This window comes from Mobula hypostoma, chromosome 12 (assembly GCF_963921235.1).
Source record: "Mobula hypostoma chromosome 12, sMobHyp1.1, whole genome shotgun sequence".
Taxonomy (NCBI): domain Eukaryota; kingdom Metazoa; phylum Chordata; class Chondrichthyes; order Myliobatiformes; family Myliobatidae; genus Mobula; species Mobula hypostoma.
In genome coordinates, this window is record NC_086108.1 from 13,813,645 (window position 1) to 14,934,901 (window position 1,121,257).

Sequence of the window (1,121,257 nt, forward strand, 5' to 3'; positions counted from 1 at the left end):
CTCTCTGGCCCTACATTCCTCCTTAGAAGACCTGGAGAATAAAGACGCATATGTAAGGATCCTTTTCATTGACTACAGCTCTGCCTTTAATACCATCATTCCAAATAAACTGATTCCTAAGCTCCGGAACCTGGGCCTTAGCACTCAGATCTGCAGCTGGATCTTCAACTTCCTCACAGACAGGACCCAAGCTGTAAAAATAGGGGACAAGCTCTCCTCTACAATCACTCTGAGCACCGGTGCCCCACAAGGCTGTGTACTCAGCCCTCTGCTGTACTCACTGTACACCCATGATTGTGTAGCCAAGTTTCCATCAAACTCAATATATAAGTTTACTGATGACATAACAATTGTAGGCCATATCTCAGATAATGATGAGTTTAAGTACAGAGAGGAAATTAAGAACCTGGTGGCATGGTGCGAAGACAATAACCTATCCCTCAACGTAAGCAAGAGAAGGAATTGGTTGTTGACTTCAGAAGGAGTAGCGGACCGCACGACCCAATTTACAGCGGTGGTGCGCAAGTGGAACAGGTCAAAAGCTTTAAGTTCATCGGGGTCAATATCACAAATGACCTGACTTGTTCCAACCAAGCAGAGTTCATTGCCAAGAAGGCCCACCAGCGCCTTTACTTCCTGAGAAAACTAAAGAAATTTGGCCTGTCCCCTAAAACCCTCACTAAGTTTTATAGATGCACCATAGAAAGCATTCTTCTAGGGTGCATCACAACCTGGTATGGAACCTGACCCTGATCTGGGCCGTACCTCCCAAATATCCAGACCTGCCTCTGGGTTTTTTTGCACTACCTTACTTTCCATTTTTCTATTTTCTATTTATGATTTATAATTTAAATGTTTAATATTTACTAATTTTTACTATTTTTAATATTTAATATTTGTAATCCAGGGAGTGGGAAGCGCAGAATCAAATATCGCTGTGATGATTGTATGTTCTAGTACCAATTGTTTGGCGATAATAAAGTATAAAGTAAAGTAAAGTATGTGGCCATAGTGGTTAGTGTAACACTGTAACAGCAGCAGTGACCTGGGTTCAAATCTGCCGCTGTCTTTCAGGAGTTTGTATGTTCTCCCCATGACTACATGAGTTTTCCCGGGGTGCTCAGCTTCTTCCCACATTAAGACAGCTGGGTTAGTAGATTAATTGGTCACATGAGTGTAATTGGGCATCGTGGGCTCGTTGGGCCGGAAGGTGTGCTGTATCTTTAAATAAAAATAAATGTGAGAGATTAAGAGGTGACCTAATAGAAGTGTATAAAACGATGACGAGTAGAGATAGGTTTCTCCCAGGGAAAGGGAATGATGAACGTGGGTGGGTGGATGGTATAGGTTTATGGTGAGAGGGGAAAGAATTAAAATGTACCAGAGAAAACTTCTTCACATGTTGCCTATGTGGAATGAGCTGCCAGAGGAAGTGGTTGAGGTACATAGAATAACAATATTTTAAAGACATTTGGACATGTACACGGACAAGAAAGGCAGGAAAAGTTTAGAGGTGTGTATGCCAAATGGAATTATTGCAGGAATGAATGGGGTTGAAGGCCTGTTTCTGTGCTATACTCCTCCATCTCTAACCTTACAGGATTTAACTAATACTCGAATCTTTACTCATTAGAGACCAATGGTTGACATCACACTTGAAAGTACTGAGATTCATTTGCTTTTTTTACCCATTCATTTATCAGAAGCACATCAGTATTTGAGCAGAGATTCACCATTCGGCCCCTTAACAACCAACAAGATCACGTCAATCAGCAGGGAAACAGGTCGCTTGGCTCACCATCTCTATGCTGACCAACCGTTTCCCAATCAACCACATTTACTGGCAATGGGTAGTAGTTAAATGCTATATGAGTTTCTGCCTCCATCACCACCTCAGGCAGGCTGTTCCAGACTCTAAGCACCCTGTAGGAGTAAAGAAAATTTCCTCAGATTACCTCAACATCTTCTACCCCTTCCCCTAATCACATGCCTGTGGTTTTCCTCAACTTCACCATCGCATTTTGTATCGATATTTCCTCATTCCCTGAATATCCAAAAATCTGCTGGTATTGGTATTTAACAACCTGCAGCATAGATGTGCCTCCAGAATGGATGGAGGATTCTGAGAGTTTATAAATTACAATAGTGTGTGACAAAAGTTACAGTCCTTTGGCCCATCTATTCTATGCTGAAGTATTATTTTGCCTCAGCCCATCAACCTGCACCTAGACCAGGGGTTCTCAACCTTCTTTTATGCCATGGACCAATACCATTAAGCAAGGGGTCTGTGGACCTCAGATAGGGACCCCCTGACCTAGACCATAGCCCACCATAGCCCTCACATCCTGCATTTGTCCAAACATCTCTTCAGTTCTGAAATCCAATCTGCATCACTACTTCCTCATTCACCACTCTCACCACATTCTGTGTGCAGAAGTCCCGCCCACGTTCCCCTTAAACTTTTCACCTTTCACCCTTAACCCATGACCTCTAGTTTTAGTCTCACCCAACCTCAGTGGAAAAAACCTGCTTGCATTTACCCTGTCTATGCCTCCATCAAATCTCCCCTCATTCTCCTACATTCGAAGGAATAAATTCATAACCTATTCAAACTTTCTTTATAACCCAGGTCTTCAAACCCCAGCAGACATCCTTGTAAGTTTTCTCTGTAATGTCTCAGCACTAACTTGGCAGGCCGCATGGTCAGTTTTCCAGTTACTAAAACACCCGTCCAATCATTTCCAATTTGCCTTGTTCCCTTTAGTGGCATGGCATTGTGACAACTCTCGTTCAAACAGTGTCAGCAAAAATAAAAGGCTGGTTATTGACTTCAGAGGGGAGAGCAGTGTACATGCTCCTGCTTTGTTCAGTGGTGCTGGAGACCAAAGGGTTGAGATTTTCCTGATCTAGAGAGTGAACTTCACTGAATACCTTCTCCTGGTATTAGGGTGAGATAGGGTTATCAGGGTTAGGTTCCTTGGGTCGGCTTGAGGGGATTTTTCTTACATTGGGGTGAGGACTGGTTTCTGAGGTTAGGGGTGGAGAAGGGTTATACAGCTCAGGTCAGGAGAGGGTTCCTGGGATTAGGTTTGAGGAAGGGATCTTGAGACTAGGGTTGTGTTTTTTTTTCTGGGATTAAGACTGAGAAGGGTTTCAGAGTTAGGGTGAGGGCATTCACAGAGTTTGTGGAAAGGAAGGGATTCTTGTGTTTGAGGTGAATGGGAATCCGGTTGAGGAGATGGCGCCTAGGGTTTGGAATGTGGTGAGGCAGGCAATTTCTGGTTATAATGTCAATAGGCAATGGTCACTGTGTGTTCGGTGTCTAATCCAGTGTCATTTCTTAATTTCTGCAGGGTCAGGAGTGAGATCAGCCTTTCAGTGTTTCCTATCCAGGTGAGGGAGTCAGCAGCCGGCACCTGGAGTGAGTTTCAACCGTGTCTGTTTTGTGAGGAGAGTGAGTACAGTTTGCACTGAGAGCTAGGCCGGCTGTGGCAATGATGGAGCAGTTGAATTCGTTTGTGCATGCACTATGGCAGCTGATTGTGAACAAGCACTCCGAGGGGATGTTTAACTCCATCTGCCTGGTGGTGCTTCTGATCCTGCCCCTGCTGCTGCTGCTCCTCACTCTGTGTCTGTGCTGTCAGGGCTGCTGTGGCCATGGCTCCTGCTGCAGCTGCTGCCACTGCCGGCAGGGTCGCAAGAAAACATTGGATGACCTTTGGATTTCAAGGCAACCTCAGCCCATCATGATGGAAAACCTCCCTACGTCGGTGTGACTCTGTTGTGGACATCTGTAACCTCAAACTCCACGTATCCCCTCCCCTTCGGAAAGCAAGACCACAGCTTAGCGGGCCACATCTGGAGGAATCACCTCACACACTGCTGCTGAATCCTCAAGGACCTTTATTCCTGAGTAATCCTGGCTGTGCTGGGTGGGTCAGTCCAGGGCTTTCAGAAACTCCCACTCTTCCCCTCTGCTTTGTTCTCACCAGCTCACAGTGCAGGAATGGGGGTAACCATTCCAGTCGAGCACTGGACTCTACACACCACCTCCCGGCTCTCTACAATGCTTCAAAGATAGATCTTGTGGTGTGGGCTCTTCTGCTACTGATGGATAATGGTTTATGTCATTGTATAGTGTTTACAAGTCTGTTACAGCGTGACTGAGCAATACAAAGAGACACTTGTGATGTAGACACATGTGCCCACTCGGGTCTTCAAACCGACCCGCAGTTCTGGAACTTATTCTTTATTGGACCACACTTCCTATTGGAAAAAAAATTCCGAAGAATGATCAGGCTTCTTAAGCTGGCGAGGTCCGCATCTGGCCGTGAAAACCCACTGGCTGATATGCGCCTGTAACTGTTCAGTGACGGGTTTTGCAATGAATTGGGGCAAGTATGTTAATGGGCTGGCCGGATTGGGTGGGCAGCCGGACTCTGTGCCTTCAAGTTTTCTCCTTATTTTAATGGATGTATTGACTTTCTGTTTAAAGCTTGCAGTGGAATCCCTGTTTGAAGGAATTAGTTTCTTCCAACTTATATGGAACAGCTGTCAGCACGTGGAAACCACTTAACCCAGTGCTATGGGTGAAGGCAGAGAACTACCACAGGTCGCTCACCTCCTTGTCTTCCTGTCCAGTCCACGTGTTGAGGGACTGGTCGTCAATGAGGATGAGGTGGGGAGTTTGGACTCAATGTACTCTGTGCCTGCACCTCCTCATAACATGGTCAACAGCAATGTTACATTTGTGCAAAAAAATAAAATATTTTCCATTGTGATGGGTCCATACCAACTGTTCTGCCGTACCAATTTTCGAAGTTTTTTTAAGATTCATACTGATTGTATATAAAGTAAATACTCTGGGGGGAGAAGGATGTATGCACTTCAACCACAATTGACACAGCTTATTGGACTACATGGATCTGTCACATGCATTAACCAGCCACCACCCTATACATTAACAAGCACATGCAAGACCAAATCCTCAGATTGCCCTGGCATTTCTTCAAGCAGTGTCTGGCCTTCTATCTGCCCAGTTTGGCATAGGGAAGGGGTTCACTAGATGAGATTGGTACATAAGACAAGATCCATTCTTAGTAGCTGTGCTGTACATTTCCACACAGGGATGTCATTTAGGTTCAATGTTCTGTATTTTCCACTGAATGATAAAAGTCAAAACGGAAGTTAAGTTTATTGTTAAATGCATGAATTCAGACAAAGAAAAGCTGACTTGTGCCAGCATCACAGGATCAAGCAGCATTCACAAGAAAAACATAAATTATACATAAATTATACCCAATTTTTACAAAAGAACACGATAGCACAAACTAATGGAAATGGTCATGGTTTTATAGTGATGAGGATCACAGAGTTTTGTTCAAGAACAAAATGGTTGAAGGGAAGTGGTTCTTGAACCTGATGGTGTCTACCCGATCGTAACCATGAGAAGATGGCATAGCCCAGATGGTGGGGATCTTTGATCTGATTTTATTTTATTAAAAGACACAGTGCAGAATCTTCCAGCCCTTTGACCTATCTGACCAATGCCTTATAAAGCTTCAGCAATACATCTGTGTTTTTTTCTTGTTCTAATTCGCTGGTGGCGCAGTGACATCAGCGCCGAACTCCGGAGCGAAGGTTCACGAGTTCGAATCCAGTCAGGGCCGCTCCTGGGCACGTTTTCCATCTGTGCTGAGTTGAGTGTCAAACTCGCAACTCGGCCTCGTAAAAAAAAAAGACTGCGCTGTGAGAAGGAGGTGGGGTACCACTCACAGAATCTTTCCTCCAAGACAGCCACTTGAAAAAAGTGGTCACCAAGGCTCTGGCAGAGTATGGCACACAAAAAAAAGTTCTCTCAAAATGAATGTTATCACTTTATTTGCTTTCCTTGCTACTGACTCAACCTGCAAGTTAATCTTTAGGGAATTCTGAGTTAGCTTTCCTTTGCTCCTTTGTATGTCCAACTTCTGAATTCTCTGAAAACAGCCTACACCTTTATTCTTCCTACCAAAGTGCATAGCCCCATACTTCACAATGGAGTATTCCATCTGCCACTTCTTTGTCCAGTCTCTCAATCTGTACAAGCCTTTCAGCAGATTCACTGCCTTAGCAACACTATCTGTTCTTCAATCTATCTTGTTATCTTCTGCAAACTTGGCCACAATGCCATCAATTTCTTCATCTAAATCATTAACGTATAAAGTGAAACACTGCCATTTCAACACTTGATCCCTGTGTAAGTCCATGACTCACCAGCAGTCATCCGAAAAGGGCCCTATTGTTCCCACTCCCTGCCTTCTGTCAGTTGGCCTATCTTCTAATCATGCTGGCACCATGTTGAGTAGCTTTATGTATAGCACTTTATGAAAGGCCTTCTGAAAACCAAATAACCAAATAGGTGACATCCACGAATTCCCTTTGTCTGTCCTGCTTGCTACCTCCTCAAAGAATTCAAAGAGATTTGTCAGGCAAGACCTCCCCTCAAGGAAATCATGTTGACTTTGACCCATTTTGTCATGTGCTTCCAAGTACTCTGAAACTTCATCCCTAACAATGGACTCTAAAATCTTACCAGCCACTGAGGTTAAACTACCCAGTCTATATTTTTCTGTCTTCTGTCTCACACTTCTTAAACATTGGTGTCATACTTGTGATTTTCAACCCCTCTGAGACCCTCCCAAACTCTAGTGATCCCTGAGAGATTAGGGGTATATCAACCTTGGGTGATTTATTCACCTTCAGGCCTTTCAGCTTTGCCCAACACATTCTTTCAAGTAATAGCCACTACATGCACCTCTACCCCTGACTCTCTTGAATTTTTGTATGCTACTGGTGTAATCTACAGCAGAGACGGACACAAAATACTCATTTTGCTCCTCTGCTATTTCTCTATTCCCCAGTGTTATTTTCAAGTGGCCTGTTGTCCACACTTGCCTCTCTCTCTTACTCTCTATGTTCTGAAAAATCATTTAGAATCTTGTTTATATTTCAGGTATTGCTTAATTTACCATTGTATTTCATCTTTTCCTCCCATATAGCTTTCTTGGTTGCCCTCTGTTGGTTTTTAAAGGCTTTCCAATCCTTTGACTCCCTACTAATCTTCTCCATTTTGTATGCCTTCTCTTTTGCTTTGATGTTGTTCCTGACTTTCCTTCCCTTACTTGCCCCATCCTCCCCTGGTGAATTTCTGGGAATAATTTGGGAGCCATTCAATGAAATTCTGCTGTGGCTCCCAAATTACTCCCACAGACCCCTGCCATTGTTGTTCCCACCACCTTCCCTTCCAATCATCTTTGGCCAGCTCCTCCCTCATCCCTCTGTAGTTACCTCTACTCATCTGTAATACTCCTACATCAGACTTCAGCTTCTCCTTCTCAAACTGCAGGGTGAATTCTATGGTCACTACCTCCTAAGAATCCTCAATGAGTCTGCCTCATTACATAGCACCAAATCCAGAAATGACTGCTTTGGCCACAAGCTGCTCTAAAAAAATCCACTTGTAGACATTCCACAAATTCTTCTTGCACTCCATTAGCAACCTGATTTTTCCAGTCTCTCTGCACATTGAAGTCTCCCATGATTACTGAACGTTGTCGTTCTCATGTCATTTTTCTGTCTCCTGGTGGATTTTGCTCTCCACATCCTGACTACTATTCAGAGGCAGAGGAATGGCAAAGGAAAGAGTGAGTTGGAAAATTCAATATTGAGCTGAGAAATATTGAGACACTATGCCTCAATGGAAGATGAGATTTTGTTCTTCAGGTTTGCATTGGGCTGCGTTCTAACTGTGCACAAGGCTACAGATTGATTTGTCTGAATGCAAATATGATAGGAATTAAAGTGACAGGCAACCGGTGGGGTCACTCTTGTGGACTGAACACAGACACTCTGGCTGCTGAACACCCTCTATGGATTTGTTTCTGCAATGCAGGGGGAGGCCACATTGATAAAACCTGATACAGTGCATTGGATTGGAGGTGCAAGTGCATCATTATTTCACCCTGAATGGAGGAAGGAGAGCGGGTATAGGTATAGATATTCCAAGCCCTATGATTAGCTGGGAAAATTCCAGAAGAACAGGAGTGGTAGGCGGGATTGGAAGTCACATAGGGAGAGAAGTCTGTGAAATGAAAAGGAGCCAAGAATATGTGTCTGGTGGTGGAATCAAATTGAAATGGGTGAAGATTATGAAGGATGACCAGTTCAATGTAGAAATTGGCGTGCAGGAGGGAACACTCTTCTTGATCTGTTGGGGAGGAGAGGGATGAAAGTAGGGCTGTGGTACACAGATGAGGTATAGTCAAGGACTTCTTCCACCATGGTAAAGGGAAACCCACCAATCAGAAAAAAAATGTAGATAGTTCAGAGTCAACTTCCCAAAATGTCATAGAAACAGAAATGTCATGGCAGCACAGAAACAAACATCTTCACCAAGAATTAATAACAGATATGTCAGTTTCTGCCTCCTCCACCCACTTCATAGCAACACTGTTCTTCTTCAGATCTCCTATAAGCCTTTTACCTCTTACCCTTTGCCCTTTAGTTTACCACACTTTTGCTATTCTAATTTTGTATCTCTCTGTCAATCCTTCCTCATCCTCCTCCACTCCAATTCTCTCCTCATAGCTGAAATGTTCCATCCAAGGCCACATCCTGGTGAATCTCCTTTGCTCCCTAATCTACAATCATGACATTACTCCAGAGTAGGGACTATTTCTCATCAAAGCCAGAGCAATGCTGATGGAGAAACTATGGGAATGGAATATCATTCTTATAGGAGGCCGAGAGGGAGGAACTATAGGTGAGAGAACAGAGGGAGTCTTTGGGCTTACAATAACAGTTTCTAAGTCACTCATCCCCTGGGATGAATCCAGAGGTAGAGATGGATCATATAAAGATAAGAGCAAAGTAAAGAGTAGAGACCTTTAGTATTTTACCATCTTCTTGTTGTGAGTTAGGCTGACAACAAATATTTATTCTTAGTCTATGGGCTTCCATAGCTATTTCACTCTACCTTACCCCCACCTCTGCTACATTTGCTCTAGCAATGCGACCCTCTCATTGATGTCACTGAAATGTCTTCCTTCTTCCTGAACTATGGCTTGGATCCAGTTGACTGGAGATGACTGCATATGCATGAATGCAATCAACACACCATAGTATGAATATGACTCCGAGACCACAGTGATTAACAATCATTTTGGGTGTCTTGGTGGGAAGACCCAAGCATTTGAAAAATTACATGTAACTCAAAAGAAACATTATGAGGACATTGAAACTACAGAAATTGTCCTGTTACCTTTGTTGTAACATATCAAAATGTGCTGTTGTATTGGGTCAGGGAGTCTCTCTGTCTGTCTGTCTGTCTATCTGTCTCTCTCATAACTCCAAAGGCTCCCAAATAAGGACTTTTATATCTATCAGCTGTCTCTCTTTGGTGACTTTGTTCCCAGTTACAACATTCCCCTTCCTTCCTGGACAGAGAAGCTCCCCTAGTCCTCAGTTTTCATAAGCCCAACTTCCGTATTCAACAGATAAACCTTCACATGTTCCACCACGTCCAACAAGACTCCATTCTGGATATACCTTCCCTTCCTCACCCCTTTTAGCAATTTAGTGGGATCTCTCCCTTTGCAGTTCTCTGATCTGATCTCCTCCTGTCACTGTCATGGTCCGGTCCGTGAAGTCCGCATTCCAGTTCATGGTCCGGTCCGTGGACTCAGGACTCTGGGTCTTCCAGCTGTCCCTCGTTTGGTTGAGTTAAGCATAGGCACCTGATTCCCATCTTGGGGCTTGGAATATAAGTAGCCTTGGGGTTGAGTGTGGGCTGCTGGTTTGTCTTGTCAGTCCCCCTTGGAGCAACCTGCTGGTGGAAGGCTAGAGTGGCCACTTGTCATCTTTAGGCCATGTTGGAAAACCATTGCTTCCTGGAGTCTTACTGTTGGTAGTTGGAGCTGTCTTTGTGGTATGGATTTGGCTGTTTCCTGGGCCAGCTGAGTGGCTGCCAGCCACTCTGAGCTAGGTAGGGATCTGGTTGTTTCTGTAGCCAGCTGAGGTTGCTGGCCAAACTGAGACTCGGAGCTACCCTGGAGCAGAGATGGAACTGTCTGTTGTTCTTTGGTGTTTGTCTCTTCTTGTCCTTGCCTCTGTGGGGTAAGCCAGTCTGTTTTGCCATTGCCCTGCAGGGGGTCCTGTCTTGTCTTGTCTTTGCCTCTGTTGGGTAAGTCTGGCCATTCTGTCATTACCCAACAGGTGGACCTGTCCCACCTTGGTGTGGAGAGGTTGAGTCACGGCTTGTTTAAGTGTAAGTCCTGGCTCTATGTCTATGTACTGTTCTGTCTTATGTTGGAGTTGTGTTAACGATGAGTCCGGGCTTTTTGAAGCACAAGTCCTGGCTCTACATTGATGTTCAGTTCCCAGTCAGTCTCTCAGCTCCAGCCTCCGAGTTATCAGCCTCCACTTTTCAAGATGGAAATCCCGCGTCCAAGCTCCAAGAGCCCAAGCCTCGAGGATCCCGCAGCCAAGCTCCAAGGGCCCAAGCCTCGAGGATCCCGCAGCCAAGCTCCAAGAGCCCAAGCCTCGAGAATCCCGCAGCCAAGCTCCAAGAGCCCAAGCCTCGAGGATCCCGCAGCCAAGCTCCAAGAGCCCAAGCCTCGAGGATCCCGCGTCCAAGCTCCAAGAGCCCAAGCCTCGAGGATCCCGCGTCCAAGCTCCAAGAGCCCAAGCCTCGAGGATCCCGCAGCCAAGCTCCAAGAGCCCAAGCCTCGAGGATCCCTCAGCCAAGCTCAGGCCTCTAGACCCCAGCCAGTCCTGTCCTGAAGCCATGTGATGTCCTTGCCTGGTTCTGGGGTCCAAGCCCGAGGCAAGACCCAGGTTCTGGGTCCTTGTTCAGTCTTGGGCTCGGAGTCGAAGCCTTGTCTCCTAGTCCATGGTTTCTAGTCCTGGTCCCGCTTTCCCTAGCCCAAGTCTGCGTTCTTGTTCCTGGTCCTGGTCTGAATCCTGTCACGTCCCTAATCTAGTCAAGTCCTGTTCCTTGTACTTCAGTGTCTATCTTGCATTTGGGTCCACCCTTGCTCCCAGCACTCCCCCATTGTGACAGTCACTCTGTCTTACAGCAATTTCCCATGTAACTGCTGGAAATACAACAATCTAACTAACTTTCCTACTCACCATGCAGGGACCCAAACAGTCCTTCCAGATGAAGCAGTGATTCACTTGCACTTCTTACAACATTCAGTGATCTCCCCTACACTGGAGAAACCAAGCCTGTGCCCTGTCCACAGGACTGTTTTAGCCCAGAGTTTTCTGTTGCCTGTCAGCCAGAATGAGAGTGGGATAATGAATTAAAGTGGAAAACAACGGGAAACAAACAGAACTAATGTGAGGTTTGGATCTAAAATGCCAACAATTCCTTGTCCCCATAGATGCTGCTCAACTTGCTAAGTTCCTCTAGCATCTTGATGGCAAAGGCTGGGGCAAGAGTAAAGTGATCAACTGGTACCAATGCATAATGGTCAATGGTTAGTTTGTGACTAGTTCTTGGCTACTGTAGAAAAACATTTGGGACCAGGGCTCTGGATGGTGCTCCTGCCAGTTTGTTGAGTAGGCTTCCTCAGTAGGAATCAGGTAGACTCCCAGAGAGAGGTTTCACATGAAAGGTTTCATCTCTTCCAACATGGAGTCCATTTGCTATTGATTGCTAAGAGTCCAGAGCATTTATTCTTTTGGATCTGTGCAGAAGATAGGACTGAATAGGTCTGCTGGTACTTGGACATCCTCCACAGGTCAGTGAGATCTGAGACTTTATGGGGCGTGCTGTCAGTGGAAGCTGAGAGGTCAGTTTGCATGACAAGTTCATACCTGTCAATCACCTCTTCCTCCAGGAACACCGGAGCATCTCCATGCCTATAGAATATAGCAGGCTGGACACGTTTCAAACACACAGCTCACGCAGATCATGTGGGATAGTCAAGGCCTCGGTAACTCTCACCATACATTCTGCAGCAGAGATGCGGCCCAAGCTGAAATGTGTATAGAGTCATGAAATGGAATGGGTGACCCACCTACCTGAATACCTTCCCTTGATTCAGCAGAGCTGTGACCAAAGGTGAGGCAAGCCCTGGTCTAAACGAATGTTGTATTGAATGGACCAGTTGACGTGGATTATATTGTCCAGCACTGAGCCCAAGTAGGGCAACATGGTCTATTGGACTCTTCTTATCTTTGGGATTCTGCTACAAGGCTGGGTTGTTAATGGTTTGACTCAAATGGGACACCTTATTGAGCATAAGACCACAAGAAATTGCAGCGATGGGAATGCAGCTTAGCCCATGATCGACGTCGCCTACATTTCCCACTACTTCGGCAAAGCAGCCAACAGTTAGATTAATCTTAGAAAAGGTTAAAGGGTCAGAACAAGATTTTGGGCCAAATGGCCTTTATTATGCCACACTCTGTTCTATTAGCATAATCATGGACCCAATGCAATCCCATTCATTCTTTCTTTTCCCTCTTCCATCATGCAGAAGATACAATAGCTTAAGAACACATACCACCTGGCTCAAAGACAGCTTCTTATCAGACTTCTCATACACCAAGAGATGAACTCTCGATCTCCCATGGCCCTAACATTTTATTTGTCTACCTGCGCTGCACTTTCTCTGTAAATGCAACATTACATTGTGTTCTGTTTTCACTTTGCATTATCTCAATGGACTAGATTAGATTATGAGGACACTTAGTCCTGTCTTATTGTCATTTAGAAATGCATTACGAAATGATACAATATTCCTCCGGTGTGATATCACAAAAACACAGGACAGACCAAGACTGAAAAATGAACAAAAACCACAATTATAACACATAGTTACAATGGTGCATCAATACCATAACTTGATGAAGAACAGGCCATGGCACAGTAAAGAAGTTCAAAGTCTCTCAAATGTCCCACATCTCACACAGATGGGAGAAGGAAGAAAACTCTCCCTGCCATGCCCGACCACAGTCCGACTCTGAGTCGTCCAAAAGCTTCGAGCCTCCGATCAGCCCTCTGACACCGAGTACCGAGCACCATCTCTATCCAAACGATTTGACCTCGGCCTTGGTTGCCAGCAGCAGGCAAAGCCGGGGATTTTGGGGCCTTCCCTCCGGAAGATTCTCGATCGCCCAGTAACAGCCACAGTAAACCGGCGTTTCAGAAATTTCTCCAGATGTTCCTCTATGCTTTCATATCTGTCTCCATCAAATCAAAATTGTCCACGGCCTCTATTTAACAGATACGATATCATTTTCACTGGAGAGTTGCGCGCGCTGCGTCGCGCTGCCATCTTCTCCTCCCACCAGACTTATGTATTTAATTAAGATGGCGCTGGTAACTGGCGACTCTGCACGTGCTCTCCTGAGCAAACTGCCCTTTACACTATCCTATACCCAAGAAACCCTTCTAAACCTCCAATCTGCTACATCTAGCAAGATCAACAACACCCTGTCAAAGCTACTGACCCAGCTGCAGACCACTGTGCCAGAACTGCTTCTTAAACTCTGGATCGCATCTGGACCTGATGGCCTGGTCTGAGGCCCACCATGTTCCCGGAGACCCGTGGTCTGCTACCGTGCTGGAGTACTTGGAGACACGGCCCATTCTAAGAGCACCTCCAGAGCAGATGACCACACAGAAGTGATGGCGGAGACCTCAAGGTGCCCCAGACGCTTCCCCGGAGCGACCACCATAAAGCCCCGTTGGTGGCCATCCACAGCTGCCGGAAGTGAGGCCTCCGCCGCTGACCTCGGAAATCGAGCCCGAGGCTCGGCTGGAGAAGAGGTCTCCGCAACCATGACTCAGTTTACGGACTTGTTTCAGCCAGGAGCCCGGCCATCCGGGATTAAGTGTCAGCTTCGGGGCCCGACCCAATCGACAGCCCTGGCCCCTGGCAGCGGAGCCTCCCCTGTCACTCGGCCCGACCTGGAGCACCCGACGACACGACCCACTGATCGATCCCTGCGGGACGCGTCACCTACCTCAAAGAGCTGACAACAACACACTGCATCAATGGAGACCTGGAAAGATGCACTATTTACTGAGGAAGCATGGGAAAAGAGCTGGGCTGCTGGTCAGATTGAAGTTGAGGGGCTTCAGGGTCCCTATGCCCACCATCCTATTAACTAATGTGCAAGCCATAGAGAACAAGGTGGATGATCTTAAAGGGAGACTCACCTACTGCAGGGAGATGCAGAACTGCTGTGTATTCTGTTCCACCGAGACCTGGCTCTCCCCTACCACTCCTGATTGTGCCATCCAACCAGAGGGATTTTCAATCCATCGGATAGACCACACGGCGTCTTTGGGCAAGACGAGGAGAGGTGGTGTCTGCCTACTGATCAACACTGCGTGGTGCTCGGACACAGTGGCACTGACAAGCTCCTGCAGCCCAGACCTGGAACACGTCAGTGAAGTGTCGTCCCTACTATCTGCCCCGGGAATTCACCTCGGTCATATTGACAGCGGTCTACATTCCCCCCCAGGCAGACGTGGAGTGTGCTCTGAACATACTGTATGTCAACATCAGTGAACTTGAGACCAGGTATCCAGAGGCTTTACTCATTACAGCCAGGGACTTTGCTCATTACAGCCGGGGACTTTAACCAGGCCAACCTCAGGAAGGCACTGCCAAAGTTATACCAACATGTCTCCTGCCCCACTAGAGGCCCGAATATACTTGACCACTGCTACACAGCAGTCAAGGATGCCTACCGTTCTGTCCCACGACTTCACTTCGGAAAATCGGACCATCAGGCCATACTCCTCCTCCCGGCTTACAAACAGAAACTGAAGCGGGAGGTCATGGTGTCATAAGTGGTGTCGCGTTGGACGGAGGAAACGGATGAGATCCTCCGTGACTGCTTTGAATCGGTGGACTGGTTAGTATTCAAGGACTCGGCAGCTAACCTCGATGAGTATGCCTCAGCTGTCATGGACTTTATTTGGAAATGCACGGAGGACTGTGTGTCTCGCAAGACGGTCCGGGTATTCCCTAACTGGAAACCTTGGATGAAATATGAGGTCAAGTCCCTTTTGAAGGCTAGTGCTGCAGCTTTTAGGTCCGGGGATACCAGTCGCTACACAGAATCCAGGCGTGAACTCCGGAAAGCCATTAAGGGCGCCAAGAGGCAATATCGAGCCAAGTTGGAAGCCCAGGCTAACCAAAGGGATGCCAGTAGACTATGGCAGGGACTAAATGAGATTACTGGGTGCAAAGAAAAGGCTGGGAATATCAATAACTGTAGCGCTTCTCTTCCTGACGAACTTAACGTATTCTACGCAAGATTCGAACAGAAGAGGAGCGTCCCGCTCCCTCTGGATGAACCGGATCTGGTGGCATCGAGATTCATCGTCACCGAGGAGGACGTTAGAAGGGCCTTCCTGAAGATAAATCCAAGGAATGCGGCGTGCCCAGATGGCATCCCAGGACGGGTTCTCCGGGCCTGTGCAAGCGAGCTAGCTGGAGTGTTTGCTGACATCTTCAACTGCTCCTTGCTTCAGTCTAAGATCCCCTTGTGTTTTAAGAAGGCAACGATAATCCCAGTGCCGAAGAAGAGCAAGGTGGCATGCCTGAATGACTATCGACCTGTGGCTCTGACATCAATTGCTATGAACTGCTTCGAGAGATTGGTTATGGCACACATCAACCACACCCTACTGGTCAACCTCGACACTTTGCAATTCGCCTACCGGAGCAACAGGTCAATGGCAGATGCCATCTCTCTGGCCCTACATTCCTCCTTAGAACACCTGGAGAATAAAGACGCATATGTAAGGCTCCTTTTCATTGACTATAGCTCTGCCTTTAATACCATCATTCCAAATAAACTGATTCCTAAGCTCCGGAACCTGGGCCTTAGCACTCAGATCTGCAGCTGGATCTTCAGCTTCCTCACAGACAGGACCCAGGCTGTAAAAATAGGGGAGCAACACACATCAAAGTTGCTAGTGAATGCAGCAGGCCAGGCAACATCTCTAGGAAGAGGTACAGTCAACGTTTCGGGCCGGAACCCTTCGTCAGGACTAACTGAAGGAAGAGCTAGTAAGAGATTTGAAAGTTAGAGGGGGAGGGGGAGGGGGAGATCCAAAATGACAGGAGAAGACAGGAGAGGGAGGGATGGAGCCAAGAGCTGGACAGGTGATTTGCAAAAGGAATATGAGAGGATCATGGGACAGGAGGCCCAGGGAGAAGGAAATGGGGGGGCGGGGTGTGGGAAACCCAGAGGATGAGCAAGGGGTATAGTCAGAGGGACAGAGGGAGAAAAAGGAGAGTGAGAGAAAGAATGTGTGTATATAAATAAATAACGGATGGGGTACGAGGGGGAGGTGGGGCATTAGCGGAAGTTAGAGAGGTCAATGTTCATGCCATCAGGTTGGAGGCTACCCAGACGGAATATAAGGTGTTGTTCCTCCAACCTGAGTGTGGCTTCACCTTGACAGTAGAGGAGGCCGTGGATAGACATATCAGAATGGGAATGGGACGTGCAATTAAAATGTGTGGCCACTGGGAGATCCTGCTTTCTCTGGCGGACAGAGCGTAGGTGTTCAGAAAAATGATTTCCCAGTCTGCGTCGGGTCTCGCTAATATATAGAAGGCCACATCGGGAGCACCGGACGCAGTATATTACCCCAGCCGACTCACAGGTGAAGTGTCGCCTCACCTGGAAGGACTGTCTGGGACCCTGAATGGTGGTAAGGGAGGAAGTGTAAGGGCATGTGCAGCACTTGTTCTGCCTACAAGGATAAGTGCCAGGAGGGATATCAGTGGGGAGGGATGGGGGGGGAACGAATGGACAAGGGAGTCACGTAGGGAGCGATCCCTGCGGAAAGGGGGAAGGGAAAGATGTTCTTAGTGGTGGGATCCCGTTGGAGGTGGCGGAAGTTACGGAGAATTATATGTTGGACCTGGAGGCGAACAAGCTCTCCTCTACAATCACTCTGAGCACCGGTGCCCCACAAGGCTGTGTACTCAGCCCCCTGCTGTACTCACTGTACACCCATGATTGTGTAGCCAAGTTTCCATCGAACTCAATATATAAGTTTGCTGATGACACAACAATTGTAGGCCGTGTCTCGGTTAATGATGAGTTTGAGTACAGAGAGGAAATTAAGAACCTGGTGGCATGGTGCGAAGACAATAACCTATCCCTCAACGTCAGCAAGACGAAGGAATTGGTTGTTGACTTCAGAAGGAGTAGCGGACCGCATGACCCAATTTACATCGGTGGTGCGCAAGTGGAACAGGTCAAAAGCTTTAAGTTCCTCGGGGTCAATATCACAAATGACCTGACTTGGTCCAACCAAGCAGAGTCCACTGCCTAGAAGGCCCACCAGCGCCTTTACTTCCTGAGAAAACTAAAGAAATTTGGCCTGTCCCCTAAAACCCTCACTAATTTTTATAGATGCACAGTAGAAAGCATTCTTCTAGGGTGCATCACAACCTGATATGGAAGTTGTCCTGTCCAAGACCAGAAGAAGCTGCAGAAGATCACGAACACGGCGCAGCACATCACACAAACTAATCTTCCGTCCTTGTACTCACTTTATACCGCACGCTGTCGGAGCAGTGCTGCCAGGATAATCAAGGACACGACCCACCCAGCCAACACAATTTTCGTCCCTCTTCCCTCCGGGAGAAGGCTCAGGAGCTTGAAGACTCATATGGCCAGATTTGGGAACCGCTTCTTTCCAACTGTGATAAGACTGCTGAACGGATCCTGACCCGGATCTGGGCCGTACCCTCCAAATATCCGGACCTGCCTCTTGGTTTTTTTGTACTATCTTACTTTCCATTTTTCTAATTTTTCTATTTATGATTTATAATTTAAATTTTTAATATTTACTATCGATTTGTAATCCAGGGAGCGGGAAGCGCAGAATCAAATATCGCTATGATGATTGTGCGTTCTAGTATCAATTGTTTGGCAACAATAAAGTATAAAGTATGAAGTGACTTTTCTGAACTAAAGCTTTTCACTGTACCTCAGCCCCTGTAATAGTAGTAGTAGTCATACTTTATTGATCCTGGGGGAAATTGGTTTTCGTTACAGTTGCACCATAAATAATAAATAGTAATAGAACCATAAATAGTTAAATAGTAATATGTAAATTGTGCCAGGACCAGCCTATTGGCTCAGGGTGTCTGACCCTCCAAGGGAGGAGTTGTAAAGTTTGATGGCCACAGGCAGGAATGACTTCCTATGATGCTCTGTGTTGCATCTCGGTGGAATGAGTCTCTGGCTGAATGTACTCCTGTGCCCACCCAGTACATTATGTAGTGGATGGGAGACATTGTCCAAGATGGCATGCGACTTGGACAGCATCCTCTTTTCAGACACCACTGTCAGAGAGTCCAGTTCCATCCCCACAACATCACTGGCCTTACGAATGAGTTTGTTGATTCTGTTGGTGTCTGCTACCCTCAGCCTGTTGCCCCAGCACACAACAGCAAACATGATAGCACTGGCCACCACAGAAACCACAGATGATCAGAAACCAGTTATCAATTACACCACTCTTGGATGCTGCGCTTTGGTCAGCCCAGAATTTCCATTATCAATGAAGTTCTGAGCTGGGGAAGTCCTCCTGCTTCTTATTCTGCTCAACCCAGATCTGACAGAACAAATTCTGGAATCTCTCATTCTCCCAACACTTTGGGATCGGCCACACAGAGGCTGCTGACATTTAGGAGGCATACACTTGTCAACCTGTAGATGGGTGACTCGAGAGCTGCAGCAATAAATACACTGGGAATAGAGTGGTTGGTATACCAGCCATTGACGGCATTGACAGAGCCAATCATTTCCCTCAAGGGTACGTTAAAACTCTCCCTCCAGGGATGACACACTTAGCTCTACTAATCAAGAAAAGGGACATTTGTGGAAAGAAGTACACCATCCCATGGCTGGGGGTGTACATGTTCAGGTGAATGGTGAGGTGTGAAGTGTAGCAAGCTTTGTGGAACTTACTGGTAACAGATATCCATCCACAACACTATCGAATAAACTTCCCTTGATCAAAGAGTCCCTGATTAATCTGCGTCCTTCCAAGAGAAGATTTAACCTGCTCTTTAGAATAGATTCTAACAGTGAATTAGTGAAGTTAAGCTACTGTCCTGTATCTTCTCAGTTAATCCTTTCCACTCTCTCTAAACAGCTTTAGAACATCAGCAATAATCCAACCATTTCTATGCCCTGGGAGGATTGCAATATTGTCATCAAAGCCTCTGGAATTATACCCCTTTGCCCCCAGTTCACAGCCTGGATTAGCTTCAGACCTGGAAATTTATCCATTTACAAAGACATGAAATGTCTTAAAATGTTCTCTTTTGCTATATTAAGTACATCTTTATTAATGGCACATCGGGCCTCTCTCTTCAATGAAGGCAGAGGCGTAGTCATAATCTATACCAAGTAATCTGAATGATGTTACATGGTGTGATTCACAACCAGCATCCCACAACTGACTGACTGGACAGAGCTGTGGGTGGAGAAATAGAGACAGGCACATGTTCTAACAGATCAAATTTTTTAAACTGACATATGACGCGAAGGGAGAATTAAGAATTGTAGGTTAATCTTTTCCATTGGTTCATTCACACCAGGTTGAAGCTGCTCTGATATTGTGCATCTCAAACTGCCCACAGCTGACGAACCAACCACCTTTATAGATCTGGAGCCATGAACAAGAGCGGCTCCAGAAATCTGGGCTTCATCCTGACCTCTGCAGCTGCCCATGTGGGCTTCCTCCCTCATCCCAACAACACTCGGGTCAGTGAATTCACTGACAGTTGTAAATTGTCCTTAACATATTGGTGAATGGCAGAGTGTGGATTTGGAGGCTACCCAGACGGAATATAAGGTGTTGTTCCTCCAACCTGAATGTGGCTTCATCTTTACAGTAGAGGAGGGAGGCTACCCAGACGGAATATAAGGTGTTGTTTTTCCAACCTGAGTGTGGCTTCATCTTTACAGTAGAGGAGTTCCTCCAACCTGCAAGACCCGACACAGACTGGGAGACCGCTTTGCTGAACATCTACGCTCTGTCCGCCAGAGAAAGCAGGATCTCCCAGTGGCCACACATTTTAATTCCACATCCCATTCCCATTCTGACATGTCTATCCACGGCCTCCTCTACTGTAAAGATGAAGCCACACTCAGGTTGGAGGAACAACACCTTATATTCTGTCTGGGTAGCCTCCAACCTGATGGCATGAACATCGACTTCTCTAACTTCCGCTAATGCCCCACCTCCCCCTCGTACTCCATCAGTTATTTATTTTTATGCACACATTCTTTCTCTCACTCTCCTTTTTCTCCCTCTGTCCCTCTGAATATACCCCTTGCCCATCCTCTGGGTCCCCCCCTCCTCCTTGTCTTTCTTCCCGGACCTCCTGTCCCATGATCCTCTCGTATCCCTTTTGCCTATCACCTGTCCAGCTCTTGGCTCCATCCCTCCCCCTCCTGTCTTCTCCTATCATTTTGGATCTCCCCCTCCCCCTCCAACTTTCAAATCCCTTACTCACTCTTCCTTCAGTTAGTCCTGATGAAGGGTCTCGGCCTGAAACGTCGACTGTACCTCTTCCTAGAGATGCTGCCTGGCCTGCTGTGTTCACCAGCAACTTTTATGTGTGTCTATTGCCAACGCTTTCATTTCAGTGCTCTATCGTCAGGAGGGTCACCCAGTCGAGATGTATCATCGCCTGCAGGGCCTCCACTGTCAACGGATATGACCAGGGCAGAAATCCAAGGAGATTGGTGAGGCCATTGTTTTGGAGCAGCTGCTATGGATTCTTCCTCCAGAAACCAAAACATGGGTCCAAGAGCATGAGCCAGTGGATGGACTCACTGTGTCCTGACTTGCCCTGCAGTGCCTCAATTCCCACAAGGGGTGCCATCTCTGCCATCATTCTGAAGCAACAGAGACTCTAACACTCCAAGGGACTCTCAGAGTAACTCTGCTGAATTTGGGGGTGAGAGAAAAGAGGGAAAAGAACTTTGGTAATTGCTTCTGAGACTTTTATTCGCTTCCATTGTCAGCAGCCAGGTTATAAGTCCTCAGTGTGTCCTATCAAGAAGCCCAATCTGTCAGATATGTATCATATACTAATACAGGGAGATTGTGATGATGACGACGACGATGATGATGACGACGATGATAATGGTGACGATGATGATGATGACTGTAATGTTTGTGAGTATGGCAATGGAAAACAGGCAGAATTTCAGGAGAAAGAGCCTGTGTTTATAATAGTCAAAGTTAATGGAAAACCTGTTAAAGCTCTTTTAGATTCTGGTAGCTCACTGTCATTAAGAAAAATTATGCCCATCTTTGGAGTTGACTACAGTCACCAAACACCTACCCAATGCGTCTGTGATGACTAGAAGTCTGAGCTACTGGCAAAACTCATTGTTGAGCTGGATGACTACAAGTACTTGATGAAAGTGGGGGTGCTGGAGAAACTACCCATCGACTTGATTCTGGGGAGAGATTTGTCTGTTTTACATGAGTTACTGAGGAAAGGAAATAGCCAATCCCTTCCATCTGTTAGTATAGGAGTAGATAGTGCTGTTTCGTATTTTGTCACGACTTGTGCTAAAACTAAAGCAATGGTTTGGTTACAATCTCTGCCTGACTTGGATACAGGGGAGGAACCAAAAAACTTAGAAAGTCTCGTTGGCAACTGTGCCTTGGGAATTATGCTAGTTCTCCTGCCTCTGTTGATATTTGTATAGATGATGTATCCATTGAGGTTGACTCGGAGGGGTTGTGGAGGCCAGGAAGGGGCCTGGGAAGGTTGACCCCTCCACTCTCAATGGCTGTTGACCAGAGGGGCAGCAGAGGGTGTTTTCTGACCTTCCATAGCTGTTCCAGCAGAGACCAGGGCATCATCGGGATGAGACCTGACCAGGGTTCAGTATGCCAACACGAATACAAAGTGCCAGACTGACTTGTTGTGGGGGAGGGGCCAGAAGGATGAGATTCAGACCATGCTGGTGCTGGGAGTCATCGAGCCTTCAAATAGTGAGTGGAGCAGTCTGATCATTATCGTCCCCAAGAAGGATGGCACACTGAGAGAATGCATTGATTTCTGGAAGGCAAATGCCATTTCTTTTTTTGATGCTTATCCTCTGCCCTGCATTGATGACTAGAAAAGATTGGACAGACAAACTACATTACTTCACTGGACCTTTGTAAAGGTTACTGGCAGGTTCTCCTGTATGGCCAATCAGAACCGCTCACTGCCTTCCGCACATCCCAGGCTCTGTTTCAATTTGCCCTGACGCCCTTTGGCCTTCATGGCGCACCAGCAGCATTCCAGGGGCTGATAGACTGGGTGCTCCAAGTGCAGCCTACCAAGATGAGGCAGTCAGAGTATCTGGACCATCTGTGTAGGGTCCTGGGGAATGTACATGCTGCAAGTCTCACCGTCAATCTACAAAACTGAGTGGGCAAAGAGGGAAACATGATACCTTGGCTACCAGCTGGAATATGGAGAGGTTCAAGCACAGGTGGACAAAGTGGAAGCAATCACAACAGTCCTCAACCTCACATCAGGAAGGGAGTGAAGTTCTTCCAAGGTCTAGAAGGGTGGTATCACTGGTTCATTCCCCAGTTGGCCACTCTGATTGCGTCTCGGACTCATCCTACTGGGAAACTTGTAAGCAACCCAGTGAGCATGAAAATGCTTTTCAGGCCCTGAAAGCCCACATGAGTTCTTCAACTGTCCTTCAGAGCCTTGACTTTGACAAACAGTTCCTTGTCCAGGTGGATGCCTCAGGTGTAGGTACTGGAGCAGTGCTCGCTCACGGAGAACCTGGAGAAGAGAGACCTGTCCTTTACCTAAGCTGAAAGGGAAACCAGGTATTCCACATTGAAAAGGAGTACCTGGCCATTGTGGGCCCTTGACAGCCTCCAGTACTACCTCCTTGGCAGGGAATTCAACCTTTACACAGACCACAGAGTGCTGACATGGATTCAAACAATGAAAGACCGTAATGCTCGAATGACATGGTGGTACCTGGAGCTCTAACCCTTCAAATCCTGTGTCGGAGAGCACTTGGTAAACACACTCCCTAAGCACAAATATTGCCTTGTCATCTTGCTGTCGTTACACTGAGTGTGTGTACTGTGCACTATTTTCCCCAGTATATTTGAATATTGGGTCCTAAAACCGAGCTGGTTTTATGGTGCCTTTCCCACCGTACACAGCAGAATATTCCATTTCTTCAGTGATGGGAGTGTTGTTTGTATATGTATTTAATATAGATACTGTACTTCTGTTTAGTTTGTAATATGATTGTAACTACGCTGTGGAGGCCATTATATTCAAATTCATGAGTAGTCTTGTTAACTTTTTTGGTAATTAAAGATGGTATGTCCTGGTGTGAAAAAAAGAAGCTGATTGCCCTCAGTAGGGGAGAGAGATTGAGCCTGTCAGGTGTTTACACTGGACAAGAATAAATATGGAATTATTTTTGTGCTTTCTGGTCGTTATCTTTTTGTAAATATTGGCAGTTTTCTTTTCACTTTTTTCACTAATTATTTTAAAGTTTGATTTTTGATGCATTTAATAAACATGCTTGCACAAAAGTTCTAAGTGACTCTAGCCATTATTTTCCTTTGGCCATAACCCATGTATTTAATGATGGGGCAGACTCAATGGGCTGAAGGGCATGTTTCCCTCGATATCTCTCACTGACTCTAAGAAACTTATCTACATTCCCTGTCTCCACACACAGCTCACTTGATTCGGTCCCTTATAGCCCTTAGTTATCATCTTGCTCTCTATATCTTACAACAAACACAGAAAGAGGCCATTTGTGCCATCAGAGCCATGCCAGCTCATAGAGGTAGGGTTGAGCCTCCACAGACTCCTCCTCTCTCTTCATTTCCCTGTTCCTCAGTAACTTACTCTCTCTTTTTTCTCATATGTTCATCAGCTCACTTCTCCTGCTTCCCACTGTCCACTCACTGGGGGAAAATTACAGCAACCTACTAAGTCGCAGACCGATGTTAACCCACTGACCCGTGTTAACTACTGACCTACATTAACCCACCGACACGCCTTCACCCACTAGCATGACTCCGGGCTGTGGAAGGGAACTGGATCACCCGGAGTCACAGAGAACCTGTACAAACTCTGTGTTGTCAGTCTCTGAAGCCAACATTAAACCGGGGTTTCGGATCTGTGAATCAGCAGCTCTAACTGATGCACGACAGTGCCAGGAATGAGAGGGTGTGGCTGGGCTGTAGCAGAGGGACCCGACCTCTCTATGCCCGACACCACTGTGTGAAGATTAAACCGGGGTTTCGGAGTGGTGAGTCAGCAGCTCTAAGTGGTGCACCACAGTGCTCTAATTACAAAACAGATACTCTCTGCTTTTTCTCTGGGTGTTTTGTTACCTCTCTTTGCTTTCCTTCCTTCCCTTTTCAAAGAGTGATTATTACAACTTCGTGGGGTGTCACATTTACTTTCAAATTAACTGAGTTAACAGCAAGTATCACTCTGACACTCCCAGCACTCTTTCAAGCTCTTTGTGCTAATCTTTGACATAAGCATCCCCTTTCTGATCATCCTACACCTTGTTAGGTAGGGGGTCTGGATCCAGAGGCCCCACTATTTTCTTTCTGGGAGCAAGTTTGCTCTGAACTATTGACCCTGCTTGTTGAGGGCCTCCCACTGCTCTGAGGCGGATTTACCTTTAAGGAGTTGTTTCCAGTCCTCTTTTGCTGAATCACTTCCCAGTCTATTAAAACTGGCTTGAACCCAAGCGAGGATCTTTCAAGCATAGAACTGTAGAGCACAGGAAAAGGATGCTCAGCTCAGAATGCTCATGCCAACCATGATGCCAACATAAACCAATCCCAAACACAAGAGATTCTGCAGATGCTGGAAATCACACAAAATACCGGAGGAACTCAGCAGGTCAGGCAGCAACTATGGAGAGAAATAAACAGTCACCATTTTGTGATAAGACTCTTTATCAAACTCATCAGTCTGCACATAATCCATATGCTACCATTCCTGTCATTGCGGCTGCACTCACAACACGCTGGAGGAACTCAGCAGGTCGGGCAGCTTCCGTGGAAAAGGTCGGTCGACGTTTCGGGCCGGAACCCTTCCTCAGGACTGAAGAGGGGAGGGGGCAGAGGCCCTATAAGAGGGTGGGGAGAGGGTGGGAAGGAGAAGGTTGGTAGGTTCCAGGTGAAAAACCAGTAAGGGGAAAGATAAAGGGGTGGGGGAGGGGGAGGCAGGGAGGTGACAGGCAGGAAAGGTGAAGAAGGAATAGGGGAAAACACAATGGGTATTAGAAGGAGGCGGAACCAAGAGGGCGGGATAGGCAGCTGGGGGAGGGGCAGAGTGAAATAGGGATGGGGAAGGGAGGGGGAGGGAATTACCAGAAGTTGGATAATTCTATGTTCACACCAAGGGGCTGGAGACTACCTAGACAGTATATGAGGTGTTGCTCCTCCAACCTGAGTTTAGCTTCATCATGGCAGTAGAGCAGGCCATGTATGGACATATCTGAATGGGAATGGGAAGCAGAGTTGAAGTGGGTGGCTACTGGGAGATCCTGTCTGTTGTGGCGGACGGATCCCGTCATTGTGGCTGTCTGAATGCCTCTTAACCATTACTACTGTGTACCTTCCCCAGTTTTGCTCCTGTTTTGGTCACTGTTCTTTTCCACGACTGAGTTAATTTAGTTGACTTATGGGGACTATTACAATCTGTTCTCACACAGCAATTCCTTCCACCTGCCCAGCTACATTTTAGAAAACTGAACCTGGAACTGCCTGGGTGTGACAGCTTCAGGCAAAAAAATGCAAATCCATCCCAAATGAGAGTCTAAGTCAATTTTATTATCATATACAGAACTTGTACACACAGATGCAATGAAAAACCTACCTGGACCATAAGACATTGAAGCAGAATTAGGCTATTCGGCCCGTCAAATCCACTGCCATTTCATCATGACTGATCTATTTCTCTCTCAACCTCATTCTCTGTAACCTTTCACACCTGACTAATCACGAACCAATCAATCTCCACCTTAAATACGTCCAACCTCTTGGCATTCCAAAGTCATTTGTGGCAATGAATTTCACAAATTCACCGACCTCTAGCTAAAGAAATTCCTTGCATCATCTCTGTTCTAAATAGACATCTCTCTATTCTGAGGCTGTGCCCTCTGGCCCTAGGCTCTCCCACTATAGGAAACATCCTCTCCTCATCCACTCTATCGAGGCCTTTCAACATTCAATAGGTTTCAATGAGATTCCCCCTCATTCTTTTAAATTCCAGCGAGTTTCGGACCTGAGCCAACGAATGCACCACCTATGATAAGCCTTCCAATCCTGGAATCATTTTTGTGAACTTCCTTTGAACCCTCTCCAATGTCAGCACATCCTTTCTTAGATACTCCAATACTCCAAGTGAGGCCTCACCAGTGCTTTATAAAGCCTCAACATTACATCCTTGTTTTCCTACTCTAGTCCTCTTGAAATGAATGCTAACATTGCACTTGCCTTCCACGCTATTGACTCAACCTACAAATTAGCCTTTAGAAAATCCTGCACAAGGACTCCCAAGTCCCTTTGCACCTCAGATTTTTGAAGTTTCTCTCCATTTAGAGGATAGTCTACACTTTTATTCCTTTACCAAAGTGCATGACCATACCCTTCTCTGTCACTTTTTTTGCCCAATCGATCACGGCGAATGAAGATGACACCAGTGAACAATGCAACCAAAGGAGATAACCTTCAGGCAGTTCATGGAATTACTTCTTCCACTTCCTTCACACCTCCTCCTCCTTTCAAATATGTTCAGCGACTGTAGTTTGATGTGAGCGAGCTAGCATGTTGCTTTCTCTGAGAGAAATTGATGAGTGTTCAAGCAAAGCCTGCGGCCTGGAAATAATGCTCTATCCATGCCAGTATTTTTCTTGTAATACATGGGCTCTTATCTTGCTAAGCAGCCTCATGTGAGGTACCTTGTCAAAAGCCTTCAGAAAATTCAGGTACACAACATCCACCGATTCTCCTTTAATTATCCTGCTTGTCATTTTCTCAAAGAATTCCAACAGGTTCCCACTCCCCACCCCTGTAAACAGTGTTGCAGGGGGATGGGAACCAGAGTGCCAAAACAGCGAGTGGAGAGTTTGTGGAGACAGATGTTAGTGAAACCTCAGGCAAAGTCAGGAATCAAAAAGTTAAGCACGGTGCGACTAGTGGCTTGAGCTGTGTATATTTCATTGCAGGTAATATTGTAGGAAAGGTGGATGAACTCAGGTCATAGATCAACCCCTGGAGTTATGACATTGTAGCCAGTAGTGAGGCTTGGTTGCAAGAGGGGCAGGACTGGCAGCTCAGTATTCTAGGGTTTCATTGTTTTAGACGCAACAGAGCAGGAGGGCTTAAAGGAGGATGGTTGGCATTACTAGTCAGGGACAATGTGACAGCAGTGCTCAGTCAGGACAGACTGAAGTTTTTGTCTAACAAGGTGTTATGGTTGGAACTGAGAAATAAGAAAGGTATGACCATGTTAATGGGCTATATTGCAGACCACCCTGACAGTCCGAGGGATTTAGAGGAACAAATTTGAAGAGAGATCGTAGACTGTTGCAAGAAACATAAAGTTGAGGATTTGAAATTTCCACACATTGACTGGGACTCCATACTGTAAAACGACTAGATGGGATAGAGTTTGTCAAATGTATTCAGGAAAGTTTCCTTAATCAGTGTGTAGAAATTGCAGCGAGAGAGTGTGCAATACTGGATCTGCTGTTACGGAATGAGACAAAGCAGGTGACAAAAGTTTGTGTAGGGGAACACTTTACATCTAGTGATCACATAAGCCATTAGTTTCTAAGTAAATATGCAAAAAGATAGGTTTGGTCCACAGGTTGAGATTCTAAATTGGAGAAAGGCCAACTTTGATGGTATCAGAAATGATCTGGCAAGTGTGGGCTGGGACTGGAAAATTATACTTTTAAGTGGTCAGCATTCTAAGGTGAAATTTTGAGGGTACTAAGCTTCATGTCCCGGTCAGAATATCAGGTGTAGGAAGCCTTGGTTTTCAAGAGATATTGAGCCTTTGGTTAAGAGCGAAAAAAAAGATGTGCATAGCGGGTATAAACAAGTAGGAACAATGAGGTATGTATGGAGTACAAGAAATGCAAGAGAACACTTAAGAAAGAAATCAGGAGTGCTAAAAGAAGGGATGCAGACAAGGCAGAAGCAGACAATATGACAGAGAGATTCTACAGATATGTTAAGAGCAATATGATTGCAAGGGACAATATTTGTCCTCTGTTAAGAGACCAGATTGGTAATCCATGTGTGGAGCCAAAAGAGATGGGGGAGATCTGAAATAAAAATTTTGCATCTGTATTAACTCAGGAGATGGGCACAAACTCCATAGAAGTGAGACAAAGTGCCATCAACTTCATGGACCCTAAACAAATTACAGAGGAGGAGGTGTTGTTCTGAGGCAAATTAGGGTGGGTAAATCCCCAGGGCCTGACAAAGTGTTCCCTTGGACCCTATGGGAGGCAATTGCAAAAACTGCAGGGGCCCTAGCAGAGATATTTAAATCATCCTTAGTGACAGGGCAGGTACCAGAAGATTGGAGATAGCTGAGGCTGTTCTGTTGTTTAAAAAAGGCTCTAAACATAAACCAGGAAATTATAGACAGGTGAGTCTGACATCAGTTGTGGGAAAGTTATTGAAAGGTATTCTAAGGGGCCGAACACAGAAGTATTTGGACTGATTAAGAACAGTCAGCATGGCTCGTGCATGGTAGGTCACGTCTAACCAATATTATAGATTTTTCAAGGAAGTTACCAGGAAAGAGAATGTAGGCAAGGATGTGGACTTTGTCTACATGGGCTTTAGCAAGGCATTTGACAAGGTCCGAAAGCTTACGAAAGGTTCGAGAAACTAGGTACTAATAGAGATCTAGAAAATTACAAAGTTACCAGGAAGGAGTTTATGAATGAAATTAGGAGAGCCAGAAGGGGCCGTGAGAAAGCCTTGGCAAGCAGGATTAAGGAAAACCCCAAGGCATTCTACAAGTATGTGAAGAGCAAGAGGATGAGCCGTGTGAGAATAGGACCAATCAGGTGCGATAGTGGAAACATTTGCATCAAGTTGGAGGATGTAGCAGGGATACCTAATGAATAATTTGCTTCAGTATTCACCAAGATAAAGGACCTTGGCAATTGTGGGGATGACTTGCTGCGGACTGAAACAATTGAGCTTCAAAGTCCATTTAGGAATCCGATGGCAGAGGGGAAGAAGCTGTTCCTGAATCACTGAGTGTGTGCCTTCAGGCTTCTGTATCTCCTAAGTGATGGTAACAGTGAGAAAAGTGCATGCCCTGGGTGCTGGAGGTCCTTAATAAAGGACGCTGCCTTTCTGAGACACCGCTTCCTAAAGATGTCCTGGGTACTTTGTAAGCCAGTACTCAAGATGGAGCTGACTAGATTTATAACCTTCTGCAGCTTCTTTCGGTCCTGTGCAGTAGCTCCTCCACACCAGACAGTGATACAGCCTGTCAGAATGCTCTTCACAGTGCAACTATAGAAGTTTTTGAGCGTATTTGTTGACATGCCAAATCACTCCAAACTCCTTATAAAGTATAGCCGCTGTCTTGCCTTCTTTATGAATGCATTAATATGCTGGGACCAGGTTAGATCCTCAGAGATCTTGACACCCAGGAACTTGAAGTTGCTCACTCTCTCTACTTCTGATCCCTCTATGAGAATTGGTACATGTTCCTTTGTCTTACCCTTCCTGAAGTCCACAAACAGCTCTTTCGTCTTACTGACATTGAGTGCTAGGTTGTTGCTGTGGCACCACTCCACTAGTTGGCATATCTCACCCAGATAAGATCTTGGTCAGACCACACTTGGAGTATTGTATTCAGTTCTGGTCACCTCACTACAGGAAGAATGTGGTTACTATAGAGAGAGTGCAGAGAAGATTTACAGGGATGTTGCCTGGATTGGAGAGTGTGCCTTATGAGAATAGGTTGAGTGAACTTGGCCTTTTCTCCTTAGAGTGATGACCTGATAGAGGTGTATAAGATGATAAGAGCCATTGATCATGTAGATAGTCAGGGGCTTTTTCCCAGGGCTGAAATGGCTAACATGACGGGCATAGTTTTAAGGTGCTTGGAAATAGGTACAAGGGGGATGTCAGGGGTAAGTTCTTCACACAGAGAGTGGTTGGTGTATAGAATGCATTGCCGGTGACGGTGGTGGAGGTGGATACAATAGGGTCTTTTAAGAGAATCCCTGATAGGTACATGGAGCTTAGAAAATAGAAGGCCATGTGGTAGGGTAATTCTAGACAGTTTCTAGAGTAGATTACATGGGCAACACAGCATTGTAGGCCAAAGGTCCTGTAATGTGCTGTAGATTTCTATGTTTTCTGTTCTATGCCCCGCATAGGAGGTTGGTCAAGAAGATTTAGTCACTTGGAATTCAGGATGATACAGTGAATTGGATGAGACATTGGCTTTGTGGGAGAAACCAAAGAGTGGTAGTAGATGGCTCCCTCTCTTACTGGACGCCTGTGACTAGCGGAGTGCCACAGAGGTCAGTGCGGGGTTCATTGTTGTTTGTCATCTGTATCAACAATCTGGGTGATAATGTGGTTAACCAACTTTGCAGATAACACCAAGACTGGGGGTGTAGTGGACAGCGAGGGATGCTATCATATCTTGCAGTAGGATCTGGACCAGCAGGCAAAAATGGCCTGAAAAATGGCAGATGGAATTTAATGCAGACAAGTGCAAAGTGTTGCTGTTTGGAAAGAGCAACTAGGGAAGGTCTTACACAGTGAACGGGAGGGCACCGTGGAGTAGGGTAGGGCAAAGGGATCTGCGAATACACGCTCACAATTCATTGAAAGTGGCATCACAGGTTGATAGGGTCATAAAGAAAGCTTTTGGCAAATTGACCTTCATAAATCAAAGTATTGAGTACAGGAGGTAGAATGTTATATTGAAGTTGGAAAAGACATTGGTGAGGTGTAACTTGGAGTATTGTGTGCAGTTTTGGTTACCTTCCTACAGGAAAGACGTAACTAAGGTTGAAAGAGTACAGAGAAAATTTACAAGAATTTTGGGGGTCTGGAGAACCTGAGCTATAAGGAAAGATTGAACAGGCTAGGACTTTATTCCTTGGAATGTAGGAGATTGAGAGGAGAGTAAATAAAGGTATACAAAATGATGACGGGTATAGACAGGGTAAATGCAAGCAGGCTTTTTCCACTGAGGTTGGGTGATTCTATATCTAAACGTCATGGATTAAGGGTGCCAGGTGAGAAGTTTAAGGAGAACATGAGGAGAAATATCTTCACTCAGAGGGTCATGTGAGTGTGGAATGAGCTGCCAGCAGAAGTGGTGGATGTGGGTTCAATTTAACATTTAAGAGAAGTTTGTATAGGTACATGATGGTGGGGTATGGAAGGCTATGGTCTGGGTGCAGATTGATGGATGTGGCAATTTAATTGGTTTGGCATAGAATAGATGGGCCAACGGGCCTCTTTCTGTGCTGCATTTTCCTATGACTCTATTTGATAAGCAAGAATTTCCTGTAAGGAAACCATAGTGACTTTGGCCCATTTTATCATGTATTTCCAAGTACTCGTGAAACCTCATCCTTGACGATCGACTCCAACAGCTTCCCAACCACTGAGGTCAGACTAACTGGTCTATAATTTCCTTTCTTCTGCTTCTCTCCCTGCTTGAAGAGTGAAGTATCATTTGCAATTTTCCAGTCCTCCAGAACCATGCTAGATTTTTGAAAGATCATTACTAATGTCTCCACAGTCTCTTCAGCCATCTCTTTCAGAACCCTGGGGTGTAGTCCATCTGGTGCAGGTGACTTATCTACCTTCAGACCTTTCAGTTTCCCTAGCTCCTTCTCCTTAGTAACAGCAACTGCACTCATTTCTGTCCCCTGACATTCAAACACCTGGTATACCGCTAGTGTCTTCAACAGTGAAGACTGATGCAAAATACTTATTCAGTCCATCTGCCATTTCCTATATTCCCCATTACTAGCTCTCCAGTGTCATTTTCCAGCAGTCTGATATCTACACTTGCCTCTCTCTTACTCTTTGTGTATCTGAAAAATGTTTGGTATCCTCTCTGATATTATTGGCTTGCTTACCTTCATATTTCATCTTTTCCCTCCATATGGCTTTTTAGTTGCCTTTTGTTGCTTTTTAAATGCTTCCCTGCCCTCTAACTTCCCACAATTGTTTGCTCTATTGTATTACATGCCCACTCTTTTGCCCTTATGTTGGCTTTGACTTCCCTTGTCAGTCTCTGTTGTGTCATCCTGCCTTTAGAATGCTTCTTCTTTGGGATGTATCTGTCCTGCGCCTTCTGAATTGCTCCCAGAAATTCCAGCCATTGCTGTTCTGTGTCATCCCTGCTTGTGCCCCTTTCCAGTCAACTTTGGCCAGCTCCCTTCCCATGTCTCTGAAATTCACTTTTCTCCAATGTAATACTGATACATCAGAGTTTACCTTCTCCTTCTCAAACTGCAGGGTGAAATCTATCATATTATGATCACTGCCCTCAGGGTTCCTTAACCTTAAGCACCCTAATCAAATACAGTCGGCCCCCCCGTCTGTGAGTTCCGCATACGCGAATTCAACCAACCGTGAATCGGGAAAACCCGGAAGTTCTCTCTCCAGCATTCATTGTTCGCCTCGCATCTCGTTCATCCGCTAGTTTGTTTCTGTGAAAAAAATGGCTCCTAATAAACAATTACGTGGTCAACGCAATTCCTCAAAGGCTAAGAGGGAGCGTAAAGTGCTCTCTCTCACTGAGAAATTAGAAATATTAGATCTTTTGAAGTGGCATGTCGCATTCCGAAGTGGGCCGTAAGGTCGGCAAGAACGAATCGAGCATTCACACAATAAAGCAGAAAGAAGCTGAAATTCGTGGAAGTGTTAGTGCCAGGGATGGCTGGCTGGCTATGTAAAGCGCTGCAGCCTCAAGAACTTAAAGATCACGGGAGAATCGGGATCGGCTGATGCCGAGGCAGCATCAGCGTTCCCAGAAGAGCTACGATGGTTGTGTCTGTACTGAACATACACAGACTTTTTTTCTTGTCATCATTCCCTAAACAATACAGTATAACAACTGTTTACATAGCATTTACATTGTATTAGATATTATAAGTCAACAGAACAGAAACACTGCGAGCGGCGGGTCCTGTGCTGTCCTGGGTCCGAAAGTCCACCTGCACTGAGACAGGTTAAATAAGGGACTTGAGTATCCACGTTTTTTGGTATCCGCGGAGGGTCTCGGAACCAATCCCTCGCGGATAAGGAGGGCCGACTGTATAACACCCAACCTAGAATAGCTGTTCCTCTAGAGGGCTCAACTACAAGCTGCTCTAAGAAGAAAGCTTGTTGGTATTCTACGAATTCTCTCTTTATCCAGTACCAACCTGATTTTCCCAATCTACATGCATACCCTCATAACATGGCCCTTTTGACATGCATCTTCTTTCTCCCTTTGTAATATGTAATCCACATCCTGGCTACTGATCAGCAGCTTGTGAATAACTTCTGTCAGGATCTTTTCACCCTTGAGACTCCTGAACTCCACCCACAATGATTCTACATCTTCCAATCCTATCACACCTTTTTGTAATGATTTGTTTTCATTGTTCTACAAATAGAGCCATGCCAACCCGTCTACCTACCTGCCTGACCTTTCGATACAATGTCTTTCCATGAATATTAAGCTCCCAACTGTGATCATCTTTCCACCACAGCTCGGTGATGCTCAAAACTTCATACCTGCCAATCTCTAACTGTGCTACAAGACCATTTACCTTATTTAATCACACTGTTTGATTTTATCCCCTGTTACACTGCAACTCATTGCACTGACTATAATTTTGGCCTAACATCTGCCTGTCATGGAACAGAGAACACAGAATAGTACAGCACAGGAGCAGGTCTTTTAGCCCACATGTTGTGCCAAGCCAGCTAAAAAGTACATAAAAAAAGACCCAAAAACTAATCCCTTGTACCTACACAATGTCCATATCCCACCATCTTCCTCATATTCATGTGCCTATCCAAACATCTCTCAAAAGCCTCTACTGTATTTGCCTCTACCACCGTACCAGGCAGCTCATTCCAGGCATCCACCACTCTCTGAGTAAAAAACTTAGCCCTCACATCCCCTTTGAACCTACCCCCTCTCAACTTCAATGCATGCCCTCTGGTATTAGACTTTTCTACCCTGGGAATAAAACGCTCCCTGTCTGCTCTACCTATGCCTCTCATAATCTTACAAACCTTTATCAGATCTCCCCACAGCCTCTGGCACTCCAGAGAAAACAACCCAAGTTCATCCAGCCTCTCATGATAGCACGTGCCCTCTAAACCAGGCAGCATCCTGGTAAACCTCTTCTGCGCCCTCTCCAAGGCCTCAACATCCTTCTTATATTGGCTGACCAGAATTGTACACAATACTACAGATGTGGCCTCACCAGAGTTTTATGAAGTTGCAACATAACCTCGAGTTTTGAATTCAAACCATCGACTTAGAAAAGTAAGCATTCCATAAGCCTTCTTACCACCCTATTGACTTGTGCAACTACTTTCAAGGAATTTTGAAACTGGACCCCAAGCTCTCTCTGCTCAGCAACACTTAACAATTCCACCTCTGAAAGTGTACGATCCCTTGTATTTGCCTTACTGAGGTGCAACACCTCACATTTCTCTGGGTTAAACTCCACCTGCCATTTCTCTGCCTGTATATGCAACTGACTTATACCACACAGTATCCTTTGCCAGTCTTCTACAACATTAACAGCTCCACCAATCATCCATAAACTTACTAACCCACCCACCTGCATTTTCATCCAGGCCGTTTGCTGTGATTGCTGTGAAACGCCACGAAGTACACACCTCCAGCTTGAATAAGTTCCTTCAACTACAACCCCCTGTCTTTTAAGTGCAAGTCAGTTCTGAATCCAAACAGGCAATTTATCACCGTTCCCATGCGTCCTAATCTTCTCAATTTGCCTCCCATGAGTGACTTTTTCAAATAGCTTACTAAAATCCATGTAGACAACATCCACTGCCCTACTTTCATCAATTTCACTCTCATCACATTGTCAAGTTGGTAAGATATGACCTGCCCCACACAAAGCCTTGCTAGTTCACCGTAATCAGTCCATGGGTTTCCAAACACTCATATATCCTATCCCTAAGAATTTTTTCCAGCAATTTCCATACAACTAACGTGACACACACTGGTCTATAGTTTCCAGGGTTTTCCCTTGTTCCCTTTCTAAATAGAGGTACAATGCTAGCCACTCACCTGTTCCTAGGGAGGACAGGTAGATACTGGTCAAGGCTCCAGCAATCTCATCTTTTGCCTCCCTCAATAACTTGGAACTTATCTGCCTTCATACTCATTAGGAGGCCCAATGCTTTCCTCTCCTTGACCTCTAAATGCCCTAACATAGTTATACACTTAGCACTGATCTCCAGCTCCTCCATGTCCTTTTCCTTGAAGCAAAGTACTCATTAAGGACCTCCCTTCTCCACATTCTAGCAAATATTCCCCTCTTTATCCTTGAGTGGTCCTGCCCTCTCCCTAGTTATCTTCTTACTCTTGATGTATGTAAGGGGGTTTCAACTTTTATGTTACTGCGGAGGCTAATTAAAATGGCGTCTTTGTTATGTTAATCTGGGGAATGCGGCTTTGTTGTGTTAAACGCTGAGAAAGTTTGCGCTAGCAGCTTGTTTTTGTTTTAGAGTGTGATAAGAGAGTGCTATTAACCAATTGGGATAGTTGTTATGGTTTTGGTGTATTTGAAGATACTGTATGCGCGGGGTTTTGGGGCAGAAGGTGGGAGAGCGAGACAGAGGATGGACGATGTGCTGTGATGTCCGCTAAAGGGGTCGGACCCCGAGGAGGGCGTTCGGCGAGGAGACAGAGACGGACTCGTGTGGAGCGTCTGGTCGACCACCGTTGTTGGTCCCAGGCGGCCAGTCGAGGTGGTCCGAGGGGTCGCAGGGTGAAGAAGAAGGTCCTTGAGCTCCAACTTTTTTGTGCACGAAGAGATTGAACTTTGATAAGTGTGGCACCTTTTATTTTCCTTTTATATTTTATTCTCTCTTAATTATATAGATCCAGTAATATCTATAAACTGTATATCATTTAATTGCATCTGGTGTATTGTCTATTATTTGGGCGGGGTGGGGTACCTCACACAGCATCCACACAAACGAATTATCCAGTTTGCCGGGGCCGAGGCTGTTTCCCTAGACGACAGCGAGCCGAACGACCCTGAGGGTGGCCGGGGGCGGGGGGGGGGGTGCTACATATGTATAAGATGCCTCAGGATTCACCTTAATCCTACTTTTAATCCTTACGAACTTCTCATGGCCCCTCCTGGCTTCCCTAATTCCCTTCTTTAGTTCTTTTCTGGCTTCTTTATAATCCTCATGTGTTTCGTTTGATCCCGACTTCCAAAGCTTTACATACTTTTCCTTTTTCTTCTTGACTCAATTCATCACCTCTCTGGGCATCCAAGGCTCTTTTATCTTTCCATTCCATTCTTTCCTTCCAACAGGAACGTACCTTTCCTATACTCTGCGCAATTGATCTTTAAACATCCTCCACATTTCTGATGTAGACTTGCCAGAAAAAAAGAGTTCCCAATTAACACTCGTTAGTTTCAGCCTAATGCCCTCGTAATTTGCCTGACTCCAATTTAAGAGTGTCCCACAAGGACCATTCCTATCCTTATCTGTAGCTACCCTGAAAGTTAAGAGATGTGGTCACTGTTCCCCAACTGCTCACCCACTGAAAGGTCAGTCACCTAGCCAAGGCTCATTCTCCAGTACTAGGTCTGGTACAACCTCTCCTCTCATTGGACTGTCTACACATTGAGTTAAGAACCTCTCCTGGATACACTTAACAAATTATGCCTCTGCTAAACCCCTTGCACTAGAAAGGTCCCAATTTATATTCGGGAGTTGAAATCCCTCATGACAACAATCCTATTATTTTTACACATTTCCTTTCTTTGATTACATATCTATTCCTCAATGTTCTGGTAGTAGGGGTGGGGGGGGGGGAGGAGAAGCTGTAGTACTCCCCATCAGTTTGATTACACCCTTCCTATTCTTGATTTCTACCCAAATGGACTCAGAGTCTGACCCCTCCATTATGTCTCCTCTCAGTGCAGCTGTGATATTGTCCCTGATTAGAAGTGCAACTTCCCCCTTCTCTATCTTTTCTAAAACTTCGAAAACCTGGTACAATAATCATCCATTCCTGCCCCTCTCTCAGCCAAGTTTCAGTAATGTCTACAATATCGCAGTCCCATGTACTGATCACCCTTACCTATAATACACAAAATACAAATATAAAATAAACACGCTTCAAACATCCGGCCTATCGTACCTGTTATTTTGATTTTGCCTTTCAACACTTTCCCTGACATCCAATCCTTCTCATACTGACCTGGGTCTCTGGTTTCCAACCCCCTGCAAAACTAGCCTAAAATCTCCCGAGTAGCATTAGCTAAGCTCCTGGCCAGGTATGGTTCCCCTCCAGTTCAGGTGCTACCCGTCCCTCTTGCATAGGTCACCTCTTCCCCGGAAAAGGTTCCAATGATCCAAGAACTTGAACCCTGGTCTGCTGCACTATCTCCTCACCACTCACCCATCCATGCTATCAGCCCACAAATGACCAACCAACCTTTCCTAACACACGCAGGTTTATCTGTGCAGACAACCTATGCATAGCAACACAAGCTAACTCCTTCCAAGAAGTTGAAGTACGACTTACAGCAGTCCTTGAAGCAATGAAGCAGTATTATGAAAAATGGTTTCTGAACCTAAATCCATCAAAAACTCAAGTGCAAACACAAGGTAATCTGCAGATGCTGGAATTAGAAGCAACACACATAAAAGTTGCTGGTGAACGCAGCAGGCCAGGCAGCATCTATAGGAACAGGTACAGTCGACGTTTCGGGCCAAGACCACTCGTCGACTGTACCTCTTCCTATAGATGCTGCCTGGCCTGCTGCGTTCACCAGCAACTTTTATGTGAAAAACTCAAGTGTGTGCATTCCACCTGAGGAATCGAGAAGCAGCTTGGAAACTCAAGATCTTCCGGTGTGGGAAGGAGCTCGAACACCATCCAGATCCAATTTACCTGGGTGTGACACTGGATAGGACGCTCTCATTTAGATTAGATTATGAAGACACACAGTCCTCTTTTATTGTCATCCAGTAATGCATGCATTAAGAAATTATACATTATTTCCCCCGGTGTGATATCACAAAACACAGGACAGACCAAGACTGAAAAAGTAACAAAAACCACATAATTATAACATATAGTTACAACAGTGCAACAATACCATAACTTGATGAAGAAGTCCATGAGCACAGTAAAGTTCAAAGTTTCTCAAATGTCCCACATCTCACGCAGATGGGAGAAGGAAGAAAAACTCTCCCTGCCATGCCGACCACAATCCGACTGTGAGTCATCCGAAAAGTTAGAGCTCTGATCAGCTCTCCGACACCGAGTACTGAGTGCCATCTCTGTCCGAACGATTCGACCTCCTTCTCAGTCACCAAAAGTAGGCAAGGCCAGGGATTTTGAGGCCTACCCTCCGAAAAGATTCCCGACCACACAGTAACGACAGCAGCGAATGGGCGTTTCAGAAATTTCTCCAGATGTTCCTCTGTGCTTTCATGTCTATCTCCATCAAATCAGAATTGTCCACGGCCCCTATTTAACAGATATGATATCATTTTTCACTGGAGGGCTGCACACACGCAGGTGCGCCGCCATCTTCTCCTCCTGCCTATTTACCACCCACATCCAAAAACTCCGAGGGAAAGTTGGCTCTCGCAACTCTCTCTTGAAAAAATTAGCAGGCACGAAATGGGGAGCTAATGCTCACACACAGATCAACTGCCCTAGCACTCTGCTATGCACCTGCAGAATACTGTGCACCTGTGTGGGGCAGATCAGCCCATGCGAAGAAAATAGACCCATTGCTAACGAAGCCTGCCGAATAATCACAGGCACACCGAGCCCCACACCCACTAACATCATTTACAGACTTGCAGGCATCGCTCCCCCAGAGATCCGAAGACACACTACAACAAAAATTGGAAAAGGTAAACAGAACTTGGATCCATGGCACCCACTACATCATCACGTGCCAGTTTCCAACCACCTAAAATCGAGGAAAAGCTTTGCTACAGTGGAGGAACTACCACACGGAGCATCCCCCTAAACATACAGAATTGACTTCTGGCAACAAACAGAAGCCAGAACCCTACCAAACAATAGGACGGGAGATAGTATCGTGAAGTGGGGTTTAAAGACCAGTGAATCCTGTGAGTGTGGCGAAAGGCTGCAGAACATTGAATATGTTCAGCGCAACTGCCCACTCTCACCTGATTTAGCTGACACTGACCTGCTCAACATCAACCAAACAACACTAGAGCAGCTGGCTGTCTGGTGTGACAAGCTATGATGATGACATCTGACGAAGGGTTCCGGCCCGAAACATTGACTGATCAATGGATCAGTCCACGGATGCTGCCCGACCTGCTGAGTTCCTCCAGCGAGTTGTGAGTGTTGCTTCAACAATTACACCAGTGCCTAAGAAGAATACTGTGAGCTGCCTTAATGACCATCAAGTAGCACTCACATCGACAGTGATGAAATGCTTTGAGAGGTTGGTCATGACTAGACTGAACTTCTGCCTCAGCAAGGACCTGGACCCACTGCAGTTAGCCTATCGCCACATAGGTCAATGGCAGATGCAATCTCAATGGCCACCTGGACAACACAAACACCTACATCAGGATGCTGTTCATCAACTAACACTCAGCATTTAATCCCATCGTTCCCACAATCCTGAGTTAGAAGTTGCAGAACCTGGGCCTCTGTACCTCCCTCTGCAATTGGATACTCAATTTCCTAACCAGAAGACCACAGTCTGTGCAGATTGGTGATAACATATCCTCTTTGCTGACGATCAACACTGGCACACCTCAGGGGTGTGTGCTTAGCCCACTGCTCTACTCTCTGTATACACATGACTGTGTGGCTAGGCATAGCTCAAATATCATCTATAAATTTGCTGATGATACAACCGTTGTTGGTAGAATCTCAGGTGGTGACGAGAGGGTGTACAGGAGTGAGATATGCCAACTAGTGGAGTGGTGCTGCAACAACACCTGGCACTCAACGTTAGTAAGATGAAAGAACTGATTGTGGACTTCAGGAAGGGTAAGACGAAGGAACACATACCAATTCTCATAGAGGGATCAGAAGTGGAGAGAGTGAGCAGCTTCAGTTTTCTGTGTGTCAAGATCTCTGAGGATCTAACCTGGTCCCAACATATTGATGTAGTTATAAAGGAGGCAAGACAGCAGCTATACTTCATTAGGAGTTTGAAGAGATTTGGCATGTCAACAAATACACTCAAAAACTTCTATAGTTGTACCATGGAGAGCATTCTGACAGGCTACATCACTGTCTGGAATGGAGGGGCTACTGCACAGGACTGAAAGAAGATGTAGAAGGTTGTGAATCTAGTTAGCTCTATCCTGGGTACTATCCTACACAGTACCCAGGACATCTTTAGGGAGCGGTGTCTCAGAAAGACAGCTTCCATTATTAAGGACCTCTGGCACCCAGAGCATGCCCTTTTCTTACTGTTACCATCAGGTAGGAGGTACAGAAGCCTGAAGACACACGCTTAGTGATTCAGGAACAGCTTCTTCCCCTCTGTCATCCGATTCCTAAATGGACATTGAATCTTTGGACAATACATCACTTCTTTTGATATATAGTATTTCAGTTATTGCACTTTTTTAATCTATTCAATATATGTAATTGATTTACTTGTTTATTTTTATTTATTAATTTTATTTATTATTATTTTTCCCTCTCTGCTGGATTATGTATCGCATTGAACTGCTGCTGCTAAGTGAACATATTTCACGTCACATGCCAGTGATAATAAACCTGATTCTGATTCTGACAATTTACAATGACTAATTAACCTACTGACCAGTATGTCTTTGGACTGTGGGAGGAAACCCATGCATTTAATGGGGAGAATGTACAAACTCCTTACAGACAGTGCTGGAAATGAACTCCACAGTCCAATGCCCTGAGCACTAACCAGTAATCAAAGCATTAATACAATATAGTGATGAGGGTTTTGCCACTTGGTTTAAGAATGAAATGGTTGAAGGGAAGTAGTTGTTCTTGAACCTTGCGGGGTGCTTCTGTCTCCTGCCTGGTGGCAGCAGTGAGAAGACAGCATGATGGTGGGGATCGTTGATGATCAGTGTTCCTTCCAGAGGCAGGATACATACTACCTATAGTGGGGAGGAACATGCCCGTGATGTATTCAGCCAAATTCACTACTCTCTGCAGCTTCTTATGTTCCTGCACATTTGAATTGCTGTAGCAGACCATGATGCAAACAGAGAGACACGAGAGAATACAGATGCTGGAATACGGGGCAACGATGCGCTGGAGGAACTCAGTGGGTCACGCAGCATCCGTGGCGGAAAAGACCATTTCAGATCAAAACCCTGCATTTGGACCAGGATACTTTCAACAGTGCATCTGCTGGGTTCTGTGACAGCTGAAGCTCCTTGCTCGTAATGACGCTGGTGAGCATCTCTCGTCATTGACTGCCCTTCCTCTAAATTGTAACGCTTCATTGTATATTCTGTTACTGCTTTTCCTTGTACCACCTCAATGTACTGTTGGAATGAAATGATGGCGTGCAAAACGAAGCTTTTCACTATACCTCAGTACATCTGATAATAATAATCCAATTTGCCAATTTGTGAGCCCAGCACAGGTCAGATATCTTAATGTCCAGGAACTTAAAGCTGCTGACTCTCCATGGTGCATCCCCCAATCTGGACTAGCACACGTTTGCCCTCCCTCCCCTTCCTGAAGTCAACAAGCAGTTCTTCAGATCTACTGACACTGAAGAAGTTATTTTTATGACGCCACTCAACCAGACGTCCTATCTCACTCTGGTAAACTGGCACGCCACCACATGTTGTTCATCTAACAGCAGAGCTGCTGTCCACACCTCACCATCTACAGATTCAGTCACTACTTTGCATCAACACTCCCCCTTTGTTTGTATCCCAGCAAGTTACATCTCCTTACCCTGTCTGCATGGATCTGTACTTTACAATGCGGCTATCTAATTCCTCTGCCTTTAATCAAAAAGGGATTTTCTCACTTAATCCAGGAAAATCTCCGCAATTTTGAAGCAAAGGTTCTGGCTGATTTGGTGGATCTCCCAGGAGGTCTGAAACCTGCATATATTTCAAACGTCGTTCCACTGAAATCAGGACAGAAAATTGTGAGTACACGTCAGGTCAGGCAGTATTCCTGGAGGGGAAACACCGAGTCAAAGTTTAGATTGATATCCGTTCATTAGCAGCCAAAACGGAAACAAACAAGCTTGCTGAGATAAAGAGCGGCTTATCTGTGATGTGGTGGAGACCAAAGTCATCAGAAGCCTTCTTAAGTGGGAGGGTGAACAGCCAGAGGTCATGGTCCATGTAGGTAGCATTAACATGGGTAGACGTGTGACAAGGTTCTGCAGAGGGAGTTTAGGGAGCTGGTGCTAAGTTAAAGGGCTGGACCTCTTGGGTTGTGATCTCAGGATTGCTACCTCTGCCTCGATTATACAGTTTAATACATGGCTAAGGAGTTGGCGTAGGAGGGAGGGCATAAGATTTTTGGATCATTGGCCTCTCTTCCAGGAAAGGTGGGACCTGTATTGAAGGGAAGGCTTGCACCTGAACTGGAGGGGGACGAATATCCTAGCGGGAAGGTCTGTTAATGCTGCATGGTGAGGTTTAAACTAGAGGGATAGGAACCAGAGTGCCAGAACAATTAGTGGAGAGGCTGTGGAGGAAGGTGGTGATAAGACAAAGTTAGGAATCAAAAGGTTGAGTATGGTGTGACTAGTGTCCTGAGCTGCATATATTTCAATGCCAGATCGTAGGAAAGGCAACTAATAGTGCTAAAGATGAGGTAGTGGTTTACTAACAGAGGCAATGTGTAGTGAAGAAACTGAAAGGTCTGAAGGTAGATAAGTTAACTGGACCAAATAGTGTACACACCAGAGTTCTGAAAGAGGTGGCTGAAGAGAGTGTGAAGGCATCAGTAGTGACCTTTCAAGTATCACTAGATTCTGGAATGGTTCCGGAAGACTTTGAAAATTTACCAGGATAGTTGCTTCATCCTTCAAGAAGGGAGAGAGGCAGAAGAAAAGAAACTATAGGCCAGTTAGTCTGACCTCAGTGGTTGGGAAGATGTTGGAGTTGATTATTGAGGATGAACTCTCAGGATACCTGGAGGCACATGATAAAATAGGCCATAGTCAACATGGGAAAATTTGTCTGACAAATACGTTGGAATTCTTTGAAGAAATATCAAACAGAATACACAAAGGAGAATGTTGTGGATTTTCAAAAGGCCTTTGACAAGGTGCTACACATGAGGCTGCTTAACAAGCTACAGCCCATGGTTTACAGGAGAGATTCCAGCATGGATAAAGCAGTGGCTGACTGGCAGGAGGCAAAGAGTGGGAATAAAGGGAGCCTGTTTTGGTTGGCTGCCAGTGGCTAGTGATGTTCTACAGGGGTCTGTGTTGGGACCAATACTTTTTAATGATGTCAGTGATTTGGATGATGGAATTGATGGCTTTGTTGCAAAGTTTGCAAACGATATGAAGATAGATGGAGAGGCAGGTAATTTTGAGGAAGTAGAGGGACTAAAGAAGGATGGACAGATTAGGAGAAAGGCAAAGATAAGTGAAGGCGCAGGTAGTTTTGAGGAAAAACAAAGGCTGCAGAAGGACTTAGATTAGGAGAATGGGCAAAGAAATGGCAGATGGAAAAAAGTTTTGGGAAGTGTGTGGTCATTCACTTTGGAAGAAGAAATGAAAAGGGACACTATTCTCTAAATGGAGAGAAAGTACAAAAAAACTGAGGTGTAAAGGGACTTGGAAGTCCTTGTGCAGGATTCCCTAAAGGTTAGTTTGCAGGTTGAGTCTGTGGTAAGGAAGGCCAATGCAATGTTAGCATTCATTCCAAGAGGACTAGAATATAAAAGGAAAGATGTAATGTTGAAGCTTTATAAGGCACTGCTGAGGCCTCACTTGGAGTGTTCTGAGCAGTTTTAGGCCCCTTATCTTAGAAAGAGTGTGCTGAAACTGAAGGAGGTTCATAAAAACGATTCCAGGATTGAACAGCTTATCATATGAAGAGTGTTTGATAGCTCTGGGCTTGTATTCACTGGAATTCAGAAGAATGAGGGGTGACCTCATCGAAACCTATTGAATGGTGAAAGGCTTTAATAGAGTGGATGTGGAGAGGATGTTTCATATGATGGGGGAATCTAAGACCAGAGGACACAGCCTCAGAATGGAGGCTTGTCTTTTTAGAACTGAGATGGAGGAATTTCTTTAGCCAGAGAGTGGTGAATCTGTGGAATTCACTGCCATAGGCAGCTGTGGAAGCCAAATCTTTTTGTATATTTAAGGCAGAGGTTGATAGATTCTTGATTGGTCAGGGCATGAAGGGATACGGGGAGAAGGCAGGAGATTAGTTTGAGAGGAAAACTGGATCAGCCATGATGAAATGGTGGAGCAGACTCAATGGGCCAAACGGCCTAATTCTGCTCCTATATCTTATGGTTTTATAATAATGATAAATATGGGCCTGAACATCCAGCAGAATCCTCTGCTGTTCTCCAAAATAACAGTATCAGCTTGGAAAGAAAGTGCCAGGCTCTTGCGCACAGGTTTGTTTATTCTCACTGTGTCTCACATGATAGAGAGGCCTCAAGTCATATACACTAGTCATCTTCTTTGATCCTTACCTCCATCTGGTAGGCTGGTCCAAAGATTAAGACACATAAGGTGGATTCGACATTAGCTAGGGCTCAGAAAATAGAGGGTGGTGGTCAAGACTGTAAATCAGGGTGGAGGTCAGTAACCAATAGCGATCTGCAGGGATCAGAGCTGGCACTTCCGCTGTTTGTGATATAGAAATTATCTCCAGAATATGTAGATGGGCTAATTAATAAATTTGCAGGTAATACCAAAGTTGGTGGAGTTGTGGAAAGTGATGACGGATATAGGTTGAGTCGTAGTTCATACAGCACAGAAAAAGACCCTTTGGCCAAACTGTTTCATGCCAACTAAGACGTCATATAAGCTAATCCCATGTGACCATGTTTGGCCCACATCCCTCTAAATCTTTCCAATCCATGTATCTACCCAAGTATCTTTTAAATGTTGTTGATGCAGTTCAAGATGGACAGAGAAATATCAGACAGGGTATAATCCCGGCATGTGCGAGGTGTTGTACTTTGGAAACTCAAAAATTCTCAAAATTCTATAGCAAAGTGGCATAACCGTTAAATGCATGAATGCACAAAGGGATTTTGGTGTCCAAGTCCATAGCTTCCTGAAGGTGGCAACACAGGTTAGGTTGGTAACAAAGGCATAGATCGTGCTTACCCTCATTGACTGGGGCACTTAAGTATAATAGTTGCAATGTTTAAAAGAGATTTGGACAGGTGTATAGATAAGAAGAGTTTAGAGAGAGGGATATGGGTCAAATGCCGTCAAATGTGACTAGATCAGTTAGGCTCTTTAGTCAGTATGAACGAGTTGGGCTGAACAGCCCGTCTCTATGCTATTGACTCTACGACTCAATAAGGTTGAATCATTTGTTGCTCTGCACTCCTCTCCGAAGAATTTTAATGAATTCCTGCTGATCAGTTTGAAGTCAGATTTATACAGCACAGAAGCGGGTTCTCTCGCCCATTATGTCAATGTCCACCCTTCTGCCCATCCCATTAACCCGTATTAAAATTGTACCCTTCTGTGCCTTGCCTATTTAAGTGTCTAAACATTTCTGACATACAATTGTACACATCAATCCTCACACACCGACCTCCATGGAAAAGAAGCTCACTTTAGTGATGGAGAAATATTCCAAGGTGATGGACTGAGGAGTGGGGGGAGGCAAGATGACAGGCAGGTGATGTCAGGTAGAGGTGAGGGGGAGAGACAGAGAAATGAAAAGTACCAGATGAAGCATCAGAGGAAAGTCTGAAGATAGCAGACATGGCTGCTGGAGGCAGATAAGCAGGAACACCAGTGCAGGATTCGGAAAAGTAAACTCAGTAAGAATGGGAATCAATTGACAATTGGAACCTACAGGGGCTGGTAGGGGAAGAGTGAACTTTCTGTGAAGTAGAGATTGGAGCCAGGAGGGAAAAGAGATGAAGATGGGTGAAATAGGACTGGGGCAGGGCTGGAGGAGAGACAAAGATGAGAGGACTATTGGATCAGAAGAGGAGTGGTGGGGAAGGGAGAGAGGTGAAAAAAGGGATGGGGTGTGGGGAAATAACCTAAAATTTGAAAATTCATGCTGTTGGATGGTAGATACCCAGACAGAATACGAGGTGTTGATACTTCATTTGGTACTGGACTTCATCTTGGCAGCCAAAAAGGCGATGTTTCCCCACTCCTTCTCCCCTGTCTGGTCCCAAACTGTCATTCACCTCTCCCCTAATAAGACCATAAGACACAGGAACAACCCCATTCTCTTGCCTTCTCCCTGTAACCTTTGACACCCTGATTAATCAAGAACCTATCAACCTCCACCTTAAATATATGTACTTGGCCTGCACAGGCATCTGTGGCAATGAATTCCATCCTCTGGCTAAAGAATATTTTTCCCATATCTGTTCTAAATGGACATTCCTCTATTCTGAGGCTGTGCTTTCTGGTCCTTGGCTCCCCGAATATGGGATTCTCTTCACATCCACTCTATTCAGACCTTTCAATATCCAAAGGGTTTCAAGGATAGTCCCCCCTTATTCCTCTAAACTCAGGCGAATACAGACCCAGAGCCATCAATTGCTGCTCATATGATAACCCTTTCGCTCCTGGGATCATTCTCGTGAACCTTCTCTAAAGCCAGCACATACTTTCTTAGATAAGTGGTCCCCATCCCCATTTCTTTTACTGACCAGAATCCATGACTGGAGCAATTTTTGCGTCACTGATTATTTCCCTCCAGCTGCTGACCTCCACCTCCACCACCCTCCCATCTTACTCAATCTGATGTCTCTCCCTCTCCCTTTCTGCCACCATCTATCAGTCTTCAAGCTCCAACATTGATCAGCATGAGCAGTCTGTCCTCTCTGGCTGCAGCCCTTCTCTTCTCAACTCTCCACTCTCAGTGCGTACAGGGTTTTGACCCATAACATCAACAATTTCTTCCGTGCGAAACCCTGCCCAGTTTTCTTGGCTGTGTAAGTCTAGGGAATACACAGGGCTTGATACGGCTGTCCCATGCCAAACGCCGGTTTGTGTGGATGCTTGTAATTTTCTACCCTGTTACAACTCAGTGCCAAGAAATAACAGACAGCACACTGCATACGATTAAAAGAATTGTATTTATGAATCTCAACTTAACTTTCTTTTTAAATCTTTTTATTGAGTAAGTATACAAAAAAGGTAAGCCATATAAACATTAATACAATGTTAAAGTATAATAAAATTCCAAAAGATAACAATACCAAAAAGAAAATACTACAATGTAATTTAAGCATAAGAAACCAAGATAACATAATAGTTTACTAAATTTTATATATATCAATGGAAAAAAAGAAAAAAAAAACCCCCCAAAAAAAACCCACCGTGCAACTAACTAAAAGCAAGGCAAAGCAATGGGCTAACTTGGAACCAAACAGAGTTAAACTTAAAATCATGTCCTCAATCCCGACCTCCATTAAAACAGTGAAAAAAAAACAAGAAGGGTAAATATTACATTAAATGAAAATATCGAATAAAAGGTCCCCAAATCTGTTCAAATTTAAATGAAGAATCATAAAGGTTACTTCTAATTTTCTCCAAATTCAAACATAAAATCGTCTGAATCTCAACTTAACTAAAGGGTTAGTAAAGAAAAGAAAGGAAAAAAGCAAAGGGCCCATCATAATTAAATAGTCAAACGTGCACAAGTTGGAGCTCAACTCTTCCAAAGGTCAAATTCACTGATCCTCTGTAGACCTCAGCAACTTGCTGCATGGAATCACAGTCCCCCACTGGGTCAAATCCTATCACTGATTCTCTCCAGCGTCTTCTCTCTTCATCTCCCGCTGAACAAAGGACAAGCTCACATTCCAAAGCACCCATTATCTCTAACCGTAACCCAAATACTGTTTCTACAGGAAGACCATTACATTAGCAGTGAAACCTTTAGACAGTAAATATTGGCAATGTGAGATGAAGAGGCTTTGAAAGTGAGTCCATTGGTTGTGAGAACATTTCAATGATGGAGCAAGTGAAGTTAATGAAGTTATCCCTTTTGGTTCAACAGCCTGATGGTTGAGGGGTAATAACTCTTCCTGAACCTGGTGGTGTGAGGCCTGAGGCTCCTGCACCTCTTTCCTGATGTCAGCAGTGGGAAGGGAGCATGTCCTGGGTGGTGGGGGTCCCTGATGTTGGATGCTGCTTTCCTGTGACAATGCTCCATATGGATGTGCTGAATGGTGGGGAAGGCTTTGTCCACAAAGGACCGGGCCATATCCATTACTATTTGTAGGATTTTCTGTTCAAAGAGCATTAGTGTTTCCACATCAAGCTGTGATGCAGCCAATCAATATACTCTCCGCCCCACCTCTTGAGACATGTGTCAAAGTTTTAGATGTCATACCAGACCTTCACAAACTCCTAAGGAAGGAGAGGCACTGTTGTGCTTGCTTCGTAATTGCACTTAAATGCTGGACCCAAGGCAGGTCTCTGAAATATAACACTAAGGAATTTAAAGTTGCTGACCCTCTCCACCTCTGGTCCTCTGATGAGGACTGGCTCATAGACCTCCGGTCAACTCCTCCGGAAGTCAATAATCAGCTCCTTGGTCTTGCTGACGTTGAATAAGAGGTTGTTGTTATGGCACGACTCGGCCAGATTTCCAATCTCCCTCCTGTATGCTGATTCATCACCACCTTTGATTCGGCCTACAACAGTGGTGTCGTCAACAAACTGGTAACTGGCACAGGACCTATGTTTAGCCTTACAGTCATAAGTGTAAAGGGGGTAGAGCAGGGGGCTAAGCACACAGCCTTGTGGTGCACCTGTGCTGATGGAGACCATGGAGAGATGTTGTTGTTAATCTGAACTGACTGGGGGCTGCAAATGAGGAAATCAAGGAACCAACTGCACAAGGAGGTTTTGAGATCAAGGTCTTGAAGATTATTGATTAGTTTTGAGGGGATAGTAATACTAAGCTGTAGTCGATTAAGAACACCCTAATGAATGCACCTTTGCTCTCCAAATGTTCTCGGGTTGAGTGAAGAGGCAAAGAGATGGCATCTGCTGTGGACCTGTTGCCCTGGTAGGCAAATTGGAGTGGATCCAAGTCGCTTCTCAGGCGAGAGTTGATCTGTTTCATCACCATCCCCTCAAAATACTTCTTCACTGTGGCCGTAAGTGTTACTGGACAATAGTCATTGAGGTAGGTCACCAGAATTGTCTTTGGCACTGGTATAATTGAAGCCTGTATGAAGCAGATGGATACCTCAGACTGCCAAAGTGAGAGGTTAAAGATCTCAGTGAACACTGCAGCCAGTTGGTTGGCACAGGTCTTTAGTGTTTGGCCAGGTACCCCGTCTGGCCCAGATGCTTTGTGTGGGTTCACCCTCCCGAAGAATGTTCGCATATCGACCTCAGAGTCAGAAATCATACATTGGGGGATGTGGGAGTTCGTGACGGTTCCTCCATGTTTTGACAGACAAAGTGAACTTAGAAGGCATTGAGCTCATCTGGAAATGAAGCCCTATTGTCACCTATGTTGTTCGATTTTACTTTATAAGAGATGATAGCATTCAAGCCTGAAATATTAACTATTCCTTTCCATGGATGCTGTCTTACCCACTGAGTTTTACTGCCATTTTCTGTGACTCTGCCAGTACTATCATCATTTTCCAGTCATCCTGTTATTACAGAGCAGTACAGCTCAGCAACTGGCCTTTCAGCCCACAACTTCAGTGTCGATTATGATGCCAATCTGAGACGGGCATCTGTCTGTACACAGACTGTGTCCCTCTGTTCCTTGCCAGTTCAGGTGTCTGTCTAAATGCCTCTTACTGTACCTGCTTCCAGACAGCATACTGTCTCCTGACAGCATATTCCAAGCACCAACTGCCCTAAAAAAAACAGCTCACACACCTCTTTTAAACTTTCTTCCTCCCCGCTTTAACCTATACCCACTCGAACTTGTTATTCCCCATCTGGGGAAAAGACTGACTATTGACCTTCGCAATTCTGTGAAGCCTCTCCTCAGCTGCGGACAGTCCAGATAAAACAACCAAAGTTGTCCAACCTGTTATACAGCATGCAGGCAGGCTCTTTGACCCAATTCATCTATGCCGAGACTCCTGTCGAAGCTTGTCCCATTTACCTGTGTTTGGCCCATACCGCTCTAACCCTTTCCTAATCACATCCCTATCCAAGTACCTTGTTAATGTTTTTAATTCACTGTCTTTCTCGCTAATACTCTCAAATCCAGGCAACATCCGGTAAAACTCTTTTGTACCCTTTCCAAAGTCTCCACATTCCTCCTATTAAGAGTTGTGCACAGTACTCTAAATGTGGCCTCCCCAAAGTTTTATACAGTTGCAACTTTTATACTTAACACAGTGACCAATGAAGTAGCTGAAAAGTTCTGGTAAGATGGTGGCACGTGCGAATGAAGCAGCCTCTCAGGGGCCAACCAAAGGTACTATTTTCTTTGTAAAATTTGTTTTTTTATGATCGAAAGACAGTTCTACTCCAAGAACATTGCGCACTGCAGGGCTACACCATCAGTCAGCTGCTCATTGATCAGAGTAGCCAGACTGGTGTCAGCGGCAGAGCCCACTGAGGTGTTGAAAAGGTTGGCCGAGATGTCAAAAGGTCAGCCAAGGTGTCGGGAGCCTGCCGGGATGTCAGAGGACCCAGTTTGGGTGCGGAGGAGCAGATCTGGCTGCAGACCATGTTGATGCCCGCTACTCGGAATTATTGGATTTGGTGCAGATTACCTTGAGGGACCTTATCAAGTGCTTAATGAGGATGTTGCCAGGGCTCATGTGCCTGAGTTAAGGTGAAAGATTGGGTAAGCTAGTATTTCATTCCTTGGAACAAAGGAGACAGGAGAGATCTTACAGAGGTGTCTAAAATCATGAGAGTGCATGTATATGGTCCCTTTCCCAGAGAATGGGGAACTAAAAACTAGGCGAGAGAGGAAAGATTGAAAAGGAACCCGAGGGGCAACTTCTTCAGTTGGAGCATATATGGAATGAGCTGCCAGAAAACGTGTATATGCAGGTGTAACAACAACATTTAAAAGACATTTGGATAAGTATTTTGTTAGGAAGGGTTGAGAGGGATATGGGTTAAGGATGGGACTAACTTGGTAGGCATGGATGACCTGGGCTCAAGGACCTGCTTCTGTGCTGTACTGTACGTCTGTCTGCCTTCGATATGCGAGGGGATACTGGAGTACCTGGAGAAACTCCATGGAGACCATGCAAACTCCACACTCTGACAGGACTGAGGTCAAGACTGAACCTGGGCCACTGGAGCAGGGAGGCATCAGCACTACCTGCTGCACCATGTGCTCAGGAATTGATGACATTTTGGAAGATGGCATCCTAAAGCAATCATTACCTCCAGGACTAATCTCAACAACTTCTTGCTGCATACTCTGCCTTCCCTGTGTTTCACTAAGTGTAACAGCAAGATAATCCCTGCATCTTTGAAGTGGCATAAAGAGCTCCAGGAAGTGCTGTCAACCAACAATTGACACGACACTGCTCTACTAGGTCAAGGAGGAATGTGAAAATGAGGATTAGAATTTTACAACTGTGGAGGTATTTCACCAGGGGTCAGTGAATGAAACTTGCAACGCTGCGGACATAGGGTTTATTGGAGAGCGTGGGTGACTGAAAAAGTTGGAACAATCAAGTCTGGATCTTACAGAGAGTTTGTGGGTTAATTGTCCTGGAGTTGAATTGGTTCATTAGGTGCAGTCCCAGCATTGTCCACCAGAGGACACTACTGCTTCATCTCTGTGTGGCTCATCATCCGTTCATCGGTGCATTCAGCGTCACCGTGGCCTTTTGCTCACTAACAGGATTTATAAAGCAAATGATTAATTATGTGCTCGCGCTCAGTTTTACACAGGCAGTTCCCTTGCCCCCACTGCCCACCTCAGCTCCAATGAGAGGGGATCTCCAGCACACACAGCTCTTCAGTCTCCATTCCAGAGCAAGGTAAGCTGACCTCGGAGCCCAGGATGCTCCTGACACTCACTGACAAGAAGATGGGCCTCACACTCAATGTCCACGAGCAAGGACCTGTATCAACCGCCCCACTCCAACACACTGCCTTAACCATAAATACTCCTGGTGAGACCCCAAAAATATGTACCAAAGTTGAGTTTATTGTTAAAAGCACATGTACATGAATGCAGGGATGCAACAATTAAAATACTTGCAGGATAGAGCAACATTTAAGCAGAATTCACAAGAAAAACATTAAAATAAATTATATCCAATTTCACAAGGAAGAACACAGTGAAAAAATGTCATTTTACCACAAAGTCACCAAGGTGCCTGTAAGCAGACAAATCTCAAGGTTGTATAATTTATACATTATTTGATAATAAATATACTTTGAATCTTTGAAGGTGGTTGTAGTGCTGCAAAACTGTAGAGATTAAGATTTTGAAGGTTGGTTCAAGAACCAAGTAGCTGTAGGTTTTGCTAAACCTGATGGTGCAGGACTTCAGCCTCTGAATCACGTGCCTGATGGTAGTTGTAAGGGATAGTGAGAACTGCTGAAAACATCATCATGGTTTCCCTCATTCTCCCACTCCCATTCAGAAGTGCCACATAGGCAGAGCCTCCTCTCCCATCCTTCCAACAACCTCTTTGACCTCCCGCCATCCAGAAGAAAATATCACAGAACTGTCAAGCAGAGTAACATCTTTCTACCCCAGGCTGTTAGACCTCTTAATAAAGCAGCCACTTCTCAAGAGAGTACCTGGTGAAGTGGTCTATGGTTTGTACCTTGGCCCCAGAGGAACGATGTTTCGTCTAGCCGTATAAATGTGCATGGCTGAATGACAATAAAACTTGAATTTGAAGGAACTGGACCAGGGGGCATAATAGAAAGTTGGGATCCCACAGGCCCAGAGCCTTAATCAGTTGCAGTCATTATGGAATGGTTGGTGACTCCAGTTTCAATGAAAGCAGGGACCAGTGGCAGTGAAACAGGAGAGGTCTGTCACTGCATGCTTCGCGGATCGGTATTGGGTCGCTGCCCAGAGGGTGGGGGCCACTGCACCACCCTAACTCCGACGACTCAGTCTAACACACCATCATCAGTGTGCTCGGCAAGCTGTCTTCCCGATTCCCGTAAGTGATACTACACTGAACATACACTATTTCTACTTTATATAGGCTGTGTATTTTTACGTGTTATTTGGTATGATTTGGCAGCTTCATAGCTTAAAGGTTACTGCCATGATGAGGCTAAACTCAGGTTGGAGGAGCAACACCTCATATACTGTCTGGGTAGTCTCCAGCCCCTTGGTATGAACATTGAATTCTCCAATTTCCGGTAATTCCCTCCCCCTCCCTTCCCCCTTCCCAGTTTCACTCTGCCCCCTCCCCCAGCTGCTAATCACCTCCCTCATGGTTCCGCCTCCTTCTACTACCCATTGTGTTTTCCCCTATTCCTTCTTCACTTTTCCTGCCTATCCCCTCCCTGCTTCCCCTCCCCCACCCCTTTATCTTTCCCCTTACTGGTTTTTCACCTGGTACCTACCAGCCTTCTCCTTCCCACCCTCCCTCCACCTTCTTTATAGGGCCTCTGCCCCCTCCCCCTTCAGTCCTGCACTTCTGGTCACTGAATTGCAGAACTTAACAAAGTGGCCAAACCAAAGTTTTATGCTGGTGCAACACGACTTCCCAAATTTACTTCTCAATGGTCTGATGATGCTGCATGTCTTATGATAGTCATGGGGAATTTAAATAAGCAGGTGGATTGGGAAAATCAGGTTGGTGCTGAGGGAACGTGTTGCGTCCTTGAGCAAAGCACTTGATCACTTAATCACACATTGCTCTGCAACGACACTGGTGCCAAGCTGTATGGGTCCTAATGCCCTTCCCTTGGCAACATTGGTGTCGTGGAGAGGGGAGTCTTGCAGCATGGGCAGCTGCTGGTCTTCCATACAACCTTGCCGAGGCCTGTGCCCTGGAGAGTGAAGACTTTCCAGGCGCAGATCCATGGTCTCACAAGACTTTATCTGCCTTTATCACAGGAGAGACACCAGCATGGATAGCAGGAGGCAGAGTGGGAATAAAGAGGGCCTTTTCTCCTTGGGTGCTGGTGATGTGGCATTCCGCAGGGGTCAGTATAGGGACCACTTCTTTGCCATTATATGGCAATGATTTGGATGATGGAATTGCTGATGATACAAGGATAGGTGGAGGGGCAGGTAGGGAGTCTGCAGAGAAACATAGACAGATTGGGAAAATGGGCAAAGAAGTGGCAGATGTGGCAGAGTATAGTGAAGGGAAGTGTACGGACATGCACTTTGGCAGAAGAAATAAGGGCACAGAGAAAATACAAAAAAAACTGAGGTGTAAAGGGACTTGGAAGCCCTTGTGCAGGATCCCTAAAGGTTAACTTGTAGGTTGAGTCAGTGGTAAGGAAGGCAAATGCAATGCTAGCATTCATTTCACAAGGACTGGAATACAAGAGCAAGGGTTTAATACTGAGGCTTTATAAGGTACTGGTCAGACCACACTTAGGGTATTGTGAGCAGTTTTGGGCCCCTTACCTAACAAGGGATGTGTTGACATTGGAGAGGTCCAGAGGAGGTTGGCGAGAATGATTCCGGCAATGAAAGGATTCGTGTATGAGGAGCATTTGATGGCTCTGGACCTGTACTCACTGAAGTTTAGAAAAATGAGGGGAGGATCTCATCGAAACCTATCGAATATTGAAAGGCCCAGATAGCGTGGATGTGGAGAGGATGTTTCCTATAGTGGGGGAGTCTAGAACCGGAGAGCACAGCCTTAGAATGCAGGGACATCCATTTAGAACAGGAATTTCTTTACCAGAGAATGGTGAATCTATGGAATTCATTGCCATGGACCGCTGTGGAGGCCAATTTATTGAGTATACTTAAAGCAGAGATTGATTAGTCAGAGTGCCAAAGGTTACGGGGAGAGGACAGGAGAATGGTGTTGAGAGGGATAGTAAATCATCCAAGATGGAATTGCAGACCAAACTCAATGGGCTGAATGTCCTTATTCTGCTCCTATGTCTTTTGGTCTTACAGACCTGATTATCGACCTCTAGCTAGACTAACCCCCACCACAACACTGTCTACAAATTGTACAAATGGTATAAAAAACAAGTGAAAAATACAGAATATAAACATCGAGCCACAAGTCATCAGAAAGAGTGCAGGAATATTCAGCTCAGCTCAATTCCGTTTAATCACTTGCTGACCACAGGCCACAGAGCCAGTCTGCCCCGATCAAAATCACACAAAATAGCAATAAAAAAGGAGCACCCAGAAACCAGAAACACATCATAATGTGAACTAAACGTTCACTCCACAAACTACATCGATTAACTCCTGACTAAGACTCTGGCACCATCGAGAGAATGGGAGAGAGAGAGAGACTGGTCAAACACACGTACCTTCCTCTGGGAACAGCGAGTGAGAAGGAGAGAGAGAGAGACTGGTCAAACACACGTACCTTCCTCCGGGAACAGCGAGTGAGGAGAGAGAGAGAGAGACTGGTCAAACACACGTACCTTCCTCCAGGAACAGCGAGTGAGAAGGAGAGAGAGAGAGACTGGTCAAACACACGTACCTTCCTCCGGGAACAGCGAGTGAGGAGAGAGAGAGAGAGAGAGACTGGTCAAACACACGTACCTTCCTCCGGGAACAGCGAGTGAGGAGAGAGAGAGAGAGACTGGTCAAACACACGTACCTTCCTCCAGGAACAGCGAGTGAGAAGGAGAGAGAGAGAGACTGGTCAAACACACGTACCTTCCTCTGGGAACAGCGAGTGAGGAGAGAGAGAGACTGGTTACACACAAGTAGATGGTGCTGAACACCTGCTTGCCTTCCACTCTCATCCTTGTTAATTCCTCAACACTTTAGTCAGCGAGATTTGTGAGAAACGGTGTCTATCATAGGCTCCAGGGTCTTTGGCCTCAGACTGGACACTTCACACAAAACCTCATTGAACTCCCTCACAGACAGCAAAGCACCAGATCACTCAATCGCCCCAAAAACACACCATCAAGCTGTAAATCACAGGTTCCAACAGTAGCAGAATCATATTTAAATGAAGAAGAAGGAGTAAAAGAAGTGAAAGAAGTGGTTTTGTGAACAGTCTGAAGGATGTCACCTTTGGTCGCATTGTTTGCTGGCCATATCTTCCACAAATGCTTTAGCAAAGTCATGTAAACATCGACTGCTCTACTATCATCAACTGCCTTTACCGCCATCTGAAAAATTCAGATCCAATTTATAAAACAGAACCTTCTCCACACAAAACCATGCTGACTGACCCTAATAGGTTCATGCTTTCCACATATGAGTAAATCCTGTAGCTAAGAATCATCTCCGGTAATTCCCTACCACTGAAGTAATAGATCTGTAACTTCCCCAACTATCCCTATTTAGCTTCTTAAATAAAGTAACAACATCAGCTACTCTCCAGTCCTCCAGGACCTCACCTGTGGCTAGAGAAGGTGCAAAGACCTTTGTCAAAGCCCCTTTTAACCTCTTCTCTTGCCCCTCTCAATAACCTGGGAATAGATCCCATCAGGTCTTGGTGACTTATCCATCTAAACATTCTTCAAGAGGCACTTGGCTTTACAAAGTTGTATCATAGTCGCCCTGCCGTGGTTGGTAACAACTAATCCAAATGCCTGCTTACCGAGCTTGTCCAGGGGTGATGCCCCCCTCAGAGATCCTTGGACCCCCCCCCCCGCATCTTTGTATACTCTAGATCTGTACTATTCTCTCCATTATTAGATAATCATCTCTCCACATTACATTGCATCAGCCAAGACTCCACTGTTCACTCATTCCCATTAAATTGTAGCCAGACACAGTGTGGAAATACACCATTGGCTGACCCTGTCCACACCAGCCACAAAGCATCAACTTCTCCCAGGTTCTTAGCAACTCACCCCAGACTCTACCACCCGTCTGACACTACAAGCAATAGAAAGCAGCCAATTAACCTGCCATCCTGGATATGTGGGAGGAAAGACCAAGGGTAAACCCATGTATTCACAGGGAGAGCTCCACACAGACAGTTCCCGAAAACAGGACTGAATCCCCAGCTTTGCAGCTGTGGGGCAGTGGCTTTACAAACTGTGCCACTCAGACTCCTCACTTTAAAGTTTATTATCAGAGTACACGCATGTCACCACTAACAGCCCTCAGCTTCTTTTTCTGCAAATCTATAGAACAGTAACTGTAAACATCAGGAACTGTAAACTGTTAACAGACGTACAAATACAGATATAAATAAATAGCAATAAATAACAAGCATGAGAAAACAATATAACAGAGTCCATAAATGAGTGTAGCTATCCCCATTTGTTCAAGAGTCTGATGGCGGGAGGTAGTAACTGTGGTTCAACATCTGCAACCAATTAATTAATGCAGATAACAAACAGCAAGGATCCCACAGTGTGATCCCCCCTCGTTACAGCCCCACCCACAGTGCGACCACCTTCATTACAGCCCCACTCATGGTGCAACCACCCCTCGTTACAGCCCCACCCACAGTGCAACTCCCTTTATTACAGCCCCACCCACAGTGCAACCACCCCTCGTTACAGCCCCACCCACAGTGCAACTCCCTTTATTACAGCCCCACCCACAGTGCAACCACCCCTCGTTACAGCCCCACCCACAGTGCGACCACCTTCATTACAGCCCCATGCACAGTGCGATTCCCCCCTTGTTACAGCCCCACCTACAGTGCGACCCCCTTCATTACAGCCCCACCCATGGTGTGCCACCCCCTCATTACAGCCCCCCCCCACAGTGCGACCCCCTTCGTTACAGCCCCACCTATGGTGCGACACCCCCTCGTTACAGCCCCACCCACAGTGCAACCCCCTTTATTACAGCCCCACCCACAGTGCGACCCCCTTCGTTACAGCCCCACACATGGTGTGACACCCCCTCATTACAGCCCCACCCACAGTGCAACCCCCTTTATTACAGCCCCACCCACAGTACGACCCCCTTCGTTACAGCCCCACCCACGGTGTGACACCCCCTCGTTACAGCCCCACCCACAGTGCGACCCCCCTCATTACAGCCCCACCCACGGTGCGGCACCCCCTCATTACAGCCCCACCCACAGTGCAACCCCTCTCGTTACAGCCCCACCCGCAGTGTGGACCCCCTCGTTACAGCCCCACTCACGGTGCAAACCCCCCTCGTTACAGCCCCACCCACAGTGCGACCATCCATCATTACAGCCTCACTCACGGTGTGACACTCCAACACTACCAGCCCTTATTTTTTGCAAAACTATAAAAGTTTATTTACACAACAAATACATGAAATGCAAACAGTAAGTATTTACAGGATAGCTAATAAATTTAAATTAAAATATGATTAGAACTGTTTACAAAACAGTCAGTTCCCTGGAAGGCCCCCTGCTCCTGGAAATTCCCCACTCTACCCGTTGTGACCGCGTGCTTCCTCTCCAAGGACAGCCGAGCATGAACATATCCTTGGAAAAGGGGCAGGCAGTCGGCCCGGGCAGTACCCTCCACTCTCTGCCACCTAGACCCGTGAATGTCCATCTTGGCCAGGCCCAGGAGCAAAACCCACCAGGAGATCCTCCTTGCGACCCGCACCCTTCCATACTGGGTGTCCGTATATGAGGAGCAGGGAGCTAAAGTGCGGCCAGAAGCTGAGCAGCAGCCCCTTGAGAAACTCAAAACAGGAGCTGCGACCTCTCACATTCCGTGTAAGCACGGTACACTGACTCCTCCCGGCCACAGAATGGACAGGTGGACGGGGTGTCAGTGAACCTGCTCAAAAACCTGTTGTATGGTACAGGGGAAGGACCCCTGCATAAAGAGATTTCCGCTGGGAACCTCCTCTGCTGCCAGATGGTAAAACAGGCCGCTAAGGTGAGTCCTGTCGGGAGACGAAGGTGAGGAAGTGAAAGGTGTGCAGGAGCAGCCTGTACAAGAAACACTTCGGAGCGTCATGGAATGACACGGTGGGCATCCCCGCGAGATGGCTCACGTTGTGCAAGACCTTCTCCTGCATGGTCTCCCAGGGCCTGGGGCCAACGAGCACATCGGGTGGTGATGCAAAAATGGAATCCCTCCACCTCCCCGAGCCCCCCTGACACCCACCGTGACAGGATTGGGACCACTCCCCCAGCAGCCAGAGCACGGCCCCCCAATGGCACAGGAGCACCCTGTTTGGATGAGACTGGAACCCACACCCTCCGCAGCTCTCACTAAAAGCGAGGCAGTTACTCAAAGCAGTGCAGCTGAGAATGTCCGATGGAATCCGCGTGCCCTCCTGCAGGCAGAGTACCCCGTGGAGACAGTGCGTCGCCAGCCCATGCCATCTTGGAGGGTGGTCACTGTACAGGTATCTTTGCAGGGTCCCGAGGTGGAGAGCCACCAGCTGGGTGCACACACACACCAAGGACTGACTACCTCCCGCGATCGGAAGACTCAGGACCACTGCAGAGACCCAAGGCCTCCTGTTGCTCCAGGAGAGTCCACCAGCCTTTTCTGAGTCCTGGAGACAAAAGTAGTGGGTGGGACGAAGGTAATCAGCCAGTACCACACTATGGAGGTGACCAGCTGATTTATAACTAATGCCCTCCTCCAGTACGAGATCACACGAAGGAGGCCTGACTAGCACCCCAGCCGGGCCGAGATCTTTGTCTTCAAGTCCTGTCAGTTCACTGGCCAGGCCTCCTCCGTCGAGCTCAGGTAGACCCCCAAGTAGAGGAGGTGTGTGGTGCTCCACGCAAATGGCCTCAACCCCTCCGGTAGGGGTCCACCTGCCACTGACCCACCAAGTGGCCTGCACTCTTCTCCCAGTTGACCCTTGCAGAGGACGCAGCCGAGAAGACTTGCTGGCAGTCTCGCATCCTCTGCAGGTTAACCGGGTCAGTGACAATGTCATTGGCATAAGCTGACCTCCAAGTCTGGTTCGCGCAGAAACAAACCCATTAACCTCTTGTGGAGAAGGGGCAGGAATGGCTCCACGCAACTGAGTACAACTGCCCTGACATGGGGCACCCTGACGTTCCTCCCCTCTCCCAAAGCACGAGGGTGGTGTCAAGGACCCACTGACCTTAACAAGGCACTCCGCTGCGGTGTACAGCAGTTGGACACTGTGTGCCCCAACCCCGAATCCTCGCAAAGTCCCAAAAAGGTACTCCTGGTCCACCCTGTCAGACGCCTTCACTTGGTCAGGGGAGAGAAAGGTAACTAACAGACCAGCTTCTCGGCACAGGTAAATCCGACACTGGATGAGGTGGATATTGTCCACTTGAGTCAGCACGGAGCCCAGATGACTGGCCAATCCCTAGGCAAAGATCTTATACTCTGCGCTGAGAAGAGATACTAGGCACACTATTCCTTGGACAATGGAGATCTCCTTCTTTGGCAGCTTCGCTACAACTGCTCTGCACCAAGAGGCATCTCACCAGTTGCCGTGCTTCCCCCAATCCCCTTGCATAATCAGCCCCGATGATGTCCTTGAAGGGCCGGAGAAATTCAACGGTCAGCCCATCTCGCCGCGGGGATTTGCCTCTCTGCAGCTGGTTGAGGACACCGGTCAGCTCTATCAAAGATAGCGGGGCGTCTAGACGCTCAGAACCCCCAGGGCTGACCCTTGGCAAGTCCCCCCACAGAGCCCTGCGTGCATCCTCACTGCACGGTCCAGTGAGAATAGAGCCTTATAAACGGAACAGACTACAACAATAATTGTCCCTGGATTTGTGACATAGAGGAGCCATCCTCTGCCAGTAACTCCACGAGCTGCCTGCGGACACACCTGCCCGTCTCGAGAGATCCTAAACTCACATTAGCGCCTCAGGACCTCTTAAGCTCCAGGTGCCTCAGTGCCTCCTTTTCCCTCTGGTACTCATCCCATAGGGGCTGGTCGGCCCTAGCTGGGACTCCAAGTCGATCAGCTCCAGAAGGAGTTGATTGATAGAAACATAGAAACATAGAAAATAGGTGCAGGAGTAGGCCATTCGGCCCTTCGAGCCTGCACCGCCATTTATTATGATCATGGCTGATCATCCAACTCAGAACCCAGCCTTCCCTCCATACCCCCTGACCCCCGTAGCCACAAGGGCCATATCTAACTTCCTTTTAAACATAGCTAATGAACTGGCCTCAACAGTTTGCTGTGGCAGAGAATTCCACAGATTCACCACTCTCTGTGTGAAGAAGTTTTTCCTAACCTCGGTCCTAAAAGGCTTCCCCTCTATCCTCAAACTGTGACCCCTCGTTCTAGACCTCCCCAACATCGGGAACAATCTTCCCGCATCTAGCCTGTCCAATCCCTTTAGGATCTTATACGTTTCAATCAGATCCCCCCTCAATCTTCTAAATTCCAACGAGTACAAGCCCAGTTCATCCAGTCTTTCTTCATATGAAAGACCTGCCATCCCAGGAATCAATCTGGTGAACCTTCTTTGTACTCCCTCTATGGCAAAGATGTCTTTCCTCAGATTAGGGGACCAAAACTGCACACAATACTCCAGGTGTGGTCTCACCAAGGCCTTGTACAACTGCAGTAGTACCTCCCTGCTCCTGTACTCGAATCCTCTCGCTATAAATGCCAGCATACCGTTCGCCTTTTTCACCGCCTGCTGTACCTGCATGCCCACTTTCAATGACTGGTGTATAATGACACCCAGGTCTCGTTGCACCTCCCCTTTTCCTAATCGGCCACCATTCAGATAATAATCTGTTTTCCTATTTTTGCCACCAAAGTGGATAACTTCACATTTATCCACATTAAATTGCATCTGCCATGAGTTTGCCCACTCACCCAACCTATCCAAGTCACCCTGCATCCTCTTAGCATCCTCCTCACTGCTAACACTGCCACCCAGTCCATTGATCTTGGACATCCACCGCTTGTTTGACCCCTGCGCGTGTTCCTGGCAGAACAGTGGGATGTAAGCCTTGCTCACATCTCACCAGATTCTCAGAGAGGGGAAATTCCCCCACTCCTCCTGCCAGGACTCCCAGGACAGCCGGAACGAGTCCCGAAACCGGCCGTCCCCCAGCAGCCAGTTGTTGAAATGCCAGTACGCAGATCCTACTCGTGCGGGCAGCGCATTCAGCTCCACCCGCACCCGGCGGTGGTCCGAGAACGTAAACCGGCCACACGGAGGCAGCCAACACCCGCGATGCGTGCACCCAGGAGGTGTAGAGTTGGTCGATCCGCGAGTCCCCAGCCCCTCTGTACCTCCTCGAGAAAGCACAGAGGTCAGGGTGAAGTCTCTGCCAGACATCGACCAAGTCCGAGGATATGACCAACTCCCATAACTTCCTTACTGATGCTCAGCTACTCTGGGAACCAGTGTGATCCCTCTCCTTGAGGGCGCAATTGAAATCACTCCCAGGATAATGCACTCACTACGATCTATGGACCCCAGCAGCGCGGACACCTTTCGGAACAGGCACGGCTGCATCAGGCCAGGTTCAGGGGCGTACTCATTTACAAAGTGCATTGTCACGCCATCCTGATGCACAGTGAGGTGAAACAGACAGTCTGGCATGAGATCCCAAACCTGCAATATCTCAGGCTGGAAAAAAGGGCCAACAAGATGGCCACCCTGCTGGAAGTAGAGCTGTCGGCTCACGTAGACCCCTCCCCACCATTCCAGGAGCCAGGTGGATTCGTCTCCTGGAATAGGGTGGACTTCCTGCAGGAATCTCACCGCACATCACAACACGCTGGAGGAACTCAGCAGGTCGGGCAGCATCTGTGGAAACGATGAGTCGATGTTTTGGGCCGGAACCCTTCGTCAGGACTGAAGAAGGAAGGGGCAGAGGCCCTATAAAGAAGGTGGGGGAGGGATGGAAGGAGAAGGCTGGTAGGTTCAGTTGAAAAACCAGTAATTTGAAACACAAAGGGGTGAGGGAGGGGAAGCAGGGAGGTGATAGGTAGGAAAACAATGGGTAGTAGAAGGAGGCGGAACCATAAGGGAGGTGATAGGCAGCTGGGGGAGGGGGTAGAGTGAAATAGGGATAGAGGAAGAGAGGGGGAGGGAATTACCGGAAGTTGGAGAATTCTATGTTCATACCAAGGGGCTGGAGACTACCTAGACGGTATATGAGGTGTTGCTCTTCCAACCTGAGTTTAGCCTCATCATGGCAGTAGAGAAGTATGGACATATCTGAATGGGAATGGGAAGCAGAGTTGAAGTGGGTGGCTGCCAGGAGATCCTGTCTGTTTTGGCGGACGGAGCGGAGGTGCTCGACGAAGCAGTCCCCCAATCTGCGTCGGGTTTCACCGATGTAGAGGAGGCCGCACCGGGAGCACCGGATGCAATAGATGACTCCAACAGACTCACAAGTGAAGTATTGCCTCACCTGGAAGGACTGTTTGGGGCCCTGAATGGTGGCAAGAGAGGAGATGTAGGGACAGGTGTAGCACTTGCGCTTACAGGGGATAAGTGCCGGGTGGAAGATCAGTGGGGATGGACGTGTGGATAAGGGAGTTGCGGAGGGACCGATCCCTGCGGAAAGCGGAGAGGGCTGGAGAGGGAAAGATGTGCTTAGTGGTGGGGTCCTGTTGAAGGCGGCGGAAGTTGCGGAGGATAATGTGCTGGATCCGGAGGCTAGTGGGGTGGTAGGTGAGGACAAGGGGAACTCTGTCCCTGTTGTGGTTGCGGGAGGATGGGGTGAGGGCCGAAGTGCGGGAAATGGAGGAGATGCGGGTGAGGGCATCATTGATGACGGTAGAAGGAAAACCACGATCCTTAAAGAAAGAGGACATTTGAAATGTCCTGGAATGGAAAGTCTCATCCTGGGAGCAGATGCGGCAGAGACGGAGGAACTGGGAATAGGGAATGGCATTTTTGCATGTGGCGGCGTGGGAAGAGGTATAGTCGAGATAGTTATGAGAGTCAGTGGGCTTATAGAAGATGTCAGTGGACAGTCTGTCTCCAGAGATGGAGACCGATAGATCAAGAAAGGGGAGAGAAGTGTCCAAGATGGACCAAGTGAATTTGAGGGCTGGGTGGAAGTTTGAAGTAAAGTCGATGAAATTGACGAGCTCAGCATGGGTGCAGGAAGCAGCACCAATGTAGTCCTCAATGTACCGAAGGAAAAATTGGGGAGCAGTACCAGAATAGGTTTGGAGCACAGTCTGTTCCACATAACCAACAAAGAGGCAGGCATAGCTGGGGCCCATGCGAGTTCCCATAGCTACACCCTTAGTCTGAAGAAAGTGGGAAGAGCCAAAAAAGAAGTTATTAAGTGCGAGAACCATTTCCGCCAATCGGAGGAGGGTAGTGGTGGTGGGGAACTGGTGAGGTCTATTATCCAGGAAGTAGTGGAGGGCTTTGAGGTCTTCTTGATGGGGAATGGAGGTGTATAAGGATTGGACATCCATAGTGAAAATGAAGTGGTTGGGACCGGGGAACTGGAAGTTATTGAAGAGGTGGAGAGCATGGGATGTATCCCGGATGTAGGTGGGGAGGGACTGAACTATGGGTGACAAAATGGAGTCCAGGTAGGCAGATACAAGTTCGGTGGGACAGGAGCAGGCAGGAACTATGGGTCTACCGGGACAGTCAGCCTTGTGGATCTTGGGGAGGAGGTAAAACCGAGCGGTACGGGGTGTGGGAATAATGATTTTAGCGGCTGAGGATGGAAGGTCTCCGGAGTTGATAAGGGCAGTGATGGTACGGGAAACCATTGTTTGATGTTTTTTGGTGGGGTCCTGTTCCAGGGGTAAGTAAGAGGAGGTGTCAGAGAGCTGCCGTTTGGCCAAATCACCTCCTGCCTATCACATCCCTGCTTCCCCTCCCCCACCCCTTTATCTTTCAAATTACTGGTTTTTCAACTGAACCTACCAGCCTTCTCCTTCCAACCCTCCCCCACCTTCTTTATAAGGCCTCTGCCCCTTCCCTCTTTAGTCCTGACGAAGGGTTCCGGCCCGAAACGTCCATTCATCGTTCCCACTGATGCTGCCCGACCTGCTGAGTTCCTCCAGCGTCTTGTGAGTGTTGCTTTGACCGCAGCATCTGCAGATTATTTTGTGTTTACGGTCTCACCGCACATCTCCCATCATGGAGGACAGAGAGCTGATGGAATCTGCAGAGATTCCCCCTACCGCCATTGATGTTAAGGGTCACAACACCCCAGCTTCATGACGCATCTTATTGAGACCCCTTACCAGAGACCCTGGGGGAAGAAGCAGAGCTCTCCTTCCAGCCCTCTCCCGCCTTTGCCCAACAACCCTTCTCCAGGGACTCCAGGAGTCTCTTAAACTGACACCTCTCCTCACGGGTCACCTCAGCTCCCCTCCCCTTCTTTTGGAGGATCGTGCAGATTGACTGAATGACCCCTCCCAGACCCGACCAGTGATCAGTGGCCAACTGGGCCTTGAAAGGGTTCCTCCCGTAGTCCCTCACGAACTGCCGGATCTCCTCCAGAGAGACAGGCTGTGACTCGGTGTTGGGTCGAGGAAGTCTGCCATCCCAGCTTCAAAGGAGTTCCCCTCTTCCCCCTCACCGGGTCCAATGTACTCATCACCCTCCAGGCGGTCTTCATCTGCACCTGATGTGACCACCTCACTCCTCAGCCTAACCGTAGACCCGACCACGGGCTCTTCCCAATCCCTGGGACCTGTGACCGAGGGAGGCCCCTCCACCTCTGGATCCAGAATTCCTCCCACATCCCAGACACAAGCTTGCTGGGTCGTACCCATCTCCACACCCTCGTCACCTTCCCTGGAAACAACACTAGGAGACTCCCCTCCCTCCTGACCCCTTGGGACACACTCCCCCTGACTACCTGCACGGAATGGCAATTCCGGGTTACTCTGGTTCCCCTTGTGGACTGCGTGCTCCTCGGCTGGGCATTTTGCCTTGATTGAGGTAACAATCTGGGAAACCTATCCCACTGGTGACCCTGTATCCTCAAGCGACCCCCGTTCTACAAGGCTTTGCCCCTCCCCGGGGAATACGTGCTCTGAGTGTGCAGCCTCAACTGCCTTCCCACACAGCCCCTCACCAGCCCGGAGGATGCATGTTCAGGTGATGCCACCCCAACAGAGAGCCCCCTGTAAGACAGGGCTATCCTCCAGATCTGTGGGGACATACTCGGTGCATACGGCCTTTACTGGGGGTAAGTGCTCCTCCTCGTGGCCCCCGATCTCCAGGCGTAGAGGACACATCCCTCTGTCTCTGGCTCCAAGGCAGAGTTGCCCATCCAACAGTTGGGGCAATTCTTCCGAATGTGCACAAACTCCTTACAGGCATGGCACCTGGGGCGACCCATAGCCCTCGGGACGGTATAGTAATGCCCCTCAAAATAAACCTGAAGCCGCCCCTTGGCATCCCCGCCCCCACTCCGTTCCAGCTGCATAAGCAGACGGCGCTGGAATGAGAATCGGTGCTCATTACCCCGCGGAGGTGCCCCGTACCGTATCGGGGTTATTTTCGAACGCACCTTGCCGATGGAGCACAGACAGGGGAAGAGGGCCTTGTCATGGGGTGGGTGTCAGAGAGTATTACCAACTGCACCGGGGCCAACACCGGTTCCACCTGCATAAAAACCCTCCCCGGGTTTAACCCCAGACTCAGGGCAACAAACACACCCCTCGGTGACTTCAAATGCCATTCAATTCCGACTTCAATTTCCCATTCAAAACCACTACCGCAACAATGCTCTCACAGCCTCCAACAGTCTCTGCCATGGCTCTAACGGTGGCATTCCTACCGACTGAAGAGGGCACGGTGCACTAAACAGCGTTCTTTAACGTCAGTAATTTGAACGGGTGGTCCTCTTCCTGAACTACAGCTCCCGAGCCCACAGCCTGCACATTCGACCGCAGTACCAACATCGTGGAGCTGCAGCCCTGGTGGCAGAACTGTCTGGCCTGGGAAGACTCTTCCATTCACAGTGGCATGGACAGTGCTGAGGTTTTCAACACGGCACCGACTTCCCCTGTCTACCCACTCATCCCATAGGGGCTAGTCCAAACTCCAGGTCGATCAGCTCCTTCTCAAGCCGATCGATCCCGGACATCTGCCACTTGGTCGGCCCATGCGCATATTCCTGGCAGAACATTCAGATGTGAGTCTTACCCACATCCAGACATCTCCCTTTTCCCGGAAGTTCCAGGAGTCTCCCGCATATCCCTGATGCCCTCAAATTATATACAATGTCCCGGAAATCAATTTTTTTGAGAGCGAGCAAGCGAGAGAGAGAGAGAGAGAGAGAGCAAAAGAGAGCATGAGAGAGCGATAGTGTGCGTGAGAGAGAGAGTGAGCGAGAGAGCGAGAGTGAGAAAGCGAGAGCGAGAGAGTGACCACGAGAGAGAGAGAGAGCGCGAGAGTGAGAGAGCGACCATGAGAGAGAGAGAGAGAGAGAGAGCGAGAGTGAGAGAGCGACCACGAGAGAGAGAGAGAGCGAGAGTGAGAGAGTGACCACGAGAGAGAGAGAGAGCGAGAGTGAGAGAGCGACCACGAGAGAGAGAGAATGCACGCACCATGGGAGAGTGCTCCAAAAAAAGAAAATATAAAACGTACGTCACCCCAAAGTGTACCCCTGCCTAATAGGGGTCAAAAATAATGACAGTGTTGCTCGCTGCACTGTTTGCAACAGTGACTTTTCTATTGCCCATGGTGGGTTAAGACTGTAAAAGACATGGTGAGGTGAGTTTAACAGGTGTCATTTGTTCATTAGCATAGCTAACGTTATTTAAACTAGCTGGCTAGCTGCTACGGAGCTACTCTATTGCAGACATCCCACCTCTCCCGGAAGTTCCGGGAGTCTCCCGCAAATTGATGGTGCTACCCCCGTGAAATGAGTTTTTGCAGGGTGGGATGTCTGCACATCACACCAGAGCCCCAGAGAAGGGAAACTTCCCCACTCCTCCTGCCAGAACAAATCTGGAACCGGCCGTCCTCCAGCAGCCAGTTGTTGAAATGCCAGTACGTGGACCCCATCTGTGCGGGCAACGCATTCAGCCCCACCCACCCCCATAGCTGGTGGTCCGCGCACACAACCAGACACATGCCCATCGCGGGCTCTACCCCATCCCCAGGACCAGTGACAGAAGGAGGCCCCACCACCCCTGGATCTAGAATCCCTCTCACAGCCAGAATACAAGCCGATTGGGCTGGGCCCATCTCACCCTTGTCATCCTCTCTGGAATCAGCACAAGGTGAGACGCCTCCCTCCTCACCCATAGGGACACACTTCCACTGATTAGCTGCACGAGATGGCAATCCAGGGCTGCTCTGGTTCCCCTCGTTGACTACACACTCTTTGGCAGGGCACTTTGCCTTGAATGAGGCAGCCATCTGGAAAACTAATCCCACTGGTGACCCTGTTCCACAGGCAACCCCTGTTCTACAGGATTTTGCCCCTCCCCAGAGAATACGTGCTCCGAGTGCCTAATCTCAACTAAAGGCAACTCTGCCTCCCCACACGGCCCCTCTACATTGGGGCCGCTCCCCAGCCCGGAGGTCACGTGTTCAGGAGATGTCTCCCTAGCAGAGAGGCCCTGTATGACTGGGCTATCCTGCAGCTCGAGGGGACATACACCGCACAAATGGCCTTTACCTGGGGCAAATCCTCCTCCTGTGGCCCCTGATCCTCAGTCTCAGGGGACACGTCCCTCCGTTGTTTCGGGCCGCAGATATGCTGAGGCACGCTGACCTCCATTACAGAGACACCCTCAGTCTCCGATATCACACCGCCCGCCCCCCGACTTTCTGATGCCACCTCGCCTTGGGAGCGCAGGTCGGGGAAGAGGGTCCTAACAGGTATATAGGTCAGGGAGTATTACCAACTGGCTCCACCTGCATAAAAACCCTCCCCACCTTTAATCCCTGACTCAGGGCCCAAAACACACCCCTCGGTGACTTCAAATAGAAAATAGTTTTCCCATTCAGAACCGCTACCACAACAATACCCTCACGGCCTCCAACAGTCTCCGCCTTGGCTCTTCTGGCGGCATTCCTACCGACTGAAGTAGGCACAGTAGGTACAGCGTTCTTTAGAGTCAGTAATTCGAATGGGTGGTCCGCTTCATCAGCCATAACTATCGAGCCTGCAGCCTCAGCATACGACAATGCTGCGGACATCTTGGAGCTGCACCCCGCCATGATGTAGTTTGAATTTAAAAGTTCAACACCACCGCTGGGATACTACACAGTCCACACCCAGCACAACACTGGCAACCACGCAAAAAGGAACAGTTCAGAGACAAGATAAGACGAGATGGGAAGGGAAAAAAAGAAAGGGGAAGTTCATGTGGTGTTAAAAAACTCAGCGCTGTCTGAGCGGCTGCAAGCGATGTCATCTCGGAGTGTGGCTGCTGTACAGGTATCGTTGCAAAGCCCTGAGGCAGAGAGCTGTCAGCAGGGTGCACTTGCACACTGCCCTCCGTGATCTGAAGGCTCAGGAGCACAGCAGAGACCCAATGCCTCCTATTCCCCCAGAAATCATCCACCAGCCTCTTCTGGGTCCTGGAGTCAAAAGAAGTGGGTGGGACTGAAATAATCAGCTGGTACCAAATTATGGAGGCGATCAGCTGATTTCTAACCAGGGCCCTTTCCCAATTAACCAAACCCGTTAACCTCCTATGGAGAAAAAAAAAACAGGAATGGCTCCACACTGAGTACAACTGCCCCGACATGGGGCATCCCTGACGCACCCCCCTCCCAAAAACACAAGGGTGCTGTCAAGGACCCATTACCCCTAACAAGGCACTCTGCAGCAGTGTACAACAGTCAGACGCAGGCCACATTTTCCCGAATGCTTGCAGAGTCCCCAGAAACGCTATCATGACCCACTTTGTCAAGCACCTTCTCCTGGTCAGGGGAGAGAAAGGCAACTGACAGACCAGCTTCTTGGCACAGAATCCCGATCCCGGATGAAGTGGATATTGTTCTGGATTGACCCCCCCCCCCTCCCCGGGAACGTGCAGGACTGGTCAGGGTGGAGCACTTGCGCCAGACGATTGGCCATTGCCTGGGCAAAGATCTTGTACTCCGCACTAAGGAGGGATACTGGGCACCAATTCCTCAGGCAACGGAGAGCACCCCTCTTTGGCAGCAGGGCAAGAACTGTACCCTGATGTGTGATCGCTGGTTCTGTAAAGCATTGTCTCCCACAGTGTGACACTTCCTCAGTTCTGACACTCCCTCAGTTCTGACACTCCCTGACTACTGGTTACACCTTACTTCTTTAATCAGGCATTTTGTCTCCAGTTGAAATAAATCCCAATAAAAATCTGTAGTGATGGAATTGCGTTCCCCACATACTGGCTGATATAGCTTTCCTCCCTATGTGGCCCCTGATGTGTGGGTGTCCCTGGCAGGACCAGAGTTTATTAACCACACACAACTTAGTCTCAGGAGTCTAAGGCTTGAACTTCTGCCGTCTGCGTGGTTACTAATCTCCTGCAGAGAATCCAAATCAGATTCAACATCTATCACTGGCATATGTCGTGAAATTCGTTGTTTTGCAGCAGCAGTACATAATTTTAAAAGCTATGAATTACAATAAGAAATATACAACGCATTCCAGTTAATAAGGACACATCAGGAACATTCCTTTAGGCCCAATACAGAGGATATCCAATTAGCCAGAGTCTTATAGAACTAGTTAAAAAGGTATAAAACAGCAAGCTACTGTTTAACCGAGTGGCAAATTATTATTTAAATGCAATAACGCCACCCACACTGCTTTGTCCAGTGTCATTTCTTCCAAATCTGTAGTAATTGAGTTCAAGAGGTGGAGCACAGCAGCCAGGTTTGGCTGTAATCAGAGACAGTGTCAGGGCTGCAGAAAAGGTGGACGCCATGGAGGGATTGTCTACAGAGTCTCTGTGGGTGGAGGTTAGGAACAGGAAGGGGTCAATAACTGTACTGGGTGTTTTTTACAGGCCATGTAATAGTAACAGGGATATCGAGGAGCAGATAGGGAAACAGATCCTGGAAAGGTGTAATAATAACAGGGTTGTCGTGATGGGAGATTTTAATTTCCCAAATATCGATTGGCATCTCCCTAGAGCAAGGGGTTTAAATGGGGTGGAGTTTGTTAGGTGTGTTCAGGAAGGTTTCTTGACACAGTATGTAGATAAGCCTACAAGAGGAGAGGCTGTACTTGATTTGGTATTGGGAAATGAACCTGATCAGGTGTCAGATCTCTCAGTGAGAGAGCATTTTGGAGATAGTGATCACAATTCTATCTACTTTACCATAGCATTGGAGAGAGATAGGAACAGACAAGTTAGAAAAGCGTTTAATTGGAGTAAGGGGAATTATGAGGCTGTCAGGCAGGAAATTGGAGGCTTAAGTTGGAAACAGATGTTCTCAGGGAAAAGTACGGAAGAAATGTGGCAAATGTTCAGGGGATATTTGTGTGGAGTTCTGCATAGGTACGTTCCAATGAGACAGGGAAATTATGGTAGGGTACAGGAACCGTGGTGTACAAAGGCTGTAATAAATCTAGTCAAGAAAAAAAGAAAAGCTTACAAAAGGTTCAGAGAGCTAGGTAATGTTAGAGATCTAGAAGATTATAAGGGTAATAGGAAGGAGCTTAAGAAGGAAATTAGGAAAGACAGAAGGGGGCATGAGGAGGCCTTTGCGGGCAGGATTAAGGAAAACCCCAAGGCATTCCACAAGTATGTGAAGAGCAAGAGGATAAGACATAAAGGAATAGGACCTATCAAGTGTGACAGTGGGAAAGTGTGTATGGAACCGAAGGAAATAGCAGAGGTACTTAATGAGTACTTTACTTTAGTATTCACTATGGAAAAGGATCTTGGTGATTGTAGTGATGACTTGCAGCAGACTGAAAAGCTTGAGCCTGTAGATATTAAGAAAGCTGGAGCTTTTGGAAAGCATCAAGTTGGATAAATCACCGGGACCGGATGAGATGTACTCCAGGCTACTGTGGGAGGCGAGGGAGGAGATTGCTGAGCCTCTGGCTATGATCTTTGCATCATCAATGGGGACGGGAGAGGTTCTGGAGGATTGGAGGATTGTGGATGTTGTTCCTTTATTCAAGAAAGGGAGTAGAGATAGCCCAGGAAGTTATAGACCAGTGAGTCTTACCAGAGTGGTTGGTAAGTTAATGGAGAAGATCCTGAGAGGCAGGATTTATGAACATTAGGAGACGTATAATATGATTAGGAATAGTCAGCATGGCTTTGTCAAGGGCAGGTCGTGCCTTATGAGCCTGACTGAATTTTTTGAGGATGTGACTAAATACATTGATGAAGGAAGAGCAGTCGATGTGGTGTATATGGATTTCAGCAAGGCATTTGATAAGGTACCTCATGCAAGGCTTACTGAGAAAGTAAGGGGGCACGGGATCCAAGGGGACATTGCTTTGTGGATCCAAAACTGGCTTGGCCACAGAAGGCAAAGAGTGTGTAGACGGGTCATATTCGGCATGCAAGTGTGCCTGGGGATCTGTTCTGGGACCCTTACTCTTCGTGATTTTTATAAATGGCCTGGATGAGGAAGTGGAGGGATGGGTTAGTAAGTTTTCTGATGACACAAAGGTTGGAGGTATTGTGGATATTGTGGAGGGCTGTCAGAGTTTACAGCGGGACATTAATAGGAAGCAAAACTGGGCTGAGAAGTGGCAGATGGAGTTCAATCCAGATAAGTGTGAAGTTGTTCATGTTGGTAGGTCAAATATGTTGGCAGAATATAGTGTTAATGGTAAGACTCTTGGCAGCGTGGAGGATCAGAGGTATCTTGGGGTCCGAGTCCAAAGGATGCTCAAAGCAGCTGTGCAGGTTGACTCTGTGGGTAAGAAGGTGTATGGTGCATTGGCCTTCATCAATCATGGAATTGAATTTAGGAGCTGAGAGGTAATGTTACAGCTATGTAGGACTCTGGACAGACCCCACCTGGAGTACTGTGTTCAGTTCTGGTCACCTCACTACAGGAAGGATGTGGAAGCCACAGAAGAGGTGCAGAGGAGATTTACAAGGATGTTGCCTGGATCGGGGAGCATGTCTTATGAGAATAAGTTGACTGAACTCGGCCTTTTCTCCTGGGAGTGACAGGATGAGAGGTGACCTGATAGAGGTGTATAAGATGATGAGAGACATTGATTGTGTGGATAGTCAGAGGCTTTTTCCCAGGGCTGAAATTGTTGCCACAAGAGGACACAGGTTTAAGTTGCTGGGGAGTAGGTACAGAGGAGATGACAGGGGTAAGTTTTTTACTCAGAGAGTGGAGAGTGCTGTGCTGAACATGTACTTACTTTAGAAATTACCTAGGGTTTCCCATAGCCCTCAATTTTTCTAAGCTCCATGTACCTATCCAGGAATCTCTTAAAAGACCCTATCGTATCCACCTCCACCACCGTCGCTGGCAGCCCATTCCACACACTCACCACTCTCTACACAAAAAAAAACTTACCCCTGACATCTCCTCTGTACCTGACTCCAAGCACCTTAAGACTGCGCCCTCTCGTGTCAGCCATTTCAGCCCTCGGAAAAAGCCTCTGACTCTCCACATGATCAATGCCTCTCATCATCTTATACACCTCTATCAGGTCACCTCTCGTCCTCCATCACTCCAAGGAGAAAGGGCCAAGTTCACTCAACCTATTCCCATAAGGTATGCTCCCCAATCCAGCCAACATCCTTGTAAATCTCCTCTGCATATTTTCTATAGTTACCACATCCTTCCTGTAGTGAGGTGACCAGAACTGAGCACAGTACTCCAAGTGGGGTCTGACCAGGGTCCTATATAGCTGTAACATTACCTCTCGGCTCCTAAACTCAATCCCATGGTTGATGAAGGCCAATATACCACATGTCTTCTTAACCACACAGTCAACCTGTGCAGCAGCTTTGAGTGTCCTATGGACTTGAACCCCAAGATCCCTCTGATCCTCCACACTGCCAAGAGTCTTACCATTAATACTATATTCTGCCATCATATTTGACCTACCAAAATGAACTAAGCTCACACTTATCTGGGTTGAACTCCATCTGCTACTTCTCAGCCCAGTTTTGCATCCTATCAATGTCCTGCTGTAACCTCTGACAGCCCTCCACACTATCCACAACACCCCCAACATCACCAAATTTACTAACCCATCCCTGCACTTCCTCATGCAGGTCATTTATAAAAATCACGAAGATTAAGGGTCCCAGAACAGATCCCTGGTCACTGACCTCCGTGCTGAATATGACCCGTCTAGAACCACTCTTTGCCTTCTGTGGGCAAGCCTGTTCTGAATCCACAAAGCAATGTTCCCTTGGATCCCATGCCTCCTTACTTTCTCAATAAGCCTTGCATGGGGTATCTTAAATGCCCATCCATATACACTACATCTGCAGCTCTCCCTTCATCAATGTATTTAGTAACAGCCTCAAAAGATTCAATCAGGCTTGTAAGGCTCAACCTGCCTTTGACAAAGCCATGCTGACTATTCCTAATCATACTATCCCTCTCCACTTTGCCACTCTGCCACTTTGAGGTGTTTCTTTCCAGAAAGGTTGGCATAGATATCCTCTATCCTGGGCAGAGTGTATTGAACTAATTTCTGCTGTGGGTTGACGGTGACCCTAAGATCACCACAGATCCTGACAGACCCATTCTCTTGGCTACTGGGATGGTTGGCATTGCCCATGGGCTCCAACCAACCTTGGAAAGAATTCCTTCAGCCTCCATGTGATCTTGCTTGCTTGCTACTTTATCACGAATGGTACAACGATCGAGGCATGCTTTGTAAAACTTTGATGTAGCATTTTTATTTAACATTATTTTACCCTTGATGTTTGAGTTTTCCAATGCCATCCTCGAACATTGTTGTGGCATCATCCAGTACCTTTCTTAATTCACTTTGAGTTGACTCTGTTGCAGGGGATGTGGCATGCAAATGGTGGATAGACCTCCAATCAAGTTGTAGCTGTCTCAGCCAATCACAGACCCACAATGCTGGCCCTCCCGTTTTTACCACATACAAGCCCAATATGTCTTGTTGGTTATATTTCACTCTTATGAATATTATTTCCACAGGAGGTATCTTTTCTCCTGTTTAAGTTCTTAGTTGGATATCTGCAGGCTTCAGTTCAGTATCATAAACACAAAATACTCTGCAGATGCTGGAGTCAAAGCAACACTCACAACACACTGCAGGAACTCAGCAGGTCGGGCAGCGTCCGTGGAAATGATGGGGGAGGGGAAGCAGGGAGGGGATAGGCAGGAAACGTGAAGAAGGAATAGGGGAAAACACAATGGGTAGTAGAAGGAGGCGGAACCATGAGGGAGGGATAGGCAGCTGGGGGAGATTCCCAGTTCCTCTGCCTCCACCGCATCTGCTCCCAGGATGAGGCTTTCTGTTCCAGGACATCTCAAATATCCTCTTTCTTTAAGGATCGTGGTTTCCTCTCTGCCGCCATCAATGATGTCCTCACCCTCGTCTCCTCCATTTCCCGCACTTCGGCCCTCACCCCATCCTCCCGCCACCACAACAGGGACAGAATTCCCATTGTCTTCACCTACCACCCCACCAGCCTCCGGATCCAGCACATTATCCTCCGCAACTTCCGCCACCTTCAACAGGACCCCACCACTAAGCACATTTTTCCCTCCCCACCATTCTCCGCTTTCTGCAGGGATCGTTCCCTCCACGACTCCCTGGTCCACACGTCCCTCCCCATGGATCTCCCACCCGGCACTTATCCCTGTAAGCGTAAGTGCTACACCTGTCCCTACACCTCCTCTCTTGCCACCATTCAGGGCTCCAAACAGTCCTTCCAGGTGAGGCAACACTTCACTTGTGAGTCTGTTGGGGTCATATATTGCATCTGGTGCTCCCGGTGCGGCCTCCTCTACATCGGTGAAATATGTTGCAGGTTGGGGGACTGCTTCGTTGAGCACCTCCGCTCCGTCTGCCACAACAGACAGGATCTCCCAGTAGCCACCCACTTCAACTCTGCTTCCCATTCCCATTCTGATATGTCCATACATGGCCTCCTCTACTGCCATGATGAGGCTAAACTCAGGTTGGAGGAGCAACACCTCATATACTGTCTAGGTAGTCTCCAGCCCCTTGGTATGAACACAGAATTCTCCAACTTCCGGTAATTCCCTCCCCCTCCCTTCCCCTATCCCTATTTCACTCTGCCTCCTCCCCCAGCTGCCTATCACCTCCCTCATGGTTCCGCCTCCTTCTACTACCCAGTGTGCTTTCCCCTATTCCTTCTTCACGTTTCCTGCCTGTCACCTCCCTGCTTCCCCTCCCCCACCTCTTTATTTTTCCCCTTACTGGTTTTCACCTGGAACCTACCAGCCTTCTCCTTCCCACCCTCCCCCCACCTTCTTTATAGGGCCTCTGCCCATTCCCTCTTCAGTCCTGACGAAGGGTTCCGGCCCGAAACATTGACTGTTCATTTCCATAGATGCTGCCCGACCTGCTGAGTTCCTCCAGCGTGTTGAGAGTGCTGCTTCAGTTCTTTGAAATGCCATTCAAACTCAGCTGAGCCAGCCTCCAATTATATTTCAATTAATTTGCTGTTTACTTCTGGTGTAAGCCATATTGTTTGTCTCCTGCTAGTTTTCATATGGTAATTCTCAGGACTACTCAGTCCTGTGTCACTCTCATCATTATCAGATTTTTTTTTATGTATCAACAGCACATAGATCAGTACACTTTTTGAAACTGCAACTTGACTTTCTATCTTTTTCTCTTCTCTTGATTTATTTTTGTCTGCCCAACATACTCTTTGTGTGTATCCTACTTTGTTGCATTTTCTGCGAGTTTTGCCCTTAAACCTGCATTGGTCGGGTATATGTGAGCCCTTGCCACAACAGTAACGTAATGTGTTCAGCCAGGCAGGTTTCTGTTTAGTTCATACTCACTTCAATTCCTGACTGCAACTCAATTGTGTCTCTCTGCTGTTTCCATTGATAGAGTGATTTCAACTGTTCTTGTAAATGTGAGTTATGCTGCAATTAAGAGCTGTTTTAAATGCTTTCATGTAAGATTCCACAAACTAAATGATCTGTCAGTGCATCATTAAGCCCATTACTGAACTGACAATGATCAGATAATCTCTTCGATTCAGCCACATAAGCTGACATGGACTCCCCTTCGTTTTGATTCCACTTATGAAACCTAAAGTGTTCTGCAATCAACAATGGGTTTGATTCTAAATGTTCCTGCATTACATTCACAATATTAGCAAAACTCATCTCAGCTGGGTTGATTCATGCAGTTAAACTACTGAGGAAACTGTAAGCTTTTCCACCAATTGCCCTCAGCAAAACTGGCACTCGCTTTCCTTGACTATTTCATTTGCTTTAAAATACTGCTCAATTCATTCAGTATAAATAATCCAGCCATCTGTTGTGGAATCAAATGTGTCTATCTTTCTGATGTCGCCAGCCATTACTGCATTTTGATGTATTATTATCACCCAGTGCACGCTGTTAATGAACCTGTGAATTTTGTCAGTTTCCTGCCTTTCTTTAATTCAACCACCACTTTCCACTTCCAAAGAGACGTGCTGTGCTTCACCAGGTAGGCGGTCATCTCAGGTTTGTTTCAAAACTACCTAATCACCACTGTTATGTTTTGTAACTCCAAAATATAATACTAATCAAAAGAAAAACACGGGAACCCAGGATAATGTGTGTACTTAAGTTTTTACTTTTGTGAGGTGCACACTCATCATGTAGTGCCATGATGATGTATGTCATTCACTTACTTTTACATATAACCCACAATGAATTATGTAAACAACAGCACTATATATGTATTAAATACACTGAAATATTAAATGTACAGCACCACTTAAGGATGGGGGACCTTGTGCTTGAAGTCAAAGCAAGTGGTCGAGGTAATAAACTAGTGCTTTATTTTGATACTTACTGGGAGCGATTTGGCAGATAGTGAAAAGAGAATTGGACATACGAATAACAGAACATAGATCATAGAACAGTACAGCACAGGAATGGACCCTTTGGCCCACAATGCAGTGGCAAACCAACAAAAAAGTAAATTAAAAAAACAAAAACTAATCCCGCCTACCTACATCATCATCATCATGTGCCATGCCCAGTTTGAGCTTTGACTGCCATGGCCCACACACTCCTGTTTCAGGTCAAGTGGATCAATTCATTGGCATTCCTTTCCAATTCCCCATCATCATTTGTCTGTCTTCCTCCTGCTTTCTTCCTTTCAATCTTTCCCATAATTACCGTGCATTCTAACTCCTCTTTCCGAATCATATGTTCAATGAAGTTACGTTGCCTTTTCATGATCTCATACATTATTTCTCTTTTTGTGTTTGCTCTGTTCATGACATCCTCATTAGGTATTCATTTCGTCCATGATATTCTTTGCATCCTCCTCAAAAACCACATCTCTGCTGCTACAACTCATTTCCTCATGTTACTAGATATTGTACAGCATTCTGAGCCATATAACATAACTGGATAAATGTAACATTTCAGTACTCTGAGGCGGGTTGTCATGCCTAGTTTAGTATTGGTCAGTATACTCTTCATTCTCGTAAAGGTCCATATCCCTCCATACAAACACAACCTACACAAAGTCCATATCCCTCCATCTTCTTCACATCCATGTCCCTATCTAAACATCTCTTAAAAGACTCTAATGTATTTGCCTCTTACCACCGTACCAGGCAGCACAGTCCAGGCATCCACCACTGAGTAAAAAACCTACCCCTCACATCCCCCCTGAACCTACCACCCCCTCTCACCTTCAATGCATGCCCTCTGGTATTAGACATTTCAGCTCTGGGAAACAGATAATCCCTGTACACTCTGTCTATGCCTCTCATAATCTGTCAGATCTCCCCTCAGTCTCCAGTGCTCCAGAGAAAACAACCTAAGTTTATCCAGCCTCTCGTGATAGCACATGCCCTCCAAACCAGGCAGCATCCTGGTGAATAACCTCTGCATCCTCTGCAAAGCCTCAATATCCTATAGTGGGGAAACCAGAATTGTATCCAATACTCCAGGTGTGGCCCAACAAGAGTTCTATAAAGTTGCAACATAACCTCTTGACTTTTGAACTCAAAGCATCAACTGATAAAGCAAGTATTCTTTATAAGCCTTCTTAACCACCCTATTGACTTGTGTAACCACAAGTCTATGCTGCAAACTGTTTCAACTAGTACATGTATGAGAGAGAGTTTACCCTCATTACTGATCATCAACCACTGGTGCCATTTTCAATCTACAGAAGGGTGTTCCATGAAAGCAGCAGTGTGAATTGTTTCTTGGAGGACACAGTTACAAGATTGGATTCAAGAGGACAACTAATCATGGACATGCTGATGGATTGTTACATTTACCCATGGAAAAGGAAATACAGGAACATTTACAAAAAGGGACACTCCTCTTGGCATATTTTCCCTAATGCTCGTCGTAAGTCTCCTTATTATGGCAGAGATAACACAAAGGGAAACCAGAAAAGACCTCACACTGCCTCAGATCCTCACGGCAACCCAACCTGGCTGGAATGTGCAGCAGAAGTTCCAGATCCCCCATTTTTACCAGCTGGGATAACTTGCCCTTGACAGGGGTTGTCTTATGTGGGGAGTGAGAATTGTTAGACCATACAAGCTGAGGGCTGAAGTGTTGGAGGAGCTGCTGGACCCACTGGTCATCTAGGTGTGGTCAGAATGAAAGCGTGGGCTCAAAGCTTAGCCTGGTGGCCTGGTACAGATCAGCTTGCCATTGCCATGCACCATTCAGGATGCCAACACGTACAGAAGAAAGGTGTCCAGAGGGGACAGAACTGTTTCTTGCAGTCCCAGAGTCAACTCCTACAGCGGAGGCCCCAGAACCTGACACTATGTCAGAGCCCTCATGCCCTAGTAAAAATATTATGTGCATTAACACTGCCAATGCCCTTTATGATTTTATTTACCTCTCTCAGATAACATCTCCCTAAAGCTCAGTCCCAGAAATCCTGGCAACATCCTTGTAAATCTTTTCTGCATTCTTTCCCCTTAAATATATATATTTTTTTATGTAACATGCTGTTGTTCCTTCTTGTGAGTCTGGAGAGAGATTTTCATGGGTTTTTGCCGGGGAGAGATGAAGAGAGAAGACGCGAACGGTGGGAGTTGGTAGACCACCGGACGGAGTGGACCGAGCGAGGGTCCGAAGGGCAGCGACGATCGGAGGAGATCAATGTGGACGATCGGCTTATCAGTGAGCTCCAACATTGCGCCATAGACTGTTTCATAAGATTGGGCCCTTTTTCCTTCTTTTTCGTTGTCTTTACTAACCATATGGTCAAAGTAAGAATTATAAAGCTTAATCGTTTAATCGCATATTGTGTACTGTTTGTTATTTCAGGGTACTGATTTGTAATAGTGGACACATCACACAGCATCCACTCAAATGATATATTTTTGAAGTCTGGCCGGACAGGGGGTTACCACCCTCTATATTAAGCCGCTCGCTGAAGCGAGAGTTACAATTGTGGGCGCTACGCTCGGGATTGGTTCCGTTGGATACTGGTGTGATTACCCTGAGCAATGAACTGGTGGGGTAGATATTTGTACTCTGGATGAATTGTTAATTCGCCTGTTAAGTACAGTTAAAGTTGCGATTGTAGGCGAAGGTTTGATAAACTGGCTGGTGCAGCTCTCATTTTAATGCAGACCTTTGCTGAGGTAGCAGTAGCTGGGGCCGGAGATTTCAAAGAAAGCATTCTCTTGTTTCTGTGGAGTGAGGGGAAAGAGTGGTCAGGTTTGGAATGTCTAATTAGTCCACGTCCCCCAGTGAAGAGTAAGAATTCTGAGTTAGTATCCGCCCTTACTTCTCCGGCGAATAAATCCCCCAAGTTTATTGTGACCTGACTGCTCTGAAGACAAATCAGCTGCTGGAATGGAGTTCTGGGGAAGTGGCTGCTGCTCAGTGAGTTGACCCGGGCATTGGTACCATTTGGGCTGCGGTCGAAAAGGGAGACATGGCTCAGTTGGAGAGGACGAAACATGCGTCAGTGCCTCCATTACTATGAGAATGGCACTAGTTGGAGTTGAAGAACCAGATCTTATACCGGGTCAAGTCATCCCCAGACCGATCCCAGCGTTGCCAGCTGGTTCTGTCCGAGAAGTATCGGAGGATGGCGCTGAAATCACTTCATGATGATTCTGGACATTTGGGGGTGGAAAAGACCTATGGATCACTCAGAGACCAGTTTTATTGGCCCCGAATGAAGTCGGACGTCGAAGAATACTACAAGTCATGCATTCAATGCATACGGCGGAAGACACTGCCTATGCGGGCAGCTCCTTTGTCCCACCTGCAGAGTGCGGAGCCTCTGGACCTGGTGTGTATGGATTTCCTGGCAATAGAACCCGATGCCAGCAACACGGCGAATGCCTTAGTCATCAGAGACCACTACACCAGATATGCTCAGGCTTTTCCTACCAAGGACCAGAAGGCATCTACAGTGGCAAAAGTGTTATGGGAGAAGTATTTCATTTATCATGGCCTTCCCAGGCAAATACATAGTGATCAGGGACGGGATTTCGAGAGCAAACTCATCTGTGAGTTACTGGGCATGCTTAAGTCGAGAAGTCGAGGACCACGCCCTATCTATCACCCGCAGGGTGATCCCTGGCCAGAGAGGTTTAATTGGACCTTGCTAGACATGCTCGGGACCCTGGAGATCAGCAAGAAGAGCAAGTGGAGTCAACATATTGGGAACCTGGTTCACAGTTACAACTGTATACAAAATGAAGCTACTGGGTGTTCACCATATTATCTGATGTTTGGGCGCGGGGCAAGGTTGCCCATTGACCTTTGTTTTGAGATTGACAAGGGTGACTTACCACCAAAGACTTATCTGAAGTATGTGTCTGACTTGAGAAAAGAGTTGAAAAGGGCTTATGAATTAGCTGGGGTCGCGGCTGCCAAACGGAATCAAGGAAATAAGAGGAGGTGTGATCAAAGGGTGAGGTTCTCCCAACTCCTGCCGGGAGACCGAGTCCTCATAAGGAGCTTGGGGCTACCTGGAAAGCACAAGTTGGCTGACCACTGGGCGGCTACGCCCTTTGTGGTGGAGAGTCAGATGCCAAACCTACCAGTTTTCCGGGTGAAACCAGAGGATGGGAATGGGCCTGTCAAAGTTCTCCATCTGAACCACCTGTTGCCCCTGGGTCAAGAGTTTCAGGTAGACCCAGAGCCCGACTTGGAGCCTACACCTAGTAAGAGGACTCTGCAGAAACACAGGGTGACTACCAGGCCCCCAACAGGTGAAGTTAGGCCGGCCCCCACCCCTGAGAGGGATACTGATTCGGAGGATGAGGACCTGGATGTGTGGTATATGCTGCCTTTTGCTAACTCCCCATTGATTAAGGAAGAGACTCCTGGCCCTTCTCCCATTGAGACGGGTGAAGTGGGGTGGGGGCTATCTGTGGGCAGCCTGGGTTGCAGCGGGACTCTGCAGAGGAGGAAGCGGGGCTTGGTCACGGGACAGAGGGGTCCGAGTTGCAGGTGGGCACGAGTGATAGGCCGGGGGAGGCCTCGCCAGGTGGACTGGAAGTATGCCCAGTAGTGTTGGAACCTGAAGAGTCAGATGATGGGGTGCGGAGGTCTCAGAGAATTAGGAGACCACCGGATAGGTTGGCCTACGTAGCACCAGCAGAGCAGAATGTGACCTCTACCATTTTGGGGAGCTATGTCACTGCCTTGTGCACTTGGATTGGACTTAGTGTTTTGCAAGAAAGGTTGGTGAATTATCTCAACATCATGAGGACCTGACTAAATTTGGTGGGGGTGGGGGGGGTGGCGGGGGGAGAGTGTAACATGCTGTTGTTCTTTCTTGTGAGTCTGGAGAGAGATTTCATGGGTTTTTGCCGGGGAGAGATGAGGAGAGAAGACGCGAACGGTGGGAGTTGGTAGACCACCGGACGGAGTGGACCGAGCGAGGGTCCGAAGGGCAGCGACGATCGGAGGAGGTCGATGTGGACGATCGGCTTATCAGTGAGCTCCAACATTGCGCCATAGACTGTTTCATAAGATTGGGCCCTTTTTCTTTCTTTTTCGTTGTCTTTACTAACCATATCGTCAAAGTAAGAATTACAAAGCTTAATTGTTTAATCGCATATTGTGTACTGTTTGTTATTTCAGGGTACTGATTTGTAACAGTGGACACATTGCGCAGCATCCACCCAAACGAGATTTTTTTAAGTTTGGCTGGGTCGGGGGCTATCACCCCCTATATAATTTACAACGAAGCAATTGATCTTACTGGTATGCGTTTGGACTGTGGGAGGAAACAAGAGCTCCTGGGGATTTCACACGCGGATATGCAGAGACTCCCAACAGAGCTGTGCCGAATTGAACTCTGAACTGCTGAGGTGTAATAACATTGCGCTAACCACTGTGCTACTGTGGTGCCCAGCATTTCCCTGATTACTATTACTGAACCAAGGCCTCAGCAGCATCCCACAACCACACCATGACCTCTCAACCTTTAAACTCAATGTCCTGATTGATGAAGGCCAGCATACCAAAAGCCACACATTTTTAGAAGTTTGCCAAGGTTTTTGATGATGTGCCAAATCTCCGTAAACTCCTGAGGGAGTAGAGGGGCTGTTGTGCTTTCTTCACCTTTACATTTATATGATGGGTCCAGGGTAGTCATCTAAGATAGTGACACCCAGGAATTTAAAGTTACTGACCCTCTCCACCTTTGATCTTCCGATAATTACTGGCTCATGGACCTCTGGTTTCCCTCCCCTGAAGTCTACAATCAATTCCTTGGTCTTATTGACATTGAGTGAGAGGTTGTTGTTGTGACATAACTCAGCCAGGTTTTCAATCTCCCTCTTGTATGCTGATTCATTCCCACCTTTGATATGGCCCACAACAGTGGGGTCATCAGCAAACTTGTATCTGGTGTTGGAGCTGTGCTTAGCCACACAGTCATAGGTGTAAAGAGAGTAGAGCAGGGGGCCAAGTGCTCATCCCTGCAGTGCTCCTGTGCTGATGGAGATTGTGGAGGAGATGCTTTTGCCAATCTGAACTGACTGGAGTCTACAAGTAGGAAATGATGGTTGTGGTGGTTGGAGGTCAATCATCTCATCCCCAGGACATCACCGCAGAAGTTCCTTAGGGGAGTGCATTATTGGCTAGCTTACTTTGGTATTCCATCTTTGCCTTCTTAATGAATTTTTAGTTGCATATTATTGGTTTTAAAAGCTTCCCAATCCTCTGACTTCCCACTAATTTTTGCTCTATTGTATGCTTTGACTTCTCTTGTTATCCACAGTTATGACATCTTGCCTTCAGAATACTTCTTCCTCTTTGGTATGTACATACCCTGTGCCTGCGGAATTACGTCCAGAAATTCCAGCCATTGCTGCTCTGCCATTACCCCTGCCAGTGTTCTTTTTCCAGTCAATTCTGGCTAATCGCCTATCATGCCTCTGTAATTTACTTTACTCCACTGAGGTACTGATACATCCGATTTCAGCTTCATCTCCAATTTCAGGGTGAATTTGATTACATTATGATCACTTTCCCCTAAGGGTTCTTTTACCTTAAGCTCTCTAATCAATTCTGGTTCTTTGCACAGCATCCAATCCAGAATAGCTGATTCCCTAGTGGGCTCAATCACAAACTACTCTAGAAAGCCATCTCGTTGGCATTCTAGAAATTCCCCCTCCTGGAATCCAGCAGCAACCTGATTTTCCCAGTCTGCCTGCATATTGATGCCCCAGTGACTATAGTAACATTGTACTTTCAGCATGCATTTTCTATTTCCCGTTGTAATTTGTAGACCACATCCTTACTACTGTTTGGGGGCTGTATATGACTCCCATCAGGGTCTTTTTACCCTTGGAGTTCCTTAGCTCCATCCACGATGATTCAACACCTTCCAAATCTATGTCACCTCTTTTTAATGATTTGATTTTATTTTTTAGCAACAGAGTAATACCACTCCCTCTGCATTCCTGCTTATCCTTTCAATACAATGTGTGTCCTTGGACATTAAGCTCCGAGCTATAATCTTCTTTCAGCCATGATTCAGTGATGCCTACAACATCATGCATGCCAATCTGTAACTGTGCTACAAGATCATCTGCCTTATTCCATATACTGCGTGCATTCAGATATAACATCTCTAATCTGTATTCACCCCTTTCCATTTTGTCCACCTTTAACATTGCAACTCATCCTGTTGACAGCAATTTTGCCCTGTCATCTGCATATCCTTGTTAGGAATCTCACTACACATTGCCTCTGTTCATTAACCAGCTATCTCATCCTCAGCCCTATCACAACAGTTCCCATGCCCCTGCAAAATTAGCTTAAGCCATCCTGAACAACTCTACCCAACCAGCCCATAATGGTATTAAACTTCCTCGATCACAGTCGAGACTGAAAGGTAGCTCCCCTTACCCCGGCACTCGGGGAGGCAGATACGATGGTGTTAGATAAACACACGAATATGCAGCAAATGAAGGGATTTGGATCATATGCAGGCAAGAGGTTTAGTTTAACCTGGCATATTCACCGCAAACAATGTGGGCCAAAGAACTTGTTCCTGCGATTGACTATTTTATAATAACTCACCAACGTGATAATGACACTGATACAAGTGGCGCAGTGGTCTGGAGAGACAGTTGCTGCATCCAGGATACAAGAATGTGAAAACAATATTGAGAAAATTAATCAGTAACATCCTCCACCGCCTAATTTATCCAAGGTTCCCAGGCATTGTAAATGTGGATTAGACACAGTAAAGCTCCTTTTTCACTGTCCCATCACACAATCCTGGGACACAGACAGCATACACATTGCTGCCCCCACTCATCAAATACTCCTGGCAGGTTTTTGTGGGTTAGAGGTATAGCTAAATGCTCTGTTCCAATATGGATTCCCAGAGTAGCGTGGATAAAGCCCCTTTCTTCCATCAAATGCTCTCCGGGCAGACACGGCAGGAGGTCAATCTCCTGTTGCACATTGTTGTGCTGACAGAATGATGCTCTCCGCACCTCTCCTATTGTACACTCTCGGATTAGGAATAGACGGGTTCAGTGCTGATTTTCACTGATTCTGTAGTGTTTCTTTGTATGTTCTGTGAATGGCAGGGTAGAATGGCAAGAAAATGAATCTCAGGGTAGCATACAAGTGTGGCAGGACTTGGCAGCCGTGATCGTAAATGGTGATGTATGTGTACTTTGATAATAAACTTTGAGCTCTGTCTCTGTGCTATGCGACCCGGGCTAAATTCCAAATAATGAAGCGTGTGTCCATGATGCAGTGTAGTTTGGTAGTGGCTAACCCAAGGATCAAGATTAATGAGGGATCTCCATTGTCAAGGCTCCAGTACGTGCGGTGACTGACAGGAGGAGCAGCGGGGACTCACACGATCTCGGCACGTGTCACGAAGTGGCATTCCGTTGCCATGGCTGCCAAGTCCTGCCACACATGCAAAGCGAAAGCTGCGAACAACAGAAAGCCTTGTCATGCGAATCTGAACTTTCACCTTGTGTCTTTGTGCTGCCTAATAAAGAAGGTAAAACAATGAAGGAGCAGAGAAGCCACACAGCGCATTGCAGCAAATTAGCACCCAAGGTGTTTTCCATGGATACTGCTGGGGCCTCAGATGGGAAATCAAATTGTACACTTAACGCAGCTCGCCAAGCTGTTTCTTGATATTTCGCTTAGCCAGGGTGAGTCAGTCGGTGCAAGACTGAAGAAGCGCTGTTTTCTATGAGGGATTGTTTCTTGTACGGAATATTTCTGAGGGAGTGCAGCAATGCTGGAGAAGTGGAGCCGGGGTCTGTGGCACTGAGGGGAGAGGGGAGCCCGGAAGGAGTGCTGCACTACCGCAGAGATGCCAGAAGAGTCTCTGTAACTAAGGGTGGAATCAGAGCATAACATATAACACAATACAAGCCCTTCGTCCCATGATGTGCCCATATTTTACTCTACTTAGGGATCAATCTAATTCTTCCCTCCCACATTGCTCATGATTTTTTTTATTATCTACGTGCCTATTTAAGAGTTTATTAAATGCCCCTAATATGTCTGCCTCTACCACCACCCCTGGCAGAGCATACCATGTGCTCACCACTCTCTGATTTAAAAAAACTACCTCTGGCATTCCCTCTATGTTTTCCCCCAATCAGCTTAAAATTATGTCCCGTCATATTTCCACTTCTGCCCTGGGAAAAAGTCTCTGTCTATCCACTCAATCCATGCCTCTTATCATCTTGTGCACCCTTATCAACTCACCTCTTATCCTCCTTCGCTCTGGAGAGTGAACCCCAGCTCACTCATCTAAATCATTTTAAACAATCACAAAGAGCCGGGGTCCCAGAATAGATCCCTGAGGAAAACTACTCATCACTGACCTCCAGGAAAAATACACTTCATTTACTACCACTCCTTGTCTTCTATGGGCAAGCCAATTCTGTATCCACACAGCCAAGATTCCCTGGATTCCATGCTTGTCAGAATGGGAATTAGGAAGTTCTGCATTTTAACTCCAATCCTAACTCTATCCCTGTTAAGGCAATGGGGTGAGGGTGAATGCCCGAGAAATGGAGGAGATGCGGGCGAGGGCAGCATCAGTGGTGGAGGGATGGAACCCCTGCTCTTTGAAGAACATCTCTGATGATTTGGGCAGGAAAGTTTCATTTTGGGACAGATGCATTAGAGACAAAGGAACTAGGAAAAGTATGTTACTTGGGATCTCCAACATCAGTAGAATCTCTTGTGCTTCTGAAGCCCTGCCCCTTGCATCAGCTTTGCATTGTGAAGTGTATTAGGGGGTGCAGCACAAAGAGCTGAGCAGACCCAAAGACCAATGGATCATACACCTTTCTGGAGGGCTCCCTGCTGTGGCTGGAAATTGAGGCTTGAGCAGTTAGTTTCAGATTCACATCCGATAGAATAACTCTTGTGTGAAAGAAACTGCCAGAAATGTTCAGCAGCTTAGGCAGCATCTGGGCAAGGAGGGGTGGAATCAATGAGTCCTCTCTCAGCAGTGCCTCCTCCTTCACGGGAGGGCAGGGCCAGGAGCACTGTTCTCCTGCAGATCTATTGTCATGTGCACAGGTACAGTGAGAAACAGAAATACATAAATCATATGTGACAGTGAAGAAAAGTCTTTACAAAATGAGTAGTGCTCTGCTTTGCTGGGGGAGAAGCTGACAGCGATGCAGGTAGATGGTTCCCTGGTATCATGGATCCTTGATTACCTGACTGGCGGACCACAGTACATGTGCTTGCAACACTGTGTGTCCGACAGAGTGATCAGCAGCACTGGGGCTCCACAGGGGACTGTCTTGTCTCCCTTTCTCTTCACCATTTACACCTCGGACTTCAACTACTGCACAGAGTCTTATCATCTTCAGAAGTTTTCGGATGACTCTGCCATAGTTGGATGCATCAGCAAGGGAGATGAGGCTGAGTACAGGGCTACGGTAGGAAACTTTGTCACATGGTGTGAGCAGAAATATCTGCAGCTTAATGTGAAAAAGACTAAGGAGCTGGTTGTAGACCTGAGGAGAGCTAAGGTACTGGTGACCCCTGTTTCCATCCAGGGGGTCAGTGTGGACATGGTGGAGGATTACAAGTACCTGGGGATACGAATTGACAATAAACTGGACTGGTCAAAGAACACTGAGGCTGTCTACAAGAAGGGTCAGAGCCGTCTCTATTTCCTGAGGAGACTGAGATCCTTTAACATCTGCCAGACGATGCTGAGGATGTTCTACGAGTCTGTGGTGGCCAGTGCTATCATGTTTGCTGTTGTGTGTTGGGGCAGCAGGCTGAGGGTAGCAGACACCAACAGAATCAACAAGCTCATTCGTAAGGCCAGTGATGTTGTGGGGATGGAACTGGACTCTCTGACGGTGGTGTCTGAAAAGAGGATGCTGTCCAGGTTGCATGCCATCTTGGTCAATGTCTCCCATCCACTACATAATGTACTGGGTGGGCACAGGAGTACATTCAGCCAGAGACTCATTCCACCGAGATGCAACACAGAGCGTCATAGGAAGTCATTCCTGCCTGTGGCCATCAAACTTTTCAACTCCTCCCTTGGAGGGTCAGACACCCTGAGCCAATAGGCTGGTCCTGGACTTATTTCATAATTTACTGGCATAATTTACATATTACTATTTAACTATTTATGGTTCTATTACTATTTATTATTTATGGTGCAACTGTAACGAAAACCAATTTCTCCCGGGATCAATAAAGTATGACTATGACTAGTGCAATCACTGACAAGTCCATGGTACTGAAGGAGGTTCCTAGTGTTCCATTGTTGGGGTAGGGTTGGGGTTGTGCAGGCTCATTTGAGACCCTGATGTGTGTAGGAAAGTCGCTGTTTGTGAATTTGGTGGTGTGGGACTTGGGGGTCCTGCCTGGCGCTTTCAACGAGAAGAGGACATGACTGAGAATGTGGGTATCCTTGATGATAGGTTCTTGGGGTAGTACCTCCTGTGGTGGAAAGGGCTGTGCCCATGGTGATGACTCGCTGCAGCATACCGTATGGGGCATTGCCAGGTTTTTGTGTTTGTTAATTTCCAATGATGCATCGTTACACACACAGGCCTGACTTGTTTCTGCAATTATCTACATTAGGACTGAATCCTTCTTAGCCTTGCTTATTCCGATGCCTGTCCAAGAATCTCTTAAACATCATGATTTTATTAATTCCAACACTTCGCCAGGCAGCATGTTCCAGCTATCACCCACTTTGTGTTTAAAAAAAATTATCCCTTAAATACTCTTTTCAGCTCTTTCCTCTCACCTTAAACCCTCTCTTTTTGTTTTTAATACCTCTAGAGTGGGGAAATGACTGACTATCGACCCTATGTCTGCCTCTTATAACTCGATATACTTCTGTCAGGTCATGCCTCGACCTCCTTCACTCCAGTGAAGTCTCTCCCCAAACCTGAGGTGCTCCAATTCAGAAAATATCCTGATAAATCTTCTCCACACTCTCTGCATGTAAGCCTGTGAGCAAAGTGTGTCCATGGGCTCCTGTCAATGTTTGCATATTTCATATTTTCCCTATTTCTCCTTCTGACAGAGAAGGAAGCCATTCGGCCCATCAGGTCTATCTTAGAGAAATCCTATTCCTCCACTAATTCTGCAATGAACCTATTCTCCCCAGGTTCCCATCAACTGCTCCATCTCTGGATTCTTGCCCTCACCCACATACTAGGGGCAAATTACAGCAAGCCAATCAACCTTTGCGATGTGAGAGAAAGCTTGAGCACCCAAATGAAAGCAAACTCCATACTCACCCTTCTGGCTCCCCCCCAGAACCACTCTAAATCTCTTATCCCTTACCCTAAATCTCAGCCCTCTGGTTCTATCAATCACTTTCCTACCTATATCCTATCTATACCCCTTAAAATCTTCCGTAACTCAATCATGACTCCTCTTAACCGCCTTCACTCCAGGTAAAACAGATGCAGCCTCTCCAGTCTCTCCTCGTAACTGAAATGCTCCTGGTGAATCACTTCTGCACCCTCTCCATCACCATCACAGACTTTCTTCAGTGTGGTGTCCAGAACTGCTTACACTACTCCAGCCAAGGTCTGGCCAATGTTCTATAAAGTTGGAGTGTAGAGTGTAGACCTCAGTGGTCTTGTTTTCAATATCCCATCTAACGAAGGCCAGTATCCCATGTGCAGTCTTAATCATGTAATTTATCTCCACTGCTAGCTTTGTATGTACACTGACGTCTGTCTGGGAGCCTGCCATTCATAGTATATGTCCTAGTTTCATTAGTACTCATAAAATACACCACAGGACCATAGTGGTTAGCACGATGCTGTTACAGCACGGTGGGTTTCGGAGTTTGGAGTTCAATTCTGGTGCTGTTCTGTAAGGAGTCAAAGGTCAAAGTTCAAAGTATATTTATTATCCAAGTACGAGTAAATTATACAGCCTTGAGGTTCGTCTACTTACAAGCAGCCACAAAACAAGAAACCCAAAAGAACCCATTAAAAAATGACTAACAAACATCCAAGGAGCAGTAGAACAAAACAGAGCTCACAGCCACAAAGGCCCACGCAGCCGCAGCAGGTCGCAGCCTCAGCTTTCGTGCTGTGGAGAGCAGAGTAAAGGTCGCAGAGCAGTGAGCTGACCCTCACCTCTGGTCCTGACACCTGGCCTTTTCAATCCACCCATTAAGTTGTCCAAGCACTGGGTCGTCCCTCGTGCTAGGACCTGGGCCCTGTCGCATCAACACACTCTGGGCCTGAACCCCACTGCCATGTTTCAGACCACACCCAAACTTTCCAAATTGGCCTGATGGATCCCATCTCTCTCCCTCTCTGTCTCGATTTAGGTGGGTGAGCTCCAAAACTCCTCCACTCTGACTCTTCTCCGCTTTGCATGCACCAAGCCCATCTCGACCATGTCTGGACCTTGCCCCGAACACTTCACCTCCAACATGCCATGACTTCTCTCTGACTTTGCATCACACCCTGGCACCTCAACCCTCGAGTCAGCCTTGCCTTTGCTCACCTCTTCATTGCTTGCGGTGATCGTTTACCACAAGTTTCCACAGAAAATGTGCTATTAATGAAGTATTTAGTTGTGCGTTTTGCTTTATGAACCTCCAGTAAGCTGTTGTCTGTCTGTATGTCCTCACTGTAGAATACATGGGTTTTCCCCAGTTCTCCAGTTTCCTCCCACAAGATGTACCAGGTAGGTTAACCGGTTATTGTAAATTGTCCTGTGATTGGGCTAGGGTTAATCAGGGTTGTGGGTTTGCTGTGCGGTGTGCCTCAAAGGGCCGAGTGAGCCTACTCCACACTGTATCACTAAATAAATACATTACCTCTCATTTATCAGGATTAAACTCTATCTGCTATTACTCAGCTCACTTCACGGACTTTCATACTGTGACCTGACACTATCAACAACTCCACCAATCTTCACGTGTCACTGGTCGTGCCTCCTATATCCACATTATACACACAGCACCAGCCCCTGTGAAACACCACTAGTCACAAATATCCAATTACAAAATCAAATCGTCACTTCATTCCCTGTCTCCTGTTGCCAAGCCAGTTTCAGATCCAATTTACCGAACTGCTATGGATCGCCATGAGCCCTCATTGCTAGGACTGGTCTTGCTAGAGGGACTTAGTCAAAGGCTTTACCGAGGTTTATGTAAATCACATCTGCTACACCCCCCTCATTGACATGACTGTTACCTCAAAAACCTCAGTCAGATTGGTCAGACGCTATCAGAGTCAGTCATCTCCTTTCCAAGTGATCATTAATAGTTTGACCCACTGTGCCCTGCACCAGATGACCTTGGGGCTCTAGAATGAATGCTGTTTTACTTTCATCTTTATCCTTAGTTGTCAGACGCCCCGCCCCCTGGGACTCTTCATTACCACTCCCATTTACTCCATCGGCTCGAGCACTGTTCCACATGCCTTGCCCTCATTGGGATTAAATTCTACCTGCAAATGCTTTTTTATATCCCTCACTTTTGAGTGTCAGACAACTACTGCCCTTAATCTGAAACGGTCCCGAATTGGAGGAAAGCTAATTCCGAAATGAGAAGTTAGGATGTGGAAAAAAATTGATTTTGACCAGCTACGTGCAGACAAATCTATGTTGGACAACTTGGAGTTTGTTAAAAGTGGAAGTTCAGAGCTAACATGCTCCTGTGAGGGTTATAGATAAGGACAATAATTCACACAATCCTGGATGTCAAGGAACGCCGAGGACTGTGGAACGGGGGATAGTGGAGTCCAGGTGAGGGAGGTGGGATGGAAGGTAATGATGTGAGAAGCTAGGTGATAGATGGAAGAGGTAAAAGGCTGAAGAAGAAAGAATCCAGTAAGTTAGGACAGTGGACCATGAAGTAAAGGGAAGGAGGGGCGTAACTAAAGGTAGGTATCACTCTGCACTGCCTGACCCACTTTAACAATGCAAAAGGGCAGAAATACTGTAAGAGTTCAGCTGATCAAACAGTATTTGTGGGGGGAGAAACTAATCCGACATTTCAGGGCACCCTGTCACAGAACAGAGGGATGGCAGAGGGCTTACAGTTTTGAAAGCACATCTCGGGGTGCGGACGGGTCAGTGAGGTTTTGGCCAGCAAGCAATTAGGATCTACAAAGCAGCAAATTGAAATGAGACTAGCACTGTGGAAACAGACAAACCAAATATTTGCTCTTGCCAAATATTTGAAGGAATAGAGACTGCCATTTTGTGAGACTCTTTTTGAAGCCACCACTCCTGTGAAACCGTGAACCAGTTTTTGATCAGGGATGTGCTGATCCGAGTAATTGAAAGTGGATACGGCAAGGTCCCCGTTGATGAGTTACAAAAACTGAGATAATTTCCAAATAATAAGCTGTTTATTTGGTTTGGTAGAAATGAACTGGAATTGGTTTATTATTGTCACATGTACTGAGGCACAGTGAAAAGATAGTTTTGCATACTTTTCAGAGAGATCAGTACATTTTGAAATAGATCAAGGTAAAATGACAAAGCAAATAAAGTGCAGTCCTGGTGAACAATAAGATGCAAGATCATAATGAGGTAGACCGTGAGGTCAACTGTCCATCTTATCCTCACATTTTTGCATCTTCTGCATGATGTAAGACGGGAGAAAAGAAAATGTCCAGGGTGTGTGTGAGTTCTTTGCTGGCTGCCTTACTACAGCGAGAAGTAGAAACAGAATCTATGAATGAGAGTGCAAACACAAGGAAACCTGCAGATGCTGGAAATTCAAGCAACACACATAAAAGTTGCTGGTGAACGCAGCAGGCCAGGCAGCATTTCTTGGAAGAGGTACAGTCGACGTTTCGGGCTGAGACCCTTTGTCAGGACTAACTGAAAGAAGAGCTAGTAGGAGATTTGAAAGTGGGGAGTGGGGAGATCTGAAATGATAGGAGAAGACAGGAGGGGGAGGGATGGAGCCAAGAGCTGGACAGGTGATAGGCAAAAGGGATATGAGAGGATCATGGGACAGGAGGCCTAGGGAGAAAGAAAGGGGGAGGAGGGAAGCCCAGAGGATGGGCAAGGAGTATAGTGAGAGAGACAGAGGGAGAAAAAGGAAAGAGAGAAAAAGAATGTGTATATATAAATAAATAAATAACGGATGGGTACAAGGGGGAGGTGGGGCATTAGTGGAAGTTTGAGAAGTCAATGTTGGAGGCTACCTAGACGGAATATAAGGTGTTGTTCCTCCAACCTGAGTGTGGCCTATGAATGAGAGGTTGGTTTCTATGATGTGTTGAGCTGCATTAGCAAGTCCTAGATTTCTAGATTCCAACATCATTATTTGAGATATGGCTCATTACACTGGTATCATTTGCAGTTTTCTGTGATCTCGTATAGAGCCGCTGACATTCCAAGCCATAATGCAACAAACTAGGATGCTTTCTCTGGTGGATTAATAAAGATTGGTAAGGGTCAACTGGGACACCGCAAACATCTTCAGCTTCCTGAAGAAGCAGAGGCATTGATGAGCTTTCTTGGCCATGGCGTCTGCCTGCTTGGACCAGGACAGGTTATACTGCTGTTATTTGCATGTTGCTCTCAATGCTCTCAACCTCTGCATCATTGAGAAGGCAGGAGCACCTGTACTGCCTCCATCCTGAAGTCAACAATGAGTACTTCTGTTTCGCTGACACTGAAGGAAATGTTGTTGTCATGACACCATGTTACTAAGTTCTCCATCTCCTTCCTTGATTCCAACATCATTATTTGCGATATGGCTCATTACACTGGTATCATTTGCAATTTTGTAGATGAATTTGGAGCAGAATCTGACAAGGCAGTCGTGGGTGTATAGGGAGTAGAGTAGGGGGCTGAAGACGCAGTCTTGTGGGACACTAGTTTTGAGGATCATTGTAACAGTGGTGTTGAAGGCTATTCTTACTGATAGTGGTCTGTTGGTCATGATGTTAGCAAACCAATTACAGATGAAGGCATTGACTCCCAGGATACAGAAATTGGTGATGAGTTTGTTTGGAATGATAGTAAGGCAGAGCTGTAGTCAATAAACTATCACCCGACAGAGGTGACTTTACTGTGCAGAATCTCCAGAGGTGGGTGTAGAGCCAGGCTTGTGTGTGCCTTGAGGTAATCCTAGTCCAGTGTTTGGCTAACCTGGCTAAAATGGTTCAAACTGGTGCACTTCAGGGAGAACAAAGTAAGTTAAATGGAGCACAAATATGGGGGAAGATGCATAAAGATATATTGCTCCCCTGTTTTCAAAGAACAGCATTTCTCTTCCACCCCCGTTGATGCTATACTTACCCACATCTTCATTTCCTGTGCACCTGCCCTCACCCCATCCTCCAACTATCATAACAGGGATGGGGTTCCTGCTCTCTTTTCTTCCTATCCCAGTACCATTCTCTGCAAATTTCGCCATCTCCAATGAGTTCCAACCATTAAGCACACTTTTCTTACCTTCCCTATCTCTGCTTTCCATTTGGATTGCTCTCTACGTGACTCACTTGTCACTCACCCCTCCTCACTGTTCTCCCTCCCAGTATTTATCCCTGCAAGTGTGACAAATGTCCCAAATGGCCCAGCATCTCCTCTCTCACCACCATTCAGGGCCCCAAATAGTCCTTTCGGGTGAGGCAACACTTCAACTGTGAGTCTTTCAGGGCAATCTACTGTATCCAGTGCACCTAATGCGGCCTCCTCTACATCGATGAGACCTGACGTAAATTGGGTCCTCTTTATTGAGCATTTTTGCTCTGTCCACTGCAAAAGGCAGCATCTTATTAAAGAGGCTCCCCATTTTAATTTTACTTCCCATTGCCATTCTGACAGGGTTGTCCATGGCTCCCACGACTGCCAATGGGAGGCCAAACTCAAGTTGTAGGAACAACACCTCATATTGTATCTGGGTAGCCTCTAACCTGATGGCATGGACATCAATTGCTAGAACTTCTGCAAATTTTTCCCTCCTCCCTCTTTCTCTTTCTCCATTATCCATTCTGCCCCTTCGCCTCAGTTGCCCATCACCTCCCATTGGCCCACTTCCCCTCTTCCCTTTGTTTCATGGTCCATTGTCTTCTGCTATTCAATTTCTTCTTCTTCTCTAGCTGTTTACTTCTTTCACCTATCCTCTCCCAGCTCCTTCATTCCCCCTCACCTGGTCTCAACCAGCACCGCCAGTTTGAACTTCTCCTCCCCCCACTTTCTTATTGTGGTTTCTGTCTCTTCCTTTCCAGTCCTGATGAAGGGTCTCAGCCCAAAATGTTGACTGTTTTCTCCCCTCCATCTCAGACGCCGCCTGACTCCATCGTTTTAAATGGTGTTGCATCACATACTGTACATGAGAATCGGTGTTTCACCTGGAAAGTCTGTTTTGGTCTGTGGATGATGAATATTCGGGTGTTACATCTCTGGTTACATGGGAAGGTGCTGTGATAGTGGGGCGTAATGAAGTGATTGGTTTCTTTGAAACATGGTAGGGTAGAGAGGGGGAAATGTGACCGGTGGTGGAACCATGCTGGAGCCGGTGGAAAATAAGATAATTCATCGAATGTGAAGGCTAGTGGGCTGGAAGTTGGGGATGAGGGGAGCTCTTTGTCCTATCCCGGGGCAAAAAGTTTGACAGTCAAAAAGCAGAAAATGGAGAAAAATGCTGTTGATAGCTTCACCATCATGGCAGAGAGGAAGCTATTCTTGAGGAAGACGGAGGTGTTTCAAAGGCACCACAATAGATATTCTCATGTCTGGAACAAATGCAATGGCAACCCTGAGGCTTGCCGGGGGGGCTACAGAGACAAGAAACTGGGGAAAAGAAATGGCCTCCTTATGGGAGGCAGGCTGAGAGGATGCTTGCTCAGGCAGTCTGAGGGCCTTGTAGCCAGACATCTCCTGAGATGGAGACAGATATTTAGTAAAGGAAGTGTTAGAGGTGGATCATGTAAATGTGACAGAAGGATGCCCAGACAGAAATGTTGTTCTTCTAGTTTGCGTTGGATCTCAACATATTTTTTACACAGAGTGGTAGCTGCCTGGAATAGGCTGCCATGGGTGATATTGGATGGAAATCGATAGATCTGTTTAAGAAGCAAGCACTGAGATTTAATTTAATTTAACATCTCTTCTTGACAGACTCAGTGGATTGAAGGGTCTGTTCCTACCCTATACTCTTCTCTGTTCAATGTTCTATCCAGCTTCTGCTTATAGCTACAGCTCTCCATTCTAGACAACATCTTTGTGAATCTCTGCAGCTCTCTCTATTGCTACCACACAGCTCCTCTAATGTGGTGACCAGAACAGTACACAGTACTCAAAGTGCAGTGTTAGTAATATTCTGTATAACAGCAATATGACAACCCAACTCATACTCAGTGCCTCAGTTTAGCCACCCTATTATTTTCAAAACTTCTAAAGAATCTCAGGATTTTTATTAATTCTCCCTGCCAGATCCATCTCGCACCCACTTTTGCCCTCCAGATTTCCCCTCTTAAGAGCCTTCACAGTCCTTCTGAATCCTCAACAATTCTCCTACCTCTGATATAAGGCTCGCTGACCTCTAATTTCCAACTTCTCCTTACTGCCCTTATTGAACAAGATGAGAACATCAGCTATCTTCCAGGTTTCTGGTACCTTACCTGTAGTTAACAATGATGCAAATATTACTTCAGGGGCCCAGCAATCTCCTCTCTTAACATCCTGGGATGGATGCCAACAGATTCTGGGGATTATCTACCCAAATATATTCCAATAACTCTAACACTTCCTCCTTCCTAATCAACCTAACCTCCCAGTCTCTACAACCTTCTCCCTGATGAATACTGATAATTATTCAAATTCCTGACACCACACATTTCTCTGGTTCCTGAAGGGCTCTATTCCCTTCTCCACTACACTCTTGCTTATAATGTGCTTAGAAAAAGTGTTAGGATTCCCCTTAATCTTACTTGCCAAGTTAATTTCATGCCCCCTTTTTGCCCTTTTAATTTCTCTGATCTCTCCTGCATGCATTGTAAACCACAAATAACATTTCCTTCTCTTGACATGTGCTCCCTTCTTCTCCTACCACCTTCAATATCCTCCGTTAACCAAGGTTCCCTAAACTTATCATTTCTGTCTCTCTCCCCTACAGGGAGAAGCTGCCTCTGAACTCTTACTTTCTTGCTTTTAAACACCCACTTATCAGATGTTGTTTTCCCCTCTCGCAGCTGTTCCCAACCTACCTCACGCAGATCCGGGAGAAACCCTTTCACGTCTTTCTCACATTACTCATGACATAGGAGGAGAGTACTTCGTCCATCATGACTATGCCAGCTTCAATTCCTTCTGATTCTTTCACTGCCCACCTAACAACGTGCATGGTTGGTAATACCAGGGCACCCAGGGAAATCATACGGTCACAGGGATAACATAGAGAGAACGGATTGAAGCAGTGAGGCAGGGCTCTACCCTTTGTCGCATACTACTACTCCCCCTCTAGTCCTTGGTGGGTTTGTGGAACAAGCTGCCAGAGGAAGTGATGTTATGCAAAGACATCTAGACAGGTACAAGGACAAGAAAGGTTTGGAGGGATAAGGGGCTCGTCAGCTGTGGATGGCAGCTCATCTTGAAGAAGGAAAACTCTGATCTCAATCTTGAGCTGCCTTAGTGTCTATACCCACTCATGAGGAAAGTTCGGGAGTAAACCCCAAGGAAAACTCCGGAACTGGAGTCCCTCAGGCAGTCTTACACTGTGTTCAGTCCTGACTGGCAACTCTGGTACCAAACTGTATCGGTCTGTGCCGTTCCTGTGGGTTCATCAGATGCGAGGAGAGGGGGAGCTTGCTATACGGGCCATAGCTCGCTCTCTATATCGTACTACCCGGGCTTGCGTATCTGGACAGCCAGGGTGCAACATCCAATGGAGGCATCAGACAGACAGGAGGGATGCAGGAAAATGAAACTGGTTTAGATGAGAATTTTTGGTTGCCATGGACAAGTTGCAATGCTTCGGTGCTGTATTATTGTAGACTCTGTCACCCTAAACCTATCGCTATTGTGTAAGCGATCATCAGAACAGCTCAGATAGAGTTCAGCTTCAGCACAAGAACTTGGCTTTCTTCATGCTGGAGCTACCTGGAGCAGTCAGTGGGAGTAGACCTGTGAGTAATCAGGAGTGTGGGGGAAGTTTTTGAAAATAAAATCAGAGATGACTGTATAGGAAGACTGTTCCCTCTTCTGAGAGGCTGTTGGTTGTGTTGCAACTTGCAGCAAGACATATATAATTAAAATTAGCAACAAGCAAGGCTATTATCTAGACTAATGCATTATATAATAAAGCTGTTTCATTAATTGTATTTCAAAACCAAACAGATACAACACAAAGAACACCATGTAGGGTTCGGTGTGGTTTACTGGGGATAATGAATTAATAAAATGTTTATTTGAAAAGGAAAGAGAAGAATTTAAACAATGACACTGGGAAAGAAACAGGGAAAGGGAGCCTGTTGACCGTAAAGTGACCATTATACCAGTTACCACCTCCTTGGCTTCCAGACCACATCCCCAGTGCCCTCCTCTACCTTTACATAAAACTATAAAGAGTTTTGATTTAAGATGTACAGTGAAAGAAAACAGGGACACTGCAAGCACAATGCCAGTGCCCACCCTACCTTTCTGACCATCACATAAAAACTATACAGAACTTTGATTTAGGATTCACAGTGAAAGAAAACACTGCACATGCAAACGGTGACAAATTATTGCAAAAATGATTCAAATCTATCTAAAGCTACATGGGATGGGAACCACTCCTGGGGGCTTCCGACCGGCCGTTTCTCAATCTCTCAAGAACACGGCCTAGACGAGGAGCACGCCTTCAGGATTCGGAGATTTTGCAGTGCTGGCGATGAGCCGGTGCCACCAACTGAAACATCATGGGAGAAAACGGAAGATTGGGAATAGTGGATTGGCTGTCGGGGGCTCTGTACTTGGCGAATCGCGTGCTCTCTTTCTTCCTCTCACTGGTGAGGGAGAGGTTGCTGCCGATTCTCGGGTTGGAGAACTCAGGGAAAAGAGCGATGCAGCAGACTTTAGCACCATAAGATCAGCAAGTTGTTTTCCTTATGTCTTCTCTCTCGCTGTGAAAGGGGAACATTTCTCTGGCCCTTTATTAGGGAGAAAGAAAGCCTGTGGTCTGTCGAATTGCCTGGTGAATTATTTGTTTTCATTGTGCTGCATATCATGGTCTTTATTGGGGGCTTTACTTGGTGGATGGAGGGTGCTGATGTTTTTTGCTGAAATAAGTGGGGGTGGGGTAGGGTCATTGCTGTTTGTGCGTGGGAGGGGGAGTAGGGAGAGCTTTGGGGTTCTAACGTTCTTTAGGGAACTCTTCTGGTTTTGTGGATGTCTGCAAAGAACATGAATTTCAGGGTCTATATTGTATGCATTCTCTGATACTAAATGGAACTATTGAACTATTGAAGTATTGAAATAAAATTATTTCTTTATTTTGCAGTAAAAACTATTTTCATCAGCAATTTTAGTGCTTACATTAGTAGTCCAAGTATTCAGTACTTCATTGCTTTTTCACCTTTCAATGAGATGGATGGGCTTGGTGCAGTGATATCAGCTTCTCAGCATCAGGCTGAATATCACTTAGAAGGAGTATCAGATCCCCACTTCCAGTAATTTGCAGCCTGTTTCATTGTTTGAGAGAAGTTGGGTGACTGCACTGAAGGGCAATTCTCTAAATATGATGTTGGAAAGACAACAAAGGACATTTTGACCTTCTTCTGCACTGCAGGATAGCGTTCAGAGATTTCTTTCTGCAACCAAAAGTCTTGATTTGAATTTTTGAACCTCAGCTTCAGAAGGTAGGAGAATGGAGTTGAGAGGGAAATGGATCAGCCATGAAGAAATGGGAAAGCAGACTTGATGGGCCAAATGGCCTAATTCTGCTCCTATATCTTATGATCTTCAAGTCAAATTCGGCGGGAGGAGAGAAAGCAGTGCACCGCGCATGCGCAGCCTTCTGGTGAAAAATGATATCGTATCCGTTAAATAGGGGCTGTGGACAATTCTGATTTGATAGAGATGGACGTGAAAGCACAGAGGAACATCTGGAAAAATTTCTGAAACGCTCGTTCGCTGCTGTTGTTACTGTGTGATCCGGAACCTTTCGGAGGGAAGGCCTCAAAAATCCCTGGCTTTGCCTGCTGTTGGTGATCAAGATGGAGGTCGAATCGCTCGGATAGAGATGGCACTCAGTACTCGGTGTCGGAGAGCTGATCAGAGCTCGAAGTTTTCGGATGACTCAGAGTCGGACCGTGGTCGGATATGGCAGGGAGAGTTTTTCTTCCTTCTCCCATCTGCGTGAGATGTGGGACATTTGAGAGACTTTGAACTTTTACTGTGCTCATGGACTTCTTCATCAAGTTATGGTATTGTTGCACTGTTGTAACTATATATTATAATTATATGGTTTTGTTAGTTTTTTCAGTTTTGGTCTGTCCTGTGTTTTGTGATATCACACCAGAGGAAATATTGTATCATTTCTTAATGCATGCATTACTAAATGACAATAAAAGAGGACTGCGTGTCTTCATAATCTAAAAAATTCATTTTTGTATCAAGATCAGTTCTTGCTCCGTCCTTCCTGTTAATTCCTCATTACAACTGTTCAGGAATCAATTTATTACCCAATGTGGAATCTGGATAAAGGGAAGCTCCTGTGATCTCTCTGACATGTCTCTGTACCGCTCATCCAGGTGCGCACAGTATACCTGCAGATCATCATCTGGCATTCATTCTTTTTCTTCCAACTCAGAGAAGCTTGAAAATTGGAAAAGGTCAGGACAGCCAGTATTGCACTCAAATAAGGTTAACTTGGACAGAAATATGGCGATGACTGATTAGACTTTGGTAAGATTCACATAATTTCCTTGTAATTGAAGACTGATTTCATTAAACTTTGTGAATAATTCTGATAAATAAGCAATGTCATGCCTAATAACTTGATTACTGAATGAAGCATTGGAGTCTTCAAAGAATTTTATCAAAAAGCGCATAAAAGCATCTCAGGCATTTTTCTTTTGACAGACATCTGGCTTCTGTGTGCAACAGGAAGCATTCAAACTGATTATCATTCTCAATATAAAAATCTCGAAATATCAAGAATTGAGATCATGGAACTTGATTATATTTACCGCTGTGATAACAATATTTAATGATTTATGCAGCAAGATGTGCACTGTGAATTACACAGGGAATGGTAAATATGTTAGGTGCAGCATTTTTTCAAGAAAATAATAACCCAGAGGTGGTGTCCTGTCATTGATGGTTCCCCCATTTGTTGCTCAAGTAAGAATGTTGGTGAGTGGAATGTCATTCTCTTTGAAAAATTGCTCAGCAACCCTGAAATGTTGACTCCCACTTCATATCTGTTTCTCGTCCCCTTGCAGATGAAAACTCTTGAACCATGCTTTCAGCATTTATGAAGCAAGCATAACCAAGAAGCAAATATTCGTTGCCTGGCAAAGTTGACTCATCCACTGCAGAGCAAATTCTGTTGTCCTAAGTATGTTTCACAATGTGTCTTCCACATTCTCAGACATTTCATCTACTTGTCTTTGACTAGATTACCTTCATAGTTCATCTTTTCCCTCCTTATCGCTGTTTTAGATGCCTTCTGTTGATTTTTAAAAACTTCCCAATCCTCCAACTTTCCCACTATATGTTGATATATTATATGCCTCTCTTTTGCTTTTATGCTGTCTTTGATTTCCTTTGTCATCCACAGTGTACTGTCTCCTTGCATTTGCCCTACCAAGGTGCAACACCTCACATTTATCTGGGTTAAACTCCATCTGCCATTTTCAGCCCACATCTGCAACTGATCTATTCTTTGCCATGTATTCTTTGCCAGTTTTCTACACGCTCCACAACTCCACCAATCTTGATATTATCCACAAACTTACTAACCCACCTATCTACATTTTCATCTAGGTCATTTATGTACATCACAAACAACAGAGGTCCCTGTGGAATTTCAGCCAGAGACTCATTCCACCGAGATGCAACACAAAGCGTCATAGGAGGTCATTCCTGCCCGTGGCCATCAAACTTTACAACTTCTCCCTTGGAGGGTCAGACACTCTGAGCCAATAGGCTGGTCCTGGACTTATTTCCCAGCATAATTTACATATTACTATTTAACTATTTATGGTTTTATTACTACTTAATTATTTATTGTGCAACTGTAATGAAAACCAATTTCCCCCAGGATCAATAAAGTATGACTATGACTATGACTATGAATCACAGACCTCCAGCTCGAATAAGTCTCTTCAACCACTACCCTCCCTCTTCTACGCTCATCCATGCAGACAACATCCACTGCTCTACCTTCATCAATCTCTGTCATCACTTTGACAAAAAACTCTATCAACACAGTGCAGTGTTGTCTCTCCCTAATTAGGCCATGGGTTTCCAAATGCTCATATATGCTATCCCGAAGAATTTTCTCCAGGAATTTCCCTACAACTATCGTGAGACTCAACAGTCTATAAATGCCAGGATTTTCCCTTGTTCCCCCCTTCTTAAACAGAGGTACAACGTTAGCCACTTGCCAGTCCTCTGGGACCTCGCCTGTAGCCAGAGAGGACAGAAAGATACTGGTCAATGACCCACCAATCTCGTCTTTTGCCTCCTTCAATAACCTGGGGTAAATCCCATCAAGCCCTGGGCACTTATCCACCTTAATACGTATTAGGAGGCTCAACACTTTCTCCTCCTTGACCTCTAAACACCCTAACATATTTACATATACACTCAGCAATGATTTCCTGGTCCTCCATGTCCTTTTCCTTGGTAATACTGAAGCAAAGTACTCACGAAGTACCTCACTCACGTTCTCTGCATCCAAGCACATGTTCCCTTTATCCATGAGTGGTCCTGTCCTCTCCCTAGTTATCCACTTACTCTTGATGTATGTATAGAATGCCTTGGGATTCACCTTAATCCTACTTGCCAAGGACTTCTCATGCCCCCTCCTGTCTTCCCTAATTCCCTTCTTTAGTTCTTTTCTGGCTTCATTATAATCCTCATGTGCTTTGTTTGATCCCGACTTCCAAAGCTTTACATACTTTTCCTTTTTTTCCTTGACTAAATTCATCACCTCTCCGGATGTCTAAGGTTCTCTTAGCCTCCCATCCCCGTCCTTCCTTCTAACAGGAACATACCTTTCCTGTACTTTGTGCAATTGATCTTTAATCACCCTCCACATGTCTAATGTGGACTTGCCAGAGAAAAAGTGTCCCCAATTAACACTCCTGTTAATGCCCTCATAATTTGCCCTACTCCAATTGAAGATTCTCCCTCAAGGACCAAACCTATCCTTATCTGTAGCTATCCTGAACGTTAAGGAGTTGTGGTCACTGTTCCCTAACTGCTCACCCACTGAAAGTTCAGTCACCTGGCCAGGCTCATTCTCCGATACTAGGACTAGTATGGCTCCTCTTCTCATTGGACTGTCCACATACTGATTTAAGAAACCCTCCAGGAGTCCTATCTAAACCCCTTGATCTAAGAAGGTCCCAGTTTATATCAGGGAAGTTGAAATCCTCCATGACAACAACCCGATTATTTTTACATATTTCTTTAATCTGATTACATATCTATTCCTCAATGTCCTGGTGGATATTTGGGGGAGGGGGGCGGGGTCTGTTGTACACTCTCATCAGTGTGATTGCACCCTTCATTGTATTAATGAATATTTTGCTTCAGTATTCACTACGGAAAAGGACCTTGGTGATTGTAGGGGTGACTTACAGCAGACTGAAGAGCTTGAGCATTTAGACATTAAGAAAGAGGATGTGCTGGAGATTTTGGAAAGCATCAAGTTGGTTAAGTCACCAGGACTGGATGATATAGAAACATAGAAACATAGAAACATAGAAAATAGGTGCAGGAGTAGGCCATTCGGCCCTTCGAGCCTGCACCGCCATTTATTATGATCATGGCTGATCATCCAACTCAGAACCCCGCCCCAGCCTTCCCTCCATACCCCCTGACCCCTGTAGCCACAAGGGCCATATCTAACTCCCTCTTAAATATAGCCAATGAACCGGCCTCAACAGTTTCCTGTGGCAGAGAATTCCACAGATTCACCACTCTCTGTGTGAAGAAGTTTTTCCTAATCTCGGTCCTAAAAGGCTTCCCCTCTATCCTCAAACTGTGACCCCTCGTTCTGGACTTCCCCAACATCGGGAACAATCTTCCTGCATCTAGCCTGTCCAATCCCTTCAGGATCTTATACGTTTCAATCAGATCCCCCCTCAATCTTCTAAATTCCAACGAGTACAAGCCCAGTTCATCCAGTCTTTCTTCATATGAAAGTCCTGCCATCCCAGGAATCAATCTGGTGAACCTTCTTTGTACTCCCTCTATGGCAAAGATGTCTTTCCTCAGATTAGGGGACCAAAACTGCACACAATACTCCAGGTGTGGTCTCACCAAGGCCTTGTACAACTGCAGTAGTACCTCCCTGCTCCTGTACTCGAATCCTCTTGCTATAAATGCCAGCATACCATTCGCCTTTTTCACCACCTGCTGTACCTGCATGCCCACTTTCAATGACTGGTGTATAATGACACCCAGGTCTCGTTGCACCTCCCCTTTTCCTAATCGGCCACCATTCAGATAATAATCTGTTTTCCTATTTTTGCCACCAAAGTGGATAACTTCACATTTATCCACATTAAATTGCATCTGCCATGAGTTTGCCCACTCACCCAACCTATCCAAGTCACCCTGCATCCTCTTAGCATCCTCCTCACTGCTAACACTGCCACCCAGCTTCGTGTCATCTGCAAACTTGGAGATGCTGCATTTAATTCCCTCATCCAAGTCATTAATATATATTGTAAACAACTGGGGTCGCAGCACTGAGCCTTGCGGTACCCCACTAGTCACCGCCTGCCATTCTGAAAAGGTCCCGTTTATTCCCACTCTTTGCTTCCTGTCTGCTAACCAATTCTCCACCCACACCAATACCTTACCCCCAATACCGTGTGCTTTAAGTTTGCACACTAATCTCCTGTGTGGGACCTTGTCAAAAGCCTTTTGAAAATCCAAATATACCACATCCACTGGTTCTCCCCTATCCACTCTACTAGTTACATCCTCAAAAAATTCTATGAGATTCGTCAGACATGATTTTCCTTTCACAAATCCATGCTGACTTTGTCCGATCATTTCACTGCTTTCCAAATGTGCTGTTATCACATCCTTGATAACTGACTCCAGCAGTTTCCCCACCACCGACGTTAGGCTAACCAGTCTATAATTCCCCGGTTTCTCTCTCCCTCCTTTTTTAAAAAGTGGGGTTACCTTAGCCACCCTCCAGGTTATATATTCCCCAGGCTACTGTAGGAGGCGAAGGAGGAGATTGCTGATCATCTGGCAATGAATTTTGCATCATCAATGGGGACGGGAGAGGTTCCGGAGGACTTGAGGGTTGCAGATGTTGTTCCCTTATTCAAGAAAGGGAGTAGAGATAGCCCAGGAAATTATAGACCAGTGAGTCTTACTTCAGTGGTTGGTAAGTTGATGGAGAAGATCCTGAGAGGCAGGATTTATGAACAGTTAGAGAGGCATAATATGATTAGGAATAGTCAGCATGGCTTTGTCAAGGGCAGGTTGTGCCTTATGAGCCTGATTGAATTTTTTGAGGATGTGACTAAACACATTGATGAAGGTAGAGCAGTAGATGTAGTGTATATGGATTTCAGCAAGGCATTTAATAAGGTACCCCACGCAAGGCTTATTGAGAAAGTAAAGAGGCATGGGATCCAAGGGGACCTTGCTTTGTGGATCCAGAACTGGCTTGCCCACAGAAGGCAAAGAGTGGTTGCAGACGGGTCATATTCTGCATGGAGGTCGGTGACCAGTGGTGTGCCTCAGGGATCTGTTCTGAGACCCCTTCTCTTTGTGATTTTTATAAATGACCTGGATGAGGTGGTGGAGAGATGGGTTAGTAAATTTGGTGATGACACAAAGGTTGGGGATGTTGTGGATAGTGTGGAGGACTGTCAGTGGTAACAGTGGGACATCGATAGGTTGCAAAACTGGGCTGCGAAGTGGCAGACGGAGTTCAACCCAGATAAGTGTGAGGTGGTTCATTTTGGTAGGTCAAACATGATGGCAGAATATAGTATTAATGGTAAGACTCTTGGCAGTGTGGAAGATCAGAGGGATCTTGGGGTCTGAGTTCATAGGACACTCAAAGCTGCTGCGCAGGTTGACCATGTGGTTAAGAAGGCATATGGTGTATTGGCCTTCATCTCACTACAGGAAGGATGTGGAAACTATAGAAGGGGTGCAGAGGAGAATTTCAAGGATGTTGCCTGGATTAGGGAAAATTCTCTATGAGAATACGTTGAGTGAATTTAGCCTTTTCTCCTTGGAGTGATGGAGCATGAGAGGTGACCTGATAGAGGTGTATAAGATGATGAGAGGCATTGGTCATGTGGATAGTCAGAGGCTTTTTCCCAGGGATGAAATGGCTAACACTAGAGGGCACAGTTTTAAGGTGCTTGGAATCAGGTACGGAGGAGATGTCAGGGGTAAGTTTTTTATGCAGAGAGTGGTGAGTGCGTGGAATGGGCTGCTGGCAATGGTGGTGGAAGTGGATGCAATAGGGTCTTTTAAGAGATACCTGGATAGGTACATGGAGCTTAGAAAAATAGAGGGCTAGGTAATTACTAAGGTAAGGACATTTTTGACACAGCATTGTGGGCCGAAGGGCCTGTATTGTGCTGTAGGTTTTCTATGTTCTATGTCCTATTTTTGAGTTCTACTCAAATGGACTCAGCTGTGATATTGTCCCTGATTATAGTGCAACTACACCTCTCCTCTTTGACTCCTTCTCTATCTTTTCTGAGAATTTGAAATCCTGGTACGTTAATAATCCATTCTTACCCTTAGCTCAGTCAAGTTTAAGTAACGGCTACAACATCATAGTTCCATGTACTGATCCATGCTCTAAGTTCATCATCCTTAGTGATAATATTCCTTGGAATAAAATATACACGCTTTAAACTATCTGACCCATCATACCTGTAATGTTGACTTTAATTTTTTATACTTTTCCTGCCATCTACCTTCTGGTCCAATCTTTCCCTTAATGACTTGGGTTTCTATTTCCCAGCCCTTTGCAAAATTAGTTTAAACTCTCCTGAGCAGCATCAGCAAACCTCCTGGCCAGGATTTTGGTTCCTTTCCAGATTAGGTTCAACCTGTCCCTCTTGTACAGGTCACCCCTTCCCCAGAAAAGGTTCTAATGATCCAAGAACTTGAAATCCTGTATCCTGCACCATCTTCTCAGCCACTCATTCATCCATGCTATCACCCCATTCCTACCTGCACTAGCCTGTGGCACAGAGGGTAATCTGGAGATTACAACCTTGGAGGTCCTTCTCTTTGGCCTTTTTCCTAACACTATACACTCACTGTGTAAGACCTCTTCTCTTCTGCCTGTGTCATTGGTGCCAATATGCACCATGACCTCTGGCTGTTCCACTTTTCCTTTGAGAATCTCCTGCAGCCACTCCGATACATCATGGATCCTTGCACTCGGGAGGCAACACACCACCCTGGTGTCTCTTCAATGGCCAGAGAATCTCCTGTCTATCCTCCTAAGTATCGAGTCCCCTATATCTACTGCACTGCCTGACCTTACCCTTTCCTGTCAGTCCTCAGAGCAGCCACAGTGATAGCAGCCTGGCTTCAGCTGCCATGATCTGATGGGTCATTCCCTCAGCAGTATCCAAAGACATATAGTATACTTGTGCTGAGGGGAATGGCCACAGGGGAACCCTGCACAGTACTTCTTAATTCCCTTATTCTGCTGGGGGTCACCCATCTACTGAGCGAAGCCTGTAATCTGGGTGCGAACACTTTTTTAAAAGTCTCGTCCATAGTAACCTCAGCCTGCCGATGATCTTGAGTACACCCAACTCCAGCTGGATGTAGTCCATTCCAAACCGGAACAGGGCAGATTTTGATGGGATGAGACAGATGTTTGCAAAAGTTGATTGGAATAGTGTGTTTGCTAGCAAAGGGGCGTCTGGTAAATGGGAGTCTTTTAAAGGTGAGATCATGAGTGCTGAAGGTCTGCATGTTCCTATTGGAGAGAAGGGTAAGATAGCTGGGGACAAGTGAATGCCTTGAGGATGCATATATTGTATGTATCTCTCTCTATGCAGGAGTTTACTTAAGAAGGAAATCAGGAGAGTAACAAGGGGACATGAGATAGCTTCAGCAGGAAATAAAAAAAAACAAGAAGATTAAGGAAAGTAACTCGGGAGAAAGTTACAGGCTATTTGGGACATTTATTTGTGGAGCAGTAGGAGCTTATCAAGATCCTCAATGAGCATTTCTTCTCTGTTTTACTGTGGAGAAACATTTGAAAACTTGGGGACATACGGAGGTAAAAGGACATGTCTTGGAAAAAGTGCATTCCAGTAGAGGAGGTGATAGACATTATAAATGTAGGCAGACCAGGTCCTGATCAGGTATATTCAACAACACTACAGATGGCTAAGGGAGAAATTGAGGGGACCCTAGCTGAGACATAACCTCTAATAAGTATGATACTGGAGAGGATTCTGAGGGGAAGGGTATATGCTGTGTGCATCTAGAAAGATAGGATTGATTAGCAGTAGAGATCACAGCTTTGTGTGTGGGAGATTGTGTCATATAATTATGATTGAGTTTTTTGATGAAGTGTCACAGAGTCAGAGTCATGTAGCACTGAAACAGGCCCTTTGGCCCAACAGGTTCATGCTGACTAAGATGCTCATCTGATTTATTCCTATTTGCCCGAGTTTGGTCCAGAACCTTCAAAGCATTTCCCATCCATGTACCTGCAAGTGTTCCTTAAATATTGTTATCGTAACTGCCTCTTGCAGTTCATTCCAGTTCTGTTCTCAGAATATTCATGTTAATTTGTGGCCATCAAAAAGTTCTGGCTGAGATAACCAAAGGCTTTTAGTGGCCACCTCCTGCACTAAGCGTCATTGAATACATATTCCTGCCATTTAATGCACAATTCAAGGCACGCCTGCTTTGTCACAACATTCTGGCCAGTTGTATATTCAATAAGCCACCCCTTTGGTTGTGTAGCAGTTGGCATATTCTTTCATAGTGCCGGTGATCCGGGATCGTGTGGGATTCCTCCAGGTGCTCCCGTTTTCTCCCACAATCCAAAGGTATGCGTTAGTCGGTTAATTAGTCACATGGGTGTAGTTGGGTGGTGTGGGCTCGTTGGTCTGGAAGGACCTGTACTGTAAATAAAAATATGCTTATGTGTGCCACTCTCTGTTAAAACAATTGCCCCTAAAATTCCTGTTAAATCTCGTTCTCTCTTTTGATCCTATACCCTCTAATTCTTAATTTTCCAACCCTGAAGACTGAGCAACTTTCACCCTACCTATGCTTCCTGTGATTTTATATATCTCTGTAAGATCACTTCTCCACTCCTATACTTCCAGCTAGTAAAGTGCCAGTCTCACCAACATCTCCTTATAAAGATTAAAGTCTGTCACGAGCCGTGTGGCCCATCAGGCCAGTGCTTATGCCGGTTTCTGTGGCGTGAAGCAACTGAGAGTACGAGACCCCACCCCCAGATAGGACACCAGTCTATCGCGAGGTTAACCCCCAGCATTTTTTGCCAGTACCCATTCTCAGCTGGGTAGACTGGAGCATTGTGTGGTCATGTGCCTTGCTCAAGGACACACGCTGCCTCGGCTGAGGCTCAAACCCACGACCTTCAGATCGCTAGTCCAACGCCCTAACCACTCGGCCATGTGCCACACTACCTCCTTATAAGTCAGTCACTTATGACAAAGCGATCACGGAGGTCGATGAGGACAGGGCAGTAGACATGGTCTACACAGACTTCTGTCAGCTGCTCTGGAAGGCTAGATCATAGAGAATCAGGGGAGAAGTAGCTAACTGGATATGTGGTGAGCTCAATGGCAGGAAAGAGAGTGTGATCTTTCTTAGACTGGAGGTCTATGATTAGCGGTTTGTCAGTACAGGGTCCATTGTTGTTTGTTATCTATAACAATGATTTGGATGAAATGTGCAAGGCCTGGTTTGTAAGATAGTTGGTATCATAAACAGTGAAGAGGAATATTAAGGATTACAGCGGGATATTCATCAGCTGGGTAAGTGGGCCAAGGAATGGCAAACAGAGTTTAATTGAGATAAGTGCAAGGTGTTGCTTTGTGGGAAGACTTTCAGAGTGAAGTGTAGGACCCTGAGGTGTATTGCAGAAATCATGTCACCCATGTCGCCAGTGAAATGTAGCACACAGACAATTACTTTGCCTAACAACTATACGTTATTAATCACAATCGGTTCAGACAACTCAGATTCGGTGCATAGTTTCAAACAAGACCATTATCTTGGTAGCTTATTTTCACAACTCAGCCCTTCAGTTCACTTCCACAACTTCCAGAAGCCACTGCCTGCATTTCGATCTCACCCAGTCTAGCTGAAGCTGTCAGGGTTTGATCTTGACAAGTTTTTCTCTGACTCCTGACTCAAGATTGTCGTCTTTAGAATCAGAATCAGGTTTATTATCATCGGCATGTGTCATGAAATTTGTTAAACTTCTCAGCAGCAATGCAATTCATAATATAGAAGAGAATGAATAAATAAATAAACAAACAAACAAACAAACAGACAAACAAATAAATAAATTAGAGTATACGTATATTGAATAGATTAAAAAACATACAAAAAACAGAAATAACATATGTTAAAAAGGTGAGGTAGTGTTTACAGGTTCAGTGTCCATTCAGGAATCAGATGGCAGAGGGGAAGAAGCTGTTCCTGAATCACTGAGTGTGTGCCTCCAGGCTCCTGTACCTCCTTCTTCAGTGAGAAAAGGGCAGGTCTCGGGTGCTGGAGGTCCTTAATAATGGACGTTGGTTGGTTCCTGGAGTCCCTGCTGCCGGTTAGCTCATAAGGAATATTTTATATATGTTTCTTTACCTACTTTCCAGACATCACTTAGGACTAAATCAGATGGGCATCTTAGCCAGCATAGACCAGTTGGGCCGAAGGGCCTGTTTCAGGCTGACTCCATGACACTGCCTCAAAAAACTCAATTGTCATCATACTTAGAAAGTCTGGTTTAAGATGGCACTGGGGAGGCCCAGCAACTACTCATCAGCAGCAAACAAAACAAATACAACTAAATACTTTATTAATAACACTTCCTCTGGTAAAAATTTCTGGTAAGGATTACTGCAAACAATGGCGAGGTGAGCGGAGGTGACGCAGAGTCAAGGCAGGTGGAGGTGAGGCTGAGTCGAGGCAGGTGGAGGTGAGGCTGAGTCGAGGCAGGTGGAGGTGAGGCAGAGTCGAGGCAGGTGGAGGTGAGGCTGAGTCGAGGCAGGTGGAGGTGAGGCAGAGTCGAGGCGGGTGGAGGTGAGGCAGAGTCGAGGCAGCTGGAGGTGAGGTTGAGTCGAGGTGGGTGGAGGTGAGGCACAGTCGAGGCGGGTGGAGGTGAGGCAGAGTCGAGGCAGGTGGAGGTGAGGCAGAATCGAGGCGAGTATAGGTGAGCAAAGGCGAGTCCAATGCACCAAAACCGAGAGCGAGGAAAGACCCGGAGTCTAAGCACCAGACTGATGTTGAAATGTCAGATACAGGTCAAAACGTGGCCTGTATTTTTACACATTTCCTTAATCTGTTTACATATCTGTTCCTTAATGGCTTTTGGGGAGTCTGTAATACAATCTCATTAGTGTGATTGAACCCTTCCTATTCCTGACCTCTACCCAAACGGACTCAGTTTCTCAACCCTCCATTATGTCTCCCCTAAGTGCAGCTGTGATATTGTCCCCGATTAGTAGTGTAACTCCCCCACCCCCTTTACTTCCTTCTCTATCTTCTCTAAAGCTTAAAAACCTGGTACATGAACCATCCATTCCAACCCCTCTCTCATCCAAGCTTCTGTCATGGCCTCAACATCGTAGTTCCATGTACTGATCCATGCTCTAAGTTCATCACCTTTACCCATCATATTTCCAGCATTAAAGGACACGCACTTCAAACTATCTGACCCATCATACCTGTTATTTTGATTTTGCCTTTCAATAATTTCCATGACATTTACCTTCCTGTTCAATCCTTCACTTCCTGACCTGGTGCTCCTGTTCCCAGCTGCCTGCAAAACCAGTTTAACTTCTCCTGAGTAACATTAGCAAACCTCCCAGCCTGGATATTAGTTCCCCTCCAGTTCAGGTGCTACCATCCCTCTTGTATAGGTCACCCCTTCCCCAGAAAAGGTTCCAGTGATCCAGGAACTCGGTATGATGGTGCACCATCTCCTTTTTCATTCATTCATCCATGCTATCACCCCATTCCTACCTGCACTAGCCTGCACCAAGTAATTATAGTTACCCATTATATCTGAGACCTTCCATCCGTTTCCATCATGAGCTCACCAAGACACCACAGTATCTATCCATCCAGTTACGCAACTACCTATCTGTGTAACTCACTCAGCTATTGAACAAATACATTTTTAACATCTTCTTTAACAGTAACCACAATTCATTGCCATGTGAGTGACAGACTTATAGCAAGTTATATCGGTGAATGAGTATGCTTGAAGAAATTAAAGGGACTAAAATCTAACAGAGACAGCCCCATTGAAAATGGAATTTTTGTTGGTGAATATTTACAATACTGAAAAGAACTTGTGATCAGAAGCAGAAAATTTGAACTGCCACTTGAAAGCGGAAGCATTAAAATTGGGAACTCGGCAAATTAAATGTTATGTTTTGTGAAAATAATGGAAAATAATAAGGATCTGGTAAAGACCTGGTAGGCACAGTCAATGTGTTTTTTGAAAGCCATGAAGTTGGGAAGGTTGGACAGGGTGAGCTTCCTCAATAAGTATCGTTCAATAACACTCACATCCACCGTAATGAAGTTCTTCAAGTAGTTGGTTCTCGCTTGAATGAACTCCCGCTTGAGCAAGGACCTGGACTTGCTGCAATTTGCCTACAGCTGCTGTATCTTCTACTTCCTTATTGCGAGACCACAATTAGTGCAGAAAGGCAATGACATCACCTCCACACTGACGATTAACACTGGTGCTCCTTAAGGATGTAAGCTTAATCAACAGCTCCACTCTCTATCCCCATGACTGCGGCTAAGAACAGCATAAACATCTATAAATTTACTGATGACACCAGGACTGTTGGTGGAATTTCAGATGGCAGTGTGGTGGTTTACAGGAGTGAGACAGATTGACTGGTTGAGTGCTGTTGCCACAAACACTTTGCACTCAACATCAGCAAGACCAAGGAACTGATTGAGAACTTCAGGAAGGAGAAGTTGGGAAAACACCCAAGCCCCCTTTGAGGGGTCAGCACTTGAAAGAGTTTGCAGCTGCAAGTTCCTGGGCTTCAACATCTCAGAGGATCTATCCTGGACCCAACACATTGATATAAACATGAAGAAGGTGCTCCAGTGGTCCCACTTCATAGGAGTAGCGTAAGCAGCTTGCACCAAGCTGCTGCAAATCTGAATTCAAAACAGAAAATGTTGGAAATACCCTGCATCCGTGGAGAAAGAAACAGGAACTGCACATGAGGAGAAAGAAACAGGAACTGAAGATTTTGGTCCCTTTATTTACTCCTCAGTGTCCTGTCCCTCAGTGGCATCATTCAGGAACACAGCATCCATTTGCAAGTGACCATATCGAGCCCACACCTCTCTACCAGGTGCCTTCCCACCCACTCTGAGATGAGATTCAGGCCACGAATCACAGCACCAGCAAAGCAATCCATCAGTTCCATGTTTCCATTCCCTAACTAGCCCTTGGCTCTCTGTCCATAATTTCTTCCACCCTCATATCCTTTGCTCTCCCCCAGATTCCCCTGCCTTCAGGCGTCAGGTGTAGCAGTACATTATTAAGTGTTCCTATAGTCTTTGATTATTGTTCATCATATTCAACCTTCACCCTACTCCAATCCATTCCTTTCTCCTCCCTCTGAATCTTCACCCTACTCCAATCCATTCCATTCACTTCCCTCCGAACCTTCACCCTACTCCAATCCATTCCATTCACTTCCATCTGAATCTTCACCCTACTCCAATCCATTCCATTCACATCCATCTGAATCTTCACCCCACTCCAATCCATTCCTTTCTCCTTCCTCTGAATCTTCACCCTACTCCAATCCATTCCATTCACTTCCCTCCGAACCTTCACCCTACTCCAATCCATTCCATTCACTTCTATCTGAATCTTCACCCTACTCCAATCCATTCCATTCACATCCATCTGAATCTTCATCCCACTCCAATCTATTCCTTTCTCCTTCCTCTGAATCTTCACCCTACTCCAATCCATTCCATTCACTTCCCTCCAAACCTTCACCCTACTCCAATCTATTCCATTCACCTCCATCTGAATCTTCACCCTAATCCAATCCATTCCATTCACTTCCATCTGAATCTTCACCCTACTCCAATCCATTCCATTCACATCCATCTGAATCTTCACCCCACTCCAATCCATTCCTTTCTCCTTCCTCTGAATCTTCACCCTACTCCAATCCATTCCATTCACTTCCCTCCGAACCTTCACCCTACTCCAATCTATTCCATTCACCTCCATCTGAATCTTCACCCTACTCCAATCCATTCCATTCACTTCCATCTGAATCTTCACCCTACTCCAATCCATTCCATTCACATCCATCTGAATCTTCACCCCACTCCAATCCATTCCATTCACCTCCATCTGAATCTTCACCCTACTCCAATCCATTCCATTCACCTCCATCTGAATCTTCACCCTACTCCAATCCATTCCATTCACTTCCATCTGAATCTTCACCCTACTCCAATCCATTCCATTCACTTCCATCTGAATCTTCACCCTACTCCAATCCATTCCATTCACTTTCATCTGAATCTTCACCCTACTCCAATCCATTCCATTCACCTCCATCTGAATCTGCACCCTACTCCAATCCATTCTGTTCACTTACCTCTGAATCTTCACCCTACTTCAATCCATTCCATTCACCTCCATCTGAATCTTCACTCTACTCCAATCCATTCCATTCCATTCATTTCCCTCTGGACCTTCACCCTACTCCAATCCATTCTGTTCGCCTCCCTCTAACTCTTCAGTTTCTTCAAACCTACCTCTGTCCAACTTTTGATCACCTTTATTCTACCTTAACTTACCCTGTTTCGAACTTTGTCTTTATCCCTTGGGAAAATGGGAAATGTTACTATGTTAAATTTTACTATGTTACTGTGTATACATGTGCAAGTTATTATTGTACAGTCTGTATATCTGCGTTTGCCCATGTCTTCATTGGGTTTTGTTATTACAAGTGTGTGCTTGTGTTGTGTCTGTGTATGTTCATGGGAAAATGTATCTGTGTCTTACTGTGTTTATGTGCATGTGTGTGTATGTGTACATATGTGTGTGTGTGCACATGTGAGTGAGAGAGAGTGAGGATCGATGCAGTGAGCTTCATATGAGATGTGAGTGGATTTGCTGAAGCCATTGTTCACTGCCCCCTCTGGTATCATTCTGCAGTGACTGAGCAAGTCCCTCACTCACTCTTTCTCTCTGTCACTCTCTCTCTCTCTTGCCTCTTCAAGGAAGCTTACTTTGAAGGGCTCCGAAGCTGACACACGAAGCACACACTCAACTCAGGTAAGTGCCCGTTACATTTTATATATTGGGACTGTGTGAGTGAATGGCTCATGTTGGTGTGGAGCCTCACTTTGTCGCCAGCTGGTTCTCTCACACACATCGGCAGAAGCGTTCACACAAAGGCGATCTTGAAGGTGATGAAGCCTGCTGCCTGTTCCTGCCTCATTCTGTCTGCTGCTGACAAGCATTCAACAAGCACATTCAACTGAAAATAATGCTTCACTGATTCGATCATTCTTTTCAGAGCATTCAACAGGCTCGCAGCCTTTGAAGACATGTTTTGGTTTATGTCTCATGGAATTGCTGTATATTCTGACAAATAAATTGCCAGACTCACGTCTTTGAGTGGAACTTGCTTTGAATCTGATACTGCCCAAATCAAGTTAGCCATCAAGTGTGTGAGCAGGGCAAGACACAGAGATCTGGGTGTGTTCCCACAACAGGCACAGCTCAGGGTACGTGTCCAACTTTCAGATCAGTAATTTTTGCCAGATTTTAGTACTGATCCAAAGCGCTGAGCAAACCAAGATACGTTGGGCAGAAGCCAGACGGACAGTAGCTATCTCTACGGTTTAGTTCCACTCCCACTGACTCTGTCCACTTAATGATTCCATGCACCCCACTCTCACTGGGATAGAGGTTCAGGGTTCCTTTCATTGGGCACTGATGCTCACACAGAAGCTACTCCACTGTCAGCAGCTCTCATCCAACACCCATTGGCTCTCTTGAGGTTACAGCTCCCATAAATGATACACCATTACTCCCAAGGGTCACCAACACTAACAGCTGACCTAATACCTGACACTAATACCTGACTCTCGCTAGGTAGGCACAATCGTTAGGATACTTAGTTGGTTACTGTTGCAGTGACACTAACACTCACTGGGGATTGGGGCCTCTACTCACCTACTGGGTTAAAAACAAAATAACTTGTCAGGTCAGGATGAATGTCTGTGTTCCAGCTCTGACAGAAGCTAGGAATCAAACACGTTTTAAATATCTGAGGAGGGTCAGGAATGCGAGAACAAAGAGGGTCAGTGATTGGGTGGAGCCCAGAGAGACCGAGTGGTTCAAATTGCAGTGCTGGCTGAGAGAGAGTGGCAAAGGTTTATCAATGCAACACACACAAACCACTGGCTAACTTGGCAGGCCAGGCAGCATCTAAGGAAAAGAGTAAACAGTCAATGTTTCGGGTCGGGACCCTTCAGCAGAACTGGAGAGAAGAGATGAGAAGTCAGAGCAAGAAGGTAGGGGGAGGGAAGGAAGAAGGACAAGGTAGTTGGTGATAGGTGAAACCGGGAGAGGGGGAGGGATGAAGTAAAGAGATGGGAAACTGATGGGTGAAAGAGATAAAGGGCTGGAGAAGGGGAATTCGGACAAGAGAGCACAGAAGGCCACGGACGAAAAGGAAGGGGAAGGAGCACCAGAGGGAGGTGATGGGCAGGTAAGGAGATAAGGTGAGAGAGGGAAAAGGGAATGGGGAATGGTGAAGGGGGGGCATTATCATAAGTTTGAGAAATCGATGTTTATGCCATCAGGTTGGGGGCTATGCAGATGCAATGTAAGCTGTTTCTCATCTAACCTAAGTGTGACCTCATCATGACAGTGGAGGAGGCCATGGACTGACACGTCAGAATGGGAATGGGAAGTAGAATTGAAATGGGTGGCCACTGGGCGATTCCACTTTTTCTGGCTGACGAAACATAGGTGCTCAGCGAAGTGATCTCCCAATCTACGCAGGGTCTCACCGCTTTACTGGAGGCCAAGCCAGGAGCACTGTGTACAGTAGGTGACCCCAACAGACTCACAGGTGAAGTGTCGAAGGACTGATTGGGGACCTGGATGGTAGTGAGGGAGGAGCTGTCGTACTTGTCCACTTACAAGGATAGGTGCCAGGAGGGAGATCAGAGGGGAGGGACGAATGGACAAGGGAGTCACGTAGCGAGAGACTTCTGCAGAAAGTGGGGGGAAAGGGAAAGATGTGCTTGGTGAAGGGATCCCATTGGAGATGGTGGAAGTTATGGAGAATTATGTGATAGATGTGAAGGCTGCTGGGGTGATAGATGAGGACAAGATGAACCCTGTCCCTGGTGGAATGGCATGAGAATGGGGTGAGGGCAGACATGCGCGACATGGAAAAGATGCGATTGAGGAAGGAAAGCCCCTTTCTTTGAAGAAGGCAGACATCTCATTAGTTCTGTAATGAAAAGCCTCACCCTGAGAGCAGATGCGGCAGAGACAGAGGAATTGAGAGAAGGGGAAGGCACTTTTACAAGATTTATTAATTACTGCTGGTAAGTGTGAATGAGATGTAAATGGAGGGATATAGGAGGGTGATGAGAGAGTGAGGAATTGCAGGAAATCTTAAATAAATGAGAGCACCTGTGAAGAGAGTACACCTGAGTTTAATATTACAGATGGAATAAACTTCCATCAAATCTGGCAATTTTTTGTCACACAATTTAAGGATTGGTTACATGAAATCACTGAAATCAAAGTTAAGCCCTGATGGTTGTAATGAGACCTGTCAGAAGATGAGGTGCTATTCCTTGAGAGAGGAGATGAGTCTGCCCATAAGACCTCAGACTTACATTCATGATGATCTTGGTGCTATATCTTGCTCTTGTACAAAACTCAGAGATTCATCGCCTTTGCTGCCAACTTCCATCAGGACTCATTTCTGCGTGATCCATTCCTGACTGCGTCTTGCCTTTCCTCAATTGTTTTTCCCACTCAGTAGATCAGTTCACCATCAAGATCCATTACAAGCCTACTGTCTCCCATAGCCAACTTAATGACACCTCCTTACACCTTGCCACCCAAAACTCTACAATCCAATCTCCCAGTTCCTCCATCCCCATTCTATGTCTGATAACACAAATTTCTACATTAATGTCTTTAAGATGTCTTCCTTTTTTCTTAACAGTGGCTTCCTCGCTGCCATTTGCCAGGGACCTCAACAGTACCAGTTCCATTTCATTCCCTTCTACCTTCAGCCAAGGATAGAGTTCCCCTTGTTCACACCTTACACCCATCAGCCCCTACATTCAACAGGTCATCCTCTGTAATTGTTGACATCTGTAGAGCAATTCCCCCACTACACCTGTCTTCTCCTCCTGAAAGGAACAAGTCTTTAATAGCTCTATGAACCACTCTTCCACTTCTACCAAGCCACTTTCCAGCACAACCACAGGAGAGGTAATGTTACCTTTGCTTTTATTTCCTCTCTTTGCACCACCCAGTGACCCGAACAGCCCTTCTGGATGAAGCAGCAATTCCTGTATGCTTCTTCCAATCTATTGCACCGCATCAACTGCCTGTAATGTGGTCTTTTCTACATGGAGAACTGGGTGACAGTGCTGTGGAGCATATGTGCAACGTGCAGGGAACTTGTGTGATCTGTGGACACCAAACTGTGCCCAGCACCACAGTCTGTGGTATGACCTTTGTGCTTCATGTGTACCATTCAGGTGGATTTTGTCATACTTGATGTATCTTGCATATGAACCATGCCTTGGAGAAACCGCATAATCTATGGTAGGTGTCTGACTAAGAAACATTGTGGGTCATACTAATAGAAGCAGCTTCTCACATCACTTGACTCACTACGGTTGTGCTATTTAAAGGGATATCTGACCACTTTCACGTGCTTTCACACCAGAAGCTCTCTAGGAGAAAGAAGTCTTAAGACATCAAAGCAAAAATGCCAGCATTTCAATTGTCACCAAGTCTTACAGTACAATATGACGGACACTAGACCTCACAATCTACCTTGTCATGGCCTTGCACCTTATTGTCTGTCTGCACCGCACTTTCTTTGAAACTGTAACACAATCCTGCATTCTGTTACTGCTTACCCCTTTTCTCTGTGGGCGGAAATCAGTGCGAGAAGTTGTTCATTGGTGACGCAGCGCAAGGTTTAAAAAGCTTGGGTGTTTTTGGACTTTTCTCAGTGGGCATTAATAAAAAGCAAGAACGTGTAAGTGGAGCAGCTATTGCTGCTGTGGCCATTGTTGGAGTGGGCAATGATAAAGTGTGCAATGATAGAGTAGTACAGCTTTGTCTCAACAGGCTTGGGCAAGCACGGGTGGTGGTTCTAAATAAGTAAGTAAGGAAGCTTCTTGGAAGTTTTTCTTCCTGTTAGCACATAGCACACAGGTGCAGAGTACACCTGTGGCCATTCACCTCAATAATAAGTATACGGGTTCAGATACTACTGAGGGGGATGAGCTACCAGGGGAGTCACAGTGACTGGGTCTGGTGCTGTGGCTCAGAAGAGCAGAGAGGTGAAGAGGACTGCAGTGTTGATAGGAGATTCCTTAGTCAAAGGAACGGAGACAAGGTTCTGTGGGTGCGATAGAGACACATGGATGATATGTTGCCTACCTGGTGCCAGGATCAGGGATGTCTCTGATCAGGTCCATGACATTCTCAAAGGTGAGGGTGAGCAGCTAGATGTCTTGGTGCATATTGGCACAAATGACCAAGGTAGACAAGGTGAGGAGGTTCTGAAGAAAGATTTTAGGAAGCTAGGTAGAAAGTGCAGAAACAGGATCTCCAGGGTAGTAACCTCTGGATTGTTGCCTGTTCCACATGCCAGTGAGAGTAAGAATAGGATGATTTGGCAGGTTGAATGTGTGGCTGAGGAAATGGTGCAGGGGGCGGGGGTTCAGATTTCTGGATCATTGAGATCTCTTCCGGGGAAGGTACAAGTTACACCTGAACCAGAGGGGTCCAATATCTTTGCGGGCAGGTTGGCTAGGGTTACTCAAGAAGGTTTAAACTGATTTGGCAGGGTGATGGGAACTGGAATGATTGTGCTGAAGATGAGGTAGCTGGTTTACAAACAGAGGCAATGTGTAGTGAGGAGAGGCTGTTGAAAGGGCAAAATTGCAGTTAACAGAATGAGTTGCAATGTAAAAGGTGGACAAAATTGCAAGGGGTGAATACGGACTGAAGGTGTTATATTTGAATGCACGCAGTATATGGAATAAGGCGGATAAACTTGTAGCACAGTTACAGATTGGCATGTATGATGTTGTAGGCATCACGGAATCAAAGTTCAAAGTAAAGTTTATTATCAGAGTGCATGCATGTCACCACATACAACCCTGAGGTTCTTTCTCTGCAGGCATACTTAGAAAATCTATAGAACAGTAACTGTAAACTGTAAACATCAGGAACTATAAACAAATTGTCCAATGCAGATATAAATAGATAGCAATACATAACGAGCATGAAACAGGGTCCTTAAATGAGTGTAGTTATCCTCTTTTGTTCAAGAGCCTGATGGTTGAGGGTAGTAACTGTTCTTGAACCTCCAGGTGTAAGTCCTGAGGCTCTTGTACCTTCTACCTCATGGTAGCAGTGAGAAAAGAGCATAACCTGAGTGGTGAGGACCTGTGATGATGGATGCTGCTCAATAGTCGGGAGGGTTTTACCTGTGATGTACTGGGCTGAGTCCACCGCCTTTCTGCTCAGAAGCATTGGTGTTCCCATACCAGGCTGTACTGCCGCCGGTTAGCAGACATTCCACCCAATATCCATAGAAGTTTGCCAAGGTTTTTAATGACATGCCGAACCTCTGCAGACTCCTGAGGAAGTAGAGGCACTGTCGTGCTTTCTTCGCAATTATATTTATATGATGGGTCCAGGACAGGTCCTCTGAGATAGTGACACCCAGGAATTTAGGGTTACTGACCCTCTCCAGTAACCTATGATCAGCAGCCAATCAGTGTCAGAGATTGATTAGTAAGAGAAAATTAAAGGAAGGCAGGGCAAATGCGGCAGCCATCGTTGCAGTGACTGTCATCTGAGTGGACATAGTCAGAGTGGTGATCTTGAAGCTTTAGCTCTTCAGGGCTTCAGTGAAAAGAGGCTTCACTCAGAGAAAGCAAAGGAAAGAAAAGCTCAAGATTTTCCATCTCTTTTTCATATCTGCTCTGCTAGGTAGAGATGACAGGCAGGAGAGTGGAATACATCTCTTGTGGGATGTTGGGAGGCAGCAAGACCTCCAGTGTCCCTGATGACCACAACTGCAAGAAGTGCATCTACCTGCAGCTACTAACAATCCACGTTAAGGAGTCAGAGCTGGAACTGGATGAGCTCCGCATCATTCGGGAGGCTGGGAGGTGATAGACAGGACATATAGAGAGGTAGTTACACCCAAGGTGCAGGACACAGGAAACTGGGTGACAGTCAGGAAGGGGAAGGGGGTTAAGGAACCAGTTCAGAGACCCCTGTGGCCACCCCCCCTCACTTTAAAAACAGGTATATCACTTTGAATACTATCAGTGGGGATGACCTAACAGAGGAATATCACAGTGGTCGGCTCTCTGGCACCCAGTCTGCCTCTGTGCCTCAGAGGGAAGTAGGAAGAAGAGGCACACTGTGGTTAAAGTGGGATTTGTTAGTTTGGGGAATGGACAGAAGGTTCTGTAGGTGAGAACGAGAATCACACATGCTATGTTGCCTCCCGGGATATCTCAGATCAAGTCCTCAGCATTCTTAAGTAGGAAGGTGAACAGCCAGAAGTCATGGTCGGTGTAGGTACCAATGACGTGGGTACGACAAGTGACGAGGTTCTGTACAGGGAGTTTAGGAAGTTAGGTGCTAAGTTAAAGGTCAAGATCTCCAGGATTGTGATCTCAGGATTGCTACCGCATGCTAGTGAGGCCAGAACTAGGAAGATTATACAGTTTAATACGTGGCTAAGGAGTTGGTGTAGGAGGGAGGGACAAGACTTTTGGATCATTGGGCTCTCATCCAGGGAAGGTGAGACCTATACAGAAGGGACAGCTTGCACTTGAACTGGAGTGGGAACTAATATCTTAGTGGGAAAGTTTGTTAATGCTGCACAGAGGGGTTTAAACAAGAGTTGCAGGGGGATGGGAACCGGAGTGCCAGATCAGTTAGTGGAGACGTTGTGGAGGCAGATGTTAGTAAGACCTCAGACAAAGATAGAAACCAAAAGGTTGAGCACGGTGCGACTAGTGTCCTGAGCTGCATACATTTCAATGCAAAAGTATTGTAGGAAGGTTGGATAATATTGCTGAAGATGAGGTAGCTGGTTTACAGAGGCAATGTGTAGTGAGGTGAGGCTGTTGAAAGGGCAAAATTGAAGTCAATAGGATGAGTTGCAACGTAAAAGGCAGACAAAATCGAAAAGGGTGAATACAGGACTGAAGATGTTGTATCTGTATGCGCACAGTATACTGAGTAAGGTAGATGAATTTGTAGCACAGCTGCAGATTGGCAGGTTTGATGTTGTAGGCATTACTGAATCATGGCTGAAATATAATAGCTGGGAGCTTAATGTCCATGGATACACATTGTATTGAAAGGATAGGCAGGAAGACAGAGTTGCTCTGTTGATAAAAAATGAAATTATATCATTAGAAAGAGGTGACAGAGAGACAGAAAGTGTTGAATGACTGTGGATAGAGCTAAGGAACTGCAAGGGTAAAAAGACTCTGAGGGAGTTATACACAGACCCCTAAACAGCAGTAAGGATGTGAACTATAAATTACGAGAGATAAAAAGGGCAAGACTGCAAGGGCGTGGGGGATTTCAGTATGCAGGTAGATTAGGCAAAACAGTTCGGTGCTGGATTGCAAGAGGGAGACTTTCTAGAATGATTACAAGATGGCTTTTTCGAGCAGCTCATGGTTGAGCCCATTAGGGGATCAGCTATTCTGGATTGGCATCCTCTTAAATAATATTTAAAAGAATGCCAAAAATTTCTTCAGATACATAAAGCGTAAAAGTGTACCCTTGCAGTTCCTTAGCTCTATCCACAATGATTCAACACCTTCTGACCCTATATCACTTCTTTCTAATGATTTGATTTCAATTTTTACCAACAGAGCAACACCACCTCTCTGCCTTCCTGCCTGTTCTTTCAATACAATGTGTGCCCTTGGACATTAAGCTCTCAGTTATAATTTTCTTTCAGCCCTTATTCAGTGTTGCCTACAACATCATACCTGCCAATCTGCAACTGTGCTGCAAGTTCATTTAGCTTATTCCGTTTACTGCGTGCATTCAAATAAAACACCTTCAATCCTGTATTCACCCTTTTCAATTTTGTCTGCCTTTTACGTTGCAACTCATTTGTTGACTGCAATTTTGCCCTTTCAACACTTTCCTCACTACACGTTGCCTCTGTTTGTAAACCAGCCACCTCATCTTCAGCACCATCATCCCCCTTTCCCACAATACTTCTTGCATTGAAATATAGGCAGCTCAGGGCACTAGTCACACCAAACTGAACCTTTTTGATTTCTAACTTTACCTCAGGTTTTACCAATATCTGCCTCCACAACCTCTCCACTAACTGTTCTGGTATTCTGGTTCCCAATTCCTTCACCACGTATTGAACCGCATAACCTTCCTAGTTATGGCCTCACTAGCACCTGGCACGGGTATCGGTCCTGAGATCACAACTTGGTCTTGCCCTCTATCTTAGCGCCTAACTCCCTGAACCCTCTATGCAGAACTTCATCATATCCATGTCATTGGTACCTACATGGACCATGACCTCTGGGTGTTCACTTAAGGGTGCCGAGGACTCGATTCGAGATGGCCTGGGCCCTGGTACCCAGGAGGCAACATACCATCTGAGAATCTCGTTCTCACCCACAGAACCTCCTGTTCCTTCCTCTAACTAACTAATTCCTTATCACCATAATGTGCTTTCTATCCCTCTTCTCTTCTGAGTCAAAGTGCTGGACTCTGTGCCAGAGACCCAACCACCGTGACTTTCCTCTGTTAGGTCAACCCCTCCCAACAGTATCCAACGTGATATACCTGTGGTTGAAGGGATGGTCACAAGGGTACTCTGCACTGGCTCCTTAACCCCTTCCCCCTTCCTGACTGTCACCCAGTTTCCTGTGTCCTGTACCTTGGGTGTAACTACCTCTCTATATGTCCTATCTTTCACCCTTTCAGCCTCCCGAATAATCCGGAGTTCATCCATTTCCAGCTCCCACTCCTTAACGTGGATTACTAGAAGCTGCTGCTGGATGCACTTCTCGCAATTTTAGTCGTCCGGGACACTGGAAGTCTCCTTGCCTTCCCACATCCTGCAAGAAGTGCGTTCCGCTATCCTGCCTGAGTTTTCTACAGTACTAGCTGAGCAGATATAAAGAAGGGAAGGAGAGAAAAAGACTTAACCTAGAACTTTTCTTTGCTTTCTCTCACTGAAGCTTCTCTTTGCCGAACCTTTGAAGAGCTAAACCCTCAAGCTCACCACGCTCACTCTGTTCACTCAGAAGACAGCCATTGCCTTTCTTTAATTTGCTTTTGCTAATCAATCCCAAACGAGGATTGGTCGCTGGTCAAAGCTCTATTGCACTGCATTGACTGCTGCTCCCTTTTCTGCTCAGGCAGTAGACCTGAGTGAAATCACGTCCTCTCAAAACTTCTGATGACCAGTTGGTCACTGGTCAAAGCTTTATTACAGCGACCCACTGCTGCCTTTTCTACTCGGTCAGTGGGTCTGAGCGAAATCCCTGTGTAGTAAGGTGCAGGAAGAAACTTTGTTTCCATACAGATCCATCTGGATAATTTCATCTCATCAGTGCATTGAGGTAGTACAAGTGGAAAGCAAATACAGAATGCAGAATATAGCGTTACTGTTGGAGAAAATGCAGTGCAGACAGACAAGAAGGTGTAAAGACCAGGTAGCTTGTCATGTCAAGATGTCCATCAATAGTCTAAAAACAGCAGGATAGGTGTCCTTGATTCTGGTGGTACATTCCTTCAAGTTTTTATATCTTCTGCCCAGTGGGAGGGAAGGAGAAGAGAGAATGTCTGGGGTGGACAAGGTTTTTGATTATGTTGGCTGCTTTACTGAGGCAGAGAAACTTATTGTGGCGTATACGGAGGGGAGGCTGGTTTTTGTGTTGGACTGGGCTGTGTCCACCAACTCTGCAGTTTCTTGTGGTCACAGGCAGAGCAGTTGGCATGATGTATCTGGATAGGATGCTTTGTATGGTGCCTCAATAAAACTGGTCAATGCGGACATGCTGCATTTCCTTATCCTTCTCAGGATGTAGAGGCACCAGTGCTCGCTCTTTGCCATGGCATCTATGTGACTGGATCAGGACAAGTTATTGGTGATGTTTACACCAGGGAACCTGGAGTTCTCATTCCTCATGACCTCAGAGCCGTTGATGCAACCAGGAGCCTGTGCACGACCCTGCTTCTGTAGTCAAAGGCCAGCTCTTTGGCTTGCTGTTATTGAGGGAAAGGTTGCTGAAACTATACAACACAACTACCTCCTTTCTGTACTCATCATTATTTATGATATGGCCCACTACAGTTGTGTCATCTGTTAACTTGTAGATGGAGTCAGAGCAAATTCTGTCCCCACGGTTATGAGCATACAGAGAGTAAATTAGGGCATTGAAGATGCAACATTGTGTGGTGCCAGTGTTGAGGATAATCATGGTGGTGCTGGTCCTTACTGATTGTGGTGTATTGGCCAGGAAGTCAAGGATCCAGTAGCAAACAGAAGTGTTATGTCCCAGGTGTAGAAGTTTAGAGATGAGCTTGTTCAGAATAAGACCAGAAGACCATAAGACATAGGAGCAGAAATAGGCCACCTGGCCCATCAAGTCTTCTCTGCCATTCAATGATGGCTGATCCCTTTTTCCTCTATCCTCCTCAACCCCAGTTCCTGGCCTCCTCCTCATAACCTTTGATGTCATGTCCAATCAAGAACCTACCAATCTCTGCCTTAAATACACCCAACGACCTGGCCTCCACAGCTGCATGTGGCAACAAATTCCACAAATTCACCACCCTTTGGCTAAAGAAATTTCTCTGCATCTCTGTTTTGAAAAGGCACCCCTCTATCCTGAGGCTGTGCCCTCTTGTCCTAGACTCTCCCACCATGGAAAACATGCTTTCCACATTTACTCTGTCTAGGTCTTTCAACATTCGAAAGGTTTTTTTTTGAATTTTTTTGAATTTTTTGAGGATGTAACTAGTAGAGTGGATAGGGGAGAACCAGTGGATGTGGTATATTTGGATCTTCAAAAGGCTTTTGACAAGGTCCCACACAGGAGATTAGTGTGCAAACTTAAAGCACACGGTATTGGGGGTAAGGTATTGGTGTGGGTGGAGAATTAGTTAGCAGACAGGAAGCAAAGAGTGGGAATAAACGGGACCTTTTCAGAATGGCAGGCGGTGACTAGTGGGGTACCGCAAGGCTCAGTGCTGGGACCCCAGTTGTTTACAATATATATTAATGACTTGGATGAGGGAATTAAATGCAGCATCTCCAAGTTAGTGGATGACACGAAGCTGGGTGGCAGTGTTAGCTGTGAGGAGGATGCTAAGAGGATGCAGGGTGACTTGGATAGGTTGGGTGAGTGGGCAAATTCATGGCAGATGCAATTTAATGTGGATAAATGTGAAGTTATCCACTTTGGTGGCAAAAATAGGAAAACAGATTATTATCTGAATGGTGGCCGATTAGGAAAAGGGGAGGTGCAACGAGACCTGGGTGTCATTATACACCAGTCATTGAAAGTGGGCATGCAGGTACAGCAGGCAGTGAAAAAGGTGAATGGTATGCTGGCATTTATAGCGAGAGGATTCGAGTACAGGAGCAGGGAGGTACTACTGCAGTTGTACAAGGCCTTGGTGAGACCACACCTGGAGTATTGTGTGCAGTTTTGGTCCCCTAATCTGAGGAAAGACATCCTTGCCATAGAGGGAGTACAAAGAAGGTTCACCAGATTGATTCCTGGGATGGCAGGACTTTCATATGAAGAAAGACTGGATGAACTGGGCTTGTACTCGTTGGAATTTAGAAGATTGAGGGGGGATCTGATTGAAACGTATAAGATCCTAAAGGGATTGGACAGGCTAGATGCAGGAAGATTGTTCCCGATGTTGGGGAAGTTCAGAACGAGGGGCCACAGTTTGAGGATAGAGGGGAAGCCTTTTAGGACCGAGATTAGGAAAAACTTCTTCACACAGAGAGTGGTGAATCTGTGGAATTCTCTGCCACAAGAAACAGTTGAGTCCAGTTCATTGGCTATATTTAAGAGGGAGTTAGATATGGCCCTTGTGGCTACGGGGGTCAGGGGGTATGGAGGGAAGGCTGGGACGGGGTTCTGAGTTGGAGGATCAGCCATGATCATAATAAATGGCAGTGCAGGCTCGAAGGGCCGAATGGCCTACTCCTGCACCTATTTTCTATGTTTCTATGTTTCATTGAGATCCCCTCTCATTCTTCTGAATCCCAGTGAGTACAGACCCAGAGCTATCAAACGTTCCTCGTATAATAACCCTTTCATTCCTGGAATCATCCTTGTGAACCTCCTCTGGGCCCTCTCCAATGCCAGCACATCTCTTCGAAGATGAGGGGCACAAAGCTCGGGGTGAGGCCTCGCCAGTGCTTTATAAGGCCTCAGCATCACATCCTCGCTCTTGTTTTCTGGACCTCTTGAACTGAATGCTGAATGAATTATGGCAGTGAGGGCAGTGCTGAACTGAAACTGTCGGGTTGTCTGGGTGCCTGTCGAAGCACTTCATGATGGTGGGTGCTAGTTTCTTATTTTTCTTATATTTTATGTTTCTGACTGTTCGTAAGATTTCAAGAGACAGTAATAGGATAGAGTCAGAATTTTTCTCCCAGACTAGAAAAGTCAAATACTAGAGGTCATTCATTTGAGGTGAGAATGGAGATCTTCCAAAGGATGTGCAGGACAGGTTTTCCACATTGAGGGTGGAAGTTGCCAAGATTTTGGTGGAGGCAAATACAATAGACACGTTTACAAGGTTTTAGATGGGTGCATAAATATTCATAGCATGGAGCGAAGTACATTATGCAAAGGTGTATAAGATGATGAGAGGCATTGATCATGTGGATAGTCAGAGGCTTTTCCCCAGGGCTGAAACGGCTAGCATGAGAGGGCACAGTTTTAAGGTGCTTGGAAGTAGAGAGAGAGGAGATGTCAGGGGTAAGTTTTTAATGCCGAGAGTGGTGAGTGCGTGGAATGGGCGGCCAGCGACGGTGGTGGAGGTGGATACGATAGGGTCTTTTAAGAGACTCCTGGATAGGTACAAGACTTCAGAAAAATAGAGGGCTATGGGTGACCCTAGGTAATTTCTAAGGTAAGGACATGTTTGGCACAGTTTTGTGGGCCGAAGGGCCTGTATTGTGCTGTAGGGTTTCTATGTTTCTAAAGGCTGAAGGGGTTTAGGCATTGCTTGACACAGGATTAGTGGGCTGAAGGACCTGTACGTGTGATGTACTGTGCCACATCTTATGTTCTATGGTTGTTATGGGGCATTTAGGGAGCAGTGTATGATACGAGTTGTAAATTAAAAATTGGCAGTGATCTTGTTTAACCTGGAATTCTGATTGAATAGAAAACTACATTGAAATATGTGGCATCGACAAACAATGGCTAATGTTGAAGGAATTAATGCATAGCTCGCAAGTAAGCATACAGTATATCTCATTAAGGCAAACAGAACCCAATAGGTAAAGTGGACCAGCTGTGACTTTCAAGAAAAGTTACTGATCAAAGGAAAATAATACATAATCTTGTCAAAAAGACGGTTAGATCTGGAGATTGCGAAAATATTAGAATTTAGCAAAGGAAGATCAAGACATCAATAAGACATCAATAAGGAAATGAAAAGCAGAAAATGAGAGTAGGCGAGCAAGAAACAAGACTGGAATCTCTCAAAGTATGGAAAGTTTAAGATGGGACCAAGACAGGAGAAATTATTATAGAGCAACACTCAAAAACTGGAGGAACTCAGCAGGTTAGGAAGCATCTGTGGAAATGCATAAACAGTCGCTGTTTTGGACTGAGACCCTTCATCGGAACTGGAAAGCAGGGGGGTGGGGGGAAGCCAGAATAAAAAGGTGGGGGGAGGGGAAGGAAGGCAAGCTAGAAGGCTATGAAGCCAGATGGGTGGGAAAGGTAAAGGGCTGGAGAGGGATCCTGGTGGAATAATAGCAAGGAAATTAAGAGAATATCTGACTTCATAAGAAACAAAATCGCTTCCAAAATTCATAGTGAAGTACAGATCCAGATTAGCCCCAGAGAATCATACAGCTCAGAGCTATAGAAACCATAGAAACCATAGAAACTACAGCACAGAAACAGGCCTTTTGGCCCTTCTTGGCTGTGCCGAACCATTTTCTGCCTAGTCCCACTGACCTGCACACGGACCATATCCCTCCATACACCTCCCATCCATGTATCTGTCCAATTTATTCTTAAATGTTAAAAAAGAACCTGCATTTACCACCTCGTCTGGCAGCTCATTCCATACTCCCACCACTCTGTGTGTGAAGAAGCCCCCCCTAATGTTCCCTTTAAACTTTTCCCCCCTCACCCTAAACCCATGTCCTCTGGTTTTTTTCTCCCCTTGCCTCAGTGGAAAAAGCCTGCTTGCATTCACTCTATCTGTACCCATCACAATTTTATATACCTCTATCAAATCTCCCCTCATTCTTCTACGCTCCAGGGAATAAAGTCCCAACCTATTCAACCTTTCTCTGTAACTGAGTTTCTCAAGTCCCGGCAACATCCTTGTAAACCTTCTCTGCACTCTTTCAACCTTATTTATATCCTTCCTGTAATTTGGTGACCAAAACTGAACACAATACTCCAGATTCGGCCTCACCAATGCCTTATACAACCTCATCATAACATTCCAGCTCTTATACTCAGTACTTTGATTAATAAAGGCCAATGTACCAAAAGCTCTCTTTACAACCCCATCTACCTGTGACGACACTTTTAGGGAATTTTGTATCTGTATTCCCAGATCCCTCTGTTCCACTGCACTCCTCAGTGCCTTATCATTAACCCTGTATGTTCTACCTTGGTTTGTCCTTCCAACGTGCAATACCTCACACTTGTCAGTATTAAACTCCATCTGCCATTTTTTAGCCCACTTTTCCAGCTGGTCCAAGTCCCTCTGCAGGCTCTGAAAACCTTCCTCACTGTCTACTACACCTCCAATCTTTGTATCATCAGCAAACTTGCTGATCCAATTTACCACATTATCATCCAGATCATTGATATAGATGACAAATAACAATGGACCCAGCACTGATCCCTGTGGTACACCACTAGTCACAGGCCTCCACTCAGAGAAGCAATTCTCTACCACCACTCTCTGGCTTCTTCCATCAAGCCAATGTCTAATCCAATTTACCACCTCTCCATGTATACCTAGCGACTGAATTTTCCTCACTAACCTCCCATGCGGGACCTCGTCAAAGGCCTTACTGAAGTCCATGTAGACAATATCCACTGCCTTCCCTTCATCCACTTTCCTGGTAACCTCCTCGATAAACCCCAATAGATTGGTCAAACATGACCTACCACACACAAAGCCATGTTGACTCTCCCTAATAAGTCCCAGTCTATCCAAATGCTTGTAGATTCTGTCTCTTAGTACTCCCTCCAATAACTTACCTACTACCGACGTTAAACTTACTGGCCTATAATTTCCCGGATTACTTTTCGATCCTTTTTTAAACAACGGAACAACATGAGCCACTCTCCAGTCCTCCGGCACCTCACCTGTAGACAGCGACATTTTAAATATTTCTGCCAGGGCCCCTGCAATTTCAACACTAGTCTCCTTCAAGGTCCAGGGGAACACCCTGTCAGGTCCTGGGGATTTATCCACTTTAATTTTCCTCAAGACAGCAAGGACCTCCTCCTTTTCGATCTGTACATTCTCCATGATCTCACTACTTGTTTCCCTTAATTCCATAGACTTCATGCCAGTTTCCTTAGTAAACACAGATGCAAAAAACCTATTTAAGATCTCCTCCATTTCCTTTGGTTCCGCACATAGCCGACCACTCTGATCTTCAAGAGGACCAATTTTATCCCTTACAATCCTTTTGCTCTTAATATACCTGCAAAAGCTCTTTGGATTATCCTTCACTTTGACTGCCAAGGCAACCTCATGTCTTCTTTTAGCCCTCCTGATTTCTTTCTTAAGTATTTTCTTGCACTTCTTATACTCCTCAAGCACCTTATTTACTCCCTGCTTCCTATACACGTCATACAACTCCCTCTTCTTCTTTATCAGAGTTGCAATATCCCTTGAGAACCAAGGTTCCTTATTCCTATTCACCTTGCCTTTAATCCTGACAGGAACATACAAATTCTGCGCTCTCAAAATTTCTGCTTTGAAGGCTTCCCACCTACCGATCACATCCATGCCAGAGAACAACCTGTCCCAATCCACGCTTTTTAGATCCTTTCTCATTTCTTCAAATTTGGCCTTCTTCCAGTTAAAAACCTCAACCCTAGGACCGGATCTATCCTTGTCCATGATCAAGTTGAAACTAATGGTGTTATGATCACTGGAACCAAAGTGCCCCCCTATACAGACTTCTGTCACTTATCCTAACTCGTTCCCTAACAGGAGATCCAATATTGCATCCCCTCTAGTTGGTCCCTCTATATATTGATTTAGAAAACTTTCCTGAACACATTTTACAAACTCTAAACCATCTAGACCCCTAACAGTATGGGAGACCCAATCAATATATGGAAAATTAAAATCCCCTACCACCACAACTTTATGTTTCCTGCAGTTGCCTGCTATCTCTCTGCAGATTTGCACTTCCAATTCTCTTTGACTATTGGGTGGTCTGTAATACAATCCCACTAATGTGGCCATACCTTTCCTGTTTCTCAGCTCCACCCACAAGGACTCAGTAGACAAGCCCTCTAATCTGTCCTGCCTGAGCACTGCTGTAATATTTTCCCTAACAAGCAATGCTACTCCCCCACCTTTCATTCCTCTGCCTCGATCACATCTGAAACATCGGAACCCTGGAATATTAAGCTGCCAGTCCTGCCAACCTCCTGTAGCCAAGTTTCACTAATTGCTACAACGTCATAATTCCACGTGTCAATCCACGCCCTCAACTCATCCGCCTTCCCCGCAATACTCCTAGCATTGAAATATATACACCTCAGAAGATTTTTACCACCACTCACAACCTTTCTATTAGTGGATTTGCTTGAACTTTTAACATCATTTATTTTCACCCCAGCCACACTGTCAGCTCTGGTACTCTGGTTCCCATCCCCCTGCAAATCTAGTTTAAAGCCTCCCCAGTAGCACTAACAAACCTCCCTGAAAGGATATTGGTCCCCCTGTAGTTCCCCGTCTCTCTTGTACAGGTCCCACCTGCCCCAGAAGAGGTCCCAATGATCCTGAAATCTGAAACCCTGCCCCCTACACCAGTTCCTCCTGCAGAGCATCCTGTTCCTACCCTCACTGTGCCCTGTGGCACACTCTCTTGGTGCCAGGCATCAAGTGCCATGTAGACCAGGGACATTTTTATGCCATGGACCAATGCTTTTAAGTAAGGAGTCTGTGGACCCCAGGCTGGGAACCCCTGATCTATACAAATCCCATTTATTATCACAACCCTATACAGCTTGATGATTGTGGTGCCCAGTGGCATCGAGCATTGGTCTTAACTGCTGCAGGTCTTGAGTAGAAGAGCACGACACAAAAATAACCGAAAGGCATGTTGCATTGTGTTCAGATATTGTAACCTTGCAGAGGAAGAAAGATCGATTGAGTGAGTGGGCAAAAACTTAACAGACAGAATATGATATAGAAAAGAGTGAGGTCATGCACTTCAGGAACAGGAATTAAAAGGCAGATTATTATCAAAATGGAAAGACTGATCTAGTTGTTGTGGTGCATGAATCATAAGAGCTTAGCAGGCAGATGCACCAAGCAGCTGAATCAAATAGCATTTTGGCCTTTATTACAAAAACATTTAGAGTTTAAATATAGGGAGGTTTTGTTCCAGATGTACAGGGTGTTGATGAAGCTGCAACTGCAGTATCATGCACAGATTTGGGCCCCTTACCCAGAAAACATAGAACTTAAGATGTGCAGAGTATGTTTCCTTTGGTCTAAGACCAGAGAACACAACCTCAGAATAAAAGGGTGTCTTTTTAGAACAGAGATGAGGAGGAATTTCTTTAGCCAGAGAGTGGTGAATCTGTGGAATTCTTTGCCACAGGCAGCTGTGGTGGCCAAGTCTTTATGTATATTTAAGGCAGAGATTGATAGATTCTTGATTGGTCAGAGCCTGAAGAGATACAAGGAGATTGGGGCTGAGAGGAAAATTGGATTAGCCATGATGAAATGGCGAAGCAGACTTGATGGGCCAAATGGCCCAATTCTGCTCCCATATATCTTATTATCTTATGGTCTTATAGAACATTACCACACAGTACAGGACTTTGGGCCCAGAATTTTGTTTCAACCTTTTAACCTACTCTAAGGTCAATTTAACCCTTCCCTCCTGCATAACTCTCCATATTTCTATCATCCATATGCCTCCTTAAGAGTTCTTTAAGTAGTCCTAATGTATCTGCCTCTACCACCACCCCAGGCAGCACATTTCATGCACCTGGTAAAAGGATCTAGTAGCATTGGAACAACCCAAAGGAGATTCGCCAAGATAACTCCTGGGCTGAAAGCGGTGGCCTATCAGGAGAGGCCAAACATTTTGCAATTGTGCACTAGATTTCCACAATGTCCTAGATTGATACATCCTGGGGATTTAGCCACCTTAATATGCTCTCCTTATTCTCTTCTTATGATGTGGATATGGTTGTATTCTTTAGCATTTCCTTTGCAGCAACGCTAATTTTTGATGACATTAGACAGGAACTTGCAAAGGTTGATTGGGAAAGGCTGTAGGAAAAATCTTAGTTGACCATACTCGGCAAATTGTTTGCAGTTCTGCTCACTCTGTTATAGGAAGGATGCTGAGATTATGGAAAAAGTGCAGAAGAGGTTTATTAGGACGTTGCATGGATTACACGGTGTGAGCTACGAGGAAAACTTGGACGAGTGTGGGTTGATTTCTGCATGTAGAGTGCCAAAGGCTGAGGGGAGACCTAACAGAGGTTTTTAAAATTAGGAGAGGCAAAGATAGGATAATCAATCATAACTTGTTCTTCAGGGTAGAAATGTCAAATAACAGAGGACATACTCATATGGTTAAGGGGGGAAGTTTAACAGCAATCGGGTATATTACCACTGACATGTCGAGAAACTTGTTGCTGAATTGAAATTTGGGCCAAATGTAGGCAAACAGGAAGGCACCATGATCAGCATGGATGGGTTGGCCTGAAGGATGTGTTTCTGTGCTTTCTAACACTGATTCAGTGAAATAGTCATGGCTTCTCAGTGCAGCACAGCATGGAGGACACATAGGTCCTTCACCCCAGTGACTCCATGTCAACTATGAGGTTCACCCATTTAGATCCAACTTCCTGCATTCAGCCCATATTCCTCTAAGCCCCACTGCTGCATTTACCGCTCCAAGTGCCTCTTAAATGATACTATTGCTTCAGCTGCTTTCTCTGGCAGCTCATTCCATATATTCACAACTCGGGCACGAAAATGTTGCCCCTCAGGTTTCTTTTAAATCTTTCCCCTCTCACTTTAAACTTATGCCTCCGAGCTTTGGACTCCTCTAACTACCCTGGGCAAAATATCTGCTGCCACCCATCTTGTCTGTGTCCTTCGTGATTCTCTCGGAGATTACACCTCATTTTCCTGCACTCTAAGGAATAAAGACCTGGACAACCTCTCTGTATAACTCACGCTCTCTAGCCTGGCAACATCCTCATAAATCTTTTCTGCACCCTTTTCAGTTAACCATGGCCATCCTATAACAGGGTGACCAAAACTGTACTCAATACTTCAAGTGTGGCCTCACCACTGACTTATACAAGTTCAACATATTTTTCTAGCTCCTATACTCAGTTCTGTGAAGGCCAGCATGCTAAATACTTTTTTCATCACCCTGTATATGTGTGATGCCTCTTTCAAAGAACTACAGAATGCTGTTGTACACTGCATTGCACTCCCCAGTGCCCTAGCATTCATTTATAAGTCCTACCCTGGTTTGACTTTCTAAAATGTATCACTTCACACTACTTGTGTTAAAATCCATTTGCCACACGTTGTACCACTTCCCCTTAATGATCAAGATGTCCCTGTAATCTATGATAATCTTCATCACTATAAGCAACAGCTCCTAATTTCGTGTCATTCACAAATTTACTGATCAAGTCTTGTGCATTCACATTTCTATAAATAGCGAATAACAAAGGTATCAATAGTGATATCTGCATTACAGCGCAAGTCATCACCATCCATTCTGACAAACAACCCTCAACCACCATCTACTGCTTCCTATCTCTGAGCCTATTTTGAAATCAGCTAACCAGCTCTCTCTGTATTTCGTGGGACCAAGAGTTCCAGACCAGATTACCGTGACCAACCTTGCTAAAGTCTAAATAGACAACAGCCTCTGACCTATCCTCATCTACCTTTTTGGTTATTTCTTCCAATAATTCTGGAGAGTTTATCAAGTGTAGCTTTCCACGCACAAGGCCATGTTGATTCCTTCTAATCAGACTCTTTCTCACCATACGTTAGTACATCCTGTAACCTCAGAATTCCCTTCAGTAACTTTCTCAGCACTGATGGAGGCTGACCAGCCTGTAGTCCTCTAACGTGTCCTTGCTACCCCTTTTAAACAAGGAAACAGCATTAGCTTCCCTCCAGTCTTCAGGAGCTAATGATGAAGCAAATATTTTCATAAGGGCTTCCACAGTTTCTCCTCTAGACTCCCAAAAAGTTCTGAAGATGCACTTGGGATTTATCCATATGAGTCAAAGAGTCATACAAAAGTACAGCGCAGAAACAGGCCCTTTGGCCCATCTAGTCCATACCGAACCATTAAAACTACCTACTCCAATTGAGCTGCATCCGGACCATAACCCTCCATACCCCTGCCATCCAAGTACCTATTCAAACTTCTCTTAAGTGTTGAAATTGAACTTGCATGCATGGCTTGTGCTGGGAGCTCATTCCACAACCCCACAACCCTTTGAGTGAAGAAATTCCTCTCATATTCCCCTTAAACTTTTCACCTTTCACCCTTAACCCATGGCCTCTAGTTGTAGTCTCACCCAACCTCAGTGGAAAATGCCTGCCTGCAATTACCCTGTCTATACCCCTCACAATTTTGTATACCTCTATCAAATCTTCTTTCAATCTTCTGCGTTGTCAAGAATACAGTCCTAACCTATTCAATCGTTCCTTATAACTCAGGTCCTCCAGTGCCGGCAACATCCTTGAAAATTTTCCCTGCACTCTTTCAACCTTGTTTACATCTTTCCTGAAAGGTAGGTGATCAAAACTGCACACAACACTCCAAATTAGGCCTCACCAACATCCCATCCCATCTTCTGTACTCAATACATTCATTTATGAAATTCAAAAGCTTTCTTTATGGCTCTATTTACCTGTGACACCACTTTCAATGAATTATGAACCTGTAATCACAGATCCCTTTGTTCTATCACACTCCTCAGTGCCTACTGTACACTGTGTGCAACCTATCTTGGTTGGTCCTGCGAAAACGCAATACCTCACACTGGCCTGTGTTAAATTCCATCTGCCATTGTTCAACCATTTTCCAACTGGTCCAGATCCCACTGCAAGCTCAGATAGTCTTTCTTGTCTACTAGACCCCCAGCCTTGGTGTCATCCAAAAATTTGCCGATCCAGTTAACCACATTATCATTCAGATCGTTGATATAGATGGCAAACAATAAGAGACCCAGCACTGACCCTTGCAGCACTCCACTAGTCACAGGCCTCCAGTCAGAGAGGCAATTATCTGCTACCATTCTCTGACTTCTCTCACAAAGCTAATGACTAATCCAATTTACTACCTCATCTTGAATGCCGAGCAATGGAATCTTCTTCACCAACCTCCCACGCAGGACCCTGTCAAAAACCTTACTAAAGTCCACTTATACAGCATCCACTGCCTTGCTTTCATCAACTTGCCTGCTGACTTCCTTATAATCCCACCCATCCCCTGCAGCTCAAGACAGGTAACCCTACTCTTCCTAATATAGCTATAGAATCTCTTGGGATTTTCCCTAAATCCATCTCATATTCTCTCTTTTCCCTCCTTATTTCCCTCTGAAATGTCTTTTTAATCTCTTTGCCATGGTCAAGGGATTCAATTGTCCCTGACTTCCTAAACCCAATGTATGCTACCTTCTTCTTCTTGACTAGAGCCTCAATATCTCTTGTTAGCCAAGGTTCTCTGAACTTGCCAGGTTTATCCTCCCCCAAAACAGGAACATGCTGCTGCTGGATCTTGATATCCCACTTGATATTTGTTTCTTTCCCTTCCGCCAGACCAGTGCTGCTAGATCCTGCCTGATAACCCCATCACTAGCCCTGCTCCCTAACCTATGGACCTAACCTCTACTTTTTCATCACTACCTTCAAACCAATAGAATTACGGTCATGAGAGCCAAAGTGCTCCCTGATTGCCACTTCAGTTACTGGCCTTGTTCCCTAAAGAAGATCCAGTGTTGCACCTCTTAAGTATGACCATATATTGACTCAGGAAACTTTCCAGGACATATTTCACAAATTCCACTCCAAATAAACCCCTAACAGTCAAAACTGGAAAATTATCATCTCCCAGTAAAAGTGCAATCTAATTATTCTTACAATCATGAGCAATTTCTCTACACATCTGCTCCTCAAGTTTCCATTGACTGTTGGAGTTCAGGATCAGCATGCTCCTGTGAGGATCGAGGATGAGGCCAGGTTTGAGAACCTTGGATGGCAAGAGATAGTGTAAGTTTAGTTTGTTGGAAGCAAATCAGAATTAGATTTAATATTACTGGCATATGTTGTGAAATTTGTTAACTTTATGGCAGCAGTACAATGAAATACATGATAAGGAAATATCGGGAAAAAACTGAGTTACATTAAGTGTATTTATATAAACTATATAGTTAAGACATATATATAGTTAAGATAAAATAAGTAGTGCAAAATAACAGAAATAAAAAATTATTGAGGTGGTGTTCATGGGTTTAATGTCCATTTAGAAAACGGATGGCAGAGGTTCCTGGTTCACTGAGTGTGTGCCTTCAGGCTCCTGTATCTCCTTCCTGACGGTAACGGTGTGAAGAAGGCATGGTGGGGATCCTTAATGATGGGCACTGCCTTCCTTCAAATGTAAGATTTAATAACTTGAAATCTGACAAGGCCATTGAGAAATATAAAGGAAGCAGGAAAGAATCTAAACAAGAAATTAGGAAGACCAAAATGTCTTTGGCATGTAAGATAAGAAATAACAACGGTCCCATCACTAATCCCTGTGGTACAGCAATAGTCACCGGCTTCCATTCTGAGAAACAACCTTCAACCACTTCCCACTGTGGGCCAATTTTGAATCCACCTAACTGGCTCTGCTTGGATTCCATGGGACTTAACCTGCCAGACCTAATGTTCCAGACCAGTCTACCATGCGTGACCTTGTTGAAGGACTTGCTAATAATTTCGTCTACCTTTTTGGTTACTTCTTCAAAAAATTCTAGATGGTTCATCAAGCACAACTTTCCACACACAAAGTCCTGCAGACTCTGTCTATCCGAATTCTGATAGCTCATGTCCCTCAGAACTACCCCACCACGGAGATCAGACTGTTATGCATGTCTTTGCTACCCTTTTTAAACGAGGGATCGGCTAATTGCGGTCTGCTAGCGAGGAAGACCTGGATCCATTTGAAAAGGGAGGTGTTGAGTCCCGGGCCTGAGACTAATTGAAAACATAACTTTCAGTGGAAGCAGATGGAGAGTGGTTGAAGGAAACTCAAAGAAAGGTCTTGATTGTGTTGACACAGTGTGGTGAATAGGGCTGGTGGGTAGACATCACAAACATACCAAAGGGATGTGCCACTTTATTACCTATGTGTATGTTTGTGATTTTCTGCTGCTATAGCCCATCTACTTCGAAGTATGGCATGTTGTATGTTTAAAGATGTTCTTCTGCACATCACTGTTGTAACACATGATTATTTGAGTTATTGTCGCCTTCCTGCAAGCTTGAACTCGTCTGGCCATTCTCCTCTGACTCCTCTCATTAACAAGACGTTTTCACCCACAGAACTACCGCTCATGGTGTTTTTTGTTTCATGCACCATTCTCTGTAAACTCTAGAGACGATTTTGCATGAACATCCCAGGAGACCTGCAGTTTCTGAAGTACCCATACAACCCTGTCTAGCACCACCAGTCATTCCATGGTCAAAGTCACTTAGAACACATTTCTTCCCCATTCAGATATTTAGTCTGAACAACAACTGAACCCCTTGACCACATCTGCATGCTTTTATGCCATATGTTTGGCTGATTAGATATTTGCATTAACGAGCAGGTATACTCATGTACCTAATAAAGTGGCCACTGAGTGGATAATATAGTTGCAAAAACTGGAATTTTGCTCAGAAATAAGCCCTTCCACAGAAGTTGAGTGGGACTACAACCAGAGGTCATGGGTTCAGGCTGAAAGGTGAAAAGTTTAAGGGGAACATGAAGGGAAATTTCTTCACTCAGAGGGTCGTGAGAATGTGGATCAGTGATGCATGCAAACTCAACTTCAACATTTAAGAGAAGTTTGGACAGGTGCATGGATAGGTATGGAGGGCTATGGTTTCAGTGCAGGTTGATGGGAGGAGGCAGTTTAAATGGTTCAGCACAGACTAGATGGGCCAAAGGGGCTGTTTCTGTGCTGTAATGAGTCTATGACTCAAAATAGGTAGAACAGGGCACTTAATATTCTTGGTATGAAGTGCTTAGAAAAGATAAGGAAGGAAACAAGAAAGTAAGTACTAATTAAGAAAAGTACTACAATGTTAGACAGAGGATGTCCTGGAGAAGTCAATTGCAGAACCCATTTGGTTTCAAGTTATTTATTGATTTAGAGATACAGTATGGAACGGGCCCTTCCGGCCCAACAAGCTGCACCACCCACAGCCCATTTATTTAATCCTAGCCTAATCACAGGAAAATTTACAATGACCAATTAACCTACTAACCAATACATGTTGGGACTGTGGGAGGATACTGGAACACCCAGAGGAAACACACGTGGTCAGAGGGAGAACGTACAGACTCCTTTCAAATGGCACTGGAATTGAACTCTGAACTCTGGAATGCCCTGAACTGTGATAGCGTCACACTAACCGCCTCGCTACTGTGGGGTGTAAACCAGAAATGAGTTATCACAGCTCTGGGATCTTCTGGAGATCACCAAATACTGAGTTGGAGATGGTGTAATAATAGCTTAGTATTATAGTCATAGAGCTGTACAGCACAGAAACAGCCCTTCGACCATCCAATCCGTGCCAAACTATTATTCTGCCTGGGACACGCATCTGGGACATAGCCGTCCATACCCTCCCACTCATTCAAACTTCTCTCAAACGTTGAAATTGAAACTGCATCCACCACTTCCACTGGCAGCTCATTCCACACACTCATCACCTTCTCAGTGAAGAGGTTTCCCCTCATGTTCCCCTTAAATATTTCACATTTCACCCTTAACCCAAGACTTCTAGTTCAAGTGTCACCCTTTTTTGTGTGCCATACTTTGCCAGAGCCTCAGCGACCACATTTCAAGTGGTTGTCTTGGAGGAAAGATTCTGTGAGTGGCCCCCCACGTCCTTCTCACAGCGCAGTTTTTTTTTACGAGGCCGGGTTGTGAGCTCGACATTCAACCTGGCACGGATGGAAAGCGTGCCCAGGAGCAGCCCAACTAGGTTTGAACTCGGGAACCTTTGCTCCGGAGTCCGGCGCTGATGTCACTGCGCCACCAGCTGGCTAAGTGTCACCCTACCTCAGTGAAAAAAAAGCCTGTTTGCATTTACCCTATCTATACTCCTCATAAGTTTGTATATTTCCATCAATTCTCCCCTCATTCTCCCACACTTCAGGGACTAAAGTCATAACCTTTGGTTTAATTGAGATAATTTCCCCACCTGAGAGCTCAAGGAGGAGAAGACTCCCTGAAGTATGTCCAGGAGAACTTCCTTGATAAGAATGTTTTGGCTCATTATAGAAGGAGGTGTCGTTGTATCTGGGACAGGGATGGCCAATAAATGGGAGAACATTTGGAGAGCAGTGATCATCTTGACCGGTGAGAGAAAGGTATTGGGTAATCTGAAATAGAACGTCAATAAACTAGAGGAAGGACAACTTCCGTGTCACAACAGACTAAGGTAGAAAACATAGAAACATAGAAATAGGAACTTAGTGGGTCAAGTAGCATCTGTGGAGGAAAGGAATTGTCAACATTTAGGGTCAAAATCCAACATCAATTTCATCAGACATCAGACTTCATTCTTATTCAGGTCATTGATACAGATGACAACGACAAAGGACCCAGCACTTATCTCTGTAGCACACCACTAGCCACAGGCCTCCTCTAGTCACTAGAGAGAAAGGCAAACCTCTACTACCATTCTCTGGCTTCTGCCACAAAGCCAATGTCTAATCCTGTTTACTACCTCATCTTGAATGCTGAGTGACTGAACCTTCTTGACCAACCTCCCATGCGGGGCCTGATAAAATGGCTTACTACAGTCCATGTAAACATCATCCACTATTTTGCCTTCATCCACTTTGCTGGTAACTTCCTCAAAAAACTCTATAACATTAGTTAGACATGACCTACCATGAATGAAGCCATGCTGACCATTCTTAATCAGTCCATGTCTATCCAAATACTTATAAATCCGATCCCTTAGAATACCTTCCAATAACTTTCCCACAACTGATGTCAGACTCACTGGCCTGTAAATTCCTAGTTTATGCTTAGAGACTTTTTAAACAGTAGAGCAAGTTTGGCTCTCTTCCAATTCGCTGGAACCTCTCCTGTTGTTAAGTATTATTTAAATATCTCTGTTGGGGCCCCTGCAATGTCTGCTCTTGCCTCCCATACCTTGTCAGGCCCTGATTTGCCTCAGGATGGCAAACACCTCTTCTTCTGTAATGTGTATAGGGTCCATGAAGCTGATGCCACTTTGCTTCACTTCAATAGACTCTGTGTCCACCTCCTGAATAAATACAGATGCAAAAAAAATCTAAGATCTCCCCCACCTGTTTTGGCTCCACACAGTGATTTCCGTTCTGGTCTTCCAGAGGACAAATTCTGTCTCGTACAATCCTTTTGCTCTTAACATATCTGTAGAATCCCTTAGGATTCTTCCTTCCCCTTGTCTTCTATAGCAACCTCATCTCTTCTTTTCACCTTCTTGATTTCTGTCTTAAGCACTTCTTGTAGCAGCTCATTTGTTCCTACCTGCCTATACCTGCTTTGCACCTCCTTTTTTCTCTTAACCAGGGCCTTAGAAACCAAGGTTCTCTACACTTGTTGTCTTTACCCTTCATTCTGACAGGCACATACAATCATTGTGCCCTCAAAATTTCACTCTTGAAGGCCCCCACTTACCAAGTACACCTTTGCCAGGAAACAGCCTCTCCCAATCCACACTTGCCAGATCATTTCTGATACCATCTTAACCCGTAGACCAGGCTTACCTTTTCCCATATTTACTTTGAATCTAATGGCATTGTGGTCACTGAATGCAAAGTGTTCCCCTACACAAACTTCTGTCACCTGCCCTGTCTCATTCCCCAGTATTGCATGTCCTCTCATTGGGACTTCGACGTACTGGTGAATAAAACTTTCCTGAACACAGTTGACAACCTCTACCCCATCTAGATGCACAGGAACACTACTGAACACTTGATGTAAAGGAGGTGAGAAAGGAAATCATCAGGGTCAAGATAAACAACCCTTGGAACCACGTGAGGGATTGGGGGCAAGACCTGTGTGTGAAGTGGATGGAAGGATTCAGGAGATGGAAAGGGATAAAGAAAGGTAAAGGAGGGCTGGGGAGAGCGTGGAAAAAGGGACTAACATGGGAAGACTAAAGGACCAGAGGATCAGGAGGGTGGAGGGGGAGGAAGTAGGACAATAAATGGGGATACCTAAAATATCTAAAAGTATCCATGCCATTGAGTTGTAGATAACTCAGACAGAATTTAAACAAAACTAACCGAGACTAAAGCAGAATAGTGACAAGTAGAAATATAATAAGAAAATGAATGACTTTCAAAGCGGAGATTTTTTATATGCAGGCGATGTACATGCCCACACAGATTAAAGGTAAATAAAGCAAGCCTGAGCTCCTTAGCTCAGAATAAGGCAGAAATGATGTAGGTCGGTGAACAGCTTGAGTGAAAATCTGGCTAAAGCGAAAAGCTGTAGGGAAAATGAAAAAGAGAAGAATGACCACCACCATCCTCCAGGCCATGCTTTCTTCTTGTTGCTGCCATCAGGAAGGCAGTACAGGAGCCTTCGGTCCCACACCACCAAGTTCAGGAACAGAAAATACCCTTCAATAGACAATAGACAATGAACAATAGGTGCAGGAGTAGGCCATTCAGCCCTTCGTACCAGCACCACCATTCACTGTGATCATGGCTGACCATCCACAATCAGTACCCTTTTCCTGCCTTCTCCCCATATCCCTTCACTTCAACCATCGGGCTCCTGAACCAGTGCAGATAACTTCACTCACCTTAACATTGAACAGATTCCACAACCTATGAACTCACTTTCAAGGACTCTACAACTCAGTATTACGTATTTATTTGTTTATTTGTACTTTTAGATAATTAATATTATTATTTTTTCATTTTTACAGTATATCTTCTTTTGCACATTGGTTGCTTGTTAGTCTTCACTTATGTGTAATTTTTCATCGATTTTATTGCAATTCTTTGTTCTACTGTGCATGACTAGAAGAAAATGAATCTCAGGATAGTATATAGTGATATATATGTACTGTAAACCAGTCATTAGAAAGTTAGTTTCTTATTGTCACGTACCAAGGGTACATTGGGAAAACATTGTTTTGCTACCATCCACACAGATCTTTAAGTATATTGAGGTAGTACAAGAGAAAAGCAATAGCAGAATTCAGAATAAAGTGTTACAGTTACAGAGAAAGTGCTGTAAAAGACAAGACCTTAACGAGGTAGATTGTGAGGTTAGGAGTCCATTTTATTGCACCGGGGACGTTCAATAGTCTTATAACAGCGGGTAGAAGCTACCTGTTGGTAGGCAGTCGGAGAACATTTGTAAGAACATACAGCATGTCAAAGTACAATACAGGAGCATGCCCTTTAGCCCACAATGTTGTGCAAACTAATTAAACTAGTAATTAAATGCCCTACTAAACTAATCCTTGTTTAGGTACAATTATGAATAAAGAAGATATTTCTAAACTAGCTGGAATACTGGATGTACATATGTACAGATCTTTACCAAGCAACAGGAGAGTGTCAAAATTAAAAGGAGTAAAGCAAAACTCAAAAATAGGCTGTACTTGAAGTGAACATGTCATATCTGGTCAACGTTGGATGCCTCCCAGGTTGAATGAGGGAGACAGATTGGGGGCTATAGGGGATGATCAGAATTTTCCAATCCTCGCGAGATATAGGACAGGTGCTGGAAAACTAGAGCATTTTAACTGCATTCTGTTCAAAAATGTGAATGGGCCAAAGAACTAAAACAGTTGCCCTGGGGAAACAAGACAGTGAAGATCAGCAGACTCTGGTCACTGGGGAATGGCAGACAGTAAAGGACCCCAGTCTATGGTCAGTGGAGGAAGACAGTATCAGTCCTCAGTGTATTATCAATTGGAAGTCATAGACAGTAAAGATCCACAAAGTGTGATCAAAGAGGGATGATTGGCAGTTAGGGCCTCATGCCTGTGGTCAATTAGGGATCACAGACTGTAAAATTCTTTGAGGTGCACTCCAGGTGGGATGTCAGCAGTGAAGGTCTTGGGGATCTGGTGAAATGGGGATAACAGTCAATTGAGGTCATACGAGTGTGGTCATTGAAGGATTATGACAGAGGAGGTCTTGGTCCATGGGAGATGGTAGACTGAATGTTTTTATGATGTGGTCAGTGGAGGATGATTTACAATGCAGATCTCCTACATGTGGTCATTCTGGGAAAGCACACAGGGATCATCCCAGGTATGTGGTCAATGAGGAATTAATGACAGTGAAGGTCCTTTGAGTGTTGAGGTTCATGGGTTTGGCAGGCAGTTAAGATCCTGCAGGTGTGGTTCCGGAGGACAGAAAAATAGCAAATGTCACTCCACTCTTTAAGAATGGAGGGGGGCAGAGGAAAGGAAATTATAGGCCAACTAGTCTGACCTCAGTGGTTGGGATGATGTTGGAGTCAATTGTTAAGGATGTGGTTTTGAGGTACTTGGTGGAATTCTTTGAGGAAATAACAGGCAGGACAGACACAGGAGAGTCGGTGGATGTTGCTTACTTGCATTTTCAGAAGGCTTTTGACAGGTACCTTGACAGGCTGCTTAACAAGATAAGAAACCATGGTATTACAGGAAATATACTAGCATGCAGAGAAGATTGACTGGCTGGCAAGAGGCAAAGAGATAAAGTCTTTTCTGGCTAGTTGCGGGTGAATAGTGGTGTTCCGCAGGGGTTGATATTGGGTCTGTTTATTTTCACGTTATATGTCAATAATTTGGATGAAGGAATTATTGGCTTTGTGTCCAAGTTTGCAGATGATACAAAGATAGGTGGAGGGGCAGGGAATGTTGAGGAAGCAGAGAGTCTGCAGAAGGACTTAAACAGATTGGGAGATTGGGAGAATTGATGTGAAGAGGATGGACTTCCCTGTAGTGGGTGAGTCTAGGGCCAGAGGATGCAGCCTCAGAAGGGAAGGACATCCATTTACTACAGAGATGAGGAGGAATTTCTTTAGCCAGAGAGTGGTGAATCTGTGGAATTCATTGCCACAGACCACTATGGAAGCACGGTCTTAGAGTATATTTAAAGTGGAGGTTGATAGGTCCTTGATTAATCACGGCCTCAAATGTTATGGGGAGAAGGCAGGAGAATTGGGTTGACATGGATAATACAGTAAATCAGCCATGATGGAATGGCAGAGCAGACTCAATGGGCTGAATGGCCTAATTCTGCTCCTATGTACTATGGTCTTTTGATTTTATGGTTGACCCACAATGAAGGTCATTCTGGGAAAGTAGACAGTGACCGTCCGGGGCGATGGTCAATGAGGGATCAATGACAGACAGTGAAGGTTGCCAGCCTGTGGTCCTTGTGGGAAAGCAGGCAGTGATCATCCCGGGATGTGGTTAGTGAGGTCTGTGTGTGGTCAATGAGGGAAGGCAGGCAGGGAAGGTCCCTGCTGTTTGGGCAGTTGGACTAGGACGGATGGCAAATAGACTGCATCTGGGTCATGGGAGATCGAAGAGTGTAAAGGGCACAGCGGTGTGGTTAATGGAGAAAACCGGGAGAATACAGGGGGCAGATGAATGACGATGGCCCCACGGTGTGATCAATGGGGTTCACACAGGGTGTGGTCAGTGGGGGATGACTGATAGTTATGGTTGTTGACATGTGCTCAATGGGATATGTCAGACTGTGGATGTCACTGGGGTTGTGGTCTATGGGGGTGACAGATGGCGAGGGAGACTGGGGTCTGGTGAATGCCAGATAATTGACAATCACTGCTCTTGGGGGATGACAAAAAGTGAAGATTCTGGGTCTGTGTTGAATAACAGAAAGTGGAGGTCTACAGGGACCCTGTCTTATGTTCTGATGTGCATTAGTGATTTTGCCAGGACAAGCAGGGTTTTCGTCCCAAACCTGCAAAAACATCAGGATTTGGAAAGTTAAGCTACGTGCAGTGTAGTGATAGACTGCAAGAAGAGACAAGGAGACAGGCAGAGTGGGCAGATAAGTGGGAGCTGAAATATAATTCAGAGAGTTGTGAACTGATTCACTTTGGCAGAAACAAGATGAGACAATAGAGGTGGAATAACACAATATGAAAGAGCACGCTGGAGCACACTAACCTGACTGCATGTGAATGTGGGTGGGGAGGTTGCGAATGCTTTACAAGATTGCATGATCCGGGGATTTATAAGGAAAAGAGAACGAAAACAGGAAGCTCCTGTGGGTTAGATTGTATTGCCATTGGTTTATTATTGTCACGGGTACCAGGATACATTGAAAAGCTTGTCACAGAAACAGGCCCTTCAGCCCATCCACTTCATGCCAAAACCATTTCAACCTCCTACTCCCAAACACCAGCAAGGACTTGTCGTCCTGCATACTGTTCAAGCAGTTCAAATCATTACACGGCGCGTTGAGCTAGAATCAGGGAAAACAGTAACAATGCATTGAGAAAGCAAGGAGGCATGGGACCCGAGGGGGCATTGCTTTGTGGATCCAGAACTGGCTTGCCCACAGAAGGCAAAGAGTGGTTGTAGACAGGTAATATTCTGCATGGAGGTTGGTCACCAGTGGTGTGCCTCAGGGCTCTGTTCTGGAACCCCTACTCTTTGTGATTTTTATAAATGACCTGGATGAGGAAGTGGAGGGATGGGTTCGTAAATTTGCAGATGACACAAAGGTTGGAGGTGTTGTGGATAGTGTGCGGGGCTGTCAGAGGTTACAGCGGGACATTGATAGGATGAAAAACTAGGCTGAGAAGTGGCAGAAGGAGTTCAACCCAGATAAGTGTGAGGTGGTTCATTTTGGTAGGTCAAATATGATGGCAGAATATTGTATTAATGGTAAGACTCTTGGCAGTGTGGAGGATCAGAGGGATCTTGGGGTCCGAGTCTATAGGACACTCAAAGCTGCTGCGCAGGTTGACTCTGTGGTTAAGAAGGCATATGGTGCATTGGCCTTCAGTGACCATGAGATTCAGTTTAAGAACCAAGAGGTAATGTTGCAGCTATATAGGACCCTGGTCAGACCCCACTTGGAGTACTGTGCTCAATTCTGGTCGCCTCACTACAGGAAGGATGTGGAAACCCTAGAAGGGGTGCAGAGGAGATTTACAAGGATGTTGCCTGGATTGAGGAGTATGCCTTATGAAGACAGGTTGAATGAACTCGGCCTTTTCTCCTTGGAGTGATGGAGGATGAGAGGTGACTTGATAGAGGTGTACAAGATAATGAGAGGCATTGATTGTGCAGATAGTCAGAGGCTTTTTCCCAGGGTTGAAATGGCTAGCACGAGAGGGCATAGTTTTAAGGTGCTTGGAAGTAGGTACAGAGGAGATGTCAGGGGTAAGTTTTTTATGCAGAGAGTGGTGAGTGTGTGGAATGGGCTGCCGGTGGCAGTGGTGGAGGCAGAAACAATAAGGCCTTTTAAGAGACTCCTGGATGGCTACATGGTGCTTAGAAAAATAGAGGGCTATGGGTAAAGCCTAGGTAGTTCTAAGGTAGGGACATGTTCGGCATAGCTTTGTGGGCCGAAGGGGATGTATTGTGCTGTATGTTTCTATACTTCTAATGCAGAATAAAGTGTAAAAGCTACCAAAAAGGTGCAGTGCAGGTAAGAGATAATCTGCAAGATTATAACGAAGTAAATTGTGAGGCCAGGGTTCCAGCTTATCATTCAAGAGATCCATTCGGGAGACTGATAATGGTGGGATAGAAGGTGTCCTTGAGCTTGGTGTTATGTGCTTTCAGGCATTTTTTTTATCTTCCATGGGATGGGAGAGAGAAGAGAGAACATCCAGGGTGTGTGAGGTCTTTGATTATGCTGGCTGCATTATTGCATTGAGAAGTGTTGACTGAGTCCATCCAGGCATGGTTGGTTCCTGTGACGTGCTCAGCTGTGATCACAACTCTCTGCAGTTTCTCACAGTCACATGCAGAGCAATTCCCATTACAAGCCGTTATGCAGCCAGGCAGAATGCCTGGATAGAAATTTTTAAGAGTCAATGGAGACATGCCAAATTTCTTTAGCCTCCTGAGGTGTTGGTGAGCTTTCTTTGCTGTGACATCAACGAGATTGGACTAGGACAGGCTATTGGTGATGTCCACACCTAGAAACTTGAAGCTCTGAACCTCAGCACTGTTGATGTAGATGAGAGCATAGGGTCTTGGCCCAAAATGTTAACTGTTTACTCCTCTCTATAGATGTTGCTTGGTCTGCTGAGTTCATCCAGCATTTGTTTGTGTTGCATAGATAGGAGCATGTACACAGCCTCCCCCCACCCCTCCTTTTTCTGGTGTCAATGACCAGCTCTTTTGTTTTGTTGACATTGAGGAAAAGGCTGTTGTCACGAAGTTCTCTGTCTCCTTGATGTACTCTGACTCATCGCTATGTGGGATACAGCTGATAACATGAGATCTGCAATCTTGTAGATGGAGTCAGAGCAGAATCTGCCCACGTGGTCATGAATGTACTGGAGTAGCGAAGGGGTTGTGTTATTGGTTTGATTGGCTCTAATTGCATAATTGGCTTGATGGTGGAGAGCAATGGGTGATGGTGGAAGGCTGATTTTGGACTCAATGTTTGTGATTAGTGGTGTGCCTACCCATTGCTACTTGTCATCGCTAGCAATGATTTAGTTGGGAATGCAGAAGGTGTGGTTAGTAAATCTGCAGATGGTACAGATAGGTTCTATTGTTGACAGTGAAGATCGTTATCAGATTTACAGAAGGACCTCAATCAGCTGGATTAGTGGTCTGAGAAGTGGTAAATGGAATTTAATTTGATAAGAATGTGGTGTGCATTTTGGTAAGACAAATCAGAGTCGGACTCATAGTGAACTGCAGGGCCATGGGCAGTGTGGCAGAGCGGGGGGATCTGGCAAACTGCCCTGAAAGTGATGTCACAGATAGATAGGGTGGTGAAGCAGGCTTTTGGCATTCTGTCCTTCACCAGTCAGGACAATGAGTATAGAAGGGGCGTGTTTGTTGCAGTTATACAAGACACCTGTGAGGCTTCATTTGGAAATCATGTTCAGGTTTTGTCACCCAGCTATGAGAACGATGTTATTCAATTGGAAAGAGTGCAGAGGAAATTTACAAGGATGCTGCCAGGACTGGGGGACTGAGTTACTGAGAGAGGGTGAATAAACTGGGACATTACTCATTGGAGCATAGGAGAATGAAGGGTTATCTTTTCGACGTGTATGAAATTGAGGGTCTTTTGCCAAGGGTTGGGAAATCAAGAACTGGAGGTCAGAGGTTTAAGGTGAGTGGGGGGGGGATTTAATAGGAACTTGAGGGGCAACGTTTTCACCAAGAGGTCAGTGGTCAGAATATGAAATGAGCTACCAGAGGAAGTGGTTGAGGCGGGTACATTAGGCACATTTAAAAGGCACATGCACAGAAATGGTTGAGCAACATGGGCCAAACAAATGGGTCGTGCTGAGATGGGTATTTTGGTCAACATGAACAGATTCAGCTGAAAGGAATGTTTCTGTGCTGCATGACTCCAATACTCTGTGGCAATTTAGTTAGACAAAAACACACTACCTGTGTAGTAAACAGAAATGTAAACAAACTGAAAACATAGCTGATTGGAGTCCTTCGCATTGGTTGTATCCCTGCTGTTTAATTGGCCAGCTCGGTACAGGAGGTTGGTGAAACCCAGCAACTGCTCTCGGCAACAGCATGCTTCCTAAGGAGCATCAGCTCAGGGTGTTGGACTGCAGCCTAAATTACCTTCAGAGGAGGAACGTCACCTGGACAATTCCATCCAGGAGATGCTCATAGCTCTTCAGTTATGAAGTCACCTGGTCAGGGCCAGAGAAGTGTAACTACAAAGAAGGTAGGTGTTTCACCTGGAATGTGTTGATACAGGATCCTCAGGAATTAGGAGGACATAAAGGGCCATGAAATATCATTGGCAGACAAGGTTAAGTTCAATTCCAAAGCTTGTGCAAGTATGTTAAGGTGGGGGGAGGATGTAACAGGAAAAGACAATGGGAGCTGGAGATGTGGGCAATGGCATATATTAACATTTCTGTATTCACCAAGTAAACAGATAGCTTAGGGCAAGGAATGATGAAATTCTGGAACATCTTAGTATTAAAAAGAGGAGTTGCTATATGTCATAAAGGTTAGTAAGTCTCCAGGGCCTGGTAAACACTAGGACCCTAAAGATAATTTTAGAACAAAGAAAGGTACATACTCTTTGAATGTGGTGACACAGGTAGACAAGTTGGTGAGGAAGGTGTTTGGTATGCTTGCTTTCATTACTCAGGCACTGAGTAATAGAGTGGTGACATCTTGTCTGCTAGCATGTAGTTTTGAGGCTTTATAAGGTATTATAAGACCTCACTTGGAGTACTGTATAGTGAGCAGTTTTGGGCCTCTTATCTAAGAAAGAATATTCTAGCATTGGAGAGGGTCCAGAGGAGATTCATGAGAATATTCTTAGGAATGAAAGGGTTAATGAATGAGGAGTGTTTGAGGGCTCTGGGCCTGTACTCACCAGAGTTCAGAAGAATGAGGGAATCTCATTGAAAGGCCTGGATAGAATGGATGCAGAAGGAACGTTTCCTATAGTGGAAGATCCTAGGACCAGAGGCCACAGCCTCAGAATAGAAGCACATTCCTGTACAACAGAGATGAGGAGGAATTTCTTAGACAGAGGGTGGTGAATCTGTGGAATTCATTGCCACAGACGACTATGGAGGCCAAGTCATTGGGTACATTTAAGGTGGAGGTTGATAGGTTCTTGATTAGTAAGGGTGTCAAAGGTTATGAGGAGAATGGGGTTGAGAAGGATAATAAATAGAGGGGTAGATTTGATGGGCAAAATGGCCTAATTCTGCTCCTACGTCTTAGGGTATTATCATGCTATAACTGTACAAGTCATTGGAGAGATCACACATGGAGTATTGTGTACATTTCTTCTCTCCCAGCTCTTCATCCACTGTCTCCAAACTTCATATTTACTTCATATGTCTTTTTGCTGCATTTTACAATACTTGCAGAATTTTGAGTAGCCCTGGGCGGTTGCCTTAGCTGGTGGACACAAACAGTGGACAGAAGAGCTATTTCATCACAGTGCACTATCCTCTTCTGCAGTCTTCAGTAACTGATTCCCACAAACACTGTGTAATCTCAGACTGACAACGTAACTTTCTTGGGGATGTACTAAAGGGAGCTGCAGAATGAATGCTGGACTTCAGCAGGTCACAGCTCTTCTGGAATGTGCCTTTGACATGATAACAGGTACCACTGTGGATAAGATATTGCTGGCTTGTAGCTCCAGAGATCTGAGCTCTACCTTGACCTCAGGTGTTGCTCGTGTGCAGTTTGCATATTCTCCTTGTGAAATGTCCCAGTCCAGTGAATGATCCCAGACTAGAAACTCTTTCTCTGAGTTTTTCCAGCATCCTCTGCTTTTATGTCAAATTGCCCGCATGTCCTTCTCGTGTGCCTTATAGATTAATTAGCTGATGTAACTTACCTCCAGTGTGGGTAAGTAAGGGTAATTAAGAGAGAGTGGGTAAATAAGAGAGAGTAAGGTGCAGCGTTACAGGGAAATATGAGAGGGGAATGGGACTGAATTGTAATTTCTCTGGGAGATGTTATGGGTTGAATGCTCCTCTCCATTACTTTTAGTTTGATCTGTGGGAACGATTATGCTGCCAGTTGTCCCTCAAACACTGAATGCTGATAATTATATCACATCAGTGCTTTCAAACATATTGGCGCACAGCACAGAAAACCAAGCCTTTCTCCAATGAGGAACTGTGAGCCTCAATGCTCCACAAGGCATTATGACAGACATTTCCAAGGCAGAATAACCCCCTGACAGACATTTCCAAGGCAGAATAACCCACTGCCTATGCTTGGGGAGAAGATGCAATCCCTGTGACACACACCACCATAATGTGATTTCCTTGCATTTGAAATCTACATGCTTGTAACTAACTGAGGCCACCGCTTCTGGTTATTTTCTTTCTACATAAGCAGCCTGCAGGTGTATAAAGAAATTATTTTGAGCATTCTCTTGGCTGTTAACTCATCACAGTAAGCTTACGTTTACATTACCAGTAAGGTCATGCATGTGCATTGAATGCAGTCTGAAGATGACACACTATTACACACGTGCTGTTCCTCTCCCCATAGCAGTCCTTCTCACACTATCACATACTCCAGTGAGGCCAGATGCTAGCGGTCTACAATTACCAGAACTAGGTAAAGGCTGTAATCAGTGAAATTTACACGGTTACAGTTTACAATCACACAAAAGCTTCCGTAACGGAGCAGTTTTCCACATTATCTTTCTGGCCCTGAAGTTTGGGAGCAGTGTTGTTTGCAGACTGGTGGAAGCCTGTTCTCTCTCTGTGGGAGTGTGCAGGTGGCCTGCTGCACTTTCCAAATGGGTGAGAGTAGACGAGGGGTTTGGGAGTAGATTGAAAATGCTGATGTTCTCAGATGGACAGTATTTTATCACCTCACAGAAGCACTGACTCACGCCGGAATCATACCACAATGGCCATCATTGGTCACAGTGGCTACCATCTTCTGCCTCAGGACTGGACTATATAGTAACCCATTGACTGCAGACAGATCATTGCTCTGATAGGCCAGATTTCCACTCTGAGGTGGTAGCAGCTTCCAATATACTAGCTGTTGTCCTGATGTTCCAGCACAACAGCTGTCTGTTCCACTGTGACAGCTGTCTGTGCACTGTTTCAGATATCGAGTGACCTTCCAGAGATTGAGTGCTGGGTCGGAGAGCAGGAGATTAGTCCCATAGGGGCAGTCACTGGGATAAAAATCAGTATTATTGTACACTAAATATGCATACACATTGTGAAAGTCAGGAATCAGCAACACTTGGATAGACAGATGTGGATTAGCACTCGTGCCCAAGGGCATAGAAACTGGTTTACTGACTCCTAGTGTGCTATGGCTCCCACGCATTCCAACTTCAGGAACTGGCAGTTCCATACATATTGACTCCCAGTTGTTTATCAATGGAATAAAAATGATTTTTCACTGGATTACCACAGGAACAGTTCCACAGAAATGGAGACATACAGGTCTTAAGTCAGAGCTTCAGAGACAGTTCCTTCGACAATACAGAGATGTCGATTCAAATTCAGATTGATTTATTATCACATATATATCAAACAGGCCAGCTGCTGGTGTAGTGGCATCAGCACTGGACTTCAAGGCAGATGGACCCGAGTTCAAACCCAGCCGGGTCCCAACCTGGGCAGCTGCAGTATCTGTGCAGAAGAAAGGCCTGGCAACCTACTTCCGAATCTTGCCATGAAAACCCGACGGTCCACGAGGTCACGAAGAGTCAGACTCGACTTAACGACTGAACAACAAACATCAAAACAACTAGTGAAATGTGTGGTTTGTGTTAACAACCAACACAACCTAATGAACAAGCAACACACATAAAAGTTGCTGGTGAACGCAGCAGGCCAGGCAGCATCTCTAGGAAGAGGTACAGTCGACGTTTCAGGCCGAGACCCTTCGTCAGGATTAACTGAAGGAAGAGTTAGTAAGAGATTTGAAAGTGGGAGGGGGAGATCGAAAATGATAGGAGAAGACAGGAGGGGGAGGGATGGAGCCAAAAGCTGGACAGGTGATTGGCAAAGGGGATATGAGAGGATCATGGGACAGGAGGTCCGGGGAGAAAGACAAGGGGGGGGGGAACCCAGAGGATGGGCAAGGGGTATAGTGAGAGGGACAGAGGGAGAAAAAGGAGAGAGAGAAAAAGAATGTGTGTATATAAATAAATAAATAACGGATGGGGTACACTAATGCCCCACCTCCCCGTCGTACCTCATCCATTATTTATTTATTTACATACACACATTCTTTTTCTCTTTCTCCTTTTTCTCCCTCTGTCCCTCTGACTATACCCCTTGCTCATCCTCTGGGCTTCCCCCTCCCCCTTTTCTTTCTCCCTAGGCCTCCCGTTCCATAATCCTCTCATTTCCCTTTTGCCAATCAACTGTCCAGCTCTTGGCTCCATCCCTCCCCCTCCTGTCTTCTCCTATCATTTCAGATCTCCCCCTCCCCCTCCCACTTTCAAATCTCTTACTAGCTCTTCTTTCAGGTAGTCATGACGAAGGGTCTCGGCCCGAAACGCCGACTGTACGTCTTCCTAGAGATGCTGCCTAACCTGTTGTGTTCACCAGCAACTTTTATGTGTGTTGCTTGAAATTCCAGCATCTGTAGATTTCTTCGTGTTTGCAACCTAAAGAACAGTTGGGGGTCACCTGGAGGTGTCACCACACATTCCAGCACCAGTCTGTCATGGCCACAATATTCAGCAGAACAACACAAGCAATGACAACAAAACAACAGCAAAACAAGCCCCTTTTCTCCCTCCCACCCACACACCTGCGGTCTACTGGTGGCTCCAGACTCCAGCGCCCAGGGGTCTCACAAACTTCTGGACTTGTCAACTTCTGCCTTTGACCTTCAGTCTTCAGTCTTTGCTACCAAACGCAGGACTCATCGATCACGTGACACCGAACTCCAGGCTTGCACAGACCTCTGACCACAGGGCTCGCTGATCTGGGGATCACCAACCCCCGTGCCTCCTGTCCACACGAAACTCTGATCCCGGGTCCCACCGACCCGTGGGGGCTCGCTGACTTGGGGTGTCACCAGCCCTCTTCCACAAGTCCTGTTGACCTTGGTCATTGGCCATGCAGATCGCTGGTCTTCGTAATAGTGCCCGCCAACCCAACATCAGTCCAGGGGGATCGATGGCCTTTGACCATAGAGTGCTCCAACCTGGACTCCAGCCTGACCTCTAACTCTCCATCATCTGTGTCCCTAAGCCCTAACCTGTAAACCTAAAGATCAACTATCTCTGAGCCACGATCTCAATGGACTTTACAGTTCGGTGTCACCTTGACCAGAAAATCTCATGTGAAGAAACAGGAAGGAATCTACAGAGCGCTGTTACAGTGTCCTTTTCAGGACACATAGCTTGCTAGCAAGTACAGGAGCTAACATGACAGTGAATGAAATGCTGGTCTTTAGTACGAAAAGGATGGATATAAAAAAGGGGCAATTCTTCCACAACAGTGCAAGACATTGGTGAGACTACAGGTCAGTAGTGTGCTCCATTTCCCAATCCACCATTGATGTTGCTCTCAACCGCATCTCCTCTATTTCCTGAACATCTGTGCTCACCCCATCTTCCAACCATCTTAACAGTGATAGAATTTGTCTTGTTTCTTACCTACCATCCCATGAGCCTCTGCACCACGTACATCATTCTCAACAACTTCCACCATCTCCAAAGGGGTCCTGCTACCAATTATATCTTTCCCTCCCTCCCTTTCTCCAGGGATCACTTCCTTGGTGAGTCCCTTGTCCAGTCATCCCTACTCATTAATCTCCCTTCCTGCACTTATCCCTGCAAGCGGTCAAAGTGCTACACCTGCCAATTCACGTTTCTCACCTCCATTCAGGACCCAAACAGACCTTCCAGGCGAGGCATCAACACTTCACCTGCAAATCTGCTGAGGTCATCTATTGTATCCAGTGCTCCCAATGCAGCCTCCTCTACTTTGGTGATACCCACTGTAAATTTGGAGACAGCTTCATCGAGCACCTCCACTCCATCCGCCAACCGTGTTGTCAATTCAGAGTTGAGATGAATGAAGTATCCACAGTGGTCCAGAAGCCTGATGGTTGAAGGGTAATAATTGTTCCTGAAGCTGGTCTTGTGGGACCCAAGGTTTCTGTACCTCCTGCTTGATGGCAGAAGCGAGAGAGAGCATGGCCTGGATGCTGGGGGTCCTTGATGACAGATGTTGCGCTCCTTGTAGATGTGCTCAATGGTGTGGAGGGCTTTACTTGTGATAGTCTGGGCTGCATCCACTCCTTTTTGTAGGCTTTTCCAATGTTGGGCATTGGCAGTTCCATACCAGGCCGTGATGCAACCAGCTAGTATACTCTCCATTGCACATCTATAGAAGTTTGTCAAAAGTTTTGATAAAATGCCGAATCTTTGCAAACTTCTAAGAAAGTAGAGGTGCTGCCATGCCAGTTTTTGTAATGGCACTGGACAGATCCTCTGAAATGATAAAGCCGAAGAATTTAAAGTTCTTGGCCTTCTTCGCCTTTGATCGCCAATGAGGAGTGGCTCAAGGACTCCCCATTTTCCTGCTCTTGCTATCAATAATCTGCTCTTTGGTTTTGCTGATGTTGAGTGGGAGGTTGTTGCTGTGGCATCTTTCAACCAGATCTCCCTCCTATATGCTGATTTGTCACCACCTTTGATTTGGCCAACAACAGTGTCATCAGCAAACTTAAATATAGCCTTGGAGCTGTACTTCGCCTCACATTCATAAGTAAAGCAAATAGAGCAGGAGGCTAAGCACACAGCCTTGTGGTGTACCAATGCTGATGGTGATTGTAGAGGAGATGTCCCTTGCAGCTGAACATGACAACAAGATTTCGCTTCATGCTTGGAGATATTTTTCCAGTGCTGAAGTCCTGTGCTTATTGGATCAAACAGGATCAGGCAACTATCAACACAACTTCCAACACACCAATGGTTTTAATTCCAACTATTATTTATCCGTTCCCTGGCATTCGGAATCATAGCGAAGCAGAGCACAGAAACAGGCCCCCTGGCCCAGCAAGTCTGTGCTGCGTACTCCCCTCGAGTCACACCTGGATCATCACCCTCCATACTCCTCCCGCGTTGTGTCTGAACCCTTGCAGCTCGTTCCACACTCTCACCACCCTCTGCAATTCCTCCTCATTCTCACACTTGATTCCATCTTCAAACATGTGGTATCCAATCGTCCTGAAGTTACAGGTATGAAGGCAATAATATCTAACCATAAAGAGATTCCAGGGTTGAGTGAAGAGTCAATAAAATGGCACCTCCCATTGACCTGTTATGATGGTAGGCAAATTGGAGTGGATCCAAGTCGTACCTCAGGTGGGAGTTGATGTGTTAAGCACTTCATCACAGTGAGTGTAAATGCTACTGGATGATAGTCATTCGGGAAGTTACCACGTTCTTCTATTTTGCTATTTTATAGCAAAATATTGCTATTTTGAAGCCTGCTTGAAGCAGATGCCTACCTCAGACTGCCAAAACGAGAGGTTAGATATCAGTGAACACTCCGGCCAGTAGAATAGCACAGGTTGTCAGTATCCAGCAAGGTACACTCTCTGGAGTAGATGCTTTCTGTGGGTTCACCCTCCTGAAGGATGCTGTCATGTCAGCCTCAGAGACTGAAGTCTCTGGGAGTTCATAAAGGTGCCTCCATGTTGAGCTAAACTAACGGGAGTTTAGAAGAATGAGAGCCAAGCTCATTAAATCATATAAGATTCTGGATCATAAAAGGGTGGATTTTGAGAGGATGTTTCCAAGTGTGAGGGTATCCAATACTTTTCCAGTTCTGTTTCTCTCTCTACCAGTGATGCCTGATCTATGGAGCATTTCCAGCTCTTTATTTTTATTCCTAGAACAGGGAGCAATATAGTTGAGGTGGAGCTTACTGTCATTTGCACAGGTACATGCATGTACAAGTGCAATTGCAGCAGCGTAACAACAGATTCACAACATTCACAAGAGAAACATAAACATATTATACTAGAAAGAACACAATGAGCACAAACATTAAAGTCCATTGTAATGCAAAGTGGTTATACTTTACAGAGGTAGTGATTAGGGTTGTGCAGATTGGTTAAGGAGTTTTAGAAAAAGATGAGAATTTCTCCTCTCAGTGGGCGGTATTTCACTGGAATTCCCTAATTTAGAGATTGTGGAGACATTGAATGCCTTCAGAGCAGATGCTGACTGATAGTCAACTTTCAAGAAAGTCAAAGGTTTAGGAAACAGCGGGAAAGTGTTGTTGAGGTCAACAGCTGGATCAGCTATGACCTTACTGAATGGCTCAAGGCCTACCTTATTGGCCCACTTTTCTCCCTGTTTCTTCTGCCCTTGCATCCTATATCCTTATCTGTGCTTTTATCCCAGCTAATATTACTGTGATTTATTTCCCAACTCTCTCTGCCTTGTTATTTCTGACTTCTCTGAAATCCGCCCACGTAATTAACACTTTCACCTGACCCTGCCCGTGACATTCTCCTCAATATGACGACCTCTTGTTTTGTTCTCCAGTTTTATTTATTTTTCTAGCACTTCACCCACTCACAGAATTAAAATTGTTTCGCTAACTAACTTTGCTACATATCCTCCTTGTTTACCCCACCCCCTCAATGATCCCCCTACGTCCCATGAACTATCTCATCCTGAAAACCCTGTAACAAGGAGTGTTTAGCTGCACCTCCAAGCTAGATTTCAGTATGACCATTATGACATACTGTATAATGTTAAATGTCATCTGGGGTCATCCAGTTATACAACACAAAAAATGGCCCCTCACCCAACTTGTCCATGTCAACCAAGCTATCTACTTGAGCTAGTTCCACTTCCTTCCATTTTTCCCATATCCTCATGCCTTTTAATATCCACGTATCTATCTAAATGCCTTTAAAATATTGTAATGGCATCCACTTCTAAAACTTTCTCCATATAACCATCACCAACTGTGTGAAAAACGTGTCCCTCAGTTACTGTTTAAATCTTCCCCTTTCACCTTAAACCTATGTCCTCTGGTTTTAAACTTCACTATCCTGGGTAAAAGACTTCACCTTATCTATGCCCTCATGACATTATATACAAAGTCACCCTCAGTCTCCTCTGCTCTAGAGAACGTAGTCCCAGCCTGTCTAGTCTCTAGTTTTAACACACGCATTCTAATCCCAGTAATCTTCTGCACTCTTCCAAGCTGAATGACATCCTTCCAAGAATGTAGCAAAAAGAAAAACAAAGCACTGCGCTTTCTCTTTAACACTAAAATTTCTGGATTCTATCATTGCTTTTCCCTTGTACTACCTCAATGTATTGATGTGATGAAATGATTTGAATAGAAGGCGTATAAAGTGAAGATTTTCACTGCACCTCAGTACACGTGACAACAATAAACCAACTTACACTCAATGCGTCGGCCAATGAAGGCAAGCATGTCAAATGCTTTGTGTGTCATCGCTTTTAGTGAACTAGGTACCCATACCCTAGGTCTCACTGTTCTAGGGTCCTCATTTTGTAAGTCTTGCCCTGGTTTAACTTACTAAAACCCAACACCATGTACTTCTCCAAAATAAATTCCATTTCCCATCCTCTGGCCCTCTTCCCAAGTTGCCCTGGATCTCCTTGTAAACTTGGGCAACTTGTTTCACTGTCCACTCACATTCAATTGTGTGTCTTCTGCAAATGTTAACCATGTGAACAACATTGTCATTCTATTCATTGATAGAAATGACCAACGAAAGTGGGCCCAGCAGCAAACCCATGTCAGATGGAGCCTGACCTGTTGAGTTCCTCCAGCAGCTTGACTTTATTCTCCATATCATATTCCAACATATCTGTTTCTGCCCTCAGTCCATCTGGATGATAGAAACATCTTATGAGAGAAAGTTGAACAGTTTGAGCCTGCCCTCTTCCCAAGTTAAATGAATGGTAATTTCACTGAGACATGAAAGGCTGTGAGAGACGCTGAGATAAGGTTCCTCTCCAGCTTGCAGATTACTGCAGCTCCAACAACTCTGTAAAAGCTCGGCACCATCTGGATAAAGCAGCTTACTTGATAGATACTCAGATTAGTGTAATTTTAGTGTAAACAAGAGCTTGATAGTCAGCACAGTATTGGATCACTTTTCTGGTCTGTGACTCTGTGACAAATCAACACTGCCCTTTAATTATCTGCCCTGGCTCTCCTTAATCAAACTAAACTTCCCTAACTGGGTGTCAATTTTTTCCAGGATCATTGGTTTCAAAAGTTTCTCTATAAATGAGGTTACACTGACCAACCTTTCCCCAACCCTATCCCACTCAACAGGACGGAATGAGTCATAGCTTCACACAGTAAAGGAACAGGCCCTTCAACCCAACTGGTCCATGTCAACCAAGATGTCCATCTAAGCTAATCTCATCTGTCTGTACTTGACCCATATCCCTCTAAACCAGGTGTTCCCAACCTTAATATGCCATGGACCCCTACCATTAACCGAGGGGTCCGTGGACCCCAGGTTGAGTACCCCTGTTCTAAACCCATCCTCTCTATACACCTGCCCAGGTATCTTTTGAACACCATAATTTTACCTTCCTCAACTATTTCCTTTGGCAAATCATTCCATATGGCCACCGCGCTTTCTGAGAAAAAGTTGCCTCTCAGCTCACTTTTAAATCTTTCCCCTGTCACCTTAAGTCTACGCCCTCTACATTTCGATACCCTCTTCCTGCAATGTCTGTGTGAACTCATTCTATCTATGCCCCTCCTGATTTTATACTCAAGGTCACCCCTCAGTCTCTTATGCTCAAGAAATGAAGTCTTAGCCTGCCTCTTTCTATAACTTGGTCTGTTGAATCATAGAATATAAAACCGTACTGATCAGGAAAAAGTACAGCGCACAATGGTGTGCTGACTTAATAAAGCTAACAACAGCAAATGTCTGCTGTCTGCACAAGCTCCAAATCCCTCCATTCTCTACATCTCTGTTATATCTTCTTGGACCCCCCAACCCGGTAGCACATTTATTAAATGCATCCTGTCTGGTCCAGGTGATTTGTTCACATCTGCTGGAGAAACTCAGCAGGTCAAGCAGCATCTGTGGAGGAAAGGGATATTTCGGATCCAGCCTCTTCAAATGGACTGAGAGTGGAGGGGAAATGGCTAGTATAAAGAGGTGAGAGGAGGGGCAAGGCAGAGGCTGGGTGATCAGTGGAACCAGGTGATGAACGGAAATGAGGGCAGATAGAGCCAGGTGAGTGAGTGGAGATTGGAGGTCTGGGAGGTGAAAAGATGAAGGCGCTTTTGATGCTGCCCATCCCACTGAGTTCCTCCAGCAAGTCTGTTGTTTTTTGCTCCACATTACAGACATCTGCACTCAGTCTGTGGCCTAGATTTCTTGTTGCCTTCACTCTGTCTTGGTTGAAACCCTCCTCATTCCTTTAAATATCTTCAGAAATTTTTGAAGTTCCGCATTGGATTTCCCCGTGTCATTCTTGACTATTAATCTAACACTCTGGTGATACAATGACTTACAGCCCAAGTCTTCCATTGATACAGGAGCCACTTGACCCTCAACCCAGGTCCTACGGAAGTTTCATCTCTATCTGTGTGAGGTCCTTTACCCCAGTACTAAGAACACAGCATATGATACAGTCCTCAGTTACTGAAACAGTCCCTACGCTCACTGCATTTTGTTGTCTCGCTTGTCCTCTGTGCCCCATAGTTCTATGTTCTGAAAAGTTTCTCTTCAAGATGTCGTCAGCCCACTGTCGTCTGGTAGAGGCACATGCAGTGGAGGTTGTCCCACATCCTGTCAGTGGTTTCCGGATGGTCTCTCTCTGGAACCTCCAGCCGTTCCTATGCGCTACAACCCAGTTCATCCATGCTGACCAATTTAAACATTGTAATTGTACCTGCCTCCACTCCTTCTTCTAGCAATTTGCCACCTCCCTCTGTGTGAAAAAGTTGCTTATCATTTTGCCTTTGAATCATTGCCACCTCACGTTACATCTAATCCCTTTCACTTTAGACTCCTTACCCTGGGACAAAGACTGTAACCATTCAGCTTCTTGATGCCTTTCATGATTTTATAAGCTTCTAAAAGGTCACCCTTCAGCCTCCTATGCTACGGGGAAAGCAGACCAAGTATTTTCTTATACCTCAAGCCCTCCAGTCCCAGCAACATCCATGTGGATCTCTTCTGCACCATTTCATGCATGATGACTTTCTTCCTGTAGCTGGGTGACCAGAACTGGACACAATACTCCAAGTGTTGTCTCACCAATGACTTGCAGTTTGGTCTGCAGGACATCAGGTCTTCTGGAGTTGCTATGGTATAGGGATTACCGGTCTCAACTAGCTCCTAATGATTGGGGAATCTGAGAATTACTTCTCTACTCCCTTTGTAGTGAGGCTCATTATTACCTTGTTATTCTGATGGAACATCCTCTTTTATTTCAACCTCCCATTTAAGTAACACAAGTCTGAGAACATTGATTCCTTCCTCCTGTGCATCAGATTTCCGAGCTCTGCACTCTATTCAATTTGTGTGTCAGCATGATCTGTTCACATCCAAAAGACCTGAATCAGCCCCTGCTGATTGTAATTGCCAGCTATTGTGGTACCAGTTCTAAATGACCATCCAATTAACATTAATTACCGCTGGGACACAGCTTGTTTACTGTTGGCAAAACTCTGAAAAGTATAGTCAGTTGAATGTGAAGCCAAATTGAATTTCAGATGGATTTTTTTTGAAAGCAGCCACTCACTCACTGATCAATGACTCAAAGGATAAACTTGGATCTTAATACTGAAGTAAACTACTGTTCACTCTCCTCATTGTCTGCTATTTCTTTCTTTATAGATAAGCATTCCATTTCCCATTGAAAACTGCAATTACATCTGCTCCCACTGCTTCCCCAGGCATTTTTAAGACAACTATTCTTGTCACCTTTGGTTCTTTTGCCAGGAGGACATTCTTGTCAATCAAGTTTTTTTTCCAGCTCACAGAGAAGTTCCATTCCCCACCAATTTCTCCTCTAACCTAATCTCCCCATTTCCTAAGCAACAGCTCCCAGATTCCACATTAGAGTCAATCTGCATTGACTAATTAACCCACTAACGAATGAGGGAGAAGACTCAAAGGGAGAACGTGCAAACTCCACACAGACAGCACCAGAGGTCAGGACTGAATCTGGAGCAGTGGGGCTGAACCACAATGTTACCCTTCAATTGATGCTCCCTTATACTTGACACCTCCATCAACGGCAACAATCTCCCCCTATTCTTCCTCACATGGTTCGATTAGATCCCTGCTTTACATCTCTTCTAGTGTAAGCCCAGAAACTTCAGTTGTAGCTGAAACAATGACTTATAATGGTTGATCATCACTTCCCTGCTCCTGTATTCCATGCCTCTGTTTATGAACACTGGATTCCTTTGTTATTTGTTAACAACTTTCTTACTAATTCAACCACTTTTGACAATTTACCACTTTCCAACCCGTCGCTTCATTTGCTAATCAAAATTAAACTGAGCCTTAAATTTCACCAGTCCTGCCCAAGCTTGTCCCATTAAACTGTGTTTGGCTCTTACCCTTTAAAGCTTTCATATCAATGCATCTGTCCAAATGATTTTTAATTGTCATAATTGCTCCCACACCTGCCACTTCTTCTGGCTGCTCATTCCATACACTCACTTCCCCCTGTTTGCAAAATACGCCCTTCAAGATCCCCTTTAAATCACCCTTCAACTACCAAGGAAAACAAGCAATAGCCTACCCATTCTCTCTTTACTTAAGTCTTCTAGTCCCAGTAACTCCTTGTGAATCTTTTCTGCATCTTTTCCAGATTAGTGACATCCTTCCCAGAGCTAGACAATCAGAATTGCATGCAATACTCAGAATGTAATCTCACCAATTTCTCACTAACAATGTAGACTGGATAAATACATTCCATTCCCATTTTCTAAATTAAATCTATGAAGTAAGTTGTTCTAATGTGTTTCATGGGTCTGACTCATTTGGTAGCATTTGGCCTTCAATTTTGATGACAAGAACCTTATCATAAGCCTTTTGAAGTCCATAACATATATTAACCACATTTCCCCCATTCATCCTTGCAGCTACTTCTTATAAAAAGTTTATTAGGTTACTTTGACATTGTGCGTGCTGTGCCATCTCATATGACGTGGGCGGTCATGGTCTTTCCATGACCATGATTGTTCTTGGCAAATTTTTCTACAGAAGTGGTATGCCATTGCCTTCTTCTGGGCAGTGTCTTTACAAGACAGGTGACACCAGCCGTTATCAATATTCTACAGAGATTGTCTGCCTGGTATCAGTGGTCACATAACCAGGACATGCGATATGAACCTGCTGCTCATATGACCATCCACCACCTGCTCCCGTGGCTTCACATGATTCTGATCGGTGGGGGGGTTGGGGGGGGTGAGATAAACAGGTGCTACACCTTGTCCAAGGGTGACCTATGAGCTAGCAGAGAGAAAGAGTGAGTTACACCTCCTTTGATAGAGATGTATCTCCACCCTGCCACCCAACTTTGAAAGAAATCACCTTTAATGAATGCACCAACCAATCCACATCTGTCCAAATGATTGCTGATTCGCTCCCTGACTTTTTGGTTCTAGATTATAAAATGGTATAGCACAACAACAGGTCCTTCTGCCCACAAAGTTATGCTGAAGTAAATAAGCTAATGGCACCTAATCTCAACTGTCTGTATATGGTCCATATCCCTCCAATCTCTGCTTATCCATGTGCCTATTGAAGAACCTCTTAAATATCTATATTGTATCCAGAACACGTCACACACTCTGGATCTTTTCAATTACTTCAAGTTCCCTGGCCTCGATCTTCACTTTTCCACCGTGGATATCCAGTCCCTATCCACCTCCTCCCCCTTCAAGAAGGCTTTAATGCTCTCCACTTCTTTCTAGATAACAGGCTCAACCTGTTCCCCTCCACCACCTCTCTACTCCATCAGGCCTTGCTCTCAATAATTTCACCTTCCTCCAACTTCCTCCTACTTCCTTCAAATCAAAGGTGTAACCATGGGCACTTGCATGGGTCCCAGTTACGCCTGCCTTTCTTCATCTACGTGGAACAGTGTATGTTCCAAGCCAACTCGCCCCCCCCCCAACTTTTTCTACACTGCATTGGGCTTGCTTTCTGCACCCATGCCGAGCTCATTGACTTCATTAACCTTGCCTCCAACTTCCACCCTGCCCTCAAATTTACCTAGTCCATTTCTGACACCTCCCTCACTTTTCTTGATCTCACCGTCTACCGATATCTTTTATAAACCTTCTGATCCTCACAGCTACACTAACTATACCTCTTCCACCCGTCACTTGTCAAAATGTCATCCCGTTTTCCCAGCTCCCCCATCTCTGCCGCATCTACTCTCAGGATGAGGTTTTTCATTCAGAACGAATGACATCATAAGACCATAAGGCAAAGGAGCAGAATTAGGCCATTTGTCCCATCAAGTCTGCGCCACCATTCAATCATGGCTGACCCTTCCCCCCCCACTTCTCAGCCCACTCCCTGGCCTTCTCCGTAACCTTTGATGCCCTGTCCAATCAAGAACCTATCAAGCTCTGCCTTAAGTGCACCGAACAACCTGGCCTCCACAGCTGCCTGTGTAATAAATTCCACAAACTCACCATCATCTCGCTAAAGAAAATTTTCTACATATGTTTTAAATAGACGCCCCTCTATCCTGAGGCTGTGCCCTCTTGTCCTACACTCCCTCACCATGGGAAACATCCTTTCCACATCTACTCTGTCTAGGCCTTTCAACAATTGAAAGGTTTCAATGAGATCTCCCCTCATTCTTCTAAATTCCAGTAAGTACAGACCCAGAGCTATCAAATGTTCCTCATATGATAACCTTTTCATTCCCAGAATCATCTTTGTGAACCGCCTCTGGAACTTCCCCAATGCCAGTACATCTCTTCTTAGATAAGGAGACCAAAACCGTTCACAATACTCAAGATGAGGCCTCACCAGTGCCTTATGAAGCCTCAGCATCATATCCCTGCTCTTGTATTCTAGACCTCTTGAAATCAATGCTAACATTGAAGTTGCCTTCCTAGCCACTGAGTCTACCTGCAAGTTAACCTTTAGGGGTTCTGCACAAGGACTTCCAAGTTCCTTTGCATTTCAGATTTTTGGATTTTCTTTCCATTTAGAAAATAGTCTACACATTTATTTCTTCTACCAAACTGCATTTTCCAACAGTGTATTTCACTTACCCATTCTCCTAATCTGTCTAAGTCTTTCAGCCACCTACCTGCCCCTCCACCAATCTTTGTATCATCTGCAAACTTGGCAACAAAGCCAACTATTCCATCATCTAAATCATTGATATACAATATAAAAAGGAGTGGTCCCAACAGCGACCCCTGTGGAACACCAGTCACTGGCAGCCAACCAGAAAAGTGTCCTTTTATTCCCACTCACTGCCTCCTACTAATCAGCCAATGCTTTAACCATGCCAGTAACTTTCCTGTAGTACTATGGACTCTTAACTTGGTCAGCAGCCTCATGTGTGGCACATTGCCAAAGGTCTTCTGGAAGTCCAAATATACATCAGCCACTGCATCCTCTTTATCTATCCTACGTGTAATTTACTCAAAGAATTCCAAAAGGTTCATCAGACAAGATTTTCCCTTAAGGAAACCATACTGACTTTGTTTCATCTTGTCCTGTGTCATCAAGTACTCCATAACCTCATCCTTAACAATTGAGTCTAACACCTTCCTAACCACTGAGGTCAGGCTAACTGGTCTATAATTTCCTTTCTGCCACCTTCCTTCTTTCTTAAAGAGTGGAGTGACAGTCCTCTAGCACCATGCCAGAGTCCAATGACTTTGAAAGATCATTACTAATATCTCCACAATCTCAACCATTACCTCCTTCAGAACCCCAGGAATGAGATGTCCTTCTTCTTCAAAGAAAGGGGCTTTCCTTCCTCCACCATCAACACTGCCTCACCCACAACTCTTCCATTTTGCACAGATCTGTCCTCACCCCGTTCACCTGCTACCCCACTAGGGATAGGGTTCCACTTGTCCTCACTTACTACCCCACCAGCCTCCATGTCCAGCACATAAATTCCCATAACTTTTTCCATTTCCAACAGGATCCCACCACCAACCACATCTTCCCCCCATGCCCACTTCCTACTTTCTGCAGGGATATGCGACTCCCTTGTCTGTTCATCCCTCTCCACTGATCTCCTTCCTGGTACCTAGCCATGCAAGTGGAACAAGGGCCATATCTGCCCTACACTTCCTCCCTCAATACCATTTAGGGCTCCATCTACTGCATCCAGTACTCCTGGTGTGGCCTCCTGTATATCGGTGAGTCCCAATGTAGATTGGGAGATTGCTTTGCTGAGCATCTACGCTCAGTCCATCAGAGAAAAAGTGGGATCTCCCAGTGGCCACCCATTTCAATCTGACTTCTCATTCCTATTCCAACATGTCAGTCCACAGCCTCCTCTACTGTTGCAACGAGGTCACACTCAGGTTGGAGTATCTACACCTTATAGTCCATCTGGGTACCCTCCAACCTGATGGCATGAACATTGATTTCTTGAATTTCTAGTAATTGACCCCCCGTCGTGCACCATTTCCATTCCTGTTTCCCTCCCTCGCCCATCTCCTTACCTGCCTATCACCTCCAGCTGGTACTCCTCCCCCTTCCCTTTATTCCATGGTCTTCTGTCCTCTCCTATCAGATTTCCTCTTTCCAGCCCCTTACCTCTTTCACCTATCAACTTCCCAGCTCTTTACTTCACCCCTCCCCCTCTCCCGATTTCACCTATCACCTGCCACCTGGAACATACTCCTCTCCTCCCCCACCTTCTTGTTTTAACTTCTCATCTTTTTTTCCAGTCCTGATGAAGGGTCCCACCCCAAATCATCGACTGTATACTCTTTTCCATAGATGCCGCCTGGCCTGCTGAATTCCTCCAGCATTTTTTTGTGCCACAGGCATACCATATGCCTTCTTTACCACACCATCTCCTTGTACAACCATTTTCAGGGAGCCATGGAGCCATACCCCAAGATCCCTCCGTCCATAAACACTGTTTCAGGCCCTACCATTAACTATGTCCTGTCCCTCTACATCTGATCTTTCAAAGTGCATCACCTCACTCCTGTCCATGTTAAATTCCATCTGCTATTTCTCTTTCAATATTTTTATTAGTTTCTACATAAAAGAATACAGAGTACAAGAAGATATATATTATAATCAAAAAAAAGATAAAATAATTCCAAATACATTATATTAGAATCACACTTGCAATCACATTACCCTATATTCATGTAAATTAAATTAAATCATAATACTGTATTGAAATGTAATAATTTTATTATACAGAAAAAAATCTAAACCCACTACCAAGATCAAAGCTGTTTGGTAAAGAAAGGAAAAAGGAAAAAAATCCTTATCATAAAGTGAAATATGTTATTAGCCACCATCTGTTCTTTAACAGCAATTTAAAGGTTTTGAAAATAGTTCAAAAATGGTCCCCACAATGTTTGAAAGTCTTGAATAGATTCAGAAATTGAACAACGGATCTTCTCTAAAATTTAAGCATGACATAACATCACTTAACCATTGAGCGTGAGTAGGTGGAACGACATCCTTCCATTTAAATAGGATCGCCCTTCTAGCTATAGGAGAATTAAACCCCAAAATGTGCAAATCGGATGTCTCCAAAATAATACCTTTTCCTCCAACAATATCGAATAGGGCGGTCAAAGGGTTAGGCTTAAAATTTACCTTAAAAAGTACTGAGAAAGTTTGGAATATTTCCTTCCAGTATCTTTCAAGACTTGGACATGTCCAAAACATGTGAATTAATGAAGCTTCTCCATTGTTACATCTATCACAAAAGGGAGATGTATCCGAATAAAAACGAGATAGCTTATCTTTAGACATGTGAGCCCTGTGGACAACTTTAAATTGTAGGAGGGAGTGGCGGGCACATAACGAAGAAGTGTTAACAAATTTTAAAATTTCATTCCAAGTTTCCTCAGGAATTGAAGTCTGTAAAACTTGTTCCCGGAGATTTTTAATTTTGTCTAAAGGAGCATTTCTCATTCCTAACAACATGCCATAAATATTGGATATTGATCCATTATGAAAGGGTTTCAAATTAGAAATTACATCTACTAAGTCCTTACCCGGACTATTAGAAAATGAATATAATTGAGAACGCAGAAAGTCTCTAATTTGTAGATATCGGAAAAAGAGGGTTTTTGGTAAGCTATATTTAGCTGACAATTGCTAAATGAAAGGAGACTTCCTCGAACAAACAAATCCTGGAAGCATTCAATACCCAATCTATCCCATTCTTTAAAAACTGGTCATAGAGGGTTTAAAAAAATAATTAGAAAAAATGGGACTTGAAGGAGAAAATCCCATTAAACCAAAATATTTTCTAAATTGTACCCAGATCCTCAAGGTATGTTTAACTACCAAATTATCAGTTAATTTACTTAAGGATAAAGAAAGTGAGGATCCAAGAAGAGAAATGATAGAAAATTTATTAACAGAGTTAGTTTCTAAAGAAAACCATATCGGGCAGTCCTCACGGTTAATATAATATGACCAAGACGTAAGATTTCATATATTGACTGCCCAATAATAAAACCTAAAATTTGATAAAGCTAAACCTCCATGCTTTTTAGCTTTTTGAAGATGAACTTTATTTAGTCCAGAATGTTTATTTTTCCATATATATGAAGATATAATAGAATCAAGAGAGTCAAAAAAGGATTCAGGAATAAAAACGAGTAAGGCCTGAAAAAGGTATATAAATTTAGGTAAAATATTCATTTTAATAGAGTTAATTCGACCAATCAACAATAACGAAAGGGGCGACCAGTTTGTTAGTGCCCTTTTTACATAATTCAGAAGGGTAAGAGAATTTTCTTTAAGTAGGTGTTTATAATTCTTAGTAATTGTTACACTCAAATAGATAAATTGATTTCTTACAATTTTAAAAGGAAGGTTAGCACTAATTGATACAAAATTATTCAAAGGAAAAAGTTCACTCTTACGTAAATTCAGTTTATATCTTGAAAACTGGCTAAAGCAAGAGAGTAAAGAAAGCACAGGAGGTAAAGAAGTCTCAACATTAGAAATAAAAAGCAATAGGTCATCAGCATAAAGCGAAACTTTACGGATAGTACCTCTCCTTGAAATACCAATAATATCATTAGATTCCCGAAAATCAATGGCTAAGGCTTCTAAGGCCAGATCAAAGAGCAAAGGGCTCAAGGGGCAACCTTGTCTGGTTTCACGTTCAAGTTTAAAAGGTTTAGAATTCTGAAAGTTAGTAAGAACCTGAGCCGAGGGAGATAAATAAAGTAATTTAATCCATTGAATAAAATTGGGCCCAAAATTACATTTTTCTAAGATTTTAAATAAATAATTCCATTCAATCGATCGAAAGCCTTCTCAGCATCTAAAGATATCACACATTCCGATATCTCCTTAGAAGGAGAATAAATAACATTTAATAAACAAGAATATTAAAGTGGGAATATCAATTTTTAATAAATCCAGTCTGATCATTAGAAATGATAGATGGTAAAATATTTTCAATCCTACAGGCCAAAACTTTGGATAGAATTTTAGTATCAACATTAAGTAAGGAAATTGGTCTGTATGAAGAGCATTCAGTTGGGTTCTTATTCTTTTTAAGGATAAGCAAAACAGAAGCTTCATAGAAAGATTGTGGCAACTTACCCAACTTAAAGGAATCCAATAAAACTGAACATAAATAAGGTATAAGCAGTAAGGAAAACACCTTATAAAATTCTGCAGAAAATCTATCAGGACCTGGAATCTTCCCTGAGTCCAATGAACGTACAGCCTCGGCAATTTCCTCATAAGAAATAGGTTGATCCAACTATTTACGGTTATCAACAGAAAGTGTAGGAATGTTTAATTGGTCTAAAAAATTATTCATAATAGTATTATCTTTAGGAGGGTCAGAACTATAAAGTTTAGAATAGAATTCTCTTAAGATATCATTTATATCTGAATGGTCAGTTGTCCTATCATCATTAGCTTTACAAATTTTTTTAATTTGCCATTTAGCTATAAAGGTTTTTAATTGGTTAGCCAGTAATTTACCTGTTTTCTCTCCATGAATACAAAATCGACTTTTATCTTTTAGTAGTTGAGTTTCAATTGGATATGTTAAAAGGAGATCATATTTAGTTTGAATTTCAACATGCCTTTTATACAAAGCAGGATCTGGAGCCAAAGCATAATTTTGGACTAATTGTTTCAACTGATTAGCTAACTCAATTCTTTCTTTATTAGCTTTTTTCTTGAAACTTACAGTATATGAAATAATTTGTCCTCTAATATAGGCCTTAAAAGCATCCCATATAATAAGACTAGAAGTCTCTTCCGGTGTATTCTCTTTAAAAAAAAGAATAATTTGTCTCTCCAGAAATTTTAAAAAATCCTTATCAGATAGCAAAGTTAGTTTAAAGTGCCAAGATCTGTTTGTTTGAGGAAGACCAGGGAGATTTAAAGATAAAAGCACGGGGGCATGATCTGAGACAGCAATCTCTTTATATTCACAGGATCGAACTAATGGAATTATTTGGCTATCAATTAAAAAAAAATTAATCCTGGAATACCTATGGTGGACATGAGAAAAAAAAACAAATACTCCCTGTCTTGTGGATGTAAAAAAAACGCCATACATCAACAATATCACATTTCATTAAAAAAGATTGAATAAACAAAGCTGATTTATTAAGTGTCGCTGGTTTAAAAGATGACCAATCTAAAGCTGGAACTAACTAGCAATTAAAGTCTCCTCCCATCACCAATGAGTAAAGACTCAAATCTGGCAAAAATGAAAAAAATGCTTAAAGAATCTTGGGTCAACTGTATTCGGGACATACAGATTAGCAAATACCATTAATTTATTATCTAATTTTCCTGACACTATGACAAAGCACCCATTAGTATCAGACACTACTTTATGTTGGACAAAGGGAACTGTATTATCTATAAAGATCGAAACTGCCCTAGACTTACTCTGAAAAGAGGAATGAAAATGAGATCCTCTCCATCTACTGAAAAGGCGTAAATTGTCACAATTACGTACGTGAGTTTCTTGTAGAAAAATAATTGGAACCTTAAGTTTTTTAATATATGCAAAATTCTTATTCATTTCACAGGGTGATTTAATCCTTTCACGTTAAGACTAAGTAAGTTAATAGTTTGATCCATTTTTAATACTATTTAATAGAAAGGTTAAAGTAATAACCACTGGAATGTATATTAAAACCAAACAATAAACCTTGAAATGTGGTAACCAAGCAACAGATCTGGCTAAAAATCCAAAACAGCTTCCAGAAAAAAAACTATCCCCCCACCCAAAGTCAGAAAGCCGGCCAAGAGAAAGCTGACAGTTAAATCTAATGAGGTCACCCTCCCAAAAAAACCTATTGATTTAGCTCCTAATTAGTTTCAAGGTTAACTGCATTCCAACCTAGACAAAACAGTAGACAAAGAAAAATAACATAACCCTCATAACAAGAACACATATGGATTAATTATTACATTTTCAAAATGATAAAATGAAAAATACCCAAACTAAGCCTTATTGACAGAAAAAAACCTCAAGAAAAATAAGTATAATATAAAATAATAAAAAACCCATCTTAATTCAAAACATACGAACACACAAGATATTAAGTCATTAAAATCTTGTTCTCTAAGTAAAGCATTTAAAGTTTCAAAAGGAGAGTTAGCTACACTGGTTACTGAACAGTTAATCTTCTGATTTTAAGAATTTCTGAGCTTCTTCACTCAAATGGAACCATTCCTTCGAGCCATTCTTCAGTATAATTCTGAGCAGAGCGGGATAACAAAGAGAAGGTTTGAAACCTTTGTTAAAAAGTTCCGACATAACCATTTTGAACTTAGCAACCTCATTCATGACCTCGGGTGAAAAATCCTCGACGATCCTGATCTTCTGACCATTATAATCAATCATTTCTCTTCAATAGGATTCACGAATTAAATGATCCTTTGTTCAAAATTCATGAAAACAGATTATTACTGATCTGAGTCTTGCTCCTGGAAGTGGTCTAGACACAAGCGATCTATGAGCTCAATCAATCATAGGTAAAGACGGTAAGATTTTAGGAAATAATTTTGCCAAAAAGCTTGCAAAGAATTCAGTAGGCTGATCATCTTCCGTTAACTCTTCAAGACCCAGAATTCATAGATTATTTCTTCTGTTTCTGTTTTCTAAATCGATAATCTTTTGTCTTAATTTTTCATTAGACTTAGATTGTTTTTCACAAAGCTTTTGTAGGTCATCCATTTTCGCATCCAAAATCATCAGAGTTTCTTTATGCTCTTCTATTCGTTTATCATGTTCAGTTAAGGTTTTTTGAATAGAATCCAATTTTGCACCTATTTGTTTAATTTCAGAGCTGAGTTGTTGGAACTGCTGCTGAAACCCGTCGAAGGATTCTTTTCTGTGTTTTCGAAGCAAACCTATTAGAGCTTCCAAAGATGCGGGAGGGTCTTCTTCTTTAGTACATTTGGCACCCCTTGTACTCATAGTAATCTTAGTAAAGCAATATCACTCTTAAAAGGAAGGTTTCAAAACAGGTTGGAAACAGGAAAGTAAGTAAGTAGGAGCGACTGCAAAAGGCTGTTACTCCATCAACAACCAGCAGGAGATCTCTATTTCTTTACTTACATCTGCAAAAGATCTATAATTTCACTCTATCCATTGGCATCCTTATATATTATCCATAACACCACCAATCTTTGTGTCAACTGCAAACTTCCTAACCCACTCATACACATTTTCATCCAGGTCATTTGTACATATTTGCAAGAGCTGTCAGGGAGGGTTTAGACTATTTTGACAGGGGGATGGGAACTGGAGTGCTAGTGCTGAGGATGGGGTCATTCGTTTACAAACAGAGGCAGTGTGTGGTGAGAATGTTAGCAAGGAAAGGCTGATGGTGAAATTGCAGTGAATGGATGAGTTGCAACATAAAAGGAGGACAAAATCAGAAAGGGTGATGAATTCAGGACTGAAGCTGTTATAATTGAGTATACACGGTATATGGAATAAGGTAGATGAACTTGTAGCACAGATACAGATTGGCATGTTTGATGTTGTGGGCATCATTCAATTGTAGCTGAGAGAAAATCACTAAGTCGAGGCTGAATGAAGATCAGAGATGGGAGCTTAATGTCCAAGGATACACATTGTTTTGAAAGGACAGGCAGGTAGGCTGAGGGGGTGGGGTGGATTTGGTGGTAAAAAATTATATCAAAACATTAGAAAGACGTGACAGAGGATTGGAAGGTGTAGAATTATTGTGTGTAGAGCTCAGAAACTGCATGGGTAAGAAGACCCTGATGGAAGTTATATACAGACCACAGAACAGGAGCAAAGATGAGGTCTACAAATTACAATGGGAGATAGAAAATGCATGTTAAAAAGGCAGTGCTACGACATTCATGGGAGATATTAATGTGCAGGTAGATTGAGAAAATCGGAATGGTGCTGGATCCCAAAAGGGAGATTTTCTAGAATGCCCATGAGGTTGCTTGTTAAAGCAGCTCATGGTTGAGCCGAATCAGGGATCAGCTCTTCTGCATTGGGTGTTGTGCAATGAACTGGAACCAATTAGAGAGTTTAAGGTAAAGGAACCCTTAGGAGCCAGTGACATAATATGATAGAATTCATCATGCAATTTGAGAATGAGGAGCTAAAGTCAGATGTATCTATATTACAGTGGAGTAAAGGGAATTCCAGAGGCATGAGAGAGGAGCAGGCCAAGATTGATCAGAATTGAATACTGGTAGGGATGATGGCAGAGCATCAATGGTGAGAATTTCTGGAAGCAATTCATCCCAAAGAAGTAGTAGTATTCTAAAGGTAGGATGACACAACTGCAGCTGACAAGATAAGTCAAAGCCAACATAAAAGCCAAAGAGAGGGCAGTAATAGAGCAAAAATTAGTGGGAAGTTAGAGGATTGGGAAGCTTTTAAAAAACCAACTAAAAAGACATAAAGGAAGAAAAGATGGAATACTAAGGTAAGTGAGGCAATAATATTAATGAGGATACCAAAAGTTTCTTCAGATATATAAAGTGTAAAAGCAAGGCAAGAGTAGATATCAGAGCACTGGAAAATGATATTGGAGAGGTAGTATGGGGGACAAGGAAATGGCAGATGAACTGAATAAGTATTTTGCATCAGTCTTCACTAGCAGTATACCAGATGTTCGAGGATGCCAGGGGGGCAGAAATGTGTGAAGTTTCCATTACTAGGGAGAAGGTGCTTTGGGAACGAAAAGGTCTGAAGGTAGATAGGCCACCTATACCAGACGGTCTACACTACAGAGTTCTGAATGAGGTGGCTCAAGAGATTGTGGAAGCATTTTTTCACGAATCAATAGATTCTGGCATGGTTTTGGACGACTGAAAAGATGCAAATGTCACTCCAGTCTTCAAGAAGCGAGAAAGGCAGAAAAAGGCAATTATAGGCCAGTTACTCTGATCTCAGTGGTTGGGATGATGTTGGAGTTGATTGTTAATGATGTAGTTTCAGACACATGAAAAATAGTCCATAGTCAGCATGGTTTCCCTCAGAGAAAATCTCGTCTGTCAAATCTTTTGCAATTCTTTGAAGAAATAACAAAAGAGAATCAGTGGATGTTGTGTACTTGGAATTTCAGATGGCTTTTGACAAGCTGCCACATGAAGCCGTTTAACAAGTTAAGAGCCCATGGTATTACAGAAACGATACTAGCATGGATAAAGCAGTGGCTGATTGGTAGGAGGCAAAGAGTGGGAATAAAGGGAACCTTTTCTGGTTGGCTGCAGGTGACTAGTGTTGTTCTACAGGAGACTGTGTTGGGACCAATTCTTTTCACATCATATGTCAATGATTTGGATGATGGAATTGGTGGCTTTGTAGCCAGGTTTGTGGATGATACAAAGATAGGTGGAGGGGTAGGTAGTTTTGCAGAAGCAGGGTGGTTACAGAAGGACTTGACAGATTAGGAGAATGAGCAAAGAGTTGGCAGATGGAAGACAGTATCACGAAGTGTATGGTCATGCATTTTGGTAAAATACATAAACGCATATACTATTTTCTAAATGGAGAAAAAAAATTCAAAAATCTGAGATGCAAAGGGACTTGGGAATCTTTGTACAGGTCAAGTCTGTGGTGAGGAAGGCAGATGCGATGTCAGCATTCATTTCAGGAACACTGGAATATAAAAGCAAGGATGTAATGTTGAGGCTTTCTAAGGAGATGGCAAGGCTCACATGGAGTATTGTGAGCAATTTTTGAGTCCCTTATCTCAGAAAGGATGTGCTGACATTGGAAAGGGTTCAAAGGATGCTCATGAAAATGATTTCAGAATTGAAACGCTTATCAAATGAGGAACGTTTGATGGCTCTGGGCCTGTACTAACTGGAATTCAGTAGAACGAGGGAGGATCTCATTGAAATCTACTGAATGTTGAAAGGCCTTGAAAGAGTGGATGTTTCCTATGGTTGGGGAGTTTAAAACTAGAAGATTTAGCCTCTGAATAGAGGGATGACCATTTAGAATGAAGAAGAGGAGGAATTTCCTTAGCAGAGGGTGGTGAATCTGTGGAATTCGTTGCCACAGACCACTGTGGAGGCAAGTCAACGAGTATATTTAAGGCAGAAATTGATACATTCTTGTTTAGTCAGAGCTTGAAGGGATATGGGGAGAATATAGGAGATTGAGGCTAAGAAGGAAATGGATCAGCATGATGAAATGATGGAGAAGACTCGATGGGCCAAATGACCTAATTCTGTTCCTATATATGGTCTTATATCACAGTCAACAGAGGTCCCAGTATGGAAGCCTGTGGAACACCACTAGTCACAGACCTCAAGCCAGAATAAGTCTGCCCCATGATGTCTATGGCTAAGTCAATTCTGAATCCAAATGGCCAAATAGCCATAGAGGCCAAGAAGCTTAATCTTCTAGATGGGCCTACCTGAGGGATTTTGTCAAAAGCCTTCTAAAATCCTTGAGGACAATATCCACAGCTCTTTCCCATCAATCCTCTTCATCACTTCCTTGAAAAACTCAGTCAAGTAAAACACGACTTGCCCTGCACGAAGCTCTGCTAACTGTCCCTAGTTAGTCCACGGTTTTCCAAAAGCTCACAATTCTTATCACTAAGAATCCTCTCCAAAAGTTTCCCTACTACTGACTCAACAGACAACAGTTTTGAGAATTATCCCTATATTCATTTTTAAACAATGGAACAACATTAGCCACTTGTCATTTGTCCAGGACCTAACCTATAACGATTGGGCAAAGCCCCAGCAATCTCATCTCTTGCCTCGCTCAATACTTGGGAAATAACCCTTCAGGCCCCGGGGACTTATTCACTTTAATATTCTTCAGGTGATCCAGCACAACTTCTTCTTTAATGCCCTGGAAAATGAGCGTGCCCACAGTGATCTTACTAACTTCCACTTAATCCTCCTTGGTAAATACTAATAAAATACTCATTTAGGACCTTGTCTACATCCTCTGCCTCCAAGCACATGTTCCATGAGTAGTCCTACCCACTACCACCTTGTGGACTTGACCTAGTGTACATTGCCTTGGGATTCTTTTTAATCCTACTTGCCAAAGGCTTTTCATGGCCCTTTCTGGCTCTCCTAATTGCCTTCTTATATTTTTTTTCTAGCATCCTTATAATCCCCAAGGTCTCTGATTGATTTTAGCTTCCCAAACCTTAAATACACAATTTTTTTCTGAACTAAATTCACCACTTCTTTCAGCATGCAAGATTATGATACCTTGCCATCTGTGTACTTCCTTCTTACTGGAACATACGTACCTGTGCAGTTAGTCTTGAAACAACCTCTACATGTCAGATGTGAACTTACCCAGAAGTAGCTCGTCAATGAACTTCGACAGTTCCTGGCTGATACCCTTGTAATTTAACTGTCTCTGTACAACACTCTCCCATGTCCTTGTTCATATATACATATCCTGATTCATAGCTTTCTTGATCTGATCTTTAAATCTTTTTATTGACTAAGTATACAAAAAGGTAAGCCATATAGGCACTAATACACTGTTAGAATATAATAAAATTACAGGAGATATTAATACAGATAAAAATGATACAAACAATGTAATTTAAACTTAACATAATAAGGTAACATAATAGTATACTAATTTATATATATATATATATATCAATAGAGAAAAGGAAAAAAAACCCCAACCCTCCCCCCAAAAAAAAACCCACCGTGCAACTAAACTAAAAGCAAAGCAAAGCAATGGGCTAACTTGGAACCAAGTAGATTTAAAGAACTTAAAATCACGTCCTCAAACCCGACCTCCATTAAAAACAGTAAAAAACAACAAGAAGGGAATATAAATATGGAGCAAAAAAGAGAAGAAAAAAAATTACATTAAATGAAAATATTGAATAAAAGATCTCCAGGTCTGTTCAAATTTAAGTGAGGAATCATAGAGATTGCTTCTAATTTTCTCCAAATTCAAGCATAATATCATCTGAGGAAACCAAAAAAAGGTAGTTGGAGCATTAAGCTCTTTCCAATGTTGTAAGATACATCTTTTCGCCATTAAAGTAAGAAATGCAATCATTCTACGGGCTGAAGGAGAAAGATTACTGGAAATTTTAGGTAATCCAAAGATAGCAGTAATAGGGTGAGGAGAGATATCTATATTCAATACTGTTCAGATAATATTAAAAATGTCTCTCCAAAAAGTTTCCAGAGTAGGACAAGACCAAAACATATGAGTTAAAGAGGCTATCTGCCCCGGACATCTATCACAAAAAGGATTAATATGAGAATAAAAACGAGCTAATTTATCTTTGGACATATGTGCTCTATGAACAACTTTAAATTGAATTAGGGAATGTTTAGCACAGATAGAGGAAGTATTGACTAATTGTAAAATCTGCCCCCAGTAATCCACGGAAATGATAGAACCCAATTCCTGTTCCCAATCTACCCTAATCTTATCAAATGGAGCTTTCCTAAGTTTCATAATAATATTATAAATCATAGCCGATGCACCTTTCTGACATGGATTAAGGTTAATTATAGTATCTAAAATATATGTAGGAGGAAGCATTGGAAAGGAAGAAAGTATAGTACTTAGGAAATTTCTAACTTGTAGATATCTTAAAAAAATGTATTCTTGATAAATTATATTTATTAGATAATTGTTCAAAAGACATAAGGGAACCATCTAAAAATAAATCCAAAAACCGTGAAATACCCTTAGTCTTCCAAATTTGAAAAGCACGATCTGTGAATAGCTTTCTTAAAACTATTTCTTCAATGTTCTTGAACTGAAAGGTCAGTCACCTGCACAAGATCATTTCCCAACAGCAGGTCCAGTATGGCCCCTCCTCTAGTCAAACTATCTGATTTATGAAACCTTGTGTATATTCAGGAAGTTGAGGTAACCAATGACAACAATGCTGTTTCTTTTGCACTTTACCCTAATATGCCTTTATCTCTTATACTTAATGGCTATTGGGGGGGGGCACGTGGCCAAGTGGTTAAGGCATTCGACTAGCGATCTGAAGGTCGTGAGTTCGACCCCCAGCCGAGGCACTGATTGCAGCTGTGATGTTGTCCTGATTAATAGTGCAACCCCCACCCCCAGCATCCTTTCACCTCCTCCCGTATCTGTTCTAAAATCATTGAAACCCTGGAACATTAAGCAAACAATCCCATGCCTCTCAACCAAGCTTCTATAAAAGCTACAACATAATGTTTGCATTTATTGACCCATACTCATCACCCTTCATCACCCTTATTTTTCACCGGGCTGCAGTCATCACGAGCAGTCACTTGTTTGGTTGAGGCGCTGCGAGGTTTAAAAAAAAAAGCTCGGGACCATTTGGGACCTTTCAGCGGGCTGCAGTCACTACAATCCATGAGGCACTAGGCAAAGGCCAATAAAAAGAAGCCATTGCAGGCGCAGCCATTGTGTGAGTGGACAGGATTAAAGTGGTTAAGCTTCAGCAAGTACAGAAGCCTCACACAAGCATAGGTGTTACGTATGTTTATAGCAGGTTGTTTCTCTCTTCATTTGTCCATTAGTACATAGTTAGTGCAGTGAGAGTAGGTCAAGCGATAGTGGTCGGTTTTTCATGAGAGATGTGGGAACTCTGGACCAGTCTCCCTGATAACTATTACAGTATCTGTATGAAGTGCTCTAAGCCGCAGCTCCTTAGAGACTGTGTTAAGGGACTGAGGCTGCAGTAGTCACCCCTAAGTTGTAGGAGGCAGGTCTCTGTGTGACTGTCAGGAGAGGGAAAGGGAATATGCAGACAGTGCTGAGGACCTCTGTAGCCATTCCCTTCAAAGATAAATATATCGCTTCGGATACAGTTGGAGGGAGACCTACCAAGGGGAGCCACAGTGGCCGGGTCTCAGGCAGGAAATCTGGTTCTGTAGGGAAGGGTGGAGAAGGAGAGTGCCATTGAGATTATTTATTTTAGAAATACAGCACAGAAGAGGCCCTTCAGGCCCACAGAGACACTCTGCCCTGCAACCCACCCATTTAGAGTCATAGAGTAGTACTGTCCAGAAGCAGACTCTTCAGCCCATCTAGTCCATGTCAGAAACATTCAGACTGCCTATCTCATCAACCTGTACCAGGGCCATAGCCCTCCATACCTCTACCATCCACGTACCTATCCAAACTTCCCTTAAATTTTGAATTTGAGTTTGCATGCACCATTGTTCCACACTCTCACCGCCCTCTGAGTGAAGAAATAATCATGGGACAATTTACAATGACCAATTAGCCAGGTTTAATATCACTGGCATACATCATGAAATTTGTCGTCTTTGCAGCAGCAGTACAATGCAATACATAATAATTGAAAAAAAAAACCCTGTGAATTACCGTAAATATACATAAAATAGTTACATTAAATAAGTAGTGTAAGAATAAAAATAAAACTAGTGAGGTAGTGGTCATGGGTTCAATGTCTATTCAGAAATCAGATGGCAGAGGGGAAGAAGCTGTCCCTGAATCATTGTGTCTTCAGGCTTCTGCCCCTGGTTCCTGATGGTATCAAGAAGAGGGCATGTCCTAAGTGATGGAGGTGCTTAATGATAGATGCCACCTTTTTGAAGATGTCTTGGATATTACGGAGGCTAGTGCCCATGATGGAGCTGACTGAGTTTACAACTCTCTGCAGCTTATTTTGATCCTGTGCAGTAGCCCCCCCACCGTATCAAACAGTGATGCAGCCAGATTTTCCATGGAGTGTCTTTGGTGACATTCCACGCCTGCTCAAACTCCAAATGAAATATAACCACCGTCATGCCCTCTTTGTAGCTGCATCGATATGTTGGGCCCAGGATAGATCCTCAGAGATGTTAACACCCAGGAACCTGAAATCACTCACTCTTACCATTTCTTATCTCCCTCTGAGGACTGGTGTGTGTTCCCTGAGCTTACCCTTCCTGAAGTCCACCATCAGTTCTTTGGTCTTACTGATGTTGAGTGCAAGGTTATTGCTGTGACACCACTCAACTAGCTGATATATCTCGTTCCTACATCAACTAGCTGGTATATCTCGACTCAACTAGCTAATATATCTCAACTAGCTGATATATCTCGTTCCTACATCAACTAGCTGATATATCTCAACTAGCTGATATATCTGGTTCTTACATCAACTAGCTGATATATCTTGTTCCTACATCTTTGAACTAGGAGAAAAAATTGGAGCAAGCACTCGGAGGAAACCCACACGCACACAGGAAGAACGTACAGGCTTTCTCACAGAGGGCACCGGAATTGCACTAAATTCCGAAGCCCCGAGCTGCAAGAGCGAAACTAACCACCATCCTACCATAGTGCCCCAGGGGATTCCATAGTTCAAAAAGCATACAGGAGATTCTGGAAGAGGAACCTGGATGGTATGTTGCCTCGCAGGTGCCAGGGGCAGGGATGTCTCAGATCAGGTCCACAGCATTCCAAAGGGGGAAGGTGAGCAGGCACAACTTGCGGTACGTATTGGTATCAATGACATAGGTAGGAAAAGGGAGTAGGTCCCAAAGAGCGAATAAGGAGTTAAACAGAAAACTAAAAAGCAGGACCTCCAGGGTAGTAATTTCTGGATTCCTGCCTGTGGCATACGCCTGGATGATCTGACAGATGATTGCGCGGCTGAGGAACTGAAGCAGGGGACAGGGGTTCAGCTTTCTGGATCACTGCGATCTCTTCTGAGGAAAAAGGTATGAAAGGACAGCTTATACCTGAACTTAAGGGAGATTTGCTACAGCTGTTGGGGAGGGATTAAATGGACTTGGCAGGAGACTGGGAACCAGAGAGATAGGGTTGAGGATGGGGCAACTGATATACAAGTAGATGCAGTGTGTATTAAGGCTGTGAGGAAGGACAAGAAGATCGTAGGGCAAAATTGCAGTCAGTGGGATGAGCCGAAATATAACATGGGGGAAAAAATCAAAATTGGTGATGATTGCAGGATTGAAGGGCCTATATTCGAATGCATACAGTATAGGAAATGAAATGGAAAGACTAAAGATTAACATCCTGGGAATTAGCGAAGTTCATTGGATAGGTGCTGGAACATGTCAGATTAGAAATAAAACACTAGTTTATTCTTGTGGAACATCCCATACTAATGGAGTGGGAATCCTTGTGGATGAAAACATGGCAAAAAGTGTTTTAGGACATTCAGCAATATCAGAAAGAATGCTCCTTGTTAGATTCAGAGGACAACCATTTGATTTAGCAATCATACAGGTATATGCACCAACAACAGATGGAACAAATGAGGATATAGATAAATTCTATGAAGAGCTTGAACAAGCAAAGAATGGATGCAAATCTCAAGGTATTGTTATTGGCATGGAAGATCTAAATGCTAAAGTAGGACAAGGTGCTGATGGAAATACCATAGGAAAATTTGGACTAAGGGAAAGAAATGAAAGAGGTGAGAAATGGGTAGAATGGTGCAAGGTGAATAATCGGGTCATTATGAATACCTACTTTAAAAACCATCCAAGACCCTTGTGGACCTGGAAAAGTCCAGGTGATAATACAAGAAATCAAATTGACTTTATTACTATAAATAAAGATTTAGAAACTCAGTGACTCAATGCAAAACATATCCAGATGCAGACTGTAATAGTGACCGTAACCCAGTAGTATGTCATGTAAAAGTAAAACTTAAAAAACTAAAGAAGCAAAAACCTGAACAATCCCTTGACTACTTGCAATTAATTAAAGAAGAAAACTTAAGACAAAAATTTACAATTGAAGTAAGGAATAGATTTCAAAGTCTAGATATAGAATCTGTTGAAGATGATAGCAATCATGTAGAAATGAAATTTAACTCTCTAAAGGATGCCTTGGTAGAATCAGCAAAGTCAGTGATTCTTAAAAAAGAAAAAAGCAAAAAAAAATAAATGGATGACAGATGAAATCAAAAATGCAATGGAAGAAAGGAGATGGAAGAAAGCAAATCCTATAGAATATAAGTCCTTAGATAAAAAGGTTAAAAGCTTATGTCAAAAAGCCAAAGAAGAATGGTTAAGCCAGGAATGTGAGCAAATAGAAAGAATCCCTATTACTGATCCAAAAAGGTTACATCAACAAATCAAGAATATCACTAGTAAAAAGCTCCTCTGTTCTTCAGGTGGATGTTTGAAAACAAAGGACGGTACTATTATCATGGATAAAGATGAGATTATGAACAGATGGACTGAGTATATTCAGGAATTGTTTGAAGATGATCCAGGCAAAAAACCAGAAATTAAGAAAAACATTGAAGGTCCAAGTATTTTAAAATCTGAAGCTTGTAATGTAATAAATAAGACGAAGAAAGGAAAGGCAGCAGGTCCTGATGAATTAGTAATAGAACAAATTATTGCCCTTGCAGATTATGGAATTGAAAAACTTACTGATTTGATCAATGACATTTATGAGACTGGAATAATACCAGAAGAGATGAAAAAATCAGTATTTATCACTCTTCCTAAGAAAGCCGGAGCAATAGAATGTGAATTACATAGGACCATAAGTTTAATGAGTCATATTACCAAGATACTTCTAAGAATTTTGATGATAAGAGCTAAAAGTAAGATACAAGCTAAAATAGGCAAAGAACAATGTGGTTTTATGAAAGACAAAGGTACAAGAAACACAATATTGATGTTAAGGATACTATTAGAATGTGCTATTCAAGTGCAAAAAGATATGTTTGTTTGTTTTATCAACTACACAAAAGCATTTGATAAAGTGAAGCACAATAAGTTATTTGAAATATTACAGAAAACTCTAGATCTAGATTCAAAAGACCTCCACCTAATCAGAGATCTGTACTGGGAACAAACTGCCGCTGTAAGAATAGATGGAGAAGTGAGTCAGTTTGCGAAAATCAAGAGAGGCATTAGACAAGGGTGTGTTTTCTCCCCGATTTATTTAATGTGTACAGTGAAACAATATTACAAAAAATAAGAGACATCTTGGGAATCAAAGTTGGTGGTGAAACCATCAATAATTTCAGATATGCAGATGACACTGTGTTAATTGCAAGTACGGAGGAAGAACTACAAAACTTAATTGATATAATTATTGAAGAAAGTGAAAAAATGGCTCTATCTATCAATTGCAAAAAGACAGAACGTATGGTAATATCCAAAAAGAAGGAGAAGGGAAGACATAAAACAAGTAAAGAGCTTTTGCTACTTAGGAAGCTGGGTGACATCAGATGACAGTTGAGACTTGGACATCAAAAGAAGAATAGGGATGGCAAAAGACACCTTTATGAGAATGAAGAGTATACCGACCAATACTAAACTAGGCATGACAACCCGCCTCAGAGTACTGAAATGTTACGTTTATCCAGTTATGTTATATGGCTCAGAATGTTGGACAATATCTAGTAACATGAAGAAACGAATTGTAGCAGCAGAGATGTGGTTTTTGAGGAGGATGCAAAGAATATCATGGATGAAATGAATATCTAACAAGGATGTCATGAACAGAGCAAACACAAAAACAGAAATAATGTATGAGATCATGAAAAGGCAACGTAACTTCATTGGACATGTGAATAAACCATGTATTCAACCTGAGCCTGAGGCTCCGGAGGGTTCCTGTACTGTGGAAGACGTCCCGCCTTGTCCCTGTGCCGAAGACGCCGTGCCCCAGCGGCCTCAATAACTACAGACCGGTGGCATTGACCTCCCAAATCATGAAGACCTTGGAGAGACTTGTTCTGGAGCTGCTCCGGCCTATAGTCAGGCCACACTTAGATCCCCTCCAGTTTGCCTAGTTCAACACCATCCGCCCTGCTCTGCTGGGGGAGAAGCTGACAGCGATGCAGGTGGATGCTTCCCTGGTATCATGGATTCTTGATTACCTGACTGGCAGACCACAGTACGTGTGCTTGCAACACTGTGTGTCCGACACAGTGATCAGCAGCACTGGGGCTCCACAGGGGACTGTCTTGTCTCCCTTTCTCTTCACCATTTACACCTCGGACTTCAACTACTGCAGAGTCTTGTCATCTTCAGAAGTTTTTGGATGACCCTGCCATAGTTGGATGCATCAGCAAGGGAGATGAGGTTGAGTACAGGGCTACGGTAGGAAACTTTGTCACATGGTGTCACCAGAATTATCTGCAGCTTAATGTGAAAAAGACTAAGCAGCTGGTGGTAGACCTGAGGAGAGCTAAGGTACCGGTGACCCCTGTTTCCATCCAGGGGGTCAGTGTGGACATGGTGGAGGATTACAAACACCTGGGGATACGAATTGACAATAAACTGGACTGGTCAATGAACACTGAGGCTGTCTACAAGAAGGCTCAGAGCCGTCTCTATTTCCTGAGGAGACTGAGGTCCTTTAACATCTGCCTGACGATGCTGAGGGTGGTCTATGAGTCTGTGGTGGCCAGTGCTATCATGTTTGCTGTTGTGTGCTGGGACAGCAGGCTGAGGGTAACAGACACCAACAGAATCAACAAACTCATTCGTAAGGCCAGTGATGTTGTGGGGATGGAACTGGACTCTCTGACGGTGGTGTCTGAAAAGAGGATGCTGTCCAAGTTGCATGCCATCTTGGTCAATGTCTCCCATCCACTACATAATGTACAGGGTGGGCACAGGAGTACATTCAGCCAGAGACTCATTCCACCGAGATGCAGCACAGAGTGTCATAGGAAGTCATTCCTGCCTGTGGCCATCAAACTTTACAACTCCTCCCTTGAAGGGTCAGACACCCTGAGCCAATAGGCTGGTCCTGGAATTATTTCATAATTTACTGGCATAATTTACATATTACTATTTAACTATTATGGCTCTATTACTATTTATTATTTATGGTGCAACTGTAACAAAAACCAATTTCCCCCGGGATCAATAAAGTATGACTATGACTATGACCATGACTATGACTATGACTATTAGGAAAGAGGAGTTAGAATACACGGTAATTATGGGAAAGATTGAAGGGAAGAAAGCAAGAGGAAGACAAAGACAAAGACAAATGATGATGGAGACAGCAGCCAGAGAATTGGAAGTGAATACCAATGAATTGATCCACTTGACCCGAAACAGGAGAGTATGGGCCATGGCAGTCAAAGCTCAAACTGGGTATGGCACCCGATGATGATGATGATGACAGTATAGGAATAAGGTGGATGATCTTGTAGTGCAGGTGTGATGTGGGCATCACTGAGTCGTGGCTGTAAAAGATCATAGCTGGGAGCTAACATCTGAGGATACACATTGTATCGAAAGCACAGGCAGCTAGGCAGAGTGGGTGGGATGGTGCTGATGGTAAAAAATGAAATCAAATACTTAGAACGAGGTGACATAGGATAGGAGGAAAATGTAGAATCATAGAACATAGAACAGTACATTACAGGAACAAGCCCTTCAGCCCACAGTGTTAAGCTGAACCAACTAAAAAGTAAATTAAAAAAACCCAAATTCTAATCCTTCCTACTTACCCAATGTCCATATCCCTCCATCTTCCTCATATTCAGGTGCCTATCTAAAAAGCCTCTACTGTATCTGCCTGTACTACCATACCAGGCAGTGTAGTCCAGGTATTCACCACTCTGAGTAAAATACTTACTCCTCACATCCCCTTTGAACCTACCCCCTCTCACCTTCAATGCATGCCCCCTAGTAATATGCATTTCAACCCTGGGAAAAAGAAACTCCCTGTCTACTCTGTCTATGCCTCCCATAATCTTATAACCCTCTATTAGATCTCCCCTCAGCCTCTACTGCTCCAGAGAAAACAACCCAAGTTCATCCCGTCTCTCATGATAGTACGTGTCCTCTAAACCAGGCAGCATCCTTCTGCACCCTCTCCAAAGCCTCAACATCCTTCCTAGAGCGGAGCGACCGAACTGTACACGATTGGCCTAACTAGGGTTGTGAAGTTGCAACATAACCCCTTGACTTTTGAATTTAGTGCCTTGACTAATAAGAGCAAGCATTCCATAAACTTTCTTAACTGCTCTATTGATCTGTGTAGCCACTTTCATGGAGCTAAGAACTTGGATCCCAAGATCTCTGCTCAGCAACATGTTAAGGATCTTATCCTTAACTTTGGACAGTCTCCTATCAAGGTGCAACACCGCACATTTATCTACATTGGTCATGGGATTGAGTTCAAGTGCTGTGAGGCAATGTTGCAGCTATATCTTATTTAGACCCCACATGGAGTACTGTGTTCAGTTATAGTGTAGCCCCCTGGCAAGCCTCAGGGTCGCTCAGCTCGCTGTCGTCGAGGGAAACAGCCCTCAGCCCCGCCAAACTTGGTAATAAAGTTTGTGTGGATGCTGTGTGATGTATCCCACCCTGCCAAATAACAGACAATTCACCATATACAATTAAATGAATTACAGTTTATAGATATTACTGGAACTATATAATTAATAGAGATAAAAGAAAAAGAAAATAAAAGGTATCACACTTATCAAAGTTCAATCTCTTCTTCCACAACAGTTGGAGCTCTAGTAACGATCCTCACTTCACCATTCGATCCCCCCTGACCACCTCGACCCGCCGTCTGGGACCAAACACGAGTCTGTCTCCGTCTCCTCTCCTCGCCGAAGACCCTGGACCTCGGACTCCTGTTCAGGGTCCGACCCCGTTAGCCAGCTCACAGCACCTTGTCCATTCTCTCCCTCTCTCTTGCGCCTTCTGCCCAAAAACCCACACATCACAATAACTTACAGACACACTAGAAAGAATAACATCTATCCCAATTGGTTCGTTTGCTCTCTTAACGATAATATAACCTAAACAAGCTGTTAGTGAGAGAACTTTCTCAGCAGTTAACATAACAAAGAAGTCATTTTAATTAGCCTACGCAGTAACATAAAAGAAGAAACCCCTTACACTAGTCACCTCACTACAGGAAGGATGTGGTTACTGTAGAGAGTGCAGAGAAGATTTACAAGAATGTGGTCTGGATTGGAGAGTGTGTCTTATGAGAATAGATTGAGTGAACTTGGCCTTTTCTCCTTGGAGTGATGGAGGATGAGAGGTGACCTGATAGAGGTGTACAAGATTATAAGAGGCATTGATTTGTGTGGATAGTCAGGGACTTTTTCCCAGGGCTGAAATTGCTATCAGAAGAGGGCACAGTTTTAAGGTGCTTGGAAGTAGGTACAGAGGGATGGCAGAGTTTTTCCACACAGAGTGGTGGGTGCATGGAACACACTGCCAGTGATGGTGGTAGAGGCCAGTACAATAGAATCTCTTAAGAGATTCTTAGATAGTTACATAGAGCTTAGAAAAATAGAGGGCTATGTGGTAGGGAAATTCTATGTAGTTTCTAGAGTAGGTTACATGGTCAGTACAACACTGTGGGCCGAAAGGCTTACAAATTTCTACGTTCTATGTAAACTCCACCTGCCACTTCTCAGCCCAAAGTTGCAACTGATCTATATCACACCGAAGAGAAGTATTCATTGAGGACCTCGCTCACTTCCACAGCCTCCAGGCACATCTTCCCACCTTTATCTCTAATCGGTCCTACCTTCACTCCTGTCATCCTTTTTTTCTTCACATAATTGAAGAATGCCTTGGGGTTTTCCTTTACCCTACTTGCCAAGGCCTTCTCATGCCCCCTTCTTGCTCTTCTCAGCCCCTTCTTAAGCTCCTTTCTTGCTTCCCTATATTCCTCAATAGACCCAGCTGATCCTTGCTTCCTAAACCTCATGTATGCTGCCTTCTTCCACCTGACTAGATTTTCCACCTCACTTGTCACCCATGGTTCCTTCACCCTACCATTCTTTATCTTCCTCACCGGGACAAATTTATCCCTAACATCCCGCAAGAGATCTCTAAACATTGACCACATGTCCATAGTACATTTCCCTGCAAAAACATCCCAATTCACACCCGCAAGTTCTCGCCTTATAGCCTCATAATTTGCCTTTCCCCAATTAAAAATGTTCCTGTCCTCTCTGATTCTATCCTTTTCCATGATAATGCTAAAGGCCAGGGAGCGGTGGTCTCTGTCCCCCAGAAGCTCACCCACTGAGAGATCTGTGACCTGACCCGGTTCATTACCTAGTACTAGATCTAGTATGGCATTCCCCCTGGTCGGCTTGTCCACATACTGTGACAGGAATCCATCCTGGACACACTTAACAAACTCTGCCCTATCTAAACCCTTGGAACTAATCAGGTGCCAATCAATATTAGGGAAGTTAAAGTCACCCATGATAACAACCCTGTTATTTTTCCCTTGGTCCCTTCTTAAACAAAGGTTTAATATTAGCCAATTGCCAATTCTGCAGGACCTCACCTACTCCTGGAGAGGACACAAAGATACTGGTCAAGGCCCCAGCAATCTTGTCTCTTGCCTCCGTCAGTAACCTGGGGTAAATCCCATCAGGCCCGCAGACCTCTCCATCTTAATACTCATTAGGAGACCCAACACTTTCTCCTCTTTGATCTCTAAATGCCCTAACATATTTATGCACTTTGCACTGATATTCTGGTCCTCCCTGAGCTCTTCCTTGCTAAAAACTGAAGCAAAGTACTCATTGAGTACCTCCCTCACATTCTCGACAAAGAAGCAAATGTTCCCCTCTTTATCCTTGAGTGGTCCTACCCCCTCCCGAGTTATTCTCTTGCTCTTGATGATCATCAGGATAAAGTTATCAAACCGCAAGGGTAAAAAAACTGTTGACAGTTATATTCAGGCCACTGAACAGTAGCTAGGATGTGAGATACAAATTACATAGGAGACAGATAATGCATGTAGAAAGGACAGTGTTGTGATAATCATAGGGGATTTCAATGCAGGTAGATTAGGAAAATTAGGTTGGTGCTGGATTCCAAGAGAGTGAATTTGTAGAATGCCTACAAGATGGCTTTTTAGAGAAGCTTGTGCTGAACCCACTAGGAGGGTGGCAATTCTGGATTGAGTGTTGTGAAATGACCCAGATTTGATTAGGGCGTTTAAGATAAAGAAACGCTTAGGAAGCAGAGATAGAATTATCTTGCAGATTGAGAGGGAGAAGCTGAAGTCAGCTGTATTAATATTACAACGGAGTAAAGAGAGGAGATGCATGAGGGAGAACATGGCCAAAGTCGATTGAGTCATAGAAAAGTACAGCACAGCAACAGTTCTTTGAGTCCATCTTGACCATACCAACCCATTTAAACTGCCTAGTCCCATCAACCTGCACTTGAGTCCACACCCATTCTAAACATGTACCTATTCGAACTTGAAAATGTTGAAGTTGAACTTGCATGCACCACTTGTGCTGGCAGCTTGTTCCACACTCTCACCACCCTCTGAATGAATTAGTTTCCTCTCATGTTCCCCTTAAATTTTTCATCTTTCACCCTTATTCAATAACCTCCAATAGTCCCACTCAACCTCAGTTGAAAAAGCCTGCTTGCATTACCCTATACACACCCTCATAATTTTGTATACCTCTATCAAATCCCCATCAATCTTCTATGTTTCAAGGAATAAAGTCCTAACCTATTCAATCTTTCCTTATAACTCAGGTCCTCCAGTCCCGGCAACATTCTTGTAAATTTTCTTTGTACTCTTTCAATCTTATACATTTTTCCTCAAGATAGGTGACAAGAACTGCATGCAATAAACCAAATTAGGCCTCACCAACATTTTATACAACTTCAATAACATCCCATCTCCTGTACCAAATACTGTACTTTGATTTATGAAAGCCAACGTGCCAAAAATTTCTTTACAACCCCTACCTGTGTTGCCATCTTCAGCAAATTCCAGGTCCCTTTGTTCTACCACAACCCTCAGTGGCCTACCATTCACTGTGTAAGACCCATCCTGGTTGGTCCTACGAAAGTACGACAATTCGCACTATTCTGCATTAAATTTCATCTGCCATTTTTTCCAGATGGTCCAGGTCCTGCTGCAAAATTTGATAGTCTTCATCGTGTCCACTTGTCAAATGGGAGAGCAGATTTGAGGAGCCAATGAGTGAAACAAGACACACAAATTTAAAAATCGGTATTTGAGGTACAGGTTTCCCCCGCCATCCGAAGGTAGAGCGTTCCTATGAAACAGTTCGTAAGCCGAAATGTCATAAAGCGAAGAAGCAATTACCATTTATTTATATGGGAAAAATTTGTGAGCGTTCACAGACCCAAAAATAACCTACCAAATCATGCCAAATAACACATAAAACCTAAAATAACAGTAACATATAGTAAAAGCAGGAATGATATGATAAATATACAGCCTATATAAAGTAGAAATACTTTATCACAATCATTACTGAACTTGCTCTCCGTAGCAAAAATCTCGCGCAAGCGCCGTCAGCAGAAAATCTCACGCAAGCGCTGTTAGCAAAAACGCGGCGCAAGAGCTCTCCAGTAACCTTTAAGCTATGAAGCTGCCAAATCATACCAAATAACACGTAAAAATACACAGCCGATATAAAGTAGAAATAATGTATGTACAGTGTAGTATCACTTACCGAAAATTGGGACAGCTTGCCGAGCACACTGATGATGGTGTGTTAGACTGAGTCGTCGCAGGTTGGGTGGTGCAGTGGCCCCCACACTCCAGGCCGCCGACAGATACCGAACCGTGAAGCATGCAGGGGTCCAGCGGTAGCCGGGAGGCACACAGCACATCTTTAAGAAAAAAGCCGAAATAAGCATGCTAATTAATTATGTGTCGGGCGGCACCTAATTAATTAGCATGTTTATTTCGGTTTTTTTCTTAAAGATGTGCTGTGTGCCTTCCGGCTACCGCTGCATTCTCCGCGAATTGCGGGGTGGTGGGACACTGGGGTGTCATCTCGTTGTCTGTTTCCATTACAGCAGGCAGCTCATCTTCTCCGATGACTGCCTGCCTCGATGTCGAAGATCAAGGTTCGTCGTCTGCTGTGGCTGATGCGGAAGGCTTGCTTGACTGCTGAGCCTCGCACATTTTTCTATCATACTGTTCTTTGTAAGCACTCAAACCATCCTGCAAATATCCCCTAAACCTACATACCCTTTCAAAATTAAAGTCGTACTTTATCATTGCAGTGAAAATCTCACGCAGTCACTTTCGGTCCGTTCGCTACTGCATTCGGTTTCAATTGTTATCCTTTCCTCTTCCAATTGCATCAGCTCTTCATCTATCAGTTCTTGGTCATGGGATGCCAAAACCTCTTCAACATCATCTTCGTCAGCTTCGACAAGCCAAATTCACTTAGTCCTTACTTCGTTCACCACGATCAAAACGCTTAATTATGTCTAGTTTTACGCTAAGTGTAACACCCTTACGAGCTCTTTTAGGCTTTTCCAATTCCTTAGAACTCATCTTGCTAACGGCTGCTCACAGGCACATGTTTAAGCAATGCCAGTGAGAATGCAGTTCTGAATCCGGGGGAGAGCGGCTGCTCGGGACGCGCGCGCTGCCTTTTATCGCGCGCTGATTTTTTCACGTGCTGATTTTCCCTGCGCGCTGCTTTTTCTCGTAACAGTGAAAACACCTTCTGAAAGCAAAATCTGGGTACTAATGTAGGTCTTTTATAATAGTGAGGTTTCGTAAAGCGAATGTTCGAAAAGCAGGGGACACCTGTATTTTAGAAATGAACAGCGAAACTCTAAATCGCACATCTAGCTACCCAAAACGAGTACACTGTACGTTCAGTTTTACCCTTTAAATGAAACTCTACTAAACCCCAACGATTTATAAAACCCAAGAAGTAAGCATGCTACAAACAGATGCTTAACTTAACAAACCGCGGGGGCCCCCATCTATGTCTGCAATACTCTTTCTCAGCGGTCCTTCAGGACTGGTCACAAATTCAGCCTGAGGTTAGACCCCGTGGGTGGCAGGAAAGAAAGAGAGCGAACCCTCAACACATGCTGCCTTTTATAGCCCTAAGGTGCCCAGAACCGGAGATGGGCTCTGTTGCACCCACAAACCAACCAATGGGAAAAAAGCATTGCAAACTTTAAACAGACCAATCAGCACGATTGAAGCGGTTTTCGAGCAGAATAGGCTGCACCCTCCAGAGGACACATCACCCCTGGAAAGTCACAAATTTCATGACAACTGTCCTCAGGTTAGTAAAACTCCCGTAGATGCCCCATTAAACTACAGACATAAGACAGAAGTATAACATCGGTATTATAAGTCCAATAGTTACAGGCCAGTACATTATTATAGTCCACCAACTCCCGTCCCCGTGCCCTGAAAGCTCACCAACTTTCCCCTGGAGTGTAATGGCTATGGAACTGATCTCCTACTTTCATAGTTTAATGTGATCAGCCAAATGAGTGATGTTCCCCGACTCATCAGGAATGTGGGTGCAGCATTCTTGACCAATAACTGCACAAGTGTCACCTTTCTCTGCGAGCAGGTAATCTAAAGCCATCCGATTCTGTACGGCAACCATTCGAACAGCTACCCACCTCAGCCGAAATCTGGGTTAACGCTTCCTCAGTATCTCTGAGAGCTAGGGCCATCTCGTTAGCCAACGTTTCCATTGCAGAGGCCATGCATATAATTTCCCGGGACAGCCTAGCAGGGAAAGGCTATCATCCAGAACCGTTCTGCCTCCATAAGAGCCCTCTTTGTACGCCGACCAACACAGGCAGGGAATTCACCTGGAGCACCGAGGTGGTGTATGAACGGCATAACGTATCCCGGATGGCAACAACCATCCCATCCATCAGAAGCCGCCGGGAGGCCCGAGAGCCACATTTCCAGTAAGTGCCATTTAGCGTCCATGGAGTACCTACCACTCGGTATACACACAACCATCCCCAGGTACCTTTCCCGCACGTACTCACTGTACCCCACTGACTGGTTTGACCTGTGCTCATCATACCGTCTGTATCAACGTTCCTTTCCCTTCCCCGTCGGAAGAGTTGAGACCTTGGAATTAAACAAATTACTTACTCCACCAGGAGTTACGAAGGCCCAAGTTCCTTAAAGCTGTTGCCATACTATGGGTGCAAATGTGAGGAAATCTGCAGATGCTGGAAATTCAAGCAACACACACAAAATGCTGGTGGAACGCAGCAGGCCAGGCAGCATCTATAGGAAGAGGTACAGTCGACGTTTTGAGCCGAGACCCTTCGTCAGGACTAACTGAAAGAAGAGATAGTAAGACATTTCTTATCATCGAAAGGGATTGATTTTAATAGTTTCATTGTTCGGCAAACAAATCCGGCAGTCTGACACATTGGTCCTATTTGCATATTCATACGCCATTGGCAGGGACGTGTTGTAGGATCGCCCACCTCAATGGCACCAATTTCCAACACTTTGCCATTCTGTAATGTACAGCAAACACATGCTCACTCTCCCTTAGTTAATCATCTCATTCCCGGTTCTCCCGGACGGCGCGCTACGATCTCACCCCCCCCCCCACCACCCGGTCCAGGAGCCCTTTGTGGTTGTTGTACCCAAACCTTCCCTGATCCCTCCTCTAACTCAAACCTCCTCTCACTCGGGGGTGGGGGGGGGGTGGTCAGACACCGCTAAGTGCGAGGACATCAGGGACCCGCTTGGACTTACCAGCCGGGAGTTCAGGTAGCACTCCCAGCCACCCCTGAAGGGTGTGGGCAGCAGTCAGCAGCTCACCCCGCCAGGACCTTTCTTGGCCCGGTCTGCGACATACCATTTCCATTTGATGATCGAAGACCGTTGGGCACGGCCTCTTTGTGAGTTGCATTGTCAGATTTTACCCACTGTATGATGGGGCGATGCAGTCGTCTCACAACTTGCCTGATGTTCAGTGGCCCGTAAAGCCAAAAGAACAGGCCAGTAACTGCCTCTCAAAGGAGGTGTAAAGGGTCGCTGCCTCGGGGAGAGTCTTAGTCCAAAACCCTAAGGGCATGGGACACTCCTTCAAAGCCTGCTACAGGCTCCGCGCAGCCTCCCGAGGAGTAGCAGAAACCTACAGCTCAAAGGGTACCCCACTGTGTCACGGGGCTACTGGAAGAGCCTGTTCCACGGCCTGCTTGGCAGCCTCAAAGGCCGCCTGCTGTTCGGAAATCGGTCTTTTTGTGGGAAACCTGATATAGGGGCGTAATATCATTGTCAGATGGGGTAAATGTTGGTGCCGGTACCCCAGGAGTCGGACAAAATGCTGTGACTTCTCCTTAGCGGTGGGGCGGCAATATTCTAAATCTTACTCTTAGCCATTTCGGGTATCTCCTGCTGCTCAGAATGCCATTGTATTCCCAGGAGCAGAATATTCTGACTGGGACCCTGTATCTTACTGGGGTTAATGGACCACCCCTGATCCCTCAGGGAGGTAACGAAGTCACCTAATGCTTGCTGCACTGCCTCCTGCGAGGGCCCCTGTAACAACACGTTGTCTATGTGGTGAGACACAGAGACACTAGGATCTAACTGTATCTCCTGTAAGTGGGACATGTGGACATACCCCTGGGGGAGGCAGCAGAAAGTGACCTTCCCATGTAAAGGCAAACTGGTCCTGCTATTCGGGACTCAGGGGAATGGAGTAAAAGGCATTGGCCAATTCCACTACTGCATACCAATGCTTCCTCCTTCTACCCCCTATGTCCTCAGTGAGGGTAACAGCACTTGTGAGGGGCTGTTTATCCAATTGTCGATAATCGACCATCAAGCACCATGTCCCAACTCCCTTCTGCTCTGGCCACACCGGACTATTATAAGGAGGCACGACAGGGTGAATGACTCCCTCACGTGATAGAGCTTGTACAGTCTCCCAAATCTCTTTGGTGCCTCTTGGGATCTGGTATTGTTCGGTGTTGACGTCTTTCAATGGGAGAGAATCACCAACACTCCCACTTAGCCAATCCCACCAACACCTTCGCCCGGGCCACCCCAAAGGAAAAATTGCCCTTAGATCTGCCCCTCAACACATTCATGCCCAGAATACATACAGGAGATGCTGCACCTCAGACAATCATGGGTCCTGTTCTGAGGGCTACCCACAAAGTAACCTCCCAGGCAGGAAGAAGGTAACCCCTCAAGCCGTCTATGGTAACCCAGAGACACTGCCAAATGTCAGGATTACCCAGAATGAGTGCATGCCCGGCGCTGGTATCTACCAGTGCCGTCCATCACTGCACATTCCCCTCACCCCAATGCATCACAATAGGTATGTAAGGCCCTGAGTGCCCCCAGCAGGGAAAGGGCAGGCAAGCATAACCACCAGGAGTCCTGACCACACCCCAACAGGAACGAGACAGGGGCACGCCACCCATGGGTGGGCACCCACTGCTGCTGGAGGTCAGCTGTGGCCCTTTACAATGACTCCAGCACAGGATATATGGAATCCTGACCTTCAGACGTGGAAACTGGGGCTTGATCAGGCAAGCTTCTGTCCGAGGAGAGGTTAGATAATGAGACCCCTCTCTTGGCTTTTGTAATGGGAGCCCACTGGTGGAGGTTCTTAGATCCTCCCCCTACTGTGCTCCATTCCACCAGGGCTTTAAATCCCATTCATGGAGGGGAGCATACCTGACCATAACTGCAGCTGCCACTCATTCCCATAGCACTAAATTTGCCTCCTGGGAACCTCAGGGCATTATTAATCATATGTTGAAATGATAAGCCCCTAAAATACCCATCTCTGCACTAGATAGGGTCACTCCTGTACATCCCTCATCCCATATCCTCACATCTTCGTGGCCAGAGACTCCACAGACCTCTGCCTGTACCGATCTGCTAATTCCATCAATTCCTTAGCGGAGAACTCCCTGGTCACTGTGATCACTGTACTACGACTGACCCATTCGTGACCAACCTCCTTGACCTCTGGAGTGGGAGAGGCTGCTTGCCGAGTATAGAACCACGTGGTCACTGGCCTGGCCTATAAGGACTTCAGTGTGGGCAATCTTTTCAAGAGGAAATCCCAGAACTCCACTCTATCCTCTCTTTCTTTCTTTCTTTTTCAATCTTTTTATTAATTTCATAGAATGAAAATATAACATAGCAATAATACAAATAGTAGGAGATACATTGTTACACTTAAAATGAGTAATTGTAAGACCAAATAGTATAAATTGACAAAGCTCCCAATCATGTAGAATAGCAATACAAAGCAAACAAAAAATACAAAGCAAAAAAAACTGAAGAAAAATCATGAAAAAGAAAAAAAAATAGAAAAAAAAGCAAACCCCATCCCCCCAAAAAACTAAACAAAACAGAATTAGTCAACTAAACTAAAAGACTTGGGAAATACTAACAACTTAAAAATGGGAAAGAAGAAAACCTTAGTGTTGACGACTCCATTCCTCTCAACCAACAGTACAGAGAGATAAAACAAGTTTGGAAATGGTCAAATTACATCGAATGAAAATGCTGAATGAATGGCCTCCAAGTTTTTTCAAATCTAATGGAAGGGTCATAAACCGCACTTCTAATTTTTTCCAAATCCAAACACACCATAGTTTGTGAAAACCAATGAAATACAGTAGGAGGGTTAATCTCTTTCCAATTCAGCAAAATGGATCTTCTAGCCATTAAAATAAGAAATGCCATCATCCTACGTGCTGAAGAGGTTCAACAATTTGAATCTATCATTGGTAATCCAAAGATAGCAGTAATTGGGTGAGGCTGTAAGTCTATATTCAAAACCGTTGAAATAATGTCAAAAATATCTTTCCAATATTTTTCCAACAAAGGACATGACCAAAACATGTGAGTTAAAGAAGCTATCTCGAAATGACATCTATCACATATTGGATTAATATAAGAATAATAACGAGATAGTTTATCTTTGGACATATGAGCCCTTCTATCCTCTCTTCCACATCGTCACCTTCCAGCCAGACTTCCCCATTCCATATCCCCGCGTAGAGATCATTGCCCCGCCTCATCATGGCTCAATTCTTAACGGGATCTGGTTGTCAGTTAGCCCTTTGAGCGGCCTCTAAACTCTGTACCTTCATTAGCCGACAGGATATCTCTGTACCCTTAACTTCTAGCGCTGTGGCCCAGATCTGTGCAGTTGTGGCGGCTTCCCCCATGGCAATACAGCACTCACGCAACTCTGCAATCTCATCCTTAAGCTGCTTGTTTTGGTGCTTTACCATAGCTGCAAGCAGTTAGAAAGCATCCCTTTGACTCCCTTTTCCCCTGGGAAACCCTAAAAAGTTAAGTATGGATGGGATGTGGTGTCCAGTTTCAGCGCCAGAGAAATCCAACTGATCTGACTAATCCACAGGCGGTCCGTAACCCACATTAGGTTTGCGAGGCTACCAACTCTGTCCACCCAGGGAATCTGCATCTCTCATGTGCGGTTTTTCTCTCTTACTTATCCATCTAAAAATACTCATCCTCTGTCCCAAATGCTGGATTGTGCCACAACCATGTCAAACATAATGTAGGAGAGCAGGTTCAAGGATCCAGTGACTGAAACAGGACACACAAATTTAAAATCAAAAAGGGTGAATACAGGACTGAAGGTGTTATATCTGAATGCATGCAGTAAACGGAATAAGGTAGATGAACTAGTAGCACAGTTGCAGATTGGCAGGTATGATGTTGTAGGTATCACTGAATCATGGCTAAAAGAAGATTATAGCTGGGAGCTTAATGCTGAAAGGGCAATATTACAATAATCATGGTGGATTTCAATATGCAGGTAGATTGGGAAAGTCAAGTTGGTGCTGGATTTCAAGAGGGGGGATTTCTTGAGTGCCTATGTGATGGCTTCTTAGAGTAGCTCGTGATTGAGCCCACTAAGGGATCAGCTATTCTGGATTGGGTGTTGCACAATGAACCAAAATTGGTTAGAGACATTAAGGTAAAAGAACCCTTAAGAGGAAGCGATCATAATCTGATTGAATTCACCCTGAAATTTGAGACAAGAGGAGCTAAAGCCAGATGTATCAGTGAAGTAAAGGAAATTACAGAGGCATGAGAGAGGAGTTGGCCAGAATTGATTGGAAAAGAACACTGGCAGGGTTGATGGCAGATCAGCAATGGCTGGAATTTATAGACATAGACATAGAAAATAGGTGCAGGAGTAGGCCATTCGGCCCTTCGAGCCTGCACCGCCATTCAGTACGATCATGGCTGATCATCCAACTCAGAACTCTATACCTGCCTTCTCTCCATACCCCCAATCCCTTTAGCCACAAGGGCCATATCTAATTCCCTCTTAAATATAGCCAATGAACTGGCCTCAACTGTTTCCTGTGGCAGATTCACCACTCCCTGTGTGAAGAGGTTTTTCCTCATCTCAGTCCTAAAAGGCTTCCCCTTTATCCTCAAACTGTGATCCCTCGTTCTGGACTTCCCCAACATCGGGAACAATCTTCTGACATCGAGCCTGTCCAATTCCTTTAGAATTTTATACATTTCAATCAGATCCCCCCTCAATCTTCTAAATTCCAGAGAGTATAAGCCTAGTCGATCCAGCCTTTCATCATATGAAAGTCCTGCCATCCCAGGAATCAATCTGGTGAACCTTCTTTGTACCCCCTCTATGGCAAGAATGTCTTTCCTCAGATTAGGGGACCAAAACTGCACACAATACTCTAGGTGTGGTCTCACCAAGGCCATGTACAACTGCAGTAGTACCTCCCTGCTCCTGTACTCGAATCCTCATCTAAGTCATTAATATATATTATAAACAACTGGGGTCCCAGCACTGAGCCTTGCAGTACCCCACTAGTCACTGCCTGCCATTCTGAAAAGGTCCCATTTATTCCCACTCTTTGCCTCCAGTCTGCCAACCAATTCTTTATCCACATCAATACCATACCCCCAATACTGTGTGCTTTAAGTTTGCACACTAATCTCCTGTGTGGGACCTTGTCAAAAGCCTTTTGAAAATCCAAATATACCACATCCACTGGTTCTCCCCAATCCACTCTACTAGTTACATCCTCAAAAAATTCCATGAGATTCATCAGACATGACTTTCCCTTCACAAATCCATGCTGACTTTGTCCGATGATTTTACCACTTTCCAAATGTGCTGTTATCACATCTTTAATAACTGACTCCAGCATTTTCCCCACCACCGATGTCAGGCTTACCGGTCTATAATTCCCTGGTGTCTCTCTCCCTCCTTTTTTAAAAAGCGGGGTTACATTAGCCACCCTCCAATCCTCAGGAACTAATCCAGAATCTAAAGCAATTCAGAAGGTACAGGATATATATATCCCAAAGAGGAAGAAGTATTCTAAAAGAAAGATGACAAAACCATAGCTAATGAGAAATCGAAGCCAACATAAATGCCAAAGAGAGGGCATATAATAGAGCAATAGTGGGAAGTTCGAAGCTTGGGAAGCTTTTAAAAACCAACAGAAGACAATTAAAAAAGCAATTAAGAAGGTAAATATGGAATATGAAAGTAAGCTTTCCCATAATTACCGTGCATTCTAACTCCTCTTTCCTAATCACATGTCCAATGAAGTTACGTTGCCTTTTCATGATCTCATACATTATTTCTCTTTTTGTGTTTGCTCTGTTCATGACATCCTTGTTAGATATTCATTTCATCCATGATATTCTTTGCGTCCTCCTCAAAAACCACATTTCTGCTGCTACAATTTGTTTCTTCATGTTACTAGATATTGTCCAATATTCTGAGCCATATAACATAACTGGATAAACATAGCATTTCAGTACTCTGAGGCAGGTTGTCATGCCTAGTTTAGTATTGGTCAGTATACTCTTCGTTCTTGTAAGGGTGTCTTTTGCCATCCCTATTCTTCTTTTGATGTCCAAGTTGCACCTGCCATCTGATGTCACCCAGCTTCCTAAGTAGCAAAAGTACTTTACTTGTTTTATGTCTTCCCTTCTTCTTCTTTTTGGATATCACCATACATTCTGTCTTTTTGCAATTGATAGATAGACCCATTTTTTCACTTTCTTCGACAATTATATCAATTAAGTTTTGTAGTTCTTCCTCCATACTTGCAATTAACACAGTCATCTGCATATCTGAAATTATTGATGGTTTCACCACCAACTTTGATTCCCAAGATATCTCTTATTTTTTGTAATATTGTTTTGCTGTACACATTAAATAAATCAGAGGAGAAAATGCACCCTTGTCTAACGCCTCTCTTGATTTTCGCAAACTGACTCACTTCTCCATCTATTCTTACAGCGGCAGTTTGTTCCCAGTACAGATTTCTGATTAGGCGGAGGTCTTTTGAATCTAGATCTAGAGTTTTCTGTAATATTTCAAATAATGTATTGTGCTTCACTTTATCAAATGCTTTTGTGTGTCGATAAAACAAACAAACAAATCTTTTTGCACTTGAATAGCTTGTTCTGATAGTATCCTTAACATCAATATTGCATTTCTTGTACCTTTGTCTTTCACAAAACCACATTGTTCTTTGCCTATTTCAGCTTGTATCTTATTTTTAGCTCTTGTCATCAAAATTCTTAGAAGTATCTTGGTGATATGACTCATTAAACTTATGGTCCTATGTAATTCACATTCTATTGCTCCAGCTTTCTTAGGAAGAGTGATAAATACTGATTTTTTCATCTCTTCTGGTATTATTCCAGTCTCATAAATGTCATTGATCAAATCAGTAAGTTTTTCAATTCCATAATCTTCAAAGGCAATAATTTGTTCTATTACTAATTCATCAGGACCTGCTGCCTTTCCTTTCTTTATCTTATTTATTGCATTACGAACTTCAGATTTTAAAATACTTGGACCTTCAATGTTTTTCTTAATTTCTGGTTTTTCGCCTCAATCGTCTTCAAACAATTCCTGAATATACTCAGTCCATCTGTTCATAATCTCATCTTCTTTCATGATAATGTGGTCATACCTTTCTTATTTGCATCAAATAGTCATACAGCATAGAACCAAGCCCTTTGGCCCACTAAATCCATGCTAATGACTGCATGCATTTGCATATGCCTTACATTAATTCCATTCTATTTTCCTCACATTTCCAAATTCTCCCCCCACATTCTGGAGCTGTGAGGTAGCGGCTCCACCAGCTGCTTCTCCTGCAGCACTCACTGTGTAGACCAGCTCATAGGATATAACACAGTAGGTGATAAACCAGCAGCTCCACCAGGCTACGTTCACTGTATAAACTAGCTCATAGGATATAACAGGGGAGGTGATAAACCAGCGGCTCTGCCAGGCTACGTTCAAAGTAAGTGATAGATCAAGGAAATGCTGTTAGTTAACCTGGCATCAATGGTAGGAAATGTGAGAAATTTTGGTCTTTTTTCCTAAAAAGTTGATGTTCTTGACATAGAGAAGGTGCAGTGAAGATTCATCAGACTGTCTCCAGGAATGGTGGGTTTGCTGTATGTGCAGAGGTCCAGTAGGCTGTGACTCCATTCACTGGAGTTTAGATACATGAGAAGTGATCTCGATTGAAATATACAATCTTCTGACAGGGCTCGACAGGGTTGCTGAAGGGAGACTGTTCACTTTGGCTGAGGAGTCCACAAGGAGAGGTTAGCAAGCACTGAAACAAAAACATTTCATTACACAGCCAGTGTCCTGCCCTTGTCTGAGAAAGGCAACAGGAAACTATCAGGAAACTATAGGCAGGTGAGTTTTACAGCAGAGGTAAATTATTGGAGAAGATTTTTTTGGGACCAGTTTTACTTGCATTTGGAAGCATGGATTTAATTGGGATCATCAACATTGTTTTGCATGGGCGGTCCTACCTCACAAACTTGAGTTTTTTGAGGTGACAACGATGATTGGCGGAGATAGGGCAGTGGATGTCGCCTACATGGACTTTAGTAAAGCATCTGACAGGGTCTCTAATGGTGGGCTGATTAATTCACTTGGGATCCATGGTGAGATGTTAAATTGGAGTGATAGAAGGATATTATTCCGACTGAAGGTCTGCGACAAGTGACGGTCTGAGAATATCAGTCCTGGGACCTCTGCTATTCGTTAGTTACCTGGAAGAAAATGTAGATGGACTGATAGTGAGTTTGCAGATGACACAGGAAATGTTGGTGCTGAGGATAATGAAATTGAAGATTTGTCAAAGGATACTGCAGGATATTGATTACTTGGAAGTATGGGCAGAGAAATGGAAGGTGGAGTTTAATCTGGACAAGAGTGAGGTGATAAACTTTGGAAGATCAAATGTAAGAAGCAAGTATACAGTAAATGGCATGACACCAAGGACTCAGGTATACAGATTGTTGGGGTGTAATTCCATAGCTCCCTGAAAGTGGCAACACACGTCGATATGGTAATAAAGAAGTCATATAGCATGCGTGCCTTCATCAGTCTAAATTGAGTATAAATGCTGGGAAGTCATGTTGCAGCTGTACAGGCCACATTTGGAGTATTGTGTGTATTACTGGTTACTGCTCCCTAGAAAGCATGTGGAGGCTTTGGCGAGAGTGCAGGAGTGGTTTACCAGGATGCAGCCTGGATTGAAATATATTGGTATGAGGAGAGGTTGGAGCATTGAAGAGACCTGATAGAGGTTTATAAAATGAGAGTTTATACAACTATGGTTTATAATTAAAAATAAATTATAATTTATTGATAGATTTATTGATAGTTTTATAAAACTATGATAGCATAGACAAAGTTTTTTTCCTGGAAATGTCAAATACCAGAGGGCATTGCTTTAAGGTGATGGATGGGACTAGTTTAATAGAGACTTGAGTGTCAAGTTTTTAACATGGAAAATGGCTGGTGCCTAGAATATACTGAGAGTGCAGGTACTGGAAACAGATACAATAGGGGATTTAACGGGCTTTTAGACAGACACAGACAGGTGGGGAATGGTGGGATGTGGGTCATTTAGACAGACACACAGACAGGTGGGAAATGGTGGGAAGTGGGTCATTTAAACAGACACACAGACAGGTGGGAAATGGGGGGATGTGGGTCATTTAGACAGACACAGACAGGTGGGGAATGGTGGGATGCGGGTCATTTAGACAGACACACAGACAGGTGGGAAATGGTGGGAAGTGGGTCATTTAAACAGACACACAGACAGGTGGGAAATGGGGGGATGTGGGTCATTTAGACAGACACAGACAGGTGGGGAATGGTGGGATGCGGGTCATTTAGACAGACACACAGACAGGTGGGGAATGGTGGGATGCGGGTCATTTAGACAGACACACAGACAGGTGGGGAATGGTGGGCCGTGGGTCATTTAGACAGACACATGGACAAGTGGCAAATGGGGGTTATAGATCATGCACTAGATAGAACTAGTTTGTTCTGGTTCCTGGTTTGTGCAGACAATGGGGGCCAAAGGGCCCGTTCGTGTGTTGTACTGGTCTATGTTCTATATTCACACAGAGAAAGTGGATCCTTAATAATCTCTTCCTAGGTGGTTTGTGAAAAGCTAGTCATTGAGAGCTGGATAGATGACCAGATGTCTAAAGAATGAAGACATATGGGTACAATGGTGGAAAGCTGCACTGAGATTGCAGATCTGCCAGTGTCCTGATAAAGTGCAGAGCAGGGGTTGGATGTCCAAATCCTACTTTCATTTCTTGTCCTGATGATCAAGGGATTGTCAATTTACTCATTTGTGGAAGAAACAACATAAAAGATGGTTGAAGGTCAATTCTGACAAAGGGTCTTTGAGCTGAACCATTAACTCTGTTTCTTTTCCCAGAGATGTGGCTTGACCTCCTGTGTATTTTCAGCACCATAACAAAAAACCCCCGGTGTGTTTATACACTAACCTTGAAAGTGGTGACGTTCACCAGGAATCCTTGTCATTGCTAGATGTTCCAGGGATTCCCTCAGTGAGGGAATCCACAGACGTGTTGTGATTGTCTTCCATTTATAAAAATGGACTTGCATACAGTATATTGCAGCCTGGTTCCCAGGTTTTGCCTGCCCTTTAGAATTCTCCCACGTAGCAAAGAGCCTAAGTAGCACATGGTAATCAGATACTTGGTCTTTGGTCCTAGTTGGCCAGTGCATTGTGGGAGTGAGATTTGAAAAAGTGAGTGGAGCCAATTGGGACACTCTGCATGCCTGACTGCAAGGAGCCTTTGGCGAGCGCATTGTGGAAGTGAGATCTGAAAAAGTGAACGGGGCCAGCCAGGACATTCTGCACGCCTGAGACTGTGGGGTAATTAGGCACTTGGGAAAGCCATTAGAATTAAGTCAGCCGCTGTGGGAGCAGCCTTAGTGTGAGTGGGCTTGTGTTAGAGTGAGGGTTTGAGGATTTGCCTCAAAGAAGGTTTGGCAAAGGCTAAGGTTGGTTTCTTCCTTACGTTGTCCGTCACTGCCTAGCTAGCGTAGTGAGAATGGGTCCAGAAACCTGGTGAACTTCATGTCAGATGTAGGAATTCTGGCGGACCTGCTGTCTCCTTGATAACTACATCTGCGTAAAGAGTATCCAGCTGCAGCTCCTTACAAGCCATGCTAGAGAACTGGAGCTGCAGCTGGATGACCTATGGCTCATTTTGGAGATAGATAAAATTGACAGAGAGGTAGTCACCCCTAATTTATAGGAGGCAGGCAGCTGGGAGACTGTCAGGAGAGGGAAACGGAATAGGCAGGCAGTACCGCTTTGGATACTGTTGCGGCGAGGGGGAGAGGGGGAATATCAGGGGAAAACCGTAGCAACCAGGTATCTGACACTGAGTCTGGCTCCATGACTCAGAGGGGAAGGGAAGACAAGGAGTGCAGTGGTGATAGGGGATTCAATAGCTAGGGGAGCCGACAGGAGATTCTGTGAATGTGAAAGAGACACGCGGATCACATGTTGCCTCACTGGTGCCGGGGTCTGGGAAATCTCTGCTCGGGTCTACATCATTCTACAGGGGAGGGTGAGCAGCCAAAAGTCATGGTATGTATTGGCATTAACGACATAGGTAAGAAAAGGGTTGAGGTCCTGAAGAGAGAATCAAGGGAGCTATTCAGAAGCTGAAAAGCAAGACCTCAAGGATGGTAATCTCTGGATTGCTGCCTGTGCCATGTGCCAGTGAGAGAAAGAATAGGATGATTTGGCAGCTGAATGTGTGGCTGAGGAAATGGTGCAAGGGCAAGCGTTTCAGATTTGTGTATCATTGGGATCTCTTCTGGTGAAGGTATGACCTGTATAAAAGAGCAGGTTACACCTGAACTTGAGTGGGACAAACATTCTTGTGGGCAGATTTGCTACAGCTGTTAGATAGATAGATAGATAGATAGATATACTTTATTAATCCCGAGGGAAATTGGGTTTCGTTACAGCTGCACCAACCAAGAATAGAGCATAAATATGAGCAGGGTTTAAACTAGTTTGGCAGTGGTGTCAGAACCAGAGTGATAGGTCAGAGGATGGACAGTTAGTGTAAAGATAGATGCAGTTTGTAGAGAGACTGTGAGGAAGGATAGACAGCTGATAGGGCAAAATTGCAGTCAGGGGATGGGTTAAGGTGTATCTATTTTAATGCATGAAGTATCAGGAACAAGGGTGATGAACTTAGAGCATGGGTCAGTCCATGGAACCACAATGTTATGACCGTTACAGAGACTTGGCTGTCACAAGGGCAGGAATGGCTGCTGATTGGGAGGCAAATTTTAGAAGCGTGCAAAAAATAACAGGGTTTTTGTCAGAGTTAACTTCAACTTTCCTAATATTGATTGGGATCTTGTTAGTGCAAAAGGTTTAATTGAGGTGGAAACACGAGGAATTCTGCAGATGCTGGAAATCCAATCAATGAAGGGACTCGGCCCGAAACGTCGACTGTACCTCTTCCTAGAGATGCTGCCTGGCCTGCTGCGTTCACTAGCAACTTTGATGTGTGTTAATTGAGGTGGAATTTGTTAGGTGTGTCTGGGAAGGATTCTTGACTCAATACCGACACAAGCCAATGGGAGGGGAAGCTATGCTCGATCTGATGCTAGGCAGTGAACCTAATCAGGTGTCAGATCTCAGCGGGAAAGCATTTCGGAAACAGTGACCACATCTCTCCGACTTTTAGTCTAGCCTTGGAGAGAGATAGATGCAGATGATATGGGAAAGTAGTTAATTAATTGGGGAGGGGGAAATTATAATGATATTAGGCAGGAACTGGGGATTATAAATTGGGAATGGATGTATCAGTGAAATGCAAAACAGTAAGACAGAGGTTGTTTAGGGAGCACTTGCCTGGGGTTCTACATATGTCTGTCCCATTGACGCAGGGAAAGAATGATAGTTTGAAGGAACCAAGGTTGATGAGATGTGGAACATCATGTCTGGAGTCAGAGGAGGTAGGGAAGGGTTGTAATGAATACTTTGTTTCAGTAATCACCAATGAGAGGGACCTTGACATTTGTGTGGACAGCATATAACAGGCTAACATGTTAGAATCCGTTGATGCTAAAAAAAAGAGCATGAGCTGGAACTTTTGAAAAAGAGTAGAATAAATAAGAACCTGGGGCCAGACAAAATATACTTTAGGTCACAGTGGTCCCCAACCAGCGGGCCGCAAAGCATGTACTACCGGATCGTGAGGAAACGATACGATTTGGCGATATGAGTCAGCTGCACCTTTCCTCAATCCCTGTCACGCCCACTGTTGAGCTTGAACGCACGCGAGGTCATTACCCGCGCGTTGTCCATGTCAGCGCGGGAAGAAGATCAACTCCTCGAGCTTGGAAATGATGGCGCGCTGAAAAGTATGTTTGACATAACATCTCTGCCGGCATTCTGGATCAAAGTCAAGGCTAAGTATCCTGAGATAGCCACGAAAACACTGAAAACATTGCTTCCATTTCCAACATATCTCGGCAATGAATGCAACGAGAACTAAACTGCAGAATAGACTGGACATAAGGAACTCCCTTCGAGTATCGCTGTCTCCCATCACCCCTCAATGGGACCGTCTTGTTGCAGGAAAACAAGCCTAGGGCTCCCACTGATTCAGCGATATTGGTGTGTTGCAATGATTTTATATGTTCATACGAGGAAAATATGTGCTGTGTGTTTAATATCCAAACGTTACTTAGAATGTTATGATGCTATTGACTTATAAGTGACTTATATAACCATATAACAATTACAGCACAGAAACAGGCCATCTCGGCCCTTCTAGTCCGTGCCGAACGCTGCTCTCACCTAGTCCCACCGACCTGCACTCAGCCCATAACCCTCCATTCCTTTCCTGTCCATATACCTATCCAATTTTTCTTTAAATGACAATATCGAACCTGCCTCTACCACTTCTACTGGAAGTTCATTCAACATTTACTTCAAGCTCCCCTGTCCTCCCCTGATAATTGACTTATCACTATATTCAGACGAGGAAAATATGCGCTGTGTGTTTAATATTAAATTCGTTAGATAACCCCTTTTAGCAACAAAATTGAGTGTATTAGCCACTTATCACCTATATTACGGTCGTGATTAACACTCCCCCCCCAAACAGAATCACCAAAAACGATTTGTAGAAAAAAATTGGCACCTACATGCATGCACACACAGGTGCTTGCGCAAGGCTTTATGGTCATGGTAGTCTTTCTCGAGGTAAACACAACGTATTCGACTGCTACTCTTGTCCTTTGGCAACCCTACTCCCCCCCCCACCGCCCCGGTTGGCCAGTCCGCAAGAATATTGTCAATATTAAACCGGTCCGCAGTGCAAAAAAGGTTGGGGATCCCTGCTTTAGGATACTACGAGAGTTGGGGGAAGAGATTGCTGTGCATTTGGCAATGGTCTTTGGATCCTCACTGGCCACTGGAGTAGTACCAAATGATTGGAAGGTGGCAAATGTTATTCATTTGTTCAAGAAAGGGAGTTGGGATAATCCTGGGATTATAGACCAATGAGTCTCACTTTAGGAATGGGCAAATTTTTGGAGAAGATTCTTAGAGACATGATTGACAAGCATTTGGAGAAGTATAGTCTGATTAGAGATAGTCTGCATGATTTTGTGAGGGGTAGGACATGCTTCACGAGCCCAATTGAATTCTTTGTGGACCTAACAAAGGTAAAGTGGTGGATGTGGTGTATCTAGATTTCAGTAAGACATTTTTAAGGTTACCCATTGTAGATTCATTCAGAAAGTCAGGAGGCATGGCATCCAGGGAAACTTCACTGTGTGGATTCAGAATTGACTTGTCCATAGAAGAGAGAGCATAGTAGTAGATGGAGTGTATTCTGCCTGGAGATCAGTGACCAGTGGTGATCCACATGGATCTGTTCTGGGATCTCTGCCTTCACAATTTGTATAAATGGCTTGGATGAGGAAGAGTGGGTTAGTAATCTTGAAGATGACACGACGGTTGGTGGAGTTGTAAATAGTGTAGAGAGTTGTAGATTGCAGAAGGACATTGACAGAATGCAGAGGTGGGCTGAGAAGTGACAGATGGAGTTCAATCCAGAAAGGTGTGAAGTGATATTGCAGGCAGAATACAGGTTAATGGCAGGATTCTTGGCAGTGTGAAGGAACAGAGGGATGTTGGGGTCCATGTCCATTGATTCCTCGAAGTTGGTAGGATGATTAAGAAGGTGTATGGTGTGTTGGCCTTCATTTTTGTTGGGGGATTGAGTTCAAGAGCCACAAGGTAATGTTGCAGCTCTACAAGACTGGCTAGACCACACTTGAAATATTGCACTCAGTCTGGTCACGTCATTATATAAAAAATGTGAAAGCTTTAGAGAGGGTGCAGTGAAGATGCGTCTACTTCATTAGGAGCTTGAGGTGATTTGGTATGTCACCAAAGTGCCTTTCAAATTTCTATAGATATATGGTGGACGGCATTCATCACAGCTTGGTATGGAGGCTCCATTGTATCGAATCATAAGAGGGTGCAGAGGGTTGTAGACTCAGCCAGCTGCATCACAGACACAACCCTCCCCACCATTGAGGCCATCTTCAGCAGGCAATGCCTCAATCCTGGACATGCCCACTTCCCATTATTACCATGAAGGAAGAGGTAAGGGAGTCTGACGACCCACGCTCAGTGATTCAGGGACAGCTTCTTCCCTTCATCATCAAATTTCTGAATGGTCCATGAGCACTACTTCACTATTCCTTATTTTTGTGCTGTTTACCTATTTGTAATTAATACCAATTTTATGGCTTAGCACTACACTGATACCACAAAATAACAGATTTCACATTATCTAAGACAGTGATAATACATCTGACTCTGAGGCCTTGGAAAGGAATGAAGGTGGTATATGAGAGTGTCACCAGTGATAGGAAACACAGGGAATAAACTGGATTTGGTTTCCTTTGAGCCTGAGCAGAGACGATGGGTCGAAGGGTAAACATTTTGAGACAAGGTTCTGTGCAGCCACCAAAGAAGAAGTCTGTATTTCTGAAAGGTTTCTGTGAAAGAAATTAAGTGTATTGTATGGAAGTATTTTCCTGGCAAGCATTGAATTCAGATCCATTTTTTTTAATTGTGTCAAATTGTCATTACGTCCGATGCAACCTCTGAGTTCAGTCAACATAATCTGCTCTGTATAAATTGTTCTCACTCACCCAGCCATTATGATTCATTTTGCATCACATTCGAAGCTAAAAATAACCACCACTGCTGTGATGACAACTGCTGACTCTCCTGCTGTTCACTTCAGTTTTACATATAAATGCTGTGGCCTCATAAGGTCCAACATGCCTCATCACCCCACCTTCCCTCTCCCTCTGCCATGAAGACCCCATCTTTCCAGACCTGTCTCACTCCCTTGCACCATGCACATATTCCCTCTCACAATTGTTGAGGATGACATGGTGCAAAACATAATTCAATGCACACATCCTCTCAGTAGAGACCTATACCTCCTAACCACATTCTATGCTCTAAATCATGAAACTAGAGATGTTACACCGCTGTATTGGTTAACGTTCTGCACATAGTTAACTGCAAAAATAAAAGACTGAATAAATCTTGCATTATGTTGATAATTGGTTGATACAGAACACAGAGGTAAAGGAATCCCCACTGAGTGGCAGCAAATCAAAACAAACTTCAGCTTTGTGTATGACACATGTAGATGTCTTAGATGAAGATAGTGTTTTATACCTAATTCTGGACTTTTTTTGTTGGAGATACATTAACTGTGTGGATACAAGACAGAGAAATGAGTTTAAGACTAAATGCTTGACCACAGTTGGGGGTTTTAAGGAACACATTCAAATAGAAAGGCAGAGAGAATTTGAGCCAAGCAGGGTCTTTGCAAGAGAGAGTTTGAGACACCACGAGGAGGAAGCATAGAGGCCAGTGGAAGGTTTATGGAGACTTTAGGTGTGTAAGAGACCAAGTGTGAAAAAAAAAGAGATGTTTCAAGGATCTCCGAAATTGTAGATCTTGTAGAAAGCAAAAGAGTTGAATTGATGAAGGGGGCGTAAAAATGGAATTTAAATTAGGAATTTAAATTCATGAAGGGGGCTACAAAAGGGAATTTAAATTAAGAATTTCAATTTTGGGGAATCTGTGCAAATATGAGGTGGTGTACTTTGGAGATCAAATGTAAAGGGAAGGTACTTAATTAATGCCATTGATGTTCTGATGGTTCATGGCACCTAAGTTCATAGCTCCCTGAAAGAGGCTTCTCAAGTCAGTTGGGTGGTAAAGAAGGCATATGGCACTGAGTTCAAGAAAGTCATGTTGCAGCTTTCAAAAACTCTAGTTAGGTCACATCAGGAGTATTGCAGCCAATTCTGGTCACCACATTATAGGAAGGATGTGGAGCCTTTGGGTGCAGAAGTGGTTTATCAAAATGCTTCTTGGATTAGAGGGCATGTGCTACAAAGAGAGATTGGACAAAGCTGGATTGTATTCTCTTGTAATTGAAGGGAGACCTGACAGAAATTTATAGGTAAAATAGCTAGCCAGTACCCTTTTCTCAAGATGAAGTGTCTAACTCCAAAAAGTATGCATTTGAATTGGAAGGAGAAAGTTCAAAGGAAATGTGTGAGGCAAGTTTTTTTTCATGTAGTGAGTGGTGGGTGCCTGGAAGGAGTGATATTAGAGGCAGAAGTGGTGACTGTGATTAAGAGCCCCTTGGAGAGCCAAGTGAATTTACAGAGAATGGAGGGACGGGGATTATGTGCAGCCAGAAGGGATTAGGTGCCTTTAGTTTAATTTGCTTGGCATTACATGGTAGGTTTAAGCACCTATTTCTGTGCTGTGCTGTTCTGTGTTCAAATTAAAGCTCTATTTACAGAGGACTCAACAGGAAACAATGTAGACCAACCAACCCAGAGCTATGAGTGAACAGGGTGGTGTGAGGAGTTTGGTTGAACTTGATATGAACGAATGGTAGACGAGCTCACTCCTTGAAACAGTCTGTCTTTATGTACTCTATCAACTCCTTAAGATCTTCATGTACATCAATTCAAAGTAAATTTTATTATCAAAGTACAGATATGAAGAAGGATTGAGTGCTTTCCCAGCATATATGACGAATAAACTCTTCTTGGGCATCCAGCCAGGAAAAGTGAAATTCGATTGTAAACAAAGTGGGGCAGCGGAAACCTGATTTTATGAGGACTAATCAATCAGGAGGGATGGACGACAAAAGTATGTATACCACTGAACTAGATATGCCCAGACATCATCCCTGATGAACATGGCAGAGTTTGTCATCAAAATGTTGGCTAAAATCGATACCTATACCTGTGTGGAACCTAGAGAAGAGTTTATTCGTCAAAGTACACATATATCACCATATACAACTCTGAGATTCATTTTCTTGTGGGCATACTCAGCAAATCTATAGAATAGTAATTATAACAGGATGAATGAAAGATCAACCAGAGTGCAGAAGACAACAAACAGTGCAAATGCAAAAACAAGTAAACAGCAATAAATAATATGAAAATGAGATAATAAGATAAAGAATCCTTAAAGTGAGATCATTGGCTGTGGGAACATTTCAATGATGAGGCAAGTGAGTGTAGTTATCCTATTTTATTCAAGAGCCTGATGGTTAAAGGTTAGTAACTGTTCTTGAACCTGGTGGGGATCTCTGATGATGGGTGACAGCATTTCATATAGGTGTGTTCAATGATTGGGAGGGTTTTACCCATGATGTACTGGGCCAAATCCACTACCTTTTGCAGGATTTTCCATTCAAAGGCATTGGTGTTTCCATACCAGGACATGACGCACTGAGTCAATATACTCTCCACTACTCATCTATAGAACTTTGTTGAAGTTTTAGATATCATGCTGAATCTCCACAGGCTCCGAAGGAAGTAGAGGTGCTGGCATGCTTTCTTCGCAATTGCAATTTCGTGTTGGCTCCTGGACAGATCCTCTGAAGTAGTAACACTCAGTGATTTAAAGTTGCTAACCCTCTCCATCTCTGATCCTCCAATGAGGACCGGCTCATGGACCTCTGGTTTCCCTCTCCAGAAGTCCACAATCAATTTCTTGGTCTTGCTGACATCGGGTGAGAGGTTGTTGTTATGGCACCACTCGGCTAAATTTTCAATCTCCTTCCTGTATACTGATTCATCACCACCTTTGATTCAGCCCACAACCGTGGTGTCATCAGCAAACTTGTATAAGGTACAATTGTACATGATCCTTGAATTCCTCATAAATAAAGTTTCCAGTCTTGAGGGGATGAAGCAAAGAATATTGAAAGTCTTAACAAGTGTAGCATCTGAGGACAAAGCGCTTCCTCTGTTTCTGTTTCTGTCTGATCTGCCCATCATCTACACTTCCTGCCTCTCTTTCCATTGCCCTCTCTTGATGCAGTCTCCACTTCACCCTATCCCCCTTCAGAGTCACAGAGTCGTACATAATGGAAATATGTCAATCAAACTGTTTACCTAAGCTAGTCCTATTTTGCCCATTTAAATCTTTCCTAACCAAATGTCCTTTAATCATAATGGTACCTAGCTCTACCACTTCCTCTGGAAGCTCATTCCATATGCTCATCATACATTTGCCTCTCACCCCCTCTTTTAAATCTTTCCCTTCTGAACTTAAACCTATATCCTCTTTTATTAGGCTCCCTTATCCTAGAAAAAAGACAATGACCATTCATTTTATCTATGCCCCTCATGATTTTATAAAACTTTGAACAGTGACTACTCAATTTTGTTCCTGGGAAAAGAACCCTAGCTATCTAGTCTCTCCTTAGAACCTGACCCTCAAGTCCCAGCACCATCTTCTGCACTCTCTCTAGTTCAATCCTACCCTTTCTATAGCATGTTGAGCAGAACTACACATGCTATTCCAGGTGGAGTCTCACCATGAACAGGTGTAACATTGCATCCTTACTTTTGTTCTCAGTGTCCCATCCAATGAAGACAAGCATGCCATATACCTTCTTTATCATCTTGTCCACCTCTGTCTCCAGCAAACTATGTACCTGTATCCCTTGGTCTGTCTGATCAATGACACCCTTCTGGGCTCTGTCATTCACAGTGTATGGTTTAATATTACAAAATACATCACTTTCCACTTGTTCAAGTGAAATTCCATCGCCATTCTCTTGCCCACTTTCCCAGTTATGTAGATTCTGTTGTAATCATTGACAACCTTCTTCAAATTGCCCTTGCCGCATCTCCCTCAATTCTCCCACAGCCCAAACTCCCTTCTCCTCAGTCTTTTACCTCCCCTTCCAACTCCTCCCCTTGCTACATCCTCTCCCCCGGCCTCTTACTTTGAATTGTTCTCATTCACCCCATATCCACAACATGTCTCCCCTGAAATGAAAAGCCAGAGGAGTGGCAGAGGTCTTCAAATGATAAAAAGGTGCAGTGAGATAATGAGAATATGGATACTGATATTTATCATCTCAATGAATGAACAAATTCAGGAAAAGCATCAGTATGTAGAGGAGTGAGAACGTGACATTGGTCCCCAAGGGAACGCTTAAGTGGAGAGGGAAGATGCATTCAGGAGGAAACTGTGCAAATAGGTGAGGGAGGAAAGAACACAAGGGCAAGGGCAAAGAAGGAAGTGTGGAGTGAGGTATGAGTGGAGGGTGACTCCCTCTCACACTGCTCCTGTGTTTTCTTTAGCTATAGGAAAGGAAGGTAGATCATGTGCTTCCTTCTGCTGGTGAATAGCAGCAAGAAGTTATTAGTATAAATTGGCACAACACAGTGCACCAAATGGCCTGTGCAGTGCTGTGTTTTATGATCTGAGCGATGTGATCAACATGCATGAAACAGCACACCCTGGTGCCTTCACCATCACTTTGGGGGATTTTAACCAGGCCAGCTTGAAAAAGTCACTAAATAATTATTATCAACAAATCACTTGTCGTACCAGTGGAAGCAATACTGTTACACCGCCATTAAGAATGCCTACTGTGCTATTCCGTTCCGTGCCCACGTTTCGGGGAGTCTGATCACCTGACTCTGCTATAGGCAGAGACTGAAGACTGCAGCACCAGTAGTGAGGATCAAGAAGGTATGGACAAGGTAAGCACGGGAGCGCATACAGGACTGCTTTGAATCAGTAGACTGGACTGTACTCAGGGAATCATCTTCAAATCTGGATGAGTGTGTGCCTACGAAAACTTGCTGTACATTCCCAACCCAAAAGCCATGGATGAGCCAGGAGGTATTTAAATCTGGCGACCCAGGTCTGTACAAGAAGACCAGGTATGACCGACAGAGGGCTATTTCAAGAGCAATTCCGAGCGAGGTTGGCATTAGAGGTGACATTAGATACACATCAACACTGGCAGGGTTTGTAGGACATTACTTCCTACAAAGCAAAACCCAATAGCATGAATGGCAGCAATGCTTCACTACTAGATGAGCTCAGTGTCCTCTATGCCCACTTTGAAAGGGAAAATATAACTACATCTGTGAAGATCCCTGTTGCATCTGGTGACCCTGTGATCTCCATCTCGGAGGCTGATGTCAGGTTCTCTTTCTGGAGGGTGAACCATTGCAACGCGGCAAGCCTCAATGGAGCACCTAGTAAAGTTCTGTAAACTTGTGCCGACCAACTGGCAGGAGTAATCAAGGACATTTTCAACCTCTCACTGCTACGGTCGGAAGTTCCCACCTGCTTCAAAAGAGCAACAATTATACCAGTGCCCAAGAAGAGTAGTGTGAGCTGTCTTAATGACTATCATCCAGTAGCACTCACATCTACAGTGATGAAATACTTTGAGAAGTTGGTCATGGCTAGAATCAACTTCTGCCTAGCAAAGATCTGGACTGCAGTTTGCCTATTGCCACAATAGGTCTACAACAGACACAATCTCAATGGCTCTTCACATGGCCTTAGATCACCTGGACAGTAAAAATATTTATGTCAGGATGCTGTTCATTGACTATTGCTCAGCGTTTTACACCATCACTCCTACAGTCCGTAGATAAGTTACAGAACCTGGGCCTCTGTACCTCCCTCTGCAATTGGATCCTCGACTTCTTAACGGGAAGTCCACAATCTGTGCAGATTGGTGATAACATATCCTCCTCGCAGACGATCAACACTGGCACACCTCAGGGGTATGTGCATAGCCCACTGCTCTACTCCCTCTATACCTATGATTGTGTGGCTGGGCATAGCTCAGGTGCCATCTATAAATTTGCTCATAATAGAATTATTGTTGGTAGAATCTCAGATGGAAAACAGAGGACATACAGGAGCGAGATATACTGGCTAGTTGTCGCAGCAACAACCTTGTTCTCAACGTCAATAAGACGAAGGAGCTGATTGTGCACTTCAAATAAGTTAAGACAAGGGAACACAAACCAATCCTCACAGAGGGATCAGAGGTGGAGAGAGTGAGCAATTCCAAGTTCCTGGGTATCAAGATCTCTGAGGATCTAATCTGGCACCAACATATTGATACAAAGACAGTGTCTATATTTCATTAGAAGTTTGAAGAGATTTGCTTTCTCACCTAAAACACTCAAAAACGTTGATAAACGTACCATGGAGAGCATTCTGACGGGCTGCATCACTGTCTGGTATGAGTGGGGGGGGGGGTGCTACTACTGCACAGGACTGAAAGAAGCTACAGAAAGTTGTAAAATTAGTCAGCTCCATCTTGGGTACTAGCCTCTTTAGTAGCCAAGAAGTCTTCAGGGAGAGGTGAGAGGTGCCTCAGAAAGGCGACGTCCATTATTAAGGACCCCATCACCCAGGACATGCCCTCTTCTCATTGTTACTGTCAGGAAGGAAGTACAGAAGCCTGAAGGCACACACTCAGTGATTCAGGAACAGCTTCTTCCCCTCTGCCATCCAATTCTTAAATAGAATTGAACCCATGAATACCACCTCAAATTTCATGACACTTGCCGGTGATAATAAACCTGGTTCTGACTCTGATTCGATACTATGAGCCTGAACCTACATCAAACTGCTGATGGCTTTCCTGTCTGCTACCAGCATCTACCACAATTCTCCAACAGTAGTACTCTCTACTACCAATCCCTCTCCATGAACCATTCTGCTCCCAGTCTATATCAGTGATCCTGACTGCTACATGGCTCCTACCATGTTCTTGTCCATGACTACTGTACTTTAATGGTCCTGTCCATTATCACTGTCTGCCAGTAACTTTATTATCACACAATTAGTGTCCTGGTGCCCTAACTGTTGTTCTCAGCTCCCCTGTCAGTGTTAAGGAACAACCGTGGATATGTGGTGACTTAATTTGCAAGGTTCTATACTGAACCGTGCACGATGGCGTGGAAAGTTGCCTTTGATAATGACGATGTCGGCTCAGACCTGAGAGGCCAGCATCGGGCATTTTCATGCCTTACAAGGCGCAGTTCGAAAGGCTGTGTGGGGCGCCAGTCCTCGCACAGACATTTCACAGTATTATTTTACGAGGCCGAGTTGCGAGCTCGACATCAACCCGACACGGATGGAGAGAACGCTCAGGGGCGGTCTGTCACTGGATCGAACTCAGGAACCCCCGTTCTTGAGCCCGGTGCTAATTTCACTGCACCACCAGCTGACCATAGTTGGGTCAAATTCCATCATGATAGTTTGGTAATTTAATTTTAGTTCATTAACTTAAAAAGCTTGACTGAGAAGCTGGTGTTGGTAATGGTACTGAGAAGACTCGAGATTGTAGTTAAAACCAATTCAGTTCACAAACATTCTTTAGGAAGGAAAATTCTGCTTTATTAAGTGAGTCAAAAAAATTACCCTACATATGCATGCAGCAAGACGGCGACAAAATCCAGCGTGAGCTGAGAAGTGTCTGAGACAGAATCACGGGAAGGTTACAGTGTGGAACGGCAGTGTGTGTCAGAGCAATACCAGTCCTAGGACACTGAGATCACTAGCGACCGGTACCTCAACTGAACCAGTCACACAGAGTCATGGAATATAACTCAATACCAGGCCTTTCAGTCCAACTAGTCCATGCTTACCACAGTGCCCACTCAGCTAGTCCCAATATCCTACATTCAGCCCATATCCTTCAAGCTCCATCCCTCCATGTACCTATCCAAATACTTCTTAAGTGATACTATTGAACCTGCCTTAACCACTTCCTCTGGCAGCTCCATATACTCATCACCTGTGTAAAAAAGTTGTCCTCAGGTCCCATTTAAAACTTTCCCTTTTCACCTTGAACCTATGACCCCAGTTTTGGACTCCCATGCCTTGCGAAAAGAGTGACCTTATCTTTGCCGCTCAGAATTTTCAACACTTCCAGAAGGTTGCCTCTCATTCTCCTACCTTCCAAGGAAAAGTGACCTCGCCTACATACTGTCTCCCTTTTACTCAGGTCCTCCAGTCCTGGCAACATCCTTGTAAATTTTCTCTGCACTCTTCCAGTTTAACTATGCCTTTCCTATAACAGACTGTCCAAAACTGTATGCATTAGTCCAAGTATGGCTTCTTCAACAAGATAATATCCTAGCTGTTGTACTCATTACCTCGAATGATGAAAGCCAGTATGTTAGGCACATTTATGATCACCCTGTCTACCTGTGATACCACTTTCAACAAACTATGCTTTTGTATTCATTAAATAAACACCATAGTTACAAGATAAGGAGCATGGCTGGGTGTCCTGTGTTCAACAACTCACCTTCGGACACACCAATCTCCATATTGTATCCTCCGACTACACCAATCTCCATACTGTAACCTCCAGACACACCAATCTCCGTACCGAATCCTGCGGGTACACTAATCTCTGTACCGTATCCTCCGAGTACACCGATCTCCATACCATATCCTCCGAGTACACCAATCTCTGTACCATATCCTTCGGGTACACCAATCTCTATACTGCATCCTGCAGGTACATCAATCTCCAGACCGTATCCTCCGAATACACCGATCTCCATACCGTATCCTCCAAGTACACCAATCTCTGTACCATATCCTGTGGGTACACCGATCTCCGTACAGTATACGATGCACAATGTAGGGGATTCTGAATGTTCTCTTACGGCCTGCATGTGAAGCTCAGAAGTATAGATAATTGTTTGGATAAAGGAATTTCCTACTGTCCATACTGGCCAAAGTGGAATTAAATTAATCCCATTTCCCTGTTTTTAATCTGGAGATTACAGGTCTTCAAGTAATTCAACACCACTCAGGACTTGACTGGCACCTTGCCCAGCATCTAAAACTTTTTTCTGCATTACCTGAAATGTGTGTCCCCTACAAAACACACTGGCCAGTTAGGGCAGCAGCCTAGTTCCCCATCACCCTAGTTCCCCGTCACCCTCTATCAAGGAGTCACACCTCATATTGTACCTTCCAGCTACAGCAACGTCACCTGAGAAAGCTGATGCGGCTTACAGAAAAATTGATTTTGCTGTTCGTGTGTCTAAAGGGCCACCCCATTAGAAGGCAAGAGCCCCCCTTCAATCACTGGAACCAACTGTGACTAGTTGTGCCCATTCCTGAAATTGTGGGACAGTCCAACAGACGTAAACAGGTCATGACAATGACCCCAGTAAATCTGTAGTGATCTCTACACCGACTCAAACGGAGGTTGATGAAATTCAGTCCAGACAATTATAGGGCAAAGGGAAGTTACCTTCAATGGGAGGAGCTGAGTGTTGAGGAACTACAGGAGGACTTTGGAGGGTATATCCCCACGTCTTGTAGATGTTAAGACATTGAGTTCAAAAGTCTGTAAGTCATGTTGCAGTTTTGTAAAATTCTACTTAGCCCCACCTGGAGTACTGTATACAGTTCTGGTTGCCCCATCACAGGAAGAAAGTCAATGCTTTGGAGAGGGTGCAGGAAAGGTTTACCACGATTTTGTCTGAATTAGAGGGCATGTGTATAAGGAGAGTCCAGGCAGACTTGGGCTGATTTCTTTGGGAGGCAGAGGCTGAGGGGAGATCTGATGAGAAAGGCACAAATGGAGTGGACAGGCAATATCTTCTTCCCAGGGCAAGGTATCTAATACTGGAGAACATGCATTCGAGGTGAGAGGGGGTAATTTCAAAGGAGATGTGAGGGAGGAATATTTTACACACAGAGTTGTGGGTGCCTGAAATGCACAGCCTGGGGTGGGGATGGGGACATTTAAGAGATGCTTGGATAGGCACATGAATGTGAAGAAAGTGGAAGCATATGGACGTTGTGTAGGCAGAAGTGAGTAGTTTAATCGGCCATTTGATTCCAAATGTAATTGGTTCAGCGTGACATTGCGGGCCGAAGAGCCTGTTCCTGTGCTGTACTCTTCTATGTTCTATGTTAAATCTTTAAAGGGGACTGGACATGTCATGAGGTTGCTCGAGAACTACAGAGGGTTCCTGGACAAGGAATAGAATATGAAAAGAGAGGATTATGCTGGAACTGTATCCACACAGTTTAGTCCACAGCTGGAACGCAGCATAGAGGTAAGATTACCAGGCTGCAGGGAAGACGTGATCGCACGAAGAGGATGCAGATGAAATTCATTAGCATATTGCCAAGGCTGGGAATCTGTCCTCGAGCAAAATTAGAAGGACTGCAGTTGTTTTCCTTGGAACAGCAGAGGCTGAGAGGAGAATTAAATGAAGTGGATCGAGATATGAGGTTAGAGTAAATAAAGAGGACCCATTTCCTTGAGCAGATGGTCATAACCAAGGAATTGGTATACAGTAGAGGAGAGTTGAGGAAAGGATCCCTCACCCAGCGTCTGGTGGGGAAAGAAACTCATTGCCCTAAAGTATAATGGAGACAGAAAACCCCATCGCGTGAGGCGGGAGAAGATGGCAGCTCGACGCAGCACGCGCAGTTCTCCGGTGAAATGATATTGTATCCGTTAAATAGGGGCCGTGGACAATTCTGATTTGATGAAGACAGACGTGAGAAGCAGAGGAACATCTGGAGAAATTTCTGAAATGCCTGGTTCGCTGCTGTTGTTACTGTGCGATCAAGAATCTCCGGAGGGTAGGCCCCAAAATCCCCAGCTTTGCCTGCTGCTGGCAACCGAGGCTGAGGTTGAAGCGTTCGGATAGAGATGGTGCTCGGTACTCAGTGTCGGAGGGCTGATCAGAGCTCAAAGTTTTCGGACGACTCAGAGTCGGAATGCGGTCGGGCATGGCAGGGAGAGTTTTCTTCCTTCTCCCGTCTGTGTGAGACGTGGGACTTTAGAGAAACTTTGAACTTTTTTACTGTGCCATGGTCTGTTCTTCATCAAGTTATGGTATTGTTGCACTGTTGCCACTATATGTTATAATTACGTGGTTTTGTTAGTTTTTCAGTCTTGGTCTGTCCTGTGTTTTTGTGATATCACACCGGAGGAATATTGTATCATTTTTTAATGCATGCATTACTAAATCACAATAAAAGAGGACTGTGTGTCCTCATAATCTAATCTAATCTAATAATCTAATCTCATAGTGCCAGGATATTTACCGGAGGGACGATGGGCGAACGCTGGGAGGTGAGGGGGCAGAGTGGTTGTCTGTCTTTTTAAACTAGCCTAAGAACCTAAGGACGATTGGTTGACAATTGTGTCAAGAGTTTTCTATGAGTCAGCAACTAATTGTTTAACATTCAGAGAAAAAGTATGATGAGTTAGATGTTCAACAGTGGGTAAATTATTGGATTTTTTTTATGGAATGTACACCAAAAGTTGTGAAACTGATGTAGGAGATATGATTGGAAAACGACACTGGTGAAACAAGGCAACATGTTACAGGCAGCTTACAAAATCTTCTAAATATACTTCTGAACTACTCTCACCACAATCTGCAGCCTGTAATTTCCCATTAAGTAACATACTTTTGAACCATCTGAATGAACTGGCGATTTCACTACTTTCGAGGGGACTGACTGGACTTAACTCTCAAGCTTGCAGGTGTGGCACCTTTGAGTGAACAAATGAGGAATTGCTAAAAATCTGTATTTCACTCTGGGTATGCCACTTATGCTTCCTGACACACCAGAGAAGGAAGTAGGTGGGGGGGGGGGCGATCTGTGTTTAATGATATAAACTTTGTGGTGCTCAGATGCAGTGGTCTTGTCACATTCTTGTTACCCCGACCTGGCACATCTGCTGATTAATTGCTGACCATTCTACTTACCTGGAGAGCTCTCCTCTGTGATCCTAACTGCTGCTCACATGCTGCCAAAGGCCAATGTTAAGCAGGTGCTCAGGTAATGAATGCCACCATCAGCAAAGAAGAAATCATTGTTGGGGACTTCATTCAGGTTGTTCGAAGAAATCTCTGCCCAATTATCATCAACGTTATCATCTGCAGCACCAGGGGGTCCCAACACAGTCGACCACTGCTGTACTATGATTGGAACTGCCTACTGTTCAATCTGATCACTTAGCTGCCCTCTTTTCTCTTCTTTTTTCTCTCCAGCCCTGATGAAGGCCCAAAACGTCGACTGTACTCTTTTCCATAGATGCTGCCTGGCCTCCTGAGTTCCTCCAGCATTTTGTGTGTGTTACTTGCATACAGGTAAAATAAATACACCCACAATTGTCACAGGCTTTATAAAAACACAAGTGTGTCCCCACAAAATCATTCAGAGTCTTCCCTAATCAGAAGTCCTGGATAAACCAAGAGATCCACAATCTGTTGAGGGCCAGAGCAGTGGCATTCAGGTCTGGTGACCAAGTAAGATACAAGAGGTCCAGGTATGATATCAGGAAAGCACCTCGTGTTGAGCGGCAATTTCGGACCTAACTCGAATCACCAAAGGATGCTCAACAGCTGTGGCAGGGCTTGAATGCTATCACCTCCTACAAAGTGAAACTAGGCAACAAGGTTTAGCTCCCAGGTGAGCTCAATGCCTTTTAAGCTCGCTTTGACAGTCAAAACATGGAGGCACCTTTGCAAACTCCCACAGGCCTCGATGACCCTGTGATCTCAGACTCTGAGGCCGACATGAGAGCATCCTTCAGGAGGGTGAACCCACAGAAAGCATCTGGCACAAATGAAATACCTGGCCGAGTACTAAAGACATGTGCTAAAGAGTCCTTCGATACCTCTTGCTTCAACAGTCTGAGGTACCCACCTGCTTCAAGCAGGCTTCAATTACACCAGTGTCTAAGAAGATCTCTTGCTTCAACAGTCTGAGGTACCCGCCTGCTTCAATTACACCGGTGTCTAAGAAGAACATGGGACCTTGCCTCAATGACTGTCATCCAGTAGCACTTACCTCCACGGTGATGAAGTGTGTTAAGGGGTTTGGCGATGAAACATATTAACTCCTGCCGGAGAAGCAACTTTCATCTGCTACAATTTGCCTACCATCACGACAGGTCAACAGCAGATGCCATTTCACTGGCTCTTGACTCAATCCTGAAACACCTGGACAGCAAAGATGCATGCTTCAGGATACTCTTCATTGACTACAGCCATGCATTCAATACCATCATCTCCTCAAAATTAACTAATAAGTTTCAAGACCTATTACTCAGTACCCGCTTGTGCAATTGGATCCTTGATTTCCACACTTGCAGACCCAGTCAGTTCACATTGGCAACAACATCTCCTCCACAATCTCCATCAGCACTGGTACACCACAAGGCTGTGTGCTTAGCCCCCTGCTCTACTTGCTTTACACTTACAACTGTGTGGCTAAGCATAGCTCCAACGCCATATTTACGTTTGCTAATGACGCCACTGTCACAGACTGAATCAAAGGTGGTGACAAATCAGCATATAGGAAGGAGATCTGGTTGAGTAGTGCCACCAGAACAACTTCTAGCTCAGTGCCAGCAAGACCAAGGAGCTGATTATTGACTTCAGAAGGAGGAAACCAGAGGTCCATGGGCCAGTCTGCATCAGGGATCAGAGGTGGAAAGAGTTAGCAACTTAAAATTCTTCAATGTTATCATTTCAGAGGACCTACCCTAGGTCCAGCACATAAGAGCCATTATGAAGAAAGGATGGCAGCACCTCTACTTCCTTGAGGTTTGCGAAGATTCAGCATGACAGCTTAAACTTTGACAAACTTCTCTAAATGTGTAGTAGAGAGTGTATTGACTGGTTGCATCACAGACTGGTATGGAAACAACAATGCCCTTGAATAGAAAATCCTACAAAAGGTAGTGGATACAGCCCAGTCCACCACGGTTAAAGCCCTCCCCACCATTGTGCACATCTTCACGGAGCAATGTCACAGGAAAGCAGCATCCATCATCAAGGACATCCACAATCCAGTTCATGCTCTCATCTTGCTGCGGGAAGAAGGTACAGAAGCCTCAGGATCCACACAAGCAGGTTCAGGAACAGTTATTATTCCTCAACCATCAGGGTTTGAGCCAGAGGCATAGCTTCATTTGACTTCACTCCTCCCATCACTGAACTGTTCCTGCAACCTACAGATTCAGTTTCAAGGAATTTTCATTTCATGTTCTCAATATTTATTGCATGTTATTTATTATTATTATTATTTCTTTTTATATTTGCACAGTTTGTTGTCTTTTGCACACTGATTGTTTGTCCTGTTGGGTGCATTCAGTAGTAGTAGTAGTAGTAGTCGTCATACTTTATTGATCCCAGGGGGAAATTGGTTTTCGTTATAGTTGCACCATAAATAATAAATAGTAATAGAACCATAAATAGTTAAATAGTAATATGTAAATTATGCCAGTAAATTATGAAATAAGTCCAGGACCAGCCTATCGGCTCAGGGTGTCTGACCCTCCAAGGGAGGAGTTGTAAAGCTTGATGGCCACAGGCAGGAATGACTTTCACTGGTTCTATTGTTCTTGTACTTACGTGCGACTGCCTGCAAGGGAGTGAGTCTCAGGGTTGTATGTGGTGACATTTACGCACTTTGATCATGAATTTACTTTGAATTTTGAACCTTGAAGAAAGAAATTTGCAAATGATACAAAAGAATCCTGATAAGGATTTCAACACAAAGCATCCACAGATGTTGATCAACTCGCCTTGTTCCTCTAGCAGATTTTTGCTGCTCCAGATTCATCTGTGGTCTCTTGTGATATTGTAGAAGAGATTTGGACTGTAAGAACTAATCAATGGAATAGTCGTGTGGGAAAGATAATGTAATCCAACACAGGGAAGGGTGAGGTAATATGTTCTGGGAGGCCAAAGAAGGGAATGGTCGTATGTTTAACTATAGGCAAGAGCATTCTGATAGTGTTTATTTTCAATTCCCTGAAGGAAGCAAAACAAGTGGTAAATTCAAAAGCGAAAACCCGCAGATTAAAGCAGAAATGCTGGAACTGCTCAACAGTTCAGGCAGCATCTGTCAAAAGTGAAACAGTCAATGCTTCAGATTAATGATTCTTCAACAAAGAGAGAAAACAAGTCAGATTTTAGTAGAAGAGGTGAGGGAGAGATGATAGAACAAAGGAAACACCTCAGATAGGATAAATCCGGATGCCCAAATGCAGTTAAGTAGCATATAATGCTTCTTTGTTTAATGAGTTGTTAATGTTGGCAATACACAGGTCTCAGTAAATAAATAAGTTTCATAAAAGATAAGGTAACAAAGAGACAGTCTGAAATGATTTTGGAATTCTGAAGGCAGAGACGGTCTGAAGCTGAGGTGAAGACTCTTGGCTGAAGAAACAGGAACAGCTCAATGAATAGATCAACAACCTGGTCACAAAGTTTTAGAGTGACGTGGTTAAACAGCATGGAAAGAGGCCCTTCAGTGCAACTGGTGCAAGGTTTATCTAAGTGAGTCTCACTTCTCCACATTTGGCCCATACTCTCCTATCCTATCCATCTGTCTGTCCAAGGGCCTTTTAAATGTTGTTATTGTACCTGTAGCCACCACTTCCTCTGGCAACTCATTCCATGTACTCGCCACTCTCTAAATGGAAAAAGTTTTCAAAGTCTCTCCCCTCTCACCTTAATCCCATACCCTCTTGTTCTTGAATCCCTAACACAGGGAAAAAGACTAAGTGCATTGACCATTATAATTTTATAAACCTCTATAAGATCACCCATCATTGTCCTTTGCTCCGGTGAGTAAAATCCCAACCTACTCAACCTCTCCTCCATAGCTCAACTTTCAAGTTTTCTCTTTCCAATTCTGATGAAGGTTCCCAGACCTGAAACTCTATCTCTTTTTCCATACCCAAACTGCTGAGTGTCTCAATTCATTTTATTCTTTTATTAGGAGTCAGTGTTGGGTGTCAATGCTCCCTCAGACAAATGGCATTTCTCTGCTACTATTTTGTGATTCGGGACTGAGACAGCATAATCCGGGTGCTTCCCTGACATATAGCATAGCCACAGCAGACTCCAAACATTTCAAAAGTAATTATCTTTGCCAAGTAGCACCAGTTCCTCACAGCCAACTCTTTCTCCACTCACTGCCTGATGTTGATGATCCTCTGTCAGCACAGGTGGGACAGGGGCTGGGGGGGTGGGGGGGGGAAACGTTTCATACTGCTATCTCCTGAATTTTTCATGTGAGCTGAACACATGGTGCTCGCAGGATGGAAGGCCAATTGTCAACAGTGAAACGGTGGCGCCCAACCAGCACTGATTAACATGATAAGCTGTTTAGTTTGAGCACTTTCAGCAGGTGCAGCCCACTTCCTCCTCAACGTGACAGAAGGTGCCAGACGGGCTGAAGACGTGCAACTACCACTCAAAACCTTCCATCCAAGTGGACTTGGGAGAGCCTACTTTATGGTTATACAGATGGCATTGGGGTATTTCTCTAGAGCAGTGGAGATTCAATAGAAGTATATAAAATTATGTGAGGCCTGGAGACACAGACAGTGTCTTTTACCCAGGATTGAAATGTCTAATGTTCAAGGGTGAGAGAGGAAAAGTACAAAGAAGATATGCAAAGCAAGTTTTTTACTCAGAGTAATGGGTGGCTGGATTACTCTGCCATGGGTAGTGGTGGTGGGAGATCGCATAGGGGCTCTTATGAGACTCTTAGACAGGGACATGAATACACAGAAATGGGAGTGATATTGTCACTGTGCAGAGATAAAGGACTAGATTAATTAGGAGTCATTGATCTAACTCGTTTACCACAACATCGTGGGTTCTGTGCTATACAGATCTGGTCACATAATACATTTTGGGTTTCTTCTTTCTCATTCAGTCAATGAACATGGGCAACGAGGCCCATCCCATCCTCCCTGGAGAAGGCGGTGCTGAGGTTCTGTAGACCTTGTGCTCTCACAGTGCTGTTACTTGCCTGGTGATGGAGCAGGTCTGCAAAAGAGGTAATTGCAGGAGGTTTTATCCTATTGTCCCGTTCTGAGTGGTGGAGGTGACAGGTTGGGGAGGTGCGGCCAGAGCAGGCTGCTTGAGTAACTGTGTGCCAGTGTTTAGGCAGGGGGCAAGTGTCTGGATGAAGGAGAGCTTCTTGAGTGTGGATCCTCTATACTCCAGAGCAAAGCATGGCAAAAAGAATTTAATCTTAATAGATGCAAGGTGATGAAGTTTGGGAAGTTTTATAAGGGTTGATAGGGCATACAGTTGAAGTATATTAAGGAGCTGGGGAACCTTGGTGTACAAGTTCACAGATGCCCAAAGCTGTCAGCACAGAAAAGACGTAATGCTTCAAACGTAAACAATTACAGCACAGGAACAGACCCTTTGGCCATTGATGTTCTACCAAACTAGTTAAACTAGTAATTAACTTTCTTTCTTTATTAATCTTTTTATTGTTTTAAAAGGAGCATAAATACAATCAAGAGGAGAATTATCTCAAATATATATATCAGTAACAATATAAACCGAGATTAAGATAGACATTGTCAAAATGATAGATATTGTTAAACTAGTATAAAATATACAATAAAAATGAAAATAGCAATTCTCCTCTTATCAGTTTATGGAGAGAAAAGGAAAAACATTGAGTTTTAAACGAAAAGAAAAAAAACCCCACTACACTATAGAAAAAAAACACACAAAAAAGGGACTGGGCAGTCCATTTTGAGGATACAACCAAAAAAAAAAAGAAAGAAAGACTTTCCGATCAAATCTAAAACTTCTGGAAAAAAAAATTGAGAGAGTAATAAGTCAAATTAAATGAAAATATTGGATAAAAGGTCGCCAGGTTTGCTCAAATTTAAAGGATGTATCAAATGCCCGACTTCTTATTTTCTCTAAACTTAAACAGGACATAATGGAGGCGAGCCAATAAAAGACCGTAGGTGGATTAGTAAACTAGTAATTAACTGTTTAACTAAACTAATCCCTTCTGCCTACGTGATGTCCATAACCCTCCATTCTCTACAAATGCACGTACCTCTCTAAGAGCCTCTACCAGCCCTGGCAGCACCTTCCAGACACCCACCTCTCTCTGTGTATAAAGAAAAACCCATTAATAGATGCTTGCCTTCACAAACTGGTGCATGGACGTAAGAGCAGAGGGGTCATAGTGCAGCTTTCAAAAACTTATGCTCAGCCACTATGGAAAGGATGTGATTACACTGGAGAAGATGCAGAGGAGAATCGCCAGGATGTTGCCTGGAATGAAACGTTTCAGTTATGAGGAGGAGACTGAAGGCTAATCTGATAGGGGTGTATAAAATGATGAGAGGATTAGATAGTTTAGAGAGTAGTAAACTCTTCCCCTAACAGAGGCATATAAAACCAGAGAAGTAAAAGATTGACAATTGATTTATTATTGCTACACCTACCAAGATAAATAAAAGCTTATGTTTTGCATGCCATCCAGACAGATCATGCTATACGTAAATTCATCAAGGAAGGAAGGAAACAAATAACAGAATGCAGAATATAGAACAGAGAACATTACGGCACAGTACAGGCCCTTTGGCTTATGATGTTGTGCTGACCTTTTAACGCACTCTAAGATCCTCCATTGCCTTTCATTTTTCTGTCATTAAAGTGTCTATTTGAGAGATTCTTAAGTGTCCTGAATGTATCTGCCTCTACCACCATCTCTGTCACGTGTTCCATGCACCCACCACTCTCTGTGTAACAAACTTCCCTCTGACATCCCCCCTCTACTTTCCTTCAATTGCCTAAAAATTATGCCCTCTGTATTAGCCATTTCTATCCTGGGAAAAAGTCTCTGACTGTCCACTCAGTCTATGGCTCTTATAATCTTGTACACCTCTACCAAGTCACCTCTCATCCTCCTTCACTCCAAAGAGAAAACCTATAGACTAATTTCATAAGGCATGCTCTCTAATCCAGGTGGCATCCAGGTAGATCTCCTTTGCACCCTCTCTAAAGCTTTCACATCCTTCCTATAATGAAGCAACCAAAACTAAATACAATATTCCAAGGCTGGCTTAACCAGGGTTTTATAGAGTTGCAACATTACCTCACAGCTCTTGAACAAAATCACACAAATAATGAAGACCATCACACCATACAATCTTCTTAACAATCCTATCAACTTGCATGGCATGTTGACTTGGACCCCAACATCACTCCGTTCCTCCCTCCACACTGACAAGAGTTTTGCCACTAACCCTGTATTCTGCCTTCAAATTTGACCTTCCAAAATGAATCTATCGCTTCAGAATTTTACAGGTTGAACACCATTTGCCACTTCTCAGCATACCTCTGCATCCTGTTAATGTTCTGCTGCAACCTGCAACAACCCTGCACACTATCCACAACTCCACCAACCTTCGTGTCATCTGTACCCACACTTCCACTTCCTCATCCAGCTCATTTATAGATATCACAAAGAGCAAGTGTCTCAGATCGGATCCCTGAGGAACACAACTGGTCGTCGGCCTCCAGACAGATGATGCTCCATCTGCTACCACCCTCTGCCTCTATGGGCAAGCCAATTTTGAATCCACACAGCTGTTTCCCTGGATCCCACGCCTCCTGACTTTCTCAAGGAGCCCACTATATGGGACTTCTATCAAGTGCCTAACCAAAATCCATATACACCTCATCCATCATTGTATTGTCTTCAATGTGCTTTGTCACATCCTCAAAGAATTCACTCAGACTCCTAAGGCCTGACCTGTCCCTCACAAAGCCACGCTGGCTATCCCTAATCAGACTGTGCTTCTCCAAATGCTCGTAAATCCTGTCTCCAAGAATCTTTTCCAATAATATGCCCACCACTGAAGTAAGACTCACTGGTCTATAATTCCCAGGGTTAGCCCTACTCCCTTTCTTGAACAAAGGAATAACATTTTGCACCCCCCCCCATTACCTGCTGCTACTTCTGTGTTATAGTAACAGAGGAAGTGAAGAGCAGCTAGACAACATGGATGTTGAGAGTTTATCTTTGCCATATAAGAAATCTATTCAAGAGTCTCATAACAGTGAATAGAAGCTGTCCTTGAACCAGATAGTACGTATTTTCAGTCTTTAGCATTTTCTACCCAATAGGCAGTGGGGGGAATGACCAGGGCAAGGGTGAGCTTTGATTATGTTGGCGGCTTTCACGAGGCAGTGGGGAGTGTAGGTGGAGTCAATGGACGGGAAGTTGTTTTTGTGCTGGGCTGGGCTGCATTCACAACTCTCTGTAATTTCTTGTGGTCTTGAGCGTACAAAGCTGCTGTGCATTTGGGTAGATGCTTTGTATGTTCACCAGTAAAAATTGTGAGTGTCATCGGGGACTTGCTGAATTTCCTCAGATTTATAGAAGATTTGAAAAATGATATTTTCACCCAGGATCGAATCCGCTTGAGAGGTGGCGGAGGTAGGTACTCTCACAATATTGAAAATGATAGGCATGAGTATTTGAATCACGGGCTGCAGACCAAGTGCTGGTACATGGTATGAATCTAGATAAGTACTTGGTGATTGATGATATGAAGGGCCAAATGGCTGGTTTTTGTGCCGTGGGACTGTAACTGCTGCGAACTCTCTGCTGTAACCTGCGTTGTTCTCTCTCGGGAGAATGAATGGAATTTGCTGAAGGCTGTTTTTTCTTTGATGTTGGGACTGCAAGAATCTCAAGAGGGAAGCTGGTTGCAGTTGCTGTATCCATCTTTCATACTCATCTGATTCTGCAACCATTCTCGGTTGTAGTCATCAAAGTTCACCTCTCAGTACATCTTGTGTCCTCTTCATTCGAATGTTGTTCAATATGGAGGAGTAATGACTCATTAAATGAAGGAGGCAGGAAGATGATAATCAACAGGAGCTTTCTTTGCCAGTGACTGTGAAGGTGTTCTTCAGGATATTGGCCTGAAGGTAGGATTCTGTGAGTCTGACAGCACCTGCCTCCTGCTATTCCATGAGTAGGAGACCTCTGCATTAGGGCAGGTCCATTGAAGGTCAAGAAGATGAGTTTCCAGGACTGGCTGGGCTTGGTGTGCCTTTCGTGTGACACTGAATCTAATGCTACGTGATCTGATTCTTATGGTTATTTACTTTGGCAGAAGTTGTTTGAAACAAAGGTTGAAGTTTGTGAGGCAGAGGATCTGGATCTTGAGGGCGGGGCAGCTGTAGCGGTCCAATTGGAACCAGAGCACAAGGACAGCTCGGGAGAGGGTCAGACCACTCAAGGATAGAGGTGGATCATTTGATTGTATGTAGAGAATGTAGTGAGTTCATTAATCAGTACTTTACAGCACCATTTGCCAAGCAAAAGGATATTGAGGATAGGGAGATCAGTGCTGAGTGTTTTGATATGCGAGGGCATTTCGAGGTAAAGGAGGAGGTAATGTTGGGTCCCTTAAGGAGCATTAAGGTGGATAAGTCCCCAGGATCTGATGGGATATTGAGAAAAGCAAGGGAAGAGATTGCTGGGACCTATACCAGTATCTTTATGTCCTTTCCAGTCACAAGTGAGGTCCCAGAGGACTGGTGATAGGCTAATGTTGTTCCATTCTTCAAGAGGGAACCAGGGATAATCCTGGAAAATATAGATGGGAGATTCTCATGTCAGTGGTAGAGAAGTTACTGGAGAGAATTTTTAGGGACAGGATTTATGAGCATTTGGAAAACCACGGAATAATTAAGGAGAGCCATATGACTGAGTTTTTTCATGAGATGATGAGGGTGATTGATGAAAATAGAACAGTGGATGTCATCTACGTGGATTTTAGTAAGGTGCTTGACAAGGTCCCTCATGGGATGCTCATCCAGAAGATTAAGATGCATGGGATCCATAGTGAGTTGGCCATTTGAATTCAGAATTGGCTTTCTCACAGAAGGCAGAGGGTAGTGGTTGAAGTGACTTATTCCAGCTGGAGGTCTGTGATTAGTGGTGTTCTGCAGGGATCTGTACTGGGACCTCTGCTGTTTGTGATGTATATAAATGACATGGATGAAAATGTAAATAGATGGGTTAGTAAGTTTACAGATGATACAAAGGTTGGTGGTATTGTGGATGGCAGGTAAGACTGGCAAATAATACAGTGGGATATAGATTATCTGAGATATGGGTGGAGAAATGGCAGAAGCAGTTTAACTCATAAATGTGAAGTCTTACACCTTGGTAGGTCAAATGTAAACAGACAGTACACAGTTATGGTCAAGAACCTTACCAGCATTGATGAGCAGAGGGATCTTGTGGCCCACTTTCATAGCTCACTGAAAGTTGCTAAATAAGTTGATAGGGTTGTTAAGAAGGCATATCGCGTGTTTGCTTTTATTAGTTGAGGCACTGAGTTCAAAACTCGGGAAGTTATGTGGCAGCTTTATAAAACTCTAGTTAGGCATACAGTTGTGGTCACCCCATTACAGGGTGGATGTCGGGGCAATGGAGAGGGTACAGAACAGATTTACCTGGATTAGAGGTCATGAGCTATAATGAAAAGTTGGACAAACTTGGTTTGCATTCTCTGGAGCAGCAGAGGCTAAGTGAAGATTTGATAGAGGTTTATAAGATTATGAGAGGCATAGGCAGAGTAGACAGACAATATCCTTTTCCAAGGGTTGAAATGTCTAATACCAGAGGGCATGTATTTAAGGTGAGAGGGGCTAATTTCAAAGGAGATATGAGGGGCAATTTTATTTTACACAGAGAGTGGTGCTGAAAAGCACTGCCTGGGGTGGTGGCAGATGCAGAAAGACTGGAGACTTTTAGGAGATGTCTAGATAGACACATGGAAGGATATGGACATTGTGTTGACAGAAGAGATTAATTTAGTTAGCCATTTGATTCCTAATTTACCAGCTTTAGCACAACATTGTGGGCTGTGCTGTACATTTTATGTTATATGAATACTGGTGAACTAGATGGAATTTTACAGCACAATAGTTTCATGGCATCCATTAGGGACGCCAGTATTATCGTCAGATTACTTAATTAACTGAATTTAAATTTCCTACTAGCTGTGTGGGTTCAGATTTATAATTCCAGCTTATTATTCTTGGTCTCTGGATAAGTTGTTCAGTAACAAAATCACTGTTGCAATAAATTGGATTATAACACTTCTGTACATAGAAGAAAGTATATTTTTGAGCAATATTTTTCTGGATACAGCACACAGGTGTAAAAATCCAGTGAAAACAGAGCATTTAAGAAAACACTGCATGTAATGCACAAAGCTCACAGTGTAAACAATTGCAGGAAACAAAACACACCAACAGGGTGGTCTTCAATAACTGTGAGCACTCGCTTGTTGGAGGAGTGCGGCAAGTTTTAAAAAGAACTTGGGACCTTTCAGGATTTTTCAGCAGACTTCCATCGCTGTGAGCACTCGTTTGTTCGAAAGGTGGTAAGAGGTTTAAAAGGAGATTGGGGCCTTTCAGGGCTTTACAGCAGACTTCAATCCTTGTGAGCACTTGCTTATTGGAGAGGTTGTGTGAGGTTTAAGAAGAGCTTGGGGCCTTTCGAGACTTCAATTATCGCGAGCACTCACTTATTGGAAAGATGGCGTGAGGTTTAGCCCATAAGGCATAGGAGCAGAAAAAGGCCATTCAGCTCATTACGTCTGCTCCGCCATTCCATCATGGCCAACTTACAACCCTTTTCAACCCCATTCTCCTGCTTTCTCCCCGTGACCTTTGATGCCTTGACTACTCAACCTCCTCTTTAAATGTAACCAATGGCTTGGCCTCTACAACTGCCCATGGCAGTGAATTCCACTGATTCACCACCTTCTGACTGAACAAATTCCTCCTCACCTCTGTTCTAAAGGAAGGTCCTTCTATTCTGAGGCTGTGCTCTCTGATCCCAGACTCACCCACTATAGGAAACATCCTTCCACAATTGCTCTATCTCGCCCTTTCAATATTTGATCAGTTAGAATGAGATCCACCTTCGTTCTTCTGAACTCTGGTGAGTACAGACACAGAGCCATTTAATGCTCTTCACGTATCAACCCTTTCATTCCTGGATCATTCTTATGAACCTCCTCTGGACCTCCCCAATGCCAGCACATCTAAACTGCTCACAATACTCCAAGTGGTCTGACGAATGCATTATAAAGCCTCAGCCTTGCTTTATATTCTTGTTGTCTTGAATTGAATGCTAACATTGCATTTACATTTCTTACCACTGACTCAACCTGCAAGTTAACCTTCAGGGAATCCTGTACAGGGACTACCAAGTCCCACTGGTGCCTTTTGGAACTTAACAGCAGACTTCAGTCCTCACGATCTATTAGGCACTTGCTAAAAGCCGTAAAACTAAATTAGTTGAAACGGAGATGCCATAGTATGATTGGAACAATGTTAGAGTGATCACTGTTTGGCTCAAGAAGATTAGGGAAAAAGAGGTGAAAGCTCTAAGTAACTTTCTCATAACTTTCTTTCTTTCCCTGTTTTTTAGTACATAGCTAATGTGGTGAGAATGGGTCCAGGCTCAGTGGTATGTTCTTTGTGTGAGATGTGGAAACGCCAGGAAACCTCCAGTCCATAAGACCATAAGACATACATAGGAACAGAATTATGACATTCAGCCCATTAAGTCTGCTTACTATTCCATCAAAGTAGACGTATAATCCCTTTTAACCCCATTCTCCTGCCTTCTCCCTGTAACCTGTGATGCCTTGACTAAGCAAGAACCTATCAACCACAACTTTAAATATACCCAATGACTTGGCCTTCACAGCAATGTGTGGCAATGAATTCTACAGATTCACCACCTAAAGAAATCCACCCCTCTCCCTGCCCCCGGCCTTATCTTTGTTCTAAATGGATGTCTCTCTATGCTGAGGCTGTATCCTCTGGTCCTAGTCTATAAGAAACATTCACTCTGTATAGGCTTCAATGGGGTCCATCCCCATTCTTCCAAACTCCAGTGAGTACAGGCCTAGAGCCATCAAATGTTGACCCTTTCATTCTTGGAATCATTCCTGTGAACCTCCTCTGCACCTTCTCCAATAGCAGCACATCTCTTTTATAAGCAGCTGAAAACTGCTCACAATATTCCATGTGGTCTGATGAATGCCTTACAAAACCTCTGTCTTACATCTTCCTCTTTTACTCTAGTCCTTTTAAAATGAATACGAATATTGCATTTGCCTTCCATACCACCATCTCAACCTACAAGATATGGTAGCTGGTCATTGCGTCCGATGATGACAGGAAACCTGTGGTAGAGTTTTTAAAGTGGAATCAGAATCAGGTTTATTATCACCAGCAAGTGATGTGAAATTTGTTAACTTAGCAGCAACAGTTCAATGCTATACATAAATTAGCAGAGAGAAAAAGATAAATGAAATAAAACATAATAATAAATAAACAAGTAAATCAATTACATATATTGAATAGATTTTAAAACATGTCAAAAACAGAAATACTGTATATTAAAAAAAGTGAGGTAGTGTCCAAAGATTCAACGTCCATTCAGAAATCGGATGGCAGAGGGGAAGAAGCTGTTCCTAAATCACTGAGTGTGTGCCTTCAGGCTTTTGTATCTCTTACCTGATGGTAACCGTGAGAAAAGGACATGCCCTGGGTACTGGAGGTCCTTAATAATGGACGCTGCCTTTCTGAGACACCGCTCCCTAAGGATGTCCTGGGTACTTTGTAGGCTAGTATCCAAGATGGAGCTGACTAAATTTACAATCTTCTGCAGCTTCTTTCGGTCCTGTGCAGTAGCGCCCTGCCCCCCATACCAGATAGTGATGCAGCCTGTCAGAATGCTTTCCATGGTATAACTATAGGTGTTTTTGAGTGTATTTGTTGACATGCCAAATCTTTTCAAACTCCAAATAAAGTATAGCCACTGTCTTGCCTTCTTTATGTCTACGTCGATATGTTGGGACCAGGTTAGATTCTCAGAGATCTTGACACCAAGGAACTTGAATCTGCTCACTCTCTCCACTTCTGATCCCCCTATGAGGATTGTCCCGTTGTACTGGGGCAGTTCCACTCTTTCGACCTCAGACGTCTGGGTCCAGTGGTACGAACCAGCATCACGAACTGGGGTATTCCTTGGTTGCAGTGGATGACCATAACGTTTTCTGTGCCATGTCATGCCCATCACTCTCCATGGTGTGTGGTAGAACTGCACTCATGACTGTTGGATCTCACTGTAGATCTCATCCGCCCTGTCCACCAGAGCTGACGTCGCATGCTGGGCCAGGCATGTCCCTACCTCTCTGAGGTATGAGGCCCACTGGCTACCCTCACCTGGTTTAGCCCACCTGTCAAAGCAGTGTACCAGGGTGTGACCGCTGTCACAAGCAAACAGCTACGTATTTGTAGCCACAAGTGAGAGCTACACTCCACTTGTATCTGCCAGATAATCTTCCGGGAATCCTGCACATGGACTCCCAAGTCCCTTTGTACCTCTGATTTTTGAATTTTCTCCCCGTTTAGAAAATAACATACGCCTTTATTCCTCCTATCAAAGTGCATGACCATACACTTTCTATCTGTCACTTCTTTGCCCATTCTTCCAATCTATCCAAGTCTTTCAACACTACCTGCCCCTCCACCTATTTTCATATCGTCTTCAAACTTGCCATTCCCCTAATGGGCTCAACTGCAAAGCTGCTCTAAAAAAAAGATAGGCATTCAAAATATTCCCTTTCTTGGAATCCAGCACCAACCTAATTTTCCCAATCTACCTGCATATTGAAACCTCCCACTAGGAGAATGGCAATTCTAGATTGGGTGTGTATGTGACTTTTCTATCTCCTATTGTCATTTATATCCCACATCCTGGCTACTGTTTGGAGCCCTGTATATAATTCTCATTAGGTTCTTTTCTTACCCTTGCAGTTTGTTAACTCTACCTACAAGGATTCTACATCTTCCAATCCTGTCACCTCTTTCTAAGGATTGCCTTTAATTTTTTACCAACAGAGTCACCCTATCCCCTCTACCTACCTGCCTGTCTTCTCGGTACAATGTGTATCATAGAACATAGAATAGTACAGCACAGTACAGGCCCTTCAGCCCACAACGTTGTGGCAACCCTTAAACCCTGCCTCCCATATAACCCCCCACCTTAAACTCCTCCATATACCTCTCTAGAAGTCTTTTAAATTTCAGTAGTGTATCTGCCTCCACCACTGACTCAGGCAGTGCATTCCACGCACCAACCACTCTCTGAGTAAAAAACCTTCCTCTAATATCCCGCTCAAACTTCCCACCCCTTACTTTAAGGCCATGTCCTCTTGTATTGAGCAGTGGTGCCCTGAGGAAGAGGTGCTGGCCGTCCACTCTATCTATTCCTCTTAATATCTTGTATACCTCTATCATGTCTCCTCTCATCCTCCTTCTCTCCAAAGAGTAAAGCCCTAGCTCCCTTAATCTCTGATCATAACCCACACTCTCTAAACCAGGCAGCATCCTGGTAAATCTCCCCTGTACCCTTTCCAATGCTTCCACATCTTTCCTATAGTGAGGCGACCAGAACTGGACACAATACTCCAAATGGGCCTAACCAGAGTTTTACAGAGCTGCATCATTACCTCGTGACTCTTAAATTCTATCCCTCGACTTATGAAAGCTCACCCCATAAGCTTTCTTAACTAGCCTATCTACCTGTGAAGCAACTTACAGGGATCTGTGGACATGTACCCCCAGATCCCTCTGCTCCTCCACACTACCAAGTATCCTGCCATTTGCTTTGTACTCTGCCTTGGAGTTTGTCCTTCCAAAGTGTACCACCTCACACTTCTCCAGGTTGAACTCCATCTGCCACTTCTCAGCCCACTTCTGCATCCTATCAATGTCTCTCTGCAATCTTCAACAATCCTCTACACAATCCACAACACCACCAACCTTTGTGTCGTCTGCAAACTTGCCAACTCACCCTTCTACCCCCACATCCAGGTCATTAATAAAAATCACGAAAAGTAGAGGTCCCAGAACCGATCCTTGTGGGACACCACTAGTCACAACCCTCCAATCTGAATGTACTCCCTCCACCACGACCCTCTGCCTTCTGCAGGCAAGCCTATTCTGAATCCACTTGGCTAAACTTCCCTGGATCCCATACCTTCTGACTTTCTGAATAAGCCTACAGTGTGGAACCATGTCAAATGCCTTACTAAAATCCATATAGATCACATCCACTGCCCTACCCTCATCTATATGCCTGGTCACCTCCTCAAAGAACTCTATCAGGCTTGTTAGACTCGATCTGCCTTTCGCAAAGCCATGCTGACTGTCCCTGATCAGACCATGATCCTCTAAATGTCCATAGATCCTACCTCTAAGAATCTTTTCCAACAGCTTTCCCACCACAGACGTAAGGCTCACTGGTCTATAATTACCTGGACTATCCCTACTACCTTTTTTGAACAAGGGGACAATATTCACCTCCCTCCAATCCTCCAGTAGCATTCCCGTGGACAACAAGGACATAACGATCCTAGCCAGAGGCTCAGCAATCTCTTCCCTCGCAGATCTAGTATTAGGTAACAAACCAGGTCAGGTCACAGATCTCTCAGTGGATGAGCATCTGGGGGACAGTGACCACTGCTCCCTGGCCTTTAGCATTATCATGGAGAAGGATAGAATCAGAGAGGGCAGGAAAATTTTTGATTGGGGAAGGGCAAATTATGAGGCTATAAGGCTAGAGCTTGCGGGTGTGAATTGGGACGCTGCTTTTGCAAGGAAATGTACTATGGACATGTGGTCAATGTTTAGGGATCTCTTGCAGGATGTTAGGGATAAATTTGTTCCGGTGAGGAAGATAAAGAATGGTAGGATAAAGAAACCATGGGTGACAAATGAGGTGGAATATCTAGTCAGATGGAAGAAGGCAGCATACATGAGGTTTAGGAAGCAAGGATGAGATGGGTGTATTGAGGAATATAGGGAAGCAAGAAAGGAGGTTAAGAAGGGGCTGAGGAGAGCGGGTAGGGGGCATGAGAAAACCTTGGCGAGTAGGGTAAAGGAAAAACCCCAAGGCATTCTTCAATTATATGAAGAACAAAAGGTTGACAGGAGTGAAGATAGGACCGATTAGAGTTAAAGGTGGGAAGATGTGCCTGGAGGCTGTGGAAGTGAGCAAAGTCCTCAATGAATACTTCTCTTCTGTATTCACCAATGAGAGGGAACTTGATGACGGTGAGACAATATGAGTGAGGTTGATGTTCAGGAGCATGTTGATATTAAGGGAGAGGAGGTGTTAGAGTTGTTATAATACATTAGGATGGATAAGTCCCCAGGGTCTGACGGAATATTCCCCAGGCTGCTCCACGAGGAGAGAGAAGAGATTGCTGAGCCTCTGGCTAGGATCTTTATGTCCTCGTTGTCCATGGGAATGGTACCAGAGGATTGGAGGGAGGCAAATGTTGTCCCCTCATTCAAAAAAGGTAGTAGGGATAGTCCAGGTAATCATAGACCAGTGAGTCTTACATCTGTGGTGGGAAAGCTGTTGGAAAAGATTCTTAGAGATAGGATCTATGGGCATTTAGAGAATCATGGTCTGATCAGGGACAGTCAGCATGGCTTTGTGCAGGGCAGATCGTGTCTAACAAGCCTGATAGAGTTCTTTGAGGAGATGACCAGGCACATAGATGAGGGTAGTGCAGTGGATGTGATCTACATGGATTTTAGTAAGGCATTTGACAAGGTTCTACATGGTAAACTTACTCAGAAAGTCAGAAGGCATGGGATCCAGGGAAGTTTGGCCAGGTGGATTCAGAATTGGCTTGCCTGCAGAAGGCAGATGGTCATGGTGGAGGGAGTACATTTGGATTGGAGGGCTGTGACTAGTGGTGTCCCGTAAGGATCGGTTCTGGGACCTCTACTTTTCGTAGTTTTTATTAATGACCTGGATGTTGGGGTAGAAGGGTGGGTTGGCAAGTTTGCAGATGACACAAAGGTTGGTGGTGTTGTGGATAGTGTAGAGGATTGTTGAAGATTGCAGAGAGACATTGATAGGATGCAGAAGCGGGCTGAGAAGTGGCAGATGGAGTTCAACCCGGAGAAGTGTGAGGTGGTACACTTTGGAAGGACAAACTCCAAGGCAGAGTACAAAGCAAATGGCAGGATACTTGGTAGTGTGGAGGAGCAGAGGGATCTGGGGGTACATGTCCACAGATCCCTGTAGGTTGCCTCACAGGTAGATAGGGTAGTTAAGAAAGTTTATGGGGTGTTAGCTTTCATAAGTCGAGGAATACAGTTTAAGAGTCACAAGGTAATGATGCAGCTCTATAAAACTCTGGTTAGGCCACACTTGGAGTACTGTGTCCAGTTCTGGTCGCCTCACTATAGGAAAGATGTGGAAGCATTGGAAAGGGTACAGGGGAGATTTACCAGGATGCTGCCTGGTTTAGAGAGTATGCATTATGATCAGAGATTAAGGGAGCTAGGGCTTTACTCCTTGGAGAGAAGGAGGATGAGAGGAGACATGATAGAGGTATACAAGATATTAAGAGGAATAGATAGAGTGGACGGCCAGCACCTCTTCCTCAGGGCACCACTGCTCAATACAAGAGGACATGGCCTTAAAGTAAGGGGTGGGAAGTTCAAACGGGATATTAGAGGAAGGTTTTTTACTCAGAGAGTGGTTGGTGCGTGGAATGCACTGCCTGAGTCAGTGGTGGAGGCAGATACACTAGTGAAGTTTAAGAGACTGCTAGACAGGTATATGGAGGAATTTAAGGTGGGGGGTTATATGGGAGGCAGGGTTTAAGGGTTGCCACAACATTGTGTGCTGAAGGGCCTGTACTGTGCTGTACTATTCTATGTATAGAAATAAGGTGGATGATTTTGTAGCGCAATTAGAGATTGGCAGGTACGATGTTGTGGGCATCACTGAGTCGTGGCTGAAAGATCATAGTTGAGAGCTTAACATCTAAGGATATACATTTTATCAAACGGACAGGCAGGTGGGTGGAGGGGGTTGTGTGACGCTGATGATAAAAAATGAAATCAAATCCTTAAAAAAAGGTGACATGCGATCAGAAAATCTATAATTCTACTGGATAAAGTTAAAAAACTGCAAGAGTAAAAAAAAACACTGATGGCAGTTATATTCAGACCTCTGAACAGTAGCCAGAATGTGGGATACAAGTTACAAGGAGAGATAGAAAAGGCAAATGAAAGGGGCAATGTTGCAATAATCATGTGGGATTTTAATATGCAGGCTGAATGGGAAAATCAGGTTGGTGCTGCATCCAATGAGAAGGAATATGTAGAATGCCTATGAGGTGGCCTTTTTAGATGAGTTTATGGTTGAGCCCACTAGCAGAATGCTCCCCACTTCCCCTTCCTGAAGTTAACAATCAATTTCTTGGTTTTGCTGACATTGAGTGAGAAGTTGTCGCTGCGACACCATTCAACCAGTCACTGTGACAAGATCTTTTAAAAATTTCACTGTTTTCACTGTAGACAAGACAAGATAATGGGAAGCGTTTTGGTTATCAGAAACCATCTGAGTATTCTTCTGTCCTGATAACGTGGGTTTTGAGGGGGATGCAAAGAGGCATCAAAGAGGTTTTCATAGCCAAGAGAATGGAAATATACCGTGAAAACATGTTTTACATCTTTTACTTTGCCCGAGGATGTAGAAAGTTTGGGGATAATTTGGTGAGAGTTTGAAAGGTGTAGGTGTACAGAGTGACTTGGGTGCCAAGAGGTTAACAAGCAGGTATAGCAAGGAAAATAGTACACTGGCCTTTTTTGTAAGACAACTGGAGAGCAAGAAAGTAGAAATACTTTATTCCAAATATAAAGAGCTTTATGAATCAGCATCTGGAATATTGTGCCTAGGTCTGATCTTTATCTCCGATAGAGAAAATGAATGAAATTAAATCCTGAGGGAAGGTGAAGTTGACTGGGACTTGCTCTCTGCAATCTTGATGAATGAAATGTAAACTCGTTAAAATTCTTAAAGGGCTTGACAATATAAATGCAGGGATCTGTAGATTCATATGGCATGAAACAGGCCCTTTGGGAAGAAGATGCCTATCTAAGATAATTGCATTTTACTATCTAAATATTTCCTATCTATGTATCTGTCCAAATGTCTCTTAAACATCGTATTAGTACTTCCGTCTACTACTTCTTCTGCCATTTACACACTCATTCTATTTTCACAGCATCCTCTTTGAAAAAATTTTAAAGATACTCCTTAAATCTTTCCCCTCTGACTTTAAATCTATACCCTCTGGTCTTAACCTCCCCTCTGATGGGGGGTGGGGGGGAAATAGGAAAAAATTAGCAGGATGGTGTCTGGGTTTGGGTGCCAGAGTTATAAGGAGAAGTTGTATAAATATGGTCCATGACTTCATTGCTGTTCTGCCCATCTCCTGAGTAAATACCGATACAAAAAATCCATTTAAGATCTCCTCTGTCTCTTTCAGCTCCATGCATAGAGAACAACACTGATCTTCAAGTAGACCCATTTTGTCCCTTGTTATCTTTTGCTCCTTATACATCTGTAGAAGCTCCTTCACCTTTTCTTCCACAGCAAAACTCTTGTCTTCTTTTAGCCCTCCTGATTTCCCTTTTTAGTTTTTTTTCTTGCATTTCTTATACTCCTCAATTACTTCATTTGTTCCTTGCTATGCACCTCCTCCTTCTTTTTAACCAAGACCTCAAAATCCCTCAAAAACCAAGGTCCCCTGTAAGTTTTGCCTTTGTTCTAACAGGAAAATATAAACTGCGTTCTGCCAATATTTCACTTTTGAAGGTCTCCCACTTACCAAGCATTTTTTTGCCAGAAAAAAAACCCGTCCCAATTACACTTGCCAGATCCTTTTTGATACCTTCAAAATTGGCCTCTCTCCAGGTCAGAATCTCAATTGAAGGACCAGGCGCATGCTTTTCCATAATTAACTTGAAACTAATGGAATCATGTTCACTAGATCCTAAGTGTTCCCCTTCACACACTTTTGTCACCTACCCTGTCTCATTCCCTGAAAGGAGATATAGTATCTCACTTTCTCTAGGTGGGACCTTTATATATTGATTGAGGAAAATTTCATGAACACATTTGGCAAACTCTATCTCATCCAGTCCTTTTACATTGTGGGAGTTCTAGTCAATATGTGGAAAGTTAAAATCATCTACTATCACAACCATATTTTTCTCGTAACTTGCTATCTCTACAAATTTGCTCCTCTAAATCCCACTGACTTGTTGGGTGGTCTATAATATACTGCAATCCCATTAACATGGTCTTCCTTTCCTATTTTTCAGTTCCACCCAATCAACCTCAGTAGATGAGCCCACCACCCTGTCCTGTCTGAGCACTGTCATGGGATTTCCCTGATGAGTAATGCCACCCCTCCCCCTACTCCACCCTACCTGTAGAACCAGCTCTCAGTGATTCAGGAACAGTTCTTCCTCTCTGCCACCAGATTTCTGAATGGCCATGAACCCACGAACACTACCTCATTATTCCTTTTCTTAAACTATAATAGTTATTACACCAGTAATCGGTGGACTGGACTGTATTCAGGGATTCATCTTCAAACCTGGATGAGTATGCTGCAGTTGTTACCGACTTCATTAAAACCTGTATGGATGTGTATGTGTCCACAAAGACTTACTGTACATAACGAAACCAAAAGCCATGGATGAACCAGGAGGTACATCGTCTGCTGATGGCTAGATCTGTGATATTCAAGCCTGGCAAACCAGCTCTGTACCAGAAAACCAGGTATGATTTGTGGAGGGCTATTTCAGGGGCAAAGAGACAATTTTGAATGAGGTTGGAGGCGACATTGGATGCACAGCAACTCTGGCAGAGTCTGCAAGACATTACTTCCTATAAAGCGAAACCCAATAGCATGAATGCCAGTGATGCTTCACTACCAGATGAACTCAACGCCTCCTATGCATGCTTTGAAAGGGAGAACACTACTACAGCTGTGAAGATCCCTGCTGCACCTGATGACCCTGTGATATCTGTCTCAGAGGCTGACGTTAGGCTATCTTTAAAGAGAGTGAACCCTCACAGGGTGGAAGGTCCAGATGGAGTACCTGGTAAGGCTCTGACAAACCTGTGCCAACAAACTAGCAGGAGTATTCAAGGACATTTTCAGACTTTCACTGCTACGGGCAGAAGTTCCCACTTGCTTCAAAAAGGCAACAATTATACCAATGCCTAAGAGGAATAATGTGGGCTGTCTTAATGATTATCACCCGGTACCACTCACACTGACAGTGATGAAATGCTTTGAGAGGTTGGTCATGACTAGTCTAAACTCCTGCCTCATCAAGGACCTGGACCCATTGCAATTTGCCTATCGCCACAATAGGTCAACGGCAGATGCAATCTCAATGGCCACCTGGACAACACAAACACCTATGTCAGGATGCTGTTCATCGACTATAGCTCAGCATTTAATATCATCATTCCCACAATCCTGAGTGAGAAGTTGCAGAACCTGGCCCTCTGTACCTCCCTCCGCAATTGGATCCTCGACTTCCTAACTGGAAGACCACAATCTGTGCGGGTTGGTGATAACATCTCCTCCTCACTAACGATCAACTCTGGTGCACTTCAGGGGTGTGGGCTTAGCCCACTGCTCTACTCTCTACATACACATGACTGTGCGGCTAGGCACAGCTCAAATACCACCTATAAAGTTGATGAATTTATAACCATTGTTGGTAGAATCTCAGATGGTGACGAGAGGGTGTACAGGAGTGAAATGTGCCAACTAGTGGAGTGGTGCCACAGCAACAACCTGGCACTCAATGTCAGTGACGAAAGAGCTGATTGTGGAGTTCAGGAAGGGTAAGACGAAGGAACACATACAGTACCAATCCTCGTAGAGGGATCAGAAGTGGAGAGAGTGAGCAGATTCAGGTTCCTGGGTGTCAAGATCTCTGAGGATCTAACCTGGTCCCAATATATTGATGTAGTCATAAAGAAGGCAAGACAGTGGCTATATTTTATTAGGAGTTTGAAGGGATTTGGTATGTCAACAAATATACTCAAAAACTTCTATAGTTTTACTGTGGAGAGCATTCTGTCAGGCTGCATTACTGTCTGGTATGGAGGGACTACTGCACAGGACCGAAAGAAGCTGCAGAAGGTTGTAAACCTAGTCATCTCCATCTTGGGTACTAGCTTACAAAGTACCCAGGACATCTTCAGGGAGCGGTGTCTCAGAAAGGCAGCATCCATTATTAAGGACTTCCAGCACCCAGGGAATGCCCTTTTCTCACTGTTACCATCAAGAAGGAGGTACAGAAGCCTGAAGGCACACACTCAGTGATTCAGAAACAGCTTCTTCCCCTCTGTCATCCAATTCCTAAATGGACGTTGAATCTTTGGACAATACATCACTTTTTTTAATACACAGTATTTCTGTTATTGCACTTTTTTAAAATCTATTCAACTTACGTAATTGATTTACTTGTTTATTTATTATTTTTTTTCTCTCTGCTGATTACGTATTGCATTGAATTGTTGCTGCTAAGTTAACAAATTTCACGTCACATGCTGGTTATAATAAACCTGATTCTGATTCATTTATTTTTGTGAGTTATTCTAATTTTATGTCTTTGCACTGTACTATTGCTGCAAAATAACAAATTCCACATTGAATGAGATAGTGATTATAAATCTGATATTGATTTTGTTTCAGCTGGTATTTTTGAAAGTGAGTTCCATACTTCTAAAGCTCTGCGCAGAAGTGCTTCCTGTCTTTAATTCTGAAAGAGCTGCTCGAGTCAATCTTCACAGATTCATCAATCAAGAGAAATAAAGTTTCCCATCAGTATCTTACAAATTCAATCAAATCATCCCGTAACCTTTTCACTTCCAGTGAATACAGTTTTGGTTTGTGTTTGTCCTCTCTGTGGGTTAACCCTTGGAGTCCTGGTATCTTTGATAAATTTGAGGTGCACTTTCTTGAGTCCAATATATACTGATAGAGTTGTGATGCCCAGAACAGTTTCTTGTACTCCAACACGGTACAACCAGAGCACGTTCTCTGCTCCTGTGTGTTGCAGTTTCCTGGTTATAAAGCCCAGCAATCCATCTGTTTCTCTGATTATTTTACACCTCTGTCATGCACAAGGAGTGGAACTGGAGTTTTTCTTCCTTCTCAATTGATTCAAAGTTCAAAGTAACATTTATCATCAGAGCACATACATACAAGAAATAATCGCCTAAGAGCAGGCTGGATTCAGAAGTGGAAAAAATATGACAGAACAGATATTCAGCCTCTGAGTACTGTGCGAGAAATACAACCAACACCAACAGGACACCTTCCATGTGTTCATAGACTTCAAGAAGGCATTCAATAGGGTGTGGCATGATGCACTCTGGGCCAAAATGAAGAGATACAACACGAGCCAGAAGCTGATCCAAATCATCAAGCAGCTCTACACCAAAGCTAGCAGTGTGGTACTTGTTCAAGGCACAGTTGGAGAGTGGTTCCACACATCAGTTGGAGTCTGACAAGGACGCCTCCTTTCACCCATGCCGTACAATATTTTCTTGGAGCAAGTAATGACAGATACCCTGGAAGATCCTATCGGCACAGTCAGTATCAGAGGACAGATCATAACCAACCTTAGGTTCGCCAATGACATTGATGGGCTGGCAGGAGGTGAGGATGAATTGGCCTGCCTTGTGAACCATCTGGATGATACATCTACCAGATATGGCATGTAGATCAGCCCAGAGAAAACCAAGCTGATGAGAAACAGTGAGCAGCCTATCACGACAAAAATCACTGTCAGTGGACAAGGACTAGAGACTGTCACATGGTTCAAGTATCTTGGCGCCATCATCAACCAGGAAGGATCAAAGCCTGAAGTCCTTGCAAGGACAGCCCGGAAAACAGCAATGCTGGCTGAACTAAAACCAATCTGGAGAGGCAATAACATTGCTCTCAGATCTAAGCTGAAACTCCTGCATGCACTTGTGCTTTCTGTCTTCTTGTATGCATGTGAATCATGGACTTTGACAGCAGAACTGCAAAAGAAGATCCAGGCAGTAGAAATGAGATGCTTCAGAGGTTCCTTTGGTATCTCCTATACAGACCATGTCTCAAACGACGAAGTATGAAGGACCATCACCCAGCACATGGGACACTACAAAGATCTACTGTCCAAAGATCTAAAGAAGAGAAAAATGAGGTGGTATGGCCACATAACAAGATCAAGTGGACTCTCAGAGACCATTCTTCAGGGGATGATGCGGGGGAAAGGAAAAAAGGGGCAAACAGAGGAAGAAATGGACAAACAACATTGCAGAGTGGACTGGAGAGAGGTTTGCCACAACCCAGGCACTTGCCCACAACCGTGAGAGATGGAGGCAACTGGTGCAGAGCTCATTGAGTACAGCGTCCCTACGGCCCAGGCGGGTTGCGGAATCCGTAACCATAATCATAACTTACATGTCACCACATCCATCCCTCAGGTTTTTCTTCCTGTGGGCGTGCTCCACAAAAAAAAAACAGTAACAGTAAACAGGATCAATGAACAACAAACTGTACAAATACAAATATAAATAAATAGCAATAAATAACGAGAGCATGAAATAACAAGATAAAGAGTCCTTAAAGTGAGATCATTGTTTGTGGGAACAGCAGAAATTGAACAAGTGTAATTATCCCCCCTTGTTCAAGAGCCTGATGGTTGAGGGGTAGTAACTGTTCTTGAACCTGGTGGTCTGAGTCCTGAGGCTCTTGTACCCTCTACCTGATGGCAGCAGCGAGAAAATAGCATGGTCTGGGTAGTCAGGTTTTCTGATGATGGATGCTGCTTTTCTATAACAACGTTTCATATAGGTGTGCTCATTGGTTGGGAGGGCTTTACCCAGTGAATCCACAACCTTTTGTAGGATTTTCCACTCAAAGGCATTGGTGTACCTTTACCAGGCCGTAATGCAGCCAGTCAATACACTTTCCACCTCACATCCAGCGACTGTAGAGGGAAGGGGCAGAGGCCCTATAGAGAAGGTGGGGGAAGGCTGGAAGCTACCAGCCTTCTCCTTCCCACCCTCCCCCCACCTTCTTTATAGGGCCTCTGCCCCTTCCCTCTACAGTCCTGACGAAGGGTTTCGGCCCGAAACGTCGACTGATCATTTCCACGGATGCTGCCCGACCTGCTGAGTTCCTCCAGCATGTTGTGAGTGCTGCCCTGGTGTACTCATTCAGGCCCTCAGATGAGTGCTTGAACGCGGCCCAGTCCAGTGACTCAAGGTAATCCTGTCACCGCTCCTCAGCCTCCTGCAATCACCCCTTGTTTGTCTTGATCTCTGGAGCCTTGCATTTCGGGCTCTGTCCGTATGCAGGAGGTAGGAGTGCATCTAAATGATCTAACTTGCCAAAATACAGTCTCAGAAAGGAATGATAGTCATTGCTTATCGTGGTATAGCAGTGATCTAGTGTGCTGGGACCTCAGGTGCAACAGGTCACATGCTGGTGATAATTGGGCGGGGTTTTCTTCAAACAGGCCTGGTTGAAGTCACTGACTATAATTTGAAATGTGTTGGGATGGGCTGTTCCTTGCCTGCAGATGACATTCTGCAGTTTTGTGAATGCTTGCCTATAATTGGCTGCTATTGGTATACGGCCCCACCCCCCCACCCGATCATGTTTTGATGTTTTACAACATTGAATCACAGCGGATTTAATTTAGCTTTTTTTGACACTTAAAAAGACCCTTTTGTGTTGTAATGAAAACATCGCAACAAAGTGATCTAAATTAATTACAATATAAAACACAAAATCATTGATTGCATAAGTATTCACCCCATTTAATATGACACACCAAATCATCACTGGAGCAGCCAACTGGTTTTACAAGTCACGTAATTAGTTAAATGGAGATCATCTGTGTGCAATCAAGGTGTTTCAATAGATTGTAGTAAAAATACACCTGTATTGGGAGGGTCCAACTGCTGGGGTAAGGGCTGATGGGCTGATGGGCTGATGGGCTGATGGGCTGAAGGGCTGAAGGGCTGAACACTGGCTTTGGGACAATTGCTGTGTATGGAACTGCTGGGGTGTTGTGGGGGACATTCTGTGGGAATATTGACTGACGGCCTGTATAGGTCCGGAGTGATATTCACACATGGTTTCTTGCAAACTCTGATAGGATGGCAGGGAGGGAGACTGATGGTGACAGCAATAGCAAAGAGTTTGAGTGGGGAGAGGGACTCAGAACAGGAAGGTGATGGGTCGGAAGAGAAAGAAAAGAGGTGGGTCTAGTGCAGGTGGATCGGAAAGTGAGGGAAGAGAAGTTGAGGAGAAGGGCCCGAGGGCAAAATTGCTAAATGTAGTGGTAAGATTTGAGGGGGAAGGGGGAGTAAAGAAAACCGATCTGCTTTAGCTAACAAAAATCATCAGAGGACAAGTAGGGGAAGTGAGCCACGTGAGAATTTTAGGAGATGGAAACCTGCTGATAGGATGTAAAACTGAAGAGCAGATGGAGAAGGCAATGAAGGTGACTAATGTTGGGAAAGTCGAAGTGTCCAGGGTTGTAAGAGTTGGAGCACAAAGGGTCAATGGTTGCAAGGGGGTGATCTCCAGGTTTCCCCTCAGTGTTAATATGAAGGAGCTAGTGGAGAACTTGAGGGTGAGGAATGGTTCAGTGAAGAGTGTGAAAAGAATGACAAGGGGAGCAGAGAAAAGGAGACTGAAACTGTTCTGGTAGAATTTGAGGATAAGGTGCCTCCAAAGGAGTTATATTTTGGATTTCTAAGATACAATGTAAGAGAATATATACCAGAACCTATGAGGTGTTTCAATTGCCAGGAGTTTGGGCATGTGGCCAAAGTGTGCAAAGGAAAGAGAAGATGTGCAAGGTGTGGTGGGGAACATGAATACGGAAAACGTGGAGAGGGAGTGAGGCCAAAGTGCTGTAATTGTGGAGGTAACCGTAGTGTAGCATACTGGGGGTGTGAAGTGTTGAAAAAAGAGTTGGAGGTGCAGCAGATACGGGTGAAGGAAAAAGTCTCATATGCTGAGGCAGTCAAGTTGGCAGGACAGAAGAAATTGAATGAGGGAGAATGTAGCAAAGAGCAAATGGCAAGATAAGAATGTATGGATAGAGAAGAAGAAATTGGTGACCTTTATAGCAGGAGTGGTAAACGCAAGTAAATGGGAAGAAGTAAACAATGAACTCAGGGTACAGTCAAGTCAAGAGGCAGTATGTGTGGGTTGATATTACTAATAATGCTACTTCTTCAATGGAATGCAAGAAGCCTGATTGCTAATGGACAAGATTTCAAGCAGCTTATAGCTAGTAGGAGAGATAAGACAGATATTGTGTGTATCCAGGAGACCTGGTTAAAACCTAATTTGGATTTATATGGTTATGTGGCAGTAAGGTGAGACAGGAGAGAGGGGGGAGTAGGAGGACGTGCAACTTATGTAAAGCAAGGTATTCCTTATAGAATACTAGGTATAGGAAGTAAACAAGAGTATGTGGTAGTAAAAGTATGGGCTGAAAGGAAAGAGTTGGTGATTGTGAATTAATATAATCCATGCAAAAGACTAGAGTTAAACAAGCTTGAGGAGATAGAAGGGCAGAATAGTAGTAACGTTGTTTGGTGTGGTGATTTTAATGGACATAATGTATTATGGGGGAGTGACAGAACAGACATCAATGGTCAGGTAATAGAGGAGTTGCTAGATGAGAAGTATTTAGTATGCCTAAATGATGACAGTAGTACTAGAATTGATGTTAATACAGGTAAAGAATCTGTGCTTGATCTTACATTAGTATCAAACACCATTGCATCAGTGTGTGATTGGTTAGTATACCAAGAAGGAACTGTAAGGAGTGATCATTACCCAATCTGGTGCAAGATAAATATTTCTGCCTCATTGGTCACAAAGAATACAGGTGGGAAATGGATCCTTGAGAAAGCCAATTGGGAGAAATTTCTGGAAAAAAATTGATAGATAGCTAAGTCAGGTCAGTGATGGAATGGACATAGAAACACTTGACAGCATATTAAAACAAGGTATAATATCAGCTGCATTAGAATCCATTCCTAAAAGTAAAGGAAGAATAAAGAAGTGAGTAATACCATGGTGGGATGATAATTGAAAGGAAGCAGTGAGAAATAGAAATAAGGCATTTAAACTGGTTAAAAGAACTCAACTTCCAACATATGATTCAGTACAAACAAGCTCAGGCAGTAGTAAGGAGGACAATAAGACATGCTAAAAGGACGCACTGGAGAAAGTATTGTGATTTAATCAGGAACACAACTCAAGTAGGGGAGGTGTGGGGGATGATAAAAAGGACAGGACGGGACAGGAGAGGGTGGAGGTGCCCAGCTCTGGTTGATGGAAATGTGACTGCAGTAACAAATAAGGAAAAGGCAGAGTTGTTGGCAAACACTTTTGTTACGGTACATAGTTCCCATAATTTGTCTGAGAAGGGAAGAAGAGGTAGAGAGAGAACAAAAGCTGAAAGCATGGAGGCTTTATGTTGGAAAACTAACCTTGACGGTGTGCGAGATGTTCCTTTCAGCATGGGAGAATTAAGAAAGGCACTAGATAAAACAGGAAAGACTGCGCCGGGTAAAGATGAAATGTGTTATAGTATGATAAAACACTTGAGTGAAGGAAGTCTGGAGAAACTACTGCTTCTGTATAACAAAGTCTGGGATGAAGGGAGAATATCAGGGAGCTGGAAAGAGGCAATAATTATTCCAATAAGGAAATCTGGGAAAGATGCCAGCAGGCCAGGAAACTACAGGCCAATTGCCTTGACGTCACGTATGTAAACTTATGGAACGTATGATAAATGAGAGGTTAGTGTACTTCTTGGAAAGCAGAGGTATGGTGGCTACGTATCAAAGCGGGTTCAGGAAAGGAAGGAATACTATGGATCCAGTGTTGTGTCTAGAGGATGAAATAAGAAAAGCTCAAGTAAATAAAGAGACAGTGGTTGCAGTTTTATTTGATGTTGAGAAAGCTTATGATATGTTATGGAAAGAGGGGCTCCTAATCAAGCTACATTTAATGGAAATCGGGGTGGGGGCGATGTTCAAGCAACACACATAAAAGTTGCTGGTGAACGCAGCAGGCCAGGTAGCATCTCTAGGAAGAGGTGCAGTCGACGTTTCAGGCCGAGACCCTTCGTCAGGACTCTTTAGACAATGGCCTGGTGCTCCTTAGTGGGGTCACGATCGGGGGGTAAATAAGAGGAGGTATCCGCGAGTTGTCACTGTGCCTCGGCAAGGTAGAGGTCAGTACGCCAGACTACAACAGCACCCTCCTTATCAGCGGGTTTAATAATAAGGTTAGGATTACTGCGGAGGGAGTGGAGAGCAGAGCGTTCCGAAGGAGTGAGGTTGGAATGGGGACAAGGTGCGGTGAAGTCGAGACGGTTGATGTCCCGTCGGCAGTTAGCGATAAAGAGATCCAGAGCAGGCAGAAGACCAGAGCGGGGTGTCCATGAAGAAGAAGAGGGTTGAAGACGGGAGAAGGGGTCATCGGTGGGGGTGGAAGAGTCCTTGCCGAAGAAGTAGGCTTGGAGACGGAGACGGCGGAAAAAAAGTTCCACATCATGGCGAACATGGAACTCGCTGAGGTGTGGGCGAAGGGGGACAAAGGTGAGGCCCTTACTGAGGACAGCGCTCTGCCTCCGACAGTTGAAGGCCGGAGGGGATGGTAAAGACCCGGCACGGATGAGAGCTGGGATCAGAGGGGGCAGGGGGGAGGCTGGGGGTGTCAATGGAGAGGGGAGGGTTGGGGTCTCTGATGGAGCCTCTGAGGACCCAGGAGCTGACGATGGGATCTGAAGGAGATGGGATTGCAGAGTATTGGTCGGGGAAGGGGAGACGGGAGTCACAATAGCAGCACATAAAGACCCGGCCTGGAGTTCAAGGCTGGAATCTTGAGAGCTGGGATCAGAGGGGGGAGGGGAGAGGCTGAGGGTGTCAGTGGAGAGGGGATGGTTGGGGTGAGAGGAAGATGGAGCCTCTGAGGGCCCAGGAGCTGACAGTGGGATCTGAGGGAGATGGAGTTGCAGAGTGGTGGTGGGGGAAGGGGAAACAGGAGTCACAATAGCAGCACATAAAGACCCGGCCTGGAGTTCAAGGCTGGAGTCGCAGTTGGTGGTTGCGCAATCACTTCGAATGGGGGCGATGTTCAATTGGGTTAAGGACTTTTTAAACGGGAGAACTATTCAGGTGAAGATAGGATCAGAGCTATCAAGCCAGTATGTTGTAGAAAACGGGATGCCTCAGGGGAGTGTAGTGAGTCCAACTTTATTCTCCATTTTGATAAATGATATATTTGTAAATATTCCAATGGAAGTGGGGAGGTCATTGTTTGCAGATGAAGAGGTGTGGAAAAGAGGGAGAAATATTGAACATATAGTTGCGAAAGTGCAAGATGGAATTAATCAAGTTGGGGAACAAAATGGGATATTAAATTTTCAGTGGAGAAGACAAAAGCCATGTTCTTTACAAGGAAAAAGTTCAGGGGACTTAATTTGAATCTGTATGGAAGTAACCTGGAGAGAGTTGAAAGTTTTCAGTTTTTGGGAGTGCACTTTGACTTGAGATTAATATGGAAAGAACATGTTAGATATGTAGTTACTAAATGTAAAAATGTGATAAATGTCATGAGGTGTCTTGCTGGATTGGAATGGGGCGCTGATTTTGCATCACTGAAGTATATTTATGTAGCATTAATAAGATCAAGATTAGACTATGGAGGTATTCTATACAGGTCAGCAGCAAAATCTGTGCCAGCAGAACTGGATATCGTACAAGCTCAGGCTCTGAGGGTGTGCTTGGGAGCGGTTAGAACTTCCCCAGTGTGTGCACTCCAAGTTGAAGCAAATGAAATGTCATTGGGGCTGTGGCGTAAACAGCTGGAGGCCAATTACTGGATTAATTTAAGGGGGCATGGTGATAGCCATCCTACAAAAAGGGTGTTGCAGACATGCTGAGAGAAGGAGAGGACACAAAAAGAAAGTGTTGGCTTGACAGGACAGCAAACAGCAAAAGATATGGGTGTATACGATAAAGAGTTTTGTCCAAGTGTAGTGTGGCCTGTCAGATCTTTCTGGGTATTAGAAAATCCCTCTGTAGATTTGGAATTACTTAAGATTAAATACAGTAATAAGACGGCTGATATACTCAGTGAATATCATAGTTATAGGGAACGTAACATACAGATTTTTATGGATGAGTGGATCAAAGGATCCAGGAACAGGTGCAACAGGGTCTGCAATTGTCGTGCCAAGTTATCAAGTGGAAATTAGCAAGAGAACACCTGATTGCTTGAGCGTATATGCAGTTGAAATGTTTGCCATATTGTTAGCACTAGAATGGAGTGCGCAGGTTGATTGTAATACTATTGTGATATATAACGATTATGTATCGGCCCTTGCAAGCATTAAGACGGGTACAGCTAGAGGTCATCAGGATCTGCTTTATGAAATCCTGTTTGCAAATTCAAGACTGGCTAGACAAGGCAAAAATATCGCATTCATGTGGGTTCCAGCACATTCGGGTATCATGGGAAATGAGACAGCAGACGGGCTGGCAAAAGCAGCAGTCGAAAAAAAGGATCTGTAGAGGTCAATATTAAACTATCAAAATCAGAGGGGAAGAACATAGTGTGGAGAAGGATAAATCAACAGCGGCAGCAGCATTGGGATAGAGCAATAAAAGGAAGACATTTACATTCAATTCAGAACAGAGTAGATATGGGAAGAAGTAGGGGAGTAAGTAATTATAAGTAGACTGAGAATTGGGCACAATTGCCTCTGGCACTCTGGCCATCATAAATAAGCATCCAACAGGTTTTTGCGATCTATGTCAGGAGACTGAAACAGTAGAGCAAATCCTTATTTCATGCAGGAAATTTGCACGGGAAAGGCAACAAATGTTACAACAATTACACAAAATAGGACTGGTAGAGAACAGTGTTAATGGTTTATTGGAATGTGGGGAGAGTGATCAGGGGAGGAAATTGTTGTTTAGTTTTTTAAGGGCGACGGGACTGGAAAGACGGCTTTAAAGTGAATGGACAATGAGGGACAACAAATCCTGAAGATGGCAGTAATGCAACAGTGTGGATGCCAACTGCTGTAAAAACTCAAGAAGGAAGAAGAAGAAGGTCAAACTGCTGGTGAGTTAGTATCCTGGCTGTACCATGAAGACAAAAGAACACTCTAAGCAACTTCTTGAAGAAGTTATTGAAAAATACAAGGCTGGAGATGGATATAAGAAAATTTCCAAGTCACTGAATATCCCTTGGAGTACAGTTAAGTCAATCATCAAGAAATGGAAAGAATATGGCTCAGCTGTACATCTGCCTAGAGTAGGCCATCCTCAAAACCTGAGTGACTGTGCAAGAAGGGGACCAGTGAGGGAGGCCACCAAGAGACCTATGGCAACCCTGGAGGAGCTGCAAACTTTAGTGGCTGAGATGGGAGAGACTGTGCATATAACAACTGTTGTCTGGTTGCTTCACTAGTCACATCTTTATGGGAGAGTGGTCACTGTTGGAAAAAACTCACATGAAATCTCATCTAGAGTTTGCCAGAAGGCACGTGGGAGACTCTGAAGTGAACTGGAAGAAGGTTCTCTGGTCTGATGAAACCAAAAGTGAGTTTTTGGCCATCAGACTAAACAATATGCTTGGTGTAAGCCAAACACTGCACATCACCAAAAAATACCAACCCTAGCATGACGTATGGTGGTGCCTGCATCATGCTGTGGGGATGTTTCACTGCAGCAGGCCCTGGAAGGCTTGTGAAGGTAGAGGGTAAAATGAATACAGCAAAATACAGGGAAATCCTGGAGGAAAACCTGATGCAGTCTGCAAGAGAACTGCGACTTGAGAGAAGATTTCTTTTCCAGCAAGACAATGACCTCAAGCATAAAGCTAAAGCTATACTGGAATGGCTTAAAAACAACAAAGTTAATGTCCTGGAGTGGCCAAGTCAGAGTCCTGACCTCAATCCAATTAAGAATTTTGGCTAGACTTGAAAAAAGGCTGTTCAATCATGATCCTATGCAATCTAAAGAACTTGAGCAGTTTTGTAAAGAAGAATGGGGGATAAATTGTAGTGTCTAGATGTGCAAAACTGATAGAGACCTATCCACACAGATTCAAGGCTGTAATTGCTACCAAAGGTGCCTCTACTAAATACTGGCTTGAAGGGGTGAGTAATTATTTTGTGTTTAATAATTGTAATAAATTTAGACCAATTTCTAGAAAATTGTTTTCACTTTGGCATGAAAGAGTCTTTTCTGTTCATCAGCATCAAAAAGCCAAATCATATCCACTGTGATTCAATGTTGTAAAACATGAATACTTCTGGGGCGGGGTGGGAGAGTTGAGTACTTTTTATGGGCACTGTAAACTGTGGTCAGGATCACGAATGAGAACTCCTGAGGCAAATAGAATGGTTTGCATTTGATCGTTAAGTGCTCTAAGTCAGGGGAACAAGAACTCGACATAACCCCCAAGTCCAAACACCAAAGAAATTGAATAAAAAGCACACATCGCCACCTTTTTCCTTACCCGGGTGTGCAGTTTGATCTATCCTGAAAATCATAAAACATTCTGCTCTGACCACCATTGAGAGCCAAGTCTCAGGGCAACAAGCAATTGAGATGTGCTTCATCTAGAGATCATCAATCTCATTTTCCAGTAACTGCACATTTGCCAGCAAGATTCTAGGTAGACAAGGACTCGTCCCTCTGTGATTCAGCTTGGTTTGAATTCCACTTCTCAAGCCTCGTCTTCAGCCATGGCGTTGACCCTTAAAGGTGCTGCACTTAACTGCTCCGCATTTAATTGTCGATCATGAGATCTGAAGATCACTGATGTAATTTTGTAGTCTGTTAAGAGGAAATTTGTATGCTGCAGATTGTGGTGAAAGTAACCCAGAAGAAGTATATTGCCCATGTAGTGACTTTGGTCAAAATGATTTTAGATCTTCTATATCAAGAAAGTATTGCCTAGAATTGTTATGCCTTCCTGTCCAGCATTAAACAAGTGCTGTGCACATCTCTATTCAGTCAGATCTAATTAAAAGATCTTGAAATACTTTTTAAAAACGTGCTTAAACAGGGTTATTGGAGTTCCTGTGGAAAACAAATCAGTACTTAAAAGTTCTCTCCCAATGCAGCTATAGCATGGCTACAGAAAGGTGACTCTTGAAGGAGTGGAAAAATGTGGAGTCACAGCACTCTCCAGTGTGTCTGGTCTGACCAGTTTCCACACCTCCCCCTCTGCTATCAGGGATGTTGTATGTTGGATGTTGCATATTACATTGGACCAAGGAGACAGACTTTGTTCCACATGTCCAAGCTGACTACCGAGTATTTATCTATACTAATCCCAATTACCAACCCTTGGTTCATCACTTGCAATGTTTTGACAATTTAACTGCTCCTCCAGATTTTCTTAAAATTGTGAGTATACATGCCTTCTCCCATGGTGAGTTCCAGATTGCAAACACCCTCAAGTGGAAAAGCTCCAATTTCCCTAAACCTCTCACTCCTCACCTTACACTTTTACCTTCTGGTCTTAGACACCTCAGACATGGGGAAATGTGCTTCACTATCTGCCCTATCCATGCCTCTCATAAACTTTGTACATCTTCACTGGGTTCTCTCTCTGCCTCCTCCACTGCATGGTAAAGAAACTCAGCCTTCATAACTGCATCCCAGGCAATATCCTGGTGAATCTTGCTGTTCTGGAAAGGGTTCATTCAGGTCCCTCCTATAATGTAGCGATCAGAACTGCACACAGTACTTCTGGTAGGTCCACACTAATGTTTTGTAAATGCCCTCTGTTCTTGTAGTCGAGTGCTTTGCCCAGTGAAGGCAAACAGCCTGTGTTCTGTCATCTTCTCTATCTGTGCTGCCACCTTCAGGACTTTTTATTCTTGTACATCAAGGTTCATTTATTCTTCAATTTTGCTCAGTTCCCTACTGTTCATGATGTGTGACTCATCCGTATTAACACTTTAAAATGCATGGCCTCACACCTACCGGGATTAATTTCCATTGTTCCACACAACTTCCCAATGACCAAAATTATTTTCCTCCTCATTCTCAAAAATGTTCAGGTCATCTTCAAAATTATTAATCATATTAATCACCGATGTATGCAACAAACACACGAGTCCCACGACTAATCTCTGTCATCCACAGCTGGTTACAAACTTCCAGTCATAAAGATACCTTCCTCCACCTCCCATTATAAACACAAAATACTCTGCAGATGCTGGGGTCAAGGCAACACTCACAACACGCTGGAGGAACTCAGCAGGTCGGGCCGTATCCCTGGAAATGATCAGTCAACGTTTTGGGCCGGAACCCTTTGTCAGGACTGAAGAGGGGAGGGGGCAGAGGCCCTATAAAGAAGGTGGGAGGAGGGTGGGAAGGGGAAGGCTGGTAGGTTCCATGTGAAAAACCAGTAAGGGGAAAGATAAAGGGGTGGGGAAGGGGAGGCAGGGAGGTGATAGGCAGGAAAAGTGAAGAAGGAATAGGGGAAAACACAATGGGTAGTAGAAGGAGTTGGAACCATGATGGAGGTGATCAGCAGCTGGGAGAGGGCAGAGTGACATAGGGATAGGGGAAGGGAGGGGGAGGGAATTAACGGAAGTTGGAGAATTCTATGTTCATGCCAAGGGGCTGGAGACTACCTAGACGCTATATGAGGTGTTGCTCCTCCAACCTGAGTTTAGCCTTATCATGGCAGTAGAGGAGACCATGTATGGACATATCTGAATGGGAGTGGGAAGCAGAGTTGAAGTGAGTGGCTACCGGGAGATCCTGTCTGTTGTGGCAGACGGAGCGGAGGTGCTTGACGAAGCAGTCCCCCAATCTGCGTCGGGTTTCACTGATGTAGAGGAGGCCGCACCGGGAGCACCGGATACAATAGATGACTCCAACAGACTCACAAGTGAAGTGTTGTCTCACCTGGAAGGACTGTTTGTAGCCCTGAATGGTGGCAAGAGAGGAGGTGTAGGGACAGGTGTAGCACTTGTGCTTACAGGGACAAGTGCTGGGTGGGAGATCCAGAGGCAGAGGTAAGTGGAACAGCCATCGTTGGGCTGGTCAGAGTCAGACTGGAGATTCTGAGGCTTCAGCAAGGAGAAGCTTGAGGAAAAAAGCAAAAAAGCTGTTGTTGGAGTTTTTTTAAACCCCAGAGTTTATTGTTCATCCTTCCTTGTACTTGCTCAGTTAGGAACAGTAGAGATACCAGGCAGGACAGTGGAATGCTGCTCTTGTGGGATGTGGGAAGGCAGGGTGGCCACCAGTGTCCCTGACGAAAACACCTGTGAGAAGTGCATCCGGCTGCAGCTTCTAATGCTACGTGTTAAGAGTTGGAGTTGGAGCTGGTGCGAGAACTAGATGAACTCTGGATCATTTGGGAGGTTGAGGGGGTGATAGATAGGACAAGGTGCAGGATACGGGAAACTGGGTGACAGTCAGGAAAGGGTTAAACAGCCAGTACAGAGTACCCCTGTAGCCATCCCCCTCAACAACAAGTACACCACTTTGCACACTGTTGTGGCGGGGGGGGGGGGTGGTGACCAAGCAGAGGAAAGTCACAATGGTCAGGTTTCTGGCACTGAGTCTGGCTCTGTGAATCAGAAGGGAAGCGGGGGGCGGGGAGAGGCATGCTGTGGTGATAGGGGATTCGTTAGGTAGGAAAACGGAAAGGAGGTTCTGTGGGTGAGAGGGAGATTCCTGGATGATGTGTTGCCTCCTGGGTGCCAGGATCTGGGACATCTCAGATCAAATCCTCAGCATTCTTAAGTGGGAGAGTGAACAGAGGTCATGGTCCATGTAGGTACCTATGACATGGGTAAAAAAAGTCATGATGTTCTGCAAAGTGAGTTCAGGTGCTCAGTTAAAGGGCAGGACCTCCAGGGCTGTGATTGCTACCTGTGCCATGTGCTAGTGAAGCCAGAAATGGGAAGATTATACTGTTTAACACATGGCTTAGGAGTTGGTGTAGGTGGCAGGGCATTAGATTTTTGGATCATTGGGCTCTCTTCTGGGAAAAGTGAAACCTGTGCAGAAGAGATGGTTTGCACCTGAATTGGAAGGAGACGACTATCCTACCGGGAAGGTTTGCTAGTACTGCACAGGGTGTGTGTGTGTGGGTGGGGGGGGGGGGGATGTTAAACTAGAAATGCAGGGAATGGGAACCAGAGTGCCAGAACAGATAGTGGAGAGATTGTGGAAACAGATGTTGTTAAGACCTCAGACAAATTCAGGAATCAAAAGGTTGAGCATAGTGCAACTAGTGTCCTGAGCTGCATATATTTCAAAACAATAAGTATTGTAGGCAAGGCAGATGAACTCAGGGCATTGATTCAACTCCTGGAATTATGATATTGTAGAAACACTTGGTTGCAGGAGGGGCAGGATTGGCAGCTCAATATTCTGGGGTTCAGACGATAGAGCAGAAGGGATTAAAGGAGGAGGGGTGACATTCCTAGTCAAGGAAAATATCATGGCAGTGCTCAGCCAGGAGAACTCGTCTAGAGAGGTGTTATAGGTGAAACTGAGGAATATGAAAGGTATGACCACATTAATCGGGCTATATAACAGACCACCCAACAGTCTGAGGGATTTGGATGAGGTTTGTGGAGAGATCGCAGAGTGCTCCAAGAAGCATAACACTGTTACAGTAAGTAGTTTTAATTTTCCACACTGACTGGGACTCGCATACTGTAAAAGGACTAGGTGGGATAGGGTTTGCCAAATGTGTTCAAGAAAGTTTCCTTAATCAGTATGTAGAAGTCCCAATGAGTAAGTGTGCGATATTTGATCTGCTGTTAGGGAATGAGACAGGGCAGATGACAGAAGTTTGTGTAGGGAAACACTTTGTATCTAGTGATCATAATGCCATTAGCTTCAAAGTAAATATGCAAAAAGATAGGTTGAGATTCTAAATTGGAGCAAGGTCAATTTTTATGGTATCAAAAAGTATCTGGCAAGTGTGGATTCGGACAGGCTGTTTTGTGACAAAGGTATACTTGGTAGGTGGGAGGCTTTCAAAAGTGAAATTTTCTTTTTAAAATCTTTTTATTAAATAAGTATACAAAAGGTAAGCCATATAGGCACTAATACACTGTTAGAATATAATAAAATTACAGGAGATATTAAAACAGAAAAGAAATGATACAAACAATGTAATTTAAACATAAAATAATAAGGTAACATAATAGTATACTAATTTTTATATATATATATATCAATAGAAAAAGGAAACCCCCCCCCCAAAAAAAAACCCCAAAAAACCCACCGTGCAACTAAACTAAAAGCAAAGCAAAGCAATGGGCTAACTTGGAAACAAGTAGAGTTAAAAGACTTAAAATCACGTCCTCAAACCCGACCTCCATTAAAAACAGTAGAAAAAAACAAGAAGGGAATATAAATATGGAGCAAAAAGGGGAAGAAAAAAAAATTACATTTAATGAAAATATTGAATAAAAGATCTCCAGGTCTGTTCAAATTTAGGTGAGGAATCATAAAGATTGCTTCTAATTTTCTCCAAATTCAAGCATAATATCGTCTGAGAAAACCAAAAAAAGGTAGATGGAGCATTAAGCTCTTTCCAATGTTGTAAGATACATCTTTTCGCCATTAAAGTAAGAAATGCAATCATTCTACGGGCTGAAGGAGAAAGATTACTGGAAGTTTTAGGTAATCCAAAGATAGCAGTAATAGGGTGAGGAGAGATATCTATATTCAATACCTTTGAGATAATATTAAAAATGTCTCTCCAAAAAGTTTCCAGAGTAGGACAAGACCAAAACATATGAGTTAGAGAGGCTATCTGCCCCGGACATCTATCACAAAAAGGATTAATATGAGAATAAAAACGAGCTAATTTATCTTTGGACATATGTGCTCTATGAACAACTTTAAATTGAATTAGGGAATGTTTAGCACAGATAGAGGAAGTATTGACTAATTGTAAAATCTGCCCCCAGTCATCCACGGAAATGATAGAGCCCAATTCCTGTTCCCAATCTACCCAAATCTTATCAAATGGAGCTTTCCTAAGTTTCATAATAATATTATAAATCATAGCCGACGCACCTTTCTGACATGGATTAAGGTTAATTATAGTATCTAAAATATATGTAGGAGGAAGCATTGGAAAGAAAGAAAGAAAGTATAGTACTTAGGAAATTCCTAACTTGTAGATATCTAAAAAAATGTATTCTTGATAAATTATATTTATTAGATAATTGTTCAAAAGACATAAGGGAACCATCTAAAAATAAATCCAAAAACCGTGAAGTACCCTTAGTCTTCCAAATTTGAAAAGCACGATCCGTGAAAGAGGGAGGAAAAAATATGTTACCTAAAATAGGAATTGCTAGCCCAAATTGGTTAAGATCAAAAAATTTTCTGAATTGAAACCAAATACGTAAGGTATATTTAACTATTGGGTTAGAGACCTGTTTGAGGCGTTTCAAATCAAAAGGAAGAGAGGGACCTAAAATACAGCCAAGTGTATAGCCCTGAGCAGATTGTAATTCCAATACTACCCATTTAGGAATGGATAGTATATCCTGGTCAAGTAACCAAAATTTCGTATGTCGAATATTAATTGCCCAATAATAGAATCTAAAGTTAGGTAATGCTAAACCTCTATCTCTCTTAGCTTTCTGTAAACGTATTTTACCCAATCTCGGGTTTTTATTTTGCCAAATAAATGAAGAAATTTTTGAGTCAACTTTATCAAAAAAAGATTTTGGAACAAAAATCGGTAATGCCTGAAATATATATAAAAATTTTGGCAAAAAAAACATCTTAACTGCATTAATACGACCAATCAAAGTTAAATATAATGGAAACCATTTAGATGAAAGTTGAGTAATATGGTCAATTAAGGGTAAAAAACTAATCTTAAATAAATCTTTGTGTTTACAAGTAACTTTAATCCCAAGATATGAAAAATAATTATTAATCAATTTAAACGGAAAGTTGTGATATAAGGGAAGTTGTTTATTAATTGGGAAAAGTTCACTCTTACTAAGATTTAATTTATAACCTGAAAAAAGACTAAATTGTGCTAATAAATCTAAAACAGCAGGGATGGATTTTTGAGGATTAGAAATATATAAAAGTAAGTCATCAGCATAGAGTGATATTTTATGGGACTTTAAGCCCCGAGTTATCCCAGTAATATACGGAGATTCTCGAATGGCAATTGCAAGAGGTTCTAATGCAATATCAAATAATAAAGGACTAAGAGGACAGCCTTCTCGAGTACCTCGAAAAAGAGGGAAAAAAGGTGAGCTTAAAGAATTAGTACAGACCGAGGCTACAGGAGAATGATATAACAATTTGATCCAGGATATAAATTTCGAGCTAAAATTAAACATTTCAAGCACCTTAAATAAGTAAGGCCATTCTACTCTATCAAAAGCTTTCTCAGCATCTAAAGAGATAACACACTCAGGAACATTTTGTGAGGGGGTATAAACAATATTTAACAGTGTATGTATGTTATAGAAAGAGTAATGACCTTTAATAAAACCCGTTTGGTCTTCCGAAATAATAAAAGGAAGTACTTTTTCTAATCTGTTTGCTAATAATTTAGAAAAAATTTTAGAATCAACATTTAATAAAGATATTGGTCTATAAGATGCACATTGAGCAGGATCTTTATCCTTCTTTAATATTAGAGAGATTGAAAGATTCGGGAAGTTTACCCAGTTTTAACGAAGCCTCGAAAACCCTACAGAACCACGGGATTAATGAAGATGCAAAACATTTATAAAATTCTGCGGTAAGCCCATCAGGGCCAGGAGCTTTCCCCAGGTTCATAGAGGAAATAACATTCTTAATCTCATCAGTGGTAATGGGAGTATCTAGCATAGAAGACATATCCTGTGAAATCTCAGGGAGTTCTAGGTTATCTAAAAAATCATTCATATATTTAGAGTCTCGAGAGGACTCTGATTGATATAAGGAAGAATAAAAATCAAAAAAAGTTTGATTAATCCCCGCATGATCAAGTATCAGTCGATCATTTTGATTATAAATCTGATTAATTTGAGACTTAGCATAATTAGATTTCAATTGGTTAGCCAACAGTTTGCCAATTTTATCACTGTGTACATAAAATTCACTTCTTGTTTTCTTTAATTGGTTTACAATCGACGACGAAAGTAATAAACTGTGTTCCATTTGAAGTTCAGTTCTTTGTTTATATAACTCCTCAGAGGGAGCTATAACATATTTCTTATCAATTTCCTTAATCTTGTCCACAATTACCAACTCCTCCTGCTTCAGCTTCTTCCTCAAAGCAGCAGAATACGACATAATCTGACCACGAATATAAGCTTTAAAAGTATCCCAAAGAATGTTCACAGAAATATCCTCTGTATAGTTGATTGTAAAAAAAAAGATCAATCTGTTCATTCATAAAGTTAACAAAATCCGAGTCCTGAAACAACAGCGAATTAAAACGCCATTGTCTATTATTTTGTGTATTGGCCTGAATTTTAATAGAAAGCTTAAGTGGAGCATGATCCGAAATGGTTATAGAGTCATAATCACATTTAATCACTGAAGAAATAAGACGAGAGTCAATAAAGTAATAGTCAATTCTTGAATAGGAATGGTGAACATGTGAAAAAAAAGAAAAATCTTTTTCCTGAGGATGCAAAAAACGCCAAATGTCCGTTGACCCAGAATCAGAGAGGAATGAATTAATCAAAGTTGCAGATTTATTAGGTAAGGTCCGTAGAGGAGCCAAACGGTCCAAAGCTGGAGATAAACAGGTATTAAAATCTCCGCCCCAGATCAATGAAAACTCATTCAAATTCGGGAACTGATTGAATAATGATTTATAAAATTCCGGACAATCCATATTGGGAGCATAAACATTAACCAAAACTACCTTTTTATTAAATAGTAAACCACTAACCAGTAGAAACCTACCATTGGATCAGAGATAATATCATGTTGTATAAAAGTAACTGAGGAGTCTATAAAAATAGAGACGCCTCGAATCTTAGCATTAGAGTTCGAATGAAACTGTTGACCCTTCCAGAATTTAAAAAAACATAGTCTGTCCCCCCTCCACACATGGGTCCCTTGTAAAAATAGAATTTGTGCTTTAAGTCTCCGGGACACTTTAAAAATTTTTTTCCTTTTAATAGGATGGTTAAGACCATTAGTATTCCAGGAGACAAAATTAATAATAGACTCCATAAACCCTAAAGTCAACTCGCAAAAAGGAGGATTGATGATAGGCTCGACCCACGAACCCGGAAAGGGAACAGAACAAGCAAGAGATACCGGGAAGGAGAACGCAACCAATACTTCAATAGTGTAAATAGCCCAAGAAGAAAAAAACTAAAATGTGAAGCCCCTCCCACCACCACCCCACCCCATGACCCCAAGGCTAGATCTAAAACAGACTAGTCGGAAAGAAGCAAGCACTAAAACTACCCCCATGACTTCCGATAGACGCTCACTTAAAAAAAAGTGTAAATATAAAAAAAGATCAGCAAATTATAAAACAGTAAAAGAATAAAAAAAGTAAATCAATTAAAACAAACACTTACTATAACAGAGAAAAAGCCAGAAAATATTTTTTAAAAACCGCAACAAACCCCAGACCCTATGAATAAACAAAAAAAAATGAAATTATTAACATAAACTAGTTATAAAAATCTACAAAAAAAGTAAATTTAAAAAAAAACTACAAAATTTAAGGCCTCAAAGGAAATACGTAGAATGACGCTGAGGACATACCCACCCAGAATCCCCTGGGAAAAAGAAAGGGATGACGCAGATAGAAAGAAAGTTTAGCAACCATATTAATGAATCAAAAATAAACTTTTCTGCCCATATAAGGCAAAAAAAAATTAAGGCCGGCAGATTCACAACCTCCGATCAAACGGAGATAGTTAAAAATTACAATTAAGATGTCGAAGGTGAAAATTGATCCAGATAACTCTGGGCATCCGATGGAGATTCAAAAAAACGGAGGGCTCCATCCAACGTACGAATCCTTAGACGTGCCGGGTAAAGCAGCGCTGGTTTTAAATCCATCTTGTAGAGTTCCGACATCACAGATCTATAACGAACCCGTTGATCCCGAATTGGTTTACTGAAATCCTCCAAGAATCGGAAATTAAGATCCGAAAAATCAATGTAACCTTTAGATCGAATGAATCGAAACAGTTTCTCCTTGTCTTGAAAGTAATGAAAACGTAAGATGACATGTCGAGGTTTATCTGACTTAGACGAGTATGATGGAACTCTGTGAACACGATCCAATAACGGTGGTTGGTCAGGAAATACAGTAGGAAATGCATCTTTTAAAAGTTGAGAAAAAAACTTCATAGGGTTGTCAGATTCCACAGCTTCACACACACCAATCATTCGAAAATTCTGCCGTCGCATTCTGGATTCTAAGTCAGAGTTTTTAAAGGTCAGAAAGTCAAGTTTTTTCTTCATTATAGTAATTGGTTCTTCAATTTTCTCCATCTTGAGTTCATTTTGTTGCGTGGATTTTTGAAGATTAGATATAGCCGACTGATGTTCCGTAATAGATAATTGTATTTTATCGATTGAATCGGCAATTTTCTGGAAATTAGTTGAAATTTCTGAATGAATCAGTTCCGTAATAGAGGTTGAAATTTCCCTTTGAATTAGATCTGATATAGCTTTCAAAGTCACCGGTGGTCCTCCCATAGCAGACCTTAAAAACATCCGATTATCGAAGAGCCCAGTTTGTTTCAAAGTATTGTGAAAGTCGATGCCTTAATGGTTAGTTAAAATATAGCTGATCATAAGAAAAAAAACTCAGAGGTAATGGAGCGAGTCAAGAACACGACTTCACTCCATGAGCTCTACCGGAAGTCCCCAAAAGTGAAATTTTGAGAGTACAAAGCATGTATGTGCCTGTCAGAATAAAGACAACAGGTTTAGGGAACCTTTGTCTTTGAGAAATATTGAGGCCCTGGTGAAGAGGGATAAAGGAAGTGCATGGCAGGTAGAAACAAATGAGTTGCTGATGGAGTATAAGAAATGCAAGAGAACACTCAGGAGGGCATGAATTTGCGCTTGCAAAAATGTGATGGAGAATCCTCAGGTGTTTTACAGATATGTTAAGAAGGACTGCAAGGGACAAACTTGGTCCTCTGGAAGATTAGAAGGGCAGTTTAGCCTTCCAGTCATGCCTTGCATCCTTATTTATCTGGTTTACTTTTGGGACTAGCGAAGTTCTACATTTCACTGAAACTTCTGTTTTCTCTCCCCCCCCACCCCAAACTAAACATCTCCTGTGTGGTTCTACCTCTGCGGGTGAGGCTGAAACAGCATTAGTTCAAAACACCACACCCCTCCCCAACATATTAACTAGCTAATGTCCAGGCCATCAAGAATGAAGTTGATGAACTAAGGGCATGTTATGTATCTGGCAACAATGAATATTAATTGAGACAGGTTATATAAAAACAATCAAACATTTATTAAACACGTATAAACGATAAGGGAAAAAAAAACAAAGGAAAACTTTAACCAAAGGTTAACAGGTACACAGCTGTTCACCAACTCGCCACGCGGCTCTGGTTCTTAAAGCGTTAAATGCGAAAACAGTTCTTAAAGAGATACAGTCGGAGATAGTTCTTAAAGCGATAACTTCGAAAGTCCAACAGTTTTACACATTCAATTGGGAGAGACTTCTCTGGAGAAGGATTTCTTCACAGACGCACCTTTACTGCTGGTTCTGTCCACAGGATTCCCGATGCCGAAAATAAACAGTTTAGATCGACTGACCTTAAATTCCTTTAGAGAGAGAGAGAGAGAGACAGCACTTTTTTGCATGAACTTTTCGCTCTTTCTGGCAAGAGTTATCTCGATGCAGGTACTTCCCCAACGAACTCTCAATAAGGTCGATTCTTTATTAAACTGCCAAACGATGCCGACTTCTCTCGATCCTTCACTTCGATGAATTCTTCACTCTCCCTTCAAAACTGTCGGAATTGAGCAAATTGGCATTTCCAGACACAAATTCCCAGTCCAAATATACTGTATCTTATAAAAGAACACACCCTCTGTTTTAAAAATGAAACTGCATCACAAAAACAAACACGCAACAGAAACGGAGGCACAACACGTCCTACCTGGAAATCTACAAACTCAAAAACTAACTGTGTCACCTGGGTCGACCCTTATATATTCATGGGGGGGGGAGGGGGGACATGTCATCACGTGACCTCGCATCGGTGGGAAAATCACATCAGGTGACCTCCAAAAGACCATTACATCATTCTCACAAAAAAACAGATCTCCTTCAGCATGCAATAGGCAAGACTGACCTTTCAAAGAGATTGAAGGATTGTGCTATTTCTCATTGAAGCTTACACCTGCTTCACCTGACAGCATCACTAAGAGCTTCTCAATTCATCAGATGGACCATCCATGGGCAAAGTTAGAGATGGGGGGGGTGGTTCTATTTAATTAATTTGGGGTGCTTGGATCTGACAGTTCTGGTGAACTCCTGCTCATTCAACTTGGAATATCTTGTAGTGAAGTGTTACTCATTCTACAGGTGTTCACTTCAGCGGTCCTGACAGCAGTCTACACCCCAGCTCAGATGTGAAGCCCACACTCAATGAACTGTACCCTGGGGTCAACAGCCTTGAAACAGGATACCCAGAGACCCTCTTCATCATTGCTGGTGATGTCAACCAAGACAGCTTCAATAGTGCGTTACTAAATTACTACCAGCATGTCTCCTGTCCCACAATCATCAAGGATGCCTGTATAGCACTTTTCTCCCACTCTTCCCCCCCCACACCCCATCCACACTTGGGTAAGTCAGACTGCCAGGCTGTGCTCCCACTCCCTGCATTCAAACGGAAGTTGAAATGTGAGAATTTAGTACAGAAAGTACGATGCTGGTCTGGGGAACAGATGACCTTCCATGTATCTGCTTTGGTTTGCTAGACTGGTCCATATTGAAGACTTAGCTGCCAGCCTCGATGAGTATGTCACTACTATCACAGACTTTATCAGCAAGTTTGTTGAGTACCGTGCACTAATCCAGATGTTCTCAAACCGGAAACCATTGAACTGGGAGATCTACACTTTACCGAAGTCTAGGTCCGCAGCATTCAAATCAGGTGAGCATGCTCTTTGCAAAATATCAAGATATGACCTCCATGAAGCCATCAGAGATGTTGAAAGCCAGTCCATGATCAAGTCGCAGTCTAGCCGTCAGCTGTGGAGGGGCCTGATTACTATAATGGGTTACAAAAGGAAGTCGGGCAGCATCACTGACAACAGCACATCCCTTAACAAGTGAACATATATATGTTCATCTTGAACAGCACGGAATTGATATGTCACTACCCACCTCAGCAGTGTCCAGTGCACCTGAATCCAGTCACCATCATGGACATAAGATCAGTCTTCTGGAGAGTGAGCCCATGGAATTCATTGGGCCGGATAGTTCCCCGCACAGTGTCCTTACATCCTGTGCAGATCGGCTGGATAGGGGTATTTGCAGTCATTCTTAATCTCTCCCTGCTTAAGGCTGTGGTTCCATTCTGTTCAAAGAAAACCACAATAATCACAGTACATCCTCCCCCCCACCCCCCATGTGCACCACCCACTTCCTGAGGTTAGTGGCCAGCTCTTGTGTTTTGTTGATATTGAGGGAAAGGCTGCTGTAATGACACCCTGTAACTAAGCTCCCTACCTCCCTGAAGATGAGAACTATAACTTGGATTTCTTTTGGGGGGTGGGGTATCAAGATATGACTTCATGGAGGTCATATCTTGACAACCCCCCCAAAAAAGCGAATGCAAGCTAATGTGCCTTAACAGCTACTACCCTGTGGCCTTGACATCTACCATCATGAAGTGCTTCAAGAGGCTTGCATTGGCACACATCCACTCCTGCCTTCCAGACAACCTTGACCCACTGCAAGTTACAGTTTTCATCCTCAAGGAGGTAGAGAGCTTGGTTACAGGGTGTCATTGCAGCAACCTTTCCCTCAATATCAACAAAACACAAGAGCTGGCCACTAATCTCGGGAGGTGGGGTGATACATATGATCCTGTCTACATCATTAGTGTTGAGGTTGAGAACTTCAGCTTCCTAGGTGTGAACATCACCAATATGCTGTCCAAGTCCAACACCTTAGTGTCACAGCTCAGAGAGCTCACCAACATCTCTACTTCAGGAAGCTAAAAAACAAATTATCATGACCCCATCAACCCGAGCAATTTTTTTTTATCAGTTCACCATTGAAAAGACTGAATCCGAATACATAATGGCTGATGACTGCAAGAAACTGAATTTGAATCTGAATTGACTTTTTCTTACATCCTTCACATACATGAGGAGTAAAAATCTTTGTTATGTCTCTGTCTGAATGTGAAAATTATAGTAATTTGTAATAATATGTACAGTAAGATAATTAAGACTCAGAATCAAAACTTCAAGAACTACTCACTATAGTGACAGCAGAAAGTAATCACAGAGCCCTCTCAATCAACACCATGAAGACAGAAAGCATAGTCATCTCCAGACAGACAAACATTCCACAATGTGCAATCAAGATCGGAAATACAAACATCAAACAAGTCCACAAATTTGGATATCTTGGCAGCCTAATAACAAGTGATGACAGGTGCAACACAGGTATCAAATACAGAATAGCAATGGCGAAAGAAGTTTTCCAAAAATGAAGACCATATTAACAGACAGAAAGATGAGCACGCACACTAAAAACAGTGCTACATTTATTCTATCCTGTCTTATGGAAGTGAATGCTGGACCATTTCCCCAGCAATGGAAAAGAGACTAGAAGCAGCTGAATTATGGTTCTACAGGAGAATGTTAAAAATATCATGGACCACACACACATCAAATGAAGAAGTTCTCAGAAGAGCCCAAGCAGTTAGATCACTCATACCAACAATAAGAGAAAGACAACTCAGATTCCTAGGACACATCATGCAGAAAGATGAACTAGAAAAACTCATACTCTGTGGAAAGATCGAGGGGAGCAAACTGAGAGGAAGATCTCAGCTTATGTACATCAAAAGCCTAGCCAGGTAGCTACACATCGAGGAAATGGAAGTCATCCAAAGAATGAGGGATAGATCTATATGGAAAACCATGGTCACCAACGTGCACATCAGATATGGTACCTAGACAGACAGACAGTAAGATATATCACAGAACAGTCAATATAGAATGGAAATACAATTGAGTCAGCGTGATGGCCTGGTGGAAGAAGCTGTCCCAGAGCCTGCTGGTCCTGGCTTTAATGCTATGATACCATTTCCCAGATGGTAGCAGCTGGAACACATTGTGGTTGGGGTGATTTGGGTCCCCAATGATCCTTCAGGCCCTTTTTACGCACCTGTCAATGTAAAGTGTCTGGTGAATAAAATTGACGATCTCAGAGCCAGGGTGCTGAATCAGAGGGGCATTAGGACCATGTGTGTCCTTTGTTTCACAGAATTCTGGTTACCCTCTTCCGTACCGGATGCAGCAATTCAGATCAACAGGTTTACTATACACCGTCGGGACAGATCTATAGAGTCTCTCAAAAGCAGAGGTGGAGGAGTATGCCTCATGATCAACTCTTCTTGGTGCACAAACATATCAGTCCTGTCCCAATTCTGCTCAGCAGACCTGGAATATCTAGCAGTAAAGTGCCATCCTTTTTACCTACCACGGGAGTTCTCTGGGGTCATTTTGGTAGCAATTTACATTCCACCTCAGGCCAATGTCAAGCAGGCTTGAGATGATCTGAGCAATGGGATCAACATGCATGAAACAGCGCACCCTAATGCCTTCATTTTGGGAGATTTTAACCAGGCCAGTCTGAAAAAATCACTAAGCAACTACCATCAACAGATCACTTGCAATACCAGAGGGAACATCACACTGGACCTTTGCTACACCACCATCAAGAATGCCAACTGTGCTATTCCACGCCCTCACTTTGGGAAGTCTGATCACCTAGCTGTACTTCTACTCCCTGAGTATAGGCAGAGACTGAAGACTGCAGAACCAGTAGTGAGGACCAAGAAGGTATGGACAAGGGAAGCACAGGAGCAATTACAGGACTGCTTTGAATCGGTGGACTGGACTGTATTCAGGGATTCATCTTTGAACCTGAATGAGTATGCTGTAGTTATTACCAACTTCATTAAAACTAGTGTGGATGAGTGTGTGCCCACAAAGACTTACTGTACATTCCTAAACCAAAAGCCATGGATGAACCAGGAGGTACGTCGCCTGCTGAAGGCTAGATCTGTGGCATTCCAGTCTGGCAACCCAGACCTGTACCAGAAAACCAGATATGATTTGTGGAGGGCTATTTCAAGGGTGAAGAGACAATTTCAAACAAGTTTGGAGGCGACATCGGATGCACGGCAACTCTGGCAGGGTCTGGAATACATTACTTCCTACAAAACGAAACCCAATAGCATGAATGGCAGCGATGCTTCACTACCTGATGAACTCAATGTCTTATATACACGCTTTAAAAGGAAGAATACAACTACAGTTGTGAAGATCCCTGATGCACCTGATGACCCTGTGATATCCATCTCAGAGGCTGATGTTAGGCTATCTTTAAAGAGAGTGAACCCTCACAGGGTGGAAGGTCCCGATGGAGTACCTGGTAAGGATCTGAAAACCTGTGCCAACTAACTAGTGGGAGTATTCAAGGACATTTTCAACCTCTCACTGCTACAGGCAAAGGTTTCCACTTGCTTCAAAAAGGCAACAATTATACCAGTGCCTAAGAAGAATAATGTGGGCTGCCTTAATGACTATCACCTGGTAGCGCTCACATTGACAGTGATGAAATGCTTTGAGGTTGGTTATGACTAGTCTAAACTCCTGCCTCAGCAAGGACCTGGACCCATTGCAATTTGCCTATCGCCACAATAGGTCAATGGCAGATGCAATCTCAATAGCTCTCCGCACAGCTTTAGACCACATGGACAACACAAACACCTACATCAGGTTGCTGTTCATCGACTATAGCTCAGCATTTAATACCATCATTCCCACAATGCTGATTGAGAAGTTGCAAAACCTGGGCCTCTAACTCCCTCTGCAATTGGATCCTCGACTTCCTAACCAGAAGACCACAGTCTGTGCGGATTGGTGATAATGTATCCTCCTCCCTGACGAACAACACCGGCGCACCTCAGGGGTGTGGGCTTAGCCCACTACTCTACTCTCTGTATACACATGACTGTGTGGCTAGGCATAGCTCAAATACCATCTATAAAGTTGCTGATGACACAACCCTTGTTGGTAGAATCTCAGGTGGTGAGAAGACGGCATACAGGGGTGAGATATGCCAACTAGTGGAGTGGTGCTGCAGCAACAACCTGGCACTCAACGTCAGTAAGACGAAAGAGCTGATTGTGGACTTCAGGAAGGGTAAGACAAAGGAACACATACAAATCCTCAGAGGGATCAGAAGTGGAGAGAGTGAGCAGCTTCAAGTTCCTCGGTGTCAAGATCTCTGAGGATCTAACCTGGTCCCAACATATCGATGTCGTTATAAAGAAGGCAAGACAGTGGCTGTACTTCATTAGGAGTTTGAAGAGATTTGGCATGTCAACAAATACACTCAAAAACACCTATAGTTATACCGTTGAGAGCATTCTGACAGGCTGCATCACTGTCTGGTGTGGAGGGGCTACTGTACAGGACTGAAAGAAGCTGCAGAAGGTTGCAGAAGGTTGTAAATCTAGTCAGCTCCATCTTGGGTACCAGCACAAAGTACCCAGGACATCTTCAGGGAACAGTGTCTCAGAAAGGCAACATCCATTATTAAGGATCTCCAGCACCCAGGGCATGCCCTTTTCTCACTGTCACCGTCAGGTAGGAGGTACAGAAGCCTGAAGGCACTCTCTCAGTGATTCAGGAACAGCTTCTTCCCCTCTGCCATCTGATTCCTAAATGGACATTGATTCTTTGGACACTACCTCAGTTTTTTTAATATACAGTATTTCTGTTTGGGCACGTTTTAAAAAATCTATTCAATACACATATACCGTAATTGATTTACTTATTTATTTATTTTTTTTTTTCTCTCTGCTAGATTTATGTATTGCATTGAACTGCTGCTGGTGAGTTAACAAATTTCATGTCACATGCTGGTGATAATGTACCTGACTGTGATTCTGAAATGTCCTGAATAGTGGGAAGTTCACATCCGCAGATGCACTGGGCTGTCTGCACCACTCTTTACAGAGCCCTGTGATTGAGGGAAGTACAGTTCCCACATCATCTAGTCAGGATGCTCTCAATGGTGCCCCTAATGGAAGTTCTTAGGATATGGGCACTCATGCCAAACTTCTTCAACCATCTGGGGTGAAAGAGGTGCTGTTGTGCTTTTTTCCCACCACACAACCGGAATGTACCAAGTGAGATCCTTGGTGATGTGTATACCAAGGAACTTAAAGCTGTTCACCGTCTCAACCCTAGATCCATTGATGTCAATAGGGGTGAGTCTGTCTCCATTCCTCCTGTAGTCCACAACCTGTTCCTTTGTTTTTGTGACGTTGAGGGAGAGGTTGTTTTCTTGACACCACTGTGTCAGGGTGATGACTTCCTCTCTGTAGGCTGCCTCGTTATTATTTGAGATAAGGCCAATCAATGTAGTATCATCTGCAAATTTAATTAGCAGATTGGAGCTGTGGGTGGCGACACAGTCATGGGTATACAGAGAGTAAAGGAGGGGGCTCACGTGTTGAGGACACTGCAGAAAGTTGTGAACACAGCTGAGTACATCACAGGAACCAGCCTCCCCTCTATCGACCTCTGTCTATATTTCTTAGAGTAACAGTGCTAGCAAGCACTGCAGTACGGAAACAGGCTCTTCAGCCCATCTAGTCTGTGCTGAACTTTTACTCTGCTTCGTCCCATTGAGCGGCATCTGGACCGTGCCCTCCATTCCCTACCTATATTCTCTTAAATGTTGAAATCAAACCTGCATTCACCACTTCCAGTGGCAGTTCATTCCACACTCCCACCACCATTTGAACAAAGAAGTTCCTCCTCCTACTCTCTTCAAACATTTTATGGATTTTGAGTGCAGGAAAGTCAGCGGGGTCATGTTGCACTCTTGTGATCAGCAGAGACATTAGCCTGTGGATTCTGAGCAGGAGTTTTGTAAAAGCTCTTTTCAGCTGTTCAGCACTCTTAAGACTGATTTTATACTTGTGCATCAAATCGACGCCGTAGGTACTGCGTAGCCGCGAACCCTACGCAGTGCCTACACGGATCCCTACGCCGTTGCCTGACACACATCTCTCCAAAAATGTAACTAGGCGTCACGGCAACGCAGACCGCAACAACTGTGATTGGTCCGCTTGGTAGCATCGTATTTCCACCTACGCTGCAAAAGCTTCCCATTGGGCAACTGAAGGGCAGGGAAGGAACTCTGGCTGCAATGCTTTCCATAAAGCTTTACAGACCTCCGAAATTATGGAGGACACATTTCACTTTTACAAAAAAAAATGCTCATTTTAAACTTGTTTACCCCGAGAAAGACTACCATGACCATGAAGCCTTGCACAGGCAGGTGTGCTTGCATGCGCGACGTGTGAATACGTGACGTGCACATGCATGTATGTGCCTGAATTGCAGAGTGACGCAGACACACCAGCGCACAAGTATAAATGCTCACAATGGTGTAGCCCACTTGCGTAGGCTACAGTGCAAGCTAGTACGCATAAGTATAAATCGGCCTTTAAAATCAGTAATCAGGCATTTTGCAAGGGCCAATTAATGTTAGGTTATAGCACTTGAGGCTTTGGCTTGAGAGGCAGAGGCTAAGGTAGATTTTGGGTAAGTTTCCTTCTTTCTTTATCCATGACTGCCTTGTAGTGTAGTAGGAGTAGGTCCAGGGCCAGTGGTGTATTTTTCATGTCATATGTGGGAGACCAGATTTCTGATTGTTCATAAATCCATGATAACTATTTCTCCCTGATAACTACATCGGCATGAACTGCATCCAGCTAAATCTCCTCACAGGCCATTTCGCAGCAACCTTGCTCTCATCATCTGTAAGACCAATGAATTGATTGTAGACTTTAGGAAGAGGAAGATCAGCAGTGGAAAGAGTGAGTAAAGTTCCTGGGTGTGAACCTCTCTATTGTGGCCCAACATATCAATGCAATTAATAGGGCCAAATTGCAGTCATTGGGATGGGATGAAGTGTGTCATTGTAATAAAAGTATCAGGGTCAAGGGTAATAAACTTAAAGCATGGTTTAGTACATGGGACTATGACACTGTGGCCACTACAGAGACTTTCACAAAGGCGTGAATGGCTGCCGGATGTTCCGGGCTTGGATGTTTCAGAAGGAGCAGGAAGGGAAGTTGAGAAGTGGGGAGGTGGTATTGATAATTGGGGATAGTATCACAGCTGCAGAAAGGGAGGATGTCAAGGAAGGATTGTCTACTAAGTCAATGTGAATGGAAGTCAGAAATGGGAAGGGAGCAATCACTATTTGGTCTGTTCTATAGACCATCAATAGCAAAAAAGCCAGGAACAGATTGGGAGGCAAATTTTTGGAAAGATGTAAAAATAACAGGGTTATTATCATGGATGACTTCAACTTCCCTGATATTGATTGGCACTCTCTGAGTGAAAAGGATTTGGATGAGGCAGAATTTGTTGGGTGCGTCCAGGAAGAATTCTTGAGGCAATATGTAGACAGGCTGATGAGAGGAGAGGCCATACTGGATCTGATGCTCGGCAAGGTGTCAAATTTCTCAGTGAGACATAGACTGCAACTCCCTAACCTTTACCATATCCTTGCAGAGGGACAGGCACAGGTGGCATGGAAAGGTATTTAATGGTGGGAAGGGCAACTGTGATAATATTAGTCAGATGTGGAACATCTCACCAAGAGGACAACAGAAGCTTACTTAGGGTTTAGGAAGCAAGGATCAGCCAGGGTTCTAGAGAGTTACAAGGTAGCCAGGAAGGAACTGAAGAACAGACTTGGGAAAGGTAGAATTGGGCATGAGAAAACTTTGGCAGATAAGATTAAGGTTTTCTACGCATGCAAAGAACAGGAAAATAACTGAAATGATCAGTCAATGATAGAAGAAGAATCATATGCCTGGAGTTGGGGGAAGTCCTGAAAGAATACTTTGCTTCAGTGAGAAGGACCTTGATGTTTGTGAGAACAGCATAAAACGGCCTGATATGCTAGAATATGTCGACATTAAGAAAAAGGCTGTGCTGGAACTTTTGGGAAAAACATGAGGACAGATCGATCCCGGGGCTGGATGGGATATACCCCAGGCTGCCATGGGAAGTGAGGGAAGAGATTGGTCCACTTTCCTCCCACAGTCCAAAGACATACTGGTTAGTAGGTTAATTGGTTATTTTAAATTGACTTGTGATTAGGCTAGGATTAAACAGGTAGGTTGCAGACAGGTGTGGCTCATTGGCCTGGAAGGGTCTGTTCCATGCTCTAAATAAATAAATAAAATGTCGACGCAATATTGTGGGCCAAAGGGCCTGTGCTATACTCTGTGTTCTATGTTCCTTCACCCTTAACCCATGACCTCTAGTTCTAGTGTCATCCAACCTCAGTGGAAAAAGCCTGCTTACACTTACCCTATCTATACCCTTCATAATTTTGTAAACATTGTTGCCTCTGTAAAGCAGCTACCATAATCAAAGATCCCTCCCACCCCAGACATTCTCTCTTCTCCCCTCGCCAAGCAGGCAGAAAGCATGTACCACCAGGTTCAAGGAAACCTTCTATCCCATGTTATCAGACACTTGAACAGACCTCTTGTAGAAAAAGATGGAGTCTTCAGCTCTCAATCTACCTCATTACAACCTTGGATTTTATTGTTTAGCTGCACTACCTTTAGACCATAAGACATAGGAGCAGAATCAGGTTATTCAGCCCATCGAGTCTGCACTGCCATTTTTATCATGGCTGATCGATCATCCATCTCAACCCCATTCTATTGCCTTCTCCCTGTAACTTTCGATGGCCTGACTAACCTATCAACCTCTGCTTTAAATGGACTCAATGACTTGACCTCCACAGCTGTCCATGGCAATGAATTCCACAGATTCACCACCATCTGGCTGAGAAATTCCTTCTTATCTGTTCTAAATGGATGTCCCTCTATTCTGAGGCTGTGCCCTCTGGTCCGAGACTCACCCACTTACAGAAAACATCCTCTCCACGTTCACTCTGTCACAGTCATAGTCATAGTCATACTTCATTGATCCTGGGGGAAATTGGTTTTTGTTACAGTTGCACCATAAATTATAAATAGTAATAGAACCATAAATAGTTAAATAGTAATATGTAAATTATGCCAGTAAATTATGAAATAAGTCCAGGACCAGCCTATTGGCTCAGGGTGTCTGACCCTCCAAGGGAGGAGTTGTAAAGTTTGATGGCCACAGGCAGGAATGACTTCCTATGACACTCTGTGTTGCATCTCGGTGGAATGAGTCTCTGGCTGAATGTACTCCTGTGCCCAACTAGTACATTATGTATTGGATGGGAGACATTGTCCAAGATGGCATGCAACTTGGACAGCATCCTCTTTCAGGCACCACCGTCAGAGAGTCCAGTTCCATCCGCACAACATCACTGGCCTTACGAATGAGTTTGTTGATTCTGTTGGAGTCTGCTACTCTCAGCCTGCTGCCCCAGCACACAACAGCAAACATGATAGCACTGGCCACCACGGACTCATAGAACGTCCTCAGCATCGTCTGGCAGATGTTAAAGGACCTCAGTCTCCTCAGGAAATAGAGGCCTTTCAATATTTGAATAGTTTTAATGAGACTCCCCATCTACCCAACCCCCCCCCTCCCCCAACCACATTTTCTCTGTAGCTTTTACACTTTATTCTGTATTGTTATTGTTTTATCTTCTAACTCAATGCACTGTGTCATGATCTGATCTGTATAAGCTTTCTGTTGTATCTTGGTACACGTGACAATTATAAATCAACGCCCCCTGCTCCGTAACATTTCTAACAACATTAAATGTGACTAATACAAGTTTGGCTGTTGGGTATTTACATCATTTAAAAATTGGAAATGAGAATCATTTGTGGTTGTTGGGAATTAAATGTTAGTTTTGAGCTATTGGTTATTGGATGTTGAGAAATTAATCTTTGGTGTAAGGTCCTGGATATTGGGAACTGGAAGTTGGGGGTTGGTAACTGAATGCTAGGATTTGGAGTTTGGGAATTGGGTGTTGGAGATTGGATGTTGGGTGGGAGTTGAGCGCCGGGAGCTAGAATGAGTATGTAATGGGGAAAACTAGCCTTGGTGTTGAAGGTAGTAACTACATGCCCTGTTTAGAACTCTGACCTGTCTCTTACTCTGTATCTCCCAAAGGCACCAGAGATGTTTGCCGTTGCCTCGGAGAACTTGTCTCCCACCATGGACCAGTCGTTTGAAGCCGTGATAGAGGCCGACCCTCAGGACAATCTGCTGCCGAGTTGGAGGATGGTGTCCAGGCGACCTTGCTCCATGATGATGGCGCACTGCAGGCTAGACAGCTCCCTGGGCAGCCCAAGCCCCAGCCCTGGCACTATGGCCCGTGACACCAGTTCCTGTTTCAGCTTTGATGGCAGCAGTTGGTCTAGTGTACCGGTGTGGGGGCTCAGCCCACTGCCTCTCGACCAGGCTGCTTTCCTCCTCAGTCCCCGCGTCATGCAGAGGAGGGGAGGCTTGGTGGAACAGCGAGACATCATCAGGGCGCACGAGGCGCACAAGCTGCAGAGCACGCCACAGGCTCGTCGCAGGGAGTGGGAGTAAGTTTGTCTCCCAGTGGGACTGGGAGTGAGTGTTCCCAGAGGTGGGAGTGAGTGAGTCGGAGGGTGGGAGTGTGTATGTCCAGCGCTGGGTATGGGATGGAGGCAACTTGGATGGACGCCATGGCAGCATAGAGGTTAGTGCGAAGTTATTACAGCTTGTGGTGTCGGAGTTCGGAAGTTCAATTCCAGCATCCTCTGTGTGTGCTTGGGTTACCTCCCCCATTCCAATGAGTACCAATCACTAGGTGAATTGGTCATTATACGTTTTCCCCTGATGAGCTAAATATGTGGGCTGCTGGTCAGTACAGATCAGTAGGCCAGAAGGGCCTGATCCACTGTAAATAAACAGCAGCCCAAGCTCAGTGCAGGGTGCAGGAGCTGGTACTGCCACAGGGAGTGAAGGATGAGGGCAGACAGTGAAAGGCGGTGGGGGGGGAGGGAGGTGGACAAAGAGTTGGTGGTAACTGAGATTGAGAGGGGTTGGGGAGGGTGTAGGAGAGAGAGAATAAGGCAAGGGAGAATGAATGGCCAAGTCGTCAAAATCTTTTTGCCATTCTCTGGGTATCAAATGGAAGAGGGCATAGGTTTAAGATGAGTGGAGGGATTTTCACAAGATAAGTTCCTTTTACACAACAGGATTGATAACTAAGAAGTATTAAAAGAGGATCTAGTGCTTTCCTGGCATTTATGATGAATAAACTCTTCTTGGGCTTCTAACCGGGTAAAGGTATCGATTTTAACTGACATTTCGATGACAAACAAAATGATGCGTGGGGATGTCTGGTCTATGGTATTTATACTCCCATAGTCCATCCTCCTGATTGGTTAGTCCTCATCCAATCAGGTTTCTGCTATCCCACCTTGCTTACAATTGAATTCCAGTTCCAAGGTAGGACAGTGGAAACCTGATTGGATGAGGACTAACCAATCAGAAGAGATGGGCAAGAGGAGTATAATTACAACGGGACTACACATGCCCAAGCACCATCTCTGAAGATGCCAGAGTTTGTCATCAAAACATTAGTCAAAATCGATACCTGTACCTGGCTGAAAGCCCGAGAAAAGTTTATTTCCCTGGAAAGTGTTGACAGAGAAGGTGGTAGAGTCAGATACATTTGTACAGCATTTATATAGATATTTTAAGTTGCAACAGACACAGAATGTTGGGGAAAATCAGTTAGTCAGGCAGCATCAATGGAGGAGATTTAACAGTCGACATTTCAGCCTGCAACATGGAAGAGAGGAGACTGGATAACGAGGGACCGGGGCATGGAGGTGGATGGGATGAGAGAGAGAGGAAACACTTTAGACATGGAAGCAGAATAGCAGAATAGGCATTTGTTTAATGTGCTTTCACTACCAGTGAACAAGGACAGGACTGTACTCCTTCATTGCTACCTTATTAAATAAACTATATCCTTTCATTTCTTTAGAGCAATAGAGAGATACAGACAGACCATTCAGCCCTACTGGATCTGCACTGACCCAAACCCTATACTTAGTACCCTGATATCCACTGATCTCTGTTCTGAATGAACTTGATGACTGAGCGTCCACAGCCCTTCAGGGTAGAGAATTCCCAAACATTATCACAGTTTCTCTTCATCTCTCATTCATTCTGACTCTCCCTTAATCTGTGCCCGTTCATTCTCGTCAGGGGTGTCAAGAGTTTGAAGCAGTTGAGATCACCTTTCATTCTTCTGAACTCCACACAATAAAGGTCTAACTACTCAATCTCCTTTCATGTGACATGCCTGCCACCCCAAGAACCATTTGCATCCTCCCTTTGCCAGGTACACCCTTTTTTCAGTGGGCTGCAATCACGTGGGGCCAATATAAAGGATAAGAGGTGTAAGCAGAGCAGCCATTGTTGGTGCAGTCATTGTAGAAGTGGGGGAGTGTTAGAGTGGTCTGGCTTTGGCTCAACAGGCTGTAAGAATAGACTGGGGCAAGCACAGGTGAAGGTTTGAAATAAGTTTTTAGGAAGGATTTTTGTTAGTACGTAGCTAGTGTGCTGAGAATAGATCTGGAAGTAGTGGTATGTTCTTTGCGTGTGATGTTTGAACTCTGGAGACCTCCAGTCTACCTCATAACTATATCCACATGAAGTGCATCAAACTGCAGCTCCTTAGAGACTATGTTAAGAACTGGAGCTGCAGTTGAATGACATTCCATTCATGTGGGAAAATGAGATGATAGATAAAAGTTACAGGGAGTTGGTCGCCCCTAAGTTGCAGGAAGCAGGTCACTTGGTGACTATCAGGAGAGATAAAGAGAATAGGCAGCGATTGTAGAGTACCCCTGTGCCCATTCCCCTCAAAAATAAGTGTACTGCTTTGGATACTGTTGGAGGAGATTACCAGCAGGGTCTCCAGCACTGATTCTCGCTTTGTGGAGGGAAGGGGGAAGAAGAGGGGTGCAGTGGTGATAGGGAATTCCATAATTAGAGGAGCAGAAACAGATTCTGTGGATGTGAAAGAGACACATGGACGGTATGTTGCCTCCCAAATGCCAGGGTCAGGGATGTCTTGGATCAGGTCCATGGCATCCTGAAGGGGGAGGATGAATAGCCAGAAGTCATGGTGCATATTGATACCAACAACATAGGGAAGAGGTCCTGAAGAGAGAATAGAGGGAGTTGGGATGAAAGCTGCAAAGCAGCACCTCCAGGGTAGTAATCTCTGGATTGCTGCATGTGTCACTCTTTAAAAAGGGAGGGAAAGAGAATAGGATGAGTGAATGAAGAATTAGTGCAGGGGACAGGGTTTCAGATTTCCAGATCATTGGGATCTCTTCTGGGGCCTGTACAAAAAAAAGGACAGTTTACACCTGAAACTGAGGGAGACCCAATGTCCTTGTGGGCAGGTTTGCTTGAGCTGTTGGAGGAGGTTTAAACTAATTTAGCAGGGGGATGGGAACTGGTGAAATAGAGCTGAGAACAGGGCAGTTGGTATACAGCTAGATGCAATGTGTAGGGAGACTGGGAAAGAACAGGCAGATGATGGGAGGGGATTGCAGTCAGTGGGATGAGTCAAAGTGTAACAGTGGCGTGACTCTGTTGGTAAAAATGAAATCAAATCCTGAGAAAGAGATGATGTAGTATTGGAACTTGTTGAATCCTTGTGGGTAAAAATACACTGATGAGATTGTATACTGCACTCTGAACAGCAGCCAGGATGTGAGCTACAAATTACAATGGGTGATAGAAAAGGCATATCAAAAGGGTAACGTAGCAATAACCATGGGAGATCTCAATATGTGGGTAGGGGAAAGTTGGGTTGGTGCTGATTTTAGATCCCAAGAGAGAATTAAGAGCAGTTTGTGGTTGCGCCCACTAAGTCAAAGGCAATTCTGGATTGGGTGTTACGTAATGAACTAGATTTGATTAGGGAACTTGAGGTAAAGGAACCCTTGGGAGGTAGTAATCATAATATGATAGAATTCGCCATGTAGTTTGAGAGGGAGAAGATAAAGTCAGATGTATTAGTATTACAGTGGAGTAAAATGAATTACAGAAACATGAGAAAGGAGCTGGCCAAAGTTGATTAGAAGGGGACACTTGCAATGATAATGGCAGAACAGCAACGTTGCTGCTATTATTAAGGAGAAGGTACATGGGAAGCTAAAAGGTCTGAAGTCATTTGGATCAGATGGACTACACCCCAGGTTTCTGAAAGAGGTAAGTGAAGTAATTATAGAGGCATTAGTAATGATCTTACAAGAATCACTAGATTCTAGAATGGTTCCTGAGGACTAAAAAACTGCAAATGTCCCTTCACTCTTTTAAAAAGGGAGGGAGGCAGCAAAAAGAAAACATAGGCTAGTTAGTCTGATTTCCATCACTTGGAGAGATGGAGTCTATTATTAAGGATGAGGTTTTGGGGTACTTGGAGGAAAATGATAACATAGACCAAAGTCAGCCTGATTTTATAAAGGGGAAATCTTGCCTGACAAATCTGTTGGAATTCTTTGAAGAAATAACAGGCTGGATGACAAAGGAGACAGTGAATGTTGTTTATTTGGGTTTTCGGATGGCCTTTGACAAGGTACCTCAAATGAGGCTGCTAAACAAGACAAGAGCCCATGGTATTACAGGAAAGATACTAGCATGGACAGAAGATTAGCTGACTGCAAAGTATGGGAATGGGGAGCGGGGTGTCTTTTCTGGTTGACTGCCAGTAACTAGTGATGTGCCGCAGGGTTCTGTGTTGGGACCACTTCTTTTCATGTTGTACGTCAATGAATTGGAAAAAGGGATTGATGGCTTTGTGGCCAAGTTTGCGATGATATGATGATAGGTGGATAGTCAGGTCGTGTTGAGGAAGAAGGGTGGCTGCAGAAGGGCTTAGACAGATTGGGGGAATGGGCAAAGAAGTGGCAGATGGAATGTAGTGTAGAGAAGTGCAAGGTCATGCACTTTAGTAGGAGTAAAGGCAACAACTATTTTCTTAATGGAAAGAAAATTCAAAAATCGGAAGTGCAAAGAGACTTGGAAGTCCTCTTGTGGCATTCGGTATTCCCTGAAATTTAATTTGCAAGTTGAGTTGATGGTAAGGAAGGCAAATGAATTGATTGAGAGGGCTAGAAAACAAAAGCAAGGACGTAATGCTGAGGCTTTATAAAGCATTGGTGGGATCACACTTGGAGTATTGTGAACCCCTTATCTAAGAGAAGACCTGCTGGTATTCCAGAGGAGGTTCACAAGAATTATCCCAGGAATGATAGGGTTAACATATAAGGAGAGTTTGATGGCTCACGGCTTGTACTGGGAGTTTAGAAGAACGAGGTGGTGGGGATGTCTCATTGAAACCTATCAAATATTGAAAGGCCCCAATAGAGTCAACGTGGAGAGGATATTTCCTGTAGTGGGGGAGTCTAGGACCAGAGGACATGGCCTCACAATTTAAGACCATCCAATTAGAACACAGATTCACAGATGGTGAGTTTGTGGAATTCATTGCCATAGCCAGCTAGGTAGGCCAAGTCATTGGGTATATTTAGGGTGGAGGTTGATAGGTTCCTGATTTATCAGGGAGAAGTCAGGAGAATGGGATTGAGAGAGCCATGTTGGAACAGCAGAGCAGACTCGATGGACCAAATGGCCTAATTCTGCTGCTATGTCTTATGAATTTTCATTACATGAGGAGACTAACATTGTACAGAGTCACTAAAGCCCTAACCCTATGTGATGCAGTAACATATCTTTATTCTCGTATTGAAGTGCTCTTGAAATAAAGCTAACTTAACACTTGTCTTCATAACTGCCAATTGAACCTGCATTTCAGCTTTCAGTAACTTGCAAATTCAGACACCCGGCTATGTTTGAACATCAACATTTCCCAATCTCCCACCACTTAAAACATACAATTTTTACTTTTTCTATTGATGAATCACCTCACATTTTTCACATTATATTCTACCAGCCACATTGTTGCCCACATTGAGTTGAAGCCTCTTTACATCATCACCCACATCCCCCTCAGTTTCACATTATCAGCAGACAGGGAAATGACAGATATAGTGGCCTTTTCCAGATTGTCACTGTGGGTTGTGTATTGTAGGGGTCCACAGGTGGATTCAGTCACTAGTTATAGCCTACTGATCTGAGAAAGGTCAGTTTGTTCCTGCTCTTGGTTTTCTGTCAGTTAATAATGACAATCCACACTAGCATATGATCTCCAATTCCATGTACTCTGACCTCGTTCACCAATCTCCTGTGTGGGTCAGAGGGAGTAAGGGGAGTTATAGAGGCCAAGGGGAATGAAGGAATTGGGGATGAGAAGAGAAAGAAGTCCAAGTGATCAGAGAATGTTGATGAGGAGAGATGAGGATTGGGAGAGTGGGACGAGGAGAAAAAGTAAAAGATATAAAGCAAGATTTGGAGAAAGAGAATGGGCAAAGTAAAGGTAAAAGAAAGAGGGAAGACATTTGAAAATCAAGAGGATAAAGATGAGGGTTGAGGAGACAGAAAGAGAACAAGGAGATGGATAATAAGGAAAGGAGTTGAGCTGAGAGTGGGGAGAGAGGGGGAGACATGGCAGTCAGAGGAAAGAGTGGATAAATGGCAAGGGAAGCAGAGAGTGAATTTGAGGGGAGAGACAGGATGAAGAAGGGTAATGGGGTGAAGAGAAAGGGCATGAGGGAAAGAAGTGAGGGAAATGGGGAAAAAGAAAGATAGGATGCAGAGTGAGAGGAGGAGATGGGAGGTGGAGGCTGATATACAAAAACAGAAGAAGAGAGTGGACAAGCAAAGAAAGCAGAATGAATGGGATAAAAAGGGGGAAAGATGAGAAATAAATATTGGAAAAGGGAGAAAAAAGCGATGCAACCAGCCAGAATGCTCTCCTCTGTACATCTGGAGAAACTCCATAAACTTCCTCTACTACCATTGGGGAGGAGGTAGAGGAGCCTAAAGATCCCCACTCAATGATTCAGGAGCACCTTCTTCCCCTCCATTCTCAGATTTCTAAATGGTCTCTGAACCCATGAATGCTACCTCATCATTATTCCTTTTTTTTTGCACTATTTATCTTGTACTTTATAGTAATTTCCTACCTTTGCACAATGCTGCTGTCACAAAATAACAAACTTCACGTCATAAAAAGCAGTGATAGTAAACCTCATTTAGATTCTGATTCCGTAATTCCCTGGAGAGTCTGCTTAAAAGAGTTTTCATAGAATCATATAATTTTTGTGTCATCTGCAAATTTATTAATCATACTCCTACATTCACATCTAATATATCAATGTATATAACAAGCACCTTTCTCTGTGCTACACTGCTGGGTAGAGGCTTCCAATCACAAGAACAGCCCTCCAACACGACCTTCTTTCAAAGTCAAGGTAAATTTTTTTTCAATTGGCGCACAGCTGCCATATACTATCCTTGCAGGCATTCAGACAAAGAAATACAATAGAATCAATGGAAAACTAAACACAAAGACAGAGAGCCAATGCGTAAAAGAAGACAGACTGTGCAAACACAAAAAAAAAAGAATAAATAAATCACACCGAGAATATGAATTGTAGAGTTCTTAAAAGTGAGTGCATAGGTCGTGGAATCAGTTCAGTGTTGAGTTGAGTGAAGTTATCCACGTTGGGTTTTTGGAGCTGTACTTAGCCTCACAGTCATAAGCATAAAGTAAATAGAGCAAGGGCTAAGCACACAGCCTTGTCGTGCAACTATTCTGATTATAATTGTGAAAGAAATGTTGCCAATCTGTACTGACTGGGGTCTGCTGTTGGGGAAATCAAGAATCCAGTTGCACAAGGAGGCTTGGAGGCTTAAGTCTTGGAGATTTTTGATGAGTTTGAAGGGGATGATGGTGTTAAATTCTGAGTAGTACAATGCAGAGCATTCTGATGTATGCACCTTCACTGTCCAGATGTTCCAGAGCTGAGTGAAGAGCTAATGAGATGGCATCTGCTTTGATCTGTTGTGACAGTAGGCAAATTAGAGTGGATCCAAGTCATTCCTCAGGTAGGAGATGATGTGCTTCATAATCAATCTTGCAGACCACTTCATTACAGTGGATATAAGTGCTACCGAATGTTAATCATTAAGGCAAGTTACCACATTCTTTTTGGGCACTGGTATCATTGAAGCAGGTGGGTACCTCAGACTGCCAAAACAAGAGGTTGGAGATGTCAGTAAGCACTCTACATATTGGCAGGGACTCCCATACTGTAAAATGACTAAATGGGATAGAGTTTGTCAAACATGTTCAGGAAAATTTCCTTAATCAGTACATAGAAGTTCCAATGAGAGAGTATGCGATACTTGATCTCCTATTAGAGAATGAGACAGGGCAGGTGTCAGAAGTTAGTGTAGGGAAATGCTTTGCATCTAGTGATCATAATGTCATTAGTTTCAAAGTAAATATGGGAAAAGACAAGTCTGGACCACGGGTTGAGATTCTAAACTGGAGAAAGGCCAATTTTGAAGGTATCAGAAAGGATCTGGGAAGTGTGGATTGGGACTGGCTGCTTTGGTGTACGTGTTACGTGGGAGGCCTTCAAAAGAAATTTTGACAGAACAAAGCTTGTACATGACTGCCAGAATGAAAAGGTAAAGATAACAAGTTTAGGGAACCTTTGTTTTGAAGGGGTATTGAGGCCCTGGTTATGAGAAAAAGAGGTGCTTTGTAGGTATAGGCAGGTAGGAACAAATGAGGTACTTGAGTACAAGAGATGAAAGAGAACACTGAAGAAGGAAATCAGGAGGGCTAAAAGAAGGCATAAGGCTGCTCCAGTAGACAAGGTGAAGGAGAATTTTAAGGGAGTCTACAGCTATGTTAAGAGCAAAAGGATTGCAAGGGACAAAACTGGTCTTCTGGAAGATCAGAATGGTAATCCATGTGTAGAGCCAAAAGAGATGGGGGAATCTTAAATGGATTATCTTAAATAAATTTGCATCTATATTTATTTGGGAGATGGACACGGTCTATAGAAGTAAGGCAAAGCAGCAGTGAAGTCATGGACCCCAGAGATTACAGAGGAGGAGGTGTTTGCTGTCTTGAGGGAAATTAGGGTGGATAAATCCTCTGGGCCTGACTGGGTGTCCCCTCGGACCCTGTGGAGGTAAGTGCTGAAATTGCAGAAGCCCTTGCAGAAATGCTTAGATAATCCTTCGTGACAGTTGAGGACTGGAGGATAGGTCATGTCATCCGCTGCTTAAGAAAGTTCTAGTGATAAACCAGGAAATTATAGGCCAGTGAGCCTGACATCAGTAGTTGGAAAGTTATTAGAAGGTAGTTAAGGAACTGAATTTATGAACATTTGGATATACAGTGACTGGTTAGGGATACTCAGTATGGCTTCATGCGTTACCAGAAAAGTTGATCAAGGCAAACCAGTGGATGTTGTCTAAATGGACTTCAGCAAGGCATTTGACAAGATCCCACATGGGAGGCTAGTCAAGAACATTCAGTTCAAGATGAGGTAATGAACTGGATTAGACACTGGCTTTCTGGGAGAAGCTAGAGAGTGGTAGTAGATAGTTTCCTCTCTGATTTAAGGCCTGTGACTAGTCGAGCGCTGTAGGGATCGATGCTGGGATTGTTGTTGTTTGTCATCTATATCAACGATACGGACGATAATATGGTGAAACTAGATCAGCAAATTTGCGGATGACACCAAGATTGGGGGTGTAGTGAATAGTGAGGGAGACTAGCATGGCTTGCAGCAGGATCTGGACCAGCTGTTGTTGTTTTTTTTTAAAATGGCAGATGGCAGATGGAACTTAATGCAGACAAATGCGAGGTGTTGCACTTCAGCAGGAATAACCAGGGTAGGTCTTGTACAGAGAATGGTATCATACTAAGGAATGTGGCAGAACAAAGGGATGTGGGAATACAGGTTAATAATTCATTGAAAGTGGCAACACAGGTAGACAGGGTTGTAAAGAAAAATTTTGGTATATCGGCCTTTATAAATCAAAGTAGTGAGTACAGGAGATGGGATGTTATGATGTTATTGTATAAGACATTGACGAGGCCTAATTTGGAGTATTGTGTTCAGTTTTGGTCACTTACCTACAGGAAAAAATGTAAATAATGTTGAAAGCCTACAAGAGTGTTGCCAGAACTGGAGGACCTGAGTTGTAAGGAAAGATTGAATAGGTTAGGATTTTATTCCTTGTAATGTAGAAGATTGAGTGGAGGTATATAAAATTGAGGCATATAGGTAGGGTAAATGCAAGCAGTATTTTTCCTCTGAGGTTGGGTTGGACTAGAGGTTATGGGTTAATGGTGAAAGGTGAAAAGTTTAAGGAGAACATGAGGGGGAATCTTCTTCACTCGGAAGGTCAAGAGATTGTGCAATGAGCTACTAGTGCAAGTGGTGCATGCGAGCTCGATCTCAATGTTTAAGAGAAGTTTGGATAGTTACATGGATGGGAAGGGGTTTGTAAGGATATGGACCAGGTGCAGTTTGATGGGACTAGGCATCTTAAATCATTTAGCACAGACTGGATGGGCCAAAGGGATTGTTTCTGTGCTGTACTTTCCTATGACTCTGCAACTCCAATCAGTTGCTTATCCAGGCTTCAGTACTCAGCCAGGTACGCTGACTGGGCCAAATGCTTTCAGTGGGTTTAACCTCCTGAAGAATGCTCTCACATTGGCCTCAGAGACTGAAATCACAGGGTCATTAGGGCCTGTGAGTTTGTGAAGGTGCCCCATGTTCTTGGGTCAAGGTGAGCATAAAAGGCATTGAGCTCATCTGGGAGTGAAACCTTGTCACATACAGTATATACATATTGCTTGGTTTTGCTTTGTCAGTTGTGATGGCATTGAAGTCCTGCCACAGCTGTTGAGCTTCTTTCTGTGATTCGGATTTAATCTGGAATTGCCATTTCCAGACTAAATGTGAGATGGCTTCCTGGAGGCCATAGCTGGACCTCTTCTTACGTTCCTGAGATACCAGACCTATCTGGCCCTGAACAGATTACAGATCTCTTGGTTCATCTGCGGCTTCTAGTTAGGGAAGACTAAATGATTTTCTGGGGACATTCTTGTCCACAATTATCTTTATAATGTCCGTGACAACTGTGGCATATTCTTTCAGATCTTCTAATGAGTACTTGAACATAGCCCAGTCTACCAACTCGAAGAAACCCCGTCACAAGTCCTCTGCCTCCAGCGACCACCTGTTTGTTGTTGTTATGATTGGTGCCTTGTTTTTTAGCCTCTGCTTGTATGTAGGTAAAAGGAACAAAACCAAATGATCAGATTTGCTAAAATGTGGTGAAGGGATGAAATAGTAGGCATTGTTGATAGTATTGTAGCAGTAGCTGAGTATGCTAGATTCCTCTACTTAAAGTTTGCATAAACTTTAAGAAAGTAGAGACACAACCATGCCTTCTTTGTAACAGCAGTTATGTGTTGGACCCAGAAAAGATCCTTCAAAATGATTTCCCCTAACCCTAAAGGTACTAACCTTCTCCACCGCTGATCCCTTAATGAGGACTGGCTTATGGACCTTTCTGGGAATAGGGTAGTTGGTTTACAAACAGGCAGTGTGTCGTGGGACAGGCTGATGATGGGGCAAAATTGCAGTTAATGGGATCAGTTACAATCTGAAAGGGGGACAAAATCGAAAAGGGTGACGAATACAAGACTGAAGGTATTGTATTTGAATGCACACAGTATATGGAATAAGATAGATGAACTTGTAGCTCGGTTACAAATTTGCACACATGACAATGTGGGCATCACTGAATCGTGACTGAAAGAAGATTATATCTGAGAGCTTAACGTCCAAGGATACACATTGTATTGAAAAGACGGGCAGGTGGGTAGAGGGGTTGGCTTGGCTCTGTTGGTTTAAAAAAAATGAAATCACACCCTTAGAAAGAGGTGGCATAGGATTGGAAGGTGTAGAATCATTGTGGGTGTAGTAAAGAAGCTGCGAGGGTAAAAAGATTCTGACGGGAGTTGTATACAGGCCTCTGAACAGTAGTAAAGATGTGGGCTACAAATTACAGTGGGGAAACAGCAAAGATATGTCAAAAAGGCAATGTTATGATAACCATAGGGGATTTCAGTATTCAGGTTGATTGGGTAAATCAGTTTGCTGCTGGATCCCAAGAGGGGGAGTTTGTAGAATGCCTACAATATGGCTTTTTTAGAGCAGCTCATGGTTGAGCCCACCAGGGGATCAGCTATTCTAGATTGAACCAGAATTGATTCGAGAACTTAAAGTAGAGAAACCCTTGGAGGGGTGGGGGGAAGTGATCATAATATGATTGAAATTTGAGAAGGAGACACTAAAGTCAGATGTATCAGTATTACAGTGAAGTAAAGAGGGCATGAAGAGAGAAACTGGCCAAAATTGAATGGAAGGGGACACTAGCAGGGATGATAGAAGAACAGCAATGGCTGGAGTTTCTGGGAGCAATTTGGAAGGCATAGGATAGTTCAGTGGTCCCCAACCACTGGGCCTCGGACCGGTACCAGGCCGCAAAGCATGTGCTACAGGGCCGCGAGGAAACGATATGATCTGGCGGTATGAAACGATATGAGTCAGCTGCACCTTTCCTCATTCCCTGTCACTCACTGTTGATCTAGAACATAGGGTTGCCAACTGTCCTGTATTAGCTGGGACATCCCGTATATTGGGCTAATTTGGTTTGTCCCATACGGGACCGCCCTTGTCTCGTATTTCCCCCGCTAATGTAGAACGTTCCTGTGAAACCGTTCGTAAGCCAAAATGGCGTAAAGTGAAGAAGCAATTACCATTAATTTATATGGGAAAAATTTTTGAGCGTTCCCAGACCCAAAGAATAACCTACCAAATCATACTAAATAGGACATAAAACCTAAAATAACATAACATATATAATAAAAGCAGGAATGATATGATAAATACACAGCCTATCTAAATTAGAAATAATCTATGTACAGTGTAATTTCACTTAACAGAATCGGGAAGATTAAGCCAAAACCCCGATTTGTAGAAAAAAAAGGCACGTACACACATGCGCATGTCATGCATGCGCACACAGGTGCCCGCGCAAGGCTTTATGGTCATGGTAGTCTTTCTCGGGGTAAACACAAGTGTCCCGTATTTGACTGCTATTTTTGTCCCTTATTTGGGGGTGAGAAAGTTGGCAACCCTACTTGAACAACGCTCCCCCCCACCACCCCCGCTGACTGTTCCGCAAGAATATTGCCAATATTAAACCGCGGTGCAAAAAAGGTTGGGGACCCCTGGGATAGTTACAACCCTAAGAAAAAGAAGTGTTCTAAAGGCAAGATGACACAACTGGGGCTGACAAGGAGAAGTCAAAGCCAGCATAAAAGCTAAAGAGAGGGCATATAATAGAGCAAAAATTAATGGGAAGTTAGAGGATTGGGAGGCTTTTAAAAGCCAACTAAAAAAGCAATAAAGAAGGAAAAGATGGAATACAAAGGTAGGCTAGCCAATAATATTAAATAGGATACCAAAAGTTTCTTCAGTTATATAAGAGTATTTAACAGGAGTTAATGGACCGCTGAAAAATGATGCTGAAGAGGTAGTAATGGGTGGCAAGGAAATAGTGGACGAATTGAATAAGAATTTTGCATCAGTCTTTATTGTGGAAGACACTAGTAGTATGCCGGAAGTTCAAGAGTGTTGGGGGACAGAAGTGAGATATACCACCCAGCAATCCTCCAATCTAATCCCACAACTTACAATGACCAACTAACCTATCAGCTGGTACACCTTTGGACTGTGGGAGAAAACTGAAGCACCCAGAGAAAATCCACAAGGTCACAAGGCAAATGTGCAAACTCCTTACAGGAATTAAACTTGGGTCGCTGGGACTGTATAGCATTGTGCTGACCGCTGATACCATGCCACCTGTTTAATTAAGGGAAAATCTTGCCTGACAAATCTGTTGGCATTCTTTGAAGAAATGAAAAGCGAGTAGGCAAAGGAGAATCAGTGGATGTTGTGTACTAGGATCTTCAGTAGGTCTTCCAGGTGCCAAACATGAGGCTGCTTAACAAGTTAAGAGCCCATGGTATTATAGGAAAGATACTAGCATAGAGGGAGTATTGACTGATTGGCAGGATGCAAAGAGTGTGAATAAAGGGAGCCTTTTGTAGTTGATTGCTGGTGTCTAATGGTGTTCCACAGGGGACTGTGTTTGGACTGATCCTTTTTACAGTATATATCAATAATTTTGGATGAAGGAATTGATGGCTTTGTGGCCAAATTAGTGGATGATACAAAGATGGGTGGAGGATCAGGTAGTGTTCAGGAAGCAGAGAGGCTACAAGAGGACAAACAGATTTGGAGAATGGGCTAAAAAGTAGCAGATGGAATACAGTGTCAGGAAGTATGGCCATGCACATTGGCAGAAGAAATAAAAGCGAGACTATTTTCTAAATGGTGGAAAAAAAATTCAAAAACTGAGGTGCAAAGGGACTTGGGAATCCTCATGCAGGATTCCCTAAAGGTTAATTTGCAGGTGGAGTCAGTGGTGAGGAAGGAAAATGCGATGTTGCCATTCAGTTCAGAGGATTAGAATATAAAGGCAAGGATGTAACTTTGAGGCTTTATAAGGCACTGATGACACCTTAGTTGTAGTATTGTGAGCAGTTGTGGGCCCGTATCTAAGAAAGGATGTACTGATACTGGAGAGGGTTTAAAGGAGGTTCACAAAAATAATTCTGGGGTTGATAGGGTTATCTTTTGATGGCTCTGGGCCTGTTGTCACTGCAACTCAGGAGACTGAGGGGATTCTCATCTAACCTATTGAATGTTTAAAGGCCTCGATAGAGTCAATGTGGAGAGGATGTTTCCTATGGTTGGGGAGTCTTAAGACCAGAGGACGCAGACTGGGAATGGAGGGACATCCATTTAGATTGCAGGTGAGGAGGAATTTCTTCAGCCAGAGAGATGAATCTGTGGATTTGTTGCCACAGGCAGCTGTGGAAGCCAAGTGATTAGGTATATTTAAGGCAGAGGTTGATGGGCTCTTTATTAGTCAGGTCATGAAGAGCTACGGGGAGAAGGCAGGAGATTAGCGCTGAGGGAAATGGATCAGCCTTGATGAAATGATGAAACAGGCTTGGTGGACCAAATGGTATAATTCTGTTTTTACTGTATAACCTGTGGTCTTCCTCCTGTAGTCAATAACTCTATAAATGCATGGTTCCCTGAAAGTGGGGTCACAGGTAGATAGAGCAGTGAAGAGGGCTTTTTGTACACTGGCCGTTCAATCATGGTGATGAGTATTGAAGTTGGAATGTTATGACACAGCTCAACAAGACATTGGTGAGGCCATCTTTGAAACATTGTTCAGTTTTGGTCATCCTGCTATAGCAGAGTTGCCACAAAGCAGGAAAGAGTGCAGAGGATATTTATTAACATTTTGCTAAGACTCGAGGGACAGAATAATGGAGAGAAATTGAGCAGATTGGGACTGTATTCCCTGGAGCACAGGAGGTTGAAGGATAATCTTAGCAGTGTACAAAATCATGATGGGCATAGATTGGATGAACGCCCAAGTTTTTCTCCAAAGGATGGGGAATCAATAAGTTGAGCACCAGGGTTTAAGATGAGAGGGGAGGGGAGATATATAACAGAGAGCTGAGGGCAAATTTTACAACTGGAGTGTGAAATGGGGAATGAGCTGCCAGTTGAGGCAGGTATATTAACAATGTGGAGAGGAAATGTTGAGAGGGATATAGGCTAAACATGGGTAAATGGGTCTAGCTTAGATAAAAATATTGGTTGGTGTGGACCAGTCGGGCTGAAGGGATTGTGTCCATAACAGATAGGTGGTAAATATACTTTCATTAGCATACAAGATAAGGATAGCGAGGTTGGGGTACAACTTTACAAAACATTGGTTAGGCCACGGGGAAGTAATAGTTACAGTTTTGGATTCTCCACTGTAGGAAGGATGTGATTGTACTGAAGAGGGTGCAGGGGAGATGCGTCAGGATCTTGTCTGGGATAGAATATTTCGGTTCTGAGGAGAGGCTGGTCTGTTTTCTTTGGAGTGGATAAGGCCAAGAGGGACCAAATAGAAGTGTATAAAATTGAGGAGTATTTTTAAGGCGGATAGTGGGAAATTTACCCCACCTCCCCCCAGCAGTATGGCCAAAACTGACGGACTTGGGTTAAGGCGAAGAGTTTTAAAGTGGATCTGAGGAAGAACTTTTTATTCCAAATGGCAGTTGGAATCAGAAGAGCACTGACTGAATCGGTGATGCAGACATTTAAGGGCTACTGAAACAAGCACTTCAAGGATATGGACCAGTACTAGTTAATGAGATTAGTGTTGATGGGTACCATGATGGTTAGTGTTGACTTGATGGGCCGAAGGGTCTGTGTCAGAGCTGTCTCACTCAGACTTTAAACAACCGTTTCATGGGACTGCTTTGCGGAACACTGTTTATCCAGATCCATGATGTGACTGGGAGGACCATCCTCTCACCACCAGGTGGCAGAATGCACTGCCATGACAGGGCAGGATGGCAGACACTGTCAACGAAGTGGAAAGACTATGGGAGCAATCTGCAGATGCTAGAAATCTGAGCAACACGCACAATGCTGGAGGAACTCAGCAGGCCAGGCAGCATGTAGGAAAAGGGTACAGTCGACGTTTCGGGCCAAGACCCTTTGTGGCAGGACTGGAGAAATAAAGCTGAGGTGCAGATTAAAAGGTGAGGGGTGGTCACTGAGAGATCCTGCTTCTTCTGGCGGACAGAGCATAGGTGCTTGGTGAAACGGTCTCCCAATCTACGTCGGGTCTCACTGATATACAGTAGGCCACACTGGGAGCACCAGGCACAGTATATGACCCCAACAGACTCACAGGTGAAGTGTTGCCTCACCTGGAAGGACTGATTGGAGCCCTAAATGGTAGTGAGGGAGGAAGTGTAGGGGCAGGTTGTAGCACTTGTTCTGCTTGCAAGGATAACTGCTAGTGGGGAGGAATGAATGGACAAGGGAGTTGCGTAGGGATGGATCCCTGCGGAAAGCAGAAAGGGCGGTGGGAGTGGGTGGGGAGGGAAAGATGTGCTTGGTGGTGGGATCCCTATGACTGTGGGTGCAGCCTGGACAGGAAGGACCTCCATGTGGTCACAGAGTGATACAGAATATAAAAAGGTCCTTTGCCCCATGAGTCTACACTGACCATTTATCGCCCATTTACTTCAATCCTGTATCAGTCCACGTTCTCCTCCACTCACCTACACTTTAAGGGAAATTTACTGTGGCTAATTAATCTTCCAATCCACACATCTTTGGGAGGAGGTAGGAAACAAGAAGAAATTCATACGGTCATAGGAAGAACTTGTAGCCTCGATACAAACAGCACTGAGGTCAGGATTGAGCCCAGACGTTTGCTGCTGTGAGGCAGCAGCTCTGTCAGTGTCACCTTGAAGGGGGAGTTTCCAGTGGAGTCACTCAGATTGTGAGTGACCAGCAGCCAAGTTTCTGGTCTGAATCTGATGAGCATTTCCATCCCAGCAGTGGGGGGGGGGTCCTTCTGGGATAAGATTGCCCCACGCCATTGAGCCCCTCAACACCCACTTTGGTGGGACCAGCAGAGGCTTTCCCATGGGCCATGATGGTATGTGGCTCACTCCCCTACCCACACCAACCGCTTGACCGGTCACCCTGATAGACAGAGTCCTCTGCTGGTAAAAGAATAGAGACACCCTTACTCAAGGTGACCATGTCCCCGACTCTGAACATGTTCCAGTTAAAGATGGGCTACTCCCCTGGAGCAGCTGATCTCCACTGATGAGAGCTGCATGGCAACTTCAAGGCCATGCCCAGTCGGGGAAGGATACCAACAGAGGATACTTTATGGATGGGTCAAAAGTAGAGTCATGACCCAGGTACAGACGTACACCAATGACTGGCCGCTTTCCTCAGTCAGGACACCCTGAATAGTGGTGTTGACCTGATGCTCCCTCTTGCTCAGGTAGAAGTCCATGAGCGCAAAGTTACAGAAGCAGAACAGGGTGCATGGCAGTTAGTGTGGTGCTATTGCAGCTCGAGGCGTTGGAGTTCAGAGCTCAATCCTGGTGTCCTCTGTAGATCCTGCCCGTGAAATGCTTGCGGGTTTCCACAGGTCAGGGTTAAATCATGTTGGTTGGGGTTTGCTGGGTGGTGCAGCTTGAAGGGTGGAAGGGCCAATTCCGCAAGGTAACACTAAATAAAAATAAAACAAAGACAGGCCCTTCATCCCATTTTGTCTATGCTAACCAAATTGCCTACCTGAGGGGTAGATTACAGGCAATGTTTTCTCTTGGAGATAAACTAAAACCAGTGGACATAGATTTAGGGTAAGAGATTTAGAGGGAATGTGAAGTTTACCCAGACAGTGCTGAGCACCTGCAACATCATCAGTAATGTTCAGACATGGCAGCTGAGGCAGGGACTCCAGTTGTAGGTTTGAGACGAGAAATACTGTGATCCCAAGCACAATACAAGTGAGTCATCTCCCTTTATAGTTGGTATCTGGTCCTTACTGCCTATGCTTGGAGGAGGAAGATGAACACCTGTATGCTTTGCCAGTGTACGTCTCATGTGCAGCCAGGGCTCTGTTTACCCCACCTGGTGTGAGCAGAGCTCCTCAACTGTGTAAACAGGCAGAGGTGAGACCCTGTAACTTCACCAACCAGCTGCTGAAGGATGAGTGGCTTCCATTGACTCCAGATTGGCCAGAGGAAGAAGCAGGGATGCTTGTCTTCAAGACTATGGTGGATGTCAACAAGACTCGTACTTGTTTCTTCTGCGAGGAGCCAACTGAAGGGCAGGGCTCGGGGACAGCACGCCTTGAGAGGGAGGTGCAAGAGAAAACCTCTCCAGCTTTAAGAAACTACCATCTGGTTACCTTTTCCAGACAGTCAGTTTGCAAGTCGCATTTCTCCTGACCACAAGTAACTTCTTGGGTCTTTATGCTTACTTGGACTTGTAAGCTAGTCACAGTGAAGAAATCCTCAGGGCTGCACAACATCTGGCCAGCTGTATTCCATCTGTGTGGCGTGTACCTGTGTCATTCCTGTGAAGATGGTGGGTTTGGCTATATGAAGGATGTGCAAATGAAGAGAGAAAACTGAGCCAATGTCACAGATGTATGGGTATTGAATTGACTTTATTTCTTACATCCTTCACATACATAAGGAGCGAAAATCTTTACGTTACATCTCCATCTAAATGTGAAATCGTAGTAATTTATAATAAAGAGAACAGTCAATGTAATATTGAGTACACACAAATCAGCGTGAGTTTATCAGTCTAATGGCCTGGTGGAAGAAGCTGTCCCGGAACCTGTTGGTCCTGCCTTTTATGCTGCGGTACTATTTCCTGAATGGTAGCAGCTGGAATAGATTGTGGTTGGGGTGACTCGGGTCCCCAATGATCCTCGGGCCCTTTATAAGCACCTGTCCTTGTAAATGTCCTGAATAGTGGGAAGTTCACAACTACAGAGCGCAGGGCTGTCCACACCACTCTCTGCAGAGTCCTGCGATTAAGGGAGGTACAGTTCCCTTACCAGGCAGTGATGCAGCCAGTCAGGATGCTCTCAATTGTGCCCCTGTAGAAAGTTCTTATGATCTGGGGGCCCATACCAAACTTCCTCAGCCGTTTGGTGTGTACAGACCACGTGATGTGGATGCCAAGGAACTTAAAGCTGTTCACCCTCTCAACCCCAGATCTATTGATGTCAATAGGGGTTAGCCTGTCTCCATTCCTCCTGTTTTCCACAACCAGCTCTTTTGTTTTTGTGACATTGAGGGAGAGGTTGTTTTCTTAACACCACTGTGTCAGAGAGATGACTTCTCTGTAGGCCACTTTGTTATTGTTCGAGATAAGGCCAATCAATGTAGTGTCATCGGCAAATTTGATTGGCAGATTAGAGCTGTGGGAGGCGACACAGTCATGGATATACAGGGAGTAAAGGAGGGGACTTAGTACACAGCCCTGAGGAGCGCATGTGCTGAGAGTCGGAGGGGTGGAGATGAGGGAGCCCACTCTTACCACCTGCTGGTGATCTGACAGGAAGTCCAGGATCCAGCTGCACAAGGCAGGGTCAAGGCCGAGGTCTCTGAGCTTCTTGTCGAGCTTGGATGGAACTACGGTGTTGAATGCTGAACTGCAGTCCAAGAACAGGATTCTCACATAAGCATCCTTCTCCAGATGTGTAAGGATGGTATGTAGAGCAATGGCTATTGCGTCGTCTGTCGATCGTTTGTGTCGATAGGCGAATTGTATTGGGTCCAGTTTGGGTGGTAGCAAGCTGCAGATGTGATCCGTGACCAGCCTTTCAAAGCATTTGCTTATTATTGAGGTGAGTGTGACAGGACGCCAGTCGTTTAGACATGTTACCTTGGTCTTTTTAGGTACAGGGACAATAGTGGATAATTTGAAGCAGGAGGGCACTCTACACTGGGAGAGGGAGAGATTAAAACTGTCAGTAAACACACCTGCCAGTTGTGCTGCACACATTCTGAGTACTCGTCCTAGGATGCTGTCTGTTCCCACAGCCTTGCGACTGTCCACTCGTTGGAAACATCTGTGTACCTCAGATGACCAGGTTGCAGGTTGTGGCGATGAGCCTCCGAGGAAAGCCAGAGTTAGCAACATCGAACCAAGCATAAAGGTGATTGAGCTCATCTGGGAGAGAGGCCGCGATGTTGGTGGCACCACAACGTTTGGCTTTGAAGTCTGCGATGGGATGCAGCCCTCGCCACAAGTCACGTGTGCTATTCATTGTGAATGTTGACTCAATCTTGTCCCTCTATTGTTGTTTCACAGCCTTGATAGCTTTGCGCAGATCATAGCTACTTTTCTTGAGCTCTGGATGATTGCTGGCAATGTAAACTCGATGTCGCGCTGTAAGTGCTGCTCGCACAGAACTATTGACCCAGGGTTTCTGGTTCAGGAAGACCCTGACCAACTTCTGGGGGACTACATTATTGATGCACTTTGGGACAAAGCATGTAACTCCATCAGTGAACTTGGAGACATCCTCATCATGGAAGACATTCCAGTTGACGTCATTGAAGCAGTCCTGCAGCATGGAGGCCAACTGGTCGGACCAACAGCGAACAGTTTTAACTATGGCCACCTACTGTTTAAGCTTCTGCTTGTACGTTGGCAGAAGCAGGATTGAAGAGTGATCTGATTTTCCAAAAGCTGGGCGAAGGAGAGCTTTGTAAGCATTGCAGAAGGGAGTGTAACAGTGGTCAAGTATCTTAGCTCCACCAGTGCTCATTTGGATGTGCTGACAAAACTTCGGAGAGATTTTCGTCAGCAATGCTCAATTAAAGTCACTGGAGAAGATGAAGGCAGCCTCTGGGTGTGCAGTCTCCAGCGTGTTGATGGTCTCGTACAGTTCCTTGAGAGCCAGGTCAGTATCAGCCTATGGCGGAATGTATACCACCGTGATGATAACAGCCGTGAACTTCCTTGGCAGCCAGTAGGGTCTGCACAGCAGCACCAGGTATTCCAGGTCTGGGGAACAAAAGGAATTGAGTGCATACATATTCTGGGGGTCGTGCCAAGCATTGTTGACCATGAAGCGTACTCGTCCTTCTTTACTTTTCCCAGTGAGGCTTTTCAACCTGTCTGCCCGGAACAGGGAGAACCCAAAGGGCTCGATAGCGTGGTCCGGTATCTCCTCCATCAGCCAGGCCTCCACGAAGCACGAAACGTTGCATTCCTTCGTATCCCGCTGATAGGAAATTCTGGCTCCCAGTTCACAAAGCTTGTTATCCAAGGACTGAACGTTAGCCAGTAGTATGTTAGGGAGCAGCGGCCAATTTTCACCCTGTCTCAGCCTCAGCAGGACGCTGGCCCTTCTCCCTCGCCTCTGTGGTGCTTCTTCCGAGGTAGTGTCATAAGAGATGAGTCTCCCATGGATCATGCAAGCAGAGGTTCCCCGTGTAGGAAAGGCGGCACATAGTGGGTAAATGCCATCTTTCCAATGTTCAGAAGGGCTAGTCTATCATATCTGATGTGACTATCAGCTACTTGAACAGAAAATTCTAAGAAAATCGTAGAAATTAGTAGATTTGGAACGGAGCTCGCAACACAGCCGCTAGACACGGCACCATCTTGATCTTGGTAGTTCAGATGTGAACAAAAAAAGCAAGATACGTGATGTTGTAGAGTTTGAAAATATCCAGAAAACTACAATGTTCTCCATTGGTGGCATTCCTCAAGCTTTATTGGCCATTGGTATAAAAGTGTAGGAGGCTACAAATAGATTGGTCAAAATGCGAATGGGAAAGAGAATTAAATAAAGTACACAAAGTTAGAAACCCTGGCGAATCACTGCCTCACTAGAAGATTACTTTGGTTTCAGGATGGTGAGAGGGGAAGAAGTAATGGGACAGGAGCTACATTTCCTGAGGCTGCATGGCCAATTGAAGGGGAAGTGGTAGGTAGCAGTGAAAAACTAGGCCAGCGAGTCTTGAACAGAATGACCCCTTTGAGAATAGGCAGGAAGATGTGTATGGTGGTGGATCTTATTGAAGGTGGTGGAAATTTTAAAGAAGGGTCTGTTGAATGCAAAGGCTGGGTGGATAGTGAGACCCTGATGAAGTCTATCCTCCTGTATCAGGAAGAGATGGATGAGAAGAGAGATGCAGTTAATAGAGGAGATCTGATCAAGGGTTTATTGTCTTGCAGTCAAGTTATTGTCAAATATATGCATAGATGAAATGAAAAACCTGCAATTATACACAATTTTTACAAGAAAGAACATAATTAGAACAAATGAAAAGCAGGTACCTCATGAAAGTCATTATGGTGTTACAATGCTGAGGTAGTGATTAGGTTCTTCAACCCAACTAGCTCTTGGCACTTAGGAGGTCTGTCTCTATCCCTATCCTTTCCTTTGTCCAGTTCTCTCAGATCCTGAGGTAGGCCTGAAGTAAGCTTGGAGCTTGGGCCTCTCCTCAGTTTCCAGGCAACACGCCTCAAGATATCTAGTCATCCTCCATGGCTTTCATCTGAATAGTCCCTTCACCTACTTACCAGTCTCTGTCCCCTGCTGACAACACCACCACAGGACAGAGGGGAATGGCAGCAAAACAATCTTTGGGCTGCTAAATTGGAATTTGCCACTCAGAGGTTAGAACATCTGTGAATATACCGTGCCTCTTGTAGGATGGACCTGCACTTCATTTGGGGTCCAGAAGGGGACCTGGAATTTGGGACTGAATTGTCCCCATGTCCACCACCTTTTGCCAATATGAAGAGTCATACAGCATGGAAAAGGCCCTTCAGCCCAACTGGCCTATACTATCCAAGGTTCCCACCTAAACTGGTCCCATTTGTCCCCATTTGGCCATATCCCTCTAAACCTTTCCTATCCATGTACTTATCCAAGTGCCCTTAAATGTTGTTAATGCACCTGACTCAACAACTTCCTTTGGCAGCTGATATTATATTCTGACCACCTCTAGGTGAAAAGATTCCGATTTGATCTCTCCTCTCTCACCTTCAAAACTGATGTCCTTTAGTTCTTGATTCCTCAACTCTGGGGAAAAGACCAAAATGACCTTGCCTATGCCACTCATGGTTTTATCTATCTCTATAAAATCATCCATCTGTCTCCTTCACACCAAGGAATAAAATCCCAACCTGCTCAAGCCCTCTCCATATATCAGTCCCTTAAGTCCTGGCAACAGTTTTGTAAATCTGTTCTGCATTCTTGCCAGTCTGGTGACATCTTGGCTGTCTCTGAAACCGAATACAATATTCCAAGTGCAGCCTCACCAACTCCATGTACAACGACAACATAACATCTTAACTTCTATATGCTGAGTTCTAACTGATGGAGGCCAGCAAGCCAAAATCCACCTTCACCACCCTGTCTATCTATAACACCATTTTCCGGGTCCTATACGCTTGCAATCCCAGATCCTCCAGTTCTACAACACTCTCCATGATCCTACAGTTCACTGCGATGAGTTGGCAGTGGAAAGAGAAAATGTATTTGAGGTATTCTACCAGACCAGGAAGAATTAGGGTGATCCCTGGCTTCCCCACCACCACACCAGCCCCTTTGGTTGGTTCAGGTGGGAAAGGTGAAGCTTTCCAGGAATGAAGGGCAGGAATATTGTGCGGTGCTCTCCAGTGGGTTCCACTCTCAGTGAGCCTATTCTGAAGGCCAGAGATGCAGCCTAATTAGACTTCAGGAAAATACATTCTTCCTGTACAATAGCCTGAAAACCCAATGGCCTCTGCCTTCACACAGGTCTCCATACCCATGATGGGATGGATCGATCTTTGATATTAGAAAAGGTGACAGACAGGACCACAGATGCACCATTACAGTCACAAAGCTGTAGGAGCACGTGAAGTGGACACAGATCTACATGCTACACCAACCTCCAGTAGAACCAGCAGCAAAAATACACAGTAAAGGGTTAAGGAGATGAATTGCCAAGGAGGATGACAATGTTATTATGGTAGACCTTCAGTTGGAGGAGGATTCTGATCCCTTGAAATTCCCTCTGTTTACTACACTTCAAGGTAGAACACAGAACAGTACAGCACAGTATAGGTCCTTCAGTCCACTACATTTATGCCAATTTAAACTAGCCCCATCTGCCCTCCATCCCCTACCTGTTCATGTGTCTTATCTAAATGCTTTGTAAACATTGCTATAGGGAGAAGATCATGACCATTCCCCTTATTTATACCCCTAAACTATGACTTTGACTTTATTTAACTCAGACTCCTGAGCTCCAGTGAGAATTTTCCATTCTATCCAATCTTTCCTTGAACCAAATGACTCAATTCCAGGCAGCATCTCTTCTGCACTCTTTCTAGCACTACTGGATTCTTCCTTGCTTTCCATGACATCCTGAGATAGATTTCATCAGCTCCTGGGGATTTCCACACCTTGGTGTATGTCATTTTTCCTAACCTTCCTCTTTCCTGATACAAATTCCGGACTATCAGCTAAAGTAGGACATACTGTATACAGTAAATAGGGTGTCAGAGAACAGTGCATGGAGGCACCTTGGTATTCAAGTCCATACTTCTCTAAAATTGGCAACATAGGTGGATTTGGTGGTGAAGAAGGCACATGGCATAGTCCAGTACAGAGAATCGAAGATTTGGTACATGAAGCACCGGGTCAATGCTTTTTTGATATCATGTACAGTTCTGGTCACACTGTAGGAAGGGTGTGGTTGTGGTGGAGAAGGTGCAGAGGAGATTCACCAGGATTGGACCAGAGAGAAATTTATAAAATTATCAGAGGCGTAGGGTAGACAGTTAGGGACATTTTTTTCCAGGGTGGCGGTGACCTAAGACAAAAGGGCATAGGTGAGAGGAAGGAGATTTAGAGAATCTGAAGCGTAATATTTTCACATAGTGTTGGAATCCGCCTGAGGTGGGGGTGGACATTCTCCCAACATTTAAGAGGCATCTACTGTAGATCCATATTTGAATTACTAAGGCATAGAAGGCTGTGAACCTAATGAGGGTAAAGAGCAATTGTATTAATGCATATACTGGTCGGTGTGGATATCTTGAGTAATTCTCTGCTGTACAGCACTGACTCCATGAGCATGCTTACAAAAATTATTTCCTCTATGCCTTTTCCTAGACCTATGTTATCTCATAATCATTTCTGTCACGGAGAAAAGTTTGCTTTTATCTACCCTCTCTGTGCACCCCATTATTTTGTCTACCTCAATCAGATCCCCTCTGAGCTCCCTACCCACCTTGGGACTGCTGGATGGAATGCAGCAGTTTCCATGCCTATCACATGATTTCTGCAACAGTATGGAGTGATCTATCGCTTAAATTGCAGTAGTTCGCACTTCCAGGCCTTGGATGTTTTGCCAGCATCTAGCCAAAACAAGAGGTGTACATGCCCATGAGAGAGGCAGATATTAGGGTGTACAGAAGCCGTTAAATAATGAGGTGAACCACATGGTTAAATGATCTGCTTCCATACTGCAAACTTGATGTCATTCAGTGCAGCCCAAATGCAGACCACTGGAACAGTTGAAATGGCAACAAAAGTAAGTGCATAACTTTAAATGCAGTAGGTCCTTTTCTCAGAACCCAGCCAATGTCCACCACAGAGGGTGAACCTGTTGACATGTCTTCACACTGTACCTGCCCGGTGAGTGTTGAACAAGTATTTCAGCCAATATCCACTCTGCAATATAACTGCACTAGGGATGTTTTCTGATTGAATATTGACATTGTTGTGTCTGTCCTGGGCAGTGGAGATGGAGATCTACTCTTTCTCTACTGCATGCAGCGCTTGCCCTGGGAATTATTGATGGGATAGTGCAAGTGAGTGGTTCTATATTTGCCCTGTGTTGGCTCTGCCCTGGAAGGTTAAATGGAGCAATGGGATAAGAATTCCACTGACAGTCTGCTTGAACTATCTTCTCATGAATGATGGACGGTCAGTATTGGCCGCCACATGTTAAACTTAGTGAGCTTTCTTTGCTGCCCTGGGTCAGTACTGATTATTTAGCTTTTTTGTCAATGTTTTCCAATGTTACAACATTACCTTTCAAAAGTAGCTGCAGAACATAGTGATGAGGAATAGACACCTGAATTTGGCCCCATGATTTCCAATGTCTTCCATCTCTGGCGTCCAGTTCATCTCAGCTGTATGTCATCTTTGGAATACTGAAAGAAACAGATTTCTCTAATTCATTGTCAGCTTCATCTTTAGGGCCTAATTTTAAGGTGAGGAGTAAGGGGTTTGGGGTGGTGGGGAGGGGAGATTAGTCTGAGGAAGAACAATTTTTACCTGGAAGATGATTGCAATCTGGCATGCAGTGTGTCTGAGGCAGGTATGGATGCAGGTAATAGGTTAAGATTTAAGAAACAACTGGAAAACACTTTATCCCCAGGCCATAGTAGACAGCGGAACAAGTGCAGATGAATAGTAAACACAAAATACTCTGCAGATGCTGGGATCAAAGCAACACTCACAACACGCTGGAGGAACGCAGCATGTTGTGTGTTGCAGATAAATAGTTAGTTACTTGATGGTTATCTTTTTAAAATTTTTTTTTTCGGCAGGATTATTGGGATCAAAGAACAATGTGTCGGAGAAAATCAGGAGGTCAGGATCAGTGGAGTGAAGCTCCTGGGATATCGTGGACATTCTTGTTGCCCAGTTCCTGTGTTGTAATAGTCTGCATTTGGGCTGACTACATCTGATTTGTAGCAGAGAAACAGACACTTTAACCCACCAGATCCATGCCAGCATTTGTGCTGCTCCTCATCATTTAACCCCTTTCAATACATCTGAATATTCCTCTTTCCCGTACATTTAAACAACACTTGTTTAAGGATGGAATACACTGAATTCGTCAGGTTCTGTTCTATGCTTTATTTTCCTCCAAGTGAGCCCCTGAATTTCTATGCTTTTGGTGTACTCAGCTGCAGAGAGTACAAATTGAATCTGTTTTTCTCACTTGCTCCATTTGCATTAATTTAGTTCAATAATGAATTTTCATATTTATGAGTAGATGTTTATTTAAAGAAAAATATCATATTTTAATTGTGCCCAGGCTGCAAGGTAAAAGCACATTCCTATAAACACTCTCATTAACATCAAAATGTGTTCTGTTCTGATGACTCTGTGATTGCCCCCAGCTGAACGCATTATCAAATTGGGTTAGGGGTGGGCAAGTCAGCCAGGGAACCTGTTCTTGATCAAAGTCTTGTGCTGGAGAGTGCACATGATGCTGTGCATGGAGAGGGCTGGTGTAGCTGATATGCTTTACTGCAGACCTTTACTTCTGTCTGTAGACCTTAGTTGAATGACCTAGAAATTCCAAAGTGCATACAAATGTATGCAAATCTGTTGCTGTAAAGGGACATGGGCCAGTTGTTGGTGTGGTCAGATGGAATTGGATGTGTTACATTGGAAGATGTAAATGTTGTGATGCCTTGGCTTTAACTACCCAAATGACCATGTGTTATTTTACTCATCATCTGAATATAAAGGCACAAATTACAGCAGAGGTGCTGTTGTAATTGAGAGAATGTTAATGATGTACTTCAGCAAACCTTAGTGAGAAAGGGGCTTTCCTTCATCCCTTTCTCAACCTAATTCTATAGAATGTATCTTGCTCTTGGTCTTTTCTCCTTATTGATCTATCTTAGCCAACCTCCATTTTGTCGCCTGTCCTACATCTCACCCCTTTCTCCCAGCTCTACTTTTCAAAATGTAAATTCCCCAGTTCTGTGGAAGTGTTGACCAATGACCCATAATGTTGACCAATGTTTCTTTCCACAGATGTTGCTTGACTGGCTGAGTTTTTCCAGCATTTTTATTCTTAGAAATATTTTTTTATTTAGTAAGCTTTATCCGGTGTGGTTGGATGGGTGACACTAGTTTTAAATAACTTGTTGAAAGATATCTTAGCAACACACACAAAATGCTGCAGGAACTCAGCAAGCCAGGAAACATCTATGGAAAAGAGTAAACAGTTGATGCTTTGGGCTGAGACCCTTTATCAGGACTTTTGTTTGTATTGCTTGGTCTTCAAGCATCTGCAGAGTTTTCTCTTGTTTGTGATTGGAAGGTATCTTACTACGTTCTAGTCTCACCTACTTTGGTAGAACTAATGTTCTCTATTTTTAACCAGATAGGTGAAACTTCTTCAGTATTATTTCATCCACGTTGGTGTGATGGATATCACCAAGTGTTATATAATGTTTTGAGTCTAATTTTAATTTTACCCACCTTGGTGGGACAGAACTTATCTATCTTTATTTAGTTTGTAAAACTGATCTTACTAAATTTTGTCTGGTTTATTGGACAGTCATTTAATCATTTGTTGTCCTGTTGAATGGATCTGCTTGTTTTATTCCTTTATTGTAAATTATTTTACAAGATTCTCTTGTCAGAGATGCAGCCTGACCTGCCCCCCACATGCCAACTCTACTGTTTCAAACGAGGGTTGGAAGTTTATGACAAACTGTTTGCAGTCTCCATTTCCAACTTGCTCAGCAGTCTGGGGAGCATTCCATCTACAGCAGTTGATTTGCTCACCTTAAGAGTTGCCTTTCCAACATCACCTCTAATTCATTATCTCCGTCCACGAGACCTTTGCAGAATCTTCCTTGATGAAGACTGTTTAAAAAGTACTCAGTTGGCATTCCAATACTGCTCACTATTTCAATTCAAGTCTTTTGGAATCTCTGCTGTTCTCATGCCACAGAGGTTTCCTATATATCTTACTAGTTACAATAGACAGATTCTCCCATAGTTGTTATTGTCTTCTGTCATTGTCATCTCTCCTTTCAGATGACAATTAGTTTTGTCTCACTTGAATTATCATCTGACATGTGCCACACACCATTTTTTATGTCATTTCTATGTCCTTTGTCATCCACAAATTGTGGCTTGCTTCCCCTTTAGGCATGTACCCAGTCTGTACCTGTTAAGTCACCAGTAGAAATAGCACTGTGGCTCCATTTTACCCACACCGGATCTTCGTGAGTCACAGAGCACTACAGCACAGAATCAGACCCTTTGACACATCTAGTCCATGCTGACCCAGTTTTCCACTTCGTCCTATCCGCACTCAGACCATAGCCTCCCATACCTCTGTCAAGCAAGAGTCTCTTGGGTAGGCACAACAATGTACAAAGAACGAAGAGATGTGGACCATGACCAGGTGATTGAGTATCATTAACTCAAATAGTTTCACACCAATATCATGGGCCAAAAGACTTTTCCTGTGCTGCATTATTCTTGATTCTAAGGATTGGGAGAAGAAGGCTTTAAGTTCCAGAGGAAATGAAGAGGGGCAAGAGAACTAAAGGAAAGGTCTATGATGAGGTGGCAGTCAAGATTGAATGATATGGCATGGTGCCAGCTGAGAAAATGTGGTGAGGGCTGATGAACAACACAATGTGTGTCTTGGGAAGATATAAATAGAATAAAATCTGATCCACCAGATGAGGAGAGAAAAGTGAATATTGGAAACGTAAGCAGCAGGCTGGTTATCCGCAATAACTGAATTCAGTGTTGAGTCTGAAATTCTGTGATGCCCCAAGTTGGGATATGAGCACAGTTCCACACGCTTACATTAGGCATCGTTGGAAAAAGTTGGATTGGAAATGGGAGGGAGAATTAAAGTGAGAGACAGCATGATATCAGGTTTACCCTTGTAGACCAAATGAAGGTGTCCGGTAAAGTTGTCACCTAGTCTGTGTTTGGTTTTAAAGCAGGCAACATTGTGAGTGGTGAATAAAGCACACAAACTTGGAAGAAATTCCAAAATGAATGTAATGAGAAGGGTGATGACAGACTGCTCTGGTGTGAGTGCCCCTTTGGAATTTTGAAATGTGAGTAGGTGCAAGTTGCTAGTACCACATTAAAGGTGTGAAAATTGGAGGCAGTTGGGATTGAATATGAGAACGAAAGGATTTCTATCTGTGCTCTGGGTGGGAAGAAAGGTTAGAACAGAAGCACAAGAAATGGAAGAGACGTGCTTTAGAGCCATGTTGACCTTGGGGGGGGGCGCGGGGGGAGTCCTAGTTGAGGAACCAAAGATGCAATGGAAATGGAGAAAATAGGAGAACCGAATTGAGTCTTTGTGGCAAACAGAGTAAGCTGCAAAAACAAACTTGCACTAAACGTATAAGATCAAGGAATTGATTGTGGAGGTCAGGAAGTAGAAGTAGATGGAAGATGCCTAAGACCTCATTGAGAGATCAGCAGTGGAAAGGGTGAGAATTTTCTTCCTGGGTGTCAATATCTGAGAATCTACAAGTTTGTATCTTGAGCCCAGCAGATCATTGCGCTACAAAGAGGTCACAACAGCAGATATATTTCATTAGGAGTTTGAGATTTGGTATGTCACCAAATAGTCTACAGATACTGCCGAGAGCATTCTAACTGGTTATATCAGCTTCTGGTATGGAGCTGCAGAACTTACAAATACAGCCAGCATCATCATGGGCACTCACCTCTCCAGCATCCAGGGCATCTTCAAAAGAGCTGCATCCATCATTAAGGACTCCCATCACCTAGGACATGCCCTCTTCTCATTGCTACAATTAAAGATGAGGCACAGGAGTCTGAAGATGCACACTCAACATTTTAAGAACAGCTTCTTCCCCTCCGCCATCCTCTTTCTGAATGGACATTGAAGCCGGAAACACTACTTCACTATCTTTTTCTCTTTTTACACTAATGGTATCTTATTGTAATGTATTTTTTTAATGATGTATTCCACTGTACTGCTGCCACTAAACAACAAATTTCATGACAAGTCGGTGATATTAAAGCTGATCTGATTTAGAAGTAGAAGTGTATTTAAACAAAACTGGTTGCTAACCTGTCAACTGAAAAGCAGAGAAAGGGGTTGAGGAACCGAATGGAAATGTCAGAGACAAGTGAGAACAAGGTGGAAATTGACAGTGACAGCTACACAATTTTTCAGTTTTGTACAAGAAGCAGTGCCAATATAACCACTAAGGTAAAGAAAAATGAATCCAGAAGAAGCTCTGTGTAGGATCAAAACAAAGGTCGTTCCACATCTCCCGCAGGGAAAGGCACAGCTTGAGCCCACATGAGTTCCACCTTCTGAATGAAAGGAACTGAGAGAGTGGCAAAAGGAGGAGTTCAGTGAAATGAGGACAGCTCAGTCAGATGGACAGTGGTGGTTCAAAGCGACTGGTTGGACCTCTGCTCTAGTAGGTAAAGGGTACTCAGACCACCCTGGTATGAAATGGAGGTACAGAGGGATTGGGTGCCCATGCTGGAGCAGAGCTAGTTAGGGTCTGAGCACTGGAAACAATCAAAGCAGTCGAGAGCATTGCTAAATTCTGATTACATTGGAGACTCACCAGAATGCTGCTTTACTTGGAATGTTTTAGCTGGAAGGTGAGACTGGATAGGCTGGGTTACAAGCAGCATGAACAGAATTGAGAGTGATCATTTTTTTCAATAGCAGGGCTGTTAGTGATGGGAAATTGGGGTTTAAGATACTAGGCACAAGATTTAGGGGGAATCCAAGGAAACACCTTTACACTTAAAGGATAATCGGTATCCACACCACACTGCCAGTTTGTGTAATGAAGGCAGAAGCTCTCAGTATTGAAGAAGTAAACAACAAGAAGTAGAACCATTAAGGTATATTACGCTATCAACCAAGTGTTAGTAAATGGGGCAAAAGCTGAGCTGCTGCAGGAACACTGGTGGTCAGTCAGCATCTATGGAGGGAAATGGATGTTCCCATCGATCCACTTTGCCTCCCTTATTTGGTTCCTCTCTACCATCTTTTCTTGTCAGACTCCAGAACTGGCAATACTTTATTACATTTGTACCTCCACCTGTCACCTCCCAGCCTCTGTTACTATCTCCACTCTTTCCTCCCCAATCTGACTTTGTCAGCCAATCAACCCTTCCTCACCTGGATCTACCTATCACCTGCAAGCTCTTGACTCACTCCTCCCTCTTGACAATTATACTGACCATCTTTCCTCTATCAGTTCAATTGAATTGTTTCAACATGAAACATTGACTGTGCATTTCCCTCCTCGCATTTCAGAATCGGGTTTAATATTATTGGCGTATGTTGTCAAATTTGTTGCTATGAGGCACCAGTACATTACAGTACATACTAATAAAAACAGTAAAAATATATATCTAAAAAATTAAATTAATTGGGTAAAAAGAGGGGAGAAATAGTGAGCTGGTGTTCATGGGTTCAATGTCCTTTCAGAAATCTGATGGCAGAGGGGAAGAAACTATGCCTGAATTGTTGAGTGTGATCCTTCAGGCTCCTGTACCACCACCTAGATAGTAGCAATGAGAAAAGGGCACGGTCTGGGTGACGGAGGTCCTTAATGATGGATGCTGCCTTTTTGGAACACCTTGCCTTGAAGATCTCCTGGATGCTAGGGAGGCTAGTGCCCATGATGGAGCTGACTGAGTTCACAACTTTCTGCAGCTTATTTCAACCATTGGATATGACTCCTCAGATGCTGTCCATTCTGCTGACTACCTCCAACAGCTTGTTTTTAGCTCCATATTCCAATACCTGCAAGAGGTGGCAATGGAGATAATGGATCAACTTCCAAAATATCATACATCTGAGAACACTTCCTTGAAGCTGCAGTTGTTTCTGACTTGCTGCATCTCCAAGCAATGTTTTCTGGCATAACCAGTCCTTGTGCTGAAAAATACTGGAAGGAGTTCAAAACAGCCCCCACTTGGCAAGTGACGAATCCATTGGCGACCTCACCCACTGGCACCAGGGCTGTTTTGATGAAAAGAGAAAACAATGCTTAGATTTGAAATATCCCCAGATTGAATGGAGGAACTTGCTGCACTTGGAACATCAACATTTCATGGCAGCAAATAAAAGAGGTGCTCAGGGAGAAAAACTCAAAGATCTATATTATCAAAGAAAATTTGGTGAAAATACAAGAAGAAGGAGATCCAGCTCTATATTGATAAATGATATTTGGAGCTCTTTCCAGGTCAACAGTTCATTTATGGTTCAATGCCCTTGGGTTCCTCCCTGGTTTGGAGGATATGTGCTTTAAGAAAAGTTTTGGCAAGCTGGGGCTATTTCCTCTATACCAGTGGTGGCTGAGGGCAGATTTGATATTAGTTTATAAAATGATGCATAGCGCAAATAGAATAAACAGCCAGCATTTTTCCCAAGATTGAATCTCTGATACTAGAGGGCATATATTTAAGGCGAGAGGGGCAAACTACAAAGGAGATGTATGGGACAAGTTTTCTTTTAAACCAGAGGTTCTCAGCCTTTTTTAAGTCATGGATCCTTATTATGAACTGAATGGTAACCCCTGTGGGTTGGTAGCATGCACTGCCAGCTATGGGGGTGGAGACAGAGAGCATTGGAGTTTTTAAAGAGATTCTTTAATAGATACATGGATATGCTGAGGAGAGAAGGATATGGACAATAGGATAAGAGGGATAAGACACACCGAGAGGGATAAAAGCCAAGTCCTGCCAAAGAGAATCATTCACTTCCCCTAAACTCAAGAATGTGTCAAGTAAGCCAATAGTCATGAGGCTTCAGAAGGAAATGTTTTGCCAGTTAGTCTTCATGGCTGGGGATAGGGAATTGGTTTCATGAACTTATTTTTTTTGGAATATGGGACAGAAAGTGGAGGAAAACCAACACATTGATTTCATTAAGAATGGAGACATGCCATTGTGGAAATTTTTGAGAGATTGGCTTGTGCTTCACTGTCCGGAAGTCAACCTGGAATCTTAAGGAGAATGTTAGAAACTGCATCCAGACCTGTGCATTTCCTCCGTGACCTTGACAAGACTTTGACCCAGTGCAAAGATATTGACAAGGGTATTGTCTTATGAAAGATAGTGACTAGATTTGATTTCCCAACCCAATACAACAGATTTCTAAAGCTTTTGTTGTCCATTCTCTGTATAGATCACGGTTAGTTTCATATGTCCTTTAAACAGCTTTCAAGTTAGCTCTCATCACTCTGTCCGGTTACCTCAGGAATTATTTAATCCTCACCAAAGGCTACTTCCACATTGGAATTTGATTTGAGTAAGTGCAATGAGAGTTCTTTACTATTTTTAAACACTCAGGTTTCTAAGACATCTATCTGATGAACCAACCATTCTTGTTTACACCAATGACCATCTCAAGTCTGCATAAAATCCCTTTGCTGAGGCTTGGCCAGTTCAGGAACTCTTCCTCTATACAAGAAGGTCAAGGTAGCTTATTAGCCAGCTCAAGTTCCTGAAAATGACTCTCTCTGATTTTCACTGAGAGATAGACCCTGGAGACAACTCCTTTCCTCAGTGGTCACCTCCTTTCCTGTGAGTGTCGCTGGTGAGATTCGCCACTGAATCAGTTCTAGTTGAAACTATGAGGCCAACAGAGAAATTGAGCTGGATTTGCCAGACAGCCTTGGTTTTAAAGTTTTGGTCTCTTCTTTCCAGTGGTATACCTTGGAATGCTATCAACAGTGGAAGGTCATTTGTTCTACTTGAATGAAAGACCACAAACATGTCTGATTTCATATGAGTAAAAATCATAATACACTGCTTGTAGACAACTGCTATCTCCATTCCTATTTGTGAGGTACAACAGGAGTTTAACATGTCATTGGAAGCCATGAAACAACTGGCAGAATATGTGAGGTTGCTGCAGCTATGTGAAACTAGAATCAGAAGGTCATACAGCAGGGAACGGGCTCTTCCGCTCAATTCATTCATACCAACAAAGGTGTTGTCCTGACCTAGCCCCACCTGCCTGCATTTGGCCCATATTCTTCTAAACTTTTTCTATCTGTACCTGTCTAAATGCCTTTTAAACATGTTTAAAACCCCTGTTTTTTCAGTCCTGAAGAAGGGTCTCAGATCAAAATGTCAATTGTTTATTCATTCCCGTAGATGTCAATTGTTTATTCATTCCCGTAGATTCCTCCAGGATTCTGTGTATGTTGCTTTAGATTTCCAGCATCTGCATGTTTATCTTTGGCCTTCATGCCTGTGGTGAACACTATGTTCAATTAAACTAAATCTCTTCTGTCTATATGTGATCCATATATCTCCATCCTTGCGGATTCATATGTCTATTTTTTAAGCAGCCTCTTAAATGTCACTATTGTATCTACTTCCATCCCTCCTCCTGGCAGTACATTCCAGACATCTAGCAGTCTCTGTGTAAAATAAATTGCCCCACACATCTCCTCTGAACCTAAAAACAAACAAGAGAATATCTGCAGATGCCGGAAATCCAAGCAACACACACAAAATGCCGGAGGAACTCAACAGGCCAGGCAGCATCTATGGTGAAAAGAACAGTCGACATTTCGGGCAGAGACCCTTCGGCAGGACTGAAGGAAAAAAAATCTACTCCTCATCATATTTTCTCCCGTCCTTCTGAAAGGTCTCGGTGTGAAACGTCAACTGTACTTTTTTCCTTAGATGCTGCCTGGTCTGCTGAGTTCCTCCAGCATTTTACGTATGTTCCTTTGAACCTAGCTTTTTATCTTAAATTGTATGCCCTCTAGTTCTACACGTTTTGACCCTAGGAAAAATATTCTATGAGCCCAAAAATAATTTATGCACTATAATTTCATAATTATATAAACTTGTATCAGTTCTCTTCTCAGCCTCTGACACTCCAATGAAAAGACAAGTTTGTCCATCCTCTCTTTGAAACACATGCCTCATAATCCAAGCCACATCCTAGTGAACTTCTTGTACACCCTCTTTAAAGGCTCCACATCTTTCTGGTAACAGTATCACACAGTACTTCAAGTTCAGCCGAACTGAAGTTTTATACAGTTCCAACATGATTTCCTTATTCTTACACTCAGTGTCCCAACCAATGAAGGCAAACCATCCTATCTACCCTTTCAGGGGGATATGGACTTGGACACCCTCAAGATCCCTCTGTGTAACAATATTGTTAAGTGTGCCATTTACTGTATATAGTAGACCTCCCAAAGTACAATACCTCATACTCCATCTGCCCAGATCTATAACTGACCTATTTCTAAGACTTGTGAAAAATAATTGTAAAGACAAAACAATCAGTATTGAGTGAGTGGAATGTTGGGTTACTTGGCACAAGGGGGAATTGTCCGGTATAGAATGATTGTGAGCAAACGGTGCAGGTGCTCCTCTTCAGCTTCTCTAAACTGAGCTTCCCCTCATTAGGAAACAAGCAATGGAAACAAGAATTGGAATTACAGTGCAGAGAAACCAGGGGTGACACTTCCAGCCCAGGGGTTTTCCTGGAGATGTGCAAGGAGGGAGTCAGACAGGAGCTCAGAAGCTTGGACAATGGTCTAAGAAAAGACACTAGAGTCTTCAAGAGGTCTGGACAGATGTAAGAAGGAATTGAAAGAGTTCAATTAAAATCACAAGAGGTTCTGCAGATGCTGGAAGTCTTGAGTAACACACACACACACACACAATGCTGGAGAAACTCAGCAAGGCAGGAAGCACCTATGGACAGGAATAAATAATCCATCTTTCGGGACCAGACCCTTCATCATTACAAAAAAACAGAATGCAGCATGTACTTAGCGGAGCATCTGTGCAAGGACAAACAGTTGAAAATTTTTTAAAAAGCAACTGAAGATATTGGAAATCTGAAATTAAAATAAAGCAAAAAAATACTGGAAGTACTGGGCAGGTCAGGCAGCATAGACCTGAAACATTAACTGGTTTCTCTCTCACAGATGATGGCTCACCTGTTGAATGCTTCCAGTATTTTCTGTTTTTGAATTTATCGATTTTCACGCAAAGACCATGGAGATTTAATACATGCCTAGAGGTAAATAAAGACAAGTGAATGATGGGGGACTGAAGGAATCACGCGATACACAAATCTAATGGAGTTGTGTGTGTAAGGATAACTATCAACCAGGAATACAAGGTAGTCAGCGTGAATTTAACAGGATTAGGACGATAGAAGTGCGGCTGTTCCCGATGTGTGTGTGTGATCGTGTAAAAGAGATGGATGAGTATGAATCATCTTCGAGGTGTGGATGGGTTCGGATGCAATGGGAAGGACGGCTATGTGTCAGTATTGGGGGAGGGTGTGGGGAGCTGCAGCGAGCGGATGGGCAAGGTTTGAATGTGGAGCAGCGACGCTTTGAGGGAGCGGGCTGTGGTGGGCAGTCGCTGCCGTGCCGCACCTTGTCCCACAGGCGGCAGTGTGAGGCTGTCCGGGGGCGCCAGGGCGCTGGCTGCGACCTCGGCGGATCCACGGTCACCCGGCAAACGGAGAGCCCGCGCACATCAGCGCCCGGCCGGTCGCAGGTTCGATCCTTCGTGGGGGCGCACAGTAAGGAACATTTCTCGACATCGTGCTTTGTTTTGTATTGCCTTTGGATGAATGAATCGTGTGGATGGGTTCGGATGTGTTTTACACTGCAGAGAGACAAAAAACCTACCCGCTGTAGTCAACGGAGGGTCGTCCTGATTTGGAACGAGGGAGGAAAGGACGATGGAGTGGGGGAGGAGGGAGAAGGAGAGGGCAGAGTGAGTGAGTGAGTGAGGGAGGGAGGCAGGGGGGGCCGGGGTTTAGAGTCCAGCTGGGCGCAGGTCGGAGGTCATCCCCAGTTGTGGCGAGCGTGACCCCGAGGCGGTGGCGGCGGCGACGAGCGCCCTCCCTCCATCACTTTCTCCTCTCCATCCGTCCGCCGGTAGTGAATGAAGCACTGGGCCAGCGAGAGGGAGCCCGGCAGTCATTGTCCAGCCTCGCCGTCTGTCTGCGGACGAGAGTGAGTGCGGGGGGCGAGGGAGGGACAGCGGATCAACATCCCCACAACCCTCGCCCCCCCGTCCCTTACTCTCTATCGCGCTCCATTCTTCCCTCACATCAGCTCCCCCTCTCCGTTCCTCCATCTCCAGCCTCATTCGTCCTTCTCTTCTCTGTTCGTTTACTTTTCCCTCTTGAACCAACCCTCATCTCTCACATATCCCTCTTATCTCCGTCACCCATCCCCTTACCCAAACCCCCTTACCCAACCCCCTCACCCAAATCCCTTACTCCCCTCAAATTCCCCTTCTCCTTTTCTCAAACCTCACACTTCCCCCTTCTTTCCTTGCCACTTTTACCCGTTGCCTATCATTGCCCATATTCCTCACCCTTTTCCCCATAAAATATAGGAGAATTATTCAGCCATTCAGCCCATTGTGTCTACTCCACTACTCGATCAAAGCAGATCTTTTTTTCAACCCCAGTTTCTCACCTTCTCTCCAAAACCTTTAATCCTCTTAAATACAATCAATCTCTGCCCTTAAATACACCCAATAACTTGGCCTCCACAGCCCTCTGTTGTAGCAGTTTCCACAATCTCAGCACTCTCTGGCTAAAGAAATTCTTCCTCATCTCAGTTCTAAAGGGACAACCCTGTACCCTCAGACATAAGACTCTTCTACTAATGGAAAAATCCTCTCTATGTTCATTCTCTCTTGGCTTTTCAGTATCAAACATTCTCCACAGGTTCTGAGCCAAAAATTGCACAGAGTGCACCAAATGTGGTCTGACCAATCCCTTCTATAGCCTCAGCAGTACATCCTTGCCTTTATATTCTAGTTCCCTCGAATTTAATATCACTGTATTTGCCTTCTTCCCTACCAGCTCAGTCTGCAAATTAACTTTAAGGGGATCCTGAACTAGGACTCCCAGGTCCCTTGCAGCTCCTACTTTTGAAAATTCACCATCCATATCCTAATCCCCCCTCTCTGCATCTGTCACCCTTCTGATTCCTCAGCCATCCTATTCCCCTCTCCTTCCCTCTTGCCACTTGCCCACCTTCCTACCTCCCTGAACTGCTCAGCCATCTCAGCTGCCTGCTCTCTCTCCACAGGATGGCTCGGTTTGGGGAAGCAGTGAGCGGTTTGTCTGCCGATGCCAGCCCGGAGCAGGGAAAGAGCCGACACCAGGTGCCGGTGAGTGGGGAAACGGCCGCGGCGGCAGCCGCAGCAGGAGCAGCAGCAGCAGTGGCAGCAGCAGCGGCGGCACAGGGCTCGGCTGGTTTCAAGCAGAGCCGGGCACAGCGGGCACGCACCATGGCTCTCTACAACCCCATCCCTGTTCGACACAACTGCTTGACCGCGAACAGATCCCTCTTCTTGTTCGGAGAGGATAACATCATCAGGAAGTCAGCCAGAAGAGTCATCGAATGGCCATATCCTTCCACATCTACTCGCCCGAGCAACTGTCTTTGTTGCGTCTCACCCAATCCACCACCTTCCCGCTGCCATCTCATCCCAAATCTCAGAGTGCTACAGATCCGAAACTGCCCTTCGGCTCACCACGTCATGTCCACCTTTCTGTCCATTTATACTATCCCCATTTGCCTGCATTAGGACATTATCCTATTGTGTCTGCTTGCACCATGACCTCTGGCACTAAGTTACAGATATCAATCACTCTCTGTAAAAAAGAACTTACCTCCCAGATCCCTTTTAAATTTCCTTTCTCTCACTATAAACTCACTATAACTCTTGTTTTTATTAAAAGTACTGTGGGGAAAATACTTCTGAGTATTTACCCTATCTACACATTTCATAACCTTATATACGTCTACCAGGTCATCCTTCACTCAAGAAAAAACAAGCCCAGCCTGCCCAATCACTTCCCATCACTAAATCCTTCAATCCAGTCAACACTCCAGTAAACCTCTGCTGCCCTGTCTCCAGAGCAGTCACATCAGAACTGCACACAGCACTAGTGTTTTCTAACATGGTGACATACTGCCCAACTTTTACTTTATATTCGACATCCCGATTTTATGTTGGGGCATGGAATATCTTCCCATTCATCTGTCCCACCATGAACTCAGCCCTGCCACCCATCCGCTCATCCATTCCCCCCCCCCCGCATTCCCCCAACTTTCCTCATCTCTCAGTGACTGTTCAATGATGTGTAACACATTCATTCCCTAGTTTCACGTCTCTGCATCTTTGCCCAAGCCGCCACAAGAAAATCCCAAGTACACTGATGGAACTAGATCAGCCCAGGTGCTGTTTCTTTGTCATTTCACGAAGAAACAAGGGAGCGTTAAATGGGGGTGCTGAGAAACTCTGGTCCATGGAAGCTGCTGTCCCTGTTACAAAAGCTAGGGTAAAACTGAAAGTTTCCCTGACCTGGAAATGTGGCCCTGGCTGGTGCACTTCATAGATTTCAATGTCAGACATGTGGCTTTATGTTGTATTCTTGACATATTGTAGAAAATTTTCATCTGCTGGACTGAGCTATTAAATGGCTTCGCTACTTGTTTCAATCATCAATGCAGGTAATTTTTTTTTTACCATTTAATCAGTGTGTGAGAGTACATTGTTATGCAGAATTGTAATGAGGTAAGCTAACTTGTAGCTGGCATTAACACTGCTTCTTGATTTGTTGATTTGACTGGATGCCTTCAGTGAACTCTTAAGAGATTTTCTCTGAATTTCTCCTCCACCCAACTCACAATTTGTGATGCACCTTGAAATGTGGTAGTGTTAGCACAAGCCTTCACCCAGAGTTGCCTCATGATTATACTTGTGCTTTCACTGTGTACCGCTGTCTAATGCCAGTTAAGAATGGGTCTTTTACTGTAGCCCATGGTTGGATCAGGTTGGTTTCTGCTTTTGGTTGATCCCAAATGGTGATGGAATATGTTGTTGGCAGTAGTTGTTGCCTGATACCTGAGTAGTACAGAAATGTTAAGCACTTTATAAAATTAATATATGTGCACATTTCAATTTAAGTATACATTTCCCATCCTGGGAGTATTTCGGGAAGGAAGAGTAGACCAACTTTCCGATGCCAATCCAGTGCTGATGAAGGAACGGTCAATATGTTTCCAAGTAGACACAGTGCAAGACCTGGAGATGAGGGTTTATCTTGGAAGAAATATTAAGCTTCTTGTTTGTGCATTTGTACATGTTTGAATGACAACATAGTCACGGTGTTGCTAAATTTTAGTGCTTGTTTGCTCAAGAACTGAATGATTGAAGGGAAGCATCTGTTCTTGAACTTGAGAGTGTAGCTTTCTGCTTGATGGTATGGATTGGATGGTGGGATCATTGGATGAGGCAGCGCTTGCTGTAGATACCACCAATTATGGGGAGCGATGTGTGTGACCTACTGGCAGAGACAATGGGTGTGGGAAGTGGTTGGGTTGAGTCCTGGCAATTTGTTTCTAGGAAGTGCTGCTGACGAACCTTGTATTGCTGATTCATGTCATATCTGTGGTCTAAGGTGTCAGGATTTGTTTAGGGTGCCAGATGCTAATCAAATAAGTTACTTTAGTCCCTGGAGTGTTGAGCAGCAATTAGACTCACAGATGGGTCAGATCAGGTGAGAACTTCAGGTTTCCTTCTCTATAGAATATTGTCACTGAGCAATATAGCATGGGTATAGACAGGCCCTACGGCCCACCCAGCTTGACCCAGTTTCAGAGTTCAGAGTTCAGCCCGTGCCTCCGCCGATTCATCCAAGGGCTTAAATAAATCAGAATCAGAACTGTGTCTTGAAATTTGTTGTTTTGCAGCAACACAGAGCCAAGAGATAAATTGACTATAATTATAAAATAAATAATGCAAAAAATGGAATAATTATGTAGCGTAATGGGTTTGTGGACTGTTCAGAAATTTGATGACAAAGGTGAAGGTGCTGTTCCTAAATCATTTGAATGTGGGTCTTGAGGCTCCATTACCTCCTTCCCCATGGAAGTAATGAGAAGAGAGGCCATGTCCCAGATGGTGAGTGAACTGAGTGATGGGTGTCACCTTCTTGACGTGGAGAGGGTTGTGCCTGTGATGGAACCAGCTGAATCCATAAAGCTGCAGCCCTTTGCAGTCCTGTACATTGGAGCCTCAGTGCGAGGCTGAGGTGCCGCCAGTCAGAATCCTCTCCACTGTAGAAATTTGCAAGAGTCTTTGGTGACACACCGAATCTCCGTGAACTCTTAAACAAGTAGAGCTGCTGGTGTGCTTTCTTCTGATTATACAAATGTGTTCAGTTCATTCATGTCGTTATATATAGTGGAACGTACATACATGCAAACCTACTGTACATAATAATAGATGAATGAAATTATACCATTGAACCTGCCTCAACCACTCCCTCTGGCAGCTTATACTCACCACCTTATGCATGAAAAATGTTGTTACACAGGTCCCTTTAAAGTCTTTCCTCCTTTCATCGTAACATATAACTCCCGTAGCCTTGGACTCCCCTACCATGGGGAAAAGACTGTTACCATCTACTTCATAGAAGTGCTTAAATCTATGAGAGGCATCAGTAAGGTCCCCGCTCATTCTCTTGTGTTCTAAGGAATAAAGACATAGCCCAACAAATACCTCCCTGTAATTTGTGCCCTCTAGTCCTGGCAACTAGTGTCACAGAGTCACAGAGAGTCATAGAGCACTACAGTGCGGAAACATGACCTTTGGCCCATCTACTTCATGCTGAACTGTTATTCAGCCTAGTCCCACCGACTCGTACCTGGACCATAGCCCTCCATACCCTACCCATGTAGTTATCTAGACTTCTCCTCAATGTTACAATCAAACCCGTATCCACTACTTCCACTGACTGCTCATTCCACATTCATATCCCCCTCTGAGTGAAGAAGTTCAATCTTAGATTCCCCTAAAATGTTTCGCCTTTCACCTTAATCTATGACCTATAGTTCTACTCTCAACCAACCTTGGAAGAAAAATCTTGCTTGCATTTACCCTTGTATATGCCCCTCATAATTTTGTATACCTCTATCAAATATCCCCTCTTTCTCTTATTCTCCAGGAAATAAAGTCTTAATCGATTCAGACTTTTCCTATAACTCAGGTCCTCAAGTCCCGACAGCATCTTGTAAATTTTCTCTGTACTTTTTGAATTTTATTATATCTTTCCTGTAGGTAGGTGACCAGAACTGCTCATAATATTCCAAAATGGACCTCACCAACATCTTCACACAACTTCAACATAACATTCCAGAGTACGTAATACTCTGATTTATGAATGCCAATGTGACAAAATCTCTCTTTATGACCCTATCTATCTGTGATACCACTTTCAAGGATTTATGGATCTGTATTCCTAGATTTGTTCTACCACGCTTCTCAGTGCCCTCTGTTTACTCTATAAATCCTAACCCTTTGTTGACCTTCCAAAGTGCATCACCACACTCTTGTCTGCATGTAATTCCATCTGCCATTTTTCCAGATGGTTCAGATCCTTGTGTAACCTTTGATAGCTTTCTCTCGCTGTTGACTGTGCTCCCAATCTTGGTGTCATTCCCAAATTTGCTGATCCAATTTACTACATTATCATCCAAATCCCTAATATAGGTGACAAACAACAATGGACCTAGCACCAACTCCTGTGGCATATCCCTAGTTACAGGCCTCCAGTCAGAGAGGAAGCCATTTACTACCGTTCTCTGGCTTCTTTCTATTGAATCCAATTTATACTAAATGCCAAGCGACCGAACCATCTTGATCAGTCTCCCGTGTGGAACTTAGTCAAAGGTCGTGCTAAAGTCCATGTAGACCATGTCCACCGTTTTTCCTGATCAACTTTCCTGGTAACCTTCTCAAAAAACTCTGTAAGATTGGTTAGACACAACCCACCGTGCACACAGCCATGTTGAATGTTCCTAATCCTCAGAATACAAAGACGTCCCTTCAGAACAGAGCTGAAGCAGAATTTCCTTAGCCAGAGGGTGGAAAATCTGTGGAATTTATTACCACAGACAGCTGTGAAGGCCAAGCCACTGGGTATATTTAAAGCAGAGATTGAACATTTCTTGATTAGTAAAGGTGTCAAAGGTTACGGGGAGAAGGCAGCAGATTGAGAGGGATAATAAATCAAACATGGAGTAGACCCAAAGGGCCGAATAGTCTAATTCTGCTCCTATGTCTTATGATCTTGTCTTAATCAGGATCAGTCTGTCCAAATACTCATATATCCTGTCTCTTCGAATGCCTTCCAATAATTTACCCACTACCACTGTCTGGATCACTGGCCTATAATTTCCTGGCTCATTCTTGGTCTTTCTTGAAGAATGGAATGGCATTAGCTGTACTCCAATCCTTCAGCACCTCACCTGTGGCTAAGGACATCTTAAATACCTCAAAATTGAAAGTAATTTTATTATCAGATTATATGTATGTCACCATATTACCCAATTTCCCTCGGGATCAATGAAGTATGACTATGACTATATAGAACTCTGGGATTAATTTTCTTGTGGGTATATTCAGCAAATCAATAGAATAGCAACTATAACAGGATCAATGAAAGATCAACCACTGAGAGGATTCCTGCAATTTCTGCACTAGCCTCCCACCAGGTGCAAGGGGATACCTTGTCAGGTACCCCTTTGCATCTAATGGGCCATCCTAATTTGCCTCACAAAAGCAAGCATTTCCTTATCTGTAATCCAGATACAGTTCTTGACCTCAGTGCTGCTTTGCCTCAGTTCTTTCGGGTCTTGAGTCCATCTTCGAGTAAATATAGAAGCAAAAAATCGATTTAAGGTCTCCCCCACCTCTTCATTCTCCATGCATAGATGGCCATGCTGAATTTCAAGAGGACTAATTTTGTCTCTTGTTCACCTTTTACTCTTAATGTGTCTGTAGAAGCCCTTGGAATTCTCTTCATATTGTCAGCTGAGGCACCCTCTCCTGATTTCCTTCTTGTGTGTTTTCTTCATGTGTTCTTTGCTGTCTATATTTGGTATGCACCTCCTTTTTCTTAACCAGGACCTCAATATCACTCAAGAAAAGATTCCCTAAACCTAAGCCTTGCCTTTTATTGTAACAGGAACATACAAGCTCTGCACTCTCAATATTTCACTTTTGAAGGCCTGCCCTTTTGCCAAGCATACCTTTACTAGTTGAAGAGTTTTTTTTTGTGACTGTCCAAAAATGTAACTTGGACTGATGCCAACATATTAAAAAACATTTAATTCTTTAAAGAAATGAAAAAGAAAAGGTGGACAGAAGGTCTAGTGATCACTAGTGATCTTGTCACTAGTGCTCGGTCAACATTAGGGTCCTAACTGCAATAGTGGTTGTGGAACTTCTTCACCCAAGCTGAGATATGGGACCAGACTGCTTCATAATCTGAGAAATTGTGCATACAGCTCAACACTTTTCAATCATCAATAAAAGTCCCAATTCAGACAAGAGCTCAGAGAGTGGTGAGTTTCTGTCGTGGGGAGGGAGAGGGATATATATCGAGGTATTATATAAAGTAGAGGATGGGAACTATCACTCATATTCTGTCCAATCGTAACACTCATTCAACAGGATTATATGGTCATTATCACATTGATGTTTATAGAAGTGTGCTGTATGTAAATTAGAAGCCACATTTGGCAATGCCGCCGCATTTGACTTATACTTCATTGGTTAAATTCTGCCTTGGAATGCCACAAGAAACGGAAAATTCTCCTATAATTCCTTAACTAATCCTCTTCCTTCAATCGTTTTTCACTCTTCTGGAAAAATCAGACATTCTACACGGAGGCCGATGACCAGTGGTGTGCCTCAGGGTTGGGTTCTGGGACCCCTACTCTTTGTGATTTTTATAAATGGCCTGGATGAGGAAGTTGAGGGTTGGGTTAGTAAACTTGCTGATGACACAAAGGTTGGGGGTGTTGTGGATAGTGTGGAGGACCGTCCGAAGTTACAGCGGGACATTGATAGGATGCAAAACTGGGCTGAGAAGTGGCAGATGGAGTTCAACCCAAATAAGTGTGAGGTGATTCATTTTGGAATGTCTAATATGATGGCAGAATATAGCATTAATGGTAAGACTCTTGGCAGTGTGGAGGATCAGAGGGATCTTGGGGTCTGAGTCCATAGGGCACTCAAAGCTGCTATGCAGGTTGACTGTGTGGTTAAGAAAGCGTATGGTGCATTGGCCTTCATCAATCGTGGGATTGAGTTTAAGAGCCAAGGGGTAATGGTGCAGCTATATAGGACCCTGGTCAGACCCCACTTGGAGTACTGTGCTCAATTCTGGTCGCCTCACTACAGGAAGGATGTGGAAACCATAGAAAGGGTGCAGAGGAGATTTATAAGGATGTTGCCTGGATTGGGGAGCATGCCTTATGAGAATAGATTGAGAGAACTTGGCCTTTTCTGCTTGGAGTGACGGAGGATGAGAGGTGATCTGATAGAGGTGTACAAGATAATGAGAGGCATTGATCATGTGGATGGTCAGCGTCTTTTCCCAGGGCTGAAATGGCTAGCACGAGAGGGCATAGTTTTAAGGTGCTTGGAAGTAGGTACAGAGGAGATGTCGGGGTAAGTTTTTTTACGCAGAGTGGTGAGTGCGTGGAATGGGCTGCCGACGGCGGTGGTGGAGGTGGAAACGATAGGGTCTTTTAAGAGACTCCTGGATGGCTACATGGAGCTTAGAAAAATAGAGGGCTATGGGTAAAACCGAGGTAGTTCTAAGGTAGGGACATGTTCGGCACAGCTTTGTGGGCTGAAGGGCCTGTATCGTTATGTATGTTTTCTATGTTTTCCGCTGCCTCACTCTTCCCGCAGCCCAGAATCTGTTCCAGACTAGTTCCACTGCCCTGTTTTTCTCATTAGGAAGAACCTAAGCTGATGTTAATGCCCCTCTCTTTGCCCATAGGATGATCCTATTGTGTGTGATTGAGAGATCAAGTTTGGGAGAGGTCTTTCAAGTCCATCATAGCAAGTTGGAGTTTCAGTTGCGCGTCATTGTGTAAAGTTCAGAACCTTGCACTGCCATTCCCTTATCTTTATGGAGGGAATTTAAATTTGACTTCAATAGGACTCGTATATGCATACAGAGATCTATGTTTGTCTTCATTATGCTTATTGGTTGATTGATTGTCACAGTCTACAACCCTGCTGGGACCCCAACGTGTGTTTCTGTTGAGGTGGTTTGTATCTGAAATGATAGGAAAAATTCATTTGGGGATGAATTTTTGACTGGAATCCAATCACAGGATTCTTGGATTGGGAGTGGGGGAGAGGGATTTTATAGCTAGAACGTCAGACTTGCAGCAGTGAATCTGCATTAATAATATCAATTTGCCAGAGGAACTCAATGAGGCAGGTAGCGTCTGTGGGGGGCTGGAGGGGTGGGGAGAGAGGGATAAGAATTGTTGATGGTTCAGGCCAAAAGATCCTCTCAACCTATTGAGTTCCTCTAGCACATTGTGTGTTGCTTGAGATTAAAGCATCTGCAGTCTCTTGTGTCTCTGCTTTCTGTCTTGAATCTGACTGAAGTTTGAGCTAGACAAGTCAATGAGTTACATTCTGGAATGGGGAGTGTGAGCACTTGTAAATAAATACTACTGATGAGATTGTAGCATTGTTAATGCATGCTGCAGTCCTGGTCACTGAATTTCTGGCTGCTGTTGCTTTGTGATGGCAATGAGTGTGACGGGGGTGCCTGCTGTTTGTGAGTTGTTGCCTTGCTGAGTGTTAAACGCAGGGCTTGCTCGATCATGAAGCGCTGAGAGGAACCGGGTGGGCAACAGTTTTCTGCTTTGCTTTGAATAATTAATATTCTGCAGATCATTGCAAATAAAATCCAAAGGATTATGCTTTCAGTTGCTTCTTAAACAGACTGTTGATCTGCGGTAGTTGCTTTGTGTTCATTGGTTATGCGCAGCCCCTCCCCAAACAGCCCACACCAGGGCTGCCTCACAACTGGGCAACAATGCTTTGCGCTCTCCTGTTGTCCAAATGCTGATCCAGATTTGAGCCCAGTCGGATACCAGCTCTTCCCATGGGCAGTGGATGTGAATAAACTGATTAATATTCCATCAGGCACATGGCTGAATATTTAATATGAGGACACAGCACTGAATTTTCCGCAGCTGTTTCTCAATCTCTACTACTGAAGTCGGTGAAGGCAATATCCGATCGTTTTATCCTTATAAACATTAACAAATCTTCTGCAATGCAATTTAGAGGAAGCCTTCTTTCTGAGTATAGAGAGAGAGAGAGATAGTGATGAAGAGCACACATTTCCCCCGAGTGAAGAACAGCGGACTATTAGACCCTGTAAACACAAAGGAGCTCTCATATTATTGAATTTACAAGTCAGACTTACATATGTGTATCCTAACAAATGGCAGAACTAGTTTACCCTCTCTCTCCACTTAGAGTAATTGTTCTTTATTGATCTTGTGTACTTTTAATGCCAGTCATTGCAGTGCTGTGGAGGAATAGCTACCATATTGGAAAGATTTTTGTCTATTTTATGACTTGTGGGTGTCTGTACAAATGGAGTTAGTTTATTACCCTGGGACAGTCTGTGTCCTTTACCAATTCTGTCTTGGGAGGACCATAACTCCAGTCACAAAGCCATTCTTCACCAATGAAGGCAATCAGTTACTGTTAGTGAGATCCTTAGCTATCCTGGAATCACCACAGACCAAATATATCATCACCTTATTCCAACAAAGGTTACTTGAGGGCAAAAGGGCATGTGTGTGCTTTATATTTCCCATCCCCATCTAATGTAGAACATAAATGTTATCCCCTTACCCCACCTCTGTGCTACATGCCTGCAAATTAATGCAAACGCCTAGCAATTCAACAAATACACAGATACACCGTGATCCCTTCTGCCAGCAGGCTCACCCCATCACTCAGTGGCTGACCTGTATCTCCATTTCTCTCACTCCTTAACAATCGCAAGCTCCAACTGTCTTCTCATCAGCATTTCAAGAGACTGGAATTGCAAATATGTTTTTTTTAATAAACATTAATACTTGAAACATATGTTGCATCATGTGACAAGATTCAATTGCAGTTTCAAACCAGTTGCAGAAGGCATGAAGTGTTCTTGCAGCTATTTGTCACAGATGCAGATGTCTCTGTGAACCAATTAATGGTGATCAGCAGAAGCAAGGGCCAGTGTCACACCCACTGAGCATTGTGACTCACTGCTGCTGGGCTGCAAATGGATCAGAAAGAGATTCACCTCACCCACCAATCCCTTGCCTGACTGATTCCACTATTTGGGAGGTATCAGAGTAAATCAAAGGAGAAGGCACTCAGGGTAACGAGAAAAATAAAAATAAAAATTGTTGCAGTGGTAGGCAAGACTAACATTTACTTCTTTGACCTCTGCAAAGAAATGTGCCTTTGAAGTGGTCAGCCTTGTCTTGGCCAGTTTAACTCACCTCATCCATGGTGCCTTTCTTTGCAGATGCTGTTTGCCCACATTAGGACCATGTCCCTCTACTCCTTTCCTGTCCAAATGCTTTGTAACTGTATCTGCCTAGCCCATCTCCTCTGGCAGCTTGTTTCAGTAACCATCAGTGAGAAAAACCTGTCCTTTAGATCTTGTTTCAGTAACCATCAGTGAGAAAAACCTGTCCTTTAGATCTTGTTTCTTAACCTGTGCCTCTAGTTTTAGACTAACCAGCCCTGGAATAGAGACCATCTATCCTATCTATGCCCCTCTGGAAGGTCACTCCTCAGCCTCCTTTGCACCAGGGAAAGTAGTTGCAGCCTATCCAATCTCCCTGCTTTCCTTGCGGCCCTGTCCATCTGTGTTGCCACTTTCCATGAGCTATGGACTTTCACCACAAACCCTTTTATGTATATCAACTATCCTAAGGTCACTGCCACTTACTCAAAATGTCCTACCAGAACTTGACCTCACAAAGTGCAATACCTCACACTTATCTGTATTAAATTCCATCTGCCAACTCTCTGCTCAACTTTCCAGCTGAACTATGTCGTACTGTATCCTTAGACATCCATTTTTGTTATCTGCAACTCCTTTTATCTTAGTTTCATCTGCAGACTTACTAATCGGACCACCTATCTTCTCATCCAAGTCATTTATAGATGTTACAAACGTCAAAGGTCCAAGCACTGACCCTTGCAGCACCCTAGTGGTTGCAGACTTCCAGTAAGAATAAAATCACTACTAACCTCTGCTTCCTATCACCCAGTCAGTTTCAAACCATTTTGCCAATGCTCCTTGGATTACTTGTGCCTTAAACCTTTGATCAGACTGCTTTGTGGATTCTTGTGTTGAGTTATGTTGTCCACCTAGCTAGCCCTAATTTCCTGATCTCAACCCGTATCTCTCCAGGCACCTCCCCACAATGTATCCATCCTGAAGTGCTTCTTAAATGATATTATTGTACCTGCCTCCAATACTTCCTGTGGCAGCTCATTCCATATACTCACCACTCTCTGCATGAAAAATTTACTCCTCAATTTCCTTTCAAAAAGCAAAGGTGTACTGTTGAGACTTTATAAAGCACTGGTGAGGCATCACTTGGAGTACTGTGTGCAGTTTTGGGCTCCTTATCTTAGAAATTGGAGAGGATTCTAAGGAGGTTCATGAAAATGATTCCAGGATTGAATGACTTGTCATATTAAGAACATCTGATGGCTCTGGGCCTGCATTCACTGGAATTTAGAAGAATGGTGGGGGGGAGGGATAGATTGAAATCTATCAAGTGGTGAAAGGCCTTGATAGAGTGGACGTGGAGAGGATATTTTCTATAGAGGGAGCGTCTAAGACCAGAGTACAAAGCCTCAAAATAGAGGGGCATCCTTTTAGAACAGAGATGAGGAGGAATTTCTTTAGCCAGAGAGTGGTGAATGTGTGGAATTCATGGCCACAGGCAGCTGTGGAGGCCAAGTCTTTATGTATATTTAAGGCAGAGGTTGATAGATTCTTGATTGGTCAGGGCATAAAGGGATACGGGGGAAGGCAGGAGATTGGGGTTGAGAGTCAAAATGGATTAACCATGATGAAATGGTGGAGCAGTCTCAATGGGCCAAATGGCTTAATTCTGCTACTATATCTTATGATATTATGGTCTAAATCTTTCCTCTGTCACCTTAAATCTCTGTACCCTAATTTTGGAATCTTACCCTGGAGAAAAGATGGTTAATGTCCACCTTATCTATGCCTCTGATAATATTAAACATCTCTATGAGGTCACCCTCACCTTCCTGTGTTCCAAGGAATAAGGAGCTAACCTGGTCGACCTCTCCCTATAATTCAGTCCCTGTAATACTGGCAATATCCTCATAACATTTTCTTGCACTATTTCCAGTTTAAGCATACTTTTCATATTACAGGGTGACCAAAGCTACACAGGACTCCCAAGTACAGCCTCACCAACAACTTACTTAGATGGAATATCCCAACTTCTATACTCAGTACCTGACTGATGAAGGCCAGTGTGCTGAACATCTTTTTCACGAATTACGCACTTGTACTCCTAGGTTCTTCTGTTCCATTACATTCCCTAGTGCCCTGCTATGCATACTGTCAATCCTACACTGGTTTGACTTTCCAAAATGCATCACCTGACATTTATCTGTGTTGAAATTCATTTGCCATTCCTTGGACTACTCCCCTTATGAGTTCCCCTGTAATCTACAAAAAACTTCAGAAGTCCTTATGGAACAGGTCTACCACTTTCCTTTATCAATTTTCTTAGTTGCCTCCTCAAAAACCTCAGTTTTGTGAGCCATCTCCCTGCCCAAAGCCATGCAAGCTTCTCCTAACCAGTTCCTGCCTTTCCAAGTGAACATAAACTCTGCACTTAAACCCTTCTCTAACAACTTTCCACTACAGATGTAAGGCTTTACCATCCTGTAGCTGCCAGGCTTGTACCTACTGCCCTTTTCGAACAAGAGGACAGCATTAGCCGATCACCAGACTTCTGATCTTTCACCCACGCTAACGAAGATGCAAAAATCTTAATCGGAGCAATTTCCCGTTCTGTAGCATCTTGGGATAAATTACACCTTAAGACCTTACGACATAGGGACAAAATTAGGCCATTCGGCTCATCGAGTCTGCTCCACCATTCCATTATGGCTGATTTATTATCCCTCTCAACCCCCTTTCTTCTGCCTTCTTCCTGTGACCTTTGCCACTCTGATTAATCAAGAACCTTTCAACCTCCGCCTTAACTATACCCAATGACTTGGCCTGCACAGCCATATGTGGCAATGAATTCCACAGATCCCCGCCCTCTGCCTAAAGAATTTTTTTCCTCCTCTCCGCTCTAAATGGACATCCTCTAATCTGAGGCCGTGCCCACTGGTTCTAGACCACCTGCCCCCCACTATAGGAAACTTCCTCTCCACATCTACCCTATCTAGGCTTTTCAAAACTTGATAAGTGTCAATGAAATTCCCTCTCATTCTTCTAAGTTCCAAAGAGCACAGGCCCCGATCCATCAAATGTTCCTCATATGTTAATCCTTTCAACCTGTAAACCTTCTTTGGACCATTTCCAATGCTGCTAGCATACCTTTTCTCAGATAAGGGCCCAAAACTGCTCACAATACTCTGAAGTGTCGTCTGACCAATTCCTCATAAAGCTTCAGCATTACATCCTTGCTTTTGTATTCTAATCCTCTTGAAATGAATGCTAACATGGAGTTTGCCTTCCCTACACTGATTTAACCTGCAGGTTAATCTTTAGGGAATCTTGCATGAGCCTCTTTGCACCTTTGATTTTTGAATTTTCTCCCCGTTTAGAAAATAGTACACACCTTTATTCCTTCTACCAAAGTGCATGACATTGTAATTATCTAGTGTATATTGCATTTTTTCCACTTCTTTGCCCATTTCCCCAATCTGTCCAAGTCCTTCTACAGACACCCTGCTTCCTCAACACTAACTGCTCCTCCACTTTATCTCATGATCACAAACATGGCCACAAAGCCATCAGTTCTTTCATTCAAAATCATTGACTTATAACGTGAAAAGAAGCAGTCCCAGCCCCGACCCCTGCAGCACACTGCTAGTAACCAGCAGCTTTATTCCGACTGTTTTTCTCCTACCGGTCTGCCAATCTTCTATCCATGTTAGAACATTTCCTGTAATACCACGGGCTCTTATCTTGTTAAGCAGCCTCATGTGTGGCACCTTGTCAAAGGCTTTCTGAAAATCCAAATAAACAACATCCATTGACTCCTTTGTCTATCCTGCCTGTTATTTCCTCAATTTGTCAGCCAAGTTATCCCCTTGAGAAAATCAGGCTGACTTTGGCCTATTTTATCATCTGCCTCCAAGTACCCTGAAACCTCATCCTTTATAATAGGCTGCAACATATTTCCAACCACTGAAGCCAGGCTAACAGGCTTATAATTTCCTTTCTTCTGTCCCCCTCCCTTCTTAAAGAGTGGAGTGACATTTACAATTTTCCATTCTTCAGGAACCATTCCAGAATCTAGTGATTCTTAAAAGATAATTATTAATGCCTCCACAATCTCTTCACCTACCTCTATCAGAACTCTGGGGTGTAGTCCATCTTGTCCTGTTGACTTATCTATCTTCAGACTTTGCAGCTTCCCAGTCACCTTCTCCTTGGTAATAGCAACTACACTCTCTTCTGACCCCTGACACTCTTGAATTGCTTCCAAACTGCTAGTTTCTTACACAGTGAAGACTGATTCTAAGTACTTATTGAGTTCATCCACCATTACTTTGTCCTCCGTTACTACCTCTCCAGCGTCATTTTCCAGCGGTCTGATATCCATACTCACCTCTCTTTAAGTATCTGAAAAAACTTCCTGTATCTTCTTCTATATTGTTGGCTAGCTTGCATTCATATTTCATCTTTTCTTTCCTTATGGCTTTTTTAGTTGCCTTCTGTTGGTTTTTAAAACTTCCCAATCCTCTACCTTCCCACTATTTTTTAAAAAATATGCCCTCTTTATAGCTTTTATATTGTCTTTGACTTCCCTTGTTAGCCACGGTGGCCTCATCCTCCTTTTAGAATACTTCTTCATCTTTGGGATGAATCTATCCTGCGCCATCTGAATTGTTCTCAGAAGTTCTAGCCATTGCTCTTCTGTCTTCATTCCTTCTAGCGTCCCCTTCCAATCAACTTTGGCTAGATTCTCTGTCATGCCTCTGTAATTCCCTTTCCTCCACTATAATACTGATACATCTGATTGTAGCTCCTCCTCCTCAAACCGCAGAGTAAATTCTATCATATGATCACTGCCTCCAAAGAGTTCTTTTACCATAAGCTCCCTAATTAAAGCTTGTTCATTGCACCCAATCCAGAATTGCCTTCTCCCTAGCAGGCTCAACCACAGGCTGCTCTATAAAGCATTCTAATATCCTCTCTTGGGATCCAGCACCAACCTAATTTTCCCAATCTACCTACATATTGAAATCCCCCATGATTATCACAATATTGTCCTTTTTGGAAGCCTTTTCCATCTTCCATTTGTAATTTGTATTTCACATCCTGGCTACTGTTTGGAAGGCTAAATGTAACTTCCATCAGGGTCTTTTTACCCTCTCAATTTCTTAACTCTACCCACAAGGATTCTATACCTTCTGATCCTACTTTACCTCTTTCTAACAATTTGATTTCATTTTTTTACCAATAAAGTCAACCAGCCAACCCACCCCTTCTGCCTATCTTCCTGTGCTTGAATACAATGTGTACACTTGGTTGTAAGCTCCCAACTATGAACTTCTTTCTCAGAGATGTCTGTAACATCATGACTGCCAATCTCTAACTGCACTACAATATCATCTAACTTATTCTGTATACTGCATGAATTCAAATATAACACTTCCAGTCCTCTATTCATCACTGTTTTTGATTTTGGCCCCCTGCTACACCTTAACTTATCCCACTAACTGCAATTTTGCCTTTTCATCTGCCTGTTCATTCTCATCATCTCACTGCATCTGGTTCTATACCAGCTGTCCCATCCTTAGCCCTATCTCTCCAGTTCCCATTCCGGAAAATTAGTTTAAACCCTCTTGAACTGCTGTAGCAAACCTGCCTGCAAGGATATCGGTTCCCCTCAGGTTCAGGTGTAACCTGTCCTTTTTCTATTGCTCATACCTTCCCCAGTGAGATCCCAATGATCCAGAAGTCTGATACCATGCCCCATGCACCAATTCTTCAGCTACGCATTCATCTGTCTATCTTATCCTCACTGGCATTTGACACAAGCATCGGTCCAAAGATTACTACCCTGGAGAAAACTTTTTAAATTTGTTTTTTAAATTTATTCTGGATACTTTCATAACCACTCCTGCATTTAAACTATTTAGTTTACAGACACACTTCAACTTTTCCCACTGACTGCAATCTTTCCCTATCAACCGCATATCCTTCCTTACAGTCTTACTGTACAGTGCATCTACTGGTATGTCAACTGCGCTATCCTCTTCTCTGTCCCTGCCAAATTAGTTTTAAACCTTTACAAAAGCTTGAGCAAACCTGATCACAACATGATTGTTCCCCCACAAGTTCAGGTGTGACCCATGATTTTTGTACAGGTCGTCCGTTAGTCTTGCGAGACCACGGATCTGCACCTGGAAAGTCTTCACTCTCCAGGGTGCAAGGTTGTATGGAAGACCAGTAGTTGCCCATGCTGCAAGTCTCCCCTCTCCACGACACCAGTGTTGTCCAAGGGAAGGGCATTAGGACCCATACAGCTTGGCACGAGTGTCGTCGCAGAGCAATGTGTGATTAAGTGCCTTGCTGAAGGACACAACACGTTCCCTCGGCTGGGGCTCGAACTCACGACCTTCAGGTCGCTAGTCCAATGCCTTAACCACTTGGCCACGTGCCCACAGCAGGTCATACCTTATCTGAAACATTGCCTCTGCACCAATTCCTCAGCCATGCATTCATCTGCCAAATCATCCTATTCTTATCTTCATCACCATGTGGCACAGGCAGTAATCTATAGATTACTACACTTCAGGTCCTGCTTCTCAGCTTTCTACCTAGCTGCCTATATTCTCTCTTCAGGACTTAATCCCTTTTCCTGCCCATGTTGTTGGTACGAATAAGTACTACAACTTCTGGCTGCACACCCTTCCTTTCATATCCTGGTTGACAGAGTCATTTCATGACCTCTTCTAATGTCTTTCTTAAGTTTTTTCCTGTATCACTGTAAATTTCAAAAGACTTATTCAATGCCAATTCCCTACACCTAACATAACCTTTCTTCTTTTTCCTGATCAAGCGCTGTGAATTGAAGTTTCCTTAAACTTGGTAGATTGGTTTATTTTGTTAGATACAGTGAAAAATGTTTTGCATTCCATCCATACAGATAATTTCATCTAATCTGATATAAGAATGCAGATGAAGTTTTACGGAGAAAGTAAAAGTGTAGGCTTATACGAAGTGCATGGTCATATCTGGGTAGATTGCAATGTCAAGAGTTCATCTTATCATACAAGAGGTCTGTTCAATGTCTTATAACAGCAGGATAGAAGGAGATCTTGAGCACTGTGGTCCATGCTCTCAGGATTTTGTATCTTCTGTTTGATGGGAAGTGGGAGAAGAAAGGACGTCTGGGGTGGAGGTAGCTTTGATTGTGCTGGCTGTTTTTCTAAAGCAGCGAGAGGAGTGCGTGCAATCCATGGAAGGGAGGTTGGTTTCTGTAATGTGCTGAGTTGTGTGCACAATTTGCTGAAGTGTCTTCTGGTCTCAGGAAGAAAATACCTAGCTGTCAAGAATGGTATTTGAACCCTGCATCCAGTGAGATTGCGAACTGAATGCAGTGCCTTGAATCACTTAGCCATCCCGATGATCAACTTTGCTTCTTACCCTTTCTGAGAGATGCTGCCTCTGAACTCTTACACATCCCCTAATTATTGGATATTGTTTTCCCCTCTAGCAGCTGCTTCCAATAGACTTCCAAAGAGTTCCTGTCATATACTATTGAAATCTACCTTCCCCTTGTTAAGGGTTCTATCTTGAGGACCAACTTCATCTTTCTCCATTGTGACCTCTGGATTTCTCTGCAGACGCTTTAGCCACTTGCCTGTCTTATTCCCTAAGGTCAAGTAAACTCCCACCCTAGTAGGGCTCTGTACATAGTTCTTCAGAAAACCCTGTCCAATGCATTTTACAAATTCCTCCACGTCTGATCCTCTTAGATTAAAGCAATCTGTCTCAATATTGGGGAAGTTAACCCCCCCACCCCCACTAATATAACCATGAAATTTTACAGACTTCTGTGTCTGCCTACATGTCCTTTCTCCAAGTCCCACTGAAAATTGGGAGACAAATAGAATAACCCCATCATAATACAGCATCTTCTTATTGCTTAGCTTCATCTGTATAACCTGATTGGCTGATCCTTCAGGAGATCCTTCCTAAGTACGGCTCTTCCTGTCAGAAGAGCAACCACCTTCTCCTTTTGCCCCGAATCTGTCATGTCTGACTCTTCTGTACCATAGAGCATTAAGCTGCCAGTCCAACACTTCCCTCAAGGTGTTCTGTGATTGCAATCCCTTGTGCTAATCCACACTCTCAGCTCCTCTGTTTAACCTGTAAGATAGATGAGCTGAGTGTCAGGATCAGTGCATTGCTTCCTCATACCCTCTTCTATGTCAACGACACCATCATGTCAGCTGCAGATTTGCTAATCAAATCTCCTACATTCACATTTACATCATTAGTATACAGTATATAACAATTAGTGATACGTTTGCAGGTCAGGCCCCTAGGCATTATAGCAATAGTTTTAACTCATTGAGGCCCTTATTGTGATGCCAATAGCTTTCCGATTTGAAGCCGTGGCTGCTATGCACTAATATTATCAGCCAAGGTTCTTTGTGCTATGCCAATAACTACCAGCTGAGACCCTAGTTGTTGTGCTAATAACTAAACTGTTATTGTTCATAACTCATTATAGACAATCACTTGGATATTGACTTATTTTCTTTTTTTAATAGAGCATGGAAACAGGCCCTTTAGCTCAACTAGTCCATGCCAAATACAGCATCGTTCCTGCTAGTCCAAGTTGCCAACATTTGACCCACAGCCCCCCAACTCCCTCCCCTCCTTGCACTTATCCAAAATGCTTCTTAAATCTTGCTGTTCTACCCACCTTACACTTCATTCCAGGTACTCCGGTACCTCTGTGTAAACAACTTATCTCTTCAGGTCTCTTTTAAATGTCTCCTTTCTTACCTTTTATCTATGCTTTCTGATTTTGGAATCCTGAACACTGGGAAAATGATGATAACCATCCAACTTATCCACCCCCTTCATGATTTTATAAACCTCTAAAGGTCACCCCTCTTTTTCCTACACTCCAGGGAACAAAGGTCCAGCTTGGCCTATCTCTCCCTGTAAATAAGGCCCTCTAGTCCAGGCAGCAACACCTCCTCCATACCCTCTCCAACTTGATGATATCTTTCCAATAACACGGTGACCAAAACTGAATACAATACAAGTGCAGCCTCACCAACGACTTATATAACTGCAACATCCCTACTTTTAAATTCAGTGTCCTGACTGATGACAGCCAGCATGCTGAACATCTTCTTCACAACCCCGTCTACTTGTGCGGCTACATTCAGAAAGCTGTCCCTGTTAGTACCCTGCCATTCAGTGTGCAAGTCTCGTTCTGATCTGACTATCCAAAGTACATCACCTCACGCTTACCAAGGTTGAAATCCCTTTGTACCATTGTGATTTGCTTCACTATCTACAAGACCCCCTAACTTAGTATCAACTGCAAACTTGCTAATCATACTATGTGCATTCATATTCCAACCATTTTCATAGGTAACGTGTAACAGCACTGACCCCTGAGGCACCCCACTAGTCACAGGCCTCCATTTGTAAAATTGACCTTCAACCATCACCCTCTGTGCCTATCATCAGCCAATTCTGAACCCACCTCACTAACTCCTCCTGTATCGCATGCAATCTAACCTTCTAGATCAGCCTGCCATGCAGGACCTTGTCAAAGACCTCACTGAAGTCTATATGGACAACATCCACTGCTCTATCTTCATTTATCCCCTTAATTACCTTTTGGAAAAGTTCCAAAAGAAGCAGTATATCAGACATGACCTGCCACACAAAGCACTATGCTGACTATGCCTGATCAGGCCTTGAATATCTAAGTGATGGTAGATCTTGTCCCTCAGAATTCCCTACAGTTACTTCCTTACAACTGGAGTCAGATTCACCAGCCTGTATTTCCCAGGCCTGTCCTTTACTATCCTTTTTGAACAACGGAATAATATTAGTCACTCTCCAGTCTTGTGGAAGTTGTCAAGGCTCTCGTGTTATGGCAGTACCATTGCTGGATGTTGACAATGTGAGGGAACTAATGTTTCTGTTTGAGGACCTTGGTATCATGGCAATAACTTGACTCTGCAAGGTCTTAGTTTATAGCAGCAACTTCGCAGGATGAGCCTCTTGCTTTTTTAGAAGACACTTCACTGGTCAAGGCCCTCAGTTTTTTGCCAGTAGCTTTAATAATTCGGGAATCTTAGGTAATTTTTCAGTAGCTCTACTAGTTGTACATGTTTTGGCACAGATTTTATACATTGATACTCCTGGAATTACAACAGTTGGTTTACTAACTTGCTTTCATATTTTTATGGTTTTCACTTTTCTACTAAAAGCTCTTAACCTCATGGCAATAGTGTCACTAGTTATGATCCCCTGTATTTTGGTTAGTGGAGGTGTTGTAGCAATAACTTTTGGTATTACACAAGTAATTCATCAAGCCCTTGTGCAGAGGCTATTTGAAGTTCTTGAAGTTTTGCCAAAGCTATTGCTGCTCTGGCATTAATTCAGAATCTGAATGGGGTTTATATCACTGTTTTAAGTGATGTGAAATTTGTTTTGTGGCAGCATTACAGTGCAAAGATAGAAAATAACTTTTAAGTTACAAAATAAATAGTGCTAAAAAAGGAATAGCAATCTAGTGTTCATGGAGTACTCAAAAACTTCATGGCAGAGAGGAAGAAACTGTTTCTGAACCATTGGTTGGGAGTCTTCTGGCTCCTGTACCTCCTCCCTGATGGTAGTAATGAGAAGAGGGTGTCTCCTGAATGGTGAAGTTTACAGGTTGATAACTTGAGTGTCATGGCAGCAACTTTACAAATTCAGGGCCTTAATGTCATAATAATTACTTTGCTAATTAAGACTTCTTTGGCTTAATGACAGTATCTTTTCAATTTGGCAATTTGTTGATGTGATGACTATTTAATAGGTGGTCATTCATGATGTGTCCTGAAGAAGGGTTTTCGCTCGAAACGTTTTTCCATAGATGCTGCCTTACCTGCTGAGTTCTTCCAACATTTTGTGTGTGTTGTTATTTCATGTTTACATTTTCTTACAAAATATCTAGATCATTTGGCCCATCTAATTTATTCTCTCAGAGCATTTCCACTTGCTTCCTTTTGACTGATGCTCCATTTTGCCATAAAGGCACATATATTACCAGCAGAGGTTAATAACATTATTATTTGTACCATTAACTTTACTGGTTGGTGAAGTGAAAATGACTTTACTAGTTAATGATCTTGATGAAGTGGAAATAACTTGTCAGATCCTGGATCAAAGTTCAAAGTAAATTTATTATCAGCGTATGTATATGTCACTATATACACCCCTGAGATTCATTTACTTGTGGGCATACACGTTAAATTCAAGAAATTCAATAGAATTAATGAAAGACAACACAACAGGATGAACAAACAACCAGAGTGCAATAGACAACAAACTGTGCAAATACAAAAGAAAAAAAATAATAATAAATATGCAATAAATATTGAGAACGTGAGGTGAAGAGTTCATAGGTTGTGGGAACATTTCAATGATGAGCAAGTGAAGTTATCCCCTTTGGTTCAAGAGCCAATGGTTGAGGGGTAATAACTGTTCCTGAACCTGGTGGTGTGAGTCCTGAGGTTCCTGTACCTCCTCCCTGATGTCAGCAGCAAGAAGAGAGCACATCCTGGATGGCGGGGGTCCTTGATCATAGATGCTGCTTTCCTGGAACAGTGCTCTGTGTAGATGAGCTCAGTGGTGGGGAGGGCTGTACCCATGGGCCACATCCACTACTTCTTGTCGGCTTTTCTGTTCAAGCTCATTGGTGTTGGCAGCCAGGCCGTGATGCAGCCAGTCAATATACTCTCCACCACACATCAATAGAAGTTTGTCTCAGGAAGGAGAGGTGCTGCTGTGCTTTCTCTGTAATGACACTTGTGTGTTGGACCCTAGACAGGTCCTCTTAAACAAACTAACATTCTCTACCTCTGAACCTCCAATGAGGACTGGCTCATGGACCCCCCCTGGTCTTCCCCCTCCTGAAGTTAATAATCAGCTCTGTGGTCTGGCTGACATTGAGTGAGAGGTTGGTGTTTTGACATCACTCAGCTAGATTTTCAATCTCCCTCCTGTATGTTGATTCATCATCACCTTTGATTCGGCCTATGTCAGTGGTGTCATTGGCAACCTTAAATGCGGCATTGGAGCTATACTTGGCCACACAGTGGTAAGTGTAAGGTGAAAAGAACAGGGGGCTAAGCACACAGACTTGTGCTGGTGGAGCTTGTGGAGGAGATGTTGTTGCCAATCTGAATGTTCCAGGGTTGAGTGAAGAGACAATGAGGTGGCAACGGCTGTAGTCCTGTTGTGACGGTAGGCAAATTAGAGCAGATCCAAGTCACCTCTCAGACAGGAGTTGATACGTTTCATCACCAACCTCTCGATGCACTTCATCACCGTGGATGTAAGTGCTACTGGATGACAGTCATTGAGGCAGGTCACCATGTTCTTCTTAGACACCGGTGTAATTGAAGCAGGCGGGTACCTCAGACTGCCGAAGCGAGAGGTTAAAAATCTCAGTGAACACTCCAGCCAGTCGATCAGCACGGGTCTTTAGTTCTCGGCCAGGTACCCTATCAGGGTCGGATGCTTTCCGTGGGTTCAGCCCCGTGAAGGATACTCTCAAGTCTGCCTCAGAGACTGAAATCGCTGGGTCATTGGGCACTATGGGAGTTTATGAAGATTCCTCCATATTTTGGTGGTCAAAGTGAGCATAAAAGGCATTGAGCTATTCTGGGATTGAAGCCTTGTTGTCACCTATGTCACCTGTTTTCACTTTGTAGGAGGTGATAGCATTCAAGCCCTGCCGCAGCTGTCAAGCATCCTTCAGTGATTCAAGTTAGGTCCGGAATTGCCACCACACATGAGATGAATTTCCAGAGATCATACCTGGACCTCTTGTATCTTTCATGGTCACCAGACCTGAATTCCACTGCTCTGGCCCTCAGCAGATTGTGGATCTCTCGGTTTATCCAGGCTTCTGGTTGGGGAAGACTGAATGATTTTGTGGGACACACTAATCAACAACTGTTTTTATAAAGTCCATAACAACTGTATGGTATTCATTCAGATCCTCTGATGAGTCCTTGAGCATGGCCCATTCTATTGACTCCAAGCAATCGTGTAGCTACTCCTCTGCCTCCTGCGACCACCAGTGGGAATATCTTCACTAGTCAAGGCTCAAGATGTAATGTTTAGTATCTTTACTATTTGAGGCTTCTATTATTGCTGCAATAGATTACGAGGCCCTTAATGTTATGGCAATAACTTATTGAAACCCTCAATATTTTGGTAATACATTTACTTGTCAAGATTCTGGGTGTTAGGGCCATATGTTTATTGGTTGAGGTGATTAATGTAAAGCTGCTAACTTTACTATTCAATCCCTAGTTTAGGCAATATCTTCTCTAGTTAGGATTCCCAATGTTAAGGCAATAACTTTACTCATTGAGACCTTGCTTATTACAGTAAAAATGTTAATACGTGGCCTTTGGCAATATGGTGATATCTTAACAAATCAAACCATTGGTGCTACAGCAGTACTTTTGGATTTCATCATGATAATAACATTGTTTTGTCAAGGCCCTAGCAGTAACATAATTAGTCAAGGACCTGAATGTAATGGGAACAATTTTTGTAATTGAAATACTTTCTGTTAAAATTAAATTGGGAATTTTGGTTACTGTTGTTGCATGTACTGAGAAAGTGAAAATCTTTGATCTGAAGTACACATCATTTCATTGCATCAATGCTTTGAGGTAGAACATGGGAAACCAATAGCAGTATGCAGAATAAAGTGTTATGGCTATACAGGAAGTGCAGTGCCAGCAGAAGATAAGTTGCCAGATCATAACAAGGTCAAGAGTGCATTTTGCTGTACTAGGGGAACCGCTCAATAGCCTGAGTACAGCATAGAGCATGGAGGGATCTGCTTTTAGAGTTTTGTATCTTCTGCCCAATGGGAGGGGAGAGAAGGAAGAATGTCTGAGATAGGTGGCGTCTTTGATTATGTTGGTTGCTTTACCTAGGCAGTGAGAAGTGTAGGCAGAGTTCAAGGAGTAGAGGCCAGTTTTCATGATGTGCTGAGCTGTGACCTGCAACTCTCTGCAGTGTTTTTTGTGATCATTGGCAGAAGAGTTCCCATACCAATCCAAGTTGCATCTAGGTAGGATGCTTTCTATGCTGCATCTACGAAATTAGTGAGGATCAACAGGGACATGTGAAGTTTCCTTAGTCTCTTGAGGAAACAGATGCTGGTGCACTTTCTTGGCCATGGTGTCTATGTGGTTGGACCAGGTCAAGTGATGTTCATTCCCAGCTACTTCAAGCCCTCAGCCCTTTTGACCTCAGCATTATTGATATTAACAGGGACATATGTACTGTTTCCCTCTTTGAAGTCAATAATCAGCTCTTTTGTTCTATTGACATAATTAGTCAATTATGTAACTGGATTCTCTCAACCTTTTCGATCTTAGCACTAATAATTTATATAGAAGTGTGTGCATCACTCTGCTTGCTGAAGTCAATGACCAGCTCACTTGTTTTGCTGACATTGAGCGAAAAGCTGTTTTTGTATCATACCATTAGGCTCTCTATTTCCTTCCTGTACTCTAACTCACTGTTAATTGAGATTTCGCCCGCGATTGTGGTGTCATCTGCACACTGTAGATGGAGGTGGAGCAGAATATGGCCACACAGTCGTCAGTGTATAGGATGTAAAGTGGGGGGCCAAGGTCACTGGTGTTGAGGATAATTGTGATGGCAAAAACTACCGGTCAGAGTTTAAGTGTTTTGTTGTGATCCTTGCTGTATTAACTTTAGTTGTTGAGTTACTAGTACCAACATCTACCTGTGGAATTCCTAGCTGATAAAGCAATATATTGACTAGTGAGATCTTGGATGTCCTGAATGATTCTTGAAAGGTCATTACTAATGCTTTCGCAATCTCTTCAGTTACCTCTTTCAGAACCAGTCCTGAATGATTCTTGAAAGGTCATTACTAATGCTTTCACAATCTCTTCAGTTACCTCTTTCAGAACCAGTCCAGGTGACTTATCTACCTTCAGACCTTTCAACTACCTAAGCACCTTGATCTTTGTCACCGTTACAACCTCACCAGTGTCATTTTTCAGCAGTCCGATATCCACACTCGCCTTTCTTTAACTCTTTATATAACTGAAAAAATACTTGGCATCTTCTTTTATATTATTGGCTAGCTTATCTTCATATTTCATCTTTTCACTCCTTACTGCTTTTTTAGTTGTCTTCTGTTGGTTTTTAAAAGTTTCTTAATCCTCTAACTTCCCACTAATTTTTGCTATATTATATGTCCACTCTTCCTTTTACATTGCCTTTGACTTCCTTTGTCAGCCACAGTTGCCTCATCCTCCCTTTCGAATTCTTCCTCATCTTTGGGATGTATCTACCCTGTGCCTCTGTAATTCCCTTTACTCTGCTGTAATACTGATAAATCTGACTTTATCATCTCTGTCTCAAAAAGCAGGGTGACTTCTATCATTATAACCACTGTCTCCTAAGGGTTTCTTTACCTTAAGCTCCCAAATCAAATCTGATTCATTATACACCATGGAATCCCCCATGATGATCACAATATTGTCCTTTTTACAAGTCTTTTCCATATTCCATTGTAATTTGTATCTTACATCCTGGCTATTGTTTGGAAGGCTGTAGGTAACTCCCGTCAGGGTCTTTTTTTACCCTTGCGGTTTCTTAATTCTACCCACAAGGACTCTACAATTTCTGATCCTGCCGCCTCTTTCTAAGGATTTAATTTTATTTTTTACCAACAGAGACACCCCATCCCTTCTGCTTACTTGTCTGTCTCTTCAATATAATATTTATTCTTGGATGTAAGCTCCCAACTATGATCTTCTTACAGCCACGACTCAGTGCTGCTCACAACGTCATACCTGCCAATCTCTAAATTAGCTACAAGTTCATCTACTTTATTCCGTATACTGCATGCATTCAAATGTAACTCCTTCAGTCCTGCATTCATCACCCTGTTCATTTTTGCCCTCGTTACCAGAAGCTAAATTGTTATCCTTTTCTGAACCACACACTGCATCTACTTGTATACCAACTGCCCCATCCTCTGCCCTATCACTTCAGTTCCCGCTCCTGCTAAATTAATTTAGACCAGGGGTTCCAATCTTCTTTTATGCCATGGGCCAACATCATTCACCAAGGGGTCCAAGGACCCTAGTTTGGGAATCCCTGGTTTAAACTCTCCCCAATAGCTCCAGCAAACCTGCCTGCAAGTTTATTGGTCTCCCTCAGGTTCAGGTGTACCCCATCCCTTTTGTACAAGTCATACCTTCCCCAGAAGAGATCGCAATGATCTAGAAATCTGAAATGCTGCATCAATTCCTCAGCCTCATCTGCCAAAGCATCGTATTCTTACTCTCACTGGTGTGTGGCGCAGGCAGCAACCCAGAGATTATTACCCTGGAGGTCCTGCTTTTCAACCTTCTATCTACTCTCTACATTATCTCAAATACAAGAAAATTTGCCGAGGCTGGAAATCCAAGGTGTGTTGCCCTGTATTATCTATTCAGGTCCTCATCCCTTTTTGTACCGATGTTGTTGGTACCAATATGTACCACAACTTCTGGCTGCTCGCTCCCCCTCTCCCCCCCCCCCCCCCAGTATGGTCTGAGATATCCCGGACTCTGGGCCTGGGAGGCAACATACCATCTGAGTATCTCAGTCCAAGGAATCTCCTGTCTGCTCCCCAAACTATGGAATCCCCTATAACTACTGCAGTCTTAGACCATAAGACCATAAGATATAGGAGCAGAAATAGGCCATCTGGCCCGTCGAGTCTGCTCTGCCATTTCATCATGGCTAATCCAGTTTTCCTCTCAGACTAATCTCCTGCCTTCCCCCGTATCCCTTCATGCCCTGATCAATCAAGAATCTATAACCTCTGCCTTAAATAAACATGAAGACTTGCCCCCCCACTGTTGCCTGTGGGAAAGAATTCTCCAGATTCACCACTCTCTGACTAAAGAAATTCCTCCTTATCTCTATTCTAAAAGGACACCCTTCTAATCTGAGGCTGTCTCCTCTGATTTTAGACTTTTCCAGCATAGGAAATAACCTCTCTACATCTGTTCGATCAAGGCCTTTCATCATTCGAAAGGTTTCAATGAGGTCATCCCTCATTTTTTGAATTCCAGTGAATACAGGCCCAGAGCCAACAAACCCTCTTCGTATGACAGTGCTGTTCTTTTTACCCCTCTTCCCTTCTGAGCCACAGAGCCAGACTCAATGCCAGAAACCTGGTCTCTGTGGGTTTTCCCCCACTCCCTCAAACAGTGTCCAAGGCTGTATCCTGTATACTGGAGTAGAAAAGCCACAGGCATACTCTGCACTACCTGCCTATTCCCTTTCGCTTTCCTGACAATTTAGTGTCAAGGCCCTTTTGGCAAGTTGAAGCCCTTGGTATTCTGGTGATAGGTTTTCTCATGGAGACCCTGGTGCTTATGCAGAAACTTTATTCCAAATGCTTGCACTGATAAGATTATCCTTTTGCACAAAGGGTCATAAGTTATTTTGTAACCGGCGGTACTTGGTAAATTGGCAATACCTTCACTACTGAAGAGCTTTGCATTCATAATAGGTAACTGTTGGTGTGATACAGTGAATTTACTCAATGGTACTTCTGAGTCATTTCCTCAAAATTGAAAATGATTAGCTTCTACTCGGGCTTTTGTTGATCCTGTGCTGTCTAATAAGCCCACGTGAGATCCATGGACCCATCCACAGATGGGACTGGAGGTAATTTATGAATTTGTACACTTTTTCCATTTACGGTGGGCTGTGTGCCTCAACTTATGAAGTTACCGATGACATCCTGAGTGCTGTTTTAAATGGACATGTGCGAAAGGCTCCGGAAAGTCAGTGGGGATTTTACACTCCAAGGAAGATTTAAATCTTTTTCTAATCAGCCTCAATCTCCTCCCATGACAACTTGAAAACATGTCAAATCGGGATATTGGTGTTGATCTGAGAATGGTGTGGCCTACTCAACAGAGTTGATTGACTACCAGGTCCTCAGTTTTGGAGATGTTGGCCTGTGAGAGGAACCTAACATTGACGATCTTTTCATTAAAATAAATCTGAAGGGTTTGCAGAGACAGTGAGCGATCTATCAGGTAGCTATTTGCATCAAAGTTGCTGGTGAGCGCAGCAGGCCAGGCAGCATCTGTAGGAAGAGGTGCAGTCGACGTTTTACGTCGACTGCACCTCTTCCTACAGATGCTGCCTGGCCTGCTGCGTTCACCAGCAACTTTGATGTGTGTTGCTTGAATTTCCAGCATCTGCAGAATTCCTGTTGTTTAAGGTAGCTATTTGCATGCGTTTGAAACTTGGACCACCTGCTGTAGCTTAATACATCCATCTTAGTCATCACATGGCAATAACCATAGCTACAAGCTCCAACTCAATCACCAAAACCTCCTGCTTCCTCGCTGATCTACAGCTGAATTCCTTCCTTGCCTTTCTTACCTCCACAATATCTGTTTTCCTTTGGTTAGCCTCTTGCCTTGCATTTTCTGTGAGCTAGTTATTCAGAAGTCTTTTGCATATGGTCCACGCTCTGCCTGATCTGTTTTCTCATCACTCCTGGCTGCTGACTTATATTAACACTTTGTCAATTAACACACTGATTTTGCTTAGAGACACAAGTCTGTAAATGCTAGAATCTTGAGCAAAAACATATTGCTGGAGGAACTTGTCAGATTAAGCAGAATCTGTGGAGGGAAATAGTCACTGTTTCTTCTGGACTATTTGCTTCCCTCCAAGGTTGCTACCTGATGCACTGAGTTCCTCGAGCAGCTCATTGATTTTTCTTGTCCTACTTTTGGTTCTCTCTGTGAGCTGCTTTCTCTTTCTCTGTAATCACTTCTGTCCTGTAATCAGAGGGGGCCCTTTATCACCCGGACAGCTATGGGGATCTGCAATGTCTGAGAGAGTAGTGGAAGCAGAGTCACTGACAGCATTTGAAAACTGTTTAGATGAACACTTGACTAGTTTTGGCACGGATGGTTATGGGTCAGGTCCTGAAAGGTGGGATTTATGCAGATAGGTGCTGACTGGTCAGTATGGGCAAGGTGGGCCAAATGGCCTGTTTCTATGAACTCTCCAAGCCTGCACATCCTGGATTTCAATTGCTCCATTACTGATAGTTGTTGCTGTTCCTTTTTCACTCTTTGTGGTGCATCGGGTGGCAGCCTTGCTGTTTCTTTAGTGTTTTTACCTTTTTTTACGAGGCCAAATTGTTAGCTTGATCTTAACCCAGCATGGGTGGAAAGCATGGAAGGAGCCGGCCAGATTCGAACCCCGGACCACTTGCCTTGAAGTCTAGTGCAGATGTCACTACCCCATCAGCTGGCAAATGGCAGAAATATCAAGCCCCTAATTCTGGAATATTCACCCCGATGGCCTTGGCCATTCAGCCACTCTCTCCTCCTAGATGTTCTGAGGGTAAAAGACTTGATGTCTCCCAAGATCCACTGACAAAGTAATCTCAAGTGAACATGAGATGTTTAGAGTCCTGGACTGGAGGATGGCCAATGTTGTTCCTTTATTTAAGAAGAGCTGCAAGGATAAGCTGGGTAATTATAGGCTGATTTTACATCGGTGACAGGGAAATTAATGGAGAAAATTTTAAGAAGACAGGACTGTGACCTTGAAAAGATAGGGACTGTTTAAGGATAACAAGCATGGCTTTATGTAGGGAAAGTTCTGTCTTGCTAATTTAAGCAGTCCTTTTATTGATGAGGGCAGGGTGGCAAATGTTATCTTCTTAGGGCAATTGACAAGATCTGCATTTTAGGTTGGTCCGGGAGATTCCAATGCAACCTGGCTCATTGGATCCAAAATTGGCTTGGTAAAAGGAGTGGGAGGGTAGTGGTACAAGTCTAGGAACTAGTGGTGTACCATACCAATCAATGCTGGGTTCTTTGCTCTTTGTGATATATGTACATTAATGGCTTGCATGTGAATGTAAGACGTATGATAAGTTTGCGGATGACACAAAAATTGCTGTTGTTGTGAATATCGTGGAAGGTTATCCAAAGCTACTGCAGTTTATAGATTGGATAGAAAATTAGGCAGTGCGTTGGCAGGTGGAAATTAATCTCAATGAAAATTTTGGGAGATCAAATAGAGGTAGGATATGTACAGGAAATGGTAGGGCACTATGGAGAATTGATGAGCAGAGAGATTTGGGAATTTTAAGTCCATAGTTCCTTGAGAGTGCGATACTGATCAAGAGGGTGGTGAAGAAGGCATTTATGATGCTTGCCTTCATAGTGCAAGACATAGAGTAAAAAGGATAGATACTAAGTTGCAAATTTATCAGAGCGCACTTGAGAACTCTATGCAGATCTTGTTGTCACACTATGGAAAGGAGGTGAGAGACTGGAGAGGAGATTCACCAGGACGTTGCCTGGATTAAAGGACTTCAGCTGTTGGGAGAGAAATTGGACAGGCTTGGTTACAAAAGTGACCTTGGATAGGTTACGAGAATCCCCTGAATAAAAAAAAAACAAAAAGTTCAGAAAGGGATAAGAATTTAACTTCCAGGAACAGGAGGTAAAATTGAAAAGGGTTATGAATACAGGACTGAAGGTGTCAACTTTCAATGCACGCAGTATATGGAATGAGGTCGATATCTTCTAGCACAGTTAGAAATTAGCAGATATGATGTTATGGGCATCGCAGATACATGGCTAAAAGAAGATCACAGTAGGGAGCTTAACATCCAAGGATACACACTGTATCAAAAGGATGGGCAGGTAGGCAGAGGAGGTGCTCTGTTTAATAAAAAACATATGTATAAAAATATGTGTGTGTGCCTAAAACTTTTGTGCAATATTGTACACCCTAAAGAAGAATAGGTATTCTTAAGGGAGGATGAGGCAACCATAGTTGACAAGAGAATCAAAGGCAGCATAAAAGCAAAAGAGATGGCATTTAATATAGCACAAAGCAAAAATAGATGGGAAGCTAGAGGATTGGGAAGCTTTTAAAAACCAACAGAAGGCAACTAAAAAAACAAGGAGAGAAAAGATGAAATATGAAGTTAAGCAAGCCAATAATATAGAAGAGGATACCAAAAGTTCTTAGCAGATATATAAAGAGAAAAGAGAGACAGTTGTGGATATCAGATCTCTGGAAAATGACACTGAAGAGGTAGTAATGGAGGATAAAGAAATGCCGGATGAACTGAATAAGTATTTTGCATCAGTCTTCACTTTATAAGAAACCAGCAGAGTGGAAGGAATTCGAGCGTGTCAGGGGGCAGTAGTGAGTGTAGTTACGATTACTAAGGAAGCTTGGGAAGCTGAAAGATCTGAAGGTAGATAAGTCACTTGGACCAAATGGATGACACCCCAATGCTCTGAAAGACATAGCTGAAGAGATTGTGGAGGCATTAGCAATGATCATTCAAGAATCAGTAGAATATGGAATAGTTGCAGAGGATTGGGAATTGTTATATAGGAACTACAGGGAGGTAATCACCCCCACGTAGCAGGAGGCAGGTAACTGGGTGACTGAGTCATGAGAAGGAAGGGAAATGTACCCTGTGGCCATTAACCTCAATAATAAGTATCCTGTTTTTGATTGTGTTGAGAGGCGAGACCTACCAGGGGAAACCGTCGCAATCAGGTCTCTGGTACTGAGTCTGGGGCTGTGGCTCAGAAGAGAAGAGAGATGAAGGGGACTGCAGTGGTGATAGGAGATTCCATAGTTAGATGAATAGAGGTGAGATTCTGTGGGCACAATAGAGACACCGGGATTGTATGTTGCCTCCAGGATGATATGTTGCTTCGCAGGTGCCAGGACAAGGATGGCTTGGATGTCTACAGTGTTCTAAAGGGGGAGCAGCCAGAAGTCTTGGTACATATTGGGGCCAATGACATGGGTAGGAAAAGTGAGGAAGTCTTGAAGACAGATTTTAGGCAACTAAGTAGAAAGCTGAAAAGTAGGACCACCAGAGTAGTAATCTCTGAATTGCTGCCTGTGCCCCGTGCCAGTGAAGATAAGAATAGGATGATTTGGCAGGTGAATGCATGGCAGGGGGCAGGTGTTCACATTTCTGCGTCATTGTGATCGCTTCTTGGGACCTATACAAAAGTGATGGGTTGCACCTGAACCCAAGGGGGACTAATATCCTTGCGGGCCAGTTTGGTAGAGCTGTTCTGGCGGATTTAAACTAATCTGGCAGGGGAATGGGAACCAGAGTGATAGTGCTGGTAACAGGGTAGTTGGTTTGCATACAGCGGCAGTGTGTAATAAGACTACTAGCAAAGAGAGGCTGATGACAGGGCAAAATTACAGTCAATGGGATGAGTTGCAATGTAAGAGGGGGAGAAATTCACAAAGGTGATGAAATATAGGACTGAAGGCACTATATTTTAATGCACACAGTATACAGGAGAAGGTAGTTGAACATGTAGCACAGTTAGGGATTGCCAGGTATGACATTTTGGGCATCACTGAATCATGGCTGAGAGAAGGTTATACCTGGGAGCTTAACAGCCAAGGATACACATTGTATTGAAAGGACAGAGGGGCTGAGGTGGCTCTGTTGGTAAAAAATGAAATCATATTCTTAGAAAGAGGTGACATTGGATTGGAAGTGTAGAATCATGGGTACAGCTAGGAAACTGCAAAGCTAAGAAGATCTTGATGGGATTTATATACAGGCCTCCGAACAATAACCAGGATGTGGGCTACATATATTACAATGGTAGATAGAAAAGGCTTGTCAAAAGGACACTGTTTCAATAGATTTTGGGGATTTCAATACGCAGATAGACTGGGAAAATCAGGTTGGTGCTGGATCGCAAGCGGGGGAATTGGTAGAAAGCTGATAAGGTGGCTTTTCAGAGCAGCTCGTGGTTGAGCCCACTAAGCTATTCGAGATTGAGTGTTGTGTGATGAACCAGAACAGAGCTCGAGGTAAAGGAATCCATTGGGAGGGAAGTGATCATAATGTGATTGAATTCACCTTGCAATTTCAGAGGGAGAAGCTAAAATCAGACGTATCAGTATTACAGTGGATTAATGGGAATTACAGGGGCATGAGAGAGGAACTGGCCAAAGTTGATTGAAAGAGGACGCTAGCAGGGATGATGGCAGAGCAGCAATGGATGGTTTTTCTGGGAGCAATTCATTAGATGCAGGATAGATACATCCCAAAGAAGTAGTTGTTTTTTTAAAGGAAGGATGATGCAACCATGGTTTATAAGAAAGTCAAGACCAACATAAAAGACAAAGAGAGGGCATATAATAGACCAAAAGTTAGTAGGAAGTTAGAGGATTGGGAAGCTTTTAAAAACCAACAGAAGGCAACTAAAAAGTTATAAATAGGGAAAGGATGGAGAATATGAAGATAAACTAGCCAGAAATTTTTCAAATATATAAAGAGTAAAAGAGAGGCAGGAGTAGATATCGGTCTGCTGGAAAGGTAGTAATGGGGAACAAAGAAATGTCAGATGCACTGAATAAGTATTTTGCGTCATTCTTCACTGTGGAAGGCGCTAACAGTATGCTGAAAGTTTGAGAGTGTCAGAGGGCAAGCGTGAATGAAATTGCTATTACTAGGATGAAGATGCTTGGGATACTGAAAGGTCTGAAGGTAGATAATTCATCTGGACGAGATGGTCTACACCCCAGGGTTCTGAAATAGGTGGCTGAAGAGACTGTTGAGAAATTAGTAATGCTGTTTCAAGAATCAATAGATTCTGGCATTGTTCCAGAGGGCTGAACGATTGCAAATGTCACTGCAATCTTCAGCAGGGAGAGAGGGAGAAGGAAGGAAATTATAGGGCAGTTAGTCTGATCTCAGTGGTTGGGAAGATGTTGGAGTCAATTATTAAGGATCTGGTTTCTGGGTAATTGGAAGCACATGATAAAATAGGCCAAAGTCAGCATGGTTTCCTTAAGGGAAATTTTTGCCTGATAAATCTGTTGGAGTTCTTTGAAGAAGTAACAAGCAGGATAGACAATCAGTGGAAGGTTATATACTTGGATTTTCAGAAGGCTTTTGACAAGGTGTTGCACATGAGATTGTTTAACAAGTTAAGCGCTTTTAACAACGTGGTATTACAGGAAAGATACTAGCATGGATAGGCAATTGGCTGACTGACAGGAAACAAAGAGTGGGAACAAAGAGGGCCTTTTTTGGTTGGCTGCTGGTGGCTAGTGGTGTTCCACTAGGGTCTGAGTTGGGACTGCTTTTTTTCACATTATGTGTCAATGATTTAGATTCAGGATTGATGGGCTTCTGGCTGAGTTTGTGGACAAGACAAAGATAGGCAGGGGTGCAGGTAGTATTGAGGAAGCAGGGAGTCATATACTTCGGTAGAAGGACTAAAGACATAGACTATTTTCTAAATGGAGAGAAAAATCAGAAATCAGAGGCACATAAGGAATTGGAAATCCTTGTGCAGTATTCCATTAAGGTTAATTTACAGGCTGTCTGTGGTAAGGAAGGCAAATACAATGTAGCATTCATGTTGAGAGGACTAGAATATAAAAAACAAGAATGTATGCTGTGCCCCCTTTTCTAAGAAAGAATGTGCTAACATTGGAGAAGGTACAGAGGAGGCTTACAAGAATGATCCCAGGAATGAAAGGATTAACTTATGAAGAGCATTTGATGGCTCTGGACCTATACCCCCGGAGTGTGGAACAATGAAGGGGGTTCTCATTGAAACCTATCTAATATTGAAAGGCCCAGAGAGACTGGATGTGGAGAAGATGTTCCCTACTGTGGCACAGTGTAGAATCAGAGGGCATAGCCTCAGAATATAAGGACATCCCTTTAGCACGGAGGAACTTCTTTAGCCAGAGGGTGGTGTATTTGTGGATTTCATTGCTGCGAAACCGGGCGCATCCATTGTCTACTTAGACAGACGGAGCCATTATTATTGTTATTATATAGTGGCTGTGTAGGTTTGTTATTGGATATACTTAAAGCAGAGGTTGATAGTTTCTTGATTAGTAAGGGTCTCAAAGGAGTGGGAAGAAGGATGGGGAACAGTGTTTAGAGGGATAATAGATCAGCCATGGTGAAATGGTGGAACAGACTCGATGGGCTGATTAGCCTAATGCCTCTTCTTTGTCGTATGGTCTGATGGCTGGTCTTCTTTTCCCTGGAACAAAGGAGGCTGGGGGTTACGATGATATGCTTAGATAGAAGCGATGACAAAACCTTTTTCCCACGATAAGGATGTCAAAAACAAGAGGGCATAGGTTTAAGGTGAGATAAAAAGTTTTAAAGGGGATATCTGGAATGCGGTGTCTGAAGAAGGTGATGGAATCAAATACAATAACAATGTTTAACGACCAAAGCGTACAGTTCAAATGGGGAAAAAAGTACACGGGTGGTAATGTCACTATGTACATGGAGGGCCGAAGGGCTGGTTTCTGTGCTGTACAATGTTGTGATTATTTTCCTTTCCTATGCACTAGCTATAATATACTGATAGCTTTACTATCTTTGGTTTACTGATCATCATCCTGCATCTAAGTCAGGTGGTTTTGTTTTAAGTCTCAAGCTGGAAGCCCGAGTACAAAAATCAAACCTGTCACTTCAATGTATGTAGTGAATAGTGAATACTGCTGTTCTTTAAATGTTCCCTTGCATCAAGTAAATGAACAAAGATATGTCCATGGTTGTTTATCCCTCTGTGGATTATACAAGCTCATATGCTATCATAATCATATTGCTGTGATGTGAATTTTTGATGGGTTCAGTGGGTTGCTGTATTTCCTACGTAGCAATAATTATTCCACTTCAGAAGTACTTCGTAGTCTGTAAAGCACTTTTGAGTGACCTGAGCCTGTGAAAGGTAATGTTGTTGCTACAGTGCAACTCTGTCCATGCCTGCTGTAAGTCTGAATACATGCATATTTTATTATATGCAATACCATAACTGTCTATTATTATCTAGGAGCTTATTTCCATTGACAAACGTGTGATCTGATTATATATTTGGTTTAGCTCTGGACCTGTGTATATGGAAATGATAATTTTTTTTCTCTTTACATGTGTGTGCCTACTTTGTAGCATAGTAATAAATTACATCACTGGGTTCTACTCCTGCTGTGAAATGTTGGCATAATGGTTGAGGGTGGTAATATCATTTACCTGCGTGGATCGTGATAATTGACTGTTACAATGGGATTTGTCTCCATTCTGTGTGTGTGCTTCTAGCTTACTGCTCTGCTGGCCTCTTCTCTGTCCATTGCGTAGTGATATAATTGGCTCTAGATAATTGGCTCTGCCTTGCATGAAATGTAAGACTTTGTTTTAGAGGGCTTTTTCTCAATTGTGGCTATAATTTATTGGTACATTGCAGCTAATTTGTATACATGCTCTTAATTTGTTCATGTGCGAGATAGACTCTGTTCATTTCCTGAAAAAAATACTGCAGCCTGCTGTGCTCTGCCTGTAGCTTGCTACTTGAGTAGAATTTAGTATGAATTTGTCCGCCCTGTAAATTTTAGCATTATCTTTTTGTTTGGTTCTAATCTTACACTTTGGCATGCGAGTGTGCAGCTGAATGAGAGTTGCAACAGAGGTGCCATGGGAGTGAAAAGGCATTTGGTATGCCCGCCTTCGTAGGTTAAGGTACCGAACTTAAAGAGTTCTGATGTTCCAGTTGTCCAAAAAACGTTGGTTAGACTGCTCTTGGAGCATTGTGTACTGTTCTAGTCATGGTAGTATTAGAGTGCAGGCATGATTCACTGCTGTTGCCTGGAATGGAGGGCTGTAGTTATGTGGAGAAATGCGGATAGGCTGGGTCTGTTTTCCTTGGAGTGAAGGGGATAGGTGGTGACCTCATGGACAGTTTATAAAATCATGATGGACATAGAAAAGGTGAAAGGTCACAGTTTTTTCAGGGTACTGGAGTCTAAACCCAGAGGGCATAGGTTTAAAGTCAGAGGGGAAAGATTTAAAGGGAACATGAAGGGTAACCTTTTCACACTGAGGTTGGTGGGTATATGGAACATGTTGCCAGAGGAAGTGTACAATTGCATAAATGGGCAAAGGCAGGAAAATTGGGACCAGCTTAGAAAGACACCTGGGTCACTATGGACAAGTTGGGCTGAAGTTCAGATTTATTGTTATGGGCATAAATGCCATGAATATTAGCTTCCTGCAATAACAGAATGGTATTGTATAATCATGACAAGCATACATTACATACTGTAAATGCAATTGAACATAAGGTAACACCGGAAATCTCTCTGCATTTTATAACTGATTCTATAACTGGAATAAATTTGTATCTGTGTGGTAAACCATGTATATATGTTGTAACTCGGTTGCCTGTCTGGACACACCCCTCTGCTGACTGCCCCTGTGGCTCCTCCCACAGAGTCCTGTATAAAGGTGTTCGCCTTGCCCCTCCCCCTCAGTCCGGGGGCAGACACTCACTGTGGAGGTCGTATTGTACAGCGAATAAAAACCTTTCAGTATTTTACCAAACCTCAGTCTTTTGGAGTAATTGAAGGTGCTTCAATCTGTCCGTTGCTGGAATTGCTCAACAGATTGGGCTCAGTGCTTCTGATGTGTCAATGTAGACAATCAGATTGCACTGGGCTTTGTCTCCAACTTGTACATGTGGCTATTAACTGTTGTCAATATGGGTAGGTGGAAAGCATGCAAGGGTTTCTAGAGCTGTGATAGTATTGGGTTCCCTGTCCACAAAGCCCTAAACTGTGAAAAAAATACTTTAAGACCTATCCGATTTAGATATCACTGTAGGAGGGTTACACTGAATCCATCTACTCTTCAAAGATTAACGTACTTCCCTGTCTATCCAAAGCAGTGAGGTTTATCTGTCAATAGCCACTGCTTGTGGTGCCCCCACCGAGGAGGAGATACTTCTAGCTATCGAAGTAGCTTAAACACAGTTTACTTTATCTTAAATGATACACAGTTAAATTTAAACAAATAGTTCTTAATACACATTTAACACTCACAGAGGATTTATAAAAGATTTCTGAATTACAAATGATTTACAAACTACAAAGGATTTCCAAACAAGTACAATTCTTATGAACTGGAAATCATACCAAGTTGCAGGCGAGCGAGTCGTCGGACAAAAACTAAAGGTTGAGTATTGAATTCCAGTTCTTCTTTATTCAACCCTATATTTCTGTCATTCTCCTTGTCATTCCTAATTCCTAATGCTTGTCATATTTATACTATTTTCTACTGGATGACATCATCTGCATATGTTCCAGATACCTTTGCTGGAACAAAGTAATTCGCACAGATGGATTTAAAAGCTTCTGATTGCAGAGATCCAAAAAATCCACAATTAACATTGTGAGGATGACCTTCTGAGTACATAAACGGCCCAACTTGTAACAATGCTTGATGTGCTTAGTGACATAACACTTTGTCTTGTGTTTGGCTAATGGAGACAAGAAGTCACTTTGCAAAGCTGTGACTCCAACTTCAAATTGATGGCTGCTTGCAACTTACATTAAGAACTGGCTCTGGTTCTTGTTTACAACAAAAAGCTGAGCAAAGAATATTTGTTACAAGTTCAACTTTATCACCAACAATTCTGACCCTTTGAAAGGGTTATGTTGTTGTGCAAGAGCTTAGCAACAAGTCTCTCAGGTTCTGGAGGGGATGCCAAGGTAGGTGTATGCAAGCTGGCTTCAGTAAAGTTTGGATCTCTTGAGTGAGCAGCAAATGCTTGAAGTACTCAGTATTTCAGAGGAAGTGTTTTAAGTAAGTACAATAATCACATTAAAAAAAACACTCAGACAGGTACACATATAGGAAGGTTTGAGAGGGATATGGGCTAAACACGTGCAAAGATGGGAATCTTGGTCAGTTTGGTCTCTGCACCTGAAGGGTATGTTTTGATGCTGACTTGAAGCTTGGCGTCTGCATATACACAAGCATCCCCTGCTAAGCTACTGTGTTTGTGTGACCTCAGATGGAGTGGTGCAGGTTGTAATAAGACTGATTGAAGGAAGTGTTAGGGCATTGACGCAGCCTTGTTTGACACCAGTCTTTACAGAGACACAAGAGACTGCAGATGCTTGAATCAGGAACAAAGAAACAAGTTGAATCCTGACACAGGGTTTCCACCTGAAATGTTAACAATTCTTTGGTAACCTGCTCAGGCACCGAGCATGGATCCATGGTGCAGAAGGGAAAGAGAGAGAAGAAAGGAGCAGTAGTGTGAGGGGTCTCGATAGTGAGAGGAATAGACAGGCGATTTTGTGGACATGAACGGGTCACCCAGATTGTATGTTACGTCCCAGGTGCCAGGGTCAGGGATGTCTCAGATTGCGCCCACAACGTATTGGAGAGGGAGGGGGAACAGCCAGATGTCTTGGTACATATTGGTACCAATGGCATTGGAAGGAAAAGCAATGAGGTCCTGAAAAGAGAGTTTAGAGAGCTAGGTAGAAAGCTGGAGAAGTCGGAGCTCCTGGGTAGTAATTTTTGGATTGCTGCCTGTGCACGTGCCAGTGAGGGTAGAAACAGGATGATTTGGTAGAGATGTGTGGCTGAGAAGCTGGTGCCGGGGGCAGGGCTTCAGGTTCTTTGATAATTGGGATCTCTTCTGAGGGAGGTATGACCTGTTCAAAAGTGACGGGTTGCACCTGAACCCAAAGGGGACCAATATTCTCGAGGGTAGGTTTGTTAGAGCTGTTGGGGTGGCAGAGGAGTGGGAACCAGAGTGAAGGGACTCAGGAAAGGACAGATGGTAAAAAAGTAAAGAGAGCGTGCAGTCAGATTGTCAGGAAGGGCAGGCAGGCGATGGGACTTAGTTGCAGCCCGCAAGCTGAGTATCAAATCATTAGGGATGCAGAATCAGAAAGGACAGCAAATACAGTACTCAAGGTGTTGTATCTAAATGCGCATAGTATAAGAAATAGGTGGATGATCTTGTTTCAATATTACAGATTGCCAAGTATGATGTTGTGGCCATCACTGAATTGTGGCTGAAGTATGGTTGCAGTTGGGAGCTGAATGTCCAAGGTTACACGTTGTATCGGAGGGATAGGAAGGTAGGCAGAGGGGGTGGTGTGCTCCACTGGTAAAAAATGGCATCAAATCAGTAGGAAGATGTGATATAGGATCGGAAGATGTTGGATCCTTGTGGGTTGAGTTAAGAAACTGCAAGGGTAAAAAGATGTTGATGGCAGTTATATACAGAGCTCCCAACTGTGGCTGGGAGATGGACCACAGGTTACAACAGGAAATAGAAAAGGCGAGTCAAAAGGGCAATGTTACGGTAGTCATGGGAGATTTTAACATGCAGGTCGATTGGGAAAATCAAGTTGGTAATGGGTCTCAAGAGAGTGAGTTTGTTGAATGTCTAAAAGATAGCTTTTTAGAGCAGTTAAACCTGCTAGGGGATCAGCTATACTGGATTGGGTGTTATGTAATGAACCGGAGGCGATTAGGGAGCTTGAGCCCTCAGGAACCAGTGATCACAATATGATTGCATTCAACTCAAAATTTGATAGGGAGAAAGTAGAGTCTGTTGCAGCAGTATTTCAGTGGAATAAAGGAAAATACAGTGGTATGAGAGAGAAGTTGGCCAAAGTAAATTGGAAGGAGCTGCTGGCAGGGATGTCAGCAAAGCAGCAATGGTGTGCGTTTCTGGGAAAAATGAGAAAGGTGCAGGACGTGTATTCTAAAAATGAAGAAATACTCAAATGGTAAAATAGTACAACTGTGCTGACAAGGGAAGTCAAAGCTATTGTAAAAGGGCGTAAAACAAAGCGAAAATTAGTTGGAAGATAGAGGATTGGGAAGCTTTTAAAAACCTACAGAGAGCAAGTAAAAAGTCACGAGAAAGGAAAAGATGAAATATGAAAGCAAGCTAGCAAATAATACCAAAGTCGATCGTAAAATTTTTTTCAAGTATGTTAAAAATAAAAGAGAAATGAGAGTGGACATAGGACTGCTAGAAAATGAGGTAGGAGAAATAATAATGGGAGACAAGGGGATGGTTGATGAACTAAGTGAGTATTTTACATTAGTATTCACTATGGAAGACAATAGCAGTACGCCTGATGTAGTGTGTGAAGGAAGAGAGGCGGGTGCAGTTACTGTTACAAGAGAGAAGGAGCTTAAAACGCTGAAAGACCCAAAGGTACATAAGTCACCCGGACCAGAGGAACTGCACCCTAGGATTCTGAAAGAGGTAGAGTAGAGATTGTGGTGGCATTAAAAATTATTTTTCAGAAATCATTGGACTCTGGCATGGTGTCAGAGTACTGGAAAATTGCAAAATGTTACTCCACTGTTTAAGAAAGGAGGAAGGTAGCATAAAGGAAACTATAGACTAGTTAGCTTGACCTCAGTGGTTGAGAAGATGCGAGAGTCAAATGTTAAGGATGAGGTGATGGAGTACTTGGTGACACAGGATAAGATAGTACAAAGTCAGCATGGTGTCCTTCAGGGAAAATCCTGCCTGACAAGCCTGTTGGAATTCGTTGAGGAGATTACAAGTAGGATAGATAAAGGAGATGCAGTGGATGTTGTATAGAAGACCTTTGACAAGGTGCCTCACATGAGGCTGCTTACCAAGTTAGAAACCTATGGTATTACAGGAAAGTTACAAATGTGGTTAGAGCATTGGCTGATTGGTAGGAGGCAGCGAGTAGGAACAAAAGGATCCTTTTCTGGTTGGCTGTCAGTGACTAGTGGTGTTCTGCAGGGGTGGATGTTGGGACTACTTTTTATGCTGTATGTAAATGATTTAGGTGATGGAATAGATGGCTTTTTTGCCAGGTTTGCAGATGATATGAAGATTGGAGGAGGGGCAGGTAATGTTGAGGAAATGGGTAGGGTGCAGAAGGATTTAGACAGATTAGGAGAATGGGCAAGAAAGTTGCAAATGAAATACAATGAATTGAATTGAATTGACTTTATTTCTTGTATCCTTCACATACTTGAGTAAAAATCTTTACGTTGCGTCTCCATCTAAATGCACAATGTGCAATCATAGTCATTTATAATATTTTATAATAAATAGAACAGTCAATATATCATAGAAATACACTCAAAATAGTGTGAGTTAAGCATTCTGATGGCCTGATGGAAGAAGCTGTCCCGGAATCTGTTGGTCCTGGCTTTTATGCTGAGGTACCGTTTCCCAAATGGTAGCAGGTGGAACAGTTTGTGGTTGGGGTGACTCGGGTCCCCAATGATCTTACGGGCCCTTTTAACACACCTGTTGTTGTAAATGTCCTGAATCATGGGAAGTTCACAACTACAGATGCACTGGGCTGTCCACACCACTCTCTGCAGAATACTGCAATTAAGAGAGATACAGTTCCCATACCATGCAGTGATGCAGCCAGTCAGGATGCTCTCAATTGTGCCCCTGTAGAAAGTTCTTAGGATTTGGGGGCTCACACCAAACTTCCTCAATCGTCTGAGGTGAAAGAGGTGCTGTTGTGCCTTTTTCACCACACAGCTGATGAGTACAGACCATGTGAGGTCCTCGGTGATGTGGATGCCGAGGAACTTAAAGCTGTTTACCCTCTCAACGCCAGATCCATTGATGTCAATATGAGTTAGCCCATCTGCATTCCTCTTGTAATTCAAAACCAGCTCCTTTGTTTTTGCGACATTGAGGGAGAGGTTGTTTTCTTGACACCATTGTGTCAGAGAGATGACTTCTTCCCTGTAGGCCACCTCATTATTATTTGAGATTAGGCCAATCAATGTAGTGTCATCGGCAAATTTAATTAGCAGATTAGAGCTGTGGGTGGCAATACAGTCATCGGTAGACAGGGAGTAAAGGAGGGGACAGTACACATCACTGAGGGGCTCATGCTTTGAGAGTCAGAGGGGTGGAGGTGAGGGAGCCCACTCTTACCACCTGCCGGCATTGGACAGGAAGTCCAGGATCCAGCTTCACAAGGCAAGGTCTAGGCCAAGGTCTCTGAGCTTCTTGTTGAGTCTGGATGGAACTATGGTGTTGAATGCTGAACTACAGTTCAAGAACAGCATTCTCATATAAGCATCCTTCTTCTCCACCTGTGTAAGGATGGTATGTAGAGCAGTGGCTATTGTGTCGTCTGTCGATCGGTTGTGTTGGTAGGTGAATTGTAGGGGGTCCAGTTTTGGTTTTTATTACTGAGATGAGTGCAACAGGACGCCAGTTGTTCAGACATGTTACCTTGCTCTTTTTTGGTACAGGGACAATGGTGGATAATTTGTAGCAGGAGGGCACTCTACACTGGGAGAGGGAGAGATTAAAAATGTTAGTCAACACACCTGCCATGTTGGAAAATGCATAGTCGTGCACTTTGGTAGTAGAAATAAAAGTGTGGACTATTTTCTGAATGGGGAGAAAATCCAGGAATCTGAGATGCAGAGGGTCTTGGGAGTCCTTGTGCGGAACACCCTGGAGGTTAACTTGCAGGTTGAGTCGGTGGTGAAGGAGGCAAATGCCATGTTAGCATTAATTTCAAGACGTCTAGAATACAAGAGCAAGGATGTGATGCTGAGGATTTATAAGCCACTGGTGAGGCCTCACCTTGAGTATTGTGAACAGTTTTGGGCTCCTTATCTTAGAAAAGATGTGCTGGCATTGGAGAGGGTCCAGAGGAGGTTCACAAGGATGATTCCAGGAATGATAGGGTTATGATACGAGGAACATTTGATGGTTCTGGGTCTGTACTCGCTGGAATACAGAAGGATGAGGGGGGGATCCCATTGAAACCTTTGGAATGTTGAAAGGCCTAGACAGAGTAGATAAAGGAAGGATGTTTCCCATGGTGGGAGAATCTAGGTCAAGAGGGCACAGCCCCAAGATAGCGGGGCACCCTTTCAAAACAGAGGTGTGGAGAAATTGCTTTAGCCAAAAGGTGGTGAATTTGTGGAATTTGTTGCCACATGCAGCTGTGGAGACCAGGTTGTTGGGTGTATTTAAGGCAGAGATTGATAGGTTCTTGATTGGACATGATATCAAAGGTTATGGATAGAAGGCCGGAACTACGGTTGAGGAGGAGATTTTAAAAAAAAGGAGCAGCCATGATTGAATGGTGGAGCCGACTCAATGGGCCAGATGCCCTAATTCTGCTCCTATGTCTTATGGTCTTATGGTTCCCTCCCCCCCACCCCCACCCCACAGATACTACTCGGTACTTTGAGTTTCTCCAGCAGATTGTTTGCTGGTCCTTACTGAGATGGATTCTGTAGATCCATTGGTTAGGATACAGTTTTCATGAGGCCGAACTTCTGCTGAATTTGGAGACGGTATACCCCAGTCTCTCTTGGTAGATGGAGGCAAAGGCTTTAGCCAAGGGTACTGCTGAATTTGGAGATGGTATACCCCAGTCTTTCTTGGTAGATGGAGGCAAAGGCTTTAGCCAAGGTTACTGCTGCTCTCTGCATTTTTCAAGCATGTGTTAAGGCAAGATTTTTTTGTGGGTTGTCATGGAACATAACCTCCTTGACCAGTGGGAGAAGGCAGTTGATGAAACCCCTCAACTGCCAGATTATTGTTTAACCCTTTCTTACTGTACAATGCTAAATCTAAAATAGCCTGTTCCCTTGTTGGTTCCTCAAAATAGTGTTCTAGAAAGCCATCTCCATTAAATTCATCCTCCACACTATTACTGCTAATTTAGTTAGCCCAGTCTATATATAGTTTCAAGTCTCGAATGGTTTATTGTATTACCTTTGTTACATTCACATCGAATTTCCTGATTTATACCTGCCCTACATTAGCACCACTGTTTAAGGCCTATGTACAACTCTCACCAATGCAGTCTGCCCCTTGCTGTTTCTTAGCTCCACCCAAATGACTAAACATTTTTGATTTCCTGAGAATAGATCCTTCCACTTCAATGTCTTTATTTCATCAATTATTTTAAAGTCATTTGTTTTTCTTTTCCAGTTTGCCTGTCTCTTTTAAAAATTAAGAATCCTGGAATCTTGCAACCATGTCCTTGTTAGATCTTATCCATTTATTTGGAAATTTGTTGTGCATCTAGCATTTAGCATCTAGATAAAGAAACCTCATTTCTGTTGTTTTGCAGTTTTTCCCTGCTCAATCTCTAATTCAATGTATACCCTTGTGCATGTATATGCTATCCTTTTCTGACACACTTTGTGCTCATTATTACCATTCTGCACCATTATTTTGTCTTTGATTGTCAACTTAAAAAAAAAATTCTTGCCAAAGCTCCCCAGCCCACCATTATTCATATGAAAGTCTTATCTGCGACCCTAGTTATTCAATTAGGTGGAACGCTGTCCAAACAAATACCTTTCCCAGTACTAGTGCTAGCGACCAGTGAATTGAAACTCATTTTTCCTATACCAAGCTTTGACCCACAAGTTGAACCCTCTGATCTGATTGACAGTTTGCACATGGCTCAGGTAGGAATTCAGAGATTATTACTTTGGTGGTTCTGTCTTGATTCAGAAATTGGTTTCTCATATTCCTTCTGTTAGTCGATTCCCAGATGTACCACAAGAACCGGATCTTTCTCCTCCCTTTTCATGTTCCTGCCTAGCCTTGTGCAGGTAGCATTTAGACTGCACTTGTGGCTGCAGAAAATAGTTCCAACAAGAAGATGATAGGTGCAGCTGCAATGTGACTGATGGATGTCAGAGAGTAACCAGCAAACAGACGTGGATTTTGAGAAACTTTCATTTGAGTTGTTGAGCCGAAGTCTGAGAAGAATGGTGAAATTTACCTGGGGAGTTCAATCATAGTCCTTAGGGTCATGGAATCATACAGCAGGGAAACAGGCCCTTTGACCCCACTTGCCTATGCTGACCAAGGTTCCTATCAGTGATGGCCCTATTTGCCCGCATCCCTTGAAACCAGGATTCTCAAACTTTTTTATGGCATGGACCCTTACCATTAACTGAAGGGTTGGTGGACCCTAGTTTGTCTAAATGTTTTCTGTCCATGTACCAGATCAAGTGCTTTTTTTAAATGTTGTTAATGTACCCTCCTCAACAACTTCCTCTGACGTCTCATTCCATGACCGCCCTCTTGGGTGAAAAAGTTGGTCTCAGGTTTCCATGAAATCTCCTCTCTCACTCTAAGAGAAGTTGGTTATATATCCGGATGGGATGGGAGGAGTATGGAGGGCTGTGGTCCAGGTGCACGTTAATGGGATGAGGCAGAATATAGTTTGGCATAGACTGGGTGTGCTGGAAGGCCTGTTTTTGTGCTACAGTGCTCTATGGCTCTATGCTGTCTCGTTCCTGATTTCCTTTCTGTGTGAAAAATACTGTGCACATTCCCCCTATCCATGCCCCTCATAGTTTTATACAGCTCTGTAAGATCACCCCTCATTCACCGATGCGCAATGAAGAATGTCCCAGCCTAATCAACCTATCCTTATAACTTAGTTGCCTCTCTATCCTTGCCAGATTAGCGGCATATTTTCTTTATATAGTGGTCAAAACTGAACTCAATGTTCTAGATGCAGTCTCACTTAGATTACAAAATAGCTAGGATTGATCGGTAGTCAGGAACAAAAGGATGTTAATGCAGACATGTGTGAGGTGTTGCACTCACAAATCAGGTAGCAGTCATACAGTGAACAGTAGGGCACTGAGGAGTGCAGTAAACCAGAGGGATCTGGGAATATAGATACATAATTCCTTGAAAGTGATGCCACAAGTAGATAGTATCGTAAAGAAAGTTTTCGACACATTGGCCTTCAAAATGAAAGTATTGAGTACAGTAGATGGCATGTTAAATTGAAGTTGTATAAGACAATGGTGAGGTCTAATTTGAAGTATTTTGTCTGGTTGCCTACCTATAGGAAAGATGTCAATAAAATTGAGGGAATGTAGAGAAAATTTACAAGGATGTTGCCAGGACTTGAGAACCTGAGTGATAGAGAAAGGTTGAATGGGTTAGGACTCTTTTCCCCAGAGTGTAGGAGAGTGAGGGAAGATTTGGTATGGGTATACACAATTATGAGAGGTATAGATAAGGTAAATGCAAGCAGGCTTTTTTCATTCAGTTTCAGTGAGACTAGAATTAGAGATTATGGGTTAAGGGTGAAAGGTGAAATGTTTAAGGGGAACATGAGGGGAAACTCCTTCACCAGAGGGTGGTGAGAGTGTGGAATGAACTGCTAGCAGAAGTGGTGGACCACGATTTTGATTTCAACATTTCAGAGAATGTTGATGGGTATCAACATAGGTGCATGAATGAGTGAGGTGTGGAGGGTTGTGGTCCAGGAGCAGGTTGATAGGACTAGGAAAGTTAATAGCTTGGCATGGACTAGATGGACTGAAGGGCCTGTTTTTGTGCTGCGCTGTTCTGTGACTCTATGAATCAATATGAGTAAGGTCAGGCATTTCTGGGCACTCTATATGATGAAGTCCAATAAATAAAATGTTTAATGACTTTTTCACTTCTAAATATTTGAATCTGTTTGGCAGCATCAGAATCAGGTTTAATGTCACTGACATATGTCATGAAATTTGTTGTTTTGTGGCAGCAGTACATTGTAATACATAATAATTAAAACCACTAAATTACAATAAGAAATTATATAGATAAAAATTATATACACCCTATCCTCGTTCTATGCGGGGGATACGTTCCTCGAAGTTGACGCATAATGTGAATAATTATTTAAATGCAGAAAATAGGGATGCGTTCCAGAGGGCTTACTAAATATGTTTTATCTGTAATTTATTCACATTTTCATACCAATACGACAGAAAAGCAGTAGTACAAGACAACATTTGTATTATATTTCATCAATTTAAGGTAATATTCAATGTAATAAATCATAGAAAGTTAACATCCTCTGGTATACAGTACTCACCAACAGTGGCAAGTGTGTTCGCTCTGGGAGATGAGTGGTTGTTGTGGTGTCGGGCAGCTTTACATGGATAAGGTGGATGGTTGTGGTCATCAGGATCATATCAAGCACAGCAAGGGGTGAAGGAAGACTCACAGAACTCTTATAACTGCCGGCAGCAGAAGGTGATACCGATTTGAATAAAGTGGTGAGGGTTGTTTGCTTGGCAGCATTTTGTTTTTCAGCATAAATTTGCTTGTAGGGAAGAAGGGTTGACAGCAAGGAATGACTGAAATGCTGACTCCATTCTAAACGTGGGTCCATGTCCATTGCCATTTATGCCAAGTGTTCTGACTTCCACCATTCCCTCACCATTGGTAAACTCCCGGGATTTTCAAAATCGTCTGTTGCTTGCACCATCTGAGAGATAGTTCGTCTTAAAAAAAAATACATACGCCTTGAATGTGGATCACACCTTGGTCGAGTGATTGAATCAGCGATGTTGTGTTAGGCGGCAGGAAACACACTGTTATGTTAGGATGAATGCTGTCCAAATGTTTAGGATGGGCTGGCGTATTGTCAAGCAACAAAAGAACTTTAAAGGCAAGATTCTGTTCCCGGCAGTAGCGTCCCAGAGCTGTGTTACCTTCAGCTGATGCCGCACTGTTTATAATTTCCAACTTTTTTTTCAAGTGTTAAAGTGGTTCTCTGCCGCTCGGCTGACGGCCCAGTACATGACATCGGATGCTTAGGAGGTATAGTTAAATATTTCAAGCACAAAATCACTGCACCGTAGGTAAAACCAACAAAAGTTTTAAGATCGCGCATCCAGACCTTGCCAAAACCAATGTGAGTGGCGGGAGAGAGAATGTGTGGCGCGCGCACCTGACTTGTACTGGCGGGAAAGCAGTGCTCCTCGCATAACTGTGAGTTTTGGACTCCTGTAACGAGACGTTGGTAGAAATAGATTCCTCGCATAACCGTGAATCCACATTGTCTGAAGACATATGTAATGAGCATAGGGTGTATGGGAGAAGTATATATATTAAAAATGAATTAAGAAAGTTGTTCAAAAGGGGAGCAAAAAGGTAGTGAGGTCGTGTTCAGGGGTTCATGGTCCTTCAGAAATCTGATGGCAGAGGGGAAGAAGCTGCTCCTGAAATGCTGAGCCTTCAGGCTTCTGTGCCTCCTCTTTTATGGTAGCAATGAGAAGAGGGCATGTCTTGGGTGAGGGGGTTCATTAATGATGCCTTTTGAAAGTGTCCTGAATGCTGGGGAGGCTAGTACTGATGTTAAGTGCAGGTTTTTGTCGTAATACCACTCAACCCGCTGATCTGGCTTACTCTTGTATGTCTCCTCTTCACAATCTGAAATTCCACCAACAATAGTTGTGTCATCAGCTAATTTATAAGTGGTGTTTGAGCTGTGCATAGCCACACAGTCTTGGATGTAGAGAGAGTAGAGCAGTGGGCTAAGCACACATCTGAGGTATGTCAGTGTTGATCGTCAGCGAGGAGGAGGTGTTACTTCTGATCCACCCTTCCCAGTGAGGAAGTCAAGGATCCAGTTGTAGAGGGAGGTACAGAGGCCAAGGTTTTGGAGCTTGTTGATTACCTAAAGGTATGGTACTGAGGGTATGACTGTGCTGATCTGTAAGGAGAGAAAATATTAATGTTGTATTGGTCTTAAATATTAACCATGTTTCTAGGCATGCTGCCCAGTTGGTTGAACATTTTTTTGGTTTCTGTATTTTATTTCACCTCTCTAGTACATTGATAATTATTTTGCTCTATTATTTCAAGATCAGTTTTAGTTTGATCTCAGCCCCTGGATATAAAACATGCAGTCCAGCAAGAATCAGTTGTAGAGTGAAATCAGAATTCAAGATAATCTCTCCTGTCCTGGGTGTAAAGTATTGATAAACTAAATAAATCTGGTAAATTGGTTTAATATAGTTATACGTACCAAAGTACAGTGAAAAACTTTGGTTTACCTGCCATCCATGCAGATCTTTTCATTATAATGGTGCATTGAGATCATACAAGGGAAAGCAATAACAGAATGTCTGAGCAGTTTTGGGCCTCTTATTTACGAAAGGATGTGCTGATATTGGAGAGGGTTCAGAGGATGTTCACAAATATGATTCCGGGAATGAAGGGGTTACTTTAAGAGCAGCCACTGAAGGCTCTAGATCTGTACTTGATGGAATTTAGAATAATTAGGGTAGGGTGCGGGATAACATCGAAACCTATCGAATGCTGAAAGGCCTAGATAGAGTGGATGTTTCCTTTTGGGGGTGACTAGAATCAGAGGGCACAGCCTCAAAATACGAGAGACGGTCCCTTTAGAACAGAAATGAGGAGGAATTTCTTTAGCCATATGGTGGTGAATCTGTGGAATTTGTTGCCACAGGCGACTGTGAAAGCCAAGTCATTAGGTGTATTTAAGGTGGAGGCTAATTGGTTCTTGATTAGTGATTGCGTGAAAAGTTATGGGGAGAAGGCATGAAAATGGGGTTGAGAGGGTAAGGGATCAGCCATGATGAAAGATTGGAGCAGACTTGATGGGCCGAATGGCCCAATTCTGCTTCTATGTCATGTGGTCTAATGCAGCATAAAGTTACAGTGACATATCCTACTGTCATGTAAACAGTAAGGTGCGAGTTAGATTGTGTGGTCAAGAGTCCATCTTACCATACTAAGGAACTGTTCAGTAGCCTTATAACATTGGGATAAAAGCTGTCCATTGGCATGGTGGTACATGATTTCAGGCTTTTGTATCCTCTGCCCGATGGGAGAAAGGAGAAGAGAATGTTCAGGATGGGTGGGGTCTTTGATTATGTTGGCTGCTGTACTGAAGCTGCAAGAACTGTAGATTGAGTCCATAGACCTGGTTTCCGTGACGTGCTGACTGTGTCCCTATTTCTCTGCATTTTCTTATAGTCTCAGGGCTGTGCGGTTGCCATACCAAGCCAAGGTGTATTTAGATGCGATACTTCCTATGGTGTATCTGTAAAAATTGGTGAGATTCAAAGAGAAGATGCCAAAATTCTTTAGCCTCCTGAGGAAGTGGAGGAGTTAGTATGATTTCTTGGCTATTGTACCATCCTACTCTGCTTTTAATTGAGGTACCTTCAGCAAACAGATGAAGACAAATGTAATATCCACCTGATCCGTATTTAGCTATTGCAATGTAGAACCAGACAGAAACAGGCCTTCCAGCCCACCATGCTGTGGCAAACGAATTAAAATAATGTGTTAATTTGACTAATCCCTTTTGTCTGTCCATGCGCTGTATTCAAGTCCCATCTAGTAGGGCCTTAAACACCTCCTTTGGAGCTGACTCCACCACCACTGTTGAGCACATTTCAGGCACCCACCACACCATGTTTTTAAAAACAAACCTGCTCCACACATCGCCTTTGAACTTAATAAATCTAGCCAGGCTGAAAATTAAATCTTATTGAGCATCAGTAATAAAAGCCACATCCGTTGTTAAAAATTATTGGGCATATGTAATAAAAAGCCACATCCTTTGTTGGCTTGGTGTCGAGGTCACAGATTTGCCTGGTTAAGTGATGCACCCGGATGGCTGTCCCCACTCCCCAGGTCTAAAGCAGGGATAGCCAACCTTTTACATTCCATGCGTCAATTTTTTCAGGCATGAGGTCAGGTGTGATTTTTTCATGCACGAGTTCTATATAAACATATTTTTACAAGAATTGAATGGGGGTACAAGAGTTGTATGGCGCATCTGAACTTGTGAGTGAAAAAATTGACGCATGGAATGTAAAAGGTTGGCCACCCCTGGTCTAAAGGAAGTGGTGTCCAGCAGCCTTGCTGTACACAGGTGAATGGATGTTATTGATGAGTATCATGTAAGTAACATCGGAAACGTGAGGCAAATGGGCAACCAGACTCTGAAGAGGAAGCGGAGTCAGGGTTCTTTCTCTGTTTCTCAATTGGCCAGTGTTTGATGTTACCCACCAGGTCATCCTGATTCAAGTAAATAATAACTTCGGCACACTCAACAGACGTACAGTCTGAGGATGAAATATTTATATCCTTTAAAGTAAGAAACTTGCAAATGGGCGGCCTTGATTGATCTACCTCTTTGTCTGATAATTATGCAGCTGTATCTTTGGGTGCTGAGAATTGGGCCCTGTTCAGTGTCTTCACATTTATGCTTGACTGAATAACAGACTATTACCAAGTTCATGTGCAGACTAAGCAACTAGCAAAACAAGCTGCTCTCCCCCACCCTGGGCTGACAGAGACTGATTGTGAACTGATAGACATACTGTATCAGTCTTGCCAGTAATAAACTAGGCAGTCTTTCCCAGATTTGCTTCAGGTCTCAGAACATCTTGTTTACCTTCATCTACTGAATAATAACCAAATAATTATTCTGCTGCTAGAGCACTGTGCAGCTATGTTCACAGTGCCTTAGATCTTTCTAACCTTTATACTCCCGGTTAAATAGGTTATTTATGAACGATATATATTTCTGGTTATTGATTTATTATTTAGTTCAGAACCTAATTCTGAGAGATTAATTGGAGGTTTAGATTTCACTCCTGGGTCTAGATGTCAGCCGCAGATGTACTGTATAAATGTAGAATGGTTAAGACAGCGGATCACTGTTCCTTTTGAAACACTGATTATTTTTTGCACTTTAGCAGAACTTATAGGACATGGAATTCTGCATTAGCACAAGATCAGGATAGGTACTGTACTCTGCAGTGACAGACTAGAATCCTGAAGAAGACTATTACTGTCCAACTAGTGGCTGCGCAAAGGATATCTCTTTGAGACTGGAGAGGAACTTGGATTGGGAAAGAAAAGTTGGATTGTCATGGTCAATGTCATGACAATCCATTGCAGGCACCCCGGAGTACTGAAAAAATACCAATAATTCTGTGTCTGCAAAAATTGTGCAGATCTATAGCCGGTTAAGTATATTGACATCAGTGTCCACTTTCACACCATCATTCTCACCTCAGCATTGAGAGCTCCCGGGATAAGTCACGTTATCTGTAGAGCTGACACCATTCTCTTGTTCCAAGCTCTGTGCCAGTAACCAGTTTCCATCAGGATACCAGTTTAAGATGGTGCTACTGAAGGTGGGTGACAGCTTATTGGTAGTTTGAAGGCATGAAATTTAACCAAAAACATTATTAACACCTTTCCTGTAGTAATTTGTTGGAAACTGTCACCACAAACAATGAAGAGGAGAGTGAATTTGAGGGGTGAGCTGTGCTGGTGCATTGTAAAATTGATGCAGATGTAGTTGGAGTGAGCGATTCAGGGGGGACCAGTCGAGGCAGAGGAGTTTTGATGCCCATCCAAGTAACCTAAGAAGTGAGCTGATTTGGAAAAGTCAAGATCAGCTTTGGGCAGGGTGGCATGGTTTAGGCCCGGTGCGTTTTGCTGCAGCGGGGCCCAGTCCTGGTCGTTCGTCCATAGTCGTCGATGAGGATCTCAACGCCATTATGATGATGATGGTGGTGTCGAGACTAGTGCTCGATTTGGATTTAAGTGAGGGAGAGTTGCGCAGCGTCAGCCTCACTCTCTCTTCCCAATTCCCATCTGGATCCAGTGGCAAGACAAGAGTCAAGACGGCTGGGGATGGGACTAGGCGCAGTGGATGACCAGGACATCATCTGTGTCTTGTCGTGCTGTACATATTCCACGACGCTTGCAGAGACCACCTTCTTGACAGTTGGACCTTCCATAGGTCTCGTCCGCTCAATCCGCCGGAGTCTGTCTTCACATGCTGGGATAGACAACTCCCTATCTCACCGAGGGTTTGAGACCCGTCGGCTACCCTCACCTGGTTTAGCCGGCTTGTCGAAGCCGTTGCCCGGGGTGTGGCTGCTGTCGCATGCAAACAGCTACGGGGAGCCACAGGTGAGAGCTGATTGCCAGGTGGGGACCAAAGGTGGACAAACCGCCTGAAAAGGACACGACATGCTCCCCCACCAGAGGTGCTACCCCTCCCTGACACGCCATACACCCCCAACACGCCCGGGTCCTAATGCAAGGCACGAACCACGATTTGGACAATTTAAATGCCAGCCCAGATAGACTGGAAAGGTAGGGTGTCGGGACTGGAGGTGAGAGTCGGGCTGGTTTTGCTTGGTCTCTCACGATGCTGAGGCCGTGTGATTGCCTGGGTTGCTGTGCTTAGTGTCTGCAAGCTTCCTGATTTGCCCCTCTAATATGATGAACTGAGACTGAGGTTTAGTGCCTACTCCAGATTGCTCCAGGGTTTTGAATCTAAGGATTCAATTTGGTTCAGGATGCTGTGCTTGCTTCTATTGTTTGCACAATTTGTGTTTTTTTTCCTCTTTCTCTGTGAATTGGGTGTTGGTCTTTATATTTTTAATTGGGTTCTTTTGGCTTTCTTGCTCTGTGACTGCCTGTAAGCAGACAGATCTCAAAATTAAATAATTTTAAACATTCTTTGATAATAAATGTACTTGAATCTTCAAAACAAATAACCAGGAAAGAAGATTCAAGCATGGTCTTGAGTTGTATCAATCAGTAACCAATGCCTGATCAAAACGGAGCACAAGTGTTCAGGAAGGTATTGAGAACCTTGACTTGATGTAAGGTCATGAGAAAAGAGCAAAATACCACCCACCCACCCACATCTCCATTTATAGTGAGAAATACCTGGAGGTCCCTTACTGGCCTTGCCACCCATCTTAGTTTCCATGAAACTGCAGTGCAAGTGACATTCTTGATCCTGTGGGACTGTTTAAGAAGATGAAGAAAAACTGAAAAGTTTAAAAATATAGATCCAAGAAGGAAGTTCTGATAAGGGGGAGAGCCAGAGTCAAAATTACAGGCGGAACTACAAAGTAATAGGATGAAACAGAGCAGAAAATAAGATGTGTGACTCAGATTAGTGTGAGGGAAATGCGTTTCAATTCATTTGGCACTGGTGAAAATGAAGGAACTGTTTGGTTGGGACACACTTCACTTCCAAGGGACTGTAGCCAGTGCCTTGCAAAATCAAGTTATTAGGTTTATGGGCCCGAAATGTTGACTGTATTTTTTTCCATAGATGCCTGCTGAGTTCCTCCAGCATTTTGTGTGCGTTGCTTGAATTTTCAGCATCTGCAGATTTTCTCTTGTTTGTTATTAGGTTTAAAGATAGTGTTTTCAACAAAGGAGTTTTGGGGCATGGGGATAATGTAGGGGTAATGCAGATTTCTGGTGTGGTGAGATTTAGTGGATTAAACGCAAAGAGGTAAACTGGGTAATGATGTGGGTGAGAATTAGTTATCAGGTGACCAAAACCGAGAATTGGATGTTTCAGAAAGATAGGCAAAATTAGAAGGAAGAGAGGGAGGCAGTGAATCAGCAACTCAGTGACGTATCCTCAGTTTCTGTGGAGTTAAAGGAATATAAATGGCAGAAAACACTGGTGGGATTAGTCAAAAGGCCTCCTAATAGAAGCTGCACTATTGAGTATACCATCCATCAGAAATAATACAAGGTCATACCAAAGGTAGAACACTTTATGAGGAACTAATCTTCAAAATTGTTAAAGGTAATCTTGAGGATGAGGTCAAGAAATCCAAAGGCAATTTCCATCATTAACAATGCCCTGTGTCAATATCTAAATACCAAAAGACGTTGTTGGTACCATTGTCGTGACAGCAGCTTTCGGTAGTGAGAAACAGCTCTAGTTGGTTCTGAGAAATGTTCTCTCACTTGAATTGAATTGACTTTATTACTTACATCCCTCACATATATGAGGAATAAAAATCTTTATGTAATGTCTCCGTCTAAATGCGCAGTGTGCAATTTATAGTAATTTGTAGGAAATAGCGTGTACGGTAAGATATACAACAGAACAGTCCATACAGCTTAGAAGTACAATTGTATCAGCGTGAATTAATCAGTCTGATGGCCTGGTGGAAGAAGCTGTCCCAGAGCCTGTTGGTCCTGGTTTTTATGCTACAGTACTGTTTCCCGGATGGTAGCAGCTGGATGGGACAGTTTGTGATTGGGGTGACTTGGGTCCCCAATGATCCTTTGGACCCTTTTTACACACCTGTCTCTGTAAATGTCCTGAATAGTGGGAAGTTTACATATACAGATGCGCTGGGCTGTCCGCACCACTCTCTGCAGGGTCCTGCCATTGAGGGAAGTACAGTTCTCATACCAGGCAGTGATGCAACCAGTCACGATGCTATCAATTGTGCCCCTGTAGAAAATTCTTCGGATTTGGGGTCCCATAACAAACTTCCTCAACCGTCTGCGGTGAAAGAGGCACTGTTGTGTCTTTTTCTCCACACAGCCAGAATGTACAGACCACGTGAGATGCTTGGAGATGTTTATACCGAGGATTCACCCTGGGGTTTACCCGCTCAACCCCAGGTCCACTGATGTCAATAGGGGTGAGTCTGTCTCCATTCCTCCTGTAGTCCACAACCAGCTCCTTTGTTTTTGCAACCTGGGTTTCCCATGGGTGCTCTGATTTCCTCCTGAAGCCCAAAGACGTGCAGGCTGTTAGGTTAGTTGACTATTATAAATTGCCCCTTGTGTGCAGGTAAGTGGTGGAACTCGTCCACTGCCGACTACTGACACCACTATCCTGTTGACCACGCACAAGATAAAAATAACATTTTGTGATCTTCCTCAATCATGAGTTGAAAGCAGGTTATGAAATGGTAGACTCAATCAACCAAAGGATGGTTCACCTTCTGATCCACTAAGTTAGGGACAGCCACAACTGGAAAGGCAGATGGAGCTTGGGAATGCTGGGCTGATGTGATGGCCATATTTTTCCAACATATTGCTAAGCTTGTGTATTTATCTGCTAGGGATATGACAGTGTTAAAATCAGATTTAATGGCAGTGTTAACCTAAGTTGCCCTTACTGAGCAATCAGCAACATTTAATTATCCTGTGTCCAAGCTGCAGCCCTTGTTGGCTTGTATATTGAAAGAAAACTGAGATTCAGTACATTTCATCCCCTGGCAGCAATGCACCACCTCCATCACCACTCGAAATAAAAGTGAACAGCAGCCAATTAAACAACGTCAAGTCCTTCTGCTGCCTTGGTAACCAGTGACACAAGCTGTGACAACGAACTTCCAGCACGTTTAAAGTCAGCACCTCAGCTTTTGGTTGCTAACAAAAATAACTGCGGACAATTTTGGGGGAGGTTTCTTTTTCGTCAAATTGTCCGTACAATACTAAATTAACAGAGCTGATTTACTCCCTTTGTCTGCTTTACTCGTTGAGACCTGTCAGTATTGAATAACTTAATGGCTACAATAAACCCACCTCCCTCAGCAACACAGTGGGAAGCTGATCATTTTGAAATGTTGACACAAGTTGCCACACCTACTGTACTGGCCATGCTGACACATAAACACTTTATACATATGCTGTACGGTGAATTTGCAAATGGCAGTAGAGGCCATTTCTGCTACAAACTTCTGCTTTATGGATATCCCTCAATACAAACATGCTGACTTCCAAATTTTTGGCTTTGTGTAACTGCCTGATAAAATTTTAAACAAGTTTAGAAACAAGTTGAGTTTAACTAACTTTATGGCAGAGCTTCACTGATGATAGTGAAGGGAACCGAGTGAATTGGAGTTGGCCTGTGCAGTTCAGACTGACCCTGGAACTGGCCATTGCCAAGGCAGAGGCGATAATGGAATTGGTGGTTTGAGCCACTGTACTGGCTGTTTGGTCTGCATGGGGATGGTTTTGCCAGTTGCTGTGAGGCTGCAGGCATCTTCTGAATGTGCCTTCTGTCTATGTACCCCTGAGCCACAGCAGCCAGGGACTGGGTGTGGCTGAGCAGACTCATTCACTAACTCACTGAGTCAATGAGGTCGACTTGTGCATTCCTCTTGTGTCTGCTTACCCTCTCCTATCAGAACTGTTTCCGTGATCCTCTCCCCCACAATATCTGTTCATAAATTGGTAAATTGATTTATTATGTCACACATACCAAGGTACAGTGAAAAACTTGCCTTGCACATTACTCATACAGATCATTTCATTACACTGTACATTGAGGTGGTGCAGGGGAAAATAACCAATTGCAGAATAGAGTGCTACAGTTACAGAGAAAGTGCAGTATAAGCAGACAGGCAGTAAGGGGGAAGGCTTTAATAATGTAGGTTGTGAAAGCAGAGTCCATTTTATCATACAATATAAGGGGAAGATAGAAGCTGTCCTTCAACCTGGTAGTACGTGCTTTCAGGTTTTGTATCTTCTTTCTGATGAGAGGTGGGAGAAGAATGGGTGGGGTCTTTCATTATGCTGACTGCTTTCCTGAGGCAGCAAGAAAAGTAGACGGAGGCCGGCCATGGAAGGGAGGCTAGAATCCATGACATGAAAAGCTGTGTCTGCAACTCTGCAGTTTCTTGTGCTTCTGAGAAGAGCAATGGCCATCACACACAAAATGCTGGGGGAACTCAGCAAGTCAGGCAACATCTATGGTGGGATGTGGATTGATTTTGGAGTAAGTTAAAGAGTTGGCATAACACCATGGGCCAAAGGGCCTGTACTATTCTGTGTTCCAAGTAAACAGTCAACATTACAGGCTGAGACCCTTCATTGAACAGTTGCCATACCAAGCGTCCAGATATGGTACTTCAATGAAAATTGGTCTTGGTCAACAGGGACTTGCAGAATTTCTTTAGGCTCCTGAGGATGTAGAGGGACTGCAGCACTTTTTTGGTCATGTCGTATCTGTGGTTGGACCAGGACAAACGATTGGTGATGATCATTCCCAGGTACTTCAAGCCCTCAGTCCTCTGGACCCCTACGCCATTGAAATTAACAGAAGCATGTGTACCATTCCCCTTCCTGAATGGATTTCTTTTGTTTCACTGACATTGAGGGAAAGGTTGTTGTCATGGCATCATGTCACTAAGCTCTCTATCACCACCTTGTACTCCGGCTCATTGTTATTTGAGAAATGGCCCACTGTAGTCTGCAAACTTGTAAGGGGACTTAGACAATCCGGTCACACATTCGTGAGTGCATGGAGAGTAAAATAAGGGCTGAGTGTGCAGCCTTGTGGAATACCAATGTTGGGGATAATGGCTGTGGAGATTATCCCAACAACATTGCTGCCTGTCCCTACTGATTACAGTCTGATGGTCGTGAAGTCAAGGAACCAGTTGCAAAGGGCGGGCGGTATTGGGTCCCAAGTCTAGGAGTTTGGAGATGAGTTTGCCCTGAATTATGGTATTGAAGGTGGCGATGTAGTCAATAAACATAGAGTCCTAGAGCACTACAGCACAGAATCAGGCTCTTCAGCCCACCTAATTCATGCCAAAATACTATTCTGCCTAGTCCCATCAATCCATACCTGGACCATAGCCCTCCATACCCCTCCCATTGATGTACTTATGCAAAATTCTCTTAAATGTTGAAATCAAATCCGTATCCACCACTTCTGCTGGGAGCTCATTCTACATTCTCATCACCTTCTGATTGAAGAAATTTCCTTTATGTTCCCCTTAAACATTTCACCTTTCACCTTTAACCTATCACCTATAGTCTCACCCAACCTCAAAGTGCTTGCATTTACATAGCTATACTAATTTGGTATACCATTGTCAAATCTCACGTCATTCTTCTACACTCCAGGGAATGTCCTAACTTATAACTCAGGTCCTCATGTACAGGCAGCATCCTTGTAAATTTTCTCTGCATTCGTTCATGTTTATTGATATCTTTCCTGTAGGTTGATGACAAGAACTGCACACAGTACTCTAAAATAGTCTCACCAACATTTTATACAGCTGCAAAATAACATCCCTACCATTCACTGTGTAAATCGTGCTATGGTTTGTCTTCCAAAGTGCAGCACCTCACACTTGTGTGCAATAAATTCCATCTGCCATTTTTCAACCCATTCTTCCAGTTGGTTAAAATGCCGCTGACAGCTTTGATAGTCTAATATGGGTGCCTGTACTGTCCAGATGCTCCAGAGATGAGTTTAGGGCCAGGGAGATGGTGTCTGCAATGGACCTGTTTCAGTGGCAGGCTAACTGCAGTGGTTTGATCATCACTATCTTATGTGAACTACTGTAGTGGTGTGCTGCACACAGCGCTAAAATAACCACACGTAGTCGGTGAGTTAGAGTTGTGATGAAAGAGATTTATTCAAACTTCGCGGCCTGCTTTAAAGCCTTCTCGTTCCCGCCCTCCCTGGGCGGGACTCCTGTGGGGAATGCATATTCCCAAACCCTTTCCGCATGCAGGATTTTCCCCCTGCTGGTGAAGATGGCCTGGCGCCCTTTTTGGGGCTGGCCTGTCTGCCGGCGTGCGCCGGTTCGTGTGTGCTAGAAAGTGGGTCGCCACATAACCCCCCCCACCCCAGAACCGGCGATACCTCCCCCAATGTCCACAGTCTGGATCGGCCTCTGTTTGGGAGGTCTGCCCCTGCGCCGCGGTGCCTGAGCCTGGACCGGCTGCGCCAAGTCCACATGGGCCGGTTTGAGTCGGTCCACCGTGAAAACCTCCTCTCTCCCCCCAATGTCCAGCATGAACATGGACCCGTTGTTCCTGATCACCTTAAACGGCCCCTCGTAGGGCCGCTGTAGCGGTGCCCGGTGTCCGCCCCGTCGTACAAAAAGAAACTTACAGTTCTGCAGGTCTTTGGGTACGCAGGTCGGGCTCTGTCCGTGCTGTGAAGTGGGTATGGGGACCAGGTTACTGAGCCTCTCACATAGTCTGTCCAGGACTGCTGCGGGTTCTTCCTCTTGCCCCCTTGGGGCTGGTATGAACTCTCCTGGGACGACCAGGGGTGCGCCGTGCGGATTCCGAGCAGGACCCAGGGAAGTTCGTCCACCCAGTTAAGCCCTTCCAGGCGAGCCATGAGAGCCGACTTCAGGTGACGGTGGAAACTCTCCACTAGTCCGTTCGACTGTGGGTGGTAGGCAGTTGTGTGGTGTAGCTGCGATCGTAAAAGGCTGGCCATAGCTGACCACAGGCTGGAGGTGAACTGGGTGCCCCTGTCGGAGGTAATGTGGGCCAGTACCCCGAAGCGGGCTACCCAGGTTGCGATCAGTGCTCGGGCGCAGGATTCGGAGGTGGTGTCGGTGAGCAGGACTGCCTCTGGCCATCTGGTGAACCGGTCTATCATAGTTAGGAGGTACTGCGCTCCTCGTGACACTGGCAGGGGCCCTACGATATCCACATGAATGTGGTCGAACCTCCGGCGGGTGGGTTCGAACTGCTGCGGCGGAGCCTTGGTGTGCCGCTGCACCTTGGCCGTTTGGCACTGCATACACGTTTTGGCCCATTCACTGACCTGCTTACAAAGCCCATGCCACACAAACCAGTTGGAGACCAGCCGGACGGTTGTCCTGATGGAGGGTTGCGCTACGTTGTGAATGGATTCGAAAACCCGCCGGTGCCTAGCTGCCGGGACGACGGGGCAGGGTTGGCCGTCACATAGTAGGGTCCACTCACCTGGGCCTACAGGGAGGTCTTGGAGCTGCAAACCAGGGACCGCAGATCTGTAACTAGGGATCTCAGTGTCTGCCTGCTGTGCCTCCGCCAGCGCTGCATAGTCCACCCCCTGGGACAGGGCCTGTATGGTCGGTCTGGAAAGTGCGTCCGCCATGACGTTGTCCTTTCCCGAGACATGCTGGATGTCCGTCGTGTACTCGGAGATGTAGGACAGATGTTACTGCTGGCGGGACGACCAGGGGTCGGACACCTTCGTGAACGCAAAGGTAAGCGTTTTGTGGTCTGTGAACGCGGTGAAGGGCCTACCTTCTAAGAAGTACCTGAAATGCCGGATTGCCAGGTATAGTGCCAATAGCTCCCGGTCGAAAGCACTGTATTTGAGTTCGAGTGGTCGTAGGTGTTTGCTGAAGAATGCCAGGGGTTGCCAACGACCCTCGATGAGTTGTTCCAGCACTCTACCGACTGCTGTGTTGGATGCGTCCACCGTGAGGGCAGTAGGAACGTCCGTTCTGGGGTGCACTGGCATCGCGGCGTTTGCCAAGGCTTCTTTGGTTTTAACGAAAGCGGCTACGGCCTCTTCGTCCCAGGTAATGTCCTTGCCCTTACCAGAGGGAACAGGGGGCGCATGGTTCGGGCTGCTGAGGGGAGGGAGCGGTGGTAGAAATTCACCATAACCACGAATTCCTGCAGGCCTTTGATTATGTTGGGTCGGGGGAAGTGGCGGACCGCGTCTACCTTGGCGGGCAGTGGGGTTTCCCTGTCTTTAGTAATCCTGTGGCCCAGGAAGTCGATGGTGTCGAGTCCGAACTGGCATTTGGCCGGGTTGGTTGTAAGGCCGAATTCGCTCAGGTGGGAGTAGAGCTGGCGGAGGTGGGACAGATGCTCCTGACGACTATTGCTGGCTATGAGGATGTCGTCCAAATAGATGAATGCAAAGTCCAGGTCGCGTCCCACCGCGTCCATTAGCTGCTGGAACGTCTGTGCGGCATTCTTTAGACTGAACGGCATTCGGAGGAATTCGAAAAGTCCGAACGGGGTGGTGAGTGCTGTTTTGGGGATGTCGTCCGGATGTACAGGGATTTGATGGTATCCCCAGACGAGGTCTACCTTGGAAAAGATCCTTGCGCCGTGTAGGTTTGCTGCGAAGTCTTGAATGTGCGGCACAGGGTAGCGGTCTGGCGTTGTAGCTTCGTTCAGTCTGCGGTAGTCACCGCATGGTCTCCAGCCCCCTGTTGCCTTGGGCACCATGTGCAGGGGGGAGGCCCATGGGCTGTCGGACCATCATATGATCCTCAATTCCTCCATCTTTTTGAACTCCTCCTTCGCCAGTCGGAGTTTGTCTGGGGGAAGCCTTCGAGCACGGGCGTGGAGTGGTGGTCCCTGGGTCGGGATGTGGTGCTGTACTCCGTGTCTGGGCATGGCTGCCATGAACTGCGGTGTCAGTACTGATGGGAAATCTGCCAGGACCCTGGTGAATTCATTGTTGGACAGCGTGATGGAGTCCAGGTGTAGGGCTGGCAACTTTGCTTCACCCAGGGAGAACGTTTGAAAAGTCTTGGGGTGGACTAATCGCTTCCCTTGCAGGTCGACCAGCAGGCTGTGGGCTCGTAGAAAATCTGCCCCCAGGAGTGGTTGGGCCACGGCGGCCAGTGTGAAGTCCCACGTGAACCGGCTGGAGCTGAACTGTAGCCGCACCGTGCGGGTGCCGTAGGTTCGTATTGTGCTGCCATTAGCGGCCCTCAGGGTGGGTCCCGGTTCTCTGTTGCGGGTGTCGTAACTCGCTGGAGGTAAGAAGCTGATCTCCGCTCCGGTGTCGACCAAAAAGCGGTGTCCTGACTGCTTGTCCCAGACATACGGGAGGCTGTCCTGATGGCCAGCCGCCGTAGCCGTCAGCGGCGGCTGGCCCTGGTGTTTCCCGGGAATTTGCAGGGTGGTCTACAGCGGCGGGCCTCTGTGCCCCACTGCTGGTGGTAGAAGCACCATTGTTCATTGGGCTCCTCACTCCCGTCGCCGGGTTTTGTAGGCTCTGCTGCTGGGCCTGGTCTGGTCTGCTGTTGGGCACGTGGCTTGGTGATCTGTGCGACGGACGCCTCTCTCTCTTTCCTGGCATTCCACAGCGCATCTGCCCGGGCCGCCACCTCCCGGGGGTTGCTGAAATCTGCGTCGGACAGCAGGAGGCATATGTCCTCGGGCAGTTGCTCTAGGAACGCCTGCTCAAACATGAGACAGGGTTTGTGTCCTTCAGCCAGGGCCAGCATCTCGTTCATTAATGTCGACGGTGGCCTGTCTCCCAAACCATCCAGGTGCATTAAGCGGCGTGCTCGTTTGCGCCGTGAGAGTCTGAAAGTCTTTATGAGCAGGGCTTTGAATGCTGTGCATTTGCCCTCCTCCAGGGGGCAACTGTATAAACTCCTCAACTTGTGCAGCTGTCTCCTGGTCAAGGGAGCTCAGCACGTAGTAGTAGCGAGTGGACTCCAAGGTTATCTGCCGAATGTGGAATTGTGCTTCTGCTTGTTCGAACCACAGACGAGGTCGCAGCGCCCAAAAGCTTGGCAGTTTTAACGAAACTGCGTGAACAGATGCGGCGTCGGTCATCTCTGGTCCAAATGTCGTTTGGGCCGTCGGGGTCACCATTTGTAGCGGTGTGCTACACACAGTGCTAAAATAACCACACGTAGTCGGTGAGTTAAAGTTGTGATGAAAGAGATTTATTCAAACTTCGCGGCCTGCTTTAAAGCCTTCCCGTTCCTGCCCTCCCTGGGCGGGACTGCTGTAGGGAATGCATATTCGCAGACCCTTCCCGCATGCGAGATTTTCCCATGCTGGTGAAGATGGCCTGGCGCCCTTTTAGGGGCTGGCCTCTCTGCCGGCGCGCGCCGGTTTGTGTGTGCTAGAAAGTGGGTCGCCACAGTACCATCCAAAGTCATGAAATCTGTGTAAATTACAAAATAAGTGCAAAACGAAAAGTATAATGAGGTAAACAACAGGAATTCTGCAGATGCTGGAAATTCAAGCAACATACATCAAAGTTGCTGGTGAACGCAGCAGGCCAAGCAACATCTGTAGGAAGAGGTGCAGTCGACGTTTCAGGCCGAGACCCTTCGTCAGGACTAACTGAAGGAAGAGTGAGTAAGGGATTTGAAAGTAGGAGGGGGAGGGGGAGGTCCAAAATGATAGGAGAAGACAGGAGGGGGAGGGATAGAGCCGAGAGCTGGACAGGTGATAGGCAAAAGGGGATATGAGAGGATCATGGGACAGGAGGTCCGGGAAGAAAGACAAGGAGGGGGGGGTGACCCAGAGGATGGGCAAGAGGTATATTCGGAGGGACAGAGGGAGAAAAAGGAGAGTGAGAGAAAGAATGTGTGCATAAAAATGAGTAACAGTTGGGGTACGAGGGGGAGGTGGGGCCTTAGCGGAAGTTAGAGAAGTCGATGTTCATGCCATCAGGTTGGAGGCTACCCAGACGGAATATAAGGTGTTGTTCCTCCAACCTGAGTGTGGCTTCATCTTTACAGTAGAGGAGGCCGTGGATAAACATGTCAGAATGGGAATGGGACGTGAAATTAAAATGTGTGGCCACTGGGAGATCCTGCTTTCTCTGGCGGACAGAGCGTAGATGTCCAGCAAAGCGGTCTCCCAGTCTGCGTCGGGTCTCGCCAATATATAAAAGGCCACATCGGGAGCACCGGACGCAGTATATCACCCCAGTCGACTCACAGGTGAAGTGATGCCTCACCTGGAAGGACTGTTTGGGGCCCTGAATGGTGGTAAGGGAGGAAGTGTAAGGGCATGTGTAGCACTTGTTCTGCTTACACGGATAAGTGCCAGGAGGGAGATCAGTGGGGAGGGATGGGGGGGACGAATGGACAAGGGAGTTGTGTAGGGAGCGATCCCTGCGGAATGCAGAGAGAGGAGGGGAGGGAAAGATGTGCTTAGTGGTGGGATCCCGTTGGAGGTGGCGGAAGTTACGGAGAATAATATGTTGGACCCGGAGGCTGGTGGGGTGGTAGGTGAGGACCAGGGGAACCCTATTCCTAGTGGGGTGGCGGGAGGATGGAGTGAGAGCAGATGTACGTGAAATGGGGGAGATGCGTTTAAGAGCAGAGTTGATAGTGGAGGAAGGGAAGCCCCTTTCTTTAAAAAAGGAAGACATCTCCCTCGTCCTAGAATGAAAAGCCTCATCCTGAGAGCAGATGCGGCGGAGACGGAGGAATTATGAGAAGGGGATGACGTTTTTGCAAGAGACAAGGTGAGAAGAGGAATAGTCCAGACAGCTGTGAGGAGAGTCAGTGGGCTTATAGTAGACATCAGTGGATAAGCTGTCTCCAGATACAGAGGCAGAAAGATCTAGAAAGGGGAAGGAGGTGTCGGAAATGGACCAGGTAAACTTTGCCTCCAACTTTCACCCTGCCTTCGAGTTTACCTGGTCCATTTCCGACACCTCCCTCCCCTTTCTAGATCTTTCTGTCTCTGTCTCTGGAGACAGCTTATCCACTGATGTCTACTATAAGCCCACTGACTCTCACAGCTGTCTGGACTATTCCTCTTCTCACCTTGTCTCTTGCAAAAACGCCATCCCCTTCTCATAATTCCTCCGTCTCCGCCGCATCTGCTCTCAGGATGAGGCTTTTCATTCTAGGACGAGGGAGATGTCTTCCTTTTTTAAAGAAAGGGGCTTCCCTTCCTCCACTATCAACTCTGCTCTTAAACGCATCTCCCCCATTTCACGTACATCTGCTCTCACTCCATCCTCCCGCCACCCCACTAGGAATAGGGTTCCCCTGGTCCTCACCTACCACCCCACCAGCCTCCGGGTCCAACATATTATTCTCCGTAACTTCCGCCACCTCCAACGGGATCCCACCACTAAGCACATCTTTCCCTCCCCTCCTCTCTCTGCATTCCGCAGGGATCGCTCCCTACACAACTCCCTTGTCCATTCGTCCCCCCCATCCCTCCCCACTGATCTCCCTCCTGGCACTTATCCGTGTAAGCAGAACAAGTGCTACACATGCCCTTACACTTCCTCCCTTACCACCATTCAGGGCCCCAAACAGTCCTTCCAGGTGAGGCATCACTTCACCTGTGAGTCGACTGGGGTGATATACTGCGTCCGGTGCTCCCGATGTGGCCTTTTATATATTGGCGAGACCCGACGCAGACTGGGAGACCGCTTTGCTGGACATCTACGCTCTGTCCGCCAGAGAAAGCAGGATCTCCCAGTGGCCACACATTTTAATTCCACATCCCATTCCCATTCTGACATGTCTATCCACGGCCTCCTCTACTGTAAAGATGAAGCCACACTCAGGTTGGAGGAACAACACCTTATATTCCGTCTGGGTAGCCTCCAACCTGATGGCATGAACATCGACTTCTCTAACTTCCGCTAAGGCCCCACCTCCCCCTCGTACCCCATCTGTTACTCATTTTTATGCACACATTCTTTCTCTCACTCTTCTTTTTCTCCCTCTGTCCCTCTGAATATACCTCTTGCCCATCCTCTGGGTCACCCCCCCCCCCTTGTCTTTCTTCCCAGACCTCCTGTCCCATGATCCTCTCGTATCCCCTTTTGCCTATCACCTGTCCAGCTCTCGGCTCTATCCCTCCCCCTCCTATCTTCTCTTATCATTTTGGATCTCCCCCTCCCCCTCCCCCTCCTACTTTCAAATCCCTTACTCACTCTTCCTTCAGTTAGTCCTGACGAAGGGTCTCGGCCTGAAACGTCGACTGCACCTCTTCCTACAGATGCTGCTTGGCCTGCTGCGTTCACCAGCAACTTTGATGTATGTTGTTAGTATAATGAGGTAGTGTTCATAGACTCAAAGATCAGCACAACACAGAAACAGGCTCTTTGGTCCTTCTAGCCCGTGCCAACTATTATTCTGCCTGGTCCTTTTGACATGCATCCAGAACATAGCCCTTCATACCTCTCCCATCTATGTACTTATCAAAACTTCTCTTAAATGTTGAAATCGAGCTCACGTGCACCATGCTCTCACAGCCCTCTGAGTGAAGAAGTTGCCCTTCATATTCTGCTTAAACTTATCCTCAGACTCTGAAGTAAACATAGCTGCTGGTGTGCCTTTTTCATAATTTCATCAATCTGTTGGGCTCAGGATAGATATCCTAGCACTGAGGAACTTAAATGGTCACTCTTTCCCCCACTGATCTTTCATTGAGGACTGGGAGATGTTCTTTCAAATTTCCCTTCCTGAGGCCCATGATCAATTCATTCGCCTTGCTGATGTTGACTGTGAAGTTTTGTTGCAACATCTCGCTCTTTCCTTCTCAGTTGTGTACATCTCCTCATTGTAATCTGAGATTTTACCAATAACAGTTGTGTCATCTGTGGATTTATAGATGGCATCGGAGCTGTCCTTGGAGAGTAGAATGGAAGGCTTGAAACAATTCATGATGGTAGATGTTAGAGTGACTGGGAGTAGTCAGTAAGTCACTTCATGAAGGCAGTTAGTCATTCCTCAGCTATGAACAGTTCTCAGTAACTGAACCCTGCAGTAACCCGGGGACTGTCTGCATTAGCTCTTCCCAAGCTCCCCTGGTTGACTGCATCAAGTAGCACAATGAATCTGCCTGACTGGTCAGTTGTCTGGGAAGATGGAGTCTGTATGACAAACATGGCACTTATTTACAAAGAGTGCAGAATGAGTAACAAAACAGCAGTGGGCCCCCTTGGCAGGCAGCAGAAGAGAACAGAGACACCAAATGCCCTGGCAGACACAAGAAACAGCAGATACTGGAATTTGGAGGAAGAAATGAACTGCTAGAGGAACTTGGCCGTTCAGACAGCTTCTGTGGAGGGAAATGCAGAGCTGAAGTTTTGATTCGAGAGCCTTCATCAGGACTGAAAGATAGAGGGAAGATAACTGGTATAATGAGGTGAGGGGAAGGGATGAAACAAGAGCTGGCAGGTGATAGTGGATCCAGATGAGGAAGGATGACAGACAGGATGGGGGATGGGAGTGTGGCTATAGTTACAGAGGCTGGGAGGTGATTGGTGGAGATGACTCCTGATGTTGCCTTCTCTATTTCACTGAGCACCTTCAAACATGGCCAGCTGAAGCTCCTGGGTACCAGCCATTTTAATTCTCCTCTCCATTCCAACCTCAAGGCAATGGCAAACCACTTCTGTTAGAAAAATTTGCCAAGAACAAGCATGGTCATGGAAAGACCATGATTGCCTATATCACATATCATGGCATATAACGAACGAGCAAACCTTATTCCAACACCAACCTGTCAGTCTGTCCTCAGCCTTTTCCACATCATTGGTGAGGCTAAACACAAATTAGAGAAAAAACATTTCATTTTCTGCTGGTGTATTCGAGAAACCAACAACATGAGCATTGAATTATTCAACCTTTGACTAACTGTTCACCTCTGTCCCTTTTCTCTCTCCTCCTGATCTGCTCAGTTTTTACTAAATTCCCCAATTTTCATCACCTTGTTTCTTTTCCCTTTCCCCTCCTCCACCCATTCCATTTTGTCCATCACCCACACACTGCTCACATTGGGACTTTCCCCTACTGTTCCCACCTGCCCCCCTCTATCTATCTACCTCCCTTGATTCCTTGCTCCACCTTCCTCTCCTATCAGATTCTACCAACTGCTGCCCCTTCTGTTCTCCACCTCTCACCTCCCAGTCTCTTGTGCTATTTCCATTCCTCTTTTCCTCCATCTGCTCATCACCCCTCTGCCAGCTCTTGTCCCACCCCTTCCCCTCACAGCTTTATACTGATTGTCTCTCTCAATCTTTGAGAAAGGTCTTGACTTGAGAGGACACTTTCCATTTCCCTCCACAATGCTACCTGACCTGCTGAGTTATTCTGGCATTTAGTTTATTGTTCCAATATGCCCTGGCACATTTCTAGGATTAATTGCTGTCATTCTCAGACACATTGTAAGTCATAGTGGTTACACTTTAGATGTTTGTCTGGAGAGTTGGCAATAATATAAATGGGCTTGTGTCTTGATGGAATGCTGCAACCCATGTTTTTTACAGAAATCCTTTAAATTCAAGTGTACTTGATTATGGAGCATGTCCTGTCATACTAATGTCCCAATTTGCTTACCGACAAGAGTTTATGTCTCTGCTAAGCTGAGAATATTTTAATGTGTCTGGAGTTGTTCTTGTCCTGCAGGAGTTACGTCCATGGAAGGACTGACTCTAACTTTAATTCATCTTGCAAAGTTGTCTCAGTATCCAGTGGCAAGAAGTCCTCCAGCTTTCTACGTTTACAGGACTTATTCACCACTTGCCTGTTAGTTTCTAATTTATTTCTGCAAGACGATAGCACACTCTGGGCTGTTTTAGAGGAAATACTGTGCCAGGTGCTGAATGATGTGACATGGCCAAATTTCTGCACAAGCTGTTGGCTCCTATACGTGAAAGCATGTGCAGTCATTTCCATCTGGAGGAGTGGGGAAGTTCATGGGTAGAATGAAGATGGGGATTGGACTTTGAATAGAAGGTCTTCAGCCACCTGTCCTTTTAGCTGAATCTCAGCAGGGAGCAGAGGATGAGGTTTCTCTCAATGAGTAACGGTGTCCTTCAAATGTTCCATCTACTGTAAACCACGCTGCAGTGTCCAGGGAGTGTAAAGGTGACTATTGGCACAGTCCAGGCGTCCTCCAGGTTGTAGCTGGCCAGTTGTGAAGACTTCCTAACACGCCATCACCTGTTAATGTGAGACCACACCGACGCTTTACTATCCAGGTGACCTTTGTATGTTTCATTGTCCTTTGCAAGTGCTGGTGGTTCTGCAGAGTGTGTGTTGCTTTGTACATCGACTAAGATGGCCCTCTGCAGCCAAAAAGGATTCCACTCTGTTGGTGAAAACCCATGGTGTCACCATAAGCTGTGCATCAGTCTCCTGACAGCGCTAACTGTGTTCCAAAGTTCAAAGTAAATTTATTATCCAAATCACCATATCCAACCCTGAAATTTGTTTTCTTGTGGACATTCACAGTAAATACAAAGAACTACAATAGAATCAATGAAAGACCGCATATGACAAGACGGATAAGCACCAACGTGCAAAAGACAACAAACTGTGCAAATACAAAAAGAAAAAAAATAACAGTAATACATTGTTATTTTAATAAATTATAGACAATAAATATTAAGAACATGAAAATAAGAATCCTTGAGAGTGAATCTTTCGGTTGCAGGAATAGTTCAGTGTGGGGGTGAGTGAAGTTATCCCCTCTGGTTCAAGAGCTTGATGGTTGAGGGGTAATAACTTTCCTTGAACTGCCTGAGTCCTGCGGCTCCTCCAACTCCTTCCTGATGATAGCAGCGAGAAGAGAGCATGGCTTAGATGGTAGGGGTCCTTGATGACGGATGCTACTTTCCCGTAACAGTGCTCCAAGTAGATAGCACATCACAGCACAGAACCAAGCCAATCAGCCCATCTAGTCTGTGCTGAACCATTAATCTGCTTTGTCCCATTGACCTCCACCCAGACAATACTCTCCTTACCCCTCCCATGCACTTACAGTACTTATCCACACTTCTCTTACATTTTACAATCAAACCCGTACCTACCACTTCCACTGGCAGCTCGTTCCACCTTCACACCACCCCTCAGGTTCCCCTAAAATATTTCATCTTTCTCCCTTAACCTATGACCTATAGTTCTACTTTCAACTAACCACAGAGGAAAAATTCTGCTAGCATTTAGCCCTGTCTATACCCCTCATAATTTTATATACTTCTGTCAAATCTCACTTCCCACTCTCCAGGGAGTAAAGATTTAATCTATTCAGACTTTCCTTATAACTCCGGTACTGAAGTCCTGGCATCCACCTTGTAAATTTTATCTACACTCTTTCAAGTTCCATATCCCTCCCATGTATGCAACCATCCAAATTTCTCTTACATTTTGAAAGTGAAGGTGCATTCACCACTTGCACTGGCATCTCGTTCCACACACTCACCACCTTCAGTGAAGAAGCTACCACTCATGTTCCCTTTAAGTATTCCTCCTTTCACCCTTAAATCATGACCTGCAGTAGTAGTCTCACCCAACCTCAGTGGAAAAAGCCTGCTTGCATTTGCCATATCTATACTTCTCAAACTTTTGCAAACCTCAATCAAATATTCCCTCTGTCTTCTATGTTCTAGGGAATAAATTCCTAATCTGTTCAGCCTTTCCCTATAAACTCAGGCCCTCAAGTCCCAGCAACATCTGTGTAAATTTTCTCTGCAGTTTTATCAATCTTACATCTTTCCTGTAGGTAGGTGACCAAAACTGCACACAATATTCCAAATTACGCTTTACCAATTTCTTACATAATTTCGACGTTACATCATAACAGCTGTACCCAATACATTGATTTACGAAGCTGCTGAGCCTGTCATCAATAGTGGGAAAGTTATTGCAAGGTATCTAAAAGAATACCTTGCAATAGCACTTTCTTCACAACTCTGTCTACCTGTAACACTACCTTCAATGAATTATGGACCTGTATTCCCAGATCCCTCTGTTCTACCACACTCCTCAGTGCCCTACTGCTTATCGTGTTAGACCTACCCTGGTTGGTGCTCCCAAACTGAAACACCTCACATTTATCTGCAATAAATTCCACCTGCTATTTTCTGTCCATTTTTCCGGCTGCTCCAGATTCTGTTGCCAGACCTGATAGCCTTCCTCGCTGTCCACTACAATTCTATTTTTGGTGTCATCTACAAATCTGTTGATCCAGTTTACCACATTATAATCGAGATTATTGATATAGATGACAAACAAGAACAGACCCATCACCAATCCCTACGGCAATCCCAGGCCTTCAGCCAGAGAGGCAACGATCTACTAACACTTTCTGGCTTTTCCCTCAAAGCCAATGTCTAATCGGATTTACTACCTCATCTTGAATGCCAAGCGACTGAACCTTCTTGACCAACCTCTCATGCTGAACTTTGTCAAGATCTTGCTAAAGTCCTGTAGATGACATCCACTGCTTTGTCTTCATTAACCGTCCTGGTAACTTCCTTGAAAAACTCTATGAGGTTACCACACACAAAGCCATGTTGACTATCCCTAATCTGTCCTTGTCTATCCAAATACTGTATCTGGTCCTTTAGAATACCTTGCAATAACTTTTCCACTACTGATATCAGGCTAAATGGTTTATAATTTCCTGGATTATTCTTCGAGTCTTTCTTAAACAATGGAAGATTAGCTATCCTCCAATCCTATGGCACCCCACCCATGGCTAATGATGTTTTTTATATCTCTGTTGGGACCCTGCAATTTCTGCAGTAGCCTCCCATAGATTCAGAAGGAGCACCCTGTCAGGCCCTGGGGAATTTATTCACCCTAATTTGCCTCAGGATATCAAACATCTCATCCTCTGTAATCTCTATAGTTTCTATGACCTCCCTGCTCCTTTGCCTCACTTCTATTGACTCTATGTCTGTCTCCTGAGTAAATTTAAATGCAAAAAATCCATTTACGATCTCCCCCATCTCTTTTGGCTCCATGCATAGATTACCACTAATCTCCAGAGGACTACTTTTGTCCATTGCTAAAGTTTTGCTCTTAATACATCTGTAGAAACTTCTAGAATTCCCCTCCACCTCGTCTGCTAGAGCAAGCTCATACCTTCTTTTAGCTTTCCTGATTTACTTGCTAAGTGTTCTCTTTCATTTCTAATAGTTCTCAAGTACATCATTTGTTCCTACTTGCCTATACCCCCTTTTTCTCTTAATCAGGGCCTCAATATCTCTTGAAAACCAAAGTTTCCTGAACTTGTTATCTTTTCCATTTATTCTGATAATCATATACAAGCTTTAAACTCTTAAATTTTCACTTTTGAAGGCCTCCACTTACACCTTTGCCTGAAAACAACCTGTCCCAAACCACACCTGTCAGATCCTTTCTGATACCATCAAATTTGGCCTTTGTCCAATTTAGAATCTGAACCCAAGGACCAGACTTACTTTTTCCATAAGTATCTTGGGTCCAATTGCATTACTAGATGCAAAGTGTTTCCCTACACAAGCTTCTGTCACTTGCCCTGTCTCATTCCTTAATAGGAGATCTAATATCACACACTCTCTAGTTGGGACTTCTGTGTACTGATTAACAAAACGTTCGTGAACACATTTCACAAACTTTTTCCCATCCAGCCTTTTACGGAATGGGAGTCCCAATCAACATGTGAAAGTGAAAATCACCTTCCATAACAACCCTGTTCTTCTTGCAATAGTCTGTGAGCTCTCTACAAATTTGCTCCTCTATATCCCGTTGACTGTTGGGTGGTCTATAAAACAATCCCATTAATGTTGTCATTCCTTTATTGTTCCTTAGCCATGCCATAAAGCCCACTAGATGAGCTCTCCAGTCTGACCTGTCTGAGCACTGCCATGCTATTTTTCTTAACTACAGTCGGCCCTCCTTATCCGTGGGTTCCACATGCATGGATTCAACCAACTGCAGATCGGGAAAACCCGCAAGTTCTCTCTCCTGCACTCATTGTTTGAGCATTTTTTTCTTGTCATTATTCCCTAAACAATACAGTATAACAACTATTTACATTGTATTAGGTATTATAAGTAATCTAGAGATGGTTTAAAGTGTATGGGAGGATGTGCGTAGGTTATATGCAAATACTACGCTATTTTATATAATGGATTTGAGTATCCAGGTTTTTTGGTATCCACGGGGGCGGGGGGGGGTCCCAGAACCAATCCCCCGCAGATAAGGAAGGCCGACTGTAGTTATGCCGCTCCTCCCCCATTGATCCCTCCCACTCTGTCACATCTAATACAACAAATCCCTGGAACTTTGACCTGCCAGTCATAGCCTTCCAGGAAAAAGAAGTCTCACTAATCACTACAATGTCTGAATTCTACGTGTTGATCCATGCCCCAAGCTCTTCCATCCTTCCCTCAATACTCCTTGCATTGAAATGTACACAGCTCAGAACATTAGTCCCACCATGCTCAAGCCTTTTGATTCTTGGCTTTGTAGCCTCAACAATATCTTTCTCCGCATTCTCTCCACTCACTGTTCAGGTACTCTGGTTCACATCCCCCTGCAACTCCAGTTTAACCTCCCCCCACTCCCCCATGCAGCACTAGCAAACCTTTCCACTAGGATATTAGACCCCCTCCAGTTCAGCTGCAAACGGTCTCATCTGTACAGGTCTCACCTTCCCTGGAAGAGAGCCCATGACCCAAAAATCTGAAGCCCTCCTTCCTGCACCATTCCTTAGCTACAAGTTAAGCTGTGTTATCTTACTATTTATGGCCTTACTAGACTTGGCACAGGTGGCAATACTGAGATCACAACCCTGGAGGTCCTGTCTTTTAACTTAGCACCTAACTCCCTGAACTCACTTTGGAGGACCTTCTATCTCCTCTACCCATGACATTAGTGCCAACATGGACCATGACCTCTGGCTGCTCACCCTCCCACTTAAGGATGCTGTGGTCTCGGTCTGAGATGTCCCTGACCCTGTCCCGGGAGGCAACATACTTTCTGGGAATCTCATTCTCATCTACAGAACCTCCAATCTTTTCCCCTAACTGTTAAATCCTCTGTCACTACAGCTTGCCCCATTCCCCTTCCCCTTCCCTTCTGAGCCACAGAGCCAGACTCAGTGCCAGAGACCTGACTGCTGTGGCTTTCCTCTACTAGGTCATCCTCAAGGGTATTGGAGTTTCTGTATCAGGCTGTGATGCAACCAGTCAATATACTCTCCACCATACATCTATAGAAGTTTTTCAAAGTTTTAGATGATATTCCAAATGTACACAAACTTCTAAGGAAGTAGAGGTGCTGCTGTGCTTTCTTCATAATTGCACTTACATGCTGGGCCCAGGACACGCCCTTAGAAATGATAACACCAAGGAATTTAAAGTTGCTGACCCTCTCCACCTCTGAGCCCCTGATGAGGACTGGCTCATGGATCTGTTTTCTTCCTCATGAAGTCAATAATCAGCTCCTTGGGCTTGCTGACATTGAGTAAGAGGTTACGCTGGGGTGATATACTGTGTCCGGTGCTCCCGATGTGGCCTTCTATATATTGGCGAGACCCGACGCAGACTGGGAGATCATTTCGTTGTACACCTACGCTCTGTCCGCCAGAGAAAGCAGGATCTCCCAGTGGCCGCATATTTTAATTCCACGTCCCATTCCCATTCTGATATGTCTATCCACAGCCTCCTCTACTGTAAAGATGAAACCACACTCAGGTTGGAGGAACAACACCTTATATTCCATCTGGGTAGCCTCCAACCTGATGGCATGAACATTGACTTCTCAAACTTCCACTAGTGCCCCACCTCCCCCTTGTACCCCATCTGTTATTTATTTATTTATTTATATATACACACACACATTCTTTTTCTCTCTCTCCTTTTTCTCCCTCTGTCCCTCTCACTATACCCCTTGCCCATCCTCTGTGCTTTATCCCCCCCTCCCCCTTTTCTTTCTCCCTAGGCCTCCTGTCCCATGATCCTCTCATATCCCTTTTGCCAATCAACTTTCCAGCTCTTGGCTCCATCCCTCCCCCTCCTGTCTTCTCCTATCATTTCAGATCTCCCCCTCCCCTTCCCACTTTCAAATCTCTTACTAGCTCTTCCTTCAGTTAGTCCTGACGAAGGGTCTCGGCCCAAAACGTCGACTGAACCTCTTCCTAGAGATGCTGCCTGACCTGCTGTGTTCACCAGCAACTTTTATGTGTGTTGCTTGAAATTCCAGCATCTGCAGATTTCCTCGTGTTTGAGTAAGAGATTGTTGTTTTGGCACCACTCTGCCAGATTTTCAATCTCCCTCCTATATGCTGATGTTTCATTCACTTTAATTTGGCCAACAACAGTGGTGTGGTCAGCAAATCTGAATATGGCATTGGAGCTGTGTTTAGTGTCTTAGTGTCACAGTAGCAAGTAGAGCAGGAGGGTAAGCACACAGCCTTGTGGTGCAACTGTGTTGATAGTGATTGTGGAGGAGATATTGTTGCCAATTTGAGCTGACTGGGGTCTGTAAGTGAGGAAGCTCTATTTATTTATTTAGTGATATAGTACGGAGTTGGCCCTTCTGGCCCTTTGAGCCACATTGCCGTGGCAACCCCTGACAAACCTGATTAACCCTGACCTAATCACGGGACAATTTACAATGACCAATTAACCTACCCTGAACCTCTGTGGACTGTGGGAGGAAACCAAAGTACGCGAGGAAAGCCCATGCATTCCACGGGGAAGATGTACAGAGACTCCCTGAACGGTGCCGGGATTGAACTCCGAAACGGCCCGAGCTGGCGTGTCATTGCGCTAACTGCTTTCTGCCTTGGTGTTGAGGATCCAGTTGAACAAAGGGGTATTGAGGCCTAGGTATTAAATCTTATTGATTAGTCCACCCCACGTGACAAACAAGAGGTGGCTCTTGGGCGGGCAGAAATTTCCCATAGTAGCAGTTTTTCACCTTGACATCCTCCTTGCTCAGTGTGCCACAATGCCATGCAAGGAGTGATGGAATAGAAATGGCTTCCTCTGGATTTGTTCCAGGCATTGGCGGAGCCGGTCTCGGTGTTCTTCCAAAGTGGCGACAATTGTATCGTTCTCTCTGCCAAGTGCTGAAGTACAAGTGATGGCGCTTAAGGGATTTCCAAAACGCACTACTGAAGGAGTGCTATAATGTGGCACTTGCCATTTTGAATGGGATTGTGAAATATAAGACTTTGCTTTACAGTTGGCTGAATTCTAAATGTTGGTGTTTCCGTAGTGTGCTGGTCAGAGTAAGAGGTGTGAATGTAATTTAACAATTGTTCATATTTCATAGAGTAAAACAGCAGAGAAACAGGCCCTTTGGTCCACTATGTCCATGCAAGCCATGACATAGAGTATATTGAATAAAACATAAATATATCATTGCATCCACCCTTACATAATAGGAATCTCAGAGATTCATATTACATAGCACATTATATAATCCTGAATATATTGAAATAAAATGCCTTAATGCTGTTGATTGTGCCTTTAGGGAAATTGTTGTATTGCTTATATTAAAATTTGAGAAGGAGTGGTACATTAAAAGTGAACTCTATTGCAGAAGAAATTATGTGTGTTGCTATATTTGTTAGAATCAGATTTGTTATGTGATTTTGTGTTTCTGTGATTTTATGTCTTTGCACTGTACTGCTGCCAGAAAACAACAAATTTCACATCAGAAAACTTACAAATTACATAAATAGTGCAAAAAGGAATAATAAAGGGAATAGTGTTCCTGGATTTGTGGACAGTTTCAGAAATCTGATGACAGAAGGGAAGAAGCTGTTCCTGTATCAAAGAGTGTGAGTCTTCAGGCTCCTGTTACTCTTCCCTGATGGTAGTAATGAGAAGAGGGCATGACCTGGATGGCGAGGTTTCTTGGAGAGAGTAATAATGCATGTCTTCAGGAGTATTGTTCCAGTTCAGGAGAATCACGCAGGCATGTTTTTCGAGGGGATGCTATTATATATCAATACGGATATCTCAAGGATGTCTGTTAATACAAGTGCACATTTCTGTGGAGTATCATAAATCAAAGATGAGTCTCCAAATCACTGGCTGGAGATAGATAGCAGAATTAGAACATTAGAAAGGTTTGTTCAAGACCAGGCCATTCAGCCCAACAAAGCTCGCCAAATTCCCATTCACATAGTGTGTTGAAATAACTATTGAGTTTAGATTTGAAAGTCTCTAAGGTAGTACTCTGAACTACACAACTAGTTAGTTTGTTCCACGTGTCCACAACTCGCTGTGTAAAGAAATGCTTCCTGATGTTAGTGTGAAATCTCCCTTTAGCCAGTCTCTACCTGTGGTCCCATGTCCTCGTTGATGGGTTAATTTTGAAGTAGCAGCTGACATCCACCTGACTTATACCCTGAATGATTTTGAACACTTCTATCATGTCTCGCTTCTCATTCCACAGATCTGGAACGAGTCTAGTTGCCCTTCTTTGGACTCTCTCCAGTGCCTTCACATCCCTCACACAATATGGAGACCAAAATTGTGCACAGTTCTCAAGGTGTGGCCTCACAAGCACATTATACAGCTTAAAGAGAACGTCTCTAGACTTGAACTGCACTGAGTGCGTTACAGTATATAGTCTAACATTCTATTAGCCTTTCTAATCACTTCTGTGCATTGTGTAGATGCTGATAGTGATGAGTCTACAGGGTGCCCAAATCCTCCTCATACAGTGCACTTTCTAACTCAAGACCCGTCCCATTGTATATTTATATCTAATATTTCTACTTCCTATATGTAATATTTTACAATTACTCACATTAAATTTCATCTGCCACTTATCTGCCCACATCTATTTTTTATTTAGATCTAACTGTATTGATTCAGCTGCCTGAATGTTATCAGCTTGTCACCTTAATTTTGTGTCATCAGCAAACCTTAGTAGTTTATTTGTTATGTACTTATCCAAATCATTAATGTAAGTTAAAAACAGCAAACTGCCCCAAAACTGATCCGGTGGAACCTCACTTTTAACATCTAAGTGTGAAAATGATCCTCTCAGCATAACATAGTGTTTTCTGTTTTTGAGTCAATTCTGCACCCATTCACAAACCTTACCCTGAACCCCTATCCCCTGTGATTTTATTATTAATCTTTTGTGGGGTACCTAGTCAAAAAGCTTCTGAAAGTCCAAGTAAATTATATCAGCTGCTCTATTGTTATCATAGATTTTAGTTGCCTCTTCGTAGAACTCCAGCATATTAGTAAAACATGAGTTCCCCTTTTCTGAACCCATGCTGACCTTCTGCTAATATGCCTATTCTTACCAGCTGCTTTTCCATCTCATTCTTTATTAATGTTTCCATTATATTGCCTGTGAAACACCTGGTCTATAGTTACCAGGGTCAGTGCGGTCACCCTTCTTATATAACGGGACAATGTTGGTCCAATTCCAGTCCTTAAGGATTTCACCAGTTTTCACTGACTTTTGAAAAATACATGTTAGGGGTTTGTATATATAAACACTGACCTCTTTAAGTACCCTTGGATATATTGTACCTGCTTTGGGAGAAGTGCTAAACCGAAAGGGACATTTCTCTGAGAGGAGAGGGAAGGATAATAGAGGGAAAGTGGAGGAAGGAAGGAGAGAAAAAAGAAACAACAATAATAGAAAATATCTGAAAAATTGTGGTAATGTTAGAATAGATGAGGGTGGAATTAATGGATGTGACCTGTTGACATTTTCAGAATCTTTTCAATAAAGTCCCACAAAGGTGATCAGTCAATAGGGTAAATGTACCCAGAGTTTTACTTGTTTTCTTACGATGACAATTAATGGAAGTCACTAATGTCACGATAACATTATTGGAGATTATGCTCATGCCATCTCCCAACAGCGCGTGTTTCCTCCTTTACTTCTTTCCCTTTAGCCCTGCAACTTTACTCTCAGTCACATACACATCCATCAATCATTTTTTCATTCTCCTGCTATTTTCTTAATGTTAGGGTTCAGGTTACAGTTAGCAGCTAACTCCCACAGGATGTCCTTGGGGTGTAGGAAGGGCCAAGAGTATAACCGTACCATCCATGCACACTCCATACATTGAACCTGGTCTGACCAATGCTTATAAAGCCTCAGCATCACATCTTTTTTCTTATATTCTAGTCCTGTCAATGCCATCTCTCTGGCCCTACATTCCTCCTCAGAACGCCTGGAGAATAAAGGCGTATACGTAAGGCTACTTTTCATTGACTACAGCTCTGCCTTTAATACCATCATTCCAAATAAACTGATTCCTAAGCTCCGGAACCTGGGCCTTAGCACTCAGATCTGCAGCTGGATCTTCAACTTCCTCACAGACAGGACCCAGGCTGTAAAAATTGGGGACAAGGTCTCCTCTACAATCACTCTGAGCACTGGTGCCGCACAAGGCTGGGTACTCAGCCCCCTGCTGTACTCACTGTACACCCATGATTGTGTAGCCAAGTTTCCATCAAACTCAATATATAAGCTTGCTGATGACACAACAATTGTAGGCCGTACAGAGAAGAAATTAAGAACCTGGTGGCATGGTGCGAAGACAATAACCTATCCCTCAACGTCAGCAAGACGAAGGAATTGGTTGTTGACTTCAGAAGGAGTAGCGGACTGCACGACCCCATTTACATCGGTGGTGTGCAAGTTGAACAGGTCAAAAGCTTTAAGCTCCCCAGGGTCAATATCACAAATGACCTGACTTGGTCCAACCAAGCAGAATTCACTGCCAAGAAGGCCAACCAGCGCTTTTACTTCCTGAGAAAACTAAAGAAATTTGGCCTGTCCCCTAAAACCCTCACTAATTTTTATAGATACACCGTAGAAAGCATTCTTCTAGGATGCATCACAACCTGGTGTGGAAGTTGTCCTGTCCAAGACCGGAAGAAGCTGCAGAAGATCGTGAACACGGCGCAGCACATCACACAAACCAATCTTCTGTTCTTGGACTCACTTTACACTGCATGCTGTCGGAGCAGTGCTGCCAGTATAATCAGGGACACAACCCACCCAGCCAACACACTTTTCGTCCCTCTTCCCTCTGGGAGATGGCTCAGGAGCTTGAAGACTCATATGGCCAGATTTGGGAACAGCTTCTTTCCAACTGTGATAAGACTGCTGAATGGATCCTGACCCGGATCTGGGCCATACCCTTCAAATATCTGGACCTGCCTCTCAGTTTTTTTGCACTACCTTACTTTCCATTTTTCTATTTTCTATTTATGATTTATAATGTAAATTTTTAATGTTTACTAATTTTTACTATTTTAATATTTTTAATATTTACTATTTGTAATCCAGGGAGTGGGAAGTGCAGAATCAAATATCGCTGTGATGATCTCAGATTTTTAAAATGTTTTCCCTGTTTGGAAAATAGTCTCCATCTTTATTCCTTCAACCAAAGTGCATGACCATATATTACCCTGCACTATATTCCATCTGTCACTTCTTTGCCCGTACCCCAATTTCTCTAAGTCCTTCTGCAGACTCTATAGTTTCCTCAAAAATTCCTGCCCGTCCACCTATCTTTATATAATCTGCAATCATGGCCACATTGCCATCAATTCCAAAAATCCAAATTGTTGATGTATAATGTGAAAAGAAACGTCTCCAATACTGACCTCTGTGGAACACCACTGTCACTGACTGCCAACCAGAATAATCCCCCCGCCTTTTATTTCGACTCTTTGCCTCCTGCCAATCAGCTAAACTTCTATCCATGCTTGTACCTTTCCTGTAATATCATGGGTTCCTATCTTATTAAGTAGGCTTATGTCTGGTACCTTGTCAAAGGCTTTCTGAAAATTCAAATAAACAACAACCTCTAACTCTCCTTTGTCTATCCTGCCTGTTATTTCCTCAAAGGAATCCAATAGATTCGTTGGCAAGATTTTCCCCTTAAGGAAACCATGCTGACTTTGGCCTACTTTATCATACACTTCAGGTACCCCAATGCCTCATGCTTAACAATTTAATAACACCAAGTTAACATGCAGGAGCAAGCAGTAAGGAAGCCAAAAGGTTCATTGGCTTTTATAGCCTGTGGAGCTGAGTAAAGAAATGTGAGTTCATTTAAAACAATATATTTCTGGATATTGGAGGAATCACGGTTTTTTGGGATGATGCAGAAGGGGTGGGCCTGTGGCTGAGATAGAAGGTGAGCTATTATGATCTTTATGGATGGGTAGACAGGTTATGTTCTTGAATAAATCTTGATTCTTGTGGAGAGATTGTACGAGGGGTAATTGATAAGTTCGTGGCCTAAGGCAGAAGGCAGCTCTTGTTACATGCATGTGCACTTCAACTCTTTGAGTGAAAATGCAGAAAGTTTGAAGTTAATAACTCATCTCCTTCTACTTTAGGCCACGAACCTATCAATCACCTCTGCTGTGGACTACTTCTGGAGGTCCAAAATGCCGAGTTCTACAAAGAAGGGATCCGTATGCTCTCCGACCGCTGGACTAAGTGTGTAAATGTAGCAAAAAATAAATGTGCCAGGTTTTCTAAAATTGACTCTTTCTACCCTAGGCCACGAACTTATCAAGCACCCCTCGTCTATAAGTTGCTTTCAGTGTTCCTTATTAAAACCTATACATGTTCATCATTCACTCAACTAGCCTCCAGTTGCTTTGTGATTTCTGCCACTGGATTCTGATGGGGAGTTTGAGATATCCTGACACTCCCATGCAGGCACATCCACTGCCCTCAATTCTGCACATTCTGTTCCCAAGCAGAAGTGGACTTGGTTGCCAACCAGGTGCACCAGCTAGTGTCCTAGGATAAGACCCCACTGCATCACCTGGAGCCATCCACAAGTTGTCACGTAGTGCAATGGCAGTTCAACTATGAGCTCTAAAATACTGTTTTTGATACCCTGACCGTGTTAATTTAAAAAAATTTTCTTTTCACATGAATTCCACGAGAGCAAATTTTATCCCTTAACTTAAACTTTAGTTCGTGATTTGTGAATCCAGTAAGGGTGATTTCCATTTGTCAAACAGCTTCAAAGGCGGGAGGAGAGAGAGCAGCGCGCCTGCGCGTGCGCAGCCCTCCGGTGAAAAATTATATCGTATCTGTTAAATAGGGGCCGTGAACAATTCTGATTTGATGGAGAATGGACACGAAAGCACAGAAGAACATCTGGAGAAATTTCTGAAACGCTCGTTTGCTGCTGTCATTGCTGCGTGGTCGGGAATCTTTCAGAGGGTAGGCCTCAAAATCCCCGGCTTTGCCTGCTGTTGGTGACCGAAGTTGAGGTCGAATAGTTCGGACAGAGATGGCGCTCAGTACTCGGTGTCAGAGAGCTGATCAGAGCTTGAAGTTTTCGGATGACTCAGAGTCGGACTGTGGTCAGCATGGCAGGGAGAGTTTTTCTTCCTTCTCCCGTCTGCGTGAGATGTGGGACATTTGAGAGACTTTGAACTTTTACTGTGCTCATGGACTTCTTCATCAAGTTATGGTATTGTTGCACTGTTGTAACTATATGTTATAATTATGTGGTTTTGTTAGTTTTTTCAGTCTTGGTCTGTCCTGTGTTTTGTGATATCACACCGGAGGAAATATTGTATCATTTCTTAATGCATGCTTTACTAAATGACAATAAAAGAGGACTACGTGTCTTCATAATCTAATGTGGAGGGTCACCTGTATATGTTTCACTAAATTACCTTCTATTGAAAGCTTTGTTGAGCTTACCCAAACCTGCTCAATCTTTCTTCACAGGTAAACCCTGTTATTACAGGAGTCAAGGTTGTGAGCTTTCTTTGTGTGCTTCCAATGCAAGCTTGCCATCTTTACACCCAGAATCTGATACTGTACACAGTGTTCCAGAAATGGTCTCAACAATGCCCTATAAAATTGTAACAAAACTTACCTATTTTTATACTTCATATCTCTTATGTTACAAGCTGACAGTGAACATTGAATTCTCTGATTTCAGGTAAACTTCTTCCCTTTTATCCGTTTTCTCTCTCCTGATCTGCCCAGTTCCTCTGACACCGACCCCAGCCCCCTTCACCCTGTTTCCTTTCCCTCCTCACCCACTCCATCTGCCCATCACCCACAAACTACTCCCACTGGTCCCACTTCCACATTGTTCCCACTTACCTCATTTGATGCCATGTCCAGCTTTATCTCCGACTAGATTCCACAAACTGCTGCTCTTTGACACCTCCACCCATCACCTCCCAGCCTCTTTCGCTCTTTCTACGCTCCCCTCCTCCATTTTTTTGTCACCCTTCCTCACCTGGGGCCATCTATCACCTGTCTGCTCTTACCCAACCCCTTCATTTCTTTATACTGATTGTCTCCTCTCAACTGGCTCTCTTCCCTATTCGTTTTAAGTCCAAATGAACAGAGAATCAAATTTGTAAAGAGATCACAGACAGTCGCAAGAAACATAAGGTTGTGATAATAGCTAATTTTAACATTCCACATATTGACTTTGACTCTCATACTGTAAAAGGGCTGGATGGGAAAGAATTTGTCAAATGTGTTCATGCATGTGTCCTTAGTACATAGACGCCCCAATTAGTGAGAGTGTTATACTAGATCTTCTGTTAGGGAATGAGACTGGGCAGTTGACAGAAGTTTGAAGGGGAACACTTTGCCTCTGGTGATCATAATGCCATTAGTTTCAATTATGAAAAAGATAGGTCTGGTCCAATATTGGAGAAAGGCCAAAATTGATGGTATTGGAAAGGATCAGGCAAGTGTGGATCAGGTCAGGTTATTTTCTGGCAAAGGTGTACTTGGTAAGTGGGAGGCCTTCAAAAGTAAAATTTTGAGAGTACAGAGTATGTTTCTGTCAGAATAAAAGTCAAGCATAACAGGTATAGGGAACACACAAAAAATGCCGGAGGTGCTCAGCATCTATCGAAAAGAGCAAAACAGTCAACGTTTTGGGCCGAGACCCTTCATCAAGACCATCAGGTATAGGGAACCATGGTTTCTGAGAGAAATTGAGGCCCTGGCTAAGAAAAGAAGGAGGTGCGTAGCAGGTATAGATGGACAGGAACAAATGAGGTACATGAGGAGTATAAGAAATGTAAGAGAACACAAGCAGGAAATCAGAAGGGCTCAAAGAAGCCATTAGATTGCTCGAGCAGACAAGGTGAAGGAGAATCCCAAGGGGTTCTTCAGATATATTAAGAGGAAAAGGATAGCAAGGGACAAAATTGGTCCACTGGAAGATCAGAATGATAATCCTTGTGTGGAGCTGAAAGGGACGGGGGAGAACTTAAATGTTTTTTTGCATCTGTATTTACTTGGGAGATGGACAGAGTCTATCGAAGTGTTGCAAAGCAGCAGCACTGGGTCATGGACCCGATGCAAATTACAGAAGAAGAGGTGTTTGCTTGCTTGAGACAAATTAGGGTGGATAAATACCCAGGGCCTGCAAGGTGTTCCTTTGGACCCTGTGGAAGGCAAGTGCTGAAATTGCCAGGGCCCTAGTAGAGATATTTGAAATATCCTTAGCCATGGGTGAGATGCTATAAGATTGGAGGATAGCTAATGTTGTTCCATTGTTTAAGTACTCTCAAGACTAAGCCAAGCAATCGTAGGGTGGTAATGGGAAAGTTATTGGAAGGTATTCTAAGGGACCAGATATGTAAGTATTTGGATAGACAGGAACTGATTAAGGTGTGACGAAAAACCAAGTTATCAGAAGATTGATGCTAATGAGAGAGAGATAAGGGAGACAATGGAGAAACATTCAATATGTTAATAAGAGAGGAGAGAGATTAACGAAAAGAGACACAATTCAGAATATTGACAGACCGGTTGCTTTGAACCTGAACTGTTTGAAGTTTGATGGACAGGCGGTACCCCAGCAGAGGGATAAAAAGAACAGGTTCGCTAGGGCATGACACACACCACGAGATCACGAGATAACGAGACCCTGGAAGAGCGATGTGCCCCCACAAGTTGGTGAGAGTTTAGAGGTCTGGTTCGAGGGAACCGACCATAGACTCACAGGGTGAAAAGGTACGATCGACGGGAACCTGGTGTGTGTGTCCGCCGTTGCCTGGGTGCCGGGTTCACCGCGTAAGAGCGGTCGTATCCAGAACGGAGGGGTCACAGTCGGTGACCACAGCGGGATAGAAGACATAAAAGGGTCCGCCCGAAAGCCAACTGCGAAGAACATCAAAGGTCTGCTTGAATCAAAATTTGCATCTCTCTCTTTCTCCAACGGCACAACAGCGATTACTGCAAACTGTACTAAGCTGAACTGAACTCTGCGTCACTTGAGACTGATCATTTTACCCCTAGACTGCGATAGAGCTTGATTGATTCCTATTATCCTAGTTCTGTGTAAATGTGTGTTTTATCATTGCTAACCTGTTGCATTTATATCCTTACGATTAGAGTACTGTGTTACTTATTTCCTTAATAAAACTTTATTAGTTTCTGGTAATCCAGACTCCAACTAGTGGTCCATTTCTGCTGGTTTTGCAACCCAGTTACGGGGTACGTAATAAAGGATAGTCAGCATGGCTTTGTGCATGGTATGTCATGTCTAACCAATATTATAGAGTTTTTCAAGGAAGTTACCAGGAAAATTGATGAAGGCGAGGCAGTGGATATGCAGAGATTTTACAAAAACTTTTGACAAGGTCCTACGATGGGAGGTTGGTCATAAAGGTTCAGTCGCTTGGCATTCAAGATGAGTAGTAAATTGGATTAAGCATGGGCTTCACAGAAGAAGCCAGAGAGTGGTTGTAGATGGTTGCCTCTCTGACTGGAGGCCTGTGGCAAGCGATATGCTGCAGAGGTCAGTGGCTCTGTTGTTGTTTGTCATCCATATCAATGATCTGGATGATAATGTGGTTAACTGGATCAGCAAGATTGGGGATGTAGTGGACAGGGAGGAAGACTAGCAAAGCTTGGAGCAGGATCTGGACCAGCTTGGAAAATGGGCTGGAAAATGGTAAATGAAGTTGATTGCAGTCAAGTGTGAGGTGTTTCACTTTGGGAGGACAAACCAGGGTAGGTCTTACACAGTGAGCAGTAGGGCACTGAGGGGTGTGACAGAACAGAGGGATCTGTGAATACCGATCCATAATTTCTTGAAAGTGGTATCACAGGAAGAAAACTTCTGACATATTGGCCTTCATAAATCAATGCATTGAGTACAGGAACGGTATGTTATGTTGAAATTTATGAGGCCTGCTTTGGAGTATTGTGTGCACCTACCTACAGGAAAGATGTAGATAACATTGAAAGAATGCAGAGCAAATGCTTCTGGGACTTGAGAACCTGAATTGTAGGGAAGGGCTGAATAGGTTAGGACTCCATTTCCTAGAGCATTGGAGAGAGAGTGGAGATTTGACAGAGATATACAAAATTAAGAGGGGTATAGTTTGGTTAAGTGCAAGCAGGCTTTTTCCACCGAGGTTGGGTGAGACTATAACTTGAGGTCATGGGTTAAGGGTGAAAGGTAAAATGAGGAACATGGTGAGTGTGTGAAACGAACTACCAGCAGAAGGGTGGATGTACTGTAGGTTTGATTTCAACATTTAAAAGATATTTAGACAGGTACATGGATGGGAGGGCATTGCAGGGCTATGGTCCAGGTGCAGGTTGATGAGACTAGGCAGATTCATGGTTTGGCATAGAGTGGAGGTGCTTAAGAACCTCTTTCTGTGCTGTAGTGTCCCATGACTCTGTGAGGGGTCTCAACCTGAAACATCAACTGTTCATTTTCCTCCACAGATGCTGCCTGACCTGCTGAGTTCTTCCAGCATTTGTGAGTTACCCGATTTCTCCTCCCAGTAATGTCTTGTAGCAGCAGGGTAACCTTTATACATGATCTATGAAGATGGTCAATTATTGCCATCTAATCATGTTAACAACAGCATCTGGCTGGTGATTTTGAGAGTCTAACTAAACTGCAATGTTCTGTCTTCCTCCTTGACTTAGTCGTGTTCGGCCTGCTGTGCTTGGTAGATGGGGAGAAAAAAGCACCTTGAAAAGTGGTGGTGAGGAGGAGGAATGTAAGAGATGCATGCTTGCACCATCTGCATTGTGTAAATCAGCAATGTGTTTAAAGGGAAATAGGATGTTAGAAGAGTGGTTAGTCATAAGCAACTTCTGTGTTCCCAGTGGCTGAGGCGTTCAGCAACAGTGAAGCCTCTCACCCAGAGTATTGCACATATGCATGTTTGGCACCAGTCACTGCTGTTTACCAGTTCACCTTGTCCTGCAAGAAAGAAGGAACTGTGTCAGTCAGTGAATGTCATGTCTGCTAGATGTCGCTGAAGAGGTAGAAGTTGGAAGATGTCTTTGTGAGTTGTAGAGGAATGATTAGTGTGTGAAGGCAGTGAGGAAGAGGTATGAATTGTGAATGGTAGTTCTTTCTCATTTGGTGAATGGGGCTGTGTTCTATGGAGTGATGGGTGAGGCTTAGGTTGAATTTGGGGATGAAGTAGTAGTAGTCGCGTAGGGAGCGATCCCTGCGGAAAGCAAGGGAGGGAAGGGAAAGATGTGCTTAGTGGTGGGATCCCGTTGGAGGTGGCGGAAGTTACGGAGAATTATATGTTGGACCCGGAGGCTGCTGTGGTGGTAGGTGAGGACAAGGGGAACCCTATTCCTAGTGGGGTGGTGGGAGGATGGAGTGAGAGCAGATGTGCGTGAAATGGGGGAGATGCGTTTGAGAGCAGAGTTGATGGTGGAGGAAGGGAAGCCCCTTTCTTTAAAAAAGGAGGACATCTCCTTCGTCCTGGAATGAAAAGCCTCATCCAGATGCGGCGGAGACGGAGGAATTGCAAGAAGGGGATGGCATTTTTGCAAGAGACAGGGTGAGAAGAGGAATAGACCAGGTAGCTGTGAGAGTCCATAGGCTTATAGTAGACGTCAGTAGATAAGCTGTCTCTGGAGATAGAGACAGAAAGATCAAGAAAGGGGATGGAGGTGTTGGAAATGGACCAGGTAAACTTGAGGGCAGGGTGAAAGTTGGAGGCAAAATTAATGAAGTCAATGAGCTCAGCATGCATGCAGAAAGCAGCGCCAATGCAGTCGTCGATGTAGCGAAGGAAAAGTAGGGGACAGATACCAGTATAGGCTTGGAACATGGATTGTTCCACAAAGCCAATAAAAAGGCAGGCATAGCTGGGACCCATATGGGTGCCCATGGCTGCACCTTTAGTTTGGAGGAAGTGGGAGGAGCCAAAGGAGAAATTATTAAGAGTAAGGATTAATTCCGCTGGACAGAGCAGAATGGTGGTGGAGGGGAACTGGTTGGGTCTGGAATCCAAAAAGATGTGGAGAGCTTTGAGACCTTCCTGGTGGGGGATGGAAGTATGTAGGGACTGGAAATCCATAGTTCAAATAAAGCAGTGGGGGCCAGGGAACTTAAAATCATCGAAAAAATTCAGAGCGTGAGAAGTGTCACGAACATAGTTAACGCGACTCCCTTGTCCATTCGTTCCTCCCCCATCCCTTCCCACCGATCTCCCTCCCGGCACTTATCCTTGTAAGCGGAACAAGTGCAACACATGCCCTTACACTTCCTCCCTCACCACCATTCAGGGCCCCAGACAGTCCTTCCTGGTGAGGTGACACTTCATCTGTGAGTTGGCTGGGGTGATATACTGCGTCCGGTGCTCCTGACGCGGCCTTCTATATATTGGTGAGACCCGACACAGGCTGGGAGGCCATTTTGCTGAACACCTACGCTCTGTCTGCCAGAAAAAGCAGGATCTCCCAGTGGCCACACATTTTAATTCCACATCCCATTCCCATTCTGATATGTCTATCCACAGCCTCCTCTACTGTAAAGATGAAGCCACACTCAGGTTGGAGGAACAACACCTTATATTCCGTCTGGATAGCCTCCAACCTGATGGCATGAACATTGACTTCTCTAAGTTCCATTAATGCCCCACCTCCCCTTCGTACCCCATCCGTTATTTATATATTTATTATTATTATTATTATTATTATTTTTCTCTCTCTCCTTTTTCTCCCTCTGTCCCTCTCACTATACTCCTTGCCCATCCTCTGGGCTTCCCCCCCCCCTTTCTTTCTCCCTAGGCTTCCTGTCCCATGATCTTCTCATATCCCCTTTGCCAATCACCTGTCCAGCTCTTGGCTCCATCCCTCCCCCTCCTGTCTTCTTCTATCATTTTGGATCCCCCTCCCCCTCCCACTTTCAAATCTCTTACTAACTCTTCCTTCAGTTAGTCCTGATGAAGGGTCTCAGCCCGAAACGTCAACCGAACCTTTTCCTAGAGATGCTGCCTGGCCTGCTGCGTTCACCAGCAATTGTTATGTGTGTCACAAGGATTCTGACAGGATTTAAAGGCTTGAGTTATTAGGAGAGACTGGAAAGGCTGGTTCTGTTTTCTCTGGAGTAAAGGAGGATGAACGGTGACCTTATACAGGTTTACAAAATCATTCTGTGCCATCTCTAGCTTAATTACATCCTTCTTTTATAATGGCATATCGCATTCTTGCAGAAGTGTTTTAAACCGTGCTGTAGTACAAAGTCTCTGTCGAGCTGACTGTGATACAACTGTGCATTTCTGCAGACAGAGTGATACGATACATAGTTGTAAGTACCAGCATGTAGCGCATCCCTGTTAGGATTGTAGTGATGTTTTGTTTCTATAGAGTGAGTGTCAGGTTAGACTAATGTCAGCAGTAGGGAAAACACCAGAATCTATTGTTAGGAAAGTGGTAGCAGAGCACTTGGAAAACAATAACAAAAATAGGTGGTCACACAACACAGAGAAAGTCCAAGATTCCCATTTAAACTTGCCCCATTTTAGAATTAGAATCTGGTTTATTTTCACTGTATGGTACGTCATGAAACTTGTTGTTTTGTGGAAACAAAGACAGAATTACTATAAATTACAAAATAGACAATGCAAAAATAGAATAATGAAGTCGTGTTGTTGAACTGTTCAGAAATCTGATGTGGAGGGGCGAAGCTGTTGACCTGTAGGTCTTTAGACTTCTGTACTTTCTTCCTGATGGCAGTAATGAGAAGAGAGCATGTCTTGCATGGGAGTGGGAGCCTTCAGTGATGGATATCACTTTCTTGAGGAACTGCCTTATGTGGATGACCTTTTGGTCAATATCCCTTTTTCTCTCCATGTACCTGACCAGTACCTTTTAAATACTGTTAATGTACTTGCCTCAAAATGTTCTATATAAGTACTCTGTGCAAGAAAATGTACTTCAGGCTCCTATTAATTCTCTCCCCTCTCCCCTCTCTCATCTTAAACCTACGCCGTATAGTTCTTGATTTCCGAACCCCGGGGAGAAAAGAGGGCATTCACCCTATCTATGCTCCTCATAACTTTATACAACTCTATAAGATCACTCCTCATTCTCCAAGACTCTAATAAATAAATTCTTAGCTTGGCCAACTCAGTACCTCAGGTTCTGGTAACATCCTTGTAAATCTCTGCACTCTTTCTGGCTTAATGTCACCTTTCTTATATTAGGGTGACAAGAACTGAACATGACATTCCAAGTATGACCTCACCAATGTCGTGTGCAACTGCAACATTATATCCCAACCTCCACAATCTATAACTCAGGAGATTCTGCAGAAGCTGGAAATCCTGAGTATGCTGGAGGAATTCCTCTTCAAATGCTGCCTGATGCATTGAGTTCCTCCAGCATTTTGTACTTTACCCTGCCCTGACTGATGAAAACGATTGTGATTGCAGTGATGTTTCTATAGAGGGAGCATCTCCCCCACAGACCAGTTAGATTGACGTCAGTATAAGGAAAATACTAGAAGAATCTATTGTCAGGACAGTGGGAACCGAGCACTTACAAATAATAACTCTAATAGGTAAAGTCAACATACAGTTAAGTATGAAAAGTGCCTTTTGACTAACCTGTTCGTGTTTTGAGGTTGTGACGAGCAGAATGGGTAAGAGCAAATCAGCTGATCTGTATTTGTACTTCAAGAAGGTCTTTGATGAGGTCCCATATGAGACACTTCAATCAAAGTAAAGGGCATGACACTAAGTGTAAATTACTGGACAGGATTGAATATTGATGGACAGGGTACATTCAGAGTGAGCAGCTCATTCCTGGGCTGTGAGACTATTGCAAGGGGAATTGCTGCTGAGGCTTCCAGCTGTTCAGAATCTATGACAATAATCTAAATGAGGGATCAGGCAGTTTAAATGGTTTGGCATGGACTAGGTGGGCCAAAGGACCTGTTTCTGTGCTGAACTTTTCTATGACTCTATATCCAGATTTGCTGATAATACAAAGCCAGTGGAAGTGGATGTGACAGGGCCCCAGACTGATTTCAAGTGAATTTAGGGAGGCTAAGTTAAGATCAAAAGGATTGCAAAGACAAAACAAGTCCTCTGGAGATTAGATTGGTAATCTATGTGTGGAGGGAAAAGAGATGGGGGAGATCTTTAAGTGATTTTTTAGTATTTGTATTGACTCAGGTGCCAGACACAGAGTCTGTAGAAGTGAGGCAAAGTGACAAGTGAGGGACTGGAGGATAGCTAATGAAAGACCCTAAAAATAAACCAGCAAATTATAAACCTGTGAGCCTGACGTCAGTAGTGGTTATTGGAAGATATTATAAGAGTTTGGCTATATGAGTATTTGGATAGACAGGGATTGATTAGGGATAGTCAGCCTGGCTTTGTGCATTGTAGGTGCTGTCTAACCAGTCTTACAGAGATTTTCAATGATGTTATCAGGAAAGATGATAAAGACAAGGTGGTGGATGTTGTCTACATGAGCTTTAGTATGGCATTTGACAAAGGTCCCACATGGGAGGTTGGTCAAGGAGGTTCAGACACTTGGCATTCAGAATGAGGTAGTAAATTGAATTGGACATTGACTTTACAGAAGAAGCCAGAGAGTGGTAGTAGAGGGTTGCCTCTCTGACTGGAGGCTTGTGACTCGTGGAATGCTGCAAGGATCAGTGCTGGGTCCATTGTTGTTTGTCATCTATTCCAGTGATCTGGTTGATAATGTGGTTAAATGCATCAGCAAATTTGTGGACATCAGCAAGATTAGGGGTGTAGTGTACAGCAAGGAAGATGATTAAAGTTTGCAGCAGGATCTGGACCAGTGGGAAAACTAAACTGAAAAAATGGCAGAAAAGTATAAGGTTTTGCACTTCGGTAGGACCAACCAGGGTAGGTCTTACACAGTGGATGGTAGGGCACTGAGGAGTGTGATAGAACAAAGGGATCTGGGAATACAGGTCCATAATTCATTGAAAGTGGTGTCATAGGTAGATAGGGTCATTAAGAAAGTTATTGGCATGTTGGCCTTCATAAATCAAAGTACTGAGTTATGTTAAAGTTGTATAAGATGTGAGGCCTAATTTGGAATATTGTGTGCAGTTTTGGTTACCTACCTACAGGAATGATGTAAATAAGATTGAAAGAATACAGAGAAAACTTACAAGGATGTTGCCAGGACTGGGGGACCCGAGTTATAATGAAAGACTGAATAGGTTAGAACTTAATTCCTTAGAACGTAGAAGATTGAGGGGAGATTTGATAGAGGTATACAAAATTATCAGGGGTGCAGATATGATAAATGCAAGTAGGTTTTTTTTCCACTGAGATTGGGTAAGACTACTACTAAAGGTCCTGGGTTAAGGGTGAAAGGTGAAATATTTAAGGGAACACAATAGGGACTTTTAAGAGACTCTTAGACAGGTACATGGAGCTTAGGAAAATAGAGGGCTATGCAGTAAGGAAATTCTAGGCAGCTTCTAGAGTAGGTTATATGGTCAGCACAACATTTTAGGGCTGAAGGGCCTGTAATATGCTGTAGATTTCTATGTTCTACGAAACATGAAGGGAAACTTCTTCACTCGGAATGTGGCGAGAATGTGGAACAACATGCCAGAACAAGTGGTGCATGTGAGCTTGATTTCAACATTGAAGAGAAATTTGGATAGGTACACGGATGGGAGGGTTATGGAGGGATAAGTTCCAGGCCCAGGTCGATGGGTCTAGGCCAGCGGTCCCCAACCACTGGGCTGCGGACTGGTACCGGGCCGCAAAGCATGTACTATCGGGCCATGAGGATGCTATATGATTTGGCGATATGAGTCAGCTGCACCTTCCCTCATTCCCTGTCACGGCCACTGTTGAGCCATTACGCATGCGAGGTCATTACCTGCGCGTCATCCATGTCAGCGCAGGAAGGGGAGCAACTCCTCGAGCTTGCAAATGACAGCGGGCTGGGAAGTATGTTTTACATAACATCTCTGCCGGCATTCTGGATCAAAGTCAGGGCTAAAAATCCTGAGATAGCCACGAAAGCACTGAAAACGTTGCTTCCATTTCCAACATATCTCTGCAATGAATGCAACGAAAACTAAACTGCGGAACAGACTGGACATAAGGAACCCGTTCGACTATCGCTGTCTCCCATCACCCTTCGATAGGACTGTGTTGTTGCAGGAAAACAAGCCCAGGGCTCCCACTGATTCAGCGATATTGGTGTGTTGCAATGATTTTATATGTTCATACGGGAAAAACATGTGCTGTGTGTTTAATATCCAAATGTTACTTAAAATGTTATGATGCTATTGACTTATATAACAATTACAGCACGGAAACAGGCCATCTCTCCCCTTCTAGTCCGTGCCGAACGCTACTCTCACCTAGTCCCACCGACCTGCACTCAGCCCATAACCCTCCATTTCTTTCCTGTCCATATACCTATCCAATTTTTCTTTGAATGATAATATCGAACCTGCCTCTACCACTTCTACTGGAAGTTCATTCAACACTTACTTCAAGCTCCCCTGTCCTCCCCTGATAATTGACTTATCACTATATTCATGCGAGGAAAATATGCGCTGTGTGTTTAATATTAAATTCGTTAGATAAACCCTTTTAGAAAGGAAATTGAGTGTGTTAACCACTTATCATCGATATTTCTGTCGTGATTAACACCCCCCTCCCCCTCACACAGAATCGCCAAAAACGATTTGTAGAAAAAAATCGTACACGCATGCCAAATCACGCATGTGCACTGGTGCCTGCGCAAGGCTTCATGGTCATTGTAGTCTTTCTCGGGGTAAACCTAGCGTATTTGACTGCTACTCTTGTCCGTTGGCAACCCTACCGCCACCCCCTCGCCCCCGGTCGGCCGGTCCGCAAGAATATTGTCAATATGAAACCGGTCCGCAGTGCAAAAAGGGTTGGGGACCCCTGATCTAGGCAGTGTAAATAGTTTGGCAAGGACTAGTTGGGCTGATGGGCCTGTTTCTGTGCTGTAGTTTTCTATGACTCTATATAGAGAGTTAGGGCAAATCAAAAGTGCAGAAAAATGAGTTCCTCTATATTGGTAGAAAAACAAACAAGCTTAATTTTTTTTTAAATGATGAGTGTTTGGTGTTGAGAGGGTCCTGGCCGTCCTTGTACACGAGTCTCTAGCACTTCACTTACAGATACTACAAGCAGTTATGAAAGCCTATTGTGTTGTCTATTTCAAGAGAATTTAATCAGAAGAGCAGAGATAGATGTCGTGACCCAGTTACATAGGGTTTTGGTAAGAGATCACAACTAGCTTGTTGTGTTCAGGTTATGGTCACCTATCTTAAGAAAGGGTATACTTGCCAAATGCAGCTAAGGTTCCCCAAGTTGACTACTGGGATGTAAAGAAGGTGGGCAGGTGAAAGTGGTATTTGAGGAGTCGCTTTGCATGGACAGACTGGAAATATACTCTCTTGTTAATAAGAATGAACTGTGAAATGTACAAAAATTCGGACAGTGCTTAACAAGGTAGGACCTGGAGACAGTCTCAAATGAAGAGATTAGCAATTCAGGTCTGAAATGAAAAGTATTTTCACTCAAAGGATGGTGAACCTTTGAGACTTTCCAGCCGAGAGAACTGTAGAGTCTCAGTCACGGAATGCTTTGACAAGACCTTTAGATGTTGAGTTGCATTTTGTGTGGTCAGATGAAAGGGGAAAATATCCAGTAAATGGCAGGACCCTTGTAGTAGTGATGTACAGAGGGGTCTTGAGTTACAAGTCCCTAGCTCCCCAAAAGTGGCAACACAAGTGAATAGGGTGACAAAGAAGGCATACCACTTACTTGCCTCCATTAATTGGATCATTGAGTCTAAAAGTTGGCAAGTCATGGAACAAGTGTATAAAGCTTTGGTTAAGCCATGTTTGGTGTACTATGCAGATTTGGCTGCTACGTTACAGGAAGGATGTGGAGAGTTTGGAGAGAGTGCAGGAGAGGTTCACCAGGATGTTGCCTGAATGGAAAGATTAGACAAAATTGATTGTTTTTTCTTCTGATTGCTGAGAGGAATCCTGATAAAAGTTTATAAAGTTATGAGAAGTAGGTAACATAAGTAGAATAGAATTGTCAAATACATGAGGGCATAGGTTTAAGTGAGAGGGATAGTTTAGAATCAGAATCACGTTTAATAGTATTGGCATATGTCATGAAGTTTGTTGTTTTGCATAGCAGTACATGACAATACATAATAAAAATGATAAATTACAGTAAGATGCCACCTTTTTGAGGGATCACCTTTTGATGGTGTCTCGGATGCTGGGGAGACTAGTGCGCATGAAGTGGCCCCTCCGTACCAGATGTAATACAACCAGTTAAGAATGCTGTCCATTGTATATCTGCAGGAATTTGTTGGAGTCTTTGGTGACATACCAAATCTTCTTAAACTCCTAATGAAATATAGCCACTGTCATACCTCTTTGTAATTGCATAAATATGTTGGGCCCAGGATAGATCTTCAGAGGTGTTGACACCTAGGATCTTGAAACTACTCACCCTTTCCACTGCTGATCCTCCAATGAGGACTGGTGTATGTTCTCTTGATTTCCCCTTCCTGAAGTCTACAATCAATTCCTTGGTCTTTCTGACGTTTGGTGCGAGGTCGTTGCTATGACACCACTCAACTAGCTGATCTATCTCGCTCCTGAACGCCTCCTTGTCACCATCTGAAATTCTGCCAACAATGGTTGTGTCATCAGCAAATTTATAGATGGCATTTGAGCTGTGCAATCCTGGGTGTAGAGAGCAGAGCAGTGGCCTAAGCACACATCTTTGAGGTACAGCAATGTTGATGTCAGTGAGGTGGAGATGTTATTTCCGATCCACACCGACTGTGATCTGTCAATGACGAAGTCAAGGATCCAGTTGCAGAAGGAGGTACAGAAGCTCAGATCTTGGAGCTTATTGATTAGTATAGTAGTGTTGAACGCTGAGTTGTAGTCGATAAGCGGTAGCCTGGCATAGCTATTACTATTGTCCAGATGATCCAAGGCCGAGTGGAGAGCCAGTGAGATTACATCCGTTGTAGACCTATTGTGGTGATAGGCAAAATGCAGTGGGTGCAGGTCCTTGCTTAGGCAGAAGTTGATTCTGGCCATGACCAAACCTCTCAAAGTATTTTTTCACAGTAGATGTGAGTGCAAGTGGGCAATAGTCATGGAGACAGACCACCCTGCTCTTCTTGGGCACTGGTATGATTGTTACCTTTTTGAAGCAGGTGGAAACCTCTCTCTGCAGCAGTGAGAGATTGAAGATGTCCTTATGCCAACCAACAGGCGGGTGTACTCAAGTTTTCAGAGCCCCACCAGGGGCCTTGCGCAGGTTCTTCAAATCTGAATGAATACGACACAGTTGTCGCCAACTTCTTCAAGACCTTTTTGGATGGGTGTGTGCATTTGAGAACATACAACATGCCCATATCAAAAGCCATGAGTGAACTAGGTGATTCATAGTTTACTGAGGGCTAGATCTCTGGCATTCAAGACCGGTGATCCAGAACTATACAAGAAGTCCAAGTACAACCTAAGGAAGGCTATTTTAAGGGTGAGAAAACAATTCCATTTGAGGTTAAAGAGAGATTGGATGCACGTGAGCATCCAAGGTTTGCAGGCCATTACTTCCTACAAAATGAAGCCTAACATTATGAATGACTGTGATGCTTCACTCCCAGATGAGTTCAATGTCTTTTATTCACACTTTAAAAGGAGAATAAAACTACACTTGTGTGAATCCTGAAGTATCTGGTGACCCTGCGATCTCTGTCTTGGAGGCCAACATTAGAACATCTTTCAAGAGGGTCTACTTTTGATGCCACTTCCTCTATCCCTCTGTTCTACAATACTCCACAATGCCACCATGTAAGTCCTACCCTGGTTTTCTTTCCAGAAGTGCAACACTTCACACTTGTCTGCTATAAATTCCTTTTGCCATTTTTAAGTCCATTTGTCCAGCTGGTCCAGATTCCCCTGGAAGTTTTGATAGCCTTCCTCACTGTCCACTTTGGATCCAGTCTTGGTGTCATTTGCAAATTTTCTGATCCAGCTTGCCACGTTACCCAGATTGTTGATATAGATGGCAAAGAGCCTGCAGCGCACCACTAGTCATAGGCCTCCAGTCAGAGTTAAACCATGAAGTGACTCAACCTTCTTGACCAGCTTCCCATGTGTGACTTTGTCAAAGGCCTTGCTGAGATCCATGTGGACAACATCCACTGCATTTCCTTCATCAACCCGCCTGCGAACCACCTCAACAAACTCTATAAGGTTGGTTAGACATGACCTACCACGTTCAAAGCCGTGTTGACTATCACAAATCAGGCCCTGTCAAGATCCACATCCCTATATATCTGATCCCTTAGAATACTTTGTAATAATTTGCCTACTACTAACATAAGGCCCTGGGGATTTATCCACCTCAAGGCAACATGCACCTATCCTCCTCTGTAATCCATATATAATCTTTGACCTCACTGTTGCTTTGCCTCAGTTCTATAGTCTCTGTGTCCATCTCCCAAGTAAATACAGGTGTAAAAATTCCACTTAAGATCTCCCCCCCCCCCCATTTCTTTTGGCTCAATGCATTGATGGCCATACTGATCTTCCAGTGGACCAATTTTGTCCTTTGCTATCATTTTGCTCTTAATTTACAGTTGCAAGAAAAAGTTTGTGAACCCCTTGCAATTATGTGGTTTTCTGCATTAGTTACTCAGAAAATGTGGTCTGATCAGCTAAGTCACAATAATAGACAAACTCAATCACCTAAACTAATAACACACAAACTAATTCTCGTCAAAACTGAGTACACATTTAAACATTAACAGTCTAGGTTCGAAAAAGTATGTGAACCTCTGGGTATTGCCTTTACAAAAGTTATTTGGAGTCAGGTGTTCCAAACAATGAGATGAGATTGGAGGTGTGGGTTGTAGAGGTGCCCTGTCTATAAAAAAGACACACAAAGTCAGATTACTGACAGAGCCTGCTCTTCTCAAGGAAGATCTATTTGACGTGCACCATGCCTTGATCAAAACAACTTTTAAAGGTCCTTAGAAGAAGAATTATGGAGATGTATGAAGCTGGAACAAGCTACAAAAGTGTTTCAAAAGACCTGAGTGTTCATCAGTCTACAGTAAGAGAAATTGTCTACAAATGGAAGAAATTCAGAACTGTTGTTACTAACCCTAGGAGTGGGCATCCTGCAAAGATTACGCGAAGAGCACAACATGTAATGCTGAAGGAGGTGAAAAAGAACCCAAGGGTAACAATAAAAGGCCTACAGAAATCTCTAGAACTTGTTAAAGTTTCTGTTCATGTGTTTACTATAAGAAAAACACTGAACAGGAATGGTGTTCATGGAAGGACACCATGTAGGAAACCACTGCTCTCCAAAAAAAAATTCGCTGCATGTCTCAAGTTTTCAAAACCCTACCTGGATGTTCCACAATGTTCTGTAGACAGATGAGACAAAAGTTGAATTTTTTGGCAAAATTGCGCACCGCTAATTTTGGAGGAAAAGGGCCACTGCACCCCAACACCAAAACCTCATTCTAACTGTGAAGCATGATGGAAGGAGCATCATGGTTTGGGGCTGCTTTGCTGCCTCAGGGCCTGGACAATTTGCAGTCCTTGAGGGAACAATGAATTCAAAATTGTATGAAGACATTTTACAGGAGAATGTCAAGGTAGCAGTCCGTTACATGAAGATTGACAGGAGTTGGATGATTCAACAAGACAATAATCCCAAAAGTAAACCAACAACAGAATGGTTTAAAAAGAAGAAAATCTGTGTTTTGGAATGGCCAAGTCAGAGTCCAGGCCTTAACCTAATTGAGATGCTGCGGCATGACCTGAAGAGAGCTGTCATGCAAGGTACCCCCGAAATATTGATAAACTGAAACAGTTTTGTATGAAGGAATGGTCTAAAATTCTGCCTGATCAGCAGCTGTGGGAAACGTTTGGTGAGGTTATTGCTGCTCAGGGAGGTTCTACCAGTTACGAAATACAAGGGTTCACACACTTTTTTCCAGCCTGGAAATTCTCCAATTTCACCTCCCAATTCTAAGGATCAGACTTTGAAACTCATGGAATTATGATCACCTGCCCTGTCTCATTCCCTAACAGGAAATCCCATATCACACTCTGTCTAGTTGGGACCGTTGTATATTGATTAAGAAAACTTACCTGAACACATTTGACAAACTCTATCCCATCCAGCCCTTTCGCAGTATGGGAGTTCCAGTCAACATGTGGAAAGATAAAATCACCTACTATCACAAACTTATTTTTCCTGCAACTGTCTGCCATTGTTCTACAAATTTGCTCTTCTAACTCTCACTGACAATTGGGGGGGGGCGGTCTATAATATAATGTCATTAATGTGTTTATCCCTTTCTTATTCCTCAATTCTACCCATTTCTGTGTCTTACGCAAAATACTCTTTGCATTGAAATGAATACAACTCAGAACATTATTCTCACTATGCTCAACCTTTCAGTTTCTGTCTTTATATGGGCTTGATAACATCTTTCCCCACAGCCATATAATCATATAACCATATAACAATTACAGCACAGAAACAGGCCATCTCGGCCCTTCTAGTCCGTGCCGAACTCCTACTCTCACCTAGTCCCACCGACTTGCACTCAGCCCATAACCCTCCATTCCTTTCCTGTCCATATAGCTGACAAGTTTAACTTTAAATGACAACATCGAACCTGCCTCAACCACTTCTGCTGGCTCGTTCCACACAGCTACCACTCTCTGAGTGAAGAAGTTCCCCCTCATGTTACCCCTAAATTTTTGCCCTTTAACTCTCAACTCATGTCCTCTTGTTTGAATCTCCCCCATTCTCAATGGAAAAAGCCTATCCACGTCAACTCTATCTATCCCTCTCATAATTTTAAATACCTCTATCAAGTCCCCCCTCAACCTTCTACGTCCCAAAGAATAAAGACCCAACTTGTTCAACCTTTCTCTGTAACTTAGGTGATGAAACCCAGGTAACATTCCAGTAAACCTTCTCTGTACTCTCTCTATTTTGTTGACATCTTTCCTATAATTTGGTGACCAAAACTGTACACAATACTCCAAATTTGGCCTCACCAATGCCTTGTACAATTTCAACATTACTTCCCAACTCCTATACTCAATGCTCTGATTTATAAAGGCCAGCATACCAAAAGCTTTCTTCACCACCCTGTCCACATGAGATTCCACCTTCAGGGAACTATGCACCATTATTCCTAGATCCCTCTGTTCTACTGCATTCTTCAATGCCCTACCATTTACCATGTATGTCCTATTTTGATTAGTCCTACCAAAGTGTAGTACCTCACATTTATCAGCATTAAATTCCATCTGCCACCTTTCAGCCCACTCTTCTAACTGGCCTAAATCTCTCTGCAAGCTTCGAAAACCTACTTCATTATTCACAACTCCACCTATTTTAGTATCATCTGCATACTTACTCATCCAATTTACCACCCCATCATCCAGATCATTAATGTATATGACAAATAACTTTGGACCCAGTACAGATCCCTGAGGCACACCACTAGTCACCGGCCTCCAATCTGACAAACAGTTTTCCACCACCATTCTCTGGCGTCTCCCATCCAGCCACTGCTGAATCCATTTTACTACTTCAATATTAATACCTAACGATTGAACCTTCCTAACCAGCCTTCCATATGGGACCTTGTCAAAGGCCTTACTGAAGTCTATATAGACAACATCCACTGTTTTACCCTTGTCAACATCCCTAGTAACATCTTCAAAAAATTCAATAGGATTTGTCAAACATGACCTTCCACGCACAAATCTATGTTGACTGTTCCTAATCAGACCCTGTCTATCCAGATAATTATATATACCATCTCTAAGAATACTTTCCGTCATTAGCCACCACTGACGTCAAACTCACAGGCCGATAATTGCTAGGTTTACTCTTAGAACCCTTTTTAAACAATGGAACAACATGAGCAATACGCCAGTCCTCCGGCACCATCCTCGTTTCTAATGAAATTTGAAATGTTTCTGTCAGAGCCCCTGCTATTTCCACACTAACTTCCCTCAATGTCCTAGGGAATATCCTGTCAGGACCCGGAGACTTATCCGCTTTTATATTCCTTATAAGCTCCAGTACTACTACTGCTTTAATCATCATACTTTCCATAACTTCCCTACCCGTTTCCATTATCTTACACGATTCAATATCCTTCTCCTTAGTGAATACCGAAGAAAAGAAATTGTTTAGAATCTCCCCCATCACTTTTGGCTCCACACATAACCGTCCACTCTGATTCTCTAAGGGACCAATTTTATCCCTCACTATCCTTTTGCTATTTATATAACAGTAGAAACCCTTGGGATTTATTTTCACCTTACTTGCCAAAGCAACCGCATATCTTCTCTTAGCTTTTCTAATTTTTTTCTTAAGATTCTTTTCACATTCTTTATATTCCTCGAGCACCTCGTTTACTCCATGCTGTCTATATTTATTGTAGATCTCTCTTTTCTTCTGAACCAAGCTTCCAATATCTCTTGGAAACCATGGCTCTCTCAAACTTTTAACCTTTCCTTTCAACCTAACAGGAACGTAAAGATTCTGTACTCACAAAATTTCACCTTTAAATGACCTCCATTTCTCCATTACATCCTTCCCATAAAACAAATTATCCCAATCCACTCTTCTAAATCCTTTCGCATCTCCTCAAAATTAGCCTTTCTCCAATCAAAAATCTCAACCCTGGCTCCAGATCTATCCTTCTCCATAATTATATTGAAACTAATAGCATTGTGATCACTGGACCCGAAGTGCTCCCCACCACAAACCTCCGTCACCTGACCTATCTCATTCCCTAACAGGCGATCCAACACTGCCCCTTCTCTCATTGGTACTTCTATGTATTGCTGCAAAACCTATCTTGCACACATTTTACAAACTCCAAACCATCCAGCCCTTTTACAGAATGGGTTTCCCAGTCTATGTGTGGAAAATTAAAATCTCCCACAATCACAACCTCGTGCCTACTACTAATATCTGCTATCTCCTTACAAATTTGCTCCTCCAATTCTCGCTCCCCATTAGGTGGTCTATAATACACCCCCATAAGAGTTACTGCACCCTTCCCATTCCTCAATTCCACCCAAATAGCCTCCCGAGACGAGCCCTCTAATCTATTCTGCCAGAGCACCGCTGTAATATTTTCTCTGACAAGCAATGCAACCCCTCCCCCTCTTGTCCCTCCGATTCTGTCACACCTGAAGCAACTACATCCTGGAATATCTAGTTGCCAATCACACCCCTCCTGTAACCATGTTTCACTAATAGCTACCATATCATACTTCCAGATATCAATCCATGTTCATCCAGCTCATCCACCTTTCTTACAATGCTCCTAGCATTAAAATAAATGCACTTAAGAAATTTTCCACCTCTTACTCTCTGTTTATCACTAACTGTGCAAACAATTTTACTATTTTCTTTTTCTTCCTTCTTCCCTACATCTGTTCCTACACTCTGGTTCCCCTCTCCCCTCGTATCTAGTTTAAATCCACCGGAGCCTCTCTAGCAAATCTACCCGCAAGAATATTTGTCCCCCTCCAGTTCAGATGTAGACCGTCCCGCCGGAACAGGTCCCACCTTCCCTGGAAAACAGCCCAATTATCTATAAATCTGAAGCCCTCCCTCCTGCACCATGCCTTCAGCCAAGTGTTGATCTGCGCTTTCTTACTATTTCTAAACCCGCCTGCACATGGCACTGGTAGCAATCCTGAGATTGGTATCCTGGAGGTCCTGTCCTTTAACTTGGCGCCTAACTCCCTAAACTCACCTTTCAGGACCTCCACACTTTTCCTACCCACATCATTGGTCCCTACATGGACGACGACACCTGGCTGCTCACTCTCCCTTTTGAGAATACCGAGGACTCGATCCAAGATATCGCGGACCTTGGCACCAGGGAGGCAACAGACCATCCGGGATTCTTGATCTCTTCCACAGAACCTCTTATCTGTCCCCCTAACTATTGAATCCCCTATCACTATTGCTGTCCTCTTTTCCCTCCTTCCCTTCTGAGTTGAGGGTCCCATCTCGGTGCCAGAGACACAACCACTGCAACTTGTCCCTGGTAGGTCATCCCCATCAACAGTATCCAAAACGATGTACTTAATATTGGTGGGATCGGCCACAGGGGTGCCCTGCTCATTCTGTCTCTTTCTCTGCCCTCTCCTGACAGTCACCTAGCTACCTGTCTCCTGACTCTTAGGGGTGACTATCTCCCTGTAGCTCCTTTCTATTTCTGCCTCTGCCTCCCAAATTATCCGAAGTTCATCCAGCTCCAGCTCCAGTTCCCTAACTCGGTTTGTCAGGAGTTGCAGCTGGATGCACCTTTTGCAGGGGTAGTAATCAGGGACAATTGTGCTCGCCCTGACTTCCCACATCCTTCAAACGGAGCACTCAGCTGTCTCCATTACCTACTCTTAAGGTAATTAGATTTATTAAAGGAACTTACCCGGCCTTACCTCACTTGGGGTGAAGCTCTTCCTCAGCCTCTGCTCGCCGAAGCCACTTGAGCCAAAGCCTTCCTACTCTGTCTCCCTCTACTCTGTCGCCCGCTCCGTTAATCTGCTCTCTTTTAAATACTCCGGCTGCCCCATGCTCCGACTTACACACGCTTGTGCAGTCGTGCCCCGTTCAACTGCCGAAGAAACACTTCCTGGCACTCTGATTCCTATCCCCCTGAAACTTGACGGAAGTAGCACTGAGATGTAATTGCAGCCATTTGGATTGAGTGGCAGAGGGAACAGGTACAGATAGATCTGCCTCTACACCTATCCATTATGTGCTGATGCACTGTCAGAGAAGTCTCTTCTTCCATCAAAGAATTTCTGGAATCCAAGTGTCACAGAAAGGATTTTGTGATAATAATGTACCTTTGAGTTGGGAGTACTCAAACACAAGCTGTCATTCCTCCAAAGTGAGTGCAGTAACACAATTTTAAAAAAAATAATCATTTGTATGATGTGTGAGCTTTGGGTCAGGCCAGCACTGGATGCCCTCTCCCAGGCTACTGAAGTGCAGGTGTGGTGAAGAACTTTTTTGAAGTGCTGAAATTCTGGAGGCAAAAATGCTCCCACAGGCCTGTTAGGTAGGACTGCCCTTGTGATGATGAAACAGCTGTAACATATTTTTCAGTCAAGATGGTATGCAAGCTGGAGACTTGCTCATGCAAATTTCCCTGGGGGAAAGGGGGAATGGGGATGGGAAAAGATCATTGCCTCATGACAAGACCTTGTCCTAGAAACTTGACTGTACTGAGAATGTACACGAGAATAGAAGAGGCTGAAGGGACCTGTGCCAGTTGGAACTGCTGCTCCTATCTGAAATCCATGTGTGCAACCCATTAAAGAATTGCAGTATTTAAGAGCACAGAAACAGGCTCCACAACCTAACTTGCCTGTGCCGTTCATGATATCTATTTACACTAATCCTATTTGCCCACATTAGTGCCGCCCATCTGCATCCAATTTCCTGCCCGAAATGCATTTAAAACATTGTAATTGTGTCCATGCATAGAGCTACCTCTGGCAGCTCATTCCAGATAACCACCACCCTGTGTGTGGGAAACTTGCCCATCAGATCTCCTTTAAATTTTGCCCTCAAGAGTATTGTCCCCAGGAGAAAGATTCTGGCTACCTACCAAGTCAAGTCAAGTCACTTTTTATTGTCGTTTTGGCCATAACTGCTGGTACAGTACACAGTAAAAATGAGATAACGTTTTTCAGGACCATGGTGCTACATGAGCAGTACAAAAACTATACTGAACTACGTAAAACACAAAACTATAATAGTTTACAGACCTACCCAGGACTGCATAAAGTGCACAAAACAGTGCAGGCATTACAATAAATAATAAACAAGACAATAGGCACAGTAGCGTGCAGTAGGTTGGTGTCAGTCCAGGCTCTGGGTATTGAGGAGTCTGATGGCTTGGGGGAAGAAACTGTTACATAATCTGGTCATGAGAGCCCGAATACTTCGGTACCTTTTGCCAGATGGCAGGAGGGAGAAGAGTTTGTATGAGGGGTGCATGGGGTCCTTCATAATGCTATTTGCTTTACGGATGCAGCGTGTAGGGTAAATGTCTGTAATGGCAGGAAGAGAGACCCCGATGATCTTCTCAGCTGACCTCATTATCCACTGCAGGGTCTTGCGATCCGAGATGGTGCAATTTCCGAACCAGGCAGTGATGCAGCTGCTCAGGATGCTCTCAATACAATCTCTGTAGAATGTGATGAGGATGGGGGTGGGAGATGGACATTTCTCAGCCTTCGCAGAAAGTAGAGATGCTGCTGGGCTTTCTTTGATATGGAGCTGGTGTTGAGGGACCAGGTGAGATTCTCCGCCAAGTGAACACCAAGAATTTTGGTGCTCTTAATGATCTTTACGGAGAAGTCGTCGATGTTCAGCGGAGAGTGGTCGTTCAGTGTCCTCCTGAAGTCAACAACCATCTCTTTTGCTTTGTTCACATTCAGAGACAGATTGTTGGCTCTGCACCAGTCCGTTAGCCGCTACACCTCCTCTCTGTATGCTGACTCATCGTTCTCGCTGATGAGACCCACTACGGTCGTGTCATCGGTGAACTTGATGATGTGGTTCGAGCTGTGTGTTGCAACGCAGTTGTGGGTCAGCAGAGTGAACAACAATGGACTGAGCACACAGCCCTGGGGGGCCCCCATGCTCAGTGTGATGGTGTTGGAGATGCTGCTTCCAATCCGGACTGACTGGGGTCTCCTGGTCAGGAAGTCTAGGATCCAGTTGCAGAGGGAGGTGTTCAGGCCCAGTAGGCTCAGCTTTCCAGTCATTTTCTGAGGAATGATTGTGTTGAATGCTGAATTGAAGTCTATGAACAGCATTCGAACGTACGTGTCTTTTTTGTCCAGGTGGGTTAGGGCCAGGTGGAGGGTGATGGCAATGGCGTCGTCTGTTGGACCGTTTCTATACCCTCATAATTTTATCTACCTTCATAATGTTACTATCAGCTTTACATACTCCAAGGAAAACAGTCTCAGCTTAGGTAACCTCTCCTTGTAACTACCGCCTTCCATTCCAGACAAAATGCTGCATTCTCTTATTGCTACCACATCCTGTTTGTAATGTGGGAACCAGAACTGTAAACAAAATTCTAAGTGTCATCTAATCAATGTTTTGTTCAGCTGTGAGATGATGTCCTAACTCTTATACTTAGTGTTTTGGCCAATGAAGGCAAGCATTCCATATGCCCTTTTCACTGCTATATCCATCTATGTTGCCAATTTGAGTGAACTATGGACTTACACCCTAAGGTCTCTGCATACATAAATTCTCCTAAGATCCCTGCCGTTTATTCTGTTTGTTCCACCAGAATTTGACCTCTCCAATTGCATTACCTCACACTTCCTTGAATTAAGTTCCATTTGCCATCATAAGGCTGAACTATTCAGCTGATCTACAGTGTGTCCTGCTATATCTCTGGACAATCTCCCTCACTATCATGATGCTACCAGTTTTAAAGTTTTCTGGAAACTTATTAATCCAAGTCAATTGTATTTATATGAGAAACAACCAAGCACCCAGCTCCAATCTCTGTGGTACATCAATCAGGAAAAAATCTGCTATCCACCAAGCCCCTCTGCCTCCCATCACCAGATTCCATTTGCCAACACCATGTACGCCATATTCCTTAACCATTGGGACCAGCGTAGCCTGTGAGATCTTGTCAAAAGCCTTGCTGATGTCCATGTTAACCACACCTATTACTCTGCTGCCTTCAATTTTCTTACACACCTCCTCAGAAAACTCTATAAGATTTGTGAGACATGATCTCCCTGCACCAAACCATGCTGACTCCTATAACCATTCCCTGCCTTTCCAAGTGAAGATAAATCCTGTCTCTCAGAATCTTCTCCAACAATTTCTCTACCACTGACATAAGGTGGGCAAAGGCACTGAAGGTTGACAGAATGGTGATTCGTTAACAATTTGCCTTTTGGAACTGGTTGTATTTTTTACTGTTTTTGTACTGCAGTGAGCAATGAGGTGATCAGAAGGAGGAAAATGATAAACTAGAAATTGTTGCCATGAGCTTCAGGGTTCACATGGAATGTGAGCTTGGACACTGAAGTATCAGAGGCTGAAGGGTGACCTGATAAAAGTTTATAGAATTATGAGACATAAGATAATCTGGTCCATAATGTGGTGCCTAACTAATTATGCTAATGACACATCTTATTTGCTACATATTTATCTGCCTATCTAAGAGCTTCTTAAACACCTCTGTCATACCAACCTCCACCACCATCCCTGGCAACATATTCTAGGCACCCACTGCTGGCTACGTGTGTGTGTGTGTGTGTGTGTATATGTGTGTGTGTATGTGTATGTGTGTGTGTGTATGTGTATGTGTGCGTGTATATATAGACACTTGGAATTTTCTCCTTGGCACCTTAAGTGCACACCCTCTAGTATGAGGCATTTTGACCCTGGATAAAAGAGCATAAGTTTGCCCGTCCTCTCTTTATGGCACATGCCTTCTAATCCAGGCAGGCAGCATCCTGGTAAGCTTCTTTGACAACTTCTCCATCTTCACATTCTTCGTATAATTGGATGGCAGAATTGATGATTACTGATTTGGGGAAGAGATTGAACCAGGCTGCCTTTGGACAGGGATAGAGAAACGAAGACTCACTCCAGACACAAGAGATACTGCAGATGCTTGAGCAACACACAAAACTGCTGGAAATTTTCAGGGTCCTGATGAAGAGTCTCCTGCTTGCAACGTCAACTATTTGTTCCCCTTCACGGATACTGCCTGACCTGCTGAATTCCTCCAGTATTTTGCAGAGCCTGCTCAAGACTCACTCCAGTGGGCTTATCCTCATGTCAAAATACTTGAGGACAGCTTTGTTATAACATACATCTTGTTTTGTCAGAGGGAGGAGTGTAAGACGCTATAGCACCACTCTGGTTCAAGCTTCGGTATCAGGTAGAGTCTATGATCATCTGAGTGAAGGGACATAAGGATGTTTCTATTACTGTTGCCATGACGCACACCAGTGACTAACCATCGTCTTCATAGTGCCCTCAACCTGGCCCAAAACATGGTCTACAGAAGCATTGTCTCTGACTTCCCTACCAAGGACTGATCTAAAGTCATTGAGTTTATGTCATGTGCACAAGTGCAGTGAGGTACAGGTACAATGAAAAACTAGTTTGTAGCTGCATCACAGGTAGAGACAACAAATAAAAGATAAATTGCACGTAAGTTATACAGGACAGAGAAGAAATAAAAAAAAAACAAAATGATAAGGTGCAATCAGAGACAAGTCCTTGGTAGTGCAGGGTCTGTACTGTTCCTTTAGGCCATAAGATATAGGAGACGCAATTAGCCATTTGGCCTATCAAGTCTGCTCGGCCATTTCATCATCGATCATCCATTTACCTCTCATCCCCAATCTCCTGCCTTCTCCCCATATTCTTCATGCCCTGAACAATCAAGAATCTATAGATCTCTGCCTTAAATATATGTAAAGACTTGTCCTCCACAGCTTGCTGTGGCAAGTAATTCCACAGATTCACCACTCTCTAGCTAAAGAAGTTCCTGCTCATCTCCGTTCTAACATGGCACCCCTCTATTCTGAGGCTGGGTCCTCTGGTCTTAGACTCCCCCACCATAGGAAACATCCTCTCCACATCCACTCTATCAAGGCCTTTCAACATTCAGTAGGTTTCAATTAGATCACCCCTCATTTTTCTGAATTCCAGTGAATACAGGCCTAGAGCCATCAAACACTCTTCATATGACATGCCATTCAATCTTGGAATAATTTTCGTGAACCTCCTTTGAACCCTTTCCAGTGTCAGCACATCCTTTCTAAGATAAGGGGCTCAAAATGTCTCACAATACTTTAAGTGTGACCTCACCAGTGCTTTATAAAGCCAAAACATTACATCTTTGCTTACCAACACAAGATGCAAATTTTCTCTCCATTTGGAAAATAGTCTGCCCTTTTATTTCTTCTGTCTAAGTGCTTGACCATACACTTCCTTATACTGTATTCCATCTGCCACTTCTTTGCCCATTCTCCTAATCTGTCTCAGTCCTTCTGCAGCCTCTCTGCTAGCTCAAAACTACCTACCTCTCCACCTATCTTCGTATCCTCTGCAAACTTTGCAAAAATTCCGTCATCCAAGCCACAGACATATAATGTAAAAAGAAGCAGTCCCAACACAGACCCCTGTGGAACACCACTAATTATCGGCAGCCAACCAAAATAGGCTCCCTTTATTCCCACTGTTTACATTCTGCTAATCAATCAAATCTCTAGAGAGAATAGGGTGTCAGATGTGGGATTTCCAGGAGACTTCTAACCTCCCTGATGGCCACATCTGCACCAGGTGCATCGAGATGCAGCTCCCTAGAGACTGTGTTAGGGAATTGGAGCTGCAGCTTGATGACCTTTTGCTTGTTAGGGAAAGTGTAGCAGTGATAGACAGGAGCTATAGGGTGGTAGTCACCCCAAGGCTATAGGAGACAGATAAATGGGTGACTGTCAGGAGAGGGAAGGGAGAACATCAGATAGTGGAGAGCACCCCTGTGGCTGTCCCCCTCAACAATAAGTATACTACTTTAAGTACTGTTGGGGGCGGTGGGGGGAACGACTTATCTAGGGGAAGCAACAGTGGCCAAGCCTTTGGCACTGAGTCTGGCCCTGTGGCTCACAAGGGTAGGGAGCTGAAGAGAATGGCAGCGGTAATAGGGGACTTTGTAGTCACGGGGACAGATGATTCTGTAGATGCGAAAAGGAAACACGGTTGGTAGTTTGCCTCCCATATGCCAGGGTCCGCAGTGTTTCTGGACGCTTCCACAATATCCGGAAAAGGGAGGGTGAGCAGCTAGAAGTTGAAGTACATATTGGTACCAACGACGGAAAAGTAGAAAAAAGGAGGAGATCCTGAAAAAAGTATACAGGGAGTTAGGAAGGAATCAAAGGTAGTAATGTTGGGATTGCTGCCTGTGCCACACAACGGTAAGGATAGGAAAAGAATGAGGTGGCAGATAAATGCATGGCTGACGAATTGGAGCAGGGGGCAGCGATTCAGGTTTCTGGATAATTGGGACCTCTTCTGGGGCAGGTGGAACCTGTACAAAATGAATGGGTTGCACTTGAATCCAAGGGGGACCAATATTCTTGCGGGCAGGTTCATTAGAGCTGTTGGGAGTGGTTTAAGCTAATATGGTAGGGGGATGGGAAACAGGATGATAGAGTTGCGGATGAGACAGCAGGTTTACAAGTAGATGATGGGTGTAATATGAATGTAAGGAAGGACAAACCAATGATTAAGTACAAATGTAGATAGAGCAAAGAGATAAATTATACCACAGAAGCAAAATTCAAAAGGGCAAAGAATGCAAGACTGAAGGTGCTGTATTTAAATATGCGTAGCATTTGAAATAAGATGGATGAACTCGTGGCACATTTAGAGATTGGTTGGTATGACGTTGTGGGCATCACTGAGTCATGGCTGAAAGAAGGCCATAGTTGGGAGCTTAACATCAAAGGATATACTTTGTATCAAAAGGAAAGGCAAGAAGGCACAGGTGGTGGTGTGGCTGTATTGGTAAGAGATGGAATTACATCCTTAGAAAGAGGGGACATGGGTCAGAGAATGTCGAATCTTTGTGGGTGGAGTTATGAAGCTGCAACGGTCAAAAAAAACCATCATGGGAATCATATACAGGCCTCCAAATAGTAGCCAAGATGTGGTGTTTAGATTTCAAAGGGAACTGGAAAAGGCATGTAATAAGGGTAATGACACAATTGTAATGGGGGACTTCAATATGCAAGGGGATTGGGAATGTTGATATGGGATTGCAGGAGAGGGAATTTGTTGAATGCCTATGAGATGGCTCGTGCTTGAGTCTACTCAGAGAAAAGCTATCTTAGATTGGCTGTTGTGTAATAACCCAGATCTTATTAGGGAGCTTAACATAAAGGAACTCTCAGGAGGCATTGATCATAATATGATTGAATTCATACTGCAATTTGTGAGGGAGAAGCATAACTCACATGCAGTGCAATAAAGGAGATTACTAAAGCATGAGAAAGGAACTTCCCTAAGTGGACTGGAGGAGGATACTGGCAGGGTTGATCGCAGATTAGAGATGGCTGAAGTTTCTGGGAATGGTTCACAAGGTGAAGGAGAGATATGTCCCACAGAGGAAGAAGTTCTCAAATGGCAGAGGTAGGCAACTGTAGCTGACAAAGGAAGTTAAGGACCGCATAAAAGCCAAGGAAAGGGCGTATAAGGCAGCAAAAGTGAGTGGGAAGTTGGATGGTTGGGAAACTTTTAAAATCCAACAAAAAGCAACTAAAAAAGCTATAAGAAGGGAAAAGATGTGATGTGAGGGCAGACTCGCCAATAATATAAAGCGGGATACCAAAAGAGTAAAAGGGAGGTGAGAGTTGATATTGGACCACTGGAAAATGGTGCTGGTGAGGTAGTAATGGGGGACAGAGAAATGCCAGGTGAACTAAATGGGCACTTTGCATCAGTCTTCGCTGTGGAAGACACTAGCAGTGTGCCAGAGGTCCGTGGGTATCAGGGAGCAGGAGTGAGTGCCATTGCTATTACAAGGGAAAAAGTGCCAGGCAAATTCAAAGGTTTTAAGGTGGATAAATCACCTGATGGATATATCCCAGAGTCCTTACAGAGGTTGCTAAAGTGATAGCAGATGCATTGGCCATGATCTTTCAAGAATCATTTCATTTCAGCATGGTCCTGGAGGACTGAAAGATTTCAAGTGTCACTCCACTCTTTAAGAAGGGAGGAAGGCAACAAAAAGGAAATTATAGGCCAGCTAGCCTAGCCTAGCCAAGCCTCAGTGGTTGCGAAAGTGTTGGAGTCTATTACTAAGGATGAGATTTTGGGGTTCTTGGAGACTAATGACAAAATAAGTCAAAGTCAGCATGGTTTCTCCAAATGGAGAGTTAGAGTTCTTTGAGGAAGTAACAAGTAGGGTGGACAAAAGAGAGGCAGTGGATGCAATTTACTTGGATTCTCAGAAGGCCTTTGATAAGATGCCACACATAAGGCTCTTAATAAGATAATATGCTACGGTGTTACAGTAAAGATACTGGCATGGATAGTGGAATGGCTGACAGGCAAGAGGCAGAGAGTGGGAATAAAAGGGACCTTTGCTGGTTGGCTGCCAGTGACTCGTGGTGTTCCTCAAGGATTCAGTATTGGGACTGCTGCTTTTCACATTGTTTGTCAATGATTTGGATAATGGAATTGATGGCTTTGTGGCAAAGTTTGCAGGTGATATAAAGATAGGTGCAGGGGTAGGTAGTGCTGAGGAAGCAAAGCAATTGCAGCAGGACTCAGAGAAATTGGAAGAATGGGCAAAACAGTGGCAGATGGAATACAGTGTTGGGAAATGTATGAAAATGCATTTTGGTAAAAGGAACAATAGTGTGGACTATTATCTAAATAATCAAAGATTCAAACATTAGAGGTGCAGAGGGACTTAGGAGTCCTCGTGCAAGACCCCCAGAAGGTTTAGTCTGTGGTAAAGAAAGCAAATGCAATGTTGGCATTTATTTCAAGGGGAATAGAATATAAAAGCAAGGAGATATACTAGTCAGGCCGTACTTGGAATATTCTCAACATTTTTGGGCTCCATATCTCAGAAAGAAGGTGTTGTCATTGGACAGAGTCCAGAGGAGGGTCACGAGGATAATTCCTGGAATGAAGGGGTTAACACAGGAGGAGCATTTGGCACTTTGGGCCTACCAAATGTTGAAAGGACTAAGTGGGGTGGATGTGGAGAGGATGTTTCCTCTGGTGGGGGTATCCAGAACTAGAGAGCACAGCCTCAAAATTGAGGGATGATCTTTTAGAACAGAGGTAAGGAGGATTTTTTTTAGGTAGAGAGTAGTGAATCTATGGAATACTGTGCCACAGACTGTGGTGGAGGCCAAGTCCATGGGTATATTTAAGGTGGGAGTTGATCGTTTCGTGATCGGTCAGGGCATCAAAGGATATGGCGAGAAAGCAGGTGAATGGGGTTGAGTGGAATCCGGGATCAGCCATGATGGAATGGTGGAGCAGACTTAATGGGCTAAGTGGCCCACTTCTGCTCCTATGTTTTATGGTCTTGTGATCTCTAGCCATGCTAGTATCTTTCCTGTAATATCATGGGCTATTACCTTGTTAAGCAGCCTCATGTGTGGCACCTTGTCAAAAGCCTTCTCAAAATTCAAGTACACAACATACACCAGTTCTCCCTTGTCCATTCTGCTTGTCATCTCTTCAAAGAATTCCAACAGATTTGTCAGGCAAGATCTTCCCTTGAGGAAACGATACCTGCTATGGCCTATTTTGTCATGTACCTTAAGTACCCCAAAACCACATTCTTTAACAACCAACTCTAACATTTTCCCAACCACTGAGGTCAGACTAATTGGCCTATAATTTTCTTTCCTCTCCCTTTCTCCTTTCTTGGAGTGACATTTGCAATTTTCCAGTTTCCCTGAACCATTCCAGAATCTAGTGATTCATGAAAGATCATTACCAATGCCTTCACAATTTCTTCAGCCTCCTCTTTCCGAACCCTGGGGTGTAGACCATCTGGTTCAAGTGATTTATCTACCTTCAGACTTTTCAATATCCCAAGCATCTTCGTCCTAGTAATGGCAACATCATACACTTCTGACACCTGACTCCTTCAAACTTCCAGCATACAGCTAGTATCTTCCATAGCCAAGACTGATGCAAAATACTTATTCAGTTTGTCTGCCATTTCCTTGTCCCCCCACTACTAACTCTCCAGCATCATTTTCCAGTGGCCTGATATTCACTCTTGCCTTTCTTTTACACTTCATGTATTTGAAGAAACTTTTGGTATCTTCTTTAAAATCATTGCCAAGCTTACTTTTGTATTCCATCTTTTCCTTCTTAATAACTTTTGTTGCTTGCCTTCTATTGACTTTTAAAAGATTCCTAATACTTAACACTAGTTTTTGCTCTATTATATGCCCTCTCTTTGGCTTTTTTGTTAACAAGACCTCTCTTGTTAGCCACAGTTGTGTCATCTTGTCCTTAGAATACATCCTCCTCTTTGGGACTTATATATCCCTGCCTTCTGATTTGCTTCAGAAATTTCAGCCATTGCTGGTCTGCTGTCATCCTTGTCAGTGTTCTTTTCCAATCAATTTTGACCAGCTCCTCTCTCATGCCTCTGTAATTTCCTTTGCTCCACTGTAATACTGATACATCTGATATTAGCTTCTCCTTCTCAAATTTCAGGGTGAATTCTATCATATTATGATCACTTACTCCAAAGGGTTTTTTTTTTAACCTTAAGCTTTCTAATCAATTCCAGTTCATTGCACAACACCCAATCCTGTATATCTGGTACCCGGGTGGGCTCAACCATAAGCTGCTCTGACAAGCCATCTCATAGGTCTTCCAGAAACTCCCACTCTTGGGATCCAGCACCCACCTGATTTTCCCAATCTACCTGCACATTGAAATCCATCCTGTTTTTAAATCTTGATTGAGGATCTTATTGAAAGGTAGCTCTTTTTATGTCCTCCCACTTGGTGATTGATTGCAGCGCAACTCCCATCACCGAGGTACGATTAGTGTTGTGAATGTTGTTTCAAGAACCTGATGGTTGTAGAGAAGAAGTTGTTCTTGAACCTGGTGGTGTGGGACCTCAAACTTATGTACCTCCTGTCTGGCAGTACCAATGGAAGGAGGGCAGGATCATCTGGGATTCTTGAAGATGGATGCCACCTTCTTGAGGCAGTGTCTCCTGTAGATTCTGTTGACGGTGGGGAGGGATGTGCCCATGACAGACTGGGCTGTGTTCACTATTCTCAATAATCTCCTGTGTTTCTGTACATTGGAATTGCCAAAGCAGCTCATGTTGGACAGAGTAGATGTGGAAAGGTTGTTTCCCTTGGTGGGTGAGTCCAGGACAAGAGGCCATAGTCTTAGAATTAGAGGGTACCCAGTTAAAACAGAGATGAGAAGAATTTTTTTTAGCCAGAGGGTCGTGGATTTGTGGAATTCGTTGCCACATACAGCTGTGGAGGCCCGATCATTGAGGGTGTTTAAGGAGGAGATTGACAGGTATCTAATTAGTCAGGGTATCAAAGGGATATGGGGAAAAAGCTGGAAATTGGAACTAGATGGATGAATAGTTTAGCTCACGGGGGAGCTGTGGAGCAGACTCACTGGGCCGAATGGCCTACTTCTGCTCCTTTGTCTTGTGATCTTGTGATGTTGCAAGCAGGATACCAAGAAGAACCAGTGCTGCTATGATGAGAATGACAAGCTCAAGGAACTAATCAACCACAGATGGGATGGGAAGTTCTTACTTATTGAAGGAAAAATGTGGCAGAGATGGAAAACCCCCTGACCTAAAGAACATACACTCAGTGGCCACTTTATTTGTTACATCTGTACAATTACTCAGTAATGCAGATGTCTAATCAGCCAATCATGTGGCAGCAAACCAATATATAAAAGCAGAATAGGGGAAGAAATGTGATCTAAGTGACTTTGACTGTGGAATGATTGTTGGTGCCGGACAGGGTGGTTTGAATATCTCAAAAAATGCAGATCTCCTGGGATTTTCACACGCAACAGTCTCCAGAGTTTACAGAGAATGGTGCAAAAAAAAAATCCATTAAGTGGCAGTTCTGTGGGGGAAAACACCTTGTTAATGAGAGAGGTCAGAGGAGAATGGCCAGACTGGTTCAAGCTAACAGGAAGGTGACAGTAATTCAAATAACCACGCATTCCAACAGCAGTTGTGCAGAAGAACATGTCTGAATGCACAACACATTGAACCATGAAGTGAATGGGCAACATCAGCAGAAGACCATAAGCATATATTCAGTGGCCATGTTATCAGGTACAGGAGGTACTTAATGAAGTGACCACTGAATGTTAGTGGATGGTGAGAATCCAAGAAACAATATACTGGCAGCAGGAACGTAACCCATGTGAGTTCTTCAGTGATGGAAAAGCCATATGTGCTTCAAACACCTGAAGCCTCACCCAGTGAGAGCCAAAGCCAGTAGTGAACTCAATACAGATGGACAGGTTGTCAGCATTAATCCAAAGGCGCACTTAAAAGATGTTCTCAACTATTTAGTTCCCTGACCTCCGTAACTGGGCGAGCCTTGCTGCTATCCCCAACTGACAAGATATAGAGGAGGTCAGATTACAACTTGAAAGTAGCAAGAAGGTCCATGATGACAGCTGAAAACTCACAATTCTACAATCTCATCTTCTGGGGGAAGGATGAAATTCAAAGTAAATGTAATTATCATTAAGAAGGGCAATACTCTTGATTTCCAAATCAGAAGTCAGTACACTGAAACACACCCTTTGGCTTAATTCATCCAAGGTGCCCACCCAAATTAGTCCCATTTTCTGCATTGGCCATACTCTTTCTAAACCTTTCCTATCCATGTACCTGTCCAAAAATCTTTTAAGTATTGCTACTGTACCACCTCTACCACTTCGTCTAGCAGCTTGTACCATATATCCACCATCCTCTGTGAGAAGAAGTTGCCCCCTCAAGTCCCTTTTAAATCTTTCACTTCTCACCTTAAACCATGCCTCTAGGTTTTGGTTCCCTTCCCCTGGGAAAACAAACTCATCTGTCTATATCCTCATGATTTTATTCACCTATTTAAGGTTGCCCCCTCTTCTGCGATGTTCCAAGGAATAAAGATCTAGCCAGCCCCTTCTCTCGCTGTAACTCAGTTCCTCCAGCCCTGGCAACATTCTCATAAATTTTCTTTACACTCTTTCCAACTTGATGATGTTATTTTCACCTCATTTCAGTGCTCCACAAATGTAGGGATCTCCACCCTCTTCAAAACATGGCTGTCTGTCATTTCATTCAAGTGTTTAATGCCTTCAGTCAGGAGAGACTGCTACACTAATGGTTGTGATGTGCTCAAGTGAGCCAAAGGGTCATAAAGTGCTCAGCTTTAGCGATCTGTAGAAACACAGAACGTAGAACAGTACATCACAGGAACAGTCTCTATGGTCCATTAGTCTGTGATGACCACAGTACCAACTTCAATTGCACATCTGTCTACAGATACAGTGTTTGATCCAGGGAAGCCATGATACTAACAAATACTGTGGATCCACAGTAAAATATTTTTCGGTGAAGATCAGCACCAAACATTTCTGCAGCATTCTCCTGACACTTTTGTCAATTTCTCTCACTACCATGTTGTACTTCACCTCCAACAACCTAGATGTGGAACTGAACTTCAGACCGATGGGGAACTGTTCACTGAAACATCCAGTTGACGGGCTTCTCTTTCCACATCTGAAAGAACAAGGACCTCTGCCAACTTGCCCCATTTCCATAATGAAATAGTGATTAATGTTGTGAAGGTTGGTTTAAGAACCAAATCGTTAAAGAGAAAAAGCTGCTCTTTAATCCGGTGATGTGAGACTTTCAGACTTGTGTATCTCCTGCTCAATGGTACCTGTGAAAAGATGGCAAAGAGTGGATGGTGGGAATCTTTGATGATGTGGCCTTCTTGAGATACAATGGATAGTGGAATGGAATGTGTTTATGATGTATTGGTGAGAGACCAGCTGGAATATTGTGAGTAGTTCCGTTATCATACTGTAGGAAGGATATGAATAAGCTGGCGAGGGTGCAGAGAAGGCTCACAAGGATGATGTTGGAACTGCTGCCAGTATATTGCTTCTTGGATTCTCACCATCCACTAATCATGCAGTGGTCACTTCATTAAGTACCTCCTGTACCTGATAACATGGCCACTGAATATATGCTTATGGTCTTCTGCTGATGTTGCCCATTCACTTCATGGTTCAACGTGTTGTGCATTCAGACATGTTCTTCTGCACAACCACTGTTGGAATGCGTGGTTATTTGAATTACTGTCACCTTCCTGTTAGCTTGAACCAGTCTGGCCATTCTCCTCTGACCTCTCTCATTAACAAGGTGTTTTCCCCCACAGAACTGCCACTCAATGGATTTTTTTTGCACCATTCTCTGTAAATTCTGGAGACTGTTGCGTGTGAAAATCCCAGGAGATCTGCGTTTTTTGAGATATTCAAACCACCCTGTCTGGCACCAACAATCATTCCACAGTCAAAGTCACTTAGATCACATCTCTTCCCCTATTCTGCTTTTATATATTGGTTTGCTGCCACATGATTGGCTGATTAGACATCTGCATTAATGAGTAATTGTACAGATGTAACAAATAAAGTGGCCACAAATAAAGTAACAAATAAAGTGTATGTTCTTTAGGTCAGGGGGTTTTCCATCTCTGCCACATTTTTCCTTCAATAAATAAGAACTTCCCATCCCATCTGTGGTTGATTAGTTGTTTTCCTTTACTTTACTTTACTTTATTGTAGCCAAACAATTGATACTAGAGCGTGCAATCATCACAGCGATATTTGATTCTGCGCTTCGTGCTCCCTGGAGTACAAATCGATAGTAAATATAATAAAAATTTAAATTATATATCATAAACAGAAAATAGAAAAGGGAAAGTAAGGTAGTGCAAAAAAAAACCGAGAGGCCGGTCCATATATTTGGAAGGTACAGCCCAGATCCGGGTCGGGATCTGTTCAGCAGTCTTATCACAGTTGGAAAGAAGCTGTTCCCAAATCTGGCCGTACAAGTCTTCAAACTCCTGAGCCTTCTCCCGGAGGGAAGAGGGACGAAAAGTGTATTGGCTGGGTGGGTCATGTCCTTGATTATCCTGGCAACACTGCTCCGACAGCGTGCGGTGTAAAGTGAGTCCAAGGACAGAAGATTGGTTTGTGTGATGTGCTGTGCCGTGTTCACGATCTTCTGCAGCTTACGGTGCATCTATAAAAATTACTGAAGGTTTTAGAGGACAAGTCAAATTTCTTTAGCTTTCTCAGGAAGTAAAGGCGCTGGTGGGCCTTCTTGGCAGTGGATTCTGCTTGGTTGGACTAAGTCAGGTCATTTGTGATATTGACCCCGAGGAACTTAAAGCTTTTGACCTGTTCCACCTGCGCACCACCAATGTAGATAGGGTCGTGCGGTCCGCTACTCCTTCTGAAATCAACAACCAATTCCTTCATCTTGCTGACGTTGAGGGATAGGTTATTGTCTTTGCACCATGCCACCAAGTTCTTAATTTCCTCTCTGTACTCAAACTCATCATTACCCGAGATACAGCCTACAATTGTGGTGTCATCAGCAAACTTACATATTGAGTTCGATGGAAACTTGGCTACACAATCATGGGTGTACAGTGAGCAAAGCAAGTTGAGGAGTGTCCTCATAATTAGAAGGGGCACAGATAATTTGGATTGTTGCAGTCCTTTTCCCAGGGTAGTGGAGTCTAAAACTAGAGGACATAGGTTTAAAGTGAGAGAGGAACGATTCAAAGAGCCTAAGGCAAGTTTTCTCACACAGAGAGCGGTGGATAGTGACTGCCAGAGGAAATGGTAAAGGCAGATACAATTACATTAAAAGACACTTGTCAGGTACAGGAATAGGAAAGGTTAGAGGGATATGGACCAAGTGAGGGCAAATAGGACTAGCTTAAGAAAGCACACCTTAATTGACATGAGCCAATTGGGCCTGTTTCCATGTGTATAATTCTAGGACTCTGTGGATATTTACAAGTCTGATCACCACACCACTGCAAGGGTGTGATTATCCTGAAATTTACTGTGGTGATACCTGGGATAGAGTATTTAGTTTATGGGAAGACTGGATAGTCTGTGTTTGTCTTCTCTGGAGCAAAGATGGCTAAGGGGGAACCTGCTGTAAGTATCCAAAGTTATGAGTGCTATGAATAGAGAAGATTTTAAGAAACAGCTTAGATGTGAATGTATAATATATGATAAAATGTTTGCAGATGACACAAAAATGGGTGGTGTTGAAGGTAGTAGTAAGGATGACAGAGGCTGCTAAACAACATTGATCAGCTGGTAAGTTGGATGGAGCAATGATAGATGCAATTTAGTCCCAATAAAGAATGTGATGATGCATTTTAGAAGTCAAAGGAAGGTAAAACGCACCATAAACACTGGTCTCTGAGGAATTATTAAGGAATAGAAGATCTTGGTTTGCAAGTCAATATATTTCTGAAAATAGCAGCACTGGGTAGATCAGGTGGTAAAGAAGACTTGCGGGCCACTGGCCTTCATTAGCTGTGGTATTGAATATATCTGTATAGAGGTCATGATTCAGCTTTTAAAATAGTAGCTGAAATAGTTGGGATCTCTTTGAGAGTTGGAGCGAGCTGTACAAGAGAGACGGGCTGCACCTGAACTGGAGGGATACCAATACCCTGGCTGAAAGATCTGCTAGTACTACTTAGGAGAGTTTAAAGTAGAATTGCAGGGGGTGGGGTGGGGCTTTGAACAGTAGAGTCGCTATCGACTTTTCCCCAGGGAGAGGATGCTAAAAACAAGAGGGCTTAGGGATGAGAGGCAAGGGATTTAAAGGGGACAACAAGGGCAGTTTCTTCACATATAGGATGGTGCGTATTTGGAATGAGCTGCCAGAAATTGTGGTCGACATGGGCACCTTAGGAACGTTTAAAAGCCATTTAGATAAGTACTTGAATAGGAGGGATCTACCAGTGCTGCTGTGGGCCAAATGTCTCTAGATGGACTAGCTTGCTGGCTGGGCAGCTCATTTAGAATGGACAAATTAGGCTGAAGGGACTATGTGACTCCAAGGCAGGGGTTTCCAGCACTTTTTCAAGCCCTGGACCCTTACAATTAAATGAGAGGTCCGTGGACCCGTGCTCTATGGCTAGGCCAGAGGAGGAGTGCTGTCTGCAGTTCTTGTTGCTATGCCATATTGCACTGGAGAAGGTGATCAAGAGATTGATCAGGATGTAACCTGGGTTGGAGTGTTTCAGTTACAAGGAGAAACTGGATAGGCTGGGGTTTTCTTTGGAGTGGAGGAGGCAGACTGGGGACCTGTAAAGGTATATAAAATTGTGAGGGACATAGAGTGGGTAGTGAGAAATGTGACCCCATAATGGGGACATCTGAAAACAGAAGCTATGGGTTTAAGGTGAGGAGTAAGAAAGCTAGAGGGGATATGAGGAAGCCTTTTCTTCCTGGCCATGGGTGGATAGAATCTGGATTGCACTGCATGACAAGGTGATGTAATCAGATTTTCTCACAATATCTAAGGTATCTGGATCTGCACTTAAATTTGCAAAGCACAGAAGGCAAGTATCTAAGTGTTGGTAAATGGGGTCAAAATAGATGGGACAATGGTCACTATTAACACTAAGTGTGTGTGTGTTGTCCTTGGAGCTGGTATGAAAATATAAGTATGCCTCCTTTGTAGAGAGTGCAATATTTGTATGTGGAAGTCTACAGTGCCAGGGTAAGTTTCCTTGAAGGAAATGGTAACATTTCCTGGATGAAATCCCTGATGCACATCTGTGTTTCCTTTGCTTTCCTGGAGGGAGTGCTCTATGAATTCGTCTGCAGGGAGTGGTGCAGTAGAGATATGGTTCACCGTTGGGTGTGCTGTAGTACAAGTGCACATGCTATGCTGGTGTGTCACAGAGTAGTAACCCTTCACTCAAACCACTTCATGTTGACCACCAGCGAGTCTTAACTTACTGTGTTTAGCCAGTATCCCTATAACCTACACCCCTCCACGTACCTACCTTCTTAAATAATACCATTGCACCTGCCTCAACCACTTCCTCTGCTATCTCATTCCATATGTGCACCACCCTCTGTGTGATGAAGTTGTCCTCAGGTCCCTTTTAAATCATTACCCTCTCATCCTAAATCTATTGACTCTAGTTTTAGGGACACACCTACCATAAAGAAAAAACTGTTATCATCCACCCTATCTATGCTTCCCATAATTTTAAACGTCTCTATAAGCTCACCCCTGATTGATGAAGTAAATGGTGCTGTTATGTGTATCACTGGTGTGTGTAATAACTCAATTGTGTGCTTCACTACAGGGGGTCCAAGTGTGTGATTCCTCAGAGAGAGAGCAGAGATACAAGATTATGTTTCTTTCAGCTGCATTTCCTCAAAGCAATGCAACGTGCGAGTTTGTGTTACTATATACAGAATGCTGCATAATCTTGTTTTACCCCAGGTGAGAGCTGTTGTATGATTCCCAGGTGGAAACACAGTAGTTGCAAGATTGTGCTTCATTTGAAGGAGGGTGCTAATATACCTGTCCACTTCCACAGAGTCAGCAGCATAATCTGTGCTATGATACAGGATTGTATTTACATTTTGAATATGCTCTAATGTAGGTCATAGTCATAGTCTGATAGCACTACAGCACAGAAACAAGCCATTTAGCCCATCTAGTCCATGCTGAACAATTAATCCACCTAGTCCCATCGACCTGCACCTGAACCAAAGCCCTCCATACCCCTCCCATCCATATACCTTTTTCTCTTAAATGTTGAATTCAAACCCGCATCCATCTCTTCTGCTGGCTGCTTGTTCCACACTCCTAGCACCCTTTGAGTGAAGAAGTTGCCCCTCATGTTCCTCACGAACTTTTCACAATTTACCCTCAACCAATGATCTCTAGTTCTTGTCTCACTCCACCACAGTGGAAAAAGTCTGTTTGCATTTAACCGAACTGTAACCCAAATAATTTTGTATACCTCTATCAAATCACCCATCATTCTTCTTTGCTCCAAGGAATAAATTCATAACCTATTTAAACTTCCTTTATAACTCAGATCCTTAATTCTTGGCAATATCCTTGTGAATTTTCTCCGCACTCTATCAATGTTATGGAAATCCTTTCTGCGGGTAGATGACCGGAACTGCACATAGTACTCCAAATTAGGCCTCACCAATCTGTTACTTTGTCTTAAATATATTTACTGAGGTAGCCTCCACTGATTCATTGGGCAGAGAATTTCACAGATTCACCACTCTTTGGGAAAAGCAGTTTCTCCACATCTCTGTCCTAAATTTATTCCCCTGAATTTTGAGGCTATATTCCCTAGTTCTAGTCTCACCTACAAGTGGAAACAACTTTCCTGCCTCTGTCTATTCTATACCTTTCATAATTTTATTTGTTTCTCCTCTCATCCTTCTGAATTCCAGCAAGTACAGTCCTAGGCGACTCAATCTAACCCCCTTATAGCCCAACCCCTCATCTTCAGAATAACCCTGGTGAACCTCCTCTGCACCACTTCCAAAGCCAGTATATCCTTCCTCAAGTAAGGAAACTAGAACTGCACACAGCACTCCAGATGTGGCCCCACCAGTACACTATAAAGTTGCAGCATAACCTCCCTGCTCTTAAATTCAATCCCTCTAGCAATGAAGGCCAACATTCCATTTGCCTTCTTGATAGCTTGCTGCATCTGCAAACCAACCTTTTGTGACTTATGCACAAGCACTCCAAAGTCCTTTTTGCACAGCAGCATGCTATAATCTTTTACCATTTAAATAATAATTTGATCTTCCATTTTTCCTTCTAAAGTGGATGACCTCGCATTTGTACTCTATCTGCCAGACCTTTGCCCATTCTTTACCTTATCTATATATTTCTCTGCAGACTCTCCGTGTTCTCTGCAAATTTGCTTTTCTACTCAATTTGGTGTCATCGGCAAAACTTAGATCACTACACTTGATCCCCTCTTCCAGATCGTTAATGTATATTCCAAACAGTTGCAGGCTGTTGCCACTGACCCCTGTGGCACACTACTCACCACTGATTGCCAACCAGAGAAACACCCATGTATCCCAACACTCTGCTTTCGATTAGTTACCCAATTCTTTATCCATGCTAATAGATCACCCCCAAACTCTATGTATCTTTATCTCATGAATAAGTCTTTTATGTGGCACCTTATCGAACGTCTTCTGGAAATCCAGGTAAATAACACCCATCTCTTCCCCTCTATGCACTGCACTTGTTACATCCTCAAAGGACTCCAGTAAGTTTGTCAAACAGGACCTGCCTTTGCTGAATCCATGCTGCGCCTGCTTGATGGATCCATTTCTTTCCAGATGCCTTGCTATTTCTTTAATGATAGCTTCAAGCATTTTTCCAACTACAGATATTAAACTAACTGGCCTATAGTTACATGCCTTCTGCCTACATTTTTTTTTTAAACAGTGGCATGATATTCACCTTCTTCCAATCCGCTGGGACTGCCCAGAGTCCAGAGAATGTTGGTAAATTATCGCCAAAGCCTCAACTATAGCCTTTGTCATTTCTTTCAGTACCCTGAGATGCATTCCATCAGGACCAGACGACTTGTCTATTTTTAGGACCACAAGTTTGCTCAGCACTACCTCTTTAGTGACAGTTATTGTATTGAGGTCCTCACCTCCCATTACATCCAAATCACCTCTCCTCAGCATGTTAGACGTGTCCTCCACCGTGAAAACTGACAAAAAATTGTCATTCAAAGCCTCAGCCATTTTCTCATTACCCACTATCAATTCCCCCTTCTTGTCTTCCAAGGGACCTACATTCACTTTGGCCACCCTTTTCTGCTTTATATAATTATAAAAAACTTTTACTATCTTTTTTTATGTTTTGTACTAGTTTATTTTCATAATCTATCTTCCCTTTCGTTATTGCTCACTTAGTTGTTATTTGTTGCATTTTGAAGTTTTCCCAATCTTCCAGTTTCCCACTACTCTTGGTGACGTTGTACCCACGAGCTTTTAGTTTGATGACTTCTTCTATTTCCTTAGTTACGCAAGGCTGGCTCTCCCTACCCTTACTGCCCATGCTTTTAACTGGAATATGCTTTTGTTGAGCACTGTGAAAAATGTCTTTGAAAGTCTTCCACTCTTCCTCAACCATCCCACTATATAGCCTGTGTTCCCAGTCTACCCTATCCAACTCCTCCCTCATCCCATTATAGTCTCCCTTGTTTAGGCATAATACACTGGTTTTAGATCAAACTATTGCACCCTCCATTTGTATGAGAAACTCAATCATACTATATTCACTCTTTCCAAGAGGATCCCTAACTACAGGATTGCTAATTTTACCTGTCTCATTGCAAGGACCAGATCCAAGATAACATGTGCCCTTGCAGGTTCAGTAATATGCTGTTCAAGAAAGCTTTCATGTATGCATTCTACGAAATCCTCCTCAAGACTGCCTTGACCAACTTGTTTCATCCAATCTATGAGCAAGTTAAAGTCCCCCATGATAACTGTTGTTCCATTCTTACATGCCTCAGATATTTCTCAGTTTATTGCCTGTGCCACTGTAATGTTATTATTCGGTGGCCTATAGATAACTCCCACCAGTGATTTTTTTCCCCTTTACTATTCCTAATCTCTATCTAGACAGATTCAACATTCTGCTCCTTAGATCTTCTATCATCTCTCACTAACACCCTGATTTCCTCCTTAGTTAAGAGTGTTACCCCATTTTCCTTACCTTCCTGCCTATCCTTCCGTATTACGTGATATCCTTGCATATTTAATTCCCAATCCTCCCCACCTTGCAACCACCTTTCTGTAATAGCCACTAAATCATACCCCTTTATACTGATTTGTGCCACAAGTTCACTGACCTTTTTACAAATACTACGGGCATTCAGATAAACTGCTCTTACACTCATTGTGCCTTTAAAATCTAGTAATCTTTCTCTCTTAGGCACAACTTTCCTACACTCCACCCTTAGTTTTCTCTTTTTTAATTTTTGCTTTATCTCTATCCACACTTTTCTCTTTTACTTTATCCATACTTCTCCAATCTGTTGAACTCACACCCCTGCTATTTAGTTTAAAGCCCTATCCACAGTCCTAGTTATATGATTCACCAGGATCGAGGTCCCGTCACAGTTCAGGTGGAGCCTGTCCCTCTCCCTCCCCAATACTGGTGCCAGTTTCCCATTAATTCAAACCCACTTTTCCCACACTGATCCTTGAGCCACGCATTTAACTCTCTAATCATCTTAACCCTGTGCCAATTTGCACGTGACTCAGGTAGTAATCCAGAGATTACCATCTTTTTAGTTCTGCTTTTTAATTTGGTCCCTAGCTGCTCAAAATCCCTCAGCAGAACCTCTGGTAACATCCTCAAAAAACTCTTTACGATTGGATAGACACGACCTACTATGCACTAAGCCGTGTTGACGATCCCTAATCATTCCGTGTCTATGCAAACACCTACATATCCAACTGCTTAGACTATCTTCCAGTAACTTGCCCATGACTGATGTCAGGCTCACAGGCTTATAATTTCCTGGCAAATTCAAAGGTTTCAATGGTACATTTAATATTAGAGAAATGTATACAATATACATCCTGAAATGATTTTTCTTTGCAACCATCCACGAAAACAGAGGAGTGCCCCAAAGAATGAATGACAGTTAAATATTAGAACCAGAAAGTACCCCCCAGCTCCCCTCCCCCCACCAGCAAAAAAAAAGCATCAACATCCGTCACCAAGCACTCAAGCGTGCAGCAAAGACACAGACTTGCAGTACTCCAAAGACTACTCATTCACCTGGTATTCGACATACCACAGGCTCTCTCTCCCTAATAAGGGAAAAAGAGGTGTCTCCGTTTCACAGCAAGAGGGGAGACATAACAAACAACTCGCTGGTTTACGGTGTTAAAAGTCCGTTGTGTCGCTTTTTCCAAGCTCTGTGCCCAAAGATCTCAGATCTTAGAGCATTTCTTAAACATTGGAATAGCATTAGCTATCCTCCAATCCTCTGGCGTGACTAAGGAGTGGTTTTTACCTGAACTGGAGGGGGAGCTAATATCCTTGTTGGAAGGCTTGCTAGTGCTGCTCAGTGTGGTGGTGGGGGGGGGGGTGTTTAAGCTGAAGTTGCAGGGGAGTGGGAGCCATTTTACAGGGCAAATAGTAGAGTGATTCCGGGGAAGGATGTTGTTAAGCTAAGCCTACATTCCCAGGCAGGAATGAAAATGTTGAGAAATCCAATACCAAGTTGCACACTGGTGTGATAAGACCAAGGAGTAGGACTTTGTTCACCATGGTCTGTGGGGCAATAGTGTTGAATGCCGAACTGACATATGTGAATGCATGTGTCCTCATTAAAGTGTGTGTGTTTTCTAAAGGGATTGTTAAAACAGATGAGGGTCCAAAACTGCTCACCCAGTGCAAACTGACCAGTGCTTTCTAAAGTCTCAGCATTACATCCTTGCTCTTGTGTACTAGTCCTCTTAAAATGAATACTAACATTGAATTTGCCTTCCTTGCCACCCACTCAACCTGCAAGTTAAGCTTTAGGGATCCTGCACAAGGTCACCCAAGTTCCTTTCCACCTCTGATTTCTGTATTTTCTCTCTGTTTAGAAAATAGTCTATGCCCTTGTGCCTTTTACCAAAATGCATAACCATATACTTCCCTCCACTATATTCCAACTTCCACTTCTTTGTCCATTCTCTAAACTGTCCGAGTCCTTCTGCAGTCTCCCTACTTCCTCAACACTACCTGCCCTTCTGCCTGTCTTCATATCATCCACAAACTTGGCCACAAAGCCATCAAATCTGTCATCCAAATTGTTGACAATGTAATGTGAAAAGAAATGGTCCAACACTGACCCATGCAGAACACCACTAGTCACCAGCAGCCAACCAGAAAATGCCCCCTTTATTCCCACTCTTTCGCTGCTCCCAGTCAGCCAATCTTCTATCCATGCTACACACACAGAATGATAGAGAAACTCAGCAAGCCAGGCACATCCATGGAAAAGAGCACAGTCAACGTTTCGAGCCGAGATCCTTCATCAGGACTGGAGAAAAGAAGATGAGAAGTTAGAGTAAGAAAGTGGGGGGGGTGGGCGGTGGGTGGGGGAAACACAAGGTGATAGGTAATTTCCCATTTCCATTCCATTATGTCTATCCTGGCCCCCTCCACTATTGTGATGAGGCCACACTCAGGTTGGAGGAACAACAGCTTGTATTCCGTCTGGGTAGCCTCCAACCTGATGGCATGAACATCGATTTCTCAAACTTCTGGTAATGCCCCTGCCTTTATCATTTCCCATCTCCTTTTCCCTCTCTCTCCTTGCCTGCTCACCACCTTCCTCTGGTGCTCCTCCCCCCTTTTCTTTCTTCCATGGCCTTCTGTCCTCTCCTATCAGACCCCTACTTCTCTAGCCCTGTGTCTCTTTCACCAACCAGCTCCCCAGCTCTTGATTTCACCACCCCTCCTCCGGGTTTTACCTATCACCTTGTGTTTCTCCCTCCCCTCCTCGCACCTCTTAACTCTACTCCTCACCTTTTTTTATTTCTTCAGTCCTGCTGAAGGGTCTCAGTCCGAAATGTCAACTGTACTCTTTTCTATAGATGCTCCCTGGCCTGCTGAGTTCCTCCAGCATTTTGTGTGTGTTGGTTGGATTCCCAGCATCTGCAAATTTTCTCTTCCAGGTGATAGGTGAAGCCGGGAGGGGTCTGGTCCAGGTGACTTACCTACCTTCAGACCTTTCAGCTTCCCAAGCACCTTCTCCTTAATAATAGCAACTGCACTCACTTCTGACCTCTGACACTCTCGAATTTCTGGCATACTGCTGGTATCTTCCACAATGAAGACTAATGTAAAATACTTATTCAGTTCGTCCGCCATTTTTTGTTTTGCCCATTACTACTTCTTCAGCAACGTTTTCCAGTGATCCACTATCCACTCTCACCTCCGCTTCAGAATCAGAATCAGGTTCAGTATCACTTGTATATGTTGAGAAATGTCTTTGCGACAGCAGTACAATGCAATACACAATAATAGAGAAAAATGTACATTAAGTATGTGCATGTGTGTGAATATATATATATGTGAGTGTGTGTGTTAAATAAATAGAGCAAAAATTTAAAGAAAAAAACAGTGACATAGTATTTTTTTTTCGCAAACAACAGGAATTCTGCAGATGCTGGAAATTCAAGCAACATACATCAAAGTTGCTGGTGAACGCAGCAGGCCAGGCAGCATCTATAGGAAGAGGCGCAGTCGACGTTTCAGGCCGAGACCCTTCGTCAGGACTAACCGAAGGCTCTCGGCCTGAAACGTCGACTGCGCCTCTTCCTATAGATGCTGCCTGGCCTGCTGCGTTCACCAGCAACTTTGATGTATGTTGCAGTGACATAGTATTCATGGGTTCAATGTCCATTCAGAAATTAGATGGCAGAGGAGAAAAACTGTTCCTGAATTACTGAGTCTGTGCTTTCAGGTTCCTGTACCTCCTTCCTGATGGTAGCAGTGAGAAAGGGACATATCTTAAATGATGCGGGGTCCTTAATGATGGATACTGCTTTTTTGAGGCATCCTCTACTCATTATATATCTGAAAAATACTTTTGGTGTCCTCTGTTATATCATAGGCCAGCTTACCTTAATAATTCATTTTCCCTCTTTTAACTTCCTTTTGTTGGTTTTTAAAGGTTTCCCAATCTTCTAACTCCTCACTATTTTTGGCTACATTACATGCCTCCTCTCTTGCTTTTACGTTGTCTTTGACTTCACTTTTCAGCCTCTTTGAGTACTACTCCTCCTTTGCTATGTATTTATCCTGTGCCTTCCAAATTACTTCCAGAAACTCCAGGTATTGTCATTGTGCGGTTATCCCTGCTAGTATCATCTTCCAATCAGCTCCTTTCTCATGCCTCTGTAATTCCCTTTACTCCACAGTAATACTGACACATTTAGTATTACCTTCGCCCTCTCAAACTACAGGGTGAATTGTAATATTTTATGATCACGGCCTCCTACGGATTCCTTTACCTTAAGCTCTGTAATCAAATCTGGTTCATTACATAACACCCTATCCAGTATTGCTTTTTCCTAATTGGCCTTAACCACAAGCTGCTCTAAAAAACTATCTCATAGGCATTCTATAGATTCCTTCTCTTGGAAACTAGCACCAGCCTGATTTTCCCAATCTATCTGCATGTTGAAACCCCCATGACCATCATAACATGCCTTTTTACATGCCTTTTATATTTCCCATTTTAATTTGTACCCCATTCTGGCTCCTGTTTGGAGGCCTGTGTATAACTTCCATCAGAGTCTTTTTACCCTTGCAGCTTCTTAACTCTACCTCAAGGATTCAACATCTTCCAATCCTATGTCACCTCTTTTTAAGGATTTGATTTCACTTTTTACCAATAGAGCCACCCCACCCCCTCTGCCTACCTGCCGGTCCTTTCGACACAATGTGTATCCTTGGACGTAAGCTCCCAAGTATCTTCTTTCAACCATGATTCAGTGATGCCCACAAGGTCTTTCCTACCAATCTCTAACTGTAATGTATGGATCTTTTTCTCTTAAAGCAATGACATCCCTCCCCTGGCACTATGTATTGATCTGTTGTCTACACGTGCACTGTTGTCTACGCATATGCATTGTTCTATCTCTCTCTCTCTCTCGCTGCAATGTGAATACATCAATTAAGGCTATCTCACACGTGCATGCTTTTATTTAATCGATATGTAGTTGTGCTGCAAAATAACAAATTGGAGACAAGTACGAAAATGTCAGAAAATATCACGAACTGCGCTGACAGTTACAGCACAATTACAGGATGAAACAGCGAGAGTTAAGCAGCACAGAGAAGGCCATCACGGATGCTAACAAAAGAACGCGTGAGTAACTGCCTGCATAGTACACAGTGAAAGACGTACTGAATTTAAAGTGAAAATAACGTATCAATGGCTTCAGTTGGGGAAGATGACATATTTCATAGTGCTAATGAATGCTGGGAGTCATATATCAACAGGGTGGAACTATATTGTTACACGAACAACGTAGATGAGTAAAAGAAAGCCACTACACTTCTTAGCTTAATGGGTGCAAGAATGTTACACAACTTAGTAACCCCTGCAAAATAGTTACAAGTATACTATTTTACAAAACCACTTGAGCCCTAAACTGCTGGTAATAGCTGAGAGATTCAGATTTTACAAAAGGCACCAGTCAAAAGATGAAAGCCTTTCTGAATGAATTGCAGAACTGCGCAAACTTTTCCAGTACTGTGACTTTAGAGATGGACTTACTGATGCATTAAGGGACAGGCTTGTATGTGGCATGCATAGTCAAAGCACTCAAAAGAAGCTACTGTCCGAAAGAGACCTAATCTTAGAAAAGGCACTGACCATTGACATATCGTTAGAGATTGCTGCAGAGGGTGCAGCAAAGCTACAGAAAAGGTGGTTAGAATGTGAAATGCACAAAGTGTCCCTGAATGGTGCAAAAAGCCAAAAATGTTATCGATCTGGCAAATCCTCCGATGATGTAAATTACTGTTGTTTCAAAGAAAAAGTTTGCAGAAAGTGTCACAGTGAAGGTCACGTAGATAGAATGTGCAAGGCAGACGAAAGCACAACCGAGTGAAAAGTCTTAAACACAAAGCTAAGCAAATGCATAAAGTTACCAAATGTAAAACCGAATCAGACAACATAGAGTCTGACAAAGGTGAGCTGTCATGCCTAGAACGGCATAGTATTACTGAAACAGATCACAAAATCATCTGGATCACAATAGATGTGTCTGGTGTAAAACTGAAAATGGAGCTGGATACAGGGTCAGCTTTGTCCATAGTTCCAGAGGCTGACCACAACAAACTGCTTTCTAAGAAACAATTAGAGAAGACCACAGTGATGCTAAAGACTTAAACCGGCAAAAATGTGTCTCGCAAAGGAAACTGAAAGTGAATGTGACATATGGAGGCCAAACGCAACAGTTAGAGCTTTGTGTGTTGAAAAGTGGAGGGCCAACAATTTTTGGACATGAGTGGTTGAGAAAAATCCAACTAGACTGGCACTCAATCAAAGCTCTCAGTGTGACATCGACAGGCAACGGCAGCCCAGATGGTAGCACCAACCAGAGACTGGCACAGCTGCTTCATGCTAATGAGAAGGTGTTTGAGAAGGGGATTGGTAAACTCAAAGGAATGAAGACCAGAATTGAACTGGATGAAGCAGCAACACCAAGAGTCCATAGAATGCGTCCAGTGTCTTACGCACTACATCCTAAAGCGGACGCCGAACTGCAGAACTTGGAGACTTCTGGAATTCTCTCCATGGTTGAGTGGAGTGATTGGGCCATGCCCATTGTCCCAGTGGTCAAGAAAGGGAAAGCCGGAGCTGTTCGCATGTGTGCGGATTTCAAGGTGAGTATCAACCCTGTGTTGTCTACCGTGTAGTATCCCCTGCCACGAATAGAAGACAATTTTGCATCTTTGACAGGTGGAGAAAGGTTTTCAAAGATTGACTTGTCACAAGCCTATCTGCCAATGGAGATTGAGGAGTCAAGCAGGAAATTCCTTATATTCACCACTCACAAGGGACTGTTCCATTATAATTGTCTTATCTTTGGCATTGCATCAGCTCCAGCAATTTGGCAAAAACCAATGGGCCAAGTGCTCTAAGATATCCCTAAAGCACAATGTTACCTTGATGACATCATTGTGACTGACAAGAATGATGAAGAGCACCTCCAGAACCTTGGTAAAGTGCTTACCAGGCTGAGTGAGTATGGTCTGTGTGTAAAGAGAGAGAAATGTGAGGTTTTGAAGAATGAAATCTCATATTGTGGACATGTTAGTGACAAGCATGGCTTACATAAGTCACAAGAGAAGACTGAAGCAGTGCTACAGTCATCCAAACCGGAAAATATGTCATAGCTCAGGCCATACTTGGGCCTTGTAAACTACTACTACCACAAGTTTATCCCAAACTTTACTACAGTGCTGCATCCATGGAACACACTGTTACAGTCAGGAGCAAAGTGGAAATGGTCAGAAAGAAGTGAGAAACCATTCAAAGAAACAAAGAGACTGATAACATCCGATGAACTGCTCACCTATTATGACCCATTCCTACCTATCAGACTGGCATGCAATGCATTCCCTTATGGCATTTGAGCTGTTTTGTCACACATTATGAAAGATGGATTTGAATACTCAATTGTGTTTCTTCAAGATCACTGATGAGCGCAGAACACAACAACACACAGATTGACTGAGAGGCCCTTAATATAGTATATAGTAAAAACGAAGTTCCACCACTTCCTCTCTGGACAAAAATTTACACTAGTGACAGATCACCAGCCCTGTGTCCGTTTTCAATTCCAGAAAGGGAATTTCAGTGATGACTGCTACCCTGTTACAATATTGGGCACGATTTCTAGGAGCCGACTCTTATGACATAGAGTTCAAGGGTATCAAACAACACAGCAATGCTGATGGCTTGTCGCATCTTCCACTATTGGCAACTGAAGGAGAAATGTCTTCATGCTGTGACCCAGCAGAGGTGTTCTACAGTACATTGGTGGACCAGTTGCTGGTAACAAATTCTGAAATACAAAGGGAAATAAGACAAAAGTCTATGACATCACCATGCAAGGATGGCCAGGTCATGATAACTCTATGTTTCCAGAGTTCTCAGTGAGATGAGACCAACTGTTTGTATGCCAAAGAATGCTGATGAGCAGATCTTGTGTTGTGGTGCCTTCTAAACTGCACACCAGTGTGTTAGAAAATCTGCATGAAGGACAGCTGGGTACAGTCAAGATGAAGAGTCTCACCCGGTCTCATGTGGTGGCTGGGAAGAGATAAGCAGATTGAAAACTTGGCCAAAACTGTTTAGAATGCCAAAAAGTTCAAAAGGCATCCCCACAGGCACTGTTACGTCAGTGGGAGTGGCCATCATCACCATGGTAAAATGCACATATTGACATTCCTTGGCCTTTCATGGACTCCATGTTTCTGATTGCTGTGGATGCTTATTTGACATGTCGGAAGTCAAACACATCAGCAAAGACTGTCTCTGCTCTGAGGACTATCTTCACCAGAAATGGCTTACCCAAACAAATTGTGAGTGACCATGGTCCACAAATCATGTCAGAAGAATTCTGACTGTTCATGAAGAAAAATGGCATCAGCTCCTCACCACCCAGCAATGAATGGGTTAGCTAAAAGGTTTATCCAAACCTTCTAGAAGTCCATTAAAGTGATGGACAAGGAGGACTTTTCTCTACAGCACAAGGTGGACAGCTTCCTTTTTGTGGATTGGATCTCTGCCCATGTGACGAAAAATCAAACACCTGCAATGCTGTTCATGAGCAGGAATCTGAGATCTCAAATAGACCTCCTGAAACCAGATCTACTGAGGGAAGTACAGAATGAACAGTTCAGCCAGTTGACAAGTGAAGCAGCGAGGAGCTTTCAAGATTGGATCAGAAGTCCTAGTGCGTGATTACTGAGAGGACAAGTGGACACCTGGTATGATAATTACAAGAACCGGACCACTGATGTACACAGTGAATGTTGGAGATCAGACATGGAGACGATACGTGGACCAGATATTAGATGCTCCACCAAAGGACACACCTGAGTCGATTGCATACAGCAAGACAGATGCATTACAGTCACTGGACTTACCTCTCAGTAATGATGTCACTGACAGCAAGGTGACACCGGAAACCAAGAACGTTGTCTTGGATAAGACACCGACCAAACCTGATGTCACTCTACAGGTCCAAAGGCACAATGAGAACGTTATCATTGACAAGACACCTGCCAAACCTGATGCCACTCCACAGGTCAGAGGCGCTATCCTGAAAGAAACAGAGCACCACTCAAAAGACTTAACATTTAGAACTGTGAAGTTAGTCATAGGCTGTTAATGTGAAAGCATGTTTATTTGGAATATGGGTTTACGAAAGGGAAATTGAATGTTTTATACATATACAGTTTATGTTGCATTAATCGAAAGGGGGAGGAAGTGTAATGTATGGATCTAGTTCTTTTAGCAGAATGTCTCCAGCCCCCCGCCCCCCCAGCACTGTGTATCGATGCACGAAATCACTGACCCTGGCACTTGGAAGGCAACATGCCATACGTATGACTCTTTCACGTACACAGAATCTGCTTTCTGCTCCTCTAACTATGGAATCCCCCATCACTACTGCACTCCTCTTCTCCCCCATCCCTTCTGAGCCACAGAGCCAGACTTAGTGCCAGACACCTGGTCGCTGTGGCTTTCCCCAAGATCATTCCTACCCCCACCCCCACCCCGCCAATAGTATCCAAAGCAATATACTTATTATTGAGGGGAACAGCCATAGGGTAATCTGTTCCCTTTCCCTCTCCTGACAGTCACCCACTTATTTGCCTCCTGCAGCTTAGGGGTGACTACCTCCTTGTAGCTCCTACCTATCACCACCTCATTCTCCTGTATGACCTGAAGGTTATCAGGATGCAGCTCCAATTCCTTAACACAAGGATGCAGCTCTAATTCCTAAGAAGCTGGAGTTCAATGCACCTCGTGCAGATCAGGGAGACTGGAGGTCTCCTAAAGTTAGCACATCTAACACGAAGAACAGACCACTAACCCTGGATCTGTTTTCTTCACTCTAGGAGTGTACTATTGATAAAGAAAGAAAAAGTAACTTGACCAAAACTTTGTTCTTGTGCCTCTTCTCACTTGCTGCAAGGATCTACCCCTTAGTAATAACGATCAGAGAGACACAGAGAGAATCTGACAAGTTCCTTTATTGTCTCAGTGGGAGAACATATGAATTTATACAACTGGGTTTATACCACCTGCTAACCCTCCATTAACAATCAAAGAATAGAAAAGGTAATACCAGTAAAATGAGTTTATGCCATGAATTGCTCTGATCTCCATGTGGGCCCTCCATATCTGCGATGGTGTGTCTATGGAGAGTTATTGCTGTTAGAGCACTCGAAGCGTTTGCTTTTATATTCATTCCTTACCAGGTCAAATGTTGGTTATCGGTCATCTGACTGACCTGTAACACCTTGTTGGCTCTGGTTCAGGCCAGCACCCATTTATTGCCCTTCTTCCGCAAGTGACAATTGGTAATTTATGCCTCTTTGTTCTCTTTAAATCTGGATCAAAACAGTAAACAGCTTGAATCACTCAGGGCAGACACAGACCACGCCATTCACAAACCTGCATGTTATATTATATCAGAGAACACCTCACAAATTCTTATTTGGAAATGATTTCTAGTCCAGTAGATTACCTGAAGCATCATTGTATCTACTTTAAAACACTGATCAAGTCAAGCAACTTCACAAAATGGAAAAGGCAGAGCAGATTCACAAAGTATCAGCCTCCATCTCCTTCAAGCACATGGTAAGATTAAAGACTATTGGTCTGTCCTTGATTTGTTCGAGTTCACTGATTTGTAGACTGAAGTTCATTTTAGCCAACACACCAAAGCCTGTTGAGACAAAGCCTGACCATGTAACACTAGCTCAATCACATAGTGGTTGCTGCACTTGCCTCTCATTTCTTTTTATTGGCCTTTGCCAAGTACCTCATAGTTCATTATGATGAAAGGGCCTGTCAAAAATTCCCAGAAGAACCTTAGCTCTTTTTAAACCTTGCGCTGCCTCGCTTAGAAGCAAGTGCTCCCGATGGTCAAAGGGCGCTGGGTTTTCTTGGGAGTATGAGCTTTAATGGTTTTTTTTTCTCTTGAGGGACTATTATGTAATATCACTGTACACTTAGAATCATATGGCTGTATTACAGAGTGGAAAGCCTTTTACCCATGACAACCTTGCTGCACATCTGCACTAATTTACCCTCTATAGGATATTCATCTCTGCAGAGAGCATGCACTAATACAAGATTGTGTTTCCCTGGATGCAAGTGCTATAGCAGTAGTCTCTGTTTCCCTGGTGGGAATGCAATGTACATTTACCTTGAGAAATTGCACAATTGCACTTCAACCCTTGAAATACTGGTGTTATAATAGTTAAGGGAATGCATTCTGGTGTTACAGCCCATGTATTACAATACTCACATTATGTCATCAGCCAATGGTGAGGTATTACAAGACTGAAGAATAACTAATGCGGTCTCATTGTTTGAAAAGGGCAAGTAGGAATAAGCCTGGAAATTACAGGATGATGAGTATTCCATCACCAGCAGGAAAGTTGAAGAAGATTCTGAAAGACAGAATTTCTGTTTTCTTGGAAAGGGAAGGACTGATCAGAAGTATCTGCATTTTATAGTGCAGGGGAGATACTGTATCATAAGCCTCTGTTTTCGTCATGGTCCGGATCGGGGTCCCTTTAAATTTACCTTGTTTGTTACGATCCGGACCGTTGATTCCCTGTTTTCCCGTGTCCCTCGACTTTGGTGATTAGAGGCAATTAACACTCGGCTGAACCGGTAGTTTATAGTCTCCGGCTTTCGGCCATTCGGAGCAGGAGCGACTGCAAGGTCACGGCGTGCCAATGTCATCTAGCCGGAGTTAGCCTAGTCTCCGCCCGAAGCAAGTGCTGGTAATTCGCCTTTCCTCACTGGAGCAACCCTGTCCAGTTACCTCGCCGAAGCGAGCCTGCAAAGTTTCCTCATCAAGGTGGGTCCATCAGTTAACCCGCCGGAGAGAATCAAGAGCCGCTGTCTACTGTTCCCGGGCCAAGTCGAGAGCTCGGCGCTACCCGGAGGCTCCAAGCACTACGTCCTGGCTCTGGCGGCATCCAAGTACCACGTCCACGTCCTGGCTCCGGCGGCGTTCAAGTACCGTGTCAAGTCCTGTCCCTGGAGGCGTTCAAGTACCATGTCAAGTCCTGGCCCTAGCGGCTTCCAGTTCTGAGTCTAGTCCTGGCCCTGGCGGTCTGTGATTCCTGTCCTACCCCCTCGTCTGAATCCCTTCTCTGCCCCTCTCACCTCTAGCCCTCATCTGCAGCCCCCGCCTGCACTTTGGTCTAGTTCCATCACCAGAGTTAGATAGGTACTGTCTGGTGCCCATTCGTGTTGGTCTTGTCTTGTCTTGTCCTCACCTCCGTCGGGTAAGTCTGGCCGTCTTGCCGTTGCCCCGCGGGGAGTCATGTGTTGTCCTGTCCTCGCCTCCGTGAGGTAAGTCAGGCCGTCTTACCATTGCCCTGTGGGGAGTAATGTCTTGTCTTGTCCTGTCCTCACCTCCGTGGGGTAAATCAGGCCATCTTGCAGTTGCCCCGCGGGGAGTCGTGCCTCCGTGGGGTAAGTCAGGCCGTCTTGCCATTGCCCCGCGGAGGGTCATGAGTCCTGGCCCAATGTCCTGTACCCAAGGAGGGGTCCCGGCTCTCTGTTCTGTGTATATGTCCATGGTTCCATGTACCTGCTCTCCCGAGACCGAGGCTCTGTTTTCCATGTTCCTCCTCTACCTAGCCCATGTCATGTCCATGCCTGGTTCTGGGGTCCGAGCCCGAGGCAAGACCCAGGTACTAGGGTCCTTGCCCAGTCTCGGGTTCGGAGTCCGTACCCTAGCCTCTTCATGTCTCCTCTAGTTCTGGGAGCCAATTCCGAGTCCTAGCCCAGACCCTTGGTCCCAGCCTAGTCGTAGTCCTCAGTCCTTGTCCAATTCGCTACTCCTGCTCCTGCCTAGCTCTCCTGATATCAAACAATAAACTAAATCTAAGTAACCTCACAAGATGTGTCTTGCATTTGGGTCCACCCTTGCTCCCAATGCCCTGCCACTGTGACAGTTTTCTGAGTAGGTAACTAAGAAAATTGATGGAGACAGAGCAGTGGACATGGTTTACATGGACTTCAGTAAGGCCATTGACAAGGTCCTATATAATAGTCTGGTGCAAAAGTTTGAGGCACAAGGGATCCAAGGTGAATTGCAAACAGTGTCCAAAATTGGCCTGGTGATAGGAGGCAGAGGGTGGTGCTGCATGGATGTTTTCTATGGCTGGAAGTTTGAGAAAAGTGCTGTACACGATCAGTGCCGTGGCCTTTGTTATTTGTAACTTATATAAATGACTTGCATCACAATGTAGGACTATCGATTAGTAAGTTTACAATCAGGTTTACAAATTTGAAAATGAGTTTGCAAATTTCATAAAAACTAGTGGGGGCTCTAGATCAAGGGTTTCCAACCTGGGGTCCATGGACCTTTTGGCTAATGGTAAGGCTCCATGGCATTAAAAAGGTTGGTAGCCCTTGTTCTAGATAGTGAAAATGTTGTTTAGGGTGCAGCGGTACAGAGATTAGCTGAAACATTGGGTGGAGTAGTAGCAGATAGAATCTGGCAGACGTGAAGTAATGCACTTGGGGAGGTCAAATTCTGGTATGGCGTACAGAGTAAATAGCAGAGACCTTATAAATATAGATGTATAGAAGAACCTGAGGGTGCAAGTTCATAGTTCCCTGAAAATGATAATACAGGTAGATAGAGTAGTGAAGATTGCATTTGCTCTGCTGCCTTCTTAGGGTGAGGCACTGAGCATAGAAATTGGGAAATGGTGTTGCAGCTCTACAATACATTGGTTAGACTACACTTGAAGTATTACATATATTTCTGGTCACCACGCTATGGGAAGGATGTGGTAGCACGACAGAGAGAGAGAGAGAGAGAGAGAGAGAGAGAGAGAGAGAGAGAGAGAGTGCAGAAGAGACTCGCCATGGTGTTGCCTGGAATGGAGGGCTGTAATTATCAGGAGAGATTGGATAGACTGGGTTTATTCTCTGGAATGTAAGAGGCTGGGGGATGACCTTATAGAGATTTACAAAATCATGAGGAGCTTATATAAGTTGGAAAGCAGAGTCGTTCTCAGGGGGCAGGAGAGTCCAGAACAAGAGGGTACTGTTTAAGTTGAGAGGGGAGATGTTTTAAACAAAACCTGAGGGGGAAGATTTTCACACAGATGGCGATGGTTTTCCTGAATAAGCTGCCAGAGGTGGATGTTGAGGTCAGTGTAATTACAGATTTAAAAAAGCATTTGGATATAAGTTTGGACAGGAAAGGTATAGAGGGATACAGGCCTAATGTGGCCAAATAGGACGAGTGTAGATAGGCACCATGGTTGGATGGAGGAGCTGCTTCTGTACTGTGTTTGACTATACGTATGTTATAATACAAGATTTTGTTTCGCTGCAGAAAAAGATATTTTTGCAGTTTGCAATTCTCTGGAGGAAATTCATCGAATTATTCAACATAGAAACAATCCCTACAGCTCTCGTACCATGCTGACCATTGTGCACACTTGTACTGAACCCATTTTGCAGTACATGACCTGTGTCTGACTGCACCTTGGCAATACAAATGCTCATAATCATACTAAAATATTGTGAGAGTCTCTGCCTTCACCATCGCTCAGTTAGTCCTCCAGATTGCAACCACCCTTCAGGTGAACAAACATCTGAATTGGATCACCTTCACATTTTCTACCCCTTGCCTTTAACATGTGGCTTTTATCTTTAGAAGTCTCTTTTATGGCAGAAAGGTTTCTTTCTGTCTACCTTGTCCGACAAAATTACTCATAATTTTGTATTCCTCTAACATGTAGCTAAACTCTTCTGCTCCATACCCTCAGCCTCTTCTCCAAGCAAGTGCTCAGAGAGGATATTCTTGAGAGACCATTTGCATAGTACTTGTGTGCAGTCAGGTGGTTGCTGTGATAACTTAGGATCTGATCTGAATGTGTTCCTTTACAATAACTGCCATTTATGTTTCTACTGATAAGCACGTCCACAAATGCTAGTTTCCCCTCAGTTTCTGTTTTTATTGTGAAGATAATATTGTTGTACACATCGTTGATTAGTTTGTAAATTCTTTCTAATTAACTATGACAAAGATATCATCGATGTAACTGACTCAAGTTTTGGGGTTTATAATTGCAAACACCGTCTTTTCTAACATTTGCATAATGGCCTCCGCTATGAACCCGAAGATGGGCAATCCCCTTGGAGTTTATACTTTATACTTTATTGTCGCCAAACAATTGATGCTAGAGCATACAATCATCACAGCGATATTTGATTCTGCTCTTCGTGCTCCCTGGAGTACAAATCGATAGTAAATATTAAAAATTTAAATTATAAATCATAAATAGAAAATAGTAAAGGGAAAGTAAGGTAGTGCAAAAAAACCAAGAGGCAGGTCCGGATATTTGGAGGGTATGGCCCAGATCCGGGTCAGGATCCGTTCAGCAGTCTTATCACAGTTGGAAAGAAGCTGTTCCCAAATCTGGCCGTACGAGTCTTCAAGCTCCTGAGCCTTCTCCCAGAGGGAAGAGGGACGAAAAGTGTGTTGGCTGGGTGGGTCGTGTCCTTGATTATCCTGGCAGCACTGCTCCGACAGCGTGCGGTGTAAAGTGAGTCCAAGGATGGAAGATTGGCTTGTGTGATGTGCTGCGCCGTGTTCACGATCTTCTGCAGCTTCTTCCGGTCTTGGACAGGACAACTTCCATACCAGGTTGTGATGCACCCCAGAAGAATGCTTTCTACGGTGCATCTATAAAAATTAGTGAGGGTTTTAGGGGACAGGCTATAGTGTGCCATTAAATTTAAAGTAGGTGCATAAGCAGAATTCTGCTAGTTCGCATGTGCTATCTTTGCTTGGTTTCCCAGGGTTTGTTTCTTCATTGGGGAGCAATTCTATTAAAATTTCTTTGTCTAGGTTAAGATCAATGGAGCTGAACAGAGAGGTGACATCAAACGAGATCATTGTTTCATCCTCATCTATGAGGATGTTGTTCAGTTTGTGCAAGAACTGTTGTACATTATTTATTGAGTGTTCATATCCTGCTAGTAGATATCAAAGACGCCGCCACATTTCTCTCACTAACTTGTAAGTAGGGATCCTGGTAACGATATAATTGGACATAGGGGTGTTCTTGCTTTGTGAACCTTTGGAAGGCCATAAAATTGCAAAAATGTTAGCATCATTTGCCTTCAATCTGCAACACTCGCCTTTTGTGAATCTTTGCAGGTCCTGAAGCTGTTTCAAATAACGTTTTATTTTGTTGGCTAATACATGAACATCAACTGGCTGTAAAGCGCAATGATCAACTCTCCCTAGTCTCAACCAATGAAGATCAGGAGGGGCACATATTTGACTGGGCCTCACTGGAAATCATGCCACAAGCAAATACACGGCATGCAAAAGAATTCCTGGAGGCTTGTTTTTCTGCAAACAATTCTGTAAACAAGCATGTAGACCTCGATCCTCTTTATGAGTCGATGTGAGCAAAATTCCAGACCACAGCAATACGAATTCCACCACACAACCAATCGTTGATGAGATTTCCATCCCACATCACAATTGAGTTTCCAAAATGATGAGCAATCAGCTAATTGATTAGTATATAAAGGCCAAGCATTCGGAGGATACACCACAGATGACAGTGACTGATGATATCTCCTTGCATGGTGACAAAATGTTTGCAAGTAAATTGACCCAACTGTCAATGATCTGAGCTACACATAAACCATAAGACCATAGGACATAGGAGCAGAATTAGTCCATTTGTCCTAGACTCTCCCACCATGGGAAACACCCTTTCCGCATCTACTCTGTCTAGGCCTTTCAACATTTCCCCTCATCCTTCTAAATTCCAGTGAGTACAGACCATGAATTTTCCAACATTGTATTCCATTTGCCACTTTCTTGTCTATTCTCCAAATCAGTCTAAGTCCTTTTGTAGCCTACCTGTTTCCTCAACACTGCCTGCCCCTCCTCCAATCTTCATATCATCTGCAAACTTGGCAACAAAGTCATCTATTCCATCATCTAAATCATTGATATAGAGCATAAAAAGAAGTGGTCCCAACACCAACCCCTGCGGAACACCATCACTCACTGGCAGCCAACCAGAGAAAGGATCCTTTTATTTTCACTCGCTGCATCCTACCAATCAGCCAATGTTCTAACCATGCCAGTAACTTTCCTGTAATAGCATGGGCTTGTAGCTTGGTAAGCAACCATGTGTTGCACTTTGTCAAAGGCCTTCTGAAAGTCCAAATATACAACATCCATTGCATCCCCTTTAACTATCCCTCTTGTAATCACCTCAGGTTGCAACAGGTTCCACCAGGTTTGTCAGGCAAGATTTTCCCTTAAGGAAACCATGCTGACTTTGTCCAATTTGATCCTGTGTCATGAGGTACTCCATCACCTCATCCTTAACAATTGACTCCAACATCTTCCCAAACACTGAGGTCAAGCTAACTGGTCTATAATTTCCTTTCTGCTGCTTTTCTCCCTTTTTAAAGAGTGGAATCATTTACGAATCTTCCGAATTATTTCCATACAGTTTCTTATTGCAAGATATAGATGAACCTACTGAGAAAGGAAAAATAGTGGGCCTCCTCTTAAGAGAATAAGATGGGCCAAGTAACTGAAATGGCAATTGGGGAAGCACTTTGGGTCCAGTGAACACTATTATATTAGTGTTAAAATAGTAATGGAAAAAGATAGAACCAGTCTACAGATTAAAGTTTTCAGCTGGAGCAAGACCAATATTGAGATCATCAGGCAGGGTTGACTGGGTGACTTTATTGAAAAGCAAAGGAACAGTTGGCAAGTGGGAGGCTTTTAAAAGGGCCATATCAAGTCCAGGTGCATCATTTTCTAATTAGGGTGAAGGATAGACTTACCAAGTTCAGGGAGTCCTGGCTGATGAGAGATCTCGAGACTCAGGCCAGGAAAAGGAGGGAAATCTTTTAAGTAGCAGTGTAGTGAGTACCTGGAATAACCTGCCAGAAGATGTGGTTGAGATCAATGTATTTGCAAGACTTAAGAGGCATCTTGGATAATGACTTGCATGGGAAAGGCTTCAAGGGTTATGAGTCTAATGTAGTCACCTGGGACTAATAGGGAGGATATTGTGTCCAGCATGGACCAGTTGAGCCGAAGGGTCTGTTTCTGTGCTATATAGAGTGTGATATCACTCTATGACTCAAAGGGAAGTAAACCCTATTTAAGGGAAGCTTCTCCATTCTCTCCTCATAATTAAAATACTCTATTCTAGTCAACATCTTGGTAAATCTCCCCTGCTGCCGCTCCAATGTTGTCAGAACTGCACACAACATCCCAGCTGCGGCCTAACCAATACTTTATACGGTTTACCATAACCTTCCTGTTTTCATATTCTCTGCTCTGGCTAATGAAGCCAAATATCCCAAGTACCATCTATGCTCTGTGCTCACACCAAGTATCACTGGATTTGGAACCCAAAGTCTCTCTTTTGCTCAAGTCAATAACCAAGCCGTTGAACTTTCAAGCTGCCAGTCCAGTGAATGGTATTCAAGCCACCAACCCCCTTTTAATTGTATTTTGATGTAACACAACAGTATTATGATTTTCTCAGCGAACTAGGTGACTTTTAAGAGAGCATGGAAAACAAAATCCAGTGAGGTTAAATGGAACGCTGGAAATGGAGCTCCAGTGAAGTTAAGGGCAGCGGGGGCGGGGGGGGGGGTTGGGTATGGAGTCCAAGGGTGGCTTAAAGGAGAAGTTACCCAGGAAAATGATTGGTGTCATTTACAGCAGTGATTCTCAACCTTGTTGGCTACGGCCCCCTTAAGAGTTCTCCTCTGGTTCCAGGGCCCCCCTTTCAAACAGGGATACAACACGAACAGATAAACAGAAAATCATTTATTATTGAACACCAAGAAAAAAAAAATTCTGAAATCTAAGGGTTTATCCTTCTTCTCTGGATGCGAGGTACCCAAATGTTTTTTTTCAATTTGCTTGGCCTCATGCTTTCATTTGACAATGTAGTCATGCAGTTCAAACACATGGGCAAAGATGGGTTTTGTGGAGATGCGATGAAACCATACGATAAGTATTCCACTGAATACTGCCGACACTTTTTTTTTCACCAAGGAACTCATGGGTAGAGTTATTTCTGAAATAATAAGCGCATGAAATACAGACACATTACTGACAAAAAAAAATGCTATCACCCGGAGTCAGGAATTTTCTTTTTTCGGTGACTTCATATGTAGTAATAAATACTTTTCACAACCTACCTTAACGTGTAATATATCCAAATACATATACTTTAAAGTTACTAGGCTAAAAAAGGCCTGGGAAGATACGCTGATCTTCGGAGAATGAAGTATGGCGATAATGGATGTGAGAACCCTTGATTGTATACGTTGACCTGGTGCAGTCTGATTCGCGACTGACTCTGAAGTGAGGCTGTGTGGGAGGAGCTTAAGCAATGAATTTACCAGATGCGCTGAATTCAGATGGTGGGTTGGAAAGATATTATAAATAGGAGGAAAACTGTTGACTCCAATGAAGGTTGCTGCTTGGGTATTTCATTGGTTCAGTTACCAGGGCCCCCATAAACCCTTGGGGCTCCCCTTCTCACAGTTTTCAGTCAATGGCCCCCTTCAACTGTGCCATATCGCCCCTGTTGAGAATGGCTGGTTTACAGGAAAACACTCATTTGGTAAATTGGCTGGCAAAACAATGTCAGATGATATTTGATCTTAATAAGTTTGAGGGGTCAGTCTAACAAGTGTGGTAAACCATGTATATATGTTGTAACTCGGTTACCTGTCTGGACACACACCTCTGCTGACTGCCCCTTTGGCTCCTCCCACAGAGTCCTGTATAAAGGTGTTCACCTTGCCCCTCCCCCTCAGTCCGGGGGCAGACACTCACTGTGGAGGTCGTATTGTACAGCGAATAAAAGCCTTTCAGTATTTTACCAAACCTCAGTCTTTTGGAGTAATTGAAGGTGCTTCAACAAGTCCAGCACACATATTTGTCATGAACCCTGGGTCCTTAGATCTGTGTTTTCTTGGAATGAGTGCTGTCATTCAAGTGCTTGATTCAATGAAGGCAGTGCGGTAAGGTGTTTTCCTTGAATAAGTGTTTATATAAATGTGCTTTTTATTTGGGTTAACATTAATTTTTGTTCCATTTCCCTGGAAATAGTGTGAGTGTGTCTCTCTCTTTCTTTCTCTCTCTGTCTCTCTCTCTCTCTCTCTCTCTCTCTCTCCCTCCCTCCCTCCCTCCCTCCCTCCCTCCCTCCCTGGAGTGACAGCAAAGTGAGTGTGTAGCTGAAGTGACATTTAAAAAAGAAACACATACGTTTACTTGCAGAAAAGTATGAAGTGTTTGCTTCCCTAGAGGGAATGCGATTGTAAGCTTCCTGGAGGGATTTCATTGATAGAAGTGGGTGTGCCAATAAAGAGACCTCTATAAATCCAGGCAGATTTTTCGCTTGACAAATTTCTGTAAAATGTGCTTCCTGCAGAGATTGTGAAAATACAATTACGCTTTTTCTTTCAAAGTGTTTTGTAGAACAAGTGTTTGCTTCTCCGGAGACAGTATTTCTGTGAATTGTGTACTTACTAGATAAAGTGGTAAAATGCAGCTTTGTATTATGTATCTGCAGAGTGACTGCTGCAATATGAGGTTATGTGTTATCTGTAGTGTTTGTATCTACCGGAGTAAGTGGATCTAGAAGAAATGCTGCACCACAAACATATGTGAGACTGAAGAAAAAGCAAAAATACAAGGCATACAGTGTATGTTGGGAAAGAACACTGCAGTGTGTGTCTCTTTAGGGACTGCTACAAGGATATTTGTCACTGGACGAAGTGCTGTGATACAAGGATTTGTCGTTTTGGATAGAGTGTTTTTATACAAGAAGTATATGTCTTTCAAGGAAGTGTTGGAGGCTAGTGTGTATGTGTCTAGACTGATGGAATACAGTGGTGTCTTTGCTGGAAGGAATGCAAGGATGTGTGACTTTGAGAGACGTTCTTGAATGCAGGTGCACATCTGCCTAAAAGGGATGCTTTAGTACAGGGGTATGTGTAACTAGAGGGAATGTCTGGAAGGAATTATATATATGAGATGATGCATTTTGGGAAGTCAAATAGGGGCAGGACACATACAGTAAGTGGTAGGGCACTGAGGACTTAGAATTCAAGTCCATTATTCCCTGAAAATGGCAAAACTGAAAGAGAAGTGGGAGAAAGAAGCAGGGTTGATACTTTCAGAGGAGGCTTGGGGGAAAATATGCAGCTTCCAGTGGTCTTCGACTAACTCTTTGATTTGGAGAAAACATCGTTGGAAAAATATTATAAGATACTTCAAGAGCCCAAACTAGGAAAAATGTAAAGACACAAACGAGGCGTGTTAGAGAAGGTGTGGCTCCAAAGAGGCAAATCATTTCCATATTTTTTGGGATCGCCTAAATTAAGTTTATATTGGGGAAGGTATTCACAGGACATTAGTTAAGGTATTTAAGACTCAGATACCTCTGAACTTTGAGACTCTCTACTTGGGGCATGTATTGTTTTTGGAACAGAAGAAAGATAAAAAGCTGCTGCAGGCCCTTTTAGCGGCAAGTAAGAAATCAATCACCAGAAAGTGGTTAAATCCAGCATCACCTACATGAGAAGATTGGCATGAAATCATTTTGGAAATATTTAAAATGGAAAAGATGACCTACTCTCTGAGAATTCAAAAAGAAAAATTTTATCAAATTTGGAATAAATGGATTGAATTTATAACCCCAGAGTGAGCAGACTTTAGATGACTCTCCTAATGGTTTATACTGTTTGTCTCACCAACATAGTAATAGTGTTAAAGTAAGCACCCTTGGCTCGAATGTTTACTGTTCTTTTTTTATGGAAAATGTGGAATTAACACAAGTAAAGAAAAGATCTGGGGAAATTTTGGACCAGAAAGAAATGGACCAGAAGAGATGCATGGAAATTAGTATTCAACCACTATTATTAATATTTTTATAACAACTATTGTCATTATTTAGTTTAATAGAGTGGAATTACAATTGCACATAAACATCTATTTGAGTACCTAATTATTTTCTATATTATCTCAATGTGCACTTGTGAATCTACAAATTAATATAGATTTACTCACATAAAAATGGAAAAGGCTATATATGTAAAAAAAAAGTTTGTGTATTACTTGTGAATACCTTATCCAAATAAAAATACAATTTTTTTTAAAAATGGCAAAACTGGTAATTAAGGTATTGAAGGAGGGATAGAGCATGTTTGCCTTAATAGGTCAGGACATAGAATTTGACATTATGGTGCAACTTTACAAAATAATGGTTAGACTGCATTTCTGACTATTACTTTATAGGAAGGATGTGGTTGCAGGGGAGAGAGTGCCTGGATCAGAATACTTTAGTCTTGGCGAGAGATTGGATGGGTTATGTTTGATTAGCCTGGAGTGAAGGAGGCTGAGGGGTAATCTGATGGTACTGTATGTCAAATTATAGGAAATGTACATAAGATAGATAGTCAGAAAACATTTTCTGTCTAAAACAAGACGGCATCAGTTTAAAGGGAAAGGAAGGAGTTGTAAAGGGGATTTGAGGGTAGGCTTTCTTTTACACAGTGATTGTTATTTAGAATGCACTGCCAGAGGAGGTGGTAGAACTGGATACAATTGCTATTTTTAAGAGGCATTTAACCAAGAACTTGAGTATTCAAGGCATAAAGAAGACACAAGAGTTTGCAGATGCTGGAATCTGGAGCATCACACAAAAAGATCAAAGAACTTGGGCAATTCAGCAGGTCATGCAGCATCAGAGAGGGTACATGGATAGTCGACATTTCCAGTCGAGATCCTTCATCTAAGTTGAAAGCTAGAGGGGAAATAGAAAGCTTATAAAGAGGTGACGGGGTGGAAATACGTCTCTGCCAAAGGCGTCCCTTCCCTCTGCTAACCTGCAGGTCACCATTGGGCAAGTGTATCACTTGCTTGGACCCCAGTCAGGGTCATGCGAAGCCATGGGAGCAGGTAATGGATGTTTGCTTGAGCAATGGCAAACCACTTGGCATGATCGTGATCGCCTACGTCATGTGACACGGCACATAATTATAACAATATAGAGGTGAAGGGAAGGGGTTGGCGGGTGAGAAGAGGGATAGGCAGAGAAGTAGGGGTGAGTTGAAGCAGCATCTGGACTGAGTGGAGGAGGGGGAAGAAACATGGGATTGAGGTGAGTAGAGGAATGACCGGGTACATGGAGGAGAGAGAAAAGGGACGGGGGAGCAGTTTGCCAGCTTGTAGAGGAGCCCAACAGAATAAATGCTACTGCTTCTCTGGCTGCAATGGTTCTCACCCTGGCAGTGGAGGAGGCCAAGGACAGTGCGGGAATAGGGAGGGGAATTCAAAATGGCTGGCAACCAGGAGATCCAGACAGTGATGATGGATGGAGCCACATGTGCTTGGTGAAGTGATTACCCAATCGGGGTCTGGTCTCACCGATTTAGGGAATGCCACACTGGAGACAATAAATAACGCTGGTGGATTTGCATATGAAAAACCCTTTCACCTCAAAGGACTGAATTGTGCTAAGAAAGGGGGTGCAGGGATGAAGCACATGGTTGATGTTCCTTCAGATAGGGCTTTGGGGATAGATGTCTGAAAATAATCTTGAGAGTGGAGTGAAGTAGGGACCAGCAGTGAGTGTGTCTGGAGGGAGTATTGTAGCACAGAACAGAGGGGTGTTACAACACAGGAGTGTGTGTGTGTGGAGGGAGTACTGGAAAACCAGTGTACATCTTTTTCGTGATTGTGTAATCAAAAAATGTTTGACTGGAACAAGTGCTATCATATAGGGGGATGAATCTCTCTCTAGAGAACTGTGATGTAAAGCAAAGGCTATTGTGTAATGCTAGGCAAGTAGCACAGAGCATAACTCAGTAAAGCACAAGAACAGGCCCTTTGGCCCACCATGACTGTGCCAAACATTAAACTACTTATTAGGTACCTAACCAAGCTAATTGCTTCTGCCTACACATGTACATATCCATCCATTTATGTGCCTCTCTGAGAGCCTCTATTGCATTTGCTTCTACTGCCATCCCTTATAGTGTATTCCAGGCACCCTCCACTTTCTATGGACTTAGACTCCTAGGTCAAACTGTAAAGGGTCTTCATTAACAATGTACTGCCCCCTTTCACTTGATCGCCCAAAGCACAGCACCTCACATTAGGCTGGGTTAAACTTCTTTGCCCATAGTTGTAACTGATCTATATCCCACTGTATCCTTCTGAAATCTTCTGTACTATCTACAGCTCTACCAATCTTTGTATTATTTGCCAGATTACTAATCCACCCATCCAAGTCATTTGCATATATCACAAACCCCAGAGGTCCCAGTATGGATACCTACAGATCCTGCTGGTCACAAACCTCAGCCAGTGTAAGTCCCATCAATCACTACAACTCAAGTCAATTCTGAATCCAAATAATAAAGACACCATGGATCCTCCAGAAGAATTTATGCCTGGAGCCGGTGCCACTATACAATAGGGTCTGACCCTGGAGTTCAGGAAGATGTGTCTCTAGAATGACTGGTATAAATTTTTGTTTTTGTTACTGGGTGGAGTACTGCAATACATGTTGTTGTGTTTCTGGAGTGAGACCTATAACAAAGGGTTTTTTGTGAAGGGAGTGGTTAAAAATACAAAGGTCGCTACCTTTGTAGGAAGTGCTGTAATTCACTGATTTGTGTATCCGAAAGGAGTGGTACAATATAATGGGCTGTGCATCAAAGGGGAGTGCTAGAACAGAAGTGTGTGTGTGTGCCTTTGGAGGGAAAATTGAAAAACACATGCACCTGTGCAGATGGTGTTCTGTAATATAAGGGCATGTACCTCTGCCTTCTTATATAAGGGTAGATGTCTTGATAGACCCCCAAACAGTAGTAAAGATGTGTCTACAAATTACAATAGGAGTTAGAAAATGCATGCCAAAAGAGCAATATTACAATAGTCATGAGGGATTTGAATATGCTGGTAGATTGGGAAATCTAGTTGGTGGGAAGAGGGGGAATTTCTAGAATGCCTAGATATGGCTTTTTAGAAAAGCTCGTGGTTGAGACCACCAGGGGACCAATTATTCTGGATTAGGTGTTGAGCAATGAACCAGAATTGATAGAGAGCTTAAGGTAAAGGAACCCTTAGGAGAAATGATCATGATATGATAAAATTCACCCTGCAATTTGAGAAGGAGAAGCTAAAGTCAAATGTAGCAGTGGAGTAAAAGGAATTACAGAGGCATGAGAGAGGAGCTGGCCAAAATTGATTGGAAAAGAACACTGGCAGGGATGAAGGCAGAAAGCAATGGCTGGAATTTCTGGAAGCAATTTGTAAGGCACAGGATATATACATCCCAAAGAGGAAGAAGTATTCTAAAGGCAACCATGGTTAACAAGAGAAGTCAAAGCCAACATAAAAGCCAAAGAGGGGGCATATATTAGAGCAAAAGTTAATAGGAAGGTATTAATTAGTAAGAGGATTGGTAAGCTTTAAAAAGCCGACTGAAGGCAACTAAAAATAGTCATTAAGAATGAAAAGTTGAAATATGGAAGTAAGATAACCAATAATATTTAGGGAATACCAAAAGTTTCTTCAGATAAATGAAGTGTTAAAGAAAGGTGAGAGTGGATATGGGCCCGCTGGAAAATGGTGCTGGAGAGGTAGTAATGGGGGACAAGGAAATGGTGGACGAACTGATTAAGTATTTTGCAACAGTCTTCACTGTGGAAGACACTATCATAATGCTGGAAATTCAAGTGTCAGGGGGTAGAAGTGTCTGAAGCTGCCATTACTAGGGAAAAGGTTCTTGGGAAACTGAGAGGTAGATATGTCAAGATGGTATACACCCCAGGGTTCTGAAAGAGGTGGCTGAAGAGATTGTGGAGGCATTGGTAATTATCTTTCAAGAATCAATTGATTCTGGGATTGTTCTGGAGAAATGGAAGTTACAAATGTTATTCCACTCTTCAAGAAGGGAGAGGTGCAGAACAAAAGGGAATTATAGGCCAGTTAGCCTAACCTCAGTGGTTTTGAAGATGTTGGAGTTGATTGTTAAGGATGTGGTTTTGGGGTACTTTGTGGTACATGATAAAGTAGGTCATTGTCAGCATGGTTTCCTTAAGGGAATATCTTGCCTGACAAATCTGTTGGAATTCTTTGAAGAAATAACAAATAGGATGGACAAAGGAGAATGTGTGGGTGTTGTGTCCTTTGATTTTCAGAAGGCCTTTGATAAGGTGCTGCACATGAGGCTGCTTAACAAGTTAAGAGCCTATGGTGTTACAGCAAAGATACTAGCATGGATAAAACAGTGGCTGATTGGCAGGAGGCAAAGTGTGGGAATAAAGGGAGCCTTTTCTAGTTGGCTGTCAGTGACTAGAGTTGTTCCACATGGGGTCTGTGTTGGGACTGTTTCTTTTTACATTATATGTCAGTGACTTGATTAATGGAATTGATAGCTTTGTGGATGGTATGAAAAGAGGTAGAATGGCAGTTTTGAGGAAATGGGGTACAGAAGGATTCAGACAGGTTAAGAGAATTAAGAGAGCTAGAAGAGGCAGATGGATACAGTGTCAGGAAGTGTATGGTCATACCCTTTTGTAGAAGAAATGGAAGGGTAGACTATTTTCTAAATAGAGAGAAAATTCAAAAATTTGAGGTGCAAAGGGGCTTGAGAATCCTTGTGCAGGATTCCCTAAAGGTGAATTTGCCACTTGAGTCTTGATGAGAGAAGTAATTGCGATGTGGGCATTCATTTCAAGAGGACTAGAATATAAAAGCAAAGATGTAATGTTGAGGTTTTCTAAAGCACTGGCGAGGCCTCACTTGGAGTATTGTGAGCAGTTTTGAGCACCTTATCTAAGCAAGGATGTGCTGACATTGAAGAGGGTTCAAAGGAGGTTCGCAAAAATGATTCCAGGATTGAAAGGCTTATCATATGAATAGCATTTGATGGCTCTGGACCTGTACTCACTAGAATTCAGAATAATGAGTGGTGACCTCATTGAAAACTATTGAATGTTGAAAGGCCTCAATAAAATGGATTTGGAGAGGATGTTTTATATGGTGGGGGAGTCTAGGACCAGAGGACACAGCCTCAGAATAGAGGGGCATCCTTTTAGTTCGGAGATGAGGAGGAATTTCTTTAGCCACAGGGTGATGAATTCATTGCCACAGGCAGCTGTGGAGCCCAAGTAATTGGATATATTTAAGACAGAGGCTGATAGATTCTTAATTAGTCAGGATGAAGTGCTATGGGAGAGGCTTGAGATTGGGGCAGAGGGAATAAATTGGATCAGCCATGATGAAATAGCAGAGCAGACTTGATGGGCCAAATGACCTAATTCTGTTCCTATATCTTATGGTCTTAATCAAGTATTTTGTGTATCTGGAAGTGGTATAACACAATGGGTTGTATGTCTGGAAGAAACACTGCTAGCCAGGAGTGTCTCTTTGAAGAGAGTACCTAAAAACGTGTCTCTCCAGAGACTCATGGTCTTAAACCGGCCTGTGGATAGGTATTCAAAGCAAGTACATAATTCGTAATTGTAAGTGTGTGTGGAGCAAGAGCTAAAATATTGTTAGAAGGGTCTTCATAGGAAGTGTTCTATTATGGATTACCTATCCATGGAGGAACTGTCGTGGTCAGTGTATGATCAGCTCTGGGAAGAATGGTGTAATACCTGGTATAGATACAAGATGTTCATTGCAGATGATGCTATACTAAGAAGCTGCACCCATTATGCATTGCTGTGTATTCCTCTGGGCATCAACCTGTTCATTTGTGTCCCGTTTGAAGTCATAGATCATAGATCAACATGGTCCATACTGACCAAGATACTATTTAAGCTGGTCCCATTTCCAGTGTTTGGTCCATGAATGAATCTTTCCTATCCATGTGCCTGTCTAAGTGCCTTTCAACTGTCTGTCTCAACCACTTCCTCTTGCGGCTCATTACACATACACCACATGCCCTTACGAAAAAAATAAAGTTGCCCCTCATGTTCCTAATAAATCTCTTGCCAATTCCCTAAACTTACACCCTCTAGTTCTTGATTGTCCAACCCTGGGAAAAAGACTGAGTGCATTCACCTGACCTATGTCCCTCAGGATCTTATATCTTTCTCCCTATAACTCTGTCCATCAGGTCTTGGCAAGATCTTATAAATCTTTAGTGCACTCTTTCCTATTTGATAACATATTTTGTATACGAGGATAACCAAAATTGAGCATAATACTCCATGCACTCTCACAAGTACAACCACACCATGACCTCCCAGCTTTTAATACTTATACAATACTGTTATGATACATGGGTTTTGACTGAAGAAAAGATGGCTGGAGTCACTTGGCACTTTTGCCCAAGGGTGTTTGTTCAGTGAGTCAAGAAGTCAAACTTATAAAATTCAACGAAAATAGCAAAAAGAAAATTGTCAATATATACAAAAAGATATCTACCAGAAAACACAATAAATAGCTCCATACTATTTTCAGTGTGAACTCCTGGCAGCTCAGTCTCTCTTTTTCTCTCCCTTTCTCTCTAGCTCCTACTGAGTGTGATCCGCCCTGTTTTTTTTTAGGCACTTGGACATACCATCTTTAATTACCCACAAAGTTAACAAAGACTACACATGAATCAAAATATGCTGTGCCCCACAATGTAGTTACAACCACATTACAAAATAAACAACAGTATCTACATTAAATACAGTATACAAACAATATATATATATACACATTTACACATCCCTATTACTAAAGAAATGGAATATTCTGCTGTGTATGGTGGGAAAGGCACCATAAAGCCGATCCGAGCGTATCAGCTCGGTTATGAGAATGTACCGGGGAAGATAGTGAAGTGTGCAAACTCAGCGCAATGACAGCAGAATGACAAGGCAGTGTTTGTGTGTGTGTGTGTGTGTGTGTGTAAATGCCCATGTGTAAAGAATGTATGTGCTGAATGCTGTCTGACACAAATACTTGCAGCAAATTTGAGAATAAATTTGTATTTCAAAGAAAATCTTCTCAGGCTTCCAGCCGGGCACAAGTATCAATTTTAGCCGACGTTTTTGATGTCAAAGTCTGCAATCTTCATCAGGGATGATGCTTGGGCAAGTCTAGTCGGGTGATATATATACCTCCATCGTCCACCCCTCCTGATTGGTTAGTCCTCATCCTATCAGGTGGCTACAAGGTGAAGGAAAACAATTGGGCCCTTAAAAGGGCCAAGGGAAATGCCAGGAAACTTAACAACGAGGAGGAACCTGTCGCTACTGCCTGTCTTCCGTATATTTCCAGGATTAATACACAAACCCATAAGAAAGCTCAAATCACAACTTATGCGGGTGAAAAGTGACCTGGGACTCAGGACAGCTGGATTCCTGTGAATGCGCAGCAACATATATCGGCCAGACAGGACGCACGATGAAAACCTGCATCAAGGAGCACAGGAGGTGTATCTGTTTTGGATACTGGGAGAAATCAGCAGCAGCAGAAGATTACATTTGCAATGGCCAGAGGATTGACTTTGATGGCACAAAACTACTGTGTCATGCGAATAGCTTTTGGGACCGTCTGGTGAAGGAAGACATTGAAATAAAATTTGAGGAGAAGAATTTTAACAAAGACGAAGGTCTCACTATAAGTAAGAGCTGGAATTTGATTGTAAACAAGGTGGGAGAGCAGAAACCTGATAGGATGAGGACTAACCAATCAGGAGGGGCAGACGATCGGGGTATAAATACCACTGGACTAGAAATGCCCAATCATCATGCTTGGTGAAGATGGCAGAGTTTGTCATTGAAACATTGGTTAAAATCGATACCTGTACCTCGTTGGAAGCCCAAGAAGAGTTTATTCATCATATACACTGGGAAAGCACCAGATTTTTTTTTAAAAAGTTGTATTTGTTTTTAGAATATCTGTCAATTATCATCAGCAAGAATCTAGAATTGTGTGGAAAGCAGTGAGGAGGTGGTCAGAATCAGAATCAGGTTTACTATCACTGATGTTTGTCGTGAACTTCATTGTTTTGTGGCAGCAGTACATAATAATAAAAGCTATAAATTACAATAGTATTCAAGATGTGTGTGTGTGTATGTGTGTATATATATATATATATATATAAATAAATAGTAATGCAAAAAGAGAGGGGAATGAAATACTGATGGGTTCAATGTCCATTCAGAAATCTGATGTGGAGGGGATGAAGCTGTTCCTGAAGCGTTGAGTGTGTGTCTTCAGGCTTCTGTACCACCTCCTTGATGGTAGCAATGAGAAAAGGGCATGCGCTGTGTGATTGGAGTCCTGAATGGATGCCGCCTCTTTGAGTCATCACCTTTTGAAGGTGTCTTTGACGCTGAGGAGACAAGTGCCCATAATGGACAGACTGAGTTAACAACTTTCTGCAGCTTTTTCTGATCCTGTGCAGTGGCCCTTCCATACCAGACAGTGATGCATCCAGTTAGAATGCCAGTGAACAGGAAATATTGATACCCTGGTGCCAGTGGGTACAACATGAACATTGTTGAAGTCTTCTGGAATCACTGCTGTAGCAAGAAGTAATTAGAGCAATTAGAGTAATTCAAAACTTCCAAAGCTTCCTCTCTTGTGTTTTATATAAACAGTCTAAGGCATATTGCATCTGAGCCAGTAACTTTTCCTTTTTCAAAGACACTATATCTATGGAAAACTCTCCAGGTTCATTGGATTTTAGGAAGAGGGCTTCCTGATTCAGTATACGTACAGTATTCCAGCATATCTGGTTCCTTTCCATAGTTCAATTACAAGTTCAAGTTTATTGTTGTCTAACTGTACACATGTATGCCATCAAAGGAAACAATGTTCCTCTGGACCAAGGTGCACAACACAGTACACGTAAGAGTAAAACACTACTGCTGCTTTGTACGTGATGAAGCCTGGGTAGTGGCAGGGAAATCAATAGTCTCACATCTTGGGAGAAGAAGCTGTTTCCCATCCTAACAGTCTTTGTCCTAATGCTACAGTAGGGTTCAAAGAGATAGTTGAATGTTTGGGAAGGATTATTGACAATGCTAAGAAGCCTGTGTATGTAGCACACTTAATAAATACCTCTGATGAATGAAAGAGAGACCCCAGTGATTCTCTCAGTAGTCCTTGCAATCCTTTGTAGGGCCTCTCAGTCAGATTCCTTGCAATTCCCATACCAGACAGGGATGCAGCTGGTCAGGATACTCTCAATGGTACTCCTGCAAAAATTGGTTAGAATGGAAGTAGATACAGAGGAGGTGTCGGGAAGGAAGGATGTGGAAACCATAGAAAGGGTGCAGAGGAGATTTACAAGGATATTGCCTGGACTGGGGAGCATGCCTTATGAGAATAGGTTGAGTGACTCGGCCTTTTCTCCTTGGAGCGATGGAGGATGAGAAGTGACCTGATAGAGGTGTACAAGATGATGAGAGGCATCGATCGTGTGGATAGTCAGAGGCTTTTTCCCAGGGCCGAAATGGCTTGTTCTCTCCCTCTCCTTGCTGCTTCCGGACGACGTTTCGCATAATGTCTTGACCATAATGTCCCTCTTCTCTTTTCACACAGCATAATTAGGCTGACCATATTTTTTTACCTTAATGCTGGATAGAAGATACGAAGCAGTAACACCGAAGGATGCTGATTATTCTTGATGATGTGGTTGGCACTCTCCTAAATGGACGTGATATAGTCACCGCTGTCCTTTGACTGCAGCAAAGGGTTTGATGGGTGTTTCGAAGTACTTCATTACAATAAGATTTAATTAACTCTTATTGATGGGTCGCAGTTTGATCTGGCCCAATCCTGCACATGCTGAATTAGCAGAATGTGACCGCTCGAAATAGAGCTGCCCTATCCTCCTGCTGCGGTTGGTGTCGCTGCTGTGCGCATCGTGAGGTGCTGCTGAGGCTGGCCGTGCGCATGCGTTGTGGTGTCGCGTCGCGGTTTCCACGAAAGCTGGAATCACGTGTGGAAAATGGGGCCTATTGACGAGTGAGCAATTTTATACGAATATAACCCAATTTAACTGTGACCTTTGCATGCATTCTGTAAGTTAGCACATTTTAAGTCCATTTAGTCAAAAAAAGTGTCGCATTAATGCACCGATTGGGCTACTTTGAGGGCACTGTTACATACCTCATGGATACCTGTGACTGTCTTATGACCATGATGTAATTGAGTATCTTATGAGCATGAAGTAATGGTCATGTGATGATGGGGTGATGTAATTTTCCCACCAGTGTGAGGTCACGTGATGACATGTTCACCACGGTGATAAAAGGGAGACCCCTGTGGTGACGCAGTTAGTTCTTGCAGTTGAGTTTTAAGTTTAGTTTGTTATTTAATCTGTCAGATACTCTTTTATGCTGCGTATTCGTCTTATGATGCAGTTTCGTTTTAAAGTGGAGTTCTACTTTCTGTTGTAAGTAGTATTGGAGAGTGAAGACCTTACCAAAGTACAGGAATTCACCGAGTTGAGTAAACTGATATCGCTTGGCGGTTTTGGAGAGGATCGGCCTGTATTGAATCTTCGTTCAAGAAATAGTGACCTGCATTTTGAGAGACCCTGTGCTAAAACAGGAAGGATTGCGCAGTGTCTATTTTCCGGAGGAAAAGGTCAGTTCCTTTCAACTGTTTTATTTCCATCGTTGTGAATCCTGTGGACAAGGCAGGTTCCGGCTGGGATCAGCAGTAACATCACGTCTTCGAGGAATTCTTTACTTCAGGAAAGTCTCTCCTAATTGACTGTATAAATCTCTTGGACTTTCGAATTTACCATTCTAAGAACTGTGTTCGAATTTACCACTTTAAGAACTGTTTTCGCATTTACCCCTTTAAGAACTGTTCCAGAGTTGCCGTATAGCAGTTAACTTCTGGTTAAGTTAGTCGTTTAAATACATTTCGCTATTTTTGAGCAGAGTTTAATAAATGTTTGTCTGTTTTTTTATAAAACCTGACTCAATTCTATATTCATTGTTGCCAGTCACATGACAGCACAAACAGACAGACAGAATGAGAATTTTAGTAATGTTTAGATAATTACTAGTCCACTTTCCACACTTAACACTTCTATTTCCACGTGTACTGCTTCTGATGCTTTTCCTTGGGTGGCTGTAGCAGGCAACGGCAGGACATGCTGTGCAGCTTTTTCTTTATCCAGCCACTCGCTGGTGAAGTAGAATTGCAGTACTTGGTGTTCTTAATATCCATTAGTGTCTTGCGATCATAAGAAAAACGTAAAGAACGAACAATTGCACCATTAGTTGGAGCTAGAGTGGTTGCTGTGACGGGGTGTGCCACTGTCTTGTTCATTTACTGTTAGCTCCTTGAGATTAAGACGCATGTTCATGGAAAACCACTGAATGGTGAACCTTTCACCGAAGAAGTTTAGAAAGCGTTCACCAGCAACTTTGATGTGTGTTCCTTGAATTTCTAGCATCTGCAGAATTCCTGTTGAAAGGTGAACCTGACTCCTAAGAGAGTTTACATGGGACACAGAGCATGGTATAGGAACAAGCCCATTGTGCACAATGTCTTCACTGAGCATGATGACAGATTAGTCCTTTTCTACCTATATATTTCCCTCATCCTTGCATTTTCATCTATCTGTGTTCCAAGTTGTTGAATGTCACCATCGCGTCTGTGTCCACTATTCCCCCTGTGTTTTTCAGATACCTACCACTCTGTTTAAGAAGAGAACTTACCATACACTTGTCACTTAAACTTCACCCCCCCCCCACCTTAAATGCATGACGACTACTTCTTAACATTTCTGCCCTGGGGAAAAGATTCAGACTGTCTACCTTATCTATGACTATCATCGTCTTATAAACTTCTATCAGGTCTTCCCCACAACAACAACTGTTCCAGAGAAAGCAACCAGTTTGTCTAACCTTTCCTTTTTGCTCATTCCCTCTAATCCATGCAGCATCTGTTGCAATCCACAACATACCTTCTTATCATTACTACTACCAGGGAGAAGGTACAGGAGCCTGAAGGGACACATTCAATGTTTTAGGAACAGCATCTTCTCATCCACCATCAGATTTCTGTACGGTCTATGAACGTTACCTTGGTTATTCATCTTTACACTATTTATTTATATATGTATTTATTTATTACAACTTTTACGTCTTGCATTGAGGTGGTGGTTGGCATCCATCTGTCTCGAAGGGCAATGGGTGATGATGATGATCATCATCACAAGCCTGGGCGGAAGGTATGGAGATCCTGAGATGCCCAGTCCCCAAGATCTCCCTCTCGACCTCACCAGTGTAGTCCAAAGGAAAGCTTATGAAGCAATATGTCTGGCACCAGCTTGGCTGCAGAAGCTGCTAGAAGGATGTTCAATAATGTCCAGCTGCCTTAGGAGCTCCGCTCTGGATTTTCTGTCTGGGTTTACTCCTGTAGCCTTCATCTCTCCTGAAGCTGCCTACAAGGCAGTGGGGCTATTTACCTGTAGCTGGGAACCTGGTTCACGAGCACCAGGGCGTGTCCACACACCAGTGGACCTGTGTGCTATGTGTGTAGGAGCCAGACCTCCTCCCCATCCTCTGTAGTTCAGCCTGAGTCCGAAAGGAGTTCGGTTTCCGTGTGTCGCCAGTGAGGAGGCACTACAAGAGGCCTGCTGTTGGAGAGGCTTTGTATGCACAGGGAGAGACTTACACATTCAACTCTCCTTTTCGCAAGACTGCTAGCCAGCAGTGGAAGCTGAAAGTGAAGGTGACAAGCACTACTCACTACACCACCACATCAACCATTTTGACGCTGCATTGCATTGTATTACTGCCGCAAAACAACAAATTTCATGACATATGTTGGTGATGATAACCCTGATTTGGATTCTGCCCTTTCCAAAGCCTTCGTATCTTTCTGGTAGTGAGTCAACCAGACCCGCACACAGTACTCGCATATGTGGCCTAACCAAAGTTTTATATAGCTGAAAATTTATTCCTTACTCTTGTACTCAATGCCTCAGCTAATGCACCTTCTTTACCATTCTATCTCCTTTTGTGGCCACTTGCAGGGTGCTATCGCATCAGTGTTACTAAGGGTCCTGCCATTTACTGTATGCTTTTCTCATACCTTTGACACCCAGAGTGAAACCCCTCACACAATAACTCAAGTGTCATGCTGTAGAATGATGCATGATTATCATAAGTGCATGGGCTTCCAGAGAGACTGCTGTACTTTCTCGGTTATACTCAGTGCCTTAAGAACCTGGAGATGGAATACAAGTTTCGCCTATGTTTAGTGGCAGATACTGCCTTGGTGGAGGAGGGAGCCTGATGCAAAATCAGCTAATTGGATGTAGGATTAATGACCTCAATGCAGGGATTTCCATTGTCATATCCAGAGATATGAGTCATCCTTGATGTGAACCAGCCAGAGCACCCAAACCTTCCTTGGAACTGAATGCAAGGAGCCCACACAAACTGCTCTGCAAAAATTAATGTTTTTAGTACTTCTGTGTGAAACCTGCAAATTTCTGGTTTAGCACCTCCAACATTGAATCATGGTAATTATCAATTAGCCCCGAACAGAACTATCAAACATTTGCTGCTTATTAGCACATTTATCTGTTTACATTCTTCCCATAAAGCTGTTGATGAACTCATTGAAAGTGGAGAGAGATCAATAGTGAGAGGTTACATGACCTGAAAGTCCTGATATGTTGATTGTAGACCATCGGTAAAGAGGTGACGTGAAGCAAAAGAGAAATCCCCTGGCACGCAATAGTGGTGATGATTTTGTCAGTGCCAGAGTTTGGGAAATGTGCCTGATGATCTCTGAGTGTTTGTTTGGAATGGAATGACTAGTTTTCCTTGACACTTAAACTCCATTTGAATACATGATTCTGGCTACAATCATTGCCAACTGTGTTGTGCTGGCTTTGGAACAGCACCTGCCGAATGGAGACAAGACCCCCATGGCTCGAAGTTTGGTGAGTACAAAGCTATCTGTTGGGGACTTGGGATTGCTAGAGGTAAGGGTTGAGGAGAAGGTGGAGGGTGCAGCGGCTTCAGACTTTCTGTTGGGAATGTGTGAAGTGTTAACTAGCAGGGTCATGTGGGTACAGATCTGGAGATTTGAGGCGAGGAGCTGAGAGATGGATTTGGAAGTGAGGATTCAAGGTTAAGGAGCTTGCAGGACAGGATTGGAGATGTGAGAAGCCGTGGGAAGGGAAAGAGCTGGGTATATGGATACATTTCTCAGTAAGGAAGGTTGAGGAAAAGGTGGTGACAGAGACGGTGTTAGAATCTGGGTTGTTGTGGTGGTCATTTGATGAGCTACCTTTGCATACCAATGTTTGGTCAAAGTTATTCTCCAATATAATTATTTCAAACACATTCTGTTACAATCTTTCAATTGTCTTTTATGTTCCCTCCATCAGGAACAAACTGAGCCATATTTTATTGGGATCTTTTGCTTTGAAGCTGGGATTAAAATTGTAGCACTGGGATTTGTATTCCACAAAGGATCGTATCTTCGGAATGGCTGGAATGTAATGGATTTCATTGTCGTCCTGAGTGGGTAAGTAATTTCAGTCTTCTTGTCTTAAAATGCACTACACAGGAAGTGGCCTAACATGACTATTGGGGTTCATATAAACCTTTCAATTCGCCTTCACAACACCCTACCGGGATGCTATTCTATTTCTGTTCTCACCCCTTAAATATCCATTGGCTTTGACTACCAGATATCAGTTGGACAACTGTAATACCTCCTTTTGTCTCACTGTATCAAATTGATACATAACCTCAGTGTTCTTTATTAGGAAGTGATTCAGGGGTCTAGTACCTTGTGATACTGTCCAGTCAGATGAGGGCTGGTTACCTGAAGAGCTTTGCCCATTGCCCACAAATCACTCAGAATTATCAGGGGTTACCAGGCAGTGCTGAACTGGTAAGATATGGAAAATTGCTTAGGTTTATCCTTCACCAAGAGCAGGACCATTCCAGTCCCTGATTCCCATACTCTCCTCTCCATTACCTGATAGCTTACTGTTGATGCTACAGTCATCTGCATGGACTTCAGCAAATCCTTTGACGAGGTCCTATGTAGGAAACGGCTCCAAAAGGTTAAAGCCCATGTGACTCATGACAAGTTGGGAAATTTGATCCAAAATTCACTTGTTAGGATAATGTTTGGGGGGGGGGGTGGTGTTAATTCTGTGACACGTGAGTGTTCAACTGTGATATCTGAGACCATTGTTGTATATTTTAACAATATGGATATGAATATAGTGGATGTGATTAGAAAGTCCATCACCAGAGATTGTGAGGAGTCATTGAATCGTTCATTGTGGGAGTGAGATTTGAAAAAGTGAGTGGGGCCATTCAGGGAATGACAGCACCCCTACATCCTCAGGAGTCTGATTGGAGATTTGGCATGTTATCAAAAACCTTGGCAAACTTCCATAGATGTGTGGTGGAATGTGTGCTGACTGGCTGCATCCTAAAAAAAAGGTAGTGGATTCAGCCCAGTATGTCATGGGTAAAAGCCTCACAACCACCGAGTACATCTACATGAAACGTTGCCGTTGAAAAGCAGCATCCATCATCAGAGACCCTCACCACCCAGGCCATGTTCTTTTCTCGCTGCTGCCGTTAGATAGAAAGTACAGGTGCCTCAGGACTCACATCACCAGGTTCTAGGACAGTTATTACCTCTCAGCCATCAGGCTCTTGAACAAAAAGGAATAGCTGCACTCATTTGAGGACTCTTGTTATTTCATGCTCATTATTTATTGCTATTTATTTATTATCTGCATTTGAACGGTTTGTTTACAGTCCCTGATGTTTACAATTTGCAGATCCTGTTTACAGTTATCGTTCTGTAGGTTTGCTAAGTTTGTTAGGTTTGTCCCTGATGACTACACCTGCAAGAAGTGCAGCTAGTTGCAGCTTTTTACAGAGCACGATGAGCTGTTGATTGACAGGCGATACAGCAAGGTAGTTACACCAAGGTTGCAGGGCACAGGTAACTGTTGACCATTAGGAGGGGGAAAAGCAATGGGCAGTCAGTACTGGCTACCCTGTGGCTGATTCCCTCAATAACAAATATATCACTTTGGATACTGTTGGAGGCAATGAGCTGGCAGAGGAAAGCTATAGCAGTCAGGTCTCTGGCACTGAGTCTGTCTCCGTGACTCGGGGTGGGTGGGGGGAGAAGAGACATGCTGTAGTGACAGGGAATACATTGATTAGGAGAACAGACAGGATGTTCTGTCAATGAGAACAGGATTTGTGGATGGCACTTTGCCTCCCAGTGCCAGTGTCTGAGACATCTCAGACTGAGTCCATAGAGTTCTTAAGTGGGGGGTGGTCGGTGTCTGTGTTGTACCAATAACGAAGGTAGAGAGGGTGATGAGATCCTGCAAAGTAATTTCAGGGAGTTAGGTGCTAAGTTAAAGGTTTGTGACCTCACTGCAACATGCTAGTGAGGCCAGAATTGGAAGATCACACAGTTGAACACATGGCTAAGGAGATGGTGCAGGAGGGAGGGCATCAGATTTTTAGATCATTGGGCTGCCTTCCAGGGAAGATGGGATGGTTTACAACTGAACTAATATCCTTGCAGAAAGGGTTGCTAGTGCTGCTTTGAAGGGTTTAAACTAGAGCTGAAGGGGGATGGGAATCACAGTGACAGGGCAGATAGTTGTGGGAGGTTGAGCATGGTGGCAATAATGTTCTGAATTGCATCGACTTTAATGCAAGGAGTATTGTGGGTAGGGCTGATGAGCTTACATCATGGATAAGCGTATGGAATTATGGTAATGTTGGCATCAGTGAAATTTGATTGCAAGAGGGGCAGAACTGGCAGCTCAATATTCAGGAGGGATTAAAGGAGTCAGAGAAAATGTTGTGGTAGTGCTCAGACAGGACAGACTAGAGAGCTCATCTACTCAGGCTATCTGGATGGAACTAAGGAATAAGAAAGGGATGGCGTTGGGGTTCCTAGGCTTCGTGGCCCTGGGGATGGGCTGATTCTGTGCCAGTGCTGCCAACTGAAGCTTCGCGGAAGAAAACAGAACATTGGGAACAGCAAATCAACTGTTTGGGCCTCTGTACTCTTTCTCTTGTTGCTGGGGAGAGTTTGTTGCCAATTCTCAAGTTGGAGATCCCAAAAAAAAAATGGAAAAGACTTTAACACTGTAAATCAGCAAGTTGTTTTGTCTATGACCCCCCTCATGCTGTGTGACACTTCTCTGCCATTTCATTAGGTGGAGGGAGGGCCTATGACATGTCAAATTGTGAACAATTAGTTTTTGTTGTACTGCAGATCATGGTCTTTATTGGGGGTTTGTTATCACATGCTTGGTGGGTGGTGGGTGCTGATGCTTTTTGCAAAAAGTGGGGGAGGGTAAGGGTTGTTGCATTGCATGGGGGGGCTTTGGGGTTCTTACGCTTTAACTATCACTCATTCTTTGGGACGCACTTCCGTTTTCATGGATGTCTATGAAGAACAAGAATTTCAGGTTGTATATTGTATACATTCTCTGATATTAAATGGAACTATTGAATACGTTAATGGAATTACACTAAAGTCCACCCATTAGTCAGTAGGATTTAGAGGAGCAAATGTGTAAAGAGATGTGCAAGAATTATAACATTGTGATTGTCGGTGATTATAACTTTCCACATAAAAGGGCTGGATTGATTAGTTTGTCAAATGTGTTCAGGTAGGTTTCCTTAATATATAGATGTTCCTTCTACAGAGAACGTGATACCAAATCTCCTATTAGTAAATGAGACAGGGCAGGTGACAAGTGTGTGTTGGGGAAAACACGTTGGATCTAGTGATCATAATTCCATTAGTTTCAAGATAATTATGGAGAAGGATAGGTTTGGTCCTTGGATTGAGATAATTAATTTGGAGTAAGGCTAATTTTGATGGGACCCGTGTCAAATGCCTTGCTAAAATCCATGTAGACAATATCCACTGCTATTCCTTCATTAACGTTCCTGGAAACATCACGGAACAACTCTTTTAAGATTGGTTTCATGTGACCTACCATGCACAAAGCCATGTTGACTATACTTAATCAGTCTATGCTATCCAAATATTTATATATCTGGTCCCTTAGAATACCTTCCAATAATGTACCCACTACTGTTGTCAGTCTCACTAGCCTATAATTTCCCAGCTTATTCTTAGAGGCTTTCTTAAACAACAGATCAGCATTATCTATCCTCCAATCCTCTGGCACCTCACCTGTGGATAAGGATGTTTTAAGTACCTCTGCTAGGGCCCCTGCAATTCCGGCACTAACCTCCCACAAGGTCCAAGGGAACACCTTGTCAAGCCCCGAGGATTTATCCAGCCTAATTCGCCTCAGGACTTCAAGAACCTCCTCCTCTGTAATCCATATATGGTCCATGACCACACTCCTGTTTTGCCCCATTTCTATAGACTCTGTGTCCTTCTGCTGAGTAAATACATTTAAGATCTTCCCCCATCTTTTTTGGCTCCATGCATAGAAGTCCACTCTAAGCTCCAATAGGTTTAATTTTGTGCTTTGCTATCCTTTTGCTTCCCTTTGCTCCTAATATATCTGTAGAAGCCTTGGGATTCTCCTTAACCTTGTTTGCCAGAACAATGTCAAGCCTCCTTTTCACCCTCTGAATTTCCTTCTTAAGTGCTCTCTTGCCTTTCTTATACTCCTCAAATACCTCATTTGTTCCTTCCTGCCTTTACCTGCTATGTATGTCCTCCTTCTCTTTATTCATAGTCTCAGTTTCTCTTGAAAACTAAGGTTCCCTAAATCTGTTACCCTTGCTTTTTAATCTGAGAAGATTGTGAAAACTTTGTACTCTCAACATCTTACAAGGCCTCCCACTTACCAGGTACACCTTTGCCAAAACAACTTGTCCTAATCCACACTTGCCAGATCCTTTCTGATACCATCAAAACTGGCCTTTCTCGAATTTAGAATCTCAACCTGCAGACCAGACCCACCCTGCTCCATAATTCAAAGTTCAAAAGTTCCAGCTAAATTTATTACCAAAATGCATATATGCCACCATATTATACCCTGAGATTTGATTCTTGTAGGCATACACAGTAAATCCGAGAAAAACAATAGAATCAATGAAAGATTGCATCCAACAGGATGGGCAAACAGCCAACATGAAAAAGACACCAAACTGTAAATACAAAAGAAAAAGAAACAATAAATATCGAGAACATGAAATGAAGAGTTCTTGCAAGAGAGTCCATGGGTTGTGGGAACAACTCAATGATGGGGTGGATGAAGTTGAGTGAAGTTATTCCTTCTGGTTGAAGAGCTTGATGGTTGAGGGGTAATAACTGTTCCTTAACTCGGTGGTCTGGGTCATGAGGCCCCTGTACCACCTTCCTGATGGTAGCAATGAGAAGAGTGGTGGTGGGGCCCCTTGATGAGAGGTGCTGCTTTCCTGTGACAGGGCTTCATGTAGTTGTGTTCAGTGGTGGAGAGGGCTTTACCCATGATGGACTGGGTTGTATCCACTACCTTTTGTTGGATTTTTCATTCATGGGCATTGGCATTTCCATACCAGGCATGATGGAACCAGTCATCTCCACTACATATCTATAAAAATTTGTCAAAGTTTTAGATGTCATGCCGAATCTTTGCAAACTTTTAAAGAAGTAGAGGTGCTGCCGTGCTTTCTTCATAAATGTATTTACATGCTGGCCAAGAACAGATCCCCTAAAATGATAACACCAAGGAATTTAAAGTTGCTTATGCTGTTCACCTCTGATTCCCCCAATCTTGAGACGAATGATGTTATAGAAACATAGAAAACCTACAGCACAATACAGGCCCTTTGGCCCACAATGCTGTTTTCCTGTACATATACTTTAGAAATTATCTAGGGTTACCCGTAGCCCTCTATTTTTCTAAGCTTCGTACATGTATTCAAGAATCTCTAAAAAGACCCTACTGTATCCACAATCACTAGATTCAAAGTGTTCTCTACATTCGGTTATGTCACAGGCCCTGAAGACATTCCGTAATAGGAGATCCAGTTCTTTACAGTCTCTAGTTGGGACCTGTATGTATTGATTGAAGGAATTCTCCTGAACACACTTGACAAACTCTATCCCATTCAGCCCTTTTTCAGTATGGGAGTCCCAGTCAAAATGTGGAAAGTTCAAATCAGCTTCTAGTACAATCTTGTGTTTCTTGTAACTGTCAACAACCTCTCTACAAATTTGCTCCTCAAAATCCTGCTGACTATTGGGTGGTCTTATAACATAATCCCTCCCGCTCTATTGTATCTAAAATAACTAAGCCCCAGAACATTAAGCTGTCAGTAGTCCTGTGCCTCCTGCAACTTACAGTAATTTTTACCCCCTCCCCCTTCTCTGTTATTTCATTCCCTATTCTGGCTCACCTTTTACACTTTCTCTTCACCTCACCTGCTGATCACCTCTAACTGGTGTCCCTCCTCCTTCCCTTTCTCCCTTGGTTCACTCTCCTCTCCCTTTAGATTTCTTCTTCTTCAGTCCCGTTACCTCTTCTTTCTGTATCACCTCGCAGCTTCTCACCTCCCCCCTCCCCCACCCACCTAAATGACCCTTCACCGAGCTTCACCTCTCACACTCTAGTTTGTACTTCTTCCCCTCCCCCATCACCTTCTTATTCTTCGCCCTTCCTTTACAATCTTGATGAAGAGTCCTAGCCTGAAATGTTGAATCTTTATTCCTTTCCATTGCTACTGCCTAAACTACTGAGTTCCTTCAGCATTTGTTCCTCTTGATGGAAAGCGCATGGAGATGGAGGTCACTGGGCAGAATCATTGCTCAGCATGGACTAGATGGGCTGAAGGATGTGTTGTAGTACTCTTAAGACCTTATGAAATTACAAGATGATGTTGAGCAGAGGTCAGATGGGCGTACTGATGGCAGATGGAACGTAATCCTGATGATCATAAAGCGATGCACTTTGGAAGCTTGCTTAAGGAAAGGAACTAGACAATGAATGGCAGGCCTCCAGGAGGTATAAAGGAACAGAGAGTCCTCTGTGGGCACTCAAGGATATCTGAAGTTGGTAGCTTAGGTAGATGAGCACCACATAGAGCAGCAGCTGCCGTGTTCTGGTGAATGGTAAGGCTTTGGTGTAGGTCAGGATTTGGTGAAGAGGCAGAGTTATAATCTGCTAATGTTTGTTCTCTCTCTTTGTAGAAAGGACTGGTGATAATGGATTTGCGAGGTAAGTCAGAGGAATGCTCCTCCTGTTAATTGTGGGGCCTTGGGCACATTTCCAGTCTCAGTGGTGACTTCGACCTTTAATAGGTGTGTCTAGCTGCAGCTCCCGTCAGACCACCTGGGGAGGTTTCAGCTGCAGTTAGACTCTGTAAAGTATCTGGGATGCACAGTATATGGTCGGTGTCACAATCAGTGAGTTGGTCACACCGCAGGTACCAACTGGTGACAGGAGACCACCATAAGGACTGATGGTGCCCTGTGTTAAACAGATATCGTTTTGGATATGACTGTGGTGGCACCAGCAAAGTTGGTTCTGATGCAGAACAAGGAGGGAAACATCTAGGCGAGCAGTAGCAGTGGGGGATTTGTTAGTGATGGGGACAGACAGGTGCTTCTGTGGCTGAGTGAGACTCCAGAATGGCCTGCTGCCTCCTTGGTGCCAGAGTCAGAGATGCCTCTTGAGTCAATACGGAACATTCTGAGGGAGAAGGAGAATAACTAGAGATTATAGTCTCACTGGTACTAACAACACAGGGAGAAGTCCTGCAGAGCAAAATTAGAGGCATAGATATAAAAAATTATAGCAGTGTGGGATTTTAAATTTCCCCATTTTAACTGGAATTGCCTTAATGCAAGAGGATTAGATGGGATGGAATTTGTCAGGTGGGTCCATGAAAGATTTTTGAGACAAGTGACGAGGCTGTGCTCAGACCTTCTTTTGGGAAATAAACTTGAGAAAGTGGTGGAAGTGTTAGCGAGGAAGCATATGGCACAATTCTGTCAGCGGAATTGAGAAAATGTTAGTCTTCCAGTTGAGGCCTTGAATTGGGTAATGCTTATTTCAGTAACTCGAGAGGGGACCTCGTGAAATTAGACCAGGAGTAGATGTTGTGGGCAGCACCATCTGACAAATGGGAGTCTTTTAAAGGAGAGTTCGCAAGAGTTCAGAGCCAGTATGTTCTAGTAAGAGTGAAAGGGAAAGAGAGCAAAATTAGGAAACCTTGGATGTCAAAGAATACTGAAGGTTTGATCGGGGAGAAAATGGAAACAAATGGCAGGTACAGGCAATTTGGAGTAGACCATCATATCACTCAGTCCTGGCCCACAGTTCAATATGATTATAGCTGGCCTCAACTCCCGTGCAATAGAGCATAGAATGTTCTGTTCTAATCTGTACCACATAGGGACAGGCCCTTCAGCCTAGAATGTTGAGATGAGCTAATTAAACCTGCAATTAAAAGACCTCCTGCTCATATCTCTCTGTTCACTGCATATTTATGGTGCCCTTTAAAACACGTGTCTCCATCACCTCCCCTGCAAGAGCATTACAGGAACCCACCACTGTGTAAAAACTTACCCCTCACATCTCCTTTGAATTTTCCACTTCCCATCTTAAACGCTTGCCCTCAAATGTTAAACATTTCGACCCTGGGAGAAAGATACAAGCTGTCTGTCTATGTTTTGCATAATCTTATAAATGTCTATCAGGTCTTTGGCACTCCAGAAAAGACAACTAGATTTGTTCAATCTCTCCCCATAGCACATGCCCTCTAATCCAGAGGGCACCCTGATGAAACTCTCTGCATCCTCTACAAAGCCTCCACATCCTATTTATAATGAGGCTATCAGAAGTGAATGCTATACTCCAGATGTGGCCTAACCAGAGTTGTATAAAGCTGCAGTATAATTTCCTGACTACTGAACGCAATGCCCTGAATAGTAAAGGCAAGCATTCCACATGCCTTCTTTACCATTCTGTCAACTTGTGCAGCCACTTTCAGGGAACTATGGACTTGTACCCTAAACTCCCTCTGTACAATAAGGGTCTAGTCATTAATTGTGCATTCTCTTTGCATATTAATACTAAGGGTCCTGGCATTAGCTGTCTATTCCCTCTGTACATTAATACTGTTAAAGGACCAGTCATTAACTGTGTATTCTCTCTGTACATTAACTGTTAAGGGTCCTGTCGCTAACTTTGTAATTTCTCTGTACATTAACTATTAAGTGTCCTGTCATTAACCGTGCTTTCTCTCTGTACATTAACACTGTTAAGGATCCTGACATTAAGTGTGTAATCTCTAGTACATTAACTATTAAGGGCCCTGTCATTAAACTGTGCATTATCTCTGTACATTAACCATGCTTTCTCTCTGTACATTAACTGTTAAGGATCCTGTCATTAACTGTGCATGCTCTCTGTACATTAACTGTTAAGGGTCCTGTCACTAACTTTTGTAATTTCTCTGTACATTAACTGTTAAGTGTCCTGTCATTAACTTTGTAATTTCTCTGTAAATTAACTGTTAAGTGTCCTATCATTAACCGTGCTTTCTCTCTGTGTACGTTAACACTGTTAAGGATCCTGACATTAAGCGTGTAATCTCTCTACATTAACTGTTAAAGGTTCTGTCACTAACTGTGCATTCTCTCTGTACATTAACTCTGCATTCTGTCTGTACATTGACTGTTAAGGATCCTGTCATTAAACCGTGCATTCTCACTGGACATTAACTGTGCTTTCTCTCTGTACATTAACTGTGCATTCTGTCTGTACATTAACTGTTAAGGACCCTGTCATTAAACTGTGCTTTCTCTCTGTACATTAACTGTGCTTTCTCTCTATACATTAACTGTTAAGGACCCTGTCATTAAACTGTGCATTCTCTCTGTACATTAACAGAACAGAGGTAAATAGGATAAAGATGGTAAATAGATCGTCAGCAGAGATTGTGGCTGTTGTGTTCCTGAATGCCTGTCTCTCAAATTTGATGCTGCTTGCTGAGTTTCTCCAGCATTTTGTCTCTGTCCCTTGAATTTCCAGCATCTGCAGATCTTCTCGTCTCAAATTTGATTAAATTTTCTGAAGAGGTGACGAGGAGGATTGAGTATGTGGGGACAGTTGACATTGTCTACATGGCCCTTAGCTTGGCCTTTGACAAGGTTCCTCATGGTATGTTGACCTGGAAGATTAGATCTAGCTAATTGGGTAAAATATTAGCTTGGAGGAAGGGGTCAGAGGATGTATTCAGATTGGGGCTTTGTGACTAGTGGTGTGCAACAGGGGTCAGTGCTAAGTCCATATTTGTCATCTGTATTAATGATTTGGATGACAATACTTGTTAAATGGTTTGTAAGTTTGAGGATGACACCAAAATTGGTGGTGGTGTGGGCAACGAAGAAGATCATTTAAGGTTACAACAGAATCTAGATGGGGAAGTAGGCTGAGGAATGGTAGATAGGATTTAACTCTAAAAAGTGTGAGGTGTTGCATTTTGGTAAGTTAAACCAGGGCGGGACTTGACACTAAATGGTCGGGCCCTGAAAAGTATTGTAGAACAGAGAAACGGAAGGTTACTGGTTCATAGTTCCATGAAAATGGTGACACAGATGAGCAGAGTGGAGAAGGAGGTGTTTTGCACACTGGGCTTCATCAGTCAGTTCAGGAGTAAGGATGTCATGTTGCAGATGAACTAGTCATTGGTGAGACCACACTTGGATTACTGTGTGCAGTTCCAATTGCCCAGGTGTAGGAAGGATGTCATTAAACTGGAAAGGATGCAGAAAAGTTTAACAAGTTTGTCAGGATTCCTGATGGTCTAGTGGTTAGGATTTGGTGCTTTCATCGCCCTGGACCGGGTTGGATTCCTGGTTAGTAAAGATAGTTTTGGGGATGTCAGAGGTAAGTTTATTTCATGCAGAGAGTGGTAGGTGTGAAACATGCTGTCATGGGTGGTGGTAGAGGCAGATACATTAGCCACATTTAAGAGACCCTTAGTTTGGAGATAGAAAAAATGGTGAGATATGTAGGAAGGATGGATTAGATTGACCTTGAGTAAGTTAAAAGGCTGGCACAATATTGTGGCTGAAGGGCCTGGACTGGAAGCTATGAGTGACTATATAGGCTGGGTCTTTTTTCCCTGGAGAGTAGGAGGCTGAGGGGTGACACTTTAGTGGTTTATGAAATCATGAAGGGAATAGATAGGGTGAGTGGTCACCTTTTTCGCAGGGTAGAGGAGTTTAGAGTGTATAACTGAGAGGGAGGAGAGTTAAAGGGAACCTTAGTAGCAACCTTCTCGTGCAGTGGTGGGTATATGAACAAGCTGGCAGAGGAAGTGGAAGAGATGGGTACAATTACAAGATTTAAAAGACAGTTGGACAGGTTCATGGCCTGGAAAGATCTAGAGAGATATGGGCCTGTTAGAAGGATAAGGGACACTCTTAACTGAGACTAGCTCAAGTAGACATCTTGGTCAGCTTGGATGAGCGAGGCCAAAGTTTCCATGTTATGGAATCTATGAATCGTCTTTATTTGTGATGGAATTGTTTAGCTCTGTCTTTTGTATGCTGGTTTTGCCACTCAGTTAGTTCTTCTGCACTCATTGAATTAGTTGGTTCCCTACATTAATGGTGATTGCATATTGTGGAATATACCAGCCATGAGGTTATGTATTGTAGTGATCGACATTTCAGCTGCTGAATATCTATATGATACTTCCCAATTCATGCTGCCACTGTCACTTCTGTTTTTGGACATTTGCTGACAAACTGATCTATCAAACAGAAGAGATTCTGCAGATGCAGGATAGCCAGAGACCTTTTTGAAAAGGAAAGAAGAAGCCAGAATAAGAATTTGGGGGAGTGGGTGAGGAGTACAGGCTAGAAGGTGACAGGTGAAGCCAGATGAGTGGGGGAGGGGGTGATGAAGTGAGATTCTACTGTGGGAGATTTACAGTTAACCTACCAGCCACATTTATTTGAGGAGGATGGAGCAGTTTGATGAAACTCTTCCATTTACTGGGTGGTTGTTAAACTTTGTGTAACAGCAGTGGAGGTCGGGATTTAACAAGGATCATTGTAACCGTGAGACAGCAGCTGTCCAAGTTGTGCCATTGAAAAGTTGTTTGGATCATTTGTTTTACCAGAGTTCAGAGGTGGGACCACTGGATTTTTCACACTGATTCATAGCTTTGGAAGCATGGGAAAATTCCAGATTCGCAGAATGCCCGAAGTCTGGAATTGTGACAAAAAGTGTGAAGATTCGTAATGGCACACCCACAAAACGGCTCACAGAATGTGCTGAGAAAGCCTGATGAAATTTAAAATTTAAAGAAAAATGTAAAGTGATGCACATTGGCAGAAAGAATAAGGAGAGACAATATAGATTGAATAGCACAGTTATAAGTAAAGTAAGTAAAGGCATCCGTTAGTCTTGCGAGACCATGGATCTGCGCCTGGAAAGTCTTCACTCTCCAGGGTGCAGGCCTGGGCAAGGTTGTGTGGAAGACCAGCAGTTGCCCATGCTACAAGTCTCCCCTCTCCACGACACCGATGTTGTCCAAGGGAAGGGCATTAGGACCCATACAGCTTGGCACCAGTGTCGTCGCAGAGCACTGTGTGATTAAGTGCCTTGCTCAAGGACACAACACGTTGCCTCGGCTGGGGCTCAAACTCACGACCTTCAGATCGTTAGACGAATGCCTTAACCACTTGGCCACGTGTCCACAGTTATAAGTAGAGTACAGGAATAAACAAAATTTAAAAGAGACAGCACAGATTGAGAGAGGGGTTTGTAGACTGTGGGGTGCTGCGATTTCATAAATAGAGACATCGAGAAGGAGATGATGTTGGTCTGTGTAGAACACTGGTTGAGCCTTAGCTGGAGTTGCCCCTCAGGTCCCTTTTAAATCTTTCTCCTTTCACCCTAAATCTATGAGTTCTAGCTTTGAACTCTGCTACACTGAAGAAAAAATATTACTGCCCATTTTATCTACCATTAAAATTTCATACTTCTCTAAGATTGCCCCTCATTCTCCTACATCCCAAGGAATAAAGACCTATCCTGGGGCTAAGCCAAAGACCCTTTTATTCTCTCTAGCCACAGGCAATGTCCTGGGGGACTGGAGGGTAGCAAATGTTGTTCCATTGCTTAAGAAGGGAAATAAAGATACTCAAGGAATGTATTGGCTAGTGGATGTCATGTCAGAGGTAGGGAAATTTTTGGAGAGGATTTTTAATGATACAATTTATACACATTTGGAAGAGCATGACCCAAATAGGGGCAGTCAGCATGGCAGGTCATGTCTTACTAACTTGGTTGAGTTTTTGAGGTAGTGACCAAGGTGATTAATGCTGCAGTGGTTAGTGGATGTTGTCTGCATGAACTTGAATAAGGCAAAGTTTTTCATTGTAGGCTGAATCAGAAGATTTGGATACATAGGGTCTATCTTGAACTGGTGAAAATTGGGTAAAATGTTGTTGGGTGGGTTAGTAAATTTTCAGATAACACAAAGATTGGTAGAGTTGTGGATGTTTAATTTAAGCAAGTGTAAAGTGCTGTTCTTTACAAGGTCATGAGTCATACAACACAAAAAGGCCCTTTGGCCCAATTGATCCATGCTGTCCAAGATGCCCTTCTAAACTAGTCCAATTTGGCTCCATTTGGGCCATATCCTCCTTAACCTATCATATCCATGCATTTCTTCAAATACATTTAAAGTGTTGAATTACCTGCCTCAGCCACTTCCTCAAGCAACTCATTCCATATACTGACCACCCTCTGAGTGAACAAAAAGTTGCCCCGCAATTTTAAACTTCTCCCCTCCTGCCTTAAACTTGTACCCTCTAGTTCTTAGTTCATGATTTTATACTTTAGATCATTCCTCATTCTCCTACACTCCAGTGAAAACAGTTCAACCTGGCTCAGCCTTTCTCCAGAACTCAGTCCCTCAAGTTCAAGAACATAAGATTTAGGAGCAGGATTAGGCCATCTGGCCCATCGTGCCTGCTCCACCATTCACTAAGATCATGACTGATCTGGCCATGGACTCATTTCCACCTACCTGCCTTTTCCCCATAATCCTTAATTCCCCTAACTTGCAAAAAAAAACCCTCTCAAAAGAACCCTCCTCAAAGATTTCCTCTACACTTTTTCCAACTTACTGGTAACTTTCCTATAGCAGAGTTACTAAAACTGAGCAAATCTTGTAGAACCACAACTAATATCCCAAATTCTGTATTCACTGCCCTGACTAATGAAAGCCAGTGCCCGAAGCTGCCTTGATCAGTCTACTTGTGATGCTATTTTCAGTGAATGATGTACTTTTACTCAAAATGCCCTTCTGTTCTACAACACTCCTCAAACCTCCTGTGCTTGGTATGTCTTCCCAAAGTGCAACATCTTGCACTTACCCAAATTGCCATTCTTCAGCCCACATGCACAGTTGATCAAGATCTACCATTTTCATTCTCAATGACACTACCTATTTTAGTATCCCTTGTAGATTCTTATCCAAAATACTGAGATAGCTGACAAGTAGTAATGAGCATCGCAATGAATCCTAGTCATAGGCCTGCAGTCCGAAACCACTAGTCATAGGCCTGCGGTCCAAAAAACAAATCTCCCCCATCACCCTCTGCTTCCTATCCTCAAGCTAATTTTCTATCCAATTAGCTAGCTCTTGCTAGATCCAATGCAGTCTAACATTCTATAACAGTCTGCACATGGAACGCTATCAAAAGGTCTTACTGATGTCTGTATAGGCCATGTCAACTGCCCTGCCTTCATCACCTTTCTTGGTTACTACTTCAAAAAAACTCAATCCTAATCATGAGACAGGATCTCCCATGCATAAAGCGATGCTGACTGTCCCTAATCACCCCATGTTTTTCCAAATGCTTGGATACCTTTTTCCTCAGAATCTCTTCTGGTAAATTGCTTACCACAGTTGTTAGGCTTACTGGTTTATATTCTGGTCGAAGTTCCCAGATTTTTCTTTGTAGCCCTTCTCAGATAAAGGCACAACATGAGCCACCCTCCAGTATTCCAGCACTTCACTCAATGCTAATGATAATGCATATATCCCAGCGAGGGCACCTGTAATTTATTTAGAGTATATTAACTATATGCTCATCACTGAAGGAGATATAATTGAGTTGACATCTCTGACAAGGTCAGATGCAGTTGATCTAATAACAATAACAACGGCAGTGATTTAAATCCATCAAATATAATTGCTTTTAAGCTCTTGTATCTCTCTAGAATGAAGCTCCACTGTGTAGGTAAGGTAAATAGAGAAGAAAATAAAAGGAAAGCTTTCTGAAAAGATTAAAACCAATGATTAAATGTCAAAAGCAATAATATTGCTGGATGAGTGAGGGGAATAGAGGGAAGTTGTATGAAGTTGGTAGGCCTTGCCTCTTTTTTTTACAAACGTACAACAGTACAATATAGGAACAGGCCTTTGGCCTACAATGACTGTGCCAACCATCGTGCCAAATTAAACTAATCTCATCTGTTGTATATGGCCCCTGTCCCTCTATTCCTTGCCTGTTCACATATCTGTATACTTGCCTGTAAACATTGCTACCTGTATAGTTTCCCCTTAGATTTGACTACCCAAAATGTATTACCTCACTCTTATTGTACCTGAATTAACCTCCATCTTTCATTTCTCTGCCTGAATTTCCAGCTGGTTCATGTATCCTTCTGTTTCCTTTGATAACATTCTTCCCTTCCTCTGTCTTCGCCAATTTTGTATAATAAACCAACTTATTAAATAGATCAGTTACATTTTCTCTATTGTAAACTATCGAGGTCCCAGCAGTGATCCCTATGAAATACCACTGATCACTGACCTTCATCCTGAATAACACCCTACTACTGTGGTCCTTTGTCTTCCATGGCAAAATCAGTTTTGGATCCAATTTGGCATCTTACTATAAATCTTATAGCATTTGTTGTTTTGGACCATCTTAGAGATAAAATTTGGTTTTGATGAAAAGTTACCCAGTTTTGTTTTTTGCTGGTTGAAGATGCCTCGTCCCAGTGCCTGTATCTTTCTACGTTTTAAAGCTTGTGTATCACATACTGATTAATTTTAAATACAGTGGGATTTTCTATATCTATCTCAATGAATTTCAGATCCCTACCACTCTCTCTCCTAGTTATTGATCTTTTTAGAATCATAGATGTGTAGCTCACAAACAGGCCTTTCAGCCCAACTAGTCCATACCATAAGACCGTAATACAGGAGCAGAATTAAGCCATTTGGCCCATTGCATCAGAACCGCCATTCCATCATAGCTGACTTATTATCTCCCTTCACCTAATTCTCCTGCCTTCTTCCCATAACCTTTGTCACCCTGACTAATCAAGAACCTAACAATCTCCACTTTAAGTATACTCAATGACAAAACTGCTCACAGTACTCCAATCTGATGGCATGAACATTGACTTTTCAAACTTCCGCTAATGCCCCACCTCCCCCTTGTACCCCATCTGTTACTTATTTATATACATACATTCTTTTTCTTTCTCTCCTTTTTCTCCCTCTGTCCCTCTCACTATACCCCTTGCCCATCCTCTGGGCTTTTCTCCCCCCTCCCCCTTTCCTTCTCCCTGAGCCTCCTGTCCCATGATCCTCTCATATCCCTTTTGTCAATCACCTGTCCAGCTCTTGGCTCCATCCCTCCCCCTCCTGTCTTCTCCTATCATTTTGGATCTCCCCCTCCCCCTCCCCCTCCCACTTTCAAATCTCTTACTAGCTCTTCTTTCAGTTAGTCCTGACGAAGGGTCTCGGCCCGAAACGTCGACTGTACCTCTTCCTAGAGATGCTGCCTGGCCTGCTGCGTTCACCAGCAACCTTGATGTGTGTGGCTTGAATTTCCAGCACCTGCGAGATTTCCTCATGTTTGCACAATACTCCAAGTGCGGTTTGACCAGTGCCTTATAAATTCTCAGCATCACATCCTTGCTCTTATATTCAAGTCTTATCCATACAAATACAAACATTACATTTGCCTTCCTTACCACTGAATACTGCAAGTTAACCTTTAGGGAAACCTGCACAAGGCCTCCCAAGTCCCTTTGCACCTCTGATTTTTGAATTTTTTTCCCCATTTAGAAAATAGTCTATGCTTTTATTCCTTCTACCAAAGTACATGACCTTATACTTCCCTACACTATATTCCTTCTGCCACTAATTTGCCCATTCTCTCAATCTGTCTAAGTCGCTCCTTCAGCACTACCTGCCCCTTCACCTATCTTTGTATCATCTGCAAACTTGGCCAGAAAATCATCAATTCTGTCATCCACATCACTGACAAATAATGTAAAAAGCAGTGCTCTCAACACTGACATCTGCGGAACACCACTAATCACTGGTAGCCAACCAGAACAGGCTTTCTCCATTCCCACTCTTTGCCTCCTGCCAGTCATCCAATCTTCTATCAATGCTAGATTGTTCCTGTAATACCATAGGCACTTACCTTCTTTAGCAGCCTCATCTGTGACACCTTGTCAAGAGCCTTATGAAAATCCAAATAAGCAACATCTGCTAACTCTCCTCAGTCTATCCTATCTGTTATTTCCTGAAAGAATTCCAAGAGATTTTTCAGGCAAAACAAATTTCCTGTAAGGAAATCATGTTGACTTTGGCCTACTTTATCATGTGTTTCCAAGTATCCCAAAACCTCATCATTAATAATGGGCTCCAATATCTTCCCAACCACTGAAGTTGGGTGCAATAGCCTACAATTTCCTTTCTTCAACCTCCCTGCCTTTAAGAGTAAAGTGACATTAATGATTTTTTAGTCGTCTGGAACCATTTCAGAATCTACTGATTTTTGAACGATTATTACTAATCCCTCCACAATCTCTTCACCTACCTCTTTCAGAACCATGTGGTGTAGTCCATCTGATCCAGATGAGTTATCTATCCTCAAGAGGTTTCAGGATCCTAAGCACCTTCTCCTTAGTAATAGTAACTACACTCATTAATGCCTCCCTGACACTCTTGAAAATGTAGCATACTGCTAATATCTTCCACAGCGAAGACTGATGCAAAATACTTATCTAGTTCATCTGCCAATTTTTTTGCATCCCATTGCTACTTCATCACTGTCATTTTCCAGCACTCTTGCCTCTCTTTTATTCTGTATATATCTGAAAAAAAAACCTCTTTGATATCCTACTTTATATTATTGACTAGCTTAACTTCATATTTCATCTTTTCCCTTCTAATGATTTTTTTAGTTGCCTTCTGTTGGTTTTTAAAAGCCACAGTTGCCTCATCATCCCTTTAGAATACCATTATATCTTTGGGATGTATCTATCCTGTGCCTTTTGAATTGCTCCCAGAAACTCCAGCCATTGCTGCTGCCGACGTCCCTGATAGAGTCCCCTTCTAATCAACTTTGGCCAGCTCCTCTCTCATGTTTCTGTAATTCCCTTTACTCCAGTGTAATACTGATATATCTGACTTTATCTTCTTCCTCTCAAACTGCATAGTGAATTCTATCATATTATCAGAATCAGGTTTATTATCACCGGCATGTGTTGTGAAATCTGTTAACTTAGCAGCAGCAGTTCAATGCAATACATAATATAGAAGAAGAAGAAGAAGAAGAAAAAATAAGTAAATCAATTACAATACATGTATATTGAATAGATTAAAAATCGTACTAAAAAACAGAAATAATATATATTAAAAAAGTGAGGTAGTGTTCAATGTCCATTCAGGAATCGGATGGTAGAGGGGAAGAAGCTGTTCCCGAATCGCTGACTGTGTGCCTTCAGGCTTCTGTACCTCCTACCTGATGGTAACAGTGAGAAAAGGGCATGCCCTGGGTGCTGGAGGTCCTTAATAATGGACACTGCCTTTCTGGGACAGCACTCCCTGAAGATGTCCTGGGTACCTTGTAGGCTAGTACCCAAGATGGAGCTGACTAGATTTACAACCCTCTGCAGCTTCTTTCGGTCCTGTGCAGTAGCCCCCCCCCCCCCCGCCCATACCAGACAGTGATGCAGCCTGTCAGAATGCTCTCCTCTGTACATCTATAGAAGTTCTTGAGTGTATTTGTTGACATACCAAATCTCTTCAAACTCCTAATGAAGCATAGTCGCTGTCTTGCCTTCTTTATAACTGCATCGATATGTTGGGACCAGGTTATATCCTCAGAGATCTTGACACCTAGGAACTTGAAGCTGCTCACTCTCTCCATTTCTGATCCCTCTATGAAGATTGGTATGTGTTCCTTCGTCTTACCCTTCCTGAAGTCCACAATCAGCTCTTTTGTCTTACTGACGTTCAGTGCTAGGTTGTTGCAGCGACACCACTCCACTAATTGGCATATCTCACTCCTGTATGTCCTCTCGTCACCGTCTGAGATTCTAGCAACAATGGTTGTATCATCACCAAATTTGTAGATGCCATTTCACCTCTGCTTATCCACACAATCATGGGTATAGAGAGAGTAGAGCAGTGGGTTAAGCACACACCCCTGAGGTGTACCGGTGTTGATCGTCAGTGAGGAGATGTTATCACCAATCCACACAGATTGTGGTCTTCCGTTTAGGAAGTCAAGGATCCAATTGCAGGGGGAGGTACAGAGGCCTAGGTTCTATAACTTCTCAATCAGGATTGTAGGAATGATGGTGTTAAATGCTGAGCTATAGTCGATGAACAGCATCCTGATTTAGGTGTTTGTGTTGTCCAAGTGGTCTAAAGCCATGTGAACAGCCATTGAGATTGCATCTACCGTTGACTATTGTGGTGATTGGCAAATTGCAATGGGTTCAGATCCCTGCTGAGGCAGGAGTTCAATCTAGTCATGACCAACTTCTCAAAGCATTTCATCACTGTAGATGTGAGTGCTACTGGGCGATAGTCATCAAGGCAGCCCACATTATTCTTTTTAGGCACTTGTATAATTGTTGCCTTTTTGAAGCAAGTGAGAAGTTATGATCACAGGTTCCTTTACCTTGAGCTCTTTAATTAAATCTAGTTCATTACACATAATATCCAATCCAGGATTATCTTTGTCCCAAATGGGCCCAACCACAAGCTGCTCTAAACGGGTATCTTGTAGGCATTCTACAAATTCCCTCTCTTGGGATCCAGCACCAACCTGATTTTCCCCATCTAGCTCCTTGACTACTGTAGCATTGCCCTTTTGACATGCCTTTTCTACCTTCTGTTGTAATTTATAACCCTCATTCTGGAAAATTACAGGAGGTAGGGATTCAGAGTAAGGTGTGTGAATGGGTGTAGAATTGGCTCAAAATGAGAAAACAACGAGTTACGGTGAGAGGATTATTTTCACACCTAGAAGATGTTCAAAGAGGAGTTACACAAGGATTGGTTTTGGGGCCGCTGCTGCTTTTAATTTACATTAATGGTTTGGATAAGTGCACAACAAATAAACTAGTAAGGTTTGCCAGTGACACAAAATTAGAGGGAACAGGCTAATAACATTCAGGCACAGTTAGATCTAAACAAAATCCATATGTGGGCAGATAAGGCAGATGAAATTTAATGTAAGTAAATGTAAAATATTACATAAAAGTATTGATAGAAATATACAATTGAGGGGGTCTTGAGTTAGAAAGTGCACTTTATGACAAGGATTTGGGCATCCTGGAAAACTCATCACTATCAACATCTAGATAATGCACGGAAGTGATTAGGAAGGCTAATAGAATGCTGTACTGTATAATGTGCTCAGTGGAGTTCAAGTCTAGAGACGTTCTCCTTAAGCTGTATAATGTGCTTGTGAGGCCACACCTTGAGCACCGTGTGCAGTTTTGGTCTCTATACTGTGTGAGCAATGTGAAGACACTGGAGGGAGTCCAGAGAATGGCAACTAGACTCTTTCCAGGTCTGCAGGGTATGAGTATGATTGAAAGACTTAAATCTTTGTAGCCTAAATAGATGTAGAATTGAGAGGAGATATGGTAACATGATAGCATGATAGAAGTGTCCAAAATCATTAAGGGTATAAGTAAAGTGGATGACAGCTGCACTTTAAAATTAATCCGTCATCAAGGAATCATGGATGGAAAATGGTTAAAGGAAGATTTCAGACTCATATCAGGAAGCATTTCTTTACACAGTGAGTTGTGGACACGTGGAACAAACTGTAGGTTGTGTAGTTGAGAGTAGTACCTTGGAGTCTTTCAAATCCAAACTCAATAGTTATTTCAACACACTATCTGAATAGGAATTTGTTGGGCTGCTCTTGTCAAAAACTTTCTAATGTTCTAATGTCATTGGTTCCAATATATACCATGACCTTTGGCTGCTCACCTTCCCTCTTGAGAATCTTCTGCAGCCTCTCTGAGACATCTTGGACCTTAGCACCTGGGTGGCAACACACCATCCTTGCATCTCTTTCGTGGCCACAAAATCTGTAATCCCTCCCCCTATCTAGTCTCCTATCACTGTCACTCTGCCTGGCTTTGCCCTTCTTTGCTGAGCCTGAGAGCCAGTTACAGTGCTACTGTCCTGGCTGCTGCTGCTGTGCCTGATAAGTCCTTCCTCCACTGCATGCCCCCCCCCACCCTCCAGCAGTATCCAAATGGGTATGCTTGCTGCTGAGGTGAATAGCCACATGGGAACCTTGTGCTGACTGCTTCTTCCCTTTCTTCTCCTGGTGGTTACCCATTGCTATCTGAAGTGAGACCAGTAAAAGTCTCATCTTTGAGGTTTTCAGCCTTCTGGATGATTCTGACTACATCTAGCTCCAGCTTTATGTAAGTAAATCTAAAGTATTACATATAGGAATTAGTTTATCAGTCGGAACTGAAGTTGGTTGCACTTTCTGCAGATGTTGTCATCAGGAAAACTATAAGGTACCCTGAAATCCCGCTCTCACAGGGGAAGCATTTGACTGCCTGAACTACCATCTTTCCAACCCCTGTAATACCCCTAACTTCGCAAGCTTACGTGAGTTCTAGCCTGTGTCTGTTCTCACCGAAGTCTGCTGAGCCGAACTTTGGCCACTCCAACAATAGCTGCTCCACTTGCACCTTGGTTCTTTTTTAATTGGCCCCTACTGAGTCATTAAGAGATCATTATGATTGCATCCTGCTGAGAAGTTTCAAAAGGCGGAAGCCCTTTTTACATCTTGCACTGCTTCACCAATGAATGTCTTCTCATGATGATTGCAGACCGCTGAAAATTTAACAAGATTCCATCTAAGCTCAACACATTTTCTTGTGATTGACATGGATTCCTGTACCTTCCTACTTGCCCGAGTGTCTTATAAATGTTGTTAATGTACGTTCCTCAAGCACTTCCTCTGGGAGCTCGTTTCATGTACCCACTATCCTCTATGAAAATAACTTATTTTACAGGTTCCTATCAAATCTCTCCCCTTTCACTTTAAACCTATGTCCTCCATGTTCTTGGTTCCCTAATCCTAGGAAAAAGACTGTGCATATTTATTTATTGACCCTCTCTTTGCCCCTCATGGTTTTGTACAGCTCTATAAGATCACCATGCTTCTACTTTCCAATGCATACAGCTTCTGCTCAACATCTCTCCTTAACTCAGTCTCTCAAGTCCAAGCAAATTTCCTCTGCACTCTTCCCAACTTAATGGCATCTTTCCCATAGCAGGGCGAGCAAAGTGGAACACTGTAATCCAAATGCAGCCTTGTACAAGTGCAAAATAACATCCCAAATTCTATACTCAGTGCCCTGATTGATGAAGGTCTGTGTACGAGGCAATTTCTTCTCTGTACTGTCTGCCCATGATTGAAATGAGCGTTTGCTAAGAGAAACAGTACTTTCCATCGATTCCAGGCATGTTACTTATAAATGGATAATAAACACAAAATAATCTGCAGATGCTGTAAAAGATCAAAGCAACACTTTCAGTACGCTGAATGAACTCAGCAGATCAGGCAGCATCAGTCAGAAACGATGAGTGGACGTTTCGGGCCGGAACCCTTCATCAGGACTGAAGAATGAAAGATGGGGAAGGATTTGAAGAATGCAGGATCTCCCGGTAGCCACCCACTTCAACTCTGCTTCCCATTCCCATTCATATATGTCCATACATGGCCAGAGGAGCAACACCTCATATACTGTCTGGGTAGTCTCCAGCCCCTTGGTATGAACATAGAATTCTCCAACTTCCGGTAATTCCCTCCCCCTCCCTTCCTCTATCCCTATTTCACTCTACACCTCCCCCAGCTCCCTCATGGTTCCGCCTCCTTCTTCTACTACCCATTGTTTTCAGGGCTATGACGTCAATGCTTCCCCTCCCCCACCCCTTTGTCTTTCCGATTACTGGTCTATCCACTGACGCTACAAGCATTCTTCAAATCCTTCCCCATTCTTCAGTCCTGACGAAGGGTTCCGGCCCGAAACGTCGACTCATCGTTTCTGACTGATGCTGCCTGACCTCTTATAAATGGATGCATCTCATTCTAATCTTCCCTCAGTTCTAAAGAAAACAACTCTGCTGTAGCTATTCTCTGCTAAGCTATTCAGGCCTGACAATATCTTAAATGTCCTCTCTACTTGGTGTCCTCTCTCACACCTAAACTTCCATTCTGTAATATGGTGATCACAGAAATGCACAGTACTGCAGCTGTGGTCTAGTTAGAATTTTACAGCATACAAACATGCTCCCTTTGTCAAAAAGGAGGAATACCCCATACATCTTCAAGTTACTTCAGGAGGAACATAGGGATATATTTTACCTGAACATTCAATATAGTCACATGAACCAAAATTATATTAGATGTATTAACAGGTTTGAAGGTGGATAAGTTGAGGTATTGTAGTCAGCTGTGAAAGGTAAGGAAGGAGATTGCTGGATCTTTGGCAACATAAGAGGTGTCGAGAACTCCAAATCTGGTATCTTTATTGAAGAAGGTAACAGGAGCTAAGCCAGTTATTACAGCTGTAATATCAGTGGTAAGGAAATCAGTAAAAAAAAACATTTTGCGGGACAGCAATCATCTGCACTTGATAGATGGAGATTTAATTAAGGATACTCGATTGAGGTCTTGACTGATAAATTTGGCTGAATTTTTTAAATGCTCAAATAAAGTAGGCAGTCAGTATCTTTTTCCCTGGGTTGAGATGTCTAAAATTACAGGGTATATGCATTTAAGATGAGATGGAACAAGCTCAAAGCAGATGTATAGCACGTGTTTTTTAACATAGAGAGTGGTAGATGCCTTATGTGTGCTGCCAGGAGTAGTAGTGCAAGCCAAATATGATGGAGGCATTTAAGAGTGTCAGAAATAGACACTGGAATGTACAGAGGGGATATCGACATTGTTTAGATAGGAGCGATATAGGCATTATGTAGACAGGAAGGGTACGAGTGTTCTTTAAGCAGAAGGGATCAGTTAGGTTAGGAATTTAATTAATAGTTTAATTTACTCAGCACATCGTGGCCTGTTCCTGTGTCATACTGTTCTCTGTTCTAAAGAAGTCCTATGTGTATGATTGAGTGTAGTGTTAGTAATGTATTTCAGATGGATTTCAATTGTCCAACTTGGGAGACTAGTCCAGAGGGTAAGAGCCTGTTAGATCTAGTGCAATATGAATTACGTGGAGATAGTTTCACCTTAGGTTCAGCACACTGGTACCGCCCGGGGAGGGACATGGGAGAAACAGTCAGTGCAGGTTACCCTGTGGCTGTCCTGCTCAATAATAAGTATATTGGTTTGGAGAAGGGTCTTGGCCCAAAATGTAGACTACCTAATAATTTCCATAGACCTGCCTGACCTGCTGAGTTCCTCCAGCATTTTATGTGTGTTGCTTTGTTTTGGATACGGTTGCGTGGGTCAACCTAGCTGAGGAAACTCACAGCAGTCAGATCTCGGGCACTGAGCCTGGCTCTGTGATTCAGAAGGGAAGAGGAAGAAGAGGTGAGAAGTAGTGATAGAGGATTCGTTGGTTATGGGAACATACAGGAGGGTGTGCAGAAGAGAACAAAGTTCCCGGATGATATTCATTGTTCATTGACTATATTTAAGAGGGAGTTAGATATGGCCCTGGTGGCTAAAGAGATCACGGGGTATGGAGAGAAGGCAGGTACAGGGTTTCTTAGTTGGATGATTAGCCATGATCATACTGAATGGCGGTGCAGGCTCGAAGGGCCGAATGGCCTATTCCTGCACCTATTTTCTATGTTTCTATATATTGCCTTCCAGGTGCCAAGATCAGGGACATCTCAGATTGAGCCTATAGCATAATTAAGAGAGAGGGTGAGCAGCCTGAGGTCATGGTCCACTTTGGTACTAATATAGGCAGGAAGGCTGATGAGGTCCTGCAAAGTAAGTTCAGGCAGTTAGATGCTGGCTTACATTACAAGACCTCCAGGGTTGTGATCTCAGGATTGCTATTCTTGCTGTGTGCTAGTGAGACCAGAAATGGGAAGTTAATACCGTTTAAACACATAGATAAAAAGATGGTGTAGAAGGGAGGCTTCAGATTTTATTGCATTATTTTGCTCTCTTCTAGGGAAGGTGGCACCTTGTACATTCAGGACTGTTTACACCTGAATTGGAGGTGGATCAAGAGTACCAGGAGCTGTGATATTGTTTTAAAGTTGTATAAGACATTGGTGAGGGCTAATTTGGAGTTCTGTGTGCAGTTCTGGTCACCTTAAGAAAGACATCAATAAGATTGAGAAAGAGTACAGAGAAAATTTACAAAGATGTTGCCGGGGCTCGAGGACCTGAGGTTCAATAGGTTAGGACTTTATTCCCTGGAGTGTAGGAGAATGACGGGAGATTTGATAGAGGAATACAAAATTATGAAGAGGTATAGATAGCGTTAATTCATGCAGGCCTTTTCCACTGAGGTTGCGTGGCTCTAGAAGTAGAGATCATAGGTTAAGGTTGAAAGGTGAAATATTTAAGGGGAAACTCAGAGAGTGGTGCAAGTGTGGAATGAGCTGTCGGTAGAAGTTGTTGATGCCAGTTCAACTGCAATAGTTAAGGGAGGTTTGGATAACTACATGTACGGTGGGTAATGGTCCAAGTGCAGGTTGAAGGGACGAGGCAGAATAACAGTTTAACAAGGACAGGATGGGCCGAAGGACCTATCTGTACTGTAGTGCTCCATGAGGAGTGGCAGATGGAGTTCAACCCAGATAAGTGTGAAGTGGTTCATTTTGGTAGGTCAAATATGATGGCAGAATATAGCATTAGTAGCAAGACTCTTGGCAGTGTGGAGCATCAGAGGGATCTTAGGGTCTGAGTCCATAGGATACTCAAAGCTGGTACACAGGTTGACTCTGTGGTTAAGAAGGCATACAGTGCATTGGCCTTCATCAATCATGGGATTGAGTTTAAGAGCCGAGAGGTAATGTTGCAGCCATATAGGACCCCGGTCAGACCCCACCTGGAATACTGTGCTCAATTCTGGTCGCCTCACTACAGGAAGGACATGGAAGCCATAGAAAGGGTGCAGAGGAAATTTACAAGGACGTTGCCTGAATTGGGGGGCATGCCTTATGAGAATAGGTTGAGTGAACTTGGCCTTTTCTCCTTGGAGCAACGGAGGATGAGAGGTGACCTGATAGATAAGATGATAAAACGGCTAACATGAGAGGGCACAGTTTTAAGGTGCTTGGAAGTAGGTACAGAGGAGATAGCGGTAAGTTTTTTTACGCAGAGGGTGGTGAGTGCGTGGAATGGGCTGCCAGCGACGATGGTGGAGGCAGATATGATAGGGTCTTTTAAGAGACTCCTGGGTAGGTACATGGAGCTTGAAAAAATAGAGGGCTATGGGTAACCCTAGGTAATTTCTAAGGTAAGGACATGTTCAGTACAGCATTGTGGGCCTGTATTGTGCTGTAGATTTCTATGTTTCTATGACTGTGACAACTTAAAACACACAATACAGTGATAGGTTACAGAGATTGATGGTTGAGGTTGCACTTGTGACTGGTAACCTGCAACCAGCAGTAAATCATAGGGATTATCACCGAAGTCCATGCACTTTGTTGTATACATTAACAATCAGGATGTGCATTTGGGAAGTATGATTAGGAATTTGCAAATGACTTGATAGTAGAGAGATAGAGAGGACTCAGTAGTCTTTGATAACAAAACAACATTGCTCAATCAGTACAGTTGGCAGCAGATGGAATTTAATCCTGAAAAATGTGAATTGATGCATTTAGAAATGACTAATAAGGCCAGGGCATACACAATGAATGATGCAGTCTTCAGCGGTACTGGGGTACCAAGGGACCTCGGAGTGCAAGTCCAAGAATCTCTGACAGCAGCAGCACCAGCAGATAAAGTGGTCATAAAGACATACAGGATATTTGTCTTCACTAATCAGTGCATAGAATATAAGAGCAGGGAAGTCTTGATATAACTATGTGAATCATTGATTTGGACAGAAATGGAGTATTGTGTGACGTTCTCAGTAACCACACAATAGGAAAGATGTGAGTACACAAGAAACCATAACTGAGGACCAGAATCAGGCCATTCAGCCCATTGAGTCTGCCCCACCATTTCATCATGGCCGATTTATTATCCCTCTCAATCTCCCCAATCTCCTGCCATCTCCCCTTAACCTTTCATTTCATAGCTTGTCACACCAGACAGTCAGCCATTCTTGTCTGGCGTGTAATGTCAGGATTGATCTCCTTTCGGATTAACCGGGTCAGGGTATGAACATTCCTGACCCGACCCTTGTTTTTTTTTTACGAGGCCGAGTGGCTAGCTCGACGCTCAATCTGGCACGGATGGCAAGCATGCCGGGGGCGGGGGGGGGGCAACTGGGATCGAACTCGGGAGCCTTCGCTCCGAAGTCCGGCACTGATGCCACTGCGCCACCAGCTGTCCTATAACCTTTGATGCCCTGACTAATCAATAATCTATCAGTATCCGCTTTAAATATACCCAATCACTTGTCCTCCACGGCCGCGTGTGGCAATGAATTCTCTACCCAAAGGCTAAAGAAATCCCTCCTCATTTCTGTTCTTAATGGATATCCCTCTAGTCTTGAGGCTGTGTCCTCCGGTCCTAGACTCACCTCTATAAGAAACATCCTCTCCACTTCCACTCTGTCTAGGCCTTTCAACACTTGATAGGTTTCAGTGGATCATGCCTTGTTCTTCTAAATTCCAGCAAATACAGGCCCAGAGCCATTAAACCCTCCTCATACTTGAACTCTTTCATTCCCAGGATCATTCTCATTAACTTCCCTCTCCAACGCCAGCACATCCTTTTTTAGACAAGGGGACCAAAACAGCTCACAATACTTCAAGAGCAGTCTGACCAATGCGTTATAAAGCCTCAGCAGTACATCCTTACTTTTATATTCTAGCCCTCTCAAAATGAATGCTAACATTGGATATGCCTTCCTTACCATTGACTCAACCTGCAATTTAACCTTTAGGGACCCTGCAAGAGACCTCCCAAGACCTTTTGCGCCTCTGCAGGTTTATCAAGAAGTTGCTTGAGTTGGAGGAGAATCTGGATGGGCTGAGTTTGTATTCTCCAGATTAGGAAAGACTGAAAAGTGACCTAATTGTGGTAAATAAAATTCTGTGGAACATGGATCAGGTAGATGATGAAAAGCAGTTATCCTAGCAGAGCGTCTATGACAAAAATACAAACAAGGACCCAGGTAAATTAGGAACAGTCAACATGGATTTGTGCGTGGAAGTCATGTTTGACAAATCTTATTGAATATTTTGATGAGATTACTAGGAAAGTTGAGGAGGGTAAAGCGGTGGATGTTGTCTGTATGGACTTCAGTAAGGCCTTTGACAAGGTTCCACATGGAAGGTTAATTAGGAAGGTTCAATCGTTAGGCATTAATATTGAAGTAGTAAAATGGATTCAGCAGTGGCTGGATGGGAGATGCCAGAGAGTAGTGGTGGATAGCTGTGTGTCAGATTGGAGGACGGTGTGTAGCGGTGTGCCTCAAGGATCTGTACTGGGTCCAGTGTTGTTTGTCATATATATTAATGATCTGGATGATGGGGTGGTAAATTAAATTAGTAAGTATGCAGATGATACTAAGATAGGTGGCGTTGTGGATAATGAAGTAGGTTTTCAAAGCTTGCAGAGAGATTTAGGACAGTTAGAAGAGTGGGCTGCAAGATGGCAGATGGAGTTTAATGCTGAAAAATGTGAGGTGCTACATTTTGGTAGGACTAATCAAAATAAGACATACATGGTAAATGGTAGGGCATTGAAGAATGCTGTAGAACAGAGGGATCTAGGAATAATGGTGCATAGTTCCCTGAAGGTGGAATCTCATGTGGATAGGGTGGTGAAGAAAGCTTTTGGTATGCTGGCCTTTATTAATCAGAGCATTGAGTATAGGAGTTGGGATGTAATGTTGAAATTGTATAACGCATTGGTGAGGCCAAATTTGGAGTGAGGCCAAATTTTCAGTTCTGGTCACTGAATTATAGGAAAGCTGTCAATAAAATTGAGAGAGTACAGAGGAGGTTTACTAAAATGTTGCCTGGGTTTCATCTCCTAAGTTACAGAGAAAGGTTGAACAAGTTAGGTCTTTATTCTTTGGAGTGTAGAAGGTTGAGAGGGGACTTGATAGAGGTGTTTAAAATTATGAGGGGGTTTGATAGAGTTGATGTGGATAGACTTTTTCCATTGAGAATGGGGGAGATTCAAACAAGAGGACATGAGTTGAGAGTTAAAGGACAAAAGTTTAGGGGTAACATGAGGGGGAACTTCTTTACTCAGAGAGTGGTAGCTGTGTGGAACGAGCTTCCAGCAGAAGTGGTTGAGGCAGGTTCGATGTTGTCATTTAAAGTTAAATTGGATAGATATATGGACAGGAAGGGAATGCAGGGTTATGGGCTGAGTGCAGGTTGGTGGGACTAGGTGAGAGTAAGAGTACGGCACGGACTAGAAGAGCCGAGATGGTCTGTTTCTGTGCTGTAATTGTTATATGGTTATATATAAATATGAGCAGGAATTGGCCATTCAGCCCTCAAGCTGGCCGCAATATTCTCTGTGAACATGGCTAATCTATCCCAGGCCTCAGCTCCTTCTCTGCCAGATCCCTATAGCACTTAATCCACCAACCTTTCAAACATTTATATACCTCCGCTTTAAATCCAATGTTCTGGCCTCCATTAGTGTTCACCACCCTCTGCGTCAAAGGATTTTAAGGTTTCTCAGTTTTAATTGACCATACGTGTCTTGAAACTACATCTCGCGGCCTGAGATTTTCTCACCAGTGAACATATATCATGTGTCTTCAGGATCTTAAGGTAAGGTGTAAGAGAACCGGAAGGAATTTTGGGAAGGCCCTTTTCACCCAAGCAGTGGTTGAAATCTGGAAAATGCTGTGAGATAGGGTAGTGGAGATAAGTATTCAAACAGCATTTCATAATTATTGAGATCAGTATTTGGAGTAAATTTTGTAATTGTACTGGCCTTAATCTCTTTCTCTGGAGTTTGTTCCATATCCACACCATTTTGTGTAAAAGATTGCCCCTCAGACCCTTTTTAAATCTTTCTTCTGACCTTAAACCTGTGCCCTTTTAGACTCTAGCCTGGGGGAAAAAACTGTGACCAGTATAATGCCCCTCATAATTTAATAAACTTCTAAAGGTCACCACTCAAGCACCTTCACTCTAGAAAAACAATACCAGTCTATTCAATAATTCTTTATAACTGAAGCCCTCCAGTTCAACTTTCCTGTGAATCTTTCCTGCACCTTCTTTAGCTTATTCACATCCTGTAGTGTGCTGACCAGACTTGCGCACCCAACTCCTATGCTCAGTGCCTTGTACGATGAAGGCAAACTTATTCTCCTCCTTTTTCACCACCCTGTCTTTCTGTGTTGCCATTTACAGGAAACTTTGTATTTGTGTTCTATGGTCTAGTTGTTCAACAACACATGTACATTTATTGTACAAGTCCTGGTTTGATTTAACTTTTCAAAATGAATCCCTTTGCACTTGTTCAAGTTAAATTCCATTTGCCATTCCTTTGCCTATTTTCTTGTTGATCAAAATCCTGTTGAAATGCTGATTACAACCATCTTCTCTGTCGTCAATTTTTGTACCGAATGCATAATTACTAATCATGCTGCCTGCACTCTTTTTCAAATCAATAATTATGTGTAACAAACAGTAAAGGATCCCACACTTAGCCTGCAGAACACCATACTCTACAGGTCTCCTACTTGCAGAACAACTACCACTGCCATCCTCTGATTGCTTCTATCATGCTGATTTTGTACATAATTTACTGTATCATCCTACATTCCAAGTTTTCTAACCTTCTAGACCAATCTTCTTATCAAAGGCCTTGGTAAGGTCCATGTAAGTCAGGGGTCCCCAACCTTTTTTGCAGTGCGGACCAGTTTCATGTTGACAATATTCTTGCAGACCGGCGGACGGGGGGTGCGGGGAGCGGGCGGGGTGGTGGCGGGATGGTTGCCAACGGATAAGAGTAGCAGTCAAATACGTTGCGTTCACCCAGAGAAAGACTACAATGACCATGAAGCCTTGCGCGGGCACCAGTGCGTATGCGTTATTTGCGCATGCGTGCACATGCTGATTATTTTTCTACAAATCGTTTTTGGCGATTCTGTTCGGAGAGGGGTGTTAATCACGACCGGAATGTCGGTGATAAGTGGCTAATACACTCAATTTCGTTTCTAAAAGACTTTATCTAACGAATTTAATATTAAACACACAGCACATTTTCCTCGCATGAATATAACGATAAGTCAATTATCAGGGGAGCTTGAAGTAAGTGTTGAACAAACTTCCAGTAGAAGTGTCAGAAGCAGATTCAATATTATCATTCAAAGAAAAATTGAATAGGTATATGGAGAGGAAAGTAATGGAGGGTTATGGGCTGAGTGCAGGTCGGTGGGACGAGGTGAGAGTAGCGTTCGGCACGGACTAGAAGGGCAAAGATGGCCTGTTTCCGTGCTGTAATTGTTATATGATTATATAAGTCAATAGCATCATAACATTTTAAGTAACGTTTGGATATTAAACACAGCGCATATTTTCCCCGTATGAACTTATAAAATCATTGCAACGCACCAATATCGCTGAATCAGTGGGAGCCCTGGGCTTGCTTTCCTGCAAAAAGACGGTCCTATCGAGGGGTGATGGGGGACAGCGATACTCGAACGGGGTTCCTTATGTCCAGTCTAATCCGCAATTTAGTTTTTGTTACATTTATCGCAGAGATATGTTGAAAATGGAAGCAACGTTTTCGGTGCTTCCGTGGCTATCTCAGGATATTGAGCCTTGACTTTGATCCAGAATGCCAGCAGAGATGTTATGTCAAATAGACTTTTCAGCCCGCTGTCATTTGCAAGCTCGAGGAGTTGATCTCCTTCCCGTGCTGACATGGATGACGCGTGGGTAATGGCTCAACAGTGCGTGACGGGGAATGAGGAAAGGTGCAGCTGACTCATATCGGCAAATCATATCGTTTCCTTGCGGCTCGGTAGCGCATGCTCTGCAGCCCGGTACCGGTCCGCGGCCCGGTGGTTGGGGACCGCTGATGTAAGTAATGTTTACTACCCTGTCCATGTCAATCATCTTGGTAACTTCTTCCAAAAAAAAGTTAAAGCAAATTTGGGAGGCACAATTTACCATGAACAAAGGAACTTCTGCTATCCATTAAAATATTTGCTTTTCATGTCTTTCAGAATCCTTTCCACTAGCTCATCAGCCTGTAGTTCTGTGGCTTGTCATTGCAGCCCTTAATAAATTAGCAACATTAGCCAATCTTCAGCCTTCTAGTATCTCACTTGATTAAAGAGGATACAGAGTTCTGAGCCAGAGCGCCAGCCATCTCCTTTTTTGCTTCCCACAACATCCCAGGAAATCACAAACACGAGGAAATCTGCAGATGCTGGAAATTCAAGCCACACACATCAATGTTGCTGGTGAACACAGCAGGCCAGGCAGCATCTCTAGGAAGAGGTACAGTCGATGTTTCGGGTCGAGACCCTTCGTCAGGACTAACTGAAGGAAGAGCTAGTAAGAGATTTGAAAGTGGGAGGGGGAGGGGGAGATGCAAAATGACAGGAGAAGACAGGAGGGAGAGGGATGGAGCCAAGAGCTGGACAGGTGATTGGCAAAAGGATATGAGAGGATCATGGGACAGGAGGCCCAGGGAGAAGAAAAAGGGGGAGGGGGAAAAAAACCCAGAGGATGGGCAAGGAGTATAGTCAGAAGAACAGAGGGAGAAAAAGGAGAGAGAGAAAAAGAATGTGTGTATATAAATAATGGATGGGGTCCGAGGGAGAGGTGGGGCATTAGCGAAAATTAGAGAAGTCAATGTTCATGCCATCAGGTTGGAGGCTACCCAGACGGAATATAAGGTGTTGTTCCACCAACCTGAGTGTAGTTTCATCTTTACAGTAGAGGAGGCCGTGGATAGACATATCAGAATGGGAATGGGATGTGGAATTAAAATGTGTGGCCACTGGGAGATCCTGCTTTCTCTGGCGGACAAAGCATAGGTGTTCAGCAAAACGATCTCCCAATCTGCGTCGGGTCTCGCCAATATATAGAAGGCTGCATCGGGAGCACTGGATGCAGTATATCACCCCAGCCGACTCACAGGTGAAGTGTCGCCTCACCTGGAAGGACTGTCTGGGGCCCTGAATGGTGGTAAGGGAAGAAATGTAAGGGCATGTGTAGCACTTTTTCCGCTTACAAGGATAAGTGCCAGGAGGGACATCCTCGAGATTTCTGCACCTTTATGCACTTCTGGCCTTCGTTCTTTGACATCACTATTCTCTTCTCTAAACTTCCAAGCTTCCAAACTTCCATGTTCTTCTCCGTGGTAAATGCGGATGAGAAGTATTCACTTAGGACCTTGCTCATCTCCCACGGATCCATACATGTACTGATCTTTCTCCTAATCAGTGGATCAGGCACCATTTATTGAGAGAATCAGAATTAGGTTTGTTATCACTGACAGAAGTTGTGAAATTTGTAATTTTGCTACAGCAGTAGAGTGCAGTATATAAAGTACACCGTGGATTCCAGTTAACTAAGACACATCGGAACCAGTACATTTTAGACCCATTAAGTGGCTGCCCCAGTTAGCCAAAGTTTCATGGAAATTGTTAAAAAGGTATAAAAAAGACAAATTACTATTTAACTGAGTAACTACTACTACTACGTCGACTCAGGCCTTGGGGGTCATTGTCAGGCACAATGACGGACTCTTCACTTCCCCCTCTCCCTCATCAGTGTGTTCAGTTCATCTACATTAGCCACGCCGCTGTCTTCTGGGAGCATGTTGACCATAGCCCAGGGTTCATCCTCCCATGCTTGGGCTCCCATATGATGACTAGGCTGGCAGGTAGCTCGGGGTGGCATAGACAGTGCCCCGCTAGTTGCCGTCTTCTAGCCTCGATTTTAGTGGTGAGCATCGGTAGGTCGTTATAGAGCTCAACGTTTATCATGTGCCTCATGTCAAGAGCCATCCAGAGCATTCGTGTCATCGTCGTTGTCGTCGTCGTGGCTATCCCTCGAGGTCGAGGATGATGGTCTTCATTCTGTTGATCAAGTGGCCCACAGAGTAAAGACGCCTGTGTGTGTATTTGTTTAATGTGAACTTGATGTTGCACTCCAAGAAGCACACAATACTTCACAAATCAACCAACTGATTCCAATGGCATGGAAACCATGACAATTGGAGCTGATGGATTTGTTGCAGCCTTCATCCGCCTTCACAGCCGTTGAGTTCGAAGTAACTTCGTCCGCCTGTTCCACCGTTGAGGTCTTGGTTGGATTGTTCTTTGTCAGGGACCTCACCTCGACCTTACCGCCATGGGTGACCCTACCAGGAGCATAGCTCCAGACTGCATTGCTCTCAGGATCACAGGACCACACAAGCTTCTCCACCGCAACAAGGTGACAATCCACGGAGAGGCATTCATGTACAGCAGCCATCTAGGGACTTTCGCATAGTCTTGGTGACTGTCCACGTCTCGCATCCGTACATGAGAATGGACTCTATGACCGCTATGAAGATCCTCTTTTTAAGCCTTCTGGTCAGGTTCGACTTCCAGATTTCCTTCATGTTGTTCATAGCCCTCCACGCCAGCGCCTTCCGTATCGTTATGTCCTTCTCTGAACTCATCATTCTTGACCCAAGGTACTTGAAGTCAAAGACTTTCTTAATGGTATCATTCTTTACAGTCTTGAGAGTACCTTCGTCGCAGTTAAACGCCATGTACTCTGTCTTTTTAACTGAGTAACAAATTGGTTATTTAAATGAAATACAGAACAAATTAGAACACTACCAATAGAACTGCAGTGTTATAAAACTGTGTATTCATGATAGTTGTTGATGGAGGAATTCATCCAATGAATGTTGCCACGTTCTTTTGATTAACTGTAAATTAACAAAATCAGCACAGCCATGTAGTGCAGATAATGGATCGCCTTCATACAATACTTCTAACGATTACACCCTCCAAATCTTCATTTTCATTGTAACATTCAAGATAATTGTCAATACCTTCGAATTCTCTGTAGTTCCTAACTTGCTGAAGTAATGAAATGGTTTCAATTTTACACCTGGTTATTTCTGCCATCTGCAAGCCTGAATGCTTGAAACCGCTGTGAGCAAGAGTTCTGAATTGTCTTATTGCTTACTTCTCGCCAACTATCAGTGACTAAAATTACTGCTTTTTGAACACAAACACACACAACTGACGCTTAAAAAAAATATTTGCTTAAGCACATTGTAATGTCTAATGGTCATATAAGTACACATGACTGACACTGGTTAGAAACTATTCTGCAACAGTTTCCAGTCTCAATTAAGTGGCATAGTGTCCCAAATAAGTTAAAATAGTAGTGAAATAAGCATTCATGGACTACTTACAAATCTGATGGTGGAGGGGAAGAAGCTGTTCCTGAAAAGTTGAGTTTGTATCTTCTGGTCCTGTATTTCCTCCCTGATAGTAATAATGAGAAGAGGGCATGTCCAGGGTGGTGGGGGCCCTTAATGATGGATGCCATCTTTTTAAGGCATCACTTTTTGAAGATGTCCTCGGCGATGAGGAAGCTAGTTCAGTGATCATGATATGAGTGCAGTGATTATTGTCCAGTTGCGTGCATATTATGATCACTGCTTCTTGAGGGTTTCTTTACCTTAAGCTCCCTAATTAAATCTGGTTCATTACACAGCATTCAATACAGAATGGCCTTTTCCCTATTTGGCTTAACCACAAGCTGATTTAAAAAGCCATCTTGTAGGCATTCTACAAATTCCTTTTAATTACTGCCTCAATGACTATCACCCAGTTGCTCTCACATTTACTGGAGTCATTGTGGCAGCTCCTCTGCTCTTCATGGACACTGGTATGATTGATGCTCTTTTGAAGTAAGTGGGAACCTCCGAGCACAGCAGTGAGAGATTGAAGATATTCTTGAACATTCCAGCCAGTGCCCTACCAGCTACACTATTTTGCGAAGATTCACACTCTTGAAAGATGTTCTGACATCAGTCTCTGAAACAGCTATCACAGGGTTGTCAGATCCTGTAGGGGTGTAGTGTTTTACTTCCTTTCAAAGCATGACTGGTGAAGGTTTTTGGCACCCTGGCAAAACATTGATTACTAGTGAGTATATGTATAGGTTCGTCCATCGTCATCAATGAAGATCTCGACACCATTAGTACTTTTTACGAGGTTGAGTTGCTAGCTCGACACTTAACCCGGCATGGATGGAAAGCATGCCCGGAGCGGCCCGACTGGATTCGAACTTGGAAACCTTTGCTCCAGAGTCACTGCGCCACCAGCCGGTTTGATGGTGTCGAGACTAGTGCTCGATTTGGATTTAAGTGAGGGAGAGTTGCGCAGCGTCAGCCTCACTCTCTCTTCCCAATTCCCATCTGGATCCCGTGGCAAGACAAGAGTCGAGATGGCTGGGGATGGGACTAGGCGCAGTGGATGACCAGGACATCATCTGTGTCTTGTCCTGCTCTACACGTTCCACGACACTTGCAGAGACCACATTCTTGACCGTTGAACCTTCCATTGGTCTCGTCGGCTCAATCCGCCGGAGTCTGTCTTCACATGCTGGGATAGACAACTCTCTATCTCACCGAGGGTTTGAGACCCGTCGGCTACCCTCACCTGGTTTAGCCGGCTTGTTGAAGCCGTTGCCCGGGGTGTGGCCGCTGTCGCATGCAAACAGCTACAAGGAACCACAGGTGAGAGCTGAGTGCAAGGTGGGGACCAAAGGTGGACTAACCACCTTGAAAAGGACACGACATGTTCCCCCACCAGAGGTGCTACCCCTCCCTGACACCCCATACACCCCAACTAGTGAGTATCAAAATAAATGAATGTTGAGTATTGAAGTTGGGCTGTTATGTTTTAAGATGCTGGAGGAGCCTGATTTGGGATGGTGTTCATTTATAGTCACCCTGCTATAGGAAAGATGAGTTCAACTTGAAATTTGATAGGGAGAAAGTATGATGTAGCAGTATTTCAGTGGAGTAGGGGAAATTACAGCGGTATTGGAGAGGAGTTGGCCAAAGTAAATTGGAAGGAGCTGCTGGCAGGGATGTCAGCAGAGCAGCAATGGCGTGCGTTTCTGGGAAAAATGAGGAAAGTGCAAGACATATGTATTCCAAAAATGAAGAAATGCTCAAATGGTAAAATGGTACAACCATGACATAACTAACAAGAGAAGTCAAAGCTATTGTAAAAACAAAAGAAAGGGCATAAAACAAAGCAAAAATTCATGGGAAGATAGAGGATTGGGAAGTTTTTAAAAACCTAGAGAGCAACCAAAAAAATCATTAGAAGGGAAAAGATGAAATATGAAAGCAAGCTAGCAATTAATATCAAGGGATAGTAAAAGTTTTTTCAAGTGTGTTAAAAATAAAAGAGAAATGAGAGTGGACATAGGACCGCTTGTTTGGTAGATACATGAGAGTGAATGTGATGGGAGCTATAGTGGACGAATGGTTTTCATTAGTGCTGTACAAATAGATGATGAGGTAATGCCAGTCGCTGGGCAGGAGCTCAGTGCTCACTGTTAATCTAGCCAGGATCATTGCCAGGAAGCTTTGAGGCACATAGTGTTTGAGAATCATGGCCTTTACTAAGCACAGATAAATTCCCTCTCATCTCTGTTTTGAGCTCAGTATATTGCAGTCATTCAAATGTCACGTCGCCCTGGCAGCCTACAATTCTTGTGGCTGATTGCCATGGAGATTTCTTGGCTGCCAGGTAACCGTTCAATTACTTTGTTCTCATCTTTAGTGTGAAAACTCTGCTAAACCTTTATGTCAAAGCAAGATAATAAAAATCAAACAAGGAAGTCACTCCAGCCCACAATGTCTGCCTGGTCCAGTCAAACTCTCCATTTAGTCCAAATCCCCTGTTATGGCTGCTCAATTCTTCCTTTTCTGCATATGTAACCAGTAATAGTGCTAGAGAAATCAAAATGAGTATGTTGACGAGATACTAAATGGGAGGGAATTAGATAAATATAAAAGAAACAATAGAGAAAAGGAAGGATTTAAAAGGGAACCAAGATGGAATGAAGCCACTTGATAAATTGACACAAAATATATTCAGCATTCTGAGCTTTTTTTATTGGGACACCATGAGCAAAAGCCTTGTATTCCCTTCATGTAGTGCTTATCAGTTTGGCACATTGGTAATGCCATCTGTTATGTATCTAATTCTGAGCCTGAACATAGATTCTTAGGCACAGACTTTAGTCTGGCATATGTCTGGGAAACACCTCGCTCGCTGGCAGTCTGTGAAGATGGCCAGGTGTTTGGAGTTCAGTCACGGGCCCTGCCTCTGCTATCATTTTTTTCATTCCACTTTCAACGTTTGGTTAGTAGTAGTAGGCACCCGTCGATCCAGGGGATCATGGGTTTGCGCCTCTGGTGGACAGTGTCTTCTCTAGGGCGCAAGCCTGGGCAGGAAGATTGCCCGTGCAGCGGGTTCCCCCTCTCCATGTCACTGACATTGTCTAAGGGAAGGACAAGCACCGATACAGCTTGGCACCAGTGTCGTCACAGAGGTTGCCAGAGTGAAATTGTGAACAACATCAAACTGCCTTAGGGACCCTCGGGCTTTACTCCTGAAGCCTTTCCCATGGGTGGGTATGGCCGCAAAGCAGCCGGAGTTTAAAATCAGAGCTTTCCTTCTCCTAGGTGTGCTGTGTTCAAGGCTGATGAACCCCACCTGCCCAAAGCAACAGGTCTAGAGGCGCCAGGTGGTCTGCCTTTGCTCCTTCTCTTGTCAGTAGAAACAATTCCTCTGGGCTAGTAGCTAAGCCACACATGAAGGCCAAGAGTTGGGCCCGGTTGTTAGAGTCGTACGCCATGTTCAGTTAGTGCTAGTAGAATCACATTTACAACCCGCATTAGTTACCCTTGAGAAAGTAGTGGTGACCTACTGTAGTCCTTCTGCTGAAGGTACCATCGTTAGGGAAATCAAAGCTGTTAAGGTTCAGCTGAGTAGCTTGCTGGATCATCTCAGAATCTACCACATGAGACTTGTATAGACCAGAGAAGGACAGCATATTTCATCCTCTGAGTAAATAACAGAGTTATAAACCATGTCAAACAGGCCCTTTGATCCAACTCACCCATGCCAACCAAGTCATCTCCCTCATCTAGTCCCACTTACTTGTGTTTGACCCACATCCCTCTCAACCATTCATACTAACAAGTCTGTAAAAATGTCTTTTAAACATTGTAATTGTCCTTGCATCTACCCTTATACTGTCAGCTCGTTCCACATACCCACTTGTCCCTCAAGTCTTCCTTCACCTTAAACCTGTAGTTTAAGACTCATCTACCCTGGGTAAAAGACTATGACCATCCACCTTATTTATGTCCTCATGATTTTATAATGAGAGAAGTTACTCCTCAGCCGTCTTTCACCCATGGTAAGGACTCCCAGCCAAATGGTGGGCAGACTCTACACTGATATGGACTTCGTAACAGCAGACTGCCTGGAATAGGTGAGAACTCCTCTGATGTGAAATCTGGCAGACAGTTTTTAACAGAAGGATGGCTCTCGTTTAGAAGAGCACCAGGACTAACGATCCGGAGTCAGGCTCCAGCTCATCGCCAACCAAATCGAACAGTGTAAGCTGTCAATGTTCATCCAAACTGGGCCGAGTTTTATTTTCAGACGGGGGGAGGGTTAACAAGAATTCTCCAATAAATTTGTAGTTGGATATTTTGAATAGGTTACAGCAGGAGATGCTGTAAGTTCTGTATTGGGGTGAACAAACAGTGTCTGAGGTCAGACATAAACACAAAAATTGAGCAAGTGCACGAGGCTAAACTGACAGAGGGAGAGAAAAACAACCAGGAGCCACACAGTGACAAATGGCAAAGATAATCTTTCTAAGGAGCTTCAAAAACTGAAAAGGCCCTGGGGAAATTTTCAAAAGCCTCGTCAATATTTAACACTCTGTGATTAATGTGACGACCGAGGAGAGTGATGAGGTTCGGGTTTATAAAAATAAATTGCTCTAAGAATCCTTCAATCTGACATGTCCCTCAGGGTAAAGCAACATTAAATAAAAACAGAGGATGTCTTTGTGTTCGTGTGAAGTGGAGAGTGAGCTGATGTGAAAGGCATTGTCTCTCAGAATCAAACGGGGTTAATAAACAATCCAGTTTGTGCTGATCAGCCGTCCTTCCAGGAAAATGGCTGTTGCAGTTTCAGATTCATTAGGCCCTCTGCCCCTAACTTGTATGCACAGCCCTGTGTCCCTTTCTACTGACAGCACTGTCACCAACCCTGACCACATCATGTCTCCACTTCTCATCATAACTCTCATTCATTTCTCTGGTCCTCATCTTTGCGGCTGATGAGGACTTCACTCGGAGTATTGTGTTCGATTCTAGTCACTGCATTAGACAAGTACATAGAGAAGTTCAACAGGATGTTGCCTGGATTAGAGCAGGGCTCCACAACCTTTTTTGCACCGCGGACCGGTTTAATATTGACAATATTCTTGCGGACCGGCTGACTGTGGGGGGGGGGGGGGTGTTCAAGTAGGGTTAAACTCACCTCAACATGTCTTTTACAGTTAGAGTTGCCAACTTTTTCACTCCCAAATAAGGGACAAAAGTAACAGTCAAATACGGGACACTTGTGTTTACCCCAAGAAAGACTACAATGACCATGAAGCCTTGCACGGGCACCTGTGTGCGCATGCATGACGTGTGCGTACGTGTACATGCTGGGTTTTTTTTCCCACAAATCGGTTTTGGCTTAATCTTCCCAACTACACTGTACATACATTATTTCTACCTTATATAGGCTGTGTATTTATCATATCATTCCTGCTTTTACTATATGTTAGTGTTATTTTAGGTTTTATATGTTATTTGGTATGATTTGTTAGCTTATTTTTTGGGTCTGGGAATGCTCAAAAGTTTTTCCCATATTAATAAATGGTAATTGCTTCTTTGCTTTATGCCATTTCGGCACAAAAGGTTTCATAGGAACGCTCTACCTTAGTGGGGGAAATACGGGACCGCCCTTGGTCCCGTATGGGACAAACCATTCCCGGCAAATACGGGACAGTTGGCAACCCTATGTTCAAGTTCAATGGTGCATGACAGGGAATGAGGAAAGGTGCAGCTGACTCATATCGTTTCCTTGCAGCCCAGTAGCACATGCTTTGTGGCCTGGTACCGGTCCGCGGCCCAATGGTTGGGGACCACTGGATTAGAGGGCATGTGCTAGAAGAAGAGGATAGACAGCTGTGTGTTGTTTTCTCTGGAGCAGCAGAGGCTGAGGGGAGACATGATAGAAGTTTATAAAATAATGAGAGGCATAGATAGGGTAGACATTCAGAGTTATATTCCCAGATGAGAGGGGGAAACTTTAAAGGTGATTTACAAGGCAAAGTTTTACCCAGAGGGTGTCAAGAACAAGCTTCCAGGAGAGGTGGTGAACGCAGGTGTAATAGTAGTGTTTAAGAGGCATTTAGACAGGAACATGAATATGCAGGTAATGAAGGGATCGAAATCATATGTAAGCAGGTGGGATTTATTAAAATTGGCATTGTGGTCAGCACAGATTTACTGGGCCGAAGGGCTTGTTCCTGTGCTGTACTGTTCTGTGCTCTTTATTGCAGACCCTCTACTCAACATATTCCTCAATCCTACTCACCCACCTTGACGGGTTTTTCAGTTCCACCATCTGATCTCCTCTCCTTGCTTTAAATCTCACTCCCTCACCATAACACTCCTTTGCCAAGAGCACGTCTTTGCGCATTTATCAGCCTCAGCATCCTGCGTAGGAACCTTTTTATTTCATTTCTTAATCCCAAGTAACACCTTGGCCTCATAGATCCAGAGATCCAGGTTCAATCTCAACCTTCCATGCTGTCTGTGTGGAGTTTGCACGTTCTCCCTGTGGCTTCATGGGTTTCCTTTGTGCTCCAGTTTCCTCCCAAATTCCAAAGAAGTGGGAGTTGGTAGTTAATTGGTCATTTAAACTGACCCTAGGGCACAGATGAGTGAAGATGGGGTGAAAATAAAACGGTTTCAATGTTAATAAGTATTCGGTGGGGTGAAGGGCCTGTTTCAGTGTTCTGACCCAATCAATCCCGGAAACCCATCTACCCAATCTTGCATTGTGTCCCACATCACTGATACCTTTCTCACTGTGTACCTTTGACTAGCATCATCTTGTAACCTTAGCATGCCCTCCATGGGTAAACACCGATGACCTATCATCTCATTCAAACTCTCAATCAGACCTACACACCAGCTCACCATATCCCTCAGCTCTACCAGCTGTCGTGTTGTCATGCTTTGTTTACTTGAATGCTGTTTCTCATCTTTCTGACCTTTCACACTTGGCTCCTGTCTGTAACAATGCATTAAATGTGGCAATGTTTGGGAGAAACCGGTGGTAGTAGTTTACAAGGCCCAAGTATGACCTGAGTTGTGACATATTTTATGGTTTGGGTGCTTCAGTCTTCTCTTGTTCCATGCTTGTCAATGACATGTCCACAATATGAGATTTCATTGTTGAAAAACTCACACTTTTCTCTCTTTGCATGCAGTCCATACTCACGCAGCCTGGTAAGCACTTTACTGAGGTTCTGGAGGTGTTCTTCATCGATTTTGCCAGTCACGATTAAGTCATCAGGGTAACATTGTGCTCCTGAGATTATCTTGGAGCACTTAGTCCATTGCTCTTTGCCAAGTTGCTGGAGCCTGATGCGATTGTGAGGAACTTCCTGATTGACTCCTCAATCTCCATTTACAGATAGGCTTGTGAGAAGTCAATCTTTGAAAACCTCTCCCCACCTGCCAAGGATGCAAAAATCTACTCATGGCAGGGAATGTACGCAGCACAGGGTTGCTGCTCACCTTGAAGTACCTGCATATGCAAGCAGCTCCGCCCTTCCCTTTATTGATCACCGTGGCCCAGTCATTCCACTCAACCGTGGAGAGAATGCCAGACACCGCCAAGCTCTGAAGTTCAGCATCCACTTTAAGACACTGGACGCACTCTATGGACTCTTGGTGTTGCTGCTTTATCCAGTTCAGTTCTGGCCTTCATGCCTTTGAGTTTACCAGTCCCCTTCTCAAATACCTCTCATTAGCATTAAGCAGCTGTGACCGTCTCTGGTTAGTTGTTATTGTTTGGACTGCAGTTGCCTGTTGATGATACATTGAGAGCTTTGATTATGTGCCATTCTCAACCATTCTCGTCAGAAAAGTGCTGGCCTTCCGCAGTAAGCTTTTGGGAAATGCTTTTTTTGCCTGTGTAGGTCTTCAGCATCACTGAGGTCTTTTCTAAAGGTAGCTCAGGAAACGTTCTGTTGTAGTCGGCCTCTGAAATTAAAGGCCGACCCTGTATCCAGTTCCATTTTCAGTTTTACACCAGACTCTATATTGTAATCCATATGATTCTGTGATCCGCTTCAGTAATGCAATGCAGTTCTAGGCACGACAGCTCATGTTTGTCAGACTTTGTGACCATCTCACATTTGGTCACTTTGTGCATTTGTTTAGTTTTGTATTTGAAACTTTTCACTCTGTGTGGTTTTTCTCCTTGGTTGTGATTTTTGTCTGACTTGCACATTCTCTCTTTGTGATCTTGTCTGTGACACTTTCTGCAAACTTTTTCTTTGAACCAACAGTTATTTGCATAATGGGAGGATTTGCCACATCGATGACATTTTTGGTTTCCTGAACTATTCAGGGACATGTTGTGCATTTCACATTCTAAGCTCTTTTTCTGAGGTTCTGATGCAACCATTTCTGCCGTCTCCAATGATACTGCAATGGTCAATACTCATTCTAAGGTTAGGTCGCTTTCTGCCAGTAGCCTCTTTTGAGTACTTTGACTATGTGTGCCACATACAAGCCTGTCCCTTAACACATCAGAAAGTCCATCTGTGAAGTCACAGTACTGGGAAAGTTTGCGTAGTTCTGCAATGCATTCAGAAGTGCTTTCATCCTTTGGCTGGTTCCTTTTGTTAAATCTAAATCTCTCAACTATAACTAGTGGTTTAAGTGATACTGTAAAATTGTAACAATTTCATCGAATGTCTTGCTTGCTAGCTTTGCAGGAGTTGTGTAAAAGCCTGTATATCTTAGCACCCATTAGACTCAGAAGCATGGAAAATTTATTTACCTCATGCACGTGGTTCATGTTACAGTACAGTTCAACCCCCTCTATATACAATTCTCAGTCCTCATTAGCACTATCAAATTCATCGACTTTCCTGACTAAGGGCCATCGTCACTTTATTTTCACATTTTGTTAGTTGTGCGTCTTTCACTATGCAGTTACTCACACGTCCCTTCATTAGCATCTATGACCGCCTTCTCCATACTGTTTAACTCTGTCCTCTCGCAGTCCCTCTTCTTCCTCTGAAGTCTGTCAACTCGTAACAGTCAGTGCAGTTGGTGATACTCACTGACATTCAGGTTCGTACTCGGCACCAATTTGTTGTGCCTGTACAACTACATTTCAATTAAATAAAAGCATGCACATGATTAATTGACTGTTTGGATTCAGACCTGGCTTGTCCATGGAGGACAGAGGGTAGTGGTCAAAGGGACTTATTCTAGCTGGATGTCTGTCATTGAACGTCCCCTCTATTTTTTTTATTAATACACCATTGCTCTGAGCAGAAAATTTTTACACGGCCAGAAATCTACACAGCACTTAAAATTTTTTTTTGTTAAATGAATACTATGAAAATTTAGAATGTAAATTTAAAAATCATGTCCTTTTGATTTTATTTATTAATTGAAGGGTATAATGGAGTACAGTACAATATAGAAAATCTGTCATGTTTTGTAAACTTTTTCTCACCTGTCTTTATTATAAATCCATTGTCTATAAACACTGTCCAGATCAATTTTGCATCCACATCTTAATCCTCATTAGATTATCCAAATGTTCGACTTCTGTCTCTTTTTGGATTTACATGTGATTGAATTCACAAGACTGAATCCATGTTCACAGTCAGCATTAAAAGTTTCAAATGTTTCAATGATGCCAAGAAGGATTGACAGTTCTTCAAATTCTTCATTTCTAAGCATGTAGTTCAACATATCATTGAAAGTCTTAATTGCAACAGTCTTAACTTTTTCCAGAAATGACAAATTTTGAAATCTTGATATTGTGATCATTTTGAGGTGACATTTTGTTTTTGTTCATAATAGTAGATGAATATTTTTTGTTGGTGTTCAGTAGGTCAGCAGTTTATTAACAACTAGACAACGGGGTGACCCGCTGGGGCACCCTTTGAGAGAAGGGTAGTGCAGTCTGATGTGACCAGAATGAACATTAAATTTTCCTGAATTCTATTGGTATTGCTTTGCTTTGGAAACTGAAGTAGAAAACCTCAGTTTATTAAAGAAGAACGACGTGTAGCAAAGCAAATATAGCTCCTCCTCATTTAACGAAGGACACTTTTGATGGCATTATTTCTGGTTTATCTGCCACCCTCGTGCCTCTCGTTGTCATTCTGGAGACATGCAGCCCTTTCATCCCCCGTCTCTCATCTCTTCTGCTGTTTGTTGTTTGTCTCTGATCCTGGAGTATGCTTCTCCTTCTCTGTCTCTTCTTCTCTCATCACTTTTTGTCCTGACTCATTGATCCTGGAGTCGTGCGGCCCTGGCCTCATCCGATTCTTGTTCTCTTCCTCTCCTTGCCGCTTCCCAACGACGTTTGGCGTTATCTCTTGACCATACTGTCCCCCTTTCCTTTCCACGTGGCAGAATTAGGCTGACCATTTTTTTTTACCCTAATGCTGGATAGAAGATACGAAGCAGTAACACCAAAGGATGCTGATTATTCTTGATGATGTGGTTGGCGCTCTCCTAAATGGACGTGATATAGTCACTGCTGTCCTTTGACTGCAGTAAAGGGTCTTATGGGTGTCTCGAAGTACATCATTACAATAAGATTTAATTATCTCTTATTGATGGGTGGCAGTTAGAGCTGTCCCAATCCTGCACATGCTGATGGTGATTAGTTGAATGTGAGCCCTCGAAATACAGCTGCCCTGCCCTTTTGCTCCAGTAGGTGTTGCTGCTGAGGCTGGCCGTGCGCATGCGTTGGGCTGTCGTGTCCCGATTTCCATGATGGCAGATCGGGTCTCGGGTGAAAGCCAGCCTGTTGATTTTTGGCGAATGAGCAATTTTATACGAATACATAACCCTGAACTTTGCCTGCATTGTGTAAGTTAGCGCATTTTAATTTGATTTAGCCAAAAAAGGTGCCGCTGTAATGCACCGTGTGCGCTAATTGGAGGTCAGAGACAGAGCATGAGAGTTTTAGTAGCATATAGATAAATTGCCAACTTCCATTCTGTGTTTATTGTTACAACTTGTAAGTGTTGTAATTTGGAACACTGATAATGTAAGTACATTGAAGCTCCAAAATGTTTCAAAGTAAAGGTTGTGGTATGTTTATTATTTAGAAAACTCATGGATTATATTAATTAATACGTAATTACAGAGTATTTCACAACTATATTAACAGAGATTTCAAAATTACATTAACGTTATATCAAAGAAAATTCCAGCTGTGTGGCAACGAAGGCTATGTGCACAGAAGCATTTCAGTTACTGCGCGGCCGCATACCCATGCAACTTAGAGAGAATGGCGTTAGTGGTCCGCAGGGACCTGTACTGGCACCTCTGTTGTTTGTGTTGTGTATATATAACCTGGTTTAAAATGTAGATGCTTGGATTAGTAAATTTGCAGATGATATGAAGATTGCTGGTGTTGTGGATTGTGTAGAAGACTGGCAAAGGATACAATGTGATAAAGACACAGTTGCAGTTAATGGCAGTGAAATGGCAGATGTAGTTTAACACAGCCAAGTCTGTAGTGTTGCATCTTGGTAGGTCAAATGTGAAGAGACAGTACATTGTTCAGACTCCTAATAGTGTTGATGAGCAGAAGGATCTTGAGGTCCAAGTTCTTAGCTCCCTGAGAGTGGCTGCAAAGGTGGACAGGGTGGTCAGGAAGGCAGATGGCATGCTTGCCTTTACTAGTCAGGAAGTTAGCTTTATAAAACTCTAGTATGGCCAATTCTGGAGTGTTGGTCCATTATAGGAAGGATGTCCAGGCTTTGGAGGGTGTGCAGAAAAGGTTTACCAGGATGTTGCCTGGATTAAAGGGCATGTGGTATAATGAGAGATTGGACAAACTCGGGTTATTTTCTCTGGAGCGGCAGAGGCTAAGGGGAGATCTGATTGAGGTTCGTAAGGTTATGAGAGGCATCGGTGGAGTAGGCAAAGAATACGTTTTCCAAGGCTTGAAATAGCTAATACCAGAGAGCATGCATTGAAGGTGAGAGGTGGTAATTTCAAAGGAGACACGAAGAGCAAGTTTTTTCTAATGCAGAGTGTGTTGGGTGCCTGGAATGCGCTGCCTGTGTTGGTGGTAGATGCGGAAACATTAGGGACTTTTAAGGGACATTTGGATAGACACGTGACTGTGAGGAAAAGGGAGGGATATGGACATTGTGTTACATTGTTGTACCTCATGTCCTGTGAGTGTGGAGTATCTCTTTAAAGCTAACAGGTTGCTGCTCAATGTTTGGCAGTGGTGTCTGCAAAATGCAGGCAGAATTGTGTTTCTCCACACTCAGAGGTTGAGCTCATAGCCATCATCAGTGCTTTCACTGCAGTTAGCACCCGGTTAGTTTCTTGTCACCAGCTTGATGGTCAGTTTATGTTCAGGCTATTTCAAAAGTGACTAGTGTCCCTCATTTTGTGGGTTCTTCAAGTTTGTCATCCCCTGTACTTCACTCAAGTCTGGCCTTTTAATGAAACATTCATGACTAGTGGAAGGAAATCATTGAAAATAGAACAGAACACTACAGCACAGGGGCTGGCCCTTCAGGGAGGAGGTGGTGTACATATAAGTTGTTCTTTGAAAACAAGACAGTCTAAAAAAAGAACTGAGGACCTCAAGCTTTATAAATTGAGGCTCAGAAGAGCAATTAAGTTGGGATGAGTCCGATGTAAAACATTGGTTGAACCACAGCTCAGGTATCATAAGTAATAGGACAGGACAGCACAGGAAAAGGCCCCCTTGGCCCACAATGCCAATTTAAATTAGTCTTCTGCCAGTCCCTCCAGTTCCTCCCTATTCATCTATCTGTCTCAATGCATCTTAAACATTGTTCCACCACCAGTCCTGGCAGCATATTCCAAGCCCCTCGACCGTCTACGTCAAACAACACCGACCTGCCTCATCTCCTATGAACACCCCCCCTCCCCAAGTTAAGCTTATCCCTTCTAGATTTGACATTTATCGCCCTGTGAACCTCCCCTGCCAATGTCATTTTTCACCCTGGGAGAAAGGATCTGACTATCTCCCCTGTCTATGCCACTCATAGTTTCAAAGATTTCGAAAGTACCTTTAATGTCAGAGAGATGTATACAATGTACATCCTGAAATGCTTTTTCTTCACAACCATCCAGGAAAACAGAGGAGTGTCCCAAAAAATGAATGACGGTTAAATGTTAGAACCCCAAAGTACCCCCCAGCTCCCCTCCTTCCCGTGCGTAAGCGGCAACAAGCAACGATCCCCCTTCCCCCCACAGGCAGAAAAAGCATCAGCATCCGTCACCAAGCACTCAAGCATGCAGCAAAGGCAACAGTAAAGACCCAGACTTGCAGTACTCCAAAGACTACATGTTCACCCAGTATTTGACATACCACGGGTTCTCTCTCTCCCTAATAAGGGAAAAGGAGATGTCTCTGTTTCATAGTGAGAGGGGAGACATAACAAACAACTCGCTGGTTTATGATGTTAAAAGTCCGTTGCGTCGCTTTTTCTGAGCTCTGCCCAAAGATCTCAGGTCTCTTGGCACACAGCCAAAGATCTTCCAGCTCCGACCACACACCGATCCGGGACATCGACCTTCAATCCACCTGTCTCCAGAGCCTCAGATCCTAGGCCTCCAAAGGAAAGATGAACACTTCGGCCGCGCCCTTGGCACGTCGGATAATGGCCGGTCATGACACCCCTAGAGTGGGTCCCATTCCCGCAAAGAACCGAAGTCAGCGTGTAGCTCCAGGTCAGAGTCTTCAAAAGAACCCTGAAAGGGATAAATAAAGATTGTGAAAATGGAAGTAGAGCTGTTTCCGAAGATGCAAGCAAGGGAGTTGCCGTTGACAAAGCTCCGCTCTCCGACAATTTCATAGTTCATGAAATTTTGATCTGGTATCTGGGAAGCCTCGACCCTCAGAGAAAACAACCCAAGTTTATCTAACCCAGAGGTTCCCAACCTTTTTTATGCCATGGACCCCTATTACTAACTGAGGGGTCAATGGAGTCCAGATTCGCAACCCCTGGTCTGACCTCTCATTATAGTATGTGTCCTCTAATTCAGGCAGCATCCTGGTTAACCTCTTCTGCACCCTTACTAAAGCCTCTATATCCTTCCTGTAATGGAGTGACTAGAATTGAATGCAATATTCCAGATGCAGCGTAACCAGAGGTTTATGAAGTTGCAACAACTTCCCGAATCCTGAAAGCAATGACTTGACTAATAAAGGCTGTCATGCCAAAAGCCTTCTTCGCCATCTTGTCAACATGTGTAACTGCTTTTAATGAGCTATGGATTTGGACCTTTAAAATTCCTCTGTATGCCAACACTGTTAATGTCTTGCCACTGTCCATTTGATTTCCCAAAGTGCAATACATCACACTACATCTCAAAGTTCAAAGTAACTTTGTTATCAAAGTGTGTGTGTATATACAGGTGCACATTCCTTTATCTGAAATTCTGAAATCCAAAAAGCTCTGAAAACCAAAGTTTTTTTTTGCCAACAGCTGACGTCACTCAGGTGTGACGTGGCAGCACTGACAGAGGCCGCCAGACATCAGTTGTGGCTCAGAGCTCGTACTGGTTACACGTGCATTTGCTGTTCGCTGATATTTTGTGTTCACTGTTGAATTTGTGTTTAAGTTCACTGATGTCAAAAAGAGCTGCAGATACCCCTATGGGTAACAATGAGAAAAAGAGAAGGAAGCATCTGTTTCATTATCAATAATGCAGAAAGTGGAGTTATTGGAGAAGCTTGCTCTGTGTAAGTGTCTGTGCAGCGTCTTACTGAAGAAAATAGTGTCAGAACTACCACTGTACATGATTTAAATAAACAAAGACAAGTTACTGAAATTTTATAGTGACAGTAACAGTGACATTCTATATTTATTCCAATAAGTCGTTTACCATGTGTTTGATTGGGTTCATTTGAAGCTGTATATTTTTATGTTTTATTGAATGTTTTTGTTGGAAATAAAATTTCTTGTCATTATTCCCTAAAAAATACAGTATAACAATTATTTACATAGCATTTACATTGTATTAGGTATTATAAGTAATCTAGAGATGATTTAAAGTTTAGGGGAGGATGTGCGTAGGTTTGGTGCGCCACTGGGTCCTAAACTCAACGGCACTGAAACAGGTTAAATAAGGGACTTGAGCATATGTGTTTTTTGGTATCGGAGGAGTGGGGGTCTGAAATCCTAAATGCAACTGGCCTGAAGAATTTTGAATAAGGGGATAAGGGATTGTGGACCTGTATGTGTGTGTGTGTGTGTGTGTGTGTGTGTGTGTGTATGTATGTGTATATATATATATATATATACACACACACATAGTGGCATGCAAAAGTTTGGGCACCCCTGGTCAAAATTTCTGTTACTGTTAATAGTTAAGTGAGTAGAAGATGAGCTGATCTCCAAAAGTCATAAGGTTAAAGACAAAACATTCTTTTCAACATTTTAAGCAAGATTAGTGTATTATTTTGGTTTTGTACAATTTTAGAGTGAAAAAAAGGAAAGCAGCCCCATGCAAAAGTTTGGGCCAAGAGATTTGAGCTCTTTTACCAAGTTCTCAGACCTTAATTAGTTTGTTAGGGCTATGGCTTGTTCACAGTCATCATTAGGAAAGGCCAGGTGATGCAAATTTCAGAGCTTTATAAATATCCTGACTCCTCAAACTTGTCCCAACAATCAGCAGCCATGGGCTCCTCTAAGCAGCTGCCTAGCTCTCTGAAAATTAAAATAAATGATGCCCACAAAGCAGGAGAAGGCTATAAGAAAATAGCAGAGCATTTTCAGGTAGCCATTTCCTCAGTTCGTAATGTAATTAAGAAATGGCAGTTAACAGGAACAGTGGAGGCCAAGTTGAGATCTGGAAGACCAAAAAAACTTTCCAAGAGAAAGGCAAATCAAAATTCCCGTTGTACTGCAAAAGACCTTCAGCGACAACTGCACAAATATGACCTTCATGGAAGAGTCATCAGAAGAAAACCTTTCCTGCGTCCTCACCACAAAATTCAGCGTCAGAAATTTGCGAAGGAACATCTAAACAAGTCTGATGCATTTTGAAAACAAGTCCTGTGGACTGATGAAGTTAAAATAGAACTTTTTGGCCGCAATGAGCAAAAGTATGTTTGGAGAAAAAAGGGTGCAGGATTTCATGAAAAAAACACCTCTCCAACAGTTAAGCACGGGGGTGGTTCGATCATGCTTTGGGCTTGTGTTGCAGCCAGTGGCACGGGGAACATTTCACTGGTAGAGGGAAGAATGAATTTAATTAAATACCAGCAAATTCTGGAAGCAAACATCTCACTGTCTGTAAAAAAAAAAGCTGAAGATGAAAAGAGGATGGCTTCTACAACAGGATAATGATCCTAAACACACCTCAAAATCCACAATGGACTACCTCAAGAGGCGCAAGCTGAAGGTTTTGCCATGGCTCTCACAGTCCCCTGACCTAAACATCATCGAAAATCTGTGGATAGACCTCAAAAGAGCAGTGCATGCAAGACGGCCCAAGAATCTCACAGAACTAGAAGCCTTTTGCTAGGAAGAATGGGCAAAAATCCCCCAAACAAGAATTGTAAAAGATGGAAAAAAAAGTCATCTTGCTTAAAATATTAATGAAATGTGTCATCTTTAACTTTATGCCTTTTGAAAATCAGGTCATCTATTACTCACTTAGCTAGTCTCAGTAAAGACCACACCTAACTGCATAGACAAACAACCAATGTGCCAATGTCATACAACACAGCACATAATAATGATGTTGTCTTTTGCAAATGGGTGTTTGTCCGTCTTGTTGAGTGCAATTTTTCACTGATGTTGGTAATCATGGTTTTTCCATGACCATGATTGTTCTTGGCAAATTTTTTCTACAGAAATGGTTTGCCATTGCCTTCTTCTGGGAATTGCCTTTACAAGACAGGTGACCCCAGCCATTATCATTATTCTTCAGAGTCTGTCTGCCTGGCGTCAGTGGTCGCATAACCAGGGCTTGTGATATCCCCTCCCCTTTCTAGATCTTTCTGTCTCTATCTCTGGAGACAGCTTATCTACTGATGTCTACTATAAGCCTACTGACTGTCACAGCTATCTGGACGATTCCTCTTCTCACCCTGTCTCTTGCAAAAATGCCATCCCCTTCTCGCAATTCGTCCATCTCTGCCGCATCTGCTCTCAGGGTGAGGCTTTTCATTCCAGGACGAGGGAGATGTCCTCCTTGTTTATAGAAAGGGACTTCCCTTCCTCCACCATCAACTGTGCTGTCAAATGCATCTCCCCCATTTCACGCACATCTGCTCTCACTCCATCCTCCCGCCACCCCACTAGGAATAGGGTTCCCCTGGTCCTCACCTACCACCCCACCAGCCTCCGGGTCCAACATATTATTCTTCGTAACTTCTGCCACCTCCAACGGGATCCCACCACTAAGCACATCTTTCCCTCCCCACCTCTCTCTGCTCTCCGCAAGGATCGCTCCCTACGTGACTCCCTTGTCCATTCGTCCCCCCCATCCCTCCCCACTGATCTCCCTTCAGGCACTTATCTCCCTCCTGGCACTTATCCTTGTAAGTGGAACAAGTGCTACACATGCCCTTACACTTCCTCCCTTACCACCATCCAGGGTCCCAGACAGTCCTTCCAGGTGAGGCAACACTTCACCTGTGAGTCGGCTGGGGTGATAAACTGCGTCCGGTGCTCCCGATGTGGCCTTCTATATATTGGCAAGACCCAACGCAGACTGGGAAATCATTTTGCTGAACACCTACTCTCTGTCTGCCAGAGAAAGCAGGATCTCCCAGTGGCCGCACATTTTAATTCCACATCCCATTCCCATTCTGACGTGTCTATCCACGGCCTCCTCTACTGTAAAGATGAAGCCACACTCAGGTTGGAGGAACAACACCTTATATTCCGTCTGGGTAGCCTCCAACCTGATGGCATGAACATTGACTTATCTAACTTCTGCTAATGCCCCACCTCCCCCTCGTACCCCATCCATTATTTATATACACATATTCTTTTTCTCACTCTCCTTTTTCTCCCTCTGTCCCTCTGACTATACCCCTTGCCCATCCTCTGGGTTTCCCCCCCACCCCTTTTCCTTCACCCTGGGCCTCTTGTCCCATGATCCTCTCATATCCCTTTCGCCAATCACCTGTCCAGCTCTTGGCTCCATCCCTCCCCCTCCTGTCTTCTCCTATCATTTTGAATCTCCCCCTCCCCCTCCCACTTTTAAATGTCCTACTAGCTCTTCCTTCAGTTAGGCCTGACGAAGGGTCTCGACCCGAAACGTCGACTGTACCTCTTCCTAGAAATGCTGCCTGGCCTGCTGCGTTCACCAGCAACTTTGATGTGTGTTGCTTGTGATATGCAGCAGCTGCTCATACAACCATCCACCACCTGTTCCTATGGCTTCATGTGACCTTGATCAGGAGTGGAGGAGGGGGGAAGCTAAGCTGGTGCTATACCTTGCCAAAGTGTGACCTGTAAGCTAACAGAGGGAAGGAGGGCCTTGCACCTCCCTTGGTGGAGATGTAGCTCCACGCTACGCCAAAAGATAACAAATTGTGTGAATACAAAAGAAATAATAACAATAATAATGATGATAAATAAGTAATAAATATTGAGATATGAGATGAAGAGTCCTTGAAAGTCAGTCCATAGGTTATGGGATCAGTTCAGTGATGAGGTGAGTGACGTTATCTCCTCTGGTTCAAGAGCCTGATGGCTAAGGGGTGATAACTGTTCCTGAACCTGGTGGCGTGGGTTCTGAGGCTCCTTTACCATCTTCCTGATGACAGCAGTGAGAATAAAGCATAGCCTTGGATGGTGGGGGTCCTTAAAGACTGCCTTCCTGCAAGAGCACTTCATGTAGATATCCTCCAATATACCCCCTCTGAGTGCAGCTGGTGATATTGTCCCTGATTAATAACGTATCTCCACCACCCCTTTTATGTCCTTCTCTAACTTTACTAAAACATCAAAACACTGGAAAATAAAGCTTACAGCCTCATCTGGAACCATAATGTCTCAGGGGAAATCAATAGTGGTTTCCGCTCATTAATAGAGTATGGTTGCACACTCTTCCAAACTGTATGAGAGACCGAGATCATTTTCTCAATGACCAAAGTATGAATATTCCTCAGTCCCAGATGGCTATCGAGCTATCACCTGAATTTTATTATAATATTCCAAATCTGTAAGTCATTCCAGAAAGCTATTCAGTAAACTTTCACCCTGTAACTCACAGGTGTCTTTTATTCTGTGTATATAGTGCCTGGACTTCACATTCCAAACATGTGTTAGTTGTTGTTTAATTGGTTGCATTCCTCTTACATTTGGCTGCATGTTCAAATCCCAATCCAGAGATGTGATCACAGATCACTTCAGTGCTATGTTGACCTGTCCTCTCAGGAGATTAGAAACATAGAAAACCTACAGCACAACACAGGCCCTTTGGCCCACAAAGTTGTGCCGAACATGTCCCTACCCTAGAAATAACTCGGCTTACTTATCCTCCGTCGCTCCAAGGAGGAAAGGCTGAGTTCACTCAACCTATTCTCATAAGGCATGCTCCCCAATCCAGGCAACATCCTTGTAAATCTCCTCTGCACCTTTTCTGGCTTCCACATCCTTCCTGTAGTGAGGCGACCAGAACTGAGCACAGTATTCCAAGTGGGGTCTGACCAGGGTCCTATATAGATTGTAAAGATCTTTGACACTGTCAAAAGACTGTGAGAACTTGAGGACCAAATGTGTTGAGTACTTGCATGTATTTGTGAGAATTGTAGATTCCAAATTTCTTAGTATCATCTGGGCAACCCAGAGTGCCAAGGGCCTGGATGGAATTTGTGTAGTGTGACCTAGACAGTTTCCTATTACAATATGTAGAGGAACATACACGAAGAGAAAAGCTAACATCACACATGGCCGTGATGCTTCACTCTCATATTAGTTCACCTTTTATGCACACTTTGAAAGGGAGAATAAAACTACACCTGTGGCTGCCAGGTACGCCACTGGGGCCTGGCAGTTCTGGCGACCCTGAGAAATCTGTCGCAGGGGCAGACATCAGAACAGCTTTCAAGAGGGTGAACCCTCACAAGGAGTCGGGCCCTGATGGTGCACCTGGCAGGGCTCTGAAAACCTGTGCCAACCAACTGGCTAGAGTGTTCAAAGACATCTTCAATCTCTTACTGCAGCAGATGGAGGTTCCCATTTGCTTCAGAAGGGAATATATCACACTGGTGCCCAAGAAGAGCAGAGTGAGCTGCCTCAGTGACTATCGTCACTTTGACAGATTGATCATGGTCAGAATCAACTCCTGCCTAAGCAAGGACCTGGACCTGCAGCAACTTCCCTATTGCCACAATAGGTCTACGTCAGATGCAATCTCATTGGCTCTCCGGTTAGCGTTGGACCATCTGAACAACAATGTCAGGGTGCTGTTTATTGATTACAGCTCAGCGTTCAACACTATCACCCCCTCAGTACTATTCAATAAGCTACAAAAACCATCAAACAAACCTTCAAAACCACTGTAGGAGTGGAAATTGTGTGAGTGAATGGTGGTAGATTGGTCAGGGCTTTGGCTCAACAGGCTTGGGCAAGAACAGACAGTGGTTCTAAATAAGTTTCTAGTAAGTTCTTTTTCTTTCTTTGTCTATTAGTAACATAGGTAGTGAACTGAGAATGGACCCAGAGTTAGTGGTATGTTCTTAGTGTGAGATGTGGGAACTCTGGGAGACTTCCAGTTTCCCTGATAACTATGAATATCTGCATGAAGTAGGCTGAGCTGCAGTCCGATGACCTTTGGGTCGTACAGGAGAATGAGGAGGTGATAGATAGGAGCTACAGGGAAGTAGCCACCCATAAGTTGCAGGACGCAGGTACCTGGGTGACTGTCAGGAGAGTGAAGGGAATAAGCGCCAGTGCAGAGTACCCCTGTGGCAGATTGCATGAATATTAAATATACAGCTTTGGATACTGTTGAGTGGGGGTGGCGGGGTGGGGGGCAGGGGGCAGGGGGATAACCTGCCAGCAAACAGCCGCAGGAGCAGTTCTCTGGCACTGTTGCTTGGAAGGGAGGGGAAGAATCAGAGAGCAATAGTGATAGGGGATTCTGTGGACATGAAAAAGAAACCCGGATGGTATTCACCTCCCAGGTGCCAGGATCAGAGATATCTCGGATCAGGTTCATAGCATGCTAAAGGGGGAGGGTCAGTAGCCAGATGACATATTGGTACCAGTGACAGAAGCAGGAAAACAGATTCAAAGTACATTTGTTACCAATGTACTAGCAGGGAAGACAGCAGAACAGCTGTCGCATTGAGTATTAAATATACTCAATGACTTGGCCCCCACAGCCATTTGTGGCCATGAGTTCCACAGATTCACCATTCTCTTGCTAAAGAATTTCTTCTCTTCTCTAGAGGAAGTTCCTCTATCCTGAGGCTGTGCCCTCTGGCTTTAGACTCATCTACTCTTGGCAGCCTCAGCTTTGTCAGAAAAATCAGAGAAGTCTTGACCCAAATACAGCACAGCAGAGGTGATTTAGTGGTGGGCAATCACTTTAATAATAAACTGGAAAATAACAAGCCACAAGGGGTCACAGAACAAGAGGGAATGGATACTTAACACAACAAGGTAACTAAAGGCTAGGATCAATTAGTTCAGATTGGCTGGTTAGTGTTAGTGTACAAGGATTGTGGATGAGAGCTAGGTTTAAATAGGCTGCAGGAGATGTGTTGGAAATGAGTGGCAGGTGACTCCTTTTAGCTGGGTGGAGACTGGGAGTTGCATGCCTGTGCAGGCCTGACACTCTCCACATCCAATCAGTCTAGCCCTTTTAATATGAGATAGGTTTCAATGAGATCGCCTCCTGATTCTTCTAAATTCCAGTGAGTACTGGTCAAAAGCCATCAAACTCTTCTCATATGTTAACACTTTCGTTCCCAGAATCATTCTCATGAACTTCCTCTGGACCCTCTCCAATGCCAGCACATCTTTTCATCGATGATGGCAAAAAAATACAATACTCCAAGTGCAGTCTGACCCAATATCTTATAAGGCCCCAGCATTACATCCTTGCTCTTATATTGTAATCCTCTCAAAATGAGTTCTAACATTGCATTTGCCTTCCTCGCGACAGTTTAATCTACAAATGAAACTTTGGGAAATCCTGCATGAGGACTCCCAAGTCCCTTTGCATTTAGTTTTTTTTTATTTTTATCCCATTTAGAAAATACTCTACGCTTTTATTCCTGCATGACCATACACTTCTCAACACTGTATAGCCTTCTATAGCCTCTCCAAACACTTGTGAATCCTGCACAATAATGTGCAAAACTCACTGGTCTAGAATTCCCAGGATAATCCTTTTTACATCTTGAATAATGGAACATTTGTCATTCTCCAATCCTGTTGTACCACTCCTGTGGTCAGGGAAAATGCAGTGATCATCATCAATGCCCCAGCAATCTCTTCCCTTGCTTTCTGCTGTAACCTGGGTTATATCTGACCAGCCCCAGGGATTTATGTACCCTCATATTTCAGAGCACCTGGATAACAGCAATACATATAACATGCTACTGTTTATTGATTACACCTTGGCATTCAATACCATCATCCCCTCAGTGCTAATCAATAAGCTTCAAAACCGAGGCCTTACCCTCTGTTCTGTCAGATTACTAAAGGGTCCGTGAACCCATGCAAGCTGCTATGCTGTTCCTCTTTACACTTTTTATTTATTTATTTGTTTTTGTAACTCACGGTAATTTTTATTTTTTGCACTGTGTCATTGTTCCCCAAGTAAATACTTTCGAATGACATCAGCACCTATCCTAAAACATGGCTATTATTGTGTACTTAATATTTCAGTAATATCTGAGTAATATTGTAAATATATTGTTTGTTTAAGCATTCTTTGTTGTTTACATTATTCATTACGGGTTATATGTAAAAGTACGTGAATAGCATACGACATTGCACCACCACACCTCTCTAAAGTAAAACAAAATGTACATGAGTTATCGCCAGCTCCTGTGTTTTTCTTTCAATTTGTTTTGCAGTTACAAAGCCTAACAGCTATGCTAAAGGTGGATGAGTTGTGATCAATATCTCCAAGATGCTTGCACTCTGAGAGGTCTGTCATCTGACAGCATTCATTGTCTAGTACCAGATCCAGTATGACCTCTCCTCTGGTCGGCCCAACAAATTCTGCCCCATCTAAATCTTTTGCACTCAGGAGCTGCCAATCAATATAAGGAATTTAGTCACCCTTAACAACAACCATTCCAAATTCTGTCTATTTAACTACTCAATGTCCTGGTGGCTATTTGGAGGGGTGGGGGTACTCCCAATAGAGTGATTACTCCTTTCCTGTTTCTGACTTCCACTCACATTGACTCCCATTGATAATGATCCCTTTCTGACTTTCTGCCCCTCTGATTCGCAATACAATCTCAACCTTTCCTCCCTGTGTTCTTAACCTTCCTCCCTATACCTTTTGAAATATCGAAACGCCAGAACATCAGGCAGCCAATCCTACCCTTTACACCAACTGCTCCATCTGACCTATTACTCTGGTTCCCATCCCAAACCTGTTCATAAGGATATTAGACCCTTTTGAGTTCAGTGTAACCCGTCCCTTTTGTACAGATCATACTTTCTGATCGCCTGTGAGAATATGTGCGCAGGTGCATGGCAGTTGATTGATCATGCAGTGTATCAATTTGGCCCTCTCTGTTCATGTGGGCTTTTGAGTGTGCATGGTTTTTGTCTCAGTGGCAATGTTCTAATTTGTAATGACCAGTATGCGCAAAAATCTTGTGCTGTGTAATTTTTTGCACTGAATTTTATATAAAGAGACATTCATTTTAACAGCTAGCAAATCACTGTCAATAAGAACTTTGATCTCCTCTGGGTTTGATCATTTTCGCTCCCATTCATCAGTACTCTCACAAAACATACATAGCAGGCCTGTAGCAGGTAACGAATGATTTTTTCGCCGGAGCTTTTGCACACTTTCCTTGCTAAATGACATGATTTGTTTGCTAAATGACGTTTTAAAAAGTCAAGTTTCCAAATATCACTCCACTTCTTCCCACTTGCCAATTCTCCAGCAACTTTTGCATTGCGACAATACATACAGGTAACACCAGTTTCTGTATTGTACATAAATATTTCTCATAGCTGCACGTTCCTGACCTCATGAGCTTCCGGTGTAGCAGTTTCATTAAGCCGTTCCGCTTTAAATGAACTAATGAAGGGAGGGTCAGACACCCTGAGCCAATAGACTGGTCCTGGACTTATTTTCCATCTGGCATAGTTTGCATTTTGTTATTTGATTGTTTGTTGTTTTTGTATTGCTATATTTATGCTCTATTCTTGGTTGGTGCGGTTGTAACGAAACCCAATTTCCCTCGGGATCAATAAAGTATATCTATCTATCCATCTATAGCAATTCTTTTGTGATTCACACTCTCTTGCTCTGGAATTCCACATGGTGAATCAATGGTTTCTTCATTAAAAACAGTATAAATAAAAAAGGAAAGGTACGTCGCGTCTGGAGTTTCTCCGGTTAATGGACGATCTCCCTCCATGCTTCTCTGACGTAGTGGGGAACCACGTACAAGGCAAGTTACAGCAGTTGTTTGCTACTGCCTCCTGCCGGGTGAGCTTCCAAAGAGATCACCAGCTCGTAACCCAGCACAGATGGAAAGCGTGCAGGGGAGCTGGCTGGATTCGAACTCGGGACCTTTCATCCTGAAGTCTGGCATTGATGCCACTACGCCACCATCTGAGTCAGTATAAATAAGCCGGTTCTAAAATCCGCAGACAAATCATCACAAACTCCATGTTGTCAACACCGCCTGCATCAGAAACTGGAAAAGGGGAATGTGATTGTGTACGATTGTGAAATACACTAAACATGCAAACAAGCACACCTTAGAGTTATCCAGGGTGTACCATGGCTTACACGAATCAATAAAAACGTTTAATCTGCCTAATGCATTCTTGCTCCACGCATACATAACACCTTCCCCATAAGTAATCCCAGTTATCCACAAATCTGAATGTATACTAACTCTTCACCTACACATTCATTGGCCATATTTTCCTAATCTTACCCTCACTGGAGTATAGCACAGGCAGCAAGCTAAAGATTATTATCCTTGAGGTTCTGCTTTTTAGCTTCCTACCTAACACCCTCTTCAGGAGCTCACCTCTTTTCCTAACTATGTTGTTGGTACCAATGTGCACCAGTATTTATGGCTGCTCACGACTCCACCCCCCCCCCCCACCCCTAGGAGTGTTGTGGTCTTGATCTGAGATACCTCTGATGCTAGCATCTGGAAGGCAGCATAAAAACTGGGAGTTTCAATCTTGCTCACAAAATCACCTTTTTGTAACTAATGAATCCCCTATCTATATCAATACTGCTCTCTTCTCCCCCCCTACCTTTTTCCTTTCTGAGCTACAGAGCTGGACACATTGCCAGAGACCTGGCTGCTGTGGCTTTTCCATGTGGGGGTCATCCTCCCAACAGTATTCAAAGCGGCACACTTGTGATTAAGGGGAGCAGCCACTGGGGTACCTTACACTGACTGCCTATTCTATTTCCATCTCCTGACTGTCCACTATGGCTCTTATCATTTTGTACACCTCTATCGAGTCACCTCTTATCCTTCAGCGCTCCAAACAGAAAACCCCTAGCTCACTCAACCTCATAAGACCCTAATTTAGCCAATTCTGAAACCACCTCATCAGTTCACCCTGAATCCCACATAATGCAACCTTCCAGATCATAGAGACAACGTCCAATGCCCTACCTTCATCTATCCCCTAAAATACAGTTACCTGTATCCTACCACCTTGGTGTGACTGCTTCTCCATTACTCCTGTTTGATCAAATCCCCAAGGCCTGACCAAGTGCACTCCCCAGAGACTAGAGAAGAAATTGCAGAGGTGCTTATAGAGATATTTACTTCTTCATTAGCCACTGGTGAACTTCCAGATACTGGAGGGTGGTTAATGTTGTTCAAGAACAGTAGCAATGACAGGCCAGTTGTTGTGAAGTTACAGCAGGGAAATCTGAGGGACAATATTTACCATCACTCAGGTAGTCAGGGCCTGATCAGGAATAATCAGCATGATTTTGTGCATGGAAGGTCAAGCTTGAATGCTTTGGAGTTTTTCAGAGTTATTTAAGGGGATAGATGAAGGTAGGGCATTGGACGTTGTCTCTATGATCTGGAAGGTTGCATTATGTGGGATTCAGGGTGAACTGGTGAGGTGGTTTCAGAATTGGCTAAATTAGGGTCTTATGAGGATAGGTTGAGTGAGCTAGGGGTTTTCTGTTTGGAGCGCTGAAGGATAAGAGGTGACTCTATAGAGGTGTACAAAATGATAAGAGCCATAGTGGACAGTCGTGGCCCGTGGGCTTTTCTCACAAGGCAGAAATGGCTAAAATGAGGGGCCAAAATATTAAAATCTGGAGGAAAGTGTAGAGGGGATGTCAGAATTAGGTTTTTTTTACACAGAGTGGTTAAGTGTATGGAACATGCTAATAGGGGTGGTGGTAGAAGAAAATATGAGTTTTTCAAGGAGGTTACCAGGAAAATTGATGAAGGCAAGGCAGTGGATGTTGTCTGCATGGACTTCAGCAGGGCATTTGACAAGGACCCACATGAGAGGTTGGTCAAGAAGGTTCAGTCGCTTGGCATTCAACATGATGTGTTAGACATTGGATTAGACATTGGCTTTAAGGGAGAAGTCAGAGAGTGGTAGCAGACAGTTGCCTCTCTGTCTGGAGGGCTGTGACTAGTGGAGTGTCGCAGGGATCAGTGCTGGGTCTGTTGTGTTTGTCATGATAATGTGGTTAACTGGATCAGCAAATTTACAGATGCCACCAATTTTAATGGATAGCAAGGAAGACGATCAAAGCTGACAGCAGGACCTAGAACAGCTGGAAAAATGGGTTAAAAGTGTCAGTGGGCAGGTATTGCACATTGGGAGGGCCAGCCTGGGTTAGCGGTAGAGCACTGAGGAGTGTGGTAGAACAAAGGGATCTGAGAATACAGGCATCACATAGGGTCATAAAGAAAGCTTTTGGCACATTGGCATTCATAATAGAAGCAGTGAGTACAGGAGATGGAATGTTATCTTGAAGTTGCATAAGGTGTTGATGAGGCCTAGTGTGGAATATTGTGTACAGTTTTGGTCACCTACTTACAGGAAAGATGTAAATAAGGTTAAAAGAGTACGGAAAAAAATTACAAGGATGTTGCTGGGACTGGAGGACCTGAGTTATAAGGAACTCAGGTTAGAAAGGTTAAAAGGTTAGAACTTTATTCCCTAGAACATAGTAGATTGAGAGGGAGATTTGATAAAGAGGCATAGATAAGGTAAATACAAGCAGGGATTCTCCACTGAGAGGCTACAACTAGAGGTCATAGGTTAAGGGTGAAAGGTGAAATGTTTAAGGGGAACATGATGGGAAACTACTTCTGTCAGAGGATGGTGAGAGTGTGGAACGAGTTGCCAGCACAAGTGGTGGATGTGATTTCGATTTCAATGTTTAAGAGAAGTTTGGGTAAGATGGGAGGGGTATGGAAAGCTATGATCCTGGTGCAGGTCGATGAGACTAAGCAGTCTACATGGTTCAACATGGAGTAGATGGGACAAAGGGCCTGTTTCTGTGTTGTAGTTTTCTATGACCGTGGATGAAAGGAGACTGGAGGTCTATGTGGGAGGGAAGAGTTAGGTTGATCGTAGGTTAAATGGTCAGTACAACATCGTGGGCCAAAGTGATAGTGAAGCAGGTAACAACGAATTGCAAACAACTTGAATAGATAAGAGAGATGGAAATTTGTGGATAACAGCAAGATTGGGGTGTAGTGAACAGTGAGGAGGCTATCAAAGCTTGCAGCGGGGTCTGGACCAGCTGGAAAAATGGCAGAGGTGCTGCACTTTGGGAGGACAAACCAGCATAGGACTGACACAGTGAATGAAAGGGCACTGAAGTGTGTGGTTGAACAGAGGGATATGGGAATACAATTCATAACTCATTGAAAATGTAATTACAGGTCATAAAGAAAGCTTTTGCTATGTTGGATCAAAGTATTGAGTACAAGAATTTGGTTGTTATGTTGAAGTTGTACAAGACATTGGTGAGGCCTTATTTGGAGTACTGTGTTATAGGAAACATGTAAATAAGATTAAACGAATACAGAGAATATTTACATAGGTTGTTTCCTAGACTTGAAGATCTGAGTTACTTAATCTGAGAATTTTATTCCCAGGAGCATAGGAAAATGAGGAAAGCTTCGAAAGCGATATACAAAATGATGAAGGGTATAGCTGTGGTAAATGCAAGCAGGTTTTTTCCACTCAGGTAGGGTAAGTCTTGAACTAGAGGTCATAGGTTTAGGGTGAAAGTGGAAATATTTAAGGGGAACATGAGTGGAAACAACTTCACTCAGAGGGTGGTGAAAGTGAGGAACAAGCTACCAGTAATAGGTGCAAGTTCAATTTCAACAATTAAGAGAAGTTTAGAAATGCACATGGTTGGGAGGTAGTGAGAAAGAGCTCTGGTCCATGTGCAAGTAGATAGAACTAGGCAGAATAACAGTTTGGCACTGACTAGATGGGCTGAAGAGTCTGTTTCTGGTGCTGAGGTACTCTAATGGCCTGAGGAACGGCAAATAGATTCTAAGGTAAATAAGGGTGAGTTGAAGCATCTTGAACATTGAAATGAATGAATGTCTGGCCATTGACAAGTGTTGTGGAATAGTGAGACACTGAGGTACAACTGCACAGTTTGCTGAATGCAGATTCAGAAGTCAACAGAGTGGGGAAGAATGCAGTAGCATGCTGTTTTTCATTTATCAGGACATTGTTTAGGAGTGGAGACATTAAGTTTTGGTCACCTTGTTATAGGAAAACATTATCAAGCTAGAGAGGGTACAGAAGTGATTTACAAGGATGCTGCTTGGACTCAAGAGCCTGAGTTCAGGGAGAGGTTGTCCATGCTGGCTTTATATTTATTCTTTGGAGTGCAGGAGAATAAAGAGAATTCTATAAAATCGTGTGGGGTATGGATAAGATGGACAGTCAAAGTCTTTTCCCCAGACCTAGGGTATCCAAAACTAGAGGGCACAGATACAAGATAGGAGTGGAGAGGTTTAAAACAGTCCTGACAGGCAACTTCTTTACACAGAGGGTAGTGAATACTTGGAGTTTTCTGCCAGTGGAAGTGGTCAAGGCAGGTACAATTGCAAGATTTGAGACTCTATCGGGGAGGTATCTGGAATGGGGGAACTTGAATGGTTTGGGCCGAATGCAGGCAAATGGGAGTAGCATGAGAATGTTCCGGTTGGTGTGGATCAATTGGGCTGACGGTCCTGTTTCCATGCTCTATAAGGACTGTTTTGAAAAGGAGTAGTGGTTCTTGCCCTCCCATTGTGGTCAACGTTCATTCATCAGTCAATGTAGATTTTCCTCAGTTTTGCAGTTAATAGCATGACAATTGTGAGCTCAAGAACTTAGTGTTTGGTTTTACACCATTATGCTAGCAAATGCCAATAATTTTGTGGTGATTACACATGGTGATTGTGCAATTGCTGCCTGTTAAAATGTCTATGTGCAAATTGGCTATATGGCGCCAACAATGTACTCTTGTCTGCTGTCAGTAAAACACTTTATCAGCTCTAGGAAGCTTTGGGAAGCCAGTTGTAATTATGTTTCATTCTGTATGAAAATCATCTGATCTCCTTGAATCAATGTACCAGGAAAATTACCCCCAGCTGCTTGACTATATAATATTTTATTAATATTCATAAAATATTTGAGTCTCACTCTCAGTTTGGTTAATATATAAGTCTCACTATTTACTCTTTCAAATGACAATAATAAAAAGTAGTATAAATAGCAATAAAATAAGACTGGCAGTATGCAGTGCCAGTGCATTTTGCGGGCAGCTCACAGAGAAAGTACTAGATGTACTGTACATCCTTTTGCAGCCTGTAATTTCCCTTTAAGAAATGCACTCTTGAACTGTCTTAGTTCTGAATGAGTCTGAAGGACTTGCCAAGCTTTAGTCTCTGAAATGCAGTTGTGGCACCTGGAAGCGAGCAGGTGTCTGTCAGCGACTCAAGAAACAAGGACACCAGAGGGGTCCTCAGGCCAGAGTGAAGCAGTGGGGGAAACGACCCTCACTCTCTAGCATCCTCCTGGCCAATATGCAGTCATTGGAAAGCAAAATAGAGCACATAAGGGCAAGATTGCTATATCATCAGGTTTCTCAGTGGTCCATGAAACCGTGAATGTTATCTCACCATTTTGCTCTTTTTTTGCTCTACTTGTTTATTTTTTGTATGCAATTTATTTCTTCTTGTAACTAACAATGTATTTGATGTATACACATATTGCTGTTATAAAGCAACAGATTTTACAATATATGTCAGTGATAAAAAAAAAAGCCTGATTCTGATTCTTGCCAGAGACTTCATTCTGGCTACTTTGAAGAAATATCTGAGCAACTCACACAAAATGCTGGAGGAACTCAGCAGGCCAGGCAGCATCTATGGAAAAGAGTGCTGTCAACATTTTGGGCCAAGACCCTTCAACAGGACCCTTCCTGAAACATTGACTGTATTGGATTTCCAGCATCTACAGATTTTCTCTCGTTTGTGGTTGAAGAAATATCGGTTCAATTACCATCCGCGCGTGACCTAGAGTACCAGAGGCCACTGCTACACTATCATCAAGAATGCCACTATTCCATCCTCCGACTGCGTTTCAGGAAATCTGACTAATTAGCTGTTTTCCTCCTACCTGTATATAAGCAGAGACCAAAGGGCAAGGCACCAGACATAAAGACAACAAAGAGGTGTCATGAAAGGCAGAGAAGTGTCTTTGAGTCGTGGACTTATCCATGTTCAAGCACTCATCAGGGGACCTGAATGACAAGCATGGTTGTCCCCAGAAAATCATTCAAAATCTTCCCCAAAAAGAAATCCTGGATGTCCTAAGAGATTTAAAATTTGCTGAAGGCTAGATCTGTGGCGTTCAGATCTGGGAAGTCCAGGAAAGTACAAGTGGTCCAAGTATGACTTCTGGAAGGCCACCTCACATGCAAAGGGGCAATTTCAAACTAATATAGAATCACAGAGAGATGTTGGACAGCTGTGGCAGAGCTTGAACGGCATCACCTCACACAAAGCAAAACCAAGCAGCACTAAGTTCACACCTCAAAGTTGCTGGTGAACGCAGCAGGCCAGGCAGCATCTCTGGGAAGAGGTACAGTCGCCGTTTCAGGCCGAGACCCTTCATCAGGACTAACTGAAGGAAGAGCTAGTAAGAGATTTGAAAGTGGGAGGGGGGGAGGAGATCTGAAGTGATAGGAGAAGACAGGAGGGGGAGGGATGGAGCCAAGAGCTGGACAGGTGATAGGCAAAAGGGATACAAGAGGATCATGGGACAGGAGGCCCAGGGAAAGGGAAAAGGGGGAGGGGGGAAAACCCAGAGGATGGGCAAGGAGTATAGTCGGAGGGACAGAGGGAGAAAAAGGAGAGAGAGAGAGAAAGAATGTTTCTATATAAATAAATAACAGATGGGGTACGAGGGGGAGGTGGGGCATTAGCGGAAGTTAGAGAAGTCAATGTTCATGCCATCAGGTTGGAGGCTACCCAGACGGAATATAAGGTGTTGTTCCTCCAACCTGAGTGTGGCTTCATCTTTATAGTAGAGGAGGCCGTGGATAGACATAGCAGAATGGGAATGGGATGTGGAATTAAAATGTGTGGCCACTGGGAGATCCTGCTTTCAGCAAAACGATCTCCCAGTCTTACGCAGATTCTCTCTCTTTCTCCTTTTTCTCCCTCTGTCCCTCTGACTATACCCTTTGCCCATCCCCTGGGTTTTTCCCCCCTCTCCCTTTTCCTTCTCCCTGGGCCTCCTGTCCCATGATCCTCTCATATCCCTTTTGCCAATCACCTGTCCAGCTCTTGGCTCCATCCCTCCCCCTCCTGTCTTCTCCTGTCATTTTGGATCTCCCCCCCCCCCACTTTCAAATCTTTTACTAGCTCTTCCTTCAGTTAGTCCTGACGAAGGGTCTCGGCCCGAAACGTCGACTGTACCTCTTCCTAGAGATGCTGCCTGGCCTGCTGTGCTAACCAGCAACTTTGATGTGTGTTGCTTGAATTTCCAGCATCTGCAGAATTCCTCGTGTTAGCACTAAGTTCAGCAAGGTTTCACTCCCAGATAAGCTCAATGCCTTTTATGCTTGCTTTGGCGAACAGAAGGTGGAGGCTCTTTCACAAACCCCCACTGCTTGTGACGACCCTGTGAAACGGAGACACCTCTTTCTCCCTTAATAGGGAGAGAGAGAGCCTGTGGTATGTTGAATGCTGGGTGAACAATGTAGTCTTTGGAGTACTGCAAGTCTGTGTCTTTGCTCACGCTTGAGTGCTTGGTGGCGGGTGCTGATGCTTTTTTTTGTTGGGGAGAGTGGGGGGGATTGTTGCTTGCTGCCTCTTACACGCGGGAAGGAGGGGAGCTGGGGGGGGACTTTGGGGTTCTAACATCTAACTGTCATTCATTCTTTGGAGGCACTCCTCTGTTTTGATGGATGGTTGTGAAGAAAAAGCATTTCAGGATGTATTTTACGCAAACAACAGGAATTCTGCAGATGCTGGAAATTCAAACAACACACATCAAAGTTGCTGATGAACGCAGCAGGCCAGGCAGCATCTCTAGGAAGAAGTACAGTCGACGTTTCAGGCCGAGACCCTTCGTCAGGACTCTCTTACTAGCTCTTCCTTCAGTTAGTCCTGACAAAGGGTCTCGGCCTGAAACGTCGACTGTACTTCTTCCTAGAGATGCTGCCTGGCCTGCTGCGTTCAGCAGCAACTTTGATGTGTGTTGTCAGGATGTATATTGTATACATTTCTCTGACATTAAATCTACCTTTGAAACCTCGGTCTCTGAGGCCAGCGTGAGAGCATCTTTCAAGTGGGTAAATCTATGGAAAGCATCTGGCCCATACAGCGTCCTAGCTGAGTACTGAACACCCGTGCTAATCAACTGGCTGGAGTGTTTATGGACATCCTCAGCCTCTTGCTTTGGCAGTCTGAGGCATCCTTCTACTTCAAGCAGACTTCAAGTATACCTGTGCCCAGGAAGATTCTAGTAATCTGCCTCAATGGTTGTATCCAGTAGCACTTAAGTCTACTATGATGAAGTGCTTTGAGAGGTTGATTAAGCGTATTAATTTCTACCTGAGAAGTGACTTGGATCCGCTCCAATTTGCCTACTGTCATAATAGGTCCACAGCAGATACCATGTTATTGACTTCACTCAGTTTCAGAACACCTGGACATTGAAGATGTATACAGTAAGATGCTCTTCATTGACTACAGATCAACATTCAGCACTATCATCCTCTCAAAATTCATCACTAAGCTCCAAGACATTGGCTTCAACACCTTCCCCCATGCAACTGGATCTTCTATTTATTCACTGGCAAACCACAGACTGGCAACATCTCTCCTCCGATCATCATCAACACAGGTGCACCCCAAGGCTATCCGCTTAGCCTCCTGCTTTGCTAACTTTATACCTAATGTGTGACTAAGTGCAGCTTGAATGCTGTATTTAAGGTTGCTGATAACACTTGGCCAAACCAAAACGAATAGGTGACGAATTGACTTATGGTGTGTTGTTCGCAGGTTCAATGAGTGGAGACAGAAGAGACTCACTACCGGTAAGTAGGTTAACTATTTATTTACAAGACACAACAGACACTAAACATTAAAGCTGAACTCGGTTACAGATACTGAATGCCCGAAGTAGCAGGACAAAACGGACACTAAACGTACATACACACTGCGAATACTTATTTAAAGTGTGTGCCCAGGCCCTCTCCACTGCAGCAAACCAACCACTGTCTACCGTTTCAGCAGCACCCTCATTTACTTGGTCCATGGTGAACCGAGAGGAATAGAAACAACATGGTTACCACACACGAGATTTAAACCCTATTGGTGCTGTGAAATCATCAGCTAACTGGAAGCTAGTGGGAAGGGCTGAAGTGCTCCTTACATGGACCAATCCCCACTTTCAATGAACAGCTAAATTAAAGTCACAACATGCTCAGCCTGTAGGCTAATATAACCCCCATAGACACCCCACTATACTACACATGAAACATAACACAATACTACCCAGAATTATCAGTCCACCAGTTACTACGCAGTGTTTTACGGTAACCTACCAAAGGACCACTGCCTTTCCCCCAGGGTACAGTAGTTACAGAGCTAGCCCTCCACAAGTGACTTATTTACTGACTGCTGGATACAATCAGCTATGTGTGTAATGTTCACCGTCTTTGTCAGGGTTGTAGATGCAGCCCTTCTGACCAGTCACAGCACAGGTGCCACCTTTCTCTGCGAGCAGGTGGTCCAAGGCCACCTGGTTTTGTAAGACCACCATCCAAAACAACCGTCTTCTCAGTGCATCCATCACAGAGGCCATGCATATCAGTTCCCAGGACAGCCTGGCCCAGGCACAACATATCTAGTTTAGAGTCCTGGAAGTGCCCACCTTCATGTCACCATTCGGTGTTGACGCAGTCATCCCAGAATACTGGTCCTGTTCATACTCACTGTGCCCAACTGATTGGTTGGCCCTGTGGTCATCATACCCCTTGCACTAGCACTCCTTCCCCTTCCCTGTTGGCAGAGCGTCATTCTCCAAATCGGGACCTTGGGATTAGACAATTAGACAGCCCTTAATTCACTTACTCCACCAGGGTTACTGAAACCTCAGTTATTTAGGGCTATTCCCTGTGGGGCGAGGTTGACTGAAATGGACTGCTTCTTCCTGGTTTCCCCCAAGACAGAATGGCAAAGCTGGGGAAGCTGGACAAGTTTCTCCAGCTGTTCTGTTCTTCGTCATTAAAGGAGATCAGTACTAGCCTTCTGCAGCGTGTGATAGTACCTTCATGCAGACTTAACAGTCTGAAGTTTAAGTGTGGTTTGTATTCTCATACGCCATCCATAGGAATGTTGATAGGATCTCCCTCTGACCACCATCGTTACCACTCCTGTAAGCATCCATCACTTTGCCTTTCACAAGATCACAAGACAAAGGAGCAGAAGTAGGCCATTCGGCCCATCGAGTCTGCTCCGCCACTCCCCCATGAGCTAAACTATTCTCCCATCTAGTTCCAATTTCCGGCTTTTTCCTCATATCCCTTGATACACTGACTAATTAGATACCTATCAACCTCCTCCTTAAACACCCTTAGTGATCGGACCTCCACAGCTGTATGTGTTAACGAATTCCATAAATCCACGACCCTCTGGCTAAAAAAATTTCTCCTCATCTCTGTTTTAAATTGGTACCCTCTAATTCTAAGACTGTGGCCTCTTGTCCTGGACTCACCCACCAAAGGAAACAGCCTTTCCACATCTACTCTGTCCAACCCTTTCAACATTCGAAATGTTTCTATGAGATCCCCTCTCATTCTTCTATACTCTAATGAATACAGTCCAAGAGCCAACAAACGCTCCTCATATGTTAGCCTCTGCATTCCAGGAATCATCCTTGTAAATCTTCTCTGAACTCTCTCGAACATCAGAACATCCCTTCTAAGATAAGGGGCCCAAAACTGCACACAGTATTCCAGATGAGATCTCACCAGTGCCCCATAGAGCCACATCAACACCTCCTTACTCTTATATGCTATTCTTCTTGAAATGAATGCCAACATAGCATTCGCTTTCCTTACTGCCGATCCAACCTGGTGGTTAACCTTTAGGGTTTCCTGCACGAGGACCCCCAAGTCCATTTGCACTTCCGATTTTTGAATTTTCTCCCCATTTAAATAACAATCTGCCTGATTATTTCTTCTTTCAAAATGTACAACAATATATTTCTCAACATTGTATCTCATCTGCCATTTCTTTGCCCACTCTCCTAAACTGACCAAGTCTCTCTGCAACCTTTCCGTTTCTTCAACACTTCCTGCTCCTCCACCTATCTTGGTGTCATCCGCAAATTTAGCCACAAGACCATTTAATCCATAATCTAAATCATCGATATACATTGTAAAAAGAAGCAGCCCCAACACCGACCCCTGCGAACACCACTAGTAACCGACAACCAAACAGAATAGGATCCCTTTATTCCCATCCTTTGATTTCTGCATTTCTGTAATGCAGGAAGACACAAACTCACTCCCTCCTGGTTAGCTGCAGGGTATTTTGACAGACTATCCCCTGTTGCCCCAGTAACACCACCCATCCTGTATTCCCCGGTCTCTGCGTGCTACAACCTACTTGAGCCCTGGTGGCCCCCCCCACCCCCACCCCCGGGCTGCTGGCCGGGAGTTCACTTTGTCTGCTGTCTGTAACAGCACACTCCTCACCCCTGAAGGGTGTGGGTGGGAGTCAATTACTTAATCAGCTGTTTCTGCAGCCTGTCCTTCGCTTGGTCAGCCCTTCGGCTTCTGTGTGGTTGGGGATGTGGAGCAGCCACAGAGTGCCAAACATATTATCCATGTCCATGTTTCCCTTCCTGCAGACCCTTTGCAAGTAACTGAAAAACATAGAACAAACAATTAATTTCCACAGTGGAAAACTTAAGCACATTTACCAAAGAACAAAGGGACTTAATTCATTCACTCAGCCATGAAGTGTAGCCCTCTTAAAATATAAGAGCTCCTGCAAATTCATTTCAGTGAAGGATAAAGGGAATCCTGTGGAGGACAGAAGGCGCCCTTATTGGTAGAGGGCTTGAAGAATGACCCTTCCCACTTAGTGGCCTCCTGACCTCTCTTCTCTGGGCAGTGTTCCCTCCAGATGGCACAGAGGGTGGGAGTGGGAACACAATTTACTTGCTCCTTTGGGAACCTGGCTCTGAGCAATGCCAGATACAGTTCTTCACGAGTCATGCGAGGCCCTCCATTCCAAGGCAATCGACTACGGGGACCCTCCCCCATCTACTCTAATTCCTCCAATAATCAGATGGCAGCATCTGTCTATCGCTTGTCCCAAGAAGGGCAGCACCATTCCCTTTAGATCGTGTGCTGCCACTTTAACTAAATAAGGGTGGTGCTGTAGGTTGTGCACAACGTTTACAGTACAGGCGACCCGGGTTCAATTCCTGTCACTGATGGTTGGTAGATAAATTGGTCATTGTCAACTGTCCTGTGATAAGGCTTGGATTAAAATGAGGGATTGCTGGGCAGCGTGACTCGAAATGGTTGAAGTTAACCTATGATCCTCTGGTGGAGAAGTCACTGTTATGATAGATCAGTAGCAAGAGCCAAGAAGGTATGGCCAGGGGAGGCGCAGGAACGCTTACAGGACTACTTTGAGTCAGAAGGCTGGAGTCAATGGCTCTCACACGGCCTTAGATCGCCTGAACGATACAAATATTTACATAGAAAACATAGAAACATAGAAAATAGGTGCAGGAGTAGGCTATTCGGCCCTTCGAGCCTGCACCGCCATTCGGTATGATCATGGCTGATCATTCAACTCAGAACCCTGCACCAGCCTTCCCTCCATACCCCCTGATCCCTTTAGCCACAAGGGCCATATCTAACTCCCTCTTAAGTATAGCCAATGAACTGGCCTCAACTGTTTCCTGTGGCAGAGAATTCCACAGATTCACCACTCTCTGTGTGAAGAAGTTTTTCCTAATCTTGGTCCTAAAAGGCTTCCCCTTTATCCTCAAACTGTAACCCCTCGTTCTGGACTTCCCCAACATCGGGAACAATCTTCCTGCATCTAGCCTGTCCAATCCCTTTGGGATTTTATATGTTTCAATTAGATCCCCCCTCAATCTTCTAAATTCCAACGAGTATAAGCCTAGTTCATCCAGTCTTTCATCATATGAAAGTCCTGCCATCCCAGGAATCAATCTGGTGAACCTTCTTTGAACTCCCTCTATGGCAAGGATGTCTTTCCTCAGAGGACCAAAACTGCACACAATACTCCAGGTGTGGTCTCACCAAGCCCTCGTACAACTGCAGTAATACTGGAGTGTCTATGTTACCATATACTACCTTGAGATTAATTTTTGTGCGGCATTTACAGGAAGAATAATTTACAGGAACAATATAATTTAGGAAAACTATACATAAACAAAGACTGACAAACAAAAAATATAAAAGGACAAACTATGCAAATAAAACATAATACTGGCGACAGGAGTTGTAATACTGAGAACGTAAGTTGTAAAGGGTCCCTGAAAGTGGGAGTGTAGGCTGTAGAGTTGTGGTCAATAAAGTTATCCATGCCAGGTCAGGAGCCTGATGATCGTAAGGTAATAACTGTTCCTGAGCCTGGTGTTGTGGGACCTAAAGCTCCTGTACCTCCTGCCCAATGGCAGTAGCGAGAAGTGAAGATAGACTTGATGGTGGAGATTTTTAAAGATGGACGCTGCTTTCTTGTGGCAGCACTCCATATAAGTGTATTCTGTGGTGAAGAGGGCTTTGCCCGTGATGGACTGGGCAGTGGTACCAAGCTGTGATGCAACCAGTCAGGATACTGTCCACTGTGTATTTATAGAAATATATCAAAGTTTTTGGTGACATTCCAAAGTTTATGCAAACTTCCAAGAAAACTGAAGTGTAGCCGCGCCTTCTTTGCATGTACTGGTCCCAGAACAGATTCTTTGATATGTTAATGCCAAGGAATTTAAGCTACTGACCCTCTCGTAGACTTCCAGCTTCTTTCTCCTTTAGTCGATTACTAACCCATTGGTTTTGCTGATGCTGATTGAGAGATTGTTGCATATTTTTAGTCTCCCTCCTTGTTACAATATGTGTCTTACCTTACCTGCTCATCGAAAACCGCTGTCCCTTGGGAGGTGAGGACTGGTCTGTGTCAGGAGCATTGCCTCCCCTCCCACTAGCTTCCATTTAGCTCACAGTGTCAGTAGGGTTTATATCTAGTGTGCAGTAACCAAGCGGGCTCCTTTCTACTCGAGTTGCCGAGGACCAGGTAGACGAGGGTGCCATGGAAACACTGGATAGTGGAGGTGTGCTGCAGTGCAGATGGCCCAGGCGTACACTCTAAATAAGTATTTGCCACTGTGTTTACATTTAGTGTCTGTTTTGTCCTGCTACTTCGTGCACACAGCTTAGGTAAGTATCTGCAACCAAGTTTAGCTTGAAACGTTTAGTGTCTATCTTGTCCTGTAAATAAATAGTTAACTTACTTACTGGTAGTAAGTTTCTTCTGTCCCCACCCACCCAGCCGACAAGCGTGGTTTCTCACAACAATTCGCGCTGCAAGCAGGGTTCGGTGTTTGAACAGAACGTAAGTATCTTTGGAAGGAAAACTTAGAGAGAGAACCCCTGGTAAGAGGAGAGCTGAGTTCTTGGATGGACCAATGATGGTGGGGGATTTGGGAGTCACCTACCCATTGGCAGACTATAGGATGCCCATAGATGGTCTAAGGGGTGAAAATCGAACACCACATCATGTCTGTACATAATAAGCCAGGGTTCCCCAAGAGGCAGGGGAGCCGGAGGGATGCCTTCTCACTGCTGTACTGTGGCAGCAGCAGGAGATAATCTCACAAAAGGAGAAAAAAGTAGATAGTTTGAAGAAGGCAATGGAATCAATAAACCAGCAATGTGTGACCACAGGAGAGGTCCCTGGGCAGTGCAGACCCGGGCCAGGGAGTTAGAAGGTAAGAGCCTAGAGGTGGCCTGTTGGCTAGTGAAGGTGCAACAGTTAGAGGGTATTCGAAGGTCTAATTTGCATCTGGACCTCATTAAGGTGCAAGAGCTGATGTTGCCAGGAGCAAAACCCAACACGTGGATGAAGGACGGGAACATTTAGTTAGATGGTAAGGATGGGAAGAGAGTCTTGGGGATCCTCCTCTGAGTGAGTGCCCTTCCCCATTTGCATTACAGGCCAGATCGGTCACCACACAGTCCCAGACCAGGTAGGGGGCTGCCAGATTTTAGTCCCTCCAGCTTCTATGGAACAGGATGAGGAAGAGCAGCAGACTGGGAGAGAAGGATCTGGGGAGGATAACACCGTGGGTCTCACTGAGATGACTACCATCTGAGTGTTCTCCGCTAAGGAACTGGGAAAGCTGGGAGACAGGTATGGGCAGAAGTTAGGGAAGCCTGTGCCCTGCTGGGCTGCACGGAGTGTTGGAATGGGCCTATCCCAGGGGGCCTGTCGGCCCACCGGACGATCAACAATGCCGAGAGTGCCACCCGCTTCCCATGGGGTTGAGGAATCTCTAGGAGGTGGAGTGATAGTAGTGGTTATGGTCAGGCATCCCTCACTGTTCGAATGGGATTTGCAGCTCTGGGTGGAGTGGAGCCCAGTGGAGGAAGGGAACAGGCCCTTTAGCAGTGGGGTCTAGTCACAAGAGATCAGAATCAGGTTTAATATTACTGGCATATGGTGTGAAATTTGTTAACTTTGCAGCAGTAGTACAATGCAATACATGATAAATATAGAAAAAACAGAATTACAATTAGTATCTGTATATGTATATTAAATAGTTAAATTAAGTAGTGCAAAAATAGAAATAAAGAAGTAGTGAGCTGTTTTCATGGGTTCAATGTCCATTCAGAAATCAGATGGCAGAGGGGAAGAAGCTGTTCCTGAATTTCTGAGTGTGTGCCTTCAGACTCCTGTACCTCCTTCCTGCTGGTAACGATGAGAATTGGGCATGTACTGGGTGATGGGGGTCCTTAATGATGCACGCCGCCTTCTTGAGGCACCACTCCTTGTAGATGTCTTGGATACTATGGAGGTTAGTGCCCATGATGGAGCTGACTAATTCTACAACTTTCTGCAACTTACCTTGGTCCTGTGCAGTTGCCCCACCCCCTACCCCCATACCAGACGGTGATGCAGTCAGTAAGGATGTTCTCCACAGTACTTTTGTAGATGTTTTGGAGTGTTTCAGGTGACATACAAAATCTCTTCAAGCTCTCATTGAAGTATAAATGCTGTCTAGCTGCATCAATATGTTGCATCCAGGTTACGTCCTCAGAGATATTGACACCCAGGAACTTGAAATCGCTCAGTCTCTCCACTTCTAATCCCTCTGTGAGGATTGGTTTCTGTTCCCTTGACTTACTCTTTCTTAAGTCCACAACCAGGTGTTTGGTCTTGCTGTTGTTGAGTGCAAGTTTGTTGCTACGACACCACTCAATTGACTGGTATATCTCACTCCTTTGCGCCCTCTCATTTCATTTTAAATTCTGCCAACAATAGTGTATCATCAGCAAATTTATCGCTGGCAATTGAGCTATGCCTATCCTCACAGACATGGGAATGGAGGGAGTAGAGCAGTGGGATAAGCAGTGGGAGTTGTGCCAGTGTTGATTATCAACAAGGTGGAGATGTTATTTTGAATCAGCACAGATGGTGGTCTTCCAGTTAGGAATTCAAGGAACCAGTTGCAGAGGTATAGAGGCCAAGGTTCTGTAGCTTTTTGATCAGGACTGTAAGAATGATGGCGGTAAACCCTGAGCTATAGTCAATAAGCAGCATCCGTTCCCAACAAAAATACACTCAGTGGCCACTTTATTAGGTACACCTGTATACTAGTTCATTGATGCAAATATCTAATCAGCCAATCATGTGGCAGCAACTCAATGCATAAGAGCATGTAAACATGGTAAAGTGCTTCAGTTGTTCAGACCTAACATCAGAATGGGGAATTAACATGGAATAATTGCTGGTGCCAGATAGGGTGGTTTGGGTCTCTCAGAAACTACTGATCTCCTGGGATTTTTACATATAACAGTCTCTAGAGTTTACAGGGAATGGTGCAAAAAACAAAAAAAAAAATTCAGTGAGCAGGAGTTCTGTGTGCAAAAATATCTTGTTAATGAGAGAGGTCAGAGGAGAGTAGCCGCTGAAGGAAGGCAACAATAACTCAAAATAACCATGCGTTACAATAGTAGTGTGCAGAAAAATATCCCTGAACACACAACATGATGAATCTTGGTTGGGCTACAGCAGCAGAAAACTACGAACATACACTCAGTGCCCACTTTATTAAGTATATTCCTGTACACTACTGTGGTAATGCATGGTTATTCCTGTACTTAATGAAGAGGTCACTGTGTGTATATACTTTGATAATAAGTTTACCTTGAGCTTTAATCAGCTGATAATGCTGGTACCCAGGTGACATATTCAATGGCTGTTGTTGTATGGGAACAGAAGTTCACTACCTGACAGTGCAATCCTTCTGTGTAATGTTGTTATGTTAACTCATTCAAGTCCAGGTCCTCTCTGGATTACAAGTTCCTGACTTATGGGAAGCCCTGACATACAAAGCCCAGCTGAGCAGAGCAGGTACCATTGAGCAGACATACTCAATATGTTAGTGAGACTTGCTGATAGCCACTTTTCCCACGCCTTGCTCTGCTGATACAGCTCTTCCTGTGGTCCTCTCCATATGCTGTGTTCATTTCCAACTGACAGACAGTTCTCAGGAATGAAGCCCTGCCATTACCTGGGACTGCCTGTTCTCACAGCAGCACAATTAACTGGTTGAGGTGTGGTGGAGCAGTGTGAGTTCTCTTCCTAATCCCAAGGTCACAGCCCAACTCTCTCCTTTTTCCTTCCAGGCTCCTGGCCACAGCAGCAACGCACTTCAACCTCCGAACTCTGAGGGCAGTCCGTGTTCTGCGACCTCTGAAGCTGGTGTCTGGGATTCCCAGTGAGTCTGCTTTTCATGGAATCAGAAATCTTCAACATTTTATAAATTTCCATCTAATCTGCACTCAGCTTCTCTCTCGTAACTACTGGCCCTCTTACTGTATACGTACTGCACCCTCTCTCATGGCTTCACCTCCTTGTGAAGTGACCTGAACAGAACACATTACTCCAGCTGAGGTTGGGCCAGAAGGTTCAGGACAATCTCCTTGTTTTTATACTCAGTACCTTGATAAAACCCAGATTTGTGTATGCCTGATTAAGCCTACCCAACCTCTTTCAATGATTGTGTTCCCACACTACCCCCCCCAAAGACGTTCTGTTCCTGAACCTCTTTAGACAGTGTCGTTTATTCCAAATTGCCTCTTCTCATTCTTTCTAACACCTCACATGTCTAGACATTAATCTCTATAGAGTTGGGGTAAGATAGCATGCAAACAGACTCCGGCCCAACTGGTCCATGCCGATCATAGTTTCCTTCCTGCCAGTCCCTGTTGCCCCCATTTAGCCCATATCATCCAAGCCGCCCCCCGCCCCCCCGTATACCTATCCGAATGCCTCTTAAATCTTGCAATAGGATCCACCTCAACCACTTTCTCTGGCAGCTCATTCCTGGTGTTCACTGCCATCTGTGTAAAGAAGTTGCCTCTCAGGTCTCTTTTAAATCCCTCCACTCTTATCTTGTATCTGTGCCTTATAGTTTTGGACATCCCAAGTCTGGGGAAAAGACAATGACAGTCCAGCTCATCGATATCCCAGGTGATTTTATAAAATTATATGTCACCTCTCCTTCTCCTACGATCCTGAGAATAAAGATCCAGTGTGGCAGATTCATCTGCCATGTCTGCCCATTCCACCAGGCTGTTTATATCCTGCAACATTCTGTTACTCTCCTCTTCACAGTTCAAAGAAACCGTGACTTGTACCAGCACCAATCCCCCAGGTAGGCTGTCATCCAGTTTGAAATATCACCATCCTGACATTCACTTTTTCCCTCCATTCCCTGCATATTTATGTGCTTGTTAAACACCACCATCATTAATGCTTTCACCAGCACCCTGGCAGCCCATTCCAGGAACCCACACTTTCTGTGTAAAATAAAACTTGCCCTGACACAACTTCTTTAAGCTTTCTTCCCACTCCTTAAATGTACATTCTCTCATATTTGATACCTCAACCTTGGAAGAAAGATTTTGACTGTTTACCCATGGGTAGATGTGGGTATGTAATGTTGCTGGTATTACAGCAATGGGTAACCAGAGGTGGGGAGTTGAGATAAAAGACACAACAATGGGAAAGTCGGGGGAGGATTGAAGTGGGGGGGGGGTGTTGTGGCAGGACAGGAAGAAGAAGAAGAGAAAGTCAAGCTACCAGAGGTGAGAGTTACCTAAAACTAGACAATTCAGTGTAGCCTACCCAGGGAGAGTTTGAGGAGTTGTTTCTCTAGTTTGTGCTGGGCTTCATTCTCACAGTGGGGAAGGGTGAGAGTGGACAGGTCAGTGTGGGAATGGGTCGGGGAAGTGAAATAGTCTGCAACTGAGAACTTGGGATGATCCTTGCAGACCGAACATAAATGTTCTGCGAAACAGTCCTCCAGTCCGCAGTTGATCTCATCAATGTGGAGGAGACCATATCAGGTGCACCGAATGCAGTAATGAGGTTGGAATGCCATCCTCCCACATCTAGCTCATCTGGAGGGGCTGTTTAGGTCCCTGGATGGTGATGAGGGAGGATGTGTAAGACTAAAAGTAAGGGCAGAGGGATGTGCCAATGGTAAGAGAGGGGGAGGTGTGGAAGGATGAGAACACCAGGGGATCACGGAGGGAGTGGTACCTGCAGAAGGTGGAAAGGGGTAGTGAGGAGAAGATGTGTCTGGTGGTGGGACCTTGTTTCAGCTGGTGGAAATGATGAAGGCTGCTGTACTGGATGTGGAAGCTCAAAGGGTGAAAGGAACGCATCTCATCCAGTATAGGAGTTGGGGCATTATGTTGCATTTGTACAAGATGTTAGTGAGACCACACTGTTAGTATTATGCATTATTAGCATTTGTTCATCTTGTGAAGTGGAAGACATCATTAATCTGCAAAGAGTGTAGAAAAGATTGTCAAGGACGTTGCCAGAGCTTGAGGCCTGAGTTATAGGGAGAGAGTAGGCATGTTGGACGATAACACCATTTAAAAGATATTTGATAGGAAGGGTTTAGAGGAATATAGGCCAAGCAAGAGCAAATGGGACTATCTTGATGGCCACCATGGTTGGCCTGGATGAAATGGGCTAATGGATCTGTTTCCATGCTGATTTACTTCATGTCTCTTTGACAGGTCCAGCATAGAGACTAGTTCAAAAAATTAGAGCCCATGGCATCTAAGGCAAGTTGGCAAATTGGTTCCAAAAGTGATTTGGTTATAGGAGGCAGAGGGATGGTGGAAGGTTATTTTTGTGACCAGTGGTAAACTGTCATTCCTGACACATTTCAAATATAGTCAAGGACTTGTTTGAAGAAATCTCTGCCTAATTATCATGAGTTTATAACCTGCAGCACCAGAGGCTCCAACACACTTGACCACTTCTATACTATGATTAGGAGGGCCTACTGTTCGTGCCTAGATCGCGTTTCAGAAATCTGAACACTTGGCTGTCCTCTTACCTGCGTACAGGCAGAGGCTAAAGGGCAAGGCTTCAGAGATAAGAACAACAAAGAGGAGGCATGGGAGCAGAGGAGCAGTTATGGGATTACTTCAGGTCAATGGACTGGGCCATATCAAGGACTCATGAGAGGATCTGAATGAATACAACACAGTGGTCATTAACCTTATAGCAGCAGTTGTAGACAACTGTGTTCCCACAAAATTATTCAGGGTCTTCCCCAACCCAAAGCCCTGGATGAACCATGAGATCCACAACCTGCTGAGAGCCAGATCAGTTGCATTCAGGTCTGGCATCCAAGTAAGATACAAGAAGTCCTGGTATGATCTCTGGAAAGCCATCTCACCTGTGGTTCGGGACCAAACTTGAATCACTGAAGGATGACCGACAGCCGTGGCAGCAGTTGAATGATATCACCTCCTATAAAGTGAAACTAAGCAACATAGGTGACTACAAGGTTTCTCTCTCTGTTGAGCTCAATACCTTCTATGCTGGCTTTGACTGCAAAACAAGGAAGAACTTCACAAACTCCCACAGCCCGTGATGACTCTTGTGATTTCAGTCCCAGGCCGATGGGAGAGCATCCTTCAGGTGGGTGAACCCACAGAAAGCTTTCAACCCAAATGGGGTACCTGGCCGATCACTAACGACCTGTGCTGATCAACTGGCTGTGATAACCTTAACCTCTCATTTTGGTCGTCTGAGGTACACACCTGCTTCGAGCAGGCTTTAGTTTCAGTGCCCATAAAAAGTATTCACCCTCCATGGAAGTTTTTGCTTTATCATTTTACAACATTGAATCACAGTGGATTTAATTTGGCTTTTTTGACGCTGATCAACAGAAAACGACTTTTGTGTTAAAGTGAAAACATCTCTACAAAATGATCAAAATTAATTATAAATATAAACACAAAATAATTGATTGCATAATTATTCACCCCTTTAATATGACACACCAGATCATCACTGGTGCAGCCAGTTGGTTTTAGAAGTCACATAATTAGTTAAATGGACTGTGTGGCAATGAGAGGGAAGAGGTGGCTGCGTAGCTGTAGGCATCCGTTAGTCTCATGAGACCATGGATTTGCGCCTTGGAAGGATTCCAGGGCACAGGCCTGGGCAGGGTTGTATGGAAGACCAGCAGTTGCCCATGCTGCAAGTCTCCCCTCTCCACGCCACCAATGTTGTCCAAGGGAAGGGCACTAGGACCCATACAGCTTGGCACCGGTGTCATCGCAGAGCAATGTGTGGTCAAGTGCCTTGCTCAAGGACACGCACGCTGCCTCAGCCAAGGCTCGAACTAGCGACCTTCAAATCACTAGATGAACGCTTTAACCACTTGGCCACATGCCAACACTGCATATCACAGTGGGGAAAAACACAGCAGGGCACGAGGTTGGCTAGCTGATATCCAAGACTCCAGCATCATTGGGCTGAACCTGATGTCTCACTGGGGGGCCCATGTGGATGTGCCGGGGGCAACACCCTATCTCAGCTGGTCCAACACCACATTAAAACTGGGGACACCTGCCCGATCTGCCTGCTGCCCCATCACCTGGCCCTTGGCAAACGCCAGGCAGCGGAGCAGTGGATCAGTACTGGGAGCGGCTGGCATCATCAAGCTCTCAGACAGCCTGTGGGCAGCCCCGGGCAGTGTTGGTTAGGAAGCGAGATGGATTGTGGTGGTTCTGCATAGACTAACACCATTTCAGTGCCATGACGCAGAAGGATTCCTACCCGCTGCCCCGAATTGAGCTGCTCTGGACTGTATCGTGGGTTTGACCTGGTTCAGCTCTCTCGATCTCCACAGTGGCTTCTGTCCCGGGAGGTCTGACCCAAGACCACTTTCACCATTGGTCAAGGGCTGTGGCACTTTTGGGTAAATGCCGTTTGGCCTGTGTAACGCCCCAGCCACATTCAAGAGACTGGTGGAGAGAGTGCTGGCTTACATTCTACGGAGTCGCTGTGTCATCTATTTGGACGATCTCCTGGTAAACACTGTCATTTCTAATGATGCTCTGCGGAACCTGGAAGAGGTCTTTGCTGCCGTCCGCCAGGCGAAACTCCGCCCTAACCCCACAAAATGCTGTCTGCTGCACCGGCAGACAAAGTTCCTGGGGCGCGTGGTGAGTGCGGAAGGAATGGCGATCGACCCTGAGAAGGTGGCAGTGGTCAAGGAATGGTCCACTCTGGCAATGCTTTGAGCTTTGCAGCATCCTGCCGCCTGTTTATTAAGTACTTCACTGCTGTCGCCAGTTCCCTGCATCAGCTCACCAAAAGGGGAGACCCTTCACCTGGACTGCCACCTTCGACCAGCTCCAAACTGTGTCCACCGAGGCCCCAGTGCCAGTGTATCCCAATCCAGCACACCTTTTCATTGTTGACGCAGAGGTCAGCAATGGGGGTATCGGCGCAGTGCTATATCAAACCACTACGTTTTGTGGCCATGGATAACTTCACAAATTGGCCACAGGCATAAGGGTCCCGGACCAGAGTGCCACCACCACCACTGAGAGACTTGAAGAGGAATTCTTATGCCACTTCAGCATCCCTGAGGAACTCCAGTGCTACCAGGGTGCAACTTTGAGGCGCAGGTGTTTGGCAAGGGCTGTAGGCAGCTGGGAATCACCAAAATGTGGACCACCCCCTTCATCTGCAAAGTGATGGGCTGGTGGAATGATTTAACTGACCCTGGCTACACAGCTTACCATCCTTGTCAGCCAGCACCAGTGCAATTGGAATCACCACCTAGCCCTAGCATACCGGATAGCAGTTTAGGAGAAAACTAGGTGTACGCTGGCTGTGCTTGTGTTTGAGTGGGAACTGCACATGCTGGTGGATAGGGTGTTTGTTTCCCTCCCCAGCCAGAGATTCCTGGGGGCGGGAGGGGGCGCCAGGTTGGATTACCTGCAGCACCTCAGAGGGCACCTGCGGGTTGTTCATGTTGTGGCTCAGCAGAACCAAAGTGCAGCCAGCTGCCGTCAAAAATAAGCTTATGATGACGACAGTCAGGGACAGGACTTTACTGTGGGGAACCGAGTATGGGTCTACTGCTCATACTTGAGCAGTATGAGCTGGAGTGTGGGCCATACCCAAGTATGGGTCTACTGCTCCACCTGGAAGAAGGCTCTGTCTCCCAAACTTGGAAGCTATTGGAAGGGGCCGGGAGAGGTGTTCAACCACATCTCCGATATAGTATACCAGGCGCGGCTACCTGCACAGCTTTCGGCAGTTGTGCTGCAGCAGGACCAGCTGCCATCGTATCGGCCCTTGGCAGCCAAGTTGAGGGAAGGGGGTGACACTCTGGCTACCCTGCCTCTTGCCTCATCATACAGTGCCTCCCCTGGGGGGTGGGGATACAGCCACCCCCGAGTGCCCCAGATGGCAGAGTCGACCATCACCGGGACTTAAGGTCTTTGTTGCGGACTCTGGGGTTGCTGGGATGGCTGACCCCTCAGGTGGGGGCATTGTGCCGCTCTGGGGCGGGGGGGTATGGTCGACAGATTGCCCCAGTATTCCTTGTGGCCAGCACTAATTATTGTTCTTGTTTTAAAAGGCTTTCGTGGTGTGCGTGTTCAGTAGAATCATGATGAGATGCTCAAGTTCATTTATTTTAGCTCTGCTTATACCTTGCTCACTTGTGTGTTTGTGTGCCACCCTGAAATGTAGCCTGGGTGTGTAATAATCACCTCCCCCATCTGTATGTGACTGAGTTAGTTCTCACTGAGCTATTGTGCTCTGACTGTTATTGTGCTTGTCACAACAAAAGTGGCTGTTGAGATAAACAAGCTTTTCTCGTCTGTCATCATGGACTGAATGCTTGCCACGGTATGAACTCCTGCCTGAGATGCAACCTGAATTCACTCCAATTTGCCTACTGGCACAACAGGTCCACAGCAGATGCCATCTCATGGGCTCTTCACTCAACCCTGGAACATCTGGACAGCAAAGATGCATCCATCAGGACGATCTTTATCAAGTACAGTTTGGCATTCAATACTATCATCCCCTCAAAACTAATCAATGTTTCAAGACCTTGACCTCAATACCTCCTTGTGCAATTGGATCCTTGATTTCCTTGATCCCAGTCAGTTCTAATTGGCAACAACATCCCCTCCACGATCTCCATCTGCACAGGTGCACCACAAGGCTCTGTGCTTAGCCCCCTGCTCTACTTGCTTTGTACTTATGACAATGAGGCTAAGTACACTTCTACGCCATATTTAAGTTTGCTGATGACACCAGTGTTGCTGGCCAAGTGAAAGGAAGGTGGTGACGAATCAGCGTATAGGAGGAAGATTGAAAATCTGGCTGAGTGGTGCCACAACAGGATCTCACTCAACATCAGTAAGACCATTTGACTTCAGGAGGAGAAAACCGAAGGTCCATGTTATCGTCCTCATCGGGGGATCAGAGGTGGAGAGGGTCAGCAACTTTAAATTCCTCTGTGTTATCATTTCAGAGCATCTGTCCTGAGCCCATTACAAAGAAAGTATTGCAAAGATTCAACATGACTTTAAAACTTTGACAAACTTCTATAGATGCATGGTGGAGAATATATTGGTTGTATCATGGCCTTGTATGGAAATGCCAAAGCCCTTGAACTGAAAATCCTACAAAATGTAGTGGATACAGCCTTCTCCATCATGGAGCACATCTATACAGTGTGCTATTTCAGGAAAGCATCATCCATCTTCAGGGACACCCACCACCCAGGCCAAGTTTGAGTTCAAGTTCAGGTTTAATGCTCATTCAACCAGACATGAATACAGCCAAACAAAACAGTGTTACTCCAGGGCCAAGGTGCAAAACACAGTACTGATCATCACATACAGCACAAGCTTCAGTAAAATACAATCACACAAAAAATACTGTATAGTCCATTACTGTATGGACCCTGTCCATGAATTTTGTAGAAATCTAGTCAATCAGCTGAGCAAACATAGTGCGGGGGGGGGGGAGGGCGGGGTGCTGGGGCAGCACTGACTTCAGCTTAGACACAGCACCACACCGCCTCTGGTGGAGCGCACCATCTCCAACGCCTCTCTCCTGGGCAGCTGTAAATAGATGACACCACAGCTTGAGACCTAGTTGTCACTATGACCAAGGCCACGCAGCTCCCCTGGTGTCCACCAATAAAACAGTGAATCAGACTTGCAGCATTCCACATTGACTATGTCCAACAGGGTCTTGCAATTACAAGGAAAGTGACTAAGACGATTACTCGCTGTTAGACTGCACACCGCCTTCGTGCAGTGACTCCAGTGGTGCCTCTCTGACGCAGACAGCAGCTCCTTTGCCATCGAACAACTCACTGATTTGCGGTACTTTAATATCTTAATCTCCAGCAGGGTGTTGTGATCGTGAGAAAGTACGTTTAAAAAGGACAGTATCACCTTTGATTGGCTCCATAGAAGCTGCTACCGTCAAACACGGCACCATCTCTCTTCTTGCTGCTGCCATTAGGAAGGTGGTACAGGAGCCTCAGGACCCACACCACCAGGTTCAGAACAGTTACTACTCCCCAACCATCAGGCCCTTGAACCACAGGGGATAACTTCACTTACCCCACCATTGAAATGTTCCCACACCCTTGGACTTACTTTCAAGGACTCTTCATCTCATGTTCTTGATTTTTAATGCTTATTTATGTATTTTATTTTGTATTTGCACAGATTGTTGTCCTTTGCATAGGGGTGGTTTGCCCATCCTGTTGCGTTCGATCTTTCATTGATTCTACTGTTTTTCTTGGATTTAGCATGTACGTATGCCCACAAGAAAATAAATCATCTATGTACTTCGATAATAAGTTTACTTTGAAATTTGGTGTAGTGCAGGGAGTGGTGCTGGATTCCTAATGTTTATTGTATATTTTAACAATTTGAACGTGAATGCAAGTTGTTGGTGATGAATTCATGGGTTACAGGATGATAATGACCTGCTGGTCAAACAGGCAGAGCAATGGACAGTGATATCTAACCCTGATAAGGTGGAAACAAAAGCACACAGGATACTTGCCTTCTTTAGCTGGGTCACCAAAGGATAAGAGCAGGGACATTTGGTTAGAACTGTATTAAATATTGGTTTGGCCACAGTAGGAAATACAGTTCTGTTTGCTAGAGTATAGATAAATATGAAAATGTAACTACAGAGGGTGCTGAGAAGATTCACCAGGATGTTGCCTGGAATGGAGGGTACAGGGAGATGTGATAGACATGATACAAAATTATGGGGATGTTGAATGGAGGAAATCTTTCCCTGTAGCTGGTGTGTCTAAACAGGTGAATATAGTTCTATGGTAAGTACAGAGGTTCTGAGGAAGTACTTTTTCACACAGATAATGGGATTTGGGAATACCCTGGCCTGAGAATGTGGTGGAGGCAGATGCTTCCTCAGGAGTTAAGAAAGATCTCAATGAACACTTGGGTCACCAAGGCAAAGAAGGCTGCTAAATAGAAGTAGTCCTGATGGGTACTCAGAATCAACATGATGGGCAGCAAGACTTGACTCTTTATTCTATAGAAATATGACAAAGGGAATATCTCTGATAGGGTTGGACCAACATTGACATGCTGATAAGCTGTTGATAGATAGTGGCAGTCAGAGAAGTCAGAAAAAGTTAGGAGCTGATGTTCTTCCTGAGACCATGAGGGAGGACAACTGGGATCGGTAAGAGGCGCACATAATCTGACTTTCTTTGTTTTCCTTCTCTATAGGTTTGCAGATTGTGTTGAAGTCCATCATGAAAGCAATGGTCCCTCTGCTGCAGATTGGCCTGCTCCTCTTCTTTGCCATCCTCATGTTTGCCATCATTGGCCTGGAGTTCTACTATGGTAAACTGCACCGTACCTGCTATACAGATGACGCCGGTAAGTGTCATTAGGAAATACCTTGGGCTGCATTAGTCTGGCAGATCCTTTGACCAGTCGGCATTCAAGAGTGCTGTAGTCTGCTTCCATTATGAAGGAATGTTTGGCCAATCCCAATTCATGAGAGTCCAGGGCCAAACAGTGAAGGAGCATGTGGCCTATCCTGTGGAATGGGTCTTCTTGCCAAATGTAGACTTAAAATACAGTTCATTTGGAAGGGTCCATGCTTACCCTGTGGCCAAATATACTAGGATTGGAACAAGGGATATACAGAGTGACCAAGCAGTCAAAATCTATCAGGCATGTGTAAGGCTGAAACGTTGACAACACTGAGCTCTACAGTATCTTCAGGAGAGGCTTTCTGATTTGCGGGATGGTACTTGATGAAGTAATGCTCTTGGACACGGTGATTGTCAGTGCTAATTCACATCTTGGTCAGAACCATTGCCAAAGGATACATTTTTATGCATTTCTGACAGATTTCCACTACTCAGACTTAGCTTGAGAAGAGCAGCAGGGTATTCTGCTTCACTTTGGGTTTCAACGTGGCACATGATTGACCCATTATTTTGCTACAATATTCTTTCCTTTTATTGAGGTGACATTTGTGAATGATTACCAACCTATGTATCAATCCTTCAGATTCAGATGGATTTGTTTATTTTGTTTTATTTTCTCACTATTATGTTGTCTCTGTTTTCTCTCTCAAACCAGTATTCCTTTCTGTGGAGTCTGCCCTCCGGATCATTGGAAGTTTGGGGCATGGGGGGGGGGTGGGAGTGGCCTGATAGAAGTTTATAAAACAATGAGAGGAATTGATAGACAGCTAGTATCTTTCTCCCAGGGTCAAAATGTCTCATACTAGAGGGCATGCTTTTAAGTGGAAAGCGGGGATGTTCAAAGGAGATAGACGGCATTTTTTTTTTACCTGGAGAGGGTGAGTGCCTGGAACGTGCTGCCTGGATAGGTTGGTAGCAGATACGACAGAGATATTTAAGAGGCTTTAGATGGACACATGAATGTATGATATGGGACAGGCTAGCATTGATAGTCTTTCCCAAATTGCTCTTATCTAACTTCTTGAACCACTACTGTTTGGGAAGTGTTGTTGGAGGAGCCTGGAGTAACTGCAGTGCTTTTAGGAGCTGGTACACACTGTAAACCTCTACACTGGTGGTGGACCGAATGAATATGTTGGTGCCAGAAATGTAAGTCAAATAAGCTGCATGATCCTCACTCAAAGCTCCTTGAGTGTTTCTGCTTTTGCACTCCTGTAGATAACTGGACTGTATTCTATTGTACTCCTGACTCATGCCTCGTAGATTAAGTGAGGAGATGAGCCATTTCCTGATCATTGACTCCCTCACTCTCAGGTGCTGCTGCTGTGATGTCCTGGAGCTAGATTGTTGACCACCAACAACCAGAACTATCTTCCTTTGCATGAGTTATGACTTCAACTGTTAGAGAGTTTTCTCCTCAACACTCATTTACCAGGAGAGTTTTCTCCTCAACACTCATTGACTGCAGCTGCTGGAATTTGGAGCAGAAAACAAACTGCAGGAACAGGTCAAGCAAAGTCTGGTAGACAGATAGTCAACCTTTCAGGTTAGACTGAAGGTGGCCTCCTTTACACTATCAGCTAGACCCTGAATTGTTGAACCGGTGACTTTTTTAATCTGTGACGTTCAATTCCCCACAAGGTTGAGCCTTGTCCAGTGAGTCAGGACAGAAGAAATATGGGAGTCACTAGTAAGACCTGATTTATTTCCATTCATAGTTGAAGGCAGTGGAAGTGAGCCATGCACTTGAACCACTGCCAATGATGCTATTAGCAAGGATGTTTCAGGATTTAGACCCAGTAGGGAAGGACCAGTGATGTTTCCAAGTCAGGATGGGTGTGGCTTGGATACAAACCTACTAGAGGTGGTGTTCTCCAATGCCTTTTGCCCTTGTGTTTCGTAGCAGCGGAGGTCTCAGATTTAGGAGTTGCTGTCAGAGTAGTGATGATGAAGCCCGCACAAATTGGCGATGTTGTGGACTGCATAGACTACTGAAGAATACAGTGGGATATAAATCATTTGTAGGTGTGGACAGGTGTGAGATGTTGCACTTTGGGAGATAAAACATGAAAGGGCAGTACACAGTTAATGGCAGGTAGACATTTAATGGCATACCCTAACAGTGCTGATGAATAGAGGTATTGATAGGGTGGTAAAGCAGGCTTACGGCTCGTCTTCATTAATCTAGGCAATGGTTTCAAAAGCCAGGAAATCATGTCACAGCTTTATAAAACTGGATGGGCCACATTGCATTCAGTTCTAGTCACCACGTTAAAGGAGAGATGTGGAGGCTTTGGAGAGGATGCAGAGTCACACCTTTGTTCACTAGGTTAATTCCTGGGATGTCCGGACTGTCTTACGCAGAGGTTAGAGAGACTGGGCTTGTACACGCTGGAATTAAGGAGATTGAGGGGGGATCTGATTGAGACATATAAGATTATTAAGGGATTGGACAAGATAGAGGCAGGAAATATGTTCCAGATGCTGGGAGAGTCCAGTACCAGAGGGCACGGTTTAAGAATAAGGGGTAGGTCATTTAGGACAGAGTTGAGGAGGAACTTCTTCTCCCAGAGAGTTGTGGAGGTGTGGAACGCGCTGCCTCAGAAGGCAGTGGAGGCCATTTCTCTGGCTGCTTTCAAGAAGGAGCTAGATAGGTATCTTATGGATAGGGGAATCAAGGGTTATGGGGACAAGGCAGGAACCGGGTATTGATAGTAGATGATCAACCATGATCTCAGAATGGCGGTGCAGGCTCGAAGGGCCGAATGGTCTACTTCTGCACCTATTGTCTGTTGCCTATTGTCATTGGGTTTTGGTGGGGTCATGTGCCCTTATGAAAGTGGGGAATTTAAAAATCTTAAAGCAAGCCACAATAGCACATTCAGTGCAAAGGTGTTTATGGTATGCCAGAGATGGAAAACTTTTAGAAAAAGTGCAGAAATATTTACAGTGCAAAAAAATAGCAAAAATGACAAAAGAGAAAATGCAGATTATATACCATCAGATCTTTATGACTGTAGTTCATTGAGGATATCAGTCCAAACCCACCCTTACACCAAAATGAGCCTTTAAATAAGGATCTCCTTGTTCCAGGAGAAGAGGGATGGTCCATTCTTTGGAATGCGGGTGAGTGGTTATCCTAAGTATAAACAATTACGCAAATACCAAAACACAGGATTTCACATCCTTCTTCACAATCACAGATGTCCACAAATGCATTCATCACGATAAGATCGCAATGACATTGCGCAACAAAACCAATCAATAACTAACCATTTTCCAGGAGTCGGCACTCTTTCACATCCCCCAAAACGAACTCTTCCGCTGAGCATGTGGCACCCCCACCACAAACAGGCACCTCACCCATCAGTCAGGTCTCCTCTCCGAAACTGCAAGCAGCAACAAACAGGATGTGTCAAAGAGTGTCACTGTCCTGGAGTGTGCAAATACAAACAAGAGTGTCTATGCTGCATATTCACCAGTGTGTGTACCTGATAAGTGCAATGTCAGCACTACCAGACAGGGATAATGAGAATTACAGGGCGACTGGGGTGGAGGGAGGAAGACTGGCTCTTTTACTGTTCATGGACTGTTTCTCCCACTACCTTCAGGAAGGAGGTTATGTAGCATCCACACCTGTCTCAAAAACAGTTCCTTCCTCCAATCAGTAAGGGTGATAACTCCTTTACCCAATAACCCACCCCTCCACCGTCCCCACCTTCACTACTAGATCACTTCCTGTCAGAGTCACTATATATGTGCAAGGAGTGGGTCGATGTGTGTGTAAGAGGGATTAAGGCTTGGTCAGTGCTGTACATTAAGTATTGATCAGACTGAGTTGGAGTATTGTGAGCAGTTTTGGCCCCTTATCTAAGCAAAGATGTGCTGGCATTGGAGAGGGTCAGAAGAAGCTTCTTGAAAATGATTCCGGGAATGAAAGTGTTAACACATGAAGAGCACTTGATGGCCCTGGGCCTGTACTCAATGGAGTTCAGAAGAATGAAGGGGGATCTCATTGAACCCTATTGAATATTGCAAATATTGAGATGTCTGGATGGAGTGGATTTAAGGAGGATGTTTCCTATGATGGGTGAGTCTAGGACCTTGCGAGCACAGCCTCGGAATGCGTTGGCATCCATTTGGAAGGTTCGTTAGTGCTTAACGGGGGGAGGGGAGGTAAACTAGGTAAACTAGGGAATGGGAACAGGTAGTGGGGAGATTGTGGAGACAGATGTTGGTAAGACCTCAGACAAAGTCAGGAATCAAAAGATTGAGCATGGTGCAACTAATGTTCTGAGCTGTGTATATTTCAATGCAAGTAGTATTGTAGGAAAGGCAGATGAGCTCGGGGCATGGATCAACACATGGAATTATGATATTGCAGCCATTAGTGAGACTTGGTTGCAGGAGGGGCAGGACTGGCAGCTCAATATTCCTGGATTCTGTTCTTTAGATGCAAGAGAGAAGGAGGGATTAAAAGGGGGAGAGCTGGCAGTACATAGTGAAAATGTCAGAGCAGTGCTCTGTCAGGACCGACTGGAGAACTTGTCTAGTGAGGCTTTATGGGTGGAACTGAGGAATAAGAAAGGTCAGACCACTTTAATGAGGCTCGATATAGACCACCCAACAGTCCGTGGTATTTAGAGGAACAAATTTGTAGAGAGATCGCAGACTGATCCAAGAAACATAAGGTTGTTATAGTAGGTGATTTCAACTTTCCACATATTGACTGGGAATCCCATACTGTAAATGGACTAGATGGGATAGAGTTTGTCTAATGTGTTCAGGAAAGTTCCCTTAATCAGTACATAGAAGTCCCAATGAGAGAGCAATACTGGATCTGCAGTTAGAGAATAAGACAGGGCAGGTGACAGAAGTTTGTGTTGGGGAACACTTTGCATTGTTACGTACCCTGTAACTGGGTTGCCAAACCAGCAGAAATGGACCATGTGTTGGAGTCTGGTTTAACAGAAACTAATAAAGTTTTATTAAAGAAATAAGTAACACAGTACTCTAATCGTAAGGATGTAAATGCAATAGGTTAGCAATGATAATACACACGTATACACAGAACTAGGGTAATAGGAATCAATCAAGCTCTATCGCAGTCTAGGGGTAAAATGATCAGTCTCAAGTGATGCAGAGTTCAGTTCAGCTTAGTACAGTTCGCAGTAATCGCTGTTGTGCCATTGGAGAGAGAGAAAGAATGCAAATTTTGATTCAAACAGACCTTTGATGTTCTTCGCAGTTAGCTTTTGGGTGAACCCTTTTATGTCTTCTGTGGTCACCGACTGTGACCCCTCCGTTCCGGATACGACTGTTCTTCTGCGGTGAACCCAGCACCCAAGCAAGGGCGGACACACACAGCAGGTTCCTGTCGATCGTCCCTTTTCACCCTGTCAGTTTATGGTCAGTTCCCTCGAACCAGACCTCCAACTCCCACCAACTTGTGGGAGCACACCGCTCTTCCAGGGTCTCGTTAACTCGTGATCTCGTGGTGTGTGTCGTGCCTTAGCGAACCTGTTCTTTTTATCCCCCTGCTGGGGTATCGCCTGTCCATCAAACTTTAAACAGTTCAGGTTCAAAGCAACCGGTCTGTCAATATTCTGAAATGTGTTTCTTTCTCGTTAATCTCTCTCTTCTCTCTTATTAGCATTTTGAATGTTTCTCCATTGTCTCACTTATCTCTCTCTCATTAGCATCAATCTTCTGATAACTTGGTTTTTCGTCACAGCATGTAGTGATCATAATGCCATTAGCTTTGAAGTAAATATGCAAAAAGATAGGTCTGGTCCATGGGTTGAGATTCTAAATTGGAGGAAGTCCAATTTTGATGGTATCAGGAAGGATCTGACGAGTGTGGATTGGGATAGGCTGTTTTCTGGAGATGTACCTGGTAAGTGGGAGGCCTTCAAAAGTGAAATTTTGAGTATAAAGCTTTTATGTGTCTGTCAGAATAAAAGGTAAAGATATCAGGTTTAGGAAACCAGGGGCCGTTTTTAAATTATTTTCATAATCTTTGACTTCTCGATAAAATACAAAAGTTGGTTAATAGCATACTTTATTATCTGATACGGTTTTTTTTCTTTTTTTCCCAAACAGCTTCGACTTTGGTAGTGGGTATAGATCTTTTTTTTAATAAAATTGTTTATATTCTAATATACAAATTAATCTAATTTATATGAATATAGAGTAAGGAGTTCGTTAATGTGATTCAGTATACTGTATCTGGTATTATTATATTTTTTCTTTTGTTTTATAATATGTATTCTCTTGGACTCTGTATTCTTCTATATAGAAATCAATAAAAATATTGAAAAAGGAAAGGAAAGGAGACTTTGGTTTTCAAGGGATATCGAAGCCCTGGTTAAGAGAAAAAAGGAGGTGCATAGCAGTTATAGGCAAGTAGGAACAAATGAGGTGCTTATGGAGCGTAAGAAATGCAAAAGAACACTTAAGAAAGAAATCAGGAGTGCTAAAAGAAAACATGAGGTTGCCCTAGCAGACAAAGTGAAGGGGAATCCTAAGGGATTCTACAGATATGTTAAGAGCAAAAGGATTACAAGGGACAAAATTGGTCCTCTGGAATATCATAATGGTCATTATGCGTGGAGCCAAAAGAGATGGAGGAGATTTTAAATGATCTTTTGCATCTTTATTTACTTAGTAGATGAACACAAAGCCTATTGAAAGAGGCAGAGTAATAGCGAGATCTTGGGCCCTATACAGATTACAGAGGAAAAGGCTTTTGCTGCTGAGGCAAATTAGGGTGGATAAATCCCCAGTGCCTGACAAGGTGTTCTCTTGACCCTATCGGAGGCAATTGCAGGGACTCTAGCAGAAAGATTTAAATCATCTTAGTGACTGGTGTGGTAGCGGAGGATTGAAGGATAGCTAATATTGTTCCATGGTGCCCTGTGTGCTTTGTAAATGGTGAAAGGGCATTACAATTGTAGGGTTCTCAGTAATATTAACTGTAATGTTAACTGTTAAGGCTAACAAAACGGCTTCTATGTAGTGTTTTAATGAAATAGCTTCTCTGTAATGTTAACTGATGAGGTAATGGTTCTCTGTAGTTGCAATGTTTGGGTTATAACTACAGATAACGGGGGTTCTAACCAATGAAAGACCTGTGATGCTATCTTGTATGGTGGGAACCGGGGAGAGTTCGCGGTCTTTTTCGGTGAGGCGAGTGAAGAGGAAGGACGAGTGCGGGAGCGTTCGGCAGTCCCAGGACGGCGGATGCCAGAATTCGACGGTTCAGAGATTGTTGGAGGTTTGGAGGTCATTTATGGACAAACGAGGGAAGCGTGAGCTCCAACAAATTATTTTGTGCATAGAACTGATAAATTTTTTGGGTAGCGCCTTTTATTTTATTTGTTTCTACTAACCACATCACAAAATAAGAGTTATGAAGTGTAATTATTTAATCGCATATTGTGTACTATCTGCTGTTTTACATTGTGGGTTTGTACTGAGGTGCATTACACAGCATCTACGCCAACATGAGACACAGTTGGGCGGGCAGACGGCAGTTTCTGCTAGACGAACGTGGGTTGATAAGGTCGAGTGTTACACAATGTTAGGAAGTAAATTGGTTATGAAAGGACCTTTTCCTGTAGCCACAGGATTTGCATGGGTGCTCAAGTTCAGTGGTAATGCAATTGGATGTCAAGTTTGGTGTATGGTAAAAATCCTCATTGCTTTGCCCTTTTGTGGCTTCTTATTAGTCCACAGCTGAATATTGCCCAGGTCTTGCTTGCAAGAAGCCAAGGACTACATCACAGGCTGTGAAGTTACAAATGGAATTATAGATCGTGCATACATTCACACTTGCAACTTTATGACGAAGCAGCTGAAGGTGATTGGGTCCAAGACACTGCTCTGAGGAACTCTGGAAGTGATATCTCGGTGCTGGGGTGATTGACTTCCAATAACCACAACCTTTGTGTAAGGTTGTAATTGCATCAATATGTTAGACCCAGGATAGATCTTCAGAGATGTTGATGCACAGGAACTTGAAACTACTCACCCTGTCCGTTGACTTCCCCTTCCTGAAGTCCACAGTCAATTCCTTGGCGTTGAGTGCAAGGTTGTTTTTATGACACTATTCAACCAGCTGATCTGGTTTACTCCTGTATGCTTCCTTGACACCATCTGATATCCTGCCAACAATAGTGTCACTGGCAAATTTATAGATGGCGTTTGAGCTGCGCCTAGCCACACAGTTGTGGGTTTAGGGAGAGTAGAGGAGTGGGTTAAGCATGCATCCTTAAGGTGTAGCAGTGTTGATTGTCAGCGAGGAGATCTGTGGTCTCCTGATGAGGAAGCCAATGATCTAGTTGAAGAGGGAGGTGCAAAAGCCCAGGTTTTGGAGCTCGTTGATTAGAACTGAGGATATGATTTTGTTGAACGTTGAGCAGTAATCGATAAACAGGAGCATGTCATACAATACTATGCAGAAGTCTTAGGCACCCTAGGTTTTTATGATTTCAGATGGTCTGGCTTCCACAGGGCTCTGATCTCATCATCATCGAGGCTGTCTGGAATTACTTGGAGAGACAAAAGAAAGCCAAAGTCTGCCGAAGAACTGTGGCAAGTTCCCCAAGATGCTTGGAACAACCTACCAGCCAATTTTCTTATAAAACTGCACAATATTGTAGTTTTAAAGGCAAAAGGTGGTCACATCAAATATTTTTTTTACTGTATACTGTTCTTCATAGTAATTTCTTGATATTTAGAAACTTCATTATTTTTGAAAGCAACTTTGCTTTAAAGTTTTTTGTTTACATGTGCCTTTGACTTTTGCACAGTACTGTAGTTATTGCTGTTGTTCAGGTGATCCAAGACCAATCTGGAGCTAACTGATTCGAGTGAAATCCAGACTGGGCAGTGAGTAAGAGAGTAAATGCTACTTGATTCTTCAAATGGTATTTGCAGTTGCAGTTGCAGTCAAATCAGTGGAGGAGGCCTCACGCAGGTTGGTGAGAGAGAGAGATTTGAAAAAGGAGCTTTCAGCAGCACAGTTGCAATTCATTAGCAAGGGTAAATAAAAATAAGCCAGGGACAAGCAGAGTGGCCTTAGTTGGAGTGGACCAGTGTTAACGTGAGGAGGCTTTGGCTGATTAGGCTTCAGCATGAACAGGCTTGGTCAAGTTATGTGGTTGGTTGGTTTCTTTCTCTTCTCTCTTCATTCTTCATCTGTTAATGCAAGTTAGAGCAGTGGAGATAGCTCCCAGGGCTGTGTTGTGTTCTTTGTGTGAGATGTGGGAATTCCGGGAGACCTCCAGCCTCCCGGAGAAGCACATCTGCACCAGGTGCACCAAGTTGCAGTTCCTTAGTGAACATATTAAGGAACTGGAGTTGCACTTAATAACCTTTGGTTCATACAGAAACTGGGGAGATGATAGATAGGAGCTACGGGGAGGTAGTCACCCCCAAGTTGAAGGAGGCAGGTAAGTAGCTGACTGTCAGGAGAAGGAAAGGAAATGGGCAGTCAGTACAGGGTACCCCTTTGGCCGTTCCCGTCAATAATAAGTATACAATTTTGGAGGTTGTTGACGGGGGGTTCGACCTATTGGGGAACCCGTAGTGACTGGGTCTCTGGCACTGAGTCTCACGGTAGGACTCAGAAGGGAAGGAGCTGAGAAGAGGACTGTAGTAGTGATAGAGGTTCCATTGTTAGAGGAGCAGACACGAGATTCTGTGGGCACCACAGAGAGACCCGTATGGTATGTTGCCTCCCAGGTGCCAGGGTCGTGGACATCTTGGATCAGGTCCACAACATTCTAAAGGGGGAGGGTGAGCAGCCAGGAGTCCTGGTTCATACTGGCACTAGTGGCGTAGGTAGGAAGAGTGAGGAGGTCCTGAAGAGAGAATTTAGGGTGACAAGTACAAAGCTGAAAAGCAGGACATCTCTGGATTGCTGCCTGTACCTCACGCCAGTGGGGATAAGAACAGGAGCACTTGGCAGACGAATGTATGGCTGAGAAACACGGCTGAGATGATTGTGGTGCATGGGGCAGGGTTTCAGATTTCTGGATCATTGGGATCTCTTCTGGTGAAGCTATGACCTGTACATAAGGAATGGTTACACCTAAATGTAGGAGGACCAATATCCTTGTGGGCAGGTTTGCTAAAGCTGATTGGGTGAATTTAAACTAATTTGGCAGGGGATGGGAACCAGAGTGTTTACAAGCAGAGGCAATGTGAAGTGAGTCTGTCATTAAGAACAAGCAGATGATAGGGTAAAATTGCAGTCATTGGGATGATTTGCAGTGTAAAAGGGGGACAAAATCGAAAAGAGTGATGAAATTCAGGACTGATTGTGTTGTATTTTAATGCCCACAGTATATGGAAGAAGGTAGTTGAACTTGTAGCACAGTTAGAGATAGCCAGGTATGACATTGTGACTGAGAGAAGATTATATCTGGGAGATTAACAACCAAGGATACACATTGTATTAAAAGGACAGGCAGGTGGGCAGAGGGGGTGGGATGGCTCTGTTTAAAAATTGAAATCATATTCTTAGAAAAACATGACATAGGTGTTGAATTGTTGTGGGTAGAGCAAAGAAACTGCAAGAGCATGAAGACCCTGATGGGAGTTATAAACAGGTCTCTGAACAGTAGCCAGGACATGGGTTACAAATTAAGAATACAGAAAATGTATGTTGAATGGGCAATATTATGATAATCATGGGGTTTTCAATGTGCAGGTAGATTGGGAAAGTCAGGTTGGTGCTGGATCCCAAGAGAGAAGATTTATAGAATGCCTACAAATTTTAGAGCAGCTTGTGGTTGAGCCCACTAGGGGATCAGCTATTCTGGATTGGGTGTTGTGTAATGAACCGGAATTGATTAAGGAGCTTAAGGAAAGGGAACCTTTTGGAGGCAGTGTTCATACTATGATAGAATGAACCCCGCAATTTGAGAAGTAGAAGCTAAAATCAGATGTGTCAAGTGGAGTAAAAGAAACTGCAGAGGCATGTGAGGGCAACTGGGCAAAGTTGATTGGAAGGGGTTACCTGAGTTTTTGGGAGCAATTTGGAAGATGTAGGATAGATATACCCCAAACATGAAGTATTCTAAATACAGGATGATGCAACCATGACTGACAAGTGAAGTCAAAGGCAAAATAAAGAAAGAGAGGGCATATATTAGAGCAAATATTAGTGGGAAGTTAGAGGATTGGAAACTATAAGTTTTTTCAAATATATGAAGAGTAAAAGAGAAGCGAGAGTAGATATTGAACTGCTGGACAATGACCCTGGAGAGGTAGTAATTGGAGCAAGAAAATGGCAGATGAACTGATTAAATATTTTGCATCGTTGTGGAAGACAGTATACTGGAACTTTGGAAGTATCAGCGGGCCGAAGTGAGTGCTATTGTTACTACAGAGAAGGTCCTTGAGAGATTGACATGTTTGAAGATACACAAATCACCTAGACCAAATGGACTACAAACCAGGGTTCTGAAGGAGTTAGCTAAAGAGATTGTGGAGGCATTAGTAATGATCTTTCAAGAATCAACAGATTCTGGCGTGGTTCCAGAGAACTGGAAAATAGTAAATGTCACTCCACTCGTAAAGCAAGGAGGGAAGCAAAATAAAGGAAATTCACTGACCTCAGTGGCTGGGAAGATGTTGGAATCAATTGTTAAGGATGTTGTTTCGGAATACTTAGAGGCACATGACAAAATAGGACAAAGTCAGCATGGTTTCGTTAAGGGAAGATCTTGCTTGACAAATTTGTTGGAATTCTTTGAGGAAATAACAAGGATAGGCAAAGGAGAATTGGTGGATATTGTGTACTTGGATTTTCAGAAGGGCTTTGACAAGGTGCCGCACATTAGGCTGCTAAGCAAGCCATGAGCCCATGGTATTACAGGAAAGATGGTGTTCCACAGGGGTCTGTGTTAGGACTGCTTTTTCCATTGTACGTCAATGATTTGATGATAGAATTAATGGCTTTGTTGCTAAGTTTGCAGACGATACGAAAATAGATGGAAAATCTATTGGCAAAGAAGTGGCAGATGAAATACAGTGTCAAGTATATAGTCATGCACTTTGGTAGAAGGAATAAAAGCATAGTCTAGTTTCTAAATGGGGAGAAAATACAAAAATCTGCGGTGCAAACGGACTTGGGAATCCTCATGCAGGATTTCCTAAAGGTTAATTTGTAGGTTGAGTTGGTGGTGAGGAAGGCAGATGCAATGTTAGCATTCATTTTGAGAGGACTAGAATATAAAACCAAGAATATAATGCTGAGGCTTTACTTGAAGTATTTGGAACAGTTTTGGGCTCCTTATTTAAGAAAGAATATGCCGACTTTGGAGAGAGTTCAGAAGAGGATCATGAAAGCAATTCTGGAAATGAAGGTGTTACCGTATGAGGAGCAATTGATGGCTCTGGACCTGTACATAGAACATAGAACATAGAAATCCACAGCCCTTTGGCCCACAATGTTGTGCTGACCATGTAACCTACTCTAGAAGCTGACTAGAATTCCCCTAGTGCATAGCCCTCTATTTTTCTAAGCTCCATGTACCTATCTGAGAATTTCTTAAAGGACCCTATTGTATCCGCCTCCACCACTGTCGCCGGCAGTACATTCCACACACCCACCACTCTCCATGTGAAAAACTTATCCCTGATATCCCCTCTGTACCTGCTTCCAAGCACCTTAAAACTAGCTGGAATTTAGAAGAATGAGGGTGATCTCATTGAAACCTATTGAATGTTCAAAGGCCTAGATAGAGTAGATGTGGAGAGAATGTTTTCTAGAGTGGGGAGTCTTGGACCAGAGGGCACAGCCTCAGTATAGAGGGACATCTATTTAGCCAGAGGGTGCTGAATCTGTTCAATTCATTGGCACTGGTGGCTGTGGAGGCCAGGTCATTGTGTGTATTTAATGCATAGGTTCTGGATTAATCAGGGCATGAAAGGTTACGGACAGAAGGCAGGAGAATGGGTTTTTTTGAGGGAAGTAGATCAGCTGTGATGGAGTGGTGAAGCAGGCATGATGGATCAAATTCTGCTCCTATGTCTTATGGTCTTATAGCATTGACTATTTCTGCATGTGTATCTTTTATTGTTCTGTGTATAACACTGTTCTGCATTGCACACCATGTCCAATGGATTGGCACTCTTTTCTGAGTTCAAGTCCTGGAGTCAGGGCCTTGTGGCACAGCACTGTTGGTGAAAAGCTATGGCGTTATCAAGACAATACTGAGGGAATGTGCCCCAGAGGCACCATTGTTCAGAGGAATTGTTACCTTACTCTTAAATGGAAATAAACAACAAATCCATGCTAGAAGATGAAGAAGAAGAAGAAGAAGAGGAAGGATTTAATAGAATGTCTTTGCTGCATGAGAGATTTCAGCTGTAAACCCGATCTGGTAGACCTCTATACAACATAAATCAAGGGGACAATTTGATAGAAGTGTGGAAGTGGAAGATCATTGCAGGTGGAGAAAGGGCAAGTAGGTGGGAGCTGTTCCCATTAGCAGATGTTTCAGGGTCTAGGGGCCATGATGAGTGGCAGAATGTGGGGTAGGGGAGGGTGAAACTTGGCATTCACTGATGGCTGACTGTGGAAGTATTTATTGCTTTATTATTATCTTATTGACCAATGTATAGTGAAACACTTTGGTTTGCTTGCCATCCATACAGATTGTTTCATAACATCTGTATGTTGAGATGGTACAAGGGAAAAGTAATAACAAAATCCAGAGTAAAGTGTTGCAGTTATAGAGAAGGTACAGTGCAAGGCAGTCAATAAGGTACAATGTCATAGCAAAGAAGGTTCTGAGGTCAAGAGTCCATCTTATCATACAAGGGGACATTTCAGTAGTTATATAACAATGGGATAAAAGCTGTTCTTGAGCTTGATAGTACATGGTGTAAGGCTTTTGTGTCTTCTGCTCAATGAGAGGGAAGAGAAGAGAGAATGACCTGTGTGGAAGGGTTCCTTTATTATATTGGCTTCTTTACCGAGTCAGTGAGTAGTGTAGATAGAATCTATGGAAAGGAGACTGCCTTCTGTAATGTGCTGAGCTGTGACCACAACTCTCTGCAGTTATTTGCAGTCTTGGGAACAGCAGTTGCCACACAAAACTGTGATGCGTCGAGATAGGATGCTCTTTATGATGCATCTATAAAAGCTGGTGAGGGTCGATGGGCACATGCTGAATTTCCTTAGGCTTCTGAGGAAGTAGAGGTGCTCATGTGCCTTTTTAGCCATAGTGTGGAGCTAATTAGATCAGGACAAGCTTTCGGTGATGATTGCACCTAGGGACGTAAAGCTCACAGATATCTGCTTCTCAGTGCTATTGATACAAACAGGGGTGTGTGTTTTGTGATGCTTTCTGAAGTTAATGACCAGCTCTTTAGTTTTCCTGACTTTGAGGGAACAGTTGTTGTCATGACATCATTACTTGGGGCTTTCACCGGGGAATTGGGTGGTCACTTGTCAAAGAGTGATTTCTTGAGCTGTAAGGAAAGAGTTCGGGAAGAGGACCAGCGGGGATGGAAGATAAGAAGTTGGTACAATGTGATGCACTGAATAGACTCTTGTATCATCACAACTATGATTCTGAGTGGGGTGATTATCTTGTGTCTGGGGTATCCCTCAATGAGCATCACCAAAGCAGATTGGAAACATGAGAGACCACAAACAAACAAATTGCTGGAGGAATTCAGAGGGTCAAACAGCATCTATGGGGTCAAAGGAATTATAAACGTTTCGGATTGAAACTCAGCATCAGGAACGAGAGTGAGAGGGAGAAGGCTGGTATGAAGAGGAGAGGGGTGTGGTCAGGCAGGAGTCTGAGGTATTGGGTGGACTGAGGAGGTATGTAAGATGACAGGTAATGTTCGGTAGGGTGGAGTTGGGAGAAGGTGGCAGGTGAATGATACACGGAGGCAGACAAAGCAAAGGCATAAAAACACGACAGCACGGTTGTTACTTCATTTTTGCTTGTGTAAAACGCCTGTCATATTATCCACTATACTGTTATGACCACCTGTGTAATGGTACAGTACTACTTCTGTTAGTGTTTCATGATGTGTTATCGTGGAAAGTTTATTTCAGTCCTGTTTAATGTGTTTTTCTGATTAACGTTTACAGCAGCGGAAGAACTGGACTTTCAATTTCCTTGTGGCACTCAGGAGCCAGCCCGTCTCTGCCCAAATGGCACTTTGTGTTCATACTGGATCGGACCCAATGATGGCATCACTCAGTTCGATAACATCCTGTTTGCACTACTGACTGTCTTCCAGTGCATTACCATGGAGGGATGGACCACCATCCTCTACAATGTAAGTGGGATAAAGTGGAAGTGTTTTGTTGGATAAGGGTAATTGGCCGAGCAGGCCCACGTCTGAGCAATGTCAGAAGTTGTTATCAAACCACAAACAAGAGAAAATCTGCTGATGCTGGAAATCCGATCAACACACACAAAATGCTGGAGGAATTCAGCAGGCCAGGCAGCATCTATGGGGGAGAAAAAGTACAGTTGATGTTTCAGGCTGAAACCCTTTGGCAGGATTGAAGGGTTGCCAGAGGGTTTCGGCCTGAAACGTCAACTGTACTTTTTTCCATAGATGCTGCCTGGCTTGCTGAGTTCCTCCAGCATTTTGTTTGTGTTGGTCAGAAGTTGTTATGTTGTTCCATTGTCATCAATCCATTCTCTTTATCTCTGTATATTCCTACACTTTACTCTTATTCATCTGCCTCATAACTTCCTTTTGCCACTTGCTTATATCATGTGGTAATTTAGGCCAGTCACATATCCTGATGATGTCAGAGGAGATGGACCATCTGTGAGAAACCCACATTTTCAGGCATAATGTGTGGTGTTTTTTCAGATGGTCCATTGAGTGGACTGGCTTCGGCTCAACAGGCCTAGAAAAGCACAGGTGGAGGTTCTAAGTAAGTTTCTAGTAAGTTTTTTTTTTCTCTTTCTTTGTTTGTTAGTCTATGGGTAGTGCACCAAGAATGAGTCCAGAGTTATCCTTTGAGTGAGATGTAGGAACTCTGAAAGACTTCCAGTCTCCCTGGTAACTGTGAATATCTGCGTGAAGTGCATTGGACTGCAGCTACTTAAAGACAATGTTAAGGAACTGGAGCTGCAACTCGATGACCCTTGGGTAATACAGGAGAATGAGGAGGTGAGACTTAGAAGCTATAGCGAAGTCGTTGTCAGGAGAGGGAAAGGGCAACCATATTGGTACCACGACTTAAGTGGAAAAGGGAGGCGGTCCAGAAGAGAGAAAAAAGGGAGTTAGTTATAAAGCTGAAAAGCTTGACCTCCAGGATAGTAATCTCCATATTGCTGCCTGTACCACGCACCAGCTGGGGAGGCAGAATAGGATGATTTGGCAGATGAATGTGTGGCAGAGTAATTGGTGCAGGGGGCAGAGTTTCAAATTTCTGGATCATTGAGATTTCTTCTGGGGAAAGTATGACCTGTACAAAAAGGACAGGTTACATCTGAACCCGAGAGGTACCTATATCCTTGCAAGCAGGTTTTGTAGAGCTGTTGTGGAGGGGAATAGGAACCGGAAGTAATAGAGCTGTTGGATGGGGCAGGTGGTATACAAGTAGATGATGTGTGCTGTGAGACTGTGAGGAAGGACAGGCAGATAACAGGGCAAAATTGCAATCAGTGGGATGAGCTGAAGTGTAACTTGGAGGCAAAATTGAAAGGGATGATAAATGCAGGACTGGGGCTGTTATGTTTGAATGCCCGCAGTGTACAGAATAGGGTAGGTGATCTTATAGTGCGATAAGACATCGGAAGGTATGATGTTGTGGGCATCACTGAGTTATGGCTGAACAGAGATAATTCTAGGGAGCTTAACATCCAAAGGATATTGTATCAAAAGGACAGGCAAGGAGGCAGAATGGATGGGAAGGCTCTGTTGGTTAAAAATGAAATCAAATCCTTATGAAGAGATGACATTTGATCGGAGGATGTAGAAACCTTATAGGTAGAGTTAAGATACTCCAAGGGTAAAATAATTTGGTTAGATTCATGGGTGGGAGGGGTATGAAGGGCTATGGCTGGGGGCTAGTCAATGGAACTAGACATGTTAATGGTTTGACATTGACTAGATGGGCCGAAGGGCCTGCATCTGTTCTGTAGTGTTCTATGGCTGACTCTTCGAGGCTAGTTCTTTAATACGGGGAATGTTGGACGATGAAGGATGACCTTATGGAAATATATGAAGTTATGAAAGACAGAAATAAGGTGGATGGTGACATTCTTTTCCCAGGATAAGGTAGACCAAAGTTAAAGGTATAGGTTTAGACTGAGAGGGAAAGGTTTAAGAGGGACCCAAGAGGTAGTTTTTCATGCAGAGTCTGGAGAGCATATGGAATAGGCTGCCAGGAGAAGTGTTTGGGGCAGGTAAAATAATAGCGTTTAAGGAGCACTAGGACGGATACATGAAGGGATGAGCTTAGAGGGGAATGGCCCAAATGTAGGACACTGGGACTTGCTAGGCAGAGATTCTGATTGCGTGGTTTTTCTGAAGGATCTGTTTTGGTGCTATTTTGTTGTATGGCTCTATGACTGAAGGGGGTTAAAATGGGAAATAGAGGTTAATGGCAAGGGAAACAAGAATGAGATCGGGGAGTGGTGAAGGTCAAGATATAGGAGCAGAATTAGGCCATTCAGCCCATTGAGTCTGCTCCACTATTCTATCACTCCTGATTTATTATCCTTTTTAACCCCTTTCTCCTGTCTTCCATGTAATCTTTGATGCCCTGGCTAACCAAGAACCTATCAAACTCTGCTTGGTTTGGCCTCCACAGCCAGCTCTGGCAATTAGTTCCACAGATTCTCTACCCTCTGACTAAAGAAATTCCTTCTGACCTCTGTTTCAGATGTTCTCTATTCTGAGGCTGTGTCCTCTGTTCCTAGGCTTGCCCACTATAGGAAACATCCTCTCCACATCCACTCTGTCTAGGCCTTTCACCATTTTATAGGTTTCAATCAGATGCTCCCTCATTCTTCTCAACTCTAGCAAGTTCATGCCCAGAACCATCAAATGTTCCCCAGAATCATACTCATGAACATCCTCTGGACCCTCCCCAATGCCAACTCGTTCTTTCTTAGATAAAGAAATGTACAGCCTTCTTAAGTGGGAGGGTGATCAGCCAGAGGTTGCTGTCCATGTCGGTACCAATGACATGGGTAGGATGGGTGATGAGGTCCTGCAAAGTGAGTTCAGAGAGTTAGGTGCCAAGTTGAAGGACAAGACCTCCAGGGTGCTAATCTCAGGATTGCTACCCATGCCACAAATGGGAAGATCATACAGTTTAACTTGTGGCTAAGCAGATAATGTAGGAGGGTGGGCTTTGGAGTTTTGGATCATTGGGCTCTGTTCCAGGGAAGGTGGGACTTGTATTGATAGGACAGTGGGGAGGTTTTTGAGTGCTGCGGGGGTGGGGGGGGGAGGAGAGTCGTTTCAAATAGAGTTGCAAAGGCGATGAGTATAGGCAGAGACTGAAGACTGCACCACCAGAGGTGAGGACCAAGAAGGTATGGACAAGAGAAGCACAGGAGTGCTTACAGGACTGCTTTGAGTTAGGGGTCTGAAGCGTATTCAGAGATCCATCTTTGAATCTAGATGAGTATGCTGCAGTTGTTACCGACTTCATTAAAACCTCTGTGGATGAGTGTGTGCTGTCAAAGCTTTGCTGTACATTCCAAAACCAAAAGCCATGCTTGAACCATTGTCTGCTGAAGGCTAGATCTGTGGCATTCAAGGCTGGAGACTCAGGTCTGTTCTAGGAAAACAGGTATGATTTGTAAAGGACTTTTTTAAGGGCGAAGAGACAATTTCGAATGAGGTTGGAGGCAACATCGGATGTACAACAACTCTGGCAGGGTTTGCAAGACATTACTTTCTACAAAGCGAAACCCAATAGCGATGCTTCACTACCAGATGAACTCAATGCCTTCTATGCCCACTTTGAAAGGGAGAATATAACTACAGCTGTGAAGATCCTTGCTGCACCCAGTGATCCTATGATCTTTGTCTCAGAGACTGATGTTAAGCTGTCTTTAAAGAAGGTGAACCCTTGCAAGGCGGAAGGCCATGGCGAAGTACCTGGTAAGGCTCTGAAAACTTGTGCCAACCAATCAGCGAGAGTATTCAAGGACATTTTCAACCTCTCACTGCTGTGGGTGGAAGTTCCCTCTTTCTTCAAAAAGGCAACAATTATACCAGTGCCTAAGAAGAATAATGTGAGCTGCCTTAATGACTATCGCCCAGTAGCACTCACATCGACAGTGATGGAATGCTTTGAGAGGTTGGTCATGACTAGACTGAACTCCTGCCTCAGCAAGGACCTGGACCCACTGCAGTTAGCCTATCGCCACAATAGGTCAATGGCAGATGCAATCTCAATGGCTGTTCACAGGGCCTTAGACCACCTGGACAATGCAAACACCTATGTCAGAATGCTGTTTGTTGACTATAGCTCAGCATTTAACACCATCATTCCCACAATCCTGATTGAGAAGTTACAGAATCAGGTTATCGGTACCTCCCTCTGCAATTGGATCCTCTACTTCCTAACCAAAAGACCACAATCTGTGAGGATTGGAGATAATATCTCCTCCTCGCTGACAATCAACACTGGTGCATCTCAGGGGTATGTGCTTAGCCCACTGCTCTAATCTGTGTATACACATGACTGTGTGGCTAGAGATAGCTCAAATACCATCTATAAATTTGCTGATACAACCGTTGTTGGTAGAAACTCAGGTGGTGACAAGAACGCGTACAGGAGTGAGATATGCCAACTAGTGGAGTGGGATTGCAGCAACAAGCTGGCATTCAATGTCAATAAGACGAAAGAGCTGATTGTGGACTTCAGGAAGGGTAAGATGAAGGAACACATACCAATCGTCATAGAGGGATCAGAAGTGGAGAGAGTGAGCAGTTTCAAGTTCCTGAGGACCTAACCTGGTTCCAACATATCAATGCAGTTATAAAGAAGGCAAGACAGTGACTATACTTCATTAGGAGTTTGAAGAGATTTGGTATGTCAACAAAAACATTCAAAAACTTCTATAGATGTACCATGGAGAGCATTCTGACAGGCTGCATCACTGTCTGGTATGGAGGGGCTACTGCACAGGACCGAAAGAAGCTGCAGAGGGTGGTAAATTTAGTTGGCTCCATCTTGGGTACTAGCCTACAAAGTACCCAGGACATCTTCAAGGAGTGGTGTCTCAGAAAGGCAACATCCATTATTAAGGACCTCTAACACCCAGGGCATGCCCTTTTCTCACTGTTACCGTCAGGTAGGAGGTACAGAAGCCTGAAGGCATACATTCAGTGATTCAGGAACAGCTTCTTCCCCTTTGCCATCTGATTCCTAAATGTACATTGAATCCGTGAACACCAGCTCACTTTATAAATATTTACTATTTCTGTTTTTGCACAATTTTTAATCTATTCAATGTACATATATGGTAATTGATTTCATTATTGTTTTCTTCTATATGTATTGCAGTGAACTACTGCTGCTAAGTTAACAAATTTCATGACACATGCCAGTGATAATAAACCTGATTCTGAACTAGAGTGCAAAGACAGATAGCAGAGCAATTCTGGAGAAAAATGTTGTTAAGCCTATATACAAGGTCAGGAATTAAAAGACTGAACATGTGGGATGAATGTTCTGAGCTGTGTACATTTGACAGGACTTTAAAAGTGAAAATTTGAGAATTCTGTGTTTGTATGTTTCTGTCAGAATAAAAGGGAGCCTTGGTATTTGAAAGATATTGAGGCCTTGGTTAAGAAAAATGAGGTGCAAAAGCAGGAAAATTGTTTTTCTTCAGGAGTATAAGAAATACAAGAGAGGACTTAAGGAAATCAAGAGGGCTGAAGGAAGGCATGAGGTTGCTCTAGCAGATAAGCTGAAGGAAATTCTGAGGACTACTACAAATATATTAAGAGCAAAAGGACAGCAAGGGACAAAATAGGACATAGAGTCATGGAGTACAGCACACAGACAGGCTCTTCAGTCCATCTCGTCCATGCCAAAACCATTTAATATGCCTACTCCCATAAACCTGCATTGGGACCTTAGCCCTCCACATCCCTGCCATCCTTGTACCTATCCAAACTTCTCTTAAACATTGAAATCAAGCTCAAATGCACCCCTTGTACTGGCAGCTCATTCCACGCTCTCATGACCCTCTGAATGACGAAGTTTCCTCTCATGTTCCCCTTAAACTTCTCATCCAACCTCAGTGGAAAAAAAGCCTGCTTACATTTAGCCAAAATATACCCCTCATAATTTTACATAGCTCTTTCAAATTTCCTTTTAATCCTCTACATTCTAAGGAAACAGTCCTAACCTATTCAATCTTTCCTTACAACTCAGGCCCTCCAGACTCGGCAACATCCTTGTAAATTTTCTCTGCACTCTTTTCAACCTTGTTTGCATCTTTCTTGTAGGTAGGTTACCAAAACTGTACACAATACTCCAAATTAGGCCTCACCAACATCTTATACGATTTCAACATAAGATCCCATCTCCTGTACTCAGTACTTTGACTTACGAAGGCCAATTTGCCAAAAGCTTTCTATATAACGAAATTTACCTGCGACACCACTTTCGATGAATTATGTACCTGTATTTCCAGGTCCCTTTGTTCTACCAAACTCTTCAGTGCCCTACTGTTCACAGTGTAAGACCTACCCTGGTTGGTCCCACCAAAGTGCAAAACCTCACACTTGTCTGCATCAAATTCCATTTGCCTCTTTTTTTGCCCAGTTTCCAGCTGATGCAGATTCCACTGCAAACCATGATAGCCTTCCTCACTGTCCACTACACTGCCAATCTTGGTATATCAGCAAACTTGCTGATCCAGTTGACCAGATTATCATCCAGATCAAGAATTATATAGATGACAAACAACAAAGGACCCAGCACTGATCGCTGCGGTACACCACTAGTCACAAGCCTCCAGTTGGAGAGGCAACTATCTACTACTACTATCTCTGGTTTCTCCCAGAAAACCATTGACTAATACAATTTACTACCTCATTTTGAATGCTGAGTGACTGAACCTTTTTTACCAATGTCTCACACAGGACTTTGTCAATGCCTCACTAAAATCCACATAGACAATATCCAGTGCCTTGCCTTTAAAGTTGCTGGTGAACGCAGCAGGCCAAGCAGCATCTCTAGGAAGAGGTGCAGTCGACGTTTCAGGTCGAGACCCTTCGTCAGGACTAACGAAGTTAACGTTAGTCCTGACGAAGGGTCTCGGCCTGAAACGTCGACTGCACCTCTTCCTAGAGATGCTGCCTGGCCTGCTGCGTTCATCAGCAACTTTGATGTGTGTTGCTTGAATTTCCAGCATCTGCAGAATTCCTGTTGCCTTGCCTTTATCTAGTTTCCTGGTAACTTGCTCGAAAAGCTCTATAAGATTGGTTATACATGACTTAACACTCACAAAGCCATGCCACCTATCCTTAATCAGTCCATGTCTATCCAAATACTTGTATATCCTCTTAGAATACCTTCCAATAACTTTCCCACAGCTGCTGTCAGACTCACCACCTAAAATTTACTGGTTTCTGTTTAAGCCTTTTTTAAACATCAGAACAACATTGCCAATCCTGCAATCCTCTGGTTCCTCTGTTGTTGCTAAGGATGTTTTAAATGTCTCTGCTAGGGCCCCTACACTTATCCCATACGGTTCGAGGGAACACCTTGTCAGGCCCTGGGGATTTATCCACCCCAATTTGCCTCATGGGAGCAAACTTCTCTTCCTCTGCAATCTGTACAGGATCCATGAACTTAATACCACTTTGCCTCACTTCTGCAGACTCTGTCCATCGACTGAGTAAATACAGATGCAAACAATGTATTTAAGACCTCTCTCATCTGGTTTGACTCCACACATGGATTACCATTCTGATCTTCCAGAAGACCAGATTTTGTCCCTTGCAATCCTTTTGCTCTTAACATATCTGTAGAATCTCTTAGGATTCACCTTAACCTTGTTTGCTTGAGCAACTTCATGCCGTCTTTTAGCCTTCCTGATTTCTTTCTCAAGTGTTCTTTTGTATTCCTTGTACTCTATAAACAGCTCAGTTGTTCCTACTTGCCTTTACCTGCTATGCACCTCCTTCTTTTCTCTTAACCAAGGCCTCAATATCTCTAGAAAACCAAGGTTCCCCATACTTGTTATCTTTACCTTTTATTCTGACAGGCACATTCAAGCTTTTAACTCTCAAAATTTCATTTTTGAAGGCCTCCCACTTTCTAAGCTCACCTTTGCCAGAAGGCAACCTGTCCCAATCGACAGTTCCCAGATCATTTCTGATACCATCAAAATTGGCCTTTCTCCAACTTAGAATCTCAAAATGCAGACCAGACTTACCTTTTTGTATATTTACTTTGAAACTAGTGGCATTGAGGTCACTGGATGCAAAGTGTTGCCCTACACAAATTTCTATCACTTGCCTTGTCTTATTCCCTAGTAGCAGATCCAGCTTCATATGCTCTGTCATTGGGACTTCTACGTACTGATGGCGGAAACTTTCCTGAACACATTTGTCAAACTTTATCCAATGTAGTCATTTTACATAATGGGATTCCCAGTGAATATGTGGAAAGTTAAAATCACCTCTTATAACAATCGTATGTTTCTTGCGACAGTCTGCGATCTCTTTTCAAATTTGTTCTTCTAAATCCCTAGGACTGTTGGGTGGTCTGTAATATAGCACCATTAACGTGGTCATACCTTTCTTATTTCTCAGTTCTCCCATAATGTCTTATTAGTCAAGTTCTCCAGTTTGTCCTGACTGAGCACTGCCGTGACATTTTCCCTGACTAGTAACGCCACCCCTCCTCCTTTAATCCCTCCACACTATCACATCTAAATCAACGGAACCCTGGAATATTGAGCTGCCAGTCCTGCCCCCCACCCCCAGCAACCAAGTCTCACTAATGACTACATTATAATTCCAGGTGTTGATCCATGCCCTGAGTTCATCTGCCTTTCCTACGAAAAATACACAGCTCAACCTTTTGATTCCTGACATTGTCTGAGATCTTACCAACATCGCCCTCCACAATGTCTCCATGAACTGTTCTGGCATTCTGGTTCCCATCTCCCTGCAACTCTTATTTTAAAATCTACTGTGTAACATTAACAGCCATTCCCACTAATATCCTCCAGTTCAGGTGCAAACCATCTGTCTGTACGGGTCCCACCTTCCCTGGCAGAGAGCCCAATGATTCAAAAATCTTTTGCCCTCCCTTGTACACCAACTCCTTAGCCACTTTTTAAACTGTATAATGTACCTCGTTCTGTTATCGTTAGCACATGGCACAGGTGGCAATCTTGAGATGACAACCCTGGTGGTCCTGCCCTTTAACTTAGCACCTAACTCCCTGATCTCCCTATGCAGAACCTTGTCACTATCACGCCCACGTTATTGGTACCACATGGACCACGTGGTACCTCTTCTGTCACTAAGAATGATTTAAATATCTCTGCTTGTACCCCGACAATTTCTGCGCTTGCCTCCCACAAGGTCCAAGGGAACAGCTTGTCAAGTCCTAGGGATTTATCCACCCTGATTTGCCTCAGGAGAGCAAACACCTCCTCCTCTGTTATCTGTACAGGGTCCATGAAATTGATGCCGCTTTGCCTCACTTCTATAGACTCTGTGTTCGTCTCCTGAGTAAATACAGATGCAAAAAAATTATTGAAGATCTCCCCCTCTGTTTTGGCTTCACACATGAATTACCATCCTGGTCTTCCAGAGGACCAATTTTGTTCCTTGCAATCCTTTTGGTCTTAACATAAAGGAAGCTTTTCTTTGTAAAGAATGCATTTGGTACATTGGCCTTCATGAATCAAAGGATTGAGTACAAGAGTTTGGATGTTATATTGAAATTGGAAAAGATGTTAGTGAAGCCTAATTGTGTCCAGTTTAGATTACCTACATACATGAAAGATGTAAATGAGATTGAAAGAGTGCAGATAAAAATTACAATGATATTGCTGGGACTTGGGAACCTGATTTGTCAGGACAGTTTGAATAGATTAGGACTTTATTCCCTAGAATGTAGAAGACTGAGTCAAGTCAAGTTGTCACTTTTTATTTTCATTTCGACCATAACTGCTGGTACAGTACACAGTAAAAATGGGGCAATGTTTTTCAGGACAATGGTGCTACATGAAACAATACAAACACTACACTGAACTACGTAAAACAACACAAAAACTACACTAGACTACAGACTTACCCAAGACTGTATAAAGTGCACAAAACAGTGCAGGCATTACAATAAATAATAAACAAGACAATAGGCACAGTAGAGGGCAGTAGGTTGGTGTCAGTCCAGGCTCTGGGTATTGAGGAGTCTGATGGCTTAGGGGAAGAAACTGTTACATAGTCTGGTAGTGAGAGCCCGAATGCTTAGGTACCTTTTTCCAGATGGCAGGAGGGAGAAGAGTTTATATGAGGGGTGCGTGGGGTCCTTCATAATGCTGTTTGCTTTGCGGATGCAGCGTGTGGTGTAAATGTTTGTAATGGCGGGAAGAGAGACCCCAATTATCTTCTCAGCTGACCTCACTATCCGCTGCAGGGTCTTGCGATCCGAAATGGTGCAATTTCCGAACCAGGCAGTGATGCAGCTGCTCAGGATGCTCCCAATACAATCTCTGTAGAATGTGGTGAGGATGGGTGGGTGGGAGATGGACTTTTCTCAGCCTTCGCAGAAAGTAGAGACGCTGCTGGGCTTTCTTTGCTATGGAGCTGGTGTTGAGGGACCAGGTGAGATTCTCCGCCAGGTGAACACCAAGAAATTCGGTGCTCTTGGAGTCGTCGATGTTCAGCGGAGAGTGGTCGCTCCATGTCCTCCTGAAGTCAACAACAATCTCTTTTGATTTGTACATTCAGAGATAGGTTGTTGGCTGTGCACCAGTCCGTTAGCCACTGCAGCTCCTCTCTGTATGCTGACTCATCGTTCTTGCTGATGGGATCCACCATGGTCGTGTCAAACTTGATGATGTGGTTCGAGCTGTGTGATGCAGCACGGTCATGGGTCAGCAGAGTGAACAGCAGTGGACTGAGCACACAGCCCTGGGGGGCCCCCATACTCACTGTGATGGTGTTGGAGATGCTGCTTCCGATCCAGACTAACTGGGGTCTCCCAGTCAGGAAGTCTAGGATCCAGTTGCAGAGGGAGGTGTTCAGGCTCAGTAGGCTCAGCAAGTCTATGAACAGCATTCGTACGTATGTATCTTTTTTGTCCAGGTGGGTTAGGGCCAGGTGGAGGGTGATGGCAATGGCATTGTCTGTTGAACAGTTGGGACAGTATGCGAACTGCAGGGTGTCCAGTGAGGGGGGCAGCAGGGTCTTGATGTGCCTCATGGCGAGCCTCTCGAAACACTTCATGATGTTGGATATGAGTGCAACGGGACGATAGTCGTTGAGGCAGGACACTGAAGACTTCTTTGGCACAGGGACGATGAAGCACGCAGGAACGACGGCGCTGCTCAGGGAGATGTTAAAGATGTCAGTGAGAATATCTGCTAGCTGGTCTGCACATCCTCTAAGCACTCTGCCAGGAATATTGTCTGGTCCAGCAGCCTTCTGCGGGTTGACCCTGCACAAGGTTCTCCTCATCAGCCACGGTAAGACACAGCACCTGGTCATTTGGAGGAGGGGTGGTCTTCCTCGCCGCCACATCATTTTCCGCCTCACAACGAGCATCTGGGAGGGAGGCATCACCCGCACAGTCAGGTGATGATGTCCTGCAGTTGGTTATGTCCTGAATGCCCTTCCACATGCGCCGCGTGTCGCCACTGTCCTGGAAGTGGCTGTGGGTTCGCTGGGCATGTGCACGCTTTGCCTCTCTGATGGCCCGGGACAGTTTGGCCCTCACTGTTGTTAGGGCTGCCTTGTCACCTGCTCTGAAGGCGGAGTCATGGGTCCTCATCAGCGCACGCACCTCCGCGGTCATCAATGGCTTCCGGTTATCACTGAGAGGAGATTTGATAGAGGTGTACAAAATTTTGAGGGGTATGGATAGGTTAAATGCCAGCAGGCTTTTTAACACTGAAGTTGTGTGAGACTACGGTTAGAGGTCATGGGTTAAAGATGAATGGTGAGATGTTTAAGGGGAGCATGAGGGGGTGCTTCTTCACTCAGAGGATGGTGGGAGTATGGAACATGATCCTATGTTTTATGGTCTATGTGTAAACCCCACGGAGTGGTACGCAAGCACAGGATTGAACCCAGGTCCCTGTCAGGCAAAGCGGATATGGAACCAGATAACTGCAACTCATAGTCATAGTTATAGTCATACTTTATTAATCCCGGGGGAAATTGGTTTTCATTACAGTTGCTCCATAAATGATACATAGTAATAGAACCATAAATAGTTAAATAGTAATATGTAAATTATGCCAGTAAATTATGAAATAAATCAGGACCAGCCTATTGGCTCAGGATGTCTGACCCTCCAAGGGAGGAGTTGAGCAAGTCTTACATCAGTGGTGCTGAAGTTATTCGAAACTATTCCAGGGACAGAAACTATCCACACTTCAAAAGACGGGACTGTGTTGATATGAAATCCTGTCTCACTAATTTGACTGAATTTTTGAAAATGTAACAAAAATATATTGATATGGGCACTGTCTTGATGTTGTCTATATGGACTTTTGCAAGGCATTTGACAAATTCTCTCCTGGTAGGCTGATCCAAAAGGCTAGATCTAGGGCGGTCTTTCAAATTTGATCAAAACCAATTTGGTGATAGGAGAGAGAGTGTGATATTGAAGTGTTGTTTTTGTGAAGGTCTATGATCAGTGTTTGGTGATGGATGTACAATGTTTGCAAAACAAATTAATGAGCTGGGTGGGTCTACAATATTCATGTCCAAGATCATAGATGACACAAAAACTTGTGGTATTGTAGACAGTGAAGAGGTATTTTATCTTAGGGAACAATAATGATTAGCTAGAGAGTTCGGTGGAACAGTGGCAGATGGAATTTAATCTTGACAAGTACAAACTGTTGCATTGTCACAGATTAAATAGGTTACGATATATGCAGCATGTGTTCAAGCCCAAGGGAAAGTTGATGCATCAAAGGATCGTAGGGTAGTTTTTAGAGCTTGTTTCCCTTCTCACTTTAACCTATGTCTTCTCGTTCTTGATTCCTCAATCCTGGGAAAAAGATTGTGTATTCACCCTATCTATGCCCATCAGTCCCATTTCTCCTACCATCACACCTTCCCATTTCCTTTGTACATTGCAACTTACACTTCCTCACTTGTGCATAACAACCTACCCCCGATGCTTTCTTGCCATTGCACTACAATAGGGTCCACTGCTTTCTGCAGGAATGAAACAAGCTGCAGAGAGTAGTGGTGTCAGCCAGCGCATCATAGCCACATCCCTCCTCACCATCCCTGAATATGTACGTGAGGTGCTGCTTTAAGAAGACGACAAAATCGATCATCAGAGATCCCCACCATTCAGGACATGCCATGTTCTCTCAGCAACCACTGGGCAGGAGGTACAGAATCCTGAGGTGTCACACCACCGGGTTCAAGAAAAGCTGCGTTCCTTCAACCATTCCTTTGTTAACTAACCTGCACAACACACTTTATATTGTAAGGTATTTTGTTTTATTTCTTCCTAATTATGTTATTTCTCATATAGTTCATGTTCAATTTGTGTTATTGTATTAACATTGTGACTCTGATGCTCTGCGGCTGTGATGTTGCTGCAGGTAAGTTTTTCATTACATCTGTGCATGATGTACTTGTGCCTATGACAATGAGCTTGACTTTGAATGAGGGGTTATTCACAAAGGCCAATTAACCTACTGAGATGTGTTAGGGAAGCTGGTGTTCCCAGAGAAAACCCGGGTGGAGGGAACATGTGAACTTTATACGGACAGTCCCAGAGGTCAGGATGGAATGTGAGCTGCAGGACCTGTCAGGAGCCTCAGGTGCTGCACAGCCAGCCTATCTGCAATTCTCAGATTACCTGTGGTCGCAGTCCAATGCCAGAAACACAATGTAAGGTCCTGTCATTTGAATTAAGCATTATACTAAGGCCCTGTCTGCTCTCTTTGGTGGACATTAGATCCCATCACATTACTTCATAGGACAGCCAAGAACTTTTCCCGAGCCATTTGGGTCAATATTTATTCATTAACCGACATCATTGGAACATGTTACCTTGCATTTATTTTGTATATATTTTTGGACATCTTGCTGTTCTCTAATTTGTTCACACCTTTCCTACATTACAAGTTTGACAGTTTAACTTTGTTAACACAAGAAATTCTGCAGATGCTAGCAATCCAAATTAACACGCACAAAATGCTGGAGGAACTCAGCAGGTCAGGCAGCATCTATGGAAATGAATAAACAGTTGACACTTCAGGCCGAGAACATTCCTCTAAAAAGGAAGGGGGAAGATGCCAGAATAAAAAGATGGGGGGAGAGGAAGGAGGATAGCCAAAGCCAGGTGGTAAAGGGGTGGAAAGGAAGGAATCTTGTAGGAGAGGAGAGTGGACCACAAGAGAACGGGAAGGAGGAAGGAACCCACGGGAAGTGGTAAGCAAGTGAGAAGAGATGAGAGGCCAGAGTGGGGAATAGAAGAAGAGGGGAGGGAAGGAATATTTTTTTAAACTGGAAGAAGAAATCAATCTTCATGCTTCATTATTTGCGATGCCTGAGTTTGACAAAGGGGCAATACTCCTTTCTGTTTGCCAATGTGAATTTGGAAATGAGTTGTAGATAAGTAATAAAGTAAATTGTATTGGAAGTTTTCTGTTGACAAGGTTGGTGTCAAGGTACAGAACATTGAAATTGAGGCCAATGTATGGCTTTTAGAATTTCTTTGCATTCTGTATGTGAAATGATGAACCGTGACTCTGTTGGTTCTTAGTCAAAGAAATGTAAGCACAAAAATCATGAGCATGCTGCGGAATAGTACTCTTTTTGGAATTGCCTGATGGGTAGAACTGGGTCTTGGGTTCTTCCAACAATGCGACCTTGCATGAGAAGGCATCCCAAAGAAGAGCAGTGGAGTTCTCCCTGGCATTGTACGTACAATTACCCCTCAATCAACAGCACTAAAATAGATTGCTGCCTGTGTAAATTTGTCACAAGTCAACCCTCATGATTTGTACGCTATCCGTGATCACAGCACAAACTCATTTTCTGACAGGAAATGGCGGTTGTGACAGGTATAGATGTAAAATTTTGTTTCCAAAGGTACAATGGAGCAACGTTATAGAATAATATCACACAGCAGTGGACTCTGGTGCAGACCATCTGTTTGCCCTAATTACATTTTATTTTCCCCACATTTCAATCAACTCCCCCAGATTCTAACTCTCACCCACACTCTATAGGGAACTTAGTGATCAAATAACTTATCAGTGTGCACATCACTAAGATGTGGGAGGAAACTATGTAGTCACAGAGAGAATACACAGCATGAGAGGTCAAGATAGATTCCAGATTGCTGGAGCCGTGAAGCGTGGCTTAATTAATTGTGCCACAATTCCAACCTGAGATGATATATGTCATGATAGAAGTGTTCAAAATCATTCAGGGTATGATTAAAGTAGATGCCATCTGCTATTTCAAAATTAATCATCATCAAGGACAGGGGGCCATAAGTGGGGGCTGGTTAAAATGAGATTTCAGACTACTATCAGGAAGCATTTCTTTACACAGTGAGTTGTGGACACATGGAACAAACTACCCAGTTCTGTAGTTGAGAGTAGTACCTTGGAGACATTCAAATCTAAACTCGATAGTTATTTCAACACCCTATGTGAGTAGGAATTTGGCAAGCTTTATTGGGTCGAATGGCCTATTCTCGTCAAAAACTTACTTATGTTCTAATTTGTGCTCTTGTATATTTTTACAAAGTGGATCCAGATAATGGGGCAGTTGTTCAGTGGAATGGATTATGAGTTAATGTTTGTCAATTTTAAACTAGCTGCAAAATCATTAACAAAAGATCAATAGAACAGAGCTCCAGTAACACACAAAAGGTTTGACAAGCTGAGTTACTGCAGATACAAAGGATTGGCTGCAACCTTAGTTATTCCAATGTAAGAAGAGCTCAGTAATCACACTCATTGCTCACTCAAGTTCAGTGAAAACACCAGCCTCCTCACATGCAGTGGCCTGTCAGACACCATATGTTGCCCTGAAACACTGAAAGTACTGATACCACTCGCTGCCCTTATTCACAATGTAATTGAGTAAAATTAATCCAATTACTGTCCCACAAACATTGTTGTTCAAGGATTCCATATTGGAAGAGAAAACAATCAAACAAATTTAGCTCGCTAGAAACAGGGTTAATTATAATGTGGACAATGAAATGAAGACCAGAACACAGGATGTGCTGGAAGAAATCAGCGAGGCAGGCAACATCAATGCAATGGTTGAAGCCCTTCAGCTGGATTGACAGATAGTATGGAGATAGCCAGTACGAGTGATGAGGGGATAGGGAAAAAACAAGAGCTGTCATGGACGCAAGTGAGGGGGAAGGTGATAGCAGATGGATGAGAGGAGAATGGGAATAGTGACAGAATCTAGGGCATGATAGGTGGAGGTGACTAAAGAACAGAAGATAATGGAATCGGCTAGGAGAGGACAGTGATTGATGGGCAAGTGGAGAAGGAGAAAGAGGGGATGGGGGAGCTTACAAAACAAAGAAAAAAATGAGGGAAATTAATGGAATTGAATCCACAGCATAGAATACACAAGGATGTGGCCTTAGAAATAATAGATACCCTCCTGAACAGTCCCAGTGACATGGAGATTGTTAATATACATTTCATGGCCACTTTATTAGGTACCGATCACTGAGTGTAGTTTGTGGTCTGCTGCTGCTGTAGCCCATCCACTTCAAGGTTTGACATGTTGTGCGTTCAGAAATGCTCTTTTGTCCACCACTGTTGTAACATATGGTTAATTGAGTTATTGTCAACTTGGACCCATCTGACCATTCTTCTTTCACCTTTCTCATTAGCAAGGTGTTTTTTTTTGCCTACAGAACTCCCGCTCACTGGATTTTTTTTTGTCTTTCACACCATTCTCTGTAATGTCTAGAAAAAAGAAAAAAAAATTAACAATAGGCCAGTGAACTGAACACTGGGAAGATCAGGAGTCTATTATGAAAGGTATAATAATAGACAGGATTGCAGGGAAAGACTGTCTGTCGTGTGGGAGGCCTTTAAAGGTGTAATATCAAGAGTTGCGGGCCTGCATGTTCCTGCTAGGCTGAAGGGTAAATTAGTTGGCCCAAAAAAAATATTGAGCACCTGGTTAAGTAAAAGAGAAAGGCATACACTGAATAAGCAATTGGGGAACCAATAAATCTTTTGATGACTGCAAGTGTAGGAGAGCACTTAAGAGAGAAGTTAGGAGAGGAAAAGCAGGATATCAGAAGGATCTGGCAGGCATGGAAAAGCGAAGTCCTAAGAGGTTTTTTGGGTATATTAAGATTAAAAAAGTAGCAAGGGAGAGAATATGAACATCTATATGGAACCAAAGGAAATAGATAAGATTTTTAATGAATATTTCACTTCAGTTTTTACTGTGGAGAAAACAGATGGAATTTAATGCAGACAAGTGTGAGGTGGTGTACTTTGGGAGGACAATCCAGGGTAGGTCTTACACAGTGAATGTTAGAGTACTGAGGAATGTGGTAGAACAAAAGGATCTGGGAATACAGGCCCATAGTTCCTTGAAAGTGGCGTCATAGGTAGATAGGGTCGCAAAAAGTACTTTTGGCATATTGGCCTTCATAAATCAAAGTATTTAGTACAGGAGTTGGGACGTTATGTTGAAACTGGACAAGACAGTGATGAGGCCAAATCTGGAGTAATGTGTGAGTTATGGTGACACAGGGGAAGTATCAATAAGACTGAAAGACTGCAGAGAAAGTTTACAAGGATGTTGCTAGTTACAGAGAAAGATTGAATAGGTTAGGACTTTTTTTCCCCAGACCATAGGAGAATGAAGGGATAGGCGTATACAAAGTTATGATGGGTGTAGATAAGGGTTAATACAAGCAGACCCTTTCCACTGAGCTTGGGTGAGACTCAAACTAGTGGTCATAGTTTATGGGTAAAAGGTGAAATATTTAAAGGGAACGTCACAGGGAGCCTCTTCACTCAAAGGGTGGTACAAGTGTGGAGTGAGCTGCCAGCGGAAGTGATGGCTGTGGGCTTGATTGTAATATTTTAGAGAGGTTTGGCTAAGTATATGGACGGGAGAGGAATGAATGTCTGTGGTTCAGGTGGAGGTGGATGGGACAGTAGAATAACAGCTTGGCATGGTCTAAATTGGCTGAAGGGCCTGTTCTTGGGCTGTCATGCTCTGTGACTTGAGAATCTAAATTGAAGGAAGTTAAGGAAATGGGGAAATTGGAGTATCGTATTCAATTCCGGTTGTCTCAGTATCGGAAGCATTACAGAGGATGCAGATATTTACCAGGATGCTGCCTGGATTAAAGAGCACGTCTTAAGAGGTTGAGTGAACTAGAGCTTTTCTCTCTGGAGCGAAGGATGATGAGAGGTAGCTTGACAGAGTTTTACAAGATGATAAGGGGTATAGATAAAGTGGACAGCCAAAGACAGTTTTCCAGGGGTGAAAATGGCTAATATGAAGTGACCTAATTTTAAGGTAAGTATAGAATGGATGTCAGAGGTAAGTTTTTTAAATAGAGAGTGGTAGGTGCAATGAATATGGTGCCAAGGGTGGTAGTGGAGGCAGATACATTAGCAACATTTAAGAGACTCTTAGATAGGAACATGGATGAAAGAGAAAATAGAGGGCTGTGTGAGAGGGAAGTGTAAGATTTATTTTAGAGTTGGTTAAAAGGTCAGCATAACATCATGGGCTAAAGAGCCTGTACTGTGCTGTACTGATCTGTGTTCTATATTCTATGAGCACTGGTAGCGCCAGAGATTTTTTTCTTGCTGGTGCTACAGTGGGGCTGAATTATTCAGTGATGGTGCTGAGGGATGTACTGTATGGTAATATGTATTCGCAAGGCTAGACGCGTGGCATTCAAAAGTCAGTTTCAAGCATTATGTGCCTACTATAAATGCCTCTGTTTATTCACAAGCAACAGCAATTGATAGATCTAATATAGAAGTGAACTGTGACAGTGTCAACAGCATCGGAGACAACCCGGGCTACACAGAGCATAAACAAACAAACCAACAGAGCATCCGACCCACAGCGCACAACATGAATCACACACCAACCCCGCAATCGGCGTCAAATGTGTGCTTTTCAACTGAAAAACACAACACTAATCCAAAATGTCCACTGCTATTCACATTACATAGACAGACAATGCCAAAAGACACACCATTATTAAAGTCAAATAAGGCAAACAACAGATGCAAGGCTTTACCAGGAGTTGGACAAACCATACTCTGACCATGCAATACCTCATTTTTTTCGGTTACTGAATTTAAAACAAAAATCAACAGAATCGCCGCTTGGAAGTCTAAGCAAAACCAGTAGGCTTAATAGCAGTAAATGTAATATTTTAGGATTTGCAGGAAACATAAGAACTGTGGGGTATCCACCACAAGATAATATTTATAATCAGCATTAGTCTAGGCCCAAATTTTTAAAAAATCGACTGCATTCACCATTGATGTTTTCAGAGAAGCACAATCTGTCTGTTGTTGTGATTGGTGGCGAAAGCATCAATGATTTTCTGGATGTCAAGTGCCTTGGTCCTCTGGCTGTTTATGACCAACAGGGCCAAGTTGCTGTTCCGAGCATCGCCGCTGTTATTCCTTAGGTAGTTTTTGAGGCGTCTGAGGCAAGAGAAACTCCGTTTGCATGAGGCAGATGTCACAAGCAGAGTCAGTGATATGCAGATTAGTTTTTATAAATCTATAAATGCATCACAGTAGGGTCTCATTACAGCTAGAAATTCCACTGTGTCATTCACTGTCTGTCCTTGCTTTTGTTTTGTTTCCAGCAGACGCTGAACCTGATGTAGCTCTGCAGTCAGGTTCACTTCAGTCACTCCATAGTATTGGGCCATTGGCCAAAGACAATTCTTGTCTAGGAAGAACTTGTGTTTGGGACTCAATGCTGAGACTCCAGTCAGAACACCCCCAGTCTCAACTGAGAACCGTCTTTTCATTTCAGTCAGAAGTCTGTCTATAACCGGATAGAAACAGTGCTTGCGAAGGTCATCAGAGGATGTGACAGGTGTGCGTTCAGTTTGGGCCTCAACAACAAAATCATTTAGGCGGCGGGGTGGCTGGGCCTGTCTCCTTTCATGTGGTCTGCTCTGTATACCGGCCTTGACGCACAGGTCCCAAGCTCTTGCCTGAATTTCACTCCATGATTCCTCTCCCCGTTTTGCTGAGAGTGCATCAATAACAGACTGAGCCAAGTCCACAGCGGATGAAAGCTCCAAACTGGGAGATCGTAGCTGGGCTGACATGAACTTGGTGACTCAGAATAAATCCTCAAACAGAGTGAGAAGTAAAGCAAACTGCTCGTCAATCAGTCCATTTACAGCTCTGGCCTCCGTTTTCCTCCGTGCATTTGGTTGTCACATAATATCCTGTAGTGTAGCTAGAATGGCAGGGAGTGATTTCCTTATAGCTCACAAAGCTGTATACTGCCATGCCCAGCATGTATCTGACAATTTCTTCAACTCTGCGGGCTGTGCAGTTGATTCCAGTTCTCTCTGTTTCTTCATGACAAGATCATGGGCAACAGAGTTTGAAAAGAAGTTGTAAAACAGCTATAAGTGTCCCTATCCCAGACCCTTCCACACCTTCGGGACACTTTCTTCGCCGTCTGTAATGGTCCTACCCGTTATTTCATCCTCCGTCGGATTCACGCCTGCAATCGCCGTTTTTTTGACTTTGTCATGTTAGGCAAAGATCGCAAGATCCTACATCTCCGGATCCAGAGCCTGCCGGCCCCGACGTTAGCAGGCATGAACTTCAGATTGCGGCCTCTGCCATTGATCTCGGCGGCTCCAACACCTCAGGGCATATTCAAAACCCGGACTCCAGCAACGACCACGGACACCTTCACAGCGATCGCGCAATCACCAACTGCGACTCCAGCCTTGAACTCCAGGCCGGGTCTTTATGTGCTGCTGTTGTGACTCCCGTCTCCCCTTCCCCCACCACCACTCCGCAGCCCCGTCTTCCTCAGATCCCACCATCAACTCCTGGGCCCTCAGAAGCTCCACCTTCCTCTCACCCCAACCCTCCCCTCTCCATTGACACCCCCAGCCTCCCCCCTCCCCCGTCTGATCCCAGCTCTCATCCGTGCCGGGTCTTTACCATCCCCTCCGACCTTCAACTGTCGGAGGCAGAACGCTCTGTTCTCAGTAAGGGCCTCACCTTTGTCCCCCTTCGCCCACACCTCAGCGAGTTCCGTGTTCGCCATGATGCGGAACTTTTCTTCCGCCGTCTCCGTCTCTGAGCTTACTTCTTCGGCAAGGACTCTTCCACCCCCACTGATGACCCCTTCTCCCGTCTTCAACCCTCCTCTTCTTCATGGACACCCCGCTCTGGACTTCTGCCTGCTCTGGATCTCTTTATCGCTAACTGCCGACGGGACATCAACCGTCTCGACTTCACCGCACCTTGTCCCCATTCCAACCTCACTCCTTCGGAACGCTCTGCACTCCACTCCCTCCGCACTAATCCTAACCTTATTATTAAACCCGCCGATAAGGGGGGGTGCTGTTGTAGTCTGGCGTACTGACCTCTACTTTGCCGAGGCACAGCGACAACTCGCGGATACCTCCTCTTATTTACCACTCGATCGTGACCCCACTAAGGAGCACCAGGCCATGGTCTCCCACATCATCACCGACTTTATCCGCTCAGGGGATCTCCCATCCACTGCTACCAACCTTATAGTTCCCACACCTCGCACTTCCCGTTTCTACCTCCTACCCAAGATCCACAAACCTGCCTGTCCTGGCAGACCTATTGTCTCAGCTTGCTCCTGCCCCACCGAACTCATTTCTGCATACCTCGACACTGTTTTATCACCCCTTGTTCAATCCCTTCCGACCTATGTTCGTGACACTTCTCACACTCTTAAACTTTTCAATGCTTTTAAGTTCCCTGGCCCCCACCGCTTTATTTTCACCGTGGATGTCCAGTCCTTATATACTTCCATCCCCCATCAGGAAGGTCTCAAAGCTCTCCGCTTCTTTTTGGATTCCAGACCTAATCAGTTCCCCTCTACCACCACTCTGCTCCGTCTAGCGGAATTAGTCCTTACTCTTAATAATTTCTCCTTTGGCTCCTCTCACTTCCTCCAAACTAAAGGTGTAGCTATGGGCACCCGTATGGGTCCTAGCTATGCCTGCCTTCTTGTTGGGTTTGTGGAACAGTCTATGTTCCGTGCCTATTCTGGTATCTGTCCCCAACTTTTCCTTCACTACATCGACGACTGCATTGGCGCTGCTTCCTGCACGCATGCAGAACTCGTTGACTTTATTAACTTTGCCTCCAACTTTCACCCTGCCCTCAAGTTTACCTGGTCCATTTCCGACACCTCCCTCCCCTTTCTAGATCTTTCTGTCTCTGTCTCTGGAGACAGCTTATCCACTGATGTCTACTATAAACCTACTGACTCTCACAGCTATCTGGACTATTCCTCTTCTCACTCTGTCTCTTGCAAAAACGCCATCCCCTTCTCGCAATTCCTCCGTCTCCACCGCATCTGCTCTCAGGATGAGGCTTTTCATTCTAGGACGAGGGAGATGTCTTCCTTTTTTAAAGAAAGGGGCTTCCCTTCCTCCACTATCAACTCCACTCTTAAACGCATCTCCCCCATTTCACGTACATCTGCTCTCACTCCATCCTCCCGCCACCCCACTAGGAATAAGGTTCCCCTGGTCCTCACCTACCACCCCACAAGCCTCCGGGTCCAACATATTATTCTCCGTAACTTCCGCCACCTCCAACGGGATCCCACCACTAAGCACATCTTTCCCTCCCCCCCTCTCTCTGCATTCCGCAGGGATCGCTCCCTACGCGACTCCCTTGTCCATTCGTCCCCCCCATCCCTCCCCACTGATCTCCCTCCTGGCACTTATCCGTGTAAGCGGAACAAGTGCTACACATGCCCTTACACTTCCTCCCTTACCACCATTCAGGGTCCAAAACAGTCCTTCCAGGTGAGGCATCACTTCACCTGTGAGTCGACTGGGGTGATATACTGCGTCCGGTGCTCCCGATGTGGCCTTTTATATATTGGCGAGACCCGACGCAGACTGGGAGACCGCTTTGCTGGACATCTACGCTCTGTCCGCCAGAGAAAGCAGGATTTCCCAGTGGCCACACATTTTAATTTCACATCCCATTCCCATTCTGACATGTCTATCCACGGCCTCCTCTACTGTAAAGATGAAGCCACACTCAGGTTGGAGGAACAACACCTTATATTCCGTCTGGGTAGCCTCCAACCTGATGGCATGAACATTGACTTCTCTAACTTCCGCTAAGGCCCCACCTCCCCCTCGTACCCCATCTGTTACTCATTTTTATGCACACATTCTTTCTCTCACTCTCCTTTTTCTCCCTCTGTCCCTCTGAATATACCTCTTGCCCATCCTCTGGGTCACCCCCCCCCTTGTCTTTCTTCCCGGACCTCCTGTCCCATGATCCTCTCGTATCCCCTTTTGCCAATCACCTGTCCAGCTCTCGGCTCTATCCCTCCCCCTCCTGTCTTCTCCTATCATTTTGCATCTCCCCCTCCCCCTCCAGCTTTCAAATCCCTTATTCACTCTTCCTTCAGTTAGTCCTGACGAAGGGTCTCGGCCTGAAACGTCGACTGCGCCTCTTCCTATAGATGCTGCTTGGCCTGCTGCGTTCACCAGCAACTTTGATGTGTGTTGCTTGAATTTCCAGCATCTGCAGAATTCCTGTTGTTCTTGTAAAGCAGCTGCACAGTTTCAAAAAACTCACCTGCTTGCTGTACATTGCTCACAACATCCACTAAAACAAGATTAAGTCTGTGAGAATGGCAGTGTATATATAATGCCTGTGGGACCTCTTTCCTAAACCTCTCTTGTACCCCGTCATTGTACCCGGACATCACTGCCACCCCATCATAACACTGACCTATACACGTGTACTTATCAATAATACACTGGGCGAGTGTTTGTTCAATGCTTTTATAAAGCGACTCTGCGTCCAACCCTTCTGCTGGAGTGAAGTGCAAGAATTCTTCAAGCACTGTTTCATTATTCAAGTACCGCACCACCACTGATATTTGTTCCTTTTTACTCAAGTCTTTACTTTCATCCACCATGATGACAAAATGTCCAGCTTCCTTGATTTCTGCACTTATTTGACCATATCTGCCATATTACCCATAATTTCATTCTGGATATCATGATGGGTATTTTTTGCATTTCCAGGATTGTCCTCTATTTTTTTTAGCTACAGTCTTATCAAACTGCCCAATTACACTGAGCAACTCAACAAAGTTTCCCCTGTTGACAGATCCATCATCCTCCCGGTGTCCTCGCTGGGCAATGCCTTGGCACGCAGTATAGCGTAGAGACACAACCACTGCTCTCATATACTCACTTTTTTCTTGGACAGTCCTTGCATGTCCTTTATCAAGCAATCTTGAACCATCTTGTTTTCTCAGTCTGAGTTCAGCCCATGCCTCCATAGCAAACTTATAAGCTGCACTTACATGGTGGGTTTTGAAAGCTGTTGTAGCTTTCCACCAGTTGCGGTAACTGGTGACAGTGAAGGTAGACTCAGAATGGAACCCATGTCCTCCATAAAGGAAGTGCCTGCATGCGAAGCAGAACATAGTATCTTTCGTGATCGAATATTCCAGCCAGGAGTACAGGGCAAACGAGCCACGAATAAAACTCCTTTGCTGATTGCCAAACTGTTGCAGCAGCGAAGGGTACATTTTCAATGCTGGCCGACGGGGTCCTTCCTCAGGCTGCTGGCTAACATCACTAACAGTATTCCCACTAGCACTATGAGCAGCTTCATTCACGTTCTCTTCTGAATCCTGCTCCATTTTTTGCTCCTCTACTTCGCCCTCACACTCCTTCGATGAACTGCTGTCGTCCCCACTTACTTCTTCCTGCATGTCACTTTCAATTAAGACAGGCTCAGGCACCACTGATTCCTCTGGGTGAAGTCGTTTTCTCACTAAAAATTGATCCATTTTTCACGCCAGCCAAAATAAAGCACGTGCCAGGCCCATGCTAGCTTGTAAAAGCACAATGCGTGTGTGGAACTGCGCCTGGATCCTGCACAATGTATGTATACAATCAATCTCTCGCGTGAGTGAGAGTGAGTGACATCACCACCTTAAGTGATCTTAAATCAACTTAACTGATCTGAGTGAGGACAGCAACGGCAAGACATTGACAACGAACGAATAAGCGGAAGTGTAGAGTGGACCTGACCTTAGACCAGCACAGAGCTTATAACTTTATTGCTGCGTGGGTGCTATGGTAATTGGGGGCAATGTTTCACTAGATCAACTGGAGAAACAAGCTGTATGTCTGAAAAGAGGATGTTGTCCAAGTTGTATGCCATCTTGGACAATGTCTCCCATCCACTACATAATGTACTGGTTGGGCACAAGAGTACATTCAGCCAGAGACTCACTCCACCGAGATGCAACACAGAGCGTCATAGGAAGCATTCCTGCCTGTGGCCATCAAACTTTACAACTCCTCCCTTGGAGGGTCAGACACCCTGAGCCAATAGGCTGGTCCTGGACTTATTTCCTGGCATAGTTTACATATTACTATTTAACTATTTATGGTTTTATTACTATTTATTATTTATGGTGCAACTGTAACGGAAACCAATTTCCCCCGGGATCAATAAAGTATGACTATGACTATGTCTATTCAAAACTACACAGGGAAAGCAGCTGCAATTTGTATGTCAAATTTCAGTTAATTTCTTGGTGGTGCTATTGTAATTTCTGCTGGTGCTATAGCACCAGCAAGCACCACCTCAGCACTGCCACTGTCTATGAGTGCTGTTGTCTTAGGCCACATATTAATGTCTACCAACATTTGTAGAGACTGGAACTGATTGGCCACAGTGTGCATGTCTTTGTGCCTGGGAAGTCCTGTCTGACAAATCTCTTGGAGTTGTCTGAACAGGTAACTCAGAGGGTGAATGTTGCCTGTATGGACTTGAGCAGGTCGTTTGACAAGCAGACATCCCACCTCTCCCTGGAGTTCCGGGAGTCTCCCGCATATTGATAGCGGCTCCCTGATGCCCGCAAATTACATATAATATCCCGGAAATCAATTTTTTAGGGAGGGAGAGGGAGAGGGAAAAGAAAGGAAGAAAATAAATGAATCCTGCTTGATCTCTCTTTGTGCTAAGTAGACCTATCAGTTTTCTCTGTGGGCGGGCTTTATAGTTGACCTCTCCCTCTCTCTTCCATATTCCATCAGTTCAGTTACTGCCGTCTGTAATGACGCTGAAATCATCCGGACAACTGTTGGTGATGAAGTACAAAAGCCTGGCGAAAAAATTCCCAAGGCTGGCGGTGACAACCTGACTATGCGAGGCTGTCCTGTACGGGCGGGGCGCATTGGCGTCTTAAAGAGGATTAGAGCGGTGTTTAAATTGGAGCGAAATTCCAAAATCGTCCGCTAAGGCATCTTTAAAGATGCGCTCGCAGCAAGCAAATTCTTCGGGTTTTTTTTCCTGAAACACTTCCACTTACAGGCACATCAAAGCCCGCGATGGACTGGGTTTAAGCACAGCCGTTTTCAGAAGAAAAACCGATTTTAATAAATACCCGGTCCCCACTGATGTCTCATCATTAGGACAGCGAACTGTTTACCTGTGCTGCGCACTTCAGATGCATTTTGAATTACACTTTATTAAATAATATGGTAATATATTGTTTTACGTTGTGTGCATGATATATGTATTGTGGCTACACCGTGGTCCAGACAGGTTCTTACGTTTGTGGACAATCAGCCAGATGACAATAAACTTGAAGATACAGAACTTCTAAATCACTCATTTAAAATCCCCCATTTCGATGTCAAAAAGTAAGTTATGATTCCGACTTTTGCAGGGTGAGTGTGTGTGTGTGTGTGTGTGTGTGTGTGTGTGTGTGTGTGTGTGAGGCTATGGACATATATGCGATCGGACATTAAGCGGCGCACACCTGTAATAAGGATACACCTTATGCTTTTATTTCTTTTAGGGACCACAACGTATTAGGGAGGCTCAGCGCAGGGAAGGCTACTCAAGTATTTCACAGTTCTTTTCAGCAGAAAACCAAAGTCTGACAGAGAAGGTCACTAGAGCTGAGGTGCACTTTACATCTTTCATCGTTGAGCATAACCTGCCATTCCACACAGGCAAGCTATTCAGGAAAATGTTTCCTGATTCAGAAATAGCAAAAAACTATGCCTGCTCATGAACCAAGACAGCAGCTATTGTGAACATGGCACATTAAGACAGAATTCAGAAGTCAGCTGTCTCACAAAACACTGTGAATCTGATGTCTTGCAAAATTAACAAATTCATTGACACAGACTGCTGTGAGGTTGAGACTTCTGGTTGAGACCTCCCTGAAATGAGGTAGAGACTTCCCTGACATGAGTTTTTGCAGGATGGGATATCTGGACAAGGTTCTTCATGGCAGGTGGGGTCTTATGGGATCCAGTAGGAGACGGCAGATTGGATTCATAACTGGCTCAGTAGTATAAAGTAGAAGGTGAGGGTCAAGGGTTGTTTCTCGGACTGGAGGCCTGTATCTAGTGGTGTGCCACGGGGGTTAGTGCTAGGAACTTTGTTGCTTGTAACTTATAGAAATAATTTGGGTGTGAATGTACAAAGCATGGTTACTAAGTCTGCAGGATAGAACTATACTGATTTTGTAGATAATAAAATTAAAATTGGTAATTTTTTTCTTTGTCATATGTGCTGAAATGCAGTGTAAAATGTGTTTTGCATCAGGTTTGTACAGATCATTTCATTACAACAGCTGATTGAGATAATACAATGTAAAACAAGGTAGAAGGTTATGAAAAGTTACAGGAAGATTCAAATCAGCTAGGTTTGTAGGCTTTCAATCCAGAAACCTGTGAGCTGTGACATTTTGACAGATCATATCGAGGTAGAATTTATGCAATGAATCATAGGTTCCTGGAGAGTGTGAGACCAGAGGGATCTGGGAGTGAAAGTGTGTAGTTTGCTGAAAGTTGTGTCACGGGTAGATAAGGTGATGGAAAAAAAATCATTTGTACCTAATAAGGTGGCCATTGAGTGTATATTTATGATCTTCTGCTGCTGTAGCCCATCTGCTTCAAGGTTTGACATGTTGTGCATTCACACACACTTCCACACACAACTAACATGTGGTTGTGAGTTACTGTCACCTTCCAGTCAGTTTGAACCAGGCTGCCCATTGGCTTTTGACCTATCTTATTAATAAGGATTATTTTTCCCACAGAGCTGCTGCTCGCTGGATGATTTTTTTTTTGTTTGTTTTTCACACCATTCTCTGTAAACTCTAGAGACTGGGGTACATGAAAATCCTGTATCAGCAATTTCTGAGATATGCAAATCACCTCATCTGGCAACAGCAATCATTCCGCTATCAAAATCACTTAGATTGCATTTCTTCCCCATTTTGAATTTTGGTCTGAACAACAACAACCTCTTGACCATGTCTACATGCTTTTATGGATTGAGTTGTTGCTACATGATTGGCTGATTAAATATTTGCATTAATAAGCAGTTGAACAAATGTACATAATAAAGTGTTCAATGTGTGTGTATGTTATTAAAGAAATAAGAATACCGAGAGGAAATCACCCTGACACACTGGTGTCAAGAAAACAACCTCTCCCTAAATGTCACAAAAACGAAGGAGCTGGTTGTGGACGACAGGAGGGATGGAGACAGGCTAACCCCATTGACATCAGTGGATCTGGGGTTGAGAAGGTGAATAGCTTTAAGTTCCTTGGCATAAACATCACCGAGGATCTCACGTGGTCTGTACATACTGGCTGTGTGGTGAAAAAGGCACAACAGCACCTCTTTCACCTCAGATGGTTGAAGAAGTTTGGTATGATCCCCCCCCCCCCACCAATTCTAAGAATTTACTGCAGGGGCACGATTGAGAGCAAACTAACTGGCTGCATAGCTGCCTGATATGGGAACTGTACTTCCCTCAATCACAGGACTCTGCAGAGAGTGGTGCGGACAGCCCAGTGCATCTGTAGATGTGAACTTCCCACTATTCAGGACATTTACAAAGACAAGTGTGTAAGAAGGGCCTGAAGGATCATTGGAGACTGGAGCCACCTCAACCACGAACGATTCCAGCTGCTACCATCTGGGAAACAGTACTGCAGCATAAAAGCCAGGACCAACAGGCTCCAGTATAGCTTCTTCCACTGGACCATCAGACTGCTTAATTCATGCTGACCCAACTGTATTTCTATTTTATATTGACTATCCTGTTGTACATAATATTTATGATAAATTGCTATAATTGCACATTTGAATGGAGACATAATGTAAAGATTTTTACTCCTCATGCATATGAAGGATGTAAATAATAAAGTCAATTCAAGAAAAGATTTTCTTTTCCATAGATGCTGTCTTACCTTCTGAGTTCCTCCAATATTTCGTGTTTGTTGGAGAAAAGATTTACTAGGATGCTTTAAATACTGGAGATTCTGCAGATGCTGGGTACACCCACAAAATGCTGGAGGAGTTCAGTAGGTCGGGCAGCATCTACTCCTGATGTGTCCTGATGAAAGGTCTTGGTCTGAACCACTGGCTGTTTAGTTTCTTCCATAGATGATGCCTGACTGCGCTGAGTTCTTTAACAGGATTACCAGGATGCTGTGTGTGTTTGGGGGCCTAAGTTACAAGGAGAGATCATGTAAACTTTATTCCCTGGAACATAGAAGATTGAGACAGAGGAACATAAGATCATGACAGGCATAGATAGGGTGAAAGTATATAGATTCTACCTCTCTGCCCCCACCAGGGATGGGGTGCAAAAGACAAGTGGCCATAGGTTTGAGATAAAGGTGTGAAAGGGATATCAGGACAGGGTCTTCATGTAAAGGCAGATGCATATTTGAAATCAGCTGCCAGAAGTAGTGGTTGAGGCAGGCTCATTATCAACATTTAAAATCCGGCTAGATAGGTGCAGGCATAGGAGAGGTTTAGAGGGCTATGGGCCAAACGTGGGCAGATGGCAATAGCTCGCTGCGCAACACAGTTGGCTTGGACAAGTTCGGTCGAAGGACTCATTTCTACACTGTATGGCTTTGGATATAATAGCAGATTACTTGAAAAACAGTGACAACTGACAGAGTCGACATAACTTATAAGAAAAGAGGTCATGCTTGACAGATATTGAATACTTTGAGGATGTAATCTGCAGAATCGATGAGGGAGAACTAATGGATGTGATGTATAAAGATTATTATGCAAGGTAAAAGTACAGAGGATTGGGAGTGAGAAACTGACAGGAGTAGAGAGCAGGAAATGTAATTGGAATTAGCATGTCTTTTTTCAAGTGACATGCAGTGACTGGTGAGACACCACAGAAGTCAGTTCCCAGGATCCCAACTATTCATAGAAACATAGAAAATAGGTGCAGGAGTAGGCCATTCGGCCCTTCAAGCCTGCACCGCCATTTATTATGATCATGGCTGATCATCCAACTCAGAACCCTGCCCCAGCCTTCCCTCCATACCCCCTGATCCCCGTAGCCACAAGGGCCAAATCTAACTCCCTCTTAAATATAGCCAATGAACTGGCCTTAACTGTTTCCTGTGGCAGAGAATTCCACAGATTCACCACTCTCTGTGTGAAGAAGTTTTTCCTAATCTCGGTCCTAAAAGGCTTCCCCTTTATCCTCAAACTGTGATCCCTCGTTCTGGACTTCCCCAACGTCGGGAACAATCTTCCTGCATCTAGCCCGTCCAACCCCTTTAGGATTTTATACGTTTCAATCAGATCCCCCCTCAATCTTCTAAATTCCAATGAGTACAAGCCCAGTTCATCCAGTCTTTCTTCATATGAAAGTCCTGCCATCCCAGGAATCAATCTGGTGAATCTTCTTTGTACTCCCTCTATGGCAAGGATGTCTTTCCTCAGATTAGGGGACCAAAACTGCGCACAATACTCCAGGTGTGGTCTCACCAAGGCCTTGTACAACTGCAGTAGTACCTCCCTGCTCCTGTACTCGAATCCTCTGGCTATAAATGCCAGCATACCATTCGCCTTTTTCACCGCCTGCTGTACCTGCATGCCCACTTTCAATGACTGGTGTATAATGACACCCAGGTCTCGTTGCACCTCCCCTTTTCCTAATTGGCCACCATTCAGATAATAATCTGTTTTCCTATTTTTGCCACCAAAGTGGATAACTTCACATTTATCCACATTAAATTGCATCTGCCATGAATTTGCCCACTCACCCAACCTATCCAAGTCACTCTGTATCCTCTTAGCATCCTCCTCACAGCTAACACTGCCACCCAGCTTCGTGTCATCCGCAAACTTGGAGATGCTGCATTTAATTCCCTCATCCAAGTCATTAATATATATTGTAAACAACTGGGGCCCCAGCACTGAGCCTTGCGGTACCCCACTAGTCACCGCCTGCCATTCTGAAAAGGTCCCGTTTATTCCCACTCTTTGCTTCCTGTCTGCTAACCAATTCTCTATCCACATCAATACCTTACCCCCAATACCGTGTGCTTTAAGTTTCACTGTGTATTAAGATAAGGAAAATAAATAATATATTCAAATCTATAGACAGCACGAAGTTGGTATGAGCTAGTCCCATGTGGCTGTTTTTGGCCAGTATTGTAAGCGTTGTACGTCCTTCTGCAGATTCCTCTGTAGATCGTTCCACGTATCCACCACACTGTGTGAAAACTTGCATGGTGTTTCAAAGGTTTGAAGTAAATTTATTCTCAAAGTACTTTAAAGAGTATTCACTCTCCCCCTCCCCCTCCCCCTCCCCCCAGAAGTTTTCATGTTTTATTGTTTTACAACTTTGAATCACAGTGGATTTAAATTGGCTTCTTTTTGACACTGATCAGCACAAAAAGATTCTTCTCTGTCAATGTGAAAATAGATCACAACAAAGTGATCTTAAATCAATTACAAATATAAAACACAAAATAATTGATTGCTTAAGTATTCACCCCATTTAATGTGTCACACCAAATCATCACTGGTGCAGCAAATTGGTTTTAGAAGACACTTAATTAGTTAAATGGAGTCAAGGTGCTTAAATTGATTGTAGTAAAAATACACCTGTATCTGAAAGGTCCAACTGCTGGTGAGTCAGTATCCTGGCAAAAACTACCACGAAGACAAAAGAACACTCTAAGCAACTCCTCAAAGATTATGGAAAAGCACAAGTCAGGAGATGGATACGAGAAAATTTCCTAGTCACTGAATATCCTTTGGAGTACAGTTAAGTCAATCATCTAGAAATGGAAAGATTATGGCACAGATGTAAATTTGCCTGGAACAGGCCATCCTCAAAAACTGAATGACTGTGCAAGAAAGGGACTAGTGAGGGAGGGCACCAAGAGACCTGTGACAACTCTGGAGGAGTTTCAAGCTTCAGTGGCTGAGATGGGAGACTCTCGTGCATACAACAAATGTTGCCTGGGTGCTTCACCAGTCACAGCTTTATGGGAGAGTGGCAAAGAGAAACCCACTGTTGAAAAAAAACTCACATGAAATCTCAGATAGTGTTTGCCAGAAGGCATATGGGAGACTCAGAAGTCATTTGGAAGAGGTTCTATGGTTTGAGGAAACTAAAATTAAGCCTTTTGGCCATCAGAGTAAATGCTATGTTTGGCGTAAGCCAAACACTGCACACCAAAAATACACCATTCCTACAGTGAAACATGGTGGTGGCTGCATCGTGCTGTGGGGATGCTTCATTGCAGCAGGCCCTGGAAGGCTTGTGAAGGTAGAGGACAAAATGAATGCGACAAAATACAGGGAAATCCTGGAGGAAAACCTAATGCAGTCTGCAAGAGAACTGTGACTTGGGGGATTCGTTTCCAGCAAGACAATGTCCCCAAGCACAAAACCAAAGTTACACAGGGATGGCTTAAAAACAACAAAGTTAATTAAGAGAATGTTAATTAAGATTAAGAAAATGGGCAAAGAGGTGGCATTTGGGTTTGGGTATTTGATCCTCTACAATATTCCGCGTGGGAATTTTAACTGGAGGTGGCAGTGTTTTTTTTTTACGAGGCCGAGTTGCGAGCTCAACATCAACCCGGCACGGATGGAGAGCACGCTCGGGGGTGGTCTGTCACTGGATCGAACTCGGGAACCTCCGTTCTTGGGCCTGGCGCTGATCTCACTGCACCACCAGCCGGCCATATGGAATGCTGTTTATGGTTATGCACTTTGGTAGAAGGAACAAAAGTTTAGAATGTCTTCTAAATTGGCAGAAAATTCAACAAGCTGAGGTGCAAAGGAACTTGGGAGTTCTCATGCAGGAATCCCTAAAGGTCAACTTTCAGGTTGAGTTGGTGGTGAGGAAGGCAAATGCAATATGAGCATTAATTTTGATAGAACTAGATCATAAAAGCAAGAGTGTAATTCTGAGGTTTTATATGGCACTAGTGAGGCCTCTCGGAGTATTGTGGGCAGTTTTGGGCCCCTTATATATGAAAAGATATGCCAACATTTGGAGAAGGTTTAGGGGAGGTTCACAAGAATAATTCTGGAAATAAAAGGGTTATCATGAGTGTTTGGTGGCACTGGTCCTGTACTTGCTGGAATTTAGAAGAATGAGGGGGGGATCTCATTGAAACTTTCCAAATTTTGAAAAGCATAGATAGAATGGATGTAGAGGGGATGTTTCCTATAGTGGCAGGAGTCTGGAACCAGAGAACACAGCCTCAAAATAGAGGGAGTTCCATTTAGGACAGAGATGAGGAGGAATATCTTTAGCCAAAGGGTGAATCTGTGGAATTTGTTGCCACAGTTGGCTGTGGAGGCCAAGTCACTGGTATTTAAGGTTCTTGATTAGTCAGGGCATGAAAGATGCCGCAGAGAATGGGGACGAGAGGGAAAATGGATCAGCCATGAGCAGGCAGGTTTGTTAGAGCTGTTGGGGAGGGTTTAAACTAATTTGGGTGGGGGTGGAAACCAGAGTGAAGGGACTCGGGTTAATAAATAAATAAATAAATCAAAGATGACGTGCAGTCAGATTTTCAGGAAAGGCAGGTAGATGATAGGACAAAATTGCAGCCAGACAGTGAGTATCAGTGCATTCGGAGTGCAGAATCAAAAAGTGTAGTAAATACAGTACTCAATGTTATATCTCAATGCACAGAGTATAAGAAATAAGGTGGATGATCTTATTGCATGATTACAGATTGTCAGGTATGATGTTGTGGCCGTCACTGAATCATGGCTGAAATTTGTTGTAGTTGGGAGCTGAATGTTCAAGGTTACATGTTGCATTGGAGGGGTAGGAAGGTAGGCAGAGGGGGAGGCATGGCACTGCTGGTAAAAAATGGCATCAAATCAGTAGAAAGACGTGACATAGGATCAGAAGATGTTGAATCCGTGTGGGTTGAGTTAAGAAACTGCAAGGGTTAAAAGATCCTGATGGCAGTTATATACAGTGGAGTAAAGGAAGTTACAGTGGTGTGAGGGAGGAGTTGGCCAAAGTAAATTGTAAGGAACTACAGGGAGGGATGACAGTGGAGCAGCAATGGTGAGAGTTTCTGGGAAAAATGAGGAAGGTGCAGGATAGATGTATTCCGGAAACAAAGAAGTATTCAAATAGCAAAATAGTACAACCGTGGCTGACAAGGGAAGTCAAAGCTATTGTAAAAGTAAAAGAGAGGAAATACAACAAAGCAAAAAATTGTGGGAAGACAGAGGATTGGGAAGCTTTTAAAACCCTACAGAGAGCAACAAAAAGAATCATTAGGGCGGAAAAAGATGAAATATGAAAGCAAGCTAGCAAACAATATCAAAGTGAATAGATAGTAAAAGCTTCTTCAAATATGTAAAAATAAATAAGTAAATAAATAAGAAGTGAGTAGATATAGGACCACTAGAAAATGAGGCAGGAGAAATAATAACGGGGGCCAAGGAGATGGCTGATGAAATGAGTATCTTCCATCAGTCTTCACTGTGGAAGACACTAGCAGTGTGCCAGATGTTGAAGAGTGGGAGGGAAGAGAAGTGAATGCAGTTACTATTACAAGGGAGAAGGTGCTTAAAAAGCTGAGGCTATGTAAGTCACCCAGAACAGATGAACTGTACACCAAGTCTCTGAAGGAGGTAGCAGTAGAGATTGCGGAGGCATTAGTAATGATCTTTCAAAAATCATTGAATTCTGGCGTGGTGCCAGAGGACTGGAAAATTGCAAAAGAAAGGAGGAAGGCAGCAGAAAGGAAATTATAGACCGGTTAGCCTGACCTCAGTGGTTGAGAAATGTTGGAGTCAATTGTTAAGGATGAGGTTATGGAGTACTTGGTGACACAGGACAAGATAGAACAAAGTCAGTGTGGTTTCCTTCAGGGAAAATCTTGCCTGGTAAACTTGTTGGAATTCTTTGAGGAGATTACAAGTAGGATAGATAAAAGGGATGCAGTGGATGTTGTGTATATGGCCTTTGACAAGGTGCCTCACTTGAGGCTATTTACCAAGTTGAGATCCCAGGGTATTACAGGAAAGTGACTGCCAAGGTTAGAGCATTAGCTGATTAGTAAGGGGCAGCGAGTGGGAATAAAAGTATCTTTTTCTGTTTGGATGTCAGTGACTACTGGTGTTCTGCAGAGGTCTGTGTTGGGACTGATTCTTTTTATACAGTTTAGCAATGATGTAGATGATGGAATAGATGGCTTTGTTGCCAAGTTTGCAAATGATGTGAAGTGATTGGTGGAGCGGCAAGTAGTATTGAGGAAACAGATAGGCTGCAGAAGGACTTAGATCAGGAGAATGGGCACGAAAGTGACAGATGAAATACAATGTTGGAAAATACATGCTCATGCACTTCGGTAGAAGAAATAAATGTGCAGACTATTTTCTAAATGGGGAGAAAATCCAAAAATCCGAGCTGTAAAGGGACTTGGAAATCCTTGTGCAGAACTCCCTCGAGATTAACTTGCAGGTTAAGTCAGTAGTGAGGAAGGCAAATACAATGTTAGCATTCATTTCTAGAATACAAGAGTAGGGATGTGATGCTGAGGCTTCATAAGGCACTGGTGAGGCCTCATCCTGAGTATTGTGAACAGTTTTGGTCTCCTCATCTAAGAAAAGATGTGCTGGCATTGGAGAGGGTTCAGAAGAGGTTCACAAAGATGATTCTGGGATTGAAAGGGTTATCATACGACGAATGTTTGATGGCTCTGGGTCTGATGTTGGGGTGGTGGGGGAGGGGATCCATCGAAACCTTTCAAATGCTGAAAGGCCTAGACAGGTAGAGGTGGAAAGGACGTTTCCCACGGTGTCTAGGACAAGAGGGCACAGCCTCAGGATGGAGGGGCATCTAAGAGGGTGGTGAATTTGTGGAATTTATTACCACAGGCAGCTGTGGAGGCCAGGTCATTAGGTGCTTTTAAGGCAGAGCTTGAGAGGTTCTTGATTGGACATGGCATCCAAGGTTACACATGGAAGGCCAGAGAGTGGGGCTGAAGAGGGGGAAAAAGGATCAGCCATGATTGAGTGGCATAGCAGACTCCATGGACCAGATGGTCCAATTCTTCTCCCACCCCTTGGGTTGATTAGCCTATATTCTATAGAATAAATATTCTCAATGGAGTGGAGTCCAGGACGATTGGTCCTATTCTCAGTATATGGAATAACCCATGAAGGGTTGAGAGGAGGAGGAATTTCTTCATCCAGAAAGTAGTGAACATTTGGAATTCTCTACTGCAACATACAGTTGTTTGTTAAAGATATTCAAGTAATTAGATGTTGTTGATGGACCAGAGGAGAGAGGAACAGGAACTAAATCTTTTACCATCAGCTGCGAATGTATTGAATGGAGCACTCAAGTGGCTAGATGGTCTTTTTCTGATCCCTTTTTCTAAATTGCTAAGTGAAAAAATAGGAGCAACATGTAGCTACCTGGCCCTTCGGTACCATTCAATGTAATGCTTGACATTCTAACTTACTGCTATCACATTGACCATCAATTCCTGGATTGATGCCCAGAAAGCTATTGATCTGTTTGGACAGAACTCAAAGACAGTTATCGCAGCATCTAGGGTAGAGAATTCCCAAAGGATCACCATTCCCCAAGTAGGAAAGCTTTGTCTCATCTTTGTCCTCCATGCCTCCCCCTTATTCTCAACCTTTTCTAGGCTCTCCATCCACAGGAACCATCCTCCTTACATCTAGTCTTTTAGACCGTTCAGCGGTGTTGTAGATGTTGAGTACACCCTATCCTCGTTATATGCGTCTTCAGACAATGCCGACTCACGGTTAGGTGAAGAACCTATTTCTACCAATGTCTCGTTATATGCGTCCAAAACTCACAGTTATGCGAGGAGCACTGCTTTCCCACCAATACAAGTCACGTGCACACACCTCACAGTCTCGCTGTTGGGACGAGAAGCACCGCTTTCCCGCCATCTCAAGTAAGGTGCGCGCACCTCACAATCTCTCTCCCACCACTCTCGCATTGGTTTCGGCAAGGTGTGGATGCGCGACCTTAAACTTCTGTTGGTTTTACCTACGGTGCAGTGATTTTGCACTTGAAATATTTAACTATGCCTCCTAAGCATCCGATGCCATGTCCTGGCCATTAGCCGAGTGGCAGAGAACCGCTTTAACACTCGAAAAAAGGTAGGAAATTATAAACAGCACGGCATCAGCTGAAGGTAACATAGCTCTGGGACACTACTGCCAGGAACAGAATCTTGCCTTTAAAGTTCTTTTGGTGCTTGACAATACGCCAGCCCATCCTAAACATTTGGACAGCATTCATCCTAACATAACAGTGCGTTTCCTGCCGCTTAACACAACATCGCTGATTCAACCACTCGACCAAGGTGTAAAATCCACATTCCAGGCGTATGTATTTTTTTTACCGCGAACTATCTCTCAGATGGTGCAAGCAACAGACGATTTTGAAAATCCCGGGAGTTTACCAACGGTGAGGGAATGGTGGAAGTCAGAACACTTGGCACAAATGGCGATGGACATGGACCCACGTTTAGAACGGAGTTAGCATTTCAGTCATTCCCTGCCATCAACCCTTCTTCCCTACAAGCAAATTTAAAACAAAATGCTGCCAAGCAAACAATCCTCACCACTTTATTCAAATCGGTAACACCTTCTGCTGCTTGCAGTTCTAAGAGTTCTGTGAGTCTTCCTTCACCCCTTGCTGTGCTTGATATGATCCTGACGACCACAACCATCCACCTTATCTACAAACATTTGTATGTAAAGCTGCCTGACACCACAACAACCACTTATCTCCTGGAGTGAAGACACCTGCCATTGTTGGTGAGTACTGTACACCCGCGAATGTTAACTTTCTATGATTTATTACATTGAATATTACATTAAATTGATGAAATATAATACAAATGTTGTCTTGTGGTACTGCTTTTGTGTCGTATTGGTATGAAAATGTGAATAAATTACAGATAAAACATATTTAGGAAGTCCTCTGGAACGCATCCCTATTTTCTCCATTTAAATAATTATTCACACTATGCGATTTCACATTATGCGTCAACTTTGAGGAACGCATCCCCCGCATATAACAAGGATAGGATGGTATTTTCTTTAATATTCGAAACTCTCAAGACCATGGATGTAATCTGCATTTTTGATACTGTAAACGCACCTTTTATTGAACTCATCCAACTGATCTTCACTGTTCCTCCCTTTGTGAAAAATGTATCTTTGGGTAGGGAGATCAAAATTCTGCACAGTGTAGCAGGTTCAGTCAAACTAATGCTTCTCACAATTTCAGTGTGACTTCCTTTTTCTTGTAATTAAACCGCTCATATTATAGAGGCTAAATTTATATAGGCATCCATTAGTCTCCTGAGACCATGGATTTGCACCTTGGAAGGTTTCCAGGACACAGGCCTGGGCAAGGTTGTATGGAAGTTGCCGGTTGCCCATGCTGCAAGTCACCCCTCTCCACGCTACCGATGTTGTCCAAGGGAAGGGCACTAGGGCCGATACAGCTTGGCACCAGTGTCGTCGCAGAGTAATATGTGATTAAGTGCCTTGCTCAGGGACACAACACGCTACCTCAGCTGAGGCTTGAAATAGCGACCTTCAGATCACTAGACAAACGCCTTAACTACCTGGCCACGCGCCAACAACATAGAGGCTAAATTATTGGTAGTACATTAGTGTAGTGAGAAAAGCCAGCTCCATCATGGGCACTAGCCTCCCCACCATTAAGGACATCTTCAAAAGATGATGCTTCAGAAGGTGGCATGCATCATTAAGAATCCCCATCACCCAGGACATGCCCTCTTCTCATTACTGCCATCAGAGATGAGGTACAGAAATCTTGAGAGAGATACCCAGTGTTTTAGGAGCATCTTGTTCCCTTCTAAATGGACAATGAACCCACAAACACTATCTCACTATTTTTACATGACTTATTTTTTATATAGTTCTTATTATAAAATAAAGTGTATTTTATGTACTGCACTGTACTGCTGCCACAAAACAACAGATGATTCTGAGACCTTGTGCCTCACAGAGCCAGTAAGCTATGTTCATTTCTGACTATGTGGAATTTGTATGTTCTCCCTGTGACTCCTGTAAATTGCTCATATGTGAATGGTAGAATCTGGGGAAGTTTGTTATCAAGCTGTGCAGACCGGAAACAGACCCTCTGACAAAACTTGTTCATGTCCATCTCTACATATCCTATTTACCACATTATGTCCCTATTCTACTATATCTTGCCTATCTAAGCACCTCTTAAACCAGCTGTTCACTGCATATCAATGATTTGGATGAGGAGGTCACATGTAATATATCCAAACTTACTGATGTTTCAAAGCTGGATTGCTGTGTGGTGTTGGAGGAGGATGCATGTGCTTTAGAGGGATACTGACAAAGTAAGTGAACAGAAAAGCACCTGGTACATAGATCCTAGAGTCATACAGCACAGAAACAGGCCTGAGTGGTCAACACCAACCAAGACGCCCATCAGTTTGACCCATTTGCCCGTGTTTGGCTCATATCCTTCGAAACCTTTCCTGACATACCCAAACACACACGACTGATGGCCAACAACCAAGTATTCACATTGTCAAGGTTGCTGATGGTATCGCCAATGATGAGACAGCCTATAGGGAGAAACTGGAGGAGCCTGGGGCCTGGTGCCAGGCAAATGACCTCTTCCTCAATGTCAACAAGACGAAAGGAGCTGGTTATAGACCGGGAGAATTCGCACCACTCACACCCTTCTGTACATCGGTAGTACAGCAATGAAAACTGTGAGCAGTTTCAAACTCTTGGGTCACAGAACACATCTTACGCAATCACGAAAGCTCACCAATGCCTCAACTTTCTGAGGAGGCAGAAGGGGGTGTTATCTGCTCCCTAATACTCATAACCTGCACAGATATGCACCCTAACATGCTGCATCACTGCACGGTGTGGAAACTGCACTACAGCAGACAGGAAGGCTCTACAATGGGTAGTGAAAACTGCCTATGCATCGCGGGCAGCAGTCTAACTGGCATCAAGGGTATACACACAGAAGGGTACCAGAAAAAGGCCAGCAATATCATGAAGGATCCCATCCCGCTGCACACGGACTGCTTGTCACACTCCCATCAGGGAGGAAGCTACATAGCACCATGCCAGGACCACTGGACTCAAAAACAGTTACTTTCCCCAAGCAGTAAGGCTGATCAATACCTCTACCAACTAACACACCCCTCCAACCACCGCTCCTCTACAATTTCCTTTCAGAATCACAGGCACTCCTGTGCCTACTATCACTTTATGTACATATAATCAATGTACAAGCTTTCTTGTGTATTTATATTGATTGTATTTTTTGTCTTAATGGATATTGTTTTGTGCTGCTTTGGATCCAGAGTAACATTTATTTTGTTGTCCTTTACTCTGGTGCACTGGAAATGATATGAAACAACCTTGAATACATGTAGCTGTCCAAGTAGATAATGTGCCTGTTTCAATGACTTCCTGTCATAGCTCATTCCATGTACTGACCAGTCTCTGGGTGACAAAGTTGCCTCTTCGGTTCTTATTGCTCTCGCTGAAACCTATCCCTTCTAGTTCCTTCTTCCTCAACCCTGGAAAAAAGATTGTGTACATACACTATACCTCAGCATTTCGAGAAGATCACCATCTTCTAAACTCCAGCAAAGAAAAACTCAGCTTGCTTAACCTGTCTCCCTCAAGTCCTAGCAACATCCTTGTAACTCTCCTCTTCAGCTTAATGATGCCTTTCCTATAGCAATGTGACTAAAACTGAACACAATATTCCAACTGCAGCCTCACCAACATCTTGTAGAACTGCAACATGTTCCGTTCCTTGCCCTGACCGACTGATGAAGGCAGCATGCCAAAAGCCTTTTGCACTACCCTTCTACCTGAGAAGTCCCTTTCAGAAAACCATGTACTTGTACTTTTCAGTCTCTCTATTCTACAACACTCCCCAAGACCCCACTGGTCACTCTGATTGTCCCTTTGAGTTCCCTAAATGCAAGACCTTGCATTAATCCAAATTAAACTATTTTCCATTTACCCAACTGATCAAGAACCCACTGTAAATCCTGGTAACAATTTTCACTGTCAACAACACCATCTGTTTTTGTATATTTTGCAAATGTATTAATCATGCCTGTACATTCTCATCCAAATCATAGCTGATAAGTAGATGTGGGCCCAGCACTGATCCTCAATTGTTGGACTCCGCTAATAGGAGCGACCTTCTGCGATCATTCTCTGCTTTCTACTGTCAAATGTATTTTGTATCCAGTCGCCTATCTCCCCCTGGATCCCATACGATCTAACTTTCCATAGCAGCTTACCATATGGACCCTAATCAAAGGCCTTACTGACCATACAGTGCCTATAAAAAGTATTCACCCTCCCTCGGAAGTTTTCATGTTTTATTGTTTTACAACATTAAATCACAATGGATTTAAGTTTGGCTTTTTTGACACTCATCAATAGAAAAGACTCCTTCATGTCAAAGTAAAAACAAATTTCTGAAAATTGGTCTAAATTTATTACAGTTTGCTAAACAGATAATTGCATAATTACACAACCCTTCAAGTCAGTACAGGTATTTAGTAGGTACAACTTTGGAAGTTATTACATCCTTGAGTCTGTGTGGATAGGTCTCTAGCAGCTTTGCATATCTGGACACTGTAATTTTTCCTCATTCTTCTTTACAAAATTGCTCAAGCTCTGTCAGATTGCATGGGATTGAGAGTGAACAGCCCTTTTCAAGTCCAGTCACAAATTCTCAATTGGACTGTGGTTTGGACCTTGACTCAGCCACTCCAGGACATTAACTTTGTTGTTTTTAAGCCGCTCCTGTGTAGATTTGGCTTTATCCTTGGGGTTATTGTCTTGCTGGAAAACAAATCTTCTCCCAAGTTGCAGTTCTCTTGGATCAGGTTTTCCTCCAGGATTTCCCTGTATTTTGCTGCATTTATTTTACCCTCTACCTTCACAAGCCTTCCAGGGCCTGCTGCAGTGAAGCATCCCCACAGCATGATGCAGCCACCACTATGCTTCACAACAGGGATGGTGTGTTTTTGATGGTGTGGTGTTTGGCGATAGCGTTTACTCTGATGGCCAAAAAGCTCAATTTTCATTTCATCAGACTATAGAATCTTCTTCCTGCTGACTTCAGAGTCTTCCATATGCCATTTGGCAAACTCTAGCTGAGATCTCATGTGAGATTTTTTTTCCCAAAGTGGTTTTCTCTTTGCCCTTCTCTCATAAAGCTGCAACTATTGAAATACCTAGGCAACAGTTGTTCTATGCACCCTGTCTCCCACCTCAGCCACTGAAGGTTGTAACTTCACCAGAGCTGTCATAGGTCTTTTGGTGGTCTCTCTCAGTAGTCCCATTCTTGCATGGTGACTCAGTTTTTTAGGACGGCCTGTTCTAAGCAGATTTCCAACTGCCTCATATTCTTCCCATTTCTTGATAATCGACTTAACTCTACTCCAAGGGATATACAGTGACTTGGAAATTTTCTTGCTTCCCTCTCCTGATTTGTGCTTTTCAATAACCTTTCCACAGAGACGCTTGCAGTGTTCTTTTGTCTTCATGGTGTAGTTTTTACCAGGACACTGACTCACCAACAGTTGGACCTTTCAGCTATAGATGTATTTTTACTACAATCAATTGAAACCCCTTGATTCCACACAGGTGATCTCTATTTAACTAATTCTGTGACTTCTAAAACCAATTGGTTGCACCAGTGATGATTTGGTGTGTCATATTAAAGGGGGTTGAATACTTATGCAATCATTATTTTGTGTTTTATATCTGTAATTAATTTAGATCACTTGTAGAGATCTGTTTTTTCTTTGACATGAAAGAGGTTTTTTCTGTTGATCAGTGTCAAAAAATGCCAAATTTAAATCCACAGTGATTCAGTGTTATAAAACAATAAAACATGAAAACTTCCAAGGTGAGTGAATACTATTTATAGACACTGTAGAGGCGATAACAATGAGAGCCATTTAATGATTCAACCCCTTCAGCCCACTGTGTTGGTAGGGTCAGTGTACATGAAGTCCACATCAAAAAAGTACAATTTCTTGGGATAAAGGGATGAATTGGGCCTTTGAACGTATGTCCACATTATCTTTAAAGGTAATGGATCAGGTGAAAAAAGTGGTCAAAAAGACATACAGAATACGTTCCATTTTAGCTGAAGCATAGATTCTGATCATCATGTTGCAGGGAGGGTGAGATTTCACTGGAAAGATAGAGAGGAGAATTATGAGATTGTAAGTTTGTGGAAGTTGAAAGATTGTTATTTTTAGAATGGAAGAGAATGAGGAAAGAGTTAGTTCAGGTGTATCAAATAATGGGAGGCATGGATTGTGTGAATAGGAAGGATCCGTTTCCACTTTGAAAGGGATCAGCAAGGATATAGATTGAATGTGAAAAGTAGAAGGAGGAGAGGGAAGATGCACATCGAATACCATTTCTCACCCAGGAGATGTGTGGGGGTGAGGTCTGGAATTCACCTCCAAAGGGGTGTCGGGGCAGCAGCCATCATTATATTTAAACAGTTTTGTCGATGTACTTAATGAGCTGTTTTCTGTGGCATTACATATCCAGTGCTGAAAGGTGGGGATCTCTTTATCTGGGGATAGTATTGCCAAAGATAATAGTATAGTACAGGAGTAGGCCCTTGGCCCACAATGTGTTCAACTAATTAAGTTAATCCCTTCAGTCTGCACAAACTCTTTATCTCTGCATTATCTGCATATTCATCTTCCAATGGGAGAGCCTCTTCAACATTTTCATTGTCTCTGCCTCCATCTCCATCCCTGGCAGCACGTTTCAGGCATCCACCATTCTCTGTATAAAAAGTTACCTTTAAAGTTACCCCTTATCTCAAGTATTAGACATTTTGATGGGGAAAAAGATACCAGCTGTCTATTCTACCTCTGCTGCTGAAGGTGCATCGAGTAAATACTGACTTGAAGGTGGTGAATACTTAGCAATCAATTATTTTTGTATTTTATATTTATAATTAATTTAGATCACTTTGTAGAGATTTGTTTTTCACTTTGACACAATAGAGTCTTTTTCTGTTGATCAGTGTCAAAAAAACCTAATTAAATCCACTGTGATTCAATGTTGTAAAACAATAAAACATGAAAACTTCTAAGGGGAGTGGAATACTTTTTATAGGCGCTGTATCTATTGCCTTGCCCTCATGAGCTTTATTGATCACTTCATTAAAGAACTTTATCAAATTCGTGAGACACAATCTATCATGCACAAAGCTATGCTGACTATCCTGAATCAACCTGTCTTTCCAACTGCTTGTCTATCTTTTCCCTCAGAATCCTCTCCAATAACTTACCTACCACAGATGTTAGGCCTACTGGTCTGAAGTTTCCAGGTTTTTCTTTGCATGAACTATCTCAAACACCGAAGCCTTCAAGTTGTCTCTATAGTAAAAAAAATAAGAGCAAAATATTCATAAAGTGGATATTCATAATGTGACATAGTCTTAAGGTTTAGCAGAAAAGAAATTGAAAGGTGCAGTATTTTTAAATGCTGACATTTAATGGTGATTGGGGGAGGTCCTTCTACATGAAACACTGAAAGCTAAATGAGGCAGACCTGATGAAAGGTCCGGACCTGAAACATCGACTATACGTTTTGCTCCATCGATGTTACCTGACCCACTGAATTTCTTCAGTGTGTTTGTGTGTTGCTCCAGTTTTCTAGCATCTGCAGTCTCTTGTGTTTCCTTGCAGGTTCAGTGAGCAGTTAGGAAGGCACACAATATAGTCATGTTCCAATTATATAGCGCCCTGGTGAGACTCCACCTGGAATATTATGTATGGGTCTGCAGTCCCTACACTTGGAATAGAAAGAGGTTCTTCATGGGAAGGTGTATGAGGAGACATTAAGCAGACTGGGTTTGGTCTTCAAGTTTTGACGAACAAAAAGAGATCTCATTGAAGCATACAAAATGCTCATCATGGGGCTTGCTTGATAAGATAGGTTGATATTTTCCATGGGAAAGGTGTCTGGATCCAAGGATCACATGCCTGACATGAGAAGAAACCAGAGGATTGTGAAGAGACTGAACATTTTGGGTTAGTTTCACACAATGGTTAACGAAACTGTCTGCCATAATATGTACAGTATATTAGATTTGATTATGAGGACACGCAGTCCTCCTTTATTGTCATTTAGAAATGCATGCATTAAGAAATGATACAATGTTCCTCCAGAAAGATATTACAGAAATGCAAGACAAACCAAGACTGAAAAACTGACAAAAACCACATAATTATAACATATAGTTACAACAGTGCAAAGCAATACCGTAATTTGATAAAGAGCAGACCATGGGCACGGTAAAAAAAAAGAGTCTCAAAGTCTCTCGAAAGTCCCATGTCTGATGGCAATTGTATTATATCTATTAGTTCTTGTACGAGTTAGCCATTCTTGATTAGGGTTTCTTTAGCTGTAGAAATCCTCTTTGCCTGCCTTCTTAAATCTCCAAAGTTATAAGCAACTCCAAAAGCGTATCAAGAATCTGAGTGGATGTTAGCTGACTTTCCTTCTCCTACCTTGAGGCTTCATTCAGGGCTTTCAGTTCTGCCTGTTGTGCTGAGCTCGTTGATGCCAATCCTTCAGTTTCAGAAGCAAAAGCCCACTCAGCTATCTTAACTCCTCCGTCAGCGTTGAGGAGCCATCAGTGTACAGAATCAGGTCCAGTTTCAGTAGAAGCAGCTCTTTGTAATGCTTTGTATCATAGCATCTTTGCACAGTCATGGTTATCAAAGTCCTACATGTCCAAATGCAACCGTGTAGCTGGAATCACCGGACTTGCTCACTAAATATTAGCTTCTTCAAGAAGAGTAGATCATTTGGACAATCAAACAGCTGTTACTTGACAGGATGGTGTGTGCTGAAGGAGGACTTTGGACGTTCAGAACTTGATCAAGTACAATACTGAAAACAGGCAGGTTGTTTGTACTCTCGCAAACACTAATCACATCTTGGTCCTATGTTATCCAATGTGGCAGAATTGTCTCCATGTTCTTGAGTCAAATGCTGCCATGTTGCCATGGTTTTGTTGATATATGGGGTTAAACACTTTACCCATGTTAAGGATTTCAATACAGATGCTTTATATAATGTTGTCTTTAGAGTTTGAAATGCTTCCAATTGCCTTCATTAAGAGTCACAGGGTCATCTGAGTACTTGCTGCTTTTCAAGAGACTAAGCGTTTGTGCAATTTTAGCATATGAATCATCCTATGCTCTGGTTATTTCTAGGTTTGTGTAACTACAACCATCAGGAGAGGCTGGCCCCCCAACTCAGTACAGATTCCAGCACACCAGTTATACCTCTGTTCTCTCTCTCTCACCATCAATGACATCTCTTCCCCTGGGCACCTGTAATAATAGGTGTTGGTTTTCAGGAAATGCCTGATGCATGGATCAATGTCCCTGTTGGGATTACAACAATTCCCTTTGCTGCTCTTTCAATAAGTCATGCTCACAGTATTGAATACAATTTAGCGGCAGGTAGCACCCACTTCAGCAGGTTTGCCTGTCTCCATCCCTGGTTCAGTCTGTCTGCTGTCATGATCATAATCAAGTGCTCTGCTGCTTATTTCATTCATCATGACGTGTGGTTTTTACTCATTATCCTAGAAAATAAATTCATGATAAGCAAGGGTTGAAATGTTAGAGGGGTGTAGACAAGGATGCTGAGTGCATTTGTAATCAGATCAGCCATGATCTTTCAAGGGGACAAGGGGCCTGTTACTCTCCTGGAGACATGAGACTGGATGCTGGAATCTAGAGCAACTCTGAAGGAGCTCATTGGGTCAAGCAACATTGTTGGGGGTAAGGAATTGTCGCTGTTTTGGTGTTTCTTACTGGATGCAAGGTTTCAAACCCAAAATATAGACAGTCCTTCTGCTCTCACAAATGCTGCTTGACCCACTGAGCTCCTCCAATGGATTGTTTGGCACTCCTAACCTAATTTGTTGGTATACTGATCTACTTTGTTGATATACTGATCGATCTTGTCGGTACACCGATCGACTTTGACTTCTGGACCTCAGCAAGTAAATCTTAAGCATAATATGCCAAAGCTGTGCTCTGCTTTGGCATATTAATTTTATTGGGAGGAGCAATTAGGAGAGGATGTGTATGTGTGGCCAGCGACAGACTCGAATGGATAATAGTGTTGTGAGGAAGATTAAAGGGTTTGGAGTTCCTTCCAAAGATCAGGGGTCCGTGCAATACCAGCCTGACACTTGGGCTTCACCAATCCATTCTATGAGACAAGAGCAATAGATGTCATGTGACTGTGATGTCCAGATGTAAAGGGATTCCTTCTTGTGTTTTGCAGACGGATGATGCCTTAGGAGCAATGTGGAATTGGCTGTACTTCATTCCGCTCATCATCATCGGCTCCTTCTTTGTGTTGAACCTTGTTCTGGGAGTGTTGTCTGGGTAAGTGCATCAAGTTCAAATGTTCCTTCAAAAGGAGGAAGATGTTATCAACCCAAACGAAGAGGTATTGTCCAACTGACATCACAATTAGAGATCAAGGACTGCAAAAAGATATTGATCAGCTGGTAAATTGGGTGGAGCAATGGCAGAGGGATTTTAACCCAATGTGTGATGAGCTGTGTTCCAGAGATGTAATATGAACAGGATATACACCATAAATGTAGAACTCTTGGGAATTATTGAAGAACAGAAAGACCATAGAGTATATATATCCACAGTTCACTAAAGAGAGCAGCACAGACCGATAGGATGGTAAGGTCGACTTATGGGATGCTGGCCCTCATTAGTTGTGGCTTAGAATAGAGGAGCCTGAAGATCACTGAGTACAGCTTTATAAAGATCTAGCTGGAGTGTTCAGTGATTTTTATGGTCAAGATAATTTGGGAATTTATGATGTGATTGCACATACAATGGGAGTTCACGGAGTTGGGTACTAAGTTAACGGGCAGGACTTTCAGGGTTGTGATCTCAAGATTGCTACCCATGCCACGTACCAGTGAGGCCAGAAAAAGGAAGATTATACTGTTTAATACATGGCTAACGAGTTGGTGTAGGAGGGAGGGCATAAGACTTTTGGATCATTGAGCTCTCTTCCAGGGAAGTTGGAACCGGTACAGAAAAGGTGGTTTGCACCTGTACTGGGAGGGACTAACACCGTAATGGGAAGGTTTGCTAGTGCTGCGTGGTGAGGTTTATACAAGAGTCGCGGGGGGTGGGGGGAGGGGGGGAAGCAGAGTGCCAGAGCAGTTAGCGAAGAAGTTATGGAGACAGATGTTAGGACCTCAGACAAAGTCAGGAACCAAAAAGTTGAGGACGGTGCGACTAGTGTTCTGAGCTGCATATATTTCAATGCAAGAAGCATCGTAGGAAAGGTAGGTGAGCTCAGAGCATGGAGTTATGATATTGTTGCCATCAGTGAGACTTGGTTGCCGGAGGGGAGGGACTGGTAGCTTAATATTTCAGCGTTCCATTGTTTTAGACATGACAGACCAGAAGGGGTGGTGTTACCAGTCAGGGAAAATGTCACGGCAATGCTCAACTGACTGGAGAATTCGTCTAGTGAAGCATCATATGGGTGTTACTGAGAAATAAGAAAGGTATGGCTGTATTAAGGGGGTTATATTACAGACCACCCAATAGTCCAAGGGATTTAGAGGAAAAAAATTTGTAGAGGAATTGCAGAATATTGCAAGAAATATAAGGTTGTTATAGTAGGTGATTTTAAGCTTCCACGTACTGACTGGGAATCCCATACCGTAAAAGGACTAGCTAGGATAGAGTATGTCAAATATGTTCAAGAAAGTTTCCTTAATCAGGACATAGAAATCCCAACAAGAGAGCGTGTGATACTTGATCTGCTATTAGGAAATGATACAGGGCATGTTACAGAAGATTATGTAGGGAACGCTTGGCATCTAGTGATCACAATGCATTAGTTACAAAGTAAATATGCAAAAAGATAGGTCTGGTCCACGAATTGAGGTTCTAAATTGAAGAAAGGCCAATTTTCATGGTATCAGAAAGGTTCTAGCAAGTGTGGATTGGGACAGGCTGTTTTCTGGTAGAAGTGTACTTGGTAAGCATGAGGCCTTCAAAAGTGAAGTCTTGAGAGTATAAAGCTGTTAGATTAAAAGGTAAAGATAATGGGTGAAGGGAATCTTGATTTTCAAGAGATATTGAGGCCTTGGTTTAAAAACGAGGTGCACAGCAGCTACAGGCAGGTAGGAACAAATGAGGTGCTTATGGAGTGTAAGAAATGCAGGGCAACACTTGAGATAGAAATCAGGAGGGCTAAGAGAAGACATGAGATTACCTTAGCACAGAAGATGAAGGGGAATCCAAAGGGATTCTACAAATATGTTAAAAGGAAAAAGATTGCAAGGGACAAAATTGGTCCTCCGGAAGATTGGAATGGTAATCCATGTGTGGAGCCAAAAGAGGTGGCAGAGATCTTAAGTGATTTTTTTGCCTCTTCGGAGAGGGTTGCAGAGTCTATAGAAGTAAGGCAAAGCGACATCAACGTCATGGAGCCTATACAGGTTACAGAAGAGGTGTTTGCTGCCCTGAGGCAAATCAGGGTGGATAAGTCCCCAGGGCCTGACAAGGTGTTCAGTCAGACCCTATGGGAGACAAGTGCAGAAATTACTGGGGCCCCAGCAGAGATATTTAAATCATCCTTAGCGACAGGTAGGGTACCAGAGGATTGGAGGATAGCTGATGTTGTTCTCCTGTTCAAGAAAGGCTCTAAAAATAAACCAGGAAATTTAGGCCAGTGAGCCTGAAATCAGGACTGGAAAAGTTATTGGAAGGTATTCCAAGGGACCGGATATGTAAGTATTTGGAGAGACATGGACTGATTAATGATGGCCAGCATGGCTTTGTGCATGGTAGATCATGTTACACCAATCAATAGAGTTTTTCAAGGAAGTTACCAGGATAGTTGATGAAGGCCAGGCAGTGGATGTTGTCTACGTGGATTTTAATAAAGTCTTGGCAATGTCCCGCAGGGGAGGCTGGTCAAGAGGGTTCAGTCAGCCGACATTCAAGATGAGGTAGTAAATTGGTTAGACATTGCCTTTGTGGGAGAAGCCAGCGTGTGGTAGTAGACGGTTACCACTCTGACTGGAGGCCTGTGACGAGTGGAGTTCTGCAGGGATCGGTGCTGGATCCATTGTTGTCATCATCTGTATCAACAATCTGGATGATAATGTGGTTAACTGGATCAGCAAATTTGTGGATGACATCAAGCTTAGGGGTGTAGTGGACAGCGAGGAAGGCTATCATGGCTTGCAGCAGGATCTGGACCAGCTAGAAAAATGGGCTGAAAATTTAATGCAGACAAGTAAGAGGGTTGCATCTCGGTAGGACCAACCAGGGTAGGTCTTATTCAGTGAATGGCGGGGCACTGGGAAGTGTGGTAGAGCAAAGGGTTCTGGGAATACAGGTCCATAATTTGTTGATAGTGGCATCACAGGTAGACAGTTATAACAAAAGCATCTGGCACATTGATAAATCAAAGTATTGAGTACAGGAGATGGGATGTTGTGTAGAAGTTGTACAAGACATTTTGTGATGCCTGATTTGGAGTATTGTGTGCAGTTTTGGTCACCTACCTACAGGTATGATTGAAAGAGTACAGAGAAAATTTACAAAGATGTTGCCGGGTCTGGAGGACCCAAGTTATAAGGAAAGATAAAATAGGTTAGAACTTTATTCCTTGGAACATAGAAGGTTGAGAGGAGATTTGATAGAAATATACCAAATTTTAAGGGATATAAATAGAATAAATGCTAGCAGGCTTTTTCCACCAAGGTTGGGTGGGACTACAACCAGAAGCCATGGGTTAAGGGTGAAAGGTGAACCGTTTAAGGGGAATATGAGGGGAAAATTCTTCACTCAGAGGGTCGTGAGAGTAAGGAATGAGCTGCCAGTAGAAGTGACGGATACGAGCTTGATTTTAACATTTAAGAGAAGTTTGATTAAGTACATGGATGGTAGGGGTATGGAGGCTATGGCCCTGTGTAGTGCAGGTCAATGAGAGTAGGCAGTTTAAATGTTTCAGCATTGACTAGATGGGCCAAAAGGCCTATTTCTCTGCTGTACTTTTCTGTGATTCTATGATGGGTGTAGAGGAGATTCACTTGGATGTTCCATGAGATGGAACGTTACAGTTACAACGCGAGACTGGACAGTTGTGGTCTGTTTTCCTTGGGGTGCAGAAGGTTGTGGAGTCTCATAAGGGTTTAGAAAGTAGTAAGGGACATACGTAAGGTGGAAAATAAGGAACTTTTTTCATAATGGAAATGATTGAAACCAGAAGGCATAGATTCAAGGTGTAAGCTTTGGAGAGTATTTGTAGAAAAGTATTTTCACCCAGATGGTGACGCCATCTGGATAACACTGCCTGAGAAGATGATTGAAGCAGAAGCTCTCATAACATTTAAAATTATCAGGACAAACACTTAAATCACTAAGGCATTGAAGACTATAGACCAAGTGCTGGTGAATGAGATTGGTAAAGATAAGTCCTTGATGGCAGCAAGCATATGATGGGCCAAAGGGTCTGTTTCTGTGCTAATAGATTGAACTTAGAAGCACTTTGAAATCAAAATGGCTTTTCTACTTGATAAAACAAGAAAGGACTCAGTTGATTCTTAACAAGAATGTTGTTGAACATGAGCAGGTTTCATTGTTTAGAAAATGTGGTTAGTTTTCAAACTGAACAGTGTGATTCCTGTGAAGAAGTCATGGAAAAAGTTGGAAAATTCATCACTTAAAAATTACCTCAATTTTGTCTTGCTATAAGCGATGTTACTTTAAGAGTTTAGATGTGGACCGCTCTATTCCACAACAAGTTTCCAGCACTTGGGTGAGACAAACATTGATCCATTTTTTGTTACACATGTACAGTCCCAGGTATCTGCTGGCATAGTATCATGACCCGTGGAAGTTCTTCAAAGCAGAAATCAAAGAGAGTGGATGGTAAACAGTGAGGTTCTTCATGAGTTGCCACTGGGATCATTGCTTTTATGATGCATTGTTAATGAAAGAACCATGGTTCTAATGTGGACAAATAGGACTAATGTAGATAGGTAAAAGGGTTAGCATGGTCATGGTGTGCTCTCTTGCCTGCTCCTGTACTGCACAACTTTCAGACTCCATAATTCAGGTGTTTTTGGTAAGATTTTCAAATTTGTAGAAAACACAAAGATGAAGGTGTGGTTAACTCTAAGGACAATAATGATAGTTGAAGACACAATGAGGCTGGCCAAGTGGACAGAGAAGTGGCAGGTGAAATTTAATACAGAAAAATGTGGTCAATTACATTGGTATAAAAATAGGGAGAGGCGTGAAAGACAAAATGACATAGTTATGATTCTGGAGCAACAGGGAGACCAAGGTGAACATGTACACACTGTAAATCCTTGCAAGAGGCAGGACATATTGAGATCTCATTGTACTGTAACCAAACAGGCTCTCTGTCCCACCACTGGCTGTACCAATTCCATTTTTCCAGCAGTCAGCACAATGCCACCACTAAGCACATCTTTCCCTCCCCCTGCTCTCTGCATTCCGCAGGGATCGCTCCCTACACAACTCCCTTGTCCATTCGTCCCCCCCATCCCTCCCCACTGATCTCCCTCCTGGCACTTATCCATGTAAGCGGAACAAGTGCTACACATGCCCTTACACTTCCTCCCTTACCACCATTCAGGGCCCCAAACAGTCCTTCCAGGTGAGGCATCACTTCACCTGTGAGTCGACTGGGGTGATATACTGCGTCCGGTGCTCCCGATGTGGCCTTTTATATATTGGTGAGACCCGACGCAGACTGGGAGACCGCTTTGCTGAACATCTACGCTCTGTCCGCCAGAGAAAGCAGGATCTCCCAGTGGCCACACATTTTAATTCCACATCCCATTCCCATTCTGACATGTCTATCCATGGTCTCCTCTACTGTAAAGATGAAGCCACACTCAGGTTGGAGGAACAACACCTTATATTCCGTCTGGGTAGCCTCCAACCTGATGGCATGAACATTGACTTCTCTAACTTCCGCTAGGCCCCACCTCCCCCTCGTACCCCATCTGTTACTCATTTTTATGCACACATTCTTTCTCTCACTCTTCTTTTTCTCCCTCTGTCCCTCTGAATATACCTCTTGCCCATCCTCTGGGTCACCCCCCCCCTTGTCTTTCTTCCCAGACCTCCTGTCCCATGATCCTCTCGTATCCCCTTTTGCCTATCACCTGTCCAGCTCTCGGCTCTATCCCTCCCCCTCCTGTCTTCTCCTATCATTTTGCATCTCCCCTTCCCCCTCCAGCTTTCAAATCCCTTACTCACTCTTCCTTCAGTTAGTCCTGACGAAGGGTCTCGGCCTGAAACGTCGACTGCGCCTCTTCCTATAGTTGCTGCTTGGCCTGCTGCGTTCACCAGCAACTTTGATGTATGTTGCCTGAGCATTTCAAGTGGTTATCTAAATCCTTTAATCCTTGAATGATTTGACAGTGTTTGCCTCAGGAAATGTGTTCCAGATTTCAATCAACCATTAAAATGATTTATTTTTAATTTTATTTAGCAATATAATGCGGAGTAGGCCCTTCCAGCCCTTTAAGCAGCGCCGCCACTGAAAATCCCAAAACCCTGAGGCTACGTCCACATTACGCCAGATAATTTTGAAAACGAAGCTTTTTCTCTTTGTTTTGACCCTCTGTCCACACTAAAACGGCGTTTTCATCCCCCGAAAACGGAGATTTGCAGAAACAGTCTCCAGAGTGAATAAATCTGAAAACGCCTAATATCCATTGCAGTGTGTACGGGGTAACCGGAGCTTTTTAAAACTGCTGTCATGACGTGCCGGAACAGATGGCAGCAGCATGGCATTTTATTGTTTTCTTCTTCTTCTTATTATTATTATTATTATTATTATTACTACTACTTTATTGTCCCCAAACAATTGATACTAGAGCATACAGTCATCACAGCGATATTTGATTCTGTGCGTCGCAGAACCTAACAATTTCAGAACAGACGGCAACGAGACTGAAGCCAGAAGAGTTAGAAATGTACTCACCAAATACTTTGACCCATAGCTTACTGAATAAATAAGTGTACTCACTTTGCCCTGTTTTCTGTCCTTGCTTGTATGAAGGTGGTTTACCTATTTATGCAAGTACTTCTTTGACAATAGATGTGTAGCAGCCTAGTGTAACATTGTATGGAAATACAAGATAACACTGATGCAGACATGTTTTATACATTTAACAAGGTGCTTTATTAATGCAACAGAGTTAGTCAGTTTTTCAATGTTCATCGTCAGCCGGGTCATACTGTCCGTGAACTCCCTATCAGTTGCCTCCATACGCGCCAGTATTTGTTTTTTTTTAGTTTTAAGTCCTCCTGCGCGAGAGCCAAGAGCAATTCCTTTTAAATTTTTCTACCCTGTAACTGGACAAATGCGCACCAAGTATACCATTTCCTCTTTGCTTGTTTTCTGTGTGTCCTGCGCGTGCCCAGTAGGAGGAGATCTGTGTTAGTGGGGACAGAGATATTTTGAAAAACGCTTAGTGTGTACGCCTGTCGTTTTTACTCAAAGCCGGCGTTTTCAAAATTATCCGGCGTAGTGTGGACATAGCCTGATTCAACCTAACCTAATTATGAATGATTTACGCTGACCAATTAACCTAACCGGTATGTCTTTGGACTGTGGGAGGAAACTGGAGTGTCTGAGAAAACCCATGCATTCCATTGGGAGGACACACACAGACTCCTTACAGGTGACGCTGAGATTGAACTCAGAACTTCGACGACCCGAGCTGTAATAGCATCGTACTAACCATTGCGCTACCATGGTGCCCATTTCTTCTATAGATTCAGAATTTCTTCTGTAGATCTACAAATCCCTAATGTATAAACAATGAAAGGTTATAGACTGTGTAGGAGGGAATAGTTAGAATTAGGGTGATATGTTGGCACATCATCATAGGCTGAAGGGCCTGTGCTGTGTGCTATGTTATACACTTAGTGGTCACTTTATTAGGTACATTCTGGCCACTGAGTGTATGTTTGAGGTCTTCTGCTACTATAGTCCATCCACTTTAGGGTTAGACCTGTTGTGTGGTCAGAGATGTACATCTGCACACCACTGTTGTACACATGGTTATTTGAGTTACTGTTGCCTTCCTGTCAGCTTGAACTAGTCTGGCCATTCTCCTCTGACCTCTGTCATTAACAGGGTGCTTCCGCCCACAGAACTGCTACTAACAAACTCTAGAGACTGTTGTGTTTGAAAGTACCAGGAGGTCAACAGTTTCTGAGATACCAACAATCATTCCATAGTCAAAGTCACTTAGATCACATGTCTTCCCCTTTCTGATGTTTGGTTTGAACCAGAATTGAACCTCTTGACCATGTCTGCAGGCTTTTATGCATTGAATTGCTGCCACGTGATTGGCTGATTAAATTTTTACATTAATGTGAAGGTGTACCTAATAAAGTGGCCACTGAAACCTTACCTGAAACCCATGCCGTCTAATCATAGATGATACCGTAAATAGAAAATGTTAATCTGTGCTCCTCATAGATTTGCATACCTGAATCAAGAAATCTTTAGCCATTTCTCTTCCAAGGATCAAGCTCATTGAATCTGGCCTTTCCTCACAGCTGAAGTGCTCCATCCCAGACGACGTACTGTTGAATTCCCTCTCCTCCCTCTCCAGTATACCTGCATAGCCACCTTATCTCCCCTTGCTGCTGCCCTTTAGGGTTGTTAGGATATACACTAAGGTTCCTCTGTTCCTCAGTGTTTCCTTGGATTTTACTATTCATTATATACATCCTGGCCTTTTTCAGTATTCTCAGGATTAAGTTTCATCTGCTAGTGCCCTGCCCATTTTACCAAATGTTCATATCATATGTAGCCCAAGTCAACCCTTCCATGTTCACATCCAGATGAATAATGTATAAAACGATTAGGTTCAGCACTGATCCTGCACGACAGCATTGGACAAGGGCTTCCAGTTGCAAATACAACCTCTCCAAAAGTTTCAATCAAATTAATTGACCCAATTTTTCCCTTCTATTATATGTCATAGCCTTCAACTACAAAACAAAATCTCTCCACCATTACATTCTGCTTGCTCTCTTCCTGCTGTCACCATTAATTTTGCCAAATGGTTGTGGATTACATGGACTCTTCTGTTAAAGTCGAATCTGAATAAAACTCGGGAGACTAGCTTCTCATAGTTACAACAGTTTATTGTGCACTCTCTTGCAGGAGTTTGACACCCAGTTGTCAAAGGGAAGGCATATAAGTACTGCCACCATCCGACAAGTGGGCCTATTCCCTCAAGTTACAGACGTATATTTTTACATAGTAAGCTCCATACATTACTGTTGCAAGATGTTATTTGAACTGGTACGCCCACCAAGTCTGTTGATGCAAAACTTAGTTACAGATAAGAGACTCCACTAAATCAAGGCTTAATTACAGATGGATGTGCTGTCCAGTCCTTATCAGTTATTCCCTTTGCTAGGCCCTGACTTAATTACAGATGGATGTTCATTCCTGTCCTTATCAGTGAGTCCTCCTCCCCTACTCAAACGAGGGTACAGTGTACAATGTTATCAAGCTCTCAGTGTCTCTATGCAAGCTGGGGAGAACTTAGCTGACTGCTGAAGGCACGGTATAATTCAGTTCAAAAATTCCTATTCAGTCCCAATTATTCTTTTAGCCAGAGGTTACATAGGTTCAAAATGATTTTTTTATATCCTCAATTCCTCACTTTTCCATGTGAGTTTTGAGTTATGTGTTTTGGACTACATCAATCACACCAGACTCATCTCCATAATTAGTTGTCTCTTTGAAAACCTCAGCCAAGTTAATCACACTGTGTCTTCCCTCAACAAGAGCCATGCAGATTATCCTTGACTGTGACCCTCCGAGTGCAGATTAATATCACAAGATTTTTCCAAAGATTTCCCTACCATTGTTGTTGGATACTGCCTAGACTTCGATGGCATTTCTCCTTCTGTGGTGAATAAAGGCACTGTTTGTGCTACCTTCCAGTCATCTGTCACCTCCTTTGTGGCCAGTGAAAATTTAAAAGTCTCCCCTTCCTCTCAAAGCAGGCTGAGATAGGACCCAGAAGAGTACAGTACAAGTCCAGGCCCTTCAGCCCATCATGACTGTACCAACCATAATGCAAAATTAATCTAATCCCATCTGCCAGCACATGTAAATTGCTGTGCCCCTGTCCATGTGTCTGTCCAAACACCACTGTCATATCCGATCCTCTCATTTCTCCTGAAAGCTCATTCCAGGAACCCATAATTTTTATTTTAAAAAAAACTTACTCCATTCATTTCCTTTAAACTTTTCCCTTCTCAACCTAAGCCTATGTCCTCTGGTGTTTGATATTCTACCCTGAGAAAAAGATTTTGACTATCTACCTTATCTAGGCCTCACACCATTGAATGTACTTCCATCAGGTCTTGCCTCAGCTTCTGAGGCTCCAGAGTTTCAGAGTCAGAATCAGGTTTATTATCAATGGCATATGTCAGAGAATGTGTTGTTTTGTTGCAACAGTACATTGCAATACAGGTGCCCCCTGCTTTCTGAATGTTCTCTTTACGACATTTCGCTTTTATGAAAGACCTGCATTAGTACCTGTTTTCGTTAACCGAAAGAGGATTTTCGCTTTTACGAAAAAGACGCTCACTTTAAACTTGTGTTTACCCCGAGAAAGACTACCATGACCATAAAGCCTTGCATGGGCAGGTGTGTGCGCATGCATGACGTGCGAATGCGTGTACGTATGAATCTGTGACGTGCATATGCGTGTACGTTGCAATTTTTTTTAACGAATCGATTTTGGCTCAAACTTCCCAATTCTGGTAAGTGAATACTACACTGTTTTCTACTTTATGTAGGCTGTGTATTTATCATATCATTCCTGCTTTCACTATATGTTAGTGTTATTTTAGGTTTTATGTGCTATTTGGTATGATTGGTAGGTTATTTTTTGAGTCTGGGAACGCTCAAAAATTTTCCCATATAAATTAATGGTAATTGCTTCTTCGCTTTACGCCATTTCAGCTTATGAACGGTTTCATGGGAACGCTGTACATTCGGATAACGGGGGAATCCTGTACATGATAATCATGAACAATAAATTACAATGAGAAGTACATATAAAGAAACTTAAATAAGTAGTGCAAAAAAAGGAGAAATTAATAGTGAGATAGTGTTCATGGGTTCATTGTCCATTCAGAAATCTGATGGTGAAGGGGAAGAAGCTGTTTTTGAAACATTGAGTGTGTGCCTTCGGGCTCCTTTACCTCCTCCTTGACGGCAGCAATGTTTGTCCAACTTCTTCTATCTGTCTATACCTGCTATGCAGCTTCTTCTTAATCAGAACCTCAATATCTCTTGAAAACCAAGGTTTCCTAAACTGTATCCATGCCTTTTAGAAATATACAAACTCTGCCTTACCCATTACATTCCTTGTATTAAAATATAAAAACCAGACCATCATTCCTTGCGTAGTTATTAACCTGCCATTCCTGTTTTTAGTTACTAATACATTTATTTGACACCTCCATTTTCTCAATCAATCCACTGCTCCCCTCCTGGTCCAGTTCCCACCCTACCCTACCATCCTAGCTCACCAGGCTTGGAGATTTATCTACTTATAAGTTCAGTAAAGTATCTAACATTTCCTTTCATCCAATAGGAATATATTCTAGAACTCCATCAACAATGTATTTCTTTATAGTGAGTACAGACAAGAAACACTCATTTAAGATTTAGTTTAATTTGCCATTGTGGTCAGTGTAAACATTATGGACTAAAGGGCCTTTTCATGTGATGCACTGTTCTTTTTTTAAATATATCATCGAATAGGCCCTTCCAGTCCTTCGAGCCGCACCGCCCAGCAATCCCCCAATTTAATGCTAGACTAATCACGGGACAATTTACAGTGATCAATTAACCTACCAAATGGTACATCTTTGGACTGTGGGAGAAAACCAGAGCACTCGGAGGAAACCCATATGTTCACGGGGAGAATGTACAAACTCTTACAGGCAGCGGTGGGAATTGAACCTGGGTCGCCTGTACAGTACCGTAAAGCGTCGTGCTAACTACTACGCTACTGTGTCACCCTTTGTCCTGAGATGTTACCAGCATCCTCCATCGCTGTTTAATGTCCAAAGTAAATTTATTGTCAAATTACATAGATATCCATATACTACCATATGTCACTGATTCATTTTCTTGTGGACATTCACAGTGGATACAAATAAACACAATAGAATGAATTAAAAACTATATACAAAGGCAGACAAATAACCAATGTGCAAAGTCAGAGGCCTTTTCCCAGGGTTGAAATGGCTAACATGAGAGGTCATAGTTTTAAAGTGCTTGGAAGCAGGTACAGAGGAGATGTCAGGGGTAAGTTTTTTATGCAGAGAATGGTGAGTGTGTGGAATGGGCTGCCAGCGACGTTGGTGGAGGCAGATACAATAGCGTCTTTTAAGAGACTACTGGATAGATACATGGAGCTTGGAAAAATATAGAGCTATGGGTAACCCTAGGTAATTTCTGAAGTAAGTACATGTTCGGCACAGCATTGTGGGCCAAAGGGCCTGTATTGTGCTGTAGATTTTCTATGTTTCTATGACAACAAATTGTGCAAATTCAAAAAAGAAAAACAAAAATAAATAAATAAATAAATTGATTATTTTGAGAACATGAGTTGTAGAGACCTTGAAAGTGAGTTCACAGTTTGTGGACATCAGTCCAGTGTTGATTGAGTGAGCCTGATGATTGAGGATAATATCTGTCCAGGAATCCGGTGGTGTGGGACCTTATGCTCTTGTACTTCCTTTCTGGTGACAGCAGTGAAGAAAGGGCAAGGCCTGGATGGTGGAGGTCCTTGATGCACTAAGGAGTTCCCAGTCTATGTCTGGGAAGTTGAAGTCAACCAACAATAATAACCCTGTTATTTTTGCTCCTTTCAATAATTTGCCTGCATATCTGCTCCACAGTGTCCCTAGGGGTCTATAGTATCAATATCCTATGGGATCTATAGTATAAATCCATGAGTGATGGCATCTTTCTTATTTTTGAGTTCTATTCATATAGACTCATTCAATGAGTGTTCCATTTCTTCCCCACTAAGCACAGCTGTGACGCCAGACTAGTAAGGCAATCCCTCCCCTTTTTTCACTCACTGCCCTCTCTCTTCTATAACATCAAAACCTAAAGAATTAGTCCATTCCTCCTTACAACCAGATCTCTAATTGTCACAGCATAGATTCATGTTCTAAGAGCACCACCTTCACTCTCAATGCTCCTTGCATTGGAATACACACACCTCAATCCATCTGTTGTTTGTATCCCCTACCTCCTGTTTATCCTTCATGACCATATTGCTGCTTATGGCATATTACTTATTCCCTCTATTCTGTGATCTGGTGTTCTCGTTCCCATTTCGCTGCCAGTCTAGTTTAATAAAGTGTCTTTTTGAAAAAAAATGTTGAGACTACTCCTTTATTAGGCATCCTTTTCATTTAAGGATTTCTAATGTAATATATGTTCATAGAGAATAAAGAAATTTTTCTTTAAAGGTCTTCCATTATTAACTACATTACCTATTCATCTCTTCTCCATCCACTTTGGCTATAATGGCCTTCATTCTGTTGAATTGCCTTTATTTAAATCAATGTTCATCATCCTCGGGCTGAATGTGAAGTCCTGTCATGTTATGATCACTGAGGCTCCTTTCCCTCCTGAAATCATTAATTAATCCAGTCTCATTACACATGGCCAGATTTAAAACAGATTGTTCTCTGAATGGTTCTATTCTCAGAGGCTGTCCTGATTACACTCTGAGCTTATCCTCAAGCTTTACTTTCCCAATTTGATTTGACTCTTCTACATGAAAATTAAACTCACCTAAGATTATTGTGTTAGCTTTCTTGCAAATCTTCATCATTTATTAATTCTCTCTTTTGTCCAATTAATAACTGTGCTTTCTTTCCCTTGGTATTTCTTTTCTATGTCCTAATCCTAAACTCCCAAGCCAGCCTTACTGTACAGTTCCCATCCTTGAATAACATTACTACCACACCTCCTTTCCCTTTGTCCCTATGCTCCCAAATTGTCGACGACCCCCAGAATATTCAGTTCACAGCACTGATCTCCTTATATCTATGTGCCTTTGATGAATCACAGACCATAACTATTTATTTCAATTTGTTTCATTAGTTCATGTATCTCATTATTAATGTTGTGTGCAATCAATTTTCCACAAGTTGATCCTTGTTGGAGATGCACAGGTATCTTTCTGCACACTATTCCTGGGATCACCAGCTGTGTGGCCAACCTACACTGTTGTCTTGTCCTTTACCTTACACTTTACAAATTTATCCTCAAGTATCTGCTCATCCCTCACAGTGTAGTTTCAAGCCTGAAGCCTTGTGATCTGTCCCAACTTAGCCAATCTCCACGTGTTCAGGAGATTTAAGAGACTGTAGGTGCGGAAATCTGGAACAAGGAACAAACTGCTGGAGGAGCTCGCGGATGGCTGGAGGAACTCCAATTACTCAGTTTCATTTCCATCCCCCACTTGGTTCCATCTGTACATCATCCCTCTCTATCTGGTTCAACTCATCACCTCCAAGTTTCTTTTCCTTCCTCCACCCTCTGCAGCCCACAACTAGCCCCTTTTTTTCTCTCTCCTTAGCTGTCTTTACCCATTATCCACCAGCCACCATTTACCAACTCTGTTCTTCCCTCTCTCCCACCTGGTTCTATATACCCATTATCTCCCTCCTCACCTGGTTCCACTGATCACCTGTCAGCCTCTGCCTCACCCCTCCCTCTACACCCCCAGTCCTGATGAAGGTTCTTGATGAGAGACGTCGACCGTCCTTTTCCCTCCACAGATGCTGCCTGACCTGCTGAGACTCTTCAGCAGTTTGCTACTTGTTCTGTATGTTTGGAGACAGGGACAGGTCTTCAAACACTTCAGGAGAGTTTCCCACTGGATTTTAGTTTCCCTGTCTGGTATATGTCAATCCTGATGACGAGCAAGAGACTGGGTTGGCACCAGCACTAACTCTTCTCTCTGCTTCTCCCAGTGAATTCGCCAAGGAGCGGGAGAGGGTGGAAAATAGGAGGTCGTTCCTGAAGCTCCGGCGGCAGCAACAGATTGAGCGGGAGCTAAATGGATATCGGGCCTGGATCGACAAAGCAGGTGACCTCTCGGGGGTGGAGAGAAACTGATAGAAGGTCACTGAGTTTGGTTTTGGTATTAGTATTGGTATATTGTTGTTACATGTACAGAGTCACAGTGAAAAGTTTGTCTTACGTGTGTTTACTCAGATCAAAGTTCAAAGTAAGTCTTTTATCAAAGTACATATATGTCACTAGATACAACCCTGAGATTCATTTTCTTGCGGGCATACTCAATAAATCTATATTAGAATTATAACCATAATAGAACCAATGAAAGATGACACCAACTCGGGCATTCAACCAGTGTTCAAAAGATAACAAACTCTGCAAATACAAAGAGAAAGAAATAATAATAAATAAATAAGCAATAAGCATCGAAAACATGAAATAAAGAGTCCTTAAAAATGAGTCCATAGGTTGTGGGAATATTTCAATGCTGGGGCAAGTGAAGTTATCACCTTTGCTTCAAGAGTCTAATCATTGAGGGGTAATAGCTGTTCCTGAACAGGTGTTGTGAGTCCTGAAGCTCCTTTACCTTCTTCCTGATGGCAGTAGCGAGAAGAGAGCATGGCCTGGATGGTGTGGGTCCCCGATGATGGAGCTGCTTTCTTGGACAGTGCTCCATGAGGATGTACTCATTGGTGGGGAGGGCTTTACCATGATGGTCTGGGCCATATCTGCTGTTTTGTAGGATTTACTGTAGGGGGTCTAGTTTGGGTGGTAGCAAGCTGCAGATGTAATCCTTGACCAGCCTCTCAAAGCATTTGCTTATTATTGAGGTGAGTGTGACAGGATGCCAGTCGTTCAGACATGTTGCCTTGGTCTTTTTAGGTACAGGGACAATAGTGGATAATTTGAAGCAGGAGGGCACTCTACACTGGGAGAGGGAGAGATTAAAAATGTCTGTAAACACACCTGCCAGTTGTGCTGTGCACATCTTAAGTACTTCCCTTGGGACAGCCTTGCGACTGGCCACTCGTTGGAAACATCTGCATACCTCATCCTCAGAGATGACCAAGTTGCAGGTTGTAGCGGTGGCTTTCCTCAGAGGCTCAGAGTTAGCAACATCGAACTAGCATAAAAGCGATTGAGCTCATCTGGGAGAGACACCGCGATGTTGGCGGCACCACAATGTTTGGCTTTGAAGTCTGCGATGGTATGCAGCCTTTGCCAGAAGTCATGTGTGCTATTTGTTGTGAATCTTGACTCAATCTTCTCCCTATTTTGTTGTTTCGCAGACTTGATAGCTTTGCGCAGATCATAGCTGCTTTTCTTGAGCTCTAGTTGATTTCCAGCGATGTAAGCTCGATATCGCTCTGTAAGTGCTGCTCGCACAGAACTATTGATCCAGGGTTTCTGGTTCAGGAAGACCCTGACCGACTTCTGGGGGACAACATCATCGATGCACTTCTGGATGAGGCACATGACTCCATCGGCGAACTTGGAGACATCCTCATCATGGAAGACTTTCCAGTTGACGTCATCAAAGCAGTGTGGATATAACTTCGAGTTTACTTTAACATATCATATGGTAGCATGGTAACGTATGCAATTAACATATTTATCCAATTAATCTGTAATTAATTATTTTCAATGAACAAGAATGGTTAATCAACCAATATATATAAGATTAATCAAATATTACAGAATATTTCATTCATAACTCACTCCCTGCATCGCTATAAACTCCAAATCAGTAGAGAATGCTTCTCAACTACATACACAGAATATTATTATATACAGACATCCACACCGTAGTAAATTTCAAATTTCCCATTCAGGCCTAAAGATTTCATCACTGTGGTAGATTTCTTACTCTTGTGGGATAGCATCTATTCCGACAAGGGAGATCATTGCTTGGCTGGTGAGACATACCGTTGTGAACCAATCTCAGGTTCTGGGGCCTCCTCCGGGGTGATTGTAGGAGTTGTTTCTGACACTGCAGGAAGTAACTCTGACAGCAGTCGCCACCTTTTCTCTCTAGCAATTAACCCTGCTGTCCTCTACTGATCAATGTGTCACCTCTAAATGATATCAGACACAATCTCCACTGCGTAGAAGAGTGGTTCAGTTCTGCCCTTAATGGTTCCGAGTACCCCCTTGTGGTCACCTCTGTAGCCCCTCACCAGAACTATTTGTCTAGGAGTGAAACATCAAGCTCCTTGTTTATGGAGCCTTCAATTTGTCTCAGCTGCTGGCCCTACATACCCCTTCTGAGATTGAGTTTGAGGAAACCAACGCCTGAACACAAGGGACATCCCAAGAACAGCATAGCTGGTGAGTTGTTGGCTGTGGAGTGTACTGCATTCTGTATGCAAGGAGGAAATTGACAAGCTTTTGGTTCAGTGTTGGTGCAGTGTGTTCTGCTGATATTGCTGGCTGCGTATTCTTTAGATACTGGTCCACCCTTTCTGCCAAGCCATTTGAGCTGGGTGGGACAGTGCAGATATAACATGTCTTACTCCATTCACTTTTAGGAATGACTGAAACTGTTCTGCCACAAACTGTGGTCCATTGTCACTGACTTAAGTATTCTGTAACACCAGTATTTGAGAAGAGGCTTCTCAATGCATCAGTAGTGTGTGAGACTGTGGTGGAGTCTATTGGGAACACTTCTGGCCATTTTATAGTTGCATCTACTACTACCAAGAAATTTGTGCCCACGAATAGTCTGGCAAAATCCACATGGATCTTCCGCCAGAGCAATGCAGGCCATTTGCAGTGTTGGAGAGACGTTGCTCTTGGCATTTTCTTGACAGGTTGGTATCCCATGTCGAGCTGCTTGGTCTGCTGATGTATCACAGCCAAAGCTTTCATTTTAACAACACCCGCAGGACCACATTTAGCTCCTCCAACACATTAGCTCTCAGCTTGATAGTACAACCACTCTCTATCTCCAAATAAGCCAACATACGTCAAGGGCAAGTTCATCCCGGTGCTGGTAAAAATGAGGGAACTGGAATTTCTGTTGTACATTTCAGCTATTTTGAATGGTCATGTAGACTTGAGACAGTGTAGGATCTTTTCTGGTTTCCAGAAGAAGACAACACTACCAAAGGCACATCCTCTAGATGGGTTATGGAGCAATTCCTTTCTGCTACTGTTAGAGCCTGTTATCTGGCGGTGGGGGGGTAGGGTTGCTGTTTTTCTTTGAATGTGTTGTTTCCATGGTTCTTATTTGTTTTGGGACTGCCTATGGGGAAGACTGATTTCAGGGTTGTATACTGCATATCTACGTTGATAATAAATATACTTTGAACTTTGGATCATCTCTGTGTAACGCTCAGTTATATTGGTTCGTATATAGAAACATAGAAACATAGAAAATAGGTGCAGGAGTAGGCCATTTGGCCCTTCGAGCCTGCACCACCATTTATTATGATCATGGCTGATCATCCAACTCAGAACCCCACCCCAGCCTTCCCTCCATACCCCCTGACCCCCGTAGCCACAAGGGCCATCTCTAACTCCCTCTTAAATATAGCCAATGAACTGGCCTCAACTGTTTCCTGTGGCAGAGAATTCCACAGATTCACCACTCTCTGTGTGAAGAAGTTTCTCCTAATCTCGGTCCTAAAAGGCTTCCCCTCTATCCTCAAACTGTGGCCCCTCGTTCTGGACTTCCCCAACATCGGGAACAATCTTCCTGCATCTAGCCTGTCCTATTCCCTTTAGGATTTTATACGTTTCAATCAGATCCCCCCTCAATCTTCTAAATTCAAGAGAGTATAAGCCTAGTTCATCTAGTCTTTCTTCATATGAAAGTCCTGCCATCCCAGGAATCAATCTGGTGAACCTTCTTTGTACTCCCTCTATGGCAAGGATGTCTTTCCTCAGATTAGGGGATCAAAACTGCACACAATACTCCAGGTGTGGTCTCACCAAGGCCTTGTACAACTGCAGTAGTACCTCCCTGCTCCTGTACTCGAATCCTCTCGCTATAAATGCCAGCATACCATTCGCCTTTTTCACCGCCTGCTGTACCTGCATGCCCACTTTCAATGACTGGTGTATAATGACACCCAAGTCTCGTTGCACCTCCCCTTTTCGGCCACCATTCAGATAATAATCTGTTTTCCTGTTTTTGCCACCAAAGTGGATAACTTCACATTTATCCACATTAAATTGCATCTGCCATGAATTTGCCCACTCACCCAACCTATCCAAGTCACCCTGCATCCTCTTAGCATCCTCCTCACAGCTAACACTGCCGCCCAGCTTCATGTCATCTGCAAACTTGGAGATGCTGCATTTAATTCCCTCATCCAAGTCATTAATATATATTGTAAACAACTGGGGTCCCAGCACTGAGCCTTGCGGTACCCCACTAGTCACTGCCTGCCATTCTGAAAAGAACCCGTTTATTCCCACTCTTTGCTTCCTGTCTGCTAACCAATTCTCTATCCATATCAATACCTTACCCCCAACACCGTGTGCTTTAAGTTTGCACACTAATCTCCTGTGTGGGACCTTGTCAAAAGCCTTTTGAAAATCCAAATATACCACATCCACTGGTTCTCCCCTACCCACTCTACTAGTTACATCCTCAAAAAATTCTATGAGATTCGTCAGACATGATTTTCCTTTCACAAATCCATGCTGACTTTGTCCGATGATTTCACCGCTTTCCAAATGTGCTGTTATCACATCTTTGATAACTGACTCCAGCAGTTTCCCCACCACCGACGTTAGGCTAACCGGTCTATAATTCCCCAGTTTCTCTCTCCCTCCTTTTTTAAAAAGTGGGGTTACGTTAGCCACCCTCCAATCCTCAGGAACTAGTCCAGAATCTAACGAGTTTTGAAAAATTATCACTAATGCATCCACTATTTCTTGGGCTACTTCCTTAAGCACTCTGGGATGCAGACCATCTGGCCCTGGGGATTTATCTGCCTTTAATCCCTTCAATTTACCTAACACCACTTCCCTACTAACATGTATTTCGCTCAGTACCTCCATCTCACTGGACCCTCTGTCCCCTACTATTTCTGGAAGATTATTATGTCCTCCTTAGTGAAGACAGAACCAAAGTAATTATCCAATTGGTCTGCCATGTCCTTGCTCCCCATAATCAATTCACCTGTTTCTGTCTGTAGGGGACCTACATTTGTCTTTACCAGTCTTTTCCTTTTTACATATCTATAAAAGCTTTTACAGTCAGTTTTTATGTTCCCTGCCAGTTTTCTCATATAATCTTTTTTCCCCTTCCTAATTAAGCCCTTTGTCCTCCTCTGTTGAACTCTGAATTTCTCCCAGTCCTCAGGTGAGCCACTTTTTCTGGCTAATTTGTATGCTTCTTCTTCGGAATTGATACTATCCCTAATTTCTCTTGTCAGCCACGGGTGCACTACCTTCCTTGATTTATTCTTTTGCAAAACTGGAATGAACAATTGTTGTAGTTCATCCATGCGATCTTTAAACGCTTGCCATTGCATATCCACCGTCAATCCTTTAAGTGTCATTTGCCAGTCTATCTTAGCTAATTCACGTCTCATACCTTCAAAGTTACCCCTCTTTAAGTTCAGAACCTTTGTTTCTGAATTAACTATGTCACTCTCCATCTTAATGAAGAATTCCTCCATATTATGGTCACTCTCACCCAAGGGGCCTCTCACGACAAGATTGCTAATCAACCTTTCCTCATTGCTCAAAACCCAGTCCAGAATAGCCTGCTCTCTTGTTGGTTCCTCGACATGTTGGTTCAAAAAACCATCCCGCATACATTCCAAGAAATCCTCTTCCTCAGCACCTTTACCAATTTGGTTCACCCAATCTACATGTAGATTGAAGTCACCCATTATAACTGCTGTTCCTTTATTGCACACATTTCTAATTTCCTGTTTAATACCATCTCCGACCTCACTATTACTGTTAGGTGGCCTGTACACAACTCCCACCAGCGTTTTCTGCCCCTTAGTGTTACGCAGCTCTACCCATATCGATTCCACATCTTCCCGGCTTATGTCCTTCCTTTATTGCGTTAATCTCATCTTTAACCAGCAACGCCACCCCACCTCCCCTTCCTTCATGTCTATCCCTCCTGAATATTGAATATCCCTGAACGTTGAGCTCTCATCCTTGGTCACCCTGGAGCCATGTCTCTGTGATCCCAACTATATCATAATCGTTAATAACAATCTGCACTTTCAATTCATCCACCTTGTTACGAATGCTCCTTGCATTGACACACAAAGCCTTCAGGCGCTCTTTTACAACTCTCTTAGCCCTTATACAATTATGTTGAAAAGTGGCCCTTTTTAATGCTTGCCCTGGATTTGTCGGCCTGCCACTTTTACTTTTCTCCTTACTACTTTTTGCTTCTACCCTCACTTTACACCCCTGTCTCTCTGCACTGGTTCCCATCCCCCTGTTGTGAACTAACCTCCTCACGCCTAGCCTCTTTAATTTGATTCCCACCCCCCAACCATTCTAGTTTAAAGTCACCTCAGTAGCCCTCGCTAATCTCCCTGCCAGGATATTGGTCCCCCTAGGATTCAAGTGTAACCCGTCCTTTTTGTACAGGTCACGCCTGCGCCAAAAGAGGTCCCAATGATCCAAAAACTTGAATCCCTGCCTCCTGCTCCAATCCCTCAGCCACGCATTTATCCTCCACCTCATCGCATTCCTACTGTCACGTGATGTCTAGGGGAAATCTCGCCCTGCACCTGCCTCAACGCTTCCCACGGAGTCGGTTGCTGCACCATTGCCGCCCGAATCAATCCCAAACATCAATCATCAGCCAGCACACCAGTACGTTTTACCAAGTACACTTTATAGATATTACTAAATCTATGAAATTAATATAAATTTGATACAGAAAAGGAAGTAATGGGAAAAAAAAGGCACCAGACTTATCAAAGTCCAAGTTCTTCATGCGCAACCGTTGGAGCTCAATCAATTCCTGATGACCACCCGGATCCTGTCGACTCACGGCTCAGGACCACCCGGAGTGATCGACCGGAGCCTTTCCACACGTCCGCCGTCCTCCCCGTCTCTCCTCCGACTCCTCGCCAAAAACCCCCGTTCCCAGTCATACGAGTCAGCATTCTCACCCGAAAAAATGATACATGAACACCCATTGGCTAATAGCACCCTGCTGTCTGTATTAACCCCAGCAAATGTCGAGCTAGAGACTTTCTCAGTGTTTAACATAACAAAGAAGTATTCCCCAGTATAACATAACAAAGAAGCCATTTAAAAAAAAAGACCCCGTACATCTGCATATAGAGACTTTGATTTGCGTTAACAAGAATACATCAGGGGGAGTGTTTTTATTTTGTAAATTTTTCTGGAAATTACTTTTCCAAGGGTAAATGGGACAATCCATCAGCATTTCCATGATTAGTCATCCTCTTGAATTCAATCTTGTAATTGGGGCCTCCAGGAAACAGAGCCCATCTCTGCATTAGTACTGCTGCTGCTGTTAGGGGAACACACTTTTGTGGATTGAAAATAAACACCAGGGTTAAACTCTCTCCCATACAACTATTGGTTAAAATGTTTTGCACCCCAAACCAGTCTTAAGGCCTCTTTGTCAATCCCTGCATAGTTTTTCTCTGCAGCAGTAAGGGAATGTGATGCAAAGGCTATTCATTTCCATCACTCATAACATGTGACATGACTGCACCTATACCATAAGGTGAGATATTGCAGGCAAGCTTCACTGGACGGTGTGTCAGTACAGTGTCTGATGTCACCATTTGAAAGCCATCTCACACTACTTTGTTCATTACCATTTCTTTCCACTCTGCAGTAATGATTTCAAGGGGTGGAGCACAGTGGCCAGGTTTGGCAGTGATCTATTATAGTAGTTGACAAATCCTAAAAAGGACTGCAGCTGTGACATGTTCTTTGGCCTTGGGACGTCCACCACTGCTTGAATTTTCTCAGCACACTGGTGTAATCCTTGACCGTCAATAGTGTGACCACAGTAAGTGATGCTTGGTTTAAAGAATTCACGCTTGTCACGTTATGTTCTGAACCCATAATCTTCTAATCAAAACAAGGTTTTGGTTGCTTGTCATCCTTACTGGTAATAATGATGCATCTAGGTAACACTGAGTGCCTGGGCCACTTCACAGCATCTAGTCTATAGCTTTCTGCCAAAGTGCAGATACAGATGCTGCTCCAATAAATAAGCCTATTATAGCAATAAAGCCCTTTGTGAGAGTTTATGGTGAGAAACACTTTGGACTCAGCTATGTCCGCTTTGCTGAAGTGTTTTCCTCCAGAAAGGTTTGCAAAGGTATCTTCTATCCTGGGCAAAAGGTATTGCCGACATGCTCTTTGTATGTGTCCTACTTTCTTGCACTTTCGACAAGTTTAGAATCTTTTAAATTTGCATTGGTCCAGTGTAGTCGAGCCCCTGCCAGAATAGTAATGCAGCTTATTCAGTCTGGCCGGTTTCTGTTTAGAAGCTGCTCACTTTCATTTCTAACTGCAACCCAATTGTGTCTCTGTCTGTGGTTTCCATTGATGCAGCAATTTCAGTTGCTTTTCTGAGTTGTGCTTCAGTTAGGAGCCGTTTTTGAATACTTTCTTGTAAGATTCCGCAAACTGAACGATCTCTTCGTGTCTCATTAAACCCATTACTGAACTGACTGCTCAGACAGTCGCTTCAATTCAGCCTCATACACTGAAGTGGACATCCTTTCCTTTTGATTCCGCTTAAGAAACCAAAAGTTTCTGCAATCAGTAATGGCTTCGGTTCAAAATGTTCCTGCACTACCTTGACAATATCTGCAGTGCTCATTTCTGCTGGTTTTGGTTGGAGCAGTTAAACTTTGAAGCAAACAGTATGCCTTTAAACCCAATGAGCTTATCAATTTTTCTGACATCGCTGGCCATTTCTGCTTTTTTTTAATGATTATTATCACCCAGTACTTACTCTTTACAGACCTTTAAATTCTTCCACTTTCTAGCTTTTTAAAAAAAAGACTTGACAGTCTCTTCCCATCCGAAGAATATGTGCTGCGCTGCCTTAAAAAAATTTCAACAGGCTCTGCATGTGTTGGGCTGCATTTTTCTTTTGTTTGAGCGTCTTGCTGCACTTCAACAGATCCATAGTCGTCTTAGGCTCATTTTAAAAATACCTAGTTTCTAATGTTATGGTTTGTAACTTTAAAACATTAAGCTAATTCAAAGGAAGACCCGGAAGTCCAGAAATGCGGATCTAACTTCAAGTTTACTTTAGTGAGGCATGCGTATATCACATGGTAGCATGACGATGTATGCAATTCACGTATTTATGTATATAACCCATAATGAATTATTAAGATGAACAAAAATGCTTAATCAACCAAAATATATATGCAAGATTACTCAAATATTTTTGAAATATTAAGTAGACAACACATTTGTCAAACCACACTTGGAGTATTGTGAAGTTTTGGGCCCCTTAGCTAATAAAGGATGTGCTGGCCCTGGAGAGGGTCCAGAAGAGATTCACAAGAATGATCCCAGGAATGAAAGGATTAATGTATGAGGAGTATTTGATGGCTGTAGGCCTTTACTCGCTGGAGTTTAGAAAAATAGTTGTGGGGGGGAATCTCATTGAACTCTAACGAATTTTGAAAGACCTAGATAGAGTGAACATGGAGTAGGGGAGAGCACAGCCTCGGATGTCCCTTTAGAACAGAGATGAGGAGGAATTTCCTTAGCCAGAGGGTGGTGAATCTGTGAATTCATTACCAAAGATAGCTGTGGAGGCCAAGCCTTTGGGTATATTTAAAGTGGAGGTTGATATGTTCTTGATTAGTAAGTGTGTCAAAGGTTATCTGGAGAAGGTAGGATAATGGGGCTGTGAGAGATAATAAATCAGCCACAGTGGAATGTTGGAGAGGATTTGATGGGCTCAATAACGAAGCATGGGATCCAAGGGGACATTGATTTGTGGATCCAAAACTGGCTTGCCCACAGAAGGCAAAAAGTGGTTGTGGACGGGTCATATTCTGCATGGAAGTCAGTGACCAGTGGTGTGCCTCAGGGATCTGTTCTGGGACCCCTACTCTTCATGATTTTTATAAATGACCTGGATAAGGAAGTGTAGGAACGGGTTTGTAAATTTACTGATGACACAAAGGTTGGGGGTGTTGTGGATAGTGTGGAGGGCTGTCAGAGGTTACCGTGGGACTTTGATAGGATGCAAAACTGGGCTGAGAAGTGGCAGATGGAGTTCAACCCAGATAAGTGTGAAGTGGTTCATTTTAGTAGGTCAAATATGATGGCAGAATATACTATTAATGGCAAGACTCTTGGCAGTGTGGAGGATCAGAGAAATCTTGTGGTCCGAGTCCATAGGACACTCAAAGCTGCTGCACAGGTTGACTCTGTGGTTAAGAAGGCATATGGTGAATTGGCCTTCATCAATCACGGGATTGAGTTTAGGAGCGGAGAGGTAATGTTGCAGCTGTATAGGACCCTGGTCAGACCCCACTTGGGGTACTGTGCTCAGTTCTGGTCATCTCACTACAGGAAGGATGTGGAAACTATAGAAAGGATGCAGGGAAGATTTACAAAAATGTTGTCTGGATTGGGGAGCATGCCTTATGAGAATAGGTTGAGTGAATTCGGCCTTTTTTCCTTGCGATGGAGGATGAGAGGTGACCTGATAGAGGTGTGTAAGATGATGAGAGGCATTGATTAGATTTTTTTTAGATTAAATTAGATTATGAGAACACGCAGTCCTCTTTTATTGTCATTTAGTAATGCATGCATTAAGAAACGATACAATGTTTTTCCAGAATGATACCACGGAAACACATGACAAACCGACTTAAAAACTAACAAAAACCACATAATTATAAGATATAGTTACAACAGTGCAAAGCAATACCGTAATTTGATAAGAACAGACCATGGCACGGTAAAAATCTCAAAGTCTCTCAAAAGTCCCATCATCTCACGCAGATGGTAAACCTGCAGCGCCGCCAACTTACCGATGCAGCATCCTGGAAGCATCCGACCACAGTCCGTCCGAAAACTCCAAGCCTCCGACCAGCTCTTCGACACCGAGCACCATCTCTACCGAGCGCTTTGACGCCGGCCCCAGCTACAGGCAATAGGCAAAGCCGAGGATTTGGGGCCTTCATCTCCGGAGATTCTCGATCGTGCAGTAGCAGCAGCAGTGAAGCAGGCATTTCAGAAGTTACTCCAGATGTTCCTCCGTGCCTCTCACGGCTGTCTCCATCAAATCCGGATTGTGCATGGCCCCCTAGTTACACATAATCGATATCATTCGGAATGGCTGCGCATGCTGCATCGCGCCACCATCTTCTCCTCCCACCATGATTGTGTGGCTAGTCAGAGGCTTTATCCCAGATCTGAAGTGGCTAGCACGAGAGTTTTAAGGTGCTCTGAAGTAGGTACAGAGGAGATATCCAGGGTAAGTTTTTTTACGCAGAGAGTGGTGAGTGAGTGGAATGGGCTGCTGGCATCAGTGGTGGAGGCAGATACAATAGGGTCTTTTAGAGACTCCTGGATAGGAACATGGAGCTTAGAAAATTAGAGGGCTATAGGTAACCCTAGGTAATTTCTAAGGTAAGGACAAGTTCGGCACAGCTTTGTGGGCCGAAGGGCCTGTATTGTGCTGTAGGTTTTCTATGTTTCTAAATGGCCTAATTCTGCTTCTCTTTCTTATGGGTAGGAGCATATGGGCCACTCGGGCAGGTGAGACTGGCTCAGGTAGAGATCTTGATCAGCATGGATGAGTTGGGCCAATGGCTTGTTTCCATGATTATTAGACTATAACTCTCTCTTTCTCTCTCCCCCAACAGAGGAAGTGATGTTACTGGAAGAAAATAAAAATGCTGGAGAGAAATCAGCCCTGGATGGTAAGATTGCCTCTGTCTGGTCTTGTCGTTTTTTGTTTTCTGTCACTCCCTTTCTGTTAGGACCCTTCCCCATCCCTTCCCACCCAATGACATTTCTGTAAATTGAGCACCTTCTAAACAACGTGACGCCTTTCAGCTATTCTTCCCAAAGGGGATAATTTCATATTTATCCACATTATACTGTATCTGCCAAGCTCACTCTATGTTGTCTCTTTCAATCTCTTTCAATCTAAAGAAGCCTCTTTCAATCTTATTTACCAATTATGCCACCAATTTTAATGTCATTGGCTAATGTAGAAGCTTTGCATTCTGTTCTCGCTGTGAAACAGGAATACCTCTTTTTTTTGCTCTTATTGGGGAGGGAGAGAGCCTGTGGTATGTCAAATTATCGGGTGTACGAGTAGTTTTTGAGCTACTACAAGTCTGTGTCTTTATTGATGCTTTGCTACATGTTTGAGTGCTTGGTGGAGGGTGTTGATGCTTTTATGCTAGTGCGGATGGAGGGGTTGTCATTGCCTTGCGTGGGAGGGGGAGTAGTGGGGAGCAGTCTTGGGGTTCTAACGTTTTAACTGCCATTCATTCTCTGGGGTACTCCTCTGTTTTCATGGATGTCTGCAAAGACGAAGAATTTCAGGATGTATATTTTATACATTTCTCTGACATTAAATGTACCTATTGACCTATCGTTCTCTCATATCAATCATTGCTAAATATTGTAAATAGTTGAGGCCCAAGCAATGACCCCTGCGATACCCACTAATGACCAGCTGCCGTCCTAAATACAGAACACAAATAATTCAACACACTCACCACTGACTGACAGATTTTCTGGAATGTTGGATGTTGTTTCTATTAGTACTGCTACACACTGCTAATTCATCTTTTTTGTAGATGTTACACTGTGTTTATAATAAATTTCTAATGAAGCTGGTTCACAAAAGACTACAGTTGCTGGAATCTGGAACAACAAACTGCTGACAATCTCAGCAAGTCAAGCAAACTTGTGGGGGAGAAAGAACAGTGGAGATTTCAGGTCAAGCACACTTGTGGGGGAGAACAGATAGTCGAGATTTCAGGTCAAGCACACTTGTGGGGGAGAATGGATAGTCGAGATTTCAGGTCAAGCACACTTGTGGGGGAGAAAGAATAGTTGAGATTTCAGGTCAAGCACACTTGTGGGGGAGAACAGATAGTTGAGATTTCAGGTCAAGCACACTTGTGGGGGAGAACAGATAGTCGAGATTTCAGGTCAAGCACACTTGTGGGGGAGAATGGATAGTCGAGATTTCAGGTCAAGCATACTTGTGGGGGAGAAAGAATAGTTGAGATTTCAGGTCAAGACCATTCATCTAGACTGAAAGGTAGAGGAGAGATGGCCAGTTTTAAGCAGTAAGGGGAAGAGTCAGCAGGTGAAGAAGCATGGGGGAGGCAGAGAGCTGGGAGGTGATGGGTGGAGGTTACAAAGTGCTGTGGTAGGAGAGTAAGGTGGAGTATGGCATCAAGGGTGGGAGGTGGGAAGTGCAGATGGGAACAGTGCAGGAGGGACCCAGTAGGAGTAGTGCATGGTGATGGGCAGTTGGAGCAGGTAGAGGAGGGGAAGGAATCAGGGTGATGTGGGCTGGGGTGGTGTTGGAAGAACTGGGTTGCTCAGGAGGAGAGAGAAAAGATACAGCAGTGGGAGAAGTTTACTGGGAATTGAAGAATACAATGTTCTAGGTGCCAGGTTCAAGACTATCCAGGTGCAAAATGAGGTGTTGTCTGGAAGGAGCATTTGATCCATGGCTCCAGTGGTTTTAAAAAGAAGTCTGGAAACCAGTTCCCCATAAGTGGAGAGGGAGCATGGGCAGTAAGTGAAGAGGGATCATAGGAAGTGGGGCAATGAGTGGTGAGGGATCATGGGAAGTGGCCCCAGTGAGTGGAGAGAGACCATAGGAAGTGGGGCCCCAGTGAGTGGAGAGAGATCATGGGAAGTCACCCCAGTGGGTGGAGAGAGACCATGGGAAGTTGCCCCAGTGGGTAGAGAGAGACCATGGGAAGTCACCCCAGTGGGTGGAGAGAGATCATGGGAAGTGGGGCCCCAGTGAGTGGAGAGAGATCATGGGAAGTGGAGCCCCAGTGAGTGGAGAGGGATCATGGGAAGTGGGGCCCCAGTGAGTGGAGAAAGATCATGGGAAACGGGGCCCCAGTGAGTGGAGAAAGATCATGGAAAGTGGGGCCCCAGTGAGTGGAGAGAGACCATGGGAAGTTGCCCCAGTGGGTGGAGAGAGACCATGGGAAATCACCCCAGTGGGTGGAGAGAGATCATGGGAAGTGGGGCCCCAGTGAGTGGAGAGAGATCATGGGAAGTGGAGCCCCAGTGAGTGGAGAGAGATCATGGGAAGTGGGGCCCAAGTGAGTGGAGAGAGATCATGGGAAGTGGGGCTCCAGTGAGTGGAGAGAAATCATGGGAAGTGGGGCCCCAGTGAGTGGAGAGAGACCATGGGAAGTTGCCCCAGTGGGTGGAGAGAGACCATGGGAAGTCACCCCAGTGGGTGGAGAGATCATGGGAAGTGGGGCCCCAGTGAGTGGAGAGAGATCATGGGAAGTGGGGCCCCAGTGAGTGCAGAGGGAACATAGGAGGTGGGGCGATGATGTCATAGACCAAAACATTGGGACTTGCGAGTTGGACAGCAATTCATCTGAGTTTTACTGTATTAGAAAACATAGAAAATAGGTGCAGGAGTAGGCCATTCGGCCCTTTGAGCCTGCACCGCCATTCAGTATGATCATGGCTGATCATCCAACTCAGAACCCTGTACCAGCCTTCCCTCCATATCCCCTGATCCCTTTAGCCACAAGGGCCATATCTAACTCCCTCTTAAATATAGCCAATGAACTGGCCCAACTGTTTCCTGTGGCAGAGAATTCCACAGATTCACCACTCTCTGTGTGAAGAAGTTTTTCCTAATTTCAGTCCTAAAAGGCTTCCCCTTTATCCTCAAACTATGACCCCTCATTCTGGACTTCCCCAACATCAGGAACAATCTTCCTGCATCTAGCCTGTCCAATCCCTTTAGGATTTTATACGTTTCAATTAGATCCCCCTTCAATCTTCTAAATTCCAACGAGTACAAGCCCAGTTCATCCAGTCTTTCTTCATACGAAAGTCCTGCCATCCCAGGAATCAATCTGGTGAACCTTCTTTGTACTCCCTCTATGGCAAGGATGTCTTTCCTCAGATTAGGGGACCAAAACTGCACACAATACTCCAGGTGTGGTTTCACCAAGGCCTTGTACAACTGCAGTAGTACCTCCCTGCTCCTGTACTCGAATCCTCTTGCTATGAATGCCAGCATACCATTCGCCTTTTTCACCGCCTGCTGTACCTGCATGCCCATTTTCAATGACTGGTGTATAATGACACCCAGGTCTGGTTGCACCTCCCCTTTTCCTAATTGGCCACCATTCAGATAATTATCTGTTTTCCTGTTTTTGCCACCAAAGTGGATAACCTCACATTTATTCCCTCTTTCTGTTACCTGTCAACCAGTTTCCAACCCATGTCAGTACATCACCAATACATTCCAATCTTGCATGCCTAATGGAACTTTGATAAAGGCTTTCAGAAATTCCAAGTTGACCATATCTAGTTTTCTCTGATCTGTTTCAGGAATTATAGCCTCAGAAAACTATAATTTGCATTTCATGAAACTACCTTCTAACTTTGCCTCCAACTTTCACCCTGCCCTCAAGTTTACCTGGTCCATTTCCGACATCTCCCTCCCCTTTCTAAATCTTTCTGTCTCTGTCTCTGGAGACAGCTTATCCACTGATGTCTACTATAAGCCTACTGACTCTCACAGCTATCTGGACTATTCCTCTTCTCACCCTGTCTCTTGCAAAAATGCCATCCCCTTCTCGCAATTCCTCCGTCTCCACCGCATCTGCTCTCAGGATGAGGCTTTTCATTCCAGGACGAGGGAGATGTCCTCTTTTTTTAAAGAGAGAGGCTTCCCTTCCTCCACTATTAACTCTGCTCTTAAATGCATCTCCCCCATTTCACGCACATCTGCTCTCACTCCATCCTCCCGCCACCCCACTAGGAATAGGGTTCCCCTGGTCCTCACCTACCACCCCACCAGCCTCCGGGTCCAACATATTATTCTCCATAACTTCCACCACCTCCAACGGGATCCCACCACTAAGCACATCTTTCCCTTCCCCCCCGCTTTCCGCAGGGATCGCTCCCTACGCGACTCCCTTGTCCATTCGTTTCCCCCCCATCCCTCCCCACTGATCTCCCTCCTGGCACTTATCCTTGTAAGCGGAACAAGTGCTACACATGCCCTTACACTTCCTCCCTGACCACCATTCAGGGCACCAAACAGTCCTTCCAGGTGAGGCGACACTTCACCTGTGAGTCGGCTGGGGTGATATACTGTGTCCGGTGCTCCCGATGTGGCCTTCTATATATTGGTGAGACTCGACACAGACTGAGAGACCGCTTTGCTGAACACCTACGCTCTGTCCGCCAGAGAAAGCAGGATCTCCCAGTGTCCACGCATTTTAATTCCACATCCCATTCCCATTCTGACATGTCTATCCACGGCCTCCTCTACTGTAAAGATGAAGCCACACTCAGGTTGGAGGAACAACACCTTATATTCCGTCTGGGTAGCCTCCAACCTGATGGCATGAACATCGACTTCTCTAACTTCCGCTAATGCCCCACCTCCCCCTCGTACCCCATCCGTTATTTATTTTTATACACACATTCTTTCTCTCACTCTCCTTTTTCTCCCTCTGTCCCTCTGACTATACCCCTTGCCCATCCTCTGGGTTCCCCTCCACCTTGTCTTTCTCCCTGGACCTCCTGTCCCATGATCCTCTTGTATCCCTTTTGCCAATCACCTGTCCAGCTCTTGGCTCCATCCCTCCCCCTCCTGTCTTCTCCTATCATTTTGGATCTCCCCCTCCCCCTCCCACTTTCAAATCTCTTACTAACTCTTCCTTCAGTTAGTCCTGACGAAGGGTCTCGGCCTGAAACGTTGACTGTACCTCTTCCTAGAGATGCTGCCTGGCCTGCTGCGTTCACCAGCAACTTTGATGTGTGCTACCTTGTTATTGTTTATGTCTCACCCTGTTGGTTCTTTCTTAGCATCATTATCCTTCATAACTTGGTTGCAGGAGGGGCAGGATTAGCAGCTTAATATTCCAGGCTTCCGTTGTTTTAGGAGCAAGAAAGTGGGAGGGATTAAAGGAGGAGGAGTGGCCGTACTAGTCAGGGAAAAAGTCACAACAGTGCCCATCAGGACAGACTGGAGAACTCGTCCACTGAGACTTCATGGATGGAACTGAGGAATAAGCAAGGTATGACCATGTTAATGGGGTTTTATTACAGACCACCCAACGGCCTGAGAGATTTAGAGGAACAAATTTGTAGAGAGATCGCAGACTGTTCAAGAAACATAAGGTTGTCATAGTCAGTGATTTTAACTTTCCACAAAACTTTCAGTTTAAGATGGCACTACTGAATGCTTGTGACAGCTCACTAGCAGTTCAAAAGATGAGAAATTTGACTAAGAACACCTTAAGTTTCACCACGTTAAGTCTTCTTTCCTTCCTTTCTTTATATCTGCTCAGCTAGGGCAGCAGGGATGCCAGGCAGGTTAGTGGAATGCTCCTCTTGCGCAACATGTGAAGACACGGAGACCGCCAATGTCCCTGACAACTACAACTGTGAGAAATGCATCCAGCTGCAGCTTCTAACAATCATTGTTAGGGAATTGGAGCTGGAACTGGATGAAAACCGGATCATTTAGTCATAGTCACAGTCATAGTCATAATTTATTGATCCCAGGGGAAATTGGTTTTCGTTACAGTTGCACCATAAATAATTAACTAGTAATAAAACCATAAATAATTAAAATAGTAATATGTAAATTATGCCAGGAAATAAGTCCAGGACCAGCCTATTGGCTCAGGGTGTCTGACCCGCCAAGGGAGGAGTTGTAAAGTTTGATGGCCACAGGCAGGAATGACTTCCTATGACGCTCAGTGTTGCATCTCGGTGGAATGAGTCTCTGGCTGAATGTACTCCTGAAGTACATTTAGGAGGCTGAAGGGATGATAGATAGGACATTTAGAGAGGTAGTTACACCCAAGGTGCAGGACACAGTCAGGAAGTAAAAGGGGTTAAGGAGCTAGTGCAGAGAACCACTGTGGCCATCCCTCTTAGCAGCAGGTAAATCACTTTAGATACCGTTGGGGGAGTTGACCTAACAGAGGAAAGTCACAATGGTCAAGATTCATGGATGGTATGTTGCCTCCCAGCTGCCATAGCCCGGGATATCTCGGATTGAGTCCTCAGCATTCTTAAGTGGGAGGGTGAAGAGCCAGAGGTCATGGCTATGCAGATACCAATGACATGGATGAGTAGAACAAGTGATGGGGTACTGCTTAGAGAGTTCAGGGAATTAGATGCTAAGTTAAAGGACCTCCAGGATTGTGATCTCAGGATTGCTACCCATGCCACATGCAAGTGAGGTCAGAACTAGGAAGTTTAACACGTGGCTAAGGAGTTGGTGTAGGAGGAAGGGCATAAGACTTTTGGATCATTAGGTTCTCTTTCAGGGAAGTTGGGACCTGTACAGAAGGGACAGTTTGCATCTGAAATGGAGGGGGACTAATATCCTAATGAGAAGGTTTGTTAATGCTGCACAGTGGGGATTAAACTACAGTTGTAGAGGGATGGGAACCAGAGCACCAGAGCAGTTAGTGTAGGCAGATGGTGGTGAGACCTCAGTCAGTCATGAATCAGAAGGTTTGGTATGGTGCGACGAGAGTCCTGAGCTGCCTATATTTCAATGCAAGAAATATTGTAGAAAAGGCAGATGAGCTCAGGGGATGGATCAATACCTGGAATTATGATCTTGTAGCCATTAGTGAGACTTGGTTACAGGAGGGGCAAGACTGGCTGCTCAATATCGATGGGATTCCATTGTTTAGGCACGACAGAGTGGGAGGCGTAATGTTACTAGTCAGAGAGGATGTTACAGCAATGCTCCATCAGGACAGACTGGAGAACTTGACTAGTGAGGTGTTATGGGTGGAACTGAGAAATAAGAAAGGTATGACCATGTTAATGGGGCTATATTACAGACCACCCAACAGTCCTGCAGATTTAAAGGAAGAGATTTGTGAAGAGATCGCAGATTGTTACAAGAAACGTGAGATTGTTGTATCAGGTGATTTTAATTTCCACATATTGATTGGGTCTCCCAAACTGTAGAAGGAATAGATGGGATAGTTTGTCAAATGTGTTGAGGAAAGATTCCTTCATTAGTACGTAGAAGTCCCAACGAGAGAAGGTATGATACTGCATCTGCTATTATAAATGAAACAGTGCAAGTAACAAAGATTTGTCTGTGGGACCACATTGCATCTGGTGATCACAGTGCCATTAGTTTCAAAATATGCAAAAAGATAGATCTGGTCCATGAGTTGAGATTCTAAGTTGGAGAAAGGCCAATTTTGATGGTATCAGAAATGACCTGGCAAGTGTGGACTGAGACAGGCTGTTTTCTGGCAGAAGTGTACTTGGTAAGTTGGAGGCATTCAAAAGTGAGAGTACAAAGCTTGTATGTGCCTGCCAGAATAAAAGGTAAAGATAACAATTGTAGAAACCTTGGTTTTCAAGAGATATTAAGGTCCTGGTTAAAGAAAAGGAGGTGCACAGAAGGTATAGACATGAAGGAACAAATAAGGTGCTTATGGAGTATAAACCAGGCAAGAGAACACTTAAGAAAGGAATCAGGATTGCTAAAAGAAGGCATGTAATTGCTCTAGCAGACAAGGTGAAGGAGAATCCTAAAGGTTTCTACAGATGTGTTAAAGGCAAAAGGATTGCAAGGGACAAAATTGGTCCTCTGTAAGGTCAGGATGGTGATCCATGTATGGAGCCAATACAGATTGGGGAGATCTTAAATGCATATTTTGCAACTGTATATTTTACCCAGGAGACAGAGACAGAGTCTATTGAAGTGAGGACACTATGCAGATTACAGAGGAGGAAGTGTTTGCTACCCTGAGGCAAATTGGGGTGGATAAATCCCCAGGGCCTAACAAGGTGTTCCCTCGAATATTACGGGAGACAAGTGAAGAAATTGCAGGTGCCCTAGCAGAGATATTTAATAGATCCTCTGCTATAGGAGAGGTACCAGAGGTCTGGAGGTTAGCCAGTGTGGTTTTCTGCTGTTTCAGAAAGGTTCTAAAAATATACCAAGAAATTATAGGCCGGTGAGTCTGACATCAGTTATGGGACATTTATTGGACAATATTCTAAGGGACCGGATATATAAGTTATGGATTGCTATGGATTGATTAAGGATAGTCAGCATGGCTTTGTGCATGGTGGGTTATGTCTAACTAATCTTACAGAGTTTTTCAAGGAAGTTACCAGGAAAGTTACAGAAGGCAAGGCAGCAGATGTGGTCTACATGGACTTTAGCAAGGCATTTGACAAGGATCCACATGGGAGGCTGGATCTGGACCAGCTGAAAAATGGAAGATGGAATTTAATGTGGACGAGTGTGAGGTGATGCTCTTTGGTAGGATCAACCAGGGTAGGTCTTACACAGTGCATGGTAAGGCACTGGGGAGTGCAGTAGAACAAAGGGATCTGGGAATACAGGTACATAATTTATTGAAAGTGGTGTCACAGGTCGGGTTTTAAAGAAAGCTTTTGGCTCATTGGTCTTCATTAATCAAAGTACTGAGTACCGGAGATAGGATGTTATGTTGAAGTTGGTGAGGACTAATCTGGAGTACTGTGTGCATTTTTGGTCATCTACATACAGGAACGATGTAAGTAAGATTAAAGGAGTACAGAGAAAATTTATAAAGAGATGCCAGATCTTGAGGACCTGAAATATGAGGAAAGAGTGAATAGGTTAGGACTTTGTTCCTTGGAACATAGAAGATGGAGAGGAGATTTGATGGAGATATCCAAAATTATGAGGGATATATATATGTATATATAGGGTAAATGCAAGCAGGTTTTTCCACTGAGGTTGGATGGCACTACAACTAGAGGTCATGTGTTAAGGGTGAAATGTGAAAAGTTTAAGGGAACATGAGGGGAAACTTCTTTACTCAGAGTCGTGAGAGTGTGGAACATGCTGCCAACCCAAGCGGTGGATATGCGTTCAATTTCAAAATTTAGAATGAGTTTGGATAGATACGTGGATGATAGGGGTATGGAGGGCTAAGGTTCTGGTACAGGTTGATGGGAATAGGCTGTTTAAATGGTTAATCATGTACTAGATGGGTCAAAGGGCCGGTTTATATGCTGTACATTTCTATGACCCTATTACAGTGTCTCGTGTTTTCCCCCTTCCTGTTGCTACATTATCTGGTCTGTAGTTTTCTGTTTTCCCTCCCCCCCTCCTTTTTTAAAAATATTTGCCTCCTTCCAATCTGTGAGGATTGTTCTATGGTTAATAGAATTATGGAAAGCAATCAGTGCATCCACCCTAGTAATTTCTAATGTAAATTATTAAGCCTTGGGGATTTATTAGCTTTCAGTCCCATTATTTCTCTAGTTTTATTTTCTTACTAATACTAATTTCCTTTAGTTCCTTACCATCATTAGATTCCAGGTTCATAACTTTTCTTGTAGGTTGAAACAGCATTGATGACTTTCATTCTCCCATTTACACAAAACCCACATTGATACTGTTTTCTGTTTTCCATGTTCCCATCACGAACACACTAGGGACATTTTGTACAGTACAGCACAGGAACAGGTCTTCCAGACAAGATGTTGTGCCAAATTAATTAAGCTAATGGTAGCTTCTTCTTGCAGATGATCCGTATCCCTCCACTCTTTCCCTATCTTCAGGTGCCCTCTAAAAATATCATAAACACCACAGTTGTATCTATTTCCACTGTCACCCCAGACATTCACCACTCTGTGTAAAAATAAAATGCCCCACACATCTCCTTTGAACTTTTCCTCTCTCACCCTAAATACATGCCCCCTGCTAATAGATATTTCAACTCTTGGACAAAGATACCAGCTGTGTACTCTCATAATTTTATGGTCTTTTAAAAGGCTCAATCTTTGCTGCTCCGGGTGAAACAACCCTAGCTTGTTCAGATACTCCTTTAAGCACATGTCCTCTGGTCCAGGCAGCATCTTGACTAACTTCATCTGAACCCTCCACATCGTTCCTCTAAATGGTTGAGCAGAACTGAATGCAATACTTCAGGTACGGAGTTTGATGAAAGCTGCGAAATACCTTACTCTGCACAGCTTACAGTCATCAATTCACCTACAACCCATGCATCTTTAGGATGTTGGAGGAAACTGGAGCACCCTGAACCGCATGTTGTCACTAGGAGAACATGCAAGCTCTGCAGACACAGCCCGAGAGGCCAGGATTAAACCTAATTAAAATCAGTAGCTATACTAACTGTGAAATTTTGTCACTTAAAACCTACCTTTATCCTTTCCTGTAATAACTCCACCAACTCACAAAGCCAAAGGTCCTCACCCAAGATCAGAATCAGAATCACGTTTGTGTAGTGGTTAGCATGATACTATTATAGCTCAGGGCATCAGAGTTCGGTTCTGTCATCCTCTGTTAGGAGTTTGTAAGTCCTCCCCATGAACCTGTGGGTTTCCTCCCACAGTCCAAAGACGTATTGGTTAGTAAAGTAGGTCAATTGGTCATTTTAAATAGCTCTGTGATTAGGCTGGGGTTAAATAGGTGGGTTGCTAGGCAGTGGAACTCAGTGGGCTGGAGGGGCCTGATCTGCACTGTATCTCTAAAAAATATATAAGTAATCAGGTTTAATATCACAGTTGTGAAATGTGTTGTTTTGCAGCAGCAGTACATTGCAAAACATAATAATAAACTATAATTTACAATATGAAACATATGTTTAAAATTTAAATTGATCATGCAGTGCAATTCTGAACCAAACTTGAATTAACAAAGGATGCTTGGCAGTTGTGGCGGGTCTTGAATACTATCACCTCTTATAAAGTTAAATCAAGCGACATAGGAGACAACAGGGCTTTGCTTCCAGATGCCTTCTATGCTTGCTTTGACCATCAAAACATGGAGGAACCATCATGATCTCCCACATCCCCTGATGATCCTATAATTTCAGTCCCTGAATCTAATGTGTGAGCAGCCTTGAGAAGGGTGAACCCATGCAAAGCATCCAGCCCAGATGGGATAACTATCCAAGTACCACTGCTGGTCATCTGGCTAGTATGTTCACTGAGATCTTTAACCTTTCACTTTGGTGGTGTGTGGGACCCACCTCCCTCAAGCAAGCTTCAATTATACCAGGGCCTAAGAAGAGCATGGTGACCTGCCTCACTGACCATCACCCAGTAGCACTTACATCCACAGTGATGAAGTGTTCTAAGGGGTCCTGCCTAAGAAGCAACTTGAATCTGCCCTAATTTGCCTACTGGAGCAAAAAGTCCACAGCAGATGCCATCTCACTGGCTCTTCACTCAACCCTAGAACATCTGGATGACAAAGGTGCATACATCAGGATACTCTTTATTGACAACAGCTCAGAATTCAATACCGTTGTCCTCTCAAACTAATCAATAAGCTCCAAGATCTTGGCCTTAATACCTCCTTGTGCAATTGAATCCTGGATTTCCTCACTTGCAGACCCCAGTCATTTTGGATTGGCAACAATATCTCCCTCATGATCTTCATCAGTACAGGAAAACCACAAGGATGTGTGCTTAGTCCCCTGCTCTACTCACTGAACACTTACACTGTATGGCTAAGCACAGCTCCAATGCCGTATTCAAGTTTTCTGACGACACCTCTGTCATAGGTCAAATCAGTGGTGGTGATAAATTAGCATAAAGGAGAGAAATTGAAAATCTGGCTGAGTGGTGTCAAAAGAACAACCACTTACTCAATGTCAGAAAGATCAAGGACCTGATTTTAGACCACAGGAGAAGGAAACCGGAGGTTCCATGAGCCAGTCCAAGTTGGAGGATCAGAGGCAGAGAGGATTAGCAACTTTAAATTCCTAGGTGATATTATTTCGGAAGACCTGTCTTGGGCCCAACATGCAAGTGCAATTATGAAGAAGGCACAACAGCATCTCTACTTCCGTAGGAGTTTTGGAAATTCAGCAAGACATCTAAAACTTTGACAAACTTCTGCAGATGTGTAGTGGAGAGTATATAGACTGGCTGCATCACAACCTGGTATAGAAACACCAATGCCCTTAAACAGAAAATCCTACAAAAAGTACATCATGGGTAAATCCTTCCCAACTATTGAGCACATCTACATGAAACACTGTTGCAGGAAAGCAGCATCCATCATCAGGGACCCCTCCCCCCCCCCCCACCCAGGTCATGCTCTCTTCTCGCTGCTCCCATCAGGAAGAAGGTACAAGAGCCTCAGGACTCTCACCACCAGGTTCAGGAACAGATACTACCCCTCAATCTTCGGCTCTTGAACGAAACTTCACTCAGCTTCACTTTCCTGATCATTGAAATGCTACCACAACCAATGGACTCACTTTCAAGGACTCTTTATCTCATGTTCTCAATATTTGTTGCTTATTTGTTTATTATTATTATTATTTCTTCTTTTTGCATTTGCACTGGTTGTTGCCTTCTGCACTCTGGTTGAACACCCTAGTTGGGTGGTCTTTCATTGATTCTGTTTTCGTTATTATTCGATAAATTTATTCAGTATGCCCACAAGAAAAAGAAAGTCAGGGCTGTATATGATGACATGTATGTACTTTGATAATAAACTTTACTTTGAACTTTGAAATTTGCTTTAAAAAGAGAGGGGAAAAAAAGAAAAAAATATAGTGAGTTAGTGCAGCGGTCCCCAACCACCATGTACTACCGGGCCGCGAGAAAACGATGAGTCAGCTGCACCTTTCCTCATTCCCTGTCATGCAATGTTCAACTTGAACACAGGGTTGTCAACTGTCCTGTATTTACCAGGACATCCCATATATTGGGCAAAACCGGTTTGTCCCATACGGGACCGCCATTGTCCCGTATTTCCCCCGCTAAGGTAGAGCGTTTCTATGAAACATTTCGTGCCGAAATGGCATTAAGCGAAGAAGCAATTGCCATTAATTTATATGGGAAAAATTTTTGACCGTTTCCAGACCCAAAAAATAACCTACCAAATCATACCAAATAACACATGGAACCTAAAATAACACTAACATATAGTAAAAGCAGGAATGATATGATATAATAACTCACAGCGACAACTCGCGGATACCTCCTCTTATTTACCCCTCGATCGTGACCCCACTAAGGAGCACCAGGCCATTGTCTCCCACACCATCACCGACTTTATCCGCTCAGAGGATCTCCCATCCACTGCTACCAACCTTACAGTTCCCACACCTCGCACTTCCCGTTTCTACCTCCTACCCAAGATCCACAAACCTGCCTGTCCTGGCCGACCTATTGTCTCAGCTTGCTCCTGCCCCACCGAACTGGTTTCTGCATACCTCGACACGGTTTTATCCCCCCTTGTTCAATCCCTTCCGACCTATGTTCGTGACACTTCTCACGCTCTTAAACTTTTCGATGATTTTAAGTTCCCTGGCCCCCACCGCTTTATTTTCACCGTGGATGTCCAGTCCCTATATACTTCCATCCCCCATCAGGAAGGTCTCAAAGCTCTACGCTTCTTTTTGGATTCCACACCTAATCAGTTCCCCTCCACCACCACTCTGCTCCGTCTAGCGGAATTAGTCCTTACTCTAAATAATTTCTCCTTTGGCTCCTCCCACTTCCTCCAAACTAAAGGTGTAGCTATGGGCACCCGTATGGGTCCTAGCTATGCCTGCCTTTTTGTTGGGTTTGTGGAACAATCTATGTTCTGTGCCTATTCTGGTATCTGTCCCCCACTTTTCCTTCGCTGCATCGACGACTGCATTGGCGCTGCTTCCTGCACGCATGCAGAACTCGTTGACTTTATTAACTTTGCCTCCAACTTTCACCCTGCTCTCAAGTTTACCTGGTCCATTTCCGACACCTCCCTCCCCTTTCTAGATCTTTCTGTCTCTGTCTCTGGAGACAGCTTATCCACTGATGTCTACTATAAGCCTACTGACTCTCACAGCTATCTGGACTATTCCTTTTCTCACCCTGTCTCTTGCAAAAACGCCATCCCCTTCTCGCAATTCCTCCGTCTCCGCCGCATCTGCTCTCAGGATGAGGCTTTTCATTCTAGGACGAGGGAGATGTCTTCCTTTTTTAAAGAAAGGGGCTTCCCTTCCTCCACTATCAACTCTGCTCTTAAACGCATCTCCCCCATTTCACGTACATCTGCTCTCACTCCATCCTCCCGCCACCCCACTAGGAATAGGGTTCCCCTGGTCCTCACCTACCACCCCACCAGCCTCCGGGTCCAACATATTATTCTCCGTAACTTCCGCCACCTCCAACGGGATCCCACCACTAAGCACATCTTTCCCTCCCCCCCCCCTCTGCATTCCACAGGGATCGCTCCCTACGCAACTCCCTTGTCCATTCGCGCAAGGCTTCATGGTCATTGTAGTCTTTCTTGGGGTAAATACAAGTGTCCCGGGATTTGACTGCTGCTTTTGTCCCTTATTTGGGAGTGAGAAAGTTGGCAATCCTAACTGTAAAAGACATGTTGAGGTGAATTTAACCCCACTTGAACACCCTCCCCGGTCGGCCGGTCCGCAAAAATATTGTCAATATTAAACCAGTCCGCGGTGCAAAAAAGGTTGGGCACCCCTGAGTCAGTGTACATGGGTTTATTGTCCATTCATAAATCTGATGGCAGAAGAGAAGAAGCTGTTCTTGAAACATTGAATGTGGATCTTCAGACTCCTGTACCATCTCCTTAATGGTAGCAAAGAGAAGAGGGCATGTCCTAGGTTATAGGGGTCCTTAATGTTAGGTGCTACCTTTATGAGGCAGCACCTTTTGAAGATGACCTCAGTGCTGGGGAGCTGGCTGAGTTTACATTTTCTGCAGCTTTTTCCAATCCTGTGCAGTAGCTCCTTCATATAAGATGGTGATGCAACCAGTTAGAACGATCTCTACCATACATCTGTAAAAATTTGCGAGAGTCTTTGGTGATGAAATGCAGCCACCGTCATGCCTTCTTTGTTATTGCATCAATATGTTGGGCCCAAGATCTTCAGGGAAGTTGATACCCAGGAACTTGAAATTGTTCACCATTTCCATCGCTAATCCCTCAATGAGGATTGGTGTGTGTTCCCTCAATTTCCTCTTCCTGAAGTCCACGATGAGTTCCTTGCTCTTACTGATGTTGAGTGCAAGGTTGTTGGTGCAACACCACTTAACCAGCTGATCTATCTCACTCCTGTACGCCTTGTCACCATCTGAAATTCTGCCAACATCATTGTGGCATTGGCAAATTTACAGATAGCGCTTGAGCTCTGCCTAGCCATACAGTCATATCCCATCTCCAATATGGTGTCATCTATCCAAACCTACATCAGGACCTTTTTCACTTCCAGCACACATCAGGACTATCTCTAGAGGCTTACTGATATCCCCATTACCCTGCCAGATCCTCACTTCAGGGAGACCAGGGAAAGGAGGAAAATAGAGTTATTGGGCAGGAAACAAACCAGATGAGAAAAGGAGTAGCACTTAACATGCTGCTGAGTTCAGTGGGTCAGGCAGGATCTATGGAGGGAAATGGACAGTCGGCATTTTGGGTCGAGACCTTTCATCTGGATTGGAAAGGCAGTATTGAGCAGGTACGTAGTTACCTCTTTACACCTCATCCTGTGCTTTCATGAGACCACAGAGTGAGTGAACCTTCATTCATTTAAGTTTGGATGTTGCCTCTCCTCTCACACTGTTCTCTTGAACACTTTGCATTTTCATCATTGACAATTAATAGATTTCTGTATTTGGGAGGTACAGACTTTGTCTGAGATCAATAAATTCTTTGTTTTCAGTCCTTAGAAGAGCAACAATCAAAAAAGGCCGAATGGATATGATCCACACAGAGTCAAGTGATGATCACTACACTGAAATATCTTCTGTGGGTGAGTCTCACTCTTCCTTAAATGAGATTGATGGAAACAGAAACAACAGGAATTCTGCAAATGCTGGAAATTCAAGCAACATACATCAAAGTTGCTGGTGAACGCAGCAGGCCAAGCAGCATCTATAGGAAACGTCGACTGCGCCTCTTCCTATAGATGCTGCTTGGCCTGCTGCGTTCACCAGCAACTTTGATGTATGTTGCTTGATGGAAACAGAATTGTACTGTAAGGAACAACAGCCCTTAAGCCTAATTAAACACACCAGGACCCCAGTTACCTCACAGAGCATCACAGTAGTGCAGCGGTTAGCACAAAGCTATTCAGTGCCGGTGACCCAGGTTCAGTTCCTGCCACTGCCTGTAAGGAGTTAGTCATAGTCATAGTCATACTTTATTGATCCCGGAGGAAATTGGTTTTCGTTACAGTTGCACCATAAATTATAAATAGTAATAGAACCATAAATAGTTAAATAGTAATATGTAAATTATGCCAGTAAATTATGAAATAAGTCCAGGACCAGCCTATTGGCTCAGAGTGTCTGACCCTCCGAGGGAGGAGTTGTAAAGTTTGATGGCCACAGGCAGGAATGACTTCCTATGACGCTCTGTGCTGCATCTCAGTGGAATGAGTCTCTGACTGAATGTACTCCTGTGCCCACCCTGTACATTATGTAGTGGATGGGAGACATTGACCAAGATGGCATGCAACTTAGACAGCATCCTCTTTTCAGACACCACTGTCAGAGAGTCCAGTTCCATCCCCACAACATCACTGGCCTTACAAATGAGTTTGTTGATTCTGTTGGTGTGCTGCCCTCAGCCTTCTGCCCCAGCACACAACAGCAAACATGATAGCACTGGCCACCACAGACTTGTAGAACATCCTCAGCATCGTCCGGCAGATGTTAAAGGACCCCAGTCTCCTCAGGAAATAGGGACGACTCTGACCCTTCTTGTAGACAGCCTCAGTGTTCTTTGACCAGTCCAGTTTATTGTCAATTCATATCCCCAGGTATTTGTAATCCTCCACCATGTCCACACTGACCCCCCTGGATGGAAACAGGGGTCACCGGTACCTTAGCTCTCCTCAGGTCTACCACCAGCTCCTTAGTCTTTATCACATTAAGCTGCAGATAATTCTGCTCACACCACGTGACAAAGTTTCCTACCGTAGCCCTGTACTCAGCCTCATCTCACTTGCTGATGCATCCAACTATGGCAGAGTCATCCGAAAACTTCTGAAGATGTCAAGACTCTGTGCAGTAGTTGAAGTCCGAGATGTAAATGGTGAAGAGAAAGGGAGACAAGACAGTCCCCTGTGGAGCCCCAGTGCTGCTGATCTCTCTGTCGGACACACAGTGTTGCAAGCACACGTACTGTGGTCTGTCAGTCAGGTAATCAAGAATCCATGATACCAGGGAAGCATCCACCTGCATCGCTGTCAGCTTCTCCCCCAGCAGAGCAGGGCGGATGGTGTTGAACGCACTGGAGAAGTCAAAAAACATGACCCTCACAGTGCTCGCTGGCTTGTCCAGGTGGTCGTAGACATGGTTCAGCAGGTAGACTATGGCATCCTGAACTCCTAGTCGGGGCTGGTAGGCGAACTGGAGGGGATCTAAGTGTGGCCTCACCATTGGCTGGAGCAGCTCCAGAACAAGTCTCTCCAGGGTCTTCATGATGTGGGAGATCAATGTCACCGGTCTGTAGTCATTGAGGCCGCTGGGGCGCGGCGTCTTCGGTACAGGGACGAGGCAGGATGTCTTCCACAGTACAGGAACCCTCTAGAGCCTCAGGCTCATGTTGAATACATGGCGAAGTACTCCACATAGCTGAGGGGTACAGGCTTTGAGCACCCTGGTACTGACACCATCCGGTCCTGTAGCCTTGCTTGGGTTGAGACGTTTCAGCTGTCTTCTCACCTGTTCAGCTGTGAAGCCCACTGTGGCGGTTTCGTGTGGGGAAGGGGTATAGTCATGAGAGCAGGGTGGGGGACTGTGAGGAGGGGTAGGAGGGGAGAGTGGAATATGTGTTGGTTGGGGGCCGACAACAGATGGCTCATGTGGGGGATGGGCAGGGGCCACAATGTCAAATCTGTTAAAGAGCAGGTTAAGTTCATTGGCCCTGTCCACACTGCCTTCAGCTCCTCTGTTGCTAGTTTGCTGGAACCCAGTGATGGTCCTCATCCCCCTCCAGACCTCTCTCATGTTGTTCTGCTGGAGTTTCCACTCAAGCTTCCTCCTGTACCTGTCTTTAATCTCCCTGATCCTAGCTTTCAGGTCCCTCTGTATTGCCTTCAGCTCCTCCCTATTTCCATCTCTAAACGCCCTCTTCTTAGCGTTCAGGATGTCCTTAATGTCCTTTGTCACCCATGGCTTGTTATTTGAATAACAAAGGACAGTTCTTGTCGGAACATTGCAGTCCACACAGAAGTTGATGTAATCAGTGATGCGCTCTGTGAGCCCATCAATATCCTCTCCATGTTCTACGTTCTCCCCATGACTGCGTGGTTTTCCTCCAGATGCTCTGGTTTCTACCCACGTCCAAAGACGTACCAGTTGGTAGGTTAATTGGTCATTGTAAATTGTCCTGTGATTAGGCTAGGGTTAACTCAGGGATTGCTAGGTGGCACGGCTCGAAAGGCCAGAACGGTCTTCGCTGTACTGCATCTCAATGAAATAAAATTTATTTGATACTGGTTTATTATTGTAATGTACTGAAATACAGTGAAAAGCCTGCATTTAGTGCATTTCCCTCTAAACTTTTCCAGTCCATGCACCTGTCCAAATGTCTTTTAAATATTGTAATTGTACCCATGTCCACTACTTCCTCTGGCAGTGTATTGCACACACAGTACCCATCACTCCCTATATGAAAAGGTTGTTTGTCCTCTTTTCATGTCTTTCCCTCTCACACTAAATCTATGCCCTCTCGTTTTAGACCCTCCCCAACTTCTATAAAGTCACTCTTAAGCTTCTTATGCTCCAAGGATAACAGCCCCAGCCTATCCTGTTTCTCCGTACAACTCAAGCCCTTCAGTCCCAGCAACATCTGTGTGAAATCTTCCAACACCCTCTCTAGTGTACTCACATCCTTCCTAAAGTATGGCGACCAGAACTGCATAACATATTCTATGTAAGGACTTACCAATGGCCTACACAGCTGTAACATGGTGTTTCAACTAGAACATAGAATATAGAACAGTACAGCACAGGAACAGGGTCTTCAGCCCACGGTGTGTATGCTAAACAGGATGGCAAATCAATCTAATCTGTTCTGCCTGCAAATCATCCATACCCCTCCATTCACGTGGCTGTCTAAAATCCTTTTGAACTCCATTATCCTATCTCCTGTCACTGTTACCACCCCTGATAGCTTATTCCAGACACCCACCATCTTCTGTGTGTTTAAATAGGAAAAAATAAATCAAATCTAGCCTGCATATCCCCTTTAAATTTTCTGCCTCTCAGCTCAAAACTATGCCCTCTAGTATTCAGTATTTCTTCTCTGGGGAAAAAAATGTCAACCCTATCTATGCCCCTCACAGATTTACAAACTTCAGTCGTGTCTCCCCTCAACATACAATGCTCCAGAGAAAACAACCAAAGTCTGCTTTTGGAGCTGATCCTATCTAATCCTTTCTACTTACTTGTGGTGCCACTTTCGAGGAGGTGAGGACTGGAACACAAGATCCCTTTGTTCAGGGTCCTGCATTAATTGTATAAATTCCCCTTAGATTTGACTTCCCAAAGTGCAGCAGTTTGCACTTGCCCAAATAAAACTCCATCTGCTATTTCTCTGCCCATAATTGTAATTGATCTATACCGTGTAATATCCTTTAATGATGTTCTGTGTTATCCACAGTGACACCAATTTTTGCATTATCTACAAATTTACAAACTAACCCATCTACACTTTTGTTAAGTCATTTATATATACATCACAAACAAAGGAGTTACAATGGCTGATCATGTCTGAACTCCACTGGTCTCAGACCTTCAGGCAAAATAACCTCCATTTTCCTTCTTAAACAAAGGAACAACATTAGCTACTCTCCACTCTTCCAGGACTTTGTGGCTAGAGAGGGCATGAAGATCATGGTGAAGGACCCATCTCTTGCCTCTCTCTGTTCCCTATTCTTTAAGAGATCCAGTACTGCTTCCTTCTTGATATCAAAATGCCCTGGCTTAAACCTAACCCACACTGCTCTTACTATCTCCCATGTTGTTCTCCTTCATGAATACCAACACAAGGCACTCGTTTAGTACTTGTGCTTGTATAAATCTTTTAAATGTTGTAAATATACCTCCTTACCCACCACTTTTGACAGCACATTCCATATACTCACCAAACTCATACCTATCCTTGGGAAAGAGACTTGCCCTCTCTAAGGTTACCACTGAACCTCCTATGCTTCAGAGAAATGATCCGACCTGCACAGTGTCTTCTTACAACTCGAGCACTCTCGTCCTAATAACATCCTTGGGAATTTTTTCTGCACCCTTTGCAGTCTACTGACATCCATCCTAAAGCTGGGCGACCAGAGCTGTGCACAGTTTTCCAAGTATGGTCTCACTAACGACATTTATATTTGCAACTTGACATTCCAAGTCTTGTACTCCTGCCCAGACTGACAATGATAGGTGTGCCACATGTCTCCTTCATCACCCTCTCTACCTAATGTCCCCACTTTCTGGGAACTATGCACATGTATGCCTAGGTCTCTCTGTTCTACAACATCATCCAGAGCCCTGTCCTTTACTGTACTCCAAGGAACATTGGAACATATGCCAACACACAGATAAAGGCAACAGGGCAAGTCAGTGAGATAGTTAAAAGACACACAGGATGTTCTTTTTTAGCTAAGGCACAGCATAAAAGACCAGAGAGGGTATCAGCAGAGATACGAGTTAAATGAAATCTTGAGCAGTTTCTCATCACTACCTACCTAGAAAGATGCCTTTGATTTGCAGAAGTACAAGGGAGATTAATGAGGATATTGCCAGGACTGCTAAATTGTAGCAATCAGGAAAGATTGGATAGGCTGGGGTTCTTTCTTTGCAACAGAGAAGACTAAGTGAAAACATTACTGAGCTGTGTGAAGTTATAAAGAATGTCAATATTCTAAATGGGAAAGATCTTTTTCCCTTGGTGGTATAATCAAAAGCTAGGCCACATGGGTTTCAAGTAACTGATGGGAGCGGGTGGGAGGTGAGTAAGTTCTTCGGCTGTAGAGTTGCAGGGGTCTGGAATCCACTACCTGAAAGGATGATGGAGGCAGAAATTTCATCACATTTCCACAGCCCCTGGATGGGCTATGACTGCAAACCATGAAGCCACTGGTTACACTGGAAACCTTGATTATGACCGGCAAAGATACAGTGAGCCAGTTGGCGACATAAGTTGCAAGTTTTCTATGATATCTGACACCAAGTTGGAACTCACCGTTTTTCACTTGCTCCCATTGCTTATGGACTGGAATTTCTCCTTGTGAACCAAGAGAATATTGGCCCATTGTTCCTCGGCCCCTGCCCTAAGCCTACTTCTAAATCACCTTCTTTAGTGACCTGTCAGATCCTGGTGTGAGTATTCTACCTTCACCCATCACAAGGCAACAGTACATCAGGGGAACAGGCCTTTCAGCCAACAAAGTTGTGCCAAACTAATTGAACAAGTACTTAATTTGCTAAACTAATCCTTTCAGCCTACACAAAGTCCATATCCCTCATTTCTTTGCACATCCATATGCCAACGGAAGAGCCACTTAAGCACCTCTGTTGCATTTGCCTCCACCACAGCACATTCCAGGCCCCTACCACTCACCCACAAATCTCCTTTCATGTTAACCCCTCTTACCTTAAGTGTCTACCCTCTATTATTAGATATACCAACCCTGGGAAAAAGACACCAGCTGTCTATCTGTATTCGGTGGTACCTCATGTACTTAATGAAGTGGCTAATGAGTGCATGTTCATGATCTTCTGCTGCTGTTGCCTATCCACTTCAAGGTTCGATACGTTGTGCGTTCAGAGATACTCTTCTGCATACCACTGTTGTAAAGCGTGTTTATTTAAGTTACTGTCACCTTCCTGTCAGCTTGAACCAGTCTGGCCATTCTCGTCTGATCTCTCTCATTAAGAATTTTTTTTTCATTCCACAAAACTGCTGCTTACCAGATGATTTTTTTATTTTTCACACCATTCTCTGTAAATTCTAGAGTCTGTAATACAAGAAAATCCTAGGAGATCAGCAGTTTGAGATACCCAAGCTACCTCATCTGGCACCAACAGTCATTCCATGGTCAACATAATTTATATCATATTTTTTCTCCATTCTGATGTTTGGTCTGAGCAACAACTATACCTCTTGACCAAATCTGCATATTTTTATGAATTGAATTGCTGCCACATGATTGGCTGATCACATATTTGCAAAACGAGCGTGTGTACCTAAAAAAAAGTAGCCATTATATACATATCTAATCTTATCACCCTCCATCAGGCCTCCCATCAGCCTGTGCCACTCCAAAGAAAACAACCCAATTTTGGCCACCTTCTCTCTAATCCAGACAGCTTCCTGGTAAACCTCTTCTGTACCCTCTCCAAAGCCTCCACATCCTTTTGACAATGCAGTGACCAGAATTGAATGCAATACTTTATGTGTGGTCAAACCAGAGTTTTCAAGCTGGTACATAACTTGTGGTGGCCAGTGCAATCATGTTTGCTGTTGTGTGCTGGGGCAGCAGGCTAAGGGTAGCAGACACTAACAGAATCAACAAACTCATTCGTAAGGCCAGTGATGTTGTGGGGATGGAACTGGACTCTCTCACGGTGGTGTCTGAAAAGAGGATGCAGTCTAATTGCATGCCATCTTGGTCAATGTCTCCCATCCACTACATAATGTACTGGTTGGGCACAGGAGTACATTCAGCCAGAGACTCATTCCACCGAGATGCAACACAGAGCGTCATAGGAAGTCATTCCTGCCTGTGGCCATCAAACTTTACAACTCCTCCCTTGGAGGGTCAGACACCCTGAGCCAATAGGCTGGTCCTGGACTTATTTCAGAATTTACTGGCATAATTTACATATTACTATTTAACTACTTATGGTTCTATTACTATTTATTATTTATGGTGCAACTGTAATGAAAACCAATTTCCCCCGGGATCAGTATAAAGTATGACTATGACTATGACTATGAAAATCTTGATTCTTGAACTCATTGATAACTAATAATGACAAGTCATACACAAATTTGTTTACACTGCAATGTTAACCAATAAAAATTTTAATTTTGTTGTCTCTGAGTCGAATACTCCAGGCTGACTGCCCCCACTTTATTGAAACATATCAAGCCCATTAATTTATCTACCCTATACATTGACACCTTGTTCAGCAGCACGTGAGCTTTAAATATCAACTCCCATTCTCAGCCATCCATCCTCTTGCCCCTTATTGTTTCTTCAATCTCCTACAACTTGCTATAACTTTATCGCAATGGTCCAAGATATTTGTGCTCCCATTAGCGTGTCAAGAATAATTTCCCTCCTTCGCAACCTGTTATCTTTACCTTTTATTGTTATAGACACATACAAGCTTTGCACTCTCAAAATTTCGCTTTTGAAGGCCTCCTACTTCCTAAGTACACCTTATCAGGCAAATCCTTCTTTTTAAATCTTTTTATTGAATAAGTACACAGAAGGTAAGCCATATAGGCACTAATACACTGTTAGAATATAATATATTACAGGAAATATTAATACAGAAAAAAATTAATACAAACAGTGCAATTTAAACATAAAATAACAAGGTAATATAATAGTATACCAATTTTTATATATATCAATAGAAAAAGAAAAAAAAAAACCCCAAAAAAACCCACCGTGCAACTAAACTAAAAGCAAAGCAAAGCAATGAGCTATCTCGGAAACAAGTAGAGTTAAAGTACTTAAAATCACGTCCTCAAACCCGACCTCCATTAATAACAGTTTAAAAAAAAAAGAAGGGAATATAAATATAGACCGAGAGAAAAAAAATTACATTAAATGAAAATGTTGAATAAAAGATCTCCAGATCTGATCGAATTTAACTGAAGAATCATAAAGATTACTTCTAATTTTCTCCAAATTTAAACATAATATCGTCTGAGAAAACCAAAAAAACGTAGTTGGAGCATTAGTCTCTTTCCAATGTTGTAAAATACATCTATTCGCCATTAAAGTAAGAAATGCAATCATTCTACGGGCTGAAGGAGAAAGATTACTGGAAATTTTAGGTAATCCAAAGATAGCAGTAATAGGATGAGGAGAGATATCTATATTCAATACCTTTGAGATAATATTAAAAATGTCTCTCCAAAAAGTTTCCAGAGTAGGACAGGACCAAAACATATGAGTTAAAGAGGCTATCTGCCCCTGACATCTATCACAAAAAGGATTAATATGAGAATAGAAACGAGCTAATTTATCTTTGGACATATGTGCTCTATGGACAACTTTAAATTGAATTAGGGAATGTTTAGCACAGATAGAGGAAGTATTGACTAATTGTAAAATCTGCACCCAGTCATCCGCCGAAAGAATAAAACCCAATTCCTGTTCCCAATCTGACCTAATCTTATCAAATGGGGCTTTCCTAAGTTTCATAATAATATTATAAATAATAGCCGTTGCACCTTTCTGACATGGATTAAGGTTAATTATAGTATCTAAAGTATATGTAGGAGGGAGCATTGGAAAGGAAGAAAGTATAGTACTTAGGAAATTTCTAACTTGGAGATATCTAAAAAAATGTATTCTTGGTAAACTATATTTATTAGATAATTGTTCAAAAGACATAAGGGAACCATTTAAAAATAAATCCAAAAACCGTGAAATACCCTTAGTCTTCCAAATTTGAAAAGCACGATCCGTGAAAGAGGGAGGAAAAAATATGTTACCTAAAATAGGGATCGCTAGCCCAAATTGGTTAAGATCAAAAAATTTTCTGAATTGAAACCAAATACGTAAGGTATATTTAACTATCGGGTTACAGACCTGTTTGTAACGTTTCAAATCAAAAGGAGGAGAAGAACCTAAAATAGAGCCAAGTGCATAACCTTGAGTAGATTGTAATTCCAATGCTACCCATTTAGGAATGGATAGTGTATCCTGGTCAAGTAACCAAAATTTCATGTGTCGAATATTAATTGCCCAATAATAGAATCTAAGTTAGGTAATGCTAAACTTCCATCTCTCTTAGCTTTCTGTAAATGTATTTTACCCAGTCTCGGGTTTTTATTTTGCCAAATAAATGAAGAGATTTTAGAGTCAACTTTATCAAAAAAAGATTTTGGAACAAAAATCAGTAATGCCTGAAATATATATAAAAATTTTGGCAGAATAAACATCTTAACTGCATTAATACGATCGATCAAAGTTAAATATAATGGAGACCATTTAAATGAAAGTTGAGTAATATGATCAATTAAGGGTAAAAAATTAGTCTTAAATAGATCTTTGTGTTTACAAGTAATTTTAATCCCAAGATATGAAAAATAATTATTAATCAGTTTAAACGGAAGGTTATGATACAAGGGAAGTTGCTTATTAATTGGGAAAAGTTCACTCTTACTGAGATTTAACTTGTAACCGGAAAAGAGACTAAATTGTGCTAATAAATCTAAAGCAGCAGGGATAGCTTTTTGAGGATTAGAAATATATAAAAGTAAGTCATCAGCATAAAGTGATACTTTATGAGACTTTAAGCCCCAAGTTATCCCAATAATATTTGGAGATTCTCAAATAGCAATTGCAAGAGATTCTAATGCAATGTCAAATAATAAAGGACTAAGAGGACAATCTTGTCTAGTAACTCGAGAAAGAGGAAAAAAGGGTGAACTTAAAGAGTTAGTACGAATTGAGGCCATAGGAGAATGATATAACAATTTAATCCAGGATATAAATTTCAAGCTAAAATTAAACATTTCGAGCACCTTAAATAAGTAAAGCCATTCTACTCTGTCAAAGGCTTTTTCAGCATCTAAAGAAATAACGCACTCAGGAACATTTTGTGAAGGAGTATAGACAATATTTAAGAGTGTGCGAATGTTATAGAAAGAGTAACGACCTTTAATAAAACCCGTTTGATCTTCCGAAATAATATAAGGAAGTGCTTTTTCTAATCTGTTTGCTAATAATTTAGAAAAAATTTTAGAATCAACATTTAATAAAGATATTGGTCTATAAGATGCACATTGAGCAGGATCTTTATCCTTCTTTAATATTAGAGAAATTGACGCTCTATAGAAGGATTCGGGAAGTTTACCAAGTTTTAATGAAGCCTCCAGAACCCTAAAAAACCAGGGGATTACTGAAGGTGCAAAAAATTTATAAAATTCCGCAGTAAACCCATCAGGGCCAGGAGCTTTCCCCAGGTTCATAGAAAAGATAACATGCTTAATCTCATCAGTGGTAATGGGAGTATCTGGCATAGAGGATATATCCTGTAAAATCTTAGGGAATTCTAGGTTATCTAAAAAGTCATTCATATATTTAGAGTCTCGTAAGGACTCTGATTGATATAAGGAGGAATAAAAATCAAAAAAGGCTTGATTAATCTCAGCATTATCAAGTATCAGTTGATCATTTTGATTATAAATCTGATTAATTTGAAATTTAGTATAATTAGTCTTCAACTGATTAGCCAACAGTTTACCAACTTTGTCACTATGTACATAAAATTCACTTCTTGTTTTCTTTAATTGATTTACAACGAAGGATGAAAGTAATAAACTGTGTTCCATTTGAAGTTCAGTTCTTTGTTTATACAGCTCCTCAGAGGGAGCTGTAACATATTTCTTATCAATTTCTTTAATCTTGTCCACAATAACCAGCTCCCCCTGCTTCAGCTTCTTCCTCAAAGCAGCAGAATACCAGATAATCTGACCACGAATATAAGCTTTAAAAGTATCCCAAAGGATGTTCATAGAAATAGCTTCTGTATAGTTGGTTGTAAGAAAAAGATCGATCTGTTCATTCATAAGGTTAACAAAATCCGAGTCCTGAAGCAACAGCGAATTGAAACGCCATTGTCTATTATTTTGTGTATTGGCCTGAATTTTAATAGAAAGCTTAAGTGGAGCATGATCTGAAATGGCTACAGAGTCATAATCACATTTAACCACTGAAGAAATAAGACGAGAGTCAATAAAAAAATAATCAATTCTTGAATAGGAATGGTGAACATGTGAAAAAAAAGAAAAATTTTTTCCTGAGGATGCAAAAAATGCCAAATGTCCGTCAACCCAGAATCAGAGAGGAATGAGTTAATCAAAGTTGCAGATTTATTGAGTAAGGTCCGTAAAGGAGCCGAACGGTCCAAAACTGGAGATAACAAGTATTAAGATCTCCGCCCCAGATTAGTGAAAACTCATTCAAATTCGGGAACAGATTAAGTAGTGATTTATAAAATTCCGGACAGTCCATATTGGGAGCATAAATGTTAATGAAAACTACCTTTTTATTAAAGAGTAGACCACTAACCAATAAAAATCTACCATTCGGATCAGAAATAATATCATGTTGTACAAAAGTAACTGAGGGGTCTATAAAAATAGAGACACCTCGAATCTTAATGTTCGAGTTCGAATGAAACTGTTCATCCTTCCAAAATTTAAAAAAACGTAGTCTGTCGCCCCTCCACACATGGGTCTCTTGTAAAAATAGAATATGTGCTTTAAGTCTCCGGAATACTTTAAAAACTTTTTTCCTTTTAATTGGATGATTAAGACCGTTAGTATTCCAAGAGACAAAATTAATAATAGACTCCATAAACCCTAAAGTCAACCCACAAAAAAGAGGATTGACAATAGGTTTGACCCACGAACCCGGAAAGGGAACAGAACAAACAAGAGATAACGGGAAGGAGAACGCAACCAATGCTTCAGTAATGTAAATAGCCCAAGAAGAAAAAAACTAAAAAGTGAAGCCCCTCCCACCACCCCCCACCCCATGACCCCAAAGCTAAATCTAAAGCAGACCAGCCAGAAAGAAGCAAGCACTAAGACTACCCCCATGACTTCCGATAGACGCTCACTACAAAAAAGTGTAAGTATAAAAAAATCAGCTAAAGTTATAAAACAGTTAAGGAATAAAAAAAAGTAGACCAATTAAGACAAACAAGATATGTTATTAAGATATGTCTTCTTTTACAATTAAGATATGTCTTCTTTATTAGATACTTCCATTACAATGAATGAGATTAAGAATGTTATTTTTTCTATGAATCTGGGGAAAGCTCCTGGCCCTGATGGGTTTACTGTTGAATTTTATAAATGTTTTGCTTCTTTATTGATTCCTTGGCTCTATAAGGTTTTTGAGGCTTCTTTGAAACTTGGTAAACTTCCGGAATCTTTTAATAGAGCATCAATTTCTTTAATACTAAAGAAGGATAAAGACCCTGCTCAATGTGCATCTTATAGACCAATATCTTTATTAAATGTTGATTCTAAAGTTTTTTCTAAGTTATTAGCAAATAGACTAGAAAAAGTACTTCCTTCTATTATTTCGGAAGACCAAACGGGTTTTATTAAAGGTCGTTACTCTTTTTATAATATTCGTACATTGTTAAATATCGTTTATACTCCCTCACAAAATGTTCCTGAGTGTGTTATTTCTTTAGATGCCGAGAAAGCTTTTGATAGAGTAGAATGGCCTTATTTATTTAAGGTGCTTGAAATGTTTAATTTTAGCTTGAAATTTATATCCTGGATTAAACTGTTATATCACTCCCCTCTAGCCTCGGTTCGTACTAACTCTTTAAATTCACCTTTTTTTCCTCTCTTTCGTGGTACTCGACAAGGCTGTCCTCTTAGTCCCCTATTATTTGATATTGCATTAGAACCTCTTGCAATTGCTATTCGAGAATCTTCAAATATTACTGGGATAACTCGGGGATTAAAGTCCCATAAATTATCACTCTATGCTGATGATTTACTTTTATATATTTCTAATCCTGAGAGATCTATTCCTGCTGTTTTAGAGTTATTAGCACAATTTGGTCTTTTCTCAGGTTATAAATTAAATCTTAGTAAGAGTGAACTTTTTCCGATTAATAAACATCTTCCCTTATATTATAAATTTCCATTTAAATTGATTAATAATTACCTTTCATATCTTGGGATTAAAATTACTTGTAAACATAAAGATTTATTTAAGACTAACTTTTTACCATTAATAGACCATATTACTCAACTTTCATCTAAATGGTTTCCCTTATATTTAACTTTGATTGGTCGTATTAATGCAGTTAAGATGTTTTTTTTGCCAAAATTTTTATATGTGTTTCAGGCATTAGCAATTTTCGTTCCTAAATCTTTTTTTGATAAAGTCGACTCTAAAATTTCTTCATTTATTTGGCAGAATAAGAATCCGAGACTGGGTAAAATACATTTACAGAAAGCTAAGAGAGATGGAGGTTTAGCATTACCTAACTTTAGATTTTATTATTGGGCTATTAATATTCGACATATGAAATTTTGGTTACTTGACCGGGATATACTATCTATTCCTAAATGGGTAGCATTGGAATTACAATCTGTTCAGGGTTATACACTTGGTTCTATTTTAGGTTCATCTCTTCCTTTTGATTCGAAATGCCTTAAGCAGGTCTCTAACCCGATCGTTAAATATGCTTTGCGTATTTGGTTTCAATTCAGAAAATTTTTTGATCTTAATCAATTCGGGTTAGCGATTCCTATTTTAGGTAACATATTTTTTCCTCCCTCTTTTACGGATCGCGCTTTTCAAACTTGGAAGACTAAGGGTATTTTACGGTTTTTGGATTTATTTTTAGATGGTTCCCTTATGTCTTTTGAACAATTATCTAATAAATATAACTTATCAAGAATACATTTTTTTAGATATTTACAAGTTAGAAATTTCCTAAGTACTATACTTTCTTCCTTTCCAATGCTTCCTCCTATATATATTTTAGATTCGATAATTAACCTTAATCCATGTCAGAAAGGTGCATCGGCTATGATTTATAATATTATTATGAAACTTAGGAAAGCTCCATTTGATAAGATTAGGGTAGATTGGGAACAGGAATTGGGGCTTACCATTTCTGTGGATGATTGGGGGCAGATTTTACAATTAGTTAATACTTCTTCTATTTGTGCTAAACATTCCCTAATTCAATTTAAAGTGGTGCATAGAGCACATATGTCCAAAGATAAGTTAGCGCGTTTTTACTCGCATATTAATCCTTTCTGTGATAGATGTTCGGGGCAGATAGCCTCTTTAACTCATATGTTTTGGTCTTGCCCTACTTTGGAAACTTTTTGGAGAGATATTTTCAATATTATTTCTAAGGTATTAAATATAGATATCTCTCCTCACCCTATTACTGCTATCTTTGGACTACCTAAAATTTCTAGTAATCTTTCCCCTTCAGCCCGTAGAATGATTGCATTTCTTACTTTAATGGCGAAAAGATGTATCTTACAACATTGGAAAGAGCTTAATGCTCCAACTACCTTTTTTTGGTTTTCTCAGACGATTTTATGTTTGAATCTGGAGAAAATTAGAAGTAACCTTTATGATTCTTCATTTAAATTTGAACAGATTTGGGGACCTTTTATTCGATATTTTCATTTAATGTAATATTTACCCTTCTTGTTTTTTTTCACTGTTTTAATGGAGGTCGGGATTGAGGACGTGATTTTAAGTTTAACTCTGTTTGGTTTCAAGTTAGCCCATTGCTTTGCTTTGCTTTTAGTTAGTTGCACGGTGGGGTTTTTTTTGGGGTTTTTTTTTTCTTTTTTTCCATTGATATATATAAAATCTAGTATACTATTATGTTATCTTGGTTTCTTATGCTTAAATTACATTGTTTGTAGTATTTTCTTTTTGGTATTGTTATCTTTTGGAATTTTATTATACTTTAACATTGTATTAATGTTTATATGGCTTACCTTTTTTGTATACTTACTCAATAAAAAGATTTAAAAAGAAAAAAAAAGAAAGAAAGAAAGACAAACACAATATAATACAAAGAAAAAGCCAGTAAATATAAAGAAAACTGTAACGAACAACAGACCCTATGATTAAACAAAAATAAAGAAACGAGATAATTAACATAGACTAGTTAGGAAAAACTACAAAAAGTACATTTGAAAACTACAAAGTTTAAGGCCTCAAAGGAAATACGTGAAATGATGCTGAGGAACTAACCACCCAGAGTCCCCAGGGAAAAAGAAAGGAATGATGCAGTTGAGAAAAAGTTTGGCAACCGTATTAATTAACCAAAAATAAACTTTTTTGCCCATATAAAGCAAAAAAAAATTAAACTCAACAGATTAACAGCCTCCGATCAAACGGAGATAATTAAAAATTATGATTAAGATGTTGAAGGTGAAAATTGATCCAGGTAACTCTGGGCATCCAACGGAGAATCAAAAAAACGGAAAGCTCCGTCAGGCGTGTGGATCCTTAAACGCACTGGGTAAAGCAGCACTGGTTTTAAATCCATCTTGTAGAGTTCCGACATCACAGATCTGTAACGAACACGTTGATCCCGAATCTGTTTACTGAAGTCTTCCACGAACTGAAAATGAAGATCCGAAAAATCAATGTAACCTTTAGGTCGAGCGAATCGAAGCAATTTCTCCTTGTCTTGAAAGTAATGAAATCGTAGAATAACTTGTCGAGGTTTATCTGACTTAGACGAATATGATGGAACTCTGTGCGCCCGATCCAATAAAGGAAATACGGTAGGAAATGAATCTTTTAAAAGTTGAGAAAAAAACTTTATAGGGTTGTCAGATTCAGCAGCTTCACGAATACCAATAATTCGAATATTCTGCCGTCACATTCTGGATTCTAAGTCAGAGTTTTTAAAAGTCAGAAAGTCAAGTTTTTTCTTCATTACAGTAATTGTTTCTTCAATTTTCCCCATCTTGAGTTCATTTTGTTGCGTGGATTTTTGAAGATTAAATATAGCAGACTGATGTTCCGTGATAGATGTTTGCATTTCATCGATTGCATCGGCAATTTTCTGGAGATTAATTGAAATTTCCGCACGAATCAGCTCCGTTATAGAGGTTGAAATTTCCCTTTGAATTAGATCCGATATAGCTTTCAAAGTTAACGGTGGTTCAGTCGGAGGAAGATCGGTACCTTTCAGTCTAACCGGAGGTTTGCCGTCTTTCCCATTTTTCCCGTTCTTAGACATAGCAGACCATAAAAACATCCGAATATCAAAAAAACACAATTTGTTTCAAAGTATTATAAAAGTCGATGCCTTAATGGTTAGCTTAAATATAGCTGATCATAGGAAAAAAACTCAGAGGTAATGGAGCGAGTCAAGAACACGACTTCACTCCATGAGCTCTACCGGAAGTCCCCATCAGGCAAATCAAGGTGGATAAATTCCCACGGTCAAACAAGGTGTTCCCTCGGACCCTACAGGAGGCAAGTGCAGAAATTGCAGGGGCTCTAGCAGAGATATTTAAAGCATCCTTAGCAACAGAAGAGGTACCAGAGGTACTAGATGTGTCAGAATAAAGAAAACAAGCATAGGGAGCATTGGTTTTCATGAGATATTGAGGCCCTGTTTAATAAAAAAAAAAGGTGCTATATGGTATAGGCTTTAGCTTCAAAGTAAATGTGCAAAGAGATAGGTATGGTCTGTTGGTTAAGATTCAGAATTGGAGGAGGGCTGAGTTTGATGCTATCAGAAATGATCTAGTGAGTGTGGATGGGACAGACTGTTTTCTGGCAGAGGAGTACTTTGAAGGTGGGAGGCCTTCAAAAATGAAATGTTGAGAGTACAAAGCTCCTATTTGCCTGTGAGAATAAAAGGTAAAGATAACAAGTGCAGAGTCCCTTGGTTTTCAAGAGACATTGAGGCCCTGGTTAAGAAAAAACAAGGAGGTGCATAGCAGGTAAAGGCAAGTAGGAACAAATGAAGTGCTTATGGAGTACAAGAAATGAAAGAGAACACAATGAACGTTGCTCTAGCAGACAAGGTGAAAGATAATCTCAAGGGACTCAACAGGTATGTTAAGAGCAAAAGGATTGCAAGGGACAAAACTGGTCTTCTGGAAGACCAAAATGGTGATCCAGGTATGGAGCCAAAACAGGGGGGAGATCATATTCGCAGTTATTTTGTAAATAACACTACTCTTTGCATTTCTGATGCATTTCATTGGCTTTGTATCTGTACTCGGCACAATGCAAATAAAGTTGAATCTAATCTAATAAATAAGTTTTTTGCATCTGTATTTACTCGGGAGACTGATGCAGAGTCTATAGAAGTGAGGCAAGAGCCATTAACTTCATGGACCCTGTACAGGAGGTGTTTGCTACCCTGAGGCAAATCAGGGTGGATAAATCCCCAGGGCCTGACAAGGTGTTCCCTTGGACCCCAAGGGAGGCAAGTGCAGAAATTGCCGGGACCCTAGCAGTGATATTTGAAACATCCTCAGCAACAAAAGAGGTACCAGAGGATTGGAGGATAGCCAGTGTGGTTCCACTGTTTAAAAAAGGCTGTAAACAGAAACCAGGAAATTGTAGGCCAGCGAGTCTGTCATTAGTTGTGGGAAAGTTATTGGAAGTTAAAGGACCAGATAGATAAGCATTTGGATAGACATGGACTGATTAAGAATAGTCAGATTGGCTTCATGCATGGTAGGCTATGTCTAACCAATCTTAGAGTTTTTCGAGGAAGTTACCCGGGAAGTGGATGAAGGCGTTGTAGTTGACGTTGTCTTCGTGGAAGGTATTTGACAAGGTCCCGCATGGGAGGCTGGTCAAGAAGGTTCAGTCGCTTGGCATTCAGGATGAGATAGTAAATTAGATAAGATACTTGATTTGAGAGAGAAGCCAGAGAGTGGTAGTCGATGATTGCCTCTCTGACTGGAGGCCTGTGACTAGTGGTGTGCCGCAGGGATCAGTATTGTGTCCTTTGTTGTTTGTCATCTATATCAATGATCAGGATAATAATGTGGTTAACTGGATCAGCAAATTTGATCCAGTTAATCACATTAACAAAGATTGGGGGTTTAGTGGACAGTGAGGAAGGCTATCATGGCTTGCAGAGGGATTTGCAATAGCTGGAATAATAGGCTGAAAAATGGCAGATGAAATGTAATACAGACAAGTGTGAGGTTTTGCACTTTGGTAGGGTAGGTCTTACACTGTGAACGGTAGGGCACTGAGGAGTGTGGTAGACCAAAGTGATCTGAGAATACAGGTCCATAATTAGTTGAAAGTGGCGTCACATAGGGTTGTAAAGAAAGCTTTTGGCACATTGGCCTTGATTAATCAATAGGTTGAGTACAGAAGATGGGATGTTATGTTGAAGTTGTATAAGATATTTGTGGGGCTAATTCGGAATACTATGTGCAATTTTGGTCACCTACCTCCAGGAAAGATGTAAACAAGGTTGAAAGAGTACAGAGAAAATTTACGAAGATAATACTGGTCTGAAGGACCTGAGTTATAAGGAAAGATAGAATAGGTTAAGACTGTATTCTTTAGAATGTAGAAGATTGCGAGATTTGACAGAGGTATACAAAATTATGCAAGATATAGATAAGGTAAATGCAATCAAGCATTTACCCTATCTATGATGGGAAACTTATTCACTCAGAGGGTTGTGAGAGTGTGAAATGAGTTGCCAGTAAATGTGGTCCATGCGAACTCGATTTCAACATTCAAGAGAAGTTTGAATGGGTATATGGAGAGCCATTATTGATGGGAATAGGCTGTTTAAATGGTTTCGGAATGGACTTGATGGGCTGATAGGCCTATTTCTGTGCTGTACTTCTCTATGACATTGGACAGCGTAGACAAGTCGGGTCGAAGGGCCAATTTCTGTGCTATATAATTCTGACTCTAAAGTTATTTCCTTCTTGTTTCATCCAGGGTCTCCGCTGGCAAGGGCCAGCATTAAGAGCACCAAGCTATTGGAGGGTTCATCTTACTTCCGCCGCAAGGAGCGCATGCTACGCATCTCCATTCGTCACATGGTCAAGTCACATGCCTTCTATTGGATTGTCCTGGGCCTGGTGGCCCTTAACACAGTGTGCGTTGCTATTGTCCACTATGACCAGCCCTTGTGGCTCTCCAACTTCCTATGTAAGTACATTTCCTTCTCTTGCCTACCATTTGTTGGCCCACTCATTCAGGTTGAACTGTATTATATCAAAGTGAAGGTTGCAAATCGACCATGAATTAACTGCCATATATTCACCTGAACCCCACAATACTTATGATCCTAACAAACTACATCTATCCATTAAAAGCTTAAGTTGATCTCAGCACACTTGCTTATTGGAGGAAGAAGTTTCTGCATCTCCCCTACTCTCAATATGAAGGAGTGCTCCTCATATCATTGCTGCCTCTCCTAGCTCTCATTGTGAGGGTGTGTCCATTGTCCTGCTCTCCCTTATGCAGGGAAATCTATCACTTTATCAATTCTCTCAAATGTTCATTGTCTTCGCTTTGTGCCTAAGGGTTTCTTCCTTCACCTTGCCTTCTCCCCACCCACACCACTGTCAGGTAATTTTCTGAGATACAGCATATTAAATTCTGGACCCAGACTCTTCCTAGAATCCTTCTCACAATGGAACCACCCCCCCCCCCAAGAGAAGGGAACTGATATGGAAGCCAGGCAAGTACCAAGTCACCCCAGAGCTAAGTGCAAGGTCCCACCCAAATACTTTTTGATTTGGGGCAAGAGGGTGGGTAAGATACTTGTCAATCCAGCATCACCCATAATGTCTTTCACAATCTCAGAAAGTACCAAAGTACTTCAGTGTGGATGGAGTAACTTCATGAAAGAGGTGATTACATAATGTGATCAAAGGAAACGTATGGCTTTTACTTCCGGAAGTAAATCCTGTCCTGGCTGAGAAGCAGACTGATCAACAGGACACATAGAAAGAATAATGGACAAGTCTAGCAAAAGTAGTCAGTACAGCGGAAGGAGTGCTGATTGTTAATATCCAGAGCAAAAGGGCACAGAGGGGTGGAGGTATAAAATCTTGGTTAGTTGCCCTTGACAAAAGTTAGTCATGACAATAGTTGAGATCAGCCACAGTTAAAGAAGCATAAGCACTGCTGAGAAGTAAAGTGCCTTGGAATAACCTGAGTTCTTGAAAAGTATATGAATGCAAATGAATTTTTTGTTATGCCCTATATTTGACAAGAACCAGTGAGGCGCTCTTGCTCTGCAATGGGATACAGTGCCTGACCTGAAGTGGGAAGCTCTTATTTCTTCAACGCCAACATATGAAGAGTTGCTGTCCTTCTGCTCTGCACCTCCCCCGTCCTTATCCCACCCCACTCCTAACACCTCAACAAGAGGCACCCAGGGAACAGGCCAGAGCTGGGGATGGACTGGTGCAGCTCTGTGACAACAATGCAGACTGGGGCTGCTCATGGGATCTTGCTGTGCCTCTCACACCATCTGGTCTCTCTAATCCGTCCATTTCCTTTTCTCAGACTATGCCGAATTCACCTTTCTGGGTCTCTTTCTGTCCGAGATGTTTCTAAAGATGTACGGCTGTGGTCCTCGACTTTATTTTCACTCCTCCTTCAACTGTTTTGACTGTGGGGTGAGTTCACAAGTATCCATCTCATCAAAGAACTTTCCTCCATTGTGTCTGGTAGCAGACCCCAGCAGAGCTGTAGTAGCAGACCTCTGCAGTACTGTGTGTCTTTGGTAGCAGATCGCTGCAGGACTGTGTCTTTGGTAGCAGATCGCTGCAGGACTGTGTCTTTGGTAGCAGACCCCAGCGGTGTTGTAGTAACAGACCCTAGCAGTGCTATGTGTCTTTTGTAGTGTATCCCTGCAGTGTTGTATGTCTTTGGTTGCAGATATCTACAGGTCTGTGTTAATGTACACCGACAGCAGCATGTAGCTAACTAATATCAGACACCATTTTTGTGTTATGTGAGAATCCCTCTAGCACTTTCTCATGGTATCTTCTATCAGCCATGTAGCTGTGTACAAAATTAGCTGGTATCAGGCATTTGACAGACTGTGAGAATGCGTCAGATAGCAGACCCCAAAATTCCTATGACTGTCTCACGGATCAGATACCAGGTCATTATTCACAGTTCACTAGATGTTATTATATCTTCGTAACATTAAATAACTGTGTCCTTATCATTCCTCTGTGGTGCAGTTTGACAATATGTCATGTCTATAATACTGTATAACTGTGTCTGGTTACACTTCCCTGTTATATTGTACAACTGCAATTGATTGCAGAACATTGTGTCTTTATCTGGTATTGGACTCTAGCCCCCATTGGTACTGTATGCTTGTGGTATCATATGTTTTTAACACAAGAGATTCTACAGACATTGGAAATCCAGAACAACACACAAAATGCTGAAGGAAGGTTGGGCTGCATCTATGGAGGGGAGTAAACAGTCAACATTTTGGGCCAAGACCCTTCATCAAGACTGGAAAGGAAAGGGGAAGAAGCCAAAATAAGAAGGTGGGGGAAATGAAGTGAGAAGCTGTGAGGTGATAGGTGGAAGGGTTAAAGGGCTGAAGAAGAAGTAATTTGATAGGAGAGGAGGGTAGACCATGGGAGAAAGGAAAGGAGGAGGGTTACCAGACAGGTGTTGGTCGGGTGAGGAGAAAAGAAGGAGTAAGAAGGGAGCCAGAATGAGGAATGGAAAAGAGAGAAGGAAGAGGGGAGAGAAATTAGGAATGAGAAATCGATGTTCATGCTGTCAGGTTAGAGGCTACCCAGATGGAATATGCGGTGTCACTCATCTAAACTGAGTTTGACCTCTTTGTGGCAGTAGAGAGGCCATGAACTGATATGTCCTAATGGGAAGTAGGATTAAAATGGATGACCAGCAGGAAGTTACCCCTTTTGTGGCAGACGGACAAAGTGGTCTCCCAATATACCTCAGGTATCACTGGTGTAGAGAAGGATGCAACAGGGCACACTGGATACAATAGACGTCCCTGACAGACTCACAAGTGAAGTGTCACTTCACCTGGAAGGACTATTTGGGGCCCTGAATAGTGGTGAGGAGGGAGGTGGCAGGACAGGTGACAGACTTGTCCTGCTTGAAGAAGTCAGTACTAGGTCAGTGGAGAGGAAGTCACATCAAGAACAACCCCTGCGGAAAGCAGAGAGTGGTGGCAGGGTGGGGCGGAATTAAAGATGTACTTAGTAATAGATGCTGTCGAAGATGGCAGAAATTACAAAGAATGACGTGCTGGGTGCGGAAGCTCGTGAGATAACACGAGCCTGTTATCCATGGATTGTTGTATTGTCTGGCTGACTGTAAACATACCTTACAAGCAGCATGCCAGACTCTTCCACCGCTGTCCTCAGATACATACTATCTGGTCCCTCCTGAAACACTAAATTTTGAATGTACTCCAGGTGCAGGAACTTAACACCAGTAGATGTTTGGTCACATGGCTAGCACACTTCACACTGGCTAAGTCTGAAGTGATTCTGGTTAGAAGGGGCTTGTGGCAGGTTGTGAGTGAACCAGCACAAGTGAATTTACCTGAGCTCAGCCTCCCTCACCTGTCTAACTGTGAGAGATGCACCTATCCCTGATGTTACTTATAAAGATGACCAGTTCTTGTGGAGGTAACATTCAATCTCTACATCAGTGAATAAGGGATAAACTGAGTAAATACAGGCCAATCAGTTTAACATGGTAAATTGATGTGTACCAAGGTACACAGAAAATCTTTCTTTTGCATGCCATCAATATAGATCATTTCATCACTTCAGTATATTTAGGTAGTGCAAGGGAAAAGCAGTTATGGAAAAAGTGCAGTGGAGATGGTGTGAAGTCAGGAGTTCATCTTGTATACGGGGACCATTCTATAGTCTTGTAACAGTGGGATAGAACAGCGTCCTTGAGCTGGTGATACATGCTGTCATGCTTTTGTATCTTCTGCCCAACAAGAAAGGGTAGCAAAGAGAATATCTGGTGTGGGTGGAGTCCTTGATACTTTGGCTGCTTTACTGAGGCAGCATAAAGTGTAGACAAAGTCCTTGAAGTGGAGGCTAGTTTTTGTGATGTACTGAGCTGTGCCCACAACTCTCTGCAGTTTCTTGTGAGTTGGACAAAGCAGTTCCCTTACCAAGAGTAAATGCATCATAGAGCACTACTGCACAGAAACAGACCTTTCAGAATATCTAGACCACACTGAGCTGTTCTGCATAGTCCCACCAACTAGCCACACCTGGGCCATAGCCCTCCATACCCCTCTCATCCATGTACCTCTCCAAGCTTCTCTTAAGTGGTGCAATGAACCCACATCAACCACCTTTGCTGGCAGCTCATTCCACATTCTCACCACCCAGACTGAAGAATTTAAGATTCCCCCTAAATATTTCACCATTCAGTCCAAAGCTGTGACCTCAAGTTCTATTCTCAGCCAGTCTCAGGGGGTAATGCCTGCATCTATTTACACTGTCCAGAAAAATCTCCCTTCATTTCAGGGAATGAAGTCCTAGCGTATCCAAGTGTTACCCTTGTAATGGTGATCGGTGAGGTACAGAGAATCTGTATTTACCAACAAGAATCGCCCCTTTTAATGATGATCAGTGGGGTACAGAGAATCGGTATTTACCGACAAGTAACTTTTACTGTTTCAACTAAAAGCACATGGTTCACAAACTGTCTCCCTGTGACACCACGAGAATTCCTTGACTCTCCATGAACATTCAATGAAGAGAAAGGGTATTACCTGGGAAATGAGTCTGCCAGTTAAATGAGGCAACCCAGTCTAACGAGATTACCGATTGCAGATCTGGCATTTTACATAACAAGTAGCTGCTCCTCTGAGAATGGTCTCAGGTATATTGCTCTGATTAGATTGTCCCAGAGTCAAGAATCAGTTCAGAGTCCACGCCCTTTACATAACAAATGGCTACTTGTTTGAGATGGTCTCAGGTTTAGCAGATCATTACCTGAAGCTTCCTGTGTCCACATTTAGGCTACGTCTACACTGGACCGGATAATGTTGAAAACACCGGTTTTGCGTACAAACGATAGGCGTCCACACCAGGCGTTTTTTGAAAATACCTCCGTCCACATTAAAACCGGTATTTGGGCGAATCTCCTCCTACTGAGCATGCGCAGCTGTGTACATACATCTATTGATGCATCTGGACACATCTTCAGTGATGTTCCTGGAATCATCAGGTGTTTCCGGTCTTTCAACATCATACAACCTTCTCCAGGTGACCCAGCCGGGGCTGATCAGACCCCAGCTTGTGTCCGGATGGCTAGCTACTTATGACTCCATGGCTCCCCTCTTTTGAGCCACAGCCATCTTGAGGCCCTCTCTGCCGCATCGGTGGTACTGCGGATGGCACTCCTCTTCCTCTCTCCCTCGATGCCCAAAATGCTGAAGGCCCTCTAACTAAAGAACGGGCTATGAATCCCCTACAACCAACCTCCACTGGGAGACACCTCGCTCTCCATCCAGCCTGCTGACAGTTGCTGACCAGTCCTGCGTACTTGGAGAGCTTCCTTTCAAAGGCCGCAGGACACATCTACAGAAAACAAGCAAAGAGAAAACGGTATACTTGGTGCACGTTTGTCCAGTTACAGACTTGAAAAACTTAAAAGGAAATTGCCAAACGACGGGCAGCTGTTGGCTCTCACGCAGGAGGGCTTAAAACTAAAAAAACAAATACTCTACCATATGGAGGCAACCGACAGGGAGTTCACGGACAGTATGACCCGGCTGACAAGGAACACTGAAAAACTGACTAACTCTGTTGCAGAGGATTTGCCCCCCCCCCCCCAGTACTTCTCACCGCCACAATACCAGCCTCACAGCCACTACAATAGCTACACATACGGACACACAGACCCCCAGGTGGCCCCACCAACATCTTCCCACTCCCACAGAGACCCTGGAAACATTTCCTACAGCCATAGTCTCTTCACCGATGAAAGGGACGACAGGCTTTTTAAAACCTCCGGTTACCTCGTACACACTACAACGCCCACCTGGCGTTTTCAGATTTAAACACTCTGGAGAAGGTTTTAGAAAAGCTCGGTTTTCAGGGGAGGAAACGCCATTTCAGTGTGGACGGAGGGTCAAAACGAAGAGAAGAGTCTTCGGTTACAGATTTATCCGGTCTCGTGTGGACGTAGCCTCAGTTGCTCTCATTAGATTATCCAAGAGCAAGAAACTGTTCAGAGTCCACAAAATGGGGGAAACAAAGACGACTGGCTTGTCGGCTTCCCCTGTCTTTGATCAGACTGAAGTTTCTTCTGGCCAACACAACCTTTCTCTGTAACTCAGGTCCCTGAGTTCGGACAATAGCCTTCTGCATCATCCACTACACCTCCAATCTTGATGTTATTCACAAATTTGCTGGTACGGTTCACATTATCATCTAGATCATTAAAGTGGATGATAAACAACAACACCCAATCCAGAAGTGCCTTTCCCCTGGCGGGATCAACCACAAGTGGTTCTAAAAAGCCATCTCATAGGCATTCTGCAAAGTCCCCCTCTTGTGGTGGATTCTGATGTTTAAATCAAGGTTCTTTTAGAAGTCAGGAATGAAGCATAAGAAATGTTGCTTCACAATCATTTAATTAACAATTGATAAAACAAAGGGAAGTTGAAACAAACAGGGACAGAGGTCTACTACTTACGGAAACTAAAGAAAAGATGGTGCCTAGCACCAAACAGCTACTGTTATACCATAGTGATGAGAAAAATTCCATTCTAATCTATAGATAATAATAATCCAATTAGAAAATACTTACTCAATACTGCAGTAAAAAGTTAACCATTGAGAAAAACGCTTATTTACTTGATGCAGTCCAAAGCTTCCGGAATTATATTTGTATAGCCACTAGAGGCATTTTAAAATGTTATGTATATAAAAGCAACTTAAAATACAATCAGATAATTCATTATTAAGCTGTAAGGAAAATTACAATTTGATCCAATACTTAGGTCCAGCACCAACCTGATTTTCCCAGTATACCTGCATATTAAAATCCCCCAATGACGCGTGGCCAAGTGGTTAAGGCGTTCGTCTAGTGATTTGAAGGTCGCTAGTTCGAGCCTTGGCTGAGGCAGTGTGTGTGTCCTTGAGCAAGGCACTTAACCATTTAACAACTTAACCACTTAACTCTGCGTCAACATCAGTGCCAAGCTGTATGGGTCCTAATGCCCTTCCCTTGGACAACATCGGTGGTGGGGACAGGGGAGACTTGCAGCATGGGCAACTGCTGGTCTTCTGTACAACCTTGCAAGGCACAAATCCATAGTCTCATGAGACTAACGGATGCCTATAAAAAAAATCCCCCATGACTATCATAACATTGCCCTTATTTAAATGTCTTTTCTACCTCCCATTATAATTTGTACCTCACATCCTTGCTACTGTTTGGAGGCCTGTATATAACTCCCATTAGGGTTGTTTTACCCTTGTTGTTTCTTAACTCTACCCACAAGGATTCTATATCTCCTCATTCTACAGATTTGATTTCATTTTTTTACTGACAGAGCCTTTGCCTGCCTGCCTGTCTTTTCGATATAATGGGCATACTTTGTTGTTGAGCTCCCAACTATGATCTTTCTGACACAACTCAGTGATGCCAATCTCTAACTGCACTACAAGATCATCTATCTTATTCTGTATACCGTGTACATTCAAATATAACACCTGCAGTCCTGTGCTGGTCACACTTGAGAATTTTGCTCCTAAGTTTTACTTCAACTTAGCCCACAAGCTGCAACTTTGCTCTATCTGTCCTTCCTCCCAGTCCCACTACACTCTGCATCTAGCTCTATACCAACTGTCCCATCTTCTACCCTATCACTCAGGTTCCCACACCCCGCTAAATTAGTTTAAACCCTCCCTAACAAGTCTAGCTAACCTGCCCGCAGGGATATTGGTCCCCGTTGTGTTCAGCTGTAACCCTTCCTTTTTGTACAGATCGTACCTTCCCCAGAAGAGATCCCAATGATCCAGAAATCTGAAGCCCTGCCCCTGACAATTCTTCAGCTACACTTTCATCTGCCAAATCATCCTTTTCCTACCCTCACTGGCATGTGGCATAGGCAGCAGTCCAAATGTTACTACCCTGGAAGTCCCGTTTTTCAGCTTTCTGCCTAATTCCCTATGTTCTTTCTTAAAGACCTGCTCCCTTTTCTTATCTATATTGTCGGTACCAATATGTATCACAACTTCCAGCTAACCACCCCCCCCCCCACCTTTTAGAATGTTTGGACCTGTACCGATGTCCCTGATCCTGGCACCTGGGAGACAACATACCATCTGGGTGTCTCTTTCCCCATCGACAGAATCTGCTTTCTGCTCCTTTAACTATGGAATTCCCTCCATCCCGCCTTTCTGAGCCACAGAGCCAAACTCAGTGCCAAAGACCTGACTGCTGTGGCTTTCCTCTGCTAGGTCATTCCCCCACCAACATTATTCAAAGTGGTATCCATGTTGTTGAGGGAAATAGCCATGGTGTTACTCTGCAGTAGCTGCCTTTCTCCTCTCCTGACGGTCACCCTGTTACCTGTGTCCCACACCTTGGGGGTAACCTCCTCGCACCGTATGTCCTGTTAATCAACTCCTCATCCAGTTCCTGTTCCAGTTCCAATTCCTTAACATGGTCTGTTAGAAGCTGCAGCTGTCTGCACCTCTTGCAAGTGTAGTTATCAGGGACACTGGCCGTCTCCTGCCTTCCCACATCCCACAAGAGGAGCCTCCCGCTATCCTACCTGGCACCCCCCTCTGCTCTAACTGCAGTAAAAAAGAAAGAAAAATTAAATGAAAATTTTCATCAAAAATTAACAAAGCTTTACTCTAGCTTCCAAATCCCTGTTTAGCCTTACCTCTTCCTTTGTAATATAAACAATTCTTTGAGTTGTTTGTGATATTACAATGCCAGCATCTGAATCCTCTTTGAACATAACAGTATTAATAATGGTGATTAGCACTGTTCTATTCTGACTTCTTATTCTGACTTCTTATTCTGACTTCTTATTCTGACTTCTCATCTCTTTTTTCCAGTCCTGATGAAGGGTTCCGGGCCAAAATGTCAACTGTTTACTCTTTTCCATAACTGCCGTCTGGCCTGCTCAGTTCCTTCAGCATTTTGTGTGTATTATTAATAATGGTAATAGTGACTTTGGTTGTCAAGGCCCCAGGCTCTGGAGTTCCCACTCAACCTCTCAGTTCCTGTCCCTCTCTTTCCCATTTAGTTGCCCTGTTTTTGGTTACTTATTCCCAATGTCTCCTGGCTCAGAGACTGATAAAGTGTGTGGGGATTTTTGATGCAAACACGAGGAAATCTGCAGATGCTGGAATTTCAAGCAACACACATAAAAGTTGCTGGTGAATGCAGCAGGCCAGGCAGCATCTATAGGAAGAGGTACAGTCAACGTTTTGGGGCCGAGACCCTTCGTCAGGACTAACTGAAAGAAGAGGTAGTAAGAGATTTGAAAGTGGGAGGGGGAGGGGGAGATCTGCAATGATAGAAGACAGGAGGGGGAGGGATGGAGCCAAGAGCTGGACAGTTGATTGACAAAGGGGATATGAGAGGAAAGGATATACGGCTGTGATAGCGAGTCTGAATCAAAATGTGGTCGAAAAGTTGAAGAGCTGAAGAAATTACAGATGGGGAGCAGTGAGAAATGGTTTCACTGAACTCCCGTCGAAGAGAAGATTTAAACTTTTTCAGTGTAGGCATCACCGGAAGAGGCTTCACAGTAGTGAATTAAAAACGCAAACACAAGGAAATCTGCAGATAATGTTAAGGATGCTATGTTATTGCACTGCGTAACTTTATCAGTGGTCAGACATAAACAAAGCATGATGGTAGATCATCTCATCTACTCTGAGAGTGACTCTGGTCTCAGATACTGAAGTCCCCTTGCTACGTGGAAAAGAGGACCTCACAGAAAACATTCAATAAGTGTCTATAGAAATGTAGTCCATCTGCAGTTCATCAATGTTTCGGTCTCTGATCTGAAGCATTGGCTCTTTTATTTCTTCCCAGAGATGTTACCTGCCTTTCTGAGTGTGTCCAGCAGTTTCTGTTTTTATTTCAGATTTTCAGCATCAACAATTTCATTTGATTTCGACACCACTTTAACAGTGACCTGTTTGTATGTTCAGACGTACTGTCTGACATTGTACCCCATAGTGAATGACCTTGTATCTATGTGAGTGAGGCTATACACCAGTAGTGTTCTACAAAAATGCTTCATGTCAGAGGTTTTCGAACTGTGTAGCTGTGGCTACAGCAGCTCACTGTTGTATTGTAATAAATACAGCAAAAAAATATTCCGGGGTACATTCCACCCCTGACTCATGTCAAGCTGACGATGGAGGAGGTGAACACCATGATCAGCAATCGTGAGACAGTGTACTCCAACGCCCTCCCGAACATTGCAAGAACTTCAACCAGGCGATCTCAGACTGACTACCATTAACATTTCACCTGTAGAACAGAGGAGGCTACGGACGTGATCATTGTTACACCACGGTAGCCGTCAGATGTCTATGTTCCGCATTAAGTACGCCATCGCTACTACTCCGGACCAGTGCCACTTTGCCTATCAGGCAAACAGATCAGCCGAGGATGTCACCTCCATTGCTCACCACGTCGTACTGGAACTCTTGGAGCATATGAGCACCTATGCCAGAATGCTTTTTATTGACTACAGTTCTGCCTTCAACAGCAAACTCTCTAACGGGTTGACCATTAAGCTACACAAACTGGGACTCAACCATCAACTTGCAACTGGATTCTGGACTTTCTTACGAAACACACCCAGACGGTCGGACTAGGGAAGTACACATCACCTTCCTGAACCTGAACACCAGTGTACCGAGCCCTCTCCTTCATACTCTCTTCACCCCTGCCTATGCCAACAACTCCATCGTCAGACTTGCAGATGACACCACAGTGATTGGATTAATTACAAATAACAATGAAACAGCATAGACAGGGGAGGTGCAGAAACTGTCTGAATGGTGCAATAACCATAACCTTTCACTCAACATGAAAATAAACAAAGAAATGCTTATCGACTTCAAAAAATCATGAGGTATGAACAAGCTCCACATAAATGGTGAAGCGGTGGAAAGGCTCTCCAGCTTTAAGTTCTTGGGAGTGAACATCACATAGGAGCTCCTTTGGATCACCAACACCACCTTGACAGTAGGGAAGGTTCTGCAATGCCTGTACTATCTTAGGAGTTTAAGGAGAGCAAATCTGCCCCAAAGCTGCTGATAAACCTGTATCAATGTGTAACTGGGAGCATACTGACCTACGGTGTGATAGTATGGTACACTAGCTGCAACAAGATTGACCAAAAAGCACTTCAATGTGTGATCAGGACTGCACAGATCATCATTGGGTTACCACCATCAAATATGGAAAACAATCTACAACTCACTAGAAAAGAGTAAAACAGTCAACATTTCAGACTGAGACCCTGATGACTGTTTACTCTTTTCCGTAGATGCTGCCTGGCCTGCTGAGTTCCTCCAGCATTTTGTGTGTGTTACTTTGATTTCCAGTGTCTGCAGATCTTCTCTTGTTTGTAATCTACAACTCGTGCTGTCTTTGGTGGGCTCACAACATTGTGATGGACTCATCCCACCCCAGTAATCACCTAAACGACAGGAATTCTGCAGATGCTGGAAATTCAAGCAACACACATAAAAGTTGCTGGTGAACGCAGCAGGCCAGGCAGCATCTCTAGGAAGAGGTGCAGTCGACGTTTCAGGCCGAGACCCTTCGTCAGGACTAACTGAAGGAAGAGTGAGTAAGGGATTTGAAAGTTGGAGGGGGAGGGGGAGATCCAAAATGATAGGAGAAGACAGGAGGGGGAGGGATGGAGCCAAGAGCTGGACAGGTGATTGGCAAAAGGGATACAAGAGGATCATGGGACAGGAGGTCCGGGAAGAAAGACAAGGGGGGGGACCCAGAGGATGGGCCTCCTGTCCCATGATCCTCTCGTATCCCCTTTTGCCTATCACTTGTCCAGCTCTTGGCTCCATCCCTCCCCCTCCTGTCTTCTCCTATCATTTTGGATCTCCCCCTCCCCCTCCAACTTTCAAATCCCTTACTCACTCTTCCTTCAGTTAGTCCTGACGAAGGGTCTCGGCCTGAAACGTCGACTGCACCTCTTCCTAGAGATGCTGCCTGGCCTGCTGCGTTCACCAGCAACTTTGATGTGTGTTGCCAGTAATCACCTGTTCAATCTCCTACCATCTGGCAGGAGATACAGAAACATCTCTGCCCGGACATCCAGACTGGAAAACAGCTGAGCCAGTTCCCCAGGACTGTTGTGCAACCAAACAAAGCCCCCAACACCCTCCCATAGTCTGTAGGAACTATGGATAATCTCAAAGTTCAATACGTGGGCATGGGTAATATTTGGGTAAATGGGGCAGCTACCATCCTTTGATTTCAGAGCTATTTGGTTTTTTTCATTTTTTTTTAATTTCAGCTTTAATTCTTGATGCTGTTTTATATTTAATCATTGTATTTTATAACATGGACATGTGCAGTGCTTTAATGGGCAACCACTGTTTCTTTTAATTTTAGAGTAATTTGCTTTTAATTCAGGTTTAACTTAGATGTTATTCTAAATAACTAAGACAATATTTTAAATGTAGTCATTGCGTTTTTAGTAACTGAATTGCCAGTATGCTGTTTTGCTGTTTTCTACTGAATGGTGTAGCAGTTATTTCATTGTCCTCAGCAATGCCAAAAAAGCTCTAACTAAGCATGCTGTTCCACATCTGCATTTTGGGAAGTCCAATCCCCTGGCTGTACTTACATTCCTGGCATTCTGGCAGAGACTGAGGACCACAGCACTACTGGAGCAGATTGCAAAAGTGTGGTCAAGGGAGGCAGAGAAGGGCTCACAGGTCTGCTTTGAGACTGTTGTATATTCGGATTCATCTTCATTTCTGAATGAATATGCCACAGTTGTCACAGACTTCATCAAGATCTACGTGGATGAGTGTGTGCCTTCAATAACATACTTGACATACCCAAAGCAGAAGCCATGGATGAACCAGGAGATCTGCAGTCTGCTGAGGGCTAATCTTTCCTGTCCATTTACCTGTCCGTATGTCGTTCAGCACTGTTAATGTTCCTGCCTCTTCCTCTGGCAGCTCGTTCATATACTGATCACCATCTGGGTGAAAAAGTTGTGCCTCGTGTTCCTACGAAACCTCTCCCCTGTCACCTTAAACCTATGCCCTCTGGTTCATGACTCCCCAATCCTGGGAAAACGACTGTGTCCATTCACTCGATTGATAGCCCTCATGACTTTATACACCTCTGAACGATCACCATCATTCTCCTCTGTCTCAAGGAACAAAGTCCAACCTGCTCGTCTTCTCTCCATCACTCTGTCTCAGCAACATACTCGCAAATCTCTGCTGCGCTCTTTCCAACTTAATGGCATCTTTCCTGTAGATGGGTGATCATGGCTGAATGCCAAATTCCAAATGTGGCCTCAGCAACATTCTGTGTGTCTGTTTCTCCAATATTAGTAGCTGTGTTTCTGGATTCAGAGCCTTGTTAGCATCCTGTGACTGTACCTGGTCCTGGACTGCTCCAGATTCCAGCATCTGCAGTCCCAGTATTACTCCAATATTGTATGATTTCATATTATAGTGACGCTGTATAACTCTGCCTGGTTTACTTTTCCTGTGGAATGGTCCAACCGTATCTGTTGACAGATATCTGCATGGGAAGCAGTATCCTCGTGATTAAATTATTGCTCTGGTAATCCAGAGGGCTGGTCTAATGGTCTGGAAACAGGAGTTCAAATCCCTCCATGGCAATGGGGGAAATTTAAATACTGTTATTAAATAATTAAGCATAAAAAATGATATTAATAATGGTGACCATGAAACTGGCAGATTGTTAAAAATGTCCATCTGGCACATGGTTGTCCTCCAGGGAAGGAAATCTGCTTTCATTACCAGTCTGGCTCATACAGGGCACACTACAAAGTGGTTGACTTCTAACTGTGCTTTGAAAGGGCCCCATACTGCGACCTCAAAATGCAATAAGCTTTGGCTGAGGCAGCGGATTTTGACATTGCACAGGCACACCCAATCTATAATTCTGAGAAGTCCCTTCTCGCCCAGGACTGATGCCCTCAGCTGGAAGAGCTCTCCCACAGAATAGTCAAGCAGCAATGTGACATAGCAATCCTCAAGGCTTCCTGGCAAGAACTTGTATTCCGCCATCTCCTCCTCTGATCACCAGATACTCCCAGTTTGTGAGTACCCAAGTTATTTACAGTCCATAGTTACAAGCGAGCATATGGGAGACTAAATCCAGATGCTGGAGGGCTGTAGGCATCTTTTGCCAACTGAAAACTCAGTTAGCAGCCACATTTCTGACTTGACCTGTGAACTGTCCCAGTTACAAATAGTATCCGGAATGGAATGCTGACAAAACTTGGGGGTTGGGGGGGTTCCTGTGGTGTATGCAGGAGGAAGTGGGATACTCCTTGGTGTTTTCTGCAAACCTAAAGTTTCCTGACATGAGGGCAAATTACCCTTCCTCAGTACATGTTGAACAGTACATGTAGGGCCATATAGAGTCATAGTACACTACAGCACAGAAACAGGCCCTTCAGTCCTTCTAGTCCATGCTAAACTATTAGTCTACCTAGTCCTATCGACATGCACCTGGACCATACCCTCCCATCCAGGTACAGTACCTACCCAAATTTCTCTTCCAGTAACATGGTGGCACAGTGGAACTCAGCAGCCACTCTGGGTCCAATCAAAGGTGTACTTGTTCATCTTGTATATCTGTTTTCACAATTGCAAGTCACTGCTGGATACTAAGAACATCAAGTACTGCAACACTATCCTGTCTGCGAGTTGTTCAACAGCGATGGAGCTGGACTTATTGCATACCATTGTTCTGTTGTCATCTGGACTTGTTATGTACTGTTGGGCAGTGCAAGTGATTGGCTTGGATGTTTTTATTGTGATCGCAAGACCCTAGTAGACATTGGTAATGTAGAATGCTGCAAGACTGGTTCACTAGTTCATTGGTGAGACTGGTGGTGGGTGGGGGGGGGGTGTGCGGGATGTTGTGTTCCCTTGGCTGTGCTGAGGACCAGTCCAAGGCCGTGGGGTCACTTGTTGCAGCTGACCAGGAGATGAGATGCTGAGGCAATGTGAGATGTGAGAGAGCCCCTGCGGGGCGCGCTGGAATTCGTACTTGGGTTAGGGGCTGGACCCTTGACTCAGTGCTGCCCTCCAGTGTTCACTCGGTGGTAGAACATGCTGGACCAGGACAACTTACCATCAATTCTACAGTCATGGCACTCAGGGACTTGGGCTATATGTTTGTGTTTTTCTTTATGATTGTTTTTTCTGAAACTAACCATCATCATCATGTGCCATGTTGTATGACATGGGAGATCATGGTCTTGACCATAATTGTTCTTGTCAATTTTTTCTACGGAAGTGGTTTGCCATTGCCTTTTTCTGGGCAGTGTCTTAACAAGACAGGTAACCCCTGCCGTTATTAATACTCTTCAGCGATTGTTTGCCTGGCATCAGTAGTCGCATAACCGGGACTTGTGATATGTACCAGCTGCTCATACAACCGTCCACCACCTGCTCCCGTGGCTTCCCATGACCCTGATTGGGAGGCTAAGCAGCTGCTACACCTTGCCCAATGGTGACCTGTAGACCAGCGTCTTACACCTCCTTTGGTAGAGACATATCTCCACCCTACCACCCAGAAACTGCAACCGTATGTGCCTTTGGTGCTATGTGCAGTGTCCTGTGTGCTGTTCGAAAATGCCTTTTTCACCTTTTCCCCAGAGGAGTGCTTCTTCATTTGTCTATACTCGTGTAGCTGAATGATAATTAAACTTGAACTTAAATGTTGAAATCAAACCCGCATCCTCCACTTCCACTGGCAGCTCGTTTCACACTCTCACCACCCGATGAGTGAAGAAGATTCCCCCTCATGATCCCCTTAAACATTTCACCTTTCACCCTTAACCCATGACCTCTAGTTTTAGTCTCACCCAACCTTAGTGAAACAGAAGCCTGCTTGCATTTACCCTATCTAAATCCCTCATAATTTTGTATGCATCAAATCTCCCCTCGTTTTCTATGCTCTTGGAAATAAAGTCCTAACCTACTTAACCCTTCCCTATAACTCGGGGTCTCAAGTCCTGGCTACACTAATGTAAACTTTCTCTGCACTCTTTCAATCTTCTTGACATCATTTCTCAGAATGTAGAGCAAAAAGCAAGGAATGAACTCTCATTATCCTTCCTCATACTTGACAGACTAGAACTCCAGAGCTGATGACAGACCGTAACTCTGCTTGATATTCTTCTCACTCATGGACCTATTGTAAATGTTTATGATTGCATTGATAAGAATGACTGTTATCCTCTTCTCATGAAGAAATGGTCCCACTTCTACACCATAGGCATCCTCCATTGTGTTTTCTGCTCAGTGTGATCAATTCCAGTTAGCAGGCAGGAGACATCAAAGACTGGAGCAACGAGCAAGATGTAGAAGGAACCCAGTGAGCCAGGCAGCATCTGAGGAGGAAACTGGAGAGGTAGCAGCACCAGAACTTCATTCTACCATGATTTGTAACTCCTTAGCCATACATTAAACTGTATAATCTTCCGATTTTTGCCATCACTAGCCATGTGGCACGGAAAGCAATCCTGTGGTCACAACCCTTGAAGTTAGTTTAGGATTTAAACTAATTTGCTAGGGGGATGTGGACCAGAGTGATGGGGCTGAGGATGGGGCAGTTAGTATCCCATCCAAGTCGATGCAGTGTGTAGTGAGACTGTGAAGAAGGACAGGCAGATGATAAGGCAAAATTGCAGTTGATAGAATGGGTTGAAGTGTAACATGGAGGAAAAATTGAAAAATGTGACAAATATAGGTCTGAAGGTGTTATATTTGAATGCACACACTATATGGAATAGGGTAGATAATCTTGCAGTGCAGTTTCAAACTGGCAGGTATAACTTTGTGGGCATTACTGAGCAATGCCAGAAAGAAGATTATAGTTGATAGCTTAACATCCAAGGATATACATTATATCAAAAGGACAGGCAAGTAGGCAGAGGGTGTGGGATGGCTCTGTTGGCAAATAATTAAATCAAATCCTTAGAAAGAGGTGATCAGAAGGTGTAGAATCCTTGTGGATAGTGCTAAGGAACTGCAAGGGAGAAAAGACCCTGATGGGAGTTATATGCAGGCCTCTGAACAGGAGCCAGCATATGGGCTGCATATGACAACTGGAGATAGAAAAGGCATGTAAAAAGGGCAATCTTACAATATTCATGGGGGGGGGTTATATGATGCAGATATGCACTTTCATCCAGCAGTGTGATTAATATATCTCAAAGCAGAAGTATTCTAAAGGGAGGATAAGGCAACCATGGCATAAAAACAAAAGAGAGGGACGTATAATAGAGCAAAAATTAATGGTAAATTAGAGGATTGGAAAGCTTTTAAAAACCAGCAGAAGACAACTGAAAAAGCAATAATGAGAAAAACGGTGAAATGTAAAGGTAAGGTACTCAGTAATATAAAAGCGGTTGCCAAAGTTTTTTCGGATATATAAAGAGTTGATATTGGACTGGTGGAAAATAACACTGGAGAAGTAGTAATAGGGTCCAAAGAAATGGGGGATAAACTTAATAAGTATTTTGAATCAGTCTTCGCTGTGGGAGACACTAGCAATATGCCAGAAATGACGGGGCAGAAATGAATGTAGTTGCTGTTACTAAGGGGAAGGGTCTTGGGAAACTGAAGGGCTTGAAGTAACAGGCAGGATAGATAAAGGAGAGACAGTCGATGTTGCGTACTTGGATTTTCAGAAGGCCTTTCACAAGGAGCTACACATGAGATTGCTGAACAAGAGAGGAGCCCGTGGTATTATAGGAAAGATACCAGCATGGATAGAAGATTGGTCCTGACGAAGGGTTCCAGCCTGAAACATCGACCGATCTTTTCTACGGATGCTGCCCGACCTGCTGAGTTCCTCCAGCGTGTTGTGAGTGTTGCTTTGACCCCAGCATCTGCAGATTATTTTGTGTGTAGAAGATTGGCTGAGTGGCAGGAGGTAAAGACCGAGAATGAAGGGGGCCTTTTCTGGTTGGCTACCAGTGGCAATGGTGTTCCACAGGGGTCTATTTTGGGTCCACTTCTTTTAACGTTATATGTCAATAATTTGGATGATGGAATTGATGGCTTTTGGCCAAGTTTGGGAATAATACAAAGATAAACAGAGGGGCAGGTCCTGTTAAGGAAGTAGGGAGACTGCAGGAGGACTTGGTCAGATTAGGAGAACAGGCAAAGAAGTGGGATATGGAACTGTATGTAGGGAAGTGTATGGTCATGCACTTTGGTTGAAGTAATAAAGGTATAAACCACTTTCTAAATGGGGAGAAAATTCAGAAATCAGAGGTGCATAGGGACTTGAGAGTCCTCGTGCAGAATTTCCTAAAGGTTAACTTGCAGGTTGAGTTGGTGGTAAGGAAACTAAATGCAATGTTGGCATTCATTTGTAGAAGATTAGAATATAAGGATGTAACGTTGAGGCTTTGTAAGTCATTGGTCAGGCAGTACTTGGAGTATTGTGGCAGTTTTGAGCCTCTTTTCTAGGACAATGATGTGTTGGCATTGGAGAGGTTCATGAGAATGATCCTGGGAATGAAAGGGGTCATGTATGGGCCTGTACTCACTGGAGTTTGGGACAATGAGTGGGATCTCATTGAAACCGGTTAAACATTGGAAGGCCTCAATAGGGTGGATGTGGAGATGATGTTTCCTCTAGTGGGTGAGTCTTAGACCAGAGGGCACAGCCTCAGTATTGAAGGACATTCCTTTAGAACAGAGATGAAGAGGAATTTCTTTTCCCAAAGGCTAGTAAATCTGTGGAATTCATTGCTGCAGTGGCTGTGAACACCAAGTCACTGAGTATATTTGAAGTGGAGGTTGATAGATTCTTGATTACTGAGGGCAACAAAGATTATGGGGAGAAGTCAGGAGAATGTGATTGAGAGGACTAATAAATCAGCTCTAATTCTGCTCCTGTATCTTATGGTCACAGGAAGCTGTTGTTTGAAGAAGACCCTTGCAATGCTTTTCCGTTTTATATATAGAGAGAAGTCCCTCTGCAGTTACTCACGATGGATTATCTTCTTTTGTGAAGATAGTCACGATAACAGCATATCTGAGTTTATCCGCTCTGTTCTTCTCTTCCCAGAGGGAGAAGATGGTGAGACCCCAGATGAGCTCATTCTCACAGCCATCCACTTCATGTTTGCCTCTAAAACAGACATATCTTCCGCAGTAAATCTGCAATATCCTAACACGCTATTAAGTGGTGTTGGATTGGCAGATTTTATTTAACTCTGGTAGATAATTTGAGTCATGCACAACTTGGACTGAAGAGCTTGCTTCTGACCATGTAACTCCATCGGATATTACCCCAAATAATACCTTCAAACACTTGTCAGAATCAGACTTATTATCACCGGCATGTGTTGTGAAATCTGTTAACTTAGCAGCAGCAGTTCAATGCAATACATAATAGAGAAGAAGAAGAAAAAATAAATAAAAGAAAATAAAATAATAATTAATAAATATATCATTTGCAGTATACGTATATTGAATAGATTAAAAATTGTGCAAAAACAGAAATAATATATATTTAAAAAGTGAGGTAGTGTTCACCGGTTCAATATCCATTTAGAAATCGGATGGCAGAGGGGAGGAAGCTGTTCCTGAATCGCTGAGTGTGTGCCTTCAGGCTTCTGTACCTCTTACCGGATGGTAACAGTGAGAAAAGGGCATGCCCTGGGTGCTGGAGGTCCTTAATAATGGACGCTGCCTTTCTGAGACACAACTCCTTGAAGATGTCCTGGCTACTTTGTAGGCTAGTACCCAAGATGGAGCCAACTAAATTTACAACCCTCTGCGGCTTCTTTCGGTCCTGTGCAGTAGCCCCCCCCCACCCCCCGCCCATACCAGACAGTGATGCAAATCATACCTGGTTTTCTGGTAAAGACCTGGATCAGTAAACTTAAATGCCATAGATCTAGCCTTCAGCAGGCAATGTACCTCCTGGTTCATCTACGGCTTTTGGTATGGGAATGTGCAGTAAGTCTTTGTAGGCACACTCTCATCCACACAGGTTTTAATGAAGTTGGTAACAACTGCAGCATACTCATCCAGATTCAAAGATGAATCCCTGAATACAGTCCATTTCACTGATTCAAAGCACTCCTGTGCTTCCGTTGTCCATACCTTCTTGGTCCTCTCTTCTGGTGCTGCAGTCTTCAGTTTCTGCCTGTACTCAGGGAGTAGAAGTACGGACAGGTAAGGGCGTGGATTAGCACATTAGGCGGGCATTCTTGATGGTGGTGTAGCAATGGTCCAGTGTGTTGTTTCCTCTGGTGTTGCAAGTGATCGGTTGATGGTAGTTGCTTAGTGATTTTTTCAGACTGGCCTGGTTAAAACCCCCCAAAACGATGGTGAAGGTGTTAGGGTGCACTGTTCTGTGCATGTTGATCCCATTGCTCAGATCATCTAAAGCCTGATAGACATTGATCTGAGGTGGAATGTATACCACTACCAAAATGATCCCGGAAATCTCCCGTGGTAGGTAAAAGGTAAATTGTAATTTATCTTTTAGATTTGAGTAGTGTAATGAACTTTCTAGTGAATCAGTTCAGTTTAGAAAGAATGTGGGACTGAGTATAGGGAGAAGTTAAATAGAGAAGGACTTTATTTTTTGTAACATAGGAGAATGGAGGGTGATCTTACAGAGGTGTATAATATCATGAGAGGCAGAGATAGTGTGAAAGTACACAGGGTTTGGGAATCAATAACTAGAGGGCATTGGTTTGAGTTAAGAGGGAAGAGATTTAGAATATAGAACATAGAACTGTTAAACACAGAAACAGGTCCCTTGGCCCACAATGTTGTGCCAAACCAATCAAGTTAGTAATAAAATGGCCAACTAAACTAATCTTTTCTGCTGACTCAATGCCCATATCCTTCTATTTTCCTCACATTCATGTGCCTATTTAAACATCTCATAAAGGTCTCTAATGTTTCCGCCTCCACCACCACCCCAGGCAGCACATTCCAGGTACCCATCACCCTCTGAGTAAACAACTTGCCCCCCACATCATCTTTGAAATTACCCCCTCTTGCCTCACATGCCTCTGGAAAATCCTTCGAAAAAGATTGTTTATCTTTTTGGCAAAAGAAAGGAAATTAATGGCCAATTCGCCTAACATCAGTGGTTGGGAAATTGCTGGAGTCTATTATTAAGGATGAGGTTTCAGGGTACTTGGAGGCGAATGATAAAATAAGTCAAAGTCAGCATTGTTTCTCTAAAGGGAAATCTTGCCCGACAAATCTGTTAAGAGTCCATCAAGGAAGTAACAAGCAGGGTGGACAAAGGAGAGGCAGTGGATGTCTTTACTTGGATTTTCAGAAGGCGTTTGGTAAGATGCCACACATGAAGCTGCTTAACAAGCTAAAATCCCATGGCATTACAGGAAAGCTACTGGCATGGATAGCGGAATAGCTGACAGGCAGGAGGCAGCAAGTGGGAATAAAAGGGGCCTTTTCTGCTTGGCTGCCAGTGACTAGTGGTGTTCCTCAGGGGTCAGTTTCAGGATTGCCACTTTTCACATTGTTTGTCAGTGATTTGGACAATGGAATCGATGGCTTTGTGGCAAAGTTTGTGGATGATAGGAAGCTAGGTACGGGGATAGGTAGTGCTGAGGAAGCAAACCAATTGTAGCAGGACTTAGACAAATTGGAAGGATGGGCAGAAAAGTGGCAGATGGAATACAGTGTTGGGAAATGTATGATGATGCATTTTGGTAAAAGGAACAATAGTTGGACTACTATCTAAATGGTGAGAAGGTTCAAACATCAGAGGTGCAGAGGGACTTAGGAGTCCTCGTGCAAGACTCCCAGAAGGTTAACTTGCAGGTTGAGTCTGTGGTAAAGAAAACAATGTTGGCATTTATTTCAAGGGGAATAGAATATAAAAGCAAGGAAATAATGCTAAGCCTTTATAAGACAATAGTCAGGCCACACTTAGAGTATTGTCAACAGTTTTGGGCCCCATATCTCAGAAAGGATGTGTTGTCAGGATGCGAATCCAGAAGAGGTTCACGAGAATGATTTCGGGAATGAAGGGGTTAACATATAAGGAGCTTTTGGCAGCTTTGGGCCTGTACTCACTGGAACTTAGAAGAATGCGGAGGGATCTCATTGAAACCTACCGAATGTTGAAAGGACCTGATAGAGTGGCGGGGGTATCCAGAACTGGAGGGTGCTGCCTCAAATTTGAACGGCGACCCTCTAGAACAGAGGTAAGGGTGTTTTTTTAGCCAGAGAGTAGTAAATCTGTGGAATGCTCTGCCACAGTCTGCGACGGAGGCCAAGTCCGTGTATATATTTAAGGCGGAAGTTGATCGTTTCCTGATCAGTTAGGGCATCAAAGGATATGGCGAGAAGGCAGGTGTATGGGGTTGAGTGGGATCCGGGATCAGCCACGATGGACTGGCGGAGCAGACTTGATGGGCTGAAAGGCCTAATTCTGCTCCTATGTCTTATGGTCTAATCTACTCTATCTATGCCTCTAATAATCTTATAAACCTCTATCAGATCTCCGCTCAGGCTCTGCCCCTCCAGAGAAAACAACCCAGGTTTGCCCAATGTCTTGTGATAGCACATACCCTCTAATCCAGGCAACATCCTGGAAAACCTTTTCTGCGCCCTGTTCAAAACCTTAACATCTTTCCTGTAATGGGGGTGACCACACAATACTCCAGATGTGACCTAACTGGAATTTTATAAAGCTGCAACATAACTTCCTGACTTTTGAATTCTGTGCCTCAACTAATAAAGGCAAACATGCTACGTATCTGCCTTCTTAACCACCCTATCATCCTGTGCAGCTGCTTTTAGGGAGCTATAAATTTGGACCCCAAGATCCCGCTGCTCCTCAGTATTGCTTGTAACAGTGTACTATCTCTGCATTTGACCTACACCCTGAAGTACAAGACTTCACATTTGGCCGGGTTAAACTCCATCTGCAATTTCTCTACCCGTATCTGCAACTGATTTATGTCCGGTTATATTCCTTGCCAGTCTTCTATGCTATCCACAACACCACCAATCTTTGTGTCATCCGCAAAATAACCGACTCACTCATCTACAGAAGGTCTTAGTTTATATTATGGAAGTTGAAGTCCCCCATGATAACAACCCTATTATTTTTACACCTTTCCTTAATATGCCTCAATGTCCCAGTGGCTATTCGGAGGCCTGTCGTATAATCCCAACAGAGTGATTGCATCCTTCCTTTCTTTGAGATCCAGCCATACAGACTCAGTGGACAAGCCCTCCATTCTGTTCCCCCAAGTGCAGCTGTGAAATTGTCCCTGATTAGTAATATAACTCCACTCCCCTCTTTTACCTCCCTCTCTAACATTGAAACCCGGAGACATTAAGCACTCATTCATGCCCCTCTCTCAGCCAAGTCTCTATAATGGGCACAACATTACAGTTCTGTGTTACTGATCCAAGCTCTAAGTTCATCACCTTTACCCATGATACTGCTAGCATTAAAATATACACAATTCAAACAAGCTGTCACATCCAAGAACCTGAAACTCTATTCCTGTACCAGTTCTTCAACCACTCATTCATCTGAACTATCATCCTATTCCTGCCCTGACTAGTATTGTGGCACTGGGACTAATCCAGAGATTACTGTCCTGGATGCCATGCTCTCCAATCTTCCCTAATTCCTTATGTTCACTGTGCAAGACTTCTGCCACCTTTCTACCCATGTGATTGGTGCCAATGTGCACCACAACCTCTGGCTGCTCACCCTCCCTCCTGAGAATAATGTGCAGTTGCTCTGAGACATCCTTGACTCTAGCACCTGGGAGGCAACACACCATCCTGACATCTCTTCCACAGCCTCAGAATCTCCTGTCCATCCCCCTAACTGTTGAGTGTCCAATCACTATCGCACTACCTGACTCTACCCTTCCCTGCTGAGGCTTCGAGCTGGCCACAGTGCCATTGGCCTGGCTGCTGCTGCTGCTGTGCCCTGATAGGACAAGCCCCAGCAGAATCCATATGGAAGGGGAATGGCCACGGTGGGGGGGGGGGGGGGAGGGGTACCCTGCACTAACTGCTTACTGCCTTACTTCTCCTGATAGTCACCCATCTACTATCTAAAACCTTTATCACCTCAGTAAATGTCTCATTCATGGATGGTCCTGAGTGCATCCAGCTCCAGCTCCAGTTCCTTGGCTTTGCCAGTCAGGAGCTGAAGTGGGGTGCACCTCCTGCAGATGTGGACACTGGCACCCCGCATTCCCACATCTTGCAGGAGGAACATTCCATTGCCTTAACTGCCATCCTGCCTACATGTTATACCTTTGGCTCCGACTTCTTAAGGTTAAGTTGTACAATTAATTAAATGAGTCTAAATGAATCAGTACCCTTAGCTTTTGCCTGTTCTCACCAAAGATGTTGAGCAAAAGCCTGACTTGAAACCCTGGCCCAGTCACACAATGGTAGCTCTGATTTTTATTACCCCCTGCTACGTTATTGATAACCTTGTCAATCCCTCTTCTGGCAAACAACTCCCAGCAAGCCCCAGTCGCTTTTTAAACTTGGCGCGTAAATTCCACAAGGAACTGTCTCCAACTCCCTCTGTAATCTCCCGCTTGGCAGACAAGTCCTGGCAGGCCCTGTTTTTTTAAACCTGGTGCGTGAAGTCCACAAGGAACTGTCTTCAACTCTTTCTGCGATCTCCTGCTCCACAGTTTAATAGGAACTTGAGGGGCATCCGTTTCACCCAGAGGAATGAACCACCAGAGTAAGTAGTTGATGTGAACAGCATTTTAAAGGCATTTGAACAGGAAGGGTCAAACATGGGCAAGCTCGTTCACAGGCATAAACATCCTTGTTCTTTTCCTGTCCTTTCATCCAACATTGCTTTTATTCCAGGTGTACTGTGTTAACTCTGTCTAGTATTAGAACTTGTCAGTCCTCTGTTCAACTGTTTGATCACACTGGTTTCAGATCTTTGTAAGAAGTCTGCTATCAGACACAACCATACCATGACGGAGCTTTTGCACTAATGCTGTTACTTATCTAAATCTGCAGGCTGGTCTACATCCCCATCTCTCTCTTAGCCTATTTCTTGTCTGTTCCCTCATGGGTGTCTCATCCTGTCTCCCAGCTTGTATTCCATTCTATATCCCAATCTGTCCATCATGCTGGCTTGTAGTCTGTATCCCCGTCCGTCTCTGACAGATTGCAGCCTGCATCCCAATATTTTCCTGCACCCTCGTCCATATTCCGTCTATGTCTCAGCCAGTGTCCCAGAGTATACCAAGTCCTTCTACCATTGTCTCTCCTAACCTCTGGTTTCCACCTCTAATTCATTCCTTTGCTCGGCAGGTTATTATCGGCAGTATATTTGACGTGGTGTGGACGATAATTCGGCCAGAAACATCTTTTGGCATCAGCGTTCTCCGTGCACTGAGATTACTCCGAATTTTCAAAATCACAAAGTAAGTGGAAGTTAGACTAGGGACTTTTATGTCAGATTTCTGACACTGGGACCATCTCCTTGTGTGTTCCCACACCCTGCGGCTGACTGGAATATATAATGGGGGAGAAAGAATGGCAGGCAAATTGGGCAGATACTTTGGTCTGTCCTCATGGAAGAAAACAAAAAATATTGCCAGAGACACTGTATAAGGGAACAAAGATCTAGTAAGGATGAGGAAACTGAAGTAAATATTCAATGAAACAATTGAAAAGTCAGTTGCAATTGAAATCAAGTTTATTGTCATGTGCAGAATTATAGTAAGATACAGGTTCAATGAAAAGCTTGCTGTGGTATCACAGGCAATTAATTGCAGGCACACACAGAACTTAAATTATACAATACAGTGAAAAGGGAAAAACTAAAAGACTGCAAAAAAGTAAGATATCAATGCAAAAAAAAAAACACATTCAGAGACAAACCCCGCAGTGTTAAGTAAGATTAGGGTTGTGCAGGGTACAGGAAGAACCTGATGGTTGCAGGAAGGCAGATGAAGGTGTGGGACTCAAGACTCCTATACCTCCTGCCTGATAGCAGCTGGAGAGGGTATGATCCATGATGATAGACATCTTGAGCCAGCCTTGTCTGTAAATGCTGTCAGTGGTGGGAGGCTGTGCCCATGATCACCCTGACTGTGTCCATTACGCTCTGCAGCCTCTTGCTTTCCTGTGCATTGGAATTGCGATTCCAGGCCATGATGCAGCCAGTCAGGGTATTTTCAACAATGCACAAGTTTGTGAGAGTATCTGGTGATATGCCAAATCTCCTTACACTTCCCAGAAAGCAGAGGTACTGGTATGCCTTCTTTGACGAAGTCCTGACGAAGGGTCTCGGCCTGAAACGTCGACTGTGCTTCTTCCTATCAATGCTGCCTGGACTGCTGCATTCCACCAGCATTTTGTGTGTGACGCCTTCTTTGTGCTGTGTGTAGTTAGGTCATCTAAGCCATTTATGCCATGAATTTAAAGCTGGTATCCCTCTTCTTCTCTGACCCTCCAATGGAAACTGGTACAGGGTCTTCCAACTTCATGTTCTGAAGTCAGTGATTAGTTCCCTGCACTGAAAGCAAATAAATGACAAGGATCTAGTCATCTTTCTCCCAGAGTTTTGAAGGAAGTAACAATGGAGATAGTGAATGCTATGAATATCATCGAGAATTCTATCAGTTTTAATTGTTACTGTGGGTTGGAGGACAGCAAGTGTAATTCCACTATATAAGGATAGTGAAAACAGAAATTTGGCAACTGTTGGCATAACATCATTGGCAGGGAAGGTGCTGGAGCTTGTGATAAGGATTGCAACTCCAGAACAAGCTGCAAAGAATAATAGGATTTTGCAATGACAGCATGGATTTATGGAAGCAAAACACACTAGGAAATGCCTCAAATGGGCTGTGTCTGTGGAAGGAGAAATGGAGTTAACTTCCAATTGAAACGCCCTTTGCTAGAAGGGTAGGCAACACAAGAAACTTACTCAGATGCAAGCAGGGTGGGGGAGGGTAACAACTCTGATAGAGTGAAACTAAGATACCAACAGAGACAAAACAATGTGGAGGTTGTGAAATGCAGAGCAATAAAACATGCCCAACTGGTCAGCATGGGAATGTCTCGGGAATAAAGGGAAAAAGAGGGATTAAAGACCAAACAAGCTAAGCTAATGTCACAGATGATTGACAGATACAGACTAATTATATTACCTGAAGTTGTAGAGCTCAACATGAAATCAAACTGTTTTACTGATCTTCTGGGTGGTTTGAGGATGCAACTCATAGAATAGGTAGAGAAGAACTGGGGATATGATGCATTGGAAATTTCAGAAAAGGTCCTGCACAAGTGGTTGGTTAACAAGTTTAGAACACATGCAGTCTGGGGTAAAATACTGTGGATAGAGCATTAGTTAATGAGAAAACAAAGAGTAAGACTCAAACAACAGGAATTCTGCAGATGCTGGAAATTCAAGCAACATACATCAAAGTTGCTGGTGAACGCAGCAGGCCAAGCAGCATCTCTAGGAAGAGGTGCAGTCGACGTTTCAGGCCGAGACCCTTCGTCCTCTCGGCCTGAAGCGTTGACTGCACCTCTTCCTAGAGATGCTGCTTGGTCTGCTGCATTCACCAGCAACTTTGATGTATGTTGCTCAAAGAGTAAGACTAATCAGAATTGGTGCCAGATAATCACAATCTGTAGCAGCGACTTGTCATGATCCTGAGTTTGATGATGATACTAAATGAAGAGGGAGTGTGAGTAGGGAAGAGATGTAAAGGGACTTCAATAAGATACGGACAGGCTGAATGCATGCATAACAACACGACAAGTAATATGTAACGTCAACAACTGAGAAGTGCATTAATCAGAAAAGAAGTGTCACAAAAGTAACAGCTCATCATTCAATACACAGACTGTAGCTCGATCCTCACTGGACCCACAGACGGTAGCTCGATCCTCACTGGACTCACAGACAGTAGCTCGATCCTCACCGGATCCACGGACCGTAGCTTGATCCTCACTGGACCCACGGACCGTAGCTTGATCCTCACTGGACCCACGGACCGTAGCTCGATCCTCACTGGACCCACAGACCGTAGCTCAATCCTCACTGGACCCACGGACCGTAGCTCGGTCCTCGCTGGACCCACAGACTGTTGTTCGATCCTCACTGGACTCACAGACGGTAGCTCGATCCTCACTGGACCCACAGACGGTAGCTCGATCCTCACTGGACCCACAGACGGTAGCTCGATCCTCACTGGACCCACGGACCGTAGCTCGATCCTCACTGGACCCACGGACCGTAGCTCGATCCTCACTGGACACGCAGACCGTAGCTCGATCCTCACTGGACCCATAGACTGTAGCTCGATCCTCACTGAATCCTGCACAATAAAACCAGTTCTTCACTAATTTTCCCCAGAAGTCCGAGCACTTAGTTCATTTCCGTGTCCTGACACCTGCCCTTCATTAACTGCTACAAATAGAGACCTGTTCCTCTTTGACTCCAGCACACACTGGGACCAGCATCTCAGTTCCTCCATGTTGGTGCTAGCATAATCCATCCACCAGTCGAATAACATAGTGTCAGGCTCTTCCTTGGTTCTCTTGGGAGAGAAGCAGCACTGGTTCTTCTACTAGACCTTCACTGGTAAAAACACAGAGTCACCAGGTACTCACTGGCACATTGATACCAGTATGTCATTAGGACCCACATTGACACCAACGTGTCACTGGCCCTCGCACTGTACATTGGCACAGGGGTCTTAAAGGTATTCCTACAGGGAATAAAGCTGCTCACTACATCTAGCACAGAGGGACGGGCACCCCCCTCGATTCTCCACACTGGAACAAGCTGATTTCTAAACAAAGGAATTTGCTCTTCCATGGTTCCCACAAACTGGGGCAAACTCCACACCGGTTCCTTCACATCCTCTTTGCTGGTGCGCTGTAGCCTGTACCTCCCTGGCCTCGGCTCCTCACTACTTCCCACTTCTACTATGACCTCTGTCTCTGTCCTTCTACACTGTAAACAAATCATCTTCCAGCTGGGCAACTTGTAGCCGTTTGAACTCCGGAATGAAATCAATAATTTTAGATGATCAGCTTTTCCAGTTAGAATCAAAACCAAAACCAAAACTGACCATTAACCTTAACTATGTTTATTCCTTTTCACAGATGCTATCTGATCTGCTGTCTCTTTGGAATTCTCTTTTATTTCAGATTTCCAGAAACTGCATTGTTCTTAAAGAGTTGTGGAGTATTACAGCCCCTTTAGACCAGCTTGTCTGTGCTGACTGTGATGCCCACCAAGCTGATAACATTTGCCTGTATTTGGCCCATATTCCTCCAAATAATTCCTGTGCACGTACCTATCCAAGTGTTTAAAATGTTGTTATTGTACTTGGGCAACCACTTCCTCTGGCAGCTCATTACACGTACAGTACCTACCACTGTTTGCATAGAACATAGAATAGTACAGCACAAGAACAGGCCATTCAGCCCACAGTGTTGTGCTGAACCAGCTAAAAAGCGAATCAAAAACATCCAAACACTAATCCCTCCTACCTACTCCATGTCCATGTCCCTCCGTCTTCTCACATTCACGTGCCTATCCAAACACAACTTAAAAGCCTCTAATGTATTTGCTTCAACTGGCATATTAGGCAGTGTATTCCAGGCATCTACGTCTCTCTGAGTAAAAGTTTTACCTGACACAGCTCCTTTGAAAATGCCCCCTCTCACCTTCAATGTATGCCCCTTGGTATCAGATATTCAATCCTGGGAAAAAGATACTGTCTGTCCACTCTATCTATGCCTCTCATAATCTTGTAAACCTTTCAGATTTCCCCTTAGCCTCTGACGCTCCAGAGAAAACAACCCAAAGTTTATCAGCCTCTTTGATAGCACATGCCCTCTAAACCAGGCAGCATCCTGGTAAACCTCTTCTGCACCTTCTCCAAAGCCTCAACATCCTTCCTATAATGGGGTGACCAGAGCTGTATCCAATACTCCAGATGTGGCCTAACCAGAGTTTTAAAAGTTGCATCATAACCTCTTGACTTTATCTCAATGCCTCAACTAATAAAAGCAAGCATTCTAAACACTCTAATGTATTTATACTCTCAGCACTGATCTCCTGGTTCTCATTAAGTACCTCACTCACATTCTCCACTTCCAAGAAAATGTTCCCCTCTTTATCTTTGAATGGGCTTAGCTTCTCTCTAGTTATCCTCTTACTCTTGATATAGAATGCCTTGGGATTCACCCTAATCCTACTTGCCAAGGACTATTCATGGCCCCTCCTGGCTTCCCTAACTCCCTTCTTGAATTCTTTTCTGGCTTCTTTATAATCCTCATGTGCTCAGTTTCATCCTTCCTTCTAAAGCTTTACATACTGTAGTTTTTCTTTTTCTTCTTGACTAAATTCATAACTTCTCTTAACTTTCCACCCCCTTCCTTCCTTCTCACAGGAACATACCTTTCCTGTGCTCTGTGCAATTGATTTTTTAAACACCCTCCATTTGTCTAATGTGGACTTGCCAGAGAAAAGGTGTCCCCAATTATCTCTTCTTAGTTCCTACTTAATGCCCTTGTAATTTGCTCTACTCCAAATTAAAATTCTCTCACAAAGACCTTACCTATCCTTTTCTGTAGCTATCCTGAAAGTTAAGAAGTTGTGGTCACTTTTCCGGAACCATTCACCCACTGAAAGGTCAGTTACCTGGCCAGGCTCATTACCCAACACCAGGTCCAGTGCAGGCCCTTCTCTCATTGGACCATCCTCATATTGATTTAAGAAACTTTCCTGGATACACATAACAAATTCTGCCCCATTTAAACCCTTTGGAATAAGAAGGTTCCAGTTTATATTAGGGAAGATGAAATTCGCCATGACAACAACCCAATTATGTTTAGGCATTTCCTTAATCTGATTACATATCTATTCCTCATTAACCTGGTGGCTGTAGAGGTCTATAGTACAATCCCATCAGTGTGATTGCACCCTTCCTATTCCCGAGTTCTACCCAAATAGACTCAGTGTCTGACCCCTTTGTTATGCCTTCCCTGAGTACAGCTGATTAGTAGTGTAACTCCCAACCCTCCTTTTACCTCCTCTATCTTTTCTGAAACTTTGAAAACCTGATACATTAATCACCCATTCCTGCCCCTCTCTCAACCAAGTCTCTGTAATGGCTACAACATCGTAGTTCCATGTATTGATCCATGCTTTAAGCTCATCACCTTTACCCATAATACTCCTAGTATTAAAATATTCACACTTTAAGTTATATGACCCAACATCCCTGTTATTTTGATTTTGTCATTCAATACTTCCCCTGATATCTATCTTCTGGTCCAATCCTTCCCTTACTGACCTGGGGCACTGGTTCCCAGCCCCTGCAAAACTAGTTCAAACTTTCCCAAGAAGCATTAGCAAACCTCCCGGTGAGAAAGTTGATTCCCCTCCTGTTCAGGTGCAACCTGTCCACCTTGCACAGATCATTGTTTTCCCAAAAGAGGTTCCAATGATCAAAGAACTTGAAACCCTGTCCCCTGCGCCATCTTCTCAGCCACTCATTCACCCCATTCCTAACTGCACTAGCCATGCTATAGGGAGTAATACCTTGGAAGTCCTGTTTCCTAACTCTATACACTCACTGTGTAGGACCTCTTCCCCTTTTCTGCTTATGTCGCTGGTACCAATATGCACTACAACCCTGTTCCCCCTTCCCCTTGAGAATATCCTGCATCTGCTCTGATACATCATGGACCCTGGCACATGGGAGGCAACACACCATCCTGGTGTCTCTTTTGCAGTAACAGAATCTCCTATCTGTCCCCGTACTCTGGGTGTGCCCACCTCTTCAAAAGTTTCATCTATAATATCTTCAGCCTCCTGAATGATCCTGAGTACATCAAACTCCAGCTCCAACTCCTTGACCTGGTCAGTCTGGTGCTGATGCTGAGCGCACTTCCCACAGATGTAGTAATCTGAGAAACCAGCAGATATCCTGAATTCCCAAATCTGACAGGAGGAGCATTCCATCCTGATTACTCCATACCAAAAAAAGAAAAAGGCTTGCCTCTTCTTAAGTGTGCCTTTGCCTGTTTTCACCAAAGTCTGTCAAGCCAAAGCCTCCCCACTCTATCACTGGCCCACTCCAACAATGTCCGCTCCACTCGAGCTTACTTTCCCTTTATTTGCAGCTGAGTTTAGGTCTTTGACACCAACACTTCCCACACCTGCACAGCCCAAAAATAGTCCTTGCCTGAATCTGCTCCTTTTATACTCTCTCTCCCAACTTCCACAGGGCTCTGACTCTGACATTCACATTCCCTACACCTGAGCTGGCAAAAAAAGACTGGATTTTTACAAGTCTGCTATTTTTATATTCACGCTCCAAATTTCAGTAAGCCTCTGACACTGACACTTAACCACACCAGCGCAGGCCAAATAGACCAGCTTTAACTTAGAAACGTAGAAAATAGGTGCAGGAGTAGGCCATTTGGCCCTTCGAGCCTGCACCGCCATTCAGTATGATCATGGCCGATCATCCAACTCAGAACCCTGTACCTGCCTTCTCTTCATACCCCATGATCCCTTTAGCCACAAGGGCCATATCTAACTTCCTCTTAAATATAGCCAACGAACTGGCCTCAACTGTTTCCTGTGGCAGAGAATTCCACAGATTCACCACTCTCCGTGTGAAAAAGTTTTTCCTCATCTCGGTCCTAAAAGGCTTCCCCTTTATCCTTAAACTGTGACCCCTCGTTCTGGACTTCCCCAACATCGGGAACAATCTTCCTGCATCTAGCCTGTCCAATCCTTTTAGGATTTTATACGTTTCAATAAGATCCCCCCCTCAATCTTCTAAATTCCAGCGAGTGTAAGCCTAGTCAATCCAGTCCTTCATCATATGAAAGTCCTGCCATCCCAGGAATCAATCTGGTGAACCTTCTTTGTACTCCCTCTATGGCAAGGATGTCTTTCCTCAGATTAGGGGACCAAAACTGCACACAATACTCCAGGTGTGGTCTCACCAAGGCATTGTATAATTGCAGTAGTACCTCCCTGCTCCTGTACTCGAATCCTCTTGCTATGAATGCCAGCATACCATTCGCCTTTTCACCGCCTGCTGTACCTGCATGCCCACTTTCAATGACTGGTGTATAATGACACCCAGGTCTCGTTGCACCTCCCCTTTTCCTAATCGGCCACCATTCAGATAATAATCTGTTTTCCTGTTTTTGCCACCAAAGTGGATACCCTCACATTTATCCACATTAATTTGCATCTGCTGTGAACTTGCCCACTCAGCTAACCTATCCAAGTCACCCTGCATCCTCTTAGCATCCTCCTCACAGCTAACACTGCCGCCCAGCTTTGTGTCATTCACAAACTTGGAGATGCTGCATTTAATTCCCTCATCTAAGTCATTAATATATATTGTGAACAACTGGGGTCCCAGCACTGAGCCTTGCGGTACCCCACTAGTCACTGCCTGCCATTCTGAAAAGGTCTCGTTTATTCCCACTCTTTGCTTCCTGTCTGCCAACCAATTCTCTATCCACATCAATACCATACCCCCAATATCGTGTGCTTTAAGTTTGCACACTAATCTCCTGTGTGGGACCTTGTCAAAAGCCTTTTGAAAATCCAAATATACCACATCCACTGGTTCTCCCCTATCCACTCTACGTTACATCCTCAAAAAATTCTATGTGATTCATCAGACATGATTTTCATTTCACAAATCCATGCTGACTTTGTCCGATGATTTCACCGCTTTCCAAATGTGCTGTTATCACATCTTCCCCACCACCGATGTTAGGCTAACCGGTCTATAATTCCCTGGTTTCTCTCTCCTTCCTTTTTTAAAAAGCAGGGTTACATTAGCCACCCTCCAATCCTCAGGAACTAGTCCAGAATCTAAAGCGTTTTGAAAAATTATCACTAATCCATCCACAATTTCTTGGGCTCCTTCCTTAAGCACTGTGGGATGCAGACCATCTGACCCTGGGGACTTATCTGCCTTTAATCCCTTCAATTTACCTAACACCACTTCCCTACTAATATGTATTTCCCTCAGTTCCTCCATCTCACTGGACCCTCTGTCCCCTACTATTTCCAGAAGATTACTTATGTTCTCCTTAGCAAAGACACAACCAAAGTAGTTATTCAATTGGTCTGCCATGTTCTTGTTCCCCATGATCAATTCACCTGTTTCTGACTGTAAGGGACCTATATTTGTCTTAACCAACCACGCTCTGCTCTCCACTCCCTCCGCATTAATCCTAACCTTACTATAAAACCCGCCGATAAGGGGGGTGCTGTTGTAGTCTGGCATACTGACCTCTACCTTGCCGAGGCACAGCGACAACTTGCGGATACCTCGTCTTATTTACTCCTCGATCGTGACCCCACTAAGGAGCACCAGGCCATGGTCTCCCACACCATCACCGACTTTATCCGCTCAGGGGATCTCCCATCCACTGCTACCAACCTTATAGTTCCCACACCTCGCACTTCCCGTTTCTACCTCCTACCCAAGATCCACAAATCTGCCTGTCCTGGCAGACCTATTGTCTCAGCTTGCTCCTGCCCCACCGAACTCATTTCTGCATACCTCGACGCGGTTTTATCCCCCCTTGTTCAATCCCTTCCTACCTATGTTCATGACACTTCTCACGCTCTTAAACTTTTCGATGATTTTAAGTTCCCTGGCCCCCACCGCTTTATTTTCACCATGGATGTCCAGTCCCTGTATACTTCCATCCCCCATCAGGAAGGTCTCAAAGCTCTACGCTTCTTTTTGGATTCCAGACCTAATCAGTTCCCCTCTACCACCACTCTGCTCCGTCTAGCGGAATTAGTCCTTACTCTTAATAATTTCTCCTTTGGTTCCTCCCACTTCCTCCAAACTAAAGGTGTAGCCATGGGCACCCGTATGGGTCCTGGCTATGCCTGCCTTTTTGTTGGCTTTGTGGAACAATCTATGTTCCGTGCCTATTCTGGTATCTGTCCCCCACTTTTCCTTACTACATCGACGACTGCATTGGCGCTGCTTCCTGCACGCATGCTGAGCTCGTTGACTTTATTAACTTTGCCTCCAACTTTCACCCTGCCCTCAAGTTTACCTGGTCCATTTCCGACACCTCCCTCCCCTTTCTAGATCTTTCTGTCTCTATCTCTGGAGACAGCTTATCCACTGATGTCTACTATAAGCCTACTGACTCTCACAGCTATCTGGACTATTCCTCTTCTCACCCTATCTCTTGCAAAAATGCCATCCCCTTCTCGCAATTCCTCCGTTTCTGCCGCATCTGCTCTCAGGATGATGACAAGGGAGATGTCCTTTTTTAAAGAAAGGGGCTTCCCTTCCTCCACTATCAACTCTGCTCTCAAACGCATCTCCCCCATTTCACGCACATCTGCTCTCACTCCATCCTCCCGCCGCCCCACTAACAATAGGGTTCCCCTGGTCCTCACCTACCACCCCACCAGCCTCCGGGTCCAACATATTATTCTCCGCAACTTCCGCCACTTCCAACGGGATCCCACCACTAAGCACATCTTTCCCTCCCTCCCTCTCTCTGCTTTCCACAGGGATCGCTCCCTACGCGACTCCCTTGTCCATTTGTCCCCCCCATCCCTCCCCACTGATCTCCCCCCTGGCACTTATCCGTGTAAGCGGAACAAGTGCTACACATGCCCCTACACTTCCTCCCTTACCACCATTCAGCGCCCCAGACAGTCCTTCCAGGTGAGGCGACACTTCATCTGTGAGTCAGCTGGGGTGATATACTGCGTCCGGTGCTCCCGATGTGGCCTTCTATGTATTGGCGAGACCTGATGCAGACTGGGAGACCGCTTTGCTGAACACCTACGCTCTGTCCGCCAGAGAAAGCAGGATCTCCCAGTGGCCACACATTTTAATTCCACGTCCCATTCCCATTCTGACATGTCCATCCACGGCCTCCTCTACTGTAAAGATGAAGCCACACTCAGGTTGGAGGAACAACACCTTATATTCCGTATGGGTAGCCTCCAACCTGACGGCATGAACATTGACTTCTCTAACTTCCGCTAGTGCCCCACCTCCCCCTAGTACCCCATCTGTTACTTATTTTTATACACACATTCTTTCTCTCTCTCTCCTTTTTCTCCCTCTGTCCCTCTGACTATACCCCTTACCCATCCTCTGTTTCCACCCCCCCCCGTCTTTCTCCCCGGATCTCCTGTCCCATGATCCTCTCATATCCCCTTTGCCAATCACCTGTCCAGCTCTTGGCTCCATCCCTCCCCCTCCTGTCTTCTCCTATCATTTTGGATCTCCCCCTCCCCCTCTCACTTTCAAATCTCTTACTAACTCTTCCTTCAGTTAGTCCTGACGAAGGGTCTCGGCCTGAAACGTCGACTGAAACTCTTCCAATAGATGCTGCCTGGCTTGCTGCGCTTACCAGCAGCTTTGATGTGTGTTGTTTGTCTTAACCAATCTTTTTCTTTTCACATATCTGTAAAAGCTTTTACAGTCAGTTTTTATATTCCCTGCCAGTTTTCTCTCATAATCTTTTTTCCCCCTCCTAATTAAGCCCTTTGTCCTCCTCTGCTGGACTCTGAATTTCTCCCAGTCCTCAGGTGAGCCGCTTTTTCTGGCTAATTTGTAAGTTTCTGCTTTGGAATTGATACTATCCCTAATTTCCCTTGTCAGCCACGGGTGCACTACCTTCCCTGGTTTATTCTTTTGCCAAACTTTTACCCGAATCTGCTCCTTTTATTCCTTCTCTTCCAATTGTATGAAAAGGTTTCTCATCAGATCCCTGGGTCCTACACTCCTCCACTAGGAAAGATCAACTTTTCATGCACTTTCCATATGCTTTTGATATTTGATAGGTTTCACTGATATACCCCCTCACTTGCCTTATAAAGCCTCAGCATTACATCCTTGCTTTTATATTCTGGACCTCTCAAAATTAATGCTAACATTGCATTTACCTTCCTTACCACTGACTCAACCTGCAAGATAACTTTTAGGGAATCCTGTACGAGGTTTTCCTAGTCCCTTTGCACTTCTGATTTCTGCACTTGCTCCCTGTTTAGAAAATACTCTATGCTTTTATTCCTACTACATAACCATACACTTCCCTACACTCAATTCCATCTGTCAGTTCTTTGCCCGTTCTCCTAATCTGTCTGAATCTTTCTGCAGACTCCTTTCTTCCTAAACACTACCTGCTCCTCCATCTATTTTCGTATTGCCCACAAACCTGGCAACAAAGCCATCAATTCCATCATCCATATAAAGTAAAAAGAAGCGGTCCCAACACAGACCCTTGTGGAACACCAGTAGTCACGTACTGCCGGTCAGAAAAGGCTCCCTTTATTCCCACTCTTTGCCTCCTGCCAATCAGCCAATCTTCCATCCATGCTAGTATCTTTCATATGATACCATAAGTTCTTGTCTTGTATAGCAGCCTCACGTGTGGTACCTTGTCAAAGGCCTTCCGAACATTCAAGTAAACAATATCCACTAACTCTCCTTTGTCTATTCTGCCTGTTATTTCATCCAGCAGATTTATCAGACAAGATTTTCTCTTATGGAAAGCAAGCCTATCCAACCTCTCTCTATAACTCAAGCCCCCCCCCCCCCCACTGAGTCCTAGCAGCATCTTCATAAATCTTCTCTGCACTCTTTCCAGTTTGGTGTCTTTCCTTTAACAGGACGACCAAAACTGCACACCAATACTCCAATTCATTAACACAGGTGTAAGGGGTTCTTCTTTCATGTTACTTGCTAAGGCTAATAAAGTGGCTTCTCTGCAGTGTTATAATAAAATGGCTTCTCTGTAATGTTAACTGCTGAGGTAAGGAGTTCTCTGTAGCAGCATGTTTGGGTTATAATTAGTAATAATGGGACTTGTATTCATTTGCTAACCAATTGGGACAGATGTTATTCTTTCTTGTGTGTCTGTAAGCTGTTGTTTGCACAGGATTTGGCCAGAACGCGCCATGGGGATGAAGAGAGAAGGCGTACATGAAGAGAAGCTGTGAACTGGCTTGCGGAGTGGACCCCGAGCAGGGGCTCAGGACCCGGCGGAGTTCGGAGGAGATCGAATGGTGGAAAGTGGATATTGCGTGAACTCCACGAATTATTTGTGCACAGACTGAATAAAGATATAGTGGCACCTTTTTATTTTGTATTTTGGTTCTCTACTAACCCCATAGTTCAAGTAAGAGTTATAAAATCTTAATTATTTCACCGCATCATGTGTACAGCTTGTCATTACGGGGTACTGGTTTAAAACAGGGGACACATCGCACAGCATTCACTCAAACGTGAGTTCTAAGGTTTGGCTGGGCAGGGGATATCACCCCTCGATCATATCGCTAGACTAAGCGAGGGTTGCAATGTGGGGGCTCGTCCGTGGATTTGATTCTGTGGAAGGCTGTGTGATCGCCCTGTTTAAATCAGTGCTGCTGTGTCTCTGTGGGATTGCGGTTAGTAACGTGTGTCTCTGTGGGATTGCGGTTAGTAACGTGTGCCTCTGTGGGATTGCGGTTAGTAACGTGTGTCTCTGTGGGATTGTGGTTAGTAACGTGTGTCTCTGTGGGATTGCGGTTAGTAATGTGTGTCTCTGTGGGATTGTGGTTAGGAACGGGTTCAGTGGGGTGGATATTCGTACCCAGGAGGAATTGTTCATTCGATTTCGGAGTTTTGGTAAAGCTGAGGGCGAAGTTGAAAGTGTGGCGCGAAGGTCTGATAAAATGGCGGGCTCATTCTTTGTCCTAGATCTGACTAGCACTGACATCATGGTAGTGGGACTCCCAGTGTCTGTTGGTGAGGTGGGGTCATGGGCTGTCCATACTGTCAGGAGTGAGAGTAAAGAGTGGGCAGAACAAACGTCTTAGTTGTTGGTGAGTGGCAGTGCTCGGCTGAGGAAAAGCGACAGGAATTGGTTGGAAGTTTGGATAGGCGGGCTGCTGACATTGTTCGAACTGTCTGGTTTAATTACCCCACAGTGACAGCTGCCAGTTATCTGTAAGCGCAGGACAAGGCGTTTGGTTCGACTGGGAGCAAAATACAGCTAAATTGGTTGCGGTGCCGGGGGAGGGGGGGTGGTCAGTCAGGCGGCTGAGGTGGATCAGGTAGCCCCTCCCTCATTTGTTCAGCTGATCAGAGAGGAGATTCAGTTGGGGAACTGCCTGGTGTCTCTTGGGGGAACACATTCCCAGTGGTGTACCAAGGAACTCCTGAAAGATAAAGACCCTATTTCTGAAGGCCCAGTGGGGCTGCTCTCCAGTGGGTCGTTACGGAGGGTTGGAAGCTATGCTAAAGCCATACTCGGCACCAAGTCGCAGGTCAAGTTGTTGTACAGTTCGTTTTACAGCTGGTTTCTGAAGCACTTACCCTTGACAATATTCAGGGAACTGGAGATTTGGGGTACCTGTGCTGGTGATTATCCAGATGACGGTTATTGGTCAGTGAAACTGGAGTTCTCGGAGGCCAATGTGGGGGTCTCTGAGGGTCGTGAATCGTTAGTGCTGATGTGTCTGGACACTGTTGCGACGGGCAGCATTTCGATTCTGGAGGGGACCAACACCCCGCTGGTGAGGAGGCGCATGGGGGCCTGCCAGGAGAAGGTGGGCGAGAGCTGTTTTGGGGGCATTGTCTGTGCACCCTGTGTTTTGAGCTGATTGTGAGGACGTGTGTAGCAGCATTGGGCCTGTGCCAAATTTAAATGAGAGCTGATGCTGGTACGGCCCGGGGCAAGTATCTGAGGGTGAGGCCCTCTTACTGGACACTCCGAAATACCACGGGGGGGGGGGTGGGGGTGCAGGGGAGTTGACCACTGAAGACACCTTGGTGAGAGAGAGGTCACGGCGACTGGCCCCTGCAGACGTGGAGGACATAGGCAGCGTGTGTGTGGATTATAGGACTCTGAACAGGCGCACTGTCCCTGACCAGTATGCGGTCCCGAGAGTCGAAGACGCACTGGTCTGTCTGAGTGGTGCAAAGTGGTTTAATGTGCTGGATCCGAGGAGATGATGTTGCCAGATGAGTGAGACCGACAAAGAGAAGATGGCCGTTATAGGTCCCCTGGGATTCTTCCAGTCCGAAAAGATGCCCCAGGGCATATTCGGAGCCCTTGCAATCTTCCCGCGGGGCATGGGGAAGACGGTGGGGGATGTGGAATTGTTTGGAGTTTTGGTGTATTTGGATTTGCCTTGGAAGACGATGAAGTGAGGCGAGTGCGGGATCACAGACGACTAGGGGTTAAAGAAGTAAAACTTTCTCTGGGCACATGCCAGGTCTGGCGAAAGTCGCAGCTCGTGAGTGTTCTGCGTTCATTTGTGGAATTCTGTGGTTATTATTGGAGAAATTATCCAACGCACCAGTTGAATTTCCTGGTGTTGGAACAGACTGTGGTGGTGGGGGAGCTGAGTGACTGTCTCTACGGGATCAAGTTTGAAGTGGAGACAGAGAAACAGAATTCCAAGCAGAAACTGGAGAAATTGATCCAGAACAGGTTGGAAGACTTGCACATTGGGGAAGACAAAGGATGCTGTCTGACTAGGTCCAACAGAGAACGGAGAGCACAGAGAGGGGAGTCTGAATACAGTTCAGAGGAGGTGAAGCAATGGCGGACAGATCCCGGAAGAGGGGAGCAGAAGCTTGAAGGAGACCTAAGATGATCATTGACAGCCTAAATGAAATGGGAAAACTGGAAGTTGAACAGGAAGAAGTCATTAAGAAGAAAAAGCTGGAGCTAAGTTCAGGGACCACTAAACTGGAGGAGTCCAGGAAGTACTACAACCCTCCCTTAGTCTAGCGGTATGATCGAGGGGTGATATCCCCTGCCCAGCCAAACCTTAGAACTCTCGTTTGTGTGAATGCCGTGCAATGTGTCCCCTGTTTCAAATCAGTACCCCGTAATGACAAGCTGTACACATGATGCGGTGAAATAATTAAGATTTTATAACACTTACTTGAACTATGGGGTTAGTAGAGAACCAAAATATAAAATAAAAAGGCGCCACTATATCTTTATTCAGTCTGTGCACAAATAATTAGTTGGAGCTCCTCACGCAATATCCACTTTCCACCATTCGATCTCCTCCGAACTCCGCCAGGTCCCCAGCCCCCGCTCGGGGTCCACTCCGCAAGCCAGCTCACAGCATCTCTTCATGTGCATCTTCTCTCTTCATCCCCATGGCGCGTTCTGGCCAAATCCTGCGCAAACAGCAGCTTTCAGATACACAGGAAAGAATAACATCTGTCCCAATTGGTTAGCAAGTGAATACAAGTCCCATTATTACTAATTATAACCCAAACATGCGGCTACAGAGAACCCCTTACCTCAGCAGTTAACATTACAGAGAAGCCATTTTATTATAACACTACTGAGAAGCCATTTTTTTAGCCTTAGCAAGTAACATGAAAGAAGAACCCCTTACACAAGAGATAATGCAAATACTGGAAATATTTGTGAAACACACATAAAATGCTGGAGGAACTCAGCAAGTGATGTAGCATCTATGGAGGGAAATAAACAGTTGATGTTTCGGCCCACTGGATACAAAAGAAGCAGAAACCAAAATGAAAACAATGGTGGTGAGGGGCTGGAGGGGCAGGGGCAGGTAATAGGTGAGGCCAAGTGAGGGAGAAGATTGGAGGGGAGGGGGAACGGAACAAGAAGTTGGAAGAGGATAGGTAGAAGAGGTGAAGGGTTGAAGAAGGAATCTAGCAGGAGAATGCAGTAGACTATTGAAGAAAAGGAAGGAGGAGGGAAGCCAGAGGGAGGCGAGAAGAGAATGGAGTGAGTGGGTAACCAGACGAGGAATAAAATAAAGGGAGAAGAAGGGAAGAGAGAAAATTACCGCAAATTAGATAAATCGATGTTCATGCCATCGACTAAGAGGCTACCCAGATGGAATATGAGGTGCTGCTCCTCCAACCTGAGTTTGGCCTAATTGTGGCAGTATAGGAGACCATGGGCAGACATGTTAAAATGGAAATGGGTTGCCACTGGGAGATCCTACTTTTTGCAAATGACAGAGTGAAAGTGCGTGACAAAGCGGTCCCCAATCTACATCATGTTTCACCAGTGAAGAGGGGGACACACCAGGTATAGTACAATATATGACCCTGTCAGTCTTGTAGGTGAGGGGTCACCTCACTTGGACAGACTGTTTGGAGCCCTGAATGGTGGTGAGGGGGGATGTGTAGGGGCAGGTATAGTACTTGTCATACTTGCAGGAACAAGTGCCAGGAGGGAGATCAGTGGGTAAGGGAGTCATGTGGAGAGCAATCTCTACAGAAAGCAGAGGGTGGGGCAGGTATGCTTCGTCGTGGGATGCTGTTGGAGATGCCGGAAGTTACAGAGGCTCGTGAGGTAGTAGGTCAGGATAAGGGGATCCCAATGCCTGGTAGGACAGTGGGAGAATGTGGTGAGTATAGATGAGCAGGAAATGGAGGAATTGTGAATGAGGGCGATGGAAGGGAAACCTATTCTTTGAAAAAGGAAGATACCTCAGATGTTCTGAAATGGAAAGCCTCGTCCTGAGAACAGATGCAGCAGAGAATGTGGAACTGAAAGAAGGTAATAGCAATTTTACAAGTGACAGGATGGAAAGAGGCATAGTCAGATAGCTGTGAGAGTCAATGGGTTTGCAAAAGATATCAGTAGATAGTCTTCCTCCAGAGATGGACACAGAGAGATCAAAAAAGGGGAGAGAGCTGTCAGAGATGCAGTTGTTTGTGTAGCAGTGAAAACGTTGGGGAGTGTTACCATTGTAGGCTTGGTACATGGACAAAGCCAATGAAACAGCAGGAAGAGCTACAGCCCATGTGAGTTCACATAGCTATACCTTGAGTTTGGAGAAAACGGGCGGAACTAAAAGAGAAATTTCTTACCCTCAACAATTTCTTTTTCAGTTCCACCAGACAGAGGAGGGTGGTGGTGGAGAGGAACCGGTCAACTCTGTTGTCCAGAAGGAAGTGGAGAGCTTTAAGGCATTCCTGATGGGGTATAGGAGTGTTTATGGACTGGACATTTGTAATGAAAATAAGGCAATCCTATCCAGGTAACTGAAAGTGGTTGAAGTGATAAAGTGTCACCAATGTAGGTAGAAAGTTACTAAACAAAGGGGGTCAAAATGGAGTCAAGGTGGTTTCAGTAGGGCAGGAACATACAGAAACAATGGGCCTACCAGTACAGTTAGGTTTGTTGGATTTTGGGTAGGAGGTATAAACAAATAATGGTGAGGTTTGTGGCAGTGGATTGGAGATTATGGAGTCAATGAGACTGGTGACTATGAAGGCAAAAATGGCCTGATGCCCTCTTTAAGGGGTAGGTAGGGAGAAGGGCCTGAGAGATACCATCAGGACTTAGCAAGTTGGAGGTCAGTCCACCAGCAAGCCCCTTGTCAGTAGGTTTGATAGTGAGGTTGGAATTGGTGTGAAGAGAGTGGAGGACAGTGTGTTCAGAGGACTTGAATAGGAGAGAGGAATGCTGGAGTCGAGAATTGATGTCTCATTGGCAGTTAGGAATGAAAAGCAGGGAGAAGGCCAGAGCAATGTGTCTAAGGACAGAAGGAGGGCTGAAGACAGGCGAAAGGGTCATTGGTGGGGCTGGGTAGTTTTTGTCAAAGAAGTAGGCTGGGAGCCGGAGGCAATGGGAAGAGAGCTCAGCATCATGGCGGGCATGGAATTCATTGAGTTCTGGGTACAGGGGGACAACGGTAAAGCTCTTGCTGAGGCCTTAGTGAGGGGAAGGTTGGACGGGATGGTGAAAGCATGGCAGCCTGAGACACGAGGGATGGTTGAATAAGAGAAGTGGTAGCACCAGCTGCAGTGAGAAAGATCCTGGCCTGTGGCCGAGGACAGAGCCAGGGGCTTCCAATACTGCAAGTGTGGTCTCATCAACATCTTATCTCTGTTCCAATTACAATTTTTTTGTTTCTTCTGACCTCAATGATCTGCAGTTTATATCTCCCCAGACAGAGACATGATTATTAATAAGCCTTCACTTCCCCTCTCTCAAATGGTACCACCACCACTCTGCCAGCTTATCTCTCTTGGTCTCCATCCCATTCCTTTTGTTCTTTTCACTATTCCTTCTTCCCTGCAACTTAAAACAGATTGGATTTCCAAGTTCTACTAGTTCTGGTGAAAGGCTGTCAACCCGAAATGTTCTTAGTTTCACTCTCTGCTGATCTGATGAGTATTTCGGGTAATTAACAGTTTTATTCTTGTTAGAACATGACAAAAGACACAGAAGCAGGGGATAGTTACACCTCTAATTCTTCAAAACCTATGTGTGTGCCAGTTCAGTCTGCTCCACCTCTTCAGAATCAGGTTTATTATCACCACCGTGTGTCATGAAACTTGTTAACTTAGCTGCAGTACGATGCAACTCCAGTACGATGCAATACATAATATAGATAGAAAAAAATAAATAAATCAGTTACATAAAATATATATATATTAAATAATTACATTAAAAATGGTGCAAAGCAGAAATAACATATATAGACAAAAAAGTGAGATAGTTCAATGCCCACTTAGGAATCATATGGCAGAGGGGAAGAAGTATCTTCGTGTATGCATCACCCAAAAGTCAATCAGCGTACTCCCTCTAGTGTAAACCTGTCATTCTCCAGGATGGGAGAACAATCTTGTGTACAAAATTCCACCTGGAGTCTCAGCAGAACACTATATAATAAAGAGCAAGATTCAAATCCTCTTGCAAACAAGGCAGATGTTTGCTTTGTTTTCCTAATTGCTTGCTGTATCTGTTTGTACAAAGAACCATTGAAACACCAACAGCTTTAGAAGTCATACCATTTTAAAAAAAATCCTTTTTATTTCTTTCATCTAAAACAAATGATCTCAATTTTTTTTCACATTATATTTCACCATCTATTCACTTAACCTGCCCATATTCCAACACACACAAAATGCTGGAGGAACTCAGCAGGCCAGGCAGCATCTATGGAAAAAAGTACAGTCGATGTTTCAGGCCGAAACCCTTCGGCATGTTCCTGAAGCCTCTGCATCTTCTTCACAGCACACACTGCTAAGAACCATCAGCAAGAGTGTTGGAGCACACCTCCCCTAATCCCTGATATCCCTTCAATATCTTTGAGGATCTGACCTGGTCCCAATGTATCGATGCAGCTATAAAGTGTCTATAATTCATTAAGAGTTTGAGGAGGTTTGGATAGTCACCTAAAAACATTCAAATTTCCACAGATGTACCATGGAGAGCATTCTGACAGGCTGCAACACTGTCTGATAACGGGGTGGCGGGGGGGGGGGCTACTGCACAGGATTATAAGAAGCTACAAAAAGTTGTAAAATTAGTCAGCTCCATCATGGGTACTAGTATCTAAGCCATCTTCAAGGAGCGGTTCCTCAGAAAGGCAGCGTCCATTATTAATGACCTCCATCACCCAGGACCTTCCCTTTTCTCACTGTTACCATCAGGAAGAGGGAACAGAAGCCTGAGGACACACACTCAGCAATTCAGGAACAGCTTCTTCCCCTCTGCCATCTGATTTCGCAATGGACATTGAACCCATGAACACTACCTCAATTTTTTTTGTTGTTTTTGCAGTATTTTTAATTTAACTATTTAACATACATATATATACTTACTGTAATTGATTTTTTTCCTATACTTATCATATGCTGCGTTTTAATGCTGCCGCTAAGTTAACAAATTTCACGACATATACCTGTGACATTAAACCGGATGCTGATCCAGATCACTGATTGGACTGTGAAGAGGTGCGGTCTCTGTACTGACCTTTGCAACACATGACAAGCCTTGCATTTGGAAAATAACTTAATTCATATCTGTTTTATTTATCTCAGTTATCCAATCCTGAGTTTGCCCTAGTATATTACCCCAACATGATAATTACGCTTAATAATCCCATTGTAGCAATTTATCAAAGACCTCTGAAAACCCAAGTGCAACATCCCAACTGCTTCACTCTAATTGTTCTGCAAGATACAGTCCTAGAAAGTTCCATCCAAACAACAAAGTGTGTTAATTCTGCCCAGGAGTCTCATCGCTTTGTTCATTGTTGATCCCAGCAATTTCCAAGCTACCGATGACAGTTTAATTGGTATACTTCCCCCTTTCTGGCTTCTTCTTAAAATTGTGGGGTTATTTAATTGTTTGCTTTTTTTTAGTCTGTGGGAACTGCCATAGTATTTATGAAGCCGTGGAAGATGATGGCCAGTACATCCATTCTCACCATGGTTACCTCTGACTCCTCCTTAGATAGGTCATTTAGTCCTGATTCTGTCTTAATTTCTTTAGCATTTCCTCAAGCTTCAATATAGTTTCTCTTCTCACTCTGTAAAGAACTCACTATTAACTATTAACACAAGAAAGTCTGCAGATGCTGGAAATCCAAAGCAACACACACAAAGTGCTGGAGGAACTCAACAGGTTAGGCAGTATCTGTGGAAATGAATAGACAGTCAAAGTTTCTGACCTTATACCTCTTCTTACCTGCCTCCTTCCCTCCTATTTTGGTCCACTCACCTCTCCTATCAGATTCTTTCTTTTCCAGCCCTCGACTTTTCCCACCCTCCTGGGTTCACCGATCACCCTGCACTAGCCTCCTTCCCTCCACCCACCTTTTTATTCTGGCATCTTCTTTCCTTCCCAGTCCTGAAGAGGGGTCTTGGCCCAAAACATAAACTATCTACTCATTTCCATAGATACTGCCTGACCTGCTGAGTTTCTCCGGCTGAGTGTCACATGAACTATTGCTGTTTCCTCTTTACACATCTAAAGAAGTTTCTAGAAGTCTAGAAGCTGCATAGCAGATAGCACGACGCTATTACAGCTCGGGCCATTCCAGAGTTCAGAATTCAATTCCAACACTGTTCTGTAAGGAGGCTCTGTACATCCTCCCCTTGGAATGCATTGGTCTTCCCTGGGTCTTCCAGTCTCATCCCACAGTTCAAAGACGTTAATTGGTCAGTGTAAATTGTCCTGTGATTGGGTTAGGGTTAATCGGGGTTGTGGGATTGCAGGGGTGGTGTGGTTCAAAGGGCCAGAAGGGCCAATTCCACGCTGTATCACAAAATAAATACATTTTTTGTGTGTGTTTCACACTATTCCATCTTCTCAATACCATTGCCTTCCTTCGTGAGTTCAAAAGCTTTTCCAGTCCTTTGGCTTACAGCTTCAATTTGATGTTGTCAGCCTAATGGAATATTATCTTTAAACCTTCTCAATATTACTTAACCCGTGTCTTACCTCTTACAGTGCTAAATATTAATTATATATATATTACTTACAAATTAACTCTTTAGCCACCACTGGCTTCACATCTTTTCTTGTTTTCTAAACTATCATTGACAGCCCAAGCTTGTGATTTTATAATTCTCTATTCAGATTTAGGACCTAAACTGACGCTAACTCTTCTCTGGCTCCCTTTCTCTAGCATCAACTCTTCACTGGGTTTCTGCACACAGAAACCAACTCCTCACAGGGTTCCTACACATTGACATTGGCTGCTTGCTGGCTTTCTCATAAACTTTCACAAAGAGGGGGGAGGGTACATGGAATGAGCAGCCAGAGGTACAAAATCAACATTCAACATACATTTAGACATTTATACATGGATAGGAAAGCTTAGGAGGAATAAGGGTTAAATACAGGCAAATGAGACCAACTCAGATTGGTATATGGTAGGCACAGAGCAGATGGGTCGAAGGACCTGATTTCTCTGCTATATGATTCTAAATTGTCCAGCTCCTCACTATCTCCCGTACGCTATCAGCTAGCTGATCCCTGTTGTCTTCCTGCACACTGCATTGACTTCTTACCACAAACATAAATGCAGTCCTGGGCATGGTGTGTACACACAAACACTCTCACTGCTTGTGAACCCTCACACACCCATTCTCATCTATCTGCACAAGCCTAATCTGTTAGACCATAAGACATTGGAGCAGAATTAAGACATTCAGGCATCAAGTATGTTCTGCCATTCCATCATGGCTGATCCATTTTCCCTCCCAGCCCCAACCACCTGCCTTCTCCCTGTATCCCTTCATGCCCTAACTAATCAAGAATCTATCAGCCTTTGCTTTAAATACACCCAGTGACTTGACCTCCACAGCTGCCTGTGACAATGAATTCCACAGACTCATCCCACTCTGGCTTTTTAGAATTTCCATTCTAAAAGGACATCCCTCTATTTTGAATCTGTGTCCTCTGGTCTCAGACTCTTCCACCAGAGGATCATCCTATCCAAGTCCATGCTATCAACGCCTTTCAACATTCGCTAGGTTTCAATGAAGTCACCCTTCATTCTTCTAAATTCCAGTGAGTAGAGGCGCAAAGCCATCGAACGCAGCTCATATGACAAACCTTTCAATCCCAAAACCTCCTTTGAAACCTCTCCAATATCAGCATATTCTTTCCTAGATAAGGGGCCTACAACTGCTCAGAATAATCCAACTGAGGCCTCACCAGTGCATTACATCCTTGCTTTTATATTCTAGTCCCCTCAAGATGAATACTAACATTGCATTTACCTCCCTCATCACGGACTCAACCTGCAAATTAACCTTCAGGGAATTCTGAATGAGGAATCCCAAGTCCCTTTGCACCTCAGAGTCTTGAATTTTCTCTCCATTTAGAAAATAGTCCACACTTTTACTTCTTCTACCAAAGTGAATGACCATACACTTCCCGACACTGTATTCCATCTGCCACTTCTTTGCCAAATCTTCTAATCTGTCTGAGTACTTCTGTAGCCTGTCTACCTCCTCAAAACTACCTGCCCCTCCACCTGTCTTCATAATCGCTCTCAAACTTGGCCACAAAGCCATCAATTCCATTCTCCAAGTCACTGACGTATAACATAAAAATAAGTGGTCCCAACACAGACCCCTGTGGAACACCACTAGTCACTGGCAGCCAACCAAAAAAGGCTCCCTTTATTCCCACTCTTTGCCTCCTGCCAATCAGCCAATGCTCTATCCATACTAGTATCTTTCCTGTAATACCATGGCCTCTTGTTAAGCAGCCTCATGTGTGGCACCTTGTCAAAGGTCTTCTGAAAATCCAAGTGTACAGCATCCACCAATTCTCCATTGTCTATCCTGCTTGTTATTTCTTCAAAGAATTCCAACAAATTTATCAGGCAAAATTTTCCCTTAAGATAACTATGCTGACTCAGTCTATTTTATCATTTGTTTCCAAGTACCCCAAAACCACATCATTAATAATAAAATCCAACATCTTACCAACCACTGAGGTCAGACTAATTGGCCTATAATTTCCTTTCTTCTGCCTCTCTCCCTTCTTGAGGACTGGAGTGACATTTGCAATTTTCTATTCCTCTGGAACCATGCCAGAATCAATTAATTTTTGAAAGATCAGTACTAATGCCTCCAAAATCTCTTCAGCCACCTCTTTCAGAATCCTGGGATTATACCATCTGGTCCACATGACATCTACCTTCAGACCTGCCAGTATTCTCTTCCAGTCAATTTTTGCCAGCTCCTCTCCTATGCCTCTGTAATTCCTTTTATTCCACAGTAATACTGATACATCTGACTTTATCTTCTACTTTTCAAATTGCAGGGTGAATTCTATCATATTATGATCATGGGCCCCTAAGGGTTCCTTTACTTTAAGTGCTGTAATCAATTCTGGTTCATTGCACAACACCCAATCCAGAATAGCTGATCCCCTAGTGGGCTCACCACGAGCTGCTCAAAAATACCATCTTGTAGGCATTCTAGAAATTCCCCCTCTTGAAATCCAGCACCAACCTGATCTCCCTAATCAACCTACATAGTGACTATTGTAACGTTGCCTTTTTGGCATTCATTTTGTATCTCCCGTTGTAATTTGTAGACCACATCTTTACTACTGTTTGGGGGTCTGTGTATAACTCCCATTAAGCTCCTTTAACATCACTGTTCCTATATCACCACTTTCTAATGATTTGATTTAATTTTTTACCAACAGAGCCACGACACCCTCTCTGTTAACCTGCCTGTCCTTTTGATACAATGTGTGTCCTTGGATGTGAAGCTCCCAGCTATAATCTTCTTTCAGCCATGATTCAATGATGCCTACAACATAATACAATCTGTAACTTTAGTACAAGCTCATCTATCTTATTCCGTATACTGTGCGCATTCATCACCCGTTTTGATTTTGTCCACATTATACATTGCAACTCATCCTGTTGACTGCAATTTTGCCCTATCATCAGCATCTCTTTGCTAGTAGTCTCACCACACACTGACTCTGTTTGTAAACTAACTATCTCATCATCAGCACTATCACTCCGGCTCCCATCCCCCTGCCTAATTAGTTTTAACCCTCCCAAACAGCTGTAGCAAACCGAGGTCTGACTTTTAGCCTTCTACCCACTTCCTAAAATCTTCCTTCAGGAGCTCCTCACCTTTCCTACCTATGTCATTGGTGTCACTATGACCACTACCTCAACATGCAAGTTAACCTTTAGGGAATCCTGCCCAAGTCCCTTTACACTTCTGATTTCTGAATTTACCCCCCTTTTAGAAAATGGTCCATGCCTTTATTCTTTCTACCAAACTGCATGTCCATACACTTCCTTGCATCAATGGATCTGGGGTTGAGAGGGTAAACAGCTTTAAGTTCCTCTGCATACACATCACCGAGGATCTCACGTGGTCTGGATGGTGAAAAAGCACAACAGCGCCTCTTTCACCTCAGACGGTTGAAGAAGTTTGGCATGAGTCTCCAAATCCTAAAGACTTTCTACAGGGGCACAATTGAGAGCATCCTAACTGGCTGCATCACTGCCTGGTATGGGAATTGTAATTCCCTCAATCACAGGGCTCTGCAGAGAGTGGTACGGACAGCCCAGCACATCTGTGGATGTGAACTTCCCGCTATTCAGGGCATATACAGAGACAGGTGCATAAAAAGGGCCCGAAGGATCATTGGGGATCATTGGGCACTCCAACCACGAACTGTTCCAGCTGCTACCGTCCGGGGAATGGTATCGCAGCATAAAAGCCAACAGGCTCTGGGACAGCTTCTTCCACTAGGCCAACAGACTGATTAATTCACACTGATAACAATCATACTTCATGCTATATTGACTGTTCTACATACTATTTATTACAAATTACTATAAATTGCACATTGCACATTTAGACGGAGACGTAACATAAAGATTTTTACTCCTCATGGATGCGAAGGATGTAAGAAATAAAGTTAATTCAATTCTTCTTCAATTCAATTCTTCCATCTGCCACTTCTTTGACAATTCTCCTAATCAGTTTAAGTCCTTCTGCAGCCTCCCTGTTTCTCAACACTACCTGTCCCTCCACCTATTTTTTTTTATTGTTTGCAAACTTGGCCCCAAAGATATCAATTCGTCATCCAAACTATTGACATATAACATAAAAAGAAGCAGTCCCAGCACCAGTCCTTGTGGAACACCAGCAGTCTCTGGCAAACAACCAGGAAAGGCCCTCCTTTATTTATTGTCTTTGCCTCCTGCCAGTCAGCCAATCTTCTACCCAAGCTAATAATTTTCATGTAATACCATGTGCTCTTATCTTGATTAGCAGCCTCACGTGTGGCATCTGTGAAAGGCCTTCTGAAAATCCAAGTAAACAACATCCACTGACTCAGAATTCATTTAAGGAAGTCATGCTGACTTTGGACTATTTTATTATGCGCCTCTAAGTACCCTGAAATCTCAATCTTGAAAATAGATTCCAACACCTTACCAACTGCTCAAATCAGGCTAAGTGGCCTATAATTTCCTGTCCTTGGCTCCCACCCTTCTTAAAGAGTGGAGTGACTTTTGCAATTTTCCAGTCCTCCAAAACTATTCCAGAATCTAGTGATTCTTGAAAGATCATCACTAATGTCTCCACAATCTCTTCAGCTACCTCCTTCAGAACCCTGGGGTGTAGTCCATTTGGTCCACGTAACATACCGACCTTAAGACTTTTCAGCTTACCTTAGTAACTGCTATTGCACTCATTTCTGTCCCCGGACACTCACAAATTTCTGGCTCACTGCTGTTGAAGAGTATTGAGAAATAAAGTCTGTACACCATTTCTTTGTCCCCCCATTACTATCTCTCCAGCATCATTTTCCAGCAGTCTGATATCCATTCTCACCTCTCTTTTAATGTTTCTGAAAAGACTTTTGGTATCCTCTTTTATATTATTGGCTACCTTGCATTCATATTTAATCTTTTCACTCCATATTGCTTTTTTAGTTAGTTTTTAAAAGCTTCCCAATCCTCCAGCTCAGCAATAATTTTTACTGTATTACATGCCCTCTCTTTTGCTTTTATGTTGGCTTTGATTTTCTTGTCAGCCACAGTTGCCTCTTACTCCCTTTAGAAAACTTCATCTTTGGGATGCATCTGTCCTGCACCTTCCAAATTGCTCCCAGAAATTCCAGCATTGCTGCGGTGCCATCACTTTTGCTTGCTATTGTCCCCCTCCAATCAACTTTGGCCAGCTCCTCTTTTATGCCTCTGTAATTCCCATTACTCCACTGTAATTCTGATGCATCTGATTTCGGCTTCTCCCTCCCAAATTTTAGGGTGAATTCTATTATATTATGATCACTGCCTCCTGAGCACTCCTTTTACCTTTAGCTCTCTGTTCCATGCTTCTCACAAGTTTCTCAAACATGTGTGTAGTCTTTGATTGTCTTGACTTTTATTTCCCTTTGATAACCCTTTTCCTCTCTCTTCCCAAGGTACTGGGCCTCTCTGCGGAACCTAGTAGTCTCCTTAATGAGCTCGATGAAATCCATCATCAGCCTCCTGTTCCTCCTCTTCCTCTTCATCGTTGTATTTGCTCTTCTGGGGATGCAGCTGTTTGGTGGTCAGTGAGTATTCCCCGCACATCTGGTTGATTTAAGTATCAGCTCAGCCTGCCTAACTCCTCTTGCTTATCAGGGATATTATTGCCAACTTCTTGCTTGCCCCTCAAACCTACTCCTATACTTTTCTTACCACATTCCATTTCACCTTCACCTACTCACCTTACCATGTCATCAAACCCACATTCCCTTCCCTATCCGATGACATTCCTCGTCTACCTAGCATTCTCCTGCAACCCCACCTCAACAGCTTCTCACGGCCATCTGTTCTATATTTCCTACTTCACTCACCAAAGGTGTGGAAAATGGCACCTCATCCATTTGAAATCACCATTGCATGATATTTAATGGAATGTTTTGCAACCATTCTTGAGATGTGCTGACAAAATTTATTGCCCTTGTGCTTAGTAAGTTTGTGGAGACCTGCCTTGAATTGCTGCCAGTTGGATGAAATGCCAAATGCTGTTAGTTTGGAAACATCAGGATTCCAAACCAAACAAAAAGACAAAGAGAGCCAGATTAGAATGGTGTAGGTCTTGGAATGGATTGTGTAAGTTACAGTACTCCCACATACCTGGGCATCACCGTAGCGTTGCAGTTAGCACAACACTGTTACAGCTTGGGGCTTTGGAGTTCAGAGTTCAGTTCCGACATCATCTGGAAGGAGTCAATACATCAACCCCCCCCTTGATACTTTGGTATCCTTCCACAGTCCAAAGATGTACCGGTTAGTTGGTTGATTGGTCATTGCAAATTGTCCAGTGATTAGGCTAGGGTTAAATTGATGGTTTGCTGGGCAGTGTGGCTTGAAGGGACGGAATAGCCTGTTCTGCACTGCATCTCTAAATAAAATAAACAAGTATCTTTAGTTTTCATGTAGTGGAGGTTATGGGTGCTTCCTCAAATGTTTTGACGTTGATATTGTGCTTTCTTTGAATAATATGCAGTGTAGCCAAAGTGCATCAAGACATGGCACTAACTATTGAATATCATGTCGGGTCTGCCACTAGAACAGACTGCATTGGGTATGGGACCCAGCAATTTGGAACATTGTTGGAGACTATTCCTTCACACTCTAGATTTTTGCCTTACAGATGGTGGGTGGAAAGTTTAGCAGCCAAGAGGCAAGTCTCACTCGCAGATTTTCCAGACTTGTGGTAGAGCAGCTTCCTCACAGCATCAGAGACCCAAGTTCAATTCCAGTGTTGGGTACTTTCTGTGTGGAGTTTGCACATTCTCTCTGTGGCTGTGTGTATTTCTCCAGTGTGTTCGAGTTTCCTCCCACATTCCAGTTTTGTAGGTTAATTGGTGACTATAACCTGCCACTAGAGCAGTAGAATCTGCGGAGCGTAGATGAGAATATTGGGAAAAATTTAGAAATGGAAGTAATATAGGATTGGTATAAGTAATGATTGACAGTCAGCATGTACTCAGTGGGCTGAAGGGCCACTATTTCTATGCTGTTTCTCTCTATTACTGCACCAACCCATTACTTCCTTATAACGATACATGAGTGACTGATGTTGTTTTCTGTTTCATTGTGCAACCTTAAAGTCCTTTCACATGTTCTTTTCATCTTAGATTCAACTTTGAGGAAGGTACACCTCCAACCAACTTTGACACCTTTCCCGCTGCAATCATCACTGTGTTTCAGGTACAGGTGTCCAGCACTTTAAATGAAGGCCTTACTAATGCATGAATAAGTCAAAGTTATGCAGAGATGCATTGAAGAAAAAGAAGTGTGCTAGTCAAAGCACAAAGATCACTTATCAGAAAATGGTGTATTCCATAGAATGTGTCCCTCTGTGTGTAGCACTTGATAATCATCAGAAAGAGCAAGTAGTATTCATCCAAAGTTTTTCAGTAATTGTCAGTTAGAAACAAAGATGTGCAATGAGTCAAAGGCCAATAAACTTAAACTATATCCAGTAATCAATGACAAGTCAGTAAGTAATGAAGACGTAAAGCTAAGTGGCATAGTGAAGATGACTGGTGACAAAGACATAGAATTATAGAGTCAAATGTGAAGCATTTGTGAAGAGATGTAATAATCTGTGTGCTTTGAAGAGGTATAACATTGGTGAGTGCAGATGATGTACAAACTCTGTTGTAATTTCTGCTGGCCCTTGAGTGATGATTTTGGATTTACTTGCAAAAGTAGTCAGGTCCTATTTCAAGCAGATTAACAAAATTGACAAAGCAAGTTTTGGCCAATTGCAACATGAGAGTACAAATCACAACAATATTGTCGCAGTTCCATATCGATTCTTCAGATCAAAAACTTTCACTTACTAAGACATTACTGGGCTCTCAAGTCATTGCATTAGGGTGATGTCAGTCAGTCAGTGAATACCGATGTAATGTTGGTTAATATTAGGTGAAGATTTGCAAAATTAATCAGTGACTGGTGTAATTTGTAATGTGTAATTTTATTGGCTGAGAGGACATATCAAAGTGAATTATCACATTGTAGCTATACAAGGCAGGAGTGCTCTTGGAGTACTGCGTGTAGTTCGATAGGAAGGATGTGATTTTGCTGGACAGAGTGTCGAAGAGGTTCACCAGAATGTTGTTTGCATTAGAGGACATGTGTTATGCAGAAAGATTGGATAAGCTTGGCATGTTTTCCCTGGAGCAATGGAGATGGAGGATGATGTCATAGGAGTATTATAGGATTATGAAAGACAAAGACTGGGTAGATAGCCAAAACCATTTTAATAAGGTTAGGCTATCAAAAACAAGGCAGCCTAGGTTTAAGGTGAGAGGAATGAGATGTGCCAAAGGGCATATTTCTATGCTTTACATCTGTGACTCTATGATCCTATATATGTTATATTAGTGAAGACATTAAATACAGAGAGATTAAAATGCAGTGAGTGAAGTTACATAATATGAGTCAATTGGAGGTGAGTGCCCTCAATGAGAGATGGACATGTGTACGATTGATCACTCACTGATAAATACCTAGATAGGATCGAGATGTTTTATTGAAGTTGTACAAGACATTGATGAGGCCTAATTAGGAGTGTTGTGTGCATTCTGGTCACCTACCTACAGGAAAGATACTCAATAAGATTGAAAGAGTGCAGAGAAAATTTACAAGGATGTTGTCAGGACTTGAGGACCTGAGTTATAGGGAAAGTTCAATAGGTTCAGACTTTATTCCCTGGAACGTAGAAAAATGGGGGATAGAATTGATAGAGACATACAAAATTATGAGGGGTATAGATAGATTAAATGCAACAGGCTTTTTCTACTGTGGTTGGGTGAGACTAAAACTAGAGGTCATGCGTTAAGGTAGAAAGGTGAAATGTTTAAGGGGAACATGAGATGAACTTCTTCCTCAGAGAGTGATAAGAGTGTAGAACAAGCTGCCAGCGAAAATGAAGGGTGGGAGTTTGATTTCAAAATTTAAGAGAAATTTGGTTAAGAACATGGATGTAAGGGTTATGGAGGGCTATGCTCCAGATGTAGGTCAATGGGACTAGGCAGATTCATGGTTCAGCATGGACTAGATGAGCCGAAGGGCTTGTTTCTGTAGTGGTCTATGACTTTTAACAGAACCTCATTCTGTGTGTGGTTAAAAAAAAGCATGTGGTAAATGAGTCAGATAGGGTCATCAGTGAGTGAGTGATGTGAAGATACGCAAATATTAGTAGATTTGTACAAATGTAACAAAGGTGATATGTATTTTTTTTATTGAATTGACCTTATTTCTTACATCCTTCACATACATGAGGAGTAAAAATCTTTACGTTACGTCTCCATCGAAATGTGCAATGTGCAATCATGGGAATTTATAGTAAATTGAACAGTCAATGTAATATAGAGTACACTCAAATCAGCACGAGTTCATCAGTCTGATGGCCCGGTGGAAGATGCTGTCCTAGAGCCTGTTGGTCCTGGCTTTTATGCTGTGGTAGCACTTACCAGATAGTAGCAGCTGGAATAGATTGTGGTTGGGATGGTTTGGGTCCCCAATGATCCTACACCTGTCCTTGTAAATGTCCCGAATCATGGGAACTACAGATGCACTGGGCTGTCCGCACCACTCTCTGCAGAGTTCTGCGATTAAGGGAGGTACAGTTTTATGGTTAATTGATGAAAATATGGGTCACAAGTCAGTGATGCTATGTAAAGTAACAAGGAAACAAGGACATTGGTGAAATCTGTGCGAAAAGGAGTCACTACAGCTGTACAAGTCCTCCCCAGCTTACAAACCTCCGACTGACGGACACTCTGTACCTATGCACAAGCATTTGAGAGGCCAGCTGATAGGCATACCCATCTGCCTGCTCTGCTTTCATAGCTGTCTCAGTAATCCTCTCCCACACACTGTTGTTCAATTCCCACTTACAAACAGTTCAGGAACAAACCCTGTCGTAATCTGGGCAATACAATGAAGTATGTTACTGACAACGGTGTTGCGCCAAGAACCTGTTATGGACTGTCCAGCTGCCATGCCGATTATTACTCGGGCCACACCAACTCAAACTGGCATAGCTCTGTGTACAGTTATTCATTGAGACATAACGTGAGGTAGTCACTGGTCATCAAGCTTATCGAGGAAATCTCTGAGCTGAGGAGAGCTCGCAACCAAACAGAGGGAGGGGCACCAGCACCTTCTAGCACAAGTGATTAGAGAGAGTGACTGCAGGGCAGACAAAGTTGGATTGCTTCCTCTGGTAGATCAGAGGCTGAGGGACGACTTGATAGAGCTTTATTAAATTATGAGAGGCATTATCAGAATCTTTCTCCCAGAGTAGAAATGTCAGAGTTTGAAGTATAAGAGCAGCAAGATTTTTTTTTAAACACAGAGTGATGGGTGCCTGGAACATGTTGCCAGGGGCAGTGGGGGGCCACATGAATATGCACGGATGCAGGGTTATGGATTATGTACAGGCAGAAGGGATTTAGTTTAATTCAGCATTGTGGTTCAGCACAGACAAGGTGTGGCAAAGTTCTAGATTTTACCCAGGCAGTCTGCCAGCACAGTCATTGCAGGGGGTGCTAGCAGGATGCATTTTGCTTCCCTTATCTGTTGAATAGCCACACCGCTTGCCCAAGTTCTCCCAGCACATTCCTTGCATGTAGCCGATTTCTGCTGCATTACTGGATGACTCCACACCAAAATATGCAGCAATTAGATCGTCATTGCCATTGGCAGGCAGGGCTACACATCAGGTTCCCGGCAGGGCAGCATACAACCCACACATTTGTCTTTTTTTGAGTACTGTGACTGTTTGAACTAGAGGACCAGGGTTCCAGCTTTCTGTAAACAGGGTACTGGTGTTTTTACTGAGTGGTAATGAAAATCAATGTTAATTTCTGTGCTTCCTTATATTGGTCCCATTATGTCCACAAGATTTTGATCCAGATCTGACCTTTGCATGTTTGAGTTCCTTCTGCTTATGCAACCAGAGTAATGTGAAATCTTTTCCCTACAGATTTTAACGGGTGAAGACTGGAACGAGGTGATGTACAATGGGATAAAATCACAAGGAGGTGTAAACTCTGGAATGTGGTCTTCTGTCTATTTCATTGTCCTCACACTCTTCGGCAACTGTATCCTTTGGCTCGATAAACTTCCTGCTCTTCCAGACTATACTCTCTGATTAGGAACTCAGGGATCCTTTCAAAATATTCAAAGCCTAGAGTGAATAATGCACTACCTTGCTGATATGAAAGAAGGGGCTGATGTCATTTTTAAATGATATTGGCCATTCAGTAAAATGTTACTCAACCTCCCCTTCACATATGCGAGGTTGCTGGTCGTAAAGGTGTCACTAAAGGAAATAATGTCTTCATAAAGGAGATAATCCAACACATTAATTGCCAGAGTATTATTATCTTACATATGCCCTTCTATAATTTTTTCAGCACTTTTCAGTTTATACATGTAAGTTATGGTTAATGCAAGCAAATTGAAGTCACAAGGCTGGAGAGTTTGGCCAATAGTTAGTCTCTCCTCACACTCAGACTTGGAATTGAAGAAAGATTTAGAAAACTGATGGAGGATTAAGGTCAAATCTGATTCAAAAAGAGGAATAAGCTCATTGAAGATTAACACAAAGATCAAAAATAGTGGCAGGAAGGAAGTGGAAGGGTCTTTTATTAGGAAAAAGAAATACATACAAGTTTTTAAAACTTCTGGCAACAAGTTACCAACTTCTTATTTGACCTGGGTGGTTCAGTGACTTGGGAGGAACACAAATCACTTTGTTGAAAGAACCCTAGCATTCTTGATTCTTGAACCTAACTTTCTACAGGAATCTTACTGGATAGTTGGGGTGATTGTTCTAGTATTAAGTGTTAGAATCTGGTTTTCCAGGAGAAGTTGAGGGTTAGCACCACTACAGTCTGGGTCTAGAAATTAAACCATAGACAAATGAAGAGAGATCAATACCAGACATTTCAGTATGAGCTCTTCAGGAAGAATAAGTTGCCGTAGGATTTGTGGCCTTTGACCATGGCAAAACCATGAAGATTGCCAAACGAAGCAATATTGGAACATTTAAATGGTTGTGTCCCAGGTTGTCTGGGGAGAACAGGAGGTCCCACGAGTGAACAGAAGACCATTTTGTTGGGTAGTTAATCAAGATGTTGTCCCTCCATGGCCATTGGATCAGGCAGCACCTGTGGAGGTGGAGGGATCAGGTCAAGCCTCAATATCAGAACTGCGAGTGTAGAACAGAGATTCCCAACCTGGGGTCCATGGACCCCTTGCTTAATGACATTGGTCCATGGCATGAAAAATAGTTAGGAACCCCAGGTATAGAGAAGAGAGCCAGAATATGGAATTGTACGGGGACGGTGAGGCAAGGGCTCGTAGGTGATATGTGGAACCAGGTGAGCAGATGATGGGCAGTTGGAGCCGACAAGGGGAGGGGCAGCATTGAGACAGAGACTAGTATATGATAGAATCAGATAAGGGAGGAATGATAGGCAGATGGAGATAAGTTGAGGAAGGAAAAGGAAATTTGAACCAAGGGAGAAGAAACCCAGGAGGACGGGTAAATGGGTGATAGGAAGATGAAATCAAGTTAGAGAGGGTGATGTCTAACATGGGGTAGAGGAGGGGCAATAGAAAAGTTGAACTGGACTTGTCTGGACTGGTAAGAGTGGGAAAGCAACACAGGGGGAAGAGGGTTAACTGAAGATGGAAAAGTCAATGTTCAAACCTTTGGATTGTAGACCATGCAGGCAGATTATTGGGCGAAGAAGGGTCTTGGCCCAAAACGTCAATAGTTTACTCTTTTCCATAGATGCTGCCTGACCTGCTGAGTTCCTCCAGCATTTTGTGTGTGTTGCTTTGGATCCCAAGCGTCTGCAGATTCTGTCATGTTTTAGAGTATGATGTGTTGTTCCTCTGGTTTTTGGTGGACCTCAAAGAGCCAGGAGAAAGCCATTGTTGTGGGAACGAGAAAGGAAGTTGAATTTGCATGTATCCAGAAGCTTGAGCTGGCTATTGTACACAGTACAAATAGCTGATGTTTACGTACTCAGCATTTGGTCTCACCAGTGTATAGACCAAAAGACAATGAGATATAGGAGCCAAACTCATCCTGGCTGATCCACTTTCCCTCCCAGCCCCAATCTCCTGCCTTCTCCCTGTGTCCCTTTATGCCCTGACCAATCAAGAATCTTCCAACCTCTACCTTGAATATACGTAATGGCTTGGCCTCCACAACCGCCTGTGGCAACGAATTCCATAGATTCATGACCCTCTGGCTAAAGAAATTCCTCCTTATCTCCATTCTATATGCACATCCCTCTGTATGAGTCCTCATTTTGAGCACCAACTGCAAAAGCACAGAAGTATAAGGTCCTGCAGTTTCGTATATGAGACCATATACTCACATTTGTCAGCCACCTGCCATGCTTAAAACTCTCTGCCAAGTGAACAGTTGCAGATATTGAAATGAATGTGAACCTGCCTATTAATTCACTAGTTGATAGGAACACCAAATGGAGAAACTGCATTCTGTTCTCACTATTTACATTTCCAGCAAAGAATCAGCAGTTTGGGACCGTTCTGGGTCTGCCATAACTACACTGATTACTTGTTGATTGTCATGTGATTTGTTTCTTTGCTGGGTGGAGGATTTGGTTTGGGATTCTCTGCAATAAGGACAACCTTCTCCAATCAGGGCCGGTACTACATTTTTAAAAAGACTGTCTTATCGGTTTGTCAGCTCACTTTCTGAATGCCTTAACTCTGATGAAAAGACACCTTGCTGAATGTGTTTCTGGCAATCGCAGTCGATAATCTAGCTAATGCCCAGGAATTGACCAAGGTAGTGCCTGATTATAATTATTTCAATGTCCAACTGATAGAAAAGAGGCCCACTGCAGATTCCTTCAAATACACTTTGGCTGAGCCGCTAGTACATGTTCCATACAACAGAGATCAGTGCAGAGATGTTATTTAAATTCCACACAATACACATGGAGAGCAATAAACTGAGCAAATAGACCTTCAAACATAGCAGCAGAATTAGACCATTCAGGCCATCCGGTCTGTTCTGCCATTTCATCATAGCTGATACATTTCACTCTCATCCCTATTCTCCTGCCATCTCCCCGTAACCTTTCACGATCTGACTTATCGAGCATCTATCAAACTTCGCCTTCAGTGCATCCAATGACCTGGTCTCCACAACCGCATGTGGCAAAAAATTCCACAGATTCACCACCTTCTGGCTAAAGAAATTCCTCCTTATCTCCGTTCTAAAGCAATGTCCCTGTAGTCTATGCCCTCTGGTCTTAGACTCCTCAACCATAGGAAACATCTGCTCCACATCCACTCTACTGAGGCCTTTCATTGTGAGATAGCTTTTAAAAAGAATCTCTCTGAGATGACAACTTCTAAATTCTAGTGAGTAAGGACCCAGAGCAATCAATTGCTCCTCATACAATAAGCCTTTCATTCCCGGAATCATTCTCATGAACCTCATCTGAACTCCCTCCAATGCCAGCACATCCTTTCTTAAATAAGGGGCCCAAAATTGACCACAGTACTATGAGTGAGGGCTCACCAGTGCCTTATAAAGTCTCAGCAATACATCATTGCTTTGATATTCTAGTCCTCTCAAAATGAACGCTAACATTGTATTTGCCTTCCTCACCACCAACTTAACCTGCAAATTGACCTTGAGGAAATCATGCATGAGGACTCCCAAGTCCCTTTGCACTGTGGATTTTTGAGTTTTCTCCCCATTTAGAAAGTAGTCTATACTTTTATTCCTTTCCACCAAAGTGTATGACCATACATTTCCCGACACTGTATGCCATTTGCCACTTCCTTGCTCATTTTCCTAATCTATCCAAGTCCTTCTGCAGCCTCCCTGCTTGCTCAACACTACCTGCCCCTCCACCTGTCTTTGTATCATCTACAAACCAGCCACAAAGCCATTAATTCTATCATCCAAATCATTGACATACAATGTAAAATAGGTGGTTCCAACACAGACCCCTGTCACCGGGAGCTAATCAGAAAAAGCTGCTTTATTCCCACTCCTTTCTTCCTGCTAATCAGCTACTGCTCTATCCATGCTAGTACCTTTCTCGTAATATCATGGGCTCTTATCTTGTTAAGCAGCCATATGTGCAGCTCCATGTCAAAAGCCTTCTGAAAATCCAAGTACACAACATTCACTAATTCTCCTTTGTCTATCCTGCTTGTTATTTCCTCAATGAATATTAACAGATTTGCTAGGCAAGATTTTCTCTTAAGGAAACCATGCTGACTTCGGCCTATTTTACCAACTACTCCAAAACCACATCCTTAACAATCAACTCCAATGTCTTCCCTACCACTGAGGTCAGACTAACTGGCCTATAATTATCTTTCTTCTGCCTCTCTCCCTTCTTGATCAGTGGTGTGAAATTTGCAATTTTCCAATCCTCTGAAACCATTCCAGAATCAAATGATTCTTGAAAGATCACGACTAATGCCTCCACAATCTTCAGCTATCTCTTTCAGAACCCTGGGGTGTAGTCCATCTGGTCCAGGTGATATCTACCTTCAGACCTCTCAGCTTTCCAAGCATTTCTCCCTAGTAACAGAAACTGCATCCACTTGTCAGCCACAGTTGCTTCAACCTGCAGTTAGAATGCTTCTTTGGGATGTATCTATCCTGCATCTTCAGAATGCTCCCAGAAACTCTAGCCATTGCTGCTTTGCTGTCATCCCTGCCACTGTCCCCTTTTCCAGTCAACTTTAGCCAGTTCACCTTTCATTCCTCCTTTTACTCCACTTTAATAATGATACATAGGACTTTAGTTTCTTCCTCTCAAATTGAAGGATGAATTCTATTAATATTATGATTACTGCCTCCTCAGGGTGCCTTTACCTTAAGCTTCCTAATCAAATCTGGTTCATTACACAGCACCCAATCCAGAATAACTGATCCCCTAGTGGGCTCAATCAGAAGCTGCCCTAAAAAAAAGCCATCTACAAGTTCAAACAATAGGAATTCTGCAGATGCTGGAAATTCAAGCAACACACATAAAAGTTGCTGGTGAATGCAGCAGGCTAGGCAGCATCTCTAGGAAGAGGTGCAGTCGACATTTCAGGCCGAGACCCTTCGTCAGGACTAAGTGAAGGAAGCACTTCAGTTAGTCCTGACGAAGGGTCTCGGCCTGAAATGTCAACTGCACCTCTTCCTAGAGATGCTGCCTGGCCTGCTGCGTTCACCAGAAACTTTTATGTGTGTTGCATCTACAAATTCTGTCTCTTAGGATCCAGCACCTACCTGATTTTCTCTGAGATTCCATCCATACAGAGAAGGGCAGATACACTATGTAACATAGATTTCATATAATGTAGTCAGAGGTCACAGACACTATACAGAGAACATTAAATACGTCAGTACAGGCTCCTTACAATACAGCCTGCTATGAGAGTCAAATGAGAAGATTGTTGGGGCCCTGACTTGCAACTTTTTGCAACTTCATTGGCAATAAATGAGGTGCTAGAAGGCCAGAGGGCAGTAAATGTTTTTACTTTGTTAAAGAAGGGCAGCAATGATAAGCCCACAGGCCAGTGAGTATTGCATCAATTGTAGGAAAACTATTGCAAAAATACCCTATTCTCCTGCCTTCTCCCCGTAACCTTTCACGCTCCGACTTACCAAGAATCTATCGACCTTTGCCTTAAATGCATCCAGTGACCTGTCAGATTCCATACATTATGGTCAAGATGAAAGAACACGCTTCAAATTCCATACAATGTAGACGAGGAGAGAAGCATTATATAAGATTCTATGGAAACAGACTGCAGCAGAGATACTGAACAAATTCCATACTTAGAAGGCTCAATGTACAGATTCTCTTCAATACAGTTCCAGGGTATAAAAGTTTCAGGTGTGCTGGGAGTGGGTTAGTGATCTTAAATGCAGTATTATTTGTTGATTTTATTTTATTTAGAGATACAATGTGGAATATACCCTTCCTGCCCACCACCCCAACAACCCTCAACAACTCAATCATGGGACGATTTACAATGGCCAATTAACCTATCTAGTAGGTCTTATGACTGTAGGAGGATACCAGAGTACCTGGGGAAAACCCCTGCATTCCATGGGGAGGACGTATAGAGACTCCTTACAGAGGACACCAGAATTGAACTCTGAACCCCAACTCCCCAAGCTGTAATAATGTCGTGCTAACTGCTAAGCTACTGTGGTGCCCCAATTAATTCGGAATTAATTTAGGAGAATAAGATGGCAATATAGAAGAAGAATGTCTTGGAAGGTTCTTCCAATGAGGCATTATCAATGCAACTTTGAAATAAGACCAGGACAATCATTTTGCTTGGGTTACACTGCAGTCCACCCCAACATTCATCAGGACACAGAGGATCAGATATGTAGACAAATGACAGAAAAGTGAAAGAGAATAAGGATATAGTAGTGGGGGTTTCAGTTCCGCCCAGTACTGACTAGGATTGCCTTTATATAGGGTTTGGACGAGGAGGACTTTGTGAAGAGCACCCAAGGGAGTTTTTGAGACAACACTTAGGAAATGAACTGGACATGCGGTGGAAGTTTCAATGGGGGGGATTTGGGTAAGAATGATCATTATTCTGTAAGTTTCAGGTAATAATCGAGTGGGATGAGGATGATCGAGAATTTAAGGTCCTATATTGAGGGAAGGCTGGTTTTTATAGCATAAGAGAGGACCTGGTGAAATTAGATTGGGAACAGATGCTTGCGGGTAAAACAACAGATTTTTTTTCCAGAAGAGATACACATAGTTCAGGACCAACAGGTTCCGGTAAGTGCAAAAGGTAAGGATGACAAGGTCAGGTGTAAAGGACCATAGAGGGTTGATGAGAAAAAAGGAAACATAACTGGTACATGCATCTCAAAATGGAGAATCCTTTAAGTGTAGAAGAGTACTTAAAGATAAAAGGACCCATGAAATACCATTGGCAGACAAGATTGAGAAGAATCCTGAGACGCTTTATGAGTATATTGAAAGCAAGTTGTCACTCTTTCCCTGGTTACTATCTGTGGAGTCAAGGAATGTGATCAAAGTTCTGAATAAATATCTGCTGGATATTTACCAAGGAGAAAGACATTGTAGATGGAGAAATCAGATCAAGGAAAAGTGATATTCTGGAGCATGTGAGTATTAAGGAGGAGCTGTGAGATGCCCAGAGCCAAATGAGACGTATCTTCAGCTGCTATGAGAGTCAAATGAGAAGATTGTTGGGGCCCTGATAGAGATTTTTGCAACTTCATTGGCAATAGATGAGGTGCTAGGAGGCTAGAGGGCAGTAAATAATGTTACTTTGTTAAAGAAGGGCAACAATGATAAGCCCACAGGCCAGTGAGTATTGCATCAATTGCAGGGAAAGTATTGCAAAAAAAAGTTCTAAGAGACCAGATTTATCTACACTGGGAAAGGTAAGGATTGATCAGGATGGCTTTTATTTTGTGGGAAAGAGTTAACTGAGATTATTCCCAAGGACAATGCATTGATGTTTTCCACAGGGATGTCTGGACTTTGACAAGGTTGTGCATTGTACGCAGGTCCATGGGATGTAGGGTAAGTTGGCAGAGTGGATGCAAATATCTCCTAGTGATATGAGACAGAAGATGAAGATGGAAAGAAGATTTTCTGACTGGAAAGCTGTAAATGTAGGAGGTACAATTAGTTGGTTTGTGAATAACATGAATACATGGTGTTACGCAGTGTGAGGAGGGTTGTCTAAGGCTACAGCTGGATATATTTCAGATGGAAGGTTGGGTAGAACATTGGCAGATCCAATTTAATTCCAACACAAATATTTTGAGAGGGAAAATGAGGGCAGGAGATATACAGTAAATGCTAGGCCTTTCTGAATCCTGAGGCACACGTCCATAAATCAATGAAAGTAGCTTCACAGGTGGATGGAAAGCTGAAAAACACAATATGAGATGCTTGCCCTCATCAGCTATAGCACAGCATATAAGAGCTGAGATATCATATTATAAATTCATTGTGTGTCAGGCCACAGCTGGAGTATTGTGTGCAGTTCTAGTCACCACACCATGGGACAGATATGATTGCACTGGAGAGAGTGCAGAGGAGAATTGCAGCATGCATTGGATGGAATGTCTCAGCTATAAGAAGACACTGGATAAGCTGGGATTGTTTTCCCTGAAGCAGAGACTGAGGGTAGACGTAATAGGTACACACAGAATTTTGTGTGTGATTGATAGAGTCAATAGTAAGACTTTTTTTTTTCCCAATGGTGGGGGTGTCTCAGGCTGGAAGGCATAGTTTGAAGGTGAGAGTTAGGTGAGTTGGAGGGGATCTGAAGGAGATCTATTTTCAACCAGAGGGTGGTTTAAGTTACAATCGAAGTGTCAAAGGTGGCATTAGGTAGTCTCACAACATGTAAAGGAACATCTAGACAAACACTTGAAATACCAAGAACTTTAAGAAAAGGAATCTTTGTGTGAATGCAGGGTCAGTAAAGATGGGTGCTGTGGTCGGCACAGATGTGGTGAATGAAGGGCATGATCCTGTGCTCTTCAATGCCATGGCTTTATATCAAGCTGCAACAGAAACACTTAACAGATTCCCAACAATACAAATGGAACTGAGGCACTATACAGAATTATGACAATACATACCAGGGTCTGAATACTGCATATGTAGATTATATACAGTACAGACTGGGTGAAGATACTGATTAATTCCATTATAGATATAGTATAAATAGATTGAGTGAGGGTACTACATAGAACATACAACAGTACAGCTCACAAACAGTTCCTTCAACCCACAATGTTGGCCATTTGATTTCTGATTTCCTCCAGGACCTCTCCTGTGACTAGTGAGGACACAAAGATATTGGTCAAGATCTCTTCTCTTGCCTCTATCAATAACCTGGGCTATATCCCATCAGGCCTGTGAGACTTATCCAACTTAACGCTCTTAACCTCAAAATGCTCGAGCATAGCTCAGCACTCATCTCCCTAACGTCCATGTCCTTCTCCTTGGTAAATACTGATGAAAAGTACTCATGAAGGACCTCACCCACATCCTCCACATCCAAGTAAATGTTCCCCCCTTATCCTTGATTAGTCCTACCCTCCAATATTTATCCTCTTGCTCTTGATGCATGTATAATTCTTTAGAATTCTCTTTAATCTTACTTGCCAAGGACTTTCTCATCCCCTCCTGGCCTATCTAATTCCCTTGTAGAGTTTTTTGGGTTCTTTATATTCCTCAAGAGCAGTGTTTGTTTCCAGCTTCCGACACTTTAAACCTTGCCTCCTTCTTGTTGATTTAACATCTAAGGTTCTCTTATCTTGTTATCCTTACTCTTTCTTCTTACTGGAACATACCCGTCCTGTACTCTGTGCAGTTGGTCTTTAAACACTCTCCACATGTTGGATGTGGACGCCCAAGAACAGCTGTTTCCAGCTAACTGTCCCTCGTTCCTGCCTAATGCTCTTGTAATTTGCCCTGCTACAATTTAACACTCTCCTGCAAGATCCAGGTTTATCCTCATCTGCAGTTTTCTTAAACTTTAAGGACTCGAGGTCGCCGTTCCCCAACTGCTCACCTACTGAAAGGTTACTCACCTGGCCAGGCTCATTACCCAACAGCAGATCCAGTACAGCCCCTCCTTTTTTTTGGACCATCTACATGTTGATTTAAGAAACACTCCTAGGTGCACCTAACAAATTTTGCCCCATCTAAAGCATTTGAACTCAGAAGGTTCCTGTTTATTTTAGAGAAGTTGAGGTCCCCCATGACAACAACCCTATCCGTTTTACAGCTTTCCCTAATCTGCCTGCATATCTGTTCCTGAATGTGCTGATGGCTATTGGAGGGTCTGTAGTACAATCCCATCAGAGTGATTGCACCCTTCCTATTTTTGAGTCCTAACCGCATCGACTCAGTGGATGAGCCTTCCATCATGTCCACTGAGTGCGGCTGTGATATTAATAGTGCAACCTCCACCCCCCCCCCCCTTACCTCCCTCGCAATCTTTTCTACAACATTGAAACACTGGAACATTGGCATCCGTTCCTCTCCTTCTCTTAACCAAGTCCCTGTTAAAGCTGCAACTCCATAGGTCCCTGTACTGATCTAGGCTCAAAGTTCAGCCCCTCTCTATCTCTCTGATCTCTCATTCTGCTGAAAGCATTGATTCTATAAAATACAGACTGAGTGAAGATACCATATAGATTCCATACAATACATACTGGGGGTGAGGATGCTGTAAAGACTCATGCAATGCAGACTAGCCTTGGGTACTTTATGGGTCAAACAATGCAGATTATTTCTTTGATTTCACACTTTCAGGCCTGTTTTGATCAAATCCAGACAATTTAGAAGACTGATGCTGGTACTAGTTTCAAATACAAGTTACAATTATTCCTATTTACGGGTATTTGAATCACTGTTCACTATAGTGATTGAAATTATGCTGATTTAGTCAGACATAGTGGGTTTGAGTTCTATTTCAAATTGAACATCTAATTTAGTCTGACACCAATTCATCATGAAGCTGTTCTGCAGTGCCACAGGGGCAGTTCTGCTACAACACTGCTCTTTGGGAGGGGCAGTGCTAAGGGAGAGTCTTACTGTGAGTGAGGCAGTATTGATGGCGTCATACTGTCAGTGGAGCAGTACTGAGGGGAGGCCATACTGTGCAGCAGTATTGAGGGAGAGTCACAGTGTCAGTGGAGCAGTATTGAGAGAGTAATACTGTGGGGCAGTACTGAGAAAGAGCCATACTGTGTGGGGCAGCATTGTCTGAGAGTCATGCTGTGAGTGGGGCATATCGAGGGAGAGTCATACTGTGAGTGGTGCAGTATTGAGAGAGGTTAATACTGTGGGGCAGTATTGAGGGAGTGCAGCATATCAAAGGGAACGTAGCAAGGCAGTACTTCACACTTGGGGAGGAATGGATGATTGTTGCTCTGTCAGTTATAAGTAAAGATCACAGCTACAATCTGTGTTTGTAAAATAACTCATGGCACTATTCTGAGGAAGAACACTTTGAATTCTATTCCTATACATCAAGATAGAGGTGCAGGAGGCTCTTCCTTATTTCTGATTGAACATTCCTGTCTAGGTTATGAAAGTTAAGGACACCAAAGATTCATGGCATTTCACCTTTGTTCCAGGAGGAGCAGGAAGAGGAGGAAGCCATCAACCAGAAACATGCTCTGCAGAAGGCAAAAGAAGTCAGCCCCATGTCTGCCCCAGGGTTCCCCTCTACGGAGTGAGTGGAAGAAACATTAATACACACTTAATAAAATAACCCCTCCCTCCCTCCTAATGGTGTGTCTCCATTTTTCTTTCTCTCTCTCTCCCTCACTCCCTCTCTTCCCCTGTCTCTCTACCCATCTTCCTCTTCCCAAATCCTCCTCCCATTTCTATTCCCTTTCCCACTGCCCTTCCCTCCAACCTATTTTCATCCCCTTCTCCTCCTGGTTCTATCCACTCCCTGCACACACTGTCACAGTCTTCTAGTAAGCAGTATGTGGGAAGTAGAAAAGTCAAGTAATAAAGGCAATGTAAGGATAGTCATGGTGGATTTCAGTGTGCAGGTGGATTGGAAAGATCAGGTTGGTGTTGGATCCCAAGAGGGGGAATTTGTAGATTGCCTTCCAGATGGCTTTTTCGAGCAGCTGTGGTTGAATGGCAATTCTTTTTTGGGTATTGTGTAATAATTGTCTCAGTATTGCAGAGGAGTAAAGGGAATTGCAGAGGCATGACAGAGGAGCTGGCCAAAGTTGATTGGAAGGGATTACTAGAAGGGATGATGGCAACATTGCAATGGCTGGAGTTTGTGGAAGCAATTCAGAAGGTGCAGGTTAGATACATGCTAAAAATGAAGGAATATTCAAAAGAGTGGACAAGGCATCTGTGAATGACAAGGGAAATAAAAGACAGCATTAAAGCAAAAGAGAAGACATATAATGTAGCAAAAGTTAGAGGATTGGGAAGCTTTTAAGAAACAACCATAGGCAACTAAAAAAACCATAAGGAGAGAAAAGATGAATTATGCAGGTAAGCTAGCCAAAAATATCAAAGGGGATACTAAAATAAATATAAAGTGTAAAAGAGAGGCAAGAGCGGATATCAGACGGCTGGAAAATGACGCTGAAGAGGTAGTACTGGGGGACAAAGAAATGGCGGACGAACAATAAGTATTTTGCATCAGTCCCCACTGCGGAAGACACTAGCAGTATACCAGAAGTTGGAGAGCGTCTGGGGGCAGAAGTGAGGGTAGTTGCTATTACTAAGTAGAATGTGTTTGGAAAGCTGAAAAGTCGTGATGGTAGATAAGTCACCTGGACCAGATTGAGCACACCCAGAGTTCTGAATGAGGTAGCTGAGGAGCTTATGGAGGGATTAGTAATGATCTTTCAAGAATTACTCTTTTCTGGAATGGTTCTGGAGGACTGAAAAATTGCAAATGTCACTGCACTCTTAAGAAGGGAGGGATGCAGAAGAAAGGAAATTATAGGCCAATTAACCTGTCTTCAGTTGTTGGGAAGATGTTGGAATCCGTTGTTAAGGATGAGGACTCTGGGTACTTGGAGGTGCATGAAGTAGGCCAAAGTCAGGATGGTTTCCTTATGAGGAAGTTTTGCCTGACAAATCTGTTGGAAATCTTTGAGGAAGTAACAGGCAGGATGGACGAAGGAGAGTCAGTGGATGTTGTTTACTTGGATTTTCAGAAGGTCTTTGACAAGGTGCCGCACAGCAGGCTGCTTAGCAAGATAAGAGCCCATGGTAATACAGGAAAAATACTAACATGGATAGAAGATTAGCTGATTGGCCGGAGGCAAAGAGTTGGAAAAGGGGGCCTGTTCTGGTTGGTTGCTTGTGACAAATAGTGTTCCACAGAGGTTGGTATTAGAACTGCTTCTTTTCACATTTTATGTCAATGATTTGGATGAGAGAATTAATGGTTTTCTGGCCAAGCTTGCAGACGATACAAAAATAGGTGGAGGAGCATGTAACTGAGGAAACAGGGAGTCTGCAGAAGGAATTAGACGGATTGGGAGATTGGGCAAAAAAGTGGCAGATGGAATATAGCATAGGGAATTTATTTGGTCATGCACTTTGGTTGAAGGAATAAAAGTAGGGTCTGTCTTCTAAATGGGAAGAGAATTCAAAGATCAGAGGAGCAAAGGGATTTGGGAGTCCTTGTGCTGGATCCCCTAAAAGTTAACATGCAGGTTGAGCACTACCATGTACTATCCCATACTCTAAGTTCATCACCCTTGTTTCTGATACCTCATGCATTAAGATAGGCATACTTCAACCCATCATACTGATCAAAATGTTGCTCTATCAACTGCTTATCCTTCCTCAAAGTCTCTCTACGTGCAGTGTCTACCTGCTGCCAACTGCCCCATTCTCCGACCTGTCATTGTGGTTCCTATCCCCTGCCAATCTAGTCTAAAGGTTCTAGCAAATCTGTCCACGGGGATATTGGTCGCCCTCAATTTCAGGTGTAAGCCATCATTTTTGTACAGGTCATACCTTCCCCAGAAGAGATCCCAATAGTCCACAAATCTGAAACTCTGCCCCCTGCACAAATTCCTCAGCCACACATTCATCTATCAAATCATCCTATTCTAACAATCACTGGCATGTGGCACAGGCTGGAATCCAGGGATACTACCATTGAGGTTCTGCTTTTCAGCTTTCTACCCATATTCTTTCATCAGGACTTTATCCTTTTTCCTATCCATGTCATCGGTACAAATACAGTGGTATGCAAAAGTTTGGGCACCCCTGGTCAAAATTCCTGTTCTGTGAATAGCTAAGCAAGTAAAAGATGAACTGATTTCCAAGAGGCATAAAGTTAAAGATGACACATTTCTTTAATATTTTAAGCAAGAAAACTTTTTAATTTCCATCTTTTACAGTTTCAAAATAACAAAAAAGGAAAAGGGCCCGAAGCAAAAATTTGGGCACCCTGCATGGTCAGTACTTAGTAACACCCTCTTTGCAAGTATCACAGCTTGTAAACACTTATTGTAGCCATCTAGGAGTCTTTCAATTCTTGTTTGGGGGATTTTCGCCCATTCTTCCTTACAAAAGGCTTCTAGTTCTGTGAGATTCTTGGGCCATCTTGCATGCACTGCTCTTTTGAGGTCTATCCACAGATTCTCGATAATATTTAGGTCAGGGGACAGTGAGGGCCATGGCAAAACCTTCAGCTTGCACCTCTCGAGGTAGTCCATTGTGGATTTTGAGGTGTATTTAAGTTCATTATCCTGTCGTAGAAGCCATCCTCTTTTCACCTTCAGCTTTTTTTCTTTTACAGATGGTGTGATGTTTGCTTCCAGAATTTGCTGGTATTTAATTAAATTCATTCTTCCCTCTACCAGTAACTGTTCCCCGTGCCACTGGCTGCAACACAAGCCCAAAGCATGATCGATCCACCCCTATGCTTAACAGTTGGAGAGGTGTTCTTTTCATGAAATTCTCCACCCTTTTTTCTCCAAACATACCTTTGCTCATTGCAGCCAAAAAGTTCAATTCAAAAGGTTCAAAGGGACATCTAAACAAGCCTGATTCATTTTGGAAACAAGTCCTTTGGACTGTTGAAGTTAAAATAGAACTTTTTGGCCATAATGAGCAAAGGTATGTTTGGAGAAAAAAGGGTACAGAATTTCATGAAAAGAATCCCTCTCTAACTGTTAAGCATGGGGGTGGATCGATCATGCTTTGGGCTTGTGTTGCAGCCAGTGTCATGGGGAGCATTTACTGGTAGAGGGAAGAATGAATTCAATTAAATACCAGCAAATTCTGGAAGCAAGCATCACACCATCTGTAAAAAAGCTGAAGATGAAAAGAGGATGGCTTCTACAACAGGATAATGAACCTAAACACACTTCAAAATCCACAATGGACTACCTCAAGAGGCGCAAGCTGAAGGTTTTGCCATGGCCCTCACTGTCCCCTGACCTAAACATCATCAAGAATCTGTGGATAGACCGCAAAAGAGCAGTGCATGCAAGACAGCCCAAGAATCTCACAGAACTAGAAGCCTTTTGTAAGGAAGAGTGGGCAAAAATCCCCCAAACAAGAATTGAAAGACTCTTTGCTGGCTACAAAAAGCAATTACAAGCTGTGATACTTGTCAAAAGGGGTGTTACTAAGTACTGCCATGCAGGGTGCCCAAACTTTTGCTTTGGGCCCTTTTCCTTTTTTGTTATTTTGAAACTGTAAAAGATGGAAATAAAGTTTTCTTGCCTAAAATATTAAAGAAATGTGTCATCTTTAACTTTATGCCTTTTGGAAATCAGTTCATCTTTTACTCACTTAGCTATTCACAGTAACAGAAATTTTGACCAGGTGTGCCCAAACTTTTGCATGCCACTTAACTTCTAGCTTAAGGTACTTCATGTACCTTAACTTCTAGCTACTCACCCTCTCCCTTTAGAAAGCTGTGGACCTGATCTGAGACATTCCTGACCTTGTTACCTGGGAGGCAACATACCATCTGGATGTCTCTTTCACAGCTGCAGAATCTCCTGTCTCCCCCTGTCTAACTATTGAACCCCCTATCAACACTGAGCTCTTCTTCTGCCCCTTCCCTTCTGAGACTCATGCCAGACACCTGCCTTTGTTGTTCTACCTATATTGTTTCTTTCAACATGTACAACGACCTCTGGCTGTTCACCCTCCTCTTCGAGAATGTTCTGAACTCACTCAGGTACACCATCTTGACCGTGCTTAACCCTGGCACACTGTCCTGGGGTTAGTTCTGCGGCCACAGAATCTCCTATCTTTTCCCTTCATCGTTAAGTCTCTTATCACTATCAGCCTGTCAGACGGCTTTCCTCAGCGTTGGTCATAGAACCTGGCTGCTGCTACTAGCCCCTAAAAGAACAGCCCCTCTCAACAGTATCCAAAGGAGTGAGGGGAATTGTCACTCCTCTTACTTCTGGTGGCCACCCATCTATATGACCATATCAGTAAAGTTCGCATTTATGAAGCTCTCAACTTCCTGAATGATCCTGAGTACATCCAACCCCAGCTCCAGTTCCTTGACCCAGTCTGACAAGAGCTGCAGTTGGGTGCACTTCCTATACGAGTAGTCACCAGAGAGATTGTGAGGTTCCTTGACTTCCTATATCTTGCAGGAGGAGCATCTGATCAGAGACCAGCACTAGTAGCCCTCTATGTTGCTGCTTCACCCCCTCCAGTAGCTGTCTATCTTTGCCTTCCCCTCCCCCACCTCACTCCACATGCCCTTTTTTCTTCATTTATCCATCATCCATCTGCCTGCTTCTCTCAGACACCAGCAATATGATGGAGGTTCCAGGTGTTAGGGGTCATGAAGTACGTGAAGTTACTATTTCTAGAGAGATGGTTCTTGGGAAACTGAAAGGTCTGAAGGTAGATAAGTCACCTGGACCAGATAGTGTACACCCCTGGGTTCTGAAAGAGATGGCTGAAGAGATTGGGGAGGCATTAATAATGATCTTTTAAGAATCACTAGATTCTGGAATGGTTCCAGAATACTGGAAAATCACAAATGTGCCCCACTCTTCAAGAATGGAGAGAGGCAGAAGAAAGGAAACTATAGGCCAATTAATCGGACCTCAGTGGTTGGGAAGATATTGGAGTTGATTATTCAGGACGAAGTCTCACAGTACTTAGAGGCACCTGATAAAATAGGCCATAGTCAGCATGGTTTCCTCAAGGGATAATCTTGTCTGACAAATCTGTTGGAATTCTTTGAAGAAATAACAAGCAGGATAGACAAAGGAGAATAGATTGATGTTGTGTACTTGGTTTTTCAGAAGACCTTTGACAAAGTGCAACACATGAGGAAGCTGAACAAGTTACAAGCACAAGGTATTACAGGAAAGATTCTAGCATGGATAAAGTAGTGGCTGATTAGCAGGAGGCAAAGAGTAAGAATAAAGGGAGCCTTTCCTGACTGGCTGCTGTTAACTACTGGTATTCCACTGGGTTCTGTGTTGGGATCAGTTCTTTTTACATTATATGTCAATGATTTGCTTGATGGAGTTGATGGCTTTATTGGAAAGTTTGCAGACGATATGAAGATAGGAGGGGTAAGTAGTTTTGAGGAAGTAGAGAGGCTACAGAAGGACCGACAGATTAGGAGAATGGGCAAAGAAATGGCAGATGGAATATAGTGTTGAGAAGTTTATGGTCATGCACTTTCATAGAAGAAATGAAAGGGTAAACTATTTTCTAATTTGAGAGAAAATACAAAAATTTGAGGCACAAAGGGACTTGGGAGTCCTTGTGCAGAATTCCCAAAAGGTTAATTTGCAGGTTGAGGAAGGCAAATGCGATGTTAGCATTCATTTCAAGAGAATTAGAATATAAAAGCAAAGATGTAATGTTGAGACTTTATAGAGCACTGAGTTTTGGAGTATTGTGAGTAGTTTTGGGTCCCCTCTCTTGAAAGAATATGCTAAAACTGGTGAAGGTTCAAAGGAGGTTCATGAAAATGATTCCAGGATTGAATGGCTTGTTGTATGAAGAGTGTTTGATGGCTCTGGGCCTGTATTTATTAGAATTCAGAAGAGTGAGGGCTGACCTAATTGAAACCTATTGAATGGTGAAAGGCCTTGATAGAGTGGATATGGAGAGGATATTTTCTGTGGTGGGAGAGTCTAAGACCAGAGGACACAGTCTCAGAATAGAATGGAGATGAGGAGGAATTTCTTTAGCCAGAGAGTAGTGAATCTGTGGATTTTTTTGCCACAGGCAGCTGTGGAGGCAAGCCTTTATGTATATTTAAGGCAAGGGTTGATAGATACAGGGCATGAAGGAATAGATGGAGAAGGCAGGAGATTGGGGCTGAGAGGAAAATTGTATCAGCCATGATGAAATGGCGGAGTAGACGCAATAGACCAAATGGCCCAATTCTGCTCCTATATCTTTTGGACTTATGGACAAAGCCCAAAAGGGTGGCCAGTTGGGGTTGGATGGAGGGGGTCACTGTTTGAAAGAAAGCATCAGCTATTTAAGAGTTGTGAGGTGAGATTCTTTTTCTCAGATGGTCATGAATGTTTGGGCCTCTCTTCCTCAAAGGAGAATGGAAGCAGAGTCCTTGAATATTGTGTAACATAGTGGTAAATAGGCTCTTGTTAAGCAAAGAGATGAAAAATCACTGGTGATAATACCAGCAGATATAGAAGCAGAATTAGGTCAATCGGCCCATTGAGTCTGCTACACCATTTAATAATGGCTATTTTTTTTAGATCTCAACCCCGTTTTCCCAGCTTTCCCCCTTAACATTCTCTGTCTTAGGTACATCCAATGACTTGGCCTGCACAGCTGTCTGTGGCAACAAATTCCACAGATTAATCATGCTCAGGCTGAAAAGAATTCACCTAATCTCAGTGCCTTTATTCTGAGGCTGAATGCTGGACTCTTCTACTTATTGAAATATCTTCTCTATGTCCATTCTAATTAGGACTTACCCTGGCTTTCAACAAGTCCTCCCACTCATTGTTCTGAACTTCATTGAGAGACATCAAATATTCCTCATTCCTTGAATCATTTTTCTGAACCTCCTCTGGACCTTTTTCCAGGGCCAGCATGTCTTTCCTTTGATACAGGGCTCAAAATATTCCAAGTATTGTGTGACGATCCTGTGATAGACAGGAATGTGAAGCTAGAATTACATCAGTATGGGCCTCGATCTTATTAAACGTTGAGCAGGCCCCAGAAGCCAGTTGTCCTACTCCCCTAGTTCAGGTGCTATTAGAGGTATAATTTCTCAAATTCTTGATAATTAGTCAACAATTATCATTACTAATGATGTAACAATCAGCACATGACAGGTATCAATACTGTCAAATCATGTTTACATTTACAAAAGTTTTTAGAGAAGGGAAAGAGTACATTAAGTTGGAAGTGTGGCAAATTACGATTAACTTTACATGACAAAATGATAAGTGAGAAAGGGATTTGTGTGTCCTGGATACAGGAATTTGAGAAAAGAGATTTGAGTCTCTCAGATACGAGAATCTGAGTGGAGATTTCGCATATCCTGGAATGTTAGTGAGAGGTTATGTTATCCCAGAAACATGTCTACAACGTGATGGCAACTTTCACACACATGTAATTCTGTCAGGTAGCACAGTGATGCAGCCATGAGTGCTACATCAATCTAGGTTTGATCTTGACTTATGTAGGTTGCACCTTGTGCTGCCATTCCCCCCCACACCACTAAACCTTGCAGTTTTGTAGGCTTAATTATTTTATATTGATGAGCTCTGCTGTGTGTGCCAAGGTGCTACCTGTATTAAATGGTATGAGCCATAAAGGGGGGTTGAATAAACTTGGCACAAAATAATCTGCAGATGCTGGGGTCAAAGTAACACTCACAACATGCTGGAGGAACTCAGCAGGTCGGGCAGCATCCGTGAAAAAGATCGGTCGACGTTTCGGGCCTGACGAAGGGTTCCGGCCCGAAACGTCAACCGATCTTTTCCACGGATGCTGCCCGACCTGCTGAGTTCCTCCAGCGTGTTGTGAGTGTTGCTTTGAATAAACTTAGGTTGTTTTCTCTCAGGCACTGGAGGCTGAAGGGAATTGATAAAAGTTTATAAAATTATGAAAGTCATAGTTAGAGAGACGGCCAGGATCTTTTTCCCAGGGTAAATACCATATTTAAGGTGAAAGGAGATGAATAGGGCAAGTTTTTAATATGCAGAAGTGGTGAGTACCTGGACAGACTGTTGGGGTGATTGTGGCAGCAGACGGTGGTGGCATTTGGGAGGCTATTAGATGAATACACAGGAAATGCAGGGATATGGATCATGTACAGGCAGAAGGCATAGTTTATTTGGCAATATGCTTGGCACTGTCATGGTGGGCCAAAGGGACAATTCCTGTGCTGTTCTGTTGTGTGTTCGTAAAGTAAGTCCGAGGAAATGATGTGAGTTCACAACTAGAAAACAAAGACTAGGAACAAACATGAGATGTGAGATGTGAGGGGAGGTATGGAGATCCCTTGCATTGTGTCATTTGTGCTGTGTGTATACTGTACAGTTATTCATTGCCCTTATTGCCTTTCGTGCATCTTCCAGGAGGGAATTCCGGAGGCACAAGCACATGTCTATATGGGAGGCCAGAACCAGTCAGCTGAGGCGACGGATGCAGATGAGCAGCCGTGAGGCTCTCTTTGCCGAAGCACTGCAGGGGCTGGAGGGCAGCAGGTACCGGAGGCATCGTTCCAGGATCTTCGAAGGCGAAAGTCTCTGGCGGCTGGGTGACCTGCAGGCCAGGGACACCGATCAGCTGGGAGAGGGCGGCAAGCGAGAAACCTTCAAAAGTCGGTCACTCCGCAATAACTGGCAGCCAGCAGATCCAAGCAAGGAAGACGCCTCAATAAAAGTGAATGGAGATCAGGACCACCGGCAGGGCCGAGCTCTCAGCCGCAGCATTGAGGCTAGGCAGAGCTTCAGAATGGCCGAACCTGTCAGGGCCAAGAGGAGGTACAGGTCTCTCTATAAGGAAGCAAAACTAGGGCTGGAGGAGAGCGCCGAGACCACTCTCAGCCACCGGGCCAGCAAGAGCAAGGAGGAGGGGCTACTGCAGCGACTTCCTGAGGAGCAGGAGAGCAGCCAGTCCACCCATGGCCCCGAGGGGAAAGATGCTCAACAGCCAATGAAGGCATTCTCTTGGCAAGGGAAGCCACACACAAGGTTGGCAATGCCTGAAAGAGATTTTACATTCGTATCTTCCAGGACCACTTGTCAAATTGTCAAGCGGTAGCTGACAGGCCCACAGTGTGCCACACTTCCCGAACTAGTCTATCCAAGTTTGAACAGGGACAGCATGATGCCTCATTTTCTTCCCATTTCCCTCTCCTTCCTTCTCTCTATTTCCCTCCATCATCACCTTCTTTTCCCTACATCCTCTCCCTCCTCCCACTGCCTACCCCTCATTCCCTTTACTCTCCCTTAATCCTTCTTCCTCCTTGCACTCCTCCTGTCTTCCTACTACCTTCTTTTCCCTACATCCTCTCCCTCCTCGAACTGCCTACCCCATTCCCTTTACTCTCCCTCAATCCTTCTTCCTCCTTGCACTCCTCCTGTCTTCCTACTACCTTCTTTTCCTCCTCCTCCTCCCCATCTCACTCTTTTAGAGGGCATAGATTTTAGGTGATAGGGGATTTAAAAACAACTTGAGGGGTAATTTTTTCCTCCCAGAGGGTGGTGGGTATATGGAATGAACTGCCAGAAAAAATGGCTGAAGCAGGTACAATAACAACACTTGGACAGTACATGAAGAGGAAAGGCTTAGAGCAGGAGTTCCTAGCCTTTTTTTTAATGTCATACACCAATATCTTTAAGCAAGGGATTGGTGGGCCCCAGGCTGGAATCCCCTGGTTTAGAGGGATATGGGCTAAATGCAGGCAAATGGGACGAGCACTATTTCAGGCAGACATCACGATTGACATGGATGAGCTGGGCCAAAGAGTCTGTTTCCAAGCTGTATAACTCTGTGGCCCCTGGTCAGAGGATGATGATCTGGGGCAATTTCTGTGGTCTGACACCAGTCAGGTCCCAGGGGTGCAGGACTAGAGAATTCTAATCTGTTTAAATCTGTTTTTATGCTTACTGTCTGCACCAGCCAATTTTAATGATCAACCCACCTTCCCCTCTCACCACTGGTTCCCGACTGCTCACCAGTTATAAAGTACTCTCTCCTGTCCTTATGACGTCCGACATGGATAAACGCACTTCTGCCTGAGGTGGATCCATTTGTCACCAACTTTGCGATTCTCTCTATCCAGTAATCATTTAATTATTCCCTTTCTATGCCACTCACTTTGGTGCCATTAGCATACTTGGGTACTTGGCTTGCACTTCCATTACCTCCAGCAGGCGGAAGTGAAGTCAGGCTCCATTTCACATTCAGCCCTTCTTAAGGAACCAGATGGCTGTGAGAGTTACATCTGCAAGGCCCCATTGTCTCCTGTTAATTGTAAAATATCAACATGAAATAGTACAGTACATAATGAATAGCATGTGTGCTCACCCACAAGAACTAACATCTTCTAATGATATCTGTCAATAAGTTTATTCTTATTGTAAACACAGTAAATATTGTTCTGTGCTATTGTCTTTCTGTCAAAATCATTCCAACTTTATCATGGTCAGAACTATATTTGAGCCTTCTCCATTTTAAGGTTATAAAATCTTAGCTTACTTATGGAGGCCAACAAGCAGAAAGGTGAGGGACTCTTGCAGAAGTTGAGGGAGGAAAGGAAGTTGACTGAAATGGTCTCACATGTCTCCACACAGCTCGACCAATCGAACTCTTGGTGCAGACACAAGCTCATCCAGCAGGCAAGTGGAGAAAGACTGTACCAGTGTGCCTGAGAGTGAAAAAGTTGACAATGCAAAGAACAGCAAGCAGGTGAATGAACAAACCAGCTTGTTAAACATGCAGCTGGATCTACAAACCACTCAAACATCCGCAGGAGAGAAGGAGCTGACCACCAGTTCCAGGGACATAGAGCAGGACAAGGCACAGGAGCAGACAGAGATTGATATAGACTGTGAAAACACGGAGACACCCATGGATTCCCTCGTCACACCAGGTAGGACCTCTATGGTGTCAGAAATGGGACTAGAGAGGGAATCATTGAAATGGTCTAAGAGAACTTCACAAAAGTGTTTAATATCAGGCTTACTTGGAGACACAAAAAAATAGGCCAAGGTCAGCATAGTTTCCTTAAGGGGAAAACTTGACTGACAAATCTGTTGGAATTCTTTGAGGGAATAGGATAAACAAAGGAGAGTAAAGGTGCCAGATATGACCCTGCTAAACAAGATAAAAGTCCATTGTATTACAGTACTTGCATGAATGGAAAACTGGCTGACTGGCAGGAAGCAACAGGTGGGAATAAAGGGGTGCTTTCTGGTTGGTTGCCAGTAACTAGTGGTGTTCCGCAGAGGTTGGTGTTGGGACTATTTCATTTCATATTATATGTCAATGATTTGGATGATGGAATTAGTTGCTTTGTGGCCAAGTTTGTGGACAATATGAAGATAGGTGGAGGGGCAAGTAGTGTTGAAGAAGCAGGGAATTTGCAGAAGGATTTGAACAGATTAGGAAAATGGACAAAGAGGTGGCAGATTGAATATAGTGTTGGAAAGTGAATGATCTTGCACTTTGGCAGAGGAATAAATGTTGGTGGTGAGGAAGACAGATGCAATGTTAGCATTCATTTCAAGAGTACTAGAATATAAAAGCAAAGATGTAATGCTGAGACTTTTAAGGCATTGGTCAGACTGCACTTTGAGTAATGTGAGCAATTTTGGGCCCAATATCTAAGAAAGGATGTCCATGCATTTGAGAGGGTCAACAGGAAGTTCACAAGAATAATCCCAGGAATGAAAGAGTTAACATATGAGAAGAATTTGATGGCTTGCTGGAGTTTAAAAAAATTAAAGGGGATCTCATTGGAATCTATCAAAAAATGAAAGGTCTAGTTAGAGTGGATATGGAGAGGATGTTTACTATTGTAGGGGCATTTAGGATCAGAGGGCACAGCTACAAAACACAAGGATGTCCCTTTAAAACAGTGATAATGAGGAATTTCTTTGGTCAGAGCGTGGTGAATCTGTACAATTCATTGCCACAGATGGCTCTGGAGGCCAAGTCATTGAGTATATTTAAAGCAGAGGTTGATATTAGATTAGACTATGAGGACACTCAATCCTCGTTTATTGTCATTTAGAAATGCATGCATTAAAAAATGATACAATGTTCCTCCAGAATGACATGTTCTTGATTGGTCAGGATGTTAAAGGTCACGACAAGAAAACAGGAGAATGGGTTTGAGAAGGATAATATATCAGCCATGAGGCCAAATGGCCTAATACTGCTCTTATATCTGGTCTTATGGATTCAGTGAGCATCTTGAATGCTGCAATAGAGGCAGATCACTTTCTCTGAAAAGTGTGAAGTGATTTACTTTGAAAGGTTCAATTTGAAGGCAGAATATGTGGTAGTGGCAGGATTCTTAGCAGTTCAAAGTAATGTTATTATCAAAGTACTCATATGTCACCATCTATAACCCTGAGATTTGTTTTCTTGCGGGTATACTCAGTAAATCCAAGAAACTGAGAATCAATGAAAGATTGCACCCAACAGGACGGACAGACAACCAATGTGCAAAAAATGACAAATTATGCAAATGCAAAATAAATAATCATAATAAATAAACAAATAATAAATATCGAGAGCATGAGATGAAGAGTCCTTGAAAGTGAGAGCATAGGTTGTGGGAACATTTCAATGCTGGGCGAGTGAAGTTATCCCCACTGGTTCAAGATCCTGATGGTTGAGGTGTAAAAACTGTTCCTGAACCTGGTGGTGTAGGTCCTGAGGCTGTTGGCAGTAACATGAAGAGAGCGTGGCCTGGGTGCTGGTGGTCCTTGATAATGGATATTGCTTTCATATAGAGGTGCTCAGTGACGGGAAGGGCTTTACCTGTGACTGGACCATATCCACTACTTTTTTTCCGTTCACGGGCATTAGTATTTCTAAGCCATGATGCAACCAGTCAATATACTCTCCACCACACATCTATAGACGTTTGTCTAAGTTTTAAATGTCCTGCCGAATTTTCGCAAACAGCTAAGGAAATAGAGGTGCTGCCGTGCTTTCTTCATAATTGCACTTACATCTGGGCCCGGGACAGATCCTCCAATTGCACAAGAGGGTGTTGAGGCCAATGTCTTGAAGCCTAGTGATTAGTTTTTAGGGGGTGATAGTGTAGCAGTATGGAGGAACTGAGAGATCTTAGGATCCACGTTCATAGATTCCTCAAAGTTGGCGTGCAATTTGATAGGGTTGTTTAGAAGTCGTATGGTGTGTTGGGGTTCATTAGTCAGGGGATTGAGTTCAAGAGCCATGAGATGATGATGCAGCTCGATAAAACCCTGCTTATACCACCTTGGTTATATCAAGGAAAGTCAAAGCTATTGTAAAAGCAAAAGAAAGGGCATATAACAAAGCAAAGATTAGTGGGAAGTTAGAGGATTGGGTAGTTTTTAAAAACCTACAGAGAACAACTAAAAAAAAACATCAGAAGGGAAAAGATGAAATATGAAAGCAAGTTAGCAAATAATCTCAAAGTGGATAGTAAAAGTTTTTTCAATTATGTTAAAAATAAAAGAGAAATGAGAGTGGATATAGGACCGCTAGAAAATGAGACAGGAGAAATAATAACAGGGGCAAGGAGATGGCTGATGAACGAAATGAGTATTTTGTGTCAGTCTTCACTAGCAGTATGCCTGATATCATAGTCTGTAAAGGAAGATAAATGGGTGCTGTTACTGTTGGAAAAGAGAAATGTCTAATACAAGGAATCATAATTTTAAGGTGATCGGAGCAATGTAGAAGGGGGATGTCAGAAGTATGTTTTTGTACAGAGAGGTTAAGTGTTTGGAAACCTCTGCCCTGGGTGGTGATGCATTAGGGTCATTTAAAAAACTCTTAGGTAGGCACACGGATGATAGAAGAATGGAGGACTATGTAGGAAGGGAGGATTAGATTGATCTTAGAGTAAGCTAAAAGCTATACTAAGATTTATCTAACCCTTACTTCCTACATAGTACAACGTCATGGTCCCAAGAGCCTGTACTGTGCTGTATTGTTCTATGTTCTATCATTGGGCTGGTGGGTGTATACTTAATACAACAGCTAAATCCAAGAAAGTTTAACTCAGGTTCACAGACATCCACTTACAGAGGGTAATACCATTATACTTAGTTGGCGCAAATCAACACCAGTGCAAAGCAAACAAATCTGTAGCTGGAAGTGATATGCCATGGTCTTTATTTCCATAGAGTGACACAGTATGAAAACAGACCTCTTAGCCCAGGCCAACCAAGTTATCTGCCTGAGGTAGTCCCAATTTCCTGTGTTTGGCCAATTCCCTCTAAATGTTTCCTATCCGTATACTTGTCTAAAAATCTTTTAAACACTGCAATTGTACCTGCCTCTGCAATTTCCACTGGCAGCTCATTCCATACAAACACGGCCTTCTGTTTGAAAAGGTTACCCCCTCAGGCCCTTTTTAAATCCTTCCTCTCTTCTCATACAATGTATGGTCTCTAGCCTGAGACTCCCCTACCCTTGGAATAAGACTGTCCATCCACTTTATCGATGTCATTCATGATTTTATATATAAGGTCACCCCTTAACCTTTCACACTCAATGGTAAAAAGTCCTTGCCCATCCAGTCTTTTTTTGTAACTCAAGGACTTCAGTCCCAGTAACATATCTGTGAGTAGTTTCTACATCCTCTAAGCCTAACCTCATCCTTCCCATAGTAAGGAAAACAGAACTGTACACAATATTCCAGCTGCGGTCTCACCAATAACTTGCAAAAATATGACAAAATGTTTCAGCCAATGTACTCAAAAGCAAAAACCCCAAATGCTGCAGTTGTCAACTTGGTACATACTTTTGCTATGCTTTACAACTTGTCACTCTCTTCCTAATGATCCATTCCAGTATTCAAAATGTTAACAATTGATCATGGTCTTGACATCTCAGTGTAACACCCTGCAATTAAAAAAGTAGTAATTTGCAATGTCACAAGCTATAATTCACAGTGTAACACTTGTAATTAAACAATGTCATACACTGTTATTCACAATGCCACACTGTAAAACAGTGTCACATGCTGTAATTCAGTGTTTCATACTGTAGTTCACAGTATCACAGTCTGTAATTCACAATGCCACATACACATTAATTCACACTATCACACAGTGAAATTCGTACTATTACACTCCCTAATTCACAGTGGTACACTCTGTCATTCGCAATGTCACACTGTAATTCATAGTGACTCACTCTGTCATTCACAATAACAATTGTTATTCCCTATGTCACTAACCTAACAGAAGTTTGACAAATTATGAGAGGTACATATATGGACTGTTGCCAATGGTAAACACAAGAGATTCTGCAGATGCTGGAAATCCAGAGTAGCACACACAAAATGCTGGAGAAACTCAGCATCTATGCAGAGGTTAAACAGTCAGTGTTTCAGGCCAAGACCCTTTATCATGACTGGAAAGGAAGGAGGAAGAATCCAGAATAAGAAAGTGTGGGGAGGGGAAAGAGTACAGGCTGGCAGGTGATAGGTGAAGCCAGGTGAGGGGAAAGGTAGGTGAGTAGAGGAGGGGGAATGAATTGAGAAACTGGGAGGTGATAGTTGGAAAAGGTGAAGGACTGAAGAAGATAGGAGAAGAGAATGGACTATGGGAGAAAGAGGAGGAGGATAGGCACCAGAGGAAGATGATAGGTAGGTAAGGAGAAAGGATAAGAGGAGAGGCTGAACAAATAGAGGTGGGAAAGATTGCTACAAATTAGAAGTGTCGTTGTTCATGTTGTCAGGTCGGATCCTACCCAGACAGAATACAGAATTGTGGTTGTAGTGAATTTAAGTTCCACTCTCCATTCTTATTCTGATATGTCTGTCCATGGCCTCCTTTACTACCACAATGAGGCCACTCCCAGGTTGGAGGAGCACTATATCAAATTCCATCTGTGAGCATCCAACCTGAAGGCATGAACTTCAATTTCTGGTCATTTCTCCTCCTTCCTTCTCTTTTTCCGTTCCCCATTGTGACTCCCCTCTTACCTGTTCTTTTCTCCTCACCTGCTTATCACCTCCTCTGGTGCCCCTCTTCCTTCTCTTTCTCCCATGGTCCATGCTATGTTTTGTAACTCCAGAAACCAATCAAAAGAAAAAGCTCAGGAGCTGGGATTCACTTGATTCATAGACGCTGCCTGACCTGCTGAGTTCTTCCAGCATTTTATGTGTGTTGCTTTGAATTTCTAGCATCTTCAGAATTTCTTGTGTTTATGATTCACTTGTCAACTTTGTTTTTCTTTAATGAGGTGCTTTAATATGACGTGGTGGTATAGTGACTTATGCCATTCACATACTTCTTACATGTAACCCATAATGAATTATGTAAACAAACAGAATGCGTAATCAAACAATATATTTACAGTATTAGTCAAATATTACTGAATTATTGAATACACTGCACTCCTCCCTGCTTCTCTAGAAGCTCCAACTCAATATGGAATGTATCTCAACTCAAATATGTAATGTACAATATGCAACACATAAATATGATCTAAAATATGATCAGATCTTCATGCAAGTCTTAAAGCTAGATAAAGAGAACCTAAAACTAGATAAAAACATCATACTTGTTCATTTATTTATTGAGAAAAATGATCCAATATTACATGCATTTGTTGGAAAAAGTATGTGAACCTCTGGGGTAATGCCTATTTGGAGTCAGGTGTTCCAGTCAATGAGATGAGATTGGAAGTGTGGGTTGCAGAGGTCCCCTGCCCTATAAAAAAGATATACAAAGACAGGTTACTAACAGAGCCTGCCCTTTTCAAGAAAGATCTGTTTATATACACCATGTCTCAATTAAAGCAACTTTCAGAGGACCTTAAAAAAAGAATTGTAGTGATGCATGACACTGGAAAAGGCTACAAAAGCACTCCTAAGACCAGAGTGTTCATCAGTCCACAGGTAGAGAAATTGTCTACAACTGGAAGAAACTCAGTACTCTTGCTACTCCCCCTAGGAGTGAATATCCTGCAAATATCACAACGTGCAATGCTGAAGGAGGTGAAAAAGAACCCAACGGTAACAGCAAAAGACTACCTGTATGTTCTACAATGCTCTGGGACAATGTTCTTTGGACAGATGAGACAAAAGTTGAACTTTTTGGCAGAAATGCACATTGATATGTTTGAAGGGAAAAAGGACACTGCACACCAACATGAAAACCTCATCCCAACTATGAAGCATGCTGGAAAGAGCATCATGGTTTGGGACTGCTTTGCTCTCTCAGGGCCTGGACAGCTTGCAATCGTTGAGGGAACCATGAATGCAAAATTGTATCAAGACACTTTATAGGAGAATGTCAGGGTAGCTGTCTTTCACCTGAAGCTTAATAGAAGTTGGATAATGCAACAAGAAATGATCTGAAGGACAAGAATAAATCAACAACAGAATGTTTTAAAAAGAAGAAAATTTGTGTTTTGGAATGGCCGAGTCAAAGTCCTGACTTCAGTCCTATAAAAACGTCAAAGTACCTGAAGCAAACAGTTCATGTAAGGAAGACCAGCAACATCCCAGAGTTGAAGCAGTTTTGTACAGTGGAATGGCCTAAAATTCCTCCAAGCCGATGTGCAGGACTGATCAACAGTTACTGGAAACATTTGGTTGAAGTTATTGTTGTACAATGGGGTCACACCAGTTACTGAAAGCAATGGTTCATATACTTTTTCCAACAAATACATGTAATATTGGATAATCTTTCAACATGTATTTACAATGTGGAATAATGTCTTTCCTGACAAGAGGGATCACTCTGCTTGGCAGGTGAAACTTGTGGCTGTATCTCAGATTCAGGGGCTTTCTCCGTGGTGGTTGTGGGAGTTGACTCTGGGACTGCAGGAAGTGATTCTAACAGCTCTGGACACTTCTCTTCTCTCACAACTGACTCTGCTCAACTGATCGATGTGTCATCTCCAGATGACATCAGACACAATTTCCACTGTGTAGGAGTATGGTCCAGTTCTTTCCAAGTACCCACTTTTGATCACCTCTGTCCTTTGTTAGGACTGCTTGTCCAGGAGTGAAAGATTGAATCTCCTTGTTTGAGGAGCCCTCAATTTGCCTCAGCTGTTTGTCTTGCATACTCCTCTCAGATTGGGTTTGAGGAGATCCAAGCATGAGCACAAAGGATGACCTAGGAACAGCTTTGCTGGTGAGTTGTTGGTTGTGGAGTGTGCTTTATTGCAATATTCGAAGAGGAAATTAGCAAGCTTCTGCTTCCATTTAGTGTGTTCTGCTGACATTGTTCAGAATGTGTTCTTTAGATGCTGGACAAACCTATCTGCCAAGCCAGGGGTGGTATGGTGCAGATGTAATAGGTCTGATTCCATTTATTTTCAGGAATGACTGAAACTGTTCTGTAATAAACTGTGGTCTGTTGTCACTGATCAAGTGTTCTGGAACACCGGTCCTTGAGAAGAGGCTTCTGCACACAGTAACAGTGTGCGAGACTGTAGTGCAGGCTATTAGGAACACTTCTGGCCACTTTGTAGCTACATTCACTACTATCAAGAAACTTGTGCCCATTAATGGTCCAGCAAAATCCACATGAATCCTCTGCCAGGGCAACGCAAGCCATTCCCAGGGATGTAAAGGTGCTGTTCTTGCATCATCTGGACATGTTGGCATCCCGGACAGTGCGTAGCAATCACCTCCATCTGCTGATCTATCCGAGTCCACCAGACAAAGCTTCAACCAAACACCTTCATTTTGACAACACCTAGATGACTGGCATGCATCTCCTCCAACACTTAAGCTCTCAGCATGGATGGTACTGCAACTCTCAATCCCCACATAAGGCAAGCCCTGTTAAGGGCAAGTTCACCCCAGCACTGATAAAAATGAGGGAACTGAAGTTTCTGCTGCATATTCCAGCCATTTTGAGTTGTCACGTAGACCGGAGCCAGTGTGGAGTCTTTTCTGGTTTCCTTTGACTTATCGCTGCAGCAATAAGACGACTTTCGATTTGCGTTAGAGAGAATATGTCAAGAGGAGAGTCCTCTGTTGCAAATTTTCAAGGTAGTTCCTTTTCCAAGAGTAAACAGGACAATCCATCAGCATTTCTGTGATTAGTCATCCTCTTGATTCAGTCTTGTAATTGTTTCTTCCAAGAAACGGAGTCTATCTCTGCATTTATGCTGCTGCTGTTAGTGGAACACCCCTCTACGGATTGAAAATGGACACCAGTGGTTGATGCTCAGTAATGAGGGTAAACTCTCTCCCATACAAGTACTGTTGAAATGATTTGCACCCCAAACCAGACTCAAGGCCTCTCTGTCAATCTGTGCATAATTTTTCTCTGCAGTAGTAAGGGAACTTGATGCAAAGGCTATGGGGCATTCACTTCCATCACGTGACATTTACAGGTGGTTGCTGTAAATAACGATGGATCCGAGCTCTCTGGAAATTTACTAGCTCATCCTACTGAGGCCCATTTTAAAATCAAACATTATTTCAGCCAGATTGACAAATTCAACTATTTTGGAAAACCTTGAAGAGGAACTGGCTCATTTACAACCACAGCAGCAGCAGCAAATGAAGCAGTTGATCACGAAATTTCGGGACTTGTTCCCTGATGTTCCAAAAAGAACAGCAGTAGCCTCACACGATGAGGCTACCATAAAGCGAGGCATCACAAGCAAGCTTCACTGGATGATGTGTACCAGAATGTGGGTTAGGTGTCTGACGTTACCATTTACTTCACTTTTTGGAAAGCCACCTTACGATGCTTTGTCCACTGCTATTTCTTCCAGATCTGTAGTAATCAGTTCAAGGAGTGGAGCAGAGTAGCCAGGTTTGGCAGGAACCAGTTATAGTAATTGAGAAATTCTAAAAAGACTGCAACTGTAACATACTGTTAGGCCTTGGGGCATCCATTGCTGTTTGAATTTTCTCAGCGCACTACTGTAATTCTTGTGCATCAGTGGTGTGACCATAGTAAGTGATGCTTAGTTTAAAAAATTCACACCTGTCATGTTGTACTCTAAGCCCATAATCTGTTAATCTTTTTTAACACTTTATTGAGATTTTGAAGATGTTTCTGGACAGTCTGATCCTTAGCTTTCTGCCAGAGTACAGGTGTGAATGCTACTCCAAAAATAAGCCAATTTTTATGATAAAAGCCCTTTGTGAGTGTTTATCGTGAGAAACACTTTGGACTTTTCTTTCATCTACATCTGTAGGTAGGCCTTAGCTTAGTCCACTTTGCCAAAGTGTTTCCCTCCAGAAAGGTTTCCAAAGATATCCTCTATCCAGATCGGGCAGCATCCGTGGAAACGTTCACTGATCATTTCCATGGATGCTGCCCGACCTGCTGAGTTCCTCCAGCGTGTTGTGAGTGTTGCTTTGACCCCAGCATCTGGAGATTATTTTGTGTTTATCCTCTATCCAGGGCAGATGCTATTGATCTAATTTCAGTACTGGGTATTTGGTGACTTAAAATCACCACAAATCCTGATAGACCCATCCTTCTTGGCTACTCAGACCACTGGCTTTGCCCATGAGCTCCACTCAACCTTGGAAAGAATTCCTTCAGTTTCCATGCAATCTAGCTCACTGACTACTTTATTGCAGATGGTTTAAGGATCTGGACAGGCTTTGTAAAGCTTGGGTGTGGCATTTCATTTAATAGTATTTTATCCTTGCGATGTCTGAGATTTCAAATGTCATCCTTGAACCATGCTGTGGTACTATCGAGTACCTTTCTTAATTCATTTTCAGTTGACTGTGTTGCAGGGAATGTGGTATACAAATGGTGGATGGATCCCCAATCAAGTTGTAGTTGTCTCAGCCAATCTCAAACCCACAAGCCCTCCTGTTTTTACCACATACAGACCTTGTTGATTGTTGTATTTCACGGTTACAAAGTCATTCCCACAGGAGATACAGTATCTTTTTCCAGTATAAGTTGTTAGTTGGATACCTGCAGGCTTCAGTTCAGTATCTTTGAACTGCTGTTCAAACTCATTTTGTAGAATGACTGGAATAGCTATTCCTGTGTCCATTTCCATTTTAATTAATTTGCCATTCACTTCTGGTGTAAGCTATATTGCTTGTCTCTTATTACTTTTCTCAAAGCTACGCAGTCCTGTGTCACACTTACCATAATCAGTTTTTTTATCAACAGCATGCAGATTAGTGCTCTCTTTAAAACTCCAACTTGACTTATCTTTCTCCCTGCCCAACATGCTCTTTGTATGTATCCTACTTTGTTGCATTTCCTGTTCAAATTTCACCTTTAAACCTGCATTAGTCTAGTGTATATGAGACCCTGCCACAATGGTAACACAATTTATTTGAACAAGCAGGTTTCTGTTTAGACATTACAATTCTGTTCACACTCACTTTCATTCCTGACTGTAACTCACTTGCATCTCTGTCTGCTGTTTCCATTGATACAGCAATTTCAAGTGCTCTTTTAAATGTGAGTTGTGCTTCAGTTAGGAGCCATTTTTGATTGCTTTCTTTATCCAGTTTTTGGAAATAGGTGAAGATCTGATCACATTTTAGGTCATATTTATGCACCACTATACATTGATTGAACACACACTGCCAAGTTAAACTAATCCCCTCATGATCCATATCCCTCCATTTTCTGCATATTCATGTTCTACTTGCATCCATTTAAACACCTTACCAAATCTTTTTCCACCGCTCCCTTGCAGCCTGTTTCAGGTGACCACCTTACGCTCACTGTGTAAGAAAACTTTCACCCCTCACCTTTAATGCATGTGATCTAGTACTTGGCATTTCTGCTCCAGGAAAAATACCTTTCTATGCCTCTCAAAATCCCATCAGGTTACCCCTTCAGCTTCTGACACTCCAGTGAAAATAACCCAAGTTTGCCCAACCTTTCCTTACAGCTCATGCTCTCTAATCCAGGCAGCATCCTGGTAAACCTCTTCTGCACCCTCTCCAAGTCTCTGTATTGTTCCTATAATGGGCAAACCAGCATTACACACAATACTCCAAGTGCGGCCAAACCATATAGTTTTATACGGCTGTAACATAACTTCCTGACTCATAGTCTATGCCCTGACCAATGATGGCAAGTATGCCTTACACCTTCTTTACTCGTCTACCTGCTTGTGCTGGCACTTTCAGGGAGCTATACTTAGACACCATGATCCTTTTGTACAATGATGTTGTTAAGGGTTTATGTCCTTATCCTTTTTATTTCATCTCCCAAAGCACAACACTTGCCCTGATATAACTCTGCCTATCATTTCTCCACTCGTACTGGGGTGCCATAGTAACGTAGCGGTTAGCTCAGGGCGCCGGAGTTCGGAGTTCAATTCTGGCATCCTCTGTAACCAGGTTTGTACACACTTCCCCATGCATGTGGATTTCCTCCAGGTGCTCCAGTTTCCTCCCACAGTCCAAAGACATACTGGTTAGTAGGTTAAATCACTGCTTGGTGAGCCAGGAGAGTCTGTTCTGTGCTGTATCTATCTCTAAATAAGAATAAAATATCAGTAACTGATCTATGCCTACTGTAAACTTTGATGGCCTTTTTTACACTCCACAGCTCTGTCAATTTTTGTGTCAAACTACTGTCCTCAATATAATTGCTTTGTTTTGGATATCACACTGTCATTTTTTTGTTTATTCCTATTTTCAGTGTAACTTCATTTTTCAGGATATCCCAGTGTTTCTAATGTCTTATTATTGGCACTGTGTCACACTGTATTCTCCATTTATCTCCATTGGTCTCAGTCACATTGTTGTTCTCAATGTTCATAGTGTTCTCAATGCCATTGCAAAAAAGGAGGACTTCATGGAGGAATTATCTACTGAGTCAGTGTGAATGGAAGTCAGAAACAGGAAGGGATAAATCACTCTTTTGGGAGTATTTTACAGGACACCCCCCACCCCCCCCCGCCCCCGATTGCAATAGTCACTGAGGAACAAATTGGAAAGTAGATTTTGGAAAAGTGCAAAAACAACAGGGTTGTTGTCATGGGAAATTTCAATTTCCCCAATATTGATTGACACCTCCTTCGTGGAAAAGTTTTCCATGTGTCAGAATTTGTCAGGTGTCCAAGAAGGATTCCTGAGGAAATGTAGACAGGCTGACTAGAGGAGAGGCCATACTAGATCTGGTACTAGGTAATGAACCAGGTCAGGTGTCAGATCTGTCAGTGGGTGAGCATTGCAGAGACAGTGACCACAACTTCCTGACCTTTACTATATCCTTAGAGAAGGATAGGAGCTGATGATATAGGAAAGCAATTGGGGGAAGGGGAATTATAATACTGTTAGGCTGGAACTTGGGTGCATAAATTTGAAACAAATATCCTCAGGGAAATGCACAACAGAAGTGTAGAAGTTCTTTGGGGAGTGCGTACATGGGTTCTGGATAGGTTAATCCCGATCAGGGAAAAGATGGTAGGGTGAAGGAATGATGGCTGACAAAAGATATGGAACTTTTAGTCAAGAGGGAGAAAGAAGCTTACTTAGTTTAGGAAGCAAGGATCAGGCAGGCCTCTTGAGAGTTATGAAGTAGCCAGGAAGGACCTGAAGATTGGACTTAGCAGAGCTGGAGGGGGACATGACAAGACTTTGGCAAGTAGGATTAAGGAAAACCCCAAGGTGTCTACAGGTATGTAAAGAACAGGAGGATGACTAGGATGAGGATTGGATCAATCACAGAGAAGAGGAAACATGTACCTGGGGTTGGAGGAGGTAAGCAAGGTCCTTAATGAATCCTTTGCTTCACTATTCACCAGTGAGAGGGATCTTGATGTTTGGGTGGACAGCGTAAAACAGGCTGATATACTAGAATATGTTGATGTTAAGAAAGAGAATGTGTTGGAACTTTTGAAGAACTTTAGGAAAATGTCCCCCGGGTCAGACACAATGTATCCCAGGTTAGTACAGTAAGCAAGGGAGGAGATCGCTACGCCTTTGTGTCCTCACTGGCAACAGGAGTAGTGCAAGATGATTGAAGGGTGGAAAATGTAATTTCTTTGATCAAGAAAGGAAGAAAGGATAACTGTGAATTACAGACCAGTGAGTCTTGCTTCAGTGGTGGCAAATTATTGGAGAAGATTCTTAGAGACAGGACTTACATGCATTTGGAGAAGCATAATCTGATTTGGGATAGTCAGCATGACCTTGTGAGGAGCAGCTGGTGCCTCACAAGCCTAACTGAATTCTTTGAGTTTGGGACAAAACACATAGATATAGGCAGAGCAGTGGATGTGTTGTGTATGGATTTTAGTAAGGCATTCAATAAGGTTCCCCATGGTAGGCTCATTCAGGAAGTCAGGAAGCAAGGGACCAGAGAAACCTGGCTGTATGGATTCAGACAACACACACAAAATGCTGGGGGAACTCAGCAGTCCAGACAGCAACTATGGAAGAGTACAATCGACATTTCAGGCCAAGACCCTTCATCAGGAACACTCATTTCTATTGATGCTGCCTGGCCTTTGGAGTTTCTCCAGTATTTTGCGTGTGTTGCTTGGATTTCCAGCATCTGCAGATCTTCTCTTGTTTGTGTGTGGATTCAGAACCAGCTTACCAATAGAAGGCAGAAGATGGTTGTAGATGGAACGTTTTAGACCAGAAGGTCCGTGACTGCAGGTATCTCTTGTGGCACCCCTACTCTTTGGAATTTTTATAGATAACTTGGAAGAGGAAGTGGAAGGGTGGGTTAGTAAGTTTGCAGATGACATGAAGATCGGTGGTGCTGTGGATATTGTAGATTGTCAAGGGTTACAATAGGATATTGATAGATGCAGAGCTGAGAAGTGGCAGATGGAGTTCAATCTGGAAGAGCGTGAAGTAATTCTTTTTGGAAGGTTGAGTTTGAAGGCAGAATACAGGGTTAATGGCAGGACCTTACCAGTGTGGAAGAACAGGAGGATCTTGGGATGCCTGTCCATAGATCCCTCAAAGTTTCCTCGCAAGCAGGTAGAGTTGTTAAGAAGGCATATGGTGTGTAAGCCTGCATTAATTGACAGATTGGGTTCAAGAGCTGTGAGGTCATGTTGCAGCTCGATAAAACCCTAGTCAGTTTCCATTTGGAATACAGTGTTCAGTTCTGGCAGCCTCCTTTTGGGAAGGTTGTAGAAGCTTTAGAGAGAGAGTACGGAGGAGATTTGCCTGAATTGGAGAGTACCTCTTATGAGGATAGGTTGATTGAGCTAGGGCTTTTCTCCTTGGACCAAATTAGGATGAAAGGTGACTTGATAGAAGTTTGGAATATGATGAAGCATGGATCAAGTGTATAGCTAGAAGCTTTTACCCAGTGCAAAAATAGTTAATATGAGGGAGCATAATTTTAAGGTAATTGGAGGAAAGCATGGGAGGGATGTCAGAGGTACGTTTTTGTACACAGAGGGTAGTGGGTCTTTGAACATGTTGCCAGTGATGCTGGTAGAGGCCAATACATTAGGAAAATTTAAGAGACTCTTAGGCACATGGATGACAGAAGATGGAGTGTCATATGAGAGGGCAAGGTTCGATTGATCTTAGAGTAGGTTAAAAGGTTGGCACAATATGTGGGCCAAAAGTCCTGTACTGTGCTGTAATGTTCTGTGTTCTAATGTTACCAGTGAGGCTTAATTGGTCTTGGTCAATCTGTTGTTCTCAATGTGATTCTCGTGATGTCACTGAGATGCTATTGTTCTTAATGTCACGTTGCCGTTCTCAATGTAATTTCATTATTCTCAATGTTACACTGCTGTCCTCATCATCTCCCTGCTATCAACATCATGCTGTTGTTCTCATTGTCATATTGTAATAATCCATGTCATGCTGTTGTTCCTCACCTGTATCATACTATTGTTCTGTGTCACACTGTTGTTCTCAATGAGATGCTGTTCTCAGTGTCACACTTTTGTTCAAAATAGACACCATTCTCAATATCACACTGCCCTTGATGCCGCATCATATTTTTCAGTGTCTTATTTATTTCTGCAAAATTACACTTTGTGTATTTCCATGAGACACTCTGATGTAATGATTGTGATCCTCTATCAGAATATTGAACAGTAGCTCTCCCCATCATTACACTGAGTATTGCAGTCCTTATCTCTCATTGTCAACCCATTTTCCCTAGACCTCTCTGTGAGTAATTCACTCTGGTGCCTCCAATGCCAGATCCGTGGTTCACAACATGAGCCATTGTTTTGTCCATATCGTGTTGTGTAGCCATCAGTATTGCCCTCTAGTTATATCATGGCCACTTTGTAACAACCTGATATTCTCAATCACAAAACTGTCTCACTGTCACCCCCCCCATCTACACTGAATTGTCTTCTGTACCTCTCCCTGTCCTTCTTTGTTCTTAACTAATTCACAAAGTGATAATACTCAAAATTTCACATCCCATTCTACCAGAGTCATAGAGCAATAGAGCATGGATACTGGCCTTTTGATATAATCAGTCAATGCCAACCATAGTGCCCAACCAGCTTGTCCTAATTTTATGCATTCGGGCCATATTCCTCCAAGTCCTGCCCTGCCACGTACCTGTCCACATGGTTCTTAAGTGATACGATCATACCTGACTCAACCACTTGATCTGGCAGCTCAGTCCATGCACAGACCAACTTCTGGGTGAAGAAGTTGCCTCTCAAGTTTCTATTAACTATCTCCTCTTCCATCTAAGGCCTATGTCCTCTTGTTTAGGACTCCTCTACCCTGGGGAACATCTGCTGCCATACATCTTATCTATACCCCTTGTAATTTTAAACACATCTATAAACTCACCTCTCATTCTCCCGCATTCTACAGTTCTAGCCTAGCCAACAACTCAGGTCCTCCAATGCTGGCACCACCTGCATAATCTTCTCTGCACTCTTTCAAGTTTAACCATGTCTTTCCTATAACAGGGTGACCAAAACTGTACACTGTACTCCAAGTGCAATCTCACCGACTTATACAACTGCAATATAATGTCTCAACTCCTATAATCATTGCCATGACTGACGAAGGCCAGAGCGCTAAACACCTTTTTCACCACCTTTCCGTGAATCGTGCACTTGTACTTCCAGGTCCTTCAATTCCCTGACAATGTCTGTTGTCCTGCCATAGTCATTTTCATGCATTCTGTTTCTCAGCATCACCAATTGTGATGTACTCTAGCCTTATAAAGAATAACAGCCATCAGTGTGGTACCTTTCCTTTGCTTCACATCCTTTCACTCAAGGAGATGCTGGCTTTCAACTCATTACTCTCTCCTCTCTTTCTGAAGGTACAACACATTATGGCGGTGCGTAAAATCATGAGGGTCATGGATAAGGTTAATGTACACAGTCTTTTTCCCCCAGTTCAAAAAAGTTCAAAGTAAATGTATTATCAAAATACCATATACAACCCTGAGATTCAATTTCTTGTGGGCAATGCTCAGCAATCTATAGTCTGAGTCTGAGACCTCAGTTGATCAGAGTTGACCATGGATATTGTGTCCTGGCTGTCTAGATACACGAGCCTGGGCAGTGTGATATGGAGAGCAAGCTGTTACCCATGTGGCAAGCTCCCACTCTCCACGCATCTGATGAACCCAAAGGAATGGCAGAGACCAATACAGTTTGTACCAGCAAAATCAAAGGAACTGCCAGTCAGCGTTGGACTCAAAGTAGGACTGTCTTAGGGACTCCAGCTCTGGATTTTTCCCCTCGGGGTTTGCTCCTGAAGCCTTCCCCATGAATGGGTATAGATCACAGTTTTGCTTCTCCCAGATAAGCTGCCAGCCATGGTTGATGAGCCCCATCTGCTCAAAGCAACTGGTTTTGAAGGCACCAGTAACCTGCCTTTGCCCATTCTCTTGTCAGTAAGAACAGTTCTGCCAGGCTTTGTACCTAAGCCACACGTGAAGGCCAGGAGCTGGACTCAGTTGTCCGAGACTGTTGGAGGTGCGTGCCATTGGGACCATTTAATAGGTAGTGAGAGCCTGTCCCCATTACCACCCCTGGCTAAAACAACCTTAAGGAACCAATCTATAGAATAATAACCATAACAGAATCAATGAAAGACCGCACCAACTTGGGCATTCAACCACCGTGCAAAAAACAACAAACTGTACAAATACTAAAAAAATCATAATAATAAATAAATAAGCAATAAATATTGAGAATGTGAGCTGAAGAGTCCTTGAAACTGAGTCCATTGGTTGTGAAAACAGTTCAAAAACGGGGCAAAAGTAGTTGAGTGACGTTATTCCCTTTGGTTCAAGAGCCTGATGGTTGAGAGGTAATAACTGTTCCTGAACCTGGTGGTGCGAGTCCTGAAGATCCTGTCCCTTCTTCCTGATGGCAGCAGAGAAAAGGGAGCATGTCCTGGGTGGTGGAGGTCCCTGATGATGGATGCTGCTTTCCTGTGACAGCATTTCATGTAGATGTGCTCAATGGTGGGGAGGGTTTTACCCATGATGGACTGAGCCAAACTGGAACTAGAAGTCAATAACTGGAGGGCGCAGGTTTAAGATGAGATAGAAAAGGTTTAATAGGAATCTGAGAGGTGGCTTTTGCATCCATAAGCTGCCAGAAGTGGTGGTTGAGGAGGTACAATAACAACATCTAAAATACACTTGAACACTTACAAGTACATAGAAATGAAAGATTTAGAGTGTAATGCACCAAATACAGACAAATGGGACTAGTTTAGATAGGTATCTTGGTTGCCATGGACAAGTTGAGTCAAAGGGCCTGTTTCTGAGTTGTATGACTTTTATCTATGACTGCTGTTACAAAGTTCTGCCTCTCCTTGCCTAGGTAGACTTCCCTTCCTTTGTAGCATGTGTAAAAGCTCTGGTCTCCCCTTCGTCTAAAGGTATAGGTTGACTGAGTGATAGCCCCATGTCCCATCCCCGACAAGCCACCCCCTGCCCTGCCCCGGGCTGAATCTCGATTGAGCTGAGTACTCTACTTCCCCCACCCCCATGGCACTGATGCACGTCAGCCTCATATCCCTCTGCATTCGACTGTGGGCTTGTTCATCATAGGATAGAGACAGAATACACCAGTTTGAAGTGAAGCAGGCCATTTGATTTCGATGCATTTTCTGGGTTTCTTTTACAGGAAATGTGTGCAGCAGCAGTAGTTCAGTAAAAGATGAAGAGAAGAAATCCAAGGCGATTATACCCTACAGCTCCATGTTTCTCTTCAGCACAACCAACCCGTAAGTCACCTCAGTTCCTGATTGCTTGCCAGCCTCGCTGGACCAGGCTGATTAAAAATTAATTGCTCAGAGAAATGAGAGTATTTGTAACGGGGGTTTCTGCCTGATGAGGTGGATTGTGCTGGAATCTTTAAGAATCTGTCCAACCAAAAGCGGGCATCCAATATTATTGTCTTTGGCCTTGGGAGCAGTATTGGCAGAGATGCAAAAATCAGGTTCCAAAGGGGTAGAATGATGCCTACCTATCCATACCTGTCTGAAAATTCCTCAAACACCTTTCAACTGAGGCTATCCCAGGCAGAACCCTGCATATGTTGGAAAAGTGAAAGCAGAAAGTACCCCGTGCTGGAAGCACTCAACAGATCAGTCAGCGTCTCTGGAGCAAGAAATAGAGTCAACATTTTTGATCATAAACCTCTCAAGAGGTCATGTACCCTGTTCTCTGCGGGACCACAGCAGTACAGCACCCAGTGGCAGTATAACACATCAGATTTTCAGAGGTGGTACTGGGGTATCTGGTGGAGCAGGTGTAATGGAAATGTGATCCAACAAAGGTAGGGAGTGCGAGACCACAAACACAACAGAACCGAAGGATATGGGAAGAGATTGCCAAACAATGGGCAGCAAAATATGGAGACGTTCTTAACCTGAAATGCTAACTGTCCATTTCTCTCCACAGTTAAAACAAAATGTACAGCCCACAGTGTCTCTGCTGACTGTGATGCTGAACTAAACTAAATCCTTTCTGCTTGTACCTGTACAGTATATGATCCACAGTGTTCCATTCTCTGCATACTCATAGGCCTATCTAAGAGTCTTGTAAATACATCTATCGTTTCTGTTTCCAGTACTAACCCTGGCAGCTTATTTCACGCTCCAACCACCATCTTGTGTAAAATAATTTGCCACATCCACAGTTTCTTTTGAAGTTATACACTGGCGTCTTACATGCATGCCCTCTAATATTTAATAATTCAACCCTGGGGCAAAGGTTCAAGCTGTTTAACCATAGAAACCATAGAAACTACAGCACAGAAACAGGCCCTTTGGCCCTTCTTGGCTGTGCCGAACCATTTTCTGCCTAGTCCCACTGACCTGCACACGGACCATATCCCTCCTTACACCTCCTATCCTTGTATCTGTCCAATTTATTCTTAAATGTTAAAAAAGAACCCGCATTTACCACCTCGTCTGGCAGCTCATTCCTTACTCCCACCACTCTCTGTGTGAAGAAGCCCCCCCTAATGTTCCCTTTAAACTTTTCCCCCCTCACCCTTAACCCATGTCCTCTGGTTTACTGTCATAATTTTAGAAACTGCCCTCAGGTCTCCCCTCAGCTTCCAACACTCTAAAGAAAACAACTCTAGTTTGTCCAATATAACCCACTGAATTCCTCTAGCAGCTCAGTGTTTGCTCCAGCCACAATATCATGCATCTCACTGCCAAATGCAAGTAATGAATGAGCTATATATTGTGCAATCAACTCCGAACTGATTCCACAACCTATAGACTCTACCACTCATGTTATCAGTATTATTTATTTATATTTACACAGTTCATTTTGTTTTGCACGTTGGTTGTTCATCAGTCTTTGGAATTTTTCATTGATCCTATTATATTTATTTGTTCTACTGTGAATGCCTGCAATAAAATAAGTCTCAAGGTAGTATATGGTGACATATACATACTTTGAAAATAAATTTACTTTGAACTTTGAGCAAGGTTAGGGCTGTTCAATAAATTGGTGAAACTACTACTGAAATTCACATTCCCCAACAATTGTTTGGTTATAAGTTATACTGATGGTAAGGAGCTGAACAGTTTGACAGACACGAGATACACAGGGAAGATGAGTTGAGTAATAACCACATCCAACAAATCCTACCAAGCACCCTTGGCTTTCATCAACCACTCCCACACAATCAGATCCTGGAGGCCACCATCAGCCAGAATTCAATGAAACCAGTCATTAAAACACTTTGGGTATATGAACAGGCTGGATATCTACCTTCTAGCATCCTCCACTCGTCCTAGAGTCGATGGTGGTAGGCCCTTTGGCCCAATTCGTCTATACCAATCATTGTGTAGTCACATTTCCTCCTAAACCCCTCTATCCATGTACTTATCCAAATGTTGTTTAAGTGTTGTTATTGTACCTACCTCACATCCTCTGGTCATTCCATATATTCACCACCCTCTTCATGAAAAAATTGCCCCATGGGTCCTTTTTAAATATTTCCCTCTCAGCTTGAATCTTGATTGGCTGGTGGCGCAGTGACATCAGCGCCGGACTCCAGAACGGAAGTTCCCGGGTTCGAATCCAGTCGGGCCGCTCCCGAGTACGCTTTCCATCCGTGCCGGGTTGAGTGTTGAGCTCGCAACTTGACCTCATAAAATAAAGAAAAATAATGCGAAATGTCTGTGCAAGGAGTGGTGCCCCACGCAGCCTTCTGATCCGCGCCTTGTAAGGCATGAAAATGCCCGACGCTGGCCTCTCAGGCCTGAGTCGACGTCATCATCATCATCATCACTAAATCTATGCCATCTAGTTTTTACTTACCTTCCCTAGGGAAAAGACTCTGTGTGTTCATACTATGATTTTATACACCTCTGCAAGTTTACCCTCAGTCTCCTACATTCCAAGAATTAAAGTCCTAGCCTGCCAAACCTCTCATTATAATTCTGGCCATCAAGTCCTTGCAACAGCGTCATAAGTCTGATTTCTCTGATCCTCTGATTTCCATGAAGCAGAAATCAGGAGTCTGATAGAATGCCGTCCACTTGGCTGGATGACTAAAACTCCAACAACACTTAAGGAGCTCAGCGTCGTGCAGGAGAGAGCAACCGACTTGTTTGGCAAGTTACGGTTCAGCAGTGCTAGGTTCGGGAGGAGGACTGTTGAGTTTCCGTTCTGGGATTCCAACTTTGCTCCTTCAGGACATCTGTGCCACTGAAGCAAGGATTACGATTAGGCCATTCAGACCTTTGAGCATGCCCCAGCATTCAATATAATTAGATTAGATTAGATTATGAGGACACTCAGTCCTCATTTATTGTCATTTAGAAATGCATGCATTAAATCTTCATGAATCATCTATTTAGTATCCTCTTCCAGCTTTCTCCCCTATCATCTGATCCCTCCTGTTCAGCTTTATCTGCTGAACAAGCTCAGCAGGATGAGCAGCATACTTTATGACCAAGAAATGTCAAAGTAGCACACAAAATGCTTGAGAATTTCAGCAAGTCAGGCAGAATCTATAGAAGGGAATAAACAGTTAATGTTTCAGGCTCAGATCCTTCATCAGGACTAGAAAAGAAATGGAAAGATGCCAGAATGAGAAGGCTGAGGGAGGGGACAGAGGAACAGCTGGTAGGAGAAGACAAGTGAGGGGAAAGGTGGGTGGGTGGGTTGAATGCAGTGAGAAGCTGAGAGGTGATAGTTGGAAGAGATAAATGACTGAAGAAGAAGGAATCTGGTAGGAGAGAAGAGTGGACCATGGAGAAAGGGAAGGAGAGGTGATGGGCAGGATAGGAGAAGGGAATTGGGTAATAGGGAAGGCAGAACAGGGAATGGAAATGAGAGAAGGGGAGGATGGAGAAATCACCAGAGTTTGAGAAATCAATGTTCATGCCATCAGGTTGGAGGCTACCCTGATGGAATATGATATATTGCTCCTCCAACCCGAGAGTGGCGTCATTGTGTCAATAGAGGAGGCTATGGACCAACATGACAGAATGGGAATGGGAATTAGAACTAAGATGGGTGGCCACCCTGAAATCCCACCAGTTGTGCCAGATGGAGCAAAAGGTCCCTAAACCTACGTTGGGCCTTATCGATGTAGAGGAGACTGCAGCAGGAAAACCGGATGCAGTAGATGACCCTTACAGACTCATGGATGAAATGTTGTTTTGTCTGGAATGACTTTGGGGTCCTGAATGGTGGTGAGTGAGGAGATGAAGGGGCAGGAGTACCTCCTCTTTTCATCCTGAATGTAATTGTCATTGTACAGAATGTCTGCAGTGACTCTTTCTGCCTTGGCAGGGTCCGCAGAGCATGCCATTTCATTGTCAACCTGCGCTACTTTGAGATGTGTATCCTTCTGGTGATTGCAGCCAGCAGCGTGGCTCTCGCAGCGGAGGATCCCATCAACAAGGACTCATCTAGAAACCAGGTAAGGCCAATTCAAGTGTCAGTCACTGGGGACAAGGATAGAACATAGAACATAGAATAGTACAGCACAGTACTGGCCCCTCGGCCCACAATGTTGTGCCGACCCTCAAACCCTGCCTCCCATATAAGCCCCCACCTTAGATTCCTCCATATACCTGTCTAGTAGTCTGTTAAACTTCACTAGTGTATCTGCCTCCACCACTGACTCAGGCAGTGCATTCCACGCACCAACCACTCTGAGTAAAAAACCTTCCTTTAATATCCCCCTTGAACTTCCCACCCCTTACCTTAAAGCCATGTCCTTTTGTATTGAGCAGTGGTGCCCTGGGGAAGAGGCGCTGGCTGTCCACTCTATGTATTCCGCTTATTATCTTGTACACCTCTATCATGTCTCCTCTCATCCTCCTTCTCTCCAAAGAGTAAAGCCCTAGCTCCCTTAATCTCTGATCATAATGCATACTCTCTAAACCAGGCAGCATCCTGGTAAATCTCCTCTGTACCCTTTCCAATGCTTCCACATCCTTCCTATAGTGAGGTAATGTTTAGCATTGTTCTGGAGTTGAGGAACAAATGGAGAGAAAGAACACAGGAGGCTAAAGGTGCTTCCCTTTATTAGTCAAGACATTGAGTTCAAAACTCAGTGCCAATGTAGCAAGGATCTTGGTCACTCCCACACCTGCCTCCGAAAACTCCAGTTTCTCTGACAAATAACCATCATATGGATAATCACCCGCACTAAGACCCCAGATCTCTAGTGCATTCAGTGGTGTCAGTGGTAAATGCGTCAGATACCAGTTGTAAAACAAGCGATACAGCAAAGTGACCTGTGAGCCTGTGTCAAGTATGGCTCTAGTATAAATACCCTGGAGCAATACCAATGTACCAATGTAGTATAATCGGTACCATAAATACCAATGTAGCGATACACTGGAGCTTGGCCCCACTAAGCCTTCAGGAATAGGGTTCCTTGATATACTGCTGGGAACGTGTTCCCCCTAAGACGCCAGGCTGTTCCCTCACTGGGTCTCTTCTAAGTTCCCAACGTCTCTCTCTGCTTAGGTACCCGGGGGCTCACTCTCTGAAGGGTTTCCCGTTATTCAGACTCTCACTTCACCACAATAATAACAGACAATACCAACCACTCTGCTTTTCGCGGGACCCCGGTTGCTAGCAGCCATCCGAGTAGTCCATCCCCTTAGAGGGTCTGCCTCTCTATCAGCTCCATCATACAGAGGGGGTCCACACACACTGATAACAACCGGGACATCTCAGTTCTCATCCCTGCCACGATCTCCTTTACCATTCCCGGGGTCGAGCTATCCATGGCCATTTCAACACAGGGGCTACTACCGAGGGCTGTACCCTGCTGATGAAGGCCTCCCGTGCTCCGACGCATTCTCTTCCTCTCATACTTCTCTGGTCAGCTCAACAAACCAGGGAGGGGGGGGGTGCATCTTACAAGACAGTCGGAGACCCCAAGCGATCAGGTCCTGGGACTGAGGGTCTTTCACTATTTGGTCCATTCTTAGTTGATCCACCTCAACCATCTGAATGGCCCACAAACAATTTAGCTGTCTCTCTAGCTGGAAGATATAGGCAGGAAGCGTCTCCACTTTCTCCACATGTTCTATAACTCTTGTCATGAGCTCCATTGGGCTCCCTATCGCGCCAAACACATTTTCCAGTGCTTGCATGTAAGCTGCAGCAATGGCAAGGGAGTACTGGGACTTCACGGCTCTCACAATGTCAGCAGCCCGCCCCCTCAAATTCTCAACCAATCGCTGTCTCTCTACATCATCAGAGCACTGCCACTCACCTAACAACTGAGAGGTCTGCTCCGCCCACGTCTCATACTCCTCTTCCCCCTCGGGGTTGGGCTTCTCAGCTTCCGATAGCTAGGACCCTCAGCCTGTGCACTGGGCTATTTATTCGCCAGGGAGGTGATGGCTGTTAGCAACTCAGAATGCTCACTCCTTTCTGGGGTACTCATTAGACGTTCCAAATCAGACCACTCCTTCCCCTTGCTCCGCAGAAACGAGAGCACCCTGTCTTTGAAGTCTCTGCCACCAGCTACAGGACACTCAGCTTGCGATTTGACCCGCTCCCCTACACTCTCCTCCTCACGGAAAGTATGGACAGCCAATGCCCCCCCCCCCCGAGCCCCAATAGCACCGGGCAGTCCCACTGCCGTTACATCAGTGCTAGTTTGAACTAACAAAGTCTCTGCCCACCTCTGCCCCATAATCATAACTTTACCTACAGCTTTAACCAGTACTTAAAATTCAAATTAACAATTCATCAGGGGTACGAATATCTACCCCACTCAACACACAGGCATTCGTTACTAATAACCCGGTGGATTCATACCACCTCTCAACCCCAACAGCATCCATAACCATGTACCAAAATCACTTTACCAGACAATAGTTTAGCACAGGCTTAAACACACAACCCACTGGATCAATGCTCAGGGCAATCACACAGCATCCAACGAATTCGATCCCAGACAAGCCCCACAATTGTAACACTCCGGTTCCGTCGGCTGCATGAGTTGAGGGAAGACAATCTCTGGCGCTGCCAAACGTGGGAGATTGAGGTGCAAGCCAAATTCCCCCGTTTGTGTGGATGCCGTGTGATTTGTCACCCTGTTACAAGTAAGTATCATGAAATAACAGATAGTACACCGCACATAATTACAAGATTTAGCTTTATAATTCTTAATTTGACTGAAGGGTTAGTAACGGGGGGAAAAAAAAGCAAAGGGGCCCAGTTTAATGAAACAGTCTAATGTGCACAAGTTGAAGCTCACGGTTTCCCCTTCGCCGATCCTCCCTCAATCTCCCCTGGTCTTCGTCGAATCACAGCCCCACTCCAGGTCGACTTCTACAACCTCTTCTCTCTTCATCCCCAACAAAGCCCCAAGCCCAACCTTAATTATCCTTCACCAGAGAAACCTCCCCTAAATCCAGCCATCCTAATCGGATAGGATACAATTCTCCTAGCTCTTATCTTCAACAGTATCCCAAACAAGCAGCTTACACAGAATAGCATACCAGAGAAAAAAATATGAATCATCTGAATCAGACCTGGGCGTCACATATACAATGCCTTGAGATTCTTTTTAATTCTTCTTGTTAAGGACTTGTCATGGCTTTCCTTGCTTTTCTAATTCCCTTCTTGAGTTATTTCCTGGCTTTTTATATGCCTCCAGGGCTCTGTTTGATTCTAAATTCCTAATGCTTTTATTTTTTCTTCTTGACTAAATTCATCACCACTCTCAACATCCAAGCTTCTCTTTCCTTGCATCCTTATCCTTCCTTCTGACTGAAACATAGAGTACCTACCATGTGCTCTAGTCTTTAAACATCCTCCACATGTTGGATTTGGACTTGTTCAAAAACAGCCGTTTCCAATTAACTCTCCCTACTTCCTGCCTAATACTCTCATTGATCCAGTTTAATTCTCTACCACAATGTGCATATTTATCTTTCTCTATACTGTATATATGAGGCATAACCTGCCCCTTACAAATTCATGCTGACGATCCCTAATGAATTATGCTTCTCTAAATGCTCATAAATCCTATGCCTAAGACTCTTCTTCATTAGTCTTTCCACCAGTGATGTAAAACACATTGGTGTATAATTCCCAGAATTACACCTATTACCTTTCCTGAATTTGCCATCCTCCAATCCTCTGGTACCACTCTTGCAACCAGGGTGGGCACAAAGATCATCATCATCACCTCAGCAATTTCTTTTGCTTGCTTTTAAATTGGGGTATATCCACTTGTCGCTGATTATTTATCTATCCTAATGTTTTTCAGAAGCTCCACCACTACATTCTTCTTGACTACAACATGTTCCAGCATATTAGCCTGTTCTATGCTAACCTCATATCTGGCAGAGTCTCTCTCCCTGGTCAACACTGAAGCCAAGTATTCATTTAGGTCCACCCCTATCTCTTCTGCCTGCAGGCACATATTTCTCTTTATCCCTGAGCAGTACTACACTCACTCTAGTCATCCTCCAGTTCTTGGTGTTTTCCTAAATCCTACTGACCAAGACATCCTAATGTCTCCTTCTGGGTCTCCGAAGTCCCTTCTTAAGCTCCTTCCTGGCTACTTTATAATTCTTAAAAGTCTGTCTGACTTTTGCTTACTAAACCTTAAGAATGCTTCCTTCTTCCTTTTGACTAAATGTTTTGCCTACCTTGTCAACCATGGTTCCTCTACCCTACCATTCTTTTCCTGTCTCATTGGGTTACAAACCTATCCAAAACCCAATGCAAGTGCATTTTATACAAGCCTCATTTATTTTATTTTTATTTTTATTCAGGCATAGGACACAGAATAGGCCATTCCAGCCCTTTGAGCTGCTCTGCCCAGCAACAGCCAATAACCCCTGATTTAACCCTAATCTAATCACAGGACAATTTACAATGACCAATTAACCTACTAACCAATACATCTTTGGACTGTGGGAGGAAACCCGAGCACCAGGAGAAACATACACATTCCATGGGAGGATGTACAGACTCCTTACAGAGGGCGCTGCGATTGAACTCCAAACTCCGATGCCCCATGATATAATAGCATCACACTAATCGTTACGCTACCGCTGCTATGAATTTACCCTAGAACATCAGTTCCCAAGTTCCTGCCTAATACTATAATTAGTCCTCCCCCAATTAAATACTCTTCCATATTATCTGTCCTATCCTTATGTGGGCACGTGGCCAAGTGGTTAAGGCATTGGACTAGCTACCTGAAGATCATGAGTTCAAGCCCCAACCGACGGAACTTGTTGTGTCTTTGAGCAAGGCACTTAATCACACATTACTCTGCGATGACACTGGTGCCAAGCTGTATGGGTCCTAATGCCCTTCCCTTGGACAACATTGGTGTCGTGGAGAGGGGAGACTTGCAGCATGGGCAACTGCTGGTCTTCCATACAACCTTGCCCAGGCCTGTGCCCTGGAGAGTGAAGACTTTCCAGGCGCAGATCCATGGTCTCGCAAGACTAACGGATGCCTTTATCCTTGTCCATGGCTATACTAAAGATCATGGAGTGTGGTCACTATTTCCTAAATACTCGTCCACTGAGGGGTTTGTTTTCTGATCAAGTTCATTGCCTAGTACTGGATCCATCACTCTAGTTGGCCTGTCCACCTACTCTGTCCTATCTAAAGCCTTTGCATTAAGGAGGTGCCAGTCAATATTAGGGAAGTTGAAGTTACCCAAAAGAACAACCCTGTTATTTTTGCACCTTTCCAAAATCTGCCTACTTATTTGCTCCTCAGTGTCCTGGTGGTACTGGAATCTTCCATCAGCCCTCCCAATACCACCAGGACACCAAGCAGAGAAATAGGCAGATTGCTTCCTTCCTGTTTCTGACTTCCACCCACGCTGACACAGTAGACAATCCCTCCACAATGTCATCTTTTAAGCAGCTGTGATTACTATCCCTGAGTCGCAATGACACCAACCTCCCCCCACCCCTTTCACCTCCCTGTCTATCTCTTTTGAATCATCTAAAGCCTAGAATATCAAACAGCCTATCCTGCCCTTTCAACAGCCAAGTCACTGTAATGCTAGTGAAGCATTTAATTACTATTTTGGTACAACAGCATGAGATGAAGAGCCTTTTACGGAGCTGGTGCTCTAGCTTTGTAGGAGATCTGACAAATATCAGCCTTTGAGAATGATAGTGTAACAAAAGTGTCCAGTGTTATGCATTGCATGGTTGAGACTGAATTGACCGAATTGAATATAAAACTATTCAATCAAGTCAAAGAAAAGTTGAGTTTCTACTAAAAGGAAACTTTAAACCAGAATTAATTATCTGTTTAACTGCAACTTTTACTTGTGCATTGTGCTGGCTGTTCATGTAGACATTATGGTTGTGTTGTGTTGTGGTGCTCTCCTATAGCTGTGTTCTTTTTGCTGTTTTCCGAGGCATGGGGTAGGTTCACAATTACACTGTGCTTCTGCAGTGTTCCCACAAATTAGCTGCCTGCTCTTCTCTTTCTCTGCACACCACAATTCACTCGTGTCGGAGTCTCATGTGCAGTGTTGTTAATGTTCAGGCAGTTGAAACCTGCCACAGGATACCCTGTATCATTGGAGCATTGACTGTCATTGATAGGGTTGTATATCATTCTAGAGCAGAAATAGCAATCAGGAAAGCTGAGAGACTACAACTCCATGTGTGTGGAAGTGTGGTGTGTGAAGTCCATTATATTGAAAGCATTGGTTTATGTGGGAAAATGTCAATCAAACCCATGGATAGACAGTGGAAGAAAATGGAATATAATGTGGTAGAGTTTGTCAAGGAGAAACAGAACTTAGATTGAAACCGGATATCATATTTTTTGGAATTAAGAAACATAAAAGTAAGTACCTGATGTGTTTTGTGGACATACTGTTAATCATATTCTCTCTCTCTCTCTTTTTCTCAATCCCTCATTCTATCTCTCACTTTATCCCCCCTCTCTCTCTCATTCTCTCTCTCTCTCACTCATTCTCTCTCTGTCTCTCACTCATATTCTCTCTCTCTTTCATTCTCTCTCTGTCTCTCACTCATTCTCTCTCTCTCTCACATTCTCTCTCACTATCTCTCTCTCTCTCTCTCCATTTAATTCCCAGGTGCTCAAGTACTTCGACTACGTGTTCACAGGAGTTTTCACCTTTGAAATGGTAATAAAGGTAAACCACTTTATTATTGAATGTTACCACAACCCCTTCTCTCCTGCTCCCTGAAAGACCTATGTCCACCAATCTGCCAGATGCTGGATTAGGATGCGTCCTCCGTCTCCTCATCTGGATGTTGAAATATGAAATGTTAACCGTGTATACAAAACTGATACTCCATGAGGCAGCACAGTGGTACAGCTCGTAAAGCTGGTGCCAGAGACCCAGGTACAACCCTCACCCAATCAGTGCAAGAGATTTAATTAAGAGAATGAGAATTGGATACATTATGGGAGGGTAGTCAGTGTTGGTCTGTGGGCACAAGAGGCCCCTCACTGAGTTAAGATAATGTGATTAGCTGATCTATTTCACCCATCTATTTGCAAAAGAGTTTTGTCATGCCATGGTCGTAGGGATATACAGCATGGAAAAAGACCCTTCCACTCAACCTTTCATGCCAACCAAGCTTGAGCTAGTCCTATTTATCTATATTTAGCCCATATCCCTCTAAACTATTGCTCACTATGAACCTGTCCAAATGTCTTATAAGTAGTGCAATTGTACCCACCTCTACCATATCCTCTGATAGCTTGTTCTGTTCACCCACCCCATTCTGTGTGAAAAGCTTTCCCTCAAGTCCCTCTTAAATCTCTTGTATCTCACTTTAAACCTATGCCTTCAAGTTTTAATCTATGTTTAGACTTTTTTAGACTATTGTTTACTGACTACAGTTCCATCTTCAGTACTATGGTTCCAGGCAAACTCATCTCCAAACTCCTAAAACTGGGACTCTGCAACTGGATGCTTGACTTCCTGACCAACAGACTCCAACCAGTAAAGACAGACAGTAACACCTCAGCCATCATCCTCAACACTGATGCCCCACAAAGCTGCATCCTCAACCTCCTTCTCTACTCCCCATGCACCCACCAAATTTAGCTTCAACTCCACTTACAAGTATGCAGATGATACCATCACAGAAGTCTTTATCTCAAATAATGATGAGATGAGAACAGGAAGGAGATAGAGAGCTTAGTGACGTGGTGTCATGACAACAACCTTCAATTATAGCAAAACAAAAGAGCTGGTCATTGGGTTCGGGAAGGAGACTGTACAAATACTTCTATTTACATCAACTATGCTGAAGTCAGGAGGGCTCAAAGCTTCAAATTCTCAGAGTGAACATCACCTATAGTCCTGATCCAAACACATAGATGCTATGGCAAGGAAAACTCAGCAGCACCTCTGGTGTCTCAGGAGCTAAAGAAATTTGGCATGTGCCCTTTCATCCTCACCGGTTTTTATCAATGCATCACAGAAAGCATCCTATCCCGAAGTATTATGTGAAATGTTTTGCCCAAGAACATAAGGAATCATGGAGAATCATTCACTCTTCTTCCCATCCCATTCAGCAAAAGGCACAAAAGTTTTTTTAAGAGTACTTTGATACATGTGACAATAGTAAACCAATTTAGCCTACCCTGGGAAAAATATTGTGGCCATCCACCCTATCATGCCTCTTATGATTTTACTAAACTCTATAAGGTCACCGCTCAACCTCCCTGACTCCAGTGAATACAGACCCGGCCTATTCAGTCTGTCCTAATAACCCAAGACTTTAGACCCTGGTAACATCCTTATGAATTGTTTCTACACCTTCCCTAACTTAATCACATCCTTCCTGTCATGTGGTTACCAGCCTTGGCGCAGAACATCTTTGTATAAGTCTCCTTACCATTCCTTCCTCAATTTGCATTTGCAGTTTTAAACCCTTTTTTGGTCAAATTATGGGTCATCGGCATGAGTAGGCTTCACATGACTTAGTTTTCTAGTTCTACTCTGTGAAGCATACAGGGACGTTATGGTAGATGCTATATTGCTGCAAATTGATAGTATTCTTTCAGATTTAAAAAAAGGGAAATGTGAAATGTGAAGTTACTGTTGATTAATTATTTAGGTGTGATCCTTTCTCTAGATGATAGACATTGGTTTGATTTTCCATGAAGGCTCTTATTTCCGCGACGTTTGGAACATTCTGGATTTCATTGTAGTGAGTGGAGCACTGGTTGCGTTTGCTTTCACGTAAGTGTAAAGGGAAATTCTGAATTTTTCCATTGCTGGTTCAGTTTAGGCAAGAGAGACTCCAGAGGCTGCTTATTTGAGGGAGGTTACAGAATACTTCCAAACCATTCGAACTCGTATAGAGACAGCATAGATACATAGAACCATACAGCGCAGAAATAGAACCTACGACCCAACTGGTCCATGCTGACCAATATTCCCACCCTAGCTCATCCCATTTGCCTGTGTATGGCTCATATCCCCCTAAATCTTTCCTATCCATGTACCCGTCCAATTACCTTTTATATGTTGTTAATGTACTTGGCTCAACCACTTCCACCAACAGCTCATTCCATATACAGACCCAACCCCACCTGGGTGAAAAAGTTGCCCCCCAAGTTCCTATTAATTTTTTTCCCCTTTCATCCCAAACATATGGCCTGTATTTCTTGATTCTCCAACCCTGGGAAAAGGCTGTGACCATTGACTAGACCCTGCATGATTTTAAACAGCCCTATAAAATCACCTCATTCTCCTACACTCCAATGGAAATGGTCCAAATCTACTCTACCTCTCTCTATAACATAGTCCCTTGAGTCCTAGCAACATCTTTGTGTCTTTTCTGCACCATTTCCAGCTTAATGGCATCTTTCCACGGCATGGTGACCAAAACTGAACACAGTATTCTCAGGGCAGCCCCATCAACATCTCGTACAACTGTAACATAACATCTCAGCTTCTATACTCATTACCCTGACTGATAAAGGCCAGCATGCCAAAAGTTTTCTTCACCACCTTGCCTGCTTGTAAAACCACTTTAGGAAAACCATGGACTTCTACTCCTAGGTCCTTTTGTTCTGCAGCACTCCCCAGGGCTGTATCTTTCACTCATTTCTATTCCCAAAGTGCAACACCTCGCACTGCGGTATGGGTTAGATATGTAATGCAGCTCACTCTAGACTGTCTCATCAGCTCCTGGGCGACAGATTAGATACACAGTGAAACACAGGCTGCACTGCCCAATCAAACCTGTGCAGGTACAGAACAGGACATTAATTCCTAGTCTTCTGTTTAAAAATTGTAAGAATATCGATGATGAGAAAAACAAAATAAGACTTTTTGACAGACATTAAACAAGAAGTGGATATCTGCGGATGGTAGAGCACTGGACGTTGACCAGCCAATGGGGAGGGGTTCAAATGCATATCGTCCTATACTTGAAAGGACAAAACAAACGTACAGGATAGAAATCTGATTAATGATCACCAGAAAAGGAGCAGTACATACAAGCAGGCCTCCAAGGGAGTCAGAGCATTGGACTTTACAGCAAGAGAATTTGAATTTAAGAGGGGGAATATTTTGCTTCAGTTACAGAGCTTCAATAATCTGACACATCAGGACTATGGTGGTGCTAACCTGGCAGATTTCCTGCACTTTTGTGATACCCAGCCCTTTAATTCCCTTTTTTTTAGATGTTATATGGTAGATTTTAGTGTTCAAATAAACTGGATGAGTTTAAAGAACATATGGATAACAGGGTTTGTGATTTTAATGGGAGCGTGGGAAAGGGGCCCTGGTGAGTCTAAGGGGGTGCAGGAAACAGGGTCTTGCGGTGTCCAAGGAACTGTGATTGCAGCTGCCCACTGAGTCTAAATGGAGCATAGTAATGGGGCCCTGTTAAAGTTGTCAAATCCAACAGTACGGCATCAAAACAGGCCCTTTAGCCCATCATGTTTTTGCCAAATCTATGCTGTTCCTAACTCCATTTCCATCTGGATGCCAACCTGTCTTTGTGTGGAAAAAGTCACCCCTCAGACTCCTCCCTCTCACCTTAAATCTGTGCGCTCTAGCTTCAGACACCCCTACCCGGCAAAAACAGACCCTGGCTATCTACTCCATCTACGTCCCTCATACCTCTTATATACCTCTATCATGTCATTTCACTGTCTCCTGCTCTCCAGGGAAAATAGTCCCTGACAATCCCGACTCTTCTCATAACTTACAACTTCCAATCCAGACAATATCCCCATGATTCGTTTCTGCACCCTTTCTAGCTTAATCACCTCTTTTATAGAGGTTACGGGAATGGGCCCTGTTGAATTTATAGGGAGTGTGGAAAACAACACCCTGTCAGTTGGGTGCCAAACCATTGGGATTGATGAACATCCAGAGAGATGACTTTAACTGTATATAGGATCCGGTGAGATCAGGCATGAAATGTCTGATCTTCATCCCTAAACAAGAATATTCGTCCAACAGAGGGAGTGCAGCAGAGGTCCACCATGTTGACTCCTGAAAAGACAGGTTGCTATGTATGGAAAGAAGAGTAAGACTGAGATGATACTCCCTTGACTTTGTAAGAGTAGGGTGTAATCTCATTGAAACATACAGGATTGTTAATTACTTGCTAGGGTTGATGCAAGGATGGTTTTTCCCCAAGCTGTGGTGTGTAGAATCTGGGGTCTCAAAAGAAAGAAAACACCTTTCAGGACAGAATTTATTTACCCAAAGGGAAGTGAGGAAATTTTCTACCCATAAAGTCTGTGGAGGGTTGGGCAGAGACTGCATCCACAGTAAGTATTTATACATTGATGCGTAATAAGGGAATGCAGGATCATGCAATAAATTGGGACTGAAGTATAGTTTATTCATGATCTTAATGAATGGTGGGGAGACACAAGGGGGCACTTAGCTTTGTCCTGCTTCCATTATTTATCTCTTTAACATTAAGTCATCTGGAGGGTGCAAGTCATTTTATGAAGCCAAGAGTATACCAGCAATCACTAACACCATTCAGAAGGGACACTCTGCTCTGTCAGTCTTTGTGCACTGTTGCTGATATATTGACATGTGCTGACATAGCTGTTCACGTTTATCTTAATTGACTTATTAACCTTGCATTCTACTCTTCTCTCCTTTCTCCTCTGAATTCTCCAAGGAATCTCATTGGGTAATTATAATTGATATCTTTCTGTGTCTTGTTAGAGGAGGCCTAAAAGATATTACAGTAGCATGCAAATGACTTCTCAGGTCACATATAGACCAGACCAATAAAGAGTGGCAGGTTCACGGTGAACCAGATGTTTACAGCTGAAAATTATATACCTTTCTGTGTTTGACATCCTCTATAACCCTCTGTACAATGCTTTAGAGTTTGACCTCTTTATAAATTCATGAATATGAAGAGTAAGCTGCTCCTGTTTAATGTTAATACCAAAACTTCAGTCAGTGTTTAATATCAGTGTGTTAATATCATCTGTAGGGGCTCCAGTGGGAAAGACATAAACACCATCAAGTCTCTACGTGTTCTCCGTGTGTTACGGCCACTCAAGACCATTAAGCGACTCCCTAAACTGAAGGTATGGAGTTATATTCCTGGTTTCAGTTTTAGGCTGCTAAGGGGCAATGTCTTCTCTGCCCATAGCCAACTAAAAATTATGAGGCTTTCTCATAGTTGCTTGTTAACTTTCCTCTTTCATCCTTCTTAATCGGTAGGTTTCTGTTCACCATTACACCTCCCTCTCACTTCATTAGATACATCTTAAAATTCTCACATTTTCTGATACCTTCCCAGAACCTCAAAACTGTGGAAATTGTCAGCACACTCAGTTCTCCCTTTCTGCTGTAACTTGCAACCAGTTAATTAGTGATAAATCAAAACAGGCACGATCTTCAAAACAGCTGAGATCTGTTCAGCTGGTACTTCATGATGACCTGATCTTGCTCTCACATCATCATTGCCCAGTCAGTGTGGGGAAAGTTTACTTCAGCATGATTGAAGATGATCTACTGATATTTGTACATCTAAAAATGCTTCTTCAGGAATTGTTATACCTGCTACAAATCCCTGATTCCAAAGTGGAACACACCTTATCTTCTATTAATAGAGGTTTTTCAGGGATTTTGGAGAGAAACATGGATTGAAAAGGTTTCGAGAGGTATGCACCAAACACATGCAAATGGTGTTAAAAGCTGGGCCAAAGGGCCTGTTTCTGTGTTGTATGACACTATGATTCTTTTCCTTGTGGCTGCTTTGTTCCAATGCCTTTGTATGCATTTAAACATCCATTCTATATAAATGAAAAAAATGCATGAACTGGTCATACACCTCTCAGATCTGCTCAATAAGATCAAGACTGATCAACTTTCAGTTCTGTACAAACACAGCAATCTCCAACCTAGTTAATGTCTAACCATCAGTCTGCAGGTTAGATGAGACTGACTGATACGACTCACTGACTGGTGGAGGGCCAGTGGGTTGCCATCTGTTTATTTATTGATTTCAAGATACAGCACAGTTACAGGCCCTTCCGGCCCAATGAGCCGGATCTGCCCAATTACACCCTAGTGACCAATTACACTATTAACCAGCACGTCTTTGGACTGTGGGAGAAAACCGGGGCACCAGGAGGAAATCCACACATTCATGGGAGAACTTACAGGCAGAAGTGGAAATGAACCCAGGTCACTGATGCTGTAATAGCACTACGCTAACCACTATGTTACCATGCCACCCGTTGCTCAGTCCATGACCATCCGAGTGAATTTTTTCTTATCTCACTCCCCAATGTCCAATCCTTTATCCCAAGCAACGTTCTAGACCCTCCCCCCAAATAAGGAACTGATCTCCCAGTGACAGTCCTGTTAACCCTTCCAATAATATTAGAAATTTCATTGATTGTATTTCTTGTTCATATGAATCTTATAGCCATTTAGTATTTATTCATTGTAAGAGAATCTTTCACTCCAGTAATCAGGTCATTGAAACTCACATGTACTGCTTCTGCGACAAGTAGACCAATGGAATGTGCTCCAATCATCCAACTGGAAGGGTGTTATATTCCCCAGGCATCTAAAACCTCTTACATCCTCCTCACAGTTCACATTCCTCTCTACCTTTAGACCATTAGCAAACCTGAAATCATGAAGGCAGAAGCCCAAGGATTGATTGCAGCTCGCCAACCAGGATGATACATTTTTCTACTCTGTTACCTGAACTTCATTCTAAGTGGATATGTTATTTTCACCTGATCGAATGTCTTTGAAAATTCAAGTTCTCCTTATCTCTTCCGCTTGTCCACACTCAGTATAAACACATCGTTTGTCAAACACTATTTTCCTTACGTAAAATACGCTGATTCTGTATAGTCATGATCTTTTCAGTGCACGATTTCCATATTCCTAAATAAAAATAATAGATTCTCACGTATTCCCTCCTGACATTATCTAAATTTCTTTTCTTCCTCCTCCTCATCTCCCCCTCTCCTTGTCCCCTCCTCTCTCTCTCTCTCCCTCCCTCCACCCCTCATCTCTCCCTTTCTCTCTCTATCTCTCTCTGTGCCACCCCCCCCCTTAAGGTAAGGTATCAAGAGAGATGATGAGTTTAGTCTAGAAGAAAAAGGAAGTATTTGTAAGGTTTAGAACATTAAATTCAAGCTGAGTCCTTGAGGATTATAAAAAAGCCAGAAAAGAACTCAAGAACTAGGAGAACCTGGGGGGGGCCATGAAATGTCCTTGGCAAGTACAATCAAAGAGAATCGCAAGGCATTCTATACATACATCATGAGCAAGGAGGCAGGTAGGGTCATTCAAGGATAAAGAAGGGAATATGTGCTAAGAGGCAGAGGATGTTGATGAGACCCTAAGTGAGTACTTTGCATCAGTATTTACCAAGGAGGAGGACATGAAAGATGGGGAGATCAGTGTGGATTCTGCTAATCTGTTAGAGCTTTTTGAGATAAAGAAAGGGGTATTGTTGGGTCTTTGGAAGAACATTCAGGTAATTAAGTCCCCAGGACCTGATAGGATATATACAGGTTATTGAGAGAGACAAGAGATGAGATTGATGGGGCCTTGACCAATGTCTTCATGTCCTCTCTAGCCACAGGCGAGGTCCCAGAGGACTGGTGAGTAGCTGGTATTGATCCTTATTCCAGAGGGGAAATGTAACCAATGAATCATACAGAGGTGGGTGGATTAATAAATTTACATATGATACATAGATTGGTGATGTTGTGGAGAGTGTAGAAGCTAGAATGGGATATCAATAAATGGCAGTTATGGATGGAAAATGGCAAATGGAGTTTAATTTGGCCAAGTGTGATTTGTTGCACTTTGGAAAGTCAAATGTAAAGGTAAGGTACACTGTCAATCATAGGGCCCTTAAGTATTGATGCCCACATAGATCTTCGGTTCCAAGCCCATCACTCCCTGAAGTGTGACTGCACAGGTTGATGGAGAGTGGTAAAGAAGGTATTATGGCATGCTACCTTTATTAGTCAAGACATTGAAATTGAATTTCAGGAAAATATTTTGTGACGTTATAAAACTCTGCTTCAGTGGAATCATGAGCATTGCATTCACAGTATAGGAAGGATATGGATGCTTTGGAGAAGATGCAGAAGAGGTTTATACTAGAATGCTGCCTGGATTAGAAGGCATGTTCTATGAGGAGATGCTGGACAAACTTGAGAGCTTTTACAGAAATAATTAATAATTCTGAATGTTTGAGGAATAATAACAAAAGAGAATATGTTTTAAAAGATGAGAGACTAGTAAGTGTTCTTCTTCAGGGGAAATTTGGGGATCCTTGCATGTACGTCACGGGAAGTTAAGAGTAAGGTTCTATAAGTAATCTGGAAGTCAATGTCTGCATTTGTGCAAGGATTTTAAGTAAGAGAAGTGATGCCCCGTTGAGTTTGAAAGAGTTTTGATCTGGGTACCCTTTGCAGGTCTGATTATGTCATTAGGAATGTACTTGGCTTGAAGGTGATGCAGCAAAGAAGAGGGCCTTCTTAAGAGCAAAGATGAGGTAGAATTGCCTTGCAATCCATGGGGTTTAAAAGAATGAGTAAAAACCTCTTAGAAACAAGAAATTCTTGCAAGTTGATATTTATATTGGCCAAGGAGACAGATGCCTATCTAAGAGTCTCAAATTATAAGTTTGGACAATTGGGTCAGAGATGCAGAGAAGATGCTATACTGTGAATCTTCAGAATTCTCCACAGAATACTGTGGATGCTCAGTATGTTCAATAATTCAAAAGGTATTGGGACAGGGTTAGAAATTGGGCTTGAGTAAAGTAGATGGTGGGCTCTATGCCTTTTAACATTCCTCATTCCTTCTATTAACACACCACAGTCTGTCTCTAAGATCATTTACCTCCATCTGCATCAAAGCCTTTGGCATTTTTACTTCCACAGTGTGAACAAGTAGTACTGAAGGCATAAATGATAGACTGCCAGTGGGTTTGGGGCTCTCTGCTGATGGCATGGGTTACTATCCTGTGGCATTCTGGTTTCAGGCAGTATTCGACTGCGTGGTGACATCACTGAAGAACGTGTTTAACATTCTGATAGTCTACAAACTCTTCATGTTCATCTTCGCAGTGATCGCTGTACAGCTCTTCAAGGGCAAGTTTTTCTACTGCACAGATAGCAGCAAGATGACCAAAGAGGAATGCAGGTAATGATGCAGACCCAAATCATGAGGAATGTGAGCTCAGTCTACACCAACACCACACACACAAGACAGTGAAGACAGTGTTCACATCAGGTGATACTGACACCACACACACACACACACACACACACACACACACAGATCAGCTCATTCTTACACTACATAGAACCAGTGTCTACATGAAATCAAGGTGACAGTACCTACATATAGTGTCTTCATCAGATCTGACTGACACTGCATGCTCACCACAGCGTAAACCTCATATTACATGAGCAAGACACACACCACAGTGTCCACAGCAGGTCACACTTATAATATACAGTATACATGCACTACATTGACCATTTCAGGTCACAGTGATACAACGCCAGCTCTCAGATGTCCATATTAGATCACCCTGACAGAACATACTCCTTACATCGTCCACTGACACTGCATACTCACCAGTGTCCACATCAACACACACTGTCACTATATACACCTCAGTTTCCACATCTGATCACACTGACACTACACGCATGCATGTCAACCCACACTGACACTATATACACTGTGTAGTTTGCACACTCTCTATTGTGCATGAACTTCTGCATAACTTCCCCATTGGACTTTATCTTTTTCCATGAGATTCTAATATTTCTATATTGCTTCCTTTTTGAGACTGTAGTTATCAACATAGAACACTAGTAAAGGCATCCGTTAGTCTTGCGAGACCATGGATCTGAGCCTGGAAAGTCTTCACTCTCCAGAGCGCAGGCCTGGGTAAGGTTGTATGGAAGACCAGCAGTTGCCCATGCTGCAAGTTTCCCCTCTCCCCGACACCAATGTTGTCCAAGAGAAGGGCATTAGGACCCATACAGCTTGGCACCAGTGTCGTCGCAGAGCACTGCCTTGCACAAGGACACAACACGTTCCCTCGGCTTGCCTTCAGGTTGCTAGTCCAACGCCTTAACCACTTGGCCACGTGCCCACATACACTACAGCACGGTATTGTGCCAACCTTTTAGCTTACTTTAAGATCAATCTAATCCTTCCCTTCTACATAGCCCTCCACTATTCTCTCATCCAAGTACCTAGCAAAGGGTTTCTTAAGTGTCCCCAATGTATCTGCCTCTACCAGCACCCCTGGCAGGGGGTTCCACACGCTCACCACTATCTAAGTTAAGAATATCCCTCCTGTACTTTCCTACAATCACCTGAAGGTTATGCCGCCTGGCATTAGCCATTTACACCTTGGAAAAACTATCCACTCGGTATATGCTTCTTATCATCTTGTACACCTCTATCAAGTCACCTCTCGTCTCTTTTCATTCAAAAGAGAAAAGTCTTAGCTCACTCAACCAATCCTCATAAAACAGGCTGTCTAATCCAGACACCGTCCTGGTAAATCTCCTCTGCACCCTCTCTAAAGCCTTCCCATAATGAAATGCTCAAAACAGAGCATAATATTCCAAGTGTGATCTAACCAGGGTTTTATAGAGCTGCAGTATTACCTCAGGGCTCTTGAACTCAATCTGCCAACTAATGAAGGCCAACACACCATACCCCTGTCAATTTGCACAGCAACTTTGAGGGATCTGTGGATGTGGACTCTGTTCCTCCACACTGCCAAGAATCCTGCCATTAACACTGTATTCTGCCTTCAGATTCGATCTTCCAAAATGAATGACTTCACACTTCTCCAGGTTGAACTCTGTCTTCCACTTCTCAGCCCAGCTATGCATTCTGTTAAATTCTACAACAACCTTCTGCACGATCCACAACTCCTTCAACCTTTGTGTCATCTGCAAACCATATTACAAAGACAAGATTATCATTTACACAGAGTGAATTTTGTTCTCCAAGGAACAAGCAAGCTAGAAGGAAAATTGCTGAAGATGTGTTCACTAAATTGGTTGATAATAGGCAGTATTCTAATTCTGCTACTGTTTTACCCGTATTAAATAGCTCTGGAAGCTCTGTGCGTTTAACAACTGTAACAAAGTGAACACACCATTATGAGCTAATGTGACTTAATGAAGCAGAGACACTACAGTGTTACCCCAATCTTATTTTTAAATGTAAGAGTCTGTGTTATCTGATGATGTTCTCTATTTTTCTAAATTTATTTGGAAAAAAACTGGTTCATTGTCTCCGTCCTTCTCTGGAAGTGTGGTACAACCTAATTTAAACAAGAGAGATGCAAAATCTGTGGGTGGATAGGCAGTCCAATAGCAACAGTTTGTCTCTACCATTTAGTGAATGTTATTGCTGCTCAGTGATGCATTATAAACCTTTGACCTGAGTACTGAAAAACTGTAAACAGTATTGAAAATTCTGGACTGTATTTTTATAGTTTAACATTATTTACCAGCACATTTTCTTCTGAAAATATGGTCATACTAAGTCATTATATTTGAATCTCCCCCCGTTTGCTATTTGACATAAATCTTTTATATGTTTGATTTTCTGTACCTGGCTTTTTATGAATCTGAATTCTCCCTTTCTAAACAGGCTGTGTCATTATTTATCTCTTCCTCCTGAAACTCTCCAGATCACAGCTTTTAAAGCTGCACACGGTTCCTCGGTTGATTTGCGTATATTTCATATTTACAGCTGTTGTTAATGACAGACGAAAGGCCTGAGAATCTTTCAGATCGGTTTGCTCACTGTAAATGCGAGATGTAGAAGCAAGTTGTGAGAATGACTCAGTCTGCCTGGCGTCTATAGCTGCAAAAATGTTTGAATTGGTTATTAATGAGATAACAACAGAATGGTGGAAGTTGTTACAGTGGCAGTGAGGTCTCATGAAGGGAGAATCACACCCGATTAGGTTATTAGTGTTTTTCAGGAAGTATTAGCCAGGATGGATAGAGGGGAACTTAGAGCTGTAGAAATGTACAGCAGAGAAATAGACCCCACGGCCCAAGTTATCCATGCCCATTATTTCGTCAGTCTATACTAATCCCACTTGCCAGCCTTAATTTCATATCGTTCTGCACCCTGTTGATTCAAGTATTAAAAGTCCCTGCCTCCAGCAGCTCAATACATTTTCCAACTACTCTTTGCCCCTCATACATCCCTTTGAACCTCCTGTTTGTGTGTGGGTTTCCTCAATAATTTTTGCGAAGGTGCCACAGAAATTGCTTCTTAAAATAAGGACTGATTAATCATAGTCATAAAGTCATAGAGAGATTTAGCACAGAAATAAGCCCTTTGGCCCACTGAGTCTGTACTAACCATCAAGCACCCATGTTTGCACTAATTCTACTTTAACCTAAATTGTTCCACTCCCCCATTTCCATGAGACCATAAGACATAGGAGCTGAATTAGGCCACTTGGCCCTTTGAGTCTGCTCCGCCAATTGATCATTCAGTTTTGTCCCCCTTTTACATTGCAACTTATCCCACTGACTGCAAGTTTGCCCTATCATCTGCCTGTCCTTTCTGGCAGTCTCATAACACACTGCCTCTGCTTGTATACCAAGTACCCCATCCTCTGCCCTATCACTCGGTTTCCCATCCCCCTGCCAAATTAGTTTAAACCCTCCCCAACAGTTCCAGCAAACTTGCCTGCGAGGATTTGGTCCCCCTTGGGTTCAGGTGTAACCAGTCCCTTTTATACAAGTCAGAGATTCCAGTGATCCAGAAATCTGAAACCCTGCCCCCTGTATCAGTTCCCCAGCCACGCGTTCATCTACCAAATCATCCTGTTCTTACCCTCACTGGCACGTGGCACAGGGATTACTACGCTGGAGGCCTTGCTTTTCAGCTTTCCCTCCCAGCCACACTAGATTCTCCACTCAACTACTCACTTGGGGCAATTAACCTTCCAATCTGCACATCTCTGGGATGTGGGAAGAAACTGGAGTGTTTGGAGAAATCCCATATGGTCTCTGGGAGAACGAGCACACCCCACAGAGTTAGAATCAGAGATTGGGATTAAATTTGGATCACTGGAGCTGTGAGCAGCTCACCAGGTGCATCATCATGGTGCCCAAGGTTATAAGAAGCAAGAGTAAGAGACAGTCATATTCAGGCAAGAGTCTGGAAGGATCAAGGGATTCTCATCTCTGAAGTGCTCAATCAGGAATGCAAGTATAATTTTAGCCTATTTGTAAAGAAAATTTTGCTGTAAGTGTATTAATATCCAAGAAAGGAGGGGAACTATTGACCAGTCAGCCTGAGGGAAAGTGCTGGAGCCCATTATCATGCAAGTACTTAGAGAGTTATCAAGCTGTGTCAGCATTGCTTTATGCAAAGGCATTTGTGTTTGACAAATGTGCTAGAGTTCCTTAAGGATCTAACAAGCTAGGTGGATAAAGGCAAGCCTGCAGTGCATTTGGATTTCTGGAAGGGTTTCAGTAAAACGGAGTCATACAGCACAGAAACAGAACTGATCCATGCCAAACAAGATTCCCAACTAAACTAGTCCAATTTCCTTGTATTTGGCCCATATCCCTCTAAACCTATCCCATTCATGTACCTGTGCAAGAACCTCTTAAATATTGTTAATGTACCTGCCTCAACCACTTCTGCTGTCAGCTTATTCCACATACCTGTTGTCCTCTGGGTAAAAACATTGCCCTCTAGTTATAGATTTCTCAACTCTAGGGAGAAGTTTGTGTGCATTTACCCTATCTATCTGGCTTATAATTTTATACACCTCAATTAAGTCACCTCTCAGTTTCATATGGTCCAAAGAATAAAGACCGAGCCTATCCAACCTCTCCCGATAATTGCGGCCTTCGAGTCCTGGTAACATCCCTGTAAATAGTTTCTGCACTATTTCCAGTCTAATAGCATCTTTCTTACAGCAGGGTGACTCCAAGTGTGGCCTCACACAGATAATTTACAATTGCACCATGACCATCCAGCTTCCATACTCATTGCCCTGACTGCTGAAGACCAGCGTACCAAAAGCCTTCTTCAACATCCTGTTTACCTGGGACTCTACTTTCAGGGGACCATGTACTCATACACTAAAGTCCCTCTGTTCTATAACTCTTCTCGGAGCCTTATTGTACACTGGGAAAGTTCTATCTTGCTTTGACTTTCCAAAATGCAACACCAATTAAAGAACTGGAAACTTTATAGAGGGTGCAGAGGAGATTTACCAGATGAAGGCTGGTCTGGAGGGTCTTCTGAAGATTGGTTGAATGAGCTAGGAGGAGCAAAGGAGGATGAGAGGAGACTTGATAGAGGTGATAAGAGCATAGATTGAGTGGATAGCTAGAGATTTTTCCCCCAAGGCAGAAGTAGCTTGTATGAGGGAGTATATGTTTTGTTTTGTAACTCCAAAACATAAAAAACTAGTTGAAAAGAGAACAAGAGAGACAGTAATGGGAGTCTAACTTTGTCTTTATTTTAGCGAGGCACACACATGTGATGTGGTGTAGTGGTGACTTATGCCATTAACATACTTTTACGTATAACCTATAACAAAGAATTCTTAATCAAACAACTTATAGGTTACTATAATATTGTGTGTGTGAGTGTGGGTTATTTATTTTTAAATATGATTACTATATAGACATACACAGCATGGTAAATTTAAAACTGTCCAATTCAAATCTGAAGATTTACTTGCTGTGGAGTATTTATTACTCCTGTGGGATAATGTCACAGGGTGTTGAAGAAGGCTTTTGGTATGCTTGGCAGGCGAGACTTATGGCTGTGAAACAATCTCACGTTCTAGGGCCACCTTCGTGGTGGGTTTAGGAGTTGACTCTGGGACTGCAGGAACTGGTTCTGATGGTTATGGCTACCTTCCTTCTCTAACAGTTGACTCTGCTCTCCTCAACTGATCAATGCGTTGTCTCCAGATGATATCAGACACAATCTCCACCATGTAGGAGAGTAGTCCAGTTCTGTCCTTAATCTTACTGAGTACCCACTTTTGATCATCTCAGTAGTCCCTCACCAGAACTGCTTGTCCAGGAGTGAAACATAGAAACTCTTTCTTTGAGGAGCCTCCAATTTGCTTCAGCTGTTTGTCTTGCATACTCCTTTGGAGATTGGGTTTGAGGAGATGCAAGCATGAACACAAGGGATGATCCAGGAACGGCTTAGCTGGTGGGTTGTTGGTCATGGATTGTGTTGCATGTAACATACAAGGAGGGAATTGGTGATCTGATTCAGTGTCAGTGAAGTGTGTTCTGCTGACATTGTTCGCATTGTGTTCATTAGACGCTGCACAAAGCCACTTGTAGCTGGGTGGTACGGGCAGATGTAATAGGTCTTAATGCATTCATTTTCAGGGATGATTGAAACTCTTCCGCAACGAACTGTGGTCCATTGTCACTGACTAAGTGTTCTGGAACACCAGACCTCGAGAAGAGGCTTCATCAACAGTGTACAAGGCTGCAGTGGAGGCTATTGGGAACATTTCTGGCCACTTTGTAACTGCATCCACTGCCTCCAAGAAATTTGTGCCCATGGCAAAATCTACATGTATCCTCTGACAGGGCAAAGCAAGCCATTCCCAGGCATTACTCTTGGCATCTTCTGGATTTTCATATCAAGCTTCTCAATCTAGCCCAGGCCAACAGACAAAGCTTCGAAGCAACAATTTTATGTTGACCACGCATAGATGACCAGCATGTAGCTCCTCCAACAGTCTGGCTCTCAAAACAACAAAGAATGCTTAATCAAACAATGTATTTATAATCTTATTCAAATATTACTGAAGTATTAAATACACAAAAGCAAAGTTGTCAGGTGATAGGAGGAAAGTATAAGGAGGATGACAGAAGTAATTGCTTTATGCAAAGCGTTGTGTGGTGGATGCATGAACCCCCACGCCATGGGTGGTGATAGAGGCAAATAGATCAAGGACATTTAAGAATCTCTTAGATAGGCACATGGATGATTGAAAACTAGAGGGCTAAGTAGAAGGGAAGGATCAGATTGATCTAAGAGTAGGTTAAAAAGTACATGGGCTGTACTGTGCTGTACTGTTCTATGTTCTAAGCTCCATTGTCAAATCTGAAACAAAATTATAAAATTACTGAAAATATTTGGCATCTATGGATGAGATTTCAAAGGATCTGACAACAAATACACTCAAAAACTTCTATAGTTGTACCTTGGAGAGCATTCTGACAGGCTGCATCACTGTCTGGTATGGAGGGGCTACCGCACAGGACCAAAAGAAGCTGCAGAAGGTTATTAATCTAGTCAGCTCCATCTCGGGTACTCGTCTACAAAGTACCCAGGACATCTTTAGGGAGCAGTGTCTCAGGAAGGCAGCATCCATTATTAAGGACCTCCAGCACCCAGGGCATGCCCTTTTCTCACTGTTGCCATCAGGTAGGAGATACAGAAGCCTGAAGGCACACATTCAGCGATTCAGGAACAGCTTCTTCCCCTCTGCCATCTGATTCCTAAATGGACATTGAAGCTTTGGACACTACCTCATTTTTTTAAAAATATACAATATTTCTGTTTTTGCGGGTTTTTTAATCTATTCAATATACATAATCGATTTATTTGTTTATTTTTTTCTCTGCTAGATTATGTATTACATTGAACTGCTGCTGCTAAGTTAACAAATTTCACATCACATGCCAGTGATAATAAACCTGATTCTGATTCTGAAGGTTCTAGTACAAGTCCTGTAGTAGGACGGCACAGTAGCTTAGCAGTTAACTTTATGTTATTATAGCATGGACAACCCAAGTTTAATTCCACCTGGGAGTAAGGAGTTTGTATGTTCTCACTGTGACCATGTAGAATTCCTCCCACATTCCAAAGATACACAGTTTAGTTGGTTAATTGGTCACAAGGATATAATTTATGATTATGATTATGAGGACACGCAATCCCCTTTTATTGTCATTTAGTAATGCACGCATTAAGAAATGACAAATGTTTTTCCAGAATGATATCACGAAAACACATGACAAACCGACTTAAAAACTAACAAAAACCACATAATTATAACATACAGTTACAACAGTTCTAAGCAATACCGTAATTTGATAAGAACAGACCATGGCACAGTAAAAGTCTCAGAGTCTCTCGGAAGTCCCATCATCCCACGCAGACGGTAAACCTCCCGCGCCGCCAACTTGCCAATGCAGCATCCCAGAAGTATCTCTCCACAGTCCAACTCCGAGTTCGTCTAAAAAACTCCGAGCCTCCGACCACCTATTTGACACCGAGCACCGAGCACCATCTCTGCCGAGCGTTTCGACCCCGGCCCCCGAAACAGGCGATATGCAAAGCCAAGGATTTGGGGCCTTCGTCTCCGGAGATTCTCGATCGCGCAGTAGCAGCGGCAGCGAAGCAGGCATTTCAGAAGTTTCTTCAGGTGTTCCTCTGCACTTCACAGCTGTCCCCATCAAATCCGGATCGTGCACGGCACCCCTAGTTACACATATCAATATTCATTCGGAACGGCCACGCATGCTGCGTCGCGCCATCTTCTCCTCCCTCCAAATTAATTGAGTGGTATGGTTTAATTGGGCCAAAAGGCCTGTTACTGTGCTGTGTTTTTAAATTTTAAAAACTTAAGTAATTACAAACAGCAATGAAATATTGGCCTTTTTTGCAAGGAGATATAAGAGTATTAAACTTGAGAAGAGTTGCTGAGAATGACATCCAATGCTTTGGTCAGCATTTTTAACAACTGGTTTACTTTCATTGGGGGTATTGCAGACAAGGTTTTTTTTGGTTGATTCCTGCGGATGTGTGGATTGATATACAAAGAAAGTACAGCATGCCTCAGCACGTTTTAAGCAGAGTGGTAATCTTATTGATACATACTGATACTGAGGGAGATGTCAAGAAGATATTTCCCCTAGAAGGCCATCTAGAAACAAAGAGAAATGGATCCAGAATGAGTGATTGACCATTTCAGAGGGAGAATCTTTGGAATTCTCTCCCACAGAGATCTGTGGAGGCAAAATTGTGTAATATATTCATGGTAGAGTCTGACAACATTTAAACTGTAAGTTAATGTGTATGTGGGGTGAAAGCAGGAGACTGTTCATATGGCCAAAAGTGAAGCAACTATGATCTTATGAATGAGGAGGAGGCCCTACTCCCATCTCTTATATTTTATCTATTGTGTATTCAAGTTTCCCAGGGTAAACTCCCTCTTTATTCCCGACCTTCAGACTGTCCTCCCATTCTGTGAATGTATTGTATGTGTATACAACAGCAATACAGTATACAGTTGGGGCAACACCCAAACTAAAGTTGTCTTGGTCACCATCATTTTGCATATCTCTGTTCTAAGAATTCCTTCTCATTCTCAACACCACCACAAATTTCCAGTTGCAATTTTACAAATCAACAGTTTGGAAAGTGGTTAATACTATCCAAAATTTTCTAAAGGGGCAGAGGATATAGGAGACTATAGACGAGTTAGCCTGTTCAACAGTGGTGGCAAAACTACTCAATCCATATCAAAGGTGTAGCAGTAGAGTACTTGCAGAAGAATAACAGGATTGCTAAGGGTCAAACATAGATTAAGATCATGCTTGATAAATAGTCATACAGCACAGAAACAAGTTGTGTCCATTCCGACCATCAAGTGCACATCTATATCATTATCATTTCCCCAGTACTTGGACTGTGGCCTTTTGTGCTTTGGTAATTTAAGTCGTCATCCAGATATGTCTTAAATGTTACAAGAGCCTCTCCCTCCACCTTTCACTCAAATGGTATGTCCCAGATTCCAACCATCCTCTGAGAGATAAAGGTCTTCCTCGGAATCTTTCTGTAACTCTCATCCCTTACCCTAAATATTCAATGCTTAGTTGCTTGTGAAAAAAAGTTTTCTATTGTCTACCTTCAATGCCGCTCATAATTTGATGCATGGATAAAATTTTAATTTTAAGAATGAGATATTCACGGGATTAAAAGAGAGCAAACCTCCAGGACTTGATGGACTGAACACAAGGAGTTCTTTATCAAATTACAGTATTGCTTTGCACTGTTGTAACCATATGTTATAATTATGTGGATTTTGTCAGTTTTAGTCTTGGTCTGTTCTGTGTTTCTGTGATATCATACTGGAGGAACATTGTATCATTTCTTAATGCATGCACTTCTAAATGACAATAAACGAGGACTGAGTGTCCTCATAATCTAATCTATCTATTTAATTGAATTCATTCTTCCCTCTACCAGTGAAATGTTCCCCATGCCATTGCCTGCAACACAAACCCAAAGCAGATTGATCCACCCCCGTGCTTAACAGTTGGAGAGGTGTTCTTTTCATGAAATTCTGAACCCTTTTTTCTCCAAACATACCTGTGCTCATTGCGGCCAAAAAGTTCTCTTTTAATTTCATCTGTCCACAGGACTTCTTTCCAAAATGCATCAGGCTTGTTTAGATGTTCCTTTGCAAACTTCTGACACTGAATTTTGTGGTGAGGACACAGGAAAGGTTTTCTTCTGATGATGCTTCCATGAAGGTCATATTTGTGAGGTGTCACTGCACAGTAGAACAGTGCACCACCACTCCACAGTCTGCTTAATCTTCCTGAAGGTCTTCTGCAGTCAAACGGGGGTTTTGATTTGCCTTTCTAGCAATCCTACGAGCAGTTTTCTCGGAAAGTTTTCTTGGTCTTCCAGACCTCAACTTGACCTCCACTATTCCTGTTAACCGCCATTACATTATGAACTGAAGAAACGGCTACCTGAAAACGCTTTGCTACCTTCTTATAGCCTTCTCCTGCTTTGTGGGCATCATTTATTTTAATTTTCAGAGTGCTAGACAGCTGCTTAGAGGAGCCCATGGCTGCTGATTGTTGGCACAAGGTTTGAGGAGTCAGGATATTTATAAAGCTTTGAAATTTGCATCACCTGGCCTTTCCTAATGATGACTGTAAACAAGCTATAGCCCTAACAAGCTAATTAAGGTCTGAGACCTTGGTAAAAGTTATTTGAGAGCTCAAATCTCTTGGGGTGCCCAGACTTCAGACTTCTCCTTTCCTTTTTTTCACTCTAAAATTGTACAAAACAAAAATAGTACACTAATCTTGCTTAAAATGATGAATAGAATGTTTCATTTTTAACTTTATGACTTTTGGAGATCAGTTCACCTTCTATTCACTTAACTATTCACAGTAACAGAAATTTTGACCAGGGGTGCCCAAAGTTTTGCATGCCACTGTATCACCAAATTCAGACAGTCCTGGAACATTTCAGTCAATGGGTTCACTATCCCTGTGACAACTCCTTGTGCTTCGGGCCCTTTTCCTTTTTTGGTATTTTGGTATTTTGAAACTGTAAAAGATGGAAATAAAAAATAATCTTGCTTAAAACATTAAATAAATGTGTCATCTTTAACTTTATGCCTTTTGGAAATCAGGTCATCTTTTACTCACTTAGCTATTCACAGTAACAGAAATTTTGACCAGCGATGCCCAAACTTGTGCATGCCACTGTAAATAAAACTGAATCTGGTTGTAAAACAGCAGTGTGACTGCCTTGTTCAAGAATGGAGGAAGTTAGTTTAACATTGATTGTTGGCAAGAGTAAGATTTGACACATCACATTGCAGCTATACAAAACGCTGATTACACTGCATATGAAATGTTGTGTACAGTTCAGGTCGCCATGGTAACAGGAAGGATGTGGAAGGATATTCCAATAGAGAGAGTGCAGAAGAGATTCACCAGGATGTTGTCTAGAATGGAGGGCTGTAGTTATAGGCAAGTTTGGACAGCCTGGGTTTATTCTCATTGGAATGCAGGAAGCTGAGGGGTGACCTTAGCAAGATTTATAAGATTTTCAGGAGCATATTGTAGATAAGGCAGATGGAACTTTTCTCCATTACTGAGGAGTCTTGAACTAAAGAGCACAGGTTTAAGGTGAGAGGGGAGACATTTATAGGAGTTCTGAGCGGCAAGTTGACTGTTCAGAGCTGATGGTGATTATCTGGAATGAGCTGCTTAAGAAGGTGGTGGAGATGGGTGCAACATTTGGGCAGATACTTAGATAAGAAAGGCTGGTGGCACAATGACATCGGCGCCGGACCCGGGAGCAGAGGTTCCCGGGTTCGAAACCAGTTGGGTCCGCCCCCGAGTATGCTTTCCATCCGTGCCGAGTTGAACGTTGAGATCGCAATTCAACCTCGTAAGATAAAAGGGAAAAATACTGCGAAAATGTCTGAATGAGGAGTGGTGTGCCACACAGCCTCTCGCTCTCGCTCTGCGCCTTGTAAAAGCCATGAAAAAGACATCATCACGGCCGCATGCATGCAGGCACGTGCCAAAAAAGAAAAAAAAAGGAAAGGCATAGGGGGACATGGGCCTAGTGTAGATAAGTATCTTGGTCAGCATGGATGAGGTAGAATGAAAATGCCTGTTTGTCTCTTTTCTGCCCTTTTAATATGTCTGTTACACACATATGTTACAGGATTCTATGAGGTGCGGAAAGCAAAAGCAGACTGGAATCAGCTATTTGTAGATGTATCTGCATTTAGAAAGGAGTCTTAAAGTGAAATAACAATAGAGGGTCAACATGTTCTGAAAAGTAAGGACAGCAAGTCCCAGGAACCCAAGTCAAAGGTATTGCACTAGATGAAGTGGAAAAAAAAGAAGCAAATGGAAGGTGAAGAGAATGAAAAAGTAGGGGAGAAAGGAGTGGTAGTGTCGAGGGTAATTAGGAGGGCAAATTGCTGGCACAAAGTCTCACTGGCAGAAAAGATTCAGGAAAATGCCTAGCACTTTGAGCAAGAGGGAAAAGTGCAAAGGAACTTGGGAATCCTCGTGCAGAATTCCCTAAAGGTTAACATGTAGGTTGAGTGGTGTTAAGGAAGGCAAATGCAGTATTAACTACAAGACCAGGGGTCGGCAACCTTTTTGCCTCTGCGGGCTGGATCACGTATTACTAAGCGGACAGTGGGCCAGATAAATGCCATAAAAAAACTTGAAATATGGGAATTATCCATTCAAATACATCTAGTTATGTTTTGCCTCAAATTAATGAATAACACTTGCTAGAAAATCATTTGTGCTTAACCAAAGATGCCAATTAGTAATCAAAGAACTCAATTTAGTTCTTCTGTCCCACCATTGCCGGTGCCCCATCAGTTGTGATGTCAATTAGCTTCGACACATTAAGTTTCATTTCTGACATCATTTTCAGCGAAGCTTCAAAAATGTCTGCTCCAGTAACCGTGTCCTTCATAGGAACTAATTGAATAAACTCTTCACAAATGTGAAAAGTTGAGGTTACTCCTGGCACAAACACTGCAAGTTGAGCAGTGTCTCTCAAGTCCACACTCCCATCAAGCGCAATTGGAAAAAAAATGCTATTTGATGCAGGTATCCCTTAAGCAACTTTTAACATCTGCTGACATTTCTTCAACTCGCTGTGTGATCATTCTTGCTGACAGGCTGATAAGTGCAAATAAAGATTTATTTTCAGGACAAACAATATCCACCACTGCCAGTAAACATTCTTTGACAAACTCTCCATTTGTAAAAGGCTTCACCTTTTCTGAGACTTCGTAGCTGGCACGGGTATTTCCTCCATTTTCACTGCTTTTTCGGCACTCAGCATCTATCTTCCTGTGTTTTGCATTCATTGCCATTGGAATTTTTTTCTTTGATTTTATTTCAAAGAGCGAGTTATTCAACAAGTATCATAATACTTGTAAATATCTGGATATTTAGCGTGGATTTCTTGTTAAAACACAATGATGCTGTTTCTGTTTACAAATTTGAACAATCCCATCTGAAAACCTGTGTGTGCACAGAGAGTATCTAATACATATTAATAAGGTAGTCTGCCTTCCTGTCATTTGTATATACCAGTGTTTGGTCTGGAACAAAATGGGACCTGGGGCCAATGTAACAAGACGCCATACATGTCCATCAGTGTGGTGGAGTGAAACACTCAGAATAAGGAAAGATCACTCGTGGGCCAGATAAGCATAGTATCTCAATATTTGCTCGCGGGCCGGTCAAATACCTTCGCGGACCAGAGGTTGCCTACCCCTGTACAAGACCATAAGGTGGTTGATAGTTTTTTGATTCGTCAGGGTATCAAAGGTTATGGGGAGAAGGCAGTGGAATGTGGTTGAGAAGTATAATGAATCAGCCATTATAACCGTATATAACCATATAACAATTACAGCACGGAAACAGGCCATCTTGGCCTTTCTAGTCCATGCCAAACTCTTACTCTCACCTAGTCCCACCGACCTGCACTCAGCCTCCATTCCTTTCCTGTCCATATAGCTGTCCAGTTTAACTTTAAACGACAACATCGAACCTGCCTCAACCACTTCCGCTGGAAGCTCGTTCCACACAGCTACCACTCTCTGAATAAAGAAATTCCCCCTCATGTTACCCCTAAACTTTTACCCTTTAACTCTCAACTCATGTCCTCTTATTTGAATCTCCCCCACTCGCATTGGAAAAAGCCTATCCATGTCAACTCTATCTATCCCTCTCATAATCTTAAGTACCTCTATCAAGTCCCCCCTCAACCTTCTACGTTCCAAAGAATAAAGACCCAACTTGTTCAACCTTTCTCTGTAACTTAATGACATTAATTTACAGTTTCTCTGTAAATTATGGAATGACGGTGCAGACTTGATGAGCCAAATGGACTAATTCTGCTCCTATGTCTTATGGTCTTATGATGGGGCAAGATTCCCTGAAGATGGAAGCAGCAGAAATGAAAAAAGTAGTGAAGGAATGCATATGGGATAGTTCCCTTCATTATCCAAGGCAGAGTATATGAGAACTGGGAGGCTGTAGAACACCTTTATAAAACACTGATTAGAGCAAGAACACAGGAGCAGCAGTAGGCTGGTTGGCCTCTGTATCTGCCCCACCATCTGTCTCAAATCCTTCGTGTCAGATCCTCAGAGTCCTCATTCTCACCGTTATTCAATAAGTTATCTACTTCCACTTCATCTTCACAACTCCCTGGTATGGAGAGTCCCAAGTATTCAGCAGTCACTGTGAGAAGACATTTCAATGTGCCTTAAATGCTCCCCTCTCCAAGCTTTTCACACTAAGGTTTTCCCAGTTAATACTCTACTACTGTGATCATCCCCGTTTTTGCTCCCAGTCTCTATATGGCCTCATTGAAAACTCCCTCTGGGAACATGGATCATAATCTCTGTCCGTGTACCCATTAGAATACAATATGACTGTTCTGTGATCCATGATCCTGGCATCAACACCTTATTCTGGGTTCACATCTACAGCCATATGAGCACCCCAACACTAAGTTTCCACCCACTGTTGCCCTTTCTCCTCACTTCCATAGTCATCTAGTCCATCAGGTGGTACATTAGGAAAGATGCCATTCATCTGGAAAGAATGCAGAGGGATATTGATATTGCCAGGACTCATGGGGTTGAGATATGTACAGAGGTTAAGCAGGCTGAGACTTTGTTTATTGGAGCAAGGGGGAATGAGTGGTAACCTTATAGAGTGTATAAAATCATGAGAGGCATAGATAGGATGAATGGACTCTTGTCTTTTTCTCAGGAAGGTGAATCAAGAACTGGAGAACACAGGTTTTGGTGAGGGGGAGAGATTTACTCAATAACTTGAAGACACAGGTTTTGGTGAGAGGGGAGAGATTTAGTCCAGAACTCGAGGACACAGGCTTAGGTGAGAGGGAGTAGATTTTATAGGAATCTGAGGAGCATCTTTTTCACCCAGAGGATGGTTGGCATCTGGATTGAGCAGCCAGAGGAGGTGGCTGAGGCAGGTCCATTCGCCACATTTAAAATGTACTTGGATAGGTACATGGATAGGAAACATTTAGGGGAACATGGGCCAAATGTGGCCCGATGGAGTTTACGTATGTAGATGTGAATCTTGGTTGGCATGGATCATTGGGCTTGTATCCATGCTGTATGACCCTATGACTCTACCACCAGGAACTGAGTTATCAGCTTTTTGTGTAATTGAGAACTGGCTATTAAAATGTAATCCAATCTGTTCCCAAACTTTATTTGGGTTGTTAAAAAAAGACAAAAATACCAACTATTCCCATTGTGACTGTTATCAATGTCAGTCACACTGTCCAACCAAAGGCTAGTGTTGAGAACATCCCATTGAACCTCTGACCAAAGCTTCCTCACTCACCAAAGCCCACATTCTGAAACAACTACACTTTGAGATCCACAACGAAAATATGCTGGAATTGTTCGTAAATGCAACTAGCAGCGTAGATGAGTGAAAACAAGTGGGTTTGCGTTTTCAAAAAAGCTCTCAAACAGATACCACAGAAGAGATTAGGTCCAAAATTAATGCACTTGGAATTGTGGATAAGGTGATGATATAGAGAGAAGGCTGATTGACAGATAGGAAATAGAGAAAGCGAATAAATGGGTCATTTCCTAAGTGGCAGCAGTGACCACTACAGTAGCAAGAGATCAGTGCTGGGACCCCAATAAAGAAACTTGGACAAAACTGGGTGAGAGGCTGAGTCTTGAGGACGATGCAGAATATTAACAGGTTCATTTGGACAGCATAAGGGAGTGGACAGATACACAGCAAATGTAATGTCAGGTGGATAATTGTGACATTATCCACTTTAGTGGCCACAACAAGAAGGGGAATAGATAAATTGATCTATTATTGTTACATGCCTTGCATGCCATCCATACAGATCATTTCATCATATCAGTCCATCAAGTCAGTACAAGGGAAAACAATAACAAAATGTAGAATAAAGTATTACAGTTACAGAGAATGTGCAGTGCAGGCAGACAAAGCCATATTGAAGTAGATTGTGAGGTCTCGTCCAGCTTATCATACTAGGGAATCATTCAATAGTCTTATATCATCAGGATAGAAACTGTCCTTGACACTGGTAGAGACAGCATGTAGCATAGGAGTTAGCACACTGACTTCACAGCACCAGATCATTGATCAGAGTTCAGTTCCCGCCACTATCTATAAGCAGCTTGTATGTTCTCACTGTGACTGCATAGGTTTCCTCAGGGTGCTCTGGTTTACTCCCACATTTCAAAGACATAAGGATAGGGTTAGTGAGCTGTCAGCATGCTGTGTGGGCACCAGAAACATGACAACACTTCCAGGTTACCACTAGCACAATGGTGTTATGAAAAACAACGCATTTCACTGGATGTTTCGATGTTCTTGTGATAAATAAAGCTAATCTTTAAATCTATATCTTTGGTACATGCTTTCATATCTTCTGCCTGATGGGAGGGGAAGAAAAGAGAATGTCTGGGGTGAATGGTGTCTTTGATTTTGTTGGGCCAGAATTATTATCTGAATGGCATCATATTGCTGAATGGGGGGGTGTAACAAGACCTGGGTGTTCTTATGCATCAACCAGAGAAACATGTATGGCCCCAACCCACCATTTCACATTTAGCCTTCTGCCAAGATTGAGTGGATCTAAAAGTACAAAATACTAATTGAGAATTAGTTAGACTTAATGGATCATTCTGTGCAGTTCTGATCATCACAGTACAGGTAGTGATAGAGAGAATGCAGAAGTTCACCAGGAGGGCAGAGTGATGAGGAATGACTGGATAGGCTTGATTTGTTCTTGCTGTAATGTACGAAGCTGAGAGATGACCGTATGGAGGTTTATAGAACTGAGGACTATAGATTGGATGGATAGAGTCTTGGTCCCAGGGCAGGCGAGTCTAGAACTAGAAGGTGTGCATTTAAAGCGTGAGGAGGAAATTTTAAAGGAGATATTAGCAGTTATCTCTAATAACCCCTAATTAAACCATTTAAAAGACAGCTACTTAGATAGGGACACAGGTTTAATACAGGCAAATGAGATAAGCATAGATGAGCATTCCGGTCAGTAAGACCGAGTTGGAATGAAAGGGACATGTCTCTGTTATATATTTCTAGAATTCTGTATGAAAATTGGAGTTCTCGCTCATCAGGACTGGTGCACTGACCTTCAGTCACTCTAAGTCAGTTAACGATTTTGTGTGTGTGGATAATTCTGCAAGTGCATACGTTCCATGCATTTGTAAGTGTTTTTGCGTCTGTATACATGCAACTACCCAGATAGTAATTGAAATTCTTCGTCTGACCCATTTCCAGAGGCCAGTTTGTGTTGTACGAGACTGAGAATAAAGTTGTTGACCGAGAGTGGAAACGTTATGACTTCCATTATGATAATGTTATCTGGGCCCTGCTGACACTGTTCACTGTCTCCACTGGAGAAGGCTGGCCACAGTGAGTATTTCCATCAATGTTAGCCTTTGAACAGTTATTACCCTCAACCATCAGGCTCTTGAACCAGAGGGGATAACTTCATTCAACTTCACTCGCCCCATCACTGAACTGGACTCACTTTCAAAGACTTTTCATCTCATGTTCTCGATATTTATTGCTTACTTATTTATTATTGTTATTATTATTGTTTTCCCTCTTTCTTTTTGTATTTGCAGTTTGTTTTATGTGCACATTGGTTGTTGTCCACCCTGTAATGTGCATTCTTTCATTCAATCTATATTGTTTCCTGTATTTACTGTGATTGCCCACAAGAAAATGAATCTCAGGGTTGTATATGGTGGCGTATGTGTATTTTGATAATAAATTTACTTTGAACTTTGAACTTTGTTTCCACTATGTGAACATTGTGGCTTCCAAGATTGCTGTATTCATTGTTCAGCATTTCCTTGTGTATGGAGTATGAACAGGTGATATTCTGAGGTGGATGGGAGGGGATCTTATAGAAACATATAAAATTATGAAAGGGATAGGCAAGATAGAGACAGGAAAGTTGTTTCCACTGGTAAGTGAGGCCCAAAATTCAGGGGAATAGATTCAAGACAGCAATAAAGAGAAACTGCTTTTCGCCAAGAGTAATGTATCCATGGAATTCTGTGCCTAGGGAAGCAATATCATAGCAGGGCATTTTGAGGTTATGGGATAAATGCAGGTAGGTGGAGCTGTGACCACAGCTTGATCAGTCATCATCTTATTAAAGATGGAGCAAAATTGATGGTCCAGATGGCCTGCTCTTGCCTCTGTTTTTTACATTCTTATGTTTAAAGGGAATGATTAGGAACTATTTCCTCTGCTGGAAAAGTCTAGAATAGAGGTGCATAAACTAAAAAATTGGGGCTGTGTCCTTCAGGTATGGTATCATGAAGAACTTCTTCACTCACTGAAGACTGCACTGAATGTCAGAGTCATTGAGCACAGAAACGATCCGTTTAGTTCATCACATCCACACTGACCAGTGGTCACACATCAGTATTAATCCCTTTTTCCAGCACTTCTTTCCCTTGGCAATTCAAATGCTTATCTAGACACTTTTTAAATACTGCCAGTGAATCTGCTTCCGCCGCTCTCTCCAACAGTGTGTCAACTCTCTGTGGGTGAAAAAGGTTCCCCTCCGATCCTCTCTAAATCTCTAACCCTTACCCCAAATCTATGGCCCGTGGTTTTATCTGCCTCTGACTTGAGGAAGGCTTTCCCCATCTGTACCCCTGAAAAATCATTTCTTAACTTCCTCCAATCCAGGAAAACAGCTAGCATTTCCTGTCTCTCACAGCATAGAAACAAACCGTTTGACCCACCATGTCTATACAACTATTGATTCCCATATACCCTCTTGAGATCCATATTCCTCTATGCATTGGCAATTCAAGTACTTGCCTCGATGCTTCTTAAATGTTGTGAGTCTTTGCCTCTGCCAACTCTTTGCAAAGTACATTGCGTACTCTCAGATACTCTCTAGCCTTCCCACCTCTAATCTTACCCCACAATTTTCACTACCTATCCTTTCTATCCCCATTATATCCCTGTGTCCTCCACTCCAAGGGAAAAAAAATTCAACCTATGCATGCTTTTCTTGTAACCATACTTTTCAAATCCAGGCACCATCCTGGTGAATTTCCTCTGCATCCTTTCCAGTGCGACTACATCCTTCCTTTATTGTAAGAACCAGAACTCTTGCTGTGGACTTCTAATTTTTTTTAAAGCTGTAACATCATATTAAGATGGTCTTTGCCAAGGGTTCCCAACCTGGGGTTATTGACCCCTCGGTTAGTGGTAAAGCTCCATAGCATAAAAACGGTTGGGAACACCTGATCTATGCCATGGCCAATGAAAACAATCATCTCATTTACATTTTTCACTATCTTATCTAAATGCACTACTACCTTCAAGGACCTCTGGCAGTACCCCAAGATCCCTTTATTCTTCAATTCTTTCTTAGACTCTACCATTCACAGGGTATGTCCTATCCTAATTAGTAGTTCAAAATGCATTGCCTCACATTTATCAAAATTAAACTCCATCTGCCATTTCTCAGTATACTTCACTAACACATGGATATCACTCTGTGAACTAAAAGTACCCTCCACACTGTCAGCAACTCCACCAATCTTTGTGTCACCTACACAAGACTGATCATGCTACTACGTCCATGTCCATGTTGTTGTACATTTCGATATGTGTACATTACAAATAGCAAAAGTCCCAGCACCAATCCCCCAGAAAAACAGTGGTCACAGGCATCCATTGACAGAAACAACACTCTACCATCACTCTCTCTGATTGCCAAGCCAAATTTGGATCAAGTTTCCCAGCTTGTCCTGGATCCGGTGGGCCATAGCCTTTTAGTCTTTGAGGGACCTTGTCGAAGGCCTTACTGAGGTCCATGTAAATCTCAGTTAGCTCACTGCCCTCATCATTGCAATTTGTTGACTCTGACAAAACAACTCATTCAAATTGGTCGGACAGGTTCTGCCCCTAAACTCTCACTGGCTATCTACGAATAGTCCCTGCTTTTCCAAGTAATCATTAATCCCCATTCTGGTTCTCAGACTGGACTTTTGTTCAGGAATGTTTTCAGAATGTGAGGCAGAACGGTGGATTTGGGATACAAGACGCATGATCTAGGTGAATTTTGAATGGAGTGCAGGATCTCAGGACTGACACAAGCTCCTATGTTGTTGTGTCCCTGTCTTCTTGGAGACCACAGAATTACACCCAAGTGGTAATTTCCATTCAGAGGGTGATTGGGATAAACCAAACAGTATAATTATCCCCCCCACCCCGGGGAAGGGATATAGAGAATCAGTAAGTGTGCAGATATCACCCTGAGTAAGAAAGACAGAGCGACACCCAACACAGTACGGGTAGTTCCTGACACATTTACCTAGGACAAAGCAAAACCTACTGATACTTGGGGCTCCCCACATCCGTGTCCGTGGGCTGCCCTGTCAGGGATGTTGCAACCTTATCTTTGAGTTGCATGCACAGTATCCCATTTTAAAAGTCTTTATTAACATGTTGAATTCTTGTGTTCTGTCAGGGTTCTACAGCATTCCGTGGATGTGACTGAGGCTGACCAAGGACCAATCCCAGGGAACAGAATGGAAATGTCCATCTTCTACGTTGTATATTTTGTTGTATTCCCCTTCTTTTTTGTCAATATCTTTGTGGCCTTGATAATCATCACCTTCCAGGAGCAGGGAGACAAGATGCTGGAGGAGAGCAGCCTAGAGAAAAATGAGGTTTCCTTGTCTTGAACTTTCACTCACTCTGCTGCACATCTCACTGTCTTATTCCCTTCATACCTCATCCGCTCTTTACACCACATTCTACCACACCCTCCACAATCCATACTCCCTGGCTTCCTACCTTTTATAATTCACATTCACAGTTCTTAATCCATCAGAATTCTTTTTTTCCTTTCATGACCTGTTTCCTTTCCACTGAGGTGTTTTGCCAGACTGGATCCAAAATTGAGTTGGTGATAGGATGCAGAGGGTACTGGTGTGTAGGTGTGTTTTACTGGGTGGAGGTCTGTAACCTGTGGTATACCACAGGGATCAGTGCTGGGGCCTCAGTTGTTATATGTATGTTCTTTATGATGTATTTATATACAGTGCCTATAAAAATTATTCACTCCCCCCTTGAACGTTTTCATGTTTTATTGTTTTACAACATAGAATCACAGTTGTGAATTTAGTTTGGCTTTTTGACACTGATCAACAGATAAGCTTCTTCCAAGTCAAAGTGAAAACAAATTTCTGCAAGTTGGTCTAAATTTATTGCAATTATTAAATAAACACAAAGTAATTAATTGCATAATTACTCACCCCCTTCAAGTCAGTATTTAGTAGATGCACCTTTGGCAGCAATTACAGCCTTGAGTCTGTGTGGATAGGTCTCTATCAGCTTTACACATCCGGACACAGCAATTTTTCCCATTCTTCTTTACAAAACTGCTCAAGCTCTGTCAGATTGCATGGGGATCATGAGTGAACAACCCTTTTCAAGTCCAGCCACAAGTTCTCAATTGGATTAAAATCTGGACTCTGACTTGGCCACTCCAGGGCATTAACTTTGTTGTCTTTAAGCCATTCCTGTGTAGCTTTGGCTTTATGCCTGGGGTCATTGTCTTGCTGGAAAACAAATCTTCTCCCAAATTGCAGTTCTCTTGCAGACTGCTTCAGGTTTTCCTCCAGGATTTCCCTGTATCTTGCCCTCTACCTTCACAAGCCTTCCAGGGCCTGCTGCAGTGAAACATCCCCACAACAAAAACCAATTTACCCCGGGATCAATAAAGTATGACAACTACTACTACTACTACTACTACAGCATGATGCAGCCGCCACCACCTTATGCCAAATATAGCGTATAGTCTGATGGCCTAAAAGCTCAATTTTTTGGTTTCACCAGACCATAAAACCTTCTTGCAGCTGACTTCAGAGTCTCCCACATGCCTTCTGGCAAACTCTAGCTGAGATTTCATGTGTTTTTTTCAACGGTGGCTTTCTCTTGCCACCTTCCCATAAAGCTGCGATTGGTGAAGCACCCAAGCAACAGTTGTTGTATGCACAGTCTCTCCCATCTCAGCCACTATGATAAACTCCAGAGTCATCATAGTAGCTTCCCTCACTGGTCCCCCTTCTTGTACGGTCACTCAGTTTTTGAGGACTGCCTGCTGTAGACAGATTTACAGCTGGTCCATATTCTTTTGTGATGATTGAATTAACTATACTCCAAGGGATATTCAGTAACTTGGAAATTTTCTTGTATCCATCTCCTGACTTGTTTTTCAATAACCTTCTTGTAGAGTTGCTTGTTCTTTTCTCTTCATGGTGTAGTTTTTGCCAGGATACTGACTCACCAGCTGTTGGACCTTCCAGATACAGGTGTACTTTTACTACAAAAACCTTGACTGCACACAGTTCTGCAAATACAGATCTCCATTTAACTAATCACATGACTTCTTAATCCAATTGGCTGCACCAGGGATGATTTGGTGTGTCATATTAAAGGGGGTGAATACTTATGCAATCAATTATTTGGTGTTTTATATTTGTAATTAATTTAGATCACTTTGTAGAGATTTGTTTTCACTTTGACAGAAGGAAGCTTTTTTCTGTTGATCAGTGTCAAAAAAGCCAAATTAAATCCACTGTGATTCAATGTTGTAAAACAATAAAGCATGAAAACCTGTTGGGGGGGAGGGTGAATACTTTTTATAGGCACTGTATATTGTATATAAGAGTCTTGGATTAGAACATAGGTGTTATGATTAGTAAGTTTTCAGATGACACAACATGGATAGTGGACACAGTTGTCTAAAGATACAGTGGGACACAGACCTGCTGGAAGGAAGTGGTACAGATGAAACTTATCCAAACAGGTGTGAGGTAATGCACTTTGGGAGGCCAAATTCTGGACAACCTATCGAATTAGTTGTGACCTTAGGAAAGGTGATGTAATGAGAGACTTTGGGGTGCAAGTCCATAGCTCCCTGAAAGTAGAGATACAGGCAGATAGGGAGTGAAGAAGGCATTAGGTATGTTTGCCTTCTTTGGCTAATGCATTGAGAATCAGATGTGGGATATCATTTTGCAACTATACAAAACATTGGTTGGACTCCATTTGGATTACACAGTATTATGTACAGTTCTGGTCACCACACTACAGGTAATCTGTGGCAGTAATAAAGAGTCTGCAGAAGAGATTCACTGGGAAGTTGCCTGGAATGGAGGGGTATAATTATAAGGAATGTTTGGATAGGCTGGGGTTGTTCTCAGTAGAACGTAAGAAGCTTATAAAGGTTTATCAGATTATAAAGGGGCATAGATTGGATAGTCATAGTCTTTTTCCCAGGACAGTGGGGTCTAGAAGTAGATGGCACAGGTTTCGGGGTGGTGGGGTTGGGGGCAGGGAACGTAAGTAAAATCCAAAGGGGAAGATTTCACGCTGAGTACTGGTTATCTGGAACAAGTTGCCATAGGAGGTGATAGAAGCAGATTTAATCACAATGTTTAAACTGCATGTGGACAGATAGTTATATTGGAAAGGTATATGCGAGCCCAGTAGAGGCAAATATAGACAGGCATTTTGGCTGGCATTTATGGGATGGAATGTCTGGTGCACAGCTTATGATTCTAAGAACTCAGCTTTCAGCAGATGGTTGCTGCAGTGTACTGAATGGCTTGTTTCCATGATGTCCCATTCTATCCATCTAAAAGCAGAAACTTGCTGGAAATTATCAGTGGGTTTGGCAGCATCTATGGAGGGAGAAACAGAGTTCCCTCCAATAAACTTATCATCAGAATCAGAAACTTTATTCAAATGTTTCACCTGAAACACCTACACCATCCTTTCTCTATAGATGCTTCTTGACCTCCTGAGCACCTCCAGCACTTCTTATAATTTCAGATTTTCACACCGGCATTCTTTTACTTTTCAGTTGCTTCATGTGCTGCTAGATCTCCAATCTCACTTCCTTCAGTAATAAACTATTTGCATGGGCTTCTAAAACTAATGGGCAGTGGTTTAAGGTGAGGCGAAGATTTAAGGGGGAGCTGAGAGGTACTTTTTCCACACAGAGGATGGAGGGTATATGGAATAAATTGCTCAAGGAAGTGGTAGAGGTGGGTACAATAACAATGTCTAAAAGATATGTGGGCAGGTCAATGGATAGGAAAGATTTAAAGGGTTGTGGCCCAAATACAGGCAATTGGGACTATCTCATACAGTCATCATGAATGAGTTGGTTTGTTTCTGTGCTTTATAACTGTGACACTATGACCAATTCCATATTAACTGCATTCTTCAGTCAATGAAAGTCAGAACATTACAGAACATAATACAGGATCAGGCCCCTTTGCAATCCATGTCTTTGCCAGCCATGATTCCAAATGAAACTGCACATCTGCCTGCATGTGCTCCATATCTCTCCATCCCCTGCCTCTTCTAAATTCCTCTTAAACTTTGCTATCGTATGTGCACCTGCCATTTTCGGGCAGCACATTTCCAGGGACCTATTTCCCTGTCCGAAAACTTTCTCTTTGAAGCTTCCTGATGTGGAGGCTGAAGACCTGAAATAAAAAACATAAAATACAGGTTAGGCAGAGAAAGGAGCAGTGAGTTTGACATGTCAAGTGTTTATGGCAATTGCTGTTTCTATTAAGTTGGATTAAAGAGGAATGAAAGCCTGTCATTTTGTGATGGTTTCCATTGGTTCACTGAGCTTGCAAGTAACTCCTTCCTATGCAAACCAGCTACATAGAAGGGATTTACTGAAACCACACCTGGAGTATGGTCTCTAGTTCTAGCCTCCTTAGATATGGAAGCCTTAAGAGACATTGTTCTCAAATCTCACCACAACTCGTGAAACGAGTGAGATGAGTCTGAGTAGAATCAGCTGATACTCACTAGAATCTAGAAGAATGAGAGATGGTTAATGACTACCACCCAGTGGGTCTGACATTCATCATCATGAAGTGCTTTGAGAGACTGATCATAGCAGGCATTAACTCCACCCCATCTCGACCCACTGCAATTCACCTACTACTGAAACAGGATGTCATCTTCCTGTATTTATTTAGAAATACTGCACAGGATCGGGCCCTTTCGGCCCGAAGAGCCTACGCTGTCCAATTATACACATGTGACCAGTTAACCTTCTAACTCCTAAGTCTTCATAATGTGTGAGAAATCCAGAGCGCCCAGAGGAAATCCACATGGTAACGGGAAGAACATACAAACTCCTTACAGGCAACAGCAGCAATTGAACCTAGGTGGCTGGCACTGTAAAGTATTCTGTTAACTGCAATGCCGCTGCAACTCATCTCTGGAGCACCTGGACAGTAAAGACTCCTATGTTAGACTTTGGTTCATGAACCACAAATCTGCCTTCAAGATTATACTTCTAAGCAAACTCAACAATGCACTCTGGAAGTAATTGCCCTGCCTCTGCAACTGGATTTTTGACTTCTCACTAACAAACCATAATTAGTAAGGGTAGGCAGCAGCACCTCCACCACAATTATTCTCAGCACTAGTACCCCAGAAACTGCGTCCTCAGTCCCCAACTTTACAGCCTATGCACTTACGGCTCTGTGGCTAGAGTCTAACTCCATTCCCAAGTTTGCACACTATCTCAAATAATGAGTCAGAGCACAGGAAGGAGATGGAGAGCTTAGTGTCATGATGTCATGACAACAACCTCTCCCTCAGTGTCAGCAAAACAAAAGAGCTGCTCATTGACTTCAGGAATCAAGGTGGTGCACATACTGTGCTCCTCTCTACATCAGTGGTGCTGAGGTCGAGAGGGTTGAAAGTGTCAATTTCCTAGGAGTGAACATCACCAAGAGCCTGTCCTGGTCCAAACATGTAAAAGCCATGGCTAAGAAAGCTCATCAATGCCTCTACTTCCTCAGGAGGCTAAAGAAATTTGGCATGTCCCCGTTGACTCTTGCCAATTTCTATTGTTAAACCTCAGAAAGCATCCTAACTGAGTGCATTGTGGCTTGTTTGTGATGGTAAGAAAGAGCTCAGCACATCATGGAAGCCAGCCTCCCCTCTATGGATATAGTTATTTTTCTCACTGCCCCAGTAAAGCAGCCAGCATAATCAAAGGCCCTATCCACCTAGACTTGCTCTCTTCTCCACTCTCCAATCAAGCAGAAGATACAAAAGCCTGAAAGCACATACCATCAGGCTCAAGGATGGCTTCTACTCCACCTTTGAAAGACAATTGAATGGTTCCCTAGTACAATAAGATAGACTTGGCCTCATAGTCTACCTTGTGCACCTTGCTATCTACCTGCACTGCACTTTCTCTGTAGCTGTTACACTTTATTTTGCATTCTGTTTTTGTTTTACCTTGTACTACCTTAATGCACTGTGTAATGATTTGACCTGTAAGAACAGCAGACAAGACAAGCTTTTCATTGTATCTTGGTACACGTGACAATAATAAACCAATTCCAATTCTCAATAAGCCATTAGAGACTGCAGATGCTGCACAGTGGGTCAGGCAGCATCAATGGATGGAAAGGGATGGTCAGTGGTCTCAATGAAATGTGTAAGGTTGTGAGAATGATTGACATAGTAGATACCAAGAGGCTGTTTTCTTAGGCTGCGAAGAATTACATTAGGGAATGTCATTTTAAGATACTGTAAAGGTAATTGGTGGTGATTGATAATTGGCTTATGGTTGCATGTATCAATGAAAAGCCATCCAGGCATATCATTCCATATATAATTGCATTGAGGTAGTAAAAAGAAACCTCAATGCTGAATATAGTGTTACAATTACAGAGAAAGTGCAGTTTAGGGAGACAAAGTGCCAGGACCATGACAAGTTAATTGAGAGATCAAGAGTCCATCTTTTAGGATAAAAAGAGGTTTGTTCAAGAGTCTTATAACCTTTCCTTGAGCATGGCAATATGTGTTTTCAGGCTTTTGTGTTTTTTGCCCTACCTAGGGGTGAGAAAAGAGAATGTCTGGGGTCCTTGATTATGCTGGCTGTTTTTATAAGGCAGTAGGAAATATAGTTGGTCTCTATAGGTTACACATTTGTTTGATTTGCTGGGCTATATTCACTATTCTGCAGATTTTTGCAAAGTTTGGCTGAGCAGTTGCCAAACCAGGTTGTGATGCATCTGTAGAGGATGATTTCTATAGTGCATCAGTAAAAGTTGGTGAGGCTGAGGGCTTTGTCGAGTCTTGTGAATTGTTGGAATTCTGTACCTCAGATGGTGTGCGTGCCAGTTCTTTCGTATATTCAAACACCTCACATATTTGATCTCTGAATGCTAAGGGAACCCAAAGACAATGAAACAGGGCAGAAAAAACGACTGTTTAGAAGTTGCGCTGTGATCATCTAAAATGTTGGGCAGGTTTCAGAGGCCAAAAATACAGGTTTTGACTCCTCTTAAAGCCAACTGATTTCAGTTTTCACTTTTGATGTACCCATACTTTTCTCGCCATAATCTCTTCACATCAAGCTTTCCACTGCAGATTTCAGACTTGCTTCATGATTCACAATTCTCACTCAAGCTGCACGTGCTCAATGCCACCTTAAAGGGACAGGGAAACTAAGCAGCAGATTTAAAGGCTGTAATGTAATCATTCAGTGGCTTCTTCCAGATTGCTGTTTCTCCCACACCCTACCAGCCAACCCCCCAAACAGCGCTGCCATCATTCACAATCTTTCCCACAAGGGTTCTGCATCAATAGTGACCTTTTCGTCTCTATGTGGACTAAGGTCATTCTCATTTAGTCACCAGTTTCCTGCCTCTGGCTATCCAGACATCACCAATCCCTGTTCGTTGGTTCTGTCCCCTTCTGTTGTCCATTAGTGCAGTCATCCATCTCAACTCCCACCTCTCACTGCCTACTGTTACACCAGTCACATTAAATTAGAACACAGAACAGTACAGCACAGCTAGAGGCTCTTCAACCCATTTTGCCTGTGCTGTCCATGGTCTTGAATTAAAACTCCATCCTGCACATTCATGTGTGTCTCAACAGCCTCGCATTTGCTTCCATCACTTTTCGTGGTTTTTATTAACGACCTGGATGTGGGGGTAGAAGGGTGGGTTGGCAAGCTTGCAGATGACACAAAGGTTGGTTGTGTTGTTGATAGTGTAGAGGATTGTCGAAGATTGCAGAGAGACATTGATAGGATGCAGAAGTGGGCTGAGAAGTGGCAGATGGAGTTTAACCCGGAGAAGTGTGAGGTGACACACTTTGGAAGGACAAACTCCAAGGCAGAGTACAAAGTAAATGGCAGGATACTTGGTAGTGTGGAGGAGCAGAGGGATCTGGGGGTACATGTCCACAGATCCCTGAAAGTTGCCTCACAGGTAGATAGGGTAGTTAAGAAAGCTTTTAGAGTGTTAGCCCTCATAAGTCGGGGGATAGAGTTTAAGAGTCACGAGGTAATGATGCAGCTCTATAAAACTCTGGTGAGGTCACACTTGGAGTACTGTGTCCAGTTCTGGTCGCCTCACTATAGGAAGTATGTGGAAGCATTGGAAAGGGTACAGAGGAGATTTACCAGGATGCTGCCTGGTTTAGAGAGTATGCATTATGGTCAGAGATTAAGGGAGCTAGGGCTTTACTGTTTGGAGAGAAGGAGGATGAGAGGAGACATGATAGAGATGTACAAGATATTAAGAGGAATAGATAGAGTGGACAGCCAGCACTTCTTCCTCAGGGCAGCACTGCTCAGTACAAGAGGACATGGCTTTAAGGTAAGGGGTGGGATGTTCAAGGGGGATATTAGAGGAAGGTTTTTTACTCAGAGAGTGGTTGGTGCGTGGAATGCACTGCTTGAGAGTGGTGGAGGCAGATACACTAGTGAAATTTAAGAGACTACTAGACAGGTATATGGAGGAATTTAAGGTGGGGGGTTATATGGGAGGCAGGGTTTAAGGATCGGCACAACATTGTGGGCTGAAGGGCCTGTACTGTGCAGTACTATTATATGTTCTATGTTCTATATGTTTTATCACCACCCCTGGCAGCCCATTACCAGCACCCTGCGCTCTCTTTGCTTTATAAAAAGAAACTTTGCCCAGCACATTTCCCTTTAACTTGTCCCCTCTTACCATAATCAATGCCACTTGGTATTTGACATTTCCACTCCTGAAAGAAGGATTCTGACCCTGCCTATATGTTTTCTGTAATTTTATAAGCTTCTATCAGGTATCTGATGTTCCAGAAAAAAAAGTCCAAGTTTGTCCAAAATTTTTAATAGCACATGCCCTCTAATCCAAGTAGCATCCTGGTGAATCTCTTTTGCACCCCCTCCAAAGCTTCCACATACTTCCTCTAATGCGACAACTTGAATTCCACAAAATGCTCCAAGAGTGGCCTAACCAAAGTTTTATGTTTTGACATCTCTTCATCCAATTATTTCAACCTTTACCTATAGTTACTCTAACTCCCCTCTTGCTCCATATCACCACTCAAGGTTTTCCTCCAATCTGGTCCTGTATTTTATTCCACCCTCGGGAAACCCCCAACCTCCTGTGTTGACCATTCACACAGCATTCCCAACTTGACACCGCATCTTCTCTCACTGGGTCCACTCCTGACACAAAGTGATCTCCACAACATTATTGCATGGAGTAAATAAGCCCAGAGCAGCAAGGTAATAACGCAGTGTAGGGTTGTCTGTTGTAATTCTAGTCCAGAAGTCATCTTGTATGTGTGTTTTCTCCCCAGAGAGCCTGTATCGATTTTGCCATCAGTGCCAAGCCCTTGACGAGGTACATGCCACAGAACCGACAGACATTCCAGTACAGAGTCTGGCACTTTGTGGTGTCACCCTCCTTCGAGTACACCATACTGACCATGATAGCGCTCAACACTGTAGTTCTCATGATGAAGGTAAGCATGGCTGCGAGCCATAAATTCAAAGCCTGCCATGACGTGGAATGCTGAGTAATGTTGTACTCCTCACGCGAGAGACATAAGAGATTCTGTAGATGTTGGAGATCTTGAGCAACACACACAAAATGCTCGAGGAACTCAGCAGGCCAGTTGACTGTTTATTCCCCTCCCTAGATGCTGCCTGACCTACTGAGCCCCACCATCCAGTATTTTGTATGTATTCCTCACATTACATTTGCATCACCCCCGAGCTATCTGTAAGAGGTGTTTGAGTAATAGGAAAGGTTTGGTGGGATCTGGGCCAAATGAAGGCAAATGAGACTAGCTTAGGTTGGCTTCTTGGTGGGCATGGATGACTTGGGCTGAAAGTCCTGTTTTTGTGCCATCATAATTTATGACTCTAAGTCTCTGCTCCTACAGTTCTTGTCTATTTTTCCACCCCCACTTTTGATTGCCTCATGTTTGATAGGTATGACTTTAGCTGCCAGAGATCCTCATTGTGAAATTTCACACTTAGCCAGATTTCATAAATTTCTCTCTGACCCCCGCATTCCTTTTTTCAACTTAAACCCTATTCTTTAGCAGAAGCTTTGGTTGTCCGGCCAATTACCATTAAAATGATAGAGTTGCAGACTAGCCCGAGTAACTTCCTCTAAAATGGAGTCCTACTGAGTTGTGTAATTCTAACATTAGGTTATCACACGTAGTTAGATAAGCAACGCAGGACAAATGAGAGTAAATCTATCATTCTTCAAGACCACGTTACATCTGCAACGTTGGGTGATGTTATGCTCCACAGTGTTGCTCTCTATGCAATGAGACAATGTTGATATTTCCTGTACATGGATACTACTGATGAACACAATTCCAACATTGGAAAAGGTCTTGTGGGTAATATTCCTAACAAGTATTTTACTCCTGTTTTCACACAAGAGAGGGATCATGTTAATGTTATTGTTAATGTGGTTGTATAAAATATCAAATGTGATGATCATTGTAAAAGGAAAACCAATATTGATTTGGCATTAATAGATTATCAAACCCAAACTGACCATAATGTCAGGTTGTTGAAGGAAGGGAAGAAATTGCAGGATCACATTCTGTTGGGTAACATCCCTGTTAGTCTTGCTCCATTTGGTAAAAATTTACATGTGGTGAATCCCAGGAGTGTTTGGTGATACTGACTTTCATTGGATTTGCTTTAGAATACTAGCCATGGGTGATACTCAGTGGCTAAGGCAGCATCTGAAGAGAACAGAGTTAATGTTTCAGAACTGATCAATGCTAAGTAGTGTTTGGTAATATTGGCTGGACTGGAACTACAGTTCCAACTGTAGATCACCCTGCTGATCTGTTGGCATAGAGTCGCACAGTCAAAGAGCAGAAGAAGAGGCCCTTTGGTCCAGCATGCCCACGTCGTCTGTTGTACTTATCAATACTACTCTCATTCACTTTCACTAGATCCATAGCCTTCTATTCCTTGGCAATTCAAATATTTGGCTAGATGCTTCTTAAATGTTGTGAGAATATCTCTTTCCGCCGCCCCTTCAGGCAGTAATTCCTGACTCAAGCTCCTTCTGAGTGAAAGAATTCTCACATAACCTCTTTAATTCTCCTGCCTGTCACCTTAAATCTGTGTATATCCTCTTGTCTTAGACACCTATACTATGGGGAAAACCATTTTGACTATAGTCTTGAATAAAGACCACCAGCTCCACCTACAGAACAGTCTGATGATCTGCTGATAACTCATCACTTTCACTATTTATCAGAGATATTGTGAACATCTAAGTAATTAAAATTTTTTAAATGATCAATTTATTTAGAAATACATGAATGCTGTCAATTAGCTAATAGATAATTGCACTTTGAAATATATAACTTGCCTCACTTGGATTAATATGGCTGTGTGACTTGCGGCTAGTGTAACACTGAGGTGTATGTTGCTGTGTTGCTTGTGGAACATGGGTGAGGCCATGGCCATTCCAGAGGGAGAGTAGGAGGGGGGTGGTCAGAAGCACACGCACCTGGCCTATACTGCGCAATATGGGATAACACATAGTTAACACTTCAGTGAAGAGTACCATCCTTCTAGACTGTTTTTTACAGCAGCAACACTGGGTGTTTCTGGGGTACACAGCACTACTTCCCATGCCACTGGATAATGCTGGGTTACTTCCTGTAGAATGGACTGCTACTGATTAACACTGGCTGTACTTGACCTTCTATTAAGTAATTAAACCACGCAGGTTGTTGAAGTGAGCACTCAGAGAACAGTGGCCATAACTATGTACGATTCATACGTAAAGGATTAAGATCTGTCCTTAACTTGGGGAAGCCATCCCCCAATTCCCCCTAAGTTGGGGGAAGGATGAGTTCAATAGCATAAACCATTTTGAAGCATGTCAGTACTAAGAAGGTGGAGATGTCAGATATCTTGGAATGCATAAAGGAATGCTTAATATCCCCAGGGTTGGATGAGATCTATTCCAGAAAGTTGTGAAAAGTGAGGAAGGAAATTGCTGGAGCTATGCAGAGATTCTTGCATCTTCGTTAACCACAGGTGAGGTCCCAAAAGACTGGAGAACACTAATGTTGTTCCTTTATTAAAGGAGGGCACCAGGAATAGACCATGTAACTACAAGCTGGTAAGTCTTGTCAGTAGTAAGAAAATTGTTAGGGAAAATTCTGAGAGATAGGATTATGTATATGTTGTAAGGGAGGGATTCAGTATGGCTGTGAGGGATGTCCTGTCTCACTAATTTAATTGAGGTTTTCGAGGGCATAACAAAGGAGATCGATCAGGACAAGGTGGTAGACAATGTCTATGAGGACCTCAGTAAAGCAGTTCCAACATGGCAGGCTGATCCAGAACATTAGGACACATGGGATATAAGGTGGGCTGGCTGATGGATCCAAAATTCACTTGGTCATAAGATTATTAAGATGTAGGAGCAGAATTATGCCATTTGACCCATCAGAACTGCTCTGCCATCCCTTCATAGTTGATTTATTATCCCTCTCAACCCCATTCTCCTGCCCTCTCCCTGTATCCTATGACACCCTTTCTAATTAAGAAACTAGCAACTTCAGCTTTAAATATACCAAATAACTTGGGCTCCACGGCAGCCTGTGGCATTGAACTCCATTGATCCGCTACCCTCTGGCTAAGGAAATTTCGCCTCATCTCTGTTCTAAAGAAGTGTCCTTCTGTCCTCAAACTGTCCTTTGGCCCTAGACTCCCCCTCTATAGGAAACATCCACTCCATGTCCACTCTATCTAGGCCATTCAATATTTGGTAGGTTTCAATAAGATCCTACTTCATTCTTTGAAACTCCAGCAAGCATAGGCCCAGAGCCATCAATAGGAGACAGTGGGTTGTGGTGGATGATGTTTCTTTGATTGGAAGTTTGGGTCTAGAGGTGTGCCATGGAGATTTGAGTAGGGATATTTGCTGTCTGTGATATATATTAATGACAAAAATGTGAAGTACGATTAGAAAGTTTACAGATGACACAAAGAAAGTGGATAGTACAATGCTGGAAAGTGTATGGTCATGCACTTCCTCATAAGGGTTACCGTATGAGGAATGTCTGGCAGCTCTGGGCTGTATTCCCTGGAGTTCAGGAGAATGAGGGGGGATCTCATAGAAACATTCCGAATGTTAAAAGGCCCAAACAGATTAGATATGGCAAAGTTATTTCCCATGGTAGGGGAGTCTAGGACAAGAGGGCACGACTTCAGGATTGAAGGACGTCCTTTTAGAACTGAGATGTGGAGAAATTACTTTAGTCAGAGGGTGGTAAATCTGTGGAAATTGCCATGAGCAGCTGTGGAGGCCAAGTCATTGGGTGTTTTTAAGGCAGAGATAGCTAGGTTCTTGAGTAGCCAGGGCATCAAAGGGTATGGGGAGAAGGCAGGGGAGTGGAGATGACTGGGGCCTACTTCTGCTCCTATATTTTTTGGTCTTATGGTCTTACAATAGTGTTGTGGATAGTGATGAAGGCTGTCTAAAGGAAGATGTGGAACAGAGCTAAACTGTATGAAATCTTGGACCTCCCTCAATGGCTCAATGGCAGATGGAATTTAATCCCAACATGTACAAGGTAATGCATTTTGGGAAGTCAAATAGGGGTAAGACAAAGATAGTAAATAGTAGATCAACTGCCCATGAAGTGTGGATATGCAAAGCTATGTAGTGAGTTTGTCATCTTTTCAAAAATCACCTGAGACAGAGCCTTTCTTCAGGACTTTTAATGAGATCTTGCTTGTGAAACTGCAGACAGTTAAGTAAAATACGTATTTAACTCAATACAGAATCGCCGCATGTCTGAATATACTAATATTGCTGATTATTCTTGCAATCAATACACACACACAACACTCCATAACTATGCTGTGTAACCAAGAATGTATTTGTGGTGTGATAGTATCTTAAAAACAATAAGCAATGAACATAATACTTCCTTCAAAATATATCTACTAAATGTTTGCTGATATTAACAAAACTTAAGACACAGATATTGCTGTTTCAGGGGCAAATAAAGAGTGGATGGAGATGGATGTCTTTCCACCGTGTGCTTCAAGTTCATGCTTACGTACAGGAGGTGATGTTCATATAAAATGAACTGCACCTCCAGAGGCCAGAATGCTCCTTGCCTGCAATCCATAGGATGTCAACTTAACTATTGAAACTAAAAGTCAAATGATTGTCTCATTAAGTCTTTGGCAAAAGAAGGACAGTCCCAGAGGCTCAGCTTGAAACTGTTGTCCATGATGACATACTTGCTCACAGTAATGTCTAGTGGAAAGAGAAGAGAGATCTGGTTTGGGAGTTAAGTTTTGCCTTGCCTAAGATGAATCCAATTTTGCAATACCCAGCACCATCTGTGGCCTTCAGGTACCTCTGTGCTTCAGTTCCAATTTCCTTCTCTCCCTCAATGGCTGCCCTCTTAAGGTCATAAATTGCCACAGCTGATGAGGGACATTTACCAATTACATAAACTCTCATATGGTACTCCAGAATCTCATCCTGTTAGTGATCACGAAACCACAAGAATCTGAGATACTCTTGATGATCCTATCTCACTAAGAAGCAGAGGACCTTTTGTTTAACGACTGCCGTCACCGCAAAGGACTCAATTCTAAAGTGCATGAGTACCCCAAGCAGGCTGTTGTTGAGGTCTGGACCCTGCAAAAGCTCTTTGTTCAGTGATATGCCTTTGAACTATGCACATGTATCAAAGACAATTTGTATTTGTGCATGTTTCTGGGGGTAGTAAACACCAAAGTTGCACACATACCGGTTTTCTTTGTTGGGATCTGGTGGAGGCACTAATTGTTCCTGAAGAGTCTCTGCATGAACTCCACATAATGATCTTTCATTTCTGGTTTCCTTCCCAATGACCAACTGAGGGACATGAGTTGACTGAGAGCCTGCTATCTGTTATTTGGTAGGAGTTGTTGTGGAGAGCAGAAAGGAAGCGAAGCTACCCAACTGTTTGACTTGTCTTTGCTCAATTCTTTGTTCATGATTCAAAAGAAGATTTCATCTTCAATGAAAGGTGCCAGCACATCGTCACCTTCAAAGCGACAGAAGACCAGCTTGCCTAAACCTGGTTGAGCAGAGGTAAGTACGTCAGGGTGCTTGGTTTGCTGACCTACGCTCTTCTCTTCCTTACAGATTCTACTCTCACAGGGTCTGAAATGACTTGGGTGCCCATTCTCCAGGACGTTAAATGTGCTGACAATGTAGACTTCACCTACTATGACCCAATCCAGGTCCAGCCATTGGGCATGAGGTGCATCGTGCAGATCGTGGTGCAGTTCAGTTACCTTCTGTGAATGGATGGTGTCTGTACCAAGCAACAGGAGACTCTCAACAAAAGAGTCAAGTAGGGGAATCTTGTCAGCTACATGCTTTGGATGAGAATGACCACATGCAGCTTCAGAAATTGGGACTTCGCCCCTGTGGTTGGGAATATGGTCACTCTCTATGAGAGTTGGTAAGAGTAAGTGACAAATCCACTGGCTTTTCTTCCAGCAGTTTCTGATGTTCCAAAACATGTCTTTAGCTTGCCTGGGGAAACAGAACTTTGAATACAAATCTCAATTTTGCCAATGATACATTGGTCTGGTCATTCAATATCACTGATGCCTTTATTTTTTGCTCAGGATGTCCTCTCAGGTAGATGTTGATTAGATATATTTTAGAGCAGGATTTGCCTTGGAACCCTTTCCTGGTACCTCTGTGCATGAGGAAGTAGCTACATCTGATGGATGTTCAGCAGGCTCCCTGTTGTGCTGGAACTAGTAGCAGCCCAAGGTGCTAGCCCTGAATGAAATGCTAATATGTGCTGGTCGCTATTGAACTCAGTGCAGTGTGTGATAGCTTCACAGTCTTTTGCTTAGTACATTGAAATATATTGACTGCTCCTTTTGAAAGCGTCTTCAGAACGCTAGCGGTTTCTGTCTAAGTCCTCTGCATTTCCTTAATGGGTGAGATTTCTTACGGACTGGGCATTGTCTATTGGGGTTGTTGATGGAGTTTGTACTTCAGTTTTGTTGACTATTATAGGGATACTGGTTTCTCATGCTTCTGCTAGAGACCTTTCTTTGAATGACGTGTTACCGGAATTTGAGAGCTAAAACTAGGGTTACTTCACATTTCTGTGTGGTGGCAGACAAATTTCACAAAGAATGAAAATAGCAGATAATTAGATTAGATTATGGGCATGATGCTTTGATATATACTTGAACCATTTAGCTATCCATCATTCCCACAATCCTAATTGAGAAATTGCAGAACCTGGGCCTCTGTACCTCCTTCTGCAATTGGATCCTCAACTTCCTAACCGGAAGACCACAGTCTGTACGGATTGGTGATAACATATCCTCCTCACTGACGATCAACATTGGCACACCTCAGGGATGTGTGCTTTTTTTTTGTAATTTATTTTTTATTGAATTTCATCATCAAACAAACATATCTATAAGATGTATTTCAGATACTGTACATATATATCATATAATCATATTTGTCACAAATCTCCACATAATATTTATCTGAGGTATACACTCATAGAAAGAAGAGGAAAGAAAGAACAATCGAAAGAAGAAAACTACGTAAGGGATGTGTGCTTAGCCCACTGCTCTACTCTCTACATACACATGACTGTGTTGCTAGGCATAGCTCAAATACCAACTACAAATTTACTGATGATACAACCGTTGTTGGTAGAATCTCAGGTGGTGACGAGAGGGTGTCCAGGGGTGAGATATGCCAACTAGTGGAATGGTGCCGCAGCAACAACCTGGCACTCAACGTCAGTAAGATGAAAGAACTGATTGTGGACTTCCAGAAGGGTAAGACGAAGGAACGCAACCAATCCTCATTGAGGGATCAGAAGTGGAGAGAGTGAGCAGCTTCAAGTTCCTAGCTGTCAAGATCTCTGAGGATCTAACCTGGTCCCAACATATTGATGTAGTTATAAAGAAGGCAAGACAGCGGCTATACTTTATTAGGAGTTTGAAGAGATTTGGCATGTCAACAAATACACTCAAAAACTTCTATAGTTGTACTGTTGAGAGCATTCTGACAGGCTGAATCACTGTCTGGTATGGAGGGGCTACTGCACAGGACCGAAAGAAGCTGTAGAAGGTTGTAAATCCAGTCAGCTCCATCTTGGGTACCAGCCTACAAAGTACCCAGAACATCTTGAGGAAGCAGTGTCTCAGAAAGGCAGCGTCCATAGTTAAGGACGTCCAGCACCCAGGGCAAGCCCTTTTCTCATTGTTATCATCAGGTAGGAGATACAGAAGCCTGAAGGCACATACTCAGCGATTCAGGAACAGCTTCTTCCGCTCTGCCGTCCGATTCCTAAATGGACATTGAAGTTTTGGACACTACCTCACTTTTATTTAATATACAGTATTTCTGTTTTTGCACATTTTCAAAAATCTATTCAATATATGTAATTGATTTACTTGTTTATTTATTATTATGTTTTATTTTATTTATTTTTTTTCTCTCTGCTAGATTATGTATTGCATTGAACTGCTGCTGCTAAGTTAACAAATTTCATGTCACATGCCGGTGATAATAAACCTGATTCTGATTCTGATTCCAATTTGTAGTTTGGTATAAAGATTATTTCTCTTACTGTGTCCAAGGAACTCAGCATTTTTTATGGCTTGCAGTTCCAACAACAGACCTGCAAGCTCCTGTAGCTTCTGTGGTTCACTGTGTGAGAGCTTTGGAAAATCATCAAGTCTTCTGAAGAGAGATGCTTCAATTACTTCTGCAGAGCCATAGCATTTGTCCGGCCTCTGCCACAGCATTTGCAAACTCATAGCTGGACTATCAACATGCACTGACATAACCCTTGTTGCAGAGAAGGTTGAGCTTTTCACTAGCTTTGAGACTTAGTCCTTCCACAGCATTGCAAAAGCTTGTCTTCCTGGACAGATAACTGGCAGGCTGGCTGTCAAACACTTTTAGTCCTGCTGTCTAAATCTCGCGAACCAGATGCCAAGCCAAATCTAATGCACCTGCAGCTCCTGAATGAGGGCATTGTGGAGGCTAGTTTGCCCCAGTGTGTATCCTGGGATGAATGGAACTTCAGTCTGTCCATTTCTCTACAGTTAGGGTTGGTATCGGTAGCAACTCTTGTCTGAAGTCTTTGCTGTGTTGAAACTGCAGAAGGGGGTGTTGTGGATCTTTTCTGCTGTAGATCTTGTCTGTCAATATCTGGACTATGTGAAAGGTATGTTGGTTACATGGTGTGGACAGCTGCTTCTTGTAGAGTTGGAGCACTTGTCTTTTTTAGCCAATATGTGTTTGGACATATTCTTTAATAAGCTGCATTGGCTGTTGTGATGGCAAAGCATCACTGATTCTGGTTATAAACTCGCCACTGTTTAAGACAGCTGTTGCTTCATACACCTTGGCCTCTGCTGAGGCAGCCTCTGCTTCATGCTCTTCCCTGAGTGCAGTTAATGTAGCCTTCATGCCTATACATGCCTTCTCCATGTTTATATGAGCTTACTCCACTTGCATCTTAACTTCACACTAAGCAAAACTGCTCTCATTCTTCCCGGTTTGGCTCTGGCGTGGATTAATTTGGATTTTGTTTTGAAGCACGGGTGGAAAGACATCCATCTCCATCAGCTGTGTATTTGTCCTTGAAACAACAATACCTTTTCGCTCTACTGCCCTCACAGTGTGGATATGCAAATCGATGCAGTGAGTTAAACATCTTCTCAAAAATCACCCAAGACAGAAGCTTCCTTTAGTATTTTTAATAGTGTGTGAAAGATGGGATGAACGTTATAGAAGTGATAGGGGATTTAGTATGGGTATACTGTTAAGCTCAGAAAAAATGTAGCCCAGGCTACATTAAAGGGAAGGAGGAAACTGCAGGGTCTGTTACCATTACTTTACCATCTCCTCTGGCTGCACAGTTGGTGCCGGATGATTGGGGGTGTAATTTGTACTGTAGCTTAACAAGGGAAGAGAGGAATAAAACCAACTAATTACAAGCCAATTAGTTAAATAACTGGTGGGAAGATTATTGGAATTCCTTAAAAGGTCAGAATAAATCCTCTCTTAAAAAGATACAGATTGATTAGAGACAGCCAGCTTTAATTTTTTAAAGAACATTGTTCTAACTTAATTACATATATATAGAGACGGTAACAATGAGGGCCATTGAATCCCTCAGCCCCTTCAGTCCACTGTGTGTTGGTAGGGGCAGTGTACTTAAATTAATCATAAAGTCTCATATCACTTCAGTGTACACAAGATCTTTGTCTCTCCATTATCGGCATAGTCATGTGCTGATGGGAGAGCCTCTTCAACACTTAAATCATGTCTACCTCCATCACCTTCCCTGGCAGAACATTCCAGGCATCCACCATTCTCTGTGTAAAAAACTTGCACCACAAATCTCCTTTAAAGTTAGCCCCTCTCATCTTAGATATTAGACATTTTGATACTGATTAAAAGATACTGGCTGTCTATTCTATGTAACTATACTTCTCATTTTATAAACTTGTATCAGGTATCCTTTCAGTCTCTGTCACTCCAAAGAAAAGAAACCTAATTAGTCTAACATCCCCTTATAGTACAAACCCTCTAATCCAAGCAGCATTCTGGTAAACCTATTCTGTACACTCTCCAAAACTTCTACATCTTCCTGTAATAGGGCTACCAGAAGTCAATGTGATACTCTAATCACAGCTTAACCAGAGTTTTATAAAGCTGCATCATAACTTACTGATTCTTTTAATTAATGGCTTTACTAATAGTCATATTCATACTTTATTGATCCCGGGGGAAATTGGTTTTCGTTACAGTTGCACCATAAATAATAAATAGTAATAGAACCATAAATAGTTAAATAGTAATATGTAAATTATGAAGTAAGTCCAGGACCAGCCTATTGGCTCAGGATGTCTGACCTTCCAAGGGAGGAGTTGTAGAGTTTCATGGCCACAGGCAGGAATGACTTCCTATGACGCTCAGTGCTGCATCTCGGTGGAATGAGTCTCTGGCTGAATGTACTCCTGTGCCCACCCTGTACATTATGTAGTGAATGGGAAACATTGACCAAGATGGCATGCAACTTGGACAGCATCCTCTTTTCAGACACCAACGTCAGAGAGTCCAGTTCCATCCCCACAACATCACTGGCCTTACGAATGAGTTTGTTGATTCTGTTGGTGTCTGCTACCCTCAGCCTGCTGCCCCAGCACACAACAGCAAACATGATTGCACTGGCCACCACAGACTCGTAGAACATCCTCAGCATCGTCCGGCAGATGTTAAAGGATCTCAGTCTCCTCAGGAAATAGAGACGGGTCTGACCCTTCTTGTAGACAGCCTCAGTGTTCTTCGACCAGTCCAGTTTATTGTCAGTACGTATCCCTAGGTATTTGTAATCCTCCACCATGTCCACACTGACCCCCTGGAAGGAAACAGGGGTCACCGGTACCTTAGCTCTCCTCAGGTCTACCACCAGCTCCTTAGTCTTTTTCACATTAAGCTACAGATAATTCTGCTTACACCATGTGACAAAGTTTCCTACAGTAGCCCTGTACTCAGCCTCATCTCCCTTGCTGATGCCTCCAACTATGGCAGAGTCATCCGAAAACTTCTGAAGATGACAAGACTCTGTGCAGTAGTTGAAGTCCGAGGTGTAAATGGTGAAGAGAAAGGGAAACAAGACAGTCCACTGTGGAGCCCCAGTGCTGCTGATCACTCTGTCGGACACACAGTGTTGCAAGCACACGTAATAAAGGCAAGCATGCTAGGAGTCCCTTTCAACGTCCTGTCAACCTGTGCAGCCACTTTCAGGACGCTGTGGACTTGAACCCCAAGATCCCTCTGCACATCAGCACTGTTAAAGGTCCTGCCATTAACTATGTACTTTCCACATCAGGGATCTTCTATGATCATCACCATGAATACCAGTAGATTTCCCTTGCTGCCGACAATGTTTTCACCCCTGTACATCTTATCCTGAAGACATATCAAACTTCCAATGGACCAAGGCTGTTGTGCGGTCAAAAGGCCTTCTCGTGCTCCAGTGCCTTGCGTGAAGATGGCGTGACTAATTCCCACACAAACTGATGAACTCTCAGCTTCTGACACACTGCTATAGTGTTGTGCTGAAGACTTCAAACCTGATTTCAGTTTGTATCAAATTCTTTGGAGTTTTTCCAATTCTGCACACCACAGTTCCCCAGGAGACATTGGAATGAGTGTACCAAGGAAGAGTTCAAAAGAAGTGGGCTGGGCAGTTGGGATATTATGTGTGCCACAGTTCCCTAGGGGACATTGGATTGTGCGTAATTAAGCATTTGGCAAGGGCCAGTAAAAAAAGTAAGGTTTAAGCAGAGCGGCCAATCTATAAGTGGGCCCGTGTTAGAGTGGGGAGCCAAGGGTTGTTTCAGAGATAGATTTTTTCATTACGGCAGCATAATTGAGCTCTGACCATTGACCAATCTGAACATCAGAAGTTTGAGAGGAGGGGATGTCACTCAGGTCCACTGCCTGAGTAGCAAAAAGCAGCCGCGGATCACAACAATGTAATTGAGCTCTGACCAGTGACCAGTCAGCGTTTGGGATTGATTACCAAGAGCAAGTTAAAGGAAAGCCCAGGCAAGCACAATGGCCATCTTTGTAGTGGACAGAGTTACAATGGTGATCTTGAGGCTTTAGCTCTTTGATGCTTCAGTCAGAGAAAGCAAAAAAAAAATGCTCTAGGTAGTTTTTTTTTTCCCCTTCTTTAGATCTGCTCAGTTAGGATAGTAGAAATGCCAGACAGGATAGCTGAATGCTCCTCTTGCAGGATGTGGGAAGGTAGGGAGACCTCCAGTGTCCCTGACGACCACAACTGTGAGCAGTGCATCCAGCTGCAGCTTCTAACAAACTGTGTTAAGGACATGAAGCTGGAACTGGATGAATTTCAGATCATTCGGGAGGCTAAGGGGGTGATAGATAGGACATAAAAAGAGGTATTTACACCCAAGGTGCAGGGCACAGGAAATAGGATGACCATCAGAAAGGGGAAAGGGGTTACATAGCCAGTGCAGAGTACCCCAAAGCTGTGGTGATAGGGGATCCGCTAGTTAGGGGAACGGACAGGAGGTTCTGTGGGCAAGAACAAGATTCCCAGATGGTATGTTGCCTCCTGGGTGCCAGGGTCCGGGACATCTCAGATCAAATCCTCAACATTCTTAAGTGGGAGGGTGAACAGTCAAAGATCTTGGTCCGTGTAGGTACTAATGACATGGGTAGGATGAATGATGAGATTCTGCATTGGGAATTTATGGAGTTAGGTTAAAGGGCAGGACATCCAGGGTTGTGATCTCAGGATTACTATCCATGCCAAGTGCTAGTGAGGCCAGAAAAATTATACAGCTAAGGAATTGGTGTAGGAGGGAGAACATAAGATTTTTAGATCATTGGGCTCTCTTCCAGGGAAGGTGGGACTTCTACAGAAGAAATGGTTTGCACCTGAATTGGAGGGGGACTAATATCCGAGCGGGAAGGCTTGCAAATGCTGCCTGGTGAGGTTTAAACTAGAGTTGCAGGAGGATGACATCCAGAGTGGTAGAACGGTTAGTGGAGATGTTGGTAAGACCTCAGACAAACTCAGGAATCAAAAGGTAGAGCATGGTGCAACTAGTGTCCTAAGATGCATATATTTCAATGCAGTAAGTATTATAGAAAAGGCAGATGAGCTCAAGGCATGGGTAAACACCTGGAATTATGACCTGGTAGCCATTAGTGAGACTTGATTGCAGGAGGGATAGGACTGGCAGCTCAATATTCCAGGATTCCATTGTTTTAGACATGATAGAGTGTGAGGGATTAAAGGAAGAGGAATGGAGTTACTATTCAGGGAAAATGTCACAGCAGTGCTCTATTATGACAGACCGGAGAACACTACTAGTGAGGCGTTATGGTGGAACTGAGAACTAAGAAAGGTATGACCACAGTAATGGAGCTATATTACAGACCACCCAACAGTCCTAGTGACTTAGAGGAAGAAATTTGTAAAGAGATTGCAGACTGTTGCAAGAAACAAAAGATTGTTATGCAAGGTGAAGTGGACGAAGGCAAGTTGATGTTGTTTACATTGACTTTAGCAAGACATCTGACAAGGTCCCACATGGAAGGCTGGTCAGGAAAGCTCAGGATGAGATAGTAAATTGGATTAGACATTGGCTTTTGAAGTATGATTGTATTAAATGCCAAACTATATTGATAAATAGCATTCTGGCATATGAGGTACCATATTCCAGATGGACAGGGCAAGAGTGAAGTGCAGAGGCTATGACATCATCAGTGGACCAATTTGGAACAAAGATGGAGAGGAACTCTGTGAACCAGAGGGTAGTAAATGCTCTTCTTGCAGGATGTGGGAAGGGAGACATCCAGTGCCTGTGATGATTACACCTGCAAGAAGTGCATCCAGCTGCAGCTTCTTTAAGACTGTGTTAAAGAATTGGAACTGGAGTTGGATGAACTCTGGATCATTTGGGAGGCTAAAGGGGTGATTGACAGGTGTTACTGAGAGATGGTTGCATCCAAGGTACGGGACACAGGCAACTGGGTGACTGTCAGGAAAGGGAGAGGGGATAAACAGACAGGGCAGGGTATCCCTTTGGCTAATCCCCTCAATAACAGATATACACTACTTTGGATACAGTTGGGGGAGGGGGGTGACCTAGCAGAGGAAAGCCTTAGCAGTCAGGTATCTGAATCTGGCTCTGTGGGCTCAGAAGGGATGTGGGGAGAAGAAACAAGCTGTATTGAGAGGGTATTTAATGGTTAGGGGAACAGGTAGGAGGTTCTGTGGATGAGAACAAGATCCCCAGATGTTATGTTGCCTCCCAAGTGCCAGGGTCAGGGACATCTCAGATTGAGTCCACGGAATTCTCAGGTGAGAGGGTGATCAGCCAGAGGTTGTGTCCACGTCGGTACCAATGATATGGGTAGGAAAGTTGACAAGGCCCTGTAAAGTGAGTTCAGGGAGTTAGGAGCTAAGTTAAAGGTAAAGACTCCAGGGTTGTGATCTCAGGGTTGCTACCCATCCCACATGCTAATAAGGCCAGAAATCTGAAAATAATACAGTTTAACATGAGGCTAAAGATGTGGTGCAGGACAGAGGCTTCAAATTATTGGGTTCTGTTCCAGGGAAGATGAGACCTGTACAGACGGGATGGTTTGCACCAGAACTGGAGGGGGACTCATATCCTTGTGAGAAGGTTTGCTAGTGTTACGTAGGAAGGTTTGGAAGTAGAGTTGAAAAGTTCAAAGTAGATTTATTATCAAAGTACGTATACATCACCATATACAACCCAGAGATTAATTTTCTTGCAGGTATACTCAGTCAATCCAATGACCATAATAGATGTTTTTTTGCATCTGTATTTCTTGAGGAAATGGACACAAAGTATATAGCTGTAAGGCAAAACAGCAGTGAAGTCATGGACCATATCAAGATTACAGAGAGGAGGTGTTTGCTGTCTTAAGGCAAATTAGATTGGATAGCTCCATAGGACCTGACAAGGTTTTCCCTTGGACCCTGTGGGAGCCTCGTGCAGAAATTGCAGGGGTCCTAGGGTGGTGGGGTGGAGATACGTCTCTACCAAAGGAGATGTAGGGCGCTGCTTCCCTCCACTAGCCTGCAGATCACCTTTGAGCAAGGTGTAGCACCTGCTTAGCCCGCCCACCCCCATGATCAGGGTCACGTGAAACCATGGGAGCAGGTCGCATAAAGACACTGACCAGAGATGAAGGCAAGGCAGTGGATGTTGTCTTCATGGGCTTTAGCGATCCTTTGACAAGGTCCACATGGGATGCTGGTCAAGAAGCTTCAGTGGCTTGGCATTCAAGATGAGGTAGTAAATTAGATTAGCTGTTGGCTTCACAGGAGAAGCCAGAAAGTGGTAGTAAGTAGGTGGTTGCCTCTCTGGAGGCCTGTGATAGGTGAAGTACTGCAGGAACCGGTGCTGAGTCTATTGTTATTTGTTATCTATATTAGTGTTCTGGATGATAATGTGATTAGCTGGGTCAGCAAATTTGCAGATGACACCAAGATCGGGGGTGCAGGGGACAGTGAGGAAGACTATCAAAGCTTACAGCGGGATCTGGATCAGCGAATAAAATGGGTTGAAAAATGGCAGGTGGAATTTAATACAGACAAGTGTTGACTTTGCAAGGACAAACCAAGGTAGGACTTACATAGTGAATGGCAGGCCACTGAGGAATGCAGTAGAACAGAGGGATCTGGGAATATAGATCCATAATTCCTTGAAAGTGATATCACAGGTAGATAGGGCTATGAATGGAGCTTTTGACACATTGGCCTTCATAAATCAAAGTATTGAGTATAGGAGATGGGATGTTATGTTGAAATTGTATAAGACGTTGGTGAGGCATAATTTGGAGTATTGTGTGCGGTTCCAGTTACCTACCTTTAGGAAAGATATCAATGTGATTGAAAAAGAATGCAGAAAAAACTTTACAAGGATGTTGCCAGAACTTGAGGACCTGAGATATAAGGAAAGGTTAAATAGGTAGGAGTTTATTCCCTAGAGTTAGGAGGATGAGGAGATACTTGATAAAGATATACAGAATTCAGAGAGGTATCAACAGAGTAAATACAAGCAGGCTTTTATTTTCCATTGAGATTGAGCAAGACTGGAACTAGAGTTAATGGGTTAAGGGTGAAAGATGAAATGTTTAAGGAGATTCTCCTGCCTTCTCTTGATAACCTTCAACACCCTTACTAACTGAGAACTTAACAACCACTGCTTTAAATATACCCAATGACTTGCCTCCACAGTGTATGTGGCAGTATATTCCACAGATTCACTATCCTCTGGCTAAAGGAATTCCTCACCATCTTTGTTCTAAATTGATCCACTGATAATTCCATAGCCTCTGCACTTCACTCCAGTCCTGTCTACCTGGAAAATGGTGGCTCATATGCCAGCATGCTGTTTATCAACATAGCTTGGTGTTTAATACAAGCATACCTCAGAAGTTGATGTGCAAACTGTTCTCATTGGACTCAACACCGCCTCTGTAACTGGATCTTAAAGACCGCAATCAGTCCGTGTTGGCAGCAACATCTCTTGTACCTCCCCCTCCCCCCGCCACAAGGGCTGTGAGCTCAGCCTGCTGCTCTTCACACTCCTGACGCGTGACTGTACCACGAGATCCATTTCAAACTAAATTGTCGTTCACTGATGATACAACAGTTGCTGGCCTCGTCGACAATTATGATGAGACGACATACAGAGGGGAGGTAAAGCAACTGATAAAACGGTGTGAGCACAGCAATTTGAGTCCCAACAGGGACAAGACCAAAGAAGTGATTGTGAACTTTAGGGAAGTGCAGGCTGACCACTCCTCACTGTTCATAAATGGCTCCTCCATGGAGAGAGTTAGGAGCACCAAGTCTCTGGGAGTGCACATAATGGACAATCTCACCTGGTCCATCGACACCACTCGTTAGCCAATAAAGCACAGCAGCGTCTGCAGCTCCAGACGACGTTGAGGTGACTGAGGAACCCCTACAACCCCCCCCCACCCCCCATTCTAACCAATTTTTACCGGAGCACCATAGAAAGTGTTCTGACCACTTCTATTACCATCTGGTACAGAAATTACAAGGCATCTAATCACAAGAGCCTACAAAGAATTGTGAGGACTGCTGAGAGGATAATTGGGGTCTCTCTTCCACCCATTAGAGATATTTATCAGATACACTATGTATGCAAAGCATTGTCCATGATCCCTCCCATCTGTCCAACAATCTCTCTGACCCCCGACCATCAGGAAGGAGGTAATGTAGCATTAGAGTAGGAACTCAAACAACAGGAATACTGCAGATGCTGGAAATTCAAGCAACACACATCAAAGTTGCTGGTGAACGGAGCAGGCCAGGCAGCATCTCTCGGAAGAGGTATAGTTAGTCCTGACGAAGGGTCTCGGCCTGAAACGTCGACCGTACCTCTTCCTAGAGATGCTGCCTGGTCTGCTGCGTTCACCAGCAACTTTGAAGTGTGTTGTTAGAGTAGGAACTGTTAGGGTGGGAAACAACTTCTTCCCCCAGGCCATGAGACTACTGAACTCCCTGTCACCATAAGGTCTCATCACATATGTAGCTTTTTACTGTTTACTTTTTGACGTGTCATAAATGCACCTTATTATTTGTTAATTTATTTGTGGTAATATTACCTTTATGTTGTGTGTAAGTCTGGAGGAACACTTGTTTCCCTTGGCGATGTACATGTAGATGGTTAAATGGCAATAAACTTGAACTTGAATTAAAGGGGTATCCTTCTGTTCTGAGGCTCTGCCCTTTGGTCTTAGACTCCTTGACAATAGGTAACATTTTCTCTATGTGAGTCTCCAATATTTCATAGGTTTCAATGAGATCTCCGCTCATTCTTCTAAACTCCAGTGAGTACAGGTCTAGACCCAGTGTTGGCTGTGGAACACCACTAGTTACCAGCAGTCAACCAGAAAAAAAAACTTTATTCCCATTCTTTGCCTCCTGCTGAGCAGCCAATCTTCTACCCATGGAAGTATCTTCCCTGTAATACCATGGGCTCTAACTTTTTTTCAACAGCCTCATGTGTGGCACCTTATCAAAGGCCTTCTGAAAATTCAAGTCAACAGCATCCACTGACACCATGTAGGACCATAAGATGTAGGAGCAGATTAAGCCATTTGCCCCACCAAATCTAGTCCTGGCTGATTTATTATCCCTCTTATCCCCTCAGGGATTGAAGGGCATCTCCTGCCTTCTCTCCCATTACCTTTGATGCCCTTACAAATCAAGAACCTAACAGCCTCCACCTTAAATATATCCCATGACCTGACCTCCACAGCAATCAGTGGCAATAAATTCCACATATTCACCACCCTGAGATTCATATTCTTGTGGGCATTCACAGCAGAACAAAGAAATACAACAGAAGCAAAATAAGAAGACTGACAAATAACCAATGTGCAGAATGAGACAAAGTGAAACTACAGAAAAAAAATAAGGACATGAGTTGTACAGTCCTTGAAATGTGGAATCAGTTCAGTGCTGAGGTGAGCGAAGTTATCCATGCTGGATCAGGAGCCGGATGTTTGAAGAGTAATAATTGTCCCTTAACCCAGTGGCGGAGCCTAAGGTTCCCGTACCTCCTTCCTAATGGCAACGGTGAGAAGAGAGCATAACCTAGAAGGCGGGGGTCCTTGAGGGTCCTTGATGATGGGAGCTGCTTTCTTGTGGCCCGCTCCTTGTAGATGCACTCAGTGGTGGGGGTTGGCTTTTCCTGTGATGGACTGGGTTGTATCCACTACTTATTGTAGTACTGACTCAACTCAGCATGGCCTGAATTACCAGAGAGTGCTCAAAGGAGTGAGTTCCTGTTGGAATGCTGAGCCCTATGTAAAATTCACCACCTCGTGTCGAGCTTATCTTAGATCAGAAGTTGATTTCTGATCTTATCTTGGATCCGTGGGTGTTGATTTAAGCAGAATTTCCACTGATTCTCTGACCTTCAGAGCTAGTAGTTCTGGGAATTTGAGTCAATGCATCTTGGAAAGACATGCTCATTGGATTGCATCTTGTAATGTTGAGTGGGTCTGGATTGAGAATGGAGACTCAGAGACTGAAGCGACAAACTATGTGCAGGAGGAATTCAGCAGGTCAGGCAGCATCTGTGAAGGGATAGCTGTCTTTTCAGATCAACACTATGTATCAGGATTGAGAGTGGGGAGAGGAGACAGCCAGTGTAAAGAGATGAGCAGGAAACCACAGAGGGGGAGACATAAGAAAGAAGGACATACAGAACTCCTGTCGAAGAGAGGTGGGAAACTTATCTGAAATCGGCATCCTTTGATAAGACATTGCAGTGGAAATGTAAAATAGTTTTGTATGTTGGGTAGAACTGGGTTCCACGATGTACTTCTGACTTACATTTCCCACCAATATACACTCCACCACACATCTATAGAAGTTTGTTAAAGTTTTAGATGTTATGCCAAATCTTCACAAACTTCTAAGGAAGTACAGGTGTTGTCATGCTTTCTTTGTAATGGGACTAGCAGGCCAGGCCCAGGACAGATCCTCTGAAATGAGGAATTTAAAGTTTATGAACACTCCACCTTTAATCCCCCAATGAGCAATGGCTCATGGACTTCTGGTTTTCTCCTTCTTAAGTCAATAATCACTCCTTGGTCTTGCTGACATTGAGTAAAGGGCTGTTGTTGTGATTGTGTACTTTGGAACTTCTCTAAACTTCTCTTAAATGTTGCCCACATCCACCAGTTCCACTGGCAATTCATTCCACACTCTCTCCATCCTCTGAGTAATGAAGTTTCCCTTCATGTTCCCCTTAAATATTTCACCTTTCACCCTAAAGCAATGATCTCCAGTCTAGTCCCACCCAACCTCAGTGGAAAAAGCTTGCTTCAGGTGGGATTTAATAGGAACTTGGGGACCCTTGGGTGGTTAGTATATGGAACAAATTGCCTAAGAAACTGCTTGAACCAGACAACCTTTAAAAAATGTTTAGAGGGATGTGGTACAAAGATGTGCAAATGGCCAAGGAGCTGATTATTAACCGAAGCCATTCCATCAACCAGTTCATCACGGTAAAGTCCTCCCCACCTCTGAGCACATCTACATGAAACGCTATTGCAGGAAAGCAATATTCATCATCCTGGACTCCCACCACCCACATGCTCTCTTCTCATTGCTGCCATCAGGAAGAGGTTACAGGAGCCTCAGGACTCATACCACCAGGTTCAGAAGCGATTACTACCTCTCAACCACCAGGATCTTGAATCAAAGGGGATAATTTCACTCACCTTCACTTGTCCTATCATAGAAATTCCCCACAACCGATGAACTTACTTTCAAAGACTCTTGATCTCATGTTCTCAATATTTATTGCTTATTTGTTTATCATTATTATTTCTTCCTTTTTGTATTTGCACAGTTTGTAGTCTTTTGCACACTGGTTGAATACCCAAGTTGGTGAGTTCTTTCACTGATTCTGTTATGATTATTATTTCTAAGATTTATTGAGTATGCCCACAAGAAAATGAGCTCAGGGTTATATATGGTGACATATTTGTACTTCGATAATAAATTTACTTTGTACCTGTACTGTGAAATTCGAAATGGGTCTAGCTTAGATAGGAATCTTGATCGGCATAGACCAGTTGGGAAGAAGAGCCAGTTTCCATCGACCAGTTGGGCAGGAGAGCCAGTTTCCAAAGTCGAGTTACATAAGAGTATTACAAGACGCACCCAACCACGCCAGCTTCCAGGGTTTAGATGCTCTAACTCTTCGGAGTATGGATAGCCGGTGTGTTCCCTTTAAGCATTCAGGACCATCCCATTAGTGGGCAATCATGTTTTGGGCACCAACAATTGAGTATTTAAAGAGCACCTGAACACCTCAGTGCTCGTTCTTAAGTCCAACCAGAGATATCGTATAGGGTTTTGTTTAGTGCTCATTTCTGGACCCAGTTTTATTCCATGTCTCAATCCTAGCCTCGGATACTCCAGTATTTGGGTCCAAACTCTCATCACAGAACGACTGGAACGATGGACCCAGCAGGGTATCAGAGTCTTTCGTCCACTGTGACCAGCCACCTAGAGAAGATTTCCAGACAGAGCCTGGAGATACATGGCCTCTAGGTAGTTCTTTGTCAGCTTTTGCAAGGAGGAAGCTAGATCGCTTGGGAAGGCCAGTACATCTTGCAGCTCTGGAGAGATGGTGACCCAGGCCCTTGCTGCGGCTTCCTCAGCCAATACTCATTAGTGTTTGAATGCCAGCTGTCTAGTTTCCTTTGGAGCATGGAAAGGTGGCCTTCATTATCAGAAGAGCCCTGGCTTGGGCCCTGTACATTGGGAACAAAGGTCGGATGTTTGCTCAGATTTGGAGGAATTCATGACTGTCTTGAGTGAGGAAGGTGTTCCATCACCCTGCCAGAGCCGGTTGGACTGTCTGATGAAAATTCCACAGGGCAGACAGTCAGCAGTCAACTTCACTATGAAGTTTCGCACCTTGACCCAAAAGAGTGGCTGGAACAGTGAGGCCTTGGCCACCCTATACTGCTATGGACTCTAAGATGAACTGAAGGATGTCCTTGCCTTGGGAGAGCCAGCAGAGGACTTAAAGGTTCTGATTGACCAATCCATTTGTTTCAATAATTGGCAGAGTGTAAGTGGGACTAAATCAAAAGATCAAAGAGAACTGGCCTAAGCCTTGTCTCAATGCATCATAGTTCTGCCCCACCTCCACCCCAATTTCGGACCATGACCTGCCTGTCCCCCGTTCAGGACTCAGTCGAACCCATGCAGATCAGCTGCACTAGACTCTCCATGAATGGGAGGTCCCGGCAACAGAGTCAAGGCTGCTGCTATTACTGCGGGAAGTCAGGTCACCTACAGGCTGAATGCCCAAGTCTGCAACCATTGGGAGAACTGAAAAGATCGTCCAGTGTTGGGAGGACACAGATTCAGGTTTCGTGCTGAAGGCAGACATCACCTGGGATAAGAATCGGTGGGTGATGAAGGCTTTTATGAACTCTGGGGCAGCGGGTAATTTCCTGGACTTAGGAACCACCCGTCAGCATGACATACCGCTGTGAGAGTTGAGCCAGTCCCTGCCTGCAACTCTCCTGGACGGACGGCTGCCCGCAAGATCCTGGGCAGATCCAGCAACAGACTGTGATTTTGCTGATCATATGGAGAACGTTAGGTTTTACCATCACCAGGTTTAAGAGCACACCATCAAGCTCCTGAACCAGAGGGGATAATTTCACTTGCCCCATCACTGAACTATTCCCACAAACTATAGATTCACTTTCAAGGACTCTTCATCTCATGTTATCGATATTTATTGCTTATTTATTAATTATTATTATATTTTTCTTTCTTTTTCTATTTGCACAGTTTGTTATCTTGCACACTGGTACAGCCTTTCATTGATTCTATAATAGTTATTGGATTTATTGAGTATGCCCGTAAGAAAATGAAGCATCAACTGTACTCTTTTCCATAGATGCTGCCTGGCCTGCTGAGTTCCTCCAGCATTTTGTGTGTGTTGCTCAGATTTCCAGCATCTACGGATTTTCTCTTGTTTGTGGTTGAATCTCAGAGTTGTACGTGGTGACAATATGTACTTTGATAATAAATTTACTTTGAACCTGACTGTCCATCTGCGTTTCCATTGCAGCATCATTCTCCCCCACCTGGCTTTGTGAGTGTGCTGAAACTGATGAACATTGCCTTCACCATCACCTTCACCCTTGAATGCATCCTCAAAATCATTGCCTTTGGATTCCTGGTGAGTACCATTAGAAGAGTAACCACCATCTGGGTAAAATATAGCAACGTATAGGGTGAAGAATGGTATGCCAAGAATCGGGCCACATGACCTTATGTTGCCCGAGGCTGTACCATGGGATCAGCAATGCACAAACCTCACATTAGGAAGGGCATGGAGATGAATGATGTTTTCCTCTGTCTCCACTGTGTCATTCCTGTCTTGCCAATGGTAGATGGTACAGAGCTGGGCCTATTTAACCCTTGCACAGCCTGCCCCTGGGCAGTGTGAGATGGAATAGTGCGAGGGAAGCTCCAAAACCATGAAAGTGTACTTGCTAAGAGAGGTTGGAGAGCTGTGGTGCTTTAATATGAGGAACCACTATGGATTCAGTGGGCTCCAACAATGAGACTATTTGACAGAGAACCATCCTGATCAACTGCAGCTCAGATTATCTTCTTGTGAGTCGATAGGAGCAGCAGTTACTTGTTAAAGTATTGGCTGATCAAAGAAGCATGAAACATTCTCACTTCTCATGTTTATTCCTCCCTTACAGAACTACTTCCGAGACTCGTGGAACGTATTTGATTTTGTGACTGTGGTGGGCAGCATCAGTGAGATCATTGTAACAGAATGCAATGTACGGTGCCTCAATGCCATACCACTTAGTGTGCACGAGAGTGAGAGACTGGCACAGTCGGAACATGACTGGGTGTGAGGCTGTGTATGAAAGAGAATATCGTGAGAGTATCAGCTGGGAGGTTGGGAGACAGTGTGCTTGTGAGTGAGTGAAGAAAAGGGAAATTAACGAATAAGAGAGGGAATAGACTTAAGGTGGATTTTTAAGGGGACTGAGATTTTCCACTCAGAGGGTGGTAAGTATACGAAACGAGTTGTCAGAGGAAGTGGTAAAGGCAGGTACAATTGCAACATTTAAGAGATATATGGACAGATAGGAAAGGTTTAGATGGATAGAAAAGGTTTGAAGGTGCTATATATAGGCCAAATGCAGGCAAATGGCACTACGTCAGGTAGATAGCTTGCTGTACATGGACAAGGTGGGGGAGAGAGAGACTGTTTCTGTGCTGTATAACTCTATGTCTGTTGATCAAGTGTGGGAGAGTATAAGAGAGGGCACAAACTGTAGTGAAAGTGAGAGAGGGCACACTCCCAAACAAGAGACTGAGGGATGAGCCTGATAGAAGTTTATGAAATTATGGGAGGGAGAGGTAGAGTAGAGAGTCAGAATCTTGTTCCCAGCGTAGAAATGTCAAATACAGGAGGGCATGCATTTAAGGTGTAAGAGGAAAACTGAACAGGCTGCCCAGGATGGTGGTAGAGGCTCAAGTTTGTGGGGAATGAAGGGATATGGATCATGTACGAGCAGGGGAGATTTAGCTTAATTCGGCATTGTATTTAGCACGGGCATGATGGGCCGAGGGGCCTTGCTCCTGTGCTGTACTATTCTACATTCCAAGAGCAATCACAATCAGAACTGTATAACTAATAGAGAGGGCACAGTTGAGAATGCGATTGAATATGAGATAGGTGAGGAAATAAGTTCGAAAGTATAACAGAGGGAGCAACCATGTGTGGGAGGTATGAGGGATTGGGAGTTGTTGGGGTTCAGGGTAGAAGGGCTCTGATGGGTTGGATGAGTGAAATTGATGATGTAGGGGGCATCCTTAGAGTTCATGATAGAGCGGCTCTGAGAGTGTAGGGAGTATTCTTAAAGTGTAGTGTAGATGGGTTCCCATAGAGTGAAGGGGAAAGAAACCCTGAACGTGTAGAGGAATGTTCTTGGGGTACCACCTTGTGGAATGAGGGTGTATGATTCAGGCCTTTAGGGAAATGTACTTGTGTTGTATGGTATGAGAGCTGTAACAGGGTGAAGGGGAGAAGGCCTCAGATGGAGTCAAGGAGCTGGGGGTCAGTGTAGAAGCATGTGAACAGCGGGCCAGTGACATCTCCTGTCTTTCACTGACAATTGCTGAGAATCTGGGGAATAGGAAAGGCACAGAATGACAAGGAATATTGTAGGCAGCGCCTCCTTTTGATCTTTCCTTTTGACCTCCCCACAGCTGAAGTTCGTGAACCTGAGCTTCCTGAAGCTGTTCCGTGCTGCCCGACTCATCAAGCTGCTTCGTCAAGGTTACACCATCCGCATCCTCCTCTGGACCTTCGTGCAGTCCTTCAAGGTAGTGATTTCTCCCAAGTTTTTCCACCCACTGTACTCCCAATAGTCACCAGATCAACATATCAGAGAGAGGTAGCCCACTCCACAGACTGACAAAAATCCCTTTATTATCCCTCCAAATCTACAAGGTGCCGCAGCTCAATCTGAGGGTGATCACCTCTGTCTAACACAATGCAACCTCAGGACAATACTGGACTCTCCTTTACCCAGCTTTACACATTGTCCCTTGTTTTTAAAGCATGACTGCTCTTGTTAAGGTGCAGATACACCAGTGAAAAATTAATACACATTTTAGATCATCATCATAGCTTGTCGCACCAGACAGCCAGCCACTCTAGTGTTGTTTGGTTGTTGTTGAGCAGGTCAGTGTCAGCTAAATCAGATGAGAGTGGGCAGTTGCGCAGAACATGTTCAGTGTTTTGCACCCTTTTGCCACACTCACAGGATTCGCTGGTCTTTAAACCCCACTTCACCATATTGTCTCCCGTCCTACAGACTCCCGCTCTCACTCTGTTGAGAGTACACCACTTCCGTCTGTCAAGCAGTGCCCTGTCTGATAACATTTCTGTGGGGTCTTACACTGTATTGTTTGGTGGGGTTCTGGCTTCTGTTTGTTGCCAGAGGTCAATCCTGTATGCTTGGGGGGATGTCCCATGCGGTAGTTCCTCTGCTTTTCCTCGATATTAGGCAGTTGGAAACTGGCACGTGATGATGTAGTGGGTGCCGTGAATCCGAGTTCTGTTTACCTTTTCCAATTTTTGTTGTAGTGTGTCTTCGGATCTCTGGGGGAGCGATGCCTGCAAGTCTGTAAATGATGTTAGTGGGTGTGGGGCGCAGTGTGCCCGTGATTATTCGGCAGGCTTCGTTAAGCAACGGGTCTATTTTCTTTGCATGGGCTGATCTGCCCCACACAGGTGCACAGTATTCTGCAGGTGCATAGCAGAGTGCTAGGACAGTTGATCTAAGTGTGTGAGCATTAGCTCCCCATTTCGTGCCTGCTAATTTTTTCAAGACAGAATTGCGAGAGCCAACTTTCTCTCGGAGTTTTTGGATGTGGGTGGCAAATGAGAGCATCCTATTCAGTGTCACGCCCTGGTAAATTGGAGTCGAATGGTGTTCAAACTCCTTCCCACACCAGAAGATTTTAGATAATTGTATTCTAATTCTCTTAATGCCTTGTTTAATTATCATTACCAGAGCACAATGCATCAACTCTATAGTGAGAGAATGTCACAGCAATTGTAGTGCTGTAGTGGTGATGTGCAAACAGACTAAGTTATAGTGGGGAACTGAGGCTTTGGCTCAAGAGCCTTTGGCAAAAAAGGCTCTGGTTTTCTCCCACATTCCAAAGACATACGGATTAATAGGTTAATTGATCACGTGGGTGTTGTTGAGCCAGCAGGGCCTGTTATAAGATGTTACAGACTTATGGTTCAGCAGGGCCTGTTATTGGGTGTTATAGGCTTGTTGGGCCAGCAGGGTGTTATAGGTGTGTTGGTTCCGCATGGCCTGTTAATATGCTGTTTCTCTAAATTGAAAAAATAAAATAAAATTCTGGAATGGTTCCAGAGGACTTGAAAATCACAAATATCACTTCACTCTTTAAGAAAGGATGGAGTCAAAGGCAGGAAATTATAGTACAGTTAGCCTGACTTTAGTGGATGACACTTGGAGCATTGTGAGCAGTTTTATCTCAGAAGGGATCAGAGAAGGTTCTGAGGAGCTCCACGATAATGATCCTGAGAATGAAAGGGCTAACATACTGTGTGAAGAGCGCTTGATGGCTCTGGGCCTGTACTTACTGAAGCTTACAAGAATGGGGGTGATCTCATTGAAATCTATCGAATATTGAATATGGAGAGGACGCTTCCTAGAATGGGGAAGTCTAGGACCAGAGGGCACAGGATCAGGATAGAAGGATGTCCATTGAGAACAGAGTTGAGGAGGAATTTACTTAGCTAGAGGGGTAAATCTGTAGAATTCATTGCCACAGATGGCTGTGCTGCCAAGTCATTGAGTGTATTTAAAGTGGAGGCTGATAGGGTCTTGATTAGTAAGGGCGCCAAAGGTAAAAGGGAGAAGGCAGGAGAATGGAGCTAAGGAGCATAGTCATAGTCATACTTTATTGATCCCAGGGGAAATTGGTTAGCGTAAGCATATTAAGTTAACTGTGATAGAATGGTCCAGCAGACTCAACAGGCCTAATAGTCTAATTTTGCTGCTATGTCTTATGTTCTTCAATGTTAGAGTCCATTACTAAAGATGAGGTTTCGATGTACTTGAAGACATGCATGTAAAGTAGGCTGAAGTCAGCAGAGTTTCTTAAAGGGGAAATCTTAATTGACAAATCTGTTGGAATTCTTTGAGGAAATCACAGACATGATAGATAAAGGAGGGTCAGTGGATGTGCCTACATGACTGTTCAAAAAGCCTTTGCTGAGGTGTGGCACATGAGGCTGCTAAACAAAGTAAGAGCCCATGGTATTACAAGAAAGATAGTAACAAGGAGAAGATTGGCTGACTGGCAGAGGAGACAGAGTAAATGGGGTCTTTTCTGCTTGGCTGCCAGTGACATGGTGTTCCACAGGGGTTGGTATTGAGGCTGCTACTTTTCACGTTACAGGTTAATGATCTGGAAAATAGATTTGATGGCTTTGGAACTAAGTTTGCGGATGATACAGGGGTAGGTAGTATTGAGGAGCTGGGAGTCTGTAGAAGGATTTAGACAGATTATGAGAATGGGCAAAGAAACTTCAGATAGAATATAGAGAAGGGAAGTGTTTGGTCATGCACTTTGGTAGAAGGAATTAGAAAATGGAGGTGCAAAGGGACTTAAGTCTGAGTGCAGGATTTTTTAAAGGTTAATTTGCAGGTTGGGTCAGTAGTAGTGCAGGCAAGTGCAATGTTAGAATTAATTTTGAAGGGACTAAAATATAAAAGCAAGGATATAATACTGAGGCTTTATAGGGCATTGGTCAAATTGCATGTGGAGTATTGTCAGCAACTTTAGGCCCCTTACCTAAGAAAGGATGTACTGGCATTCGAGAGGGTACAGAAGGGGATTACCAGAATGATTCCGGGAATGAAAGGGACCTTCTGAATATTGAAAGGCCTGGATAGAGTGGGCAAACAGAGGATGTTTCCAATAGTGGTAAAGTCTAGGACCTGATAGCAAGTCTCAGAAATAAAGGACATCCCTTTAGACCAGAGATGAGGAGTAATTTCTTCAGCCACAGGTGGTGAATTTGTGGAATTCATTGCCACAGGTGGCTGTGGAGGCTAAGTAATTGGGTATATTTAAAGCAGAGGTTAATAGATTCTTGATTAGTAGGGGTATCAAAAGTTACAGGGAAAAGTTTCTCTGATTTGGGCTATGACCAATCAATGACAGGGATTCATTAACAAGGGCAAATAAAAATATTGCAAATACAAGTGGAGCAGCCATTCTTTTGAGTGTGCCAGTCTTTAGAGTGGCTTTGGCTCATCAGGTCTGGGGGAGGTAATGTATCTGTTACGTTACTCTTCTTTTGTTCTGTTTTGTTCATTCCTCAACTGTTAAGTCACAGCAGTTTAGTGAGAATGGCTCCAGGGGCAGTGTTTTGTAGTCTGTGTGGGATATGGGAAGTCTGGGAGATCTCCAGAGAGAACATGTTAAGGAACTGGAGCTGCAGCTCGATGATGTTCGACTCATGGGGGAGAACGAGGAGGTGGTAGACAGGAGCCACAGGGAGGAAGTCACCCCTAGGTTGCAGGAGACAAGTAACTGGGTGACTATCAGGAGAAGGAAGGCAAATACACAGCCAGTGCAGAGTATACCTGTTGGTATTCCCCTCAATAATAAGTATACAACTTTAGTTACCATTGAGGGGGACAACCTACCGGGGGGAGCCACAGTGACGGGGTCTCGGACATAGAGTTTGGTGCTGTGCCTCAGAAGAGAAGAGAGAATAGGACTGCAGTATTGATAGAAGATTCCTTAGTCAGAAGAATAGGGACGAGATAGAGATACCCCGATGGTGAGGGTGAGCAGCCAGAAGTCTAGGTGAATGTTGGCACCAATGACATAAGCAGACATGGTAAAGAGGTCAGGAAGAGAGATTTTAAGGAATCGGGTAGAAAGCTGAGAAACAGGACCTCCAGGGTAGTAACCTCTGGATTGCTGCCTGTGCCACGTGTCAGTGAGGGTATGAATAGGATGATTTGGCAGGTGAATGTGTGGCTGAGGAAATGGTGCTGGGTGCAGGGGTTCAGATTTATGGATCATTGGGATCTCTTCTGTGGAAGGTATGACCTGTACAAAAGGGACAAGTTACACCTGAACTCAAGGGTATCCAATATCTTTGCGGGCAGATTTGCTAGAGTTATTCAGGAAGGTTTAAACTAATTTGGCAAGGGGATGGGAACCAGAGTGATAGTGCTAAGGATGAGGTAGTTGGTTTACAAACACAGGCAATGTGTAGTGAGACTGCTAGTAAGGAGATGTTGATGATAGGGTAAAATTACAGTCAGTGAGATATGTTGCAATGTAAAGGGCAGTCAAAATTGAGAAGGGTTAATACAGGACTGAAAGTGTTATATTTGAATGTGTGCAGTATGTGGAATAAGGTAGATGAATTTGTAGCACAGTTACAGATTGGCATGCATGATGTAGTAGGCATCACTGAATCATGGCTGAAAGAAGATTATAGCTGGGAGCTTAAAGTCCAGGGTACACATTGGATCAAAAGGACAGGTAGGTAGGCAGGGGGGGTGGTGTGGTTCTGTCGGTAAAAAAATGAAATCAAATTATTAAAAGAGGTGACATGAAGTCAGAAGGTGTTGAATCTGTGATGGTAGAGCTAAGGAACTGCAAGGATAAAAAGACCCTGGTGGGAGTTATATACAGATCCCCAAACAGTAGTAACGATGTGGTCTACAAATTGCAATGGGATATAGAAAATGCATGCCAAAAGGGCAATATTACAATAGACATGGGGGATTTCAATATGCAGGTAAATTGGGAAAATAAGGTTGTTGCTGGGTCGTCAAAAGGGGAATGCCTACCAGATGGCTTTTTAGAGCACACTAGAGGATCAGCTATTCTGGATTGGGTGTTGTGCAATGAACTGGAATTAATTAAAGAGTATAAGGAAAAAGAACCCTAAGGGGCAAGTGATCGTAATATGACCAAGTTCACCCTGAAAGTTGAGAAGGAAAACCCAAAGTCAGATGTATCAGTATTACAGTGGAGTAAAGGGAATTACAGAGGCATGAGAGAGAATTTGGCCAAACTTGATTGGAAAAGAACACAGGCAGGGGTGAAGGCACAGCAGCAATGCCGGGAATTTCTGGAAGCAATTCGGAAGGCACAGGATATAAACATCCCAAAGAGGAAGAAATATTCTCAGGGCAAGATGATGCAACCGTGGCTAACAAGAGAATGCAAAGCCAACATAAAAGCCAAAGAGATCCAAAATTGTTGGAAAGTTAGAGGATTGGAAAGCTTTCAAAAACCAACAGAAGGCAACTAAAGTCATAAAGAAGGAAAAGATGAATACAAAAGTAAGTTGGCCAATAATATTAAAGAGCATACCAAAACTTTCTGCAGAAACATAAAGTGTAAAAGAGAGGCAAGAATGGATATCGGACCATTTGAAATCGATGCTGGAGAGGTAGTAATGGGGGACAAGGAAATGGTGGATGAATGGAATAAGTTTTTTGCATCAGTCTTCACTGTGGAAGACACTTGCAGTATGGTGGAAATTCCAGAGTGTCAAAGAACAGAAGTGTGTGAAGTTGCCATTATCCCTAATCAGTCCCTATTTATCTCAATACTTATCCTGTCCCTTAGAATAGCTTCCAGTAACCTAACCACTACTGATGTCAGGCCCACAGGCATTGATAAACCACATGTTCAAAGGTTCAAAATACATTTATTCTCAACTTTGAGATTGTCTCCTCACAAGGAAACCCAAAAACAAACCCCATATATATGAAAAAAAGACTATCACCCAATGTGTCAAGAATTTTAAAAAACACATCATGTCCATAAGAAAATAAAGGACTGAAATAATCCATAAAAGACCCAATGTCGAACACCCAATGTGCAATAAAAAAAATGTAAAATATTGTGAGGTGTTTTAGGCCTCATATCTAAGAAATGATGTACCGGTATTGGAGAAGGTTGTGAAGGAGGTTTACAAGAATGAAAGGGTTAATGTATGAAGAACGTCTGCTGTCTTTGGGTCTGTATTCACTAGAGTTTAGAAGAATGAGAGGGCATCTGATTGAAACCTTCCAAATATTAAATGGCCTGGATAAAGTGTTCATAGAGAGAATGTTTCCAGTTTTGCAAGAGTCTAGGACCAAATGCACAGAATAAAAGGACATCCCTTTAGAACAGAGTTAAGGAGGGATTTCTTGAGCCAGAGGGTGGTCAATCTGTTGTATTCACTGCCAGAACTGTGGAGGCCATGCTATTGGGTGTATTTAAAGCGGGGGTTAATAGGTTCTTCATTAGTATCTGTGTCAAAGGTAGATGGCAGGAAAATAGAGCTGAGAGGGATAATAAATCAACCATGATAGAATGGAGCAAACCTGTTGGACTGAATGGCCTAATTCAGCTCTTTTATCTTACTCTTATGGTCTGAGTGGTGTGCAATGAAATTTCTGGAGCAATTCCAATAATATGGCAAGTAGTTGGAGCCTTGTAAATCTAGAAGTGCAAATCTAGTCAACTGGAGGAATGGGACAGATTGAAATACTCTGACACATTGCCCAGGCTCAGGGGGCTGCATTTCCTCCTATGTTAATGTTGTTATTAATCCATAAGAAATGTGGGTTTCTCTATGTTTTCTGAATCTTCTGCTTAGAATGATCAGCCACTTCCCACCCCATCATCCACACCAATGGTAGTATCTATGAGGTGCTGTTTCATGAAGACAATACCCATCATCAGAGTTCCCCACCATCCAGGCCATATCATCTTCTTCTAGTTACCATCAGGCAGAAGGTACAGAAGCCTGAAGATCCACACCACCCAGTTCAAGAACCCCTGCTTCCCTTCAACTATTAGTTTTTGAGCCAACCTGCACAACCCTAATCACTACCTCAGGAAAGGAACATGATAAGTACTTTGCACTACAATGGACATTTTTTGTGTTCTTTCATATATAATTTTGTACAAATTATATTTATATATTCTTTGTAAGTGTTGTGTCTCTGACAGTTTACTTGTGATGTCTTCTGCAAGTATGCATCTGTGCACACTTGTACTTGTGCACATGACAATATACTTGATTTTGACTTTATTGTTATCCCTAGGCTCTTCCATATGTCTGCCTCCTGATTGCAATGTTGTTCTTCATTTATGCCATAATTGGAATGCAGGTAGGCCCCTCTCTTACACAGAAAGATTCACCATATCAACAGAACAGTGTGAGTATTCTATATGCTAACAAAATCTCTGCTTGTAATCTTTCCCTGGATTTATGTAGCTTTTTGGAAATATCGGACTGGATGACCATACCCCCATCAATCGACACAACAACTTCCACACCTTCTTCAATGCCTTGATGCTGCTGTTCCGGTGAGTCCCACTTGTAACTCCCAGAAGTGGAGATCCAACCTGAACTGATCAGTCGCTGAATGTGACTAATGTATTCCTTAGTAAATAACCCAAACTCAATATAAGATGATCCCCATTAAAGACCTCTCTGTTAGCTTTATTGGGTAGGCATAAGGAGTTATACATAGTCATTCTGTGAAAGAGTAGAACTTTCACTGTTCTGGAATTAAAGATGTGAGGCCATTTGTTGGTCAGGATTGACCATGGATGTTGTGTCCCAGCTGTCTATGTGATACACAAGCCAGGGTACTGCGATAGGGAGAGCAAGCTGTTGCCCATGCAGCGGGCTCCCCTCTCCATCCAAAGGAATGGCAGAGACTGATACAGTTTGGCACCAGTGACATCACAGGAATTGCAGTCAGTGTTGGACTCAACTTACAGACTCCAGCTCTGAATTTTAACTTGGGATTTACTCCCAAAGCCTTCTCCATGAGTGGGTATAACTACAAGGCAACAGAGGTTAAAGATCAGAGTTTCCTTCTCCTAGCTGAGCTGCCAATCACAGCTGATCAGCCCCATCTGCCAGAAGCAGCTGGTTTTAAGGTGCCAGTAACCCACCTTTGCCCCTTCTCCTGTCAGTAGAAACGGTTCCGCTAGGCTTTGTAGCTAAGCCACACGTGAAGGTCAGGAGGCTATTTGAGACGCACGCCATTGGGAGCATTTAATAGGTTATGGGAGCTTATCCCCACTTCCACTCCCAGATGTAACCACCCTTGAGGAACCTTAATTAAAGAACACTTGAAATATTTCACATAATGAAATGTGAAGTATTTACCCAGTGTGTAACACATTTAATAGTTTTAAAATTTGATTTCAACAATTTAAAAAAATCTAGCAACAAAAACTTGATCTCAGGAAGAGTGCCTGTGAAGCTGAGAGATTGTTGTAAGGTCCCAACTGCTTCACTTAGGGTTTTGAAATTATTGTAAAGTACAAATTCTTACTGGTTTCAAAAAATAGATGGCAGAGCAGACGTGAGCAGCTGAATGGTTTATCTATTCCTGCTTTATTTTCTGATGTTTCTTTAAATAAAATGATCAAAGAGTAACTCTGGAAAGGGAATGGCTGTTGACATGAAATTAAATTCTTACATTTTCAGTACTGATATCAATCGTAAATGGGCGGCAATGGGAAGTGGGGCTTGACTTGGGATAAAGAAGCTTATCTGGTTGTAGAGGAAGTAGGCTCTGCTAGGATAGTGAATGAGTACATTGTGTGGGTCTTTGTAAGAATATGATGCTACCATATCAGAGAGCAATAGGAGTTACCCTGATGGTCCTAGAGGGTTGAGGATCTTTCACTCATTTTGAGGGTGGTTTGGGAGGTAATAGGCTCCTTCCACTGTCACCCCTGGGTTCTACTGATCCTCTTGGCTGATTGTTCAAGGACTAGGATATAAATTTAAAATTTAGGGCCAAAGGGTGGCTATGATAAAAGTGTTTACACAGTGGGGAGTTGTGATGTGCACTTCACTGCCTGCCATTTAAATCATGCAATGGGCTGAGTTAGCAACATGGAGTCAGTGGGCAAGGGACTTCAAACATACGCACAGTGATGGTTGTAGGATTGGTCACAATAACACTAGTTTTTTGTGAATATGTAATAATGACTTAGATATAAGTGGCCAGGATATAATTTCTAAATTTTCAGATGACCTGAAACACAGAAGTGATAAACAAGGGTGATTACAGGTAGGCTGGTGTAATGGGCAGATATGATAGATGAAATTCAATACAAGAAAGTTTGAAATAATACATTTTTCCAGAAATATGAAGGAAACCAAATGGCAGGGTTCTGGAAACTGTCCATGAACAGAGGAATATGTGTGTTAATAATTCTGTGAGTTATTAGGCCGCAGCTGAAGTATTGTGTGCCATTCTGGTTGCAACACCATCGGAAGTATATCATTAAGATAGAGGGAGTGCAGAAATTATTCACAGAAATTTTATGAGATCTGTAGGAACTTGGACGAATTTTTCTCTCTGGAGCGCACCTTTTAGAAGTGTGTAAAATCATGAGGGGAATAGATAAAGTGGGCGGTCACTGTCTTTTTTACTGAAGTTGGGGAATCCAAAAACCCCCACACTGGTTTAAGATGAGAAAGGGGACCTGATGGGCATGTTTGTCACATAGAGGGTGGTTGGGTACATGGAACGAGCTGCCAGAGGAAGTGGTAGAGGCGAGTACAACATCAGTGTGCTTGTGACCAAACACGTTGATGAAGGAAGAGCAGTAGATGTAGTGTATATGGATTTCAGCAAGGCATTTGATAAGGTACCCCATGCAAGGCTTATTGAGAAAGTAAGGAGGCATGGGATCCAAGGGGACATTGCTTTGTGGATCCAGAAATGGCTTGCCCACAGGAGGCAAAGAGTGGTTGTAGACGGGTCATATTCTGCATGGAGGTCAGTCACCAGTGGTGTGCCTCAGGGATCTGTTCTGGGACCCCTACTCTTCGTGATTTTTATAAATGACCTGGATGAGGATGGGTTAGTAAGTTTGCTGATGACACAAAGGTTGGAGGTATTGTGGATAGTGTGAAGGGCTGTCAGAGGTTACAGCGGGACATTGATAGGATGCAAAACTGAGAAGTTGCAGATGGAGTTCAACCCAGATAAGTGTGAAGTTCATTTTGGTAGGTCAGATATGATGGCTGAATATAGTATTAGTGGTAAGACTCTCGGCAGTGTGGAGGATCAGAGGGATCTTGGGGTCCGAGTCCATAGGACACTCAAAGCAGCTGCGCAGGTTGACTCTGTGGTTAAGAAGGCATATGGTGTATTGGCCTTCATTAATCGTGGAATTGAATTTAGGAGCCGAGAGGTTATGTTGCAGTTATATAGGACCCTGGTCAGACCACACTTGGAGTATTGTGCTCAGTTCTGGTCGCCTCAGTACAGGAAGGATGTGGAAGCCATAGAGAGGGTGCAGAGGAGACTTACGAGGATGTTGCCTGGATTGGGGAGCATGCCTTATGAGAATAGGTTGAGTGAACTTGGCCTTTTCTCCTTGGAGTGACGGAGGATGAAAGGTGACCTGATAGAGGTGTATAAGATGATGAGAGGCATTGATCATGTGGATAGTCAGAGGCTTTTTCCCAGGGCTGAAATGGTTGCCACAAGAGGACACAGGTTTAAGTTGCTGGGGAGTAGGTACAGAGGAGATGTCAGGGGTAAGTTTTTTTACTCAGAGCGGTGAGTGCGTGGAATAGGCTGCTGGCAACGCTGGTGGAGGCGGATACGATAGTGTCTTTTAAGAGACAATTAGATAGGTACATGGAGCTTAGTGAAATAGAGGGCTATAGGTAAGCCTAGTAATTTCTAAGGTAGTGACATGTTCGGCACAACTTTGTGGGCCAAAAGGCCTGTATTGTGCTGTAGGTTTTCTATGTTTCTATGTTTTTCAACAATGTTTAAAAGACCCTTGGGTGTGCATAGGAAACTTTCAGATGGATATGGGCAAACTGAGGGAGAAGTTCATAAAACACCTGTAGTCACAAATAGAGACAGAGAGAACAACGGCGAAGAGGTAAGGTTGGAAAATTTTGGTTCAGCCATAATTGAAATATTTGGTGCAATTCTGCTCACCAAACTTCATGTGAGTGTCATAGAGAGAGTGCTGGAAGTATTTGGAGATGTGAGTGATTCCAGCTGTAGGGATGGATGGGAGAAGCTGGAAAAAGTTAGGGAGAGATTTGTTAAAGGTGGAGGCACTGACTAGTGTAGAGCAGAGAAACAGAGCAGGAATAGACAATTGCTGGGAGAACTCAACATGTTGAGCAGCATTGGTGGAGGGGGTAGGAAGCAATAACTAACATTTCAGGTCAATGGCCTGCAGTCAGACTGGGAGTGGAGAGGGAGAACATCAGTGTAAGATGGGTGGGGGGGTGGTGTGGTGAGACAGGGGCCAGTAGGTGATTGGTGGACTGAAGAGGTTGAAGAATGACAGGTAGATGGTTAGGAAGGAATATGAGTGGAGTTGAGAGACAGAGGGAGGTGATTGGTCGACTGAACAGGGTGAAGAATGTCAGGTAGGGAGGAAGATGGGTGGAGTTGGGAGACAGAGGTAGGTGGATGAAAGGTGGAAGCAGAGGGAACATAAAGAATGGCAGATGGAGCAAATGGGGGGGGGAAGATATGGCGAAGGCAGCTGCTGGAGGAGATAAATAGGAACACAAAGGTTACAATGCTGGACTTAGATAAGTAAAAGAGGTAATAGGCCCCATTAGGGGAGAGCTGAAGGACAGTAGAACCAGAACCAGATGAGGGAAGGGGACAGCCTCTGGGTGAAAGAATGTGTGTGTGGTGGGTGGATGGAACTGAGAGGGAGAAGAAGATGGGTCATGAGAGCTTGGAGAGGGTGGGAAAGGAGACAAAAATTGGGATTGGGAAGGAAAAGGGGGAAGAACACACCAGAGGTGTTGTGAGATAAAACTGCAAAACTCAATGATTGTAGATTATTGAGGCAGAAGTATAAGGTGTTCTTCCTGCAATAGGGAAAACAGTTTCCATTAGTTCAAGGGCCAGGAAACAGGTTTAATATTTAAGGAAGATGCAAGGAAAGTATATGATTCTGTCACGCTAACAGATTGTGTGCTTTCTGCAGAAGTGCGACTGGGGAGTCCTGGCAAGAGATCATGCTGGCCTGCCTGAGTGGGAAGGAGTGCGAAGGGACCAGGGAGCCCACCTGTGGCACGGACTTTGCTTACTTTTACTTTGTCTCTTTCATATTCCTCTGCTCATTCCTTGTAAGTGGCAATCTTCGAGTGAAAAACACGATCAGCATCCTTGATGGCATCATTAATCTGGTCACTTTGATGGCTCTGGGCCTGTACTTGCTGAAGAATGAGGGGTGATCTCATTGAAACCTATCGAATATTGACAAGCCTAGATAGAGTGGACATGGAGAGACTGTGCCAACTGGTCCTGGACTCTGTATGTCCACTGTATCCAGGCCTTTTAATATTCGGAAGGTTTTACTCGGATTCCCCCTTCAATCTTCTAAACTCCCATGAGTTCAAGCCTAGGGCCATCAAAATCTCCTCATATATTAACCCTTTCATTCCTGGAATCATTCTCATGAACCTCCACTGACCCCTCTGCAATGCCAGCACGTCTTTCCTTAGATAAAGAGCCCAAAACTGCTCACAGTACTATTAAGTGCTATCTGACCAATGCCTTATAAAGTCTCAGCTTTACATCCTTGCTTTTATATTCTCATTGTCTCAAGATGAATGCTAACATGGAGTTTACCTTCTTCACCATCAACTTAACCTGCAAGGGAATCCTGCACGAGGACTTCCAAGTCCCTTTGCATCTCTGATTTCTGAATTTTCTCCCCAGTTAGAAAATAGTCTACGCCTTTATTCCTTCTACCAATAAGTGTGACCGTACTTTTCCTGACACAGTATTCCACCTGCTACTTCTTTGCCCAATCTCCTAATCTGTCCAAGTGCTTCTGCAGTCTCTCTGCTTCCTCAACATATCTGCCCCTCCACCTATCTTTGTATCATCTGCAAACTTGACCACAAAAGCATCGATTCTGTCATCCAAATCATTGAAAATATAACATGAAAAGAAACAGTCCCAACACCAACACACACAGAACACCGCTAGTCATCGGCAGGTCACCAGAAAAGGCTCCCTTTATTCCCACATCTTGCCTCTTGCCTGTCAGCCAATCCTCTGACCATGTTATTATCCTTCCTATAGTAACATGGGCTCTTGTTTAGCAGTTTCATGTGCAGTACCTTCACAAAGGCCTTCTGAAAATCCAAGTAAACAACATCCACTGACTCTCCTTTGTCTATCTTGTCCTTTATTTCCTCAAAGAATTCCAACAGCTTTGTCAGTCAAGAATTCCCCTAAGGAAACCATGCTGGCTTTGGCCTATGCAATGGAGTACTTTGTTCTTGCTGGGACTGATGTTTGCAAGAGTGATTAAAATACGTGCTACATACCCTCGGAGACTGACATAAAGATTGATATAATAGTAGAGGCATCCGGGCAATGTTTACCTCTTTATCACATCACAAAAACTGGGGAAGGGTTGTTACTTTTCTCTTGAAGATGGCCCTTAGCTCTCTCTCTCTCACACTCACACACACACACTCACACGGACTGTATGCTCACAGCACCACAGACACATGTGAGCACTCACACCATCAGCTGCACTCATGCAGATAGACACAGCTTTAGAACATAGAGTGGAGCAGTAAGCTACAGCCCACTGTGCTGTGCCAAGTCTGTTAAATGTCTCTAATATATCTGCCTCCATAACCACCCCTAGCAGCGCATTCCACACACCTACCACTCACTGTGTAAAAAAACATGCCTCTGACATCCTCTGTATACTTTCCTCCCAACACCTTAAAGTTATGCCCCCTTGTATTAGCTATTTCCACCCTGGAAAAATGTCTCTGGCTATCTATGCCTCTTATCTTGTATACCTCCATCAAGTCACTTCTCATCCTTCTTCTCTCCAAAGAGAAAACCCCTAGCTAGCTTGCTCAACCTATCCTCATAATACATACTTTCTAAAGCAAAGCCAAGCTGCACTAAGCATTACTATAGCAGTTAACATGACACTGTTACAGCTCGAGGTATTGGAGTTTGCAGTTCAATGCCCGCGTACTCTGTAAGAAAGTTTGTACTTTCTTCTCATGTGTGCATGGGTTTCCTCTAGGTGCTCTAGTTTCTTCCTGCAGTCCAAAGACATACCTGTTAGTAGGTTTAAAAATGCAAACACAAGGAAATCTGCAGATGCTGGAAATTCAAGCAACACACATCAAAGTTGTTGGTGAACGCAGCAGGCCAGGCAGCATCTCTAGGAAGAGGTGCAGTCGACGTTTCAGGCTGAGACCCTTCGTCAGGACTAACTGAAGGAAGTTAGTAAGACATTTGAAAGTGGGAGGGGGAGGGGGAGATCCAAAATGATAGGAGAAGACAGGAGGGGGAGGGGTGGAGCCAAGAGCTGGACAGGTGATTGGCAAAAGGGATATGAGAGGATCATGGGACAGGAAGCCCGGGGAGAAAGAAAAGGGGGAGGGGGGAAAAAACCCAGAGGATAGGCAAGGGGTACAGTGAGAAGGACAGAGAGAGCAAAAGGAGAGAGAGAAAAAGAATGTGTGTATATAAATAAACAACGGATGGGGTATGAGGGGGAGGTGGGGTATTAGTGGAAGTTAGAGAAGTCAATGTTCATGCCATCAAGTTAGAGGCTACCCAGGCGGAATATAAGATGCTGTTTCTCCAACCTGAGTGTGGCTTCACCTTTATAGTAGAGGAGGCCGTGGATAGACATATCAGGATGGGAATGGGACGTGGAATTAAAATGTGTGGCTACTGGGAGATCCTGCTTTCTCTGGCGGACAGAGCGTAGGTGTTCAGCAAGACACTCTCCCAGTCTGCGCGCGGGTCTCGCCAATATATAGAAGGCCACATCGGGAGCACAGGATGCAGTATATCACCCCAGCCAACTCACAGGTGAAGTGTCACCTCACCTGAGGCCCAGTGGCCCTCTCATATCCCTTTTGCCAATTAACTGTCCAGCTCTTGGCTCCATCCCTCCCCCTCCTGTCTTCTCCTATCATTTTGGATCTCGCCCTCCCCCTCCCACTTTCAAATCTCTTACTAGCTCTTCTTTCAGTTAGCCCTGACGAAGGGTCTCGGCCCGAAACGTCAGCTGTACCTCTTCCAAGAGATGCTTCCTGGCCTGCTGCGTTCACCAGCAACTTTGATGTGTGTTGCCTGTTAGTAGGTTAATTGATCATTGTAAATTGTCCTGTGATTAGGCTAACCTCTGATAGGTGGATAGCACAGCTGAAAAGGCCAAAAGGGCCTGTTCCTTACTGTATCTCTTTTTAAAAAAAAATCCAGGTATCATCATGGTATATCTCCTCTGCTCCCTCTCTAAAGCTTCCACATCCTTCCGATAATGAGCCAATATTCTTGGAGCAATGTGTCTAACCAGAGTTTTATAGAACTACAGCATTACCTCACAGCTCTCTGCCTTTGTCGATATGTTTCATCACTTTCTCACAGAATTCAGCCTGGGTCATTAGGCACTACCAGTCACTCACAATGCCATCCTTAAATAGGCTTTGCTTCTCCAAGTGCTCATAAATCCAGTTTCTTAGAATCCTGTCCGATAGTATGCCCACCAATGATGTCAGATTCACTGGTCTGAATTTCCCAGTGTTACCCCTATTATCGGCTTTAAACAAAGGAATAATATTTACCACTCTCCGATCCACTAAATCTACTATAGCCAGTGAGGATGCAAAGATCATCACCAAAGGCACAGTAATCTCTTCCCTTGCTTCCCATAGTAACCGGTGTATCTCCCATTCAACCTCAGGAATTTAACTATCCTAATGTTTTTCAAAATTTCCAACACATCCTCAACAGTGTCATGTTAGAGCCTGTTCCACAATGACCTCATATTCGTCAAGGTCCCTCTCAATTGTGAATACTGAAGCAAAGTATTCTTTATGGACCTCCCCTGCATCCTCTGACTCCAAGCACATATTTCCCCTTTTGTCCCTGATTGGCCTTACCCTTACAGTCGTCTTGCTGTTCTTCACATTTGTGTAGAACACCTTGATCTTACTCACCAAAGCATTCTTATGTCACCTAGCTCACCTATACAAGTCTGGTCTTAAGCTCCTTCCTGGTTAGCATGTAACTCTCAAAAGCCCTGATTGACCTTTGCTTCCTAAACTTTAAGTAAGCATCTTTCTTCCTCGTGACTAGATGTTCCACATCGCTTGTCAAGCATTGTTCCTTCACCCTATCATCCTTCCCCTGAGTGGGACAAATCTATTCAGAACCCGATGCAAGTTCTCCCTAAGCAAGCTACATATTGCCGTTGTGCATTTCCCTGAGTACATCCATTCCCATTTAATGCTCCCAGGTCCCTGCCTAATATCATCATAATTCACTCTCCACCAATGAAAAACTTTCCCATACCGTCTGTTCAATACTATAGTAAAGTTCAAGGAGTTCTGGGCATTGCCTCTGAAATGTTCATCCACTGAGAGATCTGTCACCTGACCAGGTTCACTGTTGTATTAAAGTGCAAAGTAAATTTATTATCGAAGTACCTATGTGTCACCATATATAACCCTGAGATTCTTTTTCTTGCAGGCATACTCAATAAATCAATAACAGAATTATAACCATAATAGAATCAATGAAAGACTGCGCCAACTTGGGCATTCTAGCAGTGTGCAAAAGACACAAAATGTGCAAATACAAAGATAAGGAAATAATAATAATAAATAAATAAGCAGTAAATATTTGAGAACGTGAGATGAAGAACATTCTACAAAACATTTCGTTGTCTGTAAAGCACAATTTCTTTATTCTAATTGGTGCTTCACCAAAGTAGCTTCCCTCAATGACCATGGACACCTTCAAAGCGATTGTGCAACCACCAACTGCGACTCCAGCCTTGAACTCCAGGCCGAGTCTTCACGCGATGCTATTGTGACTCCAGTCTCCCCTTCCCCCTCCACCACTCTGCAACCCTGTCTCCCTCAGATCCCACCATCTACTCCTGGACCCTCAGAGGCTCTATCTTCCTCTCACCCCACCCCAACCCTCCCCTCTCCACTGACACCACCAGCCTCCCTCCCTCTCCCCCCCTCTGATCCCACTTCTCATCCATGCCGGGTCTTTACCATCCCCTCCGAACTTCAACACGCTGAAGCAGAACGCTCTGTCCTCAGTAAGGGCCTCACCTTTGTCCCCCTTCGCCCACACCTCAGCGAGTTCCACATTCGCCATGACGCTGAACTCTTCTTCTGCCGTTTCCGTCTTTGAGCCTACTTCTTCGGCAAGGACTCTCCCAACCCTACCGATGACCCCTTCTCCCGTCTTCAACCTTCCTCCTCTTCATGGACACCCCTCTCTGGTCTTCTGCCTGCTCTGGATCTCTTTATTGCTAATTGCCGACGGGACATCAACCATCTGGACTTCACCGCACCTTGTTCCCATTCCAACCTCACTCTTTCTGAACGCTTTGCTCTCCACTCCCTCCGCACTAATCCTAACCTTACTATAAAACCCACTGATAAGGGGGGGTGCTGTTGTAATCTGACCTCTACCTTGCAAAGGCACAGCGACAACTCGCAGATACCTCCCCTTATTTACCCCTCAATCATGACCCTACTAAGGAGCACCAGGCCATTGTCTCCCACACCATCACCAGCTTTATCAGCTCAGGGGATCTCCCATCCACTGCTACCAACCTTATAGTTCCCACACCTCGCACTTCCCATTTCTACCTCCTACCCAAGATCCGCAAACCTGCCTGTCCAGGTAGACCCATTGTCTCAGCTTGCACCTGCTCCACTGAACTCATGTCTGCATACCTCGACACTGTTTTATTCCCCCATTGTTCAATCCCTTCCTACTTATGCTCGTGACACTTCTCACGCTCTGAATTTTTTCAATGATTTTAAATTCCCTGGCCCCCACCGCTTCATTTTCACCATGGATATCCAATCCCTATATACCTCCATCCCCCACCAGGGTCTCAAAGCTCTCCACTTCTTTTTGGATTCCAGACCTAACCAATTCCCCTCTACCACCACTCTCCTCCGTCTAGTGGAATTAGTCCTTACTCTTAATAATTTCTCCTTTGGCTCCTCACACTTCCTCCAAACTAAAGGTGTAGCCATTGGCACCCATATGGGTCCCAGCTATGCCTGCCTTTTTGGTGGCTTTGTGGAACAATCCATGTTCCAAGCCTATATTGGTATCTGTCCCCCACTTTCCCTTCGCTACATCGACGACTGCATTGGCGCTGCTTCCTGCACGCATGCTGAGCTCGTTGACTTCATTAACTTTGCCTCCAACTTTCACCCTGCCCTCAAGTTTACCTGGTCCATTTCCAATACCTCTCTCCCCTTTCTTGATTTTCCTGTCTCTATCTCTGGAGACTGCTTTTCTACTGATGTCTACTGTAAGCCTACGGACTCTCACAGCTACCTGGAATATTCCTCTTCCCACCGTCTCTTGCAAAAATGCCATCCCTTTGTCGCAATTCCTCCATCTCCGCTGCATCTGCTCTCAGGATGAGGCTTTTCATTCCAGGATGAAGGAGATGTCCTCCTTTTTTAAAGAAAGGGGCTTCCCTTCCTCCACCATCAACTCTGCTCTCAAACGCATCTCCCCCATTTCACGCACATCTGTTCTCACCCCATCCTCCTGCCACCCCACTAGGAATAGGGTTCCCCTGGTCCTCATCTACCACCCCACCAGCCTCTGGGTCCAACATATAATTCTCCGTAACTTCCGCCATCTCCAACGGGATCCCACCACTAAGCACATCTTCCCCCCCTATGCTTTCTGCTTTCCGCAGGGATTGCTCCCTACGGGACTCCCTTGTCCATTCGTCCTCCCCATCGCTTCCCACCAATCTCCTTCCCGGCACTTATCCCCTTGTAAGCAGAACAAATGCTACACTTCCTCCTTCACCACCATTCAGGGCCTCAGATAGTCCTTCCAGGTGAGGCGACACTTCACCTGTGAGTCGGCTGGGGTGATATACTGCGTCCAGTACTCCCAATGCGGCCTCCTTTATATTGGCAAGACCTGACGCAACCTGGGAGACCGTTTCGCTGATCACCTATGCTCTGTCCGCCGGAGAAAGCAGGATCTCCCAGTGGCCACACATTTTCATTCCACGTCCCATTCCCATTCTGATATGTCTATCCACGGCCTCCTCTATTGTCAAGATGAAGCCACACTCAGGTTGGAGGAACAACACCTTATATTCCATCTGGGTAGCCTCCAACCTGATTTGAACATTGACTTCTCTAACTTCCGTTAATGCCCCACCTCCTCTTCGTACCCCATTCCTTATTTATTTATTCTTTTTTTTTAATTCCCCCTTTTTTCTCTCTTTTTTCTCCCTCTTTCCCTCTCACTATAACTCCTTGCCCATCCTCTGATGCTCCCTTCCCCCTTTCTTTCTCCCTCGGCCTCCTGTCCCATGATCCTCTCCCTTCTCCAGCCTCGTATCCCTTTTTCCAATCAACTTTCCAGCACTTAGCTCCATCCCTTCCCCTCCTGTCTTCTTCTATCATTTCGGATCTCCCCCTCCCCCTCCCACTTTCAAATCTCTTACGTCTCTTCTTTCAGTTAGTCCTGACGAAGGGTCTCGGCCCGAAACGTCGATTGTACCTCATCCTATAGATGCTGCCTGGCCTGCTGCGTTCACCAGCATTTTTTGTGTGTGTTCCCTCAATATCTGGTGTGTGGGGTTCCTTGCTTTTACCATACATGATGGCTCAGAGATGTGCACCATCCACCACTTGGTACCAAGTCTGTGATCCTAAATAGTTGTTGCACTGCCGGAGTCTTGCTGTTCCTGTTGAGCTGTTTGGAGAAATGCAGCAGCTGAGTTTGATCCTCAGGGCCATCCCTTTGTGTTGGGGTGTTGATTCAGCTATTGCTGCTTACATCTAGAGCGGATGTTTGGCCGGAGGGACCTCTTGTGAAAGAAATGTTGATTGTCTTCCAGATGCTGAACCTGTTTGTGGCCGTCATCATGGATAACTTTGAGTATCTGACACGGGACTCATCTATCCTAGGCCCTCATCACTTGGATGAGTTTGTGCGGGTCTGGGCTGAATACGATCGGGCTGCCTGGTAGGTGTACAAGCCTGAAGGGGCTACCTCTTGCAAGCTAAATAGTAATGTCATAGGATGAGGCAGAAATGTATAATGAGAGAGAAAAGAAGAGTGCATTCTCCTCATGTTGGAGAATTATTAATACCACAACAGATGTGATGAGGGATTTAGTCTAAGGATAAAATGTTTTGTTTCTAGCTGACACCTGCACACTGACACATGTTCCCCCCTCACCCTCAGGTAGTTATCTTGTGCCCCTCAGTACCTCTCACTCAAGGAACTAACAGTACCTTAACTAGTGTGTGTCACTTCCTCTTCCTCATGAAAATAACTGTATACTCTCTCAGGACCACTGCGACCTTCCCTTGCCCATCGCAAAGAGAATAAAATAAAAGCCAGGAGAGGTGCATTCAGATGGAGTTCCAGGCAAGGAACTTTACCATGATGATGGTCACAGTGGCATTGAACTCCTTAGCCTCCAGCTAGTTTTAAGTGGAGGTAGCAAACTTCTGCCATGACTTAATCTGCAGCTTTGCCGTAGTGTTAGGGTCTCAGTGCAGGTTCTCACTTAGAGAGAAAGACTTTCTTTTTTTAGCTTCAGGCAGTGAAGGCATCTAAATCCACCTCGGAGGTAGACTTTAGAGAGTGAGAGAGTGTTAGACTGTTAGACATGGTGTTAATCATTCTACACGGGAACCCTGATCTCTTTGTTTAACCCTCTAACTTCAACATGTGTGCTTAATGGTCAATACTACACCTACAGGAAGATCATATGACCTTTGCACAGCTTTGAGACAACCTACTCTACCAACACTACTCCAGACCAATGGATGGCTTCAAGGACAAAGTCTGTTCTCCTAACTGTGCTGCCTCAAAGCAATACCAGCTCTTGTAAATACTGACCATAGGCACAGGGCTGATGAGCCTGAAGATAATCATTTCTGAGAATCAGATTTATTGTCACTGACATATGTGACATGTAATTTGTTGTTTTGCAGCAGCAGTACAGTACAAAAAGATAGAATTAGACTGCAAAAATAAATAGTACTAAACAAAGGAAGAATGAGGCAGTGTGTGTGAGTATATGGACCATGTGGAAAATTTATGATGTAGAGGAAGAAACTGCTCCTGAATCTTTGAGTACAGGTCTTCAGACTACTATACCTCTTCCTCAAAGGTAGTAACAAACGATGGCATCAATCACCAATTCTGATGTCTAAGGCTGAATTCACTGTAAGAATTTCCCACTTCACATCTCCTGCATCCTCCACAATCTTGTGGTCATGCAGAGTAGCCCTTGTTCTTTGTCCCAAAACAAGTGGAACAGAAAGAGCAAGAGAAAGGCAGGAGGTGCTGAGCGGATGTAACAGATCAGCTGTTTCAGTGGACAATCCTCTCCTTCCAATAAAGGTTCAGACAAAGAGGGAGGCAGTGGCCACTGGAAGCACAGACTTCCAGCATTCAGACTTGGGATGATAAGATTACACGTAGACCATAGGTACTGAACACCCCAAACAACCTTCTTGGCAGGGCAATGCAATACCCACCACTGCTATTTCTGGACAGCCATTGATTAGTAGTTCAGCAAACATGAAATTCTTGTGCAACACACAATCTGCTGGAAGAAGGCATCAGGTCGAGCAGCATATGTGCGATGAAAGGAACTGTCAGTATCAAAACCCTCTCATCTGGCCTTTAACCCTCCAGATGCAGGTTTCAACCCAAAACATCGACAATTCATTTCCTTCCACAGATGCCAGTTGACCTGTTGTGTTCTTCCAGCAGATTGTTTGTTGCTCCAGATTCCAGCATCTGCAATCTCTGGTGTCTCCATGAGCTTCTTGTGACTCCAGGAACATGTCTGAGGCTTTCATTCCTCACAAAGACTTTCCGCAATCTCAAGACTCAAGTGTCCCCACTTGCGTCAGTGAATTCTGTCCACCTGTCTCCTCAGCAGCAAAAGAGAAAAGATGTGACAACTCCTACCAGGAAACTTCCTTAATTGTAGTTACGTGTAGGGTTTCTGCACTCCAAGCAGCATGGCCTGCTACGATTATCTGGTTCTTCTTGAGAAGATAGTAAACAACTGATTTATGCATCTTCTGCATTACTGATGGTGGAGAATCTCCGATTGTGCTGTACAGTGTACAGGTCACTGTAGAAGTTGGACACAATGACCACCGTGAAATGACAATATATTCAAGTTGGATGATGTGTACTTGGTATCAGTGACAAAACCAGGAGATCACTCTTGTTTCATTTCTCGTTGTTTCTCCTTGAGGTGCCATGGAAGCCAGACAAGTTGCTACAGTCACTCTGAACATGTAACAACTACAAGCCAAGTGAGCTACTATAACCAGCGGTGAATATCCAGGAGCAGCCAAATCTTGTTCATATTGAAGAAAATTTTTCAAAATGAAATAGTGGGTCAACTGGCATTTTGAAGTGACGGGTAATCACAGTACTGCAGCCTCTGAATCATTTTGCCTCTTTCTGTACATGAGCACTGAAACATTAGATAAGCTCTAGATTAATTTCTGAATTACAGATCAATTTAGAGAGATAAATTCCTTTATGTGAGGGATTGAGGGTTATCAGTATGTAGTACATGAGGCAGAGGGAGTGTAAAATATCAATGTTAATAAATCTCTGAAGAAGAGAGACTGAGGAACAACAGTCAGTATACAGTTTTTGTTCCATTGTTTGGAATGTGGGCATCATTGCCACGACCAAAATTTATCACCCATCTCAATCACCCTCGAGAAGGTGATAGTATGCCTCCTCTTTGGCCCACTACAGCCCTTCTGGTGAAGATTATTCCACAGCGCTGTTGTCCAGAGAATTCCAGAGATTAGACCCAGCAATTCATTTCTGAGTCAGGAAGGAATGTGATTTCCAGGCGGTAGTGTTTCACATGCCTTCTGCCTTTGTCCTCCTTGATGACAATAGATGGTTTAATAGGGTGAGAACAGCAATGAGAGATCAATAGGGCATAACCAGGAGAAAGTGACCTCGGCATTAAATTATACAGAACATCAGTTCTTTGGAATTGTGTGTTAGGCTAAGGACAGATCTGCTTACCCAGAACTACTGTGGGTCAGACATGTAGAGACAAGAACATTGCTTCTTGAGATGGTTCTTGACTAGGTCCTCTCAGCTGTCTCAGCCTTCACCATTCTCCCTCAGTTTTGCTGGGCCATGACTAACGCTTCATATTTCTGTGAAATAAGGACATCTGAAATGATGATCATGATGAAGCCATCTGTCTATCTCAAAGGACAATGGATGCAGTGACCTCTCCAGGGCACAAGTCTGGGAGGAAGGTATGGAGATCCTGGGTTGCCCAGTCTTCAAGATCCCCTTCTCAGCCTCTCCTGTGTAGTCCAAAGGAAAGCAAAGCAATGCGTTTGGCACCAGCTTGGATGCAGGAGCTGCTGAAAGGATATCAGTGACATCCAGCCACTCTGGATTTCCTGTCTGGGTTTACTCCCGTAGCCTTCATCTCTCCCGAGGCTCCCCACAAGGCAGTGGGGACATCTGAGAGAGATTAGCACAGATCACAGTATTCCTCGGCCTCACAATAATCGAGACCTCCAACTCAATTCTCCAAGATACCCTGCAAGAAATTAACTCTATCTTTATATTAAAAAAAGAGGGATAGGGGCTAACTGCCTGCTTTCCAGACCTGGTTTTCCCTTGCCAGCCTATTCTTCCAGGCTAGTTTCCAATTCCCATCTCAATAATAATGACACCACTGCCTACTCTGCACATTTCTGCCACTTGCCTGCTATTCACTTAGGTGAGAAACACAAGACAGATTAGTAACAGTGTTGCATACGGCATCTACAATTCTGACCATGTTGGGCTAACGCACAAGAAAGTGGTGTTCTGCACTCAAATGTCCAGGTCAATATCTCCTTTCACCATTGGTTCTCACTCATGTTGGTTGTGCCTTGGAAACCAACATTTACCATGAGGCAGTTCACTCTGAATCAGGTGAAGAACAAGTCCATTTCCTGGTCTCCCCACAGAAGTAGCACTGAACTGTGTTCTTGTTGAGAGATGGATCTGTCATTCTCTCTGTGGCTATTATTGTTGTCTAACTGACTGTGCTTTTTTTGTAGCGGAAGGATTCACTATAAGGACATGTACGCAATAGTGTGTATGATCACACCCCCCCTGGGACTGGGGAGGAAGTGCCCTTGTAGGGTGGCCTGCAAGGTTTGCTCCATATTAACTTCACAGACAGTGGTTATCTCCCTCTGACTGGGGAACAACATACCTCCTTTAAAGAGACAGAATCTCAGCTTTGCTGCACCTCACTAGTTTCAACCTGCTGACAGAAACCATCTCAAAGTGGCCAGGAGCCTGTTCAGGTGTGGGTCGGTGGGTGGGTGGGTGTGCTTCTTGGTCTCAAAGCACTATTCCTGCTGCCACAGGTACTAAGTCTCACTAACATTGTATTCCTGGAAGCTCACAATATGTTGCTGTTACGTTTTTCATAAAGGTGGCCCTCTGTTCACACAGACTCTTACCCACTCTCTTTCTCTCTCTATTTCATACATTTACTATCTTCTCTGAAAACTCACACTAATACTCTTTCACAAACAGATATACACCGTTCTCTTTCTCTGTCACATACGCAATCTCCTACTAACTTTTTCATACACATTTTTACATATGCAGTTCCTCTCTCAAATACACTCTCTTCCTAAGCATGCACGTGCGCACGCACACACACGTACTCCTTCACAAAATACATATTCACCCTCTCACAAGCATACTCTTTTCTCGTATGCATTCTCTCAGTATTACACACTTCTGACTCGTTAGCACTCTCTCTCTCCCCCCCCCACTTACTCTGACACACAGAGCCATTGTTACTCAAACTGTCAAACACACACACACACACACACACAGACACGTGCGCGGACAATTAGATGTGCACTCACAAAATTCCAGAAGGATAAGGATTAACATTAAACACAGTCATTGTCACAATAAGACACACACAAACTTAAGTCCATGTTTGCAGACACACGCAGATACACGCTAGATAAACACTGAGATATGTAAACACTCAAGATACACATTTCACCTACTTAAGCACAATTGCCAACACACAAACACTGATTTTTCCCCAGTATAAACTCACACAAACACACACTCTTAAAGAAACATACTCTCTCCATCTCTCACACACACATTCATACAAATATATGCATACTGATATGTAAACCAAACTTGGCACGCCAGTTTTGGCCATCTTTGGAGGTAGTGATGAAAAACATATCACTGGTCTCTCCAGCAAGTCAGCAGCCTGTTCCACTTTTACTCATGTGCATGAGTTGAGAACCTAGTGATGGATGCACCCTATTATATTGTAACATTTGGACAAGGCTTTGATATTAAATGGGAGGTGAAGACCTGTGTAAAAATAATAGAACTGAGAGAAACTGTTTCTTTAACGAGGCTGAATTGCATACTCCACATGCATGGGATGCATGTCTTCCTCCCCACCCTCTCTCCCTCCCTCACTCCCTCCTCTCCTCTGACTCTGCTTGTGCACTGAGTACTGTCCATCCAGTAGGAAATTAACCAGAAACCCCATCATCACTCGGGACGTTACCGAGTCTGATCACATTCTACCACCACATTTATGCAACAGCTGAACTTTGGGTAAACAAAGAATAAAGACATTGAAATAATTGGCAAATATACCAAGGAGGTAACTTTACACAGCAGGTTTCTGTGATGTGAAATGCACTGCCTGAAAGGGTGGAGGAAGCAGATTCTGTTGTAACTTTCAAAAGGGAATTGGATTCATGCTTTTAAGGGAATGGGCATTTGGGTGAAACTGATTGGATAGCTCTTCCAAAGAGCCTGCACACACACACAATAGACTGATTGGCCACCTTTTGACATTATATTATTATAATTCTAAGAAAAAAAAAGGACTGTTCTGCTGATTGAGATAGATGTGATTAACTCTTTCCTGTTCTGTTTCTCCTGGACATGCTTACCATCCCCCTCCCTCCATGCAAAGCGGCCGAATCCATTACACTGACATGTATCAAATGCTGACCCTCATGTCTCCACCGCTGGGTCTGGGGAAGAAATGTCCTTCGAAAGTTGCTTACAAGGTAGAAGGAAAACAAAATCAGTCTGTGCCTGCCTGACACTGAAAGGATATTTATCACTGTTTATATTCTAGGGTGAATGGAGCCAATTCTCAATTTAATGAGAGTTATTTTTTAAATATCATCCATTAATATATGTGTTCATATTAACTTTTCTCTAATTAGTCTTGGAAAACAGTGACTTGTTTTTACCCTGTTCTGAAAGCTGATTATTTGTCAGGATGGAGGATGTTCATATTGGGAATGGAATCCTATAACTGACATTTGTAGCAAAGATGTTACTAAATTAGGGAGAGGACAGAAAACATTTTCCAGGATGTTGCCTGGATTTTGGGACCTGCTTTACAAAGAGAGGTTGGGTCGACAAGGACATTATTCCAGGGAACTTGGGAGACTGAGTGGTGACCTGATAGAGGTTGATAGGATCATGGCGGACATAGATGGGGCGAAAGCACAGTTTTTTTTCCCCAGGGAAAGGGTGTGATAATGAAGAAAACATAGGTTTAAAATCAGAGGTGAGAGATTTAAAGGGACATCAGAGGCAGCTTCTTCACGTAATGATGGAATATGCTTCGAATGAAATATTGCAAGTGGTGGTTGAGGTGGGCACATTAGTAACATTCAACAGCCATCTAGATAAGTACATGGACAGGAGAGGTTGTTGTACCTGGACAGGAGAGGTGGTTGTACCTGGACAGGAGAGGTTGGTTTCAAAGGCAGGCAGGTGGGACTGGCTTGGTGGGCAACATTGGGCATGGATGAATTGAACTGAAGGGCCTGTTTCTCTGCAGTATGACTATATGACTTGACCTTAAGCAGGTCCTCTAAGGTGTTTGTCGTGATGGTGTAAAGGGACTTATACCCTAAAACTAACCTGCCTGATCATTTTGGAGAAGTAAACGATGCCTGAAAGGGATGACCTGTGTGTCAGTGGCTTACCAGAACACAGACATTCTCTATGAAGTCTTGGCAGGTGGTGCATGATTTGATCAGTCATTTAACACTTTGATCTGTCTCTCCACCCCACCACCACCACAGCATTCATTGCCTTTGATTTCATACTGGAAACTCTTGGTATTGATGAAATAAATATTCCATTTAGATAGCCTCCAACCTGACGGCATGAACATCAATTTCTCTAATTTCCAGAAATTTCAGCCTCCTTCCCCCTCTCTGTTCTTCCATCCCCTATTCTGGCTCCCCTCTTACCTCTTCTTTTCTCCTTACCTGCCTATGGCCTACCTCTGCTGCTCGTCCTCCTTCCCTTTTCCCCACGGTCAACTCCCCTCTCCTGTCAGATACCTTTTTCTTCAGCCCTTTATCTTCCCCACCTGTCACCTTCAGCTTCTCACTTCATCGCCCCTCCCCCAACCACCTATCTGCCCCCTCACCTGGCTTCACCTGTCACTTTCTAGCTTGTGCTCCTTCCCCTCCCCCACCTTTTTATTCTGACTCTTTCCCTTTTCTTTCCAGTCTGGAGGAAGGGGCTCAGCCCAAATCATTGATTCTTTATTCCTTTCCGTACATTGCTGCTGACATGCTGAGCTCATCCAACATTTTGTGTATTTACTCTGGATTCCCAGCATCTGCAGAATATGTTGTGTTAGTAGTTGGATCCCTGCAGGTTTGAAGAACATTGCCAGCTCTTAGTAATGCCTGACTTGCCCTGTAAATGTACATTTCTTTGCGTTAGTTGTTGTAGGTTGTGGCACTGCCTGAAATGAATGATCAAGACCCTATGTAGGTAACCTCCGTCTATTTGATTGATTGATATTTTATCCATGTGAACACAACCTGTGTTCTCCAAGTGTCTCAATACGGTGGAGACGCTACTCATTAAGGGCTGGAAAGTCACTGGCCTCCATCTCGAAGCCTCCTACTTTGATGTGCTGCATACTCTGTAAAGCCACACAGGGTAAAAGGTCACAGTTCCTCTCCTCTGTCCAGACTGAAGTAGCTCATCCCAGCTGCAAGATGTTTTGAGACTCTCTAGTTAGGTGATGAAGGGAGGTAGGCTTGGTTAAGGTTCCTGATGGTATGTAGAATCAGGTCATGTCTCACTGTGTACCCCAGGGTCACTGAAGGAAAAGTCGTCCTATCACTATCAAGACCAGGGTTCCCAACTTTTTTATGCCATGGACAAATACCATTAAGCAAGGGGTCCTTGGGCCCCAGGTTGGGAACTCCATTTCTGAACTGTCAATCTCACTTGTCCAGCTCCTTGAATGAGCTTCCTGATCCACTGTTCTCACCAGCCTGAGCATTGGATGTAGCCCCTCTCCTCCACTGGTCCTGATGCCCATTCCCCTAACCAAATAGACCATAAGATAATAGGAGCAGAATTAGGCTATTCAGCTCATAATGGGGTTGAAAGGGATAATAAACCAGCCATGATGCAATACCGTTATCCTGCTGATTTATTATCCCTTTCAATCCCATTATCCTGCCTTCTCCCAATAATCTTTGACACTGTTACTAATGAAGAACCTATACATCTCTGCTTGCAAAGTACCCAATGACTTTACCACCACAGCTGTCTGTGACAATGAATGCCAGAGATTCACCACCCTGTGGCTAAAGAAATTCCTCCTTATCACTGTCTAAAGGAACATCATTGTATTCTGAGACCATGCCTTCTGGTCCTATACTCTAACACTATTGGAAACATCTGCTCTGTCTTGCACTTTCAATATACTATTGGTTTCAATGAGATTCCCCCCATTCTTCTCAGCTCCAGTGAGTACAGGCCCAGAGCCATCAAATGCTCCTCAGATGTTAACCCTTTCATTCCAGGGACCATTCTCCTGGACCCTCTCCAATGCCAGCACATCCTTTCTATGATAAAGAGCCCAGAATTGCTCACAGTACTTCATGTGGTCTGATTAATGTCTTATAAAGCCTTAGCATTACATCCTTGCTTTTATATTCTAGTCCTCTTGAAATGAATGTTAACATTACAATTGCATTCACTACCACCAACTCACCCTGCAAGTTAACCTTTAGGGAATCCTGCACGAAGTCTTCCAAGTTTCTTTGCACCTCAGATTTCTAAATTTGCTCGCTGTTTAGAAATTAGTCTTTGTCTTTATTCCTTCTATCAAACTGCATAACCATACACTTCCCTACACTGTATTCCATCAGACACTTCTTTGCTTATTCTCCTAATCTGTCCATCCTTCTACTGCTTCCTTAACACTGCTGGCCCCTTCACCAATCTTTGTATCGTCCACAAACCTAGCCATAAAGCCATCAATTCTGTCATCCAATCATTGGCATATAACATGACATATAGCAGTCCTAACACCTACCCCTGTGGAACACCATGAGTCATTGGCAGCCAACCAATAAAGGCTCACTCATTTCCACATGCCAATCAGCCAATCTTCTATCTATGCTAATATCTTTCCTATAATACTATGGTATTTATCTTGTTTAGCAGCCTCACATGTGGCACCTTGTCAAAGGTCGTCTGAAATTCCAAGTAAACAACATCAACTAACTCTCCTTTGCCTATCCTGCATGTTATTTCCTCAAAAAATTCCAACAGATTTTTCAGGCAAGATTTCCCTGAAGGAAACTATGCTGACTTTGGCCCATTTTATCATGTGCCTCCAAGTACCCCGACACCGCAACATTAATATGGACTCTAACATCTTGCCAACCACTGACGTCAAGCTAACTGGCCAATAGTTTTCTGTCTTTTACTTCTGTCCCTTCGTAAAGAGTGGAGTGATATTGCAATAATCATTCCAGAATCTAATGATTCTTGAAAGATCACTGCTAATGTCCCCACAATCTCTTCAGCTACCTCTTTCAGAACCCTGGGGTATACACCATCTGGTCTAGGTGACTTATCTACCTTCAGACCTTTCACCTTACCAAGCATTTTATCTTTACTAATAGGAACTGCACTCACTTCTGCCCCCTAACACTCTTTTGAATTTCTGGCATACTACTGCTATTTTCCATGGTGAAGATTGATGCAATTGGCATCAAAATGGCAATCCATCTGCCATTTCTTTGTCCCCCATTACCACCTCTCCATCACTTTCCAATGGTCTGTTACTTACTCTAACCTGTCTTTTACTTTTTACATATCTGAAGAAAACTTCTGATATCCTCTTTGATATTATGATAGCTTACCTTTATCTTTTCTCTCCTTATTGCTTTTTTAGTTGCCTTCTGTTGGTTTTAAAAAGCTTTCCAATCCTCTAGATCCCCACTATTTTTGCTATGTTATATGCCCTCTCTTTTACCTTAATGTTGACCTTGGCTTCCTTTAACAGCCACGGTTTCTACGCCCTCCCTTTAGAATGCCTCTTCTTTGTAATAAATCTACTGTGCACCTTCCAAATTGCTCCCTGAAACTCCAGCGATTGCTGTTCTGATGTCACCCCTGCTAGTGTCCCCTTCCAATCAACTTTGGTCAGCTCCTCTCAGATGCCTCTGTAGTTCCTTTTACGCCTCTGTAATACTGATATGTCTAATTTTAGCCTCTCCCTCTCAACCTGCAGGGTGAATTCTATCATATTATCGTCACTGCCTCCTAAGGGTTCTTTTATTTTAAGCAAAACACACAAAATGCTGGAGAAACTCAGCAGGTCAGGCAGGTTACTTTAAGCTCTCTAATAAAATCTAGTCCATGACACAAGACTTAGTCAATAATTGCCTTTTCCCTAAAGGTTCAACCACGAGCTGCTCTAAGAGCCATCTTGTGGGCATTCTATAAATTTCTTCAATGTTCCTTCAGACCATTCAGTACCCTTTCATTTACTGTACATTTCCTTGCCTTGTTTTGCCTCTCTTGATGCATTACCTCACACTTTGTATCACCTGCAATTGTCTTTATCTTCTCTTTACAGTGAACTGTGTCAAATGTCTTTCCTAAAGACACGTTGTAACATAAAACCCAGAATCTGACAAAAGTAAATAGCAAAGTAGTAGTGAAATAGTAGTAGTAAATGTGGATTCTGGCAAAGGTGTGTATGGTAAGCGAGAGGCCTTCAAAAGAAAAATTTTGAGCACTGAGTTTGTTTATTCCTGTCAGAATAAAAGGCAAGGATTACAAGAAAACCTTGTTTTTTGAGAGATATGGAGACCTAGTTAAGCAAAAGAAGGACGTACATAGCAGAATTGGCTGGAAGGAACAAATGAGATCTTGAGGAGTGTAAGAAATACAAGAGAACACGAGAAGGAAATCAGGGCTAAAAGACAGGATGAAATGCTCTCGCGAGCAAGATGCAGGAGAATCCCAAAGGCTTGTACAGATATATCAAAAATAAAAGGATAGCAAGTGACAAAATTAGTCCTCTTAAAGATCGGAGTGGTCATGTATGCATGGAGTCAAAAGAGATGGGGGAGATGTTTTGCATCTGTATTTACTTGTGAGACGGACACAAAGTTCATAGAAGTGAGGCAAAGCAGCAGTACAGATTACAGAGGAGGAGGGTTTGCTGTCTTGAGGCAAATTAAGATGGATAAATCCCCAGGGCCTGACAGGGTCTTCCCTCGGACTTTGTGGGAGGCGAAATCGAAGGGGCCCAAGCAGAGATATTTAAAAGTCTTTAGTACCAGGTGAGGTGCCGGAGAAAAGTTGTTGAAGGCAAGATAATGGGTGTTATCAACATGGACCTTAGCTAAGCCTTTGATAAAAAGGCCAAAAAGGTTCAGTGCCTTGGTATTGAATTGGATTAGTCATTAGCTTCATGGAAGATGCCAGAGAATGGTTGCCTCTCTGATTGCAGTGTCCAGTGGAGTGCCACAGGGATCAGAATTGGGTCCGTTATTGTTTATCATTTATATCAGCGATCTGTATGATAATGTGGTTAACTGGATCAGCCAATTTGCAGACAGCGAGGAAGTTCTACCAAAGCTTGCAGCGGGATCTGGACCAGCCGGAAAAATGGGCAGATGGAATTTAACACAGAAGTGTGAGGTGTAATTCTGAGAGGACTAACATGGATGGTGGTAGGGCACTGAGGAGTACGGTAGAACAGAGGGATATGGGAATACAGATACATATTCCTTAAAAATGGCATCTGAAGAGGTTTGGAATAGAGTCTGTACCATGCAGCCAATGAATAGCTGGGACTTATTTAGATAGCCTTGAAAGAGAGTATTTGGCACATTGGCCTTCATAAATTGAAGTATTGAGAACAAGAGTTGGGATGTTATGTTGAAGTTGTATAAGACGCTGGTGAGGCCTAATTTGGAGTATTGTGTGCACCCACCTATAGGAAAGATATCAATAAGATTGTAAGACTGCGGAGAAAATATATCAGGATGTTGCCAGGACTGAAGGAGCTAATTTATATGGAAAGGTTGAAGACATCTGGACTTTATTCCCCGGAGCGTAGGAGAATGAGGGGAAATTGGATAGAGGTATACAAAATCATGAGGTCTATAGAATGGGTAATTGCAAGCAGGCCTTTTCCATTGAGGTTGAGTGAGATTAGAACTAGAGGTCATGGGTCAAAGGTAAAAAGTAAAATGTTTAAGGGGAACATGAGGGGGATCTACTTTACTCATAGGGTGGTGAGAGTGTGGAACAAGCTGCCAATGGAAGTGGTGGTTGCAGGTTTGATTGCAACATTTAAGAGAAATTTGGATAGATACATGGATGAGAAACTCCACAATGGATGGGTCCCAAGCCCTGCTGCAAAAGGAGGACGGTTGGCTATGAGGCTAGCAACCCCTTCTCTTGAAAACCCAGTGCTACGGAAACATCAACACAAGCTTCAAAGACCTCATCCCTGAGAAAGGAAGGATTTTTGAAGATGGGTTACACCTACATTTGGGCGAAGATGAACGGTAGAATGGGAAGATGAGCAGTATAAAGAGGAGAGGGGGAGTGACGAAGAGTAGAATGGGAAGATGATAAGTATAAAGAGGAGAGGGAGAGTGATGAGAGACCATCCTGAGGTGATTGGAGGACAGAGGGAAGGATATAGGATTACAGACAGGTCGAGCTAGGCGGGGGGGTGGGTGGATTTAGGGGACAGAGGCAATTGGATAGCAAATTGAGGTAGATGGAATAAGGTGAAGGGTGAAGGTTAGAGATAGCTATGGGAGGATGATAAATAGGAACACAAAGAGCTGCCAATGCTAGAGTCTGATAACTGAGCCAGTAATGGGCTCTTGCTTCACTAAACTTAACTTAACTCCTTGATTCCATCCTGTCTTCCCTTGTTCATTCCTTTCCACCTACTTGCAGGACACTTCACATGCATTCCATCACTTTGATAACTCCCTATTCGCTGGCTCCCATTGCTTCAACTTCACTGTGGATATTCAGTAGTTATACACCTTCAGTCCCCCATCGTGATAGTCTTAGAACTCTGTTTCTTTCTGCAACAAAGGCTAAATCATTTTCTCTCCACCAACACTCTCATTTGCCTGGCTGAACAACTCTTGGCTCCACTCACTTCTTACAAATCAAAGATGTAGACATAGGTATCTAAATAAGCCCCAGTTATTCATTGGCTGCATGGTACAGTCTCTATTCCAAACCTTCACAGCTCTTTCTCTGTTACAGCAATGACTGTGTTGGTGTTGCTTCATGCATCCATGTGGAATTCATCAATTTATCACCTTCACCACAAGCTTCCACCCTCCCGTCAAATTTACGTGGACTATTTCTGAAACTTCTCTCCCTTTTCTAGTTCTCTCTGCCTCCTTCTCAGAAGACAAACTATCCACTGCTATTTACTATAAATGCGCTACCTCCCACAGCTACTTAGTCTACACCTCTTCCCACCTTGTCTCTTATTGCAGTGCCATTTGTCATCCCTTACTCCTAGTTTCTCTATCAATGCCACATCAGCTCTCAAGATGAGGCTTTCTGTTCCAGGACATCTGAACTGCCCTCCATTTTCAGGAATCATGCTTTCCCTTCCGCTGTGGTTCACTGTCAGGTCACTTGTCTGAGTGCTACTGGTACCATGTAACCCAGTACTACCTGTCGCATGGTTGGGTGGTCGGCGACTAAACTGGCTCTCCTACCAGGCTTGCCTGGTGAGGAGGGTGGTTAGACACCCTGCAGGACGGATGAACCTCTTGTAGGGTCAATGGCCATCTACCAAACACGTGCCGTGAAGCGCAGCAAGGGCATCCCTTGCATTGAAGCTTGGTCTGGCCATTCACTGCAACAGAACTTCCCCCAGCTGTCTTGGACTCCACCATGCCACTGGATCAGGGAAAGGATGTCGAGAGGGTGGGTCTGGACCTGTGCAACCCCTACTCACCTAAAATCCATTCACGCACACGCTGTTCCTTTTAGGAAACTGAAGGGAACCATCATCATCCTATGGGATGGATAGCCAGAGAGGTTGATGGAGCCCAATCATGTTTCTCATACTTCTGCTCTCGTCCCACCTCCTCCCAGACAGAACAGTTCCCCTGATTCTTACTTTTCACCCTACCAGCCTCCATACCCAACACATCACCCGTTATCATTTCCTCCAGAGGCAATGAGATCTCACTGCCTTTCCCTTCCCACCTTACACAGTGACAACTCACTCTGTGACACCATCATTCATTTGCTCAGACCTCCCAGCCACATCTCCCTGACCCCAACACATTTGCTTGCAATCACAGGAGATGTGACACTTGTCCGTACACCTCCTCTCTCACCATCATCCAGGCACTTAAGTAGTCTCTCACTCTCTCCCTCTCTCTCCCCTCCCCTCCCCCTCCCTCTCCCCACCTCCCTCCACCCACTGTACCTGATATGTCTCCTCTCACAACTGGTTCCATCTGTCCTTCACCTCTCCCATAATAGTTCCCACGTTCACCTCCTTTACTTAGCCAACTCCAGCACTGGTAGCCCTTGTGTTCCTGCTTATCTTCCTCCAGCCATGTCTCCAACCTTCACCCTTTCCTACCCTCATTTCACTGCCTCTGTTTTCCCTTTGATTGATGCTACTCAGCATCACCTACCATTGTCTCCCAACTCTACCCACCTGCCACAGTCCACTAATATCTCAATTCCTCTCTTATCACTCCCCCTTTATTCTTTTACTGACCCTCTTCAGTCTTTCTGCAAGGTTTTGGCACGAAATATCAAAAATTCCTTTCCCCCAACAGATGCTGCTCAACCTGCTGAGTGTCAAAGCTCTGTTGGTTCAGCCCAACTTCAGCCTTGTTTCTAGTTCCTTAATAGAGATTCTGTCATTTTCTCTCTTACTGATGTCAGGCTAACTACTCTGGAGTCTCCCGCTCTCTCCACTCTTACATCTGAGCATCGATTCAGAAAGGAGAAGAGCAGAGATGGAAAGGAACAGGAGAAAATTGGTGAAGCAATTTGAACCGGAGTAAACAAGGGTTAGAAAAACGGGGGATAAAAATTGTACAGCAGAGAAACAGACCCCTCATCCCACCATGTCTATGTTGAACATCAAGTGCATAACAATATTACAACATTTTACTAGCATTTGATCTGTAGCCTACTGTGCTCTGGTGATTCAGGTGCTTTTAATATGTTGCATAAGAGTTAGAACAGGCAGCTCAGGACAAGCCCTTTGACCCACCGTATTGTGTCGAAAATGTTGTTAGACATTTCCTCTCTCTCTTCCTCTTCTAAAACCTTAAATCTATGTCCTCTAATCTTAGACACTCTACTATGATGAAAAGTTTACTATCCACCTATTTTCGCATAATTTTGTATACCTGTCAGGTTGGTTCTCATCCTCCTCCACTCCAAGGAAATAAAAACCCCACTCTATCCAGGCTCTCCTCGCAGTTGAAACAATCCATCCCATGTCACGTCGTGATGGAGGATTTCGACCCGAAACATTGACAGTTCTTTTCCTCCCAACAGATGCTGCTCGATCCACTGAGTTCCTCTAGCAGATTGTTTGTTGCAGCATATTCCAGCATCTGCCACCTCTTGTCTCTCTGTCCTCTGCACCGTCTCAAAAGCAATCATGTCCTTCCAATACTCTTTGTGATTTTCGTATATTCTGAGCCCCAGCTAATGAAGGAAAGCATCCTTTATTTATCCACGCAAATGAATTCAAGGGCTCTTGAACTTGTAAACTAAGATTCCTCTGTTCCTCAATACTCCCGAGAGACGTATGCCCCATTGTGCATGCTATGCCCCTGATATACCCTCCAAAATGCATAATTTCACACTACCATGTTTAAATTTCATCTGCCATAACTAAGTGAACAAGGCACATGTAGTGAGACAAATTAAATTGTTATATTTTAGCTGTTATAGAACATAGAGCAGTACAGCTCAGGAACTGGTCCTTCATCCCACAATGATGTGCTGCACCAATTACTATAGTAATCAAATGACCAACTAAACTAATCCCTTATGCCTACCAATGTCCATATCCTTACATTTACCTCATATTCATATGTCCAACTAAACCTCTCTTAAGAATCTCTAATGTATCTGCCTCTACCACCAGCCCATGCAGCACATTCCAGACACCCAGCACTCTCTGTGTAAAAAAAACTTGCCCCTCACATTTCCTTTGAAATTACCCCCCCCCCCCCCACACACCTTAAATGCATGCCCTCTGGTATTGGACATTTCAACACTGGGAATAAGATATTGTCTGTCTACTCTATCTTATCAACCTCGATCAGATCCCCCCTCGAACATCTCATTATAGCACATATTCTCTAATCAAGGCAGCATCTTGGCATCATGTTTCTGAAACATGAGCAGTACTGACATTGGTACAGGCCTTTTAGATAAGGGAGAGGAAGGATGAACAAAGAGTAAGGCAACAACAATCTTGGAGACAAGAAGTCTCTGTGAATCATAATATTATGGAAGGCTCATTTTAAATGAGGGAGCAAAAAGGGACATTCACCTTATTGACAGAGTATAAGATCTCCAAGCAGTCCACTCTGATGGAGAGACAAGTATGGAAACAAGTCATTTACTGCAGCAAATCCAAGTGGGTGAAAAATATTTCAATGCCCCAAATATTAACTGCAATGCAGTCAGTACAAACAGTACACAAGGCGCAAAGTACCTAAAGTACCTGCAGAAGGACTTCTTTGATGGCAGTATGTGATAAGCCCATCTCAAAGAGAGTAACAACATCTGCTGGACTTACTGGGTTGAGCAGCGGCTGTGGGGAGAAAGGAATTGTTGAGGTTTCGGGTCGGAACCCTGCATCAGGATTCCCACCCCTCCACCTCAAGGAGAGCAACTCTGTATTTATTTTTTGGAATGAACCTGAGTACTGTGAGAGCATTTCTTTAGAAGATAATTCATTTAGATTCAATGTAGTTAGGGATAGGATAACGCTAAAATAGGAGTTTGTATTAGGGTAGAGGCAATCTTACCAGACAGAAAAGAGGACAGAAAATAGTTACACCAATATAAATCTTTAGAAAGAACAGAAGGTATTTAATGAAGGGCACTCAAGGGCTTCAAAGTGAATTAGGTCCGGTAAAGATAAAGAACAAGACTATCAAACCCAGAGCCCTTGGATGATGTGATAACACAGGCAGGAAAAGGCAAAAACAGGAAGCTTTGATCAGAAGCTAGAATGCAGCAGACAGCTCGGAAGATTAGGAAGTATGAAAGAGTAATTAATAAGGAAATGTGGAAAACCAAAGAGAAAATTATGGCAAAAATCCACTATGTACATAAAGCAAAGAATGCGTAGGTTCTTAATGGATATTTTGCAGCTGTTTACAAAAGGGGGATAATCTCAGTGTTATAATTAACATAAATGGGTGAAATAAAGATGGTAAAAGAGGAAATATTAAGGGATTTTGCGTCTTTGGAAGTGGATAAACTACTGCAGTTGGATGAAATGTATATCAAGCTGCTAAGAGAAGCAAGGAGGGAAATTGCAGAAGGTCTAACTAAATCTTTCCCGATCTCCCAGGGTATTTCCAAATGCAGTATCCATAATAAGGAGGTTTGCAGATGAAACAAATATTGGGTATGTGGTTGACAATAGAGATCTTTAGACAGCAGAAAGACAAAAATGGTTTGGTAAGATGAGGAAAAACATTCTTAATGTTATTTGATCAATACACTCAGAAGTGTTGACAATCATTCTGAACAGAACCCCTTGCATTGTTACCCCCTTCAGTATAAGGACAATGGTGTGCTGCTGCAATTCGTCTATAAGTTAATGGAGTAGAAATAGGCTATTCAGCCCACTGATCGTGCTACACCATTCAATTATTGTGGATGTTTTAACCCCATTCACCTGCCTTCTTTCCGTAACCCTTAACCATGTTACCAAGCAAGAACCTATTGATCTTAGCCTTAAATACACTCAATGACTTGGCCTCCACAACCAATGAATTCCATAGATTCAGCATGCTCTGGCTGAAGAAATACCTCTCACATTTAAATGTCCCTTTATTCTGAGGCCATGCCCTCAGATCCTAGACTAATTGAAATATCCTCTGTACGTCCAGGCCCTTAAGTACTCAATCACAAACAAGATAAAATCTGCAGATGCTGGAAATTCAAGCAACACACACAAAATGCTTGAGGAACTCAGCAGGGAGCATCTATGGAAAAGAGTACATACGACATTTTGAGCCAAGATGCTTCAGTAGGACTGGAGAAAATAAGATGAGGAGTCCTTTAAATATTCCGTATTAAGTATTGAGTACTTAGTATTCAGTAGGTTTCAATGAGATTGAAAATCCTTCTGAGCTTCATTAAGTACAGGTTCAAACATCATACACTCCTCATACATTAAACCTTACATTCCTGAAATCATTCCTGCGAGCCTTCTCTGGACCCTGTCCAGAGCTAGCAGACCATTCCTTAAATATGGGCCCCAAAATTGCTCACATTTACAGCCAGCCCACGCCTTCAGTTCTGCGTATGATCCTGGTCTCCAGGGAGGTTGAGATTGTATTGGAGAGGAGATTTACGAGGATGTTTCCAGGACACGGAAATGGTAGTAGTGAGGAAAAGTGGAATGCCTGGTGTTTTTCACAGTAGGTTGAGTGAAGCTGTAACTGAGGTTTGTGGAGTTATTAGAGACCTGGGTAGAGAAAATAGGACCAACGTGTTTATCTAGTTGGTCTAGGAACAAGATGAGGATAGGTTCTGCAACCCAGAGTCTGGTGAAAGGCAGAAACCTCCGTCACATTTATACATTGTTAGGATGTGTACTGGAAGAGCTATGACCTGCAGAGCTACAGATCTAGTCGTGGGGGTGGGGAGCGCGGGCTGTGGGTTGGGGTTAGATTTGACTGATGACTGGTATGGATGTGATGGGCTGAATGGACTTCTTCGCCATGCATTTTCTATGAATGAAAGGGTGCCTGTGTATCAATAATTTATTGCAATTGGAAGATAGGAGGGGTTTGGATGAAGGCTCCCTTTCAGAACATGGATGACCCCATCTATTGCTCTGTTAGTAGATACAAAGGTTGACCACCTAACTGAACTCTCCTGCCATTTCTAAGATTAGTGTCCCAAGAAAAAAGTGGAGACAAATTCTCAATGTGAAGCAAGAAAGTTGATGTTTTTCCTCAGTGTTTTTGTTCATGTGTCATAAAAAGGTGGGAAGGTTGATGTTGTGGGTTAGCTGCTGGGTAACAGGGGATGGCCACTGTGAAGGTAGATAGGCTAGAAATCCAATGGTGGTTGGTAGGTCCAAAGTTCTCAGTGGCAGGAAGGTGCAGGACGTGGAAAAGCTGGAGAATACTATCAGATAGAGGGGGAGGTAAGCGATGGATAAGGGAAAATAATGCCCTTGCAAGAAAACACATAACCTGCTAGAGTCACCGGATTGGATCTATTGTGGGAAGTAGCTAGATCCCAGTATGGAGACAGGATGAAAAGGCAGCATTGCTGGAGCTGGCTGTGGCTTACTGTCCTTCTCCTTTATAGAGACTGGTACTGATGAATATGCCTGTGACCGAGGACAAGACTGTCCACTTCACCTCCACCCTCATGGCCTTGATCAGGACTGCACTTCAAATCAAGCTTGCAAGAGGTAAGCGGACATTCATCATCGACATCACAACTCCACAAACCTTAACCGGGAGTAACCACATCAAGAACACTTTGGTGCGTTTTATCACAGTAAAATGTCCCAAGGTGTATCATGGTGTGTTTATCAGACACAATTAAAATGCTCCTGATAATTGGGACCTGAAATAAAAACAGGTAGCAGAAAATAATTAGCAGGTTAGAAGTGCATCAGAGGCAAGAGAAACAGATTAACTTTTCATCACATCACTGGATGTATAATTCTCTCCAACACATACACATTCTTACTGTTGCTCAGACCTCAGCAGCTCAGGCAGCATCTATGGAGGGAAATAGACAGCCGACAATTCAGCTCAAGGCTCTTCATCTGATCTTGATAAAGGGTTTCAACCTGAAATGTTGACTATCCATTTCCATCCAGAGATGCTGCTTGACGTGCTGTGTTCCTCCGGCACCTTTTGTGTTTCCTCCAGGTTCCAGCATCCCCAGTCTCTTATATCTTTGATTCTGAAGCCTTCTCCTTTCCAAAGTCTCATGCTTGCTCATTCTTACCCTCCCTTGCTCTCTCACCCTCCCTGACTCTCACCCTTCCTCACTCTCACCCTCCCTCACTCACCATCCTCCCACTATCAGCTCTCCCTCACTTTCCTCCTCCATCACTCTCAGATCTTCCTCATTCTCACTGTCTGCCTCACACTCCGGCATATCCCTCACCCTCAATGTCATATTATGACTTGGAATTCTGATCTGCCAAACCCATCTTCTGAGCTCCCATTAACCCCATGTTCTCTCCATTTCCCACAAAGAGTTCCCTCGTTAACCTCAACCTCAAACATCCAGTCATTCAACCTTTGCAACTTAGTCAGTGAACTAGGTATTGGACAACACAATTATTAATTCACATTCCACTGCAGCAGTTCCGAGATTTGTAATTCAATTTCAAGATGTAAAATAAAAGCCATATCTATTTCTAGGCCAATTATCAGAAGCAGGGCAAATGAATGGGCTAATTTTAATACCAGTCGATAATAATGAAATTCTTTCCAGTGGCCTAGATTATGGAAATTTCGTTTTGATCTTTAAGGACTGCAGTCCTTTTCAGTGTGTCTGACTTTTAACTAATCCACACACTCAAGACCCATGCCCAACATCTCAGAATAACTTGATAGAGTCAAAATGTGGCCTTCCTCAGGTTGCCCAAACCACCAGAGAGAATCAGTAGTTTATAACCTTACTTTTTCACGATATCCTTCCATTCCATCTTCTTATTCTGACCTTTGTAGGATGAACCTTGATTTCTTGCAAGACACCAGCCATAATGTACACATTGTATGAAAATGACCAGCTCAACAGTCCACCAGGGACACTGGACACAATTCTTGTTAGTGTAGTCACCAGGGACACTGGACACACTTCTTGCTGGTGAGTCACCACGGACACTGGACACAACTTGCTTGTGTAGTCCCCTGGACACACTTCTTACTGGTGAGTCACCAGGGGCACTGATAGAAAAAACCATAGAAACCATAGAAACTACAGCACAGAAACAGGCCTTTTGGCCCTTCTTGGCTGTGCCGAACCATTTTCTGCCTAGTCCCTCTGACCTGCACACGGACCATATCCCTCCATACACCTCCCATCCATGTATCTGATAGAAACCATACAAACCGCCAGAAAGAATCAGAAGTTTATAACCTTACTTTTTCACGATATCCTTCCATTCCATCTTCTTATTCTGACCTTTGTAGGATGAACCTTGATTTCTTGCAAGACACCAGCCATAATGTACACATTGTATGAAAATGACCAGCTCAACAGTCAACCAGGGACACTGGACACACTTCATGCTGGTGTAGTCACCACAGACACTGGACATATTTCTTGCTAGTGCAGTCACCAGGGACACTGGACACACTTCTTGCTGGTGAGTCATCACGGACACTGGACACACTTCTTACTGGTGTAGTCACCACAGACACTGACACTTCTTGCTGGTGAGTCACTAGGAACACTGGACACACTTCCTGGTGGTGAGTCACCACAGACACTGGACGCACTTCTTGCTGATGTAGTCACCACAGACACTGGACATAAGAACATAAGAAGTAGGGGCAGGAGTAGGCCATCTGGCCCGTTAAGCCTGCTCCGCCATCCAATAAAATGATGGCTGATCTGGCCATGGGCTGATTTCCACCTATCTGCCTTTTCCCCATAACCGTAATTCCCCTACTATGCAAAAACCTGTCCAAACTTGTCTTAAATATATTTACTGAGGTAGCCTCCCCTGCTTCGTTGGGCAGAGAATTTCACAAATTTGTCACCCTCTGGGAAAAGCAGTTCATCCTCATCTGCAACCTAAATCTACTCCCCTAAATCTTGAGGCTATGTGCCCTAGTTCTAGTCTTAGCTATCAGTGGAAACAACTTTCATGCCTTTACCTTGTCTATCCCTTTCATAATTTCATGTTTCTGTAAGGTCTGCTCTCATTCTTCTGAATTCCCGTGAGTAGAGTCCCAGGTGACTCAATCTCTCCTCATAGTCTAACCTCTTCATAACTGGAATTAACCTGGTGAACCTCCTCTGCACCGCCTCCAAAGCCAGTATATCCTTCCTCAAGTAAGGAGATCAGAACTGCACGCAGTTCTCCGCGTGCAGCCTCACTGGTACCCTGTACAGTTGCAGCATAACCTCCTTGCTCTTAAATTCAATCCCTTGAGCAATGAAGGCCAACGTTCCATTTGCCTTCTTTGTAGCCTGCTGCACCTGCAAACCAGCCTTTTGTGATTCATGCAAGTCCCTCTGCACAGCAGCATGCTGCAATATTTTACATTGAAATAATAATCTGCTCTTCCATTTTTCCTTCCAAGTGGATGACGTTACCAGCATTGTATTCCATCTGCCAGACCCTTGCCCACTCACTTAACCTATCTATATCTCTCTGCAGACTCTCCGTATCTTCTGAACAATTTGCTTTTCCACTCACCTTAATATCATCAGCAAACTTAGATACACTACTCTCGGTCCCTTCTTCCAAATTGTCAATGTATATTGTACACAGTCGCAGGCCCAGCACCGACCCCTTTGAATTTCCCAAGTACACTAAATTAAAGTGAATAACTAGTTGGTAATTATCACCCAATTACACTGACAGCTTTATTCCAAGTTACATGGGGAGCTTTATTGTAGTCTAAGGCTACGTCCACACTACGCCGGATAATTTTGAAAACGAAGCTTTTTCTCTTCGTTTTGACCCTCCGTCCACACTAAAGCGGAATTTTCATCCCCCGCAGACGGAGATTTTCAGAAACGGTCTCCAAAGTGAATAAATCTGAAAACGCCTAATATCCTTTGTAGTGTGTACGGGGTAAACGGAGAGATTTAAAAACGCTGTCATGACAACACCACAACAACAATGTTTTTTCTGCTTCTGCTTGGTACTGCGCGAGCTGTTATTACGCACAGTCGGTGTGAATGGTGTGCGAATTAAATTGTAAAGTGAGCTTTTTTTGACTATTTAAAAACGCTGTCATGACGTGCCGGAACAGACAGCCGCAGCACGGCATTTCGTTGTCTTCTTGAACGCAACCACCTAACAATTGCAGAACAGACGGCAACGAGGCTGAAGGGTTAAAAATGTACTCACCAAATACTTTGACCCATAGCTTATTGAATAAATAAGTATACTCACTTTGCCCTGTTTTCTGACCTTGCTTGTATGAAGGTGCTTTACCTATTTATGCAAGTTCTTCTCTGACAATAGATGTGTAACAGCCTAATGTAACATCGTATGGAAATACAAGATAACACCGATGCAGACATGTTTTATACATTTAACAAGGTGCTTTATTAATGCAACAGAGTTAGTCAGGTTTTCAATGTTCGTCGTCAGCCAGGTCATACTGTCCGTGAACTCCTTGTCAGTTGCCTCCATACACTCCAGTATTTGTTTTTTTTTTAGTTTTAAGTCCTCCTGCGCGAGAGCCAAGGGCAATTCCTTTGAAGATTTTCTACTCTGTAACTGGACAAACAATCACCAAGTATACCATTTCCTCTTCGCTTGTTTTCTGTGTATCCTCCGCATGCCCAGTAGAGGAGATTCGCCCAAATATCCGTGTTAGTGTGGACAGAGATATTTTGAAAAACGCTTAGTGTGTACGCCTGTCGTTTTTACTCAAAACCGGCATTTTCAAAATTATCCGGCATAGTGTGGATGTAGTGTCAGTACAAGCTATTACAAACTGAACTCCCCTCATTTTCTGCCTGAAGATGTTACATACTTAGCTTTCACAGTGAACTCGTTGCAATAGATTTTGAATAGCGGGGACCCAGCACCCATCCCAACAGTAACTCCCACAAAGTAGCCTGCCAATGATACGCTTATTCCACTCCTAGTACACTGACCTCTTAATATAGCAGGACATGTAGATAAGACCATAAGACACAGGAGCAGAATTAGGCCATTCAGTCCATTGAGTCTGCTTCACCATTTGACCATGGCTGATCCCATTCTCCTGCCTTCTTCCTGTAATCTTTCATGTCCTGCCTTATCGAGAATCTATCCACCTCTATTGTAAATACACTCGATGAGCTGGTCTCCACAGCTGACTGGCAATGAATTCCACAGGCTCTCCACCCATTGGCTAAAGAAATTCATCCTCATCTCTGTTTCAGATAGAAATCCCTCTATTCTGAATTTGTGCCCTCTGGTACTGAACTCCACCACAATAGATCCACTCTATCTGGGCCTTTCAGCATCCGACAATGAGAACCCTCCCCTCTCTTATTTTACTAAATTCCAGCAAGTACACAGCCTGGAGCCCTTTTATTTGCCTCTTTGCTTCCTGCCAATCAGCTAATGCTCGATCCATGCTAGTATCTTTCCTGTGCACTTATCTTGCTAAACAGCCTCATGTACAGCACCTTGTCAAAAGTCTTCTGAAAATCCAAGTACACAAGATCCACTGATTCTTCTTTGTCTATTGTGTTTGTTCTTAAAGAATTCCAACAGATTTGTCAGGCAAGATTTTCTCCAAAGGAAACCATGCTGACTATAGCCTATTTTACAATTTACCAAGTACCCCAAAACCTCCTCCTTAACAATCAGCTCCAGCATCTTCACAACCACTGAAGTCAGGCTAACTGCCTACAGTTTCCTTTCTTCTGCCTCACTCCCTTCTTGAAGAGTGGAGTGACATTTGCAATTTTGCAGTCCACTGGAACCATGCCAGAATCTCATGATTCTTGAAAGATCATTACGAACGCCCCCATAATCTTTTCACCTACCCTTTCTGAACTCTGGGTGTAGACCATCTGGTCCAGGTGACTTGTATGCCTTCAGACCTTTCAGCTTGCCAAGTATCTTCTCCCTAGAAATAGCAACTGCACTCACTTCTACCACCTGACACTCTCCAGCATACTGCTTGTGTTTCCAGAGCAAAGACTGATGCAAAATACTTATTAATTTCATCCTCCATTGCCTTGTCCCCCAATTACTACCTCTCGTGTCATTTTAAGGTGACACAGAAACACAGTAACATGGAAGTCATAATCAGAATCGGATTTTTAAATCACCGGCATACAGTGGCATGCAAAAGTTTGGGCACCCCTGGTCAAAATTTCTGTTACTGTGAATAGCTAAGTGAGTAAAAGATGACCTGATTTCCAAAAGGCATAAAGTTAAAGATGACACATTTCTTTAATATTTTAAGCAAGATTACCTTTTTATTTCCATCTTTTACAGTTTCAAAATAACAAAAAAGGAAAAGGGCCTGAAGCAAAAATTTGGGCACCCTGCATGGTCAGTAACACACCCTTTGGCAAGTATCACAGCTTGTAAACGCTTTCTGTAGCCAGCTAAGAGTCTTTCAATTCATGTTTGGAGGATTTTCGCCCATTCTTTCTTGCAAAAGGCTTATAGGTCTGAGAGATTCTTGGGCTGTCTTGCATGCACTGCTCTTTTGAGGTCTATCCACAGATTTTCGACAATGTTTAGGTCGGGGGCCTGTGAGGGCCATGGCAAAATCTTCAGCTTGCGCCTCTTGAGGTAGTCCATTGTGGATTTTGAGGTGTGTTTAGGATCATTATCCTGCTGTAGAAACCATCCTCTTTACATAGAAACATAGAAACATAGAAAATAGGTGCAGGAGTAGGCCATTCGGCCCTTCGAGCCTGCACGCCATTTATTATGATCATGGCTGATCATCCAACTCAGAACCCAGCCTTCCCTCCATACCCCCTGACCCCTGTAGCCACAAGGGCCATATCTAACTTCCTTTTAAACATAGCTAATGAACTGGCCTCAACAGTTTGCTGTGGCAGAGAATTCCACAGATTCACCACTCTCTGTGTGAAGAAGTTTTTTCTAACCTCGGTCCTAAAAGGCTTCCCCTCTATCCTCAAACTGTGACCCCTCGTTCTAGACCTCCCCAACATCGGGAACAATCTTCCTGCATCTAGCCTGTCCAATCCCTTTAGGATCTTATACGTTTCAATCAGATCCCCCCTCAATCTTCTAAATTCCAACGAGTACAAGCCCAGTTCATCCAGTCTTTCTTCATATGAAAGACCTGCCATCCCAGGAATCAATCTGGTGAACCTTCTTTGTACTCGCTCTATGGCAAAGATGTCTTTCCTCAGATTAGGGGACCAAAACTGCACACAATACTCCAGGTGTGGTCTCACCAAGGCCTTGTACAACTGCAGTAGTACCTCCCTGCTCCTGTACTCGAATCCTCTCGCTATACCTTCAACTTTTTTTTTTAAAAACAGACAGTGTGATGTTTGCTTCCAGAATTTGCTGCCACTTTCAATCTCTTACTAGCTCTTCCTTCAGTTAGTCCTGATGAAGGGTCTCAGCCCGAAACGTCGACTGTACCTCTTCTTAGAGATGCTGCCTGGCCTGCTGCGTTCACCAGCAACTTTGATGTGTGTTGTTTGCTGGTACTTAATTGAATTCATTCTTCCCTCTACCAGTGAAATGTTCCCTGTGCCACTGGCTGCAACACAAGCCCAAAGCATGATCGATCCACCCGTGCTTAACAGTTGGAGAGGTGTTCTTTTCATGAAATTCTGCACCCTTTTTTCTCCAAACATATCTTTGCTCATTGCAGCCAAAAAGTTCTATTTTAATTCCAAAAATGCATCAGGCTTCTTTAGATGTTCCTTTGCAAACTTCTGACGCTGAATTTTGTGGTGAGGACGCAGGAAAGGTTTTCTTCTGATGACTCTTCCATGAAGGTCATATTTGTGCAGGTGTCACTGCACAGTAGAACAGTGTATCACCACTCCTAAGTCTGCTAAATCTTCCTGAAGGTCTTTTGCAGTCGAACGGAGGTTTTGATTTGCCTTTCTAGCAATCCTACAAGCAGTTCTCTCTGAAAGTTTTCTTGGTCTTCCAGACCTCGACTTGACCTCCACTGCTCCTGTTAACTGCCATTTCTTAATTACATTACAAACTGAGGAAATGGCTACCTGAAAACACTTTGCTATCTTCTTATAGCCTTCTCCTGCTTGGTGGGCATCATTTATTTTGATTTTCAGAGTGCTAGGCAGCTGCTTAGAGGAGCCCATGGCTGCTGATTGTTGGGAGAAGGTTTGAGCAGTCAGGATATTTATAAAGCTTTGAAATTTGCATCACCTGGCCTTTCCTAACGATGACTGTGTACAAGCCATAGCCCTAACAAGCTAATTAAGGTCTGAGACCTTGGTAAAAGTTATCTGAGAGCTCAAATCTCTTGGGGTGCCCAAACTTTTGCATGATGTTCCTTTTTTTTCCACTCTAATATTGTACAAAACAAAAATAATACAATAATCTTGCTTAAAATGTTGAAAAGAATGTTTCATCTTTAACTTTATGACTTTTGGAGATCAGTTCATCTTCTACTCACTTAACTATTCACAGTAACAGAAATTTTGACCAGGGGTGCCCAAACTTTTGCATGCCACCATATGTCGTGAAATTTGTTAACTTTATGGCAACATTACAATGAATATAGAGGGAAAAAACAGAATTACTGTAAGTACATATATGTCTATTAAATAGTTAAGTTAAATTAAGTAGTGCAAAAATAACAGAAATAAAAAAGTAGTGAGGTAGTGTTCATGGATTCAGTGTCCATTCAGGCCATGCTGGAACTGAATAAAGGACTTCTGCAGAACGGAAATGTGACAAAAACATTGAATTTTAAATTCCGGCCAAGGAGAGGGGTGAAGACAGGGAATGTTTGTGAGGGGGGAGGGGGTGAAGACCAAAGAGAGAGACAAAAACAGAGAGGGAGAGGTCATTCTTGGAACAGAAGATGTTATAAAGTAATCTGATTGAGACTGAGAAACAATAATTGGTGCTGAGATGTCTGTGAATTTGTATTGAGGTGGGACATTATGTTGCAGTTGTACAGGATGTTGGTGAGGCTGCCTCTGGAGTATTATGTACAGTTTCGGTCGCCACATTATGGGAAAGACATCATTAAACTGGAAAGAGTAGTGAAAATTTACAAGAGTGCAGCCAGGCCTCAAAGGCCTAATTATGTGGAGGTGTTGGTCAGGCTCAGACTTTATTCCTTGGAATGGAGGAGATGGTGGGTGTTGGGGGGGCGGGGTGGCTGTGACCTTATAGAGGTACATAAAATCATGACAGGGAGAGATATGATCAACGTAGGACACTGGGGGGGGTGTAATTTTATGGAGGTGTGTAAAATCATTACAGACAGAGAATGGGTCAATATAGGAGGTGGGGGTGGGGTGGGGGTTCTATTCTTATAGAGGTATGTAAAATCATGGGAGACAGAGATCGGCTAAATGCACATAATCTTTTTTTCCCAGGAAGGGGAAACAAAAAACTAGGGGACATTGGTTAAAGGTAAGAGGGGAAAGTATTAAAAGGATCTGGGGGGTCAGCTTCTTCATATAGTGAATGAGGCATATTTGGAATGAGCTGCCAGGGGAGTGGTTGAGGCCAATACAATACCAATTTTTAAAGGCATTTGGACAAGTACATGGATAAAAGGGGTTTAGAAGGATATGGGTAAATGGGACTGGCTTAGTGACACTATGGTTGACACAGACGAGTTTGGGTTAAAGGACCTGTTACCATGCTATTTTACTCTATGACTCAATGAAAAATAGAGGCTGAAGTACTTCAGATACCTCCCAAAGAGTGGGACTGGGAGTTATAGAGTGACACTCTTTTTTTAAATTTACTTCTTAGTTTTTTACTGAGATACTGCACAGAAACGGCCCAGCAATCCCAATTTAATCCTAGCCTAATCAGAGGGAGGAAACCCATGCAGTCATGAGCAGAATGTACAAATTCCTTATGTATATCTTCGGTTACTTTCAACAATACACCTCTGGAAGTTCGTTAGAGTGTTCAGTGACATGCCAAAATTGAGTAATCTCCTCAGACAGTAGGACCCTGTTGACCCTGCCTTATGATTGCATCGATCAGTGATGGGCACCAAATGCTGACTTTACTACCAACAACACACACGCTTCTTCAGGTATAGAATTCTCAGGGAGATATTTGAAAATTGATAGGTCCCTTTTATTCATTAATAAAGGAATTGTTTGTATGTGCTCAATTGCCAGTTATTTCTGAGTTTGGGGCAGTGTTCCTGTGCTCTCCAGATTGCGAGTTGTGAATACTGACCTGTGCTTCCCGAACAAATTTCTCTGTCAGGTGGAGCAGACAAGCAGCAGCTGGATGCAGAACTGAGAAAGGAAATCATGACAATTTGGCCTCACCTATCACAGAAGACCCTGGACCTCTTGGTGCCCATGCACACATGTAAGTGAAGAGAAACCCAGGTTGCCCAGATTACCCCACTTAGCAGGTGAGGTAGCATCTGTGAAGACAGAAATAATTAACGGTTCAGATCAATGACTTTTCAATAAGTAAGACATGTTCCCGTCCAAGAAAAGTGTGCTGTGTACCATGAAGGGTGTGCTGGAAATGGCCATGGACAGCTCACATCACCCGAAGGTTTCAGTAATCAATTATCAACCATAAGCCTTAAGATTCTAAATTAGAAGACCATTCAGAGTTAAGAATTGCAATTTTCCTGAATTATAGATTTTTCAACTATATTGTGGTCACCCAGCTAGCGAAAGGACATCATTATCAAATGAAATCAAATCAGTAAATAGAGGTAACAGAGGATCGGAAGAGCTAAGGAACTGCAAGGGTAAAAAGACCCTGATGGGAGCATTGGGACCCCCCCCCCCCCAAACCATAATAAAGATGTGATCTATAAATTACAATAGGAGATTAAAAAATAGGTGTCAAAAGGGCAATGTTACGATAGTCAATATGCAACTAGATTGGATAAATTAGGTTAGTGCTGGATCCCAAGAGGGGGATTTTCCAGAATGCCTACTACATGGCTTTTTAGAACAGCTCGTGGTTAAGCGCAGTAGGGGATCAGCTATTCTGGATTGGGTGTCGTGCAATGAACCAGAATTAATCAGAGAGTTGAAGGTAAAGAAACCCTTGGGGTAAATTATCATAATATGATAAAATTTACATTGCAATTTGAGAACGAGGAGCTAAAGTCAAGTGTATCAGTATTACAGTGGAGTAAAGGGAACTGCAGAGATGTGAAAGAGGAGCTGGCCAAAATTGATTGGAAAGGAACACAACTAAAAAAGTCATAAATGATGGAATATGAAAGTAAGCTAGCCAATAATGTTTAAGAGGATACCAAAAGTTTCTTCAGATATTTAAAGTGTAAAAGAGAGGCAAGAGTAGATAACGGACCACTGGAAAATGATGCTGGAGAGGAAGTGTGCTTTTAAGTTGTCATTACTATGGAGGTGCTTACGAAACTGAAAGGTCTGAAGGTAGATAGGTTGCTTAGATCAGATAATATACACCCCAGAGTTCTGAAAATTGTGAATGAAGAGATTGTGGAGGCATTATTAATGATCTTTCAAAAATCAATTGATTCTGGCATGGTTCTGAGGGAATGGAAAAATGCAAATGTCACTGCACTCTTAAAGATGGGAGGAAGGCGGAAGAAAGGAAATTATAGGCCAGTTGGTCTGACTCCTGTGGTTGGGAAGATGTTGGAGTTGATTGTTACGGATGTGGTTTCGGGGTACTTAGAGACACATGATAAAATAAGGCGTAGTCAGCATGGTTTCCTCAAGGGAAAATCTTGCCTGACAAATCTGTTAGAATTCTTTGAAGAAATAACAGGCAGGATAGACAAAGGAAAATCGGTGGATGTTGTGTCCTTGGATTTTCAAAAGGCTTTTGACAAGGTGCCACATATGAGGCTGCTTAATAAGTTAAGAGGCCATGGTATTACAGGAAAGATACTAGTATGGATAGAGCATTGGCTGATTGGCAGGAGACAAAGAGTGGGAATAAAGGGAGCCTTTTCTGGTTGGCTGCCAGTGAGTAGTGGTGCTCCACAGGGGCTTGTGTTGGGACAAATTCTTTTTACATTATACGTCAATCATTTGGATGACAGAATTCATGGCTTTGTGGCCAAGTTTGTGGATGATACGAAGATAGGTGGAGGGACAGGTAGTCTTGTGGAAGTAGAGAGGCTACAGAATGATTTAGACAGATTAGGAGAATGGACAAAGAAGTGGCAGATAAAACACAGTGTCGGGAAGTGTATGGACTTGCACTTTGGTAGAAGGAATAAAAGCATAGATTATTTTCGAAATGTGGAAAAAATTCAAAAATCCGAAGTGCAAAGGGTCTTGGGTGTCCTGAAGCAGGATTCCCTAAAGGTTAACTTACAGGTTGAGTCAGAGGTGAGGGAGGTAAATGCAATGTTAGCATTCATTTTTAGAGGACTAGAATTTATAAAAACAACGACGTAATACTAAGGCTTTATAAAGCACTGTCGAGGCTTCACTTGGAGTATTGTGAGCAGTTTTGGGCCCCTTATCTAAGAAAGGACGTTCACGAAAATGATTCCAGGGTTGAATGGCTTGTCATATGAGGAGCATTTGGTGGCCCTGGGCCTATACTCACTGGAATTCAGAAGGATGAGGGGTGACCTCATTGAAACCCATCAAATGGTGAAAGGCCTCGATAAAGTGGATGTGGAGAGGATGTTTCCAATAGTAGGTGAGTGTAAAACCAGAGAACACAGCCTCAGAATAGAGAGGCATCCATTTAGAATGGAGATGAGGAGGAATTTCTTTAGCCAGCGAGTGGTGATTCTGTGGAATTTGGCGCTACAGGCACCTGTGGAGACCAAGTCATTGGGTATATTTAAGGCAGAGATTCATGATTAGCCAGGGCATGATACGGGGAGAAGGTTGGAGATTGGGGCTGAGAGTGAAAATGTATCAGCCATGATGAAATGGCAGAACAGACTCGATGGGTCAAATGGCCTTATTCTGCTCCTATATCTTATGGTCTTGTAGTCTAATTAAGCTGGAAAGTGTGCAGAAAAAATTTACAAAAATGTTACCAGGACTTTAGTTATAAGGAGAGACTAATGAGGTGGGGCTTTATTCCCTGAAGTGTTGGAGGCAGTGAAGTGGGTAAGCAAGGTGGATGGTCCATAGTAGGGTCGTCTAAAGATATAAGGTAGAGGTTTAACGTGAGGAAAGGAAGTGTTTGAAAGGGGGCTGAGGCGTGAGGTGGGGTACATAGAACAAACTGTCAGAGGAAATGGTAGAGATGGATACAATTGCAATGTTTGAAAGGAACGTAGAGCTACGTGAAAAGGAAAGATTTAGAAGGACTTTACACGGTCACGTGGGACCAGCTGAAGGTAAATAGCATGGACAAGGTGGGCTGAAAGCCCTTTTTCCAAACTGAATGGCTCTATGATACAAACAACAGGAATTCTGCAGATGCTGGAAATTCAAGCAACATACATCAAAGTTGCTGGTGAACGCAGCAGGCCAAGCAACATCTATAGGAAGAGGCGCAGTCGACGTTTCAGGCCGAGACCCTTCGTCAGGACTGAGTCTCGGCCTGAAACGTCGACTGCGCCTCTTCCTATAGATGCTGCTTGGCTCTATGATACACATTTTATTTCCCGAACAGAACCATTGTAAATGAACTTCAGCTTTCTATCATGGGCCTCCATATATAGATCCAAAGTCTGTCCTCTTTCAAATACAAGGACAGTTGTGGGCCCATAGATTTTCCATCCAAGGTGGTCTGTGCTGCATAATCACTTTAAACTGTGGACTTCCACACTGTGTTGTCAAGGAACCATACTGTTCTTTGTTAAATGGCAGGCCATAAGGTATTAGTGTTTTTACTGTTTGTCTTTGATGGCTGTGTATGTTTGCAATATGCCTGATTTCTGGATCACCGAATATCTTCAGATGGCACAGTGGCACAGATAATAGAGCTATTGCCTCACAGTACCCGAGACTTGAGCTCAGATGCTGTCTACATGGCATTTGCATCTTCCCTCTGTGTCCATGTGGGTTTCCAGCTAATGCTCTAGTCTGTACCTACAGTTAATTGGCTGCTGTAAATTGACCCTAATGCGTGTTAGAATCTGGGAAGGACGCAATGAGAGTGCATGAATGAATGAGCCTCTGTCGGTCAGGGTCGACCATGGAAGTTCCATCCTAGCTGTCTACGTATGCAAAGCCTGGGCAGTAAACAATATGGAGAGCTAGCTGTTCCCCCTCTCCACGCATCTGACAAACCTAAAGGAACAGCAAAGACCAATACAATTTGGTACCAGCAGCATCCCAGGAGTTGCCAGTCAGCATTGAACTCAATGTAGGACTGCCCTAGGGACAGTTTTTTTTTAAGCCCCTTTTCCGGTCAGTAGAAATGGTTCCATCAGGCTTAGTAGCTAAGCCACACGTGAAGGCCAGGAGCTGGACTTGGTTGTCAGAGGCTATTTGAGGCACAGGCCATTGGGAGCATTTAATAGGTAGAATGAAAAATATGATACTAATGTCGGATTGGTGTAGGTGGATTCAGTTTCTGTGCTGTATCTCTCTGTGACTCTCTCCCAATCTCCTCCAGACACAGACTTAACGGTTGGGAAAATTTACGCTGCCATGATGATCATGGACTACTACAAACAGAGCAAGAACAAGAAGTATCAGAAACTGCAGGAAGAGCAGGTACTGGCCTCAGGATAACATGAACTAAATAGTTACACAATGAGAAACGGGAGTGTGAGGTGGAAATGGCAGGAAAGATAGAGTGAATGAATTGGGAAAGGAAATGGAAAAGAAAAGTAAATGTGGTGGAGGGGTGTGTAGGTGAAATGGGTGAAGAGGTGATCAGGTGAATTGGGACAGAGAAGTGATGGACAGATTATACAAATTCTAATGTGAGAGAAGGTGAGGTGAGCTGGATTAAATTCAGAGAGGAGATGAATGCAACTGCGTGAATGGAAAGACTTGCATTTAGGAGCAGGGACTGGAATGCTTGACGGCTTTGGGGAAGATGGGAGAAGTGAAACGAAGATGAGGGGAGATGCGAGAGAGGAACTTTGGAGAAAGTGGGGTGGGTAAAATTAAGGGAGCAATATTTGAGACAACAGTGTAACTAGTGATGGTTGGGGTCAAGAGTGCTTAAAAAAATGTTGAGATCCTCACGTGGAGCATCTCAGATATTTAGATGTGATACCTTCAACAATACTCCGTGGTAGTGTCTCAGCTGCTGTTTAACTTTGTAGAGTAGTCATGCTTCATTCCATTATTCAACTGCACAGCAATAGTGAATCTGGTGTAGTGATCACTTTCACCAAATTCCATGTCAATAACAATATTCAGGACAGAAGCTGAAGGGAAGGTGTAACAGTGAAAGGATGGCAGCTCAGCAGGCAGGAAGAGTTGTTGATTTGCTTTCTTTTATCTCAGAGGGTTGCACTCTTGATTATAAATAAAGATTGATGGTGTGCTGGATAGCATAGAAGATCGCCAAGGATACAGTGGGATATAGCGTATTAGCAGCTGAAGTTTAATCTGGCTAAGTGTAAGGAGTGGAATTTTGAGAGATCAAACACAAAAGGAACCTACCAAATATTGAAAGGCCTGGATAAGAGTGGATGTGGAGAGGACATTTCCTGTAGTGAGAGAGTCTAAGATCAGAGTGCATAGCTCAGAATAAAAGTACATCTTTTAGAATTGAAATTAAGAGATATTTCTTAAGTCAGAGGGTGGTGAATCTACAGCATTGACACAGATGAAGTGTCAATATAGTTAAAGCAGCTGATAGATCCTGAATAGTAAGGACATCAAAGGTTACAGTTAGAAGGCAAGTGAATGGGGTTGAGAGGAAAAGCTAAGTCAGCCATGATCAAGTGGCAGAGCGGCCTGAGCCAAGTGGCCTGATTCTGCTCCTATGGAGAGTACACCGTTAGTTGCAGGACCTTTAACAGTAAAAGAGGTCAGTCTATAGCTGCCTGAAATCTGATAGAGTGATAAAAAGGTTGTGGTGTTGAATATAAGAGTAAGGAAGTCATGCTACAGCTATATAAAACTTCAGCTAAACTGCACTTTGAGGATTGCATTCATTTCTGGCCATCCCATGGTAAGAAAGATGTTGAGGCTTTGGAGAGGGTGCAGAAGAGGTTTACCAGAATGCTGCTTGAATTAGAAGACATGTGCTATTAGGAAAAGTTGGACAAAGTTGGGTTATTTTCTCTGGACAAATGGAGGCTAAAGGTCTTGACAGAAGTTTATACGATTACAAGAGGCATAGTTTGTTTTTCCCAGAGTTGAAATGTCTAATGCATTTAACATGAGAGGAGAATAGTTCAAAGGAGATGTGTAAGGCACATTTGTTTACACAGGACTTGTGGGTGCAGGAAAGCACTGCCCGAGATGGTGGTGGAGTCAGATATGAGAGAGACAGAGAATGGAGGGATACGGCCATTGTGTGGCCAAAGGGATTAGTTTAGATGTTTAATTAGCTCAGTAGGGATTAGTTTAGATGTTTAATTAGCTCAGTACGTGTTTCTGTGCTGTACTGTACTATGTTCTATGATCCAGTGTGAGTAAGTAACTCCACTCTGAGTTATGAATGGTGTTCTTTGGACAAGCGACGCAATGTGATGAATACACCTTCTCTCTTTGCTTAGAGTCGAACACCCATGTTCCAGCGGATGGAAGCTTCCTCTCTACCTCCACAGATCATCTCCAGCTCTAAAGGTCTGCCTTTTCTGCAGGCAGACAGAGGACCTGACTTGTAAGTTCCATGTGATTGCTGCCCTGCGTCAATCATGGTTTGTGACTCTAGGTGCTAAAATCTGACTGGATGTTTTTAACTGGTTTCCAATTTCAAAACTAGAGAGATCGAGGCCAACAAAATCTTTAGCACCTAAAGTGGACCATTAAAGCAACAGCGGAGCTTTGTGGAAGGCCAGCCAGCAGCTGGAGTGTGTGCACGTAGGGCTGAAGTCTGAGTGTGCAGGGGAACAGGTCTTTCACACCAGAATGAGAACAGACCTTTCCCCCACCAGGTACATCAACAGATTAGTCACAGGTCATGCAGTCTGAGGCCAGAGAGTTAACTGGGGAAACAGGCAGAATTAGAGCATGAATCAGTTCAGGTCAAGGACAGCGGCAATGTAAGGGTCAATAAGGGGAACCGAATATAGGAAAGGAGCGACATTGGAGATAAGGGACAGCATAATTATTAAGGACAGCTTCCAGAGAAGGGAAGAGAAAGGATCAAGGGAAAGAGTGGGACAGAGGGAAGAAGTGGGAATGAGAAAGGGGCAGGATCAAGGGAAGATATGGGATTGAAAAGGTAGTTGCAGTGAGAAAGAGTGGGATTGAGGAAGAGGTGAAACTGAGGGAAGAGCCATGATCATTAGAATCAAGGAACAAGAGAATTAAGGAAGGGGTAGGATAAAGGGAACGGATGTTGCAAGATAGAGGCACAACTGAGTTAGGAGATAAGGCATTGAACACACAACCTTCCATGGCCCAGATTGTGGTGAGGGGCCCAGACTGTGGTGAGAGGCCAAGCACTCTATCAGGCCACAGCCCACGCAGCTTTTAGTAACCCACCAAAAGACCAACAATTTTGGTTCAAAAGCATTAGTCCAGATACTAAACCTTGGTACAGCACTCAACCCTGTAGTGTTTGCCTATTCCAAGTGGTCTGTATAGGTGCAAATATATTCTGTCCCAAAGCACTGATGTGTATGGTGTATAATATCTTACATCTGATGTTTAGTGACCTCTCCAAGTAAGTAGATCAAACAGATTAAGGAGCCGAAAAAAACATGTCAGGAACACTTGACTATACACAAGGAATTGAATCCCTTCAGCCCATCTAGTTCATGCTGACTGTTATTTTGCCTAGTCCCATGGACCTACATATAGACCATATACCTCCCTTTCATATACTTACCCAAACTACTCTTAAAATGTTTAAATCAAATCCTACCCATAGCTTCCACTGACAGCTTGTTCCACACTCTCATGGCCCTCAGAGTGAAGAAGTTGCCCTTCATATTCCCCTCAAACATTTCACCTTTCACACTCAACCTCTAGTTCTAGTCTTGTGTTTACCCTCTCTATGTCCCTCATAATTTTGTATACCTCTATCAAATCTCCCCTAATTCCAGGAAATAAATTCCAAACCTATTAAATCTTTCCCTATAATTCAAACTTCAAGTCCAGGCAACATCCTTGTAAATTTTCTCTGTACTCTTTCTATCATATTAATATTTTTCCTGAAATTAACTGACCATAACTGGACACAAAACTCCAAATTAGGCCTCACTGCCGCCTTTCACAACTTCAACATGACATCCCAACTCCCATACTCAATACTTTAGTCTATGAAGGTCAATGTGCCAAAGTTTTCTTTACAGCCCTATCTACCTGTGAAGCCACAATGAATTATGGACCTGTATTCCCAGATCCCTCTGTTCTTCTGCAGTCCTCAGTACCCTACAGTTCACTGTGTAAGCCCTACCCTGATTAGAAACATAGAAAACCTGCAGCACAATGCAGGCCCTTCGGCCCACAAAGTTGTGCCGAACATGTCCCTACCTTAGAAATTACTAGGCTTACCTATAGCCCTCTATTTCACTAAGCTCCATGTACCTATCTAAATGTCTCTTCAAAGACCCTATAGTATCGCCTCCACCACCGTTGCTGGCAGCCGATTCCACACACTTACCACACTCTGAGTAAAAAACTAACCCCTGACATCTCTGTACCTACTCCCCTGCACCTTAAACCTGTGTCCTCTTGTGGCAACCATTTCAGCCCTGGGAAAAAGCCTCTGACTATCCACATGATCAATGCTTCTGATCATGTTATACACCTCTATCAGGTCACCTCTCATCCTCCGTCGCTCCAAGGAGAAAAGGCCCAGTTCACTCAACCTATTCTCACAAGGCATGCTCCCCAATCCAGGCAACATCCTTGTAAATCTCCTCTGCACCCTTTCTATGGCTTCCACATCCTTCCTGTAGTGAGGCAACCAGAACTGAGCACAGTACTTCAAGTGTGGTCTGACCAGGGTCCTATATAGCTGCAACATTACCTCTCGGCTCCTAAATTCAATTCCACAATTGATGAAGGCCAATACACCGTACGCCTTCTTAACCACAGAGTCAACCTGCGCAGCTGCTTTGAGTGTCCTATGGACTCGGACCCCAAGATCCCTCTGATCCTCCACACTGCCAAGAGTCTAACCATTAATACTATATTTTGCCATCATATTTGACCTACCAAAATGAACCACTTCACACTTATCTGGGTTGAACTCCATCTGCCACTTCTCAGCCCAGTTTTGCATCCTATCAATGTCCTGCTGTAACCTCTGACAGCCCTCCACACTATCCACAACACCTCCAACCTTTGTGTCATCAGCAAACTTACTAACCCATCCTCATCCAGGTCATTTATAAAAATCACGAAGAGTAAGGGTCCCAGAACAGATCCCTGAGGTGACCAACCTCCATGCAGAATATGACCCGTCTACAACCACTCTTTGCCTTCTGTGGGCTAGCCAGTTCTGTCTCCACAAAGCAATGTCCTCTTGCATCTCTTGCCTCTTTACTTTCTCAATAAGCCTTGCATGGGGTACTTTATCAAATGCCTTGCTGAAATCCATATACACTACATCTACTGCTCTTCCTTCATCAATGTGTTTAGTCACATCCTCAAAAAATTCAATCAGGCTCGTAAGGCACGACCTGCCCTTGACAAAGCCATGCTGACTACTCCTAATCATATTATACCTCTCCAAATGTTCATAAATCCTGCCTCTTGGGATCTTCACCATCAACTTACCAACCACTAAGGTAAGACTCACTGGTCTATAATTTCCTGGGCTATCTCTACTCCCTTTCTTGAATAAAGGAACAACACCCGCAACCCTCCAATCCTCCGGAACATCTCCCGTCCCCATTGATGATGCAAAGATCATTGCCAGAGACTCAGCAATCTCTTCCCTCACTTCCCACAGTAGCCTGGGGTACATCTCATTGAGTCCCGGCAACTTATCCAACTTGATGCTTTCCAAAAGCTCCAGCACATCCTCTTTCTTAATATCTACATGTTCAAGCTTTTCAGTCTGCTGAAAGTCATCTCTACAATCACCAAGATCCTTTTCCATAGTGAATACTGAAGTAAAGTATTCATTAAGTACCTCTGTTATTTCCTCTGGTTCCATACACACTTTTCCACTGTCACATTTGATAGGTCCTATTCTTTCATGTCTTATCCTCTTGCTCTTCATATACTTGCAGAATGCCTTGGGGTTTTCCTTGATCTTGCCCCCTAAGGTCTTTTCATGGCCCCTTCTGGCTCTCCTAATTTCCTTCTTAAACTCCTTCCTATTGGCCTTATAATCTGATAGATCCCTAACATTACCTAGCTCTCTGAACCTTTTGTAAGCTTTTCTTTTCTTCTTGACTAGATTTATTCCAGCCTTTGTACACCACGGTTCCTGTACCCTACCATCACTTTGACTGGTCCTACCAAAGTGCAAAAATACACTTGTCTGTATTAATTTCCATCTGCCACTTTTCAACCCATTTTTTCAACTGATGGAGATCCCTCTGCAAGCCATGATAGCCTTCCTCACTGTGCATTACACCCCCAGTCTAGGTGTCATCAGCAAATCTGCAGTTCCAGTTAACCACATTATCATCCAGATCATTGACGTAGATGACAAACAACAAAGGACCCAGCACCGATCCCAGCAGCACTCCACTAGTTACAGGCCTCCAGTCAGACAGGCAACCGTCTACTACCACTCTCTGATTTCTTCCACAAAGCCAATGTCTAATCCAATTTACTACCTCATCTTGAATGCCAAGCAACTGAACCTTCTTGACCAGCCTCCCATGTGGGACCTTGTCAAATGCCTTGCTAAAGTCTGTGTAGACAACATCTACTGCCTTGCCTTCATCTGTTTTCCTGGAGTTTTGAAAAAACTCCATAAGATTGGATAGACATCACCTACCACACACAAAGCCATACTGACTATCTAAATACTTATATATCTGGTCCCTTAGAATACCTTTCAATAACTTTCCCACAGCTGATATCATACCTATGGGCCTATCATTTCTTGGTTTATTTTTAGAGCCTTTTTTAAATAGCAGAACAACATCCTCGAATCCTCTGGTACCTCTCCTGTCGTGAAAGATGTTTTAAATATCTCTGCAAGGGCCCTGGCAATTTCTGCACTTGCCTCTTGTAGCATCCTGTCTTTAGACAGCTGTGGACCCTATCCGAGACATCCCTGACACTGGCACCTGAGAGGCAACATGCCTCTTTCATGAAAGGTGTCTCTTTCATGTCCACAGAATCTGTTGTCTGCTCCCCTGTCTATTGAATCCCACCACTGCAGTCAGATTCTCCCTTCTTCCTTTCGGAGCCAGACAGAGTCTCAGTGCCAGAGACCTGGATTGCAGGGACTTTCCTCTCTACCTCCCAACAGCATCCAAAGTGGCTACTTGTTAATGAGAGAATCAGCCACAGGAGTATCCAGAAGTGATTGCCCATTCCCTTTCCTCTCCTGAAGAACTTGTGTCCTGCACCTTAGCTCTAACTACAAACCTCTGAAAGATTTTTACACAGCAGGCAGGAGGATCCTGAACAAGGAGACATAGCTAGAAGGGTCTGAAGGGATATGCCCCAGGTTTATTGAGGGAGGCAAGAGATAAGATTGCTGGGTCATTGGCCAATATCTTTGTGTCCTCTCTAACCAGATGCAAGGTCCCAGGGGACTGGTGAGTAGCTAATATTGTTCCATTATTCAAGAAGGCAACCAGGGATCATCCTGGAAACTATAGACTGGTGAGTCTCATGTCAGGGTAAGAAAGTTACTGGAGAGAATTCTTAAGGTTAATATTGATGAGTATATGGAAAACCATAGCCTAATTAAGGAGAACTAGCATAGCTTTGTGCAGAGTAAGTCGCGTCTTACTAACTTGGTTGCATTTTTTGATGAGATGACAAGGGTGACTGATGAAGATAGAACAGTGGAAGTTGTCTACATGGATTTTAGTAAGGCTTTCGACAAGGTCCCTCATGGGAGGCTCATCCAGAAGATTAAGGTGAATGGGATTTATGATGGATTGGCCGTTTGCATTCAAAACTGGCTTGCCTATAGAAGATATTCGTTGTTGAAGGGAATTATTCTAGCTGGAGGTCTGTGATTCGTGGTGTTCCGCAGAGATCTGTATTGGGACCTCTGATGTTTCTGATATATATAACTGACCTGGATGAAAATGTTGAGGGGTGGGTGAGTAGATCAGTGGGAGATATGGGCAGAGAAATTGCAATGGAGTTTAACCCAGTCAAATGTGAAGTCAAATGCAAAGAGACGGTACACTGTTAGTGACAAGACCCTTAACAGTGTAGATGAGCAGAGGGACCTTGGGGTCCAAGTTCATAGCTCCCTCAAAGCGGCTATACAGGTTGATAGGGTGATTACGAAGGCATATGGCATGCCTGCTTTTATTAGTTGATGCACTGAGTTCAAAAGTCAGCAAGTTATGTTGCAGTTTTATAAAACTCCAGTTAGGCTACATTTGGGGTATTGCGAATAGGTCTGGTCACCCTATTATAAGAAGGACGTTGAAGCTTTGGAGAGGGTGCAGAAGAGGTCTACCACAGCTAATGGACTACTCCTTTTCCCACCCTGTCCCTTGCAAAAATGCCATCCTTTTCTCGCAATTCCTCCATCTCCACCGCATCTGCTGTCAGGATGAGGCTATTCATTCCAGGACGAAGGAGATGTCCTCCTTTTTTAAAGAAAGGGGCTTCCCTTCCTCCACCATCAATTCTGCTTTCAAATGCATCTCCCCCATTTCACGCACATCTGCTCTCACCCCAGCCTCCCGCCACCCCACTAGGAATAGGGTTCCCCTTGTCCTCATCTACCACCCCACCAGCCTCTGGGTCCAACATATAATTCTCCATAACTTCAGCCACCTCTAAAGGGATCCCACCACTAAGCACACCTTTCCCTCCCACCCCCCCCCCCCCGCTTTCCGCAGGGATCGCTCCCTACACGATTCCCTTGTCCATTCGGTCCCCCCCATCCATCCCCACTGATCTCCCTCCTGGCACTTATCCTTGTAAGCAGAACAAGTGCTATACATACCCTTACACTTCCTCCCTTACCACCATTCAGGGCCCCAGACAGTCCTTCCAGGTGAGGCGACACTTCACCTGTGAGTCAGCTGGGGTGATATACTGCTTCCAGTGCTCCCGATGCGGCCTTCTATATATTGGCGAGACCCAACGCAGACTGGGAGATAGTTTTGCTAAACACCTACGCTCTGTTCACCAGAGAAAGCAGGATCTCCCAGTGGGCACACATTTTAATTCCACATCCCATTCCCATTCTGATATGTCTATCCACGGCCTCCTCTACTGTCAAGATGAAGCCACACTCAGGTTGCAGGAACAACACCTTATATTCCATCTGGGTAGCCTCCAATCTGATGGCATGAACATTGACTTCTCAAACTTCCACTAATGCCCCACCTCCCCTTCATACCCCATCTCTCATTTATTTATTTATTATCACCCCCTTTTTTTCTCTCTCTCTTTTTTTCTCCCTCTGTCCCTCTCACTATAACTCCTTGCCTGCTCTCCATCCTCTGGGCTGCCCTCCCACTTTCTTTCTCCCCAGGCCTCCCGTCCCAGGATCCTCTCCCTTCTCCAGCTTCGTATCCCTTTTGCCAATCAACTTTCCAGCTCTTGGCTCCATCCCTCCCCCTCCTGTCTTCTCCTATCATTTTGGATCTCCCCCTCCCCCTCCCACTTTCAAATCTCTTACTAACTCTTTCTTCAGTTAGTCCTGACGAAGGGTCTCGGCCCGAGACGTCGACTGTACCTCTTCCTAGAGATGCTGCCTGGCCTGCTGCATTCACCAGCATTTTTTGTGTGTGTTGCTTGAATTTCCAGCCTCTGCAGATTTCCTCGTGTTTACCAGGACACTGCTGGATTAGAGAGAATGTGCTACAATGAGAGGCTGGACAAATTTAGGTTGTCTCTCTGAAGCGGTGGAGGCTGAGGGGAGTTCGGATAGAGATTTATAAGATTATGCAAAGCATAGATAGAATAGACAGACTTTTATTTCCCGGGGCTGAAATGTCAAATGCCAGAGGGCATGTATTTAAGATGAGAAGAAATAAATTCAAAGGAAATGTGAGGGGCAAGGTTTTTTCACACAGAAAGTGGTGGGTGCCTGGTATGCACTGCCTGGGGAGGTGGTAGAGCAGATACATTAGAGATTTTTAAGAGATGTTTAGATAGGCACTTGAATGTTAAGGAAATAGAAGCATATTGGCATTGTGTTGGCAGAAGAGATTAGTTTAAATAGCCATCTGATTTTAATTTCATTGGTTCAGCACAACATTGTGGGCCAAAGGGTCTGTACCTGTCCTGTACTGCTCCATGTTATGAGATATAATCTGAGTTTAAAAAAGGGCAATACATCAGGGAAGAGGAAGGTTACCCGGACACTGTGTTTCAGGAAGCAATCGCACCCATTTGACCAGGGACGAGAGAGTATAACTACAATTGCAAGTGAGGCAGGCAGTGGGATCCCAAAGGTAGAGCCTCAGCCCTTGAACTTGCCTAACCAGTTGCTACCTGTGAGGATGAGCTACAGAACTGCAGTACCATGGTTCATGGAGCCAGTCAAGAGGGAGGAGAGAAGAGGAATGTAGCCTTGATGGGGGTTTGTATAGTCAGGGAAATAGACACAGTTCTCAGTGACAAGGATCGAGAGTCCTGTAAGCTGTGTGTCTTGGGTTCAGGGCATCTCACCTGACCTGCAGACCAATATGGAGTGGGAGGGGAGAAATCCAGTTGCCGTGGTCCACGTGGGCACCAACAACATAGGAAAGAGGTTTCTGCTGAGGGAATTTGAGCAGCTAGGGGTTAAATTAAAATGCAGAACTAAAAGGTAATAATCTCTTACCTGTGCCACATGCAAATTGGCAAAAGTTTAATTGGATCAGAGAGCTAAATGGGTGGCTCAAAGATTGAAGTGGGAGAAGTCGATTTGAATTCGCGGGGCATTGGCATCAGTATTGGGAAAGGAGGGAGCTGTTCTGATGCGATGAGCTCCACCTGAACCGTACTGGGACCAGGGTCCTGGTGAATCACACGCTATAATCAAGCTACAGATAAGGCTTTAGGAGGGTGGTTTCAAAAGTGAGGGTAAAGTAAAAAGGAAGGAGAGTGCAGGAGAGGTTACAAAATTTTCCAGAATAAAGAAAAAAGCAAAAACTTTGGAAAGGAATAAAAATTTAACTACTGGTAACATGGGGAAAAATTTAAAAGGGCAATGAATACAGGAGTGAAGGTGTTCTATTTGAATGCACGCAGTATGTGGAATAAGGGAGATGATCTTGTAACACAGTTAAAAATTGGCAAGCATGACATTGGGGTCCTCAGTGAGTCGTGGCTGAAAGAAGATCACAGTTGGAAAAGACAGGCAGATAGGCAGAGGGGATGAGGTGGCTTTGTTGGTAAAAAAATAAAATAAAATCGTTAAAGCTGACACAGGACATAGATGTAGAAACCTTGAGAGCAGAGTTAAGACATTGCAAAAGTAAAAAACAAACTTGATGGGAGTTATATACAGGCCTCCAAACTACAGGCCAGATGTGGGGTACAAATTACAGTGGGATATAGAAACGGTATGTAAAAAGGTAATGTTATGATGGTCATGGGAGATTTCGATATGCAGGTGGATTTGGGAAAATCAGGTTTGTTCTGGATCCCAAGAGAAAGAATTTATAGAATGCCTATGAGATGACTTTTTAGAACAGCTCGTGGTTGAGCCCACCAAGGGATCATCAATTCTGGATTGGATGTTGTTTAATGAACCTAATATGATTAAGGTGCTTAAGGTAAAATAATAGAGTTCACACTGCAGTTTGAGAGGGAGAAGCTAAAATCAAATGTATCAGCATTCTGGTGGAGTAAAAGGATTTACAGAAGCATGAGAGAGGAGCTAACCAAAGTTGATTGGAAGGGGCCCTTAGAAGAGATGATGGCAGAGCACCAATGGCTAGAGATTTCAGGGAGCAATTTGGAAGGCTCAGGCTAGATTAATCACTAAGAAGAATAATTCTAAAGGGAGAGTAAGGCAAACACAGCTCATAAAGAAAGTAAAGAACAGCGTAAAAGCAAAAGAGAGGGCAGATAATATCACAAAAACAGTGGGAACCTAGAAGACTGGGAAACTTTTAAAAACCAACAGAAGGCAACTCAAAACAGCAACAAGGAGAGAAAAAATTAAATATGAATGTAAGCTAGCTAATAATATACAAGAGCATACCATACATTTTTTTAGATATATAAAGAGTGGATATCGGAATAGTATCACTGTAGAAGACACCAGCTGTATGCTAGAAATTGGTGCATATCATGGGGCATAAGTGAGTATATTCACTATTACTAAAGAGAAGGGGTTTGGGAAACTGAAAGCTCTGAAGTTAGATAAGTCACCTGGACCTAAAGGACTACAACCCAGTGTTCTGAAAGAGGTAACCGAAGAGATTTGATGGCATTAGTAATGATCTTCCAAGAATTCACAAACAAGAGAACATCTGCAGATGCTGGAAATCCAAGCAACACACACAAAATGCTGAGGGATCTCAGCAGGCCAGGCAGCATCTATGGAAAAAGGTACAGTGGCTGTTTCAGGCCAAAACCGCTTTAAGGACTGGAGAAAAAAAAACTGAGGAGTAGATTAAAAAGATGGGGGGAGGAGAGAGAGACACACCAGATACTAAGTGAAACCTGTTGGGGGGGGTTATAAAATAAAGAGCTGGGAAGTTGATTGGTGAAAGAGACAGAAGGTCATGGAAGAAAGAAAAGGGGTGAGGAGCACCAGAGGGAGGTGATGGGTGGGCAAGGAGATAAGGGGAGAGGGAAAAGGGGATGGGAAATGATGAAGGGGGGATGGGGGTGGAGGCATTTCAGGAAGTTTGAGAAATTGGTGTTTAAGCCATCAGGTTGGAGGCTACCCAAACGGAATATAAGGTGTTGTTGTTCCAGCCTACGCAACTCTTCCATTCAACACACATATGCTTTTACCCCATCCTCTCACCACCCTACCAGGGTGTCCACACCCACCACCCCACCAGCCTCTGCATTCAGCACATAGTTCTCCGAAACTTCCACCACCTCAAACGGGATCCCACCAGCAAGCACACCTTTCTCTCCCCTCCCCGCCCTCCAGCTTTCTGCTTTCCTCAGGGATCCTACGTGACTACTTTGTCCCTTCATCCCTCTCCAGCAGTCTCCTTACTAGCACTTGCAAGCAGAACAAGTGCTACACCTGCCCAACACCTCCTCCCTCACTACCATTCAGGGCCCTAAGCAGTCCTTCCAGGTGAGGCAATACTTCACCTGTGAGTCAGTTGGGGTCATTTACTGTGTTTGGTGCTCCCAATGTGGCCTCCTGTACATCAGTGAGACCCGATGTAGATTGGGAGGCTACTGCATCTGCCAGAACAAGTGGAATCTCCCAGTGACCACCGATTTTAACTCCACTTCCCATTCCCATTCCGATATGTCCATCCATGGCCTCCTCTACTGTCATGATGAGGCCACACTTAGGTTGGAGGAACAACACCTTATATTCCGTTTGGGTAGCCTCCTGATGGCATGAACTTCGATTCCTCAAACTTCCTGTAATGCCCCCCACCTTCACCATTTCCCATCCCCTTTACTCTCTCTCATCTTATCTCCTTGCTGCTCATCACCTCCCTCTGGTGCTCCTCCCCCCGTTTTTCTTTCTTCCATGGCCTTCTGTCTCTTTTACCAATCAACTTCCCAGCTCTTTACTTTATTCCCACCCCCCTCTAGGTTTACCTACCACCTGGTGGTTCTCTCTACCCTCCCCCCACCTTTTTAAAATACCCCTCAGCTTTATTTCTCTAGTCCTCCCAAAGGGTTTTGGCCCGAAACATCGACTGTACTTTTTTCCATATATGCTGCCAGGCCTGCTGAGTTCCTTCAGCATTTTGTGTGTGATCTTTCAAGAATTACTTGATTCATGAATGCTTATGGAGGACTGGAAAATTTAAAATGTCATTCCACTCCATAACAAGGGAGGGAGCCAAAAGTCAGGCTATTATAGACCAGTTAGTCCTGACTTCAATGGTTGGGTAGATATTGGAGTCCATTATTTATTTATTTATTTATTTATTTATTTAGAGGCCTTGACCCTGCCTTGTGCACCTGGATCCTGGGCTTCCTGTCAGATCAGCAGCAGGTTGTAAGAGTGGGGTCCCTCACCTCCACCCCTCCAACACTCTACAGGAGCCCCTCAGGGCTGTGTACTGAGTCCCCTCCGTTACTCCCTGTATACCCATGACTGTGTCGCCACCCACAGCTCCAATCTGCTAATTAAATTTGCCAACAACACTACATTGATTGGTCTTATCTCAAACAATAGCAAGGTGGCCTACAGGGAAGAAGTAATCTCTCTGACACAGAGGTATCAAGAAAACAACCTCTCCCTCAATGCAGCAAAAACAAAGTAGCTGGTTGTGGATTACAGGAAGAATGGAGACAGGCTAACCCCTATTTGACACATCAATTGATCTGGGGTTGAGAGGGTAAACAGTTTAAGTTCATCAGCATCCACATCACCGAGGACCTCACGTGGTCTGTATACACCAGCTGTGTGGTGAAAAAGGCACAACAGCAGCTCTTTCACCTCAGACAGTTGAGGAAGTTTGGTACAGGCCCCCAAATCCTAAGAAATTTCTACAGGGGCACAATTGAGAGCATCCTGACTGGCTGCATCACTGCCTGGTAGGGAACTGTACCTCCCTTAATCGCAGGACTCTGCAGAGAGTGGTGCAGACAGCCCAGCGCATCTGCAGTTGTGAACTTCACATGATTCAGAACATTTACAAGGACAGGTGTGTAAAAAGGGCCCATAGGATGATTGGGGACCCAAGTCACTCCAACCACAATCTATCCCAGCTGCTACCATCTGGGAAATGGTACCACAGCATAAAAGCCAGGACCAACAGGCTCTGGGACAGCTTCTTCCACTAGGCCATCAGTCTGATTAACTCACGCTGATTTGAGTGTATTTCTATTTTACATTGACTGTTCTATTTATTATAAATTACTATGATTGCACATTTAGACGGAGACGTAAAGTAAAGATTTTTACACCTCGTATGTGAAAGATGTAAGAAATGAAGTCAATTCAATACAGGTATAGTGCAGAATAGTCCTTTCTGGCCCTTAAAGCCATGCCACCAGCAAACCCAGTTTAACCCTAGCCTGGTCACAGGGCAATTTATAATGGCTAATTAGCATACTGACCGGTGTGTCTTCGGAAGGGGGAGGAAACCCACACATTTCATGGAAACGCCTTCCATAGGACACAGCTTTAAGGTGCTTGGAAGTAGTTACAAAGGGGATGTCAGTGTTAAGTTTTTTGCGCAGAGAGTGAGTGGTGAGTGCATGGAATGGGCTGCTGGCGAGAGTGGTGGAGGCGGATACGATAGGGTCCTTTAAGAGACTCTTGGATAGGTACATGGAGCTTAGAAAAATAGAGGACTATGGGTAACCCTAGATAATTTCTAAAGTAAGTACATGTTTGGTACAGCATTGTGGGCCAAAGGGCCTGTATTGTGCTGTAGGTTTTCTATGTTTCTAGGACGGCAAAATTGAACTCTGAACTCCAAAGCCCCAACCTGGAATAACATCGCGTTATGCTACCGTAGCATCCCAGGATTATTAGATTAGATTTAGATTATGAGGACACGCAGTCCTCTTTTATTGTCATTTAGTAATACATGCATTAAGAAATGATACAATGTTTTTCCAGAATGATATCACAGAAACACTTGACAAACCGACTTAAAAACTGACAAAAACCACATAACATAAACATAGTTACAACAGTGCAAAGCAATACCGTAATTTGATAAGAACAGACCAGGTCACGCAGACGGTGAACCTCCAGCCCACAAACTTGCCGATGCAGCATCCTGGAAGCATCCAACCACAGTCCGACTCCGAGTCTGTCCGAAAACTCCGAGCCTCCGATCAACTCTCCGACACTGAGCACCAAGCACCATCTCTGCCGAGCGCTTCAACCCCGGCCCCAGCAACAGGCAATATGCAAAGCCAAGGATTTGGGGCCTTCCCCTCCGGAGATTCTCAATCGCACAGTAGCAGCGGCAGCGAAGCGGGCATTTCAAAAGTTTCTCCAGGTGTTCCTCCGTGCTTCTTACGGCTGTCTCCATCAAATCAGGATTGTGCACGGCATCCTAGTTCACAAATACGATATCATTCGGAACGGCCGCGTGCGCTGCGTCGCGCCACCTTCTCCTCCCTCCTGTATTAACGATGAGGTTTTAGGGAATTGGAGGCACATAATAAAATTGGAGGAAGGTAGCATCATTTCCTTCAGGTGAAATCTCACCTGGAATTCTTTGAGGAAATAACAGGCACGATAGACGAAAGAAATCAGTGAATGTGGTTTACTTGGATTCTTAGAAGGCATTTCACAAGATGCAGTACGAAGCTGCTTAACAAGATAAGAGCCCATGGTATTACGGAAAGATAATACCCTGCAGAGAAGGTTGGCTGACTGCCAGGAGGCAAAGAGCGGGAATAAAGGGGGACTTACCTGGTTGGCTGCCAGTGACTAGTGGTATTCCACGGGGTTGGTGCTGGGACCGAATCTTTTCACGTTATGTATCAGGGAGTTGATGGAATTGAGGGCTTTGTGACTAGATTTGAAGACAATAGAAAGATAGGTGGAGGAGCAGGTAATGTTGAGGAAACAGGGAGTCTGCAGAAGGTCTTGGACATAGTAGGAGAATGAGTAAAGAGCGCAAATGGAATACAGTGTAGGGAATGTATGTAAAGTGCATAACTGTATAGTGTATGGTCATGCACTTTAGTATGAAGAATTAATGCACAGACCATCCAAGCAGGAAGAATGTTAAGAATTAAGGTGCAAAGGGACTTGGGGAGTCCTTGTACAGGATTCGCTAAAGGTTACCTTTCAAGTTGAGTTGGTGATAAGGAAGACAAATGCAATGTTACAATTCATTTCGAGAGATTAAAAAACAAGGATTAATGCTGAGGCGCTATAAGAAATTGGTCAGAACACACTTGGAATATTGTGAGTTTTCAGTCCCTTATCTAATAAAGGAGATACTGGCATTGGAGAAGGTCCAGAGAAGGTTTGCGACAATGATCCTGAGAATAAAAGGGTTAACACATGAGGAGCATTTGATGGCTTTGCGCTTACTTGATGGAGTTTAGAAGAATGAGGGGAGATGTCCTTGAAGTCTATTGTATACAGAAAGGTCTAGATCAAGTGGACATAGAGAGGATGTTTCCTATAGTGGAGGAGTCTAGGACCAGAGGGCACAGACTGAGAATACAAGGACATCCTTTAGGAACAGAGACAAGGAGAAACATCTTTCACCAGAGCACAGTGATTCTGTGGAACTCATTGGCATGGAGGGCTGTAGACGCCAAGTCGTTGAATATATTAAGAGCAGAGGCTGATATGTTCTTAATTAATCAGAGCATCGAAGGGTACAGAGAGAAGGCAGGAGAAGGGGTTGAATAGCCTAATTCTGCTCCAACGTCTTATGGTCTTATATTTAAGGTAAAGATAGATGAATATTTAAAAGATTGAGGAACTGAAGGGTTATGGACAACTGACACAGAAGAGTTGATGCCAAGATAGATTAGCTATGATTATATTGAATAAACTGGTGGCCTATTCCTGTTGCTTTTCTTTTCTTGTTGTTATAGCAGGGTTTTCCACCATTTCTGTACGAGTGTGAGTAAAATCAATGCCTCTAGACGGTGGAACCTTTCTCACTGGAGAGTTGCTGCAGCTAGATCTCCAGTCATTGTGAGGGACAGTGCCCTTTGGCAGTTTATATACTTCTCAGCATGAGAAGTTTCAGTTCCACCTCAGCAACACCCCCCCCCCCCCACCGTTCATAATGTACTGGACAGTGCAGCTAATGGCTTTCCCACCAGTGGGTCAGAGATCCTGTGGTCAAATTCTCTGCCATGGTTTGAACTTATAATGTAGGCAGATGCTCAAGTGTATTTCTGAGGGAGTGCAGTGATGTCAAAGTGCTGGGTTTTCAGGGATTTCCAGCCTTTTTTATACCATGGACCCCTACCATTACCAAGGGGTCCAAAGAGCCCAGGTTGGGAATCCCAACTGTAAACCGTGACTGCCCTTTCCTCTCTAATATCAACAATCTCAGGGCCAAATTTGGAGGTGAATAAATTCTGGCCAAATCTCATCCTTCATCTAACACTGCCTAAGCCATTGTCTGATCATTATCCCATTGTTGATGAGAAAAGCCTATTGTATGGGCAATGGCAGTGCTTCCTGACTACTGCAGTAGCTAATATTCAGAGATTTAAAAATTCTTTGAGCTCTGACCAGTCATGGAACAGTGGAAATGTACCTTCTGTCTGACTTTCCTCCATTTTTTCCCCTTCACAGGGATAGCAGAAGTGAATTTGCCCCTTTGGTACCTTTACCCCCAGTCATGTTCCAGCAAGGCAGGACATCAAGCCAAGGAGAAGAAATCCACAACCAACGGCCAAAGGTAGGAATTCAACCACCAGACAGATCAGAGTGAACATGGCAAGAGGGAAGGTAATGGGTCCTATGATATCTGCCAGAGACCTAAAAATATTATGGGTACTGTATAAAATTATTGGTTGGAACAAGAATGGCTCCAGATCAAGTAACAGATTGTTCATGAAGTACAGACGGGCTGGATATGCACACGATGTTTGTAACATACAATCTGTGCATATCATACAGACTGGCTGGGTATGCACACGTTGTTTGTAACATACAATCTGTGCAAATCATACAGACTGGCTGGGTATGCACATGTTGTTTGTAACATACAATCTGTGCATTTCAAACAGACTGGCTGGGTATGCACAAATCAGCAGAATGTAAGGAGATGGGCTGAAAAATGGCAGATGGAATTTAATGTAGACAAGTGTGAGGTGTGGCACTTTGGGATGACAAAACCAAGGTCAGACTTACACAGTGAGCAGTAGGGCATTAAGGAGTGTGGTAGAACAGAGGGATCTAAGAATACAGGTCCATAATTCCTTGAAAGTGGTGTCACAGGTAAACAGAGTTGCCTTCATAAATCAATGTATTGAGTACAGGAGATAAGATGTTATTTGAAAATGTATAAATTGCTGGCGAGGCCTAATTTGGAGTATTGTGTCCAGTTTTGGTCACCTACATACAGGAAAGATATAAATAAGATTATAAGAATGCAGAGCAAAATTACAAGAGTGTTGGCAGACTTGACTGAAAGGGAAAGATAGAATAAAGTACCTACTTTATTCCCTAAAACGTAGAAGATTGCCCAATTATCTCCAGCATGTAACCGGTTGCACTACAGGCCCCAACATACTAGACCACTGCTACACTACAATAAGGAATGTCTATCATTCCTTCCCGAGACTGCATTTTGGCAAGTCGGATTATTTGGCTGTCCTCCTACCTCCTGCATACAGACAGGGCCTGGAGAGCAAGGCTCCAGAGATCAGCGATCAACAGGTGGTCATGGGAAGCTGAGGAATGGTTACAGGATTGCCTCAAGCCAGTGGACTGGGCAGTGTTCAAGCACTCATTTGAGAATCTGAATGACCACACCAGGGTCATTACAGACTTCACTAAAACAGCTGTGGATGAGTGTGTCCCCACAAAATCATTAAGGGCTTTCCCCAGTCACAAGCCCTGGAAGAACAATGCAATCTGGAATTTTCTGAGAGCCAGATCAGAGGCATTCAAGTCTGGAGATCAAGAATGCTACAAGGGGTGCAGGTATGATCTCCAGAGAGCCATCTCTCAGCAAAGTGGAGATTCTGGAATAGACTGGAATCGACAAAACATGCTCGACAGCTGTGGCAGGGTTTGAACACCATAACCTCCTACAAAGCTAAATCTTACAAAATAGGGGACAACAGCGCTTTGTTTCCAGATGAGCTCAATGCTTTCTGTGCTCGCTTTGAGCACCAGAACAGGGAGGAACCATCATGCACTCTCATGTCTCCCAGGATTCTTTGGTCTCAGTTTCTGAAGATGACTTGCAGACTGCCTTGAAGAGAGTGAATCCAAGGAAAGCATCTTGTCCAGATGGATTACCTGGCTGAGTACTAAAGACCTGTGCCACCCAACTGGCTAGTTGATATCTTCAACTTCTCATTTCAGCAGTATGTGGTACTCACCTGCTTCAAGCAGGCTTCAGTCGTACCGGTTCCCAAGAATAGTGTGGTAACCTGTCTAAATAACTATCACTCAGTAGCACTTACATCCACAGTTTTTGTGAAGTGTTTTGAAAGGCTGGTGTTGAAGCATATCAGCTCCTGTCTGAGTGGCAACTTGGATCAGCTCCAGTTCACCTCCTGAAGCAACAAGTCAACAGCAGTTGCTATTGCATTGGCTCCTCACACAACTCTGGAACATCTGGACAACAAAGGCGCACACATCAGGATGCTCTTTATCGATTACAGTTTGGCATTAGCGCCCTCATCCCCTCAAAGCTAATCTGTAAACTCCAAGGCCTGGGCTTCAATAACTGCTTATTTAATTGGATCTTGGATTTCTTCACTTGTAGACCCCAGTCAGTTCAGCTTAGCAAAATCATCTCCTCCACAATCTTTATTAGCACAGGAGTACTACAGAGATGTGTAGTTAGCCCTTTACATCTATGACTGTGTGGCTAAGTACACCTCCAACACAATACACAAGTTTGCTGATGACCCCCCTGTTGTGAGCTGTATCAAAGGGGGTGATGAACCAGCGTATAGGAGGGAGATTGAAAATTTGGCTGAGTGGTATAATAACAACAACCTCTCACTCAATGTCAACAAGACCAAGGAACTAATTGTGGACTTCAGGAGAGAGAAACCAGAGGTCCATGAGCCAATAATTATCAGAGGTAAATACAAGCAGGTTTTTTTCCTCTGAGGGTGGGTGAAACTGCAACTGAAGGTCATGGATTAAGAGTGAAAGGTGAAATGTTTAAGAGGAACACAAGAGGGAATTTCATCTCTCAAATGGTGGAGAAGCTTGGAATGAGCTTCCACTGCAAGTGGTTGATTTCAACATTCAAGCATAATTTTGATCGTCACATGGATGGGAGGGGTCTGGTGGGCTGTGGTCTGGGTGCAGCTCAATGGGACTAGGCAGATTAATGGTTCGGTACAGACTAGATAGGCCAAAGGGCCTGTTTCTGTGCTGTAGTGTTTTATGACTCTATGAACAGTTATGAAGATCGTGAACATTGTGAAGATCAGGGTTTAAACCCGTTGGGTCAACATGACCAAATCCTGTTTGCATTAGCAAGGTTTGTACAGATAACCAGGCTAGGCATAAAATAAAATGGCCGCTACAGACTACCTGATATAAATTGATAAAGAGTCAAGCAAAGATTAATGTTACGTAGAGATCAACATGGCACATTAAGCTTAGTAGTGGATTTATTGATTGTAGGGTAATGTCAAATTGAACAGCCATGTACAGATAAACAAGATTTGTGCAAACGAACCAATCTGTAACACTTAGAACATATAACACTATAGCAAAGCAAAGGCCCTTCAGCCCATGATGGTGCTGACCTTTTAACCTATTTGAAGATCAATCTAACCCTTCCTGATTACATTGCCCTCCATTTTTCTATCAACCATGTAACCATCGAAGAGTTTCTTAAATGTCCCTTATATAGCTGCTTCTACCACCACCCCTGGCAGGGCATTCCACACAGTCAATGTGTAAAACTTACATAGAAACATAGAAACATAGAAAATAGGTGCAGGAGTAGGCCATTCGGCCCTTCGAGCCTGCACCGCCATTTATTATGATCATGGCTGATCATCCAACTCAGAACCCCACCCCAGCCTTCCCTCCATACCCCCTGACCCCTGTAGCCACAAGGGCCATATCTAACTCCCTCTTAAATATAGCCAATGAACTGGCCTCAACTGTTTCCTGTGGCAAAGAATTCCACAGATTCACCACTCTCTGTGTGAAGAAGTTTTTCCTAATCTCGGTCCTAAAAGGCTTCCCCTCTATCCTCAAACTGTGGCCCCTCGTTCTGGACTTCCCCAACATCGGGAACAATCTTCCTGCATCTAGTCTGTCCAATCCCTTTAGGATTTTATACGTTTCAATCAGATCCCCCCTCAATCTTCTAAATTCCAACGAGTACAAGCCCAGTTCATCCAGTCTTTCTTCATATGAAAGTCCTGCCATCCCAGGAATCAATCTGGTGAACCTTCTTTGTACTCCCTCTATGGCAAGGATGTCTTTCCTCAGATTAGGGGACCAAAACTGCACACAATACTCCAGGTGTGGTCTCACCAAGGCCTTGTACAACTGCAGTAGTACCTCCCTGCTCCTGTACTCGAATCCTCTCGCTATAAATGCCAGCATACCATTCGCCTTTTTCACCGCCTGCTGTACCTGCATGCCCACTTTCAATGACCTCTGATATCCCCCTGTACTTTCCTCAAATCACCTTAAAATTATGCCTGCCCATATTAGCCATATCTGCCCTGTTAAAAAGTCTCTGGCTAGCCACTCAATCAATGTCTCATCGTCTTGTACTCCTCTATCAAGTCACCTCTCATCTTCCTTCACCCCAAAGAGAAAAGCCCTAGCTCACTCAACCTATCCTCATAAAAAAATTCTCTCCCAGGCAGCATCATGGCAAATCTACTCTACACCCTCTCTAAAGCTTCCATTTCTTTCCCATGATGAGGTGACCAGAACTGTACACAGTAATCCAAGTGTGGTCTAACCAGGGTTTTATAGGGCTGCAAACAACAGGAATTCCGCAGATGCTGGAAATTCAAGCAACACACATAAAAGTTGCTGGTGAACGCAGCAGGCCAGGCAGCATCTCTAGGAAGAGGTCCTGACGAAGGGTCTCGGCCTGAAACGTCGACTGCACCTCTTCCTAGAGATGCTGCCTGGCCTGCTGCGTTCACCAGCAACTTTTATGTGTGTTGCTTTTATAGAGCTGCAACATTAATCTCTTGACTAATGAAGGCTAACACACCAAATGCCTTTTTAACCACCCTTTCAATTTGCTCAGCAACTTTGAGGGATCTCTGGACATGGACTCCAAGATCCTTCTGTTCCTCCACACTGCTAAGAATTCTGCCATTAAACCCTCTATACTACCTTCAAATTCGAATTTCCAATCTAAATCACTTCACACTTTTCCGTTTTAAACTCCGTCTGTCACTACTCAGCCCACTACTGCTTTCTGTCAATGTCCTGTTGTAACTTACAACCACTAATCACAAATCCAACAACCTTCACATTCATATCTAAAAGCCTCCTTTCTCTACTACCCCCTGGTAACCTATTCCAGGTACCAATCACACTCTGCATTAAAAACATGCCCCTCGCATCACCTTCTATCTTGTCCCTAACCGTAAAAGCATGTGCTCTCGTGTTTGGCATTTCTACCCAGGGGTAAGGATTCTGACTGTCTACTCTACCTACTGTATGTCACTCATAATTATAAAACCTTCTATCAGGTCTACTCACCAGAATCTAGAATAATGAGGGATGACCTAATTGAAACCTATCGAACGGTGAAAGGCCTTGATAGAGTGGATATGGAGAGGATATTTCCTATGGTGGAAGTGTCTAAGACCAAAGGACATAGCCTCAAAATAGAGAGGTGTCCTTTTAGAACAGAGATGAGGAGGAATTTCTTTAGCCAAAGAGTGCTGAATCTGGAATTCATTGCCACAATCAGCTGTGGAGCTTAAGTTTTTATGTACAGTATGTTCAATGCAGAGGAGATTGGTGTTGAGGAAAATTGGATCAGCCATGATCTTATAGTCTTGTGGTCTCCGCTCAGCCTCTCTACAGTGAGACCAGAGAACAACACTAGATTGTTTAACCTTACCTTATAGGCCATACCATCTAATCCAGATAGCATCCTGATAAATCTCTTCTGAACCCCCTCTCATCCTCAGTCTCTACATCCTTCCTATAATGGGGCAATCAGAACTGCTTAGAATACTTCAAGTGGGGTCTGACTAAAGTTTTGTATAGCTGCAGCTAAACTTCCTTATTATTTTACTCAAACATGCCTGCCAATGAAGGCAAGCTTCCCATATACCTTCTTTCCCACCTTATCCACTTGTCTAGCCACTTTCAAAGAACTATGGACCTGGAACCCAAGATCCCTCCCTAATTCAATGCTGAATACTTTCTCCTTTAATTTGTCCTCCCAAAGTACAACACCACACACCTGTGCAGATTAAATTCCATCTTCCACTTCTCTAAACATATCTGTAACTGCTCCCTGCCTGCTGTATTCTTTCCAGTCCTTCACGCTGACCACAGTCCCACGAATTTTGGTGTCATCTGCTTACTCGCTAATCCATCCATTTACATTTTCATCCAGATTAGTGATATATGTCACAAACAGAGGTCCCAGCATTGATCCTTGTGAGAAACCACTGGTCACAGACCTCCAGTCAGAATAACAGGCTTTCAGCCCTTACCTTTCCTCTTCTATGGGCAAACCAGTTCTGAATCTAAACTTGCATTTCACCTTAGATCCTAAGCATATTTATCTTCTGAATCAACCTACCACAAACATCCTTATAACATGCCTTGCTAACATCCAGGCAGATAACATCCACTGCTTTACCCTCATCAAGCATATTTGTTGCCTCAAAAACTCAGTCACGTTTATAAGGCATGACTTGGCCTGCATAAAGCCATCATAACTGTCCTTAAACAGCCCATGCCTTTCCAAATGCACACGAATCCTATCCTCAGTCTCCTTTCTGACAGCTTATTTACCAGTGACGTGAGCTGACAGCATTTCCTTTCTTGAACAAAGGCACAATATTTGCTATTTTCCAGTGCATCAGCACCTCTCCTGTTGCTAGTGAGGACACAAAGGAGCCCAGTAATCCTCTCACTTACCTCCTTCAAAACTCCTTTATTAGTTGAGCATTGTGTTTAAGAGCCAAGAAGTGACGTTGCAGCTCTATAAAACCCCAGTTAGACTGTATCTAGAGTATTGCATTCAGTCCTGTTTACCCCAGTACAGGAATAATTTGGAGGCTTTGGAGAGAGTGCAGAAGAGGTTTACCAGAATGCTGCCAGGATTAGAGGGCATGTGCTATGAGGAGAGAGTGGATAAACTTCTCTGAGAGGCAAAAGACGGGTTCATTCGGGACATTCTACACACCACAGATCGCTGGAAGCCATTGGATTGTACACAGTGAAAGGAAGATTTTTAAACAGCGAGCAGGGGCAGTTGGGACATTCTGCGCACCACTAACCATGGATTATGTAAGCACTTAGCAAGAGCCAATAATAACAAGTTATGTTTAAGTGGAGTGGCCACTGTGTGAGTGGCACAGGTTTAGAGTGGAAAGTTCAGGCTTTGTCTCATACAGGTGTAACCCTCAGGCTCGGCCAACATGCGTTTGTCTAGGGGAAGCCAGCCTCTGGCCCAGCCAAACTGAGAAATCTCATTTGTGTGGATGCTGTTGCCCGGTTACAAATCAGTACCGCAAAATATCAGACAGTACACCATATGCAATTAAACAATTGAGCTTTATAATTCTTAATCTGACTTTAGGGTTAGTAAAGAAAATAAAAAGAAAAAGGGCCCATTTTAATTAAACAGTCTAATGTGCACGTTGGAGCTCATGGGTGTTCATCCATTCGTTCCCCATTGACCTCCGAGTGGCGTCGACTCCCAGACCCTCACTCCAAGTCCACTATGTCCTGCGGTCTACCAACTCTCTCCACTTGCGTCTTCTCTCTTCATCTCTCACCGACATGAATACCTTCTCTCAGATACACAAGAAGAAACAACACCATGAATACCTTCTCTCAGACACACAAGAAGAAACAACATGCTCCTCACTGGATGGCGCACATTCCAAAGCCCCCGTTATCTCTAGTCATGACCCACACTGCTGCTACAGAGAAACCATTACATTAGCAGTGAAACCTTACAGAGTGTTACACAGGCTTCAGTGAGAAGTGAAAGCTGTAGGTAGATTTCAGGTAATTTGTTTTCTTTGTTTTTTACTTATTGCACAGTTAGAGCAGTGGGAATACCAAGCAGGACAGTAGAATGCTCCTGTTGTGGGCTGTGGGAAGGCAGGGAGACCTCCAGTCTCCCTGATGACAAGAACTACAAGAAGTGCATTCAGCTGCCGCTTCTTGCAGACCAGGCACAGGAATTGGAGCCAGAGCTGGATGAACTGCACATCACTGACGGGTTTATTGACCGGTGGTAAACGGAGATAGTTACACCTCAAGTGCAGGACACAGGTAACTGAGTGACTGAGAGGGGTAAAGGGGATTGGCAACCAGTGCAGGGAACACCTGTGACTGCTCCTCGCGACCACTTCAGATACTGTTGAGGGGTATGAACTTCAAGACGAAAGCCACAGCAGTCAGCTCTCTGGCACTGAGTCTGTCTATGTGGCTCAGAATTGAAAGGGGCAAAAGAGACGATTCACTGGTTAGCGGAATGGACAGTGGGTTCTGTGAACAAGAATGAGATTTCTGGATGGTATGTTGTCTCCCAGGTGCCAGGGTCAAGAACATCTCAGATCTAGATCACAGCATTCTTAATTGAGAGGGTGAGCAGCCTCTCATGCAATGTAAACATAATGTCCCAACTCCTGTACTCAGTGCATTGACTTATGAAAGGCAACGTGCCAAAAGCTTTCTTTACAAACTTATCAACCTGTGGTGCTACTATCAAGAAATTATGGATCTGTATTCCCAGATGCTTCTCTTCCACCACACTCCTCAGTGTCCAACTGGTCACCATGAAAGACCTACCCAGCTGGTCCTGCCAAAGTGTAACACATCACACTTGTCTGAATTAAATTCCATCTGCTATTTTTCAGTCCATTTTTCCCACTGGTCCAGACCATGCTGCAAGGTTTGATAGTCTTCCTCACTCTCTACTGTACCGCCAATCTTGGTGTTGTTGTGTTTGTAACCTAAAAACATTGAACTAATTCAAAAGGAAAAGACGGGCGTCTGAAAGAAGACCATAAGAGATAGGAGCAGAATTATGTTTGCTTGATCCATCAAATCCACTCTGGCATTTCTTCATGGCTGATCCATTTCCCTCTGTGCCCCAATCTCCCACCTTCTTCCTCTATCCCTTCATACCCTGATTAATTAAGAATCTATCAACCTCTGCCTTAAGTATACCCAATGGCTTGTCCTCCACAGCCATCTCTGGAATTCCACAGATTCACCACTCTGGCTAAGAAATTCCTCCTCATCTCCTTTCTAAATGGACATCCCTCTTTTCTGAGGCTGTGTCCACTGGAGAAAACATCCTCTTGACATCCACTCTATCAAGGCCTTTCAAAGTTCATTAGATTTCAGTGAGATCCATGCTCATTCTTCTTATTTCCAGTAAGTGCAGACTCACAGTCATCAAATGCTCTTCGTATAATAAGCCTCCTTAAACTCCTTTGAATCCTCTCCAATGTAAGCACATCCTTTCTTATATAAGGGGCCCAAAAATATTCATAGTACTGGTGCCTTATAAGGTCTTAGCATTACATACTTGCTTTTATATTCTAATCCTCTTGTACTGAATGCTAGCATTGCATTTGCCTTCCTCACCACCAACTCAATCTGCAAATTAACCTTTAAGGAATCTTGCACAAAGACTCCCAAGTCCCTTTGCACCTCAGGTTTTTGAATTTTTTCTCCATTTAGAAAATAGTCTATGTTTTTATTTCTGCTACCAAAGTGCATAACCGTACACTTCCATCTGTCACTTCCTTACTCATTCTGCTAATCTGTCTAAGTCCTTCTGTAGCCTCTCTGCTTTCTCTACAAGCCCCTCCAACTATCATCGTATCTTCCACAAATTTTGCCACAAAGCCATCAATTCCTTCATCCAAATCATTGACATGTAATGTAAAAAGAAACAGTACCAACACAGACCCCTGTGAGACACCACTAGTCATTGGCAGCAAACCAGAAAAGACTCCCTTTATTCACAGTCTTTGACTTCTGCCATTCAACCAATGCTCTATCCATGATTGAATCTTTCCCGTAATGCCACAGGTTCTGAACTTCTTAAGCAACCTCATGTGAGGCACTTTGTCAAAAGCCTTCAGAAAATCAAAGTACACATCATCTGCTGATTCTCCTTTGTCTAAACTGCTTGTTATTTCTTCAACGAGTTTCACCAAATTTGTCAGGCAAGGTTTTCCCTTAAGGAAACAATGCTGACTTCGGCCTACTTTATCATGTGCCTCCAAGTACCTCGAAAGTACGTACTTAACGATCAACTTCGACATCTTCCCAACCACTGAGGTCAGACTAGCTGGCCTATAATTTCCTTTCTTTTGTCTCTCTCCCTTCTTGAAGAGTGGAGTGACATTTGTAATTTTCCAGTCCTCTGGAACTATTGATTCTTGAAAGATCATTTCTAATGACTCCAATCTCTTCAGCCAGCTCCTTGAGAATCCTAGGGTATAGACCATCTGGCCCAGATGACTTATGTGCCTTCAGACCTTTCAGTTTCTCAGTACTTTCTCCCTAGTAATGGCAACTTCACTCAATTCTTCCCTGACAGTTTTGAACCTTGTGTCCTCCACAGTGAAGACTGATGCAAAATACTTCTTAAATTCATCTGCCATTTCCTCATTCTCCATTACTACCTCTCCAGCATCATATTCCAGCAGTCTGATTCTTGCCTCTCTTTTACACTTTATATATCTGAAGAAACTCTTGGTATCCTCTTTAATTTAATTATTAGCTAGCTTATTTTCGTATTCCATCTTTTCCTTCTTTATGACCTTTTCAGTCAACTTCTGCTGGTCTTTAAAAGCTTCCCAATCCTCTAACTTCCCACTAATTCTTGCTGTATTATATGCTCTCTTTTTGGCTTTTATGTTGGCTTTGGGTTCTCTTGTTAGCCACAGTTGTGTCACTCTGCCTTTAGAATACTTCTAACGTCCTGACGAAGGGTCTCGGCCTGAAACGTCGACTGCACCTCTTCCTAGAGATGCTGCCTGGCCTGCTGCGTTCACCAGCAACTTTTATGTGTATTGCTTGAATTTCCAGCATCTGCAGAATTCCTGTTGTTTTAGAATACTTCATCTTTTTTGGGATGTATCGATCTTGCATCTTGTGAATTGTTCTCATAAGTTCCAGCCATTGCACCTCTGTCATCATCCCTGCCAGTGTTCTCTTCAGTCAATTTTGGCCAGCTCCTCTCTCATGCCTCTGTAATTCTACTGATTATCTGGCTTCAGCATCTTCTTCTCAAATTAACATTGTAACATATAACATATAACAATTACAGCACGGAAACAGGCCATCTCGGCCTTTCTAGTCCATGCCAAACTCTTACTCTCACCTAGTCCCACCGACCTGCACTCAGCCCATAACCCTCCATTCCTTTCCTGTCCATATATCTATCCAATTTAACTTTAAACGACAACATTGAACCTGCCTCAACCACTTCTGCTGGAAGCTCGTTCCACACAGCTACCACTCTCTGAGTAAAGAAGTTCCTCCTCATGTTACCCCTAAACTTTTGCCCTTTATCTCTCAACTCATATCCTCTTGTTTGAATCTCACCCACTCTCAATGGAAAAACCCTATCCACGTCAACACTATCAATCCCCCTCATAATTTTAAACACCTCTATCAAGTCCCCCCTCAACCTTCTACGTTCCAAAGAATGAAGACCCAACTTGTTCAACCTTTCTCTGTAACTAAGGAGATGAAACCCAGGCAACATTTTAGTAAACCTCCTCTGTACTCTCTCAATTTTATTGACATCTTTCCTATAATTCGGTGACCAGAACTGTACACAGTACTCCAAATTTGGCCTTACCAATGCCTTATACAATTCCAACATTACGTCTCAACTCCTATACTCAATGCTCTGATTAATAAAGGCCAGCATGCCAAAAGCTTTCTTCACCACCCTATCCACATCAGATTCCACTTTCAGGGAACTATGCACCATTATTCCTAGATCCCTCTGTTCTACAGCATTTTTCAATGCCCTACCATACACCATGTATGTCCTATTTTGATTAGTCCTACCAAAATGTAGCACCTCACATTTTTCAGCATTAAACTCCATCTACCATCTTTCAGCCCACTCTTCTAACTGGCCTAAATCTCTCTGCAAGCTTTGAAAACCTACTTCATTATCTACAACACCACCTTTCTTAGTATCATCTGCATACTTACTAATCCAATTTTCCACCCATCATCCAGATCATTAATATATATGACAAACAACATTGGACCCAGTACAGATCCCTGAGGCACACCGCTACACACTCTCCTCCAATCTGACACACAGTTATCCACCACTACTCTCTGGCGTCTCCCATCTAGCCACTGCTAAATCCATTTTACTACTTCGATATTAATGCCTAACAATTGAACCTTCCTAACTAACCTTCCGTGTGGAACCTTGTCAAAGGCCTTACTGAAGTCCATATAGACAACATCCACCACTTTACCTTCGTCAACTTTCTTAGTAACCTCATCAAAAAATTCAATAAGATTTGTCAAACATGATCTTCCACACACAAATCCATGCTGACTGTTCCTAATCAGACCCTGTCTATCCAGATAATTATATATTCCATCTCTAAGAATACCTTCCATCAGTTTACCCACCACTGATGTCAAACCCACAGGCCGATAATTGCTAGGTTTACTCTTAGAACCCTTTTTAAACAATGGAACCACATGAGCAATACGCCAATCCTCCGGCACCATCCCCGTTTCTAATGACATTTGAAATATTTCTGTCAGTGCCCCTGCTATTTCCACACTAACTTCCCTCAAGGTCCTAGGGAATATCTTGTCCTGACCCGGAGACTTATCCACTTTTATATTCCTTAAAAGCGCCAGTACTTCCTCTTCTTTAATCATCATACTTTCCATAACTACCCTTCTTGTATCCTTCTCCTTAGTGAATACCAAAGAAAAGAAATTGTTCAAAATCTCCCCCATCTCTTTTGGCTCCACACATAGCCATCCACTCTGATTCTCTAAGGGACCAATTTTATCCCTCACTATCCTTTTGCTATTAACATAACTGTAGAAACCCTTTGGATTTATTTTCAACTTACTTGCCAAAGCAGCCTCGCATCTTCTTTTAGCTTTTCTAATTTCTTTCTTAAGATTCTTCTTACATTCTTTATATTCCTCGAGCATCTCATTAACTCCAAGCTGCCTATATTTATCTTTTTCTGAACCAAGTTTCCAATATCCCTTGAAAACTATTGCTCTCTCAAACTTTTAACCTTTCCTCTCAACCTAACAGGAACATAAAGATCCTGCACCCTCAAAATTTCACTTTTAAATGACCTCCATTTCTCTATTACATTCTTCCCATAAAACAAATTGTCCCAACCCACTCCTTCTAAATCCTTTCGCATCTCCTCAAAGTTAGCCTTTCTCCAATCAAAAATCTCAATCCTAGGTCCAGTCCTAACCTTCTCCATAATTATCTTGAAGCTAATGATATTGTGATCACTGGACCCGAAGTACTCCCCAACACATATCTCCGTCACCTGCCCTATCTTATTCCCTAACAGGAGATCCAACACTGCCCCTTCTCTAGTTGGTACCTCTATGTATTGCTGCAAAAAAACTATCTTGCACACATTTTACAAACTCCAAACCATCCAGCCCTTTTACAAAATGGGCTTCCCAGTCTATGTGTGGAAAATTAAAATGTCCCACAATCACAACCTTGTGCTTACAACAGATATCTGCTATCTCCTTACAAATTTGCTCCTCCAGTTCTCGATCCCCATTAGGTGGTCTATAATACACCCCTATAAGCGTCACAACACCTTTCCTGTTTCTCAATTCCACCCAAATGGCCTCCCTAGACGAGTCCACTAATCCATCCAGTCAGAGCACTGCTGTTATATTTTCTCTGGCAAGCAATGCACCACCTCCACCTCTTGCCCCTCCTATTCTATCACATTTGCAGGATGAATTCTATCACTTCCCCCAAGTGTTCCTTTACCTTAAGCTCTCTAATCAATTCTGTTTCATACCCAATCCAGAATAGCTGATCCCCTCTTGGGCTCAACCATGAGCTGCTCTAAAAAGGCATCTCATAGGCATTCTACAAAAATTGTAGGAGTTGACTCTGTGACTGCTCCGAACACCTTTCTTCTCCTTTCTTTTTCTTCTAGTTTGTGACATTTTGATCTTGGGAAGGCCCATTTAGTGGTCTGGAATGTTCTCTTGTTAATCCTTCTATTGCTTTATTTATGATTTGATCTCGCCTCTTTGTTTCCTCATCCACAACATCATCTAACAAATCCTCTGTTTTCGTATCTCCATCGACTCCTTCTGTTTAGGTCTTCCATTCATCCAGCTGGACTTTGGTCTTTGCATCTGCTTTTACAAGCAGCTTTTTGTCTCTCACTTAAAGTTCATGCAAATAACCTTAATGCAAGCAGAGTAGATTTTGGTTCTTTATACTCACTTCAGCTCTTTGAATTCTCTTCCAGCTTAAAACTAAGCCACATTTTCCAAGTAACTGCCTGCCTAACATATCAGAAGCTTTCTCTGATGTTGCCTACAAAAACTGTTGTAGTTGGACCACTGCTTTCATCACTTTCATGATTTCCTTGAGCAGCATGGACCTTCCTTGGTCCAATATGCTTTCCAACCAGATGCACAAAGAGGTTGGCACCAACACCTGTTTACCCTCTGTTGAAGAACGGTTCATGGTGACAGCATGGAGACAGTGGTGGCATCATCCTGTAACTTTCTTAATTCACCTTCAGTTGACTCTTTTGTTAGAATCCAAAGGGATTCTACAGATACATTGAGAGCAAAAGGTTTGCAAGGGACAAAACTGGTCCTCTGAAAGATCAGAATGGTAATCAATGCATGGAGCTGAAAGAGATGGGGGAGGTCTTAAATGTTATTTTTTGCATCTATATTTTCTCGGGTGATGGACACAAAGTCTATAGATGGGCTGTGCTTGGATTACAGAGGAAGAATTGCTTGCTGTCCTGAGGCAGATTGGGTATTTAAAACATACTTAGCCACAGTCGCTGGAGGATTGGAGAAAAGCTAGTTTTATTCCATTCCTCTAAGTATAAGCAGTTAGCGCTGTTACAGCTTGGAGCATCAAAATTTGGAGTTCAGTCCTAGTGTCTTCTGTAAGGAATGCTTGAGTTTTCTCCAGATGCTCCAGTTTCCTCCCATAGTCCAAAGACGTACCGAATAGGTTAATTAGTCATTGTAAATTGCCCCATGATTAAGTTAGGGATTAATCAGGGTTGTTGGGTGGTGTGCTCAAAGGGGCGGAATGGCCCATTCTGCTTTGTACCTCTAAATAAAAACATTTTAAAATGTCATTCTCCAAACAATTACTGCTTGTTTGGCTTGCCGAGTTAGTCTAGCTTTAAACCCTTCATGGTATTTGTATTCTCCTTTGCAAATGGTCATCCAATTTCCTGATTTACAGTAAACCAAACTCACCACTGTCATGACAGTTTGGGTGCCTATTAACAACTCCCATCAGTTTCTTAGCTTTACCCCAGTTAACTTCATGCCTTGCTGCTGCTTACATGTGGGAGGGGGAGCAGGGGGGTGGTGGGACTTTGGGGTTCTCACATTTAACTGCTGTTCATTCTTTGGGGCACTTCTCTGTTTTCGTGGATGTTTAATGCAAAGAAAAAGCATTTCAGGATGTATATTGTATACATTTCTCTGACATTAAATTGAACCTTTGATTTCCTGGAATAGGACTCCTCCTCTCTGCCAACTTTATCATGATCTTTATTTCCAGGGCTTCCTCAATTTCTGTTTCGTCTACTCCTTTTAAAGTATTGTTGTATCCTGGAACATTTAATTGTGAATGTTGGTTACTTTGCGACATTGTTCCAGTGCTGGGTAGCACAGTGTTGTAGCTAATAGAGTTGCTGTTCACCAAGCTAGAGACTCAGGGTCACTTCTGGTCTTAAGTGCTGTTTGTGTGGAGTTTGCACGTTCTCCCTGTGACTACTTGTGTTTCCACTGGATGCCAAAGTTATGTGGGTTGATGGGTTAATTGCCCACTACAAATTTCCCCTCGTGTGTAGGTGAGTGGTGTACTCTGGGAGCGGGGAAGGAGTTGATGTAACCATATAACAATTACAGCAGGGAAACAGGCCATCTCGGCCCTTCTAGTCCATGCCGAACTCTTACTCTCACCTAGTCCCACCGACCTGCACTCAGCCCATAACTCTCCTGTCCATGCATCTATCCAATTTAACTTTAAACGACAACATAGAACCTGCCTCAACCACTTCTGCTGGAAGCTTGTTCCAGGCAGCCACCACTCTCTGAGTAAAGAAGTTCCCCCTCATGTTACCCCTAAACTTTTGCCCTTTAACTCTCAACTCATGTCCTCTTGTTTGAATCTCCCCCACTCTCAATGGAGAAAGTCTATCCACATCAACTCTATCTATCCCCCTCATAATTACCTCTATCAAATCCCCCCTCAACCTTCTACGCTCCAAAGAATAAAGACCTAACTTGTTCAACCTTTCTCTGTAACTTAGATGAAACCCAGGCAACATTTTAGTAAATCTCCTCTATACTCTCTCAATTTTATTGACATCTTTCCTATAATTCAGTGACCAGAACTGTACACATGGGGAGAATAACAGATTCGTGTAAATGGGTAATTGACAGCATTGACCTGGTGGTCTAAAGAACTTGCTTCCTTCCTGTATGATTGCTTGGATATTTCTTTCTCAATAAAAGAACTAACCAGTTCCCCTCCACACCCACCTTCCTCTATCTAGTAGAATTGGTCCCCACCCTCAACAATTTCTCCTTTGACTCCTGCCACATTCTCAAAACTCAAGGGGTAGCCATGAACACCCACATGGGCCCCATGTTGACTGTTCATTCATTTTCATGGATGCTGCTTGACCTTCTGAGTTCCTCCAGCATTTTGTGTGTGTTGGTTTGGCTATTATCGTGCCAATAATCTACCAATCTTGCACTGAGTGTTGCCTTTATCCAGTTAACAGTCTGCATATTCTTGGTATTAATTACTATTTTCTCTTTTCCAATTCTATTTGGAGGTACTCTGTTATCTTTATATGACCTTTCCCTTCAGATTCTCATTACTCGGTTCTGATTACTCATTTTGGGGTTTTAAATGAATGTGCATTATAGATATTTCAGTAGGTAAATTCCACATTGCTACGTGAATTAAATATGTTTCTGTTTTTTTTTAAATTAAATTACAGTTTGAGTATAGAAATTCCAGTTTACAGTGAAAGGAATGATAGCCATAGGTTTTGAAAAAACATTAAGTAAACTGTTATGAATCATTAGTCTAGAATGGTGAAGGACATGTTTACATCTGTATAGAGTTTCTACATTACACAAACAAGAGAAAATCTGCAGATGCTGGAAATCCAAGCAACACACACAAAATGTCTGGATTGGATTACTGCACTGTGAAGTCTCTTCCAGAGATGCCTACTCTGAAGAAGTTTAAATCTTCCGTCCTGCCGAAGGGTTTCAGCCCGGAATGTCGACTGTACTCTTTTCTATAGATGCTGCCTGACCTGCTAAGTTCCTCCAGCATTTTGTGTGTGTGTGTGTGTTGCTTTCACATTATACACAGGGTTTCTAATGGAAATGTAAACAGAATAACTGAAAATTGTGGCCAATTTTGTAATGTTTGGTCTGCACACAAGATTTTGAAGTGTTTAAAATTTACCTGTTTATCGGATATTCAGCAATATTCATTGTTTTATTTTGGTTTGTAATATACAGGAACTAAAGAAAATGAAAGTAGAATATCCTCATTATGGTCACTATCTCCCCATTGAAAACCAGGGCCGGGCAGTATCCATGCCCCGACTAGAAACTGAGTCCGAGGTAAATGCTGGTTTCCTCCCCATTCAGAAATCAATTGTGTTTTTGTTCTCTATTTCTTTCTGTGCTACCTGGAAATTTCTACAAACCACTCTCTGCAATCTATTTTGCTGTTAACTTGATGGATGATTGTATCTATAATCTGGGGGAAACATATGTCCCTATTCCATCTACAGAAACAATTCATAAAATATTAAATCTTTTCTCTGTCTTAGCTGTTCAGTGTAAACTGTTTCCCTGTCAAAGCCATTGGCTGTGAAAAAATTATCCCATTTGCCCCGGGTGAATTTACACTTGCATTCTTGTTTGACCTCAATGTACGTGAGTCAATCTGCAACATGTCATTTTATGAGATTTTAAGGAAGCTGGAAAATGATAGAATATAGGTCAATAACGCAGAGATATTCAATTTGGATTTAAAGGGACCTCATTCGAGAAGACAATTAAATTACAGAGAATCATAGAAATCTGTGAGGAGAGGAAAGGGCCCTTTCAGCCCACCTCCTCCATGCTATCCATTACACTAATCCCAATCGTCCACATTAACACCTTTCCTATCCAAATACCTGCCCAAATGCGGAGTAATGTTATCTGCCTCCTCTGGAGGTACATTCAAGTTAACCACCACCCTCTGTGTGGTTCCAACTGCCAACACACTACCAGGCGTTCCAGCTGATCTACGGAGAAGCTCATGTAATTGGGCAGAATTTCGGGAGGTTGAAGAGTTGCCAATGCTCCAGTTTTATATAACATAAGTGCAAGAGCAAAGAGCCAGGTTGTGAAAGTGTTGAAATTAAAATGACTGCTGTTAATACGTATGCCTTAATACATGGCTCAGCTGGCTGAAGAGTTAGATATTTGTTGTTCTTGTGATGACAGTCCACTGAAGATCCAAGCCCCATGAAGCGTTCCTTCTCCACGTTTACTGCCAACCACACAAACAGCGCCTGGCTCAATGAGTACTCTTTGGAAAGAGCTGGTCCAGAGGACCTTTACCAAAAATGGAGCCGACGACATCTGAGGTCATCCGTCAGATCTTCAAATGCAGGTAGGATTTTGCACTTGTCCCGACTGGGTGAGTAAGGACGGACTGAGTTTCAATTACACCTCACAAACTTCAAACAATAAACATGGGTGACCTTGTAGGTCAATCGGTTACTATGCCACATTTCTAATCCCACCGATACTCACGTGAATTCCACCCATCCAATTGTTCTGGCACAGTCAACCAGCATGAAATGCTGGAGTCAAGTCTCACGTTGAAGGAAAATAAAGATATTTTGTAAACATGAACGATATCACCTGAAACACCAGACCTGTTTCTCTCCCCTCCACTGCTGTTTGACCAACAGTACATCTGATTCCATGTCATTACACACAGCCTCCCTGGCCGTTTGCCTTCTCTAAGCATTAGAATAGGTATTGATTTATTATTGACACAAGTACTGAAATACAATGAAAAGCTCTATTTTGCTTGCCATCCATACAGATCATTTCAGAACATCAGTACATCCAAAGTGAAAAACAATGCACAGAATGCAGAATATAGTGTTACCATAGTTTGTCTGGGCTTTACAATGCATTGCTGTCTAAATTTCTAGTCACTGTCCTTAAGCCCCAATTGAGTTTTATTTGTGAAGAATCCTCAGCAAGGCTGAGCTCTGAGTTCTGGGTACTCCCCATGCAGGCAGCCACGAGAGAGGCCGTTCCAAGGAGAGGAAGCACCTCCTCTCACCTGAGAGGTCTCTCTGCAACTCGGAGGAGCGCGCTCAGCACCTACAGCACCCACAGCACCCATGCCAGGACCAGAGGATGTCTCGATCACCAAGCCCAGGATATTCACACAGTGTACAGGAGCAGGTAGGTTCCCATGACTTTACTCCTGCCCACTGATCTCTCAGTGATGAAGGGTTTGATACCACAATGGAAGAACCAATGTTCATTGTCACCAAATATGTAGTGACAATCAGTCTGCTGGAGTATCTTATCTGGCTGAGCAGCTTCTCTGGGGGGGGGGGAGGAATGGTCAACATTTCAGGTTGAAACTCTGCATCAGAACTGAAAGTGGAGAGGGGAGATGGCTAATATAAAGAGGAGAGAGGGAGAATTGAGACAGGGTCCAGAAGGTGATTGGTAGACTGCAGATGGATGAAGCATGACAGGCAGATAGATCCAAGTAGGCAAGGCTGGAGTTGGGAGCCAGAGGCAGGTGGGTGATAGGTAGAGGCAGATAGAGTGAGGTTGGGAGATGGAAGGGTGAAGGTAGAGACAACTGCAGAAGGGAGATAAACAGGAACACAAAGTGGCATTCAATTCTGATCAATAAAGGAGGTGCTAATGGGATCATGAAGGGACAGGTGAAGAGCAGGTGGAACCAGATGGGGAAATGGATTTGATGGATGAAATGTGTTGGTAGTGGGTGAATAGAACCAGGAGGGAGACAAGAGGTAGAAGATGCAAAAAGGGACAAAAATGAAAATACTGGACCTGATCTACTTATCACAAGTGAATGTGATAGCTTGGTAAAGAAATAGGCATTTCACTATTTGTTTAGGAACAAACTGCTAGAGGAAGTGGTAGAGATGGATACAATTACATTTCAAGACACTCAAAGACAGGTATTAACAGGGAAGGCTTAGGGAGTTAGGGACCAAACATGGAAATGGGACCAGCTTAGTAGTGATCTTGGTCAATATAGATGAGTTTGGACAAGGGGCTTATTACTATGCAGTATGACTCTGTGACTGCATGACTTTAGCATGTGATGTCTCCAGGTGCCAGATTTTCTACACTTCACCTGATTGTCTACATCACCCTGTCCCTTCTGTATATCACCCACCCCCACATCTTCCCAATTTCTATCCAACCCTTACTTCCTCCCACCACGCTCACACTATCTGACCCACTTTCGGATCTGATGTGGCATCTTTCAAACAGCACTTCATCACCAGTAGTGCTGTACTCTGTACAATGAGGAGATGTAGGGAACACGGCTACTCGCATGTTCCGTATCCAGAATCTGAATCTTTCTTCAAATGGCACAGCACATCTTTGACACCAGTCTCAAAGGGCAGCAGAGACACAAGACACTGGAATCTGGAGCAACAGGCTGCAGGAACTCAGTGGTTTGTACAGCACCTGTGGGGGGGAAGGAATTATCAATATTTCCTGTTGAACTCCTCTCCAGCTCCCATCACCCATTTTCCCCTCTCCCTCCTGGTTGCATCCACCCACCCACTGGCTTCTCCTCCCCCCCCCCCCCCAAAGTCTGGATCCAGTTCCAGCTGTCTTTCACCTGTCTGCTGATGGTTCCCTTCTCACCATTTTTACTTGTCAGAATCCACTACTGGTAGCTCTCCAGCAACTGTCTCCAGCTTTCACCCTCCTCCCCACCCCACCCCCACCTTGCCTCCTTTTAGACTCTTCCTATCTGTAACACACTTGTCCAACTCCACACCTTCCCTCCCCTACCTGTCATATTTCACCCCTCCCTCAGTCTACCGATCACCAACTTGGCCTAACTCATCACTCTACCTCTTCTCTTTATACAGTCATCCTCCTCTCTCCAATCAGTCCTGATGCATGGTTTTGAACTGAAAAGTCAACAATTCCTATTCCCCCCCCCCCCCAACCACACACAGATACTGCTTGACTTGCTGGATTCTTCCAGCAGAGTGCTTCTTGCTTCGAGTACCTTGTGCAGTGGTACCTCATCCCTAACGGCAGTTTGTCCTGCTCCTGCTCCGCCACAGTACTACACTGGAGATGTCCGGACACACTCCAGTGCCTGGATTGAGACTTGACCTTACAACCTCACCGCTCAGAACCACGTGCTGGCTGCTGAGATGTGACTGTATTGTCTGGTGAAAGGGGGTTCACTATGGCTGCTAAGTCCACTCAGTTGACTGAAACACAGCAACCTTCGAAATCCCATCCTGCTGGCGTGATCATCTTTAAAATAAATGCCTTCTGTTTTCTGTCCTTCCAGGTTAAGAGTGAGAGCCCAGTCCCTTCCACGTCCGGGACCAGTACACCCAAGCATGGACGGAGACAGCTTCCACAAACGCCCACCAAGCCCCGGCCCCATATTTCATACTCCCCTGTGGCACAGCGCCCCGACACCTTGTCACCCCCATCCAGCCAAGCCACCCCAAGGAGCAGAGAGGCCAGGTATCAGTCCCTGAGAGTTCAACCCAACAAGACACTGTGGACCGAGTCTCCTGGTCTGAGCAAGAAGACTGACAGCCAGCACTCGACGCCGCTGCGGTACATTTCAGAGCCCTCCCTGACCCTCCATGATGATCTGGGCAGCCTGGACCAGGCCCTTGGCGAGGAAACACTCACCTTCGAAGCTGCAGTGGCCACAAGCCTCGGCAGGTCCCACACCATTTCTTCTGCGCCTCCTCTCAGGCACTCCTGGCAACTGCCCAACGGGAGTTACCGCACTCGAGTGGTGCGATGCGGAGCAACCACTGTCCCCGACCCCTTCACTGACACTGATGAGGACGACAAATGCTAAACTTGGCACGAACGCAAAGGGGGTTGGGCAGGGGAGCGAAGGAGGAGGACGGGAGAGGAAATCAAATCACCGTGGTGCGTGGCTACAAGGAAAAACCAAAACAAAGAAGTCTGCAAAACCTTATAAATACTGAAGGGACCAGATTCTCCAGGAGTGCAGTCTCCCAAGTGTGAAAGATGAAGGTTTTGCTCCCACCTCTCCCAACTCCCCAGCACCCCAAACTGGACCATGCATGGATAAGTCAAAGTGCAAGTTGGCATTACCCAACTACATATGGACAAAGGTGTCATTTCAGGAGATTCAGCACAGGGACATTGTAAAAGACCTCACACTCTTGCTGAAGCAGCATTGGATGAGTCTCCTGGATCCTTCCCTTTGTACGTTACCAACAGTGACAGACACTTTGGATGGGGAGAGAGTCAAGCCTGCTGCTCCCTCACTCCGAGTCCCATAGGTTGTGTGTTGCTTGAAACCCCAAAACTTCCAACCCCTCCCCTGACCCTGTCCTGGGGTAGCAGCAGCCCCCTTGCCTTTCCTCCTTATTTTTGATCACCCATTATCTTTATATTTGAAAAATGTTCTATTCTTTCTGAAAATCTAAACCAAAAAAAAGCTGTGCTATACAAATATTGTTAACATTTTCACCGAAATGGTAAATGTGTTGGCAGAATCAGCTGTGCCCTGTGACTACAGCAGCAACAAACAGACATCTTCAGCTGTGACTACAGTAGGAATAGACAGGCATTTTATACTGTGACTACCAGTAGGGCCAGACAGATGTCTCCTACAGTGATTACAGTAGGACTAGTCAGGCTTCTCCGGCTGTCACTACAGTAAGACCACATTGTCACCACCAACTGTGACTACAGCATGATCAGACAGGTGTTTCCGGTTGTGACTACCATGCAGTTCATTGCAGAGTGATTTGGCAATAACAGGCACTCCTGAAATGTGCAAGGACCACATGAAATCCCATGTGCTGTAATGCTGCCACTTCTGAAGTGCTTTAAACAGAGAAAGTAGAAAAGTTTTATTTGTAAATAATTACAGTTCTCCTTCCTTACTCTGCCATCTTCCTGTAATCCATTTCCTACTTCCTGCCTGAAAGACTGCCCGGTGTGTGCTTCTAGTATGATGCATGGAGTTTGGAAAGTTCTGTCAACCTATTGAGTTCAGTGATTAACTTACTGGCATGTGATTGAGATTTTAAGAAGTGTTTCTGATTTCTTTTCCAATATATGAAACATGTTTAAATTAAACGCTTGATTTTTAATGCAAGATGACCATAACATTCACTGGGCTTTGCCCCAGTGGCATTGACTGAAACTCAGCCACTCTCTAGCCTTTTCACATTGTACTTTTGGCACTGCGATAGCCCTTTATAAAGTGTATTGTGTGGTATTGACAATCAGAATGCTAAAAGGTGTTTGCTTTGTCCTGGAGCTTTAACTTTTATGTCCAAATCAATAAAAATCCTTTACCAGGTGATGGTGTAGTGGTCTGAGAGTGAGTCCAGATTGCCTCCCTTCCTGAAAGGACATGTTACCAGCTCCCAAGCTTCACAACAGGTATGAACATACACTGGGGTCACTCTGCCATAGCCACGTAGGGCAACAGAGATGGTCAAAACCATCCTCTCTGCAATGGGTGGAATGCAGCTGCGACAAAGAAGTCCCTTCAGTAAAGTGATCTCAACCAATCCAAACATATGGCTTGAAGGTGCTTGTACTCAGGGTGAGAAGGCTGGAAGGAGAAGTAGGGATGACTCCAGGAGATGGGGGAGGTGACACTGGGAGGGGGGAGGTGACACTGGGAGGAGAGAGGTGGGGCGAACCCAGGAGGGAAAGGGAAGATGGGATGAACCTGGTGGCAAGGTCACCTCCTGACAGAACAAGAAAGGTAGAGATGATCCTCAGAAAGGAGATGTTGACCCAAGTGAGGAGTGGCGTTGATCCCAAGGGAAGTGAATAGCTGGGTTGAAAGAGTAAAAGTACCCTCTTGGTCAGGGTCCCATCCTCAACTTGCGGTGACAAACCCCCACCTCCTCCCCACACCCTACCTGTATGTATAGCTAACCCACTCACATTCACTTCCCTCCCTGTGCAATGAGCTGCCTTTCCTCCCACCCATTTCAGATGCTGAGGGTATCTCCTTCCCTTGGCTACAAAAGGTAACCATGGACACTGAGGTGAGTGGCAGGGTCAGAAGAGGTCCTTGGTGTATTCCAGGCAGGGAGCTGGTGTTTGAGATCATTGGCTGATCTCTGGTCCCCCCGTTCACTGGTCACCGTGTGTGATGAATCCCCAGTGGAGACTGCATCTCCTGTGTACTCAGGCTTAACCTGTCCCAACTCAAATAATCCCACTGAGTGAGATTTCAGGGTGAGAACAAGAAGATGGTGGAGATTGAAAGAGTAGAAATCTGCAGATCCTGAAAGCCTGAAATCAAATGTCAAAGCGTGTTCTGCTGCAAGGTTTCAACCCACAACATTGATCATCTTGCTTTTTCCACAGATTCTTGCCTGAGCGGCTGAGTTCCTCTTACAGCTCGTTTCTTGCTTTGAGTTAGATGGAATGTTTGTCGCACACTTCCTTGGTCAGAAGCAGAGGCACTTCCATGAGAAACAGTCGGCAGGTCAGAGAGAGTGAACATTTCCGGTTGAAGACCTTGGAACTAGGGACAACTGGAATACAAGCATGTTTGAGGTTACAGGGAAGCGGGAATGGTGGAGAGAGCAAAGAATTGTGTGTGACCAGAAAGATTGCCTGTATACATGGATTAATTGCTGTCTGCAGAAGGTGAAAGATGGGAGTGTGGTGGGACTGAAACGTTGTGAGATGCAGAACAGATGCTAGAATCCTGAAAAGGAAGAGAATGCTGGAAATACCCAGCAGGTTGGGCAGTGAAGGTGGAGAGAGACTCCAAACCAATGTTCCATCAGCACAGACCAGTTCTGACACAAAACTGGAAAGGCTGGTTATCTGCAGTTGCTGAATTCCAGGAAAAGTGCCTCGGTGGATGACAAGGAGCTGCATTTACATAGTTTTTGTTGGATAGATGTAGAAAGCCAAACCTGAGCTGTCAGTGTGGAGGAAGTCATCAAATCATAGCACAGAAACAGACCTCTTTAGCTCTACTGGGCCACATTAACCAAGATAGCCATCCAAGCTAGTGCCATCTGACTGCATTTGGTCCATATCCCTCTAAACATATCTTTCCAACTATCTGTCCAGCCATCTTTTAAATGTGGTACCTGCCTCACACACTTCCTCTGGCAACTTGTTCTATATACTCACCATCCTTTGTGTAAAAAAAAATGTCGCCACTCAGATTGCTATTAAATCTTTTCCCTCCCCACTTTAAACCTATGCCGTCAACTTCTTGATTCCCCTGTCCTGGGTTAAAGAGACTGTGTGTATTCACCCTATCTCTACCCCTCATGGTTTTATACACCTCTGTAAGGTCACCTCTCAGTCTCCTACTTTCGAAGGAATAAAGTCCTAGCCTGTTCAACCTCTCTATAAATTGGAATCAGAATCAGGTTTATTATCACGCGGGTGGAAGTTCCCACTTGCTTCAAAAAGGCAACAATTATACCAGTGCCTAAGAAGAATAATGTGGGCTGCCTTAATGAGCTGCCCAAAAGCACTCACATTGACAATGATGAAATGCTTTGAGAGGTTGGTCATGACTAGACTGAACTCCTGCCTCAGCAAGGACTTAGACCCATTGCAATTTGCCTATCACCACAATAGGTCAACGGCAGACGCAATCTCAATGGCTCTCCACACGGCTTTAGACCACCTGGACAACACAAACTCCAACGTCAGGATGCTGTTCATCAACTATAGCTCAGCATTTAATACCATCATTCCCACAATCCTGATTGAGAAGTTGCAGAATCTGGGCCTCTAACTCCCTCTGCAATTGGATCCTCAACTTCCTAACCATAAGACCACAATCTGTGCGGATTGGTGATAACATATCCTCCTCGCTGATGATCAACACGCGCACCTCAGGGGTGTGTGCTTAGTCCACTGCTCTACTCTCTACATACACATGACTGTGTGGCTAGGCATAGCTCAAACACCATCAATAAAGTTGCTGACGATACGACCATTGTTGGTAGAATCTCAAGTGGTGATGAGAAGGTGTACAAGAGTGAGATATGCCAACTAGTGGAGTGGTGCTGCAGCAACAACCTGGTACTCAAAGTTAGTAAGATGAAAGAGCTGATTGTGGACTTCAGGAAGGTTAAGTCGAAGGAACACATACCAATCCTCATAGAGGGATCAAAAGTGGAGAGAGTGAGCAGTTTCAAGTTCCTGAGTGTCAAGATCTCTGAGGATCTAACCTGGTCCCAAAATATTGATGTAGTTACAAAGAAAGCAAGACAGTGGCTATACTTTATTAGGAGTTTGAAGTGATTTGGCATGTCAACAAATACACTCAAAAACTTCTATAGTTGTACCGTGGAGAGCATTCTGACAGGCTGCATCACTGTCTGGTATGGAGGGGCTACTGCACAGCACCGAAAGAAGCTGCAGAAGGTTGTAAATCTAGTCAGCTCCATCTTGGGTACTAGCCTACAAAGTACCCAAGACATCTTCAGGGAGCGGTGTCTCAGAAAGACAGCTTCCATTATTAAGGACCTCCAGCACCCAGGGCATTCCCTTTTCTCACTGTTACCATTAGGTAGGAGGTACAGAAGCCTGAAGGCACACAATCAGTGACTCAAGAACAGCTTCTTCCCCTCTGCCATCCGATTCCTAAATGGACATTGAATCTTTGGACACTACCTTACTCTTTTTAATGTACAGTATTTCTGTTTTTGCACTTTTTTAAAATAATCTATTCGCTGTGTACATACATCTACTGATGCTTCTGGACACATCTTCAGTGATGTTCCTGGAATCATCGGGTGTTTCGGGTCTTTCAACATCATACAACCTCCTCCAGGTGACCCAGCCGGGGCTAATCAGACCCCAGCTTGTGTCCAGATGGCTAGCTACTTATGACTCCATGGCTCCCCTCTTCTGAGCCACAGCCATCTTGAGGCCCTCTCTGCTGCATCGGTGGTACTGCGGATGGCTCTCCTCTTCCTCTCTCCCTCGATGCCCAAAATTCAATATACATATACCATAATTGATTTACTTATTATTTTTTTCTCTGCTAGATTACGTATTGCATTGACCCGCTGCTGCTAAGTTAACAAATTTCATGTCACATGCTGGTGATAATAAACCCGATTCTGATTCTGATCTTACCGTCTCACTAAAATGCGATGTTTTCTGGCAGCAGTACAGTGCATAGACATAAACTTCTTATAAATAACATAATAAATAAAGTTATAAAACAAAAAGAATAATGAAGTAGTGTTCATGCTTTCATGGACCATAGCAGAGGGGAAGGAGCTTGGGTCTTCAGTCTCCTGTACCTCTGCCCTGATGGTAGTATTGAATTGAATTGACTTTATTTCTTACATCCTTCACATACATGAGGAGTAAAAGTCTATATGTCTCCATTTAAATGTGTAATGTGCAATCATAGTAATTTATAATAATTTATAATAAATAGAACAGTCAATGTAACATAGAAATACAAGCAAATCAGCATGAGTTAATCAGTCTGATGGCCTGGTGGAAGAAACTGTCCCGGAACCTGTTGGTCCTGGCTTTTATACTGCGGTACCATTTCCCGGATGGTAGCAGCTGGAATAGAATGTGGCTGGGGTAACTTGGGTCCCCAGTGATCCTGACTTTGTAAATGTCCTGAATCATGGGAAGTTCACAACTAGAGATGTGCTGGGCTGTCCACACCATTCTGCAGAATCTTGAGATTAAGGGAGGTACAGTTCCCATACCAGGCAGTGATGCAGCCAGTCAGGATGCTCTCAATTATGCCTCCGTAGAAAGTTCTTAAGATTTGGGGGCCCCATACCAAACTTCCTCAACCGTCTGAGGTGAAAGAGGCGTTGTTGTGCCTTTTTCACCACACAGCTGGTATGTACAGACCACGTGAGGCCCTCAGTGATGTGGATGCCAAGGAACTTAATGCTGTTTACCCTCTCAACCCCAGATCCATTGATGTCAATAGGGGTTAACCCATCTCCATTCCTCCTGTAATCCACAATCAGCTCCTTTGTTTATGCGACATTGAGGGAGAGGTTGTTTTCTTGACACCACTGTTTCAGGGTGATGACTTCTCTGTAGACCACCTTGTTATTGTTTGAGATTAGGCCGATCAATGTAGTACCATCAGCAAATTTAATTAGCAGATTGGAGCTGTGGGAGGTGACGCAGTCATGGGTATACAGAGAGTAAAGGAGGGGACTCAGTAAAAAGCCCTGAGGGGCTCCTGTATTGAGAGTCAGAGGGGTGGAGGTGAGGGAGCCCACTCTTACCACCTGTCGGCGATCCAATAGGAAGTCCAGGATCCAGCTACACAAGGCAGGGTGAAGGCCGAGGTCTCTGAGCTTCCTGTCGAGCCTGGATGGAATTATGGTGTTGAATGCTGAACTGTAGTCCAAGAATAGCATTCTCACATATGCATCCTTCTCCAGATGTGTAAAGACGGTATGTACAGAAGTGGCTATTGTGACGTCTGTCGATCAGTTGTGTCGGTAGGCGAATTGTAGGGGGTCCAGTTTGGGTGGTAGCATGCTGCAGATGTAGTCTTTGACCAGCCTCTCAAAGCAAGTAACGGGAAGAGGCGTGTCCCAGATGGCGATGGTCCTTAATAATGGAGGTTGCTTCCTTGAGGCACACCTCTTGAAGGTGTCCTTGGTGGCAGGGAGGTGCTGATTCAGTCTACAACTCTCTGTAACTTCTGATCTTGTGCACTGGAGCCTCCATGCCAGGCTGTGATGCAACTACTCAGGAGAAGGCGGCAGAATAAGAAGCTGGGGGAAGGGGAGATGTACAAGCTGCCAGGTGACCGGTGAAGGGGAAGTTGGGGGTTGGTGAAGGGGACAGTGTTGAAGTAGGAAGCCAGGAGGTGATAGGTGGAAGAGGTAAAGGGCTGAAGACAGAATCTGATAGGAGAAGATAGTGGACCAGGGAATAAAGGGAAGGAGAGAGGCGGTGAGCTGATGAGAACAGAATGAGTGAGAGGGGAACTAGAATGGAAAAAGAGAAACGGGGTGTGGAGAGAAATCACCACGTTTGAGAAAGTGATGTTCATGCCATCAGTTCGGAGGCTACCCAGCTGGAATCTGCTCCTCCAACATGAGTGTAGCCTCTTCATGACATTAGAGGTGGTCATGGACTGACATTCCAAGAAAGTAAAGACACTGCCATGTGATTGTATCTCAGTGCTAGGCATAAGACAGGTGATCTATTACGTTAATGCCAGTGAATTTAAAGCTGATGTTCAGTGTATTGTGTTTCCTACAAACCTGTCTGCCCTCTCCTGAGTTTCAGCTATCAGTATTCCTTTCTCATCTGCTTACCTTCGACATTGTGTCATCTCCTCAGGGACCACACGGCAGCTGAAAGGTGCAAGGATATGGGTGACATTTCTCTGTCTGCCTTAGCTTACTGTCCTGATTTGGGCGATTACAGGAGCAACTTTCTGCCACAGGGTGTCTCTACTGCTTTACTTTTATTAAATAGTGAACTTAGACACATTTTCTTTCGACACAGGAGGTTCACTCTCAAATCAATCCCATTCCCTCATTTTTCCCTGTTCTTTCCTACAATCACCATCATTCCCCCTCAGACTCTGTCATTCACCGACACAAGCAAGAGACCAATTAAACCACCAAAACTCTCGTCTTGGTGATGTGGGAAGAAACTGGAGCACCCTGTGAGGTCACTGAGAACGTGCAAACTCCACAGAGAGGACACCAGAGTCCAGGGTCGAACCTAGGTCAGTGGTTCTATCCCTCTTCTGTCAGTCAGTGCCCACTGGTCATATCTAACTGCTGTTGCTGTCAGTGAAACTTCCTGACCAAAAGGAGTTAACACCATACTTTGTGCTCGCTGTCCGCTATCACACAAAGCTCCAAGTGAAGTGTGATATTTGAGGGAATCACTGAGTGCTCAGGATAATCTCCACAACATGGGGAATGTGAGTAAGGAATTGACATCACAGGAAAAGCCCTCCCCACCATTCAGCACATCTACATGGACATTGCCAGAAGAACGAAACATCCACACCATCCAGACCATGCTCTCTTCCCATTGCTATCATTGGGAAGGAGGTACAGGGAGCCTTTGGTTGCACAGCACCAGGTTCAAGAACAGTTATTACCCTTCAACAATCAGGTTCCTGAACCAGCGTGGATAACTTCATTCACTTCAACACTGAACACAGACCTTATGAATGCACTTTCAAGTACCCTACAACTCATGCTCTCAGTATTATTTATTTATTTATTTATCTGTCTATCTGTTTATTTTTTATTTGCACATCGGTTGCCTATCAGTCTTTGTGTATAGTTTTTCATTAATTCTATTGTATTGTTCTACTGTGAATGCCTACAAGAAAATGAATCTCAGGGTAGTATATGGTGACATACAGAGCATGTACTTTGATTATAAATTTACTTTGAACACAGTTAAGGAAAGGATGAAATGGCAGGCTGCTTTGCAATTTTCCAAATGTGCTGGGATAACGATAACGCTGATGTTAAGTACTCAACAAGTGGCAGGTGGGTCAAGAGAACATAGACCAACTCCCTTGAAAGCCTGCTGCTGTCTCCACCCCAGCTACAGGTGGAAAGAGCCCCACTTGACCCCAGTTGGCAAGTTGTAGCTTTATGAAGCCCTGGTTAGGCTGCATCTGGAGTATTGCATTCAATTGAGAAGGATGTGTTGGCTTTGGTGAGGGTGCAGAAGAGGTTCACCAGGAAGCATCTGGTGCTATAAGGTGAGTTTCAGTGCTGGTTGTTTCCTCAGGAGAGGTGGAGGCCAAAGGACGATCTATACAAGTTGATAAAATTCTGAGAAGCACAGAGGAGACAGCTGGTATCTTTTTTTCCCGGGGTAGAAATATCTAGTAGTCATGCATTTATGACACTAGACACTAGAATACTACAGCACAGTACAGGCCCTTCGGCCCTCGATGTTGTGCCAACCCATATATTCCTTAAAAAAATGTACTAAACCCACACTACCCCACAACCCTCTATTTTTCATTCATCCATGTGCCTGTCCAAGAGGTTCTTAAATACCCCTAATGTTTTAGCCTCCACCACCATCCCTGGCAAGTCATTCCAGGCACCCACAACCCTCTGTGTAAAAAATTTACCCCTGATGTCTCCCCTAAACTTCCCTCCCTTAACTTTGTACATATGCCCTCTGGTGTTTGCTATTCCTGTCCTGGGAAACAGGTACTGGCTATCCACCCTGTCTATGCCTCTCATAATCTTGTAGACCTCTATCAAGTCCCCTCTCATCCTTCAACGCTCCGAAGAGAAAAGTCCCAGCTCCCACTTATGAGAAGAAGAAAGTTGAAAGGGGATGTGTAGGGTAAGAAGCTTTACACACTGGTGCCTGGAATGCACTGCCTGGAGAGTCAAATGCAGAAGGGGTATTTAGGAGACCCTTAGATACATACATGAGTATGCAGAGATATGGAGTGTGTGTAGGCAGGAGGGATCAGGTGTTACTAGTTTGACACCACATGTAGGGCTGAAGGGACTGTTCCTGTGCTGTGTCCTAGACCCAGGACTCAGACAGGACAGTTTAGCTGTCCTGAGTTCATTGGGAAACTTGTTGCCATTTCATCAGTGCACAGAAGGATGAAACTGCCCATTGACCATCTAATCCACTGCGGGGATGTAGGACTGACCAAATAAATTCCAGTCTGCAGCTCTGTTACTTTATACACAAACCATCCCTGTGAATAATCTCTCGTCTGTGACCCAGTCCTGTATTTGTGTATGCTGTCTGATGGTGAAACAATGAGGTAGTGCACAGGGTGATGCAAAAGGGAAGCAGAAATGTCAGACAAGTCAGATGAACCCTTCAACAGGCTGCCATCATTGAAGCTACTTTCATTAACTGTCCTCAGGAAGTGGGTATGATCATGACCATGAACAGATCTAACGATCTCTCTCCTCCTGATCTACCCAGCTCCTTCTCCAACACCCCCCCCCCAACCCCCAGCTCCCTATCACTCTGTTTAGTTCCTTTCCTCCAAACTTTGCATCTTCCCATCACCCACACCTCCTCCCACTGGTCCCCTTCCCCACAGTTCCCATCTGCCCTCCCCACCTTCCTCACTTGGTTCCATGTCCCACTTTCCTCTCCTATCAGAATCCACCGTCTGCAGCCCTTTATCATCTCCACCCAGCCTCCTGCATCTATCACATGCACCTCACCTGTATCTGCCTATTACCTGCCAAGCTCTTGCCCCACCTCTTCCCCTCACCTTTTTTCTACAGGCTATCTCCCCTCTCCTGTTTCAGACCAGATGAAGGGGTCTCCGCCCATAATATCAGTTGTCCACTTCCTTCCACAGACATTGCCCAATCCGCTGAAATCCTCCAGCTGTCTGTTTAAAGGGTTGTTTCATTCTAGTGTTCCAATCCAATGTGGCTAACATTTAAATCCTTATTTCCCCCTTTCATCACCTTAGAGCCTACTGTCATGCTGAGTCAGGTCTGGGCCTTGCAGAGCGGCATTTTCCTTCATGCAAGTCAGCATTATGAGTCAGAAAGCAGCCAAAACCAGGAGTGACTTCAGTCCAGCGCACGCTGGAGTCATCTGCCTGACAGATCAGTAATTTAACACAACTATGCTGCGTGGAGAAAGTAAAGAGAGGAACTGAAAACTGCAACAGACAGCATGGATCAGCAGATAACAAGAATGGGAACTGATTTATTCAAATTAGCATATGTGCGGCCATCAAATGTTGGACCAGAGATTAGAAAGGAGATCTTCTAGTGTTCGCTGACATTGTAAATAGTTTGCATCTGCCCTTACAGATAAAGAGTACCTCTGGCTCATCACCACACAGAGAAGGAACACTCAGGTGGGACTGAGAACCTGCAGTGCATGGGTCAGGCCCTGGTCAATTGGTGAAAGAGTACACCATCTCACAAACTACCTGGCCGTGAGGGAAGAGTCTGCAGATCCCACTTTGTCCTCATCAGCCAAAGATCGCCGGGAGGCAGCTGGGTTGTTGCACTTCTTCAGGGTGACTTTGAGCAATCATTACTCTGTCTTCCCACTGTCCTCTTCCCCCAATAGAGTGTGGTGTTAGGCATGCAAATTCAGTCTCTGTTCCCGCTTTTCACCATATTCCTTGATCATTCCTATCCTAAGTTTAACAATTCTTTACTGAACATATTTAATGCAACACAGAACAATACAGCACACCACGTTGTGCCAAGTGCAGTCCTGAACTAAACTAAACCATTCCTGATATGTATCCCTCCATTTTCTACATATTCATGTGAACCATCTAAGCCTGTAAATGCCACTATCATATTTGTTTACACCAGCACGTTCTAGGTACCCACCACTCTCTGTAAAATGTCTTGTCTCTTACCTCTCCTTTAAACTTTTCCTCTCTCATCTTAAATGTATGTCCATAGTATTTCTAATTAATGTCTCGGCTTTTAACTGTTATCAGGGATAGAGAATTCCACAGATTCACCATTCTCTGGGTGAAGAGGTGTCTCCACATATCAGCCCTTCTCTTATGAGACCCCAGTTTGGAGACTCTCCATGCATCAGGAGCATTTTGTCCTGGGTCAAGATTCTTTGTAGATTGTTCATTGCTCCAAATTCCAGTATATGTGTCTCTTCTAGTTTCAAACTTGTCCAGTCCTGTTAGAATTTTGTACGTTTCTAAGAGATCCTCTGTCATTCTCCTAAATATCAGTGAATAAAAGCTTAATTAGCCCAATCTCTCTTGTATCAAACTTACTTTACCAGCAATCAGTTGGTGAACTCAATCCCTTGTAAAATCATCCTTCCTCAGGTATAGAGACCAAAGCTACACACAATATTCAAGGTGTACAATTTCAGCAAGGTATCCCTGCTCCTAACCTCTGACTCCCATCCACTACCACCATGAACAACTTGCCTTTGTCGCTGAGTGTTGCGCCTGCTTAAGGATATCCAGATCACTTCCATCTTTCCCAATCCATCCCCATTCCAATAATACACTGCCTTCCTGTTATTGGCACCAAAGTCAATAACATCACATTCATCCATGATTTATGGCATCTGCACATATCTGCCCATTACATCAACATGTCCAATCTTACCTACACCTTTTTCAAAGCTCACTCTCCGTCTCAGCCTTGTGTCCTCCACAAACTTGGAAATAATACATTTAGTTCCAAATCATTATCAGTGCTGATTACTGTCCCACAGGTTACTCCTCGTCACAGCCAATGTCTCGCCTCGCTCCAAGTGGAATCTACAAGCAGCAATGCAGAACTGAATTGCTGCATTCCTGCAAAGGTGGGCTTCACTCCAGGAGTTCGCATGGAAATGTGTGCGGCTCCAATCTGGTGTTTTGAGGAGTGAGACTGCGATACCGTTTTCCCATCTGTGTTTTGATCTGGCCTCAAACCTGGGTCTTCTCTGGGTTATGGACAGAAGTAATGAACCCATCCGGCACAGGTGTTGGTGGAGTTGCAAGTGCGGATGGGGACGCTGTTGCAAGAGTGGTGGTGGTATTGGTGTTGCAGTGGTGATGTAGGGGTAAATGCTGGTGCTGGGGTAAATGGAGGGAGAGGGAGAGTGTATTGCCATTCCTTTGGTGAACTCTCAGGTCCAGTTGTCCTGGTGCCAGACCAAGGTCAGTTTATTGCCCTGCACCTCTCTTGGAAGAAGCATGGAAGGTCGGGGGAACAGACTGTCCACTGGACCATAGGCAATATTTGTCAAACGAAGTGGTGTAGCATGACCACACAGAGTGAGCTGCCCAAGTCCTGGAGCACACAGTGGTCAGACTGGGTCTATGGCAGGTGCTGAATGAGCCCCTCTGACATCGTCCTCACCTGTCTACCATAGCTCATGTACCTGTCCAGGTAGGAGTGACCTGCCACGTGGTCCGTTTGGACACCAAGTCCTGTTTCCACGCCAAAGCCACCCTCCACATAGTGTCATACTACAAACATAACTCAGACAGATCTGCTGTCTGTGGGCCATCAGCAGCAGCGATATCCACCACCTCAAGGAGCAGCACATTCCTCACTCTACCATTATCATCAGGTTAGGGGGTCAACAGGAGAGTGTGCTGGGAGCACTCAACTTCTCCACTGCAGGTATACGGTCTTGTTTCTGCAGAGCACTCGCAAGCACTTGGCAGAAACAACGCTCAACTGTGCACTGATGATGTCACCTCGACATGGCCTCCAGGCTCGGCGAACAACCCTACAAATATAGAGCAGGATTCTCTGCAACATGTAAGACACCCAAACATTCAGCTGGGGGGAGTGGGTGATAGACAGATGGCAGAGCAGAGAGGGACAATAGCAACAGAGGCTGCGAGGAGATGGATGGAAATGACAAAGAATCAGAATCAGGTTTAATATTACTGGCACATCATGAAATTTGATGTCTTTGTGGCAGCAGCACAATGCAATGCATAGTAATAGAGGGAAAAAATGTGAACTACAGTAAATATATATGTAATAGTTAAATAGATAGTGCAAAAATAGAAATTAAAATGTAGTGAGAGAGTGTTCATTGTCCATTCAGTAATGGATTGCAGAGAGCAAGAAGCTGTTCCTGAATCATTGAGTGTGTGCCTTCAGGCTTTCGTACCTCCTTCCTGATGGTAGCAATGAGAACAAGACATGACCTGGGTGATAGGAGTCTTTAATGCTGGATGCTGCCTTTTTTGAGGCATCGCTCCTTGAAGATGTCCTGAATACTACAGAGGCTGGTGCCCATGATGGAGCTGACTGAGTTTATTTTACTCCGTAGCTTATTTTGATTCTGTGCAGTAACCGCCCCCCCCCAATAAAACAGACAGTGACGCAGTCAGTTAATATGCTCTCCACAGTACATCTGTAGAAACTTGTGACTGTCTTAGGTGACATACCAAATCTCCTCAAACTCCTAATGAAATATAGCTGCTGTCTTGCCTTCTTAGTAGCTACATCAATATGCTGGATGCAGGACAGATCCTCAGAGATATTGACACCCAGGAACTTGAAAATGCTCACTCTTTCCACTTCTGATCCCTCTACGAGGAGTAGTGTGAGTTCCCTCGTCTTATCCTTTCTGAAGTCCATGATCAGTTCTTTGGTCAAACTGACATTGAGTACACGATTTTACTGCGACACCACTCAACCAGCTGAACACCACCCTCTCAACACCATCGGAAATTCTGCCAACAATAGTTGTATCGTCAGAAAGCTTATAGATGACATTTGAGGTGTGCCAGGCACACAGTCATGGGTGTACAGAGAGTAGAGCAGTGGGCTAAGCACACATCCGTGAGTGTGCCAGTGTTGATTGTCAGTGGGATTGAGATGTTATCTCCAATCTGCATCAATTGTGGTCTTCTGGTTAGGAAGTTAAGGATCCAGTTGCAGAGGGAGATACAGAGGCCCAAATTCTGGAGCATTTTGTAGGAATGGTGTTAAACATTGAGCTGTAGTCAATAAACAGCAACCTGACATAGGTATTTGTGTTGTCCAGGTAATCCAAGGCCACATGGAGAACCAGTGAGGTCACATCCACCGTAGCCTGTTGCGACAATAGGCAAATTGCAGTGGGTCCAGGTCCTTGCTGAGAGAGGAGTTAATTCTAGCCATATCCAACCTCTCAAAGCACTTCATTACTGTAGATGAGAGTGCTACTGGACGATAGTTGTTAAGGGACCTCACCCCGTTGTTCTTGGGAACTGATATAATTGTTGCTTTTAAAGCAGGTGGGGTGAAGCAAAGGGCTGCATATGGTGCAATCTGATAGGAGAGGAAGTTGGAGCATGGAACCAAGGGAGGACAGATAGGAACACGGGGGGTGAGAGATCCTCCAGATCCCAGCATCTGCATTCTCTTTTGTCTCCAAAATGTGGGAACAAATTAATAAACAAGTCGTAACTAGTGCGGTACCACAGGTATCCGTTATTCACAATCCATATCAATGTGTGTCTGAGTGGGTGAACTTTCTGATTTCTAAGCTGATACTAAACCAAGTGGGACTGGAGTATGCAGTAGGATGGAGAGAGGAATCAACGGGGCACCGATAAACTGAGTGAGTGGATGAGAATACTGCATATCTAGTACTCATTTTGTCTTCGTTACTGTCAGTTAATTTATTGTTGACCAGAATTGATTGGAAAAGAACACTGGCAGGGATGATGGCAGAGCAGCAATGGCTGAAATTTCTGGAAGCAATTCAGAAGGCACAGGATATATACATCCTAAAGAGGAAGAAGTATTCTAAAGGAAAGATGACACAATTATGGCTAACAACTGAAGTCAAAGCCACCACAAAAGCCAAAGAAAAGGATATAATAGAGCAAAAATTAGTGGGAAGTTAGAGGATTGGGAAGCTCTTAAAAACCAATAGAAGACGACTAAAAGAAAGTAAAGATGGAATATGAAAGTAAGCTAGTCAATAATATTAAAGAGAATACCAACATTTTTTCAGATGCATAAAGTGCAAAAAGAGGCAAGAATCGATATCAGACTGCTGGAAAACGATGCTGGAGAGGTAGTAATGGGGGACAATGAAATGTCAGACAAACTGAATGAGTATTTTGCATCTGTCTTAGTATGTGAAGTTACCATAAATAAGGAGAAGATTCTTGGGGAAAACGAAAGAGCTGGACCAGGTGCTCCAAGGTTCTGAAGGAGGTAGCTGAAAAGATTGTGAAGACATTAGTAATGATCTTTCAAGAATCAATAGATTATGGAATGGTCTTGGAAGACTGGAAAATTACAAATGTCATTCCACTCTTCAAGAAGGGAGAGAGGCAGAAGAAAGGAAACTATAGACCAGTTAGTCTGGCCTCAGCGAATGAGATGTTGGGAGTCAATTATTAAGGATAATTAAATAGGCCATAGTCAGCATGGTTTCCTTAAAGGAAAATCTTGCCTTACAAAGCTTTTAGAATTCTTTCAAGAAATAACAAGCAGGATAGACAAGGAAGAATCGGATGATGTTGTGTACTTGGATTTTCAGAAGGCCTTTCACAAGATGCCACACATGAGGCTGTTTTACAAGCTACGAGCCCATGGCATTACAGGAAATAATTTAGCATGGATAAAGCAGTGGTTGATTGGCAGGAGGCAAGGAGTGGGAATAAAGGAAGCCTTTCAGGTTGGCTGCCGGTGACTAGTGGTGTGCCATGGGGTCTGTGCTGGGATTGATTCATTTTATGTTATTTGTCAATGATTTGGATGATGGAATTGGTGACTTTGTTGAAAAGTTTGCAGACAATATAAAGATGGCTTGAGGTGCAGATAGTTTTGAGGAAGTAGAGAGGCTACAGGAGGACTTAGATTAGGAGAATGAGCAAAGAACTGGCAGATGAAATACAATGTTGGGAAGTATATGGTCATGCATTTTGGAAAAAGAAATGAAAGGGTAGACGGTTTTCTAAATGGAGAGAAAATACAAAAATCTGAGGCGCAAGGGGACTTGGGAGTCCTTGTGCAGGATTCCCTGAAGGTTAATTTGCAGGTTGAGTCAGTGGTGAGGAAGGCAAATGTGACATCAGCAGTCATTTTGAGAGGACTAGAATACAAAAGCAAGGGTGTATTGCTGAGACTTTATAAAGCACTGTGGGGCCTCATTTGGAGTATTGTGAGCAGTTTTGGGCCCTTATCTTAGAAAGGATGTGCAAAAACTGGAGTGGGTTCAAAGGTGGTTCACAAAAATAATTCCAGGATTGAAAGACTGGTCATATGAAGAGTGTTTGATGGTTCTGGGCCTATATTCACTAGAATTTAGAAGAATGAAGAGTGATCTCATTGAAACTTATTGAATGGTGAAAGGCCATGATAGAGTGGATGTGAAGAGAATGTTTCCTAACAGCAGAGGACACACCCTCAGAATAGAGGGTCATCCTTTTAGAACAGAAATGAGGACGAATTTCTTTAGCCAGAGAGCGGTGTATCAGTGGAATCCAAGTCATTAGGTATATTTAAGGCAGAGGTTGATAGATTCTTGATTGGTCAGGGCATGAAGGGATATTGGGAGAAGGCAGGAGATTGGGTCTGAAAGGGAAATTGGATCAGGCATGATGAAATCGTGGAGCAGACCCGATGGGCCAAATGGCCTAATTCTGCTCCTATATCTTATGGTCTTATGATATTATAATCAAAAACACGGATATGTCCCAGGTTGCTGGCGATGACACTAGTGTGGAATAGTTAACCCCTCCATGGGAAAGGACATGGAATCCTGCAGATGGCAGCAACATATCAAACTCACGCACTATCTTTCGCAAGAATCCAGATTCTGTTTGACAGTAACTCACCAAGTCTGCGTGAGACTTCGGCAGCAAGAGGGGAGGGGATAGGGAACAGGAATAGGAATAATTCTTTGCGAGAACACATAGGCTGGTGGGTCAATGACGTCAATAAATCCTGAAAACTTATCACAAGACTGGCCAGCAGATTTTGTGTCAGATATTTGTTGCTGAGGCTGCCTTCCTCTGTACACAGCAGGCTGTGATTAAGATCTGCCTACTTTCTTATTACTTTGCAAGCCCAGTACCATCAACTGGCCTGACCTTAGCCCTTTTATGACACTTGCCAAGTTACTCACAGCAGAAGAATTTGCACTGTGAACTTCATGGGAATGTTCTATATCAAACACAGTAAAACTAAAACCTTTGAACATATTAAGATAATTTTGGTGTGAAGGTAGCCAGGATTCAGGGATAGAGGAGTGGTGATGGGGTGGTATCTTGCCTCTGGTGGTGGGGGAGGGTGGTATCTTGCCTCTGGCAATGGTGTCACGGTTATCTGACAGACTCCAGGGTAGGAGTTACAAAAATTGCCTGCTGTGCATGATTTGTGTTGTCAGTATTTAGTACAACTCACAAAATAAAGCCAGTAATTCACATAATGCAGCTAGAAATAATTAGATTCCAATTGACCAAACATGCACACTACATTTTTGGGAAGTCTGGATAACCTCAATAAAACCCATTCAGATGCAAAAGCAATGGAGATGTAAATCTCCTTCCCAGATGAAAGCCAAGTTACATTCTTCACTATTGTTCTAAACTCTCATGACCAACAGAAAATCAATGGTGCAAAATTTATCAAATCAGGTTTTTTCCATGTCCACAGCCCTGTTACATAAACTGTGGTTTAAAAGGATCTGAGGCACAAGTTTTTCACACAGAAGGGTGATGGGCAGATGGAATGAGCTACCGGAGAAATGGTAGAGGCAAATGCAATTGTAATGTTTAGACAGGTACACGGATAATAAATGCTTAGAGGGATATGGACCAAGCACGGACAAAGGGGACTAGCTTAGACTAACTAGAACCTTGGGGAAGCACCTTGATCTGCATGGACAAGATGGGCCAAAGGGCCTGTTTCTGTGCTATATTCCTCTATGACACTATAACAGTACAGCAGCAGAAAAGGCTCTTCAGCCCACCATGAAGAGGGAAAGAGGAACTTGGGATCCAAGTCCAGAGATCCCTCAAAGTTTCTGCACAAGTTTATAGGGTGGTTAAAGCGTATGGTGCACTGGTCTTCATTAGTCAGGGGACTGCGTTCAAGAGCTGCAAGATAATGTACCGGCTCTATAAAACTCTAGTTAGCCCATTATTATGTTCAGTTCCATTTGTTTCATTATGGGAAGGATATAGAAGCTTGAGAGAGGGTGCAGGGATTAACCAGGATGCTGCCTGGATTAGAGGCCATGTCTTATGAGCAAAAGTTGAGCAAGCCAGGGTTTTTTCTCTTTGGAGTGACAGAAGATGAGAGGTGACCTGATAGAGATGTCTAAGATTATGAGAGGCATAGCTTATGAGTGGATAGCCAGCACCTTTTGCCCAGGGTGGCAGTGACCAAATACATAGGGCATCCATTAAAGGTGAGTGGAGAAAAATTTAGGGGAGATGTCAGACATAGAGTTGTTTACAGAGAGAGCTGGGTTCCTGGAACACACTGACTGCCAGCCAGGACTGGTGGTAATGACTGATACAATAGGGGCACTGAAAAGATTTTTGATAAGCACTTGGATGTAAGAAAAATGGTGTGTTATGGGCTGTGTGGAAGGGAAGGGTTATTAGATTGATTGTGGAGTGTGTCTCTAAAGGTCAGCACATCATAGGCCAGGGGGCCTGCACTGTTCTATGCCTGTGCCAGTTCAAATTAATCCCGTCTGCCTGCATGTGGTCTATGTCCCTCCAACTGCTATCTGTACGTCTGTCTGTCTAATTGACTTCTATCTGTCAGAAGCAGACATCTGGGTTGGCAGAGGCTGAGGGGAGACCTGACAGAAGTTTACAAAAGATGTGAGGCACAGGTGGGGTAGACAACTATAACCTTTTTCCCAGGGTAGAAATGTCAAGTACCAGAAGTCATGCATCTAAGGTGAGAGGGGGGAAAGTTTACAGGGAAAATGCTGAGGCAGAGAGAGTGTTGGGTGCCTAGAACAGGCTGCCAGGGGTGGTGGTGACATTGGAAAAGCTGTTGTATAGATACATGAATATCCAGAAAACAGAGATATGGATTATGTACAGTACAGGCAGAAGGAATTTGATTACTTTGTCTTGTTCAGTGTAGACATGGTGACCCAAAGGGCCTGTTCTTGTCCTGTACCATTCTACACTGTATTTTGAATGTTCTGTGTGCCCAGAGAGTGTCAGTATGTCAGTTCCTCTTACCTTTCGCAATAAAGTGCTGTCACTTATCAAATGAGAAAGGTGGGAGATTAATTTGCGCAGTTGACTGAGTCTTCAGGGTTGGATGGCTGTCTGTCACTCCAACACTGACAATACAAAACACCTCCCCAGAAAACTCGGCGAGAATGGAAGAAGCCATTGTTACAAATGGAATATTCAGCCCCTCAAACAGCAGGATAAACGGGAATTTCCTTGGTTCTTCTGGTTCAAAATTTTACATCTGCTCCTGCACTCCACTACCCCCCCCCGTCAACACCAACCTCTGCCTAAATTCTGCTCCTGCATCACAAGTGCCTGCTCCAAATATCCTTTGCTGACTATAGAAAGCTCTGTGATGGTCAGAGCTAGACATAAGGGCATTGTAAATAGCAGATCCTCGCTGCCACAATACAGAAAGAACTCTCTTGGTAGTAAGAGAAAGATTAACTGGCACCTTTCACAACCTCCCAATCCCCCCAAAACACTGGGCCCCCAATTATTCAGTAGGAATCTTCCCAGCTACATTATCTGTTGTAGTATTGATCCAAGACACGGAGAATAGAAATAAAGGGCAGGACAATCACCCTTCAATACTGCGCCCCCATTCAATGCAATCATGCTGATGAATTTCAATATTGTACCTTATCTCAACATCCCCGACTCCCTTTTATGGCTAGAAATACCTCTTTCCTAAATGTATTCAGCTATGTGATCTCTACATCCTACGGCGGGAGAAAATTCCAAAGGTTTCCTTCTTTCCATGTGATGGAAACCCTCCCCAATCCAGTCCTAAGTGCCTCACCCTATATGCTGAGATAGCGGTCCCAGTTTCTAAACCTCCATCCGGGTAAGGCATCAATTTGTCCTGTCTTGTCAAAAGTGTGCATGTTTGAACTCCGGGGCTTTTGGCTTGGAGAAGATTTTAAAAAAAGACGAGGAGGAATGCAGGAGTGAGATAGAGGGGTTGCCTGATCGAATGGTGTCACAACAACCACCTCACGCTGAGACCAAGTCTGATTGTAGCTGTCAGGAAGGGGAAGTCAGGAGAACACACACAACTGCTCCTTGGGAGGTGGGTGGGGGGGGGGGGAAGGTTTAGCATGGAAAGGGTGAGCAGCAGCAAAGTTCCTGGGCATCAACATCTCACAGAATCTTCCTGGGCCCAATACTTTAATGAAATCATGAAGCAGGCACAACAGCGGCTCTACTTCAATAGAAGTTTGAGGAAATTCAATACTCTTGCAAAGACTCTTGCAGATTTCTTCAGCTGTGCAGTGGGAAAGCATTTGGATAGTTGGCAACACAGCTTGGTATGGAGGCTCTAATGCTCAGGATGACCAAGCTCCAGAGAGTTGTAGACTCAAGTATTTCCATCAAGGGCACAACCTTTCCTACCCTCTGTCTCACGGAGGCACTGTCCATTACTATGTACCATTGGCTGGCATCCTTCTGTCTCGAAGGACAGTGGGTGGTGATGATCAACATCGCAAGCCTGGGCAGAAGATCCTGAGATGCCCAGTCGCCAAGATCTCCCTCTCACCTCACCAGTGTAGTCCAAAGAATAGCTTACGAAACAATACCACTGGCACCAGCTTGGCTGCAGGAGCTGCCAGAAGGATGTTCAGTGACATCCAGCTGTCTTGGGGGCTCCACTCCGGATTTTCTGTCCAGATTTACTCCAGTAGCCTTCATCTCTCGCAAGGCTGCCCACAACCTTGATATTTTTCATGCACTATTTATTTTTGTAGTTTATAATAATGGTTTTGCACCGTTCTGCTGCCTCAAAACAACGAATCTCACATTAGATAAGTCAGTAATAATAAATATAATTCCGACTGCGTGAGTGAGTTTACCAGCGTCGTTAAGAGGGTTCAAGTCAGGCTAGTTGATCGCAGTGAAGGCTGTAAAGTAATAATTATACAGACCTGAATCGCAGAAAAGTTTGACAGTTAATCAGAAGACAGCACTTCCGACAAAACTGTGCTTAGGCAACAGGGAGGAGGGCCGTAATACTGTATTGTGAAACGATCACTTAAACGACAGCGGTGCTAATAAGTCGGGTTCTGAGGAACAGGAAACCCAATGAATTTCCCATCCGTGATCTGAGAGCATTTGATTTGTTTCTTATTTGTAACACCGCAATCCTCTTATCTAATTCCACGAAATCTATTGCATTACTGAGCGAGAATTACACGCTGCGGATTTAAACCGCAACGGATTATTTTAAATAAACTCAAGTGCTCAGGATGTTCTGCCAGTGCTGTTCCAAACTGAAGTTTCAGATTAAAAACAATACTGTGCGAATGCTCCCGACCCAAACTTTGGGAGGGAGATGTTTTACAAACAATGCACGCTTCACATGATGCTATGCAACTAATATTTGGGACTAATTTGATAACGGGCCAAACGTGAGAAGTAACGAGGTTCTGCAAAGACTGTCCTAGGCACCCAACCTTTGCAACTGGGGAAAAGGAAAATCACCGAATTTACTGACACGGAGTGGGACGAGTTCAGATTTTCTTGCTTTTGCCCAGATGCTAATCTACGTGTTCTATTTCTGCATCTTATGCAATACAACAAGGGCCCTTTGGTCGCAGAAATTTCCACGAATCGGAAGCACAGCGGAGAGGAGGGGAGGAAAGATGGAGGGGGATGGAACATGAGGGGGGAACAGAGCAACAGCAGCCAGGAGGGGAGGTACTAGCAACTCCCAGAGACTGAACACCACCCAATGACTGCAGCACAAGGGCTGGCCCGCGCAGCATCACATCCTGGCAGCACCTGGGCAGATCCCCGGACTCTATGTTATAAATGCAACTCCCAGGGCCGTTTGCACGGCAGCCGAATGAAAAGCTGCAAGGGTGAATTGAAGAGTGAACAGTGCCTGCAAGTTTAAAGGTACAGTCGTCACGGGCAACTACTGGGAGCAGTGGTTCTCTACAACCCCCCCCCCCCACACCACCTCCTATCTCAGGGGAGCAGACAGCAGCTAACAACCTGAGCCTCTCTGCGGGAGTTACTAGCTCCTAGTGTGCCTGTTTTATCGATGCTTTTATCTTGGGTCGGCGCTTTTACTGGTTAAAAAGCCCATGTACTTGTAATAATTGGGAATTTTGTTTTGTAGTATTTTTGGTGAAGGATGCGGATCTCTCGATGTGTCCTGTTTCTGGTAAAAAAAATCGGTAATAGCAAGCCGACGATATGGCGGAATCAACATGTAGGTTGATGTTCAGTCCAATTAGACGTTAGGGATCTTGTGAAAATCGGTCGCTTGGTGGCGGGGTGGTGGGGAGGTGTGCATGATTTGCATGGCAGGGTGTGATCCAGGAATTTAATTTGCGGGTTTGATCAAGAGTGCGGCCAGAAAAATGATTGCGGGATTGATCAGGGTGAAGCCAGAAATTAGCCGCGTCCGGGCTGGGCTGCAGTGCTTCAGTGTAGATGGGACGGGGTGGGCTGCATGCTTCGGTTGCTGGGGTGCATGTACGGTGCTGGTCGCCCTAGCCGGTGCCGTGCAGGACTGCGGAGTGGACCAGACCAGACCAGACTTGCACAGCGGAGCCGGGAGCCGGCAGCCCGCCCCCTCCCCCCAGTTTCTTTGTTGGCCGGCCGGCGTGCGCGGTGCGCCCTGCCGCCCCCACCTCCACCCCCTCCCCCCCCTCCCCCCGACAGAGGCTAACCAGTGTGCCTTCTTTCCCCTGCAGACCTACAAGATGGCCACTTCAGCCAGCGCCGGCCTCAACAAGGTGGTCAAGAAGAACTACATGGAGCTGCCACAGGACGGCAAAGTGCAGGCCATGTACATCTGGATCGACGGCACAGGAGAGGCGGTGCGCTGCAAGACGAGAACCCTGGATCGGGAGCCCAAGACCGTCAGTGGTAGGTCCAATCCCTCTCCCGAGATACGCCGGCCAGTAGCCCCCCAGGTCGGGGAGACACGCTCACTCACCGTTATCTTTAATCCATTCCATACCCCTGTTCGTTGAACTGCCCCCACGGTTGGTAGCTATGTGTTTTGGGTCCTGCTCGAGCTGCCTGCTTGCATTTGCCTCACTTCTCGACCTCAGCCTGCTGGTCGCTCACCCTGCTCCCAGACTTCCTCTGCTTGACTAGCCACTGTCCTCGGGAGGCTCTCTGGGTATGAAATCGCGTGCCTTCCCCGGGCACTGCTGCCGGAATATTTAACTTTTGGAATGTGGACTGCATGGCTTCCCAATTATTCCTAATGTAAACACTGGAAAGACGCTTTGGCTTGGAGCCAGTTTAAATCCAGATGGAGCTCTGCTTTTTTTTGAGAAATTTTAAAGAAAAGTCGGCTGTGTTGTAATGAATTAAGCGTGTCAGCCTTGCTACGGTGACCCTTGCAATCACCACAGTAACGCTGCCATTTCGCATGGTGCTCTCGATAAAGCCAAGTGTGACATGACTCTTCAATCCGTGCTTTTTGTGCCTTGTCTCACAGGTTCTTTAGTCCATGTCTGTGCAGTAAATGCACTGTTTCAGTGCAAGGTGTGAAATTGCAGTTGTTTTTGCCTGCATCACAATTTTACTAAAATTGCATTGCAAATGTTTCTATTGCAGCAGACATGGTTGGCTATCTTCCCCTAGACTGGGCAATGTGATTGTTGCAGTTGTCTGCTTTGGAGACCCCTGGTTGAAGGCAATGGTCTGCCTCAAAAAGTTCACTATGGAGTTTTAATTATTTGCACGTAAGATAGGTAAATATGACATGGGGTAGGGAGGTGGTTGGTGGGGGATGAAACCATTTAGAGCAATTTTCCACTGCTATGGACTTCATACGCTTCAAACGCATAATACTTCTGCTCACGCTGCCTCCAGGCGCCTTCACATGATGTACTGAGACAATGTGAGTTGCTGTTCATGAGTTTGCTTTGTTGTCTGAATGGCCCTTTCTTTGAGCTGGGAGACTTTGACTTTTGCGTCACGTTAGCATTCTGTAACGCTTTTGTCCATTTCAGATCTGCCAGAGTGGAACTTCGACGGCTCCAGTACCTATCAGTCAGAGGGATCCAATAGCGACATGTACCTGATTCCGTCTGCCATATTCCGGGACCCCTTCCGTCAGGATCCAAACAAGCTTGTGCTGTGTGAGGTCCTCAAGTACAACAGGAAGCCAGCAGGTATGGAAGGCGTAGCGAGTTGCACGGCCACTCGGACTATCTTGCATTTTGCTGGTGCTGCTCAATTATCTCTCGCCCTGAAGCCCTGCACGTTCTGAGTCTGTTAATCCGGGCTTAGTTTTTATGCTGACACTTGTTTGCTAATGTGTAAATGAAAGGAAGTGACATTGGGTTAGAGGTAGTGGACAAGTTCTTCTTCCCACTCTCAGCTACTGATGTACTTTTCATGGAACCAACCTTCCCAAGCTGTCATTCATAACATCATTTCCTTCAGGTTCAGACCTTCGGTCCCTTTCTATAAAGGCTAAAACATTCCCTGATCCCCTGAATCCATTCTGCCCCATTAATGCCCCGCAAGGCTTTGGGATCCACTTCTCATGTTGTTAGACCTGGATTGGCCCACTCAGTTGATGCTGTTCCTGTGAAATTACTTTGGTTGAAAGTTTTACTTTGAAAGGCATGGGATCATACTGAAGCAAATCTCTTCTGTCTCATTTCCTGTCTACCTGTAGCCCTGTAAATTTTATCTCTGCATATCGTTCTCTGTTCAGTACCCTGATGAGAACATGCAGAGCATAGAATTTTAGAGTGGTCAGCCCAACTTGTAGAGCTGACCACAATGCCAATTTAAACTGCACGTGGTCTCCATTCTCTGCGGATTCATGTCTGTCTGAATACTTATTAAATGTTGCTATCATGTCTGCTTCTACCACCTCCCCTAACAGTGCATCCAAGGCTCCTATCATTCTGTATAGTTAAAAGAAACACACATTTGCCTCACTCATTTCTTTTAAACATGCCCCCTCTCACCTGAAACCTATACCTAGTACTGTTTGACATTTCTATTCTGGGGTAAACTATTCTGTCTTGTGTATATCTCTTTAATATTTATTTCTGTCAGTCCTCCTGTCAGCCTCTGAACCTCCAGCGAAAGCAACCTCAGTCAGCCAACTTCTCCCCAATCTGGTCAACATCCTGGTGAATTTCTTCTGTTTCTGCTATAATGGGGTCAATAGAATCAGCCACATTACATCCATCGTTTTAAGTCCAGGGCTTCAGTGTCATTGTCTCTTGTCGCCCTCGACGTAACTCTTACTTGTTAAGTGTTTGCTAAAGCTAATATTAAATAGTTTCTTTTGAGGGGAAATGTTACATAATTGATGTTGCAACCTGTTGTTTCTTTCTACAGAAAGTAATCTTAGAAATTCCTGTCAAAAAATCATGTCTATGATTTCAAACCAGTGCCCCTGGTTTGGGATGGAACAGGAATATACTTTGCTGGGTACAGATGGGCACCCCTTCGGATGGCCTTCCAATGGTTTTCCTGGACCACAAGGTGCGCTATCACTTTCTATCCCGTGTTTTAGAAAAATGTTAGTGATGCTGGTAGTAAGACCTTGCATTTCCCAGTATGTGGGAGGACAAAATGAGACTGGGTAAGTAGTGCTTATTCCAGTTGGACTCGATTGGCTGAAGGGCTGAAGGGACTGTTTCAATGTATTATTACTGTAGTGGTTAAGTTTCAGGCTGTTCCCAAGTTAGCAACATCTGATCTGTGGACATCCCAGCAAATGAATGTGTTTCCATAAATTCAAAAATGTACATGCATACATTTGTTGCTGTGATCAGCAAAAAGTTTCTTTTTTTCTCATTTAGTAATTGCTATTTTCAGCCTGATGTGCCTTCCATGTCAATCATTGCAATACTGGAGAAGTGGTTACCATATTGAGTGTATTTCTAATTTGTGGTCACAATTGGCTGCAAAGTAGAATCTGTTGTTTACCTGGGGACAGCCTGACAACCCAGGCATGACAGCGCGTGCTGTAACTGTGGGATTTTCCTTTGGTTAGTAAAATCACAAGGAACCACTTGGTTCAGCCTTGCCATTTGGGGAAGGAAGTGTGTGATCTTTTACCAGTCAGCACTGTATGAGATGTTTATTGCACTCTGCAGTGATCCAGCCAGTTGCTTTAAATCAGGACGAGAATAAAAGTAAAACAGGCCACCATCTCACAGTCAGCACTACTGAAAATGGGTCTTGCAAAATTACTCCAGGCCTGTACGTCTTCATGGGTCTCAAACTGTGGTTCTGGTGTCCAGAAGGAATTGTTCTGAACTGCAGAGGTGTGTGGTGTCGAGACATCCTGGTCAATGGGCATCAAAGGGAAAATGCAAGTGGTTGAAATCAAACCTTGCACGGAGTAAGGTGGTTGTCAAATTATCCCGGACCCAAAATATCACAAAGGAGGTTCTGATGGCAGTATTCTGAGTTCATCGTTGAGATCCATGAGAAGATTGGAAGTGGGGATGTTACGGCTGTTCACAATTATGTTCCATTCACAACTTGTCTGCACGCAGCAAGACCCAGACAACATTGAAGTGTGAACTGATAATTGACAAGTAACCTTTGTGCCTGGTGCCAACCAGTGATCACCTCTACTTGACACTCAGTGCCATTTCCATCACTGAGTTCTCCATCGGTCTGAGGTGGGTGACTCATGTCCTGACACCCCAAGACCGTCTAGAAGGCGGGAGTGAGATGCAGCCAGGAGTGAGGGGCAGCACTATTAGGCGTAATGACTGCAGCTGCTCCTCACCATTCATTTCCTTCACCACAGTGTCAACCATCTACAAAATGGTCTGCAGTTATATTCTGAATTGTTGGATAGCACCTCCCAAATCTAAAGCCCCCCCACCATCAAGAAGGATAGGAAGGAATACCACCACCTATGTTTCTCTCCAAAGGGCAGACCATCCTGACCCGAAAATACATCATCACTCGGTCTCGAACTCTCACCCCAGCAGCACTGTGGGAACGCCTTCTTCGGAAGGCTTGCAACAGTCCAAGAATGTGGCTCCACTCTAATCTTCTCAAGGGCATTTGAGGATCAGTAATAATGCTGGCCCTGCCAGTGACATCCATCTCTTGAAAAGGTTTAACTTCTGTTCCTGTTATTTAATTGCTATCTGTCTGTCTTACAGGGCCGTACTACTGTGGAGTTGGTGCAGACAAAGCATACGGCCGTGACATTGTAGAAGCCCATTACCGAGCCTGCCTCTATGCTGGAATTAACATCTCTGGAACAAACGCTGAGGTTATGGCTTCACAGGTAAGATGATTGGTAATCATTCCTTAACGAACTGATAAAGGCGGGTGTTTTGTGGAGATATCAGAGTGCTAATGGTGTTGAAGAGGTGTGGAGAGGATCAGTGTAGTCAATTGTATTAATTACATTCCATTTTCAACTTGCTTTGTGTGTTTAATTTGCTAAATTGCAGCCTAATGTCTCCCACTCGGATGACATTCCAGGACTGGATCTGTGAATTGTTGGTAAGTGGACAGAAAATGAACAGGCAGCAACAGGGAGAGAACTTGAACAGGCAGAGATGGCAAGTGGCCATAGTTCAGCACGTGCCTACCTGGATTTGTGAATTCAAACATTGATTTTCTGACGACATGAATATTATTTTGCCCGAGTGTTCTGCTGTTGGGTGGGATGTTGTGTGGTACAGCTGGCCGTGCATGAAGACTTGTTAATGTTCGATGTGCGATATACTGAGCTGACACCAACATTGCTCAAGGTCTGAAGGGAAGGTGGCATTCTGAAGCGGGGCTAGTTGTGAGATTTAGAACTGATTTCAGAGTGATTGGGGTAATTGCCGTTAACGATCATGGTGCTGGTATGCTCAAGGATGCCAGCTACGGTGCAGGAAGCTTGTAAATCTGACGTAGGGTGTTGACCCAAAATGTCAGCAATTACTTTACCCCCTGCTTTACCTGCTGAGTTGCTGCAGTAATTTTAGTGCTACAGTTCTTGTAAATGCCATTGGTAGATTTTGGGGTGTGATTGGCTGGGTTTGCCCCATATAGAAATAGGAAGTTTTCATCTCACTGAGAAGGAGATGAACTGACAAGTGCCCGATTTCTAATCCCAAAGGAAGGCTTGCCAGTGCTTCTTCCACACTGCTGGAATACTACCTTGGAATTTTATGGTTGTCCCTGGTGCAGGACTCGGACCATCTGATTGGGGAAATGCTGTTGGGAGAGAGTTCTATTTAGATCCGATGATGAGAGTTGACCGATATTTTTCCTCGTTTGGTGGGGGGAGGGGGTCTACAACTTGAAAGGGGACCGTGCAAGTAGCAGTGCTTCCTTGCACTGGCTGGCCTTCTGTTGCTGGCTTTGGGTGGTACCGTTGGAGTAGCCTGGTGAGTGCGGCTGGTGGAGGGAAGGCGGGTGCGTTCCGGGGATAATTAGGTGCCGAATCAAGTGACCTGCTTGACTTGCGTGGTGAGATTCTGAGTTGTTGGAGCTGTGTTCACACAGCCATTTGTACCGTGGAATCTCACAGGACATGGGATCCCCAGCCTCTGATCTGCTCTGGCCAGGGTGTTTGTGTGGCTGGTTCAGTGGAGGCAGATGCATTAGTGTTTTGTCGGGGTTTCATTAAAACAGTAAATGAGACTGAGGTGCAAAAACACAATCAATGGTAAACAGTTTTCCTACCCTGGGAAAAGGTTGTGTGCACTCCATCTCTACCCTTCAGATTTTACACACCTCTACAAGGTCATCCCCAGTTTCTTGCATTCCAAGGAATAAGAAACAGAAAACCTACAGCACAATACAGGCCCTTCTGCCCACAAAGCTGTGCCGAACATGTCCTTACCTTAGAACTACCTAGGCTTACCCATAGCCCTTTTCTAAACATCCAGGAGTCTCTTAAAAGACCCTATTGTTTCCGCCACCACCAGCAGCCCATTCCACGCACTCACAACTCTGCATATAAAAAAAAACTTACCCCTGACATCTCCTCTTTACCTGCTTATAAGCACCTTAAAACTGTGTCCTCTCGTGCTAGCCATTTCAGCCCTGGGAAAAAGCCTCTGACTATCCACACGATCAATGCTTCTCATCATCTTGTAAACCTCTGTCAGGTCACTTCTCATCATCCTCTGTCGCTCCAAGGAGAAAAGGCTGAGTTCACTCAACCTATTCTCATAAGGCATGCGCCCTAATCTAAGCAACATCCTTGTAAATCTCCTGTGCACCCTTTCTATGGCTTCCACGTCCTTCCTGTAGTGAGGCGGCCAGAACTGAGCACAGTACTCCAGGTGGGGTCTGACCAGGGTCTTGTCTTGTCCATACTGTACCAACCGCTGCCGCTGGGCTATAAATGTGCAGGAGCAATGTGTGGTTAAGTGCCTTGCTGAAGGACACTGCCCCAGCTGAGGCTCGAACTCATGACCTTCAGATCACTAGTCCCACGCCTTAACCACTTGGCCACACGCCAACTATATAGCTGCAACATTACCTCTCGGCTCCTAAACTTAATTCCACGATTGATGAAGGCCAATGCACCGTATGCCACAGAGTCAACCTGTGTAGCAGCTTTGAGTGTCCTATGGACTCGGACCCCAAGATCCCTCTGATCCACCACACTGCCAAGATTCTTACCATTAATACTATGCCATCATATTTGACCTACCAAAATGAATCACCTCACACTTATCTGGGTTGAACTCCAACTGCCACTTCTTAGTCCAGTTTTGCATCCTATCAATGTCCCGCTGTAACCTCTGACAGCCCTCCACACTATCCACAACACCCTCCCCCCAACCTTTGTGTCATCAGCAGATTTACTAACCCATCCCTCCACTTCCTCATCCAGGTCATTTATAAAAAACACAAAGAGTAGGGGTCCGGAACAGATCCCTGAGACACACCACTGGTCACTGGCCTCTATGCAGAATATGACCCGTCTACAACCACTCTTTGCCTTCTGTAGGCAAGCCAGTTCTGGATCCACAAAACAATGTCCCCTTGGATCTCATGCCTCCTTACTTTCTCAATAGGCCTTGCATGGGGTACCTTATCAAATGCCTTGCTAAAATCCATATACACTGCATCTATGGCTCTACCTTCATCAATGTGTTTTTGTCACATCCTCAAAAAATTCAATCAGACTGTTAAGGCACGACCTGTCTTTGACAAAGCCATGCTGACTATTCACTGGACTCACTGGTCTATAATCTCCTGGGTTATCCCTACCTGCCCAACCTCACTTCATAATTCGGGCCTTTGAGTCCTGATAGCATTGTTGTAAATCTCTACATTTTTTTTTTTCCATTTTAATGAGTGTGAAGTGTTACTGATCTCTTGGTCATGAAGACCACCTTAAATGTGCACCATCATTGGGTCTCTGTCCTGATTGGCTGCAACTCGGAAAGAGAAGTCGTAATGCAATCCTCAATAACGTGTGCATTGCTAGGAATATGGATAAACCATCTCCGAAGCAATATCTTAACAATAAAGTTGCAGTTGGTGCAATTCTTGCTTTCAAACTAATCTATACGTCTTGACTTTATTACAGTGGGAGTACCAGGTTGGGCCCTGTGAAGGCATTGACATGGGTGACCACTTGTGGATGTCACGATTCATTCTGCACAGGGTGTGTGAGGATTTTGGCATCATTGCCAGCTTTGACCCAAAGCCCATACCTGGTAACTGGAATGGTGCTGGCTGCCACACCAACTTCAGCACCAAGGCAATGCGGGAAGACAACGGGTTGAAGTGAGTATTACACCTTGGGGCTGAGTGTCTGAAGCAGAAACGGGGGAATCCTTCATGTTCTAACCTTGCTGTACTCAAGTGGGAGGTGGGGAGGTTATGGTGAAATTACTTTTCCTCAACTGGTGCGTCCTTAATGGTACGAAAATATGAATTCTCTCCTTTGATGGTAGGTTGGCGTTGCAAGTTCATAAGGAAAATTCATTTCTCAACTCAGTGCAATTCATTATCATAGGCAAAAGTCCATGTTCGCACAGGTGCAATAAAACTAACTTGCAGTGGCATCACAGACGATAATGCTGCATTAGATAAGCATCATTCACATGAAAAAAATTAGACACACCGTGTTTACACAAAGGACTACAATTAGAACAAAGCATCAATTTATTTTGGTGCAAAGTGGGCATACTGTTGCTAAACTCTGTTGATTGGGGCTGTACCAGTTGATTCAAGAATCAAAGGGTCAAAGGGAAGTAGCATTTTATTAATTTAGAGATACAGTAGGGAACCTTTGGCCCTTCGAGCTGCTCCATCAGCAACCCACCATTTTAACTCTGCCCCACTCCCCACTCACCGGTACATTGTTGGACTGTGGAAGGAAGCCAAGAGGAGGAAACTGGTGCATTCCACAGGGAGGACGTGGGATTGAACTCCGAACTGCAGAACACCCTGAGCTGCAATAGTGTCACACTAACCTCTATGCTACCATGTTCTTGAGCCTGGAGATGTGGAACTACCAGGCTTCTGTACCTCCTGCTTATGGTGGTAGCTGTAAAAAGATGCTATCAGCTAGATAGTGAGGATCTTTGGATATTGCCTTGATGCAGTGCCTCCTGTGGATACTACCAGTGGTGGGGAGGATTGCACCTATGATTTATCGGGTTACGTTCACTGCTGTCTGCAGCTTCTTGTGCTCCTGTACATTCAAGTTGGCACATAGCAGTAAAACTATTCTTTCCTTTAGATTCATTGAGGAATGCATTGAAAAACTTGGCAAGAGGCATCAATACCACATCCGTGCCTATGATCCCAAGGGAGGGTTGGACAATGCCAGGCGTCTGACAGGCTACCACGAAACTTCCAATATTAATGAGTTCTCAGCTGGAGTTGCCAACAGAGGAGCCAGCATCCGCATACCTCGTTCTGTTGGCCAAGACAAGAAAGGTTACTTTGAAGACCGCCGTCCATCTGCCAATTGTGACCCCTATGCAGTCACTGAAGCATTGGTCCGTACATGCCTATTGAATGAAACTGGTGATGTGCCTGTTGAGTACAAGAACTGAAGCAGAATGGACCTGGCATCTGTGGCATTGATTTCCTCAGAACTCTCCTATGTTGTCCAGGTGCTGAGGGGAAGGGGAGGGAGGTGTTGGTTTGATTTATATTTCTGAACATTATTTTTTCTGTATCTATCTGGAAGGCAAGGAACATGTGTGGACAAGATATCTTAGCTGTTTATCTTGAACAGTTGAAGATAGATCTTCAAGTTGACTGGTCAACTTCACATGGACAATAACCTGTAATTTAATACAGTCAACTTTGATATTAAAGCAGGGCTTTTTTTATTATAATACAACATTAATATTTTTTGGTTGAGTGACACTTTCTCTACTAAAAGAAAGTCTCTTGGATCTATACTGATCCACAGTAATACTAATACTGTAGGCTGCACAGTTTTACTAAGTTTTAATGATAGTTTGCATTGTCTTCAGAAAAATTTTCTGCAGTACTTGAAGAGGTTCTACAAAATGGCTGGCTGGTGGGTTTTAAATTATGATGACCAATTCCATTAATACTCGGGAGGAAGAAGTATCTGTATAACCTGGTACAGTCTGGCCAGATAATGTAACAGTATTGCAGAAAGTTCTGGAGCTTTCTAAGTGATGCCTTGCATTTAATGACTACACTGTCCTAAGGATGATTCCTTCAAATATCAAATGTGCTTGGCTATTCTCCGGATGAGGAGAAGGGGAGATTTGTGGATGGGGTATTGTTTAACAAATATTTGTAAAGTTGGGCTGTGACACTAATTGTGCATTCTATTTTTCAAAAGAGGGAATTAATGTTGGTAACCAATATGTGATTGTCCATTGTGAGTTGTTTGACATTTTCTAGATAATATTAAGGCATTATAGGGAAAAGTTCAGTTGTAAAAAATTATTTCCAAGTTTTTCTGTAATCCCTGTGAGTTATATGTACAGGGAATAATTCCCAGTGCTACATTTTTGTCCGTTTCTGAAGCATGCTGTAAGCATTGATGTCTTTTTAACGGTATTTTGACGGTACAGATTTGTTTCAGGGTTCAACTTTGCTGTAGATTTTTTAATTGAACTTTTTTAAATTGCTATCTCAGTCTTGTATTTTGAATTGTCATTGCTAAAATTGAGTAAAGTGGATTTTAATCACATGTCTGAATCAAACCTACAAAGTGAGTCTTATGTTGATTGTGTCCCACACTGAGCCTGGTCTACAAGGACACGTGTAAGAAAGAGGGTGTGTTAGTGTATTTGCTTCATGCCCACTTACTGTCCAACATGGGCCTCAAGTAATTTCCACTCGAATGCTGACTGGGTGCTTTAGGTGTCTTTGTCACTTTTGCTGGTACTGTCTTCTCAAAACAATGGGACTCCGTGCACAGCATTAGTCTTCACACTTCAGTTGAGGCCATCTCTGGGACTTTAGAGGGTGTTTTCCCTCACAAACGTGCCTCGTCCTATCAGCCCTGCACCTGCTGTTCTTCCTTCAAACTTGCAGCTGTGTTGCAATGCAACACATGGAGATGTAAAAGATTGTATTATCCCTGATACTTTCTTTCAACCTCTTGCCCCCACCCACCCCCCAAAGGAGCTGTTTACATTTGACGTTAAAAATGATGGGGATTGCTGTGGATTCTTTGCAGCTCGGGTAGTGTGTGGTAACAGCCTGTAACACTTTCAGGCCAAGATCCTGATTGTGTTTGTTAATGGAGTGGTGGGTGCAGTTGGAGGGAAATCAGTACACAGTGAGTAATAAACCAAACATTGCTCTCAGCACTCAGTGGGAAGTAGTTTGCTGCTTCTGCTACAGGCTGAACCTGATAAATATTCTCACTAAGGTGCTGACAACCATGGTTGACAAAATGCAGCGTATACACCTCCTGTGAATTGTGGAGGGAACTAAACACACAGATCCTCCAAACGAGACAAGCACTTGAATACTTATTGCCTTCCTGCCACTGCCGGTTATAACATCATTTTGGTGTGGATCTTCCACTGAACTGTGCTGAAGTTTACAGGGGGGGGGGCACCCTTCACAAGAAACGCCATGGTGGAGCAGCGCTTGATGACTCCCTGCAGAATGACCTTTTTTGCAAGGGTGGGGGTTGGCAAATGCAATGGCCTGATTTGTACTAATTATATTTCACTATCAAATGTACACGGATGGGTTTGTTGCATAATGGAATGCATTGTTTGCCTAATGAAAAGTTTGCTAGGAAAGGTGACACTGGGCACAATAATCAGTAAGACTAATGCTAACAAAGCTAGCAACAATTATATGGGTGTTAGAGATATGGAATGATCCACTATCTTAACCTACAAAGGTTTGGTTTCTGCTTGTTATGAACTTTCTGGTTCCAAATCAGCTACAAACTACTGGGAGGGAGCAGCAAGATTTCCCCCTCACTCGACTGAAACAAGTCGCTCATCTCCAGAGCACCCCTCTGGCTAAAACTGACAGAAACACTCACCCTAACCCAGGGACGGGCTGCCTTTCAAGCTGCTGTTCTGATCCACTACTGTGTCTGCAGCTTGAAGGGAGCAGCAATGTGGGGATTACCAAGATCACCCACAATAGTCATGTCAAGTAGCTGGAGTCAGCTGGCCCCTGGCAACAGCCAGTGTTGAGAGAAACACAGGGGATGTTTTCAAGAAATTTGAGAATCAACAGGCTATGAAAAATAGCAACTGCCCGTTGCGTCCCTCCCCAAGACTCCAGTCCTGGTAGAACATGAAACTGGAGCATGAGCTGAGGAAGTGAGTATCAATTAGACAGCCTATCAGACCGGACCCTCTCTGCATGGATGTCCGTTCCCCATGGAGGAACCCTCATGTTGAAAACTGTCTCCGGTACCCAAGAAGAATCCCCATAGTGTACAATCTCCTATATCCATAGAGACTCCCATGTTAAACCCATCCTTACTGTTACCTGTGGAGAGACCCTCCAGAAATCATCTTCTCTTTCTGCAAATGACTCCCAACCTGCTGAGCAGAATTTTATTTCAGGTTTCCAGTATCAGTTGTGTGGATTCTGGGATGAATGGTTTCCCAATGACCATGCGTCAAGCAGCTTTAGAGCTTTGAGAAATGAGAAAAAAAACCTCGCTGAAACTGGTAAATTACTTCCGTAGGCTGGAGGGTGTTGGCCAGGAAGCAAGTGTCTGAGTAAGAGCTAGGCTGATATGCAGAGAAACCCCTTCACTTGGAGCTTGGTGAGTCTTTGAATTCTGCCCCAGAGGGTTATGGAGGCTCAGTCACTGAGATCAAACAGGAATTGGTAAATATCTGCATATTAGAAACATAGAAACATAGAAAATAGGTGCAGGAGTAGGCCATTCGGCCCTTCGAGCCTGCACCGCCATTTATTATGATCATATTATGGGATAAGAGAAGAAAAATTAGCAATCAGTTGTGATTTTGATGAATGGGGCAGCAGGCTCAATGCCCCCCCCTCCTATTTATGGTTCCTTTAACACAATGCATGTGAATCGCCAGCCAATGAGTAAACTCACACTGTCAATGACTAGGGTTTCAGAGACGAATGAAAATGGTGGCAGATACAAGAGACTGCAGACGCTGGAACCCGGAGCAACACACAAAAGGTGTGGAGGAACTCAGCAGGTCAGGCAGCATATCCATAGAGGGAAATGGGCAACCTACGTTTCAGATTGAGACCCCTCACCTAGACTGGAAGGTGGGCAGTACAAAAGGGTGGCAGGAAAGGTTGGGGCAAGAGCTAGCTGCTGATAGGTAGATCTATGAAGAGGGTGAAAGGCAAGTGGAGGAGAAAGTGAGAGTCCTAGAGAAGTACAGCACAGAAACAGTCCCTTCGGCCCATCTAGTCTGTGCAGAACCATTTAAACTGTCTTATCCCAATGACCTGCACCAGCACCAAAGCCCTCCATACCCGTACTACCCAAACTTGTCTTAAACGATGAAATTGAGCTTGCATGGACATGTTCAAAACCCTCTGAGTGACGATATTTCCCCTCGGGTTCCCCTTAAACTTTTCACCTTTCACCCTTATCCCATGACCTCTGGTTGTAATCCAATCCAAACTCAGTGAAGAATATGAATGATGTCAGAAGCTGGGAGGTGAGAGATGGAAGTGAAAAAGGATAAAGATGATAGAATCTGATACGAAAGGAAGATGGAGCGTTGACTAATGAAGGAAGTGGGCAGGGGAACCAGTGGGAGAAATCTATCATATTCCACCTTCTTCAGTCCTTTTTCACTTCCACCAATTGCATGCCAGATTCTAACATTATTTCTACCCTCTTCACCCCTATCACCACTCTTCACATGGACCCACCTATCACCTGCCACCTCCTGCCCCACCCCTTTTGGTGGCAAAAATAGGAAAACAGATTATTATCTGAATGGTGGCCGATTAGGAAAAGGGGAGGTGCAACGAGACCTGGGTGTCATTATACACCAGTCATTGAAAGTGGGCATGCAGGTACAGCAGGCGGTGAAAAAGGCGAATGGTATGCTGGCATTTATAGCGAGAGGATTCGAGTACAGGAGCAGGGAGGTACTACTGCAGTTGTACAAGGCCTTGGTGAGACCACACCTGGAGTATTGTGTGCAGTTTTGGTCCCCTAATCTGAGGAAAGACATCCTTGCCATAGAGGGAGTACAAAGAAGGTTCACCAGATTGATTCCTGGGATGGCAGGACCTTCATATGAAGAAAGACTGGATGAACTGGGCTTGTACTCGTTGGAATTTAGAAGATTGAGGGGGGATCTGATTGAAACGTATAAAATCCTAAAGGGATTGGGCAGGCTAGATGCAGGAAGATTGTTCCCGATGTTGGGGAAGTCCAGAACGAGGGGTCACAGTTTGAGGATAAAGGGGAAGCCTTTTAGGACAGATTCGGAAAAACTTCTTCACACAGAGAGTGGTGAATCTGTGGAATTCTCTGCCACAGGAAACAGTTGAGGCCAGTTCATTGGCTATATTTAAGAGGGAGTTAGATATGGCCCATGTGGCTACGGGGATCAGGGGGTATGGAGGGAAGGCTGGTGCAGGGTTCTGAGTTGGATGATCAGCCATGATCATAATAAATGGCGGTGCAGGCTCGAAGGGCTGAATGGCCTACTCCTGCACCTATTTTCTATGTTTCTATGTTTCTCCTCACCTTCATCTTCCAGTCCTGATGAACTTATGTCAACTGACCTTTTCCCTCCATGGATGCTGCCTGACCCACTGAGTTCCTCCTGTGTGCTGGATTGCGTTGATAATTGATAGTATGCATGCACCCACTACACGCTGTTGATAAGCCTTGTCCTTGTGAGTCACATTACTTTAACTTTTGTTCTCCTGTTTATAAAAAGAAACAACAGGCTGAGGCAGTGCCAAGGGATCTGGTCTGAAGGAGAATCACTGACCTTGAAACTGTTCCCCTGGCAGCTCATCTGCACCAGAGTCTGGTGACAAGAGCTTCTTCCTGACGTATTCCATGGTGACTCAGAAAAGTAAAGATATGAATTGGGTCTACAGGAAATCAGGACCATTATGATCTAGCTCTGCTGGAGGAGAGTGCGTGGAGATAAAGACGAAGGGATTAGAACTGAGTGCCCACGGCAAGATAAAGTGAGTCACAGTATTGCAGGAGTTGATTCTGCAGGCCAAATTGCCTTTGTATTGTGTTGCTCCAGATTGCAACACTTTTTTCTATGTCTCCATGGTTACATCCACTGTCAAATTATGAGACCAGTACTTCCACAGATGCGTTTCCACCAGTGACATGCATTACAACTGAAGCACAGCTGAAGTCCTTACTGGCCATGCCTTGGCCAAGCGACAGGGCAAAGCCGGGGTAGCTTGTTGGCACATCCTGGATCTCGGGACCGGATATCTGGCCAGTCAGATCAGGAACGAAGCTGTAGCCTCAGGGTCCTCAGGAGGCTGTCAGAGCTGGAACGGCTGGAGCTTTAGAGATCTCCGTCTCCCTTCACTTGTTTGCTTTTGTCAGACATGAACCAAGAGGTAGTTGTGTGCTATGCCTTGCTAGAGGAGCACTTGGTGGCAAGGAATGGAGGTCATGTTCACTGCTCCAGAGAATTCTGCCTCCTGCAAAATCAGCTGCTGAAATCCCCTCACTCAACACTGCCAGCCTGTCCTGATGAGTTTATTATTGTCAAAGTGTGACGTCCATAGAGAACGTTCCATACAAAAGTCCATCGAGGGGCAGACTATCATCTATAGAGAAAGTGCAATCTAGGTAGAATGGCAGATCAAGGGTTCATGTTTAGTACAAAATAGGTCCATTCAGGAGTCTGATAGTAGGTGTGATAGAAGCTGTCTTTGAGCCTGACGGTACATGATCCCAACCTTTTGAATCTTCTCAGTGGGAGAGGGTGAAGAAGGAATGACTCGGGTGGGAGGGGTCTTTGATTATGTTGGCTCCTTTCTGGAGGCAGTGAGAAGTACAGACAGAGTCCGTGGAGCTGGTTCGTGTGATGGACTGGGCTGTGAGCACAACTCAATGTCTCCACAACCCCTCCACTAACTGTCTGGCACTCTGGTTCCCATCCACCTGCAACTCTAGTTTAAACCCCACTATGCAGCATTAACAAACCTTCCCGCTAGTATATTAGCCCCCACCCAGTTTCAGTGCAAACCATCTCTTCTGTACAGGTCCCACCTGCCCTGGAAGAGAGCCCAATGATCCAAAAATCAGAAGTCCTTCCTCCTCCTTAGCCACATGTTAAACTGTATGATCTTCCCATTTCTGGTTTCACTAGTATGTGGCATGGATAGCTGGGAGCTTAATATCCAAGGATACTCAAAGCACAGGTAGGTAAGCAGACAGAGTGGAGTTGTTCTGTTGGTAAATAATGAAATCAAATCCTTAGAAAGAAGTGACATAGCTTCAGAAGGTATAGAATTGTTGCGGGTGGAGCTAAGAAACTGCAAGGTTAAAAAGACCCTGATGGGAGTTATATACAGGCCTCTGAACATTAGCAAAGATGTGGCTCTAATTACAGAGGGAGATAGAAAATACACATCAAAAGGGCAGTGTTACAATAGTCATGGGGGATTTCAATGTGCAGGTAGGTTGGGAAAATCAGGTTGGTGCTAGATCTCTAAGGGGGAGTTTGTAGAATGCCTATGAGATAGCTTTTTGGAGCAACTCATGGTTGAATTGAATCTTGAGCAATGAACCGGAATCAATTTGAGAGCTTAAGGTAAAGAAACCCTTAGGGGAAGAGTGATCATAATATGACAAAATTCTCCCTGCAATTTGAGAGGAAGAAGCTAAAGTCAGATGTATCAGCATTACAGTGGAGTAAAGGAAATTACAGCAGCATGAGAGAGGAACTGTTCAAAGTTAATTGGAAAGGGACACTAGCAGGAATGACAATAGAGCAGCAATAGCAGGAGTATCTGGGAAAAATTTGGAAGGTGCAGGATAGATACATCCCAAAGAAGAAGCATTCTAAAGGCAGGATGATGCAACCAAAGGTATTTTCTGATATATAAAGAGTAAAAGAGAGACGAGTAGATACTGTACTGCTGGAGAGGTAGTAATAGACGACAAGGAAATGGAGGATGAGCTGAATAAGTATTTTGCATTAGTCTTCACTGTGGAAGACACTAGTTGTAGGCCGAAAGTTCAACAGTGTCAGAGGGCAGAAGTGAGTGAAGATGCCATTACTAGGGAGAAGGTGCTTGGGAAACTGAAAGGTCAGAAGGTAGATAAATCACCTGGACCAGATGGTCTACACCCCAAGGTTCTGAAAGATGTGGCTGAAGAGATTGTGGAGGCATTAGTAATGATTTTCAAAAGTCAATATATTGTGGCATGGTTCTGGAGGACTGGAAAATTACAAATGTCACTCCACTCCTCAAGAAGGGAGAGATGGAAGAAAGAAAATCATTGGTCAGTTACTCTGACCTCAGTGGTTTGGTAGATGTGAGAGTTGATAAGTATGTAGTTTCAGGGTACTTGGAGGCACATGATAAAATAGGCTGAAGTCAGCATGGTTTCCTTCAGGGAAAATCTTGCCTGACAAAGCTGTTGGAATCCTTTGAATAAATAACAAGCAGGAAAGACAAAGGAAAATCAGAAGATATTATGTACTTGGATTTTCAGAAGGCCTTTTGACAAGGTGTCACACAAGAGGCTGCTTATTATTACAGGAAAGATGCTAGCATAGATAAAGACTAGCATGGCTGTCTGGCAGGAGGCAAAAAGTGGAAATAAAAGGAGCCTTTTCTGGTTGGCTACCAGTGACCAGTGGTATTTCACAGGGGTCTATGTTGGGACCACTTCCTTTTACGGTATATGTCAATGATTTGGATGATGGAAGTGATAGCTTTGTGGGCAAGTTGCAGACAATATGAAGATAGCTGGAGGGGCAGATAGTGTTGAGGAAGCAGAGAGGCTGCAGAAGGACTTAGACAGATTAGGAGAATGGGCAAAGAAGTGGCTGATGGAATACAGTGTCGGGGAATATATGGTCATGCACTTTGTTAGAAGAAATAAAAAGATAGACCAAATTCTAAATCAGGGGTAGGCAACCTACTAGATCCGGCCCGCGAAGGTATTTTGACCAGCCGGAGAGCAATTTTTCCTTATTCTGAGTGTTTCACGCAACCACACTGATGGACATGCATGGTGTCTTGTTACACTGGCCCCAGGTGGGATCTCATTGAAACATCAAATGTTGAAATGCCTCAATAGACTGGATGTGGGGAGGATGTTTCCTACGGTGGGGATGTCTAGGACCAGAAGGTTCAGCCTCATAATAGAGGTGCAACCATTTAGAATAGAGATGTGGAGGGGTTTCTTTAGCCAGAGAGTGGTGAATCTGTGGAATTCATTGCTACAGGTAGCTGTGGAGGCCAAGTCATTGGGTATATTTATGGCAGAGGTTGATAGATACTTGATTAGTCGGGCATTATGAGTTACGGAGAAAAGGCAGGAGAATGGGGCAGCGAGGGAATTGGAGCAGATTCAATGAGTCAAGTGGCCTAATTCTGCTCCTATATCTTATGGTCTTATGAGTAGCAATCCTGAGATCATAACCCTGGAGGACTTATCCTTTAATTTAGCACCTAACTCCCTGAGCTCACTTTGCAGAACCTCGACCATCTTCCTACCTATGTCATGGGTATCTGTGTGGACCACGACCTCTGGCTGCTCAACCTCCCACTTAACACTGCTGAGGACCCGATCTGAGATGCCTCAGTACCATCTAGTAGTCTCATTCTCATTTTTGTTCACAAAACCTCGTTTCTGTTCCAACTAACAAATCCCCAATCACCACAGTTCACCTCCGCTCTTCCCTCCTGACCCACAGAGCCAGACTCAGTGCTAGAGATTTGACCACTGTGACTTTCCTCCCCGTGGAGTAATTTAACACAATTTACCTCAGAAAAGGTATTTTTAGTGATGTATTTACCCCAGTACCCCATGTGTTAAATTATCGCCGCAAAGAGTGAAGGGGCAAGCAGAGGTGAAGCAAGCTCGGGGGACGAGCCGCGACGGTGTCGCAGTTAGAGCTCCGACGTTCATTCAGCTGGCCCAGGAGCTGGCGAGGTTAGATCACTCTGGGTGCTGTAAAGAGTAGTCGGGGCCTGGGCATAGAAGCTCCGACGCTCATTGAACTGGCTCAGGTGCGAGGCTGGAAACACACTACCGGGGTGGTGGTAGATGCAGATACATTAGAAACATTTACGGGACTCTTAGATAGGCACATGGATGAATGAGAAATGGAGGGTTATGCAGGAGGAAAGCATGTGGTTAAGGCGTTCGTCTAGTGATCTGAAGGTCGCTAGTTCGAACCTCAGCTGTGGCAGCGTGTTTGCGTCCTTGAGCAAGGCACGTAACCACACCTTGCTCTAGTGTCTGTGCGAGGAGGGGCGCCCCACACAGACTTACAATCTGTGCCTTGTAAGGCATGAAAATGCTCGACGCAGGCCTCTCATGGTCTGAGTCGACGTTCCCCCAAAGCATCAGATTAATCTTAGAGTAGGTTAAAAGGTCAGCACCATCTCAAAAGCTGAAGGGCCTTCACTGAGCTGTTCTGTTCTATGTTCTATTTAAACTTCTGTAATGTGAACCATTAAACTTATACTGGCCCATTCACATATTCTGAAAGATAACATTGAATACCCAATTAGATTCCTAATATGATCCTAATTTTAGATAGTTACTTCTTGTGACAGATAGCGAATGATTCTAATTAGACTTTTTGAGGAAGCAGCTGGTTTGCCCACCCTACTGATATCATTTCCCCCTTGCTTCTCCATGCTTTATAAGAATCATATTGCAATTTTTCATGTCATTCACCTTTAATTTCCCTCTAACTTTCAGATTTATCCCCTTGCATGTAATGTCTGATGGATATGTGTTGTATAGCCACATCTTTGCTTCTGTGCCACTCCAGCTGTGGAGCGTGCCTGCATTATCCTTTCCCCAACTGCACAATCCCATGATCCAGGCTGTAACAAAGAGCCCTTGTGATCTGAACCAGATCCTCACGGATTTCACCCACATGACTTTATAATCATCTCAGAGACTCACTGAGACTTTGCAATGTTTTTCCTTTACAGTGTTTTGCTTACAGACAATCCCACTTTCCATCTCAGCATCTGTGCAAGTGAATAGTTCTCTGAAAGCGGTGTCACCAATAGATATGGTAGCATGCTGGCCTTCATCGGTCAGGGAGTTATGAAATTCTGTTGCAGTTATACAAGATGTTGTTGAGCCTTCACTTAGAGTATTGTGCACAGTTTGCTCACCCTGATACAGAAAAGATGTTATTAAATTAGAAAAAACGCAGACCAGGTTTATGGGGATGTTACCTATGTCTGAGTTACAAGGAGGTTGCCTTGACTAGGACTTTATTCCCAGGAAAGTAGGAGATATAAATATATAACATTACAGAGAGATACAGATATAACATTATATATAGAAATATATGACATCATGCAGGATGTAGACAGGTCTTTTTCCCCTGGGAGGCGGTCCTAAAGACAAGAGGGTATAGTTTTCAAACGTTAAAAATGGACATCAGGTACATCTTCTTCACCTAAGGATGGTGCATATTTGAAATGAACTGCCAGATTGAGGTGAGCACATTAGCAACATTTAAAATCCTTGGAGTTATAGAGTGATAGAAATTTACCACATAGAAACAGGCCCTTTGGCCCATCTAGTCCATACTGAACCAGTAAAACTGCCTAGTCCCATCAACCTGCACCCAACCCAGTCCTCCATACCCTTCCCATCCATGTACCTATCAACGTGCTGGAGGAACTCAGCAGGTCAGGCAGCATCCGTGGAAAAGGTCGGTCGACGTTTCGGGCCGGAACCCTTCGTCAGGACTGAAGAGGGAAGGGGCAGAGGCCCTATAAAGAAGGTGGGGGGGGGTGGGAAGGAGAAGTCTGGTAGGTTCCAGGTGAAAACCATTAAGGGGAAAGTTACAGGGGTGGGGGAGGGGAGGCAGGGAGGTGATAGGCAGGTAAGGTGAAGAAGGAATAGGGGAAAACACAATGGGTAGTAGAAGGAGGCGGAACCAAGAGGGAGGTGATAGACAGCTGGGGGAGGGGACAGAGTGAAATAGGGATAGGGGAAGGGAGGGGGAGGGAATTACCGGAAGTTGGAGAATTCTGTGTTCATACCAAGGGGCTGGAGACTACCTAGACGGTATATGAGGTGTTGCTCCTCCAACCTGAGTTTAACCTCATCATGGCAGTGGAGGAGGCCAGGTATGGACATATCTGAATGGGAGTGGGAAGCAGAATTGAAGCGGGTGACTACTGGGAGATCCTGTCTGTTTTGGTGGACGGAGTGGAGGTGTTCGATGAAGCAGTCCCCCAATCTGCGTCGGGTTTCACCGATGTAGAGGAGACCGCACCGGGAGCACCGGATGCAATAGATGACCCCAGTGGACTCACAAGTGAAGTGTTGCCTCACTTGGAAGGACTGTTTGGGGCCCTGAATGGTGGCAAGAGAGGAGGTGTAGGGACAGGTGTAGCACTTGCGCTTACAGGGATAAGTGCCAGGTGGGAGATCAGGTGGGTGCTCCTGGCAGCTTGGTCCACACTTTCACCACCCTCTGAGTGAAGAAGTTTCTCCTCATGTTCCCCTTAAACATTTCACCTTTTGTCCTTAACCCATGACCTCTAGTTGTAGCCTCACTTAACCTCAGTGGAAAAATCTTGCTTGCATTTACCCTGTCTATACCCCTCATAATTTTGTACATTTCTATCAAGTTCTCTCTCAATCTTCTACATTCTGGCAAATAAAGTTCTAACTTATTCAATCTTTCCTTATAACTTGGGTTCTCCAGCCCCAGCAACATCCTTGTAAATTTTCTCTGTACTCTTTCAACTTTGTTTACATCTTTCCTGCAGGTAGGTGACCAAAGTTGCACACAGTACTTAAATGTAACATCCCATCACCTGTGATCAATACTTTGATCAATGAAGGCCAATGTGACGAAAGCTTTCTTTACAGCCCTATCCACCTGTGACAGCACTTTCGATAAATTATGTACCTGTATTCCCACACTCCTCAGTGCCCAACCGCTGACTGTTACAAGACCTACTCTGGCTGGTCCTCCCAAAGTGCAAAACCTCGCATATGTTCACATTACACTCCATCTGCCATTTTTCCACCCAGTGCAGATCCCACTGTAAGCTTTGATAGTCTTTCTTGCTGTCCACTAGACCCCCAATCATCTGCAAATTTGCTGATCCAGTTCACCACATTATCATCCAGATCGTTGCTGTAGATGACAAACAACAAAGGACTCAGCACCGATCCCTGTGGTACTCCACTGGTCATAGGCCTCTAGTCAGAGAGGTAATCGTCTTCTGCCACAAAAGCCAATGTCTAATCCAATTTACCACATCATTTTGAATGCCAAGCAACTGAACCTTTTTGACTAACCTCCCATGCGGGATCTTGTCAGATGCTTTGCTTATATTCAACATCCATTGCCTTGTCTTCATTAACATTCCTGGTAAATTCTTTGAAAACTCTATGACAGGTCAGACGCGACCTACCAGGCACAAAGCAATGCTGACTATCCCCAACCAGTCCCTGTCTATCCAAATAGTCATATATCCGGTCCCTTAGAATACCTTCCAATAACTTTCCCACTGCTGATGTCAGGCTCACCGGCCTATATATAGGCATCCATTAGTCTCGTGAGACCATGGATTTGCACCTTGGAAGGCTTCCAGGGCACAGGCCTGGGCAAGGCTGTATGGAAGACCGGCAGGTGCCCATGCTGCAAGTCTCCCCTTTCCACGCCATGTTGTCCAAGGGAAGGGCACTAGGGCCGATACAGCTTGGCACTGGTGTCATCACAGAGCAGTGTGTGGTTAAGTGCCTTGCTCAAGGACACAACACGGTGCCTCAGCTGAGGCTCGAACTAGAGACCTTTCAATCACTAGACTGACGCCTTAACCACTTGGCCACGCGCTATCACCGGCCTATAATTTCCTGGTTTATTTTCAGAGCCTTTCTTAAACAGCGGGCAATATTACCTATCCCCAAATCCTCCGGTAACTCACCTATGGTTATGGATGATTTAAATATCTCCACTAGGTCCTTTGCAATTTCTACACTTGCCTCCCACAGAGTCCGAGGGAGCACTTTGTCGGGCCTTGGGGATTTATCCACCCTAATTTGCCTCAGGACAGCAAACACCTCCTCCTCTGTGATCTATTTAGGGTCCTCGCTGCTTGTTTGCATCACTTCAATAGGCCCTGCGTTTGTCTCCTGAGTAAATATAGATGCAAAAATTTCACTTCAGATCTTCCCCCCGCCCCCACCCCTTTTGGCTCTATGCTTAGATTACCATTCTGATCTTAACATATCTGTCGAAGCCCTTAGGGTTCCTCCTTCACCTTGTCTGTTAGAGCAATCTCCGTGGGCAAAGGAAAGGCTTCAAAGATAACATCAAACTGGGGCTGAAGGAATTCAACATTACATCTAAAAGCTCGGAAGACAATGCACTCATTAGATGCACCTGTAGGAAATCAGTCCAAGAGGGAACTGCACTAGATGAGAGTGATCTCCGCTGTGCCGCAGAAAACAAGCTGCAGCTGTGAAAGGAGAGAATAAACAACCAAAAGGCCTGACCACTAACCACAGTTGACACTTACTCGTGTCCACACTGCATGATGTGTGGATACCAGATTAGTCTCCACAGCCACCTGAGGAGCCACCAATAGACAACCCCTGGGACAGAGACAGCCAGGGAAGTATCCTGCAAACAGTGACTGATTGCCTACATGAGCCCTGATAAATCTATCAGGCAAGGTTCCCCCTTAAGGAAACCACTCTGACTTTGGCCTATTTTATCATGTGCTTCTAAGTACTGCAAAACCTCATCCTTAATAATGACACAAAATCTTACCAATCATTGAAGTAAGGCTCACTGCCCTAAACGTTCAGTATTTTTTCTTCCTCCCTTCTTAAAGAGTGGAATGACATATGTGATTTTCCAGTCCAGGAAGGATGTGGAAGCTTTAGAGAGGTACAGAGAAAAATTACCAAGATGCTGCCTGGATTAGAGTATGTAGCTTAAGAGGAAAGTTTGAATGAGCTAGGGCTTTGTTAGTATTCATTTTGAGATACTGAGAATATAAGAGCAACAACCTAATGTTAAGGCTTTATAGGGCTCATGCTCGGAGTATTGTAGATAGGCAGATGGTTGTAAGAAAATTGGAGAGTTATGGTCTGTGTAGGAGGGAAAGGTTAGTTTGATCCTGGAGTACATTTATATAGCTCAGCGTTATGGGCCAAAGGGTACTGTGCAGTACTGTTTGGTCTATGTTCTACTTGTAGAGAGAGAGACCATCAACAGTTTGGGTCAGAGTTGGAAAGAGAGAGATGTGATGGTGGAGGGATGTGTAGAACAAAGGCAGTGTCTGTCATAGGACATGTTAAAGTGGGTAAGTTGCCAGCTAATTCATCGACTGACTATATATGGAGAGAAAAAACAAGAGAGCAGATGGAAATGGTTCTTATCTATCCAATATTTCATGAGAAACACCACTTAACCATCCATCTGGGACAAGCCTTCTGGACTCAAAGAATGACGTGCTCTTTCTCCCCGTGTGCATCGATCATTTCTGCCTGCCATCCTTTGTCTTGTCTCTGTGAATTGACACCATTATTGCAGAACTACAGTCAGCCACAACATGCACAGCCAGGGTGGTCCCATCGGCCTCACATTCTCACTTGTGTTACTTCTCATTTCACTAACATGTTTTTCTTTCTCAGATCTGACAGAGGGGCCCTTATCTGAACAATTAACTTTCTCTTTCCACTGATGCTGCCTGCCCTGCATAGTTTCTCCAGTGCTTTCCACTTTCTGTTCTCTCCATGATTTTAACCTTCTCGGTAATTCCCAGCACATCACCATCAACCACTCATTACTCAGAGACAGTGCTGGTAACTGTCCCCATTTTAAATTGTCCCGTCATATACAGTACCTTCTTTTGTTCTGAACATCCTTCACCTATGAAACACTACCTGCATCTCTATCTTTCCCAGTTTGGAAGACAGCCCGCTAACTGATTTTATCTCTGCGCAGAAGCTGCTGAGTCTTCTCAGCAGAATGTCTTCTGGTTTTGGGTGAGAGCTTTGACAAACCTCATTTTCAGAGAAGCTTCATCCCAGCAGACAGAATTCAGACGATTTGAGGCAGCAGCCTGCACTGAGTGAAACTGCTGAGGGCTTTACTGCAGATGGCAGGGATGATAAAGGGACATAGGAAAAATTTAAAAAAATCTTTCTCCCTCTTAAAAAGAGTTTAAACCATGCGTTAATGACTGCAAGAACAGTGATGCCAACATAATCAGATGGCCAGTAATCACAATCTTAGAGCCATGTTATCGAGCACTTTTCTGTGCAATACAAGAAGACATCTACTTTGTTCATAATAAACAAGGACACAGTGTACCCGTGGGAAACTGCTACAGAACACAACACTTAGTTACTAATGGTTCATTCTATCCCCCACCCATGTTTCTCTGCAAACTTTAAGCTGACTCAGGACATCAGTGGGACATTACTGTTCCGGCATCGTCTGATCAGAGCCAAGAGCAAAAAGTAAAGCAGCCAGTTGTTTTGAAACCTTTCACCTATTTAAAGTATCGTCAGAGCCAACAACAGAAAGGAAAGCAGCCAGTTATTTTGAAGCATTGCCCTTGCTGAAGTTGCCCTGAAACTCTGTTGGCTGGACTGCTTCATAGGACATAGAACAATACAGCATAGGAACAGGCCACTCGGCCCACAATGTTTTGCCGAGCCAATTAATTTATGAATCAAATGGCCAACTAATCCTTTCTGCCTACACAATGTTCATATCTTTTTATTTCACTCACATTCATCCGCCCATCTAAAATCTTAAAAGACCAATGTCTCTGCCTCTGCCACCACCCCAGGCACCCACCACTCTCGGTGTAATAAACTTGAACCTCACACCACCTTTGAAATTACCCCCTCTCACCTTAAATGGTATTAGACATTTCAACCCTGGGAAAAAAGATACAACTTCCTTGTTAGATAGCTCCCTCAAGTCTTGTCAGTGCAAGAACAGTATTTTTCAAAACCTACCTTTTACTTACAAGCAGCAGTTTCTGTAGACAGGCGTTACATGAGGATATACCTGTGGGCCCAGATATAAAGCAAAATGCACACACAGAACCAAGAGTCTTGTGCACTCCTATATGCTACCCATCAGCTCCAGTTTTAAGTGCATACTCATTTAAGCATTCTGTCTTCCCTTTCCCCACCCACTAAGCCTGAAAGCATGCACCAATATCCTGTTGTTCAAAGCTGTTTGATAATCCCCCAATGTTGCAATACACACCCAATCGCGCTAGATTCTAGACCTTAGGTGCTCTAACTCCCCCGAATATGGTGTGGCCCTCTTAGGGATTCAGGACTGTCCTGCCATTGGCAGCCATGTTTTGGCACCAGGTTTTCAATATTTAAGGAGCAGCTGAATAGGATTGCTCAATCTCAATTCTACTCGGATTATTGTCTAGCATCTAGTTTAGTAAATTGTTCTCATTTCAACCTCGCATGGTGTCTCGATTCCAGCCTCGGATATTCCAGCAAGAGGATTTCTAGACAGAGCCTGGAGATACACGACCTCCAGGTCGCCGTGTGCCAACTTTCACGAGATGGAAACTAGAATCACTCAGGTGAGGCTGTCAGTCGCTCTGCAGAATCAGCACATCTTCCGACCCCAGAGAGATTAGATGGTGAACCAGGTTCTTGTCACGGCTTCCTCACTCAATGCTCATTAGTGTTTGAACTCCAGTCGTCCCAGTTCCCTGTGGAGTGTGGAAAGGAGACCTTCATGATCTCTCTCCTGATTGGGAGAGCCCTGGCCTGGACCACCACATGTTGAGAATGAAGACCGGAGATTTGCTTGGATTCGGAGCAATCTATGACCACCCTGAGGAGAGTGTCCCATCATCCCACTGGAGGTAGCCAAGCCTCGAACCATCTGATGAAGGTGTGTCAGGGCAGATGGTCAGCGGCCGACTATGCTATCGAGTTTTGGACTTTGACCCAAGAGAGTAGCTGGAACGGGAGGGCCTTGGCCACTCTATACCAACACAGTCTCAGAGATGAACTAAAGGGTGTCCTTGCCTTAGGAGAGCCAGCAGAGGACTTAAGAGTTCTAACTGACTGGTCCATCCACCTTGATAATCATCTGGTAGAGCGAAAGTGGGACTACTTCGAGAGGTTGAAGAGATCGCCCAAGCCTGAAGACATCGCATCCCAGTTCCACTTCACGATCTTGGACAATGACCAACCTGACTCCTGCTCAGGATCCTGTCGAGCCCATGCAAGTCGGCTACACAAGACTCTCCATTGATGAGAGGCCCCAGAGTCAAAGTCAAGGTGGCTGATATTACTGAGGGGAAGTAGGTCACCTGCAGGGCGAATGTTTGAAGCCGCACCCATCGGGAGAACTGCTAAGACCATCCAGTGTTGGGAGGACTGTGACGATAGCAGCCACTATTCCCAACCCCACAGATTCTGATGTCACGTTGAAGGCGGAGATCTCCTGGGGTAAGAGTCGTAGAGAGATGAATGCTTTTGTGGTCTCTGGGGTAGTTGATAATCTCTTGGTCTTGGGAACTGCCCTTCTGTTTGACATACCATTGCAGGAGTTTAGCAAGTCCATGCCCCCAGCTGTCTTGAATGGCCGTCCGCTAGGGTCCAGACAGATCCAACAGCAGATAATGGATTTGCAGATGAGGATTGAGGATCATGTAGAGGATATTACTTTGATTCATTGATTTGCCTCTCATACCCCTGATCCTTGGCTGTCCCAGGAAGGGAGGATCATAGCTTGGTCCAGTCATTGCAAGAGCGTGTGTTTTCGGCATGGTATTCCGACCACCAGACTGTCCTGAGACCAATGACCGATGAGGGGACAGACTTCAGTTTGGGCTAACCTGAAGCCTTCAAGAACAAACAAGCCAGCTCCAGCCAGCAGGCCAACAGGTCAAGTTGGGGACACACTGGAACAAGAGAGGAGGGATCTCTAGTTCAGGAGCAAATCAAAGAAGTGCTCAAGCAGTCGAGAACTCTAGCAGAACCCTAAGGGATCCAGCCACTAGGTCCCAACTAAGGAGCCTCAGGAGTCGTCCTCGAAGAAGGGTTTGGAGTTAATTGGGTTTCATCCTCTCCATTGGCAATCTCAAGATGGACCCTAGTAAGGCCCAGGCAGTCAGAGATTGGCCACAACCATCCACCATGAAGCAAGCACAATGGTTCCTGGGATTTGCCAATTTTTACTAGAAATTTATCAGGAACTTCAGCTCGGTGGCAGCTTCACTGACAGCACTAACCATGAGATCCATGGGCCCTTTTGCTTGGACTACTGAAGTGGAGGGTGCCTTCACAGAGCTCAAACCATGGTCATGACAACTTCCCTTTTTGTTGCACTAACCCGGACCTTCCCATCATCGCAGAGGTAGGTGTCTCGGACGTCGGAGTTCTGTGCTGATGTCTCAATGGTCACTTTCGGACGGTAAAATACACCTGTGTGCATTCTTCTTCAGGTGGCTATCCCTGAAGAATTCACATGGGTGGCTATGACATTGGGAATAGAGAACTGCTTGTGGTCAATTTGGCTTTGGAGGAATGGTGTCACTGGCTTGAGGGAACCAACAACCCTATTATTATGTAGACAGACCACAAGAACCTGGCTTATATTCAGGAGGCCAAGAGTCCGAATTCCAGGCAGGCCAGGTGGTCCTTGTTCAATAACTGCTTTAATTTTGTCTTTTGTCAAGGTCAAAAAAGCAGAGACCAGATACCTTGTTCCATCAATTCGATGAACCCGAATGAGCCCCAAGCCAAAATTATAGCACCAATTCATTTGGGAATTGACGCTCTTGTTCGCAAGGCCCAGGCACAAGGGGAGACTCCTAAGAATGGCCCTCTGTCAGCTGTCCATCCCAAGTTCCATCCGGTCTCAGGTATTTCAATGAGGACATGCATTGAGAATGCCCACCTGCACAGGGATTGCCAGGACCCTCGAGTCATCGAGGGGAGATAGTGCTGGCCTGGAATGGCGAGAAAGGTCCATCCATACATAATGGTATGTGAAGTGTATGTCTGGAACAGGGAGTCCCATACCCTACATCAAAGGCTCCTTCACCCCCTGCCTGTTCCGGATAGACCATGGGCGCACATCTCCATGGACTTTGTCACAGGTCTTCCTCCTTCCAATCAGAAAACCACTATCATGGTAATTGTTGATCGTTTTTCGAGGGCCTGAAGATTATTTGCCTTGGGCAGACTATCCTGCACCAGTGCCAGCCAAAATTGTTCTGCACCAGGTCTTCAGCATCCATGGTTTTCCGGTGGACACAGTGTCAGGTCGCAGTCCACAATTACATAATGTTTTTGGAGGTCGTTCTGTAGGTTGACTGAGCCAACAATTAGTCTTTCCTCTGGGTTTCATCCACAGTCCAATGGCCAGATGGAGTGAGTGAGCCAAGAAGTCTGGCCTCAGAAAGACCAGATGATGTGGGCAGAGGTCACCCACAATACTTTATGGCATTCGGCGCATGGGATATCTCTGTTTGAATGCCAATTTGGGTAATCTTCAACACTCTTCCTGAGCAGGAGGCTGAGGTTGGGATTCCCACAGCCAGAGATCTTGTCTGACGCTGCAAGGAGAAATGGACTAGGGCAAGAGAGATTTTGTTGGCCTCTACCAGAAAGACTGAGGTGAAGGCTAACTGCAAGAGAAGACAGGGACCAGCTTTGCAGCCTGGGTAACAGGTCTGGCTGTCTACTCAGGATTTACCTCTCTGGGTGGAGTCTTGGAAATTGACACCCAAGTTCTCTGGACCCTTCAAGGTTCTCAAAGGAGTTAACCGGGTGGTTTATACTTTGCAGCTGCCAAAGACCCTCAAAATCAATCCCACTTTCCACACTTCCAAATTAAAACTTGGAAACACCAGCCCTTTAGCCCCTCTGCCATCAGTCCCACTACCACCCAGGTTTGTGGATGGGGAATTGGTACGTCTTCACCATGAAAAGAATTTTGGATTCACGAACTGTTCGAGGTGTTGGACTGGGAAGGATTTGGACCCTAGGCTCAGTGCTGAGTTCCTGAAAGGGACATCTTGGACCTGGCTCTCATCCATGACTCCATCACCATCTCTCTGAGCAACTAGGCGTGGGGTTGGTCCTGTTATGATATGCACCCAACCGTGCCAGTTTCCAGGGCTTAGACACTCTAACTCTTCGAAATATGGCCAGCTGGGGCAGCTCCTTTAAGGATTCAGGACCGTCCTGCTAATTGGCAGCTGTGTTTTAGCACCAGGATTTCAATGTTTATGGAGGTTCAGTGCTTAATCATCAGCTCTACTTGGATTACACAATAGTGGGAGAAACAAGAGTGAAGTTCTTATAACGCAATCAGTCAGTATTCTTAAGATGAGAATTTTGCTGACCTCATGTCATGTTTTGATGAAGGCTTATAAAACTTCAGTTAGGACACATATGGAGCATTGTGTATCGTTTTGGCAGCCCCATTACAGGAAAACTGTTGAGGCTTTGGAGAGACTGCAAAAGTTTACCAGGATGCTACCTGAATTGGAAAATATGAGCTTTAAGGAGAGGTCAGGCAAACTTATTTTTTACCTGGAATATTGTAGGCTAAGGGAACATGTTTATAATATTACAAGAGGTATAATTAAAATAGAGTCTTTTTCCAGTCTTGTCAAATACTAGAGGACATGCATTTATGCTGAGAAGAGAAAAGTTTCAAAGAATCGTGCAGGAAAAGGTCTTTTTTTTTTAACAGAGTAACAAGTGCCAGGAATGGACTGCCAGACGTAATGGTGGAAGCGGGTATGACAGTGGCATTTAAGAAGCTTTTAGACAGACAAATAAATGAAGTAATATGGATCATGTATAGACAGAAGATAGAAACATAGAAACATAGAAAATCTACAGCGCAATACAGGCCCTTCAGCCTACAATGCTGTGCAGAACATGTTCTTACTTTAGAAATTACCTCAGGTTACCCATTACCCTCTATTTTACTAAGCCCCATGTACCTGTCCAGGAGTTTCTTAAAAGACCCTATCGTATCTGCCTCCACCGCCGCCGGCAGCCCATCCCACGCACTCACCACTCTCTTCATAAAAAACTTGCCCCTGACATCTCCTCTGTACCTGCTTCCAAGCATCATAAAACTGTGCCCTCTCATGTTAGCCATTTCAGCCCTGGGAAAAAGCCTTTGACACGCTCAATGCCTGTCATCATCTTACACAACTAATATTTGGTTTAATTCAATATCATGTTCAGCAGAGACATGTTGGACATGAAGGGCCTGTTCCTTTATGTACAGTTGAAAGGGGAATGTGTAGGGGCCCTTCCTTAGGGCTGGGAAAGGGAATAGGACAAGTTAGTTCTCATGAGAGAGAGCTGGGGAAGTTTGTAGAACGAAGAGCAGAAGAGCTGACGGGATGGCGACGCGACGCAGCACTCGCAGCTCTCCGGTGAAATTATATCATATCTATTATATAGAGGCCGTGGACAATTCTGATTTGATAGAGATAGACGTGAGAAGCATAGAAGAACATCTGGAGAAACTTCTGAAAGGCCCGGTTCGCTGCCGCTGCTACTGCGCGATCGAGAATCTCCGGAGGGAAGGCCCAAAAATCCCCGGCTTTGCCTGCTGCTGGCGACCGAGGCTGAGGTCGAAGCATCTGGCAGAGATCGTGCTCGGTACTCGGTGTCGGAGGGCTGGTCGGAGGCTCGAAGTTTTCGGATGACTCAGAGTCGGACTGTGGTCGGGCATGGCAGGGAGAGTTTTCTTCCTTCTCCCATCTGCATGAGATGTGGAACTTTCGAGAGACTTTGAATTTTTTTACTGTGCCATGGCCTGTTCTTCATCAAGTTATGGTATTGTTGCACTGTTGTAACTATATGTTATAATTACGTGGTTTTTGTCAGTTTTTCAGTCTTGGTCTGTCCTGTGTTTCTGTGATTTCACACCAGAGGAATATTATATCATTTCTTAATGCATGCATTACTAAATGACAATAAAAGAGGACTGCATGTCCTCATAATCTAATCTAAAAACAGTATCTACACATGGCTGAGTCCAATACGTTAATGGGGACATTTACCAAAGCCAAAGTCACTTTTTTTGTCTGTGTAACATCTTGAGGGGCCTGACTCTCAGGCCGAGGCCCTTCATTGGCCAGGGTCGACCATGGATGTCGATACACAAACCAGAGCTGTACGAGCAAGCTGTTTCCAAATGAGTAGACTCCCCATCTCCACACTACTATGTATCCAAAGAAATGGTACAGGCCAGTACAGATTGGCAGCAGCATTGTTGCAGAAGTTGTCAGTCAACATTGAACTCAACTTAGGACTGCCTTAGTGACTCCAGCTCTAGATTGTTCCTCAGGGTTTACTCCCAAAGCCTTCCCCAGCAGTGGGTATAGTACAAAGCAGAGGAGGTTTGAGATCAGTTTTCAGACTCCTGGATGAGCTGCCAACCATGGCTGACGAGTCCCATCTGCCTGGCTGTCAAGCCAGACTTTATGAATATGAAAAGAGAAACTGAGTGAAGATGATGAAGGCAGAAACACTGAGTCATCTGAAGTTGGAGAATTTGATTTTGAGCCTTACAGGTTGCAATGTTCCCTAAGGGGGAAGATGTGGTGTGTTCCTCAAGTTTGCAATGTGTCTCTCTGTGACAGTGAAGGAGATCACAGATCGATAGGTCAGAGTGAGATGGTGGCTCAAAGTGCCAATCGTTGAGAAGCTCAGTATCATTGCTGTAGACTAAACACAAGTGGTAACCAAACTGTATTTGGCTTCCCCAGGATAAAGGAAGCCACACAATGGACATTGATCACTAGATGGGAAGAAGAAGTGAACCGCTGGAGGGTGGGATGGGAGGAGGTGAAAAGGCCAGTGCTGCATTGCTTGAGAAGGTGTGATGAGATGGGATTGGTTCACAGCTATGGTGAAGAGGTGCAGGAAGTGTGTGTCTAGTGCCGAAATCTCATTGATGTTGCTTGCATTGTCACCACATGATTGAGACTCGGTTATGAACAGACAGTAAATGTTGGCATTCAGAACATAGAGCATGGAACAGTACAGCACAGGAACATACCTGTCTGCCCACAGTTGTGCCAAACTAATGACACACAAGCCAAAGTACAGCAACAGCTACTTACCACCAAGGCAGTAAAGAAATGGTCTCCAGAGGCCATCGAGGTCTTGAAGAGCTGCTTTGAGGTTACTATAAAATATAGGAGCAGAAGTACGCCATACGGCCCATCGAGTCTGCTCCGTCATTCAATCATGGGCTGATCCAATTCTTCCAGTCATCCCCACTTCCCTGCTTTCACCCCATATTCTTTGATGTCCTGGCTAATCAAGAACCTATCTATCTCTGCCTTAAATACATTCAATGACATGGCCTCCACAGCTGCTCATAGCAACATACTCCACAGATTTACCACCCTCTGACTAAAGTAATTTCTCTGCATCTCAGTTCTAAAAGGACGTTCTTCAATCCTGAAGTCATGCCCTCTTGTCCTGGACTCCCCTACCATGGGAAATAACTTTGCCATATCTAATCTCTTCAGGCCTTTTAACATTCGGAATGTTTCAATGAAATACCCCCTCATTCTCCTGAACTCCAGGGAATACAGCCCAAGATCTGCCAGACGTTCCTCATACAGTAGCCCTTTCATTCCTGGAATCATTCTCATGAATCTTCTCTGAACCCTCTCCAATATCAGTATATCCTTTCTAAAATAAGGAGCCCAAAACTGCATACAATACTCCAAGTGTGGTCTCACGAGTGCCTTATAGAGCCTCAACATCACACCCCTGCTCTTACACTCTATAACTCTAGAAATGAATGCCAACATTGCATTCGCCTTCTTCACCACCAACTCAACCTGGAGGATAACTGTTAGGGTTTCTCGCACAAGGACTCCCAATTCCCTTTACATCTCTGCATTTTGAATTCTCTCCCCATCTAAATAATATTTTACCCATTTATTTCTTCCACCAAAGTGCATGACCATACACTTTCCAACATAGTATTTCATTTGCCACTTCTTTGCCCATTCCCCTAAACAATCTAAGTCTCTCCGCAGGATCTCTGTTTCCTCAACACTACCCACTCCTCCACCTATCTATGTGTTTTGTGAACCATATGGGCAAACTTACTGATTGCTCACTGGCTACATCAACTTCTGTGTGGACACTGTAATACCATCAAGGACTATTTGCTGCTTCCCTAACAACAAACCATGTGCCACCAGTGATCTGAAGACTCTTCTCAACCACAAGGAGAGAGCCTTTAGATCAGGAGACAGAGAGGGATTGAAACGTGTGCAGAGGGAGCTAAAGGAGAAGATCAAGCTGACTAAAGAGGAATACAGGAGAGAGCTGGAGAACAAGCTTGGGCAGAGGAGCACACAGGAGATGTGGAGAGGCATGAAGAATTCACTGGCTTCAATCAGCTTAGCTGTAGAGCCTTCAAATGCAGCCATGAATGGGCTGATGAGTTAAAACAATTCTTAAAAGGTTTGACAATTGCCCTCCTGTTCACACCCCCTCAGCACACCAGTCCAGGTGCAGAGGCACCCAATGCTTCCTCAACTCCAACACTTCCCCTCCCCACTTCACTTCAACACATGGGTAAACCTCACAGACTACCCCTGTCTACACCCCTCCTTCCCCTCCATCTACCATCCACACTCCACATACCAGCTGCCACCATCTCGATCATTACCTCCCCCAGCCCCCACCTCCACCAACTCCCCAGTCATTATGGACTCTCCGTCACTACTGAGCAGGTGAGAAGGGCTCTAGGGAAACTCAGACATGGCAAAGCATTGGGACCATATGGTGTGACCCAGGGTCCTGAAGGAGTGTGCTGAGTAGTTGTGTGGAGTTCTGCAGTGCATTTTCAGTCTGAGTCTCAGCCTGGAAAGAGTCCTGACTGTGTGGAAAACATCATGTTTGGTCCCAGTACCCAAGAAGGGCTGACCAGAAGTCTCAAATGACTACTGTCTTGTGACCCTGACCTCACACGTCATGAAGACCCTAGAGAGGCTGGTCCTGGCTCACTCTGACTCCTTCTCAGATCAACCCTCGATCCCCTGCATTTTGCCTACCAGGAGCACAGGAGTTAATGATGCTGTCCTGCTGAACAGAGCCTACTCCCATTTGGATAAGCAGGGCAGCACTGTGAGATCATGTTTTTTGATCTCTCAAGTGCCTTCAATACCATACAGCCCTCATTGCTGGGGGGAAAGCTCTGTTCAGTGCAGGTTGACACTTCCATTATATCCTGGGTAATGGACTACCTGACTGGCAGGCCAGTTTGTGTGGCTTCAGAGCTGTAAGCAGCAGTGTGGCCCCTCAGGGGACTGTATTGGCTCCCTTCCTGTTTACCGTGTATACCTTGGTCTTTAGCTACAACATTGAGAAATTCTCTGATGACTCAACAATAGTTGGGTGTATAAAGGAAGGGGAAGAGGATGAATGCAAGGTCTGGTGGAAGATTTTATCGAATGGTGCAAACTGAATCATCTGCCGCCCAACAATAGTAAGACAAAAGAGCTGGTGATGGACTTTAGAAAGACCAAGCCTGCACTACTCCCACATGGATGTGATGACAACCTACAAGTAGCTGGGGGTGCGCCTGGATGACAGACTTGAGTGGAGCGCCAACACAGAGGCTGTGTACAAAAGGGGCCAGAGTCGCTTCAGGAGGTCCTGAGAAGACAGAGGTCCTTTCGAGTATGCGGGCCTCTCCTTCACATGTTCTACCAGTCCGTTGCCACCAGTACAATCTCCTATGCAGTGGTGTGTTGGGGCAATGGCATCAACATGGGTGATGCCAACAGGCTCAATGAACTGATTAGAAGGGCTGGCTCTGTTATAGGGATCAAACTGAACCCACTGGAGGCTGTGTTAGAACAGAGGACTCTGGAAAGTCCTGTCAATTCTGCACAACGCTTCTCACCCTCTGCATGCCACCTTGGCTGAGCAGAGGAGCACTTTTAGTAACAGACTAAGATAACTGCTCTGCTCCAAATAGCGCGATAAGAGGTCATCCTCACCCTTGGCCACTGGGCTCTATAATGAGTCATCCTATAGCTGGGGAAATGACAACCCCCTCTTGTTAGACTGTTATTAACCTCTGTTTACCAGAGCTCTGTTAAGCTCGGCTTAACTCTGTTTACCATATCCCGTTAACGCGAAAACCCTGTACAATACCACCATCACTTCTTATCTGGACGGTGTGAATGTGCACCCATTACTGTACAAAATTATGATGATTCTTACACTACCATCTTATCAGTGTGAACTTGGAAATCTTGTAAATCTTGTCATCTTGGACGTGTAAATTTTGAACATCTTATTTTTGAGGTAACTTTTTTTATTCTTTCTTACTTCTCTTCTAACATTTGTACATCTGTGCACTTGTAATGTTACTGTGACACTGTAATTTCCTTTGGGATCAATAAAGTATCTATCCACCTATAATTCAACTAATCCCTTCTGCCTGTAGTATAAGGGCCTCTATTGTATCTGTCTCCACCACCACCCCCGGCAGCCAATCCTATGCACCCACCACTATCTGTGTAAAAATAAAAGCCCAAAATACCTCAGCCCCCGCCAGTCCAGAGATAACAATCCAAGTTCATCCTCCCTTTCCTTATCGTTCATGCCCTCCTAATCCAGGCTAAATCCCATTAAACCTCTCCTGTATTCTCTCCACTACCTCCACATCCTTCCTATAAAGGGGTGACCAGCACTGAGTGCAAAATTCCCAATGCAGCCTAACCAGAATTTTATAAAACTGCAACATAACATGCTGACACTGGAACTCAGTGCTCAACTAATAAAGACAAGAATGTCATATGTCTTCTCTACCATGTGTAGCTAATTTCAGGGAGCAATTGACTTGGACTCTAAGATCCATCTGAAGATTAACACTGTTAAGGGTCCTGCCATTACTGTGTACTTTCAGTGACACCCACAATATATGAATGAAGAAATTACATAACGGAACTTCATCAATTGTTTATACGTCAGAATCGAGAAATTAGTCCTTCTGGTCAAGGATACTTTGAGCATCCTTAAGGAAGGTGAATTCTTGGAAAGCATCTGGCCCAGACAGTTTACTGAAGATCTGTACTAATCAACTGGCTGGAGTGTTTACTGACACCTTCAAACTCTTGCTTCAGCAGTCTGAGGTACCACCTGTTTCAAGCAGGCTTCAATCATACTGTTGCCCAAGAAGAACATGGTAACCTGTCTCAATGACTATCATCTGGTCACACTTTCATCCACTGTGAAGTACTTTGAGAGGTTGGTCATAAAACGTATCAACTCCTGCCTGAGGAGTGACCTAGATCTGCTACAATTTGCCTACCATCACAACAGGTCAAGAGCAGATACCAGTTTATTGCCAGTATCCCCATTCCTGCATTTTTCTTTCAATTAGTTTCTGAAGTTACTAACCATAATAATGGTGATGAGGAAGTTTTCCAACAAACCTGAGATGACTACCTACCTGTTGAAGTGCAGCTCATTTTTCTTCAAAAGGGAAACAACGAATATGGCCATGGGTTCATGAACAGTGAGTACGGGATGATAATAATAAACCAAAAAATTGAAGAAATAGCTGGCTGTATCTGCATCATACATTTGATGCGTTTGACTGCACAACAGATAAATGGATGATGTATACCGAATAAATTGAGCAATATTTTGAAGCAAATTAACTACCCAATGAAAAACCAATGTCAGTGTTACTGAATGCAATGGGTGGAAAAGCATACAGTTTGTGAACCAGCCAAACTGTGCTTTGTTGATATCATAAGCGTAATATAGGAACATTTACGTAGAACCGAAAACATTGATAATTGCCAGAAAACTTTAGGTTTCATAAGCAGAATCAAAAGGAAGGAGAGTCATTTCAACTTACGTGGCTATATTGAAAAAAATTGTCCAAACATTGTCAGTTCAGTGATCAGCTTAATGATGCGCTAACAGATCATTTAGTTTGTCGAATCTTACAAGAAAGTATTCAAAAATGGCTCCTGACTAAAGCACAACTCACATTTAAAAGAGCAGTTGAAATTGTTGCATCAATGGAAACAGCAGACAGAGACGCAATTGAGTTGCAGTCAGGAATGAAAGTAAGCTTGAACAAAATTGCAATGTCTAAACTGAAACCTGCCTGGCCAAACAAATCATGTTACCACTATGGCAGGGGCTCACATACACCAGACCAATGTTGGTTTAGAGGCAAAACTTTATACTTTATTGTCGCCAAACAATTGGTACTAGAACGTACAAACATTACAGCGATATTTGCTTCTGCGCTTCCCACTCCCTTGATTACAAATATTAAATATTAAAAATAGTAAAAATTAGTACACATTAAAAATTTAAATCATAGTTCATAAACAGAAAATAGAAAAATGGAAAGTAAGATAGTGCAAAAAAACTGAGAGGCAGGTCCGGATATTTGGAGGGTACGGCCCAGATCCGGGTCAGGATCCGTTCAGCAGTCTTATCACAGTTGGAAAGAAGCTGTTCCCAAATCAGGCCGTATGAGAAAATACAACAAAATAGAACACATACAAAGAAGACAGACAAAAATAAATGGAAGTGAAAAAGATAAAAAGTCAAGCTGCAGTTTCAAAAAGAGCCCTAATCTGCATGCTGTTGATGAAAAATCTGATAATGATGAGAGTGACACAGGACTGAGTAGCCTTAAGATTTACCATGTGAAAACTAACAGGAGGCAAGCAATGTGGCTTACACCAGAAGTGAACGACAAATTAATTAAAATGTATTGGATCCTAACTCAGCTGCTTCAGTCATTCTACAAAGAAGTCTGAACAGCATTTCAAAGATACTGAACTGAGGCCTGCAGATATCCAACTAAGAACTTAAACTGGAAAAGAGGCACGGTGGCATAGTGGTTAGCGCAAGGTTTTATCGTTCAATTCCCACTGCTGCCTGTAAGGAGTTTGTACGTTCTCCCTGTGACCGGGCGGGTTTCCTCTGGACTGCCCCCACAGTCCAAAGACGTGCCGTTTAGTAGGTTAATTGGTTATTGTAAAATGTCCCATGATTAGGCTTGGATTAGATTGGGAGATTGCTGGGCAGTGTGAACCAAAGGGCTAGAAGAGCCTGCTCCACACTGTATCTCCATAAATATAAATTTTTAAAAAGATCTCCTGTGAGGATGACATTCGTAACAGTGAAATACAACAACTAACAGCCCACATTGGGCTTTTATGTGGCAAAAACAGGAGGGCCAGCATTGTAGGGCTGTGATTGGCTGAAACAGCTACAACTTGATTGGAGATCCATCCACCATTTGCATGTCACATCCCCCGCAACAGAATCAACTCAAAGCAAATTAAGAAAGGTTCTGAATGATGCCACAGCAGTGTTCAAGGATGGCAATGGGAAACTCAAACATATCAAGGGTAAAATAGTGTTAAATGAAAATGCCAAACCCAAGCTTTACAAAGCACGTCCAGATCCTTGTACCATCTGTGATAAAGTAGTCAGTGAGCTAGATCACATGGAGGCAGAAGGAATTCTTTCCACAGTTGAATGAAGCGCATGGGCAAGGCCAGTGATAGCAATAACCAAGAAGGAATGGTCCATCTGGATCTATAGTGATTTTAAGGTTACCTGTACTGAAAGTAGGTCAATACCCTCTGCCCAGGATAGAGGATATCTTAGCAAACCTTTCTGTACGGGAACACCTCAGCAAAGTGGACTTAGCCAAGGCCTACCTCAGAGATGGGGATGGAGTAAAATTCCAAAGTGTTTCTGACCATAAACACACACAAAGGGCTTTATCACTACAATGGGCTTATTTCTGGAGTAGCGTCTGCTCCTGCACTGTGGCAGAAAGCTTTGGACTAGATTCTGCAAGGCTGCCCAAGGACTTAGTGTTATCTAGATGACATCATTTTACTGGTGAGGGTAACAAGGAACATCTCCAAAACCTCAGGACAGTGTTAAAAAGTTTAGAAGATTATGGGTACAGAGCACAATGTGACAAGTGTGAATTCTTTAAGCCAATCATCACTTACTGTGGTCATACCATTGACGCAGAAGTTTTACACAAATGTGGTGAAACACTTCAGGCAGCAGTGAATGCCATGAAGCCAAAGGACGTGTCAAATACTATTAATAGATTCCTGCCAAACCTGGCTGCTGTGCTCCACCCCTTGAGCTCCCAATCTGTAGTGAGAAAGGGCAATGGACAAAGCGGTGTGAGGTGGCTTTCCAAAACGCAATGGAAATGATGATGTCAGACCCTACAGATATCTACCACTCCATATTCTCCAGTTGACAGGTTTAAACAGCTTATCCAGATGCATTGGTATGGCAACAGCTCTGTCTAAGATCGCAAGAAAATAAAGAGTTGTGGACACAACTCAGCACATCACAAAAAACTATGGTCTCTGTCCACACTTCGTACAACCTCGGTAAAACAGACAACATAATCAAAGACCCTTCCTACTCCAACATAATCTCTTCTCCAATCTCTCCTTCATGCAGAATATATAAAAACCTAAAAGCATGTACTACAAGGCTCAAAGACAAGCTTCTATCTCACTGTTATAAAACTGTAGAACAGACTTCTTGTATGATGAAATTGACTCTTGACCTCACAATCCACCTTGCACCTAATTGTGCCCCCGGACTGAACCTTCTCTGTAACTGTAACACCACCTTCTGCCCTCAGTTGTTGCTTTTCCCTTGTACTACCTCAATGCACTGAAGTGGTGAAATGATCTGCATGGATGACATAGGCTTTTCACTGTAGGTAAGTACATGTGACTTTAATAAACCAATTCCTAGATATCATTTACTGAGACTCTGATTGTTACCTTGTCCTGGACATCCCTATCCCACAGTATACAACACAAACTATTAACTATGTATGGCAAACTATTAAACTGTGGCAAACTAGATTAGTCATAGAGTCATCTAATCCATGCAAACCACTTAAGCTGCTTAGTCCTATTGATCTGCATCTGGACCATAGCCGTCCATATCACTGTCATCCATGTACCTATCTAAACTTCTCTTAATCATTGAAATAGAGCTCACATGTAACATGTGCACTGGCAGCTCATTCCACACTCTCACCACCCTCTGAGTGAAGGTAGTCACCCTCATGTTCCCCTTAATTTTTTCACCATTCACCCTTAACCCATGACCTTTGGTTGTAGTCCCTCCCAACTGCAGTGGAAAAAACCTGTTTGCATTTACCCTATCTATATCCCTCATAGTTTTGTATAGCTTTATCAAATCTCCCCTCAGTCTTCTACGTTCTCAAGAATACAGTCATAACTTATTCTTTCCTTATAACTTAGGTCCTTCAGACCTGGCAACATTGATGTAAATTTTCTCTGTACTTTTTCAACCTTATTTACAGTTTTCCTGTAGGTGGGTGACCAAGGCTGCACACAATACTCCAAATTAGGCCTCACCAATGTCTTATACAACATCAACATAACACTCCATCTCCTGTACTCAAAACTTTGATTTATGAAGACCAATGTACCAGAAGTTTTTCTTAGGACCCTATCTACCTGTGATGCCACTTTCAGTGAGAGTTGGTATGACTCTTGCCCCCATAGTAACTAGTAACAAGTATACTTGATGGTCTCAAAGTCATATTGAGACCAAATAGGTAAAGATACGGATGTGACATGTATGTAAAATGTGTCATAATGTCCAGTGCAAGAGAAGAGAGGAAAATTCCATGAGTGACAAATGCACCACCGTCAAAGACAAAACCTCAAATATTACCACACTAGGCCGGCTTGACCTACTGAAGAGATGAAACATATTCAGGAAGGTCACCCGGTCAAAGCAACAGGAGCAACACATTACCCCTACCAATGCTAAATTCATTTTAATTTCTCACATAGCCAGTTAGAGATAACAGATAGTGCAAATGTAGGTCCACATAGCAACATGCTTTCAAGGTTGCGTAGTGACTTGGATTGTGGATCATCTGTTGTAGGGCCTTTTACTGCCTTTATTTATTGATTGATTGATTGAAATACAGCAAAAAATAGTAAAAATTAGTAAATATTAAAAATTTAAATTATAAATCATAAATAGAAAATAGAAAACTGCCGAGCAATCCCCAGTTTAACGCAAGCATAATCACGGAACGGTTTGCAATGACCAGTTAATCTACCAACCAGTACATCTTTGGACAGTGGTAGGAAACTGGAGCACCCGGCGGAAACCCACATGGTCACGGGGAGAACATGCAAGCTCCTTACAGGAAGCGGAGTGAAATGAACCCAGGTCGCTGACTCGCTGCTACTGTAAAGCATTGTGCTGCCCTTTAACTGGAACCCACTTCGGCTTTGATCACTCTGAGCAGAGGATGTACGTTAGGGATTGCTGTGCATGTGAGATCCGTCAGGTGTTATGGAAGTAGAAGATACCAGTGCAATCAGAATCACACTTATCACTGACATATACACGAGGAATTCTGCAGATGCTTGAACCATTAACTATTTCAAAATGTTAGCTGGAAGCAGTAATCAGTTTGACATTAAAAGGATAGCTGTATAAACAAAACAACAGGAATTCTGCAGATGCTGGAAATTCAAGCAACACACATCAAAGTTGCTGGTCGAGTCCTGACGAAGGGTCTCGGCCTGAAACGTCGACTGTACCTCTTCCTAGAGATGCTGCCTGGCCTGCTGCGTTCACCAGCAACTTTGATGTGTGTAGCTGTATAAACAAACTGTTCTGCCATTTTTCAGCCTATTTTTCCAGCTGATGCAAATCCCTCTGCTAGCCTTCCTTACCGTCTACTACAAATTTGCTGATCCAGTTAACCATATTAACATCCAGATCATTGATATAGATTCATTTTTTTTTAAATTTTGAAATCTACAGCACATTACAGGCCCTCGGCCCACAACGTTGTGCCGACCATGTAGCCTACTCTAGAAACTGCCTAGAATTTCCCTAGTGCATAACCCTCTATTTTTCTAAGCTCCATGTACCTATCTAAGAGTCTCTTAAAAGACCGTATTGTATCTGCCTGCACCACTGCCACCGGTAGTGCCTTCCACTCATCCACCACTCTGTATGTGAAAAACTTACTTATGACATCCCCTTTCTATCTGCTTCCAAGCACCTTAAAACTATGCCCCTCATGTTAGCCATTTCAGCCCTGGGAAAAAGCCTGTGGCTACTCACACGATCTATGCCCCTCATCATCTTATACACCTCTTTCAGGTCACCTCTCATCCTCCATCACTCCAATGAGAAAAGGACAAGTTCACTCAAACTATTCTCATAAGGCTTGCTCTCCAATCCAGGCAACATCCATGTAACTCTCCTCTGCACATCCTTCCTGTAGTGAGGTGACCAGAACTGAGCACAGTGGGGTCTGACCAAGGTCTTATATAACTGTAATATTACCTCACGGCTCTTGAACTCAGTCCCACGGTTGATGAATGTATCAACAAACAACAAAGAACCCAGAACTAATCCCTGTGGCACACCACTAGTCATAGGCCTCCAATCAGAGAGGTAACCATCCATTAACACACTCTGGCTTCTACCATAAAGCCAATGTCTAATCCAATTCACTATCTCATCCTGAATGCTGAGTACAGAATCTTCCTGTCCAGCCTCCCATGTGGGACCTTGTCAAATGCCTTACTAAAATCCATGTAGACGACGTCCACTGCTTTGCCTTCATCCACTTTCCTAGTAACTTCCTTTAAAAGCTCTAGAAGATTAGCTAGACATGACCTACCATGCATGAAGCCATGCTGACTATCCTTAATCATCCATGTCTATCCAAATACTTACATATCTGGTCTCTTAAACCATAGAAACTACAGCACAGAAACAGGCCTTTTGGCGCTTCTTGGCTGTGCTGAACCATTTTCTGCCTAGTCCCACTGACCTGCACACGGACCATATCCCTCCATACACCTCCCATTCATGTATCTGTCCAATTTATTCTTAAATGTTAAAAAGAACCCACATTTACCACCTCGTCTGGCAGCTCATTCCATACTCCCACCACTCTCTGTGTGAAGAAGCCCCCCCTAATGTTCCCTTTAAACTTTTCCCCCCTCACCCTAAACCCATGTCCTCTGGTTTTTTTCTCCCCTTGCAATACCTTCCAATTTCTTTCCCACAACTGATGTCAGTCTAACCAGCCTATAATTTCCTGGTTTTTGTTTAGAGCCTTTTTTAAGCAATGGAACAATATTGGCTATCCTCCAATCCTCTAGTACCTCTCCTGTCACTAATGATGTTTTAAATAACTCTACTAGGGCCTCGGCCATCTCTACGCACCTCCCATAGGGTCCAAGGGAACACTTTATCAGGCTCTTAGGATTTATCCACCCTGATTTGCCTGAGGGTAGCAAACCCCTCCTCCTCTGCAATCTGTACAGAGTCTATGAAGTTGATGCCAATTTGCCTCACTTCTCTAGACTCTGTATTCGTCTCCTGAGTAAATACGATGCAAAAAAAAAATGTTATTTATGATCTCCCCCATCTGTTTTGGCTCCACACATGGATTACCATTCTGGTCTTCCAGAGGACCATTTTTGTCCCTTGCAATCTTTTTGCTCTTAACATTCCCCTTCACCTTGTCTGCTAGAGCAAATTCATGCCTTCTTTTAGTCTTCCTGATTTATTTCTTTCATTTCTTGTATTCCATAAGCACCTCATTTATTCTTACATGCCTATTCTTGCTATTCACCTCCTTTTTTCTCCTAATGAGGCCCACAATATCTCTTGAAAACCGAGGTTCCCTAACAGCACATACAAGTTTTGTACACCCAAAATTTCGTTTTTGAAAGCCTCCCATTTTCCAAGTACTCCTTTGCCAGAAAACAACCTGTCCCAATCCACACTAGCCAGATCCTTTCTGATACCATCTAATTGGCCTTTCTCAGATTTAGAACCTCAACCTGCAGACCAGTCATATCTCTTTGCATATTTATTTTGAAACTAATGGCATTGTGGTCACTGAATGCAAAGTGTTCCCCTACACAAACTTCTGTCACCTTCCCTGTCTCTTTCCCTAATAGCAGATCCAGTATTGCACACTCTTTCATTGGGACTTCTATGTACTGATGAAGGAAACTTTCCTGAAAACATTTGACAAACTCTATCCCATCTAGTCCTTTTACAGTATGGGATTCCCAGTCAATATGTGGAAATTAAAAACACCTACTATAATAACATTATGGTTCTTGCAACAATCTGCATCCTCTTTACAAATTTGTTCCTCTAACGCCCTAGGACTGTTGGGTGGTCTGTAATAGAGCCCCATTAATGTGATAATATCTTTCTTATTCAACCCATAATGCCTCACTGGTTGACTTCTCCAGTCGACCCTGACTGAGCACTGCCGTGACATTTTCCCTGACTAGTAACGCCATCCCTCCTCCTTTAATCCCTCCCACTCTGCCTCGTCTAAAACAGCAGAACCCCGGAATATTGAGCTGCCAGTCCTGTCCCACCTGCAACCAAGTCTCACTAATGGCTACAACGTCACAAATCCAGGAGTTGATCTATACCCTGACCTCATCTGCCTTTCCTACGATACTCCTTGCATTGAAATATATGCAGCTCAGGACACTAGTCGCACCATGCTCAATCTTTTGATTCCTGACTTTGTCTGAGGTCTTACCAACAACTGTCTGCACAACCTCTGCACTAACTGTTCCGGCATTCTGTTTCCCATCCCCCTGCAACTCTCGTTTAAACCCCACTGTGCAGTATTGACAAACCCTCCTGCTAGGATATTAGTCCCCCTCTAGTTAAGGTGCAAACTGTCCCTTCTGTACAGGTCCCACATTCCCTGGAAGGGAGCCCAATGATCTAAAAATGTTATGCCCTCCCTCCTACACCAGCCCCTTAGCTGCGTACTAAATAGTATAATCTTCCTAGTTCTGGCCTCTCTAGCACGGCTAACAAACCTGAGATCACAACCCTGGAGGTCCTGCCAGGTGTAGTGGTGTAATGAAAAACTTATTTGCAGCAGCATCACAGGCACAGAGCAGTAGAGACCAACATTCAAAGTAAATAAACATAAATTAATCATAAACTAAACGCAATTTCTCCAGGAAAGAACGCAAGTATAAGATAAGAAGGTCCACTTTAGTACAAAGTGATCAAAGAGTCATTGTATTGCTAATGTCAGAGATGTACTAGATGGTTCAGGATCTGAATGTTAGAAGGGAAGGAACTGTTCTTGGACCTGCTGATATGGGACTTCAGATTTCTGTACATTTGCTCAATGGTAGCTATGAGAAGATGACATGGTGGAAAACATCGATGATGGATATTGCCTTTGAGGTAATGCCTGTTTTAGGTAGGATTAATTGTGGCTCTGAATCTGCTACTCTCTGCAGTTTCTTACATTACTGTGCATTCGAACTGGTGTATCAGATTGTGATGCAATCAGTCGGGACGCTTTCAGTAGTACATCTGTAGAAACTGTCAGTGTTCGATAACAAGCTGAAACTTGTTAACCTCTTAAGAAGTAAAAATGCTGGGGTGCCTTCCTTGTGATTTCATCTGCATGTCACCCCACGATCAACCAGAACTTCAGCATTTGGCTGCAAAATTCCTCATGGGCCACCTTCTCCTGCTCCTTCTGCCATCTTCCTTTACCAGATGCAGTAATAAATTATGAATTGTCATCCTTGATTTATACCCCCCACACTATCTCTGATCTCCTCATCTTGCAATCCACCAAGAGTTAGCACCACTGACATGCATTTCTTTCTCCACCAGCAGGGCTGTATCTCATCCAGATCCAGCAACCTAGCCCTCCTGCTCAAGTCTTTCAGTTACCCCCTTCAATTAAGACAGCCCTTTGTTCTCTGATTGAGAAAGCTGCTGTTTGTTGGTCTCTCTAGTGGTCCGGTGTCACATTCCATTGTGTCCCTGTGGGTGTTTGCGCTGCTGGTGTGGAGTATTACACATTTCCTCATCAAAATTCAGCCTCAGGAAGGGAATCCATGTCCCTGCTGATGAAAGTGCATCTCAGGATACAAGTAGCATGTTCTGTTCTCACGGGAAAATCAGACTTTTGGAAGACTAATTTGTTTTCTGAGTACCAACAGGAGAAAGTTAAACTTTCTACAACTCTCCTGATACAAGCAGACAAAGAAGAAGGCCAAATTTTCGGTCAGAATCGACCCTTCAGCCAAATTCCTCTGTTGTCCCACACAGTAGCACTACAGAGCCACCTTGACCACAGCCAATCTGCTGGTCATGGGTCAATCAGTAGAGGGAAAGGAACTGTTGATGCTTTGGATTGAAATCCTGTAGCAGAACTGATCACTTGTGTCTCTGAAACACCTTGCTGGAACTGCAAGATCCTGCAATTCACCTCGGCCCCAGCATACTCTCTAACAGAGATGTTGTGCTCGGAGAAGATCATGGGTTCTGGGCTATATAATCCAAGCAGGAACAGGGGGAGCGCTGCACAGTCAAAGCTGCACCATTCACCACGTGATGAGACTAAAGGCTGGCTCCTCCGAACTGGGTATAGAAGGGAATCTGACTTTGAGACATTCAGTCATAATCCTCTGGACGGTAGCTTCACACCATTGGCTACTCAACCGAGCAATATACCCAAAGCCCAGATCAGTAGTTCTTCTCATTCCAGACACCACACCCCCTCCCCACTTGCCCTGGGACCATCCATCTTATCTATGGCCCTTACAATTTTATGACTCTATAATGTAACTCCTGAGGTGGCTTTGCTCCAGGGAAAACAGCCCGCATCGGGCCCCAGAGGCAATTTCTCTGCAGAATCTGCTCAATCATTGGATTAGGTTTTTTGACCAGTGCCATATTACTGTCTGTAGGATTGCACTGTCCACAGATTGTGTGGCGTGCTTCTTGTGGCATGTTAGTGCCATCATTTGATTGGTTGTAAAGTGAGCAAGGCCCATAGATATGAGTGGAAGGTGGTTTCTTTATGGCACCTTTGCAGGTTAAAACAAAACCAAAAGTAGGAGAGGCTAGCTGACTGATGGAGCACCAGTATCTTGATGGTACCATGGTCAAATGAAGAAAGAGTTCAAATCCCACCATGGAATACCCACATGGAAAAAGGATCTAGTGTTTTCCCGATGTATATGACAAATAAACTCTTCTCGGGTCCCCAGCCGGGTACAGCTATTGATTATAAGTGGCGTTTTGATGACAAACTCTGCCATCTTCCATCCTGAAATATTCGTTCAGCTGGTATTCGACACACCACAGGCTCTCTCTCTCTCCCTAATAAAGGAAAAGAGATGTTTCCATTTCACAGTGAGAGGCAAGACATAAAAAACAGCTCGCTGATTTACGATGTTAGAAGTACATTGCGTTGCTTTCTCCGATCTCTGTGCCCAAAGAACTCAGGTCTCTGGGCACACAGCCAGCAGCCAGCTTGCTACTTTCGATTTTGCGTCTCCCACGCCACACTGATTCCCTGCAGAGGCACTGACCTTCGGTCCACCCATTTCCAGAGCCACAAAATCCCGGAAACCCAAAGGCCGCATCCTTGGCATATCGACTAGCGGCCAGTCGTGAAACCCTGAGAGCAGGTCCCATGCCCACAAAGAATCGTTGTCAGCGTGTAACTCCAGGTCAGGGTCTTCAAAAGGGAAAAATAGAGACATTGAAGATGGAAATAGATCTGTTTCTGAAGATGCAAGCGAAGGAGTCGCCGTTAGGCACCATTGTCTCTCCTAAGCTTCTTCAATGACTAATTAACCTACCACCAGTATATCTTTGGATTGTGAGAGGAAACTAGATCACACAGAGAACTTACAAACTCCTTATAAATGGCTCTGGAATTGAACTCTGAGCTCTGGAACAGCCTGAACTGTCATAATGTGACGCCCTACATTTTTCCTCTGGCCGGACTCACCGGGCAAATGGGAAAGTGTCAATAAATAGTGTGCTGCCAGGGGCATTGTGACCATCACAGACATTGCAGGATGAATAATGCTTTGGCCCCTCATCACCTTCCCTTCTGTGGCAGTATGACTGAAGCTGGAACAAAGGGCGCCCTGGCGTAGGTGGAAGGCAGTGCAGAGAACGTAGCAGGGAGCAGTTCATCCCCACACTGAGTAAACAGGCAGGGTTGCATCAACTTTGATCTATGTGTGCAGGGTTAACTGTCACCAACCAAGCGACCAGAAAAGATGAGGAAATCAAAAAAGGCTTGTTTACCGCCCATGTGTGTGTGTCTGAGGCAATGCTGGGTTTATCTCAGCCTACGGATCCTTGTGTAAAGGAAACTCCCGGCTGACCAGCACAGTGCAATATTAGCATTCGTCAGAGGATCAGACATGGTGCTCACAGACTGCTGGTGAAATGGGCCCAAGCAGTGTGCAGATACTCACACAGCTAGGAAACAGGAGGCGGTGTATTCAATTGTCGAATCAAACTCGTAGGAAGAGGTTGGTCAGCTGACCATGCTGACCCCCCCCCCCCACCTCAGGTCTCTCAGCAGCAGATTGTTTCATTTCTCATGGCTGTGTGGCACAGCCGATAGCGCCGCTGCCTCAGAACGACAAAAACTGGGTTCAATCCAGTGCTGTGTGAGTTTTCTGCCAGAAAAAGCGGTATCTCATTTTAATTCCACTTCCCATTCCCATTCCAATATGTCTATCCACGGCCTCCTCCACTGTTGTGATGAGGCCACACTTAGGTTAGAGGAACAGCAGCCCATATTCTGTCTGGGTAGCCTCCAACCTGATGCCATGAACATCTATTTCTTGAACTTCCCCTTCCCCTTTCACTTTTCCCCATCTGCTTTTTCCTTTCACCTTATCTCCTTGCCTGCCCATCGCCTCCCTCTGGTGCTCCTCCCCCATCTTCTTTCTTCCATGGACTCCTGTCTTCTATCAGATTCTCCCTTCTCCAGCCCTGTGTCTCCTTCACCAATCAACTTCCCAGCTCTTTACTTCCTCCCTCCCCCTCCAGGTTTCACCTATCACCTTGTGTTTCTCTCTCCCCTCCCCACACCTTTTAAATCTACACCTCAGCTTTATTTCTCCAGTCCTGCCGAAAGGTCTCGGCCCGAAACATCGACTGTGCTTTTTTCCATAGGTGCTGCCTGGCCTGCTGAGTTCCTCCAGCATTTTGTTTGTGTTGCTCGGATTTCCAGCATCTGCAGACTTTCTCTTGTCTGTGTGGAGTTGGTTTGTTCTTGTTGTGACTGAATGGGTTTCCTCCTGGTGCCCCAGTTCCCTCCCACTTCCAAAGGATGTGCAGTTTATTGCCCTGAGTATGTAGGGGACAGGTAGAAAGTGGGGGAACTGATGGAAATGTGGGGAGATTAAAAAAATAGGATTAGTGTAGGGTCAGTGTGAACGGGTCATTGCTGGTCAGTGCAAACTTGATGAGCTAAAAGGACTGATCTGTACTATATCTATGACCCTACCCAGATACCCCTTGAGTTGAAGGTCAGCTCGTACACCCATCCAGATCACAATTCACTGTCCTCTTTAAATCAGTCTCCCAGCAGAGATTCCATTGGTGGGCTCTGTCTGTGGTTTGAGCTGCCCTACTGTAAGTACTGTTCCCCGCCATCGACGCCACCTGATTTACTGAGGACCCTCAGCATCCTATGTGTGTTGCTCAAGATTTCCAGCATCTACAGAATCTCTTGTGTTTATGATTGGCCGTTCCATATATTGACCACTCTCTGGGTGAAAAAGTTGTCCCTCAGGTTCCTGTTAAATCTCTCCACTCTCTTTAAGCCTATACCCTCTAGTTCTTGATTCACCAACCCTGGGAAAAAAAGGCTATACACATTGACCCTCATGATTTTGTACACCTTTACAAGGTCACCCCTCATTCTCCTATGCTCCAGTGAATAAAGTCTTGACCTGCTTATCCTCTGTCCGTAACTCAATCCCTTGAGTCCCAGTAACATCCCGGTAAATCTCCTCAGCACACCTTCCAGTATCTTTCCTATAGCATAGTGACTAAAACTGGCATGATATTCCAAATGCAGCCTTACCAAGCTCTTGTACAAGTGATGTCAGTCTCTCTCGACCTGGCAACATCCTCATAAATGCTCTCCACACTTGTTCACTTTAATAACATCCTTCCTATAAAAGGGCAACCAAAACTGAACACAATTTCCAAGTGCAGACATAACAGTGTCCTGTCTAACTGCAATGTGAATGCCAGTCCGTTACACTCACTGCCCTGAATGATGAAAGCTTGATATCATTTAGATCATCACCATGGGCACCAAGGGCAGCACAATAGAATAGAATAGAAAATAACTTGTCATGAGTACTGGAGTACTAATGAAGCTGCTATTCCAGTCCGTGCAAAACAGATATTTACAATGCATGCCATGCAGCTTACTTTTTAAAAAATTCCTCCATTTGCATGCAACTGATTAGCACAACGCTTATCAGTGCAGGCAACCTGGGTTCATTTCTCACTGCTGTCTATATGTTCTCCCCATGACCGTGTGGGTTTCCTCCAGGTGCTCCTGTTTCTTCCCACAGTCCGAAGGCATACCGGTTGGTAGGTTAATTGGTCATTTTAAATTGTCCAGTGATTAGGCCAGTATTAAATCAGGGAATTGCTGGGCAGCAAGGCTCAAAGAGCCGGAAAGGCCTAATCTGTGCTGTATCTCAATAAATAAACAATATGTCCAAATCAGATTCCATCTCATTGGCTTCTCATTCAACCCTGGAACATCACAACATCAGGAGGTTCTTTATTGACTACAACTTGTCACTCAATATTATGATGCCCTCAAAACTAATCAATGAGCTTCAAGACCCTGGCTTCAATACCTCCTTGTGCAATTGGATCTTCGATTTCCTCACCTGCAGACCCCGGTCATTTTGGATTGGCAACAAATTCTCCTCCATGTTCTCCATCAGCAACGATACGCCACAAGGCTGTGGCTCAGCACAGCTCCAAAGCCTTTTTCAAATTTGCTGACGACACCACTGTCATTGGCCAGATCAAAGATGGTGACAAATCAGCATATAGGAAGGAGATTGAAAACCTGTCTGTGGTACCACAACAATAACCTCTTGCTCAATGTCAGCAAGATCAAGGAACTGATTATTGACTTCAGGAGGAGGAAACCAGTTGTCCATGAGTCCTCATCGGAGGATCAGAGATGGAGAGGGTCAGCAACTTAAAATTCCTCAGTGTTATCAGTTTGGAGGACCTGTCCTAGGCCCAGCACATAAGCGCAATTACAAAGAAAGCACTTCTACTTCCTTAGACGTTTGTGAAGATTTAGCATGGCATTGAAAAATTTCTCTAGATGCATGGTGGAGAGTATATTGACTGGCTGCATCATGGCCTGATATGGAAACAACTCTTGAATTGAAAATCATATAAAAAGTAGTGGATACAGCCCAGTCCATCACAGGTAAAGCCCTCCCCAACATTGAGCACACCTACAGGAAGCATTGTCACAGGAAATCAGTATCCATCATCAGGAACTCTACCACCTGGGTCATGCTCTCTTCTTGCTGCTATCAACAGGAGCCTCAGAACTCACACCACCAGGTTCAGGAGGAGTTATTGCCCCTCAACCACCAGGCTTTTCTGAACCAAAGGAAATAACTTCACCTGCCCCATCACTGAAATGTTCCCACAACTTATGGACTCACTTTCAAGGACTCTTCATCTCATGTTCTCAATATTTATTGCTTATTTATTTATTTTTTGTATATACACATTTTTTTGTTTTCTGCACACTTGTTGAGTGTCCAAGTGGTCTTCCATTTATTCTATTATGGATTTACTGAGTATGCCCACGTGAAAATGAATCTTAGGATTGTATATGGTGACATATATGTACTTTGATAATAAATTTACTTTGAACTTTCATGTCCTCTTTCATCTCCAGAAATGTGTGCCCCAAATACATCTCTGCCCTGAATGAAGACATAAAGATTTTGTCTAACCTCCTTGGTTTTGAACACTACCCCTATAGAGCCCAGGATCATTCAATGTCCAAACTACTTGCCCTACACCTAAATTCTATGCAGCTATCGCATATCTGTTCTTGCTCATCTTCAAAATAATTTCTTGCAGCTTGTTTAATTTTACACCTAAAACCAAGCCAAAAATTTAATTTAGAAGCAGAAAAAGTGGAGGGATGGGCCATTATCCTCTTTGAGCCAGTGCTACTACTCAATATGATCATATCTAACCCTCTGACCACATTCCCACTCTCTCCATACCTTGATGCTGTGCATCCAGCTATTTACCTCCTTAAATATATTCAGTAATGTGGCCTCATGGGAGAGAATTCACCATCTTCATAGCAAAGGAATTTCTCCTCACCTTGGTCTTCACTGTTTTACCTGATATCCCAGAGATGATTCCTGGTTCTCAATCGCCAGCAAGGAAGCAATTCCCCGCATCCAGCCTACCTGGTACTGTCTGCATTTCAGGGGATGAAAGTGGACATGGTGACCAAAGTTCCCCTCTGACTCTTCTAAACTTTAACATCTTAACAGAAGGCATGCACTTAAGGTGAGAGGGGGAAAGTTTAAAGGAGGTGGTGGGACAAGTACTTTTTACATTGAATGGAGGGTGCCTGGAATGGGTTGCCACAGATACTGGTGGGAGCAGATCGTGGTTTTTAAGAGACTTTCAGCCTCTTTCCTTCCTGATCTCCCCCTTCCCTTTCTTCCATGGTCTTCTACCCTCTCCTATCAGATTCCCCTTCTCCAGCCCTTTGTCTCTTTCACCAATCAACCTCCCAGCTCTTCACTTCACCCCTCCCCCACCTCCTGGTTTCATCTATCACCGACCACCTTGTACTTCTTCCTCCCCTCCCCTTCCCCCACTTTCTTGTTCTAACTTCTCATCTTTTTTTCCAGTCCTGATTAGGGGCCTCGGCCTGAAGCTCGACTCTTTACGATGCTGCCTGGCCCACTGAGTTCCTCCAGTGTTTTGTGTGTGTTGTTTGGAATAATGTGTTCAGTTTTGATCACTGTGCTACAGGGAAGATGCTGCAAAGTGTGCTGAGCAGATTTACAAGGATGTTGCTGGGACTCAAGGAACTGAGCTATGGAGAGTCAGGATTTTATTCATTGAGCACAGGAGAATGAGGGGTGATCTTAAACAGGAGTATAAAATCATGACGGGCAGAGATAGGGTCAATGTGTATAGCCTTTTCCCTCAGGGTTGGTGAATCAAGAACTAGAGGGTATAGGCATAACATGAGAATGGAGAGGTTTAACAGGAACCTGAGGGACAACTTTTTCACGCAGAGAGTTGTCAATGGAACAGCAAATCATAAACATAAGGGATTTTGCAGATGCATGAGCAACACACATAAAATGCTGGGAATACTTTGTAAGTCAGGCAGCATCGATGTTTTTGTGCCAAGATCCTTAATCAGGTTTGATGAAGAGTCTCAGTCCAAAACATCGGCTGTTTATTGCAGTCCATGGCTGCTACCTGACTTGCTGAGTTCCTCCAGCATTTTGTGTGTGTTGCTCAATATATAGAATGCAGTGCCTGGAAGTGGTTGAGGCAGGTATAGTAAAAGGTACGTGCACGGGTAGATTAATAGAAAAATGCAGAGGGATATGGACCAGTTGACTGAAGGGTTTATTTTCATGCTGAGTCACTCTATGGCTCTATGAGCAGGCTGAAAAGATTTAGATGAATTTGGAATTGTTTTCAGTACAGACATGAAGGGCCGAAAGGCCTGTTCCTGTGCTGATTTATGTTCTAGTACAGCTGACACAATTTCTCCTCAAACCAAGATATGGTCTGATAAACCTTCTCCCTCCATTACAACCTTTGGACAAAAGGTCAGCTGTTTCTAGACAAGAGACGGACTTTTAGACTAGAGTGAGGGAGTAGAATGCTATCTCTGTTTACTTGAATGAACAAGTTAAACTCATCTGAAGGGTTGTATCATATCATCTCCAGACCATGATGTGGTCTGTTACTTACCCATCTTCATATCCTTTTGACAAATGTCCCTTACACCGCAAACGAGTTGTTAGCTGCAGTCTATCCAGTTTGGGACCTGTGGGAATGTTTAGAATTACCAGTCTCTCACACCACAGAAAGCAAGAGTGTGCTGTTTGTGGAATGCCGCTGGCAGGGAATCCGAAGCCAAAGGTCATAAATCTGGTCGATCCACTGAGAGATCAGGAGAATCCCTTCACCCAGAGAGAGGAGAGAATGTGCAATTCACTACTGAGTAAATGAGGAGACCAGAGCAGACATTTAAAATATCACCAGAGTGAGACGAAGAAGATAGTGTGTCATAGTCAGAATCAGGTTTAATATCACCGGCATGTGTTGTGAAATTTGTGAACTTTGCAGCAGCAGTTCAATGCAATGCATGTTAACAGAGAGAAAAAGAAAACTGTGAATTACAGTAAGTGTGAATGTCTATTAAATAGTTAAATTAGTAGTCAAAGAAAATAGGAAATTAAAAAAATGTAGTGAGGTCGTGCTCATGGATTCAATACCCATTCAGAAATCAGATGGCAGAGGGGAAGAAGCTGTTCCTGAATCATTGAGTGTGTGTCTTCAGGCTTCTGTACTCCTACCCGATGGTAGCAGTGAGAAGAGGGCATGACCTGGATGATAGGAGTCCTTAATGATGGAAAATGTTTCTGTGAGGCACCGCTCCTTGAAGATGACCTGGTTACTATAGAGGCCACGATGGAGCTGGCTGGTTTTATAACTCTCTGTAGATTACTTCAGTCTTGAGCAGTAGCCCCCCATCCCCCATACCAGATGTGATGCAACCAGTTAGAATTCTCTCCATGGTACATCTGCAGAAATTTACGAGTGTTCTTGATGACATACCAAATCTCAAACTCCTAATGAAACATAAATGCTTTCTTGCCTTCTTTATAGTTGTATCGATATGTTGGGTCCAGGTTAGGTCCTCAGAGATATTGACACCCAGGGAACTGAAATTGCTCACTCTCTCTACTTCTAATCCTCCTATTAGGGCTGGTTGTGTTCCCTTGCCTTACCCTTTCTGAAGTCCACAATCAGTTCTTTGGTCTTACTGACGTTGAGTACAAGGTTGTTGCAGTGACACCACTCAACCAGCTGGTATAGATGGCATTTGAGCTGTGCCTTGCCACACAGTCATGGGCGTAGAGAGAGTAGAGCAGTGAGCTAAACACACACCCCTGAGGTGCGCCAGTGTTGACTGTCAGCGAGATTGAGATGTTATTTCCAATCTGCATCAATTGTGGTCTTCTGGTTAGGAAGTCAAGGATCCAGTTACAGATGGGGGTTCTGTAGCTTTACAATCAGAATTGTAGGAACGATGGTGTTAAATGCTGAGCTGTAGCCAATAAACAGCATACTGATGTAGGTATTTGTATTGTCCAGGTTATCCAAGGCTGTGTGGAGAGCCAGCAAGATCGCATACAACTTAGACCTATTGTGGCAATAGGCAAATTGCAGTGGGTCCAGGTTGTTGCTGAGACAGGAGTTGAATCTAACTATAATGAACCTCTTTTTCATTCATAGCTTGACACACCAGACAGTCAGCCATTCTTGTCTGACGTGTAATGTCAGAATTGGTCTCCTTTCGGATTAACCGGGTCACCGTATGAACGTTCTTGATTCGACCCCTGTTTTTTTACGAGCATAATGAACCTCTGAAAGCACTTGATCGCCGTAGATGTGAGTGCTATTGGACGACGGTTGTTAAGGCAGCTCACCCGGCTCTTCTTGGGCACTGGTATAATTATTGGGGTATATGGGGTGTCAGGGAGGGGTAGCACCTCTGGTGGGGGAACGTATCGCATCCTTCTCAGGGCAGTTTGTCCCCTTTGGTCCCCACCTGGCACTCAGCTCTCACCTGTGGCTCCCCGTAGCTGTTTGCATACGACAGCAGCCACACCCTGGGCAACGGCTTCAATAAGTCGGCTAAACCAGGAGAGGATAGCCGACGGGTCTCAAATCCTCGGTGAGATAGGGAGTTGTCTATCCCAGCATGTGAAGACAGACTCCGGCGGATTGAGCGGACGAGACCAATGGAAGGTCCAATGGTCAAGAATGCGGTCACTGCAAGCGTCGTGGAACATGTAGAGCAGGACAAGACACAGAAGATGTCCTGGTCATCCACTGCACCTAGTCCTATCTCCAGCCGTCTCGACTCTGTCTTGCCACTGGATCCAGATGAGAATTGGGAAGAGAGAGTGAGTCTGACGCTGCGCAACTCTCCCTCACTTAAATCCAAATCACACGCTAGTCTCGACACCATCATAATGGTGTCGAGGTCCTCATCGATGGACGAACATGGTATAATTGTTGCCCTTGTGAAGCAGATGGAAACTTCTGACTGGAGCAATGAAAAATTGAAAGTGCCTTTGAATACCCCAGCCAATTGATTGGCACGGGTTTTCAGAGCATTACCAGGCACTGGGACCTGTCACCTTGCGAGGGTTCACTCTCCTGAAAGACAGCCTGATGTACAGTTTTTACAGCAGGAAAACAGGTCCTTTGACCCAACTGCTCCATGCTGACCAAGATTCCCCGTGCAACCTAGACCCATTTAACAAGTATGGCCCATAAAACCTTTCCAATCCATGTATCTGTCCAAATGTCGTACCATAGAAACCATAGAAACTACAGCACAGAAACAGGCCTTTTGGCCCTTCTTGGCTGTGCCGAACCATTTTCTGCCTAGTCCCACTGACCTGCACACAGACCATATCCCCCCATACACCTCCCATCCATGTATCTGTCCAATTTATTCTTAAATGTTAAAAAAGAACCCTCATTTACCACCTCGTCTGGCAGCTCATTCCATACTCCCACCACTCTCTGTGTGAAGAAGCCCCCTCTAATGTTCCCTTTAAACTTTTCCCCCCTCACCCTTAACCCATGTCCTCTGGTTTTTTTCTCCCCTTGCCTCAGTGGAAAAAACCTGCTTGCATTCACTCTATCTATACCCATCATAATTTTATATACCTCTATCAAATCTCCCCTCATTCTTCTACGCTCCAGGGAATAAAGTCCCAACCTATTCAACCTTTCTCTGTAACTGAGTTTCTCAAGTCCCGGCAACATCCTTGTAAACCTTCTCTGCGCTCTTTCAACCTTATTTATATCCTTCCTGTAATTTGGTGACCAAAACTGAACACAAGACTCCAGATTCGGCCTCACCAATGCCTTATACAACCTCATCATAACATTCCAGCTCTTATACTCAATACTTTGATTAATAAAGGCCAATGTACCAAAAGCTCTCTTTACGACCCTATCTACCTGTGACGCCACTTTTAGGGAATTTTGTATCTGTATTCCCAGATCCCTCTGTTCCACTGCACTCCTCAGTGCCTTACCATTAACCCTGTCTTATTAAAGTTGTTGTTGTACTTGCTTCAACCACTTCCTCTGGCAGCTGATTCCACCTTTGCAAAAAAACTTTGCCCCCATCTTCCTCTCAAATCATTCCCCTATCTCCTTAAAGCCATGCCCTTTCGATCTTGTTTTCCCCACTCCAGGAGGAATGTAATTGGTACAGAATTCACAACCACTGACATTGACTTGGAGTTCACTTTAAGAGACAGGTCAGACATGACGATGTAATTATATAAAGTATTGTTACTGTGCTTCTGTGTTCAGTGTTTGGAATACGTTGTTACAGTTTTTCTTAAACAAAAAGTCTCATGCAGATTTATTTGCAAAAACCTACATTCGTGACCCCGATACTCTAGGATGATTCCAGAGTTATTGAACATGTCAGCCAATGCAGTCGCTTTGAAACTGCCAGAGTTTTGGGAGCAAAATGTCGTCACTTGGTTTGTACAATCTGAGGCCCAGTTCGCGCTGTGAGAAATCACCGTTGATGACACCAAGTTTTCTATGTGGTAGTGTGGCTCAGCAACTCCATGGCTATGAGAGCGGTAAGTCTACTAGAACACCTACCTGAACACGATAAATACCAATTGCTGAAAACTCACCTCTTACAGACACTCACAACATGCTGGAGGAACTCAGCAGGTCAGGCAGCATCCATGGAAACAATGAGTCGACGTTTCGGGCCAGAACCCTTCATCAGGACTGTAGGGGGAAGGGGCAGAGGCCCTATAAAGAAGGTGGGGGGAGGGTGGGAAGGAGAAGCCTGGTAGGTTCCAGGTGAAGAACCAGTAAGGGGAAAGACAAAGGGGTGGGGAAGGGAGGCTGGGAGGTGATAGGCAGAAAAGGTGAAGAAAGAATAGGGGAAAACACAATGGGTAGTAGAAGGAGGCGGGACCATGAGGGAGGTGGTAGGCAGCTGGGGGAGGGGGCAGCCTTCTCCTTCCCACCCTCCCCCCACCTTCTTTATAGGGCCTCTGCCCCTTCCGCCTACAGTCCTGACAAAGGGTTCCGGCCCGAAACGTCGACTCATCATTTCCACGGATGCTGCCCGACCTGCTGAGTTCCTCCAGTGTGTTGTGAGTGTTGCTTTGACCCCAGCATCTGCAGATTATTTTGTGTTCACCTCTTACAGATTTTTGGACTATCGGAGTCTGAGCACACCTGGCCTCAGTGATGGAACAGATGGACCACGTGTAGCATCTCCTGTGAAATCACCATCCTTGTTTTATTTTTAAAGAATTCTTCATGCAGTAAATGCCTGATCAAGTTCATATAGCCCTCACTAATGCACCTGTGAAGGACTATAGAGAGCTTGTTAAAATGGCTGACATCTACACTCAGCTAGGCAGTGGAGCATCATTCTGCCTCCTTTCCCTGTCTCAATAAGCCTGGTCAGCAAGGCTCCAACATTAGGACATCAGTGGCTACAGAACAGATGATGCTGGTCCTGTGTTTTTCCCACACACGCTTTGGAACGAACGCTAGGAAGTGCCAAACAGCTTGCAGCTTCGACAGTGCCAGTGCATGGGGACATCAGAGATCTGTGAACACTGTGGGTTCCAGCTGCCAAGGATGTCTACTGTTCATTACAGACACCCTTTCAGGCCAATGCTTGCTGTGTGACACGGGTGCTCAAGTGAGAGTGCTGCCAGCATCAACTATTGATGAGAAAGCAGAGAATGATAAAACCTCGCTGGAAGCTGACAATGAAAACAGGATCCAGACTTACAGGACACAATGGTGACGCTCTGTTTCAGTGGGCTACATAACACATGGGACTTGGTCCTGGCTAAAGTGGCTCGATCTTTGCCCAGTGCAGATTTTCTGTGTGCCCAAGGGCTAGTAGTCAATCTTAAGAGCTGCCAGCTTGTGGATATCAAGGACACATTCAGCAGGAAAGGTAATTCTAGTTAGGGGCTACCCATCAGGTCCCTGTGTGCTCTGAGGACATTCCCAAAACAGCTGTGATAAACCCGTTTGGCCTCTTTGACTTTCTACACATGCTATTTGGGCTGAAAAATGCAGCACAGATTTTCCAATGGCTGATGGACTCTGTATTAAAAGACAAACAAGAGAGTACTGGAGTGAAAAGCTGAGGACTAGATATGAAAGGTGGGGGAAAGGGAGTAGGCGATAGGTGAAACTTGGAGGGGGAGGGATGAAGTTAAGAGCTGGGAAGTTGATTGGTGAGAGACAGAAGGCCATGGAAGAAAGAAGAAATTTCTAGTAATATCTCCACACCATACCCCCCCACACCATTTCCCATCATCCCTGTCTCATGTTATCTCCTTGCCCACCCATCACCTCCCTCTGGTGCTCCTCCCCCACCCCCTTTCTCCTTTCTTCCATGGTGTTCTGTCTCTTTCACCAATCTACTTCCCAGTCTCTGCTGCATCCCTCCCCCACCCCCCCAAATTTCACCTATCGCCTGGCGTTTCTCTCTCCCCTCCCCCAACCTTTCAAATCTACTCCTCAGCATTTTTTCTCCAGTCCTGCCGAGGGGTTTTGGCCCGAAACGTTGACTGTACTTTTTCCCATAGGTGCTGCCTGGCCTGCTGAGTTCCTCTAGCATTTTGTGTGTGTTGCTCTGTATTAAAAGACTTAGATTTTCTTTTCGTTTTTCTGGATGACATGCTTCTCGACAGTGCATCCAAATCCGAACACGTAACTCACCTTTGCACATTTTTAAAGCATTTAAGCCAACACAGTTTGATTATTAACCCTGCTAAATGCCAGTTTGGATTCTCAACCATCGAGTTTCTCAGCCATGGCATCTCTGCCGAAGGTGCGAAACCTCTCCAAGCAAAACTAGCCGCTATTATGGATTTCCCACTACCCCGCAATACTTAAAAATTACAGTTTTTAGGCATGGTGAATCTCTATCACCATTTCATTCTGTGAACTGCTGAACTTATGCTCCCCCTGTATAGTGCGTTGAAAGGTAATACCCCTAATCACATGCTTGACTGGTCAGCGGACATGACCAGGCATTTGATAATACCAAATGAGCTCTGTCTAACGCTCCCCAGTGCACCTATAGCCATTACCTCTGACATTTCAGTCTATTCTGTGGGTGCTGAGCACAGACAGTTGGTCGGAGTCGTGTGACAGCCACTCACCTTCTTCAGTTGGCAGAGCTCCATCACCCCCCAAGGAAGTACAGCACGTTTGACCGTGAGCTTCTGTCTGACTGTCCGCCATTTTCGTTTTCTTCGAGAGGGTCACCATTTCACAGCGTTCATTGACCACAAACCCCTCGTGCATACAATAGCCAAAATAGCAGACCCTTGGTCACCTGACCTATATATGCAAGTTCACAACAGATATACACCATATCAAGGGGGAAAAGAATGCCTCCCAAGGCCAGCTGTTGAGGCCCTACGCAAGGGGTTGATTACGCTGGCATGGCAGCTGGCAGAGGTCCAGGCTCATCGCACAGCAGTCACAGGCCTGCGGATGTTCAGGGTAGCTGGGGTTTCTCTCCTGTGCGATGACTCATCTGGTTGCCCTCACCCCATGGTGCCGACAGACTGAGGCAAACTGTTCTTGGCTCCTTTCACATCCGGGCCAGAGGGCCTCACCAAAACCGGTTGCACTGAAGCTTGTGTGACATAGCCTTCGAAGGGACGTGTGTGATTGGACTGCTGTCTGCGTGGAGTGCCAGCAGGCAAAAAATTAACTGTCATGTTCAGACACTATTGGCACATTTTGAGGTCCCTGAGCGACAGTTTGACAATGTCAATGTGGACCTTGTTGGTCCCCTCCCCCACCCCCCCACTGTGGTTTCATGCACCTCCTTACCAAGGTGGACCATACCACCACGTGGCCAGAGGTCGTCCCTCTAGCATCGACAACAGCTCGGGCATTCATCAGCACCTGCATTGCTCTGTTTGGCACTCCATCTGATATTTCCTCTGACTACCGTCCCCAATTCATAGCAGACCTCCGGGCTGCGATGGCCCAGAACCTCAGGGTAGGCTACATCATACCACGGTGTATCACCCACAGTCCCATGGCCTATGCGAGTGGTATCACTACACCTTAAGGGCTGCTCTGAGGGCTTCCCTGACGGATTAGTGTTGGCATGATTGTCTCCCGTGGGTCCTGCTGAGGCTCAGACCTGCTCTAAAAGAGGACCTGCAATCGTCCGCAGCTGAGTTGTTATACTGGCAGCCATTACGAATTCCAGATGATTTCATTCCGGCCACCACGACCGCCTGGTCGGCTTCTCTATAGCATCCCACCTTCCTCAGTAAATTCAATTACTTTTCATCTATTCCTACCTCCCATCATGGAGTGCAGCTCTCCTGGGTTTCTGTTTACCTACATTCCGCCTCGTCTGTTTTCGTCCGCCATGAAACCCCTGAGGCCTCCTTACACTGGCCCATTCCACATTTTGGAATGGGGAGAAAAGACTTTTATCATAGATAAGGGGGTAAACCTAAACGAGATTTGGAGGATCCCGCTACCATGTTGACCAGGATACTGATGTATGACATACTGTCACGACATGACAATGAATGTGTCAACGCATCTCTGGATGTGCCAGAAGCACTTGCTGTTCGTCCTTCCGGGTGGTGGTGAGGGAGGGGGTGCTCATCCGAGCTCCAGGCTCACAATGCTGGCTTTAGTGAATTTTGGGGTGCCTGGATAGGGCAATGCTGGAAATGTACATAATTCACAACCATCAACATAGAGTTGGAGTTCACACTGAGACATAGGTCTAACATGATGATATATAGTATTGTTACCGAGCCTTTTGTGTTCAGTTTTGGAGTAAACAATAAATTAGTTGTTACAGTTGTTCTTAAACATAAAGCTCCTCAGACAGTTATATTTGCGAAAACCTACACTTACCCTATCTACATCCTTCATGAATTTATACACCTTTTTCAGATCCCCTCGCAATCTCTCACGCTCTGAGGAAAAAGGTTGTAGCCTGTCCAACCTCTGACTATAACTCAGTTGAACTGGCCCTGACACCTTCCTTGTAAATCATTTCTGGACTCTATCCAGTTTAATAAATTCTTTGGTTATAGGTCAACCGAAAATCATCAGTGTCCTGGTCAGCTGCAGCAGGACCTCTCAACTTTTACATTCAGCACCCTGACGTATGAAGGCCAGCATGCCAAAAGTCCTTGTCTACCAGAGACTTAATTTTCAATGAACCATGTGCTTTTACTCCAAGTTCCCTCTGTCCCACAGCACTCCCCAGGACTCTGCTATTCACTGTGAAAGTACTACTTGGATTTGACTTTCCAAAATACAACACCTCAAACATCTCCACTAACTACTTATCAGCCCAGTTACTCAGCTGATCAAGATCCCACAGTAATTCTTGATAAGCATCTTCATTGTCTGCTATACCACCCTGTGTTTGTGTATTCTGCAAACTTACTAACCATACTTTGCATCCAAATGGTTGATATAAATGAGAAACAAAATTGTGACCAGCACCGACTCTCGGGGCTCATCACTGGTCACGGGCCCCCAATCTGAGAAGTAATCTTCCACTGTCACCCTTTGCTTTCGACCATAATTAACCTCAGTCCAGATGTGCATATACCTTATCTCTCAGAATCCTCCCATGTGAGTTACTTACCACACATGCTAGACTTATTGGCCAAAGGCTCCCATCTTTTGTTTTGCCTCACTTCTCACATAAAAACACAATATTTGTCATTTATTGAAGAATAAACAATTCTTGGTTCAAGCAGTTTGTTCCTCTGCCAAAGAATTGTGCAATCACATCTTATATATAGTTCCAGAGCAGCAAACTCCCAACTCAGTTAAAATATTTCAGGAATGATGAAAAACAAATTAAGTTCTGTCAACACCTTAATTCTATTCCAAATCCTCTTTCTGAAAATTTCTAAATCTCAGTGCAATACTCGTTGGTGGTAGCTAATCCCAAATGGTGTAACTAACATATAACTAAGAATACAAGGATTAACAGGGAAGCTAAACACTGGTGGACAAAACTCTCTCATTAAGGATCTGCATGACCTTTAGCCCTTCCACTCTGCCTTGAGTTTCAACCATTTGACCATAACACTTCCATGAAAATCAAAAATTATTTCCAGTCTGTGGATTCCACAAAAGCAAACTGTTCCATAACCCTTGACCAAGAGCAAAGTGCCTGTAGCTTTCCATTCTGATCACAACTGATGACATCACTGAGCAGCAGCTGGCTCTGCTTATAGCTTCCTTCAAATCTGATTTGACCAAAACTTTGAATCAAATCCAAAAAAATAATCTGTACCAAGGCAGAAGTTCCGAGCAACATACTTCAGCCATGAAAGGGCTTCCAGCAATCAGCTAAGCAAGTGCTGTGTTGACACCAGTTTCATTCTTGCCCTACTGTTTATGTTGAGAGAACTCGAATCCGGGAGATCATGCTGTGAGAGGCTGACAGTGTAGATCTTGGCTCAGGGCAACACTGCCAGACCCTATCAGCACATCCTCTATGCTTTTACATAAATAGGATTGGATTGAAGCCAAATCTAACCAGGAAAGACAAAACTGGAAAGGGATTCTCAGCAGGAGAAGAGAAGTACATCTCTGTTAGCATGGAAGTCAGGAACACACCAAATATCAGCTCAATGTTGCTTCACATCTTGACACTGCAACATTGCACAGATGTTGAGATGTCCCCTTGCTGAAATGTGCAAAGGGACTGGACACGGATCAGGCATCCCTAAGCCGTTAACAAGTCCCCAATATAGGGAGCAGTGGGGTCTGCAATAGTCCATTGCCAGAGGATCTGATCAGTTCACTCAGAGCAAAATGTTGGTCTTATTGGCAATGTTACTATGGAAACATAAGCCGTTCAACCCTTCAATCCTCAGTCTCAGTACACTATTCTTACTCATACCCCTGATGCTAGTTGTGTCCAAAACTCCTCCTCCTCCAGACCCTCTCAGCCACTCCACCTCCACTGCACAGGATCAATCTCTTATCATCCAACATTTCTGAAACCTAACTGATGACCTGTCCTGCACACTCGTTCTCCAGCAAGTCTTCGGTGCTTTGAGACAAGGAGACTAGGAGTCTACATGCTACTCCAGGTGAGGTTGCACTAGGCCCTGTGTGATTGAAGTTAATCTGTTCTTGTCCCTGTGCTCATATCCTCTTGCAATGCACCAGTCGTCATCTGAACTACCCGCTGCACCCATGTGTGAGGTTTCGGTGGCCCCTATGCAGGACCTCTTGAACCTTGTGGGCAGTTTGTGAGGCAAAGACTGCTCCAATGAACAGTGGATGTCCTTGGGTTATGATAGTTCCTGAGGACTGTCCATCATTACAGTAGAGGATCACAGAAACAGCTGTGATAGGGGAGCAAGAGGCATGGGAAGAGGGACTGCCGGGAGGCCTCACTGACTCAGAGAGTAAGTGAACCTGCTCAGTGATCCCAGCTCTGCTTGGCTCCACCATAATGTCATCAGAATGAGGCCACTCAGCCCATCAGCTCTGCTCCTCGATTCAATCATGCCACTTTTTTTTACAGTCCCATTCTCTGACCTTCTCCCTGTAACCCTTAACTCCTTTGCCATTCAAGAATCTATCAATCTCAGACTTGGTCTCCAAATCCTACAGATTCACCACCTTCTGGCTGAAGAAATTCTTCCTCATCTCCTTTCTAAGGGGATATTCTTTGAAAAAGTAACAAGCAGAATAGACAAAGGAGAATTGGTTGATGTTGTGCACTTGGATTTTCAGAAGGCACCATACATGAGGCTGATTAACAAGCTATGAGCCTGTGGTATTACAGAAAAGATTCTAGCATGGATAAAGCATTGGCTGATTGGCAGGAGGCAACAACTGGGAATAAAAGGAGCATTTTCTGTTTAGCTGCCAGTGACTAGTGGTGTTCCACAGGGGTCTGTGTTGGGACCGATTCTTTTTACATTATATGTCAATGATTTGGATGATGAAATTGATGGCTTTGTTGCAAAGTTTGCAGACAATATGAAGATAAAAGGAGGGGCAGAGAGTTCAAAGGAAGTAAGAGATGGGCAAAGAAGTGGCAGATGGAATACAGTGTTGGAGAGTGTATGGTCATGCACTTTGGTAGAATAAATGAAAGGGTTGACTATTTTCTAAATGGAGAGAAAATACAAAAAATCTGAGGTGCAAAGGGACTTGGGGAGTCCTTGTGCAGGATTCCCTAGAGGTTAATTTGCAGGTCAAGTCTGTGGTGAGGAAGATAAATGCAATGTTGGCATTCATTTCAAGAGAACTAGAATACAAAAGCATCCTTTCAGAACAGAGATGTGGAGGAATTTCTTTAGCCAGAGAGTGGTGAATCTGTGGAATTCACTGCCACAGGCAGCTGTGGAGGTCAAGTCTTTATGTATATTTAAGGCAGAGGTTGATAGGTTCTTAATTTGTCAGGGCATGAAGGGAACGGAGGTTGGGGCTAAAAGGGAAAATGGATCAGCCCATGATGAAATAACGGAGCAGATTCCATGGGCCAAATGGCCTAATTCTGCTTCTATACCTCATGGTCTTGTATTCCTTTGTTCTGAGGCTGTGCCGCCAGATCCAAGACTCTCTTATTAATGGAAACATCCTCTCCATGTCCACTGTATCAGGGCATTTCAGTATCTTTGCTCATTCTTGACCCCTTCTCCCTTCTGGTTCTATCCACCCATTTTACCCATGGGTTCCCATCCACCCCCCACACATCTGGTTCCAACTGTCAGTCACCTCTGTAATGGTTCCCATTTTCACCTCCCCTACTGATCAGAGTCCTACTTTGCGTTCCTACTTATCCCCTTTCAGCAGCTCTCTCCAACATTTATCCTCCCCTCCCCCAACTTGCTCCATCTGTCGTATTTTTCCATTTTCTTCTCTCTCTCACTGTCTGTGTCCATGCATCGTTCTCCCCCCCCCACACCAAATCAGTTCTCCCACCTGCCATCTTACACCCCTCCCCAGTCCAACTTGGAATTCTTACTCGTCACTCCTCTCCTCTCTAAGTCCTCATGACCCAAAACATTGATATTTCCTTTCACACACACTCAGGAGAAGACGTACACATGTCATTTGTCACAGTGAAAGGCGTTGTTGCCATCAAATCAAATTAATGATGAGAGGCATTGATCGTGTGGATAGCCAGAGGCTTTTACCCTGTGCTAAAATGGCAAACACGAGGGGGCATAGTTTTAAGGTGCTTGGAAGTATGTACAAGGGGAACGTCAGAGGTAAGTTTTTCACACAGAGAGTGGTGAGTGTGTGGAATGCACTGCTAGCGACCGTGGTCGAAGTGGATACGATAGGGTCTTTTATGGGACTCTTAGAAAGGTACTTGGAGCTTAGAAAAATAGAGGGCTATGCAGTAGGGTAATTCTAGACAGTTTCTAGAGTAGAACTTTGTGGCCAAAGGGCCTGTAATGTGCTGTAGATTTCTATGATTCGATGAAATAAGTCAGGGTTATTATGCCAAAGCACCCAGAGGAAACCCACAGAGTCATGGGGAGTACATAGAAACTCCTTTCTGACAGTGGGATGAATTGAATCGAGATCAAACAGTTGGTGTTGCACTAACCATAACACTCAGATCCTGCAGTAGCATAGCAACAACATCTCCTCCACAATCCCTACAACCACAAGGCTGTATGCTTAGCCCCTGCTCTACTCGCTTTGACACTTATGGCTGTGTGGCTAATCTCAGCTCCAATGGCATATTTAAGACAACACCACTGTCAAGGACCAAATCAAAGGTGGTGATGAATCAGAATATAGGAGAGATATTGAAAATCTGGCTGAGTGGTGCCTCTTACTTAATGTCACCAAGGAGCTATTTATTAACTTCAGGAGGAGAAAATTAATGGTCCATGGACCAATCCTCATCGACGGATCAGAGGTGGAGAAGATCAGCAACTTCAAATTTCTTAGTGTTATTATTTCAGAGGCCTTTTCCTGAGCCCAGCACATAAGTGCAATTATGAAGCAAGCACGGCAGCAACTTTACTTCCTTAGGAGTTTGTGAAGATTCAGTATGACACATAAAACTTTCACAAACTTCTATAGATGTGTACTGGAGAGTATATTAATTGGCTGCATCACAACCTGGTGCCCTTGAATGGAAAATCATAGAAAAAGTAGTGGATATGGCGCAGTCCATCACAGGTAAATCCCACCCCACTGCTGTGAACATCTACATGAAGCGTTGTTGCAGGAAAGTAGCATCCATCATTGGGAATACCCATGAACCAGGACATGCTCTCTTCTCGCTGCCGTCATTAGGGAGAAGGTACAGGAGCCATCAGGTTAGACATAAACCAGTACAGCACAGCACAGACCACTCAGCCCACAGAGTTGTGCCGAACCAGCCAAAAACAGCCAAACACCGATCCCTCTTAACTACACAACGTACACATCCCTCCATCTTCCTTACATGCATGAGCCTATACCAACGTCTTTGAAAAGCCTCTAATGTATTTGCCTCCACAAGGCAGCACATTCCAGGCATCCACCACTGAGTAAAAAACTTACCCCCTCACACCTCCCTCTCACCTTCAATGCATGCCCTCTGGTATTAAACATTTCTACCCTGGGAAACAGATACTTCCCATCCACTCTATCTATGCCTCTCATAATCTTCTAAATCTCTATCAGATCTCCCCTCAGCCTCCACTGCTCCAAAGAAAACAACCCAAGTTTATTCAGCCTCTCAGGCAGCATGCTGGTAAACCTCTTCTACACCCTGTCCGAAACCGCAACACCTTTCCCACAGTGGAGCAACCGGAACTGTGTGCAATACTCAGGTTGTGGCCTAACCAGAGTTTTATAATGTTGCAACAGGTTCAGGAACATTTACTACCCCTCAGCCATCAGACTCTTAAATCATAGGGGATTTAACTTCACCTAACTTCATGCGTCCCATCACTGACATGTTTCCACAACCTATGGACTCACTTTCCAGGTCTCTTCACTCCATGTCCTCAATATTTATAGCTTATTTATTTGATTGTTTGTTTATTTATTTTTGTATTTTCATAGTTCGTTGTCTTATGCACACTGGTCGATCTCCCAAGTAGGTGCAGAATTTCATTGATTCAATTATGGTTATTATTCTTAGTTTATTTAACTATATATATATATAGTAATTCACAGTATTTTTTTCTATATTTATAATGTATTGCATTGTACTCCTGCAACAAAGTTAACAATTTTCACAACATATGCCAGTGATATTATACCTGATTCTGATTCTGACTATGCCCAAAAGAAAATGAATCTCAGGGTAGTATATGGTGACGTATATGTATTTTGATAATAAACTTACTTTGAACAGGCAGCCCCTGAGTAAAACCTATTAGGTCGGCTGCAGGTTGAAAAGTGCCAGCCAGGAATAGTTTGTTGGACTTTTTGCAGACGCATTAGGCGAAGGCAGGGCCAGTCAAAGGCCAGGAAAGGCAGTGTCATACACAGTCAACAGTCGATATTTTGGGCCATCAGGACTCATGATTGAAGGGTATCAGTCCAAAGCGTCAACGCTGTTTCGACTGCGAGGCGCAGTAAGTGCTGCGTCAGAGGCCTACTGAAGGTCGGAGTGAGAATAGAAAAGTTGCAGATTTGGGTAAATCTGATCTTTTCTTGGAGGCTCGGACGCAAAAAGTGTTGGGAGAGAGAGAGAGAGTATAAAAGGAGTAGATTCAGGTAAGGCCCATCTTTTTTGCTGCACAAGCACTGTAAGTGTCAGCATCAGAGGCCTAAACTCATCACCAAATAAGAGGAAGGTAGGGTCAGCAGAGCGGCCATGTTCAGAGTGTGCCAGTGACAGAGTGGGAAGGCTTTGGCTTGGCAGGCTTTGGTGAGAACAGGCAGAGGCACAGATAACAAGAGGTCAGCTTTTTTTTTCAGTTCAGAGTAGTCAGGATGGATTGCTCCTGTCAGGTTTATTTATTTATTGAGAGTAGGCCCTGTGGGAGTTCAGGATACCTGACAGTTTCCCTGATGACTATATCTGCAGGAAGTGCACCCAGCTTCAGCTCCTGACGGCCTGGCTGTAATGTGGGAGAGCAAGCTCGAGGATCCGACAAGTGAGACAGGAGACACAGATTTAAAAATGGGTACATGAGGTACATTCGGCTACCTTTTAAATAAACGGACACTCTGCTAAACCTCCCCGATTTATAAAACTCAAGAAATAAGCATGCTATGAACAGATACATAACAAACCGTCTATGTCTGCAATGCTCTCTCTCAGTGGTCCTTCAGGACGGGTCGTGAATTCAGGCTCTGTGTTTGGAAGGTAAGAAAGAGAGCAAACCCTCTGCACGTGCTAATTTTTACACCCCCGGGGTGCTCAGAGCTGGAATGTGCTCTGTGGCGCGTAAGCCAACCAAAGGGAAAAGAGCATTGCAGACTTTAAATGAACCAATCAGCAGGATGGAAGAATAAGCTACACCCTCCAGAGGACACCAGATCAAGGAGCTGGAGCTGGAATTGGATGTACTTAGGATCATCCAGGAGGCTGAAGACATTATTTGTTTATTATTTATTACAATAAAGCTTGGAATAGGCTTTTCCGGCCCCTTTGAGCCACGCCGCCCAGCAATCCCTGATTTAACCCTATTCTAATCATGGGACAATTTACAATGAGCAATTAACCTACCAACCAGTACGTCCTTGGACTGTGGGAGGAAACTGAAGCACCCGGAGGAAACCCACGCGGTCACGGGGAGAAACTCCTTACCGGCGACGGTGGGATTTGAACCTGGGTTGCCTGCACTGTAAAGCATCCTGCTAACCACTTTTGAAGAGGTGGTCACACCCAGAGTACAGGCTTCAGACAGTAGATGGATGACGACCAGGAGAGGTAAGGGGAATAAGAAGTCAGTGCAGGGTTTCCCTGTGGCCATTCCTCTCAGCAACAAGTACACGATATGTCTTTGGATACTGCTGGGGGAGTAACCCAGCAGGGCACGGCAGCAGCAATCAGGCTGGTGACACCGTGACCGGCGCTGTGGCTTGACGGGGAAGGCTAAGGTCAGGTAGTGCTGTAGTTATGGGGGACTCGATAGGTAGGGGGACAGACAGGAGATTCTGTGGCCGCAAAGGAGACACCAGGATGGTGTGTTGCCTCTTGGGTGCTAGGGTCCATGACGTATCAGAATGGCTGCAGGATATTCTCAAGAGGAAGGGGAGAACAGCCAAAGGTCTTAGAGCATATTGCGCCAATGACACAGGCAGAAAAGAGGAAGAGTCAGTGAAGAATAAACAGGCAGTGAGTATATAGAATTAGGGGAGAGGCTGGAGAGGAAGACTCCCAAGGTTGTAATCTCTGGATTACTCCCTGTGCCACAGGCTAGTGCAGGTAGGAACGAGGTAATAGCATAGATGAATGAGTGGCTGTGGAGATGGTGCAGGGGACAAGGGTTCAAGTTCTTTGATCATTGGAACCTTTTCTGGGGAAGTGGTGATCTGTACAAGAGCGGCAGGTGGCACCTGAACTGTAGGGGAACCAGAATTCAGGCCGGGAGGTTTGCTGATGCTACTTGAGAGAATTTAATCTAGTTTTGCAGGGGACTGGGAACTGGAGGACCAGGTCAGTAAGGAAAGGATTGGACCCAGAAAGTAGATGTCAGGTGTATTAAATGGCAAAATCAAAATAACAGGGATGTTAGGTTGGATAGTTTGGTATGTATATTTTAATGCTAGGAGTATCATAGGTAAAGGGTATGAACTTAGAGCATGGATCAGTACATGGAATTATGATGTTGTAGCCATTACTGAAATTTGGTTGAGGGAGGTGCAGGAATGGGTGATTAATGTACCAGGTTTTCAAAGTTTTAGAAAAGATAGAGAAGGAGGTAAGGTGGGGGTGGTGTGGAGAGTTGCACTATAATTAGGGACAATATCACAACTACACTCAGAGGAGGAGACACTGAGTCCATTTGGGTAGAAGTCAGGAATAGGAAGGATGCAATCATACTGATGTGATTGTACTACGGACCTTTCCAATAGCCACCAGGACAGATACGCAAACAGATTAAGGAAATGTGTAAAAATAATAGGCTGCTGTCATGGAGGATTTCAGCTTCCCGAATATAAACTGGGACCCTCTTAGTGTAAGGGGTTTAGATGGGGCTGAATTTGTTAAGTGTATCCAGCAGGGCTTATTAAATCAATATGAGGACAATCCAACACGAGGAAGGGCTGTATTGGACCTGGTGTTAGGTAATGAGTTCAGCCAGGTGAATGACCTTTCAGTGGGTGAGCAGTTAGGGAACAGTGACTACAACTCCTCAGCTTTCAGGATAGTTATAGATAAGGATAGGTATGGCCTTGCAGGAGAGTTTTAAAGTGGAGTAGGGAAAATTACGAGGGCATTAGGCAGGAACTGAGTTAATTGGGAACACCTTTTCTCAGGGGAGCCCAGATCAGACAAGTGGAGTGTGTTTAAAGATCAATTGCACAGAGTACAAGAAAGGTATGTTCCTGTTCGAAGGAAAGGCCAGGATGGAAAGATTAGAGAACCTCAGATGTTGACAGAGATGAAGGATTTAGTCAAGAAGAAAAAGGAAAAGTATGTAAAGTTTCGGAAATTAGGATCAAATGGAGCACATGAGGAGTATTAAGAAGCCAGAAAAGAACTGAAGAAAGGAATTAGGAAAGCCAAGAGCAGCTATGAGAAGCCCTTGGCAAGTAGAATCCCCAGGCATTCTATATATACATCAAGAGCAAGAGGACAACTAGGGAGAGGATGGGACCACTCAAGGATAAAAAGGAGAACATTTACTTGGACGAGGAGAATGTGAGTGAGGTACAGTACTTAATACATCAAAGTTGCTGGTGAACGCAGCAGGCCAGCCAGCATCTCCAGGAAGAGGTACAGTCGACGTTTCGGGCCGAGACCCTTCGTCAGGTCTAACTGAAAGAAATTTGAAAGTGGCGGGGGGAGGGGGAGATCCAAAATGATAGGAGAAGACAGGAGGGGGAGGGATGGAGCCAAGAGCTGGACAGGTGATTGGCAAAAGGGCTATGAGAGGATCATGGGACAGGAGGCCCAGGGAGAAGGAAAAGGGGGAGGGGGGCAAAAACCCAGAGGATGGGCAAGGGGTATAGTGAGAGGGACAGAGGGAGAAAAAGGAGAGAGAGAGAAAGAATGTGTGTATATAAATAAATAACGGATGGGGTACGAGGGGGAGGTGGGGCATTAGCGGAAGTTTGAGAAGTCAATGTTCATGCCATCAGGTTGGAGGCTACCCAGACGGAATATAAGGTGTTGTTCCTCCAACCTGAGTGTGGCTTCATCTTGACAGTAGAGGAGGCCGTGGATAGACATAATCAGGAATGGGTAGTGTAGAAGCCTGGCAAATAATACAACGCAATATACAGTGCCATGCAAAAGTTTGGGCACCCCTGGTTAAAATATCTGTTACTAAGTGAGTAAAAGATGACCTGATTTTCAAAAGGCATAAGGTTAAAGATGACACATTTCTTTAATATTTTAAGCAAGATTACTTTTTTATTTCCATCTTTTACAGTTTCGAAATAACTAAAAAGGAAAAGGGCCTAAAGCAAAAGTTTGAGCACCCTGCATGGCCAGTACTTAGTAACACCCCCTTTGGCAAGTATCACAGCTTGTAAACACTTTTTGTAGCCAGCTAAGAGTCTTTCAGTACTTGTTTGGGGGATTTTCGCCCATTCTTCCTTGCAAAAGGCTTCTAGTTCTGTGAGATTCTTGGGCCATCTTGCATGCACTGCTCTTTTGAGGTCTATCCACAGATTTTCGATGATGTTTGGGTTGGGGGACTATGAGGGCCATGGCAAAACCTTTAGCTTGCGTCTCAAGGTAGTCCATTGTGGATTTTGAGGTGTGTTTAGGATGATTATCCTGTTGTAGAAGCCATCCTCTTTTCATCTTCAACTTTTTTACAGACGGTGTGATGTTTGCTTCCAGAATTTGCTGGTATTTAATTGAATTCATTCTTCCCTCTACCAGTAACTGTTCCCTGGGCCACTGGCTGCAACACAAGCCCAAAGCATGATCGATCCACCCCCGTGCTTAACAGTTGGAGAGGTGTTCTTTTCATGAAATTCTGAACCCCTTTTTCTCCAAACATACCTGTGCTCATTGCAGCCAAAAATTTCTTTTTTAACTTCATCAGTCCACAGGACTTGTTTCCAAAATGCATCAGATTTGTTTAGATGTTCCTTTGCAAACTTCTGACGCTGAATTTTGTGGTGAGGACACAGGAAAGATTTTCTTCCGATGACTCTTCCATGAAGGTCATATTTGTGCAGGTGTCACTGCACAGTAGCACAGTGCACCAGCACTCCAGAGTCTGCTAAATCTTCCTGAAGGTCTTTTGCAGACAAACGGGGGTTTTGATTTGCCTTTCTAACAATCCTATGAGCAGTTCTCTCGGAAAGTTTTCTTGGTCTTCCAGACCTCAAATTGACCTCCACCGTTCCTGTTAACTGCCATTTCTTAATTACATTACAGACTGAGGCAATGGCTACCTGAAAATGCTTTGCTATCTTCTTATAGCTTTCTCCTGCTTTGTGGGCATCAATTATTTTAATTTTCAGAGTGCTAGGCAGATGCTTAGAGGAACCCATGGCTGCTGATTGTTGGGACAAGGTTTGAGTAGTCAGGGTATTTATAAAGCTTTGAAATTTGCATAACCTGGCCTTTCCTAATGGTGATTGTGAACAAGTCATAGCCCTAACAAGCTAATTAAGGTCTGAGACCTTGGTAAAAGTTATCTGAGAACTCAAATCTTTTCAGGTGCCCAAACTTTTGCATGGTGCTCCTTTCCTTTTTTTCACACTAAAATTGTACAAAACAAAAATAATACACTAATCTTGCTTAAAATATTGAAAATAGTGTTTCATCTTTAACTTTATGACTTTTGGAGATCAGTTCATCTTCTACTCACTTAACTATTCACAGTAACAGAAATTTTGACCAGGTGTGCCCAAACTTTTGCATTCCTTTGTAGATCATATTACCATATAACCATATAACAATTACAGCATGGAAACAGGCCATCCCCGCCTTCCTAGTCTTTGCCGAACTCTTACTCTCACCTAGTCCCACTGACTTGCACTCAGTCTATAACCCTCCATTCCTTTCCTGTCCATATATCTATCCAATTTAACTTTAAATGACAACATCAAACTCGCCTCAACCACTTCTGCTGAAAGTTCGTTCCAAACAGCTACCACTCTCTGAGTAAAGAAGTTCCCTCTCATGTTACCCCTTAACTTTTGCCCTTTAACTCTCAACTCATGTCCTCTTGTTTGAATCTCCCCCATTCTCAATGGAAAAAGCCTATCCACTTCAACTCTATCAATACCCCTCATAATTTTAAACACCTCTATCAAGTCCCCCCTCAACCTTCTATGCTCCAAAGAATAAAGACCTAACTTGTTTAACCTTTCCCTTTAACTTAGGAGATGAAACCCAGGCAACATTTTAGTAAATCTCCTCTGTACTCTCTCAATTTTATTGATATCTTTCCTATAATTCAGTGACCAGAACTGTACACAATACTCCAAATTTGGCCTTACCAATGCCTTATACAATTTCAACATTACATCTCAACTTCTATACTCAATGCTCTGATTAATAAAGGCCAGCATACCAAAAGCTTTCTTCACCAACCTATCCACATGAGATTCCATCTTCAGGGAACTATGCACCATTATTCCTGGATCCCTCTGTTCTACTGCATTCTTCAATGTCCTATTTTGATTAGTCCCACCAAAATGTAGCACCTCACATTTATCGGCATTAAACTCCATCTACCATCTTTCAGCCCACTCTTCTAACTGGCCTAAATCTCTCTGTAAGCTTTGAAAGCCTACTTCATTATCCACAACACCACCTATCTTAGTATCATCTGCATACTTACTAATCCAATTTACCACCCCATCTTCCAGATCATTAATATATCAGTTGCAGATCTGGGCAGAGAAGTGGCAGATGGAGTTTAACCCAGATAAATGTGAGGTGTTGTACCTTGGTAGGGCAAATGCAAGGAGACAGTACACTGTTAAGGACAAGACCCTTAACTGTGTTGGGGCCCAAGTTCATAGTTCCATGAAGATGACTGTACAGGTTGATAAGGTAGTTAAGAAGGCTGATGGAATGCTTGCTTTTATTAGCTGAGGCATTGAGTTTAAAAGTCAAGAAGCTATGTTCCAACTTTATAAAGATCTGGTTTGGCTACTTCTTGACTATTGCAGTTCTGGTCACCCCACTATAGGAAGGATGTTGTGGCTTCGGGAAGAAGGCAGAGAGGTTTACCAGGATGCTGCCTGGTTTGGAGGTCATGTGCTACTATCACAAGAGGCTGGACCAACTTAGGTTGTTTTCTCTGGAGCAGCGGAGGCTGAGGAAGATCTGATAGAGGTTTATAAGATTATGAGAGGCAAAGATAGAGTATTCAGGGAGTATCTCTAGTTCCAGAGGGCATGCATTGAAGTTGAGAGGGACTACATTCAAAGGGGTATGAGTGATAAGTTTTTTATTCAGAATGGTGGATGCTTGGAATGTGTTATGGGGGTAGAGGCAAATACACTAGAGGCTTTTAAGAGATGTTTAGATAGGCACGTGGATGTGAGGAAGATGGAGGGATATGGACATTGTGCAGGTAGGAGGGATTAGTGTTGGCGGGGGGGGGTGTTTGATTTACTTTTTTGCCAGTTCATCACAACATTGTGGGCTGAGGGGCCTTTTCCTGTGCTGTACTGTTCTGTGCTCTTTATTTCACTCTGTAGATGCTGCTTGTCCCGATGACTTCTCCATTTCATCTCCGCTCGCAGATTATCTGTTGGTCCAGCTTCCTGTATCTACTGTCTCCTGTCAGTATCCGGTGAGTTGTGGCTCAGTGGGGTGGAGGGTTAGAGAAGGCGCACGGAGATACCTCATTCACACCCGGCTGAAGATCCCTGCAGCCTTGCAGCCATCAGCATATCCATCCCAGCCATCTCAGTGGCCTCCGGGATACACGTCCAAATGTATGGGGTACCCATCAGTAGGAAGTTTGTAGCCTTGGGATGACCTTTACTGCTGTTAGGACAGAATCCATGACCCTGAACTATCTATCCAAATGAAGGACATCGACTGTCCATTTCCTTCCACAGATGCTGCTGGCTAAGTTCTTCTGGCAGCTTGTCAGTTGCTCTAGGTTCCTACATCTGCAGTCTCTCTTAGTGTTCCCCTCTCCCCATTCTCAAAGAACTGATGTCCCAAGCCCAGCTCCTCAAAGCTCTTTCTGGTCTGCCACTGCCCTTCCCAACTTGGACTGGCCCTACCAATGTCCATTGGGGCTGCAAACATCAGCAGACCATTCCCAGCTGCCAGTTTTCAAGCTTCAGTTGGCCCAGTAGGTTCACCACCCTACTGCAGCCAGTGGAAACTGCCACACTGCCCATTCACAGATCAAAGCCAAATTCCCCAGCAGGGGTTGGCATAGGTTCTCAGTCCAGGCAGTAGACCAGACTACGTGTCAGCCGTGTGCTGTGGGAAGTTGAGTGCTCACCGAGAACGGCAGGTGATGCTAACTCCACCAAGGCACTGGAGAGGCAGTGGCAGGTCCCACTCCTCCAAATTTACCCCAGATTTACCAAGGTCACAAAGTCATCTCTGCAGTATCCGGTTCAGGGCTGAGCTATAGAGAGTCTAGTTTCCTGCCAATGGTAGCCCCCAGGATGTTGATAGTACTGGATTCAGTGATGATGATGCCACTGAATGTCAAGGGATGATGGTTAGAGTCTCTCATTGGAGATAGTCATTGCCTGGCACTTGCATGGCTCGAATGTTATTTGCCACGTGTCAGCCCAAGCCTGGATATTGTCCAGGTCCTGTTGCATTTGGGTATGAACTGTTTCACTATCTGAGGAGTCACGAATGGTGCAGAACGTTGTGCAGTCATCTGCGAACATCCCCACTTCTGACCTGATGACAGAAGGAAGGACATCGATGAAGCAGCTGAAGATGATTGGTTGAAGTTTATCTGGAAACATTAGTGACAGGTGAAGCCTTGTGCAAGAAAGCACCATCGGTTCTTGTTCATTTCCAGTTGGAGCTAAAGTGGAAACTGATGGCCCAAGAGCTCAGGCCTGTTGGATGCTGTGGTGGTTACTGCTGAACTGATTTGTCTTGAATTTGGAATCTGAAGAAGGATTTCTCACAAAACTAAATGTGGTCATAATTGTATTGTCCACTCAGACAATCCTCTCCACACAAACATGGGTGTTGGGGTCGAGACAAGATCTTCTCTGTAGGAGTTAGGCAGGTGAACTCAGCAGCCTTGAGTAATAAACAGTTTGGTGGAGGAACAGTGTGTCAGGCACTATCTATGTAGGGAAATGAATGATCAATGTTTCGGGCTGAAAGCTAGAGAGGTGATAACCAGTATAAAGTGGTGAGGGGAAGGAGTGGAGCAGAAGCAGGCAGGTGATAGGTGGATCGAAGTGAGGAGTGGTGATAGTCGATGGGGAAATAGGGACAGAGACTGGGGGTGATCAGAGGAGGTAACAAAGGACTGCAGATGATGGACTCTGACAGGAGAGACAGGTGGATCATAGAATCAAATAAGGAAGGTGGTAAGGGCAGATGGGAACAGTTGGGGGAAGGGAACCAGTGACCTACCAATCACTGTCTCATCCTCCCTCTGTTGTGGCAATCTTTCCTATTGCATCTCAGTCCTGATACTGGGATTCAGCCTGAATGTTGACCTATACTTTTTGCCTCACCAATGCTACTTGACCTGCCAAGCTCTTCCAGCGTTCTGTGTTTAGTTCCAGATTCTAACATCTGTAGATACAAGAGACTCCAGATGCTGGAATCTGGAGCAACACACAAAATACTGGAGGGACTCAGCAGATCAGGCAGCCTTGTGGAGGGAAATGGACAGTTGAGCATCAGCAGTTTCTTTTGTTCTTCTCAGATGAAGCTGCAAGGTCCAAGACGACCTTAGTCTTCACAAGTTGCTGACTATTGGTAGTATATTGCTTTGATTATTATCGTACCAAGATGCGGTGAAAACATTGTTTGCATGCCATCTTGACAGATTATTTCATACACAGTATGGAAAAAGACATGCAGAATAAAGTGTTACAATTACAGACAAAATGAGGTGCAGGTAGACAAGTGAAGTGCAAGGGCCATGGCGATGTAGATTAGGAGGACAAAAGTTCATATATAGCAAATGGGAGGTCTGTTTCTGTTCAAGAGTCAGAGGAGAGATGAATAGAAGTTATCACTGAGCCTGGTTGTATGTGTTCCCAAGCTATCGTATCTTCTGCCCAAGGAGATGGGGGAGAAGAGTGGAAGTCCAGGGTTAGAGCAATCATTGATCCTGCGGGTTACTTTCATGGGAGAGCTGGAAGTATAAATGGCGTTCATGAAGGGTAGGCTGTTTTTCATGGGGGACTGGTCTGTGTTCACAACTTTCTGCAATTTTTCATGGTATCTCCTGCATGATGGGAGAGAGAAGAAATAATGACCAGGGAGAGAGTCCCTGATTATGCAAGAGAAGGAACAAGCACATGCACTTGAAATGTGTGATCCCAAACACCATCTCCTCTGATGGCAGAGGTAGCCAGCTCACAGGAAGAGGAGAACAGATATATGTCCCAATACTCACCCTCCCTGCAGTTTATTGAACATTAACAAATGGTTTGAGAACAAGAGCCGCTATACTCCCCAGAGGTCAGAGAGTGGCTCTGAAGAATTTCTCTGCATGTGGCAAAGTGTGAGGACATTGGCGAAAGGTAAAGAGAAGCTTAGGATGCACCTTCTCTCTCCCAGAAGAGAGACTGCAGACTCAGGAGCCCAGGTAACAGAGCTCTCGGAAAACATAGAACATCCCTACCACTGGGGACGCAGTCAGTCATAGTCTGGGAACAACGGCAACAGTGACCTTCACCAGTTCATCAATGTGGCTAAAAGGGGATGCAGATCTCAACAACCATGGCCTTTGACTACATCGTGATTCATCAATTCTTAGCAGTGTGGAGGAACTGAGGGATCTTGGGGTCCACTTCCATTGGTCCCTTAAAGCTGCTGGGCAAGTTGATAGGGTGGTTAAGAAGGTGTATGGTGTGTTGGCCTTCATTAGTCAGGGGGCTGAGATCAAGGGCCATTCCAGCTTTTTAAAACTCTGATTGTACCACACTTGGAATATCATGTTCAGTTCTTGATGCCTCATTATAGGAAGGATGTGGTAGCTTTATAGAGTGTGCAAAGGAGATTTACTAGGATGCTGCCTGGATTAGAGAGCATGTCTTATGAGGAGAGGCTGAGTAAGCTAGGGCTTTACTCTGTGGGGAGAAGGAAGATGAGAGGTGACTTGATAGAAGTGTATAAGATGTTAAGAGGCATAGATAGAGTGGACAGACAGAGACTTTTACCGAGGGTAGAAATGGTGAATATGGGTGGACATAAATCAAAGCTGATTAGTGGAAAGTATAGGATGATGTCAAAGGTATGTGTTTTTTACACAGAGAACAGTGGGTGCATGGAATGTCCTGCCAGGGGTTACGGACAATCAGGAAACTCTTAGTTAGCTACATGATGGCTTGATAGAGGGATACAAGATGATAAGTGGATAGCCAGAGATTTTTTTTCCCCAGGGCAGAAATAGTGAATATATAATTTTATGGTGATTGGAGGAAAGTATCAGAGGGATGTTTCTTCACACAGAGAATGGTAGGCGTGTGGTATACACTACCAGGGTTGGTGGTAGACAGTAATACATTAGGGAGATTTCAGACACTCTCAGATAGGCACATGGATGAAAGAAAAATGGAGGGATAGGAAACATTAGAGTAGCTTAAGAGATCAGGACAACATGGGGTGGGGGAGCAAAGGTTCTGAACTGTGCTGTACTGTTCTATGTTTCACCAGTGTGTTACTCTCTCAGTACCGCCCCTTGATCAATGTAATGTTCCCTCAGCACTCCCCCTCCCACAGTGCAGCATCCCAGCTGTTTATTTCTCTCTAGCTGGATTGCCACCCATGCTCCTTGTCTGTAGTTAGAAACCCTCAAAGGTAATTATCAGTTGGAATAAGGACTTAGCTCAACAGTGTCTCTCTTACTATCAACAATCAAAGCAAGGACTGTCCCTGTACCATCACCCTGACAACATCTTCCATCATACTGTGTGGCACTATAAGCATCTTAACTGGGGCAATTAGAACTGGCCGCCCACGGTGATCTGGGCCGTTGAAGACAGTGCAGTAAGAGAGGTGACATGGATCAGGAAGTATCATGTGGACCGTTGGCAGCATAAGGAATCACTGGACCATGTAATCTCATGGCTTGTACAACCCACAGACCTGGGGAATTCAAATTGGGCACAGAAAGGTGGATTTGATTCCATCTCACTGGACCACCCTGTAGGCCTGGGCTCAGCTGCTTCCTCCATTAACCACCTTAGTCTCTTTTTACTATGCTCCCTTTTGTGACCGCACATTTTGTCACATCAGTCACAATATCTCTTCATGTCCAATGTGAGCTTCATGCCACAATCTTCCAGTGGATGATGCCAAAATTAGTGGTGTGGTGGGCAGTGAAGTAGGTCATCTAAGATTACAGCCAGATCCTGGTCAGCTGGGGAAGTGGGCCAAAGAAAGGCAGATAGAATTTTACTCAAAGAAAAGCAAAATTATCAAGTTAAACCAGGGAAGGACAACAAACGGCAGGAGCCCGAGGAGTATCGTAGGCTGAGAGGTAGAGGTACACAGTTCCCTGAAAGTGTCTACACAGATAAATAGGGAGATGAAGAAGGCTTTGTCATGCTGGTCTTCATCAGTTAGAGTATCGAATACAGCATTTGGGATGTCATGTTACAACTGTGCGAGTCATTGGCGTACAAAACCACACTTGGAGGTTGTTTGAAGTTCTGGTCACCCAGCAATAGGAAGGCTGTCATTAAGCTGGGAAGATTGGAGAGAAGATTCATAAGGATATTACTGGCACTAGATGGCTTGAGTTACAAGGAGAGATTGGATAGGCTGAGGCTTCTTTCCCATAAGTGCAGGATACTGAGGGATGACCTTAGAAGATTTATAAAATCATGAGGGTCGAAGATAAGGTGGACAGTCGCAGTCTTTTTCCCAGGGTACGTGGGGAGTTTTAAAAGAAACCTGAAAGAAATCTTTTTCACAAAGAGGGTGGTAGATACAACAATTCTTGAGAGGAAGTGGCAGAGCTGAGTACAATTAATATGTTTAAAAGAACTTTGGACAGGTACATTAATAAGTAAAGTTCAGAGTGCCCAATGCCAGCATTAGGACTAGCTTAGGTAATCACCTTAGTTGGCATGGATGAGTTTGCTGAAAGGCCTATTTCCATTCCATTAGTATTGTTAGTATTTTCATGGAGCTAATTGCCATATAAGACAGTGTGAACTGAGGAGAAGAGGGAGCAGTACCAGGCGTGTAACAGTTATATATTTAGCTTCCTCACAGAGCAACAGACAGGCCTTTGTCATGTTGCCCGTTGGCCCTGATTGCTGTTGACTAGGAACATAATTTGAATACTCCTGCAGCGCCCAAATCCCAGAGTGCGTTCCCTAGCAACTAAACTGCAAAGTCGGAACACAAAATATCAAGCTGGAATACCAGAAGAGATTTTGTCACCAGAGATACAGGATTGTTGAATTTGGTCAGGGTTAGTCACTGACAGGGTTTGAGCAGGAGTGTCAGTCAAGGAGGAGCCTCATCGAGGCTGCAAAATACACCGAAAATGTTCCACCATTTTTTCATTTTTTTTTCCATTTCTTGTACTGTAACACCGCTGCAAGATAAATTTCATGACATTAAGTATGTCAGTGATAATACACCTGATTCTGATTTATCGGGCAGCTCCATGCATTACCCACCTCTGGAGGAGGCAGGGAGGAGGGGAAGGGGGGGTTGTCAGCACCCTGTATCTCAATGGTTATTGGCTGCACTGCCAAGCACCCCAACTGCCCATGTTCATGACCTGGGCACAAGCCCACAGGGATCATTTTCCAGGCTAGTGCCAGGCTGAATGTCTCTGTTACTCCGGAATCTCCCAACAGACAGGAGGGCTGGAAATTTTGCAATCAGTGACAGGCACTGTCTCTTTTCCGTATTGGGTGGTACGATAGCGTAGTGGTTAGCACAACGCTTTACAGTATGGGCAAATCAGGTTCAATTCCCGCCACTGACTGGAAGGAGTTTGGATGTTCTCCCCGTGACTGCACGGGACTCCTCCCACAACCCAAAGACGTACTGGTTGGTAGGTTAATTGATCATTATAAATTGTCCCGTGATTAGGCTAGGATGAAATCGGGGAATTGCTGGATGGAGCAGGTTGAAGGGCCAGAAGAGTCTATTCTGCGTTGCATCTCAATAAATGAATAAATTTGAACAGAGAACTGCCCAGCAACACTCATCACTGAGTAATGGCAGGCATGGAAATACAGATAGAGAGACAAATAGAGAACATTACAGTGTCCTGACGAAGGGTCTTGGCCTGAAACGTCGACTGTACCTCTTCCTAGAGATGCTGCCTGGCCTGCTGCGTTCACCAGCAACTTTGATGTATGTTGCTTGAATTTCCAGCATCTGCATAATTCCTGTTGTTTACATTACAGTGTGTTTGGGCTACACCTGTATATCCAGGTGGAGAATGTTCATTGAGGTACAGCTGCAGAGATAGGTAGTGAAAGTTACTCCTTGTGGATGGAACATCACCTCTAGAGACAGGTAGTCAAGATTACATAGAAACATAGAAAATAGGTGCAGGAGTAGGCCATTTGGCCCTTCGAGCCTGCACCGCCATTTATTATGATCATGGCTGATCATCCAACTCAGAACCCCGCCCCTGCCTTCCCTCCATACCCCCTGACCCCTGTAGCCACAAGGGCCACATCTAACTCCCTCTTAAACATAGCCAATGAACTGGCCTCAACAGTTTGCTGTGGCAGAGAATTCCACAGATTCACCACTCTCTGTGTGAAGAAGTTTTTCCTAATCTCGGTCCTAAAAGGCTTCCCCTCTATCCTCAAACTGTGACCCCTCGTTCTGGACTTCCCCAACATCGGGAACAATCTTCCTGCATCTAGCCTGTCCAATCCCTTTAGGATCTTATACGTTTCAATCAGATCCCCCCTCAATCTTCTAAATTCCAACGAGTACAAGCCCAGTTCATCCAGTCTTTCTTCATATGAAAGTCCTGCCATCCCAGGAATCAATCTGGTGAACCTTCTTTGTACTCCCTCTATGGTAAAGATGTCTTTCCTCAGATTAGGGGACCAAAACGGCACACAATACTCCAGGTGTGGTCTCGCCAAGGCCTTGTACAACTGCAGTAGTACCTCCCTGCTCCTGTACTCGAATCCTCTCGCTATAAATGCCAGCATACCATTCGCCTTTTTCACCGCCTGCTGTACCTGCATGCCCACTTTCAATGACTGGTGTATAATGACACCCAGGTCTCGTTGCACCTCCCCTTTTCCTAATCGGCCACCATTCAGATAATAATCTGTTTTCCCATTTTTGCCACCAAAGTGGATAACTTCACATTACGCAGTATGGATGGAACTACACCTGTAGAGACAGGTGTGGATGGAACTACACCTGCAGAGACAGGTAGAGAATGTTACTCAGTGTGAATAGAATTACGCCTCTAGAGACAGGCAGAGAATATCCTGGATGTGTTTCAGACTGTCTAAGTGGAGAGCTTGGAGAGCCTCCTCACTTGGTAATGCTTGGGTGTCATTCTAAAAGTCACAACCTCTTTGATGATCTTTAAACTTTGTAGGTCTCTATACAGTATGGATCTAATTCTTTTAGATCAATGACACCCCCCCCTTAGCACTATGTATTGATCTGTTGTCTGCACATTTGCAGTTGTCTACGCATGTGCCTTGTTCTCTCTCTCACTGCAATGTGACTACATCAATTAAAGCCATCTCACGCGTGCATGTTTTTATTTAATCGATATGTAGTTGTGCACAGACACACAAGTTGTTGACAAGTACGAACCTGAATGTCAGGAAATATCATGAACTGCTCCAACAGTTATGGGATGAAACAGCATGGAGAAGGTTGTCACAGATGCTAACAAAGGAATGCATGAGTAACTGCCTGCTTAGTACACAGTGAAAGACACACTGAATTTAAAGTGAAAATAACATAGTGACAGCTTCAGTTGGGAAAGTTGATGAATTTGATAGTGCTAATGATGGCTGGGGATCATATATCGAGAGAGTGGAACTGTATTGTAATGCAAACAATGTGGAGGAGCAAAAGAAAGCCCCTACACTTCTTTGTTTAATGGGTGCAAGAGCATACAGTCTCGACACCCCTGCAAACCCAGCTTGCAATTGTGATAATTTTACAAAATCACTTGAGCCCTAAACTGCAAGTAATAGCTGAGAGATTTAGATGTTACATGATCAGATATGGAGACGTCATGTGGACCAGATACTGGATGCTCAACCAAAGAACACACCTGCGTCGATTACATCCAACAAGACTGACACATTGCACTCACTGGACTTACCTCTCAGTGATTTTGTCACTGACAACAATGTGACTCCGGAAACCAAGAATGTTGTCTTAGACAAGACACCTGCCACACCCAGTGCCGCTCCACATTCGATCATGGATGTCAGCAAGTTAGACTGGCAGGAAGAATCTAAAAAGAATACAGCTTTATAGAGCAGGCGCCAGAGGAGTGGTCATCAGGGCAGAGGGAGTCAGAGTAGGAGGGCTTTGGTAATAACAGGTCAAGGCAAGGTAAGTTAGCTGTGAAGAATAGGAATAGGAAGTATGTCTGCTGGGCCGGTGTTCTGCACGGAGTGTCGGATATGGGATGTCCGGGAGAGTCCCAGCCTCCCGGACAGCCACATGTGCGCCAGGTGTATTGAGCTGCAGCTCCTTAGGGACTGGGTTAGGGAACTGGAGATGCAGCTTGATGACCTTCGTCTGGTCAGGGACAGTGAGGAGGTGATAGATAGAAGCAATAGGCAAGTAGTCACACCGGGGCCTTGGGAGACAGTTAAGTGGGTAACAGTCAGGAGAGGGAAGGGCAAGAGTCAGATGCTAGAGAGTATCACTGTGGCTGTCCCCCTTAACAATAAGTACTCCTGTCTGAGTACTATTGGAGGGGACGATCTATCTGGGAGAAGTAACAGTGGCCGTGCCTCTGGCACAGAGTTTGGCCCTGTGGCTCAGAAGGGTAGGGAAAGGAAGAGGATGGCAGCAGTGATAGGGGACTCTATAGTCAGGGGGTCAGACAGGCGATTCCGTGGACGCAGGAAAGAAGCACGGATGGTAGTTTGCCTGCCATGTGCCAGGGTCCGGGATGTTTCTGATCGCGTCCAATATCCTGAAGTGGGAAGGTGTAACAGCCAGAGGTTGTGGTACATATTGGTACCAACAACATAGGTAAGGAAAGGGAGGAGGCCCTGAAAACAGACTACAGGGAGTTAGGAGAGAAGTTGAGAGAAGCAGAAACTCAAAGGAAGTAATTTTGGGATTACTGCCTGTGCCTCGCAACAGTGAGCATAGGAATAGAGTGAGGTGGAGGATAAATGCGTGGCTGAGGGATTGGAGCAGGGGGCAGGGATTCAGATTTCTGGATCATTGGGACCTCTTTTGGGGCAGGAGTGCCCTGTACAAAAAGGATGAGTTGCACTTGAATCCGAGGGGGATCAATATCCTGGCGGGGAGGTTTGCTAAGGCTACTGGGGAAAGTTTAAACTAGAATTGCTGGGGGGGGGGTGGGAACTGAACTGAAGAGATGGAGGAAGGGGCAATTGGTTCACAAATTGAGAAAGCTTGTAGACAGTGTGAGAGGGAGGATAGGCAGGTCAAGTCAAGTCAAGTCATTTTTTATTGTCATTTCAACCATAACTGCTGGTACGGAACATAGTAAAAATGAGACAACATTTTCCAGGACCATGGTGCTACATGAAACAATACAAAAACTACACTGAACTACGTAAGAAAAAACACAAAAACTACACTAGACTACAGTCCTATCCAGGACAGCATAAAGTGCACAAAACAGTGCAGGAATTACAATAAATAATAAACAAGACAATAGGCACAGTAGAGGGCAGTAGGTTGGTGTCAAGCCAGGCTGTGGGTATTGAGGAGTCTGATGACCTGGGGGAAGAAACTGTTTCATAGTCTAGTCGTGAGAGCCCGAATGCTTTGGTGCCTTTTTCCAGATGGCAGGAGGGAGAAGAGTTTATATGAGGGGTGCGTGGGGTCCTTCATAATGTTGTTTGCTTTGTGGATGCAGCGTGTGGTGTAAATGTCTGTGATGGCGGGAAGAGAGACCCCGATGATCTTCTCAGCTGACCTCATTATCCGCTGCAGGGTCTTGCGATCCGAGATGGTGCAATTTCCGAACCAGGCCGTGATGCAGCTGCTCAAGATGCTCTCAATACAACCTCTGTAGAATGTGGTGAGGTTGGGGGGGTGGGAGATGAACTTTTCTAAGCCTTCGCAGAAAGTAGAGACGCTGCTGGGCTTTCTTTGTTATGGAACTGGTGTTGAGGGACCAGGTGAGATTCTCCGCCAGGTGAACACCAAGAAATTTGGTGCTTTTAACGATCTCTATGGAGGAGACATTGATGTTCAGTGGAGAGTAGTCGCTACATGTCCTCCTGAAGTCAACAACCATCTCTTTTGTTTTGTTTACATTCAGAGACAGGTTGTTGGCTCTGCACCAGTCCGTTGGTGAGTAGGGTAAAGGAAAACCCCAAAGCATTCTTCAATTATGTGAAGAAAAAAAGGAAGACAGGAGTGAAGGTAGGACCGATTGGAGATAAAGGTGGGAAGATGTGCCTGGAGGCTGTGGAAGTGAGCGAGGTCCTCAATGAATACTCTTCGGTATTCACCAATGAGAGGGAGCTTGATGATGGTGAGGACAATATGAGTGAGGTTGACATTCTGGAGCATGTTGATATTAAGGGAGAAGAGGTGTTGGAGTTGTTAAAATACATTAGGATGGGTAAGTCCCCGGGGCCTGATGGAATATTCCCCAGGCTGCTCTACAAGGCAAGGGAAGAGATTGCTGAGCCTCTGGCTAGGATCTTTATGTCCTCGTTGTCCACGGGAATGGTACTGGAGGATTGGAGGAAGGCGATTGTTGTCCCCTTGTTCAAAAAAGGTAGTAGGGATAGTCCGGGTAATTATAGACCAGTGAGCCTTACGTCTGTGGTGGGAAAGCTGTTGGAAAAGATTCTTAGAGATAGGATCTCTGGGCATTTAGAGAATCATGGTCTGATCAGGAACAGTCAGCATGGCTTTGTGAAGGGCAGATCGTGTCTAACAAGCCTGATAGAGTTCTTTGAGGAGGTGACCAGGCATATAGATGAGGGTAGTGCAGTGAATGTGATCTATATGGATTTTAGTAAGGCATTTGACAAGGTTCCACATGGTAGGCTTATTCAGAAAGTCGGAAGGCATGGGATCCAGGGAAGTTTGGCCAGGTAGATTCAGAATTGGCTTGCCTGCAGAAGGCAGAGGGTCGTGGTGGAGAGAGTACATTCAGATTGGAGGATTGTGACTAGTGGTGTCCCACAAGGATCTGTTCTGGGACCACTACTTTTTGTGATTTTTATTAACATCCTGGATGTGGGGGTAGAAGGGTGGGTTGGCAAGTTTGCAGATGACACAAAGGTTGGTGGTGTTGTAGATAGTGCAGAGGATTGTCAAAGATTGCAGAGAGACATTGATAGGATGCAGAAGCGGGCTGAGAAGTGGCAGATGGAGTTCAACCCAGAGAAGTGTGAGGTGGTACACTTTGGAAGGACAAACTCCAAGGCAGAGTACAAAGTAAATGGCAGGATACTTGGTAGTGTGGAGGAGCAGAGGGATCTGGGGTACATGTCCACAGATCCCTAAAAGTTGCCTCACAGGTAGATAGGGTAGTTAAGAAAGCTTATGGGGTGTTAGCTTTCATAAGTCGAGGGATAGAGTTTAAGAGTCGCGATGTAATGATGCAGCTCTATAAAACTCTGGTTAGGTCACACTTGGAGTACTGTGTCCAGTTCTGGTCGCCTCACTATGGGAAGGATGTGGAAGCATTGGAAAGGGTACAGAGGAGATTTACCAGGATGTTGCCTGGTTTAGAGAGTATGCATTATGATCAGAGATTAAGGGAGCTAGTGTCATGGTCCGGATCGGAGTCCCTTTAAATTTACCTTGTTTATGTTACAATCCGGACTGTTGATTCCCTGTTTTCCCATGTCCCTCGACTTTGGTGATTAGAGGCAATTAACACTCGGCTGAACCAGTAGTTTATAGTCTCCGGCTTTCAGCCATTGGGTGCAAGAGCGTCTGCAAAGTCATCCAAGGTATGGTTTGACGATGTCATCTGGCCGGAGCAAGCCTAGTTTCTGCCGAAGCGAGTGCCGGTAATTCGCCTCTCCTCACCGGAGTAACCCTATCCAGTTACCTCTCCAAAGCGAGCCTGAAAAGTTTCCTCACTGAGGTGGGTCCGTCAGTTAACCCGCCGAAGGGAATCAAGAACCGCTGTCTACTGTTCCCGGGCCGAGTCGAGAGCTCGCCACGACCCGAAGGCTCCAAGTCAAGTCCTGGCTCCGGCGGCATTCTAGCACCAAGTCAAGTCCTGTCCCTGGCGGCTTCCCAGTTCTGAGTCAAGTCTTGGCCCTGGCGGTCTGTGATTCCTGACCTACCCCCTTGTCTGAATCCCTTCTCTGCCCCTCTCGCCTCTAGCCCTCGTCTGCAGCCCCGCCTGCACTTCGGTCTAGTTCCATCACCGGAGCTAGATAGGTACTGTCTGGTGTTCATTCATGTTGGTCTTGTCTTCTCTTGTCTTGTTCTCACCTCCGTGGGGTAAGTCAGGCCGTCTTGCCATTGCCCCGCGGAGTGTCATGAGTCCCGGCCCTATGTCCTGTACCCAAGGAGGGGTCCCGGCTCTCTGTTCTGTGTGTGAATCCCGGCCCTATGTCCTGTACCCAAGGAGAGGTCCTGACTCTGCGTTCTGTGTATGTGTCCATGGTTCCATGTACCTGCTCTCCCGAGACCGAGGCCCTGTGTTCCCATGTTCCTTCTCTCCCTAGCCCATGTCATGTCCATGCCTGGTTCTGGGATCCAAGCCCGAGGCAAGACCCAGGTACTAGGTCCTTGCCCAGTCTCTGGCTCGGAGTCCATACCCTAGCCTCTTCATGTCTCCTCCAGTTCTGGAAGCCGATTCCGAGTCCAAGCCCAGACCCCTAGTCCCAGCCTAGTCGTAGTCCTGAATCCTTGTCCAGTTCGCTATTTCCTGCTCCTGCCTTGCTCTCCTGGTATCAAACAATAAACTAAATCTAAGTAACCTCACAAGATGTGTCTTGCATTTGGGTCCACCCTTGCTCCCAATGCCCCCGCCTCTGTGACAGCTAGGGCTTTACTCTTTGGAGAGAAGGAGGATGAGAGGAGATATGATAGAGGTGTACAAGATAATAAGAGGAATAGATAGAGTGGATGGCCAGCGCCTCTTCCCCAGGACACCACTGCTCAATACAAGAGGACATGGCTTTAAGGTAAGGGGTGGGAAGTTCAAGGGGGATATTAGAGGAAGGTTTTTTTACTCAGAGAGTAGTTGGTGCGTGGAATGCACTGCCTGAGTCAGTGGTGGAGGCAGATACACTCGTGAAGTTTAAAAGACTACTAGACAGGTATATGGAGGAATCTAAGGTGGGGGCTTATATGGGAGGCAGGGTTTGAGGGTCGGCACAACATTGTGGGCCGAAAGGCCTGTACTGTGCTGTACTATTCTATGTTCTATGTTAGCCACTGCATCTCCTCTCTGTATGTTGTCTCATCATTCTTGCTGATGAGACCCACCACGGTCGTGTCTTCGGCAAACTTGATGATGTGGTTCAAGCTGTGTGTTGCAGCACAGTCGTGGGTCAGCAGAGTGAACAACAGTGGACTGAGCACACAGCCCTGGGGGGCCCCTGTGCTCAGTGTGATGGTGTTGGAGATGCTGCTACCAATTCGGACTGACTTGAGTTCTCCCAGTCAGGAAGTCTAGGATCCAGTTGCAGAGGGAGATGTTCAGGCCCAGTAGGCTCAGCTTTCCAATCAGTTTCTGAGGAATGATTGTGTTGAATGCTGAACTGAAGTCTATGAACAGCATTTTCAAGTACGTGTACATGATAATGAAGGGATGCGCTCAGACTGATGGCTTGAGATGCGTCTATTTTAATGCAATGAGTGTCATGAACAAAGCAGATGAGCTTAGAGCGTGGATCAGTACTTGGAGCTATGATGTTGTGGCCATTACAGAGACCTGGATGGCTTGGGGCAGGAATGGCTACTTAGAGTGCCAGGCTTTAGATGCTTCAGAAAGTACAGGGAGGGAGGCAAAAGAGGTGGGGGCATGGCACTGCTGATCAGAGATAGTGTCATGGCTGCAGAAAAGGAGGAAGTCATGGAGGGATTGTCTACTGAGTCTCTGTAGGTGGAAGTTAGAAACAGGAAGGAGTTAATACTCTACTGGGTGTTTTATTATAGACCACCCAACAGTAGCAGGGACATCAAGGAACAGATAGGGAGACAAATTCTGGAACAGTCCAGTAATAATGGGGTTGTCTTGATGGGAGATTTAAATTTCCCCAATATTGATTGGCATCTCCCTAGAGCAAGGGGTTTAGATGGGGTGGAGTTTGTTATGTGGGTTCAGGAAGGTTTTCTGACACAGTATGTTGATAAGCCTACAAGAGGAGAGGCTGCACTTGATCTGGTATTGAGAAATGAACCTGGTCAGGTGTCAGATCTCTCAGTGGGAGAGCATTTTGGAGATAGTGATCACAATTCTATCTCCTTTACCGTAACATTGGAGAGGGATAGGAACAGACAAGTTAGGAAAGCATTTAATTGGAGTAAGGGGAAATATGAAGCTATCAGGCGGGAACTTGGAAGCATAAATTAAGAACAAATGTTCTCAGGGAAATGTATGGCAGAAATGTGGCAAATGTTCAGGCGATAGTTGCGTGGCGTTCTGCATAAGTATGTTCCAATGAGACAGGGAAAGGATGGTAGGGTACAGGAACCATGGTGTACAAAGGCTGTTGAAAATCTAGTCAAGAAGAAAAGAAAAGCTTATGAAAGGTTCATAAAACTAGGTAATGATAGAGATCTAGAAAATTATAAGTCTAGCAGGAAGGAGCTTAAGAATGAAATTAGGAGAGCCAGAAGGGGCCATGAGAAGGCCTTGGCAAGCAGGATTAAGGAAAACCCCAAGGCATTCTGCAAGTATGTGAAGAGCAAGAGGATAAGACGTGAGAGAATAGGATCAATCAAGTGTGACAGTGGAAAAGTGTGTATGGAACCAGAGGAGGTAGCGGAGGTACCTAATGAATACTTTGCTTCAATATTCACTATGGAAAAGGACCTTGGCAATTGTAGGGATGACTTACAGCAGACTGAAAAGCTTGAGCATATAGACATTAAGAAAGAGGATGTGCTGGAGCTTTTGGAAAGCATCAAGTTGGATAAGTCACCGGGACTGGATGAGATATATCCCGGGCTACTGTGGGAGGCGAGGGAGGAGATTGCTAAGCCTCTGGCAATGATCTTTGCATTATCAATGGAGATGGGAGAGGTTTGGAGGATTGGAGGGTTGCAGATGTGGTGCCCTTATTCAAGAAAGGGAGTGGAGATAGCCTAGGAAATTATAGACCAGTGAGTCTTACCTCAGTGGTTGGTAAGTTGATGGAGAAGATCCTGAGAGGCAGGATTTATGAACATTTGGATTAGGAATAGTCAGCATGGCTTTGTCAAGGGCAGGTCGTGCTTTACAATCCTGACTGAATTTTTTGAGGATGTGACTAAACACATTGATGAAGGTAGAGCAGTAGATGTAGTGTATATGGATTTCAGCAAGGCATTTGATAAGGTTACCCATGCCAGACTTATTGAGAACATAAGGAAGGATGGGATCTAAGGGGACATTGCTTTGTGGATCCAGAACTGGCTTGCTCACAGAAAGCAAAGAGTGGTTGTAGATGGGTCATGTTCTGCATGGAGGTCGGTCACCAGTGGAGTGTCTCAGGGATTTGTTCTGGGACCCCTTCTCTTGTGATTTTCCTGGATGAGGAAGTGGAGGGTTGGGTTAGTAAATTTGCTGATGACACAAAGGTCAGAGGTGTTGTGAATAGCGTGGAAGGCTGTCAGAGGTTACAGTGGGACATCGATAGGATGCAAAACTGGGCTGAAAAGTGGCAGATGGAGTTCAACCCAGAAAACTGTGGGGTGGTTCATTTTCATAGGTCAAATATGATGGAAGAATATAGTGTTAATGATAAGACTCTTGGCAGTGTGGAGGATCAGAGGGAACTTGGGGTCCGAGTCCATAAGATACTCAAAGCTGCTGTGCAGATTGACTGTATGGTTAAGAAGTCATACGGTGCATTGGCCTTCATCAACTGTGGGATTGAGTTCAAGAGCCGAAAGGTAATGTTACAACTACATAGGACCCTGGTCAGACCCCACTTGGAGTACTGTGCTCAGTTCTGGTCACCTCACTACAGGAAGGATGCGGAAACTATAGAAAGGGTGCAGAGGAGAGTCACAAGGATGTTGCCTGGATTGAGGACCATATCTTATGAGAATAGGTTGAGTGAACTTGGCCTTTTCTCCTTGGAGTGACGGAGGATGAGAGGTGACCTGATGGAGGTGTATAAGATGATGAGAGTCATTGATCATGTGGATAGTCAGAGGCTTTTTCCCAGGGCTGAAATGGTTGCCACAAGAGGACACAGGTTTAAGGTGCCGGGGAGTAGGTATGGAGGAGATGTCAGGGGTAAGTTTTTCACTCAGAGAGTGGTGAGTGCGTGGAATGGGCTGCCGGCGACGGTGGTGGAGGCAGATATGATTGGGTCTTTTAAGAGAATCCTAGATAGGTACATGGAGCTTAGAAAAATAGAGGGCTATGGGTAACCCTAGGTAATTTCTAAAGTAAGTACATGTTCGGTACAGCATTGTGGGCTGAAGGGCCTGTACTGTGCTGTAGGTTTTCTATGTTCCTATGTTTCTATGTCCAGAGGCGCGACAAAAACGTTATCATTGACAAGACACCTGCCAAACCTGATGCCACTCCACAGGTCAGAGGTGCTATCCTGAAAGAAACAGAGCACCACTCAAAAGACTGAACCTTCAGAACTGTAAAGTTCGTCATAGACTGTTAATGTAAAAGCATGTTTATTTGGAATATGGGTTTATGAAAGGGAAATTGAATGTTTTATACATATATAGTTTATGTCACATTAATCTAATGAGGATGAAGTGTAATGTATGGATCTATTTATTTTAGAATGATGACCCCCCACCCTCCCCCCTTTAGAACTACGTACTGATCTGTTGTCTGCATATGCACATTGTTCTCCCTCTCTTCCTCTCTCACTACAATGTGAATACAGCAGTTAAAGCCATCTCCTGCATACATGTTTTTATTTAATTGGTATGTAGTTGTGCACGGACACCACAGTCTCCATCTGATAACTTTCAGAGCAACAGAGTTACAGTTATGGTTACGGATTCCGCAACCCGCCTGGGCCGTAGGGACTCTGTACAGATGAGCTCTGCACCAGTTGCCTCCATTTCTCACAGTTGTGGGCAAGTGCCTGGATTGTGGCAAACCTCTCTCCAGTCCACTTTGCAATGTTGTCCGTCCATTTCTTCCTCTGTTTGCCCCTTTTTTCCTTTCCCCTGCACCATCCCCTGAAGGATGGTCTCTGAGAGTCCACTTGATCTTGTTATGTGGCCATACCACCTCAGTTTCCTCTTCTTTACTGTGGACAGTAGATGTTCGTAGTGTCCCATGTGCTGGGTGATGGTCCTTCATACTTCGTCGTTTGAGACATGGTCTGTATAGGAGATGCCAAAGGAGCCTCTGAAGCATCTCATTTCTACTGCCTGGATCTTCTTTTGCAGTTCTGCTGTCAAAGTCCATGATTCACATGCATTCAAGAAGATGGAGAGCACAAGTGCATGTAGGGATCTGAGAGCGATGTTATTGCCTCTCCAGATTGGTTTTAGTTCAGCCAGCATTGCTGTTTTTCGGGCTGGCCTTGCAAGGACTTCAGACTTTGATCCTTCTTGGTTGATGATGGCGCCAAGATACTTGAACCATTTGACAGTCTCTAGTCCTTGTCCACTGACTGTGATTTTTGGCGTCATTGGCTATTCACTGTTGCTCAAAGGCTTGGTTTTCTCTGTGCTGATCTCTGTGCCATACCTGGTAGATGTATTGACCAGAGCAACAGAGATCCTCAGCAACAAACAGGGAACTATTTACTTTACTCTTGCTGCCGCTGGCTAGTATGTTTGTGGTGTGGTGATAACTTGGCAATTATTATCCCAAGTCGAAACATTGCCCATGTTTTGTATGTGACCGACTGTGTCTTTGTTCATTCGTGGATCAACGGATTTCATCCACACGTCACCCTGACTGAGTGCTTATATCGGTTCCCTCAGCTTCTCATCAGCACTTTTCAATGCGGCTGTCTTCATCCCAGCACAACCCACTTTCCTCACTCCCATTGGGACATTGGCGGCTTCCCTTAAGACAGATGCAAGTAGTATTCTCATCGCATCCTCCACGTTGAGGCATCAATCTTCATCTTTACTGTGGTTTCCAGCAGTTTACTTTTTTGCTGTCTGTGGTTTCTGTAAGAACTCTCATATTTAATTGGAACGTCCCATATCATTAACCCAGTGCTTCTCACACACCTTCTTCTGCTCCCATTTCTCCTCTTTTCTCCATCTTCTGCATTTCATTTCTCTTCTTTCCCTCTTGTGAGAATGTGAAGACACTGCCTCCAGTTCTGCCTGCCAGTTCACTCGGAGACATTGTGTTTGAACTGCTCTGGAAGTGACAGGTGGAAAACATTATAATCAGGTTCCACCCCCTGCCAGCCCTTTGTGACCTCTCCCCACCATCTCACAGTCTTTGGTGCCCTTTCATACTCATCTTCTCCATCTGCCCATCGCCCTCCATTCACCTGCATCCGCCCGTCACATGCCAGCTTTTGCCACGCCCTCTCCTCTCACCGCTTCACCTCCGGCAACTCCCTTCCACCATTCAGTCTGGATAAAAGGTCTGAACCCCAAGCGTTGACTGTCCATTTCCTGCCACAGGTGCTGTCTGAGCCACTGAAGTCGTCCATTGGCTTGATTTTTATTATTTCCCACACCCAGGTGATAAAGGAGGGATAATTCTCACCACACCCTCAGCCCCAGACCAGCTCAATTAAATAGCTAGACTCAACACAGCAGCTAAACAGATACAGTAACTAGAAGTCCTAATCTATAAATTATTGGGAGAGCAGGGATCAAAAGTGCACTGAATGAGTATCAGTGGAAGCAGACTGTTGCTGCAAATACTGCTGAACTGAGCAGAAGAGGATTTTATTTCATCTGGAGTTCGGACTTTTCCTAGAACCTGATGTGCTTCTGGAATGCATCAGTCTTCGAAAGTAGTTTTGTAATCTGACTCCTCGATGTTTTGTCACTGATATAACCAGGCTCCGATATTCTGGTGGAGGACAGCCTGCTGCTCTTTGAAGGCTGTTTAAACCCAGCGAGTGTTCAGTGTTGCCATCGCACTCCTGATCTGGTGTTGCAGTCTGTGTGTCGGAGCGCACTGCTGACGGACTCAACCCGCTGCTCCACAACAAGCTTACCACTTATCTGGGCAGATGGAAGTCTGCCCGATCGGTAACTTTCCACAACACTCGATCCTCTCGGAAGAGGATCGCTACTGCCAAGGTCACAGTACATTGACTCATGTACCCTGGCCCTGGCTCAGTGATATCTTCGTCTGTCACCTACACCAGCTGTACTCGTGGGACAACTCACCTTAGCCAGTCCACAGCACAAACCCTTCTCCGAGCACGGAGCTCCCTGCTGCTCCTCCCACAGTGCCGCACTCCCTCAGTACCACCCTCCCACAGTGTGACCCTCCCTCAGTACCACCTCTCCCATAGTGCGACTCTCTCTCAGTACCACCCATCCCACAGTGCGACCCTCCCTCAGTACCACCCCTCCCACAGTGCGACCCTCCCTCAGTACCATCCCTCCCACAGTGTGACCCTCCCTCAGGACCACCCTTCCCACAGTGTGACCCTCCCTCAGTACCACCCCTCCCACAGTGAGACCTTCCCTCAGTACCACCCCTCCCACAGTGTGACCCCCCCCTCAGTACCACCCCTCCCACAGGGCGACCCTCCCTCAGTACCATCCCTCCCACAGTGTGACCCTCCCTCAGGACCACCCTTCCCACAGTGTGACCCTCCCTCAGTACCACCCCTCCCACAGTGAGACCTTCCCTCAGTACCACCCCTCCCACAGTGTGACCCCCCCTCAGTACCACCCCTCCCATAGTGCGACCCTCCCTCAGTACCACTTCTCCCACAGTGTGACCCTCCCTCAGGACCACCCCTCCCACAGTGCGACCCCTCCCTCAGTACCACCCTTCCCATAGTGAGACACTCCCTCAGACTATCTTTGTCAACCTTACTAATCAAGAACCACAGTTTGAATAAACTCAATGACCTGGCCTCCACAGCCATCTGTGGCCAAGAATTCCACAGATTCACCAACCTCTAGCTGAAGAAATTCCTCCTCATCTCCGTTTTAAAGGGACATCTTTCTATTTTGAGGTAGTATGTACAGGCACAGAGCCATCAAATGCTCCTCAAACTTTGATCCTTTCATTCCTGGGGTCATTCTCATGAACTTCCTCTGAGCTTTCTCCAATGGCAGCATATCCTTACTCAGATAAGAGGCCCAAAATTGCTCACAACATTCCAAGTGTGATCTGACTAATACCTTATAAAGCCTCAGCATTACGTCCTTGCCCTTATATTCTAGTCCACTCAAAATGAATGCTAAGTTAACCTTTAGAGAACCCCGCACAAGACTCTCAAGTCCCTTTGCACCACTGAGTTTTGAATTTTCATCCCGTTTAGTAAATAATCTACAACTTTAAACCTGCCAAAATGCATGACCATACACTTCCCCACTCTATATTCCATCTACAACTTATTTGCTCATTCTCCTTCTGCAGACTTCCTGCTTCCTCAATACTACCTGCCCCTTCACCTATCTTTATACTATCCACAAACTTTGCCACAAAGGCCATCAATTCGGTCATCCAAATTATTGATATATAATCTAAAAATAGACCCCTGTGAACATCACCAGTCACCGGCAGCCAACCAGAGAAGGCTCTTTTATCCCCATTCCTTGCCTCCCTCCAATCAGCCAATGTATATTTCCTGCAATACCATGGGCTCTTAACTTGTTAAGCAGCCTCACATGAGACACCTTGTCAAAGGCCTTCTAAATATCCAAGTACACAACATCCACCGATTCTGCTTTGTCTATCCTGCTTGTTATTTCTTCAAAGATTTGTCAGGCAAGATTTTCCCTGAGGAAACCATGCTGACTGTGGCCTATTTTATCATGTGCCACCAAGTACCCTGAAACCGCATCCTTAATCTTCCCAACCACTGAAGTCAGACTAACTGGAACGTATCTTCAAGCCTTTTGCCTCTGTCCTTTCTAAAATAATGGAGCGATATTTGCAATTTTCTAGTCCTCCAGAACCATTCCAGAATCAAGTGATTCCTGAAAGATGTCTCCACAATCTCTTCAGCCACCTCTTTCAGAACCCTGGGGTTTTGCCCATCTGGTTCTGGTGACTTATCTACCTTCAGACCTTTCAGTTCCCCAAGAATTACTCCTTAGTAATAGCAACTGCATTCCCTTCTGCCCCCCCCAGACACTTTCAGGTTTCTGACAGACTGCTGGTGAAAATTGGCATAACACTTAATAAGTTTATCTGCCATTTCCATTTCCCCATTATTATTTCTTCAGGCATAAGGTGATCAGAATTACTAACAATGTCACTGCACCTTCACTGTAACTGCAACACTATATCAGGGTGGAGGAGCAACACCTTAACGCTGATTTATACTTGTGAGTACCAGCTTACGCCGTAGCCTACACAAGTGGGCTACGCCGTTGTGAGCATTTATACTTGTGCGTTGGTGTGTCTGCGTCTCTCTGCAATTCACTGCCAAAGCACTAGTTGGCGGTGGGGTTTCTATGCCACCGCGTTGAGTTTCTTCGTGTTGAAACTCAAACTTCAAACAATGGTGACTGTAACTGAATGAGGGTGAATTTTCTGTGCTTATCCGGCCACTGAGAGACATGGACGAAGAAATGCATTTCAAATGTTTTCGGTTGTCGGCAGGTAGATCTGACGATTTGGTTCATCATCTCCAACCATTTATTTCACATCAGTGTACGCACAGTATACTGAGAGACTGGCAATCACCATTTGAGTTTTAGCTTCAGGTGGAAGTCAACAGGCTGTAGCAGCTAGCTACAAACTGGCGTCAAGCACAAGGTCCTCCGTAATTTCGGAGGTCTGTAAAGCTTTATGGAAAGCATTGCAGCCAGAGTTCCTTCCCTGCCCTTCAGTCGCCCAATGGCAAGCTATTGCAGCGTAGGAGGAAATGCGATGCTATCAAGTGGACCAATCACAGTTGTTGCGGTCTGTGTCATCGAGACGTGTCGTTACATTTTGGGAGGGGTGCGCTTTAGGCTACGGCATAGGGTTCAGTGTAGAGTACAGCGTAGGGTACGCGGCTATGGCGTACATTTGTCGCACAAGTATAAATTGGCGTTCATACTCCATCTGGGTAACCTTCAACCTGATTGCACAAATATCAATTTCTACTTCTGGTAAAAAAAAATCACCCCTCCCTTCCTCTATTCCCTTCATTCTATGGATCACTTTTTACTGCTATCAGATTCCTTCTTCTCCAGTCCTTGACCTTTCCCAGCCACCTGGCTTCACCTATCATCTTCCAGCCAGTCTCTTTCCCTTCCCCCCCACCAGCCTGGTGCCTTCCACCTTCCTTTCAGTCCTGAAGAAGGGTCTCGGCCTGAAACATTCATTTCCATGGATGCTACCTGACCTCCTGAGTTTTGTGTGTATTGATTTGGATTTCCATCATCTACAGACTTTCTTGTTTTTGTTGTATCCTGAATTCTGCTTCCATTTTACTACCTCTGTGTACTTATGTATGGAATTATCTGTCTGCATAGCAGGCAAACGAAAGATTTTCACTGTATCTTGTACGTTTGACAATAATAAGCCAATAATTATTACAAAGACAACCCCTCCCTCAACATCGGTAAGATAAAGAACTGATTGTTGACCATGGAGTGGAAGGAGGTGAAACATGCACCAATTTACATTGTGGGACTGGCAGTGGAGAGAGTCAGTGACTTTAAGTTACTGGGTGTTAACGTGTACAACCTGTCCTGTCCTGGGCCCAACACAGAGATGTAATCATATGGAAAAGCACCAGGATAAAATTCATTCTTGAGCCTGGTCGTTCATTTTTCAGGATTTTGCCCAAAGGTCGGGGGAGAAGAGGGTGGGGTGGTGTTTTTCCAAGCAGTGAGTCATGTAGACACTCATGATGTAGCTTGCTTTCACTTGTGTTCGTCACTCTCTACAATTTCTTCTGGTCTTGGGCAACACAGTTGCTATAACAAGCTGTGATGCAGCTGGATGGGATACTTCTCACAGTGCATCTGTAAACATTGATGACAGTCACAGGGGACGTGCCAAATGTCTTTAGCCCCTGAAGAGGTAAAGATGCTATTGTGCTTTCTTGACCATATTGTTGATGTAGCTGGACCAGGCGAAATCGCTGGTGACATTTACTCCGAGGAACATGAAGCTCTCCATCCTCTTGGCCTCAGCACCATTGAAACAGACAACAATATGGCCTCTGCATGATAGAAGCTGCAGAAGGTTGTAAATCTAGTCAGCTCCATCTTGGGTACTAGCCTACAAGGTACCCAGGACGTCTTCAGGGAGCGATGTCTCAGGAAGACACTGTCCATTATTAAGGACCTCCAGCACCCAGGGCATGCCCTTTTCTCACTGTTGCCATCAGGTAGGAGGTACAGAAGCCTGAAGGCACACAGTCGGCGATTCAGGAACAGCTTCTTCCCCTCTGCCATCCGATTTCTGAATGGACGTTGAAGCTTTGGACACTACCTCACATTTTTTAGTATACAGTATTTCTGTTTTTGCATATTTTTTAATCTATTCAATATACATATACTGTAATTGATTTACTTATTTATTTTTTAAATTTTATTTAGTCATAGTCATAGTCATACTTTATTGATCCCGGGGGAAATTGGTTTTCGTTACAGTTGCACCATAAATAATAAATAGTAATAGAACCATAAATAGTTAAATAGTGATATGTAATTTATGCCAGTAAGTTATGAAATAAGTTCAGGACCAGCCTATTGGCTCAGGGTGTCTGACCCTCCAAGGGAGGAGTTGGAAAGTTTGATGGCCACAGGCAGGAATGACTTCCTATGACGCTCTGTGTTGCATCTCGGTGGAATGAGTCTCTGGCTGAATGTACTCCTGTGCCCACCCAGTACATTATGTAGTGGATGGGAGACATTGACCAAGATGGCATGCAACTTGGACAGCATCCTCTTTTCAGACACCACCATGAGAGAGTCCAGTTCCATCCCCACAACATCACTGGCCTTATGAATGAGTTTGTTGATTCTGTTGGTGTCTGCTACCTTCAGCCTGCTGCCCCAGCACGCAACAGCAAACATGATAGCACTGGCCACGACAGACTCGTAGAACATCCTCAGCATCGTCCAGCAGATGTTAAAGGACCTCAGTCTCCTCAGGAAATAGAGACGGCTATGTCCCTTCTTGTAGACAGCCTCAGTGTTCTTTGACTAGTCCAGTTTATTGTCAATTCGTATCCCCAGGTATTTGTAATCCTCCACCATGTCCACACTGACCCCCTGGATGGAAACAGAGGTCGCCGGTACCTTAGCTCTCCTCAGGTCTACTACCAGCTCCTTAGTCTTTTTCACATTAAGCTGCAGATAATTCTGCTCACACCATGTGACAAAAGTTTCCTACCGTAGCCCTGTACTCAGCCTCATCTCCCTTGCTGATGCATCCAACTATGGCAGAGTCATCCGAAAACTTCTGAAGATGACAAGACTCTGTGCAGTAGTTGAAGTCCGAGGTATAAATGGTGAAGAGAAAGGGAGACAAGACAGTCCCCTGTGGAGCCCCAGTGCCGCTGATCACTCTGTCGGACATACAGTGTTGCAAGCACACGTACTGTGGTCTGCCAGTCAGGTAATCAAGAATCCATGACACCAGGGAAGCATCCACCTGCATCGCTGTCAGCTTCTCCCCCAGCAAAGCAGGGCGGATGGTGTTGAACGCACTGGAGATGTCAAAAAACATGACCCTCACAGTGCTCGCTGGCTTGTCCAGGTGGGCGTAGACATGGTTCAGCAGGTAGACTATGGCATCCTCAACTCCTAGTCGGGGCTGGTAGGTGAACTGGAGGGGATCTAAGTGTGGCCTCACCATAGGCCGGAGCAGCTCCAGAACAAGTCTCTCCAGGGTCTTCATGATGTGGGAGGTCAATGCCACTGGTCTGTAGTCACTGAGGCCGCTGGGGCGCAGCGTCTTCGGCACAGGGACAAGGCAGGATGTCTTCCACAGTACAGGAACCCTCCAGAGCCTCAGGCTCACGTTGAATACATGGCGAAGTACTCCACGTAGCTGAGGGGCACAGGCTTTGAGCACCCTGGTACTGATACCATCCGGTCCTGCAGCCTTGCTTGGGTTGAGACGTTTCAGCTGTCTTCTCACCTGTTCAGCTGTGAAGCCCACTGTGGTGGTTTCGTGTGGGGAAGGGGTATAGTCATGAGAGCAGGGTGGGGGACTGTGAGGAGGGGTAGGAGAGGAGAGTTGGTTGGGGGCCGACAACAGATGGCTCATGTGGGGGATGGGCAGGGGCCACAATGTCAAATCTGTTAAAGAACAGATTAAGTTCATTGGCCCTGTCCACACTGCCTTCAGCTCCTCTGTTGCTAGTTTGCTGGAACCCAGTGATGGTCCTCATTCCCCTCCAGACCTCTCTCATGTTGTTCTGCTGGAGTTTCCACTCAAGCTTCCTCCTGTACCTGTCTTTAGCCTCCCTGATCCTGGCTTTCATGTCCCTCTGTATTGCCCTCAGCTCCTCCCTATTTCCATCTCTAAACGCCCTCTTTTTAGCGTTCAGGATGTCCTTAATGTTCTTTGTCACCCATGGCTTGTTATTTGAATAACAAAGATCAGTTCCTGTCGGAACATTGCAGTCCACACAGAAGTTGATGTAATCAGTGATGCGCTCTGTGAGCCCATCAATATCCTCTCCATGTGGCTCACTGAGTGCCTGCCAGTCTGTCACCTCAAAACAACCCTGGAGCGCCTCATAAGCCTCCTCCGACCATTTCCTCACTGTCCTCAAGGTTGCAGGTTTACTCTTCACCAGAGGCACATAGCAGGGTTTTAGATGCACCAGGTTGTGATCTGACCTTCCCAGTGGGGGGAGGGGAGAGGAGCTGTATGCATCCTTAACGTTAGCGTACATCAAATCACACGTGATCAGTGAGAGACAGGTACCCACCGAACACACGTGAACTGTGAGTGACAACAACCCACCAAACATAGATCCGTGAGTGGCAGCTACCTACTGAACACACGTGATCACTGAGAGACAGGTACCCACTGAACACACGTGGTCACCAAGAGACGGCTACCCATTGTGGCCAAAAATTTCTATTCAAAAGATTTTACAGAATATCTAAACAAGCCTGATGCATTTTGGAAACAAGTCCTGTGGACTGATGAAGTTAAAATAGAACTTTTTGGCCACAATGAGCAAAGGTATGTTTGGAGAAAAAAGGGTGCAGAATTTCATGAAAAGAACCTCCAAATGTTAAGCACAGGGGGTGGATCAATCATGCTTTAAGCTTGTGTTGCAGCCAGTGGCATGGGGAACATTTCACTGGTAGAGGGAAGAATGAGTTCAATTAAATACCAGCAAATTCTGAAAGCAAACATCACACCATTTGTAAAAAAGCCGAAGGTGAAAAGAGGATGGCTTCTACAACAGGATAATGAACCTAAGCACACCTCAAAATCCACAATGGACTACCTCAAGAGGCACAAGCTGAAGGTTTTGCCATGGCCCTCACAGTCCCCCGACCTGAACATCATCGAGAATCTGTGGATAGACCTCAAAAGAGCAGTGCATGCAAGACGGCCCAAGAATCTTACAGAACTAGAAGCCTTTTGCAAGGAAGAATGGGCGAAAATCCCCCAAACAAGAATTGAAAGACTCTTAGCTGGCTACAGAAAGCATTTACAAGCTGTGATACTTGCCAAAGGGGATATTACTAAGTACTGACCATGCAGGGTGCCCAAACTTTTGCTTTGGGCCCTTTCCCTTTTTTGATATTTTGAAACTATAAAAGATGGAAATAAAAAAGTTTTCTTGCTTAAAATATTAAAGAAATGTGTCATCTTTAACCTTATGCCTTTTGGAAATCAGTTCATCTTTTACTCGCTTAGCTATTCACAGTAACAGAAATTTTGACCAGGGGTGCCCAAACTTTTGCATGCCACTGTACTTTATACAGTGTACGTATATTGAATAGATTAAAAATCGTGCAAAAAACAGAAATACTATATGTTAAAAAAAGTGAGGTAGTGTCCAAGGGTTCAATGACCATTTAGGAATTGGATGGCAGAGGGGAAGAAGCTGTTCTTAAATCGCTAAGTGTGTGCCTTCAGGCTTCTGTACTTCCTACCTCACGGTAACAGTGAGACAAGGGCATGCCCTGGGTGCTGGAGGTCCTTAATAATGGACACTGCGTTTCTGAGACACCACCCCTTGAAGATGTGAAACTTTTCCCCGGGTGTTACATAATTGCTGAGCTGTAATCAATGAAGAGCATCCTGTATCTACGTTTGCTGTCCAGATGTTCCAGTGTTGTGGGAAGAGCCAATGAGATGGCATCCGCTGTTGACCTGTTGCTTCAGTAGCCAGATTGGAGGGATCCAAGTCACTACTCAGACAGGAACTGATAGGTTTCAACACTGACCTTTCAGAATACTTAATCACTGTGGATGTAAGTGCCACTGGGCGACAGTCATTGGGACAGGTTACCAACTCTTATTGGGCAGTGGTATGATTGAAGCCTGCTTGAAGCAGGTGGGTGCCACACACTGCCAGAGTGAGAGGTTGAAGATATCCGTGAACACACCAGCTCGAGTCTTCAGTACTCAGCCAGGTACTCCACCCGGACAAGATGCTCTCCTTGTATTCACTCTCTTGAAGGCAGCCCACAGGTCATCTTCAGATACTGAGACCAAAGAATCATTGGGAGACATGGGGGCGCGCGATGGTTCCCCCATGTTCTGGTGGTCAAAGTAAGCACAGAAGACATTGAGCTCATCGGAAGCGAAACTCTGCTGTCCCCTATGTAGCAAGATTTAACTTTGTAGGAGGTTATGGCATTCAAACCTTGCCACAACCGGTGGGCATTTCTCGTTAATTCCAGTCTAGTCCAGAATCTCCACTTTGCCGAAAATGGCTTTCTGGAGATTATACCTGCACCTCTTGCAGCATTCTTGATCTCCAGACTTGAATGCTTCTGATCTGGCTCTCAGCAGATTCCAGATTTCATTGTTCATCCAGGGCTTGTGATTGTGGAAAACCCTGAATGATTTTGTGGGGACACACTCATCCACTGCTGTTTTAATGAAGTCTGTAACGTGAGTGCTCGAACATGCCCAGTCCAGCAACTGTTCCTCTGCCTCCCACATCCACCTCTTAGTTGCCGTAATCCCTGGAGCCTTGCTTTTTAGGCTCTGTCTGCATGTTGGAGGTTGGAGTGCAGCCAAATGATCCGATTTGACAGGTTTTGGTGATCTTGAAGGTTTCTCACCTCTTCCAATATTTGGAAGAGTTCAGTGCGCGTGCAACAGCTCAGCACTCTGAAACTTGCTGGGTTTTATGTCGGAGATCATTCTTCATTGTCTTTTGATAGATAATTGGTGCAGAGAGCCAGCAGCTCTCAATTCCGGATAGTTTAACATATTTGATATTAAGGCATTTTGACAGGTTACATCATGGCCTGGTACAGCAATTTGAATGCCATGATGTAACCTGTCAAGATATCTTCATCTGCACATGACTCAATGGTTTTTCAGAGTGTTTGATGACAAGCCAAATCTCTTTAGCCTCTCAGAAAGTAAACACGCTGATGAGCCTTCCTCCTGATTGTGAAGTTCATGAAGTACTTTACCCAATAAATCACTGGCACATCCCTCCCTACAATTGGCAGGACCTTCAGGAGGTGCTGCCGCAACAAGACAGCGTTCATCATCGAAGCTCCCCACCCTGCCTTCTTATCACAGGTGCCATTGGGCAGGAAGCAGGAAATCCTGATGCCCCTCGACGCCGGGTTCAAGAAGAGCTATTTCCCTTCGGTCATTCATTTCTTGAACCAATCAGCACAACCCTAATTACTATTAGTCAGCAGTTATGATGACTTTGATCACCTTGCATCAAAATGGACTTTGTTTTTGTTCTAGTTGTGTTCTTTCTTGTGTAATATTTGTATAATATACATTTAATTTATGTTTATCTTGTGAATGCTGTATTTCTGATGTATATGTCTGTAATGCTGCTGGAAATAAGTTTTTCATTGCACCTGTCCATACATATACTTGTGCTTTTATGACGATAAACTCGACTTTTTCAAATTTTTCAACTTTATTTTCAGTCAAGACAACTGTGCATTTGTGGGTGGCTCAGTCACAGTTCACCCCCACACAGAAGAAAGTAATTCCCATTGTCCCAGGATTTGTTTATGTGTGTCAGGAGTTAGGAGGTTTTGAAGTGCTGACACAGCTGTTCAGAGATCAGATCTGTGTGCTGAACCAGTCAGTTTGGTCTGCCCCTTACACCCTCCCCATTCAGAGTACACTCAGCTGGAGCCATTAATCCTGCCTTTATCACATCTACCTGCACAATCCTGCACTAAACTCATTACGATGGTGGATAGGTAATCCAATATACTGATAATTTACTCTTGGTTGGGACTCTGACCTAATATAATTATTACTCAAAGGATGAGAGTCACTCAACACTGTTTGCTGTTCCAGCAAGTTTCTGCTGTGTGATGGCTGGAACTCAAGAGTCCCAGTAGCCCACAAACAGACAGCCTGAAGTAACCTTTTTGTCCTGAGAGTGGGCCAGTTGAAATGGAGGATCATCCAGAAGGTATATCAGCATAACAGGAGCAGGAATAAACCACTTGGCCCCTGAAACGCCCCCTAATTCTATAAGAAGCTGGCTAATCTGGTAAAGCTGTGTTGTTCGCATTTTAAGCTTAACTTCCCTGCTCTAATATTCCAAGGGTAATCCAACTGTGTTGCAGACAGTGGATTTGCTAAAAGAGTGTGGAGAAGAATGCAAGTGTTTGTGTCTGAATTCATCCCCAAAAGCATAGCAGAGGACTCTCTGACCTAGGGGCTGTTCCCAGGGATGCACACCGAGACAGATACCAAGTGCTGCTGAAAGTTCATCAACTTAGCTCTTTGATCTGCACAAAACCTATTGGTCTTCCAGCGCAGTGAGATGTCCGTATGGGGTGCTGCAGGCTGGCACACTCCAGGCCGCAGGAGTAGGTGCTGTGGGATGCACATACACAGTGGTGGTTAGGTAATGCTCTCCTCTTTGGGGAATGGCCACAGTCTAATCTCTTTCCACTACTGCATATGAAGGGATTGTCAGATGGGGAAACATTGAAAGGTGTTTCACCCCTGGGGGCCACATGAGTGGCAACCGTGCTCTGTCAATTAAAAAGCTTTAACACTCCTGAATGTATTAACCAGATGATTCTAAGAATGTAAAACTTTTCACACTGTCTTTTATTCATCAAGATTAAAGTCTATTTTTGAACTGAAAATTAAAAAAAGATATTCTAATCTCAGCTAATAAAGAAAAGTATCTGCTGAGACTCTTTGAGTTTGCCTTGTTGCTTCTATGCAAAATACTGTCTAAGGTCCTTCTGTTGCTTCCCACCACTCAATATACAGTGGTTTTTTTCTCCCCTTGCCTCAGTGGAAAAAGCCTGCTTGTATTCACTCTGTCTATACCCATCATAATTTTATATACCTCCATCAAATCTCCCCTCATTCTTCTACGCTTCAGGGAATAAAGTCCTAACTTATTCAACCTTTCTCTGTAACTCAATTTCTTAAGTTCCAGCAACATCCTTTTAAACCTTCTCTGCACTCTTTCAACCTTATTTATATCCTTCCTGTAATTTGGTGACCAAAACTGAACACAATACTCCAGATTCGGCCTCACCAATGTCTTATACAACCTCACCATAACATTCCAGCGCTTATACTCAATACTTTGATTAATAAAGGCCAATGTACCAAAAGCTCTCTTTACGACCCTATCTACCTGTGACGCCACTTTTAGGGAATTTTGTATCTGTACTCCCAGATCCCTCTGTTCCACTGCACTCCTCAGTGCCTTACCATTAACCCTGTATGTTCTACGTTGGTTTGTCCTTCCAACGTGCAATACCTCACACTTGTCAGTATTAAACTCCATCTGCCATTTTTCGGCCCATTTTTCCAGCTGATCCAAATCCCTCTGCAAGCTTTGAAAACCTTCCTCACTGTCCACTACACCTCCAATCTTTGTATCATCAGCAAATTTGCTGATCCAATTTATCACATTATCATCCAGATCTTTGATATAGATGACAAATAACAATGGACCCAGCACTGATCCCTGTGGCAGACCACACCACTAAATGTAGAAAGATTTGTAAAACATGAAATAGAGATATATAGGAATGAACATAAACCTCAGAATCTGAGGCAGGCGATATAGGAAAGCGTACCATGTGCCTTTTCAACCAGTCTGTTGCCTGGGAAGGTGTCTCAGTCCATCCGCTCCATTTACTATCCTCCCACTCTTTGTATATCCCCGCACTTCGTTGCAGTTTCCTGACTTCATTACCTCACACCTCTCAGGATTAAACTCTATTTGCCATCTGACCAACTCTCTGCTGTCAATCTCATGGCCAATGTTTATTGCATCTGCAACCTTGCTTATTATGACCCCCCCCCCCTTTTTCAATTTCACTATTTCACTGCACTGTGTAATAATCAGATCTGTATGAACTGTACACAAAACAAGCTTTTCACCATATCTCGGTACATGTGACAATATTAAACCAATTCCACTTCCAATTTGTCTACGTCTCCTTCCAGCCACTAAAACACTCATCACCTATTACCTTTTGTTTCCTGCCAAGCTAGGCTTTAAGATATCCTTAGAAGCCACCATCTTTTATCTTGACCAGACTGACATGAGGTACCTTATCAAAATTTTTGCTATAGTCCACATAGACTGCATTAAACTCACCACCCCAATGATGCTCCATTTTACAATGTCATTGAAGTAAACAGAAAGTCGAGTGTGCCTTCACGTATGAAGTCCATGCTGGCTCTTCCTGATTAACTTGTCCCTGGCCAAGCAAAGCTTCATGCTGTTACAGCCAATTGCTCCAATAATTTATTTCCCAGTGAAGTTAAATTAATTGCCCTGTAACTGCCCGGTTTATCCCTTCCACTCTCTTTAAACAATGGTAGAAAGTCAGCAGCCCCCCGATCCTCCTTTAGCCAGGGAGGACAGGAAAACTGTACTCAGAATCTCTGGAATTTCCTCCCTTGCTCCCCTTCACAGCCTCAAAGAGACTTCATCCTGGCCTGGGGATTTATGCAAGATGTTAAACCCTTTCAGACTTTCACTTTTGATTGTAAATTATGAGATGTTTTGCGCAGACAGATATCTTTCCCCAGGGTGGAAACACTAAACACTAGGATACATGCATTTAAGGTGAGAGGGGGAAAGCTTAGAGGAGATGAGTGAGGCACGTATGGAGGGTGTCTGGAATGGGTTGCCAGTGAAGGCAGATAGGAGAGAGGCATTTAAGAGGCTGTCAGATAGAGCTATGAAGAAGCCAGGAATAGAGGGATTATGGATCATGTACAAGCAGAAGGGATGTTGTTCCCTTCAGCTTTGTGTTCAACACAGACATTGAGTGCTGCACTGTTCCAACTCCTTTGTTTATTAGATTTATCCCATCAAATATTTCACATTTTAACTCTTCCACAAAACACCGACATTATCAACTATCTACTGAGAATCTTATCCTCATGATCACTATCCAGATCATATTGTTGGCTATCTTCAGCCTGTACTTTTTCCTCACTAATTTTCCTGGACTTTATGCAATTATAAAACTCCCTGGATTGTTTTTTGGACTTTGCTTGCCAGCATTCTCTCACTCTACCCCCCACCTCCCCCCACCCCCGGCACTTCTCAGCTCTTCTAGCATCTACACCCGGTCCATTTTTGCTAAATTACCTCCTAGTCCTGTGAAATTGGCCAGCAGTCAATTTAGAAACTTTCTTCCTTTTCCAAATCTATTCTGAATCTGAGTCCAGATCACAACCGCAAACTGCTCTCCAACTGAGACTTTATTCATCTGCTCAGCTATGCTCTACGTTTCTAACTCCGTTATAATTGTTGGTGAGACCACCCGGAGTACTGTCCACATTTTTTGTTGCCACACCGTAGGAAAGGTTCCATTAAGGTGGAAAGGGTGCTGGAGCAATTCATGAGGATGTTACCAGAACTGGAGGGTTTGAGTTCTAAGGAGAAGCTGAATAGGCTGGGATTGTTTTCCCTGGAATGAAGGCAGCTGAGGAGTGACCCCATAGAAGTTTATAAAGTCATGATAGGCAAAAATAAGGTGAATGGCCACAGTGTACTCCCCAGGATAGAGGAGTCTAAAGCAAGGGGACAACGGCTTAAGATAAGATGGGAAAGATTTTCAAAGTTCAAATTCCAAAGTATATTTATTATCACAGTAGGTATACTTTATACAACCTTGAGATTTGTCTCCTTACAGGCAGCCACAAAACAAAGGAAGCCAATAGAACCCTTTGAAGAAATACAAGACCGTCAAACACCCAATGTGCATAGTGAAAAAACAAATCATGCAAACAATAAAAGTAAGCAAATACTACTCAGAACGGAAGTTCACAAAGTGAGTCCATAGACACAAAGCCAGGCATCTCTGCAGCCGATTCAGGCGCAGGCCTTAGCCCCAGTTCAGCGCAGAGACGAGTAATCCTCACGTAGAAGTGAGCTCAACTGGCCCATCCCTCGCCTCCGGCCCCAACACTCAATCGCTTCAATTTGGCCCGGTGCTTCAATTGTCCAGACCTTGGGTTGCTCCTTGCTCTCGGGCCTGGGCCCGCCGCTTCAGTTTGGCCCATCCCTGACCTTTCCAATTTAGCCCTGTGCTTAAATTGATCAAACCTCGGATCTTTCCTCACTTGGGCCCGGGCTCCACTTTGACTGCCTAGCCTCCACTCGCCTCACCTCAGTTCTGTCGACCTAATCACCTTTCAAGTCCACTCCAGCAATGGCCAAACATTTTAAAGAGTAACTGAGGGGCAAGAGTGATAGTTATATGGAATGAGCTGCCAGAGGAAGGTGGGTACATTAAAAACATTTAAACAACCCATTCGGACAGGTCCACAGACATGAAATGAAATGAATAGGATTAGCTCAGTCAGCAAGGACGAGTGGGGTTAATGGGCTGGTTTCCACGTTGTGTAACTTTACAACTTCTTACAGCCGTTCATTGTTCCGCAACTACACACATGTTGCCTGACCTGCTGACTTGTTTTGGATTTCTAGCAGTCTCCAATCACTGTTACAATAGAGGTGATATGGGAGACAGTGTGTGCACAGCAAGATTCTACAATGCGCAGTCTGCTAACGGCTACATTAGTGTGACCTGGATTGTGGGGACACCTTCCCTGCTCTGTGTTATGCAATGCCATAGGACCTTGTGCATCTACTCAGAAAGGGGCTAGTGGCTAGTCTGGAAGACCAGTTAAACCAGGGCAGGATTTACACAGTAAATGGTAGAGCCCCAGAGGGTGTTGTAGAACAGAGAAACCAAGAGGTACAGATACATAATTCCCTGAAAGTGGCACAATGGGAAGAGAGGTGGCTAACTCCTTGACTGACTCTTGGCTTCATCAGTCAGAGTGCTGAGAATTGAGACTTCATGATACAACTCCTGCTGCTATTTGTAAGGAGTTTGTACATTCTCCCCCTCCCACCCCACCCCGTGATTGCATGGGTTTCCTGAATCCAGGTGCTCTGGTTTCCTCCCACAGTCCAAAGATGAGTCAGTTGATAGGTTAACTGGTCATTGTAAGTTGTCCTGTGATTGGGGGTTGTTGGGCAGTGCAACTCAAAGGTCTGGAGGGACCGACTCCACTCTGTTTCTCAATAAATAAGTAAATAAATGAGCTGTACAAGCCATTAGTGAGACCATACCTGAAGCACTATATGCAGGAAGGATATCATTAAACTTGAGAAGATCAGAACAGATTCACACATCTGCTACTGGGACTGGTTTCCCAGGAGTGAAATAGGCTGGGTGGGGGGTGGTGACCTTGTAGATGTTTATAAAATCATAAGGGATCTAGATAAGGTTAATGGTTGCAGACTTTTTATCCATGGTAGGGGAGTCAAAAACTAGAGGGCATTGGTTTTTACACAGATGGTGGAGGGTATGTGGAATGAGCTGGCAGAGGAAGTGGTTGAGGTAGATACAATTACAGTGTCTTAAAAACATTTGACCAGGTACATGCACAGGAAAAGTTTAGAGGAACGTGGGCCAAACACAGGCAAATTAGACTAGTTCAGGTAGGCACCTTGGTCAGGACGGATGAGTTGAACCAAAGGGTCTGATTGTGTGCTTGCATGACACTCTCACTCCCTCAGCAGCAGGGAAAGTCATTGTCCTCCAACCTGCCCAAAGATGGTTATATCACTAACCCAGATTAATGTCAGTCACTTTTACCATCCACACATTCGAAAGTGTGTCTGCATTCACATCTTCAATATCCCCCACTATATACACTATTTAACAGAAACTTTGCACCATCTATTTTGAGTCAAACTTCCTCTAAAACATCAGATGTGCAATTCTACTGAAGTACATACAATTGCACAACTTGTTCCTGCAGCCACCATGATGTTTATCAGGTATCTGTTGAAACAGAATAATCATCGGTTCCAAATTCATGCAAAATTTTAATTAATTAATTGTGACTCATGGACTTACAGAAAACAACAACTTAGAAACAAGCCCTGTGGCCCATCTAGTCCATGCTGACCCATTTAAACTGCCTACTCCCATTGACCTGCACCTGAACTATAGATCCCAGGTTAGAAAGCCCTGCCTTAACCCCAACCCATGACCTCTAGTTGTAGTCTCACCCAATGTCAGTGGAAAAGGTTTTCTTGCATTTATCCTGTCTATACCCCTCATAATTTTGTATACCGCTATCAAATCCCCCCATCAATCCTTTATGTTCCAGGGAATAAAGTCCTAACTTATTCAATCTTTCCTGATAACTCAGGTCCTTCAGTTCAGCAATCAGCAATATTCATGTAAAATCCCCCTGCACTCTTTCAACCTTATTTACATCTTTCCTGTAGGTAAGTGACCATAACCACACACAATACTCCAAATTCGGCCTCACCAACATCTTATACAACTTCAACATAATATCCCATTTCCCATACTCAGTACTTTGATCTATGAAAAGCAATATGCCAAAAGCTTTCTTTACGACCCTATCTACGTATGATGCCACTTTCAATGAATTATGGGCCTGTATTTCCAGGTGCCTTTGTTCTACTACACTCCTCAGTGCCCTACTGTTAATTGTGTAAGACCTACCCTGGTTGGTCCTCCCAATGTGCAACACCTCACACTAGTCTGCATTAAATTTCATCTACCATTTTTTAGTCCTATTTTACAGCTGGTCCAGATCCTGATGAATGCTTTGATAGTCTTCCTCACTGTCCAATACAACCCCAGTCTTGGTGTCATCTGCAAATTTGCTGATCCAGTTAACCATGTTATCAACCAGATCATGGATCTAGATGACAAACAATATCAAACCCAGCACCAATCCTTGTGGCACTCCGCTAGTCACAGGCCTCTAATCAGAGAGAAAACTATCTACTACCACTCTCTGGCTTCTCCCACAAAGTCAAGTCAAGTCAAGTCGAGTCATTTTTTATCGTCATTTCGACCATAGCTGCTGGTACAGTACACAGTAAAAACGAGACAACGTTTTTCAGGACCATGGTGCTACATGAACAATACAAAAACTACACTGAACTACGTAAAACAACACAAAACTACACTAGACTACAGACCTACCCAGGACTGCATAAAGTGCACAAAACAGTGCAGGCATTACAATAAATAATAAACAAGACAATAGGCACAGTAGAGGGCAGTAGGTTGGTGTCAGTCCAGACTCTGGGTATTGGGGAGACTGACGGCTTGGGGGAAGAAACTGTTACATAGTCTGGTCGTGAGAGCCCGAATACTTAGGTGCCTTTTGCCAGATGGCAGGAGGGAGGAGAGTTTGAATGAGGGATGCGGGGGGTCCTTCATAATGCTGTTCGCTTTACAGATGCAGTGTGTGGTGTAAATGTCTGTAATGGCGGGAAGAGAGAACCCGATGATCTTCTCAGCTGACCTCACTATCGATCTGAGATGGTGCAATTTCTGAACCAGGCAGTGATGCAGCTGCTCAGGATGCCCTCAATACAACCTCTGTAGAATGTGGTGAGGATGGGGGGTGGGAGATGGACTTTTCTCAGACTTCACAGAAAGTAGAGACGCTGCTGGGCTTTCTTTGCTATGGAGCTGGTGTTGAGGGACCAGGTGAGATTCTCCGCCAGGTGAACACCTGTTCAATCCAATTTATTACCTCATCTTCAATGCCAAGCAACTGAACTTTCTTGACCAGCCTCCCATGGAGATTGTCAAATGCCTTGCTAAAGTCAAAGATAATCCACTGCCTTGCCTTCATCAACTATCCTGACTTCCTCAAAATACTATGAGATTGGTTAGACATGACCTGCCACACAAGAAGCCATGCTGACTATCCCTAAAAAGTCTCCGTCTATCCGAATACTTATATATCCAGTCCCTTAGAGTTCCTTCCAATAGCTTTCCCACTGCTGATGTCAGGCTTACCAACCTATAATTCCTGGCTTATTCTTCCAGCCTTGCTTAAACAGCTGAACAACATTAGCCATCCTCCAGTATCTAACCTGTCATTAAGGATGATTTAAAAATCCCTGCAATTTCTGCACTAGCCTTCCGTAGGGTCCAAGGGAACACCTTATCAGGCTTTGGGGATTTTCCTCAAGACAGCTAACACCTCCTCCTCTGTAATCTGTATAAGGTCCATGACCTCGCGCGGCTTTGCCTCACTTCTATAGACTTTTCGTGTCTGTCTTCTGAGTAATTACAGATGCAAAAGATACGTTTAAGATCTCCCCTATTTCTTCTGGCTCCACACATGGATTGCCATTCTGATCTTCCAGAGGACCAATTTTGTCACTTGCAATCCTTTTGCTCTTAATATATCTGTAGAATCTCTTAGGGTTCTCCTTCACCTTGTCCGCTAGAGCAACCTCATGCCTTCTTTTAGCCTTCCTGATTTCTTTCTTAAGTGTTCTCTTGCATTTTTATACTCCATAAGTATCTCATTTGTTCCTACCTTCCTATAACCGCTATGCACCTCCTTTTTTCTGAACAAGGGCCTCAATATCTCTCAAAAAACAAAGTTCCTTAAACCTGTTATCCTTATTTTTATTCTGACAGGCACATACAAGCTTTGTACTCTCAAACTTTCGCTTTTGAAGGTCTTCTAATTCCAAGTGCACCTTCACCAGAAAAAGCCTGACCAATCCACACTTGCCAGATCCTTTCTGATACCATCAAAATTGGCCTTTCTCCGATTTTGAATCTCTACCAAGGACTAGACCTACCTTTTTCCATAATTACTTTGAAATTAATGGCATTATGATCACTAGATGCAAAGTGTTCACCTACACAAACTTTTGTGACCTGCCCTGTCTCGTTCCCTAATAGGAGGTCAAGTATTGAACACTCTATGGGATTTCAATGTACTGATTAAGGAAGCTTTCCTGAACACATTTGATAAACTCTTTCCCAGCTAGTCCTTTTACAGTATGGAGTCCCAGTCAATATGTGGAAAGTTCAAAACACCTACTGTCATAACCTAAAAAATGCTGGTGAACACAGCAGGCCAGGCAGCATCTATAGGAAGAGGTACAGTCGACGTTTTTCTCCCTCTGTCCCTCTCACTATACTCCTTGCCCATCCTCTGGGCTTCCCCCCTCCCCTTTTCTTTCTCCCTAGGCCTCCCGACCCATGATCCTCTCCCTTCTCCAGCCTCATATCCCTTTTGCCAATCAACTTTCCAGCTCTTAGCTCCATCCCTCCCCCTCCTGTCTCCTCCTATCATTTCAGATCTCCCCCTCCCCTCCCTCTTTCAAATCTCTTACTATCTCTTCTTTCAGTTAGTCCTGACGAAGGGTCTCAGCCCGAAAAGTCGACTGTACCTCTTCCTATAGATGCTGCCTGGCCTGCTGCGTTCACCAGCCTTTTTTATGTGTGTTCCTTGAAATTCCAGCATCTGCAGATTTCCTCATGTTTACTGTCATAACCTTATGCTTTTGTAACAATTGGTGATCTCTCTACAAATTTATTTCTCTAAATCCCTAGGACTGTTGGGTGGTCTATAATATAACCCCCTTAAAGTGGTCTCACATTTCCTATTCCTCAGGTACACCCATAACACCTCACTAGCTGAGTTCTGCAGTCTGTCCTGACAGAGCACTGCAAAGACATTTTCCCTGACGAGTAACTCTATCCCTCCCCCTTTAATCCCTCCTCCTCTGTCTCATCAAAAACAACTGAACACCAAAATATTGAGCTGCCAGGTACAGGAGTCTTTGGTGTTGGCCAACATTTGATTAGTGCATGTTGTGTATGTGGCTGGGTTACACAACCAGGCTATAAATAAGAATTCTGGAGACGGAAGATAGGTTAACAGGGTTCTTCACTGACTGAAACCGAACTGAACACACACATACAGATCAATACGCGCCTAATAACGCATGCTCAATACGTGCCTAATAGCGCATGCAACAACGTGTCCCTACAACATAAAGTGATCTCATATTATACAGTAGCTATCCAGTACACTCCTCCCCTTTTATTTTAATGGTGTATCAACTGTTTTTTTGACTGGGACACTACACTAAACAAGTATGTTTACCCTTCACATACAAACGCCTACTAATTGTTTACTTAATAACTTAATAATATCAAATTATAACAAAGTAATGTAATAATATTAAATTATAATAAGCTTTTTTTTAAACTTTTGGTCTAAGACCCATTTATAACTCAAGTCTCGGGGGGGGGGGTACTCTGCTCACTGTGCCGTACTTCTCTAGGTGATGATTATGTACCAGCAGTAACAGAAGAAATAAGTGAAGCTCTAGCAAAATTAATCATATTTCGCAAGAGGTGTGATGCATTTTTCATAACTTTGGTCTCCATGGTCTGCTTCAAAGATGACTTGCCACCAACAAAAGAAGCGCTGTCTCTGCTAGTTATTCAAAAGTCGGGGCAATCCAATGACTCACAGAAAGATCAGTACTTTACCAGTAATCTTTCACCGTTGATGAAGCAGTTGATCGAAATCCTGTTGTTTGTTCCATTGTTCTTAAGCTGCTGTTAAAGTACAGTTTTGCTGATATTAAGGATTACCTGCAGAGCTATCTGTCTGAAGTTCAACAAAAAACAAATCTTGGTCAAGAAGATGAGACTGAACTCTATGCACTGTTTCTGAATTGTTTGGAGGATTCTATGTATGAAGTTGTTCACAATGCAAGAAAAGACTGCATACCTGGCTGAAGAGGGAGGATTCCTTCAGATGCACATTCAGCACAAGTGTGAAAATACAACAATAGAAACCTTACAGTTTGTTGCCAAAATTTCCCTCTGTTTTGATGCTGTTTCCCAACTTCTTTGTGCAAAACAAGACACATTGGCTGAGGATTCAACACATGTACGTGCAAAAGAAACTTCCCTCCAAAGGATTAAGTGTATGATTCTCAGTGGAGGAAATGATTGGTTCAAGATTTACCTTGAGCGAAAGCTGTTCTGTTTCAGTGGAATTGATTTTGTCCAAGAGCTTTTAAGGAATGACCAATTTTCATGGATCTCTCCCAAGGAAATTGTTCAGGAGAAGACGGAGATGCTGGTCTTTTCGGAGATTTAAGCTTATTGAGAGTCGCAGATCTTCCATTATCCGTTCATCTGTTAACAAGTAACTTAACTGCACAGGTGCAGGTTTTCATCTTTTGTCTGTAATTGGAACAGGGTCATTAGGTCTCCTCCTTAGTCTCCTAATCATTATTGGCTTTACCTCCACAGAATCTCCTGTGAGTTCCATTGTTAGCCTCTCATTCTCAATCATCTTTTTCTTTTCTTCTAACTCAATCTTTTCATCTTCAAATTCCTTCACTACTGCTTTCTTCTCTTTAATATAATTCCTTTCCACTTGTTCTGTCTCCAGTTGCAGAAAAAGCTCTGCATTTCATATTCTTTCCTTGTATTGTTGATCCAGTGTCTTCACCCTTTTCTGATACTCCTGCAAAGTGTCTTCCTGTAACTGCTGTAGCTGTCTTTTGAGGGATGCCAATTTCTCCTGGTACATCTGCTCTTTTATTTCCAGGTAGTCTTCATCATCCTGCTTATTGGCAATATCCGTCTCCCTTGCATCCTCTGTACCTTCATCTGAGTCACGGCTACGGATACTGTGTTTGTCCTCATCGTCGACGTTGTCTAGCTCCTCCTCATTGTTGTAATAGCCAACAATGGGTGAGAGGAGAGCTGCGGACATCTTCCCCGCTGAGCTGCCCTCCTTTGTTGACACATCTATTGCATTGATGGTGTACCAATCCAACTGGATTTTCCTGAGCCATTCACGTCCTAGCAACGGTGATCCTCCGTTTTTCAGTACATAGAGGTTCAGCTGCTGTGTTTTGTCTCTGTAGGTCACTGACACTTTAATTTTACCTTTGGGATGCACTTTCTGTCCTGTGTAAGTCTTTAGTAGTAGTTTAGTTCGTTTCAGAGGCATGTGAGAAAACAGTCATTTGTAGTCATGTACAGAGATTGCTGTTAAAACTGAGCCTGTGTCCAACTCCATTTTCAGTCTCACGCCTGCCACTTGTGGAGTGATCCATATTACTCTTTGATCATCTGTCTCTTTCACACTGTGAGGTTGCAGACAAGACAATTCACCTTTGTCTGAGTCATTTTCATCAGAATTGCTTTCTTTCATTTTGTGCACATTGTTGTATTTTCCTTTCTGGGGTTTCTTGTTTCTCTGTATTTTGTCCTTTTTCTGCTGTTTACTAGCTTTGCATACTCTGCCAATGTGGCCCTGTTTGCCACAGTTTCTGCATTCTTTATCTTTAACCACAATCATCAGGGTCATGTGACCTGTTCCCACAACAGTAACATTTCTTTCCTTCATTTCTGTTTAGTGACATTTTATTTGTGGCATATTCCAGAGATTTTTGTTGTATCTCGGAAGCACCTCGTGCGGCTGTTTCCATTGATTTTGCAATGTTCAGCGCCTTCTCTAACGTAAGGTCCCTTTCACACAGAAGCTTCTTCTGTGTGGTTTCACAGTGCATGCCACACACTAACTTGTCCCTCATTGCGTCCGATAGACCCGCTCCAAATTGACAATGCTCGGATAATTTGCACAATTCAGCACAATATTCAGAAATGCTTTCATTTTTGCCCTGATTCCGATTGTGAAATTTAAATCTTTCAGCAATGACCTGTAGTTTGGGGTGTAAATGCTGTTGGAGAGTGTCTACTATTTGCTTGAACGTTTTGTCAGCTGGCTTTTCAGGGGTTAACAAGCTCCATAGCAGCCCGTATGTTTTTGCTTCCATAATACTGAGTAAGATGCTGGCTTTCTTTTCATCATTAACATCGTTAGCATCACAATATAACTTCAGTCTTTCAATGTAAGTTGCCCAGTTTTCAATGCTACTATCAAATGCTGTAATTGTTCCAATCATCGCCATCTTTGTTATGTTAATTTAGTCCCGTTCTCCCTTTTTTTTTGACTCACATGACCTTTTTGCTAGCTCCACGAGTGCACTCCATCTAGATGTGTGCATGTCACTCCTTTTTATCTCCCTTCTGGGGCAGGCAGACCCTCAGCCCGGGGGTCAGCGCTGGCTGTTGTCTCGCCTGAACTCACTGCAGCTCCGACTGTGTCTCATGGTCTCCCGACGTTCCCGACCTGCGGCTGTGCTTCCGTTTCCTTTCGGACTCGTGGCCTCGCTCTGCCTTGGCTCGTACCTTGTGCTCTTCATACTCATTCTGAATTTTCTTTGGCCTTTTCTTGTTCAGAATTTCTTCCTCTTCAGGTGGCAGTTTGGCACCCTTCTTCCGACCAAGTGGAAGGGCAAAGTGAGATTCATACCACTGTCTGAACAATGAGTTCTTTACTAATGTTTTTGTCCTGACCAATTCATTGTTGGAAGCATTGTAAACTACATCAATGATCCTGGTCTTCCGTGTACAATATTCGGAACCCCAGGAGTAGTTTCCTGCATCCAACCTCAAAGGGCGATTTTTTTATTTCCACCATGGACTCTCACTGTGTGGATACGACATGGTCCAATCTTTGTATTTGCAGGAGGACGTTCAAGTTCATATTTTCTCTTTTTATGATATGGCTTCCTTTTACCTCCAGTCTTGCAGTGTTTGTGCCAATTATTCCAGGACATACCTATTCTCAGGTTTCGGCCACTTACACAACCAAGAGGCAAGTTAACAGGGCTCTTTACTGTCCGAAACCGAACTGAACACACGCATACCGATCAATACGCGCCTAATAATGCATGCAACGTGTCCCTACAACATAAAGTAGTCCCATATTATACAGTAGCTATACAGTACAGTGCGGTTTGTGGATTGGTCTCACTTTTAGAGGAGTGCAGTTCATGTCATGTTTTTTTCTGACTTCCAGTTACTCCTCCTTTATTGTCATTTTGTGCGATGTTGATCAGGGCGTTCTGGATCTGCAGCTTGCAGTCAACAAAAGGAGACAGCGCTAAATTGAACTGAACTGAACCAAACTGAGCTTTCCTAGACTGCTTCCAGGCTGTGCAGTTATGTTTAATATTCTGGCGTTTGGCGTTCGTGTGATTTGTTCTTTTTTTATGTGTGTGTTGGGTGTTTGATGTTTTCTTTGAGTGGATTCCATGCTGGCTGTCTGTGAGATGACAGGTCTCAGAGTTGTATTCTTCATACATACTTTGATAATAAATGTACTTTGGATCTTTGAATCTTTCAATCTTTGGCCCATGCCTGAGCTCATCTGCCTTTGCTGCAATACTTCTTGCATTGCACTATTCAGAAGATTAATCGCACCATGCTCAATCTTTTGATTCCTGACTTTGTCTGAGGTCTTAACAACATCTGTCTGCACAACCTCTGCACTAATTGTTCTGGCACTCTGGTTCACATCCCCCTGCAATTCTGATTTAACCCCCCTCCTGCCAGGCAGTACTAGCAAACCTTCCTGCCAGGATATTAGTTTAGGTGCAAATCGTCCCTTCTGTACAAGTCCCACCTTCCATGGAAGCAGGGATTCCCACACTGGGGTTCACAGACCCCTCGTTAATGGTGAGGGTCCACGGCATAACAAAAGGCTGGGAACCCTTGCCAGGAAGAGAGCCCAATGATCCAAAAATATGAAGACCTCGCTCCTTCACCAACTCTTTATCCACATGTTAAACTGTATGACCTTCCTATTTTTGGTGGCACTAACACATGGTACAGATTGCAATCCCAAGATCACAACCCTGGAGGTCCTGCCCTTTAACTTAGCACCTAACTCCCTGAACCTACTTTGCAGGATCTCGTCACTCTTCCTATCTGAGTCATTGGTAGCTACATGGGCCATGACCTCTGGCTCACCCTCCCACTTATGAATGCCAAGGACTTGATCCAAGACGTCCCGGACACTGGCACCTGGGAGGCAACATACCATTAGGAAATCTCATTCTCATCCACAGAACCTCCTTTTTGTTCCCCTAACTAACAAATCCCCTAACACCACGGTTAGCCTCTTCTCCCCCACCCCCCACTTCCCTTCTGAATCACAGAGCCAGCCTCAGTGCCAGAGACCTGATCAATGTGTCTTTCCTCTGCTAGGTCATTCCCCCTCCAACAGTATCCAAAGTGGTGTACTTGTTGAGGGGGATGGCTACAACAGTACTCTGCACTGGTGTTTAAACCCTTTTCCCTTCCTGACTGTTACCCAATTTCCTGCACCCTGCACCATGGATGTAATTACCTCTCTATATGTCCTATCTATCACCCCCTTAGCCTCCTGAATTATCCAGAGATCATCCAATTCCAGCTCCAACTCCTTAATTCAGAATGTTAGAAGCTGCAGCTGGATGCACTTCTTGCAGGTGAAGTTGTATAATGGGAAAATTATTCCCATTATATTTCAAAATCTTGGCTACAGCAGCCAATCAATAACAGTAGCATACAGAACGTCATTTCATCCTTGATGGGTCACTTTTTAATGTCACAAGTTCATCCCCCTGCTCTGCATGTCAAACAGTGTGTCCACAAAGGAATCATTGCTTCACTCTTTTGGCCATTGGCACATTCCACGTTTGGAAAAATACTGCGATCACAAGTCAGGAGTAATTCTGGGTGTTGTGGAAAAATACCTGAGCCAAAAGCCTCCTGTGTTTCTCATTATCATCACAGACTTATCAAAGTTTGATAAGAACCCTAGCTTTAGAAGGAAGAAACAACTCCCCCTGCCTCACACACTCTGTACATTACAACTGTTCGTGCAAAGACTGTGCACATCAATACTGCAGACACACCAGATATTCTGCTGTTACTATCATAGGCTAGGGAAACAGGAAAACTTTCCTATACTTTTTTGAAATACCCCATCAATATTCAACAGCCCTTTTGGTTTGTCATTCTGCCTGAAAGAGCACAGCTCCTTGCTGTCAAATGCCAAGTGTCATTTTAAATCTGTAGCTTGAGAGCACTGAGTCTCCATGGTGTCCGGGTGGAACCATCTCCCTTGCACAAGATGACGGTGTCAGCCTTTCCCTATCATTCCAACTCAATGTCTCTGCCCTTTGGCATTTAATTCACAGTTTTAATGGGAGTGCTATTCATTAATCAGCAGAGAAAAATCTCATCTAATCTTTTGAATTTAGTGGATAAGCACAATAAAAAGCTGAATGATAATTGATAAGACTGTACACTATTTCAAGAAACAGTTGCAGTGAAGTTTATTCCATGTATTGGTCAGGCTCAGTTACAGTCTACAAAGAACACATTCAGCCCCAGCATTCAATCAAATGCCATCGTGTTTATTTCTCCCATGTAATCCAATCACCTGTCAAAATAAAGTTGAAATAAAAGTCAGCATCTTACCACACGGGGCCCTCCAATGGTCGGAGTCGACCATCATTGCTGCGGCCTAGCTGTCTACGTTATTATGCAAACTACGGCAGTACAATATGGAAACCAGCCGGTTTCCAACACAGCAGCCTCCCCCTCTTCATGCAGCTGATGAATCCGAAGGAACAGCAGGGACTGAGACAGATTTGCACCAGCAACGTTGTCACAGGAGTCGCCAGTCAGCATTGAAGTCAACGTAGAGCTGCCTTGCCCACTCCAGCTCTGGATTTTTCCTCAGGGTTTACTCCCAAAGCCTTCCCCATGAGTGGATATAACCGTAAGGCAGTGGAAGTTTCAGATCAGAGTTTCCCTTCTCCTAAATGAGCTGCCAACCGCAGCTGACGAATCCCATCTGCCCAAAGTGATTGGTTTTAAGGTGGGAGTCACCCACCTTTGCCCCTTATCCTGTCAGAGGAAATGGTTCTGCCGGGCTTTGTAGCTAAGCCACATGTGAAGGCCAGGAGCTGGACTTGGTTGTCAGAGGCTATTTTAGACACATGCCACTGGGAGCATTTAATATATAGTGGGAGCTTATCCCAACTAGCACCCCTGGTTATGACAACCTCAAGGAACCAACCCGTATATCAAAGTCCCTAATTATGAGCATAGAACAGTACAGCACCGAAACAGACCCTTCGGGACACTATGTCTGTACCAATCATGATGCCAGGTGAATCTAATCCTATCTCTCTGTACATAGGCCACATTCTCCCCCCCCCCCCACACCCCCAACTCTCTTCCTGTTCATGTGCCTTTTAAATGTTGTTCCAACACCCCTGGCAAGATGCTTTCCAGGCACCTACCAGTCTGTGTGTAAAAACAATTGCTTCACACATCTCCTTTAAACATTCCCCCTCTCACTTTAAATCTGTGCCCTCTAGTATTTGACAATTCCACCCTAGATTCTGATTACCTACTCTGTCTATTCCTCTCTAATTTGGTAAACAGATTGGGTCTCCCTTCAGCCTACAATACTCTTTTCAATTTGAAAGCAATCCAAATTTGTCTAACTTCCTCTTACAGTTAGCACTCTGTAATCTTGGCAGCATCCTGGGTGAGTCTCCTCTGTGCTTCCTCCAAAGCCTCAACATCCTTCCTAAACTGCACTCAGTACTCCAAAGACAGCCTTACCAAAGTTTTATACAGATGCAACAAGACTGCACAGCTTTTTTATTCAAGATCCTGACCAATGAGGGAAGCCTGCCATATGCCTTTTTTACCACTGTATCTACTCATGCAGCCACTTTCAGGGAACTACGGACTTTGAACCCCTAGACTTCTTTGTACATCATTGCACCTCACATCCCTGGCCTTATAGCTCCTCTGGACCCCCAGATGTCACTGGCGTGGTCTGATGTCAGTTGTTGCCTCTGTAGATCAGAGGCTGATGCAGTGTGAAGCTAGTTCTGAATCTGCTTAGAGGGCATCTCCTGATGGCCCAGACCTGGTCTTTACATACTTTACTGACTGGACTCTTCTTCCATAACCTCACTCCACAGAGGAACAGAGTAACTGCAATCTCGCTGAATACAGTAACCAGGGTAAACATTTCTGCACACACTGAGCATGGCAGGTGTTCCTGAAGACATCGGTGTGACTGCATGCACAAATCTACTGCAAAACATCTTGTTCAGACACTCATCACTGCAAAGCCTACTGCACACAGCCGGTGTGGTAGAATTTCCTGCACTTACCACTGCGGCAAACCCTGCTTCATGCTCCAGCCAAGGGAGACGTTACTGCACGCACAAACTGCGTGCAGAACTTGCTGCAAGTACTAACTGCGCTGGACTTGCTACATGGATTAACCTTGCTGCACACAGACCTTCCAGCACAAATGAGCTACAGCACAGCTTACCTCACACGTGACTGCAGCAGACCTTGCTGAATGCAACAACCATTGTTGCATATTCTAACACAGCAGATCTTGCTGTGTTCACCAAATCTAACCCTGCCACATGCTCTACCTGCAGTAGACATTACCCTTGACAGGGCTTATGTAGGACACTGAACGTTCCAGCACAGGAGCAGGCACCTTGGCCTACCACGTCTTTGCCAAGGGTGATGCCTATTTAAGTTGCCTATCTGATCCCATGTGTCTCAATTAACTGCAACTTCCAGCTTTGTCTGTGTGGAATAGGCACATTCTCCCTGTGCCCACATGGGTTCCTACAGTTAGAGTCATTGAGGCATAATCATACAGCACAGAAACAGGCCCTACAGCCCAACAGGTCCATGCTGACTATGATTTATCCTAGTCCCATTTGCCCATGTTTCACCTATACCACTCTAAACCTTTTTTTTCTCCATGTACTTCTCCAAATATCTTTCAAAAGTTCTTAATGGTATCTGCTTCAACCTCTTCCTTTGACTGTTCATTCCATATGCAGACCATTCTCTGTGTGAAAAGTTGCCCTTTGGGTTCCTATTAAATCTTAAACCCATGCCCTCGAGTTTTTGATTCTCTTTCCCTGTAAAAATGTCTGTGCACATTGACCCTGTCTATGCCCTTCATGATTTCCTACATCTCTATAGGGTCACCTCTCAGCCTCCTACAGTCAAATAGACAAAGCCCTTGTCTACCCAATCTTGAGTACTCTGATTTCCTCTCACATCCCAAAGACAAGCAGGGTTTGGGGATCAGGAGGGAAAGTGTTGCACAGAGCAGTGCCGTGTGATATACAGGGAGTGATTGATAAGTTCGTGGCCTACGATAGAAGGAGTCAATTTTAGAAAACCTAGCACATCTATTTTTCCTACATTTACACACTTAGTCCAGCAGTCGTGGAGCATACAGATCCCTTGTTTGTAGAAGTCGGCGTCTTAGACCTCCAGAAAGTGGTCCACAGCAGGAGTGATTGATAAGTTTGTGGCTTAAGGTAGAAGGAGATGAGGAGAAACTTCAAAACTTCCTGCATTTTCACACAAAGAGTTGAACTGCACGTGCATGGGATGTGGAGTTGCTTCTGGGGATCTAGCTCTAACACATGTCAATGAAGAGGCAATAGGTCCTTTGAGACACTTTTGACCATTCTGATGCACATAACAGAAGTTATTTAATCTGCCTTGTGACTCCCCACGGTTGAAGCAAAGTCTTCTGCATTCTCCCAGGTGCACAGTGCTCAGTGGCTGCTCAACACGCTTACACGTTCCATTATTATCTGAGTTCAATGACTGTCATTCCCACTGTGTATAGTGTTTACTGATCTCTGTCCGCCTCGTCCACATGCAAACAGCTCACAATGCACTGTGTTCACTCCTGCACGAGCGTGACCATCGTCGGTCTCCATTCCATGTGCATGTTGCTCACTAACTGTCTTTTCCACATCGCACGTTGGTGTCAGAATATGCCCACATCCCCTCTTCAATCTGCACGCTGTTCACTCCACCACTGGATGTCTTCCAAACCGCTTGCTCATGTGCTCACGTTGCAGTGTTGTACCTTGCCACACAAAGCTCTGTCTCTGTCTCTCCCAGCTACATTCTCTCTTATAAAACAGTTGACCCTTGCATCAGTTGGAGTCTCCTGACGTCATGCAAGTAGGTTGACATGAAATGGCAGAGTACCAGACTGAAAGTTTCTGCTCTCTTGTTTTGATAGAACCTGTTCTATTATTTACTCATTGGATTGTTAAACAAATTTGCATTGATAGTTTAAAAAAATGGCTTGTGAGATTTGCCAGCCAGTTTATCTTTTGGTATTCCAATGCAAATGCTTACTGGAATGTAAAGTCCCCTCCACCAAACATTAGCACTCAGTCATTGACCCTTGTTCACTTGCCTTCAGCTTCTCCCTCAGAAAAGGTAAAGGTATTGGCATACTGGCCTTCATCGCGCAGGGTGGAGATACGTCTCTACCAAAGGAGGTGTAAGGCAGTCGTTCCCTCCGCTAGCCTGCAGGTTACTCTTGGGCAAGGTGTAGCACCTGCTTAGCCCCTTCCCCCCTCCTCCTTGATCAGGGTCACATGAAGCCATAGGAGCAGGCGGTGAATGGTCGTATGAGTAACAGCACATTTGGAAAGCGGTGAAATGATCGGACAAAGTCAGCATGGATTTGTGAAAGGAAAATCATGTCTGACGAATCTCATAGAATTTTTTGAGGATGTAACTAGTAGAGTGGATAGGGGAGAACCAGTGGATGTGGTATATTTGGATTTTCAAAAGGCTTTTGACAAGGTCCCACACAGGAGATTAGTGTGCAAACTTAAAGCACACGGTATTGGGGGTAAGGTATTGGTGTGGGTGGAGAATTGGTTAGCAGACAGGAAGCAAAGAGTGGGAATAAACGGGACCTTTTCAGAATGGCAGGCGGTGACAAGTGGGGTACCGCAAGGCTCAGTGCTGGGACCCCAGTTGTTTACAATATATATTAATGACTTGGATGAGGGAATTAAATGCAGCATCTCCAAGTTTGCGGATGACACGAAGCTGGGTGGCAGTGTTAGCAGTGAGGAGGATGCTAAGAGGATGCAGAGTGACTTGGATAGGTTGGGTGAGTGGGCAAACTCATGGCAGATGAAATTTAATGTGGATAAATGTGACGTTATCCACTTTGGTGGCAAAAATAGGAAAACAGATTATTATCTGAATGGTGGCCGATTAGGAAAAGGGGAGGTGCAACGAGACCTGGGTGTCATTATACACCAGTCATTGAAAGTGGGCATGCAGGTACAGCAGGCGGTGAAAAAGGCGAATGGTATGCTGGCATTTATAGCGAGAGGATTTGAGTACAGGAGCAGGGAGGTACTACTGCAGTTATACAAGGCCTTGGTGAGACCACACCTGGAGTATTGTGTGCAGTTTTGGTCCCCTAATCTGAGGAAAGACATCTTTGCCATAGAGGGAGTACAAAGAAGGTTCACCAGATTGATTCCTGGGATGGCAGGACTTTCATATGAAGAAACACTGAATGAACTGGGCTTGTACTCGTTGGAATTTAGAAGATTGAGGGGGGATCTGATTGAAACGTATAAGATCCTAAAGGGATTGGACAGGCTAGATGCAGGAAGATTGTTCCCAATGTTGGGGAAGTCCAGAACGAGGGGTCACAGTTTGAGGATAGAGGGGAAGCCTTTTAGGACCGAGATTAGGAAAAACTTCTTCACACAGAGAGTGGTGAATCTGTGGAATTCTCTGCCACAGCAAACTGTTGAGGCCAGTTCATTGGTTATGTTTAAGAGGGAGTTAGATATGGCCCTTGTGGCTACGGGGGTCAGGGGGTATGGAGGGAAGGCTGGGGCGGGGTTCTGAGTTGGATGATCAGCCATGATCATAATAAATGGCGGTGCAGGCTCGAAGGGCCGAATGGCCTACTCCTGCACCTATTTTCTATGTTTCTATGTTTCTATCTCACAAGTCCCGGTCAGGCGACCACTGAAGCCAGGCAGACAATTTCTGGAGTATTAATAATGGCTGGGGTCACCCATCTTGTAAAGACTCTGCCCAGAAGAAGGCAATGGAAAACCACTTCTGAGGAGAAGTTTGTCAAGAACAATCATGGTCATGGAAAGACCATGACCACCCACGTCATACGACACAGTACAAAAAGAACAAACAGCCTTCATCAGTCAGGGCACTGAGTATAAAAGCTGGAAGGTCATAGTGGAGTTGTTCAGGACACTGGTGGGGCGGCACTTGGAGTATTACGTTCTGATTTGGACATCCTGCAATAGGAAAGAAGTTATTAAACAGAAAAAAATTAAAAGGATGTTTGCAGTACTTGAGGGAGAGGTTGAATAGGTTAGGACTTCATTCCTTGAATGTAGGAGACTCAGAGGTTATCTTATCAAGGTGTATAAATCATGAGAGACATAGATAGGGTGAATGCACTCAATCTGTTTCAAATCAAGAACTAAAGGGCATATATTTAAGGGGAGAGGGGAAAGATTTGTTAGAAACTTGGTAACTTTTTTAAACAAAGGGTGGTATCTATGTGGAATGAGCTATCAGATGGAGTGCTGGAGGTGGATACAAGAGCAATTTTTAAAGGACAGTTGGACAGGTACATCGATTGGAAAGATTTAGAAAGATATGGTTGAAATGCTGGGGATGGGGCACCTTGGTCAGCAATGACCAGATGGGCTGAAGGGCCTGTCCATGCTGTAAGATTTTATGGCACTATTTGTAGTAGAGCACAAGAGAGCTACGGTAATACTGTGACTGCCCATGTTAACACCTCGCCATCCTTGCACTGAATGGTGCTGCCTGCCTCTCCTTCCCATACCCACTCCTCAGACACACAGGTCCTGCATTACACACTGCACACAGAAACACAAAGAAACAAGAGCGGGAATAGAGATCAACCCATCAAGCCAGCCCAGCAATTCGATGTAATCATGTCCAATCTATGCTGCTTT

At 43.9% G+C, this 1,121,257-nt stretch overlaps 4 protein-coding genes across 5 annotated transcripts in view; all 4 read left to right on the forward strand.

The window, feature by feature from the left end:
- LOC134355117 (uncharacterized protein KIAA0040) overlaps positions 1–4,800 on the forward strand; it is a 13,894-nt gene extending 9,094 nt beyond the window's left edge. The window contains exon 2 of the mRNA XM_063064866.1: positions 3,354–4,800. Within this exon, the coding sequence (XP_062920936.1) occupies positions 3,495–3,776 (282 nt within the window). The 5' untranslated portion in view covers positions 3,354–3,494 and the 3' untranslated portion in view covers positions 3,777–4,800. The remainder of the gene's footprint in view (positions 1–3,353) is intronic.
- Positions 4,801–320,554: 315,754 nt separating this feature from the next.
- Positions 320,555–323,543, forward strand: LOC134354622 (probable voltage-dependent R-type calcium channel subunit alpha-1E). The gene is made up of 2 exons (XM_063063638.1): positions 320,555–320,635; positions 322,167–323,543. Exon 2 carries the CDS (start codon positions 322,168–322,170, stop codon positions 322,666–322,668), a length of 501 nt encoding a protein of 166 aa, XP_062919708.1. The 5' UTR covers positions 320,555–320,635; position 322,167; the 3' UTR covers positions 322,669–323,543.
- A 161,249-nt stretch (positions 323,544–484,792) lies between these two features.
- LOC134354620 (probable voltage-dependent R-type calcium channel subunit alpha-1E) lies at positions 484,793–969,751 on the forward strand. The gene is made up of 45 exons (XM_063063634.1): positions 484,793–485,021; positions 485,472–485,611; positions 563,492–563,583; positions 572,942–573,094; positions 588,281–588,471; positions 636,321–636,424; positions 651,131–651,246; positions 663,002–663,058; positions 679,034–679,123; positions 698,033–698,245; positions 699,614–699,726; positions 723,661–723,773; positions 751,072–751,203; positions 752,779–752,851; positions 756,645–756,762; positions 759,427–759,494; positions 767,838–767,935; positions 776,763–777,380; positions 778,986–779,284; positions 797,392–797,491; positions 801,534–801,663; positions 808,309–808,368; positions 810,329–810,435; positions 813,677–813,773; positions 817,718–817,878; positions 835,884–836,018; positions 839,113–839,314; positions 848,292–848,456; positions 871,234–871,344; positions 871,880–871,963; positions 873,405–873,521; positions 880,823–880,888; positions 880,996–881,087; positions 885,732–885,873; positions 893,658–893,785; positions 899,814–899,910; positions 913,745–913,850; positions 923,523–923,630; positions 927,810–927,910; positions 929,878–929,984; positions 945,771–945,876; positions 963,129–963,233; positions 964,110–964,278; positions 964,918–965,090; positions 967,219–969,751. Exons 1-45 carry the CDS (start codon positions 484,929–484,931, stop codon positions 967,747–967,749), a joined length of 6,381 nt encoding a protein of 2,126 aa, XP_062919704.1. The 5' UTR covers positions 484,793–484,928; the 3' UTR covers positions 967,750–969,751.
- A 20,516-nt stretch (positions 969,752–990,267) lies between these two features.
- On the forward strand, positions 990,268–1,001,654 carry LOC134354621 (glutamine synthetase, mitochondrial). 2 transcript variants are annotated; one of them, XM_063063635.1, is made up of 8 exons: positions 990,272–990,423; positions 990,650–990,742; positions 991,230–991,404; positions 992,505–992,666; positions 993,856–994,002; positions 995,649–995,776; positions 999,038–999,237; positions 1,000,199–1,001,654. In XM_063063635.1, exons 2-8 carry the CDS (start codon positions 990,665–990,667, stop codon positions 1,000,515–1,000,517), a joined length of 1,209 nt encoding a protein of 402 aa, XP_062919705.1. In that variant the 5' UTR covers positions 990,272–990,423; positions 990,650–990,664; the 3' UTR covers positions 1,000,518–1,001,654. The 2 variants fall into 2 exon arrangements, with proteins under 2 accessions (XP_062919707.1, XP_062919705.1); XM_063063637.1 differs by lacking the exon at positions 990,650–990,742 and having other exon boundaries at positions 990,268–990,423.
- The last annotated feature ends 119,603 nt before the right edge of the window (positions 1,001,655–1,121,257 follow it).

What these genes read in the sequence shown, in the direction of transcription:
- LOC134354622 (XM_063063638.1), top strand. Translation starts at nt 322,168, where the DNA reads ATGGCTCGGTTTGGGGAAGCAGTGAGCGGTTTGTCTGCCGATGCCAGC.
- LOC134354620 (XM_063063634.1), top strand. Translation starts at nt 484,929, where the DNA reads ATGATTCTGGCTACAATCATTGCCAACTGTGTTGTGCTGGCTTTGGAA. An exon ending in ATGCCCAGGAATTGACCAAG is followed by an intron (nt 759,495 to 767,837) that starts GTAGTGCCTGAT and finishes CCTTTGTTCCAG; the next exon opens with GAGGAGCAGGAAGAGGAGGA. An exon ending in TCATTGCCTTTGGATTCCTG is followed by an intron (nt 871,345 to 871,879) that starts GTGAGTACCATT and finishes CCTCCCTTACAG; the next exon opens with AACTACTTCCGAGACTCGTG.
- LOC134354621 (XM_063063635.1), top strand. Translation starts at nt 990,665, where the DNA reads ATGCGGATCTCTCGATGTGTCCTGTTTCTGGTAAAAAAAATCGGTAAT. An exon ending in CGATATGGCGGAATCAACAT is followed by an intron (nt 990,743 to 991,229) that starts GTAGGTTGATGT and finishes TTTCCCCTGCAG; the next exon opens with ACCTACAAGATGGCCACTTC. An exon ending in CGGGAAGACAACGGGTTGAA is followed by an intron (nt 999,238 to 1,000,198) that starts GTGAGTATTACA and finishes TCTTTCCTTTAG; the next exon opens with ATTCATTGAGGAATGCATTG.